The 1,119,392-nt window shown below is 38.4% G+C and overlaps 2 protein-coding genes and 3 pseudogenes across 6 annotated transcripts; 1 reads left to right on the top strand and 4 right to left on the bottom strand.

The window, feature by feature from the left end:
* The first annotated feature begins 102,656 nt into the window (after positions 1-102,656).
* Positions 102,657-928,588, top strand: Ptprm (protein tyrosine phosphatase receptor type M). Of its 5 annotated transcripts, none has more exons than XM_076837052.2 (33): positions 102,657-103,306; positions 272,077-272,199; positions 381,107-381,378; positions 396,709-396,787; positions 422,943-423,058; positions 463,080-463,254; positions 469,793-470,086; positions 586,606-586,914; positions 591,092-591,201; positions 600,124-600,325; positions 603,055-603,157; positions 628,429-628,702; positions 629,682-629,718; positions 664,859-664,991; positions 751,014-751,165; positions 754,695-754,769; positions 755,003-755,029; positions 759,530-759,717; positions 806,667-806,754; positions 828,293-828,369; positions 833,222-833,258; positions 865,170-865,267; positions 886,401-886,517; positions 887,240-887,290; positions 890,611-890,765; positions 891,001-891,136; positions 893,183-893,332; positions 894,373-894,546; positions 895,486-895,617; positions 898,877-899,002; positions 901,198-901,361; positions 907,041-907,176; positions 927,860-928,588. In XM_076837052.2, exons 1-33 carry the CDS (start codon positions 103,234-103,236, stop codon positions 927,911-927,913), a joined length of 4,437 nt encoding a protein of 1,478 aa, XP_076693167.1. In that variant the 5' UTR covers positions 102,657-103,233; the 3' UTR covers positions 927,914-928,588. The 5 variants fall into 5 exon arrangements, with proteins under 5 accessions (XP_076693167.1, XP_076693170.1, XP_076693168.1 ...); XM_076837056.2 differs by lacking the exon at positions 102,657-103,306 and adding an exon at positions 251,827-251,848; XM_076837055.2 differs by lacking the exon at positions 887,240-887,290 and having other exon boundaries at positions 102,658-103,306.
* On the bottom strand, positions 505,971-507,470 carry LOC143382967 (sperm motility kinase 2B-like). The gene has a single exon (XM_076837324.2). The coding sequence runs from the start codon at positions 507,468-507,470 to the stop codon at positions 505,971-505,973; it is 1,500 nt and encodes a 499-aa protein (XP_076693439.2).
* LOC143382795 (large ribosomal subunit protein uL30 pseudogene) lies at positions 607,296-607,927 on the bottom strand (annotated as a pseudogene).
* Positions 928,589-1,025,412: 96,824 nt separating the features above from the next.
* On the bottom strand, positions 1,025,413-1,027,203 carry LOC143382651 (large ribosomal subunit protein eL8-like; annotated as a pseudogene).
* Positions 1,027,204-1,077,626: 50,423 nt separating this feature from the next.
* On the bottom strand, positions 1,077,627-1,078,579 carry LOC143382652 (cytochrome b-c1 complex subunit 2, mitochondrial pseudogene; annotated as a pseudogene).
* Positions 1,078,580-1,119,392: the final 40,813 nt, after the last annotated feature.

Genomic DNA, 1,119,392 nt, shown 5'->3' on the forward strand with positions numbered 1-1,119,392 from the left:
CTGCCAGGATCTTGTGGTTCTAATACTGAGGTCCACCTTTCTCAGACTCCAGGGCTCTTCCTGCCACCCACTCTTACCCTTAGGTATCATAATTCTACTAAGGCCTCTCAACACCTCCAATTTCTGGAGCTTTGTTTTGCTCTCCCCTCCCTTTCCAGGGTCTGGGTCTCTGGCTCTTTCTTGAGTCCCAGCTTGATGGTGGGGACTGCACCCTCATCACAGATCTGCCCAATGGCATTTACTTCCCTGCCAGGTCTTCCTGAGCACCACCCATCCTGTACCCCCACTGTTGCTGTTCTTCTCGTATCTCTTGAGACTCTTTACCATACCCGCCATGTCATCCTAAATCCACACTCCTCTCAACGGGAGCTCCATCTGCCTCGATTGCCACCAATGTTGCCACTACTCCTTGGATGCACACTAGCCTGACTACTTTTTTTTTTTTTTTGGTAGCACCTAAAACTAAATCTATCCTTCCAGTGCCTGTCCTTGGCTTTCTCACTTGGCTTTAAATAACTCACTTTGCATTGTCCACTCCAGAGGGGTGATCCTATTGCTAATGGTATTTCCTTCTCCTGGAATGTCCTCTCATGCCTCTTACACTCTTCCATCCTTCAAAGCTCAGCTTAAATCTTATCTATCATCTCTGGGAGTGTTTCTTGCTGATTTTCATCTTCACAGCTTTCAATAGGACCTCAACAAACATTTGTTGAATAGATTAAACTTCAATACCAGGCAAAGGATAGCCAGGTTACACTGAAGACAGAGGAGGAGGTTGAGCCAGGTACATGAGTGCTATCTAGGGTAGCTGATAGGAGATCTAGGTAGGTAGATGGGCAGGGAAAGTAGATATGGAGTATTGTGGGCACCCCAGAACCTCAAGTAGAGGACTGAAGTAAACTAAGGGCTCCAAGACTGGAAAGAAGGGTACAAAGCAGTGTTTATTCAGAACCTTAGAAAGAAACCAGGCACAGAAACCAAGATACCAGGCCAGAAAAGGAGTAACACCTCAACTAAATTAACTCTGAACTTCATGAATTTTTTACCAAGTTCTGATATCATCAGTAAGAAGCAGTACTTGTCCAAAGAACTTAGAAAATGGACATGTGCTTGGTTTCTGCCCATGCAGAACTCTAAACTCATGAGCAGAACCTTCCTAAGATGACACAGGAGTCCAAAACTAATTAACTCCATTATTCAAAGACTTTCAGGAATGGTGCCTGTTCAACGATGCCCAGCATTTGAGAGGATTCCTGCCTGATTCTGTTATTATCTGGTGGTTAGAAGAGATGCCACCTAAGGGCCTGTCAGGAATGAGGTTCCTTGGAGTCCGTGATTGAATGGTTTCTAGAATCTGAAATCTGGTTCCCGTTCCTGTTCAAATCCTAGGTATTTTCCAATGTCATATATTAATTTGTACTAAAACAAAAAGTTGTAAAACCTAAAAGGTTTTGTTACTTTGCTTGATTTCCTATTTTACATGATAAATAATCTGTTTGAGAGAGTATCTATTGGCACAACCACTCTCGAGAGAAATTCAATAGCATCTAGTGAAGCTGAAAATTCCCATAACCTGATTTTATGTACTGAATTCTCTCTCTCTCTCTCTCTCTCTCTCTCTCTCTCTCTCTCTCTCTCACACACACACACACACACACACACACACACATCATAGGGCGGGGCCCTAATTGAGGCAGGTACATGAGTGCTATCTAGGGTAGCTGATAGGAGATCTATGTAGGTAGATGGGCAGGGAAAGTGGATATGGAGTATCGTGGACATAGGACAGTAGCTTTATAAGAAGAGGGAAAGAAAGAGATATCTCTCTCTCTCAAACCTGTGAGAACAGTCAGAAGGCAGCAGTCTGTATACCAGAATGAGAGTCCTCACCAGAATCCAACCTTGCTGGCACCTGATTTCTGACTTCCAGTCTCTACAACTGTGAGAAAATAGATCTCAGTTGTTTAAACTACCACATCTATGGTACTTTTTAACAAAATTCTAAGCAGATTGAGACAACTATAATATAGAAATTCAACTATTAGATAAGAGAAACTTGGAACATGAGTCCAAAGAGTCATGTACAACAAAACTTGAAATCCATCTAACTACTCAAGAAGAGGGGCATAAAGAAATACATTTGTATCAGGTGTGGTGGTGCATGCCTGTAATCCCAGTGGCTCCGGAGGCTGAGGCAGGAGGATTATGAGTTCAAAGGGAGCCTCAACAATATTGAGGTGATAAGCAACTCAGTGAGACTATATGGGCTGGGGATGTGGCCCAGTAGGTAAGTGCCTCTGAGTTCAATCCCCAGTCTCACCCCCCCAACACACGCACGAAAAAAAAAAAAAAAGAAATACATTTGCTTATATTGATACAATGGAATACTATTAAGAAGTCAAAAATAAATGACTAATCTACTAGGCCACAGTTGCTAAAATTTTAATATGGGGTAAAAAAGTCACATTACTCATTGATGAGTCAAAGATGATAGCATCTGTAAAACCTTTAAAACAGAAAGCATTTTAATTCTGAAATATGTGTATTTTATATATATATTATATATATATATATATATATATATATATATATATATATATATATGGTATAAAAATGTGGATAAAAAAATTTCACCACCTTCAAAATGATTATTCACTCTGGATGAGAGGGAAAAGAGAAGGGAGGTGGTATTTTTAAAGGGACCTCAATTATATCTGTTTGATTTATTTTTATAGGTATGTTAATCTATCACCATTTTATCCTCCTATTTATTCCTGAGCTCAATCCATCTGTATTGTGCTTCAGCCACAACACTGAAACATGCTTTGCCAAACTATCTGTTTTAGTCAGCTTTTTCTGTCACTGTGATCCAAATGCCTAAGAACAACATAAACAGAAAAAGGTTATTTGGGCTAATGGTTTCAGAGGTTCAGTCCATGGTCGGCCAACTCCCTAGCTCTGGGTCCAAAATGAGGCAGGACGTCATGGCAGAAAGGCCTGGGGGAGGAGAGCAGCTAAGGACAAGGCAACCAGGAAGCAGACAGTGCTCCACTATGCACCAGGAATGAAATACAAATCCCAAAGATACATCCCAGTGACCTACTTCCTCCAGCCAAACCCACCTACCTGTAATTTCCACCTAGTTAATCCACATCAGTGGATTAATCCACCAATTAAGTTAAAGCTCTCACCATCTAATCATTTCATCTTTGAACATTCTTGCATTGTTTCATACATGAGCTTTGGGGGGACACTTCATATCTAAACCATAATGCTATCTAACAGCTTCCATTCTGACACTTCTCCTACACATTTTTACTTGACTTCAGCAGAATTAACCCCCTCTCCTCTTCTCAAACTTGTTGCATCATGTAGTTTCTGAGGTCACTTGACTTGTCTTCATGTTTCAGTGTCAGTTTCTTCTTGACTGAGAGCAGAATGCCAACTGATCACTCCAGAGTTTCTGCTACTCTCACTATATCCCTCTCCAGGTATTTTCATACCATCTACTACATGTTAATGATGTCCAGATTCAAATCTCCAGTGCTAATTTCTTTCCTTGACTCCTTGACTCACATCTGTCAACTTGGCATGTTGACTTAGATGTCTACTAAGCATCTCAAATGTGGAGTGCTCTGAACTGAACTTCATGATCTCCTATAACCCCTAAACATTTATCTCCTAGTCTTGGTCTTGTAAGCAGTCCTAGATCCATTCCATTTTTCAAATGCATAGTCTAGGAGTCATACTTGATTCCTGTCTTCAACTCCCTTTGTTTCTGATTCATCACCAAGTCCTGTTAGCACTGCCTGAACATTCCCTGTCTTCCCATTCCTTGCCTGGTTTGAAGCTTTAGTCAACCTTCCACTAGGTATCTCTGTTTTTCATTCCTCCTTTGCCATTTATTACAAGAAGCTTAAGAGATCTTTTTTCTTTAAACTCGTTTCTAGATCTTAAATATTTTATAATACTTTATTTTTTAAGTTTTTTTAATATTGATTTATATGTGGTGCTGGGGATCAAACCCAGAGCCTTGCACATGCAAGGCAAGTGCTCTACCGCTGAGCCACAACCCCAGCCCCTATAATAATTTATAATGTATAAAAAAAAAGAACAGCCACAACCACAAAATCTATACCTAAATATCCATAGGTCAGCTTAAGAAATAGAATATTATAAACATTAGTGGAATTCCTAAATAGTCCTCTCTAGTTATGTCCCCTTTCTTCCCCATCAAAGGTAAACATAAGAATTCTGTGTTTGTCATTCCCAGGTATCTCTCTCTATTTTTAAATTATTTTATTTATTTTTAGTTTTATGTGGTGCTAAGGATCGAACCCAGTGCTTCACACATACCAGGTAAGCACTGTATAACTTAGCTACAACCCCAAATATATATATATATATATATATATATATATATATATATATATATATATATACAAAATATTTATTCTTGATTTCCCAAAAACCATATAATTTTAGTATATCTTAAATTTTACTTATGGGTATCATATTAAGTGTAGCTTTCTATACCTTTCTTTCATTACACAGTATATTTGTGAAATTAGAATCTCTTTGATACCTATGATTCCAATCATTTTAACTGATATGCGGTATTTCAAGAACACTAAATAATTTACCCATTTCCTGTTGATACTTAATTTGTTTCTATTGTTGTTCCAAACAATGCTACGTACTGTGAACATATTTGAGGTATTTCCTTTCATGCACAGGGAAGAATTTATGTAGATATATATTATGTTGTGAGAAATCTGTTTTGAACAGAATGGGCATCTTCCAATTTTCCTGATATTGCCAAACCATTCTTCAAGATATTGTTTATCAATCTGTCATCCTCCAGGAATCTGAAGCCCCTAACCCTCCCTGTCCTTTCCAACACTTTATATTGTCTATTAACTTCACCATTTGGATCTTATGTCTTTTTAAATCTTTTTAAAATCAGTCACATTGAACATCTTTTTCATGCTTATTGACTTCTAGTTTTCCTATTATATCTTCAGCCCATTTTCCGATTACATTTTTTCCTTCCTATTGATTTTTAGGGGGAAAATTTATATATTCTGGGTACTAATCATTGCTTGGTTTTATGGTGGTTTGTCCTTTCACTCCTTAAATTCTGGTTTTAAGGAACAGAATTTTTATTCTCGTGTGGTGAGATTTATAAATCTCCCCTGTGCTTTGCTTTTTATGTCTTATTTAAGAAACCTTGCCCACTCTGGCCTTTCAGCAACGTAAATCAGACAACATCCATGTCCTACTCAAAATTCTCCAATGACCTTTGTCCTAAAAATAAAATCCAATTTCCTTTCTTTCCTTCCTTGCCTTGCTCACTGGACGCCCACCTTCTCTTCAGTCCTCCAACCCGGAGAACATTCCCATCTCTCGGGACTGGGTGCTCCTGCTGTCTTGATTGATCTCTGCATGATCAGGCACATGGCTGGTAGTCTCAGCTCAGAGATGGCTTCAGACAGACTTCCACTGACCCAGACATCTAAAGTGCCTCCCCCCTCAGTTTCTAGAACATTACCCCCATTTTATAGTCTTCACAATACTGTTGCTATACGAAGTCATCTTTGTACATGTTTGTCTACTTGTACCCTCCGTCTCTACTAGGTATGATGTCTATGAAACAGGGACCCTCACTCCCCTGCTCCTGCTTCAACTGTGGAGCAGTGAAGAACTCTCAAAAAGCACTGAATCACTATCTGTTGAAGGAATAACTAGAGAACACATTGTGGGAAATCTTACCAACCAAAACGACGAGAAAACAGCAGCCTACAAGGTGAGGGAAAGTGACAGAGATACTAACTAGGTGACCCAAGGCATGGCTCATTCCTGTTGCTGAAGAAAATATCTGAATAAACTAGACAAAGTGAATCAGAATTGCATTCATAAACAATAAGTCTCTGAAGGAAAATTTAAAAAGAACTGAATCTCCTCCTCCTCCCCCTCCTCCTCCTCCTCCTCCTCCTCCTCCTCCTCCTCCTCCTCCTCCTTCTTCTTCTTCTTCTCTCTCTCTCTCTCTCTCTCTCTCTCTCTCTCTCTTACTGAAGATTGAGCCCAGGGACACTTTCACTTTATCACTAAGCTACATCTTTAGTCCTTTTTAAAAATCCTTTTTAAAAGTTTTAAGACAGAGCCTCTCTAATTTGTGGAAGATCTTGCAAATTTGCTGAGGCTGGCCTTGAACTTGTGATCTTCCTGCCTCAGCCTCCTTAGTCACTCACTCCCGTGAGGTACAACACAGTTATCAGAATGTTCCTTTTACAGCACAAATCAGATTGGGATCCTCCTCCACTCACAATATTACAATGGTTCCTGGTCACTTGGAGAGTCCCCCCATTGGTTTTAGGGTCCTGCTGATCTAGCTTCCAGCACTGTGACTTCACCTCTTCCTCCTTACTCCTTCTCCTTCTGCCACACTCACATGTTTCCTCTCCACTTCTCCTCAGCTCTGAATGCTCCTCAGTTTGGACCTCCATCCTCCAGGATGTCCACATGATCCCACCTTTGCCTCCTTCCACTTTGCGCTCAAATGTCACCTTCTGAGACAGCCCTATCCAAACCACCTTACTGAAAATTGCAATCCACTTCTATCCTGAAAGACTCTATCCTTTTCCAAAGCAGTATGTAATTTACTCTTCATATTGTGTTTTCTGACTATTTCCCTCCATGAGAACATACACTGGCACTCCATTTCCACAGATTTCATGTGCATGATTCAACCAACTGTGGATTAGAAACACTTAAAAAAATGCATATGGTGGGGCATGGTGGCACATACCTGTAATCCCAGCAGTTTGGGAGGCTGAAGCAGAAGGATCAAAAGTTCAAAATCAGCCTCAGCATTTAGTGAGGGCATAAGAAACTTGGTAAGAAATGTCTCAAAATAAAAAATTAAAAAGGGCTGGGAATGTTGCTCAGTGGTTAAACATCCCTGGGCTCAATCCCAACTACCAAAAAGAAAAAAAAAATTGCATGTATATGGAACATGACAACTCTTTTCCTGTCATTATTCCCTGAACAATATAATAAAAATGCATTTACACTGTATTAGTCATAATGCTATTCTAGAGTTGATTTTATGAATAGAGGAGAATGTACATAAGTTATATAAAATATAACTTCCTTTTGTATAAGGAACTTGATCATCACAGATTTTGGTATCCCCGGAGGATCTTGAAACCAGTACTCTTTGGATGTTGAGGGATAATTGTAATCTCCATAAAAAAAAAGTCTTGGCTGGGGTTGTTGCTCAGTGATAGAGTACTCGCCTAGCATGTGTGAGGCACTGGGTTCGATTCTCAGCACCACATATAAATAAATCAATAAAATAAAGGTCCATCAACATCTAAAAAAAAATTTAAAAAAAGAAAAAAGTCTTGTCACTTTTGCTCAATGACATTAGGCCCAGTATACAGGTAAGTATTTGATATATATTTGCTGGATGATTTAGTTCATTTAATAAATCTGTGTCCAGAGGAAAAAATGATACAGAATGGTCAACACCAAGGCACCTTTTGGTAAATTTACAGAACCTCAATTTCAAAGAAAGAATCCTCTGGGGCTCCAGCCAGAGGAAAACAATACTTATAGAAAAAGGGGTGCAGAGGAGGGAGAAACCTGGCTAGCATGAGCTTTTCTTTGTCCCTGCTAGGACCACAATATAGTGCAGTCAACCCTGTGGCATCCTGAAGGAGAGAAAATATGGCACAGCATTATACAAGAAGCCAAATTATCCTTCATGTAGGAAGATAAACAGACATCCTCAACCATGCAAGTACTCAAGGAAACTAGGACTACCTATTACCTTCTGAACTAGCCTGTTGAGAATTGTGTGGAGTAAAAAGAGACCATATTGCTTTCTGTGTACTGAATCTGTTCCCCCTGAGCAATCCTAACATAATTTTAGCCCTAGATCACAGGGCTGTCATTTATGGAGTGATTGATCACTGTGAACCAGGGCTTTCATCTCCTATCTATCAAAAACTTCACACCCTCATTTATGATATAGATAACTGGCCCCATTTTTTTTGTGTGGTGCTGGGGATTGAACCCAGGGTCTTGTGTATGTGAGGAGGCAAGCACTCTACCAACTGAGCTATAATCGCAGCCCCCAGCCCCATTTTATATGTGAGAAACCCAAGGCACAACAAACTTAACTTCCCAGAGTGCACAGTGGAAGAACCGGTGTTCAAACCCAGATCTGTCTAGCATTAAGGCTGTACTTATAAAAATCAACCTGATACTTAACCAGACAATGGGTAAAACCATCCCTGCCAACCTCCTTACAGAGCTGAGACCTCCCAGTGCATAAAAAGATTTTCCAAATCTCTATGTCTCCAGTGTTCCAACTCCTCAAGAAACTGTCAGAGAGCAGAATAGCCACTCAGAATTAACACAAAAGGATTAGAACATTCACCAGGAAAGAAAATATAAATAAATAATTTAATAAATATGATCTTCCATATTACATTGTAAATATAGTGGATGTACTTTAAAACTGGAGAAGAAATAAGAAATGAGAGGAAGGACCCTTAACACTCTCTGAAAATCCCATTACCCAGAAGGGTGAGAATGGCAATAAATGTGGATAGATTCATACTGTTTGGACATTGTTAGGAGTCTCCTACCATCAGAACCTGTTGCTCATGTGAAAGTGACATTATGAGAAGGAAAACTTGGAATCAGAAAGACCTGCATTTGATTTCCTCCACTTATTCACAACAGACACTACAGAAATACAGAAGATAATTAGAAAGTATTTTGAAACCCTATATTCTAATAAAATAGAAGACAGTGAAGATATCGATAAATTTCTTAAGTCATATGAACTGCCCAGATTGAGTCAGGAAGACACACACAATCTAAACAGACCAATAACAAAGGAAGAAATAGAAGAAGCCATCAAAAGACTACCAACCAAGAAAAGCCCTGTATGGGTATACAGCGGAGTTTTACAAAACCTTCAAAGAAGAATTAATACCAATACTTTTCAAGCTATTTCAAGAAATAGAAAAAGAAGGAGCTCTTCCAAATTCATTCTATGAGGCCAACATCACCCTGAACAAGTGATTTAAACACTTGGAGGCTCCATTTCTTCACCTATAAAATGTATCTGACTCACTGGACTGTTCTGAATAGCAAGTTGTCTTATAAGTAGATTCTTCACTATACCATGTGGTCCACTTAGAAGAATCCTTCGTTTACTATTTCTGCCAATAATTATCCTGAGTTTCCTAAAGAGCTGTGGTAGATTTGGTCTAACTCAGTTGTTGGCAAATGATAAGGCCAAATTCAGCCAGAGGAGCCACTTTCATAAATGAAGTTCTATTGTCACACAGCCATGCCCATCAAACAGATAATAATCAGAGTCTCCTGAAGCCCGAGGGAGCTCAGTCCTGGTGACAGGATGTCAGACAACATTGCCATTTCTTTGCATTTGTTCCTGTTACTCTCCTGTCATCCATTTCCACTTCTTTTTGATCCTCGCCTCTATTTGTCAGAAAGGAGGCAAAAATGTTCCTATCAATGTCCACGTTAGTTTCCACTGGGACCAGGACCTAGGGAATGATCATTTAACCTTCACTTACCTATAATCTTCCCCACTTCTATGGACTAAAATATAAGCATTTTGCCTTTTACTTTTTTTTTCATATTTTTGTTGATGCATTTTAGTTGAACATAATGGAGGGATTTGTTGTTACATGTTCATATATACACACAATATTACCATGTTACCTGGGCAATATCATTCCCCTGACTTTTATTTTTATTTATTTATTTTATTTATTTTGGGGGTACTGAGGATTGAATTCAAAGGTGGTTGACCACTGAGCTCCTTTTTTTTTTTTTTTTTTTTTTTTTTTTTAGACAGGGTCTTGGTAAGTTGCTTAGGGCCTTGCTAAATTGCTGAGGCTGACCTCGAACTTTCGATCCTCTTGCTTCAGTCTCCTGAGTTGCTGTGGTTAAAGATGTGTGATGCTGTGCCCAGTTCCCTGTCTTTTTCTTTTAAAGGAAAAAGGTATCACATTAATACGGTACACACATATGGACCAGATATCCACAAATAATTAAGTATGCTTAGTAGTCAAGTGATATTTATTTTTAAGAGAGAGAGAGAATTTTTAATATTTATTTTTCAGTTTTTGGTGAACACAACATGTTTATTTTTTATTTTATGTGATGCCAAGAATCGAACCCAGTGACCTGCGCATGCCAGACAAGTGCGTTACCGCTTGAGCCATATCCCCAGACCGTCAAGTGATATTTAATAGCCCATCTTTTGACTTACTGCAGAAACTCACTATCACAAGAGGGCTATCATTTATTTCCCTCTATTCTTATAAGGTGGAACAAGATGGTGTCTGAGATCCTCTGGCAATCATCTCCCCTCAGACACATAAGGTTGAATGGCTATTCTCACACCAGAGGACATATACAGAGCTAAGGAAATCACATAAGAGACACTAGTGCCAGCTTTTAGTATAACAAAATAAAAAGACACATTGAAGAAGGCAAGAAAGAAAGAGTTGCCCTTGTCATTCCTCCCCTACTCCAAGCAGCCCAGTGTGTTAAGAGACACCCGTCACTTAGGGGAGGGAGGGTTAGGTCCAGGCTTCCCCCTTGAACCCCAGTACCAACCTGCTGTGCAAGACTCAGTGCTGGCCAAAGCCTCGTGACTCTCCCCAGACTAATACCTACCATCTGAGCTGCTGGAACTGCCTTAGGCCAGGCGATTCTCTGCAACCACCCCCTTCTCCAATCTCGGTTGGCAGAAGAGGGGAGCAGAGCACAAAAGCTAACATACAGCCTTGTTGCAGAGCCCATGCCAGTCCTGCCATGGTGAGATCCCTAGGAACTGAGAGCCCAGTGCACAGCCTAGAGTTCAGAGACAGAGCCTCTGGACTGGCCCCAGCATCCAGCAGAGACCTGAGCCCAATGAGACAGAACTGAGTTTTGGCAGCATCAGTGCCAGCCTAAGAGTGGGACTGGAGCCCATCTACTCTCCTGAGACTGTGCAGGATCCTTGTGGCTGTGAGATTCAGGTGCAACCCAGATTAGCTTCAGCATGGGTAGCCAAGGGACAAAATTCATCATCACTACCCAACCTTGGGCAGCATATCATGGTTCACAACCCCATCACTGGGGGTAGGACAAAGTAGTAAGCACAAGACTTTGCCCTGGGACTTAGTGCTGGGCTGGTGAAACCTAACACTGGGCAGATCCTAATAGTCCTTATCCCTAGTCCTGTTTATGGAGGCTCTTGGAACAGTCTACAAAACTCTAGCCAGCATCATCTATGGCTGGTGGCAGGGGTCTTGAGCCATGAGTCCACCTGGGCAATAGGTAGCCCATTGCAATGTGGGTCCTCCTGTGCTATTTTTAGCAGATGGTGGGCTCAAGAAATGACACACCTTGGTGGCCACATTTGTGGCCAGAGGTATGACATCAAGGCCTGGGGCTGTTCGTTCATGGTGTCTCTGCCCAGAGAAGGGCAGAGCCCTGCAGTGTCTGACCACAGCCTTGTAAGTGTGGACAAGGTTTCCAAGTCTACTCCAGCCCCACGCAGAGGCTTCTGGAGAAAACTACTCTTTCTAGGTACTTTCCTGTTTCCTTCTGCACTATTCTTATGACTGGCTTCATTTAATTTGTAAGGAATTATTTATTTACATTGCTTCTGTTGCCATTTAATAAAGAAATATTGCCTTTTTTAAGAAATAGCTTAGAAGCTCAGACAATAAAACAAGTAGAAAAATAGCAGAAATGAAATAGAAGTAATTAGACTTGAATCTGACATCACTTTGTATAGCTAATGCACTATATTAGTGTAAAAAAGAGAATAATGGTTTTTCATTTACCTTAGTGTTTACGATCATTATGAAAAATCACATTTAAGGAAGCCCCAGTGTAAGCCAATGTATGAGAGTATTTTACTTGAGCTATACTACACTGGCCCATTTCTGAGCAAGCAATTTTTTTTTTTCTGAATGAGAAAACTATTTTTGAAAAAAATAATAAAATGTTATAAGTATGATTCCTCTTCATTTTAAAACTGCATATTTTCAGATAATGAGTGCAGTTTCTATTACTATTTCAAAGCATTCTCTTATTTCTGTGCCAAGAAAGAAAATTCCTTTGGGGATTAAATTTTCAAAAATTACTAGAACAGAGTGGAACAACTTGTCACAATGTTACCTTTTACACACATTTTTTTTCTTAAGAAAGACACTATTGAATCTGGTTTATATTGACTTTCTTTAGCTGTTCCTATATTGTGAAGTGAGGTGTATTTCTTATGGCCTCTTAATTTTATATATTTTTTTAAATTTATTTTCTGATTATAAATTCATGGATTTTGTTATGTACAGCATAACAAAATGAACTCTCTATATTTTCACACAGAAACACTGTGGTTCCTCAGTTGGGGATCCTCAACACCTAATGCCAGAGAAAGGACATAGATACATTACTGAGCCTGAAATTGTCACCAGAACCACCCATGTAAACCCGGGCCAGATGGCTTCATCGCCAATTCCCAAGTGTAATAAATAAAATGAGTTCAGAGGCCGCTGATTGCTCTCAGTGACCCTCAATAGGGCACGCCACCCACACGCCTGGTCATCCCTGACTGAGGCCACTCCCAATTCATGCCCAGATGAACGCAATATTCAGATCTTCCTCTCTCTTCTCAATCTGATCAGTAGAAACATTCCAACAACAACGCAGAGAACCCAGAATCAGAGTAGGACATGTTGAATCTTGAGTCCCACCCTATGGTGTCTCCAAGCTGCATCCTCTGATAAAGCAGCCAACAGCCACACATGACCTTTTAAATTCAAGTTCATTATATATAAGTCAAATTCAAAGTGTGGTTCCTTTGTCTCGTTATTTCACATGCCCAACAGTCACATGTAGCTAGTGGCTACCATTTTGAACAGCACAGAGTATAGATCTCTGTCCCTGAAGAATGTGCTTCTGGATAACACAGCCTTAGAAGGAACCATGCATCTTGTACCTGATGACTATTGGGCCAGGAGCTCCACTAGGTGAGTCTGAATGGAAGGAAGTCGTGTCTTGTTCTGGCTTCCTCATTCACCTGCTCTAGACTGGCATCAGTCATGTCTCCTCTCCAGGGCCTCATTTCTTACCTGTGAGGGCTTCCTGGAATTAGACTTCGACCCACGATGAAAGGAAGGCAGGACTATCATAGCCCATGGGTCCTACATTACTTGCCTTTGCTTTGGCCTTTTGTAAATTTGCCTTTATTAAAGTATGACTTTGCATCATTTCTTCTCCCTATAAAAGGACAATCATGTAAAATTCAGTGTTGCATTCATTTTAAGAATCTAAAACCATATCACATCATTTTCTCTTAATGAGATCCAGTGAGAGAAATTTCTATCAAATCTTGGGCCCAGGACAAAATGTGATTCTATAAGCAGCTAGTGGGTATTTAGGTTTAAAAACAATGTGAATACTGTAACTGATCTCATTTTCCTCTGTTTTCCCTGTAAGGAGGCTCAGAGAACTAACATTAGAAGCGGTTAAACTGAATCATATGGTATTCATTTTTTTATTATATCTCTAATAAAAGCTTTTTTGGAAGCCACCAAAATATTTCTGGGCAGAAATTAGAATTTGAACAAAGTATTTTGTTAATTGAATGAAATACATTTGCAGAAACCCCAACCTTCAAACATATCATAAAACTTTATAAACTAAAATGCATTCTAAGGACACCCATTTGTTGGGGAAATACCCTTACAAAGGTGTGTTTTCAAGGCTTGACCCTAGACTTGGAAGTTGGTATCCACATATTCTGGAGCATCACATAAGACTAAAAAAAAAAAAAATAATATAATATATATATATATATATATATATATATATATATATATATATATATATATATATATTCCTGAAGTTATATACACAAATATTCAAAAGACAGGAAAGTGAAAACCTATCACTTTGTTTTGGGGTACAGAATTTCAGTTGGTTTTGGTGTTCAAAAAATAGAAAATTTTAGCTGAGCACAGTGGCACATGCTTGTAATCCCAGTACCTCAAGAGACTGAGGCAGAAGGATCCCAAATCCAAGGCCAGCCCAGGCAACTTAGCAAAACCCTGCCTCAAAATTTAAAGAATAAAAATAACTGGAGGTGTAGCTCAGAGGTACAGCTCCCCTGGGTTCAATCCCCAGTACTACAAAAATAATAATAATAATAATAAGTTCTCACCATTGAGTTCTCAGCATTTCCACAGTAAGCAAGATATTTATACCATTCCATGAAATAGATTAGTAAAAGTAAAATCATCTTGCCCCTTAAAACACTTTCATCCTTTTAAAAATTTCTTTTAGCATTGTTAAATGCTAATTTTTTTTTTTTGCATTGTTAGAGGGTATTTTTTAGGAAATTTAAAAATTTCTGAGGTAAGGCAACTTTCCACTCAGAATTATATCACCATGTTCTCAGACTGAATAAGGAAACAAAAATATTTTGGAATCCAAATTTGAAGCTGCAGACTAGAGTGGACTCACATGTAGCACATAAAAGCTATCTGAAAAGTACTTGATTTATGCTTAGTTGAAGTCACAGAACCCAAAAGGAGTCTCCTACACAGAAGCAACTATGGAGATCTGTCACAAACACATGCTCTAGTAGTTACCATCTGGCTCACACTGAGTTCACAAAGAATACGCTAGTCATACCTGCACTGAGGTTCATAGGACAGCACATTGAACTCTTTTTATTAAACATCTGAGACTCTTCACTTATATTTTTAACACAAAGGCATGATCATTCGCATATCTATACCTTCTCAAACATTCTGCCAAGTGAAGGTAGGGAGGATTATTTAAATAATAACAAGTAACATCTATTGAGAATTTAGTATGTGCTAGGTATTCTGACCAATATTCTAGATGGGTTATTTTATGAGTAATTTAACAAAGTATGAGGTGGGTATTGTTTTTATTTTTATTATATAAAAGGCAAAACTTGGAAGCTAAATTTTCCAGGGTCACTATGGTTTGGACATTTGTCCCCCACTCCAAAGGTTTATGCATTATGAACTTGACCCCAAGGTGGTACTATTAGGAGGTTGGTGTGAAACCTTTAAGAGGTGGTACTTGGTGGGAGGGTCATAGTTCAGTTTGGGGCATACCCTCAAAAGGCAATAAAGTATTTCTTGTGGAACCCAGGTGAGTTTTTGGTAGAGAATTGTTATGAAAATCTCCCACCCAGGTTCTTTCTGGCTTCCTGTTTCAAGGTGTGATCCTTTCTCATACATGAATTACCACACTATTACCATCTACATGATGTGTCACAGCCAAGAGGGCCCTCACCAGAGCTGAGTCAATGCCAGTGCTATGCTCTTGAGCCTCCAAAGCTATGAGCTAAATAAACCTCTTTTCTTTTTAAATTATTCTGCCTTTGGAATTTTCTTACAGTGAGTAAAATACTCTAATAATAATAGAAGGGTCTGCAGTCACTCAGTGATAGTTGGGACTTTAGTCCAATACAGAGTGCTTAATAGTACTCTGAAATGTTCTAAAGAAGATAAACGTCCTGACCACAAGGTAGTCATGGAGTTAAGAAAAATACCTAGATAGATAGGCCCAGATATCACCAACCCTACCCTGAAAGAGCCCTTCCTTCTCCACTGCTTGGGATAAATGGGAGTAAACTATGTCATTAGAACAAATAGGTGCACACACAGACTCAGGTAGATGGCTACCTAAATAAGTGGGGAAGAAAAATTCAGGCTTGGCTTCTTATTATCTAATGTCAAACTTTTCCCCTTTTTTCTCCCTGAAGAAAGAATGAATGCATTTTCATTTATGCATTATTAATTTCCCATAGCATATTTAATAACAATCATTCTAATTATCCTAGTGTTCTGACACTAGGTAAGTGACCCTCAGCTCTCCTATCTTTCTGCTTCAAATTCCATTAAACAAGGGTGGATAAAAGGCTTTCTTATCAAAGTACCTTAGTATTTGATATGAGTGCCACAAACAAATACTAAGCTGCCTTTGAGTGTGGCTTGAAAAGCCAGGCATTTTCCCAGTGAAGCCTCTTTCCACTATTTAAATCCTAATCCAAATAGAGTTTCCTTGTAAAATAATTAGGAAACCACATTGGGGCCAACATTTTTATCATTCAAAATATAAGTACTAACAACAGGCTGACCATCTGCTAAATTGGTGCTCAGCCAGTTGGTTTGGATAAATGGCACCCCAAAGACCCATGTGGTCCCCAGACCACGATGTTACTGGGAAGTGGTAGAACCTTTAAAGGGAGGGGGGTGCAAGTGAGAGATCTCCCAGTTATTGGGGATGTGCCCCTGAAGTGAATATTAGGACCCCCATCTCTTCCTTTATCTCTATTCCCCACACAGCTAGGAGGAGAATGGGCTTGGGCTTCAACCATGATGTGGAATCACAGGCCCAAAGCAGAAGTTCCAAATGGCCAGGGACTGAAAACTTCAAAATTAGGAGCCAAAATAAACCTTTTCTCTTTTGTTTTTTCCTTCCTGTACTGGGTATTGAGCCCAGGGGTATAGAGGCATTCTACCACTGAGTTACATCCCCATGACTTATTTTTTGAGACAGGGTCTCTCTCACTAAGTTGCCCAGATGGGCCTTGAACTTGTGATCCTCCCGGCTCCGCATAGGATGTGTTGACCCCAGGTTGAGAAGTTGGTTGGGGTAGAGCGAGCAAGAGACCTTTCCCAATACTTCAGTCTTTGGGAATGAGTATATCTCTGCCTGAAGGTTGGTGACCATGTGGGCTTCCCAGCCTGCACCTCTATCCTGGGAATATGGCTAAAAAATGGGGCTGCCTCCTTGAGAAGGGGAAGCTACATGGGCTTTTCCAATCCCTGGGTGTTAGCAGCTGCTTCCTAAAATAGGAAACCTCTTGCCAGCCTTGCAGGACTGCTGGGGAAGTAACCCCGAAGGAGCCATCAAGCATTTTAATGGTATTTTTTTAGCTCTCTTGGGATACTTCCCCACAATATTGAGCCTTTAGCATTTATGATTCATTCCGTGTGAAAGTAAGGGACTCCCTGGATTTGGGTCTAAGATGGAAGTGGTGTTTGTAAATTTCACTGATTTAGCATTGTTTGTTTATAAAAATAGCTTATTTAGATATAGTTACCTGATGAATATTTGTTGGATTCTCTTTACATTCACCCCTCTAGAATTCCTGCTTGGAGCTGAAGGAAAAATTGTATTTCTTCATATCTTCCTCTTTCCCTTGCTCTGGTCCAAGGGGAAAATAACTTGGCTCCATTTGACCAGCTACTGGCCAGTTGGGATTGCTGATAGAATTTCCCATCGCCTCACCAGATTCCCCCTCCCACCTTTGCCCTCACCCAAGTCCAAAGGCCTGAGAACTTGGGGGAGGGACTATAAGTCTCAGTTCAACCCTTCTCCTATCTAAGGGCTGTAGAAGATGGGTACCCCAGCTCACACAGTGAATTTGCATTTCCTCTGCTTTTTTATTCTATTTGGGCCCTTGTGGATTTTATGGTGCCCTCCCACCTTGGTGAGGGCAGCCTTCATTATTTCAGCATGCTGATTCAAATGCTAATCTCTTCTGGAAACAGCCTCAAAGACACACCCAGAAATAATATTTTACCAGCTATCTGGGCCTCCCTTAGCCCAGTCAAGTTGACATATAAAATTAACATCACAACTGGTGTGAGGCCCAAGAGGGCCTCCTAAGAGGGTTTGCTGTAGAAGGGCCCTCAGCTGACTGGGATGGCTCTTTTTACTAAGCAAATAAGCAGATCAAAAGCAAAAAAAAAACGATCAAACAGAGTCTTAACAAAGACTGCACCCGTGTGTGGTGATGTGTGAATTGTGGAAGCTCTGTTTATGTACCGACTCCTTAGGGAGTCAGGTACAAAGGCGAATTTTATTGCAGTAATGAAAAAATCCATTGATTTACACAATTCTGGAAATGCATCTAGCCAGATGAAAGAACACAAACGAAACAAGAATTAACATGATACTCCTGCTATCTCCTCCCTCCTTCTCCCCTCATGAATGTGGATGTTGGGAGGAAATAAGATTTGTGGAGAAGGCAGACAGCAGGGACGGTTTTGGGGTGCTGCTTGGTTCCAACCAATGGAATTGTCCTGCTGGTCATCCACATGGGCAGAGTGGCAGGAGGAAGCCCTCGGCCACCTCTAGCTGTCCCCATCCTGGTCCCAGTCTACATTTTCAACAATGACTTGGATAAAGACATAATAGTATAGAGAATATAAATTCCTCCTCGGCCGGGAGTCTAAATCCCATTCATATGTTTGGAGAATTGGTTACATAATAAGCTTTGATGCAAAGCAGAACTGATCTCAAAAAATAGATTCTGAAAGCACCAGATACTTACATTCCCAGACTTCCTTGCAGCTAGGGTGTGGGTACCTGACCTGGAGGCAGTCACTCAGATTCATGCACCACCTCCATACACACTCTGAACAGGAAAACTAGAATTTACAGAAGTGTCTGCGGCAGATCTATTCAGGTGGCAGAGATGAGCAGAGGGAGCAGCTCCAGGATTCCAGGGCATCACTAGAGGGTCTGTGTCCATGGTCCAGGGCCAGACACTGGGCAGGCAGTGCCATCCGGAAGCAGTGACATCCTACACAGTTGGATTCTCTAGAATGGTTGGTGATGTCATTTTCCCTGCTACTCAGGACATCTTTTCCTGCCTTAGCCCAAGCTTCTGTGGCCTTCCCAGTGAACTTCTGAGCCACCCAAAATCTTCACAATCTTACTTCTCTGCTTATGTCAGCCAGAATTACTTTCGTTACTTGCTACTAAAAACATTGAGTGGTGGCAGGCTTTTCAAATCTGCAAAGGGCATGAAGCTGGGAGGGTCGCAATCTATTGGATGGCAGAGTCAAAAGAAGATTGTCAAGGGCTAGAAATGAAAGATACCAAACAGAGATAAAATGTGTGTACCCAAAGTTGGGCTCAAAAGTCAACTCCATGGGGTCAGATTTGAGCAATATTATCTCCAATCTCTGTTGGAAAATCCACAGACCCCCCCACCAGGGTTGATTTAAAATATTTTTTATCACATTGCTTCTCAAATATAAACATAAAATTAGGTATAAACTCCTTATGATCGTGGCTCATTTACAGTTATAAAACCAAAACAAATTTGCAAATTAATTACAAACAGAACTACAAAAGCAATAACATTCAAATTAACATCATTAATTTAATGTGAGAGATGATGATGTTTTGCTGAAATTGGACCATTGCTCACCACATGGCTCTGCCACCAACTGCTGAGGCACAGGGGGTTTCTAAGAGGGGGACGGCATGTCTGCACCCCCTAAGCTAAGAATCCACTGAGCCCTGGGCAGCTTCCCATCTATCAGTTTCAGCTTCCCCTTCATTTTCTGAGTCTTCTCTCTAGATAGCTAGGCTTTGTCTCATTGCTCTAACTTGTATCAAAATTCTTTCTTCTGTATCAATCCCTCCTAAACTGAGATTTAATACCCTGGGAATGAATTCACTAGTCCCTCATGAATCTGACATTGACCCCTGGTCAAATTACCTGGGTCCAGGAAGGAAAATCAAATCTTTTTTTTTTTTTTTGGTCAAGCTGGGATCCAGCATTATACCACTAAGCTATCTCCCCAGCCCAAGACCAAATATTGCTCATATGCTTCTTCCACAGTTTCTATATGGTTGGGGAGGGACAGTTGTTCATACTCAGTAATTCTAAACAAAGAGTAATAGGATATGGCTTAGCCATAGTACTATGGTCCTAATGCCATGGAAATTCTTAGGCATTCCCAGCAGGGGACACAGGTGAGTATGTTCATGGAAGCATTGTTTGTAGTGGCAAGAGGCACCATAGTTTCCATCACTGGGAAAGGACTTCATGCAACAATTAGAAATAATGAAAGTTCATATTTCAATACCTATATGGACTTAGGAAACAGGGTAGGAACTAGAATGAGAATCAAAATGCTATTTACAAAATCTATAGCTATCTACAAAAAAAGACAACATGCATTTTGCAAGAAGGCAAGCAAATAAAAAGATGCATCTCAAATTTAAATGTTTTAAGTGTTTTCCTGTAGTAGTGAAGATAGGAAGCGGATATACAATAAAAGTGACTAACATAAAAACAAACTCAAACCCAGTACGATGGCACATGCCTGTAATCCCTGAAATGCAAGAGGCTGAGGCAGGAGGATCACAATTTCAAGGTTATCAATCAGCAATTTAATAAATTTAGAGAGACCCTGTCTCAAAATAAAACATAAAAAGGATAGGGGATGTGGCTCAGTATTTCAGTACCTGGGGTTCTATCCTTGGTTAAAAAAAAATTAAATTTAAATAGTAAAAACAAACTCTTGAACTAACAAACAAGAGGCAAACTTTATATGAGCTAATGGTAATAATCTCCATGCTTATGAATACTTAAGACAACCCTCTGTACTCAGTCGGAAATGGGTAAAAAGGCTGAGGAGAGAAGAGGAAGAGGAAGAGGTGGGTGGGAGTGAGGGGGATAATACAGGTCTCTCCAAGACATGAAAATTATAAAGATTCTTTTTAAAATCTTACTTCACAGGATGGAATAAAGTATTTCAAAAGTTGCAATTTGAAAATCCCAGCTTTAAAAGGCAATAGGAATATTGTTTGGCACATAGTAAAGAATAGCTACAGGACTTCAACAGTGCCTGCTAAAAGCCTGCCTTATGACCCAGAAATCTACATCTCAAAAAGGAACCCAGCCATTACCCCCAAGTTTGACTTATCCCAGTGCAAGCCTACCAAGCATGGTTGGAACATATGAACAGGAAGCTATTCTTTGCTGCATAATAAGTTTGCACACAGCTTTATCTTTTTGAGCCAGAATAGGCTGTACTATTTCAGTTACATTTGAGTGAAATACCCTAGTCATGATTCATGAAAACATTTCATTAACTGATTATAGATCTTGTTGCTTCAGCAGGGGGACTGAGGAGTGCACTTCTGACCTAAAAATCCTTCTGCAGAAATTGAGTGACATACCAAGTGTTACAATTTCCCATTCAATTGCCAACAAGAGAGGCTAAGAAAGTGACATTTCTTTCCAACCAGGCATCAGCCCTACATTAAATAAGGAGATGGTATCCAAAGTCATTTGGGGATATTTGAAAATCTTCTAAGATTTTGCAAATAAGTTTTTAAAGTAGTGGATTTGTGTACACAAGAACCAACACTAGTTGATTCCTAACTTCAAGACATAGCAATAAACCTGTTAGAATTTGACCATTGAATTGAGGGTTCACCTTAAATTAAATCACAGGTGGGAGATGCTTATTCCCAGTATGCAAATACATTATATGATGCCTCTCAGCTACATGTAACAGTCAGATGCTACCCTAAAACTGATCCACTTTCCAATCCATCCTAAGTTGTATGGACCAATTTGTGAAAATACCTGTTGCATTATTCGTGATATAAATATTTTGTGGTTGGCTCTGTGCTCTTCCACTTCATAGCCCCATTACAGTTAGGTGGAACCATGTGTTTCTCAGGTCAAAATGCTAAAGGTGGGAGTGATGAGGATCACATCTGATCTAAATTGTTTAAAAGTGCTGGCGAGGATGCGGGGAAAAAGGTACACTCATACATTGCTGGTAGGACTGCAAATTGGTGCAGCCAATTTGGAAAGCAGTATGGAGATTCCTTGGAATGCTGGGAATGGAACCACCATTTGACCCAGGTATTCTTCTTCTCGGACTATATCCAAAAGACCTAAAAACAGCATACTACAGGGACATAGCCACATCAATGTTTAAGCAGCACAATTCACAATAGATAGACAGTGGAGCCAACCTAGATGCCCTTCAATGGAAGAATGGATAAAAAAAAATGTGGCATATATACACAATGGAATATTACTCAGCACTAAAAAATAATAAGATCATGGCATTTACAGGGAAATGTATGGCATTAGAGCAGATTATGCTAAGTGAAGTTAGCCAATCCCTAAAAAACAAATGCCGAATGTCTTCTCTGATATAAGGGAGGTGACTCAAAATGGGGTAGGGAGGAAGAGCATGGGAAGAAGATTACCTCTACATAAGGAAGAAGGGTGGGAGGGAAAGGGAGGGAGAAAGGGAATTGCATGGATGGTGGAAGAAGACCCTCATCATTATACAAAATACATGTATGAAGATATGAGGAAAAAAAAAAAAGAATAGCGTTACCCTAGATTAGGTAGAGAGAAGTGATGGGAGAGGAGGGGAGGGGATGGGGAGATAGGAAGGATAGTCGAATGAAACAGACATTATTATTACTGTGTGTATATATGTGACTGCATGACCAATGTGATTTTGCAACCTGTACACTCAGAAAAATGATTAATTATATCCCATCTGATTCAAATGTATGATATATGTCAAGGTCATCGTACTGTCATGTGTAACTAATTAAAACAAATTTAAAAAAAAAAAGAAAAAAATAAATTGCTTAAGACCTGGAATTGATTCTCTACCCTCTTAACACCCCTCTACTGCAGTGACCAAGGATCTCCTAAGTGAGCTGATGAAGCATGTGTAGGCCTGAATCTCTGAGGAACTATGAAAGGGCCAGCTCCCCCCCACACCCCCATCTGCATTTAGGTAAGCAGTCACATGAGAAAGTAATCTCTGCTTTATTAACCACTTGAGATCTGGGGGTTACTTGACTACTGTGCATAACCTAGTCCGCCCTGATTAATAGTGGTATTAAATGACTTAATTACCAATAACTCAATTTATTGCATCCTGGGAGGAACAAAACTAAAACAAATGAAAAGATAACTGGCATTGTAAAAGTGAAGTAAGAATTTTTAAACACAGTAGAAAAAAATTTCTTGAGCCTGTACCATGTGATTAGGTGAAAAATAAATCATACAAAGAGAAGGGGTCCAAGTTCAAGCAGTTATCCCTGAGCTGGGCTAAGCTTCATAAAAAGCCAAATTTGGAGAGGCTGGGGCAAGAATATAGGACTGTACTTTAAAGTGGGCCTTAAGTAGTCCTGAGACAGAGGGAGGAAACCTTCGTTTAGGAAAATAATTGGAAATAAAATTTGAAAATATTTTAATACATAATGTAAGATCCACTGAAAATCAAGGGAAGGAGTTTGTACTTACACTAAAGGCAACTGGGAGTAACTTGGGCTTTTCAGAGTGATCCTGTTCAGAGTGATCCAGAACATCTTCCTATTTCAACTGTAGGTGAAAGTGACTTTCAGAATATTAACGGACATCCGTGTTCAGGGTGGATTTGAAAGGTGGACTGAGCAGAAACAAGAGGTTGGAGATGTGTCTGTAGGTGGAAGGTTCATTGGGGTCATGGTCATGAGAATGCAAGGAAAGTAGGGGAGACATGGAAAGCAATGTGAAGGACACACGATGTGCATCTCCAATCTACAACCCCAAACTCCAAAACCTTTCAGACTCCAACATAAGGCCACAAGTCGAAAATTCTACGCCTGACCTCATACGACAGGTCAGTGAAAATGCAGATGCACCAAAAATATGTACAGAATGATCTTGGGGCTTTGCATCTATGAGACAGAAATAAAGTTGGTGTCTAGACTTGAGTCCTTTCCCATTATATATGTGCAAGTATTTCAAAATCTGAAAAAGTCTGAAATCTAAAATATTTCTGGTCCCAAGCTTTTCAAATAAGGAATGCTCGACATGTAGTGATTGGATAGATGCAGAAAAGAGAAGGGTGATTATCAAGTGACTCATTCATCCATGCATTTATTCATGCGCTCAGCAAATACACGTTATGTGCTCTCATACAGCAGACACTATTCTTGTCTCCTGGAATGCTCTCCAGGAGTCCCTGCTCTCCTGGTTCTTTAAATGCCAGTATGATGAGACAGATGAGAAGTAAATTAGATAGATTACATCAGGTGAAGAAAAGAGAACTGGCGGGTGGGGGGGGGGGGACAGGCACTACCGTTTTAGAGTGGACCCAGGCCACACTGAAGTTACAGTATTCCTCCTACCACGAGGAAGACATGATGTGAACATCTGCAGGAGAGCATCGAGGAAAGAGAAAGGAAACTGCAAACACAGGAAGGAGGATGTGTGAAACACTCTCTCTCCCAGCAAGGAAACTACTGCCACTGGAGGAGAATGAGCAAGGGCGCTGGAATCAGAGCAGTGGAAGGGGGCCAAATCTTACAGATCCGTAAGGAAAATATTTAAAACCGTGGTATGAAATCCACTGACAATCAAGTGAAAGAGTTTGTACTTGTCAGGCTTAAATCCAAGTGAGATGAGGAGTCTGTGTGAGTTTTCCAAGAGTAAAAGTTTTATGTTCTAACTGCTATTTTAAAATAGTCATTCTAGGTCTCATGTGAGGCATTAGATTGTGGAGGACAAATGATGGTAGTTTAGAAAGCAGAGAAATTTTTTTTTTTTTTTTTTTTTTTGAGGAGACTGGGCAAGAAATGACCCAGTTCTAGCTAGGAGGATAATAGAGGAGGTAGTGGGAATGGTCATATTGGGAGTACACTTTGGAGACAAGCCAGCAAGATTTATTAATGGATTTTATTTGGGACATGTTTTAGTTAACTTTTTCATCACCAAGACTGAAAGACCTGACAAAAGCAACATAGATGAAAAGTTTATTTTGGCACACATGGTTTTCAGAGGTTCAGTCCCGCCAACTCCATAGCTCTGGGCCCACAGGGAGGCAGAAAATCAGGGCCAAAGGGCGTGGCCAAAGAAAGCAGCCCAGGACATGATAGCCAGGAAGCAGAAAGACCGCCCCTTCTAGGAACAAAACATAAACCCCAAAAGTACACCCCAATGACCTACTTCCTCCATCCACACCCTCTCTGACTATAATTATCACCCAGTTAACCCATGTCAGTGGATTAATCCACTGATTAGGGTATACCTGTCATACTCTAATCATTTCACCTCTGAAAATTCTTGCATCTTCTCACCCATGTGATTTTTGGGGACACCTCATATCTAAACCATAACAAAGGTCTGAAAAGAAGAGAGGAGTCAGGAATGACAACAAGTTTTCTGAGAAAGTTGAAGGAATGAGTTGTAGAATCCTCTGGAAAAGACAGGTGTGGACATGTGAAGTTTTCCCTCCTGTTTCCAAAAGGACTTGTCTGGGGCTGGGACTATAGCTCATTGGTAGAGTGCTTGCCCTGCAGGTGTGAGGCCCTGAGTTCGATCCTCAGCATCACATAAAAATAAATAAATAAAAATAAAGATATTGTGCCCATCTACAACTAAAAAAAATATTTTTTTTAAAAGAGACTTGTCTGTCTCACTTTATAAACAACCTACAATTACTTGCGTAGTCTTACGGTCTTTTCTCTTCCTTCCTTTCATTTTGTTATTGTTGTTGTTGTTCCTGCTGGGATTCAATCCAGGACCTCACCCTTGCTTGGCCAGTGCTCTACCACTGAGTTACCTCCCCCACCCTTGGTATTTTATTTGGAGTCAGGATCTCTGTCAGTTGCCCAGTCTGGCCTTGAACTTGTTATCCTCCTGCTTTAGCCTCCCAAGTGGCTGGGGTGATTGGGGTGTGCTGCTGCACCCAGCTTCTTCTTCTGATGTATCTTTAGAACAATTTATCAATTTCTAAGGCCCGTTGCTGCTGAGAAGCAGGACAGCATATGGATAGGAGCACAGGCTTCAGACCTAACTGCCTGAGTCCCCCCATTCACTCTGTGACCCCAGGAAGGTACTCAGCGTCTCTCCTTCTCTGTAAAGTCCTCACACTACTCCATCACAGGACTCCCAGGTCCACCTGTGTGAGGGAAGGCTCACAGTGGTACTCTTGTGTTTACTACTATAAGATTATCTTCCACTTTTTTTAAAATTTGATAATACTAGAAAAATAGGTTCACTTATGGAAAACATTATAAATATCAACTAAGCAAAAAGGAGAAAAAAAAAAGAAAAATTATCTCAGTCTCTTTACCTAAAGGTAATTTCATCTTGGTGTAGTGTCATTATTGATTTGTACTTATATCTTAGCTAGTTTTTTATATCATTGTTCTAAATTTTTTTCTCCCTCATTATAATTTTGTTTAGGTAATTCACTTTTTTTTGAATAGGTATTAAACGACCATGGTAGAAAAGACAAAAGGGTATACAATGGACATTTTCCCTTTCCAGCCACCACCTAGTCCCCCTCCCTGGAAGCAAATAGATACATGGATAAATGGTGCTATGGTTTGGAAAAGTGCTCCTCAAAGGTCCATGTATTAAAGACTTGCTAACTACCGTGTGGTGCTATTGGGAGGGCGTAGAACCTCTAAGAGGTGGAGCCTGGCAGAGGCGGTTAGATCATCAAGGCATGCCATTCAAGGGGATATTGAGTTCCCAACTTTTTCCTCTTCTCTTTGTTTCCTGGGCTGCCATAAAGTGAGTGCTTTCCTCTACCACATGTTCCCACCATGATGTACATATAGCCTCATCACAGGCCCAAATGTAAAGGGGTCAATGGATCATGGACTGAAACCTCCAAAACTCTGAGCCTGAATAAACCTTTCCTCTTTTTAAGTTATCTCAAGTATTTTGTCACAGAAATAGAAAACTGACTGACAGAGAAGTGGTACTGGAGGTGGGGTCATTATTGTGACAATGTGGAGAAGGCTTTGGAGTTTGTTTATAGGAGGGATTTGGAGAAGTTTTAAAAAGTGAGCTAGAGAAAATACAGAATGCTATCTGTAGAGCTTAATGGATGATTCTGGTGAGGACTCAGAAGACCAGAATGTGGATGAAAATACAGACAGTAAAGGTTATGCTCATTTGGTTTCAGATGGGAATGAAGATGCTATCATGACTTGGACAAGTCATCCTTGTCACATCTTGACAAATAACCCAAATGAATTTTATTCATTCCCTGAGATCATGGGAGTCCAAGTTTAAAGGTGATGATGGACTAGGTTATCTGGCAGACAAAATTTCAAGGCCACACAGCCCTCAGGCAGTGGCTTGAGTATTACTGGTGGTTGTTAGCCAGATTTGTATAGTAAGAATCAGGGGCAAAAAAAATTGGAAAGATTTGAAAAAATTGAGTTTGTCCAGAAAAGGAGAATGTTAAATGTGTCACCAAGGAAGATGGGAGAGAGGTTAAGAAGATTAGGGCCATTAACAAGGAGCCAAGAAGTTTCCACCAGGAAAATAGGAAAGTTGGCTTGAGGGTTTCTCAGGAATCTGCATGACCCCACCCATTGCAAACTCAAAGGTATAAAACTATAAATTCCTTCCAAAGATTTTCCTTTGAGAAGAGTGTCCCAGAGTAACCTGCACTCACAGAGTCACCCAGGGAATTATTTTCCCTGAATTTATTTCTCTGTGTTCAGCCATCAAGGTATTCAGAGACTGCTATAAACTCTGGATCAAGCAGGCCCACGTACAGGGCATGCCAACAGCAGACGTTGGTGTAGTCCACAGAACACTGGTTTTGCAGGCATTCGGAACGCAAGAATAATGGGGTCATAGAGGTTTCCAGGGAGATTTCAAAGACAAGCATGGTAGACCAGGTAGAATGTGGCAGGATCAGAGTCCCTGGAAGAAACCCCTAACAGGGGCAATGGATGAAGCTGTGATTGTGAAGCCAAAATTACAGTGAAGATCCCAGGAAACTAGAGATAGACAGGAACATGGAACATCAACCAAGAGAAGCTGCAGACACCATGCAAAGTTAATCCAACAAAAAGGCCATGCCATTTGGAGTTCATGTCACACCACCATATGCCTTGAATACCGAAAATGGAACTGTAAGATTTAGTGTTTTCCCTGCTGGATTTTCATCTTGCTTTGGGCCAGTTACTTTTTATCATTTTTCTGTCCCTCCCTTTCAGATGAGAATATTTACTCTTGCCATTGTGTTTTGTAAGTACATAACTTTTTTTTTTTTTTTAAACAGAGGATCCCAACTGAGTTTGCCTTGAATCTCAGAGAAAACTCTGGAATTTTGAGCCAAAATTTGGAAACTCTTGGAGAAAGACTAACTGTATTTTGCATTATGAGATAGGCATGAAACTTTGGGGGCCAAGAGAAAAATGCTATGTTTTGGTTAAGTGATCCCCAAATACCCATGTGTTTGCTGAGAGCCATAGCCGAGTCCAAATGACGCATGGCATTTTTTGCCAGAACGGAGTGGTTGAGAGGTGACCCAGCAAGCATTTGAGATGATAATGGTTATGTTAAGCTGTGTATATTAGACCCCTGGTGTCCGCCTCGGCCTGCTTCTTTGGAGTTCTTGCGGGGATTCCGGAGAGTTCCCATTGGTTGGGGAAGTGCTGGAGGAGGGATTTCCGGTTGTTGGTTGCTGGAGGAGCCGCACAGCCTGCGTGCGGGAGAGTTTCCTGGGGAGCGTGTGTGGAGTGTGCTGGTGGAGTTCAGAAATAAAGTTTGTTCCTGCTTCAGTGGCTCGTGATTTGTGCCCAGCCAGACTGCAGCATGTGTTAAGGGCCTGGTCACCAGCCTACGGTGATATTGGGAGGTGGTGAAATCTTTAGGAGGTGGAGCCTAAGAGAAGAAAGTTTGGCCATTGGAGGTGTGCCATTGGGGCCCCAGTCTCTTCCTTCCTGACTTTTACTTCCCACCCATTGTAAGGTGGTTAACAATTTCCTTCACCATATCCTCCCACCATTATGTACTGCTTTATCATAGGCCAAAAAGCAATGGGGGCCAAGCAACCACATACTAAAACCCCTAGATATGTGAGCCAAAATGTCAGGTATTTTACGATAGTAATGGAGAGCTAATTAACACAGAAGGATACTCACAATTTTCTGTTTGAAATATTTTAAGGGAATTATTAAAAATGTTTACTCTTATATTAAAAAAACAAGAGAAAGAGGTTGGGAAGGAGGAAAAACAAGGCAGTGGAGGTGGTAACAATATCTGACTAGTTCTTTCCTTTTACTGGTTCATGGAGTCTGAAAAATGGAGGGGGGAATGAACTTTGGATTTCCAAAATATACCCTAAAAAGGATGAGAACATTCTTATTGAAAGCCTTGTTACCTTGTGACTTGAGGATGATGACTGGACAAAATTCTCCTCTAGATCTCTTCTGAATTTCCCTATCCTGAAAACATGCTGAAGGTTCTGAATCAGTCACTCATTTTAGCCCTTAACACAGACTTACTTTCTTCTTATAAAAGTAGTAAATGCTGATTACTATTTTTAAAAACTAGAAAGTATGTGAAAGTATAAAAGATAAGGGGAATTTTAAATTTTTAAATATTTGTAATATTTAAATACCTTTTATATGATTCTTTAATCCTTAAATACTAATATGGCTACTGAGCTAATCATTTAAGCTAAAGCAAATTAAACAGGGAAGTTAATACCACACCTAAAAATCATAATAAAAAAGAGAGAGAGATTGAAGAGTATCTCAAATGAATACAGCATTATTTTGAATAATTCCTAATATTTCTTATGAAGCAAGATTTCAATATATTCATATTAGCTTAAATTTCCTGCACCTGGCTTCCTGCCTCGCCCCCCCCCCCTCCCAGTCCTCGACTGGGATATGTAAGCATTTGGGAGTGATAAATATACTCCTTGAGGGATGAATTTTAAAGAACATCACCTATGCCAAATAATTGATCGTGTGTGAACACTAGTCTCAATATGTAATTGCCGGCATCTTGGGCTGCTGCTCTCTTTGCCTAAATTGTGCACGGAGTTAGCTCTCGTTCTTTCTTTGTCTTCACTTCTTTTTAATGTGGCAATCAGAAGCTAAGATTGTCACTTCACAGGGACAATGAAGACAGTAAGTAAAACCCCTGCAGTACAGATTCCACTACTGGAAAAGTGTGATTTAAGTACAGATAGGGACTGACTTAAACGAGTCAGCCTTCTTTCCCTGCCTAGTACAAATGAATAGCTTATACAAAATAAAATGCTTGAAATATTTATAATAACAAGTTTGCCTCACATGTTTTTGGAGTCAGATAACTCTTATTTATTCATTTAAAAACAATCATTTTAAATTTCTAACTTGCATTATGCATAATGTGTACCTCAAAATTTTTAAATCATTTAAAATAAAATACTTTATGTTCTGTACTAGTCCAAAATAGTCAGATTTCACTTGTAGCTATTGCATCTTTATTTTTTAATCAAAAAAATATGTGTCCATTGTAGAAAAATTGGAAAATACAGTTAAGTTTTTAAACCTGTAAAAAAGATGTGGAGCTCTAAACTTGAACCATAGGTGAGTAATAAAGTAGAAACATTTAAAAGAAATATTCCAATTAAATTTGAATTCATTTTCAGGATGCAGGTAGCCAGAACACACAGATTTATTGCTCCAAATTTACTGTATTTTAAAATGATTGCGGGTTGAGCGTGACTATCAGAGTTGCTATCGATTTTCTTCTCTAAAACCACAGAGAAGATGTTGACTAATTCAAGCCCCAAGGTGAACTATAACTAATTAGTCAGAAACAAGTGCTTTTTAATTCCATTTGTAAAATATCCAAGGGAGAAGAGTCCCAGTTTGCCTGAATAATCTGTTACTAAATTTCCTTCCTGCTCTTAATAGCTCTACCATAAAGAAGCTCTTCATTACAGTTAATTCAAATCTCCGAAGCCATAACTTAACCCCATGTCTTCTCTTGGGACTGGTTGTGTGTGAATCTATTATTGCCTGTGACTTTCACTTTCCTCAAGGCACATGCCTTGAGTTTTGGGCCTTTTGAACTTTTCCCTGTCTGATAACAATAATCCCTTGTCCTTGTTTGTTTGGGAGGGACAATTACTTGAGTTACATACATGCCACACGCCTTCATAAATTCCACTTGCCGACTCCACTTCTGTAATGATTACAACTAGTTGGGCTACATTTCTGGCAAAAAAAAAAAAAAAAAATTGTGAAATCAAGGCTTCTGAATTCTAACAGTGGTAGAGCACTTACTGAGCATACATAAGTTCAATTCCCAGCACTGCAAAAAAAATATAGAAAAAGAAGAAGAAAGAGGAGGGAAAAGGAGGAGGAGATTGTAAAACCTTGAAAAAAAAAAAACACCAAAAAAAAATGTTCAATGCCTTCTTAAGATAAAAGATTTAAAAATAGAGACATACACAGAATAAAACACTGAGGTGTCCTCTCAGGTCTCTCCCTACTATTTCACACCCAACCCTGTTACTATCTACACTTTCAGTCTTACCTAGCCTTTCCGTTAGCCTGTTTTGAAAAAATTTTCCCCATTATTTGATACAGCCTTATTTTCTGTCTGTGTAGGGCCAGAAGAAGTGTAGCTCCATAGAATCAAATATACAGCTGGCTCTCAGTAGAAAAAAAAAAAAAAAATCTTGCATCTTCGGATGAAGCCTGGATACTCTGACCTAATAGCTGCTATTTGACCAGAGCTTTGTGTTCTCCTTAAAAGTTACATAAAAGCATGCAAAACAACAGGTGAGTCGTATTGCTGATCCATCGTACTGAGTCCAGCCTCTGTAACTGAGCCCCAGGACTCACTCATACCAAGAGGCTTGACGGCATCCTCAGCAGAACCCCACCCTTCCCCCACAAAGCCGGATTTAGCTTCAGTTGCCCTGTGTACCCTTGCTCCCTTTAAATGATCTTTCGTGGCATCAAGGGACCCACTAACTGGCTGAGTGATCTTGGGAACATTATGTAACCCGGGGGCTCATTTTCATCCTGCATAAATCAGGCGCTTAGATTAGGCCTTTTCTAATTTTTTTCCCTGCTTCTAAATTCGTTTATTCTTTATTTTCCTCAAGTGAGAAGCTAAAAATAAGACAATGATATTAGAGAGAATATTCAAAAAAAAAAAACAACATAGAAGTATTTTTCCCCTGGGGAATTTTGTGCCTCATTTTCCTATCTAAAATATTAATTGAGAGACCTTGATATCATTGGCAATTTGACACTTGAAAGTAACAACCTAGAGACTGGGATGGTGGCTCAGAGGGAGAGCGCTCCCCTCGCATGCGTGAGGCACTGGGTTCGATCCTCAGCCCTAAAATAATTATTAATAATAAATATTGTGTCCACCTATAACTAAAAAGGAAGCAACAACCTAAAATTGATTCCTATTCTGGGGCCAGAGAGGACCAAGGAATCTGCATTAAACTGTACATCCCCAGTTAGGGAGGGTAGGGCCAAAGGAGAGGCTGGATCTTAACTAAGGAGAGAAGCACAAATTCAAAGCTGAGGAAAAAAATCTTAAATATCATGACCTGCAGGGAGGGCCAGGGCCTTAAGGGGGAAAGAAAACCACAATTCAAAAGAACACCGGAAGCAAACTTGGTGTTGGAATGACAGTCCCGTCTAACACACACACTTACCCAGGGTTTCAGTTACCCTCAGTCAACCTCAGCCTGAATATATTAAATGGAAAATTCCAGAAATAAACAATTCATAAGCCTCAAATAATTTTTATTACAATATATTGTTATAATTGTTCTATGTTATTATTAGTTATTGTTAATCTCTCATTGTCACAAGTTGTATGTATAAGAAAAATCATAGTACATACAGGATTCAGTACTATCCACTAAAGGTCTTGGAATGTATCCCCAGAGATAAGGGGAGACTAATGGTGGACAAACCAGGACTTTTTGAGTTGTGTATTGTGTGTCTGTTGGTACATAAAAATTTATGACAAAATTATCTGCCTGAAACAGGAAACATCTTTTTTTTTTTTTTTAATAATACACTTTCCAATGGTCAGGGATCTGGGAGCATTATAGCAGAATGGTGTGGCCCCAAAGTTTCTCCTGAAGTTATAGTCAAGTTGTCGGCTGCGGCCAGTCTCTAGATTACTGACTAGAGCTGAGACTCCTCTTCCAAGTTCACTTATATGGTGTGGACAGCAGTCTTCCTCCGCACATGGGCTTCTCCACAGGATTGCCTAAAACATAGCTTTCTCAAGCCAAGCAATCTGAGCACGAGATTGCAAGACCAAAACAATAGATCGCAGCAGAGTCTTTTACAACACATCTCAGAAGTGAGACATAATCCCTTTCACCAAATTCTTCTGGTCACAGACACGAACCCTAGTACAAGGTGAGAAGGCACCAGACAAGGTGAGAACGTCAGGATCCCTGGGGCCAGCTTAAGGTTTGGCTGCCACAAGTCCCACATTGCAGCCCATCTGTTTGATGTGGCTTTATTGGCTTTAAAGAAAGGAAAACTCCATGAGGTCTCATTCTATAAACAGTAACTTCACCGAACTTGGGAGCTGAGCTCAGGCTTCAAGGTAACTGAATGCTAGGTGCTGGCAAACAAGGGCAGGTGGAGGGGGTTATCTATGTGAGGGGAAATTGGCAAAATAGAGCAGGAGTTGTCAAACTTCTAGGGAAGGCCAGACAGTAAATATTTCAGGCTTTTCAGGCCATATGGTCTTTGTCACAGTGACTCAACTCTGTGACAGCAGTGTGAAAGCAGCCATAGACGATGCGTAAACAGATGAATGAGGCTATGTTCCAATAAAGCTCTATTTAAGAACACTGAAATATGAATTTTACACGATTTTCATGTATCACAAAATAGTGCTTGTTGAATTTTTAAAAAAAACATTTAAAGATGTAAAAATTGTTCTTTCTTTATGTGCTATGCAAAAATAGACTGGCCATGGGCCTGTCTGTGGCTTCCTGGGACAGGATGAATGGGGACGGTCAAGGCTAAGATCTAATTGAAAGAGGGGTGATAGAGCAAGGTGTTGTTTTTTTAATTTAAGTTTTAATCATAATAATATGATCAATGTGTCATGTTCCTCATCAAGTAAACAAACTTCAAAATATGTCAAGCTTCTAAAAATGTTTCTAAGACACTTTAAACTCCTAAAGTTTGAATTAGAAGTGCTGAAGAAAATGGAACCAGTCCGGAGACAAGAGGGACCAGGGTTTAATCAAAAATTCAAGTCACCTATTTTATTGGTGCATTATAATTATTCATAATAGTGGGATTGTTATGTCATATCTGTTTATACACTTAACATAATTTAATCAGTCCCAGTCCCCAGTACCTTCCCTTATATTGTTTTTTAAAATAAAAAAATCTAAATGTCTCATACGATTATACCTATTTGATAAAAGGGATTATAAATAATCCAACATATAATTAGAAGACGGATGCAGTTTAAGGCAAGGAGAGCCACAGAAATTTGAGATTAAGAATTAACCTTGAAAAGACTGAACTTCTGAGAACAGAGTGGCTCCCCACAATAGAAACTTTAATCCATGCATCAATCTCAGTAAAAGTGTAGGTAACAAAATGCAAGATGATACATGGAGGATCTTTAAGGGAGTTAAGATGGCTTGGGGAGAAGATGGCTCTTTTGAATTTTACTTCATTCTTTGAACAGGTGAGAAAAATAGCAAAACTCATTATGCACATTATATGCATCTTCCAAACTGGAAAATAATTGAATCGGTCTGTTTCCTTTAACAATTATTGAGATTTGCTTTCTAGAACACACTGAATACAGGTCCATTTAATACCATCCCAAGACAATAAATAATCAGCGGGGTAATACCTCTCTAATTGCCAAGGGCCTCTCAAAGTACAAGTCCTCCAAGTCATTCTCAGGTACTTAAAAAGAGAAATGTTCCTGAATGGGCCAAATCACCCCACACTGTCCCACCTCATTTCCCAGAATCTTCCAATCCTTCCTTCCTTATTCCTCTACCCATTCAAGCATCTACTATTGAGTTTCTGTTATATTCCAGCCCTGGGTTCAGAAGATGCAATTTCTTAAGAGCTTATGAGTTTAAACAAGGAAATGAGACATAAATGCACAAACTGCTAAATAACAACACAAAATAGAAAATGGTAAAGTGCCGGTATGGATGCCAGGGACAGCAATTATTCAGAGACAAGGAGACTGATGGATAAAAATACCTGGATGTGGTTTTGAAGGTTGATGAAACCTGCACCAGGCTCGAAAGGGTGAACCAGCACTAAGGCAAGATCTGTGACTTGACTTGCCAGGACAGAGAGGGGAGGGCCTGTCTGTCTGTCTTGCCTGCTGGGAGGAAGAATGCAGCCATGCCTGAGCCCTCCCTTCTCTTGGCACTTTTTGATGTGAGAGCTTCCATCCAAGGCAGATAGAAGCCAGTCTCAGCAAGGGTACAGAGCTCCTCATTCCCTGCCCACACACACACATCCACACCAGATACAGATAGACACAGATTATTTATATACCAGATATAGATATATAAAAATCTGTGTCATTACCATCAAGGAAAAGGCAGCATTTGAACCAGTACTTTCAATCGTTTTCTTTTTATTATCCCAATCAGGGTATGACACAACATAAGGGGGGAAAAAAGCTGTATTCCCTCCATAAATCTGTGCTCTTAAGGGGACACAAGGACTGTCTGAATATGAAACCTGATTCTGGTGTCACCTCTCCCATTCAACAAACCTGCTGCATCTCAAAGTCAGGAGATGAAGAGCCGAACGTGAATGGAAGAAGACCCTGGCCATAAAATTGTGCAATTGTCGTGTCAGGAATTGTTTCATTTGGAGAGGTGATTGGAATGCCTTGGGGAAGAGCTTCTGATTCTTTATTGATTTCATTTTGATCAGGAGATCACTGCTCTATAAACCGCAGTTTCATTCTTACTATGAAACACAATTTGTTAGGAAAAAATTTCTTCTTTGAAAGGAAGATCATGAGAAGGAGACCTGCTTTCCCTGAGCTGTGAAATGCCTTAGAGAGCTAACAAGAGTTGGGATCTTCTGTGACATCTGAGCTGGGATGAAGCATGGTAAGATCGGTATCTTGTAGTGCCCCAGTCCAGCTGCAGCAAAATAACCGGGGGGTGACGAGCAACTTGTGTACATTGATACAGCAGGAGTAGGAGCCGTTTATTATAGGACAGGAGAGGTATATATACATTCCACACAGCTTATCTTAATTAACATAAACTAGATATAGCAGCCAACCAATAAGAAATCTCCACACTTAATGGCTCACTGGCACCACCTCACAAACCACTCCCCCTGGCAAAATGCCAGGCGCCATCCTGACTTGTTACAGACTCTAACATTGTAGGTCATCTGTGTATATGACTTTCTCAATATTCCCACTCAAGCCTGGAGTCCATAAACTGAATGCCCTCCTTCTCTTTCCTCTTTCTGCCACATTCTGGCCTCTGGGAAATTAGATCTGTTAATACTTTAGGATATTTGTCAAAATGATTGATCTGAATTGATCTAGATAAGAAAGGATGTACATAATTTGAAAACAAAATGTCTTTTCCATGTGATATATTTATTCATAGTCCTACCTGAATGAACAGGAGAACAAGCCCTCGCCCTAAAGACAAGACACAATTTCACCACTGGCATAAAAATTATAGAGAGTGAGCAGCGAACTGCATATCAAAAAGACTGACACAAACTCATTCTCTTGTCTTAGGAGATGCCCATTCTGAGTAGAAATCATGTAAATTAAACAGTAACTTCGGTCTAAAAGCAATAAACCAAAGTATGAATATGCAGAGCCTTATTTACATCAAATTCAAGTCCAAAATGATTTAAAGATAGATATTATGAATAACAGCCTATCTGGGGTAGGATGAGGAAGTTGGAGGTACCATTTCAATTCTAGTCAGGAGGAAGTCTTAAATTCTTCGAAATCAATATAGATTTTTACTGAACTGCACACCTAAAACAAGAAGTTGTAATTTGAAATGACTGTCCATGAAAATAGAGCCTAGAAATGAGGTGACCAGAACTTACTGAGGATGGGAGCCCTGTACTCTGCTATCAATGGAAGCTCAGCTTGCCCTGAAGGGATGCCCCTGACCTGTTTTGCTGCCCCAGGTCACAAGCTCTCTCCATTTAGTACAGACTCACACAGCCTCCTTCCCAGTCTGCTTCACTCAGCTGGGCAGCCTAGTGAGTGCTGTCACACACTGCTGGCCTGGGGAAGATGAGAAGGTGTCTTAGGCTGGATTTGGGTGCAGTAGTTTATAGGAGAGGTGACCCCCAGAAGCAGAGGCCAGGACAGGAATGTGTGAGGGAGGAAAGAGTAAAAGCCAATCTACTAAACTGGGTGCGGTGGCACACACCTATAATCCCAGGGGCTCAGAAAGCTGAGACAGGAGGATCACGAGTTCAAAGCCAGTCTCAGCAAAAGTGAGGCACTAAGCAACTCAGTGAGACTCTATCTCTAAATAAAATACAGAATACGGCCGGGGATGTGGCTCATTGGAGAGTGCCCCTGAGTTCAATCCCTGACTAACCCACTCCCTCTCCCACAAAAAAATAAGCCAATTTAGTGTATATTACTGGATTGGTTGCTGCTGTAGGTACCTGTGACTTAGTTTGCATTGGAAACCCCCTGAGAGGGTTGGATGTGACTCCTCCATATGATCCCAAACCAAAAGATGAGAGCCCGGGCATTCTCTACCAGGTCACGTCACCTATTGCTCCAGGGTTGCTCCTGAAAGCATTAAATCCTATAAAGTTATAGCTATGTGTTCTCAACTAAGTGAGCTACTGCAAATTCAGGGAAAGTTCTAAGAAAGAAAGTGCCGGAGGCACTTGAGGCCAGACACCCAGCACACACAGGAACTGTCCACCACCCTGCAGCTGAAACCAGAGGCAGCGGTGGAGTGTGCGACGGGTGCTGGTCAGTCTCTTGCAGACCCATTCCCCCTGTTGCACTGTAGCTCTTCCTGGCAATCAGAATTGATTTCCCCTGACAATATAGGGACTTCTTGCCTGCAAAGCCTCCCATATTGAAGAGACCAAATTGACCAGATTGCAGGCTTTTGTTAGCTTCCATGGAAGTCTTAGAGTACCCAAGTCAAAGAAATCATCTATGGGATCTAAAACTTTCCACAACTCGGAGCTTAGAGTTACAGAATGAATGAGTCAGTTGGAGCCATGGTAAATTGGCCAGTCCTATTTTGACCACCTTGTTCCTGAAGTCATGACATCTAGCCAGAAGGGACACAGCACTCTGTACCAGTAGTTCAGTACTTAGACCCTCATCCTGCAGAAATGCCTCCCTACACTCATGTCTTTTGGGAACCTTCCAATAAGTCGCTGTAGCATTCTCTCTGCTTCTAGGAATTGAGACATGTAGAACACACTGTGTCCCATGGCCATGTGCTCACTGTCCTATGACCTTTACCAAAAACTGGGTTCTTCTGTATCATATGATGTTATTCACGATTCTGTGCCTATAAGCACTCTGTCAACATTCAGTAATGCCTGGATATGTTGCAGGTGTGCAATGTAAACCCACATCTGGAATAGGAGGCTGCTCACAGTTTAGAGGGTTTAGCCCATGTTTGCTTGGCCCCATTGCTTTTGGGCCTGTGGCCACGCTGTACATCATGGTGGGAGCGTATGCTGGAGGAAACTACTCACCTCGAGGAGGGTGGGAAGCAAAAGAGAGGAAGGAACAGACCAAAGGCCCAATACCCCACTGGAGGGCAAACCTCCAACTTCCTTCCACTAGGCTCCACCTACTCATGGTTCCACCATACCCTAGTAGCACCACAGGCTGGTGACCAGGCTTTTGACACATGGGCATGTGGGGGAAATGTATCCAAACCTTAGCAGTGTTGTTTTGAACCTGCCTGTTTATGGTAATGTGTGCAGCAATGAATAACTACTACAGTCCTGTGGCCTCTCTGATCACATCACCTCCTACTTTCCCCTTCGTCCACTCTGCTTGAGCCCCTCAGGCCTCTGTGCTGTGTTTCAGGGAAGCCAGGCAGGTGTCCATAAAGGCGTTTGCTTAGCTGTATTCCCCAAACTTTGGATGTTCTTCCTTCAGATGTATACAGGATTTTTGTCCTCACTAATTTCTTAGTTTTATTCAAAACCTATCATCTCAGCAGGCCTTCCCAGCCATAGTATATAAAATTTTACATCCCTCTCTTACTTCATTACTTCCTTCTCTGATTTATTTTATGTTTTCTTTAACATTTGTCATCCTTTAATTTATTATATATAAGATGATATGTTTAATTTATTATGTTTCAATTACTGCTCAATGGGTGTTTTTCTCTCATTGGAATAGGGATTTTTGTCTGTTTTATTTGTCATAGTACATTTTGTGCTGCTATAGCAGAATGGAACAGAGTGACTAATTTGGAAAGAACAGGAATTTATTTCTCATACTTATGGAGACTGAGAAGTCCACAATTAAAGGGCTAGAATCTTGTTAGGGCTTTCATCCCATGGCAGAAGGTGAAAGGGCAAGAGAAGGTGAGAGGGAGAGGGAGAAATGTAGTTCTCAGCTTCAAGTTCTTTAATAATGAGCATTAGTCAATTTCTGAGGGTGGAAGCCACAAGATCTACACACCTCCCATTAGGCCCTACCCCCCAACACTAATTCATTGGGGATGAAGTCTCCCACACATGCTTTTAGGGGGCCACATTCAAACCAAAGCAGATGTACTTTGTGCATAGCAAATCCAGTCAGTGTGGCTGTGTGATTCTTTTCTCTATACTGAAAGGCTATGCATCAGGTAGAGATATAGAGGATATTTGGGCTTAGCCAGGATTAAAATACAGTGATGAATTAGAGGGGCAGGAGGAATTCGCATGCTTTCTGGGGAATAGTCCAGGGGGAAAACAACAGCATGAAGGATTTGTGCATGGAAGAGAAGTCTGGTCATTGAATTATAAGGAAACTCATGGGTTGGGCTTGCTAGGTGTGCTAGAGGAACCGAAGGTGATAGTTGGAGCAGAGATGTTTGCATTTATGGTGTTGGGTATCTGGCTGGTGATATCAAGGTGAGTGCACAGCTGAGGTGAAGAATGAGATTATTCGCTCTAAAAGAGGAATCAGGTTGTGGGATGGAGCATTTATCAAATTCTGAAGTCTCTAAGAATGATAGCAGGGGTAAGAGTGAAATAGTTCATCAAAGAATAAGGAGAAATAATAGATTGGTAATTGACAGCTCTGATCTAGGAAAAACAATTTTCACTTGAACTCCACAGGAAGCATAATCCTCAAGGGAGTAACCTGGTTTCCACTGGAGCAAGGATCAGGAAATTACCACCCCTGAGCCAAGTCTGGCCTGTCCCCAGATTTTGTGAATAAGATTTTATTGGAGAACAGCCACGCTCATCTGTTTACCTATTTTCTTTCTTTTTTTTTAATATTTTTAACAGATATTTTACTTTCCTTTTTTAATAACTTTATTATTTATTTATTTATTCATTTTTTATCTGGTGCTGAGGATCAAACCCAGGGACTTGAACATGCTAGGCAAGTGCTCTATCACTGAGCCATAACCCCAGCCCCTGTTTATGTATTTTCTATGGCTGCTTTTGCACTAGGATGACAACATTATATAGTTGCCACTGAGACCAGATATCCCACAAAACAAAACCTAAAGGATTTATGATCTAGAGGGAGCAAGGAGAGGATTCAGCATGAGGTTGAAGATACACAAGGAATTTGCTGATGGACTATGAATTTCAAAGGGACATTTAAGAATGACTTTGGAGAATGGAGGAGGTGGGAGAATGACATTAGATTAAAGGGTATCAGCACAATCTAGTGATGATGAGTCTGGGTCTTGGACTTACCAGGGTGAGGCAGGCAGGCTGGGAATCTTAGTTTATACTGCTGTAACAAAATACCTGAGACTGGGTCATTTTTAGAAGAACAGAAATGTATTTCTCATGGTTCTGGAGGCTGTGAAGCCCAAGATCAAGGTGCTGATATCTGATGAGAGTCTTCTTGCTGTGTCCTCACATGGCAGAAGAGCAGAAGACTACGCCAGCCTGGTGCTATGTGGCCTCTTTCACAAAGGCCATGTGGAGAAGCCCTCATCAGGGCCCCATCTCTTTAATACTATCACATTGGAAACCCCTGAATTTGGGAGGGGCCACATTCAAACACAGTATTGGAAGGTGGAAGGCATGATGCACAGGACCCTAGGACCCTCCAGGTGGGAGAGTGCCACATGGGCAGAGTTGTTGAGGCAGCTGCAGGTACCTGAGAGTGGAGGCCACAAGGAGGCCAATTTGTCCCAGGCTGGAGCCCAGGAACATGCAGCCATGAACAGGTCTGGGGCTGGTCCTGCCAGCATTGATCCAGGCAGCCGCTCCCTAAGCACAGGCACTACCTAGTTCCTAGGTGGGTAGTTCCTACCTAGACCCCTAGGTGGGTCTCTAGAGGGAGAGAAGTGAGAAGAAGAGGGAGAGAGAGAAGCTGGCAGCAAATGAGCAAGTGGAGTGGGTGGATAAGATGACAACTAAGTGTTTGCATGTATTCGTTCTAGGGCTTCATAAACCAGATAAAATACTAACATGCTTTTCATACTAAGATGCCGCAATCTGGCTGGGCACAAAATAATCGAGCCACCACAAAAACCTTGTAGATTCAAACAGCAGCTCTTTATTCCTGAACTGTCACCGTCACTCTACATGCATGTTCTGGAAAAATCCACTACCTGGGAATACACTCCCTCCACCGGGCTCTGTGTACCAATTCTCCTCTGAATCCTTCGAGAACTCAACAGGAATTCAAGGAGCGGGCGCCTGAGGCAGCAGGATATGCCCTATTCCCAGCAGGATCCACCCTAAACCTGGAATCGCCCTAAACCCGGATCCACCCTAATCCCTGAGCAGGGTCACCTTTCAACCAAAACTCTCAAACATTCATGCAATGTCACTACAAATGACCTGGGTCTAAGGCAAACCCATTTCCACAATGGAGAGTCCTCCCTCTAAGCAACATTGGGTAGGCTGACAAGGAAATTGCCATGCGTCATTCCTACTTGGCTATGGCTCTCAGCAGTAAGAAGCCTCTTTATGACTTTAGACAAAAGAAAGAAATCCTGTGATTATTGCTGAAGCCTCTTTGGGGCCCTAACATATCTGTGGTTTGGGGGTGGCAGGAGATACAGGTATCTTATTTTCTCCCAGTGTGTCTTTTATTCATCTACCCACAGCCCTAAACAGCGATTCAAGTGTGCCTTTAAAATGCACTCGCTTGGAGGGTAAATGAGTAACACTTGGCCGCAGGCTGCCTGCTGGAACTGCTCTCTCTGCTGTTAACAATCTCTGCCTGTTTCCTCCCCAGGCAACTGTCCCCACCTTCCTTCAGAATCCGGCAGGGAAGGTTTTTTTCTTCCTGTCTATGCACTCTGCACGGAGGATCTAAGCTTCACTGCGGCACATCCTCCTCTTGTCTTGCGTCCCAAGAGGATGTTCAATTCTGTTATCCCCCCAGAGAAACTTAACCCAAATTCCCAGTAGGTAACCGCCAATTCTGGAATACTCCACCAGTTAATGACTGCATTTTAATACATGTCCTTTTTTAAAAGAGAACAGCCCCCTCCCTTACCTGGGAGCTGCCTGCTGAATTTACATACCGTTAAATATTTCTCAGCTCAGATGCCTTTAGCAAAGGCTTTTTCCCTTTATAAACTCTCTTAGTCCAAGTGGTCACCCCTTCCAGGAAAAATAAAAACAACACTCTGCAAAGAAGATTTAATAGCAACGTGGAACAGAGTGGATCTGGTTTCATCATAGCATCCCTGACATTCCACAGGGAGGAAGCCTAATTTAAGGGTGGAGAGTGAAGTAACACTGATAGCCAAAAGTTCTGAGAGCCAAAAATGACATCTAAAAATAATATTTGTAAATGTACCCAGAGGCTATAGCATGATGGGCGCCCAAGGGAGCAGGGCCCTAGGCATCTGCCTATGCCTCAGGCTGCTTATGTTGACTGGCCAAAAATAGCAACAGCATTCTTCCACCTAAGGCCCTACCATCATCCTCCCCCAGCTATAAATGTAACAGCCAAGCTAAGGATCAGACTGATTCTTTCACAAAGGATATCTTCCATCTCTCTTATGGGCAAGTCTGCATTTTCCTTTGGTCCACAGTTCATCCTCTTTGGAGCCAATGAATTCTGTAATCAGTCTTTATCTCTTCTGTCTTTTATCTCTTCCAGCTAAATACTTTCTTTTTCTGTGTTATTATATTTACTTCCTCATGTCTGCATGCTTTCTTTACCTTTACTGCCTCCATTTCTTCTTATTTCTTTGGGCTTTGGAAGCCCAGAAGAAACACTATTAATTCATACATGGAGCTCTTAGGAAAACCTCACATACAGGAAAAGGGAATTGTGTGATCAAAATCACAGAGAGACCAATGGACTTGGTATGTGCTGGGACCTGTGAGCAGTTCATTATGGCTAAAGGAAAGCTTGAGTCAGACTGTGAACCTTTATCCTCAGGGCAGTGATCAGCCATGGAAGATTCTATACTAGTGACACAGCTAGGTCTATGCTATAGAATAATTAATCTTTCTATTATGGAAGTCTTTAACAGTTATCTATTGCTGCATAACAAATGATCCCAAGATCTAGAAACTGAAAATAACAAAAAAGTAGTTTCTGTGGATTAAGAATCGAGTGTGGCTTAGATATCTCTTCAAAGTCTCTCCCAAGGTTGCCAGGTGTTACCCAGGACAGCAGGGTGAGGCTCTAGTTTCAATATAACTCAAATGGTTGTTAGCAGGACTCTGTTCTTGAAAAGCCTCTGTTCCCTTACTGGATGCTGTTTGGAGACCTACCTCTGTTCCCAAAAACTGGACACAGCAGTTCACAATATGTCTACTAGCTCCATCAGAGTATGTAAATAAGAAATCAAGGTCTTTTTGTAACCTGCTCCCAGCAAGGACATCCTATTGGTTTGGGTGGGTTTGGCTCATTAGAAGCAAGTCAGTAGGTCCAACCCACACGCCAGCGGGTAGGGGCGGGGATGACACAAAGACAGGAAGATCAAGAGGTAGACATCTCTGGAATGAGAGGGAAATAATCAAGAAGTTGTCTAGGAACCAAAAAGAAAAAAAAAAAAAAAAGACCTTTTTTTTTTCAAGAAATGGGAAGTGTATGTGACATAGAAGTGTCCATGATTCTGATTTGAGTATCTTGACAAATTTTGCACACAGAGAGGACGAAGAGGATAAAACTGCAATTGATAAAGGAGCAGTCACTCATTCAGGCTGGGAAAAGAGGGTGTTTGGTGTGGTGTGAGTGGCACAGTGACCTTGTTTTTGTCTGTTCTTAGTCAAGAAGATAAAGTGGCCTTGCTTTGACTCACTTCATCACAGTCTCAGGGTAGGTAGCCTTGTCAGAGGTTGGTATCTTGTGAGATTATTTATGTCTAATAGGAAAATAACACATCCTATCAGTGAGTGGCAGGCAGGCTTCTGAATGTCAGCAGTGTTCTGTGGTCAAGTAAAGAAAGACCATTGATTCTGCAAAAAAAAAAAAAAAAAAAAAAAAAAAAAAAGACAAACAGCAGTTAAGAATAAACACTGGAGACAAACAGCCTGGATTCAAATTCTGACTTTACCTCTTGCTTATCTTCTTTGTACCTGAGTTTTCTTGTATTCAAGTAGAGATCAAAATAACATTGAATTCATTAACTTGTCCCAGGACTCGGGATTTAAAATGCATGTAAAGTATTCAGAACTGCTAAAAAAAACTTTAGATAAATTAAAATTTAACAGAATTGAGTTGATCAAAGAACCATTTACAAATCAGGTAGTTCTCACATTACCAAGAAGGAAAGTTCTACTGCTTGATGCTCCACTAAAGCTCAGGAGACAGATTGGTCAAATAAAACAGGTTTATTCAAAGCTGGACTTGAATAGGATAGAAGAGACTTTTACTGCCTCAAATCTACATCTTCTGGTGGGGTTTCAGGGGTGGTAACAGCTTATATAAGAGGAGGGTGATGCAGTGGGGCAAAAGGCAAGCATATCTGTGCTAGCCAAAGAATATGTCACAATTCATGTTTTTTCACCCTTGCTGGCCCTGCCTGGGCTTTGGGAGCAGTTTCTCAGATTCTGTTGAGATGAAGAAGATAACAACCAGGAAGTTGGGGGAGAAAAAAATTTAGGGCTCTTCCCTCCACAGAAGCTTTGTTACACTTTAAACAAGAGATTCAGAGAGCTCTGCTCTGCAAATTGGGCAGGAAGCATTGATGCATGGAAAATGGAACTGAGGTACAAAAATTTGATTGGCTATGCCTCTGTGCTTGCTTATGATTGACTACAGCTCAGTTCTTTTGATTGGTGATTACAAAAATCTTCTCCTAAATTAAGCTTCCAGGTAGCCTATGTACCAACTTAGGTTGTGGTTCCTTATGTAGGAACTCAAAGTACAGAAGCATCCTTGGGTCCAAATTTAGTTTACCAGAACATAGCTGATAAATACTACATAAATGCTGGTTATCATTATCTATGATTATTAAAGGAGAAATTTTGTTCCAGTGGTAGAAGGGAAAGGCCAGATTGCACCGACCAAAGATAAATAGCATCTGATGAAGTAAAATGAATGTTTGCTGAATATCCCTTCCAGAGGGAAGTGGACAGAAAAATCTGGAAACCGTGCAGAAGGGAAAGGGAATTGATTTATCCAAGGTTGGCATAGAGCATCATTTCTTAAAGTGGGTTAGAAATGCAATATCTCCAGCCTCGTTTCTATCTGTGTCATCAGAAACTCTGTGTTACAACAAACCCTCCAGGTGGGCACTTTTTTGATAGCTTTGTTGAAGTTTAAGTGACATATAGTAAATAGTACCTGTCTTAAATATACAGATTGTGGAGCTGGGGGTATAGTTCAGTGGTAGAGCATGTGCTTAGCATACATGCAAAAAACCCTGTATGCAAACCCCAACACCAAATCCAGAAAATAATAAAACATTCAATTTGTCAGTTTTGACACATGCACACACCATAAAACCATCACCATAGTCAAAATAATGAACACATCCATCACCCCTTGGTAGTCCCTCCCTCCAGTCTCCCCACACCCGCCAACCCTAGGTAATTCTGATGCTAATGTGTGAAAACCAAAATTAACTGTCATTAAGAGGACTCAAAGTCATAGCTCAAAAGTAGTAATAAAGATAAAATCCTAACTATGAGGAAAAGAAGGAAATAGGAGATTAGCAGCAAGATCAGCATCTGGGATAAGCAGGGGCAGCTATGAACAGGTTAATGAGAACCATCAGAACCAAGGCTGTGGGCAGTGTGTGCTTCTTTCCTGACACCAGGAGGCCCATTCAAGGAGCACTGTGAGCCACCATCGCATACATCTGTCAGGGAAGGGATCCACCTGCGCATCTCTGACCATGGCACTTCCTCCCCCAAAACCTTGAAGAGATTCCCTTTTCTGTTAGGTATAGTAAAAACTAATAGATGAGCAGCAACTGTGGCTCAGTGGTAGAGCGCTCGCCTCACACATGTGAAGACTGGATTCGATCCTCAAGCAGATAAAAACAAATAAATAAAATAAAGGTATTATGTTCATCCACAACTAAAAAATGATATTTAAAAAAATTTTTAAAGAAAAGCAACCTCCTTAGCCTGCTTTTCCGACATCCTCTGATCTTGGCCACATTTGCTCTTCTAATTTTGATTTTTGCTCTTCCCATTTCAGTTTGCTCTGATCCCCTCCTGATATATGGTGGTCGGGGGGTGGGTGGCCTCTTGTTCTGTATAAGTGGCTCCTCCTCTTCCTCCTCCTTCCTGTGCCTGACCTCAGTCCCCTCCTTGGCCCATTTAACATTAGTCCATTTCAACATTGCCATTTCTTGAAGCTCTCTCTGATGGCACCCCTGAAAATATTCTTGCTTTGTTCTGGATCTCTTTTTAATCATATATGGTGGTGTTCTTGTGGAAAGCGGCATATTCTTTTTGGTACCAGGGATTGAACTCAGTGGCCCTTGACCACTGAGTCACATCCCCAGCCCTATTTTACATTTTATTTATAGACAGGGTCTCACTGAGTTGCTAAGCACCTTGCCATTGCTGAGGCTGGCTGTGAACTCCTGATCCTCCTGCCTCAGCCTCCTGTACTACTGGAATTACAGGTGTGCACCACTGTGCCTGGCTGATAATGGCATCTTCTTAAAGGCAAAGATATATGTTGTCTCCCCAGGTGTGGTAGCTCATGCCTATGATCCCAGCAACTCAGAAGGTTGAGGCAAAAGGATTGCAAGTTCGAGGACAGCCTCTGCAACTTTGTGAGACTCAAAATTTTAAAAAGGGTTGGGGATGTATATAGCACCGTGGCAAAGCTCTCCTGGGTTCAATACCTTAGTACCATAAAAACAAACAAACAAAAAAAGAATTACGTGGGTCTCATCTTTGCATCTCAGTACCTCATACTTTGAACTTAGGAGGTATTCACAATATTTGCTGACAAATGAGTGGATGAACAAGTGAATTTGTCTGGAACCATTAGTCTTTCATTTATATGACTGTGAGGTATACCAAGGTTTGTCAACTTTGGCACATTTAATATTTAAATCTGGACAGTTCTTCCTTGAAGGGGGTTGTTCCATGCATTGCTGAATGTTTAGTTGCAGCTCTGGCTTCTACACACTAGGTTCCAGGAGCAGCCCTACGCAGTGCAATCACCAAAAATCTCTCCAAGCATCACCAAGCATCACCTGTGGATGTATCTTGCAAGAGGGGAGAGGAAGTGACAAAATACGCTTGATTGAGGAATTTGAACAATATCTTTCCAAATTTTCCTATAAAACATTCACTAAGAAAAGGATAATGGTGAAGATGTATTCAGGTTAAGGAAAGAAGAAAAAATAATAATACTTGGAACCCTTCTTAAGAGTTAAGAAAATTCCTGACATTTTTCTAAGTGGATTCCTCTCATTTGCCCTCTTTCTTCCTCTTCCCTGCTTCAGATTACTTTACTCTAGCCTGTGGATCAATTTTCAATAACAGCAAAGGAAAATATGTCAAGAATGAGAGTAGTAAAGCCTTCAGAATGGAATGACTTCAAGTTCGTTGGTGTATTAGGTAGCTTTGTTACTGTAGCAAAGTACCTGAGATTATCAACTTAAAAAGAGGAAAGGTTTATTTTGGCTCACAGTTCAGGAGGTTTCAGTCCATGGTCAGTTGACCCTATTGCTTTTGTGCTTGTGACAAGACAGAACATCATGGCAGAGAGTGTGTGGTGGAGCCAACCTGCTTACAGTCAATCAGGAGGAGAAAGAAAAGAGTTCAAATATTCCCTTTAAGGTTTGCACCACTCAACTGGAAGACTCCCAATTAGGCTCAATCTCTGAAAGGTTATACCACCTCCCAGTAGAGCCATGAGTTGGGGACCAAGCCTTCAACCTATGGGCCTTGAGACTCTTATCCAAACCATAGCAGTTAGCATTTGAAATAAAGTGCCCCTCAAATTCCTCAGACTGAGCTATGCAGGTACCTCCTCCTACATGTCCTCACAGTGCCTGCCGTGTGTGATACATGCCATCTGTTCTCAGCAACTGAAGATGGTAAGTCACTTCCCCACAATTGCATGAGATAAAATCTTCACCATCTTGACTTCGTGTGGACACGTTCTGAAAATGACAAAGTCAGGAGACACAGGTCCACGTGTCCTCTCTCTGAGCAATCTAGCCCCCTACAATCTTAAGTATTTCCCCCTTTGTCTCATAGAGCCAATCTTAAGTTTAACACATTCATTTTCTTCCTTATTACAAAATGATCTATGGTGTTCATTTTGCAAGTCTGATTCAATGAACTGTTTGCTCAATGGACTATTAAAATAAAATAGCAGCCTGTTTCCTTGAGCCTGGGCTGGATTGCTCTGGGTCCGCCGCATTCCTCCTGCCAGTACCACGCTCTTACTCCATGACTGCACCACCCTCTCTTGTAGGCAAATTGCTCCTCTCTCCCTTCCAGACTCTTCCTCTGCCCACTTCTCCCCTTTCTTTTTTATTCTCCATCTATTCCCCACTAACATTTTCTATTTTGATCCTTTGATGCTTCATAGATCCTTTGTCTCTGTTCTCATCCACAGCTTCTGTCTGTGTTATGTGCTTCAATTTTGAACCACTGGGAACACAAGCTGTATATCACTGTTTCTCTCCTGAAGTCACAAAAGCAGAGGGGGAAAAAATTTAAAAAAGGAAATCATCTTTCCGCCTGAGTGAAACCTTACTCATGCAGTCGGCCAGTGGGTACAATACCAGCTGGAGTGAATGCTGGACGTGGTCATCTTAATGAGAGAACTTCTGATGCAAATGAAAAGCATATGCTTTGGAGAAATAGCCTGGAAAAAAATATGGTGAGATGCCCATAGGGAGGAAAATCAAACTTAAGAATGGTCTTAGTGTTTTCCTTGTCATAATAATACTTAGCTTTTCAGAGAGTAGCACCATGTATCCTTGAAAGAATGACTTTGGGTTTATGTATTAATTCCTAGTGTGTCTCAAACAAATGGAAAGTATTTTTTGATTCCAGTCATTAACAAGCCGTGAGAGATTCAGCTAACTGCAGTCAGTGCAGTTCTTCAGCGAGATTGCCTCTAGAAACTTGGCCCCTATGGGGAAGGGGGCTGCCATTCTATGTGGGGTCACTTGTGTCTAAATCCATCTGTTTCTTTCGTTGTCATGAGGGGTATCTATTGCTGTATAAGGCAAAACTAGACAATACGAATAAATGGACAATATAACTAAAAATATGAATATCAGGGTATAAGAGCAGTTTAATAAATCTTACAAACCAATTTGGGGAACATCCCTAAAAAGAGCTGGTAGCTCTTTCCCAGTGGTCTTCCATTCTGTGAACTCTTATGGACTTATCACTCTCCCCCGCTTGATTACAAATGCAGCCCGCAGAATCTGGACGGAAAGATAGTCTGAGCTCTTACTCCCAACTACCAGAGGTCTTTTTAAGACACACACACACACACACACACACACACACACACACACACACACATTTATTTATCTCTTCTAACCCCAGGGAAGCTGCGAGCTTGACAGACAAGCAAGTTTAGAAAGGCAAATGTGCTTTGCCTAGGACCGAAAGGTGATAGAAACTTTTGCAGATTTGAAATGAGTTGCAGACTAAAGCTGATCAGAAAACCAGAGGTAAAATAGGGAGATTCTTTTTTTAAAGCAGTGCTAGTTTTTTAAAAATATTTTTTAGTTGTTAATAAACTTTTATATTATTTATTTATATGCATTGCTGAGAATCGAATTCAGTGCCTCACACATGCTAGGTAAGCACTCCACCACTGAGCCACAACCCCAGCCCCAGTGAGATGTTTATTAACACCTCCTGAGTGGATCTTCACTACCGAGCCTCAGTATTGCACTCAATATAAATAGTAAATATACCCAAATGCATATGACAGTCCAAACTTTATTTTCCAAAGCAAAATAGAGGAATAATCTTGAATATTCATAACTATATTATCTTTCAATAAAAATAAAAATATTCTTCCTTGTCCTTTTATTAATCAGGACATTTTTTAAGCTAGATTTTTTTTTTTAATTTACAGTTTCACACTGCAATATAAAAAGGGGTGTCTATCTGTAAAAGACACTTCGTTTTTATTATGACATTGACATTTCTCTTCATAAAAGAGAAGCTAGATAATGCCAATACTATTTTAGCCTTTCTCCCTTATGAACTCAATGAATTCATAAAGATAAATGTCATAAACAGAGATCAGCAATCATGAGGTCTATATTAGAGGGAATTTCATTTTGATCTGGCAGGAGGTATTGCTTTGCAATTTTTTTTATATTATTATAAAATTTTAGACTTTTTTGTATTTAATTTTACCTCTTCAGCTGATGTAGCATTTTCTCTCTATTCTCTTTAGAACTTTTCCTCTCTCTCCTTTTTCCTTCTCTGATTCACATTTGTTCTGCAGGACTGTATCTCTATCAGGTGTATCTAAATCTCCTGTTTTCTATGTTTTTCCCTATCTGTGCTCATAATGGATCCTTGAATTGTAAACCTTTGGGGAACAAGATTCACCAGTTCATAAACTCAGGTAACCTTTATACTATATTGAAGTTGAAAAAAAAATCTGGTGAATTGCCCGAACTAAAAGTGAGGAAGGTAACATTCACATAGCCCCAGTTTGGGTTCATGAAGACTGAAGTGTAGGAAGTCAAAGAAGCCCTCAACGCAGAAGAATGGCACTAAGATCATTTTACACGTGCCATACTGTCATTCAGAACTCTGGCCATGCACATAATAAGAGGTTTTTGCAGTTAAGTGGAAAGCAGATATGAATACAAGCGCATGACCAGGACTTAGAATTACTAAGCCACAGTGCGGGAGTCTTGATTCAGCAGTTTCAATACACCTAAGTATAACTCTGCAATGTTGCTGTAAGGTCAGCAGAACCCTGGGTGGCAGGAAGGAGGTGTGCTAACTGCACTATTGTAAACAGATCCAACAGCAGTAGAGTAAGCAAAAGGTGCTTAGGAAAATTCACTGGTACTCCAGGATTCTTGAGAATTGGCTGCTATGAATAAATAATTGACCAGCGTTGCTCTTGAGAGGACACAGGAGCAGCGCTGAGCAATTATTTATTTAGAAATATCCTGAGGAGCTGGGTCTAATAGAAAGACTTAGAAGACTGTGGAGGTTCTGGACTGTGGAGTTTTTATTCTACAAAACTAGAGTGTTAAAATATCAACCACTAAATATAAAATCAAGTACTCTTTACTTATTAAGTTCCATAAGGTATATCTCCTTCCTCGCTGTCTCTTAGAGGGTTCTGTGACTGTGCCTACTGTCCAAGAAGATTGTCAGACTCAAGAGATTGTCAGACCCTGAGTACGTTGGAAGAAAATCGGGTCTGATCAAAGATGTCTTTCTAGGGCATTGAATGATTATGAAACTCTAAAATAAAAATCATTGGCTACAAGAGACTAGAGATCCTATCAGCCTTTTGTGAGGGAATAGAAACACAGGGAAGGTTGATGAATATTTATTAAATACTTACTACTAAAAGATAACCATTTTAAAAGCCTCCGAAGGATAAAGAGCAAATAAAGAAATATCTAGTCAAGAGAAATCTTTGAAAATGCAGTAAGAAACATGAGAGGTATTTGAGTTGAAACTATTCCCTTTCCTCTACTCTGTTGCACCCCAAAACAATGGTATCCCCCTTTTCTCTCGTTCCCTCCCTCTCTCCCTCCCTCGGTCCTTCTCTCTCATTACAGTTCTTGGAAGAGAAGGATCTCAGCATTTCTCATCCTGCCCCTGGCCACCTGTTGCTGAGGCTACCTGCCCACCCCTGACTCCTGGGACAGCATGCTAGAATACTGCAGCCCTAATACAACTCGCCCTGCTTCATAAGGCAGTGGTTTTGAGATAGAAGAAGGAGGCCAAGAAGACCTCAGGCTGCTTTACCTTCACCCCGAAGTCTACCAAGCAGTGAGCTCCTAGAGCAGAGTGAAGAGAGGTTGCCATTATCTCCACTCTCAGCTCCACAACACTGGTCTTAGAGATTTTTCCTGGAAGAAGAAGCATACAATAAAACAGACAGCTCTTAATCTCCCAAAGGAACTGACTTATTTGCAGCTAACCATGGAGATGTTATTCCTGAAGGCCTGCTCAAGAGCAGTAGAGATTGTAGTGACGCAATTGAAAGGAGATTCCAGAGAGAGGCTAAACCACTATGCCCCAGGGCATTGTTGAAAACAAAAGGGAAAGAAAAGAAAGAAATAGAGCCCCAAACCACTATCATCTCAGTGCTGTTTTATAAGTTGAGAGTATTTGTTTAACCTTAGAACAATCAATTTTTTTAAAAGGTCCAAAAGCATATTGACAAAATCATTAAAGAAATTAAAGTACTACAGTTGAAAATATTTATTTATTACAGAAGGAAACTGTAATGGAGGAATAGAGAGGAGCCCATTTGTTTGGATGTGGTGTGTAGCTCAAGGGTTGGTGTGTTGGAAACTTGTGACAATGGTAAGAGGTGATGGAACCTTTAACAGTTGGGTCCTACTGCAAAATGAATTGGGTCCTTGGGGGCATGCTTTTAGAAGAGATTGATGGGGGGACTCATGAGATCTCAGTCACACTGGGGCTTCCTCTCCCACCATGGGATATCTTCCCCTCTCTATTACGTACACACACCACTGTAATGTCATCAGCCAGGAGGCCTTATCAGAGCCAAATAGATGTTAGCAGCCAGCCCCAAGCCTCTAGAAATCTGTGCTTAAATATCCTCTTTTATTTATATAGTACTCAGCCTCTAGTATTTCATTATATTAACAGGAAGCAAACTAACACAAAGAGCCAAAAAGGCATGAGACATGTCGAAAACAAAGAAAAATGGCAGATACAAATCCAACTCCATCAATAATAACATCAATTGTAAAGAGATTAAATAATTTAATCAAAAAGAAGAGATTGTCAGACTCAAAAAATGACAAGCTCAAACTATGCTGTTTATGGGGGAAATTCTTAAAATCAAAGGAATAAATAGATTAAAATGAATTATTAAAAAGATGTATCATGCAAACAGCAATCACAAGCTCTACAGATATTAGTTAAAATCAACTTTAAAACAAAAATGTTGCTAGAGGTAAAAAGGACATTTTATTTTTTATGTGTGTATGTATGCATAAGGATGATATAACAATTATATACATTTATGTATTCAAAACAGAGACACAAAACACATGAAGCAACAATGTCATAATTGAAGAAAATAATTGACAACTCAAAAATAATTGTTGGAGACTTTAGTACCACTCTCAATAATGAATGGAACAAGTAGGAAGGATATCAACAAGGAGATAGAAGACTTGAACAGTGGTATAAACTAACTAGACCTACAGACATCTATGGAACGTATTACCCAATAGCAAAAGAGCATACATTTTCCCCAAGGGCCAATTAGACATTGCTCCATGGTTGAAGTGCATGCTAGTTTATAAACAACACTCAGTAAACTTAAAAGTCTATTTAAAAAATAAAATAAAAAGTCTGTTCTCTAACTATCATGAAATGAAATTAGAAATTAGAGGTAAGAAAAATGAAAAACTCACAAATGTGAAAATTAAACAATACATTCTTGACTAATAAATGAGTCAAAGAAAAAAATCACAAGGATAGTAAGAAAACACTTTGAAACTAACAAAAATGAACACATAACGTGTTGGTATTTCTAATGTGATAAAGCTAAAGCTGAGTTTAACAGGAAATTTATAGTTTAGATGCAACTATAACTGTACATTTATTGATGTAGAAAGAAAAATGGGGCTGTAGTTGTGGCTCAGTGGTGGAGTGCTCGCCTAGTACATGTGAGGCACTGGGTTTGATCCTGAACACCATATAAAAGTAAAATAAAGATACTGTGTCCACCTACAACTAAAAAATAAATATTAAAAAAAAGAAGAAAGAAAGAAAAAAAAGTCTCAAATCAAGAGCTTAACCTTCCAATTTAATGACACTAGAAAAAGAATAGAAAACAAAATCTAAAGCAAGCAGGAGGAAAAATAATAAAGATTAGGTCAGAAATTAATAAAATACAGAAAATCAAAGTGTTGTTTGATAAAATTGACATATCTTTAGGTCGATGAACCAAGATAAAAAGGAAGAGGGGCTAAAAACTGGAACAAGACAAGGATGTCCTCTTCCACCACATCTACTCAACATCATTCCTGAAACTAGCCAGAGCAATTAGACAAAAGAAAGAAATTGAAGGGATACAATATAAATAGGTAAAGAAGAACTCAAACTATCACTACTTGCTGATGACATGATTCTATATCTAAAAGATCCAAAAAATTCCACCAGAAAACTTCTAGAACTAATAAATGAATTCAGCAAAATAGCAGGATATAAAATCAACACCCATAAGTCAAACCCATTCCTATACATCAGCGAAAGGGAAATTAGGAAAACTACTCCATTCACAATAGCCTCAAAAAAATAAAATAAAATCCCAGAGCCTCAGGAGACTGAGACAGGAGGATTGCAAGTTCAAAGTCAACCTCAGCAACTAAGAAAGGCCTCAAGTAACTTAGCAAAACTGTTTCAAAATAAAACATAAAAAGGGCTAGGGATGTGACTCAGTGGTTAAGCACCCAAAGGTTCAGTCCCTGGTACAGGGTAAAAAAACTTAGGCACTAGAAGAAGAAAAAATAGACCCAAATCTTCATCACATTGGCCTAGGATCTGACTTCCTTAACAACACTCCTAAAGCACAAGAAGTAAAATCAAGAATCAATAACTGGGATAGATTCAAATGAAAAAGCTTCTTCTCAGCAAAAGAAACAATAACATAAGGAGAGAACCTACAGATTGGGAGAAAATCTTTACCACATGCACCGCCAATAAAGCATTAATCTCTAGGATATATAAATAACTCAAAAAAATTAATGGGCTAAGGAACTGAACAGACACTTCACAGAAGAATAAATATAACTGATCAACAAATATATGAAAAAGTGTTCAACATCTCTAGCAATTAGAGAAATGCAAGTCAAAACTACTCTATCTCACTCCTGTCAGAATGGCAATCATCAAAAATTCAGGCAACAATAAATTTTGGCAAGGATGTGGTGAAAAGGTACATTTATACATTTCTGGTTGGACTGCAAATTGGTGCAACCACTATGGCAAGCAGTATGGAGATTCCTTAGAAAACTGGGAATGGAACCATCATTTGACCCAGTCATCCAACTCCTTGGTTTATACCCAAAGAACTTAAAATCAGTGTACTATAGTGACGCAGCCACATCAATGTTTATAGAAGTTCAACTCACAATAGCTAGACTATGGAACCAACCTAGATGTCCCTCAATAGATGAATGGATATAGAAAATGTGGTATATATACTCAATGGAATATTACTCAGCTTTAAAGAAGAATAAACTTATGGTATTTGCCAGTAAATGGTTAGAGTTAGAGAATATCATGCTAAGCAAAATAAGCCAATCCCACAAAACCAAAGGCCAAAAGTTTTCTCTAGTATGCAGATGCTAACTCACAATAAGGTGGCGAGGGGGCACTAGGGAAGAATAGCATTACCTTAGATTAGGTAGAGGGAAATGATGGAAGAGGAGTTGAAGGGATGTGGGAGGATAGGAAAGATAGTAGAATGAAACATACATTATTACTGTATGTATATATGTGACTACATGACCAATATGATTATGTAACATGTACACTCAGAAAAATGAGAATTATATCCCATCATTATATGATATATCAAAGTGCATAAATGCATTCTACTTTCATATATAACTAATTAAAACAAATAATTTTTTTTAAAAAAGGAAGAGGGTTCAATTTATTAGAATCAGAAATAAAAGACATTACTACAGACCTTACAGAAATAGAAAGGGTCATAAAGTCATACTACAAACAAGTAGGTAAACTAGATGAAATGGATATATTTCTAGAAAGACAAGCTATTCAGTGCTCAAATTGACCCAATAAGAAATAGACACTGAATAAACCTATAACAAGTGAAATGATTGAATTAGTAATCAAAATCTATTCACAAAGAAAAGTCCAGGCCCAGATAACCCTCTATATTAAATTCTAAACTTTAAATTTATAGTAACTTCACAAACTCAAACTCTTCCAAAAAATCATAAAAAGAGGGAATACTTCTCAATTCATTTTATAAGACCACTGTTACTATACCCAAACCCAACAAAGATATCATGAGACAGGAAAACTGTATGCTAATATTTCTTATGAATATGAGAAATATCCTCAACAAATATCCTCAACAAAAATATGGTAAATTAAAGACAGGGCAAGAAAATAATTATAAAGCATAACCAAGTGGGATTTATCCCAAGAATGCAAGGTTGTTGGTTCAACATTTGAAAAGTCAGTTAATAGAATTTATCATATCAATGGAATTTTTTAAAATTATGTGATCATTTCATTATGTACAGAAAAAGCATCTGACAAAATCTAATTCCCTTTCATGATAAAAATACTCAACTGGAAATAAAAGGAAACATTCTCAACATTATAAAGATCATACATAAAAAGCTCACCATGAACACCATACTTAATGTTGAAAGCCTGGATACTTTTCCCCAAGATCTGGAACAAACCCAGGATGTTTGTTCTCCCAACTTCTATTCAACATTGTACTTGAGGATCTAACCAGGGAAATTAGGCAAGAAAAAGAAATAAAAGGCATCCATATTAGAAAGGCAAATGTAAAATCATCTTTACTAATAGATGAAATCATCTTGTATATAGAAAATCCTAAGTAATCCACTACAAAAAAATATTAAAAACCACAAACAAATTTTTCATAGTTGTTGGATATAGTTATCAATTATTGTACAAATGTCTACTGTATTTCTGTACAGTTGAAATGAACAATATGAAAATGAAATTAGGAAAACAATTCCACTTATTATAATATTATAAAGAATAAAATATTTAGGAATAAGTTTTAAAAAGACATGCAAAATTCATACTATGAAAACTATACAACCTATCTAAAAAAATTTAACAAAGATTGAAATAATTCAGAAAATCCTTCTTTTGGGATCAGAAGGCTTAAAATTTTTAAGATGGGGATACTCCCCAAACTGACATACAGATGCAGTATAACCCCAATCAGAATTCTGACTGACATCTTTATAGAAATTGACAAGCTGATTCTAAAATTCACATAGAACTGTAAGGGACTCGGAATAGCAAAAAAAAAAAAAAAAAAAAAAAAAAAAAAAAAACCTTGAAAAAGAAGAACAAAGTAGGAGGACTCACGTGACCTGATTTCAAATCTTACTAAAAAGCAACGTTAATTAAGCGAGTGTGTTCTGACACAAAGATAAACACACAGATCACCGGAATAGAAACAAGAACTCAGAAATAAACACACTGACCTATTATCAACTGATTTTCCTTTTTATCCATTTAAGATAGGTTTCTTTATTGTTTTCAATTAATATTTTAACTGCTTAGCTTCTACATGGCCAATTTTCTTTTTTTATTTGTTTTAATTAGTTACACATGACAGTACAATGATCTTGACATATCATACATTTGAATCAAATGGGGTATCAACTGATTTTCAAGGGTGTCAAGATCATCCAATAGAGAAAGAATAGTCTTTTGAACAGTGCTGGGAAAATCGAATATTCTCATGGAAAAGAATGAATTTGGGTTGTCACTTTATGCCATCTACAAAAATTAATTCAAAATGGGTCAATATGCTAAGGTAAGAGCTAAGATGGTAAAACTGTTGCAAGAAAAAGTAGGGACATTGGTCTGTTTAGGTTGTTTATATCTTCCTGACTCAATCTGGGTAGTTCATATGTCTCAAGGAATTTATCGATGCCTTCACTATCTTCTATTTTATTAAAGTATAGGGTTTCAAAATAATTTCTAATTATCTTCTGTATTTCTGAATTGTCTGTTGTGATGTTGCCTTTTTCATCCCGTAAGCTAGTAATTTGGGTTCTCTCTCTTCTTCTCTTTGTTAGTGTGGCTATTGGTCTATCAATCTTATTTATTTTTTCAAAGAACCAACTTTTAGTTTTGTCAATTTTTTCTATTGTTTCTTTTGTTTCAATTTCATTGATTTTGGCTCTAATTTTAATTATTTCTTGCCTTCTACTGTATTTGCTGCTGATTTGTTCTTCTTTTTCTAAGGCTTCGAGGTGTAATGTGAGGTCATTTATTTGTTGGCTTTTCCTTCTTTTAAGGAATGAACTTCATGAAATGAATTTTCCTCTTAGTACTGCTTTCATAGTGTCCCAAAGATTTCGATATGTTGTGTCTGAGTTTTTGTTTACCTCTAAGAATTTTTTAATTTCCTCTTTGATGTCTCCTGCAACCCTTTGTTCATTCAGTAGCATATTGTTTAATCTCCATGTGATGTAGGATTTTTCCTTTCTCATTTTATTATTGATTTCAAATTTCATTCCATTATGATCAGATAAAATGCATGGTAGTATCTCAAATCCTTTGTAATTGCTAAGATTTGCCCTGTGACATAATATATGGTCTATTTTTGAGAAGGATCCATGTGCTGTTGAGAACCTAAACAGACCAATATCAAGTGAGGAAATAGAAGAAGCCATCAAAAGACTACCAACCAAGAAAAGCCCAGGACTGGATGGATATACAGCAGAGTTTTACAAGAACTTTAAAGAAGACCTAATACCAATACTCCATAATCTATTTCAGGAGATAGAAAAAGAGGGAGAACTTCCAAATTCATTCTATGAGGACAACATCACCCTGATTCCCAAACCAGATAAGGACACCTCAAAGAAATAAAACTACAGACCAATACCTCTAATGAACCTAGATGCAAAAATCCTCAATAAAATTCTGGCAAATCGTATACAAAAACATATCAAAAATATCGTGCACCACGATCAAGTAGGATTCATCCCTGGGATGCAAGGCTGGTTCAATATATGGAAATCAATAAATGTTATTCACCACATCAATAGATTTAAAGATAAGAACCATATGATCATCTCGATAGACGCAGAAAAAGCATTTGACAAAGTACAGCATCCCTTTATGTTCAAAACACTAGAAAAACCAGGGATAACAGGAACATACCTCAACATTGTAAAAGCTATATATGCAAAGACTCAGGCTAGCATCATTCTAAATGGAGAAAAACTGAAGGCATTCCCTCTAAAATCTGGAACAAGACAGGGATGCCCTCTCTCACCACTTCTATTCAATATAGTTCTCCAAATACTGGCCAGAGCAATTAGACAGACAAAAGAAATTAAAGGCATTAAGATAGGAAAAGAAGAACTTAAATTATCACTATTTGCGGATGATATGATCCTATACCTAGAAGACACAAAAGGGTCTACAAAGAAACTACTAGAGCTAATAAATGAATTCAGCAAGGTGGCAGGATATAAAATCAACACGCATAAATCAAAGACATTCCTGTATATCAGCGACAAATCTTCTGAACTGGAAATGAGGAAAACCACCCCATTCACAATATCCTCAAAAAAAATAAAATACTTGGGAATCAACCTAACAAAAGACGTGAAAGATTTATACAATGAAAACTACAGAACCCTAAAGAGAGAAATAGAAGAAGATCTTAGAAGATGGAAAAATATACCCTGTTCATGGATAGGCAGAACTAACATCATCAAAATGGCAATATTACCAAAAGTTCTCTATAGGTTCAATGCAATGCCAATCAAAATACCAACGGCATTTCTTGTAGAAATAGATAAAGCAATCATGAAATTCATATGGAAAAATAAAAGACCCAGAATAGCAAAAGCAATTCTAAGCAGGAAGTTTGAATCAGGAGGTGTAGTGATACCAGATTTCAAACTGTACTACAAAGCAATAGTAACAAAAACAGCATGGTACTGGTACCAAAACAAGCAGGTGGACCAATGGTATAGAGGACCAATGGTATAGAATAGAGGACACAGAAACCAATCCACAAAATTACAACTATCTTATATTCGATAAAGGAGCTAAAAGCATGCAATGGAGGAAGGATAGCATCTTCAACAAATGGTGCTGGGAAAACTGGAAATCCATATGCAACAAAATGAAACTGAATCCCCTCCTCTCGCCATGCACTAAAGTTAACTCAAAATGGATCAAGGACCTTGATATCAAATCAGAGACTCTGCGCCTGATAGAAGAAAAGGTTGGCTCCGATCTACATATTGTGGGGTCGGGCTCCAGATTCCTTAATAGGACACCCATAGCACAAGAGTTAATAACAAGAATCAACAAATGGGACTTACTTAAACTAAGAAGTTTTTTCTCAGCAAAAGAATAAGAGAGGTAAACAGGGAGCCTACATCATGGGAACAAATTTTTACTCCTCACACTTCAGATAGAGCCCTAATATTCAGAGTATACAAAGAACTCAAAAAATTAAACAATAAGAAAACAAATAACCCAATCAACAAGTGGGCCAAAGACCTGAACAGACACTTCTCAGAGGAGGACATACAATCAATCAACAAGTACATGAAAAAATGCTCACCATCTCTAGCAGTCAGAGAAATGCAAATCAAAACCACCCTAAGATACCATCTCACTCCAGTAAGATTGGCAGCCATTATGAAGTCAAACAACAACAAATGCTGGTGAGAATGTGGGGAAAAGGGTACACTTGTACATTGCTGGTGGGACTGCAAATTGGTGCAGCCAATATGGAAAGCAGTATGGAGATTCCTGGGAAAGCTGGGAATGGAACCACCATTTGACCTAGCTATTGCCCTTCTTGGACTATTCCCTGAAGACCTTAAAAGAGCATACTACAGGGATACTGCCACATGGATGTTCATAGCACAATTCACAATAGCTAGACTGTGGAACCAACCCCGATGCCCCTAAAGAGATGAATGGATAAAAAAAAAAATGTGGCATTTATACACAATGGAGTACTATGCAGCACTAAGAAATGACAAAATCATGGAATTTACAGGGAAATGGATGGCATTAGAGCAGATTATGCTAAGTGAAGCTAGCCAATCCCTAAAAAACAAATGCCAAATGTCTTCTTTGATATAATGAGAGCAACTAAAAACAGAGCAGGGAGGAAGAGCAGGAGGAAAAGATTAACATTAAACAGAGTCATGAGGTGGGAGGGAAAGGGAGAGAAAAGGGAAATTGCACGGAAATGGAAGGAGACCCTCATTGTTATACAAAATTACATATAAGAGGTTGTGAGGGGAATGGGAAAAAATAAGGAGAGAAATGAATTACAGTAGATGGGGTAGAGAGAGAAGATGGGAGGGGAGGGGAGCGGGGATAGTAGAGGATAGGAAAGGTAGCAGAATACAACAGTTACTATTATGGCATTATGTAAAAACGTGGATGTGTAACCGATGTGATTCTGCAATCTTTGTAATGTTTTAAATAACCAATAAAAAAAAAAAGTAGGGACAAATGTTTACGACTTTAGATTTGGCAAAGCATTCTCAGATATGACACCAAAGGCATGAGTAACAAAGAAAAGAAAGATCAATGGGATATCATCAAAAATAAAACATTTGTGCCTCAAAGGACATTATCAAGAAAGTGAAATTACAACCAACCAATGGAGTCAAACATTTGCAAAGTATATATCTGCATCCAGAATATATAAGGAACTTTGACAATTCAATAATAAAAAGATGAATAACCCAATTTTAAAATGGGCCAAGAATCTGAATAGATATTTCTTCAAGGAAAAAATCATGGCCAAAAAGCACGTGGAGAGATGTTCAACATCACTGTTCCCCAGGAAAAAGCAAATTAAGATTATGAGATACCTACTTTGTACCCTATAAGATGACTAGAAACAAAATGTCATATAACCAACAGTGACACAGGTGTGCAGAAACTGAGACCCTTGTGCGCTGCTGGTGAGAGTGTAAAACAGTACAGCCACTTTGAAAATCAGTCTGGAAGCTTTAAACTGCTCAACATTATTATTTTTCTTATTGATTTTTTAAAAAAATAAATGACAGTGGAATGAAAATTAAAAAAAAAACTGTTCAACATTACTCTGTACGATCTAGTAAAATCATTTCAAATACAAACTTTTATAAAATGTTTATCTCAGCATTATTCATCATAACCCCAAAATGGAAACAACCCAAGTGTCCATCAACATTTGGATGAAAGCCTAGAATGAATAGACACATTGTGGCAAATCCACACACACTGGAATATTATTGGCCAAAAACCTGAGGGAAGTACTGACACGCTATGGCACTGTGAGTAATGAAAGACACAGACACACAAAAATTAACACGTTATATGATTCCATTCATATGAAATGTTCAGAACATGGAAATCTATAGAGATGGAGAAATGGATCAGGGTTGCCTAGGACTAGGAGTTGGATACAGGGGGATAGAAGGCAGATAGCTGAAGAATATAGATCGTCTTTTTGAGGTAATCACAATGTTCTAAAATTGACCATGTTGATGATTATACACATCTGTGAATATTCTAAAAACCATCGATTTGTATATTTTGAACAATGGAATTATGAAGAATATGAATTACATCTCTACAGAGCCATATTTAAAAAAATCTCCCATGAGCTAGCTTAACACAGCACTAAAACCTTTACAAATCAGCATCTCATTTGCATACCCTCCTTTTGCAGATGAGGAAACTGAGGTTTTCCATGTTTAAGAAGCTATCCCAGTATCACACTGTGAGGCTGTGGCAGAGCTGGCACTAGAGGAGGAAAATGAATTCCCAACTTAGCAGCAGTTTATATTTATTAGATTCTAATATATATTGAGCTGATGGGTTTTCCATATATTATGCCACTTACTTCTTGAATTACTTAACTGGCTGTGTTGTAAACATTACTTTCTGCCCTTCAGAAATAAGGAAACTGCTATTCACAGAAACTGTGTAAACTGGCAAAATATCAAATGGTTCTGTTCAATGAAAGTCCTGTGCTTATTCACCTCCACTCCAGCTAAAGGTCACCTGCTGCACAAAGGTTAGCAGAATGTAGCTGAGACCCAAGCTCACAGGCACTTTGTGTATAATACATTAAATGGAAACTTAGCTACATGCAAAAGAAGAACAGCCTTTAAGCTTGGACAAAAACATACCTGCAAGTGAAACAATCTTCTCTATTACTTTTGTTTTTGGGTTTTGTTTTTTTTTCCCTGTACCAGGGATTGAACCCTGGGGTCCTTAACCACTGAGCGACATCCCCAGTCCTTTTTATGTTTTATTTTGAGACAGTTTTGCTAAATTGCTTAAGGCCTTGCTTAGTTGCTGAAGCTGGCTTTGAACTTGCAATCCTCCTGCCTGAGTCTCCTGAGGCTCTGGGATTATAGGCATGTGCTCCCACAGCCGGCTACTTCATTTTTAAAAGTTTCTTGGTCTCAGATTAGGAAGACCACACCACTTCTAAGACTACCTTCCTAAAAGCCACAATTTTCGAAGCACTGATTTGATTCCTGTCCAGAGTAATGTGTTTTGAGCCAGCAATTCTTCACCATTTATTTACTTAGCTGAATTGCAGATCAGCTTAAAAAGTCCACTCATGGTGAAATAACCTCTTTCAGAAGGGCAGTTGTATAAATTGTGTCAGTACTTTTATAGAAGAATAAAATGCTTTACAAGAAGATTTGCCTTTGGAGAGTTCTGATATTCAGGCTTATGGAGGCAGCACACATCTGCCCGCAGGGTCCACCTGCTCAGCTCCCTGGAAGCTTTCTGGAGTTTTCTTAAGAAAGATTCAAAGGGCAGTCAACTAGCCCCGAGGCTAGGAGGAAAAGGAAGGAATTAGGAAATAGGACACTGTTTTTCCTGAGTGGAGGAACCGATCCCCAAAGGGGTCCTCCCTCGGAGCCTGCTCTCTCCTCCCTCCCCATACTTGCAGAGAGTCCTCAAAAAGGAGGATAACGGAACCCAGATCTGAGAGCACAGAGGCCGCAACTTCTATTTGGTTCTTCCTAAAGTCAGTCCTCCGTGAGAACTCGTGTTTCCCAGGCTGGTGTTCAAGATACAGAGCACGTATTTCTGTGTAAAAACAAAATGTCATTATGTGTTGGTATCTTTAATGACTACCTGTCAGAAAAGTCTTTTTGTGAAACCATGGGTAACCTACAAGAGTAGATTTCATGGGAGCAGTTTTTCCTTGTATGCAAAAAAACACTTCCTTGCCTCATTGCCTCAGCAACATACCTATTCTTTTTAAGATTCTTGTAAGGGTGATCTTCTGGGAGGGGGGGGGAGCAAAACCTGGGGAGAGCTGACCATGCGCCTGTGAGAGTCTTGTCAGGGAAGTCAAGGGTCACTTGGCATTTTCCCAGGAAAGCTAGTCCTCTAAACTGCTGTTTTGTCAGATTTCTAACCTTAGATTATCCATGAATTCCAATTTATGCAAATTAAAAAAACAAAAAACAAAAAACAAAACCTTTAAGAATCTGAAAAAAATATTCACAGCCAGTTAAAGTTTGCCAAAACACAAATGCCCAGGATTTCTGCTACTCTTGGTGTGTTGGTAACCAAGCAAAGATTTTTTTTTTCTAGAACAGACAGGGTAAATGCCTTCTCATGGGGGTCTGCTTTGTAGACCTCACACCGAACACCTTTTCCTAGTATGTTCTTTGTTGCTTTTAGCTTCATCTGAAATGTTGAATAACTTTGAGAGGAAAGAAGGGCCAGGAAGCATTTCAGGTATCCATTACTCTGAGACTAGACAAGAACCAGTCTTGCGAGAAAAGGAATGCCTATGAATTCTAATAGCGAAAGAAGAAAGCTCCTTGGCTTGCTCCATCTCCCTCCCAGCTCTGTCTCAGATTTCTGGAAATGTTTTAACATAGCTTATCTAGACAGCAGCTGACACAGCCCAATGATTCACTTTGGGTTGACAAAGTGATCTCTTGAGGATAATAATCTCTTTAGTCTGTGGTAGTAGAATTGTTACTCACTCTTCCTCTGTTTAAAAAAAAAAAAAAGAACCAACTTAGAAACAAATATATATTTGCAAGTTGTCAGTAATAAGCTTACAAGGCAGCCGGTTTCTTTTCTTCATAATCTGAGGTGGATAAACACAACTTGATGAGACAGTGACATGACTTGCAGGTAACTGCCATCATCTTCTCAGCTTGTCAAAGCTCTGGCTTCCCTCTTTTTGGGTTCGACGGTGATTAGTGTGAAGGTGAGGTGAACTTTCTAGACCCTCTTTCCACCCGTCCTGACCTTGTATTCCAATAGGGAAGGTTGTCCCATGTTCCTGGAGAATTTGAGAGAAGGTTGAGCCTGCTCCAATCAGATCCTTCTGGGCATTAACTCGGGGTCTGCGGGTCCAGAGATAGTCCCACTCCTCCTAGGCTTCCTGTACAATCTGCCTCCATAAGAGAGGCAGAGTGGATGGGAAGAATCTGTGATTGTCAAATACTTGGGTGATTTTAATTCTGAAGTAGTATTTAGGTTATGAAGCTTATCTGGGCATACATCTAAGCTTTGACCTTTCATCCAACATTTTTTTTGTGTGTGTGTGACAATCTGATTTTAAGAATATCTCCTTTCGTCGTAGTTAAATTCACAGAGACAGAAGAAGAGTGGCTGACACAAAGTTATGGGGAAGGAACAATGCAAGTTATTTCTTAATGGGTATAAAGTTTCAGATTGCACTATGAAAAGAGCTCTGGAAATACATGGCGGTGATAGTTACACAACAAAATAAATATATTTGATGCTGAGCCTACAGTTAAAAATGGCTCTGTGTGCTTGACTATAAGGTTTTTGAAATGCAGAAAATGATTCCCATACCTATGTTCCCCAGGGTTGGTCAGTTTCTGTTTGATCATAAGATGAACCATTAGTTTCAATGACTTCAAAGTACCAAAGCTGGGGACATTATAAAGGAGATTTCTGACCTGGTCTCTGGTTCCCCAAGGGGACTTCCCCTCAGAATCAAGTTCCTGGCCTCACTCTACTTTCTTACTCCTTCCCTGGAGGGGAAAGGTGACCTGCCCTGGAGCCAAACTCGCTAGCTTTCTCCACACCAGCTTCTTATAGCAGGCAGCCAGAGGAAGACTTTCCCCCTCCATGGAAGACGTTTGGGTGGTCAGGATCTTCCCAGAAGAGCATGGATTGCTTTAATTCTGAGTAAAGCATTCGGGAAATCAATTTGACTTTGCATTCTATTATTCCATCTAATTTTACTCATTCATTCATCCAACAAAGATTTATCAAGTATCTGTTATATTCCAGGTACTATTTTCTCGGGACAGAATAATGAAACTACTCTTTTATCTCAATCTGTCCAGTTACTGGGTTTTACTTCTTCACCGGGGAAGGAAAAAAAAAAAAAAAAAAAAAGGTATTACGTATTGACTCCCTAAACCTCTGCAGTTAACAATTTTTATTCGAATTAGCTCAATATGCACTCTGTATCAGATTCTCACTATATCCCTAAGTGAAGTAAGCACTAGCTCATCACCTCTCTTTTTAAATTCTGGAAAATGCCAAAATATGGAATTTTAGAAAGGAAAGCTAAAGAATAACAACAACAAAAAAGTATAACCTAAAATTAGGACAGTCAGCTATACCATGCTTAGAGGTTAGAGCTAACAGAAATCAACATAAAATGGGGAAGATTAGCCATCTGCAGAAATCATCCTGGGAAATAAGCCACACAAGAGATGATTCACTAGCATATTGCCAGCAATTTCAGGGTGCTTTCTAAGTCTCACCAAGGGGTCTAGGATGCTTCTCTAAAAGGGAAGTCATCAATTTGAAATGTAACTAGTGGAAGATTAGCAGTAATTTAAGAAATTGCAAACTGTCATAAGGAAATGACAGAGGTTTTAGATGACACATAAAGAATATAGAAAATGAAGAGTAGAGGAGAATTTGTCAGTGTGTTCTTACTCTTCTAGGTAAAGAGATACTCTGATTCTAAAGACTGCCACCGGATAACTTAAAAATAGTCCCAGGACCAAGAACAAATTATCTTTTTGTGTAGTTGGACAGGCCATAATTTCAGCTGAATCCATCTGTTCTTACTCTATGTTCCCTTATCAATCTTCTGATCAAACTGATATCCAAGCATCAGTCCCCATCTGAATGGTCCTGTAGTCATGCTCAATGACCACTACAGTCAACCTGTCGGGTAAAATCCTCAGGATAAATTAATGAAAGGGATACTCATTTCCAGACTATCGTTACTGAGTTGGATCAAGTGATTGAGCCTCTAGAGCTTGCTCACATGTCACTGATAAAGTAATGCACATTCTGCTACTTGTCATATTCCATGTGCTGCTCTCATCTAAGTTAAAGTATTTCAAGCCATAGGACATATGCAACTAGTTTGTATCTCTTTCTTATTCTTTTTTTAATCCCCTCAATGTAATTCATTTCCCATTACTCAGGCACAAAATCTTTTAAAAAAAAGAAACATTCTTTGAATGCTTTATCTACATTGTATACTAATCCTCTGCGGTGGTTTGGAAACTTACTGTTCATGTGGTGGAAACTTAATCCCAATGCAACAGTGTTCAACAGTTGTCTCTTCAAGAAGTAATTAGGTCATTAGGGCTCTGCCCTCACCAATGGATTAAGGCCATTATTGCGGGTGTGTTCAGTTATAAAGGAGTTCAGCCTTCCCTCTCTGATGCAAGTGTTCTCTCTTGCCCTTTCACCTTATGCCATGAGATACTCAGCAACAAGGCCCCCAACAGATACTGGCCCCTCCAAATTGGACTTCCCAGCCTCCAGAACTGTGAGAAATAAATTTATTTTCATTATAAGTCACCCAATCTCAGATTTTCTGTTATAGCAGCACACAATGGACCAAAATATACTTTAATCAAGTCCAACAGATGTTCCCTCTTATCTCTCTTCTTCCTAAACCTATGCCCTGAGGACACCAAATGTGTGTGGTGACAAAGTATTTCAAGGTACTAATTCATATGATTACCCATGTCCACTCCTATGCTCACTTAAATCATTTCCTAAGCCTCCTTCTTTCCAGAGAGTAAGACAGGAGACATTCACAGAGGAACTTTATAGAACCAGGAAACAACAAAACTCTACAAAAGCAAGAAATTAATTAAAATTCTCCTAATCTTGGGATTATACTGAAAGATTCAGATCTATGAGCATGACTCCTCAACTAGACTAGAATAAAATAATCCCCAAGCTGTAAATAAGGGAAATTAAGAAATTGGTTGTCAGAGAAAAAGAAACAGAATTTAAATATTGAATGTGAAGATCTGGTGCCCTGCCTTCTGCCCCCTCAGGATGAGCCCAGCAGGAAGATATAATATATCCATTTTGTTTAAAATAAAGAAAAGTCTTCTTATGGAACGAGGCTGGAAGATATCTGACAGCAAAGCCTGGAGACACACATACATTCTCTCACACACACTCTCACACCAACCGGCAGCATTCAGAAGAAGCTGCAGGTGAAACTGGTGGTATGCTCACATTCAAGTGACAGCTAGAAACAACTCACCTAGTGTCCTATGGGCTGGAGAGGTGAGAGGTGTGGGGAGTATCTGAAGGCTTCCATGATCTTCCAGCTGGGGACCAGCATTGTCTAAGAGAAGGTCCTGCCAGGACGGTCAGCACAAGGGAACCTTCTCATATGAGGATTTCATGTGGACAGCCTTGGCTCCCAGTGCCCACTATCCCACAGGTACCTAAATGACAAACATGAGGAGTAATCTTGGGAACAGTCTCCATGTGCAGAGAAAGGTAAAGCCAATGTGGCTCCCCTCCACCTTCCTTCTCCTCCACCCCATCCAAACTGATGGAAATTCAAGACCCCGAGAAAACACAAAATTGGACTTATTTTACCTAGAAGTGACTGGAGCATATTTTCTGCAGGAAACAAAATGGAAACTTAGCACCAGAAATTTAAATCAATTCTAGGACAGTTATGGGTTCCGGTTGTGTGGTGGCGATACACTTGAGTAGGGCCTTTAAAATTTGTACCTGCTGCCCTCATCTGACCAAAATATCTTTTTAATAAGCTCCCTGTGTCCATCTTACATATTGCTGCCAAATTAATCTTACTAAATGCCCTCTTTAACAAAGCATTGGATGGCTCCCTGTTGCTCTCAGAATGAAATCCAAACTCCTCACCCCTGAGGCATCGTGGAAGGTCCTGCACCATCTGCTCTCAACTAGTTTTGAACATTTTACCTTCTGCCATCTTCAATATGAGTCATCTGTTTCCAGAAACTTCCAGTCTGTATGCCTTTGTTCATCTTAGTCATCTTCATCGTATCTGAAATGTTCTTCTGCTTCTTTCTTTTACATAAATCGGAATCACAAGTCCATCCTTGCTCTTTTCTAAACATACCTGTCCATTTCTGACAGGCACAGAGGTGCAGGCCTATAATCCCAGAGACACAGGAGGCTGAAGATCACAAACTCAAGGCCAGCCTCAGCAACTCTGTGAGACCCTGTCTCAGAGTAAGAAATTTAAAAGTCTGGGGATGTGGCTCAATGGTATAGTGGCTCTGAATTCAATTCCTAGTACCGTTACCCTCTACCCCCATCAGAAAAAAATAAATGGGATTCCAAGGGAGCTTCCTGAAAAGTACACACATGTACTGGGCTATAAAGGTGGACAAGATTTAGGTATACAAAGAAGGGAGAAGGGAGGAGAGAAGGAGTCTACAAGAATGAGATAAAATTATGAGCAAAGAAATCCTCCATGTGTTTGGGATTGCTGAATGGTTGAAGAAGACACAAGCTAAGTCCCCATTTTCTTAACTCCTAAATATTTTAAATTTTTTTTATTTTCTGTACTTCTAACTTTTTTATGTGATTGACACCATATGTTGAGAGCCACAGCCGAAGGGGCCCCAGCAAACTTCCAGCTGCCAGAAAACTTCCAGCTGCCAGAAAACTTCCAGCTGCCAGCTGATGATTGGCTCACAGCAGCCGCAGCAAACTTCTAGCTGCCAACTGATTGGCTCCTCTGCGGTGATGCTCATTGGGCTGTTTCCCCGCCCTTTCAGACCATGGAGCTGCTCATTGGGGGACTTTTTTGGGCTCTGCCCACACAACCCATCCAATCAGCCTCAAGAGCAGGAGGAGTGGGGGAGGTTGAGAGGCTTGTGGGAAGCCGGTGGTGGCAGTTGGGCTCTGAAGGTTTTCCTGAGGAGCTGTGTGGTTTGGTGTGTGTGTTCTAAAAATAAAGTTCGTTTCTTTTGACAAGTGGCTCCTGAATTGTGCCCAGCCAGACTGCGGCACCGTATCTATACCATATCATCTCTCTGTATGAACCATTTTACCTAAGTCATCTATCAGCCTATCTATTGAAATAGTTCACATATATGACTTAAGTCTCCATAGAGAAAAATCTGACGTGAATGAAGGTGGCACATCTTAAAAATCACAGGCAACTCCTGACATAGCTACAACACCTTTATTAAATGATACATGCAAAGTTGAGTTCTAGAGATGGGCACTGACTTCTTTGTGAAGCTAAGTGCCATTTATTTCTCAATTAGAAATTAAATACCTAAGGTAACAGATGTACAGAGTCAACAATGACAACTACAGAATCAGGATGTAATAAGAGCAACCAGAGAGAAGGTAATAAACATGGAAGAGAGAACAAGATTATCCAACATGGAGACAACTGGTATTCCTGCTACAGAGAACTGAAAAAAAAAAAAACCAAGAGAAGGTTCAATATTGAACACAGGCCTCACACACAATAGGCAGGCACTGTACCACTGAGCTATCATCTCAGCCCTAAGATTATTTTGTTTTGGTTTTTATTTTTACTTTTTTTTTAGTACTGGAGATTGAACCCAGGGGCACTTAACCACTGAGCCACATGCCCATCACCTACCCCTTTTTAAAATATTTTATTTAGCGACAAGGTCTTGCTGAATTACTTAGGGCCTTGCTAAATTGCTGAAGATGGCTTTGAACACGCAAGCTTCCTGCCTCAGCCTCCCAAGCCGGTGGGATTATAGGCATGTGCCACTGCATCTAGCAGCCTTAAAATACTTTAAATACAGTTATTTAGTTAAGTGATATTCTTAATATCACTGCTTCTTGGTAGTACATTGAGTTTCTAACCTTACAAGTTAGAAAACTGAGTCTTTTTTCACAGAGACAAAATAAATAACATTTAAATACAGTTAAATTCTTTCAGACTTAGTCCAAGTAAATTTTGAGTTACAGGAGGCTTGTTGAGCTGGATTAGGTACAGAGTCAAGGTCTTAATATTGTTTCTATGTGGAAATATGCTCTGAATGATAAACCCTAACTTGGAAGTAAACTTCTAGAACATACATCAGCTTTTAATTCAGGAACTATTTGTATTTCTTTTGTAATAGCTTCAGAGCTTAGCAGAAAACTATACTCAGAGCAGCAGTGTAATAAATGAAAGAAAAAAATTAATGCATGAAGGTTTTTATTTTTGAATTTTCTGGGTAAGAACAGTGATAGTTTGTGTGCTGGATGGGAAATGCTCATGTTCTTCAAGTGATAATCACAAGCATAAAACAGTTACTGCCCACTAAAACTGATAATAAATATTCTCACCAAAGGGCAGAGAGGATGGTTACATCATGTAATTGTCTCATCTTGGAAGTCACTGATGGGACAAAACTGAAACAAAGTAAAACAAAATATTCAAAGGACAATACTTCCCACTCTGAAATGGTATTTATTTATTTACTTATTTATCGGTTTACTTAAATTTGAGGGATTGTGTATTTATTTATTTATTCAGCCAATGAATTAATTTCCTAACACTACAGTAACTGATACCACAAATTTAGCAGTTTAAACAATACAAATGCCTTGTCTCCTTTATGTTGTTCTAGCAACAGGTGTACATCAAGATGTCAGCTGCCTGGGCTCTTACCTGGAGGCTCTGGAAAGAATCCACTTGGAAGTCCATTCAAGCTTAGTGGAATATGACTGAGGTCCTCATTTCCTTTCTGGCTGCCAGATGGGCCTGCCCTGAGCTCCTAGGTGCCAGTCCTTGCATGAGGCTTTCTACATAGAGGGGCCAAAAAAAAAAAAAAAAAACAAAGAGCATTAATTCTTTGTGCATTGGGACTCCTTCTGACTTCCTGCTACCCAGATAATTCTTAGGTTAGATAATATCTTAACCTAATCTATAATTAAGGTGCCTAAATTTAATTATATCTATAAAGTCTCTTTTGCCATTTGATGTAACATATTCATAGGATCCAATTACCAGTGCATGGATTTCATTGGGGAGCCCTTCTGCCTACCAGTTAGTAATAGTTATTGTTGTTACAGAACTTCTTTTAAAAAAATCTGTACTCAATGCATAGTATGAAAAAAAGCTGATCATTGACCTTGTGGAATGATCACCTGACAAGAGATGAACTTAGTCATATTTTTCATGAATCCCATTTTTAAACTTAAAAAAATCATTACAACCTTTAACTATATTATTGGTTCTCCATCAGTTATTTACAAATGATCAAAGCATATTTTTATTATGGAATCATCAGTAGTGTATGGAAACACACAACAAGGATATCACATCTGCAGCTAATTTATTGCTAAATCTTCTAGGTGCAAGGAAATGAGAATTCTCATGCACTTCTGGTGAGAGGTAAATAGTTATATTATGATTTAGCAACATATAGAAAAGCCTTAAAATATGCATATTGTTTGACACATAAATTTCCCTTCTATGAATTTCTTTTAAAGAAATATAGATCAGCATGAAGTTTTCATTACAAAGATATTCAAGATAGTATGATGTAAAATAATAAAAGATTAATGCCATTTAAATATATAAAAGAATAGTGAAATAAATTATGTTTCCTTCAGTTAACAAAATAGAGTTTGTGAGGTTTGACCTCAAAGGGGAACCCCTGGCCCCAAAACAGAACCAAGCCTGGAGGAGCTAGAAAGGTCTCAGATTGTCTCCATACAGGAACAGAAAATAACAACAACAAAACATTTGCATGAAAAATGCAGCCACAATCCCAGCGGCCCAGCCACCATGGGGGAGCAGTGTTTGCCCTGACCCTGAGTATAGAAGTTGTAGTAAGAAGTTCTGACAACTTCAGAGCAACACAGGTAACCTGTCCAAGGCTCCTGAGAGAGCAAGCTAGACCCACGGAGATTGTGTGGTCAGCATTCCTCATGGTTCAGAAACTGAGAACCTGGCAGATATGAGAGAAAATCCATTTAAGCTCCCTGGAACTTTTAGATGCCAGGCCAGAGTAGGGGAAAATCATGCTTAGGCAGATTGGTTTTTGCTACCAAGAGAAATAAAAATTAAGTTGAGTGATGAAAAATAAAATACATTTCTTGCATATTTGAGATTTCTGCATATAACATACGAATAGAGAGAGAGACATAGATAATAGTGACTATCTCTCTAGATGTTACATTACAAATGATCATAACTTTGTTCTTTGAGATTTCCTATTTGTTAAAATAATGGAGTAGGTATAAGTTTCCTATGTGAGTGAAATATTATAAATCTGTATTTTCTGCTTCTTACCTTAATAGAGACTCCAAGCATCTGCCCTGTCCAGCATGTATTTATTCCTTAATCAGTAATATGTATGTGTGTGTGTGTGTGTGTGTGTGTGTACAGAGGATAATTAACAGGATAGTTACTATTATCATAAATTAGCCGTTCACACTGATTCCCATCTATTGTCACTCACTCCATGGTCCCTTTGGCATATAGTGCTTCATATTATTCCTTTGTAATCATTTTTATTTCTGCAAGTTACAGTAGCAATAAATCCTATTTTATTCCTGATTCTGGTGATTTGAAACTTCTCTTTCTCTTTAGACAAAGTTTTGCCAATTTTCACAAAACCACTTTCTCATTTTGTTGTTTTCTTGATTTTTTTCAATTCTCTGTTTCATTCATTTCTGCTGTAATATTTGTTATTTTCTTCCCAAAATTGCTTTGGGTTTCTTTTTTCTCTTTCTAGTTTCTTAGGGTAGACACTTAGGTTATTGATTTGAGATCTTTCTTTTGCTTAAAATGTACTTGTTCATAGAATACTTTTATAAGTACTATCTTAGCTGCACATTACAAGTTTTGGATGTTGTGATTTAATTTTCCTTCAACTAAACGATTTTCTAATCTCTCATGAGATTTCTTCCTTGACACATTGATTATTTAGGAATATATTCTTTAATTTTCACATATTTATGAATTTCCCAGATTTCCTTCTACTGTTGATTTTGAATATAATTTCATTTTAATGGATGAACATATTATGTATGATTTCAGTCCTTTTAAATGTATTGAAACTTATTTTATGGCCTAGTATATCATCTGTCCTGGAGAATGTTTTGTGTGTATTTAAGAAAAATATAAACCCCACTATGGCTGAGTGGAAGGTCCTATCAATGTCTTGTAAGTCTAGTTGATTTATAATATTGCTCAAGTCTTGTATTTCCTTGTGATTATTCAGTCTAATTATTCTATTATTTAAGTGCAATATTAAAGCTTCCAACTGTTATAATTGTATCATCTGCTTCACTCCTCACTTATGCCAGTTTTGCTTTAGGTATTTTGGTCTCTGTTTTAGCTACATATATATTTATAATTGTTATTCTTCCTGATATAATCATACTGTTATCATTATAAACAAACCGTTTTTATCTGAAAGTTATTCTGTGTGCTATTAGTATGGATAAACACTTTAAGGATCATTCATTCCTGTTTGCCTGGGTTTTTATCCTTTTGCATTCAGCTTACTAATGACTTTGAACTCTGGATTGGTTGGTTTGCATATATACTGACAGGCATGTTGTTGTTCACTGTCTCCAGGAATTGGCTGGTCCTGGGAGTCAGAAAGAAATCAAAATATCAACAATGTCGAATAAAACAGACATGGTCAGTACACTTTCTGCAATTTCCAAGTCACTTCTGAGAAACAGAAGTCTGTGGCCATCTCTCCCTAAATGTACCACATGGCTTCTCTGGGATCCTATTGCTTCCCCCAAGGAATCTGCAGGAAATGGGAAGTGGGTCCTCTTTGCCCTGGGACCCTTGGGCTTGTTTCCTTCCCTAATTAGAGGATGCTCAGCCCCTTCCCCAGAACACAGGCTTTCCCCAGCCCTTCCTGGTCAGCTTTTGCCACATATTTGGTGGCTCATTATATCCAGAGCATGAATCATTACAGTCCCTGAAACCAGTTACCCTTTCCTCAAGAGGCAAGGATTTAATCTGTCATGAGATGAGGAGGAATTTTTCCATTTCATTTTTATAGTGCAGGGAAAAAAAAGAAGAAGAAGAAGAGTTTAGTTTTTATATTTAAAAACTTGCCATTTGTATTCTGGTACATATGTACACATACGTTATTGGGTACGTGTTTAATGTTAACATTAGATTGACACAAAGATATGTAGTAATTTAAATATCCCCCATCCATTTTAAGACCTATCTCAATTGCCAACTTTTGGTTTTCTTATTAATTCTGTCTTACCTCCACTAATTTTAATTTCTCCTTCTTTTTGCCAATTATGTTCATCATGCTTCCTTCACATCATATTTCTTTCTGAATTAATGGTTATTTGTAAAAGCATTATCCTTGTGTCTTGTGCTAGAATGTTTATCTATATTCAAAACTCAATTATTTGCACCTACAGCAAGAACTAAAAAGGAAGGATCAGGGCTGGGGTCGTAACTCAGTGGTGGAGCACTTCCCTAGCATGTGTGAGGTACTGGGTTCAATCCTCAGCACCACATAAAAATAAATAAGTAAATAATGGTATTGTGTCCATCTGCATCTAAAAATATGAAAAAAAGAGAAAGGATCAAATGGATGTTATCATCTTCAAAAAGTCAAAACATTCCATAATATGATAATAAGAAACCCTTCTGATTTTGTCTTTTGGTTTATCTGAGGGTTTTAAAGTTTTATTAAAAATAAAGTCTGTCCCTTGGAAACAATCACATGATTAATAAAAGAGAACGTGGGGGCTAGGGCTGGGGCGCAGTGGTAGAGCACTTGCCTAGCACAGGTGAGGCACTGGGTTCAATCCTCAGCACCACATAAAAACAAACAAATGAATAAATAAATAAAAAGGAAAGAAAAGAGAATATAATCAGTTAGTAGGAGACAATCAGAAACACTCCCGGAAATGAGGTCTAAATCTAGTTATGTTTACTTTGTAAAAGTTTATTCAGAGTTACATGAAAGAAGGGAGAAAAGAGAAGAAAGGAAAGAATTGTGAATATCAAACTTGAGAAAAATTACAGGTAGGAAGAAGCTGATATATGAAGTGGCAGATTTTTCCATGTTACCCACACCTGAAACAGGCCCTGAAGATGTATGTCCCTGTCCTTAAGGAGACATCAGCCAGTAGCTGGAGGTGCCCGTAAGAGTTCTCAAATCTGTTCTCAGTATGAGAAAAAGACCCTCTGAAAGGCCAGTCCTATAATCCTGAGCCTATTTCAGTAACAAAAAATGACTTAAAACCACAAAAAGATAACTTAAAACAGAAGTGTATCTTTTATAGACATAGTAACTGCAGAAGCTCAGTTTAATCTCTTTTAATATTTAAACTGAATAGAAGCTTCTTTTGGAACCATGACCACACTTGGGAATTTTTCTTTACATTGCAAGGAACTTGTGTCACATATGAGGTCTCCTGGTTTGTAGCTCTGATGGAGTGGTAAGGAATAGATTCTGAGTTAGGGAGTAAAGGCTGCAAGAACAATGTAAAGAACAGCCAGGATGGGTTAAAATTCCGGGGCCATTCTCTTCAAGCCTGGGCCTTTTAGTTTTGATTAAAAAGATCACAGAGAATGAATTACTTAGATCCCTTCCTAAGGGGCTTGCTGGCTTAGAGACTGTGCTGATAAAACAAGAAAGATTAACTACACTCTGCTTCTGATATGTGGCCCTGACTCACTCTGGGTGAATGATGAGGCCTGGCTTTGGTGACACAGATCACTGATTAGATTTTTCAGGTGGGGACAACTAGAGAAAGACAAGAATACACTATGTGATGTATCTGATTTTGATCTTTCTTTATGCATATTATTCTATGAAAATAATGACATAAATATTTATATCTATCTTGAATTTCTTTGTGTAAAATGGAATAAAATATAAGAAACATTTTTAAAATACTTATTACTAAAGCAAAGTTTATAATCACTTAACTGTGACTTCCATCCACACATTTAAAATAACTTTAATTTTACATCAGGGTGAAGTAGGAAATAAACATTCTGCTAAGTATGAGCCCCATTATGCCTGGTAACATTTTGGTTCGTTAGCTCAGTGTGCATAGTGTTTGAAGACTTCAGGAGATAGGGTATAAACATTTGACACTTGGGTCTATTCTGCTGGCTTTAATTACCATGGATAGGTCCTTAGCTGTGCCCTTCAATTGGCAGATCTGGTCCCTCCAGTCACAGTCCTGGATTCCCAGGGCACAGATTTCTTTCCAGGATCCTGGCAATCCTCTCCCACTAAGAGGACAACAACCCAAGGAAATTCTTCCATGGATCAATCACACAAGTGCATCATCCAATCAGGAGACCTGGACTTGACCATGGAAGGTGCTGTGCTTAATCCTGAGGTCTCGTATTTTGCCATAATTTGCAACACTTCACACAATCATTTTCTATCCTAAGGAAGTTTGTCTTTTTTAAAAATACATTATTTAGAACCATAATTTTGTTATCCAAACTCAAGAGATAAAATACTTCTTAATATTCTACCCTCTCATATTCACATAAGGTTGTGAATTCCAAACACTTCCAGCTATATTTTGAATGTTCTGACCTTCATAATAGAATTCCACATCATTTAAGGGACACTTGTATCTAGGTCTCAAGGTGGTATTTAGCAATGTCAGATTCTGAGAAGAGCCAAGTGAACATGTAAATGTTCTTTTAATGAATATCATTGTTACTTCTCATTACATCCCTCCTATCTCAGCACTAGAATGCAACAATTTTTGGTGAAGACTAGGAATTGATTTAATATAAAATATTGTTGGCCAAATAATGAAAAAAATAGGTAATTGGGAAAATTGGCATCAATTTTTTAAAATATTGTTTCCTTAACTCCCCCACAAAATGCAAATGCCTATTAAATAAGGGGAAGTTGCATTTTACTATATGGATCTGAAACTTTAATAAAACAAGTTTCGGTTATTAGACATATTTTTCTGGTTTAACTTAGAAACAATACTATGATACATATTCACAATTGTTGTTTCTTAACAGGTATTCTTTCTAAAACATTAATCAAAATATTTTATATTATGTATATGATATTTGTTAAACATTGAGTTTCTAGGAGATTTGATTAAGAAAAAAGGAGAAATGAAAGATTGTTCCTAATCCATCACTTTTGAAATTTGAGATTTTGGCACACAGAGTGTTCATGTAGCATGGGTGAGAACTTGTGATATTCGATGTAGTGTGAATTACAGATAAAAGATGGATAAAATTCTTCATTAAATAATAAACTTTTTTGATTTAAATTTTAGCAAACATGTAAACTACAACTATAAAAGTCATTTATCTGTATTTCATCTCTCTAAGTCCCTGAAGTCTAATTAAAATTTATTTTAGATAGGGTTTATAATGTTTGGAATGATGACTGCCCTGAATAGAAGAAGATATTCCTTAATTAACAAAGTCTGGGAAGCAAATGCTCACAAAGTCCCTGAAACTGAGTTCTAGAATTTTCTGGACAAAGATGGAGTAATATAAACTCCCAAAACCTGTCTATCCTGGTCATGGATTTCTCAAACAGCTCTGGGGGACCCAGAGTTGTTGTGGCTTTCCCAAGAGGTCCAAGGATTGCTCAGTGATAGAGACTGGCTCACAGGAGCTCCAGGCTCTGCCCATCATGAGGGGCTATTCTTCCCTATAGAACAAACAATGCTTGCTTTCTTCTTCCCTTCAGCAAAATGTTTATAAAGGAAAATTATGATTGGCTTACCTATTAGGATTTTTGAGAGTAAATAATGAAAATAATAAGGGAAAACGAATACGTCCATTTAATTTGAACCTTTAAAATAAAATCCCAGGTAGATTAGAGCACAATTTCATCATACTACTCAAAATGACATTCTTTCCCACAAAGGAAAATGAGTCATTTCAGGTAGGGGAGGTGGGCTGCACTATTTGGTCCTATCAAAGAAATCTCATTAGCATCAAAACCAGCTTGGAATAAACAAGCAGGCCTAGCCCTGCATTACAGACACTGATCTTATTTTAAATCAGACAAACATTCAAGAAGGGGGAGAAAATGCTAAAACATCCCATGTGCACTTGCCATCAGGCTCCTCAGCAAATTGGAAAATACATGTGGATCTTTTGAAGCAAAAACACATCATTGGAAGAGCTTCAGTGTGTAAAAGAATACAGATGAAGGAATAATGAGGTAAACTGTGCTTATTGGATTATGGGTCCATAATAGAACATAATCAGCATCTTTGTGCTGATGTGCACTGCTGATAGATGCTTTTGCACCTTTTTGTAGATAATCCTCACATGGTGTGAAACTATTTGTCCTCATTTTGCATATGAAGCAACTGACATTTGGAAGCTTTAAGTAACTTACTCAAGGTCAGAGAGCCCATAAAAGGCAGAGACATCCTTGAAAATAATCTTCATAGGCTATCTGGTCAGAATCCAAGAACAGGTATCAAAAATACTACAAAATCACTCTGGCCTCGTTCTTACTGCAGCAAACATTGTTAATGCAACTTTTTTAGACATAATTAGAACTATTAGGAAGTATATACCAACTATTATCCTCTCCTAAAACCAGTGTACATTTATATTTGGGTTAATATCTGTGATTGCAAGACATTGCTATGCTCTGCCACCCATCTGTGAGCGATGCATTTGTGATAGCAAACCTAGCACAAACTTCTTTTTCCTTCTTCACAATTTCAAGGGTAAGAGATGGATTTTTACCAAAGAGCTTAACAATCTCAGCATGTGATTTTTTCTTTTATTATTATTTTTAATATTCTTAGTTTTAGATGGACACAATACCTTTATTTTATTTATTTATTTTTTATGTGGCGCTGAGGATTGAACCCAGTGCCTCATGTGTCCTAGGCAAGTGCTCTTCCACTGAGCCACAACCTCCGCCCTCTTTTATTATTAAGTAGAAAACTTTTGTCCTTTTACTTACAACCAGCACTTTATAGCTTCTTTCCAGCATATCCAAATTGCCAGCATCACTACTCTTGCACATTGGGTCCATTTTTAAGTAAACAATGGTCACTTGAACTCAAGTACTGCAATACCATGACAGGCTGTCTGATAACCAATATGGCTCCTAGATGACTAATGGGAGGGTAGCATATACAATGCAGATTCCTCAGACAAAGAGATGATTCACTAAAAGCAAATCTGCTCTTACCAAATGGTCTCTGTTTATCCTGAAGAGAACCAAACCCCAGGTAGGTTAGAGCCAGGTGGCACAATTTCATCATACTACTCAAAATGACATGCATTTGAAAACCTATGTCTTGTTTAGTTTGAGTATTATCCATTTAATATTTTTGGACCATGGTTGTCTGTGAGTAACTAAAATCATAGAAAATGAAACCTCTGATAAGTTGTGGATGGGACCACTGTAGACAATTTTCTGCACTAAAAACAAATCTGCTCTTACCAAATGGTCTCTGTGTATCCCAGTGTATTCTGATAATATGCTGCTTAACAACACGATCATAGCTACACAAAAAGCTCAAGTGCCCTAATATTATAATATACTTGCATAACTTTACACCTATCTTCTTTGTTCTTCTGAAGAGAAAATGAATGTATGTAGGTCTTTTGCCCCTTCATCCCACCAGTTACTATTTCCAATTATGCTTCCTTCTCTTCCTATTATAACCCAAGCCCAGCTAGTTAGTGTATAATGATTGGTTCCGAGTTAACCATGTGACTCAGGTTTTGTCAAACCAGTGATCCACATTACCTGCTGTATTCATTTCCTGTGACTTGTAAGGAATTACCACAAACCCGAAGGCATGAAATGACAAATGAAACTTATTCTCTTACAGTTCTGAAGGCCAGAAGTCTGAAATCTGTCTCACTGAGCCAAAACCAAGGTGTCAGCAGGGCCACACTCCCTCCAGAGGTTCTAGGGGAGAATGCATTCCTTGCCTCTTCCAGAATCTGGTGGCCCCATGGCATTCCTTGTCTTGTGGCATTGTCACTTTTGTCTCTACCTCAGTGGTCACACTGCCTCGTCTGTGTGAAGTCTTTCTCTGCCTCTCTTTTATAAGGACACTTGTGATTGTATTTAGGGCAACCTGCAATATCCTGGGTAATCTCCCACATCAAGATTCTTAAAATAATTACATCTGCAAAGACCCTTTTTCCTTAGAAAGGTAGCATTTGCCCGTTCCAGAGATTAGGATGGTATCTTGTGGTGACCATTCTTCAATTTTCCACACCTAGGCAGAATTAATAAAAGGAAACATTGTTTCATTTTTTCTGGACTTGAGCTCTGAATATCTGCAGAAATATTGCCATGAATAGAATACCTGACTGAGAATGGGATCCTCAGAAGGAGAAAGAATATCAAAATGACAGAAACAGGGTTACAATGACATTCATTTTAGGATTCAGCCAGGCCCAAAGTTAGGTCACTCTCTGGACTATAAATTATTTGTTAATAAATACCCTTTTTACTTAAGCCATTTTTTTCAACAGAAAGACTGGTATAAATGACCTGTCCATCACTAGAAAATAACTTCTAGAAAAGCCTCTCATACTGGGTCCACACGTTAGGGACTTCGGAAACTTTTTACTTCAATCCAATGCTCTGGAATACTCCTGTGTACATTCTGTGATCATTTACTTTGAGTGGAAGGTAAAGTCAAGTTGTTCCTGGGAATTCTTGTTCAGATTGTTTCCTTTTTCTATTATTCAGAGATGTTTCTTCGCCTGGCCTTTCATGTTGTTTTTCTTTCAGTGTCACCTGACTCCCACTCTATTTCTTTTTCTTTCTCACCTCAAAGGTCTCCTAATTGAAATGTGCCAAAGCAATTGAAATGTGGTATCTCAGTGAATTACTGTCAGACACTTCTGCCTCCGGGACCAGCAAAAATATTGTCATGAAGGCGATGGTGTATGTTGGTGGAAGTTTTGATAAAAGAATCATAAGAAATTTCACCTTGGTAAAGATGTTTCTTGAGAAAATTTGGAAAAAAAAAAGTTGAGGAATCCATCTATTTACAACTAAAGTTTTGATATAAAATATTTTAAATATGTAAAATACATGTTGCAGTTACAGAGATTTGGGATGATGTGTAACAATGTAGGCTTTGAGATTTAATTTCAAGAAATCAGGTTTTAAAGTATTTCTGGGGTTTCTATTAATGATCTGGACAGACCTGGGTTGAGCAGTTGGACACATGTGTGACCAGAGAAAAACTAGACTGAAGGGGGTGATAACCAATGCACATGCAGAAGGAGGTCTTGAGGTGATCTGCCCAGGGCTCTCTTTCATGTAACATGTTTATTAATAACTTCAATAAGGCCAGAAGTAGCTTGTTTATCAAATGTGTATGACGTGAGCTGGGGGAGACAGATTAATACATTGATTGATAAAATCCAAAATGAACTTGACAGCATAGATCTTGAACTGAATCTAACAAGCCTTAAATAGCTTCTGTGCTAGGTCAACATTCAATTTCACAACCAAGATGGGAAAACTATGGCTTATTAGTGCCTTTGTGTGTATGTGTGTGTTGGGGGTGGTGTTTGATCAATATAAGCAAAAATGTGAAAAAGAGTTGTCAAAAGAGTTCCCTGGATCTTGGTTCTCTGACCAGCAGAGGCCAGAACCAGGGGAAGGGGAGGCTCCCTTCAGCTCCAGACACACCTCTGTTCTTTCAGCAATAACCAGGAAAACAGTCTGCTCAGAGGACAAGGGCCAGCTGATGAGTTGCTGGAAACTGTGTCCTCTCAGGACCTCCTGGAAGAACAAATTCATTTAGGATGAAAAATGAGAATTCCCACATAAGACCGAGGATGTGTTTTCAAATTTTTAAACCATGCTGAGTCCCAGGCCTGATCTCAGAGGTTTAGACTCCATAATTAAGGGGAAGAATTTAGTAATATACCCCTTTTCAGACCTTCCGAGGTGATTATGATGATGAGACAGATTATTTTTTAAAGCCTAGATTATATGACTTCCAGAATAGCTTAAATGTTTCACTTTTCAAAGTGTATTTGTGTGTGTGTGTGTGTGTGTGTGTGTGTGTGTACAGTCATGCTGTGCCTAATGACCTTTTGCTCACCAATGGGCCACATAAATGACAGTGGTCCCATCTTATTATATCACCTCGTGACATCAAAGCCATCTTAGTTTGCATAAATAATTACAATGTCCACTGACAACAAAATTGCTAAGGATGGGTGTCTTAGATTAGGGTCTGTCTTTAAGTGACAAATGATTTATATTTAGGCACAAACACACACAGGCTTTTTAGAAAATACTCTTTAGATTGATCCATCCTCAAGTATGCAGTCAAATCCTGAGTTAGATATTTCGGGGTGACTGCTACTGCTTACCAACTATTGCCCAGCACCAGCCTCCAATTGCACAAGGAACTCTAGGCAACCCAGGCTGCTCTCCCAGCCTCAGAGGCTCAGTACGCATAGGGTGGGGCCTGGGAATATGACATTTCTAAACTGCTTCCATGATAAAATGCTTCCCAAGTTTGACAACCACTCTGATATAAGGAACAGTCTAGGGAGATAAGAGGGATTCAGTCCTATCCTGCCAACCAAGAAAAGCTTTGCTTATCACTGAGTTTGAGATAACTGCATTTATAAATTGACAGGCTTCACTGCAGGGACTAAGAGGGAAGAAAAGATGCAGGTGGAAACAAAGGCTGGAAAGGGAAATCAAAGTTAATTGGCTAATGAGATACAGTTCTCCCTCTCCAGGTGCAGTGGATGTCAGCTGACCCTCCACACATCTGCATGTGACTCCAGAGACTCTGACCCATCATTTATGCCCCTTAATCAGTTCTTGGACTTCACGTGTGCCACCTCCATTAGTGCTAATGGGAGTTATGTGCAGTCAGCTGGGGAAGAGAACCCTGATAATTGTGGGGTTCTGTGTTTACACAGTGAAGTCACATTTAATGCTCCACACTTTGGGGAAGGCTTCCTGGAAGTCTTGTTAATTTGCTCTTATTTTCGTAATCACTGTTCTTTTGTCTGAGTAGTTATTTTAAAATGGGAAAGGAACCTAAATTAGCATTGTACATTTTAAGGCATACATTTGCATCCATCATAAACTTTAATTTATACTTTGGCCAAATAATTTTAACAGTTGCTATAAAACCAGTTATTTAATAATAGTTTTTACGGCCATTCTGAATGCAGCAGGAGACAGACTTAATAGCCTCATGTCCACAACAAATTTGCAGCTATTATTCAAACATCCCACATGCCTTTGACAATTCCACAGACCAGTCAAATTCCTACTGATTACATTATTTGAATCTTGCTAACAACTAGTTCACTGCATGCACACGGTAGCTTTTTATTGAATACATCTGTTTTTCCAACTGCAATTTCTTTTGCTTTCTCAGATTTACATCATTACAAAAACTACTGTTATTTTCAATAGAATAATTTCCGTACTCATATATGTGCCCCTTCATAGGACATCTGCAATCCAATTCTAAAGCACAAAGAGGAAAATGTGCAAAAATGAATACTTTTAACATTTATATTTGTAGTAGTAAACATAAGAGAATATTTCATGAGGAGGAGGAAAAAATTTAGACATATACCATGATAGCTAAATAAGAAAATTTAAATTGAGCAATTTGAGAGACAATATCAAATAAAAACATATAAAAGGATAACTTGCTCTCACTTTATGACAGCCCACTTTTTAATACCATGTTCATTTTCTTAAAACTATGAACAGTTTCGAGTTATCAAAACTTGGATAATTTTGACTATCTGAATTTCAAAAATTCAAAAAGTACTAAATCAAATCATCTTACTTATTTTTATATCTTCTGTAATACCCAATGCAGCACTTTGCGCATGGAAATAGAGTACAATATGTGAACAAATAAAATGATTTTTTTTAATGCTGGAAATGGAACCCAGGGCTTAGTGCATGCTAGGCAAGCACTCTACCACCAAGCTACATCCCCAGCCGTTAAGAAATTATTAAGTCTTCTTGAACTTGGATTGTTGGTTTAGCAAGCATTATTTCTTAACAAATAAAGTGGCCTTCAATCTTTGAAAATTTGCTCTGCCTCCAAATAGTGTGTGGAAATAAATTAAGATCAACCAAAGGAGAACAAGTAGAGAATACTTATTCAGAGCTTGTTATAGCAAGGAGGTCAACTACCATCACTACTGTTTCGCAGAGAATCAAAGGCAGCAGGGGAGTGGCAGTGCTTTGTAGTGGAAAACAGGGGGGCTTCAGGTCTGTTCTGATTGGTGGCTGTTGCCATGGAGAAGCTGTAGGCAGACTAACTAGAAGCAGGGCATCCTTTGTGATTGGTGAAGGAGTATATCTGGCTTTCTCTGGTTGGTCCTAAGTTGAAAACCCAGACAAAAATTAAGAAAGCTATCATTTATTATTCTAGTTCTGGCTTTTGGGGGCCAAATGTTTCAGGGATTATTGTTTGATTTCCTGGACTGGTTGTGAAAAAGAGTTGTCTCTTTTCCAACAAGCTGGACTTACAGAAGGTTGGCTTCCTGGGTGATGATGGTTTGGCTTCTTTGAATGGTTGCCATCACAGATCATGGATCATACTTTCTCTCTCTCTCTCTCTCTCTCTCTCTCTCTCTCTCGGTACTGGGGATTGAACTCAAGGACACTCATCCACTGAGCCACATCCCCAGCCCTATTTTGTATTTTCTTTAGAGACAAGGTCTCACTGAGTTGCTTAGCACCTCACTCTTGCTGAGGCTGGTTTTGAACTAGTGATCCTCCTGTCTTAGCCTCCTGAGCTTCTGGGATTACAGGCATGTGCCACTGTGCTTGGCCCATACTTCTCTGTTTTACATTTGTTCTTGTCTCTTTATTTAGTATCTCAAGTACTTAGATATGGTGCCAGTTGTATAATCTAATTAACAAGGAAATTAAATTGAGGTGAGAAAATTTAATTTTGTCCCTTGTGCCCAAAATATAGTTTGGCAATTTAGTTGACCTTTTAAGAAACCTAGTTTACACTTGCATTCAAGTTACATATGTACAAAATCTATCATAATTAATGCATTATCCACAACCTGAACACATATGCACACACACACACACACACACACACGCACACATACACAATTTCCCATTTCTAATCAACTCTGTTGACTATTTCTTTTGATATAGACTATTTTGATATAGACTATTTCTTTTGATATTTCCTATAATGTTTACACTAGTAATCTAAGATTTGCCATTGACTTCCACTTCGGAAAATCAGGACTCAGCTCTTTTTCTTACCACCCTCTGGCACCTGCACCCCACCCCACACAGCACAAACCCCACACTTCTGTTCCTGGCCTCTTAATATAGTTCTATCACACTTTGGGGCAGATAACTACTGTTGATATTATTATGACAATCAAATGCTCTTCACAGCTGATACATGATGTAAACTCTGATCATAATCCCTTTCCTTTACGTATTTTCAGAGTTAATAACAGACTTGTGTTCCGTTGGATTAATTTTCTAATCATTTCTTTATCAATTTCTTCGAAATTCTACTTCTAAATATCTAACTCTCCTTTTGTATGTTTGAGCATATTAATTATTCAATCAACTTTGTCTTCGTGGAGACATCTCTCATGGATTCCGCTTTCTCCCAGTTTTCTGTGCACCTGGCATCCTGGAATCTCTCTCTACTACAATTCTAGTATTTCTCTTTGTCTCTATTGTGTTGAATCCTTTACATTCCAAATTCTATGCCTTTTTAATTTTTGGTTTACTTCCCCATTTGGGTGGAGAATGTCTGTCAGCAGTTTCCTTAGAAGGGGTTTATTTTCCTAAAATTGTGTATATTGGAACATGTTTTTATGTTACCCTCACACTTTATTGTAACATGGCTGATAATAAAATTCCAGATAGAAAAGCATTTTCTTTCAGAATTTTGAAAGCTTTACTTTATTGTTTTCCAGATTCATGATGCTATTGAGACGTTTGAAATCATGGTGCTTCATGATCCATTTTATGAAACATTTTTTTTTTCATTCCAGAAATCTGCAGTATCTTCTCTTTGTCCCACTGTTTTGAAATGTCAAAACATCATGAGCTATGGTCTGGGGCTATTCTCATGTGTTCTGAGGGGCACTGAAAGGGTCCTTTCAGTCTGGAGACCCCTGTCTTTCATTTCAGGGACGTTTTCTTGGTTTATGTTCTTGACTATTCCTTTCCCACTGTTTTTTCTTCTGTTAGAATGACATTTTCTGGCTGATAAATAATCCTAGCCTAATCTTCTAAATATCTTATCTTTTTATTTCTATTTTTAATCTATTTTTTATTCTTCTTTGAGTAAAATCTATCAGCTTTATTTTCTATCTTTTCTATTAAATCATCGACTTTTGCTATTGTATTTAAAAATTTTAAGAACTCATGTTTTTTTTCCCCCTAAGACTATTTATTTTCTATATCATCCTGTCCTTATTTAAAGATGCTCAATATCATTACTCAGAGGATGGTACTTGTGGAATTTTTTTTTTGAAGTTTAAAGTCTCTGTTCCATAGCTAATGCTGTTGTTTTCTGCTTACTACCTACTTCTTGTTAGAGATTTTCCTCAGTTTTTGATGGTTGCTGGGTTTTTTTTATTCCTATTAAACAGAGAGCATTATTTTGTAGTTGTAAATTATGCCTTAATAGAATTCTAAACAAATAAAAGAGGGAAAGTAGGGCATTGAAAAATGGATGGGAAGTTTTGAGGCTGTAAGTGGGCTTTTCAACTGTAGTCAGCTCCTGGATGGTTTTATTGGGGCAGGGGCACATCAGAATTGAATCGTTTTCCCTTGGACTGGAGACAGTCCTTTGAGAAGAATCTTACCATCTCCCGTCTAGAGTGTAAAAAAACCTGGTCGGCAGTGTGATGGGAGCTGAGGGGAGAAAAGGGATAATTGTTTGAACATTCATTGTTTACACATTATTTACACTGTCATTTCAGCTCATTATCAAGAGGATATGTCCAACCTCGGTGGTATCTGGGTCACCAAGAGTGGAGACACTATCTTTTATAACTTCGCCAGGAATTCTAATCTCCAGCCAGAAGGGGTGGAAGGCCTTGGCTCACCTCAGCAAAGTAGAGAGAAGATGGTTTGGAGAGGGCTCAGTTCATTGCATTTTTTTGTTTGTTTGTTTGTTTCTGGTACTGGGGATTGAACCCAGGGGCACTTAAGCACTGAGCCACATCCCCAGCCCTTTTTACTTTTATTTTGAGGTAGGGTCTTGCTAAGTTCCTCAGGTCCTTGCTAAGTTGCTGTGGCTGGCTTTGAACTTGATCCTCTTACTTCAGCCTCCAGAGCTACTGGGATTACAAGCATGCACCACTGTGCCCAGACAGTTCTCTGCAGTTTATACACACTTTTAACCAATCCTCCTGTCTGCAGCCCACTTTGACCCTCAATTCCTGAGGCCTCAGGGACTTTTGTGGTGCAGATCTGGGTGCTTCTGAATCTCTCAAACACCAGTTAAGGATTCATTCCTCCAGGTTCTGTTGAGCACTTTGCCATGTTCCACCACCCCCCATCCCCATCCCCACCCCTGCTTTTCTTTTTTCAAACTTTTGCTGCTAACAGTACTGGGAAACTAGATATCCATATATAGAAGAATGAAACTAGATCCCTATCTCTAACCCTGCACAAAAGTTAACTCAAACAAAAGCCTGGCATGGTGGTACCTCCCTGCAATCCTAGCAACCTGGGAGGCTGATGTGGTCAAAAAGAAGAACAAAATTTTGTCATTTGCAAGAAAATGTATGGAATTTGAGAGCATATTATAAACCAAACTCATAAAGTCAAGGGTTATATGTTTTCTTCACATGTGGAAGATAAAAGAAAGGGAAAAGAGTGGAGATCTCATGAAAATGGAAGGAAAATTAGTAGAGGAAGGAGACCAGTGGGAAAAGAAGAGGAGAGCTAAAAATACTGGAGAATGAAATTGACCAAATTACGTTATGTGCATGTATGAATATGTAACAATGAAGCCCACTATTATGTATAATTATAATGTGCCAATTAAAAAATTGAAAAAAATCACAATATCTTATTGCTGTTGGCTTTTCTCCCATTCTTTTTCTTTCTTTCTTTCCTTCTTTCTTTCTTTCTTTCTTTTTTTTTTTTTTTTGGTGGCTTAACTCCGTCCCCTGTCCCTGTCCCCATTTCTTTATTGTCCTTGTTTCCGCTTTGAGGAAAAGACAAAAGGTAGAAGTGTAGATTCAATCTTCCATCTTTAGCTTGAAGCCCTGATAAGTTATCTGACCATTCTGTTTTCAATATCTTTCCTGAAAGAAGGGAATGAAATATAGACTCATGATACTATTTGTAAGACAATTTTCATCTATGTATCACTTTTCTGTGCAGGTTGAGCATCCGGAATCCAAAAATCTGAACTCCCACATGCTCTAAAATCTGAAACTTTTTGTGTACTGATGTGAAGTTGAAAAAGGTTTGGATTTCATATTTTGGATTTTCACAATAAGGATGCTTAACTGCTAAGTCTATATAAATATTCCCTAATATTAAAAAAAACTGAAATCTCAAACATTGCTGGTCCCAAGCATTTCCAATAAGGGATACTTATCCTACATATAAAGTGTTTTCTATATATCTCCTCTCCTCCTGATGCTTGTACAAGTCAGCTAATACAGGATTTGGTAGTCCCCTTTAACTTGAGTAGAAACTGAGGTTCAGAGAGGTTCCTGTGTGTTCTGAAGTCACACTGCCAGAGAGGGTTAAAATTGGGAGTACCATGCTTCTGTGAGCCATGTGGCCTAACAGAACTATAGAAACATGCAGAAAATAAGCAGATTAGCAGGGTACTAGGTGTGATTCTGATTACTGAATAAATGTTTGTGTATTTTGACAAAAATAACAGTAATAGGTAGGATAGAAGAACCAAGTTTCTACTAAGCAAACAAGTATTTAGAAATACAGATTAATCTATTGGTAGAAAAACAGAATGAATCCTAGATATCTAATCAAGATTCTAAGACATCAAATTAGATTCCCTGGTAAAGACGCATATAACACAAGTCGTGACCTAAACACAAAACCCTATTTCTTAAGGTGAAATTCTCTTTCTTTCTTTCTTTCTTTCGGTACTGGAAATTGAACCCAGGTGTGCTCAAACTCTGAGCTACATCTCCAGCCCTAATTTTGAAACTAGGCCTCCATAAATATTCTTCCATGCTGAAGAATAGCACTGGAACATAAGAGTGACTAGAAGTGTCCCAATAATGTCCTGATGTCTCTCTTATCTGCTGAGTCATAAAGTCCATTCTGAAGAAAAATACGGGTAACCTTGGGTCTTATAATCCTTTTCTTCTTCCTAATTCTGTCATTTTTGTCTTCATCCCCTTAGTTAATCAATTAATAAGTACCCATGGAGTGTCTCAGTAAGAGACACTCAGGAGGGAATTCAAAGGAGGAAGAGGAGAGTCTCTGCATGGGAGAAATCATCATCCACTGAGGGAGCAAAATGTCAGGTGTTAGCCATGTTGTAGTGAGGTCCACATCCCTTACCCCTTCAAATACAGGACATTCAAGTCCCATCAAGGATGGTATATTCATGTCTCATTCAAACATAGTATTTGCTCATTTATTTAATAAAACCTAGCTAGCTACTTTTCTGTGCAGCACTCGAGTTATTGTGGTTGACCTGGTCCGATCAGTGCCATGTGGAACTTGGGGTTTCTGTGAGAGGCGTTCCCTTTTGTCAGATTATTCTCTAGAAGTAAGCTATTAACTCCAATATTCTTGGGCATCTCATCCTTACCATGTGACTCCTTTTCTCTGCTTTTATTTCCTTTTTTCTTCCAATGTTCCATTGCAGCCGGAAGAGGATGATCTTCTACTTCTTATTCTCTTTGACGTGAACTTCCTCAAAATTTCATATTCCTTTGATGAAAACAAGGCATCTTGCTTTTTACCAGGGGTCAGAGTGGTATGCCACAGGCAAGGAAAAAACCTGGTTTCTTAGAAATACAGAAAGTATTATTCCTCTACCCTTGAAAATTGCCCTAAGCATCATGGAGGAATACACAGGGTGCTAAGACAGAGAACGGCATGCATTCAGGGGAGTGATTAGAGGATTCCTTGCTGAGAAGCTCTTCACTGGATCCTGAAGGATGAGAGCAAACCAATTTTTATGGTTTCAATATGAGGTGTCCTTTAAATGCTCATGTGAGAGAGTATGCAGAAGGCTGGGGATATAGCTCAGATGGTAGAGTGCTTGCCTTGCATGCACAAGGCCCTGGGTTCAATCCCCAGCAACACACACACACACACACACACACACACACACACACACAAATATATACATTGAGAGACTATGCAGAAATGGTTAGAGTTGGCACAATTGGATTATGAGAGATAGAACCTAATCAGTGGATTGATATATTTGATGGATCAAATAGATCTAAACTACTATACCGGGTGATAACTGTAGCAGGTAGGGTGGTTCTGGAGGAAGTGGGTCAGTGAGATCATGCCCTTGGGGATTAAAACTTGTCCTTGCCTGACTCCTTGTGTATATTCATTCTCTCTCTCTCTTTCTCTCTCTCTCTCTCTCTCTCTCTCTCTCTCTCTCTCTCTCTCTCCCCCCCCCTTCCCTGAGCTGAGAAGCTTTCCTCTGCAGGCCCTTCTGCCATGATGTTCTGCTCCACCTCAGGTCCAGACCAATGGAGTTGGCCAACCAGGGACCCAATCTCTGAAACGATGAGCTTTGATGAATATTTTGGTTATAGTAACAAAAAGCTAGCACACAATCATGTAAAATGATGAGATTTCCAGGCAGATAGAACCATATATGAGTGTCAAAGGCAGCACAGGTGATGTTGTCCACTAGAGAAAACCATAGGTGGGATTTGGGTCCATTGGGAAATACTAGAGGTCAGTTTACTCAACACCCAGTTATAACCACATTCTCCCCAGCTTTCCTCCACCAAAGAGCCTGGAAAATAAAGAAATGAAATTCCCAACATCCCCTGAAGTGAGGCCCTGGTCATATGGCATCATTTTGGCTGATAAGTTGTAGAAGAAATCATTTAGGAAGACTTTTCTTAAAATAAAAGCCAAAATCCTCAAGAAGTCATCATGTCCCTTGCTGTGTTTAGTCAACTTTCAGTTGCTGTGACAAAAATCCCTGAAATAAATCAATTTCAAGGAAGAAAGATTAATTTTGGCTCACAGATTCAGAGGTATCAGATCATAGTCACTTCACCTAACTGCCTTTAGGTCCGTAGTGAGGCAGAAATCACGGTGGAAGTGTGTGGTGGAGGAGAGCTGCTCACCTCAGGATGACCAGGAAACAAAGAGAAAAAGAGAAAGAGAAGGCGGCCAGGGTCCCAATATCCCCTTCAAAGGCACATTCCCAAAAATGTACTTCCTTCCTCTAGGCCCCACCTCCTGATGTACCCACCACTTCCCAATAGCACCACAGGCTGGCTACCAAGCCTTGAACACGTGAAACTGTAGGGGACACTCCAGTTCCAAGCTGTAACACTGGCCTTTCCTATTTCTGTCTGGGATGCAGAAGGAGGCACATTCTGCAAACCCTGAGAATGAAGTCGACATTCAGAAAACCTCAGAGTGGAAGAAGAAGGAACCTCGTTCCTCAGTGGCATCCTGATAGGGCTGTACCACCTGCACATTTTTTTTTTAACAGGAGAAACTAAAACCCATTTATTTACTTAAATAACGAGAGCAAATGGTTTAAATACTTTCTAAGCAGTCTACATGAATTCACAGTTAATTCATGTAAGAAATCGAAGAAGTGAGTACCATATGGTCCTGTTGTTGTTATCCTCATATTTGAAAGGAAATTGAGGTGTGAAGAGCTTGAATAGTTCACCCAAGTCACTCACTGGTAAGTGGAGAAGCTGAACTTTAAACACAGGTAGGTACTAGCAGATCCTATGCCCTTAATCCTGGTTCTCCATGCCTGTGTTGGCTGGGTTTTGTTATCTGCCTGTGTAAGTCAGATTTTTACCACTGTAGCCAAAAGACCTGACAAGGACAATTTTAGAGGAGGAAAAGTTTATTAGGGGCTCACAGTTTTAGAGGTCTCAGCCACAGATGGCTGACTCCATTGCTCTGCGCCCAAGATGAGGCAGAGCATCATGGCAGAAAGGTATAGGGGATGAAAGTGACTCAGGACAGGACCACTAGAAAGCAGAGAGAGAGAGAGAGAGACAGGGCTCTGCTTACCAGGGACAAAATATATGCCTCAAAGGCACACATTCAGTGACATACCTCTTCCAGCTACACCCACACGCATTGATTAGTTTACGATTCTCATAACCCCATCATTTCACCTCAAAATTTTCTTATGTTGTTGTATACATGAGCTCTTTGGGGATACTTCATATCTAAACTGCAACACTGCCAACGCTCACAATCCTAACATATCCTTGAAGAGTAGATTTGAATTATATGGGAGCTTTGGGGTCATTACATGGACATCAGTGTAGTACATGGCCAGAGGATGGCAACTTAGGCAACAATTTGAGGAATAATTTATGGTAGGAAAAGAGACCAAGGTGAAGATGGAAAATACAGAAGAGGGGGTTAAGAAAGGGAGCTCAGGAGAAAGAATATTTGCCTACAAATCACAGCTCTACCAGTTATTGCTCGCTTAGTGACTGTGGCCTAATTACCCTGCATTATCTACGTCGCTCTAGGGTTAAACATGTTTTCTCAACTCTAAAATGGGCGTAATAACCACACATGTCCTTTAGAGTTTCAATCCCTAGAAAAATGTTCTGTTCATAACAATTCAGTAAATGATAGCTTAAAAACAGACTGGGATAAGTTTGAATGTGTTCCCCTGTGCCTGTCTCATATTGAAAATAATGTCTGTCTAGAAATGGTCGATTCCAACTACAACATTGGGAAACTTTAAAATATCAAAGATGAAGAGAAAGTGAAGATGATCTTGTCTTTGATGTTAGTATTGAAACTTTTTTTTTTTCATATTCTACTGGAAATCCAGCCTTATTACAGATCACAGGACTTAGGACACATTGTTGCAATAACTTAATCTGAAATGAGAATGACATTGTTAGCATAACGTTTCTTAATAGTATTAGTCAAGCTGAGCTTTAAGGAACATACCTATCGACTTCAAAGGATTTGTTCTAAAGAAAGTGAAATAAAAAGGAAATAAGCATCCATGGGAGCATGATAGAGAACCACAATTTCCATCCTGAATTCTGGAAAATCTGACTAACCTCCAAACTGTGTTCTGAGAAAAACAGTTGTCTCATGCAAAAGCACAAGAACTAATATGAAACGTTAGTTCAAAGCCTCTGGGCAAAACGAGGGACACAAAGACAGACACTCTCTCCTTTAATGAACCCCCACGTGGAAAGTCGCTGCTGCGTGGTGAGCTGGTGCCTGTGCCTTTGAACTTCCTGTGATTCAAACAGCGAAGTGTCATTTCTCACTCTTGGACTGCACCAGCAGCTCTTGAAAAACTTCCCAGCTCCAAAAAGTTTGCAGAAATCTTTTTCTTCTAGGACTTCTGGGTGTTTTAACAAAAGATGTAGAGTGACTGTACAATGATAGCCTCAGGGCTCTAATCAAATCTTTGTAAACCAGATTTTCTTTTTTCCAGATTTTTCATTTTCTTTTTCCATGTATGATTAACTAGCCTGAAAACTACTGTTGCTATGACTGTGTGCAGGTGGGTTCAGCGTTCATGTTATTGCCGCTGCTGCTGGTTGGTCATGTAGATGTGACCTGCTTCTGGGCAGGAAACAGCTCCTGCTCCAGGGGGACAGGCAGACAGGCCATTCTGGTCAGAGTGTGCTTTTGTGCAGGCAGTTGTTTCCCCTAGTCCAGGATGCAGGAGCAAAAGGAAGGAAAGGGTACAGTGTGACCTGTTTTCACATAAGGACATAAGGCCCCTGGGCATCAGGGCAGCCCAATGTTTTGCCTGCACACAGAGCAGGAAGTCACTGGGAGATCCCAGTCATTCTCTCAAGAGCACACAGACCAGCCTTCAGAGAGAGTCAGGTGGGGCCAGCAACTCGCCAGCAGGTTCCTTCTGTAAAGTACTGTTCCTAGGAACACAGGCTTGGACAGAGCGGCAACCATCACATTCTCTGGTATATGGAGACTGCCCTATAGGATCCTCCTGCTGCTGACTCTATGACTATGTAGGGAATTTTTAAAGAATATCCACCTACCCAACTATTATACCTAAAAATACAAAGAGATGAAAGTTCCAATCAGAAAAAAAATATTTTTATTAAAATATGACCCATTTGCAAATTGTGAATTTTCAGCATCATCTAGTAAAATTAAATAGAAGAGCTTGCTTAGTCTGGTCTGTTACAATAAAATATCTGAGATCAGGTACTTTAAAAACATAATAGGTTCATTTAGTTTACAATTTCAGAGGTCCAAGAGCATGGTACTGCCATTAGCTTCTGGTGAGGGCCTTGTAGAGAAAGAATATCACATGGAAGGAGTGTGAGAGTGAGAGGTCACACAGTAACAAGAGGAAAGCAAGATTCTGGGGTGGGCCTAGTTTACTCTTTCATAGCAATACACTCTGGTGGAAACTAATCCACTCCTGGAGACCAGCATGAATCCTTTCATGTGAGTAGACATAATCCAAGTTCCTCCCATGAGGCCCCACCTCTTAAAGGTGTCACTACCTTTCCATACCATTGTACTGGGGACCAAGCTTCCAGCACATGTACCAAACCAAAGCTGACCTACATCATATATTCTGCCATAGAATGATCTATGATCAACAATGTATATATCACTGATGATGAGCCAGGAACTGTTCTAAGCATTTACATTATTACCCCCATTTAATCCTCACAATTCTGTGAAATGGATAAAATTATTATCTTCATTTGACAAATAAGGAAACTGAAGCACAGAAAGGTTAAGAGAATTGCCCACAGTTGCACAGTCTAACAATGGGAGTATTAACATCTTTAAAAAGGATAGCCAGGCACAGCGGCCATCACACCTGTGCTCCCAGCTATACGGGAGGCTGAGGGAGGAGTAGCATTAAGTTTGAGGTCAGTCTGGGTAAGACCCTGTCTCAAAATAAAAACAAAAATAGACTGGGCTGTATCTCAGTGATAGAGTGCTGGAATGCAACGTCCTGAGTCCAATCCCCACTTCTGCAAAAAGGAAAAAAAAAAAAAAAAAAAAACTATACAAATGCTGTGTTACCCTAGTACCAGCTATGAGGAAATTAATTTATATTCTGAGAATAGTGTGGGCAAAGCAAAAACTAGCTAAAATCTGTTACCTCTCCCCTGTTAATCAGGTCACAAGAAGGAATTCATGGAACATCTAAGACTGCAACCTGGTGATTTAAGCCTTTATACAACTGTGGCTTTGAACTGTGCTTGGATGAGCTTTGCCTTTGTCAGTGACAGGTTCTGACCTTAGGCAGGATATGCACAGTCACAAAAAAGGGCACTTGCCCCCATTCTTTCTTCTGTTCAGGTAAAGCCAGGACTTCGCTGGTGGAAGGTTAGGTGACCTGCTTTCTTCTGGCCCCTGTGACAAACCAGTCCTGTGCTTTCATCTTCATCCCACCCTCCCTGGTTCCACATACACACATTTGCTGTGGTTTGAATATGATTGTCTCTGACACTGGGTTGAAGTTTAATCCCCATTGTGAGATGTTAAGAGGGGAGGAACTTAATCGGACTTGGTGCTTATAGGTGGGGCCTTTGGCAAGGGATTGAGTTTAGGCAAGGTCATGGGGGTGGTGGTTTACAAGGGGACACCAGAGGAGACACACATGTACACATATACTTTGTCTCTTGCCATATGATGCCCTGTTCTACCTCAGAGCTCTGCCAGTAAAACCATCACCAGATGCAGCCTCGTGAACTTGCACTCCAAAAGCATGAGCCAAAATAAATGTCTTTTCAACTTAACCGATCTTTGGTAAAGTGGTAACAGGAAGAGGACCAAGACAACATTCAAAGGAGAGTGAAGCTAAGAAATGAAGTTCTGGATCGAATGTTCTGTTTGCTCCTCTTCTATCTGATGTTAGGTGTTGGGGGTGGAGCTGAGTGGTAAAGCTGAGCGTTCATGAGACCCTGGGTCCACCCAGCACCACAAAAATATATAAATACCCTCAAATGTGTAAGGTGTGTGTTTGAGTCTGGGGATATGTATGTCACTCAGCCAAGTATTTCTGCTGTCCCACAGCTCACACAGGTCTCTAAAATAAAGAAAATTAGAAGCAGAATAGGCAGGAGCGAGGGGCACTGCTCACTTAAAGCTTAGCTTAATCAAAATAATAAATAATCACGTTTGCTCAGTGCCTGAGTTTACACAGAGCTTTCACATCTAATACCACTTCTACAAGCCAGGAAGTGGAAATGAACTCATTTTACCCACACAGTTGGGATTCATTTTGAATTGGACTTTGAATTCAAGCCATCCATCCTCCCTTCCTCCCTCCCCCCCAAACATACTTTTCTTGATCAATAGAAGAGAATGCCTCATTGTGGAAACCTACACAGGGGTGCTTATTTCCATTTTCCATTTATTATCATAGAAAACATTTTCATGATCCCAACACACATCTAAAAATGGGAAGTCGTAATCTCAGCAAGGCCTAGATAAGAACACATGAGTAATGAAAACTATGACGATCTTTTCCGTTTCCACTGGATCACCACAGTGCCCATTAAGTGGTCTTGGAGGTATTTAAATGATCCTTTCCCTCTATGGAAGGTGAGGTGATATTTTCCATGGCTTAAGGAACTTCTCTGCATGTGGTTAACCTCCAAATTCAACATAACATTTAGGATATGAGGGATGGATTTTGGTCAGATCAGTTTTCATTTTTTAATTTACTTATTTTAATGGGTTTGAGATCAAAATCAGAAACAGCTACTGTTGACAAAGGCTTTATTACTACATAGGCTCAGCCAACAGCTCTGCAAACACTGGGTGAAAGGGGCTCCTGCCATGGCCTGGGCCTTGGAGAACCCAAGTATCACAAATCTGTAAAAATATTTATTTAGGAACATGTGGTTGCCTCAGTCACTAGGGGTCTGGCGCTTCTTACTGAGAGATCATAAAATGTGACCCAAATATTGGCTCTGTTCAGGCCCCAGAAAATACTTCACCCCAACTTTGCCCCATGTCCTTGAAACAAAAGGCAGATGCACCCAGCATCTGGTTTATAGGACATGATGCTGGTGACAGGGAAGATGGCCACTCCTTTGTGCATGCATGACATAATAGTGGAGGACACTAATTTGAAGTCAAGTCCTTCCTTTTGGATAGCAAGAAGATTTTGGTTTTAGGTAATGGGTGTTGTTTCCCAGTAATACCAAACACCCATTTCCTTGTTTCTTTTAATGATCCAATTCATGGGTCTGGAGAAAGTCACACATTAGTATATATTTGTGTTTAGTTGAATGTGGTCATTGAGGAGTATTTTATAAAATTAAATAATGAACTCTACTGTTAAAATGGTAGCTATGTAGTAATAACAGAGGAAACAGGATACTGATTCGTTAAACTGGCAGCTGGGTGGACTCAGTGCGAGAATTGCTGGTAGGTTTACATTTTATTTAAATTTGAATAAGGTATAATTAAATTTTCAAATATGGAACAGTTTCAGGTTTAAAATTTTTGTATTTAAGGTGGGCATGGTGGTGCATGCCTGTAATCCCAGCAACTCCAAATGCAGGAGGATCGCAAATTCAAGACCAGTCTCAGCCACTTAGCAAGTCCTTAAGCAACTTAGTGAGACTCTGCCTCAAAATTTAAAAAAAAAAAAAAAAAATTAAAAAGGGCTGCAGATGTGACTAAGTGGTTAAGTGCCCCTGGGTTCAATCCCAGTACAAAATGTAACATAATATATCTATCTATCTATCTATCTATCTATCTATCTATCTATCCATCTATCTATCTCTGTCTATCTATCTATATGTTGAAATTTAGTCATAATTTGTATTTTGATTGTGAATTCTAATAGATCACTCTGAATCATTTGAAAAAAAAGATAAATTTCAAATATATGAGGTAATTATAATTTTCTAATTTAAAAAAATTGACTTTTTTTTGGAAAATACATGTTCAGATTTTGTATAATTTGAATACACTAATCTTTTAGATCACAGTTATAGTAATGAAAATGTTCTCTATCTGGGCTGTCCAGCAGCCATTGGCCATATGTTCTTCCTGAGCACTGGAAATGTAGCTGGTGCCACTAGGTGACAAAACTGAAAGTGGCTAGGCACTGCCATGTACAGATGCATAGTTTTAGATCCTAGTTGTTAACAGAATGCACATGATGTGAAAATCTTAATTATAACAACCTACTTGGTGATTTCACTAAAATAAAATTGAAATACACCAGTTTTCTGGAATATATATGCCATAATATATGAATTATGTATTCATCACTTGTCTATATATCCAGACTGTTTCTTAACAGTAAATCTAGATATGCATAATAATGTATTTTGTTGTCTTCGATGTTTTGTTGACTTTCTGTGACATAAAAACTATGGTAAGGGCTGGGGGTATAGCTTCATGCAAGTCAGTACTGCGCATGGTCAAGGCCCTGGGTTCAATTCCCAGCAACTCTCCCCCCTCAAGAATAACCCCCCCCAAAAAAAGAAAAGTGGTTTAAAAATATCTTTTAATTTGATTCTTACCAAAATATAAGACGATATATAGTAGTTTACTATCTTGATAAAACTTAGACATATGGTCTTCCTTCCCTAACTCTTCCCCAAGCCACCCCAATATTAGGGGCTTCCTTGACAGCATCCCTAACTCTGGCCATCCACAGTCTAAATGTCACTATTGTCCTTATATGCCCTCGTGTGACATGAAGTTAAACTGAAATGAGAAATTTCCTTGCTGAAAATACAAGCCAAAGCAAATACCCCATTGTGAGCATCCTACAGTAGTCCTTCCTTAGGATCCATTAGTTTTCAATAGAGGTCTCTGGTTGGTCTCAAAGGCTGCTTTGACCAGTTTGTAAGAGCCAGTAAAAAAAAAAAAAATAGTAGTAGTCTGGAATTGTAAGGGAAGATGTGGCTGGGTAAACTCCCCTTACCCTTTGAAATGTGAATGTATGAATGGCAGGCTCTTAAGGGCAGTCAGCCTACCCTTGTCATGAAGAGCAGAGAACAAGGACAATTGACATTCAGACACTCAGCTGAGCTTTAAGAAACAGTAGGAAGGGACAGGATTTTCCTGAGGTTACTAGGGAAGTCTGTGGTAGCAGCAATGGAATTCCCAAACCCTGAAAATTCCCAGGGGATCAAGCCCAGTAGCCCTGGGCAGTAACCTGCTCATTTACAACCCCCATGTTGATTTGTTTTATTTCCCAGTTAATAAAAATCACTCCACCAATTTAAAAAATCACTTGTACTTAAATCCTAACCTTAAGGTCGGCTTCTGTGGGAGCTCAAGCTAAGACAACCTCTGGCACTTAACACAGTGCCTGGCAAACAGTATTGCCTTAATAATTATTTACTGAAAGAATTAACATACTTTGCAAATGAAATCCTACCCTGACATTAACCTCTTCGCCCAGCTTAAAGAAGTTAACTCAGAAGCAACGTGACTAGACTGACTTTTATTTCCTATCTGGATCCTCACTAGTATACCATTCCATTGGAAAATCCACTACCATCTTTAAAAAGCAAATTTTGTGTTCTGGTATAGGCCACAATTTCACCAAAATGGAAAGCCCAGGTTGCAGACTGGATCATCCTGGCTTGAATCCTTTTTTGAAATATGAAACTTCCCTTCTTGTCAGACTTCAAAATTTCATTTTTTTTCAATTGAAGATAAGGCTGAACATATTTGGCTAAAATAGCATGGTGATGTAAGGTATATTAAGATGAAAATTTATTAACATGGAGACTGCTTTTAAACAGCAGGTCTGATAAAGACCTAATAAGTGGTATTCAGGAAGAAAGTGCTGGATGCCATAACAAAGGCAAACGTCATGGGATTTACAAATTTACCCTGGGAGGATGACACCAGCAATGCATACTTGTCTGCTGGTTCTGGGGCCCTCTGTAGAGCTGGTCAGCATGAACAGGGTCAATATATTTATTCGGTCTTCAAAGCACCATAAAGCAGGGGAGGGTTGATTAGAGGATGCCTCTTGGAGGAAGCAGTCCAGGAGAGCTCCAGGCACCCTGGAGTCCACAAGGACTTGATTTCTTGCCAAGTTTGAACATTCTGATATTCAAACAGTTACTTTGATTTCCAATTTAACCTTTTCCCAAGCCCTCTTTGGCTGCAGTGGGTAGGCCAGGAGCCTACAGCTCTGTTGAGTTGGTTCAATGTGCTTTTTCTGAGGGAGATGTGGATCATTAAAAATAAATAAATAGCAAACAAAATGCTTAAAATTTACCCTTTATTGAAGCAGTGGAAGTCTAAAAAAATTCTCAGAGTCATCTCAGACTCAAAATGGCAAGTTAAAATATTTCAAGACATTTTTCATTCACTCCCCATCTTTCTTTCTCCCCTGTTGGCCAGCACTTTGCACCAGATAAAAAAAAATCACGGTTTATGTTCAAACCCAGGGACCGCCGCCTTCCATGACAGCCCGCGGCTCCAACACGGGACGCCGAGACACCATGCAGCATAGAAGCGCACCCTGCTTCGCCGGTGCGGGGGGCTCGGGGAGCTGTGTTTGTGCCCCACGGGGCCACCCGGGCGCAGGTTGGAGCGCGGCGGCTCCAGCTCCTTCCCCTGGCCTCCGCCAACTTCTCTCCGCCGGCGGCCCGGAGCAGCCCGCAGCCCTCCGTAACCTCCACGATCATCTCGCTCGCCTTTCTCACAGACACCGGGGAGCGCGGGCCCTGCGACTCCGGGTGAAGCTGGTCCTGCTCCCGGACACTGCTGTCCGGCGCCAGGGACAGAACCGCCTTGGCCGCGCCCGCGAAGCTGCAGGCCGCTGGTCCCGCCCCGCGGCTCTCAAACTACTCGCAGCTCGTGACCCGGGACAAACTTCTGGCGAGGCGCAGCCCCTTCCACAGCCACCCTCCCGAAGCCAACCACCGAAATAGAAGACGCGGTCGGGGCGAGGAGGGGCAGAGGGTAGCAACCCTGCGGCCGCTCCTCCCCGTGCGGGTGACGCCCGCACCCGCGGCGGCGGCCAAGGGGCCACCCCCTGCCGAGCTCCCGGAGGCGCCTCGGCCACCGAGCGCCTGGGCACCGGCCGGCGGGGTGCGGGCGCTCACGCCCTCTAGCGGGCCGCGGCGGTGCCGGGCGGCCGTGACGTGGGCGCTCCCTTCAGCCGGCCTGCGGGGCATCGCCAGTCAGTCGGGGAGCAAGAGCCCCGCGCGCAGCCGGCGCGGGCTCGGCCATCGGCGCGCCGCCGCCGGGGGCTGGCTTGGGGCTGCCAGCAGAGAGGCGGCGGGCAGGACGCGCGCGGCCACGGCCACGGCCGGCGCCGGCGGCTCGGGTCCCGAGTAGCGGAAGGCGAGCGGCGGCGGGCGCAGCTGCCGGAACCCAGGGAGGATTTTGGCTCCGCGGGCGCGCCCTTCGCTCCCTCTCACAGCAGTGCCAGACGCCGAGCAGGGCCAGGAGCAGGGCAAGACGACCCAGGACGCCGTCCCCGCGCCCCGGTAGCTGCTGGAGTTCGGACTTCTGCAACTATTGGCACTTTGGAGGTTTGGTTCAGGGCTTTGCTATTTACGCGTCTCTCCTCGCTGTGTGGAAGCCCCAGCTCCCGTCCCCCCTCCGCCTTCGCGTGCCCACCCTCGGCCGCCACCGCCGCGGAGCGGCCGGGCGTGCACCCAGCACCATGAGGAGACTTGGGACTTGCCTGGCGACTTTGGCTGGACTTTTGCTAACTGCTACAGGGGAGACGTTTTCAGGTAGGCACAGCCACCCCTGGGGCGGAGGAGTCAGAGCGGGGTGTCCCAGACGCTGAAATCTCCCGGGTAGGAGAGTTGGAGGAGGGCGTCGGGGCCGGCCAGGGGGCGCGGCAGGTCAGGCACCTTGTTTGCGAGTCAGCTGGGCACAAGGCGAGGGGCCTAAAGGGAGGGCTGGAGCCGAGCACCTGGGCCGGTGGAGCTGGCCCGCTTCTAGGACCAGTCCTGGACCCTGGTCCCCCAGCCTGGCCCCTCTCTTGGCGCCCTGGGCTAGTGCCTTGGTTTGGATGCCCGCCACTTCGAGTCCCTGGCCAGCTCCTAAAGGAACAACAGAAAACTTTGCTTGAAGTTCTCAGCAGCCGCCGCCGGGCGTAGGCGCTGCGCTGTCCCCTCCGACCCGGAGAAGCAGCCGGGCGGGGGCAACCAGTGTCCAGCTGAGCCCGCGTTGATCTCCCTCATCTAACTGCAGATCCGGGGGCGATTTCCCGGTTCCCTGACCTCCCTGCCTACCCCTGCCGCGGTGGCCGGCGACCTCAGTAGATCCCCGTGGTAGCGCGGAGTCTTGGGAGAGCCCAGATGAGCGTTCCTTGTCGGTTCCAGAGAGGTGTCCGAGACGGTAGAGGAAGTGACAGCCACCCATGCCCGGGCTTCTGAGGCCCTGCGCTGCACAGGACACCCCCTCCTCATCCTCGGCCCCCTTGTGGAGCGCCGCGTCCAGTGGCAACTTGTTAACCCAGCCGGGCTGCCGCTGGTGTCCCAGGTGGAAGGAGGGGACTGGCAGTGTGCACAAGAGCAAGCATGTTCTTGCGGGCGCGCTGGGGCTTTAGGAGCACAGAAAAGCCCCTTCGTGGAGACAGGATCTTCAACCCGAGATGGGGGTCAGGGGCGAGGCCAAACCTCGCATGGTGTTCCAGGGTTTACCTCCAGGATGCCCTTTTTGTACCTGGAGGACCCACGTGGATGGGCAAATGCTGAAAACATCTTTACTCTTTCCCATGCTTATTAAATGAGCTTCATTAAAGTCCGTGCACAGCGGTGGGGGCGAACTTTCTTCTTTTTCTTTTAATAATAACCACCTCCTCCCGCTATTTGGCCTTACACTTGGTTTGCAGAATAGGTTTCTATGTTTATTTGGGAGGAATGAGTAAGTTGGACACTTTTTTTTTTTTTTTTTTTTTTTTTTTTTAGATGGAGACTTTCATTAAAAGCGAAAGGCACATTTTAAACATTAAAGGCATTTGGCACTCTGGCGCATGAAAACATCAATTTTTACTTTCCTGGAGTCCAAGACCCTTTGCTGTTAGTCCTCTGTTGTGTCTTGCATGTTGCTGAGCTGCAGGACCCCTGACCCTGACTAGGGGACAGAGATGGAGTGGAGCTTGTAGATAGCTGATTGCCCTGAGCTTTGAAAGATACCCAAACAATTAACTTGAAGAGAAATACCCTTCCCCTTGTTTAATTTTTCCTTAGCTGATAATTGCACGTGCTGCAAAGATTTTAATGTAACATTACATGACTGTCTGATTGGATGTAGATTTTGGCCTGCGTTTTTACTAGTGAATAATGGATAGCACTTGCCAGTTTGGAAGTCTAGTAACTCATTAGCATTAGAAGCCAATTTTGAGGGCCTTAGTGGTGTTTTCATTGTATTAACATCTGTAACTCTCTGCCTGTATTTGTTTAAATTGAAGCTGTGTTATATATCATTGGAATGAATTTTTAAATTGTATGCAAGGAGGTGGAAAGAATTTTTTTTTTAAATATTTATGTTTTAGTTGTAGTTGTACACAATACCTATATTTATTTATTTATTTTTATGTCATGCTGAGGATGAAACCTGGGGCCTCACATGTGCTTGGTGAGCGCTCTGTCGCTGAACCACAACCCCAGCTCTGGAAAGGAATCTTTATAAGGCTCATTTAGACTTTGTGGCACTGACCTATGTCCTTGTTAAGGCTAGTTTAAATGATCAGTCAAGCCCAAATAGACTTTTACAAAATTTAGCCTGATTTTTCTTTTGAAGGAAATGTATATTTTTATTTGTTTGAATTATACCATTAACTAGAGTTTTTCTTCTTTTTTTATTTTGAAAATCAGTGTTATCCTGGTATGTTAGTGCATAAAAGGGAAATGAAGGGGTATATCCAAGTGATTGCTTAGCAAAGTTAAGATTTAAAATTTGAATTTGCAGATTTCATGTGTGCAAGGATCAAAGATATTGCAGTTCATTACAGTTTTTCCCCTTCACTTTGCATTTTAGTTCTTACAGGTTCAAGGCACTTCATGCTTTGCAAAAGTCAAGTTTTATTATTTGTATGTTTGGGAAAGTTAAGTCTGATGCTCTGGGTAACATTGACACATTTCTTTTTTAGGATTCTTCTGGAAAGGGCAATAGTTGGCTACTTTTCATCTAATGTAGGAATAGATTTTGGAAGCAGAGGAGTCAGATTGGAAGCTCCTTGAGGGCAAAATCGATTTCTTTTTCTTTCTTGGTTCCCCATATCACACTTAACACAGGGCCTTAGGGCTCACAGGCACTCACTATTTAATACATTACTAATGTGAATCTGGATTATTTGCAAACTTTTGGTATGTGTGTGAATTGACTGGAATAAAAGGAAGGAAAGGAGTGATTGTTAAAAGTTACATTTGGCTTACATTTTCCCTGTGGGGCTTCTCTGGAGATCACCTAATAGACTAAACCATGAAGTTTATGTACTTGGGAGTTTCTCGTTTAACTGAGATTTATGCGTAAGACACCTTGCTGTGCCCCTTCAGCAGTGCTGTTCTGGCCTCCTCTGGGATGGGTTTGAAATGAAGACTGTTAGTGAATCATTTCAAGAGGTGGACTAGACATCTTTTGGATACCAGACATCAGAAACAGAGTGTTAAACTCATTGAAAGAGAAAAGAATTAAGATTTTGACCCAGGAGGACTTTATCAACTGTAAACATTTAACTTAAAAATCTTTACAGTATTTAACTTGTTATGTAGACTATCCCAAGTTCACTTCGTTTCCAAGGCTTTGAATATTAATTAAACATGACTTATACAAAGCACATAAGACCTGAGCAAGAAAGTTAAGTCATTTTACTTTTGCTTAAACTTCTGTCTCCATGGTAAGAATCCAGAGAGTTGGCAAATTATTTAATTTTGACCCATTTCTTAAAAGTCAAGTTGTAATATATGCTATATGATGAAGTGTTTAGTTCTACCTTATAATGTGACTGTTGTTTTAAACAAGTTCTGTTAAGCATTTAGTTCATAGACATAGAAATACAGACTTGGCCCATTGTGTCACCTACCATATTTGGAATAGATTAAACTTTAAACCCTAGCATAACCTTGTGAATTTGGGTCTCTACTGGAGAAATATATATATATATATATATATATATATATATATATATATATATATATATATATATATTAGTGCTGGGGATGGAACCCAGGACCCAGGACCTCTTACATGCTAGGCAAGTGCTCTACTACTAAGCTACATCCCAGACCTTGAATAAAGTCTGTAGCTCACTTAATAGCTTTGTATCTGTGTTGATGTCTTAGTTCTGGTAACTCTGCTGTGCTAATGTAAGATGTTAACACTGGGGGAAGCTATGAAAAGGGTGTATTTGAACTCTTTGTACTGTTTTTGCAATTCTTTTATAAGCCTAAAATTATTGCATAACAGACTTTGTAAAGAGTCCATTAAAAGAGTGGAGATAGATTTGTTTAGCATTCTGATTTAATTTTTCTTTTTCAGACAACTACAGTCATGACATTTTACATTCTTGTGGTGCGTGCACTAGATAATTGATAGGAAGCAAATACTTCAAGTTTAAATCAGCAAGCCTGAAAGAAATATGCCAGGAAATTACTGTGACATTCTTAGTGTTATGTGTTTGTAAAGAATTGCTTGAGCACAATAAATTGTTCTGATCTCAAAAATTATATGTTTTAGTATGGGATTATTTTACAGTTTTTCACATAGGAAGTTCCTGCATGTAATGATATATAGATAAGTGTGTATACAACTTGAATAATTCTAAATGAACTTTCCTCATAAAACAAGTATTTTGAATCATGTCCTCAGATTATTTAAACCTTGAACAAATGAAGCATATATCTGGGAAATGTTCGTTTGGGAATTTAAGCATTTCTGGGACAATTCTCTATAAGTCAGTGACTTTAAATTTTTCATAGAGCTTAATGCATTCTTGGAACTGTTAGGCTAAGTATCTAATTTGATGGAGGAACTATGTTTTGGAGTAAGTATGGTTTCCTTTCAGTTTTTGTTGGAGATTTTATTAAGTTTCCTAGAATGAACATGGATTATCTAAGTATTCTGGAGCATAGTTTCCAGTTAGGAGGTCAAGCATTTTAATGACATTTTAATGTTTCCAACATATCTCTAAATGTAAAGTTTTTGTCTTTAAGGGTGATGTCTATCATTTACTCTACTTTATTCTAAGATTCCGGTCTTTTAAAACCAATTTTTCTACAACTTACTTAGAGTTTCACATCTCAGTGTGCTTATACTTTAATGAATATAGCATAGAACATATCCACAGGCTTATTTTATAAATCAGGGATAGTTTAATTATGAATGTCTAACTCAATAATGAAGTATTTTTAAAAGATCCAAAATACTACAAGCCTTCCTTTAGAAGGGGATGCAGTTTCTCAGGTTCCTGAAATATTGTGGTGGTTTGAAGTTTAGTCATCAGAAAGCCTTAGTTTACGCTGTAGCTATGAAAAACCTAGCAGAGAAAAATAAACAGGGCTGTGTTGGGTGGGGAGGAGGAAAGATTTAGTCACCCAGTTTCCTAGTCCATAATTCATTCCCCTTCCCCATTGGAGGGAGTGAGAGGGGGCAGCTGGCAAGGCCAGGGCATAATTAAGGGACGGGTATGTGAAAGAAGAGAAAAAAAGAAAACAGTGTGAGTAGCAAAGAACCGTATACTTTAGTGAGACAAGCTTTGCAGATACTATCAGGCAAGGGACTCTGCTCTGAAGCCCTCCTTGGTGACAATTTTGTAAGTAGATCATGTACCTTGGCAGTTTTGGGTGGCTCTTAGGAAGGCCAGGGGTACTGGGCCAGTGTTGATGGGAAACTGGGTTTGCCCCTGTGCGCCTCGAAACAGTGGGAACAAGGATCACCTAGAGTCCTCCTTACAGAGGTTGCTGCCCAGGGCCAGGGACAGTGATTCTGATGTCCTGTCACCTTAGAGCAGGGACCAGTAGCATCCCCTTGGTTTGTGTCCATGCTTTGAAGAGCTGTTGTTCTAAAAGTCGGTTTGGGGCCAGCAACAGCAATATCGGTCAGGAGGCTGTGAAACCTGCAGATTCTCTGGTCTTGAGTCCAAAACTGCAGGCACGAGTCTTAGCACTCTGTTAAAACAAGCCCTCCAGGTGATTCTGAGGTGCCTCGAAGTTTGAGAAGTCAGGGATGATTTAAGAAGTCAGGGATAGTTTACACTGTTGTATGAACCCTTAATTATCAGACTCCCTTCATCGGAGCCAAAAGAGGACAAGGGTAAAAAGAGAATGTGTTTTCATTCATTCACCGATTGCCCTCTTGACAAGCACTGACAGAATTCTGGAAATGGCCATGTGATTGTGCTGTGACTTAGATGAGACCACTAGTATAGTACTTCGAACAATAGTCTTCCCTGAGCAAGATATTGATTCAACCAGTTATGAAACTATAATACAAAAAGCTTCCTGTAGTGAGTATAAAATTCTAATTAAAATTTGATGTAATATTTTTTGGAAATTTCTCCACTTTGATTCTTGGTATAGAATTGTTTTTTCTTTTTGGTAGCAGGGATTAAACCCAGGGGTGCTTAATCACAGAGCCACATCCCTAGTTTTTCTTCTTTTTTTATTTTAAGACAGGGTGTTGCTAAGTTGCTGAGGCTGTCTTTGAACTTGTGATCCTTCTGTCTTAGCCCCTAGAGCCTCTGGTATTCCAGACGTGCTCCACTGAGCCCAGATAGAAGATATTTTTTGAGTTGTTGTAATAATGGTGTAACCCAATGTGCTTATTAAAATAATGCCTTTAGGGCTGGGGTTGTGGCTTAGTGGTAGAGTGCTTGCCTAGCATGTGTGAGGCACTGGGTTCTATTTTCAGAACCACATAAAAATAAATAAAGGTTCACTAAGAACTAATAAAATATTTTTTTAAAAGTAAAATAAAATGAAATAATGCCTTTAGATCAAGTTAATATTTCTTTCTCAATTACTGTTTATAAATCCCATTAATGATGTAGAAATAGGCAAAGATAAGGAAGACTTAGTTGACACACTTTGAAAAGTTGCCCATCTATTAAGAATTTCTAGATCTACTCAAACGTAAGGAAACAGGGACATTTTTTAGAAAAGACTGGAAAAATTAATTTGTATAAGAGTTGGAGTTTTAACATGGAAATATGAAACTTTGGAAATATACTCTTCCAGATAAAAAAATAAAGGATTTTCATTTCACGTCCGAAGTACTAACAATGTACAGCCTGAATTAGAGCCCCGTTTTTCTGTTAGCCACAAAAGAGTGTTACGGCATCTGTGTCACTTAACACTCTGGGTAAATAAAATTGATTGTGTTGTTCATTTAATGGATTTACGTGAAATGCATTCAGCAAGACTGAGACTTTGAGAGAGAAATTGTTTCAGAGTGCTTGACACAGGCTGGCTAGCCTCCTACTGCCTGTTCCTTCTGCTGTCATCCAAAGCTGATCACTAGGTGTAGCTGCATCCCTAAACCCACCTGCCTGAGCCAGGAAAGGTCTGGCCTTTTCCATAGAAGGCATTCTGAATTTGATTCATTTACAGCTCAACTGTTTGTATGTGTATCTCTAACTCCTAATTGTACAATTAAATTCTTTAGTGAAAGCCATAGTTCTGTTAGTACTAACTATGGTATAGTTTGTTGTAATTCAGCACTCACCCAAATACAACTTTAGACTCCTCTGCAATAATCTTACTCATTTTTTTCTTTTCTTTTTTGGCTATATGATATGTTGCTGCTAGTCTACAAGACAGGGGTAGAATTAGAATAGGTATTCTTTATTTGCTGACCAAGTAGGAGTTCATGTTCACCTCTGGTTTCCTCTTGTGGTAGACCAGCAAAAGCAGTGGAGTGAATGGCTCTGTGTAGGTGTGGACAATCTTTAGGAAGCAGCTTATATATACTGTGTTGACATCTGTAAGAGATTACTTCTCTGACACTGAAGATTTAAGTATATAATTCAAGAAATCATTAGAATTTGCATGGAAATCTGATTCAGTCATTTTTTTTTTTCCTTCTTTAAACTCAGCAGACTAATGAGGTATTGAACTTTTTTGTGGAGCACAAATGTTGGGCCCTGGCTTGGAAACAAGGTTAGGTGGAGAACCCAATGGAAGCAGGCTCTGATTTACCAGAACTGGGGCTCTGGGGAGGGAAATGGCATCACAGGCTAAAAGACTGAAGACTGAGGACACATAGGAGCAATTGAAGAGAGTGAAGAATCTAGAGACTTGTCACAACTGTTAAGGTTTTAGAATCTCCCGAGAAGGAACAGGCTACTGTTTAACAATGATTTATCTCAACGTGCAACTGCCTAAGCTGAAGCAAAGCATTTACTTTTTATGGGCTGCAAAGCATAAAAGCTTATAGAGCATCAGTTTGTTTTCAGATGAGTGAATATTCATTTTAATCTTTTGCTCCTATTCAATATGCAGAAAGCAGATTTATTGCATACAATGAAAAGAATGTGTTTTAGTTTGGGTTCCCTTGGAAGTCAGAGGCCTCCTGCATCTCCCTGCTTCCTGCTGTGGGATCACAATGGGTTCACAGATGGGCCTGGGACAGAGGGAAAAGGAAATATATTGTGATCTGAAAACCACACCCTCTGGAAAATCTGGTTTATTGAAGCCTCATATTTGAACTTTCTTCTTGGTTTTGAATAACTTGAAGAACTTTACCTCATGTAATAACCAAATACTTGAAATTGAAACCTCATATTCTGTCTAGATACAGACTTAAGTATTCCTTTAAAAAAAGTACTGATGATGTACAAAGTCAAATTGCTGACTAGCATGTAGTACTCAATAATATTTGTTGAATGAATGAATATTAGTGAGTAAAGTTCCCTTGGAGAGGAAAAATACCAAATTACTTAAGCTTACTGATTTTTTTTTTTGTTTTGTTTTCTCCTTTCTATCCATTGTGACTTTTAAAAAGTATTTTCAAAAACCTTAACAATAAGAACCAGGTGTGAGCTTATTGTCCTGTGCATTTTGCAGTTTGCGGGTGAACAGCGACTCAGTCACTAAATTTAAAGGGAAAACTGTTATTTAAATATGTAAGCCTGTAATTTCACCTCATATAAGAATTATAAGTCAGTTGTTGCTATAAAATAGAATTTTGATATAATACTGATCACTAAAAAATGAGTTTTAGTGTGCAGTAGATTTATCATGATTCTATTCTAGGAGGATTTGATTTAGTCATCGGGATATTAAAGGAACTGTGATATCACCACAAGCGGGTTCCATCACAGAGAATAATATATACTGTCTCTGCTGCCTTTTATTTCAGATATAGAATGAAATTAATTACACCTACATGGAGCTCAGATGGCAGCTTGATAACATCGGGCTCATCTTTATTGTAGCAGGCATGCTCTCCTTGCTTTTCATTCAGTGGGTACCTCCCAGGTGATAAAACTTAATAAAAAAAGGCAACTTTGACAACAATCTCATAAACTGTGTTTTCTACTTCCTTGACTTTTGAAGCTTGACTGCTGAGTATGGTATGAAATTTCCGCAGTGAGTCAGGGCACGGGTATCAGTTGGCATTATGTCATGTGTAGACTCCAGGGGCGGAAAGGTGTGGCACAGAAGTCATGGAAGATACTTCCATAACAAAAGACATGTTAAGAAGAGAAGAGCATCACACATTTATTGACTTAAAGTTTGAGGGGACAAGAGAGCCTTTGGCAATGAAGACCCAGAGAAAACTGCCTGTTTTTTGCTGAGGAATGGATGTCTTGTAGAATTGCAGTTCGATGGATGGTCTGATCTAATAGTAATGGATGGTGATGGGAAATGCAGCAGGACCTGTCTGTTCAGATTCTTTTTGGCCTGTGTGGCATTCCTTCCTGCAGGTATGTGGTAGGACCCCTCCAAATGATGGTGGAGAAGGAAGAGAGTGACCTTTGGGGAGAGATTTGGGGATTTGAGGAGATTTGAGGAGAGAGGTTCCAGTTTCTGTGGCCCACCTTGGGGAAGAGGAATTCTGGTTTCTCTGACTTGCTTTTGAGGGAGAAAGGCAGGAAGCAGAAGTGCAGAGAGACCCCACTTCTGAAGTCTAGGTCTTCTATTGTCCTTTAGTTACAGTACTTAGCAAACCAAAGCGCCAGATTTTGAGGGTAGCCTGTTCTGAGCACAGACATTATGTTATGGAAGTTTTTTCTCTATCTCACTGTCAGTTGCCATTTGCATCTTAGGTGGGTTTTTAAAGAGCCTGTCCCTTTCTTTCAAGCAATGCTCAGGGGGCAGGGAGCCCTGAGAGCCTGACTGTGGGGGATCCTTTGTTGTTGACCCTTAGGGGGTTGTGGGTGTGGCCTCTCCAAGGAGAAAGAGACAGGAATCTGTGGAGGTCCAGGCAGTATTGGGGGGCCCTGGGGCACAGACAGAAAGGCAGAATATCCTGGTCTGATCACCTTCTTGGTTTAGAATTGTTTCTACTTCTGAGTAACTGTGTGGTCTTGGTGCATTATTTCATTTCACTGAGCTTTGGTTGTCTTTTCTGGAAAACACCTTGCAGGTATAATGTAAATACTGAAGTGCATGGCATGGGGACGGGGAGGGCTTCTTGAAGTGACTGGTTGTGTGTATTGTAACAGCCATTCCATGCAGATTGCAGGTTTAGCTGCATGAACTCATTTTCTATCAATTAAAAAAGGGTTGAACATTGGCAATATTTCATGTGGTTCAAACTCCTGGATCCCCTTCTCTAGGTCCAAGACTTTAATGGTTGTGGTTCTGGGAGGTTGTATAATTGACATATATGCATGCATGTGTAGTTACATATGTATATCAGTTACCAGCATATGGCCAATATTATGTTTTATAAGAAAACACTTGTAAACAACTCCTTCCAAATTAGCAAAATAATCAGATTGGCACCATGGAAAGCCAGTACTGCTCAGTGCTGTGGAAGGCAGTGTTGGACACTGGCATTGGATCCTTTTGAAGTGTTTGTTAAGAATGCAGAGTCCTGGCCCTCAGAGACCTACCAAGTGGGGAACTCTGGAGTGACCACAGAAACTGCTAGAGAAGCCCTCCAGGTGATGTTGCTGCTCATTCAAATGGAAGAGCTACTAAGGTGGGAGAATAGCAGTGACTCATGGGGACCCTGCCCTTGTGCAGGATTAACTAGTCTTCTGTGACTGGTGATAAGAAAGCATGAGTGTCAGAATTTTTACATACTGTTTGATTGACCTGAGAGTTTGAAGCAGAGACTTTCTGATGTCAGAAAGAGAAAATTAATTATGAAAGAAAGTGTTTTATGTTTTATCTTCCAACTCGGTGACCTTTAGTAAATGTGATATCAGTCTGGAATTTGAGGGGGGATATAATGAAAGAATAAGGACAGTTCAGGGTAATCAGAACACTGATGATTTTAGATCTCTAAATTTGCAGGTCTGAGCTGCATTTTGAGATGACTCATTCAGGGAAGATCATGAGACAAGATAATCTGCAAAGTATTTTGGGGAAGACTATTTTCTAGAACTTATTCCTTTATTTCATGTACAGTGAAACATATGGACACCGTGGAATCATTTGCCTTAGGGGCCCTGTAAGCATAGATGTTTTGAGTTCCTAGAAGTCTCATAGACCTCAAAATGAATGTCCCAGTCTGCAAGCACTTGAAATTTCCATTTCCTTATCATTTTGGTCAAGGAAGAATGGTGCTTGTCAAAATGTAGTCTCTGGGAAAGGTGGCTCATTAAGTATTCTTTTATATGACATCTCTAACAGGATGTCACTTTAATACATTGACTTCTTTGGATTCAGATTTCTCACTTGTAAAATGAAGACATTTGATTCAAAAATCTATAAGGGTCTCTCCAGTCACTTGAAAAGCGTGAAGATTGTCAGGTATTTGCATCTTAATTCAAATTAATTTGTCAAAATCACTGTTTAAGAGAATGGTCCCTGGATCCATGGGCCATTTTTGCTGGGTGAGGATGGGAGAACTGTGTAGAACATGGGGAACTATTTGAGAGTGTTCCTGACAGAGCACAAGGTGGCTTGCTAAGAGGAAGTGGGTGCTGAAAGGCTGTTTGTAGGACTTTTGATGCTTGGCACATTTACCATAGGTTGATCCTGCAAAGATGCCTGCAAGAGAAGTTTACTCTGCCTGTGCTTAACAATGTAGTCACCATTCACAGAGCCACCAAAGGTTTTGCAGTAGTAGCTCTGTGGTTCTCTGCGTAAATTTTGACAACATAAGTAAGCCGTGTTTCAAGGGCTTATAATTGATGGTAATAATTTTTTTTATCAGATATTGAACACTAATTATGTGCTAGGTCCCATCCTGTGAAGATACAATATTCTCAAATTTATTACTGCTCTGTAGTTAATAAAAACTTGGCTAGAGGATCTATAGAGGCTTTGGGAGGTCAGGTTGCCTGCACTCCTGACCAATCCAGGTCATCTGAGCAGAGGGTACATGCACTGTTGTCATTTCTCCCTCTCCAGAAAGTCTCCCGTATACACACAGACTTTCCTTTGCTTAACTTATGCATTGCTGTGATACCTTCTGCCTGTATTAAGTGTGCTTTAAGGAAAAGCATTAAAAATGTAGTGTGGTTATTTGTTTTGCTGAGTGATATTATATTGCATAATTTAAATGATGACCTTCTGAAAAGGTTTCTTTCTGGACCTTAGTTCTAGGAAAAGAGGTGATTTTCTTGGACAGTTTCTTTTCAGGAACATACTGAATGTTACAACCCACCAAATCTTCCTTTTTCTGTGGGCTTGTAGAAAGACAGTTTGAAATGTATGTTCTCATAGTTAGAACTATTTTTTAAATACTTTTATTTTATTTATTTATTTTTATGTGGTGCTGAGGATTGAACTCAGCACCTTGTACATGCTAGTTGAGTACTGTACCACTGAGCCACAACCTCAGCCCCAGAACTTTTTAAAAAAAGTTATTATTTGTTTTAATTAGTTATGCATCAAAGTACAGTGCACTTTTTATAGCTTTATTTATTTATTTATTTATATGTGATGCTGAGGATTGAACCTATGCTAGGCAAGCGCTGTTCCACTGAACTACAGCCCCAGCCCAATGTACAACGGACTTTTAAATTGAGCAGCAAACTCGGACAAAGCAGGCCTACATCTGATAGAGAATGTGTTGGCTATTGTAAGAGAGAAGGTCAAGGGCTAGCAGGGCTGGTCCCAAGGGTTCAACACTGTCATCAGATTGCATCATCAGATTCTAAGTCTTCTTCTCTAAGCATCTTTCCTGTCTCTGTGATATTTCTGAGGAGGTCCAGGCTAACTCATCCACGTCCAAGCCCAGTGGGAAGAGAGATTCCATTCCCCAGTGGAACACATTGCTCCTGTGAATGAGCTCCAAGAAAAACTGGCTACTCCCCCTGCAAGAGGGTGGGTATAGGCAAAAGGGCAACGAACCATTCCAGACAGTCATCACTCTGTAGATCCTGGTTTCTGGGTTTTTTTTCCCTGCTTGATTCTTAGCCTCCTCTTCATTTCTCTCACCTCATTCTAATATATCTGCCGTATTTTATGCATCATTATTAATGCACTAAATCTTTTTGGAACTGGGTGGAGGTGGCAGAAAATAAATGAGTTCCAAATCTTGCCATTTGAGTCAGTGTTCCCAATAGGACTTTGGGGTGTGTGCTTTTTTTTTACTTCTTAATAACACCATGGAACACATTCATTGCTTGCTAAAGATTAGAACACTGGAGTGGGTACAGAGATTCTTAGACCTTTCTTGAGTAGTTCCCCAATTTATTGCTTAAAGTGTCAAAATCTTTGGGTTATGCCAAATATGTAGGTAGAAAAACATAAAGATCATTTGGTTAAGCAGCATTTTATGAGAAAAAAGAAAAGACTCTCCAAGTCTTTGTAACTTTATAATCAATATAACTATGAACATGTTATATTTGCTAACAGACTATCCCCAAATCTATAGACTTAGAGCAATTTACTGCTTTTCATGTTCCATGGTGGTTCTGCTGATGTAAGTTGGGCTTGGTATATTTGTGTAGTGTCCACTCAGCTGATCTTGGGGTTGGTTGGCTGGGATGGCCTTGGCTGAACCACCCGGGTATCCTTCCATGTGCTGTGTGATTCTCCACCTGGCAGAATTTCCAAAGAGAACAGGAGAAGTGCACCAGGGCTTCTTGGCTCATGCTTGGGGAGGGTACCTTGTGTCTACCCCTCATTCTGGCCAGAGCCAGTTCCAAGGCTAGCCTAGAATCAAGGGTGCAGACAGATTTTACTCCTTGGTGTGGGAGATTGGAAAGCCACATGGTAAAGGATGTAGGTGCAAGGAGAGGTGGAGTCTTGGGCCTTATACAAGGATCTGTTGGATCTAGTGCATATTATCTGAGATGCTTCTGCCTTATAGAATACAGTTAGGAAATTGCTGACAGCATGAAAAACAAGAATTTGGGCTCCAAAGACTTGCATTGAGGTTTCAACCTTGCCACTTACTGTCATCTGAAGAGGGAAGTTGTTGACCCCCAGTGAACTCGGTTGCTTGTTTGTAAATAGGGTCATCCAATGCCATGTGGTTCATGGGTTTGCTCCAGAGACTGTTACAAACCTTGTGTCTCTGGGGCTTGGTGAAGGTGTGATAATAGCCCAATTAAATCTAGTTCTCATTGTAAGTGTGCACATTTCCAGTTGTGAGTCACAGGGCCCCACTAGACTCTAGGCACAGTTGTTTATCTGTGAAATGGGAGCAATGCTTACTTGGCCATCCTGTCAAAAACACAGTGCCTGCTGTAGCGTAGCTGATATTATCACTACCAGAGCCCTGTGACCACAGGATAAACTTGAGCCACTCCCTTTCTGTCTGCAAGCCCCAGAGGGTATGGTTTTCCCCAGTCACATTGTTTCTTCTATTTGTAATTCTGACTCATGAACTTGCTATTTTTCCTCATATACCTGGAGCAAGGGAAAAGAAAATATGACAGTTGCATGCCACCTAGGTGCTAGGTTCTTTATATACCATTTACTTACTCTCCCAAAACTATCCTATAAGGAGACAATAGCATTGCAGGGTTTTATTGGCATTGTAAGGGTTTAAGGAACTGAACCTCTAACATATTTCAGGATGTTTTTCAGACAGTGGGCACAGCTGATTTTGGATCCCAAAGCATACTTCTCTTTATGGGTTGTGTTCCTGTCCCCACCTGTTGAACCCAAAAGCAGACGTTATAATTTGGAACCCTGGCTTTATATTTAGTACAATTTCTCATGTTGATGTTAAAAACAATTGTAAAATTGTCATAGCCCAGTAGTGCAATGTACTTAATACTATTTTACATCTCTCTGAAATAGTTAATTAGAAGGAATAGTACTTAGTTTCTTAGGAACTTGAATAAAATTAATTGAATTGAGATTTATTCATGTTTTTCATGAGCAGAGGAGGGCAGAATGTTACCTTCTTTGGTTTCAAATCCTCTAGATAAAATTAGATTTTTGTGATTTCTTGTGTTTTGCATCTGAATATCTGATTAAGGTAAAGGGTGTAAAATCTTGCATTAGTGATTATGGAGGAACAGTGCTTCTAAGGTCAGTGATAATTTATTTTAAGACCTTTCAAATGGGGTCGTGAATAGGCCCTGGGAGTTAACATTACCTTCTCTAGGACACGTGGTCTTTTGACTTTTAACAAAAGTAAAGAAGCATGTAAATCCATATTTGAAGGATTTAAAATAATCCATTGTTTACTATCTAGATGTATTCACCAGGAAAAAGAACTATTTGGTACATATAATAGTCCACAAGTTATTTACTTTATTGAGATCATTTTTTTTTTTTTTTTTGGCAGTATCACTGGGGAGAATTATATCAAGATAAATTGTGTGTTAACAAAAGTGCAGGGCTGAGCCTGTGGCTCAGTGGTGAGGTGCTTGCCTGCCACCTATGAAGGCCCGGGTTTAACCACCAACATCACAAAAACCAAAAAAGTAGAATAAATGACTATGAAGAGCATATTGGCATTTTTTTCAGAGTGAGTTTTTAAAAATTTATGGATTTAGACTCTTTAAAAGTATTTGATCATCTTCAACAAATGCAGATTTATATATAATTACTTAGATTTGGGTCAAGAGTCTTAATTGTGTTCTTTTTTTCTTTTTCTCTTTTTCTGCAGGGCTAGGGATGGAAACCAGGGCCTCATACATGCTAGACAAGTGCTCTCCCGCTGAGCTATGCCCCAGCTTAATTGTGATTTTTGTCTTAGAAGAGCAAAGTAGATGGATATTATTATTTTAAGCACATAAAAAGTTTATGCAGATCATGTGAAATAATTTGAAAAGTTGCTTTCTCAGCTCTCAAGCACCAGCAAGGTGTGACCTGCCGAGGCCACTGCACACTGTCCTGGGCCTGGCTGCTTAGGGTTTCAGCTTTGAGCCAGCACATGTGCCCCTCATTCTGCCCTTTCCACCCTCTTCCTAAGCCTGTTTTAGTTCAGATAAATAAACCAGGAGCCACCAGGTGCTTGTTCTCCATTTCTTTATAAATGGGAAATTGCTATTGAGTTGACATTTTTTTCTTTTATTGGTTCTATCCTGGGCCATGCCTCCTACCTTGAGGTTGTTCTTCCATACCTCAGTTTAATAATCCAAAACTGAACACAGTGGGAAGAAATCCTCAATGATGGGAAGACTATTCAAGATTTGTGGGCTGAGGGTGTGACTCAGTGGCATAGTGCTTGCCTGGCATGTGCAAGGTGCTGGGTTCGATTCTCAGCACCACATATAAATAAATGAAATGAAGGTCCATGGACAACTAAAAAAAATAAAATAAAATAAAGAAGAAGAACAAAAGAAAAAAAGATTTGCTTGCAAGGTATATTCTCTTCCAGAAATAATACTTGTCTAATGCTAAGAGCGAAATGAGTTAGGAACGCATCCTCCCACCCTAAGAGGTGCCTGTGCCTTTTGCAGGCAAAGACTGTTTTTTGAATCCTTTGTTGAGGTCCATACTCTGGGCCTTTGCTGGGTATTGAGGATGTAAGGCTGTCCCAAGATGACACTGTAAGGAGCTCACAGAAAAATACATGTTAGGTTTGGGGTTGTAGCTCAGTGGCAGAGCATTTGCCTAGCACATGAGATATGCTGGGTTCAATCCTTAGCACTACATAAAACTAAATAAATAAAATAAAGGTATTGTGCCCATCTACAACTAAAAATATTTAAAGGAAAAAATGCCTAATGACATTAAAAAAAAAAAAAAAACAGGTCAGCTGACCCTTCTATTCTTAAATAAAAATAGTATGGAAATTAAAGAGGGAGGGAGGGGCATCTCCCTTTCCAGGGCTGGCTTGAATAGGGAACTTGAAGTCCAGTCTGGAGGAAGGAAGCCTCTAGAAAACTGTAGGGAGGGCCCTCCAGGGTCAGCTACTGAGCCCAGAGGTTTTCAGCATGTGCTTGGGCACTAGGTGTTGCCCACGAGGCATGCAGCATTCTTTGGGTACTATTCAGAGAGAAGAGGCAGACCAAATCTTTAGATGTTCCTCTTAAATGTTTTGTTCTTAAGAGGCAGACCAAATCTTTAGATGTTCCTCTTAAATGTTTTGTTCTTAAGATGAGATGCTTTTGAAGTGGGTGAGTTTTTGAGAGTAGTGATTATTTGCTTAGATAGATGTAGAATGGGTGGGCCTAGGAAACTGGAGGGAAGAGAAAATTTTAAATAGTTTTCACTTAGTTTTTAAACTAGAAGATGGCATTGTTGGTGCCTTGGCTCCCTTTCCTTCTGTCCCCAGGCACACGTATTTCCTGCTATATTAAAAGATGACTGTGCACAGGATTGGAATTTGGCCAGAAGTTGGAAAACTGTGCATAGTTTTGTGAGGAGTTCCTGAGTTAAAAACTTGACTGTTCTTTTATTTTTGTGCCTGATATCAAGCTCCTGGGCTTTCATTTTCTCCTTTCTTTTCCTTCCTCCTTCTCTGTGTTCTGTAATAGTTGAGCTTTAAACAGGTGCGTTCATCCCACTGAACCATTGCTGCTCCTCTTGTGGTGGAATTATCAGAAGACAGGCTGCTTGTCACCACCTTTCTCCTCTGCAGGATGTGGATGGCACAGGGAGTGCAGGTCCAGATGGAGTGAGCTGGTAATGAGAGACCTGCTCAGGCTCTGCTTTGTTTTTATTCAGCACAACAGTTCTTAAACATAGCAGTGCAATGTGACAGAAGAGCAAACGATGTTCTGAACATTTATTTCAACATTTCATTGCACTTTCAGTGCAAAGTGACCAACATCAAGTACATGGTAGAAGACAAAGCTGAGTTTTGAACTTCATTAACATGATCCTGAAGCTACTAAATAAGGCAGCTGGTTGAGTATCTCAAATGCCAAAACCTGAAATCTGAAATGCTTCCAGATCCAAAACTTTTTGAGCACTGACATGATGCCACAGTGCAAGATTTTACACCTGGCCTCATGAGGCAGGTTGCAGTCAAGTTGTAGGCATGTGGAAAATAGTGTAAAAAATTAACTTTAGGCAGCATGTTCAAGATGCACATGAAACAAAAGTGAATTTTGGTGTTTATACTTTATTCCTATCCCCAAGATCTCTCATTTCATGTATGCAGATATTCCAAATTCTAAAAAAAATTCAAAATGAATGCATTTCAGGTTTCAAGCATTTTGGGTATAGGGTACTCACCCTGAACATAGTACTTTGTATCAGACAGAGTTAGTATTATAATGCATACCCCAGGAGCTTAACCTGATTCTGTTTTGAGATCCTAGACCTTTTTGCATGCTTCTGTTTTGACTGGTTAGGCAGGAGTCCAGTAAGGGTGGATGGATGGCTCAGCTGCAAAGAATGTTGTCACCTGAATAGCAGACTAAGAACTGCAGGACACCAGCTCTCCGGATACTTATAAAGTTAGTCTCTTCAATTTGGAGGATGATTTTTTCAAACAGAGTCAGTAGGTAGGTTTGCTCATTTTGGAGACTGTAGTGCATCCTAACAACATCAACAGAAATAACTGTGATTGTCAGTAGCAAAATGAAATAGCTACTGCTGTATGGAACCTTGCTGTATGGCATCTTGCAGGGAGCTGATGGCCAAGGCTAAGATCTGAGGTCTTTGGGCAGTGATACTGGGTAGGCTTCTGACTTTCATGCTTCTGTATTCTGTAAAAGAATTTTTAAAAACTAGGTACTTCCTTGAACTTTGATAAGTTCACATCTGAAATTTTTATCTTGTTTTTACAGTTCAGAGGAGAAAACATAATCTCTATGGTAAACATTGAATCTTAAAACAAAACTTTTACAAAGATCTTTTAAAGATATGTATCAGACAGAGAAGCTGGGTACCCAAGGACTTGATACCATCCATTGTCCATTTAAAAATTCATGAACAAGTTTTATTTTTTGTTTTACCTCCTTAATTTTTCTCCTTGAACTGGTATTTTCCTTTTATTTCTTCATAGAACTATATCATATTGTAACATGTTTAGGTTTGAAATCTTCTACTTAGTATTTACCAAACTTCTCTGCAGCAAAAGTATATATAAAATGGAAATTTTAACTTCTTTGGTGCATAAAACTTTAAGTGCTAAATTTTATCCAGTTGAATGATCACTCCAATTATTAGTGTACAATTGAATCATTGTTAAACTGTATTGGAAAAGTACTTCAGAAATCAATTGGGCTTTGAAGAAATTAGTTCATATGTCTGTGAATTGGTGTTATTTATTGCTAGAATTATACTGAACGAAGTGCCAATTCTGTTTCCATTGTTCATTTTTATAAATATGTGCTGAGCAACTTTGTTTATATAAATAGATAGGATTGTAAGGATTTTTGCTGTGGCAGTGTTACTTCTTAGGGTAGTTTTCAAATTGCATGCCAAAATTCACACTTGATTTGGCATCAAAAATTATTTATAAGTTGAAATTTGATTAGGTTCGTTCTCAAAATTATTGAAAACAAAAAGCTGGAAACTAGCTCATCTCTAAAGAATTCCTTGTCCAGTCATGCACCGTCTTATTTGCTGGGAAGCTCGCCAAGAGCTTTGCCAAGATTCATCAATTATTGTTAATTACACCTGTTATTTTTTTAACTTAAAAGCACCTTGTTTAACACAGGAATGTCTAGAAATGGTTGTGAAAACAAAAATAATGATAATTTCTTTGTATGTTAGTCAATGTGTATTTTAAATATATGTATAAAACATGTATATTTATAATGCTATTATTTATATTGTTATAATGTATCCTATATGTAAATAAAAATTCAGGCTAATCAGTGAGTGAGAAATATCTACCATATCATCTGATTAGCAAAGCAGTCTTCATCAAAGCTGTCAGTCAAACCAGCCTCACTTTCTATCAGAAAAAGTTGTTTTAAATTTCAAATAAGTTTAAATTTGCATTTTGAGGAAGAATTTTTAAAATGCTAAAACGAAATGACAGATTACTTAAAGTGGTTGAGCCAATTTTAAAATAATGTATATTTAAAAGAATTATATTTGTAATAAGTTATAAAACCATTACAAATTATTCTGATTCTCATTAATTTATCTAAATATAATAAAATGAACACCTAAATTTATGAGTTACTGTAGAGTGAAGATTAAATTAGAAAGCATACTAGCTGGGTGTGATGGTGCACACCTGTAATACAGTGGTTCTGGAGGCTGAGGCAGGAGGATCATGAGTTTCAAGCCAACTTCAGCAATTTAGTGAAGACCTAAGCTTCTTGGATGGAAACATGGAAGAGGTGAGACCTTTTGAGAAAGGGCACGTGGGAATGGAGAAACACTGGTGTCCCTTGACCTATCATTGCTGTGTACTCCTAAATTTTCCTGCACCCACACAGTGTGGCCCCGTGGGGACTTTAACACTTACGTTGGACATGAAGAGCAGGCCCTGTGGCTGTGGGGACTGTAGCCTCGATCATTCTCGATGGAGACCATAGTGTTGGAAAGTGTGACCTCCAAGAGACAGAAGTCAATGGGAACTCTTTTTCAGTTCTGGTCTTGGTCTATGACTTTAGCAAATATTTTATGCCTCTCTGCTTCAATTACCCCTTCCGAAATCAAGACAGGTAATTACAACTTAAATAATAATTTAGATGTTAGACTTTGCTTATAAGTTAGCACAGTCAATTCTCAGTATCTGAAAGATTGGTTGCAGGACCCCGGAGGATAACCAAAGTTGGCACATGCTGAAGTATCTTGTGTGAAAGAGTCTTCCTAGTATTTGCATATGACCTTATGCACATCCTCCCATATATTTTAAATCATCTCTAGATGACTTATAATGCCTAATAAAATGTAGTATGGTATAAATGTGGTATTTATAAGGGAATTGTGACAGTAAAAAAGAAACTGTGCATATTTTCTTTCCTGAATATTTTCAACCTGAGGTTGATTGTATCCATGGGTGCAGAACCCATGGATACCAAGGACTGACTATAATTAGATGAATTCTAAACAATGGGGTAAACTCTTCATTGGACAGGAAAGAATTCTGCAACACACAGAGTTTCTCATTATGTACTAAATCTTCTGGATAATAGATAGGTTCACGTTGAATTCTCATTCTGTCCCAGGAAGCAGCATTCTGAGAGAACAAGACATACCAGAGCTCTACAGATACTTATGTCCTCCGTGTCCTTGTGCCACTTATTATTTGGGATTCAGCTCTTTGTTTTGTGTGGTCTGTCTGCTGTTTCTCTCTGGGAACTGGTGGCGATGGTTTTAGTTTGTAAGTACTACACATTGGGGGTACAGGAGTGAGCTAACCAGGTCAGGCCCTTGTCCTCAAGGTTTTGCATTTCAGTGGAAGAAACACACAAATATATGTGTGTAATGACACACCCAGAGTGGTGCTACTAAGAGGGCAACATCATGCCCTGAGAACAGATAAAATTGGAAAACTCAAGCTAATGATGGAAGGCTTCCCAGAGGAAGTGACTTTGGGGCTAATATTTCTTGGGCCTTGAACACTGGTTAAGTGGTTTCTGCAGGCCCTGAGGAAAGCCAGAGCTCAGGTTGCTGAGAGTTCTCAACAGCAGTGGCAGAGCTTCTGTGTGGCGCTGAGGGAGATGAGGAAGCACTGGGAAGGGTGCTGACCCTTCCTGCTATTGTCAAGTCCAGTTAGTCAAGTTCAGTTGTCTTTCAGGAAATATAAAGGTAGCATCTAGTGAGTATTGTAGTAATTTTTGTATATAAGGATATCTTGATGTATTTTATAAACTGGTAGGTCATTGAGGGCAATCCAGTGATCAGTGGTTGTTTCCTGGGCAATGGATCATATAAAACAGAGGTCCTGAGAGCACACACACACCTGGAGAGTGGAAAGATGCTCCATTAGGATGCACAAAGAACATATTGGAGCCAGGCATGGTGGCACAGGCCTGTAATTCCAGTGGCTCAGGGAGCTGAGGCAGGAGGACTGTGAGTTCAAAGCCAGACTCAGCAACATAGCAAGGCCCTAAGAAGCTTAGTGGAATTTTATCTAAATATGATAAATTTATCCAAAGAAAATAAGAGTAAACAGTGTATGAAGAATAACATGGGTGCATCTTCATGAAGGCATTGTTTGGAGAAGTAAAAATATTGGAAGCAACCTAAACACCCAGCAGCAGGAAGGCATGAAATCAGGGCATGTCCATGTAAGACTGCTAGATGGCCACTAAGGATGGTGACAAAGCAAATGTGTAGGCAATCACAGTACCGTGAAGCAGGGTAGACTCGTGATGGAAGTCATGAGCATAGAGCAATGCCAATCTTATTGAATTATCTAAAATGTTTATTGACGGATCTGTGGAAATGCCTACAAAACAAATCAAAATATTAACAGTGCTTATTTCCAGACAGTGTATTTGTTGGTGTTTTTGCTTTCTTTTGACTTTTCTGTGTTTACTAGAGTTCTTCAATGTGTTCATATATCCACCTTATGATGAAAGTTATTTAAAAACAGTTTAATAAGCATTGAATCCATGAGTGTATAAACTCAGTAAAGAGCTGGGATGATTTTGCAAAATGAACTGGCAGAGTGACACTCAGTTCCTACTTTCTGAAGCCGAACAGTAGCAGAGGGAGATTTCCTGATGTCACAATTTACCTCCGTTTCTCTTTGCTCTGAAAGGTATAAAACATACAAAGGGGGGCGTGAAAGTGCGTCCCAGGGTGTGATTTTAAGCAGATTGTTCCCTTTGCGGGTTGTCTTCTCATCCTCCTCTGGCTGGCTCTTCCTCTGGAATTGTTTCTTTGCTGGAGTGTTAATGGATTGGTTAATTTGCGAGCAACACTCCTAATTGTATTAAATCTCTACAACCTTATTAAGCATTGGTGCAGAATTAGAGAGCTCCGGGAAGCAGCATACCAGGGGACAGAGGGAGGGAGGATCTTAAGGCTAACAAGTGACCTGGGCACTAATTAAGACCTCTGCTCCCTGACCCCCAAAATTAGACAGCACGAATTGAAAACCCCAAGACCAGAGGCTCAGAAGTATCCTAAAGCACACACAACGGCTTCCTTGCTGTATGTCTGAGTGCTGTTCGAGAACATGCAAGCCAGCCTGTGCTTTTTATTTAGATCTCTTAGGATTTACTTTTATTTGGGGAAAAGAAATAAGCAAGAATTAACAAAATCGCAAGAGTGCTAGTTTTTAAAATTTTTTTTTTTTAAATTCTGGCTGCTTGTGATTATATTTAGGCACCAGACTGGAGGTATTCTGTGCATAAAGAAAGAGAGAAACAATTTCAGAAAATTTAATTGGACCATGTCTATTTTGAAAACTACAGATAATAGCCTGAAATATACTGATTTTTAAAAACCGTGGCTGACAGCTGCTTTCTTCCACAAGTAAGGAAGATGAATTCAGCATCTGAAAATCTTCACTGTGCCTTGAGAAGAGGAGGCAGGGAGAATGGGGGATGAGACATGAACACCACCCTGTGGGTGCTGTGCCTCTGTGTCCCGGTGCTCCTGTGTACATCCCTCTGCCTGCCACCCCCACCCATGTTTTTAAACTTTATTCTTAGCAGTATCACAACAGCAATGGAACCCAGGCTGAATGCTTAGCACTCTGCTTCTTCTTTTTTTTTTTTTTTTTTTTTTAGAGAGAGAGAGAGAGAGAGAGAGAGAGAGAGAGAGAGAGAATTTTTTAATATTTATTTTTTAGTTTTCGGTGGACACAACATCTTTGTTTGTATGTGGTGCTGAGGATCGAACCCGGGCCACACGCATGCCAGGCGAGCGCGCTACCGCTTGAGCCACATCCCCAGCCCAGCACCCTGCTTCTTGATGTAAAGGTATTCGTTGTATTATGTCTGTGCGCGTTTTTGAAGAAACACTGACGTACTGTTAAGAATGAAAACCTATTTGTACCCAGAAGGAGTCAGACTTTTTACCTTCCCACTAGACCTTACTGAGAACATTTTCCTTATCATTGTTATCTTAAATTGGGTGGTCCCAGGGGTTTTCAGAGTCACCTAGAAAATAGAAAGACAAAGACTATAATTAATATTTGAAGACTTACATAATTCATGTGGCTACAGGTGACACGGGGCTTTGGATATGGTTTGGGTGTCCCCTGAAGGTTCGTATCCTGGAAGCTTGGTCCCCAGTGTGGCCATGTTGAGAGGTGGGGCCAGTAGAAGGTGATCATGTCATCAGGAGCATCTTCCTTGGAAGGGGTTAATGTAGTTCTGAAGGGACTTTGTAGTTTCTATGAGAGTGGGTTACAAAAAGAGCAACCTGGCTTTGGAGTCTGTCTTCCTGTCTCTCCATATGACTATCCTGCTTACTGCTGTTTCTCTTCTAAATTCTCTGCCATGGTGTGAGGAATACAGGGCCCCCTGATTTTGGACTTAGACACTTCCAAACTGTGACCAGATACCTCTCTTTTCTTTATAAAGTATCCAGCCTCAGGTAAGATATTTTGTTATAGCTATACAAAATGGACTAATATAGAGGGTTAAAACAGGGAAAATGGAATAAAAAGGAAAGAGAGGAGTAGATGATATTGCCTTCCCAGTTCTCTGGGAGCTCCAGCTCATCATATATCTACCAATAGGGTCAGCAGTTGCATAGGAATGCCCTCACAGCTAAGGGTGTTTCCTCTGTTCTACCACATGGAGCCTATTGTTTCTTCTCCAGAAGCATCTGCCCATTATTGCCATGTTGGCTCAGAAGCTGGGTGCCACTTTTATCTGGACTTTTCCTGATCTTGATCTGTCAAACTATTGCCTGCCTGCAAGTCTATGGTGCAGAGCTTCTTGATGCTGCCTCAGAGACAGTGGAGGAAGAGATTCCGTAGGTCAGTGTTCCTTTGGTTTTGGGTTATTACTAGATTGATGTGACTTTCACAATCCACAGGGATCTTGAATTGAGGAGTTAAAGATTAGAATATATGTTATAAAAAAAAGAGTGGATATTGATAAAGTGTTCAAGAAAGAGCAACGTTGCTAAGGTTTAACTGTGTGTGTTAACATAGCTGACTTTAGTCAGCTCTGTGTGTGTATATTAGTCAGCTTCCTGTTACTATAACAGAATACTTGAGATGAAAAGAGGAAAAGTTATTTATTTTGGCCCACAGTTGCAAAGGTGTCAGTCCATGGTCAATTGGTCCCGTGGAGAGGCAGCACACCATGGTGGAGTGTGCATGACAAAAAATCTTCACCTAATGCCTGGATGTAGAAGAGAGATGGGAAGGGCCTGGATTCCCACAGTCCCCTTCAAGGGTAGACCCTCAATGACCTAAGACCTCCTGCTCTGCTCCACCTCTTACCACCTCCCTGTAGTGCCTTGGGCCGGGGAGCAGGCCTTCAACAAGTGGACCTTTGGGGACCACTACCCAAAAACTTGGCAGTGAGAGTCCAAATGAGAAGATAAAGTGCGCTTTCTTGGGGGTCTTCTATAAAGGGTTGGAGAAAGCCTCTGACGGCCTTTTTCTGTTGGTGAGGGGTGAGAAAGGTATTCCTATAGCTTCCACCATAACCTGGACTTGAGAATTGTCTGGACCTGGACAGTAGTTTCCTTCTGTTCCTTTGAGCTTTTCGAGGTCCCTGGGATGCTGTAAACACATTTCACATTGTTTCCCAGTCAGTTCAACCTATAGGATGTTTCCTCAAATAAAATCTGTGGCCAGGCAAGCGTGCAGGCCGGCTCCTTGGTTAATAATTGCTGGTGTGGAGCACTCTCTGACTTTGCTTTTTTCTCTTAATTGGTTGAGTATTAATAAACCATGGTTTGTTTCAAGGGCACAGCTAGTTTTTAATGGTCTTACAAAAATTTCAGGAAGAAAGCTGAAGAATTAGCATAATAAATAATTATTGCTTGCAGGGTTTTTTGTTGTTAAGATAATAAAATGTTAAGAAGCAGCCACTTGAGCAGAAAGTAATTGCCCTGACAAGCGCCACACAGGCAGCATTCACAGTACGGCAGCCCTTCCCTCCCCGTCAGTTAGATTTGCGGCCCACATAAACGCTTCCTCACATTATGGAAATGTATTTTTCCTATCAACAGAGTAGAATGAAACTCCAGGCTTCTAATTAATCTTGGCTGACGTTTGATTTCAAACCCGAGTTAAAGGCAAGAGGCGGTGGAACGTCCCCCTCCCCATGTCCATGACCACAGGCAAATCTCTCCATTAATGTCACATTGCATCTGTGTGTCTCATGGTGGCTGCCACATGTCAGTCATTAATGCATTAGCAATCACTTACGTCCACTTTCTGCCCGCTGTTTCCCTGCTTGAGAAAATGGCATTGCAGGAATTTTACTTTGCAGGCCTTTAACCTTGAACCTCTGGATTAATGACATAAAGAGCTTATTCAGATATAATGCTTGACAGATTTTTAAATGGCCTCTTTCCACTCTGCCTATCTTGGATCTCAACAGCTTGGTGGGAAAGGCCACACACCCAGTTTACCAAGGTGGAGACTGAGATGCAGAAAACCTCTGTGGCATTGCAGGGAGTAAGTGGTGTAGCTGGGATTTGAATTCAGAATTTCTTAGAGATTTGAATCCAGAAATTTTCCTAAGTGGATTAGAGTCTGTGAAGATAGAATTAAGTAACTGTTTCTCTTTACCCATCTTCTTCCCCAGTCTAGTTCGTACAGATGTTAGGGAAGCTGTAGATGCAATTGATTGGCCAAAGGGAAAAAAAATCAAATTTATACAAGAAATAGTGTTTTAAGTTCCATTTAGCTTATTTGAAGTGGGTGATGAGACTATAAGAACGTTACTAAAATCGGGCAAAAAAGAAAGGTGTATGTACTAATAGATATTTGTTTTTAGCTCCCTGGCAATTCTGCAAAGAGGGAAATGCAGGAAATCTTTGCATGGGAAAATTTTCTGGTTGCTGCTCTGAGGTTTCCACCCAATGTTTTATGGAATGATGATGTTCTTCTGGTTAGCAGTTTTGTGGTAGCAAAATGTGTGCAGCTTTTTTTTTTTTAACTTGACCTTCAGATTGAAGGAATAATTTGAAACAGTTCAGTCAAAGCAATTCTGTGAGAGGCAGAAATAATCAATAGCTGATTTGATTTAGGCACCAAAATGGGCATATCCATCTTTCTGAAATGGTCACCATCCAGGACCACTTCTCTGCTCTGAATCTTGACAGTTGGGACAGTGGTGGTAAGTACTTGGGCATTGTGGAGTTCTAGGGTCTTTGCAGATAAGGGCGCTCAGAAGCACCATGATGCTTAATTGTTTCTCTGAATATCATTGGCATCTGCTGGGCTGGATGTAGGCAGAAGCCAGGCTGTTCTAGGCTCAGACAGGGCTTGGTTTTGATCCCAGAGCTCCCCGCTGTTGATGATGACAGGCATGGTTTTTATCTGGAGTGTTTCAGAGCAGGTATTGCCCGGGGACCTACCATGCTTATAGGAAAACCTTGGAAATGCACAAAATTTAAGCCACCTTTCTTATGTGCCTCTGAGGAGGAATTGGTTGCAAAATGAACCTCTGAGTAATGAAACAGATTGACCCATAATTGGAATGGCTTTTTTTTTTTATTGGCCTTTTAAGTGTAGGGGAATGTCCATCAGACAGTGATTTTGTTCTGGCATAACTTTCACCTATTTGGGGAAGGAGCAATAATGAGGTGCGTTGTTTGGAAACATCTTGTGATAATACTGTCCTAGGAGGCTTGGCATTGCAAGAGAGCCTCCACGTGTCGAATGCATGCTTTGCTGCAGTGAAGTCTCAGGTGGCTACATTAAAAGAAGAGCGTGGTGGCAAGAGACATCAATAGTAACATTATTACTCAATCTGCATTTTAATGTTTTCTGTGAATGATAGATAAAATCTTCATACTGATTATCTAATGAATACTTGGGGTCTCATTTTTGGGGTCTTTGCCCTATTTACCTATGAATATCTGAATTTGTCAAGATAATAAGAAAACTTAACATTGTAGGTGGCTTTGTGTCCCCCCCCCCCCCCCCGACTCGTCTTGTCTCAAAACATTTGGTCTTCAGAAAATAATCCCTTGAAGTTGGTAATGGCTTGCATATTTTATAGACAGAGACATGTACTGGGGCCTGGAGTGGCTGGTCAGTAGCAGAACCAGGGATGTGAACACTGACCAGCCTTCAGGGACCAGGCACAGTATTCTTCCTGTGGCACTGCAGTTCCTCCCCATCTGGAACAGAATATGCACTTTTGAATGTCATTTGCCCAGCTGGGCTGCAGCAATAAGAGCATTGTTTCTTTGAATGGAGCTAATCTAACTCATGAGAGAATTTGGGATCTTATGTTTTAATAAGCTGTATCTGGGTCTTCTCACTCTGAGAACATCATGGCTTTTACTTACCTGGTATTTTTAGTTTGTAAATACTACACATTGGGGGTACAGGAGTGAGCCAAACAGGTCAGGCCCTTGTCCTCAAGTTTTTGCATTCCAGTGGAAGAAACACACAAATATATATGTGTAATGACACACCCAGAGTGGTGCTACTAAGAGGGCAACATCATGCCCTGAGAACAGATAAAATTGGAAAACTCAAGCTAATGATGGAAGGCTTCCCAGAGGAAGTGACTTTGGGGCTAATATTTCTTGGTTCCACAGCAGAATGTGTCAAAGAAAATCTCAGAGGAAGCCAGCAGGGTGTTGTGTGCCTATAATTTCATTTGATTCAAGAGGCTGAGGCAGGAGGATCATGACTTCAAAGCCAGCCTCAGCAAAAGCAAGGCGCTAAGCAACTCAGTGAGACCCTGTCTCTAAACAAAATACAAAAATAGGGCTGGGGATGTAGCTCAGTGGTTGAATGCCCCTGAATTCAATTCCTAGACTGCCCCTCCACCATAAAAAGAAAATCTTTGAGGAAAAGATCGCCCATATGTCTGTCTGATAAAAACTAGGAGAATAAATATTCAAGTCTTAAAATCAAATGTGACTTTTTTTTTTAAAGAATGAAATATATTGAAATGGAGATTCAAAAAAATGAATCAAGCATATTGAAATGTAATAAATCATTTTTAGTAACTTTTTTCCTAATTATATTTCCTTTTTACATTTCTGGTTGTTGAAAACTTTTCCATTAAATATATAGCCAAACTGAAAGTAAAAATAAATTATATATACAAGGTGGGCATGTTTGTAAAAAAGAAAAGAAGAAATGACTGATAAAGTTTGCTCAATAAAACTCATTTGCCATTTTTAGAAGGCAGCCTAAGGTCTCTCTTATTTGGGGGTAAACACTTGTTTTTGTTTTGTTTTCTCTTTCCATCCACAGACTCTTTATACAATGTTGCATCTCCTCTCCAACCCAGTGGAGATTTTACACCATTCAGATATCTAGCTTGTCATTAATTTTTAAAAATTAAAACTGATCACTTTGTGCCTAGTTTGTCAAGAACGGTGTGTGTACATACAAGGTACTCATTGCTTCAATAAGGGAATGAGCTTTGCAAATTAGAGCATTGAAGTAGCTCGCCTTTACCCTGAAAAGTCAGTAGCAAAAATTTCATCATATTCATAACTATTTTAAAAGGATTTTATACAAATATTTTTAATTTATATCTCCTGGAAATGTTTTAGTAGAAACGTTGCTTTATAGTTCACTTGGCACTTTTTTTACATTATACAATTTCCCTTTAGCTCTTTTTTGATAAAAAATAATGTTTACTTTTTGGTAGAGTAAATTGGGAATAGGTAAAAATATAAAGAAGAAAGAAGTTTATAATCTTGCCACTTAATGCTATTACTAGTAATTCAATATATTTCCTGGGTTTGCTTTTAATTTGTGTGTTTTAAAAAAGAGAAATCACCATAAATGTCTGAACAGTTGAACATCTCTAATTGAAAATCTCCAAATCCAAGTCCAAAATGCTCCAGAACTTGAAACTCCGAGGGTTATGTAGGTGGCTCAGAAAGATTTAGATGTTCAGATTCGGAATGCTCCACTTGTCAAGTCTACACAAATATTCCAGAGTCCAAAAAATTCAAAAATCTGAAACACTCTGGTCCTAAGTATTTTGGACAAGGAATATTCAACCTGCGGTGTATTTTTCCACAAACTGCCCTCTAGAAAAGTTGTATTCATTTATATTCAGATCTCAAAACAGACCGGAAATATTTCAGTTTGTGCCCAATTTGTCCATAAAATAGTTTTTCTTTAGAATCACAGTGAAAAAATCTTGGGAAGGCTTTTGGTCATTTGTGTTTGTTTATTGACCTGTCATTCATATATATTATATATATATATTTTTTTTTACTGGAGTTATCATCCAATTTATGGTTTTGTTAAAACTATAATAATGTTACTAACTCCTTTCCTTCTTTCAAAGTATTTTCCCATACTTTTTTGGAAATATTTATCTCTTAACTCATGGCACTTTCACGACAGAGGGAAGGTTATCTGTGGGTGGTGTGTGTGGAAGGGGATGAGGAACTGCTTCTGTGATCAGCACAGAGGCCTTGAGAGCTGCTGAGGGAGAGGTCTAGCGTGGGCTGGAAGGCGCCTGCAGCTCTCTCCCTGCTCATTTTCCCTGTCTCAGACTTGGGTGCTCATCATGTCTTTATCCATCCTATTAATGTTACATAAGTAGAAGAAATTCTTTCCTGCTCTCATTTGCATGGACATTTCTGTATTTTAAAGGGAATATGTGGGTGGGATGGAATTAAATTCAGGTAACTTAGCTACTGTGGCAACCTGAGCCAGCAATCCTTTTTTTTTTTTTTTTCCAAAGTCATTTTTTGTACTAAAGTCTGTCCCCCTTCCCAAATCTGTCCCCTCAGCTGCATTGAGCTGGTTAGACAGGAAGGGAGGAGAACCACAGGGTTGGGTATGGCACCTCCAGTGAGCCAACATTGACTTCAAGTACCCACAGCTTTTTTTTTTTTTTTTGCTGCTGTGACTAAAAGATCTCACCAGAACAATTGTAGAGGAGGAATAGTTTATTTGGAGGCTTAGGGTTTCAGAGGTCTCAGTTCATAGAAGGCTGGCTCCATTCCTCAGGGCTGGAGGTGAGGCTGAACGTCATGGCAGAGTATTGAAGAGGTAAGCAACTCCCATTGATCTGGAGGAGAGAGGGGGAGAGACAAAGAGGGAGGGAGGGAGGGAGGGAGAGAGAGAGGGGTATCTCCACTTGCCAGATACAAATATATACCCCAAAGTCATGCCCCCAACGCCCTCCTCGCCAGCCACAGTGTTATGGTTTGGATGGGAGGTGTCCCTCCAAAGCTCACGTGTGAGACAATGCAAGAAGGAGAAATGATTGGGTTATAGCCTTAACTCAATCAGAAACTTGATCCTGGATGGGATTAACTGAGTGATGGCTGGGGGCAGGTGGAGTGTGGCTGGAGGAAGTGGTTCATTGGGGATGTGGCTGTGGGGTGTATATTTGTATCTGGCGATAGAATCTGCTTCTGATCAACATAGGAACTGCTTCCCTCTGCCACACACTCCAACGTGATGTTTAGCCTCAACTCGAGCCCCGAGGAATGGGGCTGGCCTTCAATGGACTGAGACCTCTGAAACCATGAGCCCTCAAGTAAACTTTTCCTTCTTTACAGTTGTTCTGGTGGGTGTTTTAGTCACAGTGGTGAAAAAGCTGATTCAAACATACACTCTACCACTTTAATTACCATTCACTTAATTCCCATTGGAGGATTAATTCACTTATTGGGTTAAGACTCTCATGACCCAATCATTTTTCCTGTGTACCTTCTTGATTGTCTCACACATGAGCTTTGGGGGAATATCTCACATCCAAACTATAACACCTGTATTCCAGTTCTTATGTAAAGTGCTTATTTAGCACTTTAAGTATTGTAAATATTGTAATATTGTAAGTATTAAACTTTCTGCAAAGATGTAAGAAGCCACACTATTTAAAAGAGAATGGGCTGGGCATGGTGGTGTACCCCTGTAATCCCAGTGAATTGGGAGGCAGAGGCAGGAGGATCACAAATTCTAGACTAGCCTCATCAACTTATTGAGGCCCTAATCAATTTAGTGAGACCCTCTCTCCAAAGTAAACAAAAAAAAGTGTTGGGGATGTGATCCAGAGGTTAAGTGCCCTGGGTTCAATCCCTGGTACTCCTCTGGGTCCTTAAAAAAAGAGAATGGGAATTTTTAAAGAGAATAAAAATGTAACTGATAGGTAAGAAGATTATTCCCTAACATTTTCCAGGTAGGAGCATTTTAATATCATGTACCAGAACATTTGTAAATAAGTCATCTTAGCATTAATAAACAGTGGAATTATTCCAGACCTGAAACAGTGCATTTAAAATAGCATTAATGAAGAGTGGAATTATTCCAGACCTGAATCTGTGCATTTAAAAAATGCATTACATTTCTAAAAATGGGATATTTTTCTTTTTCATAAAAGGCTGAGAGTCCTTTTAAATTATATTTTTAGGCATATTTTAGATCAGATTCTCAGATAAAAAAAAGATCTGTGTTTTTTTTTTTTTTTAAATTCTTACTTAAGCTACAACAAAAGGAAATTCTTTTTATCTTAATCCAAATATGTATTGCTTGGTATTTTTTCTTTCAGAGCTAAGAATTACCAAGGAAATCTTTGGTTTCCCCAAACTTACAATGTTTATTGGCAACAGCCAACTATCTTTTAGCAAGCAGTGTGGCTCCAAATTATGATCCTGTGTTTATGTAACTGAAATCTGAGCTAAAAGTGCTTACGGTTGTATTTGAAGTTATATATACTTTTGTAGGGATGAATACAAAGCATTCTGAGGTTAGGAGAAACATTGGTATCATTGAATTCTTCCTGTTGCTCATGTCTAGAGGTGTCTTTTGATCATTATCAAATATGATCAATTCAGTGCTCATTTCTTTGTGATGTGGAGGGGGCAGAAGATAAGTACTCTGGGCGAATTTTCCACAAGTAAGTAACATTATTTTTAAAATAGTGTTAATCTGATGTCCTTTTGTAATAGAGTTTCCAACAAGAGGGGAGCTTTGTTATATTAATAGTATTGTTGATGTCAGCAGTTTTCTTGGGAGAAGTGTTTTGTGTTTATTCAACTTTTAACTCATGTCATATTTTTTTTTCTGCTGAACAGTGCTGTTTTTCTTATTTTCTTAGACTGGTTCTTTGGCCTGAGAATTTAGTTCACATACATATATATTTTTCTTTTAACATCATGGAGGACTAAGCAAGTATGTATGTGTCCCTTGGTAAAGTAGCCAATTTAAGATGATTTACATCCACTGACTTAGCAGTAAAGTCTCATTTCTAAAGGATACCCTTTGAATTGTTAGAGCTCCACAATTGGTAAAGCACTGATATCAAGTTTTAGACCAGGTAAAGATTGTAGTCTCATAATTTTTGCCATTTCCAAGTACACTGTGGCTTTCCAGGATGTGAGCAATTTAATCAAGTATTTAGAATTTCTTGGTATCAGGCACATCAGAAAGGTTTAACCCAGTGCTTGCTGAGAAGAGGTAACTATAGGTCTGCAAGTATTGTTTCAAGCTGTTTATAAAAAAAAGAACTCTGGGATGCCAGAGGAGAAAAAAAGCCAATACTTTGATTATAATAGTTATGTATTCATTTGCTTTATGTTTTGATATATAGTAAAATGATTACGAAGCAATTATCAAGATTTTATTTTCCTTTTTTTCTCCAGGGATGCTTTACCACTCTACTGCATTCCCTGCTCTTTCAGTTTTTAATTTTGAGACAGGGTCTTGCTAAGTTGACCAGGGTTGTTTTTGAACTTGCAATCCTCCTGTCTCAGCTTCCCCAATAGCTGAGATTACAGGTGTGTACCACCACCAGGCCTGACTGCAAGCTTTAAATAAAAAGTGACTCACTAATCATCAATGGGTTGAATTTGTAATTAGTAGCTGAATTGCTGTTGTTAGAACATGGACTCTACTAATGCAATCTACATTCTAACATTTAACATATTGTTTAAACATAATGCAAATCTAAATAGTCTCAAGTAAGCCTTCAATTTGGCTATACAATTGCAAGTTTAATAGAAAGTACCCCATGAAAACTCTACCATCCAATTGGGATATTCCCGTCTTCTGCCTGGACCATTGCCGCAGCCTGTAACTCATCTCCTGCAGCACCCCCATCATTTCATTCTCTGGATTCAGTCTGTGAATGCTCTTCTTTATGGCAACAGAGGTTCTCCACCTTTATGGTTCATAGTACCTTGTGGTGGGTGGGGATGGGGTAGAGGGGTGCTTGCTAAAGGACAGTAACACCCAAAACAGTTTTGATTCAGGAGGCTGGCATGGGGCCAGGAGCATCTGTGATTTATAAAAGCCGTCCAAGTGAGGTAGAGCCCTCTTGAGAGAAAGCATGGGGCTTTTCATGGTCAAAAGCTGCTCTCGGCTCCTTTGCTTTGCATTTGCTGCTCTTAGAACACACTTGACCTGCACCGGTCACCTTTGTTCAGGTACTGCGGAGAGACCTCGCCCACCTGCCTCCTGGCATCTTCTTGTCTTTTGGTGTCCAGTGACTTATCACTAGGCTGTCCTCCTCTAATGCATCCTACTCTGTAATATAATCTGTCACTCTACCTGCTGTCATAATGCTCAACCCAAATCTCTTACTCTTTTCACACCATCCCAGTGGCTAAGAGAGGACTCTGGGGTCCAGCCACCTGGCTTTGAAACCAAAGCTTGATGTAGCTATTTGACTAAGGATGAATTACTTAATCCATCTGGGCCTAAAATGTCTCCTGTGTAAAGTGGGGACAGCAGTGATTACCTCTCAGTCTGTGGCAAGGACCAAAAGAGATGATCAACATACAGGGCTCTCAGCCAGGCACAGTAGTATATGGCTGTAATCCTAGTGGCTCAGGAGGCTGAGGCAGGAGGATCTCGAGTTCAAAGCCAGACTCAGCAAAAGGGAGGCACTAAGCAACTCAGTGAGATCCTGTCTCTAAATAAAATGCAAAATAGGGCTGGGGTGTGGCTCAGTGATCAAGTGCCCCTAGGTTCAATTCCTGGTACCCCTCCACCACCACCCCCAAGAAAATATATACAGTGCTTCCAATGGTGACTCTTGGGTTGTTGGCCTGCAACAGATTGGCATTGTCAAGGTCAGCATTGTTAACATTAGGATCCCTGCTTCTGGCCGCCTCCTCCTCCTCCTCCTCCTCCTCCTCCTCCTCCTCCTCCTCCTCCTCCTTCTCCTTCTCCTCCTTCTCCTCCTCCTTCTCCTCCTCCTTCTCCTCCTTCTCCTCCTCCTTCTTCTCCTTCTCCTTCTTCTCCTTCTCCTTCTCCTTCTCCTCCTTCTTCTCCTTCTCCTTCTCCTTCTCCTTCCCCTTCTCCTCCTTCTTCTCCTTCTCCTTCTCTTTCTCCTTCTCCTTCTCCTCCTTCTTCTCCTTCTTCTCCTCCTTCTTCTCCTTCTCCTTCTCCTTCTTCTCCTCCTTCTTCTCCTTCTCCTTCTCCTCCTTCTCCTTCTTCTCCTCCTTCTTCTCCTTCTCTTTCTCCTTCTCCTTCTCCTTCTCCTTCTCCTTCTTCTCCTCCTTCTTCTCCTTCTCCTTCTCTTTCTCCTTCTCCTTCTCCTCCTCCTTCTCCTCCTTCTTCATCATCATCCTGCAGTGCTGCCCTAGATCTGCTGGAGGGTGGCAGTCCTGCCTCCCCTTCCATTTCCAGGACCAAATACACCACTCACTCACTCTGCAGATTGTCCCACAATTATTGATTGAGTGTACTGGGTAATGATTTTACTTATAAATCTATTTCCTGATTCCATTGTCACCTCCCTGCAGGGAGCACTGCTACATTCAAACCCAGCTTACCTCTGGAGAATCACAGAACCTAATCTGAATTTGGAGAAGACAAGCGTTCTCCAAAGACAGCAATCCTAAAAGGCCACCTTCGCATGACCTCTGTTGGTTAGGGACTTGGTATTAGGGTTGTGTAAGCTGCTGGCTCAGTGGTGTGCATGGCTTTTCCAAAACAAATGGAACACATCCTGAAAGGGAACAAATGCCCACCTTTTATGAGACAGGAAACTGGTTGTAATGTCCAAATGACTGTTTTCCCAGACTCCACACTTTATAAACAATTTCACAGATCTTAAGTCCAAGTTCAATTCAAGTTTTCCTCCCCTGTAGGAGTTTCTCTAAGAAGTATAAGTCCTAGCTGTGGAAATGTCTCATCTCCCTTTTAATTTTTGCTCCATGAATCACCACTATTCTTTCCTGGTGTATTGGTTTCCTGGGGTTGCTGTAACAAATTATCACAAACTTGCTGACTTAAAAAAAAAAAAACAAATTTATTCTCTCACAGTTCTGGCATGGCCTGATCCATACCTATCTCCTAGTTTCATGGGGAAATGCAGGGATTCCTTGGTGTTGCTTGGCTTGTGTTTGCATCATTAGAGTCTCTGCTCCATCCCCTTGTTTCTCCTCTGTGTTCTTCTGACCTGTGTGTCTCTTAAAGATCCTCTCTTTAGATTTTGGCCTCCCTGGATAATCCAGGATTGCCTCCTCATCTCACCATCCTCAATTATGTCTGAACAGACCCTTTTCCCAAACACGGTATCATGTTCCGGGGATGAGGACTTGATGTCTTTGGGTGGCCTTATTCAGTCTGCTCCACCTGGGGAACAGTCATTGACTTGATGGTCTGTCAGTTACATCAGACCAATTTCATAGCTAAACTTGCGTGGATCAACTTTGGTAATCTGACTGCTGCCAGAATACAGACAGAATCTAACAACTAAAGAAACGATTTTGAGCCTTTGCTATGCCAAGTACAGTTGACATCCAGCAGCTTACCTTGCCTCAGGAGAAAGGTGCCACCATTGTCTCATTTTACTGATGAAGTGACTGAGGCTTGGAGCTCTTTAATCACCTGCGAAGGTCTGCTGAGTTAGTTGGAAACAGCAATGAACTCTTGGTTGCCTGCACTCTTCAAGGCAATAAGACTGCAGAGTGGTGGCCTTAAGTAAAGAGTGGGCAGGGGATTTTGGTGACCTAATTTCTACCACCAGATTGATGGAAAACCATGCAGAGTTATTCTACTTGTATGAATTTGACTTCATCTAGCACAGTGAAAGGATTGTGGAGAGGGAATTAATAGGGAAAAATCAAAAGGCAGGTGAGAAGGTTTGAATGAAGATTCGGTTGGCTTTGATTGAGTTTTACACTGATGTTTGGGTTATCTAGGAAATTCAATTGTGGCAATGCTTTTACAAACACCGTTTTTACATAATACAGTATACAAGTGCTAACTAAACCATTATCCCATAGTCCTATTTTCCCTATCACTGTGACCATGGAACTTTAAAAATGAACTTGTTGAAATTAAAAAAAAAAAAAAAACAACTTGCTAGTGTTTCACTGAGTTTATATTTCAATACTTCACATTAAAAGTATTGTGAGAAAAAGAGAAAGTATTGTGAAATATCTAAGAACTATTTCTTTGGAATCATTTTTATAATCTTCCTTCATGATGTCATTTAACTTTGGAATAAAGTAACAAATGGAGTTTCCCCTAATTGCAGAATTTGTTTGGTTGAGATTCATGGCAAGACCCCGAGAATGCCTACTTGCAACTCCATTTGAGGAGATTCATTTTATTTAAGTCTTTCTGAAGTGTGTTTGATTTGGATGTTAAGTGCATGTTTGCTTAGGGCTCCAGCCCGTTAACCTCTGCCAGGCCTCTGCTTGTCTGGCTTCTGCTCCTCTCTTGACCTGGGCTGGTGCCTGCAGAATCTGGGTGAGACCACTTGCTCTCCACAGGAGGGCCTCCCATTTTTTCCTTCCCTTTCTGCTTTGCTGTTAGGAGGATCTGTTTTTTTTTTTTTTTTTCCCTGAGGCCCACTGATACTCTGTGTTCCTCCAACTTCATTTCTATAACTGCTGGTCGGTAGCTTCGGCTTTCAAATGGGCAAACCTGCTCTCTGCCTCAGATTTAGTGGTTTTTGTCCTTTCAGGGCTCGTGCTGTGGCATACACAGTGGCCTGTGGAGTCTGCTTAGTGCAGGACTCACAATGGAGCATTGATCCCTGCTGCCATGAGGCACCCCAGCTTCTGCAGCAAACACGCGCTCCGGCCAGCCTGCATTTCAGTGCGCTTTTAGATCTGACTCACTGCCTTGAGCTTGTAGTTCTGGGGGTTTCCATCCTCCTAACCTCATTCTTCATGAAGGGGTGTTCAGCCACCTTATAGATTTTTGATACCCACGTAATTATCATCCTTCTTACAAGGAATGATTTGCAATTGATGTATTGATCAGTTTCCTTACAAGGAATTATGCCTGACCCATTTATTCTTTTTTTTTTAAATAGTATCTTTATTTTTATTTATTTATTTTTATGTGTGCTGAGGATCGAACCCAGGGCCTCATGCATGAAAGGCAAGCGCTTTCCTACTGGGCTACTACCCCAGCCCCCATTTATTCTTTTATTTGAGATTTACTAAAATTGCCTCTCTCTTTGGAGATGGAAAAATGATCCAGGTTTCGAATGAGTAGTTCCAATTCTTTTCATGCCAAAGCAAGGCTTCAGGCTAAATTTGGGACATCAGGAGACAGATTTAGGATCCGGAGGGTTAGGAGTGAGACACAATGGCGGCTTGGCCACATGCCAAATGCAAGAGGTAAGACCTGGAGGTTCCTGATGGGGTTTGGACATGGCTGCTGCTCAAAAAAAAAAAAAAAAAAAAGCAACAAAAACTTGATTTGTGTGGAATATGTGGTGCTGAAATGTAGGGGGGGAAAAAAAAAAGGTTCTCTGATGTGGAAAATCCGGGAGTTTCAGCATTTGTAATTGCTCCTTGAAATACTTATTTCGATTCCAGTGAATCTGAAGGGGGCCTTGTAGGGGCTGCATGGAGGAATTTGCAAGTGGCACTTGTTTGGGGAATGTGAAGTGTCAGTGGTGCCAAAGTTATGAGCACAGAAGGAATGTGTGCACTCAGGAGGAGGAAGCAGACGGACTTTACCTTTTATTTCGACATTACCATCCTGTGAGATGCACAACTGGCAGAAACTGTACACCGAGGCCACAGAGGATTTGGTTCCTGAAGGACATACAGGAGCACCCTGTTCACCTGGTGCCACCCTCACTTCTGTGGAAATTCAGAGAGGGTGAGGCAGGAAGCCAACAGGGACTTCAGCTGGTGGGACCAGGCCATTTCTTCTAATCTATTTGGATGACATGGTACAACAGTTCTCATTCTCACGTTTTTCTCTTGTAGGACACAGTGATTTTCAATTTACATTAAAGTGTCATAATCTTCCAAAATAGAATCTGGGCTTTTTCTCTTTTGGGAGTGACACTTTGGTACCATTTGGAATGTTGAGGAAAAGTTCCAGTGGAACAGATAAATTTTCTTTTAAAAAATTTTTAAGCTGCAGATGGACACAATATCTTTACTTATTCATTTATTTTTTTTACATGGTGCTGAGGAGCGAACCCAGTGCCTTGTATATGTGAGGCAAGCACTCTACCACTGAGCCCCAGCCCCAGTCCCAGATAAATTTTTTTAAAATATTTTTTTAGTTGTTGATGGTCCTTTATTTTATTTTCTTATTTATATGTGGTTCTGGGAATCGGACACAGTGCCTCACGTGTACAAGGCTCTACCCCTGAGCTATTACTCCAACCCCCCCCCATAAATTTTTAATGTGATCAACTTAAGTCAGTTTTATTCACTAGAATCTTAATATGTTTTATGTAATAGAAAGCTATACTTTGTGAAATTTTGATGATAAAGTCTTAGAAATTAACTGTATTGATCACCCTGTCATTTTTTATTTTAGAAACCAGCAACAATGTCACACCCCTCCCCTCCCTTTTGATAGCATGCTTCCTACCAAAGAGTTTTCAGAAAGAAAAAGATATTCATAATGAACTAACATTCTTTTTTCCGGTAGATGCATGACAGAGGCCAGGTGAAAATCAGTAGGTCTTTTCCAGCCCTTGCAGTGGATCAAGCTGAGTCTTCTCAGTCATTTTAAGGGTTAGTTCCTCAGTTACTATGCAATTTCAGTTCAATGAGTGAGTTGACGTGAACCATACACAGTTCATGTGTGATGTTACCCATTCAAGATAGCTTCAGTTCTGTCCAGGTGTGAGTGATGGCCCCTCTGACTGCAGAGCTGAGGCCATGGTGCTGATTTGGGCAGGGGTCTCCTGTGTTGCTGGCTGGCTCTCCAAGGCAAATCTTCCTCCCCTACTTGGACATAGACTGTGAGATGACATGGGGGTAGGTGGTGTGTGTGTGTGTCTGGTTCTCATGCTGGGACAAGTCTTTGTAGAGCAGATCAGACAGGAAGAGACTGTGGTTTGGAACCAGGGAAGCATTTCTGGCTCTGAGCTAGGCCTGGGAAAGGGGAGGCAGGAGGTTCTGGAGACCCCTCAAGAAGCCATTCCCTTTACCTGTTCTTCTGACCCACTAAAGAGGGAGGGTGGAGTGGTCCTGAGACCCTTCCCACAACTGAAGTGAGGATTGGCTTCTATGCTCTTTCCTCCCTGTGTTTGTGGATTGATGACTGAGACCATCTCTAAAACTCCAGTGGATCAGGGCTGAGTGTGCAGCGTGCTTAGCATTCTTGAATCCCTGGGTTCATTTCCAGCACCTAAAAAAAACAAAGCAAAACAAAACAAAAACCAATAAACAAAAAGTCCTGGGGATCCAGTTTGAAATTTGTGGGGAAGACGACTCTGGCTAATGGTTTCAAGCTGGTGATTCAGGCGGTCACCACCACTCATTTCCTGGATACTGGTGGTTTAGGGGACATTTAGGGGTCTGGAAGAAAGAGGCTATGGTTGCTTCTGGGGACTGTTGCCCTGGGAGGAGGAACTGACGCTTACTCAGTACTCTGTGTGTGCCAGGCTGTGGGCACATTGCTGCCAGTGTTACTTCATTAAACGTTCACACCAGCTCTTAAAGGGGGATGCTGGGGTTAGCAGTGTTTTGATGGTGCAGAAACTGAGATGTGGAGCTCAAAGGAATGGAAAGATTGTAAGCATCTTTACTACAGGAATTCTCACTGCAGACTGTTATTATCCTCCTTCACTCATTGCTTTTGAAAAAGTCTGTTCATAAGTGGTGTAAAGAGCAATTGGCTGCTCTGTGTGCTGAACTGTCTTCTGCACACATCTTGAGGAGGGAGCCTTGCCTCAGTTCAGACCAGAGCTTACACCTAGGAGCCAGCTTTCTGGGTTCCAATCTTTTCTTTCTTTCTTTCCTTCTTTCCCAGACAATTCTCACCTCCTGGCTTCAGGCAATCCTCCTGCCCCAGCCTCCCAAGTAGTACTTGGGATTGTAGGCAGGTTCCACTGCACCTGGATCTGGGTTCTAATCTTTGACTATTCCCCTTCTGTGTCACCCCAGGGAAATTACTTTACTTCTCTGTGCCTCACTGTTTATAATATTTATTAAATAAATTAAGCATTGAGTACAATTCTAATCATCGCTTACCCCCAAAGGAGTAAGGCCTTTTCCCCTGCCTGTGCCAGCCTGATCTGGTAGAGGCCAGGGTGGGTTGTCCCAACCCCCTCTATGATAGCTCTAGGCTATTCAGTTTCAAGTTACAGTTGCCTTCTGAGTTGTAAGATGTCAGTTTCCTAAAATAAGAATCCTGGATGCCTTAGGTAAGCTGCTCAAGCCTTGCTCTGCCTTCCTCTGAGCTCTGATCATCCTCAACATGTACCACAGCCCCTGGCACTGGACTCGATTTCGCTTCTTCCATGCCATCTGCTATTTAAAACTCAGTGGTGAGGGGTGGAGGTTGAGGCTGCTCAGTAGCGACTTATTACAGTTCTCGCCTCACAGCTGCCCAGGGGATGGCCATTTAGGGACATGGAGCCCTTGTGCTGGACAGGGTCTTTCTCTCACCTGTTGCAGTAATGAGTGAGACCTTGACAGCTTCTACTCCCTAGTTAGAGAAGACACTGGACAGGCAAGAGTGCAGGGAGAGGCATCCCTTGACTGATGGTCATGTTTTTTAGAAACTGCAGGCTGAAGTACCATGAGAAGATGGAGGCAGCTTGGCAAGGGGAGGCATGGATAATCTGAAGACACAAAGAACAGTTTTTCCAGGTTCAAGTTTCATGTCAGGCCGACATGCTTCTGCACACTCCTGACTTTACACTGATGAAAACCTAGCTTGTCCAGGACTAGAAGGTCCCTACTATTTTTTTTAACATTATGTCTTTATGAAACATTCTGCAGAGTTCCACGGAAAGGACAGTCTTGTTTCTCTGTGAGATTACAGTAAGAAACTCCTCTGTAGGTTACCTGATTTTAACTGTCTTGGAGCTTGGAATTAATGTTAGTGAGCTTTTGAGGTCTCTGAAATGAGACTGGGAAGGGCCTGGTTCTCTTTGAACCCTGAGAAGTTGAGTGATGCTGGTGAGTGGGTATCATTTAGCCCTTGAGCCTTGGGATAAAGTGCTCATTTTTTTTTTTTTTCTGGGTAGTGGCTCTTCCTGTTCTTGGGTCCCATGTTGGTTCATGCTCATTGAGGAGGGACTGGCCCACCCACCTGCACCTGCCTGCAGGTGCCCTGGGAGAGCTGAAGAACTGGAGTACTACTGCTCTGAAACAGCTTGAAGAACTTTAAAAGAGCTCTGGGGAGCAGGGGTGGACATGCAGTGGGGGAAGATCTGATGAAAGGGCAGTTTCTCCCAGTTGCAACAGATGCAAGAAGGAGGAGAGCAACCTCAGAAACACCTGGAAAAATTCTTCAAGTGCAGACTAGTCCCTGTGTGCCCCAAGGTCAGCTGATCAGAGGCGATGGAGCAGATGTCATGGCTAGAATCTGGGATACCCTCATGACTCCTGTTTGCTTCTCCAGGGCATGCTCATGCTATTATTAAATGATCACACACACTTGTCCATTTCTTCCTAGAGTACACTTTCCAGCTAATGTCATTTAAAGCTAAAAATAAATCCTCTTGTTCTTAATTAACGTTTCTGAGATTTTTCTGCCCAGCCCTCTTCTGAGATCTTGGTGTCCTGGGATTATAGTGAATTTTGCCCTCAGGTTCCTTGTTTGTGTTGCTGTACTTGATGGGAGGTTCTTGGTGCTGTCACAGAGTTCTCAGTGCACCGAACACCTGCCACCAGTGGTGATGGTTACATTGGTAACTCCTTGGTGTGCTGGCCTGGGCATCAGCCCTAGGTGTTCTGCTCCAGCTGCTGCCACTGGCTGCCTGGTGCCTTCGATTGTCACTTCCCATTTCATAGACTCAGAATTCTCTTAGGTAGAATGAATCATGGAATAGCAGTACATCCCCAAACCGCCCCTTCTCATTTTTTCTAAAGGGATACCCTATCATCAAACAATTTTATATGGAGCCTCAGTTTAGAAATGTGCACACATGCCACTGCCAGTTATTCCACGTATTGTCCCCTAGCCTCCTGTTGTGCCCCACAACCTGGGAATCATCTTCAGTTGAGAGAAAAACATCATTTGTGATCAACTAGAATTATGGATCCCGGGCGCCCTGGCAGCTCTTGGATTTCTGATTACTGCTGAAGTGTGGTCATTAGCCTTAAGTTAAGGAGAACATTTCCACAGAGGTGAAACAGTAGTTGCAGAGGATTTGGGGGTATTTTAGGGTCTCACCACGTGGTGAGAATTTTATTAGTGACTATTGCTGGAGGATGCCTGACTTCCCATGTTGATGGTGGTGAGAGTCAGGGTAATTTTGTTTTCCTGGGAAAGTTGTAAGCAAACGAATTACGCTTGTTAGTACCGACGATTGGGAGGCATTTTTATGAAACTAATAATTATATTACAAACATCAACAGGGCTTAACCTGATTTAAATATTATGCCGTGTATACATGTATCTAAAAACAACATGCTACCCCATTAATATGTACAATTTTTATGTATCAGTTAATAAATTTAAAACCTTTTAATAAATGGAAAGACAAAAAAATGAACAGGGAGACTGACTAGGTGTACGGTAGGAAAAATAGAAAACAGATTCTATTGGGCAGTTTGAAAACCCCACAAGGCAAATGATTATTTTAGAAAAGGTCTCGTAAAAAGTCTAGCACTTAAAACATTTCTTACTCTAACCTTGGAATTAGGCAAACTGTCAATGGCATCTTGTTTAATAGAAATTGCTGGGGTTTGCACAGTGGTTCTAGATGTTTTTCTCACACATTGGATTTTATGATTATTTTTCAGTAAACATCAGTTTTCTGTAATCTTTTTTCTATAATCTTTTTTCTCTTTTTTTAAATTTATATATAACAGCGGAATGCATCACAATTCTTATTACATGTATAGAGCACAACTTTTCATATCTCTGGTTGAATACATAGTTTCCATCTGGATTCTTAAAGTGTGTGTGTCGGGGGTGGTTAGAGAGAGACAGTGTGTGTTTAAATTAGTTATAAGGTCGTTTTATTTATTGTTTTATTTTAGTCAGTCTTTTTCAAACCCAGGTGCCCAAGAATCCTTTAGTGAAACTTTCTTTAGATTTTTTTGATTCTTCGTTTTGGCACCAGGGACTGAACCCAGGGGCGCGCAATCCCTGAGCCACTTCCCCAACCCTTTTTTATTTTTTATTTTGAAACAGAGTCTCTAAGTTGCTCTGGCCTTGTTGAGTTGCTGAGGCTGGCCTTGAACTCACGGTGCTGCAGCCTCAGCCTCCTGAGCTGGGGGGATTATAGTCATGCTCCAATCACACCTGGCTTCTTTGGATCTTTGATAATTATTATTTGTCTTCACAAGGTTCTTGAACTTCATTCAAGTTTGAGAACTATAGCATTAGATATAGTTAAATGAGAACATAGATTATATGAATTTCTCTCATGGTTTGGAATAACGTGCTTCTTTACTTTGGTATCATTTTTGAAAAAGAGAAGAAAATCAAGTGAACTAATGTGACTATGTGTGTGTATGTACATGTGCCTGGGTGATATGTTATCATGCTTCAGTTGACTTTTGCTCTCTGTTCTGAGTACAAGTCCAAATGTATAGGAAACCTCTTGCTAAGGTACTGGTCACATCTTCAGGAGTACTTTTAAGGACAAATGATCCTTGCTGTTCTTGGAAACTCTTCACTGACTCCCTTTGAGCTGCATCAGATAATTTGTGTCTTGTTCCTGGGATTTCCTTAGGCTGATTTCTTCTTAGGCATTCATTGTACTTTCCACTGTTCTCTCAGTCTTTTTTAACTACCTTGGTCAGACCTGTCTCTCAACTGCTCCTCAGATTCACTTTGATTCTAACTACCTGGGAACTTGGTTCATGTTAATCCCCATATTTCAAATTTCTTTTTCTCCATCTATCTAAATTCCAACTTACTGTTTGGACCAGGTGAATAGGGCAGAAACTAGAATGAAATATTATATTCTAGCAAGGTATGAACTACTGTACACAATTTAACCCCTGGTTGTATTTTGTCTTACTCACTTTTCCTACAGTAGACACCTGATAAATAATGCTTACACTGCTGCAGACCTGTCTCCCTTGTTTCTATAAAGAAATTGAAAACATCCTTAGAGTTGAGACTGTGTTGTCCATGCAACTAATGATCAGTAAATAAATGCTTGGTTGATTCCAGTGCTGTGAAGAAGTGACCCTGTTGGATTAATCTCCTGGGATTAGCAGATGACTATTGTCAGCTCCAACAGGTCTATCTCATAATTTAAAAAATTTGAACAGGTAGATAAATTGTAATGTTGCTTAGATGGAAAAGTCCTGGTTGAGTGGAAATTTGTATTTCCCCTGGTAACATTTATTGCTTTTATTTGAATGGGCTGCGAGATAGTTATTGGAGAAGATGTTCATGATTCAGTGGGTGATTGCTGATTTGGCTCATTTAGGCAGTGGGGTCTGCAGATGGTGAATATATCGTAGATAGGAAAATACTATTTCCTCTACCCTCTCTTGAATAGTTGAGGGTAGGAAGCAGAACCAGAAAACACATGTTACATAGAATTCAAATCAAGCCTACTAGTTGTGCAAATGATTTAAGGGACATTGTGGAAATTTTTGTAAACCACTAGTTTAGCATAAAACAGCACAAACACAGGCCAAACTGGTATTGCCATAGGAATAAATCAAATAAAGCATACACAGGATGACGTGCCTGTGGTCCATGGGAGGCAGTAGTTAGGGGACTTCTGGAATACCAGCTCAAAGGCAGAAGATGCTGAGAGTTTGATTCTGTGTGATCAAAAGTCATTTAGAAGCCCAGGAACTGAAGGAATATTAAAGAACCCAGGAATGTTTGTGTTTGAGGTGATTAGAGTTTCCTGTAAGCTTAGAAGTAGGGAGTGAATGATAAATGATCATAAAAAGAACAAAATGGTTTGTTACTGAAGGAATGTCTTTTTCTTTAGAGAAAATTGGATCACTTTTAGGCAATTGATCCAGTTAATAATCTGAGTGTTATCGGGCCCAGCCAAATCATGTGGATGAATTTTCTCAATTTCTCCTACCTAATGTGAAATACTAATGAATATAATTATTTTAAATTATACTTTTAATGTAATACAAGTTAGAATCTGGGAGTGAAAACCGTCACCTGTGATCCTATTACTAATGAGAGCATTGTTATCATTAGCGTATGTCTATTTTCTTTTTATTTTTAATTTTTGGAGCATGTCCTCTACCCCTCAGATTATTCTTAGTGTAGTGATCACACATTCAGCAGCAGGGTGTGAAGGGAGGAGAGGTGGATCCCTGTCCCTGAGGATTATCTGGATTATCTGGGTGATGGCTTTGTGGTCAGGACCAGGGGCTGGCCCAGGTGGAGATTATCATTCTGCATGGTGGATACCCTGGAAGATTATATATCCCGGGGCAATGATTTTCAGAAATTTCTGCTCTCATAAAATAATCTTGACTTAATTTTCACTGTGTGTCCAAAATGTTATCTGTCCATTGCTAATTGTTTTAAATGCATTTTTTTTTATCACCTTGTAACTGCAGGACCTAATTGACAAAACTCATCCTCATCATCCAACCAAGTAGCCAAATCAGACTTAGCCTCTTTCAGCAGAGGTCTGCTGTCATTTTGCAAACCTAAGATACATGTTAATAGGTGTCCCCCCTGGCTGTGTGGGGTGGGGGTTGGGGAGACAATGAGAGAAGGTGTGATCAGGTGACAAGGAGGGCTGAACTCAAGCTACAGGTGGCCACATTCATGTAAATTTTATTATATATATCGTTAAAATAGTTTGATCATCATCATTATAATTGCCAATTTTCTTACTATGCCTAATTTATAAAGTAAGCTTTATCATAGCTTAGGATGTTTAGGAAGAACTTAGTATATACAGGATTTTGTACCATCTGATATCCACTGGGGTCTTGGAATGTCTCCCCTATGAATAAAGAGGGGATGCATGCACTTTGTGATGATGTGATCTTCCTAGATTTGGCCTTTATTCATGAAGCCACATCCTTTATTTCACTAGAAATAAAAGAAATCAAAGAAAGACATAGCCCACCAAAGTCATCGTCACGAAGAGGAAAGACAGAGTTCAGTTACATATAGTATAGCACAAATTAAAAACCACTATCACCTCCATCAAAAGAAGAGGGATAGGATGGTCCCCCAGAGTTTTAAAGAAAGTCATTCTAGAAGGGATGTCTCCACGTTTGGTGTGGCTTTTATAGGAACAGTTGACTCCTTATGGGAAGTAGGGAAGGGTCAGTTTGTGTCTTGTATATCAAGATATTTTGTTTTAGCACAGTCTGGGTGGGATGGACTTGTTTTTCCTGGTTCACTCTGGGGCTTATAGAGGTAGGTTTTGCATGAGGAAAATGTTAGTTGTTAGTTTTTAAAGATGTTTTTGTAATGTGAGTTTAGACGGAAGCCATAAGCAGGTTTCTTTATTGGAGGCCTTCTGGGTACTGAGTATGCATCCAAGCCTCAGAGATTTTTGACTTTGCAGAACATCTTCAATGAATTTATCCTGGCACCCAGTTTCCAAGGTAGCCCTCGGTGGCTGGTGTCCTTGCAATGAGAAGAGTAGCAGGGCCTGCTCTGGCTTGGTGGAGTCTGCTGGGAAGGCTGGTGGGTGTGGTGGTTTGGGATGTGGGAAGGCAGTGGCCCTAGGGCTCTTTCCAAAATCTAAGTTGTATTTGAATAGAACCTGGAAACTAATGAAGAAATGTTATGTGAAATCAAAAGTGGCAAACTTTTGGACCAGGGCCTAAAGTCGTGTCAGTAGTTGAATCTTACCTCCTCAGTGACCTTGACCTTGGGAGAAGTGGAGATTCCTCTTTTGGCCCTAGGAGCCACCCGTGTCATATAAGAGGTCTTCACCTGTCATCTGTGGCACGGAAACAACAGGGAGGAAATGGGACCATGCCTGTCTTTTTTGGGGAGCTCTTGAAGAATGCTCCTCTCCCTTCATGTAAGGAATGTCAGGAAACACCCTGTGTATACATGTGTGCAGTAATGCTCTACCACAGATCTCCCCAGACAGAGCTGACCCAGAGTTACAGCCAAAGGCCTTGGGGTGACTTACTCATTTCATTTTGGTTTTACTCTGTAGTCGAGTTTAGCTGCTGCTATGGTTTGGACGTGGTTTTATGGGGTTCCCCAGGAGTGTATGTGCTGAGAGCGTGGTACCCAGTGTGGTGGTGGGGTGGTAGAACCTTTAAGTGGTGGGGCCCAGTGCAAGGTGATTAGGTCACAGGGGTGCCATTCTTGGAACAGATTAATGCTGGTCTCATGGAATGGATTGTCATACAGCGAGGCCACTCCATGTACTGGGCCCCTTCTGCTTCCTTTTCTGTTTCTTTGCCATATTGTGATGCAGTCAGATGATCCCAGAATGCTAGCATTTTGCCACCAAATTTGTAATCCCAATAAATCTCTTTACTTTATAAAACATCCAGCCTAGGTGCTTTCTTAGAGCAGCAGAAAACACACCAATACAGCTGCCTTTGGTTTTAGTTCTCAGAAAACCTCTTTATGATTCTGCAAAGGCTAGGTCCATCCACTGGGTATCAGCCTGGCTATCCCTTATTCAATGGGCCCTGTTCCTCTTTGTGTTTTCTCCAAGGCTGGATTCCTGGAGAAATGCCTCAAGAGAAACAGCAGCTGATTTTTGCTCCTGAGGGAAGCATGGCCCTCAGAGTGTGTTCTCTGTGCTTGGAACTCCTGCCTGCCCTCCCACAAGAGCAGAGCTGATACTGGCTTCTAGGGGAGACTTCACTGGTGGGAGGCCTGGAGAGATCCGCCTGTTCTGACTCACAAGGCCAAGTTGATCCTGGTGTGTTTCATTTGTCTGGCCTGCCTTCCTGGCCCATGCCCAAGATAGAGTTTCTTAGTGTTTCCACATGTGAGTGGTTGGGTTATTTGACATTGTTCTCACTGTCAGCACCTCTTTGATCAAAACAAGGTCAGAGACAGAGGTTTGTATTCACAAAAACCAGGAGGGCATTAAAAATAATATAGTTGAGTAAATACTTTAGAAGTAGACTTCACAGCTTAACGACCCCTTCAGTACAAAACATTTAGGGTTGTCTTGCATTGTGGGCTTGCATGTTGGGAGGTACCCAACCTCAGTGTCCTTGGAAGTGCCAACTTCACTATTCAGAGCACAGGATCTTTGTCCACGAGTCTTGGTAAGCTGAAGTGATGGGACAGATATTTCTATTTCAGTGATCAAAATCTTCCTTGACCTGGAAGTCCCAGGGGCTTACATGTCCCCTCTTAAGCATCCCTGCTTCATTCCAACTGGAGCTGATATTGCTCTGCTTGAACATTTTGTGGTGTCCAGAATATTTGACCAGTATATGTTGCAGAATGTATTTGTTTAAATGACTTTCTCCTCTATTAATCTGTTAGCTGTTTGAAGACATAATCTCCCTTTTTCCATTTTATTTTCCTGGAGCAAATACTGAATACTCAATAAAGATTAATTGAATTGAATCAAAATATGTCAGACAATGTCTTTTCTCTCTCTCTCTCTCTCTGTTTTTTGGGAAAATGTTGTTTTTAAAGTAAATTTACAAATTCTTTACCTAACTGGAAAAAAAGGAGCCATATTCAAAAAGGTTGATTTTAATTATAGATTTTATTTATTTATTTATTTTTGTGGTGTTGGGAATTGAACTCAGAGCTTTGCACCACTGAGCCAACATCTCCAGCCTCCAAAACTTAACTTTACAGAGGGTCTGCATCCATCTTGAACACCAAGGGTATGAGATACATCTGTATATCTGTATCTGTTTCCCCAGACCCAGTGTCAGCCTTTCCTGAGAAGTGAGTAGTTGTTAGTCACCGGAGTGTGGCAGAGCGTCTGGGAAGTGGAAGGTGGCAGAATGCCTCCTTGTTGAATGATCTGTGAGCGTTTCTGGTTTCCATTTGGTTTACCTTCCCTTGGTCTGGAAGGCTGCCCTGGACTTTCAGTTCTGTGTGAATTGGCTCAGAGGAGGAGGAGGAGGAAGAAGAGGAGGAGGAAGAGGAGGAGGAAGAGGAGGAGGAGGAGGAGTGCTCCAGTGGCTCTTGGAATCAGGAGCCTCAGAGCCAGGGCTCATGAGAAGTAACTCTGCTGGAATCCCTTCTCTAAGATGTTGCCTTGAGTCTGAGCCAGTGAGGACAGTGTATATTGGAAATAGGCTTCCACTCTTGGGAAGGATGTTTTGCTTTCACATTCAGCCTCTTAAATATGTAGCCCAAAATCCTGAAACAAAACCAAACTCTCCCTTCCCTGAAAAACAAAATAAAATAAAAATAAAACAAAAGCAAAACAACCAGCCAAACAAACAAACAAAACCCTTGAGTGATCCTTTAATACTGTACTTTTCATAGACAGTTGAATAAAACACTCCAATAAAGAAAATGTCATCTTTCCTTCCCTAAGGGAAATGATACGGGTTAACTCACTCACAGGAATAAAGATATCACATTGCAGTTCAGTAGGTAATCAGGCCTCTGTCTTCCCCTTCCCTCATCTCATTATTTCCACTTTCTTTGTTCTGTACTGATTATTTATCCTTCTTAAATAATGTATCTTTAAAAAGTATTTATTTTCCTCACCTTAACTTGGATTTATCAATTTTAGAATGTCTGTTCAATGTATTAATAAAATTACCTTCAGCAGGAGTAGTAAATTGGGGGTGTGACAGGTATATAAGTCAAAACAAAAAAACTCAAAAAACCCCAAATAAGCACCCAAGCTCTATGCCTCATTGCTACCTTCTTTCAAAACAAAATAATAATAGTTTCCGTTCTGCAACAACTTACCTCCTCCTTCTTTTTGAAGTTTTCTGCAACCTTTGTTTTGGGATGGTTTTTCCTTCACCCTTCACCCTTCACCCTGGTGACATTTAAGATGTATGCCGCACTGGCTAACCAGCTCCATCACCCTAGTTAAGCTTTTTCCATTCTGTAAAGGCAGTAGCTCTGAAATACAGAAGTGATTGCATAAATCCTCGGCTGGCAATTTTGTGTGGGATTGGGTATTGAAATGCAGCAAAGCAAATAATGAAGGCATATGTTTACCTATAATTCTTTTTACCTTGGGAGAAGGATTAAATAGGAACAGTTTGGTTGTTGTCAAATTCTTAACAGTTGCTTTCAAGCATGAAACAGTCCCCGGGCTCTCGGAGGATTTACTTAGCAGTTTGAATAGAGAGGTCTTTACTGCTAATGGAACCGAGATGGCAGGCTTAAGCAATGGGGTGCTTTATAGCCTCTTTAGCCACTTGAGAAGATGTAACATCAAATCGCTGCAACCATCCCGGCCTCCATCGGCGTTGGGGAAATCGTGAAAGGATTGGTGAATAAATAATTCAGGGTTGTACGAATGTCTAGATGCCAGGAGTGTTGAGAGTATCTGAAAGCTTGCTTCACAGAGGACTTCATTCTGGGAGGAGCTCTGGAAGCCTCCGTGAGGTTGGCCCCAGGGAACATTTATAGAGGATGACATTTTCCAAGAGAGAAAGAACCCACACTTGGGACTGGCTATAAAGACATGATCCTCTCAGGAGTCCAGTCCTGCAAAAGGGTGATTCACAAAACAAAGAGTATTTTACTCACAATATAGATGGTTGACAATTGCCACTTGTGTGTGGGGTGTGTGTGTGTGTGTGTGTGTGTGTGTGTGTGTGTGTGTTTGTGTGTTTACGATACAGGATGGTGATGATTACTTTGGTTCTTAGGTAACCATTTAAGCCCTGTACTATATTTAATGTTTAAGCTTTAAGAAAACTCTTGAAAACTTAGGAGGGATACAGTCACAATTTTCTAAAGGTAACCAGCTGAAACTTGTATCACCCTCTCTTGTCATCTGTTTCCAACTTCATTTAGTAAAGATGTTTCTTGAAAGCTTTCTCTAAGAAGCAGGTAGGTAAGCAGGTCTTGGAGACCTACCTGTTGAGTGCATGGATATTCGAAAATATTCTGGCTCTCCTTCTGGGCCATGAGGAAGATTGTACTTCTATGTTCATTTGAATACAGGTGTATGGCTGTGTGCATTGCTTTGGTCAATTAAATGTCCCATTTGGAAAGAAGAATTAGGAGCCAGTGTTTGCTTTATCATATCTTGGGGTGATTTGGAAAAGAATCCCAGCATCCCAGCTGACAGAGGCAGTAGACATGGGACACAAGCAAGAAGTGGTTTTTTTTTTTTTTTTTTTAAAATATGTGGTGCTTGTTACTGTAGTGCATCTGAGTCTGCCCTGACTGATACAACCCATAAGGTGCTATATTCCTTGTATGGAAAAGAAATGTGCTCAGGAGGCCCATTGGCATTTTTTCACCTTGGACTGAGTGGAGGAATTCTAGTCGCAATGTGAGGAGCGGCAAGTTAGGAAGACTCACTGTAGGCTGCTGAATAAGAACAGTGGACTAGAGGATTGGCTTTTCTCTTTAGTTTCTTTTTTTCTCTCTCATAGTTCACTCCAACATTTTTTATTTTCTTCCTTCTACCAATGAAGAACCAAAGCCCTAGAGAATCTGTTTTGATCCCTTGGATGGTTTCTTGGTAGGATTCTCAAGTTCACATTAACCCAAAGTGGAAAGCAACTTACCTCCTTCAGATATATGACCCTGAATGACTGGACCCCTGGCACCCTCCCTCTTCCCTGCCACAGAGGAGGAAAAGTCTGTGTCCCAGAGCCTTCCTGGTCTCTGTCTGCCAAGCAAGGGAGAGTCATTGACATTCCCAGAGCCAGAGCGCGGGGTAGGTCACTGCCAGGCCTGTTTCCATTTGCTACATCTCAGAGCTTTGTAAGTCTGCTTCTCACACGTTCTTCACCCCCTGTAGGACTCTAGGAGGTTGGTAGTCAAACAAGTATCTTGTCCATTGGAACTTGAAGCTCAGAGAGGTTAGGTAATGTGTTCAGCTTATCCATATGGCTATCATATGGCTCACCCAGCCCCAGAGCTCCTCTTCTTTCACAAAGGACATCTTTGTATTGCATTATCACGTGGTTTTTGAGTATTATTAAACAGACTTTGTTAAAAAAGGCAGAAATACTTCATACCATAAAAGGCAGGTTTAAATAGATAATGACTATAATAAGACAGCAATAATAAGTAAATCTAGCAGCTAAAGCAACATATAAAGTGCTTACTGTATGCTAGCTATACTGTACTAAAAACTTTTAAGTTTATTAATGCAATGTATCTTCATAATACTGCAAGTAGGTGTCTCCTAGGATGAGGTAGTAGAGGCACAGAGAAGTTAAGAAATTTTCTCAAGGTGACACAGCTAATCAGTGAACTGGGATTTGAACCAAGGTCCTAGAGAATCCATGCTTTAGAAGACCATTGTTTGTGATTCTGCAATCTGTATTTGGGATAAAAATGGGAGTTCATAACCCACTTGAATCTAATGTATGAAATATGATATGTCAAGAGCTTTGTAATGTTTTGAACAACCAATAAAAAAAATTTGCAAAAAAAAAAAAAAGAAGACCATTGTTTGAAACTCTTAAATGAAGACAAGAAGATTATTGCTTTGTGTTTTGTAACAATTATCTTTTAAGGGCAATTTCAGGTTCACAGCAAAAGTAAGAGGGAGGTGTGGGATTTCTACATGCTCCCTACTCCCTCATAAGCTCTGCCTCACTCATCAGCATCCCCTGCAATGTGCAAGAAATGACCCTACATTGTTGCATTATCATCTCCCAGACCCCACAGTTCATCTTAGGGTTTCCATTCAGTGGTGTATGTTATGTTCTGTAGGTTTGGACAAATATCCAATAACATGGATCCACCAATACAGTGTCATGCAGAATAGCTTCATGGCCCTAAAAATCTTCAGACCTCCCCCATCCAATGTTCCTTCCCCCCAGCCCTTTGGCAACCACTTATCTTTTTACTGTCTCTACAGGTTTGCCTTTTCCAGAATGTCAGATAGTTGTGATCCTTTTCAGATGGGCTTCTTTGACTTAGATACATTTAAATTTCTTCCACATCTTCTTGTGGCTCGACAGACAGCTCCTTTCTTTTTAGCCTTGAATGATATTCCATTGCCTGGGTGTACCACAGTTTGCTGATCTGATCCCTTGCTAAAGGACACCTTGCCTGCTTTCAAATTCTGGAAATTATGAATAAAGTTGCTGTAAGTATGTGTATGCAGATTTTTGTGCACATAAAAGTTTTTAGCTCCCTGAGATAAACACCAAGGACTGTGATTGCTGGATCATCTGGTAACAGGATACCTGGGTTTGTCATGAACTTCCAAAGTAGCTGTGCAATTTTTGCATCTCCACCAGCAGTGAGTGAGAGTTCCGATGTTCTCCATCCTCACCAGCATTTGCTGTTGTCCATTTACAGATTTTGGTCTTTCTAATAGGTGTGTGAGAAGAGTACTCTAAATTGAATTTTTATAAACAATACGTAGCCTGCATTTTCTGTAACATGGTCATTTTTGTTGTGGTTGTTGTTTAAGAATACATGTTGTATATGTGTATTATTGCACTGTGTTTCAAGCTTCTTGCCCCACCTCCCTCCTCCCTCGCTTCCCTAACCACTGTGGCCTGTGGCTCATGGTAGGCGTTGGGCTTCTCATATGCAATTGATACTGGGCTCCCATGGGTCTGTCCTGGGTTGCCAGGGGTCAATACTGAGTTCCCTGTGGTTTGGGCCAGGCTCCCTAGTTATTTCTTTTGTTCTTTCAAAACAACTGTTTGCTGGGGCTGTTTACTATAGGAAGAGAAGAGAGGGAAGACACACTAATAAACTACCTGAGATTTGCCAGTCACTGAGGGATTCTGGCTGTCACCTGGAACCTGATGGACACACATGCAGTTGCAGCAGACTTGAATGTCACTTTGGCTGTGGGCAGTGCTGTGGCTTGGCCCCAGGGGCATAGGGTGGTTAGGAAGAGGCCAGCCCCAAGACAGGTGAGTGGCCCCTGTTGGGATGGGAACAGGGGCAGTGAGTGAAGGGCACACAAGAGAAGTAGCTTCACTGCCAGGTCCCTCTCAGCATTAGGAGGCAGGACATGAGACTTTGGGGAAGCTAGACTGTTTTTTTTCTTTACTTTTTAAATCTGAGAGTCAAGAGTGAAGTTGTCATTAGGCTTGGCACTGTGTGCCTGTGTGTCTGCGTTGAGGAGACGGAGAGAACAAAAATACTGAGCTGTTGAGCAATCAAGGTCCAGCCAAGTTCTCATCTAAACCCATGAACCCTCCAGGACTTTTTTTTTTTTTTTTTTTTTTTTTCCAGGCGTAAGAGGAAAAATCATTTTCTAAAACTTTCCATTTCTGATTTTTCTGTGATTCTGGGCAGTCAAACTTGTGTAAAGTTTTTATGATACTTTTTAAAAAAATTTATAAATCCTCAGTCTGTTAAACTCACATATTTTAATGCCAGTTGAATTTTCAGAAATTCTCATATTTTTATTTTTCTTCTTGGTGTACGGTAATCTATTGTTTGGGTGATAGTTTATAATTTAATTACTAAAAATGATTTTGTTGTTAGTGTAAATCTTATTTTTATTTGAAAAATGTATATTTTTTTTGTCAAATCACTTTGTTTTCGACCCTTATTCTGAGTATAAGAGTCCCATAATTTTTTTGTAATAAAAAGTTGAAAATACAAAATAGTATCAAAAGGAAAATAGAACATAATCCAGTTATTCAAAGACTATTAACAATTTGTTATGTTTTCCAGATTTCTATGCATACGTGTGTGTATGTGTGTGTGTGTGTGTGAGAGAGAGAGAGAGAGAGAGAGAGAGAGAGAGAGAGGGAGAGAGAGAGAGTGTGTACATGATTTTCACATTGGGGTATAATTGAAAATATGGTGTGTATGCACTTTTTATAGCCTACATTTTTTTCCTGTTCAAGATCATGCTTATTTTTCCAGGCTGGGAAATAATCTTGGAAAATGTGATTTTTTTTAAAGCTGCATATGACTTTCATTCTATTCTATAATTTATACATTCTGACTTTTTTGCATTTGGGGGCACTTAGTTTGCTAGTGGTCTTTCACTATTAATAAACGTTACATTGAGCATGTCTACTGCCAAGTGTTTATGAGGTTTAAGAGTTTAGGTGAGACGTGATTAAGATTTAGTGTCTTGGTCTGTTTTGTGCTGCTGAAAGAGAGTACCATATACTGGGTAATTTATAAACTGTAGAAGTTTATTTGGCTGATGGTTTTAGAGGCTGCCAAGGCTGAGATCAAGGGGTTACATTTGGTGAGACCCATCTTGCTGTGTTATAACATGGCAGAGGACATCAAATGTTATGAGAGCAAGGGTGGGCCAAACTCACTTTTATTACAAATCTTCTCTTGATAATGATTCTATCCTAGCAATAATGACCCTAATCCATTCATGAGGGCAGAACATTTTAAAGGTCACACCTATCGACACTGTTACATTTGAGATTAAGTTTCTTCTACATGAACTTTGGGGGACACATTCTAACCATAGTATTTAGAGTAGTAAAAATAACTCCTATTCACAACCCCTCCCATGTGACATTTAGGAGAAACTTCGCTTAGACCCAAAATAACCATGTGAGGTAGGCATGACCCTCTACAGCAAGTCCAACAAAACATAGCGGTACCTGTCTGTGGGGGGCTATGGAGGTGGGATGTGAACATAGGACCTGTAGACTGCACCCCAGCTCTTTAGCCATCTCCCTGGCTCCAGCACATGTGGAAACCACATGGTGAGAGGAGGGGCTGTTGCAAATCTTGTGGGAAAAGCTGTTAGATCAAGATCTTGCCAATCCTGGTGGATCTGAAACCAGGTGAGGCAGGTATGGACTGGAAAATGATCCTACAGATTATTTTTACCCAGCTTCTGGTATTTTCAATTTTTAAAAATTCAGTCTCCAGCAGTAAATTGATATGCCCAAGACTACCTGACTATTTATACCTGAGAGTGGAGCCCTAACCCTAGCAATTGTTCTTCCGTGTTCTTCCACTATACTTCCAGCTTCCTGAAGGATGAAGACTCCTTACTTTCAATTTACAAGGAAATATGATTTCATCTTTTTTTAAAAAAATTGTAGTTGTAGATGGACAGAATGCCTTCATTTTATTTGTTTATTTTTATATGGTTCTAAAGATCGAACCCAGTGCCTCACACATGCTAGGCAAATGCTTTGCCACTGAGCTGAAACCCCAGCCCCTGATTACATCTTTGAAAAGACTTCTCCCAAGTAATCTATTATGAAATCATTGGATATCTACTGAACTATGGACTGGCTGAATTTGACTCCTAGAGCTCCCTTTTTCTATGTGTGTAGCCTGGGCAAGTTACTCTGTGCCTCAGTTTCCTCTTCTGTAAGAAGGAGACAACAGTAGTACCTAGCACATGGGGTTGTTGTGAGAACCCCAGGAGTAAGCTTCTGCAGAGCCCTGGAATGGTGCCCGGCCTGTCCCCAGCACTGTGTACCCCGAGCTGCTGCTGTTTGAAGAACCAGGGATGATTCCTTCTCCAGCTCCCTCCATTAGCAACCATTTCCAAAGACCTTGAAGGATTCATTTTTACCTCGAACAAAATGTACCAGAACTCTACAAGAGCTTGAAATGCACCTATAGCTGTCATTTGAGAGTATATATTTAGGGAGAGTAATAAGATAAAAGCTTTTGTGGAAAAAAGAAAAGCTTTTAGAAGTCTAAGAAAACTCCAAGTTCAAAGGTGTTTTTAAATAGGTACTGAAAAGTCATCTCGAATATGTTTCCCTTGTTTCCTGATATGAAGTGATTAAAACAAAATGGCTTAATAGCTTATCAATAAGTCAGAGGTTTCCAGATTTCCTGATTTGGTTTCACTTATTTGTTATCTCCCGATTGTTAAATTTAATATTATGAATAGATGTTTATAAAAGGAGTTTCCCACACTATTTGATTAAATTTGCTATTTTTGGCCTAAGAATGAAGAAGGAATATGGACTAATCTTTGCTCTATGGTGAAATTATATTGTAGGTAAAAGAATAGAAAATAAAGCCTTTCATTATAATCCCTCCAGGGCTTCTTGACGGAAGACATTGGGAGGTCGTGGGGGTTTGAGAATCAAGATGCACTTACTCCATGTTTATCAGGCACCAGAAAGATTGCACCGACACCACTGATTGTGGTCAGTGCATGACAGTCACGGCCAGGAGCCTGGGTCTGAAACCCTGGTACCCAGCATGCAGCTGAAACAGGTCACTCACACCTCCCAGCTTGATTTTTTTCTGTAAAATAGAGATAATACTTCCTACTGTGAAGATTGAATGAGTTAACATCTGTGAAAGTCTCCAGTTCAGGGCTTTTATAATTTTAGCATCTTTTCCTTTGATGTTTACTGAGAAAGGCTGCATCCACCAATGCTCAGCACTTAATGCTCCAAAGTAAGACTTTATTCTGGGTTTGTTTTTAGGTTATTATACTGTCCAGTCGCTAATATGATTTAAGAAATGCCATACCCTTTGTGAGACTTGTCTTTGTCAAGTATATGTCTCTCAAAGGGTCTGGCATTTCTCACAACCAATAATGTTGTGAGCAGAGGCCACACTAGCAGAGAGGTTGTCGGGCACGCAGCTCTGTGCTCAGTAGCCAGGCCAGTCCTCTGGCTTCCATGCGGGAGTTGAGTTCTAGCTGTGGGGCGTCTGACATGCTTTTGTGTTGTATTCAGTTCTGTCGTCTCACTGGGGAGTTCAGTGTACTCAGTTGTCCCTCATTGGACACCAGACTCTACACCCCATCACCCTGTGCTGTTGACCTACTGTGCTCCCTCTATGCAAAGGGACTTCCTGGTCCTGGTTTCTTTTCTCCTCTTGAGGTTCTGGGATGGTTCACAGCAAAATATGGGTGGTGTTAAGATTTGGATGTGAGATGTCATCTAAAAGCTCTCATGTGAGACAATGCAAGAAGGTTCAGAGAAATGATTGGGTTGTTAGAGTTTTAATGCAATCAGTGCATTAGTCCCCTGATAGGGATTAACTGAGTGGTAACTCAAGTGGTCAGGTGTGGCTGGAGGGAGGTAGGAATTGGGGCTGTGGCTTTGGTATATATATTTGTATCTGGCAAGTGTTGAACCCCTCTCTGCTTCCCCATCACCATGTGAGCTGCTTCCCTCTGCCACTCACTCTGCCATGATGTTCTGCTTCACCTTGAGCCCTGAGGAATGGAGCTGGCCTTCTGTGGACTAAGACCTCTGAAACTGTGAGCCCTCAAAAAAATTTTCCTCTTGTATAATCGTTCCGGTTGGGTATTTAAGTCCCAGCAATGAAAAAGCTGACTAAAACAGGTGGGATTAGGATTCCTTCTGGAAGTAGCTATTGCTGTTACCTTCCTGTCCCAACTGACTTGTGTGGCCAGCTGCTGTTATCACTGGGCAGGAAATTTTCCCTGTTCAGTTTTTGGCCATCAAACACTATAATCCTTCTGAGCCTCAGATGTGGGCTTAGTCTCTTTCAGGGTTACAGCTCCCTTTCTTGAGGGTCTGGTTAAGTCCAGAAGCTTACATGGGGCAGGGGATCCATCCCTAGAGCCACATACACACATGCAAAGGAGCCCTGTTTAGATGGAAATACTGGTGGAGGCACCTCTACTTGCACCTCCATGTGAAAACACAAGAGCCACCATGCTTTTTCTAAAATAACATGAAGGATTTTCAGATAGCTACATAACAAATACACTAGGTCAATTAGGAATATAAAATGTATATGTTAGGATTCATACTAAATGAGCCACTAATTTCTGTGTACCAGACTGGATTTTAGAGGTGTCTGAAGCATTCACTATTTTTTTTCACTTTAATAACTAAGCATTAACATAATTCAGAAACAAAAAATGATAAGTAGTTTAATGATTCTACTTAAAATTAATGCAACTAATTTAATGTATTTCTATTATCCCCCAGTGTACTATTGTTGCACAGCAGTTATTGTCTTTGAAATGAGAGCTTAGAAAGATGATATAACTTTCTGAAAATTGCAGTTATGGTACAAAGACTTGATTCTAAATCATACATGTCTCATGCTATTTTATTTAAAAGAATGAGATGTTTAAATCACTGTGTAATCTGTCAAACCCATTAGTTGGCATTTTAAGAGTCACTTAGAGAATATGCTTTAATTTGAAATAAAAGGAAAACCAAACTCAAGTTCCCATCTCTTTTTTTTTTTAAAAAAAAAACTGCATTCAAAATTTTAAAATTTCTTCAATGCTTGTTTTGTCTGTGACACTTAATAATGTGATCATTCAACAGATGATTGAGTGCCCACTGTGTCAGTTGATGTTCTGACATGAAACAAAAGAGACAAGAAAGGAGCTCACATTGTCTTTAAAAGTGCTTCTGTGGAACAGGCACCAGACTGTGCGTCTCATGCAGGAGCTATTTAAATCCTTGCATCCACCCACAGAGGTGGAGGAGAGGGGCACCATCACTGTCCCACCTTACCAAACGAGGAAGCTGAGGCTTTGTGAGGTTTGCAGTCTCAAGCCTCAGAAGTGACTAACTAGGGTTTTAGACCATCTCCATCTGCCCTGATGGTGGTTTCATGACAACAGTGTAAATGATCTCTTTGGAGTCCTTTTGAACCATTGAATCACCTTCAATGATGAATTTTTGTGGAACCCCTCAAATTTGGCATCAGAAACTATGCTTAAAAGTTGTGATAGATGACTGGAAGCATCTCTAGTTAGCCGTCAGAATGGTGGGGTTACCAGTAACACCCAATGAGAGCAGTTATAAAGAATTATTGAACTGAGATCAATGGGCAGAAGGTTTGGGAGAGAGGTTTCAGGTCAATATAAGGAAGAGCTGTCTAACCTGTTCAGGAGAGGAATGGATTGCCTCATTGAATGCTGAGCTGTGACTGGTGGTCTGGGGCTTATGGATGTGGTGGAGAAAGTTGTTTATATCAGGTTCGCTGACCTTTCATCAGAATGATCCAGACACTTCTTGAAGGTTAGATTCTGGTTGCCCCGAGATGCTGTGATTCATTAAGTTTAGGATGGAGCCTGAACATTTGAAATTTTAATCACCTCAGTAGAGGACTCATTTGTCAGGGCAGTTGGGGGCTCAGGAAGCAAAGGTCATAGATGTGCAAAAACTATATTTTGATGAGAGGGTACAGAATTTTTTAGAAACTAAAAGACCACTTTGTGGCTGTACTTAAAAGAGTGAAGAGAGAGTTGTATTAGGAGAAAAAAAATGGAGATACCAGTGTGGAGATAAGAGATTCTGCTGAACCATGTTAAAGATCATAATTCATTTGGAACCATTTTAGCCTGGAGTTGCATAGGGTGACAAGAAATTTGCAAAACCAGACTGACTGAAACCCTCTTTCCCTCAAGATTGAAGAATGGGCAAATTCTTTTTCCTGCAAATGTCCCATGTATGCCTAAAAAGTAGGATCAGAAACTTGGCATCTCTGCCGCCATTTGGCATCCATCTTCTTTGCTGCCCTTGGATTCCCGGAACAAGGGCTGATCCAACAAGTATCATCTGATGAGTCAAAGCTAACCCTCAGGCAACAGCAACTTTCTTATCTGGAACAAGGCCTTTCTGACCAATCCTGAGATGATGATGGATAGACCACACCTGATCAAGATCACCTGCTTTGGCAGCTGTGAAAAGCCTCCAGCTCTGCAAACCCCCCTAGTCCTTTCTCTCATTCCCCTTTCTATAAAGCCTCAGGTCATGGCCGGTCAGTCCCTGGAAGATAGAGCTAAGGTCCTCTGGTCTTCCCAGTCTGTGTTGATTACAGTTCTTTCAATGCTTTAAAAAATCACTAGCATATGAAGAGAGGACATTTAAAAAGTGTGTGGAGAGGCAGGGGTGGGTGACAATAGATGGCTGAAGTGTGCCAGGTGAACCACTGTGGAGGCTAACCTGGGCTGGACTTGATGGACTGCATCAATGGGCAAGGGGAAGGGGAGCGTGGAGGTGAACACATTCCCCATTGAGAGGACACTAGAGGCAGAGCAGGTTTGTGGGAACATTCTGAGTGTGTGGGCTTGGAGGTGCCTGTCACTACTCAGCCACCCTGGGATGTTGAATGGGTGGCCATGTGGAACTGGAGATGAGAATTGCAGTCAGGAGTTGAGGCCAAGGGGTGAATGGAATTGTCCAGGGAGCAAGAAGAGTGTTAAAAAGAATCTAGAGCTGGGCGCAAGCATGCTTGATGTTAAATGCCTGGTGATGGAGGAGGCAAATAGGTGTCGGAGAAACCCAGAGAAGAGGGTGGGTTTCCAGATGGAACATGGGCCCAGAGAGGAGGAAAGCAGGGACCCTAGAGGAATGGCCCTCCACCCCTCAGCTGGGAGGTTGCTGTGACTTCTCTGAGAGCTTTTGAGGCGTAGTGGTGAAGGTCTGGAGTGTTAAGGGGTGAGGATCAATGCAAGTGACCCTGAAAATCTAGTTATGAAGGGGGCAGAAAAGGAAGACAGAGACTTAGAGGGAGAGTGGAAGGAAGTTCTAAGATAATCATAAAATAAATTTTTAGTATTTTTATTAATTGTTGTGGTGCTGACAATGGAACCCTGCCAGGACCTTGTGCCTTTTAGGCAAGCATTCTGATACTGAGGTGCACCTCCAGCCCTTAAAATACTTTATAAGGATGGAATAGACATTTGGTCCGTTTTCTGACTTATTTGATCATTTAAGTGTGGAAACTAAAAAAAAAAAAAAAAAATTGGAGGAGTGCTTTTAAAGTTTCATCTTTGTTATTTTAAAATGTTTTCTGTGATGGACTCTCTGAAGAAATCTTTGAGTGGATGATGGATTTACATCAACAAGTCTGTTACACAAGGCAACCATCGTGAAGTCGCTTTTCCCAATCTAAAGCTTTGTTTTTCTCTCCTGGAGATAAGACAAACACACCTACCATTAACATCACATTTTGCCTTGTTGCCTAAGAAGGGGGAAGGCTCCAGACGGATGTTGCAGCATCTAAGACCCAGCAGTGATTTGATACTTGGGGCCCCCTTAGGTCAGCTCCTTTTATGTGTGTCACCAGAGTGCAGCCGCTTGTGCCCAAGATCTGATTTTCCTTTTTAATTGAGCATCACATTAAATTCAGGTGCCGTGGGGACTACTGTCCAGAAACATGTTCCCTCATGCTGATTTGCTTTTTCTGTTCTACAAATCTATGTCCTGCTTTATTTAAAACACATGTAAGTCCTTAATTAAGAAGGTTTTAAAGTCATGAGATTACAAAATAATCTTGAATCCAATCCTCCGGAATTTCAACCAAATCACCCAATATCTTTAAGCTCAAAGTGTCCTTTCAGTTTTAAATTGAAACTGAATCCCACTGAGAGAATATTACCCAGTCTTCTCAAAACCTGTGTTAATTTCTTTCTTTGTCTTTACCCTTGCTTTCTTAAAGAATCAATAGCTTTGGTTTTCTGTATTAGTAACTGTGAAAAGATATATTTCTTCCCACTATCTTTGCTTTAATGATACATTTGTATGCAGAATGACAGAGAGTAAACAAATATAAGACTGGCTTTTTAATTTTATAATACACCAGAGGATTAATTGGGAGATGCTTCCTGAGGATTATAGGTCCGGGTTCCTGGGCTGGATAATGGTTTAGAGATACAGAGGGATTTTCCAGATAGATGGGTGGTACCCATCTTCTCCTGAATCTGGGGTATTTCTTAGTTATTTTAGCACTGCAGATCCATCAGGGCACCACTGTAGTGCTAACTATGGGTGTTGTGAAATTTGCTTGGCTGGCAGTATATCCGGTGGTGAGTGATGCACTTAAGTTTAACAAAATCTCAGGGTGCAGATGAAAAAAAAAAAAAAAAAAAACCCAAATGCTAGTTTGTCAGTTTACAGACAGAACTGTGTTATGGTGTTCTGTGCTGAGCAGATAGTACTCAAATCTGAATAATCTAGGGGACATGAAGTTCAAGGAATGGTTGGTTGAGTGTGGGATCGGTAGAGAGGGTTGGTTGGGTAAGGCCAGTGGCCAGTTGCCATCAGGCTGTTGCTGAGTGTGCACTGCAGTGACACATCTGTGACACGAGCCAAACCACGGTGTTTTCTGAGTCAGCGGCTACCCTCTGTTTCCAGCAGTGCCCTACTATACATTCTATGTGCAAAGAAATGACATGATGTGCTCATTTTATGGATGGGGAATGAGACACTGTGTAATTGGCCTCCAAGTTACCCAAATGATAAGGGTCAACTAGAACTGGAGCTTGTGTTTAATTCCACAGGTTGTGCTTTGGCTCACGCACTTTACTGTTAGAATTTTGGTGTCCATGGGTCTTCTGTGATGTAAGCAACTTTAGAGAAACCTCTGTGCCCCACCGCCTGATGTTGTTTCAGTAAGCAGGGCTTCTGGTTCACATTGCTGAGACACTGTCTGAGTTGAGGAGCCTGAGAAAGGCTCCCTGGGCTGGCCACATCTGTTCTCTTAGGAAAGTGTTAAATTTCAGTCATCAGCTCTGTCTGGTGTCTGGATAGACTGTATGATGCTATAGCTGGTAAATGATCTAAGCAAATTATCTGAATTCAGGGTTGGTTTGGGGAAGGAATTGCATTGCAGAGATGAAATGATGTAGAGTTATAATGGTCTCTCACCAAAGCTCTGTGCTGTTTACTGTAGGAATTAGCATGACTGATTAGTGCTCTGCTCTGAGAAGCTGTGAAAACATCTAAAAAAAATTCAGCAATTGCCTCAGTGCCCTAAATAGTCTTATGTCAGCAATTAGCGGTAACAGTCTTTCATTAATCCATCAGATTTCTGATGCTGCACATCCTAACGCAGGAGATAATAGAGAATCCTCAGGATTAGCCACTGAGGCATCACGGTACAGTATGTCATTATAGCAGTGGTGTTGAGACAGCAGTTGAAACAGAAATACGGCAGAGCGATTAATTCTCTGTAAGCAGCAGTGTTTCTTTTCTTCATTCAGTTCCTATTGTCACAATGTGGGTACTTTACTGGCCATTACTTGGATCATGAGCTCTTCTACTCTTTGGAGGTGCATCAGTGGGCTTTTTAGTTATATTTTTTGAGATGTTTTTTGCAAATCGAATATATTCCAAGTGGGGAGGAAACGTTGCTGCTAAATTCAGAGGGGCTCAGATTGTGCATCCGTTGCTTGATAAAATGGGCTCTCCTTCATGCATTCATTGGTCATGTTACTTAATCTTAGCAGCAGGATTCATTTTCTTGTTGTTCCTCAAATTCATCTTTGGTTGATTCTGTACCAGAATCACTCAGCAAATATTCCACGTTTTTTTCCGTTTTCCCTGAGTCCCTCCAGATGCTTCCCCTCCCCTTGGCTCCTGGCAGGGAGCCTGTCCTTTCATTTGACTTCTGTGTTCTTAGCTGTCAACTCTCCCACCTTCCCCTCACTCCTCTTAAGGTCCATTTTTTCACCTGTTTGGAAATTGTGTGGGTGTTAGAGTTTGACAGATCTAGATTTAAATCTGACCTCTCCCATACATCACCCTGGCAGGAACCTCTCCTTTGGAATCCTTGATTCTCCACCTTTGTTTCCAGTGCTCCTCTGCGTCCTCTCCCTCTCAGGGAATGACTGTGCCTTTGGTCTTGTCCACAGCCTGAAAGACTTGGAGTCATCTTGCTTCCTCCATTTCCCTCAGACCCCCATTCAGCCTGTTAGCAAATCCTGTTGACCCCTCCAGCTTCCGAATATTTTCAAGCACCTTCCTGCTTTCATTCAGGTCTTCGTTGGCACGATTCCCCTCTAGGATTATTGTGTTCCTAGCTGGCCTTCCTCCTTTCAGCACTGGCCCATGATAGTCTACCGTGATACTTTCGGAATATGAATCAGCTCACAGAACCTCCATCTCACTAGCAAAATAACAGAATCCTTGTCAAGATCCACCAGACACTCCTCTAAGCTCACCTCCTGCAGCTCTTCCCTTAATTCCTCATTTTACTTTATGGTTTCTCTGAGTTTCTTCGGGTTAGATGTCAGCCTTTATTAAAAACGTGACTTGTATTATTATAAATCAAGATGGTGTTTTTTTTTGCCATCTATGTGTTCCATGGGAATGTTCCATAAAGAGCAGGATATTTGTTTTCCGTTGTGTTCAGTGCCTTTATCGCCCCCTCTTTCTTCTCCCCTTTCAATTTGAGAAATGCAAACTGAAGAAGTTTAAACTCCCTATCATGACATTTTGTCTTCTTCATAGAATCCTGTTCCTTCTCTTTCAATCTTAACAGTTTGTACCCTCAGAGTCCTAGCCACACCGGATTATGTATCTGACCCTAGGTGGGCCTTGGCCTCACCTTTGTTTTTTCCATAGCTATGAAGTTCTGTCCTCATCTATATTTGATGAGGGTCTATATCTTATATATAAAGCTCATCTGGATTGCTGCTCACAGAAAAATATCTTAGATGCTTCCCCCCCGCCGCCAAATGCATCCCTTTCTCCTCTGATATTCACTATCGTTTTTATAGCATTTGTCAAATTTGTCCTTACTATTCGTAAGCAGGTTTTTTCTGTGTTATCCCTCTGAAATCCTTTAGGATGGATTCATTTCAGTTTGATCTATCCTTAGTTATCACCTTGTAAACTGTGTTTACCCAACTTATTTACTGATAGAAACAGCTCAAAGTTCATATTTCAAGCAATCTCAATTAGTGTGGAAAGATTTTATTATTTTCTCTTGTATAAATTATTTATATGAACAAGAAAGAACATGCATATGATAACAAATTAGGATGTGTTATTTTCATATTAAATGTCCCTAAGATAATAAACAATGAATTATTAATGTAGCAGTCGGGCACACATTTTATTTCATTTTTTGGGGGGTTCTTTTAAATGGAAAAACTAAACTAAATTAGTCCAACAGAAAGCTTGCAGGGTGGGTGTTTTCAGGAAAAATAATTATCATTATTATTCTTGCAGTGCCAGTGACCCAGGGCTGTGCACATGCTAGGCAGGTGCTCTCCCACTGAGCCACACCCTCAGCCCCCAGGTGACTACTTTTACTTAAAAAGAAATCACTAGTTACAAGGAAAAAAAACTAATTTCTGTCGTGCCCTCAAAATTTATGCCATGAATTTGGAATGCATACTTTGAACTGTTTTTGTAACATTACAGGAAAAATAAAAGAATAAGAATGACTTTTTATTTTTAAGTCAACATTTATTTTATATTCCCATATTTAAAATACCTCTGCTTACAATGGCTTAAGGCAGTTTTCTAATGCAGGCCCAGTGTCATTTCCTTCCTGTCTGTTCTCTTACCAGTACTTCATGATCTGTTGTGTTGATATTTTGTATAAAGTGCTTAGCACAGTACTGTATGCTTAATATACAGTGAACATTCAGTAAGTGGTAGCTTTTATGATTTGGGAAGAAGTGTCCTCTTTTCAGAGTCGCTTCTTGCCTTGTTTTATAGTTATTCTTACATGTCTTTCCTAGCTAAGTATACTTTAAGGCTGTAGAGAATTTTGTACATTGTGAGGGATTAATAAATTATTTATTTGCTGAATAAATAATGAACTCGTGAACATTCTTTTAAAATTTAAGTAGCTTTGATTATCTGAAGTTCCATAATACGGAGCCCAAACATGGCAGGAACTTCTGAGTATAGCCAAGTGAATGCCTGAAATAATCCCAGAAAAGCCACTGGAGACAGGAGGAGTCCCTGGGGACTAGCCAGAAGTCACATTTGCCTGTCGACGGCTTCCTTGCTGAGGCAGTTTTACTAAATTAACAGGGGATATATTACACTGTTCAAAGACCTCGAAGGCCCCGTAAAACCCATAGAATGCCCCGCTTCTACTAAATTTGATAGAGTTCCCCATTTGGTTAAGATTAGTTACTCAGGTTATTTATGGTTCATGACTCATTTGGTTTCTATTTGTTCGAGAAAGGTAGGCAGAGTGATGGAAAGAATGTGAGACACTGTGCAGGGCAGATAACTGCTTCTGTTTCCTTACGGTGTAGGCCCAGGAGAGAAAGGTGGCCTTTCCGAAATCATTTATTTGCTTGGATGCCTCACACTGGAAGATGAAAGCTGTTAATCTCTGAGAGCCAGCACCTGGCTTGTTACATGTTCATTTTTGTCTACCTGGAACTCACTGCAGTGCTTGAAATCTAGTGGGCATTCAGTGAATTCACGGGTGGATGGATGAGAACCAGGGAGAAACGCCATTCCAGGAGAGGAGAGAAGCTCACTTTGCACAGATGGCTCAGTTCCAAGCTCCTCTGGTCCTCCCAGGGCTCAGTGTTTTGCCGGAAGGTTAAGTCATTTTCAGATCAATGAATGGAACCGATCATTACATCAGTATTGTACTATTGACTTCTAAGTAAAACCAGTCCTCCTTGTCATGATCATACTAATTTTGTTTATTCCCATAATGATTAAAAAATACTGTATCAGAGTTGCAAGGCCTTCCTCTGGGCTGTAAGTGGGCCTAAAATATAAAGAAGGTGGGCCTCTGGCAGATGCTTGTGGGGTAGTAAGGAGATGAGACCTGCTTACATTTCTGTCTGTATGGGATAGAAGGGGTGTTACACACACTGAGGGACATAAGAGGAGAGAAATATTCTGTACAGTTTGGAGGAATCCAGAAGGCTTTACAGAATAAAAGTTGTATTTTGAGCAAGCCCTTGAAAGAGGTACTGGGTTTAAACAAATGGGTTAGGGGCTGTGGATATAGCTTAGACGTAGAGGGCTTGCCTAGCATCCTTGAGGCCATTGGTTTGATCCCCAGCACTGGGGGTGTGTGGGTAGGGAGGACTGGACTGGGTTGGGAATTTAAAGTAAGGACATTAGAGGAAAAGAAAGCAATAGTGTCTGGGGATGTAGCTGAGTGGTAGACTGCTTGCCTAATGTGCACGAGGCCTGGGTTCAAAAGAGAAAAAAAAAAAAAAGAAAAGAAGGAAAAGAGAAGTAAAGAAAGAAAGCAACAGGCATAGGAATTGGTAACTGTATGGTCATATAAATGAATTTATGTTCATTAAATGTTTAATTCATTTTCCCATGTGTATTTGTTTAAGTAAAAATTATGTAGTTATGTATCTTTTAGTACAGAATGTAATTCAGCACAAAATTCTGTTTTGCTCAGGTTTTTTGTCCTTGTACTATTTTATTTCTTTTAAGCATTGAAATTCTTCATAGTCAAGATAAAAAAAGGAAATCATAATTGCATGTTGTGATTTCCTTTGAAGTTATATTGGGCAGTGTCCATGTAGAAAGTGGAAGTTTACGTGGTAAGGTGTGCAGGCCTGTCTCTTACCTACTGGCATTGGAGCCACCATATTTATTTGTTAAACAGATTTTTACTCTACACCTACTATGTGCCAAGCACTATCTACTGTCTTTAAATTGTGCTTGCATTCTTCATAGTATATTTTACATTTTTTTCTTTCCCCTACTCTGTTAACATTTTTGGAGTATATAATATAGGTTCTTAATAATCATCCAATGCATGCATATTGAGAAATCTCAGATGGGAATTCAGGAAGTGATGAACAAGATGGTCTTATTGAAAATCTCACTAGAGTTTTGGACTTGAGTGCAAATATTAAGTCTTTTGTTTCATAGGGCTTCATTAGAACAGAATGTGTTTACAACATTTGAAATTTTTGCAGTGCTTTATATTCTTTTAATAGATAATTCCACAGATTAATCAGGTCAGTGTTCAAGAACCTACCTTTGTGACGTGACTAACCTTACCATCTGATGTGGTTTTGATATAACTTTAAGCATGAGGGACTGTTCTTGGCTTTTGCCAGGAAAACAGATATTTAAAGTTCTTTATGCTTTTATCAATGCTAACATTTCTGTAGGGCGTTTTAGCTCTTACATGATTTGAGGGTGAGTGAAAACCATGTAATCAACCCAAGAGAAGAACTAAATATTGAATAGTTTTTCCTTACAGAGAATATGATCTTTGTATCCTACCCCAAGCATGTAGTTAGTTACTCACACTTCTGGGAGACCCAGTAAAGTGAATTTGTCAAAAAAGGTTCAGAGTGAAATGTGTAATCTTTTGGAAGACAAAAATTTTAGATTCATAATTTTGACTTCATGTGATAAATGTAGTTTATTTCATTTTTAAATTTATGCTGCATAGTATTTTGGCCTGGGGCTCAGGTTCTGGAGAAAGACAGTATGTGAACAAGATGAAGGTTTCAAACATAGAAAAAGTCAATAGCATTTGATAGTAGCTATTTATAATTTTCTCCAGCCCTATATTGTATCTTGTATAAACCTCTTTTGGAATCTTCTAAACATATTGACATAATGACATGTGCTTGAAAACATCATATTTTGTGTCCACCCTAGTCTTGCCATGATTTTAAGTTCATTTATTAGGTTAAGAATGTTATGCAGAGCATCTTCTGAGGCAAACTCATGAAGAGCTACATTACTTCATTTAAATTAGGATTGTAATTTTAATGCATTTTTAATTGAGTATTATTAATTTGATTCTTATGTTAATTTTAGATTTATTAACAGATATGCTCAAGTCTTCCAATTATTAATTTTTGCTTGATTCACTAGTAATGTGTGTAGTTGAAAATGCAGGTGCTGTTTTTATGGGTCTTTAGAGAATGATTTTCTTTTGATTTAATCACTTGGTGCAAGACACATTTTAATACTCCTAAAAGTAATGGGATATTAAATTCTATAGTAAATAATAAATATAAACTCTTTTCTTCATGATGGAAAAAAAATGATTATCTTAGATAAACTTAACCATATTTGTTGCCTTAAAACTGTAGTGTTTTACCTTGCAAGTTTCCTTCATTTCTGGGTGATGAATATGTTTTTAAATATTTTTTTAGTTGTAGATGGTCACGCAATATCTTTGTTTATTGATTTGTTTTGTATGAGGTGCTGAGGATCATTGAACTGGTGCCTCACACATGCTAGGCAAGCGCTCTGCCACTGAGCTATAGCCCCAGTCCCTGGGTGATGAATTTTAACTAGGTATCTCATTTCCATTTTTTTTTTTTGCATTTTCTCTGAAGTGATTGACTTCTACAATTCTACTTGTTTTTACTTCCTGTATGTTGAGCAAGCAGATACTATCCTTATATTGTAACACATGCAATTCCTTTCAGTTTCCATTGGCTCATTTCCAATGAGCAAATAGAATGTGTTTTTACATTAGTTTTCATTTCTAGTTAGAATGTATCTGTGTCTGAAAATTTACCTAAAAATCGCTGCCACAGGGCTGGGGCTGGGGCTCAGTGGTACAGAGCTGCTTTCCTAGCACTCGTGAGGCACTGGGTTTGATCCTCAGCACCACATAAAAATAAAATAAAGATATTGTGTCCACCTACAACTAAAAAAAAAATACACTAAAAAAAAAAAAAAAAGAATGCTGTCACATCATAACAAGTAGATTAGTAAGGTAATAGATGGCCTTGCCATCAGACCTTATTTTACTTGCAGTAAATTGTAAACTCTTGTGTCATTCAAGGAAGTCCATAAGGAGTTGCTCACAGGAAATTTGTTACTAGTAGTGGGGGTAGAGAGGTTCTGTAATTAAAGAAAAATGGTAGAATGGAAAAATGATTGGAAGTGACAGATATTGACAAAAGAGGGGGAAATAATACTTAAATTAGGGTTCCTATGTCTTAGAAAGTCAATACAAATACTATGCTTTATTATGCTAATGGTTAGCATTTGGGTTTCTGTCCTATACCGGTATAGGTTGTTAGTTAGAAAACAAGCACTCATTGCAGAAAGAAATTTCTACAGTCTAATTGTAAAGGAATTATTCAATTACAGTTATCTATGCCATTTCAAATTATCTGACAGTTACATAGTTTGAAATGAATAATTACATGGAAGGAGCTAAGGAGCCAATCTTCTTGTGAGCTAGTTTTGTGGTATTGAGGAAACTGAAGTCAAGGAACCTTTCAGTTTTCCCAGGCCATTATGTGTTAGAATGCTTTCAGATGTATGCAACAGAATCCCCAATTAAAACTAGTTTAAGTAAACTTAAAAAAAAAGAAAAAGAAAAAGAAAAAAGTACAGGGATACATTCTAAATACCAGGTATGAATTTTGAAGCTCAAAGTATAATTTATAGATAAATTTCATTTCAACCTCTAGATTTGTCTTTTAATATTAAATATGTTCATAAGTATGTATATATATTTAATTTTGCTTTTAATTTTCCCAATTATTCTTACTAAGTTGTTGTAAATGTGATCAAAGATACCCATAGTATCAGGAAAGAATGGAAGAGAGACAGGAAAAGATTTAGTAAATCCAAAACTGTATAATGTATCAAGATATGATTGCTCTCACACCATATTAGGATGATTAAGTTCTCCCACTCAGTAAGAAACATACATCTTCCAGATATTAGTAACACAAATGTGTGTACTTTAATCGTGCCCCACAGAACAAGAGCAATGGCATGGATCCTAAGAAATGGGCAATTTACCTGAAGTTTTACTTCTGTCTCTGATGGATTACTCTAATCACAATCTTTATTACAGGATTTGATAAGATACTGAGAAAATAGTGATTAATCAAAGGAGCTTTTAAAACAGAAGACTTTCATTTATTGGCATTAATTTATTATGATCTAAGAATAGGGCAGTAAAAAAATAGGTGAGAAATGGATTGAGTTTTTACTCTTGGTCCAGCGTGGTGCTTTATATATGTTCTACTTTTCCCTTTCATCTGTGAGGTGAGGTGCATACTGTGGCAAATTCCACTGTACAGAGGAAACCAAAGCTTGAGCAGGTCAAGTAAACGGGCTAAGGCAGATCTGGGTGTGACTCCACACGCTGGGGTACTAGGAGGGTGAGGAACAGTGTCCACATTGGGTCTGAGCTTTGAATGGCCCCATGTGCTGCCTGCATCCATGGCAGATGCTACTCCAAATATTTCAGGATGAAAAACCAAGTGGCTATATTAGGTTATTAACACATGGTTCTGTGAAGAAAATTGAGTATCTGTTTCTGAGAAACGTTGTTCCAAAGTAGAGCAGGCCCTTAAATTGTAACTTTTGGAGGAGTGATTTTTTTAGGCAAGACAAGTTCCCAATTTTTCCCAGGAAGTGCCCCACAGGACTGAGCCCTGGGAGGGATGGAATATACATTAACCTCCTTCCAGAGAACTGTTTGTTCTCTTTTGGAGACAAGATTTGCTCTTAAAAGTTGGGCAGACTTCACATCTAATTCTTCTGCTGTCGTTACAATTTCCTACCCTAATCCTAAACCCCATGGAGGTTTTATTACATTGGTTGGTGGCATTAGCCTGTCAACAGCTGGATAAGACAGAAGTTAGAAAATGGACTTTTCGAGGTCAGGAAGCTAAGCAACCAGAGGAACCAATTTGTCAACTTAAATCATCCTGGGAATGGAAAGAATTATTCCACAACGTGGGAAATACGACACTGCCTCTAGACTATTTTTTTTTTTTCCTCCTGTCTTTTTCTAGTCTTGACTTCCTTTTTCAGAGCAAGTTCCATGTACTGGGTGGCAGAAACGTTCAGTGCTGACTGTATTGATGGAAAACTGTGTAGTGTTCCTGTGGCTGTTGGGGGTGCTTGTTTTAATGTTTATCATGAATATCGAGAGAGAGTGCTTTTCGCCCTCTGGTTTAATTACACTTGGGCTGGTGAACTGAGCGCATTTGAAAGGTAAATGGGGCCCCAGACTTCAGTCCTCTCATTCCTTATTTTGTTGATTTTTTTTTCCCCTTTCAAACTTGAGATTTTGTAACTTTTTTTTTAAATCTTTTTAAATTGGAATGTTAATACATTTTCCATGTTTAGGGTAAAAGTATTTGGGGTGAACTTTGGTTTTATAGAACTATTCCTTTATAACATTTAGAAATATATTTACATAGTATTTTATAAAATTTAAATTTCATCTTATTAGCTTAAAATAGATATTATTATGCTCTGTGTCAAGAGCAAAGATCTAAGATTCTTTGAAAAAACCATGAGATAAGGTGTTCATAATTGCAAATGTGTCTCCTCATGGGAACTGATGGGCTGCTCCTTTTCAATGACTTTTGCTTAGTTTTTCCCCAGAACACTATTTACAAAATAAAACTTTATATATATACCAAAAAAAAAAAAAGAACCTATCATTGGAAAACCCCTGGTTTTTAATAAGGCATAAACAGTTACATTTCCTTATTTTTAGTGTGGATCCATGTTTTTTTTTTGGTTATTTCAACAGACTGTGAAATCCAAAATGACTTTTTCTTTAAATAGTAAAGCAAAAAAGTAGTTTAAAATAATCTGGACTTTTTTTGGTGGGGGGGGTAACGGGGATTGAATTCAGGGAAGCTTTGCCTGATACTGCTTGAGCTGTATCCCCAGCCCTTTTTTAGTTTTTTTAAAAAAATATTTATTTATTTTAATTAGGTACATATGACAGCAGAATGCATTTTGATTCATTGCATACAATTGCAGCACAATTTTTCATTTCTCTAGCTGTACACGATGTAGCATCACACCATATGTCATACATGTACCTAGGGTAATAATGTCTATCATATTCCGCCATCTTTCCTGCCCCCGTATCCCCTTTCCTCCCCTCCATCCCCCCTGCCCAATAAAGTTTCTCTACCCTCCCCCCTATTATGGATCAGCATCCACTTATCAGAGAGAACATTTGGTCTTTAGATTTTGGGGATTGGCTTACTTCATTCAACATTATATTCTCCACTCCATCCATTTACCTGCAAATGCCATAATTTTATTTTTTAATGCTGAGTAATATTCCATTGTGTTTATATACCACAGTTTCTTTATCCATTCATCTATTGAAGGGCATCTAAATTGATTCCACAGTTTAGCAATTGTGAATTGAGCTGCTTAAACATTGATGTGGCTACATTACTTTAGTTTGCTGATTTTAAGTTCTTTGAGTATAGACCCAGGAGTGGGTAGCTGGGTCAAATGGTGATCCTATTCCAAGTCTTCTAAGGAATCTCCATACTGCTTTCCAGAGTGGTTGCACCAGTTTGCAGTCCCATCAGCAATGTATGAGTGTATTTTTCCCCCACATCCTCGCCAACACTTATTTGTTGTTTGTATTCTTAATATCTGCCATTCTGACTGGTATGAGATGAAATCTTAGAGTAGTTTTGATTTGCATTTCTCTAATTACTAGAGATGTTAAACATTTTTTTCATATATTTATTGCTCAATTGTATATCTTCTTCTGAGAAGTGTCTGTTCACCTCCTTAGCCCATTTATTGATTGGGTTGTTTGTTTCTTTGGTGTTAAGTTTTTTTGGAGTTTTTTTTTTAATATCCTGTAGATTAGTGCTCTATCTGACATGAGTGTGGCAAAAAATTTGCTCCCAAAATGTAAGCTCTCTCTTCACCTCATTGATTGTTTTTTTTTTTCCCTGAGCAAAAGCTTTATAGTTTGAATCCATCTCATTTATTAATTTTTTATGTTATTTCTTGTGTTTGGGGAGTCTTGTTAAGGAAATCAGGGCTTAATCCAACTTGATGAAGATTTGGACCTTTTCCCCCTCTATAAGGTGCAGGGTCTCTGATCTAATTCCTAGGTCCTTGGTCCACTTTGAGTTGAGTTTTGTGCCTGGTGAGAGAGGCGGTTTAGTTTCATTTTGCTGCAAGAGATGAAAGACCTTTACATTGAAAACTACAGAACACTAAAGAAAGAAATTGAAGAAGTGCTGTACAGATTCAGTGTGATTCCAATTAAAATCCCAACATCATTCCTTATAGAAATAGAAAAAGCAACTGTGAAATTCATTTGGAAAAATAAGAGACCCTTAGCAAGAAGAGTGAAACAGGAGGCATCACAATACCAGACCTTAATCTATATTAGAAAGCTATATAAGAAAAACAGCACAGTATTGGCACCAAAATAGAATGTAGACCAATGATACAGAATAGAAGACACAAAGACAAACCCACATAAATACAGTTATCTCATACTAGACAAAGGGACTGAAAACATACATTGGAGAAAAAAAGATAGTCTCTTATTTTAATTTTGAGACAGGGTCTTGCTATGTTCCTGAGGCCAGCCTAGAACTTGTGATCCTCCTGCTCTACCCTAGTGTACACAATAGCTGGGACAACAGTCTGCTAAGCATTTTTTTTTTAAATAAAAACAGTCTAAAGGAAAGTTGTTAATTTTTATTCATATAATTCTTTTTCTTTTGTCCATTCCATTTGTACCTGTCATCATTATAATTTATGAATGATCTGTGTATTAATTTCAAAACATTATATATTAAAACAATATAAATATAATAAAACCAAGGGCTATGGTGGAGAAAATTTAAAATAATCAGCCAGCACATATTTTTACCTAAGCTGGGTAGGATGTTTTCTTTTCTTTCTTATTTGTTCTAAATAGTTATACATGACAGTAGAATGCATTTTGACACATTGTATACAAATGGAGCATAACTTCTCATTCACAACAATTGCAGTGAAATCCTTAGTTGTTAGAAATGAAACTGATACTTGTCCCACGAGTTTTGTCAGAATGGTAAGTTCTGGTTTTCTTTTGTCTGGATCACTTCTGTTAAGTAAGATTCTGTAAGAGGCCATGGATTAGAACTGAGCACCTGCGTTAGGTCCAAACCAACATAGAGTTTAATTCCCGACAGAGCTCTGGCTGGTCACAGAAGGCACCGGATTCAGTGACTTAAGTGATTAGGCCCTGAACCACTAGCCAGTTCAGTTGTAACCAGCTGACTAATGGGTGAACTGGGCTGTGGTCAAGTTGTTTTCTGTGCCTCAGATCTGTTCCTGTAAAAGCTGTCTGATCACTTGGTTGGCCAAAATTCTCAAAACCTGCCCCGGTTCTGGGAGCTAAAGGATGTGTGAATAGTTTTTGTTTTGTTTACTGGGGCCAACAAACAAAGTCTACCGAATTTAATTGATTTAAGGAAGTTTCCTTGTTAACACTTCTAAGACTTAAAACAACAACAATAAAAAAAAAAAAAACCAATTTGAGAAGGTGCACAGAAATAAAATTCGTAAGATCATTTTAGTGGCAAAAGGTTGAGATGCAGCTTGGGCCTTGCAAAGCATCCGAGGCACAAATGCTAATACAGGTTCTGCAACGAATGTGTGAGCAGTCTCCTCTGCTGCTGTGGATGCTGCTCACTTTGCCTGTCAGGCCAATAATAATTCAATATACAACAGAGATAAAGACCGCTCAGGATGCTGTTCTCTTCTGAATTTTTAATACCAGCGGAAATGAAAAGAAATAGCCCATCTAGTGAGTGGCCGCGTGGAGGAACAAACCATTTTGCTGCCCAGATCCTCAGAGCATCTACAGAGAGCAGCTTTTCCTTATGAATTTGCCTGAGTCTTAAGATCCAAAGTCTGTTTGTTCATCTTTCGAAGAGGCAAGTATCTAGGTTTGTCAGCCCACCAGCACTGGGGTTACTCCTAAAGCAGAGATATTGGCATTTTATGAATTTATTTTTATTTTACATATTTTTATTTTATTTTATTTTTTTGAGATGAGGTTTCACTGAGCCCAGGCTGGTCTCCGTCTTGTGGCTCAAGGGATCCTCCTGCCTCAGGATCACAGGCTTATACTCCCCACACCTGGCTTTACTAATTTATAATGAGAAAATAGGAAAGACTTAAAGGAACTGGCCAGTCACAACATTAGTCGTGACAGTCTTTCTGGCAAACTGGGGGTCAGCCGTTATAATTGAGCTATTTTTGGTGAACCTGGAAGTAGGGAATGGAATGCACTGGAAGAGTCGAGTTTCTTTTGTGCCCTTGAAGGGGGCATTAAAGTGGCTATGTTAACATGAGCATTAATGCAGTCTTGTTTCCTGCCTGTGTCCTTCCTGTACTATTGAGCAGAGTGGCACTATGTCTGTCTCCACAGAACTCTCATTCTAGAGGGCAGGTGTCTTTATTTCTTCTTCCAGGCTCTGTGAAGCATGTCGTCTGGGGGGTCCTTGGGGATCTGACACCCTTTTGAGACCAGAAGAGGGAAGAGGGCGACTCAAGGAGAAAGGAGGGAGGAGACATGGAAGGAAGGGAAACCAGTGTGCAGAGGCCTCACAATGAGAAGTCTCTTTCTAAGGAAATAGAGTCAGTGACTCCAGGGATGTGAGGAAGCTGGAGGCAGGTGGGTGGGCTCGTGCCCAAAGCCCAGCCCCAGGTGTCCCTGTTTCCTGGCCTTCCTACCTGCAGCACACCTTGCAAGAGAAGGCCATTTTCTTCCTTTTGGTGCCACAATTTGTCAGAGAGGATATATGTCAGCAATGTTGGTGGCCAGAGTTAATGATGACGGGGTCCTGATTTTCACCTTAGAAGCTTTTTCTCTGTCGAACTCCTTAATAAGGGGGAGATTGCACCAGAGGTTCATCTAAGTGGCTCCATTGTGGGATTGTCGCTCCTTTTGGACAAGGGAGATGCCGTTTCTATTTTGTTCTGGCTTCTCAGAAGATCCTCCCCTTTTATGCAGATGGAATTCTCATGAGCTACCCTGCCAAGCCATGTTCAAATCTTATTCTTGGAGAGAGGTAGCATGGCTTAGGTGGCATCTGGGGTCCTTGTTAGGATGGCCTTGAGGCAACTATTGTCAGAGTAGCATACACCTGTGTTCCCAGCTGGCCAGTCCAGCCCATGGGCAGGGTGTCCTCCTGGGCTTTGATGGATGTGGCTGCTATTCGTCTTTTAGGATCACAGTGGATTTATTCGTGTTTTAGTCAGCTTTTTTTTTTTTTTTTTTTTGCTGCTATGATCTAAAGACCTGAGAAGAACAATTTTAGGAGGAAAAGTTTGCTTTGGGACTAATGGTTTCAGAGGTCTCAGACCCTAGAGAACTGGCTCCATTTCTCAGGGCCCAAGATAAGGCAGAACACCATCACTGCACAAGGGTGTGGTGGAAGGAAGCAGGTCAGGACATGGCCACCGAGAAGTAGAGAGAGAGAGAGAGAGAGAGAGAGAGAGAGAGAGAGAGAGAGAGACTTCTCTTTCCAGGGGCAAAAGATATATCTCAAAGCCATGTCCCCAGAGACCCGCCTCTTCCAGCCATATGCTACAGAACTCTCATTCTAGAGGGCAGGTGTCTTCATTTCTTCTTCCAGGGGATTTATTCCCTGATGGCGTTAAGGCTCTCATAACCTCATCAGTGAATGAAATCTCCAGCCAATCAAACCACTGATGAAATGCACCATTAGCCTCCTGTGGATGTAAGAAATCCACTAAAAAACTGAATCTCACTGGGGAAATTCAGATTATTTTTCTAATATAGCAAAATAAAAGGACAGCTTAGTTAATAACAATGTATCAGTATTTGTTTATCAATTGTGACAAATATACCATGCCAACACAAGATATTAATAGTAGGGGGAGTGAGGATGTGAGAAATGGTGGAGCATGCATGGATCTTCCTATATTTTTGGCACAATGTTTCTAAAAGCCCAAAACTGATCTAAAAAAACTAAATATTAATGAAAGAGGACGAAAGGGATAGGGAGGGAGACCCACATGTGGCTGGCGAATCAAAGTGAGCACAATTGGGGGAGTTGAAATAACTGATATCCTAGGAATCGTCTGTCTAAAAATCAAGTATTTAACATTAACAAAACCATTGGTATGAGAATAATTTTCAACATTCTTACTTCCTCTTAACCACCTGTCCCCATCAGCACTGAGCACACACGTTGAACAATTCAGTGCAACATTGCACAGACAATGAAGGCATAGTCCAAGTGCTAAGTCATGGAATAGATGGGAGGAACCTCTCTGGGGGTAAGCACCTTCATTCCAGAGGCCCATTTGGTTACCTGCAGCTTTCTTTTGAGGGAAAATAGACTGTGCTTCAGTATTCCCTTTTCCCTGAGAACTAGGAAAAGTATTTCATTGTTTCCCTTATTCATGGAAGGGATTCATTTGTGCAAAGTTTTCTGTTCTCCCAAACCACAGAACTTCTCATCCCCTGAGGGTTGTGGCCAGTTTAGGGCCAGCAATCACTTTTTCGAAATAGTTGTTCTCTTGTTTTTATTGCCCCCATCCCTTTTTACCCTTATTCCCTATTGAAAGATGCTCATGGGGGTGTAACAAGCAGAAGTAACTCCATTCTCCCTGTGTATTTCCTTTGAGATCTTCTGCTGGTTCTTTGCTCTGTATTTTCCTATATGAAGTGACCCTTTTTGCTAAAATTTGGGCTCTTCATTATGCAAAAAAAAAAAAAAAAAAAATTGAGAGCAGATACCTGTATCCCTATCCAGTAACATTCTTTTAAAAAAGTATGCTTCACATCACCATCCTTACCCTCTGACTTTAGTGTTTGCCAAATTGTCAGCCGGGTTTGAAGGCCAGGAGGCCCTGCATGTGCCTATTTCTGGATCTGCCACTGACAGCAGCCAGATTACAGTGAAGCCCGGAAACTGACAGTTCAGGGCGAGCATGCTGTTGCCGGGGGCAGTCAGAGCCAGGGCCTCTCCATCCTCCTGGCTTAGGACATTCATTCCTCCTGTGGTGGCTTGTCCTTTCTGATGATAGATTGAGGGAGACAAGCAGCACATGGGTAGACAAACACCTCGCCCAGGCAGTTGGTGCCATTTAACAGTTTCCTCCTGCAGTTGACATTTTCATTTCCCTCCTTCACCTCGCTCATCATGAACTGTTTGCATCTTATTTTCTGTACACAGCAGTAATGCAGAATGACAGAATACACACATAAGCTCCATTACTCATTTCATATGCTATCTTCTAGTCAGATTACACAGTGGGGTTTACAGAACTGAGCCGATGAAGGGGGCATGAGATTTTAATTGTGCACTGGCCTTGGGCAGGGCCTCATTCGAGATGGACTGAAAATTTCATGAAGCATTGCCACTCAAAAAAAGAGGCGGTGAAATGGAAAAGGTGTTTCACTTGTGATCTGCTCAGGCCAGCCTGGGCTCACCTTGCTTATCAGGAAGCCTCTTTCCCAGGGAAAAATGAGGATTTTTTAGTCATATTTCCTATGGGAAGATTGCTATTTTGTCACTTGTTCATTCTCCCCCCTCCCAGATGTATTGAGTTGTAATTGACAAATAAAAATGCTGTTTACTTAAGGTAACCATGTTTTGATACATATTTGAAACATCACCCATCATCTCACATGGTTACTTTGTGTGTGTGTGTGTGTGTGTGTGTGTGTGTGTGTGTGTAGTAAGTTACTTTTCCCCCCCCTCCCCTGTGTGGTAAGGACATTTAAGATCTATTCTCTAAACAAATTGCAAGATGCATCACAGTATTATTGACTGCATCCACCATGCTGATTAGGTCACCAGTTTTTTTTTTTTTTTTTAAATCCCATGTAACTGGAACTTTGTGTCTTCTTACAATATCTCCTGATTTTTTCTTCTTTTTTTTTTTTCTTCTTAAATGTTCTTCTAGACTATAGAGTAATTCAAATGAGTAACTACATAGAATTTGCCTTTTTTTTTGTCAACATGATCCCTAGAAAGCCTGAGAATCTATTTAAAACTTAAAGCTTTTTAAAAATAACTATTCTTTTAAAAAGAGAAACAAGTTTAGTGCAGGAGGTAGCAGACTGTTCAGTGATTTCTACAGTTGTTAAAGATTTCAGCTTCAGACTTGGGTTGAAGCAACTGGTCTCTGGACTTCCTCATTTCCACTCTGTCCAGGCACCAGTTATGTTAGGGATTGCAGGACCGAGGCTGGCCATTCCATTTTGAGTGCCTGCCTCCTCCTGCCTGTGGAGACTTTTTGTTGCTAGGATGGGAGGTTGGACCTAAAGCCTGTCATGACAGAGAGAAAGTGTGACATGCAGTGTCTTCCTCCCACTAAGTCCTCAGGTTAATATTTGGTTGACTTAGTAAGCAGCCAAGAACTTGAGAATGGGGTGAAGAAAGACTCCAAAGAGGAATTGGGGGGGGGGAATGTAATTACTTTGTTTCCCACGTGTCCAGCTTGGCCTAATAACAGTGAAAGGGAGCAAGAGCTAGGGAGAAACATGACTCTTCTTCATGGTTGCAGGGACAGACAGAATCTTTCAGCAAATACTATGTGAGGATGTAACCTCCCCCAGATACAGGAGCTCAAGGAGAGAGAGCCTGCTGCTCTGTTGTCCCCTCACCTGGAGCCCTGGCTTTCAGGGGTCTACCATAACCGCATTTTCTAACCTGCCAGAATTAGTTTAATGGCAGAATGAATCAGTCAAGACAACAAGAGAAATACAGAAATGGACTCTCTAGCAGAGGGCAAAAGGATGAGGAAGCAAGGTAAAAGATCTGTTCCAGAAACTGTCGAAACAATTCATTTGTTCTGAAGTTAGATAGCAGTGATGGTTGTACAACATTGTGACTGTACTAAAAGCCACTGAATTATACACTTTTTTTTTAATATTTATTTTTTAGTTTTCGGCGGACACAACATCCGTATATGGTGCTGAGGATTGAACCCGGGGCCGTATGCATGCCAGGCGAGCGCACTACCTCTTGAGCCACATCCCTGAAACAATTAATTTGTAACAGAAGTTAAAACATTTTGGGTCCTCAGTAGTGTCTGACACTCAGAATATTCATAAAATGAGCTCCTGTGGCATGTATGTGGCTGTTGAAACTCTCTTTACAGATGTGATTAAATTTCTGAATTCCACCAAGAAGACCCGAGATCTGCAATTGTTTCTGCATCAGCTGCATCTGTAGGCCATTTAAATGGCACCTGTAAGATTATTGCCAGGGAATTTACTGTTCTCAAGATCTTACTCCTGACTAAGTTCTTAGTAGGTAATGTTGGGAAGAGCCCTTGAAAAGACAGTGACAATTAATGTGCCAGGAAGAGACAGAAAACAAGCTCTTGCCAACTTCCAAGCTGGTTAGTGGAAATGCAATCCCTGCTAGGTTGGAAGAATATCTTCCACACATCCATTCACAAAAATGAGGTCATGGAGAAAAGCAACCTGGTGCTATGGGAAGACCCAGTAATCTTGCAGAATGTTGGTCATGTTCCACTGCAAACTTATAGCTCCCTTTACATGGAAAACCATTGATACTGCCAACATATGCTACTCCTAATAGACTCCTGGTGTATACATTCTTTGTGCTAGTTGGGTAGGTACAGAGTGAGAGGGTGAGGAGCAACATGGTATTGTGAAATGAACACTGGAATAAACCCAAACAATGATTGCTGTTACCATTAGTGGCTTAATTTTTGAATGGAGATACAGCTTGTCAAGTGTGTTCACATGCATGAACTTAATTAAAGGTATTAATGCTAAGGACTATGTCTTGTTTATGTTCAGTTTTCCTTTGGTTATACTGAATACTTCTTTATCTCTAATAAGGGATTTATCCGTGATGGTCATGGGCAAGGACATTGTACTGTGCAGGGTGAGGGACTGCTTATGAAAGGGAGGGTGGTCCTGTATGCTATCTTAGTGTCCTCTTGGTGTCCACTTTCTAACTATAGATCATCACAGATACTGTGTTATGAGGGTGTGAAAATGATAAAGCAATTCAGTAGAAACTGAACTTTGAATTATGAATTTGGATCTTTCCCTGGGCTGGTGATATGCAGAATGATCCTCTTCTGATGCTGGGCAGCAGCAGTGAGCTGCAGATCCAGGCAGCGCTGACATCACAATGGAGACAGCTGTCACTCTACAGTGCACTATGTTGCTCACCTGTGCTGTTCACCAGGTTAAGATAAAGTCAGTGCAGTTTCCACTTACAATATTTTTAAGTTAATGATGGGTTTTTCAGGACAGAACCCCAGCAGAAGTTGAGGAACATCAATATTTATTCATTTTAAACTATAAATTTTCCTATACTTATTTATAGCCAAGTTTCATCAAAATTGGACATGAGTTCATTGAACAAATACTTTTTGGGTGACTGTTGGTGTGAGCCAGTGTTCTAGGTATCAGGGATTTGGAAAGACCTTCAAAAGCACTGCCTTTCTAGGGCTTTCAGAAAAACTTGACCACGTATGCATGTATGTGTTGGGGGAAATCAGAAAATCAGCAGCTGTTGTGTGTTCTGGTTATCTTCTGTGTATAACAAGCCATCCCTAGACATACTGAATTAAAATAATAGTGACGTTTGGCTTGCAAATCCGTAGTTTGGATGGGACTAATGGGGAAAACTTGTCTTGGCTTTTAGTGTTGGAACTAAAAGCAGTGAGCAAGAAAGGAGAGGCCCCAAGGCCCAAGGTCAAAAAATCAGGGGTAAAGTGCTATTAAAAGGTACTGTAATGCAAAACATTTTCTCTTCCTTCTGTGGTCTCTTTCTTGGTGTTTTTTATTTGTTCAGTAAGTACCCACTTGGGTATGCAGGCACTTGCTAGGCAGTGTAGACTCTCTCAGGCATCTACCTTAATACCTTCCTTTTTTTTTTTTTTTTTTTTTAAAGAGAGAGAGAGGTAGAGAGAGGTAGAGACAGAGAGAATTTCAATATTTATTTTTTAGTTATCGGCGGGCACAACATCTTTGTCTGTATGTGGTGCTGAGGATCGAACCCAGGCCGCACGCATGCCAGGCGAGCGCGCTACCACTTGAGCCACATCCCCAGCCCCTTAATACCTTCCTTAACACCCTCAGCCTACCAGCTGAGAGATCTCCCTCTCACCGGTAGGTACCAGGACAGAGGGCACATTTCCTAGCTAGGGTTGAAAAAATAAAACTGGATTTTTCTTCTTTCCTTGGGCCCATCATCCAGATGTACACTGGATGGGTGACCCTTGAGGGATTGCAACTTTTGTGCAGGATCTGCTCAGTACCTGAATTGGGGTTCCAGTCCTGTGACTTATCACAACTGCTGGGGTACTATTAGACGAGGGTGGAGTGGCCTCTACCATGCTGTACTCAGAACCACCACTGCACATGTTCCTAGCCCCTCCTTCTTCCTGTGTTTGTATCTTCCTTTGACCTTAGCAGAAGCCTAGGGCAAAGGAGGCTGCAGTCACTTTTGAGGGACAGGGGCAGAGAAGGCCATGGAGCTGGAAACCAGGCAGCTGAAAACCTGTCCCAGAGACGCAGGATCCTGCAGAAGCAGAAGGTTCCAAGTTGCCAACCCATGATTCACGGTCCCATTGGGCTTCATGTACAGAACACTAGATTAAAAGATAGTGTTAAGAATTCTAAGACCAAGACCTCAGGCACAAGCCCTTGTGAGCAGAGGGCACTGGGAACTGCTGGTCCCCCATCCATGCCCTATGCTGGAGATTTCTTTTTTCCATATGGGCTCTTTATGCCTTCATTAATATACATTTCATTTAATAAAGGACATTTTCACTTAAAAAAAAACAAAAAAACTTGTAAGCATTCCTTGCAGAATGTCCCAGGAGAGCTGCATTGTATTTATGGTCTAGTTATAGAAATCACCAAGTCACTTCCCATTTACTGTATTTGTTAAGAAATCACAAGACCCGCCCAGGTTCAGGAGGAGAAGATATAGATGTCCAGATTTATTGTTGCAGCCATGTGTTTTTTACGAAAATACAATCTGCTACTGTAAGATAGTCGATAGTATGTGAGATGGAGATAAGTGTTGCAGAAAGCAGAAGGGGGCAGAAAAGGGGCATCGTGGGTGGGCTGGCTTGCAACATTGAGCAGTTGGGTCAGGTAATGCCTCCTTAACATTTGAAGAACATTAGAGATAGAGCTGTTAGATATCAGGGAAAGAATGTTCCAGGCAGAGGGGAGTGCCTATGTGGAGTGGATTATAAGAACAGACAGGCAGAATCAAAGGATGAAAGTAAGAGAGGGGTTTGGAAAGGGACCGAGGGCCAATCATGTCCTGTCTGGAAAGACTCTGAGGCTTTTAGTGGTACATCGTAAACCTTTAAAGGTTTTTGAGTTATTGACTCACTTTATAGGAAGATCATTCTGCCTGCTCTTTATAGAACAGACTCTACAGGGACAAGGTGGAAGCCAGATGACCCATTTAGGATACTTGGGATAGTCAGTGTTCAGGGGCCCCTAGTTGCTTGGACCAAGTAGTAACAATGGAGGTGATAAGGAGTGATTTTTGTTTCTGGATATATTAAAGGTGGAACCAGTAAGATTTGGTGATAGCTTGAATTTGAATATTGAGAGGATAGATCAAGGGTGACTACAGTGTTTTTTTATTTTTTATTTTTTTGATCAGTGACATGATCCTTAATTTAGATGTGGAAATCTGTGAGAGATGTGATGGGGAAAATCAGAGTGGCTTGGAGATTTATAGTTTGAGATGTCGCTGAGATCCCCGAGTGGAGATGTTAAAAGTGCACTTGGACCTACAGACTGGTGTTTATGGAAGAGGCTGAGATAGAGACAGAACTTTGAGAGTACTCACTTTGAGATCAAGAAGAAAAATGGATGTATTTTCAGGAGGAATGAGTCCTCACAGGCTATGGAATGAATGAATTTACTTTTAAAAGTGAGATAATTCCCTTACATTTAGACTGGTGATAAAACAGGTATTGTTATCATGTTTCCTCAACTTTCATATTTGGATGGAAATGATCAGCCAAGAAAATTTTCCTTTAAAGTATAGTATGTACATGTGTGCATGTATGTCTATATTGTATTCCAGATATCTCAGCCATGTTCTTCCTTTGTGATGTGTATAGTTTATGGTTTTGTTTTAAATAGTCTGGATTTTTAAGATATTCAAATTTGCCTTTATATAGATATTTTGTAGGTATTTTCTTTATTAACATATATACTTGTTAAACTTCTAAACTCAGTTTCCCCCTTAACTAGTGTTTCAAATACGAGGAGAACCAAATTGTTTCTCCCTCTATCTTCCCAGTGATCTGATTCTGTTTTGAAAGTATCACAAATTAAAAAAAAAAAAAACATTTAAAATTAGGATATTCAGAGTTATTCTTTGGATCCGTATGCACACCCCACTTATACTTGAGTCAGGGTTTTAGAGAATAGATTTCTTTAGCTTTTGTTATTATTCTTTGAATCGTAAGTGACAAATACTCCATTAGGCTCACACAATGAGATAAATTGATTGATGGAAAAATGACAGGATGTGTTTGCTCTTAGGGGAAAGACATGCTATTATAAAATACTTTAAATGTATATCATTAACATACATTTCATTTAATAAAGGACTTTTTCATTTAAAAAAAAAAACTTGTTAGGTGGCAAAGTTATTGAAAATTTTGGTTAAGAGGCATTTTATTCCTGAATTCAACATCCCTTTTTACTTGGGAAATTTTACTTGGGACTCTTTTCTCTTTCCAAGAAAGTTATCCACTCCCCACCCCCTTTTTTTAAGTACTAGGGATTAAACCCAGGGTTGCTTAACCATGGAACCATATCCCCAGCTCCTTTTTAATTTTTTTTTTTTTATTTTTTATTTTGAGACAGAGTCTTACTAAGTTGCTTAGGGACTTACTAAGTTGCTGAGGCTGGTTTTAATTTGAACTTGGAATCCTCCTGCCTCAGCCTCCCAAGCTGGGAGCATGTGCCACCATGTCCAACAGAACATTATCCCTTTTAATCCCCTATATGTTTCATGCCTCCCTCCTTTTCTTCCCCTCCCACCTTCCCTTCCTTCTTTTCCTTCCTCTCTCCCTCCCTCTTCTTTTCCCTTCTTTTTCTCTTCCTTTGTCTTCTCTTCCCAGAACAAAGACCTAAATTCTTGGTTGCAAGCAAGAGATGGAAGAGCAAAGGAGGGGAAACAGAAATCCTTTGAAAGACAGCTCCCTTCTCTGTTACTCCCACCTTCCACTGTGACTGAACCTGAAGAGGGCAGAGGTTTCAGGGGGCTTTTATGACATGAACACCGGGGTGACCTCATGCCCCTGTTAGAAGTCCTACTTTAGTTTAATTAAGGGAAGAGCTCAAATGCCTAAACAGAACTCACAACATTGCATCCCAACACTCAGGGCTGTACCCTTAGTGGTTCTAGACTGTTTTCCTGGAAGCCCCACAGCTCATTCTGCCCTGGTCTTCCCACTTCTTCATCCTCTGTGTCAGGAATACAGTTTTCAGATGAAAGTCCTGGTGTTTTTGGCAAAACATTCTTATTTTTAAAGATTAAAAATAAGAATTTTTATTAAAATTAAATATTAAAAATAAGAACATTTCCCCCATTATTTTCAACATAAACATAAGCACAAACCACCTAGTGTTTGGAGGTTCCAGGAAGATGAGCTAACTTCTTGGGGGGACTGGGCATTTGGTAGACAGATGGGAAGATGCTAAGAGGAAGTCAAAAACAGGGATTGGTGGTTTTTTAGGGCCTACCTGGAAGGCCAGTGCTGGACATGAGTCGGCAGTTCAAGGTCATAGTTCAGGTCCATATTAATTGTTTTGTGTTGAAACACACATTTAGTAAATAATACTAGGAACCAGCTCTATTAATATGCCCAACTGAGAGGAAATTAAGTGCAGTTACTTGACTGATAATGATGCCAAACATTTTCAGGTGTTACAGAATTTCATTAAGACTGTGTTTTGTCTTTCACTGAACCCGTTTACATTTTGTGTCAGGTATTTCAAATTAATCATGAGCATAATTAATAGTTGTAGTAATTAGATTACCATTTTATGATGATCTACAATGTAGCAGAGAACGTGAAGAAGCAAGAAAAATGAGGAGGAACATTCAGGTCTATATAATCAGTGTTCTGTGCTCTGTGAGACTTATCAAAACAGGTCAACTCTCGGTATTAATGTATTGATGCTTCATTACATGTTGACTTCTTCTTATAACAGCTAAAAATGGAGGTAGTTTTAATGGGAAGTGGATCTCTCTTAGGGCCGATAGATCCCAGAGGACCCACACTGAATTATTTGATGAGGATTATTTTGTTAACAGTGGTTCCTATTAAAGGATAGGTAACTTTTAATAAGTGAAGAAACCAGGAAGCAAATATATAGTTTTAAATTCCTTAAAAGCTTAATTGAGTAAAGCACCAGTCTGTGTAATAAACCAAGGGAAAAAAAAAGGGGGGGGGAGTTTGGTATTTTAGGACTTTAATGAATTATTGAGCATATTTCAGAGAGAAGATTTTTAAATAGCATTTTGAACAGCTCTTGTTAACCTAAAGAGACACTCAGTAAACTATCCATAGGCTCACAGGAAAAGGACATTTGCATGGAAGTCACTTTCCAGCCATGGTTTGCCCTGGAAATGATTTCAAATGATTGCATAATGAGGGCAGAAAGTTGCAAGGCTACATATAAACTGCATGCTACTTAATAAATTATTCATGTTAGCCCAAAGGTATAATTATTCAGTGAAATGAGAACTAAGAAAATTAGTTCTATATTAATGTTTATTTATACTGATTTTTTTTTTCTTTATATACTCACATTTCCCTGCTAGTAATCTAAAGGCAGTGCACATACCTGCTCTGCTTCCTAACTAAATGTTGTAAAAGGTTGGAAGTGCCAGGTTAATTGTGTTTACCACCTTTTTTTTTTCTTTTTGTTGCTGTTGTGGTAATGTGTTTGCTTTTAGGGAAATAGTTTACTTCTTTGAAACAGGGAAAAATCAAACTCTTGTTAACAAACTCCCCCTTCAAAAGACAGGTGCATTGCAGAACTGCACCATGATCATATCTGTGGACACTGCAGGTCTTCCACACCTGCTCTTCCTGGATGAATCTCAATGACACCATTTCAGGTCCTGAAAATTGTAGGATTTTCCCATTCCTTGACTTTATCACCCACAGCCTTTCTTCTCGCAGTCCTGATCAGAAATCCATATTGTTATCATTCTTTGTCTTGATTGTTATTATTTAACTTTCAGTTGCAACAGTATTTAACACATTTTTGTTGAATAGTCTGTGCTTCTATCCTTGACCTTAGAGTCTTTCTGCAGAACAATACACAGGGAAGTTCTTTCAGAAGGCAGAACAAAGTATTCCTCTGCTCAGAAGCTTCTAGTGGGTTCTCAGAGTCAAAACTGCAGTCCTTAGGATGGCTTCCAAGTCTTAACTATGTCTGGCCCTGTGACCTCTGTGACCGCCTGTCACTCTGCTTCTTACCCAGCTGCCTCCTGCTACAGAGGCCTCTGCCCTGCATGGGGACTGTGCCAGCTGTGGCCTCTGTTGCCTTATGCTGCCTCCCCTTGGGGCAGGCTTGGTTCACTTCCTCCCCCTCCTAGGTATCTTGGAAGGTCTTATCCTCTCAGTAAGCCTTACCCGGCCACCCTAGGGAACTGCTGCTTCTGCAAAGAGAGCCCAGAAACTTCCTTACCTGAGCTACTTTTATGTTTGCTTACCACTTACTACCTTCTAGAAGTGGTTTATACTTTTCCTGTGTGTGTGTGTGTGTGTGTGTGTGTGTGTGTGTGTGTGACTATAACTTTGCTCAAACTTTTTTTTTTTTTTTGTTCAGTGAAGTAGTCTTCAAATAATTCCTGGAGCATAGAAGGAATTCTGCTTGTTGAAAGATTTAGCAGATACTTATCCTGCAAATGTTCCCTGAGCATGCTAAATCTGCTGGTCCCCAGCTCAGCCAAGCTCCTTGTTGCAAACTCTCAGCCACCAACATGGGTTTCCAGGTACCACTGAAACTTGGGGAGGAAAGGGCAGGAAACAGCAGCAGCAGAGAGCTTGAGTTGGCTTAGGGCTGGAATCTAGCGGGGGATCCAGTCATTCCCGGCACATACTCTATTCCACACCCCTTTGTGGTTTACCCGTCTGTAGAAGATGTGTCTCTGTTTTGTGATCATGATATATGGGGAGAACTCTTTTGGTGTTAAGTGAGTGGCCAGATTTTTGTGTTGGTGCCCTAATTGTGTTTCACTTGAGAGGGTTTCATGAACTCCTACATGTATCTGGTCACTTGCATACCTGTTTGGGTACCCACCTTTTTTAGAGTGGCCGTGACTGCCATAGCAACGGCTGATTTATAAAGTGTGTGCCTATCTCCTGGGAGATTGGGGTCAGGGTTTGTTTAGAAACTGTTCACAACAGGAAGCAGTGGAGCAGAGGAAATTTTTGGAAGAAGTAAATGTCAGGGATAAAGCTGAAGGCAATGAGCTAAGTCTTTTTGTTTCAGTAACCTTCTTGATGGGAGTTTTGTGGTTCCCCTCCTCCTACAAGGCACACGTGAGAGAGTTAGGGAGAGAATGATTGTGTACTGTTTTTTACCTTATTTTTTTTTTTTGTTGTTGTTACTGAGAATTGAACCCAGAGATACTTAACCACTGAGTCACATCCCCAGTCCTTTTTACTTTTTATTTAGAGACCGGGTCTCACTAAGATGCTTAGGACCTTGCTAAGTTGCTGAGGCTGGCTTTGAACTTGCAATCCTCCTACCTTAGCCTCCTGAGTAGCTAGGATTACTGGTGTGCACCAGGGCACCCAGCTGATTTTTTAATCTTAATTTTTAATCTAATAGATAGTTGAACTGCTTCATAGATTATTTTAGCATTAGTCTCTAAAACTACACTGTCCTGGACTAGCAGTGTAGCTCAGTGACAGAGCACATGCGTGAGACCCTGGGTTCAATCCTCAGAACCACAAAAAAAAAAAAAGAAAAGAAAAGAAACCCAATAAAGACAATGTGGTAAGCCACAGTTACAAGTTAACATTTTCTAGTCACTGCACTTTTAAGAAGCTTTAATATATTTTAATAATATATTTTATCTGAACTAATCCATCCTAAATATTATTTCAGCCTATCATCAGGAATAAAATTTATTAATGAGATATTTTACTTTTATTTCAAAGCTTTCAAAAATTGGGGTGCATTTTGTACTTATAACTCAATTCGGACTGGCCATTTTTCCAAGCACTCAATAGCTACCTGTGGCTGGTAATAATGTATTGGACAAGACAGCTATAAATAGTTTGTGATAAGATTAAAAAAAAAAAAAAAACTCACTACATATAGGTTCTATCTTTTTCTCTATCCTTGTTAAAAAGTTTTCTTAGGTTCAAAGTTATTTTCAGTCTCCACATCGTATTGTAGCATGTTTGATGTTATAAAGAAAGTCTGTGGAACATAGAAAATGTGTATTACTCTGTAAATGATCATGAACATAACGATTAGTTGAGCTTTCTGTTTTCCTCTTACGAATTGATGAATCAAGTAGTAAAGATAGTTCCAGTAGAAACTGAGAAGTTGGAAATGGAGATCTATATAAAAATACATTAGCTGTCTGGCATATCTTTTTATTTTGCTATGTGATACTTTTTTTGGGTTGCACTAGTGATTGAACCCAGGGGTGCTCTACCACTGTGCTGTATCCCCAGTTTGTTTTTATTTTTATTTCTATTTTGAGATAAGGTAATGCTAAGTTGCTATGGCTGGCCTTGAATTTGTGATCCTTTGGCCTCACCATCTCTGTGCCTGGCTACATGAGGCTTTATAAAGGTCTGGCTTAAGACTTCATATACTCTTTTTCTTCTGTTTACTGCAGTGTCTCATTCCAAAATGGGGCTAAAACTGGGTATGGAGTTGCATGCCTATAATTCCAGAAACTTAAGAGGCTGAGGCAGGAGGATGGCAAGTTTGAGGCTAACCTAGGCAACACAATGAGACCCTGTCTCAAAATAAAAAATAAAGAGGGCTGGGAATATAGCTCAGAGTACCTGTGGTTTCCATCTCGAGCACCACCAAAAGAAAAAAGGAGCAGGGGGTACTGAAACGTATGTGAAGCAGTTCTATGTTGAACTTCTAAGGAGTTTTAACTACTCCGTACCCTAAATGAATCCCGAAGATAAGCATCTAAGATTGCTTAGGTTGGTAAATGTAACTTGATTCACTCTGAAAGATGATTGTTGATTGCAGTGCATGGTGACAATCCCACATTGGTCTCTGGTGTGACAAATAAGATGAAGGAGGTAGTCCTTGAAGAGTAAATAGCATTGCATTTTTGTTTTTAAACATCTGAGCAAAATAATGGTGACAACCTTCAAATTTAAAAAAATATTGTTCCTTAAATACATCAAAATAAAGCTTAAAAAAATTGAGCATTGGAAGGAAGTTTCAGCTGCCTTGGATATTCAACCTTCTAGTTTATTTCTATCTTGAAACAATACACACTGTTCCTTTTGCTGTTTCCCACTCCCAATTCCGAGAGACAAGTAATTATATACACACCAGCTAAATGTCTGGTAGGATCTCCAGGCAAAACTGAGTTGACTTGTGTGGAACTGAATTTAAAAATACTTGATAGAATATCGCTCCAGTCTCTGGATACTTGTCAGGTTGCATTTATCGCAGGTGCTCTTTAACCAGGACGCTCTGTGGTCCTCAGAGACACATCTCTGCCTCTCTCCTTCCTTCTTCCTCCTGACTGTATAATTCAGCTTCTCGGGGATCAAAATTTAGCAGCTACTAATTTTTCCCCCTCTCAACTAGGACAAAAAAAAAAAAGCTTAACTGAAAATTTGATTTATTTTATACCTAGGCAACTGTCTTTTTCTGATGAAAATGTTTACATTAGGGGAATGTTTCATGAGTTGAAATATAATAATGTGGGATATGTCACAATGATTATTTATAAATTATTTTCCCAAAAGAATGTAATTATATTTAGAGGAAATTAGTCATTTATTTATAAGTCAATTAAATATATAATTAGCCGTTGCAGTTGATCGTGGTTTTGCATCTGAGGTTGTGATAATTCAGTGGGGAGAGGATGCCCCTAGAGAAGAGAGAAACAGACATTTTAAAGCCCGTAATGATTAGTTTTAATTTGTTCATTTATTTAAAATGAAGCAAATTAAATCACAAATGGAGACAAGATTTGAATTTTATATGGCAACCTCTCATTTTTTTGGCTGAGTTACCAATGTCTAAACTGAGCAAATGATAGGGTTTATAAAAGTGTTGTTCCTACTTGGCAAGGTTGAGTGAAGAAGGTGGTAATCTATAATAAATAATATTAACCTTTTCTTTTGTGGTGCTAGGGATGGAACCCAGGGCCTCACACATGCCAGATGGTGTTCTCCCACTGAGCTATACTCCTGGCCCTCCTGTTAGCTTTTTTCTTTTGGTACTGGGAATTGAACCCTAGGAGTGTTTACCACTGAGTTACCTCCCCAGCCTTTTTATTTTTTATCTTGAGACAGGGTCATGCTAAGTTGCCCAGAGCTGGCCTTGAACTTGGGGATCCCTCTGTCTCAGCCTCCCCAGTAACTGGGATTCCAAGTGTGGGGTACCACACCTGGCCCGAGTGTTAACTTTTAAATATAATTTCTTGGGAAACAAGCTTATTCCACAAAGTACTCAGCTTAAATTCATTATGATTAAATTAAGTGAGAATCCCTGGCATTTTTAAAAAGTCATAATTTTCCAAGCATATCTTTCAATAATTTCTTCTTTTTCTTTCTTTTTTTTTTTAAATGAAGTTTACAAGTTCAACAAATGTTGGAATCCATAGCCTCTGAAATGGGTGAGGCACTTTTAATTAGTAAAAAGCAAAGTAACTACTTATGATTTGCATCTTAGTGAAATTTTACAAAAAAAACATAATAATTTTGCTTTTAGAAGTGATATCTGTCTTTAGAAATATTTTGAGTAGTAAATTGCCCATTAAGCATTTTTTCCATGTTTTAATTAATAAGATTTTGGGAATAGTTCATATTTGGTTGGCTTTTTGCAAAGGAAAAAAAAATGTTTCTTGGCTTTGCTTCAAACTATTTAAAAATTAAACAAAGACCTAGTTAAAGATGGTGGTGTAAAGCCATTTTTTTTATTCTACTGTTCTTCCTGGAAGCCAACAAAAGGAAGAAAAAACAAAGAAGAAATTGCTGTCTTCCATTAAATAGCTGCAACCTCAGACCACAAGCTATAAAGAATATCTGCCAAATACTGTGAAATTTGGACCAAGTGAGAAAGGGTGCTGTGAACTTGCACAGACCTCAAATTCTGGGCAGGATGTAGTTTTCTCAAGTAGTTAGGCCTCTAAAAATTAAACGGCTTCACTAAGATAATAAAGTGGCACAGCCAGCACTTGCTGTGCAGCTTGGCCATGTCCTGCAGAAAGCTGGCACATGGGGAACAGATGGAAGAGTCAGGCCACCATGTGCAGTAGGGCAGGCTGTGAACTAAACAACTCCAGGGAGCCCATGCACATCAGAGTCCCAGTGAACTAAGATCCCTGGAGTCAGTAGGCCCGCCTTCCCACCATGGTGACCATGTACTACCTGCATGTCTAGCATAGGCTCCTAAATATTGGCAGTTCTTTAAGGTGGAGTGGGAAGATCAACTTGCTGGTGGTCAGGACAGAGTCTACAATATAAGGGGATGCTTGGGTTAAAGGGGGTTCACCCCAAAGACCTGAGCGTGAAATCCTCCCAGGGTACCGGGCTTGACAGAGGTGCAGACAGTGATGGGGTCAGTGTTGCTAATTCCTCTTCCTGTGCTGATCGTGGGCACGTGACCAGCTGTGTCCTGTTGCAGTGGAAAGGCTTCTGCCCAGGGAACACAAATACAAGGAAAGAAGGAACACAGAGGGAAATGAAGAACACAGATCCCAAGCCAACTCTCTCTTCACACAAGAAAAATTCAGACTCCTAGTTCTCCAAGGCCTTTATAGAATAATGATAACTGGATATTGTAAAAACAGGGCTTAAAGAAAAGGCACATATGATGGAAAAAGAGAGAGAGAGAGAGAGAGAGAGAGAGAGAGAAAATAAAAGGGATGGCAAAGGAGTTGATTCATCCCCGAAAGAAGAAAGAAAAAAACAGTAGAAAGATGGAAATCACATTAGAAGCCCTCAATTTTGGTAAATATAAATGAAAATGCAGGAACAAACAGTTAGACTTGAGAAAGTTCCACAAAACAAAGTGAAGATGTGAGAAGAAGGATTTCTCTGAAATTGCTATGTAGGGGAAACAAAGGATCACCCATCACATCACGTCTTGACTTGTTTTTCTAAAGGAAGAGAATGAAGAGAGAGAACAGAAGTAAACTTTCCTGATGAAAAGCATGTATATGTGTAGGTCAGAAGCCCGCACTATCTAGAGGAAAAAAAAAACTACTTGGAAACAAGGAATGGAAAGAAATGTGCTGCTGAGAAGCCAAGGGCCTCAGGAACAAGAGGACTCGGGAGTGTGCTGGGGTGAGCAGAGGACCCTCACAGCCTGCCCAAAGCACTGGCTGCAGAACAGCTGCAAGGAGGAGTTGGTTTAAACTGGTGGACAGAGAGGTGCAGGGAAGAGAATAGGTAGGTTTTTTTGGTTTCGCTTTGTTTTGGAATGAGGATTGACCCAGAGGCTCTTTACCAATGAGCTCTTTTTATTTATTTTGAGACCTGACCTTGCTAAGCTGCAGTCCTCCTGTTCTCAACTACTAGACAGGTCTTTTGAGAAGTTTTGGTCTTTTGAGAAGTTTCATCTGAAAGAAATGAGAGAGAATGAATGTATTCAGAGGAGGACATGAAATTGAGGGAAGCTTGTGTGTGTGTGTGTGTGTGTGTGTGTGTGTGTTGTGTGTGTTTGTTTTCATTGACACATTATAATTTTACACATTTCTCAGAGTGTGATATTTCGATACATGCATGCTAAGTGCAGTGATAAAATCAGGGTAATTATCACATCCATCACCTCAAACATTTTTTTATGTGTGTGTGTGTGTGTGTGTGTGTGTGTGCATGTGCATTGACAGCATTCAAAATCTCCTTGCTTCTGGCTGTTTTGATATATAGAGTAAATTATTATGACCTGTAGTAACCCTCTTGTGTCACAGAACACTAGGAGTTTTCCTCCCGTCCAGCTATGTTTTTAGTATCCGTTATCCATCTTCTGATTTCCTTCTACTCTCTACTTCCATCAGATCAATTTTTTTTTAGAGCCTACGTGAGTGAGAACATGTGATATTTGTCATTCTGTGTCTGGTTTATTTCACTTACCATAATCTCCTCTAGGATCACCCATGTTGTCACAAATGATAGCATTGTGTTATTTTTTACAGTTGAATACTATTTCATTGTACATCTGTATCGCATGTTCTTTGTCCACACAGTTATTGAGAGCACTTCATTTGTTTCCATATCTTGGCTATTGTGAATAATGCTTCAGTAAACATGGGTGAGCAGTTGTTTCTTCAGCATACTGATTTCTCTTCCTTTGTATATATTCCTGGAAGTGGGACAGCTGGTTACAAGGTAGATTTGTTTTTAGTTATTTTGAGGAATCTCCATATTGTTTATTTTAATGGCTTTACTAATTTACATTCCTTCCAGCAGTGTATGAAAGTTCTCTTTTATCCACATCCTCATCAGAATTTTTTCTTTTCTCTTTCTTTCTTTCTTTTTCTTTTTTTCTTTTTTCTTTTTTTTTCTTTTTTGCTTTTTGAGAATAAGGAGGCTGTATTTTCTTAAGATGGGAGAAACCTTCAAATATTTAAATATCTTTGGAGAATGTGAAGATAGAGGTAGTGGCTCTCAACCTTGGCTGTAAATTGCAGCCATTTGGAATTTTAGAAACAATACTGATGCCATGCATGGTGGCAACACCGGTAATCCCAGTGACTTGGGAGATTGAGGCAGGAGAATTACAAGATTGAGGCCAGCCTTAGTGAGGGCCTAAGCAACTTAGTGAGACCCGGTCTCAAAATAAAAATTAAGAACTGCTGGGGATGTAGCTCAGTGCTTAAGCACTCTGGGTTCAATCTCTTGTATGAACAAGAGATTGCCCAAAGCACTTGCTGCAGAACAGCTGCGAGGAGGAGTTGGTTTAAACTGGTGGACAGAGAGGTGCAAGGAAGGGAATAGGTAATTTTTTTTGGTGATGGTGGGACCAACTCACAGAGATTCCCATTTAATTGGTGTTGGACATGACTGGTGTTGAGATTTTTAAGGGTTCCAAGGTGATTCTAAAAGATAGCTGAATTTAAAAACAATTCTCATAAAAGATGAAATGAAGCTCCAGGAAGATGGGAGGGAATTTGATCCTCAGCATTGATGGAGGGACTGTCTTAATTTATTTTGAGCTCCTATAGCAAAATGCCTGAGTCTGGAAACTTTATTGAGAAGAGAAGTTTGCTTTGGTTCACAAGTATTTGGCAGTGCATTTTTTTCAACAGCATGATGCCAAATCTTCTTGGTTTCTGGTGAAGACCTCTGCCTTCTCAAAATGGCAGAGAAGTGGAAGTGAAAGCAAGTGTGTTTAAAGAGGAGGCAAAAGTATAAGAAAGACCTCACAAAGGAGGCTGACATGATATATTACTCTCAGCTCCCACAGTGACCAATCCAGTGTCAAGCAAGATGGACAATAACCCCTTTCAAGGATATGGGCCTCACCTAATCATCTCCCATTAAAGATCCCTTAAGCATTTAGCACAAGAACCTTTGGAGACAGACCATAACCTGATCCCAGCAGGGACCATTCCAAAATAAGAGTAGTCTTTCTCCTCTGTTGTAGCTAGAGGGTAGTGAAAGCACTTTTAGATAGAAATGCAGTTTTTTTAGCTGTGGGTTGAAGGACTCTCTGCTTGTTTTCTCTAGAAGGGCCAGGACCGAGGAAGCAGTTGGCAGAAAGTGGGAAAGGCCCCTGGAGCAAACCAACATATTCAGGGCAGTCTTAGGAAGAATAAGGGGGAATAATAAGACACGGTTAAAGGAGTGCCGAGTTGAGAGGGCTATGTTTCAAGTTTGCAGTGGGGGAGTGGCTCTTCTTGGGTATATGTAAATGTGGAATATAGATGGAATAAGTAGGGCCTTTTCTAGCAGAGTTGAAAAGTTAGTTACTTGTCCAATTCTTTGATTTTGCACATAACACAGAGAATCAGACAGCAGCGGAAGTAAAATACGTAAGTTCAAAAATGCATTAGATTAAATTCTGTCCAGCCCCATTTGGTAGGCTCTTTAGATTCACAGCCACAAAGCCAAACACAATGGTTTTGCTTAGTTAAATGGCAAAGAAGTGTTTTAGTCTTGTTGGCTCCAAACACCCATAGGGAGTACAGCAGGCCCGACCTCTCTCTGAAGTGCCGCTTCTCTTCTGGACCTAGGGTGTGACTTAAGAGTGTGGTGTGAAGATGTGGCAGTAATTAAGTGTCCAGACTATGGCTTACCCAGGCTGGATGTGGAAATACAATTTGAATCAACATGGTGGAAAACAAACTAAATCAGTTTTAATAAAATAATCCCGCTTTGTAAATATTGCAGAGAGAATCTTATTCTTCTTTTGGATGTTGTTGGCAGGGTCCTTGTACCAGAGATTTGTGTTTTTGTTAGGGTCTTTGTTCTTTTTGTGTCTTTGAGACCCTGTTTTCATTTGCAGGGAGTTTGTGTTTTAAACTATCTCACATAACTTGCTGGAACCTGAAATGGGTGCTGAGGACATGGTGACATTTTAAGGGAAAACCGAGTGGCATCGGGTGTGTGAGAGCCCTCAGCCATAAGTGTACTAGAAGAGGGCACAGGGCCAGAATTCATGAAGAGCTCATTGAGAGCTCATGCATCTTGATGAAAACAAAATATGCATAAAAATCAGATCCAAAGTGGATAGTTTATTCATGTCACCAACCTCTTTTCATTGCTGTGGTGAGGAGAGAAGACCGTTTCTGGACACATTTTCAGAATAGTGTACTGTGTCTCTTTGCACTTTGACATCTACTGACTCTGTTTACCCTTCATGCTATCCTTCCCCACACAGGAAGCTTCGTAGATATTCCTTATTGTAGTCAACTTGGCATTTGATGGGGAAAACTTTGCTTTATTCTTTCATTTCATTTTTTTTTTGAATTGCTATGTCCGTGGTACTGTACTAAGCACCAACAGATGAAGCCATAATTCAGAGTTTGCTTTTGTTTTCAAGATGTGTATTCTGAGTTGGTTAGAAGCCCAGGGAAGCAAATACTTTTTTTTTTTGCTATTATGAAATAGAAATTTGTTACAATTGTTGGAAAAAGTCATTTATTTCTTGTCTTAGTCCATTTTTTTGTTGCTGTACCTGAGTACCACAAACTGGGTAAGTTATCAAAAAAAAAAAAAAAAAAGGATTATTCAGCTCACAGTTTTGGAGGTCCAGGTTTGGAGGCCACTCTGGTACCATCCTTGTTGCTGGTAGAGATTTTCTGGAGAGTCCTGAGGCAGCACAGTGCATCACATGGTGGGGCTGAGCATCCCAGCTCAGGTCTCTCTTATTAAGACATAGTCTGTTTGCATTAAGGTCCCACCCTGATGGCCTCATTTAACCTTAATTACTCCTAAAAGTTCCACTTCCAAATACCGTAGTCAGATGAAGTTTCCACCTTCTTAATGCCTTACAAAGGGAATGATGTCCTGGTTACCTTGGAGCCCTGGCATAAGGAAGGAAATGTTTGGTGGCTGGTGGTCCTTTCAGCTGTGGGGTATAACAGTTTCCTTTTCCAGTGTTTGGATGAGCTGTAACTTTCTCTCTTACCCTCACCCTTGGCCTGGCATATACTATAGCTAACCAGCAGAGACAGCTTTGAAGGGGGGGGGGGGAACTGAAATAAATGGTACTGAGTTTTATGACCAAACTGCCATTTCCTCCATACCTCCAGCCCCAACCCTCACCAGAATTTCATGATTCAGCTACCTGTTCAAGGACAGATGGATGTCTATTCACGTGTGTGTGTGTGTGTGTGTGTGTGTGCACATGCAAGCATGTGAAGTTGTCAAGTGTTTGAATACCCAAATCTATAAAGACTTAACTACACAAATCTTATTGACAAGTAGTTTTACAGATTCAAATGTGCCAGGTTATTTAAAAATTAGAACACAAAAGATGACTTTAACTCCTGAGAATATGAAAATATTTTTTTAAAGGAAGCACATTTTTAGTGCTTTGAGAGGCACTTAGCAGTCTCTAAACTAATATTATTTTTCTTCATTTTGCATACTTTTGCCAATGAAGTTACTGATAAACCATGTCTCAAGCCAGCTAAAGAAATTATTTGGGAATTTAGTTCATGATTTAAAGAGTGACATTTTTCTCTTACTTTCTACACAGATTGAATTTAATATCCTGCTCGTTCCAAATTCCTTTCTCTTATTTTCATCTTAGAACAAAAAAATATTTCTTTCAAATCTGATAACATGTGAAGCCTATATATCATTTCTAGAATTGCTCTGGGGCAGCCAATGAGACACATGTTTCTTATGGTTTATAAAAACCCTACCAGAGCCTTCTCTGAATGTGAGCTTTCGGGATTGTTTGGAGATTAATAAATGCATCCTATAAGGGGGTGGCTACTTTTATAGCAGCGATAATAGATGTTTGCAGTCAAAATAGATGAGTGATTGCTAGTTGAACAGTGTATGTTTCAGCAGATATACACAAAACACTCCGTTTCAGTTATCTCCCCAGAGTGGTGGCAGGCCACAGGAGCTGAAGTTTATTTACCCTTTTTCCCTTGAGCAAGAGAAGCAGGAGAGCCACTGTCATAAGGAAGCTGATGAGTTTCCTCCTGTGGGTCAGTATCTTCCTGTCCCTCTTCCTCCATTTTCATGAAGGCTGCAGCTGCAGTCTCTGCTCCTGCTGTGGCTGAGTTCATGTATGCATGACTTGGCTCTTTGCTCTGAGTAAACCCAGAGTCCTCCTCAGAGGGTCACTCCTTGAGGATCCTGCCTTCTCTGGAGCCCCAGTTTCTGCCCTTCATTTCTCTTGCCTGAAACACTCTGCCCGCTCTCCTCCACATCTTGCATCAAAGCTGCTTCATCAGAGGACAGCCCTGTTTCCTTTGCCCCACATTCCTGGTGCCCCCCACCTGTCCTCTTCTTAAGACTCTGTGTTATACAGCAGCCTGTTGGATATCTGCGTGTACCTTTATCCTCTGCCTGCTCCAAGCACAGTGTTACATCCCCAGGGACCAGCTCTCTGATCTTCTGGGGCCCTAATGAATGGCATTTCACCTGTTTAGTGAAAGCTGGTGGTGGAGGAGGAGGTGCTCAGTGTGCATCCATGGGACGAGGGAGGAAGGATTTTTATTTAAGGTAACCATGTTTGAAAGGACTTGAGACACTGTGCTTTAGAAAATAGGTGGTGATTCTCTTGGATAAAGGAAGTCACTCCTCATCAATAGGGATCCTTGTGAGCAAGAGGGCAGTTATTACCTGGTCATGGTTCAGTGCTTTCCCTTGGAATAAGCCTACTACATACCTGTTTCCCCAGCCTAATCTCTAACAGTAGCCTCTTCTATTCTGGAAAGTTCACCAGTTTGGATGATAAAATGCAGGATCACCTACATAAGGGATTTGATTGCATCCAGAGATGGAGATCTGCAAGGAAATGTCCCCTGGAGGAGCAACTTGGGGAGCTCAAGCTCTCCACAGCCGTGAGGACAGAGGAGGGATTGGGAGGCGTTCCCTTTAGGGAGGCCCTGAGCATGTGCAGTTCTGGACAAGCAGATGCTATTAAAGCAACAACATAGGTGGACCCTGAGAGAAGTGGAACTCAACAGTGGCTGGAGAGCAGGAGTAGCATTAGGGGACTCTTGTCTGTCTGCCTGCCCTGTGCAAGCCTATTTCCCCTTTCATTCATTTACCCCACCCCATCCCATATGTTCCCACTAGCCTGCTTCAGCTCTTGGGTACTGGGACAATTTGGCAGGGATTGTAGACCTGCTTAAATTAGGAAGCTTGTGCTGTTCAGTGAAACATTAATAGTGTATGACTTGGGAGCATATCCTGAGTCTGGGGAGCAGGTGACATCACTCAGGTCTTTTAGAACATCTCCTGTGCTGTTTTTACAGCCTGCAGATGATGGTAATAAGTTACAAATTGTGTCTCTATATGCCACCAGGTAGTAAATGTATTATGCCAGTCTCCTCTTTTTCCTGTACTTTTTGTCTCTTCTTATTTTTATTACAAACCTAATTTAAGTTGGCTTTTAGGAGATTTAAGTATTTATTTGGGCACCAGGGAATGAACCAGGGTCTCTTAACCACTGAGACACATACCCAGCACTTTTTATTTTTGAGACAGGGTCTCCCGATGTTGCTTCGAGCCTTGCTTAGTTATTGAGGCTGGCCTCAAACTTTCAATTCTCCTGGCACTCGGCAAATATTTAAGTACTTTTTTCCCCTTTTAAGCTCACATCTTTTTAGGTTTCTATTGTTAGCACTTTGTGTCTTTCTCCATATTTCTCTACTAGTGAAGGTAATTAAATATAAATATGTATGCTTATATAAAGTATATCCCTTTTTTTCCCTACTATACAGAAATGGTATTAGGTCATGCCTAATACTTACCAAAGCTTTATTTATTTATTAGTTTTAGGTGGACATAATGGCTTTATTTTATTTTTATGTGGTGCTGAGGATTGAACACAGTGCCTCACCCATGCTAGGTGAGCACTCTACCACTTGAGCCACAAACCCAGCCTTTTAAACTTAGGATTCTACATCTTTGCCAGTCAATAAATACCGATCTCCTTTATTTTTTCTAATTGCTGCATAATATTTTATAAATGAATATATCTGACATATTCATTCATAAACCTGTTGATGGACTTTCAAGCTCTTTCCATTTTTTACTATTATAAATACTTTTTTTTAAACAAAAGCATTTATACTTTTGTCCAAAGGATAGATGTACAAAAGAATACATGCAACGCCTTTATCCTTAAATGCCAAGGCCAGGAGTGGGATCTCTGAGTCAAAGGACATGTGCATTTTTTATTTCAATAGTTATCACCAGAATGCTTTCCCAAAGGGACCATTCATTCTCTCTGCAAAACCTTCAGGCCTGCTGCTCCTCATATCTTAACTGGGAGTGGCTGCTCAAATCTTTATTTTTTTCCAATCTGTCAGATAAAAAATGAAATTATCTCCCACTTTTTTGAGTATTTATATATTCAGTTTTTTAAAAGAGAGAGATAGAGAGAGGTAGAGAGAGATAATTTTTTTAATACTTTTATTTTTTAGTTATTGGCGGACACAACGTCTTGGTATGTGGTGCTGAGAATCGAACCCGGGCCTCACGCATGCCAGGCGAGCGCGCTACCGCTTGAGCCACATCCCCAGCCCCATATTCAATTTTTTTTTTAACATTCTACACCTACAAGACCTGTAGGAGTTATTATTGCTGGCATTCACTAGACAAAATTTTGACTACTAGGAAGATGTACTGCTTCAATTTTTAAGAATTCATTCAAGAATCCATCTTCCTATGCCATGTTTTATCACTTACTTCACATATTAGATATTTCACCCATTTCCGGGTTTGATTTTTAAGTATGGTTAATAAGGAACTTTCAGATTAGCATTTATAGTTGGGAATCACTTCATTTTCTCAGAGATCAGATTTTAAGATTTTTGAATTCAAAATTTTATGGGTGCTTATAATCTGCTCTGGGAGATTTTGTGTGTCTGGATCCATTAATGTGTGTAATTTTGAACTTTGAAAATAGGCTTTATTTAGTCACTTGTTGAAGTATAATTAACGGAAGCCAAAATGCTAAATATTTTGATTCCAAGAAAAGTGACATGTGATGGAGGGGACTGATTATGCGATGGATGGATGGCTTCTGTGTGATTCTGTGTGGTGTAAAAATGGCATCTCTGTCCCTTAAACCAAAGGTAACAGTTCGAGCCCCAATTTGCTTAGAGCAGCATGCCATATTCATGGTGTCAGGTTTCTGTCTCCAGAGTCCTTAGTGTGTTGTGAAAACTTCCTTGATGGATGCTCGAAACATTGCAACACAAAATAAAAATATATTGTTGTTGGGTAGTAGTGAAGGGAGAGGTGTCCCTGGGCCTCATGTCTGTGAGGGATGACGTTTCTACCAACCCTGTTTCTATGCTCTAGACTTGTTTCATTCTTCTGCTGTACAACTGCACATGGACCGGGGACTGGTGTGTGTGGAAAATACTTCTTTACTGCTTTACCTGGGAAATCGATTATTTTGCTTAGAGAGAGTGAACTGGGGGTGGTGGAGAAGTGTGGCACAGATTTTTTTTTTTTCCTTCAGTTTTTTGTGTCAGTACTCTGAAAATAATGAAATAGATAATTAGTTGATCCTCAAACCCTGCCCTGGCCATAGTCTCCTCTAAATGTTCCCTTTGAAGCGGTGGCTGCCACTCTTTTTTATCCCACCCTTTCCTGGACTGCTGGCTCAGCACTTATGGATGAATTTCAGCTAATGTGTGATCAATCGTGAACCCACCCAGCTTCTGTGCTTCCACCATTTCCCATGTTCTCTCCCAGTTGCAGACCTGTATGGGTCTTGGAATATAGTTTGGAATGCTGGGTAGTACCAAGGGGACCTGTGGGTGGACAGAGCACAGAAGTCAGAGGAAGGGTTTGACCCTGTGCTCTAGAAACCTTGGGCTTCATTAAGGTGGCTGTCCATGGAAAGGAGTACAGTGATTTGTCCTGAGGGTTCTTCCAACTCCGACATAGTATATTTTTAAATATGAATCCTGGGAATGCCTTAATAATAATATTTAATAATAATAAATAGGTGTATTTAACCAGCCTTCTTATCCACTGTTATATCTTATTTAATCCTCAGAAGCCTGTGAGAAGGTACTCAATCATCCTTTTTGTTGTTGAAGGAATTAAGATGGTGTGAAGTCGCGTGTAAGGCTAAGCACTGCTAGAGAGCCGAGGGCCTGGCTGCCTGTATGGCCCCACTGACAGGACTTGCCTAAAGTAGTTTTCTTAATGAGTAAATTCGTAATTGTTGGTTTACGGGCAAGTATTGCCTGATTAATGCTTGGGCTTCTGCACATGCCATCACATTCTCTCCTTATAATTTTGTTTTTAGTGTTGGTTTGATGATGCCTATCTCTGCTCAGTACTCTCTCACTTCCTGTGTATGGGAATCAAAGTAGGGTTGCATTTCTTTAAAAAGATCCTTTTTTGTTCAGAAATGCTGGATCATATGGTGGTTCTATTTTAAATTTTTTGAGGAATATCCCTACTGTTTTCCATAAAGGCAGTACCAATTTATAGTCTCACCAGCAGTGTACAACTGTTCCAGTCAGAATCTCCCACTTTGCAGGTCAACTGTGCTGTCTGACAACATGGCCGAGTCACGTCTTCACAATCATAATTGCTTATGATGATAGGCAGAATTATTATAATATTCACAAAGTGATACACCAAGACTTTCACAAATTTTCTAGGGTGTGGAGTCTAGGGATTGGTGGGAGCATTTTTAGAATTTCATACACATCTAAGGATGCCTCCAGGTGCCTCTGGCTCTGAGCTCTGTTGGAACCATCCCGAGCTTTCATTGTTATTTCCTCGCCCAACCAACATCCTATGTTAATAGGGACAGCTAATTTCATTTGATTTTAGGGAATTTATGGATGAATTTCAGCTAACGTATGATCATTGTATCTTGATGCCCCATAAGGCATTAGATTCCTGAGAATGAGAATAATAAGCACATTAGAAAAGGAGCAAGTATTGCTCAAGGTTTGTAGATCTGTTTATATACAGACTCCTCATGTGTCTTACAGGTGAGACAAAGACATATTGTGGGCCAGTTCACTGCTCCTTATTGTGGGAATGAGTCTGTGAAACTGGGTCACTTGGGTTTTCTACAAATATAATTGAGATTATAGGTCATGAGTTAGAAGTTCCCTTATATAAGTGGACAAATGTAGCATTACTATGTTGATCAGTTACCAGGTCCTGGGGCGCCATAGCAACAGCAAAACCATTAGAAATAGTTCCTAAGGCTATTGATTTTTTTTTCGAGTTTGCCTCCAAAGGACTCCTCAGAGCTAGTAGGCAAGGTCAGGCAGTAATTCATCTCTAGAAAGAGCACCTGATAGTTAGAATGGAGTCAGTGTTCATTACTTTATCATAGAGATAATCTCACAAAAGGGCACCTGTATCAGTTAGGGTTCTCTGGTTGCAAGCAATGAAATTGGACTGCAGTTCAGTTAAAGCAGAAAAGGAATTTATTGTAAGGACATCAGGAAGCTTGCAGAATGCAGTGACAGGCCAAAAAAATGGGTACAGAATAAAGATCAAGAGAAGTCCAGGGTCATTCCAGGCCACTAGATCTACTGCCTAACTACTGCCCTGTCATTTAGGGCATGCTGCAGGGATGGGATAGGATAGGACCCATTTTCTCTGTCCATGCATTACACTAGCCAAGACCCAAAGCTCATCTGGGAAAAAAAAAAAATCCACAGGGCAGGGACACCAAGTGCACACCCTGATGGAGGGTGAATCTCTTAAAGAGACTTGGGATGCCATTATCAAGCAAGTTGGGAGTAGATGCTGGGGAGTAAAACCCTAGAACAACAACAACAACAACAAAAAAAAACAAACAAACAAACAAAAAACCGTGATATTCAATATAGAATCCCTTGTTCCATCAAATTCTGTCTCAAATTAAAATGTGTATTGAATGGTAATTAAAAGTATATCTTCCTTAAACCAAAGAATAGTCTTTTATTGTTACACTGCTTGTCTCAAATCATAGAAACCTACGTCTGCACGCCCCCCCAAGCTAGTTAAATTAAAATGTTCAGTGCATATTCTTATTTGCACAATATCAATGAAATTCTCTGACCAGCTGTGTGAAGAGGTTCCATTTAGCATTCAACAGTGAAAACCCATGTACCCCCAACTTGCCCCTGGAGCAAGCAAAGACATAGGAGCACCAAAAGCATTGTTTATGGTCCTGGAGTTATATTGACTGATTATTTATTTGTAAAGTGAGTATGAAAAAAAATAAAGTGAGTATGAACTACAAAAATAATCCCCATTCTATTTATTGAATGATAATAGCTTTTAAAATGAACAACATTTGTGTCGAACATAAAAAAAAAAAAAAAACCCTCTGTATCTGACAGTCCATGGGTAAGTGATCATGTTGTAATAGTATTGTATCAAAAGCTGCTTTTCTTTATAAACCCTTATATTTAATCCCTCCAACCAGCCAACCTGCTATAAGCTTCCTAGGGAATTAATTTAAGATGGAAGATAAAGAAAAAAAAAAAAAAAAAAGAGGCCAAAGTTAATGACATCAAAGAGAAAGCTCCCGAAGGAGGTAATAGTTTCAAAAAGATTTTTGACTGTTTTAGAAAATGAATATAAGCTTTTCTAGAAAGAACTGGTATAAAATAAAGCTATTGCTTCTGACTTATTCAAAATGATTTTTTTTTTCTAGTTTATAACCCCAACGAATCTTGTAATAAACGTTTTAAAGTAAAAGTTTAATGTGTGCCTTGGGAGCTGCGCTGACCAGTTTTACTATTAGATTGCAAAAAAATGTTTAAAATATTTATAATGTAATTCTGACAAGAGCAAATCATTAACACAGAATTTTTACACTTAAAATGTGTGATTTCTAAATGGATAAATAGGGAAAAAGGTTTTTGTTGGTGAGAGAGCTAAACTTCTAAGATTTAATTGTGCTCTTGCAAGGAAATAAAATTGCATAAAACCACCAGGGAAAGTAAAAAAAAAAAATGACAATTTTGGTGAATATTCCCCATTTTAAATAAAAACTCTTCCATGTAATTACTTATACCTATAGTGGTATTGAAGCAATACATTATTTACACATTTAATCTTATTTTGATTTACTCTAATTTATCTGATATCAGCAGCCTGTTAGATGATAATTTAAAAATCTGCTGCTACTGTAATTGCTTTAGGAAACCTTCCTAATGATAATTTTATTCCCTGGAATAATTTAACTTTCCACTTAAACTGCACATCTCAACACTATAAAGTATGTGTTGGCAACAGAAGATGTTTATGTTCATGGAGAATGATGATTTCCTTAATGGACAGCAATGTTGGGCTTCATATTTTATGGTAATGGAGATGGATAAAATTACTTTTTACTACGTGTACCCTCGATGTTTGTGTGTAGCAGGAGCAAGAAGTTTTTAAGTGTTCAAAGAATTAAAAACATTTCCCAGAAGTACCTTCGTGGAGGCAAACTGGGTTTATGGTGTTATGTTTTGTCAGCTTTCATACATGCCCTGGTCTGAGCTACTTCCTAGCTCCAGAGGCACTCTTGAAGACTTTGCCCTGGGCAGATGTAGGGCAGGACTGGTCTTGCTCTGACCCTGGAGACCCAGGTTTCTCCTATCAGGGCTTTGGTTCTGCACAGGGAGCTGCATTCATTCCACCAAGAGGAATCCTCCAGGGATTGTTGCTAGAAGAAAGGAGATCTGTTCTGTGGTGGAACACAGAGGTAGTAAGTATTCTTCCCTGAAAGAACATCCAATCTCACAAGGCTGCTTTCTCTGAGTATTTTCTGCCAGTAGTTGGAGGATGGCAGCTGCCACTATCATCCCTTGTATCTGCAGGGGTTAGTTTCAAGAACCACTGGGATACCTAAACCCACAGGTACCCAAGTCCTTTACAGGAAATGGTGTAGTGTGTGCACATAACCTTTGTACATCCTTCAGTACACTTTCAGTCATCTCTAGATTACTCATAATACATCCTGTAAATGCTACACAAATATTTGTATCTGTTTAGGGAATAAGGATAAGGAAAGAAGTGTGTGTATGTTAACACAAATGGAATTTTTAGAAAATTATTTTCATTCCATTGTTGGTTGAAGCTGTTGATATGGAGGTCTGGCTGTACCTCAGTTTCTGCCAAGGTTGAAGATAGGGTAAGGTAGGGGAAAACTCTCAGGTGATGACATTTAGGGGCTGTCCCTGTTCAGTTTATGACAAAGAAAGGTGTTGTGGAGGAAGGTGGAGAAGACCTCATGCTTGGGGGAGTCAGGGGGAAAAGAGCCCAGATACTTTCTGATCCAGGAGATTTGCTGTAAGGTGACACCAGTGGGTGTCCCCTCTGGTTCCTCTTACTTTTGCTGTTGACTTTTGTCAAAATACCCAACACAGTTGATTATGGGAAGGTGGGAAAGGATATGTTTAAAATATTTTTGGAATTTGACTTCACAGACCTGGGCAAATTTATGGAAATAGAGTTGCTGACCTGGATCTCCCTCAGAGACAGACAGTGGTCCTGGTGACCCACAGGGCTTCTTGCTTCTTCAGTGCAGGAACAAACCTCAGCTGGGTGACTCTGAGGGAGGTTTCAGAGACTAAATGCAAATTGGCATACTGTTGTATCCTGGACTGCTACCTTAAGATGATTTGGGGAGTCATTCATTAAATATTTGTTTTGTACCTATGGTTCAAACTCCGTCTGAACATGAATTATGATTTGTCCTGTTCTTATGTACCTTTCAGGCAGCTTTTGGATTTTCTCCCCATGCAGGAAAGATACTGATCTCCTCACACATAGGGAATACCCTAAAAATGGTTTTAGAATTGGAACCCCATCTGTGGTAGGGGTGCACTCACAGCCTATGGCCTCTTGTTTTGCACTGACTTGGTCTGAGCTTTGAAAGGAGCTAGCACTCCAGTGTGAACTGTTTTTCCACAAGGGAATTGAGTCAGCAGTGCAAATGTAAACTTGAGATTTATGTTGATCTGCTAAAAATTGTACAGACCAATGTCAGAAGATAAACAAATGATATTTGGTTGGTTTTCCTTGCTAGTGGATGTCCCTGGCTTTATGTTCATTACAGTTGCAATGAGTACTAATCTAATCATTCTAATCTTTAGAAAATAATGTTTTTTTTGTAAAGCAAGGGTGTTATGCTCTTGTGTTTTTACTGAATATTATTTCTTCCTAAGAAGGATTTTCCCTGAAGGTTATGAATCCTTATCCTTTATATTAATTGCATTGTAAGAGAGCAATTGAATAATTGTCTAATAGCTCTATTTGCATCATCTTTCACATTTAGGTATCTTTATTATATGTACTGTATGAAAAATATTGTATGGACATTTGGTTTCTGATCTGCTATCATCAGAAATCAAAGGGAAGGAGACATTTGCCAAGTTAGGCCCAAATAAAACCTTTTATTTTATTTATTTTTTATGGTCCTGGGATAGAACCCAAGGCCTCCTGTGTACTAAGCAGGTGCTCTCCCACTGAGTTACATCCCTACCCTAGACCTTTCATTAATAGTTGTAGAAATTAATCTCATTCAGCAGCAACCCTGAGTTGTGGGGTAGATGAACTCTGTTATCAGAAACCACAGGATGCCAGGCATCTGTTACTCTGCCTGTCTGGAAGAGCACCTGTAAATAGACACCAAGTCACAAAGGCCATCCAGTCCCAGACAGTCCCCAGCATGGAGCAGAAGCTGCATTTCCAGAGGGTAATTTCTTAGTTCATTGTGTGGAATGGCATTTGTTTTTTAAAAAATCATTTTTTAAAACAAACGTTTTGTTCCAAGATTGGCTCCTAAAGCATATATTTAAGTATTATGTATTCTTCCCTTGTTCTACCTTGTATGCTATTTGCCATTTATACTGTATTGTTTATATGTATCTATCCAACTCTCTCATTATAATTCTTGCTTTTATTCATTTATATTGCTTGTTCAGCTGAGAGTTCCTTCTAAGTGTGGTAGGTTTGTCCTAGAAAGTGATCCTGTTCTTGGCACATATGTTTTATTAAGTATTTTTAAGTGAGTAAAAGCATAATATTTAATAGGTTTAGAAAGCAAAATATGTAATAAGTGTTTTCAAGACAGAAGTCTGTTCAGAATTTCAGTTCTGAAAATCAGGGAATACTTCTGGCATGTGCAAGCTAAAGAACAGTATTTTTAGAAAGAACTGTAACCTAAACTCCATTAACTCTTACTGACTTGATAAAATGCTTCAGGAACAGTCTAATATTTCTTCAGTTGCAGAGTGATCAGAATTAAAGAGTCAGAACTGGGCTTTGGGACAGGCCTTTTGCAAGTCTATAATTCTTTTCTGATCTAAAAAGAAACAAAGTTATGATTTATATGTTGAGTTCTTTGTTTACTGGAATGTTAATGGAATGTGAACAATGCCATTACGATAGATCTCAAAGCTTAGTCCTATGACCCAGAAAAATATTTACTTTTTTTTTTTTTTACTTTTTACTTTGAGAGCAATTATTTCTTATATGCCACATCTTGATTAAATAATTTTTTTTTTTTTAATTTTGAGATGTGGTCTCCCTATATGGTTCAGGCTGGTCTCAAACTCCTGAGCTCAAGCAGTCTTCCTGCCTCAGTCTCCAGGGGTCCTGGGACCACAGGCCCATGCTGCCACACCTGGAAAAGTGATTTTTAAAAAAGAATTGTTCAGCAAATATTTTGACTCCATTTTTTTTTTTTTTTTGTATTTTTAAGACCTCTGATCACTGTAGCCAACTTTGTTATAAGGCAAACTATGAACATCAGAGTGCTTTTGTGTTTGAAAATATTGGAAGCAAAGTTCTAAACTGTTTGTGTTGAACATATGGGGCCAGCTTGGGAATTCGTGAGCAGTGCTTTAAATAAAAGCTTGAATTGTGTTGTGTTTATATTTTGAGATTTAAATCTGTTAGACTGATCCCCTTTCTGACGACAAGGCCCTTGAGGAGAGTCTGTGTCTTAATTTTGTTTTAATCCAGTGGCACTCTACAGAGCGTGGCATAAAATAGAAAGTATAGATATTTGTGAGATAAATGAATTTTGAAAAATTGACTCAGGCATGTTAAAGACCACATTAAATATTTTTGTGCCTTTTTTTTTCTGGGACTCTATCTCAAGTAGTCCTAATTATATATTAAAATCCATGATGGTATCTTTGATGAAACCTGAAGATACTAAATAACTTTAAAACTTTGGAGTATAGATAGCAGAACATTTTAGTGGGAGCAGAAAATGTTTTGCTCTGGTGGCATTATTAAAGAGTGACCAACATTTTCATTTTCACTGTTTATATGAAACAGTTGAGGAACTAGAAACTTTTCAGTGATTATGAGGCCAACTGTATTTATTCTTGAGTTTCCTGGATGAGAACCACTATGGTCATCAAGTTCTGTCTTCTCTTCCTCCATTTTCTTTGGATTAAACCAATTATCTCTGTTTTTCCTTTTTTTTTTTTTTTTTTTTTTTTCGTGTGTGTGGTACTGCTGGGGATTGAATCCAGTGGCACTCTATCATTGAGCCACTGTCCTCCCAGCCTCACCCTTTTGAGGCAAGGTCAGGCTAAGTTCCAGAGCTGTCCTTGAACTTGTGATCCTCCTGCCTCAGCCTCTGGATTATCTGGAATCACAGACCTATGCCACTGCACCTGGCCTATCTTTGTTTTTCTAATGATACCAAAGATGACGCAATACCTTGTGTTCACCACAGATATGGGTTATGTGACGACCAGAGAGAAATATGGCAAGTCTCCAAAAGTGGCACTATTATATAGTATAGAGATTTAAAATTTTTCCAAATAGAAAGTGAGAATCAGAGAAGAAACTCTTGAAAATTTCAAAGGAATCTGGAAAATAAGATTTCTTGGGACTAAATAGTATTTTGGGGAGCGGGCACCCCGAGTCTACACCAATATCTTAAATACGTCTTGCCTAGAACTAGTGTAAACATGATGAATGCTCACTGTCTGGAAATCAGATGGTGTGGCTGGTAGGCTGAAGTGCGTTGAAGACCAGCTTGCCTTGACATTTCTCATTTTATTCTTATGGGAAGGAAACACAAATGTGTTTTTATGAAAAGTTTAACAGCTATCATTGGACATGTACTACTTGTTCAGCACTCCACATGTGTGATCTTTTTCCACTTCTTGCCAACTTCATGGAGGTTAGAGCTGTTACCACTTGGTTTGCATATGTGTTCTAACTTGGCCACACTCTCACAGTTAATATGTGGCCAAACAGGATCAGAAGCCAGGCAGTTGAATCCCAAAGACCAGTCTTCTTTGTACTTTGTAAAATGACCTCGTGTTCCAAAATTATGAAAAGGCCCTTGAACAGACATATATTATACATGGTATAATATATTATACCAACATGGTATAATGGTAGCCAGTAACATGTGCCTAAGAATCGAACACACTTACTGTAATTCATGCCTTCTGCCAAAAAGATGTAGTCACTATCTACCATGTAAAATAACTGCATGGATGATATATAAAATGAATATATAAAATGAGTACCACATTGGCTGTTCAGGACTGAGCAAGGTATAATACAGACAATCTATATCATCAGTAAAGAACTCTTAGTAGGTGCTAGAGTTGTGGCTCAGAGGTAGAGCGCTTGCCTCGCATGCGTGGAACCCTGGATACGATCCTCAGCACCACATAAACAAATAACATAAACGTATTATGTCCATCTACAACTAAATACAACAACAACACAAAAAAACAAACCTCTGGTACAAAGTGAAATATAGATGCTTTTTGAAGAAAAACTAATTATACCTAAGGAAAATGTAGGAGTGCCTTGTGGATACAGTGGCTTTTGCACAAGACCCTGGAAGATCAGGTGGCTGTCAGAGATGCAGACACAGGATGAAGGTTGGGGCAGCAGAGGATGGGAGCAGGGATAGGGAAAGGAGGAGATGGGACTAGTGTTTGACAAATGAGAAGTGCTGTGTGTAGAGAGAGATTTGGCAGTGCCTAGCTGCTCTTCAGTAGGCAGTGGGAATGGTCACAGGCAGTGACTCTGCTTTGCCAATTAAGTGATCCAGTGTGGCCCAGAAGTCTTGGTGGGTGGGAGTTTGCATTCTAGGGTTGTGGTCTTCCTTTAGGCTTGTGATATCACCTCTAGTCCTATTGCTTTTCCTGTGTGTTGTCCACTTCCTTTCAATATGAGGACGAACCAGCCACAGAACAGAAGAGGGAGTGTGTGTTGCAATCTTAGTAAGTGCCATATGTCTCATGTCTCTACAGTCATTTTCCATTCTGAGAAACCTTGTTGGAAATTACTGATTGTGTTTAATGATGATTCTTGCTCATAAAGAGAAATACTTGTGAATGTGCTGCCTTTGAATTTGATCAGGTGTGGACTGTTAACAGGGGCAAGCAGAGGGAACACCTTTCCATATGGTTTTAAAATCTACAGGGAGGGGCTAAGCCATAAGAATGGGTGAATGTATTCATGCAGTGTTTCTAGATCTTTCAGACAAGTGTGAGAAGTTTGTTGTAATTAGTATTTAAAATAGTATATACAAACCTGAGGTTAAAAAAAAAAAAAACGAAAAACTGAACCACCATTTAAAAAAAAAAAAGGTAAGCAGAAACAAATGTTTGTGGAAGGTTTTCTGTGACCTGCTCTGTACTAAGTTTTTTCCAATTCTGACAGTAGTCCTGAGAGGGCGGGGTTGTCAATATTCCCATTTTGCAGATGAGGAAAGAGAGGCCTAGTGATGTGAATAAGTTGGCTGATGTGGAATAACTGATAAAGAGCAGCAGCAGAGTGGGGGTTTGACCCTGGTGGGCCTTACTCCCCCAGCCTGCTGTTCTCTAAAATCCCCTATTAATAGAAAGTCAGCTCCTCATGTCAGTAAAGTCACTCGTCAAAAACACATACAAACCAAAAAGGAACCAAAATCCTTTGCATTTTTCTTGACACAAAAAAAGTAAGTTTTATATGTCAGACTTGTTTTAATAACACTCTGCTCCTTTTTGGTCATTGCTTCTTTTTGTTACTTCAGAACCTGAAGCAAACAGGTTTTGACAGGAATATTGACATGGCCCTCTTGATGATTTAAAGTCACACAGGTTAAAAAAAAATGTTGCTTAATTTTCTTAATGTAAAATTAGATCTTATTAAAGTTCCTTTCTCAGTGCTGCATGCGACACTGAGAGCATTATTTATATTTTCAGGGTTCTTATGTCAGCTCCCATGTGACGTCAGTCTAATCCTTGTAATGGTTGATGTTTGCATTTTGACCTGTCATTGAAAATAGTGCAAGGGACTGGAGTGATGGTTCTCCACCATGTGTATTCATTTTAAACTGAAGAACAGGAACTCCTTCGTACTACTGGGTCTGCCTTTTCAGGGTTCTGTTCTTTAAATCAGATCATTATAACTTATTGTCTTGATGCCAAGTAATATATCTATTGTGACTTATTTTTATAATAGGATCCTAAAGAAACTTTCTTTGTAAATTATGCCTTTGGACAATGAAAACTGTCTCATGGTGTTGTGATTCTTACAACATATTTAAAAGTTTGTCACATGACATCTAAATTTTAATTTCCTAAAATCATGTTCCCAGAGTATGTGTGTTTTCTTTATGATTACCCAGCTGTATGGTATCTGCATCAGAGGTTGTTTGAATCAGATTTGCCATTTTTCTGGCATTTTTTGAAATCATTAGTTATAAAGGAACCAATGCCCTTTACCAGGATGGTTGGAAATCTTCTAATTGCATAGTGTGTTTCTATAGTTTTCCATTCGTGTCTATCATCCTGTTGCTCATACCTGTTTATGCACATTTTTGTATAGCAACTGTATTTGGGGGTGCCTTTACTGTGTGGCCTGTATGTTTGCAGATGATCCATAGAAACACAAACAAGGAATTGTGACAGCCGTATTTCATTCCTAAAAGCTGAATGATGTCAGGCATAATTACTGAGACTAGCATCTGGAGGGTTTTATTAAAGGGAAACCTGCCAAGATTGTTAGTGCATACCAAACAGCATTATCCATATGTGCCGTTTTATCACCACTGAATGTCAGGGTGTGTTAGTATGAAGGGAAATTAATAAAATGCAGCAGAGGATCACTACTCAAACGTTATAATCTCAGAGCTGTTTTTAGTTTAGCTGGATGAAGTAGTTTGGCTGGATGAAGTAGTTTGGTAGAGATTTCAAAAATCATACCATCTGGGAAGTTTCTAGATACCCAGGTACCTGATACCTAGGTGCCTGTATTACTTGGTCATACCAGAATTAAAATATATTTCTCATAAAAGTGCTGAATTCTTTTTTTTTTAAATAATGTTCTCTGACTCCTAAAAGAGTTAAGAGTCTATTATTAATAAACAAACAGGATTAACAGATATTAATTGAGAGCCTGCTCTATTAAATCATGATGAAAATTACTTGAGTTTAGTAGGAATCCTGTTCAATAGGACAGTAAGAGGTCACTGTGGTGTGATTGGCCAATTCCTTGGAGTAGCACTGAATTGCTGTTCACTCTTTGTTCTTTGGAGAAAGCTCAGCAGTTAAACAGAAGAGTCTTAAGCCAGTAAGGTGGTCCTTTTCAACTCTCTTGAATACTGTGGTTCTCATACATTGCACTTCAGTTTATTTACATAGTAACCTATCATTCCAACCTGGCATGGTGAAAATCATCCTCACTAGGCATGAACAGAGGTTGTCATGCCTGTCTACATAGGAATTGTGGCAGGATTTGTAGTTCTTTAAAAATTGTACTAAGAGGGTCTTTGATAAAATAGGGGGGAAAATAGTCCTCAGAAAATGCTCCTTTATGTCAATCACTCTCATGTGCTGAAAATTGAAAAGTAAATAAGAACATTGCCATCTTGTAGTTCTGTTGTAGTCAGAGTGACTGATGGTAACAAGAAATGTCCACCAATAGTTCATGTGTTGCATGGTTGAGGTACGTGCCAGGACAGAGAGGACACTGGGAGAGAAGAGTGATGGAATGTTCTTGTTGGACAAACAAGTTGTCCATATCAGTATGTCATTACCTCCCCCTGCAACATTAACAGACTTGCCCTTGAAGTAGGAGTAAGGTTTGTCAGGGATGAACACTGATTAATATGCATTTGCCAGAAGGCAAACTTAAGCAGGTCCCTCACTTTTAAAAATGTGTTGTAGCAGAATAGACTTCTGCAGACAGATTGAAAAGCAGGATGGGGTGAGCCCTCCAGGGAGAGAGCCTGCTATGTTACAAGTCTTGGTTTTCAAACACATGTTGTTTTAAAAATCAGTTACACCAGTGTTGCTTGAGAGCTTTGTACCCATTCCTTGAATAGTTGACTTATTTGATCTCCAGACATTCTGATTTCTGAATTGCCATTTTGCTGTTTTAGAATGTGCCAGTCACCAAAGCCTTAGTGGTTTCTGTACAATATATAAACACACACACACACACACACACACACCCACACACACTACTCATTTTCCTGCTTCTGAATTATATGTAACTCTTCAGCAAGAGAAGGTTGTTGCTAGGTTTGTAAATTAGCACAGACACTACAGAAGTCAGTATGGAGGTTCCTCAAAAGACTGGACAGGGAACTTCCATGTGACCTGGCTATCCCACTCCGCAATATTTATCCCAAAGAATTAAAGTCATCATACTGCAGTGATACATTCATCCCATGTTTATAATAGCACAATTCATAGTAGCCCAAAACTATGGAACTAGCCTAGGTATCCGTTAACAAATGAATGGATAAAGAAACAGTGGTACATATACATTACACAATTTTATTCAGCTGTCAAGAAGAATGAAATTATCTAAGTTGCAGGAAAATGGATAAAACTTAAGAATATTCTGTTAAAAAAAAAGCTGAAATTAACCAAGAATTGTATGTCTTCTCTCATATGTGGAAACTAGAGAGGAAAAAGGGAAAAAAAAAAGTTATGGGGGAGGAATCTCATAAAAATTGAAGGGAGATGAGTAGAGTAGAAGAAAGGGACCCAGAAATGGAAAAGATGAGGGAAAGGGAAATACTGAGTAATGATATTGTCCAAATGATTTTGTCACATTGTGTTCAGGTATGAAAAGGTAATAAGGAATCTCACCATTATGTGCAATTCTAATGCACTAATAAAATATAGAAACAAAAGACAGAAACCTCCGGTTGGGTAAACATAAAGAAACCATTGCAGGGGCTGGGATTGTGGCTCAGTGGTAGAGCACTTGCCTCACATGTGTGAGGCACTGGGTGGCTCCTCAGCACCACATAAAAATAAACAAACAAAGATGTTGTGTCCATCTACAATTAAAAATAAAGAAAATAAACCACTGTTTCAATGTAGTGATTAATACGCAGAGCTTCCTAGCATTAGATTGGCAGAATCCGATGAGTTGTGCCTGATTTGGAGGCTTTTTTGATTTTTAAGGATTAAGATGAAATTGTTTTTATATTTTCAATTCCATTAAATAATTTTCACTTTTTCTTAAAGTTTCTTTAAACACTCAAAGGACTGAAGAGCACTGTACTGGTTTTATGTGTAATGAATTTATTTAATTATATAACTTCTTTAGTAGTTCTCTTTGCGTCCTCTACTTCTGTAAGACTTTTTCTTCATTGTTTTCTTTGCACAACCAAGAACTATTTCTTTGGGTCTGGATCATGTGAGAATGACTTAGAGGGATCATCTGTGGAGGCACCAGGGTGCCAGAGACGTCAAGAAAGAAAGTAATAGTTATTTTGAAGCTCTGTGTGGGGTGGGTGATTTTTCTCCCTTCCCTCCCCTTCCCTTCCCTCCCTGTCCCCTTCTGCCCTTCCTCTTTTTCTTTCAACAGTTCCCCTCTTTTTCTTACCCAGATTAAAAAAAAAGGGGGGGGGGGCGTTACTACCTATATAATGCCCAAAGACAGCTATTGCCTGTTACAGTTTGGATGTGAGGTGTTCCCCAAAAGCTCATGTGGGAGGCAACACAAATAGTTTCAGAGAAGAAATGACTGGGTGATGAGAGCCTTGAACCCAATCAGCGCATTAATCCCCTGAGGGGATTAACCCAGTGGTAACTAGAGGCAGGTGGGGCGTGGCTGGAGGAGGTGGGCATTGGGGGCGTGGCTTTGGGGGTCTATATTTGTGTCTGGCCAATAGCGTCTCTCTCTTTGTGCCTGATCACCACGGGAGCCGCTTCCTTCCCCCACACTCTGGGGCGGTGATCTTCTCCCTCACCTCACGCCTGAGCTTGGAGCAGGGGAACCCGTTGTGTGTGCGCTGAGACCTCGGAAACCATGAGCCTCCAAGTAAACTTTTCCTCCTTAAAATTGTTCTCTTCAGGTCTTTTAGTCACAGCAACAAAAAAGCTGACTAAAACCCTGTCCATATTTAGACTTTTGAGACAATTAGAAACGAGTTATGCTTTAGAAACTAATATATATATATATATATATATATATATATATATATATATATATATAAAATATTTTAAACTTTATTATCTATCCTGCCCTTTTAACCTTTCTAGATTTTTTTTTGAGGTTAGCCATTTCAAAGTGTTTTAAGATGGGATATTGGTGAGGGTGGGGAGTGGAAGTGAAATATAAAAATTGACCTGTAAGGTGGTAACTTTCAGAACATTGATATTTACTGACTCTTGATGCCTGACTTTCTTATGGAGATAATTATGGAATCGGTTTTAAAGACTTACCTCATATGTGAGAAAACTTAGGAATCTCTTTAAAGAAAAGTATAAAGCATTATTAATTACTTGAAGCTCTACCATTTTAACTTCATATTATACGTGTATGGAGAGAAAAGTGCTTTATTACTCACCCCACAGACTCTTTTTAACTTGAGTTAAGGGGCATTTGTCGCAGGTAAATTAACATACAGTGCCAACTACCTAAAAGTACACTATAATTATTTAGAAGATGTGTCCCACGTACTCTGTGTTCACTGGTTTGGGGAAGAGAGCAGGTAACATGGCATTAATACTTGGTTGAGAAACCCCAAACAAGTTCTGACTCTCTCTACCAGTAACTGTATGACCTCGAAAAAGATGTGCCTTCCTGTGTTCATTTTTTTTGTGTGTCTCTATTATGTTAGAGAGTTGAATTTACCAGATGATTTTCAAAGTCCTTGCTACCTCAATATTCATTTCTGTGTTCAAACACAATGGTCCTAAAAGTTGGTACCATGCCTATTGACTCTTTCCAGCATACAAGAATTGCTTTAGCATGAGAATATTGCAGAATCTGCTGTTTCAAAGTGTTCTTGATTATTTATAATCAACTGCTTCATTCAGCTCTTAAATTGGCTTTTAGAAAGCTTGCACTAAGATTTTAAACAAAGTGAGTATCTTGACTTATGGAAATATAAACTAAACAGAGGTTGGAGAATATATATTTTTGGTAGTGTATCCAGCTCTTACAATACATAGCAAGAGCCTTAATTGTAACCAAATAATGTTTTCTAGTCTGCGTTTAACTATACATCAACTCTGTGGATGATTCATAAAGAGTATAATTGACAGCTAGTAAACTCCTTGCAAAAATGAATCAGCTTTTAACTTCATATTAAATTATCCTTTTCTAAACCACTGAGAACTATAATCACACTCTTTCTGTGTAATTTGCCACAGATTACTACTTTAGGAGAATAACATCCTTTGTTAAAAAGGCTTTTATGTTATTGGCTTACAGTGTCCCTTCCTCCCACTGAATTAAAGCCTTCACCCTGCTGTTCCATGCCCTGTGCTTTTCACCTGACTGTCTTTTACAATGAGAGCATAATGAATGTTGAAACTAGTGTAGATTATTTAAAATAGGTTTAGATTAGCTCTTGGTTGTTGCTCTTGACCTCCAGGGAAAGAAAAGAAACAAGATTCATAGTACAGTGATGGAATTTTTATCAAGTGCTTTAAAGATTAAATTGTACAGGTGGAGTCTGTAACCTCCACAATTAGCTTTTTCTTTTCTAGAGTCTACCCATCAGCTGAGCCAGTGTGAATACTTTGACACTTGTCATGTGCCTCATATATATTAAAAACAGCAGAAAACAACATTATATTATATATAACATAATCCATATATTATACTGAAGCATTTGGAGCTTAACATTGCTCATTTAACCATCTATTAAAACTAATATTAAACTTTATATATTAGCATTCTATAGAAAAAAGTATTGAAAAAAATCTTACCAAGATAGCTGTCTTCATGGAGATTATGGGATAATGATTATTATAATTCTATTTTAGGTAGTGAAAAGGCCTTTGACAAAGTGCAGCACTTATTTTTGACTTTAAAACCAAAAATAGTACTCTCATTAAAATAGTAATTGGTGAACAGTACTTTAACATTAAAAATAATATATAGATTGCAGAAATAAAATAAGCATCCTAATGGTAAACTGAGAAGCATTTCCAATAAGCCCCCAAATAAGAAAAGGATCACATTGATATTGTTGCTTTTATCCTTATATTGGGGTTAGTAGCCAATGAAATCAGACAAGGAAAAATAATTAGAGGCTTGAGAATTATACACAAGGAAGTAAAACTATTTCTATACAGATGATATCTGAAAAATCCAAAGAATCAATGACAAAACTAATATGAACAATAAAAGAATTCAGTAACACACAAGAATAAAGTTAACATGTAAAACTCAAAGACTTCATATATGTAAACATTACCTGATCAGATGATAAAATGGAAAAGTCTTATTTATAGCAGCAACAATAACAACAAAATAAAATACTGACAAATAACATTAAGTAAATACATTCACAATATTTAAATAAGGAAAATTCTAGACCTCTTCTGGAGCATCCCAAAGTAGACTTGAACAAATGGGTAGTCATAATTGGTTCTTGGATAGGATGATTTGTCATCATAAAGTTGTCACTTCTCTTCAAATTAATAATTTAATATAGTACCAATAAAAATGACAAGTTTTCGAGCATGACACTTCTATTCTAATATTCATACAGAAAGTAAACTTGCAGAAATATCTAGGAAAACCTGGAGAGAGGAGAGTAATGGATAATTTGTATTTTCTACTATCCATACTCTAGAGCTTCTGAAATTGTGAAGTAGTACAGTGCTAGCACACCAATGACCACTAGAGAAAAATACAGAAATAGACCCAATAACACAGTAAATTCAATGTAATAAAAGTTGCTTCTAAAATCAATGAGAAAAGAGAGAGGCTAAAAGTTAGTTTTATAGAGGTAAAATACACATAATGTGAAATTTACCATCTTAACTATTTTTTAGGTGTACAGTGCAGTGCAGCCATTTGCAAAATTATTTTCATCATGCTAAACTAACTGTGTATCCATTATACAATAACTCGCCACTCTCCTCCTTCCCCCAGCCCCTGGCTACCACCATTCTATATTTTTGTCCCTATGTATTTGACTGCTCTGAATTCTACAATACAAGTGGAATCATACAGTCTTTGTCTTTTTGTGACTGGCTTATTTCACTTAGCCTAATGTCTTTAGGTTTGTACATATAGTTTATGTCAGAATTTCCTTTTTAAGGCTGAATAATATTCCACTGAATGTGAGAATCCTGTTTTGTTTGCTTATTAATTTACTGGAGGACAATGAGTTGCTTTACTCTTTGGCTATTATAAATAATGCTGCAACGAACATGAATACATAAATATTTGTTTAAGGCCCTGCTTTCTACTCTTTTAGATATAAGTAGTGTAGTTGCTCTGTCATGTGGCAATTCTCTTTTGATTTAAAAAATTTTTTTGTAGTTGTAGATGAACATCATGCCCTTATTTTATTTACTTATGTTTATGCAGTGCTAAGGATTGTATGCAGTACCTCACACATGCTAGGCAAGTGCTCTGCCACTGAGCTACAGCCCCAGCCCTCTTGATTTTTTTTGAAGAACTGCCTATACCACTTACCATAAAGCCTGTTCCATTTTGCACATCTGCCAATAAAATTAGAACTAGAGTCAGACATGGGTGGTATATGCCTATAAATCCCAGTGGCTCAGGATGCTGAGGCATGAGGATCCCAAGTCCTAAGAAACTTAGCAAGATTCCATTTCAAAATACATAAAAAGGGCTTGGGATGTGTCTCAGTGGTAAAGCTCCTCTGTGTTCAATCCCTGCTACCCCCTTCCCCCACAAATTAGAAACAAAGTTTAAACTTTTCCAAATCATAAAATCATCATCAATACTTATTTTCCTTTTTTTTTGATAGTAGCTATCCTAAAATGATATAAAATGGTATCTTACTTTGGTTTTGATGTATGTTTCCCCAGTGCTTAGTAATGCTCAACATCTTTTCATGTTTTTACTGGCTGTTAGTGTAGCTTCTTTGGAGCAATGTGTATTGGAGTCTTTTGGCCATTTCATAATTGCATTGTTTGGGATTTTTTGGTTGAATTTTAGAACTTATTTTGATATTTTCTGAGTTAACACTTTATCAGAGAGATAATCAGCAAATTTTCTCTCATTCTGTGGGTTGCCTTTTACCTTGTTGATATGGCCTTTTATGTGCAGAAGTTTTGAATTTTGATAAAATCCAATTTACTTAGTTTTTGTTGTTGTTGCCTATACTTTTGGCAATAAGAGTTCCATTTTTTTCCACAATGATTCAGGTAATCATTGCCATATCCAATGTCATCAAGTTTTTCCTTAATTTTTTCTTTTAAGAGAGTTATTAATGTTAGCTCTTTCCCTTAGGTCTTTAATTTGGAGTTAATTTTTGTATATATTATAAGGTAAGGATCTAGCTTCATTCTTTTGAATTGAATATGCAAATATTCAATTTATCTAGCACCATTTGTTTGTTGCAAGACTGTTCTTTTGTGATTCAATGCACTTGGCACCCTTTTCAGAAAGCATTCAATCATATTTGTGAGAGTTTTTTCCTGGCCTGTCTATTCCATTGTTGTACACGTGTTAAGGCAATTGTTGCACTGTTTTGGTTTTATTTTATTTTATTTTTTGCATTAAGCCTTATAGAAGAAACATTGAAAAGTACAGAGACTTCCCATATACTCCTCCCCATTAGTTTCCCCTATTTTTAAGTTTCTTGCATTTGTGTGTTACATTACATTTGTTAAAGTCGATGAGCTGATATTAGTAAGATTACTTTTTTTTTTTTTTTTTTTAATACCAGGGATTGAACTCAGGGATGCTTAACCATCTGAAGTTCATAGTTTACATAGGACTCACTCTTGATATTTGCATATGTGATAGGTTTTGAAAAATGCATAATGACACGTGTACATCATTACAATATTTTTATAATTTCATTACTATAAAAATCCCTGTGCTTTTCCCATTCATCCCTTGTTTCCCTCAACACCTGGAAACCTCTGTTCTTGGCTTTTCCTGTATGTCATATTGTTGGAATAATAGAATGTGGACTTTTCAGATTGGCTTGCTTCACTTCGAGAAATAGATTCTTCTGTGTCCTTTAGTGGCTTGATAGCTCATTTCATTTTATTAAGAAAGATAAACTTTGAATAAATTGTGTTGGGACAACTGGATAATTATGGTAAATATAAGATAGGATTCTTACCTCACACCATAAACTCCAAATGGGTCAGGGTTTTTTATTGTAGGAAAGGAAAAATCAATGTGAGTGCAGGCTGAGCAGATCATTGTGGAGAGAGATTTCAGTGTGGAACAGAATTGCCTCCCCTGACTCTTTTTTTTTTTTTTTTTTATTGGTTGTTCAAAACCCTACAAAGCTCTTGACATATCATATTTCATGACTCTTCCGCATCCAGTCACTGCCCTGTCATCCTTCATGGTGCTCCAGATCTTTTTGTGTGTGTGGTATTTAACCCAAACCTTGAAAGTTTGCTGGCCCACCCTCACAGCAGGAGAGAAATGTCTGAGAATTAGCAGTCCTCAACCAGTGACTCTTGGGCGCTGCTGCCATTCCTCTGGCGGGTGGATGATCTTGAGCTGGTCTATGGCACTATGCCCAGTGCTGGCCTTCAGGAACACTCGCCCCTGTCCATTAGGGGACAGGCTCCATGGAGCGCCTTTCTTAGCTGCCTTTTAAAACTTTTTGCTTGCTTCCTCTCTTCCTGGTGCTCTCTGCACTTGCCAAATGAACAACTTGCACAACTTGTTCTGTTACAATTTATGCTTCAGAAGCTTCCTAACCAATATCTTCTGGTGTTTGAAATTGTGACTCAAGACCCTGCTCCCAATACCTTCCAAATGTGAACCTGCTTCTGAATTCCTAAGAATTTACCATGTCATGAAACCTCCTCGAATGTCTCTTCTGTGTATTCTAGTAAATTCTTTTCTATTTTTTTTCTTTAATGTGTGGTATAGCTGGGGATGTGGCTCAAGCGGTAGCGCGCTCGCCTGGCATGCGTGGGGCCTGGGTTCAATCCTCAGCACCACATACAGACAAAGATGTTGTGTCCGCCAAGTACTAAAAAATAAATATTAAAATTCTCTCTCGCTCTCTCTTTCTCACTCTCTCTCACTCTTTCTTTAAAAAAAAAAAAAATGTGTGATATAAACTGGAAGACAAAAAGCATGAGCCTTCAGGATTAGGCGTGTGTCTTGTACATTCTGTTGCCCAGTACTTACCTGGGACATGGAGAATAGAAATGCTTTCTGATTTTCATCCTAAAGTTTTTTTATACACTAATATGATTTTTTAAATAATAACTTTATTTTATTTATTTTTTATGTGGTGCTGAGGTGCCTCACATGTGCTAGGCAAGTACTCTACTAATTGAGCCACAACCCCAGCCCTTGTTATGATATTTATAAAGCTTTTTCTTCTTGCAAATTGTTTTCTGTTTAGGTCAACTATCATCTTAAGAATTGCTGATAGAAGGGCAGTCATGATGGATTCTCTTGCTGAAAAGAGTGGCCTTAACCCATTTATCCCACTTTTTTTTTAAAAAAAGAAAAAAAGAGAAAGAGAGAGGGGAGAGAAAGAGAGAGAGAGAGAGAGAGAGAGAGAGAGAGAGAGAGAATTTTTTAATATTTATTTTTTAGTTTTCGGTAGACACAACATCTTTACTTCTTATTTTCATGTGGTGCTGAGGATCAAACCCAGCGCCCCGCGCATGCCAGAGCGCGCTACCACTTGAGCCACATCCCCAGTCCCCCATTTATCCCACTTCTAATTTTAAAATTAAAAAAAATTACAGCAAGTTGGACCCAGTGAAACCTGATATTTAAATCCAGTAGACCTGCCTACAGGGAATCTGGCTTTTAACAGGAAGTGATGATCATAAAAAGGAACTGCCTCACCCATACCCTGAGCACACACCTGTGGAGTACTGGAATTCTGACATCATCCTACAGTGTTGGTTTTCCACAATTTCAGTTACTTGACTTTGCCTAAAAATATATTTCAGAATCTAGCCATGACTTGTTATTACCATTGTAACCCCATTATGGGTACATAGGATGTATGCAATCCCCCGTGGTCAGAGGATGTACACTTGAATAAATTTAGCAGAAAGATTAAAGACATTCAGTATAAGTCAGTGAGATTGGCAAAGGTTGTTTCTGGTCTGTACATATATTCAAAATAAGCTTTAAAGGGCAATGGGATTCAGGTTCTTTTAAAATTTTTTAAATTAATATTACAGTCCTATTATTCTCTACATTGAAAACTTAAGTGTTGAACTAAAATGTTCATGTTCTTTTTCTGCATACATTTATTAGTTATGTAGACTAGTTATGTATGTATTTTTGTGATGCTGGGCAAACATTCTACCACTGAGGTATATTCCCAACCCAAAGTAGTAGTATTTTAGGGTTGTATTTAATTCCAGAACTCAATAGATTGAAATAATTGATCTCAACTGTAGGCATTCCATCTCTGGTAGCTGATTCAGAAGTTTCTTCAGCTTTGGCCTGAACACATGGTGATCCAGGGTCTTCATTAGTGAGGCAGCTCATTTTCATTATTGGACACATCAAAACGATGGACTGTCATGCTGCCCATTTCTACTTCCTATCCTAAGTCCTTGGCAAGTACTAACTTATTCCATCTCTGTAGATTTGCTTATTTTGTACTTTTCCTATAGATACAATCTTACATAACCTGTGGTCTTTTCTGATTGGCTTATTTCAGTTAGCTTAATATTTTTAATGTTTGTCCATGTCTTAGCATGTGTAAGTCTATACTGCATTCTTTATTATATTATATTCCATTATGTTATTATGCCAAATTTTATTTATCCATTTATCAGTTGATGGACATCTATATTGTGTCCCCTTTTTGGTTTGTATGCAAGATTTTGTATGGATACATGTTTTAATTTCTTTTGGTCATGCACATAGGAGCAAAATTCCTGAGCTGCATGGTAAATCTTTTTATTTTTCTGAAGAAATGCCAGAAAGAAGTCAATGATGTATAAGGTTTCCAGTGTCTCCACATGTCTGTCAATGCTTGTTATCTTCTGTCATTTTCATTCTAGCCATCCTCATGGGTGGGAAGTGGAACTTACAGATCTGAGTTACATTTCCCTTCTGATTGATGCTGCCGAGAGTGAGCATCTTTTCATGGGCTTGTTTGTCTTTTGTATATCTTCCTTTAAGAAAGGTCTTTTCAAATCCTTTTTTGTTGTTGTTCATATCGAGTTTTAGATAGGATTTACAAATATTTTCTCTTATTCTACAGATTGTTGATCATATCATTTAATTTATAATTTTTTAGCTCTTACAGCACTTAAAATGTAAAGATTATTAATCTGTGACCTGCACAGTGCTGGAACCTAGAAGGTGTTTAGTAGAAGTTTACGAGTAAAGGAATTATGTATTTTTGTTTCCCTGATCAACCTAATAAACAACCTAAATATACTCAGGCCCTCATTGAGTCTCATGTTTTTCCGTTACTTTTTTTTTTTTTAATGGTACCGGGGCTACTATTGAGCCACATCCCCAGCCCTTTTTATTGTTATTATTTTTAAATTTTAAGACAGGGTCTCTCTGAGTTACTGAGGCTGACTTTGAACTTGCAATTCTCATGCTTCAGTCTCCCAAATCACTGCAATTACAGGCATGCACCACTACACACGCTGCCATCTCTGGGAATTACCATTTTTTGGAAGTCAACTGATTTGCTACTTTTTTTTTTTTTTTTTAAAGAGTAGTGCTCCAAATTGAATTCTTATGTGGCATCCTATTGTGGGTACACTGGGGTGAAGATCTCCATTGAACTCAGCATAGTTTTTTATTCATTCAGCCTAAGATTTCATGACTTTAGAAGCAATTTATAATTATTTGTTTATTGCAAGTATAGGAGTTATTATGTTCTGTGTTGGAATAGTTGGTCAAAGTCACACAAAGCTGTGCATTTAGTTTAAGAAGAATAAGTATACAAGTGAAGAATAGAGGATATTGGCTTTGACACTGCTTCTGTACAAAAAGACCTGCATTTTTTAGTCAATTGCTTATACATAATTCAATGGTAGGACAATTTTTTTTTTTTTTACTTTTAATTGATGTTTGGATTTTGTTGGTGGTTTTATCTTTAGGGAAGAGTATCCTATTATAACAGTAACTTAGACTGCTTTAGCTAAAATCAGTGACTCTTAGGCCTGCAAATGTCTAAATGCTCAATAAAGCTTGGCATCCCTGCCTTTTTTTTTTTTTTTAGTTTTTTTTTCCCTATATTAAATTTATGTTAGGTTCTTGCTCTGCTCTGCACATATGAATTCTAATCATTTAGGAGTTTTCATCTAGAAACTAGTAATGCAAGATTTACTAGCCCTAAAGTTAGCTAACCTATCTCTTCCCTCTTGGCAAGTACTAACTTAACTCTGTCTCTGTAGATTTGCTTATTTTGTGCTTTCCCTATAGTTGGAGCCTTATATAACACGTGGTCTTTTCTAATTGGCTTATTTAGCTAACCTATCTCTTCCCTCTTCAAAACTGAGGCAAAATTTGCAGCTTTCTATTCCAGATCCCTAGAGTGGTGCCTAAAATTCTACAGTCATTGCCCTCTTCCAGGATCACAGGTCTGGTAGACGAACATCTTGAGCAGCAAGTGAAAATTGCTCCCTCAAGTGATAGGAATTCTTTAGAGGGAACTCCTTATAGAGTCAGAACTAAAATAATGGTCACCCATACCATACTCTGGCCAAGACTGCTTAATTAAACAGACATTTTACCCCTGCCCCAATTCTTCCTCTATTTATACCTAAGACTTTTTTGGTACCCAGAGGGTAGGGCTGAGGCACTGGATCTCACTTTGCCTTCCCAATAAGATCGTATTGATTAAAATTATTTTCCTGCTTTCACCATTACCTTTTCTGTTTGGTGTTTGGAGTGAATGGCTGAGACCTTTCCCCACCCAGCAGTCAGGCCTCTGACCTAAGATGCTGGTAATACTCCCAGAGCTGTGAAACAATGAAATGGATGATTTGAAGAGTAGTGACTTCCCTGTCATTGACAGGATGTAAGTAGAAGCTGGGAGAACCATCAGAGGTATCGGAGAAGGACCTGATGACTGCAAAAAACCATAACCAAGTAATTTAAGAATAGCTGTGTTTTCTTTTTGACCTCTAATCCTATTATATGCCATGATACTTCAGAGAAAAGGCCAGTGTTTTGTGTATATGTGCAGTGAGATTATATTTTCAATTTATTTTTTAATCAATTGGCTACTTATAACCCTGAAAGATTGCTTTTATTCTTAACTAAATTATTTTGGCTTGTAAGGAAAGTATCCTATCTTTAGTATTAATCATTAATAATATTTTCTTTTTTTGTGATGCTGCAAATTGAACCCAGGATGTCAGGCATGCTAAACAAGCACATCTCCAGCTCTCATTAATGATTTTAAATGTATACTTGGATAAATTTTCACATAGTTGTATATTCTCATCTTTTTTCTTGTTAAATTTCACAGCTGTCTTTGAGAGACAGCCAAGTAACTGATTTTTTGTGGCAAGCCAATGGCATGTCAAATTTGAGTTTATGTTGGAAACCTGTTTTACAGACACAGAAGGCCAAATAGACAGCCAAATTGTCATTTCTCCCCAATTTGAATATGGTAAAGTGAGTATGTGCTTGATTTAAAAAAAAAATTAATTGTAGATGGACACAGTTCCTTTATTTAATTTGTTTATTTTTATGTGGTGCCCAGGGATCGAACCTAGTGCCTCACACATGCTAGGTAAGTGCTCTACAACTGAGCTACATTCCCAACCCTAGCTATTAATATGTTCGAAAGTTATTTTCTCTCCAAATTTCTATATGAGATGTTCCTGAATGAAATACCCTTGTCTTCCTTGTACATTAGAGTAATAGAAAAAGAAATATTCCTCACTTAATGGCTTCTATTTTTTTAACTGAGAACTTTACATAGATGATGACTGTGTGTCCCTAATACAGCACTCACAGATCCCGCTTTGGTTGGGAAGTAGATTCCTGAAACTTGAAGAATTAAAATAAAATCTTATAGAACCATCTAAAGCTCACTTAAACTTGAGTCCTGGTATCATTTTTACCATAGTGATAAAATACTAAATTTCGAACATTTCTGTATTGTTGAAGTAGTCTCAAGTATATTCCATGAATGAAAAATATATTCTACTTCAATGCTTACACAAAATTCCTTTCAAGTGTCAAATATTATAGAAAAATTTCTGCTTTCACCCTAAATCTTTGTTATGCCTGAAGCCTATGTCATCATTCTTAGGTTGTGTATATGTAGAAGGTCCAATTATTGCAAATATTTGGTGCTTAAGTAATAAAAGATAGTAAGGCCCAGAATGGACCCTGAGAAATGAAAGTGGACTCTCACCATTATGGTAAAACACATGATAACTTGAAAGACTCTGCATTCCGGGTTTTGAAAAGATGTCACCAGAGGCTATATGATTCTGAAAATGAGATGTCATTTTTATTTTTTCAATTTGAACAATTTATTTGTTCATGAATTTGGTACATAAGTTTTGCTCAGTATTTAATAGCTTGTCATTTCTGTTACAAGGATCTCTTTCTGTGCTTTTAGGGTTCCTATCTTTCCTCCCCACCAAGTTATAAAGCAGCATTATAATGAGGCAGCAGAGAAGTCTCTACATTATTGCAAACTCAAAATATTGGAAACCTCAATGTGCTCAGTGCAGGTAGCACTTGGCAAACAACCAGGATTGTTAACTAAATGCCACATCCTTTCTCCTGGACTATGCAGTTTAGCTGGTGTGTATCACTCTTCACTCAATTTGGAATGACTAATTAAAAGTCATCTATCTGTGGCTATTGTATTACTCAGGAAATGTGGAACCTGAAGTGTGAAATTTCTGTATCAGTGCCTCATAGTAAATCCCTTCCCTGAAGGCAAGTAATTATGGAGCCAGAAATATTTTTTCTCTGCTGGAGAGAGGGTCATGTAGGAAGCTTCCTTTAGTGTCCAAAATACTGCAAATTTGTTGAGACAGTCTCGCCTCCCTGACATGTTGATTGCACTTCCCATCACACCGGGTACCAAGGGACTTATTTTGTAAGGTTTCTGGCCTTCTCCTTCATCATAATTGCAGAGTGTCAGTTTGGTCTGATGGAGACGGATGTGAAACAACTGTTGATTGGAAGCTCTTGATACAGACAAGGAGTTCAAACACAGCCTCTGCCTGGAGATTCAGCGGTGAGCATCACTCATCAATCATAATTTTTCCAGTAGAAAAGATCAAGACAACTTGCCATCCATCATATCTATTTAACCGTACTCTAGTGTGAATTAAATTGTATTTAACAACTTTTATCTTGCAAAATTTACTCACTCTAAAAGGGAATAGCACTTCTCCATCAAGTTGTTGTTTTCTTTATGGGTTCAGATTTTGACACTTGTTCCAAAACATTCGCTATCTAATAGATTCTTTTCAAAGTCTTCATGGCCCTTGATTCCCCCTCCCCCCATGTTTTTTTTCTTTTTCTTTCTTTCTTTCTTTTTTTTAGAGAGAGAGAGAGAGAGAGAGAGAGAGAGAGAGAGAATTTTTTAATATTTATTTTTTAGTTCTCGGTGGACACAACATCTTTATTTTATTTTTATTTGGAGCTGAGGATCAAACCCAGCACCCCGCGCATGCCAGGCGAGCATGTTACCGCTTGAGCCACATCCCCAGCCCCCAAGTTTTTTTCTTAATGATAAAAATAAATTTCAAATTTAGTAGAAGAGCAGTGGAAATATATTGTGAAATATCATGGTACAAAAATAGTAGCTTATTCCTATGTATGTATGCTCTAAATTGAAACAAGCTTGATTGTTATTGCAAGTATCCATCTAGAGCCCTTCAGACACTTTAAGAGGTATTATTGTAGGACCATAGAATCCTTGAGTTGGATGAGTATCTAAAGATCTCATATAGTGCTGTTCATTTATGGCTGAGAAAACTGGGCTCTAAGATGGGTGTATGAATGTCACAAGAAGGCAATCTAAATGTTCTGCAGAAAACAAGAATAAAAAATGCAGTTTCCTAACTCAGGAATAGCTTTTATTTGATCTCACTATTTATCTTCACATACAAATTTTATATGGTGTCTTCTATGAGCCTCCATTATCTTGGAGGATTTGAGGGAGAAGAGATAGACTTGATCCATTGATTTTGAGTGATGAGAAGACTTATGTGAGGAAAACAAGGAAAAGGAGACCACACTCCATTCATGCTTCTCTCCAGCTCATGAAATGTCAGATAGCTGCCGAAAAATTGATTCATGAACTGTGCTGAGAGAGTTGCTGTATGTTGTCATTCTGGTTAATTTATACATCTGCAGAGGCAAAAATCACATAGTTATGGATTTTTTTTCTGGAACTAGAAAATCCAGTGAGAAGACATACTATAATGTCTTGATGAAAATTATTGGTATAAAACTATGTGTTAATCAGGATTAGATGCAGTCCAAGATGATGGAGAATACAAAATGAGAATGGTGTAGGCAAGTAGAATGTGGTTTTCTTTCAAGTAAAGAGAGTGTAGAAGTAAGTAGTCTGAATGTTCCTTCTCTCTTGCTCTTCTCCTATCCTGTGTTAGTCAGCTTTTTGTCTCTGTGACAGAATACCTGAGACAAATGACTTTTAAGAAGGCTTGCAGTTTCGAAGGTTCAGTTCATAGTCTCTTGGTCCTGTTGGTTTGGGCCCATAGTGGCACAGTATATCATGCTAGGAATATGTGGAAGAGTCCTGTTCATTTCATGGTGGTTAGAAAGCCAAGAAAGAGGAAGGGGGTGCACCGCCCCCATGACCTAACTTCCTCCCAATAGGCCCCACCTCCTATGTGTTCTACCACCTCTCAGTAGGACCACAGTCTTTTTGAATGCAAACCCCAATATATCCCAGAGTGGCAGCTGAGGGCCCAAGATGCCTGCTCAAGACCCTGCTGCCATGTCTTCTTTTAGCTGGCTTGGAGAAGTATGTGATGAAGGACAGAAGTGGGGAGAAGAGGATGGGGCAGTATGAACTGGCATGTGATGTGGTGTCGGGAAGCAGTCACATAATACTTCATTGCCATTGACCAGAACTTAGTTATGGGAACACTTCTTATTTGGAGGAAGACTGAGAAATTTGGTCTGTATTCTAGGTAACCAGGCATCTAGCTTAAATTGGGAGAATATCACTATATTTAGTTTACATTTTTTTTTTTGGCCTGTGTTATAGTGCCCCATGAAGAATTTGTCATTTGTGTTGCATAGTCCATTAAAGACTTGATGGCTGACCAATCTTCACCTCACATTCTCTCTGAAAAATCCATTTTTATCATCAGTGAATTCTCTTTACCAATTATTTTTCCTATCATGGGCCAAAAGACTGAAAAGTACTTTGTAAATGCCCTAGGACTTTCTAACATGGCATTTCTTTTTAATACCTATATTTATTTCTCTGTTTCCTTTGATGGCCATTACTTGAAGTGAATGGCACAGACTCTAAAGGATTTCTGGGGTCACGTACTCCTGCATTGGTCACAGCCATCTCTAAATAGACCTCTGCACACAAGGCATAGGGCTATAAATAGAGAGGAGATGGTCTCCTGGAGGCTTTGATATATTATACAGTAGATATATTCAGGCTTCCTTCTCCCCAACCAGATCCTTGGTTACTGGAGTCAAAGAGTAGACCTCTCCTCTGTGGAGCCACATGCTGCCTTCTGAGTGCTCCTTTGTCCTCCACCTTGGCTTTTAACCTGGTTGCATTCCTGACAGAGAAAGTTCAGTGGCTCAAACTAATAGGGGAGCATTGCTTCTTGATCCCCCTCAGTCTTCAGAAACTCCTGGGAATATGTTCGCAGTGTGAGTTCTTGGACCCCTATTTGAACTGTGGAATCAGAATATGTGGGTTTGCTGGGCAGCTTGTTTCTGGCAAGTTTTTCCAGGGTTACTTCAGTAGCTTGCTGTATGCTATGTAGGAATGACACCCCCTTCCTCCCCCGCCCAAAGAAAATGAAGAAAGCTATTCAAACTAGGCATATCACATCTACCAAAAGCTTGAAACTCTCCAAGGCTAAATATGTTCTAGTCTGGTTTTGCATTACACTAAGCCCTTTCTGAGATCCTGTGATCTCAGTGGGCCCAAAGGACAAATGTAGTTAATTCATATAAAACTAACAAAATAGAATACAGCCTGGGCATCCCAAATCATATGTGACAGAGGCAGTAGAATTTGGGAAAGGGTCTAGAGGAGAAGAAGGAAATTGGTTTTTATTTGTTTCCAGAGCCAATGAGGCTACAGTGTATATGCAGTGCGATCACCTGTGCTCTGTAATATTTCTGCTTTAATTGTTTTAACCTTTATTTTATTTGTTTAGTTTTATGTGGTGCAGAGGATTGAACCCAGTGCCTCACACATGCTAGGCAAGCGCTCTGCCACTGAGCCATAATCCGGCCCTTCTGCTTTAAATTTGGTTTTGGCGTATCTAGTAAGTCAGGGTTCTGCTTATAAAATTGTGATTTTGTTCATACTAAACTTAAGAGTTTAATTTTATAATTAAGTCCCTATTAGTGTCTTGAGTACCAAATCAGGATTATTATGTAATTGGGAACAGGGAAACATTTTGGGGAGAAGGCAGGCAAATTTGAATTCTAGTAGAAGTGATATTTAAAATTTATCACTGTCACAGTTTCTTAAGAAGTAAAGCAGACCTGCATCTATTGTATGCACTAATTAGAAAAGGGGAGAAAATTGTATGGAATTTTACTACATCTTGAAAAAGCCCTGCTGGCATTAGTGTTCCAGGGGGCATTGTAACATTGCTAAGTTCAGTTAAAAATAGTCTGTGGTAGTCTCATTGGCATATTGGAAGAAAAGTGAATTCTCTGAAGAGTGATTCTTTCAGTTCATTAGGACAAAAATTTCCTGTCTTCCTGTGGGTATTTATTTTTGCTTTAGTAGCTCCTGGCTTAGCTGCAGTGCCATTTTATAGCACAGATATATAAAGTCACAAACCCAGGTGACTTCAGGGGCAAGGGACACTGACATTAGACACTGAGTGGATATAAGAGGGGCTACTACTGCTCATCTCTCAGTGGGAATATGGATCAGGTTTTTCCAGATCTTAGGCATTTTTAGAAAAGTCCTATGTTGGGAATTTTTAAAACTGAAATGCTCTTTAGATATTGCCAGCTCATTCAAATAATGTCAGAATCATTGGTTGGTATGAAGCATGTTTCTACCTTGCAGATTAGATAAGACTCTGGGCTTATGTTGAACCCACATGAATGTGTCTGGTTATGAAATGTGAAAACATCACAGGCTGGTTTTTAAGTAGCCACTGCTTGGTGCCCGTGACCTTGCTGGGAGCTTTGTGAGACCAAGGTCCAGGTCTGGGTCAGCCCATCATGGCAGTTTCTCTGTACCGGTTCTGTCCTCTGTTCTTTTTGCACCATTACAGGTCCAGACCTTGATGGGCATGTGGCTTTCTCAGGGCATGGGCATGAAACACACAAACACACAGTGTCCAATAGGCCCCTTCTCCTTTTTGGCTGCCCTGTGGTATACTGCTGTGTTGCTCATGTGTGGCCAGTTCAGGGTACTGTAGTTTTCCCTTTGATTGGAAGATGCAACATTTATTAGATATTTTGGGTTGCACTCTGCCATCTTCAGTGCATGCTTCTCCTAGGTGCTTTACCAGTGTATTTGCCCTTAACTTATAATGATGACCTTTCTTCATGGAAGATGAGCACTTTGTTTTGATTACAGCTTATTTCCCTTTTGCTTTCTCACTCTTCAACTATGGGATTTGGTGGAGATGAACACTGTAAACACTGTAACTTTCCTTATGTATTTCTTAGGGTTCTGCCCCCCACCCCTACCCCTGTTTCGGTCTTATGGACTCACTACTATGTACTTACATATCTCTCTCTTGCCTTTACTTCCACTGTACTGCTCTCTCAGATTAGAGATTTTCTTATTCCCTCTCCTATGTTGGTGGTGATTAAATCAACTTTGATTTTCTAAAAGTGTAGGTAATTTCCTTTTCTTTGATTTTTTTTTTTTTTTTTTTTTTTGGTGAGGTGGAATTCAGGGATTGAACCCAGGGGCCCAGTGGCACTTAACCAATGGGATGCATCCTCAGCCCTTTTTATTTTTTATTTTGAGACATGGTCTCGCTAAGTTACTTAGGGCCTCACTAAATTTCTAAAGCTGGCCTCAAACTTTCGGTCCTCTGGCCTCAGCCTCCATGTCCCTGGGATTACAAGCATGTGCCACCACACCTGGAATCTTCTTTCATTTTTGAAAGAATGAGGCTCTCTTTGTATATATTAGAGTATTTACCACTGCATTTCCTGCCCTGTGTATCTTAGTTTCTACTTCATCTCTTAAGGCTGCTGTATCCCTTACAGCTGGCGTTAGCCACATTTTGTTCTTTAAACTAATATAAATAAATAAAACATTGGTTCCTTCAGTTGCATTAGCTTCATGTGGCTAGTGAGGACCCTATTAGACAACATGGGACACTGCCATCATTAGAGAAGGTTATATTGGACTGGGCTGCTTTCAGGTCTTGAGGGCTTTGATTGTCCTTCCTACTTCTCCCCCTATCCCTCAGCCCCAAACTGGAAGCATCTTGTCTGTGACCACCCTCATGTTCAGTGGGCTTCATGGCAGAGAAAGCCAAGCTGTGTGCAGTGGTGATTGTGTGTGTAGACTCATGGAATTCAGTGGTCTGACTTTGTGACTAGAGCAAATTATGAGTCTCTCTTACCCTGAGGATCCCCCCCCCACCATAGGTAAATGGAATAGTCATACTGTATTTAACGCATTGTTCTGTTAAAAAAAATGTGATACTTTCTAAAAAATTCTTAGTGTAACAGTGGGCATCAAGTAGGTATTCAATAAATGTTGTCTGTGTGTATTGGGCACCAGGTGGGCATGCCTGAAATGCTTGCCTCCCTGCTGTGGCTGCACTTGAGTTGTGAAAGGATCATTTAAACATTGGCAAGAAGGAATTTATTTTCCCAAGCCCAGTTTCCTTTGATTTCTTTTTTTCACATAATATTGGGGATGCAACCCAGAGCCTTGCTTATGCTAGGCAAGCACTCTACCACAGAACTATATCCCCAACCATTTTTAAATTTTTATTTTGACTTTTTTTTTTTTTTGTGTGTGTGTGTGTGTGTGTGTGTGCGCGCGCGCGCTTGGGATTGCCTTGTACATGCAAGGCAAGCACTCTACCACTGAGCTATATCCCCAGCCCTAAACTTTTATTTTGAGATAAGATCTTGCTCTTTTGTGATGTTTAATAAAACTTTGTATTTATTGGGCACCAATTTTTCCATTAGTGAAAACCCAGGAAGTGTACCTTGTATTCCTTAAGGCTTCCATGAATCACCAAAGGTGGTCATTTTTGACAGAACTGTTACAGCTCTTAATAAGTTGCTAACCTTTAAGGTTGGGGCAAGGAATCTTGAGGAGTTTCATCTCAGTAGGAATTCTGAGGTAAACTGTCTCTTTCAGGGTTCTGTTGTGGAGGAGAATGCAAATTCCTTTGGTATAGATGAAACCTCTCCCTGGCTTCCCCTCAACAGAAGCCTGGGAAGTCAGCTTGTGTATCCTGTAATTGCTTTCATCAGTTCAGGAAGGCAACTGCCAAATTATACATCCCAGGGGAGGAAGTTTCCCGCAGGGAAGTTCCTGTTTATGGGAATGGCTATGCACCCATTTGTCAAGAGCTATTGTTATTCGAATGTGTCACCTTCAATTCCTCTAAGTTCTATTTTTTTTTTTTAAGGTGATACCTAGAACCTAATTGCTTAAGTCATTAACACATTGCTCCCTACTGAAATTTCCTGGAGTTTAAGGGAAGACAGGATGTGGGCATGTGTGAAGCAATAGATGAATTATCTTCAATAGTATTTGAATATACTCAGGAAAAGGTGATATTAGACAGCACAGTGTAATGGAATTCTGTATATAATTTTCTTCTTCCCATCTTCAATGCATTTTATACATTTAAAGCAGGATGATTTTTAAGTTACAGTGAGTGAAAAATAGTTGATGATTTCTAATAATTTTAAAAAGTAATCTCATGCAGAAGTTTGGATAAATGGATACAAATAATGGGTTCTCAGTTCATTTTGCTATATAGTCACAGGCCTCTTGAGCAAAATGGTTGAGGCACTAGATTTTTCCTATCTATTCACTCATCCCTCCAGACATTCACCCAGCTATCTAGTTGTCTTTTATAATTAAGGTTTAATATCAGGAAATTACACAGATAACAAGATGTATATTTGAGAAATGCAGGTCTGTCTTTTGAAAGAACTCCTCTGGTGTGAAGAAGACTCTGAGATTCTGTGTAGCAGATCACAGTTCTGGCTCTGACCAAAGACATTGAAGTACACTTGAGTTTTAACCAGCTAAAAGTATGAGAAATTGCTGAAGATAGATTGTGGAAAGTGTAAATTAAAAAAAAAAAATGTTATGGTAGAGATTGTGGCTCAGTGGTTGAGCACTCGCCTAGCATGGGCAGGACCAGGTTTGATCCTCACACCACATAAAAATAAAGGCATTGTATTGTGTCCATCTACACCTAAAAAAAATGTTTAAAAAAATTGTTAATGATCTCCTAAAAGTAAACATATAACTTTAGAGTTGGAAATTACTTTGGATTGATTTACATAGAAGATATTTGCCCTTGGGCACTATGTATGCTTTATCTGATTTAATTCTCAGAGCCAGGTGCACACTTATAGTCTCAACATCTTGGGAGGCTAAGGCAGGAGGATCACTTAGACAGGAGTTTAAGGCCAGTTTAGGCCTGATGAGAAAAAGAGAGGACCAAAGATATTAGGAAATTTGTATATTTGTCTTGTAACCATTAAAGATTGGACTGTTGGTCTGAACTGAGTAGAGTCCAGTGCTTAATTAAGCTTCAAGCTGTTCTGAACAGCCTAGGGGAAAAGGAAAAGGATCCAAGCATCCAGTTGCTACCTATGCCACTTGCTATCTTTGTACTCACCAATTGTCATTAAACTTTTCTTTGCCTAATTTTTCTCAGCTACAACAATTGCAGTGCCTGTCTTACCAAATTTAATGCACTGTTATAAGGATGTAATGGGATAATCTGTGTGAAAATATTTGGTGCACTGTACTATGTTATATAAACGAAAGTTCACATACTCCACTGCATTTTAAAGTAAAATCACAACGGTCTAAAAACCTCTTCTAGCTAATTTCGAAGAGTTATCTGTTTACCAGTTGATTATTGTGAAATACCCAAATGGTGGAAATAGAGACAGTTACATAACAAAATTTGAATAATACTGCATTCTTAAAATAAGAAGGGAGACTGGCTAAAACCTGGTATTTAAACACATTAGATAGCTGGAACTCTTACTTTATTTAATAAATTGACAAGGTATGTAGTTGTCAATGTCATTGTATTGTCTCTTGAATATTTTGGACATAAAACCAAAAAGGAGAAATGTATATATAGTGTAATTATTTCTTGCCTGCTTTGGTTTGTGACCTGGTTTATAGAGAAACCTATGATCCTCTTTTAAACTATAGACTAAGAGCATCCATACAAACTATCAAAATTAATAATACTTTTATATACATAAAAGTAGAATGCCTTATTTAACAGCTCTTATTCTGGGCTTAGTGTGCTCTTATCTAAGAGGCTTCATGAGTATTCTGAAAACTGCAAAATTCATCAAACAAATGGGAATGATTACCATGAAATCAGGCTTCTGACTTAGACTTTTCTGCAATTAGTGGGAAAGCATCACACTTGGATTTATGTTATTTAGATCGACTGGGGGAAATCCTTTTTAAAGCCTAAAGGGGTCTACATTTTCAAGAATTACTCAATAGAGCTTCTTTAAAAGGTCTTGTGCAAAATAAATAAACTCAGGTTTAGGAAAAAAAAAATCAGACCATACATTCTTGCAGATTTGAAGATCAAAATGCCGAAAATCTGTTGTAGAATACTGGATTCTGTTATAAAAGATTAGTGTATTTGTTTGCCTGTAAGTCTTAAAGGCAAAATAGGTACTCAGAATAAACATTGAGTGTTAAAGTTTTTGTCCTAGGGCATCAAAAGATGATGAAATTTAGGAAACTGACTTTGCAGGTTAAAAAAAAAAAAACTTTCATTTATTCTGTAGAGAAGCATGTCTTCAAGAACAGTATGGGAGTGAGGTGGAGTAATTATCTGCCAAGTTTTTGATCTTACATAAAAATAAAATAGTGCGACTTCCTCACACTCCTAAGAGCTATTATAGGGCCCTGTATTCCTCCAGCCCCTAGCAGAATTTAAGAACCATGTAATTGGCTTATTTGTTATGTTTATTATTTATTTTGTCTCACCTATTAAAATATGTTCTAAGTGTCCAGAACAAACAGTACTTAGCACATGTTAGGTAATAAATAAATATTCATTGAATGAATAAATGAATAAAAAACTAGGTTTTCTGTCTTTGTGGCCCTATTTCTCTAAAAAATGAGAACTGTACTAGACACTCCTTTTCCAGCAACTATGAGTTAACTGAGTAACTAGAGCTATTATGAAGATAATTTTGTTCAAAGACATTATTTCCATTCTCACCCATTCCCACCCCATTTTATTGCTGGGAATTGAACTTGGGGCCTTGCACATGCTAAGCTCATGCTGTATCATTGAGCCACACCTCTGTCCCTATTAGTCCATTTTCAGCTGAGCCTGGATGTACTCTCCAAAAGTCATTTTTTGAAGTTCAAATATATTTCCCCCCCTAGGAAATAAAACAAAGGCTAAATGTAGATCCCAAACTCTAGTTGAAAGACCATCAAGGTAATGGGATTCTGAAGTCAGAGTAGCGCTGAACCCCAACATGCCATTTTCTTTCTTCCTTAGATTGTATAAAGGATCAAATCAGAGAAAGTTTTTTATCTCTAGGGGTTAAAAGAAATTAAGCAATGAAGTTGTATTGACCTGGGCTCAAGTTATTTTAGGCCAACCATGTTGCTAGGAACAATTAACTCTTCTTTATTCCCATGATGTTTTGTCTTCCACTAGAATCTCAGGCTGGTAGCTTTCTCTGACATTTTTTGATCCTAGAACAAACTCAGAATCCTTTGAAAGTTTTGCTTTTGTTCTTTAAATCTATCAATTAATTATTTTACTGGAACAATGGGAAACACGTAAGGACTCAGAACACTCCTCGTAAACATTAATTGAAAGTATAGGGGTGTCCAGGATATTGATGTAGAATTCATCAGCTGCATTCTAGAGTGAATGGCAAGTGTGCCATTTGTGTAGGTTTTGGAGCAGGTATGGTGTCTCTAAGCCCTCAGAGGGAGGAGGAAGAGGAGGGAGCCGTAAGTTCTTTTAGAGAAAAATGGATTTTATATGTCAGCCATCTTCTGTGGCATATGAATATGTTAAGACTACTGTGACAAAATGATACAGACTGGATGGCTTACAAAACAGAAATTGATTGCCTGTTTTGGAGGCTAGAAGTCCAAGATAAAAGTGTTGACAGGGTTAATTAACTCTGAAGCCTGTAAGGGAGGATCCTCTGTCCTGGCTTCTGTTGGTTTCCTGGCCATCTTTGCTGTCCCTTGGCTCATTGCTCTCTGCCTTCATGTTCATGTGACGTTCTCCTTGTGTGGGGCCTCTGTGTCAGCTTCCCCTTTGTATGAGAATATAAGCCGTATTGGATTAAGGGTACACCCAACTCCAGGGGGACTTCCTCTTAACTAATTATAGCTGCAGTGATCCTCTTTCTAAATAGGACACATGAATTTTGTGGGGACACAATTGGCATTTCCCTGTGTGCTATTTTTATGTAAGGATTGCTTGAAAGTTTAAAAGTCTATCTGAAGATGGTCTCTTTAAATATAACACTTTGAAGCTTCCAGGAGAGACTGCAGTTCCCACTGTTTTCTTCCCTTCTTCTATATAGGAAGGAGTTATCTGATGTTGTTTGGTCATGGTCTTCCACCATCAGGACTGCATTTCCAAGTCCCTCTTGCAGTGGGTGTGGCAATGTAGTACTTAAGCTCCACATCAGAACTGTCCAGTTGAGCTTCTGGACAGATGGAATAGTCTAGTACAGTAACAAATCAGTATATGAGGTTGCTGAGCCCTTGGAATGTGGCTAGTGTCTTTAAGGAAGAAATGTTTAATTTTAGTTATATTTAATTACTTTCAGTTTAAATGTAAATATTGAATGTGGCTAGTAACCCTGTAGTGAACAGCATATCTATAACTGGGGTATACAGGGACATGCTGTTCAGAACACCTACCACGGGCCTGTCGAGGATGGAATGCACCCTTCTTTCTTCCCTCTCTGCCTTTGTCCTTCTGCAGGGAGTGGGAGTTTGCTGACTGGAGCCCCGGCCTGACAGTGAGGATGAGAGCTGTGCTGTAAGGATCATGTAATGATGGATTCGAGAGGTTTAGGGATCTCTAGGGACGTTGTGAAGTAGAGCCATATCATTCCCAGGTCACTTAGACAAACATACTGTAGCTAGGAGAAAAAGATTCTGATAAAGTATCTTGTTTAACCCAGGTACATTTGAGTTTTTTTTGCCCTCTTTAACTAATCTAATCTGAAGTAATTCAGGAGATCAAAGCCAGGTGTAAATCCCAGCATCATTAGTGAAGATGTTGGATTAATATTTGACATTGGCCAAAATCCTCATTGCCCCACTTTAAATGGATGGCTTGAAAAACAGGAGGTAGAGTCATTGACATAGGAACCCACATCTCTCATTGCCATCACTGGAGAGGGGCTCTTGAGGAGCCTCCCTGATAGTCTAACCACCAGCTTCTGGGAAAAGTTAAGATTAATTTGCTGGTGTTTAACTCTAGGATAATTTTAGAATTCCTCTGTTGCTCTTTTCTGATTACAACTTAAAAGGCCTAAATTTACTTAGGATGAGACAGTCTCATTTGAGAAGCATTTTCACTTATAAGTGACATGGTTTTAGGTCTCCTTGCTGCTTTGACAGTGGCCTTGGGAATTCCTAGCCTAGAAAAGAACCCCTGCTCCCCGTGCAATGGCCTTATGAAGAACTGGTGGGCTGTGCAGCCACAGGATGGGATGTGGGCTGGCTGTAGCTGCTGGAGAGGGAGTTGGGAGGGACAGTCGTTCTTGCCCTCACCCCCATTAGAGCACCATTTTAGCTGGCAGAATTACCACCCACTGTTTTTGTTGGCAGCACTACTGCAAGCTGTGTGTGTTAAAAACCACTATTTTTTTGTCAAGCTGTTTTGACAGGGATTTGGTCTTTAAATAGTAATAGCTCATTAATTGCCTTTCTCCCTACAATCCAAAACCTTCTTGGTCTCCTTGTATACTTTGGAATATCAAAAGATATGAGCCAGTAATATTTTTATTTCCAGTGAGATTATGGGTGTGTGTGTGTGTGTGCGCATGCGCATGTGTTTTAATTTCTCGAGCCCACGAAGGAAGTGCGTGTCTTGACTGCAGTAGGACTTGGAGCTCTGTTTCAGCGCAGTTACCATCTGACCCCATTTGCTCCTAGCCTGTGTGATGAGGTGGTGGACTGATTGTGCTCACGGGTTGTTTGCAGAAAGATGGAGCTTGCTGACAGACTCATTTATGTGAGTGAGTCTGAATCTAGTGCTTTTTGGATTATAAAGCATAGATAGGCATTCTCAATCCCCATGGTAGGGATATTAAAAACAAAACAACCTTTGCTAAAAATCCCTATAGTTAAGCAATTCTGCTTTTAAGTGAAATTGTTGCCTTCCAAGGCCAGACCTGTCTCTGCTTTGTCAAGCACTTAAAAAATTCATTTACAGCAAGTCCAATAAAAGCCTGTGTTTGCAGATGGTTTAAGAAATCTGCTGTCTGTAACTATAATGGCAGCTAATGTTGGTAACTGTTGCATTTTGACTTTTTACCCAACGTCCTTTTTCACTTTAGGCCTTAAGACCTGGTATCCTACTTGATAAGGATTTCTGTATAAATCCCCAAATACATGATGTTTTTCTAGGTTTTGCTGGGGAAGTTAGAATTATAGGATAATTTTATGACTAAAGCGTATTTTTCTTTGTTATCGATCTAATAACACTAGAAGGAAATACTGTAGGGATAAGTTTAGTTCTGATAAGCTAAATTTAAATACAGATCTTTTGTTCACTTTCAAGTGTTTGTTGTATTGTTTTTTTTTAAGGAAATATTCAAATGATTTCTAAGCTTCTTAGTAAAACAAGCTATTTTGTAACATCTTTTAAATTGCCAAATCTTCCTCCAAACTGCTTTGTGAAATTAACCTTTTCTCCTAAATTTGAAACCACCTGTGTGCTATCCCTGGCTTCTTTATTGTGACAGATACTTCAAATAGAATAATATTCCTTATATCACCAGTCTCTCTATTGGCCATTACAGCATAAAAGACTTTCTGTTTTGTATTTTAGATCTTCTAACCCCTGACTTTGTTTTCTCCTCTTTGCTGTCTCCCCAATTTATCCTCCCTCCACCCCGTGTTGGTCAAGTTCAGCACAAATCTGGACAAAATATCTGCCACCTCATGGCCACAGTTTATTTCATCTAATTTCTGTATTTTTGAATGAGCTCACACCCACCTAGAATTGTTGCCTTTTCACTTTTGGAACAAAACTGAACTGTGCCTTCAAACATTCATAGTCCAGTATTCAAGGCCAGAAAAGATACAATGAAGCAAGTCCTCTTGTGGCAAGAATGAAGATTATAAATTCTTAGTGCTATGGCCGAGCCTAGCTTGCTGACTGTTATGCCCCAAATAGGTACCTTGCCTCCAGAAGGACAGAAACTTGACTTCACACCCACGGACCCCAGAGAGATGTGTAGATTTGTGTTCTGTGTACATGTGCTATAGCGTGGGGGAGGGCTGGGGAGCCCTGACTTAGAGGACTAAGAAATCTTTGCTTAATTAACACCAAAGGCCAGTACCTCTTTGTTCCCAGCTTACCCTTTCATCATGATCTACTGACTCCACAAATGTGGGGCTGTACATCTTGGCTCAAACCTTTCTATGCACCTTCAAGATAAATCTGACATTTCTAATCATCTGCCAGATGTGTTGCCTGTCATTTTCACCTGTGTTATCTCCTGATGTCTCTTACCATTGTCAATTGTCTAAGTTGTTAGCATATCACTGGGATTTTCTTTATCTCACCACCTATGTGTTTAGCTTGGTTGGGTTTTCATTCCAATGGATCTTCAGTTCTGATTTCTCAGTATTGTTGCCAGTGCCACAGTTTGTCTTTATTGACCATGAGCATGCCACTCCAGGAAAGCGATTTCATGTCCTGGGTTCTGGATTCCCTCATCTGAAAATGAAGGGAGTTGGAATCACATTGTTTACATGTAATTTTGTAATTGAACTTGTATCTGGAAATCTAATTACTTCATATACATGTCATGTGACTTTAGGGAGAAAGTGTATTCTCTCTAAAACCCAGTTTTTTTTTCTTCATTTGGGAAAGAATAAAGTTTGTTCCTATAGGGTTACTGCGAAGATTAAGTGACCCACACAGTGCCAGATACCTAGTAGGCACCTGGTATACCCAACCTTTGGGAAAACCTCCACGCATTGCATTCTAGACCTTGGTTCTTCCTCTGTGAACAATTTCCTGACAGCTTCCTCTGCATGTAGTAGTTATCTCTTTCTTAATTTTTGGTACTTCTTTGACACTGAATATATAATGACAAATGTATTGAGTGCTGCCATTGTGGGGTGCAACTGCTATGGGAACAGGGAGGGACCTTATTTGGAATGGTCACAGAAGCCTTTGCTTAGGAAGTGATGCATGAGCTGAGACATGAGAGTCTCAGGAGCTTGCTCTGTGATAAGAGGTTTCAAGGTTATTCCAGGAAGATGGATTAGAGAGGAAAGTGTGAGGCTCCAGAGTAACAACTATGACATAGTCTAAGTAAGTGAAGGGCCAGTACCGCTCCCTCCAGAGAGGGTGAGCCAAAGCAAGTGACAGTTTTCTGTCCCTTCTTGAATTTGGTATCTTTCATTATCCTTTGGCCAGAGCATAATCTCTCTGTTCTATCACTCCACCCCCAACCCCACAGAGATTGTACAACTCTCAAACACAGAGCTATATGTGTGCTTACCTCCTTGGGAGCAGCTGTATCCTCTGTGGTCAGCACAAGGCCTGGCATACATACATTATTTAATATATTTGTTGACAAAATGACTTTTCTGTCTGGTATTTTCCAAATTTAGTAGCACTTAGAATTATTTTCTCCTCTCTCCTGTTCTTCCTCCAACTTTCACACACATATATAATCACTTTAATATTTTTTTGGTTTCAGTTCTTATTGAGTACTTCATAAAGATTATCCAGATTTCCTTTTTGAGTCAATAAATCAATTAATCTTAGAATGCTATAAATTTTGAGTTGTGATTCCAAACATCTCTTATGTTTGTTCTTTATGACATTCTAGAAAAGTACCTATGATAGGCTTTGAGTGTATTCTTTTTCTTTTCGTAAGAAGACTATTTCTGTGATTCCTGGAAGTAGGAAACACAGTAGTGCCTGGCTTTAGGCTTTATGAATGTTTGATATGAACTTGTGAATCATGGAAATAATACTCAAAAAAACTTCCTACTCAGCTTAGAGGTCCTTTGGCTTCTTAGTTATAGTCACTTAGTGAAGAATATGTTTTCCATGCTTTTGGTAACTTTGATGGATACTCTTAGTTTAAAATCCATTTTGTTAATTTTTTATTAATTCTTACTTTTATAACCCCTTTTGAAGGAAAACTTAATATAGGAGTTTAGTGCTTTGTTTGGAGGGGCAGATTCCAGAAATATGGTGATGAATAAGATATTGTGGAACAGTCTTGTAGATTTTTGGCTTAGTAGAATACCAGAGGTAGTTTGGAAGGGCATATAGATATTTGTTTAGTCATAATATTTGATTGAAAATGTATTGGAAAATTTATTAATTTTGTAAAACACCCATTAAGAGTTAGTTAACCAATCATCTCTATCTAATACTTGTGGAAAAAAAAGGTTGAAATGGATAAGTGTTCTTCTTTCATGTGAGTCCATATTATTTTGAAGGTATAAAACCAGGTGTTTTCTTTTATACATTATAAGAAGCACCATAAGTATGAAATAAACTTTGAAAACAGACACATCCTGAATTATTACTAGTTTCTGTCATTAACTTAAATAACCCTGAGAAATTTCTGTTACCCCCTCAAGTTTTAGTGTGCTCATCAATTAAATGAGTGCAGTACTTCCTGTATGAAAGGATTGCTGGGCATGAGTTTGAGAGAGGTTTGGTACCTGCTACATAAGGAGGTGATCAGTTTTTATTCTCTCTCCATAACATACAGAAGGTTTAAATCCACTGGAAGAACTCATATATATCTGCAGACTAACTGCAGTACTCCCCTCAACAAATTTTAAGTGGTTAAATTTGCCTCTTTTAAATGCCCCTTTAAAAAAATCTCAGTGCATATTATTTTGCTTTGGCTGTAGTTGCTAAAGTTTGTGGTACAATAATACCATTCTCTGCTGGCTTCATTTATAATTCTATTTTCTTGTTGGCTGCATATACACTATTTCATTTTGGGACACATTGCACTGTTGGATTTTTGGCTTCACTTACCTTTCCCCCCTTCCTATTTTGGCCCATCTTCTTCTATTTTATTTTGGCATCACTGACACATATGTTATGGGTCTGCCCTGTGCAGCTTTCCTGATGCAGCTTTCCTTTACTCTTTTTTTTTTCTAAAGATAGATAGATAGAGAGAGAGAGAAAGTGAGAGAGAGAATTTTTTTATATTTTTTAATATTTTTATTTTAGTTTTCAGCAGACACAACATCTTTGTTGGTATGTGGTGCTGAGGATCGAACCTGGGCCGCACACATGCCAGGTGAGCGCGCTACCGCTTTAGCCACATCCCCAGCCTCCTTTACTCTTTTTGTTTTTCAAAATGATAAGCTTATATTTTAGGTATGTGAAAATGCTTTAGAACTTCTGGTAAAATATAGATTCGTTGACATTTTAGGTCTTAGCCTCTGTTATACAGTTGTTTGGTTTTCTGTTTCTTTTTTACCCTTGTTGTAATATACCTCATAATTTTTTGTCCTCAATGAACGATTATTAAGAATCTTAAAATGCATGTCTCTGTGCTGAATCATGTAACAAGTAGTTTAAAGAGAACCTGTTCACTACCCCTTGTTTCCTGTGCTTATTATAGGCCATGTTTCATAAAATACAAGTTGTCGCCTTCTAGAGTCCAAGCACATAGTTGAATAGTGTGTGAGTGTGTGAAACAGATATGAGCAAGGTGTACCACAGGCCAACCTCCTGGCTCCCCAGATGTTACCTTTCATCCTGTCTGCAAACTCTGAAGATTTTTTGAAATGTCAGCTTTCTTTCCATGTTGCCTAGAATAATTGCCAGGTGGTTGTGCCACTTGCAAAGCAGGTAGAGTCTTTGATTCAGTTGGCAGTAACACTACCTATGATGGCCTCTTTGCAGCTTTATTCTTTCAGTCTGTTCTCCCCAGCAATAAGCAAAAAGAATGGGCAGGAATGTTTTGGGGGATCCCAGGACATGTAGGGGCAGAGTGCACTTCCCTTTGTGGAGGCCAAAGGGAGACATAAAAAATGACAAAGAAATGGCAGCTAGATGTGGACCTGTGACTTCTTGCAGCCAATGAGAAAAAATGCAGGTAATATGGGGTGACCAGGCTGCGCAAGTGACAGCGGGAGTCCAGTGATACTGAACAAATTACTCCTGTAGCCTACTCCTATCTGTGTTCCCTTCTGCGGACCCCTGCATGCTTCTGTGGTCTGCCACTTACTAATTTCCTGTTTGATGAAGTGCTCTTCTATTTAAATGTACCAGGACATAGTTTATGATATTTGGAACCAACAGTCTGAAGATAATAATCTGACAAGATAATAATCAGCTCAGTGGTAGAGTACTTGTCTAGCATGCATGAGGTCCAGGGTTTGATCCCCAGATCCGGGGGTTGAGGTGAGAAGGGGAGTGGGAAGGGGAGTAAAAACCAGACAGGTCAAACAACTAGTACTTGTGGGTGGACACAGGAAGAGGTAGAATTAATAATGAAAACACAGACAAACCAGAAATTTCCTTACAAAAAGACTAGCCAGAAAGATCCAGTGTAGGCACTGTTAGAGGGGAGTATGAGAGATTAGAGTTGAAAGTTAGAGGACTTAATAAGAAAATAAACGTGGCTTTTTGTTTTTGAATGGAAAAGTTACATTAAGTTTATTTTAGTGGTAAATAAAACACAAAAATTATACATGTAAATGGGGTACCCTGTGATATTTTGATACATGTATACATTGTGTAATCAGATAAAACATATCTAAGTTCTCAAACATTTAGCACTTCTTTCTAGTGAAAATATTTATAATCCTTTCTTGGGATTACATCAAACTAAAAAGCTTTTGCACAGTGAAGAAAATCATTACAGTAGAGAGACAATCTACAGAATGAGAGAAAATACTTGCAAACTATATATCTAGAACACAGCCAGGTGTGATAGTGCATACCTATAATCCCAGTGACTCAGGAGGTTGAGACAGGAGGATCCCAAGTTCAACTTGGCCTCAGTAACTTAGTGAGACCTTGTCTCAAAGTAAAAAATAAAAAGGGCTGGGAATTGTAGCTCACTGGTTACACGCCCCTGGATTCAATCCTTGGTACAAAAAAAAAAAAAAAAAAATCAATCCAGAATTTATAAGGAACTCCAAAAACTCAATGGCAAGAAAATCCCCTAGTAGTCCTATTAAAAATGGGAAATGGGATATAGCTGGGAACATGGCTCAGTGGCAGAATGCTATCCTTGTATGCTCAACACCCTGTGTTTGTTCCTCAGTGTGCGTGTGCACATATACACAAAGCAACAAAAACTAGGTTGTAGATCTAAATAGTCATTTCTCAAAAGAAGACATAGAAATGGCGAACAGGTATATGAGAAAAAAATGCTCAATATCATTGATCATCAGGGAAATACAAATCAATTCCATATTGAGACAGGATCTAACTCTAAAAAGAATGACCATTATCAAAAGGAAAAATGGTGCTGGCAGGAAGTAGAGAAAAGGGAACCTTTGTACACTCTTGATGGGACTGGAAATTAGTATAGCCATATGGAAAATAGCATGCAGGCTCTTTAAAAACTAAAAATAGAACTACCCTATGATCCAGCAATCCCACCAGTGGATATATATCCAATGGAAATGAAATCAGTATGAAAAGAGACATCTGGAGTCCCATATTCATTTCAGCACTGTTCACAATAACCAATAAATGGAAACAACATACGTCCATCAACTTATGATTCAGACGTAGTACATATACAACATCAAACGCTATTCAGCCATGAGAGTGTGTGAAGTTCTATCATTTGTAGCAACATGGATGGAACTGGAGATCATTGTGTGAAGTGAAATAAGCCGGTCACAGACAAATTCCACCACCAGAGTTCGATCATACATAGAAGCTAAAAGTTGATCCCATAGAAGCTAAGAAGGGGTCCTTAGCAGAGACTGGGGAAGGCAGAGAGGAGAGAGATTGATTAACGGGTACCAATTATAGTTAGATAGAAACAACAATTTCTGGTGAGCATAATAATGTGACAATAGCAGGTATTTACTGTGTATCTCAAAAAAGCAGAAGAAAGGATTTTGAATGTTTTTGCTGTATGAAGTTATAAATGTTTGAGCTTTCTCATTTTGAAGGTCCTTGAGGAGTTGATTTGTTGAATCATCATGGCTTTGAATATACACGAAGAGGAGTAAGGAAATGGTGGCCCAGCCTCTTGGGATGTGAACAGGGAAGGCCTTCCTGCTCTAGCAGTGGACAAGGGCAGAATGGCCCACCTGGAGGAGTAGGTGCAGGCTGCGTAGCTCATTGAACATGGGTTCAAAGTGAAAACAGGATTTGAGGGCAGGTACAAGAAGTTAAATTTTGATGTCTGTGTCACTTGGCATTTAAACTGAAACACAATCTGCCTTATCTCCATTTATATTCATAAATAGCATTGGCCCAAAGTGTGACCAAGTCTTTGTCTTCACAGAGTGTAGGTTACAATGAATCATATTTGTGCTCTTCTTCAGACTTTTAATTTGTGCAGGTTCCTCAATTTGTGCAGTGTCCTTGCTGTGCAGGAGGCTAGGGTAGGGGTTTGAAGAATATGGAATGACAAGCCCAGGGGCTCCTGTGGTCATACTGTGTTCGATATAGAACAGCTTCTCCCTCTAGTCTTTCCCTTGCCCAGGGATAATCTGCACAACTTTGTTCCACTTTGAATTCTTTGTAAGATTTGTCTTCATTTCCTCTGTTCTATCAGATTCCTGTGTTTCTTTGTACTGTTGGGCCAAACACCATTGTCTCCATCATACTGTGTGGGACAGAAGCTGCTGTTCCAGCTTTGATATTAATTTCCTTTCTAGCACAGCAGTTCTGAGCTGGGGTGCATTAGCATTTCTTTTCAATTTTGAAGAGAGATTTTGATCTCTGAGCACCCTTACCATATGTCTGTGCTTGCTTTTTTTTTTTTTCTTTTACTTTCTTTCTTTCTCCCCCCCCCCCTTGTCCTGCTTGGAATGAAACCCTGGGCCTTACTCTTGCTAGGCAAGCACTATACCCTTGAGCTATTCCACATCTCTGTGAGCTTCTTTGATGGTTCATGGTGATTGCATTCAATGTTAAGTTAGGTTTCTCTAGTTTCGCTTCTGATTCAAATTGAAAAAGCAAATAAGCAGTCAGTCTGAGGCATCTGTAAACTTGCCTGGTGTAATCCATTGCCTCTCCAAGTGCTCTTGCTTAGCATGCTCAGTTTGTTCAGGATTGATTAGTTTGGCAGAATTATTGATAGGAGTGAGTTTTCTGTGGTATCTATTTGAGTATATTTATCTCACTTTTCTATGCCTCTCTTTATTTCCTTTCGGTTACCACATTTTTCCTTAATAAGTTTATAAAGGCTCTTCAGTGGTGTTGAGATATTAGTGGTCTTTGGCTATAACATTCAAAGATGCCATCTAATGTGTCTATTATAATAAAGATTCAATTACCTTATGTAGTATATACATAAGGAGCATTTGTGGAATAGTCATCCTGGTGAGGTGTTATACAAATTATACCATGAGGAAAACATGCCTCTGTGGACTTAGTATACCAAGTGTTGTGTTTGACTTATGTCTTGTCTACCTCTGTGACGGCAGGCCAGTCACTTCATCCCTAGTCCTGCTTTTGTCTGTAAGAGAGAATAATGTTTCTGCTCTCCTTTGTCATCAGGCTGTTGTGATGGCCATGTTGAATCATGTACATAAGAGTACCAGGGTGGACCCAAGACTGGTGCAGCATACTCCCTGCTACCCACAGCCACTCTTTCATATTATTTGTCCTGAGATAAACTTTTATTTCATGCATGCATAGTGGCCTCCTTAAAAATCTGTGCTTTCTGGAATATTTTATCTGTTCCTCAAAAGTCAACTAGCTTCCCAGGATCGACTTAAGTGCCTTCTCCACTATAAATTCTCCTTCATCTCTCCTCATCTGAAATAGCCTCAGCATGTTCTTGTCCAGTGTTGAATTCTATTTGGTCATGTATGTGTCTTGTATTCCTAAGTAAAGTCGAGGGTCAGGATGCTGTGTTTTGGTATCTCTTCCCACACTAACAATGCCCTGATATGCATCAGGAGAGACTGGATGTTGACTCCCTTGCTTTGATAAGTCAAGTAAATCCCCAGGCCTTATTTTCCATATTTGCATAATACTTTGGGCTGTATCTAAGGTCCCTTTGAGCTTTGGCATTCAGGATGACATGGCTGTGTTCCTGTATAGATATGTGAGTGGGATATCCTTCAGTCTCAGTACAGACAGGTAACGTTTGACACCTTGTGCACCTGGTAGCAGGTGCTGCTTCTGTTGTGAGCCTTGTTGGGAAGCCAAATGCTGTACAGAATGGTGAGAAGGACAGTCTCTTCTCTATGAGAATTATGGGATTCAGTGAAGAGCTAATGACTTGGGAGGAGAGATGGAGCTAATACCTTCTATGGCAGTTGTCTCAGTTTTCTGGAAGTGCCTCCAGGTAAATGAACAGGAGAGTACAATAAGAGTCCAAGATCCTGATGTGCATGGAGTGGGGCTGCATGTGCAGGGTGTAGGTGTGTGGAGAGTTGGTGGGCTGTACAGTATACCAGTAGAGATGCCCACCATTCATGTGGAGATAGCAGAGTTTGGGCTGCTCAGAGAGTGGAGGGAGTACTGGGGCACTGATCTGGGAACCAGATGATGGCTGGAAAGGATAGGAAAAAGGATAGCAGAGGATCATCCTCCCTTCAGCCAGCTGCAGCATCATTCAGAACCTCAGCCCCACTCCCAGTAACTTTGGTTCCATAAATCTAGATGGGGCTTAGTATTTGTGTAATAATAAATGGTCCCAGCAATTCTGATGCAGGTGGCCAGTGAACTTCCATTTGAATAAATGTCACAATGTCCTTGAGAATGTTGTAACCTGAGGAATTGTAAGGTTTGCACAGATACACATCTGTGCTGGGGAGACAGATCATGGCCAGCTCTTTTCAGTTTCTCCAGGAGGTCCATCTGCTCCCCAAAGTTTCAGAATCACTGAGCTCAGAGAAAAGCAGGCAACAAAGGATGAAAACAAGGCCATGGCAGGACTATTGGAGGTCAGTAATCTTTAAGGAAACATGTGGTGAGAATAGGAAAGGTATTTTCAGGGACTCTCCTGTAAACACATGAGTGAGGCAAGGGCTTACCACCCAATTTGTAAGTCAGGATTATGTTTGGGTTAATATTTCAGTGTTTAGAGTTTATACTGTTTAGTGGATTTACTGATTTAACAGTTTATTTATAATAGTTTTTTCCCCCCAAGAAACAATTCAAGTCCACGTTTCTTTTTCTGACCTAATTAAATTTTCTGGTTTTCCTCTAGTTTTTTTTTTTTTTTTCAATTCTGAAGTTAGCAATATCTAGAAGTGAAGTAGAATGAAGGTTTTTCTTGAGAATTATTAGTAATGGAGCCACATTTTTCTCTCCTGTGGTTAAGGTCATCTCTGCAATTCTGTGATAAACATCTCTGTGAAATCTTTAGAGCATGCGGGAAGAAGCTGTGATGGATGCAACTTAGTTTTTACTCCTAACCCATGAATTTTTACATCAGTTAAGGATACTGATGAAAAGTGGTACATGTTCCCTTGTTTCTCCTAAACTCAGGGTAAAATGAGCATGCTGTTGATAGTGGAAGATTCACTCCTATAAATGGGATGCAGCGCCTCTAGCAGAGGGACTCTGTGGTGGGACATGTGTCTCTCAGCAGTAGCTGTGATGGAGCTCTTTACTGGTTACACCAGCTGGGAATTGTAGCTTTGAAAGACCACATTTCATTATTGGTTTGAACATTTCAGAAATTTAGCTGGTCTATGAAGCTTCCTCTAGACAAATTTATGGTCCCATGAAAGGTTAGTGTTCTTTAAGACTGATCAATCTTATATCGATCTACAAAGATTTATTCTCTATACACAAGGGGCATGCCCTAGGTTAGATACTGTTAAAGGTGAGAATCCAATGTGGCCAAGGCCAAACACAAGCTTAAAGAGCATTCCATAAGAAAGAAAGATCCAGGCCATGTATAATCAACTATAAAATTACACTGTGGCTGGCTGAGAAGTAGCTCAGGGGTAGAGTGCTTACTTAGCATGCACATGGCTCTGGGTTTAATCCCTAGCAGTGCAGCAACAGCAACAAAAATTATAGTCAGACTATTAAAACTAATGGTGTAGAGGCCCTGTGAGTCACTTATCTCAGCGACTTATCTGTAGCTTCTTATAGGTCAGCCATATTAAAAAATAAGGAAGTTTCATGAGAAATGGAACTCCTCACATGCCAGGCTATATGTTAAACATGTCCCAATGAATTGTTTCTGGGAGCATATAGTACTCATCCCAAGTGGATCTCATCCCAGCAAGCTTAATATGAAGTAACTGATTTTTTTCTTCTTCCTGCCCCTCATCTTCCCTGCTCCCCTACCCCTGCTCCTCCCTCTTTTTTTTATTGGAAATTATTCCCCATCCATCTTTCATATGTCAAATGTTATTAAGTAATTTTTGAAAATACAAAATACCCTTTAAACTTATGAGTTGTTTTTGTGGACCTGTATACTATATCTCTAAAGAAATACTTTTTGGAGTGGATGTGATTAGAAGACTGATAGTATGAAATCATTTATAAACAGCATTTCATACCCTCAGCCCCCTCAAATAACTTTAGATATTAGTAGTGAGCTAGGAAGAATCCTACTGAAATCATATTAGGTAGTTTTTTTTGTTTTGTTTTGTTTTTTTGCGCGTATGTGTGTGTGTACTGGGGATTGAACTAGGAGGCACTTTACCACTGAGCTGCATCCAGATTCTGTAATTTTTAATTTTAAGAAGGGGCCACAATATGTTGCATAGGGCCTCAATATGTGAACTTGCAATCCTCCTGCCTCAGAAGGGATTACATCTTGTACTGCCATGCCCACCTATATTAGGCAATCCTTTCAGTATATATGATTTAATCATTTTAGATACTAAGATTGGATCAGTCAGCCCAGCTGGGTTTCAGACCACATAGGATTGAGGATACTGTATGTGGATGCCTTGTTTTGTGACCTTATTTTGATCTTGGCTTTTTTATAGATCAGTAGCTTGACTGGCCCTTGCTGGTGTTTGTATCAATAGGATGCCTTCTGCCTCCTCCTAATCCTTGTCTTCTTGGTTGAACATTGAGCTCAGCCATCTTTTTTGCTTATATTATTTAACTTTATTCACTTTTTAAAATATTATAATCATCCCTCCCAGAAATATACCTGATACACAACAACACATTTTATTACTGATAAAGAATGATTAAGAACTGATGTGATTCTGCAATCTGTATTTGGGGTAAAAATGGAAATGCATAACTCATTTGAATCAAATGTATGGAAGATGAAAAAAATAAATAAAAAAAAAAGAGCAACCCCCCCCCCAAAAATAAAAAAAATAAATAAATCTTCTGACTTTATTTCTTGGGTAAAAAAAAAAAAAGAATGATTAAGAGAGAAAGAAATGAATTTGTGATCTTAGGATAGAATTTTAAGATAATCTATACCCAAAGTTGTCAAATACTAACTTTTTGTAGCCCAGTTTCTTTATAACCAATGGAATCTTCCAAAATGTAAGGTAAATGGGCCAGGTTCAGTGATGGATGTCATAGTCCCAGCTGCTTAGAAGTCTGAGACAGGAGAATTCCTAAGCCCAGGAATTTCAGGCCAGCCTGGGCAACATAGGGAGACCTGTCTCAAAGAAAAAAAAAGTAAATGAAAATTGAATGTATCTGTGGAAGTAAAGTTTTTGAAGGGTTTGCAGTGGATAGATAATCTAAAAGGGGTCAGAGTGTTCTGACCATCACAGTTTAGGAAAACAATGATATAATACATCCATGCTATTTCATAGATAGAACACTGTGGACTAAAATAGGAACAAAAATGAACATTAGCCTATTTACTAGCTAGGTAAGTGGATTGGTAGGTAGGTAGGCACAGTATAAGATATATGTATACATAAACACATGCATGTGTGCAAAATCATTTAATTCTTGTTCCTGAAGGTAGTTTATTCTGTAGATGAAAAGATGAGGAAAGCTTTTAAATCAACAAGGTTGCGACTCACCTTGACCCTTTTTGGTGACAGAGTTATATCCTTTTTATCACATTTCTTCTCTGGTGCCTGGTTGTCTTGTCCAAAGCCATATGCAGGCAGGGACAGGTCTGGGACCCAGACTTCTCCTTCCTGGTCCAGGGCCATTTTCTCAGATGGCTTGCTATCTTTAGACAGTGGTAAAATACCTGCTAAAAGGTAAAGAGAATATCAAATAAACACTTAATTAGAACAAGAAATATACTCCAACCATGTTGACCTCAAGAAGGGTTAATGTCCTTAATTCCCTATATTTTAGCAACTAATTGATCATGTGAAATGACTGCTAGGAAAGCTGATTCATGTTAACTTTTATGCCTTGTGAATATTGCTCTAGGCTTGGAGAATTTTGCATGGAATTCAGCTTTCTAATCTTAAAAATTATGGAACAAATTACTTTTCTTCAAAGCATCCTTTCTTTATGGTGAGTGGCTAAATTTGATATTGAGTAAGCATTAACTACTTTTATGTTTCATAAACTTGAAAGATGCATAATATGTAATCATTAACATTCTTTTTATGTTTAAAACCTAAAATCAAACACAACTGACTGAGACATTAAACCAGAGCTCCAGTAGGATACACACAAAATCTCTGTGCTTTTTGTTGACTTATGCTGAGGTCTGTTAAATACCAGCCTCATTATGCAGATTCTTAGAATAGCAGGCCATGGGTATCTAGTAGATTGTTACATCTAGTGGCCGACTCTCTGGTTTGCATTTTATCTGGACCATTTAAGAAAAGGAGACCTTCAGGAAACTTATTTTTCTTTCTCTTGGCTCCTGTAGTAGTTTGAATTCCCTCCCCTTTTAACTACCTGTGTTCCCTGAGTTATCTTCTTTGAGGACAAGGACTTCTTTTTTATCCTCTGTCTCTTCCCTCTAGTTCTCTTCTGTACAGAATGGTGAGAAAGACAGTCTCCTCTCTATGAGAATTATGGGATTCAGTGAAGAGCTAATGACCTGGGAGGAGAGGCGGAGCTAATACCTTCTATGGCAGTTGTCTCAGTTTTCTGGAAGTGCCTAGTACCTCCTCCCTAGTACCTTACCTAATACCTGTCACCAAGTCCCTGAGAAAGGGAGGGGGTTGCCATAAGTCAGATTGAAGAGATAAACTCTAGATTCAAGATTTCTTCTTCTATTGGTGTAGCCTGAGATTTGTTAAATCGAATAATTTGTTAAATTAGATACTTTTTCTTCAGTGTTTCTTTCTAACAAAGCAGTTTTTGTTCTTACCTGTATTACAAAAAACTTCACACAATTCTGTTAAGTCCAGCAGGTATATAATGATTTGTAAGTATTTTTCTAGGATTGGGACAGGGATATGGAGATGAACAAAAAACCTTGTGCTGGTCTGTGGAGCTCACAGTGCAGTAGAGAAGGCAAACACGTCCAGTTCTGTGGCCCCACAGTAGAACTCTAAGAACATCAAGAAGACGAATATATTTTGCCATGGTGGTCCATAGGAAGGGGTGATTGATTTTATCTGTGAAAAGATCAGGTTTCTATGTGAGATGGCCTCTGAGCTAGGATTTAATTATTGTAATAGAGTTTTTAAGGTAGACTCTGGGCTCAGGGTGGGGAAAGCCTTGAGTAGGTGCAGGGACTGCATGAGCAGATGGTGGCATATGGCAGCACGGTCATTGGAGGTGAATGTAGGGATAGCTGGGAATTACTAGAGTGTAAAATTAAAGGGAAGCAGAAGTAAGAAAAGAAGATGAAAAGGTAAATTGGGTCAAATCAGAAAAACAACATATGTCACATGATAAAACTTGAGTGTTATACCATAGGCAGTAAGGAGCTGATGAATAGATTTAAGTAGAGGGAGAGTATTTAAAACTATGCATTTATAAAATTCAGCCTGCAGGGAATGTGTGGAATTGCTGGAAGGGGCAGACATGAGGGAATGATTCAAATCAAGTGGGGACCTGAGCTGAAACTCAAATTGTGGAGGAGGATGGGAAACTGAGAAGAGAAACAATGAAGGGCATAAGATGTTGGGCAGAGAGTTAGGTGACCCAACCAATGCAGTGTGGATAAAGACACGTCTATTACTCTTTCTTCCTGTTTTGTATGATATGAACCAAACACAGCTGTGACTTTCTTTTACAGTCATCATCTTGTATAAATGATCCCACTTACGCCAGCACCACCAAATTTAACCTTCCCAGTTTCCCAGGCAATAGGTGATAGATGTTATGAAGGAATTATATTCTGTAGAGCATAAATCCTCAGAGATTTGCCCATGGTCAGAATTGTCCCTAAAAACCTATTAGGGAAATTCTGCATTGAAGATTAACATACTGTTTCTCAGTAATTTCAACAGGGCCACTCTAGGGTCCCCTTAGCATTGGAATATCTATTTTCTTATTTGAGCACAGAATTAGGTGGTTTAGAGTTTGGACTGATGTTTAGTAAAACATTCAGATATTTAGACATGAGAATTACACTGACCCCAACAGGATGCCATGCTAAGAAAGGCATGAAGGAATGGAGACCAACTGGGTGAGATCGAGGGAGCACCTGTTCAGTTCCAGCTTTTCTGGGACATATGACTATTAGGCTCCTGGACCAAGTACATTGACTTTTCTCTATCTCACACTCCTCCCTTTTCTTCACTGAAATCATCTAGATAAAGTGCATCTCCACTGTGAGGACTGCTCATCTCCTTCTTGTTCAGGGAGCAAGACACATATAACTGGCAGATCCAGGGCTTAATATACACCAGGTCCCTGATCCCCTTCAGTACAGTCAGCTGTACAAGTTACCTGATGTTAGATGAGTAATTCTCCTAATGATAGCAAATTGGAATGAATGTTTTGCCAAGAGGATATATGAAATTATGTTTACTGTTTCCTAATACATCAGTTCTACTCAGTGATTGCAAATGGGTTAAAAAAATGTTCATTGAGGATATTCATTTAGGTGAGCTTAGGTTAATCAGCGACCAGGGAACTAAACAATTGACTGGCTGTTTTAAACTGAACATAAACAATTGATTTGACTGCACTGCTCATTGGTGAATTCAGGACTTTATTTTATCAGCTGTTCCAAATGATGATTTTATGCTAATAAAATCATCAAGAGATAGATTTGTAAATCATATTAAACTGGCAGGAGTGCATTAAATGAAATTCTGCTTTTCATTAATTTCCTGGGTACTTCTGACCAGTAACCAGGATCATTTTCCATGTAGGATATCTCTTCTTATTGAATAGTTCCACTTAGAAAAATGACAGTTCAGGGCTTTCTTAGCAGAAAATTAGAGCAACACTTTGATCCAGCTGTGCTATTTTGTTTTCCTAATTTATCTGAGAGAGATTTATGACTAAATTATTAAGTTATTCCAAGCACCAACCTCCAAAAGGCTTTTCTTCCATGTTCCTTTTGAGCAATACAGTATAATCCATTGACGAATGAAAGAAAAGTCTGAATCTCAACTTATATTTATATTTTCTAGAAATGCTTTAAAAAGTCAATTATATGCATGCTTATCATAATCAGCATATTCAGAGTACTACATGCATACAATTCTAAATATAGAATGGTCATGGCTATTTAAAAAAACAAATAATATGCTTTCTTTTTTAATTGATTTTATTTTTTTAAATACATGACAGTGGAATGCATTACAATTCTTATTACACATATAGACCACAATTTTTCATATCTCTGTTTGTATATAAAGTATGTTGACACCAAATTCGTGTTTTCAATACATGTGCTTTGGATAATGATGTCCATCACATTCTACCATCCTTGCTAATTCCCTGCCCCCTCCCCTTCCTTCCCATCCCTCTGCCCTATCTAGAATTCATCTATTCCTCCCATACTCTTCCTCCCTACCCCACTATGAGTCATCCTCCTTATATCAGAAAAAACATTTGGCATTTGTTTTTTGGGGATTGACTAACTTCACTTAGCATTCTCCATGCCATCCATTTACCTGCAGATGCCATGATTTTATCCTCTTTTATTGCTGAGTAAAATTCCATTGTGTATATATGCTTAAACATGTTTGATCTAGAGCACCCTTTCTAAACTAGGTCAACTATTAGATTATTCTGGGGCCTTTTTTAAAAGGGTCTTTTAAAAAAATCTTCTGCGGTTGCTCCCAGAATATTCTGGTTAAATAGGTTAGTCTAGAACTGTGGCTATCAGGATACCTCAGAATCCCTGGGAGGCATGTTAAAACAGAGGATACTTTCCCAATCCCAGAGTTTCTGATTCAGGAATTTGGGGGAGGGGCTTGATAATCTTCTAATGTAGTTCAGGGATGCAGCAGGCCCAGAATTGTCCATGAGAATCACTGCTGCAATGTGGGGCTCAGGACACAAACCACTGCAGAGAGCAGATGGTAAATACTGATGTAGGTCTGAGTGTCTACTAGGACATTCTGGCAAATTGTCCTTCACTTTCTTTTCCTTTCCAAATCAATTACTAGGGAGGTAGAAAACTGTTTCCTACACTATAGTTTTCTATATTGTGGTGCAAGGAATAAGAATACCTTAGTATTCTCAGGTAGTTTCAAATTTACACAGGAAATTCATTAAGTGTTCTAATTAAATCCAGTAGCAGTTCTATGAGGTATTTATTTGCATATGGAAAAATGGAGACACTGAAGTTCCTAATAAATTGGCTCTATCTGTACAACATTTAGAAATAGAAAAAATACCATTACCCATTTAGTTTAACCAGATTTTATGATCAATAAGAAAAATATGTGGCTACTTGTTGCAATCCAGCATTTTTAAAAAGTAGGAATCCGGGCTGGGGATGTGGCTCAAGCGGTAGCATGCTTGCCTGGCATTCTTGCGGCCTGGGTTCGATCCTCAGTACCACATAAAAACAAAGATGTTGTGTCCGCCGAAAACTGAGAAATAAATATTAAAAATTAAAAAAAAAAGTTTTTAAAAAAATTAGGAATCCATTGATTGTGATAAAATGAAGTATGAGGTAAGTGTAATAAGCCATAGATACTTTAAGAGCAAGACAACTCACTTTCTTTGTATTATGTAAGATATATCCATGGGCAAATGAAGCTTTTTACAATAGAGCCACAGCATTAGCCATTTAAATGCCTGTACAATGTGGAAAAGCTGCTTGCTAGATTAAATTATGTAGGAGAGCATTTCTATAATGCTTAGTGTCTGATTCACTAAACATCTCCAGCACACTCAAAGTTTAAGAGGCATTATATACTTTTATTGTTTGGCAGGCAATTAAATGTAGATGTCAGTGTGATTTATAAGAAGAAAGCAAGGACTCTGGCATGTTGGTATAGGTTTTTTCTTTAACTCTTAAAACAATTATGTCTATTATAGTTTATTTTCTGTTTATCCTTTGAATTGTGTAGCCACTTATCTAACACAGTTTTAAAATCTGAAACAAGTGTATAGGACCACCTGATATTGCATGTATTTTAGGAAAATAGAACATAGAACATTAATTTTTCTGGGGGGGTAATTTAGTACTATTTTTTGATCTGTGTTCTCTATGGAGAGAGCCATTTAATACTTTGTGCATTTGATAAAAGCTGCCTTAAATGGGGTCATTCTGTATTTAGAACAAATGAGAAAATGTTCCAGAAAACTCCTCAAGGAGTCTTATAGTCGTTTTACAAAATAACTTTAAATGGACTATAATTACAACAATAGGAACGATTGCCTAGGGTGTATAAGTCAATTTAACCTGTAAAAGGAAGAACAATTCAAAATGTGTGTTTATCTTAAAGGTTTATGAAATTAACATTTGATTGTCCTCCATTGCTTCTTAGAAGCAGCACTTTCAGGAGCTTATTTACAGTACAGTTCATTTATTAGTCAGTGTGTTGTTTACTTACTTGATAGATATAAGTGAAAATTCATAGACTTGAAAGAGCGTGGACTTTAGATGCAGACCTTGGTTGAATTACTAGCCCTGCACTGAAACTCTGGGATGTTTTGGGGAGCTATCTGACCACCTAAAACTGTCATTTGTAAAAATAGGAATGCATTGTTCAGGATTTAGTCAGGAGACAGAAACAGTACAGTAACTTGGATAGGGAAAATTAATATAAAGAATAATGAACTTGCTGGACCTGGTGGTGTATACCTGTAATCCCAGTGTCTTAAAAGGCTGAAGTAGGCCAGCCACATCAACTCAGCAAGATCTTGTCTCAAAAAGTGACAAAGGACTGGGGATGAAGAAAGAAAAAAGGAAACAAAGAACGAAGGGATGAAGAGAGGGAGGGAGGAAGAAGAAAATAAAGAACTATAATGGGGTATTGGAATAGGAGAGCTTGGGGTAGTACAGATGAATGAGTGCTCTACAGAATAAAGGAATAGTAGATGTATTGGAACAGTCTCTGTTCATACATCTTGGCAGATGTAGAGCCAAGCAGGAGACCCAGGGCAGGGCTGTGGCCCAGTAGATGGAAGAGTAGTCACTATAAGGCTGTACCTGCAAACTTTGGAGGGAATATGCCTTTTTGGAGGGGAAGCAGGGGGCAGAAAAAGCTGTGAATGGGAGGTATTCCACTGGGGCCTGCTGTTACAATCCCCAGAAGAGGTGCAGAGGCAAGTTGCTATCGCTGGAGGAGTCAGGCTCCAAGAAGTCCCCTGCATGGTGTGCTGAGGATCCTGCCAGGGAGTTGAGTGAGGCCAACCCCTCCCTCATGCTGGGTCTCTCTCATACCCTCTACTGAGAATCTTATCTTCTGGTGCATTGGGCCTGACACATTTTTACAGAGCAAGTGATGAAAGGTGTGTATAGACTTGAGAGGTATAATATATGTTGATAACTGGTACATAGATAGTTCTTTAGGAAAATTAAATAAGCTGATACATATACATACTTGCATGGTTTTGGTTTTGCAGTGAGTTCTTTGAATCAGACATCTTGAGATGAGTGTCTTTCTCTGGCTGTGAAGAATAAATAATAGCCATATTATCTCTTAGATAGCATGTAGATGATACCAGGTCCATATGAGGCAATAGTAGATGTCAGTAGCAAAGAACTTTGTAGATCAGGGGGTTTTCTCTGAGTATTGAGTTTTGATTAATAACTTCAAGCTAAATAAACAGTATTAAGTAGCGGCTCTCACTCCCAAATCTTACAGACTACAAGTAGCAACTTTGAAGGAATCCTGAAATCACTTTAGTAGACCTAGAGCTGCCTATTGCAAAACCAGGTGGAACATAGTAAAAAATATTCACACATCTCAGTAGAGATACATTTGGTTAATTAAGAGTGCATGTAGGAGGGCTGGGTCAAGATGGCATGAATGGATCACAATCAAAAACAAATTTTAACAATATCTTTCAATGGTTGGCCCTAATCCTTGTCAGTTTGTCTTCCTTTGTCTTTTCTCCAGGCCTGGAGATTCAGTAGGACATAGAATGATGACATAAAAAATTTCATAGGGTTCCCTTTTGGGTAAAAGCAGGCCAGTTCTTCACACCTTATACCTTAAAGATTTCATACTATTGTTGTAGTCATTTCTGCTACTCCAAAGAAAGAAGAAAGTTAAATTTTGTTCAATATGCAAATGACAGTATTTTATTTTCTTAAATTAGGAGTGACCTTTATAGGCAACTAGCCTTGCCATCTAATTATTGCCAGGATAAAAAAAAGTTAAAGCCATAATTTGTGGAGACTTCATTAACATTTAACTGGCTTATAGTTTCAACCATAATAAAAATGAACATGTTCAATGATTAGACACCTTTTCCAGCTGTTTTATGTTGGGATACCCCCAGAAGAATTAGGCAAGGTATTTTGTGAGTCTGTATAAAGATTGTTTTTATCATTTTGATGGAAGTTACATTGTACTTCTTTTAAAAATTTCCAGGCAAAAATTATTGCAGCTAGATCCTACATAGAATTTGGGGGAATTCATTGCCTCTTCTTTTAAAAAGTGTTCACTGGGTGCTTAGTAAGTAGCAGCTCTAGGGGATACCAAGGCAAGAAAGATATAGTTAGAAAATCAGTATTGCTTTTGAGCATAATTCCAACCCTGTCCATGGCCTTTCAGATAACATTTCTTAAAATCTGTAGTTTTCATGAAAATATATCTGGGGGTTTGACTCCAGAGAGTATATATTTTGCTGCTTTGCCAGCTGCCCTGAAAACCAAAACTTAATTGCTCTCTTTTTAATTGGTTGTTTTAATTCAGTTGTCACTTCCTTTAATCTTATTTAGCTGAAAAAATCACCTTTGCTATCTTCATGGTCCCACCAATAAAGATTGTTGTGCATGGGGGTATATCCTAGGACCATTGGAAATTCTATGGTTGATTCTATTTTCAAGGGGTTAAGTAACCAGACATGGGTCCAAAAAGAACTATATCATATTTTTATATTTCCTTTCAAGTGATAAAACAGCTTTGTGTAATGGTAAAGTTATGTCCCCTCACAGGCCTTGTATTCGTCTACTGGGTTTGCTCTCAGCCACACATGCTATTGCCTTGGTATCTGGGTCCATCTTCAGTGCCAGCAGCCATCTTGTAAACTAGATATTTAACCAGCCTTTGCTGTTCGGTGGATGTTTATAGTTATTTCTCTCTGTTTAAGATTTTATGAAAGGACTTCCACAGGAGTGCTGTTTCCATGAAGTCTCTTTATATCAAAATTTATGATTATTTCATTCTTTTGGACTATTTTTCATGGCACTGCTGATGGGATTATCCCTTTAGTACTTGAAGCTATCCTCTGAGTCAAAATTAGGGTTTGCAACTAAGGTGGGGGGAAATACCATTACTATTTTGTGCAATCTTTTATCATTTTTTATCCTAAATTGGAAAGTTGTTAGCATTAGGCACTCAATGAATTCTCTTTGCATCTGAACTTATTAAAATCCAGTAAGAGGGAAATACAAATGATTGATGGTTGTCAAGGTAAAACTTTTGAGTTCAGTGTTCTACCCTTTATAATGACTTTCAGGTTTTCAGATGAAGGTTTACTTGAGACTAGAAGTGTTAGAAATGTTAGTGAAGTCATTGAGTCGATTTCACCCTCATCCCTGGAACTAATGACTTAAGAAAAGGCTAGAAAGCTGGGAGAGACCATTTAAAACAGTTCAGAGTTCCTGGATTCTGCCCCATGTAACATTTAACAGCACTTGGGAGGCAGACATTGAGAGCATGCCTATCACATTTGCAGACACAGACTGAGTATCCCTTGTGAGAAGTGCTTGGGATCAGACATGTTTTAGATTTTGGATTTTTTAAAATTGCATATACATAGTGAGGTGCTATGGGGATGGGACCCAAGTCTGAACACAGAGTTCATTTATGTTTCACATATACCTTATATACATAGCCTGAAGCTAATTTTATGCAGTATTTTTAGTGTACCTGAATTTTGAATGTGACCCATCACATGAAGTCAGGTGTGAAATTTTTCACTTTTGGCATCAAATTGATACTCAGAAATTTTCAGATTTTTGCAGACTTTGGATTTTCAGGTGAGAGATGCTCAACCTACAATGTAAATTTAGGCAGGATGACTAGTAACTGAGCAACAGGGTCAGTATTCTGAAAGCTCTCCACAGGCCACGATGATGCACTGAAAATGAGGTGGGGTTTAGGGAGAATGTCAGTCCTGTGTTTTAATTCAGAAAAATTACCTCATCATAGAAGAGAAACAACTCTGGAAAGGATGAATGGATATGAAGGCTCCCAGCAGCTCAGAAAGGACAAGTGCCTTATGTGGGCTGTTGAAAAAGCAGAGGTCAGGGGAAGCAGCCAGTTGAAATCTGGCGTTTTGGACTAGTGTTCAAAGAACAGCTGCCATGCTACTAAAAGTCTGAAACGCATCTAGTAGGAGGAATTCAAGGGGGGAAAAAGCTTGTTTTGCTTAGAGAAATAAAGGCTTAGAACATCACAACTATTTTCAGATGATTGCATTTTCTGATATTTTTACCATTTCTTCATGGATGGGACTAAGATAAATGGATTTCCTTCTCAATAAGCAAATTTGGGCCTTTTTAAGGTGCATTGTCTGTGTGATAAGTATATGTTACAAAGTTTTGAGTGTCACACTTTTCAAAGACCGTCTCCATGGAATTGACTTGAGCATTTGCATGGAAGTTAGATCAGGTGATCCCCAACATCTGTTTTCTATTCTATTTTCTTGCCACCAGGGATACATTACAAACATAGTGGAATAATATTCTTAAATTTATGTTTTCTTGAGCCAGATCTTTTTTTTTTTTTTGGTACCAGGGATTGAACTCAGGGGCACTCGACCACTGAGCCACATCTCCAGCCCTATTTTGTATTTTATTTAGAGACAGGGTCTCACTGAGTTGCTTAGCACCTCACTTTTGCTGAGGTTGGTTTTGAACTCGCAATCCTCCTGCCTCAGCCTTGCTAGACTCTGGAATTACAGTTGTATGCCACTGTGCCCTGCTTGACCCAGATCTTAATTCTCATTGTCAAGTACTTCTATCAGTATTTTAAATTAATATGTTATTATTGTTAAGCAATGAATAATATTGATTATCCATTATATAGTGTATAGTAGAATTTTCATAGTCATTAATATGGTTGATATAATGACTCACACTCCCCATGTGACACATTTGGATAAAGAGCTGATGCTATCTATAATAATTCAGAGTAATGGACATTTAAGAGCTTGTGAGGTGAAATCTACAATCATCAATGTGCTGAATGCTGTTGATGCTGAAACAGATGAGCTGCTCTGCATATACTGCATTCTCTATTATTTTTTGTTTCCTTATTTAAATAGCTTTGTTCCTAGTAGCAAAATTGAGCAGATGTTTACCCCATGTTTATTCTTGAAATTATTTTTGCCTTATGTGGACTATAAAGTAAATTTATATTCTGTTTTAATTTTGAGACCCCTCCCCAAATCTTTGAAATATTAAAGTGAAAGCTGTTTCTATGTTAGATTTTAGAATAATCTTTTGAAAAATATTTTGTATTTTGTTCATAGTTTGTACTGCATCTTGTCTTCTACCATTGTGCCAGTGTTGTGGATGAAAACATTTCTCTATTTTTTGGGACAAATGATAAATTTTGTTGTTGTTGAAAACCCATTGAATGCTCAGGGAAGTTCTCTTAAAGTTTTGAATGCACAGTTAATTTTCTAAATTCCTATACATCTGGAAAATATGAATTTTAAAATTTCTTCCTTTTAATTTTCTTCTATAGATGTTAGATTCTTTTTTGAGAGAAACAGAATATAGTGGTAAGGGCAAGGAATGGTTAACACTCAGCAATACTTAGCAAGCATACAGTAATGTTGAAATCTACTGATCCTGAGCAAAAAAGGCAAAATTAGATTCTGGCATCAAGTAGGTGTAATCATCACAGCTCATTTTAAGAGGTCTGGTTGTCACTTAATGTTATTTTTCATTCTTTCACATGTTAGGTGGTTGCCTTTTTGATGAGCCATACAGCACATGTGGATATAGTCAAGCTGAAGATGATGACTTCAATTGGGAGCAAGTGAACACCTTGACCAAACCAACTTCTGATCCATGGATGCCATCAGGTTTGCTTTTAGTGTTAAGTTTTCTTTTTAAAGTAAAGGGAACCCGAGAGTATTAATCAATGTTCACTGGATAGTGTTGAATGATGGAGGGTGTTTTCTTTGAGTGTGGCAGTCACTGGCTGATTAGCTAGTGAAGGTGGAATAATTAAGAGGACTGATTACAAGAGTATTAACTTTATATCTCCCTCCTTACGGTCTACTTACAGTTTATTTCCTTTATCTTTGGGTACACCTTAACTAGATTAATGGGCCTCACATAGTTGATCATTTTCCAAGCAGCAGATATGGGAAATGGATGTGTTTTCTAGAAAATGTGACTCATGGATGGAATTTTACTTGGAGAATCCAAATAACAAAGTCTCTGCTGTCACAGATAGGAGACTTTGGAGGTGACTTAACATTTCTCAACCTCAGGGACTCAGTTTATACTTGGGAAGTCTCAAAAGATTGCAAGTGGTCTTGAAAACATTCAGAAAATATAATGGCAATGCATGGTTATGTACATAATTTTCCCAGTGTGGAAGTACTTAGTGAATTTTCTGCTGAGGGAAAGACATTTATTTCACTGAAAACCAGCAAGAATTCAGCTTGCATTTTGGAAAGAAGAGTACGAGATGGTGACTGATGAACTCTGGTAGTATTGCAGCCTGACCATTTTACTGGATCCCCTTTTCAGCGTGTGACCTTGAGCATCCCTTTAAAAGTTCAGATTTGCAGATTCATTCTTCAGATGGAATGATGAGCATATCACATTCAGGATTCAAACTAGTAAAATATATTATCCTGATTTGGATTTCAGATATAACATAATTTTTGTACTTTTAATGAATTTAAGCTTTTCATTAATGCTCCTACATGCAGCAAACAATACATTTAGTAAGTTAATTTTTTAAATGTAGATTTGAAACATGAGGTAGAATCTAATGCTGTTCTTACTAAGCTTTAACAATTATGGCATCCACCACATTCCTGCCTGCCTTTCCTTTAACTCCTTATAATTTCAAAGAAAGGAACACTGAGTTCTTTAGCACTGTGCCTTTGATAGGCTTCAGAACCTCTCTAGCTCTTGGCTAGTTTCCTGCAGGTCACATTCTCCCCTCTATCTCCTGTTTTCTTGTATGTGTGTGTACTTTTGGATATGGCTGTGGTGGCATCTGTGATACACCTAAGTTGTTTTTTACAATTTCAGTTCCTGCTTCCATTCTAGTCAAATGTCAGAGGGGTACACAACTGTGCTTCTCCTATTATCACTGAGTTTTCCAGGACAGGTTTGTTGCCCTGGAGGCTTTGGGTCTTGACTTTCCCTCTTGTTGAGTGCCCAGCCTATGTTTAGAGAAGCTAGGACAGCTGAGGCTTGGGGAGGGGAAGGGTGCCAGGTTTAGTCCTGGTTGATTTCTCCACAAAACACACTCACAGTTGCTTTGTTGTCTTCTCACTTGATCAAAATTTGTAATGGTTTCCTCTTTGCAGTGCTGAGGTTGGAACCCACCTGGCTAGACAAGGGCTCTACCACTGAGCTACCCTCCCAGCCCCTGGATTTGTGATTTTTCACTGTAGGTAGTTGATTTTGTTATTGCACCCCTTTTTATTGAAGTCTTATTTGAAAAATTAACTTTAAAAGAAGCCTAAACATTGAAGAAACTTTTGTAGCTGCTGCTGATTCTATTTTTGTCACAAGATGACAGACCTCCACTGATAAAAACACCTTAAGAAATCTTTTCTTGGTCCCCTTTTTCTACCTTTTGACATACCATACTGCCATCTCTCACTAAATAGTCCACTCAATTTTTTAATATATATATTTTTTAGTTGTTTATAGACCTTTATTTTATTTATTTATATGCAGTGCTAAGAATCAAACCCAGTGCCTCACACATGCTAGGCAAGCGCTCTGCCATTGAGCCACAACTCCAGCCCCAAATAGTCCACTCTTTGAATTTAAACAGAATGAGTTCCCAGCAGTGGCCATTATAAATGGTAATAAATAGCAAGCCAGGTGTGTTGTAGAACAATCAGGGAGAGAGTAGAAGGAACAACCGTCAAGCAACTTTACGGATATTTAATGTTGGATAGGTTTTGTGCCTAGTAACGATAAAGTGGGGGCATTTAAATGTTCTGTTTTATTTTATTTCTGTTGATTAGTAGATTAATTTATGGTTAAATTAGGCCTTTGCAACATGAGGTCTTTGTTTTCCATCTTCTAACACTTTCATCAATTCATCTGATTCCTGGTGGTTACAGAAAGTTTGTTCCAGACCCCAGCCCTTCCCCAAGCCCCCACCCCTGCCCCACCAACACACACAAGGTTCAGCTCATTGTTTGGATATGCGGATGTTTGGATGTCAGAGTGTAAATGAAGGGTAACACTAGCATTATCTATACCCCTCTGCTATGCTTTCAAGGATGGGTGTAGACGAGATTTTGGATAATCAATAGATGTTCTCTCAGACTAAATTTGTGCCATAATACATGCTTGCAAACACTGGTATTTCTCTTTCTACTATTTCATTAAATAAACTTTAGTTATTGTAATTTTTTGACCCCTAACATATGCTAAATATGGTGATAATTACTTTTAGAGATGGAGGATTGTAAGAAAGGACTCTTTCTCTCAATGAACTTTTACCTACTTGCGAAAAAGTTAGAAAACTACAATAACTACACAACCTAAGATTATACATAACTAGCTGTGAGACAGGTTGGAAGTGTTCTTAGAGCAGTTTTCTTAGTGTAAGCCCAGGGTATATTAACCAGATATGTAAGAAGTTAAATTCTCCAAGCAATGTTCTTAGAAATAAGAACATGTCATCTTATGAATTTACATACACAGGTTGAGCATTCCTAATCTAAAAACTTGAAATCTGAAACAATTCAAAATCTGAAACTTTTTGAGTACCCACATCACTCCACAATTGGAAAAATTGTCCACTTGCCCTCATATGATGGATTGTAGTCAAAGTACAGTTACACATATTGTATAAAATTACATCTGGGCTATGTGTTAACAGGTATACAGGAAACACAAATGAATTCCATGTTTACACTTGGGTCCCAGCCCCGATATATACTCCATCATCTCTACAAATATTTCAAAATATAAGAAAATCTCAAATCCCAAACACTTCTGGTTCAAAACATTTTGGATAAATATTCATCTTATACCATCCTAATATATGATTTTAATACTGAGTCTCCATCATGTATATATATAGCCATAAGTTTTAAATACTATTTAGTTTCAAGAGTTTTCTCTTTTTCTTCTTTTTTTTCTTCTCTTCTCTCCCACATTTTCCATTAATGTGTGCAATGTAATTTATTCCTTTCAAAAGCAGGTTCCAAAACTGGTCCTTTCATGCAAAACCAGAAGGCTAATTTAAAAAATATTTCTCAGGGTAAAGCTGTGTCAAAATTGAATATAAGGATAGAATTCTTTAATTTTATTTAAATGTTCATTTAAAATATAGTTGGACTTTTTCATGTGTGTGTGCAAGTGTGTATTTGGTCTCCCATGTGTGGGCTGGTTCTATAATGCTTTAGACCAAGAGTTGGCAAACTATGTCCTGCTGTGCAGATTCAGCCGGCTGCCAAATTTTTGTATGAATTACAAGCTGAGAATGGCACTTACGTTTATAAATGGTTGAAAAATATTAAAAAAGAATAGTAATATTTTGTGACACATGAAACTTAAATTTCAGTGTCCATAAACAAAGTTTTACTCATGCTAATTTGTTTAAATACATTTGTGGCTGATTTTAAGCTGCAAGAGCAAAGATGACTTAGAGAGACTGGTCCACAAAACCTATTATATTTAGTGTGGCCCTTTCTGAGAAATTCTGTGACCACTCTCTTAAATTAGTTAGATTAGCTTCAGCCTAGAATGGTTTTTTAGAGTCTTGCTATATATTGTCATTATTTTCTGTATTCATACTGTAATTGTTATCGTAATTGTTCACATACAGGCATTACCTCACATTTTCTTTCATGTTCAAATTGTAGGTTTTTCCAAACATTGGGCTATTAAAATCAAAGAAAATAAACAAGATTAAGGATTTTATATTTTTCCTCTTAAAATCCCATCTATTGAAAATTACATTTTTTAAAATTGTTTAATACCAAAATTTTTGTTCTACTGCTGTGATTCTGATTAACAGTTAATCCATCAAGGTGAATTTAAAAGTGATGGAGACTAAAATTTTTCTTCTTAAGTTTTAGCTTTTTACTTTTTCTGTGTCCTTTCTGACATCAGTGCCCCAGTGTTTTAAGTCAAATGCTACAGGATTTGTTTCTCTGTATTTTCATGTGTGAAGTTATTATTAATCACATTTTAAACAACTTAAATACAGTATAGAGCTTTCTAAAAGCTGACTCAATAGTTTTCTAAGTCAGTGATGTTAGCTCTGGCAATACATATTTAGGGGAAGTGAATACCACATTTTATTTAAATTTTTATATTTAAGGTCGACATTTATGTCATGGTAGATTATACTTTTGTAGCTAGCTCTGAATCATAAAGGCTTTCTCCATGTGCGAACTATGACAAACCTAGTTTCTCTTTGATTGATAAGTGAGAAGTTAATTTCATATCGATTGATCCTCTGCATTAGCAATGGGGAACATTTAAAAATATATCTTTAGTTGTAGATGAACACAATACCTTTATTTTATTTATTTAATTTTATGTGGTGCTGAAGATCCAACCCACTGACTCACACATGCTAGGCAAGCTCACTACCACTGGGCTACAAACCCAACTCAAAAATTTTTTAAATTTATCATAAGAATTACTACCGTGAGCACAAGAACCTTGATTAAGAATCCAAATAATATCCTGATACATTTTGTAAGTACTGTTGAATTCTATCCCTCTTTACACTGTAGCACATTGTATAATAATCACTTAGATTAAGTAATGACTAAGAAGTATTTTATGATGTTAAATGACCTACTTGATTGGACAGTGGTTGATGTGTATTGTTACCATGGAATATTTGTACCTTACTACTCAAGTTTTGTAAAACTGATATTTGGAAAGATCTATATCTTCTGTATAGAAAATGTGACCCTCTTTTAAAAAACAGAAAAAAATTTAAACAATAAACTTACCTATAGTGTTAATGTAAAGGTAGCTCATAATCATAACTATTTGATATTTTATAGAATTAATACTTATTTATGCTTTACATTGTCCCCTTACAATATTGAACCTCTAAAAAGTGAATTTGGACCCTAATTCTTGGAAAAGGCAATTCTTTTAATACTCTTCTAAGTGCTTCGGCATGAAATTATAGCTAGCTCATTTTGCTTTCCAATACTTAGCTTTATATGTTAGGCATGATGAGATTGCTAATTTTCATGGGGATGCTATGATTAAGGATCAAATCATGTATGTAGGTGCCTATATGAAAGGCAGACAGAAAGGCTGGGATAGAGCAGTAGTATGTCCTCTTAGTGTAATGACCCAGAAAATAGAAAAATGACTACATATATTTGTTTAGCATTAGCTTCACATTTGGGGAAAAATGATAGATTGACAGTCAAAGCAACTGAAGTTTTCTCTTTCGGTGCATTTATCAGGCACATATTTTCCTCATGCTAGAAAGGACTTTCCTATATATTCATGCTTCAGAGCTTATAGAGGGTTTAGTGAGTAATGAAGAAAAGACAACTATGAGCTTGAAAAGATTTCTTCCCCTTAAATTTCACTGCCTATCCAGTGAGAAATATTTTTTGGCACCGAATATTCAGACAGTTGTCTAATTATCTCATTTTTTCTTCAATCAGTCAACACTCTACAAATATTTATTAAACACCTGCTATGTGCTAGGCATTGTTATTGATGCTTGGGATTCCTCACTAAATGAATCAAATAAATATGCCTTTCCCAGAGCACGTGACATTCTCAGTGTTCTTGGATGGGCAAACATGATCATATGCTGTAAACCATGTTTATCTTCATTTATTAATGAGGTAGTGAATATTTAAAAGGTAATCAAAAATTCAGTTCATCAGATGTAGCACATAAAATATCAGATTTAGCTTTCCTATAGGCTTTGTTCCTTAAAACAGTAAGAAGAAGAGCAAAGACAGGAAAAAGTCTGAAGTCACAGCATGTGGGCAGCACAGGACTTTCAGATCAATCAGTCTCAGGAAACAAGGTAATCTTGTACACACAAATGACACTTAGCAGTTGACAAATTTGGCTTCTTTGCTTTATATCATTTGGTCCTTGATGGTCTTGAGAAACTGGGTGTCATTATCCTCATTTTATACCATACAAAACTGAAGTTCAAAGAAGTAAAATTTGACCCAGGCTTATTGGCGAGAAAAATAGCCTCCAGTTTTTGCTCTTCTGAGTGTCCTTGAGTGACCTTCCCATGTAAGCACATACATCTAGTGAAGGGCATAGTCTTTCATCCTGTGGCGTTTGCTTGGATCTTCTCAAAATGAGCATCAAGATTCTCCACTGAGGGGGCTATCTGCATGCCCCACCTTGGCCAGCTGCTGACTCTACCTCTTTGAAGCAGTTGACCATGGGAAAGTTCTTAATAGTCTCAGTTTTAACTCTCCTTATGTGTAAAATATTAGTAATACAGTATTCCTTCCATATCAACATCCATGGATTCAACCCACTGTAGAGTAAGATTATTTAAAATAAAATCTTTACTGAACTTGTACAGACTGTTCTCCTTATAATTTCCTAAACAATACAACAACTCTTTACAGAGCATTCAGCATTTACAACTCTTAGTTATTGTAAGTCATCTAGAGATGATTTAAAGTATATGAGACAATGTGCATAGTAAATACTATTCCATTTTATATAATGGACTTGCGCATCCATGGATTCTGGTGTCATTGTTCCCACACGTAGCATGGGATAACTATGTATGTTTATGGAGATGACCGTGGACTGTAGGTGCTGGGGTTACAGCAGATGAGTCTCTGTCTTCTCACCAGTTCTATCCCAGGAAGGAGGCAGGCAGTTGACCAATAAGCAGAGAGAATGTACAGTAATAGTGGGCTGTGCTAGGAGCCAGGGGGATAAGCAACTTCTGGATCAGAGCTTAGGGAGCCATGGAACCAGCAGACAGGTTCAGCTTTTCTGAGGAGGCAGTTTGTGGGCAGAGACCTGCAACAAGCCACCTCCAGGTGGCTTTGGAGGCTGAGTGATGCAGGCGAGTATAGGACAGGAGCAAAGGGTAAGCTTTGCTGGTAATGGTAGGGATCAAATCAGGCAGGATTCTAGAAGACTTGGGAAGACAATCAGAATTTGCCCCAGGGCTGTTGACCAGACAAGATCACACTATCCAAATCAGGAACTCATCCTCATCCCTGGCCCAGCATAATATTTAAGGAATGCATTCCTTTTCTTCTTTTTAAGTCATTTTCAGAGGGCAATTTGGTGTGAGTTTAGCTTAATTTTGACTTTCTGTGAAGTAGGCATTTTGTGCCAAAGGATTATTTTATCTTCTCAATACAGCAAATAAGAAACAGAATTTATAAGTCTTCATAAAATTTTTGAATAGATTACAAAAGTTGAAAGAATTCTCTTAAAATATTTATTGTTTTTATCAAGATGGTGGATTTGAGGTAATTGCTCTATCATTTCCTTTAATGACCAGTCTGTCTTTACAATAAAAATTATCACTTAAAATGATTGAGTGGGGAGCACTGGATCTAGCATTATTTTAGTTGACTGTATGTTTTCAGTCCCTGAACCTAGGATATAGGAACTGTTTGTTTTTGACTCTTCATTCAAGGGCTGTGTACCTAGCCCCTGCCTGACATCCACGTGTAATCTAGTCACTCTTCCTCCCAAATCTTACTCAGATCACCTGAGTGATCATTTAGCTTTTAAATGGTAAATGGTAAATGATGAGACATAGTGAAAGAAATTGGACTGGAGCTGGATTCTGTCAGCAGTTTCTAAGTTACAGAATTTAGAAAAATAACTTTAGATGACGAGAAAGAAAAAAAAGCCATTTCAGATCAGTCTTCTCTGGGGAGCTTTTAGTTCAACACCACCAGGCACACTGTGTCCTCATTTCTTCAAGGGTGTAAACAAGTGTGTTCCTTGCTGTTGTGCAGGGAGTGGGGTGTGCAAGGGCTCCTACTGGGCCAGGTCTCAGGGATGGGGCCGAGGTGATGGATCACATTTCACATTACCTCATTAAAAAAAAAGCTGTTGTAAAATATACAAAGCACACATTTTACCATTTTAATCATTGTTAGGTGTATAGTTTACTGACATTAAGTACATTCACATTGTTGCATATCTTGCACCACCATGCATCTCCTAAACCTGTACATCTTTGCAAACTGAAAATCTATACCCATTAAATAATAGTTCCTCTTCCCTCAATCCCTAGCCACCACTGTTCTGCTTTCTGTCACTATGAATCATGTTAGTAGAATCATACAGTAGTGTCTTTCCGAATCTGGCTTATTTCACTAAACATAATATTTTCAGTGATTCTATTTTTATATGCCAAAACTTTCAGAGATAAAGACTATAATGGTTTACAAAATTGTTTGACTTTTTTTGGGGGGGGTACTGTGGATTGAACTTAGGGGCACTTAACCACTGAGCCACATCCCCAGCCCCTTTTATATTTTATTTAGAGACAGGGTCTCCCTATGTTGCTCAGGACCTCACTATGTTGATGAGGTTCTCTTTGAACTTGTAATCCTCCTGCTTCAGCCACCTGAGCTGCTGGGATTATAGGCATGCACCACCACACCTGGCTTTTCTGATTTTTAATATTTAACTGTTTCATGGAAGCCAGTCTAAGCCATTGCATTATATATGATCATTTATTTTGTTAGTTTATGTCTAGTATTCAACAAATGTTTTCCTTTAAATTTCTTTTAAATTCTTGTGGTGGCAGATGGGAAACTCACAAAAAGTAAGAATAGTGGTGAGCTGTATGTTAAGTATTTGCTAAAATGTATACAGATTAGCCTATGTATATAAATATGCATTTTAATAGTTTCATTTCTTGCTTGATTCCCTGTAAAATTGTATGAAATGACTTCATAAGAGTTATATAAGGCCAAGTATTAGAATAAACAGATGGGCTATTCATGACTGATGCTGTAAGTCTTATAGTTAGCATCTGAGTAGAGGAGGGTGGGAGGGATGAGGATCACAGTGATCCGCAGTGGGACAGTTATTATCCGTGGCCCAAGACCAGCACACTACGGATGTGATTGGAACTCAGGCCCTTGTGTCCCGCTTACTGGCCTTTGTGGGACAGGTGCTGGTGTTGGGCTTGGTTACTGGAATGGAAGAGCCCCCTTTGGCAATGAGTCAAGAAAAGGGACAGTGGGTTATGAGGGACAGTCCCTCAGTTTTCTGAGCACAGATTCCTGATAGAACTGCAGTGAGCCGTGAGGGTTGGCATGGAGTGCGGATGGGGCTAATTAAAAAAAAAAATTTATTTAAAGACCAGAAAACTCAAGGGCTAAGAAACACTTGCTTCCTGGATTTAAGACAGTCCACAGAAGCTCTCTTCATGGAGAGGAGGCATCTTTGGGGAAAGATGGGTTTGGGGTGGACCATTGTCATGCAGTTGGCACAGCCCACTGGCAGGTGAATGAATTCCAGCAGATGGCATTCTAGCAGCCCTCCTGCAGACAGCCAGGATGGAGAAGGCCTGGAAAATTCTGGGTAGCCTGAGGGCTCAGATTCATTCCATTCTCATTCTGTGTCAGACCAAGCCATTGAAAGATTCCCCGAAAGTACCTTTGGGACTTTCTATCCAAAAAATTGAATAGCTAAATATGTGAAAATAAGAACTATTAGGCTTGGATTGTTATGTTAACCTTAAAACCAGGACAAAATGAAATTCTTTCCCGAGGAGCACCTGTCATGTACAAGTCATAATTCTAGGCACTGGGTATTCAGTGATAAACCAGTACCCCATTTCAAGATCTTGGAGAAGGGGTGTGGCAAGGAAATGCTCTTGTGGCAACTGCATCCAGCTATTCTGAGCCTGACCAGGCTGCTACCCAGACAGAGGCCAGTGGGGCAAGGGCAAGCAGAGAGAGCTTCCAGGAGGAGGCAGCTTCAGAAGAGGGCACAAGGGTATGGGGAGTGAGGCTGGAGCAGGTTAGAAGACAGACTTAAAGACTGTGCTGAGCTTATGAAAGATGTGAAGCAAGGAGAAGGGATTGCCATTTCTGTAGGAGAAAAAAACATATTCAACTATGTGAAGAGGAAAATTCAGAATTTCTGATAAAGATTATATTAGAAAAAGCTGTAGGAAGGAAATCTGATTAAAAATATGTACTATAAAACCACATGAATATGTTAGAGTATACCCTTATCTTTAGAAGATGTCATGCCAAAGTATGAAGGAATAAGTGTTTGGATGACTGTGTAGAAGCAATTGTGAGTGTCTAGAGAGAAAGAAGACATGCAAATGTTAAGATGTTAACAATTAAGTCTAGGTAAGAAGTAGATAAGTAATTATTATACTTTCTCATCTTTTTTGTACTTTTGCAGCCAAAGAAAACTTGCAGTGGAATGTGGAGAAACAGGCACTCTATTGAGGCATACCAATTTTGTGCCATGCCAGTGTGATTTTTCGCCAGTAATGCATTTTAGTCAAATGCTATTTCTGTCAACTCGAATTGAAAATATTTATATTTATATTTCCAAAACCCAGGTTGCATCATGACTTCCCTTTCTGAGAAGATCTTGATGATTCTTGATCATTACTGGAGAGTGTTAGTAGAGCCAACAGACTTATATAATTCTGATTTGGAGGGACTAAATGCAGGGATATATAATTTTAGGACTTTCTAAAATAGGACAAATACTTCATGCTGTGGTTTTATGCTTCAGTGGATATCTCAAGTATAAAGATCTTTATCCTATTGGTAGATATTTTATGGTTAGCTAAAACTTTGTAAGAAGGTGCATAAAGAATTATTAAATTTTATTTTTAGATACCTTTCTGCATGCATTTATATCCTGTCTATAATGTGGTAGTGAACACAGAAAAATTCATATGAAATTTCTTGGCAAACTGTAGTAAATGATTGTACAGATCATTATCTTAAATAAGTGGACTTTAATGCCTAGTTAAGCAATACTTTATTCTAAGAGATTGTGACAAATTATATCTTAACACGATATTTCAAAGCTTAAGTGGTTGAAAGAGAAATAAATATGGCTATTTAATTAATTGTCTGCTGGACAATCATAATGCCTCTATCTGGTGGGTGGACAAATTGAAACAACTGATTATGTAGTTGTAAGTGTCTGAGTGAGGAATGTGGGATAGCATATTAATACAGTAGCACTTTTAGAGAAAGTATCAATGGAAATTTCTTTTTCAAATGGTTAGTCCTTATTTGTATGTTTTAAATTCTCTAATATAGGGTTGTTTCTTAATTACATCTCACCTAATTCATTCTAGGAAACTTGAAAGTGTAATTTTTCCAGTTTGTTATTTATAGAAAATATTTAAGATACTGAAAACCTTACTATAAGATTTGGAAGACATAGATGGGGTTCAGACCACCACTTTTTAAGTAAATATTTTGAAATGGGGCTTTGAATGGTCATCTTGGGAAATTTTGAAATCCTTGTAAAGGATTTCATCCTGTTGAATGCACACCTTGTGAAAATGGCATTGCCTCTCTAATTGTCCTCTATAAATCAAACATCCCTTAGTTCCTATGATGGGCCTGGCTTACTGTGGAGTGACAGGCTGCAATTTGCCAGTAGGTCAACGACTGAGCTGATGACAAGTGACCTTTCTAGCACTGCAATCAATGCTTGTTATTTGGAAAACAAAATGATACAGTTTGTATTTTTCAGTCGGTAGGTCATTGGGTCTTTCCACCATTGACACATGAATTTGTACTTGGACCGGATGAGTCCATTCAGACAGGAATGTTAATTTACTTGAATTGATCAGGGTCCTGCTCTTATCAAATGGTGTGGGGCATTTGTTGATGGCAGAAATTATTATAAATAATTGGTTTTATGCACTGGCCAAACAGAGGCTCTTAAGAGTGCCCATTTTACACAACGTTATATACTAGTTTTGGCAAGCATGCACTATAATATATTTTGTTCACTGTGGATATTTCTCAGTAGTTAAGGGGGAAAATTTAAATAAAAAATATATTTTTTTAAATTATCATACATGCAATTTGCATAATTAAATAGTATCACTCTATGTGTTTCCTGAAATGTGTGCTATGAAGCCTGTCAAGAGTCTTACAGGTGAATAACTTCTAGTAAATGCTGGGAAGAGATTAGTAACCTCAAAATGTAGCCCTCATGGGAGTTAGTAGCCCTCATGGGAGTTAGTAGCCCTCATGGGAGTTAGTGGTGTTGGATAGCTGCTTTCAGCCTTCACTTTCTAAATGTGGGAAGATTATGTATCTGTGTTGTCTTTGATTTACACATGGAAACACCTGCTTTGGCTGGTGAAATGTGAGTGGAAGTGACATGTGTTACTTTCAGGCAGAAGCTTCTAGAACTAGGTTGAGATTCACAATGCTCTCTCTGCTTTTGTCCTGCATTGGCAATTGTGGAAGCACTGAGAAGTTTTTAGCCTGGATACCTGCTCTCATTAGAATGTCCCTGTTCATTTTTAATCCGTAGATGCTATTTGGAGGTGGAGCCTTTGGGAGGAAATCTGTGTTTGATGGGATTATGAGGGTGGTGCCCTGACACAGGATTAGTGCTTTTGTAAGAGAAGGAAGAGAGACTCAAACTGACATGCTCCTTTGTCTCTTCTTTTGATGCTGTATTATGAAGGAGGTAGAAGGCCTCTCCAGATGCATGAGCCACATCTTTGGACTTCCCAGCTTTTAGCACTATAGGAACTAAACTTTTTTATATAAGTTATATAGTCTGTGGTATTCTGTGATACAATAGACTAAGACAGTACTAAAGTGAGAAACATGTGGAAATGATTTTCCTCTGCCCTCCACACTCACATGCATTCAATAGAGGGCAGTAGGTGGGTGAGAAATGCAATATATTGTGTTGTGCCACTAGAGTGTGGTGTGGTTTGTGGAATGGTTTTTGGCCTTAATACCTCCTTTGTGCCCTTAAAATGTTAAAACATCCAAAGAACCATATGGGTATTATCTATTGCTGTCTTCTGGTAATCCAGAAATCACAACCAAAGTGTTAAAAACACAAGAATACATCAGTACCCATTCCATTGAGATTGGAGCAGTGCAGTATACTTGTGAGCAGTGGAAAATGAAATGGGAATAGTAAAATAAGATAATGTCTTATTATTATAAAAAATAGTTTTGATTTTATTATCTCCATAAAAGGCCTTTAGGGGTTTCAGAGGTCCCTGGCCCCTGACAATTGGAGAACCACTGGGAGGTGCCACCTTAAGTGAGGTGCCTACTTTGATATTTTACAGTTAAAGGCTCAGAGGAGTCAGGAAGGAAAATATAGAAGGAAAAAAAGATTTTGGAAACACTGCAAAAAGGATATTCCTGGATATTATAATTCACTTTTTCTTTTTGATTAAAGACAACATAAATAGTTCATTCCTTTTATTGAGAGGTAGTCCTTCATGCCAGCAAATGCCTATTCACTAGAGTATCAGATGAAATATACACACAAATTACTTTGTATAGAGCCACATAACTGCATATGAGTATTCTTAATCCTATGAAGGCTGAGTTTATGAAATCATTTGCTCTAGAAAAATTTGAAACTTGGATTAATATTCATATATTTGAATTGAGTATAGGATTTCTGAGCAGTAGCTGGTTGGACAAAGTGAATTATTTAAACTTATATGTGAATGAACCTATCTAAATTCATTCAGTGGTGCTCCTTCTGAGAATCTTAAATGTGGAACTGTCATATATATTGTCATGATAAAATCATTTTAGTTCCTTTTATGAGGAAGTGTATAGTGACAAAATGATATAAAGATGACTAAATGCATTTCAGAGAGACTTAGAAATCATGCCTGATGGAAATTGCTTATGAATTGATAACAAATCCCACAGGTGGGATTTTTACAAGTCATGTATCTCCCATCAATAGGCAGATTATGTCAGGTTACACATTTATTTCCAAAGATGAAGATATGATTTCTATCAGGATTTGCTTATATTTAAAATGCATGATAGATAAACACTGTCTATATTATCTTAATATAGCTATGGTAAGGTTCCCAGGGAATCTGGTGATCTATAAAAATTTGCCCAGCAATTATAGATAGTTAATCTTTAAGCTTGAGGAAGAAGAAAGAAGCAGATGGCCTTTCTAGGTTTTTGATTCTCCTTTCAAAAATACATACTTAAAGAAGTATCTGCTATGGACAATCACTGTTTTTTGTATCCTACAAGACTAGGAAATTCTTGGAGAAATTACATACAGTGTTCCCAGGGCTTTGAAGAATCAAGTATTAAAATGGAATAATGCACTGACTGGAAGAAAAGAAAGTTAAATTTATGAAGTAGCATAGACTTGCTAAGGATTAATCATCTGCTAGTTGGCTGCCCACTATGGTAGCTTTTGAAGTCTGGGACTCACTTCAGAACGAATATGTTATTTGGAGTTCCTAGCAGACTGAGAACACTTTAACGAGGACTTGCCTCAGAAGATTTGAGGGATGTAATTAAGAGAGCCAGAAGTTGACATCTGCCCAGTTGATGTAGCTGGCATCTGCAGAGGTTGCCACAACACTGAGGGTACATCCTTTTCCTTTCTCAAGTATAATTGAGGCATTGCCTTCACTGAGACAGAATATCTTCATTAAATGTCTTTATTTGATTTAAACATTGTTGATCCTGACACTGAAAAGAGAAATAACATGTTGTTCCATTTCAGTGTTTAAGTAGTAAAAATCAAGATTGTGACTGATATGAGCAGTCCCATTTTCTTATCCCTCAAGTGAGGTAGTATTTTCTTAATTTCTCTTTAATCTGATTTTTGATAAGTCTCATGCAAAGTCATACCTTCTTAATTGGGTAATTCCTTAAGTCCCCCAGCAGATGGAGACCTGCAGTTCTTTGCTGTTTTATTGGGGCCACTGTTCCCTGTTCTACATGTCGCGCTTGACTTACAGTTAAAATGCAGGGTCAGGTGTTGCTAATGAGCTAATGAAAATGCCCTTGTGCACTTCTTTCCCTCCCCTCCTTTGGCCAGTTAGGAGTTATTTATTCTTGCATTGCATAAGGTCTTCATCATTAGTGACCTCCCCCAGTAGATAAGACAATATTTTCTTCAATGACATATTCACAGCAAAGCACAGAGCAGAGAATTCTCTGAACTTCAAGGGAATACATTGAAATCCCATGTGAGCCATTCACAGGCCATGTCCTGCCAATGTTCTGGTTCAGAGTAAATCCCAGAGGTCAGATCTTTTTTTCAGTCAGCAAAGTAAACTTTGATCACAGATTTGTGAGCTTAGTATAAGGGTGGAAAGAGGTTATACTCATTTGCCTCTTTGCATACCCATTAACACAAAGAGGAAGGAATTGTAAAATAGCTTTAGTTTCAAGCCATCTCCAGATTCAGGTGAATTTTGTTTTCTTTTCTCCTGATTACCTTATACTTAGTTCAAGTACATTAAAGGAATCTTTAAGACTTTCTCTTTGACAAACCCAGTAAAACCTTTCAAAGATGATAATTGTTGTAAGGCCCCTTAGAGACATGCCATTTGTTGTATTTATTGCCATTCTTACTATTATTACCCATTACCTGGGAAAAATCACTGATTTTCATAGTCTCAAACCCAAGGCTTTCTGCTGTAATCAACTTTCCTCCAGTAAGTTAAAAAGAAAATAAGAGTAATATACTGAAGTCATTTATGGGAATAGCTGCAAACTCTTTAAGAATCAGACATGAATTTTGGCCACACAAAATAAGTTAGTGTGTACACACACACACACACACACACACACACACAATGATAACTCACTGATGAAACAAAGAAGTAAAAAATGAATTGTGACCAAAATCAAGGGAGCTTGTAGTTTGTCATTTTAATTTTTATTTTTGGTCGCTATAAGACTTTCTCTGTAATTTGAAGACTCAATTTACGGATGTGTTGTGTTGCAGCCGAGTCATGAGTTACATTCATGCCAGCCATGTTCATTTCCCTCATAAGTTTTCTCAAGAACAAATGAAATGATTATTTCATAAATGTCTATCTAGTTATTGAATGAGTTCTTAGAATAGAACACATCTGAATTCAGTAGGTCCTGTGGTCTAGATCCTTATTTTAAAATGAAAGGACTTTCTAAAGAAAACAAAACTGTTTTTTATAAGAATTTATAGAATACAATAATGTTTGTGTCAGAGTAATGCTGCATGCTGAGATAAATCACTGTTAAATTGTCAGTGCCTTAACATTGTTGGCATTTATTTTCTATTCATATAGACATCCAGAATGGCTCCAAATGGGAGGTCTCTGGGTTGGGAGCCAGCCAGGTTGAACTCACTCTTATCATCTTCAACATATTCTCCAAGATTTCTCTGAAGGGGACATCTACATGGCAGAGGAGAGAATCCACAGATGCTCATGTGGGAGGTTTCTGTGGGCCTGACTTGGGCATAGAAGGGCATAGTTTAAGGAGTATAGTTCAGTATAGGTGTCCAGGAGGAGGAATCAAAGAACATTTGTTGACCAGCTGGAGGGTTCTGTCACTGTTGGCCTTAGAGCCTGGTCATGGTGCTGGTCCTAGGAATTAGTATAGGAGAAAATTACTAAAAATGAGATATGATTATTACCTTTAAAAAACAGTAGCATAACCTTTAAAACAACCCCAAATGAAGCATGTTTTGAGAATTAATTTTATGATGTATTGATATAAAAGTCAAAGAATAGGGCTGGGGTTGTAGTTCAGTGGTAGAGCGCTTGCCTTGCATGTGTGAGACACTGGGTTTGATTCTCAGCACCACATATAAACAAAAGGTCTATCAACAACTAAAAAATATTTTGTAAAAAAACTAAGGATACTTTACAGTGTAACTTCTGGATCTTAGACAACTAGATCCTTTCCTGAGCTCTATTTTATTAAACCAAACCCTAAGATTTCTATAAAATAGATATTCTTTTAACTCTGATAAGATAATTTCTCAGGTACAGCAAGATATATGAGCATATATTGCTACTTAATTCAGTAAAGCAAACATCATCGAATAAATGTCAGCTTTTCCAGAGAAATCATTGTATATAACCTCTCTGGATAATATATTTATAAAAAAATCAATACTGAAAGTAAACAGATTTTTAATACATCTGAAGGATCTTCCTAATAAACCAAAACACCAACCCATAATTTAAAGCAATTGATACCAATAGATATTTATAGATGACATCATTGTAATTTTTGTAGATCATTCTTCATAGTGGTCTTGTGTTCTACATCTAATTCAGTTTTAACCTTGTGCTTTGGAGAAGTGATTTATTATGAGGGTGTATAAAGAATACTTTGGCTTTTCTTTCCAGAGAGGAAACCATCAGAGACTTGAATCCTGTGGCTTTTCTATCCCCTTTCCTTCTCTTTTTCACTATTCAGTGCTGGGCAGTCTTGCTGCTCCTCTGTCTACCATCTCTCTGAAAACCTACAACTGAAAATTAGACATTTGAATATTTCAACTTGCAGAAAATTAATAGATTCTCAGATCAAAATTTAGTTACATTTAGCTTTAGAAAATATTTTTTTTAGCTTTTATTCAAGTATTAAAATGTGATTTCTAATTAGGTTCAACAGCATGCCTAGTAAGAAGGTGGTCACTTGTATAGCTGTTAAGAGCTCCCTGATTTCAGCACCTCCTAACTAAAACCTTGTTCAAGTTACTTAACTTCTCTGAGCCTCAGTTTCTTATTAGTAAAATGGAGGAAACATGACTCATGTCATAAAATTGTTATCAATGTTAAGAACATGGTACAGAGCTGAGCATAATGTCGGGTGTGGAGTCCAGTTAATCATTTTCTTCTTTTATGGATTATGCTTTGGAGGTTATAGGTCATGACCAGGAGAATTTTCTCCTAAAAGTTTTACATTCACTTTCCTTCTAAATGAAGCATACTTAGGTCCAGAACACAGATTGAGTTAATTGTTGCATATGGTAAAGTAGCAGCCTAAGTTCATTTACTTATTTGTTTTTCAAGTGGATAACAGACTCATTTGTAACTGTGTTTCCCCCACCTCTAAAATTCATATGCTAAAGTTGCAATCTCTATATTTAGAGATGGGATCATGAAAGATATGATTAAGTTAAAATGAATCCTTTAGGGTGGGCCCTATTCAATGTAGGCAATATCCTTATAAGAGGAGGAAGAGACAATAGGGATATGTGCACACAGAGAAGAGGCCATATGAGGCCACCTTGATCTTGGACCTCCAGTATTTGGAACTGTGAGAAAATAAATTTCTGTTAAGACTGTGGCTGTTTTTTTATTGATTGATTATGTGTGTGTGGTGCTGGGCATGGAACACAGGGCCTCCCACATACTAAGCAAGTGCTTTAACACTGAGATATACCCCCAGCCCCTGTGCTATTTTTTTTTAATCACTATATAACGGACAATTTACTCTCTTTCTCCCATTGAATTATCTTAACATCTATGTGGGTTTATTTTTATCTCCCTGTTATAGAGTGGCAGTAGGAGAGTGTATTGCTGAAACATGCCATTGAGTTGGTTGCTTGAAGTCATAGAATGTCTCCTCCTGTGCCATCTGTTACTGGCCAGGGCATTCCATTATAGCAAAGCCATTTTCTTTTCTTCCTACATTTTTTTCCACTAGAAATGTGGTCATATGAAAACTTGGCCAAAATTTGGTTGCATGGCCATTGAATCAGGCTCTGAAGATTAGGATGTTAAATTATATCCAGGGAGTGTTATGGGGTGTTATGGTTTGGAGATGAGATATCCTTCAAAAGTTCTGTATTAACGCAAGAATGTTCAGAGGTGAAATGATTGAATTGTGACAGCCATAACTTAATCAATCCATTTTACTTTGAATGGACAGACTGGGTGGTAACTGTAGGCAGATGAAACATGGCTGGAGGAAGTGGGTCATTGAGGGTGTACCCTGGAAGGCATTATCTGCCCTGTGGCCCCATTCCTGTCTCTGCTTCCTGGCTGCCATGAATGGAGCAGTGCTCCTCCATCCTGCCCTTCTCCTATGATGTTCTGCTTTACCTTTGGACCAGAGCAATGGAGTTGGCTCACAATGGACTGAACCTTTGAAACTGTAAGCAAAAATAATCTTTTCTTCCCTTTAGTTGTTCTTGTCAGGTATTTTGGTTATAGTGACCAAAACTGATTAACATATGGGGTGAGGTTGGACCATAGGGCCCGATTCTCATATTTAGCTTTCAATGTTATCTTCATGAGAGGATAAACTTCATAGCATAGAGGCATGTGAAAAAGATTGACAATAAAATGTGCTTCTCATATGGCCAAATCTGTGTCACACTGCTGGATCATAACTGCTTACAGAAGATCATGAATTAATATTTTAATGTATTTTATTAACTAGTGAATAACATGATTATATTGCATTATCATTATTTACTATTTAAAGTGTTAATATGTTTAAGCACTTAAAGTAACACAAATTAAGATCATATCTTGTCAACTCTTCATATTTTTAATGTGGGAGAGACCTCAAAATAGCATTGGCAAAGGACTCTTTGACCCTGTGTTGCCCCATAACAACTGTTTCCTGTAAGAAATGAGGGGGTAGAGCGGCAGCCAGGTGCAGCTCTGATCTCCATGGTGGAATTCTGGTCAAGGTTCCAGTAGGATTGACCTTGGAGGACTTTTCTCAGTCTATATCCTGGCTTACAAAGTGAGACTCAAACACATTTTTAAAATATTGCTCTGTCAAAAGATGTAAGTTGTATAGTAGTTCTCTCTTGTGACCTACAGATATACTGAGAGCGGATTCCCTGACTCTGTACACAGTGGGTTTCTGCTGGCAGGGATTGTGGATAGTAATTGTTCCCTGTTCAGTTCCTTTGACTTTCTATTGCTATTGTATTTTGGTGTTAGATAGGTGGTCAGCAGTGCCATTTGATGTTGAAATTTTTCCAGTAGACTCTTCTGCTTTCCCCCTGAGCACAATGTGGTTCATCAACTTTGCAGTGGGTTTAAGAGCTTCTCAGAGTGTGAATTTTACTTTTTTCTCCCCTTTGAGGATAACAGTTTTGAATGGTATCTCTCTAATTTAGGGTTGGATTTTTTCTTTCTTTTCTGACAACATTCATTAGGTATATTGAAAAAATTAATATGTTTGCTGTGGACAGTCCCCATTGGATTACTGAGATACCACTTTGAAACTTTTGTAAACTTTTTGTAATTTGCCATTGTTTATAAAAGTTCGATGATAGCTTCCTAAGGAGTCAAGGCAGATTCATTGTGGTCCAAGTCAAATTTGATCTTCAGGTATTCATCTGTTTTCTTACTTGTTCATTCTCTATTTTGGAAAAATTTATGAAGTCATCACTCTTTGTGGTAACTCTTTTACCAGCACATGCTAACTTATATTGAATATTTGCATTGTACCTTTTGTTCTATTAATAGTATGTTCAGTGTACTATTTTGATTTCTGTAGTTTGTTACTACTTTGCTTTTTACATTTTATTTGAATAAATCACTTTGGAAAAATGGATTCCATTTTTGTGAATTTGGGTCAAAATGCCACAAATATGATAGAGTTAACAAGTGTGATTAGCAACAGGCAAATGATGTAAGTGCATTGATTAAATTATGGCTGTCAAAATTCAAACAGTGTGAACTTGGAACTTTGTGACCTAGTGAACTTGAAGAGATGAGCTGCATTAGTTCTTATGTATACTGGGTACCCCTTGTTCTCACTTTAGTCATGGGTGGGGCTGCACATCAGATTACACATCCTTAACTTTTGAGTTTTGAGAATATACATACACATGTGTAACCTATAAGATTAAGCAGAACCAAGAAACCAAAAGCTTGGATTGCTGTGTGGCCTCAGACCGTGTGGTTCAGAAGGGGCAGGCAGGAGGGCATGGATATACCTGTTACCCTTCTTTTGCTTGAGTGAACTAATCCAGGACAGAGGTAGTCAGGGCTCTCTTTAGTCTTCCGGTAGAACCCAGTGGAGATAGGGTATCACTTTAATAGAGTGTCTGGATACCCAGGACTTTTCCCAGGAGTAGGGAGTAGGCCAGAGGCCATTGCCTCTTCCAAGGATAAATGGGTAGTTACTTTGATTTTAGTAGAACCCAGCAGTTTTGGATGTTATCATTAGCCTCCAGTCAAATCAAAGTATTCAAGTTCAGACCCACACAATTAGAGCCTAAGTTAATCAGTCATCTGGTGACCATCTCAAGGGACACTTTTCACATGTTGCAGTGAGCTGAGAGTGCTGGCTCCAGGAGTAAGGGTGCATGTGTGTAGCACATGTATAACTTCTAGGGGCCAAAAGAGATTAACATCCTAACAGATGACTGTGGATGTCGTCATTATTCCTAATATTCAAATCTGTGAAGTGCATAAGAAATGAAGTGGCCACAGCCAGTCCTCTTTCCTCTGCTATTGCTGTATCACCTTTGTGGACTGTCCACTGGGGATTGCACTGAGTTAGTAGGTTTCACATTCCCCTAAAATGAGGTTGAAGCACTCTACCCTTAAGCTGAGCATTAAGAAATGTGTGTGGCCTTGTCCTTCTCTGACCCCAGTCTCCTGAACTGCCTGGCTTTACCTGCTTTTAGTGCTTTTGCTGCCCAAGATACACTTGCCTGTGGAGCCATCTCCTCTTCTCCTGGACCCACCAGATGTTGCCTCTTGGTCCTCTTTGCTCCCACTGCCTTCTGTGGTGATTTCTGTGGAAATACCTTTATTTCTGTTACATTTAATAGTCCCACATCCAAACCCATTTCTCCCTAAGACCCAGGTGCTCCTCCATTTCAGAGTGGCCTGATCTTTGGGCCCACAGTTTCTCATTGCATTGGTCTTCTGTAATTGGAGATGACAGCATTGAAAAGAGTTAATTATGTGGGTTGCCCACTGTGCTTACCAGCTAAGATGAGTTTTTAAGCTATAATCAAGTGCCTCTGAAAGTACTTAGTTAAGCATAATCATTACTTCCTCTGGCCTTCATATCTAGGAGAGCACCATGAAAAAGAATGTCCTGTGATGTCAGAAGCAGTGGAGTCCCTGGGATTTTGAGCCCAGAGAAGCTTGCCTTTCCCTGGAAAATGCTTGGATGGCTATTACAATATTATGGACAGTGATTTCTTTGACTTCTGTCTTAGGAGCACCTAACTTCAAATTTAGGTTCGACAGCTGTACCTGCTGCTGCTGTTACAGTGATGGCAAGTCCCCCCACATGAGAGATACCCATTTTGCTATAGGGGTTTAATTTTAACCTTGCTTTGACTTCTGATGCCCCTGTGCTACTTTTATTGAAGCAAGGGAGGACTCTCCCATGCAAGATAGATTCATGAATGCAGGTCCTGTTATCTGCTGTTTAAAGTTACCCTATGGTTAGATGTCCCCTGCCCGATTCATAGAGATGATTGAGTGCTATCTCAGCACAAAAGGGGAAATACAAGACCAATAAAGTTGTAGTTAAAGAAAATCACAGAGATTGGTAGCACAACATTAAAAATATACTTAATGCTGCCGACCTGTACCAGTGAAAATGGTTAATGTGGTACATTTTGTTTTTGTGTTTTATAACAATTACAATTTCTTTGTAAAAAAATTTAAAATCATCTCAGATTTCTTCTAGACTTATTATAATAAATGAATTAGAATACAGAAACATATTTATCAATCATTTCAATATGATAAAATGTTTCTCCAAATTCAGTCAATACACATTTTAAAAGTTCACTTTTGCTGGGTGAAGTGGCACACTCCTATAATCCCAGTTTTCAGGAGATTGAGGCAGGAGAATCCCAAGTTTGAGGCCAGTCATGGCATTTTAGTAAGAATTAAAAAAAAAAAAAAAAAAAGGCTGGGGATATAGCTCAGTGGCATGGTGGCAGAGCAATTGTTTAGCATGTGTGAGGACCAGTGTTCAATCGCTAGTATTGCAAAATAAAAGCCCATAAATAATAATAATAGCAATAATAATTTTTCTACTATTTGCTCACAATAATCTTGATGTTTTATATTAGCTATGATTTATTAAATATAGTAATATTTTATAAATAAATTTTAGTGTTATTTTGTCTTAGTAATGCATCTGGCTTCTAGTTGTAAATATTTAGTCTGTGTTTCTTTTTTCAATGACACTTGTATTTTTAGTAACTTACACTAAACAGGTACTTCAAACTCAAGATGTTTAATACTGAATTTGTGTTTCTATCTTATATTTGCCAGCCTTAGATAAATTCATTGAAAGCACTTATAATATGTCAGGACAACAATAGAATACAAAATTGATTATCTCAAGTATTTTTTTTTTTGTGTGTGTGTGTGTGTGTGTGGTGCCGGGGATTGAACCTAGGGCTTTGAGCATATGAGGTAAGCCCTCTACCAACTGAGTTATATCTGAAGCCCTCATTTTGGTTTTGATTTATAAAACTAGAGGAAAGTGAGTGCACTAAAGAGCATTGGCGATATTTTCTTTTAATTATTGCTTTGTGAAAATTTGTTTTGAATTTCCTTTTTGCTTGTGCTTAAATTCTAGTATTAAGGTTTTTCTTTTATGTTTTTGTTTTTGTTTTTAATTGTGGTCAATTAGAATCACCGTGTTGTGCAGCCTTCACCACCATTTATTTAGTTCCAGAATATTTTAACCACCCCAAAGGGAAACCTCAGACCCAATAAGCATTCACTTCCCAGACTCCTCCCTTACTCACCCCCTGGCAAACACTTTACTGTTTTATGTCTCTGTGGATTTGCTTATTCTAAAAGTTTCTTAGAAATTCAGACTCTTACTTTTGAAATAAATTTTAATACAGTCTTCAGTTGAACCTGTTTTCTGTAATAGTGATGGTTCAAAAAGTTAAAAAAATAAAGGTAATATACAAATACAAATAAATTTTCAGCAATCTGGGGATTCTTAAACACCTTTTGACATGTTTCTCTGTTAGAATACTCTAGTTATTGAAGGTGAGATAACATCTAAATCAGTTTGTAGGACTAAAGGTGGAGCTCAGTGATCAAATGCTTGCCTAGCATGGGAGGCCCTAGGTTTGATTTTTAGACCCTCAAGAAAACCAAACAAAAAATCCAATTTACAACTAAGAACCATTGTGTATAGTTCTGTTAAAAACCAACCAACCAACAAACATAATCATTCACACATTTAGTACTATATAACCAATGTATTTTCAATGACAGTTGAAGTTTAATAATTTGAGTTTTCTTTATGATCTTTTCCTTTATAAATTTTCTAATAGTCCCTACTTTTGGAACTGTGAGAACATTTGCTTAAATGAGAAATAAAAGTTATACTAATTATTTTAGTGCTAATTAAGACAATAAATAAGATTTCATGGTATTTTGAAATTCCAAGTCAAGTATGTAAACATTCTTTTAATAATCCTAGGCAAAAATTAATTGCCTAGACAACCTTGAAAATGAAAATATTGCAAGTGTGTTAGTGCTGAGCCACCTCAGTCTATCCTCATGGAATGCAGCTGTAGCAAAATTACTACTTGAATTTTTAAAAATGTTTTTGAAATTGATGTATAGATTAGCTCAAATAATGTAATTCCCAGAAAAGGTACGCAGCTCAACCAACCAGGAAAATAAAGAGTTGAGACTAGATTTTGTAAAGCAGTCTAATTCTGCAATCATGTGACAGAGTGATCTCAGTGCTCATGTTCCCTGTATTTTTTTAACTATAAAAATAGTATCTAAATATGTGACTTAAACTATAGTCATAAGTCTGGAAAAACGATTGAATTCAAAAGAAACATAATCATATGAGCCTATTAAATGGTCATTTTCTTGTCATGATGGAGAATATAGCATCTCTTTAGATATTTCTTTTTTTTTTTATTGGTTGTTCAAAACATTACAAAGCTCTTGACATATCATATTTCATACATTAGATTCAAGTGGGTTATGAACTCCCATTTTTACCCCAAATACAGACTGCAGAATCACATCGGTTACACATCCACATTTTAACATGATGCCCTATTAGTAACTGTTGTATTCTGCTACATTTCCTATCCTCTACTATCCCCGCTCCCCTCCCCTCCCATCTTCTCTCTCTACCCCATCTACTGTAATTCATTTCTCTCCTTGTTTTTTTTTTCCCATTCCCCTCACAACCTCTTATATGTAATTTTGTATAACAATGAGGGTCTCCTTCCATTTCCATGCAATTTCCCTTTTCTCTCCCTTTTCCTCCCACCTCCCTATTCTGTTCTTAGTTGCTCTCATTATATCAAAGAAGACATTTGGCATTTGTTTTTTAGGGATTGGCTAGCTTCACTTAGCATAATCTGCTCTAATGCCATCCATTTCCCTACAAATTCCATGATTTTCTCATTTTTAGTGCTGTTTAATACTCCATTGTGTATAAATGACACATTTTTTTTTATCCATTCATCTATTGAAGGGCATCTGGGTTGGTTCCACAGTCTAGCTATTGTGAATTGTGCTGCTATGAATATCCATGTGGCAGTATCCCTGTAGTACGCTCTTTTAAGGTCTTCAGGGAATAGTCCGAGAAGGGCAATAGATGGGTTGAATGGTGGTTCCATTCCCAGCTTTCCCAGGAATCTCCATACTGCTTTCCAAATTGGCCACATCAATTTGCAGTCCCATCAGCAATGTACAAGTGTACCCTTTTCCCCACATCCTCGCCAGCACTTGTTGTTGTTTGACTTCCTAATGGCTGCCAATCTTACTGGAGTGAGATGGTATCTTAGGGTGGTTTTGATTTGCATTTCTCTGACTGCTAGAGATGGTGAGCATTTTTTCATGTACTTGTTGATTGATTGTATGTCCTCCTCTGAGAAGTGTCTGTTCAGGTCTTTGGCCCATTTGTTGATTGGGTTATTTGTTATCTTATTGTTTAATTTTTTGAGTTCTTTGTATACTCTGGATATTAGGGCTCTATCTGAAGTGTGAGGAGTAAAAATTTGTTCCCAGGATGTTGGCTCCCTATTTACTTCTCTTATTGTTTCTCTTGCTGATAAAAAACTTTTTAGTTTGAATAAGTCCCATTTGTTGATTCCAGTTATTAACTCTTGTGTTATGGGTGTCCTATTAAGGAATTTGGAGCCCGACCCAACAATATGTAGATCGAAGCCAACTTTTTCTTCTATCAGGTGCAGAGTCTCTGATTTGATATCAAACTCTTTGATCTATTTTGAGTTAACTTTTGTGCATGGCGAGAGAAGGGGATTCAGTTTCATTTTGTTGCATATGGATTTCCAGTTTTTCCAGCACTATTTGTTGAAGATACTTTCCTTCCTCCATTGCATGCTTTTAGCCCCTTTATCAAATATAAGAAAGTTGTAATTTTGTGGATTGGTCTCTGTGTCTTCTATTCTGTACCATTGGTCCACCAGCCTGTTTTGGTACCAGTACCATGCTGTTTTTATTACTATTGCTCTGTATTATAGTTCAAAATCTGGTATCGCTATACCACCTTACTCACACTTCCTGCTTAGAATTGATTTTGCTATTCTGGGTCTTTTGTTTTTCCATATGTATTTCATAATTGCGTTATCTATTTCTACAAGAAATGCCGTTGGGATTTTGATTGACATTGCATTAAACCTGTAGAGAACTTTGGGTAATATCGCCATTTTGATGATGTTAGTTCTTCCTATCCATGAACAGGGTATATTTTTCCATCTTTAAAGGTCTTCTTCTATTTCTCTCTTTAGAGTTCTGTAGTTTTCATTGTATAGATCTTTCACCTCTTTTGTTAGGTTGATTCCCAAGTATTTTATTTTTTTTTTTTTGAGGATATTGTGAATGGGGTGGTTGTCCTCATTTCCATTTCAGAAGATTTGTCGCTGATATACAGGAATGCCTTTGATTTATGTGTGTTGATTTTATATCCTGCCACTTTGCTGAATTCATTTATTAACTCTAGTAGTTTCTTTGTAGACCCTTTTGGGTCTGTTAGATATAGTATCATATCACCCGCAAATAGTGATAATTTAAGTTCTTCTTTTTCTATTTTTATGCCCTTAATTTCTTTTGTCTGTCTAATTGCTCTGGCTAGTATTTCAAGAACTAAATTGAATAGAAGTGGTGAGAGAGGGCATCCCTGTCTTGTTCCAGATTTTAGAGGGAATGCCTTCAGTTTTTCTCCATTAAGAATGATGCTAGCCTGAGGCTTAGCATATATAGCTTTTACGACGTTGAGGTAAGTTCCTGTTCTCCCTAGTTTTTCTAGTGTTTTGAACATAAAGGGATGTTGTACTTTGTCGAATGCTTTTTCTGCATCTATCGAGACAATCATGTGGTTCTTATCGTTAAGTCTATTGATGTGGTGAATAACAATTATTGATTTCTGTATATTGAACCGGCCTTGCATCCCAGGGATGAATCCTACTTGATAATGGTGCACAATTTTTTTGATATGCTTTTGTATTCGATTTGCCAGGATTTTATTGAGGATTTTTGCATCTAAGTTCATTAGAGACATTGGTCTGTAGTTTTCTTTCTTTGAAGTGTCTTTGTCTGGTTTTGGGATCAGGGTGATGTTGGCCTCATAGAATGAATTTAGAAGATCTCCTTCTTTTTCTATTTCTTGAAATAACTTGAAAAGTATTGGTATTAATTCTTATTTGAAGGTTTTGTAAAACTCTGCTGTATATCCATCTGGTCCAGGGCTTTTCTTGGTTGGTAGTCTTTTGATGGCTTCTTCTATTTCCTCCTTTGTTATTGGTCTGTTTAAATGGTGTTTATCTTCCTGACTCAATCTGGGCAAATCATATGACTTAAGAAATTTATCGATATCTTCACTATCTTCTATTGTATTGGAATATAGGGTTTCAAAATAATTTCTAATTATCTTCTGTATTTCTGTAGTGTCCATTGTGATATTGCCTTTTTCATCCCATATGTTAGTAATTTGAGTTCTCTCTCTGCTTCTCTTCATTAGCATGGCTAAGGGTTTGTCGATCTTATGTATTTTTTCGAAGAACCAACTTTTAGTTTTATCAATTTTTTCAATGTTTTTTTTTTGTTTCAATTTTGTTGATTTCCGCTCTGATTTTAATTATTTCTTGCCTTCTACTACATTTGCTGTTGTTTTGCTCTTCTTTTTCTAGGGTTTTGAGATGAAGTGTGAGTTCATTTATTTGTTGGTTTTTTCTTTTATTGAGGAATGAACTCCAGGCAATGAATTTCTCTCTTAAAACTGCTTTCATTGTGTCCCATAGATTCCGATATGTTGTGTCTGTATTTTCATTTATCTCTAAGAATTTTTTTATTTCCTCCTTTATGTCTTCTGTAACCCATTGATCATTCAGTAACATATTGTTCATTTTTGAGGTGGTGCAGGATTTTTCTTTCCTTCTTTTATCATTGATTTCCAGTTTCATTCCATTATGATCAGATAAGTTGCATGGTATTATCTCTACACCTTTATATTTACTAAGAGTTGCCCTATGGCATAATATATGGTCTATCTTTGAGAAGGATTCATGTGCTGCTGAGAAGAACGTGTATCCACTTGATGATGGTTGATATATTCTATATATGTCGGTTAAGTCTAGGTTATTGATTGTGTTATTGAGTTCTATAGTTTCTTTATTCAGCTTTTGTCTGGTGGATCTGTCCAATGGAGACAGCGGTGTGTTGAAGTCACCCATAATTATTGTGTTGTGGTCTATTTGACTCTTGAACTTGAGGAGAGTTTGTTTTATGAACATTGCACCACCATTGTTTGGTGCATACATGCTGGTAATTGTTATGTTTTGTCGGTGGATGGTTCCTTTTAACAGTATATAGTGTCCTTCTTTATCCCTTTTGATTAACTTAGGTTTGAAGTTGATTTTATTCGATATGAGTATGGCCACTCCTGCTTGCTTCCGAGGACCCTGTGAGTGGTATGATTTTTCCCAACCTTTTACCTTCAGGCCGTGTATGTCTTTTCCTATCATATGAGTGTCCTAAAGGCACCATATTGTTGGATTTGTTTTTTAATCCAGGTTACTAGCCTTAGTCTTTTGATTGGTGAATTTAAGCCATTAATGTTTAAGGTTACTATTGACATATTGTTTGTACTTCCAGTCATGCTTATTTATTTATTTATTTTAATATGGCTCATTTTTTCTTTTTGATTACTTTTTTTCTTCCCTTTACTGAGTTAACTCCCACTGTTAGTTTTGGGTGCTGTTTTTCAGTTCGTCTTCTTGTAGTATTTTGCTCAAAATGCCTTGCAGTGCTGGTTTTCTGACTGCGAATTCTTTTAACTTTTGTTTATCGTGAAATATTTTAATTTCATTGTCAAATCTGAAGCTTAATTTTGCTGGATACAGTATTCTTGATTGGAATCCACTATTTTTCAGCGTTTGAAATACATTGTTCCAGGATCTTCTCGCTTTCAACGTCTGTGATGAAAAATTAGCCATTAACCTAATTGGTTTACCCCTGAATGTAATCTGCCTCCTTTCTCTCATAGCTTTTAATATTCTCTCCTTGTTCTGTATGTTGGATATCTTCATAATTATGTGTCTTGGAGTTGGTTTTGTATGTTTGGGGTCCTGTAGGCTTCCAGGATTTGGCAATCCATTCCATCTTTCATATCTGGGAAGTTTTCTAGGATTATTTCATTCAATAGATTGTTCATTCCTTTGGTTTGAACCTCTATACCTTCTTCTATCCCAGTGACTCTCACGTTTGGTTTTTTTTATGACATCCCATATCTCTTGGATAGATTGCTGGTGTTTTCTTAGCATCTTTTCTGTGTTGACTATATTCTTTTCAAGTTGATAAACTTTGTCTTCATTATCTGATGTTCTGACTTCTATTTGATCTAATCTATTTGTAATATTCTTGTTTGAGTTTTTAATTTGGTTTATGGTTTCCTGCATTTCTAGGATTACTGTTTGATTTTTAAAAAAATCTCTGTCTCCTGCTAGAGCTCGTTCTTTGCCATTTGAATTTGCTTATTACATCGTTTTCAAAGTATAGTTTCATTCTTTGGACTTGTTCTCTAATATCTTCTCTAAGATTCCGTTCCATCTGAGTTAGGTATGCCTTGAGTTCTTTCTCTGTCCATTTTTCTGATGCCTCTAGATTCTCCTGTGAATTTAAGTTGTCCTACATTGTTTGTAATCCTTTTTTCCCTTGTTTTTTCATGGTGCTCATGTTACTTTCCAACTCTGTTTGACTGCTGTGTTTCTGTTTTCTTCTTTAAATTTGTTTTGGTTTTTATAGTTTCAGTATCTCTCCTTTGTGTTGGGATACAATGTTTAGAGATGTTGGATTTAATTGTGATTTAAGGTAAATTCATTAGTTTCATTAAAGGCCTACAGAATTTGATGGCATGTATAGAATTGAGGTTTGAACTTAGGATTTTATGTTGAGGTCGGGCGATTTGATGGTATGGAGTTTAGTATGTTATCTTCTTTGGGGGGTTGCTCAAATGCAGGCGGATATTAACAAGAGAATAGACAGGAGTACATGGAAGTAGTTAAGGGCTTAGGCAGACTATGGGCCGATTCGTAGTATTCATGTATTTGCATTTAGTAAGTTGTAGGTAATCTGGGTGGTCATGCTTAAGAGGAAAGATGGGGAAAATGTAAGGAAGCAAACCAAGAAAGAGAGAGGGAGAGAGGAAAGAAAGAATAGAATAGAAGAGAAAAAGAAATGATAATAAAAAAATGAAATGCAGTAAAGTAAAAATTACATTTAAAAAAATAATAATATAATTATAGAAAAGAAAAAAATTAAAATTTAAATATTAAAAAAAGAAAAAAAGAAAAGAAAAACGGAACACTGTTAGGCTTCTATTTTCTTCGCTTCCAGTAAGTGGTGCTGTGCCTTCTGGGCCAAGATTTTGCCCTCCAGCTGTAGGAAACAATCTGTGTGAGGCTGCTCCCTCTTCTCCCCCCTGGTGTCTCTCAAAACCTATTAGCTTAGGTTTATTCCCGTTTCTAATCCCTTGGCTTCTCCTGTCAGCCAGGCCTTTCCCAGTGTGATACCTCTCAGCAGTTCAAACTACACTCTGTGCCTGCAGTTTCCTGGACGTGAAGCGCAGCTTTTGGGAACCAGCACCTTATTATTTTGATTCTCTCTGCTAGCCCCTCCTCTGAGAGCTGGCGCAACAGGTTTCATTTTCACCGCTGGTGGGAGGGGGCAGTTGGAGGTCAGGTGCCTTTACCTTTCCCCATGCGTCTATTCACACTCACTCTGTTAATCACGCCCCCGGAAAGCCGGGGAGAGATTTTATGTGATTTCCCCGCTGTATGGGAGATGGACTAAATGACACAGACCTGTTCTATCGCTGAATGAGCTGCAATCTGTCGAAAACTGGCGATGGTGACGTCGGCTCTCCAAGATGGTGGCCGCTGGCTTTCTCGGTGGGCTGACCGGTGTGGAGGACAGAACTGGACCGCTTTCTTCACCCGTCTCAAACCCAGAACTCAGCCCAGAGCACAGTGAGGGCACAGCTGATAGGAGCCCACAGAATCTGCAGCACCGTTTCTCTGCATTCCTAGCTCGCCGTTTCCAGGGACGCCGTTTCCCAGCACGCTACAGTCTCTAGCAGCGGGGCAGGCCGCTGAATAAACAGCTTGAATCTCCAGGCGGACAGTTCACTCGTGGTTGAGCCCCAGTAACTTATCCTTGGGCGATGGAAATCCTTCCTCTAGGTTTCGGTGCACCCAATTTTGCTGGAAATTCCTAACAAGATAGCTTTTGGCTGTTCTAACTCGTCATTCACCCGTGCAGTGAAGTGGTACACGGGGGTGACGCACTCCATTTGCTTTCCATCTTCCTAGATATTTCTTTTAGTCTAGAACTTCCTGTATATATTGTTTGCCTTTAAGCTTAAAAGTTGATCTCAGATCCTGTGGAACATCTTTCTATAAAACAAATACTGGCCATAGCTGTCTTTGAGTAATTTAAGTTGATAATATACTGAATTCATATGTGAATATAATATAATTTGGGGGGATAACAATAAGGTCAGACATATTTCCTGATTTCTGTGGCTTCACATTCTATTCCTCTGGTTTGCCTTTTAAGTACTTCAGTCACTTCTTGACCAGGCACTACCCACAAATTGTACATGATGGTCATTCTTGTTGTTTTATGTATATTTTAATGACAGAATTTCTAGGAAAAGCCAAGGAAACAGTTCAGAATGTTCAAGGTGACTTGGTGGAGGATCTTCCATATTTATGTGGTCCATTCAAGTTATAGTGCTTGTGAAGCATTTTTTTAGATTGTGAAATATAACGTACTTACACAAAGTGAATAAATACCAATGTATACTGAATCATTGTGAGGTTGGTTTCTGCTTAACTTTTCAGCCAGGTCAAGAAACAGAACATGGCTCATATCTAAGAAGCCCCCCAAACTCAACTTTCTTTCTCTCCCCAGAGGTAACCATCTCTTTACTTTTGTATTAAGAACTTTATTGCATTTCTAAGAATAGTTTTAGACAGTCATTCTATTTTGAGTATACCAAATGGGGTTGTTTATGTCATGCTCAGCTGGACTCAAGAGGCCACAGGGAACATACGATAATTCCAAATGCCTCTCAAACCCAGTCCAGAACTGCCAGAACTTAACCATGAAGCCAAGATTATGAGTCTTACCTGCAACTCACCACTCAGAACTTTCCAGCTCTTGCCATCCACTGTCTGTGCTAATCAGCTTTCTTTCAAAATAACTTGAAACCTTCTCTTTTCCCCCAAAACCCTAACCTTTTCCTTTGTTCTCAAAATATGCCAAGGCTAATCTGGTCTGTGTCTTCTGCATTACAGTTCATAATATTTCCACTAAATCCTTTGCTTAGATATTCATCTCCTTTCTCTATCTTAATTTCAGGTTAGTACCTCCTTTTGAACTTTATACTTATATTAGCTTGTAACTTAGTCCTTTTTCTCAATATTGTTTAGGATTCTAGAATATTGTATGTGATTATAATTATTTCATTGACATTGCTTATTCATATTCCTTGTGTATATGTATGTGTATATGCATTGTGTGTATATGTATTTACACACACATACACACACACACACATACACACTTCTTTTTGTTAATACATTTTACTCTTGCTGGACATTTGGGTTTTTAGACTGCTGTGAAACAATACTGCTATGAATATTCTTTTATATTCATCCTAATGAACACAGTCATACAGAGATTGTAATTAAGTATAGAGGATGTGTAACTTTTGCTTTATTTTTGTTCTGACAAACTTTTTCTGGGATGATTACACTAATTTATATTCCTAGTGACATTGTATGAGAGTTACTCTTGTCCCACATCTTCCTAATGCTGGTTTTCATTAACTTACCAAACTTATAGATATGCAATACAATTTCAGTGTGGTTAAAAATTGTGTTTTTCTTATAAACAATTAAGTTGAGCACAGTTTAACACTTATGGCCTTTAGGGGCTCCTCTTTGATGAAACCCTTTTCTCATCGCTGAACTAATTCTTTACATATTCTTTCCAAGTCCTTTGTTAGTTTTGTGTTAAGTATCCTCTCCCATTCTGTGATTTGTTTTAAATTTCCTTCATGGTGTCTTTTAATGAATAGAAATCTTATTTTTTGTTGTTTTTCATTTCTGAGGATTCCAGGGCCTCTTGAATGTTAGGCAAGTGCTCTACTGTGAGCATCATCCCCAAGCCCTCAAAATTTTATGGGGTTGTGGCTCAGCAGTAGAGGGCTTGCCTAGCATGTTCAAGGCCCTGGGTTTGATCCTCAGCACCACATTAAAAACATAAATAAAATAAAGGTATTGTGTCCAGCTACAACTAAAAAATAAAATATTCTAAAAAATTTTTATTTTGAGACAGGGTCTCATTAAGTTGTCCAGGCTGACCTGGAACTTGCTATCCTCCTGCCTTAGCCTCCTGAGTAGCCAGGATTATAGGAATATCCTAGTATGCCTCTGTAGGTGCATTATGATTTTTCTTTCTTTCTTTCTTTTTTTTTTTTTTGGTACTAGGGATAGAACTCAGGGGTACTTGACTACTGAGTCACATTCCCATCCCTATTTTGTATTTTATTTACAGACAGGGTCTCACTGAATTGCTTAGTGCCTTGCTTTTGCTGAAGCTGGCTTTGAACTTGCAATCCTCCTGACTCAGCCTCCCAAGCTACTGGGATTACAGACATATGTCATCATAAAATAATAATATTTTATTTTATGATTAATAATTTTAGCATATTATTTAAGAAATCTTTCTGCATGCCAAGGTTGAGAAGACATTATTCTATATTATCTTATAGAATGTTTATATATTTTCCTGTGTATTTTGTTGTTTCATCTATTAGACTTTTTTAATTAAAAAAATTTTTTTTAGTTGTCTATGGACCTTCGTTTTATTCATTTATATGCAATGTTGAGAATCGAACCCAGTGCCTCACACATGCTAGGCAAGCACTCTGCCACTGAGTCATGACCCTAGCCCTATTTTTAGATTTTATTTTTGTGTATGATGTGAAATAAGGTCAGATTCTTTTCCCCCTGCCTCCCTTCTTTCTCCTGTTTTGTTTCCTTTCTCCCTTCTCTTCCTCTGTTCTCTTCTAATTAGGGTTGTGCAAATCCACTTTCCTCAATACCATTGTTAAAAGACTATTCTTTCTTTTTTGTTCTGCAGTGTCACCTTGACTATAAATGAACAGAAATATAAACTTATGCATATATGTAGTTAATGTATCTAGACTTACTGTTCGGTTTCCATGGTCACATTGTTCATCTCCTCATGGATAATTATTCAGTCTTTACTATGGTCATATTCATCATCATATTCAATGTTTTGATAGCTTCTAGAGCAAGTCCACCTTGTTCTTATTGATTTCTTTTAAGTGCAGTTTAGATGTTGTCTTAGAAAAATCATGCTGATGTAATAAAATACCGAAAACAAAGTAATTTATGAATGATAAAAAAAATACTCCTTACAATTCTGGAGGTTGGGAAGCCCAAGATCATTGTGCCAATGAATTTGGTATCTGGTGAGGGCTCGCTATCTGCTTCCAAGATGGTGCCTTAGCTTTACTACTGCATCCTCACCTGGCACATGGCAGGATGGTAAGAGAGGTTGCAGCTCTCTGAAGTTTCTTTCCTCAGGGCTTAAATCTTGTGCCTATGAGCAGAGTTCTTATGGCCTAATCATCTCCAAAAAACTTGATTTCTTAATTCCATAAACTTTGTGGTTAAGTTCTAATGCATGAATTTTGTGAGGGATACATTATGTTTGTATCATCACAGATAGTATTGGCATTTCCACACATAATCTTAAACTCACTTTGACAACCAAGATTTTGATTCTGTTTTGACTTTAATCTCTAGATAATTTCTGGGAAATTTAATGTCTTAAATACATCATGTTTTTTAATCAGTGAACACATCTCCATTTAGTTAGATCTTATTCGTTCTTGCTCAGTAAAGCAAGAATGTGTATATTTTTAGTGAAAACACACACATAACACACATGCACCCTATGTACCTTATAAGAATCTTTTAAACAGCTTTAATTAGACTTATTCTTGATATTTACTATTTTTAAATACTATTTTAAATGCTATCTTAAAAAATTTCACTTCTAACTATTGCTGGTACATAAAAATATATTCCTTATTCTACCTTGTTAAGTTTACTTATGAGCTCTTAAAGTTTTTCTATAAATTCTTTTGGATTTCCTATGTGTACATTATCCTTGTCTTACATGCAATATTAAAAGGAAAGATTAATGAAACATTTATCATTCACTAAGTCAGTTAATTCTGTTTTTTTACTGAGACTGCCTTGTGGATGTCTTCATCTTTAATTGGGAAGCATGCCATGCAACAACTATGACTGTGAGTTGAAGCTACCTACTCCATTGAGTAAGTACTGTGGGATATTTATTTAAGAGTATTTTACACATCTGGGTCTGGAAGTTCCATTCAATAGACAGAGGATCACAAAAGCATATAATAAACCTATTATAGTGCTGCCCACTGGGAGTTTCTGTGATGGTGGGGATGTTTATATGAGTGCCATATATATTTTCATGTTGGAGAGTGCAGTAGAGAAACCACATTTAGAAATATCCTATTTCTGCCCTTCTCCTTGGTCTGGCAGCTTTTAAATAGAAACATGTTCTTTATCCCCCACATTTTTCTCTAAGGCTTTCTTTTACTTTTTCCACTTAAGGCAGCTCTTAGGTTTCCTTTGCTGTTTGCTTTTCCTGAGAATCTTCACCTTGGACAATCCATCTGGCCACCCATTTCCAATCTTGCTTGTTTTGGATCCTGCTGCTTAATATTGACATCTTTTGGGACAGGACTAAGTGTGCCATGTCTTTCCAAGAGGCCTCCGGGTAAGGCAATTGTCTTATTTAACCCAGGAAGAATTTCAGAGCTTTCAAAGTTAAGGTTATATGGACAAATGACAATGATGTCGTATTTTTTAGGTGATGTTATTTTAAATACAAAAGTTTGGAAGTGGTATTTATTACTTAGAATTGCCACTGAAATAAGAAGAATGAATGGGTAACCTGGTGATAGATAGCATCAGCATTTAAGGGAAATGTAGTTTGTTATTTCTGCTTTATTTTCCAACACTTCTATATCATAGTCTATTCTTATTACTAAAAATATACAGTATTTAGTCTGTATTTCAACTTGAAAAGACATATCATTGATGCCACTTTTGAAACCAACCTTTTAGTGAATTGGAGTTTGCTTTCAGTCAGTCTGCTTGAGTTGTATAGAAAGTGACATCTCTTTATTGATTCATTGATTCTTTCATTGATTACATCATTTACTCAACAAATACTTATTGGAATTCTCTTGTGGATTAGGCATTCTGCTGGGTAGTACATATTCAATAGCAAACTAACCCTTAAGGAAATTAACCTGTATACATATAGAGAGCATTCTGGTCACATAATGACAATTAGAGATATTGGAAACCAATGCTGAGCACAGAAGGGAATCTGCCATTGGGTGGTCATACAATGCTTCCGAGAGAAAGTGATGTCTAATCTGAGACCTCAGAAATAGTGAGGATTTATGGTGAGAGAACGGAGAAATGAAGAATGTGGACAAATGTATTATTATTGTTGCTGTAACAAATTACCACATTTCTTGACTTTAAAAAAGAAAACAAAATATTTTGTTACAGTTCTGGAGGTCAAGAGACCCTAGATGATTTTCATGAGACTGAAACCAAGATGTCAGAAGGGCTGTGTTTTTTCTGGAGGTTCTTGAGAAGGATCAGTTTTCTTGTTTTTTCCAACTCCTAGAAGTTGCCTGTTTTTTTTTTTTTTTTTTTTTTGACTTCTGGTTCCTTCTCCCATCTTCAGTTCTCATTCTGACTTCCTTCTTTCCTCTTCTACTTGCAAGGACTCTGGTGATGAGATTGGGGCCACGTGGGTCATCTGCCCATCTTCAGGTCAGCTGATTATCTACTTCATTCCTGTGTGCAACCATAATAAATAAAACCATAATAAATAAAAATTCAAATGCTCTCATGATTCTGGAGATAAAGTATAAATTCATGGCCATGATTGGGGGTGGAGGGTATTATTCTGTATACCCCAAGAGAGAAAAGAACATGGCATATGTGAGGAGCTGAAAGAAATTCAACATGACTGAAAGCTTAGCCCACAGGAAGCAATGACAGGAAAAGGGGCTGAGGAAGGAAGCCATGAAAATGTGATTGAATTTTATTCTAAAGAAAATGAGGAATCTTTAAGGAGTGAAATAATTAGATTTGAGTTATTGAAAACTTCCTCTACCTGCACTTGGAGGCTCTTAACTGATAATACATGCCTACTTCACTGACTATAAATTGAAGCTAATTAACTGAGAATTATCAGAGCTTAATCAGAAAGAAGAGACAGTAAGGAAAAAAGTGAATACGCATATATGTAGGCAGAACACCAAAAATGTAATTCTGAGAAGAATTTGATTATGACAGGCTGTTCAAAATATTGATCAACATTTGGATTAGGACTCTTTCATCTGATGAATACCTGTTTCAGGTGGACCCAGACCCACACTAGGATTTATTGGTTTAGGAAACTGAAAATTGGTTTATGTAAGGGAAATATCTTGGGAACAGCTGGGCCCAAAGGGTCAAATAAAGCCATTACTGATCTATGTATTGGTGTCATTATTGTTATTCTTCCCTTGCAGAGACAGGATGTCCAGGCTTCAGCTGTCATCCAAGGGATCTGACAACCCAGTGCCAGGAGCACTTGCAGAAGTATAAGCTCTAGGATTAAGCCTCAGGGGACCTCCCAGATTCCTATATTTAGTCCTGAACCATTCCTATGTTAAGTGTGTCCAAAGAGTTGTGATCTGTGAGTTGGGCATCTCTCAGGAACAGTTGACTCCTCTGCTAGTCAGGCAATTCTGAAACTTGATTCTGAAAGTGAAACATTCTCTGATGTTTTAAGAGCTGGGCTCTGAGCTTTGTTACCAAATTTCAATTAAAACCATGCAGATGGGGGCATTGTCTAAATCTCTTTTTCATAAGTTATTGCTAGTATGAAAAGATATGATCTGAAATTTATCATATTATTGCTGTTCTCCAATTGTTCTCTACAGATGGGCCTGGGCTTGAAATCTTAAAAGATGTAAATGTCTATATTCTCCCAGTTTTTTATTTAGAATCAGCACAAAGACTTTTGGTAATGGATATCATTTGCGTGACTTTAAAAATAGAAATATTTAATTAAACTTCATATAGTAATGAAACAAAATCATGCCTGCCTTTTTGATCACTTTCTTCCCTTGAGCAACTGTCTCTTTCAGTCTGTCAGCAGATTTAATCTCACTCCCATAAAATCCTTTTCAGTCACATCATCTTCATTCAAATTCAGATGTTTGTGAGGATCTTTCTGTTATTTATATATTGAGCGTGTAATGACACTCTGCTTGTAGCATTTCCGTCATTTGTGCCTTAACATTTGTCCATGGGGCATCTCGTCTTTTTTTCAAGGCACAATTTCAGACTGAGAAAATGGGAAATCTTTTCCACTGTGGTTGTTTTCTGATTGGCTTTATTTATGTTCAAAGAGGTACAAACACCTGAACTCACTCTCTGTCATGATTCTCTTCTGCTCTGCAGTGCTACTTGTCCCTCTTCGACCTTCACCAACATTTCCCTGCAGATGATTTGGAGAAACTCAGCTCCATATCTGACACCCTTCTCTGCTTTCATGTTTCTAGCTTATTTTTTTTTTCTTCTTCTTTTTTAAGATCGATCTGCTGCTTACACAGTGTTGCAAACTGAACATCTATAAACCAGCCTCACTGTCTTCGGTTTCTCTGCTCTCCTCACTTGTGTTCATACCACCATTACAGCTCATCATTTCTTCCCCCAGTTTCTACCATTTCTTTCCAAGATGATTGCTACCAACCATTCAGTTCCTTATAAGATTTCTGAACCTCTTCAATAACCTGCTGTGCTTCTGAGTATGAGCTCTTTCACTTCGATCTTTGTATGATTGAGAGAAAGACTTTCCAAAATACTTTTAAAGCCCAAAGAGTTTTGAGAATTTAGATTTATATCCCACTCCTTCTTTTGATAGCAAGTTGAGAAACATTTTTTTTTTCTTTTCTGGACTTCTTAACCCTTGTTGATTGCTTAGTTCTTCCAAGTTCAACTGTAGTGTCTTTCTTTTTCTTTTTTTTTTTTTAAATAAGAACAGAAATAGTGACACAGAGTATTTTTTTAAAGAGAAAGAGAGAGAGAGGGAGAGAATTTTAATATTTATTTCTTAGTCTTTGGCAGACACAACATCTTTGTCTGTATGTGGTGCTGAGGATCGAACCCGGCCTGCACGCATGCCAGGCAAGCGCGCTACCGCTGGAGCCACATTCCCAGCCCTGTAGTGTCTTTCTTAGACTGTACTAAGTTCTTGGAGGGTAGAAGGCATGGTTTTTTAGTTTCTCCTATATAAACTGTACACAGAACTGAATACCAATCATCACGAAAGATGATTTGGACATTTGGTATGAAGATGAAAAAGGAGTTTTGAGATTGGGTGTGAAGGTTGTTTTTGTTCACGATGGCAGAACCTGTTCAAATGGTCAGCTGCCCTCCACACCTCAATCAAGGAAAGGCTAGAAAAATAGATCAGATTTTTAATATTAAAAATATTTTTCAAATGGCCACTCAAGCTCATACCTAAGAAAGGGAAATGTTTGGGAGTCAGAAACAAAGAAGGAGACCACAATCTTGAACTGCCAGGGGAATTACTTGAGAAGACTGGGTAGTAATATCTAGAACTCTTAGCAGAGGCTACAAGCCCCAGGCCCTGGTACACACTTGGAAATGAGCTATGGGTTGGGCAGGACAGTCCCACTGGAAAAACCCTTACCTCAACCCACACTGGAAATCGGAGCCCTCATCTTTGATGAGACACATTTTTGTGGAATCCTTAATCTCAGAAACTTGTGCAAAATTTGCTCTGTAAATGTAAACTTCATCAAACCTCATCAAGGATATCTCCATAATCCATGACAGTCACTGAGAAACTCCAGGAAGATAAAAGATTCTGAATTAGAATAAGCTCCCACACAAATATTCAAGCATGTTTGAAGATGTAGTGGCATGAGATGTGGTCAGCAGACACAACACAGCATGAAACTCAACCAATTACACATCAGAGAAACTAAAGGGATAGGAGCTGCAAGGGGAATATTTAGCAATTAAAAATTTTAAATATGTTCAACAGATAGATTTAAGAGTGAGCCAAACATAGCAAAGGGAGAACTGTCGTACTGGCAGATGGAGGTGAGGCCATGTTTAGAACTGATTTCTGCAGAGCTAGGCTGTGGCTGGAGACTGGCTGCTCCATCCCCTTCACAAGGGCAAGGGGGATTTTGATAGGCACAGGTTTAGAACTACATGTTTGGTTGCTTTCTGCCCCTTTTCCTTTAAATGTAGGCAGTGACCTTATTTTGTTTCCTGTGCACATGGCAGTGAAGTGAAAATCCTGTTCCTGGGGAGGGAGGTTGTGAATCATATAGGTGAAATGCTACAGACCCTAAGATTGTCCTGGTGAAGGAAGGGAGCAAACCTGTGCACTAAACAAGGTTGCCTTCTAGAGGCAGAATTTTGTTTTATTTTTTCTTTTTCCCTGGCATCAAGATATTCTCTGCCAAGTTTTTATGGTCCTCCACCTCCTTCCTGCTTCCCTTTAATGTAGCTACAGGTGGATCTAATTCTTCAGAGGCACCTGCAGAGTGTTCCTTTCAGAGTCTTGCCTTGGGCAGGTGTGTCCACCATGAGAGAAGCAATTTTCTAGTTCCCAGATTTCTCTTGTTTGTTAATACTGGGTCTGTTTCACAGTATTTCTATTTCTGCAGATTCCTGTGCTCAATGTTGAAATTGTTGGTGATGCCATTACTTTTCTTAAAGTGCTGATTTTTTTTAAAGCTAAATTTACTGAAATGTCTTTTCCTAATGATTATTTTCTTTTATACCACTGATGGGACATTGGTAGCAAATATAGAAAACAGAAAAGGGAAATTGTTTTGGTACCGGGGATTGAACCTGGCGGTGGGGGATAACCACTATCTCCAACCCTTTTTATTTTTTATTTTGAGACAGGGTCTTCTTGAGTTGCATAGGGCCTGGCTAAGTTGCTGAGACTGACCTTCAACTTGTGATCCTCCTTCTTCAGCCTCCTGAATCACTGGGATTACAGGCGTTTGCCACCATGCCTGGCAAAAAAAAAAAAAAAAAAAAAAAGAAGTAATTTTTATATTAGTATGAATAAAGTTTATTAAAATACAGGTTGAGAATTCCTAATCCCAAAATCTGAAACCCCCAATGCTCCTAAACCCAAAACTTTTTGAGCACTGACATAATACCACAAGTGGAAAGTTCTACTCCTGTCTTCATGTTATGGATCATAGTTCCAATGCAGGTACACTGAGAGTATTATATAAAATTCCTTTTGTCTATGCATATAAGGTATATATGAAACACAAATGCATTTCATGTTTAGACTTGGGTCCTTTCCCCTAGAATTTCCATTATGTATTTACAAATATTCAGAATTAAAAAAAACACATTTCTGTTCTCAGGCATTTTGAATTAGGGACACTCAATACTCAGCCTGTAGGAATATTAAAACATTATTCAACACATTAATTGCCTTAAATTAAGAACAATGAAAACTGATACCTTGTATGTTTTTATAAAGCTTATTTGCTGTTCACCCATATACCCATCTATTTATCCAATCCTCCCCTCCCCCATTTTATCTATCCAAGCATCAAGGGTTTGTGGATGTCTAACTAAAGTTACTTAAATATTAAGTAATAGGGGGAGGGATTCATGCCTATAAAGTGATTTTGGTTGTGATCTAAGTTATGTTTGTGGTTTGAACACCCAAGAAGTCCCCAAGTAAATGTTGAGAAATAAAGGATAAACATAGTGTCAGTCTAAGATTCTGATAGTAAATTGTTGTGTCGATAGACTTTATGTGTTTAAGGAAATAGATATAAATAGTATTTAAATGTATGTAAATTTTGATTTTATTGTTTTAATATTTGACAGTCCATGTACTTTCACCATTTGCTAAATGTTTATAAATTTTGTTTCATATAATTACTCTGGAGGTACTGACTTTAATGTTTTTCTTTAATAACTTTAATGTTTTTTTTTCTTAGATTCTTAATATTCTTTCCTACGTTAAGGACAATGCAGTAAATTTTTCCTGCTGTGCCAGGGAAGATGCATGTTCCTATGTCTCAGCGACTTATGCATATTCATAACATACTGAACTTCATTCGTTATGAGCAGTAGATGAAGCTTGAGTGAATGTATTAAAGGCAGTCCCCAAATGTCATCTCTTCCAATATTTTGTTTTCTATTTTCCTAAATCTGAACTAGAAACAAAACTGACAGAGTAGAATTTAATTTACTTTCATATCTTCTCACACTCCCTTGGATAATCAAAGATGGGTGAAGTGGCTCAGAAGTAGATGGCTGAAGGCAGGGGAGAAGTCAAGGGTGAACTTGCCAGCCCAGGAGGCCCCCATCCCTACCAAGAAAAGATAATATGGACTGGAGAGTAATAGAGGGAAAAAAAGATCTTCTTCATTAGCAATAGTGGGAAAAAAGAGATCTTCTTCATTGTAAAATTCTGGAGAGTGATTCCTGAAACAGACCCTGTGCCTACTTTATTTAAATAGTTGAAGCTAACCACATACAGAAGGCCTATCCTTCCTCTCTTGAATAAACTCTGCTTTTATTAGAAGTAAAGTGAAGAGTTGTCCTAGTTTTTAATTCTTCACTGGATTCAAGTAATAGAAAATTGGCCTGATTTTGGTGACATATTTTTTTAGACTTTTCCCTTGTCATGTTTAATTTTACTGTTTGACAAAGGATTGAGGTTGAATTGTTGAAATTACATAAGCAGTACTACAGATTTCAGCTAATCTTGGAGTTTTTGATGAGTTTGATAAGAAGTTGAACTCTGATGTGAGAAATTAGCAATTTCTCTGAATAGAGAACATTTTACAATTTTTTAGTATTATAACTATATCCTAAGTTTTCTTCAAAATATATCTTTACTGTTTTCTAATATTCAAAGTTAATGTACAGTGAGTTTAAAGATATTCACTTCCAATTTATAGTAGATTTCATATTGGAAAAAATGTGAGCAGTACAAAGACTCCTTGATTTTCATAGTAGTCATAATGATCATAATAACAGATGACAATTATGGAGTATCTGCTCTGTTAGACTTCAGAAAGTTTTCAGGTATATTTAATCTTAGCAATTGTATTAGCTTTCTGCCATTATAACAAAATACCTGAAATAATCATCTTATAAATAGGAAAGGTTTCTTTTGATTCACAGTTTTGGAGGTTTCAGTTCATGACCAGGGGGACCCATTGCTTTGGGCCTATGGTGAGGCAGCACATTGTTGTGGATGATGGAGTAAAAGCTCTCACTTTGTAGCCAGGAAGTGAAAGAGGAAGAAGAAGGGGTTGGAGTCCCACTGTTCCCTTGGAGGGCACACTCCCAATGACCTAAAGGCCTCCCACTAGGCCCCACTTCTTAGGGATTCCTCTGCCTCCCAACTATACCATCCTGGGGACTAAACCTTTAACACATGGGCCTTAGGGAAACAGTTAACTTCAAATTTGAGTAGCATCATTATCCATATTTGACAATTAAAGCCCCTGAGACTTAAAGAGGTCACGGAACTAATCTCAGTCTCTGGATCTGATATATCTTCCACCAAAGCTTCTATCCTTGTTTTTTTCTGACTTCAGCCTCTTGGATCACCAAGTGTTTCTGGGATGCCTGTAGGAGGAGGTAGGTAAGAGTGCGAACTCTCAATGATCTGAGTTCAAGTATCTACTTCAAGGATTTCACAAGTTTCTTTGCTTCTCTGTGCCCCCTTTTCCATCTGTAAATAATAGTGCCTAGGGTTCTAGTGAAATTAATCTTCACTGCACACTAAACAAGGTTCAGGTTTCCTGAAGCATTTAATCACAGTAGGATGGGGTTGTTTGGTGGGCAGTGCCACAGGGAATGCTGGGAAGGGAAGAACTGGGGCCTGTGTGGGAGACTGAGGACAGAAGGAGTGGTTCAGGGAGAAGCAGTGGCTGCAAGGAGGTTAGAGGAGCTGCAGGGAACCTTAGCCTGTGTCCTGCACTTGCCCTGGAGACACCAATCCAGGAGAGCCAGACCAAGGGGAAGCAGTGGGGAGAAGAGCATATCCCAGCACATGTTCACAGGAGGGAAGAAAGAGGGGATACCTATGCGAAAGGAACTTGCTGAGGGCTTCCTATGTGCTTGGTTACCTTTGAAATCACTCTTTCTGTACTAACTCATTTTATCCATCCCTTTCTTGCCCCCTCCCATCTCTTCTTGGCTTCATCCCCTGTACCTCTGGGCCTTAGGAACTGCCCTTTGGCAATTCAGGGTTGAGGTACTATTAGAGAGTGGTCCTTAAAATGCAAGATAAAACTGCATTTTCCCCTACTAGCACTGTAATCTGGTAGTTAGGTTCTGTAGCATACTTGTTACTGTGCTAACTGTGCTAGATACAGTGTGTTATGTTGATTCATTATGAATAGCCTGGGGATGCAAATTACTTGAAGTACATAGTTTCCATAAGAACATCTATTATGATTTCTAGATAGTCTGCTTACAAATGAATTTCTTGAGCAAAGCCTGTTATAAGTTGTGGATTGTATGCATTTGCATTTGTTTCATGAAGCATTAGGATTGCAAGGAAAATAACAGGAGCCACATGCTTTAGTCTCTGGAGAGACCTCTACCTAGTAGTTAATATGTGGGTGTGAGAGAGAGAGCCAGAGAGAGAAAATGAGGGAGGGAAGAGCAGACAAAGATTTGACAAGAAATTTGGAAGGTGCCTTGGAATCTGATGGGGAACATTTAACCTGTGGGCCTATTGAAGCAAATTGTTTCATGCACCTTTATAAAACACATCCTATTAGTTGAGCAAGGCCTTAACTAGGTGGTTAATTTCCTTAGTGCCCACCCCCCCCCTTTTTGAAATATATGGATTTTTTACCGAAACTCCATGTTTAATGTTTCTCATGTTTTGTATATTTTAAATGAAGCTATTCATTTAGCCTCATTTTAAATTAATAAAATCAGCACATCTGTAGTTTACATTTTTCTCTTAAAAATTGCATACTTGTTCTACTTTTTGTACAGTGATTTCCCCCCAGCTATTTTCTGACCAATTGCCAGAATCATATTACAATATATGCAACCAGTATGCCTTCTGAAACAGTCCAGTAGGAAATAAAATATGCAAAAATTGACAAGGTTTCATGGAATGGTTTCTGCACATAGCAGAGGAAAGGCAAAAGTGTGACTCATAACGTCTCCACAGCCACAGCCTGTGACAGTACGCCTTGAGCTGGTTTCCATCAGAACCACCCTCATAGCCAGTGTACAGATTCCCCAGGGCATCCTGTCCCCCATAGATAGAGTGATCTGCTGCAGTTGCAGATATTCGATGATCATCTGCATTGGCTTTGGGCAGAATACTTGAAAGGCTTGAAGTCAAGATGGGCTGCACTATGGCTGTAGCCAGGTCCAAGCTGAAATTTGTGGGCTGAGAACCAAGGAAGGGGTAATCCCTTGTCTGCTCTGTGGTGGTCCTAAGAGGGATACAAGAGGCCAAGTTCTCCAGGGCACTGCTCTATGAGGTATGCAGATATCTGAAAACTTAATGTCAAAAGTACAATTATAATCTATATTCTGAACACTTGAATATAAGAGTTAATATACCAGGGTATAGGGGTAATATTTGCACATATATAGCACTGTTTGTTCATCAGAGAACCTGGATAGATTCAGATTTTGGATTACTTTTTGAAAAATTAAGTTCTAGGATATTTCACCAGAGTGAGTTTGAACCCTGATTCCGGAAACTTTTCTATGATAGTTATGTTCATCAAGACCCTTACCCACTGATCCTTAATCAAGAAAAAAAAATGAATCCATTTTATTTTAATGTATTTCTCTGGTAATTGTGTTGGATGAATAGATATTATTGAGAGACTGGTATACCTCCAATCCTTAGTTCTTCTTGGCCACCATTTTTCTTTCTTTAAGTCTTGCTCTGTCCCACACCTAATTTCAGCTTTTCAGGTTGCCTTTGACATTTAAAAAATTGTTTCAATAAGGCTTTGTGTGTGGTTTCTTCTTTTCCTTTTATCTCTCCCCTTCCCATAAGAAGGGGCATGTTCTGTAAGCTGCTTTTCTCTTTCTAGTCAAGGTACCTAGAAGCAGCTCGGTGAACATTTGTGGGACCTGAGGTAAATGATATTTTGCAGTGAGAAGTGAGCCTCTTAGATCTAAGCTCCCTGGATTTAGCCCAGGACAGGCATGATCCTCCCCAGGAATCTCCTGCAGCTATTTATAAAAAGGTGGCCTCTTTCTTTTCCCTTAGGGTACAAAGTATGACTGATTGTCACAACACTGTATGAAAATAAAGCCCCACAGAGCAGCCTGGGAGAGCTGTATCATCAATCTGGAATTTAAAATATCTAGTTGCCAAATTTACCACTGAATGTTGAAAACCAAGACATAATGTTGTTATTATTTTTTAACAGCAGTATTTGTTGGAAATGCACTTGCTCATGAAGGAGAAATTGGATCTAAGTAGTTGAGCTCTTTAAAGAGTGAACACTAACTGCCACTACCCCATGTGCAAATGGGTTGTGAAAAGACAGACCAAAACAGCAGGAGCTCAGAGCCATGTGGTAGAGCTTGTTAGTCCAAGGTTGGACTGAAACAGAGAAAACGGTATTTCTAAAATCTAGTGTAGCTTACATGTGCCATTCATGTAGAAGGCAGCTAACAGTGTCTCAGCCACCTCTCTCTGTTAGATATTATGCTGGCAGGGCACTCCCTGTGGTTGATGAATGTCTGCACATCATGCCCACTTGGATGAGGGTTCCCTTTACTTTTTCCCAAAGATAAACATATGTCAAGGTCAACTTCCCATTTTTTTTTTCCTAACATAGAAATGAAAGTAGGAAGAGGGGCAGAGAAAGACAATGAATATGAACATTAAGATACAGTAGATGCACTTCAGCATGCTGTAAACTCTCCAGAGGAATTTTGCAACAGAAGCTTATTCTGCTGGGATTGGCAAAGATCAAAAGCTTGCTTTCTACTCAAAGTGAGAGAGAGCCTGCCATTCATTTTAGAGCTCTCCTTCCATGCTGCAGTTTGGGAACTGAATACTTTTGAAATGCAGTGCTTGTGGGGCCATGTGAGAGGTTCTCAGGTGTTTAAGAGAGAAGACTCCAGAGTTTTTTCTGGAGTCTCCATGGGGCTTTTTATCAGGTGTGGGCCATCTTTGCCTTGGTCCAATTGGAACTTCCTCAGTCCTCTGGATTGAGGATGTGGGCCTTCAGCTCTGTACATTTTTCTTTTGTTATTTATTTGGTCTTCTCTGTTACTTTCTTCTTTTATATTAGACATGTTAAAATGTGTGGGTCTTTTCTTAACTTTTCTTTCATATATTTTCTTTTCTCTTTTTTTATGGGAGGCACTTGACTTACAGGATAATTCTTTGGCTCTGCCTTCCAAATTAGTAATTTCTTCTTTGACTTTCCCCTTTCCCCTATGTAGATCAGGATAGTTTCTCATTTAAAAACCTTTTAAAATAACTAGAATCAACTTTCTCATTAAAAAAAGAAAACACTAACATGGTAATCTTTTTCTATTCAGAGACAATTTTAAATATCTTCTTTGCTTTAATACCTATTGCTAATGTGTTATTTACACCATTTATTGCATTTGCTGCTTCTCTTTATGTTCATTTTCTTCCAATGATTAGGAATTTGTGTGCATATCTCTATAGTTGGGGTTTATTACCCAACATGAGGCTGTATGTGTTTTTAGCACTTTTCTCAGTAGATTGTGGGAACTGGATGCTGAATGGGTTGTCAGTGACTTATCTGGGAATCCCTGTTTTTCCAGGAGCTCAGGGGCCTCCTATAGCAAACCTGCTCCGGTCTGCTGTGTGCATGTTGTGCCAGGCAGGTTTACCTCATTGAACATAAAGGCAATAAAATAAGTGCCATGTTTAGATTAGGATTTCATGGGAGTTCAGAAAAGCATTGATTACTTGGACTAGAGTGGAATAAGGAAAGCTCTCTTGAGGATTCTGATATGGCTTGGAAGCATGGATGTTATTTCAGCAGGAGGGCAAGAGCAATTTAAGTGCTGGCAGTTGAGTGGAGAAAAGGATGGATGGGATGGAAAAGAGTATCTGGAAATCCTGCATTGTATAGTTCACTGGAAAGGGATAATAATAATGCTAAATAGAAAATTAAATCAATTTGGCATGCATTGGGCACCTCCTTTTATCTATCCACCCATCCACCCATCTGTCTGTTGCCCATCCATCTATCCATTCATCCATCCATCCATCCATCCATCCAGTTGCTTTAAGCCAGGAATCAAGGAGTGACAGCAGCTTTTTATGCTTTCCCCTCATCCTGTCAGTTAGCAGTCCTGTGTTTTCTTCTTCCTAAATGCCCCTCAAATTTATTTTCCTCTAATGTCTTATCTGCCATGTTTCTCTCAGTCCTTAGCAAAATATACACTAATTTATACTTTCACTCTGTGAATTCATAAAAATTGATTGTGGGGGAAAATGATACATTATTTTGGGGCATGTTTCTATCTAACAGTTTTCCTCCATGATGGCTAGCATACAGTTAGAAATACAGGCCTCATTTTAAAGGAAAAGGTCAGGGTGAGAGCAGAAGATTTGGAAGAGATTACAGGTGCTTCTTATGATGGGACTCCATCCTGATAAATCCTTTGAAAGGTGAAAATTCTGTTAAGTTGAAAATGTGTGTAATACATCTAACCTGCTAGCCTCCTAGATTAGAGCACAGCATTAGAGTGTCAGTGGTTTCCCCCTGGTACTGAGCATATGACTGGGAGCTGTGACTTGGGCTGCTGCTGCCCACTGCAAGAGCGGATAGTACTAAATATCACTAGCCTGGAAAAAGATCACAACTCCAAGCAGGATTTCTGTGGAGTGAATATCACTTTCACACCATTTTAAAGTTCAGAAATCTTCAACTGTCACAGGTCAGGGACTGTCTGTATAGTTTAAAATAGGGGAATAGATTTAATATTTGCAGGGGAAGTCAATACAAACAGGCAAAATGAAGTTGTAGTACAAAACTAACAAACTTCTAAATGTAAGACAATGGCCATCCCTGTGTGATAAGCAAAATGATACACTGTTTGAAGGACATTAGTGCATGTTATGTCCCCTTCTTCTGAAGAGATTCCAATTTAATAGGTGAAATCAGGCATGTCTGAATGAAAAATTCAGCAATACTGACAAGTATATCATTGAGTGCCAAGTGAGTGTTAAGTGGTTTGGGGTCACAAGTTATGTTCTGCTAGATTTAATAGCATTCTCAAAGCCAAAGGATTAAAAAGTAAGTTTGATGGTTCCTTTACTCTGGGACTTGCCAAAGTTCACACACCTGCTTGTATGTATAGTTCCTCTCAGCTCCCAAGGACTGCCTTAATGGTGTCCCACAAATTTTGATACATGTGTTTTAATTTTCAATCAGCTCAAAATATTTTAGAATTTCTTCTTTGTCTCCTGGGTGACATTGAAGTATGCTAGTTTTCTGATATTTGGAGATTTTTCCATATATCTTTGTTATTGATTTCTAATTGACTTCTGTGGTAGTTAGAAAACATACTTTGGTGTGACTTGAAATTTTTAAAATTTATGCAGATTTACTTGTGGTTGCGAAAGTGTTTGTTCCATCTTGGCAAATGTCCTGTGTGCTCTTGAATGTCTATTCTGCTGTAATTGGGTGTGGTGTCCTATAAATGCCAGTCAGGTCCAGTTGGTTAAGGATGAATTCCAAGTCTTGCTCATCACTACTGCTTTTCTGTCTGCTTGTTTTATCAGTTACTGAAGAAGGAGTGCTGAAATTCTTGATAATAATTGTAGATTTGTTTATTTTTCCTTGTAGTTCTATCCATTTTTGCTTTGTACATTTTGAAATTCAATTATCAGGTGCATAAACTTTAAGGAGCATTATATTCACTTGCTGAGTTGACCATTATGAAATGGCCTCCTGTATCCTTGGAAATATTTTATAATTTGAAATCTTTGTCTTATAGCTGCTTCAGCTTCCTTTTGGTTAGTATTAAATCTATTTTCTCATTTGTTTTTAACCTGCAGTATTATATATTTGAAATTTAACAATTTTTCTTTCAGTATTTTGAAGGTGTTGTTTTCTTTCTTTTATCTTGTATTTGATGAGAAATTAGCTTTTTATGCTTGTTTATGTTCTCTGTATGTAACATGACACCCCCAAGCTACTTTTATGATTTTTTTTCTGTTTATCAGTGGTTTGGAAGATTGTGATTATAAGGTACATCAATGCCTTGATATAGTTTTCTTCAAGTTTCTAATGATTAATGTTCATGAGCTTCTTGAATCTGTTGGTTTATAGTTTTCATAAAATGTAGAAAATTTAGAAAATTTTGGCCATTAGTTTTCTAAATAATTTTATTGTCTGACCCTCTTTCTTTACCTCCTTGATAACTCCTATTATGTTTATGATACCTCTTGAAGTTGTTCCATAGATAATTTATACTCTATTTATTTTTTTAAAATTTATTTTCCCGGTGTTGTTTTGTTTTGGATATTTTCTTTCTTTCTTTCTTTCTTTCTTTTGGTTTGTGTCAAGGTTTTATTTAATTAATGAATGAAGGAAAAGTAAGATGGTAAATCTTGCTTAAAGAAGAATTGGAAGTAGTCACTGGAAGGAAGAATCCTGGAATTAGATACAAAATGGTTTATGTTCCTGTAGGCCATAAAATGTTAACTTTGAGGCTATCTTTTCTACTTGGCAGAAATCATTTGCATATCTAGTGGACAAAAACAATTTGTAATTTTTCAGTCTTCTCAAGTTAACATAGCTTTACAGCATGTGGTCTGTATAGCAAATAGAAGGTCAGACTAAGATTATATCCTGTAGATCTTTGTATCTGCCAAGTATAGTCTCTCTTTCTTTCTTTTTGCTTCCTGATCATGTGAACTGCTTCTCACTCCCACACTCTTCCCTCTGAAACCATGAGCTCTCGAATAACCTTTTTCTCCTTAAAATTGTTCTTGTCAGGTCTTTTAGTCACAGCAGTGAAAAAGGTGACTAAAACCCTTGGTAACTCTCTGTTGAATGCCAGATGTTGTGAATGCCAGACTTTGTACTATTTAGGATCAATATATGTCTTTTTTAATAAACATACCTGAACATTTTTCTAGTGTCTTGTTTGGAACTTCCTGAATCCATTTTCATCTTCCTTTAAAGGTTTTTTTTTTTAGGTAGCACTCACACCTGGAGCAGTTTGCAGCCTAGACTTCATTATTTCCAATTGATATGGGTGAGACCATCCAAATCCACATGCTCCATCAACTCTGTGGTTCTGCAGTCTGGCTGGTGTGAATGTATATTGTTCCTGGCTCACTGTGGATGCTACTAGTACTAGACACTGTGAGTGAGTCTTTCTGTAGGCTTTGGTAGTTTTCTTTTGTACTGGCAGTGATTAGCACTCCCCTGAATGTTCTAGGGGATGCTTTGCAGGTGTCTGAAAATACATATGTCCAACTATCTTTTCTGTGGTACTCTGATATGGTGAACTCCAGCCCCTGTGTCCTCTCCATACTCTCTGTATGGAGAAAATTTAGAAAATTTTGGCCATTATTTTTTCAAATAATTTTACTGTCCGGCCCTCTTTCTTTGCTTCCTTGTAACTCCTATTATGTTTACAGACTGATTCTGTAACTTTGCTGTTGTGACTTGTGCCATGGTAAACATATATATGTAGGTGTCTCTTTTTTAACCGACTTTGATTATTTCGGGTATACCCAAGAGTAGGACAGCTGGATCATACAGTAATGGTAGTTATATTTTTAGTTTTTTGAGGAATACTGTACTAATTTACATTATCTGCACTAAACAACATAAACAATGCAGGGGATTTCCTGGGCTCTTCCTGAATGCTCCTGTCTGGGATACATCCTGGAGACTCTCCCATGGGATTAACCTGGGTGATTATAGGGTTTACCACATTGGTTTCCTATTTTTCAAGGATCATTGTCCTTCAGTGCCTGAAATTCAGTATCTTATAAATTGTAGTTTTGCGTATTTGGTCTGGATTGTATTTGTTTCATCTGGCTCCAGTTTGTTACATGTAGAGTTAACCTTTATAGTATTTCTCAGGTTTTGAAGATGGAGCTTTTTTACCAGAGTATCCAGCTGGACTAGTGTTGCCCTTGGAAAGGACAACTGGAAAGTTTGTGTTCTGCTAGTTAAGGAATATTTTTCTGATGTGGCAGTTCTTAGAAACTGGAGCCTCAGTTTTGGCATGGAGAGACAGTAGACAGTTGGCATAGAGATATTCTAACTAGTTTCCAAACTTTTTCCTTGTATATAGCCTAGAAGAATTTATTCTACTTAATTTATTTATTTGTTGTGCTGAGAATTAAACCCAGGACCTGTTGCCAGCTAGGCAAGCACTGTACCACTGAGCTATACCCAAGCTCCTAGAAGAAACTGACTTGTAAGATGACATGCAGTATTTTAAAAATTGTAAGTTTCAATATGAGTAAAGGATGTCATTTCCAGTAAATTATAAATATTGACATGTTAAAATAAAATGTATCTACATATGTCTTCTATAATACAAATACCATAGCAGTTTAAAGACTGTTAGTTTCATTTTAACTCATGAACAAGTTCTTTTACATTTAGAAATTTTGCATTATTATTTTTTCTTCTTGTAATCATATTTTTATTCTGATTCCCCACTAGATTTATATCTATTATCATAGTGTTTGCTTTTTTAACACTTTCTGTAGACCACTCTACATTCTTATCTACATTTAAAATGAACACAAAAGAATAATAATTTTAAAATTTCTCATGACCATGGAGTTCTGTTTTTTAAGAAATTTCTTCCGGATTTAGTTGTATTCACAATTATTGTTAGCAAAAAATTGGACCCCAAAACATTATGTACATATTTAATTCATTAGCACATATTGTACAAATTAATGGAACATTGGGACATTGACACATATGCATGTAACGTGCTTTGATCATATCTACCCTCTCTATTACTCTCTCATCCCCCTCCCCTCCCCTTTGTCCCCTTCTGCTTCCTTAATAGGCCCCCTTCTTATTTTGTGCCATTTTTTTAAATTAAAAAAATTGTTTTACTAGATTTCACAGGAGAAATGTGGTGCTTGTCTTTCTGAGACTGACTTAATTTACTAAACATGGTGATCTTCAGTTCTCTCCATTTCCTGCAAAGAAGATTATTTTTTGTTCTTTATAACTGAATCTTACTCCACTGCGTATAATAATTTTAATCCATTTATACATTGATGGACATCTGCTGATTCTGTAACTTTTTAAACTGACTTTGATTATTTTGGGTATACCCAAGAGTGGGACAGCTGGATCATACAGTAGTGGTAGTTACATTTTTAGTTTTTTGAGGAATACTGTACTAATTTACCTTACCTGCACTAAACAACATAGACATATGACAGATTGACAAATAATAATTAAGCATAATGACTGAATATTCATTTGAAATGCATCTCATTGAGAAGAGAGACTCTTTTTTTTTCCCCTTTGTTATCTTATTTGCCTATGGGTGATAATTTTTTGCTAGAATAAGGTCAGGTCTAGTTGATCATGTTGGCAATCCAGAGTAAATGTGACTTTAAGGAAACACACAGCAGTAATTCCTAAAATATTTATGTATTGTGTGAGATACATTTTAAAATAGACATGTAGACTAATGGCACAGACTAGAAGACACAGAGACAAACCAACATAAATTAATATATCTCCTACTAGACAAAGGCACGAAAAACATACATTGGAGAAAAGATAGCCTCTTCAACAAATTGTGCTGGAAAAACTGGAAATCCTTATGCAGCAAGATGAAACTAAACTCCTATCTGTCACCATGCACAAAACTTAACTCAAAGTGGATCAAGGACTTATGAATTAGATCAGAGACTTTGCGCCTAACAGAGGAAAAAGTAGGCCCAAATCTTCATTATGTTGGATTAGGCCCCGACTTCCTTAATAAGACTCCTAAAGCACAAGAAATAAAATCAAGAATTAATATATAGGATGGATTCAAACTAAAAAGCTTCTTCTCAGGAAAAGAAACTATCATTTGGGTAGGGAGAGAGCCTACATTTTGGGAGCAAATTTTTGCCACACACACATCAGGATATATAAAGAACTCAAAAAACTTAACCCCCCAAAACCAAATAGCCCAATCAATAAATGGGCTAAGGAGCTGAACAGACATTTCTCAGAAGAAGATACACAACTGATCTACAAATATATGAAAAAATGTTCAACATCTCTAGTAATTAGAGAAATTAAAATCAAAACTACACTAAGATTTCATCTCACACCAGTCAGAATGGCAGTTATCAAGAGTATAAACAACAGTAAATGTTGGTGAGGATGTGAGGGAAAAGCACACTCATAGATTGCTGGTGGGACAGCAAATTGGTGTAACCACTCTGGAAAGCAGTATGGAGATTCCTTAGAAAATTTGGAATGGAACCACCATTTAACCTAGCTACCCCAATCCTTGGTCTATACCCAAAGGACTTAAAATTAGCATACTATAGTAAGGCAGCCACATCAATGTTTATATCAGCTCAATTTACCATAGCTAAACTGTAGAACGAACCTAGATGCCCTTCAATAGATAAACAGATAAAGAAACTGTGACGTATATACATGATAGAATATTACTCAGCATTAAAAGAGAATAAAATTATGGCATTTGCAGGTAAATGGATAGAGTTGGAGAACATCATGCTAAGCAAGGTAAGCCAATCCCAAAATACCAAAGGCCACATGTTCTCTCTGATAAGTGGATGCTGATCCATGATGGGGGTGGGATGGGAAAAATGGAGTAACTTTGATTGGGCAGTAGGGAGAGGGGATGGGGGCAGGAAAGATGGTGGAGTGAGATGGACTTCATTACCCTTGGTACATGTACGACTGCACATATGGTGTGATGCTATATCATGTACAGAGAAACGAAAAGTTGTGCTGCAATTGTGTACAATAATTAGAATGTGTTCTGCTGTCATATAGAACTCATTAGAATAATTAAAAAATAAAATATACAGATAAAAAAGAAATATAAAATATTAGATACAATTTGAAGGTTATTTTTGTGTTGTTCCCTTCTTTTTGTCACTGCTTTGTATTTGTATATGTGTTCGTGTCTGTGTACATGCATGCCTAACACATACACATTCCCAGACATGTTGTTTTGCTGCTGGAGATGTTTTCAATGAGCTTTTTCCCTTCATTGACTGAAGGATCTGACCAGAACAACTATAGAGGAGGAAAAGTTTATTTGAGGGCTCATGGTTTCAGAGGTCTTAATACATAGAAGCCTGGGTCCATTTCTTGTGATTTGAGATGAGGCTGAACATCATGGCAGAGTGTATGGCAGAGAGAAACAGCTCACATCATGGTGATCAAGAAGCAGAGAGATTCCACTCTCAGATATAAATATATACCCCATAGTCATGCCCCAGTTCCCCCATCTCCAGCCACTACTTCAATTAATCCCACTAGGGATTAATTCACTGATTGGGTTAACACAACCCAATCATTTCTCCTCTGAACCTTCTTGCGTTGTCTCACACGTGAGTTTTTGGGGGACACCTCACATCCAAACCATAATAGGATGGAACTGGGAGCCTTGTGTATGTTAAGCATGTGTTCTACCTCTGAGATATACCTCAAGCCCCTTTTCTAATAATTTTTGGCTATTATACACTTACACAAAACTATTCAGCTTTTATTATTATAAAGAGATCCCCAGCTTTGCAGGATCTTAAATGATTCAATTTATGAAATGATGTCTATGCTCTTTCTCCTATCAATCCCATGAAATAATGTGTTCCTGTACAGGGATGCACTTTGGCTGTTCTGTTTTTCTAAAACAGCATGATATATTGCACTATCTCTGGTAGGATAATTGGGGTCAAGTTGTGAAATTGAACTTGTGTTTGCACCATGTCATTCTCAAGTCTTGGCATTTGGGTGTGGATACAGAGCAGCCTGTCCTACTCCTGTGCACAGCATTGGTCTCATTGCTGGTCTGCACTCTGAGTAAGGCATCTGGAATCCAGTGGGGACTGAGTCAACTGACCTCTCTAACTGCATTGTTAAGGATGAAATATGTTTTATGCCAGAAAGGAAAGCCTCTGGCTGGCTGATAGTGCACCTGGACCATGGTATTGCCCATAACCTCACACTCTTGGGTCAGATCTGCCTAGGGATTTTCCAGGTCAGTCACCTTCCTATCTCAGAATGAAATTAGTTTCCTTTTATCTTAGCTAATACCTTCTTTGCAGAAAACCTTTAGCTGAAGATGTTAGGGAAAGAATGTCACTTAATTTCTAGGGAATATGATTCTATTCAGTAGTGCTGTATCTTTTAAATTCATTTTGAATTTTTTTCCCCAGAAAAATATTTAAAGTGAAAAGTAGTTTAAGATTGAATGAAACCATTAAGACTTTCCTTGGCTTGATCTAAGTATTATTGCTTCTCCATGAGAGGTGCAAATTTTATCTAGACATATTCATTTCCTTTACTTTGATCAGTCTTTCAAGAACCATTTAAAAGGTTCCCTCCAAGGTAAGACTAACCTCTCCTTCTTTGTGCCTCCTAATATCTGGTACAGACCAACCCCAAGCACCCATATCAGTTAATTGCTCCCTTACACATTTCACATCCTCCTATTGGGCTCCATGTCACATTTGTCTTTTGGCAAACCCCTGAATCTGGTACACAGTGGATTTCAGCCTAGGCATTTCAACAGGATTGGATCCTTCCCTGAACTTTGTAGCTGTGATATCTTGGGGAAGCTACATACCTCTTAGGGTTTACTTTTTGCATTTCCAAAGTGGAAATAATGATAACATCACAGTTGTGGTCAAAGTGTAATGTGTATAAAGCACTCATCCTGAGCCTGGTACCTATGAAATGCTTACTGCATGTGAAGCACCATTGTAATCAATTGTTATCATTACTGAGGAAGTGAATACAGGAAAGAGTGGGTGCATATTTATGATTCCATGCAGGGGAGAATGAGGGTAGTGAGTGAGCTCAGCTCCTTCATGCTGGGGATTCACATTCCAATAAATGAAGATTCAGGGAAATGCATGATGGAGTAGATTACATAAGGAACCCAAGAAGACTCAGGAGGGAGAAGTCTAATTCTTTTAGAAGGTTAGGCTTGGAGAAGCTTCCTGGAAGAGACAAGGCTGAGAAGTGATTTGAGGAAGGAATATCAAAAGTTCTGCAGGTGGCCAGTAGGGTGAAGTTGTGGGAATTAGTTTGCAGGGCTTCAAATGGCAGCAACCCTTCTTTGTGAACTCCATTTTTAATTTATACTTACTGCTTTATCTGAAATAGGTGAAACCATGCAGACTCTTCCAAGAACAGACATATATGAGGTGGCTTAAAACCTCCTTGGTGTGCCTGCCTGCCCTCCCAGGCCCTTCTCATGAGCTGTCCACACTTATCCAGACACTGTGCTGAGCAGTAAGCAACAAGAAGCTTTCTCCTCTGTTAAAGCTTTCCTTGGAGCCACCATGGCAGAAATGAGTCTTCAGAAGTCCTCTGCCTCCTACCTGCTGAACCTCTGGGGAGCTAGCTGCTGAGTGTGGAGGGCAAGTTAAATAATGGGGTTCAAGCTACCCTAGCTCATTCTGGTCAATGGGGGTTTACAAACAAATTAATGTGGCCTCTCTGCTTCAGAGGATAACCCCCAGTCTATCCATTTCACACCAACCTGCTTTGCCTTTGGTGTGCGTGTGTGTGTGTGTGTGTGTGTGTGTGAGAGAGAGAGAGAGAGAGAGAGAGAGAGAGAGAGAGAGAGAGAGATAGAGAGAGATAGAATCCTGAGGAAAGAACATGTAGAATCTGTGGACAACCAACACTGATCTCACATGTGGAGGGAATTATGCTGACAGAGCTTCAATATGTTTTGTTCCTAAACTGGCCCCTTGCAGGCAACAAAGACTGCAGACTCCCAGACCTGAGCCTCTGTTCCTGGGGAGCCTTTTTTCTGGCTCCCTCACAGGAATGCTGGCTTCTTATGTCGCCAGGCTACTCTTCTCTGGGTACAGCCCTCCAGAGGGTGACTTCTGCATCCAGGAGCACTGGGGCCTAGGGCAGAGGGTAAGTACTCTGTCTTTGGCTGTCCTGTCTCTTGTGCCAGCTGGGCCCTTCCCCTTGACTCTGCAGCACAGAGATAAGACTGCTGTTTACAACTGGCTTTGCCAGAGGTTCAGTGACAGCAGAGGAACAGGTAGTGTGAAAATAATGCAGAGGTCAAGACCAGTCATGGGGTCTGTGCTTGCACCTCCTTTCTCCTGACATTACAGAACAAGGGACTGACTCTAGAAGGAAAAGGAATGTTTTGTAGCCCTAGTCCAAATCTCTCTTCTCCATTCTCTGCTAGTAGCAGCGCAGGGGAGAAGATCCATCCATGGGGACTCACTGCCACCCCAGGATGCTGGCAATTCCATGACAGTGTAGCATGAGTGCACTTCCCACAGTCTGGATTCCTTGAGTTGAACTAGAAGGTGTCATTTAGATGAACATTCTACTATAAGGTGGGCAGTGCCGAATAGGGACAGTTGCTTTTTAGTCTTTTTCTCTAGAATTTAGAAAAGTGTCTTGGTGAAATACAAACAAACAAACAAACAAACAATCAAACAAAAAAAAAACCATTAAAAAATCCCATTTTTCTTTCTTTTTGAAAATGTTTGATATAGTATCTTGCTATATTGCCCAGGCTGGTCTAGAACTCTTGTTTTTTTTTTTTTTTTTTTTTTTTTCCGGTGGACACAACATCTTTATTTTATTTTTATGTGGTGCTGAGGATCAAACCCAGCGCCCCGCGCATGCCAGGCAAGTGCACTACCGCTTGAGCCACATCGCCAGCCCTCCAATAAATCTTTACCTTCCCCTCACTCTGGTTTTGGCTTAATATTGTTGAATTCACTTTCTATTGCTTAGAAATCTAAGATATACGTGTAAAAGAGAAGAGAAAGGCTGTTTCTAGATTTTCTTCCCTGAATGAGTGGAAATTAACAAAGAGGAAAGTTGTGATATATGAAATTCAAGCTCTCCCTTCTTTGATTGGTAAGCTAAATTTATATACTTCATAATAGTTAATTTAGTGCTCATATACCAACTATTTTAGTGTATAACTGCTATTGATACATATTTATTATTTTATGTACATCAATAAAGTTACAGAAAGTAGATAGCATAACTATAACTGCAACATATATTAAATTTGACTATATATATGCTGTAATGTAATAGTTAGATAAGATGTACAAAATTGATAGAGCTCTTGCCTATATATGCAAGGCCCTGGATTTGACTCCAGAGTTGAAGAAAGAAAGAGAAGAGTGAGAGGAGTAAAAGATACAGTAAAAAATACAATACAATATTGTCTACTGTTTTCTGAAAAAAAAAATTCAAGTAAGCATTTCATTTTGGAAAACAATAATCAGGCATTCCTCAAGCTAGTAGATTAACATTTACTTAAATTGAATATAACCTTCTTAAATATTAATCTGAAAAAATACATTATAATATTTTACTTCTAACTCCTAGGTATAGCCAATTCATTGTTTTCAAAAAACAGTTCTACCCCAAAACAGTTCTCATAGTTGACTCATAATAGAGAGAGAGAGAGAGAGAGAGAGAGAGAGAGTGAGAGAGAGATACTGATTTAAACTACTTGTATATAAGACTAATTCTGGTCACATTTTGTATGATTTTCCATTTTATGTGTTTATAGTGTTAGGCTTAGAGATAAAAATCTGTGCTTATTAACATAATAAAAATGCATGCATTTGTACCCAATTTCATAACTTACAAAGATGTGGTTAAAAGCATTGACCATCAAATGTCATCTCTCATATAATGATAGTCTAGACAAAAGATAACTATATTTGAAGTCCTGGAGAAAAATTGCTAAGCCTTCAGCATTCCCTTGTCAAAGGAATCATTGTGATTAACAAGCAGTAATAAATGACAAAAACCAGAACTCTTGGGTTTATAGGTCCTCTTGCCTCCACCTCCCAAAACCAGGACTGGCCATGGTACTCAGCAATGTAACCTTCTTGATACCTAATAGGTTAATGTGTTAAAAGAGCCTGTGTAGAATAGCCCTCTTCTTCTTTATGGGATAAATTGATAGAGATGGCAAAGAATAGTCCCATTTTGTAAACATATATGTTCAAGATGAGATTCTAATCACAATTATGTTTTCCTTTTTCATTTGTTTCTTTTGCATTTACTGAAAGCTCCCTTGGCAACATTAGAGATATGATTCATTAACTTTTGTTTGACTTTACAGTTTCTGTTGTATTTGGTACTTTGTATACTAGATAAGATGATGTTTATAACTTTACCCATTTTAAGATCAGCTACATTTTGTTGCATATAAAACAAAGGTAGGCCCAGAGTATTTCCAGGTGTGGCTTAAGTAGCTCAAGCTGTTTGTTTGATGTGGCAGTGGCAGTAGGGTGGGGACAGAAGCTGTTACTCCACTTGTTTCTTATTGTCATTCTTTTAAATGAACAAAGTCTTCACGGGCTATTCTTGATTTTGTTTCCAAACTTACACTGAAGATTTTTATGGTTGCCTTGAACCTTGAACTCAAATCCAATTTCCTCTGATTCCCGTTGGGTTTAAGAAGGACATAAATAAATTAATGGCCAAATTCAATTCAGTCTTCTCTTAGTTTCCAGCCTGTGCCTATAGAGATTCTGAGTCTCCTGGACTGCCTGATGTCACACACTGATAAACATTTCTTGGCCCCCTCTCCTGTCCTCACACTACCTCTCATGCTTCCTTTCCTGCAGCCATTCTGTGCTGTGGCCCAGGCTTCCTAGACAGGCATGTTAGCCAAGTAGCGTCTCTGAGGTCCTGTGCAAGGGAGTCTGACATCAAGTGTCCCTTGTCCTTACCCCTGAACAATGTGTGGCCTTCATCTCCACTCCAGCATCCTGTCCACTGTCACCTCTCAAATAAATCCTATCACTAGCTGGGCCTCATGGTGCTTGCTGTTTTGCTTCCACTACTGTCATGGTGTCATAGGAGGAAAGAGATCACTAAAGAAAGGTATCAGCAGTTCCCAGAGAAAAGGGAGAATTCTGCTCAGGACCGGCAGGTTTCTTGGCATACGTGAAAGAATTTCACCACAAGACAGTTAAAAGAATAGATGGAGGTTTATTTAGGAAAAGTATATACACATTCAAGGGAGAATGAGGGCCATCTCAAGAGAGAGCTGCCTTTGGGGTAAAGCCAGTAATATGCATTCAAGGGAGAATGTGAGCTATATCCAGAGCAAGAGACAGCAACCTCTTGCTGTGGGGTGTTAATATTTGTAGAGGGCCTCTGCTAGGGCTGGAGGAGAGGTGGAGGTAGGGTGGACCTACACAATTTTGTCCCAGTTCTTTCTTGGGTATATTCCTCATTTTACAGGAGCATGTTGGTCGAGACGTGGTTATGTTGTCTGCATTGCACTAGCCAGGGGGCGTTTCCTTTAAGACTTAGTATGTCTCTCTCTTTATCCTAAATCCCTATCTTAAGGGCATCATTGTCCTTCTCTGAGCATTACCCAGAACCTGCTGTCCTGTGCAGCACATGTTTGTGACATCATTTTTAGGAAAAAGTTTCTGGAAGAGGTAAGATTTGCCCCCATACCTCAGGGTAACCTTAGTCTGAGCAGTTGCTTCTTAGTCACAGCAGGTGGTGACATGTGAATGTCCATGGTATCTTCACCTTGGTGTCTAAGTCAGTGTCTCCAGCCAGCCCAAGATCAGTTGGAGGTGGCTGTCTGTATTTGTGTGGTTGGTAGTATTTATTTTTTTTAATTAATTTTTTTTCTTTAATTATAGATGGACATAATACCTTTATTGTGTTTGCTTGTTTTTATATGGTACTAAGGATCAAACCCAGTGCCTCACATGTGCTAGGCAAGTGCTCTACCACTGACCACAGCCCCAGACCCTGATAGTAGTTTTGTTTTGACTTTTGCTCAATAACTTTCTCTTTCTTTGTGAGAGGAAATGCTTTAGTATTTTTTAAAGCCTTTCATTTATTGCTCATTTTGTCTCAATGAATAAGAGTTTCTTCTTTTCGTCTCTTTTAAATTTACTTTCCCTTATTGTAACTAGTAGACTTTTCCTGTTGGCAAGGTACGTTTTTAATACAGTAGTATTTTCTGTTTTCCTGCCCTATTAAGGTTGAAAGCTTTGCCTTATATTTTTAGTAAAACAAGACACCATCTAAACTGTGCTTGAGATATGGTTTTCTCCCCTGGGATATGGTGAGGAGAAAGCCTGCACTGTCCCAGTGTGCTTGGCCTAAGCACACTTGTGACTGTGCTGTCAAGGCTGTCAGATGGGTGACTCTAGCTAAGGGAATCTCTCTGGGGAGGGACTTCTCAGGCTGCTGCCTGGAGCTCTGGGATGAATGGAGTCACTGTGAAATGTTTCTAGACTCTTCTTTGTCTCCATGGACCTTTAAACACTTAAAAAGTGTCTGTACACTTATTTTTAGGATTTGGAGTTTTGAATTTTTTTCTTGTCTGGTTGGTGTGAGGCATGGCACATGTTATGTGCAGTGGCTGTTAGTACTATTGGGACCTGAGTTTCTGTCCAGCTGTTTAGGGAGGAAGTTGGCTAAGAAGAAGTGGTGGGGAGCCAGGAGGCTGAACTAAAGTGCATTCCAAATTTAGTAGCAGTTGTCCCGAAGAGAAGAGAGGGAATGCCAAGGCTCTGGTTCCTCAACTTTGTGCCAAGGTTCCCTGGAGACCTGGAATAAATTCCATAGGTGCTGTGAGAGGCTAACATTTTTGAGAGAAACACAGCACCCTCAGGTGGGCACATGCAAAGGGCAGCTGTTATGTTGTTCAGACTTAGTTATTTAATAAAGAGAGTGGCTAGGTATTTAATTGCACCTGGGGCACCATGCAAAAAATCTCCACGAAGGAGAACATTGGGAAACATTTGCTCTAAGGAAATCATTCAGGTTCTTTAAAAGCCAAGGGTACAGCCAGGTGTTAGTGAATGATAGAAGACAGGTACAAAAAGGTATCAGAGAGGAAAGAAAACACAGATCTGGAATTTGGATAATTGGGCCAACATGACTGTAATATACAAGGTTTAGAGATTGACAGGTGGTCACTGGTCTCTACAGTGCTAGAAACTGGCAGTGGCTCCAAAGTCCTCATTCCTACCTGTAAATCTACCCCAACCCCTCAGGCCTGACATTGGTCTCTCTGAGCTGACCCCAGTATTTATTCATCACAACAGATTTACTGGATACCACCACATGCTAGGAGCTATTTCTGGAATAATATCCAGAGTGCATTATCAGTAGTAAATGTCAGGCATTGTTCTAAAATCACTGCATATATTAGCCCATTTAGTTTGTATAACATTTATTCCATTAGGATAATCATTGCCATTTTATTTTAATTAATTAATGTATAACTGTGCTGGGCATTTAACCCAAGGGCATTTTACCACTGAGGTACACTCCCCAGCTCTTTTGTATTTTATTTCAAGGCAGGATACTGCCAAGTTGCAGAGGCTGGCTTCAAACTTGTGATCCTTCTGCCTCACTAGGATTATAGGTAGGTACCACCATGCCTGACTATTATTACCATTCTATATGTGTATGGTGTAATGGCAACTTGCAGACCACCTATTGCTCTTTCTCACTGAATCACGTTCTCCTCAAACTGGCATCACCAGAGAGCTCTGTACAACAGCAGCATTTACAGCCTGTAATGGGTCCCTGTGTGAGGCTCCACCAGTGGTGTGAACCTGCCCCACATTATCTCACCAAACTACACACTTCACAAGGTCTGAAAAAAAGTCTTGGCCTAGCACATTTTTATCTCCACGTGTGAGATTTGTATTTCATAAAATATAGATTTTATGAAGAATTTATATTTAATGGAATCCACAGTAGCAAAATGTTAAGCCTTGCTTTGGAATGTTCCCCACTGATGTGCTTACTAGGGCTTGCTCATATGAATACCTAGGTGGGTGTGATACCACCCACAAATGCTTCTGATCATAGTAAAGGGTGTCTTACTCATTAGTTGTGCCATCCAGTGATGCCAGGCATTGTTGCTTTGAAAATGTGAGCTGTATCTAGTAAAATGGTTTCTTTCCATTTGTTGCATGGCTCGATTATTTCCTTGAAAAGCAGAAAGTATGAAAGTAATGATGTTGGCTATTGGATGGTTATATGAAATGAAATTTTCATAGAAAAGTTCATGATCTTGTCTTTAGCAATAATTCAAGCAATACTTATTCATCCTGGAAAATAGAGAACATTACAAAACAAAATCAAAGAAACTCCAATCATTTCATAGAAAGAAAATAATTCTTTACTTCTGGCATATTTTCTTTTACTCTTTGTCTTTACATAGGTAGATATGCTTTAATTTCTTTAATGAAAACTTACTATGAATCAAATTCATGCATTGAAGGCACTGAAGTTGCACTTTGGAACAAAATAGAATAGACATATATTCCCCGTTAATTTGGGTATGAAGAAAAGCAAATGATTATTTGGCATTTTTTTTTTTTTTTTGTATTGTTGGGGCTGGAACCCGGGGCATCCCATATGCTAGGCAAACACTCTACCCCAAAGTACATCCCCATTCCCCAAATGATTATCTTATAATCTTATAAAACAAACAAACCCAACACTTACCTTCAACAGCCTGTTGTTTCTCCCATCTGCTATTTACTCCTTTTTCTTTCAAAGCCTTATATTGGTTTCCTTGAGGAGAGCTGTGGCCACTAAAGGGTAGAGGCTATAGAAAATGAGCAGCATGCCCACCCCTCTGCCCTGGTGCTTCCTATGCTGCACTCTGCTCTAGAAACCTCTTTCCTTTCTCTTGAGAGGAAATTATTTGAGGTTAGGAACTATGGCTTATCTGTTCCCTGGAAAAATGTTGAGTGTTCAGTAAGTGTTTGTATTTCTCTCTGTGAGTACATCAGTGCTGTTGGTTGAGCATGATCGCTGAACACTAAGAATTTCCTTAGTTTATACAGCAGACTCCCATGAGGGAGTCTTGACTGTACACTGAACTTTGGGGGACTCTTGTCTGCCTCATTGGCAAGGCAAGTTGGCATAGTTCCATTGGTGTAGTTCTCATTCCCACATAAACACAAGTTTCCACATCTGTGTTAACCTATCTGTAGTGGACACCTGTCCCCTGATTGTCAGCAGTCAGGAAGCATGGTTTCCTTCAGTGCCTATAGAAGAGTCAGGAGTCATTCTATTTGCATGCACAAGGCCTTTTATCAAGTGCTTAGGGGTTTTAGAGAAGAGACAGATAGAATCAGGGCCACATGCAGTTTATAATTGGATCAGTGTGACAATAACCAATCATCAAAATCATTTGGTGAATTTTTTTAAATTGTGTTTGCTTGTATAAATATGTGCACACATGTCTGATGTTTTTATTTGGGCTCACCTCATATTTACTAAAATTAAATAGTGCAGGGATCTGGATGTGAAAGATTCCCATGTGGTTCTGATGAGTAACCAGGTTTAGGAACCAACAAGTCTGTCAAAGGGGGAAAGTGAAACCTGGACATGACAAGACTGGATAGCCCTTCCATCAGGGCTGTGTCTGATGCCTATGCCTAATTGCACATGTGGTGTCTGGCCAAGGTCCCACCTCCATTGCATTCCAATACTCAGGAGGTTCTTCTTTCATGAATGATGTTGAACTTGGAAGAGAGCGATAGAAATTCATGGTGCCTACATCTGTTTAGAAGGCTACTTTATTTTTATAGTATGGAATTAGTAGTAGTGTTCATTAACAACCCAGGATTTCACAGTATATGAGAACTAGCCCCAAAGTGCTGTGAGACTAAGAAAATGACAGATTCAGGATCACACAGAGTGCATTTTTTTTTGACTTACTGACAGAAGGTAGGTTCTGGGTGGTGGCAAGACCTGGTGAAGTCCTACAATTTGGGTCACAAGTAGAGATGTAGATAATGATTAGGCAAACATGACTCCATTCAAGTGAGAATTACCTAGTTTATCTCAGGTTAGTATGAAAGACTTCAGACACATTTCTGGCACTAACAGCACCAAGTCCTTTCATAAAGCTCCACACATCTCTACAGTGGTTGTATTTGTAGCCTGCAGGGAAATGGGAAATCGACCAGGGTTACTCTGGGGCAATCATGGCAATTAGGACTTTGGATGGCTGCGGTCTCATCAAGCTGAATCCATACAATTAGGAGAGAACCACTGTGAACAGGATTATTCCAGGTTCCAAGGGAAATAATATTACTGGGAGATATCCAGGAAAATTGGACTAGAGAACCAGACTCCCTGGTTCTATAACTGTTGGAATACCTGTGCTGCTTGTGTTTAGCATTCTTGAAAAGATAAATGAGGGAATAAGTATGAAGGGTATTTTAAAAAGTAAAATTGGTTATACAAGTAAGTGATGGCATTATGTAAGTAATAAAAAACCACTTTTATTCTCAATTTTTTTGTCTGGCCTACAGTGAGTTCCATTAGTTTATATTCAATGCTGTTGATTCTTACAAGATCAAAGATATGCATTTACTGTAAATACCAAATCATATTTTGAAATAAAAATGAAACGATTTTCGGATTATCTGCTGTTTGGATTATCTGTGTCATTTTTATTGTAAATAATGGAAACCTGAATCTAAATGATGATAATAGTGATATCTTTGTGTCAGCATTTGTATGGTTCAAAGCACTTCTATATTGAGAGGAACAAGCAAAATAATGTGCATAAATGTTAGAGACATTTTTGTGCATAATATTTTCAGGAAACCTGTATCTGTGCACATAATAATTGCTTATTTGATGTCTCAGAATTCAAGATGACACCATCTTCACACTCAGGATAAAAACAGAGGCACATTTTGTATCCAGGAAAATACCAATAGAGTCTATCCCAGCTAAGCAAAGTTTCTGTGCTCCAGAGATGGGTGACCAAAATTTAACAGCAAATTAAAGTGGCCTTCTTTAAAAATCTTACACATATAGATATGTAGAATAAGAATTGAAATATGTAGAAGTAAACAAAATACAGGTTTGTGTTGTATTATTGACATTTTAAAATCTGAGAAGAATCTTTTTTTTTAAGAATCTCAAAGATAACTTAAGTCTACATGACATACATGTAAATCTCAGAGTATGCTAAAGGATCTACAAGATCATTTCCAACATCATTTGATGAAAGAAATTGTGAATCAGGAAGAGAAAATTATTCATTTGGTAATAGTAAAGATTTTCATGTGATAACCTATAAAACATTTCTGGTTTTAGCAGAATGATAGACATTTTGAAAAAGAATTTCCTAATCAGAGTCCTCCTCCCTTGAGAACTTCCTTTCTGTCCTCCCTCCCCTTTCTTCTACTACTTCTATTCCTCCTTTCCTTTTTTCTTTTCTCACCTACTTCCTTCTTCATTGATTTACTTTTGCAAGTCATTTCCTCATTTTTTAATGTTCACATGGTAATTAAATCATTTGATAAATATTGTCTTGTATTTTATGGGGAAGTTAATGTTCTGGTCAACTTGGAGCTAAGTGGGATACCTCCTTTCTTTTTTTATTTTAATTGATTTTTTAAAAATACACAACAGCAGAATGCATTACAATTCTTATTACACATATAGACCACAGTTTTTCATATCTCTCTTTATAAAGTAGGTTGACACCCAATTTGTGTCTTTATACATGTCCTTTGATAATGATGTCCATCACATTCCACCATCCTTGCTAATCCCCTGCCTCTTCCTTTTCCCTCCCATCCCTCTTCCCTTTCTAGAGTTCATCTATTCCTTCCATGCTCCCCCTCCCTATCCCACTATGAGTCAGCTTCCTTATAACAGAGAAAACATTCGGCATTTGATTTTTGGGATTGGCTAACTTCACTTAGCATTATCTTCTCCAGTGCCATCCATTTACCTGCAAATGCCATGATTTTATTCTCTTTTATTGCCAAGTAAAATTCCATTGTGTATATATGCCACATTTTTTAATCCATTCATCCATTGAAGGGCATCTAGGTTGGCTCCACAGTATAGCTATTGTGAATTGTGCTGCTATAAACATTGATGTGGCTGTGTCCCTGTAGTATGCTGTTTTTAAGTCCTTTGGGTATAGTCCGAAGAGAGGGATAACTGGGTCAAATGGTGGTTCCATTCCCAGATTTTCAAGGAATCTCCACACTGCTTTCAATATTGGCTACAGCAATTTGCAGTCCCACCAGCAATGTATGAGGGGATACCTCTTGTGAGTCACTGGGCCAGGAGTTAGCTCAGTGGTAGCACATATGGCCTAGTGTGTACAAGGTCTTGGGTTTAATCCCCAGAACTTAAAAAAAAAAAGAAGAAAGAAAAGGAAAATCATATTAACATAGTTTAGTGCAATGTATTGTTAAATTTAATATAACAACATAGTAATGCTGTGTATTGCTTCCCCATATTCTTTCCTTCCTTTTAGTCCCAAAACCCACATTTCATTTGGTTCCTACTCCTCTGCAGACCTTGTGCTTCAGGTGGAGTCCCACTCCTAGGTGTAGGAGTGGCTCTGTGTCATTCAGGTCCGGCCATTCAGAGCCTCAGTCTCCCTCAGCCATAATAGTTGGTTGAGAAGTGGGAATCTGACTTAGATGTTGCAAATTCATAGAATTAGCTCATTTCCTTGTGGTCACAATTACTTATTTAAAATTTAATTTATTCAATCAGAGTGAACATGGGCCTTATGTCACAGTTGCTAGGAAATACTGGAGTATTTCCCATGGGCCTTGAAGAAGTAGGATATAAGTGAATTGCAGCTGTCAATCATCCTGTCTAAACAGAAGGCAGCTAGTGGAGGGCAGAGGGATAGAGATTTGAGTTGGGCAAGTTTAAGTCCCTCCTTCACCATACCTCTGGAAGCATATTTACAGCTCTTAGTTACATATATATATATATAAGAGAGACAGAGAGACAGAGAGACAGAGAGGGAGTGTGTGTGTGTGTGTGTGTGTGTGTGTGTGTGTGTATGTGTGTTCTGGTTTGATATGAACTTTTTCATTACTGGAATATAATAGAAACTGTATTTTGTTTGTGTATGAGGTAAATATGGAGTTTATCCTGAATCTTTTATTTCACTACTTAAAATTTGGGGTGCCTGATAAGATTTGTGAGAGATTGATTGGATTGAATGTATTTTTTAATGTTCCAGAACAGTGTATAGGCACAGTTTTGCTATCAGATGGGCAGAATTTAAGTTTCTTCAAAGTTCTGGGCAATCACAATCTTACTGTGTTGATTTTTGAGGAGAATACATGCTCTTTTTTATTTTCAACAAGGGGTAGATCACAGTTGGCAACTATTGATTATCTGTACTGAGAAGTGGAGCAATGGTCTAAAATATTGCCAAAGGTTATTTATATTTTACTTTGAAATACAGCCCTTGAGGAGCAACTCTAACTTCCTCATCATGTCAGTCTGCACCAAGGCAGGAATATATTTATTTTCAGAATATCCCAATTAACATTCCAGGAAGGATCACTGACTGGCAGAGGAAGACTTCCTGAGTTTTAAATTTTATTCTAGATAATCTACAAAGAAAAAATGTACACACAGGGCTAGGGATGTAAGCTCAGTGCAAGACCCTGAGTTCAATCCTGAGCACCACAATAAGTACATTTAAATATATTCATAGTTAATACATTAAATATATAACTATTATATGTAATTAACAAATCATATATATAACTATTATATATTTAATTATAATAATCATATATGTGTATTTAAATATATGTTATAATATATATGTAATGATATATATATATTACATATAGAATATATATTATTTAAACACACACACATATATATGATTAGTTAAGAGATAAATTACTTATTAGCGGACACAAACATGCAGTGATGGGGCAAATTCTTACTCTGAGGGTATCATATCTTGGTGCTGTGGAAAAAAATACCTGGGTGTTATGAGAATCATTCTACAGGTCTACCTCCAAAAACTCACAGTATACATTATCCAGATTTTTAACTTTCCTTTCCAGAAAAGCCGATGGGAATGGGTCTATCATTTTCAGGCAAGATTCTGCTTTATGTTTAGACTTCAGAGCTTGCTCTTGCAAGAAATTGACAAACGGTCAGAAATGTGCCTTCAGTCACTAGCTCTGTGATGTTGTGTTTTGTTTAAATGATGAATTTGCTTTATGTAGAATAAAAGCCATTAGAAACATATGGTACAACAGTTGGCTGCAGAGTTTGTTTGTTTTGTTGTAACTCCAGAAGCTGCTGCTATTTGGCTTTGACATGCCCTTGAAAATCTAGGATTCTTTGGTCAATGATGTGTTTGTTGGATTAAAACTAAAGTAAATTTTTGTGGGACTTTGCTAAGAAGACAGGTTCACTTCTGTGTATGTGTATATGTTCTTAATTGGTCTGAAATTAAAAGAAAGCACCACAATGAAAGTCATTGGAGAAGCTGTGTGGAAAATCAGGCTCATTATTTTATAGCCCCATGGCATTGTTTTAAGTTAGTTGAGCTGTAAAGCAGATCTTATAGAAGGACATGGTGGCAACACTGAGCTCATGGTGAATGGTGAGTGATTATCAGATAACCCAAAATTGAGCTATTCAGAAAGGACCATACTGGAATTCCTCTCAGACATATGCTTCTTTACATATAGTAGTTGCATTTCTAACTTCAGGTGAGACAGATTTGGGCATTTTAGGTTCAAATCATTGCTTAGTGTGAAGATGGTCAGCACTTGATTATTTAGAGTATTTGCATATTGTACCATAGTTATTTAAAATACCCTGATATGAGCATAATCATGAAAATAGCCAGTTAGCTAAAAACAAAATCACATGTGCTTTTGAAGCTGTCCTTGCTAAATTGAACATTCTAGATGAAGCCAAATTGACTCATGTGTTGTGAAAGTTTACAAGATAAATCCCTTTCCTTGATATGGGGCCTACAAAAGGAGTAGAACAATAACAAAATTCCTTCAGTTTATGCTTTGAACAGTTAAGCTGTTTCTGAAATCCAGAGAGACAGAGAGAGAGAGAGAGAGAGAATAAATAACAGTTAAACTTTCTAGATCCTGAGAAAGGGGTCACTACAATAAACATTTGAACACATTAAGTGCCAATTTTTATTTGGGGTAGGAGAAGGGTCTTGTTCTGTTATCTGACCTTTAACTTGTGATCGTCCTGACTCGGCCTCCTATTAGCTGGGACTATAGGAGTGCACTCCAACACCAGCAGTGCTAATGTTTTGAATTTAGCTTTGGTTTTAGGGCAATTTTGTTTCTGAAATGAATGATATACTCCAGTGCTCAAGAGAGAGAGATGTTGATCATTTGGCTTGTTTGGATTCATAGCCCAGGGACTCTATTACTGTCATGGTGTGTGACTGCAGTGAGGCCCCCCAGAACTGGAGAGGAAGTAGGCTAAAGACCAGCTTCCTCAGGAACATCCCACCTGCCTGCTTCCTTTTTTCTTTTACAGACACTTTCACCTAAAGGTGGGAAGAAACATAAGGCTGAATGATCTTCTGATTTGCAAGATTAATTTGTAAGAAGTACCTGAATGACATGAAAGTATTATGAATTATTATGCAAGCACAGTAGGTAGAAGTCAATAGGTAGTACTCAGGACAAAATGATGGTTTGATGGTGGTAATGAACATGCTTTGAGCATTTCCTCCTTACCTGCCATTTTGTGAAGACCCTCTGAGCATTATCTAACTTAATCCACACATCCTCCCAATGAGGTATAGGTACTACTTTTTGTCCTTATGATGGTTAATGTTGTGTGTACAGTTGGGTAGCAGTGGTTCTCAGTTACTTGGTCAAAGTCCAGTCTAGATGTTGCTTTAAAGGTATTTTTAGATGTGATTAATATTTAAATGTGTGGACTCTGAGTAAAGATTAGTATTTGAGGAAGTGGATTTTTAATTAATTTTTTTTATTTATATATGATAGCAGAAAGCATTACAATTCATATTACACATATAGAGCACAAATTTTTCATCTCTGGTTGTATACAAAGTATATTCACACCAATTCGTGTCTTTATACATGTACTTTGGATAATGATGTCCATCACATTTCACCATCATTTCTAGCCCCATGCCCCCTCCCTTACCATCTTACCCTTCTGCCCTATCTGGAGTTCATCTATTCCTCCCATGCTCCCCATCCCTACCCTACTATGAATCAACATCCTTATATCAGAGAAAACATTCAGCATTTGGTTTTTTGGGATTGATTAACTTCACTTCTTCTCTGACTCCATCCATTTACCTGCAAATTCCATGATTTTATTCTCTTTTATTGCCAAGTAATATTTCATTGTGTATATATGCCACATTTTTTAATATTTCATATATACCACATCTTCTCAGAAGATGATATACAATCAATCAACAAATATATGAAAAAATGTTCATCACCGCTAACAATTAGAGAAATGCAAATCAAAACTACTCTAAGATATCATCTCACTCCAGTCAGAATGGCAGCTATTATAAATACAAACAACAGTAAGTGTTGGCGAGGATGTGGGGAAAAAGGTACACTCATACACTGCTGGTGGGACTGCAAATTTGTGCAGCCAATATGGAATGCAGTGTGGAGATTCCTTGAAAAACTAGGAATTTGACCCAGTTATCCCTCTCCTCAGTATATACCCAAAGGACTTAAAATCAGTACACAACAGGGACACAGCCACATCAATGTTTATAGCAACACAATTCACAATAGCTAAACTGTGGAACCAACCTAAATGCTCTTCAGTAGATGAATGGATAAAAAATATGAATAAGTGGATTTTAAGTAAAGCAAATTATCTATCACAATATAGGTGAGTCACAGCCAAGAAATCAAAGGCCTTAAAATAAAATACTGAGATTTCTTGAAGAAATTCTATAAACTCAATAGGAAGACCCTGCCTCAGATTCTGCCTACTAGCCTGAGGAATTTGAACTTGCTATCTGGAGTTGCATGAGATAGTGCCTTAAAATTTCACCCAACCAACCAATCTCTTTCTCACACATTGTGCATAGTGTGTGTGTGTGACCCTAACTCATATAGACCCCATTTTACAGATGAAATGAAGGCACAGAGAGTTTAATTAACTCAGTTGAGTCATCCAGCTTTAACTAACATGAGATTTGAGCCTAGATTTTTTAGACTGTACAGCTCAAACTCTTTACTAGTAAGCTATATTCCCTCTTAAAAACAAAAATGAAAACGCATCACTGATAGTTGCAGTCCCTGAACCCCTCATCAATGGTGGGAATATAGGACCAGGACAGAGGTGTTAACATCACCTTTAAGGAAGTACTTTGGGACAGGTTGTGCATTGGCATGGCTAGCACTAGAAAATTTAATCTGCCCAGTGTCTTCTGATCACTAGAATTCATTTTCTATTCCTCCTATGTGTAAAATACAATCATCCCCCTCTTCCAAGATCTGTAGGTCTCATTGTTATGCTCGAATTTGGGACCCCCAAAAGACCACCAGAGACCAAGATGAATGTAAGCAGCAAAGAGGTGTTTATTGCGAGCCAGCTGGGTCCTCAGTGCACACACAGCAACTGGTGATGCCGAGAGGCCCCGAGCCCAGGGTTTGCAGCAGTTTTATACATTCTTTGGAGAAGGCAGGGACCCCCACATACATCATAGCATCTCTTAGCAAATCATCACACCGTGGGAAAATCAAATAACAACTCTAAAGCATGATTAGCACATTCACTGGCGGGAACAAGTTGGGTAGGGGTGATTGGTTACTACAAGAGGGAGATTCATTTAAACTGATTGGTTTAAGCCAAGAGGGGAGTAGTGCTGAACTACATGGTTTCCCAAAACCATAAACTACTGGGAGGGTCATCTGGCATTTCAGGTATTTCCCTGTTTCATGCTGATTGGTGGCTGCTGGGGGTTGCTATGGGTCCCCACCTGGCTTGACTGAGTCAGGGATACCTGGCGCAGCAGATCTCTCCTGTTATTTGTAGATAAACAACTTAGCAGGGTGGAAATGTGCCTAGGAGTGCTCTGTGGGTCTTTCCAAGGATAAAGGTCATGTCCCTCCCTTGGACAGGCTTTGCTTTGAGGTAGAGGCTGGTTTTTCAACATCTTATGAGGACATCAGGTCCAAGTCTAGGGTCTTAGCTCAAAGTCAAGTTGACATACAGAAGAGATGCTGTTATGATTTAGATCTGGAATATTTCCCCAAAGTCATGTGTTGAAGTCTTGTTCCACAGTGCAGCAGTGTCTAGAGGTGGAGCTTTTAGTAATTCATTGGATGGTGAGGGTCTGACCTTATCAGTGGATTAATCGATTGACAGCTGAGTGAACTGCTGGGAGGAGGTGGAAGCTGAAGGCGGGTAGGGAAGGGATAGAGGATCTAGGTCACTGGGGATGCTGTCTTGTTCCAACACTGCCACACCCCGCCTCACTCCACTTCCTGGCTGCCATGAGTTGACAGCTTTCTTTCCCACACCTTCCACCAGGATGTTCTTCCTCATCTCATGCCCAAAGCAATGGGGCCAGTTGACCATGGACCCCTGAAACCATGAGCCAAAATAAATTTTTCTTCCTCTAAGTTGTTCTTGTTAGGTGTTTGTCACAGAGAAGAAAATCTGACTAACCCAGATGCCTTTGTGTGGTTTTGTAGGTCTCCTCATATATAGCCCTTTCTAGTCTGAAGACCTATAAGCCAGCGAAGGGCCACTGCCCTACCACCCTCTGACATACTGCAGTGGGACTGGCAGCAGGAAATTGCCAGGTTGGGTCCCCATCTAGAAAAGGCAGAAGCAGAAGGGCTCACTGGTTCCTAGGGATTCTACAATATACCCTAGCATGTGGTACAGTTCCTTGGTAAGACAGTCCTGCTTGCCTAAGAAGAATTCTCTGTAACTCTTGGTTCCATCTAAGCCATTTTTCCTCTTTTGAAAGAAACAGCCACTGCTCAGCCTGATTTCTGCCTGTAGAGCTCAGGACATCTAACAGCCTCTTTGCATTAGAGCTGTGTCTATTCATCTTAGTCTAAAGCATCCTGGTGTCTGTCAGAATAATCCTCTTAAAAATGTTGTGGGTCTCCTGTTATTAAGATGCACTTTATTAGATGAAAGCCACACCCATCAATCTCTTTAATATAAGCCCAGGGGCTTTCTCTGAAAGGTGACCCCTTGCAATTTTAGAGTCATTGCTGCTTAATAGACAGGCTCTCTGAGACTTGGTCTTTAGGCCTTTAGCTTCTGTCTGACTGAATTGTTCCCTGAGGCACTAACTTAAAATCTTTCTGGGATTTTATGAAAGGATTTGATGGTGTACCCTCAGCTTCATCAGTGAGAGTTATTTTGTGGGTGGAATTCAGCTTATTTATTATTTCCTGTGGTGCAGGGTTTCAAACCCAGATTCTTGCACATACTAGTAAATACTCTGCATTCCCAGCCTCTTCTGGATTGAATTCATGACTGTTGGTAATAGAAGAGCATGAAACTAGAAAAGTTTGTGATCCTAAGATTACTTTGTTCTAAAACAACAATTAGAATAATATGGCCAGTGGGTTCAAAATTGTATTGTGTGATCTTGTATTTGGTAAGTCCCTGTTTAATGCATGACACCTTCAAAAACTTTATGAAGACTTGGAAAATGTCCAGACTTGTATGCTCTTCCTAAGTTATGTGGTATTGAAACTTTTTCATGAAGTGATGTCACCAGTCTCATGCAAAAGGCTTTTTACCTTCTCATGACTACACAGGTCCTACAGAGTTTTCTTAGGGTCTCCACTTTTATTTGCAGGAAATTTTTTCTATATATAAGAGTCTTAGAGAGCCTGTATGTGGTGAATTAAGCAGTCTGATTAGCAACGTTTTTCCATGCTATTGACTTCTTTATATTTTTACAGATAAAATTACCTTTTATTCCAAGTTTGCAATGCCTTTTTAATTCTTCCCTTTGTTTTTCAATATAGGAAATTTAGCAGCAAGAGTTCCTTTTTTCCCTTTCTAGAATCTCTGTTGTGGTCCTTTACATCTATAGACACAGATTCCCCAGGAAGCCACCTCTAAGGTACAAATTAGATGTGATATCTTTGGAGGTTGCTCTTGGGATCCCTGAACACAAAAGGGAAGAGAAGGAAGCATCCCTCTTCTCCCTCCATCTACTCCTAAAGTCTCATCAAAGTCCTTGGAATACTCTGTTTGAAACGCCACAAGCTTTGATGTGCCTTCAGAGTTGCCCTGAGTCACAGTGAGGTGGCTGTCTTTATACTTAGCATGGACCACTCACTGGAAGTGGATTACCTAGGGCAAGATGGCAACTCTGTTCTTTCAAAGCAGTGCTGGAAGCTCATAGCTGATGACAAGTGGTATTCCCTGTAGCACCTTCCAGGGCCCATGACACACACCTGAAACAACAATTGGGCCAGGCAGGACAAGTTTTTCATGTGTGGTGTCTACACCTGTTATTAGAAACAGCACATGGTCTTTCTGGCTGATTCATTTCTTTTTTTTTCTAAGTTCAGGAAAAGCATAAGATTTTGGACAGTGAATGACTTCTGAAACAATTACTTCCTTTCCATTCATAATTTTAAACACTTTTGTCTGTTTTTCTATGATTCCAGCCACTGATAAACTCTGTTTTTTTCTGGGATATCAAGGTATCATGGCAACAGCTGAATTCCTATGTGTGCTCATGATGTGTCCTTGTCTGTCAGCCTATGTGTGGGCAGTTCCTTTCTGTACTTCTAGAGCAGAAACCTGTGTCTGCATAATTAATTGTCCTTACAACACTGTTGTTGTCATATTGCTGTGTCCCACAGTGCACTGAAAGCTGGGCCATGTCTTATTAATCTTGTCTCATTTGCCTAACAAAGTGCCCAGCACTGGAAGATTTTCATCAAATGCCTGGTTACCTGACTCCTGCCTGCCTTCCCTTTCTTAAATTCTTGTTTTTCTCCTTGTCTTTGGAATTCCATTCAGATAATATGAGTAGCTGCTGCCTGCTGTACTCCTAATTCTAACATCAAGGTTTCTGAATCTGTTGCTGATTTTGGTTCCTCTTACATGTACTTGCTTTTCTTCTTATTTGTATTATATTCTATCCTTATCTTTGGGACTTCTTGGGAATGAAGGGATACTTTGGTTTTAGGTGCAGCTGGACTCAGGGCCTGAAACAATGCTAAACAGTCCCTACATCCAATTCCAGAGCCCAGCTTGCTTTTCCTTAGATGCTATGGTTTCATTCTCAGGCAGAATTTCTCTCTATGGTATGAGTGAATGATATTTTCAGGTTTATTTCTCTACAACTAAAGATTGAAAGGAGGAGGGACCATCATTCTTCCTTTCAGCATTCATATTATATGTCTTGTGGAAAGGGTCACATACCAAAACTCAAATATTACTCACTGTTTCCAGAGCATGGAAAATTCTCATTTGCCAGCTTAATGCACATGCTCACCATGATTGACTAGCCAGACCAAAGTCTGTACTATTGGAGAGTCCCCTCAAAGGAGTAGGTAAATAGCAGGTGTCCTCTGTCATGGAAGAGGGAGAATGAGCACTTATGCCTAGCTAGCTATTTCAGTGGAGAGATGGACAAAGCAGAAACAGATGAAAGCTTCGTATCATAGTTCCATCCGCTTGATGAGCCAGAATTTACACCCACATACATTACACACGTCAACATAGGGTTGCTCCCAGTCACCTTGTATTTGCTTCCCTTCACCTGGGTTGATCTTCCCCTTCACTGCCCTCCCTACCAGACTGTGCATCGCTGTTCCTGGGCACCAGGCTCAGCCTGTCAGAGGCATTGCAAGTGATGTACTAGAGTAAATGAGAACGAGAAGGTCAGGGTCTTTATTTTCATTCTTAATCAACATATTTGAGTTGAGATTGTCCAGGCAGCTCCACAAGATTTCACCTTCCTCTGGTCAGATGGAACAATATGAAAAATGCTCGATTTGTTTTAACCATGCTGGCCATCCTGCTGTTAACAAACCTTTTCATGCACAAATAGGCAGGCATCCATATTCCACCTGAAAAAAAAATGTGACTTACTGTCATACAATGCCTTCATTAAATTCTGAGTTATAAGTAATTGCTTAAATATAAAATTTGCTTTGAAATACGCTCCTACTTTACACAGTGAGATAAGCCCACTTTTTAGAAAATGAAATCTTTTCATTTTCTTTTAACACTTTGGTAATTTTTATATAAAATAACATATTAACTTTGGGAAGTTAAATGGCTTTCTCTGAGAATGTGTAAATTTCCTTATAAATAAACTATCAATCATGTAGCCTTGATTCCAGTACAGGTATTTGAGAGTTCTCTGTTCTTTTCCTCTCCCCTGTCACAGGGGAGTCTGTGGCTGATTGGGCTTGATCTGCGACAGAATCTGCCTCATTAATATTTTTTGGTAGAATATATTGCTCCCGGAATGATCTGACTTTCCTTCTTACCTCCAAAAGCAATTTTCCTCCAGTGGCCAGCTGCAATTTGCTCATTTCACTTTAGTTTAAATCCATATGTCAATGAAGGCAGGGGAAAGGTCTCACAGATTCCAGTGAGGAATCAGAACATTCCAGGTCGTCAAGAAAATGCTCTTCTCCTGGAGACATCTGGTGTGTGTTTTAATGACATTCTCCCCAGGCCACCCTCCTTCCTCCCACACTCACTCCCTGCCCTGGCAACCAGAGAAGGAACCCTGATTGTCTCTTTGAAGAGATTTAGGCATAGAGAAGTAAAATTGAAATGTTAAGATTCAGACAGATCTCTAGGAAACACATGGAACTCTAGCCCCAGTTCTTGAGTGGAAAGTGGAAAATATATTGATGCATCCTTTTAAGTATATGGGGCATGAACGATAGGTGTCTTGGGGCTTCCAGTTTACATGAAATGAGTGGAATTAGGTTGTGTGTTAATGTAATGCTTTGTAACAACGATATGTAGACTTTTGGGAAATGTCTTAAAATAATGAGGTGCTAGTTAGAAATATGGGGAAATAATTGCAAAGAACATTCCAGTCATGATTTGAAAATTAGTGATCAGATGTGGTTTCTCCATGAAAATTGAGAACAAAGTGTGCTAACAAGAGGCAAAGCTGCTCAAACTGACAAACTTGAAATGTCCACTAAAAATGGTGGAGGCTGTCTTTGGCATGGTATGATATTTTCTTATTTATTTTTCATGGTACTGGGAATTGAACCCCAAGGCCTTATACCTGCTGAGCAAGTGTTCTACCACTGCACTACGTCTCTAGCCCTTTTTATTTTGAGACAGGGTTTCCTAAGTTGCTGGACTTGTGTTCTCTTGCTTCAGCCTCCTGAGTAACTGGGATTACGTGTAGGCAAAGCTGTACCCAGCTAATATTTATTTTAATAAGATTAGTCATAATTTGCTAATACTTATTTGCTAATGTAGTTTTTGGTACATAAAGTAGTATGCACTTTCATAAACCAGTTTTATGGATTTTATTTATGTCTTTATGACTACCTAGGCAGTGCTTTAGTCAGCTTTTTCACTGCTGTGACCCAGAGACCTGACAAGAACATTACAGAGGAGGAAAAGTTTAATTTGGGGCTCGCAGTTTCACAGTTTGAGAGGTCTCAACACACCTCCATTCCTCAGGGCTTGGGGCAAAGTAGAACATTATGGTATAGTCTTTCAAAGAGGAGGAACCTTGTCCTGGGACACCCAAAGGTTACACTGTATAAGTGAATGGACCAGAAAACCATCAGTTCCCACAGAGAGTAATACCCAGATTCTGCCTCCTCAATGACTAGAATAAAAGAATTTGTTCCTAATCTGTCTCTCTACTAGAAGCAAAATAAATCCTTCCTGGAGGAAATTAACATTAATTTGAGCCTCACATTTTCTCTATACCTTTTATTTATAGTGCTATTTAATTAAAAATAGCAAGGTTATAAACCCAAGCATGATAATTGCAAAGAAATTTAGCTGAACTTTTGTCTAAGTGCTAGAAACCAAAGACAAGAGAAAGTCTAAAAGAAAGCCAGAGGAAGAGAAACATCTTAATATAGGGAAATATCCTCCAGACCAAGTGCCAAGCAGATGATGCCAGGTCTAGCTCATCATCCCACCTTGACAGGAACAGTAAGAAGAGTAACGTCAGCCCCTCAGCACCAATAACATTAGGAAGTTGCAAGTCAAGTGGGCTTAGATCTACAGATTACTAAAGAATATTCCACTTTACAATGCTAAGAAGTTCAGCATAACAGGAAACTATAATCCATATAAATCTTAATAGCATAACCTAAAAATATGTGAAAGACAGAACATTACCTAATATTCTATCAACTTGCCTATAAAGAACAGAATTTGCTGAAGGCAGAATAGATAATCTTCAGGGCACTGGAAAAATAATGATAATAATAATGTGCAGCTTTCAGATTCAGACCATGCCATTATATTTTCTATAATCCATCCACCTGTCCATTCATCCCTCCCTCCCTCCCTCCCTCCCTCCCTCCCTCCCTCCCTCCCTTCCTTCCTTCCTTCCTTCCCCACAGTCCCTTTTAAAGGAGATTGGTGTTTTTTGATATCTCAGTTGTGTAGTTGAGGAAATAGAACTATAGGGAGAAGAAACTTGGCCTATCTTTTGCAGGTGGAAGGCATTATCATCCAGGTAGGAGCTTTGGGTAAGGGAAAGAGTTGGTAGTAAGGCCATTTGCTTATTTGTCCTAACTGCGAGCCTTGCTAGAATCCATTAGCTTCAGAGGTAGCCTGGAAAAGTGAGAGTATGCCAAGAAAGTGAGAATTCCACCTGCCTTCATGTTTGGGATTTCACTAGGAACTTAAAAAAATGTGGGTGTTGGGTTGGGAATGAAGCTCTGTGGTAGAGGCCTTGCTTCACTTGCATGAGACTCTGACTTCTGTCCCCAGTGCATACTACCACACCCACTAATTGAGTGACAAGAAAGTTCCAGTGGGTTTCCAAGTCTTCTTTTCCTGTTGTTTCCTGTATACCAGTTCCTTCTTGACTAATAAGGGCACATCCATTGGTTAGAACTGATGGAGATGACCATGTGCCTTTGGAAGGATAAATAGAACTTGAGAGAAAAAAAGTAGCCTTGAAAGAGCTTAAAATAATCTCCTACACTGTGCTGATTCTCCTTGGAACTGCTGTTGTCCACCAAGATAAACAGCTTCAATCAAGGAGCAGTTTTTTTCTAATCAGGTTTATAGCTTTGAACTTCAATGAAAACTGATTTTGTAAATTGTTAGTCAGTGGAATTATGTTTTCAGTATGGTTGTCTTTTCATTCAAAGAAGCCTAGCTAATGAGAGCAGGTGTTAGAGAGAAAATGAGCCATAAAATTATCTTTCCCTATCTGTTGGACCTAGACTGCTGAATTGAGAGTTGCTGAATTGGCCATTTGTTAGGATGCATTTCAGGATTTCCCCCCAAAGTTTCAGAAAACAGAAAATTTGAACAGCAATATTAGTTTTTATGTACCATAAGAGAATGAAAGAAAATAATTTCTTTAGCTAAAGGAAATGATGGATGTAGTTGCTTTTTAAGAAATCGTCATGTACCAGTTTCTAGTAATTGTCATTCTTATTTTACTGTGTGACTGCCCATTTTTATTGCTGAGGTATGGGAAAAATAAGGACATATTAGGAAGAAAATTCTATGAAATTCCAATTTTGGTCTCATGCTGCTTTTTCTTCTCTTGGCTAGAGTAGAAATAATGAGAATCTAGTATGCTATGCCTTTACATTTTGGCAAAGGTTCTTAACTTTTGTAAGAATCAAATGACTTTCCTATGTAAAATCTTGACAGGTTCTATAAAAAAATTTAGTGTAAAAATGTAATAAAGCCTAATTACATTTTCTTGAAACTCCATTATAGAATGAGAGTTTGTAGTATAAGATACTGGCAACTCCTTGAAAATGCAGGTACCAGAACAGAAATATTCTTTGACTTGCTCCCTAACCTTAAAATACCATTTAAAGATGAATCTAATATCTGGAAGTGCACATTCCAGATTGTTAGCAGTTGGTCACCTCTGAGGCATGAAATTAAAGGTTGAGAGGGTAGGAGACTTTTAATCTTTACTTTCTAAACTTCTGAAGTGTTAGGATTTTTTACTATGACATGTCATTTTTAAGAAGGGAATTTTTTTTAATGGCATGGAAGTTTCCTGTATAAACGGGTTATTACATACTCAGAATTTCATTTCTTATTGCTTCATCTAGGAGATCTGACTTTTAATCTTTGATAGATTTGCTTCCAAGGAAATAATTTCAAAGAAGTAACCATTGTTTGTCTCTCTCTCTCCTTGGTGGTTAGATGACATTATCTCCTACCTTCAGGCATAAGAATGCCAACCAACTGCCCTAGGCAAATGAGTATTTTGTATTTAAACATTTCCAGAGGAGAGTTTTCAGCTTTATTTACTATAATAAAAGGATATTCTTGAGTACTATTGTTCTTTGTTATCTGCTGGTAATTCCCAAACACCTGTAGGTACAAATGTCTGTGGATGCTCAGGCCATCAAGTTAAAGAATGTAGAATTGGCATGTGACCTACACACGTTTTTCTATATACTTTTAAGCACCTCCAGATGACTTATAATCCCTAATATAATATGAATACTATGTAAGTAGTTGGTATACTCTATGATTTACAGAATAATGATGAAAAACAAATTAGTACATATGCAGTTTTTTTTTTTTACTAAATATTTTTGATCCATGGTTGGTTGAAATCCCATGATGTAGAACTCATAGATATGAAGGGCCAACTGTATATGCATTTTGAATGACTCATGGTACAATATAAGCATATGTTTCTCTTGAGTGGAGAAGAACAGCTGGTCACTAGCCCTTGGTATATGTACCCTTCTGTGCATCACGGTCTTTACTTAAAGTTCAGTTATACTTGAACAATGTCTCTGGCATTATGTCTGTGATTAACAAGGCTTGGTCTCACGGAGAGATGCCAGCAGGGGCATGCAACTTAGAAGGCCTATGGCTTTGGAAATGCTGTCTCATCCATACTCTGTTTTATCGGGGGTGGGTGTTTCACTCTCATGAAGTTTCTCTTTTCTTTTGTTCCTTCAAAATGGGACCTCCCTGGGAAGGAAGAAAACTTTGGGACTATACTAGTCAACTGAGTCAGAAACTTATCTGCCTTCGGATCCCATCTCTACTCCCTTGTGGTTGAATTATCTTTGGGATTTACTTCCTTCTATCTAAAATCTTATTTTTTTTCCCATTTGTAAAATGGAAACAGTAGAACTGAATTCACCTTGTAATTTGTTAGAACTAAATGAGCTTTTTATCAGCACAAGGAGAATGGATCAGCTTCTTGGTCACTAATTTCCCAAAAGACTTATAGGAAGCTAAATTCCAGTTTCTTATTTTGTAGTGGAAAAATGTAGCCATGAGTCAGGGAAGACATTACTTTGTCCGGCTGCCTGAAGTACCTTAGTACTCTCTGCGCATCTTAATGAAGACAATAAGGAGAATTAATGGCATAATTCAGATGCATAATATTATCAACAATGTGGCTGAAAGTAGCACGCCAGTATTGAGTGAGCCACAGTGGAAAAAGCAGACCGGGGAATTACATGTCCCTGGGTCTGGATGCTACCAGCCTAGGTAAGCTAGGGTAAAGTTACTTTGTTTTCATTTTTGCAGCATGTGTTTATAATGCTTATTGGCTTGGTATGATTAACAAATTGCCAATGTGAAAAGGCCTTAAATGAACAAAGTTTCCTCACTCCACCTTTAGAGTATTAAGCCATAGCTGTAGTGTAATATTCCAGAATTCTGGATTCCTGTCTGCTTTCCACAGGAATAGAAGTTTTCTGCTATCTGCCCTGCTCTTAACTATGTTTGTTGATATGCTGCCTGTGAAAATGAGTTAACTGGATGGCAGGGATTTATAAAGAAGACATAATGCTGTTTTAGACATATCTACTTATAGACATGCATTGCAATTACAGTAGTACTTCTAAAAGGAAATTTAAAATATTTTGCACCATGTCCATAAGCACTTGACCTGTTGAAAAGGTCCTTAGTGTGTGCCTGCTTTGAAGGTTACTATAGTCATTAAGGCAGTTGGTACCTGTTCTGGGGAGAAGCAGTAATATCTGTATTCTCTGTTTTTGCAGAGGCAATCCTCATCTCAGAAACATCCAACTTACAAATAATTCACAGATAGGAGCATTTTCTCCTGGCAGGCTTCTCTTGTCAATGCTCCTTGAACTAGTTTTCAGAAAACCTATAGATTTGCAATAACTTCCCACTCCTTCTCCATATAATTTTCCTATCATCTTTGCAGTTCAGATGCTATCTCTTCTGGGAAGTTTTTCCTGACTCCTACAGAATTAGTTGCTGGCTTCTTTCTGCTGTGGGAAATCAGTGGACAGTGTCTGTGCCTGGGGAGTGTGAGACAGGCACACGGCTGGCAGGTTGACAGATGGTTATACTTAATAGATGGACTGAGCTTGATTTGAAGGGTCCTATGTGTCATGCTGAAGATGCTGGGCTGTATCTCATAAGCAACTAAGAAACTAGATTTTTAAACTGCAAAATACAGTAACAAAATTAAAAATTTTAAAATAATTGTAAAATAAGCAACTGGAATCTATCAGTGACCTAATCCCAGGATAACAGGTAGCCTTACTCTACAATTGGGATGCCATGCCAGCTTTGGGAATTCTGCATCAAAGAAATCTTGATGGAGACCCTAAAAATTACAGGAAAAAATTATTACAACAAATACATGATGAATTTGTTAAGAAAAAAAAAGTAATGACAGCATCCCTATGTTTACCTTTCAGTTTGGGGTTTCTATGACTGTGAAAATGGGCCTTTGGCAAGGTAATGCAGTCTTCCTTTCTACTTATTCTTCCTTTGGGCACTGAAGGGAGGTAAGAAGGTCACACTTTCAGGGCCATTCATTCTTCCTGCAACTCTGGACTCTGTCACAGGTTCTCATAGCCATTACCTTTCCTATAATAGACCCGTTGCTTGGCTAATTTGTATGTTTCTACAATCATTTTTTTTTTTGTATCAATTCAGCACAAGAAAACAAGGCTCTTGAATATAGAAATTAGAGATGTGGGCAGGAATTATATCATAGGATTACATCATAATATTCCTTCCAAACAAATATGAAAGTGTTTGTCACTTTCATGTTACTATAATAAAGTGCCAGAGATAATCAAGGTTTATGTTGACTCATGGTTTCAGAGGTTCTAGTCTTGTTCTTGGTTATCCCATTGCTTTTGGGCCTGTGGCAACAGTGTGTCAAGTCAGGAGAACATGATAGAAGTACCTGCTCATCTTGTGGGGACTGGAAAGTATAAGATAGAGACAGGAAGGGGCTGTGGTCCCAACAATCCCATTCAAGGACATGACCACAAAGACTAAATTCCTCTCACTAGGCCCCACCTATTAAAGATTCTACCACCTCCCAATAGCACCACCAGTTGGAAACCAACTCTTCAACACATGATTCTTTGGGGACACTTACCCAAAATATAGCGGTTCCTTAGAACTGCTGACAAAGGGAAAGAATCAGAAGGTGGTACCCTTCCAAATGAAGAACGGAGAAAAGAAAGGGCTCATGTATTTTCATTGCTTTCTCCCACCATTTAACTGTCAATCATAAAGGTAGAGGGGACAAATCTTCCATTTGAATCTTTTCAATTTTTTGAGTTCTAAGTCTTCTTTGGCTTGGCCATAGGTACAGCTCCAGCAGTTAAATCAAAGCCCAGTATGTTTAGGTGCATCTCAGAGCCTACTAAGGATTTAAATCTTGTGCAGACTGTATTTTTTTTTTGTATCAGATAAGGTAAATAAAGGTGATTTACAGAGTGCAGTCACATTTTGGGAGAGGAAGGGATTACTCCACCAGAGCTGATTTGAAATGTGGTTCTGGGAAAATTGCAAAGTTAGGTATTTGTCTATTAAAACAAGTTTTGGGAGCAAACTCTGTTTTTACTATTGTGGTGGGAGTTACCAGTATTAATTAATATAATTTTAATGAAAATCTTAATATTTGTCAAATACAGAACCTAGTAATGTTTGGAAAGTAATCTTGAAATAAGAGTAAGTGGTAAGTTGGGCATAGTGGCTCACACCTGAAATCCCAGCAGCCTGAGAGTCTGAGGCAGGAAGATGGTAGGTTGGAAGCCAGCCTCAGAAACTTAGTGAGGCTATAAGCAGCTTAGTGAGACCCTGTTTCAAAACAAAAAATAAAAAGAGCTGGGGATGTAGCTCAGTGATTAAGCATCCTTGAATTCAATCCCTGGCACTAACTAGACAGATAGATAAATAGATAAACAGATAAAATAAGAGGTAGAGCTATTACAATGGGGAATCCCATGGTCCCATGAACTAGCTCTAGGCTTTCTAAATACAAGACAAAAATATGAGAAATTATTTACTGAGCGCTTACTAACTGCCACATACCATGTAATGTTGAAGATATCCATAACATGACCTCCTAGGACTGATATTCTAGTGGTCCATTGTCCAACCAGTCTTCTCTATAAAACAAATTCAGTTTACTTTTTACTCCAATAATATGCCTATTTTTAAAAATCCTGTTTCTTTCAGTTGCAGAAGAGAGTCCATGAGGCAGGTAGTGAAGTCTGAAGTCTTGCCCCAAAGTGTAGGAAATGTGAAATCCAAAGTATATAGAGGAAATGTGAGCAGTTTCATTTATTCTCTCTGCTATCATGGGATATGTAATATGTATATTAACATTGTGCTGATGTTCCTCCAGCGAGATTCCCTGATGCCAATCATGTTCTTTAGACATAGAAGTCAGGCTTCTACCCTGACTTTCATGGTACCTCTGCTGGACTGGCCAGGTGCACTATTATGTCCCCAATTCTGATGTTGATTGTGGCCTAGAAACAGCAAAGCAGCATTCTCACCTGGCTCCCTAGGGTTTGTTTGAGCTTCTGAGATTCAGTACCTCTTTACCCCCTTGGCCCAAGTGTGCCCCCTGGTGTCTCTGAGTTCCCTGGCCTACCCAGCATAATGCCACTCCTATGGGGGACTCATGTTTCTAGGTTGGCCTTCAGAGGGATCAGGGTACAGATGAGAAATAAGATACTGGTGCTTTACAAGGGAAATGACCATTAGAGACGAGAGAGCTTGTGAATAATAATCTCTTCCCCCAATGTAGAATGTTCTGCAAACAATGTTTCAGGAGTTTTATAACTATTTCAGCACCCCCTTATTTGTGACTTTACTTTCTCAGGTTTCTGTTACTCCCAGTTAACTCAGGTCTGAAAAGAAAATATCATAAATAAGTAGTTCATTTCAGAAGTAAGTAAATTGCAAGTTTTAAATAGCTTGTATTGTGGTATATTATTATAATTTTTCCATTTTATTATTGTTAATATTTTGCTGTATATAATTTATAAATTAAACTTTATCATAGGTATGCATGCATAGGGGAAAATATAGTGCATTTTGGAGTTGGTACTGCTATGGTTTGTCTCCCAAAGCTTCATATGCTAGAAGCTTGGTCCCTAGAGTGGCGATATTGAGGTTTAGAACCTTTAAGAAGTGTGGTCTAGCAGAAGGTGGTAAGGTCATTTAGGGTGCTGCCCTCAGAAGGAGTTAATATAGTTGTCACAGAACCCTCATTAACTCCTATGATATAGTGAGTAAAAAGAGCAAGCTGCTTCCTGAATCCCTTTTGTTTGCTGTCTTGCCATATGATCTGCCCTTCTTAGACATGCTCCCATAATTTGTTATCTGCCATGTTGTGGTATAGCCAGAAAGCCCAAACTATAGCTGGCACCATGCACTCGTACCTCCAGATCTGCAAGCTGATAGATAATTTTTCTTTATAAAGTATAAATCCTCCGGTTTTAGGTTATGACAACAGAAAATAAACTAAAACAGATATTGTTTGAGATTTCAGGTGTTTATTCTAGGTATTAGTATTTCTCCTGAGAATAACAGGGGACTACTGTGCTTCCATTGGCTGTACTTATAAAAATTGTGACCAGGTCAGTAACTAACCCACTTCTATTTACCCTCCTACTTTGTCTCACAACCCTGTGCCCCTTATTCTTGCCTCCTAATTTCCATTCACGTGTAAGCCAGGAAGTCTTTTCTGTGGCCTCCCTTACCATGGAACTCAGGGAAAATTGCAGCTGAAGGGCTAGTAGATTTGAGATTCCCATTTGAGTGAATTCATGGAGAATTTTCTGATCCTTATTGAATTGTGTTCCTATAAGATTTCTTTGTTTTCATTATTTTAGTTGGGGGGAGAAAAAAACTGATTCATGTACATAGAGAGATTTATATGCTCAGTGAGGGCAGAGTGGGGACCGGTCATGTTCACTCTCTCATTCCAAGAAAAGTCCCTGCTGGCGTGTGATACTCGGGAACCCAACTGCTACAGTCCTAGAGTTGACTTATTAGTCTTTCCAGCCTGGGGTATCATCTTTTCGGCCTTTCCTCATCATTTTTTTTTTGTACATCTTGTCCCTCTGAAATATTTGTATTTGGCAAAAACACTGTAAGAAAGACTTATGCAATATGCAAGGAAATTATCTTAGATATATATAACAGATATACAATGTTGTCACACACAGGATGTGTGGTTTGTAGCAACCACAGGGATTGTGAAGTTCTGGAGCTTGGTGGAGGCCCACTCAGTATGCTGCCTCACCTTCCAGTCTTTCTTTTCCAGGCTTTCTTCTACCTTCTTCTTTCTGCCCTTCCTATTTCAAAGCCAGTTATTTTGGTGGCTTCCTCTTTGGACCCTTATCCCAGTTATTCTGTGGCATGAGTGGCAATGCATCTTTTAAATAGTTTCCCTCTAAGAAATAAACCATTTCTGCTGCGATCCCTCCTGCACCTTTCCTTCATTGCCCCCTCTTTTGTGTTCCCGCTCTGCATCCTACCATCCAGCTGTGTTCTTGTATGTTAAACAAGGCTGCATTGCCTTGTTGGATGAGCCTGTGAGCTTCCTGAAGCCCTCCTCTGTGTCCTCTTCATCTTTGAATTCTGGCCTCTGGGCTCTTAGTTCAGTGTCTAGATCATTAATAAATGTGTTCTGCATGACTGAATGTATGATTTCTCAGTGTCTCTTGTATACCCTGAAAGTTTGTTTTCTTTATTCCTAAACTGGAGCTTTGCAGTTCTCTAAATCCTCTAAAAATTACGCTTTGTGCTTCTAAGTTTCTGCTTGTAAAGTAAACAGAATAATGATTAAAATGAAACATACTCAGTATTTATAGTAATATGAAAACTAAGTGAGGCCAACAATTACTCACTGCGGATTTTCACGTATTTAATATTTGAATGCATCTGGCTTATTGCAGCAGGGTTTTGCAAGTGACAGTGTAATATTTTAAAATATTTATACTTGTACCTAATCAGAATTTTATACAGCTTATTTTGTGTAAATTGAAATGAGCCTAAAAACTACCAAATATACCCAAAACAAATCTGAAAACTGTCAGACTTTGAAGACTTCAGAAAAGCTCACTCAAATGTTGACATTTAAGTTGATTCTCCTTCTGAGGATCCAGTCTGGGTAGAGTGACAACATAGCTAGGCATCAAGATCTACAGACAATCTAAATGGTAAAGCCGTCTATCTTTTATAATCTTGCACAACTTTCTTGATTAGGGGAAATAGTCAGATAAAGATTTTTTTGATATAGGTGTGTGTGTGAGAGAATGAGTATCTTAATAAAGACAGGAATATCTTAGAGCTAAGGGCCCTGATGTCATCCCTTGGGCTACAGATTGGGCCTTGTGCAATTTAATTTTGGGGACTTTATCAGGTAATGAAACTGAAACTGAAGTTGTAGTATCATGTGACTGTCTTAGTTTGGGGCAGATGAAGTATTTCTAGGGAGCAGAATTTTCAAGGTGGTAAACAGTTGGTCACTCTTTGGCGCCTGGACTTATTTTCCTGCCTATAGGTGACAGGTATTCTGAACCCTTTCAGGCACCTCTTGGTCTCACTGAGTATAAATTAAGCTGTCTGCAGTACGTTAATGGTTTCACTGAGATCACAAAGGCTCTTCAGCCCTGCCACTTGCTTATGTTCATGTTACCGCTGTTTACCGGTGACGAGTCCTTGCTTCCCAGATGCTGAAGTATAACACCAGAAAAGCACACTGAAGCAAGTTTAGAGTAGAAAGTAAAAGCTTTATTAAGGACAGCAGAAAAGACTTCTCCCCGGAGGAAGAAGGGGACCCAAGAGGTGGAATCCATGGAAGGGCAAGATCTTCCCTCTTTTATTGCTAAGGTCTTCTTTCAGCTTTCCCACATTCCTGTCCTTGGTTCTGTTATCTTGCAGTGATGGAATGTAGGTGGGAAGTCCCAAAGGGTGGGGGACAGGTGGGCTGAAGGAGTAATCTGGGCAGGGAAGGCTTTTGGATTAGCATCTCCTTGTTTGCTGGAGCAGGTTCATTAACATTTCCTTGGGATGGGCTCTGGGCCTTGGGGACATTTTCAATTCCCCCCTTTCCTGGACTCCATTCTCATTATGGCCTTCATTCTTGATTTTACTCGAATTACCTAACTACACTAACTACCTATCTTTAAATCTGGCTTCATTCATGGCTTCCATGGGGCTGCATGTACATGGACTACCTGTGGCTGTTTAGCGTATTTCCTGGTGTCTTCCCTCAGTTTTCTCACTGCATTAGCAGTTTCTTCCTTTCTTGTGAATTTCTGAAGATGCAAAAGCCAGACAACATGACTTTTGTGCCTGTGGTTGAGTTCAGGCCCAGAGTCCCCTGAATAAATGCTTGGATTTGATGATATCTGTTTTATCTGAAGCTTACTCTCCAGGACTTTGTAGCTGATAGATAATTAATTCTCAGTCAATAATACCCTATCCTTCCCTCTCTTCATTACTTACCAGTCAATATAACATCTGATAGACCATTTTAAATATGAAACCAACATAATCCTTTTTTTATTCAGAATATTATAAAACCATTTAAGGGTTTTATTTTTTCTGAGCAGCTTGTACATATTCCTGGCCTTTGGCTCACTTTTGTCCTCTGAGCCTTGTATAGACTTCTGTGGAAGCAATTCTGCCTAATGAAAAGCTCTAAAGATGCTTTCTAAAATGCTCTTACAAACACCTGGTCTCTGGCAGAGCAACTCCCACAGGAGTAAAGTAGCTTTCAAGCCCCTCACATTAATGGGGAGCTTGAAGTATTTGACCTGTTTGTGTGAAGGCAGGAGTTCCACTCCCTGAAATACCACTTAAAGCAGCAACGGCACTCATGAAAGTTTTTTTTAAACCACAGCATTGAGCTATAAAGAACAAAGTGTTTTAATGTGAACTGCTATTACTTTTGGAAGAGCCCAGTGGCTTTCCTGGAAAACCGTACTGTGCTTCCTGAAACAACTGTGGCAGTGCTACCCACCTGGGCTCACTCACATCTTGATTTCAGCTCTTGTGTGCTGGGTCAACCCTCCTGAAGTTTGCACAGCCAATAAAATGAATCTCAAGCGTCCTTCCAGCCTCCCAGAAAATGATGATCATTATTTATATTTGTGTGTACTTTAAACCTTTTTAGTGTGGTCCAGATTACTTTTTAATTTACCCTGACAATAATCCTAAAATTGCATTAGCCACCCTTTTCTCTCTCCCAACTTAGGGCTCTGCATCTGTCTGTACCAGAACACTTAAAACTTTGTGTGGTAATTATTGGATTATGTGATTCCTTACCCTGTTACACTGGTAGCATCTGAAGAGCCATGGATATTTCTTCCTCATGTCAGTATCAATGTCTGTTTACCTTTCAGGGCCTCACAAATGTTTGTAGAAAAGAACAAAGGCTGAGTCCTCAGTTCATTCTCCTTCTGCCTCTGACCATGCATGAGACTCAGGGATGCCTTCTCCTGAGGATCCATCATGGCACCCCACCTCCTGGACTACCTTTGGTGCCCCTGTTCTGTGGGCATGGTGCTGTCCCTGCTCCCTGCATTGCCTACCATCATCTCCCTGCTCTACTTGGCTTAAGAATAGGGCTGGAGGCATCCTCAGCTTTGAAAGCAGGGTGCATTCCACAGTGCCCAGTACACAGGGATTGCTAAAGCCCTGGGTGTATATTTAAGGAGTGAATGAAGATGAGGTTGCAGTTGTCATCTGGTAAGACCTTGAAAGGCTTGCAATATATTGTAGAGGAACTTGTGAAACATGTGAAGTTTGTTCTTCTTTCTACTGTAGTTAAAGAATGATAAAGAAAAATAATTAAAGTTTCTACTAACAAGATACATAATGCGATTTTAAAACCCATCAATTGCCATTTCTTGTTCATAATGAATTATGGAAGTTAATTCAACAACTAATTGAGTGCATGCTGTATCCCAGATAACATGAAAGCCTGGAGACAGAGAAGTGTAATTTATAAGTTTGCTTTCTGTCAGAAAATTTATTTCTTGCCATAATATGAAATCCCCATTCTTCTTTATCATTTGGGCCAAGAATCATTTGGGGTGCAATTAGCTCTCCATCCTCAGATCTAAAATCCATTGATTATAACTCAAAATATCTCTTTTCTCCTTTCCCACATCACCAGTGTTATTATCATAAATTTAATTCTACTATTCCAGTCTTTTATTTTCCCTGTATGTTAACAGGGAAGCATGATCCTATTGAGCATGTTTACTCATATTGCTTTGCAGTTTATGTGTATATGATATGATTCTCCACTTGGATTAAGGGCAATTCCTTGTATGAATTATTCACAAACATTGGTTAAATGAAAGAGAAATTAAGCTAAGTATCCAGGATCATCAATATTTTTAATTCATACATGTTTCTTCCCATTTCATTATCAGCTACAAAGAAATGTAGTTTGTATAATGATTAACCTTGGGGATGACCCCCCCACCCCACCAGGGATTGAACCAAGGGGCGCTTAACCACTGAGCCACATCCCCAGCCCCCCCCCCCTTTTTTTTGAGACAGGTTCTCACTAAGTTGTTTAGGGTCTCACTAAGTTGCTGAGGCTAGCTTTGAATTTGCAATCTGCCTGCCTCAGCCTCCCAAGACTCTGGGATTACAGACATGCACCACTGTGTCCAGCCTCCTCCTGACTCTTGACAAACCTGTGAGTGGAGGACTCTTGTAAGGTAGAAGGTGGAGTGTGCTTGGCATCTAATGCTTCTGTGACTCATCACAAATAAATTCGGATCCTTACACTTTTTTAGCACTTAGTAGATAATGTTTGTCTTCACCAGGGTTGTGTAAGCCAAGGGAATTGGACATCTGTTTTGAATAATTTGACCTAAAGTACATTTTTAGCTAAAACCATATGATTGTTATGGTATCATTTTATTGCTTTAGGAAACAACAAGAACGAACAGTATCCTCTGGGCTTCTGAAGAGACCCAGAAACAATTTAATTATTTACTGTATTAAATATCTTATATTAAATTTATGTTTTTTAGTGAACGTTGGTAGTTTTTAAAGAAATAGATTTTATTCTCATCTTTTCATCTTGCATTCTGTCATTAGTCTTTTTGTTTACTTGAGAGAGAATAGAAAAAATTTTGGCTTCATACTGTCATTGTAAACATAGTAGGTTTTAATTTTTTTTTTAAATAAAAGAATAGCCCATGTGATCTGAGAATCCACTAGTTTTACTTCTGGGTGTTCTAATTCAAAAACTGAAGATGACCCTAATAGTTTCTAGTGCATTGTTTTGTTTTTCCATTTTCAATTTTATCCAGAAAACATATGCCACAAATATTTGTTTATCTGACTCTGAAATGCACCATGAAATCTTGATTATATATGTTGGGTTAAAACATCAGCCCTAGAAGCACACCAACTACATTGAAATCCTGGTTTTCTGTTTGACCTTGGGGAATATTTTTTTCAATCCTTTTGAATATAAAATGATAATAATGCTCCTCTGAATGGGTTATTGAAAGGAATGAATGAAAGAATAGATGTAAAGTGCTTCTTAGAGTGAATGGTTCATAGTGAAGCCTGAATCAATGCTACCCAACAACAGCATCAACTATATTGACAATGAGAGTCAAGATGCTTTCTCAGAATAGAGAAGGCCAGCAGACAGCTGCTTTTGGGCTCAGACCCTGCCCCCTGGGCCCTTTCTGTTCTCTGAAGTATTGGGAACATTGTGAAATAAACCACTGATTGTGTCATTAATAAGCAAGAAATTGCTATTTTTATGTCTGGAGCAATTGTTTATCAAATAATAAACAATCAAATAAAAAACATTGTAAAATTAAGATTACATATAATTGATGGGCATTGTGAAGCATTCCTATAATCCTAGTTGCTTGGGAGGTTGAGGTAGGAGGAACACAGTTCAAAGCCAGCTTCAGCAATTTAGTGAAGCAGTGAGGCTCTAAACAACTTAGGAGACCCTATCTCAAAATTAAACATAAAAAAAATGACTGGGGATGTGGCTCAGTAGTTAAGTGTCCCTGGGTTTAATCCATGGTACCATCAAAAATTTTTAAAAAAAATTTTAAAAATGTGTGTGTGTGAGTGTGCCTATTAACCAGAAACCTGACTTATAGGACTCTTTTGTATAGAAATAAAAATATCAGTATGTTCATATGGATATTTATTGAAGTATACTTTGTAGTAGAGGTATTAAAAATGTCCAGTTAAATTTGTGTGTCCATGTTGGCTTGAGGAGTTTTCCATGACATATTATTGTTAAAGGGACAAAACAAGCTGCAGAGGAATGTACCAACTTATTATTCTTTTTAAAAAATAGGAAAAGGCTTGGGCTGGGGTTGTAAGCTCAGTGGTTGAGTGCTTGCCTCACATATATGAAGTACTGGGTTCGATCCTCAGCACCACATTAAAAATAAATAAATAAAACAAAGATATAAAAAAATAAGAAAAGGCTTTAAAAAAAAGGAGGTAAACTTTCCTTCCATCTATGTAAAGGGAAAGAAATGTCACCATCACCATTAATTATTATAACATAGACTTCCTCTATGTGACGGTAGGTTTATATATACAGGGAAGGGTTTTCAAGGAAGAACCTTGGGTGGAATAAGATTGTAGGCCTTTGAGTGACAAGAATGGCTATTTTTCTTTGAAATATTTTATTGTTTGATATTTTACAATAGCAAATGGCATTTTGATATTTTTTAATGAAGAAAACAGTTAAACACAGGAAAAGAATGAATTGGACCTATTTGTGAATAGAAAACAATTTTTAAAGATGTCTAATATTTGGCTATCTAGTTCTTTGCTGTAGTAATAGAGCTAGTGTATAGAATTTTCCAAGCATAGTTATTTCCCTTGTAAGTGGATCAGTTCATCATCAAGTGAGCACACTTTGAAGGAAAAGTAATAAAAGTGAATATTTAAAGTGGTTAAAATGTGTGCTATGTGAAATTTACCTAAAATAAAATAAAATATTCTAGAGACAGGGTGAAAAACCCAATTCTTTAGGACTCTGAGAAAATGAATTTTAAAACCTTAGCTTTGATTAGAAATGTAAGAAATTATCCTGAGTTCTGAGGGGGGAAAAACCTAAAATCTAGTGAAACTCAGGAAAGTTGAAGGTAAACTTTCCTTCCGACCAAGCTTAGGTAAAGGGAAAGAAATGTCACCATCACCATTAATTATTATAACATTTGGCTATTTATACCTAAATGTGTTTCTGTGTCATACATCAAGATGGATAAAAATCAAGAAACAGTTAATTAAACCATTTTAATTAACCTATACCGTCTACAGGTTGAAAACATTAGGAGAAAGAGGAAACCAAAAGCTTCATTGAGAATTTCCTCACAAATAAGTAAAATATCTAACAATGCATAAATGATCAAATATGTTATGGTATATCCCAGGATACTGTAGGTACTAATGAATGTGCACCATTCTTGCCAAAAATACTGCAAGGTTTACCATAATTACTTTTTTTTCAGTAAATTTATTTGCATGATTCATTCTTTCTTTCTCCCTCTTCCTTTTTAAAATTTCTCCTGTGTTTTTTTTTGTAAGAGTGTGTGCATGCATGTGAGTGAGCATGTGTGTGTGTGTAATTCATATAGTATGTATAGATAGAAACGCACTATGAAGTGATTTTAAAAACATCAACTTATGAAGTGATTTTAAAAACATCAACTTATATCAAATGAAATTCCCAAATATTTGATTGTTTTTGAATTACACACCCAATTGAATGATGTAGAGGAGACTTTTTAATTTCCTATAATGTACTTTCAGTGATATTATGTGATCCACAATTCAGATGTTAGCTTTTTATAAAAACTTTTTTATTATCATTTAAAACTTTGTTAAAAGTTTCAGAATACACATGGGAAGAGCATGTGGTTCTGTGAACCTCATAAACTTGCAATCTAGATCCCTAGCTTGGCATTTTATAACAACCCCCATACTTGACAATTCTAGCCACCAGCTGTTGGGGCTGGGGGCCACATGACTAATCTTGACTGGGTTCACTCATGTACTGGCAGCTAGCTGTCAGGTCAGTAGGGTCCTGGCTGGGGAGACTCATCTCCACCCCAAAAGATTTCCTATCCTCCAAACTCTCATCATGCTCATGTGTTTTCCTTTCTTAGTTACCTTAGGTTCATTTATCGTAAATATGCTTTGTTTATGAATTTACTCAAGAGGATCTGGTGTTCTTCCCAAAGTTGTTTAACTAGTGGGTTGCTCTTGATCTTAATCTGAGAGCAGACAGTATCATGCTTCAGAGAACAGACTTTAGTGTAGACAGTCTCCCAAGGTTCAAATTCCAGCTGTACCCCTTATTACATGAACGATCTTGATCAAGTGACTTAACTCTCTATTTCTTAAGAGTTCAAGTTTGTAAGGATTAAAAAAGCTCATATATATAACATGCTTAGAAGAATGCTTTTCAGGTATCAAAAATTCATATAATTTTTAGCTATTATTGCTCTTTTTATTAACAGTTAATGTATTCACTATTAACCTATTGCATCATTTGAAAGTTATTAATAAATAGTTCTTTAAATAAAACTAAAAATGTCACAATCACCATTAATTATTATAACATTTGACTATTGTAATAAAAATACATTTAAAAGCAAACAGAGTTGGTAATATTTCATCATTTAAATCACATTAGATTTTTTCCTCCAAGTTTATATCTAGAGTGATTATACTTGAAAAATAATATTTAGCTATTAAAGGTAAGTCCAACTAGCATACCTGGTTTGTATTTCTGACTTTGCTAGACTGAATAAATATGGATGACAGTAACTAATATAATCACATGATCATCAATACCTGTAAGTTAAGGATGCCAACTATTACCTTTAAATAGACATTCAGCTATGCCATCTTCCTAGGTAAAATTCACATACATTTGAATAAAATCCAGGACCAAGGCCAAAGTTTGGTATATCTCTACTTTGTTCCAGGCACTGTTTTTCAGAAACATTTTACAGAAATTATCTCATTTGATTTACTAAACACACTCTTTGAAATGGGTACAATCTTTTCCCCATGTCATGTATAGGAAAAGAAGACATAGAGAAGCTAGTTAACTTCTAGGGAACATGGTGAGTGACTGAGTCAAGGTCCAAATACAGATGATTTAGCTACAGAGTCCAGTTTTTATCACCAAACTCAGGGACCCTTCCCAGTCTTGTGCACCATGGTGATGGATGTTTTGCTTGCCTTACTCCATGTCTTTCCAAGTGTGCACTGCTCTTTTCTGATTTTATAGAGGAGTTGACTCAGGTTGAGAGTGATTTTCATAACATCACAGAGCTATTAAGTTTTGTAGGTGAGTTTTGTCTTTGTGGACTGTACTTTTAGAATGCTGCATTAAATTACATTTTATTTGACCTTCCTTCTTCCAAGAAGGAGCTATACCAGAACCTCACAAGCATTGATACTGAAATTTTTACATGTTTAAAAATGTATTCAGATGAAAATTATATCAGGCATTTGTTTAATTTAAATATCTTGATTTAATGGTGAAAAGAAATATTTTACCAGGCATCTCAGCACTAGTTGTATTTCTGCTAATGCAGATTGCTCTTTCATATAATTTGCTAATTATTTATTGGTGTCTTTTTATTATAATTATTAGCACAAATTAGTTATATGAAATAATAAGTTTTATTGAGAAATTTTCATACATATATACCTTTCAATTAATTAATCTAACAAATTCCTTAAGTTCCAGATGGTTTGGGTAACATCCATTTGATTTTGTACCTTCAGTTTCCTGTGGACATCAGTTTGATTTCCTCTGCTGACTAACCTTGTTAAGTTTAGACAATTTCTTTTTTCCATCATCTGATCAAGTAGTTGAAGTCCCTGAATTCTGACCTCAGCTGAGCTAATGAAATGTTCTTTGGTTTCCTGTTCAGGAATGTGGGGAGCTTTCAATCAGGAATGTTGATAGAACCCTTAGAGTCCTTTGGAGAACTGTTTTATGTGACACAGGAAGATTTAGCTCCTTTTGAATACCACTAGCAGGCATTTATTAGGCTGAGAATGTCAAAGATGATGCACTTGTAAAATATTTAAGTTTGGTCTGCATTTTCTATAGAAGCTCTCTGCATAATTTCTTCTTAAAGCAAGTCATAGTTTAGCTGGTAGATTATCGCTAGATATACATGTGGGGAAAAATGATCTCTGAATCAACAGTAATTTGGGGAAGAAATAAGTGGAAGCTTATATTGTGATGGCTTGTGTCATTCTGAGATTTAGAACAAAAACGAACTCATTTGTAAAGATGTCAATCAATAAAGAGCGTGAAGTATGGGAAATTAAGCAGTCTCTTAAGAACATTTTAAATAGCCTACCTGTCACTCTTGGATTGTTGTACTTGTGGCTCATTTCCTAAGATATAGTCATTAGCGTCATCAGATAGTTAAAAGGTTGTGTTTGCTTTACTCTGTTTGTTTTTTTACTTATAAATTATAAAGCACACACCTAGTATTTTCCAGCTAAGTTACTGAAGCCATTTGTTTGAATGACACACTATATTACAATTTAGTTCTCATTAAAGCTTTGCTTCTCTTATAAAAGGAGAGCATAGTACTTCTCTAAATGGAATTCTCAGGGGTTCTTCCCTTTCCCATGAGTCTCCTTAGAAGCTTCTTTGTCTCTTCAGATAACTCTGTCTCAAAACTCCTTTCAAAGATCAGTTGACAACCCTGCTACTTTATCATGTTTATATGTAAATTTCAGCAACCTTGGTTAACATGATTTGTTAATTCTGTGACTTTTAAAATTTTCTTGGTGTTGAATAGAAAACATTTAAAGGTTTATAACTAAGCTGTGAAGTCCTTGCTGGAGGAATAGGCTCAAGTTTTGTTTATAATTCTCAAAATGCCTAGTACAAACTGGTTGCTTAGATGAATCCTGTCATAGTTAAAAGTGATTGGGTAAGGGGAAAGATATTTCTGTCAGCTCAGTACTTTTATGAATAATAATAAATAGGCATTCAATTGTGCTGTGAATCTGACAATTAAATATGTTTTAGGTATTTAATATAAATGTCTTTTAGCAAGTGTTGCATGTACATTTGAGGTGTATAAGCCATGCTATTTATTTGAGAATACTGTGCTAGTCAGCTTTCAATTACTATGGTAAATACCTGAGACAATCAACTTATAAAGATGACAGATTTATTTATTTATTTGGTATACTGGGGATTGAATCCAGGGGCTCTTTGTCACTGAGCTACTTTCCCCAGTTCTTTTTTTTTTTTTTTTTTCTTGGTAGACAGGGTCTTGCTATGTTGCTGAAGCTGGCCTTCATCTTGCAATCCTTCTACCTCAGCCTCCTGAGTTGCTAGGATTACAGGGGTGTGCTACCACGTTCAGCTGACTCACAGTTTTGGATGTTTCTGTCCATTATCTGTTGGCCCAATTGCCTTAGGTGCATCATGGTGGGGAGCATGTGACTACGCTGAACGTCTTGTCCCATGGCCCAAAGAGAAAGAGAGTAAGAGACTTAGTCTCACGTCTCCTTTGTGACCATTGCCCCAAAGACCTAAGTACCTCTTTCTAGGTTCTACCTCAAGTTTTCATACTTCCAAATATCCCCAAGCTGGGAACCAAGCCATTAAATCATGGGCCTTCTGGAGTGATATCAGATCCAAACATACTAAGCACATAGATTGCTGTGGAATTCCCTCAAGGAGAGTAGAATACTGTGTATTAACCGGCATGACTTATAAGCATCTCCCTGCCAGAATGTGCCTGTCAGATTTTTTCCCAGTGAGTGTACAAACTGGACTCTTTAGGTGTGAGAATGTCGTGCAGTGGGTTAGAATTTTCCATGGGCTTCTGTAGTTTCATCACCATATCAGGAATGTGGCAAGAAGAGAGGGCAAGTTGAAAAGGAGACATATCATTTGGGAGAAGAAAGAATTGTTTTTCTTCACATTTTATTTCCTAGTGTCTGTGAATAAGTATTTCATGTTTGCAGGAGGGTGGATTTTTGAAAAGGGCACAGAAGCAGCAATAGCTTAAGAAGGATGCATGACATCTGGTCTGCAGGACATCACTATGGCTGTGGAGATGGCTTCAGCTGCTGGCATGGGTGTTAATAAGTGTTTGTAAAGCGATGGTGGCACTCCCCACAGAGGCTTTGCTCCCTTTGAGCTTTATTCCCTGAGTTAGTTTCCTAGTTTCATGAAGTCTCTCATCCGAGGAGACATGTTCTTTGGAGCCTTGCCAGCTCTGGCAGACGGAGTGGGAGGAGGAATACAACTTGGTAGTTTGACTCTTGGGGGATGGGATCAAATTTTAAAGGACAAATAATAAAAAGCTTTCTTTCTGAGGAAGCAGAGCACAGTGTATTTCTCTTTGGTTTGGTTGTTGGGGAGGAAGTGCAGTGAGTTGTAAAACATTCATGGAGTGTGAAGCCAATTATGGGTTATAGCCAGCATCAATTTATTTATTTATTTTGAAAAATGAAATAGAGGAGAATAGAAAATATGAGTGTAGTGCACAAGCACACATGGTCAGAAACAGTGACACCCGTTTTGCTGTAAGTTTTGTGTTTTCATGTGTGTGGGCATAAATACATATAGACACATGATGTTCCACTTACACACTGGGTCACTATGTACAATACATCTTGTACTATGAGTTGCAGTCAAAATATTTGAGAAAATATTGGGTTTAAAGCATTGCCTTTGGAACTTGAAGGGAAAAGCTTTGAATTCCCCTGGCTCTGTTACTAAATACTTCTCTGGACTCCTTTGCTAAATTTACTCTGTGCCTTTCCGTCTTCAATTGTGGTGAAGATTTATTGAGGCCAAATATATAGGACACTTGCTCTAGGCACTAGGTAGCAATTTCTTCTCTTAAATATATTTTTTTTGAGGTGTCCTCACTGTGTGCCCAGGCTATCCTAGAACTCCTGGGCTCCAACCTTCTTCCTGCATAAGCCTCCTGGTAGCTTGGACTACAGGTGTACACCACTGTGCATGGCTTCCAGCTCTGCTGATATATGTGGCAGTTCCTTAGGCTGTGGCCTGCTGCAAGCTCTGCGTCTCCTCTTGGCCTTGAAGCCAGTTCTTTTCTGTTCACAGAGTCTAATGAGACCTTTCAGTCACCATGATCATATCTGTCTTGTCTTTGTTCACTTGATTTCCTGACAGCCTCCTACTTTTCTTGTATAACTTTCTTTCATATTCAAAGGGTTTTTCTTTTAATTACCTTTGTATAAGAAACTGCAGATCCCCTCCCCCATTTTCGCTTTAAATTTCACTCATCTACCGTTGAAGAAAAATGTATATAGTTGGACCTCTGTAGACCACTCCATATCCAGAGAATCAAGGTATTTGAAAATATTTGAAAAACATAACACCTGTACTAAGCATATACAGACATTTTTTTCTTGTCACTAGCCTGAACCCTACAGGATAATGGCTATTTACATTTGCATTGCATTAGGTATTTTAAGTAATCTAGACATGCTGTAAAGTATACAGGAGTGTGGGCTTAGGTTATATGCAAATACTATGCCATTCTGTATAAGGGACTTGAGCATCCAGAATTTAATATGTGTGGAGCATACTCAAGCCAATCCCAGGGAGCTAAGAGGGACAATGTATGTGGGTACCAGGGTTCTCTCTGCTTACTGTTTTGCTCTGATAGAAGCCAATGCTATGCTGTTGTGTGCAGGTCAAAGCTGGCCCATGCATTGTTTGTTCCTGGTCTGTGACCAGTACTGAAATGAACAGCAAATCCTTAGAAAATGTTCATAGGAATTTGAGAGTAATTTTCTGTTCATTTCACTGAATCAAAGCAAATTTTGGGCTTATGTCTTGTGTGTTTTTATTTCTTTTTTTAAAAAAGCAATTCATGGTTTGTGGCATTTTGCTTAAATCTGTTCTGAGATGCACTGGATATTTGTCTAAAAAACTGCCCCATCATATATGGTTTGAGAAGCACAGCTCTAGTGAACTAAATTGTTATAACTGGCTATTTCTGAATAGGTTAGAAGAAGCCCAGATGGCCTCATCTACTAGAGACGAGGTGTATGTTAACATTGATAGAACTTGTAAACATTTTATGGAGCTTTTGGATCCTAAATCCACATATTCAAAGGCATTATCATAAAGGATAAAATGAAGGCAAAATGGCCAAAGGGAAGGAAAGACCCAGGATCAGTGTGCTTTTTCTAGAACTAAGAAGCTTTTAAAAGTAGATTTTGTAATGGCTTTAAAGTTTACAACATGGTGCTTCTCCATCAACTCAAGTATTAAATAACTCACGCTGTAGAACAGAAAATGCTTCCTCTTTCGTTTGCATAGTTCTCAAACATAGGCTGAGAAATCATGCAGTTTCCTCAGCTTCCAAATCTAGAGCTTCTACCACACCATTGCAAATTTTAATGATGGGGTAGAAAGGAATAACTAATCGTATGTAGTTATTACTGCTGTCACAAACAATGATGGAAGATAGTCTAATCAAAAGCATTTGCCAATGGATATGATTAAGCTAAATTTAATTCACCCAAAGATTGGAGAACGCGAGCATTGCATGTTCTCAGAAGAGAGTTTTCCTCTTCGGGGGGAACCAAAATAATTATTCTTAAAAACCTTCGAAGTCTGCATCTGAAGACTGCCCCCTTTGAAGCTGGCTTCATCAACTGGAGCTTCATTCATTTGCCTGCAATGTTATATCCTCTACTTATGTACTAGTGACTTAAGGGTGTTTTGTTATCTGAACACAAACAGAATTTCAATGCTAATTTGAATTATGATTGCTTTTATTTTTTTGCCCAGTTGTAGTGCTTTTGGTAGGGGGAGAAAATTAAGGTAAGGAAATAACTACAGAGGGAGACCCAATTACTCTTTGAAAATGTATCTCCTTGCAGTCAAAACATTGAAGTAGAAGATGAAAATTAAACATTCAGCCATATAGGGATATTGTTTAAAAACCACACTTAATGGTTTAAAATTGAATATCATTGTTTTGAATTCTTTAGGTCTTTAAACATTTGTTGGTGAGTTGACTTTACTTTCATAGCAGATCAGTAATAAATTCACACTACTAAACAGTCCCTCTCCCTCCCTCCTGCAATTCCTTTCTACACAACTGTGACTTTCCTGCAGGGTCTGGGCTGCTAGACTTTGCTAAACATGAATGTTCACACTTGCTTTTGTAAACTCAGTGGATGATAGCAGCAAGCACTATCAGGATATACTCATGGGTGTGGAAATGTCACTTTCTGTATTTTAAAGCTATGAATTAAGTCCTGATAGCTGCAAACTACAATAATATCATCCTTTTCCCCCAAATTCAAGTGCAAGATGAAACTAAAGGTTTTGTAATATTGCAATGATAGTATTCCTGTTATAAAGAAAGGAAATTTAAAAACTACCACTTCCATGAACTAGGATAGGAACAGGTAAGTTGGGAGGTGGACAGGGAGAAACAGAGAAATAGATGACAAAGAATTGCAGATGATGGAGAGAAGCCTGTGTTTAGAAGGTTTGAGGATCCAACATCAACATAATGATGATCATCAGCATTTGTTGAACTTCTGTCTTGTGGGAAACTTTGTCCTAAGGACTGTATCTACATTCATCCTTAATAGTAGAGTCTGCAAAGCAAAAAGAATATCATTCAGGGAGCAAACCCCAAGGAAAAGTGCTCGGAAAAGGAGACTTTTCCCTAAAAACTTCTGTGTGTTGGGATCACAGTAGTAGCTAGTTTGCAAACTATTTGGGAGAATGTTACCTTTGCTAGGACCATAGAGAACAGTGTTGCATCTTGAGGGTCAGAACAAGTGGAAGAGGAACAGCGCACAGAGAATATGTGTTTCTACCAATGCCACACATATGTACTTAGAAAACCTCCCGCTAATTTCACAGAATCACACATTACAGAACAGGAGGAAACCTGAATTGGGGTTGATAACTCAAAACCAAGCAGCTTTGTAGATAGAGAAATAAAAAAATAAAATAAAATAGGGATATCTCTAATTACAGTGCTGGCTCATCTGAGCAGAATCCCAGGGACCTTGTTCTTAGCCGTAAACTATAGTCTGCAGATCCTTCCTTCTGTCTGTTGTAGGTTTTAAATTCTTTTCCTTCTAATGGAGACTATATTCTGCCAAACTTAAAGATATGATCCAAAGTTTTTCTTCATCCTTAATCATTTTTCTCTTTTTCCAAACTGAAGAAGGGAGTGAGTGGGGGCTTCAGTTTCCTTGTCTGTTGTTCTTCCTGTTTCCTGGGCAGCTTCACTGAGGAACTTTTCTTGTCACTCTTGGTCTAAGGGAAGGGAAGGCACATCTTCAGGATATCTTAGCAGTGTATAAATGCCATCATGGATTGATAAAGATTTTCCTTTATTGGAGACAAAATATGCCCCAGAGACTTTACATTTTCAAAAAATTGCACATGAACTCAAGGGACTTGTGTGTTCTAAGGAAGCCATTCCTGTTTGCTAACCTGCAGTACAGAAGCATACCTTGTTGTAAAACAGATTGCATTCTGACAGTGACAAAAAAGGAGAAATGTCTGTATAAATTAAGGTCACTTAAGTAGTTACCCTTTTAGGTCAGGGGCATGTTCTAAGGACCTACAGTGGATACCTGACATCTTGGATAGCACCAAACCCTAGAAACACTTTGATAGTTCAGTAGTCCCTTTGGTAACCTAGATGGCTCTAAATGACTAATGGGCAAGTAGCATGTACAGTGTGTATACATTGCACAAGTGGATGCTGCATGTCCTGGGTGGAAAGGAGCCAGACAGCATGGAATTCCATCAAGCTACTTGGAATGGTGCACAGTTTAAAACTTTTGAATTATTTATATTTTTAAAATCTTTAATTTTGTGATCATAGTTGACCACTGGTAACTGAAACATGGAAAACAAAAATGGCAGATGAGAAAGGACTGCTATAATTATAACTTGGATTTTACCTGAATTTCACTTTGACTTCAAACATAAAGTTCTCTGTCTACTTTGGATAACTCAAAAAGCTGACTAGAAGGGAATGTTATGGTAGAATGGAGCACAGTGGCTTAAGCATTTTAAGACAGGCTGTGAAACTAGGAAAACAGTACTTTTGGAAACCCAGGTAATTTCATGAAGAGCATATGGCAGCATGAGAACAGAGTTTCCCCATCCAGAATTTCATCCAAGCCTCTTTCCCTGAATATGGGCACTGCATATTTTTGCCATCCTATGCAGCTTGCCCCGATTGTCTCCCAGGGTTGCCAAAGTTTAATTGATGGAAGCATACTCTTGATGGAGTAGCAGTACTATAGGTTTTGATGATTCAGAGGTGGCCTCAAGGTCCTGTTGTGCCACAACCCCAACAGTAGGAATGCACATGGTAACTACCTCACAAATCACAGAGACCCAGATGACAGATTGTGCAATAAATCAGCTCACATTTTACCTAGAGCAGTAAAATATAATCTTTAACACATGTTAAACACCAAAGACCTGCTTTGGATTTGTGATGGGGATAACCTGCCCTGTATATTTCAAAGATTTTCTTCTCCTTCTTTTAAATTGTAAATTGTAACAGCCAAACCATTTCAGTGATTCTCTTTCTCTTTTCTTCCATTTGTCCATCTGTCCTTTTCCTGGATGTCACTGTGTTGCTCAGGCTAACCTTGAACACTTAGACCCCAGTAATCCTCCTGCCTCAGCCTCCTGTGTAGCAAGGACTACAGGCTCTTAATCGTTTCTTAAATATCTTTTAAAGTTCTTCCTTGTTACTGAAATACACATTCCATACATAACCCTTCCCTTTGAGCTGTGTTCTAATGGGCCTGACGTTCATTTTGGAATCATTCTCCCATTTTTAAAAAGCTACTATAATTATCCTTCACTGTTGTGAAGAGATTCTTTCTAAAAATGTATGTTTAAATGGCACGTGAAATTACTGAAGTGTGGTAGGGTGAGAAATGGGCTGGAAGCTCAGAGACTCAAAGTCATGGTTTTGCCAATAACTCACCTTAAAATCATCTGAAAAATGCTTCCTAATCTCTCTGTGACCCCATACCTATGTATGTAAATGGCATTAAAACTAGCTCACCCCAGTGCAATGATAACAGCCATACAGCCTTAACCATGGCGTTATAGAACATTTGTTTAAGGCCTATTAATAACTAAAGAATATCACCTTTTTTTTTGGTCCTTATAATAATTTTTCTGGAAAAGGTAATCTTGTGTTACTATTAGGGAAATCACTGCAGGTGAATAAGCCAAAAATTCTACACACTTTTTCTAGTCTGGTTATGTTATATTGTGATAGCTATGTGGAAATGCACTAACACAAATATACACACAAACATACTTACACTCACCACCTTGACCACTATGACTCACAATGAGGTAGTTTTAAAAATAATATTCAGTTGGGACAGCAGCCTGCTTGTCCAGTAGATATTTGGAGTCCATCAACACCTGGGTGGTGTTTTTGTTTTTTCTTTAATTTTTATGCTCCAAGTGTAGGGATCCTCCTTAGACTATTATTATTTTGCCTTACTGCTAAAAGGAAATAGGACTTATGACCTATTTTCTTTTTTTTAAGAATAATTTGCTTTTATACATTTTATATGGTTTATAAAGCTCCTGTTTTAAAAGCACCATTCCTGATGAAGCAAGATATAGGGAACGCTCAAGTGCCAGGGTATATAGAAAGCATAGATCCATCTGGAAACTGTTAAGAACTCATTGGTAGGTTAGTGTGTGAATGTCAAAGTACATGAGCTTATGGAGACTTCTGGGAATGGTCGTCTTCTGGGGGTGGCCATTATGCATCAGTGTGGTCAGTTCTACACCTTGTTGGGCAAATGCCCCCACTGTCAAAAAGTCACCTGTTACAGCAGTGACAGGGGTGGTGGTGTTGAACTGCAGAAGGATCATATTACATGGACATTAGGGAGTATCATAGGGCCAATAAAGTAGGATTCCACAAACTATACTAATTTTTCTTTTTCTTTTTGGTTTTACTGGGATTGAGCTCAGGGATGCTTTACCACTGAGCTACATTCCCAACCCTTTTAATTGTGAGATAGGGTCTCTAATTTGTGATCTTCTTTCCTCAGTCTCTGGAGTAGCTGTGATTAGAGGTGTGTGCCACTGCACCTGACCTGTTGTCTCTTTCTAAGTCATCTCAGGATGTTAAAATTACCAAACGGTGGTACAGTTATAGAATAGTGCTGTTCATAGAAAATTATAAGAAGATGAGGATTTTTTTATATCTGTGCTGCTGCCCAACCTGGTAGGAAGTATTCACAGGTGACCATAGAATATATAAAATGGTTGGAGTGACTGAGACCCTGAATTTTAATAGTATGGAATTTAATTTTAGTTGGTATAAATGTGGTCAGTGAGTACAAGGTTGATCAAAGCAAGTCTACTGACATTATGCTGCATGCATATCTGTTATTTACAAGACTATCTGCAGTAACATCCTGAGTATTTTCCATTCACTGACCTTGAGAACACATTGGTAGTAGGAAAGAGCACATGGTGTATAAAAAAAAGGTATGAAAGAAACTGGGGCTTTAAGTTTAAGTAAGATACATGGAATTGCAGTATCCACCCATGTAAATGGTGATAGATTCTCAGAGGTGATCATCAAGTAGTGTTTCAGATTGTAAGTCTCCCTTGATTTTGTTTCTGCAGGCTCTTTCATGCTGGTGAATGCATCTGGGAGACCTGAGGGGCAGAGAGCTCACCTGCTCTTACCTCAGCTTAAGGAAAATGATACCCACTGCATTGACTTTCACTATTTTGTATCCAGCAAGAGTAATTCTGCTCCTGGGTTACTCAATGTCTATGTGAAAGTCAATAACGGACCTTTGGGAAATCCTATCTGGAATATATCTGGAGACCCAACACGTACATGGAACAGAGCAGAACTGGCCATTAGTACATTCTGGCCTAACTTTTATCAGGTATGTGTTTTCTTTCCATTTCATGTTTTGAAGCATCCTCTAATTTCTAAGAATATGAATTGTTTTTATATTAATATAATTAGAATGTAAAATAAATAATGGGTTCCTTTTAAAATACCACTGTAATTGTTACCCATGCTATTTGGTGACAAATGTCTTATGACTTTTTGAAATGAATAAAAATCCAATTCACATTTGTTTATGCACAAACAAAGCAATATCCCTCAGTAGGGCAAGCAGTGCTATGTGCAGGGATAGTTTACTTTCTATCTTGAGTTAGCCATGTTGACCCCTGGAGACAGTGCTTGAGTCTGAAGGAAGATGGCTCTCCTGTGAATGGGTCTCAGGAATGGATGAGTCACGAAGAAGTGAGCCCTTGTTGGGGTCAGCCTGTGAAGTGCGGGTTCCTTCTTCCACCCCTGGAAGCAGTGGGAACAAAATGCCATGTGGAGACCAAGTCCTTGTCACAGAGGGCTGTTGCCAAGTTCTGTTATTTTGGAGTTTTTTTTTTTTTTTTTAGTTGTAGATGACATAATACCTTTATTTATTTATTTCAAATGGTGCTGAGGATTGAACCTAGTGCCTCACATGTGCTAGGCGAGCACTCTACCACTGAGCCACAACCCCAGCCCTTGGAGACTCTTTTGAGAACCATGTTGCCCACTTTGAGTGAATTGCCCTTTAAAGTAATGCAGGCAGGAAGTCCAGGGCAGTTAAGAGCAGTGATCTAAGGTCACATCCCTCTGTCAGGGATACTGTCACACAAGAGCATCCTGCTGTGCAACTAAAGGCAAAAAATAAGTGACAGTGGGCATTTGAGGTGCTTTTACCTTTTATCCATGGCATCTTTTACAAATAGCTTGGTATCAAGAATGCACAATTGATTTCCAGCTAAGAGGCAGCCTGAAGAGGATTGTGGTATTTTGCTGTTCTCTTTCTTAATTCCTTTGGCTCATTCAGGAGTCAGCTGGAACATACGTCTCAGATCATTTCTCATGTTCAATTAAGGTGCTTGGCTAGACTCAGAGACAGGAAACTAGATTTTTCAAGGGCTCCTTGTCTTCAGAATGGGCATGGAATGCACCCAGTAATACATCCTACAGATTTGGTGTTGATCAGCATGGATCTATCAATTCCAGATCCTTACCTGGGGGTTGATAATGGGAATAAGTGGACTGTAAATTTCTTGCTTAGTTTATCTTTATTTCCCTTTACTTACAGCAATTATTGGTATTTATTAAATTACAATTAAATGTTTCTTCAGTAGAAGTGAAGAGATAGTGAAAGCTCTGTTATTACACAAGCAAATTGTTAAAATGTTTTTTAAGTGCACGTTGGCAATAAGTTTTAGAGTGTTAAAAAATTAGATATGTCTTAATTTAGGAATCTACATTAGGAATTTATCCTGAAAACATAATGAAGAGTGATTGCAAATAATTAACTACAAGGATATTCATAGCAGTTTATTTATAATAATGAAAAACAGAAACAGTATCATTTTCAATAATAAAGGATTTGTTAATATATGCTCTCTCAATACAAAAATTCATTTTGCAAACACTAAGAATAATGTTAGGGAAAAGCATTTAGTAATGTATTTAGGCCTGTGTGTAAATAGATAAAACAGATACAAAGCAACATATTAAACTGTACTCTTAAATTTTAAAAAATATGTGATAAAGATCAAAATACGTCCTGAGGGCTGGGGTTGTAGCTTATTGGTAAGTACTTGCCTTGCATGCATGAGGCATTGGGTTCGATCCTCAGCACCACATAAAAATAAAATAAATATGTTATGTCCACCGAAAACTAAAAAATAAATATTAAAAAATTCTCTCTCTCTAAAAAGTTAATAAATAAATTAATAAAATAAAGATATTGTGTTCATCTATAACTAAAAAAATATTTTTAAAAATATATATTCTGAAATCAATACATACAAACACGATTTCTCCCTAACTAGAGGAAAAACTGTGGTTTGATTCTTTTCCTTTGTGTCATTTGCCATAAATTTCTCCAGTGTGCATGTACTGTTTTTATTCATGCAACAAAAAAGAGAAAAACATATTTCTTCCATAAGAATGAAAATATTCTATTTAATGAATACCTTCCTCTGATAAGAAATGTACTAGTAACCAATTGTTAATACAATTAACAAAGATAGTCTCTGGTACAAAGCTTCCTCCTTCATATGGTTAAAAGCAAGCAGGGGCAGGAGGGGTTGGCCGTGTGAGTCTTTAGCAGGTTTCTCCATGTTGGGTCAGGCTCAGAGGCTGAGTGTGATTATAAGGTTCATCTGGAGGAAACTTCTTATACCACTCTGGGATGTTCTCTCTGCCTTCTGAAACAGATTACAGGTTGTTCCTCACCTCAGGCAGCTGCTAAATTTAGTCCAGTGGGACACATTGGTAGATAAGATCAGAAAGTATGTCCTTGCCCATCTTTGCCTCAGTTTGCTTGCTCTGGCCTAAGCAATGCTCAACCCCAAACCTTTCTTAAATGAGTTCTCCAGAAACCTTTCAATGCACTGGTTTACTATGACATTGGCTACAATTGAGAGCTAGAATTTGTTTCCCCTTTTTGCACCCCTACTGAGCCAATATTGTTAAAGAATAAGGATCTTTGGAAAACTCCTTGTTCATTTAATCCTAAGTGTTCCATCATGTGCCCACCTTTGAAGTTTTAAAGGCATGGTGAGAGCAATAATTCCCACATATTTTCCTTTGTCTGTTGGGTACAAGTAAACAAACCCAGTCATTACCCTAGTAACATCATCAGCTATTAGGCAAATGACACATTGTAGATGATACAAGAGAGATGTTAGCAGGAAACTTAACACTGAACTGTAGACCTTCAAACTGACATATAAACCTGAACGATGTTTTCCAGTTGGGATAAGATGGACAAGCTGTATTAAAAGAGATGAAGTTAAAGAAAACCACCATCTAAAACCTGTATCCAGCCCTAACCAGAGGTGTCAAATTCACTAGAGAGGCTGAGATGAAAAGTCAGAACAATGAACTGTCAGGTTTGTGGGTGAGGTGTGTGTATGGATGAAGAGCTTCCCTGGGCAGCTGACTCAATCCTCATCCCATGGGGTCAGCATACCCTGACAAAATATATAGCTTTTGTCACCTGATGCTTTTTAAAATGTGAATTATACAAGAACCTATTGGCTATGGTATAATTTTTCACATAGATTTCTCTATAAGGAGTTTTGTACTAGCTTGAAGAAGTGAATTTGGTTTGAGACTATTATATTTCTAATTTCAAAATATAAAAATAATTTTGGGTATTATGCATGTATGCATACATGTGCATAACATTTTCTTTGGAGCTTAAAAACCAGGATCCAAATAAAACATTCTTAGGATACTGATTGGCTTTTCTGGTCCTGAAAGCTGAAGATAATAGGACTTTGGTATCTGAAGACGGTCCTTGTGGGAAGCCAACCTTACGGGTGACTGAGTTACACTCCTCAGCTGGGTGCTGAGGCATTCAGTCACAGAAATGGGTGTGTCTTGCTACAGCCCCATGGGTGAAGCTATGCTCACCTGTTCCTTTGTAATATAACCCCTTGCCCTGTTTAGGATAGAATCTTCCATGGAAGTGCCTTGTGTGTGTCCCCTCCTCTCACTGTGCCCTTGGGTGTGGCCTACCCAGGTGTCAGTCAACCTGCTGACAGTGGACATCATAAAGATAGACTCAGCCCCTGAAACCTGACCCCTTGCCTCATTTGAATAGTTTCTCCTCAATAAAAGGGGTCAGCTCGTGCTCTCGATCTCTGTCTTTCTGCGGACCCTTAAGGTCAGAGGAGCCGTCACAGCAACCCTAAAGAAGAAGGTATTTGTGTCTCTTATGTGGTTATTTCATGCAGCCCAGTCAGCCCAGTTTAACTAGAGTGACCCCTGAGCCTTTTAGTCGTGAGAACAGAAACCCGGCAGGTCCTCTTGAGTAACCCACTCTGGGCACAGGGAGTCAGCTTCCCTTTGACAACCTCCACATTATTAAATCAGTGTACGTTATGGAGAGTGCAAAAATTTAATATAAGGTTCACATACACTTAAATGTTAGTATATTAAAATATATTTATGTAGTACTTGTTTCTACAGTACTAGTTTTCACACTAGTAAGGAGTGAGAGTTTGTTTTTTGTAATTGTCTTTTTCTCTGTGTGACTGGAGGTTGAACCCAGTTGAGACATGCTAAACATGTGTTCTATCACTGTATACCAGCTATTCACAACCCATAGTAAGTAGATTTGTTATGAGTTAAAACGGATATACAAACTGTTTTAAAGGCATCCCACAGGATAATACTGTTAAGGGCAGCATCACAGCGTAGTAAAAGAAGATACACTTTGGATGGACTTACAAGGCTGGACTGACTTACAAGGCTGGGCAACTGATTTAAACTTTATGAGTCTCCGTTTCCTAATTATGGATTAAGAATAATGACCATGTAGAGTGTGAAGATGAAAGGAAAAATGAGTTTGTGATATACTGGCCTTTCAATAAATGGTGGCAGTTTGTTGAGCCATAGGCAAGATTTGTGGGAGACAAGAAAGAAGAAAATAGTTAATAGTTGAGTGCTTTCTCCCTACGCAGGCATCTCCTAAATGTGTTTAGTGGAGTGTCCAAAGGTAGTAAGTGAAAAACAAATTGTTTTGTAAAACAGAGTGAATCAAAGTAATCCAAGTTCTTTCCATAACAGTAGTCCAGAGCCAGGCTCCAGAGGCTGAGGCAGGATGATCCCGAGTTCAAAGCCAGCCTCAGCAATTTAGGGAGTCACTTAGCAACTCAGAGAGACCATATCTCTAAATAAAATATTTTAAAAGGGCTGGGGATATGGTTCAGTGTTTAAACTTGGGTTCAATCCCTGGAACCCCGCCCCCATTACCCCCACCCCCGCTTCAATATTCTAGAACTGCTGTTCTACAAAATTGCAAAGTTAGATTTCATGAGGGTTCATGGAATTCTACCTTCCTGGACCTGTTGGTGTGGAGTCCTTTTTCATCTTAGTCAGAATCTGAGCATTGTAGTTGTTAGGTTGGGGAAAGTTTTTGATCAAATCAGACACAGCTGTTCCAAGTTCTTTTGTTGAAGACTGTAGGTCTTCATGGGCATTTCTTGTTTTCACAGTCTTTCCTTCAATGTGATCTTTGTTAAAGACTTACAGAGCTTTGAAACATTTCTTGGCTGTGACCAAAGCCTTCTTGCACTGCAGTCATTTTATGTACCTCTTAACTCTTTCTGGTAGAATAGTATTCGGCAGGTACAGAGCACAGTGATAACCTGCATGAATACAGCTAATTACTGTTTCTTAAAACATAAATTGTCAAGTATGTGGTGCTTAAAACATATTTAATTCCTTAATTAATGTTTGTCCTAATAGCTACTCCTTAGATCAGCCCTTCTGGGGATCAGTGGCAGTGGGAAAGTGCCTACCTGCCTCCTGGCACCCACATCCTTGGATATCCACATTGATTTCCTGTCATTTAAAGAATATTTTCGTTTCACATTCACCCTCTTATTTTATTGTACTGATAAAAAAAAGCATAGTTCTCGATTTTGATTCTGCTTTCCTTTCTCCTCTCTCTTGTGTTCATGTGTTTCAGGTGCCCCTGAAGCAAAAAGAGTCACCCATCGATTACTCTGGGTTCTCTCTAATCATGTATGCACCCATGGAAGCCTCCTGAATTTCACCTGTGCAGTCTCTCTCTCTGCTCCTGATTCCTAGCTTAGTTAGAGGCTCAGAAGGCAGGAGTCTTTTAATATAAATAGTGGCTTTGTAAAGAAAAAAAATGCATACAGGGCTCCAGGAACCCCTTAGTCAGGCCTCGATGTAGGTAGAGGGCCGGCAATGAGGAACATGAGGATAAAGTCATCAAATGGGCGAGTCTTGGTTCGCTAGAGCCTCCTTGTTAAAACAAACTCCTTAGATTTACTGAAGAGTCCTGGGAGAAGATTTGGCATGGATTCCAGCTGGGCCCTGCTCTAAATTCTTTGTGCAGCCAGGACACAAAGGAGTCTGCCTGTTGCAGGGAGGCCAAACCAAGATTTACCCTTTACCAGCTGACAGTTTTACTGGTAAATGAGGAGTTGAGGGAATAGGAATGACGGGATCTTACCCATCCCTTCACATTTAGCTCCAGCTTTTATTCCCCACACAGCTGCCTGGTTTCTTTGCTGTATTTGCCTTCAGTCCCTTATTTCGCTAGGAACCAGGTAAGGCCACGATAAGTGGCAGCAGGCCCACATCCATTTGCTGCTTAGAGATCACGTTTTAGAGCTGAATAAGTGAGTGTTTTCTAGTTGTGCTCTTCAAATCTAAGGAATTGGGAGGTATTCATTGGCCAAATGGAAAGAGACACTAGTCATTTGTCAATTTAGACAAAGTTGAACAGTCTTGTTTTGCAGTCAGTTTCAGAGGTTAGGTGCATGTTTGAATATCCAGGAGGGACACATGGTGGGTGCCCAGCTGGAGTCTGTACATTGATTTGGGCTTTTGCAGAGGCTAGTGTCCCCTAATGTTCACTTGGGAAATACTGATAGTTGAAAAACACATGCCTTGACTCCATAAATTCCCTTATTAGGGCCTTTATTCTAAGTGCAGGATAATTGCATTGCTTACTACAGGACAAAGAGGGGGATTTGATAAGTAACTCTCTCTCTCAAGCAAGAAAGTGAAAGTGATTCTAAGCAATTGCACCTGAAATTTGCATTTTGTGCTTAGAAAAGGTGAACATTATATTTTAAAAACCACTGGGGGCACAGGAGGTTGTCACTTTATTATTGACTCAGAACTGCACCTGGGAAAGTGTGATAGTCTTTCCATCCTCAAAGACCATGTTTTGTTTATTCATTTTAAAAACCTTCCCACATCTCTAAATTTCATTTTCAGCTTGTACTTACTATTTGATGATCGAGGATGAGTATGCCTTCTATTTAGTCTCATACCTGTGTGAACAGCTACTTCCTGCTTATCAGAACTGTCACTTTAAACTTTCTACACTTTTTCCTCTACTTTAATTTTCTTCTGAATTCGGTTTTATTGAAGGAGTAGATGAGCTATGATAATATCACTTTCTAAAGGGAAAGGGGACACAAATGAGGAAAGTCATGCTTATTGGTAGCAAAACCAGAAATCACTTAAGAGAATGCATGGAGGCTGGAGGTGTGGCTCAGTGGTAGTGATTTTGCCTACCTTATGTGAAGACCTGGATTCTATACCCATCATGGTGCCTGCCCACACATGTAAACACCTACACAAAAAGGGAAAAAAAATAGGCATGATAAAGCATCAGTAATTAGCTCCATTGCAAATTTTGTTGTCCTTTGAGGGTCTTTATCTTTTCAAAACTGGGTTTTATATTTTCGGCTGATACATCAATGTAAATAGAAGCTTGAGTGTTTGTTCCTGATTTATTTTTTCTTTAAAGCTTTTTAAAAATACCTCTTTTTTTTTTTTTTTTTTTTTACTTGTAGATGAACATAGTACTTTTATTTTATTTATTTATCTTATGTGGGGCTGAGGATTGAACCCATTGCCTCACATGTGCAAGGCAAGCACTTCACCACTGAGTCACAATCCCAGCCCCTGTTCCTGATTTCTTAATGTGAGGAATCTTGTGGTTTTTGCTTTGGATCTTTAATATTACAGAAACTTTTTTTTTTTTTTTTTTAAAGAGAGTGTGAGAATGAGAGAATTTTTTAATATTTATTTTTTAGTTTTCGGCCAACACAACATCGTTGTTTATATGGTGCTGAGGATCGAACCCGGGCTGCACAGCATGCCAGGGGAGCGTGCTACTGCTTGAGCCACACCCCAGCCCCCACAGAAACTTTTTTATAGTCCATATTTCTTTATATTTTTCTTTTAATTTCTTTAACACAAACAACATAACATTTTTAAAAATGTGTAGGCCTCACATTTGCTTTTTACTTAAAACTGGAAAGGATCTAGCAGGTAATCCCCTGTGTTCTAGAGAATTGACAAATGACTTTCACTTGCACATTTTCCTTGGTGAGCATTGGTATTGGAAAGCAAATCCCTTTTCTTTGCTCACACATACAAGGGAAAGTGCAGCATGGAAAGCTAATTTTGCTCTTCACTGAAGCAGGGAGGATCAGGGTCTGCAGTGTTAAACTGCTCCCCCCTCCACCTTTGGCAGGCATCTGAGGGAAGGCTGATGTCAGCCCTCTCTCAGGCCAACATTTCATGAGCAAAGGAGAGCACTAGTCAGTGGTTTAACCAGTTGTTTCCTATCTGACAGCAAATGACTTTCCCCAAAGTCTCTAAAGGCTATAGGATGCAGAATCTCCTCTCCTGAGACATTATTAGTTGAAGGATTGAATGAATGTTGATTGTCTATTCCACATTGAGTGGCTACAAATAATATCAGAGAGCCATCAGGAAAACAAAACAAAACAAAACAAAAAAAAAAAGGAGAAATGGAGATCTGGAGTGAACCAAACCACACTAATAACATAGATTCTCAGTATTTACTGTAGTTATGTACAATAGTCAAAACAATGAGCGCACAGAATTAGTACATAGATTATGTATTCGTATCCACAGGGGATTGGTTCTAGGATCCCTCGCATATGAAATCTGTGGATGCTCAAGACCCTTATGTAAAATGGCATAGTATTTGCATATAACCTATGCATATCCTCTTATAAAATTTAAATTATCTCTAGGTTATTTGTAACCCCTAATATAATGTCAGTGCCATATAAATAGTTACATGGTATCGTTTAGGGAAGTATATAGTATCATTTAGGAAACAATAGCTAGGAAAAAAGTCTGTACTTGTTCAGTATAGACCCAGTTTGGTTTTTGTTTTCTGTTTTTTTTTTTTTTTCCCCCAAATACATTTGATCCGTACCTGGTTGAATCTGTGGATACCAAACAGAAATATGAAGGGCTGGCTCTACTGAACTATTGCTTCTATGGAAAATATGAATCAGGTTCCTGTGAGGCTCTACACACAAAGTTTTTGTCAGCCGATCAATACATAGTCATGTTTATGTTTATCTCTGTGTAAAGATATCTTCTCTAATTTATGTTGTTAATTCATTAACATTGAACCCATAGGCAACAGCACTGTAACTCACACTTGAATTACAGGTAAATTGTCTCCATAATGCACCTCACAGCCTCTTGCCCTTAAGAACACTGGACACTACTTTAAAAATGCAACATCACCAATAAAAAGCATAAAAATATGAAAAACAGAGTTAGGTAGACCATAACACAGATGGTTTTTTACAACATGAAGCTAAAACAAGGAGATGGAGTATTGCCTTGCTTGGCCTTGCCTGGAGCCTGTGCACTGAGCAACTCAGATATTTTTGTTGCTCTGTGCATGTCTATAAATGACATTTAAAGTTTTAAAAATATTGATTTTGGGGTTACAAATAAATTTTAGGCAGATCACAAATATGAAATACATGAAAAATGAGGATCAACTGTATTTATTTTAAGCAAATTTAAAAAAAGGAATAATGTAAAATTAAATACTGAATTGTGACAAAATTATTCCAGATCAGCATGGCTCTGTGATTCTGTTATACCGATTTATAGCATTTCAAATAATCAACCATCTTGGTTGGGCCAGAGGACAAATGTCTTACTTAAAACAAAAATTTTAAGTATTTATTTTGGTCAAATCAGGGCTGGGGATGTGGCTCAAGCGGTAGCACGCTCGCCTGGCATGCGTGCGGCCCGGGTTCGATCCTCAGCACCGCATACAAACAAAGATGCTGTGTCCACCAAAAACTAAAAAATAAATATTATAATTCTCTGTCTCTCTCTGTCTCTATCTCTCTGTCTCTCTCTCTCTCAAAAAAAATATATATATATTTTGGTCAAATCAAACAAGCAAAACATTTAGTCCAAATGTAGCCAATTTGGGGAAATATAGTATAAAATTATATCTGAGAATTAGGTTTTAATATTAAGGTGTTTAAAATTCTCAGCACTTCATCATTTTCCCCTTTGGATAAATTCTATTTCCAAATGAGTTAGGTTTTATTTTATTTTATTTTTATAGTATTTTGGGGTCTAAAGAAATTAGTTTATGGTTTTGTTTTGGTATGTGGTAATTATCTCTTATTTTAAAAAATTGGTAATGATATTATAAGACTAATTGTGCATTTAAAACACCACACAGATTAAAGAATTGAAAGGCAGTAAAACCAGGGACAGGGTGTTCTTCCTGCCATTATTGGAATAGGAGGCTTCTACATGTAGTGCCAGCCATATTGTATTTGGCTGTGACAAAAGTATTAATTTGGATATGTGCTTCCTTGTAAACCAGAGTAATGATCGTGTGTTGGAGAGCCAAGGAGGAAGTCTCTCCACAAACAGGAGGCTGCATAGTAAATATTTCAAACTTTACAGGCCAGACGGTCTCTGTGGCAACTGGTTAGTACTACTCTTGTTGTCTGAAAACAGCAGGAGCCAAAGCCTAATGAATGAGCATGGCCATCTTCCAATAAAACTTTATTCATGGACATGGAGATTTGAATTTCATATTGTTCTCATGTATCAGGAAATATTATTTTTTTTATTTGCTTCTACCATTGAAAACTATGTAAACTATCTTTAACTTGGGAGCAATAGAAAACAGGCGGTAGGACAGATTTGGCCCTAGGGCAGTAGTTTGACAGACCTTATTCTAAAATTTATGTGGTTAAAACTATGTCTATAATTTTTTTGTTGAATCTGTTTCCAGGTCAAACACATGATTACTATATCCCTTACTTACTTATATCTTAAAGTAAAAACTTTTACAGTATATGTATTATGCATGAAAGAACATACATGTAGGTATACACAGTTGTTTGTTTTTTGTGTATATATGTGTGTGTGTGTGTGTGTATTTATGCATGTGTGGGAATGTGTGAGTTTGTTTTCTATTATATTCTCACACTGGCTACTTAAGGCAGTTCAGTAACATAAAAAAGAGTTCAGGAATGAAAATAAAATAGACCCAAGATTATATTCTGACTCTGTAACTACTTGTGTGACCTCAGAAAAATTATTTAACCTTTCTGAATCAGCCTTCTCATCCCTGAAAGGGAGTTCTTATGCCCCAACTCATATTGGTTCACTGAGGAAAACTAGATAACATATACAACAGATACCTAGGGTATAGAAGTACATACACAAGAAAATCATTGTATTTTGAATGACTGAATCACTTTTTTCTTTTTTTAAGACTTGGTGTGACTTCCTGAAGAAACTAAAGGGTTACTTCCATGGAAGATTTTCTGGATAAAAACAAACAGAACATCCCCAGATCAATTTCTTGCACCTTTTTGATTTCCTTTTGCAGTGGTACCATTGGCGTCCTCATGTTATTGTTTTATCTGACCTCAATCTTTTTTGGACCTGGTTGCCCACACATTCAGACACTCCTGTGACTTTGCCTGGGCTCTGCATACACTTATTATACCTCTCTAGAGCAGTAATTGCACTTTTAGTAGGAGAGTCCCTTTTGACAGAAAGAGACAAACATACTCCTTTTCTTTTGAAGCTTTCCTGGTGGGGGCACTGGTTAGAAAGGAGCACAGAATGGAAAATTTGCCAGATAGGGAGAGTTCATGGCAATCACACATTTTATGGGATTCTCAAATCTGTTTCTAAGAAACCTCTTTTAGATGGGTCTCATCTTTGAGCTGCATATTTTGACCCCTTTGACTGTAAGAAGCAGCAGAGCTAATCTCTCAAGTGTCATTTACAGTCAGTCAGTGTAAGACTGCTGTGCAGCCTCTAAATGTAGGATCTTTATTTAATCATATGTATTTTAAAATAGCAATTTTTTCAGTACAAATCAAACTTACTTTATAATTATGGTATGTATTAAAGTTATATAGTGTACTGTAACTTTGATGAAGTGACTAATAAAACTTGTACTAATAAATCCCTTAACATAAATCCCTTACTAAGAGCTGCCAAATGCTCTTTTTAAAAACATACTTTTGTTTTTTAAGAAATATTGAATTTATTGCTTTAGCTTATAATATAATTATCTTATGTATAAACATCTAAATGTATGATATCAGGATATATTCTTATATATATATAAATGATATATTCTTATATATAAACTGTGACTTTCTTTATGTGTGTGTGTGTGTGTGTGTGTGTGTGTGTGTGTGTGTGTCTGTATAGATATATACACATAAAATCAACAGTGTATTTTACCTTTTTGTCTCTGCATTTAGCTTTAAGTAAATCAGCACTGAATGTGCCATATTAAGAAGTTTACTTTCAAAAGTTTCCAGTGAACTGGAAGGGGTGGGCCAGTTTATAATATGATGCTGTCTTTCTGTGTGTCTTTTTGGAAAAGTCGCTGGAGCAAGTGAAGTTGCAGAAATATCCATCTAATTCATTGTTTCATTGTGGCCTCATGACAGTCATGCTGGGAATTTGGAGTCCATTGTTTTGTCGCTAAATGTTCCCTTACCCCTTGTCTAGTAAGGATAAAGAGAAACAGCCACTGGAACACCTGTGGGCTCACACTGGCAGGCTAAGGTGACATTGAAGGTAGTGCTGGCTGTGTCACAGGCTTCCTGAAGTGTTTGGTGAGAAGGTGGTACAGTCCTGAGGTTGGGAGGATCACACTGCTATGACCTGATTTGAATCTGACATTTGGTAATTATTATCTTCTTCTGTTCTTTCATTGGATTCCTTATTTTCTCTAATTAAAGCTCACATTTCATGAAAGTGTCTAATTTTTTGGATCCTGCAGAGTATGTAGTAAATATTCTATAAATATTTAAACTAAAAGACTTACTATTTTTTAGCGTAAAACTTCTGAGGGCCATAGATGAAAAAACAGTTCACAGACATTAAGGGGACTTTTCTAAGTCTCTAATCTCCTTTCTTCCTTCCTCTTCATTCCATGGTTTTGAATTGGTTTAAGCAAAATATTATGAATTAAATTTACACACACAGATCAGGTACAAAATGAATTCACATGAACGTGTTTTGTATGTACACTATAGTCTAAGAGCTAATGCATCCCTTTGAAGAATAAGGATGATTCTGCTTTCTCTAGATACATCAGCCCTCTTAGATGATAAAGTAAAATGCAATTTATAGGAAGAAGGACCACTTTAATAAGAAAATGGCCCTTTATCTATTCTGTTTCTCATATATTCCAAGTGCTTATCACAGTTCCTGGAAGAGAGAGGATGCTCAGGAGAGCTCTGAGTTGAGTGGTTGAGTTAGTGAATGAATGCGTGAGTGAGTGGCAGGGAGGGGAGAAGGAAGGGAGAAGGAGAGGATTGATGAAATGACCTAAGGTCTAATGATCATTTCTGAGTTTGGCTTTCAGAATCTGTTTTTATGGCCAATGTGTCAGTGTACTTGGATATGGCATCAGCAGCCACTCCCTGGCTGTTCCTGGGGCTGCCATTATACTAGAGCAGGTCTCAGGACCCTGCAGAGCCTACTCTGGCAGTTGTACTCTGAGGGCCACTAGAATTCTTTCTCCTATCCTTGTTCTCATCTTTTTGTCCCTTCAGTTATCTTTGAATATACTATAGGAGAAATAAATTAGCATAGTCCCATTGTAATGATATCATGCATCTCTTCCTATCTTTTATCATCAGTGAAATATAAAAAATATGAACAGGACTAAGTTTAACTTCATCTTTGTTCTTTTGGGGTACCTCTTCTTTCCCTTGCATGTTTTGCAATTTATTGTGGAAGTGTTTTTTTTTCCCTTTGGGTAAGAGTTAAATTGTTGGGTTCTGCATTAAGACTTATGGTCTTTAAGAGTCATAAATCATGGTTCTCCTGATGTTATAGTTTCCTTCTATATATGAGCGATATTTAAAATAATATTCAAGTGGATCTTTTAATCAATAGCCTGATAACTTAAACTTGTAGACAATCAGCTTAAGAAAATCAATAGCCCTTTTATTGTTTCTTCCTTTTCCTTCGGCCTCAAGTCATTCATTCTTAGAACCTCAGGGCACATGGTCCCATTCTTCTTGTCTGTCTTTTCCCATGTTCAGATAGTTAGTTGTTGAAGCCCTCTTGATTTCACTATTGTGGAAAATTTATACCATATTTCTCTTAATTCACATCTTTGCCACCAGAATTTTGGGTAGCATTGCTTCTTTTCTGTATTGTTAATTGCATATTTCTATCCTACAAGCAGAGTCTTCTCCTCCTGGCCATGTAGAACTTTTGTAGCTATCCTAGAATGGGTATTATCCTCTGTACACTGTATTTCATTCTCATCCTCAGGCTATCAGCGTAAGTATCACTGTCTGATGGGAGGTACTTTCAGTATACTCAGTATTTTTCTTTTATAATGCCTATTGTACTTTTTAGCTCCCCCCCCCCCACCCCCGCCAATTGTATAAAGCCTAAGAACCCATATGGTTCAGTTTGGTCAGACAATCACCTCCAAAGATATTACCTAAAACAATCTAAATTTTAACCTTGCCTCTACTTTGCCTCTAGAGGGGAAAAAAGTCTGAATGTGTTTATGCTTTAAAGTATAGTATGTTGTGTATTAATGCTAGGAATTGATCCCTGCATTGCTCTACCACTGAGATACATCCCAGCTTATTTTTATTTTTTAGTTTGAGACAGAGTCTTATTGGCCTTGAACTGTTGATCCTCCTATTTCAGCCTCCCTCACTGCTGGGATTATAGGAATGTTCCACAACACCCAGCTAAAATGTAGTATATATTTACTTATTTTTTTGCTATCAGGGATTAAATTCAGGGATATCTTACAACTTAGCTACATTTATAGTGCCTTTTTATAATTTGTCTTTTTTTGAGACAGAGTTTTGTTAAATTGCCCAGGCTAGATTCAAACTGCCTTGATCTTCCTGCCTCTGCCTCCCAAGTTGCTGGGATTTGTTTGTGTGACTGTACCTGACCAGTATTATTTTTATTTGATCATTTGCTTTCTATATGCCTTAAGTTCTCAAGGACTTGATGATTTGCTCCCCACTGTATGTTCAGCCCCTTAAAAATGACTCTAAGTTTCTCTTTTCTAAATTTCTTTTCTTAATCAAGGAACCCTTTCCCCAAACCAGGTAAGTCTTTGTTGCAAGGTGTTTGCTACCCCACCTGTTACTCTTTACCCTTCCTAAAGATGGGGTTGAGGTCTTATTTATCGTTATAGTCTAGAACCTGGAACATCAACTGAGAAGATGTTAAGTACTCATTCTATTATATCTACTGGCAATGAAAATGAATGAAAGACTTAAAATGTGTCTTATATATAGAAGATATTTTGTAAAAATTATGACAAAATGAGTGAATAACTTAGATCTTTCTTAATTTACAGGTGATTTTTGAAGTGATAACCTCTGGACATCAAGGCTACCTTGCTATTGATGAAGTGAAGGTGTTAGGACATCCATGTAGTAAGTTGCCTCTACTATTAAATCTTGGGGTACATCACAGGGGCATATTTGTGTTGCGGATTTAGTGAAGGAACTAAAACCCAGGTAAAAGATGACTGTCAAGAGAGTTCATTGGCATGTCTCCAGGTTCATTTTCTACCCCGGAAGTCCAAAAGCATGTATTTCATGAATAAATGTCATGGCTTATAGTATCTAAGTATCTTTTAAAATGAAAATCAGATATGGAGTAGGAAGGAATTCTTTCATACACTTGAACATTCTGGTAGAGGATCTGCTTATTTGTTGACATGATCCTTGGATTTCCCTTTCAATATTGGCACAGGATTAAGTGATAAGAATTGGTGTATTTAAGTCTTAAGTATGTTTCAGCCATTTTTTTCTTAGTTTTGTCCCATAATTTTAAAAAATATAGCCCCCAACACACTATATAAGAAACCTACCTAAGTCACTTGGGGACCCCAGAAGTGGCTTGTTCCTCACCTTTTACAAATTAGTACTTTTAAAAAGTATAATATGTGAGGCCCAGTGCAGTGGTGCATGCCTATAATCCCAGCAAGTCAGGAGTCTGACATAGGAGAATCGCAAGTTTGAGGTAGCCTCGGCAACTTAGCAAGCACTTGTCTGGTGGGAGAAAAATGCATTTGATGTAACTTAGTGGTAGAGGGCTCCTGGGTTCAATCCCTAGTTCCTTGAAAGAAAAAGAAAAAGAATAAAGTATAATGGATGATAAACACGTATACATTTTTTAAAAAACCTGATATGAACAACTGAATTATTTATATAAAATAGTGCAGATAGCCTCATTTCTCCCACCTCCCCAGGGCCACCATGGTGGTGAGCTGCTCACTGCTCATTGCACCTCTCTGTCTATATAGTTTCTTGTTTGCTTTAAGCAAAAAAAGCTTTTATTCAAATGGGAATTGGGTGGCAAGTGGAATCCCTGTAGCATCACTGGCTCACAGAGTGAGTAGACCTCAAACTTGAGATTCTTTAGGAAGACTACAAGCACTACCATGGCAAAGGAGCTGTTGCCATGCCTGTTCCCTGACACTTGGAAGGTGACCCTTGTCTCCAGTAGCCAAAAGTCGTCAATTGCTATGGACCTTGGCATCCTTGGCCTTAAGTGCAAGGCCCAGAGTGTGATTGTCAGGTTGGTTATGCTAGATCACATGCCTGTTTCCTCTTGCAAACAGCACAATCAAGGGGAACAGGGTTTTCTATTTTCTTATAAGAGCTAGGCCTTGCCTTTTACTAAAAAATATATCCTGCTGGGCAATCAAACACTCTGTGTGTGTGTGTATGGTGTGTGGTGTTTCCCATAATCACAAAGTATTTATACACAGCAAACTTGTAAGCCTTGTCTTATGTACATCTAATGAATGATATCCAACCTTACAAATTTTTCTGTGCAGTTATATCCACTGACAATTGTTTCCAAGTTTCCCCCTGCAGATACCAAAATCTGTTGATGCTCTAAAGAAATGGTGTAGTGTTTAAGCATAATCTATATTCATCTTGCCATATACTTTAAATCATCTTTAGATTATTTTTAATTCCTAGCATAATATAAATGCTTTATAGATAGATGTATAAGGGATGGTGTTGTTCAAAGTTGTTTTTTATAAGTTGTTTAGGGGATGGTTACAAAATAAGATGTTGGTATGTGTTTGGTACAGACACAATTATTTTTTAAAATATTTTCTACCCACATTTGGTTGAATCCACAAATGTAGAACTTGCAGATATGACTGTACTCTTTGATTTTTTTTCCCCTTTTACTTAGCATTTGCATTTTTTTAGGTCAATCCACAGTGCTCTGTCACAGGAATATACTGCATTTTATTCTTTTTTGAACATTTAGTGTCTTCTCTAACCATGGTTTTCTCGCTTAAACACATTGTTGCAGGGAACATCTGTGGCTGGGTGTCCTGATGCAATTTGGAGAGCTTCCGTGTGGTAGATATATTCTTAGAAGCCCAGTTTCTGGGATATAGAAAAGACACATTTTAGTTTTATTAGATGCTGCCAAATTGGTATGAAAAGTGTCTGGACCAGTTTATATCCCCACCAGCAGTGCATGGAAGTTTTATTTCCCCTATATCCTTGCGCAAAATTGATATTGTCAGACTTTAAATTTTTAGCCATCTGAGTGATGGCCACCTGCTTTATTTTTGGAATCCCTGGCATTAAGAGAAGCTGGCTAGCTCATACATTTTATGGATCTCTGCTGATGGCTCCTATCCAAATCACCAGAGAATGGTTATATCCAGAAAATTAAAAATATAGATGCTTATAAGAATGTCTCAGCTTTTTAAAAAATATTATTATTTTTTTAGTTCATGGACTTGAATAGGTCATTATATCACTCTTTGCTGTAGTTACAGACAAGGTCTGTGTGGCTATTATCTAATGAGGGTATCATGATGCAGTTGTCTAATTCCATCCAAAGGGGTTTGCTCTCTCTTTGAAATCTTTATTTGGTGCTCTGAAGCTTGCTACAGCGTGCAAGTTAAATATACATAACATATACATATAATAATAAATGGTGTGACTACTGTATGTTTAACATACAGTAGTCACACCATTTATTGCTAAGGCAGCCATTACTTTTGTAATGTGTCACATTTACCTTTTCATCTGTGTCAGCAAGACTGGGAGTTAGAGAAAAATCCCCCCCCACACACACCTTTTTTCCTGAAAAGGCAGGAAAACGAACAAGGCTGCACCTAATTGAAACAGCAGGGGAAATTTAGGAAGCAGAATATAATTACCTGAGTTGGAACTCAGCCAAATCCTCAGAGTTATACCCTCAGGCTTGGAAAAGTGCCCCGGGATCTTCTGATACACACAAATGTTCATGGCCTCTGATTCACTGCTTACAAGGAGGTAGTAATACTGTGCCCCTACTAAGTGCTAATTGCACAGATGATATATGTGGTCACCCTGTTTCTTAAAGAGTAAATCTGTCAGCAAAATAGATGCTGCTGCTACTGCACTGGATGCAGGTGCACAGAGTGTGGCCAAGGTTGCCTAGGGCTTTCCAAATTTGTAACCTGAATTCCATTTTATACATCTGGCCTCTGGCTACTGGCTAATGTCTGCGCTTCAGAAGTATAGTTCCTTCCATCCACTGAATTTCATTCGTTCTGTTCAGCAAAAACAGAATGCTTATCCTTCTATCAGTACTTTCCTGAAACATTATCTGTTGCTGTTTTATACATTCCTTAGGAACCAGCCTCCCATGGCTATAGAAAAGGTGTTTATGTCTCATTCCTTTGGAGAATCCCTGTGCTAATGCTTAATTGGCTTTGTGGACTGCTGTTAGGAGCCACAGAATTGCAAAACAGTCTCAGTGCTGAAGTACAACAGCATTTTGAACTGTAAGCTTTAAATGGTTTTGATGATAGCCCTTCTGTAGTTATTTTTTCTTGAATCTCCAAGTTTATGGGGAAAACATGCAAAAAAAGAATTTAAGGATTAAAGCATTAGTTTGATCTTAAAATGGAAAGCTTTACACATAATATTTTATGAGATTTCCTATAAAGATTTCTAAATAATCAATTATTTTGAAATTTTGATGCTCATTATATTCATATACCAGTGGAGCATAAGTATTTCATGTCCCAAACTATGCTTTCCAAATGGATGCAGAATTGCTGAATCTTATTTATTTCACTGTAAAGCCTCCTGTTTCAACTCATATAGGTTTATGAGTAGGCATTACAACATTTTTTAAATAGTAGCTGTTCTCATACAAGTATGTATTTGCTCATAAAATCAATTTTAATGTAGTGACAATAAGATGCAGGATCAGCTTGAAATGTGGAGATGGCTGTGCAGAATCAGCAGCTCTCTGGCTTAAAACCACTTCTAATAAACAAAGATAATTCTTGCATTTGGTATGAATGCTAAAAATATATTTTGAGTTTGGTTCAGTGAAACTGGTAGGAAAAACTGAAAAAGCATTTTGTCTGTTTCATGATGTTGTCTTCTGTTTTAAAGGTATTTATGAGATCTTCATCTATTGACATTTCTGTTATTATCTTGTGATTCATACACACACACACACACACATTTTAGTCAGCTATGTCACTGCTGTGGCTGAAAGATCTCACCAGAACAACTGTAGAGGAGGAAAAGTTTATTTAGGGGCTCATGGTTTCAGAGGTCTCAGTCTATAGAAGGTCGACTCTATCATCTTGACTCAGATGAGGGCTGAACATCAAGGTGGGAGAATTTGGCGGAGGGAAGCAGCTCACATCATGATGAGAGAGAGAGAGAGAGAGAGAGAGAGAGAGAGAGAGAGAGAGAGAGAGAGAGAGAGAGATATCTCTACTTGCCAGATACAAATATATACCCCAGAGTCACACCCCCAATTCCCAACTTCTCCAGCCACACCCTATCACTTCAGTTACCTCTTGTTAGTCTCTATCAGGGGATTAATTCACTGATTTGGTTAAGACTCTCATAACCCAATCATTTCTTCTCTGAACCTTCTTGCATTGGCTCATGTATAAGCTTTTGGGGAACTCCAGATCTAAACCATAACTATATACATGTACATATACGAGTACATATACATATATATACAAACACACATACACACTCACATATGTATATGTGTATATATACACATACATATATGGAGAAATTTAGCAATTTTAGTGAGACATAATTTGCATATCATCCAATTTACGCATTTAAATTATTGAATTCAGTAATGTTGTTTGTATATTCAGAGTTCCCTAATCAATTTTAAAACACTTTCATCCCTCTCCCTAAATTAGTCAATTCTTATTCCCCTGCTCCAGCCCTTAGCAACCCTTAATCTACATCCTGTCTACTTACATTGCATTTAAATTAAATCAGATAACATGTGCTCCTTTGTGTCCTGCTTCTTTCTCTTGGCATAATAGTTCAAGGATCATTTACATTGCAGCATGTATCAATATTTTATGCCCTTTTTAAGCCAAATAATATTTCATTGTATGGTTATAATACATTTTATTGAATCATTCATAAGCTGAGGAGTATTCAAGTTGTTTCCACCTTTTGGTAATTGTCAAAAATGCTAGTATGAACATTTGTGCACAAGTTTATTCATGAACATTTGTCTTCAGTTCTCCAAAGTATATACTTAGGAGTGGAATTGCTGGGTCACAAGGTAACATTGATTAGCATTTTAAAGAATGGTGAAATTGTTTTTCAAATTGGCTGGACCATTCCACAGAGCAGAGTATAAAGGGTCCAATTTCTGCATATTCTTAACAACACTTGTCTATTTTTATCATGGCCATATTAGGGATTTGAAGGTGTATTTGTTTGTGGTTTGGATTACATAATGGCTAATGATAATGTTGAACATTTTTCCATACAGTTATTGGCTATTTGTATCTCTTTTAGGGTGAAATTTTTACTCAGATCCTTTCCCCATTCTTTTTCTTTCTTTCTTTTTACTTAGTGCCACTGAATTTTTTACTTAAAAGTATTGAAATGGTAAATTTTATGTATGTATGTGTGTGTGTATATATATATGTGTATGTGTGTGTGTATGTGTGTGTATATATACACACACATACACACAATACATATATACATTTTTATTTGTTTATTTTTATTTTTTATTTTTTTGGTATTGGGGATTGAACCTAGGGCTTCTTAAACACTGAGCAACATCCCCAGCCCTTTATTTTTTTATTTTGAGATAGAGTCTTCTGAGTTGCTTAGGGCCTGGCTAAGTTGCTGAGGCTGACTTTGAACTTGACATCATCCTGCCTCACCCTCCTAAGTGGCTGGGATTACAGAAATGTGCTAGCATGCCAGCCCTTTCCCCATTTGTAATTAAATTACTTATTTTTTATTATTTAGTTATAATAATTTCATATGTCTAGATGAAAATCTCTTATCAGATACATGATTTAAAACTATCTCCTCCCCATCTGTACATTGTCTTTTCATTTTCTACATAGAGAAATTTGTAGCACAAGTTTTTAATGTTGATGAAGTCTAATTTTTTGTTACTTCTCTTGTCCCTTGTGCTACTTAGATCATTTGATGTTGTGTCTAAGAAGATTTTCCCTAATCCAAGGTCACAAAGGTTTATTCTGTGTTTTCTTCTAAGAGTTTTATAGGGTCCATTCTTAGATGTAGGTCTAGGAGCTATTTTAAGTTAATTTGGGTAGAGTATAAGGTAGGTGTGCAACTTTGATTTTTTTGTCCGTGGATATCCAGTTACTTGAGAATTGTTTATTTTGTTTTGTTCTGTTCTGTTCTCTATTGAATTGCCTTGGTACCCTTGTTGAAAACCAGTTGACCGTAAATAGAAAGATTTCATTCTGGAAATTAGAACCTGTGAATCCTCCAACTTTCTTCATCTTTTTTCCTCTAATATTATATTGACTTTTCTGAGTCACTTATGTTTTTGAATGAATTTGAGGATCAGCTTGTCAATTTAGCCCTCCCCAAATCAGTTGTATTGTCAAGTAGGAATTATGTTGAATGTGTAGATTGCTCTGGGTGAGAAAATATCTTCATTTTAATGGTATTAGGTTTTAATGATCCATGAACATGGGATGAATTAGCTTTTATTGAAATCTTATAATTTCTTTCAATTGTGTAGTTTTCAGAGAGTAGTACAACTATTGTAATTCTGCTATAAAACTTATTTCTAGGTATTTTATTCTGATGCTATTGTAAATGAAATTATTTTATTTTTCAATGGTTCATTGCTAGTTTATAGAAATGTAATTTTTTGGTATATTATATCTTATATCCTGAGATCTGTTGAACTTGCTTATTCTAAAATTTTTGTGTGGGTTCTTCAGCATTTTCTTTTTTCTATTAATTTTTAACATATGTTAATTTCACAAATTATTGGACTTTTCTGTGCTATTTCCATACATGCTTACATTGGCCATATCCATCCACCCATCATCTATACTCACCAACCCTCCATGCACACTTTCCAGTGCCTAGTAATCACTTCAACTTTAAGGTCATTTTGTTGTTGTTATTGTTCCCAAATTTTCAGATTTGTGAGAGAGGACTTGCAATACCTCTCTTTCTTGTATCTTATTTCCCTTAACATGATATTCTCCATTTCCATCCATTTTTGCTGAAAATGACAAGATTTCATTTTTTTATGGATGAACAATACTCCATTGTGTATTTATACACCATATTTTCTTTAATCATTTATCTGTTAACTGGCACCTAAGCTGATTTCATATGTTAGTGATTTTGAGCACTGTCTCAATAAACATGGACATGCAAGTATTTCTTTTGTATGCTGATTTCATTTCATTCATATATATATATATATATATATATATATATATATATATATATCCAGAAATGGAACAGCTTGACCATATGGTAGTTCTATGTTTAGTTTTTCAAGGGACTACCATGCATTTTTCATAGTGGCTGTACTAATTTACATTCCTACCATCTGTATATAAGGGTTCCATTTTCATATCCTCACCAATATTTGTTATTTTTTAATAATTTTGATAATTGCCATTATTGGGGTGAGATAGTATCTCATTGTAATTTTAATTTACATTTTCTGATGGCTAATGATATTGAGATTTCTGTCATATATTTATTTGCCATTTGTATTTCTTCTTCTCAGAAGTATGTATTCAGATAATTTGCTTATTTAACAAATTAGTTAATTTTTTGTTTTTAAACTTTTGTAGTTCTTTATGTGTTCTGAATATTAACCCTCTGTCAGATGAATAACTGGCAAACAATTTCTCCCATTCTGTAGGTTATTTCTTCACTCTGCTGACTGTTTCCTTTGTTGTGCAAAGTATTTTAATTTTATATAATCCATTTGTCAGGTTTTGCTTTTGTTTTCTGTACTATGGAGTCCTGTCCAGAAATTATTGCCTGCTCCATTATCTTGAAGTGTTTCCTGTATGTTTTCCTCCAGTAGTTTTAGCATTTCAGATCTTATATTAAGGTCTTTGATGCATTTTGATTGTTATACAGGGTGAAAGATAGGGATCAAGTTTCAGTTTTCTGCATGTGGATATCCAGTTTTCCCAGCACCATATGTTAAAAAAACTGTCTTTTCTCCAATGTATGCTTTTGGCATTTTTGTCTAAACTCACTTGTCCCTAGATATGTGGATTTATTTGTGGATCTTTTTTTCTTTTCCATTGGTCTTTGTGTTTATTTTTATACCAATACCATGCTGTTTTTTCTTTTTTAAACTGTGGCTCTCAAAAATAGGTATCATATTGCCTCTAGGTTTGCTTTTTTTCCTTCTTCTCAATATTGTTTTGTGTATGTGAGGCCTTTTGTGCTTCCATGTGATTTTTTGGGGGCTGTTTTTTCTGGTTTTCTGAAGAATCATTTTAACAATATTAATTCTTTCAATTCATGAATGTGGGAAGTATTTCTACCTTTTAGTGTTTTCTTCAATTCATTTTACTTCAGTGTTTTACAATTTTCATTATAATAGTCTTTCACTTAGTAAGCTTGTTTGTACGTGTTTTATTTTTGATGGCTGTTGTGAGCAAGATTGATTTCATTTCTTTCTTAGTAAGTTTATTATTGGAGTAGAGAAAACCTACTGATTTTTGTATGTCAATTTTGTGTCCTGCTACTTTACTGAACTCATTTATCAGTCCTAATAGTCTTTTCGTGGAGTCTTTCTGAAAACAGGAATAATTTGACTTCCTCCTTTTCTTATTTGTATGTATGCCTTTTGTTTCTTTATTTTGCCTAATTGCTCTGACTAAAATTTCTAGCAATATATTGAATAATTATCTTATTCCTGATCTTAGAGGAAATAGGTTTAGCTTATTCTATCTATTTAACCATTCAATATGGTATTGACTGAAGATGGTGTTTTAGGTTCAAAATTATTCATATTTTTTTAAAAAATTAATTTTCCCCCAATTTATTTTCATAACCATACATTGCTTGCCTATTTTTTTTTTAAATGAAGGCTAGTTAAGCAGTGGAAATAAAAGAAGAATGACAGTGACAAAGCACAAACTAGAATTGTTTTCAAAATTATATTCTGTTGAATAAAGACAGATCCCTTTGCTTTAGTTGAGAAGAGCACAGGACTCAAAATTGACATTTCATTTCATTTTTATTTTTGTGAGTTGTGTGTACTGGAGATTGAACCAAGGTCTCATACATGCCAGGTGCATACTTTATCACTTTTAAAAAATTTATCCCTTCACCTGTATTAAATTTTTTTAAGGAATTATTTTAGTTATATATAACATTAGAATTCATTTTGATAAAATTACAAAAGCACCTAACTCTCTTAGGTGCATATATGAATATGCCACAGTACATTTTTAAATTTTGAGACAGGGTTTTGCCCAATTTAGCCTCAAGCTTTTGATCATCCGTCTCAGTCTTCCAAGTAGCTGGGATTATAGGCACGTGCCACTGCACTCTTTGACATTTCATTTTGAAGATGGGGGAAATTACCTTACATTTTTTTCCAAAGGAAAATCATTCTTCTTCAAGATACAGTTGATTTCTAAAAGTTATTTATATTTAGTGCCTGACTTATTTTTCTCAGATAAGAATGTTGACCTATTCTTAACTTTTAAAGAAAAAAAATAAATTGTTGTTTGAAGCATGTTAAGACCAATCAAGGACTCAGTTGGTTGAGGTACATAAAATATTTAGAACTGTGCTTAGCACATTCTAAGAACTTAATAGATGTAAGCTATTATTTACTATGATTATTACACATTGACCAACCCCAATATGAATATCCAAAATATAAAATCCTATAAAATGAAAAAATCTTTTAGTGTCAACCTGATGCAACAAATGGAAAATTCTATACCTGACATCAAGTGACAAAAGGCAAGTTCACCAAAAGTATTGCATAAAATCACCTTCAGGCTGTGTATATAAGGTATATGTGAAACATGAATTTCATGTTTACACTTGAGTCCCATCCTTAGAATATCTCATTATGCATCTGCAAATATTCCAAAGTCTGAAAAAAATTGAATTAAAATACTTTTGTTTTTATGCATTTTGGAAAAGGGATGCTCATGCTATTATGATGATGATGCTCTGCTGCTGCTGCTGCTGCTTCGGATCGACCCATAGTGTTTTATATGCTTTTCTTACACATGTTTTCTATTACTTTGCCCAAACTTTATTGTTTTTATATTAAATGCTATATGCTGATAGACACACTAGAATCAATTAGTTGTAAATAGTAAACCTATTGAGCTGTATTGATTGATTTCTTAGGTGGAGGAATTTAGTTGGTTTCATTTTAAAACTGAAAAATACATTGTTTCTCAGTGTCTTAGTGGGTACTCTCTTGTTCTTCTTGGCTCTATTACCCAGGCCTTCCTTGCTTGTAATGATGATAATGATGATGATGATTGATGACACACACACCCACACATTCACACACACACACATTACACAAATAAGGAGACGCACTAACTGGCAGTTGGGCGTACTTCCAGTTCATTTCAAACCATGCCATTACATTAAAATGTAAATTAAAATAAAGGGAAGTTAAGACATATTCCTCTTTTTTCCCCTTTCAGTTTATACTTTGATTTTGCAAATTGTTCTTCTCTGATTTTGGTGCTAGTATTCTGATGCAGGCTTTGAAGAATCAATAATAAGGAAGCATTTACAAGCAGATTTGCATCTTGGTCAATGATAATCCTTGCCCTGAGGCTCAGAGGCTGATTTGAGATCAATCAATACCTGAAAACTTCCTTTCTTTGTGATAGGCAACAGAATATGTCAGGGATAAGAGAGAGGAGTTATACCAAAACCTGTTTGTTATTCATGGAAGATATTTAGTCTGTAGAACTCCTTCAGATCTTAGAAGAAAGCTGGCATAGCATTTTGCAAGGGTATCCAGGGAGATGAATGGGCCTATAAATTTGGAGAGAGTGAGGGCAGGGGGTGGGGAGAGAGGGAGAGAGAATGTCTCATTTTGAATTTGAGATAGATAATTTCCCATTCTAAATGTGCTTACAATACCTGGTGTTACAATTAAATTAGTTTGGCATGGTTTAGGGTGTATAGCACAACATAGACTGTAAACTTTCTGGCTGTAGAAATCTTTTTCTTGGGCTTTTTTCCAGTTTCTAGTGAGAGATATGAAAACAAAACAAAACAGTAAAGAACAATTTCAAGTGCTAAGTAACAGGCAAATAGGATGCCTTGCCCACGTTGTCCAATATAAACTTTATTCCAGCCCTATGAAACAGGTATTGAAAAAAATTCCGTATTTTGGGATGGAGGTGTAGCTCAGTGGTGGAGCACTTGCCTTGCACATGCGAGGCACTGGGTTCAATTCTCAGCACCACATAAAATAAATAAATAAAATAAAGGTATTGTGTTCATCTATAACTAAATTTTTAAAAAATTTCCTATTTTATAAATTTAAAAAATTTCAGTAATACTTATATTTAGGAACTTTTGCTTGTATTCAGATCTAGCAAAGGGCTGAAGTTGTTATGTTTGAACACAAATGTCCTGAAATCCAAATCATAAAATACTGTGCTTGAACTGCCTAAGCTGCTTGCCAAATGAAAATGGTTCTAGGGTTTATAGCATTAGGGAGAATTCATGCATCTTAAAACTTTGGAAAATTATATAAACCTGATGTTTACTGAAAGAAACTTATACATATCATTAGCAAAAAGTTTGATCTTAATGTTTTACAATTGAATAGAATTCCACAGTGTCTTATTTACCCTGGCAGGTTAGTCACTGTCTTCCATTTCTGTCAATTGTCTTTCATTTAAAATGGATAATTTGCTTATAAAGATGATATGCTTGCTAGGTTTGTATGTCTTCATCTGGTTTCAATTAAAGGTGTGGCTTTATTATCTTAGCCAGATGATTGTTTTTTCTGGCAATCTGCTTCTTAACTCCACAACAGTATTTCCCAGGCTAAAGCCAGTCAGTGGATTCCACTGGAGGTTCTCTCACACAATACAGTTAGTTTGAGTGGAGGCATAAAATGTTTTAGATCCTTAACATTCCCATGCAAGTATGTGCACTAAAAGTCTTTGAGTAGGCTACAATAATTCTAATGGGAAAGTGATGGCTTTCATCCCATGCATCATGTCTTATTTAAGTATGGGGCTAACATAAAAGACCCAAATATCACAAACTTTATTTTTGGCCCCCAAATTCAAAATTTAAGGTGTGTTTTAAGAGACAACCCTCTGGAGACAATATTGGTAGTGTAGTGATTCATGAGCTTCATCAATTCTCTTTAGTTCATTGAAAGTGTACTAAAAAGAGCACTCTCATGCCTTGTTTTGGACATGTAAATTGGGATAAGCTTTATGGAAAACAGTTTGACAATAGTGTCAGAAGTCTTTTAAAATGTGAATGGTTTTGGTCTCTGTAATTCAGTTTCTAAAACTTTGATGAAAGGAAAAATAAAAACTGCACATAAGTATTTAATTATGAGCACTTTTGTCTTGGCATTAGATATAATGAAAGAAAGCCATGTGTTCAGAGCAACAGATTCCATACCTGTGTTCCCATGTATGTCTGTCAGAGTTTCTCAACTGTGATTACTGTTGACATTTTGGCTGGGTACTTCTTTTGTACAGGTGCTATCTTACACATTTTAGGATGTTTAGCATCCCTAGCCCTTACCCACTAGATGCCAGAAGCACCATCACCATAGCAGCTGTGACAAGACAGAAATGTCTCCAGATATTGTCATATGTCCTTTGGCAAGTGGGGGGATGGGGGTTGGTTCAGTACTAGAGCACTTGCTTAACATTCATGAGGCCCTGAATTCTATCACCAGCCCTGGGAAAAAAATAGGAAAACAAAACAAAACAAAAAAATCCCCCGTGGAACTATATTACTCTTGGTTCAGAACCAGTGATACATGGTCAGGAAATTTTCCAATAGTTTTAAGTGAACATTTGATAAGGAAAAATGCTGACAGTATTTTGTGCATTTTTTTTTTTTTTTCTGAAAAAGGCAGAAGGATAATGATAGTTAAGGGGTTAGAGGATATGTAGTTTCTACAATGGCAAAGAGTTGTTCTGGGAGTGCTGTGTAATACCAGAAATCCTTCCAGTTTCCAGGTCTCCCGAGCAGCCATGGGTAACATAACTACCTATACCAAGGCAGTAAGAAGGCAGCTTCTACCAGGTGCTGCCAGCCTTCTGTTTGGGCTCAGTAGGGGTTTCTTTGACCTTTATCCACACCATCTACCCACATTCCCTCCCCATTTTCTACTGTTCTCAAGATTTGGCTTCCCATCTGCCTCTTCAACTAATGCAAATAGATAATCTCTGTGAATCCCCTCCCTCACTGTGAGCCTGTATGAATCTAAATTTTACTCCCCAGCCAAGCTTTAGGACACAATGCCATGTGTGTCCCCCACAGCTTGCAGAATGCTTTCCGTTTAAGAAAAAAACAAAATCGAGTGCAGCAATGATACACATTTCAGAAGTTACATCTTAGAAATAATGAACATATGATTAACAATTATTTCTCCATTTTAAGTCTTCTTACTAAAATACTAAATGTGAAAAACCTTTTTTTTTAAAAAAAAAATCGCAATTCTTAGGGAAAAAATAAAAATGATTTCAAATATTTTGAACTCCTTTAAAACATATTCATCTTAAGGGAAGGGGGAATATGTAACACGAAGTCAGTGTCCATGAATTGTATAGGAGGCTATTTCATATTTGGAGCAAAATAAATGATTTTTCACTCAGTTTAGAAACATAATATTTTTAAAAGGAAAACATTATGTGTAGCCCACTCTTGATTTTTCAAAATAACTCCTCAAATGCTTAATGCAGAATGAACTTAAAGTTTTTGAGATTTGAAATTCATTTGAAATTTATTTTAATCAATGGTAAGTTTGTTTATGATGCTCTAGACTAAATCAGTTTTGGGTTTCCTTTTGTGTCACTCTGATAGCATGGAAACCTTTGAAGAGCTGCAGATCTCATTCTGATGATTGTAGTAGGGAAGGAAAAGTTCCTAACAGCAGGAAAACCTTTGCATTTCTGCATTGTAGAGAAGGAGGCAGGCATGCAGAGCTCTTTCCTTTTTACCAGTATCCTGGGCCTTTCTAGTTGGGAAAAGTGAAAAGAACTCAGTTATCCTGCATATAGTGAACAAGAGGGATTTTGATATTCTTAACAAGGGGAAGAGATTAGAAAGATGAGATAGAGAAGAAAAAGGAGTGTTATAGTTTAGATGTGAGGTGACTTACCCACAAAAGCTCATGTGTGAGACAATGCAAGAAAGTTTAGAGGTGGAATGATCCGGTCATCAGAGTTTTAACCTAATCAGTGCATTAATCCAGTGACAGGGATTAACTGGGTGGTAGCTGTTGGCAGGTAGGGTGTGGCTGGAGGGGGTAGTTCATTGGAGGTGTGCCTCTGGGATACATATATTTTGTCCCTGATGAGCCAAGCTTAGTCTCTCTCTGCTTTCTGGTACCATGTTCTGAGCTGCTTTTCTCTGCCATGCCCCTCCACTATGATGTTCTGCCTCCCCTCAGGCCCAAAACAATGCAATTAACTGTTTATGGGCTGAGACCTTTGAATCCTTGAGCCCCCAAATAACTCTTCCTCCTGTAATTGTTCTTGTAAGGTTTTTTGGTTACAATGGTGAAAAAAAAAATGACAAGGAGGAAGAAGAGAAGGAACAGGAGGAAGAGGAATACTTCGAAAAGGAGAGAAAGAAGGAAAGGAGGAAGATGAGGAACAGGAAGGGAGAGGGAGAAGCACAGTTAAACTAGGGCACAGGTAGAAGGGACACACAGGTGGGTTCAAGGTAAGAAATCAAGGCCTAGGGCACATAAGATTTTGCAGGGGATGTTTAGGGGAGACTTGATAAATTTTAAAACTCCTTTGGCATGACAGAAATTATATTCAAATCGTGAAACAACCCTTCACCACAGGCTCGGAACTGCCCTGGTCTTAACCAACTGCAGATTAACATCCCCAAGTGTAGCACCCTGTTGACCAGTGTTTTAGTCGTTTTGTTGTTGTTACTATAATGAAAGCCTCAAGGAAGGCCAATTTTATAAAAGAAAGAATTTTATTTAGTTCACTGTTGAGAGATGAAGGTCCCCAAATCAGGTGGCCTCATTACTCTGTCCTGTGGCAAGGGCCTAATGGCATCATAGAGGGAGCACATGGAAGATTAAGACATAGCATGACCTAATGGGAAACCCCAGAGTAATTCAGGGATTAAGCTTGCTCTTTTGTCAACTCACTTTTTTGAGAGTCAGGGGTCCCCCAAGAGCTACCTTCATCACTTCAGAGGGTAGCTCCCCCAGTGATCTACCCTTAAGCCCCACCTCTAAGTATTCCATACCCTCTCTCAACACTGCCCGCCAGAGACCAAGCTCCTAACATATGTTCAAGCCATAGATTATCATGAAAGATGGGTCCATAGTGAAACACTTGGTGTTAGAGACCCAACTTGATATAGAGGCCTGCTGTGAGAGGAGAACAGAACTAGGGGTCTTGCACATAGGTGAGGGCAGCCTTGTGAGGCAATGTGCCATTCTGAATGTGCAGGATTAGCTCAGCCTTTAATGATCCATAGGGATACTAAAGGAGAGATTAGATTCCACATATAATCCTCATATGGAATGAAGCATAAACATACCTATTTAGATACTGTGACAAGGAAAACTTTTCTTCTTCTAACTATGAGGTTCAGTGCTTGGGGGCCTGCAAACCAACTGACAAAGAGATTCATTAATGGAAGAAAAAGCAAAGTTGCTTCCCCTATGCATGGGCAAGAAGCCCCTAATAATGACAAACTTGCTAAATAACTAGAGGTAAATATTTATATACTAAATTTAACAAAAAAGAGAGTTATAATCAAGTAATCCAACAGAATCTTCCATACACTGGGAAAGGGTAGAAGGCTCTTTTGGATTATTTGATTTTCAATGGGAATGGGCAGTCTATCACCATGGCAGCTTAATTAGCAGGAAATACTTTATGAGGGGCTTAGTGGCCACTGTAGTTTTGGGCTAGCTTTGCTTTAGTCAATCAAGGGACATCAAGAGAAGATTTCTTTCTTTATCTTCTTTAGCTCAAATGTTTTAACTTGAAAATAACTTTTATACCAGCTCTGGGGGTCTGAGTGGGTTCCTACATTTTCTCTATCTGAAATTTTTCTGGAAGTTTCACCAAATAAAAAGTAGCAGCAGCAGCTAGGTTATTGCTGTGGAGAGCCATTAGAATTAAAAATATCCAGGAAAGAGATCTATAAAAAAGAGAGAAGAATTTATACTAGAAGGAGGAAACAAAACGTAAAGGTTAATGGTTGGAGCAGACTGGACAGTTCCTGAGAGCAGAGGGCAGCTAGTTGAGAACACTGCCAGTTGCTGGGTTTGAAGGATCTTTGGTGATGGTGGCAAGTGCAGTGTCCTAGTCATGATTCTCTCCTGGAGCACAGCGTGGAGGAAACAGGTGTTCCATTGAACTTTCTAGCTGTACATCCTGTTCTGATGATGGATCCTTTGAAGTTCTATTGAGTTGTCCAGCTTCTGTTCACAGGGTTTTGGAAAAATGAAAGTTTTAATTGTCAGTGATCCCAAATCAGTAAGGTGTGAGGAAAATTGGAAATGTTACTGACAAAATGCCCAAGATAGCAAGAACCAGTCTAAAAATAGGTGAAAAATATCTCAAAGACAATGAATAGTACTGGAATCTGAGAACCCACAGTGGTGAGTTGTTTTCCATTGAAATTTCTCACCACAGTCATTTCATTTCTGATCATACAAAATAAGTCAAGTCCAATTAAATTCGACTGAATAAATCATATAAATGCAGCAAGATAATTCTCCACATGGACCTTTTAAAATTTGCTTCGTTGGGACTTTTTACAAGAAATCTCAGAGATTGTATGCATTTTAGTTTTTTTTAAATTGGTTCATTATAATTATGTGTAATAGTGGTATTCCTCATGACATATTTGTACACATACATAATTTGGCCAATTTTATTCCCCAGTACCTTTCCTTTCCCTTCATTCCTCCCTCCCTCTGGTCCCTTTCCTCTATTCTACTCATTCTGTTCCAATTTTCATAAGATTCCCCTCCCTAACTCTTTCTTTTCCTTTTCCCTTTCTATCTTCTTTATATGAGATAAAACATACAACCCTTATCTTCTGAGCCTGGTTTATTTCATTTAACATACTGTATTTGAGTTCCATCCATTTTCCTGCAAATGACATAATTTCATTTTTTATGGCTAGATAAAACTTCATCGTGTATGTGTATCACATTTCTTTATCCATTCATACGTTGACTGACACCTAGGCCTTTTGTACAACTTGGCTATTGGGAATTTTGCTGCTAAAAACATGGGTAAGCATGTATCACTATAATACGCTGACTTAAGTTGTTTGGATCAGACTGGATATTTAAAAGCTTGCCTAATCTAGGAAGCCATGTGAAAGACTTAGCACCAAACTTCTCTTGAAATGCCTGTATCTTGTTTCCTGGACTTGCCAGGAAGTGACCTTCCTTACTCATCTATAATGAGGTTCATTTTCCCAAGAGGGCTTTATTAACATTGGTCAAATAAAATCATCCTTCGTTTCCTAAAACTCATCACATCTGATTCTATGCACATTATTTTCAGATAAGACATTCTAAAGTACTGATTATGTAAGCAATGTTTTCAATGTGTCTTACTATAAAGAGGACTGATTCTCATTGAACCTAGGTAAATAATTATATGGACCCAAAATCTAAGAATATTCAATATTAGTTTCTGAAATTTTGAAGGTTTTAGACAGGGAAGAAAAGTATTTCATTTCTGCTTACAAATTAATAATCGTACCAACTAGGAGTTATAGGTTACTTAAGATAAAAAGAGAAAAGTCTTCCTTGACTTCCAGAAATAGAACATTAATGGAATAGCAATGTTTAAAACAAAAAGAGCATAAAAGCTGTCATCATCATCCATTAGTTTATTCAGTCTCATTCAGTTAATTCTGGTTCTGTTTGATTTTGTTTTGATTTTACATGAACACACCAGTTTCTCAACTATAGATCTGGAAATCCTTATTCAGTTCAGTGACTATCATGGAATCATCAGTGCCAACAAAGATGGTACTCCAGAGCACCTGGAAGAGTCTTCTTTATGGATCTCAGAAAAACTGCAATTTGTTTTTTATTTTAGGATGAAGTTCTCTGTCTTAGTATCTTGCACGTATTTGCTAAAACAGGATCACATCACTGTAAGACAATATCTATGAATGATAAAAGACTTAAAGGGACATGGCTAAAGATCTAATGACAGTATTATACAAATAGTGCATTATTAGTAGTATTTTTAAAATAATAGTATTATAAACAAGTTTCATTGACTTAAAACCTTTATATAATAACTAGAATTATGAATAATAACTTTATACCATTGTTGTCTGCTATCAGCCAGGGCAGAATGAGAACATACGTATAGCAAGAATATTGGGTGATTTCTAGGCATTTACATAACTCCTGAAATATTTGCATTAATGACATTAACCCATGAAAATATAACCCAAGGGAGGAGATTAAACTTTTCTTATTTGATAATGCTTCTCATGCAAGTCAACATATCAAATATACCTAATTGTCATTGTTATTTTCATCTTCTCATTTTGTAAGGTGGAAGAACAAACCTTTTAAGATTTTTCAGGGACCCTCTGAGGAATTTCCAAATCAGTTTAAGATTAGTATTTTATTTCATATTTGATTTTAGGAAGTACAAATATCAGAAGTTGTCAAAAATATAAAAAAGAATTTCGAATTGTTGATGAAATAGGATCTTGGGTCTCTAGGAAACAGTGCACAGTTGTTATATATTTAACCAAAGTGGCAATATATAAGACTTACAAATGTGAGAGGTAACTTGATTGAGAGAATCAAAAACCCTTAGCCCTGAGGCTGGAGTTGTGGCTCAGCAGTAGAGTGCTCACCTAGCACATGCAGGGTGCTGGGTTTGATCCTCAGCACCACATAGATTAAAAAATTAAATACAGATATTGTGTCCAACTACAACTAAAAAAAAAATTAAAAAAAAAAAACACTTAGCCCTTTTAATATTGAGAAAATTTGGTTTCCTTAAATGTTTCAGTAAAGACAACACAAGAAGTTTGTTTGACCAAGACAAAGAAGCTCTTTTCTTGGTTATCACTAAAAAGGTAAAGGAAACTCTTTTCAATTTCTTACTGACAACAGACCAATAATCCAAGAGACAAAAGCGACGGTCAGTGGCACTGCCTATAATCCCAGCGGCTTGGGAGACTGAGACAGGAACATCTAGAGTTCAAAGCCAGCCTCAGCAATGGCAAGGTACTAAGCAGCACAGTGAGACCCTGTCTTTAAATAAAATACAAAATAGGGCTGGGGATGTGGCTCTGTGATCAAGTGTCCCTGAGTTCAATTCCTGGTACTCCCCCTCCCACCTCTTCCCAAAAAAAAAAAAGGAAAAGAAGAGAGGGAATCACATTCATTTTACATCCATGTACTGGCAAGATTATAGCTTATTTTAAAAGAACTTTTAAAATAAGTTCACTCAGATTTTAGCCAGCGGGACCATATAATATATGATCACTTTTCCCTACACCTATTTTAAATTTCTGTATCCATTTGGGTTTTTCCTATTCCTAGTCTCTTCTCATCTAACCTTTAAAAAAATCAAAATTCTATTTTCTGACAAAATTATTTGTTTTCCTTTAACAAAACATGTCCTTCATTCTGTGTATATTTTTCATTCAAAACTGTTTCCCATTGCTCTTTATTTTTCTAGTACTTTTACTTACATACATTGATTATAATTTTACCATTAGTAATCTGTGGTGTCCACAATGCCTGGGATCCTGAATTCTCAGGAGACTGAGGCAGGAGGATTGAAAGCTCCAGGCCAGCCTGTCCAAACACCACAACAAAACAACCCATTAGCAACCTTTATTTTACAAAGCAAATGAGAAAGGAGACAACTGTGAAGCATTTTCATATTCCAGCATTCTGTGCATATGAGGAAATTTTATGAATCTACTTCACATATAATTTTATGAATATATCTTCACATCCCCTTGGAGCTACATGCTTGTTCATAGTTTTAAAAAAACAAAGTTTAATGTGGCCAAAGAACATGCTTATTATATAGGTCCAAATATATTTAGTCTTTTTGCAAGGATAAGAAGCCAAAAATATATTTAAAAAATTGTAAATACTTCAGTATTTTACTTAAAAATAAACAAGATACTCAATGATTATCTTTGGCTTAACTTTCACGTTGAAAGTTAACAAAATAATTTTCAGAAATATTTTTAGGGAATGATTGTTGAAATAAAGGTTCTTGGCAGAATGACTTAATTTGATTAGAATCAAGTTCATTGGTTTTATAATCATAAAGTCTTGTATATATAGCTTTAGCTTATTTAACTAGTAAATTTAAGTTGCTGATAATTCAGAAGATGGATGTTTCTTTTAATTAAACCAACAGTATTAAACTAATCAACCAAAGATTTGGGACCTGGGTTTGATCCGCAGTACTGCACCAAAATTAAAAAAAAAAAAAATAGTCCCAACACCGAGAAGTAGGAAAATATCACATACACATAATATTCATAGGTATTTATGTGCCTTATGTGCACACAGATGCAAATAGAGTTCTGCAGCTTTTATTCTAAAATTTTAGCCATAAGTCGGGCCTTAACACAGTTGCTTCTTGTCTTGCCTCACTTATATTTTTATCTAAATTGTGCTTCTGGCAGATGAAATAAATTGTTACTTGCTCAATATGAGGGCCAAAGCTTTTACCAATTTTTGTGGAGGATACTTTTGTGATTTTCTCTTATCCTGACATGTAATTTCATCGAGGCTGTGGACTACATTTTATTTTCCATTAGAGTTTTTTCCAGCTTCAGTTGGTTGCTGTTTGGGTTCCTGAGTCCCTTAAGAACCCCTGAAGTGGAACAAGGGAGACTGTGATGACCAGTAGAGTGTTGAAGGGCTGGTGAGGAGAGAAAAGACTAGGGAATACATCTTGGAAGGTTTTAGTTATCTTATCTAAGAACCAAAGTTCTGAATTTCTAAAGTTCTAAGTATGCTGGAGCTAGTGTATAACGAAGGGGCATACAGTAAGCAGGTATTTAAAGGAAGGGGGTTGCTTAGTCAACTGAGAGTTCCCCTGAGAATAACATGATCAAGCAAGCAGAGTATAGAGTCCTGGAAATCAAAGCCTAGACTAGGAACTCCCAGTCCAAGAAGTCCTTGACACATTAAGAAGTCTGGGATTCTAACCCAGCTACACAGAGTGTACCCATTCAAAGGTCTTAAACCATAGGTCTTTCTGTGGCTTACCCATCCCTGCAAAAGGTGACCCCAGAGGTGCTCAAGATACAGTCCCATACCTGTAGATAGCCCAGAGGGAGGACAGCAGGCACTCCTATTGCCAGAGGCAGAATACACAAAGGCAATTGGGAAAAAGACAACATGGGACTTTTTAAGTTGAGATTATTTATCTTTACTTGGATGAACCCTGTGACAGTGGCCATGTTTAGTAGGATACCAGCTAAAAATGGGGTGTTCAGGCCATCCACATTTCTGCCCTGCAACTATGACTTCTTTCTCTAGTCAATGGCTATCTCACTGGCCAGCTCATACAATGGTCTCTAAGTGTTTAAAACTGTGTTCACCTTTAGAAATACACACCTGCATGTTATTTCATGTTGGTCCTTCTCATAAACTTAAAGCCAGTTATCATTCTCCACTGCTTGTATTCTTCCCATGTGCCTGTTTACCCTTCATGACACTGAAAGATCTTCTTTAAAAAACAAACAGAAACCCAAACAAGAACACCCAGTTTTTCATGTGACAACTATTCCCCATTGTATTTATCATCCTCTGTCACACTGAGCTTGTCAGCTTTCTATTGCTTCCCTTGATGTGCATGCTTCCCTTCCAGTAATGTACCAGGATGTCAAGGTTGACTTTGAAGGGGCTGCAGGACCCTATCTGGAGGTGGATTGTTGATGGAAGCATCTCCTTACTTAGGGTCAATGACCCACCTCATGGCTGGCTGGAGGATAGTCCAGTGTAGGCTTTTATAGATTCTCTATGTCTAAGCACCTCAGAAATAAGATTTTTGTTTTTGTTGTTTCTTTTGATTTTAGGAAGAAAGTTGTGGGTTGTTGACATTATGGTGGCATAAGATAGCTACTAGGAGGTTTTGTTCTCTGAAAAGTGAAACGGCCAAGTCCTAATCCAAGGTCTTCAACATTAGGGGAGACTTAGTAAGAAGGATGAAAAGAGAAAAGGCCACAGAAAATTGACTTTGAAAGGAAAATGTTCAAAGTGTTTGGGGAAGTTTTTTTTAAAGGATCTGTATGGCTAGAAGCATCTATTCTTATTGGGAGGTGAATTTGGAAGAGGAAGGATAGAAGGCATATGAGGCCAGTTTTCAGTTTTTGGTGATCTGAGGACACCTGTTTTCTTAGCAGGTTGGGGGCAGAAGCCTTCTGCCTGAGAAGATGAGTGATTTGGGGGACTTGTTATGGGGACTTCTGATTCCTGGAATTGTAGGCAGAAAGTAGATCTAATAGTCCCTCAGCTGACAGGAAGTGCATCTGACAGTTCCTTAGGAAGTGGATCTAGCAGTCCCTCAATCAACAGGAAGTGGACCTAGCAGGTCCTCAGTCTACAGGAAGTACATCTGATAGTTCCTTAGGAAGTGGATCTGGGAGTTCCTCAATCAACAGGAAGTGGACCTAGCAATCCATCGACCTACAGGAAGTGCATCTAACAATTCCTCAGGAAGTGATCTAGCAATCCTTCAGTCAATAGAAAGTAGACCTAGCAGTCCCTCATCCTACAAGAAGGGCATTCGACAGTTCCTCAGGAAGTGGATCTAGCAGTCTTTCAGCTCACAGGAAGTGCACCTGACAGTTCCTCAGGAAGTAGATCTGTCAGCCCCCTACTTGACAGGAAGTGGATCTAGCAGTCCCTCAGGAGTATGTACTACTCTTTGTGTGATTGCAGGGTACCTTATCTGCTGGGACCAGACATGCACAATTTACATAAAAGTGTTAAAAATCTGTTGGTGTACAAATACACTGACAAATAGAGGAGTTTCACTGCCATCATTTTTCTTTTTTTCTAAGGATCATCATGTAGGTTGATGTCCACATGGCTAGGATGGTATGCTTAGATTAATTTTATGAAAATTTGAGCAAATTTCATATTAATGACCCATGTACTGAAATAGTTGAATTTGTTGAGTATCCCTTACCCAAAATACTTGGACTTATGGATTTTTTTTAGATTTTGGAATATTTTCATATTTATAATGAGATCTCTTGGGGATCAGATGCAAGCCTGAACATGGGATTCATTTATGTCTTATAATAAATCTTATACATATAGTCTGAAAGTAATTTTTGTACAATACATTTTTTTAGCATGCATATGTTGTGAAATATGATCACATGAGGTGTACAATTTTTTACCTGTGGTGTCATGTCTGCTCTCAGAAATATTCAGATTTTCAAATCAGGGTGTTCAACCTGTATATATATTTATGTTTAATTAGAAGAGGAGCAGTATTCACTTTTGCTTAGATTTTCTTGATAAGAAAACAGCCTTTTTTTAAAGAGAGAGTGAGAGAGAGAGAGAGAGAGAGAGAATTTTTTTAATATTTATTTTTTAGTTATCGGCGGACACAACATTTTTGTTTGTACGTGGTGCTGAGAATCGAACCCGGGCTGCACGCATGCCAGGCATGGGCGCGCTACCACTTGAGCCACATCCCCAGCCCAGAAAACAGCCTTTTGACTTCCAATGCAGTCCTTTTAATTTAGTCAAATTGCAGAAATTTTTCCAGATCTTTATGAACTTCAGGGATGTCTAAAATGATTGTTCTTTGTCCAGTAGAATTTTTTATAGAGTAAAAGTTTGTGTCTGAGGTGAAGTAGGAAGGTAGAGTAGTGTGATTCTGCTGCAGAAGTTAAAATCTCAACTGAATAGTCCTTAAGGTTATGTGTTCACATTTTTATTAATTTTAAATTAATAACTTTAAAATAGATTAAATTTATTGATGCCAAAAAGTATCAGTTCTATGTGAGGCATTAATATCAGGTGTTGTCACAAGGAGTGCCCTTGCTATTGTGATAGGAGAATGATGAACATCAAAATGAGAGAATTCATAGAAGCCTCAAGGAAGAAATAGCACTGAGGAATCATCTTGAAAGAAGCTAAAATTACAACAAAGGAGGTACCCCCAGTGAGCAGAAGATCAATAGGGAAGGCAGAGGTGATGAGAAGACCTAGACAGGCCTGGCTTAGTGGCCTATACCTGGGCTTTGAACTGGCCAACCTTTTGCATTCTCCTTCTAACACTCTTTATCGACATTCCCACCAGTCCTCTCACCCATGAAATGGAGAAAACACCTCCCACCCCCAGAACATTTGTAAGTATTTAGTGGAAAGATATATGGCATGTGTGTATTCAACAAATGTTATTTTCCTCCATTTTCTAAAATCAATGTATTTTCTGGTTTCTTAGAAATGATGAGAATTGAATCAGTGAAATAGTTTATAGAGTTTAGCATTATATATTAACATTAAGAAAAAAAGAGACCCTGGCTGGGGATGTGGCTCAAGCGGTAATGCCTGGCATGCGCGGGGTGCTGGGTTTGATCCTCAGCACCATATAAAATAAAATAAAAATGTTGTGTCTGCCGAAAACTGAAAAATAAATATTAAAAAATTCTCTCTCTCTTCTCTCTCTGAAAAAAAAAAAAGAGAGACCATAGTTTTGTCAGAAGCTATGCAGAACATTTTGAATGCTAAACATCAGGAATACATTAAATTATTAGTGGCCTCCAAATTAGTAATGGGATTTTATAGTGCGTCATTGACATTAAACTGAATTTTTACTTGTTCTTTGGTTGTAACCCACTTCCATTCCTAATTATGTTCTTCTCAGGCTCACCTAAGTGTGAGTTTATAATCATTGGATACCAATAATAGGACACAGTTCCTTGAAAGTATTAGGATATGGCCTGAAGACCATTAGCAATGAAGACTAAGGTATTTATACTAGTTTTTTTTTTTTTTTTTTGTGTGTGTGTGTGTGTGTGTGTTTTGTTGTTGTTGTTGTTGTTTTGCTTTTGAGCATAAAAGAGTAGGATTTATTCAAGTGAGAAGAAAAGATACAGAGCTTCTTCAAGGTGAAAGGGAACCCAACAAGGGTTGCCTTTATACTAGTTTTTATTGAGTTGTATCCCTCCTTCCTCCAGAAAATCATGACATCTTGTTGTACTCCTTTTCTTTCCCTCTACCTGACTTGCTACTCTTTTACTCTACTAATTGTTGTGATAAGAGAATGTTTTCCTAAAAGGAGTTGCACAACATCTCTCATTCTAGCTCCCGTACACTTGTTTTCAGTGTGATGCAGAAATTGGCCTGGGCTTCCCAGGTCAAATAAAATTGCCCTGTATTTAAACAGCTATTCCATAGGCACAATGTACATCATGAAACAATGTTGTTTAGCATTTGAAATAATTGTTACTTCTTGAATTAGAAATAAGAATCAGCAGATTGCTACACTATGGCAGTCACAGAATCATTCACAAAATGTGTCTATAGGGATATTATTTGTGGTAGCTGGAAAATATTACATGAGTAATGTTGCATTCCAATTAGTTGTATTAAAATATATATTATGCACAGCTCTGTATTTGGGTTTAAAAGTTTCCTTGACAACATCATTTAACTTCTTACTGTTCTTTTCATGTTGCTAGTATAAATATCTAATATGTTTTTGTTCAAAACATCAATTAGGCTTCAGCATAATCTTTATTAATACAGATATGTTATTACAAGATGACTACTGAGCTATGATAATTTGCACAGCAGGAACAATAAAATATCTTCTTTTTTTGGTTCTATCCCAGATTGCTTGGCTTTTTTAGTCTTTTACAAAGCGTACACCCAGAAGGTTCCATGTTATCTTGCACAATTACAGTGAAATCTTTAAAGCTCTTGTAAGCAAAAGCATTATTTTCTCCCAAGGTGAAGAAAATGGAAAGTCCCCAAATTACAGATAGATTGAAAAAGATCATAGTAGTTGCAGAACTCCACTTTTAATATATCTATTTCTTTCTTTTCATGTAGCCAGAACTCCCCATTTTCTGCGGATTCAGAATGTAGAAGTGAACGCTGGCCAGTTTGCCACCTTCCAGTGCAGTGCCATTGGCAGGACCGTGGCTGGTGACAAGCTCTGGTTGCAGGTATAGTAACCACAATTTTAGCTGTCCAGTGAAGTTCTATCAGGGAGAAAGTATTTGCCCTGGAGGGAGGAATCAGTGAAAAAGTCTGTGTCTGGACACTTGTTTCAGGACTTTCGTCTTTATCAATAAGTGGCCAGGTTTTTAGGTGTTCTGCATAAACTAGGTATTTTTCTTTTCACACATCCTTTATGAATTTCTGTTTGCCCCCTTTGCTTTTGCTTAGTTGTCTCATTTGGAAGATCATATTGTCAAATTATTTCAGAACACTGTGAAGATGTTCAAAATACAGCACTTTCTCTGATTCATCCTCCTGAGCAAAATCTAGAGAATCTCACACAAACTTATACACAAGCATGTGCGTAAACCAGCACCCATACTTACAAGAATGTGCATACAAAAAGAGTTTTTAGGCTTTTGTAATTTGAATTTTCTAGCAATTTCCCCAAACATAGAAATTAATGACATATATTTTGCTTTCAAACATGTAAAATACATATAACTTATATGTGTGTAAGTGTGTATGCACACACACACACACATATATTAACATAATTTGTGTGAATTTGTTTACAATTTCTCAAGTTCCATCTCTCATATTTTGCCTTGCAAGTAGTTTTTACGTGTCTATGCAAGGTCTTAGGAATTCTGGCAGAATGAATAGACTAAAATGACTGGTTCCCTTCTATCAGAATGTTACCCCCTTCTTAAGTTCTAGGTTTTATGAGGTGTTCCCTCTACCCAGTGCCTTCCAATTACATGTTTTTTTAAATTTGTTTTTCCCTTTTAAGCATTAATCTGTAGTGTGCTCATTTCTCATCTTGACTGAACCCCTCCCCCCTTTTTCTTTCCTTGGTTTGCTTTTTGTGGGACTTTTACTTTTATTTGTTTTCATGGTGCTGGAGCCTTGTTCATGGTCAGAACAATCGCTTACACTGAGCCACACCTCCAATCCATTTATTTATTTTTATTTAAATTTTGAGTTGGCTACTAAGATGAACTTTCACGTTTTTTTTTAAATTTTTTTTTGTAGATGTAGATATAAAGAATTCCTTTATTTTATTTATTTTTACAGGGTGCTAAGCATTGAACCCAGTGCCTCAAACATGCTAGGCAAGCACTCTGCCTCAGAGCCACAGAGCTAGCTTCATAACCTTCAGATTTAAGCACTTCTCTCTACATCCATTTCTTGCTATGTCAGCTTCCAGATCTTGTGCTGACGTTTTTCTGTAAGGATCACCTCTCTACCTCCTATCCTACTTTTCCTTTCTGCTGGGGACATAATGATTGTGGTGTAATACATTTGTGTGACACTATTATTTTAAAATACCTTATCCCTTTTAATCATTGTAATTTACATAAATGGTTGTTTTTGTTTCTCCTTTCCTTGAGGAAATGGGAGAATGGGCCCTCCCAAGGTTAGCCTGCAAACAGTTGCCAGGTTGAATACACTGGGGGAGAGGGCCTCTGCCCAGAGTGCCTCCCCCTTCTCCCTGATGTCACTGTTTATTCACATCCTGTCCCTGTTAGGGACTTGCCTAGCCAGGAAAGAGGACTGTATGCAGACAGCTGAAATTGTATGTTTCAAATTCCTCTTTAGTTTTTTCCCTCTTTCTAAAAGTTTCATAATCACTGCTTTAAAAGCTTTCTGCAGTGTGTGATTCACCTTTTCTTCTAATCCCACTTCTCAGATATTTTAAATTCTTTTTTTTTTCTTTTCTTTTATTGGTTGTTCAAAACGTTAGCTCATGACATATCATCTTTCATACATTTGATTCACGTGGGTTATGAACTCCCGTTTTTACCCCAAATACAAATTGCAGAATCACATCGGTTACACATCCACATTTTTACATAATGGCATATTAGTGACTGTTGTATTCTGATACCTTTCCTATCCCCTACTATCCCCCCTCCCCTCCCATCCTTCCTCTCTACCTCATCTGCTGTTGTTCAGTTCTCTCCCTTGTTTCTTCCTCCCCCCCTTTCCCCTCACAACCTCTTATACGTAATTTTGTGTAACATTGAGGGTCTCCTTCCATTTCCATACAATTTCCCTTCTCTCTCCCTTTCCCTCCCATCACTCGTCTCTGTTTAATGTTAATCTTTTTCTCATAGTCTTCCTCCCTGCTCTGTTCTTAGTTGCTCTCCTTATATCAGAGAAGACATTTGGCATTTGTTTTTTAAGGATTGGCTAGCTTCATTTAGCATAATCTGCTCTAATGCCATCCATTTCCCTGTAAATTCCATGATTTTGTCATTTTTTAGTGCTGCGTAATACTTCATTGTATATAAATGCCACATTTTTTTTATCCATTCATCTATTGAAGGGCATCTAGGTTGGTTCCACAGTCTAGCTATTATGAATTGTGCTGCTATGATCATTGATGTGGCAGTATCCCTATAGTACACTCTTTTAAGGTCCTTGGGGAATAGTCCGAGAAGGGCGATAGCTGGGTCAAATGGTGGTTCTATTCCCAGCTTTCCCAGTAATCTCCATACAGCTTTCCAAATTGGCCACACCAATTTGCAGTCCCACCAGCAATGTACAAGTGTACCCTTTTCCCCACATCCTCGCCAGCACTTGTTGTTGTTTGACTTCATAATGGCTGCCAATCTTACTGGAGTGAGATGGTATCTTAGGGTGGTTTTGATTTGCATTTCTCTGACTGCTAGAGATGGTGAGCATTTTTTCATGTACTTGTTGATTGATTGTATGTCCTCCTCTGAGAAGTGTCTGTTTAGGTCTTTGGCCCATTTGTTGATTGGGTTATTTGTTATCTTATTGTTTAATTTTTTGAGTTCTTGGTATACTCTGGATATTAGGGCTCTATCTGAAGTGTGTGGAGTAAAAATTTGTTCCCATGATCTAGGCTCCCTGTTTACCTCTCTTATTGTTTCTCTTGCTGAGAAAAAACTTTTTAGTTTAAGTAAGTCCCATTTGTTGATTCTAGTTATTAACTCTTGTGCTATGTGTGTCCTATTAAGGAATTTGGAGCCCGATCCCACAATATGTAGATCAGAGCCAACTTTTTCTTCTATCAGACGCATAGTCTCTGATTTGATATCAAGGTCCTTGATCCATTTTGAGTTAACTTTTGTGCATGGCGAGAGGAGGGGATTCAGTTTCATTTTGTTGCATATGGATTTCCAGTTTTCCCAGCACCATTTGTTGAAGATGCTATCCTTCCTCCATTGCATGCTTTTAGCCCCTTTATCGAATATAAGATAATTGTAATTTTGTGGTTTGGTTTCTGTGTCCTTCCTTTTTAAATGTCATAATGGCTGGGACACAGAAGAGGGTTTTGACTTTGTTTTGAAATAGTAGTTTCTTTAAGGGGTTATAGCTAACTATAGCCAAGAATGGTTTGACAAGTTAGTATGTGTGTGTTTGTGTGTGTGTGTATGTGTGTGTATTGCAGGGGTGGGGGACATTATACATGTCCAGATACTTGTCTATTCTGTTAGGCTTCCTGCTTTTCCCAGTCCTGGTACCTATGGACTTTGTCTTTCACGTACATACTTTATATCCTATCTTATTGTCCCTCTTCCCACCTTTCATAACTACCTACCTACCTAACAGGTTCATCTTTTGTCATGTGATTGGCCTCTGGTAGTTTCCCTAATGTCTATCAGTCTACTTCTGTGGACCCCATTTTGAAAATGTTGATAATAAAGTGATTAATTCCTAAGATGACTATGGTAATTGTAAAGTAGGTGATAATTATATGTGGCTAGTTTAGCTTTGTGTCACTGTGACAAATACCTGAGATAAGCAGTTAATAAGATGAAAAGGCTTACTTGAGCTCATGGCTTCGCGAATGCAGGTCCAATGTTACTTATCCCTGTTGGTTTGGGCACAGGGCAGTACAGTACTACTACCTGGCAAATAATACTTACTCATCTTATGGTTACTTGGAACTTCAAGATTCCACAACCTCCTATGGCACCACTCTGAGGATCAAGCCTTTAGCATGCCAGCCTTTGGAGAATATTCTAGATCCAAGTTGGAGCAACATGTAAACAAAATGTCACATTGACAAGTGACAAATGAAAACTTTCACTGGCATAAAATTAAACAAACAAGAAATTGTTATTAAAGTCTTGAAGTTGGATAAGAGGACAGATTGAGTCCGAATTAACTGCACTGAAACAGATAGTAGTGGAATGTTTTTAAGAAGTGGGATTGGAGGTATTTTGGGCCATCCATATTTTCTAGTTGGTTTTATCCAATGGAAATTTTTTTAAAAAATTCACCTTCTTAGTTGGAGGTAGTTTATAGTTTTAAAGATTGAAGTTAGGCACTTACTCTCCAACAGAGCTGGAGATAAGGGGACTATTTTTTTTTTAATGATTTTTTTTTCAAGGGAAAATTCCATGGTCCCTTAGTTAAATGAGGGACATTGATACTAGTAACAATCATGTGAAATTTGGACCTTTCTATACAATTTTCTAGAACATAAATAGTTATATTTGATTTCTTTCCCTCTTCTCACTACACTCTTTTTACTAGCTAGATCTCCTCCACCAACAAGTTCCATTTATCAAAATTAGCATGATTATTTCTAGGTTCTGAAGTGAGCCCCCTTAAACTTATACTGTGAAGCCTTAGTTCACCATGTGATGGTATTTGGAGAGTAGAGGGGGCCTTCTTAGAGGAAGGTAGGATTAAATGCAGCTATGAAAAAGGGGCTCCCTTCTAATGGAATTAGTGCTGTTCTAAGAAGAGATTTTTTTGCTTTGTGCCTTTCTCTGCCATGTGAGGACATTGCAATAAGGCCACAGCTGGAAAACATGAAAAGAACTTTGACCTGAACCCAGCCATGCTGGCATCCTCATCTTAAGCTTCTTTAGAGCGGAAGTTCTCTAAAGAAGGTGCCTCTATAGAAAGATTCTAAAGATTGTATAAACATGGATAAGTAGAGAGCATCATGACTGTGGAAAGGTGGTAGGTGGCAGGGTGGAGTTATATTCATCTGTTTTATTTTCCTTAATTGTCATGTACTTTCAGCTTCTGTATCTGACCTAACATCCTGGTGACCATTAGGTAAAACTCAGAATGTAAGGTCAGCAGACTTTTAGCCTCAACCTACAATAAATGCATAAAATAACCTACTTAAAATCTACTATATAGATATAGATATAGATGTTAATGTTTTCTGAGAGATCACAGCGTGAAGTATAATTCTTGGTCTTCATGGAGTCATCTTAGCTTTTGCCAAAATTTTACTGACAAGTTGAGAGACAAGAATTTGCTCTTTTTGTTTTAATAAATGTCCTGGGCTTGGGAAGCTTCTGTTTAAACCTTGAGCATTTATTTATGGCTTCGAATCTTTAATTATTTGCTGTTACAGTGGCAGTGGTTATTCATTTCTAAATGCTGACTTAATTGGTCTGAATTGTTGTTCAGCATTCAAACCCAAGATTGAAAATTCACTAGTTGGAAGGAAAATGTCACATGTGCTTCAAATTGGAAAGAAAAAGATGTAAAGTACAACTGGTGCCTGTATGCCTCTACAGTTTCCTTGGTATCACTGAGGACTGGTTTCAGGACCCATGGTTAGGTCAACCCTCAGGTACTCAAGTCCCATGTATACAGTGGTATAGTGTTTGCATAAAACTAGATACATCCATCTCTAGATGACATATAATACCTAATACAATGCAAACATATTATATTCAAATAAGTGTTATACTGTATTGCTTTGGCAATAATGACAAAATAAAAACAGTGTGTATATGTTCAGTACAGGCATTTTTGTTTCCCAAATGCTTTTGATCTGTGATTGGTTGATGTAGAAATGGAGGACTGCCTGTATTTGGGAGTCTCAAAGACAATTTCTTGTTGAGGTTCCCAAGTACTAGGTCTGTGTCTCTTTGTTCTGTTAGATTTGGACTATAGCTGTGATGAATTATTTCCCTCTTGACTTCTTAGCATCTTTCTTTTTCTACTGCCCAGTCATGTCCTTCTTCAGTGACTGTGTAGTCCCTGTAGCTTTCCACGCACATAGCCTGGTCAAGAGGGGGGATGATAGGGATTGAATTTATATGACTTTGGATTTTTAAATGAAACTTAGTTTGTCCTGGATTCAGAATACTATTTGGTCTCTGAATCTTTGTGATGTTACGATAATTTTACTGCTAAATAATTTATGTCTCCTGGTATTTTGTGGGGAGATGTTTACTTTATTAATAGCTTGTGAAAGAAGACCAGTGCCCTTCACTTATAAGGTGGTTTCTGTTAATCTGTATTTGTACCAAATGATTTCTGGTAGGGATGAAGATTTAAAGTAGAGGAAGGTTTCCCAGTGCCACTCCTACCCTTTGGCCTGCTACTTCTAGCCCTTTGACTCAGACCATTCCTTAGGGGTGGTGGAAAAAAAGAAATCTACAATCATGGTCCAGGTGTCCCTAATCTAGAGGTACAAGATCTAATCTAATCTAACATCCAAAATGCTCCTGAACCTCAAACTTTTTGACCTTACACCTGGAGTGGAAAGTTTCATACAATGAAACTGAGTTTGATGCACACAAATATTTGTTTAGTTAATTAGTTAGTGGTGCTGGGACTCAGACCCAAGGGCATTGAGCATGTTAGCCAAGGAATCTACACTGAAACACACTTCAGCCCAATGTGTGTGTGTGTGTGTGTGTGTGTGTGTGTGTGTGTGTGTGTGTATTTTGTATGTGGTGCTATGGATTGAACCCAGGACCTCATACATGGTAGGCACATGCTCTACCACTGTACTATATACAAAATCATTTAAAATATTATATAAAATTACCTTAAGCTATATGAATAAGGTATGTATGAAATATAAATGTATTTTATTTTTAGATTTAATTTCCATTTCCAATAACTCATATGTATATGCAAATATCCAAAATCCAAACTAATCTGAAATTTGAGACACTTCTTGTTGGAAGCATTTTTGTGAGGGATATTCAGCCTATAATACTCTTATGCCATAACAGCTTTAAAAATGCTTGTCTGTATGTAGACTCACTTGAGACCTTAAAATAATTATGAAATCCAGGAAGAAAACTGAATGAGAAGAAATATTTTTATTTTTTTTGTGATTTGAGTCTCCGTAAGTAAGGCAAGATTTAGAAATTCATAATACTTCCTTTATTTGAGGGGCATCAATATTTTTGATTTTAGTAATTTGCAATAATTTTCATTACATACATCACCATCCTTTAAGCCCAGTGTAGACATTTTGCATCAAGTGTCATGGATTCTCCCCATGGTGTTTTATCTATTTTATATATGAGGAGTTTGAGATTCACAATTGTCCAGGGTCACAGAGGTAAATGATACTGTACATCCAACTCCTTGTCTATTTTTGCTTACCTCTGATTAATTCTACTATACTTCACTGTCTTTTCCTGTCTGAAGGTAGATGAATGGGCAATGTGCATTTAACACTTTGCTAGAAGAAGTTAGCTATGACCAGCTTACATGATTGACATCAAGGAGCCAACCTGACCATAGAAGAAATGTTCATATGTGTACATGTACTGATTGATCCAACTTGTTTTTGGTTTGGATATTAGTTGTGCCTATCAAACTCCTGTTAATGTAAGAATATTCAGAGATGAAATGATTAGTTTTATGAAAACTGTACTTTAATCCATGCATCCTAGTTTGAATGGACTGACTGGGTTGTAACTATAGGATATGCCTTGGAAGAGTGCATCTTCCCTGTGCCCCCTGACCCCACTTTCTTGTTGCCAGCAGGGGAGCAACTCTTCCCGCATGATGTGCCATCTCACCTTGGGCCCAGAGCAATGGAGTACACAGACCCTGAACTGAGATTCTGGTTCTATGAGCCAAAATAAAGTTTTCCTCCTCTAAGTTGTGTTTTTTTAGGTGTTTTGGTCACAGAAGCACAAAAACTAACTAAAACCCTCCTATGAAAAATGATCAAGGATTTGATTGTTTGAAATATAATATCCAGAGTCTTTATAAAATCATAAGACAAATAAATTTGGTGATGGCACCAATGGAGAAATGTTCATGACTAACAGATGTGTCCCATCTGCTTATATTTTATCCATCTCATTTGTGGCCCATACAGGTTAGTGTCAATGTGGGAGTGATTTGTATAGAATACAGAACAAGAAAATAAACTTAGTGTGTGTGCATCTAGCATTATACCTGAAAAGTACTTAAAAACACTTTTCAGACAATTTATGGTGAAAATACAGCATTTGTAGGACTTCTTTCATGTAGTACAAAACTTATGGGCAATGAAGTTCCTATAGATCCCAACTATATGTTGTCAGATATGGCAATCTATATAGTTAAATATGGGCTCTCACCATGTGATATACCAGTTAAATGAATGTTTTAAACTCAAATAAATTTCCCAAATGTGACCACATTTCTTGTTGTTATTAATCTTCTGAACACTGTAGCCTACATTTTGGAATATCTTATAGTACATATGTGTATTTTTACACACACACACACACAGAGGGTAAAAGGAATTTTAGATTTTCTTCTTTCTGTTCTTTTTGTATGCTTTAGTACTTTAAAAAATAGCTTTGTTTTCTCATGGGCAACATCTTAGTTGCTTATTCTTTATGAGTTATTGACCTTTAAACCATGTATAGTTGTGTTAAAATTATTATTTCTTCAATATTTCAAATTTTACTTTTCTAAATTCATTAATTTCTCTTGAGAATTCATATATATAACATCTATTTCAGCTTTTCAGTAATACCCAAAACTATCTACTCTAGACATTTGTACTCTGCTGATGACTTGGGCTCACTCAGTTCTAGGTCACATGGCCTATGGGCCACCCTGCCCTCCTCTTCACCTACACCTGCCCCATTTGGGTATTTTGTGACTTCTGGACTTTGATTCATTTTTGATCATGTGGAGTCTCCCCCATTCCTTACTTATCTTTTTTTTGGCTACCACGTGACACTTAGAGTGGATGGAATATGAAATGGTTCTTTTCCTGGACACATGGCAGAAGGCTCAGAGGCAGTAGAGATGTCTTCTGGACAGTGGATGAGTGGGAACTTTGACAGATGTGTACATGTTAGCTGAAAATCATTGGCAGAGGAGGCCTGGAGGAGAACCATTTCCTACCTACCAAGTTTAAGTGGCTTACATTTTAACATTATACAATTATATAACTTCTGAATTTGGAACAACCTTTAACTTTTGGAGTGGGTGGATACTGGGGATTTAATTTAGGGGCACTTTACCACTGCACCATATTGCCAGCCATTTTTTTATTTTTTATTTTGAATCTTGGATCTTGCTATGTTGCTTAGACTGACTTTGAACTCACAATCCTCCTGCCTCAGCCTCCCAAGTCAATGGGATTAGAGGAATGTGCCACCACACTTGGCTGTCATGATCTTAAGATTTAATATCAATTTTATTAATACAAAAGTGTGATCCCATAAAAATTAGGAAATTTTAACACAGTCAAAATCCAATTCATGAAAGTTAGTGATACATACATGATACATTTATGTTTATATCTATTTTTAATTGATTAAAAAATAAATGACAGTGCAATGCATTACATGTATACAGCACAATTTTTTCTATCTCTGGTTGTATATAAAATATATTGATACCAATTTGTGTCTTCATACATGAACTTTGGATGATGATGTTTATCATATTCTGCCATCTTTGCTAATCCCCTGCCCCCTTCTTTTCCCTCCCACACCTCTATAGTTGTGTATAAATATATTTTGTTTTTTTACAAATTAGTAAATTTTGTTGTTTGTACATTTTTCTTCCAGGTATCTTTGAAACAATATTAATCTTTAACAGATGTTCTCAGATTGACAGTGAAAATATCTGTTTTAGCTTCAGAACTTTAGAGTCCATCATAACACAATGTAATTGATAGTTTTTCTTTTTTTGCAAACAGAGCTTAATGTTTATCAGAAATAAGATTCCAGAATAATGGTTTCATAATATGCATCGGTTTTTACAAGGAGAAAAGGAATCCAGGTGATATTACTGTGAAATACTCTTATTACAAACACTAGTAGAACCCAGTACCTGAAGCAGTACCGGTGTGTGGCAAAGGCTCTGTTAATACCTGCTAAAATCCAGCCCTTGTTGAGGCCTGCACAGATCATGTGTCTCCCCTAGGTGAGCCTCAAAGAGAGGGTTATGGCTGAAGCAGGAGGATAGGCACAGAGAATGCTACATTGTCTCCCTGGTAGATTGCTGTAGGTGCCCAGCTCCTATCTAGTGGTATGGTCTTTGATAAGAAGGAAGATATATAGAACCTAGTGTTGTCTCTTAGGTTGCTTCATAATGTACACCAGTTATTACAAACCAGTTATTACAAACCAGTTATTACGAAGAGTTGCAAGGTCTAGCAAAAACAGACACATGTCAGAGTAATTTTAGAAGAAAATATGGTCAAAATTTAATTTTTCCCTAAATCTTCATTTCTTGTCCTCTTTCCCTAGGCTTTTTCTTTATTCTCTTGTAAAACTCCCCCTCCTACTTCTCTTAGTAAAAAAAATTATTGATAAAACAGGGATTTCAAGATGGTGGGCCAGAGAGAGGCAGCATTCTCTGTCGCTCTGTGATGGAGGTCTCACCTAGTTGGAATACTGTGCCTCAGAGAGTATAAGAGGACCCCTATTATAGCTAACTTCCACAGAAATCACCAGTGCTATGACCCCTGCGCAGGGCTCAGAGCCTCAGTGTTTGAGTAGTACTCCTAGCTCCCTAAGCCAAAGCCTGCAGTTTTAACCCACACACAGCTTGCAAGTGCCTTAGCAGAATCACCTATTAGCACTTCTGCAGGACTCCAGACTGTGCTCTGCTCCCATACAAGCCACTCAGCTACTACCTACCCACAGCACAATGCCATTATCTGGCTCCCCCCACCTCACCAGACACCCTGGTGCTAGAAGCAGACCACCACCATCTTGGATAACCATTCTTGCCATATTTGGTGGGGGCAGTTATCAGATCAGGAGGGATCTTGGAACCCTAAAAGATTGTTTTTACCCTACAAACCTATAGGGTAAAAACAATAATACTCCAGACCCACAGAGCTGGAAAGGAAGACACATGAGCCACATGAAAAGACAAGGGAAGAAAGTACCCCAAACAAATCAAGACACCACGTTATTAGAATCATTGGCAGCCGCAGCAGGAAAAATGACAGAGAAAGAGTTCAGGATAGTTCTGTGAACTCAAGGAAGATATAAGTGAGCAAATATAAGCAGTGAAAAGATCACTTCGACAAGGAGCTACATAAACAAATCCAGTAATCAAAATATGACCTCAATAGGGAGATAGAGGTTCTTAAAAAACAAACAAAAAAACTCCCAGAAATCCTTGAAATGAAAGAAATGATAATACAATAATACAATCAATAACTTAGACGTCACTGATGTATATAGAATATTTCAACCTGCATCAAGTGGATATACTTTCTTCTCAGCAGCACAGGGATCCTTCTCTAAAATAGACCATATAATATGCCACAAAGCAACTCTTAGCAAATACAAAAAAGTAGAGATACTACCATGCATTTTATCAGATCATAATGGATTAAAATTGAAAATCAGTGACAAAATAAAAAATAAAAATTTCTCCAACACCTGGAGACTAATCAAAATGCTACTGAATAAACAATTGGTTGCAGAAGACATCAAGGAGGATATTTAAAAATTCTTAGAGGTAAATTAGAACATAGACACAACAATGTCGAAATCTCTGGGACACTGTGAAAGCAGTACTAAGAGGAAATTTCATTGAATGGAGTTTATTCCTTAAAAGAAGAAAAAGTCAACAAATAAATGACCTCACATTCCACTCAAAGCCCTAGAAAAAGAAGAGCAAATCAACAGCAAACGCATTAGAAGGCAAGAAATAATTAAAATTATAGCTGAAATCAATGAAATCACAACAAAAGAAACAATTGAAAATATTCACAATACAAAACGTTGGTTCTTTGAAAAAATAAATAAAATTGACAGATTCATAGCTACACTAATGAAGAGAAGGAGAGAGAAAACTCAAATTATCAACATTCATGATGAAAAAGGTGATATCACAACAGACACTACAGAAATACAAAGGATATTAGAAATTATTTGGAAACTTATACTCCAATAAAATAGAAGAAATTTAAGGCATCGACAAATTAATTAAGTCATACAATTTACCCATGTTGAATCAGGAAGAGACACAATTTAAACAGACCAATATCAAGTGATGAAATAGAAGACACCATCAGAAGCTTACCAACCAAGAAAAGCCCAGGACTGGATGGATACACAGCCGAGTTCTATAAGACCTTTAAGGTAGAACTAATACCAATATTCTTCAATTTATTTCAGGAAATAGAAAAAGAGGCAGCACTTCCAAACTCATTCTATGAGGCCAATATTACCCTGATCCCAAAACCAGGCAAAGACACATCAAAGAAAGAAAACTTTAGACCAATATCTCTAATGAATATAAATGCAAAAATTCTCAATAAAATTCTGGAAAATAGAATACATAAACATATCAAAAAGATTGTGCACCATGATCAAGTGGGATTCATCCCAGGGATGCAGGGTTGGTTCAACATATGGAATCAGAAATGTAATTTATCACATCAATAGACTCAAAGATAAGAATCATATGATCATCTCAATAGATGCAAAAAAGGCACTTGACAAAATACAGCACCTTTACATGTTCAAAACACTAGAAAAAGTAGGGATAACAGGAACACATCTCAACATTGTAAAGGCTATCTATGCTAAGCCTCAGTCCAATATCATTCTAAATGGAGAAAAATTAATGGCATTCCCTCTAAAAACTGGAACAAGACAGGGATTCCCTCTTTAACCACTTCTGTTCAACATAGTTCTTGAAACACTTGCCAGAGCAATTAGACAGATGAAAGAAATTAAAGGGATATGTATAGGAAAAGAAGAACTTAAATTAGCATTATTTGCTAACTGTATGATTCTATACCTAGAAGACCCAAAAAGCTCCACCAGAAAACTTGTAGAACTTGTAAATGAATTCAGCAAAGTAACAGGATATAAAATCAACACCCATAAGTCAAAGGCATTTCTGTATGTTAGTGACAAATCTGCTGGGAATGAAATGAGGAAAACTACCCCATTTACAATAACCTAAAAAATAAATACTTGGGAATCAACTTAATGAAAGAGGTGAAAGATCTATACAATGAAAACTATAGAACCCTAAAGAGAGAAATGATGGAAAAATCCACCTTGCTCTTGGATAGGCAGAATTAATATTATCAAAATGACTATACTACCAAAAGCACTATTCAGATTTAATGCAATTCCAATCAAAATCCCAATGGCATTCCTCATAGAAATAGAAAAAGCAATCATGAAATTCATCTGGAAAAATGAGACCCAGAATAGCTAAAGCAATTCTTAGCAGGAAGAATGAAGCAGGTGACATTGCTATACCAGATCTTAAACTATACTATAGAGCAATAGTAACAAAAACAGCATGGTATTGGCACACACACAAAAAAAACCCTGGTAGACCAATAGTACAGAATAGAGGACACAGAGACTAACCCACAAAACTATGATTACCTTATATTAGACAAAGGTGCCAAAATCATGCATTGGAGAAAAGATAGCCTCTTCAACAAATGATGCTGGGGAAACTGGAAATCTATATACAGAAATCTATAAACCTATCTCCCACCATTCAAAAAACTCAACTCAAAAGTGGATCAGGGACTTAGAAATTAAGCTAGAGACTCTGGGTCTAATAGAAGAAAAAGTAGGCCCTAATCTTCATCATGTGGGATTAGTCTCCAATTCCTTAATAAGATTCCTATAGCACAAGAATTAAAACCAAGAATCAACAAATGGGATGGAGTCAAACTAAAAAATTTCTTCTCAGCAAAAGATACAATCTGTGAGGTGAACAGAGAGCCTACATCCTGGGAGCAAATTTTTACCCCTCACACATCTTATAGAGTACCAATCTCTAGGGTATATAAAGAACTCAAAAAACTAAGCACCAAAAACACAAATAATCCAATCATTAAATTGGCCAGACACTTCTCAGAAGAGGATATACGATCAATCAACAAATATATGAAAACATGTTCATGATCTCTAGCAATTAGAAGAATGCAAATTAAAACTACTCTAAGATATCTCTACTCCATTCAGAATGGCAGCTACTATGAAGACAAACAACAGTAAGTGTTGGCGAGGATGTGCGGGAAAAGGTACACTCATACATTGCTGGTGGGACTGCAAACTGGTGCAGCCAATAAAGGAAAGCAGTGAGGAGACTCCTTAGAAGACTTGGAAAGGAACCACCATTTGACCCAGCTATAGCTATCCTCGGTCTATACCCAAAGGACTTAAAAATCAGCATACTACAGGGACCCAGCCACATCAATGTTTATAGCAGCACAATTCACAATAGCTAAACTGTGCAGCCAACTTAGATGACATTCAGTAGAGATAAATGGATTAAAAAAATGTGGCATATATACACAATGGAATTTTACTCAGCAATAAAAGAGAATAAAATCATGGCATTTGTAGATAAATGGATGGTGTTGGAGAAGATAATGCTAAGTGAAGTTAGCCAGTCCCAAAAAAATCAAATGCCAAATGTTTAGGCAGATAGGGCAGAGGGGTGGAGGGAAAGGGAGTGGGCAGGAGGTTAGCAAGGCTGGTGGAATGTGATAGACATCATTATCCAAAGTACATGTATGAAGACACGAATTGGTGTCAACATACTTTATATATAACCAGAAATATGAAAAATTGTGCTGTGTATGTATAATGCATTCTGCTGTCATTCATTTTTTAAAAAATCAGTAACAAATTTATTGCCATAGCATCTCTGTTAAAAGCAATAGAGCCGATCACAGTGGTGCACACCTGTAATCTCAGTGGCTCAGGAGGCCGAGGCAGGAGAATCTGGAGTTCAGCAACTGCGAGGCACTAAGTAATTCAGTGAGACCCTGTTTCTAAATAAATACAAAATAGGGCTGGGGGTGTGCCTCAGTGGTATAGTGCCCCTGAGTTCAATCGCTGGTACCAAAGAAAAGTAATAGAAATATATTTCTAGTAAGAATATTCCATTTGAGCTTGCCCCATAGCAATACTTGTGTCATAGTAACAGACGAATAAAACCTACACTTTCCATATTTTGTAAGAAACGTAATTCAATATAGACTGTTAATTTGGGGAGTATAAATTTCTTTTTAAAAAAGAAACACTTTACTTGGAGGTAAAGCTATTTTAGCTATTGGCCCTGAGATAGATAGATTTTTTCTTTTGAGTTTTAGATATATAATTCCATCTAACTGATTATGAGCTGCTCAATTAAAAAAAAAAAACTTTCTCAACTATTCCAATAAATTTCTCATGGTCTTTTTCTAAGCTCAGATAATTTTAGACCATTTTATTGAGAGAAAAAGGGGAAAAAATTAAAGATTTTTGTGACCTAAAATTATTCTTATGAGAACAGCCTTTTTAAAAATATATATATTTTTTATTGTGGTAGATGTACACAATGTCTTTATTTATTTATTTTTATGTGGTGCTGAGGATCAAACCCAGTGCCTCACACATATGAGCAGGCGCTCTACCACTGAGCTACAACCCCAGCCCAAGAACAGCCTTTTTTAATTGGTTGTTCAAAACATTACAAAGCTCTTGACATATCATATTTCATACATTAGATTCAAGTGGGTTATGAACTCCCATTTTTACCCCAATTACAGATTGTAGAATCACATTGGTTACACATCCACATTTTTACATGATGCCATATTAGTGACTGCTGTATTCTGCTACCTTTCCTATCCTCTACTATCCTCCCTCCCCTCCCCTCCCATCTTCTCTCTCTACCCCATCTACTACAATTCATTTCTCTCCTTGTGTTTTTCCCCATTCCCCTCACAACCTCTTATATGTAATTTTGTGTAACAATGAGGGTCTCCTTCCATTTCCATACAATTTCCCTTCTCTCTCCCTTTCCCTCCCATCACTCGTCTCTGTTTAATGTTAATCTTTTTCTCATAGTCTTCCTCCCTGCTCTGTTCTTAGTTGCTCTCCTTATATCAGAGAAGACATTTGGAATTTGTTTTTTAAGGATTGGCTAGCTTCATTTAGCATAATCTGCTCTAATGCCATCCATTTCCCTGTAAATTCCATGATTTTGTCATTTTTTAGTGCTGCATAATACTCCATTGAGTACAAATGCCACATTTTTTTTTTATCCATTCATCTATTGAAGGGCATCTGGGTTGGTTCCACAGTCTAGCTATTGTGAATTGTGCTGTTGTGAACATCGATGTGGCAGTATCCCTGTAGTGCGCTCTTTTAAGGTCTTCAGGGAATAGTCCGAGAAGGGCAATAGCTGGGTCAAATGGTGGCTCCATTCCCAGCTTTCCCAGGAATCTCCATACAGCTTTCCAAATTGGCCACACCAATTTACAGTCCCACCAGCAATGTATAAGAGTACCCTTTTCGGGATCCAACATGGCGGCAGGCAGAGAGGCTGCACTTTCACTGCACTCCCAGTGATGGGGGCATAAAGTTGCAAGGATAACTCTTGGATCCTTCCAACGGAGATTCTCCTAGCAAAATTCCATTGAAGAGAGACCGCCCGGGAGCTACTAGGATTTTTTTAAAACGTCTATGTGACCCGGACGAGCGGGACCCTGCCGCTAGACGCGGAGTACCAGATTCACCTTCCACAGTCCGCACCGTGGGCACAGCTGCAGATCTGTCCACCCGCCCGCAGCAAAAGTGACTGGGTCCTGCTAGATGCCGAGACACAGCTTGGCAGGAAGAAGTCTTTAGCCAAGCCCCCAAGAGGCAGGAGCTGAGGCGAACCGGGCCGGACCAGTTCCACCCCTCCCCTCGGACACTACAGCAAGGAGCCTGGGGCCCGCCATAGCAGAGAGGTGACGTCATCGGAGTTCGGCCGGCGGAATTCCTTCCCAGCAGAATCCACTTTAGCAGGTGCGTGACTTCCCATACTGATACAGGCAGCCAGGAAACATCATTGACTTCTCAGGGGTCGTGTCCGTAGGGAAGCAGAGGGGATCCCAGACCCCAAGGCCCCCATATCACCAGCGGTGACCGCCAGGGTCTTAGCCGCCAGTTTACCACAGCACTGGGGCTTAAAAGGGACACACGGTGGGGCTGCAAGTGTAACTAGACCTCTGGAGAATCACTTCTGGGGAACAGGACCTGGCTGGCAGGCTGACAGGAGGAAGGGGGTTAAGAGCTGGAGAAGTGAAATGGCTCGGGACTGACAAGTCTGAGAGACTCCCAGGAGACGCCCTACAGAGATAGCTCTCGGCAGGTACAGAGCAGACGCTCCCCTTGGAGGGCACAGCTCCACCTACTGGAAGAGAAGAAGGAGGATCTCCAAGACTTTAATTTATCTTTTATTTTTTATTTATTTATTTTTTATTTTATTTTTGTTGTTGTTGTGGTTGCTGCTGCCGATATTTTTTTTTCTCTCTCCTTATTCTCTCCCTGATCCTTTCCCCCCTACTCCTTCTCTCTTTCTATCCCATTTCAAGTTTTATTGTTCTTTTCATTCCCCTCTAATCTATCTCTCCCTCTATCCTTTTATCTTTTTAACAGCACCTTCATCCCCTTACCCCCCAACTCTCATCCCAAGCATTACATCTTCCATTGCGTGTAATTGTCTAAATGCAAATAGGTGAATATCTCGAGGCTGTCTATAAGACTCCCAAATACCTAGCTACTAACAACACCCTGATCCAATTGCCCGGTAGTACCCACCTTCAGTGGAGCAATCTTCTAAAGTAGCCAAGACATACTAACCATCGTACCACCAGAGCACCTAACCTAAACATATAGACCTAAGAACAAACAGCAAATCATTATATGCATACAGAACCTAGAAGCCTTATATGAATTGAATGAATCTGCTTTAAAGCACAACAAAGCCCAACATTTATAGGCATAATCTCCCAACACAAAAGAGAGACAACAGAGATATACAAAGCCAAAACAAATGTATAGGAGAAAGCAGTTACAAAGCAGTCAAACAGAGCTGGATAGCAACGTGAACAATATGAAAAAACAAGGGAAAAAAGGGTTACAAACAATGCAGGACAATCTAAATATACAAGAGGACATAGCAGAAACAGAAACATGGACAGGGAAAGAAATCAAGGCATACCTAATTCAGATGGAACGGAATATTAGAGAAGACATGAGACAGCAAATCCAAGCATTGAAAGTATATTTTGAAGAGGAACTAACCACACAAATTCAATCAGTAAAGAATGAGCTTTATCAGGAGATAGAGGTGTTAAAAAAAATCAAGTTGTAATCATAGAAATGCAAGAAGCCGTAAATCAGATTAAAAGCGCTAATGAGAATATTACAAACAGACTAGATCAAGTAGAAGTCAGAACATCAGATAATGAAGACAAAGTTTATCAACTTGAAAAGAATATAGTCAACACAGAAAAGATGCTGAAATCTCACGAGCAATCTATCCAAGAGATATGGGATCTTATCAAAAAACCAAATTTGAGAGTCATTGGGATAGAAGAAGGCACAGAGAATCAGTCCAAAGGAATGGATGGCTTACTAAAGGAGATAATACTAGAAAACTTCCCAGAGATGAAAGATGGAATGGATTGCCAAATCCTGGAAGCTTATAGGACCCCAAACATCCAAAACCATAATAGACCAACTCCAAGACACATAATCATGAAGATAGCTAACATACAGGACAAGGAGAGAATACTAAAAGCTACGAGAGAAAGGAAGCAGATTACATTTAGGGGTAAACTAATTAGGTTAACGACCGATTTTTCATCACAGACTTTGAAAGCGAGAAGATCCTGGAACAACGTATTTCAAACACTGAAAAATAATGGATTCCAACCAAGAATACTGTATCCAGCAAAACTAAGCTTCAGATTTGACAATGAAATTAAAATATTTCACGATAAACAAAAGCTAAAAGAATTTGCAGCCAGAAAACCAGCACTGCAAAGTATTTTGAACAAAATATTACAAGAAGAGGAACTGAAAAATAGCGCCCAAAACTAACAGTGGGAGGTATCTCAGTAAAGGGGAAGAAAAATAACCAAAGAGGGAAAACTAGCCAATCTAAAATAAATAAATAAATAAACATGACTGGAAGTACAAACCATATTTCAATTGTAACCTTAAATGTTAATGGCTTAAATTCACCAATCAAGAGACATAGGCTAGTAACCTGGATTAAAAAAACAAATCCAACAATATGCTGCCTTCAGGAGACTCATATGATAGAAAAAGACATTCACAGACTGAAGGTGAAAGGTTGGGAAAAATCATACCACTCACTTGGCCATCGGAAGCAAGCAGGAGTGGCCATTCTTATATCGAATAAAGTCAACTTCAAACCTAAGGTAATCAAAAGGGATAAAGAAGGACACTATATACTGTTAAAAGGAACCATCCACCATCAAGACATAACAATTATCAATTTATATGCACCAAACAATGGTGCTGCAACGTTCATAAAACAAACTCTCCTCAAGTTCAAGAGTCAAATAGACCACAACACAATAATTATGGGGGACTTCAACACACCACTCTCGCCATTGGACAGATCCTCTAGACAAAAGCTGAACAAAGAAACTATAAAACTTAATAACGTAATCAATAACCTAGACTTAACTGACATATATAGAATATATCAATCATCATCAAGTGGATACACATTCTTCTCAGCAGCACATGGATCCTACTCAAAGATAGACCATATATTATGCCATAGGGCGACTCTCAGTAAATATAAAGGTGTGGAGATAATACCATGCACCATATCTGACCATAATGGAATGAAGCTGGAAATTAATGATAAAAGAAGGAAGGAAAAATCCTGCATCACCTGGAAAATGAACAATATGTTACTGAATGATCAATGGGTTACAGAAGATATAAAGGAGGAAATCAAAAAATTCCTAGAGATAAACGACAATACAGACACAACACACCGGAATCTATGGGACACAATGAAAGCAGTTTTAAGAGGGAAATTCATTTCCTGGAGTTCATTCCTCAAAAAAAGAAAAAATCAACAAATAAATGAACTCACACTACATCTTAAAACCTTAGAAAAGGAAGAGCAAAACAACAGCAAATATAGCAGAAGACAAGAAATAATTAAAATCAGAGCGGAAATCAACGAAATTGAAACAAAAAAAACCATTGAAAAAATTGATAAAACTAAAAGTTGGTTCTTTGAAAAAATAAATAAGATCGACAGACCCTTAGCCACGCTAACGAAGAGAAGAAGAGAGAGAACGCAAATTACTAACATATGGGATGAAAAAGGCAATATCACAACAGACACTACAGAAATACAGAAGATAATTAAAAAGTATTTTGAAACTCTATATTCCAATAAAATAGAAGATAGTGAAGATATCGATAAATTTCTTAAGTCATATGATCTGCCCAGATTGAGTCAGGAAGACACACACGATTTAAACAGACCAATAACAAAAGAAGAAATTGAAGAGGCCATCAAAAGACTACCAACTAAGAAAAGCCCAGGACCAGATGGGTATACAGCAGAATTTTACAAAACCTTCAAAGAAGAATTAATACCAATACTTTTCAAGCTATTTCAAGAAATAGAAAAAGAAGGAGCTCTTCCAAATTCATTCTATGAGGCCAACATAACCCTGATCCCAAAACCCGACAAAGACACTTCAAAGAAAGAAAACTATAGACCAATATCTCTAATGAACTTAGATGCAAAAATTCTCAATAAAATCCTGGTGAATCGAATGCAAAAGCATATCAAAAAAATTGTGCACCATGATCAAGTAGGATTCATCCCTGGGATGCAAGGCTGGTTCAATATACGGAAATCAATAAATGTTATTCACCACATCAATAGACTTAAAGATAAGAACCATATGATCATCTCGATAGATGCAGAAAAAGCATTTGACAAAGTACAGCATCCCTTTATGTTCAAAACACTAGAAAAACTAGGGATAACAGGAACTTACCTCAACATTGTAAAAGCTATCTATGCTAAGCCTCAGGCTAACATCATTCTAAATGGAGAAAAACTGAAGGCATTCCCTCTAAAATCTGGAACTAGACAGGGATGCCCTCTTTCACCACTTCTATTCAAGTTGGCTCCGATCTATATATTGTGGGGTCAGGCTCCAAATTCCTTAATAGGACGCCCATAGCCCAAGAGTTAATAACAAGAATAAACAAATGGGACTTACTTAAACTAAAAAGTTTTTTCTCAGCAAGAGAAACAATAAAAGAAGTAAATAGGGAGCCTACATCCTGGGAACAAATCTTTACTCCTCACACTTCAGATAGAGCCCTAATTTCCAGAATATACAAAGAACTCAAAAAATTAAACAATAAGATAACAAATACCAGAGTTCAAACTGTACTACAAAGCAATAGTAACAAAAACAGCGTGGTACTGGTACCAAAACAGGCAGGTGGATCAATGGTACAGAATAGAGGACACAGAAACCAATCCACAAAATTACAAATTTCTTATATTTGATAAAGGGGCTAAAAACATGCAATGGAGGAAGGATAGCATCTTCAACAAATGGTGCTGGGAAAATTGGAAATCCATATGCAACAAAATGAAACTGAATCCCTTTCTCTCGCCATGCACAAAAGTTAACTCAAAATGGATCAAGGAGCTTGATATCAAAGCAGAGACCCTGCACCTGATAGAAGAAAAAGTTGGCTCCGATCTATATATTGTGGGGTCAGGCTCCAAATTCCTTAATAGGACGCCCATAGCCCAAGAGTTAATAACAAGAATAAACAAATGGGACTTACTTAAACTAAAAAGTTTTTTCTCAGCAAGAGAAACAATAAAAGAAGTAAATAGGGAGCCTACATCCTGGGAACAAATCTTTACTCCTCACACTTCAGATAGAGCCCTAATTTCCAGAATATACAAAGAACTCAAAAAATTAAACAATAAGATAACAAATAACCCAATCAACAAATGGGCCAAAGACCTAAACAGACACTTCTCAGAGGAGGACATACAATCAATCAACAAGTACATGAAAAAATGCTCACCTTCTCTAGCAGTCAGAGAAATGCAAATCAAAACCACCCTAAGATACCATCTCACTCCAGTAAGATTGGCAGCCATTAGGAAGTCAAACAACAATAAGTGCTGGCGAGGATGTGGGGAAAAGGGTACACTTGTACATTGCTGGTGGGACTGCAAAATGGTGCAGCCAATATGGAAAGCAGTATGGAGATTCCTGGGAAAGCTGGGAATGGAACCACCATTTGACCCAGCTATCGCCCTCCTCGGACTATTCCCTGAGGACCTTAAAAGAGCATGCTATAGGGATACTGCCACATCCATGTTCATAGCAGCACAATTCACAATAGCCAGACTGTGGAACCAACCTAGATGCCCTTCAATAGATGAATGGATTAAAAAAATGTGGCATCTATACACAATGGAGTATTATGCAGCACTAAAAAATGACAAAATCATTGAATTTTCAGGGAAGTGGATGGCATTAAAGCAGATTATGCTAAGTGAAGCTAGCCAATCCTTAAAAAACAAATGCCAAATGTCTTCTTTGATTTAAAGAGAGCAACTAAGAACTGAACAGAGGGAAAGAACATGAGGAAAATATTAACATTAAACTGAGACGAGTGATAGGAGGGAAAGGGAGAGAGAAGGGAAAGTGAATGGAAACGGAAGGACACCCTCATTTTTATACGAAATCACATATACAAAGTTGTGAGGGGAAAGGGGGGGAAGGGAGAGAATGGAACAACAACAGATGAGATAGAGAGGGAAGATGAGAGGGGAGGGGAGGGGGGATAGTAGGGGATAGGAAAGTCAGCAGAGTACAACAGTCACTAATATGGTATTATGTAAACATTGTGAATGTGTAAATGATGTGATTCTGCAATCTGTATTTGGGGTAAAAATGGAAATGCATAACTCATTTGAATCAAATGTATGGAAGATGAAAAAATAAATAAATAAATTAAAAAAAAAAAAGAGTACCCTTTTCCCCATATCCTCACCAGCACTTCAAGAACAGCCTTTTTGATGGACTGTATAATTGGACTTGTAGATGAACAAACTATAAACTGTAATGAATAGTATTTACATTATTGATTTAACAGATGTGCTTGAAATAAAATAATTACAATGACATTTACTGAGCACAGCTCTGTGCTAAAGGATGTTTAGTTACTTTGTTTATTGATCTTTGCAAGAACTTTATGATATGCCCATCTATAGAAGTAGAAACTTGGAAGAGGCTCAGGATTTTTTTTTTTCTAATGGCAATTGGTTGTAACAATTGGGATTTGAATGCAGGTCATCTCTATCTAGAATATATGTCCTAAACCATGATGCCCCTTGTGTAAGCACAGAAGAAAACTCAGACAGTTTTTATGAATTTATAAACATCATGTAGTAATGTAAATGATCACTTGTATCATAATATTAAATAAAAATTACATTTGTGTGTGTGCAGTGTTCCCTTTTAAGGAAGGCATCCCTGTGGTCAACCTATTCGGGTGGCTCTTATCTTCATTTATAGATTATGAGGGAAAAAAATCATAACTCTCTATCAGAACACTTTTGTTGTTAGTTATAAAAACCCCAAACTGATCTATAAAGAAATAAAATTATGACTCCCTTGGCAAATACTCACGTGTTTTTATATCATATATATTAAAGCATAAATTTAACATCACTTAACCACCAGAAAATATGAGGAAAACATAAAGAGGCCTTTTTTCAGTTGCTATAGGAACCATTTACTGTCTAAAATTTTGAGTGGTTAAAATCACATCCATTGTTGTTTTAGTCAGTTGTCTATCTGTAGCTGCATCTATATTATATAACCTCAAACGTTCAGACTGAGACCAATGAAAGGCTTCAAGGTCATACTTTTGTCATACTTTTTAACTTAGTATGATTTTGGATTACTTCAAATTAAAGGTAAATATTTATTTTATGTTGGTGAGATGGCATGTCATATTTAGAGAGATTCTGGAAAAAAAATTCATGAAGTTTACTTTGAAACATTATCTAACTCAGTGGAATGAAATGAGGTTAAAAAAAATGAGCTTGTGCTTCTTGTGGGATCCAGTAAGAAAAATTAGGGTGGTGGTGGGTGGAGAGCTTTCTTGTCTACAGTGATTTCAAGGTCTCTTGGCCAGGAATAGAATTTGGACCACTTGGAAGATAGTTCCATCTAGAGGGCAGAAGAGAAAGGTATCAGCGCTGATCTTAAGGGCATTCCTTTGGAACCCATGGGCTATAAATCCTGGGAAAGCCTCTGTTCTGTTTCTTTTATCAGATTCCTCAGTAGGCTGGCTTACTTATCTTGCTTCCAAGTATCTGAGGCTATACTATGGGAAGAGAAGACAGAGTTGGTCCTCTGAAATCTTAATAGAGTTATGGATACTGACTTGTGTTCACTTGTCTCCTTTAAGCATTATGGACCTTGGAGTAAGGATGTTAGGGCATTTATTAAAATCTCAACTTTTTCATCTTTCTTTGTTTTGGAAGTGAACGGATAAAATGGAAAGCGTTTTAGCTGGAAGCCTTACATATCTGTTCTAGGAGGCCCTTATAGTCCTAGAAGAGTTTTTAGTGTGGTAATTCGGAATTACCATCATCCCTAAATGTCACAAAGTGTCATTCTTTTTTTTTTTTTTTTAAGTTAGTTCACTTATTGAGTCATACCATATCCATATGGACCCCCACAGATAAGGAAACCCATGGATGCTCAAATCCCATTTATAAAACGATATTCATTTGCATATAACTTCTGCATATCTTGCTAAATCATCTCTGGATTATGTATAATACTTAATACAATATAAATCCTATGTGAATAGTTTCTGTACTGAATTACTTAGAAATTATGACAAGAACAAACAGACTTTATATGTTCAGAATAGGAATAATTTCTTTTCAAATATTTTTGATCCATGGTCAGTTGACTCCACCAATGCAGAACTTGATACAAAGAGTAGACTGTACCTGGACAAGAGAGGAAGATATGCTTAGTTAGGGTTTTCTTTCATTGGAAAGAGAATTGACAACTCTTGATGGGTTCTAATTTCTAAACTGTCTTGAGGATTAGGGAAGTAGGTTGGGGACAGTCCATGCTGCTGGTTGTCCTGATATATGACACACAGTCTGGGATAAGGCTGTGGACATTTTGTCTGGCATATGGTAGCAGCCAGGTAATTTTAATAGAGGATGGACTTTGAAATCATAGATCAGATCAGTATTCTCTTTTGCATCTCATATTTTTACATTGCTATGCTTTGTTCAAAGTTATTACTTTTATTTAAGAGGTTTGTGTTACACACTTTGGTTGATTGTTTTTGCAGTGCTAGGTATTGAACTGAGGGCCTTATACATGCTAGGCAAGCTCTCTACCACTGAACTAACACACTTTCTGTGTCTAGGTAAATTATACTAGTTAAGTAAATGTAGCCTCAGGATAGAGATACTGTCATTTGGGTATGTTTTCACTTCGCCAAACTTAGGTTTCTTTTCTCTTGTGCTGGTGTCTTTGTCTGCAAAAGAACCAGGAATTTGAGTAGCACCTAGATGAAACAACTCTTTCATTTATGTAGTATTGGGCTGTGAATAAATCAGAAGTAAAGTTATTTTCCTTAGAAAAGAATCATAGTTAATCAGATAATCATTTTTTAAAGAAATTATCCACTTAATTATAGAATAATGAACTCACTAAACTAAACTTCTAGCTTCAGCAACTAACAACATGTGGTCTAACACCCCATATGTATCATGCTTCACCTATTCTGAATCTGATGATTTTTGAAGCAGTCTCAATCATCCTGCAAGTGCTTCTCTGAAACAAAGATTGGAAATTTTTGTATGTAAAAAGTCAGGTAGTAAATTTTGCAGATTGCACATTTTCTATTACCCAGTCCTGCCCTTGCAGCACCAGACAGTAAAAGACAGAGTGTAAGTGAATGAATATGGCTGTGTTCAATGCAACTTTATTGATGGACATTGAAATTTGAACTTCATAGAATTTTCATTGTCATGAAATATTTTTCTTATGATTATTTTCAATTATTTTAAAATGTCAACATCCTTCTTAGCTTTTGAGCTAGAATTCAGCATTAGCCCTACAACAATGATTCCCTTTACTTATTTTAAAATATATAATGGATTGTTGTAGACTCTACTTACCTTACTGTGCTATAGAACACTAGAACTAATTCCTCCTGTCTCACTGAATTTTGGTGCCCATCAATAAACTTCACTGCTCAGAGGTTTCTAACATAAAAAAATGGTAAATGTTTGAGTAGATAGAAATGCTAATTGCCTTGATTTGGTCATTATATATTATAACGTGAATCAAATTTTATACTTTCTCCTGTAGATATATATAAATAGTGTATCAATTGAAAAAAGAATTACATCAATAGTGATGATGATTTCATGGTGTTCATCTATGCCCAAACTCATCAAATTGTGCATATTAAATATGTGAACCTTTTTATATATCAATTATACCTCAATAAATCTGTTTAAAAAGAAAATGGTAAGAGCCCTCAAAAAATAAATCTCTCTGTAAGCCCTAAATAATTAATTAGTGCTCAGATTTTCTTGCCTGTCTTATAACTTAATTTTGTTTATCATTTAACTTAATTTTGATCATGAGGCTCTTAAGTCCATTTCTTCTTCATAATTCCCTATTCATCCTGTCCTCTGTTTCATGGTCAATGTTATTGTCGTTGAAACTGTTCGTACTATAGATCCTCATGTTTTGAGTTTTGCTTGTTGCCTTCCTGTTATGTCATTCAGTAAGTTTTTCTGCTTCCTAGGAAATTCTTTCTCATTTTTGATATCAGTTCTTGATGATCGCTGCTTATCTTCATTAATTAATTAGGGCTTGCAGAATGGTCCAGTTCTATTGGTCCTGTGTGTACTAGCTGGAGTGCTTCTAAAAATAAATTTTTCTATATCAACCATTTGGTTACCCTGATATATGTAAGTATTGATGATGAGAAGCTGGTGTTGATTCTTGCCTTTGACTTCTTTTAAATGAGTGTTCAAAATAATGAGGTGGTTTCCTATTATCAGCTCAAAAAGTGACCAAGGTCGTTGTTAATATTTTTATCATGGTTGTCATTGTCTTCACAAACTTGGAGATTTAAACACATATGATGTGTTTCAACTCATAACACCTATTATCTTTATTGTTCCTCAAATCCTCCCCACCCCTTTTACCATGGGGCTTACTCAGGGCGTGTAACTCTATCCCTTACCATCTCTACTGACTGCTGATGCAACAGGCTCTAGGCATGTATTTTCAATCATTGTCTGCCTGAAAACTGGAATTCATCATTTCCTCAAGCAATCCTGGTTCTTTTTTAGTGGGAAATAGTAATTAGAAATTACAGTCTGGGGGCTGGGGATGTGGCTCAAGCGGTAGCGCGCTCGCCTGGCATGTGTGCAGCCCGGGTTCGATCCTCAGCACCACATACAAAGATGTTGTGCCCGCCGAAAACTAAAAAAAATAAATATCAAAAAATTCTCTCTCTCTCTCTGTCTCTGTCTCACACTCTCTTAAAAAAAAAAAAGAAATTACAGTCTGAGCACAGAGTACTCATTACTTCTGTTGGTTGTTCTGGGATCCACCCATAGGACAAAATGGCATATATAAACAGAAACATTTAAAGATATATGCTCTGCACTAAGTTGAATTCAAATTCAGAACTACAGGAATTTTAATCTTGGTTACATTATAATTTTATCTTCTACCAACTGTGTTTTTCAGAAAGAGTTGTGTATTTTAAAGCATATTGATTGATTAAGGAAATGCAGGGCTCTTAGCTGTCATGTTAATGATGAGCCCAGACCTTTACATCATGTGTGATGGACAGCATTGCTGTCCTCCCCACATTAAGTACAACTGTGAAGAAATGGGCTTTGCAAAGTCCTAGCCTTGCAAAACAAACCATTAACCTAATAAAAATATTAGTGTTGAGTTCCATAGTTTGATTTGTGAAGTTAATCTACTTAACTATTGGGAATTTGATCTTAAACCTGAAGAGCTACTGTCACTGTTATTTTTGAATCCAGAAAAGTTCTGGTTCTGTAACTGCTCAGTAAAACCAGTAACTGAAGAGACAGAGTGATAGGGAAGGAGCAGGCTCTATTGGCATCAAGCCAACAGATGGAAGATGGGGACTCTTGTCCATTAACCAAAAAAAAAAAAAATTTTTTTTTGCTTAGGGGGTCACAGGTACAAAGCTTATATAGGGATTTGAGAGAGGTATGTTTTTACTTCAGGATAAGTGGGCAGCATTCTTCAGTGGTCATAAATTTTGGGCTTTTCTGCTACTATCTGAATGTCACCAAATATTCTGGGTTCTGTCACTCTGAAGTTACTGATTAAAAAGTTGTCTTTTTTTTTTTTAAAGACTATCTAACTTTATAGTTTCAGATACAGAACAGGTGATGGGATCAGAAAGCAGCTTTTGCTGGAGAACACTAGGCAGTTCAATCAGAGGTGTCAGCTACAGCAAAGCTAGTGGGAGACTAACATGTTGCTCAGCTGTGTGTCTTCCAAAATTGATAATTTTAAGTCAGCTTAAGCAGGTGAAGCTAGAGGGCTTATTTAGGTTACCTAATTATTTGTTATCTTTCTAATTATTACATTTATTATACATATATTTTATTCCTTGGATGATCTTCTAAATAAAATTTGAACATAAGTTTATTAAATAATATTATTTAGTCATCTCTAATATATAATGAAATGAACTATGTCTAACTGTGAGATTTTAAATTTCCATAAAAATAAAATGTGATTGTATACAATATTCCCTTAGTGTGGTAATACTTAGGGTATCTGTTTATTATATTGGTATCTGTACAGATATTAATCAATTAAAGTATACTTGCCATAGAAATCAATGGTATATGGTGACAGAAACTAGAACTTCAGTTTCTTATGTCTCACCTCCATATATACTTGGTTATCTTAGCTGTGGTATAAACATCAAAGGTCAATGTAGTAATTAATCCCTTTATTATCAAAATAAAAATATGGACCATAGAAAAATTGTGGACTTACTCAATTAATATTGGATTTAAATTACATATGATGTTCCAAACAAAATTACTCCAGACTCTGCTGATGCTATTAGTGATCTCAGCAGTAAGAATTTCAATCAGGGTGTTACAAATGGGCATATTTGAAAGTGGGTTAGTACAGACTATTTTTACTATTGAAGAAGGGCAAATGCAGTTTAATCCCCACCTGTGCAAAGGAGGAAGGGGCCTGGCTCGTCTCTCCTCTGAGCTTGTGCACTCAGAGCAACTCCAAAAAGCCTGAGATTGATTAATTTGCTGCAAGTGCTGCTAACTTCCCAGAACTCAATTTCTCTCAATCATTGCTCTGATTATTGCGAAACTATTCCTGAAAGACTTAATATGTATCTTTTTTTTGCTAGTAAATTGCTGCTCATTTAGAAGTCCTCAAGTTAGTCCGTTGCATAAAGAAGGTTGTAAGTCTAATTTAAATAACTATCAGTACTTTTTTCCAGCTTGCTCACATTGAAATACATGCACTTTTAAAGATATTCTTGCCTTCATAAAGACCTCTAATAACCAGTAAGATCATTTCCTCTCAGGCATCTTCATTATGTTTCTTTCATTAAGTTCACAAAAAGATGGGACAGCAATTTCATTAACAACCCTGGACATGCAGTTGCCATGCTTCTTATGAAATTTAAGGTTTTTATTCCCCAAAATTGAAGTCTTCCATGGTGAATTCTTTATACTATAAAAAAAAATCTGGATGACCACTCTTGGTTGCGGCTCATTGTCCACTCTTGGTCCCTGCTCATTTTCCTATCACACTTACAAGAAGATGGAGAGCCAGTGCTTGGTGGGGCTACCTCTTCCTGACATTGGAAGTTGGAAGAAATCTTGATAATCTTGACATCTCTACTCAGTGTACATTTCCAGATTTTCCTAGGAGTGTCACTCAATAAGCTAGAATAATAAAAAAGATTCCCCAAAGGCTCTTAGATGCACAGTAATTTCTGAGGTTCAGAACACATTGCCCTCTCTGGTTATTGGTGACATGAAAAGAGGCCAAAAGGGAGAAGGGCCTATGTGTCTCTGCACCTCCCCAGCATCAAGGGAATAAGACTGGCTTCATTCCTCACAATTCCCAGTTTAATTCTAGTTGAAGGAAGGAATTCTGGGAACCAGGTCTTCTTAAAATGAACTCATGTAATCACCCATTTATGCCTTAAATGTCTTTTATATAACCACTAAGCCTCCCTAAGATGTGTGTTATGGTTTTGATATGAGGTGTCCTCCCTACCCAAAGCTCCTGTGTTAATTCATGAATCTTCAGAGGTGATGTAATTGGATTTTAAGAGTCTCACCATTCAATCCATCCTAGTGTGAATGGACTAAGTGGATGGTAACTGTAGGCAGGTGGGGTATGGCTAGATGAGGCAAGTCCTGGAAGGGTTCATCTGCCCTGTGGCCCCTTCCCTCTGTTTCTTGGCTGCTATGAGTTAGCTGCAGTCCCTCACCAAGCCCTTCCACCATGATACTCTGTCTCTCTTCCTGCCCAGAGCACTGAAGTTGGCAAACCATGGACTAAAGTTCTAAAACTGTGAGCCAAAATTAATTTTTCTTCTCTAAGTTGTTCTTGTTGGGTATTTTGGTCACAGTGATGGAAAGTTAACTAACATGATATGCCAGGTGTGGTTTCTGTGCTAGAGATAACAGTAAAACCCTGGGAAAATCCTTGCCTTCCTGGAACTTATATCCTGAAAGGGGAAGGAGAAGATAACAATAGTAAGTAACTAATTTAGGCACTACATCAAAGAGCTGTCACTACCATTCCAAAAGGAAAACCCGAGCAGTGCCATGCAGAAGCATGTGTCAGTTTTCAATCTAGGATGAGGTTGAGCAGTGACTGGGAATAAAGGGACATGTTAGCCATGGGGCTGGGTGGGGAGAACATTCCAGGAGGAGGAAGGTGTGGAGCCTGCCTGGGTGGAAGGAACAGTGAATAAGTTCAGTGTGGCTGGACTTTCAGCTGACACTGCAGTGATGGGGACCAAAGCAGAGAGGTTTGGGGGACTGTATGCATTCTTGGAGGTCATTCTGTGTACCTTTGCCTTCATTCCAAAAATCAACAAAATGAACGTTTTCACTTACTAGTGAAGCCTGCCCATTTTAAAAATTCATTTGGTGATACAACCTGACCTAATAGGAAGTTAACAAGCTATTTAATAGGGTCTCTATTTTTTCCTCCTTAGAGTCAGTATTCTTAAGTTTTGATGCAGAAATATCAAAGTGCCTGTTTGTGAGGTGCTTCCCAGATTTTCCTGGGAGTGTCACTCAATAAGCAGTATATACCTTTCTGAATATTTTTAAAATGTGATTTTTGAACCCTATTGTATCCAGTGGTTTCAGATAAATGCTAATGGCCTGACCCATGGCCATGGCATTTGAGTCCAGGATCTAATTTACATACCTGTTCCTTCAGCACTAGGGAGGTGAGGAGCTGCCTCCTCTCTTCTGAAGGATGCTGTTTTCATACTCTTATCTCCTTTTCTAGACCCTAGCTGTGGGCCAGATGAATTCTTCTGTGTCCTGCTCACATTTCTCTGAAGGAAGCCACTTCTTTCTATGCAGAAATCAGGATGTCTTGGATGGAATGTCCTCTGCTGGGCTTCCTTCCAGAATAGGAGAAGAGGGACTTCCTCTCCAGACCCTTCATTTCTATTAATACAACTTTAAATTGAATTAGATTTTTAAACATTTCCACTCCATAATCTTTACCTACATTTCAATGATACAGACATCCCTAAGTCAGGTCCCTAGGTAGCTATTTATTTATTTATTTATTCTAATATTTATTTTTTAGTTTAGGTGGACACGATATCTTTATTTTATATATATGTGGTTCTGAGGGTTGAACCCAGTGCCTCATGCATGCTAGGTGAGCACTCTACTACTGAGCCACAATCCCAGCCCCTAGGTAGCTATTTATTAAGTCAGTGTTTACAAGCAAGTATGAGGTTTACATTTGTTTTGGTTGATGTTTATCTTGATAGTTTAAATTCACTGTTTGACTTCACAGATATTTTTCTCTATCTTTTTTTTCTTTTTCCTTTTTCATACATGTGCTCACTTGACCAGCACATCCACAACTTTATCAGAGGGGATAATGTTGGGCAATGTCAGGGATGGGGAAATAGCATTGGTACTGATTTCAGCACTGATGTTTATGTTAGCCATGGACTCTGGTTGTTGAAGGTGTCAAGTCCACCTTACATTCACTGTCATTATCTCACTTCGCACTCACTGTGTCATGGGAGCTAGTCTAGGCAGTTCTGGCTGATGTTTTACCATTGACTAGCCCTTTTCTGTACTTTATTTAGAGAAAGGGTCTCACTGAGTTGCTTAGCACCTCACTTTTACTAAGGCTGGCTTTGCCTTAGTAAATGATCCTCATGATCCTCCTGCTTCAGCCTCTCAAGCTACTGGGATTACAGGTGTATGCCACTGCGCTAGACTCTATCAGTGACTTTAAATGATGTATCTTCCTTATTTCCTAAGGGCCCAAGAAATAGGGTTTGGCACCATAGGGGGAAAAAAGTACAATCTTTTCCTTAACCTATCATAAGGTTCAAATACAGATTAGTAAGATTCAAACAAAGAACTAAAAAGTATATATGTTTTATGTGACACAGACATCTTCAGAAAATGAATACTCAAGGACCCAGAGAAGACCATGATTTTATGGATGTTCCTCCAGAAATATGATTGGAGAACAAAAGGTGGATGGTTTAACAGTTACAAACTGGGGGACATAGCCAGTTTTCAGATTCTTCTTGACCTCTCTGTGTGGCCATTGCTTCTCTCTGGTATGGGGCATGATTCCTATCAGAGGAGGAGGGAGGGAGGCCTGAGAGAGACCTTCCTAGGTGTTGAGGCCTGTTCAGGGGAAGTGGACCAGGATAATTTCAGTTTCTGTAGCTTGCTTCAGGAGGTATGGGCAGTGGGAGAAGGTCAGAGAGACTACCCTGCTTCTGCACTTTTCTCAGTTGCTTTCAGCCTAAAATACCCAACATTCCAAGGGGACATGCTTTGGGGGAACATTTTCTCTGCATCACTTCAGAACTAACAAAGTGATAGACAGGGTGGGTGTCTCCCCCTCCTTACATATCCTCTCCTGAACTTTGAGGACAATTCCTCATTTCCACTCCTTTGAACCCAGGTGTGGATGACTCCTGATATCCCATAGAGAGCTAATAACCTAAAAGTTATTGCGGATTGGACCAACTTTTCAGCATGAGGAAGCAAGGTTGCTTTTATTAATGTATACCTGTCAAGATTTCAGAGCAAAAGAAGAAATGATGTCATCCAAGGAGCAGTTCATTTTCCCATGTGAATTGAACACCTTTAGATTTGGGGTTTGGGTATTTTTCTGCTTTCTCTGTTCTCTCACCTATTGCTTTGCCCACCCAACTCTTCTCCTTTTCTTTCACTGGTTATTTCCTTCATCTTTCCTGCTGTGCAAATCTCATTTTGGATCAGTCTCTCCTGTCCTTTCCATCCTTGTTGATTTGTTCTCTGCTCATTTCATTTACCTTGTATGGCACCTCAATGCTTGCCCATCCTCAGACAGGTGTTCTAGCTCATGTTTCCAAAGTGAGCTTTTAGCTTGTGTGGAAGTACACCCCACATTTCAATGGTATGCCTCCTTCTGGGTGATGAATATTCTAGAAATTCAAATATTGCCATGCATCCCTAATTTTAAATATACATTTTAGTCATGGTATGAGCTCTTCTCTTAAATTATCTCCAGCACACTTTAATCTTACTTAGTTTGGTTTGTATATTCTGAGAAATATCCTCTTATGGCTATTGAACATGTGGATTTCAGGGAATATCCTTGTCCCATAGAAAGAGGTCAGCATAGTCTGCATCTTAGAATGTGATAGTGTTTATCATTTTTGAAAATAATAAGTATGATATTTATTCTAATTTTAAAATGCTATCTAGTAAGAAGATTATTTTGTTCTGGAAACACTGTTATATCACAAAAATAAATAGAAATATTTGTCAAAACATGGTTGATCTCATTTAAAGATAGGTTTTATATTACATATATATGAACAATTTTTATTCATAAGGATCCTAATAATATTTAATAATATGAAAAATTCCACAGATATCATAAACAAAGATAGAAAGTATTATTTATATTTTGAACCATCATTTTAACCTTTATTAACATTCATATATCTCTAATAGAAAAAGTAGTCTGTGTTATACTAAAATGATGATATTTACCTCTAATGAGTACTGAGATTATATGGTTTTAAAAATATAACGTTACTCTGGTTAGTAAAAAAAAGTTTCTATAGTAAACATTTGAATCTAAAGGTCATTTCTCTCTCTTTTTTTTTTTTGGTCCTTAGTAATATACTATGTGCAGGTGTACATCAGTGTACTTATATCTCATAGATTATTATGTTCTACTATTTTGATTCTAGGTTTTTTCCACCTCACCTGGCTGGATAAAGTCTTTCTTCTCTCTTGTGTTCCTGCTTGGACAAAGCAAGTTTACTAGTGACTCTCATTTTACTCTCATTCCAAACTTTTTAGCTCACCAGCACTTTTTACCTACCAATAATCTTTTGGAGACAGGATCTTCCTCTGTTGCCCAAGTTTGCCTCAAACTTCTGGGCTGAAGCCACCCTCCTATCTGAGCTACCCGAGTAGCTAGGACCGTAGATAGGCCACCATACCTGGCTTAATTGCAAACACTTTTAGTTTTTGCTTTGTTCTTTTTAGTTACATGAGAATAGAATGTATTTTGTCATATCATACATACATGGAATATAACTTCCCATTTTTGTAGTTGTCTATGATATGGATGAAGTTATATTGGCTGAATATAGGAAAGTCTGATTCATTCTACAGTCTTTCCCATTCCCTTTCCTTATCACTTCCCACCACTCCACCCTGTCCAATCAGATAAACTGCCCCCACCCCCAAGTATTGTGAGTCAGCATTCACATATCAAAGAGGCCTTTGGTTTGGAAGATAGGATTTTTTCACTTAGCATGGTTGCCTCCAGTTCCATCCACTTGCCAGAAAATTTCATTCTTCTTTATGGCTGAGTATATTCCATTATGTATATATACTACATTTTCTTTATCTATTCATCTGTTGAAGGGCACCTAGGTTGGTTCCATAGCTTAGCTATTGTGAATCAAGCAGCTATAAACATTGATGTGGCCGCATCACATAGTATGCTGATTTTATGTCCTTTGGATATATACAGAGGAGTGGTATAACTGGGTCAAAAGGTGGTTTTATTCCTAGTTTTTTGAGGAATTGCCATATTGCATACCAGAGTTTTTGCACCAATTGGCAGTCCCACCAACAACATATGAGTATACCTTTCCCCCTGCATCCTTGCCAACATTTATTGTTACTTGTATTCTTGATAATTGCCATTCTGATTGGAGTGAGATGAAATCTTAATGTAGTTTTAACTTACATTTTTCTAATTGCTAGTGGTGTTGAACATTTTTTCATCTACCTGTTGACTGATTGCATTTCTCCTATGAACTGTCTGTTCAGTTCCTTTGCCTGTTTATTGATTGGATTTTTTAAATTGTTGTTATTGCTAAGTTTTTTGAGTTCTTTATATATACTGGAGATAATTGCTGTGTCTGAGGTGCAAATAGCAAAGATTTTCTCCCAATTTTTAGGCTCTCTCTTCACATTATTGATTTGTTTTCTTTGCTGTGAGGGCGTGGTCTCTATTTTGCTTCACTGTAGCCTTTATGTTTCCCCTCCAGTTCCTTGTATTCCCTAGGCTCCTCCTGTTGCAGAGCCCCCCTCTCTGCTGGCTCCATTTCTTCTCCTTCCCTGTCTAGGACTCTGCTTTGCATCCTCAAGGCTGGGCTCTGGTTCTGCTTCCTGGAAGCCTGCACTGCACTCAAAGATTGCTGAGTTAGGCCCTAAGTATGCCATAGGAGGTGTTCTTTGCTCTGCATCATTTATATTACCTCACAAGTTCATTTCACTAACAATACTGTAAATTAATTTAGGCAAAGGATTATTCCATTGACTTTCTGCTCCCTTAGATGATGGAGTGTGTGCCTCATAAAGATGTTCACTGGGCTTCGGTTGAATAAATGCTTGGATCCATGCATGCATGAATTATGTAAGATAAAATGACCTGCAGATTTAAGCAAGACATGCTATTTGGTATTCCTGTGTGGATCCCTAGCTAAAATTATGCTAGTTAGTACATGGGTTCCCTCCCTATTTATTATTTTTCCTAAAGAAGCTGAATCTAATTATCTGTGTGGTTAAGCACATGAGACTTGTTTTTAAAAGGCTTCTCATGAGAGGCCATGCCATGTGTTAGAGTTGTGTAGAGTTGCCAGTCTGAGGCTGTTGATTTTACAGGGTAAGGCTGTGACTTGAAGACATAGTAATCCTGAGTGATGCTCCTACAACATATGTATAAGTTTAAAAGAGAGGTTTTCTTACCCTGTGTTCTCTCAGTACTGCCTTGAGTAGTTCTTAGATCATTAAGTGCATACACTAAAATTCTATGCTCTATCTATAACTGAGAGGTTTCACTCAGTTATAGATAGAACATTTACCTAGCAGGCATAGGACCTGGAATCAATCCCCAGCACTGCTAATAAGGAAACAAAAATTTGAATATACATCCTTTTGAGATGAGCTTCTTTTAGTAAAAAATATATAGGATTACTATAGAAGTATAAGCCAGTAGGGTTCATGCCAAAAGTAATCAAATAAATGACTATATAGTCCCTTTCCTTTTTATTCTTTTCAGAAAGTATTTAGTTGTTAAAAATCTGCCTTTCTTTAGGGCTTAATTATTTTCCGTAAAATCCAGAGGTAAATAATTTATTCTGTTTGAAAAAAAGTAGAGTAGTCAGTCTCATGTTACTCTGGTGATAGATTTGATTATTTATTTGGAGGGATAGCAGAGACTGAATGTATGATGTACAGAGAGGAACCATTTCTCTGTATTAGTAATATTAAGTTTTTAACTTCTTAGTGCTCTTTGTCAGATCAAATTTAGTTCATTTAATAAAATACATTTAATAAAATAACATAAGTTATATATCCAGTTTTATATTCTAATTGATGACATTTTAATCCACAAACAAGGCTGTTTTTATAGCTGATACTAAAGATAATGTTGGTGGAACCCTTTTTCTCCACTCTTGATGTTTCCTTGTATGTGCAGGAGCTCTACTAGTGCAGCACTCCTGACTACCTTCTCACTTCCCAAGCAGGAGCTGCCTGAGAAGAAGCACAGGGTATGCTTAGCTCAGTCCCTTCTTTGGGGATCTGAGTGCCTATGGGAACCCCATTTCTTCATCCTGTGAGTTATACAGCAGCACCCAACATATGGAAGGCCTTGTGGTTTTCTAATGCTGCCTGTGCCTGGGTGGGTGAGTCTGTTTAATTCTGTCCTTTAGTATTAGCAAGCACATTATTCAGACCTATACCAGATGTTGCAGCTGCAGTTTTATCAGTAAGAAAGGTGGAATTTTAATAGCCAGCCTGCCTTTCTCTTTATATTTGCTGCTCATTTGTTCCAAAATTCAGGTGGGGATTTGTGGTATCCATCATCATGCCACTGTTCTTGCATATAGGTTTTATTTCCCACAAAACACTTCAAAATGAGTTGCTTTCAGATAAGGAAGATGGGGTCCTGTGAGAGTAAATCACTTTGAGTGATCAAGTTTGATTTGGCACCCTGGTCAGGCTAACTCACAAACTCATGTCCATTAAGACATATTGCCGGGCTGGGGATGTGGCTCAAGTGGTAGCGCGCTTGCCTGGCATGCGTGTGACCCGGGTTTGATCCTCAGCACCACATACAAACAAAGATGTTGTGTCCGCTAAAAACTAAAAAATAAATATTAAAATTCTCTCTCTCTCCTTCTCTCTCTCACACTCTCTCTAAAAAAAAAAGATATTTTTTTAAAAAAACAACATATTGCCAATAAAAATATCACTGTTAAAAGCTTTTAAAGGACTTTACATAATATAAATCACTGAATAATACAAATGAGCTGGATTCTTTTGTAGACTTGCATTTTTATGACTGTAAATTAAAAAAAAAAAAAACACCCAAAGAACACATTTTAATATAGTCTGCAAGTCCCTAAATGAATAGGGCCTTGTCTACCTCCCTTGGTTCCACTTGCTGCCTTAATTTTTAAAAAAATATTTATTTTTTGGTTGTAACTGAACACAATATCTTTATTTTATTTATTTATTTTTATGTGGTGCTGAGGATTGAACCCAGGGCCTCCCACGTGCTAGGTGAGCACTCTATTACTTAGTCATAAACCTAGCCCCATTGCTGCCTTAATTTTAAGCAGCTTTTTCTAACCATCTTGGGCTTCCTATGCTATTTATTATGAGTAGAATACTATTTCTTTCCATTCTCCTTCTTTACTTGGTTAACTTCTGCTTACCCTTCAGATCTCAGTTCATATGTCATTTCCTTGTACTGGCCTCCTGTGTCCACAATATCTACAGCTGGTCCACATTGTGATTTCTGGCAGCTATTTGTTCTTTCCCTTTATCACCCTGGCCATCATTAGTGCTTAAGTATTCATTTCAAACTTACACTCCCCAATAAACTGAAGCCCCATAAATATAACAACCCCTTGTTTTTTGTTTACCATTGTGGGCCTAGTGTCTTGCCACAATGATTGTACAGTTTGGCACACAAAGAATGCTTGCTGGGTGAAAAATGGACATAGTTTTTGACATCGTGCGTTAGTCTTAAAATCTTAGACTATCCTTTTCTACTAATACTTACAAATAACATGCAAAAGATAGCTCCCCCCATGATTACAAAAAATAAAAATTATAGAACTGAAATCCCTACACTTGTTTTGGGACTTTAAACTATTTGGAAGCATAGAGTGAATTTACAAGTGAGCCTACTGAAAGGTTAATGTATAGGGATAATAAAAGACTAAATCGCACCAGCAATGGAACCTGCTTTATATGGTCCTGAGATATGGGATATTGTTATATTTAAGTATGAAAGTAATATTTATTAGGCATCTATTTATCTTTTGTTTTTTCAATATCTAGAAAGAACCTCATAAAGTCTGGATTAATGCCCTAGGCATGTTCATTGGAAATATACCTAATGTACACTTTAATATCATTCTTGAAACATTATTTTTGTTGATACATAAAATGAGATCAGTGATATGGTAGTTAGCAATTTAATTTTTGTTTCCTAATCAAGTCTAAAAATATCATATAAAATGTCAGAAAGAGTTGATATTCTGCTTTCCATATTGGCTGTACCAATTTGCAGTCCCACAAGCAATGTATGAGTATGCCTTTCCCACCACATCCTCACCAACACTTATTGTTGTTTGTCTTCATAATAGCTGTCATTTTGGCTGAAGTGAGATGATATTTTAGAGTAGTGTTGATTTGCATTTCTCTAATTGCTAGAGATATGAAAAATTGTGCTCTATATGTGTATTAAGAATTGTAATGCATTCTGCTGACATATATTTAAATAAAATCAATTTTAAAAAAGAGTTGAAATATTCCTAAGGAGCAAAGTTAAGAATTTTTCTAGGTACTTTTCTCTCTCTCCCTGTTGGGCTAATTTAACATAATTTATAGCTTGCGGTAAAATCATGACATTTCTGCACATTTTATTTTGTATCCCTCAATCTTCAAAGTGTTGATCAATCCAGAATTTCTGTTTTCTGGGCAGCTGTTCCTCTTGAAAAACTGCCCATGGATTATAAACCACTGAACCAAGATCTGCATGAAAATGACATCCATCATATTCTATCAGGTCTTACTGTTTTGATGTGACAGCTGACATTGCTTCTTTTTGTCCCCTCCCTACTTCTGCTATTATAGGGCATTGATGTACGAGATGCTCCGCTGAAGGAAACAAAGGTGACTAGTTCCAGAAGATTCATAGCTTCATTTAATGTTGTGAATACCACCAAACGGGATGCTGGAAAGTACCGCTGCATGATTCGCACTGAAGGAGGTGTTGGGATATCAAACTATGCAGAACTGGTAGTTAAAGGTATTTAATGTGTTTTTATATCCTGCATTTAAATCTATTAAAATAGATATGTTAGATGGACTTTTTTTTCATTATTTGCTTAAACTCAAACTTGTCCTATTTTTGAACAGTAGTTTGGTGACAGGTTATATGGACAGATTGCATTTTAAGTACAAATTTTGTACATGAGCAATATTTTTGAAAAATGCATATTATTTATGTTCATTTTGTTACATACAAAGCATTGAATGTGCTCTTGGCAAAGTCTTTTGCCAAATCTGTACATACAGATTACAACCTATATTTTTTTTAAGGAACTAAAATTTTTTTACTGATATAAAATCACATAAAATGGAAATATTCACCAGCCAGGATGTTTATAATAGCAGAGTGGTTAATAAAATGAAACAGTGTCAGTATAAAAATGCTCCATCATATCACATGAGCCATATTGATAATGCTGCGTTAACATTCATAACGTTCCAGTTAGACTCTATTACTATATTTTGTGTGCCACGAAAATTGAGTCATTATATTCAAGAGGGTTGGGAATGAGGAGAGAAAAAAGAGAGGGGAAATAAGTTTTCTTTAGCTTATTTAGTGCTTTTTTGTGGTCTGAGGAGTTTACAGTATTAAGCTGTAAAGGCAATTTTGGGCCCCAGACAATAATTGGACTTGTAGATGTGCCATGTGGCATTTTTTAGGAAACTGTGGCAGGCCAGTGCTGGTTTTTCTAGGAGAACAAGATGACACCTTATTAATTTTATTTGTTCAGTGCTGGGGATGTAACCTAGGACTTCATGCATACTAAGCCTGTGCTCACTGAGGTATGCTTCCAGCCCTGGGCCTTTATTTTAAACTTTTGCTTTGCATTTCTTAAATATGAAATATAAAATTGATTTTCTAAGGAGAAGCCATTTCTTTGATCAGCAAATTCCCCTTTTAAGACGGAACTAGCTATGTGTGTACAGGTTAAGGGCTTGCTCTCTCTGAGTATCTGTTTCCTTGTATGTAAGATAGCTATTATAATGTCACCTATCTTATAGGATAGGAGGATGAACTTCTAAAAGTATATTGCAGCACTTAGAACAGTGCACAAAGCTGGCACATGTAGGGCTGTGATGGGGAGGAGAAGTTCAGGGGTGTTCTTACTGTCTGAACCAGTAGACCAGTTGTTGTCATCTGGGAATGCATACCAGAACTCCCTTTCCACATTCAAAAAGATATAATGCTTGCCCACCTCTCCTCTTGGGTCTCCACCTGCCATACCCAGAAACAGAATCTCTCGGAGTATAATTTCTATTATCAAGCCTGCAGGTAGTTTGTATAAGAGTTTCGTTGGGAGATCAGTGTTGTGTGTAGTCATCATGCATGGCTTAGAAGACAGCACTGGCCTTATCAGAGCCTGTCCCTTGAGAATTACCAGCAATGAAGGATATTCAGTAGAAGGAAGCACATGACAAAACATCTACATGAAGCCTAGCATGGTGGTGCACACCTATAATCCCAGTGGCTCAGAAGGCTGAGGTAGGAAGATTGTGAATTTATAGCCAGCCTCAGCAATGGCAAGGTGCTAAGCAGCTCTCCCAGTGAGACCCTGTCTCTAATAAAATACAAAATAGGGCTAGGGATGTGGCTCAATGGTTGAGTGCCCCTGAGTTCAATCCCGGTATCCCTCACGACCCCATAAATCTACCTGAATCATGTATGTTGCCATACCAGATTCTAAGTGTTTTGATTTGTAGTGAAACTTTAACTAGCCTTCCTGGGAAAACTTTTGGATATAGGTTTAATATTTATAAAATTTATAATTTTTTAATAAAATATTTATAAAATTTATAAATTTATAAAATTCATCATTGCTGTACACACCCTAACCTTCTGAAGATTCTCTGGTGAGGGGTCACAGTATAGAAAGTGGGTAAATTTTACTGACAAATGCTGTAGAATGGCCTAAGTCTTCCCATCATCACTGTTGTTATTTAACTTTGATCTTGGTTCAATTCTTTGTTATTAGTTTCACTTTTTGATTAATAGTTGCTCTCACATTTCACTGTGGTCCATTCTGTGTGGTTGATGCACCAATGGCAAATATGGTAGCCTCTTTAAAAATTGCCTCTCTGGAAAAGTTAATTTGTTTGGAGGTAAAAATAAATCAGGAATTTTTAGACTGCTAGAACAAACCTAGACATAAGGAATGTACACATTTGTGCTCCATGCTTTCCTATGGTAACATTGCAGCTCATTGATAAAAATGTACTGCACCAACTCCCATCTCTGCATGCTTCCTATGCCAGTGATGATAGGTTGGCATTCAGGTGGCACTCAAATCTGAATTTGTCTTTTCTCCCATTTATAATTTTATTGCCAAATTCTGTATATACATCATAATAAAAAATGAAATTATATGCCATTTTCTACTAGTTTAATGAAGTTATTTTCCTTGTGAGACAGTTACTTTAAAGTACATAATAGCATTGTTAGGGCACTTACTTATAACACTTTTTGTATGTTATATAGTGTTTGCAATGCTAACGTTCTACACATGGGAAGAACTACAGTCTTAAGAGTTTATCATTTTCTTAAGATCACAGTCTGAGTTGGTGACAGCCACCCAAATAAAGCCCAAACTCTTTTACTATAACTCTAGTATTTATTCATGTCTACCACTGCTTTTGGTAATCAAAACATAAAAATATTTCATATGATCTCCATAATGCATGCATATATGCACATATCAATATAAAGTTTAATTATATGATCTGTATGTTTATATATGATTTATATATCTCACATAATTAAATATGATATTGACATATGCATCAGACATTCACTTATATCAATTAGGTATATGTATGTGTGTGCTTATGTGAGTACATTCTCTCATTACTGGTTTGATTTAGAATTAATTGTTTGGTGTCCTTTCTCTTGAATTAAACATTTAGCCAGGGGAAGTGGTGCATGCCTGCAATCTTTGGGACTTAGGAGGCTGAAGCTGTAGGATTACGAGTTTGATCCCAGCCTGGGATACATAGTGAGACCTTACCTTGGAGGAGAAGAAGAAGAAGCCTAAGAAGGTGGAGGAGCAGGAGGAAGGGAGGAGGAGGAGGGAGAAGGAGAAGGGAGGAGGAGATATTTTAAATTGCATCTTATTAATGCCTATAGACTTAAACCTATTCTTCCTCCCTCATTCTCTTCCTTCATTTTTTTTCCTTTTCTATGAAACTTTGTTCATAATTTAAATGGTTGTTGACTAATTCTTATGTTGATTCTTCCAGAAACCAAAAGTCCTTTTGAATGTCTGTCCTAGTTGTTTCCAGGTTCTAGTAGAGTGTTTCATTTGACTTAGCATGTGAGTTACTTTTCTCTGGACCAAAACACATTAAAGCCGTATCAATTTTAGGATACTAGTAACAATATCCTAAATGAGTGTTACTACCTACATCTCTTTGTAACCTTATCCCTGAGTTGTATTTTGACTGGCAGTACAACGTCCTTTAATATAATTAGCTCTTTCTGCTTGGCTATATGAATGCCTTAGGATGTATTATGAAAGGCCCATTTTATGTTTTGGTTCAAGGAATGGCCTAATGATATAAATTAATGTTAATTTTTTAAAATTAAGTTAGAACTGTTTGAAGCTCAAACTTTCAGTATATAAGCTATAGAAACAATGTTTTAGTACACTGACATCATAATTATAAAGAAAATTCACTTAAAATTTGATGTCTTTCTCTTTTTTACTCATTCTAGTGAGCTACTTTATATTTATTTGATTTGGTGACAGCCACACAAATAAACCATAAAAATATTTCATAATATACACAAGAACACGGACTCCCCACCCCAACAAAAGGAACAGAGTTCTTAGTGCAGGCCTCAGAGGTACTTGTTGCCCTGAGATATTGTTCATGATGATGTTAGTGATGTCTGATGTGTGAGAGGGCAGGAGAAATTGCAGCAAGCAACAGCATGTGCCAGTAACAGCCTGGAACATGTTTTATTTCACACACATTATATGACCAAAATGAGGACTTAAGTTCAAACACACACCAAAAAAGCACAGATCACCTGTGGGAACGATCTTGAGAACAATCACTAGATTTCATGTTTTTCTGAGATGACAACTCATAGAAGTAAAAATGTATTATTTTGTATAATGATCTTGCTCATCACATATGTCATACTCACAGTGACATTCACTTACAGAATATCTTCATTTGAGTCCTGAGGTCCATTCACCTAGCATCTGCCTAATAAGCTGGGGAAATTATTTAGGGTAAGATTGCTCTTCTTTCTTCTCACACAATGATGTAGGAAAACACAGCAGTTTCTGGTTATAAACAACAGAATAAACTTTCTCAGGTTATATAGAACATCTGCTATTGACTTCTTAAACTTTTATCCAAGCTAGGTATAGCTTGTTCTTTAATTCAGAGATTTCCTTTCTATTCATTGCTTTAATAAGACTCATTACTAGAAATTCCCTGATAGTAGCAGCAGTGGACTTTATTATCCAGAGTGCTCAATTCTCTGATAGCTAAATGAGTCCACTGTGATTTTTTTTTGGGGGGGGGGAATGAGTCATCCTAGAGATATGTTTATGATGAAATAAACTATACTTTCATTTTATTTTTAAAATGATGCTATCTTGGATATATTAATGTAGGAAGACTCAATTTAATGATGTAGAGAACTCTAGTACTTTGGGTGATTTAAAAATGATTCTCAATAAGGAAGTTCAGAGAGTTTTTACCATTCACTCTGATGTATGTGTAGCTGTTTGAGTAAAATGAGTTGTGTGTTTAGAACGATTAGGGGCATATCTACTTGAACAAGTTAGGTTTGTTTGTTTCATTTTTAGACAGGGTATCCCTATGTTGCCCAGGCTGGTCTTGAACTCCTGGGCTCAAGTGATTCTTCCACCTCAGCCTGCCAAGTAGCTTCGACAAGTATGAGCCACCACACCCAGTTCAAGTTAGGTTTTATAGATGTGTTTTTTTTTTTGTTTGTTTGTTTGTTTTTTTTTTTTTGCAACTGGGAGCCTTATGGAAACATTTGTTAATGTGCTTTTTCTCATTAACCTGAACAAAACTCTTCTCATCAGTTCATTCCTGAAATGTTAATGTCTTGTGTATTTTAATCATTGCAGCATGATGTTGTCTTTAAATACAAAAGACAAAGCACCCATAGCACAACAGTTAATAACTAGAATCAACAAATGGGACTTACTCAAACTAAAAAGTTTTTTCTCAGCAAAAGAAACAATAAGAGAGGTAAATAGGGAGCCTACGTCCTGGGAACAAATCTTTACTCCTCACACTTCAGACAGAGCCCTAATATCCAGAATATACAAAGAACTAAAAAAATTAGACAATGAGATAACGAATAACCCAATCAACAAATGGGCCAAGGACCTGAACAGAAATTTCTCAGAGGAGGACATACAATCAATCAACAAGTATATGAAAAAATGCTCACCATCTCTAGCAGTCAGAGAAATGCAAATCAAAACCACCCTAAGATACCATCTCACTCCAGTAAGATTGGCAGCCATTAGGAAGTCAAACAGCAACAAGTGCTGGCGAGGATGTGGGGAAAAGGGTACTCTTGTACATTGCTGGTGGGACTGCAAATTGGTGCGGCCAATTTGGAAAGCAGTATGGAGATTTCTTGGAAAGCTCGGAATGGAACCACCATTTGATCCAGCTATTCCACTACTCGGTCTATTCCCCAAAGACCTAAAAAGAGCACACTATAGGGACACTGCTACATCCATGTTCATAGCAGCACAATTCACAATAGCAAGACTGTGGAACCAACCTAGATGCCTTTCAATAGACGAATGGATAAAAAAAATGTGGCATTTATACACAATGGAGTATTACTCTGCATTAAGAAATGACAAAATCATAGAATTTGGAGGGAAATGGATGGCATTAGAGCAGATTATGCTAAGTGAAGCTAGCCAATCCCTTAAAAACAAATGCCAAATGTCTTCTTTGATATAAGGAGAGTAACTAAGAACAGAGTAGGGACGAAGAGCATGAGAAGAAGATTAACATTAAACAGGGATGAGGGGTGGGAGGGAAAGGGAGAGAGAAGGGAAATTGCATGTAAATGGAAGGAGACCCTCAGGGGTATACAAAATTACATACAAGAGGAAGTGAGGGGAAAGGAGGGAAAATATAAGGGGGAGAAATGAATTACAGTAGAGGGGGTAGAGAGAGAAGAGGGGAGGGGAGGGGGGAGGGGGGATAGTAGAGGATAGGAAAGGCACAGAATACAACAAACTCCAGAATGGCAACATGTAAATCAATGGTTGTGCAACTGAAGTGATTCTGCAATCTGTATATGGGGTAAAAATGGGAGCTCATATCCCACTTGAATCAAAGTGTGAAATATGATATATCAAGAACTATGTAATGTTTTGAACAACCTACAATAAAAATTAATTAAAAAAAAATAAAATAAAAATAAAAAAATGAAAATGAAAAAAAAAAAAAAAAAAAAAAAAAACAAAAGCATCTGAAAGATGGCTCTCTGGTTTACCTTCCAGAACCTCCTGTTCCTATTGCCCCACCCCAGCTGGCCTCGGTGGGAGCAACCTACCTGTGGATACAGCTCAATGCCAACTCTATCAACGGGGATGGGCCCATTGTGGCCCGTGAGGTGGAGTATTGCACAGCCAGTGGGAGCTGGAATGATCGGCAGCCAGTGGATTCCACAAGTTATAAAATTGGGCACCTTGATCCAGATACAGAATATGAGATTAGTGTCCTCCTCACCAGGCCCGGGGAGGGTGGCACTGGATCTCCTGGGCCGGCTCTTCGGACAAGAACAAAGTGTGCCGGTGAGTATTAAAGAAATCTGCAATTAGTCATCTTGGTCTTTCTGTCTGCTTCCCTAGATATATCAGCAACTGTGTATGGGAATAAAATGTTCCTTCAGTCTAGAGAACAGCAGGTTAACATCTTGTGAACTTGTGGGTTGATATCTTTCAGCTTTCTTTCATCTCTTCTTCCTATTTTCAATGTACACCTTGCTCTGAGTACCCTCCAATTTATACTAGAATGGTCCCTAAGGACACATAAAGTGTCTACTTCAATGATGTCTGCTAATGGGTCAGACCCTCTTTTTGTGGTTCCTTTGTTTTGTGTTCATGGCTAATGTGCTTTTAACCTGTGGGGTCTTAGTAATAATATAGATTCCATTGTAGATAGGAAAAGCTGTGGGTTTATTTTAAGAATTTTTTTTTTCACAATTTAGGGTAAGATTGCTTGTCTTTCTTCTCAGACAATGATTTAGGAAAACACAGCAGTACCTTTATTCTATTTATTTTTATGTGGTGCTGTGGATCAAATCCAGAGCCTCACACATGCTAGGCATGTGCTTTACTGCTGAGCTACAGCCCATGGAAAGCTATATTTTATTAATGGATAGCTGATAGAGGGCAGCTGGCCAGTGACTGGGAACCCATATGTAACATGAGCAGGATTGGTTTGTGGGTTTCATGCAGTTTTTGAGTTCTTTGAATGCAGAGTCCTAATTATATAAACCTATCCTGCAACTTAAACAAAAGTAGGATTTATGAAGAGGGAATGTAATGTGTTATAGAAATTGGAACCTAAAGGACACTCCCGTTAGATAGAGATTACAAGGGCTATTTCTGTATGGTGACTCTTTGGTAAGAAGATAAATATTGGGTTCCTACAGTGCACTTATATGGTGGACATGAAGAGTCCTTGTATTGATGTGTCTGGGAGGAGGAAATTTCGTGAAGTTTTATGGAGTTAGTTAATTCTTCACATAGCATTAATTAAAAAGTTAAGTAAGTTTTGTTTTTAAATTTAAAAGTACAGTTGGCCCTGTGCATCCATAAGTTCTGCATCCATGAATTCAACTACCATTGGTTTGAAAGTATTCAGAAAAAATAAATTGTGTATATATTGAACATTTATAAACTTTTTTTATTATCAGTATTCCCTAAATAATATAGCATAAATTATTATTTTGTGACATTTATATTATATTATAAGTAATTGAGTAATAATGTTATGGATATGGGAGGCTTTGAGTAGGTTATATGCAGATACTGCATTTTATATTAACAATTCTGGCATTGGAGGATTCTGTTGTATTTGGAGATCCTGGAATCTTTAACAGTCCTAGCTGTTACATTATTTTCTATGTAATTTGGATTATTACATTTCTATAAATTTAATACCCATGGGGGAAATTCTTTTTTGTGAGAAAGATTTGTGTTAGAAGAGGGAACAGGTACTTTGTCCTTCCAGGGAGTCATGACCTTTTCTAGCAGCTTCTGTATTGGGCTGTTTATACCATTTGCCTCTGTTCCTTGATTCTGTGTTCTCATAGTATCATCCACACTGGGATATTGAATGCTCTGAGATTCCATCTCCAGTGAGAATGGCAGTTATCAAGAATGTAAGCAACAATAAATGTTGGTGAAGATGGGGGTGGGGGAAAGGTACACTTATACATTGCTGGTGGGGCTGCAAATTGATACAACCACTATAGAAGGCACTGTGGAGATTCCTCAAAAAAACTAAGACTGGGACCACCATTGGACCCAGTTATGCCACTCCCCAGTACCTATCCAAAGGATTTAAAATCAGGATACTATGGTGACACAGCCACTTCAATGTTTATAGCAGCTCAATTCACAATAGCTAAACTATGGAACCACCTAGGTGCCCTTCACCAGATGAGTGGATAAAGAAAATGTAGTATATACACAATGGATTATTACTCACACATAAAGAAGACTGACTTTATGACTTTGCCAGCAAATGGATGGCACTGGAGACTATTAGGCTGTGTGAAATAAGCCAGTCCCAGTAACCTAAAGGTTGAATGTTTTCTCTGATACGTGGAAGCTAACCTACAATAAATGGGGAATGAGGGGAAGAATAGAAGTTCAGTAGATTAGACAATGGGAAATGGAAGGAAAGAAGAGGGGATAGGAAAAGAAGAGACATTGGAATGAATCCAACGTAATTCTCCCATGTATGTATATGAAAATAACACAGTGAATCTCACCATCATGTATATCTGCAATAATGGGATCCTAACTAGAATAAGATATATTCCATAATTGTACAATTATATCAAAATGGATTCTGCTATAATGTGTAAGTAAAAAGAACCAATTAAAAAAAAGCATAGCACAAACACACAAAATAACTACTCTTCTGGATTGTTGCTTTCCATAGCTCTGTTTAGTGGTTCTAAAGGGGAAGGAGTTTTTTTTTTCTTTTTTTTTTTTTTGTGTGCATGACTCGCTGTATCAATTTGTATATTCTTTTATTTTTAGTTCTTGTGTAATTTATTAAAAAAGATTATGTTTTTAAATTTTTTTGGTGTGTATTAATTATATAGAATAGTTGGTTGCTTTATGACTTATTCATTCATACATAGAAACATAATTTTTATCATGCAATGAATACTATGAATTGGGGACTAGCACATCAATAAATGAAATAGCAATTGAAAATATATGTGCAGAATGATTTTCTTATAGCAGTGCATGAATTTATGTAGAAAAGTATTGAAGAAAATAACAAAATATTTTTCTGGCTTAAGATGTACTGATTTTTATTTTCATCAAAACTTTCTGTACTTTCTTCCATAAATCAAGAACAAATTGCATTTTCAATCACTTCTTCACTTCTTCCTTTTGGGTGAATTTATAGTTGGTCAGCTGTGGTGCCTTCTTTGTGGCTCTAGAAATTAGTGGGAAAGGAGTTTTCTAATTCTTTCCTGGGCCTCCTCCTGCCCCCCCAAAACCTTGTCATCTCATTTCTCTCTCACTTAGTTGAGGAAATTTCTTCCATTTTGTGAAATATTTTCTTGTGTTTTAATCTGTTATAATACAAACACTATCTTACATAACATTGCCTTATGATTTTATAATATAGAAATTGTTTTCAAATTGTTATTTATTTGGCATTTGCCTCATGAGATCTTCATGGCAGATAACATGAGTCCCCCATCATAACTGAAGAAATGAAGCCCTTGTAGACTCCTGTGCACCTCAGTATGCTCCAGGAGAAATACCTTTAGTATTGATTTAAGGAATCCCATTTGGAACACGGCAGTATATGATTTCTCTTTCTCTTTAAAAGAAGTTATAATTTCATTGTCTAGATTGGACAAAGAATAATCTATCTCTTTTTAGTCACTGGCAGCCCTACTACTTAATGCTTCTAGTTCTGCCCTTTCTTCCATGTTTTTGTCTTCTCTCTAGATTGTGAACATTTAACTACAGACACATTGTCATATATATATTTCCCCTGATTATAAACCCTTTGATGCAGCTGCATGATGTGTAAATGTATAGCTCTCAAAGAGACAGAGTTCCTTTTGTAATAGATTGGCAGTCTCCCTTTGAAGAAATGGAAGCCAATTTTGAATTGGTATCTGCCCACCAACATTGTGCCTTAAAGGATTGAACCTCACCTAAGTGAGAAAACCTAGTGACAAAGCACCCTTCTAATGTTCACAACCTGCACTTGACACTATTCCTGCTGCATGTCCCTAAGTGTCAAGCACTGACATAGGATAGTTTTGAAAAAACTGCAATTGAGCAAGCGAATTTTAGAAAACAGAGGAAAGTATTCTAGGTGAAAGTGTCACAGTTAGAAATAAGTGGGGGAGGCAAGTTAGGTGGGTGCAGAAACTGAAGTCAAATGAGACTTCTTACTGCTAGAAGAAAGACAGTGCAACCTTTCTTTACCTGAGACTTTTGAGAAAATTTGCAAATTGGTGATTACTATTGGTGATCCCTGTGGACTTGTAGAAAGCAGGACTAAGAGGAAAGAAGACAGATGCTATAAACTGGAAACTTTGATATTCATCCCAAACTTTTGCTCAGATATTTCGTGAGCATTTATAGGGTTTATACAGAGCAAGTCAGGGATCTCATAACCCTGAGAGACTAAAAGGCTTTCACAGTAGTAGATAGAAACTCTGTTGACCAGGCTCTAGCAGTGGATGAATCTAATAGATGAGAAGCAGAAGGAATAGTGCAAATTTATCCTGCATGGTTTGAATAGCCAAATTGGTGCTGAATCAAACTAATATAATTTAGCATTAGCATATCTGAAGAAGACATTGAAGATTTGGCTTAAATGCATATGAATCTTTAATATAATTCATATTAAATTAATCACTATACAATGCTATCTCCCCCCACCCCCAAAAAACCACTCGAATCTTAGGTTGCGAAATTCCCATTTTGAAGGAGGTGACCCAGTTGGATGGGCTCCCATAATTATAGTATTTATTTCTGGTCCCTGGACTTGTAGACACACAGAACAAAAGAACATGTGCTAGGGGAACACAACTGAAGTCAGTAAGATGTTGTGGAATATTATTCAACCAATGAGAGATGGTGGATAGAACTAAGAAAAGGGATGTAGGAGGTGGGGATAGGGATGAGTCATAAAATAGTGAGTTTTGGGGGGCTTATTTGTTTAGTCTGAAGAAAGTGATGTCTACGGTCAAAAGGATTGAACTGGTTAACCTGGATGATCTCTTCAGAATGAATCTTCTGTGATTCATTCATTGTCCTCTTTCTCATGAACTGATCCATTGCATATTTCCACTCTCAAAGTCTTTCAGTTTCCCTTCAGTTTTCTCCTTGTCCAGATACACCCTAGTCATGTTTATCAAGTACTTCTTTGTAGGCTGTGGAGGTCTCTGTTGATCTTTCCAGAAATCTGAGCACAGGGGGAGAAATGGTTAATTTTTTTATGGCTGCATAGCTTACATTTGGAGGTCTGACTGACTGGGACTCTTGAGATTTGCTGCCTGATTTTCATGTGGAATACCACTTCATTGATGAAACAGCTTTGGTGGGAACTAAAGCATGTCATATATCCCATAGTTTGACTGTGAAGCCTTAACTAGCCAGGGCATATCAGGAGCCTAGACCAGAGCCGTAAATATAGTGAGTGGTCAAGTAACATGAACTTCCAATTAAAATTTTAGTTATCTTTTAATATTTTCATTCAAAGGAATTTGACATTAACAATTCTTATTTCATTACCCCTAGTCTTTTAGAAATATTACTTATCTTGGCAATGTATAAATTTGAGAACCATTGTCTTTGTATTTTTGAGCTCATAGAATAATGGAGCATTGTGCTCTTGATAGACATCATTCTTTCATCTCCTAAACCTGTTTGTTTAACCAAGCTGTTTGCTTTCATTTCTGTGCTGCATCAGTAAGACGTGTACTATCATGTCTTTTGTGACACCTGTGAAACTGTTTAGCTTCTTGTATGAAAAATAGCAAGATCACCATTTATTACCTGCCCTGGGTCACTGTTATTGATTTTTCTGTGTGGCTTATGGATGCAATCTCATTACCTGGTTAGCTTTCTGCAAAAATTGTATTGTGGCACACTTCCAGGGTGCTTGCTGTTTATGCTTCTGAAAATTATTTCCAAATACATACCCAGCCTCTTCCTGCCAGAGCTTGATCCCATCATTTAGCTTCTCTGATTCCGCATCTGTATCTCTAAAATAGGGGTAGAAGCACCTCTGTATCAGGTGTTTTTGAAGATCAGGTTAGATCTTAACTGTAAAGGCATTTTAAAAATAATAAAATGCTCTCCTTGTGTGGGTTATGTTAGAAAATAATTATAGTCAGGAGCTAGCTTCATGATTTATATATACATCCAGTTATTTCCCAGCTGTGGAGCTCAGCTATAGTTGCGTAACTTCAGAGAGTTCAACATCCAGTTAAGCAAAATGCAATTTAGTTTGTGATTTCTATTATATCTTATATTCTTATAATTATATGCAGCCTGTATATCCTAAGCCATTAAGTAGTTGCTCCTTAAAATAGAAAAATGGATAATATGGTTAGATTCATTTTCACAATGCATTTTTTATGTGTTTTATTTGGGGATATTACTTTTTATGAATCCTAGTGATTAGTTAAGTGTGGTTAAGTGACCTGCTAATAATTAGTCCCAGAAGTTATAGAAAATTGTTGATAACTAATGATAAAAGAGTTAAGATTGGTAAGAGTGGGGGAAAAAAACAATTCAAAAGTGTTCCTTAGAATTAATATAACTAAACATCTTAGCAGAAAAAAATTATTATACCTTTTTCTAGAAAATATTCATAAGATATTTATTTGAGTTCTAGGCATAGTTCCAAGCCCTCAGGCTAGAGTGACAGAACAAGATTTCTGCCTTCAGGGCTAGGGATGTTGCTCAGTGGTAGAACACTTGCCTAGCATGCACAAGGCCCTGGGTTTGATTCCCAGTATCAGGGAAAAAAGAGATTTCTGCCTTTCAGAGCTTATATATTTGGAGGTATTAGAAGAAAAGAGGTAATAGGCAATACATAAATAGGTAGATACCTATACACATGTATCTACACATGCACACATGAATAAACAAGGTAAAGTGTAAGGTAGTGATAAATGCAATAAAGAAAAATAAAGGAATGGAATATTTTTCTCTTGTGGTAAAATGCACATAACATAAACTTACCATCGTGTCCAGTTCTAAGTGTGCAGTTCAGTTATGTTGAATTCATTGAATCAAGTTCCCCAAACTTTTTCATTTTCCCAAACTGAAACTCTATACCCATTAAAATGAACCCTCTCCTCCCTACTCACAGTCCCTGGCAGCCACCAGTCTACTTCTTTTCCCTCTGAATTTGACTCCTTTAGATACCTCATGCAAGTGGGATCAGAGTTTGGTGTTCTAGTTTCATCCTCCGCATAGTGTATGTGACTTCACTTTTTGGTTCCTGTGATCATGGTACTATGTGTACCTGTTTCACATAATTTTCTGGAAGTTCTTTTGGGGATGTTAAGTACTGCCTTAGGATTTTAATTAAATTAATTATTCATAAATTTAAAGATACAGCTTTATGACTTGGGGAAATTTTTACTATTAATTTTGTACCATAGTGCTTGTAAGGTGTCAGAACAGTGATAAGTAGCCCAAAAGTGCTGAGTCAAAGGGCATGGTGCAGAAGTGGCATCCATGTCCAGCCTACTGTTCGTCAAGAGGGTCATGTAGAAAAGGCGAGAGTATTGTTATAAACTATCAGGCTTTTATACTAATACGGTGGGTACTTTTTTAATTCTAATTTGTTATATATGACAGAAGAATGCATTACAATTCATATTACACATACAGAGTACAATTTTTTATATCTCTGGTTGTACACAAAGTAGAGTCACACCATTTGTGTCTTCATACATGTACTTAGGATAATGATGTCCATCTTATTCCACCATCTTTCCTAAACCCATGCCTCCCCTTTACAATTCACAATAGCTAAATTGTGGAATCATCCTAGATGCTCATCAGTTGATGACTGGATAAAGAAAATGTACACACACACACACACACACACACACACACACACAATGGAATACTATTCAGCATTAAAAGAGAATAAAATGCTAAGTGAAGTTAGCCAATCCCCCAAAACCAAATGCCAAATGTTTTCTCTGATATAAGGATGCTGATTCATAATGGGGTTGGGGGCATGGAGAATGGGAGGATTAGACAAACTCTAGATAGAGGATGGATACATTTTTATATCCATATATACCTAGTTATAGCCTTCTATGTAATTTCCATGATATCTTTGAATATGTATTACATTAAAATTCCTCTTTTCATTACATGAAGTGGTAGCTATATCTTCTCTGCAGTGTTATTAGTGACACAAAATATTAGACCTATTTTTCACTATTTACGGTCATTTCAGCTTTCAGTGTTCTTTGTTCTCTGGAAGTCTGCATAATCCACAGTGTACATTTTCATGTATCTTTGCTCTTTTTGAAGACAACTTGAACACATGTACTTGGGTACCTATCTTGTGACCTTGACATGTCCTTTGATCGGTAAGCATACATGAGCAAGGGATCAGAGGCCCTTCAGGGTAGGGCCCAGCATTCTGACTGTGGGAAGTTTTTACTAACCACAAGTTCAAAGTCCTAAGATTTCTTTAAGATCTACTTTGAGATCATTGCAGTGTGATTTATGTAGTGGCACATTCTATCATACCAGGACCAGTCTAAATGTCATGAGATTTGGGTTAAATTGGTTTGTGGTAAATTGTGTTTGCCTAACTATAACACCAGACCAACTCATTTTAAATATATCTGAATGAAATTCTCATATGGGAAGTGAGTAGTAATGGGATTCATGGCAAAGGGATGTTAGGTGAAGCCCTACCTGCATGATATCAGAATTCCACTAAAGACTGGTCTCTGCTTCTGTTTCTTAGTTCCTTCTTATGGGGGGAAAATGAGTATTCTAGTTGGAATGAGCCTGATCTTCACTGAAGCCCTGCCAGGGATTACTTTTTCTACAAGGATAGCCAAATCTGTTTTTTTCTACACCACATTGTCACCAACATCACGAATTTGGACCTACATTACTGATCCCTGGGAACTCAGGGGCAGGTGGAAGCTGATCTAATAATGACTGTTATTCTGAATGAACAAAGACCAATGAACTAATTGAAGAGAACATAATTTACTTTTAATTTAAGTTTATTTACCAAGGAAAAAATTAAAAGTGTTCTAATTCTCAAATAGCTCTGCCAAAGGACAGCATATTTTTAATGCATTTCTAACACATTAAACCATTAAGAACCTTTTAAAATTATCAACATTAAAAGGGCATTAAAAATATCTCCCCTATCTTTACTGCCATTGTAAACACTTTGCTTTGGATTACATTGCATGGTGGATAAGACAGGAATGTATTATACATGCAGTACCATTTTTTGTTAAAAATACATCTTGCCCTTCCTCATGGGTCTTCATGCCTCAGAGGTATTATAACTGATTCCTAAATCTCCAGTCCTGCTGCTTTTTAGCATTGATTTAGCACCCTCCCTGCATCTGAACACCAGGGCATGGCAGTGCAGGAATAGAATGGAACTACATGAGCAGTTCTTTAGAAGAGGTTTGGAAGGCCCTTGAAAAAGTGTGGACAGATGGAATTGGTTGTTCTTGGAGTTATCGTGCAGAGATTCTTAAAGCGCTATGATAGTTCTCTGGAAGGCATCAAGCAGGCCCCTTGGCTGTGAAAAATGAGCATACTAACTGTTCCTCTTAGCTTCCTCTAAGCTTGTGTTTGAACTCTTTGTAGAGAGTTTCCTGTGTTACTTTGAATAAACTGAAGAGGTAGAGAAAACTAAGAGCCAAAGCTGGGGATTGCCAGTTGGTGGCCTGGGGCCAATCCCAGCTCTCTCTCTCTTTCTAATGGGCCATCTGAGACAGAGAAAACTTACAAAACCCTTCCAGGCCACATTTTATGCATCTGTCAGGGGCTTGACCAGATTCCTTGTTCCAGTGTTCTGATTCCATCTGCCTGTGGGAAATCACCATTGTTACTAGAACTGGACCCTTTCTGAGCACGAGTTTACACCATGTGGCCCTAAGGGCATTGGAGTGTTTGAGGATCCCTCTACTTCCTATAACAGTATCTTCTAGAAAAAGGAAGATACTTAATCTCCTTTAGAGACCCTGGGCCACCTAAATCTTTCCAAAACTGTCTTGCAGATTTAGTAGGGAAAAAAGCATTGATAATTGAATGACTAATTTTTTTATTAGAACAAATGCCTTAGTTCTTTATTCCATTTATGATGCAGTGGGATTGTATTTTATGGTCTCTGTGTTAGCATTTATAATACACAAGGGTTGCATGCATAATCAATCTGTACTGCATGTTTTTGTTGTCCTATAGGACTTGGAGAATTTTAACTTATCACCAAGGCTGATAATTTTCTCACTGCCTTTATGAACATTTGGAAAGAGTGAGTGTTCCATTAACTTCTTTATCTTTTTAGTCTTGACTGACTCTGGCAAGTGATGCATCTGACACTGACAGCTAAAAATTCTCAACATATTACTGAGCCATCCTGAACTTACATTTCCCAATACTTTTAGTCAGCTTCCTGCCAATACCAGCATCTTCCCTCCTAAAATGCTGGAAAATCAGATCTGCTAATGTGTGAAAACTGGTTGACAGAGTATCTTGATCAACTGGTACCTTCTAAATCCCATGAAAACTTGCTGTCAAACTCCGATCAGTTAATAAAATTAATTTTTCTTACAATTGGGGATATGTACTGCTCTGGTAAAATCTTCTATTAGGACTTTTAAGTCCAATGGGTTGATTTCACTTGACACACCCACTTCAAGTTGCTGTTTACTTGAAGAGAAACAAAACAACGAATCTATATGAACTCAAGCTAGTTCCAAAAAATGATCATACATTCACTGAATCCTGAGAGAACTTTTTGCTTTTGTTCTTTTCAGTGTTGTCAGGCTTGAAAACAGCATAATGACCCAGTGTCACTTTGCAGGATGACAGAGAAAATAGAATAACTGTGAAGGCTTTATTCACAGGTGAGATGTTGTCAGGGTAGTGTATATGATGCAGTTATTAGTGATGCTATGAGTATTGGTGCACTTTAAACCCTTAGAGGGCACTAGCCCAATCTTAAATACTTCTAAGTTCACATAGAACAAACCTGGGTAAGGACAATTTAGTTTATTATGTCACAGGGCAACTACTAGACAATATAAAGGAGTAGAGATAATACCATGCATATTATCTGATCATAATGGAATGAAATTGAAAATCAACAATAAAAGAAGTAAGGAAAAATCATGCATCACTTGGAGAATGAACAATAGGTTACTGAATGATCAATGGGTTATAGAAGACATCAAGGAGGAAATTAAAAAATTCTTAGAGATAAATGAAAACACAGACACAACATATCGGAATCTATGGGACACATTGAAAGCAGTTCTAAGAGGAAAATTTATTGCTTGGAGTTCATTCCTTAAAAAAAGAAAAAACCAACAAATAAATGATCTAATACTTCAACTCAAAATCCTAGAAAAAGAAGAGCAAAACAACAGCAAAAGAAGTAGAAGACAAGAAATAATTAAAATCAGAGCTGAAATTAATGAAATCGAAACGAAAGAAACAATTGAAAAAATTGACAAAACTAAAAGTTGGTTCTTTGAAAAAATAAATAAAATCGACAGACCCTTAGCCACGCTAACAAAGAGAAGAAGAGAGAGAACTCAAATTACCAGCATACGGGATGAAAAAGGCAATATCACAACAGACACTTCAGAAATACAGACGATTATCAGAAATTATTTTGAATCCTTATACTCCAATAAAATAGAAGATAGTGAAGGCATCGATAAATTTCTTAAGTCATATGATTTGCCCAGATTGAGTCAGGAGGATATTGACAACCTAAACAGACCAATATCAATTGAGGAAATAGAAGATACCATCAAAAGACTACCAACTAAGAAAAGCCCAGGACCGGATGGGTATACAGCAGAGTTTTTCAAAACCTTTAAAGAGGAATTAACACCAATACTTTTCAAGCTATTTCAGGAAATAGAAAAAGAGGGAGAACTTCCAAATTCATTCTATGAGGCCAACATCACTCTGATTCCTAAACCAGACAAAGACACTTCAAAGAAAGAAAACTACAGACCAATATCTCTAATGAACCTAGATGCAAAAATCCTCAATAAACTTCTGGCGAACCGGATACAAAAACATATCAAAAAAATTGTGCACCATGATCAGGTAGGATTTATCCCTGGGATGCAAGGTTGGTTCAATATACGGAAATCAATAAATGTTATTCACCACATCAACAGGCTTAAAAATAAGAACCATATGGTCATCTCGATAGATGCGGAAAAAGCATTCGACAAAGTACAGCATCCCTTTATGTTCAAAACTCTAGAAAAACTAGGGATAACAGGAACATACCTCAACATTGTAAAAGCAATCTATGCTAAGCCTCAGGCTAGCATCATTCTGAATGGAGAAAAACTGAAGGCGTTCCCTCTAAAATCTGGAACAAGACAGGGATGCCCTCTCTCACCACTTCTGTTCAACATAGTTCTCGAATCACTGGCCAGAGCAATTAGACAGACGAAAGAAATTAAAGGCATAAAAATAGGAAAAGAAGAACTCAAATTATCACTATTTGCAGATGACATGATTCTATACCTAGCAGACCCAAAAGGGTCTACAAAGAAACTATTAGAGCTAATAAATGAATTCAGCAAAGTGGCAGGCTATAAAATCAACACGCATAAATCAAAGGCATTCCTGTATATCAGCAACAAATCCTCTGAAATGGAAATGAGGACAACCACCCCATTCACAATATCCTCAAAGAAAATAAAATACTTGGGAATCAACCTAACAAAAGAGGTGAAAGACTTATACAATGAAAACTACAGAACCCTAAAGAGAGAAATAGAAGAAGATCTTAGAAGATGGAAAAATATACCCTGTTCATGGATAGGTAGAAGCAACATCATCAAAATGGCGATATTACCAAAAGTTCTCTATAGGTTTAATGCAATGCCAATCAAAATCCCAACGGCATTTCTTGTAGAAATAGAGAAAGCAATCATGAAATTCATATGGAAAAATAAAAGACCCAGAATAGCAAAAACAATTCTAAGCAGGAAATGTGAATCAGGCGGTATAGCTATACCAGACTTCAAACTATACTACAGAGCAATAGTAACAAAAACAGCATGGTACTGGTACCAAAACAGGCAGGTGGACCAATGGTACAGAATAGAGGACACAGAAACCAATCCACAAAACTACAACTATCTTATATTTGATAAAGGGGCTAAAAGCATGAAATGGAAGAAGGATAGCATCTTCAACAAATGGTGTTGGGAAAACTGGAAATCCATATGCAACAAAATGAAACTGAATCCCTTTCTCTCGCCATGCACAAAAGTTAACTCAAAGTGGATCAAGGAACTTGATATCAAATCAGAGACATGGCGTCTGATAGAAGAAAAAGTTGGCTATGATCTACATACTGTAGGGTCGGGCTCCAAATTCCTCAATAGGACACCCATAGCACAACAGTTAATAACTAGAATCAACAAATGGGACTTACTAAAACTAAAAAGTTTTTTCTCAGCAAAAGAAACAATAAGAGAGGTGAATAGGGAGCCTACGTCCTGGGAACAAATCTTTACTCCTCACACTTCAGACAGAGCCCTAATATCCAGAATATACAAAGAACTAAAAAAATTAGACAATGAGATAACGAATAACCCAATCAACAAATGGGCCAAGGACCTGAACAGAAATTTCTCAGAGGAGGACATACAATCAATCAACAAGTATATGAAAAAATGCTCACCATCTCTAGCAGTCAGAGAAATGCAAATCAAAACCACCCTAAGATACCATCTCACTCCAGTAAGATTGGCAGCCATTAGGAAGTCAAACAGCAACAAGTGCTGGCGAGGATGTGGAGAAAAGGGTACTCTTGTACATTGCTGGTGGGTCTGCAAATTGGTGCGGCCAATTTGGAAAGCAGTATGGAGATTTCTTGGAAAGCTCGGAATGGAACCACCATTTGATCCAGCTATTCCACTACTCGGTCTATTCCCTAAAGACCTAAAAAGAGCACACTATAGGGACACTGCTACATCCATGTTCATAGCAGCACAATTCACAATAGCAAGACTGTGGAACCAACCTAGATGCCCTTCAATAGACGAATGGATAAAAAAAATGTGGCATTTATACACAATGGAATATTACTCTGCATTAAGAAATGACAAAATCATAGAATTTGGAGGGAAATGGATGGCATTAGAGCAGATTATGCTAAGTGAAGCTAGCCAATCCCTTAAAAACAAATGCCAAATGTCTTCTTTGATATAAGGAGAGTTACTAAGAACAGAGTAGGGAAGAAGAGCATGAGAAGAAGATTAACATTAAATAGGGATGAGAGGTGGGAGGGAAAGGGAGAGAGAAGGGAAATTGCATGTAAATGGAAGGAGACCCTCAGGGGTATACAAAATTACATACAAGAGGAAGTGAGGGGAAAGGAGGGAAAATATAAGGGGGAGAAATGAATTACAGTAGAGGGGGTAGAGAGAGAAGAGGGGAGGGGAGGGGGGAGGGGGGATAGTGGAGGATGGGAAAGGCAGCAGAATACAACAGACTCCAGAATGGCAATATGTAAATCAATGTGCAACTGATGTGATTCTGCAATCTGTATATGGGGTAAAAATGGAAATTCATATCCCACTTGAATCAAAGTGTGAATTATGATATATCAAGAACTATGTAATGTTTTGAACAACCTACAATAAAAATTAATTAAATTAAAAAAAAAAAAAAAAAAAAAAAAGCATTATGGCTGAGGAGTCCTGTAGGCCTGTTTTTCCTTTTGCTCATTTATGCTCAGGTCTCAGAAAGTAGAGAATCCTTGCTAAGTGAGGATGGAGACTCAGTCCTGATGCCACAGATCTAAGACACTGAAGCACACAATAAAATCTTCTCAGAATGAGGGCTGATTCTCAGCCACATCTATGTGCAAGGTCTTGTGCCCCTGACCCAAGAGCAGAAAGAAATCCTCTCAGAATATCTTAGTCTTTTGAACCCTGTAGTCTTCTGTTCACTCATTCTTTACTTTCCAGGCATGTTATGTGCTGTGCTTGATCTCTAGAATGGAGGAGCACTGCCAAAACCAGTGTTACGCATGGGGAAATGGATTTTGCCTGTGACTGCATATGTCACATGCTCTGTTCATTCTCCCTGTAGCACACCCAGCTTCACTCTCTTCTTATCAAATCAACTCTCAGCTTCATGTGGGTGCAAAAACCATTTGACCATTTTTTGTGTGGCATTTGGCTTTCCATTAGAACTCACCTTCTTCATCTTTTAAAAACCCAGGGACAATGCTGCTTGGGATTTTAAAAATTAAATTAATGAAAAGAAAAATAAATGAAAGCTAAAACCGGTACAGCAATAACAAGAGATTATAAAAGCTTGATGACATGTCAAAATTGTAGTTTATGAGGGTTAACCATGTTTCTTTTGTTTGTGCAACTTTTTTTATAAATTAATTTTAAGAATGTAAAGAATTGGTAATTATGTTACCTATTAGAATAAATTAGAAGTGAAGAGAAAGCTTTAAAATGAATAATGCATATAAATGAAATAAAGCTACAAATACAAGAAATTTTATTAGAAAATATGGTTATACCTGTTATTAAAATAAGAAAGATAAAAGAACTCTTTGATACCAAAATTGCTGGTCTTCCATCCATGTTATCACCATTATAGAATGAGTAATATAAGTAATATAACTATTCAAGTGATATATTTCTATTGACCAAATAGCAACATTTCTTTCTTATAGATCTAGACCAGTAGCTGTAGATACATATTTATAGTAGACATTGAAAATCACTTCTAGCATGAATTATTATTAGAACAGATGTGTCAAAATATATTTCTGTTATATATTTTGTATTTCTATTCACTACTCTTTAGCTAGACTGTATTCTTTTATTTTAGATCATGAATCCATCATCAATAACATTCTATTTGTTAATGTTTATTTCTTCTTAGGAGTCTACTTTAATTACTGAAGTCATAGATGCCATATAAAATGCAAAAATTAAACAAATACAGGATGAAGAAACTAATCAAGTACTTTATTTTCCTTTTGGCTCCTTCTCAGGGGTAATTATTGTCAGTACTTGTATTGTTCAGCTTTTCATCACTGAAACAAAAGCCTGACAAAAAACTTCTTAGGAGAAAAGGTTTAATTTGAGTCATTGTTTTGAAGGTTTTAGCCCATGATCAAGTAGCCCCATCATTTTTTGCATATGATAAGGCAGCTCATCATGGAAGAGGCACATCCTAGAGTAGAACCATTCACCTCACATCCAGGGTCAAGACAAACAAACAAACAGATGAATAAGGGATATCACTATTCCCAATGAAGGCGCATTCCCAATGACTAGAAGACCTTCTGCTAGTCCCTACCTCTTAAAGCTTCCACCACCTCCCAATAGTGCCAAGCTGAGGACCAAACCTTTAATATACAGGCATTTGGAGAACATTCCAGAAATTATGACAGCTCTCCCTATGCCCATTTAGACATATAAATATCAATATATGTCTCTGGTCCCTTCCCTACTGATCTGATTCTATCAAAATAGGACAATACTGTATATGTCATCTGCATCTTGCTTTCATGTCTTTCAGTATTCTCTGAATGTGTCTCTGTTTGCAAGAGTTTAATGCAATATATTTATGTAGATTTAGCTCAGTTTTACTACTAATTCATGAAATGTGAATACCTTCGTTTACTCACTCCTTTTTAGAAAATATTTTTTAGTTGTAGTTGGGCACAATACTTTATTTTATACATTTATCTTATGTGGTGCTGAGGATGGAACCCAGGGCCTCAGATGTGCTAGGCAAGCTACTCTATCACTGAGCCACAACCCCAGCCCCTACTCAGTCCTTTTTTGATGGATAGTCAGATGATTGATGTTCACTATTAAAAGGAATATTTCAATAAATACCCATAAATATAGCTTTTTAATTTCAAATATTTTTATTTTGGTAGATTATGGTTTTATGATAGAATTGCTGGATCAAGGATACATGCGTTTAGGAGTTTAGTAGATGCTGCAAGATTATATTCTGGAAGGTTATATCAAGTTTTACTCTGCCAGCATGATATGAGTGTGTTAGTTTTCAAACATGATTTTTGGCCATCGACTCTTAATCTTTTAAAATATTTTTTTATCAGATTATTGGTGTGAAGATGGTATGTCGTTGTTTTAATTTGAACTTCACTATTTTCATGCATGTTATTCTTCATCAGTTTGCCCATTTCTATACTGGTGGTGCTGTTCTAATTTTTTTGTTTCTTTCCACTTGGTAGGGTGATTTATATAGGAAGGTTATGAGCCATTTATCTGTCTTGTTTTCTAACTAGTTTACTTATTCTACCATTTGCTTTTGATTCTACTTATGTTTTACTTTGTCATTACAGAATAATCTTTGTACTTTATATACTTAAATCTGTCAATCCTAACCTTAAGAGTGTGTGTGAGTGTGAGTGTGTGTGTGTGTGTGTGTGTGTGTGTGTGTTTATGAAAAAGTATCATGGACATTTAAAATCATCTAAACATGAAATTCGTCTACATAAATTTCCAAATATGCAGTTTGTTAAGTAAACCATTTTTTTCCTAATGTCTTTTCACTTCTTAGTCTTTTTTTTGAAGTTATTTTTCTAATTTTAATTGGACTTATTTTGAACTCTACTTTTATACTTGGATATTAAATGAATGAAATTCTGGTCAAAAAGATCCAAAGGAGGACTATGAGGCCTGGGGCTTTCTGGGAAAGCTTTTATTTTGTCTTAACGATGTTCAAGGACAATGGTCCCTTCTCACCTCTGGATGTTGTATGATGCAGTATGTAGGGATGCACCAGGTAACCAGCTGAAGTGACAGCTCCTGTGGAAGCAGAGAAGACATGTATGGGTGCAGATGCCCTCCATGCCTTATTTGGTTTGCTTCATTTTTTTATTGCTCTAATCAACAATTTTTGTTGAGAATCTTATTTGACAGGTGGTTTCCTAGGCTTTGAGGATGCAGTGGTAGATAAAATACATGAGTTCCCCACTCTCATGGACATAGCTTTTGAAATCATCCAGTTCTCCGTTGATTTGCAGTGTGTACACATGTTTACACGAGGCAAAGCTCACAGGGATTCCCAGATGAGTTGTGGGGAGTAAGGCCTAATAAACATTAGGGCAGCCTGGAACTTCACAAATAATTATTTTTAATCAGTATGTTTGGGTTGCAGGTAATGTGTACTCAGCTCAAATAGACTAATGAGGAAGGAATTGTATTAACTTGTATTGACAGGAAATCCACTTAGACTATGCCTCACTTTAGGGATTGTTCATTTTGTGTTTCAGGAATATGAGTAGGGGACTTGGGTTCTCTCAAGATCTCTGCTCCACTGCTTTCCTCACAGGGCTCTTCTTGTCACCTCTTCATGGTGACAATGTGACCTTTATAAGCAACTAGGGAACTGTGTTTTGTTTACATCCAGTAGAAAGGAGATAAAAATGTTTCCCCCAATGTGGAGTATAATTCTCCTTTTTAGCATTTTAAGCCAATGCAAGACTAATAATAATAACAAGAAAATTTCATAAACTTTTTGACCTAGTGTACTTATTGTCAAACATTAATATACTTTAGTAATGTTAATATACATCAAGATCACATTAAAATATAGATTGAAGGATGTTTTCCCAGACTTTATGATTCAGTGGACTTAGGTATAGTACAGACTCAGAAATTAACATTTCTAACAAAATTCTCAGTAATGATGATGTTGCTTGTTGAGAACTACTGATTTGTAGTAATGAAAGTATACCACAATTATTAGAATAAGGAGCAAAAACCAGAACACCTCTACCAAGTGCAAGTGAGGATGTTGGTACAGCCACTTTAGAGGGTGTTTTGGCTCTTACCAAATAACTTGACAGTCATGCTAGTTGGCATTTTCCCAAAGGATAAACTTATGAAAACTTAGGTCCACATAGAGTTTCATACTAGTTTTTTTTAATAATTGCCAACACTTGGTAGCATCATATTTGGCCTTCAGTAGTGAATGGGGTTAACAAGGGTGTATTCAGAAACTAGCATTATTCAGAATTGAAAAGAAATGAGTGAGCAAGTCATGAAAAGGGATGGAGGAAACTTAAATGTACAATACTAAGGAAAAAATTCCAACCTGAAAGCACTTTCTATTGTGTGATTCCAGATATTTGACATTCTGGAGAAGGGAGAGAGTCAAAATTTCAATGGTTATCAGGCACTAGGCATCAGGGAAAGATGAATGGGGAGGCACAGAGAAGTTTCAGAGCAGTGAAACATTTGGAGGTTACTGTAATAGGGAATTCATATTCTTATACATTGTCACAAGTCATAAAAGTACAACACCAATAGTGATCCCTAAATTGTGGAATTTGGGTCATATTAACAAATTGACGTAGATTTTTTGCCTGTAGAAATGTGTTTTAGGATAATTATAATGGAGGAGGCTGTGGGGCAGGAGATATGGGAAGTCTGTCTTTAGCTCAGTTTTTCTATAAAACAACTGCTCTAAAAATAAAGGGTATTAGAAAAAGATTCCCCCTTGAGTCTAGGCTTGGTATCATCCCTAAGCCAAAGGTATGAAGGACTAAATAGTTGGGGATTTGGGGGCTAGGAATGTGGCTCAATGATAGGGTACTTGCCTAGCAGGCACAGGGCTCTGTGTTGGTCCCCAGCACTGAATAAATTTGGGGAGCTGTTTGGAAGGGGAAACGTAGAAGAATGTTGGGAAAGCAACTGACATGGTTCAGTATACAAGGTGATGTGAATTATGCAGTATTTGTAGTCAAATGCCCATTTCTGATCTTGACTAAATGTGTTTGAGCTCATTAAGTACCGTCATTGAATCAGAATTGGGATCTTCGGGGAATCTTGCTTTTCATTAAATAAAAAAGCTTCATATTAGCAGGGATACTATATCATTTGTCTATGAGAGGCAATTAGAAACCCATTCTTCATAATAAGTGTGACTCTAACCTTGAGTGTAGTTACAATGAGAAGGATTTATAGTATCTTAATCATTGAGAGGATGTTGGTTCTCTACTTAGATCTCCTGCCTTGTGCATCTTGTAAGCAGAGACACTGATGGCCTATGTTCTAGACCATCTCTTCAAGGATGTTTCTGTGAAGAACCAACTTGGGAAATAAACATAGTCTCTCCCTGAGGCAGAGGACAGACAACCTTTTTTTGCTGTCCATGATAAGAAAGATAATATCTGTCTCTATAGCAAAGGACAGGCAGGTTTGCTCTCTATCCAAAACAAATGATCTGGGTTTTCAAAACTCAAGGTTCTTCGGCAGTGACTCAAATTGGTTTTGTATGTATTGTTTACTTAGACTTCTCCATCTTTCCCCCATGGGCTTTTAGGAGGAAGTCACTGATAAGAATAACATTAAGCTCATGCTCCTTGCTGCCTTGTCAGTAAGGAAACCTCAGTCTCTGACCCAGGAGAATCATTTCTTCTGCCAGCACCCATGAAACTATGTCAGATTTCCTTATTAGCTTGAAAGTTGATTAAATTCTTAGACCCTTCACAGTTTTTAACAATATTCTTGAAAGAAAAAAAATGAACTTCTTTATAACTTCCATAACTCCTACATTTTGTTGACTGGGAAATCAGGATCTGGATGACTGAAGTGATTTACTCAAGTGCACAGTGATTCTGTTTGTACAAGAGAGCAATAAGTCCATTTCTGCAGAAGATTTGTCAGAACCAGCACTTCTGACTCTGCACCTTGCTTCTTGTCTCACCAAGAACAAAAGCTTACAACCCTGGCTTAGAGTTGATTCAAGGATCTGATCAAACCATAAGTACATTTCATTTCAAGCCAGAACCAGATGAAATTGACAAAAACTAAATGGGGTGTTTAGTTGTATGAATCATACAGATATAACCAGACAGGGATCCACAACACTGTATGATATTTGTCTGCCAGAGTCAATTAGCTGTAACTCTTCTGAGAACTGGAATTTTTGAATGTCAGTGGACCTTCTCCATTATTTTTTGATATGCTTGCTTGTTGCTGAAATTCAGTGAGGGTGGTTAACAATTTAAATTATAAATTGGAAGTCTATTTGACCACTAGGTCTTAAATATGCCTCCTGGTGGAAGAATATGTGAACTTAGTAAGGTGATCACATTAAATATTTTGTATGCATTTAACCTCTCCCATTAGTGGGACTAACCTGCTAACTCATGAGATGTGCCATGTCGATACTTTTTCCTGTGCTGACATGTTAGCATCTGTCTTTTTCTCTTTAAAAAGAATTTGTTGTTGTTGTACTGTAAAATCCTGACTCTTATTCTGTAGTCCATTAGTATTATGCGTAACTCTTAAAGGGATTAATCTCAGCTTCAATAATTTAAAAAATTATATCATTATAATGGAATTAGGATACCAACATTATGTAGGTTCTCTGAGCATGTGGTAAAATATCCTTTCATATAGATCCCATTATAGTCTCTTGATTTTTTTTTCCTGAAAACATAGAAACATCTTTCCACTTTCAGAATTACCTATAGAGACATTAAAAAATAATGCTTCACCTGGAAGTTGGCAGAACATGGCTGTGGGCCCTCCACCTGTGTTTCTACTGAGCTATAGGCCTGTGGCAAAGAAAATGGAATGTTGCCCAGATGACCTTATCTATAAACTGACCTTATCTTTCATTTCATTGCTGCCATATTGAAGCTGCAACAGTTGCCAAAGTGTCTGAAAGCAAAAGTGATAGCAGAGTTGATTTCTGCAGATGAACTGGATCTGCCCAACAAAGGAAATCACCGACCCACTATTGTGATTTCCTGTGTTCTGTCCACCTTGGCAACACACAAAAGTTCCATTCCAGGAGAAAATCCTGGAATTTCTAAGAGTGAATGTTAAAGAGATCAGCAATATAGGTTAATGTATACATAAAATTATTGGGGATTTGTGATGCAGAAATTTAATATTTGGCAACTTATAATTCTTTCTGATAAGTTCGTCAGTGGGATACCTTTGGAAAATTTTTTTCTTATTTTATCTTTTTGTCTATTGTTTCCTTCTGGCCCTATATCTCACATAGAAAATATTTGTGTCCCCTTAAGATATGATTCTTCCAAGGGATGGCCTAGTTGTTGAATGCCACCTAACAGAAGGGACTTCTGTTTCCTTTTAGGCAGGGGCCCAGCTGAAAAACAGAGTTGGCCTTTTTTAGAGTGGGGCTCCAGCTGCCCTTCTTCCTGGACCCTCCCCCACTGATTGTCAACAATCAGTGGGTCCAATTTTATTTTTTTTTAATTTAATTTACTTTTTGGTAGTTCTAATCAGTTGTACATGACAGCAGAAAGCTTGTCGATCCATTGTACACAAAGGGAGCACTACTTTTAATTTCTCTGGTTGTACATGATGTAGAGTCGCACCATATGTGCAGCATACATGTACCTAGCGTAATGATGTTCATGTCATTCCACCATCGTTCCTATCCCCATACCCCATCCCCTTCCTTTCCTTCGCTTGGCCCAATCAGAGTTCCTCCATTCTCCCCACATTCCTCTCCCCCCATTATGAATTAGCATCCACTTATCAGAGAGAACATTCAGCCTTTGGTGTTTGGGGATTGGCTTACTTTACTTAGCATGATATTCTCCAACTCCATCCATTTACCTACAAATGCCATAATTTTATTCTGTTTTAATGCTGAGTGATATTCCATTGTGTACATATACCACAGTTTATTTTTCCATTCATTATTGAAGGATATCTAGGTTGGCTCCTCAGTTTAGATATGGTGAATTGTGCTGCTATAAACATTGAGGTGTCTTTGACACTTGTAGTATGCTGTTTTTAATTCCTTTGGGATAGACCAAGGAGAAGGATAGCTGGATCAAATGTTGGCTCCATTCCAAATTTTCTAAGCAATCTCCATACAGCTTTTCAGACTGATTGCACCAATTTGCAATCCCACCAGCAGTGCATGAGTGTACCTTTTCCCCCACAACCTCAGCAACACTTATTGTTGTTTGTATTGTTGATAACTGCCATTCTGACTGCTGTGAGATGAAATCTTAGAGTAGTGTTTATTTGCATTTCTCTAATTGCTAGAGATGTTGAACATTTTTTCATATATATGTTGATTGAATGTGTATCTTCTTCAGAGAAGTGTCTGTTCAGCTCCTTAGCCCATTGATTGATTGAGTTGTTTGTTTTTTTGGTGTTAAGTTTTGTGAGTTCTTTGTACATTCTGGAGATTAGTACTCTATCTGATGTGAGTGTGGCAAAAATTTGCTCCCAGGATGTAGGCTCTCCGTTCACCTCATTGATTGTTTCTTTTCCTGAGAAGAAGCTTTTTTAGTTGGAATTCATTCCATTTATTGATTTTTGATTGTATTTCTTGTGCTTTAGGAGTCTTGTTAAGGAAATTGGGGGACCTAATCTTATGTGATGAAGATTTGGGCCTACTTTTTCCTCTATTAGGCATGGGGCCTCTAGTCTAATTCCTATGTCCTTGATCTACTTTGAGTTGAGTCTTATGCATTGTAAGAGATAGGGGCTTAGTTTCATTTTGCTGCATATGGATCTCCAGTTTTCCCAGCACCATTTGTTGAAAAGATTATCTTTTTTCCAGTGTGGGTTTTTGACTCCTTTGTCTAGTAGGAGATAACTGTATTTATGTGGTTTGTCTCTGTGTCTTCTATTCTGTACCATTGGTCTATATGTCTATTTTGGTGCCAATACCATGCTGTTTTTGTTACTATAGCTTTGTAGTATACTTTAAGGTCTGGTATTGTGATGCCTTCTGCTTTACTCTTTTTGCTAAGGGTTGCTTTGGCTCTTCTGGGTCTCTTACTTTTCCAAATGAATTTCATGATTGCTTTTCTATTTCTATAAGAAATGATGTTGGTATTTTAATTAGAATCACATTGAATCTGTATAACACTTTGGGTACTATGGCCATTTTAACAATAATAATTCTGCCTATCCAAGAGCATGAGAGATCTTTCCATCTTCTAAGATCTGCTTCTATTTCTTTCTTCAGTGTTCTGTAGTTTTTTATTGGAGGTCTTTCACCTCTTTTGTTTAATTGATTCCCAAGTATTTTATTTTTTTTGAGGCTATTAGGAATGGGGGAGTTTCCTAATTTCTTTTTCAGAGGATTGTGGAGTTTTTTGGATGCTCTAAGTATAGAATCATATCACTGGCAAATTATGATAGTTTGAGTTTTTCTTTTCCTATTTGTATCCCTTTAATTTCTTTCATCTAACTGCTCTGGCTAGAGTTTCAAGGACTATGTTGAATAGATATGGTGAAAGAGGGCAGCCCTGTCTTGTTCCAATTTTTAGAGGAAATGCTTCCAATTTTTCTCCACTTAGAATGATGTTTCTTCCCAAGAAACATTTTAATAATGAATTTAGAAAGGTAGATCTAAACTATTCTTTTAGACACATTCTGAATCTCAGGTGTTTCCTTTGAGAAGAATAGTTAACATATGACATATTAGCCCAAATGTAAAATATTTGTTTAAGTTAAACCTTCTTTTCCCAAAGATAGTATAGAAGCCAATCAAATGTGTTTGCATTACTTATCTTTTCCCAGCAATTTATTCTCAGAAAATGACATCATTTTGAACAAGTAATGATAGAAATGAAATACAAAGTCAGAAATGAGAATTGAAAATCGCAGGCTTCCACATCTTGGTGTTTTGTTGAGTATTCCCTTGTCACCTGCTGCACTAGAAGTGTGGAGAGGACACAAGGAAGGCTGCACTAGAAGTGTGAAAGGGATACAAGGAAGGCTTTTACCTGGCAGCTGCTTTTCTCCACTGAGAAGGGATAGGGACTGTGAAGCAAGGGGTTCATCTAACCAGTCCGTGTGTTTGATTCCTCCCAGGGGTGCCCCCTCTTCCTGGTTCTGAGCTTGGCCTGGCTGTATCTCCTGCCTCCAGGTGTGCTGTCTATCAGATACCTGCATGTGGATTTGCAGGGCATCTCTAACTCTGCATCCCTAAGATGTAACTCAACATCTTCTTCCTCCCTGTAACATTATGTTCTTCCCTAGGAACACCCCATCCCATAAATAAATAAATAAATAAATATACACACACACATAGATACACACATATATATGTATATTTTTCCCCTGCCTGTATTCCTTACTTCCTTAAATAATTCTGTAAACTACCCATGCAGTTTGCCAGAAACCTCCTACTGACCCTTGACTCTTCGCTACTTCTCCTTCTATACCAAATTTATCACTAAGTCCTATCTGTTCTCCTTCCTGAATGTCTCTGGGTTTAGGGAGATTCTGCAGTGCTGCTGGTCCAACCTCAGTCCCGGTCATTCCTCTCTGTGACACCCTTGTAGCTCACCATTCAAGTTCCTTTTATTTTCCAACAGAGTTTCCCTATTTGATAGTTGCAGATTGTTTTAAAATGAAACTCAGCCATTGTATTCTTACTCAAAAGTGGACAGCCAGTGACTTACCAACTCCCTCCTGTGCAGCTGGCCCCACGCCCCAGGCCCCTTTCCAGCTTCCATTTTTTCTATAACTCTCCTCCAGTGGGACATCTAGATGATGAGTTTGTATGCCAATCTGTTTATACTAGAGTATAAGCTGTGGGTGCACAGGGATTCTGTCTAGTTTGCGACACCTAAGCCATGGAAGGCCTTTAAGGAACAGCTGAATGATTGACCTCTGGTCCCTATTTTGTCTGGCTCTGGCCTTCTCCCCAGAAACTCCTCTCATTGTCTCCTGAGTTCTCTCAGCTTCAACTTTGTTGCATTTCATTCCTGTTCTTGAAATTGGATTGCTCTTCCCTGCTTTATAAGATGAAGGTGTCATAGAAGATGAAGGTGTCTTCCCTTTGCCCACCATTAAGTACTGTCCCACCCCTTAACTGTCTGCTTAATACCTCTTGCTCAGGGCACTTTTCCCTAAGCAATTTCTGAGCAAAGAATCCATGCATTATCTTGTAGGTCTTATTATTTTAAAATTATTATGATGATTATTTGATGATGACAGAGATCAAACCCAGGTCCTTGCACATTCTGGACAAATGCTTTACCACTTTGCTAAGGCCTCTATCTTATAGTTATTTTTGAATTGTCTGATCTATCTACTGTTATGGAAACCTCAAGACTTCATGACCATGTCTGTCTTGTCATTGATGACACACAGTATCTAAACCAGTGTGAATGCTCAACAAATATTCAGAGGAATGAATAGTTGTTGTTCAGAAAGTGGATTAGTATCTAACAAGTATAGTGAAGGGTCATTTTTCTCCTGGATAGAACCAGTTTTATCAGTGGAAGCACTGTTGTCATGGATTAGATATTCGGAGTCCCCCAAAAGCTCATGTATTAGATAATGCAAGAAAGTGTAGAGGTGAGGTGATCTGGTCATGAAAGCCTTAACCTAATCAGTGCATGGATCCACTTGAATGGATTAAGTAGGTGGTGACTCTAGGAAGGTAGGGTGTTGCTGGGGGCATGCCTTTAAAGTTTATATTTTGTTCCTGATGATAAGAACCCTTTCTCTGCTTCCTGGTTTTCATGTCTGAGCTGCTTTCATCCTCCACACCTTTTTTCCATGATGTTCTTCCTCACCTTAGGCCCAAAGCAAGGCCCTTGGCCATATTTGGACTGATACCTCTGAAACCATAAGTCCCACATAAGCTTTTTCTCCTTTAAAATTGTTCTTGTCAGTTCTTTTAGTCCCAGCAACAAAAATGCAGACTCAAACAATCTTCATGAGATGGGCGTAGTGGCACATGCCTGTAATCCCAGTTCCTTGGGAGGCTGAGGCAGGAGGATTGGGAGTTCAAAGCCAGCCTCAGCTACTTAGACCTTAAGCAACTCAGCAAGGCCCTGTCCCTAAATGAAATATAAATAGGGCTAGGAATGTGGCTCAGTGGTTAAGCGACCCTGGGTTCAATACTCATTATCACCACCACCACCACCACCAACAACAAAAAACAACTACCAATCCTTCTATACATAACCTACCAAGTTTAGATTGTGATTGCGAACTGGGAGTTTCTGGGCTCATATTGCTCCTGAGGAATAGCTGTCACATGACAGGTCTTAGAACATGAGTTTTAAGTGTATATAGTTCTCTGAGGGTTGTTAAAAGTCAGGAGGCTTCTTTAAGGTCCTTGAAGCTAGCACTTCAATGACTCAGAGCCCCTCACTGTGGCCTCCCCATACCTTCTATTTCAGTTGGTTGGAACCTGCTAGGAATCTTTCCTAGCACATTATCCCAATATATTCTTTTATATCTTTGTGCTTTGTCACATGCTGTTCCTGTCTCAGAGGATGCCTTTCCATCTTCTTTTCTATTTGTCAACACTTCCACATCCTTGGTAGAAAGGAAATGGGATGCCTTATCTTATTCACCAGAAAAAATTCTATGCCCCTTTTTCTGCCCTGGTATTGAACTGAAAACAGGGACTTGTCTCTTATACTCTAAATGTAATTTCTGTCTCTAGCTCCATCATTAGTCTCTATAAGGCTAAAGATTTTATTTCTTCTTATCTCTTGTGTTCCAAACCTAGCACACATTAGAAGCCTGGGAAACATTTTGAGCATTTAAATCACTGCTCCTTGTTCTGTCTAGGTGAAGCTACTTTCTACTTGCAATATATTTGCCCATCTTCCTTGCCACTAACCTTCCTTGAGAAAATAATCTGTGAAAGGTCATTATCAAGTTATCTCAGCACTTATTTAATGTGTGTTTAGCTGCTTTACTGTCACATAAAAACGTGTGGTAGTAAAATAAAGTAATAAAGCTGCCAATAAAAGCTCCACTTCCACTCAATATTTAATGCTAAAGAGCAAGAGACATTTGAGATTTTCACCATAATAGTAAATTGACATTATCAAGCTTGCTAGACTATCAATTTGCCTTGAAAATATTGTTGACTTGATCAATAAAAATGTAAATTGTTTGAATATGGTGTATTCTGGAAAGCAGTGTATTTTGATATTCCTTATGAAATAACCTCCAAATAAAAGCAGGATATGAAGTAGCCTCATGCTATGATGCCATCCTGGTGCTTTTAAACAAAGCAAGAATAGTGTTGACTGCTTATTAGCAACAGAGTCATTGACGAATAAAAGAAATGCTACCACCCATACTTTCTTTAGAGCACAATTGTTTATAAGACATGGTCACACCCATTTTCTTACTTAGTCTCTGTAATGATTACAATGAAGATAGCAGTATCATCACTGTCCAAATCAGGATAAGATCAGAGAGGTTAAGTGTCATTCAGAGGTCACATAAAACTTCAATATATTTCCAAATGTGCCTGACTCCAAATAGGGTTCCTTCTGTTGCAGCATAGCTAATCCATTGTTAGGGAAATCAACATTTCAAATTGACACAAATGAATAAAATATTTAGAAAATTTATCATCATGATTAATATTCAAAGAGCAAACCTCATGTAGTGTCCCAGAGATAAGAGACCCCAGGATTATTGTACAGTTGAGTATATACAATATCTCTCTCTCCTTTTAATATTCCCAGCCACCTGCTAAGGGGGAAGATGTGCAATGCAAATGAAAGTTCTTTCAGAATCTGAGACGCATTTCTAGAAACTTCAACCCATTGTCACTGACAGTATCAAACTTTCAGAATTCCACAGGAAAGTAAACCTTTATTTCAAAATTACACTTTGAAGTTTGAAGATAAAAGGAGAACTGTCTAAGGCCCAGTGCTCAAATAGATGGACTAAAAACTTTTTTTTTTAATTCTGGTGAGCTTATCAGAATTCAAAATGAATGTGAACAACAGATCTCCCATAGTTCCAAGTCCTCAGTACTGTGAAACAGGGTTTAAAGCAGCTTAGCTAAGCCGAACACATACAGGAATCAAAGCCCTTTGTAGGGTTTTGAAAATGTGTTTCATTTTCTTAGGCAAGAGAAAAGCAGATTCCTTACTTTTATGTACCTGGTCACCTAGGAATATTTTCTATTCTGTGGTTCTGGTCCACTCTTGGAGCAGCACAATGGAACTTATTCAAATCTGTGATTGCCAGCTGTTACCTGGACAGTACTTCCCATCACCTGCCAGAAAGAGCCGGCATTGTTGTGGTGGGGCTTGGAAACTCGTGCCTGACTTCTGGAATAGTGGGTACAGGTCTTCGCCAAGGCTTGTGAATGAAGGTATCAGGACTTATTAGAGATCAGCAGCCGGGGCTGGGCCTGCAGTTATTCAGTATCAGGAAGCAGCTGTGAGATGAGATTGCAAAAAGAGACGATCCAAATGTACCAACCATTTTAAAACTCGGCAAATGTCTTCATACACAATAATTTATCGTGTGTTGAGTCGTTATTGTAGGTTGAGTTGTATTCCCCCCAAATTTACATTAAAGTGCCAGGCCCTGGTACCAAGATTGTGACTTTGTTTAAGCAAGTCTTTAAATGGATAATTAAGCTAAAGTGTGATCTAGAGTGACTGGTCTTCTTTTAAGGAGAGAGATGAGGATACAGATACTGTACAGAGGGAATACCACTTTGATTGCCTCTAGAACTGTGAAATAATAGGTCTATCATTGAAGCCCCCAGTCCATGGCGCTTTGTTTATATAGAAGAAGTGGCCTGATAATACCATTGATAACCCCCTCTCAGAGACAGTTTAACATAGCTCTTCCAAGCTCTAACTTGGCTCTAAAATTTACCTTTATTTCTTACTACCCACAGTGTGCTTCTTGAGAAACATATGCAGGTGGTCTTCCATTCATGATAAGGTTATTTCATCCATCATAGGTTGAAAATACCCTAAGCCAAAAGGGACTTAATACACCTGTCCTATATATTAACTAAAAGGTGCTGCAAACACTTCACTTAGCCTATAGTTAATCAAAATCACCTAATACAAAGCCTAATTTGTAATGAAGTGTTGAGTAGCTTATGCAACTTATTGAATACAATACCAAAAGTGAAAAACAGCAGTTACATACTATGCTTTTATATCATTGTAACATCGAAAAATTGTTATTCAGACCACCCAAAGTTGGGTTCTTACATCTAAAAATGTAGGTCAATATTCTTCATTATTTTGACATATGGTTTTTAAAGGATTATTCTTAAAACCAGAGGGAAGTTGATTGGGTTGTGATTAAGCGAATCATTGGAAATTGTCAAAGCCACTGGTAAAGAACAACTGGACAAATGTTTGCTGTCTTTAATTATTTGTAAATTGTTAATGACATAAACTCACTTTAAAGTGATATATTGTAAATGTAAGAATCAGTGATTGGGGAAGATTGGTCATGAGTGTCTCATGGCAAGCCCCTTGTCACTCTACTAGGTAACTGATTGGTGGCGAGTTGGGGGGTAGACCAATAGCAGGTGTGTCTACATTGATGATTTTCAGGGAACAGGGGAAGAGAAATGGGGATCACAGGACTTCATGACAAAACTGAGCAGATATGGAAATTGATCTGGACAATATTTTGATTTTATTTCAGTTTCAGAAAACTCATGAAGATACAGTTGATTTAACACTTACATGAATAACACGTTATCTAATTTTCAAAACAGACCATCAAGATTAAAAAAAATATTTCCCAGAGTCAACATCATTTTTGTTCACTATTCTTAGTGAATTTTAAGTAAGCCAAAACATTTCATTCATTATTGGTGTCTTTAAAAACAAGTATGCATTTGAAAATAAAAATGATTTAAACACACTTTCAGTTATCTGAAATCTTTGGTAAACATTTCATTAGTTTATGATTTGAAGAGAATTAATAGATTCTTTCTAATTTTGATTTTAAAAAATAAAAAAGGCTTTTATAATTTTTATTGTGATAAAATATACATGATAATTTATCATTTCAGCCATTTCTAAGTATCCAAATCAGGGACATTAAATACATTCACAAGCCATGTAATTATCTATTCCCCAAACATGTTCATCATTCTGCAATTAACCTCTGTACCTTTTAAACAAAAGGTACAAAACCTCACTTCTCTATCCTCCACCCAGATCCTGGCAACCTTTATTTTATTTTCTATGAATTTGCTATCAGTAAATATCACATCTAAACGGAATGATACAACATTTGCTCTTCTGTGTATTTTACTTCTGGTGTAATTCACTAAGCATGGTATTTTCAAGATCAATTCATATTGTAGCATATATCAAAATCCATTCCTTTTTGTGGCTGAATTATTTCCATTAAGTATATAGACTGATTTTGTTTATTAATCAATTGATGGAAACTTGGATTATTTCCACATTTCTTCTTTTGTAAAGACTGCTGCTATGAATGTTCATGCACAAGTATCTATTCAAGTTTTAAGGGCTTTTGATCCAAATTGGATTCAACTCCTAGTACATTGCACATTGGAGATCAAGTTCAATATAAGCATGAGGAACTCATCTAGAGAGTTATTATTGCTCAGAGAAAATGTCACCTTTATTAGGTGTTTATCCATACTTTGCCCATTATATTTATATATATTCAGTTAATATTTGTTTGATTTAATTAAGCTGAAAGTTCTCTCTGTTTTTACATTTTTTGTGTGTGGTTTACTATTATATTTGCCATTAACATAAATCCAAGAAAACCATGTTTGTGGGTGTGGCTGATTTATACTAATTAAAAGCAAAATTAACAGGAAAAAAAGAAATGCCATCTAGTAACTGGCGTTGTTATACCAACCATGGGAAGTTTGCCAGGGCTAGTAGGTTCAGAATCAAAATCTGTACTCATCTTGCTTATTATACATTACTATTATTATCCCTAAGCCTCCCTCTCTCCTCAGTTCATCTTAACACAATACAGACTTTACAGTACATATCAATCTTCAGTGCTTATGGGAATTAAAGCTTAGCTGTGACTCCACATGTGGGACTTCGAGGGACAATGAGCAGCACTTTCACATCTCCTTACTTCTAAGCAAGAGGTTTCAGGTTTCCTGGCCACTCACCATGTGCAGTATGTTGGTACTTCACCCCACTGGCTAACCTCTTTTCCTTTTGTTTTCTTCAATTTTTCTATTATCTCTACTTGATTCTTCTTGGTCTGCATTTTTACTTTTGAATACATTCATTTCTACAAACTTTTGTAAAGTTATAGCTTTGCCCAGCAAATGAGAACTGCTTGCCTACATTATTCACTGTCTTGCCCCTACATATTCTCCCCTGGGCCTCTTTCTCTTTTCCTGAAGATATTCAGAACTTTCCCAAATTATCAAGTTGGTGCTTTTTCCCGTATTCCCTGTTCTAACACAAATGATTATTAAAAATGTACCAGGACCTTTTCATTTGTGCAGTATGAAGACCTTGGATAGTGTTGAACAATTTCCCATGTAGTAAATGGTTTTACTGATGGTATTTTTGAGGATAACTACTTAGTCATCCTTTAGTATCCTTAGGGAATTGGTGTGAGGACATCATCCTTCAGTAACCTCAGGGGATTGATATGAGAACATCCCCTTGGACTCAAAAATTCTCTGATGATCTTGTCCCTTCCATAAAATGATGTGCCTATGCATAAAAATACTCTTCCCTGTAGAGCATGGTATTCATTCATACCTATGCTGTTGAGAGGGAGGAGAGGTTTCATCCTAGATCCCCATAAGATCTTCATAAGATTTCTCATTAGAAACTCTGGAATGCAGTGTATCAAGTGGGTTGATACATTCAAAACAATAAAGGACAAAACATGTAATCCAAGAATGCTGGTTCTAACCAGTAAAAGTGTCCTTCCCATGGGGACAAGAAATGGAGGTGTTCTCAAGCTACTGTGACAGAATACCTTTAACTGGGTAATTTATTGACAGAAATTAATTTACACATTTCTGTATACTGGCAAGTTCAAGGTCAAAGCATTGTGTTGGTGTATCCTGACAGGATGGAAGAGGCAGAAGGTTGAAACTAATTCACTTAAGCACCTTTTGTTTTTACTTAAATGTTCTGTTAATTGAATGCAGGGCCTTGCAAATATTAGGCTAATGCTCTGTCACAGAGGTACATCTCCAGCCTTTGTATTTTCAGAAAAGATCTTGCTAATGTGCTCAGGCTAGTTTCTATCCTCAGTATCCCAAGTGAATTGACTTTCCTCACACCCACACAAGCTCCTGTCTTATTATAGGAAAATTCAAAGGTAAAATGATTAGATTATGAGAGCCCTAAAATAAGCCAACCTTCCTAGTTTCAGTGCATTGACAGAGTGGGAACTGGACACAGGTGGAATATGAGAGGAGTTGGGTGACAGGGGTCAAGGCTAGGAAAGGAGTTTCTTCCCTGCAGTCCCTCCCCTGGTCTCTGCTTTCTTCCTGCCCCAAGGTAAGAAGCTTTCCTTGGTTGAGCTCTTGGCACATGATCAGTTGCCTCACCTGGAGCCCAGAGGAATGGATTTGGCCATCTGTGGCTGAGACCACTGAAATCATTAGCCCTGGACAAATTTCATTCTCTAAGCTCTTCTTGTTGGCGAGAGTAGATGTTAGTTATAGTGAGGGAAAAAAGCTAACTGAAACAGATTTGGTTTTGAGAACTTGATGATGTTTTGCCCACATCCCAAGACTCTGAGTGAAGCATAATTTAAAAGTGATTGATTAATTAATGTGGTGGAGGAAATTTCAAGAGATCACAGCATTCCATCCTCATCATGGATACAACTATCGGAATTTAGTCTGATTAATGGTGAGAATGGGGTGTAGAACAAACACCTAAAAATTTTTGCAAAGTCTTAATTTCCTCTACTTCAGATTTCTCATGCTTACTTTCCCCATCTTTTGCTTTTATCCTATTGGTGTAATCATATTTAAAGTGTAGCATATGCAGAGACCATATAATTATTGCTTGCTTTTTACATGTTGAACATTATATATTTTAATTATAATATCTAATTCATTTATGTTTAAACTAATTATCGATATTGTTGAAAAAAAACCCACCTGACATGAAGACAGTGGAAAATTGGGTGAATGATAGGTTTGATGATGGAATATTTCTGGAAAACAGGTTGAATAGTCCTGCTTTCAAGCTCAGAGAGAAGATTGTTGGAATGCTTTTGTTGGAATTGTTCATTCTCTCATTTGTCAAATGGGATACAGTAACAGATTAATTTTATTGTTTGATGACACTTTTTATTTTACAAATAAAAGTTCTGTCATCAGTTTAAAAAAAGAGAGAGAGCACAAGGAGAGTGGCAGTGGTGGGGAAGGGGTGACAGACTGTATCATCAGATGATCTGAGAGTCATAACTAGGTGTTTTAGGAGAGAAGGGAGGTGAGAAAGTTTGGAAATGGAAGGAAGGCACCCTGCTCCCATCCAGGCAGGAGGACCCACAGTCCTGAGTTCAGAGGTTTCTAGGGGGACCAGGATCCTCCAGTTAGTGCTTGGCTCTACCTTTCTTTGGATTTCACGAGTCTTTCCATAGATGTCCTCTTTCTGCTCCAGGATTCAACCCAGGGAACTACACTGTGATACATTATCTCATCTCCCCAGTTGTCTTTGTCCTACAACAGCTTGTCAATCTTGTTCTTCATGCCTTTAACAGTTTGAAGGAAAGCCAACCAGGCATCCTGAAAGAATTTTGCCCCAATCTGGCCTTGTCTGATGTTTTTCTTAGGATAAGACTAGAGTTATAGGATTTGGGAAAGAATAGTACAGAGGCAAAGCATATTCTTATCACATAATGTAATTATTATTTAAATCATCAGATTTTGCCTAGATAAGCTTTAAGGTCCTTTTGATTTTTAAAATGCTATGATCATATATTTATAGGGCCACTATATTTTTTATGTAAATATTTCAGTATTTTGAAATTTTAACCTATATTTTCATTCAAATGATAAAAGCAGGTAGGGAAAGCCCACACAATCAATCAACTGCCACAGATTAATTCATGTTTCCTGCATATGTTCTTCACAGAGCTCCATCATTTACAGATTTTTTTTTTTTTTACCAATCTATTAAATATCCCCATGGCTCAGTTAAACCTACCCCATCAGTAAGTCAATAATATTACTATAATAGAAGGAAACAAATGAAAAATCTAATTTTCAGAAAGGATGGGAGAGTATTCAATTATAAGGAAATCAAGAAAGATGCTTCTAGTTCTGGAAACATATGATTCCTTGAGTGAGAACAGGAAGTTTGAGAGAAAGCAAAGGTGAGCAGTGAGAAGAGAGGTAAAAGAAGAAACCCTGGGTCATTAGGCAAACCATCTTATTAAAAAATTTTGTAGTTGTCTTATTTTCTTTGATGCCCACTTAATTTTATATTTGCAATGTAGTTGGGACTTATTCATTGATAATTAATATTGGAATGTTTTCATCATGAATGCAGTATTGAATACACCCAACAACTATACAGTAAACCAGCATTACATTTGTTTTGCATTTATGGTGCTTACACATTCATAGTATAATTTCTTAATTGCAACAATCCTATACATTTTCATTTTGAAAGGGAAGAATTGGAGGGACAGATAAATTGTTGCAGTATATTTAATCCTGAAGCTTTTCCATTTGGCCTGCATACTTATTTTACAGATGTAAAGACAGAAACCTAGAGATGTCAAAACTAGCACTCAGAGGTAGTTGGTGGCAGAGCATGGAAATAAACTCTGATTCTCTAGTCCTTTCAGCCTGCTTGCTGAATTACTTAGAGTAATAATAAATCAGAGAGTAAATGCTCACATGGTACTCAACATGGGTTAGGATTAGTGCTGCTTAAGCATTTCATGTGTATGAATTCATTTATTTTCAAAATACCCTATGAGGTGGGTATCCCTAATAACCAGTGATGAAAGTGAAATACATAGAAATTTAACTATTTGCCAGATATTAAACATCTAGTATGTTAGTCAGCTGTCTATTACTATAATTTCTGAGACAGTCAACTTTTTAAAAATCTTTGAACATCAATTTTATTATACAAAAGCAAGAAACCAATTTTTTTTTTTTTTTTTTTTTTAAGAAACATCTCTGCCATCCCAGAAGCATGGGAAAACAGACAGAACAGGGCAGGGGGATGTGTCCCAGGAAAAACAGTCTCTGATGTCTCTCACAGTTGGGGGCAGAAGAGTCCAGGTCGATCCGAGGTGCCCCTAGATGGATTGGTGCAGAGAAGCCTAAGCCATATCCCTACCTGGATCCTGCAGCTGTTAAGAGTCCCTGTGCCTCATGCCTACCCCATGATGTCAGAATCCACAGAGCAGAGGTTCCAATGGCTGGTTGTCTATTAATTTTGTCTGTCGCAGCTCTGCATTTACATTGGTACTACTCTGTTTTTGAATCTCCCACGTTTTGACCCTCCTTGGATGGGAGCCACTGTTCTGCTGACACAGGGCATGCAACAACACAGTTGTTGAAAGCAGGCAGCGATCCTCCTGGTCACCCTCTTCCATGCTTTGTTGTTGTCCTGGGGTTGCCCTCTGGAGGTATCTTGGGAGAAATTGCTGCCATCTGCTGCTGAGACTTCCCTAATGAAGACTGTACTGGAGTTGGGCATGTGGGACCCAGAGTCATGCTGGGAGGCACATAGGTAGTGGAGATCAGTGAGAGTCAGGCTGAATCTTCTGTTGCCCTTGTTTCCTGGCTGCTTGGCTTCCTCAGGCAGCTGATGCTCACAGGACAAGGGGAAGGTGTGGAGTACAGGCTCACTAGAACACTTTTGGGGAAGGTCAGGGAAATTGGAATGATCCGTGGGTTGTAGGTGAGGCCAAACCCTCTGACACCCAGGCTTCACCTGGATCTTGAAGCCCTGGCTCACCTGGTGCTGGAGAATCAGGTATGTGGCCATGAAATCATCAAACTTTCTATTGGCTAGGGACACCCAGATCCTGTATGGGTTATAACCCATGTCAAACAGGATTGTCATTAGTGCTGGGTCTGGGCGTTTGGGTTGTGGCTCACTAAATCGATGGGCAGAATACTCTTCACCTTCCTTCAGCCATGGGTGCTGAAGGATCTCCTCTACTGAGGGCCGATGTGCAGGGTTCTTGTTCAGCATTTTACGGATGAGTCTTCTTGCTTGGGTGGGAACATGATCAGGAATGTGGTACCTTGCCTCCACAATCTGCGTCGCCAGGTCCCAAGGGAAGATCTTCCTAAATGGGCGTCTCCCTGACAACATATAAAACAGAATGACACCTAGGCTCCAGGCATCCACCAGGGGGCCCTCATATTCTTCCCGCTGGATGATTTCGGGGGCAACATAAGGGAGAGTGCCTTGGAACCCACTGAGTTTCTGCCCAGGTCTGAATTTCATGCTTATGCCAAAGTCAAGGAGTTTGATGTTGCCTCTGGCATCCAGCATGATGTTCTCGACCTTCAGGTCTCGGTGTGCGATGTCTTTCTTGTGGCAATGGCCCACCGCACACACAATCTGCCTGAATAGTCTTCGGGCCTCTTCTTCCTGCATGCCACCTGACTTTATGTAGTCATGTAGCTGTCCCCCATCTGCATGTTCCATCACAATGTAAATATGTTGACCAGTTTCAATAACCTGAAATAGCTGGATCACATTGGGATGTTCCAGGTCCATCATCACATTTGCTTCAGAGTGTCCCGAGAAGTTCTTTTTTTCCTTTGAAAGGACTTTCACCGCCACCTCCACCCCCGTGAGGAGATGGCGGGCTAGTTTTACCTGGGAAAACCCACCATGTCCAATGGCCCTTAGAACCTCATAACGGTCTGTGAAGGCCGTCTCATCAGAGGAGCTGGACCCCTGCAACACTATACTAGTCTGACTCCTCTTGCTACACATCCTAGTCAGGAACCCCAACTAAGGATGCTAGCTAAAAAGAAATACATAAAAAAGTAAATGAATAAATAAATAAATGAAGCCAAAACAATTGATCAAAATCAAAAAGGAACCAGTATCCAAAGTCCATAGCCACCAACCGCCAAACGCCAACAACCAAACGCACTATCTGGGAGTCCAACAGGTCACCATGAAGAGCTTCCTGTACTTATGGACTAAAACTCAGCCCAAGCCAACCTCTTCTATGCCCAGTATTTGAAATTCCCTCATAATGGCTTTTTGTGAGGTCAGAGCAAGAAATAGTGCAGTCAGGCCTGGACATAACCCCCAGCAGTCATCTCCAGCTGGGACATTTTTCACTTTCAGAGTGAGAGTGAAAAAGAACCCCGGAAGCTTTTGCTTTAGTGGATTATGATTGGAAATTAAAATTTGTACAATATTTCATTGGACTTTTCATTTTAATTTGAAAACTCTTAACAATTTTAGGCTTTGAAAGACCTCAAAATACCTCTACTCCAGGTATCCAATTCCTTTTTTTCCAGTGCCAAATACCTAGTGTCAAGGATAGTAGTACCTCACTCATATCATGATGCTCCAGAATACTTTAAATTATCTCTAGATTACTTTTAATGCCTAGTGCAATAGAAATGCTATGCAAATAGTTGTTTCACAGTATTGTTTCAGGAAATAGCAACCAGAAAAAGTCTGTACACATTTAGTAGATATGCAACTCTTTTTTAAAACATATTTTCTATACATGTTGGTTGAATCTAAAATGTGGAACCCATGGATAAACAGTAAAAATATGAAATAAAAATCTTATGTAGCAAAAGTATTTTAAGGTTAATAGTTCACCTGGATTATTTTTAGGAGTCAAGGTATTTTTCCCAGAAGGATGGCAGTCCTGGTTGGTACTGATTCATGAAGATGATGAATTTAGCCTTCTATCCTTGAGGGATAAACCTGGAGCTCACAGGTACACAGTCACCCCTGGTCACCTAAATAGAGGAGGCTCTTCTTCCTCCATGCTGCATTTTTATAAATTCTTATTCTCTGTAGAATATATTCTGTGTTCATATCAACCTTGTTTCCTATGTATAAATGATTGTGGGTCTCTGGAAGCAGGAGATGGGTAGGTTGCAGAAAATGTCTCTCAGTGTGCCAGGCTTTGCAGGTGACAGTGAGTCCTAATGTTTTCTTACGTGAATGACTGTTAGAGCTAATGGAGGCCTTATGAAAATGATTCTGATTAAAGCTCTGGTTTGCTCAAAGCTTATTGACCCAGTATAATAGAGTGTAATTCAGTGGAATCAGTGAATTTATATCCTTACAGTTAATATCATCAGTTATGTTCTTGAGAATGAAGAAACCATGAATGTTTCCTATTTTTATTTCTTTCTTACTTTTCCTTTTTTTTTTACTTATTCCCTAACCTCAGAGAGAATTTTTATGAAGGCATTGCAGAAATTAAAGAGAAAAAATCCAGTTTTAGAAATCCATGTTACCTACTCCCTATTAAACACCATGTCGGTTGGTAACTATTCTTTAAGTGAAGAATAATGCAAAATAAGGGCAGTAGAGGTTGTTTTATTCACAGGACACAATGCTTTTAACCACTTGAGGATTGTGATGGCTGTAACAGTAATGTGAACAGAATTACTATTCTTGTGACTGGAAAGTGGTTCAAACTAGGAAGGGAGGGAGAAAGAGAAGGTGGAAAAGAATAGAGGCAAATCTAAGGCAATCTTCTGAAGCAGTCATTAAAGTAAAACAGACATATTTGTTTGCAAGGCCGTAGTATTCAACAGAGTCCCAGGGTCTAATTTCATTAGCATCCTTTCAACAAAACCTTTTCCTGAAAAGAATAAACTGCACCAAACAGATTTATATTTTTTAGTAGCAACACAATCTAGCAATTTATTTGAATATTTTTGCTTCTGTTTAGTTTTAAACTAAAAAAAACGTTAGACCACTGACCTGGGAGAGCTTATCACCACTAGGGCTTTTTTGATGGTTCATGTGGTTTCTGATTCCCAGAAAAAGATGCAGAGAATATTTTAAAGGCTTAAGACTTAGGAGGTATGCGCTGGAAGCCCATAACTTCCTGGAACTATGTAGGGAAGGACCAATAATGAGATATACGGGTGATGCTTCAGACTTGTAGGTTAACAAGCCCTTTTTAAAAGTATTTTTCTAATGAGATGTTGTGGGTGGGCAATAGACCCCCCCCCCACCAACTTTAGTTGCCCTCCAGTAAAAGGAAAATGTAAAGAAAAGAAGATCAGACAAAAGGAGGAAAGATATTTAGCTCCTTTAAGGGAAGTGAGATCTTTTGCTTAAATCTGATGTGTATTTTATTCAGTCGCTTGGTAGATAGGAAGGAGAGGGAGTTCCTCTGACCCTGTGCCTGCTATACCCAGAATAGCTGCACTAAATATGATCTTGCTTAACAAAATATTGTGACTACAAAAGTATAATTTGTTTCTTGAATAACTACCCTAAATTGTTCAGTTAATCAAGCATGGAGGCAAGGGAAAAACTTCCTACAGCAATAGTTGCTTTACTAGAGAAGATTTATCAACAGGTGTTGATGAGATGATGTGTTAGAGCAATATTGTTTAACTCAGTGCTTCTTTACACTGTAGAGTACCTCCCTTCTGTAGTTAAATCACAAAAGTCCAACTTTGCATTTGCAGGTACCTTTTAACACCTGTCTTTTCTTTATCTTCAGTAATTTCTGATAGGATGGTGTATTAGTCAGCTTTTCATCACTGTGACAAAATACCTGATAAAAACAACTTAATGGTGGAAATATTTATTTTGGCTCATTATTTCAAAGGTTTCAGTCCCATGGTCACTTGGCTGCATTATTTCTGGGCTTGAGTGAAGGCAGAGCATCATGGCAGGGAGGGTGTTGGTGGTACAAAGCCGCTTACCTCGTGGCTGCCTGAAAATAGAGAAAGAAAAATAAAAAGGGGTCAGGGATAAAATAAACACTTCAAAGGCACTCGCCTATGACTTACTTCTTCTGAGTAGGCCTCATCTCCTAAAGGTTCCTTCACCTTCCAGTAGCAGCCACCATCTGGAGACCAAGCCTTCAACACAAGGACCTTTGGGGGACGTTTCAGATATAAACTATAACAGATGGGCATTATGTCCCACAGACATGGGGAATACAGACTCCCATGCAAATTTGCACTAGCTTGTACATGAAAAGCATATTGCTAGCATATATATTGTGTGAGTTCTTAGGAGAGCCCTATCTCAATTCATATTTTTAATGCAACAATCATTGCTGATGTGGTCTGGAACCTCAGTTAAGCAAAGAAATAGCCATCCTGTATAATAAGGTTGGAAATAAGACTCTTAGGAATAAATATTCCTATTCATGGACACAGACTAAAATATGACCTTGAGACCTACCTTTGAAGATCAAGTTTGATAGAAATAGGTGTGCCTCTCAGTGTCTATTTAATGTTGCACACCATATGCCATAAATCCACAAGGAGAAGAGGAAAAAAGTTGGGGATCATCTCTTTGCTCTTGTGCTGGAGGTCACCAAAGTAGTTGGCTTTCACAGTTGCTCAGATTTCTTCTCCAAAGAATTATTGACTTGCTTCTGCAGTGGTGACAGGCACTTGAATGAACTGCTCAATTTGGAGCACAGTAAATGACTTTAGGGAGCATCAAGGCGGGGGGGTGTCTTACATTTGTGAAACGTGAGCATCTAGGAAAGAGATCACCATTCCAAAATATGACTGAAAAAATGGCATTTTCAAGGAAACTGAACTTGACTCAGGAGGCAGTAGAGTGAGCAACTGATGAAGCTTCAGAAGAGAATATAGAAAGGAGCTGGACTGAAATAATGAGCCTGAGGCTGCAGGTTTCTCTCTGCCTGTGACCATGATTTATTTGGTGAGGGAGCCTATCACTCCAAGTCTCTGCTGAGTAGGCTGATCCTTTTCATTCCAGCGTGCTCTGCTGGGGACCTCTGGGGCAAAGCAGGGTTGAGCCAGAGTTGTATCTATAGGTGCAGGGCTTTGCTGCCACAACTACTGGAGAGTGACTGCTACCTGCTTAGTATGACATGGCATGAAACAATAGCCAGGTATGAGAAGTGAAATTTGACATGTGTTGGGCTGATGTATGTGTAACTGGCCCAGAAGATTTCCTGAAAGTTGGACCTACTGCTCAGGCTAAAGTTTTTCTGGTTCTGGAGGATTGAATGAAAGGTATGACTTTTGTTTTGCCCCTCCACCAGCCTGCAAATACACTGCTTTTTATGACTTCTAAAGCTATCTGTAGATATTCTATAATTAGGAAAAATCATGAAATTCTATGAACCCATAGTCAAATGTGCATGGCTCAAAGATCCAGTGCCCCTTGTTCTGCACTAGTGTTCTCAATGCAAATCCAGGCAATGTCCTTGTTGATCATCTTTTTTTTTTGCTGTACCCCAGTAGCAGTGATTAATTTCAGTTAGCAACTGCAAGCATTTTCCTAACCTCTAGGAAGAAGACTCACAGACTGTACTTACTGAACAAATAATACTCTACTAATGTTAAGACATAGATTTATGGCTTCTAGCACAAACTTCATTGACAGTCCCTGCTGTGTGTTATAATTGACATTTTCCTTTGGTGTTCTTAAATGGTTCTGCCTCAGTTAATGTCATTAAGTTCCAGAATTTAAAAAGAGTTACTGTTAAATGTTGAAAATTGCTTTTGATTATTTTGGCCATTAAAGTACCATGTGAGATGAGATCATAGGAAATTTCAGGTAATCCATCCACTTATGTTCACACTGGATTTAGATTTATAAAGCCCTGCCCAAAGCAGAAGAAACATACTTCCTGGAAAGGATTGCTATCAGATATTTATGTGTCTGAATGCTGAGTGCAATGTATACATGTGTAGATTCTGTCCTCTTTTCTTACTTGAGTTTGGTTTCTAAATACCTTTATAACACTGAAAAGCAAGCATTCAAGAAGAATTGACTGTCCTGCTATGAGGGTGAAACATTCTTTAATTCTTTAAAGGTCTGATCAATCCTGAATATATATGTTAATTTTTTAGTACCAAGCCAGTACCACTATAGGATTGAATTGAGCAAGACCCAGAACAAGATAAAAGGCAGAACCAGTGGCTGCAAAGACAAGTATCAAGTCATTAGATGCCTAGAGTGTAGGTGACAAATACTAGTAAGAGAGATCAGTGAGCCTGGGAGAAGCTCAGTCTACTTGTTTCTCCTTGTGGAAACCATCTCTGCATGTTCTTTGTCTGTAATTCTCTTAAGGTGGCCCCTGGTCCAGCCAGCTTCAGCATTCTCTGAGATCTTGCAAGAAATGCAAAATCCCAGGCCCCAGCTCAGATATATTGAGTCAGAAACTCTGGGCAATGTTGTTTTAACAAGTCTTCTGGTTCTTTGCATGTGTTCTAAAGTTTGAGTACCAGTAAGGGGCATGCCCCAATAGAAGAGAGGTTATGGTGATTTCATGGACCAATTTTTTCATGATCACAATCCTCAGCCTAAGATTAGGATAAGAGATGACCACATATTTTTACCCACCAATTTGAAAGCTATTTAATAGGTTTGGGGAGTAGATTTTATAATTCCAAAATTTTCTATTAAAATCTGAAATGTCAAAGGATCCTCTGGAAGTTTCCTTTGAGGACCAAAATGAAAATGAAATATACAAAACAGTCTGGCATTTGCTTTTGTACTGTGTCACCCAGAGTGTTTCTTATCTTGCCACAAAAGAGAAAGTTTGCAAATGTGGGCATCCCATTTCTAGTGTAGATGACAGGACCAGTGTTCTCTAGGTGTAGGTGAGAGAGAGAGAGAGAGAGAGAGAGAGAGAGAGAGAGAGAGAGAGATGGATGTATGTTGCTGGGCCAGAACATCTAGTTTCTGTACTGGCAAAAGTTGGTCTCAGGCCCTGTCACATTCACATATGATTATTTTGGCCATTAAATGAATTACAGATTATCCCCTTTTCACATGCCTTCTGGACTACTAGGCAAAGCAAGAATTTTGACTTATGCAAAAAAGTCATAGTGCTGCCTCAAATCTCTGAACTAAATTCTAGAGGTTAAGCCTATTATATATGTTCATTAAAGCTTTTAAGAGATTGTGTATGTTTTTGCATCTGTATAATTTCAGCCGTTAGTTCAACAGCTTTGTTCAATACACGTTTGAGAGCCTACTGCACACAAGGGTGCTCTATTTGTGCTACTTCTTGGCTCTTTGCCTCTGTCTATTTAAAGAAACTTAAGGAAGAAAGAAGAAAAAATATTCAGGTTCCTTTTCTTCCTATAGGAGCACCAAGTTCAGTCACTCATTTCCTGCCAGATGCTCTGGGAATATAGTGATGGTTCTGGAAAATGGAAGCTGAGTGCATTCTTCCAGCCTTGGAGGACACTTACATTAACTCTTCTGATGGCCAAGTGTTGACTGTGAAGAGAACACATGCCTCTCAAAAGAAATTTTTTTTTTTTTTTTTGTAAATTGACCTATTAACCTTCCTGAGCCTGAAAGAGTATGACAGAAGAGAAATCTCAGCTGTGCACTGAAATTTCCAGAATCCAAATCACTTCCTGTGATTTGAGAGTGAATTGAGGATTGTTTTCAGGGCTAACAGTGATTTGGGTTTTAAATTGAAAGCAGCCACTTATTTAGAGTGAGGATCAAGAGGTTTCATGTTGGCTAAGTCCCTTATTTTAAAATAATGAAAGAGATCCATAGAATCACTATAATTTTGCAGTTCACGGATTTTTCTTATGCTTTTATGTCAGTTGTGTATGTGTGTATGTGTGCATGCATGTATGCATGCCATGTCTTACAGGAAATTGGGTAGAAAAATTGCTTAGGAAATTCATACTGGTAATGTTTGGCACAAGATAGCATATATTGATTGGCTATTTGCCTGCCTACCTATCTACTAGGAAAGAAAGAAAATGAATGAAAAGGGAGGAAGGAAGGATGGAAGGAAGGAAGGAAGTGTGGGAGGAATGGAAGAAAGGGAAGAGAAAGAAAGAAAAAGGGAGTAAGCAAAAGTTCTAATGGGTTTGGAACTGAGATTGCAAAGATAGGGTGGGTCTGTGTCAGTATTCCTTGCAACCCCCAGTAATTTAGTTCAGAAGATTACTGGCTCCTGGCATAGGGAAGAAAGAAAGAATGAAGAAAAGCCCATAATTCCAGGAGAAGGAGAGGGTTTCTATAGCACCTTGCCATAGATTGTGCAAAGTTGGATGGAATCCCAAGGAGAGCCCAGAGAACCACATGGCTCAGGCCAAAAGTCAAAACTAACACAGAGTGATATAAAGAAAATTGGCCCCCACACAAATGGCTTACTTTTGCAGAAAATTTGATTTTGTCTTTATTTGCTTATGGTTTGAATTTGTTACAAATTCTTTTCCCTCAAATAGTTGCCCTTCACCCTTGCATTTCAGTGAAGAATATTTTTTCATTGTATTAAAGCAATGACAGAATTTGCATTTCTGTAGACTCCAGCCGTCTGGTTATGTAAATGATGATCATAGACTATATTGTGTTTTCCAGAAGCATGTTTGAAGCTTGTATAGGTAAGTGTTAAATTGGTTTTAGAGCCAGTTTAAAGAATGGCCCTTTGGCCAGGTCCTGCCTGGAGAATGGTTGCATGGAAATACACTGAAAGGTAGGGCAGTAACGCTGCAGATAAGTCTTAGCTAATGGGTGCCCTTTAGTAATCAGGTCATCTGTTACAATCATACAGAATCATTCATCAGCCCTCTCAAGTAGAGCCACCTGACTTTATACCTTCAGAACCAAAATGTCTTCACATTTTTATCCCATTAAAAACAAGCAGGTCCATTTCACACAAAGTCACCTCTCTGGGAAGTTTTTATTTTCTGGCCCTACCCTTCTGATGCAAAAATATTGCTTCTCTTGGATACATAGCTTTTTCCTTTTCAAAATGTGTTTACATAAATAGCCCCATCTAATTCTCTGAGCAATGGTTGAGGTTGACATAGTACCCGTTTTACAGATGGGTAAATTGTGGTTCGGCACAATGCATACTCTTCTTGAATTTTACAGCAAGCAAATAGCAGGGCACAGATTCAGACTCCTGTCCTGGACTAGTTCACTTGACATAACTGTAGGGGGGAAAAACTGAGGTAATCAACTTAAAAATAAAAAAGGTTTAGTTTTGGTTCACAGTTCTGGTGTTTAGTCCAGGGTTGGGAAAAGAGGAAGCTGCTCACCTCACAGAGAATGGGAAGCCAGAATAGAAGGAAGAAGGGCATGGGTCTCAATATTCTCTTCAAAGGCACACCCCTGCATGATCTGAAGACACCCAACTAGGCTGACTTCTTAAAGGTCCTACCACATCCCCATAGCACCATGGGCTAAGGAACAAGCCTTTCACACGTGGCTCTTTGGGGTCATTTCTTCAGAATATGTTATGTCCCCACCAGCAGTATTTTTATTGGGTAACAGTGCCTTTTTGTCACTTCAGGGGTGACCTTTCCCCATCAGGTGCCTAGTGCTCTCCAGAGCTACTCACTTTCCTCCCCTCCTCTGATTATAGTTCTCCATAGTTATGCTATTATTATTATACAGCTGAAACTCATTTATACTTAAGCAGTATCTCAATCTGTATTTTGTATTTTAAGCCTTTTAATTTCTAATGATGGAATAAGTGGTCTTTCTTCCTTAATAAAGGTAATTTCAGGAGCCCTATCGGAGATGGGGAACATCCTTCACAAAGTCCCCTGGATCACTCTGGCTCTTTGATTAGTGAGAACCTAATTTATTTGGTTTTAGGACGACTTAAAGGAACGTGAGGTAAAAGAAGGATTCTTGATTTCTTCCTCTTTCGAAGGCTGCCTGTGGCTGCTGGAGCTCCCAGGAGGGTTTGTTGGAACAGATGAACTTGGGCTCTTCCAAGCCAGCTCCTGTTAGACCTGCTGCTTACCAGGACAGGCTGCTGTGTTTTGATTACGAATTAGGAAAAATCTGTTTCTGCATGGCCACTAGCTCCTGCACTGGGAATGACTAGCTCATGTTCTTTGTCCTGAATAAGCATTTCTAAATTTTTGAAAACATTTCTAAATACTTCTTCAATGATTTAAATTTCTTTATAAGACTTTACTTTAAGAAAAACAAGCATGCACATTGTGCAAGAAAAAGTCAGGGCCATGGTCACTGTTCTGTCTATGGGATGCACATTTGTCACCATGGTTTTGTTGGCACAATGAATATTTAGCAGTAAGTATTTGCATATTACATCATGAAGCTTCCTTCCTGGCCTCACCAAGTTTGTTAGAAAGTGTATGCATCTAAAACATATTGTAAGTAGAGAGCCAAAGGGCTCCTAGTGGAAGCAGGCTCACCGTCAGCTTGCCTCTCTCTGCTCTTGGCTCTTCCCAGTTCTGGAAGCTGGCATGTTCTGTCCCTGTTTCTGGCAGATCAGTGCTAGAACTCAGAGGATCTTCTATTGCTAAAACCATGGCAACCTCACTCAGATTGGAGATTTTAGAAGCAGCAGGCCTCCTGGGTCACAGTTTCATGTGTTTCTTGATCTTCCCTCATGTCATCCAGAGCATTCCCACAGCTCCTCAAAGGACAGACAAGCAAAGGTACCTTTGTATAAGTACTTGCACTTTAGTGTGGATTTTAATGTGGATATTATCTGAGTTATATAAACTATTTGCCACTCTCTCAAATCTTATGTTAGGAAATTTACCTTAGTTAGATAACAAATAATGATTTGATTATTCTCACAATGTTTAAGAGTTTACTTTCCATTGCTCTTCTCTTATTTACTAAAGCCATTTGCAGTTTACCAAGTATTGTGAGTTATTTTGTGAGTTTATCTCTTTTTCAAGCAAAATTAAAACACCTCAAATTCAAGCAACTTGCGTAAAGGTACAAGCCAGTATATGGGAATTGGGGCTGTGTCTATTGCTCAGTGGTAGAGTGGTGAGACCTTAGGTTTAATCCCCAGCACCAAAGCAAAATAATAAATAAAAATTGATCAAATAAATATCTGAGAGATCATGAGTGAGATCCATTGTTTTAAAGAATGAAGATAACAAACCACATGTAGTAGTATTGTGGGTCCTACTGCTCGAGATTCAATACTAAATCTGCCACTGACCACTGAGGGTCTAATTCTAAAAACTGAAATTGTAACATGAGAGAGAACTGAATTTTAAATTATTTCACACGTTGTGATTGTTTCTGCTGGTGGAGTCCTGCCTCATGGTCTAAGATGTTAGGAGAGGAATCGATCCCTCTTATTCATTTGAGTTCCCCTTGGTAACTGCCTTGCTGTGCCTGGGCTATGAGGGGACTTCTGCTTGTGTTGTCATCTTCCATTTTCAAGGCAAAAGTTCATCTTTACCTCTACATTAGAGTCCATTTAAGACCTGAGAATATTTCTATGGGAACTATTTTTAATATAGCTATGAACTATTTGTTCTCTTACTGTTGCTTGGAGATCAATCAACTGAGGTGGCATGGTAGAGTCCACCTGATCCTGTACAAATGTCACTGTCTTGTTATAAGCCTATGTGAGGTCCTCTTCCTCCCTTTCCCCTAAAATGCAGAAGATGCGATGCCTTGGGTAGGAGACCAGCAGTTCAGTTCTGCATAATACAGAATAAAGCCCAGAAACCAACTGCAGCAGCTGACAGGACTAACGAAGGGAAAATTAAAGGCTGACGAAGAAGGTTGGTGAAAGGTTTGATCTTCTGGCTTAAACATTTCAAAAGAAAAAGGCTTTTTTGTTTTATATTCAAAAATAAAAGTTCTTATTGTTTTTGGAAATAGATAATTGAAGAATGAGAGAAAAACGTGTTCCCCATTCTAGTGCTTGAATATATTGGTTCCAAACTTAAATAACTAGCAATGTTATTTCTTTGTATTTTAGAGTTTAATAATGTGGTTGGTTGACAGAGAAAACATAATGAATTGTTCTCTTTGACTTCCTGTAGCTTTGGCAGGGAATGTTGTTTTTCCTTTATTCCAGAGTTTTTCAGGCTTTCTGGAAGGGGGCATTGCTGCTGGAAGCCATGTCTCCTTAGTGCTTGATTTCATGGCATTGCTTCTGCACCTAGAGAGCCACACTGACCTTATGCCCTTCGCAGGCAGCATTTTGATGCAGATATTGCTCAATAGACAATGGAGATATGAAAATATACAAGACCTAAATCCTGCCCACTGGAATTTAGAGTCTGGGAGGAGAAACGAAGAACAAAAATGAAATGTTTAGTGATGAAAGAAGGAGGCTTGAAGTTTAGGGATGGATGATTAGGTCAGGCAAGCAAGTTATGCTAAAGTTACTTGGTGGGGATGCTTTGGTTACTAGTGGCTACCACAGAAAGCTTCTCAGATGGATGGAAACTTAACCCAAACCTTTTGAAGCAAGCAATGTTTAGATAAATAGAGAGGAAACAGCAAAGACATTTCATACCAAGGTGTGTCTAGCACAGTTTTCTTCATGCATAAATTGGTCTTGTGTACTGGTTGAGAATTGGTGAGGAAATATGTACATCATAGAGCATGATACCTGGCACACAAAGTGTTTAGTACCTTTCAGCTGTCACTTGGGAGCATATGCTTGAGAGATGAGGCCTCACAAGACAATGAATGAACCAGTTATGTTTCCCTGGCTTCTGTAACTTTTTAAATTTTTTCAAAATCCTACTAGCCTCAAGGAGCCAATTACTTACTTAAGTTAGAGTCTTGGCTTATTCACCAAGTAGCTAAGAAGATAAATAAATCACCTTTTGCTTTATATCTTATTTTTCTTCCATGTAAATGTGCCAGTTGAACTAAAAGATACCTCAAATACTTTCCATTTTGAAATACAGACAATCTACTTTCCTATAATAGTGAAGAAAACTAGGACTGGAGACAGTAGTGTTAAATGCTGATATTTTCCCTAAGTTTATACACACACACACACAAAAAAAAAAAAAAAAAAAAACTTTGCTGTATACTCACTTCATATTCTGACTAATAGTAAAACACTAATTATTTGGGACTTAAATTTTAAGAACAGGTAGGTAAGAGTTGAATGGGCATTTCTTTACATGAGAAACTTCCATCCTGAAATCCAGAAGATAGGAAGTCATGGAATATCTATTTTTGAAAGTGTTTTATAGTAGATGTGGTACCTGTAATGATTTATTATGCAGAGAATATTCTAGACTAAATGACTTCTTTTTTTTTTTCTAGAATATTTTTACTGTCATTTATTTATTTATTTTTTCTTGGTAACTCCAGTTTTTTTTTTTTTTTATTGGTTATTCAAAACATTACAAAGATTTCAGAATCACATCGGTTACACATCCACATTTTTACATAATACCATAATAGTAACTGTTGTATTCTGCTACCTTTCCTATCCTCTACTATCCCCCCTCCCCTCCCCTCCCATCTTCTCTCTCTACCCCATCTACTGTAATTCATTTCTCTCCTTATTTTTTTCCCATTCCCCTCACAAACTCTTATATGTAATTTTGTATAACAATGAGGGTCTCCTTCCATTTCCAAGCAATTTCCCTTTTCTCTCCCTTTCCCTCCCACTTCATGACTCTGCTTAATGTTAATCTTTTCCTCCTGCTCTTCCTCCCTGCTTTGTTCTTGGTTGCTCTCATTATATCAAAGAAGACATTTGGCATTTGTTTTTTAGGGATTGGCTAGCTTCACTTAGCATAATCTGCTCTAGTGCCATCCATTTCCCTGCAAATTCCATGATTTTGTCATTTCTTAGTGCTGCGTAGTACTCCATTGTGTATAAATGCCACATTTTTTTTTATCCATTCATCTATTGAGGGGCATCGGGGTTGGTTCCACAGTCTAGCTATTGTGAATTGTGCTGCTATGAACATCGATGTGGCAGTATCCCTGTAGTACGCTCTTTTGAGGTCTTCAGGGAATAGTCCGAGAAGGGCAATAGCTGGGTCAAATGGTGGTTCCATTCCCAGCTTTCCCAGGAATCTCCATACTGCTTTCCATATTGGCCTCACCATTTTGTAGTCCCACCAGCAATGTATAAGAGTACCCTTTTCCCCACATCCTCACCAGCACTTGTTATTGTTCGACTTCATAATGGCTGCCAATCTTACTGGAGTGAGATGGTATCTTAGGGTGGTTTTGATTTGCATTTCTCTGACTGCTAGAGATGGTAAGCATTTTTTCATGTACTTGTTGATTGATTGTATGTCCTCCTCTGAGAAGTGTCTGTTCAGGTCTTTGGCCCATTTGTTGATTGGGTTATTTGTTTTCTTATTGTTTAATTTTTTGAGTTCTTTGTATACTCTGGATATTAGGGCTCTATCTGAAGTGTGAGGAGTAAAAATTTGTTCCCATGATGTAGGCTCCATATTTACCTCTCTTATTGTTTCTCTTGCTGAGAAAAAACTTTTTAGTTTAAGTAAGTCCCATTTGTTGATTCTTGTTTTTAACTCTTGTGCTATGGGTGTCCTATTAAGGAATTTGGAGCCCGACCCCACAATATGTAGATTGGAGCCAACCTTTTCATCTATCAGACGCATAGTCTCTGATTTGATATCAAGGTCCTTGATCCATTTTGAGTTAACTTTTGTGCATGGCGAGAGGAGGGGATTCAGTTTCATTTTATTGCATATGGATTTCCAGTTTTCCCAGCACCATTTGTTGAAGATGCTATCCTTCCTCCATTGCATGCTTTTAGCCCCTTTATCGAATATAAGATAGTTGTAATTTTGTGGATTGGTTTCTGTGTCCTCTATTCTATACCATTGGTCCACCCGCCTGTTTTGGTACCAGTACCATGCTGTTTTTGTTACTATTGCTTTGTAGTACAGTTTGAAATCTGGTATCGCTACACCTCCTGATTCACACTTCCTGCTTAGAATTGCTTTTGCTATTCTGGGTCTTTTATTTTTCCATATGAATTTCATGATTGCTTTATCTATTTCTACAAGAAATGCCGTTGGGATTTTGATTGGCATTGCATTGAACCTATAGAGAACTTTTGGTAATATTGCCATTTTGATGATGTTAGTTCTGCCTATCCATGAACAGGGTATATTTTTCCATCTTCTGAGATCTTCTTCTATCTCTCTCTTTAGGGTTCTGTAGTTTTCATTGTATAAATCTTTCACCTCTTTTGTTAGGTTGATTCCCAAGTATTTTATTTTTTTTGAGGATATTGTGAATGGGGTAGATGTCCTCATTTCCAGTTCAGAAGATTTGTCGCTGATATACAGGAATGCCTTTGATTTATGCGTGTTGATTTTATATCCAGCCACTTTGCTGAATTCATTTATTAGCTCTAGTAGTTTCTTTGTAGACCCTTTTGTGTCTTCTAGGTATAGGATCATATCATCCGCAAATAGTGATAATTTAAGTTCTTCTTTTCCTATTTTTATGCCTTTAATTTCTTTCGTCTGTCTAATTGCTCTGGCCAGTGTTTCGAGAACTATATTGAATAGAAGTGGTGAGAGAGGGCATCCCTGTCTTGTTCCAGATTTTAGAGGGAATGCCTTCAGTTTTTTTCCATTTAGAATGATGCTAGCCTGAGGCTTAGCATATATAGCTTTTATAATTTTGAGGTAAGTTCTTGTTATCCCTAGTTTTTCTAATGTTTTGAACATAAAGGGATGCTGTACTTTGTCGAATGCTTTTTCTGCGTCCACCGAGATGATCATATGGTTCTTATCTTTAAGTCTATTGATGTGGTGAATAACGTTTATTGATTTCCGTATATTGAACCAGCCTTGCATCCCAGGGATGAATCCTACTTGATCATGGTGCACAATCTTTTTGATATGTTTTTGTATACGATTTGCCAGAATTTTATTGAGGATTTTTGCATCTAAATTCATTAGGGATATTGGTCTGTAGTTTTCTTTCTTTGAGGTATCCTTCTCTGGTTTGGGAATCAGGGTGATATTGGCCTCATAGAATGAATTTGGGAGTTCTCCCTCTTTTTCTATCTCCTGAAATAGATTATGGAGTATTGATATTAGTTCCTCTTTAAATGTTTTGTAAAACTCTGCTGTATATCCATCCGGTCCTGGGCTTTTCTTGGTTGGTAGTCTTTTGATGGCTTCTTCTATTTCCTCCCTTGATATTGATCTGTTTAGGTTGTTTATATCTTCCTGATTCAATCTGGGTAGTTCATATGTCTCAAGGAATTTATCTATGCCTTCACTATCTTCTATTTTATTAGAGTATAGGGTTTCAAAAATTGAATAAAGAAACCATAGAGCTCAATAATACAATAAATAACTTAGACTTAATTGATATATACAGAATATACCACCCAACATCAAGCGGATACACTTTCTTCTCAGCAGCACATGGATCCTTCTCAAAAATAGACCATATATTATGTCACAGGGCAAAGCTTAGCAATTACAAAGGAGTTGAGATACTACCATGCATTTTATCTGATCATAATGGAATGAAATTGGAAATCAATAATAAAATGAGAAAGGAAAAACCCTACATCACATGGAGATTAAACAATATGCTACTGAATGAACAAAGGGTTACAGAAGACATCAAAGAGGAAATTAAAAAATTCTTAGAGGTAAACGAAAACTCAGAAACAACATATCGAAATCTTTGGGACACTATGAAAGCAGTACTAAGAGGAAAATTCATTTCATGGAGTTCATTCCTTAAAAGAAGGAAAAGCCAACAAATAAATGACCTCATACTACACCTCAAAGCCTTAGAAAAAGAAGAACAAATCAGCAGCAAATACAGTAGAAGGCAAGAAATAATTAAAATTAGAGCAGAAATCAATGAAATCGAAACAAAAGAAACAATCGAAAAAATTGACAAAACTAAAAGTTGGTTCTTCGAAAAAATAAATAAGATTGATAGACCACTAGCCACACTAACAAAGAGAAGAAGAGAGAGAACCCAAATTACTAGCTTACGGGATGAAAAAGGCAACATCACAACAGACAATTCAGAAATACAGACGATAATTAGAAATTATTTTGACTAAATGACTTCTTAGGATCATTCATGATTTAAAAGGTGACTCCTATTATCTCTCTTTTTCTTGATTACCAAATTAATTTTCTTAAAAAAATCTCTTTGATCAGGTTATTTTCCTGCTCCAAAGCTTTCAGTGCTTACTTTTGGGCAAATATAAAAATATTCATCATTCTTGTGTGAGTTCTTCACCTTTTCAGTGTCACCTCTTACTGTTTTCCTTTATGAACTTTTTAATCTCTGCTGGCCTGGGTGACTCACAGACCTATTTTCTCCCAACATTCTGTTTTTGTTTTTTTTTTGTAGTTATTTTATTTTATTTTATTTTATTGGTCATTTGTTTCACAGCTTAGTCAAATCCTCTCCATCATGAAAAATGCAGCACAAGAAAGAGTAATCAGCATGTTGGAAAGAGCAAGAGTTGAGAAATGCATAGCTGACATTGTGATTCTGCCTAAGCTGGGTGGCCATGAGCTAACACAGTGGGCAGATGAGGAGGGTCAAAGAGCTTAGACTCCGTGAAGATGGAGGGAGCAGGAACGGATGTTGAATATGGGAGGTGGAAATTAGCCAGGGTCAGAGGTATACTTAAGATGCTGGAGGCGGCAAACTTTGAGGTTAAAGGCATCTTTAAAAGTGAAGGGCTTGGGATTCTTTGAAGCCAGATTCATTTTTAATGTGGCTCCTAGAAAGACAAAAGTCTGTAGAGTATATATGAAAGATGTGAATGAGGAGTGAGACACAGTGGGAAGAAGTTTGGATGTCATGGAGATAGCCTGGCAGACAGCATCTTGAATGCAAGGAAAGTACTCAAAAAGCAAAAAAGCCAAAAAGGCTTGGAAGAGGCCTTGAAGAGCACAAGCCAAGATCCTTTCCTATAGCTCAGGATATTTCCAAGGAGGATGGTATTCTGATATAGGAAAATCCAGCTGGAAATAAAAGGAGTGTCTGCTTCTAACACAATAGCGTTTCTAGAAAGGGACAGGGAATGAATATTTGGACCAGAGTGGGAAAGGATTTGATTTGTTCAAAGAAAATTAGAAAAGAGTAGATCTTATGTGGCTCAGGTTGGTGGACAGATTGGAGACTTGTGTCTGCAGTGGAAAACTACAGCTAAAATATTGACATCCTGAATCTCTGGAGCAGGGCCTGCCTGTCAGGAGCAGGAAGGCTAGGCAGGGAATCTCTCTGTGAAGGAGGGACTGACTGGGGCATATCTGACAGTTCTTCAAGGCCATTCATCCCTAGCGTTTTGTACTGGTTGGAAACATTTTCATATTTTCACTCCACTTCTAAAAGTTTCTTTTCACCCCTTTTTAGAGTCATTTAAAGATGTCTCTAAAAATGCTTTCTTTGAGACACTGTTTGCCCAAAGCAAACTATTGTAACCTGGAAAAAGCTTTTGCACAAATAGAAAATTTGTTTTCATGATTCCCTGATCTTGTCTTTCCATATTAATTTTCCAGTAGAAAGATAAGATTTAGAATTACACCCATTATGGCTATTAGTAAGTAATTGCTCAAGAAAGTAATCTCAGGTGAAGTGCAGGATTTGTGATGGCTAATTAACTCAAATACAATGGTAAGGACAAAGATTAAAGTGGCATGTTTGGAACATAGCTCACAACCATGTGCTATTCACTGTTCAGAAATAGGCATTAATCAGTACTTATACCCATAGTAACCAACTTATGTAGGTATAAAGAATGGTATAAAATGAAATGTGCCATGTACCTTTTCTCTTATTCCATCCCTCTGTCTCTTAGAGAAGTACATCAGGATCTGGTGTTGCTGCCTGCCTTTTCTATATTTCTGGATCCTCCTCTGTATGGGCACAGCTCACATGATGAGAGGACCCTAGCCTGTGATGATATTGCCTTGTGCTTTCTGAGCACTTCAATGAATTCTTTAAAAAAAAAAAATTAAGATGTACATGAACACAATATCTTTATTTTGTTTATTTATTTTTATGTGGTGCTAAGGATCGAACACAGTGCCCCACATGTGTGAGGCAAATGTGCCACTACTAAGCTACAACCCCAGCCCCACTTCAGTGAATTTTTACCTCTTTTGAAATAGTAGTTAGGCCTCTGGTAGTTTGTTTTTAGATACATAGTTTCCTGTATTGATTTCATACAACTCTGGGAAATAGTACATCTGCTGTGATTTCAAAGAGTTATTTTAGAAATGCCTTTTTGTTTGTTTGTTTTTGGAGACTCTAAAGGACAGGCATGTCTTTGATAGATGGAGGAGCTGTGGAGTTTTAATCTAGAATGGTAACTTTGCTTCTCCCAGGACCTCCCGCTGGCATTCTACAGCCTTCTAATTGTGTCATTTTGTTCTTTGCATGAGCACCACTGTCGTTTTGAAATGTTCTCTCTTAACCAAGGGAATAATGATTCATTGGATGTTGCATCTCTCAAATGAAGTGTGTTTTTTGTTTTTCCCAGAGTACAGACTAGTGGGAAACACAAAAGAGCTGGAAAATTCAGGGGTGGGTAGTGGATGCCTCCAGTATATAGAGGTGGAAAAGTATTTGCCAAAGGCTATTCATGACCCTTCCTTAGAGGAACCCACTTGAGAGTTTCAGTGGGAAAATACCCTATCTTGTTGTAAACACTGTTCTCAATATATTCATGTGTGTAAAGACTGGTTCGGTTTTTAAAAGCATAAAAATATTTAAAAGGCATTATGAAAATAGTATTAAGTGACATTTTTTTTTTTTTTTTTTTTTTTAGTTTGTAGCAACCCAAATCCTAGATTTCAGTCTCTTTTAGTTGAGAAAATACTGACTCCCTCCACACTGCTTTGGGCCACTGTGAAGGAGGATGCCATTAAGGACAATAGGAACTAGTTGAAATGGTCACTCTTCATTTTAGGGAGAAAAATCTATTTGAGCCTTCTGAAAGTTTCTCTATAGTTTCAGAAATACCCAACTGTAGTAGTTGCATCATTCTACTTACACAGATTATGTTTTTTAGTATTTAAAATTTAGACCTTACAAAAGAAATGTATGAATATATGTTTTAGGTACAGATTTCTTTTACCATCCATTAGTGAAAATTGTATCCTAAATATATCATCCTGAAGTTCAACATTTTGTCATAAACAACAAATGCAAGTTTAAAAACAAACCAACAAACATGTTTTTAGTAGGAGTTCCAGTTTTCCCTTGTCTTTAACATGGGAATGTGGAAAAAAAATAAGGTCTTATTTTAATTTAGATTACTTAGTTAAGTTTTGTTGTTGTTGTTCTCTTTTTTGGTGCCAGTGATCGAACCCAGGGCCTTGCCACATGCTAGGCAAGTACTGTCCCACTGAGCCACAACCCAGCCCTATGTAAATGTATTCAGAAGAAATTAGGTAACATTTTCCTTGACTTTTAATATACAGGAAATTAATATTAAGCCATTATTTGAAAGAAAATGTTGCCTAACAGCAAGGATTTAAGCAATGAAACAACAAAAAAAAATGTAAAAGTTGACACTGAAATGTGTGCGTGTGTGTGGGGGTATGTGTATAAAATTAGAAAACAGTTTTAAACCAGTGATTTGTTTTGTTTTGTTTTGTGGCAGCCTTTTGCCTGGAAAATTTTTTTTATCATATTTTCTCAATTTTGTTGTTGTTGTTGTTTGAGTTTGAGGAAATAACATTCTCCTGGCTTAGTGAATTGGTTTTAAAAAAAAGCGTTTTTTTTTTTTTGGTCTACATTTTTTTTCTCTTTTGAAGAAGGCAAACATTTGTGTACCCACACACTAAAGGAAAAATGTGAAAGTGTTACAAGATAATTAGAACTGTTAGAATAATTGCCTTTTATGGATACATTATGCTTCAGTTGTTTACTGCTAAATGAAATGCAAACATGTATATTAAACTAAGGAATAAGGCATAAAACAGATCTAATAGACACAAGAGAAATTGTACTGTCTAGAAGTCTAAAGAACACACACATACACACACACACACATATGGATACACACACACATATGGATACACACACACCCACATCCATAAATACATGTGTATATGTGCATCACACACAAGCACATATATACCATATACACTGAAACAAGTCTATACTAAGCATTAAATATTTATGGTGAAAAACAAATGGGATTCATCCTTCATAACAGTTCATTCATCAAGTTGCAACGGATAATGAATCACACTGCATCTACAGGAGGTTGTCAGAGAATCTTTTTCCATGCTGCAGTAGTGCCTACCTGGAGCTGGAGAAAAGAGCTTTGCTGACCTCTACACCTCATTTTCCATGTCTGAGAGTGTTGTCTGTGTGTATCAGAACTCATTCTGATAGGCTCACTGCTTTCTGAAATCACCTCTTTTCAACACTCACTAAGCTCCTGAGTCAGCCAGACTCAGCCAGAGCAGCAGGACATCACACTTCTACTGGGCCACAAAGCTGAACCTAACCTCTGACCTAACACAAAGGTCCTCTCCAGCAAATAGCCAGAAGGCAAAATGAAAAAAATCACTGCTCATGGTAATTCTGTAGTTGTTTTCTCTTTCACCTTAATTTGAAAAGGACAAAAACTTCTTCAATCATTGGCATTTTCATATTAAGAGAAATCACTTTCTCATTTAAAGATGTTTATTTTATTTTATTGCAAAGCCTTATACATTGAAACTGTTTTTACCTCCTTCAAAATATGGAGCATAGCTTCAAGCCCAATAAAGGGAAATGTCCCTGAGTCTTTGAACAATAATATGGGCCAGAATCTCTGGCAGGCTGGCCACTCTAACAGATTGCTTAGAATTTACTTGACTTAGTATGTTAATTTTGAACTTAATTTAGAGGAAAACTTTTCCAAGGGATCTGTAACAAGAATGAAACTTTTTATATGGATGTTCCTTAACTTTAAAAGAGGGTTATTACTAATCATTTGCAAGGTAAGGGTAGAAGTGCTCATTTATCATTTTTAGAGTCTTTATAATTGGAATTATAATTGAAAATTCCACCCCCCCAAAAAATAAATAAAATTAAAATTTTCTAGGTGCCTTGTGATAATGGAAAAAATAATCTTTATATAAGAGATAGTACCTAAAATGTTTTCTGACATTTAACTAGGATCCTTTATTATGTGTAAATACTAGAATGGTGTTTTGGAGTAAATTTGAGATGGTTCTATGATACTGTGTTACTAAAAAAAGATATAACTGTTGGAAGAGGTGGCTACATAGACCAAGAAAGAACAGTGAGCTAGAACTATTGCTGGCTGATGGGAAAAAAAAAACAGATGGTATCATACATATATTTTAGAATTTTTTGGACCATCCTGATTTTTTTAACCTATAATAATCATAATAAAAATATTATTTTTATTATCAAATTCCTTATATAGACCCATTTGTCATCAATTCCTTATATAGACCCATTCTTTCTGGTACATCCCAAAGGAACTGATGTCTACATTCAGATACTTACAGGAACAAACAGAAACATGTGGACAGGGAAGCTAGGGGATAAAGAGAGCTGCCCACAGGGCTACTTAGAACAAGCAGAATATAATGTATGTGGCACTTTATGCTGTTCAATCACTAGAAATGCAGCTCTCATTTTTAATAGAACATCTCTGTGCATATGAAAAATCTGAAGATGGTTACACGTTTTTAAACAAAGAGCATAATTGAGGGCTCTGGGTAACAATTCTGATTCTCTTCATTTTCTTACACTGTGTTGCTGGCCTATGTTCACTCACTGATGCATTCAGGTTTCTCCTCTCTTCCCCATGTTTATGTGGTACCATTCTAGTTATGGTAAAATATTTAAATGCTAAGTATATAAATGAAATAGCACAGATTTTCTCCATGATCATCTATTAATGAAATACCAGTGCTACTTCTTGTAGGTTTCTGAAAGTATTCTTTTAACCATGTTTTTATTGAAATATATCAAAATATAATATATATACCAAACACTTGTTATTTTAAGTATTTTACATTTTATCTTTCAAAAATACACATACATAAAGGTATGATACCTTTATTGGCTAACTTTCATATACTCTTAACAAAATGCTTCAGATAATCAACTTACAGAGAAAAAAGTTTTGTTTTGGCTCATGGTTTCAGAAGGTTTGGTCCATGATCATGTTGGCTCTTTTGCTTGGGCAGGGAACATGTGGTAGAACAAAGCTGCTCATATCATTCTGGTAGGGAAGCAGAGAGAGAGAAAAGATGTGACAGGCATTGCATAAGTCCCTTTGAGCCCACACCCACTAACCTAAGACCACCCACTAGGCCACATCCCTTAAAGACATCACCACATTCCAATTGTGATATGAGCTGGAGACCAAGCCTTTCACACTTGAGCATTTGTCCAAAAACCATAGTAATACTTTATACTTGTATATAAAAAAACAATTTCTAAAACATTTTTTATAATGCTTTGGGGTTTATAGGTTCCCAGAAGAAGGTACTATCAGTCCATTTTATACCTGAGGCATTCCCTATACAAGGCATTGGTACATTGCATGGACTCAAGAACTTTATAGTTCAAGGGGTCTCTATACTATATTTGCCCAATGTTAATGGCAAACCTATCTGAAACAGGAGTATGAAAATGTGCTAGAAGAGTACAGAGATTAAGCAAGCTTGGTCCCACCTCTGAAGGAGCTCCAAGCCTTTGAAAGAATGGGAATAGATGAGATTAGGTAGCAAACAGAAAGTACTTGCTTAATTTTAACCACAAATATTGTATGATCCAATGGGCACTGGGGCCGGGGCACATTGGATGTCAGTAAAGGCTAAACTGAAGATGCATATTTCTGCCAGGCCTAGAAGGGTAACTGCATTGGGCCTTTCACAACGGAGAAAAGTAAGAGAATATTCTAGGCTGAAGGAATGGTGTTAAGTGAGACACAGAGGAGGTAAAAGCAGTGTTTTTTAATTATTATTTTTTAAGAAGTATAATTTTAAGCCATCCAGGTACATGTGTCATATATTTAAGGGTTGTAGCTTGACCTTTACATTGTGTTGTTTTTCCTAGCCTCATTTTAATTTTTGCCAATGGACTACATAACGGATAATTTTTTGCATGTGATCTTAGTAAATAAGAATCTGATTTTATTGTTTATTTTGTCAGTTCTTTGAATTGAAACCAGAAATTTAATCTACCACTGAGCTACATCCCCAATGCTTCTTAGTTTGTTTATTTATCACTTTGAGACAGGTCTTGCTAAGTTGCCCAGGCTGGCCTTGAACACATGGTCTTTATGCCTTCAGAGTCACTGGGATTACAGGCATGTACCACTGGGCCCAGCTACTAGTCTGATTATTAATGATGTTATGGGTTTGGGGAAAATATGTAGGAACCTTTTTAAATGGCAGCTTTTATATTTTCTGTGTCATAAAAGGAAGAAACAGCCTGGAGAACCCAGTTTGAGCAGAGTCAAGTTGTGTTATGGTCGATTGTTATACTCCCTTGTTGTCACAGAGCATTAAACTCATCCTCTGGCAGAAGGAGGCATCTGCCACTGATGGATAGAAAACCAGACATTTATCAGAATGACATCATTATTTTAAAGAATTCTTTATGAAAAGGAAAAATCATCAATCTACAATAATACAGGATCAACTCCCGAAAGCCAGGGAAAGTATGCTAGTCTAAATTGATGGGGAAATCAATTTTCCTTTCTCATGTAAAATTGTTGTGACATGTTAAAAATAATTTATGTAATTATAGGAAGGAAATTGTATTTTGTTTCAACCTTTACATATGAATGTGTGGTCTTAAGATTGAATATATACTGAATATTATCCTAGAATCTGAGTGATGATTCAGAATAGTATAGCTGACATTTGGTTTCATTAAAGATTAATAGCAGTATGGTCTTATGTGCTTTACCATATCACAAAAAGCAAGATTTAGTGGCTGGGGCTCTGGATTATGTATTAGGTGGCAAGACTTCTAGCCCCTGCTGCCACTCACTGGCTGACATTTGTGTTCACCAATGCTCATGTTAGTTTTTCCATCCATAATAACAGTGGTAATAACACCCCAAACTGGTGTATACAGATAAATGGTAAAATTAATAAGGTAATATATGACAGTCTTTGGACTTCTTAGAAAAGTGGTGAATAAGATAAGCAAGAGAAAAGGCTTCTAGAGAATACAGCATCAATTTTCTTTATGCTTCATAAAAGGACCCCATTGAAACTCTATAGTCTTAAATACCTCCCCTTAAAGGTAGATCAGCAGAAGAGAAAAAGGATAGCACAGTGCATTGCCCTGTGAGTGACTGTTACTCATTATTTAAATGGCTCTGGACAAGTTACTCAATTTGACTAAGTCTGGTTCTTTATTGTACTGATAACTTGTAAGAATCAAGTGAAAGTATGTAAATTTATTCATATTCAGGAAAATTCTACCTCAGTTTCTCTTTTGGTTTTGGCACATGAAAATATATGAAAAAAACCAGACACTTCTTAGAAGATGATATACAATCAACAAATATATGAAAAAGTGTTTTACATCTCTAGACATTAGAAAATGCAAATCAAAACTACTATAAAATTTCATCTCACTCTAGTCAGAATGGCAGGTATTAAGAATATAAACAACAATAAGTGCTGGCAAGGATGTGGGGACAAAAGGCACACTCATACATTGCTGGTAGGACTGCAAATTGGTACAGCCAATATGGAAAGCAGTATGGAGATTCCTTGGGAAACTGGGAATGGACCCACCATCTGACCCAGCCATCCCACTCCTTGGTCTATACCCAAAGGTCTTAAACACAGCATACTATAGGGACACAGCCACCTTAATGTTCATAGCAGCACAATTCACAATAGCTAAACTATGGAACCAACCTAGATGCCATTCAATAGATGAATGGATAAAGAAACTATGGTATATATACACAATGGAATATTACTCAGCAATGGAAAATAAAATCATGACATTTGCAGATAAATGAATGGAGTAGGAGTATATAATGGTAAGTGAAGGTAGCCAATCCCCAAAAAACAAATGCTGAATATTTTCTCTGATATAAGGAGGCTGATTCATAGTGAGGTTTGGAAGGGAACATGGGAGGATTAGACAAACTCTAGATAGGGCAAAGGGATGGGAGGAGAAGAGGGGCCATGGGGGGAGAAAAGATGGTAGAATAAGATGGACATCATTAAGTAAATGTATGAAGACATGAATGGTATGAATATACTTTGTATACAATCATAGATATGAAAAATTGAGCTCTACATGTGTAATATGAATTCTAATGTGATCTTCTGTCATATAACAAATTAGAGTAAAAAATAGAATTCCAAAAAAAGAAAAAAGAACTAATAAAATATGTAAAAACATTTTTATGTATAAATATTTATATATAAATATGTAAAATATATAAGGACATAAAGATATGTATACATCACTAAAATTGTGTGGCAGAATATAGGACTAGTTGGTAATATTTCTAATTTGGTCATTATTTCCAATATTTCCACCAACATTATAGTTCACGTGCAGAATTTTTTTTCAGGGGGCGGGGCAATTTACCGGGATTTGAACTCAGGGGCACTTGACCACTAAGCCACATCCCCAACCCTATTTTGCATTTTATTCAAAGACAGGGTTTCACTGAGTTGCTTAGCACCCTGCTTTGGCCAAGGCTGGGTTTGAACTTATGATCCTCCTGCCTCAGCATCTCAAACCACTGGGATTATAAGAATGCATCACTGCGCCTGGACACATGTAGTATTTTTGAAATCTACGATGGTTGAAAAAAAAAAAACACTTTTTATTCTCCTTTGCTATCACAGAATTAAAGAAGGGTGATTAGAGGTAATGCTTTACTTCTCTTGCAAGGACTTTGAAGTTCATTATATATAAATGTTGCCATGTGTCCATGATTCCCTTGAGGCAAATTCCTGCCAATCCAAAGCAACTGAGGAAAATATCCTGCTGATAAACTTGATTATTACTTAAAAGGATTTGGATGGACACTGTTACTTTTTTCCCAGTTAACCAGGGTAACAAGAATTGACACTTTTGAGGACAAGTTTTAACATACATGAATCATTTATAATTAACTGTTGGCACTAACCTTCATTAGCTATTCTTATTAAAGTAGCTGTGGTTAAAAAAAAAAACTGAAGTTTCTATGCTTATTAATCTCCACCCATGCTTTTTTTTTTTTTTTTTTTTTTTGTTTAAAGCATATGGCTGAGGTTAAAAGTCATCCCCATTACTTGGTCCAAAACCATTCCTTTCATTTGACTCACATTGATAGAATTTTTAGTGTTTATTGGTTTATACATGTTTATGAAACAAAGGAAATTCAGGGCAGAGTCTTTTTCAGCTGTATTGTAAACCTTGGGTCTGAGATATAATACATGTGAATTATAGTAGTTTTCTCATATCCCTGAACATTCAAAAGTTATGTGGGGAGATAGATCTAAGACTTCTGAAGTGCTCCATGTTTTGTTATTGTTTTTCCTATGAGGTTTTAAACAAGGTGAAAACAATTTTCAAAAAATTTATGGCTCATGAGAATTTTTAAAATGTTTTTGAACCTGGTGTATTGTCTGTGTTTCTGCAATCTTTGCTTATCTTTGCTTAATCAGCAGAATCACCCCTGGCTCTCTTAGTACTTATTTGGTACATTTACAGCCCAATTATGGTATATTTATTTTGGCCTGCATACCATTATTTCAGTGTTTTTCTTCCACCTCTGTTTGATTGTTTTGTTCCTGAGTGGTATTTGGTGGCAATCATTCAACACAGTCAACCTATGTGTACAGTGCATATTGTTTATATATGTTCTGCAAAGCACCATTTGGGACAGTTGAATGGAGAAATATGATTTTTAATGTTCTGGCATTTGTGATTCTAGAAGCTTCCCAGGCACAGGTCTAGTGGCATGCTTAGAGCCTTTTGTTTCCACTGCAGTAGTGGGACTTTGTTACAACCAGAAATACTGGTGACAGACACTGGGGATCCTGTCTGAAAACACCTCTTAGGAGGTTTTTGAGAAAAGTTCTTAGGGTCTGGGAATCCTCAAAGTAACAATACCTAGTGACTGTCATGCCACATGCCATTTTTGAAAGTTGTATTAGAAAATACTTTGTGTGGTGACACTTAAGCATTTCTGACATCAGCCTGTGTTGACCTGAAGTGGCTGCTTGAAGCAGTCCTACAAGAGCTGTTGTTATATTAGTTAATGATCTTTGGTTCCAAGAAACAGAGACCAAGTGATATGAAGTTAAATATAACAGGCATGTAGAAAATACGATACAGGTCCAGCTTACAGGCAGGACTCACACAAGTTGGTGATAAGTAATGAGCATTTAGGACATTCTGTGCAGAGAAAGCAAGGAATATTAGGAAGCACTTTTATTTATTTATTTATTTATTTATTTATTTATTTATTTATTTATTTATTCATTCATTCTGTTTCTCTTAATGTTTCCTCCTTACTCTCCAGATATAATTCTTATGTCACACAGATTCCTGTCTGGAACTTAATCTAGTCTTCTCTGTCTTGCATCTCTTCTCTCTCTCTCTCTCTCTCTCTCTCTCTCTCTCTCGTGTCATATCTCCTATTCTGTTGTTCTCATGGGAGGCTGTCTACAGCTCTGAACTTGGACATCTAGGAACAAAGACATAATAAATTAAATTCTTATTTCTGTGATTGACATTACCAGTTCCAAAGATTAATTTTCTTGGTCTATTTTGTGTTGCTTAATCAAAATATATGATATAGGGTAATGTAGAAAGGAAAGAGGTTTACCTAGTTCATCATTTTGGTGGCTGGAAAGTTCAACCAGCATTGTGCCACCATCTGGATACATCACATCATGGTGGAGAAGGGAAAAGCGTCTGATCATGTGCACAAGGGGCATTTATCAAGAAAATGAGTCTGGGGAGGGTCCAGTCTTGCATTTTAATAATACTAAATTAGACTAGGTAATATGAGGAGAACCTTAAAAAATGAAATGAAAAAGTTCAGTGTTAGGCAATTTTTGAAAAGTTCATTATTTTTAATTAGAGGGAAAATATTTTCAATTATTGAAGCTGATTGGAATTGAATATTTTAAAGATACCTTCAAATAATATAAAATATAAATAATTAATGAGGAAAATTATCATAATACATAGATACACACATACACATCCCCTCAAGTGAACTATTTTCTTGCTTTGAGTTTATATGTCTTTAATGAAAGCATTTTTCTAATCTGTGCTTCATTCGTTAGAAGGAATGCTAAGTCAGTAACCAAAATGACTTATGGTGTCTTTATTGATCACACGCTGAATGCATGCCTTTATCTTAGCCCTGGGGCCTCTTAGAGAAGCCAGACATGGCCTACACTTGCCCTTGGAAATCCTTCTTTGCTTTATACATTATGAGGACAGTAATTTTTCTTATCTGGTATGAGATGAGCTCCATGTATTTGTTTTACTTTGTTTATATTTTTGCCTCTTTCCAGTACTAATAAACTTTCTTGTTTGTTGGAGCACCGTTGGTTGACTTTTCCATTTATTTCAAGTAACTGGTTATTTAGATGTCAAATTTCTGACATCGTTTATCATCCTGTTTATCTTCATACATTAGTTTCTCCTGGAGTCTGATGGGTTGTTCATAACTTGGGCTGTTGTTACACTTCATAACTGTGGACATTTCTGGCAATGAGGACTGTGAATTGACAATATCTTGGCAGTTAGATGTCTTGTGGCAATATAATTTGCCATCCAAATCAGTTTACTTAGGGCTATTAACAGTGACTCCAAGACAACACATTTGAACCCATTGCAAACCAGGACATATGGTAACATTTTGCAATTCCAAGTTTTAAATTGACCATTACTAAATCACTCTTACATAATACTGCATTTTTGAAACAAGGGAATCTGGATATTAAATTCATATGCAAAACTACATAGTAGAAGTGGCACCTTTCTAGTATAGAAGTTTTAACCAGTGATAAATACTAGACAAACTTTTCTTTTGCAACACGACCCAAAGTCAGCATAGTTTTAAGATAAAATTTTGGATCTTCAGAGAAACATCTTTACAGCAAGTTGCTTAATATAGCATCCCTATGCCTCTGTTCTCTCTGGTCTGTTGCTGGTGGTGCTTTTGTCTAAATGTTTGAAAAGAACTGACTTAAGTGACCTAAAATTTGAAGAGAAGCAAAGTTAATTATCTCCATTCTGAAAACGTTGGAACCCTGCTGTTGCTCTTCCTGCCTCTCTTAGAGACATAAAGGTTGTGACTGGATGAAGAGGAAAAACTTCCCTCCCCTCAAATTACTCTTGAAAATCTGCCTGAGCTGGTGCCACCTGAGGTTTCTGCTTTGTATTTATCACTGTTTTGTTTGTAAAACTTCTTGAAAGAGGGAAATACACTCAAGAAAATTAGTCATTGATTCATTTAACAAACCTTTTTGATGTGATTGTTTGCTCTATGTCTGTGTTTCATACGATATAACATGTTACAATAGCAAAAATATAAGAAATGAATTATTTCAATAGTTGGCCTCAGATTAGGAAAGGAGCTCTACTTCTGGGAAAATACCTTGGTAAACTGCTTTGTATTGAAAAGAACCCAAGACCACACACAGGTTTACAGGTGACAAGAAAACAAAGAGAGCTTCCCTTTTCTAGGTGAAAACAGGGATTTGAAAGTGAAAGGAGTGAGGAAGCAGGGCAGAGCTTGATGAGGAAGGATGGCCAGGGGATTTCTTCTCAATATTTAGTTTTGGCCAACATGGGTTTGTTCAGAAGTCTTTCTGGTCCACTCCATGAGAACTTCCTTAAGGTCTGTTGCATTTGTAAATGACTGCATGGGAGGGTTTCAAGGCATAGAGGTGTTTTTCTGTAATGCCTATGATGTCCTAGTGCACTTGAGCACTCATTACATTTACCAGCACAATTAAGCAAGTGCTAATAGCTGGAAGAAAGAGAAAATATATTCCCACACATTCAAAAATCCTTAGAGAAATGGCTGAGCAGAGGCCAGACAGCCTTGTACTCCATTGCAGGCTTGAAGACAGTTTCTTTGGTATTGCTGATGCAGGATGTCTTAGCTCACCTTCAAGTTCCAAGTTTATAAGAATGTTTTGTCTCCCTGGATGTCTGAGAATGCCTTGGTCACATAGGAAAAACTTAGATAAGGGGATGCAAATAATAGCAAAGACCAAAATTTTTTTTGCATTTGATTATATATATCTAGATGTTACCATCTAGGCGTACTGGGTTCATTGTCTCTGTTCAGCAAAGAATTGAAGAACAGGGCAGAGATAGCAAGCAAGTAGGATTTTTTTTTTTTTTTTCCCAAAACCGACAGAGATAGACTTCCCTGAAGAGAAGGGGCTCCAGAACTGGGAATCTGGTGAGAATTTTTGGCTTGTTCTCTCTATGGTCTCTGGAATTTCCTCCTTTCCTTACCTTCTCCCCTGTCCACTCACTCTTCACTATTATTGATTGGTGCCTCTCTGTCTATGCGTCTGTTTTAGTTTTTCTATTAGATTCCACAGGAAGGAACATGAGTAGAAAGTGTCTGTCTGGTTGGGTCCGCTGCTTATGTTGCTGAGCACTTTCATCAACCAAGATGTTGGCCTCATTAAAAGACCCTCTCCATGGCCCTGACCCCAACCTCCTCACTGGCCATTTTTCCCTGGCTGCCTAAGCTTTTCTACATCTCCCTCACAAGGTCATGGTTCTTTTAATGTGGACCAGAAGTTCTAGGTTGAATGGTATGAAGGTATGAGGAATTGAAGTGATACTTTTTAGTATAATAGAGCAAAATATCAATACAATTTTCCCTTGGAAACCATCAACAATTGGTTCCAGGTGCCCAAATCTAGGGATGTTCAAGTTTCCTATATAAACTACGCACATTAAATTATGTCTAGATTACTTATAATACCCAATTCAATGCAAATGCTATGCAAATAGTCATTATACAGTATTTTAAGGGAATAATGACAACACAGGATCTGTACATGTTCAGTGTAGCACATTTTTTCCCAGATATTTTTAGTCTGAGGTTGGTGGAATCTGAGGATGCAGAATCCTTGGATAAGAAGGGCTGACTATATATGAAATATAAAAGAATGGGACTCAAATCCATAAGAGTATGAGGAGGCTGAAGAAGGTACAGATATTTTCTAATGTTATGCTGGTTTCTTAATATGTGGTCTGTTGCTTCACAGTACTTCAGTGTTATATTTCAAAATACTGGTATGCTTAAAATAGATCACACTATGTCAGTTTGACTCATGTGATACTCACTATATTATATTACAGGACACTAATTTCTGGAACTGGTAGTATACAGATACCAGATTCCCAAATTATTGATATTTATTAGTACACAAATAGATATTTATTGGTACCAGCTTATCCCTTACAAACTATATATATAAAATAAAGAACATTTGCCTGAATTTGGTAATACTCATTTCTTTGATAAAAATTTAGCTTTAAAAAAGCATAAAATCATGTTTAAGTAAATTGATTGATCTGTACATTTAAGGATTAGTGTTCCAGAATTTGATTGACAGATAATTCAGTCTTTTTTATCATTTTAATATAAATAAATTAGAAAAAAACAATTATTTTGTGTTCCTCATTGCATTCAAGTTTGAGAGGGATGCCCTAATAATTAGTTCTTTCTAATTCTAGAATGAAAAATTTTTCCATTAAGAAAACTGAAGTCCTTACAGCTTTGGCATATGAAAGTTATTAAGATTTTATGTTTTCTCTGGAATCTGTTTTGTATGTAAATATGTACACTGGTGAGTTAATAACCTTCATAATTCATGTTAAGGTTTCTGTTTAACCATATATTGCCCATTTCCTCAAACATAGTTCATTGCCAAATCTATACATGTATAAAACTATCTGTTTATCCATCACACATTAAATCAGACTTCCCACATAGCAAAAGTTAAAAATAAAAAAAGCAAAACAATATAAAACCAGAAGGAACTTAGCCTGTGGAAATTAATTTTAAAAGGAGAACATAGTTTCTGATTTAGTAAGGAAGAGAAGTCAAAGTATAACCAAGTGAAAGGCAATAGAGTTACTACAGTTCTAGAAAAATGATTGTTTATGTCATTTAGATGTAAAATTTAGATGAGTCTTATATTTTTTTAAATTACAAATAGAAAAATAGAATTTATTTTTGGTTCCTTTTCCATCTACCCATGACTTCCTCTCTCTCTGGCCCTGCCCCTCTCCTCCTACTCTCCCTCCTTTCCCATCCCTCCTTCATTCCATCTCATTTTTATCCTGCTACTGTCTCTTGGTTGTGTATCTTTTCACACATGACCACTCTTTCTCTAGACACCTTGCAGGCTGATTATCAATCCTGATGATTCTTTCTAATCTGATAACTGATTTTTCTTCTTAGAAAATGAATAGATCCTAGTACCATGCTTGGTCCTTAGTATTGCTCTACGAAAATCTATTCAATAATAGATATATGTATGTTTTTATATTTAGAGTACCTTTAGCATCTTTTACATTCATGGGCAGGATCAATAAGAACTATTGTTCCCACTTGACCCCTTGATACCACATGTGCTGTCTCCTAGAGCCCTTCTTAGTGATTACCTTAATCAATGAGTTGTTCATTAATGAAGGTAATGTTTATTAGTGCCCTGTAATATCAGTCATTGGAGTTAGGGGGTCATTGCAGTAGTCTAGATAAAAGATGGTAGCTTGGATTGCAATGTGGGAAACGGACATGGTGAAAAATTGATTCATTCAAGGGAACTTTAGGAAATAAATCACACAGAATGTAAGAAGGAATTCCATGTGTGGGAAGAAGAGAGGATTATGAGTCCAGATCAGAAATGCTATCTACATTTCTAGAAATCAACTGGTTGATCAGCATTGGCATTTGCTAAGAAGATGTGATATGGATGACAAAGTGTGCAAAGATCATGATTGAGTCTCTGAAGTGTCCCCTTCACCAATGTGCCTTTTAGTAATTTGGCAATAACAAACCAAATGCTGGCAAAGTCAATACATTTTAATTCACTTTCTTTGGTGTTTAGGTGTAGAGAATTACCATCCAGGTAAATTCTCCAAGGGAAAAAAGGTAGGTCCTTTATTGAACTTCTTTGTGAAATGGAGATTTACATATTTTTCTAAATGGTGTCTGTAATAACTTCCCATCTGGCTTCATTCAGACAGTCTCCCTCATCTCACTTCCAATTTGGCCTCCCTGACATGCCTGCCCTACACCCTTGCCTGCCTCCTACCATTACCTGCCCTTTCAATCCTAGTTCACTAGGCACCTCCTTTGGAAGCCTACTGGCACTGGATCCCTTACCACTCTACCCCTTATCCTAAAAGAATATATTATTTTCACCTGTGCTCTTTTGGATCTTTTATGTAATTCTATTTTGTCTTAGTAGTTTATAGTGTCTCCTTTGATCTATGGCTTCACTGCCCATGATTTGTTACTAAGTCAACTACACTTCCAGAATATTACATGGAGAATACAAAAAATAAAAACAAATTTATAAATTTTAATTGTGAGCAATTCTGAAAAGATTGAAGAAATCTCATGTTTTATAATTCCAGCCATCCCAGGACATGAATCATCCTTTTGTCCAGTATATATGCTACCTGCATGATCATCACTTAGTAACTGCCTTGGTTATCAGTTTGTAGTATCACACTGCTTATGTTCATTTAACCCTTTTTTTAACTTAATAATAATCCCTAAAGAACAAGAATAGTGATGCAAAGGAGGCACCAGGACATATAAAGTATGGAAGGACAGATTAACCCAGGTACTATTTGGCAATGCTCCAAGTCATTCAGAGAAAAACATAGTATATATAGGGTTCTATACTATCCGATGATAAAGTCTCCATGGATACGGAAGGTCTACTATATATGTCAGTCTTTCCCACTAATATGAGCTTCATTAGAGGAGGAAGTATATTTTATTTACTTACTACTTTCCATATCTTCAGCCTCAATATAATACCTTGAACACAATGAAGCCGGTAAATATTTGTTGAATGGGATGTTTTCCTCCTACATTTTCTACTATGAAAATGTTCCTATTGCCCAGTCAAACTCAGGTATGGCAGAGCTGGTCTGTCTATATGACCTCAGCATTCTGACTCAGAGGCATTAATTTCACACCAGAATTTTTTAGGTGATGTTGTCCTTGCCAGAATTTCCTCCTCCATTCTTTCTGCCTAATGAGCAATGCAGAATATTCATAGTTTGAACGGACTGAGGTGGTAACTGTAGGCAAATGAGGCATGGCTGGAAGAGATGGGTCACTAGGGGTATGACCTGGAAGGATGCATCTTCTCTCTGGCTCTTTCTGGGATCTTGGCCTTTACTTCCTGACCTCACAATGAACTGAGAAGCTTTCCTTTTCTGGGCCCTTCCATCATGATGCACTGCCTCACACACATGAGATGGGTCAGAGAAATTAAATCAGCCATCCATGGACTGAGACCTCTGAAACCATTAGCCCCCTTGTAAATTTTCCCTCCTTTAAGTTGTTCTTGCTGGGTATTTTGGCAACAGCAATTCTAAAGCAGACTAACACAGACCAATCCCTTCCATCACATAAGAGCCCAGATGCCACTGTGTTCATAAACTTTACAGGCCCATCCCAGCCTGTGCTGCATCTCTTCTCTTAAGAACTGTCCAAGAAGAGATACTATATGCTTTGCACAGTGCAGTATTGACATTGTATACCACTTCATTTACATATTGCCTGTATAGTGGACTTTTATCCATTCAAAAAAAGAGTTTTTGAGCATAAGACTTATACCTTAAAGTTCTTTTGTATTTCCAGCAGCACTGAATACAGTATGGACCTTATGTTTAGATAACAAGTGCTATAGGTAGGATAGATTAGAAGGTGATTTGGGAACCTAGACCTTGACATCCTGGTGTCTCAGAGGTAACTTCAAGTAAGTGTCTAGTAGCTGTTCCCTTGCCATATTCCTGTAGAGTGAGAGTTTATTCAAAACCACAGAAAGAATTAGGTACAAATACCTGTATGAGTAGTATTTCTTTCGTACATATTCCTGTAGTAACAGAATAGCAGGCTGACCCTGGGATTCTTTTGAAATTTGTCCATTCAATATAATAACTTTTGAAATATTAACTCTTTTCAGTTCCATTATTGAAAACATTCTCTGGTCATTATTGAAAACATTCTCTATCTAAGGTGTTCTCTCTCAAAAGTTATGGAAAATACTATATAGGCCTTACAAATATGAGGATAATATATCTAAGGATATGTAACGTGCTCTCTCTCAAAAGGTATGGAAAATACTGTATAGACTTTCCAAATATGAAATCAACATGAGATGATTCAGATGAAATTCTTTTTTTTTTTTTTTTTTGCAGGAGTGGGGCTACTGGGAATTGAACTCAGGGGGACTCAGCCACTGAACCACATCCCAAATCCTATTTTGTATTTTTTATTTAGAGACACAGTCTCACTGAATTGCTCAGCACCTCGTTTTTGCTGAGGCTGACTTTGAACTCATGATCCTCCTGCCTCAGCTTCTCAAACTGCTGGGATTACAGGTGTGTGCCACTGTGCCCAACTTTAAATTAAATTCTTAACATAGTGACTAACACATTAGTAGGCTCTTCATATGTAATTATTGATGATTGAATGAGATAATGAAAACTCAGTGAGATCCTATATATTTCACAAATAAAATGGTAACTTCTGGGTCTGAACGTTTTGCAAAAGACAAAAAAAAAAAAAAAAAGAAAGAAAGACACGTTCTATTCTCTCTCTTTTTCTTCTTTTAGGCAGGGTCCTTGCCATTGTTGGCTACCACTTTCTACTCTTAATAGTAGAATAAATTACCTCTGTACTACCTCATCTTTTTCTTTCTAAATTGCAACATTGAAAACTTGAATTTTTTTTCTATTTTGGATCCCTTTTCTTTTTTTGAAAGCGTATATGCTTTGTGTGAATTTGGACTCTCTTCTTGGAAAAGAACTGGTCATTTATCTGAATATTGGGAAACTTTAGTAATTACATAATGTTTATTTCAATATTTTTAATTTTGTTATAAGTTGTAGGTCATGTAGGCTGCTCAGTAGCAAACATTGTAGTTAGCACATGCTGATCACACATGTAAATCTTTGCCCACTTGAAGATAACTGGTGTAACCTACTGGAAATTAAGGCTGTAAATTTTCAGGTAGGGATTTCAGTGTTCTTGCAATCAATACTTTGCAGATAGTGCTAACGGGTTTTTCTATGAATTATGTTGGCTAGTGGGTGTAAAAATCAATGCTTGGGAATGAAAAACAGGTGTCAAGTTTGATAGGGACATCATGCATTTGATGTTTGGAGGCCAGAGGGTCCTGTCAACAAACAGCAGTAATTCTGTCAGATGCAATATGCACAGAATTAATGAAAATGCCAGAAACAAACTGTCGAGACAGCAAGCCAGTTCTGCAAAAAACACAGGGCAAAAATGTGTCTTCCAATTCTATGCTAAGTGAAGATCTTCAAGAAATTCAGTGTAGTATAGTTAAAGCACTTTCCAGTCTTATAGGAAGAGAAAATATAGACAGAAGATGAAGGTTAGCTTTGTCTTCTTGCTCAAAAGGATTCCACAAATGTGTGGCCACTGTGTGGAGTTTTGGAGAGGGGCATCCTAATGCTGTGGCTGAACTTGGAAATTCCTGAGCCCAAGGAAATCTGCAGTGTTTCCTAGGCCAGTCTCAAGCAAGACTGACTATTCAATAGAGGGGCGAACATGACCAAGGCCTGAGTTAGGCAAGAGGATGAAAGAAACATGAGAAAGATGAATAATGACATGTACAAGCATGTAAAACACTTAACCAGATACAAAAATGAGCAAAGTCCTAAAGTGTAGATTCAACATTATTCGGTATTAGGAAACTATTTACCAACTCAATAAATTAGGAGAAAAATAAAGTATAGTTGATGGTGGACAAAATCATCAGTTATTTTTGATCATGTATTCTCTTCCTGGAAAATGTGAAAGAATCTACTGGAAAATTGTTAAAGCTAACATGACTTTCCAGGGAAAAATGTAGCTATTGACTACTGAGTTAAATGTATAAAAGTCAAGAATTCTGGAGCCATCCCTGCCTAGATTCTGATTCTGGCTCTACCACCTGTCAGTTTTGTGAACTTGGGTAGCTTCCTTTGTTCCTCAGTTTCCTTTTTGGTATTAATGGCTATTAATAAATTATATCTGTAAAGCTTTCCAACAGCTCCCACTACATCGTTAGTGTAGTGTAGGTATTTGATCTCAGTTGTTTGTATTGCTGTGCCTTGCCTTCCTAGAATATTTATATAAACTATAATTAAGAAGATTCCATGTAAAATAATAATCAAAGTATATACAGTGCCTCAGACAAAACCTAACAAGGAATATTACAATACATGGAGATCTTCATATTTCAAAAATGTCAGTATCTATGAATATAAAATAATTTCAGTTATCTCAATAAGAACTAAATATTTTAGAGTTTATTTAGATGATTATAAGATTGAAAAACTAACAAAAATTGAAACAGAAACATTTGGAAGAGGGTGACTTGCCTTACCATGTATTTAAACTCATTATAGTAACTACAACAAAAACTTTATAGTTCAGTGCAATAAAATAGAAAATACAAGTATATGAAATTTATAAAGGCACCATTGCAAATACAGGTGAATAAAAATGAGTCATATAATAATGTTTTAAAGACAGTAGAATTATCATCTTTACAAAAATACTATTACATGTTTGTTTAACTTCTTATGACGAGAAATTTAAGACAGATTAAGGTATAACCAAGAAAGATTAAGACTTAAAAGAATGAAAAAAAATAAATAAAATAGGTAAATATATTTGTAGTACTGGATATGGATCAATATGAAACTTTTCTCAGCATGATGTCAAGACTCCAAACCATTAAAGAAAAGGTTGTTAGATTTGAGTATTTTTATGTCCATGAATGAAAAAAATCATAGAAACAAAAGACAAATTAGAGTCTGATTAAAACTGGAAATAAGAACAAAAAAAGAGAGAGAGAAAATGGGGGCTGGGGTATTTTTCAGAGGTAGAATTCTTGCATACCAGGGACAAGGCCCTGTGTTCCTTCCCCAGCCTTGCACTAAAAAATGATGAATATATTATTTTGCACTCTTAAAAATCAATAAGAAAAAATTAATACTATAATATTAAAAAGACAAATAATTGCAAGATGGAGTTTATGAAAAATGTATATTAACATAGCACTCAAAATATTAAGCATTTTAAAAGTTAGCAACAGCTTTAAATAGAAAAAAGTGGATTCAAATGATATATATTTTTTAGCATAAATGAAATTAGAAAGTTTATTTTAAAAAATGATAGTACCTATATTGGGGGATGGTAACTTGGTAGTAATTATCATAACAAATTACCACAGATTAATTTTAAAACAGTAGATATATATTCTTTTACAATCTGAAGGCCAAAAATCTGAAAGCAAGATGGAAACCTTTGGCGGCTTCAGGGGAACTCTTTGTATCTTCCAGCTCTGGTGGTTGTCTGCCTTGCTTGGCTTGTGGCCACATCACTTGAATCTCTGCCTCCCATCTTTATGATCCTTATCTTCTGTTTGTTAAGATTCCCCTGTGTGAATCCTAAGAAGAGACAGCTTTTGGTTTTAGGGCCTAACCATGTAATCTAAGATGATCTTTTCATCTCTAGCTCTTTAAATGTAAACTTTTTTTTCCAAATTAGGTTATATTTATAGATGGCTACCTCTCAACCCACATAGTCTATCTTTATACCCATCCTATGCACCCTATTCCAAAAGCCTCAATCTGTAACATCATTAGATCTAAATTCAAAATCTCAACTGAATGTTATTGACTCAGAAGTTCAAAGCTTCATCTTTGTAATCATCTAAATTATTACTGAGACTCTGGGATGGTGTGTGCTAGGGCAAAATCCCTCTCCATCCGTACTCCTATGAAACTAAAAAATGTTATCTCCCTCTAGAATACAGTCATGAGACAGGCATAGGATAGTCATTCTCATTTCAAAAAGGAATACTGGGGCTCCAAGTTCCAGGCAAGTTTGAAATCCAGCAGGGTAAATTCTAATAGCTTTCAAGACCTGAGAACAATGGCCAAGTCTGGCCCTCAGTTCTGCCAGCCTCTGCCTCAGGGCCCAAGGCATTGCCTTAGGGATTGTTTTCCTTTTCTTTCACATGTTCTCAGTGGAATTGCTCTACTAGCCTGTTTTCTATCTGTAAAGTTCCAGAAGTCTGAGGACCTTCCTTCAACTCATTTTGTCTCTGTCCCCATTCTGTCCAAGCTAGCAGTGTTTCTGTTGATGCAACATTTTTTTTCAAATAAAAAACAAAACAAAACAAAAACTTTTTGGATCTCCTGTGTGTGTCACAGGATCCAGGGTCCTTCTTGGGATTTTTGTTGTTAACCCATCTGTCTTTCTATCTTCTGCTGAGATGGTTGATTGGACCCATGAGTCACACATAATCTCATCAGAAAAGTTTGGGCATCCATTTCTTCCCTGACTCTCTCTCCAGAACACCTTTCCCAACAGTGAAAACAGTGAATACCAATTTTAGCATCCTTTGAAATATGAATAGGCTGAGAATTTTGCAAATAATAAGTATCAGTTCCTTTGACTTAACAGGATTCCCCCCACCCACTCAATTTGTCTCAATTCCTCTTGCATTTCATTACAAGCAGCCAAGGGGAAACCAGACTTCATCTTCAACATTTGTCTTGGAAATCTCAGTTAAATTTCCTTGCTTATCACTTAAAAATTCTGCTTTGTACATAACTTGTAGATCCAAATTCGACTGTGTTTTCTACCCTTATATAATAGATTGCCTTTCCTCCAGTTTGCAATAACATCTTCCTATTTACTTCTATGGCCTCACCAGTAACACCTTTAATATCCTCATTCCTACCAACAGTCTTTTCAGAGCAGTCTAAGTTTGGTTATATTTTTGTTTGTTTGTTTTAATACCATGTGCCCCCAATATTATTCAGCCAATATCTGCTACCCAATTCCACAGATAGGTCTGCATTTTTAGATATTTATCACAGCATCATGATGTTTTTGCATGACTTCTGTGATAAATGACCCCAAACTCACAGGCATAGAATGACAGTTCTGCAGGCCCAATCATAATTTTATAAAGGACATTAAGTGGACAGATAAAGTGGTCCAAAGTCATGATGTTGCCAAAGCCATACTCCTTGCAGAGACTAGGGGAGATTCTATTTGCTTCTGCTGCTTGCAGGCATTGCTTAGCTTATGACTCCATTATTTCAGTTCTGCTGAGATCCTCCCATGGTCCTCTCCCTTTCTGTCTGGCAAATCTCCTCTATAAGAATCCTTATCACTAGATTTATGACCCACATACATGATCCAGGATGTTTTCTTCATCTAAAGATTTACATCTGCAAAGATCCTAAATTAGGTCACATTTCCAAGTTCTAGGACATGGACATATCGTGTGGGGGGACAAAATATTCAATCCAGTATTGTATCTAATATTAGAGAAAATAAGTTCGCAGACATTGTTTTTCTAAGTGTAAAGTAGACCAGTTTTCTAAAGGACAGTTTTTAGTTGTAAGTAGACAATATACCTTTATTTTCTTTATTTATTTTTATGTGGTGTTGAGGATTGAACCCAGTGCTTCATAAATGCTAGGCAAGTGCTCTACCACTGAGCTACAACTTCAGCTCCGCTAGTGAGATTTTAAGAAATATGGACTGTCTTTTGAGCCATCATTTCTTTTCCTAGAAATAATAATGAAAAGATGGGAAGGAGAGAATAATGCATGCTGGCAAGACGAGTTGTAAGAATATTTGTTATAATGAATTCTATATTAAAATTTGTAAATACCCTCAGAGCCCACCAAAAGGGAATTGGTTTAATAGATTGTGGTATATATAATTAGTAGAGTATTGTGTATCTTTTTAAAAGAACATTTTTTAAAATTATTGGTGTCAGAAGGTTCTCTGTTATAAATACAATAAGTAGCCATTATAGGTGACTTTGAATGATTCCAATTTTGTATAATTATATACATACCCACACAGAATAAGAATAGATTCTATACTCCAAAACATTGAGCTCAGTTATCTGAGAGCAATAAGAATATAGATGGTTTACACTTCTTTCTTCTTTGTTTTTATATTTGCATTTCAAAAATTTGAACAATTACATTTATGATGTTTTTCTAACAATATTATGGATAAAATCTGGAAGTTCCTTTAAAAACTAGAAAAAGATATAACTTTATAGTTATAATCCAAATATCCACTACTGGGTATATATCCAGAGGAAATGAAATCAGTGTATCAGATACCTGCATTCGTATTCACAATAGACAAGATACAGCATTTACTGAGGTGTTCATAGTGGGTGAGTTAATTTAAAAAATGTGTTATGTATACACAGTCGAGAATTATCTGGAGCCAAGAAAAATGAAATCCTGTCATTTGTGGCAATAGGGATAGAACTGGGAGACATTACATGAAAAGTAAGCCAGGCACAAGGAATATATATATAGTACATGTTCTCATATGTGGAAGGTAAGAAAGTTGATCTATCTCATAGAGGCAGAGTGTAGAATAGTGGTCACTAGAGGCTGGGAAAGAAGGCAGCAGGGAGGGGATTACCAAGATTTGGGGTAACAAGTGCAAAAATACAGTCAAATAGAAGGAATTTGTTCTAATGTTATGCAGCCCAGCATGATGAATATGATTTACAATAATTTGTTGTATATATAAAAATTTGAAGATAGGTGTTCCAAGTCTCCTGATGTGAAGAAGTGATAAAGTTTAAGGAAATGGAAATGCTTATTACCCTGGTTGATCATCCAATGTATAAATATGTTGAATTCTCATTTTATACAATTATGTGTTCCTTAAAACTAAAAAAAAAAAAGTTATAACTATCTAAAAATAAGAATAGCATAACATGTGCTGGGTACTGTACTCATGTTAAGTGTCCTTGCCACACATAAGCCAAAGAAATAAAAAAACAGAGGATCACAAGGAAGCTTTTGACTATGAAGAATGTGTTTATTACCATGATGGTAGTGAATGGGTGTATGCAAAATCCAAACTCATCAAATTTTATGCATTAAATATGTGCATTTTTGTATCTTAGTTATACTTCATCTGACCTGTTAATAATAGAAAGAAATCAAGGTTCAAGATAAAGAAAATAAATATTCTACTTAAAAGGATTTTAGAACCTTGGTGAAATATCTATTATATCTTAGTGTATTCCTTTTGGGTATCTTTGAGAAAGCATCTAGGGCTTGGAAGGAATGAGCTGTCAAATGGAATAAATAACCAATTATTATTGAAATACAGTAAAAAATAATAGTTTCAAGTTGGCTACCTATATCATGCTGAAGTTTGAATCTACCCAGTTGAGTTTAGCTGTGAGGAAGGAAGAGTTGAGGGGTTGAGAGTACCTCCTAACATGTCAAGATGCCTATGGAAGACAGGATAAACATTATTTAGTTGGGTTTCAAAGGAAGAGTGGATTTATTCAATGAGGCTATTCTGACACAATAGAAAGAATGTTCTATCCTTAGATTTCCCACCAAACGAACTGGCTGCACCAAAGCAGTGCAGACTGAGAAAGAAGGCAGGGAGATTTATGCATTGGTTAGAAAGTTGTAATAAATTGTCCTTAATTCCCTTCTAAATACTAAACAGTGGACTCAGGCCCCAAGTTGAAGACTTACTAAACAGTGGACTCAGGCCCCAAGTTGAAGACTTACTTTTCTATTTAGTTTCTCTACTATATTAACAAGAATTGACTAAGATAAAAAAACTGGAACGTGGAAAACATTCCACAGAAAACCTGATTATTTTGAGTGCAATTTAAGAACATTAAGATGGAAGAATGGTATCCTAAGTAGAATAAATCATACTCCATGTATGTATAATATGTCAAAATACACTCCACTGCCATGTATATCTAAAAAGAACAAACTAAAAAAATCCCAGTATCAAGGGACTAATGAATGCAAGTTCCTTGTATGGTTAGGATAAAATGTGAATTATATATTCATACTTTTCTCATCCAATATAAACTATTATGTGAATATATATTAAATAATATATTAATTTTTACTATATTTTCACCGTAATCATGAATATAATATCTGAATATAAAACCAAAGTATTTTTTAAAAATAAGATTATTAAGACTAGTTCACACTGAAGATTTTAGGCATCTTCTGACTTCTTATTTCTTCTACTGTTAGCTGAATTCCAATAATATTGGAGAAAAAAAAAATATATATATATATATCTACCTTACTTGACTGCACATTTGATAAGAATATATCTAAACTGGATATGTGCTGTGCTGATTCAAAGATGACCACCTATACAACTGATAATGTAAACATAATCATACACATGTCTGCAGTGATTTAACTTCAGACTACAGAGAAGTTGCCTTTACTGGATACTTATCAATCCTAGGGTTTTTGTGCTGAGCAATTTTCTGTTTATAAACCAGGTTTATGGGTTTCTTGTTTTATGAAAGACATTTCACCTTAAAGAGAATGAGTCTTTCAACCAGAAATGAATGATCTGAACAAAATATGAAAATTGCATATAAGTAATATATGAAGTTGAATAAAACATCTAGGTTAAGGAGGCAATCTCATTCTGGGGCCTGGCTTCTCAGAATAGATAAAGGGTTTTTCAAAGTTTATGGGTTCTTTCTTGTAATATCTTTGTACCCCTCTCACACTTAATACCTTCATTAGTGGGAATTATCACATCCCTATCTCATCTACTTAAGAGGAAGTAAATTTATTACATCTTCACTAATTTCTCAGACTGTTAGAAGTGTACTTATCAGGAAAAATATATTATGCCTCAGATAATGGCTTCTTTAGATGTTTGAAAGTTCCCCTTTACTTTATAGATATGATTTTACTATTTAATTTCTGAGGCAGCAAACTGTCATTTTTCTTTGCTGATTCAACATCTTAAGTGTAAGAAGCCTATATTTAGTTAACTGCAATTATTGAAAAAAATACCCATTTCCTTTGAGGTACTAAATTTCTCATTTTGAGAAATGAGTTAAGTGTATAAGGGAATAAAATTGTCTGTATTCTCTACCTGCTGTCATAGTTTCACAAATCATTAAGGTTCTAATTCTCTGATTATCCTCTTTCTTTTTTTAACTCAGCCAATTCAAATTTGTAAAACATTTAAATGCGTTGATATGTTAGCTTCCTGATGTTGGGATGAACATGAGATAACAACTTAAAAGAAAGATGGTTCATTTTGGCCCACAGAGTCACAGGTTTTAGTCTGTGGTCACTTGGTCTATTCCTCTGGGTCTGTGACATGGTAGGAGCACATAAGAGCAAAGCTGCTCACCTCATGGCAGCCTGGAAATAAAGGGATAAGAAGGGGCCAGGATCCCTAGGTCCCCTTCAAGATCATGCCCTCCATTGGCCTAACTACTCCCACTAGACACACATTCTAAAGGTGCTGTCGCCTCTCAGGAATGCCCCAGACTGGCACCCAAGAATGTAATACATGAGCCTTTGAGGGACATTTCAAATTCAAACCATAGCAGTTGGCTTTCTCAAGTTTGGGGGCTGTGTTCTTTTTATTTTTCATAATTAGTTATACATGCCAGCAGAATACATTTCACCTCATTATACACAGATGGAGCAGTACAATGTCTCTGTCTCATTTTTATGGCTGTACACAATGCAGTCACACCGTTTGTGCATATACATAGGGTAATAATGTCCTTCTCATTCCACCATACTTCCCCGTCCCACACCCCCTAACTCTGCTCTCTCCCTTCTGTCCAATCCAAAGTTCCTCCATTTTTCTGTAGCCACCTCCCCTTCCCCCATTATAGATCAGCATCCACATATCAGAGAAAACATTTGGCCTTCGATTTTTGTGGATTGGCTTATTTCTCTTAGCATGATATTCTCCGACTCCATTCATTTACCTGCAAATGCCATAATATCATTTTTCTTTAAGGCTGAGTAATATTCCATTGTGTGTGCATATATATATACATATATATATATATATATATATATATATATATATATATATATATACCACATTTTCTTTATCCATTCCTCTTTTCAAAACAGGGCATCTAGTTTGGTTCCATAGTTAGCTATTGTGAATTGAGCTGCTGTAATCATCAATGTGGCTGTGTCACTGTAGTATGCTGATAAGTCTTTTGGGTATAAACCAAGGAGTGAGATAGCTGGGTCAAATGGTGGTTCCATTCCAAGTTTTCTAAGTAATCTCCATACTGGTTTCCAGAGTGGTTGTACCAATTTGCAGTCCCACCAATAATGTATGAGCATACCTTTCCCCCCACATCCTTGACAACACCTATTGTTGCTTGTATTCTTGATAATTGACTTTCTGACTGGAATGAGATGAAATCTTAGTTTTGATTTGCATTTCTCTAATTGCTAAAGATGGTGAACATTTTTTCATATATTTGTTGCTCAATTTTATATCTTCTTCTATGAAGTGTATATTCAGCTTCTTGCCCCATTTATTGATTGGATTATTTTTTGGTTTTTGGTCGTGCGTTTTTTGAGTTTTTTTATATATCCTAGAGATTAGTGCTCTATCCGATATGTGTGTGGTAAAGATTTTGTCCCATTCTGTAGGCTGTCTCTGGGCTGTCTTTAAAGGCTGTCTTTAAAGAGTGAATTGTAAGTCAGTGCTCTTCGAGTCTGAGGATGAGGTCTGTGATAGTGATGGAACATGGAGAGACCTGCACACCAGCAAATGACTGGAGCTCCATGTTACTGTCATTGACCTGTTAATACTTGTATCTTCCCTCCTTTTTATATGTCCTCACTTGACCTTAAACATGGTTCTACTTTTGAAATTCTTTTCACACTTTTATTGGTAAAATTATTTTTTTAATTTTCACATAATTATACATAATAGTAGAATTTATTGTTGTAAATTTATATATGCACACAATGCACACAAATTTAGTCAATTTCATTCCCCAGTACCTACCCTTTCCCCTCCCTCCTCCTCAGTCTCCTTTCTCTACTCTATTTGCTCCCTTTTCTTTTTTATGAGACTCCGATCCCATGGCCCCGTTTTCTTTCTAGCTTTCACATATGAGAGAAAACATGGAACTGTTGACTTTCTGAGTTTGATTTATTTTGCTTAATATAATGCTTTTCAAGTTCCATTCAATTTCCTGCAAACAAGATAATTTCATTCTTGTGGTTCATAAAATTCCATTGTATATGTGTGTGTGTGAGTGTGTGTGTGTGTGTGTGTGTGTTCATGTGTGTGTGTCATGACATCATGTTTTCTTTATCCATTCACCTATTGATGGACACATAGGCTTATTCCATAATTTGGCTATTGTAAATTATGCTGCTATAAACATGGGTATACATGTATTCCTATGGTATGCTGACTTTAATTCTTTAGGATAAATACGGAGACATGGTATATTTGGGTCATATGATGGTTCCATTTCTTGTCCTTTGAGTACCCGCTAACCTGTTTTCCATAATGGTTGTATTGATTTACAGTCCTACCAACAGTGTATAAATGCCCTGCCCCACATCCTTGTCAGCATATATTATTAAGCATATATTATTATTTATATTCTCGATGGCTTCCATTCTAACTGGAGTGAGATGAAATCTCAGTGTGGTTTTGATTTGTATCTCCCTTATTTCTAAAGAATTTGAATTTTTTAAATATATTTGTTGGCTGTTTTTACTTCTTTTGAGAAGTATTGGTTTAGTTAATCTGCCCACTTATTGATAGGGTTATTTATTTTTTGGTGACAAGATTTTATATATATATATATTTTTCTAGATATTAATCATCTGTTGGATATTAATATCTGGATATTGATCTTCCATGTTGCTGTCATTGACCTGTTAATACTTGTATCTTCCCTCCTTTTTTATGACCTCACTTGACCTTGAACTTGGTTCTATTTTTGAATTTTTTTCACACTTTTATTGGTGAAATTATTTTTTTAATTTTCACATTATAATTATACATAATAGTGGGATTTATTGTTGCAAATTCATATACACTCACAATGCACACAACAAAATTTGGTCAGTTTCATTCCCCAGTACCTACCCTTTCCCCTCCCTTATTTCTGAAGAATTTGAATATTAAGGAGAGAAATAAAATAATTTGTAAAAGTTCCCAGAACTTCTGGGATTTTCTACCATTCTGAGGCTCCCTGTTCACATTCTTGTCTCCTTTGTTATGCAGAAGCTTTTTAATTTGATGCCATACGGTTGATTAATTCTTGGCATTATTTCATGAGTTTTAGGGATCTGTTGAGGAACTCATAGCCTGTGCTTATATGCTTTTTCACTTTTTACTTTGAGGCATTTTTCACTAAGTTACCAAGGCTGGCCTCAAATTTGTGATCCCTCTGCCTCTGCCTCTCAAGAAACTGGGTTTACTCATATGTGCCACTGTGCTTGGCTTCTGCTTCTGATAACTATAATATATTGGAATTATTTATGTGGGACTGATGTAATAGACTCTGAGTTCCTTGTCCTTTTTATATTGATATCCCCTCTTAATTCATGACATACGTGCAGTTATTGTTCATTGAGTGCCTCAAGATTTCTTCCCAGATTCTACTTGTGAATTTCTTGGGATAGAAGACAGTCATAGCTACCTCTGTCTTCTACAGAATTTTGATATTGTGTTGGCTATGCTATATCCATGACATCTTTACATGCACCCCTCAAACGAATTGCATTTATGGAATTTTAGAATGAACTTAATGGTCATATGAATCCATTTTGTTTGTTTCAGCAGGAGACAAACAGCTAGAAGGATAAGATAAGGAAAAGGGTACTCAGGTTTTAAAAATTGATGTTAACTTTGTAGCTTTCTTTCCCCTATTAGCTTTTTGAGTTTTAGAAGGCAGCTATATTTTGATTTATATTATAGAGAGTGTTAATAGTATTACCAGTAGCCAGTATTTAGACTTTTATTTATGTAAGTCCCTCCCTTCTTCTCCCTGCCCCCACCAACTTTACCTTTAAGTTCAGGGAAACTGCAAAATAATTGAAGTTACACACATAGGAGAAATTAAGATATATGGTAGAGTTAAGTTCCAGGAAGATAACCATGGAAGAACATGTCTTTGTGACATCTTGAACAAGTTTTCGTATTAGTAAATAACTGGAATTATTTTTAAGCTTATGTTTTTGCCAGGATTGTATTAGAGAAAACCTGATACATTTTATGATTTTGTGCAACTCAAAAGTAATTACCGGATTCCTAATTCTGTGAGTCGCAGATTTTTAGCTCCTACATTATTAGAATCCACTAGATTTATTGTCTAGAAAACAGCCTTTGAAGTTAATAAAATGCAGTTGTCAGTGTTGCAAATACCCGTTAAATCTTGTATATTATTTTGTATGCATATAAACCACACATGAGGAAATGAAGCCTCATAAGAAGTTCTGGGAACTTTTGCAAATTATTTTATTTCTCTCCTTAATAATATGGTACTTGTTCTGTTCTATTTTCTCATTTAAAGGAGGTTTGCCTCACTGGTAAAGTGGTAGAACATTCTGAGGCCCAGGTTTAATCTCAAGCACAACCAAAATGAAACCAGTTAATTAATTAATTAAAGGAGTTTTATCTTAATTTTAGATTTTACAATAATTCCTTTTATATTTGTAAATAGTTTTGCTTCAGAAAACGTTGTGTGTGTGTGTGTGTGTGTGTGTGTGTGTGTGTGTGTGACCTGCTTAGAATACTGCTTTGATACATGAACATTCAAAAATGAATATTTGTTACAATTTACCTTGTTTCAATTTACCACTTGTTACAATTTACCTTACTGTTATTTTTAATGAGTATTTGATATATGGTTTTGTACTTTTATTTATATTTAATTTAATTTAATTTTAGTACTGGGTATTGAAACTTTGGGCACTTTACCACTGAATTACATCCCCAAACCTTTTTTTTTTTTTTTTTAAATTTTGAGACAGAGTCTCACTTAGTTGTGAAACTGGTCTCTGTCTTGAGATCCTCCTATCTCAGCCTCCCAAGTAACTGGGGTTACAGGTAGGCACCATCACACCTAATATTTTTTTAAACTGACAAAAATTGTATATATTTATGGTCTATAACATGATGTCTTAAAATGTATACACACTGTAGGTTGGCTAAATCAAGCTCAGTAATAATAATATATTACTTCACATACCTTTTGTGTTTTGGTGAGAATATTTAGAATCTATTCTCACAGTGATTTTCAATTATATAGTACATGGCTGTTATCTGGTCACCATGTTGTACACTAGATCTTTAAAGCTTATTCCTCAAGTCTCATTAAATTATAGATCTATGTTTATTGTATCCAAAGAAAGAAGATTTTTAGAGGACAAGTAATTTAGATGAGACTACTGAAGTTCTTTTTTTTTTAATTATAATTTTTTTTTAGTTGTAGATGGACACAATACCTTTATTTTGTTATTTATTTTTATTTGGTGCTGAGGAAGGAACCCAATGCCTCACATGTGCTAGGCAAGCACTCTACCTCTAAGCGACAACCCCAGCCCTAGACTGAAATTCTTGAGTCTTTGAGATTACTAAAAAGGCCTTTGCATAGTGTGGATCCCTAGTTCCTGGTCAAAAATAATAATAAAAACTCCTATTTAAAATAAACGTCTGAAGCTAGGAGTGGTGGCATGGGCCAGATAATCTGGAGAATAAGGCAACAGAATCATTTTAGTCCATGAGTTCAAGACCAGTCTGAGCAAAATAATGAGACCTTGTCTCAAAACAAAATTTGAGCTGGGGTTATGGCTTAGTTGTAGAAAGCATACCTAGCATGTGAAAGGCCCTACAACACACACACACACACACACACACACACACACACACACACACTTAAAATCTTTTAGAGATATTGAAAACTGGACACTATACAAACTGATAGAACATGTTAGGTTCAGTCATTAAAAATTGTTTCCATTCTTGGCTTTACTGAAGTAATAATATTTTTTTATGAAAGCATTGGATTATTTCCCCATAAGCAGAGGATGGGTTACATACAGTGTGGGGTCCTCCTTCAGCTCTGGCCTCTGTCACTTCTCCCCACTTAGTTCACCTTCCTCTTGCTATGAGAGCCCTAATCAGTGATGGTGTGGTGTCTTTGCTACTAGCTGCTGTCAATTATTTCAATCTCTTGAGTGATCTATCTCAAGCTTCCGCATTTGAACCTTGGCTCTGGAAGCCCTGTGTGGGGTGTGTCTCAGCATATGGAGGGCAAGGGGATGCCATCCAGCTGTCCTGCTTTGTCTGATTGGCACAACATGTTTTTCTACTTTTATTTATTTATTTGTTAGTTTAGTTTTGCAATGCTAGGGGTGAAACCCAGGGCCTCACACATTCTACTCAAGCACTCTACCACTAAGCCCCATCCCCAGTCCTGTACTGCATGTTTTGATATGTGGCAGGAAAGCATGAATCTCACTGTCTTTGGATCTAAGTATTCTTCCCATTCAGAATTATTTTCATATGTGAATTATCACTCAAGATTCAGTGCCAGCTAATCCTGCATCCTTCCTCTCGGAGCAAGAGGAAGTTCAGGTACAATGAAGTATAAGGTTTCATTGGACTAGTAGTATGTCTAATATTATTAAAATTATGTAGCAAGACCAACAAAAGTTCACTTGAAGTGAAAGAGACGTAGTTAAAGATGTAGTTCAAGTGGTAGGATTTAAAGAACAGAATCAGATTGTTTGAGAACAGTGATACATATACTCATGTCGGGATTTAAAACAAGATGATTCCACCAGAATCCAAATGTGAATTTCTACTTGTTATCTTTTAATCTCAGGTTTTTTTTCAGTTTTTACATCTGTGTTCTTTTCTCTCTTGTTTCCAGATGTTTAAAACCGTTAAAACATAATTGCCTGGTGAAAGAGCTATTTCTGTTCATTCTGTACTTGAATGTAATGAGCAGTTCAAAGTTTATACCACCAGTTGATCTGGAGAATATTGTTCATTTATCGATTCTTGCATTTCGGAGTTAACTTGCCAAAATTGATTTTATTCAGTATTCTTTCATTCAGGCTATTTATACTTATCAGAATCTAACCATTTAGAATAAAATTAACTCTGCTATTTAGTCATATAGCATCCGATGATAACATTTCTTTAGCATAGATTGATATGAGCATGCAGTCTTGTCATTTTGGTCCAGTAAAGTCTTGTCTCACAATTTATCTAAATTTGCTGCTGATGATTTGGGATTAATGCTATTTGTCAGCGAGATAGACAGCAATGATAGCAAGGATGGTCCTGCTCCATCTTCTTCAAACTGATGTATCAAATAGTATATCCCATTTATTTTTGTGCAACATTATAAACAACATCTGTGCCTCTGCTTTTCTGGCAAGGATGTAACTGCTAAAATCTGCGAAGATTTATGCTATGGTTTATCATTTTACCAGGTGATTTTCATGGCAATCTTAAAAGCTTAAATTGAGAGCATAAAGCATTGATCAGGTGTGGATCATGGATTGGATTCAATAATGCCTTGAAAGCCATTTTGCTCTTTCAGTTCTTCAGTGCCAAATGGACTCACACTTGACACTTGGTGGGGTTTTGAATTTAACTAGATGCATCATTAAAGGCATGACCTTGAGTTAGTCTGCACTGAAATACACTTTGGAGACAGAAGGAAAAAAAAAAGGTCAAGCATATTTGTCATTTCTTGTATAGTATGGTTACATTGTTTGCCTTTTGAAATGTGGATGCAGTGTTTGACATTGTGTTCAGGCTGCGTTTAAACCCAGAAGTTTTGATGGAAAGGTGGCCATCATTCTGGGAACATCTCCACATGTAGTTGGGATTCCAAGGCCTTGAGTAGGTCTAAGGAGGAATTGTCTAGACTAGTTACTTTTTATTAACTTTACTATGTACCATGTCACTTGGGGTGCAGCTAGGGCAAACTGTCACTGACATAGGGTGAAGTGAAAAGTATATGCCTGTATTCTTTTATCTTTCATTTATCAGCTAGACACACGTTTCCTTCATGCAAAGGAAAGAAAATCACAAGGACCCATGCTTGTCTCTCTTTAGAACTCTCTAGAATTAGCTTGTCATGAAATGTAAAACTAATGTGCAGTTGTAAAAACTGCTGCCAGCTTTTCCTCACTGCTGCCTGATGGCTAAGTAGATTTGGAAATGAAAGGGGTTATTATAAAGTGATTACTGAATAGCTAGGTATGTCATTTTAAACAAGCAGCTAAAATCTCTCTGTTAGACATTCAGTCTGTAGTCTTGTTTTGTATCATTCATGTTTAAGACATGATTTTGATTGTGGAGGAGTAATCAAGCACTAGGGGTAATTTAAGAAAAAAATACTGGGTGATATTTTCTTTCATTCCTTATTAAAATACATTAGAATTTAAATGAGGCATTCTCTAAAGTGTGTAACTATTAAGTACATACTAAATATAAAAATCTGAATACCAGTTGGCTTAAGTTCAGAGGTGAAAATCCTGCACTTGACTAAAAACTTATAGATCTTTTTTAAAAATTCAAACACTACCTATTATAAAATAATATATTTAAAGTGGCATGTATCAAAGAATGAATGGCTTAAAAATTATAACTCTTTAATATCTTATTACTGTCAGTTTCATGTGACAGGGCAGATGCCTTCAAGAATCTTGAGAGGGAAAAAAAATAAATGAAATATGGCGAAGGTATTTTTTCACATATTTTCTTCTCCTTTTAAATGTTTTTCCTGGGTTGGTGGCTTGAACAATCACATAACCTTCTAATCTTCCGCTCCAACTGAGTAAAGAACTATCCTGAGTGACATGTTGGTGTCCTGACAAGGATATCTGACTGAGCATCACTGAGAGCCATCTCAGCTAAACCCCACCTCCCAACCGTGTTCCCTGTCTTGACAACACTGTCTTCAATGTAAGCTGGGTTTTTGTTGATCTTTTTCTTTCCCTCAACCTACCTTCCACCCTTGCCCCTACTCAACTACTTGACCATATCCTATAGTTTGTTCGCAAGATGTTTATCATGTTGCCATTCTCCTAGTCCAGTCTGTTTACCCACTGCTAATATAGTCCTTCCTTGAAGTCTCCAGCCTTCCCTCTTTCCTGCAAGCTTTCTCCGTCTAGTCCACCTCACTGCCTAAACTGTTCACCAGGTCTGCATTCTAAGCTCCTCAGACTTGTCATGGCTGTAGCCACTTACTCCCATATGCAAACTTAAAAATGTACTGTCCTCAGGCCCTGGACTGACTTGACTCACAGGAGTGAGTGGCTTTGTACCCAGTTAACTGACATCTGGATTTCTTTTAACTTGTGGCCTAGTACCTAGTTAACTGACATCTGGATTTCTTTTAACTTGTTTTATCCCAGTAATGATGATCAGGTCTAATCCCAATTTATACTTGTACCAAGCAACCATGTGCTCATCTATTGCAGTACCTGACACTCTTCCATAATATTCCTAAGATCTTCCCTGGATTCCATTCCATGCCTATACTTTTCTTATGACAACCTCATGTTGTAATAGCATGTGACTGAGGAACACTGAGAGCCCCCTCAGCTAAACCCTGCCTCCCAATCTCGTTCCCTGTCTTGGCAACACTGCCTTCAATGTAAATTACCTCTGAACAGATGTGCTACAGCATCATTCATCTTCATTACCATTTATCTTCCTCTCTCTATTATTGGTTCATGGTAATATCTTTATAATATATGCTTGATATTTATTGAGTTGATATTAGAAATAAGTATTATTTTTAAAAATTTTAGTTATGTTATGTTATTTATTTTTTTTTAATTTTTTTTTTTGGTGTTGTTAAAACATAGAGCCAGAAGTTTAGAAATACATCCATATTATATTCTGGCCAGTAAGTGAAGGATGAAAAACCATTCTATGGGGAAAGAGTATTCTTTTCAAATGAACACTCATGAGACAACTGGATATTCACATGCTAATGAATGAATTTGAGTCCTTGACATCACACCATTTACAAAAATTAACTCAGAATGGGTCAGAGACCAAATGTAGAAACTAAAATTACAAAACTCACAGAAGAAACTATAGGGATAAATCCTTATGAGCTTGGATCTAGATTGGACATCAAAGCACAAGTGACAAAAGTAAAAATACTTTCAACATACTTAATTTAAAATTTTTGTGGTTTGAAAGATACCATAAAAAATTGAGACAATCCAAAAAATGGGAGACACTCTTTTTAAAACATCTCTGGAAAGGACTGGTAGGTACAGTATATAAAGAATCTCTTACAACTCAATAATAAAAAAAATAATATGGATAAAAAATGGACAAAGGATTTGAATAGACATTTTTCTATACAAATGTCTATACATGTATATAGACATATACAAATGTATAGCAAGTGTGAGAAAAGATGTTTAACATCATTAGCCTTTAGAAAACTGTATAGTCCAGTCTGTTTACCCACTGCTAATATAGTCCTTCCTTGAAGCCTCCAGCCTTCCCTCTTTCCTGCAAGCTTTCTCCGTCTAGTCCACCTCACTGCCTAAACTGTTCACCATGTCTGCATTCTAAGCTCCTCAGACTTCTCACGGCTGTAGCCACTTACTCCCATATGCAAACTTAAAAATGAAAATGTACTGTCCTCAGGCCCTGGACTGACTTGACTCACAGGAGTGAGTGGCCTAGTACTCAGTTATACAAATGTCCCGCAAGTGTGAGAAAAGATGTTTAACAGCATTAGCCTTTAGAAAACTGAAAACCAAAGTCAAAATAAGGTGCACTTTATATAGTAGGATATCCAGTGCCACTTTATCCAGTAGGATAGTGTAAAAAAAAAAAAAAAGAAAAAAGAAAAAACACACAAAATATAAATAATGGCAAACATGGAAAAATTTGATCATTTGTACATTGCTGATGAGAATGTAAAAATATCATGGTAACTTTGGAAAGCACTTGTACACTTCTTCAAATACTTAAACATAGAGTAAACACATAATCCAAAAGTTTCACTGATACATACCTAATACATAAGAAAAGCACACAGCCACATAAAATTTGTACCTGAATGTTTATGGCAGTGCTATTTATATGGCCAAAAGGTGTAAAAACACAGTTAACATCAACTGATTAATACATTAAAAATATCATGTGTATTAAAAAAATCATGTGACATTTCTATCCAATGGCATGTTATCTGGCAATAAAAAGGATTCAAGTCTGATACTGCCTACAGTCTGTATGAACTTTGGGAATAATGTGCCAAGGAAAAAGTTGTAACAGACCACATGTTGTGTGATCCCAGTTTTATGAAATGTCTAAAATATTGTGAAAACGTCTATAGAGAACAGGACTATATTAGTGGTTGCTAAGGGCTAGTGGGAATGGGTCGCCAATGAGAAACGACTGGTAAATGGAGTCTCTTTTTTATTCTCTCTCTGCTGCTTCTCCATCACAGAAGATATTGTTTCTGGATCTGGTGTCTCCCAGTGTTCACAGAGTGGTCACATTGATTTTGTCCAGTCACAGGTGTACATAGCAGAGGTCTATGACTCTACAGAATCCATATTTCTCCACATCCAAGTCAAAGCTCACACCACCACCTTTTCATGCCTGTTTTGGTTTGTTCCATACTACATCCACCCTGCCATGTGCTGTAGTCACAAGTATCAATAAGGGGGAAGACTGGAAACTCAAATGAGCACTAGCCCAGAGAGAGATTATGTTCAGTTTTGTATGACTATTTACTAAGAATTAGACTTCAGAATGCTAAAAAAAAGTTTTTAAAAAATGTTTATTATATTACTGGTCCATTAGAATTATTATTTGTGGATTCTCATGAAAAAATTAGTTAATTTTCATCATGCCATGAATCATGGCTATTATTATCTTTTTTCTTTTTTTTCAATATTGTTATTATTTCTATTTTTTTTATTATTGGTTGTTCAAAACATTACAAAGCTCTTGACATATCGTATTTCATACATTTGATTCAAGTGGGTTATGAACTCCCATTTTTACCCCGTATACAGATTGCAGAATCACATTGGTTACACATTTTTACATATTGCCATACAAGTGACTGTTGTATTCTGCTACCTTTCCTATCCTCTACTATCCTCCCTCCCCTCCCGTCCCATCTTCTCTCTCTACCCCATCTACTGTAATTCATTTCTCTCCTTGTTTTTTTTCCCATTCCCCTCACAACCTCTTATATGTAATTTTGTATAACAATGAGGGTCTCCTTCCATTTCCATGCAATTTCCCTTTTCTCTCCCTTTCCCTCCCACCTCATGTCTCTGTTTAATGTTAATCTTTTCCTCCTGCTCTTCCTCCCTGCTCTGTTCTTAGTTGCTCTCATTATATCAAAGAAGACATTTGGCATTTGTTTTTTAGGGATTGGCTAGCTTCACTTAGCATAATCTGCTCTAATGCCATCCATTTCCCTGCAAATTCCATGATTTTGACATTTTTTAGTGCTGCGTAATACTCCATTGTGTATAAATGACACATTTTTTTTATCCATTTATCTATTGAAGGGCATCTGGGTTGGTTCCACAGACTAGCTATTGTGAATTGTGCTGCTATGAACATCGATGTGGCAGTATCCCTGTAGTGCGCTCTTTTAAGGTCTTCAGGGAATAGTCCGAGAAGGGCAATAGCTGGGTCAAATGGTGGTTCCATTCCCAGCTTTCCCAGGAATCTCCATACTGCTTTCCAAATTGGCCGCACCAATTTGCAGTCCCACCAGCAATGTACAAGTGTACCCTTTTCCCCACATCCTCGCCAGCACTTGTTGTTGTTTGACTTCCTAATGGCTGCCAATCTTACTGGAGTGAGATGGTATCTTAGGGTGGTTTTGATTTTCATTTCTCTGACTGCTAGAGATGGTGAGCATTTTTTGATGTACTTGTGGATTGATTGTATGTCCTCCTCTGAGAAGTGTCTGTTCAGGTCTTTGGCCCATTTGTTGATTGGGTTATTTGTTTTCTTATCATTTAATTTTTTGAGTTCTTTGTATACTCTGGATATTAGGGCTCTATCTGAAGTGTGAGGAGTAAAATTGGTTTCCTGCATTTCTAGGATTACTGTTTTATTTTTTTAAAAAATCTCTAATCTCCTGGTAGAGTTCATTTTTTACTATTTGAAGCTGCCTATGTAATTCATTTTCAAAGTATTCTTTCATTGTTTGTACTCGCTGTCTGTCTCATGACTTCTTTACGATTCCATTCCATCTGAGTCAGGTAAGCCTTGAGTTCTTTCTCTGTCCTTTTTTCTGATGCCTCTAGGTTCTCCTGTAAATTTAAGTTGTCCTGCATTGTTTGTAATCTTTTTTCCCTTGTTTTTTCATGGTGCTCACGTTACTTTCCAACTCTGTTTGACTGCTGTGTTTCTGTTTTCTGCTATAAATTTGTTTTGGTTTTTATAGCTCCAAGATCTCTCCTTTGTGTTGGGAGACAATGTTTAGAGATGTTGGATTTAATTGTGATTTAAGGTAAATTCATTAGTTTCATTAAAGGCCTACAGATTTTGAAGGCATATAGAGAATTGAGGTTTGAACTTAGGATTTTATGTTAAGGTCAGGCGATTTGATGGTATGGAGGTTAGTATATGTTAGCTTCTTTGGGGGGTGGCTCAAATGCAGGCGGATATTAACAAGAGAATAGGCAGGAGTACTTGGGGGTAGTTAAGGGCTTAGGCAGACTATAGACCAACTCCTAGTATTCATCTATTTGCATTTAGTAAATTATATGTAATTGGGGTGGTCATGCTTAAGAGGAAAGATAGGGAAAAGGTAAGGAAGCAAACCAAGAAAGAGAGAGGGAGAGAAGAAAGAAAGAGAAAAAAAATAGAAAAGAAAAAGAAATGATAAAAAAATAATAAAATACAGTAAAATAAAAATTACAATTTAAAAAATTAAAAAAAAAAAAAAAGGCACTGTTAGGCTTCTATTTTCTTCGCTTCCAGTAGGTGGTGCTGTGCCTTCCAGACCAAGATTTTGCCCTCCGGCTGTAGGAAACGATCTGTGTGAGGCCGCTCCCTCCTGCCCCCTGGTGTCTCTCCAAACCTGTTAACTTAGGTTTATTCCTGGTCTCTAGTCTCCTCACTATTCCTGTGGGACAGGCCTTCCCCAGTGTGATACCTCTCTGCAGTTCAAGCTACACTCTGGCCTGCAGTTTCCTGGATGTGGAGCACGGCTATTGGGAACCAGCCCCCTATTGTTTTGATTCCCTCCAATAGCCACTCCTCCAAGAGCTGGTTAGACAGGGTTCGTTTCCACCACTGGTTAGAGGTGGGAGTTGGAGGTCAGGTTCCTTTACCTTTCCCCACGCCTCTATTCACGCTCACTCTGATAATCACAGCCCCGGAAAGCCGGGGAGAGCTTTTATGCGATTTCCCCGCTGTATGGGAGAAGGGCTAAATGTCACATACCTGTTCTATCGCAGAACTTGCTGTGATCTTTTAGAAACTGGCAGTGGTGACGTCAGCTCTCCAAGATGGTGGCCGCTGGTTTCCTCGGTGGGTTGTCTGGTATGGAGGGCAGATCTGGACTGTTTCTCTCCCGAGTCTCAAACCCAGAACTCAGCCTGGAGCACAGTGAGGGCACAGTTGGCAGGACCCCACAGAATGCGCAGCACCGTTTCTCTGCGTTGCTGGCACACCATTTCTCAGCCCGCAGTCTTTGGCTGTGGGGCGGGCCGCTGATCAATCAGCCTGAATCTCCAGGCGCGATTGAGCCACTACTGTGATTGATCCTTGGGTGTTGGAAATCCTTCCTCAAGGTTTCAGTGCACCCCAATTTTGCTGGAAATTCCTAAGAAGATAGCTTTTGGCTGTTCTAACTCGCTATTCACCTGCGCGGTACACGGGGGTGATGCACTCTATTCGCCGCCATCTTCCCAGGTTCCTCGGCTATTATTATCTAAACTGAACACTAGATTTCAAGTGAATGCTCCACTGTATTAAGGTGACTCAATACATTGCCTAGTCTTAAGCCACTTTTAACCAATATGCAAGGAAACATACTTCTCAGTAATAAAAAGAAGTTTCTCTGGCAAATTAAAAAAAATTGCACATTGGTAAACTGCAATTCACTTTCAAAAATACAGTGAGCAATTAGATGTATAATATCTCTGTTTTGTGATAGCTTCATTATTACTTTACTCAAAAAGTGATACCTAGAAAATATAACAAGGTTTTTAAAAGAAAAAGGGTAGCCCCAAACCACCCAAGAATCAAAGTGTGTTGTACTGAATCCGTCACACAGTGCAGCTTCTGTGGGTATTAAAAGAGTATTGTGTGTATGTACATGTTTGCTGTTAAGGGATTGACTCCTTTCCAGGTGGTTTCTGAATTACCTGGGGAGCTTCACAAAATGCCATGTTACCCTGAACCCTAACAGTCCCCCATCCTCTTTCCAGAAGAATTGAATGTCAGAATCAAGGGAGTATGGAATAAGTGGCTGTGTGGGTGACATGGTAAGGGATTCTGGGGGTGAGGACAGCACCATCCACACCTTCCTCATGTTTTTGGACTCTGGAGATAGATAACTACAGGAATTTTTTCCCATTGGGCTATAAAATCAAGAGATAAAAGTTCATTTGAAGGAGAAGTTGGGCAACCATTTGTAAATAAATGTAATAGACTATTCTCAAAGGGACTTGGAACAGATGACAGGAGTCCAAGAGTGCTGGAATAAATGATTGCAAATCAGTACATCTTCAATAAATAATGAATTTCCTGACTTCAAAGAAAACAATGAAAAAAAATCCACATTGCCTTTCCATTTTTTAAATCAGGAAATTGAACTTTCTCATATTACCTTAGGCTTAATATTTGCAAGGGTTAGAAAAGTAACATTGCAAACTCTTCTGACTTTGATGGAAAAATAGAGTTGATCCTGAACAAAAACTACTTTTAAGGAGAAACTCTCAAATAGCACTAATGTGGTAATAAACTGTGGATTCCATTCAGCATTGAGGCACACTTTTCTGAACAAGGAAGTAATTTCGAGGCAGAACCTTGATTTTCTTCTCATCTTTTCAAACCTAAAAACCTGGTTCATTTATTCCCTGGCCATACCTCTTCCCATTCTCCTGGTGACAGTCCTAAGTGGAACACTGGATATATTCTCTCTTGCTAGAACTACTTTTCTTCTCTTTCCTTCATCCTCTCTTCCTAGCTTCCCAAGATGAACAAGATGGAAAACCTAGGACTTGGGACTCTTGTTTGTTTTTATGCTGGTTATAGAACCCTGGGCCTCAAATGAATATGCTAAGTGCACCAATTTACCACTGAGCTCCCAAACCTAGGTTTTAAATAAGAACTTTGTTGATAAAACAGAGAGGAATAACTACAACATAACCATAAATCCAGCAGAGTTGAGTGTGGCCTTTTGTGAAACCATTTGCCCAGATCCGTAAACAACTTCAAAGAGGAAATTGTATGACTATAAAATGCTTGCAAATGCCAACATAGGAAGCTGTTAATGTAAAAAATATTTTAAATAACATTTATCTGCTTAATATTAGCTAGAGCACGGTTATCTGTGGATAAAAGTAAAATTGTCTTTGATTGGCTTTTTTTCTATCACTAATAACATTAATTCTATAAGAAAGAAAGAGTGAATAGTTTGTGTCCTCTTTTGCCTTGGGTAAAATATCAGTTCCAAACTTCTAAGGCTTTTTTGTGGGTATCATAGCTTTATGAGGGTTAGAAAAGGTCAAAATCCATTCCAAACCAATTTTTGACAGTTCTGAAAAATTCTGTGAAAATCATTTTGCCTCCTCCTGTTTTATATAGTCTGAAATAAATACCAAGGAAGTCTTTTACTGCAGACTCATTTTTATTTCCTACAACAGTTTTCTTGTAAAGTTCATCTATAGGATGAATTGCAGTTTGCTCCTTCCAGTGCATTGAAACAATTCAAGATTCTAATTTTGAGTAAAGCAGCAGTGTTCATTCTGTAGTGATGAACTTTACACTTTGGAAATGTCACCAAGGAGTGCAGGCAAAGTCAGAGCTATTCTGGTGGTTAGTGGAAACCACGTGTATGGTGCCTGGGTGACTTCTTCAAAGCAGTAAAGGAAAACAGAGATGAGTGTCACAACACAGAAACTGTAAAAGGCTGTTCACAGAAAATAGGCACATACTTTACTTCATTCATTTGCTGCCAAATGACGGGATTTTATTCTTTCTAGTGGTTAAATACTATTCCAATGTGTATATATGCTACATTTTTTGGTCCACCCATCCATGTTGGATACTTCAGGCAATTCCACATCTTGGCTATTGTGAATTGTTTTGTAGTGAACTACCAATGTGTCTTTGAGATACTGATTTTACTTATTTTGCATGTATTTCCAGTAGTTTGTTTGCTGGATCAGTTATTACTTATGTTTTCAGTTTTTTTTTTTTTTTTTTTGAGAAACTGAATGTTCTTTCCCTTATGTGGAAGCTAAAAATGTTAGAGCAGAATAATTGTCATAAGAGGTTGGGAAGGGGAAAAGCGGAAAGGGAGATTGGCTAGCAGATAGGAGGAGGCAGTTAAAAGGAGTAACTTTTGTGTTCTTGGTCAAAATTGGATGATTATAATTTATTATATATTTTATAAAGAACTAGAAAAGAGGAATTCAAAGACTCCTAACCCAAAGAAATGATAAATTTTTTAAGGAGATAGAAACACTAATTACTCAGGTTTAGTCATTAAACATTGTATCCATGCATGCAATTATCACACTGTACCCCATAAATATGTTCAAATCATTATACATCAAATAAAAATTTATAAAATAAACAGCATGGATAAATACTGGAAAAAAAAGAAATGTTTCCTGAATGAACTTATGAGAACCAAAGTATTGAGCAAGATCGTATTGCTTATTATTCTGTGTTAATGCTCTTTTAACATTTATTGACAGTTATAGACATTTTCCAGGATTAAGATTCATATAGATGCAGGGTGAGATATGTAACTCGATTGCTACAAAAATGATAAAGACATGGTCAACAAATGTAATTGGGGATTTTGATCATCTTGGGTCTTCAAATACCTGATTTTTATTGCAATTAAGAATAAACAGGAGTTTGATTTTGAACCATGATGGAAAAGAATTGAAGGCTACTTGTTGGCAGATGATAAGGTACCTATCAATCCATGTGTATGTATCCATCCAAGCAGAGAAATTCATTTTCCAGGAAGAACTGTATTTGAAGGGCAGCAGATAGATTCGCCTGGCCAGTATGGAAAGTGATAGGGTTATGTGATCAGTTTGATAGTTGTGACTTTCTAATGGAAACATTTTTATTTGGTTTAGAAGATAAGACAGCCTGAATTAGAAGTCCTTCAATTGATACAGATGAACTGTCACATCAGGAAGGCATTCTGATAGTGGCATGAAGAACAGATAAGTTTAGGAAGGAAGAGCTAGAATTAGAATCTTTGGAAAATGTATTTTAAGTACTTCATGGCACATGTGAATAATAAAGTCTGGTAAATAAGTATGGGTATTAATTTCATGGGAAAATAATACGTTTCTGTCAACATGCATACCTCACCATATTCACTTCTGCCGTCCTAATTTCCAATAAGCTTTGAAATTGTTATTTACAAATGTACTCTCTGAGGGCTTTTAGTATATGTAACATATACTATATAACATGTATATTAATGAATACAGGTTATACAGCATATGTTATTTGGTTGCCTATACAAAAAGAATATACATATAAACCATATACAATATATGTGAGTCTATATCACAAACACTACAAATCCTTAGCATATTTGTCAAAATACATATTTTTTCCTCACATAATTTGCACATTTTGGATAGCACCCAAACATTCATGTTACACACTGATTCAAACAGAGCCCCTGTGCACCGTTGTGTAGATTTTATATGCCATAATCATAATAAATTTTTAGTGCCCATTCAAAGGACTTATAGATTTGTATCTTTTTTCTGGAAATTTTCTCACAGATGACTCCCAACAGGGACTTGAAAAACAGATTCTCTTCCTTCCTTACTTTTATTTTTCTTTTCAATTTTTTGAACAGGAGAGAACTCTTTTTCAAATTGGCAAAAGGTACCATGTATGTCAGCTATGACCTTGAACACAAATACTTGCCTGATATTCTCTCCCTCCTAATGTGAATTCCTGAGTTCCATGTTGAATTCAGTCATACGTATCCTAGAATGAAAGCATGAAATGGTCCTTTGATGTCCCCTTAAGTGTTACATCCAGATTAAACCTAGGCCTGAGGGCTAGGGATGACAGTGTTAAGGTATCCTATGGGTGCTTCCCAGAACATCTTCAATGGCGTATGATCTTGCTTCCTAAAGTTGGCCTGGTAAATACCATTATACCTCTCTTATAAGAACCAAACATGGAAATTTTTGGGGGGGTGGGGGAGGACTGGGGATTGAACTTGAATATTGAGCCACATTTCTAGGCCTATTTTGTATTTTATAGGACAGGGTCTCACAGAGTTGCTTAGTGCCTCGCTTTTGCTGAGGCTGGCTTTGTTTGAACTTGTGATCCTCCTGCCTCGGCCTCCCAAGCTGCTAAGATTTTTTAGGCATGCACTGCTGCACCCAGCCAAACATGGATATTTGTCCAAGAGCCCACAATGTTTCTGGAGTAGTCATGCTTTTCCTGAAATAATCTTTTTTTTGAAATCAGTATGTAATAATTGACATATAAAAGATTGTATGTTTCAAAGCATTTCAATAATTGACTCCCTAGCTTAAAAACAGGATAGCCCAAGATCCTTTGTGTGGAACTGCAGAGGTAACCAATATCCTGAGTTCTTATATACACTTTTCTTTTCCCTTCTTTCTTTGTTATTCAAATAGTTTTATCACATATATATGAATCAAACAATTCCTGTTTGCATGTTTTTTAGTCTGGTAAAATTGCCCATTAGTAGTCTTTGATGATTTACATTTTCTACTCAGTACTGGGTGTTTTTAGATCCCTTATTGCTTTAACTGCTGTTCATTCATCTTCACTGTAGTATAATTTTCCTCTGCATGGGTGTTTGTTTTCTACTCAGCAGATTATTTACATGCTTAACTTTCTTGTTATTTTAACAACAGTACTGCTGAAGATATTTCTTTGCTTATCTCCTGGCATCCACTAGTATGAATTTATCTGGAATTGTCAAATTCTTTTAAGACAACATGAAGTATATTTTGCATTGTGACCTAGTTATTATTCTGTGCAATCCTCACCTTTTGACCTAAAATATTTTGATGTTTCTTTTTCCACTCCTTCTTTAAAACAAATGATACTGTCAGTATATGATCTGGGGATCCAGTCTGCACTGTGGAAATATTCCTCTAAGTCAGAGCTTCTCAGCTTTGCTGTATAAAGGAAGGTTCAGCTTCAAGAAGCTGGGAGGCTTGAGTTTCTGCACTTCTGATACACTTCCAGGTGCTAGTGCTGGTGCTGGTATGAGAACCCTACTTTAAAAAAAAAAAAACAAAACTGTTTTTTTTTTTTTAGATACACATGACAGTAGAGTGTGTTTTGACATATTGTACATTCATGGAGTATAACTTATTATAATTAGAATCCCATTCTTGCAGTTGTACATAATATGGAGTTTCACTTGTTGTGTATTCATATATGAACACAGGAAAGTTATATCTGATTCATTCTACTTTCTTTGCTATTCTCAACCCCACCCCCTTTCTTTCATTCCCTTTTGTCTAATTCAATGAACTTCTATTCTTCCCGCACCCCATTGTGTGTCAGCATCCACATATCAGAGAGAACATTTGGCCTTTGTTTTTTGGGGATTGGCTTATTTCACTTAGCATGATAGTCTCCAGTTCCATCCATTTACCTGTAAATGCTATAATTTCTTCTTCTTTATGGCTGAGTAATTTTCCACAGTGTGTAAATACTACATTTTCTTCATCCATTCATTTGTTGAAGGGTACCTTGGTTGGTTCCATAGTTAGCTATTGTGAATTGAGTTGCTATAAACTTTGATGTGGCCGAATCACTATAGTATGTTCATTTTAAGTCCTTTGGGTATAAACCAAGGAATGAGATAGCTGGGTCAAATGGTGGTTCCATTCCAAATTTTCTAAGGAATCTCCATTCTGCTTTCCACAGTGGTTGCCCCAATTTGCATTCCTACTAACAATATATGAGTGAACCTTTTTCTCCACATCCTTGCCAATATTTATTGTTACTTGTATTCTTGATAATTGACCAGAGTGAGATGAAATCTCAGTGTAGTTTTAATTTGCATTTCTCTAATTGCTAGTGATGTTGAACACTTTTTCATATATTTGCTACCCATTTGTATTTCTTCTTCTGTCAAGTGCCTGTTCATTTCCTCATTAATTGATTGGGTTATTTGGGTTTTTTATATATCCTGGAGATTAATGTGCTATCTGAGGTGACTCACCATTCTGAGCTGTTTATTCACATTTTTTATTGTTTCCTTTGCTGTAAAGAAGCTTTTCAGTTTGATACCATTTCATTTATGGATTCTTATTTTAATTTTGCTCTTTTGGAATCTTGTTGAGGAACTCGATTTCTAAGCCAACATGATGTAGAGTTGGGCCTACATTTTCTTCTAGTATGCACAGGATCTCAGGGATACTGTCTAATTCCTTGATCCCTTTTGAGTTGAGCTTTGTGTAGGGTGAGAGATAGAGGTTAAATTTTATTCTACTCCATATGGATTTCCTGTTTTCCAACAACCATTTGTTGAAGAGGTTATCTTTTCAACCATTTGTTGAAGAGGTTATGTTTTATGATGCCTTTGTCTAGAATGAGATAACTGTATTGATGTGGATTTCTCTGTGTCTTCTATTCTGTGACATTGGTATTCATGCCTGTTTTTGTGTCAATACCATTACAATTTTGTTACTATAGTCCTGTAGTATAATTTAAGGTCTGGTATTGTGATGCTTCCTGCTTCACTTTTCTCACTACAAATTGCTTTGGTTATTCAGGGCCTCTTATTTTTCCAAATGAATTTAATGAATGCTTTTTTTTATTTTTATGAAGAATGTCATTGGAATTTTAATAGGAATTGCATTAAATCTAAAAGTATAATACTTTTGATAGTATGACCATTTTGACAATATTAATTTTGCCTATCCAAGAACATGGGAGATCTTTCCATCTTCTAAGGTCTTCTTCAATTTCTTTCATTAGTGGAGAAACTTACTTTGAGTAGCAGGATATAGGCTATTTCTTCAACTTCTCTGATGATAAGAATATCCTGGACTGCTTCTTTAAGGTTCAAATTCTGAGGTTGCGTTATAGCTTCAGTGAAAGTGAATCTCTGGGGATGAGACCCAGAAAACTTTATATGTAAAAAGTATGCATGTTGTTGTTCTCATCAGAGAAGTTTAAAAGTACTGTTCTAGGACATTGAAGAATATAGCTGCTGGTTCTATGGAGTTCTATTGTTTGTGGCCAAGACAACACCATATTGCCACCCATGGTTGGTTACCGGTGCCATAAGCTGTGTGTTTGACTCTTTGCTGGGTCTTCATCCTACCCACAGATCATGTTGACAAACTTTCTTTAGAGTTGTTATCTTTTTCTTGTGATAGGTGGACGCTCTGTATATAATATTCATACCTTTTCCTCGTTAAATTATTGCTTCCATCTTCTATATAGCTTACTTTTATTTGATGCCTATTGTGTCTTTTGCCCTTTTTAGTTGTTTCCTTTTCCTTAGATGAATAAGGTTTAGTTTAGATTTTCACATTATTTACAGTATGCTTTGAAAAATATAACTTTTTGATTTTCTCTCTCTCTCTCTCTCTACACACACACACACACACACACACACACACACACCTTTTTTTTAGCCTTACATTAATAGTTTTTGCCAATATTGGAATTGAAATGAGGGACGCTTTACCTCTGAGCTACATCCCCAAATATTTTAAATTTTCATTTTGAGACTAAGGTACTTAGAGCCACGCTAAGTTGCTGAAGCTGGCCTCAAACTTGTGATCCTCCTGCCTAGGCCTCAAGAGTCAATGGAATTACAGACATGCACCACTGCACCTGGCTTTTTTTAATCTTAAATATTTCCTTATCCTACAATTGGATAAATAATGTCCCACTTTTTTGTAAAAAACAAACAAAATTAACTTGAGTTTTCACAGACTTCATTTACTTGGAATTGATTTTTGTTTATGGGATAGGGTAGGAATCTAGTTCCATTTTCTTCCTGTATCACCACCATTTGTCTTTTCCCCTGAAATCAGAAATGCCACTTTTAATCATATATTAAGGTTTCTGATCTAACTCTGTTTATTCTTTTAGCCATATCTCCCTGTTTAATTATCATAGTTTTTAGTAACTTGCTGTCTCATAGGACAAATTTTCCTACTTTGTTTTCTTTCAGGACTATAGGGAAACATTACTTTTCTTTCTTCCCTTTCTTCCTTTTCATCCTTCCTCTGTTTTTGTGGTGCTGGATGGAACCCAGGGTCTTGTACAAATTAAATTTGTGCTTAATCACTGTACGGTATCCACAGCCCTACTTATATTTTAATAAACTTTCAAGTTCCTCAAATCTCCAGATTTGTATAGAAATTGCATTGACTCCTAGATTAACATGGGAAAAAAACTAAAAGTTTTACAATATTGATTCTTCCCATTCAAAAATAGAGGATTGTTTTTTAATTATTTTGAGCTTCACTAATGCTTTTCAATAAAGTTTCAGACATTTATCCACTACTGTGCCCTTTTATGATTTATACCTGAGTATTTTTATATTTTGGTCCTGTAGTAAATGAAAAAAATTAAATTAGTGCTTCTTTTGGTGTTCACTGTATAGAAATACAGAGGATTTCAATATTTATCTCATATTCAGCCACCGTACTAAACATTTGCTACTTTTTATAATTTTCATATCCTGTGTGTTTGTGTGTGTGTGTGCATGCACATGCTAAAACATTCACATTGTATACAATTAAAGTTTTGTTTCTTCCTTTTACTCTTTTCTCCTGAATAGAACTTCTCCGAAAATATTGTATATAAGCAGGGATATTGTGCATCTTGTATTATACCTTAATATCTTAAAAATGAAGTTTGCTAATTACAGTTGTGAAATTTTATTTTTTTAATATTTATTTTTTTAGTTGGACACAATATCTTTATTTTATTTGTTCATTTTTATGTGGTGCTGAGGATTGAACCCAGGGCCTCACATGTGCTAGGAGAGTGCTCTAAGGCTGAGCCATAACCCAGCCCTTGTTTTGTTTTAACCTGCTAAAAATTTTATTATAAATGGATATTTCACCAAGTTCTCTTTCTAAATTAATTGAAATGTTCATATGTTTTTCTTCTTTTTATAAGAAATATTTTTGGTTGTAGATGGGCACAGTACCTTTATTTTAATTATTTATTTTTATGTGGTGCTGAGGATTGAATCCAGTGCCTCACACATATGAGGCAAGTGCTCTACCACTGAGCCACAACCCCAGTCTTGTTTTTCTTATTTAATTGGGTAATGTGATGAATTATATTAATAGATTTTTTAAAAATACTAAATAATTATAATTAATCCAACTTGGTCATATAGTTTTTATAAGTATGAGGATGGATTTGAATATTTTAATTAGGCTTTTATGCCCATCCTCATGAATGAAGTACATTGCTCATCCCACCCTTGTTTCTATGTTAAGACTACCAATTGCTTCATATATTTTAAAGCCATATTAGAGTGCATAAAAATCTAGAGTTGTTATATCTTGTTGATGAAGTAATGCTTTTATCATTATGTAGTGATTTTCTGTGTCCCTTAATGCAACTACTGTTTCTTTTGGTTAATATTTGCAGCCATCATTTTGCATTTGTTTACTTTCAACTTTATGTGTACATGATTTAAATAGAATATGGAATACAGTAGGATATTGATTTTTCACCTCTGTCTTTTATTAATCAGCAAGATTTCATTTACTATATATTCTTTACTAATACATTTTAATCACTTTTCAGTGTTTTCCCTTATATTCTATGTCCCTCCCCCTTCTTGCCCTTTTTGTACCCCTATACACAATTGACTGATAATAATTTTTTCTCTTTAGGTGGATTACCTTTTATAATCATTTTTTATTTATTTTTTTAGTTATACATGACAGTAAAGTATGTTTTGACATATTTATACAAACCTAGAGTACTTCTTATTCTAATTAGGATCCCAGGTTTTGGGTGTACATGATGTAGAGATTCACTATGGTATATCCATTAAAATACATAGAAAAGTTATGTCGGAATCATTCCACTGTCTTTCCTATTCTTGTCCCCCTCCCTTCCCTTCATTCCCCTTTGTCTAATCTAGTGAACTTCTACTTTTTAATTTTTGTTAGTTTTTTTTGTTGTTGTTTTTCCTATTGCTAAAGGTATCACTCTACTGCTATCCTTACAGTGGTTTTCTAGAAAATTTGCTGTGTGTACTTAAAGTCTGTGCCTGAGGTAGTAAACCTCCCTCCTCATTATGTAAGGATCTTATAACATTGGAGCTGAGTGCTACCCCTACTGCTTACATGTTCATGTTATCAGTAGTTTAGTTCTTCATTGTTTAAAATCCTTCAAATCAGACATTATTGTATGCACATAAGTTTAAAAGTTTCTTTGCTTACCATATCTCCTAGTATCTCAAACCTTCCTTCGAATATCACTTTTATCCTTCTTGTAGTTGGTAGTAAGCTTGCAAAGTTATGAGTCTTTGAATGCATTTTTATTTCATTATGATTCTTGAAAGACAGTTTTGGTAGGAACATAATTCTGAGTTGGTATGTTTCCTCTCAGCTCTTTGAATATATCATCCCCTTGTGCTCAGCCTTCCCCTGTGTCAGCTGAGAACTCTTTGTCCATCTAATTGCAGATATTTTTTGTAAATGATTGTACCTTTTCTAAAAATCTAGACACTACTAAGATCTTCTCATTGATTTTTATATCTGTAGTTTGACTAAGAGTATCTAAATATGGATTCAATTTTATTTTTCTTCTTTTTTAAATTTTATACTTTTTGTGTATTTTGAATGAGGTCAACCCTGGACAATATGTGACTCCTGTCTGTTCTCTGAGTTCTACTTTTAGATGTCCAGTTATACACAGGTAAACCCTCTAACTCTGTCTTTGTCTTTCTTTTCTATTATTACTCTATTTTTATTTCTAATGTTCCATGCTACCTCCTGTGTATTATCACCACTTTATCTTTAGTTTACTTAATTTCTTAATCTCTGTTAGTCTTACTGTTTAATCCATCCCCAGTCCTTTTTATTTTTTATTTTGAAACAGGGTCTCATTAAGTTCCTGAGGATCTCTAAGTTGCTGAGGCTGATCTCAAGACTTGTGGTCCTCCTGCCTCAGCCTACAGAATTGATGGGATCCATTGAGTTTTCATTTTGTTTCAATAGTTTATATCTTTCTTGAAGTTTTATTAGTTTGTTTTTTTTTTAAATTTTCTGTTCATAGTGACCTATTGCGTGTTCATTTTTGTGATTACATTTTTAAACTTTAAAGTGTTACTAATTTATGTTCTGTATCTGATAATTTAGGTGTTATACATCTGTTCTTTTGTATTTCTACTCTCTCTCCTGGCATTTTTGTCTTTGGGTATTTTGGATGATCTTTATTAGGAAGCTCATAGTTATTTGGACTTTGCAAACGTGGAGCCTCATTTAAGATTTAAGATTGTTTCATGTGTAGAATATTCGTGTTTGTGTCAGCTGGGATCCAGGAGAGCAGCATTAACTGTGAATGCTTTAGCCACTATAATTATGTGAAATTAGCCCAGGGCCATCATGTTTAGTTTCCCTTATGCTGTCACTGGCCCGGAGTTCAATTTTGAGATTCAGAGCTGATCAACTTCCGTTTGAATTTTCACTTCTCTTATATGAGGGGCCCAGTGTATCACTGGAGGCAGCCACAGTCTATGCAGTAAGGGAATTATGCCCGGCATTGGCACCCACATATAATCCCAGCGAGTCTGGAACCTGAGGCAGGGGGATTACAAGTTTAAAGCCAGTCTCAGCAATTTAGTGAAACCCTTAGAAACTTAGTGAGACCCCGTTTCAAAATAAAAGAAATAAAAAAGGACTGGGGCTATATCTCAGTGGTAAAGCACCCCTGGCTTCAATTCCCTGTACTAACCACTAGAAAAAAAATCATAAGGGAAAATTGTTTTATGGATGGGAGAGTCTTTTAGAGTAAATGATGTGGTATTTTATTTTAATTAGAAATCTTAATCATTTTAGGGACACCTATCAGCTTATTAAACTTATTCTCTGATGAATTTGAATATTTTATTACCTTTCACACACATGCAACATAATGGTATCATATGATAAATGGTTTGTAAGGGAGATTTTTTAGCTTCTTTTAAGCAGAAAAGTCTATCAATAAAGAAAGAAGCCTGTGAATTATAAATTTCTTTTGAGGGTTATTTCAGAGAAATGTTACAATTCATAAAACAATCTCATATTAGATTTTGTTTATTTACATTTAACTGAAACCAGCCTCAATTGGCCAAGAACTGTCCTCAGCAACTGATATTAACTCATCATCTTGAAAAATAATATTTTCTAAGAAAATGGGACATTTGAACATTGGTGATTTTTTAGGGGTGGTTGGTTGGTTGGTTTTGTTTGTTTTGTTTCTCTCTCTACTTGGAACACAATTGAGCAATTTGATTGATTTAAGTACACTTTAGGATTTGCAAAGCCAACAAGCCAATGGTCCTGCTTGTTATGTTGACCCAAAGGGAGGCTGTGGCCAAGAGGATACATATACAAGGATACCCATTGCAGCACTTGTACTAGTAAAAGTGTAGACTCAGCCACCTGTCCCTCAATAGGAACATGAATAAGTAAACTGTAGTTTCTTAATTTAATGGAATTGTATACACTCGTTGAAAAGATAACTAAACTCATATGCTTTAACTTGGCTATGTTGAATGAAACCTCAAGTTGCAAAGAATGATAGCATTTGTACAAATATTTATATATATAGTAATATGTAAATAGTAAATATATAAATAATTTATATATAATACATAAATGTTATTTATATATTACTATATATAAATATAGATATGTACATACATATAGATGCATATATAAATATAGACATACATATACTATGTATAAAATAATATTACATATACTATGTATATAGTAATATACATATACTATGTACATAAAATATGTCTGATAATAAAACATAAAATTAACCTTAGGACAAAAATCAGGAAGGTAGAAGGAATTTGCATTGTCAATATTTTATTTCTTTAATGAAATGACTAAGGCAAAACAGAAAATGTCAACATTTGATGTTAGTGGGTATGAGTGATTATTTTCTTTTGTACTTTGCAGTGTTTTAAAGATATAATTTAAGATTTGCAAAATCTTAAACCCCAGTCATAAAAGAATACTTTATGTTTAAAAGTAAAACATCTTTCATTCCTTGTGTGACTTCTAGTGTTATTTTGTACCATTAATCAATTCAGGTATGACAAATGTCTTTGTCATCAAATACCTCATTGATATCCAGATTTCTTTGTTTTTCAAAGGCATCAATAGTAAATTTTTACCCCATTTCCAGTCTTCATCTATCAGACTTTTCACTTAAAAAGGTAAAAAACTTTAATAATTCTCTAAAAAATTTACTCTGAAAGATTTTGAAGTTATCCTGAAATTAGACACCTTGAGTGAGTAACCTAGGTTAAGGTGTATTCTTTTACTTTATTTTATAAATCTACAAACCAAGCCAGGAATTAAACAAAGTGTTTGTCTACACTTCTCTTAATACTGCTGGAAAAGCTACAGAAAGACCCTCCTTGCCATCCAGGGGACCTATGTTCAGCCTGTTGCCTGAGAGGACTTGTGTTCCTTAAGTGTATGTCCTACTTATTTTTTTAGGTAAGATATTCCTGTATGCTTTTCATGAAATGTGAAGAGAAATTTCAGCTGTTTAATGTGATTCAAATTTAAATGATCGATGATATTGATACATAAATAGTGCATTTCCCATAGATGTGGGTTAGTAGGTTGCTTATCTTTACAAAGTAGGCTAAGTTCAAATCATCCCTTGGAAAACATGAAAGGCATTATGTGAATATGTCTACCCTGAGCCATGCTGTTCAGGTGTTACAGCCCTCATTGTAATAGACTTCTGTATGGCTCATGAAGAGGTAGAAAAGAGAAACCTGTTAGCAGGAGCATTGGTTGTAATCTATGTTTTTGATTATCAATGACAGGATCCTAAAATTACACCCAAATATCTCTCACAGGTCCTGAAATTGAGTTTCTGAAAAAGCACTGTAGGAGTAATAGAAGGTAAAGTGCAGAGTTACAGAGAAATGAGGTGTGAATTGAACCTACAATGGAAATTGATCTTATCAGCCCCTTTCTGCCCTGATTCAGAGAAAAAAAAAATGGAACTGAATGTAGAAGGAGCCAGGATCACTGATTAAATAGGATACCAAAGTGCTGGAGGCTAGAACTGGGCTTGCTAGTCCCTGAGGTCAGGACTGCAACTGTCAGACTTCTCTGCTTGAAACCTGGCTCAAACTGGCAAAAAGAGAACAAAATGAGAAATGCTGCAGGTGCCAGCGAGGGAACGGGGAGGGACTCCCAACTAAGCTTCCGGCATGACAGCCATCCTGTTCCATAGGGAGGCCATTCTAGTCTCCTATCATGAGTCAGAGGGCCCAGATTGTATCAGCTGGCCTCGAGATTTATGCCAACAGGGCCTGTCATGATACCCAGTCCAGGGAAGAGGAATATGTTAGTGTGACCCCAGGATGTGAGTATGTAGAGAAATGACATTGGAATTGATTCCTGTTCTCAGTAGCATCTTTAGGATTATGAGGAAAAAGGAGCAAATATCCTAAAATTAGTGGTCCTATTAATATAATTTATATGTGCAAATAAAATGGTAGTAATGGAATGCCAAGCATTGTTTTGTTTTGGGCAATGTTTGTGCTCTTCTTGTAGAAATGTAATGTAAGTTGCAATTAACCTACTGAAATTACATATTTCTGTTATAAAGATGCCATATATTTCCTATCATGTAAAATATTTCTGCAGTGATGCCCTTGAAAGTATTCAGTGATCATCAGTATATAGCTCACTATTGAAAATGTCCCTATGGAATGGCTCATTCTCAGTGAGAAGCAGTTTAATAGAAATGGTTCCACAGAAACATTGAAAATAAAGCTTCTGTAAAATGCTAACTTCACATGCAATTGTTATAAATCTTTTGCTTTATGGAACTAAATTTTTGCAGAATGGCAGAGGCAAAGAAAAATAATGGATGCTTAGGGTGAGTTGATAGGACTGTCACTTGACTCAGCCAGTCAACCTTGTCATTAAAGGAGTGCTACACAGGTACATGATAATAGCACATAGGTTCCATTTGTGTTCTTGGATGTACCTGTTTTATTTATGGATTTATGGATTTATTTGGGTGCTGGGGATTGTATTCCAGGGCTCATGTATATATTTTACCACTGAGCTATACCTCCAAACTGTGTATCTCTTTTCAATTAGCCATTTCCCTCACTCATTTGATTTTGCCTTTGTGTCCTGGCAAGGGAAATTGGCAGTACTCACCCGAGGTGAACATATCACCTGTACCATGTGTTGATTTGTATTTTCTCAAGCTTTTGACAAGTGTGGTAAGTGTTTAGGAATCAAAGTGATCCTCATCCCTACAGCCTACTGGTGTGATTCATTCTTGTTTCTGTTGATACTGACTCTGCCCTGTATACTTCTCTACTTATGATGGAGTTATATCCTCTGAAACTCATTGTAAGTTGAAAATATCTAAGTAAAAATTGAATTAATCACCCTAAGCTGCAAAGCATTGCCATTTAGCCATGCAGAGTACCACAGAGTGCCATTTTCTTTTCCCTCTTGATCACAGGGGTTATGGGGAGCTGTGGCTTGCTGCTGCTGCCCTGGATCTTAGGAGAAAATGGCACTAAATGTTGGAAGCCTGGGGAAAGTTTGAAATTCAAAATTCGAAGTAGGGTTTCTTTTTCACACTGTTGTAAAGTTGAAAAGTCATGAGTTAATCCATCTTAGATTGGGGACAATCTGTACTGTGCAAATGCATCTAGAGGATTATTTTGTTTGGGCTAATCTGGAACTTGCATATGTCTGTAAGTGAGTGTAACTCTTAAACTAGGATTTAGACCTCAGAAATCCACTGTCCCTAGTCTATTAATTACCACCCATGACAATAGTGACATGGGAGACTTGTCATGGAGATGATTTTTGTGTGTGTGTGCTAGGCTATGCTACTTGACAAATGTAGGAAAGCTCAAGATTTATTTTTATTGTGGCGGAATTTTAAAAGATACAAAGAAAAGCTGGGTGCAGTGGTGCACACGCATGTCCCACCTGCTTGGGAGGCTGAGGCAGGAGAATCAAGAGATCAAAGCCAGTCTCAGCAAATCTGCAAGGCACTGTCTCTAAATAAAATATTTAAAAGGGCTGGGGATGTAGCTCAATGGTAAAGCACCCCTGGGTTTAATCTTGACTACCAAAAAAAAAAAAAGAAAAGAAAAACAAAGATACTAACAAAGAGTTTCAAGTAAACATGACTAAGTAGATAGAACCATTTCTTTTTAATCTAGGGGTTTAATTTAAGTGTGTATTTTCTGGGCCAAGGAATGCTGAACTTATGCAGACTAATTTATGAAGTGGGAAGTTGTTTTCTACTGAAATTAAGTTAGAACTTCACTGCTTGTTTAAGCTAATATCTGAAGCTTTTAGTCATTTTATTAAGTAAGTAAAATTGATGAAAACCTTGGGGAAATGCTTTAGAACAGTTCTTGCGGAGACCAGTGATTAATAAGGGAAAGGGCAAAGAGACACATGTTAATCTGTTTATGTATAAGGGATCTGGAGCTTATTAAAAGTTTTTGTAAACATTCAGCTAATGAAGCATTAAATAAAATTAGACATTTCTTTTAAACCATAAGAACTCACTAATCTGGAAGAAATCTTCAGTGTTATTTCTAAATAACTTATTTACGATATTTTCCTTAACTCTGGTAATTTAAATATAAAAAATTAATTTGGTAATATCGAACATTCCATAAGACTGTCACTCAAGATTTCTTGGAGCAATTTTCATCTCTCTTGTCCATGGTCCATGAAGTTATTGGGCAAGAGCAGCATGAATGATCAGTATTAACCTCATTTCATGTTTTGAGCAGATATCTGGCAGATAAATCCCAATTTTCATATATTAAATCAAAATATTATTTCACTTTCAACATTTTCATGGATTAGAGGTGCTAGGTAAAAGGATGGTTTTGAGTTCTCTCAAGGTCCTAAACAGAACAGACACCCAAGGGATAGGCACAAATGGAGATTAGAAGTGAACCTCAGTAATATTCAGACACATTTCTAGTGCTCTGCCTGGTATAGCTGAGCTGGGGACTATGGCTATGACCTCCTCTTCTGGGAAATGAGGGGAAGGAGAATTCTTCCCAGCACTTTTGTGTCAAAATTAAATGCACTGAATCTTGATCACATTTTATATTCTTTGGTTATGTTTAGGTATCTTTGATATCCTGATTTCTTGTGTGTGTGTGTGTGTGTGTGTGTGTGTGTGTGTGAGAGAGAGAGAGAGAGAGAGAGAGAGAGAGAGAGATGGGGCGAGGGAGGGATTTTCTTTAGTAGAGATTCAACAGTAGAGAGGAAGCAGCACAATGTTTCAATTTCACATCTAAATCTGAGTACCACAGTTCCTTGATTCTGCTCAAGTTATTGAGCCTACCTTGGCCACAAGTTTTGCATCAGTATATTGGGCATAAAAGTATTCAATCTACTGGAATGTTTTGAGGGAATGAAAATATGTATATGTAAAGCAGCTCACCTGTAGTAGATTCACAGGAAATGGTAATTATGATTTCTCAAATTTCTATGTATAGTTCCCTTACTAATTATTAATTTATTTACATTCATAAATAGTGACAGTACTTCAGAAAAAAATTAAAATTATCAAATGTATAATGCCAAAGCAGAACATTCTAAATTAGGCACTCCCCAAACCCTTGAATGATGAACTTCCTGGAGCAGTGCATTAGACAAAGTGCTCAATAAATGTCCTGTATTTAGTCTTACTGCATTTTATCATTATTTCATAAACATGCTTAAGATTTCTCTATGTATATTGTAATTTGAACTGTTCAAAATGTGCATATTTCTTGCTTTTTATTTAGATTTCTATGGTTGAAACTGTACTTAGATTTTTGTTTAAAGAAGAATACCGAGACATTGTCATGAGTAGGCAGGAACTACCTTAGCTTGATTATATGGACTTCTGTGCAAATCAAATGCAGAAAACCCTGGAATTCTGCCCAGAAATCCCAGAAATCTGCTCTCTCATCATTATTTTACTTCATGCAGAATTCTAAAGCTTTTACTCTTATATTTGTAATTATACAAGTTAACTTTTTTATGCTTATTATTTTTAATTTGTTCTAATTAGATATACATGACAGTAGAATGTATTTTGATACATTACACACAAATGTTGCGCAGCTTCTCATTCCTCTGGCTGTACATGCTGCAGAGTCACACCAGTAGTGCAGTCACATCAGTAGCATAATCATACACATATATAGGGTAATAATGTCTGTCTCAATCTACCGTCTTTCCCATCCCCACAGCCCCACCCCTCCCCTCACTCTGAGCTGCCCAGTCCAGAGTTCCTTTGTTCTTCACTACCCACGCACCCCCACTATGGATCAGTATGTGTTTATTAGAGAAAAGATTCAGCCTTTGTTTTGGAGGGGGATTGGCTTATTTCTCTTAGCATGATATTTTCTAGTTCCATCCGTTTACCTGCAAATGACATAATTTCATTCTTCTTTAAGGCTGAGTAATATTCCATTGCATATATGTACCACATTTTCCTCATCCATTCATCTGTTGAAGGGCATCTAGGTTGGTTCCATTGGTTAGCTATTGTGAATTGAACTGCTATAAACATTCATATGATTGAACCACTGTAGTATGCTGATTTTAAGTCCTTTGGGTATAAACCAAGAAGGGGAATAGCTGGGTCGAATGGTGGTTTCATCCAGGTTTTCTGAGGATTCTCCATACTTCTTTCCATAGTGATTGCCCCAACTTCCATTCCAGCCAGCAATGAATGAGTGTACCTTTTCCCCCACATCCTTAGCAACACTTATTATTGCTTGTATTCTTGATAATTACCTTTCTCACTGGAGTAAGATGGAATCTTAGAGTGGTTTTGATTTGCATTTCTCTAATTGCCAGAGATGATAAACATTTTTTCAAATGTTTTTCAAAGGATTGTATTTCTTCTCTGTGAGGTGTCCATTCAGTTCCTTAGCCCATTTACTTATTGTGTTATTTGTGTTTTTTTGTTGTTGTTGTTATTTGTTTATTTGTTTTTAGTGTTAAGTTTGTTGAGTTCTTTATATATCCCTGAGATTAGTGCTCTATTGTGTAATTCAATCTGTGTCAATTACATAAGTTTACTTTAAAGAGACACTGTGTTTATCAGTTAGTATTAAGATTTTTTGTTTTCTGTTAGAAACCCAGAGGAAAAGAGGCTTAAGTAAGATAACATCTATTTTTTCCTAAAGAAAAATTTGTAATTAGTTAGTTCAAGGCTGGTACAACAGCTAAGTAATTACAGGTCCCTGAATCCTGCTTTATCATTGCTAAGATTCTTTATGTTAAAGTACTCCATGGTCCGTGATGGCTGCATGAGATCCAAACATCATATCCTTAATCTAGCTAGGGTGAAGGAAAACAGAACAAAAATGGTGAGTCCCTTTCTTTTAAGAATACCTCCCAGAAATATTTGTGTGTTTCATTTTACATGCCATCATCAGAAATTAGGCACATGGCCACATTCCACTGCAGAGGAGAATGGAAATTGTAGTCTTTATTCTGGGTAGCCTTATCCCCAGGGAAGATTTAGGGATTTTATTATACAGGAACTAGAGGAGACCAGGTGTTTTGGGCAAGTACATATATCTGGGGTATATGGGATCCACTAGATCTTTTATAATACTCTTCCCTTATGTTTTCTTCCTTTTTTAAAAAAAAATAGATCCCATGCGTGGCCCAAGGAAACTGGAAGTAGTAGAGGTCAAATCTCGGCAAATCACCATCCGATGGGAGCCATTTGGGTATAATGTAACTCGTTGCCATAGTTACAATCTCACAGTCCACTACTGTTACCAAGTGGGAGGACAAGAACAAGTACGAGAAGAAGTAAGCTGGGATACTGATAATTCACACCCCCAGCATACAATCACTAACCTGTCACCATACACCAATGTGAGTGTGAAGCTCATTCTCATGAACCCCGAGGGGAGGAAGGAGAGTCAAGAACTCATAGTACAAACAGATGAAGACCGTGAGTACTTTTAAATGATATTTGTATGAAATATGTTCTTTCAAAACAACTTATTTTTCTTTTATGTTGAGAATCTTGAGAATCTTAATCATGAAAAGAACTTTCTTGAATAATACAAATGTGTATCTATGCTTAAGCACTGAGGAAAAAAAAGGAATAAAGATATAGATATTTGTCTTAATTTTTTATTAGTCATATAGTACTATTATATGGTAATTCTGTATTGTTCTAATTAGTTCCCCATTCAAATTTTATTATCATATTGGGCCAAAAAAATTGTTTCAGGTATTAGAATTGTTATATGAAGTGCTTATTTTAAATATATGTAAACAGCATTCTGAAACATTTTTTATTGTTCCATTAAAAACTTAGCACAAAATAGAGGCTTCTCTGGATTTTCAACACAGTACTGAAATTGTTGATGTTTGTGAAATTAATCATTTTTCCCACAGGAACAATGTTGTAATTGGATATTGCTTTAATAACCAATGACTTAACAAATAAGCCATATATGTCACCAGAACACACCCAAAAATCAAAGCAAATGCACAGTTGTAATGAACCTCTGCACTGTTTTAAAATAGTAAAATTATGCTTTAAACCCTGTAGCAAAATATAAATGTGATTTTACATTGATTATGTGGGGAATGTTGGTGTACAATAACATGATCATATAGTATATAAAACATAAAGATAGTGTATCACTTATTTGGCCAGACATTCATTTGTCAAGCATGAAAATAAAGAACTTGGGAAGATCATTAAATGACTAAACTTATTCTGGGGTAAAGAATAGATGTTTAACTTTTGTTTCTTCAGACAACCAATTGTATAATTTTGATTATGAATTAATGAATGAACTGTTTATAATGAAACTTTGTTTCCTTTGAACAACTATCAAAGTACATTTAGTGTTTATTATTTTCCCACCTCTGAAAAATATGGAAACAGCTGGCACAAATAAGATGCTCACTTCACATCCTTCTCTCTTGTCCTTTGTTGCCCCTCATATCCTGCTTGTGTTGATTACTCTTAGAGTAAGTTTATGGGTTATTTGGAGTCTTAGCTCCATCAGGTTGCTCCATTAAGGCTGAGACAGGAGCCCTGTCTCCTGTTTCTCCTAGCTCTCCATTGTTTCTCAGGAAGGAAGGAAGATGGCGTCAACATTGTCAGCAGCCATTACTGGCCCTTCTTCTCTGAATTTCTGAGTTACTATGGTCCAAACTTTTTTTTTCTCTCTTCCACAGTGTCACATTGATCACTTTTCTTAACTTCCACCACCTATATTCAGACCCTCATAATCTTATGTTAAAATTTCCATTCTCATCTCTCACCCTTATTGTGGTTTCAGCCTCCTCCCATCACTAATCTTCAGACTGGTAGACCAATGGTACAGAATAGAGGACACAGAGACTAACCCACAAAATTACAATTATCTTATATTAGACAAAGGTGCTCAAAACATGCACTGGAGAAAAGATAGCCTTTTCAACAAATGGTGCTAGGAAAACTGGAAATCCATATGCAACGAAATGAAATCAAACCCCTATCTGTCACCATGCACAAAACTGAACTCAAAATGGATCAAGGACCTAGGAATAAAACCAGACACCCTGCGTCTAATAGAAGAAAAAATAGGTCCTAATCTCCATCATGTGATATTAGGCCCAAACTTCCTTAATAAGACTTCTTTGGCACAAGAATTAAAATCAAAGAATTAATAAATGGGATGGATTCAAACTAAAAAGTTTCTTCTCAGCAAAAGAAACAATCTGTGAGGTGAATAGAGAGCCTATATCTTAGGAGCAAATCTTTACTCCTCACATATCAGATAGAGCACTTAACCTTCCATGGTTCTTCATCTTTCATTCCAAAGCCTTAAGTCCTGAGCTCCTCTGTATTCTTGGTCCATCTTCCCAAGATAATAACTTTCCTTCATTGCAGCTCATTCCGCAAAGGTGTCACCTCAGAGGAGGTCCTGTCTGTCATGCTCCTCACTTCCTGGGCTTCTGCCCTCCCCAGCTCTTCTTGGCCAATATCTTTTATACCTAATATTTCTCAAGTCTCTCTCTTCTCTACCCTTTAAAGTTCTCTCATTTCAAGTCTGGCATGAAGCTTTCTCTAGCCCTTCCACCCATATTACTCTCATACTTCTGACCTTATTTGCCCTTAATAAGATTCTCAAATCATCACAATCTTACCAACACTTGTTATCATCTTTCTTGTGATTACAGCAATCCTAGTAGGTGCGAGGTGATGTTTCATTGTGGTTTTAATATTCCGTTTCCTACTGGCTAAAGATGTTGCATAACTTTTCACATGATGATTGGCTATCTGTATACCTTTGGAGAACTTTATATTGAGAAATGGGGAGTTCCATTTCTAATTAGGTTATTTTCTTACTATTAGGTTTTTAAAGGTCTTTATAATACTGTAGATAGAAGTCTGTTATCAGATATATGATTTGCAAAAACTCCCACTCTCTGTTGTCTTTTCACTTGAGTATTGCACTTTGAAGCATGAAAAAATTTCCATTTTAATGATGTATATTTTATTGATATTTTATGTCATTGTTTCTGCTCTGGGTGTCCTATCTAATCCTTGCCTAATGCAAAGATCATGTAGATTTACACCAATGGGTTTTTTTCTAAGAGTATTTGTTTGTTTGTTTTTAGTTCCTGTATTTAGCTTGTTAATTAGTTTTATTTTTTTTTTATGAATAGTATGAGAGAAAAATCCAACCTCATTTTTTGTATGTAGTGATCCATTGGTGCCAGCACATTTGTTATAGAAAGATCATTTTCTTCTCATCGAATTTTGTGGTGCTCTTATTAAAAGCAGTTGACTGTAAACATAATGACTTGTTTCTGAAATTCTCAGTTTTATTCCTTTAATTTGTATATCTGTCCTTATTCTAAAACTACACTGTTTTGATTAACATAGATTTGTTGTAAATTTCGACTTCCCTCTAGCCACTTTTGAATAACTTTCTCCATCATCCAAAAATTTAATCATGCACCCCCAAATATATGTATATTTGTAAATGGTATAGACAGCCTGTTAGCAGGATGAACACACCAGTACACTAATTGCATATGAAAGAAGGTATATTCAGAGGCTGAATGTAAAAGGATGATGAGAAATAATACTTAAAAATAATAATACTAAATCTTATTTTTTAGAGAATTGCCAAGAAATATTCCATCTTTCCTTATGTCAGTTAGATTTCCTTGCAAAAATATGTTTCGTAGTTTAGGTTTTGAAAAAATAGGATCGAATTTTCTCACATAGTAGAAATTAAATAATTTTTTAAATCTCTATTGTTATTTAATCAGCTTCCATTTTGTGTGTATTTATATATCTCGGTAGTTCATATATATCCCTTTTAACGTGGTTTTTCTCACTCAATATTAAGAGATATCTATAAGTCATTTACTTTCAATCTTTTTAGCCATTTATCATATAACTAAACACAGTTTATTAAGCCATTTGGTTTGTTTTCAGGTTATTTTTATTATTATTTTTATTATTATACTTATTAAAAGGCACTGCTATGCTAGTGTCTCTTGCAAATGTCTCCTGGTAAATATGTACAAGAATTTTACCAGGGAATGTACCCAGAAATTGAATTTTTTGGGTCATTATGGTCTGGTCTGTGCATCTTTAATTTTACTAAACATTACTTATTTTCCAAACTGACTATACCAACTTACACTCCCACAAGCAGTATATACTGACTTTCATTGTATCTTGTATGAAGATACAAATGTATCTTCATTTGTATTGGAAGAATGAAAAACAAAATGTTTACTTAAAAGATACTGAGATTTATATATTTTATATTTATATTTTAGTCCTAATTGAACATAATACCTTTAGTTTTTTAATTTGTTTTTATGTGGTGCTGAGGATTGAACTCAGCACCTTGCACGTGCTAGGTGAGTGTTCTACCACTGAGCCACAACCCCAGTAACTCAAAATTTAATGAAAAATGATAAATTTTTTTTGTAAAGGCAGTGTAGCTAAAATGGCTTTAGATTTTAGATGTTGAGAATAAATCTGACTGTATATATAGACCATTAAAAATTAATGTCTCAATAAAGGGTTAAACCCTACTCTGGGTAAGGGTGGGGGCTAATTTATTGCCACATATTAATTTCTCCCCACTCTCCTTTAGTCCCTGGTGCCGTTCCTACTGAATCCATCCAAGGAAGTACCTTTGAAGAGAAGATATTTCTTCAGTGGAGAGAACCAACTCAAACTTATGGTGTTATCACTTTATATGAGGTATATATATATATATATTTATATATTTAAAATATACATGTAATTGCACAATGCCTTTGGACAAATTCAGTGCTTTCTATAGTTATTATAATTATCATATAGAAGCCAAAAATTTTAATAAGTTTTTTAATTATGGCAGTTTAAAAATGCATATTGAAAATAAGTTGGATATTTTGGGATTGTATGTTACTATATAAAGACAACATAACTTATTAAAAAGTCATTTGTATTATAAACCAAAGTATTTTGAAACATACATTGATTATAAGGCAATCACTAAATCCTATTCTTGCTTAGCTATGAAATATTTTTTCTACTCAATTATAGAAGAACACTGATTGTCCAATTAGCAAAGTCAATAAATAATTGTATCAGGAGTAACCATAGAATAATGTCATTTGGTTTCTTAATATTAGTAAAACATTTGTTAGATTTCACTGACACGGTTTTGTCTACTGAGGCATATCAAATGGTTGAGTGATAGATAGCAGAGATGAATTTAATGAATTCAAGGGAAAAAATCACAACAATAATGAGGTGACATTCCTCATCACATCTTGCGAGCATCATTTCACTGTGCCTATTGTCATAGAAACAAGCAGGTACAGTTTTTTAAAGCTAGCATTTATTTGAATGCAAATTCAACAAAATTATATGTTGTAAGGTTTCTAAAAATCATGGCAGATTCTCATATGGAACCTCTGCCTGAATACCTTTCAGAACTTCTGATAAAAGCCTGTGCAGATGAGCTGTCAGACAGTCATCACCAGTAAACCTCTTCTCTGACCTACTAGCCTCAAATTTATGTTTCCTTATGTCTTTTGAAAATTGGTATTGAAATGCAAAATAAATAAATAATTGAAAACAAAATGAAGAAAGATAAAAGAAAAGAAGTGATTTTATGCTGTTAATGTTGATGTTTGTTCATTGGCTGCTTTATTTTAAAAGGATTGAGTGTTATGAAAAATTCATGGCTCAGCTTTTATGGAGCTAAGTTGTATAATCACATCAAACAACTTTGAATTTTTTTCTTAGAGAAAAGATTTCTCTAGTCCATATCTTTGACCCTATGACCATTTTTAGGCCTCAGTTTTGAGGATTCTCACCTAAGAAGAGCAGGTTTGTATTTTTTTTTAAAACTGGCAAAGGCACAGTATTTGAAATGCATTTTAAGATCCAAGCAGTAAGTTCACCTGTTCTAAAAGCCACATGTTGCTATCTGTACTGTCAGAAAGTAATAGCAAGATTTTTTCTTTCAAATCCACTGGACATTTATCTTTGTGTGATAAGTAACTTTACCATGAAAACAGCAGGAATAATAATAATTCAAAGGAAAAGCCCATTAATCTCTCTGACTCAGCAGCCAGGATCTCCCAGTTGAACACTGATCTAAATGCTGGTACAATGGGGATGCATGAATGTGTCATAAATCAAGGTTTTAAAAATCAGATATTTGTAAGTAGAGCAGGTTGGCTCATTTTTAAGAGAACCAAAGGGAGAAATGTCAAATGTATAAATCAGGCTTAAGAGATTAAATATAAGTTTTCTGGACACCAAATTTTTCTGTCTCCCCTCCACCCCATTTCTAGAAGTAGGAAAGAAGGAAACTTCCAGACTTTTTGTGGTGGGCCTTAGGTGGGCTCCTTCTGTAATAGAGAGGCACCTGTATACTGTGATTCCCTCAGCCTATGCTAGAAGCTGTAAAATACATAGCATCCTGCTGGAGCTGGGGATTGGTATGGATCCAGACTGGTCCCATCTCTGGAGGATCTTAGTCTTCAGGAACAGACATCATGTCAAGAAATCCAGACAGTTGCCTTAAAAGATGTAGGGAGTAGTAACAGTGGATTCTATCATGGAATCCCATTTGAATATAAGTAGAGAGAGGAAGGAAAAATAAATCATTATGATTGGAAAAGCTTTTGTTATAATTAGCACAAGTGTCTCTTTAAAGCAGGCAGTGCACTTGGATGGTCTAAAGTGAGAAGTTAAAACAGATTGGTTGTTACAGATATAAATGAATATGTTATATTTATATTATACCTGGATTCTTTTTGTGCATCTTATGAAGGACATACCAAAGGATTGATGATAGAAAAATGCTAACAGCATTGTTTTCTCCAAAAGTTATGGCAATGTACAATGTTTTTCCAGTTTTATTCTTTGACCTGTCTTTTATATTTTAACTTCTATTCTTGTTTTTCACCAAACTAGCTATGTGTTTCTGTCCTAATCATTATCCTGGCTCTAGCTCTTCTCATACTTGACTTCCTACTTCAGCTACTGAGTTTTATCAGATTTATCTTCCTAAAAACTGGATCTAGTGTTTATATCCTTCCCCAATAAAATCAAAATCTCTCATTTTGTCAAGTTATAAATGTAATACTGTTATCTGAAAGAATGCTTTAAATAAGAATTATTCGAAACAAAATATTCTTGCTTATCAGTTTTACTTTTAATAAATAACTGCTCTTAATAGCTAGATACAAGTCTTACAAAAATTTTAAAAGGAAGAAACTATAGTGAAAGTTTATTTATGAATAGAGATGAATGTAAATTAATAAATATTAGTAAACCTAGCATTTAATTACAAAAATAATATGCCATATATGAACCCTATCTAACATTATGCAAAAATAAATACTACATAGATTCATGAACTAAACACAAAAGTTTAACTTATAAGAACATGATAAGAAAAATATGGAGGACAGTTTTATAACATGTCTTTCAAAGCTTGACATAGAGCCCTAGAAGTCATTTTTTAAAAAATCAGCAGATTGGTTACATAAGATTTTAAACTACTAAATGATGAATGTATAAGGAAGAAAAGTCTAAATACAAAAAGAAGACTTAGAGAAATTATATTCAACACTTTGTGTCAACAGTCCAGCAGTTGTAAAATGTAGAGAGGCAATACAGATTTATTAGTAAAAGAAAAAATTAGAAAATAACAAAGAACAAGAGAGGGCAACTAAAAAAAATCTAGCAGGCATGCATGTATATGGTTATATGCCTATCCAACCTTACTAATGATTAAACAGTGAAGTAAAACAAGTGCAGAGAAAATTTAATTTTGTATGATATCAAGTCTTAGTGACATGATAAATGTGTACATGCATATATTTTGCAACCTCTTTTGTAGGCAAGTTGAGAGTTCCTATGAAAATTTGAACATTATGTATCAAGCCTATTTTTAGAAGTTTATAAGTCATTAATACTTCCAAATGCACAAGAATATATGTCCAGGTATTTGCATTATGCCTCATAACCTTATTATGTATATCTCTTGATTGCCTAATTAGTAAATTCTGCACTACTGGTCAACATGTTGTGGGTGTGTGTTTTTAATATTTCATATGTGTAAGATACAGAAAGAGGCAAAAATAGAAAAGATTTTGTCCTTTCCCAACTAGAAGCAACTTATTCCTATAAGCAACTTACTAGAGATAAGTAAGTTGATAAGATAAGATAAAAATTAAATAAGTTTTAAAGTTAGGTGCTCTTTTCACGAATGAGTGGCATCTAAAGTGCAGTTTTGCTCAGGCACATGGTAAAGGAGGGTGGATTAGTCTGAAATTGTCAGTTGATTGGGACTGATTGATCCTGGAGGTAAGGGGACAGGGCTAATTTAATCATCATGGACTTGAATAGGTAATAATGTAAAAGTAATGATAATTTAGGGCCATTTAAAAATTTTTCTTTCAATAATCAATTCCTCCCATGATCTGATTCCACTTTATATTTATTACTTCATCTTCAATTGTTTTTCTCCTGAAATTTAGTGAGTCATGTGTATAAAAATTTCTTTTCTCCTAGAACCTTCTGAATTCTCACACCACTCTTCTTTTGATATGTTCTGTCCTCCTATGCCACCCCTCCACTCTCCTCCAATGGTACATCTGCTGATCTTTCAGTATGTCTTTCAAATACTATACTTTCCTTCAAAATCAGATTTAATTATTCATTTCTTTGTGTTCACAGAGAAAATTGCTCAGGCCTTAATGAAAAGTCTTTATTTTACACTGGCTGTAATTACTATCATCTCACACTCTGGATGATTTTAATTCCCTAAAACATCATTACGTTTGGTTCTCTATGAAACTCTTTGGTTAAAATTTGAGACTTTAAGGAGAGAAGGAGAAAATGATTTGGTAAAATATCAGGCATTTACCTGCAAATGAGAAATCATCCAAAAATAAACAACAGATCATTCCACCTCACCTAAATTTAAATCCCCCCTCCCTCCACCATGTTGTGTATGTATCAGAACTTTCATCTTGGTATGTCCCATAACATTGGATGCAACATGGGACCATCAGGATTCTTTAAAGAGGCTTCTTTAAAATTTTCTCCATCCTTAGACAGCAGCTTGGTGCAGGTGTAAAAACTTTCCTACACCTTCCTTTTGGGAGACTCCTGCTGCTTTTCCAGTGCCTGGTACACACTTAATAAACAGTTATTGAATGAACAACTGAAGAAACAAATTCCAGCAGAATGTGACGCATGTGGGTTTGACAGTGGAGGTATATCTTGGTGCCTGGAAAATTGCTGCCCAGGCCTTAGCTGTTCACTGACTTATCTCTATGGCAGGAAGTAGAATTGGTTGTTCTTTTCCTAAAGATCTGTTTTTCATTCTTGGAATTTGGACTCCCAGACTCTGTGAAGGGGTTTGGGAAAGGGGGATCCATGGGCTTTCTGAAATTTTATGTTTACAGATATGTACAACACACTTGTTTGTTAGTGGTGAGGAAGAAGATTCGTATTTCAGGAGGGCATGAATTATTCCATATATATACATATTCCAGGGACAGGGAAAGAGGATCTACATGTAAGGGCCATGACTAAAAATAAAGATCCACTAGTGTAGCACATCCTGCTACTCTGTGCCCATGGGTGGGTAAAACCCCCATTCCCCAAGCAGCAGTGATCCCCTTAGTAAAGCATTTGCTTATAGTCTGTGCTGGTACAGTGAGGACCTGCTTGTACTATAGTGTTTTTATAGGAGCAAATGTGCACACACACACACCTGCACATCCCAGGAGTCTTTTTAGGAAAATATATACTGAGTGCCAAATATTTACTCATCACAGTAGAATCAGAAATGAGGATAAAACATGTCACTCCTCAGAAAGGAGATAAAATTACATGAAGCATTCTGATCCCTTGACAGTTAGCTCCTGATTTAAGACTAAAACAAAATATTTTTACAGCACTCCATGACTCATTGCCAAATGAAGTTTAGGAACACAACCTCAGTAGTGGGTGGGTGTTTAATGGATGATTGGTAGGCTACACTTAGGATGGCTTTACAGATAAGGAATATTGGGACTCTGGTAAGAGATGTGGATACACACTTTGTTGTCCCAGTCTTGCCTGATTCCCAGAAACATCTTTAAAAGTATTTCCTTCTTGAAACACTTTGTCTCTTTTTCTTTTAATTTTTTTTAACAAGAATGCACTTATGCTCATGCTCACCTGCCCCCCTCTCTTCTCTCTTCCTTCTCTCTCCTCGCTCCTCTCTGTCATTTCACTTTCTTCTAGCTTCTCTGTCTCTTTGCCTGCATGGGCATGGTTCTGGGTCTCCTTTTTTTTTTTTTCTCTGAACTCCCTGTGATTACACCCATTTCTAAACCATCCTACATTATTGCAATTCTGAGCACCTCTAGGTCTCTATTTCCATCCCACCTAGCCCTCTCTCAAATTATATCTTCATGTCATGCACATATGTTCACTTGACTGTCAAAGGCATTTCAAACTTGACATGTACACATCCATCTGTAAATTCCTTCTTGTTCATTCCATCTGATTTCAAAAAATTGGTTCACCTTTTTGCTTAGGCCTGAAACATAGTTACCTACTCTTGATTCTTCCCTCTTTTCTCCATATCCAGTCCTTCATTGAATTCTATTTTGTCTTTAAAATATGCTAACACTACTAATTTCTTTCTTTCCACTGCACCTTAGTAGAAGCCACAATATCCTCTCTCCTGTATTTTAAAAAGCTACTCACAATCTGGCATAGTTCCTAGTGGTCTCCCTTCTACTTTTAATCAAATAAAACTTTGTCACTTTCAATCAAATAAAACTTTCATCCAAGGTTACATTAAATATATGTGTGTGTGTGTGTGTGTGTGTGTGTGTGTGTACATATACATATATGTATGATATATATCCAAGGTGATAAAAGAAAGGCAGATTATTTTATTGCCAATTTAAATGCATTCAAGGATGCTAGGCATGGTGGCACAATGCCTGTAATCCCAGCAGCTTGGTAGGCTGGTGTAGGAGGATTGCAAGTTTGAGGTCAGCCTCAACAACTTAGTGAGACCCTGTCTCAAAATAAAAAAAGATCTGGGGACGTGGCTCAGTGGCTAAGTGGTTCAATCCCTGGTACAAATATATATGTATATATTTCAAAGGTTGCCCATTGTATATATTCAAACTTTTAATCTTGGGGAACAAAACTAGGCATGGGATAGCCCCTGTGTACTCCTTTAGCCCCCAAAGACTACACAGGCTTTCTGTCTGATCATTACCTGGGGCAAGCACAATCCTGCTATATGGACTTCATCCATGCTCTTATTCTCCAAATTCACAAACTGACTGATCCTGCATAAAGTTCAGATCTCGGTGTCACTGACACCAGTTTCACCAGCCAGTCTGAATGGCTGTGTATGGACCCTTTTCTTCCAACAAAGCCTTTTATCTTACCACCCTTGTTTGCTGCTCCTATTCTTTGTATTATAGAATTATAAATTTACTTATTGTAGGTCTCCCCAGCTCCCCAACACTTTATCCAGATACTTAGCTTCCTAAAGTAGGTCTGGCCTACCCACAGGCCACCATGCTTGCAGAGTCCCTCTACGCAATCAGTGTGTGAGTGGAATCAGTGAAATTGAATAGGTAAATCTCACAGAGGTGACTGTTTCCTCTCTCAGGCAGGTAAAAGTATATGAGCAAAAGCAGTATCAGAAAAACCCCCTAAGAGTGCTGGGGGCTCATCTCCTTAAAAATCAGAGGGTACCATAATGTGGCAGTATCATGTATTCAGAAATGAGTTTGGAGAAGCACATGAAAGGAAGTTTGAAACACCAAGCAAAGGAGTTTGGACTTTGTTCTGTATGCATAGTGTCCCATTCAAGTTTCTAGTCAAGGTGATTAAATGAAGGAGAAGACTTACATAGCCCTGAAGGATAGTGCTAGTCCTTATTTCACTCTTCCTGCATACTAGCTAATGGATTACCTTAACCTTCCCTTCACCAGATGTTTACTCCCTCCAGGGAAGGTACAGTGTATGAGTCACCATACAGTTCACCATGACTCAGAACACAGTGCTTGGCATGTAGGCCACACGACAAACACATTCTGAATATGTGAAAGAATGCATAAATTGACTTTGGGCAGCAATTATACTATCATTGTTGAGATCTGCCTCCCTGAGCTGCCCCCTTCTCTGGGAATTCGAGAACAAAGTACTACTCAAGTAAGTAAGCAGGCGCGTGCGCGCGCGCACACACACCCACACAAGTTATGGTACTGAGGTTCCTTCATTAGCAGCTATGTGGTAGATAGGGTCTTGTTTCTTCCTGACTTCCTTAAACTCCTGAGGGATATTTTTCAGAGGATTAACAACATATCTTCTGCCTGACTCTGAGAGAGTTATACTTTGCAGTGATTAATATATACAGTAAACATTTCCTTGCCAAAGCTCACTTGATTCAATCTAAATATTCTTTCTGAGAGGTCTTCTTAATTATAATGACATGGTATAAATATAAGAAGAAAGAATGTCAATTATCACTTCGTATAATAACAGTGTTAGTGTTCATGCACATAAATTATAAGTAAGTTTACCTAAGCACATGAGAAAAGTGCTCAGTTTTGCATTTTAAAACTTTTGAATATTCCACATTTGAAAATTATGTCATTATAACCAGTAGAAGTTAGTAATCACCACTAAAGTACTTGTTCTTGAATAGTTGATGAACTACTCATGCTGAAATTCTTTTTAAAAAATAACTTGAAAGGGCAAAATTTAAAGGTACCTATGTTATATTTATTTTCAAACATTCCAGATTCATCCAGCATGATATCTGTTATGTAGCAAACATGAAAATATCTAGGATTGCACTCTTCAGTATGGCAGCTAGCAGTCAGTTGTGGCAATTTAAACTGAAATTTGAGTTCGTTAAATTAAATAAAATGGATTGTTCATTTCCTCAGACTCAATAGCCACATTTCAAGTGCTCAGTAGCCACATGTGGCATGGCCACCACATTGAACAGGGCATAGTAGAACATTTCTATGGTGGCAGAAAGTTCTTTTTGACAATATTTCTTTGAAAAAACAAATAAATGAGTATGGCCCATAATGAGCACTCCATTTGCAGCATCAGCAACTCCTGGCATGCATCTAGGATTTATTTTTGGAGCAGATCTCTGTTCCTACATTGATGAAAACACTTAAATGTGTCCTTGTTCCCAGTAGACAATAATCCTATTCAGTGCTAAATCAAATCATGGCCACTAGATTAGAGATGAGGCCTTATGCTTGTCAGAGCCTTGTCTGTTTGAGCTAGTTGTCTCTTTTGTTATTTGGTTCTAAACCAGCTGTTATGTAGCTCTACAAAAATGACATTTTGAAAGCAAATAACTTCAAGGTATCAGCTTAAACATGAATCCATCCTTTACATTCTAATCTACTGGCTCTGAGTTCCTTTGTCTATAAAGGTAATAACTCATAACAGTTTTGGCTGAGTTCCTGCATCCCTTCACTGCATTCAGGATTTGAAGAGTCTAGTGAAGAGGAGAGCTTATCATAAAAGGTCTGACAGTGCATACATCAGAAGGGCTTATTGGATAAAGTCGCAATCTGGGTCCATCTGCTCCAGATATTTTATCACATTTTTCTTCTTTTGCAGATCACTTACAAAGCAGTCAGTTCCTTTGACCCAGAAATAGATTTATCCAATCAAAGTGGAAGAGTTTCAAAACTGGGAAATGAAACCCATTTTCTGTTTTTCGGACTATACCCGGGGACCACGTACTCCTTCACCATTCGAGCAAGCACAGCTAAGGGTTTTGGGCCTCCAGCAACAAACCAGTTTACCACCAAAATATCAGGTATTCTGCATTCGTGAGTTATGCCTGTTGTCAGAAGTAACATTATTATACTTCTCCATTCCCATTGTCAAGTATGCAGAGCTCACACAGAATAATATATTTTATTTGTGTGAAACCCAGGCACATGGAATTAAATGAAATTGGGGAGCTTAAAGTCCTCATGAGGTAAGAAGTGGCTGCTATTTTAGTAGTGTGCCTGGGAGGACTTGAATATGAGGCACAAGTTTCTATCTCATCCATCCCCTTGCCAATCGCAAGTCACCAACCAGAGAAGCCTTGCTGGTGAAATCTCTGTCCTGAGAGTTGAGTGGGAAAGCAGTGTCATGTGGAATCTGCTTCCAAACGGATCAGCCTCCCTCAGGACCTTCACCTTTAATAGGTTTATATCCTAAAGAGGCAACAACTAAGATAGCATGAGGCTCTTAGGGCCTCCAGGTTTTTTGGAGACTCAGCTATCCCATCCAACCAAAGTCATAATTTGAGAAATATTTCTGGGCATGTTCAACTGTGCAGAAAATGTCTTTTTACTTCAGTCTAGAGGAAATGAAATTGCTATCTGGTATGGGATAGGTAACCACAATAAAACTAAATTCCATGGACATTTTCTTTCATTTTGTTAACTCCTTTGGGTATGTATGGGAAAGTATTTGAGTTTTGACTTTGATTGTCTTTTGATGGGGTAGATGAGATAGAGATGGGGGAGGGAAGTGACTCTTTAAATCAGCCAGGGTTAGATCAACAATATTTAGTCTAATTTCTACATTTATTTCTAACTTAGTGAAAGTTTGTATTTGGAATAGAAGGAAGTGAATACCACAGTTAGACTATTGTAAAGTGTTATGTTGGGTTCTGAGGCCAAGGTTTGTAATTTTGTTTTGAAGCAGTTATAACTTAAGGGAAACTTTTTTATTATATAAGCAAACTTGAGTTGAAATTTAATGCACATTTGATTTCTAGTATAAAACATTAGATTATAGGACCAATACAGTGTTGGAAAAGACGTCCACCTTAGAGGTTCAAAAATAACACAGGTTATGCAAATGGTCAAGTAGACCATTGGACTTGGTTGGAATCAAGAAATTTGGGTTTTAGTTATGATGTTTGCATAGATTTCCTTTCTTACCTAGATTAAGTGAATTTACCCTTACATATGAATTAAGATAATATTATCTAGTCCATTAATTTATTGGCATTTATGTGCCCATATGAAAAACTCCAAGTAATTTTAAATATTTTTCCTAGTGTAAACCATTTTTCAAAGATTATTATCTTAAGGAGGATATCCTTTTAGAAAAAAATTTACTTTCCCTATATTTATTAACTAAAAATTATGAGTTTGACCACTGTTGATTTACCAAGTTCAAAAGATCATAAGTCCAAAAGCAAAACACACACACACATACACACACACACACACACACACACACACAAGGAAAAAAAAACCTTGACATGTGGGCTCATCAAGAATACTATTTGTTTTTTATTAAATTAAAATGCTAGTTTATGGGCCCTATTTTCTATTTTCATGGACCTCAGAAAACCACTTACATACAAAATGTAATTCTGTGTTGTGGATTGGAGTTAATTTTTAATGGAATTGGTGTCAAATTTGAATGTTAAGAAAATGTGATAGATGAAACTGAGAAATAACTTGTGTCTGTTATATAAAAGCTTTTTGTGTATTTAAGATGTATTTTAAAACTGCATTTGTAAGAAACAGTCTCCCACTACCTTATCAGACATATCTACCTGTGGGTGATAGAGAACTGTGTCCCTCCACGTCACAGCTCCATGCAATGATTTGTCTTGTCCAGGATAGGGGCATAATTACCAAAAAGTGTTGTTGCTATCTTATTGTAGTGAGACTTAGAAACCTAGAATAAAAAGAATGCCAGAAAATGGCCTTGGAAATAGGATTCACATTGGGAAGAGAGCTAACATTTGTAGAATCATGTTTGCCTGGTGTGCTCTCTTGTTGTCTCTTTGAACACAGGGTCATTTCCCCTACTTTCAAAGATACATAATAACCTGAAGCTTCAGAGGTGATTAATGTGCATAAGCTTTGGTTAAAACAAAACATAACAAAAAGTCAAACCCAAGCCTTTTTTTCTTCAGTTTCCATGTTTTCCCCTTTCTACTTTAACCCATTATGTCCCATTTTCATATATATAAGACACCTATATTATAGGACATCTTGCTTGATTTGAGTTTTTATTGATGTGTCACATATAAGACAGTGGGACATAATGGGTTAATGCCCCTCCCCATGGGTCGTTGGTACATGGGAAACTTTTACTTAAATGAAAGACCTGTGAAGTTCAGTTTTATGATCCTAGTGCTTATTTCAAAACTTAACTATGCTTTTTAAGTAAATGGTTTATGGAAGACAACATTTTTTACAAAACAGCATGTAAATTCTAAGTATACAGTTTGATGAGTATTCAAAAGCATACTATACCCATTTAGTCAGAATCCAAATGAAGAAGCAAAACGTCACCAACACTCACAACCCCCTCAGATCCTCTCCCAACTTCCACTCAGGATCAGAGGGGTCTGTCAATATGAGCTTGTTAATAGTCAGTTGATAGCTGCAATTTAAATGAGATGCCCTGTGCTTCTTATTTTATTTTTTGCTGTTGTTGTTGTTGTTGTTGTAAAAAAAAGTAAGAAGTTCACTGAGGCAACCAACCAGAAATAATGAGTCTTCCCTCTTATGCCCTTTTCCCCAGCACCATCTATGCCAGCCTATGAACTTGAGACACCTTTGAACCAAACTGACAATACAGTGACAGTCATGCTGAAACCTGCACAGAGCAGAGGCGCACCTGTCAGGTACGGAGCAGAAGGAGGGTAGGCTGGCTCTAGAGAGAAGAAAACTAAAATCCTGTTGATTCATTTCCCCAATGAGTTCTGTAGAACTTTGCTGTCCTTAGTCAGCATGTAAACCTATATTTTTATTTGGTCTAATTAAAAGAAACAAGTGAGGAAAATGAAATGTCTTCACTGTAAGGTGGTCAAGTATTGTTTGAAGGGATTTATTCTGAAACAAGTGTGTTGTTCTTTTGAAGATAAGGAACAAAGTCCCAGTCTTTTTTGGAGGTAGCTTTACTTCCAAAAGGTAATTGCTTACTGAAATATGTTTACCCAAGGGCAAGTAACATCTTTGTCCAGAACTCTATTTTTAAGTAAAATGTTTATTTTTTCATTTGCGTTTTATGTCATTTAATTTTCAGTCAGTTGGCTTCTTTCTCAATTGAAAATTCAATGTATAATTTTTTTAAAGGAAACAGGTAATTGGAAAGAATATTCTAAAGTTCTTATTTGAACAGATTTAAGTTTATTACCACCATCTAGGCCCAATTTTTCATTGCATTATGATTTATATAGCCAAGAAATTACAAAGTATAACTTTTACAGTGAATGAATAAAATAAATTTATTCTTCCTAGGAAGGAGCAAAGAAATGCTACGATAACTCTCAAGTGTGGACCTGTCATAAGCTCATTAATCTATATAAATGAAATTTCTACTTGCTTCAGAGGGGTTTAGATATTTTACAGTTGTCTTATCAGAATATACTCCATTCAAAGTTATCTATTATTCTCAAGAGCATACTCCAAGGAAACTTTTACATTCACAAGTCAGGCTGTGTATGGTTTCTTTCTGGATTCTTTTGTGAACCCAGATTTCATGAGCTTTTTAAAACCTGGGTATATTAGATGAAATTTTCACTGCAGTGTCATAGTGCAAACAGTTGGACATCTTTGTATTTGATAAAATAATCTCAAGTTTATACATAAAGTCAAAATAAATACAGTAGTATTAGTTGATAGTGAAGTCATGTTGGGATAGAATCATGCTAAGTTTTATTTGAAAAAATTTCTTACCCTTTGTTCACTTAACATGCTGAATTTTCATTAAATGAACATTTATATTCTAAACATAGCCTTGGGGATTTCATTTTTTCTCTGACCAACCTAATGGTTGCCCAGCATTAGAAATAACAGGTCATTAGTACAGGAGTTGGAATCACAAGCAAATTAAAGTCTCTCAGATTCAGTGCCTCCAAATTGAAAGACAGAAATCCTAACCATCTCTCAAGAACAGGTGCTTATTCCCTGCTATATTTTATTCTTATACAGAACCCTCCTAAACATTTTCTATTCTTGCTGCACTTACCTTCAAACTCTTTCACTCAGATTTCCATCCACGTCTTTGCATAGATCTTTCCAACTCTAAGTTTTGAAGTAATTTCTCTTTGGGCAGTCTGTGTTACCCTCTTCCCACCCCTCCTCTATCTTTTGAAAGCATCGGTGCCTTCCAAACTGGTATTCAATTTTTGTCTTATAAATGTTGCTAAGACATTATTTTGTTGTTTACTTTTATACATTTCTAGTTGCTTTTGGAGACTTTGGGACCTTACTAGTTAGCTGTAGATGTCCTCAGGCTTTCTGTTTTTATGCCTATTAAAAAAAAAAAAAAGATTCAAGTGCTTGTCAGAGTTCAGATTGCATGACTTTCATTGCAGATGCCTAATCATTTCACCAGGCCCACCTCTCTAAATTCTGCCACAATTTGGGTTTATAGTGTCACACTATTTTCTATAGTTAGTCCAGCACCTTCGTTTCCAAGCTCATCAGTGCTCTGCCTCAATTAAGCATCATCTTCTTACTGACTCTTTGAATTTCTCAGGGTCACTTTGCTTTATGCATTCATATTACCTTCTTCCACAGCATTGGCATCTTGAGATAATAAATGTGTTATTTGTCTTTATCATCCAGATTTGTAATACTGGGATCAAGATCAATTCTTGTGGGACACTATTCAGTAAGTTTTATAGGAAAACCCACTACAGGGATTGCCTTTATGGAAGGATGCCTATCTTTGGTAAATTAACTTGGCTCAAATTTGAGAGATGAAATTATCACAACCTAACCTGTTAAGGTTTTTTTTTAATTTTGTTTTATTTTGTTCACAGATAAGTGAGTGTTCTCATCAAGGAATTCATTATATAGTACAACATAATAGGCCTGATTATCTATTGAAAAGATGGCAGACCAGGATATCTAGAAAGACTAGTTTGGAAAAAAAAATCCACAGTCCCCTCTACTTGAATGGGGTATATTAAAATCCTCAATTTCATTTAATGTTTAGAGACATAAGAACTCTGATTAGAGAATCATATGGACCTAAAATATAAAGCCATAATGTGGATAAAAACATTTGAACACATCTGGAAATGTGCAAAATGCACATGTAATCAAACTGCAATACAAGAAAGCATTTTCCAAATGATAAGATAAATAAATACTAGAAGAAAAAGGGGAAATGGAAGCGAACATCTGTTTGCTTTCCTGAAAAGTGCACGGTATTATGTGTTCAAGAATAGCGTCATTGTGTGATTTCCAAAACCCATTCTTTCAATTGATTTGATTTTTCTTTGATCCATATTCATTGGTGTTGAAAATTCAGTCATACTTCATTTACCCATTTCACTAGGTAAGGTGGTTGTGTATCGATTCCACTGCAAAAGCTCAGCTTGGTTATGGCATATTCTTAAAATTGCACTCAACTCTCAGTGTAAATGATTGTTGTCTTTTTATTGATCAACACATCACCTCTGTCACATAAAATTATTTAAATCCTGAGATGGACAGGAAGAACACAAATTCTATCATTCCAGCCAGTAAACTAGGCACCAAGGAGAGAATTTGAAATCTGTTTGTGGATTTAATTTTTTTTCTTTAATGAGACAGGGAAAAGCTTAATTTTCTTTTACTCATTTAGAATCACCTTATTTCTCTCTTCTGCACTCCACTGTTCATTATGTGTAGACACAGTCCAACAGAGAAAACTCTTATAATTTGGTAATAAGAAAGAAATTCTTAATAAAGGATACATTTTGCATAAATTGTTGTGCTTTTCTTCTCCCAAGAAAAATCTGCAGTTTTGCTCTCATGAAAACACATATACAAGTACATGCACACAATGCATAATCCACTGTGAGGAGCGTCCATTAATGATTTTTTTCTACCTTCTGATACTCTCCAGCCTGAGACTCATTCATGTTTTTGTACCTCATATGATAGAATTTTCAAATGACTCGTGTTTTCATTCTTTAGGCATTGTTACTTTAATATGTTCATAAATATTTTGGAGCTATGTGTCTTCTTAGTTAAGATTCCATGCTTGAATATGCTAATTAAATCTTCTGGCATTCATTTCAGTGAAATTTTAAAGGATTAAAATTTTAAGTATGTACTTGCTCTGTTTCATTTTTTCAGGAGAAACTGTGTGGGGGAGGAATGTCTTTTACAGTGATCTGTCCTTGGGGACAGGGAGGTGAGCAGGAACCACACCAACAGCCACAGCTTTAAAACTGATTTGTAATATGTTGGTGTTATTTTAGTGGATATGACCCCTTTGTCTTTCAAATTGACAGCCTCAACTATTTTAATAAGGTGCTTAAATTATTGTCACTGGTAACTTCCCATAGTATTATTGCTATTATAATTGAATGCTTCCTTAATATATTCAAAGAACAATTTGTGAATCATTTCTGTTGCTGAGAATTATTAAAGCTAATAAGAACTTCATTATATTATGAATAGGGAAAAGCTGAGGGTATTAGGAATGACAGAAATATTTTGGCTTTCTATTTTTATAAGGATGTGTCCTAGGTAAGTAAGATTTCAGGTGAAATAGTAAATATTTCGTTGGGGAAAGCACAAATGTTTTCTCCAGATAAAATCCTTCTAATTAAAAATGTTCAATACAAAATGACTTTAGTTTTATATAAAAATCAGGAATTTATTTTATGTACTATGTCCAAATTTTATGAAATTTTATTTCTTTGATTGCATTACCATAGTTGGCAGTAAAAATGTGTACTATTTTCTTTTTTTTTTCATATTGAGAGCAGGTACTGTTTTATTAACTGACCAGATTACAAAAATACCATGGTAGAGACCTTAGTTCATCCTTCTAATAAGCCTGTTGATCTGGACTTCCCTGTTGCCACCATCTCAACCTCCTACAAAAATGTGTGATCTTTTTCTTCATTCCAACTCTTGGAGAAGATAATTTGAAGGGCCACAGGAAGTTATTTGCTTCTTTAAAGTGTTTTCCAACAGTGTAGATCTCATGAATCAGATCATCCATGCAGATGATGCCATATTTATCAACACATGGAGTAATCAAAGTGTTATCTGTCAAGGCAATTTGTTTCTTATTGATTTTGCCATATCCACGCTTGTAGATTAGTTCATTCACTGATTTCAGGTTTGGGTACCCCCATTCCATATATGGTTCCAAATTCCTCAGCATGTTAACTGAGGCCTCCTTGAGTTTAATGAAGGTACCATTAAGATCTGGCAAAGGCAAAGAAGTTGTAATGCCTTACAAACCTTTGGGCTCACACCATTGATACCTCTGATCCCAATGCCAAATGCCAACTTGGATTCTGTAGGTACATAGAAATTGCCAGCTTTTTTTTTTTTGCCATCCTAATCATTCGAATCCCTATTTGGTACATCTGCCTATATTTCTAGTGGTAATGCTTGATTCTTTCATAGATAAGCTTCCTCCTTGCCCTTTTATGCATTTTTTGGGCAAACTTCTTCCTCAGGCACTTTACCTTCAACTGTGCATAATTCCTTCACTTTTTCTTAAGAGTTTCTGGCACAGCAGGAACCTTCTTTTTCTTCTCTTTTATGGTTCCAGATTTTATTTACTCTTCTATCAGATCTTTTTCTTATGCTGCTTTACAAAAAACATGTACAGATATTAAAACTCCATTGTTAACTTTAATATTTCCTCATTTACTCCAGCTTCTTACCAGATATTCTTTTATAACCATTTAGACAGAAATTAAAAGTGGATTAAGCATGGTATTTTTTTTTTACCAGTATGTTGTTTTTCAAAAAATCCATGCCAAGTTCTTAGAACAATATAAAGAACAGGTTTTCATTCTTTGAGGAAAAGTAGACAGTTAAGCAATTGTATTTATTTTTAGAAAATGTGTTATGCTTTCTAGAAATTTTTTATTTGGTCCTGGGGCTACATAAGAAATGAGATTTTCTCCTGTGGGCCATCAGCCTTCTGCATGTTCCCAGCTGCTTATCAGACAGCCATTTCTCTTAAGGGAATTCAGCACAAGAGTGTCTGTGTATCTGAGTCATCTCAGATTGGAGACAAAAACAGGAGTACCATTATTATTATTAATGAAAGACAGGATATAATCATACATTGTGTTTTTAAAAACTTTCTATATTAGAAATTATAGTTGTTGGCATATAGTTGATTATGACTTTTAACTTAGAGTTAAAAGTATGAAGTATGAATGAAATATTTAAATAAAAATATTTTAAAGCAGTTGTAGCCATTTTCTTGTCTCACTAATTGTACTTCCAAAAAAGGAAATTTTGATTTAATTAAAACCACCTTCTTGAACATTCTGTTCTTTTCTCCATGCAAAGAGTCTTTGAGCATACCAAGAATGTGGGCTGTTTTGATGATTAAATGAGCAAATATATTTTAAAACACTTCACACTTTATACATACTAAATGCCATGTAAGTGTTTGCTTGTGCTCTGACCCTCCTCCCACTGTATCACTATTGTTTGTGCTATTTCTTTTCATAAGAGCAACCCTGGTTCTTTAGCTTTTCCTGTGTATGTCTCAATTATTCAGATCTGACATCATGAAAAATCTAATTTTACATGAAAATGAATTATGGACTTGACAATTGCTTCTAATAGCAAAGCAATAAGTAGATTTCCTGTAAATTCTGATTTCTTTATGTATTTTGAAATCAGATTACATGTGGCTACAGTTTATTTCTGCATTTGTGATTTTTTTTCCAGAAATTGATGTTACAAACAAGGAGTGAACTTTTCCCAGCTCTGTATTAGGTGTGCCACTAGTGATCTCTGAATCATTACCTAGTTATAGTTCTCTAACTATTGATTGATTCGTTCATTCATACATTCATTCATTCATTCATTAGGTGGTGCTGAGGTTGGAGCCCAGGGCCTCGTGCATTCTGTGTAAGTCACTCTATTGCAGAGATAAAGCCCAAATTCCCCTAATTATACTTTTTATGAGCCCAGCTGAAATAAACTTAGCCATAAAACAAAGAAAACTGATCTTCTGTTTATATCCACTCTAAAAGACCAGTGGGAAGCACAGTAAAATTCACAAGTGTGATGTACCTAAGAAGAGCCAGTGGTTCATTTCACTTGACTGACTCAAGGAAGTCTAGTGCTTTACTCACCCTTCATGAATCTGGTTCCTCAGCTTAGGTGTCCATCAGCAGATGAATGAGTAAAGAAAATATGGTATAGATAAACAATGGAGCTCTATTCGGCCATAAAGAAAAATTAAATTATGTTATTTGCAGGAAAATTAATGGAACTTGAGAACATTATGTTAAGCAAATATGCCAAAATTAGAAGGTCAAGTATTTTCTCTCAGCTGTAGAAGCCAGAGAGGGCAAAGGAAAAGAAAGGTGGGGAGGGGGGTGTTTCATGAAAATTTATGGGAGATAGGAGAGTAGAGGAAAGGATCCAGGGAGAAAGGGAAAGGGAATATAATGGGGAATGGTATTGCCAAATTGTATTGTGATATTCTGTGCATGTAAGAATATGTAATAACAAATCCTTCCATTATATACAGCTAAATTGAACCAATAAAAATTATGAGGGATAAATCTGGTTCCTCTTCTACTTTCTTAAGAGAAAAATATTTGTGACTCAGTCACATTTTATGACCATTCAATCTTTATAACTGAGTTCGAATTCACTACTGAAATTGTAGATTTTGTCTCTTCTAATAAAAATGGTTTTGGTTCAAGAGTTTGACCTGACTTAAAGGAGCCAATTAAATAGTGATTTAAAAATACGGTTTTTTTATTTTTGTTATTTACTCACATTGAAGTTCATACCTCTATAATATTTTCCTTTTGTAATGACAATATTATTTTGAAAAAGGGAAATCTTTAGTCAGACCTCAAAGTATACTTTAATATCTAAAGACTCAACCCAACTATTATGTATGACTATAAAGCTCTAATTAAAAAATAAATAAAGATTCTGTGATACAAATTTGAGAGTGGCTTCACTTTCAATCAGCTTACTGTGAATTGGAATATGATTTCCAGGTCTAAGCAATATTTTTTCTCTAAATTAATTAGAAACTACTAAATCTATCAATAATAATAAAGATCTTGACCGTCTAAAACACATGATAATGTGAGGTGTCACCCCCAGCCTTGTCAACAGGCAGAATCAGTCTCCTCCTTCAGCATATTCTAGGAAGGAAATTTCTAATATTCAAATAATTACTCAGCTTTATACATTACATAAATTGTGCATCTAACTTTTCAGATAATCCCGAAGATAACAGGGAATTTAGTTTTAAATTCAAGCTTTGTCACTAGGTAGTTATATGACCATCACAAATTTACTATCTCTGAGTTGTGGCTTTTTCCTCTTTCCAAACCCAGGATATAATGGTTTACTTAATCTCTTAAAGTTGTGTCAGTATCATGTGTATTTTTTACTCACCTGGGGACCCACAGTCAGCAATTGTTGGCTCTCTTCTCTAGGGGCTAGCAGTTTAGGTGGGAGACAGATCAAGATGTGATCTGGTCTCCTCTAATAGGGATGAGGGCCAGGACCAGTGAGAGAGCAGGGGTGGTCAATACAGAGGAAGGTCAGCTTAGGCTTGGAGAGAAGGTAACTCAGCCAAAAAGCTGAATCTCACAGATGGATGTTGTTCAGGGAATGCATGTGATATGGAGTGTGTGTGATTTGTGGTCAGGGAGGTTAGTTATGTGACAGGGAATTAAAAAGGAGAGAGACAGATGTTCCAAGAGGGCAGCTGAGGTCTGCGCAGGTGAGCCTGACCTGGGAATGAGAAATGTTGTATAATCAGAGAGGAGAGAATGGAAGGAGAGGCAAGGGAGATTGAGCTAGTCTGGATGGCCTTGCACTTCATACTGAGGATTGGCCTCAGGGGGCATTTGTTAATTAATGAACAAGTGAAGAAGGACTGCAGTTGCTCAGAAGAGCTTGAGAGGGCCTGGGGCACTGGGAAAGCAAATGGGAGAGTGGCAGGAAGATAGGCCTAAGGAAAAGGTTCTCTTCCTTGGGTTCAGTTAAGACATCTCTAAACTTCAGGGCATGAAGGGAGGGGGTCTTATACTTGCCATGTTTCAATTTTTGTTAGAAATAGAATTTAGAGAAATCAAAAATACTTAATTCTTTGTAGAAGAAGAAAAGAGTCTATAGTGACTAATCAAAGCAATTAATGACAATAACACTGTTTAAAGTCTCATTAAAGGAAATACTAAAACACTAGAAATTGAAAAATGAGTTAGCAGGGAATCTGATAATTTATTAGAAATATCTAATTATATGATGTTAAATCTGTTTTTATAAGCCCTACAAATGTGTAACTTTATTAGTCCTTCTTCAGAAGAACCATCTGGATCTTTCTCTTGTGCTTCTCTCTGCCTTCCTGGCACTATGTCACTCTCACCCCTTCACCCAGAGTCTGTGCTGGCCACTTGTGAGATTATTATATGATTGGGAGTGTCTGCAATGCCTGCTGAATGAAGATAAGTCTTTGTTTACTGAAAGCCAGAGTATGAAATGCTTCTCTGAGCTTGGGAAGGAAGGCCAGCAGTCTGCTTAGCTGATGACTTTGGCTAATTCTTGCCTAGAGCCAGGGAAGACCCAAGTTTTAATCATACTGCTTCAAGTTCCTGCTATCCCCAATGGAACCCATGTTCATCTCTAAAAAGATGTATGTCTAAGGTTGGACCTACAGATTACATGAATAAGTGACATTTATAGTCGAAGTTATAAATTACCCATGGCCGCCTTCCCAGAGGGAGTGTAGAGTCAGGTTCTCCATTCCCCTCAGTCTGACCCAACTGCCCAGAAGCCATTCCTCAGGGTGGAGGGAAGGAGAAATAAAAGTTGGTCACATTTTCCATTGGCAGTTTAGGAGGTTACAGGCTGGTTCTCCCCGCATGTATCTGGACCTTTTCTAAATGTTAACAATGAAAGAAATTAGAAATAGCTTCAATTATAAATCCTGAGCACCTGGACAGTGTATTGTCTCAGTTATGAATCTTATAACCTAATACTATTGGCTCTTGGGAACTGCTGGATCTTAATCACAACTGTTGCTTTCAAGAAGTTGAAGGGAGGTATTTCTAGGAGTGTTCCAATAAGACTGAGAGCTTTTGGGAGAAATTTATCTTGATAATTTTGACAAAGACTAAAAGACTTGACTATAGTTGCTTCACTTTCATTTTTTTAAAGATTCAGAATCTTTACTCATATATACATGTATATATGAGTGAATATTCCAAGTTTGTAGAGACTGATAAGATCATAGGGAAGAGATAGTGACAGCTAGTGTGATAGGCTTAGAGTCCTAGACTTGCAGAGCTGGAGTGACCCATGAGCACACCCTGCTTTTCACTTCTTATGGTTTTTCTGGATCGTGATTTTATTTTAGGGGAGGGAGCATAGCTATGTAATGAACTCTGCTTTTTATCATTAGCAGAGCATTTGGTCAACCACCTCTTATAAATATGCACAATGTGATCATTTCTTTTTTAAATATTTTTTTTGTAGTTGTAGACAATTTTTGTTTTTGTGTGGTGCTGAGGATTGAACCCAGTGCCTCACATATGCAAGGCAAGTGCTTTGCCATTGAGCTACATCCCTAGACCCAGTAATCATTTCTTATGAGTACACTAAAGTATACCAAAATATGCCTTCACAGTTTCATCCCCAACTATGTTATATGTTATGCTTGCAATGCTTACTGCATTGGATTTTCAGCTACTTCATTAAATTAATATTCAGTTCTTCCACCTGTTAGATAATACAGAGACTAGGAAGCGGTGTTTATTTTTTCTTATATCTTCATGATCCTTTTGTGTTGTCCTTAGATATATGTCCAGTTGTTACATTTCTCTATTTATACCTACTGAGTGTTGCCCTGTCCAGTAATAGCAAATTTTCTCCTCAGTAAGACATGGTAAGACCTCTTTCTGATTACCAGAGTCTACTTTAAATCCTTGCCCTTAACAACATTGGAAAGTGTTACAGGAAAATTTAGGGTTGACAGTTGGCTTTTATTCACTTGTTTATTTATCATTCATTCACCAATTGTCTGTAGATCACTATTATGTTAAAATCATTTTGCTAGGTCTATGATAAATGTTGTCTATAAATGTCCAGGCTACTTCACAACCTGTGCCAGAAGGAGGGACTCTCTGCAAGGGATCCAAGAGTATCTTCCTAAGAATGTGATACAAGAAACTGAGACTGATGGGGAAGTCAGAAGTGACAGGCAAGGGGCCCATAGGGTTCATTAATGAATTGAAAGGTGCTGTAGATTCATTAGGTAGAAGAGCAACTTACAGAAAAATCTAAAGATACATAAGTAGTGGTCATCCTAGTTAATAAGATTGAAAACTCTCACAGGAGGTTAGGCCAGCACTGAGGAGCATTCATTAGATTTATGGACTTAATGTTCAGGGTGACTATTTTCCTAGGCTAAACAGTTCAGAAAATGTATGTAAATATAATAGGAAATGCAGAAGGATTATACTCTGAGTTTTATAATTTTGCTTCTGAATATTATTCAGTACCTCCAGCCTAATTAAGTGTGCAATGAATGTTTATTGAATTGAACATCAACCTTTTTCACCTGAAAAGTTTTACAGAGAAGAAGACACCCAAGACCTGTGTTTAACTAGTTCGACTGTCAGGAACAGAATTTTGAACTTATATTCTTAAGCCTAGATAAAAGTTAAATGTCATGACCCTACCATAGATTTCAGAAGCATAAAAGAATACCCTGACATTACCCTAGAATCAACCAATTATTTATTTATTGTAATAAGAAAAGAAATTCAGAAAGATTGCTTCAAATAAGACATGGCCATACTTCAGACTCCATCAGGAAGGTCACCGTGATGCCTCCTTTGAATACTTTTCTAGCTTCTCATCTCTTAGGACCGGCAAGAACAGCTCCCCACATCCTTTTCATTCCATCTCCACCCTCAGTCATTTCGTTGGTCCACATTGTTTTTTTTTCTTAGATCTCCTAGCCATGCCCCACATTGGCTATAGGAGCTTTTATTTTCCTGATTCACAACCCATCCCAGTCTTGTTGCCCTTAACATAAATCTAGACTTCCTTTAACATGCAAGGTCTCCAACATTAAGCACTTTTGGGGGCAGGCCCCTACAAGCCATCCTCCAGCTTGAAACTATATAAATAGTTTTGTCCTACCTTAGCCTATATATAGGGCTATGTTCCAAGCCTGCCAGGGATGCCTGAGAACACGTATAACATTGGATGCTATGTAATTGTTTTTCCCTATACATACATGTCTATGGTATAATTTAATTTATAAATGAAGTACAGTAAGAGATTAATAACAGGCAATAAAGTGTACCAACTACAACAATATGCCTTAATAAAATTGCCAGCATTACTACTATTGTACATGGGAGCCCTTATTGGTGTTTCTTGATCACAAGCTCTGAGATACTACAACAGTCAATCTGATAACCTAGAGAGTTTCTGAGTGACTAAGGGTTGGGTAGCATATACAGTATGGACACACTGACAAAAGATGGTTCACATCCTGGGTGGGATGGTACAACATTTCATCTTACTACTCAGAACAACATGTAATTTGAAACTTACAAATTGTTTATTTCTGGAATATTCCATTTAATATTTTCATATTGCTAGTAAATGAAATCACAGAAAGTGAAACTGCACATGAGGTGGGACTACTATGTACATTTACTAATGAGAACATTCTGGAACCAGTTGTGACACATGTCTGAAATCACATCATATTGGAAAAATGAGGCAGGAGGATCCCAAATTTGAGGTCAGCCTTGGAAACTGAAGGAGAGCTTGTCTCAAAATGAAAAAATAAAAAGAGCTGGTATAGCTCAGTGGTAGAGCACCCCTGGGATGAATCTTCAGTATTGAAAAAAAAATGCTAGGTTTCTCTAAACCATTTTGATTATTTTGAACTGGAATCTTCCCTTTACTCTCTCCTCTGCTGCCTCCTGCCCCCAACACACACACATTACACTCTCCCTCCTCTGTCTGTCTCTCTCTCACTCATTCACTTCTACTGCACTCCATGTTTTGGCCCAGATGACTGCTTTCTTGGGCCTTCCCTGGCCTCCTAGCCTGTCCATGTTCTCCTTTCTCCCAGTCCAACTCACCCTAGACTTAACACATTGGTCAGGGATGTTGGCCCTGCTGAGCCAGCTCCTTCAGGACAAGGACTTCTCTCTGTGATTTTATTTCTGTATTTCCAATCCCGGTTCTCTGCCAAGACCTCAATAGTACTTTTTGTTTGTTTTATTTTTTTATAAAAACAATAAAACTCTAGAAGGCTTATTTAATGAGGAAAAATAGGACTTGATTTTCATATGGGACAGATCATTGAGGTAGAGACTCAGTAAATGGGCCTCTGTGGCTTCCAGATGGATAGTGGGTTGTTTTCAAATGGATACTTCCCATCTTATTCCAAGTCAGGGGCTTTGGGTGGGAGGCAACTGACTGTGATCAAGAGTATTGTCCCTTGAGTTCTCTCCAAATGACCCCAGTTTCATTTACAGTAAGTGAAGTCTAGTCTCTTAGATGAAGAAGTTCATTCAACTTAATGTCTTAGAAATGTGGCATCACACCTTCAAAGAACACTTTGGGCTTGTTCCTCACCATGTCTTTTACTAATTGTGTGCCCTGGGTCACTCTGAAAACTCTCTTGAGTCTGATTGTGTATTTGTAAAATTTTGCATCAAATATATATCCTTCTCCAATCACAGCATGGTCAGGAGGATTAATGTAGGTGGAAATTCTTTGCAATATGATGTTGTAAGAGAGTTGAACTGTAATATCATGATTTGCCTTCAAAACATGTTGACTAGATTACTGATCAGTGTATATTCCTTCCTTTTATTAATATGCTTAGAATTTCTAAACCTTGTCTGTTGCCATTAATATTGTTCATTCATTCTGTGGAATCATCAGATTTGTAGAAGACCTGTTGTTCCATATAAACACTCTGGCCATAAGAGGAGCATTATTGGTTGGAGAAGTTACAAACTACAGCTCTTTTCAGCAAAGGAGGATGCAAATATCTTAAGAACCATTAAAAAAATGCAACCATAGCATGTAGTTGGACAATCCTGGCTTCAAATCTTGTCTCTTATTTCCTGTGAACTTGGGGCTGTTGGTGCAACTTTTCAAGATTCATTCTCCTCATCAATTAGAAGCAAGGAGTAATAATATGTACAGGAAAGGGCAGCAGGATAATCACTGAGATGTACCCAGCCAGGACAGCCTCTAATACAGCTGGAGTCTGTTCAGTCTTAGTGTGGATGCTATCCTGTCTAGTAATGATAAGTGTAATGTGTAGATAAAATGGTAACGCCTTTATCTTGCCCATGTCTTGGGACACCTTCTGGGTTTTAGTTTAATATTTCCTGAATCTCAATTATGTTCTTCTTAGTAGTTTGTGATAGATAAGTGATAATTATGAAAATAAAAAATGAATCATAATTGTTACTTGGAGTGAAGAGCTAGGGCATGCCAGGCCTCTGCTTGCTCCTTTATGTAGTGATTTTTAGACATCTAGAGCAGCCTTCCTCGTTACATGCCAGCAGAAGCACTTAGGCAATTGAAGGAACTGAGGTTGGGGAAGTTAAGGATTGGCCCACTCTTACCCAAAAGCCATGAGCTTTCTGAGAAACACTGAGTCCTGTACTCAGATCCACAAGCCTCATGACTCACAGGACCCTGCCTCCTCCTCCAAAATGGATCCTTCTCTTCTCTGGTTCTGTTGTCTGCACTACCCTTTCTTGGTCAGGAGACCTCTTCCCTGCTGATTCTTTGGAACCAATATGGTCACAACTTCTTTTGAAAAGAAGGGCTTTACTGTGAGTTAATATCTTTCCTATCTTTTCTAATATTTAGAAACCACATTGGACCTTTGCTTCTAGATTATGATCATTGGAATCCTTAGGGTTTATCCTTGTGGTTTAATTCTTAGCAGCAGCAGAATGCTCTTCATTGTTATATTTAAGCTATTTTTTTTTTTTTTTTTGGTGGTGGTGGTGGTGGTTGTAGTTGTTGTTGTTGTTGTTGTTGTTGTTGTTCTTCTTCTTCTTCTTCTTCTTCTTCTTCTTCTTCTTCTTCTTCTTCTTCTCCTCCTCCTCCTCCTCCTCCTCCTCCTCCTCCTCCTCCTCCTCCTCCTCCTCCTCCTCCTCCTCCTTCTCCTCAAGCCAAGTGCCAACACAACTTCCTAAGTATTTAGGCACTAATTTTGAGACGAAATTGATTTTTTTGGGGGGGGGATTGGATTATTTTAATCAAACTTTTCAGTCCTTCATTGTTGGTATTGTTGTTCTTTTTTCCTTTAACCATTTTTAATTGTCTTCAGAAGATCAAAAAAGAAAGTACCAGTTCTTTTGAAACGCTTTAAAGTAGCTTTTTAATTAGTGCTTTTTAGTTATTGAAGAAATTTGCACCATATGGGCATCTTAAACAATTTGGGCTAAATGCTCTTCTGTCCCACTTCTGAATCCTTATAGAAAGGTTTCAACCTTTGCTAAAATTGTTTCAGGAAAGTAACTCTAATTTCTAACCTAAAAATTTTCTTTTTTCATTAGGGTATACTTAGTCAGAAAGATTAAAATGACACTCAGTGGTAAAACTTTAGTTTTTATATCTGGCATTACCTTGTTTCATTATTACTGTGGCTGACTTGCCCCAGTATGTTAACAGAAAGTGCCAAATCCCCCTGACTTCTTCATCTTCCTCCACCTCTTTTAGGTAAGTTTTATGTTTAAAAAAGTAAGACTCTGGATTTTTTACTGGCAGGAAACAAAGATCATTTTTATTAATGTTGCTTCTTGGATGACAATGTCAGTCATCTCTGAAAATTCATTTTGGAAATGAAGTTTGTTCCTCAAGCACCCTTAGAAAGGAGCTGTAAAAATGGCAGGGGAAAGATAATAATAATAATAGAGTAGAGATATTAGAGCATTTATACAAGGTAACTTAATTTAACTTCCCTCAAACTCCATTTCAAACTTGCTTTTGTGCATGAAAATATGCTGCATAACTTTCCTTCCCCTATTTCTCTCTCTCTTTTTTTTTTCACAGTCTCCTCTGAAGGGTTCTGTGCATTAGATCAGAGCTCCAGTCCTATAACCAGGGCTTCCTGACCAGGTGCACTGGTGAGCCCAGGCCCCATATTGGGGTCAGCAGCCCAGGGCTCCTGTCGGGGAGGTGGAAAGACAGGCCACGTGGAAGCCCCATATTAATCTTGGGGCCAAATTCTTGCATGGCCCCTCCAGTCCCAAATCAGTGAAATATTAATATAATATTTTGATGTGTCCTTAGTGATGAAAATGGATATGCAATTAAATATCAAAATTGAGGAATTACAGATCTTGTAATGTGAGGACGGATTACAGAGGTAGAAAGAGTAGTTACAAATTGTCCTTTAACTATTTAGAGAAGGGATCTGACATAAAGACCATCCAAAACCGTCAAGTTTATTTCCCTACCCACCCCAAATACCTCCATGCCTGTATTTCACCTCAGGCTCATGGGTGGCTTTGGGATGCAAAACTGTTCTTTGAGGAGCTGGACAGTATGGATATTGAGGGAAGAAAACTCTTAAATTCTTAGAGTTACTCAGGGTAAGTCAGAGTGGGGAACTCTTGGGGAATGCCACCAGCTCGACTCAGCCATTACCTTCCATCAGCTGTGTTACTGACAAAGGGCTCTTGAAAGTGATTTAAGTGAAGGGACATATGCTAGGAATCTGAAGTCACTAAATATTTTGTTCATTGCTATGGTGTTTGGGGTTTTTGTTTCTGGAGACAGAGTCTTGCTATGGTTGCCCCAGCTGGTCTTGAACTCTTGGGCTCAAGCAGTCCTCCTGCTGCAGCCTCCTGCATTGCTAGGAATGCACCTGTGCTTCATGGTGCTCTGCTGTGTTCTATTATGTTTTCAATATGAGGAGAACACTGGTGATGTGGGCAATACAGAGTCAGCTTCCAGGTGTCATCAGCATGTGACAGTGATTGGGTACTAGGTCCCAGCCAGATGCTCCCAATGTAGTAGATGCTGAAGAAATTTTGATGTAGATTGTCACTCCCTGAGGGTCCTGTAACTTTGTGCTTTGTACAAACCCTTCCTGGTTCCTTGTCACAATAATTCTCCATTGGTGTGAGGTATTTGTAACACCCTCCCAATGGGCTCCTCAAGGACAGAGGCAGGATGTGCCTGAAACCCCCTTTTATTTTTCCCCTGTGCCTGGCACAAGGCCTGATATGTGGTGGGTACCTTGGAAAGACAGGATGGAGAAAACAAGAAGATCATTTTATTATAATTTATTGATGCCACAATTTGTCCCATCTTATACTGGGAGTCATACAACATAAGAGCTTGACAGACCCAGACTGTCCATGGCAGCTGATGATTTATTGGCACCTCTGGCAACTGGCATCTGTGGATGGTGGATCTCACTTCAGTGCTCCCTCAGTGGTGTTCCTGTTGGGTGCACCTAAACTTTTGATGGTCACATCTGTTTTCTAGCTCACTTGACCTGCAACAGTAAAGCTTTTGCTGCAATGGATAGAAAGCAAGCATACAGGAGCAAAGATACAAGTTGATACATACCAAGGAGTAGGATAACTGGGTCAAATGATTATTGAGGGTGGTTCTATTCCTAGTTTTTTAAGGGCTTTCCAGAGAAGTTGCACCAACTTCAATCCTACCAGCAATGTACAAGTGTGTACCCTATTCCCCACATCCTTGCCAACATTTATTGTTACTTAGATTCTTGATAATTACCATTCTGACTGGAATAAAGAATAATCAGATGAAGGAAAATGAAGGAAAGGGAGAGGGGATAGGAAAAAGAAAGAGTGGAATGAATCCCAATAATTTTCCTATGTACGTATTTAAATACATCATAGTGAATCTTATCATCATTGTACATACATAAGAATGAACTCCTAATTAGACAAACATATTCTGTGCTTGTACAATTATATCAAAATGAAATCTATTGTCATGTATAACTAAAAAGAACCCCCCAAAAAGATACAAGTTGAATATCCCATATCCAAAACACTTAGCACCTAATATTTCAGATTTTGGATTTTGTTACAGTTAGGAATATTTATATAGACTTTGTTAGTTGAGCATCTCTAATCCAATAATCCAAAATATTCCACAATCTAGAACTTTCTGAAAGGATTCTTATATTAAGGATTTCCTTAATCTTTATTTGGTATGATTTTGATTTTATTGATTTTTTTCTATTTCTATTTTCATTCCAATCATTAGGGCTAATAATGGGAAAATACTTTTATATTAGTAACTGACCTTAAACTATAATTTTCATAAACATGTGTTTGTTATGAAATTACATGGTTAAATTATGATAAACAGGTGAAATAGGAAGTGCAGAGGATAATGTCTTTATTGTTCAAAGCAGGAGAAATCCCTCTTAAAGATGTTCTATCTAGGACTAATTTACTTAAAATGTAGTGTGTGTTGTGAAGATTAATGACAGGTAGTGGCCTTTTGCAGAGCTTCTCATCCTGAGTCTAATGTGCTGGTTCCCCCACCACTACCTCAAACCTCTATAACTATAGGATTTTTTTTCCTGCCCTTTGTTCACAATATGGGACTGTAATTGAGTTCATATTTCTCACCCAACCTTTCAGCTGTAATTAATATTTTATTATAGCAGATTTTATCACTAACTAGCAGAGCAGCAGGGTATTAAACTGCATGCTTGCATGTGCACACGTGCCCACACACACACACACACACACACACACACATCCAGAACAGTAGCGAGTTACTGATGCCAGGAAAGCTCCTTGTTATGAGTTATGGCTGAGAGAACATAAAATATGCTTGTGGTGGCCTGCAACCCTTCCACAGCAGTTTATGGCCAGCCTTAGGATCACAGCAGGACAAAGAGAAATTAAAGTTGCTCACATAAACTCTTCAACCCCACAGGTCTGTTCACGCTGGCAGTGTGTTACCAAAGTCTGTGTAACACTAGTTACCAGTTTTCATTCATAATTTAATGACCAGGGCATTGTTAGGTCAGCTGCTCTCAGGACCAGTGCTTCATGCAGAACTCTAAGGGATCCTAGCCATGATGACAGCATATTAAATTCTTACCTGATTTTAAACTAGTGACATACTTCTTAAAACTTAGTTAAATATTGCCAGGTTGTTTGGTGTATTTGAGTACCATTTCAATAAGTGTTGACAGATTTAGGAAAGGGCTACATCTGAACAATAAACAGCAAGCAGAAATTCTGTGTGGTTACATGGTGAGACACTTTAGTTATATGTTTAGTTTGCATGTAATTAATATTTTGATTTTCTCATGTCTCCTACAAATTAGTCTTCAGAAAGATTATCAGTACTCATTTCTTTTCTTTTTAATACATCATAGGATATATGGATTGATTCAAAAAATTGCAAAATAAGACATAAGTCATTTTTAGTCCCCATGAAATGAGCAATATTAAAAGTCCCTGAAATGTGTTGGGGTTGTGGCTCAGCAGTAGAGTACTCACCTAGCATGTGCCCTGGGTTCAATCCTCAGCACTACATAAAAATAAATTAAATAAAGGTGTTGTGTCCAACTACAACTAAAAAATAAATAGTTTTTAAAAATCCCTGAAATGATGATAAGTGAATATTGTAAATGAATAGCAAAAGCAGCAATGGAAGAATCATTACATTCTTTTCTCCTTGTCCCTTCTTCTGTTAATCGGTTTGGTAATCCTCTAATATTTTATGCTAATAAGAAATAGAATAAATGGATAAGAAATATGAACTTAACTAATGTTTTTATCTTGCAAGGAATTAGAAAAATATCTTAATAATTTCAGTTCTGCTTCCTCTCAAAGAGGCTTCCTCTCAAAGACCTCAATTCAGGAAAAAACTGAAAACATTTTATCACATTTGAACTTTCAAGTTTAAAAAAGTACATGAAAGATGTTCAGATGTTCTTTTCTAGGTTATACTTCATATGCTATTCTATATAAATGCAGATTTCTTATACTCCTTGTAAAGGCCTTAGAGTTTTGTTGTAGAAAAGCCTAGCATAAATTAAACTTTAAATTAAATTTCATTCCATTGGCAAGTTCTGATAGAAGTAATGTTACATTTTTGGCAGATTCATCTTTACTATGGGTTGTACTTTAATATTGCAAAAACAGTGGAAAGATATTATGTTACTTTAAATTCCAGAATATTGTTAGACCAGCATTAGAAATGGTGGAATTTTAATAAACAAAAGGAGCCTTAGTAATATATTAAAGGGATAATAGAATTTTAATTCAGCTCACTAAGCTAGAAACTTCTGATCGGCTTTCTATCTTTGAGAATTTGCTTTTTTAAAAATCTTTTTAGAAAAACCAGACAGGAAGATTTTCAAAGCTAGTTTTGAGATTATGATTGTGATGGCAAGATTTTATGAAATTGATTAGTGAAATGGTGTAATTATTTGTACAGATGAAAAACACACTAGTCATACAGTTCAGTCAAGGTATCATTGACCTGGGTGCTAATAACATGCTAATTTCCATCAGGGAGACATCGATGTATGGCAGTTGGGCAGCAGAAAGGATTTAGCTATTTTTCATTAGCACTTGGACTTTGATAAAGGGGAATAGAAAAGAGCTGCTTGACCTTTCAGTGCTTAAATTATTAAAGAGCAAATAGATTTGAGGTCTGGATGCTTGCAAATCTAATTTGTCTTGTGGAGCAAGGATGAAAAGACATTTGGGGTTTGAAATTGCTCCAGTCAACCTAGTTCTTTCTTTAATATATCTGGGGATGAGTAGATGGTAACCATTTAAAAAGTAATATGTCTGGAGTAGAGTGTATAATATAACTAATACCAGCTGGCAAAAAGGGAGGCCCATTAAATGATCATTTCATTCTCTGATTGTCACCTAATCCTCATTAAATTGCTTCTGAAGAAAAAAAAAAAACTTCTTCATCCATATTCTCTTAAATGGTATATAAGTTACAGAAGAAAATTTTGTTTCATTTACAAATGTCTCATTAGGGAACAATAGATTGTATAGTTTGAATTACATTCAGGCATTACCTGGCATAGATTAGGCACTCAAAAATATTTATTAAATTAATAAGTAAGTGAACACACACATCACACATAGTAGCAAGGTTGGAAAAGAGAGGAATGAGAAGTGAGAGATGGAGTTGAGAGAAGGGGTAGAGGAGGGAGAGATGCAGCCTTTGATTTCCATTTGTTGTGGGTCATTCAGGACAAAGTTAAATTCTGACCAGCACCCTCTTATCTCAAAACTTTGTTCTTTTAGCTCTTGTATTCAGGAAATAACTAAAGAATAGATTTAATATTAAATTTTAGTAATGCAAACACACTTGTAAAGAGCAGTTGGCTTCCCCCTTACCAGCACCTATAATGTGTAAAGTATCCCCAAAACAAAATAGACATGACTTTTGGATTATATTATGATTTTAAATATATGCGCTTCATAGCTCACTTCATTCCAAGACTCATGAGAACCAAAAATGAATAAATCATTATCCAGAGTACATGTATGAAGACACAGATTGGGTATCAACCTACTTTATATAAAAACAGAGATATGAAAAATTGTGGTATATATGTGTAATAAGAATTATAACTAAAAAAACAAGTTATGTATAAAGACATGAATTGGTGTGAACATACTTTATACAAAGATATGAAAAATTGTGGTCTACATGTGTAATAAGAATTGTAATACATTCTTCTGTAGCGTATTTAAAAAATAAAATCAATTAAAATAATCCAAAAAAAATGAATAAATCGTAGCCCTCCTCCCCTAGAAGCTTACAAGACTTTTGAAAATAATGATAAAATGATACCAATGTCTATCAGTCTTCACCAAAAAAACACATTTTTGTGAGTTTGGAGTGGAGTAAGAACATCTCAAAGCGAGGAAATGATTGGAAGCCACTGGAAGAGGGGTCAAGGAGGGTCTCTGCATTTTATGAGAGTGGTTTCCTGCTGAGATTGTCCAAGTGTCCATCCTTCTGGGGAGAACAGCATTTCAAAAGTACACTTGAGTCCAGCCAAAGGGGAAGAAGAGAGACGCAGAGGTTTGTGTCCAAATTCTGGGGCTTGAAAAGTCCAAAAGTAGCTGTGTTGATTTTTAGAATCAGAGGGTGCCCTTGCATGGTGGGAAAAGCGAAGAGATTCCAGAAGGTGCAGTCACTGTCACTCTAGAAATATATCCTTCCCTGAAAGTGATTTATACCACAGATGCATATCGCAGCAGGGAATGAGGTCAAAGGTAACATTACCATCTGTAGCTCCCTTGAAATCATAAAAGTGAAAAACTCTTTACACAACAATCAAAATGAAGTGATTATGGAAAGTAGAGATCAGCTTATATATTGGTTGCATCTGCAGGGTATTCCACTGAAGGCAGATGGCTCACATCAGTGCCTTAAATAGTACTTGTGAAGAAGGAAAGCATCACCTGGCCCAGTTATTTAGAACATGATGTTAACTGGGCTCCCCTTCCATTTCAGTAGAATAGCACTTCACCTCAGGACCTTGGTCTTCACCTCAGTAAATTGGAAAAAGTAAAAGTTACATTACATGGCCTGGTGCTAGACAGAATAATTTCTGGTTTTTTTTTTTTTTTTTGGTCTTCATGTTATCTTTATTTTTCTGCATTGTCTTACACAGGGTATCTGAAAAGTTGTTTTTAAATAGAAATTTTGAAAATCATGTAGCAAATGAATGGAAAATCTGACTCTTTGAAGAGAGCTATTGTTAAAAATTATTTTATCAAATTGGGAATTTCTTTGCAAAGCAAGTAATTATTCTTATGGGTTGTTCAGTTTGTGAGAGCAATTCTTATATGGTGAATACAAATTTTGGATTTATAAAATGCACATTAGAGAGCCAACCAGTATTCTCATTTTGTAGGAAAAAAGTAAGAACCCTCAAAATCATTTAAAAACCCCAGGTGTTTGCAGAATTAGAGTTAGTGCCTGGACCCATGCACTGACTCATCCAGACAAAAGTCATTTCAAGAAAATGTTCATGCTTCTCAGTGCTGTTTTAATGACATTTTGAGTAAATTCCTTCCATAACTGTCATCTGTAATTGTACTACTAAGCAGGTGACATTCTGTTTGTTACTTTGACCTCAACCCTTACTCCTGCTATTATTTTGAGACCTAAAATGCAGATTTGTACTATAGCCCCTCCCGCTTCTGCAGCAGATACAATCCAAGACCCATATGGATGCCTGCAGTCACAGTTAGTACCAAACCCTATATGCACTGTTGTTTTTATACACACATATTTATATAAAGGTAAATTTATAAATTGGGCACACTAAGAGATTAAGAGCAATAACTAATAAGCATATAGAACTATTATAACAGTAAACCATGTAATTAAATGAACGAAGTCTCTATTTTTTGTGATTTATTTTAATTATATATGACAGAATAATGTATTTTGATTCATTGCATTTTTTTTGTATGCTAATAAAACTTTACTTATAGACATTGAAATTTTAATTTCATATGATTTAATGCATCACAAAATACCATTCTGCTTTTTTTTCTTTTATTAAAAGTGTTTTGTTTATTTTTTAAAGGTCTGCCTCTCTTGAAAGAATCAAGACAAATATTAGTATTTTTGGATTGTGGTTGAGTAAAACCACAGAAGGCAAAAAAAGTTAATATTTTGGGGTTGAGGGTAACCGAAACCACAGAAAGCAAAACCATAGATAAGGGAGGACTACTTACTGGTTTTGCTGCTGTATCAAACTACTCTAAATTTAGCAGCTCAAAACAAACTGTTTATCTTGTCATGATGGTATAGGCCAGCAGAAAGTTGGCTGGACAGCTTCTGCTCAGGGTCTCTCAGCACTTCAGTCATCTGCTGGCTTGGCTTGTGACCTTCTGAGGCCACTCACACACATGGCTGCCAGATATGCTTCTTGTGAGCTGGGAGTCCTTGGGACTGCCAAGCAGTGTCCCACTCTCCAGCCTGGCAGATTCATGCTGTGGGACCATTTACTTGACTGGCTTCTTCAAGGGCAGGCTCCCATAGGTACTAAGGTGAAGATGCATTATACGTATAGTGACCCTTCTGCCACATTCTGTTGGCTACATGTGAGTCATTAAATATAGTGAAGCCCACCTCTTGAAGGAGAAATGTTAAGGTCTTTGTAAATAAATCTTTAAATTACCACATCCAAGTATTTGTAGATGTAAGAAGTCAAGAAGGATGAGATAAATCAAAGTCTGCCTTATCTCTTTGTGAATCCTTTGTCCTCTATCTGGGAAGAAGCTCTCTAAATACTTTCTTTCATGTTGAGTCTATTATGCAGGGAAGAATCTATCAGATTTGGTGGAGTCTCTTATATAACTACACCCAGTAGCAAATCCCTTTCTTCCTTCTTTCTTTCCTTCACTGGTTGAAATGTCAAAATTCACTTTAGTCTCACACTGTAAACCTGTTGGACTACCTGTGTGCTGAGAAACCACTGTGATGTTGAATTGTAGTTAGGGTTATAAATTGAATGGCAAAACTCACTTTTTGATTCATTTTGCAGTAAGTGGTTGTACTCAAAAGAGTAAACGTTTGCCTAAATGCAGATTCTGAGTTCACACCAAGGAGAACCATGAAGAGGCCTTCCCCAGGAGGTGGGGATGGGCTCCCACTCCTAAGCTTCTCTCTTATCATTAATGGTCAGCTGTGCTCAGAAACTTTTGAATGGCACCATTGTTGTAGGGAACCAGTGTAGGAACCAGGGTTCTGCTCTTCAGGGGGCACATCATCTTTGCAGTTATTGCTGAATGGCACTTTCTCATCCCTTCTTTATATGTGATTCAAGTAGCTTCTTTCATGGTTTTCTCTTCTGTGGGAATCCTCCCATGAATTGTGCATGGACAAGATTGGCATTGAAGCCTTTGAGTGGGAAGATCTGGTATCTCAAAACTCACAGCAGCTCTTCTGCTGGTGAGATGGCCCCATACATGTGAGCTCTTACCTAGCCAAAAGATCCCATCCAACATTGGTCCTATGCCCACCTATATCCTGTTATTCTTTGTGAAGAAGCAAGGACCTAGGAGACAAGACTCCTCCCACTGAAACCTTATACCTACCAATCCTCTTTGATCTGTATGGACATAAATAAAGCAAGCATGGGCTCAGTCTTTGTTAGAAGCTACACCTGACTGGTCAGCTTATCCCTTCACTGCTCCCAGTCTGAAACTATATTTCTGTGTCCTGTGGTTATTTTGTAGTACTATTTTCTTAGCTTTTATTTCTCAGCCAGCCCATCCCTCTGGAGGGAAACCCTTTCTCTCAACAGGCAGGATGTGTGTGAGACTCTTTCAAGTCACATGGAAGTCCAAAGATTGGCTTTTGAAATTTCAGTCCCTCATCTCCGTTTTTCTCATATCATTGCTTTCCACTGACTGAATATGGTCAAAGGCAAAGGAATGTAAGAAAAGATGGGAGCCATAAACATTAGTTAAGATAAATCACTGCACGTTTCTTTTGTGACTTGTTAAAACTTCCCCTGTGGTCATACTGATGCCACTGAAGAGAATAATGCATTGCCTTTCTTACAAACCTACTGTTAATATAATTTCATTATCAATAAGCTTACAAATTATCTTCAGGTCTTTTTGAGAAAAGGATTATGTTAGTGTCCTGTTTACAAACAGCAGTTTCTAAATGTTGTAAATTGTGGTAAGTTTTGTTTCTCTCAGTAAATTATTTAGGGTTATTTTGGGTGAGAGAGTTTCGAGGGAGAGTATAAACGCTCCCTTTCTCTCTTTTGATGAGCAGCATCCAGTGAGTGGCCCTTCTGTACCAAGCACTTGACTGTGTTCACTATGTTCCTTATTTTAGATCTTCTGTGTGGTTCTCTGCAGTTGAAGGCAGAGGGGATCATTTATGATTCTCCCTTTTTTTCCTGTAGTGTCTATCAAATAGTTGTTGAGGAAGAACGTCCTCGAAGAGCTAAAAAGACAACAGAGGTCTTGAAGTGCTACCCAGTGCCAATTCACTTCCAGAATGCTTCCATCCTGAACTCACAGTACTACTTTGCTGCAGAATTTCCGGCAGACAGCCTCCAAGCTGCTCAGCCTTTTACTATTGGTGACAACAAGACATACAATGGATACTGGAACACTCCTCTCCTCCCCCATAAAAGCTACCGAATTTATTTCCAAGCTGCTAGTAGAGCCAATGGGGTAAGTTTTATAGATGATTGTTTACCAGTGCTATTTTGGGTTATTAATATGAACATAGCTTAAGTAATATGGTAGTAAATAAGTGAAGTCATGCATTTGTGTGCTTTTACTTGTTAACAATTTTTTTCCTTTAAAGTTATTTTCATCTAGAGAAATTTATGGCAAGAAATGAATATATTCATATATTCATCTTTTTTGGGTTTGGAAAGTCAACAATGATAGTTTTTACTTTCAGATTTTCTTATTACCAAAAGTTGGCTAGACATTTTGCTTAGCTTACTATTTTACAGGAAAACAGTATAGCTACAACACATACATCCAGCTCATTTAAAGTTTTGCGAGTTCTACAACATCTGTCTTTTCAGCATATTCTGAAAATCTGTCCCATTTCTTTAATTCCAGAAGACTTTATGCTTCCTATTAGCTATGGCTAAATTAAATGTTTTCTTTTTTTTTTTTCTCTAAGAGAAAACAGATTTAGGTAGACGAGATGGAACAAAATGAAAACTATCATTAATTCCCACATCTGAAATTTGTCCCGTTTCTTGTTCAGACCAACCTGAGCTCTGATAAAATTTTTAAGTCTCATTACACAGAAGGAAACATTTTCCAGATTCTTCCATCAATTCCATCTCTCATGGCACAGGTCTTGGTATCACTGGCCACTGAATTTTTGCCAGTGAAAGAAAAAATCTGGGATGTAGAATCCTTCCATTGCTCTTTGCACAGGGCACAAGGATGGGTTTGGGGGAACATTCAGCATCCATCATGTAGAGATCATTTATGTTTAACTCCTCCTTCCTCATGGGGTGCAGCATTCCCCAAGACCATCTGCACTGGAGCCAGAAAACATTGTTCAGAGAGTGAACTAAGTGGAGCAATGAAATCTTTATCAGTGTTATTCAACTCAAATTATAGATAATTCTGTTGTTTTAAATAAAATATAAATAATAATTTCACCCCTCTTTATTTAATACAGGAAACTAAAATTGACTGTGTCCGAGTGGCCACAAAAGGTAGGTTGAAATTGTGGGAATATCTTCTGGCTTATGTCTCTTAAAATTTACTTTGGATTATCTTTCAAAGCTTTTTGCAATGTAACTTCATTTATATAAGTATGTGCATGTCTCTGGGTGTATGTATCATATCTATATGCATGCATGTGTATATGTATAGGTGTTGAAGTATTTATGGCAGTTAACACTATTTTATGTACATACTTTTTACAATTACAATTCATACTGCCATGTCCCAAGCAGTTTTTCAATGCTTATCTTTATAAAAATTGTTCTAAAATATTAATTTTATATGATGTCTATACACATCATACCTGTTTAGATCATTGTTCACCCTACCTAGTAAAACTATATTTTGAGAGTCATCATATACAAGAGAATAAAATATTTATGCCCTTCTTTAATCAGATGAGGTCTTGCTGTGTTGTCTAGTCTGGCCCCAAACTCCTGAGTCCAAGTGATCTTTATTCCTCACCTCCCAAATAGCTGGGATGACAGGTGTGTGCCATCAGGGCACACCTGCTATTTTCAGCAGAGATCTAACTATAATAGCCCTAAAAAATCAAGTCTATATGAGCTTTTTTCACTGATGATGCTTGAGTTCCAGTAGCCAAGTGATCTTAATACAGAACTTCTATTTCCCAGGCCTGGTTAAAATTTTGAGAAATGTGATCAAGGATGAGCTATAGATAGGGTGAGTCACCATGTACTGCCCATACAACACATCCTAAAGAAGGTGCAGATGTGAGTTCTTGGACATGAGCAGTCATCTCTTATCATTTCATATGATAAACATTACATATGGAAGTGCATAAGAAAATGCTTTGAGAAATATAAAATGCCTTATTAAAATGAATCACTATAAATTAATCATTATAGTTCAATATACTCTTTCAGACCATTAGGGTATTCATGAGATCCTGTGTGATTTAACTAAGAAATATTGAGAAGAAGGCCTCACTGAGTCTGTGGCATTATATTACATCAGTTCATGCTGGATAAGTGTTATTGGATAAAATTATCATTTTGTTGTTGTTTAAATGTCAGGAAAGAGTTTGAATATGCCATGGTTAGGCATGTACATCAAAATCTTCATTGCATTTTTGCTTTATGAAGATACATGACTTTTGCATTTAGTATTAACAAATGTTTATCCTTTGCATATTAGGTGCAATCTACTGAACTCATTTGTAACTTGTTCTTATGGGCTTGTAGGTCTATTTTTGAGAATCTATTTTTTTTTGCTTTTAAAACCTTCTGTATATCATATTGAAGCTAATGAATACCTTTATTTATAGGAGTAAGTTAGTAGAAAATGAAATTATAGTTAATATGTTTTATAAGCTGCTTTCAGTTATAATAGTATTACAAAGCCCTTAAACCAGGTATCCATCCAGATCTTAGATCTGCAGCGCATTGCCTGTGTTTGAGAACAGGACTTGTGAAATATTGCATTATTACATTCCACTTACCCTTACGGTCTGAAAAAGTAAATCTAGTCCCAAGGTGCCTAATTTATAATGCTTTGTGTTTACCATTATAGTGGAAAATTTTAAAATCACTTTCATACACGTGTTCTCATTCATTTCTTTACCACCAGTATAAAAAAGGAGACAAGTAGTTCGACTCTTATTTTTAAGATGAAGACAATGTGTGTATTTGGAGATGAGTGGACTTACTAGGGTCACTCAGCTAATAATCTGTGGGTCACAGCTCGATCCCAAGCATTATGGCTCCTACCCCAGTGTTTCTTTCACTTTGTCTCATGGTTTTTCACACAGCAGAAACTCTTCCCAATTATACTTTTGTGTAGTTTAAGCTTCTGACCTCCCCTTTATCAGAATTGAGTCACTGCCCAATCTGCTGTGAAAACAATGAACTATTTCTCATCAGGCTGATTCACATAGTTAAATAATTATATAAATGACACACTAGTAAATATGGAAACCTGACAAGTTTGCTGTTTCCACAATAGATTGAATTAGATGGTGATTTGGATCATTTTCTTCATCAGCTAGATTTCATCAATATTGTAATTTGTTTTTCAATTCACCAAAGGATGATTAGGAGGCAGTCAGATGACCTGATTGACTAAGTATTCCCAACTCATATTTTCTGAGTCATTTGCAAACATTTACACAGCAACAGACTCTATCCAAATAACCTCTTTTGGGAAAATAGGGAAACAGACTTTAATATTCACTGCCTAACATTGTCATTCCTATTTCATAAAATCATAGTATAGTAGGAAACCTTGGGGGATAATCTCCCTCCAGGCAAAAAAAAAAAAAAAAAAAAAAAAAAAAAAAAACACTGTTTTGTGCTATTTTATAAAGTTCTACATGGATATATTCAGCAGTTCTCCCTTTACAGCACAGCATAATGTTTCACCACCTTTATAATGAGATATTTTGCCCTTCTTTATACTAAAAATTCTTTTTGCAGCACAGGAGGCCATTCCATCTAAACACTGGAATGGGTAGATTTAATAACTTTATTAGTAGTGTGCAATAAAAAATGTTTGAAATTTAAAAATTCACACATCCAGTGTTTTGCCACATATTGCTAACAGTGTGGTAGCTTAATTGAGTTTTCAGATATTGAACCACTTTCCTAAGCAGCATCTTAAGTGCACAAAGATTTCAGTGTTTTCCTGAAACAACTGTTGAAAAGACCTTTATAGAGAAAGTATGGAGGTGAATTTGTTTTCAAAAGAAATAGTTTATAATTTCAGGTAAAGGTGTGTCAAAAATATATCTCATGCTATTTATAAATTTAAAGTTGTGATTATTTTAATCATATTCCAAAGATATATTTTGACACTCATCATTTCAAATATAGTCTCATGGAAAACCTAAGGTGTGTTATTACATATTTTCATGTCTGGAAGATTGCCTATATTTTTTTATGTATCCTCCTTTAATTTGTATATCTAGATGAGATGCCCAAAGATATCTGACCTCAGTTTGTTGACTATAGACAAACTCATTACAGAACATTCTCTTTTGAGTTAAAAGATGAAGGCACTATATAGTAGGGTATGAGTGACATTTGGGTGTGATCCTTCCAATTTAATCAGTACCCTGGAGCAAATGTAAAAGTTTTAACTGTACTTAGATTTTCCAAAATTTTTAAAAATTAAACTCACATTTTTACAGCTGGATTCTTTTAATGACCATTTGGTCCAACTCTTTCTTAGTAATTAGTGTATTTTTTTCCTTAACTTTTATATACAGTTTGGCTACCTTATAATAACTGTTTGCGTAAAAACACTCTAGAATTTTGGAAAGTTTTATGGATGATCAACTCTAAACTGACAGGGTATGCTTAAAAATTAAAATCCTGTCTTATTAGTAAATTAGATCTTTTGTATTGTGAGATATATTCATTCTAATTATAATGACAATTTAAACTATATACATTACATTAATATTTTGTAAGATTATTTTCCATAATATGATGCTACCTATGTCTCTCCTTGACAGGGTAACCATTGATGCTTTCCTCTTATCCACTTATTTTTTAAATTATTCAAATGCCTACTATTTGTTAGTCATAGACTAATCTGTAGAATTCAAAGTACAGATAGATAAATATATCAACCTTTGAAAATTTTGAGTTCATTAAATTTAGGGGTTGTTTGTTTATTTGCTTGTTTGTTTTATATTCAAGGGCAGGGGTTCTATCTTTAATTTGTTCTTTTCTTGCTATAATTTGACTGAGAGTGTGTAGAAGAAATCTACGTGCAAGCACATGCTAAATTCTTTTAAAAAAATACTAGAGATATCAGATTACAAAAACCTTACCATGAAAACAAACTACTTTTTCCGTGTAATAATTTGGTTTAAGGCGAATTTTTTATGAAAAAAATGCTTCATTGTAAGATCAGTATTTTATTGAACTCAATTTATACTAAATGGGAATATGCTTTGCTGGAAGACCTTGAGAAAACTTTGAAGGATTTCTATTGTTCTGATAAAATTTCTAAACATATTCAGAAATCTGAATACTTCTTTTTTTAATCACTAGTGTCTTGGAGAAGTTTCTCCAGACTGTTTTTCTTTTCACACTTTTGTTCTAAAAACATTATTTCTAGGCCATAGTGCTACAGAATGAAACTATACTGATAAAAGAACCAAAAAGAATGTTTAGATGTGAAACTTAATTAAGATTCCTTTTAATTACTTGTATTCAATATCTGAGAAAACAAATTATAGAGTAAGGCAACTCATATATGCTAATCTCCTATTATTTAGGCTGTAAATTTAGATAGAGGAACATGCAGTATTCAGAATTTCATGGAGAATATATTTTTCTTTTCTTAAAAAAGTCTGCACAATGTACATCAGGAATATATTAAGACCCCCCCGCCCCCGCTTAGAGGTTCCTGAAAAGAAGAAATCTAAACAGTTCTATGCCACCCACATTTATTTCACCCAAAATTGTTTTTGAAGAATACCAGATCATGCAAAACAGAGTTTGGAAAATGCCAACTCAGTTAATTCCAAAAGATTCTCCTACATGCAACTGAAATGGCACTTTAGATATGTATGATCTATTCAACACATTATTTACTCTTCCATGCACAGCTCCATACCTAAAGAAACTCTTGTTTTATCACCATCAGATGTTGTCTTCTAAGTATAGGATTAAAATTTCTGGCTTTATTTTGCCAAATTTAGTACTAATCACTTTTATATAAATTCTTATTGATATTTGAAGGCAGAAATTAGCAAACTTCTGTGTCAAAGGCCAGATAATAAATATTTTGGACTAGGGAATGTATGACACCTTGGGTTCAATAACCAGTACAGCAAGAGTAATAATAACAATAAATTTATATTTATTTATTTATTTTAGCCTTTGTGAACTATATGTCACAACTACTGAGCTCTGCCTTGCTAGACAAGGCAGTCACAGGCAACACCTAAATAATTGACTGTGGACATGTTTCAACAGTTCTTTTGTCCTCCAGACTGGTGATCGAGCTCAAGGGCACTCTACTATAGGGCTATATCCATAGCTCTTTTTATTTTTATTTTGAGACAGGGTCTTGCTGTTTGTTCTCAGGAAACTTGAGATCCTATTGCTTCAGCCTTCCAAGTCACTGGAATTTATAGGCAATTATCACTGCACCTGGCCCAATAAAACTTTATTTGTAAAAGTAAGAGGTGAGTCTACTGACTCATTTTAAAGTAATTTGTAATGCAATCAAGCATTTTGGTTGAACTAAAAAGAATATTCACAAATAAACACTTTATAAAGAAGAACATAGAGATTACATAAATATCCTTCCTGACACACATTGCATTGCTTAGCCTTGGATTGTGGTTTGAGTTCTTTATAGTTTGTGAATGCCTGGCTGACCACCCATAGTGATTTTCAAATAACTTTTAGTTCAGACCATTTACCCTTTTTGAATGTTAGAAAAGAGCCCTGTTTTTCAATAAAATATCATTTTTCTCAAAAGTAGAGTAGGTCAGATCTTCCTGTAATACACAACAATGTAAAGTATGAGTTGAACAACAATAATCTATGACCAAGAAAAATATAATGTATGTAGACTTGGAATTGCTCCTAACTTTGTAACAAGTCTTAGAAATATCATTTTCCATGTGCAAAGTATATCCATATGCAAAATTGCAGAATATGTCATCTCTAGAAAATTGTCTTGGTATAATGCATTGGAACTCTGTATTCTTGGACCACACAGTTTGTTCATCTCACTTAGCAAAACTAGAATGGATTCATTAATAATGTGTGAAAGACTGTCTCACCATTTTAAACTCAGTTGCTACAGTTTTGTAGTTATAAGAAGCAACATTGTTTGAATGGTGCAGAGGGATATTTCAAAATATTATGCAGTAGCAGTTTTGGGTTTAATTGTCTGCAGATGGTAGATGATCTATTTTCCTTACTCGCTGCCACATTTCTAATAGTGCCCAGGCTGTTCCATGTAAATTAGTAATCTTTCATGTAAGCCTGTCCTTAATTTTCCAATATTTTTTCTTTGCATCATTTTCCAGCTGTATCATGTTAGAACTGATGTTTTAATTTCCTTTTTTTTTTCAATATCTGTGTGTCATAAATGTTAACCACCTACACACAACTGTAGAGGTGTGCAGGCAAATCAAGAAGGCAGCCCAGTTCACTTGGAGAATCTTAATCATTTCTTCAGTCACATGTTAACCTTGACAGTTATAGCAAAGGCAATTAGTAGTTTCCATTCTGTTTTTAACTAATACTTTGAGACACAATTTTTATTCTCTTAATGTGAAAAAACAGCGGTTCCTAAATGGAAATCTGCATGCAATGTAGTCATCAGAGGAATTGTTCTACATAAAAACGTTTTTAGTGAAAGAGGATAATATTCTTCAGATAGGTGATTTTAGCAAGAAGAGAAGATACTTAAGCAATGCATTTTAAATAACCTCATAAATTAAAAACCTGATGTTTGGATCATCAGAATTAGCAACTAATCTCTCTACATCACACTGGATTGCAATTGGAAACAGTTTAGTCTTCAGCTTAACATAGTACTAACTTTTTGTTTTATTTTATTTTTTCTTCAGTTGATCTATCCAAGATCCCAGCCAAAACTTGCAACTGTGTCAGAGTTAGAAATCTTACTGCCTGACTAGCGCTTGTTTAAGAGAAAAGAGTTCATAAAATTCAACACCTTGCTATGTTTTTTTCCTTGCCTTTTTTTTTTCCTTTTCTTTTTATTGTTGTTGGAACAAAGTTGAGACGATTTGATATACTGATGGGGATTCTTCTTGCTAGCCTAGCTTCAGTCTGGCTTTTTTTTCCCTCATGCATGCTGACCTGGAAATCCTCCTTTGCCTTAGCTGCGATAATCGTGACTCAGCTTACAACACCTTACATTCGCATCGCCCCTGCTGCAGGCGACGGCCAACTAACAGGTCAGATGTTCAAGTATAGATGAGTCATCTTGCCCATTTCCTGCTCATTTTTCTCAGCTTTGTTTCCCCTCTACATTTCCTCCTTTGCTTAAGGCCTGTTTACAATGTTTCAGACCTTTGGTATAGACCTGTGCTCGTATTAAATTAAGTGATATGCTTGGCCTCTTCCTTGTGCACATTTATATCCATGCATTAAGTACAATTCCACTGCATGTTTTCATTGTGTGTTTGGTCTGTTGGTATGTACCTTTCTAGCCTAATGTGATATAGAATGAAATTTGCTGGACTTGCAATAGCAATTATATTAATTGACAGGATTTCAAAACTCATAAGGATGTATTTCCAGTTTTCCAAATTAATCTAAAAAGGCATTGAGAGTTGAGAGTGAGAAAGGTTTATTTTTCATACTACACTATCTATCTTGCACAATTATTAGCAGTGCACGATGCTGTCTGCCAGTATTATCAAATAAAGCCATCCTGAAACTTTTTAGAGTGATGCTGTACAAACTGCTTTTTATATATGTACAATTGTTGCAGAGCTTATAGATTCTCTTTTCAAAGTGAAGAACTTATATAGAGCAATAGTATCTATGCACATCAAATACACTGATTAGTTAGGAAAGTTTAGTAAAGTCGAATGGCTTTAAGTCTTGGAGCTGAACTGGTTGCTTCTATATTCCAAGAGATTAGCTTGTTCACTCTTACTACCTCTGAAGTTGTATGGACATCTGTGTAAATTTATGTAGGAGAGGAGTCCAGAAAATTATCCTAAATCCCAGGTGAGTAGAGAGTGAACTCCAAATTTTTTTCCTGCAATTAAAGCAAGTCATCACCAAGATTTCTAATCTAATCACATGGGAAGGACTCAAAATTCCAGTTTCAGAAGAACTGTGATAGTGTAGGCTATTGCATGTAGTTAGGCATGCTTAAAGCCAAGTAGAAAATACATAACTGCTTTACATATAATTTTTCACTCCAGCATTTTTTTTGTGTGTGTAAGAAACTGGGAAAAATCCCCTAACATTTAAGCAAATGGTGAAACTTAACTTAGGTTAAGAAATCATAAACATTTAGATCATTCTGTGAGCTCAATATTTTGTAAAATAAAGCAGCTGAGACTAAGGAAAAGTATACACTGATTTGATAAGATAAAGAACTGTAGAATAATTCTACTTCCTTCTCCACTAGAATTCAATACATATTTTTAATTCTCTATTTCAGGGCCTAAGAGCTCTCAGTTTTCTGATATGTGTTTCTCTTATTTTCCAGTTTGTGTAATGCATATTTCTTGTAATGAATGAAGTTCTCCTTGTTAGAGACCCTTCATTATCCTGAACTTCTGATATGTTCCTCCCACCATGAATAGTACCTGAAGCTTGGTTTCTGTCCTTAGTGGAAATCCTTCTCTCTACAACCCTGACATTTAAAGATTGGTTCATGGCACTGTATATAGGCTTTTTGTCCATCTCAGGGTTTTTTTTAAGATCCTTTAGCAACTCTTACTCTTTCCTTCCCCATTATATCTGAGCTGTCATCAGTCTTGCCAGAATATCTTTAAAAATGATGGCCCACATCATAAAAAGGAGTACATACGAGAAACAGGCTATTCCTAAAATCCTGTCATCAAATGAAGCATGGTGTTTCCTAGGTATGAAGCAAGTAAAGCTTTGAATATTGTATAATGAAGACACCTCAGAAAACAAACACGTTTTCAGGACTTTCAGATCCAACACAGGTTGTTATTTGGAACCAGTTTGGGAAGGGAACTCATTGTTGCCACAGTGTACAGCTGCCATTTCTCTAAAGGTTGCATATGTTCTGCATCATCCATTTTGTTTTATTAGAGATTAAAATGATGAAAGGCCAGAATAAACCTCAAAAACCCTTGGAAAAACGACTCCTGTTCTTGCTTCTGTATGGGTGCTGGTTTTCATGATGGCTCATCTTATCAGGAGAGAAGCAATATCTCTTTTGCATTTTCCATCTGTACCAGCCATCAACTTCAGTAGCAGTAATACTATCTTTTTTAATGGATTTATTCCTTAGTCTAGAATGCAAACCTGAGACTCAATTCATTCAATCATTTTTGACAGTCTTTGAGCATCTTCTGGGTGCAAAGTATGGATCAACAACTCTAACAGTGTGGTTGCCCAGACATCTTGGTACCAGGTTTCTTAGCATCAATAAACTTCTGTATACACATACTATTATGAATGAAAAAAATCACATCCTACTTTTCACTTAACAAAACTAAGAAGAGACAGCAATTTTATAACTGTTGGGGGTAAACTTGATGTTTTAAAACCTTCCCATCATGTTGAACAACTTAGGAAATGGTTAGTAAGTCAGCTGTGAACTTTAACATTGGTGACACCTTGAGCAGTTGTAGTTTTGTTTACTAGAACAGTCCTTCCCTTTCTGGAAGCCAATAAAAGATATTGGAGGGATGCCTTTATTTTTTTTTGTTATGTTGTTCATTTTAACTGTGCTGACATCTTGCCCCTCAAATCCTTTTCAACATTTCCCTTCCATTAGGAAGCTTCCATGAGATTGCAAGTCCTTGATATCATGGCTCTTCTTGTACTAGCAGGCACTGCATGCTGGTTAGGCTTGCCTTGCTGTGCATGGCACATCCCTTGCTTGCCAAAGAAAACAAACACCCTGGTGATCTGGTGCCAGCATCCAGAACTTGCCCACCACAATAAAAGTACTATGTGATTGAATTTTTTGAGTGAATGGCCCAGATGCCAAGAGGGCTCCAAAGAAGGAGCACCAGGTATAAAATGTAATTGTGTTTCATAGGAGGTTCTGCTGTTGCACTGGAGATTATTCTTAAAATGTTGTTCTTGGTCAAAAGTGAGAAATACATCATGATGCAATATAAACACATAGATACACGTGCAGGTTTAACTGAAACAAAGCTTTACTGACCCTTCTTCCAGCACTACCCCTGTCTGAGATACACTCTGATGTTTCCTCTTCTGTTGCATCATGCTATTTCATTTTATTAACAAATTCTGTTCCTACTTACTAAATTGATTTTGTTTCCCTAATGGTTATAATCCATGGTTTTTAAAAATATTTGTTGCCAAGGCAATAGACTTAGGGGATAGTGAAAAGGAACAGAATGTCGGACTGGAGTGACATCTCTTTTTCCCATTGTGGGGTGTATGTTTTTTTTTTTTTTTTTTTTTTTTTTGTGTGTGTGTGTGTGTAGAGGCACTCAAAACTGCTACTCTGGAGAGAATGTACTACAGTCTAGCAGCAGGAAATGCATCTAGTCTCTGCTTTGTTCTCTTTATATTGTGATTCACTGTTGCATGATCTAGAACTGCCTTGGGAATAAAATGGAAAGTTGAATAGACTAGAACATTTTCTTAAGATTTGTCTAATTAATGTTATAAATATGTTTTGGCCATTTATATTAAGGTGTTTCTATTAATTAACCCAGCCAATTCTGAGACACTGTGGTGGATGATTTCCTTAAACAATTTTTTATGATCCATTTGTTTGATATATATATAAAAAAATAAGATCTATAGCCTAGAATGTTTATAAATATTTACAAAAATACTTAAAAAGTGATTCTAGGGTTCACACGTGAGAGTGACATATCAGAACATGTAGAGCTTCTTGCTAGATAAAAAAAAAAACTCAGAACTAGACAACTGTTATTCCCACATATCGGTATTGCCAAAGATGAAACATAGACAGACAATAGAGGAGTGAAAATAGATTTTATTCATCAACTGCTGACAGTAGGTGAAGGAGCCAAGTTCCATTTTGATTTGTAAAGAGGTAACCAGGCCCTTTAAAGGGACAATGCAAGAGTAGGGAGAGGGGTGAGTAGAGGCTCAGTAAGGAAGTGAAACATTACAAAAAGTCAGAAGGTTGGTCCAGGAGAAACCCTTCTATATTTGTTGACTGGTGCTTAAGGAAGTCAGGCTGCTGCGCTCACTCTGAGGCTGGAGACAGGGGCCTCGTCCTGAGGTGCTGGCAGCTTTGAGATTTCTCAGGCAAGTATTTTACAGCAGGGTAGGATTATTCTAGCAGTAGGGCTAGAGCAGCTGGAAACCCTGTTAGGGCTGTTGAACTCTTCAGAGGCCATAGCTGAGACCCTGTAGAGAAGAGGGGCCAGCAGGAAAAGAACTTTGTCAGGATAGAGGCAAATATATCATGAAATAAATCCTAAGGAATTTACTTGTATCCCTACTGTGGCTTTTAAAAAAGATTGGAATTTCCTTAAAAAATACATAAGTGTGTGTATGTGTGTGTGTGTGTGTGTGTGTGTGTGTGTGTATAAATTCATGTCAGGGCATCCACTGAACTAGGTTCCCCGAGAGGAAGGAATGCAATAGTATAGCTGGAGCCTTCCCCAAGCATTATTCTCTAACACTTCACCATAGCCCCAAGGGGAGAAATATCCTTACATCTTACCACTGGGCAAAGGAAACTCAAAGTTGAATAGCATGACATTCACCAGTATGGGACCCAGAAGTCCCGTATTCAGTCAAGACTGGGGAATTAGTTGGATCCCAGGCTTTCCGATTGAAGCCCTGGGTTCTTCCCACCACAGCATGTATTTGATGCCTGTCTGGAAACCCTCAGCTTCTCCTGAACCCTCCAGGCCTCACTAGGGTTTCTACCATTACCCCAGTCTCCTGGGCTCCTGGCCACCTTGCCTTCTGCAACACCTTAGGTTTATGCCCAGCCCTGAGGAAATCCCTTTACCTGCTTTCTCTGCCACTTTTCCATCCTTCCAAGTGTGGCTGGAGAAATGACAGATGGGTGCTGTGGATCCTCTCCCATGAATGTTTCCTTCTAATCCCCAATGTCCCTGCCTCTGTAGGAGTGAGTGTTCTTCTGCCCTCCACCCCACACAGGCTCCTCTCTCAGGCATATCTGCCAGTGCCCTAAGGTGACTTGGTCAGGATTTCCCTTCCTTCTTTTCTTCAGATATACCCTCTCTCTGGTGTCCTGGGTTAGACTTGGCATAGTATCCTTTCTAAAGCCTCTTGTGGTGGAAGCAATTGGGTCACAGAGAAGGAAAACTTTTCCTAAGGAACAAAAATCATCATTGAAGTCCAACAGCAATAGCCTGATGAAATTTCTGGGACTCTCACCAGTGCACATGCCCTTATCAAATATAATATTTTCACTGTGTCCTGAAGCCTGTACATAATACACTGTAAGTTTGTCCTGCCATCTTTACAAAGGATGAAGCAGAGTACCAGGTTCAATATGTTCATGGGTTACCGCCCTAGGAAAGAGCTAAAATTAGGTATGGAGGCCCAAGAAGGACCTTTAAATTTGGTGATGACTTTAAATTTGGTTTGTGTAGTGAGGGGATTTGATATGTTGGGGAAAGCAAGAATCTCAAATCCTTTATTCCACAAATGCCATCATCAGTTACTAGATTAAAGAGCATCAGAGCTGGCAACCCTATAAAGTGCCTGGTCCAGTAGTTTTCAAACTGTATTCTTTGGGGTTCTGAGGAAATACCTCAGAAGTTGCCTTGTAGCAGGGCTCTGTTCTGAGCAGTAGCTCCCATAGGTTCTGAGGTGGTCAGAGCGTGGGCTCTAGAACTACGCTACCTGAATTCAAATCACAGCTCTTTCACCAGCATACTGACCTTGGGCAAGTTACTACCATCCCCATAACTTACCAGTTTATTCAGCTATGAAGTGGGAATTATGGTGGTTTCTACTCATAAAGTTGTTTTCAGGTGTCTTTCTACCTTAAAATATTCTCTTTTAATCATGGGAAGAATATAGACTCTTTCGATTCCTTCAATGAGCACCTATTTCTGAGTGCCTAGTGCATGGTAGATACTTCGTGAGGCTCTTGGGAAATTTCAGTGAACAAAGTATCTACAACTCAAGTGTACTGGAAAAGCTTATAACTTTCTACAATAAACTTATCCCCAGTCCCGATATTAGTTAACAACTTTGGAAATTCCACACCTTTCCGTGTGTTAAAACATACAAACATACACCATTTTTTGACTATCATATATAAACAGTACACTGTCACTTGATTTTTGAACTTAACATGTCACACATTTACCTTTAAGCCACCATGTACCAATCCAATGCACTCTTTTTAATATTTGATATAATTCCTCTGTCAGGATATATTACAGTCTATTCACCAAGACTATGGCTAATGGACAGTCAGATTTTCCCCACTTTATTTATTTCTGTTAAATAACAATTACAAAAGCTAGAATAAATAACCATTGGCCATTTACATTTCTTTGTATTGGTTCATATATCTTCTTCCTTGTTGATTACTATTCTTTTGACTTTGTTTATAGTGTCATTTAACATAAAGAAGATTCCATTTTTAAATAATCAAATGTTTTTCATTTGTCAATGCTTCTCCAAGGCTTATCTTTTGCTCAAGATCCTCTCCAGTCTCAGGATATATGCCACCATGAATTTTCTTATAACATTTTCATAGTATTCTCTAATTTAGCTCTTGAATTCACCTAAAAATTACTATTAATACAATATGATGTATTGCTGGGAAACAGATCTAACTTCTCTCCAGACAAATATCCAGTTAGACCAGCACTCTTTATTACATAAAGTTATTCTCTCATAGAATCAATCTGCCTCATTGTCATATATGAATTTTTCATATATACCTGGAATTCCCAGATTAGATTCTGTTATGATCTTCTTCATCTTTTTCTATACTTTTATGATCATCTTTGAGTACAGAGGCTTCTTAAAGACATTTTGTTATATGATAAAACTAGAATTCTCTCCATATTCTTTGTCAAAAGTTATACCACTTACCTTCCAATATCTATACTCTGATCCTTACAATGTTATGTCAACAAGGTCTTACCTAAACTGACCCATATTGCTTTTTTAACTCTTTTTGTCTTCATCTTACTTCATTACACACCAGTCATGTTTTTCTCTCATGGTTACTTGAACATATGTCAGTCAGCTCTCAGTTACTATAACAAAATCCTTGAGATAACACACTTATAAAGAGGAAAGGTTTATTTGGCTCATGGTTTCTGATGGTTTAGTCCATGGACACTTGGCCCTGTTCCTTTGGACCTTGTCAACACAATACATAAAAGAAAGATTGAATGGCAGAGGAGATATGTTCACCTCTTGGTAACCAGGAAATAGGATATTAGGAAATATCCCCTTCAAGGACATACCCCCAGTGACCTATCTTCTGCCAGGCCCTACCTCCTAAAGTTTCTACCACCTCCCAGTAATACCTCAAGCTGGTGATCAAGCCTTTACTACATGGGCTTTTAGGGGACACATTAAAAAATAAAATCAGACATACTTTCATCTTTGAGCTTTGGCTCTAGCTTTTCCCTTGCTTGGGAATCCTCCTCCCCAGATAACCCCTTGGCTAACCTTTCACCATCTCCTTACCTTTTCAACAAAGGATCATAACAATCCCACTTCTCAGAGAAGTCTGCTTTATTGCTGCTGGTCCTTCTTAATGCTACCCCTGCTACAGAACTGCATCCCCAACTCGTCTGCATTTCTCTCTGCTGCTTTCCCCTTTTTTGTAGTGCCTTTTATACTTGTTGGTCCTCTTTGCTACTGTCTCCCCTGCCCCCATTAAAATGTAAGCTCCTTGAGGGTAGGATTCTTTGTTTACTGTGTTCTGATCTCAGAAACTGTCCTGGTACAGGCAGTCATTTAAAAAATCATGCCACTGAAATTCTCTGGATTCTTACTGTGGAAAAAAAATGGTAATTTTCTCCTTTAATCATTATAAGGCTCTTCGTGTGAATTTGGAGTATTCTATAGACCCAGTTTTTCCAGGTCTCTTTCCAAGTTATATTACAGATCCAAGACCTTTCACCATTTCCCAGCCACCCCTAGACCACTGTCAAAGAACTTTAACCATCTCTAGTCACACTCATGTGTCCCCTTTAATTCACTTGCCACAGAGCAGGTGGACTCCTTATAATGGAAATCTGGTCCCATCCCAACTTATCTGAGAGCCTCAGATAGCCACCTCCTCTGCACTTCCATCTCACAGCATAAAAGGCCTCATGGCTCGGCTATGGGCCCCATGAACCCCATCTCTTCTTCTCTTTCCCACTCAGTGCCAATGTTCTTTCCGTTTCTCCAGAACAACAGTCAGTATTAGGTGTTGTCTGTGTGCCCTTGATTTTCCCTCAGACCTCATCTTGCAGGGTGAGTATCCCTTATCTGAAATGATTGATATCTTCAGGTTTAGGTTTCAGATTTTTTTAGATTTTAGATTATTTGCATGTATATCATGAGATTTCTTGTTGTGGGACCCAAGTCTAAACACAATATTATGTTTTACATACACCTTATACACATACCTTGAAAGTAATTTTTTAATGATTTTGTGCATAAAACTGTTTTATGGTGTGGAATTTCCCACCTGTGATGTCATGGTATTCAAAGATTTTTCAGTTTTGGAGCATTTTGGATTGGGAAGGATCAAGTTTTATCATCTCCTCAACATCTGAGAGCCAGTGTCTTGTCATTCCCTTAAGGAAGACTTTCTGGACAACTGTCCCAAAGTGGAATGTCCTGCTGGCCCTTAGTCACTGTCACGTGCTCTCATGATGCCTTTGTCTCCCTCTAAGAGTGAGTCTTCAGGAAACAAAATCCATCTGTCTTGTTCTCAGTGTAGCTTGCAGACACCCAGAGGGTATTTCAAATGATTTTCTGAATAACAATGAGTAACTCTGATGACCTTTCTTATTAAATGCATTCTCAAGTTTGCTTATACCTTTCATCACTTTGATGAGTGCATTTTCAACAGATTTTTAATAAGGGGAAAAATTTTTTAAATCAGTTTATTTTCTCTACTTTGGACCAATTTTATTTTACTCAAATCCAAAACACCTCTTCTTTGTGCTATATATATTTTCTAATTCAGTAGACCTTTCTATTGCAAATAACGCAAACTAATGGTTTTTTAATTCACTTATGAAAACACAATTTTTAATCAGCCGTTTCTTTTGACTGGAGTTATAAAAAGGTTTATTTATTTATTTATTTAAAGAATAGCCAGCTCACTTGCACCAGAATTATTTATTTCACCGCCACTCCCCAGATCCTATATAATTTTCTATTTTCACCTATCAGGCCAGCCAGGGATCCTTGGTACTAGTTATGAGCCATAAGCGTGACAGGGCTGTTATACAGATGAATGACATTTTTCTTTTTGTAGACCCATGGTTATGTATTTGTAAGATAAATATACAACTGAAATTGGATCTTAGCCATGTTGAATAGCTGGCAGATGGGGTGTGGCTTAAAGATTGGGGGATTGTTCCCTGAACTTTAGCTCAGTCAGTGACATGGAACAGCAGATGCAAAGGGACTGTGATGTGGAGAAGCATGGCCAAACATGAAGAATTGCAAAAGGTCATTGTGGGTGAGAGCAGGAAGCAAGGATGTATGGGTTGAGCATCAGGGCTGTATGTGTAGCCAAGGGCGACTGTGCCCTTGTGTGCTACATTAAGTACTTTGGTCTGGAGTCTAGGGACATTATCTAGCAGTTGAAATGTTTTCATGAGGCACAGACAGGATCAGTTTACCCCGTACATCTCATTTACACTAGAAACTGTCAAGTAGAGATGAGCAAGGCCAAAAAATGGAAAGTAACATTCTTAAGAAACGGAATGCCATTCAACAACCTAAAACAAAAGAACAGAGTGATTGTATGTGACTAGAAGAGCTAAATGTGAAGAAATTATTACAGTGAGTGCTGGCCATGAATGAGTGATAGTCTGTAATGAGCCTGGAAGGTAAGGAGGTTAAGGAACAGGGTCAGGTATATTAATAGAACTTTGAGTCCCTTCTACAGGGAATGGTTTCTTCAGCCCACTGCCTGAGATGATCCACTTCAATTGAGATTCACTTCTGTGTGAATCAAAACTGATTAAGGATAATAAAACTCAGCTGTATGTTTGAATATACTGGCATCAAATAATATTTCACTTCCTTTAGCTGCAGACAGTTATGTTCTGACCTCTCAGGAGTTTGGCCTTTAGACCCAGGAAGAGTTGTGTCACAGGAGATTTTTGATCGCATTTATAATAATATTTATACAAATATATAGAAACATTTGTATCTGATATTACAGGGGCCATATTCTACTGTCATTCAGTGTTTAGCACCTGAAGGACACTTAGAGACTCACTATTATTTTCTGATAGAGTGAAGTCATTCCTAAGTGATAAAATTCCCTTGAAGGCTTGAACTCATTTCCAAGCTACTTAAATAAATAAATAAATAAATAATAAAGAACATCCCTGCCACAGAAGAGCTTTCAACTATGATTGTAGTCAAAATGTGTGGTGTTTCAGAAAGTGCACTGGACCAAGGGTTAGGTAGACCACCTCTGTTCAGCTTCCTTTAGACAGATTTATAAAGTGCATGCCATTTAGGCCTGACAGATGCCAAGGTTGAACCTTTCAGTCCCTGAAATATATAACTGTATGTAACTGTACTGTGAGTACTGTTTTCTGCATTATTAGGGAATTTGATTAATTCCTTAATTCTTTACATTGATGAACTTCTCATCCTCTTAGAGAACTTGCAGTATAAGTAGCTCTACAAAAAACATGTGTTCTTTACTCTCAAGGAACTTATATTTGTGACCTTTCATGTAACTTCACCAAATTCACTAATATCTTGTAATAATGATTAGTAGGTAACAAAGTAAGCTAATATCTATTCAGTTGTGCTCAAAACCATAATGATATCTATGCTATACTGGAGTCATTTTTTATACCAGATGCATCAAAGAAACTGTGGGTAAGAATTGAGGAAAGACAATACCTCCTTTAGGCTTCCTTTATAAATAAAAATTGCCAAACTCTTCATTACATTGATAACCAGCAGATTGGAACAGTGAGTGAATTAAAAGTACCATTTTTTTAACTATCTAGGTATCTTATTTTTTGTCCAAAGCAATATAATATAAATATGTATGATTAATTTCCTTGTAAACCCTCCTGGGCATTTCAGATTAAATGGCATAAGGGATATTTGCGGTGTGTGTTTTTGCTGTGGAAACCAGGGCAGAAAGGAGAGTATGGAGAGAATTTGGTTGGCATTTTAGCAGCTCATAAAAGGTTTGCTTGAGGAGCCTGAGATTTTCTTTCCAGCCACAAAGAATGTAAAGTGAGGGGGAAATTTTATTCTTTCTGCAATACCAGCTGACTTCATTTTAATGGGCTGTAGTGTCACTGTTGATTTATTGCCCTTTTTTCTTCTTTTATGTGTTATATTTGTCATTTTGCTATGACAGTTTCATCTATAAAACAGTATAGTTACAAGAAAACGGTGAGAGGATCCGGCAATGCCATGGGAGGCTCTGTTCCTTTTTTCTTTTCATTTTTGGGAATGAAATACTGAGTCAAATGTCAAGTATTTGATTTTAGAGATAATATATTTTAAAAGCTGTAAATTGCACTGAAAGAGAACATTGTTTTCTATTTTTATTACATAAACTTAAGAATTTCTATGTAAAAGACTTCCAATAGAGACAGACAATTCAATTTTTCAATATCATTTGTGTTTTTCCTTTCTATCAGCAGTGTGATAAAGAAAAAGTAAACAATACATTTAACATTTATTTGCTTAATGCATAGAGTTTTCGGGCTTGACAGAATACATTGAAATTTTGTATTTTGGGAAACCTACCTTTTCATTTTGATATTAATCTGATGAGTTGTACACATCCAAAAGATACTGAAAGTGAAATTTTGAGCTCAGTGTAAGCCAAGTTTGGTCAAAGATGAAAAAAGGTGTATTAAAGAAAGTATCTGCAGTTTAAAAATTAGTTGAAGATTTTCCATGCAAGATTTTGTATTGATAGCTGGTCACAGTGATGCACACCTCTAATCTCAGCAGCTCTGGAGGCTGAGGCAGGAGGATCATGAGTTCAAAGCCAGCCTCAACAAAAGCGAGGCACTAAACAACTAAGTGACACCGTCTCTAAATAAAATACAAAAATAGGGCTGAGGATGTGACTCAGTGGTTGTGAAATGAAATTTGGATTTTGTACTGATAGTTAAATTATTCTTTGCCTTCTCTAAAAAGAAATATATTATTTCCAACATAGTAAAATTAAATGAATGCATCCTTGATAGTAGTACAAAATGGGAAAGGCCAGGGATATTTTTTAAATATTGATAAGAGCTGAATGATGGGCTGAGGATGTGGCTCAGTGGTAGAGTGCTTGCCTCACATGCATGAAGTTGTGGGTTCAATCCCCAGAACCAAACAATAACAACAACAACTGAGTGACAATGTTAGTTTCTTTTGTTCTGTCCCTTTTCTTCAGTGTCTAACATGTCTGCCACTCATTAATTGCTATCAATAGTTATCAATTGTCTTAACTTTGATTTTCATCCCTATAGATACCTTAGAAAAACATTTACTGTGTTTTAAAATATAAAACTTTAGCATTAATTCTGGCATTTTTATACCTAAGAATCTCAGTGAATTTCTCTCAGAATTTATAGGCAGAGGGACATGTTGTACTGCTGTATGATTTTACTTTTTAGTTGACTTTGGAATAGTATGTTTTGTAAATAAATATCTTTAAATTATTGTAAAATGACTAGTGTTTGTGATGGTTCTTTGGAAATATTTTTGGGGCATAATTCAATATATTTATTCCAAATTGAAAACAAGTCAGAATTTCCTTCATTGTCCTAAGAGGAGACAACAAATCAAGAAAATATCAAGGATGGATCTAGAAAAAAAATAATACTTGTTTTTGAAGAAAAAAATCTTATTTAAAATGTCTTACCAACCTTGTAACAAATCAGGGGAGAAGCCAGACCTGGTGAATGAAAAGGGGATAAGTTTAGACCTTTTAGAAGACTTCATTTACCCTTTCAACACTTAGTGTGAAAATATGTTCATTGGTATCTCCAGTGGGGTAAAGACCCACAATCTTTTAAGATTTGATTTACACCATTCTATTGTATGAAAAGCATCTCGCCGCTCAGTCTGCAGCACACACTCTACTTCTTTACTTTTATAATTGTCAAGGTTATTTTTAGTGGAAGAGGATGTCATGTTTGATTCCTTCTCAAGCCATGGATTTTCTAGCATAGTTTTCATATATTCTTTTTTTTAAATTTTTTTTATTTATTGGTTGTTCAAAACATTATAAAGCTCTTGACATATCATATTTCATACATTAGATTCAAGATGGTTATGAACTCCCAATTTTACCCCAAATACAGATTGCAGAATCACATAGGTTACACATCCACATTTTTACATAATGTCCTATTAGTGATTGTTGTATTCTGCTACCTTTCCTATCCTCTACTATCCCCCCTCCCCTCCCCTCCCCTCCCATCTTCTCTCCCTACCCCATCTACTATAATTCATTTCTCTCCTTGTTAATTTTCCCATTCCCCTCACAACCTCTTATATGTAATTTTGTATAACAATGAGGGTCTCCCTCCATTACCATGCAATTTCCTTTTCTTCTCCCTTTCCCTCCCACCTCATGTATCTGTTTAGTGTTAATCTTTTCTTCCTGCTCTTCCTCCCTGCTCTGTTCTTAGTTGTTCTCGTTATATCAAAGAAGACATTTGGTATTTGTTTTTTAGGGATTGACTAGCTTCACTAAGCATAATCTGCTCTAGTGCCATCCATTTCCCTGCAAATTCCATGATTTTGTCATTTTTTAGTGCTACGTAATACTCCATGGTGTATAAATGCCACATTTTTTTTATCCATTCATCTATTGAAGGGCAACTAGGTTGGTTCCACAGTCTAGCAATTGTGAATTGTGCTGCTATGAACATCGATGTAGCAGTATCCCTGTAGTACGCTCTTTTAAGGTCTTCAGGGAATAGTCTGAGAAGGGCAATAGCTGGGTCAAATGGTGGTTCCATTCCCAGCTTTCCCAGGAATCTCCATACTGCTTTCCAGATTGGCCGTACCAGTTTGCAGTCCCACCAGCAATGTACAAGTGTACCCTTTTCCCCACATCCTCGCCAGCACTTGTTGTTGTTTGACTTCATAATGGCTGCCAATCTTACTGGAGTGAGATGGTATCTTAGGGTGGTTTTGATTTGCATTTCTCTGACTGCCAGAGATGGTGAGCATTTTTTCATGAAGCATCCGGGAGCCAAGCAGCTCTTTTTCGATCTCTTTGTTGTTCTTTCTGCTTAGCAAAGTGGTCCACTACAGATTAACGGTGAAAGGAGCTCTAACAAGCTCCGCGAAATCTCGATTAAAGCCGCTGCTCTGAGCACCACGCTCAGCACTTCAGCAACCTCTGTACGCAGCGGCCATCTTCCGTTTTCGTATATTCTTTATCAAATCATCTTTTATTGTCTGCAAGGTCCTACAGGAAAGGGGAGGAAAGAGGTCTCTCTCCATTTGAACTGTACCATTTGTTCAGCCCCTGGCCCATCTCAGATGCTCTGTGAGCTGGAAAGCCAGGGCTTCATGGCATTGCAGGATCAAGCATGGTGCGGTTTCTGGGAGCATCACTTTCTGTGATGATAAATAATGTAAAACATTAGTTTTATTAAAAATTGATACATTATGGAATAAAGATGTAACTTTGACATCCTTTATTTAAAAAGATCAAACCACAAATTTCAAAGAAATTTCAAGCTTGGGGTGGGTCACTTAGCATACAGCTGAGCTTCCCACAGGCTTTTATTGTTTTCCCTCCCCCTCCTGGTATAAGCAAAGGTTAAAGTAGAAAGTCCTTGCCTCCCTTCAGCCAGATCAGTAAGGAACAATGAAGGTCCTCAGTGGTAGAATCCAGATCATTTTCAATCCCACATTGCACATTTCCTTTGGCAGGTTTCAGACACATCAGATAGGTATCTGGACCTAACTGTTCTGTCCCTGATTTTAATTCGTTAGTTCACATGGGCAGTCTAGATCCCAGTGCACATAATTTACAAAGCTTGTACTTTATACAGAAAGTAGTAAATACAAGTCCAGGCTTCTGAGCAAATCTCTTACTCTCTTGAAATCCTCCCTTCCAAATCTGTGATACAGGGAGAATACTGTTTTTTAACCTCATTATTTCTTAACCTATATACTGAACACCATAATGGGCATAAAGTTGATCACACAGCTGGCTCAGAGTAAAGGCCTAGGAAATGGCAGGTGCTGCTATTGTGGCTTTGTTGTTATTCTAATATAGTATTGCTTTATGGCCTTTGAAGCTTTCAATCGAATTAGGTAATTAATCCAGGCCACTGCCAGTCACAGAAGTTCAAAATTGAACTTCCCAGGAAATGAATGGATTTCTCAATGGTATATAGAGTGTTATTTACCTGAACACCATGAGAATGCTGTGGTTTCCAGGAGCGCTCAAGCATGAGAGGAACATTATTATTCTATCATATGTCAAGACCTGTAATGAGTCCCCCACGGATGATACTTTTCATTTGCTGGTCTTTGGGTTATAAACAGCATCAGCATGACCCAGGCTATTATTTTTCTGCTGGCAATGATGGTGATGATGATCATGATGAGAACAGGTACTTCATTTTCAAATACAGCTACTTTATTTGAAGCAGCAATGGTCCAGAGCAGTGTACAACCCATTCTGTGCTTCTCCACAGCCAGCATACTGAATAAAGCCTCAGGCCTCCTTTGCTTTCCTTGCCATTAGGGTCCCATTGTCCCTGGTGTCCTGGGTTTCCTTGTCCTTCAGTAGCATCAGTTCTCAAGAGAGCATGAGAGGGTGCACTTTTATAAAACAGCATTAAGATGGATCATAGGTGATCTCATTTAGCAATTTTTCAGTCACCAAATATGAAATTGGAAAAATATAGAGCAGTTTGTGAGGGAATGGCAAATGTTACTTAGAAGTAGAGTGCCACTACCCCTTTCCTTCAATATGTTGTTTTGATTTTTAGAACAGTAAATAACTATCTCTGAGAAACGATAATTGAAAATAAGCCTGGCACCTGCCTTGGAGTTAATAAATGACATCTGTGCAGCACATCTATCAGTATCTCTGATGAGTTTTCCCATTGAGTCTAGTAAATAAATATCCAAGCAAAACATTACTCAGCTAATGTAATCGATGTTCACTTACTATGTACAGTTTCCTTCTTGGGATTGCTGATGATACAATTATTAATTATGGTTTCTTATTAATTATATTTTATTCAAGTTGGAGCTCTTGGTCAAAACACAAATTGGTATATCAACTTTTATCTGTGACTTGGTGTAGGTGTTTTCATCACAGAGATGTAAATGTCTTCTTTTTGCGTGACTATTTATACATAGCTTCACAGTAAACATGATGAAAAATGAAGTTATTTTGTTGAATTATCAATATGGTGGATTGCCCTTATATGTCTGAATAATCTCTTTAGCAGTTTATGTCCATGGACAAATGCAATACATGCACACAGGGAAAGAATTCATCAGAGTGATTTACATGTGTCCATTAGCCAATGTAAGGGCCTACTAAAGGGAATTATTCATATTTCTGCCTTACTTCTTTCATGAATAATAAAGGAGTTAGAAAATGCTCCCTTGGCAGATCATAGGAATGAGAAAACCACTTAATGAAATAAAATTGTTCTTACTAGTGTGAATCTAATTAGCATTATCTTATTAGGTATTTCCAGCATTTTTTTCTTTCCAAAAGACCCCACATTATTCTAATTACTCTTTGGAAGAAATTTTAGCTAGTTTAAAGACATCAAAAACAAATTCCATATATGAGCATGAAAAGTGGTCTGTATACACTTAATCATTATAAGTTTTGAGCTCATAGTACTTTATTCTTGATAGATACTCAGTTTTTGTCTGTCTTAGCACCTTGATGGATATATATTTCACTGCTTGGAAGCTGGAAATATAACATTTTGCCACTGGCATTTATTTCCATGCTCTTTCTGTCTGTTAATCTCATTTTATCATTGATGGTGAGTAAATTTCCTGGTAAGGACATTCATCTTTCCTCAGTGTACTAAGAAGATCCCTTCTTCTCTGGCCACCCTGGGCATCCTCAGTGGAGTCCTTGGTTGGACATTGTCCTTCTCTCTTGGCATGTTGTACTGATGCCTGTTGAACATGATCCCATGCTACCTGCATATGCCCCCCCTCTCTTGTAGTTGTAGATGGACACAATACCTTTATTTTATTTATCCACCCATATGTGGTGCTGAGGATCGAACCCAGGGCCCCGCATGTGCTAGGTGAGCTGTCTACTGTTGAGTCCACAACCCTAGCTCATGCCTCTCTTCTTAATCACTACTGGGGATCTCTGAAGGAAGACAAGGGAATAGGACTGGTTATTGCCTTTACTATCCACTTTTACATATTCTTCCTTCCTGTTTTCTTTCATGCCTATTGCCCAATATCTGAAGACTTCAATACAAGTAGAAAAAAAATGATAGGTAGGCTGTGAAAAGAATGCAAGTGAGGGAGACAGGAAGATTAAGTGAGGTTTACTATGAGAAAGTTTTGATTCAGCAAACATGTCCTCGAATGTAAGATAAGGGATCAGGCAATATGAAGAGCACAGAGATGAATGTTACCAGTTTTGTCCTAAAGATTTTATGGTTTCATATATGATATAAAGAATTTACCAAAATAACTGAAGCAAAGCTTAAAAATAGTACATTCTATGCAGGAGAAGTGAAGCAGTGTGCAACAGAAGTTCCACAGGAGAATGGCTGTTCCTACACAGCCACTGGGGCAATATGGTCTTTGAAGAATGGGTAGGACTTGAACCAAGAAAAAATGAATAGGGGAATTTTCCTGAAGATGGAATAGCAGGAATGAATACCCTGAGAAGAGGAGATGTTAGGCATACAGAGAAAATTTTCTTTTTGTTGGTACATAAGGTGAAAGAAAGAAGAAAAAACAGAGGAGAGGCATAAAGTTAAGAGATTGGAGCCAGCTCAGGGGAGTTCTTGATTGCTTGTTTATTGTGTTGGTACCAGGAATTGAACTCAGGGGCACACAAACACTGAGCCACATCCCCAGCCCTATTTTGTATTTTATTTAGAGATAGGGTCTCACTGAGTTGCTTAGCACCTTGCCATTGCTGAGGCTGGCTTTGAACTCCCGATTCTCCTGTCTCAGCCTCCCAAGCTACTGGGATCACAGGTGTGTGCCACCATGCACAGATTGATTGCCTTTCCAAATAAGCATTACTCTTGTTTTTGGTTTTCATTTTTAAATGAAAGAGTGACTGGTTAGAGTTATTTAGGAAACCAAATAGAACTTGCAGTCTATAAAAGAGATTAGAAAAGACATCTGCTTGGGAGTAAAAAGCAAAAGTGCAGAAAAAAGATAAACCAGGGTGAGGGGAGTAGAAAAGAGGAAACAGTGAAGAAAGAAAAATATAGCATTCTTAGGCTTGTTAGAGATTGAACATGATATTGGAAAATGACCTAGTGCCAAGTGATTATTCTTCAACTCAAGGTTAGAATATATGTCCTTTATAATTTGTTTCAGTCTTATGTGTTGAGGGTCAAAATATCATTTATATACAATCAAAATCATTTACTTGCTCTGACTTTTATTAGGTGCTTACTAAATTCTAGGCAGAAAGAAGGAGAAGCCTGTCTCAGCCTTTCTCTGTAAGAACTGGAACTCCTGCTTTTACACCTTTGTGTTCAAAGTATTTTTCTGGACTAGGGGTGTGGCTCAGTGGTAGAGTGCTTGCCAAGGATACATAAGGCCCTGGTTTCCATCCCCAGCACCATAAAAAATAAAAAAGTATTTTTTATAGCCATACACAGACCACATGGGGGTTTCATTATTCTCTTTCTAAATGTCTTCTATGTAATTTATGACATTTGTTCAGCAAGGACTTGTCAAGTGATCAGTACATTAAAAACATCATATGGCTCTCTAGGAGTCAAAGATGGTAAGAAATGTCCTTACTCTTGGAAAGCTCCAATGGGAGACAGTGTCACTACACCTGTTCATTGTCTCCTTGGGTGGAAAAATGACCCTAATTCCTTTCTTCTTCTTCACAGTCCTTCCTTTCTACCCTGACAATCACTCCTATTTCTTTTCTTTGATTCCTTTTCAGGATCTATACTCTATCTCTATATTCTGTCTCTCTTCTCTGCAGCACCTTGACCTCTGGAAGAATTCCATGCCTTCCATTCCATACACACACAGTGGAATCAAATTAGATTGACTCTGTTACCAGATTGTTGTTTTCTGTCCTTTGCCAGCAAAATTCTCAAATATTCATTCTATTTTTGTTTCAGGATTTTTCTTTTCTTATTGCATTGTTCTGCATTTTTATTTTTCATTCTTGTGTGAGGCTCAACACTGTGGTATAATGAAACTAGAGTGGGCTTTGGTTTCATTGTCAGACCAGTGGGATGCAGAATGTAGCCCCATGACTTTGCTTCCCAACAATTTAGGATGAGCTCTGGACCCTGACAACTTCTGACTTTAGTTGCCTCATTTGTAAAGCAGTATTAATATACCTCATGGTGTGTTAAACAAAAGTTCCATAAGATTCCTAGCACATAATAGGTCTTCAAAAAGCCTAGCCTTCTTCCTTCCTAAGTAAGCAATTGGACAATTTATCAGCACAATTTAAATGCTCTTATCATTGAGAGTATCATGCAATCACTGCATACTGAGTCTGATCATAAGCTAGTCTTTGATTCCACCAGGTTTGCCTCTTAAATGTGAAGAGTCTTTTCAAATAGTGAAATGGTAGACATTACTTAGCTGGAAAAGCAAGATCTTATTGTATCAAGAGATCTTTTAAAAATAATAACAGAGTAAATTTTTCTCCTTTTTTTGCCAGACTGAAAAATTTTTATCACAGATATAGGAGCAATGCCTCTATGTTGGGGTTTCTCTTCATGTGTGCAGGGAATCACCTAAGATGAATTCCTCAATCCTAATCCAGATCTTTGATGTGGAATCTTTAGGGAACCTAGCCATGTGCGTGTTTCAAAACCTCTGCAAATGATTCTTAAACTCTCTTTAATCAGAGGCTCTATATCCCAGAATCAATTAAACAGGATGTCACAATTAATATAAGCTTTAATTATTAAAGCACTTCATTGAGAAAAAATTGTAAATCTACTAAATGAGAACCTGAGGATGTCAGGATCTCTACTGCCCCTTAAGCCCCCTCCCCCAGTCATCATTACATTTCAAGGATCATATGTGTGTAGCTCTTAGGCCACATGAACATCCTGTCCCATATCCACATGCAGCTTGCCAGACTCTTTGCACATTGTTGGAGCCTTAGAAATATTTACGCTTCTATCAAGCAAATGAAATTTATTATGTATTCTTACTTTTTAATAAAAGAATGGATGGCAAATTTGAGGGCATCGAAAAGGCTCTAAGGAGATTTTCAAGCAGTTAGTACTTCTTCCAGGAAGTTGTCTTATCCTTTCTCCTACACAATTACTTTTTAGAAGCTAAACATGAACTAGACTGTGACCTAAAACACAAAGCCTGGAAGAAAATTCGAGGGACAGTAGATGGTGATTTTAATGCTTCAAAGCTTAGTTTCAGACAAATTGTTGGAAACTTCCACTCTTAACTAACTCATTCTCAAAAATCATCAATTTCAGAAGTGCCACTCAGATCCCCTTTACTAATTATTCACTTTATATGAAAGGTGCATACAGTTGATAACTTAGCACTGACAAGTTATTTCCTCATTTTATTGCTTGACCATGATTTGAGAAATTCAAATAGAAAAATATTTCATCAGAATAGTAATAGCACTAATAATTCTCTTGGAACTTTTAATGTCCAGATAGCAGGTGATAAGCCTTTGATAGATCATTTTATTCATAGGGTGTCAGCCACATCAATAAATGAGAACAATGACTGTCATTAAATTAGAACACAAACAAAAAAGTAGATTAATTTTTAGAGAGAATATGTATGTATATCTCAAACAATTCAGTCTTTCAGTGTTATATGAGAAGCAATATTTCTGATAATTACTTATAAGCCATACATGGTTCTCTATGCCCTACAGTGGAAATGAGGGACAAAGGAAGAGTTATAAATTCAAAAATATAATCAGGTTACAGATAACATATAAAGTGTGAATGTAGATTATTTCAGGAGTAGTGATTGACTTAGCATTCCAAGGAAAAAAGAATGATGTGTAATTTAAATGAAAAATCTTGGAGATGGTTTGTGATTATGTGTAATGTTAATGTACAGCTGAAAGAAACCTAAATAACACTAAGGAATTTCATTTCTCTGAGTAACAAGATGTGAATGAACTATTTCATCATAATCTCTAAAATCAAAAGGCAGCTATTTTTAATATAAAGAACAGAAAGACCTCTGCAAAGGTAAAAGGGTAAAAAAATAAGAAAATGAATTAAAATACAACACCAGCCCCATAAATTCATAAAAATGCTGCTACAAAGTGGCTGAGGTTTGCTCATTTGAAATTTAAAGAGTACCTTTGGGGGCCAGTGCTGTTTGAAACACATTTGGAGACACAGTTTTTTCTGTATGTCCACAGCTTCCCTTTTTATTCTGCTTTCATCTCTTCCTGCATCCTCTCATCAGGTTTCTCAGTATCAAGGCTTTTTTTCAGTAGTTCCCTTTATTCCTGCCCCAACTCTTCTTTCTTTCTCCATCAAGCACCAGGAGTGGCATCCTGACACCTGGTTTGCCAGTTCTTGGGTTTGATTCAAACACTGAAGCCAAACACACTTCTTCCCAGGAGGAGGCCAGGTACCTGGTCCCACAACTGCACTACCTTTCCCCAGTCACACTGTGAGACCCAGGCACCATCTGTGAGTGTCACCACCTATATGAATCTGGTTATTTGCCCAGGGAGTTCCTTGTGTCCTTTTAGTCCCAAGAACCCTCTCACCTTAAAAGTTGGAGGCTCCGGGGCTGAGGCTGAGGCTTAGTGGTAAGGCACTTGTCTAGCACATGTGAGGCACTGGGTTTATCCTCAGCACCCCATAAATAAAAAAAATAAAGGTACTGTGTCAATCTACAACTAAAACAATATATTAAAAAACAAAAAAAAAAAAAACAAAAACAAAGTTAGAGCCTCCTGGCCTGATAGGGCAGTTCACTTTCCATTACTTCCCAAGTTCCCTTCTTACCCTTCCTCAAGGCCTAACCCCATTATTATTTGTGGTTCCTCATTTATTAAATATAATATAGGTTGTTCTATCCAGTAGGCAAAGCTCATAACACCATTAGGCACAAGTTCCAACTCCACTCTTCCACTACTCCCAGACCTGTACCCAAGCTCCAGAAGGCAAAGCCAGTATGTGACTATAAAAACTTCTCTGTCTGGTCTTATGGGACATCCTTTCCACAATTCATCGGAAATCCTTCAAGTCTGTTCCTTATTGCAACCTCTGACAAGAAGCCTTTCCAAATTCTCTCTCATGCTTCCCCAGTCTGGTTCTGTAGCTTGCCTCTGGCACTTGCATGGCTTCTTATATTATGTTTGGTACCAGCTCCCTGCATGATGAAGCCACAGTCTTCTTTCCGCCTAATTGCCCCACATAGCCTAGTTATGATACCTTGAGCCTGCAAGGAACTTAATAAGGATGTTCCTTTGAAGGCTGTTCTGCATAAGTCCAGTGCTGTGATCATTGTATGTAGGTGGTAATGGGTAACATCTGGATGTTCCAGGATGTGTCTCTACCATTGATATGGCCACTGGTCAAATCCCTCCCACCACTAGAATACAACTCCAAGTAGGTTTCACACTCTGCCTTATTTTCCCTCCTTGTCTTCCCCTTCACCCTGGTTATGAGGCATGAATACAGGTCAAAGAATTTCCTGAATGAGCCACAGCCCCTGTCCCCAAACCTCATATCTCCCTGTCACTGTCAACTTTGAGGACATTATGACAGACTTCACTGTGCCTTTTTCTCAAGAGCTAGTAGTTCAGCTCTCATTTTCTCCCATTTGTCTATTCCCATATCACCTGTAAACCTCTACTCCTTTCTCTTTCCTTCTCTCAAAACCTTTCTTCTATGTCCTCTTTACTCCAGGTCAGCCACCTGCAATTCCACACATCCCAACCTCCAGGCTTGCACATTCACCTCTGGCTGTTCCAGACCACTCTTCCAACATGTCTCCTCCCCCCTTGAATTTCCTCCACCTCTTCACCTCATCCTTTTGCTGCTTTTTACACTAGGACAATGAGGCCATCACAAGGGATCAACAGAATGTTCTGTCCCCAGACCACTGTGTCAACCTGCCTGCAAGCCTTTGTGCCTGTGAGTTGTCCTTGTTGCTGTTCATCTCCCTAAGTCATCTGCCACAACCCAGGCCATTTCCTCTCCTTGTATGCGTCCTGGAGCCCACCTTCCTGCCCCTTCTAGGACTTTGCCCCTATGCACATCTGCTTTTTTCTCCTGTATAGTCAAACTTTCCCTCTCTGATGGACCATTAGCATTGACACTCAAAGATGCTGTAACTCCCCCATCTTCATTAAAAAAAACAAACAAACAAAAAAAAAAACAACTCAATTGATTTCCCTGCATGCCTCCTGACTGCTCTACCAGGAGGGCTCCTCTTTGTCTATGTTCAGCTCCTCCTCCTCCTGTCCAATTTCCTTCCTCCCTCAGCTGGCTAGTCCCTCCTCATGAGTCACCTTCTCTTTTCTGTGTTCACTTCCCAAGTGTCCTCATGCAAGCTCATGGCTTTATATACCATCTTCTTTTATTATGAAAGTCCAAAATTTGTTCTAAACTGAGATCTCTCTCCTGTATATCCAACTGCCTGTTTAATATCTCCTTTGGATGTCAGTACCTCAAACCTGAGTGGACTAAAAACTAAATTCATGGTTTCCCCACCCAATCTCCAAACTTGTTCCTCCAACACTCACTACTCTCTTCAGTAAATGGCACCTTTATCTCTCATGCAACTCCTACCAAGTGCAAGTGGATGTTACTCTAAAGCACTGTACATCTAATTCACTGACCAGTAGCCCGGCCATCAAAATATATGTCAAGTTGGACCTCATATCCCCAACTCTACTTCTACCATTATGTTCTAGCCATCCTATATTTGTGCTTGAGTTACTGTGATAGCCTTAAAATTAATGTCCATATTATCATCATGGACCCCCTACAGTCTGCTATGCCACCTGCTGCCAGGATGAACCTCTTAAATATAAGCCAAATCACCTCTCTCCTGTACTGAGAATCCTCCTGTAGTTCCCATCTGAAACAGAGAAAAAGCAGAATTCTTGCTGCAACATCATGTCCCCACTTTCCCAGATCTCTCCACTCCAGTCCCTCTTAGTGTTTCAACCTCATCTTGCACTTCAGAACTATTCCTTACCATTGCCTTGGAGACTTCACCTCATGTCACCCTTTTTCTCTTTCCGGTCTTAGCCCAGTGCCATTTTCTCAGTGATTACTTCTGATTCCCATCTTACTAACCAACCCGTTCCATTCTGCTGAATGCCTCTCCGCACTCAAGGAGAGTGCAGAGCATCTATTCACATACAGTCTACCCTATTTGTTTACATTTATGTCTTTCTCCATAAGAATATAAGTTCCAGGAGGACAGAGGGCTTTTCCTTGTCCATTTGCTCATTGCCATATATACCCAATATAGTGCATGACACATTATTAGGTCCTCAGGAAATGCTTGTTGAATAAATGAACATCATTGCTAATGTTTTCTTCCACATTCAGGGTCAGCCTGGCATTAATCAGTGTTTTGCAAGGGCTCCCATTGGTGTGCTGATGCCAGGCTGTCCTCTAAACCTTTTCTGACCTGGCCTCTGAGAATGTGCCTGCTCTTTCCAGGTAAGGCCACTCAGAGTACAGTCAGTAGTTCCAGGCATCAGTTATGGCCTTTGTGGCCTTCTGGGTTTGTCCCCTTCAGACTTTTGGGAGAATTTGTGCAGCCAGTTCAGTAGTCAACATCAGATCTAGACTTCAAGCCAGTGGCTGAATACATCTTGTTCTAGGCCCAGCTTGCTGCTGTTATTTAATTTAACATTCAGAACTCGGCCAAAACTGACTTGTCTCCAGCCAAGTTGAAAACCAACCAAATACCACATTGGATAATCATTCCCTTTCTTCGGAACTTTTCTTATTCATACTAGATGTCATAATTGAAACTTTAAATAACGGAGTTGGACTGGAATATCACCCTTTTTTATTTGCTTGGTCATTAAAACAGAGTTCCCAGAATTGGCACTATGAGTCAAGATTGGGCATCTGCAAGGAGTGTGTGCTATATTTCAGTAGCCTCATCTCTAGTCTCCGTAATATTTTTGCATATTCATTATCTTTGTTAATATGGTCAAGCTTATTAGCTGATGCCCACTCTCAAAAATATACAGTATTCTCTAAACAAAATGAACACAAGATAAAAAAAATGCCTTTCTACAAAAAATTAGAATTTATACAGAAAAAAGTATAAAAGTTTATACTCCATTGGAAAACTGACAAGAAAATAACAAGGCAGAGGGGAAAATATTACAAAAACAACTCTTTACCAAGCAGTTTGTAAATTGTGCTGTTAAATTCATAGATGCCGGTGAGGAAAGACAAAACTAATGTTTTGGTTTTTTTTAAAAAGCAACTATCAATTGCAATCATAATCTGTCACAGATTGTCCAAAGGTGATTGATAGCTCCTAACCACGGGCACATGTTTCCAAAGAAATGAAAGCAGGGAAAAGAGCATCCTAAGAGATGTGGTTCTAGACATGTCCATTTTAGGAAGGGCAAGAGGGACAGAGCACACATGAGAAAGGCAGACGTCGCCTGCACCCACAGAGCGCCCAGAGCCAAGGACATGCTCATCAGATTGTCTGAGGCATGTGTCTTATTTCATCTCCACTTTGTGGTCGTGTCACTGCTTTATCAGAGAAACCTAAACCCAAATAAACACCTGAACCCATCAGAAGGTTGATCATGGGCCACTGTTCCCGTTTTTTTGAGTCACTGTGCCATTTTGCAAATGACTGCTATCATAATCATGTTGCAACTGTGTCACACAGAAAGAGAACATTTCATTTTCTTGACCTGCAAAGGGAAATCAGTTAAAAGTAAGTCCTAAAGAATGATAATATGGAGCTTACAATGGCTGCATAATGATATACTTGCCTGTGTTCCAACAGGGAACAAAAAGCTAAGGGTGACTACCTGTCTTTGTCCCAAAGCAGAAGAGTCATGAACAGTTCTTAATGAGCCCAGGTAAAATGCTGAATAAAGATAGCCAGTTATTCACTCAACAGAAGCAAATATGACTATTAACGAGACTTACTCATCTGTTACTGAGTATTTATGATATACAGGTTGTATCTTACTACATTTTATGTTTAAATTTTTTTAACTAAAGTTTTTCTAAACATTTTTCTCCCAACTCTTGCATTTACTAACATGATTTAGTTACCAAAAATGAAATAAAAAAATCTTGAATCATTTATGTGTTTAGAAAATATATTTGGAGAACTGGTAAATGCTAACTTAATGAGATAAATGGAATGGCTTACAATATGTGAGCATTTGGAAGAGTAAAATCCACATTTTATATATATATGACATAAAATCAAATTTGCAAAACATTGGAATTTTTCAGTTTCTGAATTTGAAGTACTGTTTCTTTTTGCATGATTTTTTTAATTTTAATTTTTATTTTTATAGCATACCCATTTCACTTTTAGGTTTTTCTTAACAATTTATTTAACATAAGAGTTTCTTCCAAGATGACCATCTGGTTGTATATTCTAGTGGTTTGTTGGATATTTCAGGTGTATAATGTCCATTAAAATAATTAACATTAATATTTTCAACATCTAACTAGACAACTAGTATAAGGGACATTCATTCAAACAAAATAGCAGAACATCTCTTGACCTCGTCATAAATAAAAGTGGCCTGTAAAGCTTTATCTAGAAGGGTTTTTGCTTAAGGTATGCTCTCCTTATGACTATTCCTTCTTTTAAGTGTGCCTCTGTGGTAGAATCTCAGATAAACATGGCCTTGGATCTTTTACTTCAAATCTCTCACCTGATCTTGACCAGCTTTGCAGGTCAGGTCACAGCCGTGTTCATGATACAAGGTTTCTTGGAAAAAATCTTGATATGAAGAAGAAATGAGATTTGCATGTTCCCACACCCCCTATTTCTCAGCCATGACTTACATTAGAATTTGTCTAGTTTTCTGTGCACAAAGGCACAGATGTGGTGAGAGTTCAGTTGTCAGGAATTGAGGATTACTAAGTAGAAACACCAACAAAAGGAGAGGAAAAGCTAATTCAATTTTAATTACATTTTTACTAACAAAAGCACAAAGAAAAGTCTAAGGTGAGAAGTTTGGGCATGAAATAACCTTTGTCTACCAAGTATGGGTTGCATGGTAGCTCAAACACCAAGCACCATCCCACCCTGGTATGCCATGGAGAAGCTCTGAAAAAAATAATTTCTGTTTAGTGAATTGAACATTGCATTCCTAATATTTTTTATCGTGAATTCATTTAGCAGAGGAAATGGATGTTTCATCAAACATGGATTTGACATTCCATCACATTATATCGTAAACAGGACAAACGGTGTGTTGGAAATGCGAAGCCAGGAGAGCTGAGATGTGGCCGCCTCTTTAAGTCCCTGGTTATCTCATTTAAACAGATATTAAATGTGGGTGCCAGTGGTGTGATCACCAGCTGCTTCCCACTTTGTGAATAAATTGCTTAGAAGGAGTCTTTTGCCTACCAGATGTGACCTAGATTTTGATTTCCAAAGGCAAGGAGAAAAAACTCTATTGTGTTAAAAAACAATTGCTGGTAAAAATGCATGGTAAATGAGCTTATCTTACTTTTCCAGGTGTTTGGACTAATATGTTATGGAATTATTGCTTCATTTATGAAAAATAATTGAGGAAAATGTTCCAGCAAATCAAATTTGGATAAAGGCTTAGGGATAGCTATTGTGTTGTTAGCAAGTTTTAAAATGGTAGAAAGAGCAGGAGCCAAGAGATATAATAAAAATATTTTAAAACTGTATTTGAGAGGAGTCTCTTATAAAGGGGTCAGACGTGGGTGTGCTGTGGTTTAGTAAAATATTGAAGAACAACGTGAACAATTATAGTCCTTTCAGTGCATATGAAAGCTGTTTTAAAAAAAATCAAAGCTCCTCTGTCTGCTGGCTCTGATAAGTCTTATTACTCTGTTAAATACAGAAAAAAAATTTAAATGTAACATCTTTATTCTCTTACCCACTCTCTCTCTCCTGTTTCATTTCTTTTCATCTTCAGGAGCTGCCACTCCAAAACCAGTCCCAGAACCTGAGAAACAAACAGACCACACGGTTAAAATTGCTGGAGTCATTGCCGGCATCTTGCTGTTCGTTATTATATTTCTTGGAGTTGTGTTGGTAATGAAGAAAAGGTGAGTCCCCAGCTGTTGCCAAAAATTTAGTTATCTCCCATTGTTTGCCAGGTTGCTTCATGTGTAAAAATATTTAGTTACTGTGTTGGCACTGATGACCAAGACACATCTGTGACTCTGTGATTGCTAACATTTTTCATCATGTAGCATTCAAGGTTATGGGACAGAAATTTGGAGTAAATGGCTGTGTTTTGTATGAATATACAAAACATATTATGCCAGAATAGTACAAGAATTTTGTGCCTTATAACGCATAAAGCTCTGAAAATCTTAGAAGCTGGTTCCTTGCAAGGGAATTTATAGTAATTATTGCTAACATGCTAGTATATTTGGGATTCTCAAGGATATGAGAAAGCACTTTTCCTTTTTTTTTTTTTTTTTAATAAGGAAGATGAGCCCATGTTATGTGCAGGTACGGTGCTAGGGTGTTTGCTTAATCAGCACTACCCCTTGAGAAAGTGAATCTCAAAGAACAGCCCCACAGAAAAATAGCAGAGCATCAACACGTATAAGGACAAGTTATATTGTGAGTTAAATGTTATAATATGGCCCTGTCTAGCTAAAGGGTCATCTGTGGGAAGAGATAAATAAAATATACCTGGCTATAGTAAGCAATTCTTATCTTTCATACTTGAAAAATTTTGCTCTGTAAGTACAAGTAAAACCATACTTAGCAGTGAAATCTTCAATCTATATATAAATGGCCAACTTAAAAATATAGATGTGGGCTGGGGATGTGGCTCAAGCAGTAACACACTCACCTGGCATGCGCGGGGTACTGGGTTCGATCCTCAGCACCACATAAAAATGTTGTGTCCACTGAAAACTAAAAAGTAAATATTAAAAAATTCTCTCTCTCTCTCTTTAAAAAAAGTATAGATGGTACAAAACTCCAAAATGGAAGAAATGCATGGGTCTTGTTACTTTGTGGTTTAAAAACAATTATTTTCATGGAGTGGGAGTGAGGTCATAGATGGCAGGCAGCAACCGAGGGGAGGTTTCCAAGTAAGGTCTTGAAAGTTGTGCCTTGTCATGAAAGGTGGCTGGACTGGGTCCTGAAGTCTGCTGATGGCTTTAGCAGGTAGGAACATGATCCAGATTTTATCATAGGAAGTTGAGCTGACTGAGGAAGGGAAGTCCTCTAGTCAGGAAGACCAGTAGAGTGAAGAGAGGGGGAAATCTGAGAAATAACTGAGGGGAAAATTTTAGTAGCCATTTGGAGGAAGAACAAACAATACAGAGAGAACCTGGCTCCTGGTTAGGACAAATTAGTGGAGATAGCACCATTTACCAAAATGTGGAGTGGAGGAGAAATTGGAACATATGTGAGGAATAAAGATGGAGAATTCAGCTGTGCACATGCTAGGCTTAGGGTTCCATTAAGGGGAGATGTCCCATGTAGGTGGGGATGTTCTTGTGGAGGAATCTTAATTTCCATAGCCTAAAAGCCTTCAACATTTCTGGAGCTGAAGCCGTGGGATTGAACAAGTCCTCTGAAAGTTATTGTAGAGGGAGAAGAAACATCATCAAAAACGAAGATAAAACCTGGGTTGGTAGCAATATAGAAGGGATGAATCTATATACAAATATTGCACATATGCTGCTTTTCTTCTTCCTCCATTGTGTGTTTTCTTCCAGTTCAGCTCCAGAATGAAGTGTGGCCCATTCATAGCCATGTACACCACAGGTTTGGGGTCCTCATGATTCCATGTTCTTTATCCCTTGTCATATGCTGTTTATCCTTTTTTTCCTTTTCTTCACCCTTCATTTAATTGCTCCTATAACTTTGAATGCTTTTTCCTCCATTCTAGTTCTCTGTACCTCTCTTAACTTTTCTTACGCTCCTGTGTTTCTCTTTTTTCCTCCATATTTCTTACATTTTGTTTTTTTTCTCTCTCTCCTCTTCCTTACCTCTCACCTCTCATAATTGTTTTCCCCTAGATGTTATTCATCTTGATGTTTATCTGAATACCTGATTTTTGGCACCAATGATATCTCCCCCCCCCCCCCGCCCCCGCTCTCTCTCTCTCTCTCTCTCTCTCTCTCTCAGTACTAGTGGTAATAGTATAATTCAATTAAAACATAAACCTAAGCAAAAATAAACTCTCCTGTGCTTGGATATTCAAACTGAAGATTTCAGAGTGATTTATTGTAAATTCTGGGAATGTATTGGATCTTTGTGTCATATAGCAAGCCCTCTGTCAGGAATCATTTGAAACTAGTAATCCAGTTGCCCTTGTGACTTTAGCTAAATGTTAACTAATCCTCTAAGGGTCTATTTCTGATGGATTAATTCATCTCTCTACCTAGGTCTCTCAGGTAGTCACAGAGGTGATGTTATAAATTATGCATTTGAAGAGATTGCCTACGGTAACATATGGCCTTGATACAACTTTAGGCTAAATACCCCTAAGTCCTGTCAGATTTTACATGATTATTTACTGCACAATATTCTTAAAAGGGCTGTCTTCACAGCATGCATCACTTCTGTCTTTGCTTCTTTTGAAATATAGACTATGTTTTTCATAAGGCAAATTAGCCAATGTCTTATTCTTAGAATAGGTAACACTTATGAAACTTAGGCCAGAGTAATAATGTGGTACAAACTATCATATTTAACACAAATTCTTAAAAACTTCTAATAGTTCAGGGCTTCTCACCCAAATTCAAGTCTAAATTCTAAAAGTAGTGCTTTTAAACAGAATAGTTAAAACATGCTATTAATCATAGATAAGTTGCTGGAGTGTTATTGATGTGTAACAAGCATGTTTCATAATTTAAGCCTATCCAGTAGGTCTGCCAAATGTTCTCTTTGTTCAGTCACTTCAGGCCCAGAAATGTTCGCTGGTGAGTAGTTGATCTTTCAGCCACGTCTCTCCCTGTCCCATAGGAGGCCCTCAATTAAAAAGGAGAAGCAGTGGGGAAGTGAAAAAGGGAATGAGAGAGAAAAAGGCAAGCACAGCCTCAGGTGTGGATTTCTAGACATAATTAGTCATTTTTGCTGGTAGAACCTAATTCTACCAAACTTTGAGCTCATTCCTGTGTGGGCTAGTTAGCCTGCTTTTTCTTTACACCCAGCATTCTGAGTCAGCCAACTCAAATATATGCATTGGTCTTAAAGACCACCTATGCCCAAGAGAGAGAGTGGCCTTCTTTAAAAATAGTTGGAGAAGGTAGAAAAGTAAAATCTGTTCAACTCATACTAACTCGTGAAATTCTTTTGCATATACTTAATAATGACTAAAAACTGACATGACATTCAGTCTTAATGTCCTATAAACCTCTCATAAATCAATGAGTTTTTTTGTTTGTGAGTCCTAAGTCATTTGGCCCTTGTCTGGACTAATAGAATATGAAAATCTCTTTTCTTTAAAAACCTGTACATTTATTTTACTTTGTTCTATAGGCAAAGCAATCTCTTTTTATTTTTTCCTATCTAAAAGTATGTGTTCTTTTGAGGATGCAACATTTTTGATATAGCAACGGTTAAGGTAGGATGGGAAATAAAGATCTATAAAATTAAAGTTTCATACACAGCCACGAGACAATATACTCTCAAAGTATATTAACATGAGTAGTAGATATTTCTCTCTATATTTCACCATGGATAATTAAATTTATTTATGTAAATGAAAATACCTGCATTTTCAACATTTTTCAAAGGAACAATTTATCTCAATTTCATGTTAGACAGAATTTACTATATAAGCACCATCAAATTTACCATGATTAATTATATTTGCTATTGTTTCTAAAATTGCTGTAGATCTTTCATAAGTTTGAGAACATTTGTATTAATTACAATAATATTCATGTCTTAGCCACTGAGATACATTGAAATTGCAGAAGTTGTGACTATTGGGAAATAATTAAAGAGAAATAAATTACTGGGCAAAATATCAAATGGTAGCTGTTCTATTACATAAACACTGGTTACAGGTAAATATAACTGTTTTAATCTTGAAACACTATGTCCCTTCTCCTTTCCATAACTCATTTTAACTGACTGATATACATTTTACAAATGAAACATAAATTGTTAAATATTTAGTGCCCATTCTATTATATTTAAACAATACTGGTATTACCAAGATGAAAATTGCAATAAAAATGAGAAATATTTCTGAAGTTATCATGAAACAAAAAAGATAAGAGAGAAAATTTGATGAAAGGTCTATTTTCAAAGAGATGCCTGAGGTGTGTTGCTGGAGGCAAATTGACATTAGCTCTAGTTCCCCTCCTCTGCCTGTTTACATAGGATATAGATTTCCCCCACTATTGCTAAATGTGACTCGTATGCAGAAAACATCTTAAGTTCTGAATGCTTAATTCAAACTCCTATTTCAAAATCACAGTTCTTGAAACTACAAGAAGGAAATCATGAAGATATTTCTTCCTGAGTATCTTTTTTAAAATATGAATTTAGATGGAGTCATATATAAGAATCAGATCCTGAGACCTCTCTACCCTTGCACATGCTGTGGCATGCTTGAAATAGTACACATGTGCATACAGATGTATAATGGGCATGTCATTTCCACCTCTCAATTACCTTCTGTCCTTCATGTTTCTACATGAAAACTGAACAGGCTGGTAGTTAAGGGTTAGTTGAACAAATAGACTTGTATAAAGGCCTCTCCTAACCTAGACTTTATGTGATTATTCTAGCTCTGGTACTAATCCCCATTTCTGAACTCAACCTAATAGTTTATTTAACTATGGCTTATTGGGAATTCTTTTGGAATTCCTTATAAAAAATGATTTTACTTTAAAAGAAGGGTAAGGAATGTAAGTACCAACCTTCCACCTGATGGAGGAAACTGTCAGAGAATGTTAAGGAGCATGCTTTTAGAATCTCGCCTTCCAGCTTTCAAATTCAAAGAAGTATGAATTTAAATAAGGTTTCACCTCTATGCACTAATTTGTGTCTATGAAATATGATGATGTGGTTGAAGTGTATTTCATGGAGAGGCAGTGAGGATTAAAGTAGTTTATGTATATACATAGTTCGTGCTTGATAAATATAATAGCTTAAGAATTCAGAAGTTCAGGAACTGGTCCCAGGGCATGTATGTAGTAGGTGGCAGAGGCTGGATTAAACACAAATGTGTCTGAGTCCTTACCATCCTGCTGCAGTGACTCTTGGGAGTAAAATTTACAGGTGCCCCTTGCTCTGTAAAATGAAGGATCTTTCTGTACTCGTTGGCTAAAAGCATGGTACCATCATCAGCTTGTCACAGTTTACCATTATTTTAAGACTACAGATATTCGAAATGCTGCCAGCATGCCATAGTCTTTTTGAATCATCAATGGAGAATATTTTCAGATATCTTTTATTTATAAAATCCATTTTCTACTTCCTCTTTTACAGAGATGTTTTTGAAATCCTTTTGAATATGTGTAATTTTTGTCAATTCATTAGTTTCTTCTGATGGCACAATAGTGAAGATGCTTTCCTATGGCTCAGTGAATGAAAGAAATTTGTTAAGTTTTATAGTAAGTCCTGAGGCAAAGGCATGTTAGCCACACCCCTTCCTCCTCAGAGGCTCAGGAAGTCTGGGAGTTGTGGAGGTGGAAGCCAGGGCCCTGGAGACTGCTGCCTGGGCTTGTGTCTGAGGCTCCCTGCCTGTGTGAACCACCTAGTTTTGTGTTCCTCAGTTTCCTCCAGCTATACCAAGGACATAATAATAGAACCTATCTCAGAAAGTGTAGGAGAAAAAAACAAGTTAAAACTTTCAAATGCTGGCTCCTGTAAATATCAACTATATTAACAATGAACATAATCTGCTATAGAGGAGCTCTCAGTGCCTCTCTTGCGTCAATGTCCCTTGTGTGTATGCCTCCAAGTCTTAGTTTACAGACATAGGATAAGAGCAGGGACAGGAACTGTCTATGCTTTAAAGGGAAACCTCCCCTACTTTGCCTGTGGGGAGCATCTCTCCTTTGCATCCAAGGACACATACTGGATGGATCTTTAATTATGGAGATAGCTAGTGACACAGCCACCTGGAATGAGACAGCTCACTGGCCTCTTTCCTAAAGGCCAGGCCTTGGTGAAAGTGCTGTGGCTGAAAGCATCAAGCAAAACCCTTCTTTTTCTAACTCACTAGGGTTCTTTATGTAGAGGCCATTGCTGAGTCAAGGAACAGGTTAGATTACGGGGGAAAGATCAATGTTCTCTGCAGAGAAGAAAACCACAAGTGGTTGGAAAAGCCCTCAGAAATCCAGAAGCTTCTGAGTAGATATGGCCTTGGAATTAACCACAAATATGTGGAGGTTCAAAAACTGCCAAACTAAACCTGGCAAAGTAACAACTGATTCACTTCCTGGGGTAAGGACACAAGGCAGCTTTGCCCTGCTCAGTGTGCTAAAAACCTCTTCGTGCACCTGCATGGACCCTGAGCCTGTCTTCAGTTCTGTTCCTGCAGCTATCACTATTCTAGAAGGTCAGGCAGGCTCCTGAAACACCTGGATTATGGGCTCTTATGCAGCCTTGTGACCTGGATCTGTACCTGGCTTGTACTACACTCATCAGGGAAAATTCTCAGAGCCATCTTAGGGAACAGTTGTCCAACCGATTCTTAATTTTAATGCTTGGACACTTCTGAGCACAACTTACCCTTTAGCATAGCTTGTGAAAACTGTATCTTTTTGTAAATCTTACCTCTGAAGCTCCAGCCCTAGATTTCATCTAAGGATATAAAGAGACGGTTGTATATTAACTACTAAAACTGACCATTTGTCACATGGCTATTCCCAGATTGTATCAACATTGACTGACCCATCCTAACCCATGGTCTTGCATTCTCTAGAGAGGGTATCTGTCTATATTCATGCTGACAGGAGTTTACTCTAAGGTTTGTAGAGTGGGAAATATCATGAACATGAAAACTGGATGTATCCAGTTTGGAACTATTGTTCAAATCAGTATTTTGGTGAGTCCAGGGATTCAAACTTCGTAATATCACTTCTTCAATTTTTTCCGATTTCGTTTTGTATTAATCATGAAAACAGCCATGAAAATATGTAGTAAAAGTAACTATATACCTTAAGAAAAAAATAAGCTGGTTTCTAATCTGAGTTCTTTGGGCTAGATACATGATCCCTCCTCTAGCAGAAATCTAAATTTCTTATTAACAGGGAAAGGAGTTATAAATGGGATCACTCATTTAGACTCATTTATAGAAAATTGAATAAAACTAAAATTTATAAAGAATAAAGAAGAACTGTTGTGTTAGAAGGAGAAGGGTTTTCTGATTTGTGTTTTTTTGGACAATGTTAGTGTTGCAAGTTGTAAAACTATGTTAAATAACATATTTACTTAAATAAGACAGGCATGTTTTTACCCAGAATCTTCACAGACTTTTTAAAGTGAATGATGCTTCACTAGATCCACTAAAAGAAGTTTTTGGCTTTGTTATTTTCATATATCCTGTTTCCTTATTGGCACTGCCATATGGAAATAAAGCAAAGCTATTTTTATGGGGTTTATTGCACCAAGTAAAAATGGAATCATTTATTGAGTTCTAACATACTTCCACTTCTTTGTAAAAATAAAACAAGGAAGAAAATTGGCAAAAATTTTGATGTTATTCATCTAAGAATGGTCCATTTTATCTCTCCTAAGTACTCACCAGCATGGACACAAATTTCCAACATTAACTGAGTTCCTGTGATGATGTATGCAGCCTCTACCTAAGAGCCCCAATTCCAGTTTGGACACCTGAAATTTGGTGCTCCTCTAATTTCAGTGGCAACAGTCTAGCCTCCTGACATTCACACTCTGGGCAATTTAGGTTCCATCTTTCCTATTAGATTATAGCGTGACATATGGGATGATCCTTCTTAGTCGTCTTCAACACCCTATTCTGACATCTAGTGCAGTGCTTTGCCCATTCTAGAAATGTAACATACCTCATCAATAACGAAGAGAAACACTTGTCTACACAAGTCATAGGGGTGTGTATCTCAGTGGTAGAGCACTTGCCTAGCAAGCAGGAGGCCCTCCTAAATAAATAAATAAAGCCTTAAATGTAACACTAGACTTTGAATTGCTTTGACCTTAAAAAAAATCTGGTATATAAGTTTTATTATATATATACATACATATATAGATATATATATATATTTATATATGTATATATATATATATGTATATATACATACATATATATATGTTGTTCAAAACATTACAAAGCTCTTGACATATCATATTTCATACATTAGATTCAAGTGGGTTATGAACTCCCATTTTTACCCCAAATACAGATTGCAGAATCACATCGGTTACACATCCAAAATTTTACATAATATTTCTGTAGTATAAATATTACAGTGAACAGATTCTCTACTTGGAATATATAATTTTTTAAAAATGCAAATAGTAATTCTTTGAAATTTTAATTTAATATTTTAAAATAGCTGAAAGAATAGGTATATAAATTAATTAAAAGAAAAAAGGACTCATACTCTAATTATATTTAAATTACCATTTATTTTATTTATTCATTTTTTAATATTTTTGAATTGACAGTAATTACATATATTTATGGGATGCAGGCTGTCATTTCAACATGGATACAATATGTAGGGATCAGATAATGGTAACTAACATATGTCACCATCACCAAAGACATACTATGATTTTTTTTGAAACATACAAATCCTCTTTATGTTAAATTAATTAGTCAATCATAGCTTCCTATAGAATATTAGAAGTTATTCTTTCTATTCTTTTGCACCCCTGTACCCATTAACCATTCCATCTCCATTCCTCCCTTCCCTGAGTATAACAACCCAAAGTCGCTATTTTGAAACTTTGTATGATAAATAATATACTATTTCTGAAACTATAAATAATATACTCCATTGCATTTTTCACAAGCAACATGAATTTAGATTAAAAAGTGATATTCAAAAATGAAAAATCAAGGACTGTGGTTGTAGCTCATCAGTGGAACGCTTGCCTAACTTGTGTGAGGCACTGGGTTTGACCCTCAGCACCATATAAAAATGAATAAGTAAATAGATAGATAGATAGATAGATAAAATAAAGATATTGTGTCCATCTACAGCTAATTTTTTTTAAATTTTAAAAGTGAATTAACAGCCTCCACGTGAATTTTCCTTATACTATGGGCATGGGTCCTAATCAGTCAAAACATCCAGTTTTTCAGGTCTTGCATTCAGGGTGTTACAGTAGAAGTCTCTAGACCTTCGTCTTTGGTAGCTATATCTGATGGATGTCTCTGGTTCATGGTGGCCTTCTCATTTCCAGAAAAGCTGCTCCGCAGCTAATAGCACTCCCACTGTGTCATTGCATGGCACTGTTCCTTCTGGCATGGTTGATATGAATTTGTGATGTACATTCGCTCATTGTCCCTGTGTCAGAAAGAAAATATTAATAGGAATAAATTCCAGGGAAAGCCATTTGCTGAAATGGTTCTTGTGAGTGCATAGTTATTGGGAGCTAACAAAAATGTCCTTTATCCTTTTACTTGATTTGTCTTAAAAGCCTGAGTTGGGGTTTGGAGTCAGCATGGTCAGTAGTTGAGGAAATTTGCCACTCCTTAAAAAAAAAAAAAATTGGTCAATTATCAATTCATCATTCCTAGGTATGGCTTTAACCTTTACTGAAAAGGAAGAAAAGAAACTCTCAGAGATACATTAAGATCCTCAAAATGAAGTTGTGACATAGCATTGACTGAAAATCTTGACTCAGTAGCCATCATCCAGGAGTGGTATTGTTCCTTAGAGGAAGCTTAGAAATGCCTGCTGGTGTCCTCACTGAGAATTATTTCATCGTTGTAGCATCTGTTGGTTGCACAGTATTATAGTCACAGCTGTCAGAATGTTTCTTTTATGATTTGTTAAGTGAGGGTTGGCTCAAGAGTTCTGGTCCTAAAGGTCTCAGAAGGTGTGGTTAAGCATCACAGTTACAGTTGCCCACATGGGGCCCCTATGGATGACCTAGGTGAGTACAGGTGAGGTCCTGGCACACAGCATTTTGAGAAGTCATTCCTTACCCAGCTTCAGTCACATACAACAATGTCACATATCTTCCTGTCCCCATTAGAAAGAGGGAAGAAATCTTGATTTCTTTGATTAAGTCTTCTAATTTTATTTGATGGAAATTTATCAATGTTTAATACTGTGTTGGCCAAATATATTCAGTCACCAGTTTGTGATCCTAATTCTCTTTTAAGATAAGCTGAGTCAAGACATAAATGATCACATTTTAAAAATCTCTTTTTACCTAGTTTTCTGGCCATAGGTGGTGTCTTAAACCAGGAGAATGTGGTAGGCCCCTTTCTCGGTCATATTTCCTCCTTATCACAGAGTTGCTAGTGTTCTGTAATGCCCCCAGGTAGCTCAACCAGTCTGCAACCTACATTGTGAATAAGTGGTTCCAACTTGGAACCACAGGGAGATTTAAGCTTCAGTTATCTTGTAGGTTTTGTGGCCAAGTGGTAATGAATGATCATGCCTCCCATTTACCATCAGAGTTCAATCCCACATTCTGCACTTCAAATTGCTATTGACTCCTGAATCTCTCTCAGATCCAAGGTGGAATTTTTTGGACACTTGAGCCTCAGAGAATCTTATTAGGTCACTTTCTCTCCGAAGGTTAAATCTTAAATCTTTTCATGTGAATCATCTTTCTAGTCTTTAAAAACAACCCCCAAGTGAAATACAGGGTGATTGGCTGTCCCTCGTGGTACTGGTTTCCGTGGATGGTTCCAGGAGGCAAGCCCACCCATCCAGTCTTTCCTTCCTGAGGGATTACTCAGAGACTTCAGTGCTTAGGGCCATGTGTGCCTCCAGCCCATGTGAGAAGGCAGGAAATCTAGAACTCATGCGAGGGCAAGGCTCTTGCTAACACGTGGGTATGAATTTCTTCATGTACTCTTTATTTGCTACCTTTAAGAAGGAATAAGATTTATCAAGCTGAGACTAACGCAATAGTCTTTTTCCTTTTGTAATCACCTCTCCATTTCCACAGGTTCCAAATCTATGAATTCAACCAATTGAAGACCAAAAACATTAGGGAAAAGATTGCATCTGTCCTAAATATGTACAGACCTTATCATTTTCCCTAAACAATGCAATATAGCAACCAGTAACACAGCCTTTGCATTGTGTTAGGTGTTCTAAGCCATCTGAGATTATTTAAAATATATAGGAAGATGTATGTTTTATGCAAGTACTATGCCATTTTACATAAAGGACTTGAACATGCACAGAGACTACTGGAACCAACCCCCATAAGTACCAAGGGAAAACTGTCCAGCCCCATTTTTATGACCTGACTTTAAAGAAGATAATTTAAATATTATCTAGGGCTGTGAAATTTCTTAATAGTCCAGTGTCTGTCTAGTCCACAGCCTTATGACCCTACTTGGTCCTTTGCTGCTTTTGGCTGAAGCAAACCCGGACCATTACAGCACATCTAACACACAAAATACCACAGCCCTGCCACCCTCCCTCAGACAGATGCAGTATCTTCCAGGCCTCCTGTGTGCTGCCACAGCCCACTCCTAAGCCCAGGCCAACACGAGCCTTCTTGGGAGCCTAAGGTAGACAGGCTTAGCTTCAGGATGTCCTAATTGCTTACAGGCACTTAGACTTCACTGACCTTCTTTATTTGAATTTCCAAACAACGTCTAACCCTTGTCCCACAACTTCTGCCTAAAACTCAAAATTATTTTTTCCTATCCTGAAGCGTCAGGATAGAGGCCTGGATTAAGGCCTGGGCTAGATTAAGTCGGGTTTGTTGATGTCTACTTGAGGAAGAACATTCACTGGACCTGAGCTTGCCAGATTCTTCCAAACTGCAATTAGTGTCCTCTACCCTTTACAGGCATGGTACTATACCCTCAAGGAAATTCTGCCACGTGTGGACAGTATTTTACCAAACCTAAATAAACAGTACTTATACTGTGCATGTTTTTATTTTATAGTTGACAGTTGACATGAAGAACAATAGCAGCACCCTAATTTAAATGAAGTTAAACATATCTAAGTAAAAGTATAATAAATTATGTGGAGGAAGAAACTCACTCTGGGAAAAGTGTAGTTGATTAATGAGCACCATTAAAAAGTTCACAGTTTCAAAGGTCAAAATTATAGATCTGATTATGTACAGTGTAACACTGTTCATTGATTTTCAAGTCCTTTTCCTAACACAAGACATAAAAGACATTGATCATGATTTTTAAAATGCCACGTGTTCTATGATTTACAAAATTTCAGATTCTCAAAAACATCTTTAATTACTGACCACTGCATTGGCTTTGGCATTTTTTTAGTATAATTGAGGTCACTCAGCAATCATTTCTCTTTCAGATGTTGTACTGCTAATTTTGGGGATAATATGTGAAGAACTTACAACAATTTAACTGGAGCACTGAACAAATAACAAATCAAATTAAGCTAAGGTAAATGAATTAGCCCTAATGAAATATCCATAAATTAAAAAAGAAACTAAGCAGAATATAGAAAAACAAATTAAAATAGATTTTTGGATTCTAAAATGTTGTTTTCCGTCATGAATTGAGGACTCCAGTGGATGAGGACATTAGCCAAGAAGTCTCTTACTTAGTTAATTTTGTGATTTGGCAAACATAGTCTGTTGAACTTATTTCTCTGGCAGCATGAAATCCGGGTTTTAGGTGAGCACATGATGAAAACGATACTACACTAGAGCTTACCAATGCAGTCCTACTGTTTTTAATTACAAAAATGTCTTCCTAGATATATGTCTAAAAGAACTGAAAACAAGGTCTTAAAGAGCTATTTGCACACACATGTTCATAGCCATATTAATCACAACAGCCAAAACATAGAACAGTGTCCTTTAACAGATGAACTGATGAACAAAATATGATGTGCACCCAATGGAATAGTTCCAGCCTTAAAAGGAAGGATATTTTGACACTTGCTATGGTATAGAATAACCTTGAGAACATTATAAGTGAAATAAAGCAGTCACAAAAAGTCAAATATGGCATGATTCCACTTATATAAGGCACCTGGAGTGTTCAGATTCATAGTGTTTGTCAGGCTTGGGCTGGAAGCAATGAGGAGTTAGTGTTCAATGGGTACAGAATTAGAATGGGTGCAGTTTACAATGATGAAAATTTTTGGAGATATAAGTTGGTGATATTCTACGATTATTTGTATACACATAGTGCCACTGCATTTTATACTTAAAATGGTTGAGATGGTGTAATTTTAATTGTGTGTGTGTGTATTTTGTTTATTCATTTATGTATTTATTTGCCAGAGATTGATCCCAGGGGTGCTTAGCCACTGAGCCACATCTCCAGCCCTTTCTGAAAGTTTGAGACAGTTTCTCACTAAGTTGCTCAGGGCCTTACTAACTTTCTGAGGCTGGCTTTGAACTTGTGATCTTCTTGCCTCAGCCTCCTGAACCACTGAGGTTATAGGCATGCACCATGGTCCCCAGCATTACATTTATTTTCTCACAGTAAAAAATAAGTATTTGTGGGCAGAAGTTATCTGGACAGGTTTTGAACTCTTGGCACTGCCCTTTCTGATGTATTAGCAGTGGGCCCCAGAGCACTGAACCACTCTGTGGTTACTGAACACAGAGCTTGTCTTCAAGTATTTTCTCAAAGGACTGATAGGCCTGGTATGGCAAGGAGAGTTATGTTGTTCAGCTAACAGGAAGAGAATATTTATGTAGTTGGTACCTGTTTACCTGAGGCCATGGGAATGCATGAAGCTTCATTTGAGTCATGCCACCTAGAGTCTTGTAGCATTGCTGCTGACAGTTGTGACAGTGAGAAACCAAACTGCCTTGGAAAAACACCTTCTGTATTGTTATCATCATACCCCAGAGCTAGGCAGGATGGCCATCGACCTGGAACCAGCCAGAACATGTGCTCAGATCATGGTGATGATGCCCTGATTATTGTAATCTCAAGTGAAGAAAACAGTTTATGTTCTGCTACATTGTTTTTCAACTCCACAGAATGAAATATAGGTAGTGTTAAACTGATGACTTCTACAGCTGTCAACTTTTTGTCTTCTTTACTAGTATCAGTGACAACGGCACAGATCATCAACAAACAGAATATCAATGTGTCCAGCATTCTAAAGGCTCACAATGCTTCAAGTCAAATCCCCAGAGCTCCTCACATGCAGGCTCCAGCCTTGTGCAGTTTCAGTCTTATGGGTTTGAGTGAAAGAAAGAAAATGAATTCAATACATGCTGCAGTTCCTCTAAGTTGAAGCGCTTGTTATCTCAGGTTATTCTCTAGTTGTCTTGTTTCTGATCTCCTTTCTCTGCAGAATAGACTTGGTGACTCTCAGTTGATAGAAACTCTGTGAGGACAGGACCTATGGCTTAATCATCTTTGTCTCTTCCATTCCTAACCCAAACTGTACACTTGATAAACATTTAATCTATTGTATTAAAGAGTGAACCAGCAGGTGCTCATGTTGTTCTGCCCGTTGAGAGGTTCCTCATCCCATTTCCACAAAGAGGCTCAACTGACTCTGACCTATTTGCTTCATCTCATTAATGAGGCAAGTAATAAGACCTATTTGTGTGGGGTTTTTTTTTTTTTTTTTTTTTTTTTGTGTGTGTGTGTGTATTTGTGTTTGTATGCTGCTTGGGACTGAACCCAGGGCCTTGCATAAACTGTGTAAGTTAGGCCAGCACTCTAACACAAATATACGCCTAGCTCACAATTCCAATTCTTGCTTCTCCTCTCTACTTCATGAAATCCCCTTTCCCTAGATTTAAGTCTTCTGTGAAGAAAACAAAGTCCTGTGATAAGATTTCTTCTTCTTCCCCTATTGTGAGACACTGTGTGATGGTATATAGTATGTATGACACCAGAACAAATCGTTTTACATAGCCCATCCCTTTTTCAAACAAGTGCATTAAGCAGATCATAACCAAAAGGATTAAAGCAAGATTTACCTTGGATATCTTAATTACTAATAACACATCTATGAATGAACACAAATAGACTCTTTTAAATAGTCTTGTCATTTATATTATTTATTACTTATTAGATTATGATGATAACAATGGCAGCAGCCAGTATGTATTAAATGTTAAGTGTCTGCCTCATCCTGGGCAGAACCGTTAAATTCTTTACTGAGTACTTTTTAACTTGGGCCTGAAACAACTCTGTGACATATGACCAGTTACACTGTTTTAATTCCAAGGAAGCCAAGAAAGAGAAGGGAATAGTTTAAAGTCACATGGTCAGTAAGTGACAGAACCAAAAATTAAATTTGGGACCTCTGTCTCCAGAGCCTCCATTCTGAGCCATTATGGTCCTTTAGTTGAAATGGAAGAGCCATAGAAAAAGGTAGATGAAATATCTGTCTAACAATATCTGAATATCAATGCAATATCTGAACTGGAAAAAATAAATAACACCAGAAAAGCCCATGACCTGTATTATGACCAATACTCCATGTTTGTCACCTGAGGCATTTAGAGAAAATAAAATTGTCCCCTGGATCCTGGTGCACAGTCTTGATGGTGGCCCTGTTCAAGGGCCCTGCTCACTTAAAGTCAGAACACAGAGAGGGTGCTTGGGTATCTCTGACTCCTTTAAAAGCCTAGGACACATCAGGCCTATAAGTAGGCTGGAAATATGCCACAAATTAATGGAAAGAAGGACACACTTGGAGTTTGCAGTCCTAGTCTTTTATTTTTAAAACACATAAATAGTTTTCATGTCCCATGATGTTCACACCATAAATTCCAAATTGGTCCAGAAGCCTCTCTTAGTCAATGTAACAACTCATGGGTACCTGGAAATCCCTCCTCCTGCTTTTTAGTACCATATGGGATTAGGCCAGAGACTCCTCAAACAAAGCCTGTTCTTGCTATGGGTTCACTGCATTGTTCAAGGGGACCTGGATTGATGCTTCCCAGCATTGCCCTTACCAGCCAGGCTCACCTGGGTGATTTAGAACAGACTTGGACTGGAAGCTCCCGCTGTCTTCTCTTATTCCCTACATGCTCTGAGAGGATTCTGAGAGGAAAAGGGAAACACTGCCAGTCTCAGTGTGGAGTCAACTCCAGCTCTGTTTCCATCACCACTGTGCCTCCACAGACTAATGAGGAGGAGTTGCCCACCTGTGTGGACGGCAGCATCTGTGATCCAGAGGTGAGAATTCTCCTGATTGGAGTGAAAGGATATCATGCAGGGTGAAGGCTGAACTTTAGCAAGCTAGATACAGGTTCCTAAGGTGGCCTTGTGAGCCCTTCCTGCAGAGACACAGACGTAGTTTGTGGCTGTGTTACATGAAAAGCCAGATGAGCTGAAAATGGTACAGCAGCTCTTAGGTTTTTGTCCCTGATGACATAGTCTGGCATCTGATAACAATGATACTATTATCTTACAGTGATGTAGGAAATGGCATGTTATAAGCCTTTGCAGTGAATTGCACTTCTCATTTTGGCTGCTGCTAGGTCTCTGCACTGATTTCCATACCAGATACCTGCTCTTGCTTGTTTATTCCCAGTTATAAGTATTTTCCATTAGTATTATCTTCTGCCAAGAAGAAAATGTTCTCTGCTTCTCAAGTCTGGACAACCCAGAATACATTCTCACATTCAGTTAAACATTTTACTGGCATTAATATGTTTTTGCCATGTATTTGAACAGTATATTACAGTAGTAGTATTAGTTGGATAGGTGTATCCTGAGAGTTATTAAATATTTTAAATAACTTTGACAAGGACATACTTTTATGTTTGATCACAATTGATCACACTTTTGTGATAAACCATTTGGTTTTCAAATTAAACCTTGCAACCCCTGGCCACTTTGTAACAAAAACTAAGTAATAGGAAAACTATCATAGGTATTTATAACATCTTTTATAGTTCTTACAAAATGTACTTTGAAGTATCATCATAAATGTTAAGTTAAACTAGTAAAAATAAATGTATAGACTACATTTAGTGCCTAAATACTCTTTGCTTTTAACTTCTTCTCTTTTCCCCTAACAAATTTACTAAATTTGGTAATTTGCATATGGTTTCTTCTTCATTAGTGAAGAAATGATAATCTGTTCCATATTAATTTTTCTTAAAGTGACTATTTTCTAAAGTCCCTTTATAAGTAGAACCAACACTTAATTATTTGTGTTACTGAAGAGAGAAAAGAACCAGGTAAAAGATAATTACAAATTATTTATGTGATGGAAGAGTGTTAAATTTTGTAGAACAAAGCTCATTTATGGACTCTCTCGCCATTACTGAATTTTATGGAGCAGGATTTAATAGTGAAGATCTATATAGTTATGGATATCCCTGGAACCAAGTTCTTCTCACTGATTCTTACCATTTTGCATCCAAGCCCTCACATGTAGCACACATTGACCATCGTGATAGATCATTTTTAAAGAGGAACATTTGCTCACCCATAATCCAGATTTGCTATAATATCATGAATGAAAGTTCTGCCTAGACTCAGTGGAAGAAGTTAAATAAAATATGTTGCCTTCCTGTTTGACTTTGGAATTAAATTTCTCTATATATATCCTATCAATCTTCTAAGAGATAGTTTCCTTAGATAAAGAAATATTATGAATATATGGAAGGAAAATGAAGATGGAAAAGGGTAAATGTCCTCCACATAGTAAGTGAGTAATACCACTCCTGGGAGGAAGAAACAGGAGTCCTATTTTCTCCTGCCATCACATATTCATTTTCTTCCCCATCCCCCCAAAAAGTGAATTTAGGAAGTTTTATTTCAGTATATTACAGACACATGTTATCAAAGGCTGCTCAAAATGTTACATGTTCAAGAACATATTTAATCAGCCAAAAAGTCACATAGCAAATTAATATGACAAACATTTTTGTTTCTTTTGGGGTTGGAGGAAAATAAAAATAATAGGACTAATTAAAACTACTTCTTCATTGCTAAGTGCCTTCTCTGAACACTTCCTAAAGCAGACCACCCTGCAACGTTTTCAATAATAGTGATTTATAACAATATTTTCAACAAGGAAGAAGAAACCTAAGTTCTGTATTTATAGCTATATCATGAGATTCCAGGTAATTCCTAGAATTGGAAAGAATTTTTACACAAGGCAGGAGCTTAGCATGGTATATATGTGTACTTTTATTAGTGTTCAGGAATCACATGGATTGACTCTAATGTGACTTTTTTTCCCCATTCAAACATATGTATATATATTTTTTTCATATAGGCTGAATGCATACTAGTTTCCTAACTTGTGACTTTTGCTTTTTATTTGGTTCATTTTTTTTCTTCTAAGCACTTATTCCTGAAACAAAAGTGTGAGTAATTTAGAAACATGATTTAGTATGCAAGTATTCACTTTCCATTCCTGTCTCGTTGAATGCATTTGATGCACAAGATTGTTCAAACTAAATAGTGCACAGAATTTCAAGAGCTGGGAAGAATCTTAGAGATCATCTCTTCTTAACCTCTCATTTTAAAGATAAAAAAGAAAATCCCAGATAAGTTAAAATGGTTCTTCAGGGGAGGGGCCCCACAGCTGTGAATCCTAATTTACAGTTTCTGCATAGATTGCTTTCATGTGACTTTTCTGATGGCTGTTAAACTGAGTGATGTCAGCTCTGCTAATTTCATGCCATGTCAGTGGCAATTCATAGGCCACACAATTAATTCAAGAATGTTGTATTTTTGTAGTGTAGCTAGGTGATCTCCTCTAAGCAAAAAGTCTTCAACAATGACAGGCCCCAGATGCCTGGAGAATGTGCTAGGCCCAGAAAAGGCCTGTGTGATGGATTGTCATGCCAGTAACATGATTACAGTCAGTTACAGTCAGCTTCCTCAAACTACCAAGCAGTAAATTTGTAAGTGAGCTGAGCATTTGTTGTTATTAAAGCTTCATTTTATTATTTTCTCTTCAACAAACATTTAACATTGTACTCATTTAAGGAAGAAGAAAATAAAAGCAGCCTTCGAGTTACCTATAGGTAATATACATATAGTTAATCTCTTTGGGGCCCTTAGCAAATAATATACAAATATTTGCCTATCTTTCTGCTTATAATTACAAATATAAGGTTAGATTTACATATTGCAGGAGGAGAAAATTACCCATTAAAGGAGCAAATTATGGGGAGATTCTTAAAGAATCAGACTCTGTGAGTTATCCAGGTGCTTTAATTGTGCCTGGCAATATAATTGTAACCAAATAGAAGACCCTCCCCTCCTGATTGCTGTCAAAGGTGTCTAGCTTTGAGAACAACTATATTTGATGGTGGGGTGACTGACCACCAGTGGTCAAAACTGGTCCAGAATGAAACTGTTCATCCATATTTATTCTGCCATTTAACTCGCAGGTGCCCTGCAGCAAAAATGAATCAGCTCTAAATTTCCTGTTGAGCAAGGTCTTCAATGGGGCTGTCTTACATACATTCTTCCATTATTTGCTGAGGGTCAAGAACAGAGAGGAAGGTCCTCAGGCAAAAGGAGTGGCTGAACACAAAAATATTCACCCCAAAAGAGTCTAGATTAAATTCATGAATAATTGAAGCAAACCACAGAAGTCATTCATTCTACACCTAAACAAACTTTTCTTGCTAAGGAACTTGAAAAAAAATTTTTTTTCAATGTTTACTGTCTGAAAGAGGCTTTATAAAGGTTACACTTCTTGCATCCAGAATGTGTAAAAACTCTACAGCTATAAATGTCTCGACAGCAAATGGGCTGTGCGGCATGCTACAATCACAGCCGGCTAGGTAATTTATGTTGCTCAGGGACTGTAGTTTTCTAATAGATTGAACTGTTAGTTTTCAGGAGGATTTAATGAAATATTGAACCAGATGCTGCTGGTCTGCCATGGATGTGGAACCATGAGAAATGAGGAAATGTTGCTTTCTCAACAGCTCAGACCTCTGTGAATGGGGGAAAAGTTGGGGCCTAGTGAAATAGAATCAGAACTGAGAGGAAATATGGCAGGTTTGCTGTAAATGTATTTGCTCCTAAGTCCCATACTCAGTTAAAATGGGAGACTGGGTTTAGCCTGGAACACTTTTTATTACCTAGAAAAATTGTCTAAATCTGGAGGTAGGTATGTAATTGAGGCTGAGATTTCTTTGAGTCCAGTGTTAATCCTCTGAATATTACTAATTCCACCAGATTTGCTTTTGCTGTATTCCCAGGTCCCACAATATCACTAGGAAAAATGGCATCAGGATTGATCTATGAGATTTTCAAATTCTCTTTGGAGTGAAATTCTTATAAATTATTTTGTGAGCCCTGACAATAAGTCTATTTCTCTAATATTTAAGGGCTAGTTCTAAACAGAAAAATTAACTTAGGAGTTTATATTTTAATTTTTTTTCTATTAGGAAAGAGACTTTTAGAGAGCTACCTCCTCTTCTTTGTAAGTTGTTATTCCAATTTTACTTTATTTTTAGCATTGCCCTCTTTGTTTAAATGTTTAGTTTTTAAATATACCTCTAGTTGCCTTTCTTAAAAAAGCCTCTTGTTTCTTCAGTCCTGACCAGTACCCAAGAGCACTCCACAGAGGATCACATGCCAGAAGCATTGAGAAGGACATGGCAGGGATCTTTGCTTTATGTGCTTTATTTCTGCACATAAAGCAAAACTTGTGGGTATAAAGTTTGGTATATAAGGATTCATATCTGTGAAAAGATTCTCTGTCTAGATAACTGAATCTCTGGTGTCCCTGGGATTAGCTCTTAACTATGTAAAACTGAAAGTTGTTAGTTTTCTCAAAGTACTTTTGGATAGAAGTTGACAACCTTTCATTCAGTACAACAGTTGAAAGCCTAGCTTATATAATCCCATCTGGTTCTGGGCCCATTCTTCACAGCTCTTCATAGGGAAAAAAAAAAGGGTTGAAAACCAAAGCAAAGGAGATAGCTCCTCTTATTAAATTCCCAGTGAAAATCCCAGTGACTGTTCTGTACATTTTTATTTGCACCCATTTTATAGAACAAAAGTTAACTGCAAGAGAATACTGGTGGAAGAAGAATGTTAAGATGATTTTGAAAGAAATATTAAGCTTATCCTAGATTGGGAGAACAGGCCTTGGGCTAAGTCCAGGGACCTTGGGTTGACTTCAGCAGGACCACTGAGTCAGTCTTTGGCAAGTCCCTGGGTGGTCATGACTGATCAGTTCAAAGACCACTTTAAGTACCTTAGCATTACTAATTTATGATTTAATCATCACCAGCTCTGATCTTTACAACAAATGACAGTTAGATAAACTAATGCTTGGATTCCTTCTGTGAGAATTCTTGTTCAATTATTTGATTTGTTTACTTCTATGACATGCACCCCAGCCTGTCAAATAGGTATTCTTAAATTAATAAAATTTATTTTTTCTTACATTATATTGTACATGATGGCTACACATACAGTTTGAAATCTATTAATTGTATTCTCCAAGGCATCTGATATGGAAGGCATCTAATGTGGCCCTCATCTACTCCCTTTGCAGTAATAAGTACTTAATATTGCCCCTATATCATGTACATCATTTCATCACCTTAAAGGAAAATCATTAATTTATAAACAAAGGATTGACCAATATATTTTCAGATACTTGCCCTATTGTCACTAAGATTTATATGATGGATGAAAGATGACAAGTGGTACAAATTAACCTGGCTTTTGACCTATTAGCCTTGTGGACTAACACACTCTCTGCAACACATTGAAAGTGTGGATTATTCCAGCTTTATTTTGTGGTCTTGCTGCTATTCATAGCCCATTAATAGTTAGGTAACCAGTGCACTAGGAAATTCAACTTTATGCAGGACAGAGCTGTTCCAAGACACAGCAGTATGTTTTTCATAGTGTTCTGGGACTCTCTTTAAAATCACCTGTTGTGCTTACCTCCAGGCACAGAGGATTGACACCACACCACAAGTTCCCTGTGTGATTGTGGTCTTTACAGATATTTAAGAACCACTGTCCAGAGGGTTGGGCCAGCCTCAGACATTCCCATGTACTTCAGGATCCTAGCTGTGGGGAAGCTTCTGAATCATAGAATGTTGACTTCAACACAAGAACAAAAATATTTCTACTTCATCTTGGGAGAACACATCTGAAGCAGAAGAAAGATTTCAAGGGAACATAATTCTGTCATGCTGATTTATTTCCATTAGTGCTCTGGGACTATCACATAGCACACACCTTTTGGTGTAGTTTTAAATGGATGGCAGATGAACTAACTAATCCAGCACTGTTATTAATTGTAGCAGAATGTAATGATGCATAACACCAAGCGTGGCATGCCTGTGTGTGCACTTATTTATGTATTCACACACACAACTTTTTTCTTCATTTGTGAGATATTTATGTTTTTATCCTTTTTAATAAAGGTCTTTGTTCAGGTCAAAGATTAGAGTGGTAGAGAGAAACATTGTTCATTCAGCGAATATTTGAAATACTTAATTCTTCAAAGCAATAAGCTCTGTGCTTCAGGGATGAAAAATATCAGACCAAATCTGAAAAGTATTATAGTGTAGCAGGATACAAGCATGTCCATAAAGATAATCTGAGGGTGAAAATGATAAAACACTGTAAGATGTACAGGTAAAGTCTCTGCCAACTCAGAAGGAAAACTTGCTTTTAGCTGCAAGAATCAGGAAACAAGGAAGAAGTGACAGTTGTGCTGAAATTCTCAATATGAAAAATGCAACATAGATGATAATGATATATGTGCTATTCAAGTAAATACCATTATTATAGTTAATATTTTCATAACATTTCATTTCAATTAAAATAAACAGAGCTCCTAGCTTTGTTCATTTCCTATAGTGCCTGTGCTGAGTGATACATTCAGGCCAGGTCAGAAAAGTACTATTTTCAAACAAAAGATATTAGTCCATTTTATAAAGCAAATAAAGAGATTTAAGTATCATTTTGGAAGTAAACCTAAAGACCAATCCAAAAACAGATCGATTGGGGATTTACAACATAAGAATAGATAAGAGCCTGGCATAGTGGTATTCACCTGTAATTTCAAGGACTCAGGAGAGAGGCAGGAGGATTACAAGTTTGAGGTCAGCCTCAGCAATTTAGGAAGACCTTATTTCAAAAAATAAAAAGAGCTGGGGATGAAGCTCAGTGGTAGCGCACCCCTGGGTTTAAACCCCAGTGCCACAAAAAAATAAAAGAAGAATTGATCTGATATTAATTTGATGAAGAAATTATAAACTAAGTAATATAAGCACAATATAATAGAGTGTAGAGGAGTATTTGGCTCAGAAATCATAATGCAATAAGCAGAGAGAAGAAATACCTCCAGAGAAAGTGCAATTTGCTGTCTCTTATTAAAATAAAAAATGACTTGCTACCTGAGTAAGAATGAACACACTTTCTTATTAAAAATATCTCTGTCTTACGATTGCCTGATACTGTTTGAATCATACCTTCTACTGCTGCTTTCATTCAAAAGAAGCCATTAAAATCGCATCCTTCCTGAATGCGCCCAGTGTGTGAAAGCTTTAATTAAATCTACAAGTACAGCCTTAAAAGAACAAGAATCAAATTAATTGCAACATGGACCACGAATTTGTTTCTCTGACAGTCCCTGTGCTTTGGAGAAAAGGCAATCTGTGCACCCTTATCTGAATTAGTAAACTCAATATCACTTTCCATTAGCATGGCCGGTTGGCTCCATGTGTCTTCTCTCTGACACTGTTTACATGCTAATGCCCTCACAAATAGACTCTGTTCCAACTGGTTTGCTATAGGACTCCAGAGCAGTAAATCCAGGCAGTGGAAGGCACTGTCTTCCGCTTTCTGCCTCACTGCCTTTTGTGAGTTCTCTAGATTGAGCTCCATAATTAGACTGCAGGGTAATTAAGGAAAATTCAGCACATGCAAATAGAGCAAAAGGATTTGCTGCTAATTATGGTTGTTATACCATAGTCAAGAAAATTAATTTGTAATATTATTATTCAACTTTTCACTGACCCACAAGAGTCTAAAGAAGTGATATTTGTGCTTCAAAAAAGGCTTCTCCAACTGAAGTTAATCAATATTCTTCTACAACTGGAAGAAATTCAAGATAAAAGCTGTATATTTGAAGATTTAGAGGAAAAGTGGGGAGAGGACTGTCAAATTCCTATAAAAACTTTAGTGTGTAAAAACTCTTTTTATTTTTGTTTTGTTTCCAGAAGGTACAGATGTTTAACACACCATTGCTATAGTATAATCATGTTGGAAATCTACAAATACCCACTTCTCAGCTTCCAGCATTTACAACAAGGAGTTTAAATAGACAATATATAATTTCCATGTTTTAAGGTTTTTATCTATGAATGTCTTAGGCTAAGTGCTTAGCACTGTGAATTCGAACTGGTAATATTTAGCTCCTATGATGGAAAGTACCTTCAGGAAAGTAGCCTAACTTTGCATCCTGAGTCAAGTGAGGATCCCAACTTGGTTGCACATAGTTTAGAATTAGAATTGCAAAGATTTCTACTTTGAAACAGTAAAGGTTTTAGCAGGGAGACTGTCTCTCTGGCAGAGAATTGGGTCTTCTTACTGAAGATGGTAAACAGACTTATTTGTGAGTGCGCGGTACCTTTATCCTCTGTTTTCTTACTTGTTTCTCATTCCTTCGTTGCTGAAAACTAGAGGACAAGCAAGCATTCCTATGACTATAAGGCAGGGGGTGCATTTTACACATTAAGAACTTTGCATGTTAATTAAAAGAAGCAATATTCACTAAGTATTAAAAATTAAAGATTTAGTCCATCCAGGGTCAAATTGGGAAATTTAAAAATTCATGAGTTTATATTGTTAAGAGTTTCCTGAGGGGAAATCCATTCAGTATTTTGAGCAACTAATAATTGCTTATTATGTGGAAGTATAATGAAGAGAGAAAGAGAGACATAATCTAGACATAATCTAGAATTTCTTTTTGGAAACAAGCTAATAAGGGAGCTTGTGTATTCTCTGTCTGTTGCAGTCTCTAAAAATAGGTTGAATAAGCATCTATCTTCAGTGATTTCAGAGTGATGTGCCTGGAGGCAGGGAGTTGGATCTGGTACTTCTGAAGTTCTTTCCACTTCTTTAATTCCCATAATTATTCATGCAGTAAACACAGGCTACATGACTTTTCTTTATTCAGATGTTCACTGTTTGAAAAAAATATATGTATCTAGTATTCAGTACTCCCATTATGTAGAACATTGCTATTGATCATTAGCTTTACCCCAAAGAGCTCTGTGTTAAAATAGGGAACCAACAGGATGATAATTTGTGACATGTTTTGAATGTCCAAATGACTGATGAAAGAAAGGTCATGTGAATATTGGCTACAGCATACCTAGTGGTTACATGAAGGATTTTGCTCTGATTAACAAAGCACCAAAAGTCAGACAGGGAAAAAAGATCAAGGTCAGTCACCTTCTGAAACGGAAGTCAGCCTTAGTAATGAACAATTACTGCAATAGGCTACAGTTCTCTCTGAGTCCTTTAAATCCATGTAGATTTGGCTAATAATATCCTTCACTGTGGCTTGAAAGCCTTATTGACAGTTTCAGTCATAATTATATATGGATCAGATTAACAAATGCATCTGCTTCTTTTCCATTTTTACATTTTTTAAATTTGTATTAGTCACCTTTTCATCACTATGACAAAATACCTAAGAAAATGGACTTAGAGAAAAGGTTTTTGGGCTTACAGTCTCAGGGATTTCAGTTCATGGCTGCTTGGCCTCATGGTGTGAGTATATGCCAGAGAAAGTCTGGTCACCTTATGGCAACCAGGAAGCAAAGACAGAGAGATGTCAAGGTCCCAATATCCCCTATAAGGGTACAACTCAGATGACCTAATTTTCTTCCCTGAGGTCCACATCATAAAGATGCTACCACCTACCGATAGCGCTAAACTGGAATCCAAACCTTTAACATGTGTGCTTTCAGGGAACATTCAAGATCCAAACTATATGACCCTTTCTTTTTTTTCCTGCCCTTCACTGATTTCTTAATTTTTCTTTAGTTATTTTTATACTTTTTTTTAATCAACCCTGTTTTCTCTTGCCTTTCTGAAGGATGGGTTTTATTGTTACTCGTTCAAATAACATACTCTGGAAATCAAGCTCAGGAAGCATTTCTTAGACTCTCATCGTATACTTTCTCAGCCTATTATTCAACCAAAAGAATAAAAAAGTGCCATGAAATATTTCTTTATAGAGTTGTCTTCTTTTTTGTTTATTCGTTCATTCAACTTATTTTTGAGATCCTACTACCAAAATAATTTTAGACAAATTAAATTGAGTAAAGATTCACTGAGCAAAGGTTTACAATTTGTGAATCAGGCAACCCTCAGAACCAGCAGAATTTCAGAGAGCTCTGCCCCACAATGTGGACAGGCAGCATTTACAAATGGAATATAGAAGTGAGATAGAGAAATAACTTGATTGGTTACAGCTCAGCTTGCATTATTTGAACACAGTTTAATCTATTGGGTTGTCTATGATTGGCTGAAGCTCAGCTCCTGTGATTGAGTGAGACTTAGCTATTTGTTAAGTATACGCCTAAGATGTTCAGAGAGGCTCCTTGCTTGAACTACAGAAGGCAGTGAGAACAGGAGCACAGGAGCAGGACTGAGCCTCACTGGAAGATGTGTGGGCCTTGAAAAGTACAGCAACTGACCACCCCGAGACCATGGGGATAAGAGGAAACGAGAGTGAGCTGGACACCATGGAGATGACCAGTGACTGAGGGCCCAAAAGGTGCATGCCTCAGGTAGCTGTGCCTCTGTGTCATTAGCATTCTCTGTTCTTATTTTAGATTCTCCGCATCTTATAAATACTGTGCCATGAAATATCTCCATTCACAGTATCTCATGACACTCCTGAATCAGACACATTGAACATCTCTTGAAGAAGGATATTCCTGCATCTGGTTTTTGCTGGGTTACTAGTTCAGAATCCACTTTGTTCATAAATACTGTCATCAGTACAAAAATAGTTCTCTGCTTAGACATCCTAAAAATATTCAGCTTTTTAATGTTCTTAAAAAGGAAAAACTGGAACTTAGAGGAAGCCTGTTTGTTAAATGCCTTGGTACAATTTTCAAGTGAGGATGAGTAGTATTTGTTTGGGGATTTTAATTTCACTAAGCCTCTGGCTTACCTCTGGAGCTGCTTTTGATATTTTCAGCTCTTATTCTAATTTAGCTATTTTTTCCCTGTGCCATTATTATGCTGTGAAAGGAAGCCCCCCTCAAAACCCCATTACATTGTTCACTGTGGAGCAAAATTGAACAGGGATGTGAATATACTTATAGTTGCTGAGTATATTAAAAAATTTCATGTATCTCAATTTTTAAGTAGTCAACATATTCTTCAGTTAAACTTTAGTGCATTTAAAATATCTTCAAATTCAAGTGTATTACTCATCCTCTGTCACTGTGACAGAATACAGGTGACAATCAACTTTTAAGCAGAAAAGGGTTTTTTTTTTTTGTTTTTTTTTTTTTCTCACAGCTTTAAAGGTTTCACTCCATGGTTAGTTGGCTCCATTTCTTTGGGCAGTGGGAAAGCAGTGCATCATGGTGCAAGTACCTGGTAGAGCAAGCTGCTCACCTCATGGAGGCCAGGATGAAAAGACAAAGGTGAGGGATAGGTCTCAATATCCTCTTCCGTGTCAAGCTCCCAATGACCTAACTCTCTTCCTCAAGGGCCCGTCTCTTAAGGATTTCACCGCCTTCCAATAGCACCTTGGACTTGGGGTCAGACCTTCAGCATGTGGGAATCTCAGAGACATTCATCATCATGAAGTAGCCTGTTTTGGATGTTGTACCAGTTATAAGACCTTTTCCTCTTGAACTTCCTCATTGCCAAACTTGTTTCCAAGTCAAGATTTAGAGATGTTTGTCCCTCACTTTAAATTGATCCAAATAGAGAATTTTCCCTCGTAGGGCTCAAATCCAAGGCCTTACTATATAATCTACCATGGAGCTATAATTCTAGTTTTATAAAGCAGTACAATTCTTGTTTGAGAACTCTTATACTCCAAAAGTACATGCAATAGCTGAGAAGTCATTTTGACTAAATGATAGCTTTGATAGCTTTCTTGTCTTTGGAAAGCTCATACATGTGTATTGCAACATCTTCAATCAGCAGAAAGATGAAAAAAGCAAAATGGCCTAATGTCATCCCCTGCCCCCTAGTTCCATGCCTATTCTGATGACCATCATTTCAGGCATTGCCAAGTGAGTGTATTCATGTGTCGGTCTGTCAACATGTCCTTTGTAAAGGACAATTCTTTTTCAAGGGATACTCTATGTGCAACTCTATGAACAATACTCTTTGAACATCTTGCCACACCCATGGTTCATATTCACAGTGCAATATTGATAAATAATCTCTTGTTTTTCAGAAAATCTAATTATTTATCAACTTTATCAGGAAGTTGAGCTTTGCTATCACACAATCCCTAGAATGAAATAAGTTTGTACTTCTTTCAAAAAGCTCATTTTTTTTCAGAGATATGCAGAGACAAAACTAACACAGAATAGACTCCTGCTCATGGAATCCAATTAGATCATGATTTGACTTAAATTGTTTAAATCATTGAAAGTCTTTTGGAATGAGAAGCTTCTTGATAGTAATTTTTAAAATTCAACAAGTCCTTTAAGTATGATTAAATTATGATATGGCTCTAAAGTTAATTTTTATTATTATTTCTAAAGAATGTGAAATTGTGATTTTCTTATCAGAATTGTTGTTGCTCATAGTCAATTATGAGAGATAAAAAAGAAGGGAAGAAATTGCCCAGTTATGGTGGTGTAAAAGAAGATAACTAAGCATCTTGGATTACTTGTCCTAAAATATGTGTTGACTTTTTTCTTTTTAATTTCACTTTTATTTGGTAGGGGTATGGGTTACTGGGGATTGAACTCAGGGGCACTTGACCACTGAGCCACATCCCCAGCCCTATTTCAGATTTTATTTAGAGATAGGGTCTCACTGAGTTGCTTAGTGCCTCAGTTTTGTAATTTTACTTTTAATCAAGGTTTCCTGGTTGCTTTTTCCTCCTTTGCTTGCCCCTCTGTTGCCATCCCCTCCTGCAGCACCTCTTCAGAGGCTCTCATTCAGCCATTTGGTAGGAATATGTGTACTGACTGCCACAGTCCAGGCACTGTGCTCAGCAACGGGAAGAATAAAATGGACAAGGTTATCATCCTTACGGAGCTCTCAGTTTGGGAAGACTGAGAATAAAGAAGTAAACAAAGTGTATTATGTCTTGTTTGCGTCCTCATCTCAGAGGTGATTTGTTCAAGGTCCACACCTGAACTCCAGGCCATCCCCAATTCAGATCTAAAGAGGAGAACCAAGGGCCAGAAGCCATTGGACTCCATGAGCAGGAGTCTATTCTGTGTCAGTTTGGTTTCTGCATGTCTCTGAAGGATAAGTCAAACCTCTGTTTTCTTTCTCTATTTTCTTCCTGTCTCCCAAGATATTCTAGATGAAAAATTAAAAAGATTTGACCTATAATGCCCTGTACCATCTTCCTCATCCCACAGTGTATCCACACAATATATGACACAACTAAGTCACTTACCAGCTGTCTTGATTATCAAATTAACTATCACAGTCTTCCAATACTTGTGTTCAAGTGGCCCTTGCTTAGAAGCCTAATAGTAGGTCACTATGCCATGTTATTCACCTAACTGCATTTCATTACACTGGCATTGTGTCATCTCACATCATCACAAGAAGAATGTTGAGTTGCATAGTACAATGAGATATTTCAAGAGATACCACATTCACATAACTATTATTACAATATGTTATAATTGTTCTATTTTAATAGTAGTTATCTCTTAGCGTGCTAATGTATAAATTAAATTTTATCATAGACAATATTATAGGAAAAACAGTATTTATGGGGTTATGTAGTATCTATGATTTGGAGAATCCTCTGGGAATCTTGGAATGTATGCATTGTGAATTAGAGGGAAATACTATATTGGTTTTAATTAAGGGCATTAAAAGGTCAGGTATGTGTCTTCAGAGTGTTTTCCAATGACAGTGCAGAGAGCAGATTGGAGTGGGGACAGTGTGACCTGTGGGGAGACAAATGAGATAGAAGAGGTGATCCCAGAGGCAGCAAATGGAGATGGAGAAAAGTGTACATAATTAAGAGGTGAAATTTACAGGACTTGGGTACTAGACAGTTGAAGCAAGGCAGCTGTGCAAGAGAATTGACAGTGACAGGATCTATATGCACAGCACTGAGAAATCTCCTCCAGTACCAGAGTAGAGTCTTTGCCTACCTGTAGAGTGCATAGACTTCAGATCAGCTGCCATGATGTGCACCTACTTTGAGCTGCCTTATCCTAGAAGAGCAGTGCTACTGTGTACACTAGGTGATACATCATGATTTATAGCATATTACTTTTTGGAGATGTGTTTGTGATTAGCAATTTTAAATGCTTGCATTTAAATCCTTTTTCCCCCTTTTTCTTTCCAATTCTTCTTTTTTTTTTTTTTCAGGGGTGGGGGATACCAGGGATTGAACTTAGGGGCACTAAACCACTGAGTCACATCCCCAGCCCTATTTGTATTTTATTTAGAGACAGGGTCTCACTGAGTTGCTTAGCACCTTGCTTTTTCTGAGGCTGGTGTTGAACTTGTAATCCTCCTGCCTCAGCCTCCCAGATCTCTGTAATTATAGGCTTGCTCCACGGTGCCTGGCTTTCCAACCATTTCTTTTCCTGAACTAAAAATAGGAAAACAGAAGAAACTCTTGTCAGAAATTTTATGTTCCTAAATTGGAAAAATAAATTAAACTTTCTTACATTAATTATTTCTCAGATATTTAGGAAGAGGTATGTAGGAAATGTTTAGTGGAGTGTCTCATTTTGTAAAGGTAAAACAAAATTTAAACAAAATCTAAAGGCCTGTAATTCAGCATAAGGCTAACCATGGTTCTGCATAAAATTTGAATGCCCTGTAGTCAGAGAGGAGGGTCTTCCCACACTTTATACAAAGGATGTGCACAGCTGGAATTGTTCTTTCTATATTGTAGCAGCAGTCTACATTCTTCTGCATTCTATAACACTGAACCAACCCATAATTTTGAAGCCAACTATGTAGGAAAGATTTAAATGAATAATGCTTCTATAATGAAGCAGGTGCCACAGGCTTCCTGTGTAAAACAAGCAGCACATTTCCATAATAGTAAAGATGTCCATCTTAAATACTAGCCTCAACCACAATGGATTCCATACAGTTTATGTTCAACCATGGCAAGACAATAACTAAATAATGTTCTCTTTAATTTAAATTCGGTAAGCAGCAGATGATTTCACAGTAAATACCAATAAGCTGATGGTAATTAATGTGAAATTATCTTATTTCCACTATAATGAGTTTAATGGATGAAATATAATTTTCTTACAATGAGGAGGTATACATCAGAAGTTCCTGGAAAGCTATTTTGGTTTTGGTTTTGCTTTTAGATTCAGACTTTACTCCAGTCCTACCCAGAATCTCCAGGGATGACATACAAACATGACTATTCTATAAGTTTATAACATACATAAAAGTTACACCACTTCCAGTTAAAATCCACTGAGTTAATAAGGCAACATTTAGTGGCCATATTCAGCCACTTTTTCAGGAAATGCCTTTCTGAAGCTTGCTGAGTATAAATTATTTCTGTGTGTTACTTATTCAAAGATCTCAAGGTTGAAAGGCAAATGGAGAAAACATTCCATATTGGAGAACTCAGCAAAGGGGGCTTCCATAATTTCTGAGTGGTCAAGGAAGGGACCTGCTAAGACTCCTCCTCTATTTGCTGTGCTTGTCTATGGACACAAGCACCATCACCTATTGCTTCTTACAAAAGCAAAAAATGTTCCTGCTGCTAATTAAACCTACTTTCTCTTTTTTTTCCTTGGATCAAAGTGATATAAATGATCATGAAAGTTTTTAAGAACTTTTTATCTGTGCCCATGAGGTTACTCATTTCTTGGAGTGGGACAGACAAGACCTGCATGAAGAGGTTGTTGTTGCTGCCTATAGGCCCTCCACCTCAACTGGTCTGGTGCATCCAGGGAAAGTTAGTACCAGGGATGCCTGACTTGAGGGACCACTAGGTTACTCACTTGTCAACCAGACTATAACAAATCATTCTTTAAGTGGCAACAAGATTGTTAGTAATTTTTTTTTGTATATACATTTGTTCTATCTTAAATTCTTAGAGATTATCAATCTTCCCTTGCAATTTTTTATTTTCATTATTTACTTAAAAAATAAAATTATGCTAGCATGTATGAGATTCTGGGTTCAATCTCAAAATAATAATAAGAAGAAGAACAAAACAAATACTTAGAGGAGGAACCACAAACTTGTACTGTCACATAGTCACCATGTTTACCTGGCAAGATATGGGCAGATGTATGTGATCCATGAGGCAAATTAAGATCACACTAAGAGTCAAACCCTTAGGTTCTGGTCCAGGTTCTGTCACATAACTTATTTTTTCACATATCATTTATAAAAGAATAATCCAAAATGATCTCTTATATTCCTCTCAGTCCTGTTTCTAGTACTCTTTTCACACATGAAGAATAACATCATTTAAAGTTCTTTATTTTCTGCTTGTCTTTTGAGATATAAATTTAGCAATACTTTCAATGTGAGTTAATCATATGACTAATGCAAACATTTCCTACTTCTAGCCTGGCAATAACCATTTCTATTCTTGAGAAAAATTTGTATATGTGCTTTTACAAGTTCAAATTAAAATTTGCTTCCTTTGGTCAAAAAAAAAGTAAAATTAAGTTAAAAGTATAAAATTTAAATACATATTCAATACAAACTCTTAAAAAAGTAAGATTGTGTTTTCTTTCATTTTATTTGTAGATAAAATACTTTTAAATTTTTTAAATGACAAAAACTTAATATATTTAAGGTATACAATATTATTTTCTGAAATATGCCCACATTGTGGAATGGCTAAGTCAAGCTAATTCACATATCCATTGCCTCAAATATTTATTTTATTTGTGGTCAGAACACTTAATTTACTCTCAGTAAATTTCAGATGTATAATACATTGTTAGCTTTAGTCACCATATTGTACCAAAGATCTCTTGAATTTCTTCAGCCTAACTAAAAATTTGTACCTTTTGACCAGGACCTCAGCATGCTTCTCCCCATCGAGCCTCAGTAGCCTTGGTACTTTCTGCTTCTGTGAGTTGGACTTTTTAGGATTTTGCATACAAGTGAGATTGTATGATATTTATCTTTCTGAGTCTAGCTTTTTTCATTTAATGTCCTCCAGATTCATTCATGTTGTTGCAAATGACGGGATTTCCTTTACTTTATTCCATTTTTCTCAATGGATAGCTGTTACAGCTGCCAACATGATTTTTCTAGTGGGTGTCTTAGTCTTATTTGACTTTCAGAAAGACAGAAATAATACAGTGTGTTTAAGAGTAACAGATTTTTTTCAAATATATTATGTTTTGTTCCACTCTGTTTGAAAATAATAAGCCCATGCTGTTCTGATTATTTATAGAATTTTCATATGAAAGAGTTAATTTAATAGATAAATTAGATTTCAAATACATAGATGTTAAAAGTAATATGCAAGATCATTGCTTTATTGAGCAAAGATAGTTGTAATTCACAGAATATATGTGAGAAAATATAGAAAACTACTTTGTCATGGCACACTTGAAAAATAATAAAATTGTTATAAAATAGTTTGTCTTTTGAAAACTATTGAATGGCAATGTCTCATTGGATAGGCTGTATCTTCATGGTTCTAGGCACTAATTAATTAGTATTTTATTAGCTAGAAGTCTGCCAAGGAAAAAGTTAGGAAGTTGGGTAATTTCTCTGTTTGCCAAGAATGAGAGAGCATGTCTACTATATGCGTTAGAAGCCTAGAGAATGTTCTGGATGGGGGACTGGGGATATAGCTCAGTTGGTAGAGCACTTGCTTCACATGCACAAAGTAGTAGGAGGAGAGTTAGGGGAGTGGGTTTGGGAGAAGGGTAGAGTAGGAGAGGGCAATGGAAGATTAGCAGGATTAGTGACAGGCCACATTCAAAAGAAGCCTGTTTTGCATATTTGCCTGGCTGGCCCTGGATATCCACCCTGAGTTCTCCTGCACTCTTGCCTGTGTTAGGTTGTTAACTCTCAACATAGACTACATCATTTGATAATTAGTGAGCATAAGAGGTACATCAAATGCCAGTTCTTTTGGAAGGCTTTCAGAGCTATGAAACTCACTGTAGATAGAGCACAGCTTCAAAAGAGATGGAAACAGACTTCTCAGAGAAGAAGTGGGATGATTTCTAGAGAGAAGAAATAGGCAGAAGAACATCTCTTTTTTTATAGAAGGATGCCAGCTAATTAAAGTGAGTGGAACATTGGGACTTAAAAACCACCATTTGGTAAAGGCTATTGAGATATAAGGTAGAAATGACTATATATTATGTAAGGCCTTTTGCAAAAGAAAATGAAGATAAGTAAATAATTTGTGCGTGCATGTGCGCGTGCACCACACACACAAATTACTTTTAAAAAGAGAACCCAAGAAAAATAAATCCTAAACACCAAAAATGGTCACCTATGGAAATGAGTGATGGAGGGGAATGTAGTAGAAGGAACAAAAACAAGAGATAAAAAAGAGACTTCTCTGACCATACTGTTTAATTTAGAGTAGTGTTGACTTTTAAACTGTGTAAATGTTTTACATATCAAAAAAATAAATTAAAAATACAAAGCGATTCATAATTACATTAATAATATATAATAACAACATATAATAATAAATAATAATAGCAACCTACTCCAAGAATGGATTTAGATGGAAACAGAAGAAATCAAACTATGTAACAAATTGATAATGTTACCACCCAGAAAATGTTTGAGGTGATGGATATGCCAGCTACCCTAATCTGATTGTTATACACTTTTCACATATACTGAAATGTCAGATTTTATCCAAATATATATATATATATATATATATATATACACACACACACACACATACATATATATATTTACATGTCAATTCAAAATTCAAAATTAAGAATATATTTAAAAATTACCACCTAGAGAAAAAAATTATCTCAGCTACTTTTGAACACAGCTCTCTATGCATTCTTAGTGGGATATAGACTGAAAACAAAAGAATTACAGTAAAATCTTAAACTTTAGTTTATTCTTAGAGTTGGTAATCTTTATCTAAAGTTATTTTACATATATTACAGTAGTCTTTATCTAAAATTATTTTATGCATATTACAGTAAAACAAGCCAATTATTAATGTAATTAGGAATCAAAATTTTCACTATAGATACAGGGATATAAATATGCTACAGAAATTGTAATTTTAAATTTCATTTAGAAATAGCAGTATAAAGTCATAAACATATAAAGTCATGATTTAAATATATATGTGTAAAATTTCCTAAGCTCTATTCATTGAAATGAATAGTTTTATGGGCAACCATGAAACTTCAGTTACAATGAGCACACATTACACATGTGTCAAACTTTCTAAATACCACTCCTTAATATCAGAAATCAGGGCTTCTGTGAGAAATGACTAATTAATTCCAGAACTAGAGCAGAGATGGAAACAGAAGAAATCAAAAATCAAACCACATGAACCTATAACATCATAGGCCAAAAAGCAAGGCTGTACTTGACTAGGGTCAAAGGATAAAAGAGCCAGCTGAAAAGGTCTCCCACACAGGCCAGATTTGGGATAATTTGATTATCCAGAGTATAATGACAGTAATTGATTATACCATACTGAATTTTTAAAAATTCATTTACTCCTACCTCATAAAATATGTTTAGTTATTTTGTGTCAATTCAAAATAAAACTACATTTAAAAAGTACCACCAAACAGAAAAAGTAATTTTGACTACCTTCTGAACATAATTCAGAATATATTCACAATATGTTCTAAATGGGATATGTGGAATAGGTAAATTTTTACAAATCTAAAATATTTTTTAAAATACATAGAAGGCAAAGTGATGGTTTCCTTTACAGAATAATATCAGGAAATAAATGTAGAAATGGTAGGATTAGAAAATCATTTCACAAAGTCCAAAATAAGAGATAATGACAAGAATTATTACTGTTTGCCAAAAAAGTAGGTGAGTCTGACCTTAATGTGTCACCAACAAATTACTTAATTATCTTCTTACTAAGGAAAACTAAGCTTTGCACTGAAAAGATCTGGTGATCAATAACTTATCAAATTTGGCAAAGCCAGTAGGGGTACAATCCAACATCTTTTCCCTCCTAATGTGGTGCAGTTGGAAGGGTATGGAATCATGTGAGTGGTATTTGAGACTTAAATGCTTAATCTGGAAACAATCAGAAATTTTTGGACTATATGATATTTTATAATACAGCTGGCCTAGACTCTTAAAACAAAATCATGGTCATTAAAGAAATATAAGGAAGGTGCATTATTCTAGATTGGAGGAGTCTTAGAGTTGGACTTGGAGGCCCATGCCTGTAATCCCAGCTAATTGGAATGCTGGGGCAGGAGGAACTAAAGTTTAAGGCCAGCCTTAGTGAGACCTTGTCTCAAAATAAAACTAAAAAGGGCTGGAGTTGTAGCTCAATGGTAGAGAGTGCCTAAGTTTATAACCCAAAGCCACCAGAAAAATAATCAAATTTGAATGTTTGAACCTGGATACAGAAAATAAAAAGCAGATTAAAAAAGAATTATGTGATCAACTAATTATATTAAATATAGATTTTATATTAAATGGTATTATAGAATCATTATTTTTCTTATTTGTGATAACATCACAGGCTGAATATCTTTGTTCAAAACCCTTGGAATAAGAGGAGGATTTTGGTTTTGGTGGGGGTGGGGAGATATTTGCATAGACTTTACTGGTTGAATATTTCTAAACTCCACATCCAAAGTCATGAGTGCTCCAAAAATCTAAAACTTATTGAGTCCAGGTAAGCTGTCAGAAAGTTTCAGAGTTTGAAGCATTTCAGATTTGAGGTATTTGTTTGGGACTGCTCAACCTGTATTTTGGTTATATAGAAGATGCATGCTCAAATAGTATTTAGAGATAGAAATAAATATCTAAACCTAACTTTCAAATAATTCAGGGAAAAATCAACTGTATAAGAGATAGATAATGAAGAAAAGCCAGAAAATTTCTTCATTAACAATGACTGGTTTTAGGTGAAGAAAATTCAGATGGATGTGCCTTTTGCTTTCACAGTAAAGCTGAGTCTTTAAGATTAAAAAGTTGTAGGGAAAAAAGCATTCAAGGAATTCAGTGGCATAGCTGTATCATCTTCAGCTGCTTATAAGTTGCATTTGTATTGTTTTATTCTTCTTTACAGTTGTACTTTCTAAGATATGAGTCAAGTCAACAAAATATCTACACCCCACCCCAAAGGCCTTTAAAACACATGATTAAATGGCAGCTAAGGATTTTCTTCCCCCCAGGGAGTATGGTCAGCTGGAATAAGCAAAAAACCTTCCTGCAGCCCCTGGCCAGATGCTCTCCCCAAAGAGTCAGCTGGTGCAGACTCAGGGTGCTCTCACTGTTGGGGGCTACCATGTGGGGTGCAGAGAGGCCCAGAACAACAGCTAGTGAGCAGCTGGCAGCCTCCTGCTTTGATTCAGATGTAGAATGGTGTTGAGAAATCCGGAAGTTCCTGGGGGAGAGACCACCAGCTGACCATGTAGAGAACACCAGTAGAGGCAGGGAACTCCCTGTCTTTTATTTATTTATTTATTTTTATTTAGAGAAAGGGTCTCACTAAGTTGCCAAGGCTGGGCTCAAACGCAATCTTCTTGTCTCTGATACTCAGTTTTTCAATTTTGAGTTCTCATGGATGCCTATTGAGAGAAGCACCAGTTCATGTTAATCCGATATAATGGGTTTTGTTGATATTGAATATGTTCTTAGTGATGCTCTGTTAAGTCACACTCCCATGAAAATCCTCCTCATATGAAGGTGACCCTGAAAACCCATTTGAAACCAACTTTTATTTCCAAGCATCTCTCTGTCTCTCTCTATATATCTCTCTCCCCCTGCCCCCCCCCAATTTATTATACGTCTGAACACCACGGTGGTTCACTTTTGTTTGGAATCTTTGATTTGATGCTAAAATTTCTGGTCTGTGTTCTCTTCCTAGTGCTTCTATCCTCATCCCATCATTTGCTCTGCATGTTTCTCTCTTTCAAAACCTAGTTGTAAAGCTACTGGTAGGGTGGCACAGTCCTGTAATCCCAGCTGCTCACAAGGAAATTTTTAAAAAGCTAGGGTTGGATCTTAGCGGTCGAATGCTTGCCTGACTCATGCAAGGCCCAGGGTTTGGTCCCCAGTACCATAAAAACAAAGCTAGCTCTATGCTTGATGGGAGCATAGTAAATGTGATCATCTGCTGAGCATGCCACTTGTTTTTAGCCTAGCAAAGTTTCAAGATTAGCAGAGCAATTATGAGAAATGTGTGGAACACAAGAATCTTAAAATAGCATTATTCTGTCTATCTCTAGATGGTTCTACATATTGAAAGTTATCCACTGATAACTGTGCTCAGGGCCCAGTATGAGAAACTCAAAGAACATGGTGAACTCCAGCCTGGCAACAGATTGACTCCTTTAAAAATAGTAGCTTTCTGCCCCAACACTGATAGCTGTGGATATTCATTCATAAGGCTTTATTTATTTTTTGTGATTGCAGGACCACAGTGATTTATGGCATAGGCAATCTAGAAGTTACATGAACAGGAAACAGTGCAGCCACAGCTGTATTCATCCAACACACCCAGTCTGTTCAAAGGAAATGTAGAAATCCACTTCTCAATGACATTTTTGTGCTGCATTTTTATTTTTCTTGCTTTTGAAATACTGCATTGTTTGGTATACTCCTATTTGGGAATTCCATACACTTAGGGTGATAGAGTGTTCATCAGCCTGAGACTGGGGCCGTTTTTTCTGTTTTGTCAGATTTGAGCTGCAAGAGCCCTTTTTATTAGTGTAAGGATTGAGCATACAAATCTTCCATCTCAGGAGTCAAAGAAGAATCTCTTGAGAAAATGCCTCTCGGCACACCTGAGAGCCCCGCCATACCAAGGGCAGGACTCCACGTTTGAGCAGATTGCCTCTTGACAAGGATATTTCTGCACAAAAACCTTTCAAGAGCTGCAGTATTATTATCCACACTTTGGCCAGGGGTATGGGGGAGTAGCCAGGGTGGAATTCAGTCAAAATTCTCAACTTGTAGAATTTCATTCCTCTTTGTGTTCTGGGAGAGCCAATTTCAGAGGCTTTTCACATGGACTCCATGAGCCAGTTCTGACCTCTGGCTCAAATATATATTTGCTTTGTGGTTCCATCACATGAAATTGGTATCAGGTTATTACAGTGATGGCTGCCTTTTTAAAAGCTTAGCAGCTGTTGGAATGTGGACAGACTCAGTCAGTACGCAGTGGTCATCTATTTGGAATGGGCAAAAGAACAGTAAAAAAGAAATATAAAATCAATCCTGACATCATATGAGGGGGAAAAAATGAAAAGGACACAATTGAATTCTCACCTAAGCATGGATGACATTCTTGCAATTGTAGGCTGAGCATCCCCTATCCAAAATCCATGGAACTAGAACGGTTTCTGATTTCAGGTTTTTTCAGAATTTGAATTATTTACATATACAAAATGAGATATCTTGGGGAAGGGCCCTAGAGTAAACATGAAATCCATTCATATGCATCTTATACACATAGTCTGAAGGCAATTTTGTACAATATTTTTCCATACCTGGATATGGCTATGGCCTGTCACATGAGGTCAGGTGTGGAATTTTCCACCCTTGAGGCATCATATCAGTACTCAAAAATTTTTGGATTTTGGAGTGCATTTTGGATTTGGGATTCTCTGGTTCAGAATGTTCAACCTGTATTTGCTTTATGTTCACCATCTGAGTGCTATGGCCAATTGATGGCAATCTTTTAGAAAGGTTTTCAAGAACCAACACTGCTGAGCACCTGCTCTGTTGAATTAGCCATCACCAGCGTGTGAGCTGTACTTCAGGTTGGATATAGACAGGAGCGTTGGAGTTGTATGGGCTTCTTTGATTGTCAGCATGTCTTAACTCTGTGATTAGACCCTATAGTATTAGTCCAGCCTGCAGTGTGACTGTAAGCCCTCTTTGGGATACCTTCAGACAATCAAAGGTTTTTACTGCAGTTTTAACCAGAGCTGTCAGATGCCTTCTGTCTTTTTCCAGTGAAATCTTATGTTCCTATTCCTTACTGCTTTTACTGAAATTAGCTGTGCATGATAGGGAGTGGAATGGGCATTGCTTTACTTTCTCGAAGAAAAGTATACTATATCAGTACAAGAACAGGTTCAAGATGCATCCATACACTGGTTCTGCCAAACTCAGAAAACTGTGGTGTCTTCATAAAGCATTTGCCTAGAATGTTCAGCTCTTTTAAGGATTAGTGTTTAATAGAGGGGTTGGCAGGAAAAGTTTCACTTTGGTTCACTTTCAAATTAGTTTTCACATTGGATGGCAGCTGTGTTTAAGACCACTAGGTGATATCAAAAAGTAATTTGGAGACATCTTTACCAGTTGGAGGGACCACAGCACTGATGGTCCTAAATCATATGTGATGTTTACATGTTCTCATACTACCAGGAAATGGTTCTCACCTCCCTTGTCATGAACTTGGGTTAGAAGCTGTGTTCTGAATCATCGTGTCACTCCAGGGCAGTCTAGGGCACTCAGAAACCCCAAATCACAAGAAGTATGTGTTGGGATGAAATTAGTCACAGCAAGTTGTTATTATACTTTGGGAAAATACCTGCCCTGGGGTTATAGGAACAGGCACCCCAGAGAGCCATTACCAGCTCAGTTTTGATTGCCTTTAAGTAGTCAACTGGGAGCATATTATGTAGAAAGACAAACAAATGCCAAGTACTTTGAGGTAAGATTAATATTTGATTCTGGTTTGTTTTGAGAGAATAGATAGTTTGTGTATATACTTAGTGTTCAGAAATATTTTGATGACTATTTGAACAGCAAGGCATTAAATAACTACAGGTCATGGTCTCCTTTATGACCTTTAGGCCAATGTTCTTTGTAATAAGATAAATAATTAAGATTCTTATCATGTTTTATTTTAGGTAATAAAAAATATTTACTCAGTATATATTTTGAGGAAAATAGTGCATTATACAGATGTCAGTAAACTAAACATTTGTGAAACACTGATCACTCAGTTGACTGTTAGTTATAAATTTATATTACATGTAAATTTTAATGTATTCCTCAACACTTAAGTTGTTGGAAGGACCTATTTAAAGTGAAATAATGATCAGGTGCAGTGGTGCACACCTATATTCCCAGCAGCTCAGGAGGCTGTGACAGGAGGATCAAAGCCAGCCTCAGCGAAAGTGAGGTGCTAAGCAATTTAATAAAATTCAGTAAAAATACAAAATAGGGCCGGGGATATGGCTCAGTGGTTGAGTGCCCCTGAGTTCAATCCCCAGTACTCCCCATAAATAAATAAATAAATAAGAAACAATGGAAAAATTAAAAGGAATGTGACTCTATGATATTATAGGATTTTATGAGTCACTACTTTGGAACTTGAGTTTCTGTTCATAGGATAAAGTTAGGAGAAATAGAATCAAGAAGTTGCTTAGGCAGAAGCTTTCCTGTTTATTGGGAGTCAGTATTATACATTCATAAATTTATAAACTGCATTATGTTCCAGCAATATGTTAATGCTGAGTTCATAAGATTAATCAGGCCACATGCTGTCCTGTGGCTTCACTAATATAGTTCTCAGTAACATCAGCATTTTCCTTCTCAAGCCACATACAAAATGCCTTACAGAGTGGTGTGTAAGCAATCCTAACAGGCAAATGTTCAGACACAGTGAAAGATGAAGTTTAGCTCTTCTATTCTGGTTAGTGAACAAGGTAATGTCCTTTAACTGTATGATAGGAAAATAGAGCTGAGGCATTTGGTTGCCAAACATGTTCTCATTAGAACTCCACATGGGACTTCACCAATCACAGGAAACTCATTCCAAGAATTCCAGCCTCCATGAGACCTCTGAAGAGCCTGGAAGAAAAAACATTCCAAGCCCGATGGATGGAAACTGCCCTCCCTATTCTTTACCCATGTTTTTCTAAGGGTGCACTCTGCTTCTGAAATTATTATTGACTGGATATCTGCTGGAAGATCCATTCCCTAGGTTAGATTCTGAAGTAGAAAGATTTGTGCCTTCATTTCACTGCACTAAAATTTTGCCATTGATGGTTAGAAATGAATTGTAACTTTACAACTGAAGTTATGTCTTTTTTAATGAAGGGCATGACTCCATATTTGTAAAAAATAACTCAGGTAAGGTAATCACTCCTACAAGTATTGACTGAGCAACTCCTTGTGCTTGGCTATCTGCTTAGTGCTGGTTCTGAGTGAAGAGGAAGTAGAAAAAGGAAGTAAATAAATAAGCATGAAGGTGCCACGTTTAACTAATCCACATTACCAATTATTAGTCATCCAAATTTGTGTAGTGATGGTGACAAAGGAAGATCCAGAGCACATTCTCTCCCTAGGTGCTTGGAGGAGTAGGAGACAGCCCCCAATTCCTTCAGCTGAAGAGAGGTCAGATCCTGCCTTGTCCAGTTCAAGGGAGCTCATCTCCTTCCTTTCCCACCTGCTTACACTTCTCCTTTGTTTTATATAATAATATTAACAACACTAAAATTCCTGGAGTGCTGACATTGTTCTCTAGGTGAACTACTTGTGCCAGTATATGCCTTAACTTATTTGATCCTTACCACAACTGAGTAGGGGAGACCCTTCTTACAGGTTGAGTATTCCATATCCAAAAATCTAGAATCTGATGTGCTCCAAAATCCGAAACATTTTGTCTGCCATCCTCATACCACAAGTGGAAAATTTTATAACATGAAACTTTATTTCATGTTCAAACTGTTTAAATATGTTATATTAAAATTATCTTCCAGCTATCTGTATATGGTGTACATAAAACATAAATGGTTTTCATTCAGACTTGAGTCCTGTCCCCCAAGATTATTTCTTTGGGTATATGCAAATATTTAAAAATCAAAGATCCAAACCATTTGTGATGCCAAGGGATACTGAAACTGCATCATCTTTATGTTTCAGCAGAGAGTTTAAGTAGTTTACCTAAGATCACAGAAGTAAGGAGCAGAGTTTCCAAAACTTAAAACCAGACACTTTGACACCACTTATAACTTATATCCTAATTCAGGTATCACACATATATGTGAAGAAGAAGAGGTAGACTTGCCTGAAGAAAAATGCAAAGGGCAGTGGTCTGTGCGTGTCTGCCAGGAGTATTCGGATGATATCAGTATATGACTAAGATCAATGTGCTTTGTAACAAGATATAGGTAATGTTCTAGATATCATCCAGAAAAACACACAGCATGGATTTCTGTTTTCCCTTACAACTTAGTTGCTCTGGAAGATTCATTCATTATTTACGTAAGTAATACATCACAGAGACAAGATTCATTGAAGTGAAAGTATTTAATTTCCAACTGTCCTACAGGGTAACAATGAGCCAAAATAAATCCTACACATTCTCTGTGGTGAGGGAGTAATGATTGATGGATTCATTTATGCATTTGCCAAATGCAGAGATAATCAAAAACTGCATTTTGTTCCCTGTATGACCTGTGGTTCTCTTACCTGGGATTCATTCAGACTTTTGCCCCTGTGTCATTAAATAATATTAAAAGGACAAGTGCACTATATCCTAGTTGCCTGAGTCAAAAACCTGAGTCCAAACAAGCCAAAAATCCTACTATATGTTGAATAATCTATGTGTCCCGTGTGATAAATATTGCTGGTGATGACCCAAAAGAGATTTGACAGCTCTTCCTCTATTCAATGAGTGATTGGTCTGCAGGCATATTTAGCGGCTTTTCTTGACAGGGTGGAAGTTGGAGCCTCTTCACCTGGACCTAAGTGTAGCCTAGCTTGGAGGACAACCCATGCCCCGAACAAGGATCAACAAGCACCCACTTTCACTACTTCAGGTGTTCAAAAACATTAGCATGTACAACCTATAAATTGTAATCTATCATTTTTTACTTTAACTTTTTATTTTCAAATAATTCCAAACCCACAAAAGATTATTAATATGTAAATCAATGGTTGTGCAACTGATGTGATTCTGCAATCTGTATATGGGGTAAAAATGGGAGTTCATATCCCACTTGAATCAAAGTGTGAAATATGATATATCAAGAACTATGTAATGTTTTGAACAACCTGCAATAAAAATTAATTAAAAAAAATAGATAAAGTACAAAAAAATAAAATAATGCAAAAAAAATCCATGCACATTTTACTTAGATTCTCCAGTTATTAAAATATTTCATTGTTTGTTTATGTGAGAGAAAATCACAAACACAATGCCACTTTACTCTAGAGTACTTCAGGGAATAATTCCTTAAAGGTAAAATACATTCATTTATATAACCATAATACATAATTTATCATTTTAATAATTCAATAAGATACAGTTATCTTATTCTATGAGGTGGTAAAATAAGATTTTTTTTTCTTCTGTTAATTTTTTTCAGTAATAATACTATGGCATAGAGATCAGAAAAAATCCAGATTTAAACAAAAACATAATCTTTTTTTTTTTATTTACATACTGATTTTCTCACTCTTTTTAAGGTGATCATTTCTTAAAATCTGTGAATGGCCCCTGTCATTGCTTGTCTTTTTAAAATTCATGTATGAATATCACACCAAAATGAGTTTATAGTGCTCTTACTTTACTCCCCCCTTGATTAGCCTGCTCAAGCTGCCAGAGCACAGAACCACAGACTAGGCAACTTAAATGGAGACATGAATTCCTCACGATCCTGAAGCTGGAAGTATAATATTCTGGTACGGGCCAGTTTACTTCCTGTGAGGGCCTCTTTATGGCTGCAGATGGCCACCTTCTCACTGTGCCCTCACATGGTAGAGAGAGAGCTTTCTCCTTCTTTTAAGAGCACCAATTCTCTGGGATTAGGATCTACCCTATGACATCATTGAACTTTACTTACCTTCTAGAGGCCCCATCTCAAAATACAGCCACATTTGTCACAAGATTTTAACATGTGAGTTGAGAGGGACGTTATTCAGCCTACTGCACCCATACTATTTTTTTTATATAGTTGGGGAACACCCTCAAATGTATGGAACCTTTTTCAAACGTGTTTTGCTATTAAAAGGTGGTAACCACTTGAATGAAACTGTAAAGCAATTTTTTTCTTCTTTGCCCATTTTACCACATCTTGCTTTTCAGATATCTCTCTTCCCTACACACCTTAAACCAGCACCACTTTGGGAAAAGTAATCTGAATATTCAATCATATATTTAAGTTTTATCCAAGTGGTTAATTTCTCAGCAGGGGACATCATGGGCTGCTATTGAGTCTTAAGACTTGCAGAGCATTGAGTCCCTCATACTAGATTACTATTAGAAGATATCTTGCCACTGTTATTTTGAAGGCATAGAGTGAGACATGTAGATAAGCCAGAAGTCAGATCCCATTTTTTCAATAATTCCATATCAACGCCTCATGCTCACATGTTAAAATATGATACAAATCTGTTTTACCATAAGTAAGTTTTGAAAATGGAAAGAAACTGACAGGGTTTTCACTAAAAACATCTAGCATGTTGCAGATATTTCATGAACATTTTCTTCCATCTTATTTCTTTGCTTTATTTTATTTCTTTGCTTTTTATTTCACCATCAAGACTATCATCCTATTAAGTGTTTTCCTCCTTAGCTCTGTCTCAGTTGCACTAGTCTTCCTCCTCCCAGGCAATTGCCTTATCTTCATATAATACACTTAAAACTAACACAGTCCAGCAGGTCTTCCTTCCCACCTGGAAGCCTACAGCTTCCCAGACTGGTTGATCTCCTACAGTGCCCAGGTGCCTACAGGTTTTTTGGGAAGGGAAGCAGATCTCAGCTCAAGTAGCTCATGACTATGGTTACATCCCCATTCATCACCCCTAACAATAAATTTTCATGTTAGTTTGCAAGTATAGAATATATGTGCTAGTTTACAGTGAATGAAGCTGAATGTGTATTTGTTTAGTTGCTGTTGGTTCAGATTATCCTTAGGAAATGCAAAAGGAGGTCATCTGGGTCAGTTTTGTGGTACAGCACCTCGGAGAGCACCATTCTTAGACTTCAGTGGCAACAGATGTAACTACTGTTGAACAGTAACACTGCCAGAGCTCTTGGCTCTTTAAAACAACTGGAAGTCAGAAGAGCATGGTACTAACTACTATGGAGTGAATTTCTGGATATACATCACAGTCAATAACAACTGGCTATATTCTTAAAAAAAAAAAAAGCCAATGCCATGAAAAGGAAATGAAGGGGACTTCATTTCCAGATTATGGAGACTAAAAGAACATATCAACTAAATGATTTATTGATTGATTCTTGAGCAATAACAAGAAGGAAGGTAAAAAGGAAGGAAGAAGAGAGAACTTAAGTTTGTGCCTGTATATATGAATGTATATGTATATTATATATGATTATTTGTATGTATATTATAGAGTATATGTAATCAGTAATATAGGGTCACATTGGATAATTTTGGAATAATATGTTTGAATCAGTGTTATATTACTTGATAGTAATAATACTATAATTATATAGGAGAATTCCTTATTCTTACATGATATATGCTTAAGTATTAGGGGGAAATATTCATATCTTTGTCTCTGAAATGGGCTTGGCAAAATAAGTGTTTCTGTATTTGTGTGGGTTAAACACGTATAATAACATACCACATAAACAAGTTTAGCTCAACATTGGACCACATATGTGACAGTGATTTCAAAAGATTTAATGGAACTAAAAAACTCCTATTGCATGGTGATATTGTATCAATCATGACATCACAATACAATGTGTTACTTGTGTTCAGGGCGATGCTACTATAAAAAACTTACTGTACCACAACGCTGATAAGAGTATAGTACATTCAGTTAGATATAGTATGTAATACTTGAAGATGATGATAAATGACTGTCACTAAGTTATGCTTAGTTTTGTTAGTTTATCTCTATGTTTTGTTAGTTTACTTTTTAAAAAGCTGACTATAGCCGGCATGTTCCCATGGCACACATCTGTAATCCTAGCTATTCAGGAGGCTGAGACAGGAGGATCACAAGTTCAAAGCCAGCCTGGGCAACTTAGTGAGATCATGTCTTAAAATAAAAAATAAGAAGGGCTGCAGATGTAACTCAATGGTAACACACCCCTTGGTTTAATCCCTAATATTGCAAAACAAAAACAAAACAAAAAATTGACTGTAAAACAGTGTGCCCTGTTATGCTGGTAATAGTCTTATATATCTCCTCTTTACTGCCTATCTTGATTACATCTAGAGGTGACATGGAGTGATTGACCACTACTACCTAGGTGTGACTTAAGTATACACTATGATGTTCATACAAATAGAATTGCCATACATTGTATTTCTCAGAATGTGTCCCTGTCATTATTTAATGACAGTACATGCATATATTCATTCTTGCCATTCTGTATTTCTCCTAAGTGAATAAAAGACAGGTTTCTGAATTAGTTTTCCTACTGATAGTTTCCTATGCGTTCCTTTCCTACAGAAAAACTTTTGTTATACTCCATCAGGAAAACTAAAAGGGAGTGGGAAATGGGGTGGGTCCTTCCCTATCAAGATGTGGGTGCAATATCTACCCCAGTGTTGTTCCCCAGCATCCTCCACAAGCACTTGTTCCGTACATGATGAAATAAACAAAACTTCATGCTAACAAGAGGGTTTTCTCTACTATTTCTTGGAAAAATAAACCCAAGAGCTGTAAATCACTTGATGTTGACAGATCTAAAAAGTATTGCCCACTTTGGCAGTGAGTGGAATGAGATAGAGAAGGGGCAAACTGCAGCTATTTTCGTGGAGTTTTTACTTGTTGCAGTTTCACCCATAGCAACCCAGCCACCCCAACCTCCCTGATATGACACTTTTTTTAATCACCAGTTACCATACCTTGGGATTATTTCATCCTCTTCTTTATATGTCTGTTGAATTGTATGGGAGGTGAATTGAGTCTTGACACCTTAAGTAAAATGAGCCCCCATTTTCTTTTGAAATCTCTCTAGTACTTTAGTAAAATGTTTTAGTTTTGTTTAATTGAAATATAAATAGAGGGAAAACTGATCTTGAAAGCACAATGCTGTCTTAGAAGATACAAAAAAACAAAAAAACAAACAAACAAAAAAAAGGAAAAGAAGAAAAATTAGGACTTTACCCTGATGTTATTCAGAGTTTTAAGGAAGGACACTGATTTGAAAATGAAGGGAATGGCTCACAACCTTGGAGCTGACCCCACCAGGGGCATCATTTGCTGTGAGAATGAAGGTTGTGTGCTAGCAGGGTCGTTTTTCCTGTGTTTTGCTTCACTTAAGAGTTGTCAAAAACTGCATTGAGACTTAATACAAAAAATGACTTCATTGAGAGCTCCTCTTCATAAGTAATCCTTACGTGGTAACAACAACAAAATATTAATATACTAATATTAACAAAATATTAATATACTAATACATGCCATAAAATGAAATTTTTTGGAGGATTTAAATCTTTGTGTGCTTTTTGTAGTATATAGGTATTTGTGATTCTTCTGGTCAGAGTGTGGAAAGAGTTTAGATTATCAGCATGTGCCATGTTCTATTTTTTTCATGTGCATTTGCAAACATAAAATGACATTTTACTGTTTAAGTTGTTGCTATATACCTAGGTGTTCATACTTTATAGCGTCTCTCTTCTACTTTAACAAAAATATTGTGTGGCTAAATGATTTTAGTTTCTGTATTTGACTGGACAATTAGCCATTTTAGCCTTAAGACAAAATATAATCATGATAAAAGTTAAGAATGTGACCTAAAGTTCAAAACTGAAATATTAAGCCATTTAGTAGGTAGGATGCTTTAAGAACTATTCCGATTAATATGCAAAGAAACAGTCATTCCTCACTGCTGTAAATTGTTTCTGACTATAGATGGAACATACAGCAAATTTAACCATTTGATACCCCATCCCACAAAATCCATTAGGCCACCTTGTGGGTCTCTAAGCAAACATCCCTATATTCTCTGTATGCATGTATGACCTTGAGGTTATGTTTATACGATTTCATTTTGTTTTTTAAATGTGTATCAAACATGCATCTCATTTCTGTTAGTAACAATAAGTTACTCTAAGCTCTTTGGGTTTGCTTTTTTGGTTTCTTTATTGTATGTTTAATTGATCATGCAATTTGTAACTTTCAATATTTTGGCATTTTAGAGCACAGCAATATGTTGAATTTCTGTGATCCATATATAGTTATATTTGGAATGATATGTTATGCTTGAGTTAGAAAAATAATTTGACACATTCACTACCAATAACACATGTTCAGTGCATATCATGTCTGCCAAAAATATTTCCATTTACACACTGCTAGCTTTCATATATAATTACTTACTTGTTCATCTCAGGACATAATGTCAGCATATACTCTGCAATATGAAATAATCTCATCTAGATGCATGATGAATTGCTATTATCTAAGAGTTATCTATATTTATTAGCATTTTCATTCTTAGAGAAAATGTATTTCAGAGAAGGAAATACTCAAAGCTTTTTGAAGTCAATGTTAATTTTCCAGCTTTATAGTATATTTGGAGTGGCCAGTGATTGCTCGTGGGCTTTGTGCTAGATTTGTGAAGTACCAGAAATAGTTTCTTAGTCCATGGATCTCATATATGTTGAAATGTAACTCACTGAAAAGACAGGACGAGGTGATGATAATTTCTTTGGAGTTTAGAGAAAAGTGAGGGTATTATGGATCAAAAGAGAGATGAATGTGAGGGAACTGAGACTTGAAGGATGAGCAAGAATAAGTTCTTGTAGTGGAAGCAGAAAGCAAACAGACTGAAATGAATGGAGAAAGCGGGCAGGGGCACAAAAGGACAAATCCAGGCTGATCACTTTAATAAGTAACAAGTGGCTAACATTGTTAATTTCACCAGTTGAAATCCATGAGTGGTACACAAAGATTTCAATAGAAAAATGGGCAAAGGACATGAGCAGTCAATTTATAGGATAGGAAATGCAAATGATCAGCATATGTCTTTAATGCTGTTCAACTTCACTAAGGAGCAACGAGATGCAAATTTTAAAAGTAAAATAGCGTTTATTTTTCAAACCAAATTGATAGTACTTTTAAAACCCAGTCAGGGTACAGTGAAAAGGGCATCTTTATATATTTTCTGGTGAGTAGAAGATGGTATATAGTTTGGGGGGAAAACTGTTTATAGTGTGCATGATTACTTTTTAAAATATACATAGCAATTTATCAATACTACTTAGAATTTTTCTAGGGAATTTTTAGTTGCAGTAAAGATTTATAGATAAGCATGATTGCCACAGAATTATATGACAGTGAAAAATTTAGATGCTAAATAATTACTAAAAGTGTGACATGAATAAATTATGGTACTTTGATTTTTGTTTATCATTTGATTAAGTATTAGTAATTAAAACCTAAGTTTTCAGACAAATCTTAATGACAGGGAGAAAATATGAAATAATTGGTATACTCAAGTTCAAATTTTGTTTAAAATAAATCTATACATAAAAACACCGGCTACAAGTGTTCTAAAGTGTTAGAAAGTATTATTCTGAAGGGTGAAATCATGGATGGCTTATATTTTCTTTGATCTCTAATTTTAGTAGATTTTTATACAATGAAAATGAGTTATTCTGAGAAGAATTATATTAAAATATAGTTTATTCTAATAATTCATTGAGACAGGACAAATAAGTAAAGTCTCAAAGAGAGGATTTTATATATATCAATAAATGTGAATGTTTTCCCTGGACTGGCTAATGAAATGAAGTTGTTAAATTGAAAGGTTATGTACGTGTGTGTCTGTATGCATGTGCACATATGTATGTTGGTATGTCATAAAGCTATGAAAATAATTTGGCTGTTCGAGAAAAATGCATTTTATCAACAAGTTTTCAGAAATTAAATATTATATATTTTTTAAAATCATCCTCTAATTGTCTACAGTACAAGAAATAGGATCTGCCAAGTTCAAGAAATTAAGCAAAAAGTTTAGAACATAGGAGAACAAAAAATGATAGGAACAGTCAACAGCAAAACGCTAAGCTGAGGTCTGCTCATACCCAGAGGTGTGACATTTCATTTCAGAAGACATTTCATTCAGCATATAGTGCATTTCACTGCAGATGAGTTATTTAAATCCTACAATAAACCTTGTTACTTTGAATAATACATATGTAAATGCTAAATATGTATTTCTGCATTTCTTTAACAAATACCAAATGAGCAGCTCTTACAACCCAGGCCAATATTCTGGAGAACAAAATTTCTTCTCTTGAAGAGCTTGTTTTGTAATGGGAGGAGATAGGCCATAATGAAATCAAGTACTGTAGAAGAAAATAAACTGGGAAGATAGGGAGAGGGGGAAGAAACTGGACTTGTAGATAGAGTGGCCAGAGAAGGCCTTACTATTGAGGGCATGATTTAAGGGGGAGGAGAGAGCCTATAGAATGGGAGAAAATCTTTGTTCCCTAGACCTCAAATAGAGCATAAATTTCCAGACTATGTAAAGAACTCAAAAAACTTAACACCAAAAAAAAAAAAAACCAACCCAATCAATAAATGTGCAAAGAAACTGAACAGACTGAACAGACACTTCACAGAAGAAGAAATATGAATGGCCAACAAATACATAAGAAAATGTTCAACATCTCTAGCAATTAGAAAAAATGTAAATTAAAACTACACTGAGATTTTCATCTCAGTCCAATCAGAATGGCAAGTATCAAAATAGAAGCAACAATAAATGTTGGAAAGGATGTGTGGGAAAACATACACTCATATCTTGCTGGTGAGACTGCAAATTGGTTCAACCATGAGATTCCTTCAAAAATTTAGCAATGGAACTACCATTTGACCCAGTTATACCACTCCGCAGTATATATCCAAAGGAGTTATAATCAGCATATTACAGTGATGCAGACACATCAATGTTTATATCATCTCAATTCACAGTAGCTAAGCTGTGGAACCAACCTAGGTGCCCTTCAACAGATGAATGGATAAAGAAAATGTGGTACATATACATAATGGAATATTACTCAGATATTAAAAAGAATGACTTTATGACATTTGCTGGTAAATGGAAGGATCTGGAGACTATCATATTAAGTGAAATAATCCAATCCCAAAAAAGCAAAGGTCGAATGGTCTCTCTGATATGTGGATGCTAACATACAACAAGGGGCAGAGGTAGAGAATAGAAGTCCAGTGGATTAGACAAAGGGGAATGAAGGAAAGGGTGGATAGGAATAGGAAAAACAGTGGAATAAATCAGACATAATTTTCCTATATTTATATATGAATACAGCACTAAAGAAACTCCAGATCATATACAATCACAAGGATGGGATCCTAATCAGAGTAAGTTATACGTCATATATGTATAATATGTCAAAATATACTATACTGCCACGTATATCTATAAAAAAAATAGTAAAAAAAAAAAGTTAAAAATAAGTTAGAAATAAAAAAAGTTAGAAATGAGCCGTGAAGATAAGGGGAAAAGATTGCAGACAAAGGGAGCAGCAAGCAGAGAGCCTGCAGCAAGAAGACCAATGAGCCACTGTGACTGAGCAGAATGAGCAAGGCACAGAGTGCTGGGAAGTGCACAGCAGCTAATGTGAAAGCTGGTGAGAACAGATAGGGCAAAGTAGCTATTGTAAGGACTCCAACTTTTCTCCTGGGTGAAGTGGACACCCACTGGGAGATTCTAAGAAAAAGAATGACATCATCTGATGTCTGTTTTAGAGCAGAAGAACTTCCTGCACTTGTCACAAATTCCTTTTCAGAGACTAAATATCGCTGCTGTGTTAAGAGTAGATTATAAGATGGCTAATAAGGAGACAGTTGCAGCAATACAAGCAAGAGATAGTAATGAAGGTTGGTCCAGAGTGTTAGCATGAGTGACACCTGGTCAGAGATCAGCTATATGTTGAAGGCTGGAACCAACAAGATTTGCTTGTCAGAGTGTGAGAGAAAGTGAAGAATCAAAGATATCAAGTTTTTCAGCCTTAAGAACTACAAGTACAGATTGGCCATTTTCTGAAAAGCCTATAGAAGAATGATAAAAAAGGAGAAAAAAGAAATTAAGAATGAGGAATTTGAGGGTCATAAATTTGAAATCTCTGTTTGGCATCTGTCATGGATTTAACTGTGCCCTTCAAAAAAGATGTTAAAGTCCTAACCCCTACTATCTTAGAATATGACCTTATTTGAGAATAGGGTCTTTATGGAAGAAATCAAGTTAAAATGAGGTCATTGGGGTGGGTTCTAATCCAATAGGACTGATATCTATAGAAAGGGAAAATTTGGGCTCAGACACATAGGGAAGACGGTGTGAAGACATACAGAGGAGTGGCAGTGTGAGGTAGATACAGAGACCGGAGTGATACTACAACAAGGAATATCTGGGCCACCAACAGCTGGAAGAGACAAGGAAGGATCTTTACAGACTTCAGAGGGAGTGTGACTCTGTCAACACTGGGATTTGGGACTTTAAGTCTCCAGATCTGGGAAACAATATATATCTGATATTCTAAGCCACTCAATTCATATCCCATAGGAAACCTGGGATATGAGCTGAGCAAGAATAAAGGTGAATACCAGACAGATATAAAGACTGTTTCTGAATGAATGGGCAAAGATTAAAAAGAGAAGGGGAAAGAAATCATCATCTCAAGCAATTTATGAATAGTGCAGAAAAGAGCCATATGAACAAAGCAGTCAGAGCTGAAGCAGCACCTATCCTGGGATGGCGGCTGTATTCAGAACAGTTTCAGAGAGAAAGTCTTAAAAAAATGAATGGAAATTGGGGAGATGAGAATATGAGGGAAGGGCAAACAGGAGGAGAGAACATCACATGAGAAAGCAAATATGAAGATGACAGTAAAGGTGTGGTCACTACTGGTGCATTGGTGAGCAGACCTGGAAACTTCACCATCTAGGATTATTTATAGTAATTACCATTTTTATTTACCTATTTAATATTTCTTAATCACTCTTTAATACATGTGTATAATTATGCACACATAAATTATATAACAAATTATATGTTTATATGTGTAAAAATCTTTATAAAACACATATTAAAATTTGCTAACTGACGTGTGCATTTTTAAATATAGAACAAAAGCACATTGCTTTTCTTCCCCCTCTGCCTGCTTCCATTCCAACTTCCTTCTTCTGTTAGAACATCTTCCTGGTCACTTTTAGGTCAATCCCTCATCTCTGAACTTCATGCAATTTTGTCCACAAGTATTTCAGCAGGAAAACTTGAAAATATGAAACTCATGCTCTAACATTTAATTTGTGTCTGTGGTAAATATATACCACTATGAAGAATGGTATTATGAGCTTCATATGACTTGGCATCCTGTCCTCTTGGCTGTGTATTATAAATATTTCAACATGGGGTTTAGAGTTTTTTTGTTTGTTATGGATATTGTATCACAAAGATAAGAGAAGTTACCTATGTTGAGTGTATTCTGCAAGGTAATTTTTAATACACAGATTTTTCTTAAGTGCTTTAAGCAACCATGTCATAGCTTAATATGATAAGACCTCAGAGTCATGCAGCTCAGCAAGCTTCAGAATATTATCAATATATGAGCAAGTGCTCTGGACCTATGATGTCTGTAATACAATGCTATGAAAGCCTACAACCAAATCAGTAAGGGACACTGGACGCAATCAATGCCATGCTAACTAATTATGACCCTAAAGAAATCCCACATATCTAAAGTTCTATGAACCAGAGAAGATTTTTATTGGAAAAGGGAACTGAACACACCTCCCTGAGGCAGAAGCTTATTTAGGAGCAACAAAGAGAACTGATGCTTTCTTGGGATGCTTTCTCCAACAGTGGCATGTTTGCAGCAGTTATTTAAAAGAATTTGTTATATGACAGTTGTAATTGATATGATGAAAAGATTAATCACAGTGAGAAAGAAGGTTGTCGGTGTAACATCTGATTCTTGATTTATTCAACTGATGCATACCTGTTCTAGGGGCTAGGGCTATCATAATGAGTGAACAGGATGGGTAGACTTCCATTATAGGGAGGGCAAACAACCTAAAAGAAATAAATATATAAAAGGAAGGTAAAATAGTAGCGTGTGCTATGCAGAAAATTAAAGAGGGATGGTTGATGGTTACTTATGGCCAGGTAACAGGGGAGGCTTCATGGAGACACTGGGGTTTAAACAAGATCTGAGTGATGAGAAGGAAAGCTGTGGAGAACAGTAAAAAAAGTACAAAGAATGGAATAAACTTGTGATTAAGGAAAAAACAAAAGCCAGTGTATCTTGAGCATGGGAGGTGTGCAAAGAAGCAGTAGGGATAGGTCCCAAAGGGTTAGATCACAGGGCTTCATAAGTGAAGAATTTATGTTTCATTCTAAGAAGTGTAGAACTACTAAAGCTCTGGCAGCAGGAGAGCAACCCAAAATGGTTTACAGTCCTCAAAGATTCTCTTGACTTTTGTGGACAGGATATGTGGCCTGTGTAACCCAAAAAAAATTATAAGTAAAGTTAAAATGCAAGTAAAGACAGTTATCATTTTGAGATAAGATGTATTTGTGTATTGAGAGACAGGTTCCATTAGAAACCAGATGAGTGTCCAGTCAAGAGGGAAGGAGAACTTGAGTTTCTAGGGGGAAAGTAGGAGCGTGGGGTGGAATGAAGTAAATTGAATTTTTGGTGGCCCTGTTGGTTACACAAGTTGTTTTGAGCAGTTTTAGATTGTGGCATGTTCATATGGTAACTATACCTGGTTAGTTGCTGGGGGCTCTTCCAAGGGACTTACTTGGAAGCAGTTAGTCTCTTGGTGTAATCAGGAAGTCAGCAGAAGTCCCACGGTTGGAAATTGTCATAATGGGATCTTCTAAGTTCATTCTTCCCAAACACTATCCTTTGTTTGGAAAGTAAAGACTGAGTAACTATGTCCTTGAGGTAAACTGCAGCCCATCAAATGTAATTTCTGAAGCTCACAGATAAGTTATGCTTTCTTGACCAAATTGCTGCAATCTTTATATTTTATTTCCCCAAGGGTAGCTTCTGGTAGGGAGGCTGTTGCAATTGGACCAGGTGGGAGGGGGCAACAGGGTCTTAGTGGTGGTGGAGATGGAGCAGAGTAGGGGATTCAGGGTTGTTTGGAATATAGATCAGAACCTTAAGGCTGACTTCAGTGGTGAAAGAAAGAGTACTGGAACCAGAAGTCTCCTCCCACATCAGGCAGTACAGAAAGCTCTGTTCTGTAACTCCAGGTATTAAACCTGGCTGTGTCACTGTCTGGGGTGAGGTATCAAAGTCACTTTGGGAACTGATTGCAATTGTATTTCCCTATAAGAATCTGAGTGCTCCAAAAAGTATTCTATTTACCTTCAATTAACAATCACTGCCATTATGTCTGTTTTGGCTAAATGTGCAGGCAGCAGGAAGAAAAAAAAGCATAAATAAAGTGACACTGTTGCCATAGATGGTAGTTTTAGGTAACATCCCAGCACCCCCAAATTAAGAAAGTATTACGCCCCTTCTGAGGGTTGGTACCCCCAATGTACCCTGAAAAGACAAGCCTTAATCATTATGGGGCCATGATCAATGTGAAATTTTAGGCAATCAGATCCATGTTCCTCTTATAGTTTCATCTCCATTCCATAACTTAGAAAGGGTGAAACTCCATGTAAACAGCCTATCAATAGCATATCTTAAAATAGTATTTTAAATAGTTTTTGAAATATTTAAAATAATATTTTAAAACATTTTAAATTGTAGTAACAAATAATGTGTCATATTTTTCATTTACCATTGTTTATATGGTAGAAACTTTTCAAGATCTTTCATTCCCAAAATTTCATGCAGATGCTTATGAAAGCATTTTCCCTATAGCCTGGCCCATTGAGAGTCATTTTCCCATATATCTAGCATGAGAGACAATTGTTTAAAAGTGTTTCTGGGGTTCTTCATCTGTTTTTGTTGTTGTTTTTCACTAAAAGCCCAAATCTCTTATATGGTTCTTCTTTTCCTAAATTTGTTGTTTTTCTTTTAAATTTCTTTATTTTTTTAATCATAAATGCTAGTGGGATTCATTGTTATATATTTATACATGCACACAGAATAATTTGGAAATTCTTGGTTTTTAAAATAACAGATACGTTTTGATTTCATTGTTTTTCTAACTGGTTTACAGACCACCTCCAAGGCATATGTGACCTGTTATTTCCAGGGTGTGTGTCTTAGCATTTTATGGGATATTAGACATTTCATAAAAATGGGTGATTTTTGGCAAAGATTTTCACAGTAAATGCTGTTAACTGATGCACTTTTAATGCTCATCCAGAGTGACTCCTCCAGTGGAGCAGAGATGGGATGTTGGAGAATACAAGACTGTCCCCTCTGGAGATTCTCTCGGGGGGGGGGGGGGGGGGTTCTTGCTCACACACTGGATGAAAGGAAACAGATATATTTCCCCCCAGAACTGTGTTGCTTTTGGAAACAACATGGCATAATGTTTGACTCTTTGTCCATGTTTAAACTTTCTGCCTTAAAAATACATATCTCTTTCATTTAACTATGGCAAGGTTAATAATATTTACACATACCTTCTTCCACATTGTGAGACATAAATATAAGCTGGGACATGCCAGCTTGTTGTTTTCTAAATAGAATCAGTTTATCTTTGGTTTAGCTGAAATTGCTGCAGAGTACACTTCCTCCTGGGATCTGAATGCAAAATAACTGAAGCAGATTGAAGTTGGCAGTGACTAATGAAGTCTTGGGCAGAAGTCAGCAAGTCAGTGCATTTTTCCTTATTAGGAGAAAGAGGAGGAACCAGAGACTCTTGAGATCCAGGCATTTCTTCTTCCCCACTGGGAGAGGGGATTCAAACACAAATATTCCTCCTACATTCTTTCCAAAGACATCAAAATTCATAGTATACAAATTTGTTACATTACTGATAATTCCCAGCCAGCTTCCTTGTTTAATGAGCCATTTGAGTTGCCTAAAGGTATTCTACATAACAATAATTTTACTCAGTCACATAAAATTTATGAAGCTGGGTGAAAATTAACATGAATTAAAATCATGGTAATGTTTCTTTGATAACTCTTTCTGCAAGCTGACCACCTTGTCCCACCTGTGGTGCCCTGGGAAGGTCTGCCTGAGACTATCTAGCCTTGCTCTTTACTGAGCCTTAATACGTGCTAGTGTGGCTTCACTTTGTGATCAGTATTCATATATTTCCATATATCACTTATATATCTACATCTTTATGTCAGGAAATACCAGAGTGATTTGTTTCTCTCCTGATATGTTTTATTTTTGCACCTATTTTTTGTAACCTTTTAAAAGGTTTCAGGGATCTGTAGTATCACATGGCACTTAATGGATTATGCATACATGGTTTGTTTGCTACATCTCACAATCTGTTTTGAAAGAAATCGGTGTACTCTTCTCTGTCTTCGCTTCGGCGCTCTCAGCCCATGCCCACACAGAGAGCAGCAAGATTTGTGTTTTCCACCTCATTAAACTGACAGCAGAAATTAGTTTGTGGTATTAAAAACTAAAAAGTTAAATTACAGCTACACGTGTCCTCTATGCAATGGGGCGTGTGGAAGATGTTTGATTTTAATGTTTGCTATAATGGAGAATTTAAATTACAATGTTTGTCAAATCTCTAATCTTTGTTACAGAGCAGAATATTAATTACGCTTTTAACTATGAGAGGTAAATAAAATGAGCATCCACTGCAAGCCCAGGGGTAAATTGCAGATTACTGACAACGTGACATAATGCTCTAAATGTCAGTTTTGTCAAACAAATTTAGAGGAACGGTTAAACTATTAGTTTCCTGTTGTTCCAGGGCCTTTCTTACAGCAAGTGACTGTTTTGAGCAGCAGGGACACTGTGCCTTATGGAAGACTAAGAGAGTTAAATTGAATAAGCAAGATGGATGAGGAGACAAGGCCGCAGACTCGCTCAATTAGTTTATAACCATCTATTAACTCCTGCAGGTCGTTTTGAATAAGCAGCAGAATTAACTCTTGCACTTTTGTGGGGGAAATAGGGAGTCTTAGGAAAGGGGTGGTGTGGTGCTTAGTGGATGAAAAATACTCTGGTTCTCATTTTTCTCTGTCTTCTACTTTGCTGGGTCTATATGAAGCTTTGGTGATGGTTGAGGAGCTGTTCAGGTTTAAAGGAGAAGAATGAGGATAACATACCCCGGGGTTGCTCCTAGTGGTTCTTGCATGAACAGTGCCTGCCTGTCTCCAAGGAATAAGTCCAATTTCAGTTGCTGTGGCTTTTTCAGAACCTGTACTTGGAAAGAGTAGTGACCCTGGGTTCTTCGGACTTAAGACTAAAAATTCTTCCTAAATGAACATAGCCCGGGTTTTCTCCCTTTGAGAGCTTGGAAGGACCCTTATAGAGTTGTTGCTTCGCACAACATGACACAGAACCTCACAGCAAGTAGAATTCACTCTTGCTTCCATGAAAGATTGTTCTTATTCTCAGTATTTATGAAAATTCTAATCTGCTAATGCTCACCTTGTGAAGTCACTGAGGAAGTTTGACATGGTATGACCAGTTGATTATTACCAGGAAGAACAGCAACATTCAGTATGAAATCATTAAAGAAACATAGTGAGAATTAAAGGGGATCAAAGGACATAAAGATTAGAGGGGGAATGAAAAATAAGTGCAGGAAAACGCAGAAAGTATGAATGATTATTTTAGAGACTTTACTGTCTTTTCTGAATTTAATGTCCTTAACTTGTACACCAAAATGCAGACATGACGTAATGCCAGCCATTCATCAGAATTCTTTTGTGTATCTCAGAGCAGTTATTAGATACTCTTGCTTTTCAACACACATGCACACACACACACACACACACACACACACACATCCCTCAAAAAAGGGAATCATTTATCTTTTGCTGTTTTGAAAGACTAAGAAATTTAAGCTTATCCTCCTATTGGGCAGGTTGGAACATTCCCTTGTGGACCTGTTCATTTAGAACCAGTTGTCAAGAGAGAATCAAGAAAAAATAACATATATAGTATATGGGTTTCCTAAATGAGCATTATGATCTTTTTAGTTCAGAAAGATATAGTTACTTCTGAATAAGTCTTCGTTGAGAGAAAGAGTCAAGTCTTGATCTAACTGTCAGATGTCTGTTTTGACATGTAATTGCTGATTCCTCTTTAACTAGGGTTTTTCCTTCGATCATCCCTTGAATTACCTATCCCAAGATCATTAATTTCTTCATTGTCTAATGTTTTGCTGGACTAAATGTAAGCATTTCTGTGCTGATAGATGTTATTAAACACAAAATCTCTTTTATAATTATCAGTGAGAACCATCAGATTGAGGGCAGTTCATTCCTTCATCAGCCCACTTGATGAAGCCCTCAGGAGGTAAGATCCCAATGAGCAAAGTGAGAATAAGCAGGTAAAATAAGAGTCCAGTGATTGCCCTTTCAAAACAAGGCATTTGGCATAGCTCAAACTTGAAATTGAGCTAATTGCAGACATTACCAAGTGTTTATTTTGCAAACTACAATTGAAGGACTTTGCCATGGAAGAGTAGGCAAGGAATGGTGGAAAAGTTTATCCCAATTACAGCCCAGAGTTTATTCACTCATTTTTGTCTATTCCCTGGCACTTGACACAGCCAGTAGCATAGTATGCTTTCTTGTTGCTATGGTTGTCGCTGTGGTCATTTTCACTCACCCTCACTGTCCTAAGGTTTGAGCTTCTCAGGGGTAAGGACTAGCATCCTCACCCTGTATCCCAAGCACTTGGTGTAATGCTGGGTTCCTGGGGGTTGTTTAGGGGAAATGATAATATCTGGATGAATACATACTGGAAAACATTAAAGGACAGTTTTGTGGATATCCAGGTTCCTGCATAACAAAAAACAGTGCTGTTTCAAATGACATTAAGCTGTTAGAAAAGGCATCTATTCCATCTTTCTTCCCACTGAGCCCCTATCAAATATTGGTGCTTTGCCTGTTTCCCACTGATCCTCATAATCACAAAGTAGATTATATGTTGTTCACAATGTTCATATGAGGAAACCAAGTCTTAAAAAGTTTCAGTGCCTTTTATACAGAAAGCCAGAACTAGCCAACTTATGGGGTAGGGTCTCTCCTATTTGCTCAGTGAAATAAGTTTTCATCTGAGAGGGGACAAGGAGGTGCTAAGAGAGGTAGAGGATGTAAGAGAAAATAAAATATTAGTGATATTATTCTCCTGCTCAGTTGACTTCCTATTCAAGAATATATACAAACATCTCAGCTTCACTGCCAAGGCCTGACACAAAATGACCGCAAAGTTTCACTCTAGGCAGTTCATACCTTATTTGTTTTTCTAAGAGAGTAGTTGGCTAATTAGGAATGTAATATAAAAGCATATGACAGTCTTTTTAAGAGTTAGTTCTTTTATGTTGTCAAAATGAAATATAAGGAGGCATCCAGTTAGTAGCTTAGAATTGGATATTTTAGCAAAGGTTTTCCATCCTCTTAGTATAAATCAGTCTCACATATTTCAGGTATTGTTCAAAGAACTCTCATTGTTGTTCCAGACATCATAAGCAGAATGAAATGCTGAGCATTCTCTTCATCATGCTGGGCAGACAGACTCTTCCACAGCACAACATCCCTTTGCCCAGCCATCAGCGCATTCCAAAGTTCCATGATAGAAAAAAAAAAAAAGAATCTGACTAAAAATGACTTGGGCTTACTTTTGCTGTACTGTCCCCACAGGAGTCTTACCTGTTCAAACTGCTAAAACAACACTTCATACCCTCCAAGGATTATGATTCATATTGAATACCACTATCTGTCTGCTGTCCTGCCATTAACCATGGAGAGGGCACGCATTTTAGCAAAATCATAATCTCCCCTTGGTATATATAGTAAATGTAAGGAAAGCTTTCAGATTCCTTCTACCTAGCATTTGTTCTCCCTTAACTCTGATGTGAGTGAAGAGCGCCATCACATGACACAGAAGAGGTCATATGTTTGAATTCCTTGGGTTGGGGACAGGGTGGCTTTGTCTTTGCATCAGAAATTAAAAGAAATTAGAGTACCTACTGGGGACACACATCCCCTGAAAGGTGCCAGCACTGTTCGTCAGACAGCTCCCAGATAAGCAGATGGCTTTTAAATGATGAAACCTAATTTTTATAAAATGCTAATGAGTTAGAGAAAGATAACTTGAAAGTCTGCCGTACATCACGGGAAATGTCTTTTGTGTCTGTTTCCTTTGCTCCTAAGAATCACGTACCCATCACCTGGGTGAGCTCAGTGTTTCTCTCTCATTTAAATCACGTGACCGCAAGAAAAAGGGAAAAGGAGAACCGTCATTCATGATGAAACAACTAAAAAGAAATTTATATTAATATATTTAAAAATCAGCCTTACATATGCCTTTTGAGCTATGCATCTCGCCAGTGGCTTCCCGTAGTGTGACTCTCAACTCGTTTCTCTATGAATTTTAACTGAAACTCAGAAAATTCAGATTGCCCATTTATTTTTATTTATTTATTTTTTTTATTGTTGGTTGTTCAAAACATTACATAGTTCTTGATATATCATATTTCACACTTCGATTCAAGTGGGTTATGAACTCCCATTTTTACCCCGTATACAAATTGCAGAATCACATCAGTTACACTTCCATTGATTTATATATTGCCATACTAGTGTCTGTTGTATTCTGCTGCCTTTCCTATCCTTTTCTATCCCCCTCCTCTCCCCTCCCCTCCCCTCTTCTCTCTCTACCCCCTCTACTGCAGTTCATATCTCCCCCTTGTATTATTTTTCCCTTTCCCCTCGCTACCTCTTGTATGTAATTTTGTATAACCCTGAGGGTCTCCTTCCATTTCCATGCAATTTCCCTTCTCCCTCCCTTTCCCTCCCACCTCTCATCCCTGTTTAATGTTAATCTTCTTCTCATGCTCTTCATCCCTACTCTGTTCTTAGTTACTCTCCTTATATCAAAGAAGACATTTGGCATTTGTTTTTTAGGGATTGGCTGGCTTCACTTAGCATAATCTGCTCTAATGCCATCCATTTCCCTCCAAATTCTATGATTTTGTCATTTTTTAATGCAGAGTAATAATCCATTGTGTATAAATGCCACATTTTTTTTATCCATTCGTCTATTGAAGGGCATCTAGGTTGGTTCCACAGTCTTGCTATTGTGAATTGTGCTGCGATGAACATCGATGTAGCAGTGTCCCTGTAGCATGCTCTATTTAGGTCTTTAGGGAATAGACCGAGAAGGGGAATAGCTGGGTCAAATGGTGGTTCCATTCCCAGATTTCCAAGAAATATCCATACTGCTTTCCAGATTGGCTGCACCAATTTGCAGTCCCACCAACAATGTACAAGTGAACCCTTTTCCCCACATCCTCGCCAGCACTTGTTGTTGTTTGACTTCATAATGGCTGCCAATCTTACTGGAGTGAGATGGTATCTTAGGGTGGTTTTGATTTGCATTTCTCTGACTGCTAGGGATGGTGAGCATTTTTTCATGTACTTGTTGATTGATTGTATGTCCTCCTCTGAGAAGTGTCTGTTCAGGTCTTTGGCCCATTTGTTGATTGGGTTATTTGTTATCTTGTTGTCTAATTTTTTGAGTTCTTTGTATACTCTGGATATTAGGGCTCTATCTGAAGTGTGAGGAGTAAAGATTTGTTCCCAGGATGTAGGCTCTCTATTTACCTCTCTTATTGTTTCTTTTGCTGAGAAAAAACTTTTTAGTTTGAGTAAGACCCATTTGTTGATTCTAGTTATTAACTCTTGTGCTATGGGTGTCCTATTGAGGAATTTGGAGCCCGACCCCACAGTATGTAGATCGTAGCCAACTTTTTCTTCTATCAGACGCCGTGTCTCTGATTTGATATCAAGCTCCTTGATCCATTTTGAGTTAACATTTGTGCATGGCGAGAGAAAGGGATTCAGTTTCATTTTGTTGCATATGGATTTCCAGTTTTCCCAGCACCATTTGTTGAAGATGCTATCCTTCCTCCATTGCATGCTTTTAGCCCCTTTATCAAATATAAGATAGTTGTAGTTTTGTGGATTGGTTTCTGTGTCCTCTATTCTGTACCATTGGTCCACCCGCCTGTTTTGGTACCAGTACCATGCTGTTTTTGTTACTATTGCTCTGTAGTATAGTTTGAAGTCTGGTATTGCTATACTGCCTGATTCACCCTTCCTGCTTAGCATTGTTTTTGCTATTCTGGGTCTTTTATTTTTCCATATGAATTTCATGATTGCTTTCTCTATTTCTATAAGAAATGCCATTGGGATTTTGATTGGCATTGCATTAAACCTATAGAGAACTTTTCGTAATATCGCCATTTTAATGATGTTAGTTCTGCCTATCCATGAACAGGGTATATTTTTCCATCTTCTAAGATCTTCTTCTATTTCTCTCTTTAGGGTTCTGTAGTTTTCATTGTATAAGTCTTTCACCTCTTTTGTTAGGTTGATTCCTAAGTATTTTATTTTTTGGGGGGATATTGTGAATAGAGTGGTTGTCCTCATTTCCATTTCAGAGGATTTGTCGCTGATATACAGGAATGCCTTTGATTTATACGTGTTGATTTTATATCCTGCCACTTTGCTGAATTCATTTATTAGCTCTAATAGTTTCTTTGTAGACCCTTTTGGGTCTGCTAGGTATAGAATCATGTCATCTGCAAATAGTGATAATTTGAGTTCTTCTTTTCCTATTTTTATGCCTTTAATTTCTTTCGTCTGTCTAATTGCTCTGGCCAGTGTTTCGAGAACTATGTTGAACAGAAGTGGTGAGAGAGGGCATCCTTGTCTTGTTCCAGATTTTAGAGGGAATGCCTTCAATTTTTCTCCATTCAGAATGATGCTAGCCTGAGGCTTAGCATAGATTGCTTTTAAATGTTGAGATAAGTTCCTGTTATCCCTAGTTTTTCTAGCGTTTTGAACATAAAGGGATGCTGTACTTTGTCGAATGCTTTTTCTGCATCTATCGAGATGATCATATGGTTCTTATTTTTTAAGTCTATTGATGTGGTGAATAACATTAATTGATTTCCGTATATTGAACCAGCCTTGCATCCCAGGGATGAATCCTACTTGATCATGGTGCACAATTTTTTTGATATGTTTTTGAATCCGATTCGCCAGAATTTTATTGAGGATTTTTGCATCTAGGATACAGGAAGGTATAGAGGTCCAAACCAAAGGAATGAGCAACCTATTCAATGAAATAATAAAAGAAAACTTCCCAGACTTGAAGAATGAGACAGAATCCCAAATCCTAGAAGCATACAGGACGCCGAATGTGCAAAATCATAAGAGATCCACACCTAGACACATTATAATGAAGATGCCCAACATACAGAATAAGGAGAGAATTTTAAAAGCTACAAGAGAAAGGAAGCAGATTACATTTAGGGGTAAACCAATCAGGATAACAGCTGATCTTTCAACACAGACTCTGAAAGCTAGAAGATCCTGGAATAACATATTTCAAACACTGAAAGAAAATGGGTTCCAACCAAGAATCATGTATCCAGCGAAATTAAGCTTCAGGATGGAAGATGAAATTAAAACCTTCCACGATAAACAAAAGTTAAAAGAATTTGCAGCTAGAAAACCATGTCTTCAAAACATCCTCGGCAAAACATTACAGGAAGAGGAAATGGAAAATAACAATGAAAACCAACAGTGGGAGTTAGGACAGTAAAGGGGGGAAAAATAATCAAAAAGGAAAACAAACCATGTTTAGTAACATAAATAAACAAATATGGCTGGAAGAACAGCCCATATCTCAATAATAACCCTAAATGTTAATGGCTTAAACTCACCAATCAAGAGACACAGGCTAGTAGAATGGATCACAAAACAAGACCCAACAATATGCTGCCTACAGGAGACGCATTTGATAGGAAAAGACATACATAGACTGAAGGTGAAAGGTTGGGAAAAATCATATCACTCATATGGACTTCGGAAACAAGCAGGAATGTCCATGCTCATATCAAATAAAATAGATTTCAAGCCAAAGTTAATCAAAAGGGATAAAGAGGGACACTACATACTGCTCAAGGGAACCATACACCAACAAGACATAACTATCATAAATATATATGCCCCAAACAATGGTGCAGCTATATTCATCAAGCAAACTCTTCTCAAGTTTAAGAGTCTAATAGACCACCATACAATAATCATGGGAGACTTCAACACACCTCTCTCACCACTGGACAGATCTTCCAAACAAAAGTTGAATAAGGAAACTATAGAACTCAATAACACAATTAATAACCTAGACTTAATTGATATATATAGAATATACCACCCAACATCAAGCAGTTACACTTTTTTCTCAGCAGCACATGGATCCTTCTCAAAAATAGATCATATATTATGTCACAGGGCAACTCTTAGACAATATAAAGGAGTGGAGATAATACCATGCATCTTATCTGATCATAATGGAATGAAACTGCAAATCAACGATAAAAGAAGGAAGGAAAAAACATGCATCACTTGGAGAATGAACAATAGGTTACTAAATGATCAATGGGTTATAGAAGACATCGAGGAGGAAATTAAAAATTTTTTAGAGATAAATGAAAGCACAGACACAACATATCGGAATCTATGGGACACATTGAAAGCAGTTCTAAGAGGAAAATTCATTGCTTGGAGTTCATTCCTTAAAAAAAGAAAAAACCAACAAATAAATGATCTCATACTTCATCTCAAAATCCTAGAAAAAGAAGAGCAAAACAACAGCAAAAGAAGTAGAAGGCAAGAAATAATTAAAATCAGAGCTGAAATTAATGAAATCGAAACAAAAGAAACAATTGAAAAGATTGACAAAACTAAAAGTTGGTTCTTTGAAAAAATAAATAAAATCGACAGACCCTTAGCCATGCTAACGAAGAGAAGGAGAGAAATCAAATTACTAGCATACGGGATGAAAAAGGCAATATCACAACAGACACTTCAGAAATACAGAAGATAATCAGAAACTATTTTGAATCCTTATACTCCAATAAAATAGAAGATAGTGAAGGCATCGATAAATTTCTTAAGTCATATGACCTGCCCAGATTGAGGCAGGAGGATATAGACAACCTAAACAGACCAATATCAATTGAGGAAATAGAAGAAACCATCAAAAGACTACAAACTAAGAAAAGCCCAGGACCGGATGGGTATACAGCAGAGTTTTACAAAATCTTTAAAGAGGAACTAATACCAATACTTTTCAAGCTATTTCAGGAAATAGAAAAAGAGGGAGAACTTCCAAATTCATTCTACGAGGCCAACATCACCCTGATTCCTAAACCAGGCAAAGACACTTCAAAGAAAGAAAACTACAGACCAATAACTCTAATGAACCTAGATCCAGATTGCCCATTTAAAAATTGTTTCTGACTGTGAGCTTGTCAAGTCTGGGGTGCTAGAAAAAAAATTAATGAAAATAGTGGCAAACTACATTTTGTCTCTGGATTCATGCCTGATGTATTTGTGACTCAGGGCAAGTCACCTAGCCTTTTATGTATGATTTCTTGTTTGTAATGTGGAATAATATGGCCCATCCATGGCCTGTTTGTTGAAGAAACCATTCAAGCTGTAGAATTTCACATTCTAATCTTGGTTGATATATTCTCATAGTGTCATTTAACATATCCTTTTGTTATCTGTATTTCCAGTGAACTGGGTCTAGAACTATAGGCGTAATCAGATTCCAGTTTTGTGTTCGAATGTAAACTTTCATAGGTGGTTTTTGGAACTTCCTATTACTTTGCATCAGGAAGCACATAATGCAGAGATCGATTAGTGGATTGTGGTTTTGCCAACCTCGTCCATCTATTATGAAGTTCCACATCAGCCTTTCACTTAATAGGTTTTTAAGCTGCTGCCGATGATTACCTAAATCCATTATTTTATTAAAGGTTTCAAGCTGATGACATCTTAATTCTATCATCCATTCTGCATTTATGAAGTACTATTCTCTACTCAACTAGTCCCCCTCAAATGCAGTTCATATAGGATAAATTTCTGAAATTCTTTCCCCACATTTACCAGTTTCATAATAAATCAGTACCATAGGACTTTATAAGATTTACAATAGTGTCATGATGAATTCAGGGATTCAAATGTATGGGACATGTTTTCATACTTAACAATAATTAGTGTTTGGATGTTTACAGTATTGCTTCTTCAGCCAACCAGAGCCCCTTCAAACTATTGTCTGTGTTTTGAAAGACTGAATTTTTAAAAATATCTTATTTATTTTATGTGGTGCTGAGGATTGAACTTAGTATCTCACATGTGCGAGGCAAGTGCCTTATCATTAAGCTATGTATGGCACCAGCCCTTGAATAATGGAATTTTTGAGAGGCTCTGAGGCTACAGGATGTCTTTTTAATTCATCTTGTGCATTGTCTGCCCATATTTGAAATTGGCTGTTTTTTTCAAGAATCCTTGGTTTCTTAAAGGGAAAAATGATGTTTAGAAACCACAGTCTGACTGTAAGGGGTGATCATTGAGCCCAGTTGGCTATTGCTTTTAGACCTACACCAGCCACTTCTACAATCTTTAACCCTGGCAGTGTCTACTTAAACATCTGATGCCAAATTTTAACTTATCCCCTTTATTTGTTCACGAAGAAGAGAAAGGCTATTATATGTAGTGAAATCTAAGAAAGTATCTTCATGTCCTCTGGGGAAGGGAAGCCTTAAAACACAAAGAATTGATAAATTTGTATACTTCAAAATTAAAAACTTTTGTATATGAAAAGACACTATCAACAAAGTTTAAAACAAGTAAATATTAGAAGGAAATATTTCTAATACTCTATTCCAAAGTACTAATAGCCTAAATATAAAGAATATATTGATATCAATAAGACAACACAATCCAAAAGACAAATGAATATAAAATAGGAAACTATAAAATAGCATTATATTCTGTAATAATGTATATTCTGTAATAATGTACATGTATAATGTATATTTTGTAATAATGTAGATGTATAATATATTCTATAAATAACATTTGAAAAGTTGTTCAGCCTCCCACATAATCAGGTATATGCAAATCAACAAATTATAGGATGCCATTTTTTCAGCATCATTTTGTCAATTGTTTTTGTGAATGACAGCAAGTGTTAGTGAATGTGTAGGCAAACACAAACTCATCAATTCTGCTAGCTTAGAACAACTTTGTTGATAGATTTGAAACTTCATTTTAATTTTGGAAAAAGCAAACCCTTCTTTTCTCCATTATTCTTATCCCATCCCAACCCCCCCATGCATACATAATTATGAAATTAGTGAATACCATGTGAAGGCCAAATTAGGTACTTTTCACATTCTTATTAATAAATACAAGCCTTTCAATACGAGCGTACTAAAATAAATTTAGTGTGCTTTAAGACTCTCTCTGTAATGAAGATAAAATTACAATTTCAGAATCATAGAAGTAAAGATTTTTAAAGTGTGGTTTTATGTTTTTCCAGGGGGAAATGGTATTTTTGACAATCAGCTAGCAATCACTTAGGATAAGTCAGCAAGAAAATGTATGTCTGTGTTGGGAAGAGCTGTTGATATGTAAATATGCATTTTAGAAATGCCAATTGATCATGGAATGCCCATAAATGATACAGTATTAAAATTTTGAATATCCCTGTTATACCTTTGCTGCTTTAACAAGTTACTACAATATAATGCTTAAAATAACACAGTTATAGTTGTGGAGGTCAGAATTCTGACACAGTTATCAGTGGAATAAAATCAAGGTGTCAGCAGGGCTCTATTCCTTTCCGGGAAGTTGCAGAAGAGAATCCATTCCTTGCCTTTTCCCACTTCCAGAAACCACCCATATTCCTTAGCATGAGACCCCTTCCACATTTTCAGAGCCAGCAAGGGTGGGCTGAGAACTTCACATCCATTGCACTGACCAACTACTGTTCTTCCTCTTAAAATGTTATACTGACATATCAGCCAGATAATTTAGGATGGACTCCCTATCTTAAGCTTAGCTCATTACAACTTCCATTCTAACTGCACCCTTAATTCCATGTTGCCATGTAACATACAGTCACAGGTTCCAAGATTAGGAGGTGAATGTTTTCAAGGAGTCATTCTGCCCAGCAAATGAGGTCTGACTCCAACACAAAAGGATGTCCCTTCCTAAAAGGCTAAAGTTTGCATATCTGCCAGTTATTAGGGCCCCTTAAGAAGTAGATTCTATTTGCTCTAAATTAACCAGGAGTTTTGTTTTTAATTCAGAATATGTCTTAAAAACAGTTTCAACCTATATGTTTATGAGATTGTTGTTTACTTAATCTTGTACATCCAAGGGTTTGCCTGGATTTCATAATAATGTCAGTGCTTCAATTAGGGTCCAGAATATGCAGTTTTTCTGAATCCCTATTGGCCAATTTTATGAGGCAGAGGCATTCCTAGGTTTTCTAGTAAGCTTAACAGACATCATCAAGAGGGAAATGGGAGTACCATTCTAATGTGACATGCATTAAAAATCCCTCTTATTCTCACTAGTATTTATAGTCTGATATAGGATCAACCATATACCAATTTAGTTTTGCTGCAGAGTGACATTTTTGAAACCATTAAATTTCAAGATAATGTGCACACATGGAATTTAGCAGCATAAGCTGACTGTGAGCAGGGAACTGCTATCACTAATGTCACTTTATTCTCAGTTCTGCTCTACTGTGGATTATACCAGTTTCATATTTCTTGTGCCGTTACTGATTCCAGTCCCTCTGGATTCATATTGCCCTGATGTGAGAAATAAAACTAAACAAAATATTACTAAAGATGACAGATACTGCTTCTATTATTTTTATGGCTGGATTTTTTTAGTGTTTAAAAATCTTCAGCTGGTTTGGGAAATTATATTTTGATACTCACAGGAACCATGAGGGACTCCCAAATGGAAGGTGTTTTTGTCAGGCGGGATCTATATGCAGGTGGATCTTGGAGGGCAGACTGTGTGTGTGTGTGTGTATGTGTTTATATGTCCTACTGCAGCATGTGTTCAGAAGAGCCTAGATTTAAACCCAGTCAAACTGTTATAGAATGGGAGCTCAGCCTCCTGGTACAGAGCCAGGTATAGACTCAGGTGGAGGTGAGGTTATACTGGACATCAAGGGAATTTTCCTGGGTATGAAAGATAACTGAGAGAAAGAGGTTAGATGACCAGAAACGTGATAGGGGGTAGAAATGATGATGAAATGTAATTTGGGATTGACCCAAAGTTCTTACATAAATAATGTTAAATTCAAGTTATATAAGGTGTGTGTGTGTGTGTGTGTGTGTGTGTGTGTGAGTGTATGTGTGTGTGTGTGTATGTGTGTGTATAATTCATCTTCATCATTTCATCATTTTCCTGGTACATTTCCTGCTGCTATAACAAAATACCATAATAATCCAGGCAATTTATAAAGATAATACATTTATTTCTCACATTAGTCCAATATCAAGGTGGTAACATGTGTTGAGGGCCTTCTAAGTGTATAACATTCTGATGGCATCACAAGATAAGGCAGAGCAAGCCAGCTTACTTAGATCTCTCTTTGTTTTCTAATAAAACCTCTAATGGCATCATGGACCCCACCCTCATGACCTTGTCTACTCCTTTTAACCGCCAAGGGCCCACTCCAAGTACCATTAACATGAATTCAGAGACTCATCTTCTAACACATGAACTTTTGGAAAACACATTCAAACCATAGCAATCACTTAGAAAAGTTCAAATATCCATACCCATGACATGATTCTGTGTTTTCAACTACCTAAGTTACATTCTTTCAACAGCTTGAAAACTGGTAGAGTGTGGGTCTATGCCAGGTATGCTCATCACCAAGTCCTAAGCCAGGAGCCCTCAGAGCCATCGACTATGTATCAGTCATTGTCTCTCCATCTGACTGCTGCCAGACCTTCCCTCACACACAATGCCATTCATCACATATTTTTATAAAATAAAAATATTATGACCAATTATGCAATCAATAATAAGAACAAACAAATATTTGGTGAGTACTCACCAGGTGCCGGGTACTGTTTTAGGATAGGGGATGAACACTAAGCAAAAGAATTAAATAGCACTGTCTTTACACTGCTGGCTATTAATGTGTGCCTACAGGCTTAGTAAGATACCTATTGACTGAGAACAAAACAGTGTCTCCCAACCTAAGATGAGAGATGCTTAGTAATCAGAGATCCCATTGAAATTCAAGGATAAGAAATTTTTCTTTTTAATTGATCAAAAAGTCTACTACTATTAGAAAATTTTAGGTCCTGATCCTTCCAGAATATAATAGGCTTTCTTCTTAATATTTTAGTTCAAAAAGTAAAGTTGTTTAATATATTAAGGTTATTAAACTTTTTTATTCTCACATGTCAATTTAACTTAGGATTCCATGAATTTTACTGTAATAAATAACAATATTGGTCTCCTTTTATTGTAGCTCATGATAATGATGGCCATTTCAGAGGCTCATATTTGTTCCATGATTTGGGAGTGATCATAGGTTGCAACCCATGTAATTTCAACTTGTTTTAAAAGAACTCCAGCCTTTTCCAAATATTTCATTTTCAAATTATAAGTGTAAGAAGGATGATTTTTTTATTGAGTTCATACAACATGACTTTGAGTTTCTTCAGCATAAAATACTTGTGGTCATATACACCTGAATGCACCAACAGAATTACTGTCAGCCACTGGACAGAGAGATCCACATGTTTCTTTGCATTGAGACCCTGGGGCATGTTCCTTTAGGGATACCCTGTCAGCCAAGGAGGCACTCCATGGCATCGTTACCTCTGGTCACCCAATATAAAACAGCAGTATCAAAAGAACACTTCTGCCTTAGTCAACAACAACTATGCACTCTCAGCCAGCAAGGTAAACCAGGCTTTATTTACAGTGTCCAGACTTAAGCGACTATTTAACTACTAAGGTCTGCTTCTTAGGCCTGAGGACCTAGGACAACTTAATGTGATTGCATTAGTTTCCTTCTAAGAGAGAGATAATAATAGTAATTTCCTCACTGGGCTGTTAATAAGAATTAAAAAGTTAATGAACTTAAAATGCCTGGCTTATCCAAATCCTGTGAATTTTTGCTAATTATTTTCAAATTGTCTTTTTATCACCTGTTGTTGTAGTGCACATTCAAATTGAAATAATTAGAGGTCCAAGTGTTGTGTTTTTCCTTAAAATTTTAACTTTTAAAAGCATATGGTAATTCACACAGATCTATCTTTATGGTGACAGCTGCTTAATCATTTAGGTTTATTCAGCTGAATCTTGGCAACTGGATATAATGTACTCATTGTTTGACTCGACCAATAGCTATTTCATTCCTACTGTGAGAGAAATTAAATACTTTTTGGTTCCAGCTCCTATCCCATAGCTTAATTAAGTCTAAGCACACACTTAATTACAAAAGCCAGGACCAGAAAGTCATTTGTCTTTCATTCTTTTGTCTGTAATGTAATTTCCATATCTGTAAGTTTTGCTGTCTTTATAATATTTAAGTGAAAGGTTGTTTTTAAATGAAAATGCCTTTTCTTTGCAACACTTGAACTTCATTCAGGTCAGTGCTACAAAGCCATTGCTCAGGCACAGCTCCCAGCAGCAGAGCCTACGGGCACAGGGATGGTCATGCTCTGGGGTGAACTGTGTCCTACAACCCTGAGTGGCAGTGAACCAGGTGTGCAAGCAGCATCCACGCTGAGGAGGACCCTTGATGTCTTTCCCCTGGAATCCACTGGTACTGGTGGCAGATGTGCCTTTTCACCCTGCTCCTCCTACATGGCCACCCACTTCTGCTGGAGAGAGGACAATAGGAGGAGGAGTTGTTTCCTTCCTCTATGCCGTACCTTGTTCTCCTAATCTGCAGTCATTTGTCCTCCAGCCCTGCCATGAGACACATTGCTGACAAGTTCATTCTTCACTGGATTTTCTTTATAAGTTGTGATTCATACCTGTCATGTAGTTAATAACAAGCCAGGGCATTTTTCTCATTCCCCTTGCCCTTACTTTATTTTTTGTTTTGCCTCACAAAAGAAACACAACTGAAGGATTAGGATATAATAAGCATGAAGTGTAATAACCCTTCCTTTAACAAGAAATCATTACACATTTCTGTCCTCTCTTCCCTTTATCCTGATACCAATTTTAGGGCTATGACTATTTTTTCTTCTAATTTTTTTATCATACAGTATTGCAGTGTTTTTGATAGACTTTATTTAAACATGTGTTACTTTCTCAAGTAACGAAGTATTTGAGACAATCAACTTAAAAAGAAGAAAGTTTTATTTTGCTTTATAGTTTAGAGATTTCAGTCCATGCTTGGGTAGACTCATTTCATTATACTTGGACCTGTGGTGAGGAAGTATATCATGGTGGGGAGCATAGAGCAAAACAAATCCATTCACCTTATGGCAGTCAGGAAGGAAAGAACAAAAGAAGCCCTATCTTTTAAAGGTTCAACCACATCCCAATAACACCAAGCTGAAGACTAACTTTTAACACATGGGCCTTTGGGGAACACTCAGCATCCAAACTCTAATAAAATACAGAGTTCCCATATACCACCTATCATACACACAGCCTTCTCCACAATCCACATTCTTCAAAAGAGGAGTACATTTATTATACTTTGTGAGCCTGTATAGATATATCATTATCACCTAAGGTTCATAGTTCACACAAAGATTCACTCTTGCTGTTGCACATTCTAATTTGATAACTCTATAATGACATCTGTCCTCCATTAGAGTATCATATAGAGTAGTTTCCCTACTCTAAAAATCCTGTATTCTACCCGTTCATTCCTCCCTTTCCCGACCTCTGACAACCACTGATCTCTGTACTGTCTTCATAATCTCTTGCCTTTTCCAAAATGTCATATAATGTGAATAGTCTTTTCAGATTGCCTTCTTTCACTTATTAATATGCATTTAAGTTTCTTCTATGTCAAGTCATGGCTTTATAATTCATTTTTTTAGGGTACTGAAGTTTAAACCCAGGGGTGCCTTACTACTGATCTACATTTTCAGTCCATTTTACTTTATTGTATATTTGAGACATGGCCTTGATAAGTTCCTTAGGACCTCACTAAGTTGCTGTGGTTGGCCTTAAACTTGGGATCCTCCTGTCTCAACCTCCTGAATCACTGGAATTACAGGCATGTGCCAACTACAGCCAGATTTAATTAATTTTTTTAATGTTGAATAACATTCCATTGTTTGGATGTCCACATTTTTTTATCCATTCTCCTACTGAAGGATATCTTGTTGTGTTTAGATTTTAGCAAGCAGGAATGAAGCTACTATAAACATCTGTGTGTAGATTTTTGAGTGGATTGAAGTTTTTAGTTCATTTATGTAGATACCAAGAAAATTGGTATTTACTAGAACATTGCTAAATCTTATGGAGTAAATACATTGGTTTTTTAAGAAGCTGCCAAATTGTCTTCCAAAGTGAGTGTTATTTTGTATTTCCACCAGCAATGAGACTTCCTGTTGCTTCACAACCTCACCAGGATTTAATGTTTCAATGTTCAGATTTTAGGCCATTCTGATAGATGTGTAGTGGTATCTCATTGTTTTAATGTGCATTTCTCTTGTGGCACATAATGTGGAGCTTATTTGCCATCCATATACCTCCTTTGGTAATGTATCTGTTAAGGACTTTGACCAAATTTTTAAATTCTGTTATTTATATTCTTATTATTGTGCTTTAAGAGTTCTTTGTATATTGTGAATACAGTTCTTTATCAGATATGTATTTTGCAAATAGTTTCTCCCAGCATGGTTGCTTATCTTGCCTTGATAGTGTCTTTCACAGAGAAGAAGTTTTTAATTTAATGAAGTCCACCTCATCAGTTCTTTTTTTCATAAATATCATGCCTTTGATGTTTTATCTAAAAAGCCATTGCCATCTTAATTTTCTCCTATGTTCTCTGCTCTGAATTGTGTAGTTTTATATTTTACCTTTAGGTCTGTGATCCATTTGTTTTTATTTTTTGTTATTGGGGATTAAATTCAGGGGCACTCAACCACTGAGCCACATCCCCAACCCTATTTTGTATTTTATTTAGAGTCAGAGTCTCATGAATTGCTTGGTGCCTCACTTTTTGCTGAGGCTGGCTTTGAACTTGCAATCCTCCTGCCTCTGCCTCTCAAACCACCCAGCTGCTCTGTGATCCATTTTGAGATAATTTTGGTAAGAGAGTGTAAGGTCTCTATCTAAATATGAATTTTTGGCTGGTTGTTACACCACCATTTTTTGAAAAGATTGTTTTTGCTCTGTTTGTATTACCTTTGCTCCTTTCTCAGAGATGAGTTGGCTATATTTATGTAGGTCTCTCTCTCTCTCATTCTCTGAGATCTCTCTGTTCTGTCCAAAAATTTATGTATTATTTTGCTCATACCACAGTGTCTTTATTACCATTGCTTTATAGTAAGTTTGGAAGTTGGATAGTGTTTGTTAATCCTCTGACTTAGCTGTTCTTCAATATTGTGTTAACTGTTCTGGGCCTCTCTATCCATAATTACTGTAGAATCCATTTGTTGTTGTCAACAAAATAAATTGCTAAGATTTTAATTGAGATTCTATTGAATCTATAGATCAGTTTGGGAAGAACTATATCCTAACAACGCTTCTTCCATTTATTAAATTCTTTGATTTCTTTCATTGGAGGTTTGTAGTTTTCTTCTAAATATTGTACATACTTGTTAGATTTATAATAATAATTTCACTTTTGTGAGTGCTAATGTAAATGGGATTTTGTGTTGACTTTTAAGTTCCAATTATTCATTACTGGGATACAGAAAATAGGTTGACTTTTGTCTATTAACCTCATATCCTAAAACCTTGCTTATTAGTTTGATGAGCCTTCTGGGTTGACTTAGATTATCTACATAAACAATACTGTTACTGGTAAACACAAAGAATTTTATTCCTTCCCTCCTATTATGTTTTATTTCCTTTTCTTATCTTATTGAATCAGCTAAAACTTTCAATAAATATTGAATAGAATTAGAGAGAGGGGATGTCCTTGCTTGTTTCTGATCTTTTTGAGAAAGCTTTTAGTTTCTCAACACAATTGTGTGAACTACAGGATTTTAGTAGATGTTCTTTGTCAATTGAAGAAGTCCCTCTCTAGTCTAGGTTCCTGACAGGTTTTATAATAACTGGATGTTGGATTTTGACAAGTTCTTTTACTGTGTCTATTAATATGATCATGTAGTTTTTTCTTCATAGCTATTTGATATAATGGGTTACATTCATTGAGTTTCAAATGTTGAACCAACCTTGAATAGCTGAAATAAATTCACGTGGTCATAATGTATAATTTAAAAAAAAAAGAATCCTTGGATTCAATATGCTAATATTTTGTTGAAGATTTTTTTCTTGTATGTCTATGACAGGTATTGGTTACAATTTTCTTTTCTTATAATGTATAATTTTGGTATTAGGGTAATGCTGACCTCATAGAATAAGTTAGAATATACCTCTGTTTCCATTTTCTGGGAGAGATTAAGGAGAATTGGAACAATTTCTTCCTTAAGTATTTGGTAGTATTCAGCAGTGAACCCATCTGAACCTATAGCTATCTGATTTGGAAGATCATTAATGGGAGAGGGTACTGGGCATTTAATGCAGGGGTAATTTACTACAGAACTACACTCCAGCCCTTTTTATTTTTTTTATTTTGAGGAAGGGTTTCATTAGTTTTCTTAGGTCCTCACTAATTTGGTGAAGCTGGCCTTGAACTTGCAGTTCTCCTGTCTCAGCCTTCCAACCTGCCAGTATTACAGGCATGTACCTCCATGCATGGTGGAATATTATTAATTATTGATCCAGTATCTTGAATAGATACAGATCTAGTCCAGATTGTATATTTCTTTTTGTTTTGAGTATTTTCATATTATGCCCCTCAAGTTCTTAGCCCATTTCATATAAGTTCTCAAGTTTGTAGGCATGAAAATGTTCATAATATTTCTTATCATTCTTTTAATGTCTGTGTGATCTGTAATGATGTACCCTCTTTCATTTCCAATTTTCATAATTTGTATATTCTCTATTTTTCACTTGTCTAGAAGCTTATTAATTTTATTGATCATTTCAAAGAATCACATTTTGGTGTTTTTTTTTTCCTATTGATTTCCTCTTTTCCATTTCATTGATTTTTACACTAATTTTTATTTTTTTCTTTTCTTGTGCTTCCTTCAACTTTTCTTTTTTTTTCTCCTTTCCTTATTTGGAAGCTTAGATTATTTAATTTATGTTTTTCTTTATTAATACATGTATTCAATGTTATAAATTTCACTCTAAGTACTTCTTTTGATGCACCCCACAAAATTTGATGCTGTATTTTTATTTTCATTTGGTTTAAAAAAAATTAAATCTTTTTTGAGATTTGTTCTTTGATCTATCTGTTGTTTTTCTTCAGATGTTTTGAGATTTTTGGTGATCTTTTTTGAATTTTAGTTTAATTCCATTTTTATCTGAGAGCATACATTACATGATTTCTATTCTTTTAAATTTTTTAAGGTGTGTTTTATGGAACAAAATGTGTTCTGTTCTTCTGAATGTTCCCTGTGAGCTTGAGAATAATGTGTGTTCTGCTGTCGTTGGATGAAATAATCTAAAGGTGTCAGTTATATCCAATTGATTGATGGTGCTGTTGAGTTCAGCTATGTCCTTACTGATTTTCTGCCTGCTGGCTTTGTCCTTTACTGACAGAGGGATGTTAAAGTTTCCAACTATAATAGTGGATTCATCTATATCTCCTTGTACTTCTATCACTTTCTTCATATATATATATATATATATATATATATATATAGATGCATTTTAGAGGTTCATACTCACTAAAGATTTTTAAGTATTCTTGGAGACTTGACCCTTTTGTCATATTAAATGTCTCTCTTTATCCCTGATAATTTTCCTTGCTCTGAAGTTTTATGGTAATTTTAATATAGCTTTTTCTAATTTTCTCTTGATTATTATTTACATAATGATACATTCTCCATTTTTTTGCATTCTTTTTTAGTTGTTGATGGACTTTTATTTTATTCATTCATTTTTATGTGGTACTGAGGATCAAACCCATTGCCTCACACATGCTAGGCATGTGTTCTTATCACTAAGCCAAAATCCCAGCCCCCGCCCTTTTTTTTTTTAATCTATACGTGTCTTTATAATTATGGTAAGTTTCTTATAGATAATATATAGTTGGAGCTTGTTTTCTGATCTACTCTGGCAGTCTCTGTTCTCTACTTGATATGTGCAGAGTGTTGATATTTATTGATCTATTAATAACCTAACATTTTGGGGGGCAGGTTATTGTTTGTTGACTATGTTCTCTTTGTTGCCCTGTTCTTTGTTCCTATTTTAGTCACCCACTCTTTTTCTGTCTTATGTAGCTTAATTGAACATTAAATCCTATTCCATTTTCTCTACATTCTTAGCTTTTTTTCTCTTTTAACTTTTCATTGGTTGCCCTGGAGTTTGCAGTTGTCTTTTATAATTAATGCAAACCTAACTTCAAATAACATTATACTACTTCACAATTAGTGCATGTTATTTTAATAGCAAAGTATTCTTTTTTCCTCTCTTCTGTTCCTTACATCATTGCTGATTTTATTTTACTTATTTAAAATCCAAAGTCGTCAAGTACTTTGTTGCTATTATTATTTTGAGTAAACTTTTATCTGCTAGATCAACTAGATATATATCTTTACTTATTCCTTTTCTAAAACTCTTCCTTTCTTTATGTACATCCAGGTTTCTGTTTTATATTATTTTCCTTCTTCCTGAGAACTTCTATATTTTTTCATATTCAGGATTTTTATTTAATTTTATAGTGAACAATGAAAAAACATCCTTTAGCATTTCCTTTAATTTAGTGTGGCAATTTTTCATAATGAACTATTCAAAGAGATACTTTGGTCAAGACTAGAGTGAACTACAAAAAAGAAATGCTATTATAAAACCAACACTGTCACAAATTTATATTAAAACAAAACACAATATTTGCATGTTGTTGTTTCCAGTGTTTCCTTGGGACTGTCCTGAACATCATGAAATGGCAGAGCAACAAACAGCAGAGACAAAAAGCAGCAAATACCAGTTTGTCATTTGGGATACAAAGACATGGCTGCATTGATGCCAGTAATGCAAATTTTCAATAGTCTTGCTTGTTCTACTTACAAGTAGACACGTAAGAGGTGCTATTCTCGGGCAGCATCTCCAAGTTGTATTAGGTCCTTGAGCTGTGTTGCAGAAGAATTCCATGGCAGACATATTGTGCTGGATGCCACAGTCAATTGTAGTTAAAGGGTGTTTGGCAGCTGTCATGACCAACAACTACAACACTATTCTTTGAAATAAATAATACATTCAGGAGTGGCTGAGCTTAGATTTCAGAACTGAGACCTGTACTTTTTGAGGGATCAGAAATGGACACAGTGCTTTCATGACTGACCCAGGTCAGGCAACTCTTACTGGCAGAGCAGATGACCTAGTAGGCTCAGTTACTGGTGCCTCTGCCACCAGAATCTGACATAGCTGACCAAAAGGCCACTTTTCATCCACTTCTTTATTGTAAGCATAAAGCACTGCTTTTGAAGTTGCAGAATCCTGCTGCCAACAAAACCTTAGTGAGATGCCAATCCCACTTGAGGATCATGTATTATATCTGCTTTTAAATATGCTTGTTTACCCACTAGTCATTTTCAGATTCAAAGTAACAAACAAAAATGAGTCACTGCTCTGCTAGCCCTAGCAAATTTGTTCTCTGGAGAAGACCATTTCACAAAAGTGGCTCTGCAAGTAATCTTGAGGATCACCACAATTGGCTTCCAGACAACATCATTCTGACTATAGGCAGACAGTGTGGTCTACCCTGTAAGTGACTATGCAGTTGTACTTATGAGCTCAGTCAATACCTGTGATGTGTGTGTTGTAGTCCTTGAGTTCATACAGTTTCACCCACTGGCTCTCATTTTGCTCAAAGGTGTGTATTTTGTCATGATTTCTCCTGTTCCAGGCATGATAGGTGATTGGCAGTCAACTACCAACAAATTTCCTCAATTTTTATTTGTCTGAAAGAATCCATTTCTTCACTTTTGAAGGACAATTTCATAGGATACAATATTCTGGCCAGGTGTGGTGGTACATACCTGTAATCCCAGCAGCTCAGGAAGCTGAGGCAGGAGGATTGCAGGTTCTAAGTCCACCTCAGCAACTTAGTGAGGCTATGAGCAATTTAGTGATGCCCTGTCTCAAAAAAATAAAATAAAATAAAAAGCTGGTAATGTGGCTCAGTGGTTAAGCACCCTTGGGTTCAAACCCTTGTACCAAAAAGAAAGAAAGAAAGAAAGAATATTACATTCTGGGTTGATGGTTTAAAAAAAAAAACATTGAATATTTCACTCACTCTCTTCTTGCTGATGTGGTTTCTGAAAAGTTCAATGTAACTCTCAACTTTTTCCCTATAAGAAGGGTTTTGTCCATCTGGTTCTGTCAGGAATTTATTTATTTTTTTCATCTTTGACTTTCTGCAGTTTGATGTGATACGCCAAGGAGATATTTTTTGGCTTTTATCTTATTTGGTGTTCTCTGAGCATCTGACATGAATTTTATGAAATAGTCATCAGTTCTTCACATGTTTCTTCTATTCCATTATTTCTTCTCCTTCTGGCACTCCAGTATACATATATGTCACACCTTTGTAGTTGTCACACAGTTTTGTAATTTTTTTTTTTTTTTTGGTTGGTTGGTTGGTTTTTTCAGTCATTTTCCTTTGCTTTTCAGTTTTGGAAGTTCCTATTGTCATGTCCTCAAGCTCAGAAATTCATTATCAGCAGTACTAAATGAACTAATAAGCATATTAAAGGCATTTTGCATTGCCATTACAGTGTTAGTTTGTTTGTTTGTTTATTTGCGGGGGAGTACTGGAGATTAAACTCTGGAGCACTTGACCACTGAGCCACATTCCTAACCTATTTTGTGATTTTTTTTTTTTTTTTAAGAGACAGGGTCTCACTGAGTTGCTTAGCACATCTATTTTACTGAGGCTGGCTTTGAACTCAGGATCCTCCTGCCTCAGCCTCAGTCACTGGGATTATGGGCATGAGCCACTGTGCCCAGCTACAATGCTTTTTATCACTAGCATTTCTTCTCTGTTCTTTCTTAAAATTTCCATCTCTTTGCTTATGTTGCCCAATCTGTTCTTACAGGCTGTCTATTTAACCTATTAGAGCCCTTAACATATTAAGGTTGTTAACATTAACATATTATGATTATTTTAAATTCTCAAGATCTCTGCCATATTATAGTCTGGTTGTGATGTTTGCTCTGAGTCTTCAAATTCTAATTTTGTCTTTTAGTATACCTTGTAGTTCTTCCTTGATAAATAAACATGATATATTGGATGAAAAGGACCTCAGTAAGTAGACCTTAAATATAACAAGAGGACAGGGGAGGTGTTCTAAAGTGCTGATTTTTTCTCAGACTTTTAGTGAGCATACTGTTGTACAATTAACTCACAGATTTTCTCAGGTCTCCCCACCTTCACCCTTAGATGGGACACAATGGTTAACATGAGGTAGAGTTTGGTTTTTCCCTTCCTCCTTATTAGTTAGGTACTAATAAAATTTCAGCAGGTTAGCTTTGGTAAAACATTTTCCTTAAGGGAAAGCCTTGTGTAAAAGCTTAGTCAGCTTCTTGTCACTGTGACCAAAATACCTGACAAGAACAACTTAATGGAGCAAAAATTCATTTTGCGCTTATGATTTCAGAGATTTAGTTAATGATCAGCTGACTCCATTGCTTTTATGCCGCAGTCCAGCTGCAGCAAACTAACCTGGGGGTGACGAACAACTTGTGTACCTTGATACAGCAGGAGTAGGAGCCGTTTATTGTAAGACAACAGAGGTATTTATATATTCCACACAGCTTATCTAATTAACAAAAACTAGATACAGCAGTCAACCAATAAGGAATCTCCACACTTAATGACATTAACATAAACTAGATACAGCACTCAACCAATAAGGAATCTCCACACTTAATGGCTGGCTGGAGTTACTTCACAAACCACTCCCTCTGGCATTTTGCCAGGCACCATCCAGACTTGTTTACAGACTCTAACATTTTTGTCTCAAGGTGAGGCAGAACATCATGGTGGAAGTGTGTAGTGGAGGAGCATTCTCACCTCAAGGTGGCCTGGAAGAGAGTGAGGTGCTGTAGGGAAGATAAGCCTTTCCAGGGAACACCCCAAAAAACTCACCTTCTCCACCCATGCACCACCTGCCTATAATACAATTAGTCCATTCAAATTAGGATGGACTGGTTAGGTTACAGGTCTCATAAACTAAATCATTTCATCTGTTTAATTAATAGGATCTTTGGGAGGACAGCTCATATCCAAACCATTTACCAATGCTCTGGCATATTTCAAAATGGCCACTTTCCATTTCATCCTGCTAAAAGCATGAGGGGATTTGCCTCTGATCATCACTGTGAGAACCATGGTAAAAGCTCATGGAGGTTTAACTATCAAAAGTGTGGAGACCCCTTAAGTTTAGTCATCCTTCCCCCACCCTCCCCTCTGGTCCCTGGCGTTTCTCACTCTAAGCCTGGACCACAAAGCACCTCCAGCACTTGGTCGATGATGGTTTAGGTTATGACCCTGTAGTGGTTCTTACTTTTCTTCATGGACTTTGACTCCCATAAGTTGTCATTGTATTTACTTTGGATTTTCCAATTTGGGAGGCAGTTGTTTGCTCTGTGACCTCAAGTCTCTGACAGATACAAGAAGAGTTGCTGATTTTCAATTTGTCCAGCTTTTACTTCTTAGGATAGGGTGATGACTTCGAAGCTCTCTTTGTGCCAGACTGGAAGCTGCAAGTCCTTTCTCAATGGTTTTATAATCTATTTATAGATGTTGATACAAGCCTTTTTTTTTCCTTTTGTTTTCTTCTTCTCTTTTTAATTACTAATACCCTTTCTGATTCATGGAGTACAAGTTTGGAGATTGCAGATTAAAATATTTCAGATAAACCAGTTTTTGAAATTAAAAACAGGAATAAATTTACTGAATGTTTAGATATGATTACAAAGATAAGTTCTCAAAAGTTTTTCTAGTAGGTTTCAGGGTTTTCAACTTAAAAGAATAATACAAGGTTCAATGAGGAGGGGGGAGTGGGAGGAACCTCCAGTTGATCCACAGTCATAACCCAGCTTCAGTTCTAAATTTAACCTTCCTTAACTATCTGTAATTATGCATGAGAACTTTGAGCTGCATATAAGAACAAATAATATTCCCAAATAATAAAATTCCAAGAACAGGCAAACACAGACTTTGACTCCACACCAGCATGGCTGAAAGAGGAGAAGATTATCTTCCATGAGGAAGGTGATCTGCAGGTGTCAAGAGAAGGGTGCCAACCACCCTACCTGACCTTTCAAAATCTTTATAACATCACCCTTGAACATACGATGTTTCAATTTACTGTCAGAGACATTATAGGTGACTTCCAATTATCTGTTTAAAAATGATCTCTTTTCCCATCACCTATTTGCAATTAAAAGGGCATCTTATTAATGAAAGCCTTTTGCCTTCAAAGTATGAAATTAAAAGATGATTATAACTACAGGCAAGAAAGCATTTGGATTATGTATCATTTGGAAATGATAATAAAGATTATCCATATGGTCTAATGTTGTGATTCCTTCCATTCCATTCACAATCACCTTATATGGGTACAATTTTGATTACATGGCCCATTTTTAATTCTGTTATGTCCTAGGTCAACCAGTGTCAAGATGATTTACTGGAAATAGCTTCTATTGCTTTTTTTCTTTGTAAATGCTGTTAGGATCTTGGTCAGAATTTGAATATTTTCAGATATGGGTACTTTGTTATGTTGGGGTTGTGGTCTTCTTAAACCTCACTTTATCCCTCCTCCTCTAGCAACTTGAATTTTATTCTTGTCTGTCTTGGGTACATAAAAAATCCTCTGGTAGTAGTGAGACCTGTAAAAAATGGGTTTATCTGTTTATTTATGTTAAGTTTTCCTTAGATTTTTGTGGCTTTTATATAGTAAGCTATAATTTTAGATTATGAGATTCAGCTGGTCAGTGAGCAGGATGCAGGGAATACTGTCCTGGGCCTTTGTGCATGATTTTCCACTGACAGAGGGAGCTACATGATTAACCATGCTAAATGTTCCTGCTGTGATTTTCATTAGTTGAGTATAGTCAGTGCATTTTGAACATATAACCTCTTTAGTTTATTGGGATGTAACCCCAACATAAGCAAAGGAGCACCTGTATTTCAAATCTGTCTGCAAATATTTATTAGAATCTTCTCTTCAAACTATATATGGCAATATTAATAATAATTCAGTAATAAGTTAATATCTCTAATAGAATACCAATAAACAATGATGACCTCATAGTACAAGTATTATTGGTCATTTTAATTTAGTTTATAGTAGGAAAAAAAACAACGTTTTAGGTTGGATTTTTTCTTTTTCATTTTTTGAGGACAGGCAGTGCATGTTTTTCATTTGTATGTGTGCAGCCTGGCAGAGTACCTGACATAAGGCACATAAATCAATGAATCATGAATGTGTAAAATTGTTTCAGTAGAGGTTATTCCGGAACATTGTTCAATGTGCCACCAGATCTCCAGTTTCCATTCACATGCATGTCTACATAATTGAATTCTTTGTCCTTAAGGAAACTAGCCAAGAAGCGGAAGGAGACTATGAGCAGCACCCGGCAGGAGATGACTGTGATGGTGAACTCGATGGACAAGAGTTATGCAGAGCAAGGCACAAGCTGCGATGAAGCCTTCTCCTTCATGGACACACACAATCTAAATGGGAGATGTAAGTGCACCCAATGGCTTTCTGAGATTCCAGGTAGCTTTGAGGGATTAAAAAATAAAGCAAAAAAAAAAAAAAGACTTTTCTTTTAACCTAAAAGAATTGTTATGCCATATTGCTTTCTCCACTCACTTTACCTGGTTTGGAAATACTACATCTCATGGTTTGCTTAGCAGAGATGTTCCAAAGGTGATAGGACCAGGTCAGAGACCACAGGAAACCACAGTCTTTGTAAATTCTTTCAGAGCAGTGACAGAAAGGCTTCCTGTGGTTGAGGAAGAGGCACCTGTTTCTCATCATGCTTTTCTTTGTTTAGGTCCCATTTGTAAGCAAGCCAGGTGTGGAATTGCACAAGGGAAGCCTGTTGTAAAACAGTTTGCTAAATGGCAGTAACAAGTTAATTGTTTATTTGTTTAGCTGACAGGTTCTGCCTTCATTATAGGGCTATGAGTGGTAATTAATAAATTAAACCGCATTTCAACTTCACAAATCTTAAACCTCACACCAGGTGGGTAAACTGAGCTAGGCTAATACCTTCCCTTGCTTCCACCTGTGATCCAGGTTCACGGCATTATTTCAGGAAACTAACAATTAGATTGATTATATGATATAAAAAAGGAACAGTTGTTTTGTCCCCTTATGATCTCAGATACCACAGGTAAATCACATGGCCATGGCTGGTTTTATAGGCCATAGCACAAGTTCATCAAGATTAAGGTCAAGGGTTTCTTTATCCTGTTGTGTGACATCCATCCCTGCAGACTGCTACTGATCCCGGCTGCATAATCAGGTCATTGATCAGTATGGAGATGGAGAGTGCAGCATTGCTGTTACTTAAATAATACACATAAAGACTGGTGGAGCAGAGGAGCAGAGAGAGTGTCTGGGAGAGTTTGGACAGTGAGAGCTGGTGTCCTGGTGTCCTGAGTGCACACGCAGCCTGTTCAGGTGCTGTGGTTCTCCATCCACTCCTCTCTCAATCACAGCATGGTGAATGCCTGTGCCTGCTCCTAGCCTCGAATTGCTCCCACAGTCTTTGAGACTTCATAGAATTCATTCTCTTACTTTTTATGTACATAGTGGCTACAGTCATCCCACATTTTCCTCCCACATTTCTGTGGTCTCCACACACACCTGGTCTTACATTGAGCAGGTGCTGCTCGGTTTGCATCTTTGGTGGCCTTTCTTTGCCCTTCAGTGTCTTTGTAGAAGATGTTACATTTTTTTAAGCACATATATAATACATTTAATGGCTATAATATATATGGCCTATATTGCACTTGTTGGGGGCTTGGGTTAGAGAAAATCTTTGAGCAGCATACCAGGTTGACATATTTGTAGCAGCAGCTATTTCTTAAGCATCAGGAGGTAAGGAACACAGGAGCTAGGAATGTTACTCATTGTTAGAACATTTGTGTAGCACATGTGAGGCTGTGGTTCCATCCCTAGCACCACACACACATGCACAAAACAAAGAGTGAGAGAGAAGAAAGGGACCATGCAGATTCGATATATGGTCTCACTTCCAACCCACTAAGGTTACAAACTTTTAATTTCATAGTGAAAGTCCTTATGAATAAATTTGTTTGAAATGATCTGCTCTAAGAGTAGGAACCTATGTTAGTAGCTTCAAGGCATTTGAGGTTGGAACCACAGAGACATTCATCTCTGGACAGGAAGTACTTTTGTAAAAGACAGTGGTTCTGTAGAAATCCAAAAATCAGGGAAAGAAGGCTGTAGAAGCTGGCATCCCTCTGCCTCTGTTGATCTATTTGACATTGTTTGATGCCTCAAAGTCAGCCAAGAAATGCCACAGGAGTCTTCCTGTTTGTCTCTCACTCTTTTAGCAGTCAGTGGGTCTCGTCCCTGATGGTAAAGTTTTTCATAATATTCTATTAATGTCCTTAAAATTAGACCTAAAGTACTGGGGCAGGAACTTTAAGGAAGAGCATTTATTAGACCACTGGCTGCCAACCTCATCCCCATAACAAATCTGCAAAGTACAATATCTTTTGAGGCTGGGAGAAAGTCTAGAAGCTAAGTTAAGTGCTTTTAAAAATGAGACAGTGAGATAAATGTGGTTGGAGAATTTCAAAGTAAGCACGAACACATTTACAAAACATGTGGAATAATCTGTCCCCCAAAGCAAGTATGAGTTGTGCTTATATAATATAGCATATCATATGCTACAAAAGGAGAACATACTTGGGAATGGGTTTAACTTGTATAATAAAAGACAAATGTATTTTATGTTCTCTTGTTTTAACAAAAAGGCAAAAATAAACAGTTTTTTTATATATGCTTTGCACATTTTTGCCAACCATGTAAAATTCTCTGCTCATATTAAAGAGGTATTACTCTCACTAACCCTGATATAATTATTCAGTTATTTTGGTTCTTGTTTTCATCAGTTATTATCTTTTCTTGGTAAAACATACATTATATATATTATTATTCTGTACTTTGGAAAAATATCATATAAAAGACAGACAGCCTGGATTCTGGACTTTGTTCCATCACTTACTAATTTAGCCCTTTAAAACTATAAACACGGGTAAAGGCACTGTCACACTGGAACTGCTCCTGAGAGCTGAAATATGTTAACATTGTCATCAGAATAGTTATACAGTGTCCACAGGGTCACTTCCTATAAATATAATGGTGTAATTGGGTATCAGTGTTCTGGTCCAGCACTTGGCATCAAATAAATCATGTGAGTACATCAGAGGAGTATATATACATGTTACTTATGTTTAACCACCTTATCATATTTAAGTTGTTAGACGTTTATGAAATTTATGTGCTGTTATCATGAATAAGTGAAGATATTGAAGACAATTGAATACTACCTTAAAATTAGGAATTGGACATTTTTACTGGAATTGGATAAATTGGATTAGATTGACCTTCTCTTTTAAAAACATAAGGAGAAATTGTGATAGCATTGAATGTTTTAGAGGAATATTTTTAAGGAATACAAACATTTTTATAAGGATTTAATAAGAGACATGCAGCTTTCACCTTAAACATCAGCTTTATTTTTCATAAGTCAAATCATGTCAGTATGGAAAGTTATCTCCATTTCCAAAATGTGAGGAAGGACAGGAATTTGCAACCTGCAAAACACTGGCATCCCCAGTATTCTTCAGTAGCCTTGAATGTCAGCATCATACAATGGCAGACTTACTGCAAGAAAAGCTAGAAGTTAGATAGAGGTGGGTTGCATTTATCTACTGGGCTGTTGGGTAAGAAAGTCTTTAAGTGATGAAGCACTGTTTGTTCTCTAAGAGGACAAGTAACTACCCAGAGACACCTGGGGATGATGGCATTTGCCATGTGGCCCTCAGTGAATCTGGGAGGTTTCTTCCTGTCACTTGCTTGGAGTGACCAAGGTGATTTCAGACCAAGGTAATTTCAGACCAAGGTGATTTCAGACCAAGGTGATTTCAGAACAAGGTGATTTCAGGTGAAGTCTCAGGACTCTACAGCTTCTGACCAACCTTTTTGTTTTTTGTTTTTCCTTTATCAACAGCTGTGTCATCACCATCATCCTTTACAATGAAAACAAACACACTGAGCACATCGGTGCCTACTTCCTATTACCCAGGTAACAGATCCTTCCATCCTCTCATCTCTTCATGGCCCCTTGGCAGCCAGAGCCCATCAGCCTCCCACAGTGCCATGCACCATGTGGTGCTGTAGGAGCTCACTCTGTTGGATGTGCTGTACCCAAGGCTTTCTGTGGCTTTCATGGGGGAAGATGGGGAACCTTTCATCAATCATTTACTGTTCTTTCTCTTTTTACTTTCTCTGCATTGACCTGCTTACGATGTATGACAGACCCATTTGTGCCAACTGCAATTTTAGGTGAGAATATTTCCCTTTACCACAGTATATCGCAGGAGTAATTGAGAAAGTTAGTGGCCACTCTGGAGGAGACTGAAGTTTTAATTCTGTTTGTTGCAGTGATTAGAAGAAAGATATAGGATGGGGTGGGGGTGGGGTAGATGATAAAAAGACTTGGTCTAATCAGTCTGCATTGATGAGGAGGGTTTGCTGCATGTGTGTTGGGATGATTTCAAAAGGTTTAAATGAACAGTCCCAGTTCCCTTTCTGTGTTCAGAATTTAACTTTAGTTGTGATCCTAGGGGAAAAAACAATGTGTCATCACTCAGCTGTGTATTTCCAAGAGCTCAATCCTGTCCAATGCAATAGTCATCATAAAAGTGAAAATAGCTCCTCATTATTTTCAGTTATCACTCAGCACTAAAAATGTCAATTGCAAAAAATAGCATTTTTCTAATTATGCCCAGTGGTATACAGAACAATGATCACAGTAGAGTCTGGGCCCCCTACCCATCTGCCCAGGGCACCCCCAGCATCCCAAAGTGTCTGTCACACAGCAGAATTTCAAAGGAGCTAATGTTCTGAACTTGGAAATGACAGGATGGCACTTTATAATCAAGTGGTTTATTATGTGTCAGATGTCACTAAAAATGAACTCAAATGTTAGCCCAGTGGGGCAGAATGCATTTAAAGTATGAAATATTCCCAGCAGGGGGTTACAGAAAAAAAGTCCTGTTTGTGCAGTGTAAGAAGGGTGAGGAGAAATGGCATTCCCTGGCTGTGATAACCAAACACGCATGGGCTGCTGTTGCCTTTGAGACGCATAAATAACCCGAGTGTGTCCCGGCTGTGTTCTCTTTCTACTACTAACCTTACCGGAAAGGAGCACAACAAAAACGGCTTCCAGGTATATAACAATTCATTGTAGTAAGAGTTCCATTCTCAGTTGTCCAACTTTCTCTTCCTAATTCTCTTTATATCTTTGCAACATAATTTTCCCCCCTGTGCTTCTCTTTATTCTAAGTTTTTATGATTTCTGGATAGAGGGTAATTTTATTTTCCTTATGATATTCTCTGAGCTTAAGAAAGTTTGTTGCCTGGGGAAAAAGTGAACTAAGGCATATGTAAGAATAAAACAGAATTTTTTAGTTTTGTATCATTTGAGAGTTGATAATGCCCACAACCCCTCCTCTCCCACATACACATTTTAATACCAACTGTAAGGAGAAAAAGGCTTCATTTTTATTCTTTTCACAAGTGAGGGGCACCAACTAATCTTTGGCACCCAGAACAATGTAATCTACATGCAAATGACATTTGCAAAATCATTGGATAGGCGAAGATTTGTGATTTCTTTGTGTGCAGTGGCATTAATTCCCAAGTTCCTCCAGTAGACGTTCTGACCCTGGGGGAGCTTTGAGTGGGGAGGGCTGAGACATGCATTGTCAGAAGGAAGAAAGTGTTCAGATTTCACAGCAGGATTAAGATAAGCTTATTAAACAAATATCATTTTTCTAAAGTCACTGCTTTGTTGTTATGAACACTAATGACATCTTTTAAAGTTGGTTAGGCTTCTTTCCCAAGAATCACGTGAACAGACAATTCAAGTCACACAAAAAGATGCACATCCTGAAAAATAAGTCAGCTACATCAACAAATAAATGTCCACAGTACAGCTCATGGAGGTACCAGAGTCACAAATGACAATATTTGGGAACCATATTCATTAGTCTTGTTTACCTGATGCAGTTGTGAATCTATATATTGTTTAAAGGAATTGGTGAGGTTATCACTTGGAACCCTAATGCAGAGTTAAATTAGGTCTCTACCTCATTTGTTTGCAAATATATATATATATAGATTAATAGATGATAGATAGAACCTTCCCCATCTCTAAAATGTAGTATTCATTTCAGATTGATATTTTTCAACTGATTTCCTAAATCTTCAAAATAATTTATTCAAGAGTACAAGTAGAATTACTTTTCAATTCTTAGCCTTCAGAACTGTTAATGAGAAGTTTTATTTCAGTTTCTTCCTATAAGGCATTATTTTTTATTTAAAAGATTATTGTGGCAATTTTTAACAAATAAAGGAAATTAGTGACAATTGATAATTTTATCAGTAATAATAAATTATTTAAAAGAGGAAACTGACTATTCATTCATTTTAGTGGAGTAAATAATTTCTAATTGGAGAGATGACCTGGTTTCCCATCAAATTAATCACAGGAAAACTTCTCTTTCATTTTCAATCTGTACATTCACAATGATAGTGTTCTTTTCCAAGAAGGGGTTGCGGTGGTGTTTAAATGCTTTAAAACTTGTTCTACACTAGTAATGAGGCCAAGGTGTCATCATTTAGCACAGGATGATTATATACAGTGGTGATAGTGCTTGTAGCTCTGGGGATTCTGAACTTCAGTAATACCTGGGCCTTGGATCAGAGCATTGCCAGGTTGCTAGTATATCCACTTGAAAGGCCTGAGTCATTTAGGTGAAGTTTAGAAGTTGAACTCACAGTGAAGGATGAATTAATTATGTTCATCCTATAAGGTACAAAACTAAGAGAACAAGAGTGGCACAGAGGGGAAACTAATTAATGTTCCATTTATTTTAGTATAACATACAGATCTTCCTGCTGGAGAAAATAAAATCTCAATGGATTCAGTACTTCAGCAGGCATCCTGTATCCCAGTTGATACAGTTTGGCAGTTGCCAACAAGCAAATCCCATGTGGAAATTTCCAGGTGTATTTGTGACTGTTAAAGTGGGAACAAATGCATTGCTAAATTTGAAAGCAAATCCAAATGAAAAAAAAATCATAAAATCAATGTACCACCCTTTTTTATTTTGTCTTTGTGTCTTTAGCCACCTTGTAGTGATCCAGGTGCCATTTCAGCAAAAGCAACATAGCTACACACTTGTGTGCCACTTCCATGCCATGCATACCCAGGTGCTTTGCAATGCAGATACAAGTGAGGTTTCAGCACAGGCTGAGCTCCCCAAGTGCCCAAGGGCTACATTTCCATTGGAGCCCAACTTCTCCATTCAAAAAGTGAAAATAAATTAAAAATGACTTAGCTGAATTCCCTATTGGTAAATAATCTGGTAATTTTCAAACATTGAACGTAACTTCTCTTATATATGTTTTATTGCTTTATACCTGATATAAGTTTAATGTAATGTTATTCTTGTACATGACCCTAGCATAATACATTGATAAGAACCATCTTCAATCATATAACAACTAAAGGGATTCAGCATCATAATGAGTTAACCTGTGGAATATGAAATTCTTAATCAAGCAGTACTTTCCTGCCTCAGACATTTTTTAATAGCCACCATTTCTACAGTTCATTAATCTAATTTACTAGTAGTTGTCCATTAAAACAGAGCCTCTTTAGGCTTATTTAACCAAATTTTGACATTAATTTTGTGGTACAATTTGGTTGACTTGCTCAAAAAATTTAAGTGAGAAAATGTGTTGAATCCAAATAAACCTTAACAAGTCATTACTTGGTTTATGGGGGATGGAAAGCAATTATGATACTAATTTTAACCTCCTTTCTGTTATTGAGTGCTTAAATTAAACACCTCCATCCTAACATGGAGGGAGAACTGAGGCTTTGCCCTCTGACCACCTCTGAATAGAAAACCTAACTGGAAAATTAAAGCACAAAATAAAAACTACCTGTAATTATTCACACAGTACTATCGCTTATGCCCTGTTTCCTTTTTCTCCTCCTCTTTTCTCCTGATATGTATCTTCTTAAAAGTGCCAATCAATGGTAAGTTCCCCCATTTGTCCCATGGAAAAGTTGCGGAGGGAGTGGGAGTGTGTGTCTTACTGTAGATCTGACCAAGCCAGCTGTGCTACCCTGCGCTGGCCTGCATGTGTGCTATTGTAGAACATTCCATGTGTGATGTGTTGGACCACAGTATTTTGTCAAGCTTTCTGATACTGGAGCATGCAAAGTGATTCATCTAAATGTTATACCCAAAGCAGGTTCCCTTTTTCTTTTTTTCACTCTTCCTTGATTTTATGCATTAAGCTCCCCATTCCCATTGCTAGCTTTCCAAGCCAAACCATTTTGTGCACTTTTATTTTGCTCATAGAACATTTGTACAGAGTTTATTTACTTCATCATTCAAACTAGGTGACTAATGTTTGAAAAAACTACAAGACTGGTTTTACACCAGGTCTTGCTGAAGTTTCAGATCCAAACTTCCATACACTTTAGCACCAAAAGGCCAAAAAGTCTCTTATTATGAGTCGTGTAGATGCAATATATCGTTTGGACTGCTTTGTAAAAGCAAAGACTTCTGCCTCATTCCTATTAGTATTGCCAACACCATTTAAATTTCTTAACATTTAACTTTTCTTTTATGGCTGAGCCATCCTAGGGATTATTGCAGCCATAGGTTGAGGGGATGTCAGCAGCCAGCTTCGTAGCATTCTCAGTGATCCTGACTTAGCCTGCTTGTTTGCCCTCATTTCTCCCTGACCTGCTTTTCCTAGATGAAACCCACACGATGGCCAGCGATACCAGCAGCCTGGTGCAGTCACACACTTACAAGAAGCGCGAGACAGCCGATGTGCCCTACCAAACAGGGCAGCTTCACCCTGCCATCCGGGTGGCAGACCTCCTTCAACACATCACCCAGATGAAGTGTGCTGAGGGTTATGGCTTCAAGGAGGAATATGAGGTGAGCATGACCTAGGTCCTGTTCTTTCAGAGCATCCAGCAAGGCACAGCACCCTGTGAAAGACGATGCAGAGGGAGCAGGTAGTTTATCTGAAATCCTTTTCCAACTGGCTGTGAGACTGGTTAGCAAGTTCAAGTACATTCAATAGAAAAAGAAAAACACTTCACCCTTTACCTTCTTCCCCATAAACAAGCAGTGAAAACAGGCCTACCAGGCTCTCTTCCCCTCCCTTTTCTTGTTCACCTTCCTTGGATTTTCCTGTAATTAAGTATGATGTTAAATCCTAATTTTATTGAAGTTATCTCAGGAAGAAACTGTCCACTTAAAGCAATTATCTACCAACCAATGATGTCAGTTGTGGAGATTAGCCAGCAGTAAAGGAACTGGCTATTGTCACGCCATGACAACTGTTATTGTCCTGCCAGCCCAAAGAGCATGCTGCCATCCAGAACTCTTGTGTGGACAGCTGTCAGGGCATTTATGGGAACAGTGATTTCTCTTACTATGTATAAGATGCAGGGCTCACACCTTTCATAGCCTTTGCCACTTATAAATTCAGTTGGAAAGACATTCAAGAACTGAACAGAATTAATGAACTTCAATTCTGAATTAAAGAAGCATGCCATAGCTTGAGTGGGTGTGTGGGGAAAGCAGGGCAGGAAAATTGATTTCCTTCCTTTATGTTAAAATTCATTTATAGTCATTGATGAAGATGAAATAGTATACTTACTTGTAAAAAGATAGGATCTTATAAATTTGTGCCATTTTATATCTTAGAATGTGTTTCTGGTCCCCAATCTCTCTAACTAGCTCACAGTTAGGAAACATCTTACCTGTGATTAGAGTATTTTTTTTTCCTTGATTCCTTTCTCTCCACTAAGGGCTTTTATCATAAAATACTTTTAATTTTACCCAAACTTTGGGTAGTGATACATCTAGTATAAATACAATGATGATGGTCAATTTTAGTTTTTGTAAAGTTCATATTCATTTTAAATTGCTTTGACTGTATATTTTTATTGTAAGCCTAATTAAAGTCTATTTTGAATTAAAAATTCCTGTACAGAAATACAGTTACTGACTTGAAAAAGTATATGAGGCACATAATAAATATAACTTCACAGCAACATAGAAGATAGACTTAGTTCAGAAATATGATGCATACTTGAATCAAATGAACAAGGATAGGGAAGAAACTGTTTCAACTTCTTTGATACTATATATGCACACAGGCTGGGAGTTTGATGACGACAATGGAATCAGTAGCTGACAAGTAAAAACATCATGTGCTATCCCCTGTGCTAGGAGCTTGTGACTCAGTAAATCAGACTGTAAGCTTCAAATTCTGCTTCTGTCTCCTTTTATAGGTACACTCATGATTCTTCATGGCATGCCCCAGATTCTACCTTGCCTTGGATTGAGCTCTTTCCAAGCTTGCTTATCAAAGATCCATTACACGTGGCCCCAGTGCTAGTGAGCCACTTCTCTTCTAAGAATAGGTCTATGGTCCAAAGCAAACAAATAGACACATTTTTGTCAACTACATTGTGCATCCTGGCATGTTGCCAGTGACCTCAGGAGACCAAAAAGCAAAAAAAAAAAAAGAACTTAATCCAATCATGCTCTAGGGTTTGGTTTCAGTCCAGAATATATTTTTTTTTCTGGTAAATTTCTACATTTTAGCAATCCTGAATTCTTAGATTTACCTTTAGCAGTTCAATGTATAATTCAATGAAATTGACTGATTTTGCATATCGCCTCATGCACTTTTAAAGGCTAGCTTAGGAATTAATAGGATTAAGAGTAAGACTTCCATAAGCATTAATATCTTATGAAAGACAAAATTAGGTTATTGAGAAAATATAAGCCTAATGAATAGAGATGATGTCTTAGTTTTATCCAATATTCTGAATGCAGATATTGCTCAAATGTTTATTAAAGATGTTAATGTGAAAGGGATTAGTTACAGGATCAAATAACAATTCATAAAAGAGCCTGAGTCCAATTTTTCATGGACTATTTAAAAATAGCTATTTTGCAGCTTCTATAACAAACTTCAGACAATGCGTATTTCAGTGTATGCAAAAAAACTATTTCCCATTCAGAGCTCCTGAAGACATTTGGTTCATAGGTGCAAACTGAAGAATCATACACTCATGAGGATATTATGACTGTAAATTCATTAAAGGTTGTTATACCCCAAAATTAAATGTCATATTAGTAATTACTTTTAAAAAAAATAATAACTCTCATCCTCCCAATTCAGTGACTAGAGAGGAAAGTTAATGGTAAACAGTCTTAACTACAAATTCATTGTCATTTTAAAAAATAAAAAGAAGGGGCTGGGGATGTGGCTCAAGTGGTAGCGCGCTCACCTGGCATGCGCTGGGCGCTGGGTTCAATCCTCAGCACCACATAAAAATAAAATAAAGATGTTGTAGCCACTGAAAACTAAAAATTAAATATTAAAAAATTCTCTCTCTCTCTCTCTCTCTCTCTCAAAAAAAAAAATAAATAAAAAGAAGAAAAGAAAACAGAAGGGTTAGAATTAACATATACTAGAGAAGGAATCAGGAACCAAATAAGATGTTTGCTTTGAGGAGAATACAAAATGGAAAATTCTGTTAAGAATAATTGTATAGCTCTGTCTCCTGTCCCCAAAACTGCCCTCCTATGGGATGCTCTTGGTGGGAGGACTGTGGTAGGGTAGAATACATGGGAGCAAGGAGCAAAGTCAGTGGTTAGGGGAACCCAGGCAGTGGCTGCTGGGAGACGGGAACAACTCCTAAGTAACATCTGTCACAACTAAAGCCTGAAGTCCTGGCCCTCACCAGCTTCATCTGCATGTGTTACTGAACTACATAAGATTTGTGCCCAGATCTTTATGGAGGCAAAGCTAAGCTTCAGGGAATTGACATCGCATAAAAGGTTCCATTCTATAATTCTCTTACTGTATTTTCTCTACCCTCAGATGCTTTTTATACTAGTGTGAATCTGAAAAAAAAAATTTTTTTTATTCAGTTAGATTTTAGACCTCTAACAAAACCAGGCCTCTTTTAGTCGTGCTATAAAGTATGCATTCTGTTTTTTTTTTTTTTTTTTTTTTTAAGAGAGAGAGAGTTTTTTTTTTTTTTTAAATATTTATTTTTTAGTTTTCGGTGGACACAACATCTTTATTTTATTTTTATGTGGTGCTGAGGATCGAACCCCCGCGTGCCAGGCAAGCACGTTACCACTTAAGCCACCTCCCCAGCCCCAAGTATGCATGCTTTCCATGAATGCAGCCCAAAGTCAGGAGTAGTGGGTGCCAATTTGGGATTCTGCCTTTCAATGGGTCATCTCACAGATGACATATGAAGGGCTTTGTTCACAAGTTTTGGTACAACACTACTGTGTCAAATTTAACTGTCCTTAGATGTGTGACCTTGGTCAAGTTATCCAGCCTCTCTAGGCCTCAGTTTCTTCATTCTGTAAAATGGAATAATTATATTATCAACCTCATAAGTTGGCTGTGAAGATTAAATCACATAATGTGTCAAAAGTGCTAGAACTGTATCCAGCATATAGTAAGCATCCATTTGAAATTTTAGCTAGTGCAGAAAAAATGCTAGACTTATAATGAGATCTAAGAGAGGAAATTCGCAGCCTGTTCTTTATAGGGAAATTAAATTATATTAAGTTCCAGTTCAAATTTGTCACCTCTAGCATATAATAGCCTGAGGATAGCTTGAGCTGCTCACTCTTCATTTGCTCTATCTGTAGGATTCATTTCCTTACCTTGTATCATATATCACCAAAAGTTCCCGTTAAAAGTAACTTAAAAATAAAAAAAAAGTGGGTTTGATTCTATGGGTCAAGAATTTAAAACTTGAGAATGTAAGTATTTTTAAATAAAAACTCTTCCCCTTTATTGCTAAAATAGTGTTTTCTAAGTTAGGGAAGTCCTAAGGAATAATGTAACTATAGACAGCAGAATTTCCTTCTTTAAAAAAATGATTGCATTGGTGTCTGTGGCAAAGCAAGATTTAATGTAATAAATTGTGCATTGCACTCAGTACCAGAGAATTAGGGGAGAGCTGTACCTCTCTGCCCTCAGGAAGCTTACAGCATAGGGGAAGCAGCCAGGTACTGCAGTGCATCTGGTCAAAACCCACCCACTCCCACACCCACACATGTTCCAGGGGACTTTAAAGGCCAGCGGGGGATACCTGCTCCAGCCTGGAGAAAAGATGACTTTTCCTTGAAGGATAAATGGAAGTCCATCTGGAGAAGGTGCAAGAAGGCAGTATTCCACATAGATGCAAAACAGAACAGGGTGCTCTCTGGGAAAGACTACAGTTCTGTATGCCTGAGTCACAGGAAGAGGTGGGAGACTACGACAGTCTAGGCTCCCATCCTGAGGGGCCTATATGTCACATACATGAAGTTTAAATGTCATACTGGAAGCAGTGAAAGGAAAGGAGAGACTCAGCATGAATCTAACTCGTGCGTGTGGGTGGAGATCCATTTAATATAAGCAGCTCAATGCACAAATATCATTTATACAGGGCACATAGGAATTGCTTGAAAAGTCTTGACCAATATCCAAAAATGTAAAAGGGAGAAGGAAGATATATTTATTGAAAAGGAATAATGGGAATTATATTGCTTTATCTCTGTTCAGAAATGTTCAGGAATGCTTGGCCTACAGACTTGAAGCAATAGTTGACTTTAGCACTGAAGTATCTCTGCTGATGAAAGATTAAGAATGGCTTGAGTCTCTGTTATGACTAGTATAATGACCCATTTGGTCTTTCCACATTTCTTCAACCCATGTATATTGAGAAAATCCAGCTAGCCAGTTGGTATAATACTTAGAAATAGTGACTTTCTCTCTGTTGACATTGTTCCAACCAATTTTCTTTATCTTTTCCAAGACATCAGTGACTGAAAATTGGCCTAAACACTGGAAAGCTTCATTACTGATCAAGTAGCCGACAGAAGTTTATCCAAACAAGAGGGAAACATGTGGTGGGGATGAGATGGAGCTGCCCTCAATGAAAATTTTTTATTTGATTTTGTTCTAACAAGATAGTCATATAGCACATCTCACCAGGGAGATGCAGTAATTTGATTCAAAAGAAACTCAGACATGAATCACAATAAAGAAGTAAACATGCTGAATCGAACAGAAAATGGCATGTTGTCAGCAGAGAGTGGTTCAGAAATCTCAGGAGAAAGACTCAGTGGAAAGGGCAGATTTGTTTATGTTGTTGCAAGAGAGGAGCCACTTCTTTCTCCTGACAAGCAAAGGGCAGCCATGCTAACCCCCTGGGGGCAGGTCTCCAGTAATGAAAAAAGGACATAGCTGCACTCCAGGGGACAGATCTTAGCCAACCTGCCCTGCAGACTTCTTGGCCTGTTATGGCCTCAAAAAGGGTGATTTGCCACAATCTTGCAGCTCTGTCCTGAACCTATAGCCCCTATGCTGGACATGCGTGTACTGGGTCCCTTTCTGTCCTTCTTACTTCAGAAGCATGAGAGCTACAAATTGTTCCACGTGGTGTCAGGGACAAGGCAAAGGTAGCTGTGTGGTTGGAGAGTGAATTGCTTCCCCTCTGTGGTCCCCAGAGGGCCTTGTTTACTCCTTTTTTAACTGATCCTAAGTCCTTTTGGGGATCAAAGCAGAAAGACATCAACTTTAATTAGGCAAAGAGCCATGCTATTCACAAAGAACTTGAGTTGCTCTGTCGAGTTAAGATAAAGGGAGATAGAAACTGAAAACTCCTTCAAGATAGAATGTCCTGAAAAAACACAGGCATATCTGTTTCATTAGCTAATAATCAGTATCATTGTGGGGCATGAAAATTTATTTGCCAATTATTAGAGTTGAAACATATTGGAAACCAAAATAACTTTACATCCAGCTCTTCTAAAACATGTGTGTTTGTACCTGTCTATTTAAATGTGTTTAGAAAAGCAATATTCATAGTTCATCTACTTTTCTTGTGGGTCTCTCCAGGGCACAAACACTAGTAATTAATTTTATAATTAAGCGCTGTTTGTTCACTCAGTTTCAACTGGGGAATTGAAGATATTATGTCAGAATCTTCAGGCTTCAGTACAGCATATGAGTTTTTCTAAGGAACCTGAATTCTCTTTAAATATATTATCTCCTTGTAGGTCTTTTATAAATATGTGGGTTATATATTTCTACCCCACTCTTGTCTTTGCCATTTTCTAAATAAAATAGCTGAATTTGTTAAATGAAGCACACTGTTTTATGTGATGCCTTTGTCTACATTGGACAAAGTTCTGGCAACCCCAGAAAGGATTATCATCAAAAATGTCACATCTGCCACCAACATCTGTTTTTGTTTGCCTCCCACCTCAAAGAGGCAGCATATCCTACCAAAAAAATAAATAAATAAATAAACACTGGTCTGCTCTCTGCAGAGTTCTGTCTCCTACCTTCGGATACCCTTGGATGGGACAGGTCCTTAGCTAGGGAAGAAGGACATGGATCCTTGGACAGCCAGTAGCAAGTGCCTGTCTCTCTCTGGCAGAGGGTTGGCCAATAGACGGAAAGAATTGCCCATACTTCTAGATAAGTTTTAGGAAGAGTGCACTGCAGACTCTTTGTGGGTTTTTTGAAAACAGATACAATGGCAGGTGAATAAAAAGCACTTGGTGAGACTCAGATAGAACCAGGGCCCACATGGCTCACCAGGTGGTTTTCACATCATCACCAGTGGGAGGCACCAGGCCCCTCACCTCCAGCCCACACACTTCTCAAATGTGCCTTTCAGTTTCCATTTCATATCCCAAGGCACCAGCTGAGTCCATCACTTATCAGTGCAGGTTATTTTCTATCCCATAGGATACAAAGCATGCAAAACAAAGCTATTGAAAGCTAAGGATGGGAGTGAGGGGAAGGGGAGGCTTTGGCAGGCACTGGAAATGCATTAAGAATCACAGCAGCTGCGCCTCTGATGGCTGCGCTAGCCAAGTGATGTTTTCCCATCTTTTTTCCTTTAATTATTATGGTGATGGTGAGCCAGGTCCATGAGAAAATGAAAAAATTTTCTCTGAAATTTTGAGATTGCTTCAGGCACTTTGGGCAAGTTCAGGTGTGTGTGTTTATGGATACTTTCTTAATAGAAGTTACTGCATGTTTTTAAATAATGCAATGGAGAGAAATGGTTTGACCATGAATCCTTGGTTTATTTTTTCTAAAGTACCAATCTAAAAGTGTCTGTTTAGTCATCTGCTCCACTTCGTATTGCTGCCTTTCGTCGCCCCTTCCATACTCCCTGATTTTTCATCCTATCTCCTTTTGTCCTTGTCTCTGATGACATCATGTACAAGCTCAGACTTTAGAGAATTAGGTTACAGATTGTTATTTCCCATAGCTCTCTGTCCTCCCTCTGATGACAGTCTGTGGCAGTTGGCTTCTTCTGATTTGTTTGAAGCACTTTTAGGTAACTGTCTGGTTTCTGTTTTGAAGCTAGTTGTTAGAATTTTCTTTTTCTAACCTGTGAGAAGTTAAGCAATTTTCCCACTTGTTATCATGCTTTTAGTGTCAGATGCCATTAACCACAAGTGCTTTTGCAGAGAACCTAGCCCCAAAGAGACTGCCTATGTCCCAGCATTTCAGGACCTTATGTGTCCCCACCACCTATCATGCCTTTGATTAATTTAGTGGTGTTTCCACCCACGGAACAAGGTCGAGTTATGTTTTTCACAGTTCACAACTGCCCCTCCCTGTTCCTCACCTCCATATCAGCAGGTCACAAGTGCTAACTACTTTCTCTCCCCACCATGTTTCACTCCCTTCCCTTCATCTCCCATGCCACTGCCTGGTCCCTATCACTTACCTGAACCATTGTAGGAGTCCCTGCACTATTCCTCCTTCTCAGACCTGTCCCCCATCCTACAACCAGACATGGATGTTATCACATTTGACAAATGCTCAAAAACCTCCTGAAGATTCTTTCACAAAATGAGAAACTCTGCACAGTGTACTTGACCCTTCATGATACAACTGCAGCTTATGTTTCAGGCTTGCTTTTAAAGGAAACTACTTTCCATTATGTGCTCTGGGATCAAGCTGTACTCAGAGACTTTCCATCTCCCATACTCTAAGCACCTTCTCTCTCTAGGCTGTGCTGCCTAGAGTGGTGGCATCTGCACAGAGTCACTTCTGCCTCCTTTTCACTTGCCAGGTTTCTTCAGAAACCAACTCAGATGTGATCTACCCCCAAAGTTGTCCCCATTGGAAACGACTATTCCCTTCTCTATGTTTCAGTACTGTAGTAGACAATATGGTAATTGATGATACAGCAGGAAATTTGTTAAGAGATTTAGTAAATATGTGACAAACACTGATAAATATAAGGTATTTTGTATTTGCTAAATTGGTTTCTGAAAAAACAAATACCTCTAGACGGATAGAATTGTCAATCAATCCATACTTAATGCACAAGTAAAAGGGACATTTTGGAGGTCTTAAGAATTGCATTTCAAGAGACAGATTTAGATAGCTATGAGTCACTGTTCCTGCCAAGGCAGTGAAAGTGGGAGTTTCTGTGAGCTATTGAATGTTGAGAAGGGATAGGGGCTGTATTCCAATACAAAACAACAAAAGGAAGTATAAACAGAATGGAAATGTTCATAAAACAATAGTCTCATAACCTCTTGATATGCATCTTGAGCCTTATTCTGGTTGTTCCAGACACCTGCTGTCAAAGGATAGAGGTCACCAAAGTTCCCATTGCAGGTAGCAGCTAGAGGACTATAGACATCTTCCTGGCTTAATAGCCTCCCAACATTATTTGAAAAGTTCTTCCAGTGTTGCTTCTGTCACACACAAATTTCCTTTTATTTTATTAAAAAATTCAGCTTGGTACAAAGGTACCCAACTCTGTTCCTAGCAACTCAAGAACCTGAGGCAGGAGTATCATAAGTTCAAAGCCAGTCTCAGCAACTTAGTGAGGCCATAAGCAACTTAGAGAGACCCTGTCTCAAAAGGTGGGCTGGGGTGGGTAGGAACGTGACTCAGTGGTTAAGCAACTCTGGTTCAATCCCTGGTACCAAAAAATAAAAAAATACAAGGCGCTAGTGGTATAGCTCAGTGGTAGAATGTATGCCTAGCATATACCAAGTCCTGAGCTTCATCTTCAGAGCCAAAAAAAAAAAAAAAAGTTTTAAACAAGCTCCAAATGGTACAAATCATCAGAGAGTATCAAGGAATTCACAGCATCCAGTCAGAATATCTATAAAACTGTGCTGACCAACTTGAAACCTAACCAATATCACTTATAAAAGATAAGAATGGACATGATTGATTTGCCAGCCATATGTTTTTAAAATATTAGGAAAAATACTTTTAATCCACATTTGCTTTAAATTTCTTACTTACCTCTGTAGTGTGTAATATGAAATACATTAGAGCTCCAGAAACCCCTGTGATTTCCTGAGTGAACAGGGTACCTGTTATTTATAATGAGCCTCTTTTTATAAAACCTTAATTTATGTTAATGAGGTGACTTAGGGATGGGTCCTTAGCCTCTGGATGAGGCCAGTCTCCAGAAAGATGAGGACTGGTTGGAACTTACCCCCATACCCACCAACCTCCACCAAAGGGAGTGGGAAGCATGTAGAGATTAAGCTATATTAAATTCCTGAGCAATAAAATTTGATGAGTTCTGGGTTACTGAATACCTGAAGGTACTGTAGGGTTGTTGAGCCCAGAGAGTGCCTCAGAACCCTTTACCCACTGCTGCACATTGCTCTGTGCATCTCCCTGAACCTTCATTTCTTTCTAACATCCTTTTTGAGCCATCCTAGCAAATCAATCAAATATAAAGAGGGGATCATGAGAATCATACTTGGTAGCCAATTCAAAGTATAGATGGTAACCTACTATTTGCAGTTGATATCAGAAGGTAGAGGCAGTCTTATGGGAATGACAAAGTCTGTGTCATTAACTTCAGATAGATAGTGTAAGAATTGAATTAAATTATAGGACACTTAGTTGGTGTCCACTAGAGAACTGTTGTTCTTAAAAAATCCCATACATCTTATCACCAGAGAAGGTCTGAGGAAGTCTCTCCAAAGGGGCGAAGGGGACCTCAGTTCAGCCTGGGCATGCTCTTGATATTCACTGCAGAAAAGGATTTCAGGATGCATCAGAAAGTAAAGTACCAACAGAGACCTATTCAGTAAAAAAGCAATAGAGTAGTGTGCATACTTTCAGAGGAAAGAGTTCAGCATTTGAGAGTGAGACATGCTTTGGGGGTCTCAGGCTTTTCTTTCAAAGGAAACTTGGTGAGGGGTGCACAAGGGACAGTATGTGGGAATGAGCTGAGCTTGATGAACAGGTTTTTGGTCATGGATCACAAGACATTTATGGTGGTCTGGTCTTGTCCAGGATCTTCAGGATGTCATTGGTCCTCTAATGGATGTTTGGAACATACCCCTATTATAGCATTCTTAAAATACATTTCCCTTTGTTTTATCTAACCTGAGAATACATTGTGTAGGATAGCTGTGCACTTAGGCTTTAATCAAAACATGGCAATTTTCAGAGATGAGTAAATTCACAGTATCTCTAAGATTTGTAGATTTCTCAGGAATTTGGGAATGACATCCCTGAAGGAGAAATAGGTCTGGGGAGTAAAAGTGATCAAGGGGTTTTTTGATTTACAGCTACATTCTCTTTGTCCTGCCCTTTTGTTTCCTTTCTACCTATCTTTAGCTCTTCTGTCTTACCTAAATCTGGTCACACATGAAAATATTCAGTGACATGTTGAGTATGGGAGAGGAAGGAAAAACAGCCTAGATTTTTGTATCTCTTTCAAATCCCTAATAGAAACAATATAGCATTATTTATGTGCAAGTTCACTGCATTCCATAACCTTATTATTCTAAGAGGGAGCCTATCATCATACCTAATTTTATAATTCATAAATACAGTTTGTGTTACTATAGAAGTAAAACAAGGGCATATGAGGTTTTGAGGGTGGACCTTTCATGGGCTTTGTTTGGCTCTTCTCACCATGACAATGAGGTTGATGGGATCTGCCTTTGTACAACACCTACTGTATCAGCATTGTCCACAAAGCTAGTGCGTCTTTATCATACCTGTTTTCCAGATTAGGAAATGACTGCGAATTTCAGTAACTTGCCCCAGGCCATCCCTCTATGGAGTTGTCGGAGTCATCCTGTCATCTGAGGGCTCTAAGGCCTGCGTTCTTTCCACAATGCCACGTTACTTCTGTTTCAGCTTTTCATCACTGGCACCAGGATAGATGACAGGAAAACAACTCAGATGAGGAAAAGTTTATTATGGCTCACAGTTTCAAAGATTCAGTCCATGGTCTGATCCCATTGCTCTGGGCCTAAGCTAAAACAGGACGTCATGGAAGAAGGGTGTAATAGAGGAGCACTGTTGCATTCATGGTGACCAGGAAACAGAGAGGGAAAGGGGAAGGAATCAGGGGAAGCCATACCCTTCCATGTCACATCCCCAGTAACCAACCTCCTCCAGCCACACACCACCTACTTATAGTTACCACCCAAACAATCCAGGCAGACTAGGATGAATTGATTAAATTACAACTCTCATAGTTCAATAATTTACCTCTTGCATTGGGGGACATTTCATAGCTACACTGTAACAACTTCCTTATACACTGCCATGGAGGTACAGACCAATAGAAACCATCCATGTTTTATTGATTTGACCTGTGGCTTCATGGCAGGAGCGTTATTTTTCCTCTGTGCTATTTTGTTTGCTTTGAACAGCATTCTGTCCTTTGGCAGAGGACCCATACAGCTCAGGAGCTCCATTGACAGTGCCAGCCCTGGTGCATTTCAATATCTCAGTGGCAGCAGATGCTGCCCATTAATCTCGCTCAGTGTCTCAGCTCTGTGATGCAAGGTCACTCCAGCATTGCTCCTCCCTGCTCCAGTTTTTCATTGTCTGAGTAATGCAGGAAATCATTCTGATGATGTGAGCCAGTTTGATTCATCTGAAATGAGACCAGTTATGAGCTAAACTCAAGCTACAACTCAATGTTGTCTAAAAGATCTTCTCTGAAAGTTGTTGAGTCTTTTGGTGGAATAATGTAACAGTGACAATCCTGTTAAATGGATCTCTGACCTCAATGCACACAACCAAGATAACCCTTAAGCTTTGATAACATGATACAGAAAATAACCAGTTCAAAAGTCAATTCTTTTTTCAACAATGCTGTATAATAGCAAGAACAGTGGATTAGGAATCAGAAGGTGTGGGTTCCAGATTCTCACTGCTAACTCTAACTCTGGAACTTTGAGACTATCACTTAGCTTCCATGAAGCAACTGCTATCACTGAAGACCAAGTGCTCACTGAACATCTGGGATATTCTCCATAGTACTGTTGCCTTGATGATCTGATGCCAGCCTTTTAGTGTGGTTGATGTGTTCTCATGGATGGAAGGTTTTGCAATGAGCAATGCTGGCTAGCTGCTGAACACCCCTGTGAGGATGTGGTTGTGGCATCAGTGCTATGTGGACTACTATCTCTTAGGATCCATGGGTGCTTCTTTGGTTGTCTAGGATCATTTTTTTTCAGAGTTAAAGAGATGGTTCCTATCCTGATGTGCTCTTTCTGTCTTTTTTTTCTCCTCTTCCATTCCCCCATTTCACCCTCTTCCCACTTTCACTTGCGATCCCTACCCCAAAACACTGTGAATTGTGTGACTTGAGGTAAAATGCTAATGGTATTAGGATATTTTTTGGTTGAGCCCTTATGATATCTAGCATAGTGATGATCATAGTTCTGTTATGTCTCTAATCCCTATTGTCCACATTTTTAAGGATATGATGAGTACTAAGGAAATGAGGAACATGGATTAAATGTTTCAAATTACTTAATTTGTTTCACATATTATACTGTATAAATCTATATTATCGCCACGTGTTATTCAGACCAAAATCAAATTGAATTAGAATCTGTATATTTTTGACCTGTCATTTCACAGAAAAAAAAGAGAACGTGCTGACTTGTCCAGATTTTTTTTCAACATATTCTGAAATAAAGTTCTTGAAATGCAATAAAGTTTAGAATTCACCATATTCTTCATTATCCTATAGCTTTTAAAGACTTCTTCACTCCCCTTACCTTCTACCATTGCCCTGCAGGGAGACATGGAAAACCTTTTATCTGTTTGCTTCAGGGAACTTATACAAGATACTGAATAATTATAATGTATTCAGTGTTAATTATAAATGTGCAGCATATGTTTTTATATGTATTGTATTTATGTGTTTTAGGTAATTATGCATTTGAGTTCCTTGCCAATTTTATGGCCAAAATATTTTACTTGGCTGATTACTAAATGTATTTTAAGCTTACTTCTTGAAACATGAAGAGAATATACTATAAATCCAATTAACATGATTTATCTGCCTAAAGAGAATGCTTGCTTTTATTTTTTCCCTTTATTTTAATGATGAAAAACAGTTGTAAGGATACAGAGTAACTTAATTTGTTTTTAAAGCTTTCTGAGCTCAGTTTTATTGTTATTTTCTGTTTCAAGCAAAACATAATTTTTGAAAGATAATTGGAAATTTTAAAGAAAGCATATAGACAAAAAAGGGACAATAAAAATCACCCATAAACTCACTATAAATTTTCATAAAATTTCTGTCTAATATTTTAATGCATTAGAATCTTAATATAAACATTTTCCTACTTAACTGTATTTTATTTATTTATTTATTTTACATTTTTTTATTGGTTGTTCAGAATATTACAAATCTCTTGACATATCATATTTCATACATTAGATTCAAGTGGATTATGGACTCCCATTTTTACCCCAAATACAGATTGCAGAATCACATCGGTTAGACATCCACATTTTTACATAATGCCCTATTAGTAACTGTTGTATTCTGCTACCTTTCCTATCCTCTACTATCCCCCCTCCCCTCCCCTCCCCTCCCATCTTCTCTCTCTACCCCATCTACTGTAATTCATTTCCCTCCTTGTTTATTTTCCCCTTCCCCTCACTTCCTCTTATATGTAATTTTGTATAACATTGAGAGTCTCCCTCCATTTCCATGCAATTTCCCTTTTCTCTCCCTTTCCCTCCCACCTCATGTCTCTGTTTAATGTTAATCTTTTCTTCCTGCTCTTTCTCCCTGCTCTGTTCTTAGTTGCTCTCCTTATATCAAAGAAGACATTTGGCATTTGTTTTTTAGGGATTGGCTAGCTTCACTTAGCATAATCTGCTCTAATGCCATCCATTTCCCTGCAAATTCCATGATTTTGTCATTTTTTAGTGCTGCATAATACTCCATGGTGTATAAATGCCACATTTTTTTTATCCATTCATCTATTGAAGGGCATCTGGATTGGTTCCACAGTCTAGCAATTGTGAATTGTGCTGCTATGAACATCGATGTGGCAGTATCTCTGTAGTACGCTCTTTTAAGGTCTTCAGGGAATAGTCCGAGAAGGGCAATGGCTGGGTCAAATGGTGGTTCCACTCCCAGCTTTCCCAGGAATCTCCATACTGCTTTCCAAATTGGCCGCACCAATTTGCAGTCCCACCAGCAATGTGCAAGTGTACCCTTTTCCCCACATCCTCGCCAGCACTTGTTGTTGTTTGACTTCATAATGGCTGCCAATCTTACTGGAGTGAGATGGTATCTTAGGGTTGTTTTGATTTGCATTTCTCTGACTGCTAGAGATGGGGAGCATTTTTTCATGTACTTGTTGATTGATTGTATGTCCTCCTCTGAGAAGTGTCTGTTCAGGTCCTTGGCCCATTTGTTGATTGGGTTATTTGTTATCTTATTGTCTAATTTTTTGAGTTCTTTGTATATTCTGGATATTAGGGCTCTATCTGAAGTGTGAGGAGTAAATATTTGTTCCCATAATGTAGGCTCCCTATTTTCCTCTCTTATTGTTTCTCTAGCTTAAAAAAAACTTTTCAGTTTAAGTAAATCCCATTTGTTGATTCTTGTTATTAACTCTTGTGCTATGGGTGTTGTATTAAGGAATTTGGAGCCCGACCCCACAATATGTAGATCGGAGCCAACTTTTTCTTCTATCAGACGCAGAGTCTCTGATTTGATATCTAGCTCCTTGATCCACTTTGAGTTAACTTTTGTGCATGGCGAGAGGAGGGGATTCAGTTTCATTTTGTTGCATATGGATTTCCAGTTTTCCCAACACCATTTGTTGAAGATGCTATCCTTCCTCCATTGCATGCTTTTAGCTCCTTTATCAAATATAAGATAGTTGTAGCTTTGTGAATTAGTCTCTGTGTCCTCTATTCTGTACCATTGGTCCACCCGCCTGTTTTGGTACCAGTACCATGCTGTTTTTGTTACTATTGCTCTATAATATAGTTTGAAATCTGGTATCGCTATACCACCTGATTCACATTTCCTGCTTAGAACTGCTTTTGCTATTCTGGGACTTTTATTTTTCCATATGAATTTCATGATTGCTTAATCTATTTCTACAAGAAATGCCTTTGGGATTTTGATTGGCATTCCATTAAACCTATAGAGAGCTTTTGGTAATATCGCCATTTTGATGATGTTAGTTCTGCCTATCCATGAACAGGGTATATTTTTCCATCTTCTAAGATCTTCTTCTACTTCTCTTTTTAGGGTTCTGTAGTTTTCATTGTATAAATCTTTCACCTCTTTTGTTAGGTTGATTCCCAAGTATTTTATTTTTTTTGAGGATATTGTGAATGGAGTGGTTGTCCTCATTTCCGTTTCAGAAGTTTTGTCGGTGATATACAAAAATGCCTTTGATTTATGTGTTTAACTGTATTTTAAATGTTTTCTGTATCCTTTTTTTTTTTTTTAGTGGGGATTAAACCCAGGAATGCTCTACCACTCAACTGTATCCCCAGCCATTTTTTTTTTTATTTTGAGACAGGTTCTCACTCTGTTTCTGAGAGTCTCACTAAATTGTTGACACTGACCTCAAACTTGCTGTCCTCCTTACTCAGCTTCCTGAGTCCCTAGAATTACAGGCACATGCCACCTCACCCACCTATTTCCTATATCTTTACCATGACCTCTACTATAAATAATTCTTTGGATTTACTACCATTATTTCAAATGGTGTATTTCAAAAGAGGAAATCACTTGTTCAAGGTTTATAAAATGCTTTAGGTTTTTTGCATATATTGACAACTTGCTTTCATGAAAAAGTATAGCAATTCGTATTTCCATCAGCACTCTGTAAGAACACTTACCTCAATTCAGTTTCATTAAAAAAAGCCCTAACCTTTTTTGTTTAATTTTTTCCAGATTGATGGGTAAATATATATATATATAATTTCCTTAGTGTTCCATTTGAAACAACACATCTTCATATGTATGTTTATCAGTCATGTGAAAATTTTACTTCTGTATTTTTTTTTCTTATCCTTTGCTTCTTTTTCTCCTTGGTGTTAGTTGTCTCTTGGTGACTTGTGTGGACCTACTTCCTTACAATACTTGGCAATACTTAGTTTATGTATGCCAACATACTGGATAACCTAGAGAAAATGAGTAAATTCCTGGAAGCGTAAAATGTACCTAGACTGAATTGGGAATAATTGGGAATAAGCAGAAAATATGAACAGACAAATAATAAGTAAGAAGGTTAAATCAACAAACTTCCCACCCTTGAGTGATGTTACACACCTATAATCCCAGCTACTGGAGAATCTGAGGTAGGAGAATCCCAAGTTCAAGGCCAGCCTCAGCAATTTAGCAAGACCTTGTCTCAAAATTTAAAAATAATAAAAATGTCTGAGGATACATAGCTCAGTGTAGAGCATCCCTGGGTTTAGTCCCTCTTCTCTCTTTTTTTCTCTCACTTACACACACACACACACACACACACACACACACACACTCTTCCAAATAAAACCCAGGAGAGATGGCAGACTTCACTGAAGTCTCCCCTTTTATTTTGCTTTTGTTTTGTTTTTTTTTCTGTTGTTTGTTTGTTTGTTTGTTTTGTGGCACTGGGGATTGAACTCAGGGCTTCATGTATAGCAGGCAAATGCTTTACCATTGAACCATGTCCTCATCCCATCTCCCCAAATTTAGAAGACTTAATTGCAATTTTTCTTAAATTCTTCCAAAATAATGAAGAAGCAGAACACTTTGAAACTCATTTTATAAGACCAGCACTACCCTGTCCCAAAGTGAGATAAGAATATAAGAAAACAAATTTGCAGACCAATGTCCTTGATAAACAAATACAAAAATTCTCAACAAATTACTAACTAACCAAGTTCAACAGCATATATAAAGAATAAAGTGGGATTTACCCTATATTGCAACAGTTTTTCAACATTGTGAATTAGTACATGTGACAGAATAGGTTCAGGAAAAAAAATTTAAAAAGTCCAACATGCTTTCATGGTAAAATATTCTTAACAAATTGGATTATTTAACATAGTGAAGACCATATATGAAAAGCTCATAGCTAACACCATACTCAGTGGTGAAAAACTAAATGCTTCTCCTGTTAAATCAATAATAGGACAAAGGTGCCCACTCTTACCACTTCTATTTACCATAGTATTACAAGTTTCAGTCAGAGCAATTAGGCAAGAACAAGAAATAAAAGGCATCTGAATTTTAAAGGAAGAAGTAAAATTGTCTTTTGTTTGCAGAGGCCATGACCTTATATGTAGCAAACCCTAAAGATTTCACCTCAAAACTGTCAAAACTAACACATTATACAGTACAGTTGCAGGGTACAAAATCAGCATACAAAAATCAGTTGTGTTTCTGTATACTAACAACAAACTATCTGAAAAAGAAATAAAGAAAAAAGCCTGATTTCCAATAGAATCAAAAAGAATAAAATGCTAGAAATAAATTTAACCAAAGAGGTGAAATATCTGTACATTATAAACTTGAAGACATTGAGAAAACAAATTGAAGATGATAAAATTAAACACATGTGGTCCTCAATTTGGAATGACTTAACTTTTTTTAAAAAATCTGTTTGTTTTTACTACAGTGGTACACAAGAAATATATATTCGAAGAAACTATACATTGAATTTTAATTTGGATATTTCCTTAGCTAGCAATACAAGATACAATAGTCTTATTGTCTTTCTACAGTCTTTCTATAGTGCTTCTTTGATGCTGGGTATTGGCTGCAAACTGCATCCCCTACTCAGCCAAGTGATCACAAGGGGAAACAAACAATACTCTGCAGTGTACTATTATTAAAATATTTAGTTAGGCATATGAAGTGATTTCAGGGATATTTTGGATATTTTCAACTCATGACGATTTTATCAGGTTATGAACACCATTGTAATTTCGTGAGATTTATAGAAAGATACTCCATGTTCATGGATAGAGGACTTAATATTGTTTAAAGGATCATACTGCCAAAAGAAATCTGTAGATTTAGTGTAATTCCTATCAAAATTCCAATGGTCTTTTGGAAAAACTGGAAATTCTTATGTAAAGTAATGAAATCCAGCCTCTGTTTTATACCACACATAAAAACTAACTTGAATTGATTTGAATGTAAGACCCCAAGTGGTAAAATTCCTAGAAGAAAACATAAAGAAGAAGTTTGTTAAAAAAGTGTTATGCCACCAAAAGCATGAGCAGCAAAAATAAGAACAGGCTGTATCAAACTACAAGGCTTCTGTACAGCAAAAGTAAAAAACATCAAAAACAAACAGGCAACTATGGAATTAGAAAATATTTGCAAACTATATATTACAGTAGGTTAATATCCAAAATATTGAAGGAATTTCTACAACTCAATCATAAGTAGTAATAATTATAATAATAATTATTATTATTCAAATGAAAATGAGTAAAGGGCCCGAACAGATATCTTTTCTAATTACAAATGGCCGACAAGTAAATTAAAAGGTGCTCTAGATCACTAATCACCAAGAAAATGCTAATCAAAACCATAATGAACTATTATCTCACACCTTTTTCTTTTTTTTTAACGTCCTTTTTGATGGCTACTATAAAAAAGACAAAATATAACAAATGTTGGCAAGAATGTGGAGAAAAAGGAACTCTTCTTGTTTGCCACTGATGATAATGTAAATTGGCACAGCCAGTATAAAAACAGTATGAAGTTCCTTAAAACAACAAAAATATAACTATGATATGATCTAGTAATCCCTCTTCTAAATATTTATCTAAAGGGAGTGAGATCAGTAGCTTAAAGCAGTATGGGCCCTCTCATGCTTATTGAAGCATTGTTCACAAGCATTATTCCTAGCCAAGACATGAGAACAACCTGTTTGTCAGTCAACAGATGAAAGGCTAAAAAGATTTGTGCTTTATATATACAACAGAATATTATTCAACCATAAAAAGGTTATCCTGCCATTTGAAACAACATGGATGAACCTTGAGGACAGAATTTAAGTGAAATAATTCTTGCAGAGAAAGACAAATACTATATTATCTCAGTAATATGTCAAATGCAAGAAAAGTCCAGCTCATTGAAACAGAAAGTAGAATGGTCATTGTCTAGGGCTGCATATAGGTGGAAATGAGGAGTTGTTGGCTGAAGACTATAAACTTACAGTTAAAAGATAAATATGTTCTAGAGATGTACAGTACAGGATAGTTCAGAATGATGACTAGTTAATATTGTATTTTAAGCTTGAAATTTGATGAGACAAGAGGAGATCTTAAATTACCCACCTCCCAAAATTGTAACTACAGTAACATATGTGTTAGCCAACTAGACTGTGGTGATGATTTCATGCATGTATATGCATGAATATGCATGAAATAAAATCCTGATGGTATATATCAGTGGTAGAGTGCATGCTTAGTATATTTAAGATCTTGGGTTACATCCCCAACACCAAAGCCCTCTCCAGATACTTATGTTGACAAGCACCCTTGTGTAGGTCCTGATTTTAAGGAAGAAAAGCCTTTAGTTGATTAACTTTCAGTTATAATTAAAGTATTTCTCTTCCATTCCTGATTTATTCATATTTTTCACCATGGATGGGTATTGTGTTTCATAGAATTCTTTCTTCACATTAATTGAGATACAAAATAATTATTTGATTTTTTCTTCTTTAATATGTTAGCAAGGTAAGTTAGTTATTAAGATAGATATAGAGACAGACAGACAGATAGATAGATAGATAGATAGATAGATAGATAGATAGATAGATAGATCCATCAGAATACCAATCCTTTCTTGCCAGGATACATATAACTGTTTCATGATCTATATAAAACATTACTGAATGCAGTTCACCAGTGATTTTTGAATTCAAGTTAATTTATGAGTCTAGTCTGTTCATATTGTTTTAGTCAACATTTTCACTGCTGCAACCAAAAGACCACACAAGAAAACTTCTAAAGGAAGAAAAGTTTTTTTGGGGGGTTTACAGTTTCAGAGGTCTCAGTCTATATACAGGCAGCTCCATTCCTCAATGCTCATGGTAGAAGAGTACAGTGGAGAGAAGCAGCTCACATGATGATCAGAAAGCAGAGAGAGACAAAGCTCAGCTTAACAAATATATACCCCAAAGGTGGGTCCCCATCTGCCTATAGTTATCACCCAGTTAATCCCCATTGCCTATAGTTATCACCCAGTTAATCCCCATTGGGGGATTAATTCACTGATTGGGTTAAGGTTCTCATAACCCGATCATTTCACCTCTACACTTTTTTGCATTATCTCACACATGAGCCTTTCCATGACACCGAATATTTAAACCATAACAATTATTAATCTTATATGTTCATTTTCTGGTTTTAGAATAAAAATATTTGCTTCTTAAAATGAAAGGAATAGCATTCTAGATTCTTTTCTATTAAAAGAATTTATACAAGAGTCAATTTATCTTTCTCTTAAATGTTTAGAAGTCACTTATAAAACTCACTACATGAGGCATTTTCCTCTTCCTAAAATACTGAATTATTAATTTCCTTAGTACTTGTAGAACTATTATTGGTTTCTAGTTTTTCTTGTTTGTAGTTAATATTTTCATGGGAATGTGAACTTTTTTCTTTTTTATTTAGAATCATGGACTTGTTAATAATCTTCTGGTCTTAATTTTCTGTTCTCATGTTCCATTATCCCTTTTTCATCATTAATACTTATGCCTTCTTTTTCCTTAACAATTCCTGTTGGCAGTTTATCAGTTTTATTAGTCATTGTCTTTGTTGGCCTTTAATATTATATTTTTAAAAATTTCTTTATTTCTGCTCTTTATCAATTTCCTTTTAGTTTCTTTAAGTTTGTTCTCTTCCTACATTTAAATGTAGTACTAAACACTAATTTTCAGTCATTTTTAATAGTATATTTATGAGTGTCAATTTTTTCTTCTAAGCAGCAGTTGTCCTACTACACTCATTAAGTTTCAATAAATAGTATTTCTATTACTATTAAGTAGACTAAAATTTTTATTGTGATCTCTTCTTTGACTCATGGATGACTTAGAAAGATTTTTAATTATCTTTTTGTCTATCATTTCCAATTTGATTTAATTATAATAATAGAAAATTCATTGAAATATGTGGACACTATTTAAAACTACCAATGTGGTCAGTTTTCTTAAATATTTTATGTAAATTTTCTGTGTAATTACTGACTTTTTATCTGTTTAATCTACCAGTTATGGAAAGAGCTATGTAAAAAGAAATACATTCTGAATCTAACATCAGGTAAATACAAGTTTAGAGTTGTTATTTTTTTCTGATTGAATTGAATATTTCATCATGGAATATGCCGTCTTTAGTAATGTTTTTCTTTTTTAATTTTGTCTAATTTCAATATAACTTTTCCAGTTTCCTTCTAATTATTTCCCTGGATTGTATTTTCAACCTAGCTATAACTTGATTCTCTTATAAAGAGCATATAGAGTAGTCCCTCCTTATCTATGTAACAGTTCTCAGAACTCTAGGGAATGCCTGAAACAACAGAGAGTACCTAACCCTATACATACCTGCTTTTTCTACACATACACACATATTTTATAAATAAATTTTATAAATCAGATACAGTAAAGGATTAATAATAATAATAAAATAATAAAGTAGAACAATTGTAACAATTTCCTGTAATAAAATTTAGGTGAGTGTGATCTCTTTCTGTAATTTTCCATTTAATATTTTCAGATTCCAGATGACTTCTGGTAAAAGAGATTGCCGAAAGGAAAACCACAGAAAGGGGTCAGGGGGCTGCTGTAGCTGGACTGATATTTCAGAGGAGTCTTACAGCTCAGTTTGTGGTGGTTACTGATATATTTGAATGCATTTCCATCACCCTATTATATGTTGTGTTTGCTCCATTTTTCATTTGCTTCTCCTTCCACCTAACCTACTTACTGGTTGAGTTTTGTTTTTTCTCATTCTGTTTTTCACTCTACTGACAAATCAGTAGCAACAAATCTCCAAAGAGATTATATATTCTATTTTCTTTTACTAGTCACTATAGAAATGTTACCATCTATATTTAAGTTTAAAAATATAGAATTAATTCAATTTAATTCTAGGATTTGAAAGGTCAAAAAATGTTGATCTCCATCCCCAGACCACTCCTCTCAATTTCTGTCACAGAAGAATTAGGAACCCACAAGAAATAGTGTGTCTTTTTTACATCCTAAAACTATGTCTTCTACCTGGTTGCCACACAGCTCCAAGAGTGCAGGCTAATACCAGTGATGCCCTTGTTTCTCTTGGAACACGGCCCTCTGCTGCTCTGTGCCTTTGGTTACTAATAACAGTAGTTACACACAGGCACCATCACCTGTTGCTCCCATTATCAGAGAGACTTTCTAGCAGTAGTGGTTGTTGTATTTCTCTCATCTGATGGCAGGCCCCTTTCTCTGTGTTTGTCTTCCAGTTTTGCTTCCTGGCTGTTGGATATATAAAATCTAATGAATCTCTCTAGAATTTGATCATTTTTGTGAGCCTCTGGCCAGCTAGATTTTCCTCTATGAATTGCAATGGTTCTGAAAGACAGAGTTCTATATTTCACTCCCTCTGCTCAGTTACCTCCTCTTTTCCTCTTTCTTTTGGCACTACTTACAGCCTGGCCTTCAGCCAGGCCTGCACATCTCCCTCTGCAGCTGCTCTTTCTTCTCTTTCTTTCACTGCAGAACATTTGAAACTTCATAACTTTGTCTCAAACCTATAACTTATAAACAAGATAATCCTTATGGAAACATCTTCCTAGTCATCAGAGGTTGGGGGAATTCATTAGGTACAGTAGGGATCCTTGGCATGTATGTGTCTTTTACTCGAAGATATCATCTCACTCCACCAGAATGGCAGTTATCAAGAATACAAGCAATAAAAAGTGTTGGCGAGGGTGTGGGTGGAAAGGAACACTCATACATTGCTGGTGGGACTGCAAATTGTGGAACCACTATGAAAAGCAGTATGGAAATTTCTCAGAAAACTTGGAATAGAACCTCCATTTGACCCAGATATCCCACTTCTAGGTTTATACCCAAAGGAATTTAAATCAACATTATACAGTGATGCAGCCACATTAATGTTTATAGAAGCTTAATTCACAATAGCTAAACTATTAGGATGCCCTTCAAAAGAAGAATGGATAAATAAAATGTGATTTTATATATATTTGATAGATTATTACTCAGCTTGAAAGAAGAATGAAATTATAGCATTTGCTGGTAAATGGGTGGATTTGTATAATATTATGCTAAGTGAAACAAGTCAATCCCCCCAAAAAACAAAGGCAAAACGTTTTCTGTGATATGCTGCTTTTAATTCACAATAAGGGGGAAGGGTATTAGAGAAGAATAGAGTAACTTTAGGTGGAGAGGAGTGAAGGGAAAGGACAAAACATGGGGATAAAAGTGAAAGTATAGTTGAATGAAACAGACATTATCTTATGTTCATATATGACTGCATGAATGATGTGATTCTACAATGTGTACAATTAAAAAAACGAGAAATTATACTCCATCTTTATGTGATATATCAACATGCATAAATTCATTCTTCTGTCATGTTAACTAATTAAAACAAAATTTTAAAATTTATAAAGTAAAACATAAAGTTATATTTGCAATTCCAGGCAGCCAGTATTTAGAAGCAATACAAATTGCCCTGTGAGTCTGATGAGCAGAAAGTAAGAGACAAGTATAATTTTGTGTGTTAGTTTCTGTGTCTTCTATTCTGTATCATTGGTTCTACCCATCTGTTTTGGTGCCAATACCATGCTATTTTTGTTACTATTGCTCTGTGGTATAGTTCAAGGTCTGGTATTGTGATGCCACCTACTTTATTCTTACTGCTAAGGATTGCTTTATCTATTCTGGGTCTCTTATTTTTCCAGATGAATTTCATGACTGATTTACATGAAATAGATTCTATGAGGAATGTCATTTTGATTTTGATTTGCATTAAATCTGTATAGTGCTTTTGGAAGTAGGGGCATTTTGATAATATTAATTCTGCCTATCCAAGAGCAAGGTAGATCTTTCCTTCTTCTAAGGTCATCTTTGACTTCTTTCTTTAGGGTTCTGTAATTTTCATTATATAGATGTTTCACCTTTCATTAAGTTGATTCCCAACTGTTTTATTTTATTTTTGTTGTTGTTGTTGTTGTTTTGTTTTTTGACTCTATTGAAAATACAGTGGCTTTCCTCATTTCCCTTTCTGAGGATTTGTCACTGATATACAGAAATGCCTTTGATTTATGGGTGTTGATTTTATATCCTGCTACTTTGCTGAATTCATTTACTAGTTCTAGAAGTTTTCTGGTGGAACTTTTATGGTCTTCTAGGTATAGAAACATATCATCAGCAAATAGTGCCAAATTGAGTTCTTCTTTTCTTATGTGCATTTAGTTTCTTTTGTCTATATAATTGCTCTGGCCAGCGTTTTAAGAACCATGTTAAATAGAAGTGGTGAAAGAGGGCATCCCTGTCTTGTTCCAGTGTTTAGAGGGAATGCCTTCAATTTTTTGTTCATTTAAAATGATGTTGGCCTGAGGCTTAGCATAGATAGCCTTTATGATGTTGAGATATGTTCCTGTTATCCCTAATATTTCTAGTGTTTTGAACATAAAGGAGTGCTTTATTTTGTCAAATGCTTTTTCTGTGTCTATCGAAACGATCATATGATTCTTATCTTTAAGTCTATTGATGTGGTGAATTACATTTATTGATTTCCGTATGTTGAACTAACCTTGCATCCTGGGATGAATCCCAATTGATCGAGATGCCCAGTCTTTTTGATATGTTTTTGTATTCGATTAGACAAAGGTGCCAAAAATATGCATTGGAGAAAAGATGGCCTCTTCAACAAATGGTGCTGGGAAAACTAGAAATCCATCTCTCTCACCATGCAAAAACTCAACTCAAAATGGATCAAGGACTTAGGAATACAACCAGAGACCCTACATCCAATATAGAAGAAAAAGTAGGCCCCAATCTCCATCATGTCAGATAAGGCCCCGACTTACTTAATAAGACTCCTGTGGCACAAGAATTAAAATCAAGAATAAATAAATGGGATGGATTCAAACTAAAATGTTAATTGAAAAAAAAAGAAAGTAAGAGACAATGAATCTGGACAGATAATCTGAAGCTAATGGAATAGTTCTTTGCCAAAAAATACCATGGAATTTGCTCATTTTTCCTATGAATGGTAGTACTGGCTGTCAGCGGCACGCTAATAATGTTTTTGTCTCCATCCTGCAGCTCTTCTGCAGAGGGTGGCAGCTGACTGCCACCAGAGCAGTCTCCATGTGCTCAAAACCATTGTTACTGTGCTCAGGAACAATGAAGTGGGTTTGGTGCTTATGCCTGTACATAGAACTGACTTCCCTAGCTTTGCATGCTGTTCCATACTTTGTTGGTGAAGAGTAAATATTTCATGTAGTTCTCAGTGGCTCTTGCTTTGTTTAGAATCTTGATGTTCAATTTCCATGGTAGGGTTTTGTTTATAAGTTGGCACAGATATCATTATTATTATTGACCTCCTAACCATTTTAAAGAGTTCTTGGTAGGCTGATGAACATGGAATTGGACTCATTTTGCACCAGATACAAATTTTTATATTTATGGTTTGGGTTCTTGCTATGATTACTGCATTGGTCTGATAACTTTAATGCTTTTTTTAAAAAAATGCCAATATTTGACATCAGTGTTCCCATAAAATAAATAAATGATTCTTCATAATTGCTTTTCCAATGCTTTTCCCATGTGACTCTTTCCAATAGTTTTCCCTCCCAAATTGTTTGAGTAGTAGCTGTCATGATTCTTGTGAATTGGCAATTATGTCAGAACAATTTAATCAGTGCCTGAACTGTACTGGTATTGCTCTTAGAAGACCATTTTTCAGACTGACATCCCCCCCAAGCATTTGTTAAATAATTAGACCTCTAAATTCTTTTCCCACAAGGACTCTCAAAAGTACTATTAGATATTCAGAGCTTCAGAGACATAGCCCAGGCACTACTACTATAAGTACCAGAACCCTGTTAAGCAAAGCTCAAAATCTTTGAATGAGAGTGGATGACAGTCAGAGTTTTCTGTCCTCAGGAAATGTTCCTCCAATGTCATTGTCAAGAGCTTGCATACATAATTAATCAAGAAAGAACTCAATGGGATTTTGATTGACATCAGATGCCATTCCAGCATTACAGGCTACAGTATCACTAGGAGGGTGCCACTTAATTTATGGGACATATGTGATCCTCCTTCATCCCACAGTCATGGTACAAAATGTGTTTCTTCTGCATTTGGTGATGGGGAGGTTCAATTAAAAAGTGCATAAAAATGAGTACTAGATTTTAAAATGTTGATTAAATAGATAATAAAAATTAAAGCATCCTTCTTTCAGATATATCTACTTGAGTTATAAGGAGGATAATAATGGAAATGTAAAAACTTCAGTGGTTCCATGAGCCTCTTCTTTGTGCAGAGCTTGGCAGATAAGTAAAATAATTGTTCTGTTGTACAAGTGAGGCATGAATGAGATCAGAAAGTCCCAACATCTCAAGACATTTCCAGGAGAGCTCATTCTGCTGGTTGCCTTTGGTTTCCCTTCCCCTGCTGGTATGCATCTCCAAACCTCCAATTCCTTGTTTAGGAAAGAGAATTCATGTGCAATCCGTGGGGCCATTGTGAGAATGACATTATATATATATATATATATATATATATATATATATATATATATATATATATATATACACACACACCCATAGCTGTGTGTATACATAAAGATAAACATAGATCTTTTCACTGTGGTCCAGAGCTGGTCCTTTCATTCTAGAATCACCTCCAGAGAAATTGCACCAACATCTGATTGATTCCTTTTTTATACCACCATCATTTTGGAGTCTCATTGAAATAGTATTCTCTCCTATGTTTCAGAGCCCACAATGCCTAAAGCACTGGATGTTAATGGCTTCTGATTGATGAGCTCTGTCCTACTTCTCCTTGGATCCCCTTGTTCTGTGATGAACAATCTCTCACTGTGGTCAGACATCTCCTTACTTTCTCTCATTTCCATGTTCCTGTCTTTGTTGCTGGAATCACCTGCCTCTGCATGGAGCCCATTTATTTTCCCTTTTATCTTTCCTAGTACTTCTACTCAATTCTACTAAGACCAGCACAAGTCCTTCCTACTCCTTGAAGCCTTGACCACCCAATCCATCAGGCCCTCCATGGTATCTTCTTTCTCCAAATCTTTGCAGCAAATCAGAGTTCCTGTGGTGGAATCTAGTCTCTATTTATGTACTTCTCTGTGACATTTGCTACCTTTATCTTGAGTATTATGAATGGGCTGCATCTTCTCCAAGTAGATTTGGATTCTTTGGTGTGGAATTCTTTGGTGTGGACTCCACAGTGTCTATCCCTGTACTCAACATCAGTAGGCATTGGGAGTTGACCATTTTGGATGGGGAGCTCCTTGTAGAACCATCTCTGATATGTTAATATAAAGTAGTGATGCAAAAGTTTAACAACCAGTTATCATCTCTTGATTTTGAAAAATTTTAATACAATGTAGTAGATTTTTTTCATAGTGGTAGTGATGGTAACCAACATTTTTATCATCCTAGCAACTAGTATTTGTTGATCATCAGGCATGGTTCAGGTAGAGGGTTAAGCTGATTCATGTATTTAGTTTCTAAGTCTTCAAGCCCTTGAGAGATGATGGGACTTAAATTCACTTCAGCTAACTTTAAGTCAAATGCCATACTTTAGGTACAGCCTAGAAGTACAATCTTCTTCCTCATCTTCCTTGTACTTTGGGCTTAAAAAACTTGTATGGTTAGAGGAAATGGGGAAATGGTAAGAGCCAAGAATCCATGTATGTCAGATATCAGGAGGAAACATGACATTTTACTCCTAATTGTGAGTAACAGAAATAGGAAACATAATGTTTAGATATTTGTCAAAATATAATCTTTTTAGTTCTCATTTTTCCCCCAAATGCAAAGCAATGGTTAAAATGTTGGAAATTAAGAAAATTCACTGTAGGACATTAATATGAGAATTTTTTATCATGTTCATCAATCTAGTTTAGTTTGTTTTGTTTGTATGACATTCATTTTATTTGAAAACATTGAATGTCAGACTTCAGCATAGATTTGCTTCATTTGGCAAGGAAGAAGCACTGTGGAGGTAGGCCACATAAGATCAAAGTACATTTTTCCTGTAGTGTTGGCATCAAACAAAAGCCCTATTGCATTTGAGTCATTGTAATACTTTGTTTACATTAAGCAACACATATGTGCTCAGGTCAAGGAACAGTGGAGATGAAGTGCTGCAATTTCTTGTCAATGTTTAATATGTAGAAATGAAGATATTTTATGAAGTTAAAAACTCAATCTCCTGAGTATACAAACTTTAAGAATCAAATTTGAATCTTCTAGGGTAAAGGAACAATTTAAAGTGGTTAAGGTTTTTTAAAGCTTGTTATTTTCTGTGCATGTGTATTTCTTTGTGTCTTTAGAATCCTCTTTGCAACGTGAAAAGTATTACACCAATTGTTGTAGGTATGCTACTAAAAGAACCACCCATTAGGGGCTGGAGTTGTAGCTCAGTGGTAGAGAGCTTGCCTCACATGTATGAGGCACTGAGTTTGATCCTCAGCACTACATAAAAATAAAAAAATAAAGATATTGTGTCTATCTACAACAAAAAAATATTTTAAAAAAAAGAACCACCCTTTAAAAAATATTCTTTGGTGCTCACTTCAGCAGCAAACTAAAAAAAAAAAAATATGTATTTTTTTGTTTCTAGCACAGTTCAGTACTGTGAAAGACTTGAATAACAACGATTTAACAGAAAAGCCAATACACTCATGCCTCCATGAGATTTTGAGGGAGAAGTAGGATGGAGGGATATGGGTATAGATATGAGCACATCTACAAAATAGGGTTTTGAGGTTTTTGGTATATAATTTTGCTTCATTTTAGCATTCTGAATGGGTGGCACAGTTTCTTTAGCTCTGTTTTGGCCAACCCCAAAAGCTATTTCTTAGTACCTACCCCACTAATCTAAGAAACATAAATGAATCTCAAGTGGATCTAATGAAAAATTGCTGCTTGCCTTCTTTATAAAGACAACATGTATACAACAACCAAGGTTTCCTAAAAGCTTTTATTTGGGGAACAGTGCAACCTACAAAAACATCTGCTGCCTCCCAGGACAAACTTTTATAATATTTTACAACAGTTAATTTGAGTACACAGTTCTAATGAAAGAAGTTGTAGGGTGAAAGGGAGAGCTGAAATGGGTATAAACCCTAGGTGTCCTTGTAGACCTGATAAACTGCCATACTTTCCTAAGCTCATGCAAAATAGGAAGTGAAGAAGCATATTGCAGAAAACTAAATTATACATAAATTCATTAAACCTCACCCTTCACTTCTGATTGAAAGATTGCTGCTGTCATCAGTGAGGGCAGAGGAAAAATGAAAAAATAAATAAATGAAAGACCCAATCACATTATACATTTTGGTTGAAATTTAATTGCTTAGCAGTTCGTTTGAAGTTCCTGGGTATGTGTAGAATGGCATGCAGCTGCTGAAAATAAGAAATGGCCCTGACACACAGCATCCTTGTGAATTGGAATCTAACCCTTGCATGTGTAGGTGCAGGACCTAGAAGGGGGTCACCACTGATGCCAAGGTATTAATCTGCATATACCCATCATCCCTAAACTCTCCTGTTGAAATATTTACTTTTCTTCTTGACCTGTTTTTCTTCCCAGAGATGTATCTATGGACATAACCATGGTTTTTACTTCTTTTTCAAAGTGTTTTTTCAACTGCCTGTTTGAAAGTGTGTTTGACTTGGCAGACTCTTCACCAGGGTTGCAAAATCCCCCTTTTCCAAGATCATATATCCTAGAAAATGTTCTCATCTGTCAAGAGTGATCTGAATGTGAGAACATTGGGAAAGGATAGAGATGCAGTGATGACTTCTCTTAAGATCCCCTTCTACAGCTAGGAATGGCAAATGGAAAGGGAAGTCAGTGTCTGTGTAAGAATTCACAGCTCCAAGGCCTGCTGTAGCAGTCAAGGTTGGAGAAGGAAGCACCCTTTTCTGACCCTTAATTAACTGCCAGGACTCTGCAGATTGCTATTGGCTCGTTAGTATTCTTAATTTAATTCAAGTACCCCAAGACACCCACCGTGGGTCATTACAAAATAAATCCTGCCTGAGAAAGAAGTCAGTAGCCATCTTGCCCCCATGCACTGTTCTCTCTTTCACTGGATCCTGTACATCCAAAGCCATGGCAGAGGGCTGAGCCTGTCTCTGGGAGTGTCACTTTTAATCAACATATCATAGGACTGTAGCATGGAAGACAGTGTCTCCCTGCTGCATGAACTGGGGCTTCACTAAGAAATCAGTAATAATGACACCTCCTGAAAAATAAAGGATATGAATGTCCATTATGGAAACAATGTTCTAAGAGACAAAAATTCTGTGTACTCCACACTGACTCACCTGCAGTGGGAGAACCATGCCTACCCCAGCTGGTCTACTTCCTGTACTTTGCTGACATCCCCTAAAATAGTTCTGCCTCACTTGCTCTAAGTAAGTGTTTGCTAAACAACCTCAGCTTAATGATCTGGCTTCCTAGGTAGTGCTGTTTCCTAGGCCACAGTGGACAGTTCCCCCTTTTTAAATTAGTACATTGGCATTCTGGGTTCCACATTAGAGTTGCCTCAATTTAATGTGTATGGATTCACCACGAGGAAAGAGTCATCTCTAATAGAGATCATTGTTTTCATTTGCTTGGGTTGCCAAAACAAAATACCAGTTCCTGTGTGACTTAAACAACAGGAACTTATCTTTTTACCATTTGGAGGCTGGAAGTCCAAGATCAAGGTGTGGCAGGATTGGTTTCCTCCCTTGCCACCTTTGCTTGCAGATGGTTTTCCTTCATGTATGCCATCCCTAGTATCTTTGTGTCCTAATCCTCTGTTATTATGAGGACACTAGTCATGTTGGACTAGGGCCCACACCCATATGTCTTCAGTTTAACTTAATTACCTCTGAAAGACTTTGTCTTCCAATTCAGTCTCATTCTGAGGTACCTGTGGATTAGGACCTCAACATATGAATTTTGGGGAGACACATTTCAGCCCATAACACTAAGAAAATCATATTTCTCATTCAGAAAGCCTGGGATATCTTGCAGTTTGCAATCTAACCAATCTTCCCTGAAAAGTTTAAGTTAGACACTCCATCAGCTCTACTGGAGGGTTCCCTGTAAATCATAACTTGAGCTGTCTAAAATGGTAGCCTACTAGTACATGTGGCTATTTAAATCCAAGTTACATTCAAAATTACATTCCTCAATCACCCTAGCCTCATTTAAAGTGTTTAATAGCCACAAGTGGTCATCGTATTGGATAATGCAAAAGTAGAATATTTCTATCAACATAGAAACACCTTTATCTTTCACATTATGCAGGAGCCATGCCCAATGGCTTTGTGAGATATGAAAGTAACTCTGCAGCAAATATCCTGCAGTACCTGCTTTGTGCCCAGCTCTGTGCTGTGGAATTTTAAAGTGAGGATATGGGTCGTCTTGTCAGGCATCACATAATCTATGATGATAAAAATAAAATCTTGCGTGTCAGAGATAATGAGAAAACTTAAGTGGCATGTTCTAATGGCTACGATAGAATTTGGGAGGGGAAAAAGAGCTCATGCCGACTAGAGAAGAAAATGCATGTAAGAGGCAAACAAGGGAAATGAAGAGAAGGGTCCCCTGCTGGGGGCATATGCCACAGAAGTTGGAAAATGACCAGCAAAGAAGGCAGCCCTTCTCATGCCCTTGTCTTGGACATTGAGTGACGCTGATACTTTCCTTCTCTCTTCTTCTCATCTCTTTTGCTCTTTTGCAGCTTTTCTTTTTCATTTGTCAGTACAGCCTTGGACCCTGGCACATCCTGGAAGATGCAAAAAGCTTTCTTTCATTCTCAAGTCGTCCTCTGGAACTCTTTAGTTCCTGCTCTCTTCTCCTCTACCTACACTAGGATGCTTGTTGTAGAGATTACCATACTGATGGCTTCCCTGGCCCCTGAGCAGCGATTTTTCTACAGTGACATGACTGTACCATCCAGTATTACAGCACCAGCCATGTGTGGCATTTAAGTGTTAAGAGTCTATGATGAGGGAGTTGCTGAGCAGCAAGGCTGACACTCCCCTGGGCTGTCTCAGGAACTGGGCTGAGCAATAAATTGAGAATCAGTGATGTCTTTGGCTTCAGCCTTTTCAGCAGCTCCATTCTTTCTCCAGAGATGCAGGAAGCATTCAGAAACATGGAAAATGGGTGTCACATTCAGTTAAAGGAGGAGTCATTCATCTAGGAGAGTTTGTCTGAGTGATGTTCACAGTTATGTTTAAGGAAGTTTCCTAGCATACTAAATATTGATACAGACAATGCCATTACTCATTGAATGTTGAGTATTCAATGTTAATTACTATTAAATTTAGTAACCTGATTATCAGGAACTACAGATGTTTTTAGTGTTTTTAATCAAGTAAAAATTATTCTTTTAGAATCTAAGGCATGGGGAATCTTATTAACATCTCACCAAACCACACCATTAAAAAAAAATTAAGAAATTGGAATAAAAAAAAATTAAAATTTTTGCTCTGTGAAAGATATCATTAAAAAATGAAAAAATAAGCTGTATGTTGGGGAAAAAATGGCAACCCACATGTCTAACAAAGAACTTGTATCCTGAAAATAAAAAGAACTCACAGTTTTATGAAAAATATCAATCCAATTAGAAATAAGCAAAGATATGAAAGATGCTTCAACAAAAAGGATGTATGGGTAGAAAGTAAATTAAATAAACACATGAAAAGATCATCAATATGATACATCATTGTGAAAACACCAATTAGTGAGATATCATTGAATACCTATCAGAATAAATAAAATAAAAAAACAGGGCAAATACCAAATGCTGATGAGGATGTGGAAAAACTGCATCTGTCACAAACTAATGGTGGAAAAGTGGAATGGTACAATCACTCTGGAAAACAAAACAGTTTGGCAGTTCTAAAAAATTAAATGTAGATTTACCATGTAACCCTGCAATAGCACTCTTGGGCATTTATCCCAGAGAAATGAAAACTTATATCCCCACAAAGTCTTATAAATGAATATCCATAATAGCTTTCTTTGTAATAGCCCAAACCTGGAAACAGTACAAATGTTCTTCAGTATGGGAATGGGTAAACAAACTGGTATATCCATACCATTACTCATCCATGAAAAGGAATGAACTATTGATACATGCAATAACTTGGATAGATGTAAAGGTCACTGTGCTAATACTTCATGATTCCATTTAGAGAACATTCTAGAAATGTTATAGAAATTATAGAGATGAAGAGTAGACTTGTGTGTGCTGAGAATTAAGAGTGGTTAGGTGACTTTGAGGAGATTCCACAAGGGGTTTCCTTGTGGTAATGGACTAATTCTGTATTTATTTGGGGTGGTAGTTACACAAACTTACACATGGCATAAAACAGCATAGAGGTTATACACAGAGGCTGTGCAAGATTCAGTTTCATGATTTTGATATTGTACTTTGATGAGGAGGACATGAGACCTCTCTAAATTGTCTTTGTAGCTTCCTATGAATCTGTATTTACTTAAAATGAAAAATTATTATATCTTATAATTTAATTTTTTTAAAGTTGTTAGTTACCAACATGTTGGCTTGACTCACAGATAGTAATAGTTATTCATTAAAATTAATTTTAAAATATGCTGGGATCTCTTTTCCAGCATAAGATATAGCTCTAATGGGAAAGAGAGTAAAGGATTCTTGTCAGTGAAGCTGACCTCTCTGAGATATTTTAGGTAGAGCACTTATCACTGTATTTGGGACACAGTAAGTGGGCTGCTCTTGTGATATTATTAATGTTACCTGTTGTTTTTATTAACACCACTGAATTAATAGTTTATTATGATTATACTGAAATAATTCTTAAGTAATCAAAATCTTTAGAGCTAAAGTATTTTACTTATTATCCTTCTTGGCAAAAACCCAAATTCCCTTTTAGAATTTTTTTTTTAATTAATTTTTATTGTAGGTTGTTCAAAACATTACATAGTTCTTGATATATCATATTTCACACTTTGATTCAAGTGGGATATGAGCTCCCATTTTACCCCATATACAGATTGCAGAATCACATCAGTTGCAGAACCATTGATTTACATATTGCCATTCTGGTGTCTGTTGTATTCTGCTGCCTTTCCTATCCTCTACTATCCCCCCTCCCCCCTCCCCTCCCCTCTTCTCTCTCTACCCCCTCTACTGTAGTTCATTTCTCCCCCTTATATTTTTCCTCCTTTTTCCTCACTTCCTCTTGTATGTAATTTTGTATACCCCTGAGGGTCTCCTTCCATTTACATGCAATTTCCCTTCTCTCTCCCTTTCCCTCCCACCTCTCATCCCTGTTTAATGTTAATCTTCTTCTCATGCTCTTTGTCCCTACTCTGTTCTTAGTTACTCTCCTTATATCAAAGAAGACTTTTGGCATTTGTTTTTAAGGGATTGGCTAGCTTCACTTAGCATAATCTGCTCTAATGCCATCCATTTCCCTCCAAATTCTATGATTTTGTCATTTCTTAATGCAGAGTAATACTCCATTGTGTATAAATGCCACATTTTTTTTATCCATTCGTCTATAGAATTTTTTTTTTTGAAGCAAAGATTTACATATAGTGTGAAAGTTTGTTCTGTTTTAGGATGGAGCTAGTAGTAGAGGTTCTCCAAGGGCACTAGGTCTTTGTTGTTTGCATTTCAAAACTGACCCTTGACATTTGGACTCTGTTGCCTTCTCTAAAATGTTCTAAGATGGTACTTATAATAGCATGAAGCATCTTGCTTTTAGTTTAATTCCATATCTTATAGTTCTAAATAAAAAATTGAACCCTCTGCCCCCAATATTTTAATCTAATATCTAGAAACTTGAATTAGGGCCAATTCTTCATTTTTTAAAAAACATCAGCAGATTCTAAATACAACTTTGGCTATTTCCTTTTAGCATCTGACCTTGGTTCACTTAAACTAATTGTTATCCTTTTAGCAAATTGTGATTATGAAGTGGAAAGAAAAAAAAAACTATACTATATAATATAGGAGGAATTTTTAAAATTCTGAGTACAATGACATCCCTGTCAAAAGTACCTTTCATTATTATTCTGTCAAACATGATAGTAATTTATTTAAAATTAGATGAGAGTATATAATTTTTAAATTTTTTCTTTAGAAGTAGGTTCAAAATTATTAAGTTAAAAGCACTGATGTATGAATCTTCTGATATGTATATATATTATATATAAATATATAGGATATATATATCCTATATAAATATATAGGATATATATATAATATATATATATATATATATATATATATATATATATATATATATATTACCTATATAAGTCTCAATTATTTATTCACTTATAGTGACAGTTGTTCCCCATATGAGCAGGCTGATTCCAGATGCTAAGGGTGCTATGTGCAGAGAGGTCAAGCTCCTCCCCTTTTATAGCTTATAGTCTAGGAAGGATGTGAATATTTGGGACTAACTGTGCATCTCCATGGACATTCTACAAGCTGAACATGTTTTACTACTGTAATAATATGACAATTCTGTGTCAATATGTACTAACTACAGGTTCTTTTCACTGACATTTATTCATTGGGTTTAATACAGAAAGCATTCCTGTTGGATCACTTAATTATTACAGATCCTATCATAAAATTGAAATGCAAATGGAGTAACTTCCCTGTGGCCACAGTTATAAATTGATCAGAGCTGAGACTTAAATTCAAGTCTTCTGGCCATAGGTCCCTTCCACCCGCTGTGTCATGAGCAGAGGTGGATGGGGGATTCAGTTTTCCCCAAAAGTGAGGTGAAACAACTGATGATGTACACAGCAGGTGATGAAAGGTAGAAGATCCTCTCACAAGGCATGGGCAGCACTCACCTGTAGAGTGAAAAAAGATCCCCTCCCCAATTACCTTACAACCCTTTGATTCATCAATGTTTGGGACTGTCACCTTTTCCATCTCTTTCATCCTATATAACCAAACAGTACAGCCAGGCTGGAATTTGATACTGCTATTTTGTTTTTATTAAATCTACTTTTTTCTGTTGTCATTGTCTCATGTAATTGTTGCTACCTTTCCATTTATTGTAATGACATAAATTTTCTTTTGAAAGTAAATGTAGTTTAAATTCAACATACAATAGTTGTATTTAAATCATAAAATAAATCAGAGCAAAGTGGCAGGGGCTAAATTCAGAAAGACCTTGTGAATTGCACTGGACTCCTCCTCTCATAATGACTTGCCTCCAGAAATTCCTGTTTCCTTTGTCCCTACGGCTACCTGCAGCTCCCAACCCCATTGCACATTAATAAGATAAATTGTAGTTTCTAGAGAGTGTGTTCAATTGACTGAGGCATTCCACCCAAAGTCTGCAGGAAGGTGATATATCTGTCTTGAGTGGGAAGTTTTTTCTGTGTTCCTGAGGCAAGCTATCCCTTTCTCTGTCTCTCTGGATGGGTGATCATGTCATGAATACTTCTGCTGTGCCAGAACTCTGCTGTGTCCCTGCTACAGCCTGGTTTTGGCTTAGTTTAGAATCTTCTCTTTATACCTATTGACTGTGGCTGAATAACAAGGCTGAATGCTAAGACTTTCCTGATAAGCAGTCTGCATAACTGAAGTGGTGGTAGCCTCTATCTTTAATATGAAAGGACATTTGGGATAAAAATTAGTCAAGAAAGAAGAACCTCTGTGACCCCCCAAATACCATTTAGAAATTTTTCAATAAAACTGTTTGCATTTAGAAATTTTTCAATAAAACTATTTGCTTTTACATTGGACTGGTATGTAGTTTAGCAGTGAAGCAATTCTCTAACACACCTGTGCCCTTGTTTTAATCCCTAGCACCAGGAAAAAAATAAAATAAGATGTAAATGAAAAATAAGAGGAGACATTGGACTTTCTGACAGAGTAAATTGAGATATAATTATTTTTTATTAAACTGTTTGAAAAGATATTTCTGACTTTGTTTTCTAAATTTTAAAATAATTCTCTACTGTAAAATTTAACCTTTACTCATTACCACTTGGGTATTGTAGGAAGACTCTGGGAATTGTACTGAGAGATTTTATAAATTAATACATGTCAAAAATAGATTCACAAATTGCATATTAAAATTCATTTTTCTGACACACTATTCGTATCCAAGACTGTCATCTCCAAAAATGTATCCTTAGCCTTTCAATCACATTTGATAAAGCTTATGTGCTCTGATCCTTTAAAACTCACAGCTCTCCAAGGAGCACCACCAAAGGAAGATGCTTGCTTTTTTTTTTTTTTTTTTTTTTTTGTAATTAGAGGGGCAAGAATAAGACATACCACAGGGGTGGGGGCTTAACTTAGTGATGGAGTACATGCTTAGCATATGCAAGTATTTGGATTCAATCTCTGACACCAAAAAACAACTACCCCCAGTTCTAAAAGAATACAGTAAGCAAATGTGTCTTGTCATCATAGTCTCAGGCTTCAGCATTAGAATCAGATCCATCAGTAGCAGCCTTTATTATGCACTTACGCATCCTAGCATCCTAGTGTATTGCATAGGCTGGGTCTCACAGTCCTTCTAATGATAGTCACACAGTGATCTGTAGGGAAACTTGCTAGGTTTTCAAGTAGAAAAGTGACAGGGGACCTGGTGTGCATTAAGGAGCTCACTGAGACAAGCATATAACTGGAGAGTGGTAGAGGGAACTGTTAGAAAGCTACTGCAATGATGCAGGCAAGAGAGAAGTAAGAACTCAACTTTTCTAGCTGCTCTCAGGAGGAAAAGAGAGGCTGGATTTTCTGCAAAAACCTCCATTTGCCTCTAGCTGTTTTCAGGTTGGTTTTCCCCAGGGACGTGCTCTTCCTTGTCTCTGAAAACCTGGGTACCTCTAATGCCAGCTCACTAACAAATCAGTTTCAAGTCAGATGCAGAGGTGGAGGAAATTACAGTTCTCTAGCAGTGCTGGCATTCCAAACTCTGGCAGTATCTGCATCAGAGAGGAAATGAAAATTGCTATCACTGAAATGTGGGTGGCATTCCTGAAGAGAGGACCTCACCCCACCATGACTTGTGGAAATTACAAAGCAATTGAATCAGATACTTTGAACTAGCTTTAAAACAGACTAGTCTCTTTTTTTAAAGTACTCTTGACAGATCACTCATTAATTATTACTATCTTGATGCCCCATCTGATTACTTTGGCTTTATGATTTCCAGGATAATACAGTGAGAACAGGGACAGATTCAAGTTCCAGAATCTTTCAAAGATTGTTTGATCTCATTGATGTACAGGATAATCAAGAAATAGGCAAGACCCAACTCAAGCAGAAATCAAAAAAGTAAACTTTGACTAAGTTTTAACTGAAAACTAAAAAGGCTATAAAGCCCTTGCTGTCCAGCCCTCACTACCTGTTCTCATTCAATAATAAGCAGCAAAGACCCCTTGAGGAAAGAATAAGTCTGAAAATTTGAATTTCAAGTTGATGAAAATCCTCTTCAAGGTGAGCCCTTGAAACCCCCCTTTTGGGACAAATGCTAGGTAACCAGGGACTCCCCAAAACTAATCTGAGAACTTCATCATATGTATAAGAAGCCAGAGGCCAACTAACAGGGAGCCCCAGGCACTGCTGAGGATGTTGGTCTTTGCTATTCAGTTGTCCTTGAGGATGCAAATGAAAGAGAAATGCAGGTCAGGAAATAGCTAAGTAGTTCCTACCAGCCATCCTGTACTTCTTAAAATTAATGCTCCATTGAAGCTTACCCTCACCCCAATTATATAGAAAGCATCCCCTTTTTAAAGCCTCTGTACCATGTATGCATCAGTCTCTGTAATTCCACTGAATATTGGCCTTTTCCATAGAATGTTCTTCAGCCAAGATTGTTTCACAGTTACTATTTTCACCACTTTTTCCTCCATCGCTCAACTGAAGGGCTGGTGTGCATTCATGCCCGCCCCCCCACCCCCAATATTTCATCTGTGGTTCTCAGTTTTTTTGTGCTTCAGTTTCCTTGAAGGATATGTCACATTATTTATAGAAGCTGCAAGTATTCTGAAGGTAGGAAAAGAGGTGCTCTTGAAATTGGGCAAATGCAAAAAGAAAGAAAACTAAGTAGATTAAGGGTCCCTCCAGAGTATACATACTCCCTGTTACCCCCAGAAGAATCACTGAGCATATGGTGGCAGGACTCTGTTACTGAACTGGCTTATTTCTTAAAAAGTGGTAACCAGAAGTGCTTGGTGCTGTGTGAACTGTGACCATGGAGACTTCAGATTGCTAGTGTACAGTGCAATGCAGCAGACACTAGGCCCCAGGCTCTCAGCCAGCTTTGTGGCCTAATGGCAGGAGCACTCAAAGTGGGGAGATCTATCTAGCTCTGGGACCCAGCTCTTCTACTTATTAGCTGCCAGATTTCAGAAGAGCCTAAATTTCCTTATTTAAGCAACAGAATTAAAAATGCTCAAAATGGGGCTGGAGTGTAGCTTAAGTGGTAGAGCTGCAACCCTCTACTCCGAAGAGAAACATTTGTTAAAGGAGGGTAGTCATGGGGAAAGTGTTGCTGAGATCACCACCCGCTTGAATCTGGCAAAAGAAAAAAGCTTCTGAAAAGTTTCAAATTGGATTAAGTTTCAATAAAAAAAATGGCCATTTGAAGTGTGGAGATATTAGCAACTTCTTTAAAAGAATCAATACTCATCCACATTTAGATTTCAGTTTGCTTAGAAATAACAAAGTCTGGATACTAGTTTTCACCCAGTCCCAACCTCCTTTGCCTTTAAAGCATCACTTATTCCCTTTGAGTGCCTTTGTCTTGGAAATCAGAGAATGACAGTGACCTGTGACCACTGCAGCCACTGGGCCTGAACTTCAGGAGCCCCCTCCCCATCAGCAGTACCACATTGTGGTCCATCAAGCAAAGTTAGGAGTCTTCAGTTGCTTTAGTGCTGTAGCAATAAATAGTTTATATGGACCTCATAAAATGAGCACTTAGAAGAACGAGAAGTATGGGCGGAAAACAAAGAAAGTTCAGAGACTCTGCATGCCCCAGTGAGTTCATCTCCCTTCTTTCAGGGTGATGACTTTAGTCATTTTACGTGCACAATTTTATTCATAAGAGGAAGGGAGGAAAAATTCAATTTCAGAAGCTTCTGAAACACTTGACCCTGCGCTGTCTGAAAATGTACTGTACATTATGTCCAGCCTTGACCTGCATCCCTTTCTTTCAGAAGATTTTCTGGAAAATAGGATTCATATTCTCATTCTCTCTCTCTCTCTCTCTCTCTCTCTCTCTCTCTCTCTCTCTCTCTCTCTCTCTCTCTCTCTCAATATCTGGGAGCTGTGGTATATTTAACAGACTGAATCATTTCAGAGTAATACTCTCCAGAGGTGGGCAACTGAGGTATAGAATTATATCCTGTGGAAAATGATGGTGGTTTGAGGGGTGGGGGAGGAGGTTATTGAATCACAAAAACATGTTTCTTATTTGGAAAAAAAATGACAGTGTGCAGGATGTTCAATTTCCTTCTGCACTGTGCCCATGGAGAGTGCCGCATCTTAAAGCAGAGAGTCATTGGTATTCACTGGAGCTTGCCTGGTTTCATTTTTATTGTTTCAGAGACTTATTACTCTTTCAAAGTGGCTCCCAGGTTTGCTGCCTTTTCTCAGTATATATGAGCTAAGGTAGTCAGAGGAAACACTTTAATTACATTTTAAGTAGAATAAAAGCATAAGTATATTTATGAAAATTCTAACAGAAGGTGCAGTGAGACCATTAACTTAAATCCCCAAAATACATAAAGTGGTTTTTCCATAATAAAAAAATTCATAGTTGATGCATTAAATTGTACCTGCATATTAAAAATCTGCCCTAAACACTAAATATTGCCTAAATGTGCACATCATATTCAAAATTCCTCCTGTAAAAAGAGTGTTGGGAACATGGGCAATCATCATCTGTCTCCCAGGCTTGTCCTTAAGTTGTTGTTCCTTGGATAGCAAGTCTTTGGTCACCAAATGATGATTTTTGCTTTCATTCTCCTGCTGTCACTTCTGTTCTCTCTCATTGGGCCTCTTCATTCAAATCATCTGTGCTTTGCTTAAATTTGATTTTAGTGAACCTGCTCATAATTTTGATAAGCAAAAACTATGAGATGAAAGAAAGAGGAGGAACTGGAGGCTATACTTCAAGTAGAACATAATAGAAAAATTTAAGGAGCAAATAAGCAAAATTTCCCATGAGCCACCAGAGCTGGTCATTGGCAAATGTTCAGAAAACTCTGACTCCTTCAAGAAACAAAGTTCTTTTTATCTCAGAACCAGGAGAATTCAAAATCTGGTTTTCTGTACTTTTTAAAATTTTTTTTATATTTTTTATTTTTGGTACCAGGGATTGAACTCAAGGTCTGACCATTGAACCACATCCCAGCCCTACTTTCAATTTTAATTTAGAGACAGGGCCTCATTTTGTTGCTGATTGCCTCACTTTTGCTGAGGCTGGCTTTGAACTTGGGATCCTCCTGCCTCAGCCTCCCGAGCCGCTGGGGTAACAGGCACGCACCACCATGCTCAGCTATTTCACTGTATTGTTAATAAATTAATAGAAACCATGCGTCTCTAGATACACCATAGATTATGTGGGGATTACTATTTTACCAATAATATTGGTTCAAAGTAGAATGCTAATCTAAGAATTTAGTAATTCGATTTATGTAATTTTAAGGAACTTGTGTGAAATTTGACCTCTTACAAAGATAGCTAAAGAAGCTTTTGTTCTTTAGAACAAAGAAAAATGCCCAGAAAAAAACTTATGTGTTTTGATTTTACTTAATTTATTAAAAGATGTTTACAAAAACTGTGTGAAAAAGAACAGAATTATTGAAAAAGCAGAATTGCAGATGACCCCAAATGATCTTCCACAGGCATATTTTGCTGATGAGTTTATTAGTGACTCTCTGTCCATCTCATGGTTTGAAAAAATAAAATAAAAAAAACACACAAAAGAGATGGAATGCCAGCAGCTTCATAGAAGCCTTAATATTCCAGGGGAAGAAAAATGAAAGAAGGATGTGTACCTCCTACATTGGGGACCTCACATCTGTGCCAGCTCTGGTTGTGGACTTGTTGTGTATTCTATGGCACTGATGAGCTGTGTTCTTTCCCCAGTGACTATTTTTGCTCTGAGAATTTCTAAACTAGAAAGGCAACGAGGGACTTAGCTTATAAAGACCCCTGTAGCATATAATGGATTCTCTGAGTACCTTATTATAGATAAAGTTTTATTTTCTCACTAGAAACTTAAACAGTTGACATTTATCCTTATTTAGGCATAAGAGACTAAAGGCAAATTTTTTTCTCTGGTATTTTGAAAGTATATACTCATGAAAAGCTGCAACATTTAAAACTGAGTCTAAGAAAAAATTTAAATCTACATTAAAAAAAAGGAAACAGACGAGGACAAGCCAATCTAGAAAGCCCCTGATTTCTACTCTTTGGGCTCCTCCTAGGTGTATTACTTCTTTTCCAGGCCAAGCTTAAGAACAGCTGGTCTAATGATGCTGATATAACTGGAAGCAGAACTATTGCTGAAAATGCAAACAAGAGTCACCATATCCACAGGGAGCCAGTAGACAATGGCTTGCTTCTACGGAGGCAATAGTCATCTGGTCTTTTTCTCAGAGCACCTCTTTTTTTGTTTTTGTTAAATTTCTTTTTTTCCATTCAAGTGATTCACACAATTTCTAGGTAGGAAATTGGGAGGCTCACAGCAAGAACTCCCTCCTTCTCTTGCCACTGCTTCCCTGCAATGAACACACATCATTTAAGAAAAAAATTGCAATTTTATAAAAAAAAAAAAAATCAACATTTAGACGAAGTTTACTTGGTGTCTTTTATATTCTCTTATTGTAAGCCTTCATTTAGAGATCTAAGTTTGGAGAGCAATTGTTGGCTGCATGTATATAAGTAGACTTAATACTGTTTTCCCCTTCAATGTCATTGTCAGGGCAGGAGCAGTGGGTTAAGAGTAAGAATACACTGAGGTCTGTCTCAATCTCATGTCTCTCAGCTGGAGAGCTGGGAGGCCATCTCCCCTGTGCCTCGCTTGAGCCCAGGGATGGCCAGTTGAGCTGATGGACTCACTCATCTACAGACATTTGTTGATGCATAGATGCTTATATATATATGATATATACTTGACTGCTTGGGCCCCAATCATTTTTTGGGGGGTGGGCGTGGTACCAGGGATTAAACTCAGGGGCACTTGACCACTAAGCCACATCTCTAGCCCTATTTTGTATTTCGTTTAGAGATGGTCTCACTGAGTTGCTTAGCACCACTGTGGCTGGCTTTGAACTTACCATCCTCCTGCTTCAGCCTCCTGACCACACCTGGCACTGGGCCCCATCCTTCTGAAAACTATAGTGCTCAATTGGAATGAGACTTGATCTTTTTCCATTTGTTGATTTGTGTCTATTTTCTGGTCATCAGTTAAATGAAAACAGTGAAATTATAATAACATTTTTTAAAAATAAGGATTTTTGGTAATCCTATGATTATCACCAACGCTAAAGAAACACAGCTGCGATGTGAGTGCCAAACCCCTTGAGCGAACCTCTGTCAGGAGCAGGAGAGGATTTATGAGGCTGTGCCTCAGGGACCGGGGAGCATTTCCCTTTGGGTTGAAGCTGTGGATTTACTGGAAGACTTCAGAGTCTCCCTCAAAGTCAGTTAGTTATCTTCTTCTGTCTTCCTACCAAAAAAAAAAAAAAAAAAATTAGAGAACTTTATAGATGGGGAGAAAAGGCAGGGGGAAGTGAAATTGGTAATTAAATCATGACAAACTCAAAGTAGAATTACATTGTTGGAAGTCAAATAATAGTTATTACTCAACTGTAAGAATAATTGTCATTCATTGAATAACAAAGACACTATTCAAAGCAAGAGTATCTGACTTTAAAATCCCTGGAGCTATTTTTAAATGCACATTATAGAGCAAAATAGAAGTTAAAGTTTTTTAGCTTGCTACCTGTTTATGTTCTGATTGTATAATGGTCTTGTTCTAGATGGGATTAAGTAGTGATTTTTCTTTTACTGCTAGTATTATTATTTGTTTAGTTTATTAGCGCCATTTGTGTGTGTGTGTGTGTGTGTGTGTGTGTGTATGTGTGTATTTCTTCTACATTCTCCAGAATTTTATCCTTCAACTAGTAATGTATGGTATGGCTCTATTAATAGAGCTATTAGCGTATACTACAGTAATGCAAAAACTGTTATGTTAATGGTTCATCAGTTGTGTGCATAACTGAGGGAATTTAAGACCATGCATTTAAAACTTTGCCCTTGTTGTCTTTTCACTCTTTAATGTTATAAATCAGTGTCTGCTCCTGCTGTTCCATGGCATAGACATACCAATGACCAGATCTTCAAGCCTGACAGTAGGACACACCTGGGATTAGGCTCTTTTCCAGCCAGTCTCTTAGGAGAGTTGAGTTATATGACAATAGCAGCATCAGGATCCAGCAGGTCAATAAAAATAGGATTTTACCATCCATGGCCAAAAGAAATCTATAAACAATGGAACAAACACAGACTGTGCTATGGGTTGAATGTGATTTGTCCCCTCAGGGTTTATGTGTTGGGCCTGGTGAGAGATCCTGGTTCAATTAGAGGTATGTCCTCAGGAAGGACTGTGTAAACCTCTCTGACTTCCTCTCTGGAGATGTGATCACTCCCCTTCGCACCTGCACCTGCCATGATAGTATACACCATTAGACCCTCACTAGAAGCCAACATGTGGGGTCACCTGATCTTGTACTTTCAGCCTCTGAAACTGTGAGCTAAATAAACCTCTTTTCTTCATGAGTAGTATGCCTCAGGTATTTTATTATAATAATGAAGAGTGGACCAAGACAGATAGGTTTTCCAAGTCTTAGAATCTCCTCACACATTTAAGCTATAGATATAAATCTTTAAAATTAAAGCCAAGACATACTGTAACCAAATAATGTAGTTTCTCATTCATTCCATAACCAATTACTGAATTCCTACTATGAGACATGGGCTCTTAGTAAATAAAAATGATAAGCATGCAGTCCCTGCTCTCAGGGAATCCACAGCTTGGTGGCAGAGATAGACATGGAAACTGCAGAACATGCCAAGCACTGTCCCCTATATACATGGTCCGAGTGCCATGTGATATACAGGTAGCAGGAGCAGAGAATCCCTGGAGTCTGTGAGTAGTTGTGTCCTATTGTGGCAGGACTGGAGAGCAAATTATCTAGTAAGAGAAAATAGAACCCAGAAAAAGGAATAATTAATGTTCACTTGAACGGCAGACTATCACCATCTGTTGGCAAGGGGTGAAAGGGGCCATGATGGTAGAATGGAGATTAGGGAGTAAGGAAGAGTTTCCATCTTGAAGAATTTGTTGAAAGCCATCTTGGGGTCCATGATGGCCCTCAAACATTTCAGAATACTGCACTGTCTCATCTCTACCTTTATTTTTCCTTCCTTCCCCAAATCTTCTACTTTCCTAAATGGGATCAAAAAAGTGTAAGGGTAGCTGTGGCAATGACAAGAAATCAGTTCTACTAAATCTTTCTTCATACTGTTCTTCCCATAACCTCATGTATAGTTGACTTCACAAAAAGAAGATGTCACATGAACTGAAGTGAAAATAAAAGTTCCATTTTTTTTCCTTTGTCCACTGATGGCAGAAGACATTTTCATTATAACTGGAATTGAAAGAAAATCTAATAACATGAAGATTAAAGACCCAGGGCATAATAATGCCAAATCCTTAAATAAATGGACATCTAAGCTCCATTAAAAATGAAGAGAAAACTCCAACAGAGTATATTACTGGATTTTAGCCTTAAAGTCATAAATCTTAGCTTACCTACCTTCACCATCTTAACAAAAAATAACCTTCCTTCAGTCAGCAATTATTGAGGGGGAAAAAAGGTGTCTTCCTGTCTCCTATAAGAATATTGATAAGTGGTAATATGATGAAGAAATTGAGAAAAATTTATTGTTTTCTGTATTATTCAGGTAGGATAGGTATGACCATGTGACCATTTTTACTGGATTATACAAATAAATTGTGGGCTCACTCTTCAACCTCCATCCCTGTGTTTGTAAGATACTAACTATAGAGAAAAATGTTTAGGAAAAGACAAATGAAGTGTTTCAAATATAATACAGCTTAATAACCAATTACTTGCCTCATCCCCATGGGCATTCTTTCCTGCTTGACCCTTAATCCACATTTCTAAGGACCCCTCCCTGCTTAAGATCCCTCTATTTACTGCACCAAATTGTAATGCTTAGTGTCACTTCCTCTTTCTTCCAGAGTTTCTTTGAAGGGCAGTCTGCACCATGGGATTCTGCTAAGAAAGATGAGAACAGAATGAAGAACAGATATGGGAATATCATTGCATGTGAGTGCTGACAGTGTAATTGTGCTGTTGTAGAACTTTCTTTCCACATCTGATAAGATTGACCACCAGGCTCATGCAGTGAGAATTTACAGTGCAATTACTGCTTTCGTCCTGCTGCAAGGGGCTGGTGTTATGTTCATACTAAGGGAAGGAAAAATGATCTGAATACTGCCACTACATCAGTGTGCTCTCCCTGTGGGCCCAGTTTTACTTTTAGATTTAAGGTTCTAGGAACATAGGTAATGTTAAAATGTGTAAAAGGAAGACGCATTTTTAGGAGTAACACCCCAGTCCTAATGTTTCCCAGCTGCTTCATGAGAATGAATAGAAATCATGATGCACAGCCTGCCTTCATGCAAGGAGCTTGGCATTCCCTGAGAATATTAACTCATGAATCCTCTGGACTCTGGGTTAGGTAGGTCAGCAATAGCCCCATTCCAAGGGCAGGAAAGTGAAACTTAGAAGTTAAATGATAGTCCCCATATCACAATACTCATTAGCAAAAGATCTAGGATTATATCTCAGAAATTCCCAGTGCTGGTGAAACTGAATGTTGCCAATCCGTAATGCCTCAGACAGGTTTTAAATTGAGCCCAACCTTATTAATGTTCCATAATGATGCTGAGACACATGGTAGATTGATGAGCCTCCTTCTCTCCAGGCTCAAGCTATCCATCCCCTGCATTAAACTACTGTGAGTCACACATAACTGCATCATGGTAGTGACTGACTCACTGTAGTAACTTAACAGAATTAGCAGTATTTATATAGACACATAAACTAAACAGCAAGGCTGAGAGAACATCTAGCTCATTGTGCCTTATCACGTGTAAGAGAACAAACTTGGAAGGTTTGGATATTCCAGGGGAGCAGTACGTTAGCTTTATTGATTGTAAAAGTGCAGTTGAATTCTGTTTTCCTGAGTTAACATTTCTTGAGTTGACACCACAGCGTCTATGGCAGTGCTGCCCCAAAGAAATTTCTATTCAAACCCAGGAGATTGCTGAGTACTTGGCATGTGACTGGGATGAATGAGAAACTGACTTTTAAGGTTTTATTTTTTAATAATTGTTTGAATTTAAACAGTACACAGACTCTTGGTCAGTGCAGATCCAAAGGGTTGGGGCTTCCATATAATATGAAACTTCCCAACTGAACATTTTTTGTTTTCCCTTTGGCCATGAATAGAGCCAAACCACCAGCTTTGTTTTGAAGGTTTTGTTAAAGCATACCATATTTATTTGGTGCTTCAGTGATGTTGTCAAGGTCCTTTTAGATGGTAGATGCTGCCCCACAGTCCGTGGTTTGATTGCCACTCAGTGAATTCATTTGGCACCTGTGGGACACTTTTTCAGAGACTAGGGATATAAAGATTATCAAGATGAGATGTTGCCCCTGCCCATGGGACAAAACAGACTAGGCAGAGGACAGATCCCCGTGGCTATAGTCCTGCAGTTGACAGCTATGTATACAGTGCCATAATGATTCAGAGAAGGAAAACATTACTTCTTGGCCCATCTAGACTCTTTTAAGTTCTTTCATGTTCTCTGGGAGCCTGAGGAGGTCTTTCACTAGTAGAACAATTCGATTTCTCCCAATGGCTTCCATTCCAAGAAACCCTTCATCTCTGCACTAAACTCTGAGGAGTTCACAGAGCTACCATGGACACTTCCCTTCACATGCAATGTGGAAGGGGATGTTGATGACTCATTGTCCTGTAGTTGTTATAATATTGCCCATCTGGGCCTTATCTGAGAATAAAGCATACAGAAGGCCATATCAAGGGATGTCACATTAGGTATGCTGAGAGTGTCAACTGAGCTTTGTGCAGTATAACTTTGAGTCCACTTCTTCCTGATATATAATTTTATACCTGCACTTGGGAGACTCTTGAGAAATATTTCTGAATAATTAATAGGAAAAAATTTAGAGGTTTTTGCATCCCTAATTTGAAAATCTGAGATCCACATTGTTCCAAAATCCAAGATTTTTGAACACTGACATACATGTGAAAAATTCTATGTCATAAAACTTTGTTTCATACACAAAATTATTGAAAAAGTTTTATATATATATCATACTCACTCCTCTGCTTAATTCTCCTCACAGATGGACAAAGAGTATGTGAATACATTTCTTCTTTCAACAAGCACTTATCGATCATTTACTATTTGCTAGACACCACTGTAAAAAGATAATGAAAAATTTCCTTTAGTATGTGCATATAAGGTGCTTATGAAACATAAATATTTCATGTTTAGACTTGGGTCCCATCCCCAAGATATATCATTATGTATATGCAATATCCTAAAAAAATTAAAACACTTCTGGTCCTATGCATTTTTGGATAAGGGATTTAACCATAAAAATTTAGTGTTTACTGAGTATTTACTTTTGCTAGTCACCACTCTGTGTACTTTGCATTTACTCCCAGATGCAACACTATTAAATAGGTAATATTATTTTGTATGTTTTATAGGTGAGAAAATTGAGGGCAAAGGAGGGTGAAAGGACTACACAGTTAATAAGATGTAGGGGCAGGACTCCAACCTGGGAGCTGCTGTCTCTCCTACCTGATGTGCACTTTGAGGGTTGGTCCCATTGACATAGTTTAGCCTTTAGCATCACATTCTTCACAGGCCAGTCTCAGTGACAAGGCAGCTGATGAACACTCTAGTCCTCCTTTCCCATCCTTCAACTCTCCATGCCACCCCACCCCTAATAAATATACAAAAGAACTAAAAACTATACTTAAAAGTGGCTTCAAGATAAGTCCTCTGTTTCTTAGACTGACCCCTGAGGCCCTCTATCAAGAAACTCTGAAGTACTACCTCTGCCTTCTGCAGAAGTTCTGTATGATGGCTTCATGTCTGTCATCTAAGAAGGACAATGGGGACAATTTATTCATTGTTAACCTATTTTTACTCATTGTCACCTAGCTCTGAATGGGCACAAAGAGAACAGGCTGTCAGAGGACTTTTTAGGAATGGGCCAGATGTAAGGAAGAACAGTAGCCAGCAGGACTGCCCTGCCTGTGTGCTGCCTGGGAAAGCAGGATGCCCAGCTGGAGGGCACTGGGCAGCATCCTGATCCCAGGGTGGCAGGAAGGCAAAAGAAAGTCACACGTGGCCCCACCTACTTCCCAGCTTATTATTACACAAATGTACTGACTTTTTCATGAAGATATTTAAAAACCACAAATGCTGCACAAATATAAAATAGTTTCATGTAACTCAGTGAAGTCCTTACTTTCAAGTTGATGTATGGAGAAGGGAAGTCACTTGTCTGTGATCTAGTATGTAGGTAGTTGTTCTTTTGTGATATAAAACAATGAAGGTCTAGTTAAATTTATTAGGAAAGCTTGTTTTTATAGACTTCGGAAGAGGCATGGCCCCTCCAGACCAGCCTGACAATGGTCCTATACTAACTGCTTCCTTTAATAAAAAGTTTCCAAGCTTCAGGCTCCATTCCAAGTACATTCCTCCTATGTTGTTCTTAATCAGCATCCTCTCTCCCTGCCACCTGGAGGTTCTACCCACCTTGTCTTGACTTGACCCTCTTTATATCTGATGTGCACCTGTTTGTCACAGAAATATCCTACTCATTCCTCTGCTTAGTTCTCCTTACAGATGGACAAAGAGTGTGTGAACCCATTTCTTCTTTCAACAAGCACTTTTTGATCATTTACTATTTGCTAGATATCACTATAAAAAGATGATGAAAAATAAATCAGTATTGTCCTCCTGGCAATTATAATCTGGTGCAGGGTTTGGCAAATGTATTTTTTATAAATGATCCAGTAGTAAATATTTTAGCCTTTACAGGTAACTTAGTCCAATCCTCTGATATAACAAAATATCACACACTGGGTAACTTGTAAGTAATAGAAATATACTTCTCATGGTTTTAAAAACTGTAAATTCCAAGCTCAAGATCAAGGTGCTACTTTACAGATTCAATGCAATTCCCATCAAAATCCCAATGACATTCCTTGCAGAAATAGAAAAAGCAATCATGAAATTCATCTGAAAAAATAAGAGACCCAGAATAGCTAAGGTAATTCTAAGCAGGAAGAGTGAAACTGGTGGTATCGCGATTCCTGATTTTAAACTATACTATAGAGCAATAGTAACAAAAACAGCATGGTACTGGCACCAAAACAGGCAGGTAGACCAGTGGTACAGAATAGAGGACACAGAGACAAATCCACAAAATTACAACTACCTTACATTAGACAGAGGTGCTAAAAACATGCAATGGAGAAAGGATAGCATCTTCAACAAATGATGCTGGGAGAACTGGAAATCCATATGCAACAAAATGAAATTGAATCCCTTTCTCTCACCATGTACAAAAGTCAACTCAAAATGGATCAATAAGCTAGGAATCAAACAAGATACTTTGAGTCTAATAGAAGATAAAGTTGGCCCTAAACTTCATCACGTGGGGGCAGGCCCCAAATTCCTTAATAAGACACCTATAGCACAAGAATTAAAACCAAGAATCAACAAATGGGACGAATTCAAACTAAAAAGTTTTTTCTCAGCAAGAGAAATAATATGTGAGGTGAATAGGGAGCCTACATCCTGGGAACAAATTTTTACCCCTCAAACATCAGATAGAGCTCTAATCTCTAGAGTATACAAAGAACTCAAAAATATAAACAAAAAAGCAAATAACCCAATCAACAAATGGGCCAAGGACTTGAACAGAAACTTCTCAGAAGAGGATATACAATCAATCAACAAATACATGAAAAAATGCTCACCATCTCTAATAATCAAAGAAATGCAATTAAAACTACTCTAAGATACCATCTCACTCCAATAAGAATGGCAGCCATTATGAAGTCAAACAATAATAAGTGCTGGAGGATGCAGGGAAAAAGGGTCACTCATACATTGCTGGTGGGACTGCAAATTGGTGCAGCCAATTTGGAAAGCAGTATGGAGATTCCTTGGAAAGCTGGGAATGGAACCACCATTTGACCCAGCTATTCCCCTTCTTGGACTATACCCAAAAGACCTAAAAAGAGCATACTACAGGGACACAGCCACATCAATGTTTATAGCAGCACAATTCCCAATAGCTAGAATGTGGAACCAACCTAGATGCCTTTCAATAGATGAATAGATTAAAGATGTGGCATTTTATACACAATGGAATATTACTCAGCACTAAAATATAACAAGATCATGGCATTTGCAGGGAAATGGATGGCATTATAGCAGATTATGCTAAGTGAAGTTAGCCAATCCCAAAAAAACAAATGCCAAATGTCTTCTCTGATATAAGGGGGGGGGGGTGACTCAAAATGGGATAGGGAGGAAGAGCATGAGAAGACTACCACTAAATAAGGAAGAGAGGTGGGAGGGAAAAAGAGGGAGAAGGGGAGTTGCACAGAAAATGGAAGGAGAACCTCATGTTATACAGAATACATGTATGAAGTTGTGATGAGAAAAAAAAAGGTGTGTCACATTAGATTGGATAGAGAGAAATGATGGGAGAGGAGGGGAGGAGTAGGGGGGATAGCAAGGGCAGCAGAATAGAATAGACAATATGATTGATGTATGTATATAGGTGACTCTATGAACAGTGTGATTCTGCAATCTGTACAATTAGAAAAATGAGAAATTATACCTCAATGATGCAAATGTATGAATTGCCAAGATCATTGTAATGTCATGTGTAGTTAATAAAAAATTAAAAAAAAAAAAGATCAAGGTGCTAGCAGGATAGGTTTCTGGTGAGGGCTACTTTCTACTTCATAGTTGTCACCTTGTTGCAATGTCCTCCAGCAGAGGGAACAAACCCTGTGTCATCCCATCATGGAAGGGTAGAAGCATAAAAGGGCCTAGCTAGGTCCCCCAGCCATTTTAGAAGACACTAATCCATTCTATGAAGAACCTTCATAGAAAGTGAAGGTAAAACCTTCATGGCCTAATCACGTTCTATAGATTCCACCCCCTAACACTGTTTTGTTGGGGATTAAGTTTCAACATTAATTTTGGACCATAGCAACAAAGCAGCTAGTCTCAGTACAGATGTTTAGCTGCTTCAAAAGCAGCCAGACAAGACAGAAACCCAGTGGACCTGCGACCAATAAACCTTTATTGCAAAGTCAGGCATTGGACTTCAGCCTGCAGGCCATTGTAGGCAGAGGTAAAGCATATTTAAATCTACCTGCCACCCTGATGACTTTATAGTCTGTGGCCCAAGCAAGGCCAAGGCATCATAAAACAATCAATCTCTGGTCCCAAAATAACAGAAAGCTATGTTGTTGTAACACTGTTGGGGACTGGTAAGACAAGGGTGAATGAGGGAAGAGTGGAAGGTCAGGGAGGACCTATTGGGCAAAAGAAAAGAGCATAGTATGTGGAGTTAAAAAGTACAGTTTGGAGTCCTTGTTCCACTGCATGTTAGCTGGTGGCCTCGGGTAAGTCATTAGCCTTATCAATATCATAATTTCCTGAGAACCATCGCCTGTTATAGAAATGAACTGAAATGTCACATAAAAATAATATTGACTATTGTCACTTGAAAGAAAAACCACATTTTCTTCACTATTCTTTCTTCTGCTAAGTAGACTCAAGTCAATTAATGAAAATTGGCTGGGCTCAGTGGCTCACACCTGTAATCCCAGTGGCTTGGGAGGCTGAGGCAGGAGGATCGAGAGTTCAAAGCCAGCCTCAGCAAAAGCAAGGCACTAAGCAACTCAGTGAGACTCTGTCTCTAAATAAAATACAAAATAGGGCTGGGGATATGTTTCAGTGATCAAGTGCCCCTGAGTTTAATACTTGGTATTCCCCAAAATAAAATAAATAAAATAAAATGAAAATCAGCATTTTGCAGTCTCGGGTTCCAAATGAATAGTTAGTACATAATTACCAGTGTCATCTTGCTCTGTAGTTTTAGCCCCACTGTGGATGGTGTCCCAGCTCTTCCCAGACTTGGCTCTGGCTTGTGTTTCTGAGTGGTTTGCACTGGATGTGGCCTTTCACCTTAATTTCTGGGCTGCATTTTCTAGCATCCCCCTGCCCTCCATGCCACTCCCCACCCACCCCTTAGTGTTTCTGTATTGGATTGCATTGTTTTTGTACCTGTCCCGGGACAATGATATGAAGAGTCTTCTCTGCTCCAGCCTTTCTGTTCAGTCCTCTTCCTTCTCCCCTTCTGTAGTACTTTAAAACCTTTCCTTGTGCTCCTGTGTTCTGTTTTCATCTAATTGGCTATCATTTTCTAAAATCCCTCTAGAATTTTATGTTATTGATAATTGGCTTACATAAATATATGATTTTATGTGAATATATAGTATATGTTGGTATACATATATATGTATATGTATATATACACACATTCACTGGTTATTTATTTAATTCTCTCTAAGGCTCCATCCTGGTATATCCTAAGATATCAATCACTTAAGCCACCTGCAAAGTTATTAATGCTTCTTAAATAGAGGATCCAAATCCCAAACAGATCTGTTAATCCACTCCAGCAAATTAGAGTGAATTTGATACCAGATAGAGGATGAAGGAAAGCCATTACCTTAGGCTTCAGTAGCACAACTGCTCAGGCACCAGCACTGGCCTGCGTCTGGGTCCGACCCTGAGGTCTGAGTGGTGTGTCAGTAGGGAGGATGCCCATTCCAGCCCGCATTTCCTGCAGTGCTTTGTGCCACTCTTTTATCATCACTGTTTGGCAACTGCTTCACTTAGGCTGTCTTTACAGCAGTGACAGTAAATCTTGGCTATCTTTAAAGTTGTACAAGGAATATTTAAGGAATGAAAGAAAACAAGGATACTTCCCTAACCATGCTTATGTATATGCCCATAGATGCTTAATGGCTGTTTCTTTATAGGCTTGGAGATTAGTATTATCATCTCCCTTTCCATAAACATGCATGTAATTGCTCAAAGGACAGTGTCACTGGGAAGTCTGCCTCACAAAGTCAAGGCCCTGAGGATAGCACCACTTACCTACTGTGAGGAATTGGGGATCCCATCAACCTATCTTCAAGATGCTTGTTAGTGCTTTTCAAAGAACATTAAAAAGTGCTTGTAATGATCTCATTCACTGTATTCCAGCAGTGTTTGCATATAAAATGGCGTTAATGGCATTTAAAATCTGTTTATTGGCTTTTGCTCCTAAGTAAGTTAAACTTTTCCATTATTTACACTGTAGATTTGCTGAGCTAGCCCTTTCCCAACAGAAACTAACACTCTGTCTGCTGTTACCACCACACACAGACACAGCCCCTATTACTCTCCACAGTTCCTAGCTATAATTAACTCCAAGTTGAAGGCATACACCAAATCTCCAGCTAACGAGGCAGCCTTCTTGCAGCTGGCTCTGAGTTCTGGAGGGCTGACTGCTGAAAAGAATGAGCCAGAATCTGCAGGAGCATCCCAGGCAGATTCCAGCCTCCTCTTTACTGTCATTCATTCAACAGATACATATTGATCTGCCATGTGTCAGGCGCTGTGCCAAAATGAAGTCATTCTTTCCACTAATATTTATTGAGTGCCTATTTCAGACCAGACACAATCCTATGTGTCAGAGACAGAGCAGGGAACAAAATAGCAGACTACTTTGTGGGTATAGTGCTTAACGTTCTTGCAGAGGGGACAGAAAAGTAATCACTTAGTGCGTGGTAAAATATGTGTATCACAAAGTGACTCATGCAAAAAGCAAAAAAAAAAAAAAAAAAAAAAGCAGGGGACAGAGATGGTCTGAGGTGTCAGTTGCAGTTTCCCAGTTCCCTGAGGGAGGGGACGCAATGCCAGCCAGGACTAGAAGCAGGAGAGCAAGTGGTGATTCCAGACACAGGCTTTGAGTCATAAGAAGTGTGGTCAGGATGGCAAGGAGGTCAGTATTAGCAGAGCAAAGGGAATGAACAGGAAAGTTGTAGGGTGGGGGGACACTGGGGTGAGCACACTAACAACAGCCGATGGAGTCCTTTGCCTCATGAACTTGATAGGGTTAGGAGAACTATAAGGATGATTTAAATGATCCCATGTGATTGCACAAATAAATCAAATTGAAGTTAAGGGCATAAAAAGAAGCGCATGGTATCATGAGAACTCAAAATGGGGGGGTTGATTTAATCAGGAGGTATGGGAAGATGACCCTTAAGATGTGACATGGAAGACAACTGAAGGGATAAAATAAGCTGAATGCAGTTGTGCATGCCTTTTTTAATCCCTGTAGTTTGGGAAGTTGAAGCAGGGGGATCACAAATTCAACTCCAGTTTCAGCAACTTAGTGAGGCCCTGAGCCATGTAGCCAGACCCTACCTCAAAATAAAAAATAAGAAGTTCTGGGGATGTTGTACCTCAGGGTCCAATCCCCGGTACCAAAAGAAAAAAAAAGGATAAGAACCTGTCACATGAGGGAACCCCTTAAATCCGAAGAACTGGACAGAAACCAGGGTGTTCAGAGCTGGGAGCGATTGGAGATGGAAGTTAGGCAAGGGAAGGAAGGGAACAGGTGAATCCAGACCACAGAGCCTTTTAGGGCACATTAAAGATTTTAATCTTTATTATAATTATAATTACAAGGGAGACCTCATTAAGAAATTTTGGGGGGAGGGTAGGGGTAGTGGGTTGTTAATTAAATTTGCATTGAAAATTTTTGGTCAGAGGAATAGAAAATGGATCAGAAAAGAACACTAGTTAGGAGATCCTGGGTAGCCCAGGTGAGAAACAATAGTGCTGTGGCTAGAGAAAAGTTATGTTATAGATTCAAGAGAAGTAATTGACCAAACTGAAAGATGGATAGGATATGGAGTCAGACAGAGGTGGCAGAGATGACTCAGACTTCCAATTTGCAGAAAGATAATGGATGGACATTTGGAGAGATAGCAGATGGAGGGATGGGCCATTTACTCAGATGGGCAACACTGGAAGGAAGCAGTTTTGAAGAGGAGCTCAGAGGTGAGCTTCAAGTTAGCAGTAGCATGGAAAGCTTATGGGTTTAAGTGGGGAACATTTTGAAACATTTGAATGGGCTGCCAATAGATGGTTGTATAAATTGCTGTGGGAATTACAAGAGAGGGATCTTGTCCTGGATATGTTAGTGACTCATGGGGCAGACAGGTGGCTGGAGAAGCCTTTGGCATGATGAGATTGTCTGTGAAGAAGTATAGAAGACATGGAGAGCCCAGGACCAACCCAAAGGGACTGTAATAATAGATAATATGGAGATGAAACTGCTCAGCCTAGACACAGGAACATTGTGTCATGCAGAATTGGGGTGTGTTCATGACGTCCTGTTGGTATACCTAGGAATGTCAAGACTGAGGTAGTGGCAAGGACAGAACCAAGTGTGGCATTAGCTAGGAAGGGGAGAGAGGGCCCCTTCTGAATTTGGATGTCATCTTCACTGGGACACTCCAGGCATCCCTGTGTAGTTTTCTAATAATGAGAAAACTAAGAGGGCTCTGAAAACTTTCCACCTAATCTGTCCCTCCAGTTTCTTTTAATCAATAGACCAATTTGATGGCGTGCATTAAAGACTTCACTTTTTTTGTATTGGATTTTGTTTTGTAGTAAAGTTGTCTCTGCTAACTAAGTGACTCCTACAGTGCCTCCTCCCCCTTTTCCTTCCTCTTCTCCTTCCCCTCCCTCTTTCTTTCTCCTTTCTCTTCCCCAGCCCCCTCCTCTGGAATCCATAATTGTCATGATCTGGCTTAGCTGTAAAAGCCAGAGCAGTGGGAAGGGAGAGAACAAGAATTTAGTTAGAGGAGACAGAGTTGGTGGAGAAAGCTTTGGCATTAAATTCGGGTGGTCAAGAGCAAGGGAGAAATAGATTGACACAATTCATTTAGGAATGCATAGAGTAAAGTCTGGGATCTCTTCCAGGATTCTGAAAAGTGAAGAGTGCAAGTCTCTTAACAGAGGGACTAGGTAAACAAGGAGCCAGAAACAACACAAGACACACAAGAAACCAGCAGAAAGTGATTCCTCTTTAGTGCCACCTACCATTAAATGCAGGAGTCCTATCTTTGCTCCTTGCTCAGAGCCTGTGTGGCTGGATTGTAAGGCCCCAGGGGGAAACCAGCAAGTTCAACACCAAGGGGTAGGATGCCAAGCACTTCCTACTGGTTATGGTCACCTGGCTCTTCTGCATCTTGTACCTTGAAACAGGTGCAGCAGCATCCTTGGTGATAATAACTATAAAAGAAGCAAAGCCATTCTTGGCAGAATCAGTGGTAATTAAATTAATTTTAAGTCTTCCCTCAGAGGCCAAATGTTACTTAGATCATGGTGATTCCAATTTACCTTAAGTATGTCATCAATATTTGGCAGAGAGAGAAAATTGGCTAGAGGTGAAAGATTATCAGTGATGTACTTCATTTCTGCCCCGATGGGTATATCTAATTACTTGCAAGTTAAAATTGTAAGACCATTACCAATATCGTTATGTTTAGTATGAAAGTGTGAAAATATGCGAAGCTTCTTAGGGGTATTTTTAAATAATTACTTGATGAAAGTGTGTAAGTACCACATTTTAGAGACTTAGCGCAGAGAATTTTTTTTCTTAATTGCCCAGCAGTTTTCTGAAGTATTTTTCTTTGTCACTGATAATAATTGTACATATTTGTGGGGGGAGGTATAATATGATAATTCAACACTTACAATGTATAATGGTCAGATGAAAGTTATTAGCGTTTCCCTCTCCTTAAACATTGATCATTTCTTTGTGTTGGAAAAGTTCAAGCTCCTCTCTTCTAGTTCTTTATAAAAAATATAATAGGGGGCTGGGGTTATGGCTCAGTGGTAGAGTGCTCGCCTCACACGTGTAGGGCCCTGGATTCAATCCTCAGCACCATACAAAAATAAATAAACAAAATAGAGGTATTGTGTCCAACTACAACTAAAAAAAATAAATATTAAAAAAGCTATAATAGATTGTTGTGAAGTATAGTCATTCTACTTTGCTATAGAATGTTAAAACTTACTTTTCCTGTCTGGTACCTGTCATGTATTCTCCCTTTGTCCCCTCGCCCTCTCCTTCCTAGCTCATAGACACCTGCTTTACTCCTCCATGACCTGTCTCCAGTGTATTGTGCCTGTATACATGCATTCACACATACACGCATACCTGTGTGTTCAAAAACCTCAGCACATGAGAATTTTCCAAAAGTAAGTGATGATTTGTTATGATCAGTTTTTTATGTGCCAATTTCCCACCCACAAAATATTAGGTTTTTTCCCCCTTTTTCATCTAGTAAAATCTTTTTAAAAGATATGAGAGGAATAGCACGTAGTCCTTTGTGCAGATTGAGTTTCTCAAAAAGGCAGAGTTTGTTATATTTCATGATGGGGTAACTCTGAGTTGTGATTATGTTATAAATATTACTTGGATTTTTATCATATCCCAGTCATTCATGGCAAATAGGCTCTTTTTTTCTCTCCAACTATAAAAGAAGTTAATACACATTAAAGAAAACATGTACTGTAAAAAAATGTTGGGGGAAATTGCCCAGACCCTCAAAGACAGACTAAACTACATAGACAGTTGAAGTAGTACATAAAATCATAAAGGTAATAAAGAAAACCACTCCAAAATTTACCCCCAGCAGAAACCCCATCATTCCTTCCAGTTATTCCACTGTGTGTAGTTATGCACATAGAATCATCATTCATTATCTGGAGTTCTAGTGCTAGGTCACCCCCTCAGGTACCAAAATATACAGATGCTCAAACCCCTTATATAACATGGTATAGGGTTGGCATATAAACTACACATATCATCCTGTATACTTTAAATCTAGATTACTTATAACATCTAGTACAATGTAAATGCTATATAAACAGTTGTCATACTTATTCTTTAGGGAATAATGTCAGGAAAAACTCTGTACATGTTCAGTACAATTATATCTCAAATACTTTCAATTCACAGTTGCTTGATTCTGTAGATGTGGAACCCACAGACAAGGAGAGCCAGCTATATACTCATGCATCTGATTACTTCATGTAGATGGACTCTAATTAGATATGTTGCTTTGTGGCCTGCTCTTCTTCACTCTATAATATGTCACTGTGACCTTTCTTCATTATTAAATTAAAGAAAAAGTAATCCCTTTTAATGATTGTATTACAATCTTTTGTTTATATGACCACCATGGATCAGTTCCCAATTGACATCATTGAAAGGTTTAAACAAGATGCTAAAAGAAAAAAAACTGTATTTCATAAAAGCATCTCTCAGCATAGATCACCAGAGAGGGAAGAGTCTAGAAGCAAAAATGAAGTAGCCTAGGTGAAAATTTATCAAGTCTTGAATTAAGTCATTGTCATAATGAGACTACTGGTTACTAACTTTTTAATTTATTTCTTATCATGTGCCAGACATTTACTAATGTATCATACAAAAACAATAAAATGTTAGCTTGAGTATTATTCCCATTTACAGTGGGGCAAACTGAAGTGCTAATTAAGTAACATGTTAAAGATCACATAACCAGAAAGTGACAGGACTGTGATTCAAACAGGAATGCTGGCTCCAGAGCAGGGATCATAAGCTCTATACTACACTGCAAAGAAATAGGGATCGAAAAGGAAAGTTATTGCATAGATGCCAGGGAATTGAAATCTATGAGTTGTTAAGCAGGATTCAGCCTTTTTCTGTCTCCCTGTAAAAGCAGCTCACATTCCTTTAAGGGGCTGCTGGAGTTTTCAGTTCTGCACTTCTCTGCTTTTCCCAAGCAAGCATTTTTGGCTCTGATGATCATGTTGTGAAACTTTTACAAGGATGTTCCTTTTTTTTTTTTGTACTGGGGATTGAACTCAGGGGCACCACTGAGCGACATTCCCAGCCCTATTTTGTATTTTTTTTTTAAAGAGAGAGTGAGGGAGAGAGAGAACTTTTTAATATTTTTTTTTTTCATTTATCAGCAGACACAACATCTTTGTTCGTATGTGGTGCTGAGGATCGAACCCGGGCCGCACGCATGCCAGACGGGTGCGCTACCGCTTGAGCCACATCCCCAGCCCAATTTTGTATTTTTTATTTTAGAGACAGTGTCTTTCTTAGTTACTTAGTGCCTCACTCTTGCTGAGGCTGGCTTTGAACTCACTATCCTCTGTCTCAGCCTCCCTAGTTACTGGGATTATAGGCATGCACCACCGTGCTCAGCTAGGATGTTGCTTTTGTTCACGTAAGGGGTGAACTATGTTCTGTACACTTGATATGTGTGATCTCTTTTGATCTTCCCAAGAGTCCTATGAAAGTAGTCCACTTTTACCCCTCTTTTTACGGAAGAAGCTCATCAAGCTTCAAAGGTGTGTAAGTTCACCAATCGTGGGAATTGTAAAGCTAGCATCAGGGTCTGTAGGCTCCCAAGGCCCTGTTACTATCATTTAATACCAAATATGAGTGTTAAATAGCTTTGGAATAACCAAGAAAAAATTCTGGGAGAGAAACTTCAGATGGGAGCTAGTAACTCTAAAGCTCAGATCTTCTCAAACTTCCTGGGCTGTGTCCTCCAAAAGTCGTTAAGTTTTGACCCCATGTTTTTCATGGTTAATAATTTACCTATTGTCCACCACAATCCCATTAGATTCCCAAATTTTGTAACTGAGCTATTGAGTTCTCCAAACTGCTTCCTCCTTTCAACCTGAATGTTTAGTCACTGGTCCTAAGAGAGACCCATCTAGTGGCCTATACCGCAGACTGGAGGGCAGAGGCTCTGTTGATGGACACTTGGCATTTCTTTGGGCGCTTTGCCTGAGTTACTCTCATATATGCCATATGTTGGAAATGCCCTTTATATTTCCTCATAGAAATTGGGAATGACTTAGCCTCAGTAGTGCTCCATGAGAATAATTGAGTTTTCCTAAAAGAATGATTTATTTTCTTAATTGGTATCTAATTCAAGGTAAATGAGATTCCAAGAAAATATGGTGATGGGGATTCACACACCAATTTATTGGACCCCAACAATCTGTTTTTGTTGTTTTATTTAGTGATACTGGGATTTGAACCCAGAACCATGAACATACTAAGCAAACACTTTACCACTGAGCTATATCCATAACTCTTTTTAGATTTCATTTTGAAACAGGGTCTCACTAAGTTGCTGAGGCTAGCCTCAAACTTGTAATTCTCCTGTCTTAACCTCCTGAGTTGCTGAGATTACAGGTGTGTGCCAATATTCCTAGCTTCCATCATTGTGTTGATTTGTTTTCCAGTGCTGGGGTGGAAATACTAGGCAAGAGGTCTACCTCTAAGCCACACCCCCAGTTCATGTATATATTGTTTTGTTTTATTTTGTTTTTTGACAGCTGATTTTTTTCAGTTTTATTGATTTTTTTTAAAGACACGACAGAGGAATGCATTACAGGTCTTATTACACATATAGAGTTCAATTTTTCATATCTTTGTATATAGAGTATGTTCATACCAATTCATGCCTTTATACATGTACTTTGGTTTTTTGCATTAAAATTTTTTGCGTTACAATTCTTATTACACATATATACCACATTTTTTCATATCTGTTTATATATAAAGTATGTTGACACCCAATTCGAGTCATATGCTGTTTTTAAGTGTTTTCGGTATAGACTGAAGAGAGGGATAGCTGGGTCAGATGGTGGTACCATTTCCAGATTTCCAAGGAATCTTCATACTGTTTTCCATATTGGCTGTATCATTTGCAGTCCTACCAGCAATGTATGAGTGTACCTTTTTCCCCACATCCTCTCCAACACTTATTGTTGTTTGTCTACGTAATAGCTGCCATTCTGACTGGAGTGAGATGATATCTTAGAGTAGTTTTGATTTGCATTTCTCTGATTGCTAGAGATAATGAACATTTTTTTCATATATTTGTTGATTTATTGTATATCCTCTTCTGAGAAGTGTCTGTTAAGGTCCTTGGCCCATTTGTACATATTGTTTTGATAACCAACTTAGCACTTGACTTCAAAGAGGAAACCTTAGAATCCAGGTCATTTTTAGTTGTTCAAGTGTCAGTTTAGCCTAGGCTCCATGGCTGAAAGGAACATTCTTTTGGCTTCTATTGCTTTTTACTTCTTTCATGGACTCATTATTTGTGAGGGTGATACTTTCCTATTGTATCCTGTTTAGGAAGCCTGATTTCACTCACATCCACCTGAAGGAAGGCAGGAGGATTAACTTAATAGGTGCTGATACGTGATAGCCAAGAAATGCAATATGTAGTGCCAATCTGCTTTTCATGGGCAAAATACATGTCCAGTGTTCTCCTCTAGAGCTGGATGTTAGCCCACCCTTCACCACTAGCATACACAGTTGGCCCTCCATAGTCATAGTTTCCATATCCATGGATTCAACCAACCTCAGATTGAAAATATTTGAAAAAAAAATGTTGCATTTCTACTAAATTTTTCCTTGTCATTATTTCCTAAACAACACAATATAGCAACTATTTACACAGCACTTACATTGTACTAGGTATTATAAGTGATTTAGGGATAATTTAGAGTATATTGGGGGATATGCATAGATTATATGCAGATACTAGACCACTTTCAGGTAGAGCATTGATAGATTTTCATTTCCACACAGGGTCCTAGAACAATCTCTCAGATACCAAGGACACCTGTGTCTCCTTGGATAAGACAGATTCACTTCTTACTATATACACTCATCTTTCCACTAAAAGAAAGAATACTTTATGAACTTCAATTTCCTAATTCTTAAACATATCTACTGAGTTCACATTAATAATATAGACTGCTGTCCTTCACTGGAAGCCACAGAATCACTGTCACTGCTGTCCTTATTTCATCAGGGAAAGGGAATGAGCCCATCTCAAGGATCTTCCTGGCAAGAAATGCCCTGGGCTTCAAGACCCCAAGACCATGAATGCCCTTCCCATCCTGGAAAATGCTACTTCCAGGGTGTCTGGGGCTGGAGGGGAACATGGGGAGGTCGTATATAAGAGAGGAAAGGAAGATTTGCTCTCTTATTTTCTTTCATTTGTGGTAAACATAACATAAAATTTATTGTTTTAACTACTTTTTTAAGTATAGAGTTTAGTGGCATTAAATAAATTCAAATTGTTGAGTAGCCCTTACCACCATCCATCTCCAGAATTCTTTTCATCTTGCAAAACTGAAACTGTACCCATTAAACAACACGCCATTCCTCCCTCAACCCAGTCCTTAATCACTACCATTCTTTTCCTACCTCAATGAATCTGAACATTCTAGATACCACACAAGCCAATCTCTATAGTATTTATCCTTTTGATGGAGCATAATGTCTTCAAGGTGTACTCTTTAACAGATTTCAAGTCCACAACTAGACCACTGTCAGCACCCCAGAAAGCCCCCATTCTTTCTTGTCCTGATCACAGCTTGCCCTTTCTTCCATTGAAACAGTGACTATCAAGACTCATACCAGGTGGCACACACCTGTAATCCCAGCACCTTGGGAGGTTGAGGCAGGAGGATCATAAGTTCAAGGCCAGCCTCAGTAACTCAGTGAGGCCCTAAGCAACTTAACAAAGACTGTCTCAAAATTAAAAAAAAAAAATGGAAAGGGCTGGGAATGTGACTCAGTGGTTAAAAATCCCACTCCTCTGCCCTGGGTTTAATCCTTGGTACCAAAAGAAAAAAAGACTCTTGCACAATTTTTATTCTCATCTTTTGTGTTTCTTGTATGCTCTAGCAGTATATTGCAAGAGAAATAGAATGTGTACAACAAATGCAAGCCACATATCTGATTTTAAATTTTTTAATAGCCACACTAAAAAACAGAAATAAAAAGTGAAATGTATGTAAATATATTAATTTAAAAATTATATTTACCCCAATATATCCTAAATATTAACAGTTCTACAATTTTAATCAATGTAATAATTATAAAGGAAACATTTTATTTCTGTTTGACTGCAATTTGGTAGCTGCTAGCTAAATGTAGTTAGTTAAATTTAAATTCATTAAAATAAAGTTTAAAATCCAGTTCCTTCTTCATTCTAGGCACATTTCATGTACTCAGTAACTATATTTGGCTATTGACTGTTGACCCGGAGAGCACACAGACCATTTCCATCAACATAGAAAGTTCTACCACAGGGCATTAGCATGTACTCTTTGGTGTATGGCATTTTAAAAATATTTTTGGTTCAACTTTATCTCATCCCTGTTTTTGTACATAGTTATATTTGTTATTTCCAAATAGCATCCCACTTTATATTAAAACTAAAATTTAAAAAGATTCATGGGCAAGACCAGACATCTTGGATGATCTCAGACCAATGGCCATTCATCAACATAGCAAAGAGTTAAATAACTTTAAATAACCTTACTTGCTTGCTGTGTGTTAGGCACGGTCACTGCATGTAGCCCTGCAAAGTGCTTTGAATGGAATCCCTAGGATTTGACAGTGTGGCTTTGGAGAAAAATGTCCTTCAGATAATCAAGATGTATATGACCTGGTCTTTGGCTATAAGACGTTATAATGTAGTAGAATTATTTTTTAAGAGAAGAAAAAAAATACTGTAATATATACAAAGACATAAACAATATCAATTTACTTAAAAATATGCTATACATCTGTAATTTTTTTAAAGAGAGAGAAAGAGAGAATTTTTTAATATTTATTTTTCAGTTTTTCAGTGGACACAACATCTTTGTTTCTATGTGGTGCTGAGGATCGAACCCGGGGCGCACGCATGCCAGGGGAGCACACTACCACTTGAGCCACATCCCCAGCCCTACACATCTAAGATTTAGGTCTCTCCATCATGAGAATTGTTAAGAGCAATCTAATTTAGAGAACTGGCAGCCATGTGAAACCTGAGGATGGGGGGGTAAATTGAATTGTAGGATATAATAGAAGAACTACTTCATTCAAAGGCTTTGTGTATATAAGATGAGAATTCAAACTTTTCAAAGTCTGAAGTTTCTAAATTGAAGGCTCTAGAACAACTTGAGAATCCCAAAGGTGGCACATCACAGAGAATGGGCAGCATTTGTCCTGAGGTTCTAAAAGAAGTTCTGACAGGAGAATGCAGTATATCCTTAACACAGGCCTTCTAAAGACTGGAAGGCTCTAATATATTGCCTGCCTATAAAACAAACAAACAAAAAAGTTGGGCTGGGGTTTTGGCTCAGTGGTAGAGTAGTTGCCTGGCACATGTGAGGCACTGGGTTCGATCCTCAGCAACATTATAAATAAATAAAATAAAGGTGCTGTGGAGGGAAAGTTTAAGCATACAGGAAGATATAACAAATCTGAAGGAGTTGACTAAATGTCCAATATGTCCATGATTCAGTTCTGTTTTTCTTTTTTTTTTTTTGTAGTTGTAGATGGACAGCATGCTTTTACTTTATTTGTTTATTTTCATGTGGTGCTGAGGATGGAACCCAGTGCCTAACACATGTGAGGCAAGTGCTCTGCCACCGAGCACAGCCCCAGCCCGATTCAGTTCTATTGCAGCATCTTTGATTCAGAAAGCTCCAGTGGCTTCACCAGGGGATTGCTTATAGCCCCACTCTGATATAGTTGTAGGTCTAGCTCTTCTAACATGTACAAAGGCCAGAATAACCCACATGTGTCCAGTGCACCAGTAACTCAACTCCCTCACCACTGACATGGGCAAAAAACATAAAGGGAGCTACAGGTTTTAAGTAAAATATGTCTTAGGAAACGAGTTCCTAAAGTAGGTCTCCATGAGGAAACATGCTGACTGCATGACCCATTCCTGGGGCTGCTTGTCATCTCCTTTGGATATCAACTGTCAGCATAAGGAAGGTGTGGGAGTCTATTGCATAGCAGACAGTAACACCTGACATTTATCCATCACTTACTGTATACCAGGCTTTTTTCCCCTCATGTCTTCATGTGTATTATTTTAACCATAATTCCATGAAGTAGAAACTATTTTTTTCCCATTTCCAGAGATGGAAGTTGAAGCACAGAGCAATGAAGTAACTTGCCCAAAATCACATGTGAGAGAATCTTGCCCCTCAGCAGGGATTCCAACCCACCCAGCTGATCTCAGAGATCACATGTACCACATTCTCCTTTAAAAAGAATAGAAAGACATGACTTCCTCTAGGTCCTTCCTGTAGATTGTCTGGTCCAGTTTCTAACCATATTCCAGATAAATTGATAAAACCCAACTCAATATGAGGCTCTGTTGTGACATGAAATGAAAAGTTCAATCAAGGAAGGAAACTTAGAAAATCAACAAGATTTCCTTCTTCCTACATTGTTGACAAAAAACAAAACATCCAACAGAAAACTCAAACTTCAGGAACCAACAAAAAATTGCAACTTTGATCCATTTGCGTGTTATACCGAGAAGAGGTCCTGGTCAGCACTTGGCCCAGGGATGGGGGCAAAATAAGCCAGCATCTGCAGCTCTCCTGGCTCTTACCTCAGACTCTGAACTTCCCTTCTCACCCATTAACTCAGATGAACTGTTGAGTTAACGTAGCATCAGAAAAGACAGTAACAGTTTGGTAGCGGGATCCCTCACCGCTCTAGCAACACTGGAAATGCCCTTATCAGGTCACCCCTTTTCTTAGAAACCATAGGAGTTTCCTTTTCAAGAGCTAGTAACTCTGATCTAATTACTGGGGTCTCATGTACACTTAAATACAAGGAAGGGTTCCTCTACTAAAAAGAGCATTAATTTAGCGAGAAAATTTTTGTTGGTTGTGTTTGTTTTTGGTTTTATTTTTTGGTTTTGTTTTTGTCAGTGCTAGGGATTGAACCCAGGGCCTGCATATGCGAGGCCACCACTTTAACACTAGATTATATATCCCCATTCCAAGGAAAATACTTTTTAAAAGTTTGTATTTTTTTTTCCAAAAAAGAAAAGTTTACTTATTAAAAAAAACATTTAAGGGGAAAACCTGCTATGTTCTAGGTCCTAATCTAGTGCAAAAAAGGAAAACACATGCCTTTACAGAGCTTTTAATACTTTCCTTTTCAAAATATTTTCAATGAAATAACTGGATAGTATTTGTACAATTACAGCATTTATACAGTACTTTTTCTGTTTGTCAGCTATCATATTTGGCAAATTATGTTTTTATTTAATCCTTGAAACAGGTCAATTTCAGGCAGATTTTGCTATCCCTTTCTCTAAGTAAGATGGCCAATAGCAAAGTAGGAAATTTAGAATGTGTGCGGTATTTCTTTATCTTTCTGTCAGTTTTTCATTCCTGTAACAAAATGCATGAAATAAATACACTTAAAAAGATGAAAGGTTTATATTGGCCCAGTTTAAGAGGTTCTAGTCCATAATTGAGCATATAATGGAAGAAGGTGTGCAGTAGATCAAACTGCTGAACTTGTGGTGACCAGGAAGTGGCTCAGTGGTAGGGCACTTGCTTAATATGTATGAGGCACTGGGTTTGATCCCCAGTACTGCAAAAAAGAAATCAAACACAAACTGTGGCAATCCTGAAGGCAGCATATATATACATGGATGATCTCTATGTCATAGGAGTATATTCCAAGTCTTGGAGAAGCCTAACCATTTGCTTTGATTAATGTATGTTTTCTCTTTCTTTTTCCTTGGCAGATGATCATTCCCGGGTGAGGCTACAGACAATAGAAGGAGACACCAACTCAGACTATATCAATGGAAATTATATCGATGTATGTATTTTTAAACTCTCAGTGCACTCAGCCATCCTAACACATACCAGATTGCGTGTCTGCTATGAGATGGGCAGACACACCTCAGACAGAAACTGAAAACTAATGTATTAATGTTGCCCCATGCTCCATAGAACTTCACAGTAACTACACAGTCACTCCTTTTCTCAAGTCAGCCTGTACCTTGGTGAATTTCTCTGATGTTCTGTATTTCTCTGATGACTGTCCCATGCTTATGTGGACTAAGAATTTTTTTTCCCCTCTTATTTATTTATTTTTTCAACTTACAATTATTCGACACTTTTTAAAAAATCTGTTTGCATATTAATGGAACAAATCTCTCTAATTCCTAATGCAGTGATTTGCAATCTCTTGTCATCAGTGCACTTTTAAGTTGCCTTCAAAGTAGTCTGTAGCTGTTCACCAGGACTTCCAACGAAAGCAAGACGTGTCATTAAATATGTAGGCTGTTTAATTATTGAAGATAGCTTCTTTGTTCATTCTGCATCATGTTAACTTAATGTTTTACATTAGGATAAATTCTTTAGGAGACAGCCTGTTTTCAGTTGAAATGAATGAAATCAAAAGTAGCCTGAAAAAAATCAAGGGAAGGTTGGGATTCCCTCCAAGGCCCAAGTCCACATTAAACATATTTCAGCTTCTTTGTAGTTCCCAAGATATACTCCATGCCTGGCCATCACCTTATTTTTTAGGCTAGCAACATTTCCAGGGGCAAGTTTTATCCATCATATGCAGGCTACACATCTTTAATCCCCAAATCCAAAACACTCCAAAATTTTCTGTCTTTGAGCACTGATACAAGTCCAAAGTGGAAAGTTTCATATCCGACCTTGTGTGACAGGTAATAGCCAAAAACAGGCACACAGAACACCGTTTATTTAGTATCTCCAAGGGGGGAAAAAGTCTCTTCTGGCCCCTTCAATTTTGATGCACAGACTTCACTTCTTGAAAACAAAAAGGTGTTTAAAATATTAAATACCTTCAGGCTATATGTATAACATATATAGGGAAAAAATGCATTTCATGTTTAGATTTGGGTCCCCTCCCCAGATATCTCATTATGTATATGCAAATATGCCAAAATCTGAAGTCTCAACATTCCAGGTAAGGGATGTTTAACCTTTATATGGCTTCTTGTTTTTCTGGGGTTGAATAGGACTTGGGTGCTACGAAAAGTAACTAGCACCATAATCTCTAGTAGTTACCTAAAAATAATGTATGAATGATATTTTTAGTGCTAATTAGAAAACTTTTGCTATTTAGTTATAGCTTGACAGTTTTATAGATTTGTGGGTGGAGCTTCAGGATTATTATTGAAAGAATAATTCATATCTCATTCATCAAACAACCTTATACCATTTTGATAGTGGCCAAAATAATACCCACTCCCAGTTTGACTTTTTAAATCAGGATTTCTTCCTAAGGTACATTGCACTTATTTCACTATTCATGGTAGTAAAAAGAGATGACCAAATCTTGTCAGTCCTTACAGCCTCACAAGGTAGAAGCTGAAATATGAAATGTCTTCTCCAATTCCCCTCACCCTGAGGTCAGCTATAAAATACCTTCCCCTAGGAGCTTCCAGTGAACACTGTTCACCTTCTAGTCCCAGCTCCAATGGTCTCTGCTGGGTCCTTGAGCATAGAGCATAGTTTCCTAGTCACCTGGAATATGCCTGAAATATATTAAACACTTAAATGTTTGATGAATCAGTGACTAAAGGAGTCTGTAGGATCCGAGTAGGCATCTAGAAGATGTCACTTGAACTGAGTCTGAAACAGTGGATGGGTAGACATACAGAGGAGAGAAGACATTATAGCTCAAGGAAATAAAAGGAGCACGACTTTAAAATAACTGATAGACAAGTGTTAATTTTGACAGAGAGGAGAGTAATTACTCAACGACCCCTTTATTCATTTGATCAGTCAAATCTTACTGAGCACCAGTGTTGGAGTTATACCAGTGAACAATTCAGATTAAAAACAAAGCCGGCTGAATGAGGTGACACATATCTATAATCCCAGTTATTCAAGAGGCTGAGTCTGGAGGATCACAAGTTCAAGGCCAGCCTCATCAACCTAACAAGGCCCTGTCTCAAGATAAAGAATAAAAAGTACTGGGGATGTAGCTAAGTGGTAGAATGCTACTGGATTCAATCCTCAGTACCAAAAAAGCAAAACAACAACAACAAAAATAAACTGTTGGACATAGCAATGCTCAGACTGTAATCCCAGTGGTTTAGGAGGCTGATTGCAAGTTCAAAGCCAGCCTCAGCAACTTAGCAAGGACCTAAGCAACTTAGTGAGACCCTGTATCTACACAGAAAAATAAAATAAAAAGGGCTTGGAATGTGGATTAGTGGTAAAACACCACAGGTTCAATCCCTAGTACCAAAATAATAATAATAATAATAATAATAATAATAATAATAATAATAATAACAACAACAACAACCAAAATAATAATAATAACAACAATAATAAATAATAATGATAACCTTCTGATCTAATGAGGCTGAAGTAATACAATAAGTAAAATGAGTTAATTCTGTGTGGTATGTTAGAAGGTAGTGTGTACTATGGCAAAGTAAAGCCATTAGGAGACGTAGGAGTGTGAGGCTTGGAGGTGAACTGCAGTTTTTAATAGAGTGACTGCAGTCAGTGTGAAGGTGACATTGGAGCAAAGAAGATGAGGGATGGATCCATGTAGATATCTTGGAAAATCAACCTGAGCAAAGGGCTTGTTATTATAGAACTTACCTAACAAATCTAAAGAAAAACGAGCAACAGGTGTTGGTGGAGTGGTATTGGGGGCAACTGGGGAATAAGGAGGAAATGAAGGGAGAGGCCATGGAGCCAAGTAAGAGAAATGATGGCAAGACCTCTGGCTTTCAGTGTGCAAGGTGGGAGTGATTTGATGGATCTGAGCAGAGGTCTGACTGCAGAGAGGAGAACAAACTGTAGGTGGGTAGGAGCCGGAGCAAGGACACCTGCTAGATGACTGTGGAAGTAATCCAAAGGGAGTGGACAGGGAGAAATGGGATCCTGGGTCTATATTGGGGGCTGAGCCCATGGGATTTGCTGGCAGATTGGCCAAGGGTGTGGGAGGTAGAAAGGGGTCAGGGATTCCTTTAAGAGATGGGATTGCTGTTTTCTCAGAAGTCTGTGTGTGGAGCAGGTTTGGGTGAGAAGAAATGAGTTCAATTTTACACATGTAAAAAAGTAATATATATTAGACATCCAGTGGAGTGTTGATCAGGAAATTGACCCACATCCAGATTTCAAGGGAAAGGTTGGGGTTAGAAATAAGAGTATAGGATTTGGGATGGGGTTGTAGCTTAGTGGTTGAACTCTTGCCTCACATGCATGAGGCACTGTGTCTGATCCTTAGCACTACATAAAATAAATAAATAAATAAAGATGTGTTTTTAAAAAGACTATAGGGATTCCTCAGGGATGTGGATGGTATTGAAGGCCATGGGACTGGATCAGATGACCAGGAGAGTGAGGGCAGACAAAGGAAAACCCAAGAACTAGGCATTCCAACATCAATGGGAAAGGAAGAACCTACCAGCAAAAGAGAAGGCAAATGGCCAGGGAGGGAGAGAAAGAGGAGAACCAGCAGATTCCTGTCCTGGAAGCAAGTGGAAGAAGTATTTTAAGGGGATCCTTAGTATTCATGCAACTGATGGGTCAAGTAGATGAGGACTGGGAAATGACTATGAAGTTTAGCAACATAGTTCATTCCTATATGGTGCATGGCTATAGTTTATCAGATGTGTCTTTCCTATCTGCTGGACATTTTGCTAGGCATTGGACATAGAGAATGAATATTGGACATAGAGAATGAATAAGTCAGACAGAGTACTTGCCTGAACTTTGTCAGCTCATGGGAAATGAGTGTCTATTTTATATGGGTCATGATTCTATAATTTAAAATCTACAACCAGTCAGATGTATAAAAAGAACTTCTTTGCTTTTGTTTTTCATTTTTTTACTTGTTTTTAAGGACAAAACTAATTTTACAGATACTCCTTTAAGATATCTGAGATTTGTATATTCTTATATACAGATTTGTATATTCTTTCCAAGTTTCTTTTTTTGTGTGTGTGTTCCAGCTAACTTAGGCACAATATTTTGGGTCATTTCAGAGGACTGAAATGGAAAGCATTAGGTCCATGAAGATATGTTACTGGGTATAATTTCTCTGACTTGGCTTTGTCTTTCCCAGATACTTATCCTACAATTTCTTTGCCACCTGCTTTTTTGTCCCAATTTTCATCTTACTTGTTTCTTATATGGTCCTGATAAAAGGAAGGGGTCTTGCAGAATTTTTGTTTCTTGAAATTTCTGACCCTGGGGTACAGCATCATGTCATGGTGTTTAATAGTGTTTTAAGAATGGTTTTGAGTATTACTATTGATGGAACTATCTACTCCCCCAAAACAGAATATGTGTAAGCCCTTGGCACATTGCCAATAACATCCCAAACATAAATGAAATTCTATTGCACACTCCCATTCTGTTTGCATCTTAATAAGAGTGATGGTCACTTTTTTTTTCAGGAGATCCATAAGTTGTTAGTGTTTATTGCTCATCTATCATCTCATAGCCAATATACAATTAAGTTACTCACGCCTTCTGTGCAACCATCAAAACAGTTATATTTGATGCACCTTCACTTATAAAGAGAAACTCAGTGGTCCTAGGCCTGGCCAATTTAACTTTCAAGTGAAGCAGCTGTTGTGTTTGTATGTGCAAATCATTTCCACAGATTTAGCATATGACTTCTGTGCTACTTATTGATTTTATCAAATATTCTTTATTTTTAGGGCTATCATCGACCCAATCATTATATTGCTACCCAAGGTAAGTTTATTTCAGCTTGACATCTTTCTTTGGTTGCTTATTTACCATTCTCTAACATTTCATACTTCCCTCAAGAAGATATGGCACATGCAATTTATTGCAGTTCTAGTCATCTAAATGTACAGTCTTATTTTCTCATCAGAAGTTCTGGCAATGTAACCATTTAGTTAGAACTTCATGTTGAGATCATTAAAAGAAATATGTTCATCAATTCATTATTGAGTTCAATCTGTCTACCTTAGGAATTAGTGTGACATTTACAAAAAATAGATCTATAGATATCCATTTAACAAATATGTACTGACTGCTGTCTGTGCAAAGAATAGTACTTGTTGCTGCTGGAGAACCAAGCTCAATCTGCCTAGCAGCCCCTTCTCCAAATGTTTGTGTTTATGAGGGAATATGTGGATGCCCTGTGTATACTGGAGTATGTGAAATTCCAGGTAATAACTGTGAAAGGCACAGATAAGATGCTAGGGAAGTTTGGAGCAGAAAGAATTGCTTTCAGGAGAGATAATCCAAAAGCAGCAGAGGTGCAGTTTTGAGAGGGAGGACTTGCAAATGAAGAGATAATACACAAAGATCTGGAAGCAGCAAATTCATATTCCCAGGTTAAAAGCAATTGGTGAGTCCCTTTGGTTAAAGGAAACCAAAATAAATTTAGAGGAAAGGTCAAAGATGCTCATGGCAACAGTATCTTCTCTACTAGGTCAGATCATATTGAAGAGTGAGGGTCCCAAGAGTGCTAAGGTTTTAGAGAAGAAGGCATCATATTGGGTGAGTTACTAAGTTGATATAAGATAAATTAAAGAATTGCTGAGAAGGAGAGAAGACCTAGGTAAGGCTGACCAACATTATTATAATTTCTGCATCGTTCCCAGTAATAGAATCCAGAATCTGGAGCAGGGAGAGCAAAAGGATGTTGCCTGCCAAAGAGTAGAAATTAGCAGGAGTTGGTACACAACAGAAAGCCAGGAGAAAGGGAATCAAGGACGTGAAGAAAATCCTGGTTGGAAAGTGGAGGTTTGGAGGCAGGGAGATCAGAAGGATCTAGTGGACCCTAAGGGGAGGGAATAGTTAATGGATGGAGGCCAATTTTGGTAGATGAGTCACAGAATAAGAAAAGAACCAGAGAGCAGAATTTCAAGCATTAGGGCAGCAGTAGAGCTTATTAGAATTTTATGCTGGGGTGAGAGTGTTTTATAGCTGCACTGTCCAGTATGATAACTGCTAGTCACATGTGGACACCAAGTACACTTGTCCCTCTGTACTTGTGGGTTCTGTGTGCACAGATCCAACCAAAGTGGATCAGAAATATTCAGGAAAAAAATGTTGTCTGTACCGTATATATATATTTTTTCTTTTCATTGTTCCCTAAACCACCAAGTGGTATCACAACTATTTACACAGCATTTACATTGTGTTAGGAACTGTAAGTAATCTGGAGGTTATTTAAAGTATACAGGCAGATGTATGTAGGTCATATGAAAATACTATGTCATTTTATATAAAATACATGAGTTTCCTGAGACTTTGGCTTCCACAGGGGGTCCCCAGCACCAATTCCCCAGGAATAATGAGGAAATGACTATGCTAAAAGTAGCTACTGTGAATGAAGAACCAAATTTTAAATGTTTTTATCCATATGAATAGCTGTATTTTTCTGTTTCCCTGTAGTGTTGCCCAGCAAATCTTAGCATGGAAAAACTGGGTAGCACCAGTAGGTCCACAGTCTCCCATGATCACTGGGGACTGTGCACCCTGGCTGAGATGATCTCCTTAGCCTCCAAGTGTCTTTCTCCCCTTGTTCCATGAAGTCAGTAATGGCTCCTGCCAAAGGGGCTTTGCTGGCCAAGTGCAAGCTCTCCTGTAGGCTGCCCAGTGTGCCCCAGCACATAGCAGGCCCCACAGGGGAGTTGCCATGATCTTAGAAAGCACACACCTGGCTCAGGCTCAAGTGCTTGAATCTGGGATTAAACAAGGACCTCTGAGTTCAATCCTAGGTGCTTTCTGGACCTGAACTAAATTAATGAGTGCCTTTAGAGGAACCCATTGTTAGTTCTTTGAAATTCATTCTCATGGCTTTCAAAGTGTTCTAAAGTAGGCATCATAAATTTGATGTAATAAATTTGATGATAATTTTGAATTAGTGTTTTTATAAATACATATGAAAATTCAATTGTAAAGTACACAAAAAACTCCTGAGTTGCTTATCTTGGTTAGAAATTCATGTCTTTATAAGTAGTATGAAAATAAAAATTAAACCTCATTTGAATTTTCAAAACCAAGGACTTGTAGATTAATGTGACTCAACAGTCAGCTAGAGATTGAAACCCCCAAATCTATGTATGGTCCCTCACTTGGCTTCCCTTAGTTGATTCTCTCCCTAAGGGAGATTATTCTTTGAAGAAAAGTACCATTAGAGAAGTCACTATCTGCAGAATTAATTTGATTGAGACTTAATTGCTCAGTAGCTCTCTTCAGTGGTATCAACCTGTCAGGTGTTAATGAGCAAATACATTTTAGGCAACTGTGGAACAGCAAATGCAATCCATTTGTAGGGCTACTTATCTGCCCATAATGGAGAAGGTTATGCCTAATGCCCTGTTTACCAGACCATGGTGGCCTCCCTTTAGTGCAGACTGGACTACAGATCAGAATTCTCAAACATCATTCTTATTGGTTCAGGGAGAGGCAAAAGATTAATATTTTTATTCTAACATTCATTCAAGGCTATATGCTGCATATATTCAGACCACCATGCTCAGATTAGAAAGCTAGACTCTCTTTTCTAACATATGCCACAAGCATAATGCAATTAATGGCCTTAGATGGCCAGTCAAAACAATAGACAATAACCTACAGTGATTGGTGTGGAGAGGTAAAATTTGTTCATGGATCACCTTCATTAATAAAAAAATACAACCATTTCATTCTAAGAAGTCAACTAAATAGATGATAAGGATTAATAGGAAATGCCATTTTTAATTTTATGTGTTCTTTTTAGTTATACATAATAATAGAGTGTATTTTGACATATATGCATGGAGCACATCTGGTTCCAATTAGGATCGCAACCTTGTGGTTGTACATGATGTTGAGATCACTGTGGTGTACTCACATATGTACATAGGAAAGTTATGCTAGAATCATTCCACTGTCATTCCTGTCCCCTTCCCTTCCCTCCATTTCCCTTTGTCTAATCCACTGAACTTCTATTCTCCCTGCCCCTTGAGTGTTATCATCCACATAAGGAAGATGACATTTTAAACACTGTCCTCACTCTTTTATCCCTCTGTTTTGTTCTGAGATAATTCTTTAAAATCTATTCACAGCCAGAACCTGTGAAACTACATGAATGGTCCAATTTACTCACAACCAGTTTTATTCCCAAGAAATAGTAATACACAGCTTTCCCTTTCATACAGAGGCCACATTATAAATTTATGTATTGAGTCTCTTCTGCCCAGCTCCCTCAAATTCATTGACTTTTCTACCAGTACCTGATTTGGACCTTTGATGATAAAGGTAATATTTCTGCAAATTAAATAAATCCTATTCAAGCCAGATATGTTGCTTTTTCAGTATTTTCTTCCTATCTCTCTTCTGTTTAATTATTTTCATGTGACAGCTAATATATTGATGGTCTAATATGAACTTCATAATGTATGATTGACTGGACATTAATGCAATTGTAACATTCAAGATTTAGGATTAGCAAAACAAATTTATCAAAGGAGAGGAAGTGGTATCTATTACCATATGCTTAGAACCAGAATGGAGCTAGAATTTCAAAACCAGGGCTCACAGCAAGGGCCAGAAGAGCATGCAGGTGGGTATTCTAGCCCAGAACTGATCATAGTTCACAATCAAAATACAACCCACAGAGACAGTGTGGGATGCAAGCTGGATGAAGAACATTAAGAAGCACTTCTCCACACTGATTGCAGAGAGCACCTGCTGGCCTCATGGTGGGCAGCCAAGTGGGCCTGGAAAAGTGTTCTTTTTAGTGTTTCATTTCATTTATTAAACTAACTTCAATAGAGTTTTGCTTTAGATAACTCAGAAAGGCAGTTGTGAAAGAAGATGTTGCAGGTCTGGCACATGTGACTGTGTGGGTTACACTTGTGAAGTCCTTCTTCACTTCTATTTACATGTTTTCCCTGACATCAGTATTTTTTATTTATTTTACTTTTTAATTTTTTAAATGTTATAATTTTTAGTTGACACAAAATAATTGTAAACATTTGTGGGAGGTACAGTATGACCCTTTAATACATGCAAACAGTGTGTAATGATCAGTTCAGGGTAAAATGGCACATGTGTCACCTCAGACATGAATCATTTCTTTATGTTGGGAACATTTAAAATTCTTCCACTAGCTATTTTGAAATTCTCAATTGTTGTCAACCATAGTTATACTACTGTGATATGGGACATTAGAAGTTATTCCTCTGGGACTGGGATCACAGCTCAGTATTAGAGTGCTTTATGCATGAGACCCTGGGTTCCACCCCAGCACTATCACCACACATACACAAAAAAAGTTATTCTTCTAATTCAACCACACCCTATACTTCTTGCCCATCAGCAAGGCTTTTCTAGAGCCATTTATGCACTAAAAATCCCCTTAAAAAGAGGATCATGCCTAACACTCCCAGTCCTGTCTACTACAAGCTGACCCCTCAAAATCACATGCTTAGTTTCTAATAAAATGGATCTAGGATCATCCCCTTCCAAGTTTCACTACAACATTAAAATAGAAAATTTTCTTTCATATAGCCCTATTATTTTTTTTATTGGTTGTTCAAAACATTACAAAGCTCATGACATATCATCTTTCATACATTTGATTCAAGTGAGTTATGAACTCCCATTTTTACCCCAAATACAAATTGCAGAATCACATCAGTTACACATTCACAATTTTTACATAATGCCATATTAGTGACTGTTGTATTCTGCTGCTTTTCCTATCCCCTACTATCCCCCCTCCCCTCCCCTCCCATCTTCCCTCTCTACCTCATCTGCTGTTGTTCAATTCTCTCCCTTGTTCCCCCCCCCCTTTCCCCTCACAACCTCTTATATGTAATTTTGTGCAACATTGAGGGTCTCCTAACATTTCCATATATAGCCCTATTATAAAATGTGTTTTAGCCACTAAGCCACTTCCCTGCAGTGTACCCCCTTTTATTAGAGCTTCATGGTTATACATAGTAATTATATTCATCCCAACAAACACATACAGGCATAGAAATCAATATCAGTTCATGATCCCTTCTTTTTCCCATCTCCCCCCTTCCCCTTCTTTTTCTACACTACTAGAGTTCCTTTCACTGGATTGGATTGGATCCTTATGTAATCTTATCCTCCACTCCACCTTTCCTTTATTTTACTCTAGCTTCTGCATATGAGAAAAAAAATTCAATCTTTGTGTTCCTGAGTTTGGCTAGTTTCACTTAGCTGAATATTCTCTATTTCCATCTATTTACTGGAAAATGCCATAATTTTATTCTTTTAATGGCTGAGTAGAATTCCATTGTGTGTAGTATATGTGTGTGTTTATACACACACGTACTACAATTTCTTAACCCATTCATCTATTGACAAGCATCTGGGTTGATTCCATAATTTAGCTAATGAAATGTACTGTTATAAATATTGATATGGCCATGTCACTGTAGTATGCCAATTTTAGGTCTTTTAGAAAAATACCAAGGAGTAGATAGCTGGGTCATATGGTGGTTCCATCCTTGTTTGAGAAATCTCCAAACCGCTTTCCAGAGTGGTTGTACTAGTCTCTCATCTCACCAACAATCTATAAGTGTTCCTTTCTCCCCACAATCTTGCCAGCATTTATTGTTGTTTGTATTCTTGATCATTGCCATTCTGACTGGTGTGAGATGAAATCTTAGTGTAGTTTTAATTTACATGTCCCTAATTGCTAGAGTTGTTGAACATTTTCTTCTTGTATATATTGGCCTTTTGTGTTTCTTCTATTGAGAAGTTTCTCTTTAGTTCTTTTACCCATTTATTGATTGGGTTATTTGGATTTTTGGTGTTAAGTTTTTGAGCTCTTTGTACATTATGGATATTAATCCCTTACTGAATGAATTGCTGCCTAAGATTTTCTCCCATTCTATAGGCTTTCTCTTTGCCCTCTTAATCATTTCCTTAGCTCTGAAGATGCTTTTTAGTTTGACAGCATTCCACTTATTGATTGTTGGTTTTATTTCTTGTGCTTTGGGGTCTTGTTAAGGAAATCTGTGCCAGCACCTATATGATAGAGTTCTGACCCTATGTTTTATTCTACTAGTTATGAGGTTTCTGGTCTAATACATAAGTCTTTGATCCATTTTGATTTGAGTTTTGTTCAAGGTGAAAGATAGGGTTCCAGTTTCACTTTTCTACAAGTAGCTCTCCATTTTTCCCAGCACCATTGTTTAAAAGGTTGTATTTTCTCCAAGATATAACTTTGGCACCCTTGTCCAACATCAGACAGTTTTAGGTTTGTCGGCCTGACACTTTTAAAATATTTTTATATTAAGACTGAGACTTGCTAAGTTGCTTAGGGCCTCACTAAGTTGCTGAGGCTGGCTTTGAACTTGTGATCCTCTTGCCTCAGCCTTTCCAGCTGCTGGGATTACAAGTGTGTACCACCACACCCAGGGTAAAATGCCTCTTTTAATTAAAATAATTTTAGAAGTCCTAACAGAAACTACAAACTGTTAATATCCCTACCTTTGACTCTTCCTGAGTACAGGTATGATACCCACTATATCATTTCTTTTTTTTTTTTTTTTTTCGAAATTGTGCTAATTTGACAGGATTAGTCAGTTGGGATTCCGATCTTAACCTGGCTCTTGCTATGTGGAGTCTCTTGTCTCTTTCAGGAGTTTGCTCTGTGCAGGACCCTTTGGCAACCCTGGAAACATGTGAGAGAACAGGGAGATCACTATACCCAATGCTTTCTATAAGACTGCCTCATGCTTTCTATAGGACTTCCCAGCCTTGAGTGCTCTCATGGTTCCTCACCTTAGGAGACACAGAACTTCTTTGAGTAGCTGGTATGATGTAAGATTTTCTCCTCACAAAGAAAATTTCATGTATACACTTATTCACAGCATTTTAATTTGAGGTGGTTAATGGACACCACCCCCACAACCTATTCAGGAATTATCTCCATGAAATTCAGGTTACAAACTTCACTTAAATCAAAAACTTAAAGCCATTTTGGAGTAGGACAGGAAACCCAAACTTAATTAACTTAAAAAAAAGATACTTGTCAGGTGCTAAAAAAAAGTCATAGATTTCTTACAACTGTACAGCTCTTCTTAGAAATACATTTCTAAGAGCTTCAAAATTTTTATTAAATTTAAAAAGTTGTAACTAAAATGTTTAATAACCTGATTCCTTATTGAAAGAGACCGTGGAATAGAGTTGTTTGTAAACTTCAGTATTATGAACCATTGTCAGTAAAGGTCTGTGGGTACATTGTGTACATGTTTGTCTCAGGTTTTTTTGGGGGGGCCTATATGTTATTCTTTTACATTTGTTCCCCAAAAGTTTAGCATTTATATTAAAAATGCAATTTTAGCATTTATGTTATAAATTATTGCCTCTTGGTGACAGGAAAGAGAACCCATGGCCTACTTTTATTTCTTAAAAGCAAAATGTACTAGAAGTACCACAGTCAGAAGGCCTGGGCCCAGATTCTTTTGCTACCTCAGAGAAGTTACTAAACTTCTTAAATTTATTTAATGTAGAGTCCTAGTGTTTGGTTAAACTAATTATGACCAGGATAGTGCTTCCTGTGTGCCAGACAACATTCTACACATTTATATATAAAGTAACTAATTTCATCTTTACCCTGAATATTGAGGATAGGAAATATTGTTGTCCCCAACTTATAGATGAGTAAACTAAAGTAGAAAGATTTGAATTTGCTTAGTCACAGACATAGGAAGTAGAAGACCCATGTTCATATGCAGACTATTGAACGCTAGCATCAACATTAATACTTACCTCACTGTACTGCCTCCTAGAGGCCACTGTGGAAATTAAATGTATTCACATATATAAATACATAGAGGTACCTGATGCAGAATAAATGCCGTGAAGATGTAAGCTCTTGTTAATGAGAAACAGTAGAACTTCATGATTAGGAACAAGGCTTCTGAAGCTATGGTGCCAAGATTCAGACCCTGACTCCTCCTTTATAACCTGATGACATTGACAATTACTTAATATCACGATGCTCATTGTAAATGAAGATGATAATAGTTGGTCTTGCAGAGTTGTCATACAGATGAAGTGAATTAATATTTCTAAAGCACTTAGAGCAGTGTCAAATACCTAGTAGTTGCTACAAAAAAAATTTGATAAAATAACATTCTCCTTCACTGACCTTAAAAATGCACTAAAACCACAAAGAATAGGTCTTATTAATTAGGTATGTTCATATTTCCAAGTGTAGTAGTCTTGTGTAAAATTCCTAACTAGCTAGTGACATATCTCCCAAGTGAATAACCCTGGGCTGAACATTTTTAGAAGACTTAGAACAGTTTCTAGATACTGTGGCCTGTGGAGAATTGACCATCCATATAGGGTCCTGTGTCATGTACCATTGGCTTTCTCACCACCTGTCTTTTATGCTCAGAGACTCTGATGCTCAGTGTCATATTTCAGGATGCTAAGTCAGATGTCAGACACCACAGGAATGGAGCTAGAAAACCTGATACCAGCTCATCGTTTACAGTGAGAAATGTAACTATCCATCAGACAGAACTGTTCACAACCTGGTGAGGCCATTCTGTGTCTTCAGCTAAAGAGGAAGATGCCACGGGTGCTTCAAGACTAGTACATCAGAAAAGGGGTTTCATTTATTCATTCATCGGGTGGCAACAACCACCTGGTAGTCAGCCAGCTTGACACAGATACTCAGTAAGACTATGAGAATGGGTGCATGAGTGCATAAAGGAGTTAGCATGCACCAATCAGATGATGGAATATTTCAGCCAGGAAGGAAGGAGGTCTCATGTTGGTCTGACCAAGCGTATGCTTCCAGGAAATACCTTGGTGTCATTATCTCTGACATCTCTGGCTATTTGTTTCTTCAGTTAAAAGCTGATCACCTTCTGTTTTTAGAAATACTTTCTCTTCACATGTGTGAGTAAATCCAGGCACTTTCTTTGGAGATAGTCCATCCTGTGAGATTCACTTTGCTTATCTTTGCACTAATCTTATTTGTACACCCCAACAAACACATTATAGAGTCAGTTTTTCCCATGATTCTACTTTGTCCATAATTGAAAAAGAGAAACCAAAAAAAAAAAAGTTTCCTCTAGTTACTTGCAGAGAGAATCAAGCTTTACTATGAAAATAATAAAAAGGCAGAGTAAAGGTTTATTGTAGACATATTTACAGATCCTCAACCCCTGCACAACAGTGAAAGGTGCTCTAGTGCTTTCTTTCTGTTTGTTTTTCATCTGTTTCTCACGCATTTTTCCATGGGGTGTAATTTTAATAAAGATTTTCAAAAACACAAATATGGTTCATATTTTCCCCACTCAAAATCCCCCTCCAGGTTTTTGGAGCAGTTCATATTGGTTCACTTTGCTTTTCTGGGCAAGTTATTCTTGAAACAGAATGTTCTCAAGGCTTCCATGAAAGTCTATGGGCTCTGTAAAGAATATTTTGAATGTGACATTCTGTCTTCCAAATGGAGATGAACACTTGAAATTATTTCTAAGTACAATCAAAAGAACTTTATTTTTTAAATCAAGAGCTTAGCCTTTAGTAAACAACTTTTGTTTTTATTCTTTCAAACATCATGGGGGTTTGTACTTGAAGCACAAATTCTATAAGAGCTTACATTGGCTAAGTTGTTCATACATTGTCAGCGGGTTATAGATTATGTTTTGGGTTCATTTGTTATATCCTTTTGGAGATTGATTTAAAAATTGTACTTAGTGAAATGTAGTATTGTCTAGTTTCCAATATTAAGTAGGGAAACTTTGAAAGAATGTAATTTATACACAGGCAAAAGTGACCCTCTCCCAATGAGGCTAAGGATTCCAGCCACTCAGAGCCACAATGTGCAGACTCCACATGCATCTTATACCCATCTGTGGTTTTCCCAGAGAGATGAACAATTGCAATCAACAGCTTATCTAGAAACTTCCTTCAGTTTGTCTTCTTCAGATTAATTTCCAAAGATACTGACTAATTAACCAAATGACCCGTTTCATAGATGTCTGAACCCTGTGCTCTTAATAAACTTGCTCTTTGGCAGTGAGAACATTTAAAGATAGGTTATAAATGAAAAGATGAAGGTAAAAATCAATCTTGTTAAATCACTAGCTTGTTATGAATGTCATGAACAGAAATGGATCCTTTGAAAAATAAAACCTAAATTGAAGAAGAGTAATTTGAAGACAAATGATGCCCTGTTGTTAAGGAGGTGCCCAGTTCTAGGTTGTATCAAACAAATGCTTTTAAAAAAAACTTTTATTTTATTAAATTTTATTTTATTTTGATGTTTATGGGGTACAGAGTATTTCAATATATGTACTCATTATCAAACATCAAATGCTATATGTCACTTCAAATGCTTATCAAACCTTTGTGGTGAGAACATTTAAAATCCTATCTTTTATTAGTTATTTTGAAAATAGCCAAGTATCCATTAATGCATGAAAGGGTTTGTTAAATGTGCTATATGTACCCAATGGATACTGTTCAGCCTTAAAAAAATTAACAGGAAATCTTGTCATTTGCAACAACATGGGTGAACTTAGAGGATGTTATGTGCCTAGAGGATGTTATGTTAAGTGAAGTAAGCCAGACACAGACAAATACCATATGCTTTTACTTATATGTATTTTATAAAAAACTGGAACAAATGCTTTTTAAATCTTTAAGAGAATTTTAGGTGTATGCCTCATTTAAAGTAGAAAATTATAGATTCTTTTAGAGCTGGTAGAAACTTTAAAAGTCTCACAGTACAGCTTCCTTATTTGGTAGTTGAAATAGTTGGAATTGAAAGCAGAAATTGATTTAAGTGTTCTTTATTTTTATAAGTGGAAATGCATCCTGTATGCAAAAGTATATATATATACTTTTGCATATATATATATATATATATATATATATAGAGAGAGAGAGAGAGAGAGAGAGAGAGAATGCATATATACTTGTGTATGTATGTGTGTGTGTGTGTGTATATATATAGTGTATGTATGTGTGTGTATATATATATTTTTTTCTTTCACATGTATTACCAAGTTCAGCCCTTTAGCCCTTCAAATTATAGAGTATTCACAGTGCTGGCTTCACCTTGCCTTCAGTGCCTTGACCCTTACAAAGTAAGGGTTCCATTCCTTTAGAGACTGTTTCATCAAAAACTGAACAACCATTTCTGTGCTCCTACCACATGCAGGCTCAGCACAAGGTCAGGTATGCACCAGGGCCTTAGAATTATACAGTGCAGAGATATGTAAAATGTCAGTACATTATCACTAGTTTGTGATTTTGTTGTAGCAGCAGATTCAGGGACTTCTTTAGACTGTTTTCTTCCCCATTTGGCAAATAAAAAAGTGAGATGCAATTCAGACCTTGAGCCACTTTTTCTGGCTCTATTCCCTTTTCACCATGGACACAGTTTTGGAAAGCTTGTCAAGGCAGGAAACAGTTTAGGAAGTTTCTGTCCCTTGCAGGTTACTTCTGTTTTTTCTCTTCTCACTCTTCTCACTCAGAAGTTTGCTGCTGGAAGTTTCCTGATGCTCTGCCCTGTACTGCCATTGAACATTTGAGATCGCCTGCACTGAGCTATGTCTAGGGAGCCAATTTATTTCTATTTGATTCATTTATTAGATTTATTCTTTCTTTTCCTAAATAAAAGAGTATCCCACTTGTATACTGAAAAAATGCTTAATTAAAAAAGACAGAGACTAAAGAAAGCCTTTATTTCTCTGGCAGTAGTCCCCTGGAAGCATGTGAATATAGGTTTTTTCCCCTCCATTTTACTTATCTTTGACAGAAGGCAGCCAGGTACTTTGGGTCACCAAACCCCTCCATTCTGAAAACTGCCTTTCCCTTTTTTTCTCCTTGATTGCCTTTTCTGTATTCCCCTCTTAACACCATGCACAAGTATCCAGGCTCAGCTTCTGAGAGTTCTCATTGGAGACCAACACTGATGAATGCTCTATGCCTCAGCCAAAAGGAGACTCTTGTACTGTGGACATCTGTCACATTCCTGTCTTCCTAGTGTCTGTTCCCATTCCCAGCTCCCCCTGCACATTGCCATACAGCCTGTCTCAGGGATCAGGGACCAAAGGTCCCTGCAGAAGTAGTGAGCCTCTATTGTAAAAACAATTGTCAACATGTACTACCCCCTCCTCTTTTATTCTTTCCTGTGTGCGTGTTTATCACTGGAGGCCTAATCTTTATCAAGATTATTCAAATATTATTTGTGTACCTTCACAACCTGCTTTTTATGTCAAGAATAATAGAAGCCTTTGCATTCCCAGTCACAGTGGTCTCAATGCACACAAAAATATTTCTATAACTGCTGGGGGTAGGGGTTCCAGAATAGGGCTAAGTATAATCCAAAAAGAACAAAATCTACATAATGATTCATTTAGGTAGATGCAGTTTCCAGAAATGCTTTAGAATATTTCAATTCCAAATGCGACTCATATTAGGAGTTACCCCCATTATTGTTTTTACTCACAAGCATTCTCTGCTTATGAAAGTAGCATGGTCACAATTGGATCTTTGAATTTTGACCCTAAAATTCCTTCTATCTATAAACATGTTCTATATCAGTAACTGATGCTACCCCAAAAGATAATAGAGAAGAATGGTTATTTAAGGCATCAACTCTATAGTTGGGTTGCCTGGACTCAGATACCTATTCTGCAAGCAGCTCGTCAATCAGTATTACCTACATTCTTATTGTTCACTGAATCCTAAAGATTCCAAAATACATAGAGCTTGATAGCAGAGAGAGTGTTCAGATGTAGCCCAAATATATACTCATATGGTTTCATAAAAGTCAATACATTATGCCTGCTAACATATGAATGGGAAAACTTAGTTTTTTTCCAGCATCCTGTGTTCCCATCCAAAGTATAGATTACATCATTGTAAACTTCTAAACAAAAGCTACATGTGGGTTGGAAAGATAATAAACTCTATCATAAGTTGGGAGAAGCACATTTTCCTGTAGTTTTTGATGACTGGAAGAAATTGACCAGTTCCAATAGCAGCAAAGGACATTGCTTCATGCTTAGGCATCCTAAACGATAGGTGGGAAGATAGATAAGGGAAGAGACCATAGTTTCAGACACCAGCACAGTTTATTCTGGTTTTATCTAGCTTTATTAAAAAGAAATTTCTAGAATAGGAATTACACAGAAATATTTTAGAGAGGAGTCTGAGAGAGCACTGGAGGACACTATAAGGCTGAGATGTGTTTTTTTTTGGGGGGGGGGCGGGGGAAGAGAATAAAACAATGGAAGATGAACAGATGGAGAAATTAAAGTGAAACAGAAGGAAACGTGTATCCCCTGGGCCTGCTTCTGCAGCCTGTGTGTTGAGTGGGTGAATAACCAGGCACTGTCTTCTGCTTGTCTAGAGGTTGACCAGATGTCTGGAAGTAACCAGTCTTGATTTGTGTCAAGAGGCAGGAAATGAATGTAGAACTGAGCTTCAGGTGTTCTTCCAAGCCACTTCTAAGGTCCACTTCACATGGGAGATGTATCTGCAGTTTAATAGAAGGGCTAGAGAGTCTGTAGTAATTGGTATTTGATGATTTCTAAGGAATTACTATTCCTTTCCTAAAGTGATACAGTGGTATCATATAATTGTGTTCTTAAAAATATACACTGATTTGATTGATTGATTGATTCCTGCAAGAGTGAAATGTAGATATGCCCTAGTGAATAATTATGCCCATGGCTTCAAATACTTGCACCCTGACCCAAACTCAGCATCTTGCTACTTACACAGAAAAAAGCAAAATGGACATTTAAACTTTTCAGTAATCATTTATTAATGTTTCCAAAACAAGTGTCCTAGTGACAAAATCAGACCATTCATATTCTACTTCTATTTTACAAACAGAAAATGGTTTTTTTCTAAGTTTCCTTGATATTTGTATCACTTTAAAGAACTCTTAGGAGTTTGCTCTCTATTATTTTTATTGATAAGATTTTTTTAAATAAGACCATGATTGTGGTTTAAATCATCATGTGTCATGTGTGGTATGAGAGCAATCAAAGTTATTTTTCAAATTACTTTTATTTTAAAAAAATCTTCATCTGGGATTTTATTAACACATGTATCTGTCTTATTATTAGAAGTATTTTTGTGTATGTTATCAAAAATCATTTCTTTTCAGGCTTTAAAGATGACCTTGTAAATTTTTATTTTTATTTATTTTCTTATTTAAAGATCTTGGAGTTCTTTGTAGAGTAAAGTAAGAAAGAATTCATAATGCTTGAGTCATTTTGTTTTCAGTTTACTTAAAATGTTCTTCTTTATCTGTTTTTGCTGCACCTTGAGACATAGTTAATGATAATGTGGAAATACATGAACTTTATTCTAGTAAACACAGTTCAGTAAAACCAAAATAAAAAACTTCAAAGTTTTGTTTTAAAAGAATAAAGAAAAAAAGAAATTTAAATAATGATAAACCCAGGTGGTATAAGCCTGTATTGAAACTAAGATACTAGATAATAATAATTTGAAGAATAGAAAGTTAAATATTTGAATTAAAATCAAGGCTGTTGATTAAATTTTTCCTTAAGAAAAAATAATATACACCATGTAATTGCTTATCCTTTTTATTTTTCAACATAATTATTCTTATTTGAATAAGTGAATAAAGCGAAAGTCAAATTGTTAACTTAAAAAGAGAATGATTGAAGGATTCTAAATGAAATTACAGACAGGGAATCCCAGGCTAGTTTAGTGTTTATGTGCAGCCTGTCTGCTAATGTTTAGATTATACCAATTTTCTCCTAATTAAATTTGACATAACCTTTTGGTGTCCAAAAGGGTTTCATTGTTTTAGTAATACACCTAGAAACAAACAACCTACAAAACTAATTATGTAGAGAAAGCCAAGAACATTTGCACAGTAAATGTTGACATCCCCTTTATTTCTGTCTAAAAGGAGGATTTTGTGGGAGAGTGTAGTTGAAATGTGAACATCACCATGTGGTCTAGAGGAAAAGCGGCTCCTGGGGACAGCAGGAAGGCTATACCTAATTTTAGTATGAAAAGAAGTATAAAAACTATGAAGGAGTGAAGGCAATCTAGAAGATGCACAGCAAATAGCAAGTACCTGACAATCAGAGTGAGCCAGGTAGAGGACACTGATTTGTGCAGCAGGAAAACCTATTCCTGCCTAAAAAGGGATTTGTCATCATATGGGAGCCCCTGAAATTTATTAACAGAAAACACTACTTAATGTCATCATTTAGGGCATCACTTTTGACACTCCTTCTAAAAAGGTGTCTTTTATTGTAGCTCCAGTGCCAATTTTCTCTTCTTTTACTGTCACCAATTAAAATTCCAGTGGACTGGGGAGCTTTCCTAACCCTGTAATTCTGTCTAGTGCTTCGTCTGAGAGCTATCCTTAGAAAATGCTGTTTTAACAGGCTGCCAGTTCTATTTTTGAATTTAGGCTAAATAAAATATTCACAAGTTTTAACCATTACAGAACAATTCTTAGTGTGTTTACTTGTCATTCATTAGTTGATTCTGATTGTTCTTTTAAATGGTAATTTTCTTGGGATATTCTTACCAGTTGAGAAAAATGAACAGATCACATCCCATGTACCTGGCCATCTCAATTGCATTTTTCTTTCTCTGCAGCTGAAACCAAAAATTATTCATAAAAATTCTACAATTCTAACATAAGTAGCCTCAGGGGAGAGCAAATGCATCTATCAAATAAGTGATGTTAAGGATTATTAATGCAGAAGCCAACTGTTTTCAGTGTCACCATTAGAGCTTCAGTCTGTAAAACGCAGTGGCAGATCTTTCCTTTTACATTTCACTTCTGCAAAAATGAAAAGATACTAAATGTGAAATTATGGACCTAAGTGTTATGGCAGTATCATATTGAAAAATCACATGAAGTTTTGTAATAAAAACTTACTCAGTAACCACTGAAGGGATGTCCAATTCTCTGACTGTTGAATAACTGACTTTATAATGCTTATTATAGATTATCACCAGCAGCAACAGTAGTAATAATGGATCAAAAATTTAGGGCCGCTTTTATATATGTAGCACGAGCTTTCAAATTAATGCATAAATCTGAGGCTTGTCTTTTTCCACATTCACGTTACACCTCCAGTGTCTCCAGTTCTGATGGAGTGAACTGGAGAATGAAGAACCATGATAGTGAAGCCCAGTATCTGGCTTTTCTACAGCCGGGCCATCCTGGGGCCACTCCTCTTCCCTCTGTCCTTCTGCCACTGACTGTGAGCCTGCCACTCCCTCTGCTCCCAGCTTCCCTGTAGTCCTATCAGAGCATTTCAGGACTGACATGCACAAAGGGCACCCCTGTTCTAGAGCTGTTCAGCTTCTTCACCATCTGGTCCTGGGTCCTCCTCATTCTGTCCTAAGACCCTTGGCTTATTTATTTGCATAAAGCACTAGGGACAATAGGTGTCCTCCTGGATTTCAGAACTGTCCTGCAAGAGCAGCTCTGGTCTTCCCTATTCATATTCAGATGGAAGCCCTGCTAGTTTCCAGGCCAGCATGGCCTGGGCCTCAAAGGGCACTGGGACTCTGTCTCTGCTGTAAGGAGCTGTAGATCCCACCATGCCAACTGAGCAAGGGCAGCTTGGGGCCTCGCTGGACCCTAGGACTATTCCTTCCTGTCCTATGCTGACCTTCCTGTCCCTAAGTTCATGTGCTGTTCATCTGGAAACACCACCTTAAGCTACACTGCTGCTGTCTTTGAAGACAAACTTAATCCTTCCTGGACTTCTGGTCTCCTCCATCAGTCTAAACAGTCATCCTTGGTTTAATATGTCATTAAATGTTTTTAAAGGTTCTCTCTCTTTAATCAGTATGACTCACAATCTTTTTGTTTACTGTTCTTTACTTTTCGAATTCATTATTCATGAATTCCAACATGATCCCAAATACCAAGTCTTCCTGGGGTTAATATTTCTAGGCCTGCTGGGTACCATGGCACACACCTATAATCCCAGCAGCTCAGGAGGCTGAGCAGGAGGACCACAAGTTAAAAGCCAGCCTCAGAAATTCATCAAGGCACTAAGCAACTCAGTGAAGAACTAAGTAATGCAGTGAGACCCTGTCTCTAAATAAAATAGAAAAAAGGGCTGGGGATGTGACTCAGTGATTAAACACCCCTGGGTTCAATCCCTGGTATAAATATATGTATACACACAAACATATGTACACAAACACCACATATATATGTAGAACATATATATATTCTAGCCCTTCCCCTTGTTTTATTTTTTATTTTTTTTTTTGTTTTTTTTTAAATTAATTTTTATTGTAGGTTGTTCAAAACATTACATAGTTCTTGATATATCATATTTCACACTTTGATTCAAGTGGGATATGAGCTCCCATTTTTACCCCATATACAGATTGCAGAATCACATCAGTTGCAGAACCATTGATTTACATATTGCCATTCTGGTGTCTGTTGTATTCTGCTGCCTTTCCTATCCTCTACTATCCCCCCTCCCCCCTCCCCTCCCCTCTTCTCTCTCTACCCCCTCTACTGTAGTTCATTTCTCCCCCTTATATTTTTCCTCCTTTCCCCTCACTTCCTCTTGTATGTAATTTTGTATACCCCTGAGGGTCTCCTTCCATTTACATGCAATTTCCCTTCTCTCTCCCTTTCCCTCCCACCTCTCATCCCTGTTTAATGTTAATCTTCTTCTCATGTTCTTCGTCCCTACTCTGTTCTTAGTTACTCTCCTTATATCAAAGAAGACATTTGGCATTTGTTTTTAAGGGATTGGCTAGCTTCACTTAGCATAATCTGCTCTAATGCCATCCATTTCCCTCCAAATTCTATGATTTTGTCATTTCTTAATGCAGAGTAATACTCCATTGTGTATAAATGCCACATTTTTTTTATCCATTCGTCTATTGAAGGGCATCTAGGTTGGTTCCACAGTCTTGCTATTGTGAATTGTGCTGCTATGAACATGGATGTAGCAGTGTCCCTATAGTGTGCTCTTTTTAGGTCTTTAGGGAATAGACCGAGTAGGGGAATAGCTGGATCAAATGGTGGTTCCATTCCGAGCTTTCCAAGAAATCTCCATACTGCTTTCCAAATTGGCCGCACCAATTTGCAGTCCCACCAGCAATGTACAAGAGTACCCTTTTCCCCACATCCTCGCCAGCACTTGTTGCTGTTTGACTTCCTAATGGCTGCCAATCTTACTGGAGTGAGATGGTATCTTAGGGTGGTTTTGATTTGCATTTCTCTGACTACTAGAGATGGTGAGCATTTTTTCATATACTTGTTGATTGATTGTATGTCTTCCTCTGAGAAATTTCTGTTTAGGTCCTTGGCCCATTTGTTGATTGGGTTATTCGTTATCTCATTGTCTAATTTTTTTAGTTCTTTGTATATTCTGGATATTAGGGCTCTGTCTGAAGTGTGAGGAGTAAAGATTTGTTCCCAGGACGTAGGCTCCCTATTTACCTCTCTTATTGTTTCTTTTGCTGAGAAAAAAACTTTTTAGTTTGAGTAAGTCCCATTTGTTGATTCTAGTTATTAACTGTTGTGCTATGGGTGTCCTATTGAGGAATTTGGAGCCCGACCCCACAGTATGTAGATCATAGCCAACTTTTTCTTCTATCAGACGCCATGTCTCTGATTTGGTATCAAGTTCCTTGATCCACTTTGAGTTAACTTTTGTGCATGGCGAGAGAAAGGGATTCAGTTTCATTTTGTTGCAAATGGATTTCCAGTTTTCCCAACACCATTTGTTGAAGATGCTATCCTTCTTCCATTGCATGCTTTTAGCCCCTTTATCGAATATAAGATAGTTGTAGTTTTGTGGATTGGTTTCTGTGTCCTCTATTCTGTACCATTGGTCCACCCGCCTGTTTTGGTACCAGTACCATGCTGTTTTTGTTACTATTGCTCTGTAGTATAGTTTGAAGTCTGGTATAGCTATACCGCCTGATTCACACTTCCTGCTTAGCATTGTTTTTGCTATTCTGGGTCTTTTATTTTTCCATATGAATTTCATGATTGCTTTCTCTATTTCTACAAGAAATGCCATTGGGATTTTGATTGGCATTGCATTAAACCTATAGAGAACTTTTGGTAATATCGCCATTTTGATGATGTTACTTCTACCTATCCATGAACAGGGTATATTTTTCCATCTTCTAAGATCTTCTTCTATTTCTCTCTTTAGGGTTCTGTAGTTTTCATTGTATAAGTCTTTCACCTCTTTTGTTAGGTTGATTCCCAAGTATTTTTTTTTTTTTTTTTGAGGATATTGTGAATGGGGTGGTTGTCCTCATTTCCATTTCAGAGGATTTGTCGCTGATATACAGGAATGCCTTTGATTTATGCGTGTTGATTTTATAGCCTGCCACTTTGCTGAATTCATTTATTAACTCTAATAGTTTCTTTGTAGACCCTTTTGGGTCTGCTAGGTATAGAATCATGTCATCTGCAAATAGTGATAATTTGAGTTCTTCTTTTCCTATTTTTATGCCTTTAATTTCTTTCGTCTGTGTAATTGCTCTGGCCAGTGATTCTAGAACTATGTTGAACAGAAGTGGTGAGAGAGGGCATCCCTGTCTTGTTCCAGATTTTAGAGGGAATGCCTTCAGTTTTTCTCCATTCAGAATGATGCTAGCCTGAGGCTTAGCATAGATTGCTTTTACAATATTGAGGTATGTTCCTGTTATCCCTAGTTTTTCTAGAGTTTTGAACATAAAGGGATGCTGTACTTTGTCGAATGCTTTATCCGCATCTATCGAGATGATCATATGGTTCTTATTTTTAAGCCTATTGATGTGGTGAATAACATTTATTGATTTCCGTATGTTGAACCAACCTTGCATCCCAGGGATAAATCCTACCTGATCATGGTGCATAATTTTTTTGATATGTTTTTGTATCTGGTTTGCCAGAAGTTTATTGAGGATTTTTGCATCTAGGTTCATTAGAGATATTGGTCTGTAGTTTTCTTTCTTTGAAGTGTCTTTGTCTGGTTTAGGAATCAGGGTGATGTTGGCCTCATAGAATGAATTTGGAAGTTCTCCCTCTTTTTCTATTTCCTGAAATAGCTTGAAAAGTATTGGTATTAGTTCCTCTTTAAAGGTTTTGTAAAACTCTGCTGTATACCCATCCGGTCCTGGGCTTTTCTTAGTTGGTAGTCTTTTGATGGTATCTTCTATTTCCTCAATTGATATTGGTCTGTTTAGGTTGTCAATATCCTCCTGACTCAATCTGGGCAAATCATATGACTTAAGAAATTTATCGATGCCTTCACTATCTTCTATTTTGTTGGAGTATAAGGATTCAAAATAATTTCTGATAATCTTCTGTATTTCTGAAGTGTCTGTTGTGATATTGCCTTTTTCATCCCGTATGCTGGTAATTTGAATTCTCTCTCTTCTTCTCTTTGTTAGCGTGGCTAAGGGTCTGTCGATTTTATTTATTTTTTCAAAGAACCAACTTTCAGTTTTGTCAATTTTTTCTATTGTTTCTTTCGTTTCGATTTCATTAATTTCAGCTCTGATTTTAATTATTTCTTGTCTTCTACTTCTTTTGCTGTTGTTTTGCTCTTCTTTTTCTAGGATTTTGAGTTGAAGTATTAGATCATTTATTTGTTGGTTTTTTCTTTTTTTAAGGAATGAACTCCAAGCAATAAATTTTCCTCTTAGAACTGCTTTCAATGTGTCCCATAGATTCCGATATGTTGTGTCTGTGTTTTCATTTATCTCTAAGAATTTTTTAATTTCCTCCTTGATGTCTTCTATAACCCATTGATCATTCAGTAACCTATTGTTCTTTCTCCAAGTGATGCATGATTTTTCCTTACTTCTTTTATCGTTAATTTTCACTTTCATTCCATTATGATCAGATAAGATGCATGGTATTATCTCTACTCCTTTATATTGTCTAAGAGTTGCCCTGTGACATAATATATGATCTATTTTTGAGAAGGATCCATGTGCTGCTGAGAAAAAAGTGTAACTGCTTGATGTTGGGTGGTATATTCTATATATGTCAATTAAGTCTAGGTTATTAATTGTGTTGTTGAGCTCTATAGTTTCCTTATTCAACTTTTGTTTGGAAGATCTGTCCAGTGGTGAGAGAGGTGTGTTGAAGTCTCCCATGATTATTGTATGGTGGTCTATTAGACTCTTGAACTTGAGAAGAGTTTGTTTGATGAACATAGCTGCACCATTGTTTGGGGCATATATATTTATGATTGTTATGTCTTGTTGGTGTATGGTTCCCTTGAGAAGTATGTAGAGTCCCTCTTCATCCCTTTTGATTAACTTTGGCTTGAAATCTATTTTATTTGATATGAGTATGGACACTCCTGCTTGTTTCCGAAGTCCATATGAGTGATATGATTTTTCCCAACCTTTCACCTTCAGTCTATGTATGTCTTTTCCTATCAAATGCATCTCCTGAAGGCAGCATATTGTTGGGTCTTGTTTTGTGATCCATTCTGCTAGCCTGTGTCTCTTAATTGGTGAGTTTAAGCCAATAACCTATAGGGTTATTATTGAGATATGGGTTGTTCTTCCAGCCATATTTGTTTATTTATGTTACTAAACATGGTTTGTTTTCCTCTTTGATTATCCCCACCCTTTACTGTACTACCTCCCGCTGTTGGTTTTCATTGATATTTTCCATTTCCTCTTCCTGTAATATTTTGCCGAGGATGTTTTGAAGAGATGGTTTTCTAGCTGCAAATTCTTTTGACTTTTGTTTATCATGGAAGGTTTTAATTTCATCTTCCATCCTGAAGCTTAATTTCGCTGGATACACAATTCTTGGTTGGAACCCATTTTCTTTCAGTGTTTGAAATATGTTATTCCAGGATCTTCTAGCTTTCAGAGTCTGTGTTGAAAGATCAGCTGTTATCCTGATTGGTTTACCCCTAAATGTAATCTGCTTCCTTTCTCTTGTAGCTTTTAAAATTCTCTCCTTATTCTGTATGTTGGGCATCTTCATTATAATGTGTCTAGGTGTGGATCTCTTATGATTTTGCACATTCGGCGTCCTGTAGGCTTCTAGGATTTGGGATTCTGTCTCATTCTTCAAGTCTGGGAAGTTTTCTCGTATTATTTCATTGAATAGATTGCTCATTCCTTTGGTTTGGACCTCAATACCTTCCTGTATCCCAATGACTCTTAAGTTTGGTCTCTTTATGTTATCCCATATTTCTTGAATGTTCTGCTCATGGTTTCTTAACAGCTTTGCTGAGCTGTCTATGTTCTTCTCCAGTTGAAATACTTTGTCTTCATTGTCTGATGTTCTATCTTCTAAGTGTTCTACTCTGCTGGTAGTATTCTCAATTGAGTTTTTAAGTTGGTTTATTGTTTCCTGCATTTCCAGGATTTCTGTTTGTTTGTTTTTTATAACCTCTATCTCCCTGTATAATTGATCTTTTGCTTCTTGGATTTGTTTATGTAATTCATTGTCGAAGTGGTCGAAGTGGTCTTTCATTGTCTGATTTTGCTGTCTAATGTCTTCCTTGAGACTCCAGATCATCTGAAGCATGTATATCCTGAATTCTTTATCTGACATTCCATCTGCTGCAGATATTACCTCTTCTAAAGTTGAGTTGACCTGCATTGCTTGTGGTCCTTTCTTTCCTTGTCTTTTCATACTGATCGCGTTTCTTTCTGCTTGGTGAAACTGTTGTGTTATTGATTTTTCCCCCTATATATTTATATTGCTCTTGTATAGCTGCAACGTCTCCCTCGCAGGCTTTGGCGGTGGTTCTGCCCCTCCTCCAACTGAGGCAATGTGCCTACCACGCCGGGAGGCCGCTGTGCCTGTACTTTCGATGGGCCTGTTCTTTCGGTGGTCACAGGTCAGCCTACCTTGCAGGCGTGAGTAGTGGCTTTGCCCCTCCGCTGGCCGCTAGGCCTGTTCTGTCTGTCGGTTGCAGTTCTGTCTACCTAAAAGGCACTGGTGGCGGCTCTGCCCCTCCCCCAACCGGGGCGATGTATCTGGCGGGCCACTGGGCCTGTTTTGTCGGTGGTCACGGTACCGCCTACCTTGCACGCGCATGGAGCAGCTGTGTCCCTCCGAGAGTTGCTGGGTCTGACCTGCCGGTGGGTGGCAAGTGCACCTACCTTGCAGGCGCAGGGGTGGCTCTGCCGTTCCGCGGGTCACTGGGCCTGATCTGCTGGTGAGTCGCAGGTCTGCCTAACTTGCAGGCGCCCGGCGGCTCTGCCCCTCCCCCAACCGGGGCGGGGCGATGTGTCTTGCCGGCCGCTGGGCCTGTTCTGTTGGTGGTCACGGTTCAGCCTACCTAGCAGGCTCGTGGGGCAGCTGTGCCCCTCCGCAGGTTTTTGGGCCTGACATGCCGGTGGGTCGCAGGTCTGCCTACCTTGTAGGCTCGGGGGGTGGCTCTGCCGCTCTGTGGATTGCTGTGCCTGTTCTGCTGGTGGGTTGCGGGTCTGCCTACCTTGCAGGCACCCGGCGGCTCTGCCCCTCCCCCAACCGGAGCTATGTGTCTGGCGGTCCACTGGGCCTGTTTTGTCGGTGGTCACGGTTCCGCCTACCTTGCATGCGCGTGGAGCAGCTGTGTCCCTCCGAGAGTTTCTGGGCCTGACCTGTCGGTGGGTGGCAAGTGCGCCTACCTTGCAGGCCCGGGGGTGGCTCTGCCGCTCCGCAGTTACTGGGCCTGATCTGCTGGTGAGACGCAGGTCTGCCAACCTTGCAGGCGCCCGGCGGCTCTGCCCCTCCCCCAACCGGGGCGGGGCGATGTGTCTGGCCGGCCTCTGGGCCTGTTCTGTCTGTGGTCAGGGTTCTGCCTACCTAGCAGGCTCGTGGGGCAGCTGTGCCCCTCCGCAGTTTGTTGGGCCTGACCTGCTGGTGGGTGGCAAGAGCGCCTACCTTGCAGGCCCGGGGGTGGCTCTGCCGTTCCGCAGTTGTTGGGCCTGATCTGCTGGTGATTCGCAGGTCTGCCTAACTTGCAGGCTCCCGGCGGCTCTGCCCCTCCCCCAACTGAGGCGGGGCGATGTGTCTGGCCGGCCGCTGGGCCTGTTCTGTTGGTGGTCACGGTTCAGCCTACCTAGCAGGCACGTGGGGCAGCTGTGCCCCTCCGCAGGTTTTTGGGCCTGACCTGCCGGTAGGTCGCAGGTCTGCCTACCTTGTAGGCTCGGGGGGTGGCTCTGCCGCTCTGTGGATTGCTGTGCCTGTTCTGCTGGTGGGTAGTGGGTCCGCCTACCTTGCAGGCACCCGGCGGCTCTGCCCCTCCCCCAACCGGAGCTATGTGTCTGGCGGTCCACTGCGCCTGTTTTGTCGGTGTTCACAATTCCGCCTACCTTGCACACGCGTGGAGCAGCTGTTTCATTAGTGCCTGGGCACACTCTCCTTGTTTGCCTCCCTCAGGCCCTAAGTTTGTAGAGCTTGGGGCTGAGAACCCCCAGCCAATTTGCTTACCTTCTGGTAGCCACACCCCCGTATCTGGTGCAAGAGACCTCAGTTGTCAGCACTGGTGGGAGCGGTAGCCGTGAGTCCCACGCCGAGGCAAGTCGGTGCAAGAGACCTCAGTTATCAGCACTGGTGGGAGCGGTAGCTGGGAGTCCCGCGCCGCGCGGCTCCCGCCGGCTCCTGCGCCAGCACCGCCTCGGCTCCAGCTGGCTCCTGTGCCGCTGCCGCCGGCTACCGCGCCGCCGCGGCTGCCGCCGGCTCTCGCGCCACCCTCGGTCTGGCTATTGCGCTCACAGGAGAGCTGGGAGGGGCCCTTAAGTTTTCCCCGCTGATCTATAGCTGAAAGAGCTGTGATCAGTCAAAAAACAGAGATGATGACGTCAGCTCTCCAAGATGGTGGCCGCTGGCTTCCTCTGTGGTCTGACCGATGTGGAGAACCGAATTGGATGGCTTCCTTCCCCGTCTCAAGCCCAGAATTCAGCTCTGAGTACAGTATTTGCACAGCTGGCGGGAGCCTGCAGAATCCGTAGCGCTGTATCTTTGCGTTGTTACCTCGTGGTCGTTTCCCAGCGAGCGCCGCAGACTCTGGCCGCGGGGCGATTTGCTGCATACGCAGCGTGACCCTCCGTGCGGACAAATCTCTCGCGTTTGAGCTCCAGTAGCTGGTCCTTATGCGATGGAAATCCTTCCTCTAGGTTTCGGAGCACCCCAATTTTGCTGGAAATTCCTAACAAGCTAGCTTTTAGCCATTCTACCTTGTCTTTTTCCTGCTCAGTGACGCAGTACACGGGAGTGCTACACTCCCTTCGCAGCCATCTTGGTCCATCTTTTAAAAACTTTTTTTATGTGTTCTAATTAGTTATGCATGAGAGAAGAATGCATTTTGATTCATTGTACACAAATGGAGCACAACTTTTCATTCTCTGGTTGTAACGACATAGAGTTGCACCACACATGCTGTCATACATACAGGGTAATGATGTTCATCTCATTCCACCATCTTCTTGCCCCCTCCCCTTGTTTTATGACCTATAGATTTTTATACCTGAGCAGTGTCCATTCACATTTGAAATAAGCAAAGATTTTATCAAATGCAACAGAGAATTGTGCATGGAGGCTCCCACTCGGGAAGAAGAGTTTTGGCAAAATCCACATAGAAGTTAAGCACTGGGGAATTAGTACTTTGAAACTAGTTATATCCCCTTTGGGAAATCTTCACATTGTTCAGGGCTATGCATATCTAAGTTGGTAGTTTCAGTGCCTTAGGACAGTAGCCTTACTATTGATATGAGATGGTAACCTTAGCTCTAGCTTAGAAAATGACAAGCTTAGGTGGGCACAGTGGCACACACCTATGATCCCAATAACTTGGAGGCTGAAGCAGGAGGATCACAAGTTCAAGGCCAGCCTCAGTAACTTAGCATGACACTAAGGAACTTAATAAGACCCTGCCTGAAAATAAAATAAAAATAAAAAAGGGCTGGATATGTGGGTCAATGGTAAGCACCCTGGGTTCAATCACTGGTACCAGAAAAACAGAAAATGACAAGCTTCTGGAAAGTGGGAAATGTATTTATCTTATTCACCTTTGCCTCCCTTACATACCATTCTGTATTCCTGGCACAGAATGCTTACTATCTAACGACAGACTGAGTGTGAGCTGGTGAATGTAGAGATTACAATTCACTCCACCTGAGGTCATGAAGGCAGAGTGAATGAGGGAAGCAAAGGGTGCCAGGTTCCAAGAACAAGGAGGAAACATGCAGTAAAAACCCAATAGCTCTACAAGTGATACTAAATGTCATGAAAACAGAGGGAGTCTTGACTCAGGCCTTAGAATAGTGGCCCCACTCAAAAATCTCAATCAAAAAAAAATCAGGTTGTATGCTGTCCTTCTTGGAATGTATGAAGCAGGAAAATGCCACGTCATCGTTGCATTTTTCAGACATGAGCTCTGACTGAGGGGCAGGGAATGGATGGGAGGGAAGTGTGGATTCCAGGAGTGAAGCTACTTTTGGTATTTCAGGTGGGCTGTGAAGCCACTGGAGCTAGAGTGTGGAACAGGATTGGAGGGGAGAAAGGTCAGAAGGGCCATGTTCTGGAAATACTTTCCCTACCTCAGCAGAGAGGTTGGGGTAGGTGGAGAGGCTTGGGAGCTGGCTGTGCTCATGAAGCTGGATTTTATTCTGTAGCAGCAGGAGGCCATTGGGGATGTTAAAGGAGGGAAGTGATCTGATGTAAAACCACTTTTAAAGAGGTTGTTTCTGTGTGGTTGACATGGTTTATCTTCTGTCTTACTCTTGTGGGGATTGTGGTGACTGCAGGGTACACTCCTGTCTTGTTGAGCCCTTCTAAATTGTTTTTGACATTCAGAAGAAGGCCCTGGTATAAAATGGAGGCAGACCACTGGATTTAAAACAGCCTCACAGCTCACTAGCTGTGTGACCTTGGGCAACTTACTTGACTTTTCTATGTCTTAGCCTCTTTTCATAAAATAGAGACAATTGGACACAGGATGGTGATTTTTAAAGCTAATGAGATAATACAGAGTACTTCAAACAGGACCTGGGAAGTAGAACTTAACTCAAAAGATGTTAGATTTTATTGTGTTTATGATGGAAAAGCAATTGGTATTTGTGCTTTGCTTTAAAAAATGTCTTTTTTTTTAAATATGCCACTGTGAGCTTTTAAAGAACCTTGACTTCTCAGCAGCTTTGTTAACAAAAAAAAAAAAAAACTGTATAGAAATTCGAATGTGAAAAGAAGGGGTACAAGTCATCTATCAAGGTTTGAAATTCTAATTTTTAATCACTTTCTCTTCCCATGAACTAGAGAACTCCTCTTGTACAATAGAACCCATCCTTGAATGTCTTTTACTTTAGCTTTTATTGTGTTTCAACCTTGTTCTTGTATTCTAATTCTTTCTGCCCTTTTCTTTTGTTCTTCTGGTGCTTGGTGGAGGTGAATGTCCCCTATACACTTTTCCTTCTCAGCAGAGGACTGCCTGTGCCAACTACTATGGAGGAGATGGAATGTATTATTGGCCTGATAATATTGAAATTTCTAGACCTGACCTTTCAAATTCTTTTTTTTTTTAAAGAGACAGAGAGAGAGAGAGAGAGAGAGAGAGAGAGAGAGAGAGAGAGAGAATTTTATTATTTACTTTTTAGTTTTTGGTGGACACATCTTTGTTTGTATGTGGTGCTGAGGATCAAACCCAGGCCGCACGCATGCCAGGCAAGCGCGCTACCTCATGAGCCACATCCCCAGCCCCACCTTTCAAATTCTTGAGTCCCTTGGGAAGACAATTGCCAAGAATAACCTTGCCTATTGTGGAAACCTCTGTAAATGTACCTCTACAGCAATTAGAATGGTTCCCACCCAGCTGCAAACCTTGGAAATTAAATGCAAGGCTATCAATTGCACATTTTCATACCTTGAGAGAGAAAGTTTTTCAGAGTCCTTCACCTACTGTTTTGGATTCCTTGTCTTGGGAATTTATTTGGTTGTTTACTCTAGAGGCAATCCCCAGGTAACCTTGAGAGATGAAAGTCATGGGAAGATAAATGCTGACTTCCTATGGTGTTTCTCCCTGCATTTTAGTCCATGATGGCCCGGCACCTGGGTACATACCTGCAGACCCAGAATGTTGGCACAGGATGCTTGCCATCCCTCAGACCACACTAGGAACTGTTAAAGTCACATGGAAGAGCTCTGGAGGTAGTCAGTTAGGCTTCTTCCTAGCCTCCAGTATACTTTTTGATTTTGTCAAGAGACAAGTCTGTGAGTAATAATTATTCAGATCTCAGGAAATAATTTTAAATATGTTAAAAAGAAAAATGAGATTGGTGAGTTTTGTATCATAAACCTTAAACTGGGGTGCCTTCTTTCCTCCATTCCCTCCCCCCAAAAAATTAAATTTTAAAACAAATAAGGTTTGAATAAAAATTTAAGAAAATATCTTAAATCATCAGCCAAGAATCTCTAATGCTCACCTGTGAGCAATTTTATTGTTGAACTGCCATGTGACAAGAGAGAAGATCACACATCAAATGCTGATGGATTTGGTGTCACAAAAATAAAGGAGGGCAGAGACAAGGAAGAGAAGGCAGAACTGAACCACAGGAGAGGTGGTACCCTGTACTTTTTTTTTTCTCCTTTCAGGCATCAACTTAGAATAATCTTTGTGTTCAGTTTTGTTTTTAAATTTCACACCAAATTCTTTTATTTCTTCTGGATCCGTAAACCTAAATTTAGCCTTGGAAAAAACCTAACCTAATTCATTTTTCTATCCTCATTTTCTTTTCTAGTCAGGTCAATGGGTAAGAAAATCATGAAGACTAAAGTACATGTTATCAGCCATCTGAGCCATTAATGCTTATAAGCACCCTTTATTTCAAACATAATGCAAAGTTACTCACATAAACCCCAAGCAACCTTAACTGATCCTCAGCCCAATGGTGAGGTGGCCTGGCCATGTTCTAGATGACATTTTACAGTGTATTTACTTCTCAGTCAGAGAGAAATGGGATTGGTTTTTATTCACAGAATAAGTAGACAGGTTTGGACTAGTCAATAGATTCAAAACAAACAAATCCTTTGTGTTTCACAATGACAGTTCCATAGCAGACCAGTGACACTGTTGTTGGAAGGCAGAGAAGATGCCCTTGATGCTGTAGAGCAGGAGAGATTTGAAAACACACCCAGAACAATTAAATCAGAGGCTCATAGAACAGCAGCATCTTTTTAAAGCTTCACTAATTTACTTCTGTGGTCACAGGTAAGAACCAGTGCTTCTAATAGAGAACAGTGACTGGGTAGCTAGGATTGAACTCTGGCTACCCAAGTAATCAACTGAGCTAAGTTTCCAAGCAAAGCCTTGGGCAGGGAGACTTAGAAGATTCTGAGATCTGCTTAGCGATTGCCTGCAGTTGTTCAATGTCATTGCTCCCCGGCAGTGCTCTGAGGAGAGAGTGATAGTCACACTCATTCTAAAGAAACCATTGCAAAAGTTGTGCTCTTTTCCATGAACTGGAAAGGAATAAAGGGGCTGCATTTTTCAAGCATCTGCAGATAATCTTAATGTTAGTCAATACTTAGCATATGATGAATATAACATTAAACAAATATGATTTGTACACATGCATACAGACTCATTCATTCATTCATCTATTTGTGGAGCTTCTGCTTTGTACCAGGTGTTCCAGAAGGACACCAAGGAAGTAGAAGGAAGCCAAGGGTGCCCTATTTCCCTCCAGGGAACTTGAACTCAGTAATCACAGGGTGTTGCCTACCAAGAAAGGATAAGCACAGCAGCACTTTGGAAGCACAGAACAGGGCCCTTAGCATAGAATGTCTTTGGTACAAAAGGATGTCTCCTGTTAGAAAAAGAGAAGAAAGGTGTCTTCTTTTTCCTGCAGGTACATTCTGTCCATGATAAAAGACCATCTGACTCATTCACTACAGCCACAGCCATCAGAGCTCTTTCTGATAAAGGTGGCACAGGCCTGTGTACCTAATGAAGGCCACCCCCTTGCTTCAGGGGTCACATTGGGAAGATTGTGTATGTCTGCACAAAGATGGACTCAATGCCTTTTTATCCTTGTGAATAAGTAACAACCTATTAAGTATACAGTGAACGTAGCTCTGTGCAAGCTAAAACTGTGGTGATTGATGGAATCCGATGTTTACTTGTCCCTTCTGTAACCTTAGATTAAAGTCACTGAAATCTTCAGCCTAGACTTCAGGAGAATGGCACGCACATACCAAGGGAATGGGCTGAGATGGATGATGTGGCTTCACAGGAGGTGGCGTGCATGGTCCCATCCCCAAAGGGATTAGATACAGAGACATCAGGAAACTGAGCAAGCCATTGAGGGAGGATAGGAGTGTACTCAGAAGTAGCAGAAGGGAATACTCAGAGTGTATGTTCTGCAGGATGGAGAAGGAGGCCTTCACAGGGGGGAGAGGGAAGAGAAATTGAACAAGAACTAATTGGTAATTATTCCAAAGAATGTGAGGGTGATTGAAAGGACCTTGGGGTGTGCCATTGTTGCTCAGTGTCCAGACCTCAGCACAGGAATTATCATTAATAAATACCTTAAATGTACCTTGCTGTCCTTTTGTTCCTTTGCCATTTATAAAATTCTCACATGTATATTAATTCTGCAGTTGCTTCACATAGCCTTGATAAGACACTGAGGCTCACAGTGACTCAGTGACTTTTCCCAAATCACATGGCCAGGTAAAAGGCAGAAGCAATCTCAAATTCAAATATTTGAGTTCCAGATCCAGTAATCTGTAATGTCAAGATCCTGCAGTACAAGGGGGTCCTGGCTCTGAAAGTACCTGATTATTTGTAAAATTCTTCATATATCATATGACTCTCCAAGCCTTTGAAGTTGCATTTCCTCACATTTCTGCTTGTCATTTCAAGATTTATACTGTTACATACCCTCAAGTATGTATGGGCATCAAATAAAATTTGGGAATTTAAAAAAAATATGGATTACAGAAATTTTTAACTCCAACATTCTGCACCAGATAATATCAGTAGTCCAGAAATTTTGTAATACACAAACTCCCCCCTCAACACCGTCTCTATTTTTCCTCAAGCCACAGGGAATAGTTTTCAAATGCTCCGCCAAGATCTAAGAAATTTGAAGCCTGGCCATTTTTCTGCCAGGAATCTTTGTGTTCAGTGAGAAGTACAACTGCTTAAAACTCTTAACTTCTGTCTCACTTTAGAAAGTCAGGCAGAAAACAATGGATTAATTTGACAGATGAACCAAATAAGAAAAATATTAGAAACAAGAAAAGGCCATTTTCCTATAGAAGCTCATTTCTTTCTCTATACCACTTCCCTGGGATATCTGCCAATTGTTCACAGAAAGAGTAATGTTATCAAATTTTAAAAATTTCACTCTGGAGTATTATGGAGATAAATAGCTGAATGATGGAGAAATAACTTACTTTCACAGTAGTAGTTTAGGAGGGGTAAAAAAGAGCTCAAATGCAGATAACATTTGATGACATGAGCAATTTCAACCATGAATGAAGAAGTTGATATTTCTATGGGTGCAGTTTGAGAAAGATCACCTTTTTTGCAGCAACACTAGAGAGTTCTGTCCACCTATGAAAATGAGAAATCTGTTAGGGTATTAATAGATTTATTTGCAAGTCCAGAAATTCTGCAGTTGAAAACCTAACTAAGAAAAATAAAATTCTCTTCCATTTTGCTTCAGGGCCAATGCAGGAGACCATCTATGACTTCTGGAGGATGGTGTGGCATGAAAACACAGCGAGCATAATCATGGTGACCAACCTTGTTGAAGTGGGAAGGGTAAGCTGGTGTCCACTACACATGGCCCTTTTGTTCCTTGCTTAGTTGGTAATAGAAAGTAAGGTATGAGCCAAGCTCTTGAAGTATTATGTATACTCTGAAAAATATTAAGTGCTCCACCTCCTCCTATTGCTTGCTGCACTTGCTTATAAATTATCAGTAAACATAGCCCGAATTGCTTTCATTTGTTGCGATAGCAACAGACAGGAAAAGCACTCAAGATTTAAAAGCCGTTGTTATCTGGCTATATTGAGCACACAAAAATACCTCTAAGCATGAATGCTGGTTGTTGGGTGTCAGAACTCCATGGGTGTTACATTAGACATGACTGCATTCCTTAACTCAGGAAAATTAACTCTAAAAACAGCATAGAGTCCAGATTTACTCTTTAGAATAGAACTCCAGCATCTTCTCTTCATAGATTTGCCTTTTCTGAGACTCAGTTTCCTAACCTGTAAAATGGAAATTGCAATTCACCTCAAAGGTCTTTTATTAGTTTCTCTGTAGAAACACTTTTTGAGTGCTATTTTTGTTTTGCCAGGAAACTCTTAAGTGGCTGTAATTTCAGCAGTGCTATGCCACAGGATTATTGCAAAGTGAAATTTTAAAATGAGAAAATATATATGATGTCATTGCCTGATTTATAATAATTGTAAATCTGTAGTTAGGCTCAACAGAAGAACCAAGTCACTTCTTAGAGAAGATGGTATAACACGATTTACACTTTACAAATGCAGCCTACAAATTAGCCTAGAATTGAGTTTTGTTCAAGGCTGGGGATGGAACCCAGGGCCTCTCACATGCTAGGCAAAGCACTTTACCACTAAGTTGAAATATTGGGTTAAAAAACAGAGAGGTATTGTCTTTTAAGATTCTCAGAAGAAATCAGGAGGCAGAAACCAGGAAGAAGAGAAGCATTGCAATTCTCTTATAACAAGATAATCAGTAAGTAGGAAATCCTTAAATTTCTAGCAACAGTGACAGACTAAATAAGACTAAATAGCCTGAAATCTACTAGAAACATCTAGAAGTTCTAGATAAAAATATAAACATGTATTTTCATACATTTGTCTAATCGTGTGTGTGTGTGTGTGTGTGTGTGTGTGTGTGTGTGTGTAGATATATGAAAAATGTGTGGCTTAACATTCAAGAGAATAAAGAAAACTACCAGGTCCCAGAAGTACAGTGAGGACTAGTGATCAGAGGGAGAATGGACATTGCAGCTTCCCTTGGGAGGCTGGTAGGGATGCTGTGTGTTCACCCTGGTAAGAGGTGGGTAGCCACAGTGTGCCTGATTTTGGATCTTGAGTTTTAAAGCCCACCAATGGTAGAAAATATCATTTTGGACCTGTGTAATGCTAATTTAACACTAAAATCCACAAAAGGGGGAAACTCAGATAAAGGGCAGACTAGGCCAATAGGAAGGTAGGATGGGGAAGGAAGAGAACACCAGCCATCTCAGGAAATGACAGGGAAGTGAATCCTGAGTTTTCATTTAGGATCCTGACAAAAATTGCTTTACTTTGAACTAACCTAACTCTTGGTTCAAAGTAAAACAACTAATACAAATCAGAAAATACTTAGGGTTGTGCACCATAAAGTATCATGTTCAGTTTGCCCTCATGTACAGTTACACACTCATGGATTCAACCCACTGAGGATTGAAATTATTTGGGGGGCTGGGGTCATAGCTCAGTGTTAGAGTGCCTACCTCGCATGTGTGAGGCCCTAGGTTCGATCCTCAGCACCACATAAAAATAAATAAATAAAGATATTGTGTCCATCTACAACTAAACAAAAAATTTTTTAAAGAAAATATTTAGAAAAAATTGCATCCATACTCAACATGTACATATTTTTTCTTGTCTTTATTCCCTAAATAGTATAACGTCTATTCATACAACATTTGCATTGTATGAGTTATTATAAGTCATCTAGAGATGAATTGAAGTAAATGAAAGGGAGGTTGGGCCTTAATTATATGAAAATACTGTGATTTTTTTTATATAAGGGACTTGATTTTTATATCTACAGGGGGGTCTTGAAACAGATTATCCCACAGATACTGAGACATGTGTGTATTAATCTTGTAGAATGCAATTTAAAACAGTACCTAAAAATCCTTAAATGCTACTATTAGAAAAGAAGAAATGTCAAACATTTAATTCAATAAGATAGAAGAACAGAGTAAAACAAAAAAGATAAAAAAGAAGATAATGAATATAAGAGCATAAACTTATGAAATAAAAAGCAAAGAAGCAATAATAAGTATCAACAAAATACAAACCTCTGCTAATAGATCAGAAATAAAAGGAAGATTCCCACATATAGCGAATTCAAGGAGTAGACTAGTGCTTTGTATCAGAATAATATCAATAACAAATTTAATAAATTAAGTACTTTTCTAAAAAAAAATATGATTTTCCGGGGCTGGGATTGTGGCTCAGTGGTGGAGAACTCTCCTCACACGTGCGAGGACCTGGGTTCAATCCTCAGCACCACATAAAAATAAATAAATAAAATAAGGGTACTGTGTCCAACTTCAACTAAAAAAAATAATATTAGTTTAAAAAATATGATTTTCCAAGTTGTAACTAAACACTAATTACTTAAAAATTGAAGCACAATTTAAAACTAATTTAGAGAAATGTACCATACCCAAATATATTTATAGGTCCTACATATTCAATAAATAGACCATTCAAATTTTATAAATGATATGAATATGTGAAATTTCATAAATTTTATAAATGTATAAAATATAGGTACATGTTATAAATGTTATAAAAATTATTCTAAGGGAACTGAAGATGAAAGATTGCTCCACTGCTTTATTTTATGAGACTAGGACAAACTTGAAATCAATACCAGACAAGGACTACAGGATAAGGGAAAATTATAGGTGTCACAAATTGATAGGAAGAGCTAAATGGACCAATATGTCAAAACAGAGAACCTAGATGTCAACTGCAGGCCTAAATAGAAAGATATATAATTAGTAGGGAAAGCTAAGCTTTTCAATCAAGTGAGCTGAGACTTTTGGTTACCCATGTGAACCAAAAATCAGTCCCTCCTTCATAAAATGCCACTGAATGTATAGCAAATAAAGACCAAAATATAGGAAATAAAGCTTTAAAACTTTTAGGGAAAATGCAGAAGAAATAGTTTAAGGCTTTTGGTTTCTTCTTTCTTTCTTTCTTTTTAAAGTATATTTCATAGAAATCAAAAGAACAATACATTAAGAAAAGGATTGGAAATTTGACTGTTAATACAGTCTGTTAATTGACTGTTAATTGCCTGTTAATACAGGCAATATTTTCTGTACAATAAAGGCTATATTAAGTACAAGAGGGGAGATACCATTATGTAAATCATAAAACATACAAAGAATATTTAAAGTTCCAAAAGTATAAAACTGTTTCTTTTCTTTCAATTTTGTTTCTACTAGGAGCCTGGTTGGGAGCTGGCTCACAGCCTGGTGCAGCAGGTTCTTGCTGTGTTACCAGCCTAGAAGAGGTCTTTCTTACCACTTCTAGGAAGTTGGGGTATGATGGTACCTGAGAATCTGCCAGCTCAGGTTGCCATAACAAAGTACCATAGGCTGGAAGGCTTAACCCACAGGAGTTTATTTTCTTGCAGTTATGGAGGCTGGAAGTCCAGATATATTTTGGCAGGAATGGGTGTCTGCGGAAGGCTACCTCCCTGGCTCTCAGTAGCTGCCTTCTTTCTATGACTTTACATGTGGCCTGAGGGAAAGAGGAGCTCTCTGGGGTCTTTTCTTATAATGACATTGGTTCTATTAGATCAGGGTACCACCTTTATGACCTCATTTAATTTAAATTACTACCATATAGGCCTTTTTTTCCAGATATAGCCCCACTGGGGATTAAGGCTTCAACATTTGAATTTGGAGGGTGCACACATCTTCAGTCCATAAAACCTTCTTTATGAGGTTCTTGTAAAGATTAAATTAGCTTCTATGTGTCAAGCAGTTGAAGAACGTCTTACATATTATCAGGACTTAGTAAATGTAGACATTAGCTTAACCTTTACATTTTCATCAACAAACCTAATACTTGCAGTGATGTATATAATTACTCCTCACCCCAGCACAAAATCTAACTTTTTTTGCTATGACAGTAACAAATTACTATTGGAGGCAAAACATGTCAATGCCACGAAAATGCAAGCTCCTTTGAGGGAAGAGACAGCCTTACTCAAAGATCTCTCCTTACTCACAGTGATCCTGGCTCTCAGTGAATGCCCACAAAGTGAATCCATGATAATACTTTCAACATAAATGTCACAGAGCAATTACCATGGGCTAGGTTAATTAATATAGCCATGCAAAATATTTTCCCCATCTTCACATACTATGTTTCTCCTGCCAAAATGTGCACTCAATTCTGAATCCTTCATTCATTTCATAAATATTTGTTGACTGTTCATATCTGATGGGGAGAAGGAGGTAGCTGGAGATGACTCTCCCAGTGTTTCTTGTACTTCACAGTAACTGAAATCCCCAAAAGTAATTTACCACCTCAGATTCTAAATATTTGCATCAGAGCCCACTTTAAAGAAAATTATAAGGTAAATTATTTTGAAAAGTAGATAATTATTGAAATTACAACTACTACTAAATTTTTTAAAATAAAGACACACTTTTTTTTTTGCTTTCTTGAAATTTCATTGCATGCTGTATCCAGACTCAGTAGCTTAAGAGGTTAAGTTATTTTTATAGGATAAATCCTTTTACTTTAATGAAAGATAAAGACAGTATAGTGTTTGAATAGTCAAAATAAGATTTTTGTGCTATAAAATGACTACAGAAAAAAGTAATAATAACAATACTGAAGCACACTGTCTTTGGACAGAACACATTTTACAAGAAGCCAGGTTTCATGTTAAGCAAACTTGCTTTGGAAAAATCAAACCTAAAAAGTGGCGGCCCCATTCCTTCACTCAGGTACACAGACCCGCCCCACCAATATGGTCATGGGTTTATTTTTATGGTGGTGGTAGCTACTCCTTCTGGCAAATCACCATGGAAACCCCAGCCAACAGGGTATAGCTGAAAGAGGGCAGGTGGTAACTAGGTTTCTGGTTTACTGATGAATCTATGTCCATATGCTTAAATTAATCAATAATTTTAGGTCTGGTAAGCTTATGAAAAAAGAAAAAGAAAAAATCGTCCAGATTCTTACCAGGTTGGTGAGGATGTAGGTAAGCTCTGAAGAGGCGTCACCTCAGTGCCTTCAGCTCCTTGGATGGATTTGTCTTCAATTAGTAATGACATTAATGGTGTCTGTCCTTGAAATGTCTGGCATGATTTGGGGGTTTTGAAAAGAGGTCATACTACTTTCAGGAAAAGAGACTCACCTTATTTCATGCTGTTTCCCATTGTTAATCCTGCACGTTTGTTTAGGAACATTGTCTCTATTTTCCATGCATAAAAACAACAACAAATCATCCAAGAAATCAAAATGACATGGTTTTTAAGGGCAACAGCTACCTACTTAACATGTGTTCTGCACATGGTGCGTCCTTCATGAATTAAGCATGAGCCAGGCAGATGTGTGTTTGTTTACACAGACTTGCTGCTGATTCATTAAGTCAGAACTGGGGACCTGCTTTCCCCCATTCTTGCCCTGAAGCACTCTGCATTAGGTGGCTTTAATTGCTGGTGTTCAAGCCACTGGGAGGCCTTCCCTGTCACAGCACCTGGTACAAGAGACAAAGATGCTAGACTCCCCTTCAGCGGGGTCCCCGGTACATCTGCCAGGACTTATCATTATCTAAAACATCCTTGTCACCACCATGTATCCCCTTTCAGCCCCTGTGTTCTGGGAAAGGACCCTTGTCAGTTTTCCTGGCACCTGCCAACAGCTGCACACCTGGCATGTAAATGGCACTGGAATGTGCTGTGATTGTTTCCCTCTTTAATGAACCCACCTGAGGGGCATTAAGCTTTTTCTCCAGTAGCCTGGTTCCCAGGCATCCCCATTTACTCTGCTTGTGTGGAGATCCAAAAACTCTGCCATCACAATGAACTAATCCATCTGCCAGACGTCTCATAACCAAATCTGCAGGACTCCCAAAGGAGATTTTTGTACCGGTAATTTAAGCTAATGATTTCTAAACATATTTAGTCAGTTTTATGAAGACCTCATTAGAATGTAACTGTTTATTAAAAATCCAAATGAGGTCTCACAGTCATTTAGGAAAATTATTGTTGAGTCACCATGAATAGTTCTGATAAAAGATGATAAAATGTTTTATAGTTAAGAGAATTAGGGACCACAAATGTTAACCTCTGTCACAGATGAGGAGGGAGTGGATGCTTCAAAGAATATTATCTGCCCAAGGAAGCTAACCTAAAATTGCTTTAACAATATTTCTCACTAAAAGAATAACAAAAGAAAAAGGTGGACATAAACACTAGACATGAAAGTCATCTTTCTAAATCACATACAAGGAAGGTATACTAAGATTCTAGGTGTCCCTATTACATGCAACAAAGAACACCTGCTTTTCTGCAATAGCCTCCAAATCTAGAACCAATGAGAGATCCAAGAGAGAGCAAGGTAGCCCTCTTATAAAATGTGGAAATATTACTTAACAATGATAATTACTTAAGTCATGCCTACCAGTACAAAAATGCATTAATACTTTTTAACTACAAAATATCTCTACCTGTTTCAAGACATCAAACTTATCTATGAAAGAGAAGGGCCTAATTGTTTCTGTAGACATTGTTGAAATTTTCCTTTCTTACACTCCCACTAGTCCCTTTCATAGATGTTTTTAAATGAGATTGATACTTTCTTGAGTAATTATAGTAAGATTTGATTCATTTATGTTCATGCAGCCCTCTACTTTGTGACTAACCACTGTACCCATTTCAACTACCAAAAGAATGAAGCTGGTTACAGCCTTTCCTCCCTCCTGTGCTTCACACTTGAATTTTTCCCTGCTCAGAGGCCATCTCTAGATGTGTGTTTCATGAATGGCACAAATAAGGCACCTCAGAAATTGAACTTATTGTTCCTTCCCAGACTCCTACTCCCCACTACCTCTTATTATCATCCATGATGGAAAATGAATTTTATTTTGTACTCAACACAATATACTTCCAAGCCTTATAAATACCATCTGAATGTACATCTACCTCCTGCTTTCATGGGTCCTCCTTGGTAGCTCAATTTTACTCAGACTTTTACATCAGCAGCAACATACTTTTTGGTTAGTATGTCCATTCTATATATCATCACTACATTAATTTTTATAAACATTGGCTTTTGACTTGCCATGCATATGCTCAGAATCCCTCAGTTATTCTTGTTGAATTAAGAATACAGTCCAAATCTCAGTATCTAGTTAGTCTTTGCCCTTCACATTATGGTGTCAGTCTCACACACCCAGAGCTTATTCCCTAACATTCTCTTACAAATAATAAAGATGTCATGCAAACTAAGTGCTGTGGTTTAGATGTAGAATGTCCACGAAAGGTACATGTAGTAAAGGCTTAAACCCCAGAGTAGCACTGATGGGATGTAATAGAAATTTTAAGATGTGGGGCCTACTGGGTTATCTTCCAGCCATTGGGGGTGTGCCCTTGAATGGAATATTAGGACCCCAAATCTCTCTTCTGCTTTCCTAACATAAACAGAATGGGCTTCCTCTGTCACATATTCCCATCATGATGTGCTATCTCATCGCAAGCTACAAAGCCACAGGGCCAACCGACCATGGACTAATACCTCCAAAACTATGGTCCAGAAGAAAATATTCATGTTTTAAGGTGATTATGCCCAGTGTTTTGTTACAGAAACAGGAAACTGACTGACACACCAAGTATTTGACATTTTCTAAAAAACATGCCCCACACTGTGTTTCTCTTGCCTTCAGTGCAGTCTGCTTGTGTACAGTAGAGCTAACCAAGAGAACCTTTCATAATAATGGGAGTGTTCTGCATTGGCACTGTCCTATCTAGAGCCCCAAGCCATAGGGGGATATTGGGCATTTGAAATGTGGCTATTGTGACTGCAAAATTGAATTCTTAGGTTCATATAGTATCTTTTAATTTTGATTTCCATAGCCACATGTGACTAGTGGCTTTTGTCTTGGTCTGTGCAAAGACCTGACCTTCTTTCCTCTGCCTATTTAAATGTAATCCTTCTTATAATACTAATTTAAAATACTTCTCTTTCTAAGGAAGAAACCTTTCTTGATTCTTCCCATCCCCCAGAAAAGAACAGCACGTTTAAGGAAAAGGTACCGTGATTCATTGTGGCCATGTGCTGAGTAAGGAACAAATGTGGGCTTTCCAGAAAGCTCAGGAGAGAGATGTGAGCTGAAGACAGAAATCAACTGTAAACCTGGAGATTCACTTTTTATTTTCTGCTCTGTGCTAGGCTTTGCACATAATGGGGATGGGTATCAAGATGAAAAAAATGAGGCACAATCCAAGAAACAGACCAAGAAAGATTATAGAGCCTAGTGAGAGCCAGAGCCACCTTGAGAATGTTACAGTAAGATTAGGTACCATTGAGACAACAAAGGACTTGAGACAAGGAGAGCAGTAAGAATGTCATCTGGGGCCAATCAGGGCAGAGGGAAAGAATTGGGTCTCAATTCTAAGCAGAGGAGTGAGTGGGTTACAGATACCAGGCACGTAGAGAGAAAGAGAAGATGGTACATGATAAAAAATGTTCATCCAGGCCTCCCACAAATGCTTTCACAAGCTTTATTTCTCTTAGCTCAACTACCCTAAGTCCATATTAAAGATTTCTGTTTATAAAATAGAGATACTGAGGCTTATTAATCTAAAAATCATCTGGCCAAGGGCACAGAGCAAGAACTTAGATCTTGTCCAGCTTCAGAGTCCAGGCTCTCTTCACAAGTCCACAAGTGCCTCTCTATTAAGTTTCTGGCACTTATTGGATTTCCACTGTGTGACAGAACAGGAACCCAATGGCAGTGGAAGAGTGGTGAAATATGTAGTAAAGACACAATCATAACTTCATGTTAGAGAGGTAAATCAAAGAGAAACAGAGCAACACCTAGAAGGGGAAGCTGGGTCAAGACAGTGATTATAGTGCTCAGGGTGTGTGTGTGTGTGTGTGTGTGTGTGTGTGTGTGTGTGTGTGTTTAGTGATCTAGTAAGTATGTTGGTCATTTTTTTTTTCATTACAATAAGGAAATACTTGAGGAAGGCTACTTTTTAAAGAAAAGAAGTTAATTTAGCCCACAGTTTTGGAAGCTGGAAGTTGAAACAGCATTATGCAGGCTTTTGTAAGGGTCCCTATTAGAGGCATCACATCATGGGAACACCTGAGTATCTCTGTGTCCACCTTTTTCCTTCTCTTTATAAAGCCACTTGGAATTCAATCATGGGACCTCTATCCCAATCATCTAATCTCTCTAATCACTTTCCAAACCACTAAACTCTATAATGGGATTAAGTTTCCACCTTCTTAATGCCATTAATATAAAATATTGGAGATTGAATTCTTGTGTCATTTCAGGGGAGAGTTTGTCCATATGAACCATATTCATACCATAGCAGGTAGACATAAACATAACTGGGGGGCTGAAAAGACGAAGAAACTGCAATCAGAAATTAAAATAACAAGGGGAGAAGTGGCAGAAGAAAATCACAGATAAGAGGGCTGGGGATGTGGCTCAAGTGGTAGCGTGCTCGCCTGGCATGCATGTGGCACGGGTTCGATCCTCAGCACCTCATACAAACAAAGATGTTGTGTCCACCAAATACTAAAAAATAAATATTAAAATTCTCTCTCTCTCTCTCACTCTCTCTTTAAAAAAAAATCACAGACAAGATAGGAGGAAATTCCATTGGTGAACAAGCACATATATTTCCCAGTCAGGGTGAATACTCAAAAAACGCTGTGGCTGCAAGCAAAAATGAAGTGTGTGCTAGTGCACAGGAACAGGGAGCCAGACAAAGTGATTGAATGCTGTGATAAAGGTTTTGCAGAGTACTGTGGTAGTTCATAAAAGAGGTGTGTCATCTAGACCTGGAGTCGAGGCTGGAGGGGTTTTCAAGTTCATGTTCCCAGCAAACATAGTGCCTGGGACAGCAGGTAGCCAAATATCAGGATATCCGTGAGGTGAAAGACCTCTGAAAACATGTTAAAGGAAAGAATTAGGAGCGAGGGAAAGATTGGAAATCCTGGAAAGTGCACAGCTGATGCAGACTGTCTGCAAGGAGGCAGGAGGGAGCCAGCCAGAGCACAGATCAGTTCAGCCTTACAGGGGATGGCATCTCCTCCTCTGAGCCCACAGAGAGGCAGTTGCAGATGCACTTCAGTAAATGGAATGAAAACATAAATGACAAATGTGGGATGGCACACGCTCCTGAGAACATCAGTTTTCCAGGTGAAAAAAGGAGCAAGGCCATGACTGAGACCCTGGAGGAACTGGGGAAAGACCTGTTGTAGGGAGAGTCAGGGACTCCGGGCAAGGAGCTAGCCTTCTCTTCTCTAGGCGAGAGGATGAAGAAGGGAAAGATCTAAACAAGTCTGATGCTGCTAACAGCAGGATCTGGTGGACTGGAAACCTGTGACAGGTGACAACCAAAGTCCTCATGGAACTGGGGAGGGACAGGCTGTGACTCTTTGAATCAGGATTCTGAGAATGTCCAGATGAATGTGAACCAGCCAGTTCTTACCTCTGAACTTTAATTTCACATCCTTGAAGGCAAACTCACTAAAGGAACTCTAAGGTTTCATGTTATATGAAGAATAGTTCTTTTTTCTTTTTTTCATTCTGGTTAAGAGATCCATTTGGCTAACAGATACATCTGCCTCCAAATGTGCATTAATCCACATGGCTTCCAGAACCCCACAGTGCTCACTGTGTTCATCTGAGAACCATCAATAGAAGACAAATAGGGAGTCTGGATTTTTAAAAGGAAATGATTCAGTACAAAGATGTAGGCAATGTCACTTCCTTGGGAAGGGCCATCCATTTCTGCTTCTGCTAAAAGTGAATTTTGTAGAAAACCTGGAAGAGAATGTTACAGTAAGATTAGGTACCATTGAGATAAGTTCTGTCAGTGATTGACCTAAATTTTAATTTATGCAGTCCATAAAAGATGTTCTATCTCTTCTTTAAGAATTTATAGATCTTCTTTTGAAAACAATCTAATCTGACAAAAGTAAACTGATTTTGAGAGAATACATTCTTTCCAGAAGTTCTCCATATTGCTCATATCAAGCCACTGATTTATCAACTGGCACAATAAATTAAACTTACCTCCCAAGCACATTTCCATTCCTTTACCCAAGAATCAGCAGTACTGTGTGTTTTTCCTGCTTGTGGTAGGAAAGAAGTCCTGGGAGAGTATGTGGCTCCTTTGGAGAACTCTTGCAATCATTTAATAAAGATATTATGTACATCTTGTTGTTTCCTGTGGATCTGCAAGTGAGAGCTTTGCATCTAGGGAGATCTCCTAGATGATCTCCCTGCTCCCAGAAATAGTTACTTTTCCTAAAAGATCCAATCCTTAGAGAATGGCCACTTCATGTCCATTGATCCAATTTGGTTATCAGATGTGCTTACTTTTGATAGGCAAACCTTTATAGGAAATGTATGAACAAATACAATTGCAAAACAAATTGTCTGGTGATTTTGAAAAATGTGAGACTAAAGGGAAATAGACAATCCCAGAGTAAAGCAAGGAGAAAACCACATGGTTTTATTCTTCATTGTTATCAAAAGTTTAGTAAGTATTTTAAAACTAAGTACTACATTTTACAACTTGAAGTAATGAGGTTTCCTATATAAAACTTCATATTGTAATGTTTTCACCAACTTCTGTCAACTTTGTTCTGATGATACTCTTGCAAATAAATGTATACATAAATATAGTTACATATTTACATTTTTGTTTGAAGCTAGATCTTCCCCTCCCTCATATTTGCTTATGGGGAAACCAGAACAGATCTCTTTTGCAACTTTCACATTCCCAGGAGCTGATAAAAGATTCTTTCCAAATGTGTGCATAAGACACACCTACACACACACACACACACACACACACACTCACACACATACTCCTGTCATCACATAGCCTTACCTTAGCTTCAGAAATGCCCTTTACCTTATTGGGAACAGCAAACTTCTGTCTACTCCAAGTACAAACTTCTATTTGTCTTTCTGAATTCTGTATGAGTGGTCACAGTGAATTAAATTTCCAGTGGGGAAGACAGGATTGATCTCATATCTTTTCCTCACACCTCCCATGTCTATTGTTGTCAGTGTTAGAAACCCAGAACCCATGGGGTCTTTGTTCATCTCTCCTGCTGGGTCTTCTCCCTGGCATGCATGCACCCAGTTAACATGCTGGTGCAGTTGTGTACCTCAACAACAGTGTTTCAGACCTAGGAAACCGCATTCCTCCCATAATATTATAATGGATCTGGAAAATTCCTATCACCAAGTATTTTTGCTATTCTTTTTCTATATTCAGACATGTTTAAAGACACACGTAGTTATCATTTTGATACAATTGTCTAAAGCAGTCACAGACTTGTGGCCTAGGAGCAATAGGCTCCATGATAGAGCCTAGGCATGCAGCAGCCTCTGCCATCCCAGTGTGTGCTGGTCCACTCCAGGATGTTCATGCAGTGATAAAATCTTCTAAGCATTTCTCAGAATGTATCCCCGTAAGCAACATATGGTTCTGTTATGTGACCTGTCAACTGCTTTAGTCAGAAAACAGAAGAGAAGCACTTTCAAGACATTTACAATCTGATTATGGACCAGTTTTATCTGGGAAGGAGCAAGACACCTTTGCCCCCGCTGCCTGACCACAGGCTTCTGTGAGCAGGGGCCAGGTGAGTTCCTTCATGAATTCCAAAAGGCTGGACACATCAAAAACACTCAGTGAATATTTGGAGAGGAGTGAAAAAATAATTACAAGAGAACATGTAAGCTGGTTTAATACAACTTATTTCATAGAAGGGAAATTTCCACTTGGTACTCCCTTTCCCTTGATTTCTTCTTTCTGGGATAAACTAACTTTAATTTAATATATATAACTATACATTTAATAGATTCATTATAATGTGACAGAAATTTCTATTTGACAGAAATATACCTACATTCAACCTACCCTTTTGTACAATGTTATTGGTAATGCAGCCTAATCCATAGGTCCCTTTATAAAAGAAAAAAGGCAAAATTCTTATTTTTTCAAATATTGATGAATTCCAAATCAGACTTTGGAGATGATTCTTGATGTGCTATAATTCATCTGACACATTTGTGCCAGGTATCTCTCATATTGCCACAGTGATGGGATATTATAGGATCAAAGCAAATTTGCAGGTCAGAATAACATGTGTTTCTCGGAACATGCTCTGTGGACTCTCCAGGTAACTGTGAGCTGTGTGCAGATCAGCTCTTTTAACATTTCTCTCTGAGCCCTTGGAGTCACTATGCCTGAGATCTGCCTCAGAGTCACCATTGTCAAGCCTTGTCACTTGTCTTCTGCAGATGCTCTCACTGTGCTACCACAGCTGGCCCATCCTGGAAAATCCTGATTTCCATCTGGGTCTGATTTCTTATCTATTTGCAGTTTGACCAGACTGAACTTTGGTCCTGTATCTTTTTACTCTGCCATCTTGACTTTTGTCCGCCATAGTCTTGGGGATGCATGCAGGCAGTCACCTGCCTATGTGTCTGTTAAGTGCCTAAGGAGGGGGGGACTGTGTGTGGCAGATGGACACATCACCTGGGATGAATTCATCGCAGCCTGAGAGTGTTTATAGCACCAGCCACACTCCTACCTGCTCAGGCAGCACACAGCTGTAGTTTCTTGGCACCATCATTGGTCACAATATGGAATGGTCTCAGAGCTGCAATAGCCCTTCTCTGTTCTGCTCACAGGAACACATGAAAGTCAGTCTGCCCCCTGCTTTGCACACTGCAGGGTATAGCCTATTCTTAGCAGTAAATGTCCTTCTTGAATGCAGGATATTTTTTCCCCATTTCCTCTCATTTTACCTTGAATTAGGTTTTATGTTTACACATCTCTCTTCAGGAGTGTGAGAACTGTATCTCATTTCTCCGCATCCCCAGCAGTCCCTAGATGGGGTTCTGCTTGTCGAGGGCTTCTGGGTTGTCTAAATGACTGGCAGGATAATCTAGAGACCTGAGACCCAAGCTTTGCCAAACTTCAGCCACAGTGCTAAAATCTTCATCTTCTCTCTTCAGTCTCTCCCAGTTTTGAGTTAAATATATGTAAAAAAAAAAAAAGGATAATAATTTGCCACATAGTTTGTATGAGGGGGCATGTAGTCCAGTAACTTTAGGAGCCAGAATCATTTCACCCAATATGTGATCCACAATCTTTGGCATATAAGAAAAGAGAGCCAGAAAGTCCTGGGACTTGCACAAGGTCATAGATTTAAACTATGGCCCTGAGACATGTGAAGACTGACAATGAGAGAAAAGAAGCACTATATACTCTAAGAAGTAGTGTCCCTTCAGATGTATCTTGGGGCCCGTATTTGTATTGTAATAATGACATAATTGCTCAGAAGATTTCTAAAACACTTATTTCAAGAATAATCTTTAGAATACATGACATTCTTTTTGCTGCACCTGATGATGGCAAATCTCCCCTCTTTTGCCAAGAGGCCTTATATTTAGGGAATGGATAAATGCCAAAGCCAAATCTCTTGAATAGGTGGGGATCAAACAAACTGAATGAGTATGTCTCTAAAACTTTAGCTGCCATTTCAGTGTTCTCCTTTCTGGATAAGTTTCCATCCAAATGAGCTAAAAGAGAAAAGGAACAAGACACATTTCTTATGTGGTTTGTAAGATAATGCTTAAAAGTCTTCAAAATGCCCAAAGGACCCCCAATCCCAGCCAAATGAAGTAGGCCTAGAAGGAAGAAACTGTGAACACTACAATAAAGCCAGGCCCTCACACAACAACTTTGTATAGACATAATCTCATTTAATCACCACCCCCTCCCTAGCAAAGCAATGATCTTATCCCCCATGATACTTGAGGAAACAGAAGCTCAGAGGGTGTATATCACTTGCTTAAATGTAAGTGCTATAGTTTGGAATGTCAAATGCCCTTCAAAGTCCCATTATTAAAGTTGTAGTGACCAGTCCATGGTGCTTTGGGGAGGTGAGGTAGGGGCTAGTGGAAGGAAGTTGGGCTAGTGGGGGCTGGCCCTAGAAGGAGATACCAGGACCTCAACATCTTCCTCCAACTTTGCTTCCTGACCCACAGGCCGCCTCCTCCATCATGCATATACTCTTGCCATGGTATGCCATGCCTCGCCTCCACAGGGACAAGCAACCTAAAGAGGACTAAAACTTCTGAAAATAAGTTGAAATAATAAACCTTTCCTCTTTATAAGTTAGTCATTACAGTGACAGAAATCTGGCTAAAATAGCAAGTGACACAAACAAAAGCAAACCCACTATCCATCTTACTCCCATCACACAAGACTGAAGCAATCTGTATTTGGGGATATTTAGATAGAAAATTCTTTTATTCCTATAAAACTTTCATTTAAAAAAAAGAAAGACAATGAACCTGTTCTTTGGAAACAGAGCTGGCAGTTGCTCTTGGCTGGGGTTGTTTGGTAATGTGCTTCATAGCAGTGATTTTGCTCCATCCAATATCTCTGTCAAAGCTGCACTCTGTAGGCTGAACACACTATTAATAGAAGTGTAGTCACTCTCTCTTTGGATGTCTCTTTCAAAGACAAAAAAAAAAGTCTGTTGAAAACTCTTGACAAATCAAAACTTATAACAGGCTTTCTTTTCTCTCCCTTCTATCCTTTTAAAATTGTTTTTAGTCAGATCACTCTATGGTGCCCCCAACTTAAGAGCTAACCATTATTAAGCCTTTTTAATCATGGGTTTCTTAGCAAAATAAGTCCTTGTGCCCATGCACAGTGCACATGAACAGACCTTCAGTTCTGCCTCAGGCTCTGTAGGACCATCACTAGAGGTTAACAGCTTGCAATCAGGGACAAAACTAAAAATTTCAAAGTATGTACCCTGTTCCTCCCAACCCACCCAATTCATTCCACACTTCTTACTTTGTATCCGTTCTTGAAGCCAAAACCTCCTAACAAGACCAAAGAAAGCATTTTGGGCCTTGAGTTCCAGCCTCCCACATAGTCCTGCAGCTGGGGTCAGACCTGGCTTCCACCTCTGCTCTGTCACCGTACAGTTTATTACCCTGAGTAAGGCCACATCTGTGAGAATGCAGCGATTTAGTGCATCTAACTCAAAGCAGGAGAGGCTCTGTGCATGGGAGTTGCAATGACCTTGAAAATGAGGGTCTGGAAACTGTCTCTGTGATTCTAGCTGTTTGGTTTGAATCTCCTCAAACACAGACACTACTTCCTAATTTCTTTGAGGAGTTCATCAAACCACACTAATAGGAGAATGTACATGCCAATGTCTCTCCTGAGTCTGATTTCTGTGGAGTAAGGTTTGCAGAAAAGAGGAATAACAGAAGCATGGGATTTTCCTTTGCTCCCCTCCCTCGTCATAAACCCCCACATAATGCCAATGCTCAGCACTTCCCTTCTCTTCACTTATCCAGGCCCTCACTGGGTTCTGTGCTCCCTGAATTCCTGCAATCGGCTAGGGTCCAGATCACAAAACTATCATTTAAGAATTAACATTTTTCTGAGCACTTATGGTGAACCAGGCATTTGGTCAAATGTTTTCATTGCACTGGATCACTTAATCCAGTTCCCAAACTCATCTGGGGAGCTTTAGGATATGAAGATGCCTCTGTCCCACCCCAGATATTGAGATTTATTTGGCCTGGTGTGTGGCCTGGGCTTTGGAATTTTAGACACTCCCATACACTTCCCCTCCTCCCCAATTATTCTAATGTATAGGCAAATTAGTGAATTGCTTTATTTGAAGAACACTCCTGAATAGGAACTATAATCTTGCCTGCCTGCTAGATGGAGCACCTGAGATTGTGTAAACTCCAGTGACGCCCAGGCCCCATCAACATTGCACCCAGGCCCAGCCAGACTCTGCAGTCCAATGATGTTGTCTAAATCTTCACTGCTCAATATGGGCCACAGACCAGAGCATAGCTTGGGAGCTTGTTCAAAATGTAAATTTTTAGGCCCCACAAATTCAGGCCTACTGGATTTGTTGAGGATCCCTCCAAGAGATTCTGAGGCCTACTGAATTTTAGAACCACAGCTGTAGTGATGTCAAAATACGATGAAGGTCGAGAGGATGTGTTGTCAGCCTGGGGAGCTTCAGCTCTGCCCACTAGCAGCTCTCCCACTTTAACATACATGGGGATTATCTATGGGCTGCTGGTTAAAAATTACTTTCCTGGAAAAAAAATTTTTTTTCAGTAAGTTTGAAATCCTGGGGCTATACTGCTTTCTGTACTGTTTCATGTTTATGAATTTTAAAGCCAAAACGATCACCCTGTTGGAGCAGGGACCACATCATCTCCTGCAGCCCTCAGTGTGGTAATGAGCAGGCAGCAGGGCTCAGTACTGTTTGCTTGATTGATGGCCTGATGGAACCAGCACTAGGGCACCAAGGTAATTAGAGGATCCTGATCAGGGCCTCGCTTTTCGGGCTGAAGGCTGTTGCCTTATATGAGTAGGATGCGTGGGAGGCAGAGCCTCTGCTTAGAAGCTGTGCAGGTAGCGACAGTCTGCAGGAGGCAGCCGGGCCTGGCACAGAATCAGAGAGAGGAGCATCCGGTTCTGCGTTTCCTGGGCTCCAGTACGCCCTCAAAAGCAATGGTTTCAGTGTCTTTGTATGCAGACTCAGGACAGGAGGGGAGGCAACTGCAAGCCCTAGATTCTCCAGACATTTTCACCCAGAGAGAAAAGCATATTTTCTCTTCCTTTTAATTTTTTTTCCAGAAAAATAACTTGACACAAGTCCAAGCAGTTAAAAAGATACTAAAAGGAACCCAATTTAGAAGGGTTTTTAGTAGGCTGAAAACAGATGTGGCAAACCATTTCAGGATATTCTGGGAGATGAGATGGGGAGGGCCAGATCCGAAATGGCTCATCCACCTGTTCTGAGCCCGCCCCACCAGGTGCCTCTGTGCAGGAGGGGACCGCCCTGTACTTGTTCTGGAAGGAAGCCCCCCACGCTTCCTTTCCCTTAATTACCTCCTCATTGAAGCATCCGGGCAGTGCCAAGAGGTTCAGGGCAGACTGCGTGTTCACGGTTCTGCCACTTCACTTTGGAGGCTGCACCTGCCCAGCCCAGTGGCGCTCCAGTAGGAAGCCCTCTGCCACCCACAACAACTTGTGGTTCAGCGCTCCTTGCCTTTGGGGAAACACAGGGGCGCCAGCTGCATCCGGTTAGAGCCTGGGCTTATGCAGATGCAGGTGGCAGGGTCAGATTTCAGATGGGTCCCAAATTTGCCCAAAGGAATTTGGAGCTGTCGCTGGGGAAGAACATATCCCAAAGGGAAACTCTGGTCCTCAGGACTCATAGGTGGCTTTTAGTTTCCCTAATGGCAAGGAATTGAAGGTACCCTCTGCCCCCATGCTCATATTTATTGAAAATCTGAGGGCAGGAAGGATAAAGTCTAAGGTAGAAGAACAGATAACCACAGAAAATATCTTAGGTCTGTTGCATCCTATAGTTAGTAAACTCACTGATTAGAAGATAAACCTAGATGGTGGCATTTTTATTACGTAAGTTAGCTGTGTTACAATGTAGGTGGAAGCTGTGGGTGTGATTTTGTTCAATTTCCAGAGAAATATATTAAAAAATATGTGTACCATTGAGTTATTTATTTTTAAAAGTGCACACATGAACTGTATTTTTAGTTCTGTCCACTTGCATAATTGAAGTCACAAAAGTGAAAAAGCAATTCTAACACAGCAGAGAATATAGTGTGTACCGTATAAGCATATCTGTTCATTCTCATTCTAAAAGTATAGTGCTAGAAATTCTATAAATGAAATCATGACTGCTGTCAACTTTGACATCTCCACACATACCCAATCATACATTCTTTACAGGAAAATAAATGGGTCCTTCTTGCTCTGGGATATTTTAGATACTGTGTAATATCTGAATTCTGAGATACCATATATAAGTCATTTAGAAAGTCACAGGTAATGTTCCCAATAACAAGAAGGAAAAAAAAAAAAAGACTTCCAAATTGAAAACTCCCATCTTTGTCTTGTGCTCCACTTATCTCTAACTTCTAGCATATCTGATTTGTAACTGGCCAACTAGAGGTAGTAAGAATAACCTAGAACTGCCAGAAAGTCTCCTAAGGAAGCAGCTAGAACGACGACTGACACCATGTCATATTGGGAACATTAGTGCACCACAGGTGTTCAGCTTTCTGGGAAAGCTCTTCTCAGGCCATTGTCCTTTGTGTCAACTTTCCTAGGAATTTCCCACACTGATCCACTGACTTTCTCCATGAAATTCAGCTCTATGTGTCTACTGCATATTCAGTATATACAGGACACATTGACCAGGTGTTGCAGGGTTTGCAGAAATAAGCAAGCAACACTTTTTGTCTGTTGACTGGTAATAAGTAAGGATCAAATCTTTCAAAATGGTGTCATCCTAACTTCAAAAAAGCTCATTTCATGAAGGAATCAAAGAGAGTCCACTTCTATGGAGAAAAGACTTTAGAGCAGGTAACATTTGAGATCACTTTCAAGAATGAAAAAAAAAATCTTCAACTGGAAAGAACTGGGTGGGAGGTGAACATTTTAAAAGAGAGGAATGGGCTTGAGTCAGAGTTTGGATTGTGGAGCATGTTTGGAATTTAGGGCAAACCACTTGTCTTTGAACATAAAACATAAATAGGAGAGTAGTAGAAGGCTGAGAATTCAAATTGTGGCCAAATTCTAAAAGTTCCATATATGCCATTCTGAAGAATTATGTTAAGAATTAATTAGCTTCACAGAAGTTGGCAATAGGAGATCCTTGAGCAGCATAATTCAGAGAGTGGATTCTTCTTGCCAAGGGTTTTCTGGTGCTAGTTTGTATAGCATATTCATGCAGGAAGACTCTAGCGCCTGAACTGAGAATGGCAGAGGAAATAAAAAGCTGAAAACCATATCTGGGAGGTATTTCAAAAATATTCCTAGACTTGGCAACTCACCTAGACTTGGGTTTTGGAGAAGGAATTGGCCAAGTTTGGGTAATGGAAGAAATTATAATAGCATTAACATAGAAGTCAGCAAGAGAGCCATGACTGTGGGACAAAGAGTTCTGTTTTAGACATCTTGCCTTTGAGTTGCTGGCAGGACCTCCAAGGGAAGAGGCCCACAAAGTAAGTGAAAAGCTCAGTTGAGCACTTGGAGGAATAGAGCTGGAGTTACAGAAAAAAAAAAAAATTCATCCATGGATGGAAGTGGATGGAACTTCCAGGAATTCAGAGAGGCCCAAAAGGTCAAGGACAGAGCCTAACAGAGGCTACTTATCCCTGCTTAGCTCATCCTAAACTTTTGCTGATGAAACTCAAGAATAAATTCTAGGAGGGGCCAAGTCTAAAAAATTTCTTCCACCTGAAACCCCCCCCCCCCGTTAGAGGTTTCAGATAACATGGAAAGACTGAGTGTGTTTGTGTGTGTGTGTGTGTGTGTGTGTTTGCTTATGTTAAAATCAATCTGTAGTTCTAACCAGGGAAAACCGCAGTGCTTCTTTCTTCTTCAGAAAAAAAAAAACTCTGGTCTTGAGTGTTAATTCTGATTTTCTGCTCACTCTTCCTTAAAAAAAAAAAAAATGTTAATCACTTTCTGAAACCTAAAGAAATTTCAGATGCAGAGAAGCTAAAATATTGCCAACTTCCCATTAAGGTTTATTTTTTCAAGCCCAGCCCAGAAAGGAATGGTTTCTATAACCAGGATATTTGTAGTATATACAGTTTGTTAAGTTTATACCATTTTCCTAAATCTTATTCCTCCTATGATTCAAAATTTTTTTTTCTGGAAAGAAGAAAAAAGAAAAAACAGACTTTGCTCTTGAGTATATGATTAAGTTTTATTTTTGTGTACAAATTTTATTGTATAAATCATAGCATGATCCATCACTGGTGGAACTGAAAATAACAAACAAATAAACCCATAATTTTCTTGTGTTTTCTGAAGGTCAAATGCTGCAAATACTGGCCAGATGACACAGAGATATATAAAGACATTAAAGTTACCCTAATAGAAACAGAACTACTGGCAGAATATGTGATCAGAACATTTGCTGTTGAAAAGGTAAGTCTAAAAGCTCTGGTGGTGCTACACTAGCCTCATTACCTTATCTAGCATCATTTATACAAGTTCATACCTGAATGCAGGTAGGCTCTGTCTGGTTTTTTTCTCAAGGATTCATCTTGCCCTCTGATTCTATAATAGCTCACTTCCACCTTTAAAGTAAATCATTACCATTTCATAACAATCTATATTTTGCAACTAAACCAAAAGATAACATTTTTGGTCTATTTTCTTTTTAACCTGGTTGATATTCTTCTGCTCATCTCTCTTTGTTAACAGAGCAGTTTGTGAGATTTTGATGAATGTCCTTCAGGTTTGATAAATTTCCTCCATGTGAGTGTCCACTTGGGTTTCCCAGTTGTGAGTTAGTATCAGTGTTAAGACACAGGTCCTAACTCCTCCTGGAATCCATTAGGATTCCATATGGCTCTTTTAGGCCCATGGTTCCACAGGGACTAATGATTTTCCAGGGATAATCAACCTACCTGGAAAACTAAGTGACCACTGCCCTTTGGACCCAGGACACTCTTGCATGAACCAGCGCATTCCTTCATGCTCACTGTCATACTGAGTCTAGCCTTTTGTAGTTGCTGGTGTTGGTGAATGCTGTGCTTTGGTTCTACCCTGCCTCATCCCATGTGCATGGATGGGGCTTCTTCTCTGGGAAGCACTGTAGGGCGTAACAGGGAATTTCCTTATTCCCTCTCTTTTTGCTGACATAGGGAGGGGCCGGAGGTGAAGCAAACTGCAGTCCATCCAGAGAAGTGTCACAGGTAGGCTGTGGGGAAGGTGGAGGTGATGTGACTGAGAAACACTCTGCCTTCCAGAGACCCACAGACTTCGATCAAGAGCTCCTTCTCCATCACCGAGCCACGCACAGCTGCACCAGATGCAGCAACTTTGTCATGAATTTATTCTGCTTACACTCATTTAATAGTAGCAGGTCCCCTTGAAGGACAGGGTTATAAGCAGACTGCTGGGCATTTGGCTCTTGACCTTCCTTTCTACTCTGTATTTTCATTGCATCTAAATACATTTTTTTTAGATCAACAAGACCAGTTATAGAAAATTCAATAAATAGTAGCACCTGCTTATTGAATAATTTACACTGATAATTTGAACTATCATTCCTGGTTTGCAAATCCAAATTTGTCAGACAATCACAAGGCTGAGAAGACTAGTTTATTTTAATATGTTTCTTATACTATTTAGCATTTTTTTTTCCTTAGCCTGTCTTTTTTAATAAGCAGGCAAGAGCTTGGAGACTTCAAAGAATGTGAAGTTCTGGTTGACTCAGTTCTTCAGGTTCTGAACCTCACACTTTGATGTTGAATTTTTCCTTCTTAGGCAGGATTGGGGGGGAAAAAAAGAAGTGGAGGATTTTTGTATGGCTCTTGGCAAGAGCACTCATGAATAACTGCATTAAAATAGCGATAAAAGACCCTCAATATTTTTTTCTTAAGCCATTGCTTAAACATGGAATTCTTTTAACAATAGACAGCTCTCTAATAAGCTGAAAATGCATCTCTGTTGCTAAAGGAAGGGTTTGTTTGTTTCTTTGCTCCTTTTTTTTTAACCTCTTATTGTACTCTGCTGCATTCACAGCCACATAGAAATGTTTCTGAAAACCCAGTTATTTTAGTCATCAGACAGCTAGAAAAGAGTTGGTGCACGGAAGCAGGGCTTGTGAATGCATTTGGGGAAATCAAAATGACATGTTAGTGATTTTCTAACTGGGCAATTGGAATCTTTGAAGAAAACAAATCATTGGACTTCTGTAGAACATTTCTTGTAGGTTGGAAACTTTGTCATTAAAAGGGAAAGAAAACAAATGGTTAGGGATGTACTTCTAGCTTCCTGCAATTCTCATTCTATTTTGAAAGTGTGTTACAACAAGGGACCTAAAGGTGAAAAATGGATTTGGACTCCACTCTGCAAAACAAGCAGATTGTTATATCTGCTTATTAGCTTATTCTTCAGTTTGAAACTGAAGAATTTCTGTTTTGCATCTGATGGCTGCTTTTTCTTTCTCATATTAAGGGAATCAGACGGCAGTTTGAATATGATCCCCCATCTCAAAGACAGAACATGCACTTAGTGATTTGTGTCATTCTTCAAATGTTTGTTAAGCATCCACTTTGGTCTAGGCATTGTTGTATGTCAAGGGTTCTCCCTTCCCATTTATATTACATGGAATATTAAATGACTTTTTATATAGCATTAATGCTTTTATAATGAAGACTAAAGGAAAAATGTAATTAGCATCCAGCTGGGAAGTATTTAGGCTGTGATCACTGGTTGCATCTATGATTTTCTTCCTCAAATGTATTACAAAACAGCAAAAGGAAAAACTTATGTCCATGAACAAGAATGAAAGCTGGATCAGAAGCAATTTCCTTTGCTAATGTTGGCAGTAATGAACATATTAGAGGATGGAGATTTATTCTGGGAGCAGTTTTTCTGCATTTCAGAAACTGACATTTACCTTGCTCAGACAATGAGACTTAGATCATGAGCCCTTCTTATGATGGGTGGGGCTCAGAGCTTGGTAATGGACAGGCTGAAATCTTCTGTTTATTCCCTTTGTAATAAATAAGATTTTATCACTGGTAAGCTTTCTCAGTTTATGGGATGCTCATTCTGCATTTGGGAGCAACTCTGCCCAAGTCATTCATAAAGCCAGCAAAGCTCTCTAGGGCTTTGGAAGGTGACAGAGGCTCAACTGCATGTCTCTGATGGATTCTTTGAGGATAGCCAAATGTTATGACTTTTTCCGGGATAAGAAATTTGAGCTCCTAACCACCTAGTAATATCACTTTGATATTACTGCACCTACTTAATAGATGACAATGTTGATTTGCATTGTGAATCCTTGACTGTTTAACTCCTAACTGCTTAAATTCTACTAAAAATATCTTCACAGAAAAGTAAAGCTTCAGCATTTGTGGATTATTAGCCATATTAACACATTGGTAATAAATAAGTCTTATCTTAAAATCTGTATTTGTTTGCCTCTCCATGTCTTCCCAAGCACATAAAATTTTGAACTTATTATTTATTCCCTACAATTGCTTGATGGAGAGTGTGGTAAGGTCAGCATGTGTTTACCTTTAAGGTACAATAAAACTAAAATGCAGAGATGGTACTTAGTGGTTATCCAGTGAGAGGACAGAGAAAGTTAAGTTTGATCCCAGATTTATATGTAACCTTGGTGTGAAGAGTAATTTTTATTTTCAAAATACACTTTTGCCTTAAAACATAGTCTTAAAATGTCAAGTCATAGTTAGAAAACAAAACTAATAATCAGCTTAATTACTCTCAAGAGCAAATTTAAAAGAAAAACAAGAGTAAAGTATCTTTCCTTCAGTTCCCTTTAGTTCAGTAGCAGGCAGTGCCCCCCTTCAATTTACTGATACAAAAGCACCTCTTGATTCCCATGGGCTCATTTGCTGACATGCCTGCTTCCTGCAGACTGGGACCATCACTTGAAAACAGGAGACAGTGTCTTCATATCTCTACAGTCTAACGCCTTGAATAATACTTGGAGCACTGTAATTACAAAATTGTCAGTGATTTGAGGACTGGGTTAAATGTTGACCTGAATTAAAAAGAGAAAAACAGAGTTGCAAATGAAAATGAGTTTCCCAGCTCCTCTGGTTGGAAAGTAGATTCATTGTGCCAGCAAAAACATTTTCTGAGCATGTACAGTGTATGTGCACTGTTTGAGCACCTGGTACAAAGAGGTACCAGGATACAGATGATCCAAAACAAAGGTCTTGCATTTCAGTAACTAGTATATAACATAGTCTATATTTTATTAAGGAATTTCAAAGAACCAGAGATTCATTCATTTAGAGTTGCTTGTGTATAAATTAGCATGTCCCCCAAACACCACCTCCCTTTCCCACCCACATCTTCCTAAGTGTGATTAACCTGTGTTGAATGTAAGAATGACCTTCTTCCACAGAAACTCATTGTTATCTGCCCCCAGGCTTGCTACCTAGGGGTGGGTTGTGCTCCCCTGGTTGCTCTTGAAGTTTATCATTTATTTTCCTTTGTTCTCTTCTGTGTTGTGGCTGACTGGGAAATGCAGAGAGGCGTTCATGAAATCCGAGAGATCAGACAGTTTCACTTCACTGGCTGGCCGGATCATGGGGTCCCCTACCATGCCACCGGCCTGCTGGGATTTGTCAGACAGGTCAAATCCAAGAGCCCACCCAATGCAGGCCCATTGGTGGTGCACTGCAGGTAAGCAGAGCTCCCAGTGCCTCTTAAAGAAGTTATACCATGGGTTGTGGGTGGAAGAAGTGGGGTGGTATGTTTTGGAGTGGGATAGAGGCAACAGTTGGACAACAATTTTAATGTGCTAAGTGTTTTAGTGGTTAATTTTTTATGTGAATTTCACCTTAACAAAAAATGTTTTAATGTAGAAGCAGCTCAATGGTCCTTTTGCCTCCATTGATGAACCCCTCTTTTTGTGCAGTGCTGGCGCAGGAAGGACAGGCTGCTTCATCGTCATAGACATCATGTTGGACATGGCCGAAAGGGAAGGGGTGGTAGACATCTATAACTGTGTCAGGGAGCTGCGGTCACGGAGGGTGAACATGGTGCAAACAGAGGTACTGCAACCTGCCCTCCATCCTGCAGCCTGGTCCCTGGTGTCTCCCCTGCATCCTCACCTCCCACAGCCAAGGACAAAAGAAAGCCTGCCAACTCTTTCTTCTAAATGCTCTAGGGATAAAGCAATATACCTGGCAATCCCTGTTTCCTCCTTCCCCCCACCCTCTGCCCTTTTCCCTCCCTGCCTTCTTTCCTCTGTTTTGTTGTTCTTCTTTTAAACAAACAAAAAAAGGAGCTTTCAAGTCAGATTCTGCTACCAGGACTTTCCTGCTACCAGGACTTTTCCTAGCAGCAGAATCTATAGCCATGAGCTAAAATTTACACATTTTTCTGTGTCAAGGGACCCAGTAGAGTTTCTACATCAAGCACTCAAGGTTTCAATACCATTTCTTTTTATTCTATCTTTTAAACTAGCTGGGAACCAGAGCAAGACCACTCATGAGAATAGCTAGGCATCTACCAAGTGGCTTTAGGGTAATCTCTGTACATTTTATTCTTCTCCAGGGATACTAGGAAGAAGAGTGGCCTCTTGTCCCTGAAAATTCTTTCTAGTAGCCTGGCATCATGGGAATTTGCCTATTTTGTAGATGTACTCTGTACCAACTAGGAACTCTCTAAATTGAAATGCAAAGTATATCAGGAATTAACATTTTTGAGAAGAATTACAACTTGTTCCTAGGACATTCCTATTTTTATTAAGATTTGATCATTTTAAGTAGGCATTACAACCCATCACCTAGAAAGTGATTCATGGAGCAGAATGAAGAATAAATAAGAATCCCTTTTGTTTAAATTATGCATTATAGTTTATAGTAACCACTGGGAAACCTAATCCCATTTTTTAGTTAACATAAAAATAACAGAATATATCACAGATTTTTTTATATTATACTTTTTTCTTTAGACTATGGATACTTTGTTTTCAAGATAATAATGATTAAAACTTATTTTTTATATTCTTTACAGTCCAGCACATGTTGCCATACCCATGTCCTCACTCTTAATTCCTTTTTTAATTAATAGGAGTAAGCTATTTTTCAGAATTCAAATCCTATGTTTATAGAAATTAATGGTAATAAGAGGCTTTTTAACATTTCATATAATTAAAGATCAATAATAAATATGGTAAAGATGCACTGGTTAATTGTATAGAAAGTCAACTATGGGACCCATTTTAATGCTTATTTGTTTTTTTGCAGTTTTTGTTATGTTTTGTTTGCAGGCCTAGGGATCAAACCCAGGGCCTCACACTTGCTAGACAAGCACTGGGCTACACCCTAGAGGACTCATTTTTAAACTGTAGGCTTATTGTACACATATAAAGAGCTATGGACTTGTAAGAGTTTTCATAGTTATCACATTATTAAATGTTTTCAAAGAAGTAGTTTCCAGTGTTCAGAACTGTCTTCAGAGCAATGTCAGTTTTCCCAGGACCTTTCTCATTTATTTGGTTAGAAAAATCTCTTTCCAACACAGATAGATAAAATTCTACTTGCCAGGTATGGTTATGCATGCCTGTAATCCCAGTGGCTCTGGAGGCTGAGGCAGGAGGATAGCAGGTTCAAAGCTAGCCTCATCAAAAGTAAGGCACTAAGCAACTCAATGAGACTCTGTCTCTAAATAAAATAGGGCTGGGGATATAGTTCAGTGATTGAGTGCCCCTAAGTTCAATCCCCAGTACCCCCAAAAAAAAAAAAAAAAGTTCTCATTCCAAATTTAGGACATCAGAATTACAAAGGTATCTTAGTCACCATTGTATACCAACACAGTGCCTGCTGTAGTCTGCACCAGTGTTCATTGATTTATGTAATATCCTGCATGAAGCTCCAGTTTTTCTCTCCTTCCTATGGTCAATTAGGTAGAATGCCACATAATGTTCGGGAAATCCAGTGTCCTGTCAGACAGACTTAGAGCTTGTTTCTGTTCAGAATGTGTTTTACCCATTACCTCGATGATGTAGAGCTAAAACTGTCAGTGTCTTCCCTCCTGTAGCTCTTGTTTACCTTGATTTCTCCATTACTAACTAGTTTTGTCTGCTTCTTCAGGAGCAATATGTATTTATTCACGATGCCATCCTGGAAGCCTGTCTGTGTGGAGACACCTCTGTCCCTGCTTCCCAAGTTAGGTCTCTATATTATGATATGAACAAACTTGACCCACAGACAAATTCAAGCCAAATTAAAGAGGAATTCCGGGTAAGTTGTGCTAAAGGGAGAGGTGATTGACTCTGACCTTGCTTTTTCAGAAGTATCTCAAAGTCATCTCCTGATCCCTTGAACCAATACAGGCTTCCTCTGTCTTAGCACTACTGACATTTGAGACTGGGTGATTTTTTGCTGTGATGTTGTCCTGTAGGGTATTTAGGAGCACCCCTGGGTTCTACCCTCTAGATGTCTCTGACATGAGCACCATGCCAAACATGCCAAACGTATGTGCAGGCATCACCAAATGTTCCCAGGGGAGGGGACCAAAGTTAGTCTTACAGAACCATTACCTTTCTAAGCAGACACCAAGCAGTTCCCAGCACCTAAACCCCTGTTCACAGTGCAACCAACCATGGGTATGGGCAAAACATAGAAATGCACATTAATAATTCATTCTGGCCATTATTTTTCACTGAGTTCCCCACATACATGTTTCATCTAAGTGTACCTGACTCTAAGCTAGATGCTCCCCGGATCCCCAGATGGACAGCTCTAGTTAGGTTTCATGGCACTTAATCCCAGGGATCAACAGTGGCCCTTATGCCTCTGCCGCTGGTCCCTGTGTCTGAAAAGCAGTCTATGGACCAAAGCAGAGCACAGGAAAGAACTGAATCTAATGGGGCATTTAGGGTTATTGAAGGAGTCATCTTGCTGTCAGCCTAAGGAAACTTAATGACCATGAGAAACACCTACTGTGGAACTGTTCTCTTCCTCATGTGCCCTTTTTAAAAAAATAATATTTTATTTAACCTATTCCAGTAATTCCCCCTTATTTGAGGTTTTGCTTTCTGTGGTTTCAATTATGTTTTGAGAATATTAAATGGAAAGTCATAGACATACAATTCATAGGTTGGTTTTTAAGTTGTATTATGTTTTTTGACACATTGCTAATCATACTTTATTTTGGGGATACAGTGTGATGTTTTCCCTGCATGAGTTCATATTATCAAGCCATAAAAATGCATAAAATCCTGCCATTGGTGGCAGTGTGGCTGAACCTAGAGGTCATGCGCCTTTCTTTTGTCCCACAGACCCTAAACATGGTGACACCAACATTGCGTGTAGAAGACTGCAGCATCGCACTCTTGCCTAGGAACCATGAGAAGAACCGGTGTATGGACATCCTGCCCCCAGACCGTTGCCTGCCCTTCCTTATCACCATCGACGGGGAGAGCAGCAACTACATCAATGCCGCCCTGATGGACGTAAGCAATTCCCTTTCTGGGAAGGACATAGGAGGTATTCCCAACAGGGATGCCACTGAGAAGGTCAGGACAAGCACTTCAGAGGTCTTTTCTTCTGATCCTCTGTCCCTCCCACCCTTTTTCAAGATGCAAACTCTTTTCAACAAAACATTGATTTCATATTCCATGTGTTTTTGTGTAGCTGGATGTTCTTGCTCTCTCAGTGGCCATGGGTCCAGAAGTAATGATAAAAGAAGCATGTTGCAGTTACTCTCTGGCCAAAGAGCAAGAAACAGCTGTTAAGTCCCCATGGCAAGGAAATGGAGTAATGTGGAAGCAGCATTATCTCATTTCCCTTTCCTCCTAATTTAGGCAGTAATTAACATGGGAAGAAAACACAACTCATTACTTACTGTTTGTCAATTTACTTCTTGCAGTTCAATTGATGGGAAGAGTAAATGGATATTTTCAGTGCTAATGTGGAAATTTTAATTGTATTGGTGTGATGTTGTAAAAGGGCACTTACACTTGTTCAAAGCTCTCCAGAGCTGAAAAAAAGTATGTGTGTTCTTTATGGCAGGAATAAGTAACACCAAAACTTACAAAGTGACAAACAAATAAGCTTTAAGAAAAACAGAATGATTTTAATTATTCATAATTTTAAACTGAATTTTCTCCATTATAATGATTACATATGGAGTCAATGTTGCCTATCAGAAATAGAGAAAAACTGGTAAGAGATGGTTAAGTTTTCCTTATATCAAAGTGAGATTACTTTATCATTGTTGTTCCACAGATAAATTTACATTTAGTTTATTTTGGTGTTGACAACAGTGGTAGGATTTAACAGTCACTAAATACGTTCAGTGTTTTGTGCCACACATTTCCATGTGCACTAAATAGATTCCTCCTTTCACATTTTCCTGGGTATATTTGGATCTTTCTTGTTTGTGTTTGCAGAGCTATAAACAGCCTTCAGCTTTTATAGTCACCCAGCATCCTTTGCCAAACACAGTCAAAGACTTTTGGAGACTGGTCCTGGATTATCACTGCACATCAGTGGTTATGTTAAATGATGTGGATCCTGCCCAGGTGAGACTCGGGAATTCTTGAAGGCAGAGCTCGCGCTCCTAGGGCAAGTTTGTGAGTGCTTTGTTTGCACATCACAGGCTCTCAGGCCAGGGCTCAAATGCCAGTTGATGATTGAGAATTAGGGATGCTGATCTAGAGCAGAAGGTTGGTAGAAACCAAGCACAGGCCAAAGTTATAGACAGTGGAAGTAACATGGCAAGACAGGGTTAAAAATTAACCTGCTCCAAAGGATAGAAATACCCACTGGGGATACATAAGGATACAGATGAACAGGAATTCAAACATCACAGAGCCAAAAGTAGAGCAAGTAAACCAGAAGACAGAGGAGAAAGGAGACCAGCCCTGGCTTCCATCCCTGAGGCATCCAGTTGGCGTAGCTCGCCTGGAGCCTGCAGGTGGAAATCGTCATGGTGTGTAGACAGTGGGAACAAGCAAGCGAGTTTAAGGGATGGCAATTAGTTTCTCAACTCTTTGGTAAAGATATTAAAAATAAATAAAAGTGGGACCTGCAGATAAGAGAAGCTCTGAATGATAAATAGAGTTTTTGCATAGCTCCTCCTAAACAGGGGAAAAAAAAAGACTTGGACACGGATAACTCAAGATTAGTAATGGAGGTAAAAGAAGTTTCTTAGAGGGAGCTGTCAGGAGACTGTTAGCACCAAGGCCCTTTGGGAGCTGAATTTATTCCAATCACAGATTTCACTACCATGACCAAGGTCATTATGGAAAGTTCGAACTTAGCATGTTTTAAGAATAAACTTGTTCTGGAACGGAATTAATTTCTTGCTAATAGAGACATTTTTTTTCCTTTTTTTTTTAAAGAAAAGATCTGAAGTATTTCATTCTCCAAACTGGACAAGATATCTCCTTTCTAAAATCTGTTTTGTTGTCCATCAATCTGCCATATCTGGAAAGGACATTCAGTTCTTTAAGATTTTTAATTATGTTTGAAGCAGTATATTATATTGTTAAGGCCCTTGCCTGAAAGCTAGTTAATGAAATAATAATGATAATCCTTGTTCTCATCTAGTCATTTTGGCTTAAGAAGCTTAAATATTTTAGATCACTTCCTGTAGATGCTCTCAGAGAGGCAGACTGGAACCATTTATAAAGACACACACAATTTGAAACAGAAACAAGGATCCTGACTTTCCAACTTGCAGAGCCACACTAACTCACGAACAGTCACAGTCAGGGTTATAGGACTTGTTCCCTGTTCAGAATTATGCTGCTAAAGTGAATCCTGAAAAGTGGCAGTATACACTGTGAACATATCAGTGATTCTAGCTTGTTCTTAATGAACAACAGCATTTGAATTCTAAAGCTACATTCTGAACCCAAAATGTCTGGACTCCAACCAAGCCTTGGCTGACTGGTGATAGGAGAAACAAAAAGACTCCAATTCTATTCAGCAGACAGAGCTGATTTTCAGAGTGAGAGAAAAGAGGCTCGGGGGATTCAGTCTTTTAGCGAACACTAAACTAAGCATTGAACTCAAAGCCTTTGCAACCGTACAAGACTAGCACTCAACTATTTTAAGTATTTATAGGTCCAGTTCATGGACGTGTTATGCACCATTTAAGCCATTTTCTACATGGTTTCCTAGGGCAGAGTGTAGGATGCAGTGTGCCAAGAGCCCCGTGTAGTCCAGGCCATTCATATTTCTTCATTGTAAGTGACAAGCTTTGTCAGATGCTTGAACTGAGAGGACAAGCAGAAAGTAAAGCTAACTCAGTCAGTAGAAAAATGGGTACAACAGTTGAATGTGTATGTTATGGGCTTTTATTACCATCTTGACTTCCCATCATCATGCCTATTAATTTTAACAGTGGGTATCCTTGGCTATCAAAAAGAAAATAAACATTAGCATGCTATTGTTTGACAAGGCAATTTAATAACTTGTCACCAGGAAGTGCTGTTGAGTGAAGAAGGAAAAATTTCAGGGAAGCAATTGTTTAAAAATAAATGGAATTTCTAAAATATAATAGACTTAGCTACCATAAAAACTATGCTTAGTTATCCTACTTTCATTTTTAATCAAAAGAAAAAAAAAAGGTCTAACCTTTAACTTCTTTCTAATGGAGACAGATGCTGTTTCTCTTGGCCCACTGTTAACTGAGAACTTGTCATGCAATCTTGGATATAAATCAACTTTTGCAACATTTGACAGTGAAATTTTTAGATCCTTTGGAAAATAAAAGTTATCAAAAGGAAAAATAAAAGGAAGTTTAACCAGTGGATTCTCCTTTTGTGGTATATAATTTTGCTTAAAATGAGATAATAGGGTTTTCACCTGCTCTTCGTCCCATAGCAACAGGTTTAAAAATAATGAAGTAGTGCCCCTCTTGCTTCACCATGAGAAATCTGTCCTTCAGGTAAATCAGAAAGATAAAAGTTAAACACAATTCCACAAGTCACTGGAACACCAAGTCCAGAAAGAAGTTTGAATACCTATTAAGGCTTCATGGATTGAAGAAATGTATTTGAAAAGATCTTATAGATTCTTCCCACCTGACCAACTTCAAGTTTAGGATGGTAGGGTGGTGGCAAATGCAAGGACCCCTTTCCTAAACTCCCGTGTCCTAAACACTCCTGCCCACTGAGTTGTGATTCCATTTGTGCAAATATTCTAGTTATCTTATAGCATCAATACCTGGGGTTTGAGCTTCTTGAAAACTGTGTTTTTAATCAAAGTGGCCTCCAGGTGAAAAAAGCAGAGCAGTTACTCTCACAATCCAGGTTACCTAGATTTTGCTTTGGGAGAGCTTGTACCAGAATATGAAAATGCACCCAACCCTTACTGTTTGTCACAAAATAGCCTGATTTCCAAAAGTCCAGCAGGAGAGGATAAAAACCTGTGTTAACAGTACACATGCCAGTTTAAAAGTCTTCAGTTTCACAGTGGCAGCTAGCAGCATTTCCCCTAGGGCCTAACTAAGTATACATTTCAGCAGCCAGGAGACCTAGGAAGGGGATGTATGGAAGAGATACTCATGACTGCCCTGGAAAGCAGAATTAGTCATGGCTCCAGGTGCTTCCTGAGACAATGAAGAAAAGAGTCACAGGAGAAGGACAGGTGAGGAATCAGCAGACAAGGAAGTCCTGAGTCAACTTGCTGAAAGGAAAAGATGGAAAGAAAAGAAAAGGAAGGGAATCAAGGAAGTCTTGAGATTTAGTGAATGTCTGATACTGACTTTATCCAAACTGTTAGTAGTAAATGTATTATAATTAACCTTGTGTTTCTATGTTTTAAATTCAGTTGTGTCCTCAGTATTGGCCAGAAAATGGAGTACACAGGCATGGCCCCATCCAGGTGGAATTTGTGTCTGCTGACCTAGAAGAGGACATCATCAGCAGGATATTCCGTATTTATAATGCAGCCAGAGTAAGAGCCAGGGATAGTATTGCTTTGTACTGTGGTCCGTCATATTCTCGTCCACTGATTTCTAACACACCACTCTACATCAGGCACTGTTCTAGGATTTTGGAGTGTGTCAGAGAGCCCTGACCTTATGGAGCTTATATTCTACCAGGAACAATGTCAAAGAAAAAGTTATTCAGTGACACTTTTGGAAAGGAAGGCCATTGTGACAGGGACAGGGGCCACAACAGGGGGGTCATGCAGCAGGGGAGAGAGATGGGCTCACCTCTGAATACACCTCTGAGGGCAAATGAGGATTGATGGCCAAGGAGAAGTGGGGGGCCAGTGGGCTGAACGTTCCCAAGGAGAAGTAGTATCAGGGTAAGGGGGATTCTTTCTGAAGAAAGGCCACAGTGGTCAGGCATCACCTGGGGATGGTAAAGGCTGAGGAACCTGATCAAATGATGAGAATGGCCAGACATGGGGAGAGGGTGCTCTTGTAAAATTGATTTAGCAAGGGTTGTTAAAACTGCTTTTTATAAGGAAGTTCACAGGTGGGCTTAGGAGAAGGTTCAGAGCCTGACTTAAGTTTGGTCAAGCAAAGGCTCTTTATCAGAAGGCAGAAAACAGAATAGATAGAATAATGGATTTAGTTTGTTAGAAAGTGATAGATTTTATAAGACCAAGAAGTGATGTAGAGAGCAAGTCTCTGTTTTAAATAACTGTGTCATGTGAACAGAGCCGTGAGGACTAGCCACTGGGCTCCCTAGGGACATAATATTTTAGGCAGAAGTCACAGCAAGTACAGAGGTGCTGAGGAAGAGCTGTGCCTGGTGACCGCAGGCCCAGCCGGAAGCTTGTGTGGCCGTGACACTCACAAAGGCAGGAGGAGCTGATGAAGTCATGCACTTGGAAGGAGACTGGCAGAGGTGGGAGGAAAGGTGTCCTGAGAGCCTCACAGGCCTTACCAGTTTTGAGCTTTTGCTTGTAAGAAAATAAGGAGCCAGTAGAGGGTTTTCACTAGAAACCTTAAGATATAACTTACATTTTTAAAGGAGTGCTCTGACTTCTTGTGTTGAGAGAGACCCATCAGGAGGCTGTGAGAAGGACCCAAGTGTAAATGACAGTGTTAGGACAGAAGTGGTAGCAGTTGGAGCAATAGAAAGACTTAAATCTATTCTGAAGGTAGACCAGTAGGATTCCAGGGACTCCAGGGTGACTTTCAAGATTTTTGTCCTGTGAACCAGAACAATGGAGTTGGCCATTCACTGAGAAGGAAAGGCTGTATGTGTAACAGGTTATTTGAGCAAGGGGCATATGTGCAGAGAAGTTCAGTTCTAGACATAAGAGGTTTGAGATGACTCTTTGAGCCCTATGTGGGAATATTAGGTAGAACTTTCAGGACTCTCAGGAGAGGTATGAACTGGAGATGTACTGTTAATGTTTTAAACCATGAGATTGAATGGGATCATGAAGTGAGAGAGAAACCCCAGGACTGAGCCTGGAGGCTTCCATCAGCAAGAAGTCTGGGATAAAGGGAGGCTGAAGCAGGGAGGCAGAGGAGGAGAGAGGGAAAAGGAGAAAGAAGAACCAGTGAAGAAAGTGTACTGAGAAGTGAGTACTCAACAGGCCATAGAGGGTTCAGTCCAAGTCATTTAGCCATGACAGATTAAGCTGTTGTGGCTTTTCTAACATAAACTCCAACATTTTTGTGAATCCTGTAATTCCACTTAATTAGGAGTAAAGATTAAGATTCACACCAATAAGCAAAACTCTGTTATAGTCATGGGAAACATGGTGTAATCTACATCACATTGGGCACTCACAAACATCTCCAGGTTATAGTTTGCTCTTCACCTTGAGTTCTGTGTAATCAAAGTAAAACCATTTTCCCACATAATGCATGATGCCCTCAGTCCTCATACGGTTATTTTTTACTTGGCTTTGGCAAAATGGTTAAGTGTTTTGCTTCACTCTTATTTGTCTGTGGCCTATCATGGAAAACACCTGTTTTTGTTTTTTTAATAACTGCTTGAAATTAAAAATCATAACTCTTAGGCCTGTAGGAGCTGCCTTGTTATTTGTTGGCCAGACTCTCATTTCATAATGCTCTGTTTTGATGTGAAGATCAAGTAGGTGGAATCAGCCCACTGGCGTCCAAGGAAGTAAATAATGCCTGTTCTTTCTCTACTCCCTGATTGTTGCCTGATGGTCTGTAGCCCCAAGATGGATATCGAATGGTACAGCAATTCCAGTTCCTGGGCTGGCCGATGTACAGGGACACACCAGTGTCCAAGCGTTCCTTCTTGAAGCTCATCCGCCAGGTGGACAAGTGGCAGGAGGAGTACAACGGTGGGGAAGGTCGCACAGTTGTGCACTGCTTGTAAGTATTGATGAAGCTGTTCCTCTCAGTGTCCAGGGCCCCCACTCAGCTGTCTCCTCCTACATACTGTCTTTTGTCTCACTCTAAATGGAAAAGAAATAAGAAGCTCTAGGTAAAAGGGGATGATCAGTATGCTCACTTAATGCTCAGTTGGCTTTTCAGGAAAAGGAAAACAATAATTTTAGATCAGATCGTAGTCTGTTTTCTGTTACATTAATAAGTGACAAAGTAATTTATAAATAACTGAGATTTATTTATCTCATTGTTTTGTATTGGCATCTAGTGAGGGCCTCCTTGTTATGTCATAACCTGGTGGAGGACATTACATGGTGAGACAGAGCAAGTGTTCTAGCTTGAGCCTGTCTTCTTCTTCTTATAAAGCTACTAATGCTACCATAAGGGCCCCTCTCTTATGACTTGTATAATCCTAATCCACCCCCCAAATACCTCCCCCCAACTACCATTAATATATGTCTTTGGGAATAAAATTTCCAATACAAGAACTTTGGGGAACACATTCAAGCTATACAGAGAGTGTGTCACAATTATAAAAAGCATTGATCCTACGACTAGGGCTTCCCCAGCCACCCAAAAATCCAAAAACCATGTGGATGGATTTAGTGAGGTCCTATCTCTTGAGAGTCCATTGTCTAAGAATTTTCTGAGCTGGTTGTTAAAATGCTGATAACTTATCTGCATTGGAAGTATTTACACCATAGAATTGGCAAATGCTATATATCAGGGCCCACCCAGCCAAAATCAGTTTGCCATCATATTATAGTACTTGATAATTCTATTGGAAATCATGTCAGAGGTTTCAAAGGAACTCTTTCTCTTCCTGGTTTGTAGGAGAGATTTTTGCCAAAGATTTAGGTATATTAGAATTTGGTTACAGCCTGCTATAATTTGGATCTTAAGTGTCCTACAAAGGTCCATATAGCAAAGGCATGGTCCCCAGCCTGGTGCTATCAGTAGATGGTTAAACTTTTAAGAGGTGGGCCTAGTTGGAGGTCTTTAGGTCATTTTGGGTGTGACTCAGAGATGACCATGGTCCCCAGTCTCTTCATTCCTTGGCCATGAATTGAGCAGCTTTGCTCTGCCACATGTGCCTATCATAATGTGCTACCCCATCACAGACCCAAAAGCAATAGGATTAATCATGGACTGGAACTCCAAAACTTTTGAGCCCAAATAAACACTTTCTCTTAATAAGTTGATTTTCTTGGGTATTTGTTATGGCGATGGAAAACTGGCTAACACAGAGCCAATGTCCTCAAAAGGTGACCTCCCCCAATTTAGCAGGTGCCAAAATGTGAGAACCTCGGCACAGAAGGATCCCAACTTTACCTGTACACTGAGAAACACTTGGGGAGCTTAGGGAGTGGGGAAACCCTATCCTCAAGCCATACCCATACCAGTGAAGTCACAGTCTCTGCATATGAACCACAGACATCAGTGTTTTTTTTAAAAAAAACTCCTAGTGATTTCCATGTGCAGCCAAGGTTGAGAGCTATGAATAGAGAATGTCATGATTTTCAAAGTACTTTTACCTGCATTTTCTCATTGGCAATGATAGGTAGCTAATCATCCAGCTGGAATTGGCTTGATGGAACAGGCAATTAAAAAGTCATGGCAGTTAGGGAAGATGTTTAGAGAAATTTGTGGAAATTCAAAGTATAAGCATATGTTGGTTTCCAGAGGAATGTCATTAGAAGTACACAATGCAATCACTCCAAAATTGAAAGCAAACTCAAGTTTTACTCAGTGCAGACTAACATGAATTAAAGTGGCAGACTTGGCTAAGGGTGTGGGTTTCTCTACACTCAGTGCCATGTGTCAGGCTATGCCAAGGTCCTTTCTTGGAGCTCTGAACTTTGCTCTGCCTCTTGCCAAATAAAATATGCTAATGCCTCATCCTCCAGGAAAGGTATGAAGGAGGAACTGTGAAGACCTCTTAAATCATTGTGCTCTCCAGACTAAATAATTACATCACCATGCCATGTTGTTCCTGTCTCCCTACTTTCCTGACATCCCTTCCCCTTTTGGTGAGGGTTCCTTGATTTTTTATTGAGAACCACCCCCTCCCCACACCCACATACCTGCTAACTCTCCAAGGTTCCCCTGGGGCTGCCTCTTGCTCCTCTGGCATCAGATTGGGCAGGACACTTCACTCTGGAAAGGAGATTTATTTTAAGATTTATAAATCTGTGCTTTTTTTTTTTAACTATACAAGAAACAAAGTTAAATTGATATCTTCTAGTATTGGCCAGGAAAGAAGACTTTGGAAGCACCACACTGTGCCTCCCTGTAATAATGGCACCATCTTCAGCATATTGTAGCGCCACCTATTGGCCATAAGAAGAGACTCCTACATGAGACAGCTCTCCAGGCACTGTGAATGCAATGGTTCCTTGGGCCACAGACACTTGAAGTACTAAAATAGGGAATTTTTTTCTTGATATGTGTCTTCTAACTACTGAAATCAGAAACAAAAAAAATAGAATTAAGGTATTACCATTTAGAAACTCTGGATAAAGACAGTGGTCATCAACAACTGTCAATAGCATCAGGTAAAAAGATGGTGGGGAAAAAGCAATGTAATATTAGTGCAAGAATAGCAAACACACTTGTGAGAAGGTCTAGGAACTGCACATCTGTGTCACCTGACTCACAGCAAGATCTCCTACAGCATACACCTGTAGGCCATCAGGGAAGACTCACACTATAGCAAAGAGTCCTGTCCAAAAGGATTGTAGACCAAAATATCAAAGTAAAACAACAAAGCTACTAGAAGAAGACATGGCAGAAACTCCTCATGATCACAGGGTAATCAAAGACTGGCCAGGAAAGGATACATAACACTAGTCATAAAGAAACATAGAGATATATTGGGTCCCATTAAAATGAAGCACTTTCGTTCATCAAAAGATATTAATAAGTGAGCAAGAAAGCAGTAGGAGAAGAATTTTGTTTCATATATACATGTGAGTGTCTGTGTATGTGTGTGTCTGTGTGTGTGTGTGTGTATCTCCCCAATGGCTCAGAGCCAGAATGTCTAAGAATTACTGCAAGTCCTTAGAATAAGATAGATGGCCCCAGTTCTTTAAACAGGGGGAAAAAATCGACAAGTGCTTCATTTGAAAAAATTAAGCTATCCAGACAGCCAATGAGCACAGACAAAGTATTCAACATCATTAGCTTTTAGGAAATACACATTAAAAACCTGGATCAGATGCCCACTGCATAGCCACCTGAATGACTGGAATTTTAAAGACAAATGATGATCCCCCAAGTGGTTGTGAAGCTGTGGAGTCACTAGAACTCTCAGGCTCTACTGCTAGGAAGTAACTATCATACAACCATTTTGGAACTGTTTGGCAGCATCTATCAAAGCTAGGTACTTACATACTCTGAGCCCTTCCATTCCTAGATACGTGACTATAGAAATAAGTTGTATGACACAGGATATGTTTATAGCAGGTGGACTCATAATACCTAAAATCTGGAAGGAGCTATGGGACAGGTAAGTTACACAGTAGAGTACTCATTCAGTGGAATGTTTCTTGTTGATATTAAAGAAGAAACTACTGACAGTCAACAACAGGAAGGATCTATGATAATATTGAGTGAAATAAGCTAGACTCAAAGGAGTATATGCTGTATAATTCCATATATCCATTTAGGCAGAAAAAAATGTAACAGTAGAAGTGAGAACAGATATTGTTTTGGGTGGTCCTGAGGGTATTGATGAGGAGGCAGTTTGAGGGAGGCTGACTGGGGGCTGCTCACGGTCTCTGTCTAGACCTGATGTGGTTACATAATGTGTACATTAGTAAAAAGTAACATATCTTTTTACCATTTGTGAATTTTATTATAGGTGTAAGATAGAGCAAAGAGATTAAAATAAATTTGCAAGGCATGCCAACCAAATGCAATGTGTGGCCTTTTCTTAGATGTGATTTTTTTTTAATCAACTATAAGAAACCATCTGGGAAATCTGAACACTGACTAAAATTTTGATTATATTAAAACAGAAGGGTGAGAGGTGGGTGTGATTTAAGGGTAGAACACTTGCCTACCACTCATAAGGCCAGCATTTCCCAGCACTGTAAAACATCAACAGTAATGTTTATTTATTTTAGGTATGATAGGGATATTGAGTTTAAAATACAGAGATATAAAAGGTCCCTTAGCTCCATGAAAATAGATCTGTTCCAGATCTGTTGCAGAGAAAATACAGGATAAGTTGGGAACGTCTATGGTTCCAGAAGAAGAGAAAATCTTCACAAAAGTATAGGACCTATCACAAAAACTATGTGGAACTCCTGATGGCCAAAAATGAACAATTTGAGCAACAAGATAAATAGTGATGTAATTGGGTTTCAGCTCATGGAATAAAATTGGTATTCAGGCTATGCCTCCACTGATATAAACAACAAAACAAAAATAAGCAAATACATGTTTAAATGAGGGAAAGGGGAAACCTCTTTCCTATGTTAGGCAACTACCACAATCATCATTAATTAGTGCAGATGTGAGCCACCAATGGATGCAAAAATCAGTGTGCAAACCTTTGTGGAGAAACAAGATATTTGCACAGTCCAAAGTATGTCCCCCATTATATGTCTTAACTAGAAACAGAAAGATTTTGACAGTGAAAAACCTGGTAGACATTATCTCAACTCATGAGCAAGGTCAACGTCACCAGGAATAAGATGGCTCAACGTATTAGTCCTTATTCCTCAATTCTTGTCCTTTTCAAGAATGCAATTCCTTCTGCAGTTTTTTTGGCAAAAACGCATGGCCTCATTTCCAATCACAGTCTATGTTTTGTACTTTGTGATGACTTCTCAAAGTGTCGCTGAGACCCATGAGTACTTCCCCCATCTACATTCTCTATTTCACATTTTATATTCTGAAAAATAACTGATCTAACAAAAGTCAGGTCAAGAAATGCAGGGAAAGACAGGAACACAATGAAGGGAGGCTAAGTGGACATGACAACTAAATGTAAGTTGGGATCCTGGACTAGAAAAAGGACATCAGTGGAGAAACCAGTGAAATTTGAGGCCCATACTTTTAATAGTATTGTAGCAGGGAAAAAAAAAGTATTGTAGCAGTGTTACTGTCCTGGTTTTGATGACATACTGTGGTTATATAAGATGTTCATGCCAGGGAAGTTGGATATACAAGGGAATTCTTTATGCTATTTTTGCAGTGATTCTGCACATCTAAAATTACTTCAAAATAAAAAGTTTTATTTAAAAAGAGCCTTCATGTTTTATAGATAAATGATGGGCATTTTTTAAAGCCAGATGTGTCTCTGAACCTTTTCCACACTTATTATCAATTTTTTTGGCAGACATCAGATGAGATGTGTAATCATTGAAAAATTGTCCAGTGGGCCCTTTCTATAAAAATCAATAAGGTGCCATAGCAGATAACATAATGGAGGCTGAGTTCAAGTATGTGCTCTACCCCCATGAACTATGGGTCAAACACTTGGCTAGCTTGTCCCCTTTGGTAGAGAACTTGTCTTAGCTAAGGTAGAGTGCTCAGAGACCTCCAGAGCCTTCATCATGACTGGCCCAGTAGAGTGTAGAAAACATGTCTCCACAGATTGTGTGTAAGATGCAACAGATAGGTAAATGTCCAATCATCTGATTTCTTCTATGACAGGAATGGGGGAGGCCGCAGTGGCACATTCTGTGCCATCAGCATTGTCTGTGAGATGCTCAGGCACCAGAGGACCGTGGACGTCTTCCATGCTGTCAAGACGCTGAGGAACAACAAACCCAACATGGTGGACCTTCTGGTAGGACACGCCCTCCACCCAGACCAGTGGGGCATCCCACCTTAGCACAGGACTCCGAGACCCACCGCCCCAGCTTCCAAATTTTCAATGACACTGATTCAGAGAGGAAAAGACTCATTTTCAAAAGCATAACATATCACTTTGCTTATAGGAATTTTCTCTCTTTTTCTCCCTTTTTCTCCTCTCTTTTTTTCAAGGAAACTGTCTCAACTCGTTTGAAATGTGGAAATAGTTGAAACTCACAAGTGAACATCCTTATTAATTTCCCTTCCTGGCAATGCCTTCCACGCGGCTAAGCACTTAATCTTCATGGAGAAGAAATAATCATAGCACATGAAATGCCAGATTTTCAAATTATATATTTTATAAATAGCTTAATCGCCTAATATTTATCAAAGCTGTGAATTTTAGTTTGACATCCAGAATATTGCATTTAATTATGGTGGCCATATCTGAGAAAAGGATTAAAGGAGTTGAGAAACAAAGGATGAGGTGCAATTATTTTCTTAGAGTATTTCATGAAATTTCTTTTATATGGAGCTGTTGAAATGCCATCCATGGTGAGTCAAGAATAAGAGAACAGCTTAAAAGAGGAAGCTTTTCCATTAGGTTATTGTGCTGCTCTGTAAGTGGAGAAAGGATTTCAAGGGTGATTCTAATCCAGAGTTAAGAAAGTGGCCTGGGGCAAGGGAGGGGGAGGAAGAGATGGTTAATGCTGACAAGTTCAGAAGGCCAGTGTTTCCGGTTCCACAACACTGTCTTGGAAGGCTTGAGGTTAAAAAAAAAAAAAAAAAAAAGACCCCAGACACAGTGGTGCACACCCATAATCCCAGTAGCTCCAGAGACTGAGGCAGGAAGATCACAGGTTCAAAGCCAGCCTCAGCCATTTAATGAGGCCTTACAAAACCTAGTAAGACTTTCTTAAAATTAAAAAAATAAAAAGGGCTGGGGATATGGCTCAGTGGCTAAGCATCACTGGGTTCAATCCATGCTACCAAAATATATATTAATAAATAAACAAATAAAAGGACCAAAGAGAAAGTCAAGATTCAAGTTGAAGATGATTAATTAGTACCCATCTGCAACTGAAAAGTCCCTATAGCAGAGCCCAGCATGGATCCTGATAGTGACCAAGACAATTCCTAAAACATAAGTTTTCTCCTAGGCCTCTTCTCAGTACACAGCACTCTTCAGGGGCATCTGCTATCCTCAGATATGTGCCCTGTGATATGTGCCCTGTGCTTGATAGTTATTCTATTTCCAAGACAGGGAATTTGGTAGAAGAACATGTTTGGCCATTTGCATATTCTCAAAGCCATCAGCAGTTACCAAATGCAGCTTCTGTGATAAAAAGATTTGTTCCTCAAACTGCTGCCTGCTCTTCTCTGCCCTGTCAGAAGCCTATGAAAACCCAGATTCTAGTTTCAGCTCTGCTACTAATTCAAGTTCAGTGACCTCAGATACATTATCTTTTCAAATTTATTTGTCCTTGCACAATTCACTTCTTTAAACTTTAAAATTAAAAAATTTTAATTTAAATTTATAAACTAGGGATAGTAGTAGCATATTGAGGTGATCCAATGTGCAGATGTATTTGAAAGTGTTGTGGAAATTGCAAAGAGGACAGAGGTGGTTATTGATAGTGTAAGTGTCTGCTGGATGTGATGCCCTCTATCAGCCTGTGGGAGATGATTATGCATAAGTGAAGGAAGAAGAATTTGCCTACAGTGAGCATTTATGTGATGCTTAATATCTGCAGGGCACAGCTCTCAGCACCCTTCACATAGTAATAGATTTTATGTGGGTGGCCAAAAGGCCAACTCTTGTGTTCTATGAGTGGATTTCACTAGAACCCGCTAAGAACTGTTCCTCCCTGAGATCCCACATGGATGGTGAAGGTGTCGACCACCATGGATTTCCCACTCTTCTGGGCTGATGACAGTTGAGAGAAGAGAGGCCTGTGATCAGTGGTGCCCTAAATTGGAACAAAGAAAAAGGGTAGCAGAGAATGGGATTAAAATGCTCTGACTGACCTCATTATGTCCTTAACCTCACCATCTCAAGGATAGATGTTCAGCTTCTAGATTTTGATTGGTGCTTGGGAAAACTGACCTTGATAAAAAATGTTGTCTGTCTCTCACTGCAGCCTCAATTAAGCAGATGATTAGAAGAGACCCTTCTAGGCCTCCCTGCTAATGGCTCTGGCTGCAGCTTTCATCCCTCAGGAATTTTTATGGTCAGAAATGATTGGGCTTTGTCCAAAACAGTGGCAAGACTATTGGACTGGGGCAATTCTTCATGGAATGAATGGAAATTTTATGTGGTTGGACCAGAAGAGAGCTTGTGGTCTCAGGCCATTTTTCTATAACTTAGAAGAGTTTCTGTAGTATGGGTAATTCTATTTATTTTTCAAGATAAAAGAGTAATTTCTTTTTCAAACACTATGTCTTTATTTTTCATTGATACATAGTAATTGTATGTACATGGAATACAGTGTGACATTTCAATACATGTATAAAACATTCAATGATCATATAAGGGTAATTGGCATATCTGTCACCTCAGACATGCATAATTTCCTTGTATTCAGTCACTCTAGATCCTCTTTAATGGGCTATTTTGAAATGTTTAGTTAACCATTGTTAATCTTCATTACCCAAATTGAGCTGTAAAACATTGGGAGTTCATCCTCCTATTCAACCCTATAAAGTTATGGGTAGTTTTAAAGGAAAAAAATTGGATCCTGGAATCCCAAACCTTACAAGGTCAGTACCAGTTTTAGGACAATGTCACTGGCTGAGAAATGTAGGAAAGTTGTCCAATTTCCCGAGAAAACTGTCTTCTAAACCTGTCACAGTGACTGTTAGCAGGATAACAGATAATATCTGGTGATCAGAGGAAAATGTCACAGTGCTCTTTTTAGTGTGTTTGAAGCTTCCAGAATTGAGTAGGAGCTCTTGTCATTTGTTTGCTTGTGTCTATTTGAGAGTAGGATTCTGTTTAGTTTGATATCCATGCTGAGTATGTTGACTGAAGGAATTAACTAATTTGGGTCAGAGTGATAAAATCTGGTATGATTTCACTGGGCATAAGAGGCCATCTGAGACCTTAATGCCAACTGTTGGACAGCAACTGGAAGGAGCAGTATACTGTGTCTGGTTGAGCAGCATCTTCAGAAAACGACTGGTGTGTTCCAGAGAGCCTTAGGGCACACTTCTGAGCTGGCCAGCCAGGGAGGCAGGGCAGGATTGAGTCAGGAACCCAGCCTGGGCCCTGCTGGGCCTCCTCATTCAGCACATAGAGAGGCTGAATCCCACTATATCCCTCTGCATTCAAAACATGACAAAGGGGGGCTGCAGCCTCCCTGCTGAGTGGGAAGAGTGGGAAGAGGTCTGCAGGTCTCCCCATCTCCCTTTGCAGCTCTGAAGTTTCTAAATTGCTCTTGACTTTGAAAATTCATTCATTAGTTTTGAAGCCTGGCACTCCTGAGGGAGATCCAGAAGGCCCTAAAGGTTGATTCCTTCTAATTTTTAGTTTTGGGGAGCTCTAGAGAAAAGTCAGTAGATGGCCAGGAGGCAAAATAATTTAGAACTCTGTTTTTTAATTTTTTTTTTTTTAAATCCAGACAGGGCAGCTGCATTTGTTTCTGACCCCTTTTTCAGCCCAGCTTCTACATTGTCCATCTCTTCAACCAGTCCCCATCAAGGACAGCATGGCCTACTTCAGTTCAGATGGAATCCCTGCCTGCACTGCTTTGAGGCTCTCACAGCTGCAGGAAAACGGCTGCTTCCCTGACAGTTCCCTTCTCACTTTGTCTTCCTCACTAGGTTTTTGTAGTTTCTAGGGCTCTTTCTCAAGAGACACACAGCTTCTGGGGAACAGACCTTGCCTAAAGAAGCATGTGTCCCCTAGGGTAGGTGGAAGACTTTGGAAGACTCCTCTCTGCCACCTTAGTGCCTGGCCCAGAAATGAACAAGTGGCCTGTGTTCACTGCTCTCCCAAATGCCTTTTGCAGGTTCAACAAAGCTGCTTCTTCAGGCAAATACACAGCATATATAATCACCTGATTTTGAACTGTGGGTCAGCTGGGGCCTCTTGATTGTTAAAGTCTGAGGAAGATTGGACTAAACCCCCAGGATAGAAGTCTAAGATCCTCTTTAGTGTTTTCACCAATGGCCTGAGGGCTCAGTCTCACAGTAATCATTGACTCCTAAAACTACTCTGTTGAAACCCATACCTGAGACTCATGCCTTCCTCTGCATCCATCAGATAAAAGGGCCACCACCCACTCAGAACACTTGTTAATATAGGGTGCAGTCTGCAAACTAGGGCACACTTCAAATAGGTCATCATCATCATCACATTGCAGGGTGATTTTCTCAACCTTCAACCATATCTACCCTCCACCTTTTCCATGCAGCTCCCTTCTGCTCCTCAATTTCTTGTCCAGACATCCCCCGTTACCACACCTACTCTTTGTCTTCCTGGGTCTTCCTTCTCCAGAGCAGAACACATATCTGCTAAGTAAACATACCCTTGGGTATCTTTGCTTCCCTCAAAGCTCATTTATACTAGTATTTTCTCAAATAAAGACCATTTCCCATCAAAGTCAATCTGGTCTGTCTGCTAAGAGAGTAAAATCATACCTGCTGTCACTGGGCATAATCAACCAGTGTCTTATCTCAGCTCTATTCCATTCCACCTGTGTTTCTCAGCTTCTGTTCTGTGTTCATTATCTTGCTGATTGGCAGTGGATGCAAAAGAAGCAGAAGACATGGTCCAGATCCAAAACACAAGACCTTCTTGAACTTTATTTTTTCTCATCTGTAAAATAGGGATAAGAGCAGTGTATGACTCCATGGATATTAAACGTTCAGAATAGGAAAATCCATAGAGACCAAGTAAGATAGTACTAGCCAGGGACTGGAGGACAGAGGAATGAAGCGATTGCTGATAGGCATGGTGTTTCTTTGGGATTCTGGAAATGCTCTAAATTTAGATTTTGTGCATCTCTATAAATATACTGAAAACCATTGATTTGTGTCAAAATACAAAATTACAATAAATGTATAGATCTAATTGGCTCTTATAGGGAGCTGGGGTTGTGGCTCAGTAGTAGAGCGCTTGCCTAGCATGTGTGAGGCACTGGGTTCATTTCTCAGCACTGCATATAAATAAATAAAATTAAGGTCCATTGTCAACTAAAAAATATTTAAAAAAAACAGAATGGATGTTCTGATGAGTTCAGCTAAGAGGTTGGCTTTATAGGTAGAAAAGGGCAGGAGACACAGAAATGGGAAAAGAGCCATTGATCAGTTCAAAGTTGCTTTCCTCAAATGGTTGAAGCAGAGAGGACTTCTTTATCACATCAGTGCTAATAAACCAGGTCCTGTCTGATTGGTTGCTGTGAATCTTCTGGATTTTTAAACTTTGTTTCTGAATTTTTAAACTGGCTTTTTTCAAAATTCAGTTTAATTATATAGTGCTTAACTCCACTCTGGTTTGGTCTGATCTGTTGGGTCTAGTGCAGGAACATAGTCCAAAACAATAGCCTCCCATGAATTTTATTTAAAATAAGTAGCTTTTTGAAGGGTCATCTTAAGGTAAATGAATTATATCTCAATAAAGCCAAGTTTTAAAAAGTAACACTTAGAAAACAGAGAATACCAATCCTAGATATTTACAGGGCTTTTATGTTTATAAAACATGGTCCCTTGTTCTCTTGTTGACCACAGACATCTTCACATAGGGAATGAGGAAGTATTTGCTCTTGAGCCCCCATCCTCTGCTTATAAGTAAACTGGTATAGAATTCTACAACTAGTGCAAGTCAAATTCATATCTGAACCCTGGTTCCCAGCTCCAGGCCTGCTGATTTTAGACTCTTCCACAAGGATTACCCTTGTAGAACTGTCTTCTCTGCTTAGAAGGTAAACTTACATGTGGCTCATACTACTCATCATGGATAGAAAAGAAGAGTAGAAAAATCAGTAACATACACAAAACCATTAGATGAAAATCCCAAGTAGACTATAGCCAGATATATCACAAAATGTATGGAGGTCTTAAGGGAAGGGACCCATATGAAAGTGATGGTGATGAATCTTTGGTGGGTTGGCTTGTTGTTGGTTGCCTGGCAAGAGCACTGAGTTGCCAAGAGAAATCAATAAGGGTCATAAACCAGCATGTCCTCTCAGGCCGGGAGACAGAAGGAACAGATTAAGGTACAGGACCTGTGGAGCCGAGCAGAACCCAGTCCAGGTGTGTGTAAGCTTAATCTCAGACAAGGTGGACTGAGAAAGCCCTGTCCCACCACCATGTCCTTTGTAAGGTGGAAAGAACAGTGTCTGTCTCAAATCTGGCTACACATTGATGTGACCTGGTAACTTTAAAAAATTCTGGGGCCTGGCTTTAGCAGTGGAACATTTTGTTTCATTTTGCTTTTTTAGCTTTATCTCTAATTGACAATTAAAGTACATATTCATGAGATAAGCAGTGATATTTTAATACAGGTGTACATTGTGGAACGATCAGAGTAATTAGATTCAAATGTGCAGCCAAGGTTAGAAATTTAGTAATCTAGAACTGCCTCAGCCCAGGTTGCACATGGAGGATCCTCCAGGGAGTTTTCAAAGCTACTGCTGGCCAGGCCATGCTAGACCAGTCCAGCAGAAGCCTGTGAGGTGAAGCTGAGGGACTCCGCGTGCATCCCATCCCACCCCCAGCACCAGCAGAGCACCTGGCTCCCGGGAGATGTCCAGTAAGTATTTTCTGGATGCCTGGATATTTCTTCTGTGCAGCCAGACCCCAGTCTGGCTTGAGCTGCCTGCTGTTGCTGTGACTATAATTTAGATGGACACGGAATTGGGCATAGATTTCACAGGAGGCTTTGGCAAAGAATTTTTTTTAAAGATGCAGATGAAAGTCAGGACCTGTTCCATCTTCGTTGTCACAGTTGTGCAGCCATCTGTAGAGTGGCGATGAGAATTTATTGGCCTCCCTGGCACTGAGTGACTGGTCACCTGTGACCTGCTGGGAACATTGAACCCAATGTTCCCACCCATGGTTATTAACACATGGGGACTGGTTCACCTTTCTGACAGGGCATCAGTCAGGAAGACTTTTGCAGCCTGAAGGACCTGTCAGTACATGATCCTGCAAACATTATGAAACTTGTCTTAGTTTCAAACAGTAGGTACAATGGGAAGGAAAACTCTGCCCCAAGTGAGCTACGTGGGCTATTCTCTTTGAATCTTCTTAGGCAGATGCTGGGTGTTTGAAGTGCCCGGACTGATGGTGGCTCCAGAGCTCCCAAGATACAGCCTGAACTTACAAAGGCCGAACTCTGGCCCTTCACAGGAGGCCTGAGCCACCTGCTGCAGCTTTGGCCTTGGGACTCCCCCACTGAGCCAGATGGGACTTCTAAAGAACAACCTCGGCTTTTGGCTCCATTTCAGATTTCATGTTCTCCCTCTCCACAGGGACCAGAAGCAGGGTCCAGAGTGAGGTCAAGTGTCAGGGGTTATGGAAATGAATAGTGACGCATCCTGGTGAGGGTCCTATACAGTGCTGTGAGGGGCACTGGGCTGAGCATTTCTCTGTGCCTGTAGCCAACTAATGTGGCCCAAATTGGGAGAACTCAGGACCAAGGCATAAATGTTCTTTTCCCCTGAAGCACAGGGATAGCTCATGTGGCTTAATTATACCATTCAAAAGCAAGTGAGCTGACAGAGGAAACTGCAGAAGACAAGCCTGTACCTGGTGATCAAGTGTAATCAGTTTCCAATGTAGGAAGATTTCAGGCATTTACCCAGGTGCTTGGAGGAGGGGACGTAGCAATTTATGGTCTTTCTTCTACTTCCCCTTATTTTTCTGATTCAGAAACCAGTCATCACAAAATCTATGGGGATGGGCAGCTTGCTTGGGGGGATAGAATGGGAGAGCAGGAATTCATTTTGAAAATTATAGTCATGACTGAGACAGGGCAACTTCTGAGACTTCCAGGCAGCAGTGAAGCCGAATCCCTTCTGAGCTTCTACCCTACGCTGCCCAAAGCCAGCATCCAGTGCACCCCAACTGTATCTGAGTATGCTAAAAAGATGGTTCATAGTAGTCACTGAAATTAATTGCACAAAATGTGAACGTCACTTATACAGCAAGGGATGAAATTTCTTAGATTTCTAGGAAAAATACTTTGTCCCTGTGAGTCACATAAACAGGAGAAATGATTGAACCAATTCGTGGTCAGTTTTTCAGCTTGATTATCTGACAACATGGCCTTTAGTATTTTGAAATTCAATGTAATTCTTATAAATATTCTGAAAATGAAAGTATCCAATCCTGAAATAATAAATATTGGAATGTGAATCAGAAATATCACTTTTCCTAGGACAAAGTAATAGTGTTTCCAGTTTGAGTTTTTTCAAAAGGAAAATTTCTGTCTGTGGACATGCCCTTTTCTATGGAGAGAGAAAGCTTGTTAAAAGAGATGATAGGATGGTTATTAGATACTTGTTATTTACAAGATAAGAGAAAGTACTTTAATCTAGCTCATGTCATTAGACTTGATGTAAAAGCAAACTAAGTTCTAAATTCATAGAATTCTAGGTTGACAAAACTAGAAGGTGACCTTAGATTGCCCCATTTTTTTTTAAACAGAAGGGAACTATATGGGCAGTGTCTCAGGGCTAGTCAACAGGACACTAAGATCCCAGTCAGTGTGCAGCACTCAGACCCCTGACTCCTCAAAAAGCAAATGCAATAGAGAACCATTGGATCTGTGTTTCTCATTCACCTGCACCCTTGATTGACAGAAGAGGTAGGATTCACAGCATGGAAAAAATAGTACTGTTCTGCTGGTGATTCTTTATATAACAGCTTTATTGAGATATAACTCACATACTATAAAACTTCCACTGTTGAAGTTCAGTGGTTTTCAGTATATTCACAACTATGCAATTTATAATATTTTCATCACCACCAAAAGAAACTCCACACGTTAGCAGTCACCCCCACTTCCAGTCCCTGGCAACCATCAAGCTACTTTCAGTCCTTATACATTTTTCTATTTTAGACATTTTATGTAAATGAAATCGTACAATATATCATCCTTTGTGTCTGATTTTTTTCACTCACCATGATTTCTCTTTTTTTTCTTCTGAATTCTTTTTTTTTTTTTTCCGGAGTCTTCATACATGTACTTTGGATAATGATATCCATCACATTCCACCATCCATGCTAATCCCCTGCCCTCTCCCTTTCCTCCCCCCGCCACCCTCTTCCCTGTCTAGAATTCATCTAATCCTCTCATGCTCCCCCCTCTCTACCCCACTATGAGTCAGCCTCCTTATATCAGAGAAAACTTCAGGCATTTTTTTTGGGGGGGATTGGCTTACTTCACTTAGCAATATCTTCTCTAGAACCATCCATTTACCTGCAAATGCCATGATTTTATTCTCTTTTATTGCTGAGTAATATTCCATTGTGTATATATGCCACATTTTTTATCCATTCACCCACTGAAGGGCATCTAGGTTGGCTCCACAGTTTAGCTATTGAGAATTGTGCTGCTATAAACATTGATGTGGCTGTGTCCTTGTAGTATGTTGTTTTTAAGTCTGAGGAGAGGGATAGCTGGGTCAAATGGTGGATCCATTCCCAGATTTCCAAGGAATCTCCATACTGCTTTCCATATTGGCTGCACCAATTTGCAGTCCCACCAGCAATGTACAAGTGTGCCTTTTTCCCCTCATCCTCACCAACACCTATTTTTGTTTGTCTTCATAATAGCTGCCATTCTGATTGGAGTGAGATGATATATTAGAGTAGTTTTGATTTGAATTTCTCTGATTGTTAGAGATGATGAGCATTTTTTCATATATTTGTTGATTGATTGTATATCATCTTCTGAGTAGTGCCTGTTCAGGTCCTTGGCCCTTTTGTAGATTTGAGTTATTTGTTTTTTCAGTGCTTAGCTTTTTGAGTTCTTTATATACTCTAGAGATTAGTGCTTTGTCTGATGTGTGAGGAGTATGTTGTAGCAGGTATTATTATCACAAATAAACATCGATTGTGTGGTTAAACTACCTTTTATCTACTGTCTATTGATGGGCACTGTGTCAAGTACCCTTTTCAGTTATTATGAATAACATACTATTATTTGTTTACAAGGTTTTGTGCACACACAAGTCTTCAGTTCTCTTAGTGTGCTGTTTGTAGTGGGATGGCTGGACCAAGTGGTAACTCTGTGTTTAACCTTCCAGGAACTGCCAGTCTTTTCGCTAAAGTAGCTGCATCATTTCACCTTCCCACCAGCAGCATATGTGGGTCTAATTTCTTCACATCCTCACTAACACTTGTCATGTCACTGTTGTTTTGTCTTCGCCTTTCTAGTGAGTGTTACTGTTAATGACTTTTGATCTTGTGGCACCTTCATATATTGAAATAATCTGTTTTGTCTTCACCTCTAGTTTTTAAGCTCCCAGAAAACTGAGATGGTATCTTAGAATGCCCACTTTCAACCCTTAAATGTCTGAGTTGAACCCATTGTTGCTACATCCATGGTTTGCTATCATTTCTATATGCAGCCAGCATTTCCCTCTCAACTACATGTCAAGTTCTGTGCCAGAGACTGGTATATTACACAGAGATAAACTATGGCCCTTGTCTTAAAATTAATAGGTTGGACTATTTGAGTATTTAGAGAACAAAATGTAGGTGACAAAAAAGAAATTTCAGTGACAAATTTAGGAGGCATGTAAATTGTGGAAATTGTAGTTATTTAGGCAGAACCAAAAATCAGAAGTATATTTCCTTGGTTGTGGCTATAATGGTGGGTAAGAAACAGTAGTGCTGAATCTCACAGGTTGTAAAAGCTTGTCCCTTACAGAAGGAAGAAAAGAGCCTTGCAGTTGCTAAACACTTGACCCAGGACTGGCAGATCGAGGCATCTGAAAGCCTCATGTCCCTTTGCTTAGTTCACATGCCACACCCAGGCTTGGTTCCCTCAGTACAGTGCACACACACACACACACACACATACACACACACTTCAGAAGGCTCTCCTCTGCCATACTGACCACACCTAGGCCAGGAACTCTTTTAGGACTTACTCAGGCAAGCTGTATAATCCAGGAAAGCTGTGCTCAAGATAAATGAATTCAGTGATCCAAGATGGCAGAATAGAGATGGTCTTCACTCACTTCCACCTCCTCCAAGAAGTACCAAAGTAACAAGTACATAGCTGAAAATTGAGATGAATAACTATAGAATAAGTCCAGAAAAGAGCAAGAAAGAAAGTGGAACCATGGAAGACTCAGAAACCTGGAACAATAGCATAGAAAGACAAAAAAAAATATAGCCCTAGCATCTGCCACCCCGACTCAGCACCTGGGCTACCCATTTGTAGGGGGAAGGGTAAAACAGAGAACTCCAGAAAACTATTAGCATTAATGCTGGCAATCCTAACTACTGGAAAATTCCATAGTCCTTACAGGCTAGTAGCCCATTAAGTAACCTAAAACCTGTACAGTAGCCCTGCTCTAGCAAGGAATCTCACGTCATCTCCCAGTAAACACCCATGGTGCTATTGCTAGAAAACATCGTGAGAACTGAGCTATTATCTGAGTTTGTACCATTATAGGGGTCAGAAGCCCCTTCATATTTCCATCTCTAGGATTCACAGACATTATGCCGTACAGGCTTCGAGGGTAGCTGCCTAGCAGAGTGACACAACCCAAGCCTGCTGAGTGTCCTGCTCTGTAAGGGACAAGCATTACAACACAGAGGAGAATGGAGGGCAACGCCCCGAAGAACCAGGAGATTAGGGTGCTTGCACTCTGAGACCTAAGGGTTGGCCAGCCACATGTGAATTTCCACCAGTGCATCCTGGAAGCAGGTACCCATGTGGTTCCCACCACCCCCTCCCCTGTGCTGCACTCAGACTCCCATTACTCACAAAGCAGGGAGAGAATGCTGAGTTTCTGCTGCTGCTCGTCCCTCTGGCATGCTGAGGGGGCCTTGAGTAGCTCTGTGGCTCCAGGTGTTGCTCCACCCCAGGACATTCACTACATCTAGAGGAGACAGGTGGAAGAAAATCCCTAACTCCAGCCATCTCTATACCCCAGGATGTATAAGACCAAAGAGGGCTAAGGAGAACCTGCCTCCTGCCACAGTCTTGCTCCTGAATATACATGGCCAATGTTCCCACCAACCCACACACCACACACTGCTGTGAGGACTGGGTGTGAGCACCAGAGGGGGCTACTGCTTCCACTATTGCCTCTCCCTGTGCAGCCTCCGAACTCTCTACTGACTGGTTAAAGAACAAGTACTTCAGGTCCCTCAACCACTATGAGTGCTGCCAGGGGCCCTTGTTAAAAGCAGAAATGAAACTCACAGTGCCCAAGCAAATCCCCATGGCTTGTTAGGTATCACCATTGCCATTTAGAAATAGCCATACAGTGAGCACCCCACACCCATTGCTGTCAGCACCACACTCTTGTGTGTCCTACAGAGACAGTGAATCTCTCTGACTCTGCCACAGTAGGCACTATGCCCAAAGTCATTAATCACAGCCAGAGAAGCTATAGAAAGACTGCACAGTGGTGACCAACACTGCATAACAAATGAAAATCCATCTTCAAGAGCATTGACTAAGATAACCATCTCAAAAATGGTATAGATCCCTGATCCACTGGCACATCTCAATGTAGCAGCATTAGAAATGGGGTGGGGGGGCGGTAATAATGTTTCAAAAAGATAATAACTTTCTAGCAACAGGTCCCAAAGAAATCAAAATAGATAAAATGCCTGATAAAGAATTTAAAAGAATGATCAGAAAAACCTGAGTAAGATCCAAGAGAATACACATAGTCAAATGAAATTTGGAGAACATGAATGAGAAATTCAGTGAGAGATTTTCAAAAATAATCAAACAAATCTTGCAAATAAAAAGCTCAATAACTCAAAAAAGCAAAAGTCTCAACAATGTACTAGATCAAGTGGAAGGGTGAAGAGAGCATTTGAGAACAATGGGACACCATTAAACAAACAGGAATACCTGAAGGCAAGGAGAATAAAGCTAATGGAATAGAAAACAGCTTCAATGAAATAATAGTAGAAAACTTCCTTAATCATGGCAAAAAAAAATAGACATCCATGTATAGGAACCTTATAAAACCTCCAAAGAGACATGACCCAAAAAGTTCTTCACCAGAGCACATTATAAAACCTGCAAGAGAAAATTACCCAGTCTCATTTAAAGGTATCCCCATAGACTAACACATTTCTCAGTAAAAATGGTACAGGCTAGTGGGAAATAAAATGATGTATTCTGAGTCCTGAAGCAAAAGCTGCTAACCAAGAATACCATAATCAGCAAAGCTGTACTTCAGAAATGAAGAAGAAGTAAGGCTTTCCAAGAGAAGCAAAAGAGAAATTTATAACAACCAGAATAGGCTTACAAAAGATGCTTAAGAGACTCCTACACCCCAAAGTGAAAGATAGATATCTACCATCATGAAAGCAGGTGAAAGCTTTAATCTATTACAAGAGCAGCCACACAAGAGACAACTAGAAAAGAAACAAACACCATTGATACAGTAAACCAACACACAATATAGATGAACAAGAGAAGAAGGAAGAATTTCAAAACAATAGAACAAAATAAAAGTGATAGGAATAATTTCTCACCTATCAAATACAGCCTTGAATATAATCAGAATATACTCTCCAGTTAAAAGATACAGACTAGCTGAATGGATTAAAAAAAAAAAAAAAAAAAAAAAACTTCCTTCTAGAAACTCACTTCACCAGTAAAGACACACACAGACTGAAAAGGAGGATGCTATTTCAAACAAATGGAAACCTAAAGCAAACCAGAGTGCCTATACTTATATCTCACAAAATACACCTGATAACAAAAACTGTAAGAGGAGACAGAGAAGGTCAGTATATAAATTGTCAAGGGATCAATTCAAGAAGAATCGAATCATGAATTTACATAAACTTAATGTCAGAGCAAAACAAATGCTATTAGACATAAAGGGAGAGAGGGGCTCTAGTATAATAAAAGTGAGGGAGACTTCAACTCTACACTGTTACCAATGGACACATCATCCAGGGGAGAAAAAAAACAACAAAGGATCATCAGAGTTAAACTATACTCACAGATAAAAATGGATGTTTACAGCACATTCTATCCAACATTTACAAAACACACAAGTTTGTGTGTGTATGTGTATGTTTCTTTTTTTTTTTTAATTTGGTGGGGGTGATTACTAGGTACTTACACCAGGGGCAGTTTACAACTGAGCTATATCTCCAGCCCTCTTTATTTATTCATTCATTCATTTATTTTGAGACAAGTTCTCAGTAAGTTGCTAAAGGCCTCAACTGACTTGCTGAGGCTGGCCTTGAATATGTGATCCTCCTGCCTCAGCTTCCCAAGCTGCTAAGATTATAGACACCATGCCTAAGCAAAATACATATTCTTTTTACCAATGCTTGGAACTGTCTCCAGAATAGAACTATTTGTTAGACCACAAAACAAGTCTTAATGAATTAAAAAAATTTGAAATCATATCTATTTTATAGCAATGGAATAAAACTAGAAATAAACAACATAATAAATTTTATAAATTATTCAAATGAATTGATACAACATACTTTTCAGAGAATCTCTGAAGAGACTCAAAGGGAAATTTTTAAATATTTCAAAGACAATGAAAATAGAAACACAATATGCCAAGCTATGGGCTACAGCAAAAGCAGCATTAAGAAGTATATTTCTAGCAATAAGTGCCTACCCATAAAAAAGGAAAAAGTTTCAAATAACAGCATAATAATAAATATCAAGGATATTTCGAATCAACCAATCCAAAAATTTAGTAAAAGAAAATAAATAAAAAAGAACAGATCAGAAATAAACCAAATAATACAAAAGGTCAGAGTTGTTCTTTGAAAACAGACCTAGACTCAGTGAGAAAAACAGGCAGAACTGAATAAAATTAGAAATAAAAATGGAGATATTTCAGCAGAAATTACAAAAATATAAAGGATCATTAGGAATTATGATAAAAATGGACAGATTTCTAGATTATCTTCAAAAACTGAACCATGAGGATATTAAAAAAACTGAATAAACAAATAATCATTAGTGGGATTGAAATCAGTAATACAAAGTCTACCAACATCGAAATCCCAGGACAAGATTGCTTCACTTCTGAATTTTACCACTTTTGAAGAACTACTACCAATTCACCCAAACTATTCCTAAGCATTGAAAGGTGAAGGAACCCTTCCTCACTCATTCTATGAGGCCAACACTGTCCTGTTTCCAAAACTAGACAAGGACAGAAGAACACAACTATAGACCAGTATCCTAGATGAACACAGATGAGAATATTCTCAACAGAATACTAGCTAATCAAATTCAATAGCACATAAAAAGAACATTCATCATGATCAAGTCGGTTTCCTTCCAGAAATACAAGGATGGTTCAACACATGCAAATAAATAAATGTAATACATCCCATCAACAGAATGAAGGATTTCAAATATGTAATTATCTCAAAAGATGCAGAAAAAAACATTTGATAAAATTCAGCATCCACCCATGATAAGAAAACCTTCCAACAAATTAGGTGTAGAAGAAATATAACTCAACAATAAAGGCTGTATATGGTAAACCCATACCCAACATCATATTGAAAGGGGAAAAGCTGAAAACATTTCCTCTAAGATCAGGAACAAGACAAAGCTATCAATTCTCACTGTTCTTATTTAATATAATATTAGAAGTCGTATCCAGAATAATAGGCAAAGAAAGCATGGAAATGGAATGGGAGGAAGTCAAACTATCCTTGCTTACAGATGATAAGATTCTATCTATAGAAAGACCAAAAGCTCAACAAAAGACAGTTAAAGGTGATTTTTAAGTCAGCAAAGTAGCAGAATGCAAAATCAACATACAAAAGCAGTCGCTTTTCTACTCACCAATAACCAATTTGTTGAAAATGAAATAATGAAAGTATTCCCATTCACAACAGCTACAAAAAATAAAAAAAAAATACCTATGAATAAACTTAACCAAGGAAGTGAAAGATCTCTACAATGAACCTTACAAAACACTGGTGAAAGAAATTAAATACATGAAATAGGTCAAAGGGTCTCCAATATTCATGGATAGGAAGAATTAATATTGTTAAAATTCCCATGTTATCCAAAGTAACCTACAGATTCAGTGCAATTCCCTCAAAAGATCATTATATTTTTCATAGAACCAGACAAAACAATTGTGATAGACAAATGAAGCCCAGAAGACCCTGAATATCCACAGCGGTTTTGAACAAAAATAACAAGATTGGAGACACCAAAACACCTGATTTCAAGACATAGTACAGAGCCACAAAACAGCATGGTATTGACATAGAAACAGAGACCACTGAAACACAATAAATATGCCAGAAATAAACCTACCATCTCCAGCCAACTGGTTTCTCAACAAAGGCACCAATAACATACACTGAAGGAAGGACAGCCTCTTTAATAAATGATGTTGGGAAATGATACCAACGTTAGAAAACAATCTTGACCGCTATCTCTCACCCTGTACAAAAATCAACTCAAGATGGATCAAAGACCTCAGTGGAAGACCTGAAACTCTGCAACTACTAGAAGACAACATAGGAGAAACCTTCAGAACACTGGAAACGGCAATGATTTCCTGGATCAGAAAGCACGGGAAATAAAAGCAAAAGTTGACCTATGTGATTTTGTCACACTAAAAAGCACAGCAAAAGAAATAATTTACAGAATGAGAAGTAATATTTGCCAACTATTGATCTGACAGAGGACTTGTTGTGGTTTAGATGTGAGGTGTCCCCCAAAAGCTCATGTGTGAGACGATGTAAGAGGGTTTAGAGGGGAAGAGCCTTAACCTAATAAGTACATGAATTTGCTGTGGACTGGAGGAGAAGGGTAGTTGGGGGGTATGCTTTTGGAATATGTATTTTGTTCTTTTTGAGAAGAGCTCTCATTCTCTGCTTCCTGGTGGCCATGTCCTGAGCCGTTTTCCTCCACTGCACCCTTCCACCATCATGTTCTGCCTTGCCTTGGGCTCAGAGCAATGGAGTCAGCTGTCTATGTACTGAGACCACTGAAATCATGAGCCCCAAATAAACTTTTCTTCCTCTGATTGTTCTTGTCAGATCTTTTGGTGATGACAGGAAAATAGCTGACTAAAACAGGGCTAATATCTAAAATAACAAGAAAACTTTAAAAACTTAATCAAAAAAGTTACCCCATTAAAATGGACAGATGATCTGAAGAGTTACTTCTTTAAAGAATGACCAATAAGTATATGAAAATATATATCAATGGCCATCAGGGAAATACAAATCAAAACTACAATGATAGACAGTCTCACCCCAGTTAGAATAGCCATTATCAAAAATAATAAAATTTTTAAAAGCTGGCAAGAATGTATAGAAAAAGAACTCTGGTACACCACTGATGGGAATATAAATTAATATAGCCATTATGGACAATATGGGAATTCCTCATAAAACTAAAAACAAATCTACCATATGGTCCAGCTATCCCACTTCTCAGTATACATCCAAAGTAAATTAAATTGACAATGAAATTTACACCTGAACTCCTGTTTATTGTGGTACTATCCACAATAGCCAAGATACAGATTTAGTCTAGGTCCTCATCAACAGATGAATGGACAAAGAAAATGTGGTATATATACACTATAGCATACTATTCAGCATAAAGAATGGATTCTTGTCAGTAGATAAAACAATAAACCCACCTTCTACAGAATACTGGACAAAACTGTAGGACCTTATGTTACAGGTACCAAGCCAGGCATTGACAGATATGTACCACCTGTTCTCATATATGGAAGCTAAAAAATGTCAGCATGAAAGTAGACTAGAGATTACTAGAGATTGGGAAGGGTAGGAGAAGGGTAGGGGATATTGAAATTGGATTTGTGTATTACACACTATATACCTGTAATGGAAAGAGCATACTGAACCACATTAATATGTACAAGATGTGTTAATTATTTTATTTATTCATTTAAGATATATGTGAAATGACAGTAGAGTGTATTTTGACATATTATATATACATGGGGTATGACTTATTCTAATTAGAATCCCATTCTTGGGGTTATACATGACATGGAGTTACAAATATGTATATAGTAAGTTACATGACTTACTATATACATATTTGTATATAGTTACCTCTGCTGCAATCTACTGTCTTTCCTATTCCAATCCCCCCTCCCTTCATTCCCTTTTGTCTGATCCTATAAACTTCTATTCTCCCCCCTGCCACCCCTTATTGTGTGTTAGCATCTAACATTCAGCCTTTGATTTGGGGGGGGGTTGGCTTATTTCACTTTGCATGATAGTCTCAGTTTTAATCATTTACCCACAAATGCTATAATTTCATTCTTCTTTTTGGCTGATTCATATTCCACTGGGTATATATACCACATTTTCTTTATCCATTCATCTGTTGAAGGGTACTTAGGTTGGTTCCAGAGCTTAGCTATTAATGAATTCAGCTGCTATAAACATTGATATGGCTGCATCACTGTAGTATGCTGATTTTAAGTCCTTTGGGTATACACCAAGGAATGGGATAACTAGGTCAAATTGGTTGTTCCATTCCAAATTTTCTGAAGAATCTCCATACTGCTTTCCAGAGTGGTTGCACCAATTTGCAGTCCCACCAGCAGTGTATGAGTGTACCTTTTCCCCCACATCCTTGCCAATATATGTTGTTACTTGTGTTCTTGATAATTGCCGTTCTGACTAGAATGAGATGGAATCTCAGTGTAGTTTTAATTTACTTTCTCTAATTGCTAGGAATGTTGAACACTTTTTTCATATATTTCTTCTGTGAACTGCCTGTTCAGTTCATCCCATTTAACTATTGATTTATTTGTTTGGGGGGTTGTAAAGTTTGCTGTGAAGCAGCTTTTTTATTGATTCTTGATTTTACTTCTTGTGCTTTAGGAGTCTTGTTTGAGTAAGTCTGTTCCTAAGCCAACAAGATGAGAGAGTTGGGCCTACATTTTCCTACTACTAGGTCTAATGCCTAGGTCCTTGATCTACTTTGAGTTGAGTTTTGTGAGAGATAGGGGTTAAATTCAATATGTGTTAATTTTTAAAACAAAAAAAAAATGATACTGTGCTTCCAGAGAATTTCAGACATTCCCCTTGTATATATGAATTCCTCCTTTTCCTATACCTGGGTTGCCTGCTTTATTCCAATTAGAACGGCATGTAATTTATCATCCAAACTGGGACACTTGAGACTGTAAGAAGATGCTCATAGTAATCATACCAGGACAAGAGGGAGACGACAGGACTATTTGGAGCAAACCAAGGCGTTCCCTTCTTCTCCAGGGAATATGCTGTCTACCCTATCCCACTATCCTCCCCAAGAAGGCCTACACTGTGCCCTAAGTGCACCTGTGGTCACTGGGTTACCTGCCTCATCCTTACTGCATTGTGGGCTTCCCAAGAGCAGAGGCTAGGTCAAGGGGCATGGTATTGCAGAGGTGGTTAGTAAATTCTCATGAAATCGAGGAAATCCTTCTGACTGATCTCTAAACTGGGCCATGACCTAAGCTTCATTTTGAGGTTTGTAAGGGTCAGTGGTTGTATGCAGTGGTGAGATTCACTGTGGTGTATTCATATATGCCCATCCATAAGAATTTAATTGAAAAATAAATACAAATAACTATGGGTAAATGGCAGAAAGATCAAGGGAACAGGAGGTAGGGAAAGGGAAGGGGAAGGAGAGGAACTAGAATCCTAATTAGAATAAGATATATTCCACAATTGTATAATTATATCAAAATTGATTCAACTGCATGTATAAATCAAAAGAACCAATAAAATAAAACTGAAAAAATGAGCCAGCAGTGAAGCCTTTCTTCAAGCCTCATGGTCTCTTCTTCTACCTCTTGATTTTCCTTTACAAAGCTCAGGATTTTGATGTGTAGGTAGACATGTGTGAGTGCAAATATGCAATCATCCCTTTGTATTCAGGGGACATTTGTTGTAAGACCTCCTCTGGATACCAAAACGCTCAGATGTTCAAGTCATATGTAAAATCCTGTAGCATCTGCATATAACCAAAGTACACCCTCCCATGTTCTTTGAACATCTCTGGATTCCTTTCACTACCCAATACAATGTAAATGCTATATAAATAGTTGTTCTATTATCTTGTTTAGGGAATAATGACAAGAAAAAGCTTACAGGCTCAGTATACAATTTTTTTCGAATATATTTGATCTGTGGTTGGTTGAATGCAAGCATGTGGAACCCATGGACAGGAACAGCTGACTGCATGCATCTTTCAGTAGTCCTGGACTTTCCAGAATTCTGATGAGGATAGATATCAGAATAATATAAATAAACATATATATATATATATATATATATATATATATATATATATTTAATATATTTAATAAGGCTTTGCAGGGGAGCAGCTACAAACAGTTAATGTATTATTTGTGGTTCAGAACCATGACCCTCTGATTCTAATTCAAACCCTTATCAGTTTGATTTCTTCCAATTTCCTTGATAGAAGCAGAGCTTAGGTGTTACAGAGCTGACATTGTCCCCCTTCTGTTTTCCAGGATCAGTACAAGTTCTGCTACGAGGTGGCCCTGGAATACTTGAATTCTGGCTGATGGCGGAAACAGCTCTGCCAACAAACCCGTTCCTACCACAAAGCCAAGATGTTCATGGTGTTTGTGTAGATGAGATGAAGACTTCTCAATATGCTTATTTTGCTTTGCATAATTGGCTCTTTTTAAGAGCCCAAGAAAGTGTTTATGAAACTGCTTGCACTGCCCAATTCCCAGTGATGCTGCTGCCTGACAGAAACACACAGCCTACAGTCTTCGGATACTGTACACCTCGTCACCGGCTTGTTAGAGCGGCGTAGACATCCGGTCGATTGAAGAGCACAATTATATTCTTATGAAGGAATTTGTACCTTTGGGGTATATTTTTTGTGGCCCGTGATCCTCTGTCATTGTATGTTTTTGTTCTGTGGAGAATGCTCCCTGGCATTATGATAATATATTATTTTAGTTAATATTTGTATTTTAACATGTCACATAATACAAGCTTATGTAGCTTTCCAGGACTAACAGATCAATGTGTAATGAACAAAGAGATGTTCTATGAGTTGTTGTTTCTATCAGATTTGTATCGTTTCCAAGGGAAAAGCTTGGGGAGGACTCACTTCAAAAATGCAACATGGTCAGATTCACAGATCCAAAGCTTTTCCATTTGTTTATATTGTAAATATTTTTGATTTCATCAAATTATTTATTCATTAAAAGAAATTTTTTTGTGAAGCACAGTGGGTGACAATCATTTTTATTAAGCCCTGGAAATGACTTACTGTATGATGTTACCTTATGTGAATTCTCAACTCAATAAATGATGACCCGTAACCAGGCGTGGTGTATTCCTGGTGTCCCAGTGACGGGCAGTGGAGGCCACACCCGTCACACAGGACCACTAGGGGAGTAATTGCACCTGGGACCTTGTCTTAGTCCACTTTGTGCTTCTATAACAAAATACCACAGACCGGGTGATACATAAAGTAACTTATTTCTCAAATTGCTAGAGGCTGGGAGGTCTAAGACTGAGGGGTAGCACGTGGTGAGGTCATCATGCTGCCTTATAAAATGGATGAAGAGCAGGTGAGCATACAAGAGACAGAGCAGGAGCAAGAAAAAGCTGAGAACACTTTCATAAAAGGCCATACAACAACTTATCTACTCCCTCAATCATGGCCTTAGTCCAATAGAGGTATCTTTTAAAGGTTCTGCCTCCTGACACCATCATAGTGGTGATTGTAAATGTCAATATGAATTTTTTCGGGGATATCCAAATTATTGCAGTCCTATTTGACTAGCGCAGGTAGGACTGCGGTTTTAGAGAAAGAACTTTTGTCAGTAAAAGCTCTAAGTCCATCATGGTAGCCTACCCAGTGCTCAGGAAATATGCTGTGGGGCTCACTGTGGGGCATGGATTCTGACCTAGCTGGGCAGGCTGAACAAAGTGCCAGGGCAGGGACTTTTGGGCTGGGCCGACCACTTTTTTCACTTCACCTCACTCAATGGAGGATGATATATCCTTTTCACTCCTTATTCAAATCTCAAAATATCCAGAATAATTTTTAAAGGGTTATAAGATCAGATGTTTCAGAATGAAACATCATGGGCAAGGAACCTACTGGATGCTACCTGAGGACTTTGACCCCTAAAACAGAAGGCAAGTGTGCTGTGAATGGAAGATTTACATTTGAACTGAATTTCAGGATGTTCAATGGTGTCCAATAGCTAGCTAATGGAGACCAACCTTTATTGAACACCAATTCTCTGCCAGGCGATTTCTGATGTGGTAGCAGTTTCTTTCCATAATATAGTCCAGGTATAATTGTGAATCTCACCCAGCAGATGGAGAAACTCAGAAAATATTAATTCATTTGTCTAAAATCAAAACTAGTGGGCACCGAATGCCTCCAGAGCCCAAAGGAGGTACAGTGACAGCAGTGGCATCATCCCCGATATCCAAAGTCCATGTGTGCTTCAACAGATTGGAGACTGTGGGAAACTAGCAAACACTAGTCTCACATTGAAGACAATAATTTCCTCTACACTTAAATCTCTGGATTTTTATCCTCCTTTCACTTTTTTTATATTTTAGAAGAAATAGGAAGAGGCATTCTGTGGCTTTGTCTGATTTCCCATAAGCCTTTTCAGTATGGTTGAGTTCTGTTATTTCATGTACACAAAGTCTTTGCCCCTTGCAAACAATGGAAGCCAGCCTCTTGCCTGCTTATCCTCCTCTATTTCTCAATCCTCTTGGTTTCCATCTGTATGGTATCCTGACCCTCCTAGACACTTCATACCTATGGCTCTGTGGAAGTCAGTAACCCTGCCCTGACCCTCTGACATAGTCCTTGTATTAGTCAGGGTTCTCTAGAGGAATATATATATATATATATATATATATATATATATATATATATATATATATATATATAATTATAAAAAGGAATTATAATTATAAAAAGGGGATTTATTAGGTTGGCTTACACAACCAGAAGCAGGATAGTCCACAATGGCCTTCTGCAGGCTGGAGAGCTGGAAGAACCAGTAGCTGCACAGTCCAAGAGGCTGAAGCCCCAGAACAAGAGGGATCAACCGTGCTGCCCTAGTCCAAGACCAAAGGCTTTTGGAGAATCACTGGCAGAGTCAACCTTGGAAAACTGAAGAAGCAAGAGTGTGATATCCTCGGACCTTCGCTGCAGCAATCCAGAACCAGGTCAAGAAGAATAGAGCTTGCATCTGCTGCTGCTTCCTTATTCTTCCAATTTTTATTTCATCCAAGCCATCATCCTTTTGGTTGGTGCTGGCCAGGCTTAGGAAGGGTCTCAATTTCAGTTGGCTACCTACATGCCAGTAATTCCCAAACACACCCTCATTGACACACCAATAATCCCCTTAATCCTTACATCTCTTAATTCTTTCAAGTTAAGAAATCAAATTAACCAATGAAGTCCTCCTCATGGGCAAGTTGGTAACAGTTATTCCATGGTGTCTTTGCATGGCAGCATGACTAGGCTAAACTGCATTTCCCAGAATCCCACGGTGTATATATTTCTAGTTAGGGTTAGCCCCAGGAATCATTGGATGCAAGATGTGGAGAACAGAAGTGAAGCAGCAGCTGCATTTTTTAAAGCAGCTTTATTCGGGCTGAGGATGTGGCTCAAGCAGTAGCGCGCTCACCTGGCATGTGTGCGACCCAGGTTCGATCCTCAGCACCACATACAAACAAAGATATTGTGTCTGCCGAAAACTAAAATTGTAAATAAAATATTTTTTTTAAAAAAGTAGCTTTATTCTATTTATTTTTACCTGGTGCTGAGGATCGAACCCAGTGCTTTACACATGCGAGGCAAGTACTCTACCACTGAACCACCACCCCAGCCCAGCTGTATTGTTTTTATACCCAGAGAGCCATTGATCTGTACTCCAAGGTGAACCTGTGGGTCAGTAACAACATGCTTCAGGTCTTATCAGCACTCTCCTCAGAGGCCTTCCAGAGTCTTCTCACCAGATCCATCCCAGGCCTATGTTTTTAGGTTTTGTTAAGGCAAAATGTGTGTTAGTTATCTACTGCTAAATAGTAAGTCTCCTTGAAATTTAGATGCTTAAAACAATAAACTTTGTTATCTCATGCAGCTTCTACAGGTCTAAAACTTATGACTGATTTTAGCTAACTGACTCTGGCACAAATGTTAGGTCAGAGCTATCAAATATTCTGTCTTAGGCTATTTTCTGTTGCTAAACTGAATGCTACAAACTGAGAATGTATATAAAAATAGTCAGAGGAGCTATCTCACTCCTCGGTTTATACCAAAAGGACTTAAAAAGAGCATACTGCAGGGACACAGCCACATCAATGTTTATGGCAGCACAATTCACAATAGCTAAACTGTGAAACCAACCTACATGCCCTTCAGTAGATGAATGAATAGGGAAACATTGGTATATATACACAATGGAATATTACTCAGCATTAAAAGAGAATAAAATCATGATATTTGCAGGTAAATGGATGGAGTTGGAGAATATAATGCTAAGTGAAGCAAGCCAATCCCCAAAAACCAAAGGCCAAATATTTTCTTTGATATGATGATGCTGACTCATAATGGTGATGGGGGCGGAGCATGAGAGGAATGGAGGAACTTTAGATAGGGCAAAGGGGAGGGAGGGGAAGGAAGGGGACAAGGAGTAGGAATGATGGTGGAATGAGTTAGACATCATTTCCCTAAGTACATGTATGAAGACACAAATGATGTGAAAATACTTTGAGTACAATCAGTGACTTGAAAATTGCACGCTATGTGTGTAATAGGAAATGAATTGCATTCTGCCATCATGTATAACAAATTAGAATAAATAAATAATTTAATAAAAAACAAAATAAAATGGATAACGTAGGTTCTCAGATATTTTGTAATCTGAATGATACCACTGTACAGATCTGGGTTTTTAAATTTTAATTGTAGAACAGACTTAGATTTACAGAACATTTGCAAATATGGTTGAATGTTGCCATATACCCAGACCCAGTTTCTCGGATTATTAATATCTTAAGTCATTATGATACATTTGTTACAATTAATGAAGCAATATTATTATTAAAGAAAAGTCAATATTTTAAAAAAATGGGCTGGGAATATAGTTCAGTTGTAGACCACTTGCCTAGCATGCATGAAACCCTCAGTTTAATCCCTATCACCAATAAGAAGAGAAAGAGATAACAAGAAACATGAAGACCCTAAGGTAAGTCATAATCAAATTGCTTAAAACCAATGATAAAGAGAAAAGTGTATGAGCTGAAACATTATGTGCAGAAATCAGTATTACAACAGGCTTCTTTTGAGACATATTGTAAGCTAGAAGATAGAACAAAGTTTATTCAGCTCCTGGTTCTGCCAAGGACAAGACCTTTCTTGAAAATCCTGACCTGGTGTAGGCATCACACAGCAGGCATCATCTGAGAGCTTGACTCAGGCTGAGAGATTCATTTCTAAGGTAGCTCATTCACACATCCAGCAAGTTGGCACTTGCTGTTTGCAGAAGATCTCAGTTTCTCTCCATGGAGGCCTTTTTATAAGCTGCTTAAGTATCCTCATCCAGTGATCCCCTAAAAAAGCAAGCCAGAAGCCTCCATTTCTTTTATATCCTAGTGTGGAAGTCAAACTTTGTCACTGCCACATTATCCCAATGGCTATAAAAGTCAGCTGTATTCAGTGTGGGAAAGTACTACACAAGGGTACATAAATACCAAGAAAAGAGGATGATTGGAGAGATCTGGCAGGTTGCCTACCACCCACTGGCCAGCTTCAGACCTCCCACATCAGCTGGCACTTCAACTTCTGCAGGCTGGTTAGCAGGGCCTGAGAGAAGCCTATCCCAAAGGGCTTGGCCTGTAAGGCTTCTTCTTATAGTGCCCTTTCCATACTGATATGCATTTTTGTCCTACCATCTTTGACTTCTAACAATACTCCCACTTCCAGTACGCCCCAAGGAAACTTTATCCAATTATAAACTACCTCAAAGCTTCGATTAACATGAGGCTCTTTTGTCCTGAACCCCAACGAAATGGCTTCCTCCAAAACTCTTAAGCAGAGGTAACTCATTCTTCCTTCCGCACCTCAGAAACTTCTTCACTTCTCTTCCTGCTATACTTAAGCTGACGCCCACATCCCATAGCTTGTCACCTTGAGCCACTTCACCTCTGTATTCTTAAACACACCAAATGCTGACCCATTTCCTTCCATTGCTAGCTTTCTCTTGCTTTATTCCTGCCTCCTTGTTCCTTGACCATATGAAAACCTCCAATATATCCTCTGAATACTGGCCTCCTTACCTTTTTCCCAGAACAACCCAAGCCCCATGATGTATCGCTTCAACCACAGTTTTGCCAGCACTTTCAATGCCTTTGACACGTTATTAGTTCTGTTATATCCACCACTCAAATGGTCGGTTTTAGAGAAATTCATCTGGAACAAAGACCAGATTTACTTTCCTAAATGAAGCAACTGAAAAAAAAAAAAAAACCCTGGGGAAAAAAAACATTAAAAAAAAAGTTTATAAAGACACTAGCCATCAGGCAAAGGAGGACATTGATCTCCAAGACAATGGGAAATGATAGGTGATGCCTTGAATAGCCTTCAGCAAAAGGCTTGGAGAGAATTTCCAGACCTTGGATTTGGGAAGCAGGAATACAGATAGAGCTCAGAGGCCTCTTATTTGAGAAAGCTGCACAGAGATCCTTGTTCTAAAGATCTGGAGAGAGTCTCACTCAAGTCTTCAATTATGTCCCGCCCACTGTCCCATGTCAGCGGTGGGAATGGGGATTCCTCTGTGATAAGGGCTGGCTGAGAAATAAAAGCTAAGGGAAACAAAATGGCGGAAAAAAAAAAAAACACAGAACACAGAAAGTATCTTCAAAAATGGTGGCATGATGGGCAAGCTTATCACACGGATCAAGCTTCTGGACAAAATGGAACCTGCGCCTGCTTTATTTATATCAGGAAACATCAAAGAGATTCTATAGAATGTTCTCAAAAAAAGGTTAAAAGTGGGCTGTTCAGTGCCTAATGGATTATCTCTGGAGCTACTCTGAGGAACCTCCCTAGCAGAGAGGAGGGAAAGGCCATGTGCACTGAGTAATCTATTGCAGTGGGAGAGCCACAGAAAGTTCCCAGTGCCAGACCTCTCCCTCCTTGGCTACCATGCTGAGAGAAGGTCCCCCTGTATCTGTGTCAGGGATGGCTTGCTGCAGCTAGGTACTAATTAAGATAAGCAAATAAGGTTACTTTAGGCCAAAGAAAGAACCACCCCATAAATCAGAGGGAACAATAGAATTCACACAAGCCAGACGAATTTGTTTCCATTGATTAGAGAACTCAGAAGGTTTTTGTCTCCCTAAGTGGGGCAAAACTATCTCTGGGCGAAGCACAGCTGTGGTCCAGTCTAACAAAGCCATAACTGGGGATCCAACTGTTTCCAAGTAACTTCAGCACAGAACAAAATTTGAGAATATTTATAGAAATAAATAATATCCACTACTCAAGAAAGTAAAATTCTTAATATCTAGCACCCAATCCAAAATTACCAAGCACACAAAGAAGCAGGAAACTATGATTTATAATGAGGAGAAAAAAATCAATTAAAATTGACCCAGAAATAATGCACGTATTAGAATGGTAGACAAGCACATTAAAGCAGTTTTGTTATAACTGTATTACAGATGAGGAAAGTGTTAGCAGAAAGATTTAGCATGGAAGATATGAAAGGGATCCCGATAAAACTTGAAGAGATGAAAACTGCAAATCGTGAGATAACAAAATATACTCCATCTAACAACATAAGATTAAACTTTATGGAAGAAAAAAATTAGTGAACTTGAAGACACCACTAGAAACTATTCAAAATAAAATGGAGATGGGGCTGGGGTTGTAGTAGTTCAGTGGTAGAGCGCTTGCCTAGCACACTTGAGGCACTGGGTTCGATCCTCAGCGCCACATAAAAATAAATAAATAAACAAAACAAAAGCATTGTGTCCATCTACAACTAAAAATATTTTTAAAAATCAAATAGAAGGATGGAGAAAAAATGAACAGAGTATGAATAAACTGTTGGAATCTCCCTGAAGTGGGGAATAAAGGAGACAAAAACTATATAAAGAAACAAGAGCTAAAATTTTCCAAACTGGATGGAAATTATAAACTAAACCAAGTAATTCAATAAACCTCAAACACAAGAAACAAGAAAAGGTACATCAAAATCAAATTGCTTAAAAACAATGACAAAGAAAAAAAAATAGAATAAGCCACCAGAGAAAAGACACATTGTATACAGAAAAAGATGAGAATTACAGTGAACTTCTTTTGGGATATATTATAAGCTGCAAGATAGAATAATAATTTAAAGTACTGACTGAAATGAGAACTATCAACCTGGAATTCTATACCCAGCAAAAATGCTTTCTAAAAGGATAGTAAAAATCAAGATATTTTCCAACACACAGAAATTGAAAGAATGAAGAAAATGATCTCAGATGAAAATCTGCTTATGCACGAAAGAATTAAGGGCTCTGGAAAGATTTATTACATGGATACATATAAAGAACTTTGTTTTTAAATATCTTTAAATGATAACTCACTGTCTAAATAAAAATCAATAATGTGGTTTTTAGTATATATAGGGGGAAAAGTCTGAAAATAGCAGAGAGGAAAGAAACGGGAGTATTCAGCCATAAGATTCTTCTTATTATGCAAGAGGTGGTAAAAAGTATCACTATAAGGTGACTGTGATAATTTAAAGACTACAGTATAAACCCTAGAGCAATCACTAAAATAACACAAGAGTTATGGTTACTAAGCTGACAGAGGAGGTAAAATGGAAACATAAAAAGAGATTCAATTTCCAAAAGGAAGAAAAAGAAAATGGAACAAGGAACAGATGGGACAATAGCGAGCTGGTGGATTTAAACTCAACTATATCAATAATCACATTAAGATGTAAATGGCCTAAAAACCCCAATTAACAGTCAAAGATTGTCAGATTGGAGGGAATAAAAGCAAAACCCAACTGTATGCTGCCAACAAGAAACCCACTTAAACACAAAGAGACAAATAAAACACCTCATCCATCTGCTTTCTTTAACATGCCCAAGCTGCTGAGAGCTACTGGGGAAAGATCCCACAAATGGGTGCATTATAGCTGCTACAAATTCATGGCATCATCTTTCCTTTTCCCTTCCCCACCGCAAATAACCCGAGAGTTCTTCAAACCTAGGCGACTTACACCATGACAATGACTGTTTCCTTCTTCACGGGAAAAGTCAGTTGTCCACACTCCTGCCTATGCCTGTGTCTGTCTGGATGCCCATCCTCTCCCCTTTGCTACCACATTCAGAGAAATCATCATCTCTTTCCCCCTTTATAACACAGGTACTAAGACAGGGACTACCTCCAGAGTCCCAGTGCCCCGGCCCCCGTTGGGAAGGGAGGGTAGATGAGCTTTCTCTCTCGCCCCCTGTGAGGTCCTTCTCACTGCCTCAGAACTCGGACACCCTCTTTTCCCACTTGTTTGATCAGGACCCTGGGGCATCTATAGATGCTTCCTGCATGCCTCTCGGATCCACCCTCATTTCTGTATTTCCACTGAGACGCCCTGCCAACAGTCATTTCTCTATTTGTACATGGCATGGGAAGTGTTCTCCCTAGCCTTGGCTCATGCCCCTCCCAGCCCATCCTCTCTCTCATTATCACACTGAAAGCCAGATGTGACACCATCACTCCTATGCCACTCCACTCCTCCCTGCCTTCTCATTGCCATTGAGATAAAGCCCTTCCTCTTCTGTCAACCTTGTGTGACAGGTTCTCTTTCCCACCCCTCCAGCCACCAGGGCTCCTTCATGCCCGCCCATGTCTCCATCTCTTCCTCATGCACCCACGCTTGCTCCTCCCTCATCCTTGAGAGCAATTCCACGTGTGTGTCCCCTTCCTCCTGATGCCCACCCTTCAGCTCTCAGCCTTTGACCTCTCCCTCTCTGTGCAGTAGGACGGCTCAGATGCAAGAAGCCTCATTTCATTGTTTTCAACTTATATCAGACTCTAGCCCCTCTCCTGACAGCACAGAGAGAAATCAGATCTCCAGTTTTCCTTAGGCGTTTTTACACTTCCCCAAACTGCAAATTGCACCGAATCCATGTGTCTTGTACACAGGAATCCCCACAGTCCGGTTGGTATCCATCATGTGCTTCTGTGTGTGACAACCAGGAAATTCCTGTCCTGTGTACAGCGTCCTCAGACCTGCAGGCTCCAATGCTTCCTTAAGCTGACTGAACCACAGATGGGAAGTGCTATAGTTTAAATGTGTCCCCTCCAAATACAAATATTACTGGTACATGGAGGAAGGGTCTTTGGAAGGAAATTAGAACTAGATGAGGTCATGAGGATTTGGCCCCCATGCTGGCTTTAGTGTCTTTACAAGAAGAGGAAGAGACCAGAGCTAGCATACCTGCTGTTTCACCGTATGACACCCTCTGCCTTGGGACAACACAGCAGGAGGCCTTCACACATGCCAGCACCATGCTCTCAGACTTTCTTAGCACCATGAGCTAAATAAACCTCTATTCTTAATAAGTTAGCCAGTCTGTGATATCCAGTTATAGCAACAGAAAGTCTAAACTGGAAGACTGGGCATCTAGAAAAGTGGGGTATTGGGCTCTGGATGTGCCACACAGCAAATCCGTCTGGGAGCTTGCTTACCTCCTAGGGTTGCAACTACAGAGTTGTGCATAGGTCCCCCCATTGTCTCCAGGAATCCATAGTTCCCTCTCTCCGCCAAGTCCTGAGACAGTGCTTCTCTTTTGGGTTGCTTCTCCCAATCTCTCCCTTTTCCCCTTAAGGATACCTATAACAACCACTTCCATAGGAGGGTCTCACAGAGAACTTCTAATCTCTCAACCCACAAAGATCCTGGAGGCTCAGAAACCCTCAACTCAAAAGAGTATCCTCCTTATTCAAGAATGCCTTCCCTAGACTAGCCTGGCCTTAGAACCCTGCCCTCTAACATTCAGTGTCCCTGTATCTCCATGTGCAATGTCCGTGTCACCACATGACAGGCGGGCCCACAGTGCCAGTTACCCACCCAGTACCTGCCACATCATGCTTAGCACTGGTAGAATAAGGGAATCGAGGCAGGCGTTAACAACCTAGCGGTCAGGCTCTTCTGTACATGTGGACAAGTCATATACAGTTGGAGAATCCGTTCTAGGTGCTGGCCACCTCTGAAAACATCCAGGGGGAAAAGTTTGTTCTTACTTGAGGAACTGCTCTAAGGCTCAGGCTGGGGGATGGTGGGGAAGAATCAGGTGTTGGTTTTAGTTCTGACAGATAGAAAAAAAATTAAAAAGCAAAAAGAAGTATGCCTGTTTGAAAGGAGCAGAAGTTAAAATGCAGGCAATTAGCAGACATAGTGTTGTTTTTCAGTCTGCTTTTATGCCAGCTAATGGTGCTCGGATGGCTGTGGTGATGTGGTGTCTGAGCCCTGGGTGATGAGCTCTTTAAAAGGAAATCTGAAGGGAGGGAGTGACAGCTGCAGCTGATTGTCTTCCACCTTCAGAATGACAGCCCTGGCTTCTCACCAGCTCTCATGCCCAGGGGAGCAGTGGTGCTTGTAAAATAGGTCCACAGATTCTCTGAGATGCTCCCTGAAGGAGGTAGGGCCTAACTGCCCTCTTCTCCAGGCTGGGCAGGACTGAGAAACTCTTCTAACAAAAAGAATGAGGAGGGATGACTTTGAGCATCCCCAGAGACAAGGTCATGAAGAGGCCCCAGCAGCCTACCCACCATGGACGGCTCACTTTGGAGAAGCCAGCAGCTGATGAATACCCCCTTGGAGAGGCCCAAGTAATGAGAATCCACGGCCTCTAACCCTCCGCTGCTGTGAAACTGAGGTGCTATCATTCACATAAGGGTCCTTCAAAGGCCCTTGATGTAGGGGTTTGTTCTCCAAACTACAGTATTATTGGAATATGGTACAACCTTCAGATGTGGGACCTAGAGGGAAATCATTGGGAATGTGTCCTTAAAGGGGATATTGAGACACAGCTCCTTCACCTTCCCCTCTTTCTTTCACTTTCCTGCATGAGTTAAGTGGCTTTGCTCCACCATGACTGCCTTGTTATAGGCCTGAAAGCAACAAAGTCAACTGACCGTGGACTGAAATCTCCAAAACTGTGAGCTAAAATAAACCTTTCCTCTTTTTAAATTAATGATAATTAGCTTTCTGTTACTATAACCAAAATATTTGAGATAATCAACTTAAAAAGAGGAAAGGTTGATTGAGCTCAAGATTTCAATGCATGGACACTTGGCCTCATATTGCCCTTAGGCATGTAGCAAGCTGCAATGCATCAGGGCAGGGTCAGATGGAAGCCATGAAGCAAAAGAGAGATTCCAGGAAGAGGCTGGAATCCCAATATCTCCTTCAAGGATACGCCCTCAAAGACCTAACTTCCTCTCACTAGGCCCCACCTACTAAGGTTCCACCATCTCTCCATAGTGTCAGTCTGGAAACCAAGCCTTTAACACGTGGGACTTTGGGAAACATTCCAGATCCAAGCACATAGCAATTGTACCTTGGTTACTTGTTTCAGTAACACAAGTTTCATCAACGTGCAGGGTCTCTGTGTCAACAGTCACTAGATCAAACTGAAAAGGACATGTTCCAGCTCTGGGCCAACTTCAAATGGCCCCAGCCCCAGCGCTCACCTTGACTAGGATGTCATGGCAGATGCTGAGCCAGAGCTCCGCCCTGATTCCCACCCCTAAGAAAACTCTGTGATAATAAATGCTTGTCAGTTTAACGCACCAGGTTTGACCGAATAATTCTGTACCTCTGACTTAGGCTCTAATTCTGATATTCATTAGAAGCTTCCAGAGAGAGCTACTACCCGCCTAGAAATTTAGAAATGTAGGTCAAAGTGCCTCATATTCTAGGTTCTGGAAACTCCTGCCCAGAAGGGGACATTCCCAAGGCAAAAGGTGATTGTAACTGAGACAAAGAAAATAATTTATTTTTATAACATCTCTGAAAAGATATATTAGAAAAGCACAGTCTTTCCATTTTCAGTGCTGATGGATTTTAGTGCCTGCGGGGAATCTGTGCATGCAGAAGAATACGCCCCACTAACTATAATTTAGGAAATGTCCCAATTATTAATCTTAAGAATTTATTAGATAATTAGAATTCCTCTAAATATTAAATAGTCAATGTTATCCTAAATATTTACAATTATTTACAAATAGTAAGTAAAAAAGCTATAGATTTAACAAAATAAATTTCCCAATCAATATAAACCTCAATAACAAACTTAATCCAGCACTTTCAGACATTTAATTAAAATCTCAATTCTAACCTAATTAATTCCCTTCAGTGTTCTAAGATCCTTCAAATGCAAATGATCCCACAAAAAAATTTACAAAATTGACTGATGCCCTTAAATGAAAAGTTGTTACAATGATATTGATACCAAGACTTTAATTTGTTTCTTTTTGTGATCTTTGCTCTTATTCTTACACATTCAGAATGTCAAATTCTTCATATTGTCCTAGGATTTCAATACTATGTTCCACGGTTGGTACTTTATAACTTTCTGAAATTTTAGAAATTTTACCAGATCCCAAAGTAAGAGTATATTGCCTTGACCCTCACTGAGAGATCTAAGATCTCAGGTTGATAATTTATTGATTTGGGGTGGGAACAGAGTTATACAGACCAAATTGATTCAAACCTGAGCCACTGATCCTAAGGGGAGTCTATTTATTACAAGGAAACTGCACTTGTTACACCCTAGGAGTTTTATGTTTTTATCTTCCTTAGTGATGCTCACTTTTGAGACTTGGTGTTTTCCCATGAATTATTTTGTATGTGGCCTCTATTTATTGTCCAAGAATGATGATTTGTTATTCTGGCCTATTCTATAATTGGAAGCCTGTGGGTTTATTAGTTTGCTGTTATGGTTAATAGAGTTAATCAGAGGTCTCATTTTGTTTTAAGAAAAGAAATCAGTCAAAGGTTAGCTCTTTCTTCTTCTGTGAACATTTGTCTAATTTACTACCTAAGAACTCAGGTGAATATGACTTAACTGGTACTTTGTGAAATCAACACATCTTAATCCTGTTCATGGTGCTTTCTTGTTCATGATGAAGTTTCTTTTTACTCAGAGATTCTTTAAGTTCACACCCCAAGTCACTCCTCCATGCTTACACTAAGAGTTCATATCTATATTCGATAAATAGACAACGTTTACCAATGAAATGACATATAACAATATTTTTCCATTATTAAAAATGACAAGATGAGGCATATTCTATTAAATTCACTTTCTTTGATTAACTATTTTTATAATTATTATTACCTGTCCTGACAATTTTGTTCTTGCCCCAAATAATGCATCAAAGCCCAACAAAGTCTTTCCTTCTTTTCATTGGAGGATGGCGTTAGCCACCAAAATCTGGGCCCCAGGGTTGTGCGTGGGCTCCAATATTGAAAAATCGTTGTTTATGTTGTTGATGTCGGGTATTTTTTAAAACAGAGATGTCAATGATCTTCTAAGATCATTGTCAAATTGTGTATATTATCACACCACCCAATCTCTCTAATAACATATGACTACATCATCCACCAACATATTCTCTCTGGGGTTGATAGATTGTAGGAATATACAGCTTCCTTTTAAAATATTAAATAACATTAGAAGGTGAGACAATTAGAAAACAAATTGTAAGTGAAAACGTAGGTAGTACTGGAATATGACAAATGCCTTGACCATGAACTTTGAATCAGCCCCAGAGCAAGCCCTGAACATGCTTGCTCCCATCTGAGAGGCTGTCCCTGCAAATGGGTGAATTTGGTCCCTGGAGCTCCCTTAACAAAGCACCAAAGACTGAAAGCTTTGAAACCATGAGCCAAAACAAACCTTTCCTCCTTCTAAATTGTTTTATCTAAGGTATTTGTCATAGCAACAGAAAGTTAAAGGGTGGGAAAATTTGGCTCCATGTGGTTCTAAGGCTCATCCAATGGTCCTGACACCTGTTTTCACTGAGCTCCACCACAGGAAATGTGACTTTCTCCTTTTGATCTTCTAGGCAGAATCTTAACCAGTAGGGTGCATGGGTGGTCAGCATTAAAACTGAGAGTAGAAAATTAGTTTGGGAGGAGAAAGAATCATCTACTTCTAACTTAGAGTTTCCTCAACTATAAAATGAGGGCTTTGGACTAATTCTGAGATTTTCCAATTTTATTTATACATGGGAAGATAAGAATATTTATATTCTTATCTTATTTATATTATATATTTATATTCTTATCAGTTATATTTTTCCATCTTTCACCATTTTTGAAGCTGTCTGCTCTGTACCAAAAAATTCATGTTGGCTTCTATATGCATATGTGTTAGCACTAATATTTACAAGCCCAAAAGTTCATATCTTCCCAATTTTTCAGACCTAGATAGAATATTTTTGTTGAGTATCTTGAATATCACCTAACAGATTTATTTAATCATCATTGGATGTTTCTATTTTTTCTTTGATCATATGCACTGAAACTTGAGTCTCTGTTAGGCACTGCAGACACAATGAGCAAAATTATTTCACTTCCTAGGGAGAAATTTTAAAATCTCAGAATGAATAAATTTCAAATCATGGAGAATGCTCAATACATGGATCTTTAATCAAATTCAATTAGGAGTGTAGGAACACATATATGAAAAAAAAATAAAAACCAAGGTAAAATGACACTTCTAAAGAATATAATAACTCTCTAGTAACAGAACCCAAATGAAAAAAGAGTCAATAAATTACTTGAAAAAAATTCAAAATAATGATCTTAAGGAAACTTGATGATATACAAGAGAATATAGGCAAAGAATTTAATGAATTTAGGAAAAACATGACACAAGGAATTTGGCAAAGATAAAGTTCATTAAAAAGAAGCAAATCAGTCTTGTAGATAAAGAACTCAATAAATAAAGTAAAAAATATATATAGTCAATAGTCTAAACAGTGAATGTACCGGGCAAAAGAAATGACTTCTTAGCTTGAAGATGGATCTTTTGAAATAACCCACTCAAGAGAGTGAGAAGATGAGAAAATAATAAAGAAAAAAGAAAGTCTTAAGGGACACAATCAAACAAGAAAAGTTTTAGGTTATGGTTCATCTAAAAAGAGAAGAGGCAAGGTGCAGAAAACTTCTTCAAATAAATAATTGCCAAAAACTTTTCAAATCCTGGGGAAAATAAAGATATCTAAATCCAAGAAGTTCAAAGGACCCCTAATAGATTCAACCAAAATAGATCCCCTCTGAGGCACATTATAGTCATACTGTCAAAAATACAAGACAAAGAAAGGATCCTAAAAATGGTAAGAGAAAAGTGTTGAGTCATTCATCAAGGAGTACCCATTAAGCCAACAGAAGACTTCTCCCCAAAGTCTGAGAGACCAGGAGAGAATGAGATGATATATTAAAATTCTAAAAGAGAAAAACGGCCAATCAAAAAACTATATCCAGCAAATGTGTCCTGGAAATAATTCTTTCCAAGATAAACAAACACTGAGGGAATTAATCACCACAAGATCGGCCCTACAAGAAATGCTTAAGAGAGTATACGCTAGAAGTCAAAGTAGGAGAACTACCATTTTTATGTTTTGGACAAGTGCTCCCCGACAGCCCATGCACTAATGGCTTGATCCCCAGGGGGCACTATTGGGATGTGGTGGAGCCTTTAGGAGCTGGGACCTAGAAGATGGTATTTAGGTTATTAGGGCATGCCCTTGTGGGACTCCCGTCCCTGGCCCTTTCTCTTTCACTTCCTGGCCATGAGAAGTGGTTTTGCTTTATCACAAACTCTCCCAAATTTTAGGACTTGCACTGGCCTAAAAGCGACAGAAGCAACCAATCACAGCTTGGAACTCCAGAACTATGAGTCAAAATAAACCATTTCACTTTTGTAAGTTCGTTATCTCAGGTGCTTGTGATAGTAAAAGAAAGATAACTAACAACCATTAGGAAAATATATGGATCTACAAAACTCAATAGTTATAGAATAGAAAAACTAAAAAGAAGATAACTAAAACAAACCTTTAAAACCATGAGCCAAAATAAACCTTTCTTCCTTTCTCTCAGGTATTTTGTCACAGTGATGAAAAGTTGGCTAATACCACCATGTGCATGGATTGGAAGAATATTATGGAAATGTCCATAGTAAGTGACACTGTCTGCAGATTAATGTCATTCCTATGAAAATACCAGTGACATTCTTCACAGAAACAGGAAAAAAAAAAAACCTCCTAAAATTTGTTGGAGGCACAACAGACCCTGAATATCCAAAGTAGCTCAATTGAAGGCAGTATAATCCCTGACTTCAAAACATACCACAAAGCTACAGTAACCCAAGAATCATGGAACTGGCATAAAAACAGACATATAGAGAACATTGGTACGGCATAATGAGCCCAGAAATAAATCCACATATTGACAGCCAACTAATTTTCAGCATAGGCATAAAGAAGTACATTGGAGAAAGGAAATTCTCTTCAATGAATGTTACTGGGAAGAGGATATCTATGTGAAGAAAGCAAGTAAACCCCTATCTCTCACAATGTACAAAAATCAATTCAAATGGATCAAAGATTTAAACGTAAGACATAACACTTTGAAACCACCAGTAGAAAACATAAGGGGAACACATTAGGACACTGGTCCAGGCCAAGATTTTTTTGGATAGGATCCCGAAACCATAGGTAACAAAAGCAAAAATTGACAGATGTAATTGCATCAAACTAAAAGCAGCAAAGAAACAAAGGAGTGAAAAGACCTATAGAATTGAGAAAGTACTTCAAACTATTCATGTGACAAGGAATTAATTTCCAGAACATACAAGGGATTCAACAGCAAAAGGACAAAAATAAAATGATAACAAAATAAAAAAGTGAAAAAAAGAAGAAAACAATTTAAAACTGGGTGAATTACCTTATCAGACCTTTCTCAGAATAAGTGAATGGCCAATAAGTATGAAAATATGCTTATCATTAATCATTGGGAAAATGCAAATCAAATCACAATAAGATATCACTTTTTTAAATAGCCTCAACCCAGTTAGAATGGCTATTATCAAAAGGAAGAAAATAGCAAATGTTGACAAAGACTCAGAGAAAAGGGAAATTGCATACACTGTCAGTGGGAATGTAAAACAGTACAGCTATTATGCAAAACAGTATAGAGTTTCCTTAAGAAAACTAGAAATAGAACTACCATATGATCCAGCAGTCCCATACTGGGTATATATACAAGGAAATTGAAATCAGTATGTTGAAGAGACATCTGCACTCACATGCTTATTGCAGCACTGTTCACAATAGCTAAGATACAGGACCAACCAAAGTGTCCATCAATACATGGATGGGTAAATACAACCTACTACATATACCCAGCAGAATATTAATCAGTCTTATAAAAGAATGAAATTCTGTTATTTGCAGCCACATGGGTGTAACTAGAGGGCATTTTGTTAAATGAAATAAGTCAGCAAAGGAAGACAAATACCACATGTTCTCACTTATATATAGAAGCTATCAAATTGATCTCAAAATGAAGAGAAGAGTGGTAACCAGAGTTAGGAAGGATGTGGGGAAGGAAGAGATGGAGAGAGGATGGCGAACAGGTACTGCAGTACAGTTGAATAGGAGAACTTCTAGTGTTCTATAGCACAGAGTGATAACAATGATTGATAATAATAAATTGAATTTTTCACAACTGCTCGTAGAGACGTTTTTGTTCTCAACACAAAGAAATAATAAATGTCTGAAGTGATAGATCCCAACTACCCTGATTTGATCCTTACACACTGTATATTGTGTAAGTGTATTGAAAAGTCACAATGTATCCCGAATATGTACAATTACTATGTCAATTAAAAATAAGAACATATTTAAAATAAAATAAAAATTTAGAAAATGTACTAAAAAATGAAGTCTCGTTGAGCTTTATTGTCCAGAGTTTTATTGGGGTTACATTATGTAGGCAAGATTGATTAGATTGTTGGCCTAAGGAGTAAACTCTTATCTCCAGTTTCTGTCCTTCACCAGAGGTCAGGAGATGAGGTTGGTACAAAGTTCCAACTTTCTCTACAAGTGGTTTGTCTTTCTGATAACCATCCCCCAACCTGAAGCTCTCGAAGGGTCTGCCAGGAGTTACTACATTAGCATAAACTCAAGAGTGATCCATAAGGCTCATGAATAATAAAGATGCTTCTCTCTGGAAATTCTCACATTTTTTAGAAGTTCCATGCCAGTAATCTGAGACAAAGCCCTAACTGTTATACAACATTGTCCAATGGCTCACTCTTCCTGTCCTTCTCACAGAAGATGTGCCAAGGTCCATGTATGACTGCTGAAGAGTTTATTGTTCATGTCCTCAGCCCTGCCACAGACCACTCACAGAGACCTCTCTTCACAATTTATTCTCCTCACAGTGGAGGTGGGGTGGGGCTTACGCAGCTGGGTGATGTCTTAGAGGGCTCAAAAGCCAAGGGAGAATCAATATGTCATCATCAGTCACTGTGTTAGTCAGATTTGTCACTGCTGTGACTAAAGGACCATACCAGCATAAGTGTAGAGGAGCAAAGTTTTATTTAAGGGCTCAAGTTTCAGATGTCCTAGTCCATAGAAGCCTGGACTATTCCTAGGGGCTCAAGGTGAGGCTGAGCATCATGGCAGGAGTGTGTGGAAGAGGGAAGCAGCTCACATCCTGATCAAGAAATAGAGATCTCCACTCACCAGATATAAAATTTATATGCCATGCCCCAGTTCCCACTTCCTCCAGCCACACCTACCACTTCCTTTACCACTTAGTTAATCTCATCAGGTGATTGATTCACTGATTCGATTAAGGCTCTCCCAGCCTTTCCCCTCTGAACCCTCTTGCATTGTCTCTCATGTGAGCTTCTGGGGGACATCTCACATCTAAACTATAACAGTCACAAAGCACCCACCAGGTGCTAACATTGTGCATCGATTTCCAGCAATCCACACAAAAGGCTGTGAGGTCAAGGGCATGGACTCTGGAGTGGGACCCAAGCTGAGGTCTCAGCATCCCTCTTCACTAGCCATGTACCATTGAGCTCAACCTGACCCAGTTTCTCTCTAAAATGGAATTGCTGTGAGACCTAAAGGAAATACAGTTTAGCATACGGAAAGTAGTAAGAGCTCATGACTGGTGACTGTCATTATTGCTATTAATATCAGGCAATCCCAAATATGGATTTTTATATGTCTGCAAAATTCCCAGTGATGGTAATTATGCCTCCCTTTTTCGACTTTTCTCTCTACTCAACCCAACCCAAACAGCCACGCTATTCATGGGGAGAAGGAGGAGGTACGTGCATGAACTCTTAAAGAACCCAGTGCGTCCAAAGTGCAGGAGTCAATTTCAGTGGGAAAAACAGAGGCCCGGAAAGCTGTTTTTTCACTGTTGCTCCCAAAGTCAGCCTTTTAAATGCTTTCCTCCTCCAAACCACAAGGAGGTATCACCTCACACTCATTCAGATGGCTATTATTTAAAGCAAAACAAAATTGAAAACTTAACATCTATTGATGGGGATTTAGAGAAACTAGATGTCCTTTCTATGTTGCTAGTGGTTGACCAGATGGCCAGCACCCTGACAGAGCAGGGTCCTGCTCAGGAGGTGTGAACAGCCAAAGAAAATAAAAAATCTGAAATAATCAGTAAGAAATAAGACAAAGCCAAAACTTAGATTTAAAGCAGAGGTCTGATTGGTTTTGCAATCCCGATATGAACTGGAACTGAACAACTAGAAAAGGGCCCAATTCTTTATGTAAGGGGGAGCACATCAAAGGCAGGGATAAGCTTTCAGTGGGAGGAGTCTTGTTTCCATGCTTGCTTCTCTGTATAGCCAGGGTCTTGCAGTAAACAGGTTGATTGGCATTTGGCAAGCTACATCTATGTCCTGGAGGCTGTTTGGCTCCAGCAGGTTACTCCTCTTCAGTGCTGTGTTTGAACTTGAGCAGTGAGCTAGAACAGGGTGCCAATGTGAATCGGGCATTCTCAGACCAGTGGGTTCCGCCAGGGGATTTCCCCAAACCAGGCTTCCCTGCCTAAAGGCTTAGATACCTCTCAGTTTATACAGGGCTCATAGATGCTTAAGGACAGGTTGGAATGTAAAATGGTATACTGACATGGGGAACTGGGTGGGAAAATGAAACATAGTATTTAAAGAACAGAGGTGCCTAACACTCACCTCCTCCACCAAAAAAAAAGAAAGAAAGAAACAAGCAAACAAACAAACAAACAAAGTAATAAGTACATAACTGCATTTTGAGGTGCTTTTAGCACGGGAGGACTGGACATCAACAAGAGGGAGACTGGAATGCTGTAAAATTAGAACAAGGACAATGGTGTGATAAGATAAACAAAATATGGCAGAATCTGCTACTCTGGCTCTGCATGCAGGTAGAACATGCCCCTTTGCTGGAGAAAGGGTGAAAGAGAATCCCAGCAAACTATTAGCACAGATGACAGCAATCATAGCTCCTGGAAAGTTTCACAAAACTCACAGGTTTACATCCTGCTTAAATAAGTAACCTGAAATCTGCACTGTAGCCTTGATGTGGAAAAGATCTTATGTCATCTCCCAGAAAATACCCAGGGTCCTGCAGCCAGAAGTTATCTTGCAGAACCGAGCTATTTTTCTGAGTTTGGACTGCTCTGGGGACCAAAACCCCTGCCTATTCCTATCTCTTGGACTCCACTGACATTCCAGGGCAGTGGCTTGGGTATTAGCTGCTTCACAAACCCAGCTTGGTCCAGCAGGGTGGGTGCAGTAAAACCATGGGATGCCCCTGCGCTGTGAGGTCTGAGTGTAGCAACATGGAGAACAGAGAGCACCATCCTTGATAAGCAGATCAGGATGCTTGCTCTCTGAGACCAACGGTGTGGCCAACCCTGCTGGTGACAGGGCTGAGGGAAGGTGCCCATGCAGTTCTGTCTCCCCCTCCTCCCATTACAGCATTAAGGCACCTGTTACTGAATAGGCAGGGAGGGAAACCTGAGTTCCTGCTGCTGCCCCACGTGGAAGCAAGGGATTCTTGCGCAACTCCATGGTCTAGCTGTTCCCTAGCCCCTGAGCACATGCTACGACTGCAGAGGTTGATGAAGAACAGCCTCAGATCCAACCACTGTCTTACCCCCAGGCAACCACGACTGAAGAAATCCAGGAAGAGCTTTGCCTGGTGCCAGGGGTACTGCTGCTATCAGCAGAAAGCAACATCACGATCCCTGCTTCCACACAAGCTGTATGGTTTGTCTACACATCACCATACAACCTGGCTGTAAGCTCAAGAGGGGAGCTGCATTTCCCACTGTGGACTCTCCTGGTGAAGCGTCTGGGCCATATCATTGACTGAGCAGAGAACAAGCCTTTTAAAAATGTGAGATCAGGCCCCTCACCACTGCTGGGACTTCCAAAATAGAGGACCTTGCTAGGAACCAAGTTAGCATCCTCAGTCCCGAGGAAGCCCCGTTGCCTGATGGTGGTCAACACTCCCATTGTAAAAGTGTCCACAAAGTTAGCCCTCATACCTACTTCTCTCTGCACCACACCTGCCTAAACTGCTAAAGTGCCTCCAATCCTGAATAGTCCACAGAAATATTGGGTTTGAGTTCTCCATTGTATTCACAGTCAAAGAAACTACAGGGGACAACACTATGGTGCCCAAATATAAATGAAGCTAAACTCTGAAAAACAAAACAACACCCCAAGACACACCTTCAGGAGAAAGCTGTTTCTGAAGAAGGCCACCCTATAAAAGTATGTGAGGTAACTAATCCATCAGACGCCAATGTAGGAGATGGATGGAGAACAGAGGGAGAAAAGGTAATATGACAACCCCCCCAAAATAACAATGCTCTAAAAACAGATCCCCAAGAACTTGAAATGGATGAAATGCCAGATAAAAAATTAAAAATAATGAGTCAGGCACAGCGGCACATGCCCCTGATCCTAGTAATTTGGGAGGCTGAGGCAGGAGGATTGCAAGTTTGAGGAAAGTCTCATAAATTTAGTGATAAATGAATAAATAGGGTGGTAGCTCAGTGTAAAGTGCCTATGGGTTCAATCCCCAGTACTGCCAAAAAAAAAAAAAAAAGAAAGAAAGAGAGAAAGAAAGAAGGAAAGAAAGAAAGAAAGAGAAAAAAGAATTTAAAAATAATTACTAAAACATTCAATGAGAACCAAAACAATACAGATAAACAGGTATTTTTTTTCCTTTTTCTTTTTTCTTTTATTTGTTTTATTTATTTATTTTTTATTAGTTGCTCAAGACAATACAATGATCTTGACATATCATACATTTGATTCCAATTGGGTATGAATTCTCATTTTTCCACGTGTACAGACTGCAGGACCACATTAGTTATACATCCATGTTGAAATTCAGAATACAATGCAGATTGTGAATGAGAAATTCAGCACGCAGACTGATTTTGAAAAAGAACCAAGGAAAAATCTTGGAAATGAAGAGAGAGCTCAATAAGTCAAATAAAAATACAGTTGAGCCAGGCACAGTGCCACACACCTATAATCCCAGTGGCTTGGGAGGCTGAGGCAGGAGGATCACAAGTTCAAAGCCAACCTTAGCAATTTAGCAAGGCTCTAAGCAAGTCAGTGAGACTCTGTCTCTAAATAAAACACAAAAAAACAAAGGGTTGGGGGTGTGGCTCAGTGGTTAAGTGCCCCTGGGTTTAATCTCTCTCTCTCTCTCTCTCTCTCTCTCTCTCTATATATAATATATATATATATATATATATATATATATATATATATATATATTACAGTCGATAGCTTTAACAACAGACCAGATGAAGCAGAGAAGAAGAATATCCTAACCTGAACACTGGTCTTTTGAAATAGCCCATTCAGACAAAAGAGAAATGAAAAGTAGGTAAGAATGAAGAGAGCATGAACGATCTATCAGACACCATTTTTAAAAATCCACATTTTAAGAATAACTGAAGGCAAATAGAAAAAATTAAGGTCATAGAAAACCTATTCCAAGAAATAATGTCATAGAACTTCCTACTCCTGGGAAACTTGTGGACATCTATGTACAGGAGACTTATAGGAACCCAAATGGACAAGACATTACCAATGAAAACCTTCACTGTGGCACATAATAGTCAAAAGTTTAAGACAAAGAAAAATTTCATAAATCTTCCAGAGAAAAATGCGAAGTCACATTTAAGGATATCCCTGTTAGGCTATCAGAAGATTTCTTAGAAGAAACCCTTCAGGACAGGAGGGAATGGAGCAACATATTCCAACTCCTAAAACAAAATAATTGCCAATAAATAATTATACTCAACAAGGCTACCCTTCAGAAATGGAGGAATAACATTCTTCTAATACAAGCAAAAACTGAAGGAATTCATGAACTCCAGAACCTTACAAAAGATGCTTAAGGAAGTCCTATACCCACAAGTGAAAGATTGATAACTACTCTCATGAAAACATGTGAATGTATAACATTCCATTACAAGATTATATACCCAAGAGAAACTAAATAAGAATCAAACATTATCAAACAGTAAACCATCAAACCACATAGATGAATAAGAAAGGAAGAAAAGAACTAAGAATGTTCAAAACAACTAGAAGAAAATCAAAATGACAGGAATAAGTTTTAACCTATCAATTATACCTGAATATAAGTAGAATAAACTCTCCAGTTAAAAATGCAGACTGGCTTAATGGATTAAAAAAAATGTCCCAACAAGAAAGGAAAATATTCCAATAAAATGGAAAACTAAAGCAAACAGGAGTGCCCATAATTACATGTTCCAAAATAGATTTTAGGATAAAAATTGTAAGAAAAGACAAATAAGGTCAGAGCAACCAATTTGATGAAAAGTACACTACTAGACTTAAAAGGAGTAATAGCCTTTAATACAGTGATACAGAAATGGACAGTTCATCTACCAAAAATCATCAAAAAGGAAAAACAAACAACAACAACAACAAAACCAAAGAGTTAAACTACATTAAAGATCAAATGGACTTAACAGACTTTTACAGATTCCTCCGTCCAAAAGATATAGAATGCACATCCTTTTCATCAGTTTTCCCTAGAATAGATCATATATTAGGCCACAAGACAAGTTTAACAAATTAAAAACGAACCCCATATTTTTTTTCAATCACAGTGGGATAAAACCAGAAGTCAACTTCAGGAGAAATCTTAATATACAAATGCATAGAGACTGAATAAGACAATTTTGAGCCAACCGTGTGTCATTGAGAAAGAGCAAAATTTTTAAAAATTTCTCAAAACAAATGAAAATGGAAACACAGCTTATCTATATGGTTTCAATATGAGGGGTTTCCCCCAAAACTCCTGCATTAATGCAGGAATATTCAGGGGTAATATGATTGGATTTTGAGAGCCATAATAGTTCATTCTATTATGGACTTGGGTGGTAAGTGTAGGATGTGGGCTGGAGGAGGTGGGTCACGGGGGACATGCCCTGCAAGGATTCATCTTTCCTGTGGCCTCTTCCCCGATCCCCTCTCTGTTGGTCAGTGGTCATGTCCTGAGAATCTTACCTCCGCCGTGCCCTTCTGCCGTGATGTTCTAACTCACGTTAGGCCCACCCAGAGCAATAGAGTCAGCCCACCATGGGCCAATAAACTTTCCCTCCTTGAAGTTGTTCTTCTACAATATTTTGATCACAGTGACACAAAGCTCACCAATACAATTCCAAAGTCTCTAGAATGTAGCAAAGCAGTACTAAAAGTCAAGATTATAGCAATGTCTACATAAAAATATAAATATTCAAATAAACAACCCAACAATGTGTCTCAAAGACAAAGAAAAGCCAGAAGAAACCAATCTGAAAATTAATAGAAGAAAAGGTACTACAAAGGTCAGAGCAGAAATAAACAAGAGATTTTTAAAACTACAAAAGATCAATAAATCGTAGAGTTGATTATCGAAAATAAAAATTAAAACCTTCAGCTAAACTAATCAAGAAAAAAAGACAGAAGACAAATAAGTAATACAAGAGATTAAAAAAAAAAGAGTCAGAGTCAGTACGACTCTACCACAGAAATACAAAGGATCACTAGGATTATGAAAAACTAAGTGCTACACAAATTGCAAAAACTTAGAAGATCTGAGCAAATTTCTGGACACATAATCAAAAATTGAAAAAATGAGGTCATATAAACCTTGACATGGCTAATAACAAGAAATGAGATTAAATTTGTGCATCTTAAAACAAAGAAAAGCTCAGGCTACATTTTTTCACCACTAAATTCTACCTAACTATTAAAGGATTAATGCCAATTCACCTCAAAATATTCCAAAGAATTGAACAGGAGCTAATTCTTCCAAACTCGTTCTATGAGTGTAGCATTAATTTACCTTTTCTGATACCAGTCAAGAACACGATAACACAAATAAAACTACAGACAAATAACCCTGATGAACATAGATGGAAAATTCTCTTTAAAATAGCAACAAATTGAATTTGACAGCACATCCAAAAGATCATACACCATGATCCAGCTGGTTTCATCTCAGGGACACAAGACGGTTCAACATACCAACAGATCAATAAGTGTAATACCAACAGAATGAAGGATAAAAATCGTATGATCTTCTCAATTGATGCAGAAAAAAACATTTAATAAAAATTAATATAATTTCTTGATAAAAGTTCTGAGCAAATTACTTATAGACAGATGGCATCTCAATATAATTAGGGCTATATAGGAGAAACCCACAACCAGCATCATCTTGAATGGGAAAAAGTTGAAGGCATCCTCTCTAAGATCAGAACCAAGAGAAGGTTGCTTATTCTCCTTGCTCTTATTTGATACAATATTGAAAGTTTTATACACAGTAATTAAGGCCTACTTTTTCTTCTATTAGACGCAGAGTTTCTGGTTTAATTCCTAGATCCTTGATCCATTTTGTAATTAGACCAGAGAAAGAAATGAAGAAAAGAAAAGAGAAAGAAATGGGAAAGGAGACAGTCATACTCTTATACATATAAAAACCCAAAGACTATATCAAAAGAATTCTAAAACTGGTAACAAATTCAGTGAAGTGGTAGGATATAAAATAAACACACAAAAATTAGTAGCTTTCCCATACACCAAAAAACAATTTGCTGAGAAAGGAATTATGAAAGCAATCCCATTCACAATAGCACAAAAAAATTAATAAATGAAAAATCTAGGAATAAAATTAACCAGGTAAGGGAAAGACCTATACAATGGAAAATTACACAATTCTGACAAAAATCATAGAAGATGCAAACATAGAGAATGGATGCAGGGCCTGGGGTTGTGGCTCAGAGGTGGAGCACTCGCCTGGCACATGCAAGGCCCTGGGTTTAATCCTCAGCACCACATAAAAATAAATAAACAAAATAAAGTTGGACACAATTGTCCAACTACAAATTAAAACTAAATATATATAAAAAAGCAAGAAGATGCAAAGAAACCCATGTTCACGAATTGAAAGAATATTGTTAACATGTCCAAACTACCCAAAGCAATCTACAAACTCAATGCTGTCCCACTAAAATACCAATAATATTCTTTGCAGAACTAGAAAAAAATTTTGAAATTCATATGAAAGCAGGAAAAATCCCAAGTATTAGCCAGTTTTCCCATGGGTGTGATAAAATACCTGAGATAAACAACTTAAAAGGAGAAAAGGTTTATTTTGGCTCTTGTTTTCAGAGCAGTCTGGGCACTTGGTCCTGTTGCTTTGGGTTTGTGACACAGTACGTCATGTTGGGAGCACATGGTTGAGGAAGACTGTTCACTTCATGGTGGCTGGGAAGCAAAAAGAAAGCAAGTAGCCAGGTTCTCACTATCCCCTTCAAGGACATGCCTCCAGGGATCTCACTGCTGTACACCAGGATCCATCTACTAAAGGTTTCACCACCTCCAAGTATCACCACAGGCTTGCAACTAGGTTTTAGCATATTGTCATTTGGGGAACATTTCAAATTTAAACCATATCACTAAATGAAAAAGCAATCTTAATCAAAAAGAACAAAGCTAGAGGCATCACAATACTGCAGAGCCATAGTAAGCAAGACAATGTGGTATCGGCATAAGAACACACACAAAGACCAATGAAACAGAGTAAGCATGTCAGAAACAAGCCCACCATCTACTGTCAACTGATTTCTACAAAGGTACCAATAAAATGCATTGGAGAAAGAATAACCTCTTTAATAAATGGTGATGGAACAACTGGATATCCACATGCAGAAAACTGAAACTTGATCTTGCCTCTTGTTCTACACAAAAATCATCTCAAAATGGATCAAAGACCTAAATACAAGATCTGAAACTTCTAGAAGAAAACAGTGGAAACACTTAAAGAAACACTTAAATGATTGGGGGTGGGGGAATGGGACTCCAAAAGCACAGGAAATAAAGGCAAAAATTAACAAATGGGATTACATCAAACTAAAAAGGTTCTGCATAGCAAAGGAAACAATCAACGTAGTGAAAAGTCAACCTAAAGAATGGGAGAAAACATTTGGCAACTATTAATCTGACAGGAGGTTAATTTCCAGAATACATAAGGCACTCAAAAGCCTTTCAAAAATATAAGCAATCCAGTTAAAAATGTGAAAATGATCTAAATACATACTTCTCAAAAGAAGAAATACAAACGGCCAGAAGAACACATGATAAAGATGCTCAATATCATCAGCCATTAGGCAAATGTGAATCAAAACTGTAAAAGAGATATCATCTCAGCCCAGTTAGAATAAATAGGAACAAAAGCAAAAAAAAAAAAAAAAAAAAAAAAAAAGAAAAGAAATTATAATTACAACATGGAGAAAAAGAAACTCCTACATTATGTTGGTGGGAATGTTAATTAGCATAGTGTTATGGAGAACATTTTGGAGATTCCTTGAAAAACTAAAAATAGATCTGCCATATGATCCAGCAATCCCACTTCTGGGTATATATCCAATGGAAATGAAACCAACATACCAAAGAGACACCTCACACTCGTGTTTATTACAATACTCTTCACAACAGCTGAGATTCAGAATCAGCCTAAGTGTCCATTAACACAAGGATGAAGAAACCATGGTGTATAGGTCCACGATGAAGTGTTACTTAGCCACAGAGAATGAAAGCCTGTCATTTGCAGTGAAATATGACATTATTTAAGTGAAATAAGCCAGATATTGAAAGACAAGTACAGTACATGTCCTCTCTCACATGTGGAAGCTAAAAAGATTCCACCTGAAAGTCTAACCATGATTATTAGAGACTGGGAAGGGTGTGTGGGAAGAGGGTAAAAAAAAGAGGTCAGATTTGATCAATGTATACTATAAGTATGTATGAAAATACCCACTGAAGCTCATTAATATGGACAATCAATATATGTTAATATATTTCTCTAAACAGCAGCCATGTCTTGCCTAATGTCACACGCATCATGTGATTTTGTTGTTGTGCAAACATCACAGAATGAACTTACTTAAACTAGGATAGCTATAATGTCATGTGATAGATATGTGACGCTACCACTGCATATGTGGTCCATTACATGCTGAAACACTGCATGTGCCACAGCATTGTATACCTTAAAAAACGGAAAACAGGGACTCGTGTGCTTATTCACCTGTGTTCACTGCAGCGTTATTCAAAATAGCTCAGAAGCAAAAACTGCCCAAATGACCTCCATCAGATGAATGCATAAACAGAATGTTGTGTATCTGTATAATGGAATTTCGTCCATCCTTAAAAAGGAAGGAAATTCTGACCCATGCCGCACAACAGGAACGAGTCTTAACGATGTTATACCAATGGGCCAGTTGCAAAGAGACAAATAGTGTGTTTCCACTCCTGCGAGATTCCTGGAGTAGTCCAATTCATGAAGACAGATGGGAAATAGAATGATGGTTACCAGAGGCTGGGGATAGAGGGGATTTGGTGGTTAGTGTTTTGAGGTTAGAGTTTCAGTTTGGGGTGAGGAAAAAGTTCTGGGATTGGGTAGTGGTGATGGTAGCATAAAAATATGAACACAATGCCACCGAACTGCACACCTAAAATGATCACAGTGGTGAATTGTATGTCATGTATATTTTATCACAAAATAAGACAAAACACTGCCTTCTCTCTGTTTCTGGTGAAGTGAACGCCTCAGAGTAAAGAAGGGCTCTCCCTGCCACAGCACACTGGAGAGTCACGGCACCGGGCTCCTCCTGACCCCCTCCTCTGTCTGCAGTCCCAGTTCCAGTCTCAGCCTTGACCTTTGCAGGGGTCCCCGGGCTCTGGGAATATGTTTGAAACTCCCTGGTCTTAGAGTTTCAGCCCTGCCTGTGCAGGATTTGCAGTGGGAACCAGAGGGTTAATTTTTTTCTTAGCAGCATGAAGAGAAAGGCAGATGACTCATAGGACTGAGGTTCACACAAGCAAATGTTCCACTGCATTTCCTTCTGACCAGTTCTGGATCTTTCCAGCTCACTTAAGCCCACAGTGCCTCAGGGCCCTCACTGCCTCCCAGCAGGGTCTCATCCTTCAGGAAACATCTGGGTCAGCAGCGCAGGTGAGCCTCAGCCTCAAATAGCCTGGATAATGGCTCTTATGACAAATCCCTCCCAGCCATGGGGCCTAATCTTCCATTTCCTTCTTGTTAGTAAGGACAGGGGCGACTTCCTTAAGGAAAAAGGACTTGGGCCAGCAGGAGATCCCTGTCTCTGATCCTGCCTTGAACTTCCAGCTCATTTTTTACTGTGCTAGTGCTGAGCTGGAACCCACTAAATAGAAGATCTGAGTTGACTGAAACATTTTAATGTGATTGCCCTATGTGCTAGTTGGAAGGGTGGGGGAAAACCACTGAACCCCAACTTTTCCTATAAGAGAAATGGTAACAGCTGGGCTCAGTGGCATGCACCTGTAATCCCAGCGGCTCTGGAGGCTGAAGCAGGAGGATTGCAAGTTCAAAGCCAGCCTCAGTAATTTAGCAAGGCCCTAAGCAACCTGATGAAATCCTGTCTTAAAGAGAGAGAGAGAGAGAGAGAGAGAGAGAGAGAGAGAGAGAGAGAAGAGGTGTGCCAGTCCCTGGGTCTTTCCCAGGTGTATCACTATAAACACACCATGGAATATTCCTAAGGAACTCAGTCACACTGGGCACTTATCAAGTGTGGCTGGAAAAAGAAAAAGAGTGATTCATGCCACTGTCTCTTCCTGTATACCAAAGGCCCCTCCACTCCAACAGAAATTAATCTTCCCTGCCTCAGTTCCCTCACCTGTCTCAGGGGAGAGCTCTTTATTTCTCCCACAAGAATATGGCTGGCATGGGACAAAATGAGGTAAGAATGGGTGGTGAAAGTTAAGAGCAACCTGAATTCGAAATACAGCTGCTACGGGTATCAGAGTTTCTTACCTAAAGCTCTCCGCATGGACGAAGTACAAACTGCAATGCAGGAAATGTTAATATAACTACCTACAAAGGGCAGGCGTCAGAAGAAACTGCTTGCTCTTTGTTGCTGCCTCTGGGCAGAGATGCCAGTACAGACTCCTGGCCCTATAGCCATTTGTGGAGGAGGAGGCCCCCAGACCCTCAGATGCCAAGAACAGGCAGCTGGGCCCCATAAACAAAGATAAAGCCACAACCAGGGCTCCAGTGCTGTGCTTGGCAATCCACGGAGGTTTTCTCTTGGTTCATTAAAGCCACATTAAGATGCCCTCTATCTCTGTGTGTTAATATAAGTAATAGAGGGAAAGTATAATTACCACAGCTGCCTCAATTAGGAGCATTTCTAAAAGTTACCCTTGTTCCTACTGTAGAAAAACTGGATTTGGAGCCACTTGTCTTAACCAGTCCATCTGTAGTAGATGGACCCTTTACTTCCACCATGCAAACCTAGAAGGCTGATTTTATCTGCTTCAGTTTACAGGGAAGAACCAGATCTGGTGAGTGAGTGGCTTCCCCTAAGGCCACACCCCTGCCAAGGGCCACAGCAGGACTTGAACTCAGGCTTTGCCATGTGCTTCCCAGGCTCACAAGGATGGATTCAGTCTCCAGAACCAACTTTCTAGATCCAGCGGCTGTCACTTGGTTCTTTGGCTGTTTGGTCTTGGACAGTTGATCTCAGCTCTTTTAATCTCTGTATCTGATCAACTCCAACAGGTGCTTCCTGACACACTGAATATTTCAAAGGAATATGCAGGTTCTGTTCTTCCCTGTTGTTCTCCCCCTTGTTGAGGGTGAAGCACTGTCCTGGCCTTGGCAATCTTACCCCAGGGCATGTCCACAAAGGAGTGTCCCCTTCAGGTACTCCAGATGGATAAGAGCAGATCTGCAGCTCATTCACAGATTGAGGGAAAACGCAGTGCAGATTAGTGAGGCTGGGAATGAACAATGAATACCCTGGTTGGGAAGGGGTTACCTGGATGCCACAGGCACCCTGCACTGCAGCCTCAGAGAGTGCTCTTGAAATCAGACCAGCCCCCAAACTGCATGAAAGGCATTCCTGGTCTGGAATACGGATGCCTCTTACCATTCAAAGACTCAGAGCCACTCTGCTATACTCCTGACCCATTCAGACCCTTTTCTACCTCATGGGTACAAGAGTTGCCCTGCATGCTCCTGTACCCCCACACCAGTGGTCATACTTTACTCAGTCACTCAGCCTTTGCTTCTGAGGATGCCACATCAGTATAGAGGCCTCCTTGGGCTTGAAAGAGCACCTGTCCCTAGCTCCTCTCTGAGCTTGGGGACTGATGGAGAAGCCGCAGGCCTGCCAGGAGGGCTAAGAAAGGAAGAGTGATGGCAGCCCGCCCCCACCAGCTGAGCTCAGGATTGGGAGACAGCCATGCTCTCTAGAAGCAACAGGTTGGCCCTACTCTCCACAGGTCAGCAGAATGCAGCTTCTTTGAGGTGAGGGCAATCCTGCCCTGGCCATGGCCATAGCCCCTGGAGATAGGTTCTATGACATTGGTGACCCCAGGCACCCTCTGAGTCAGGACCAGAGGCCCAGCCTGGAGGTGGGGGTGAGAAAACCATCTTCTAGGTGGAGATCCAAGAGACGTGGTGGGTTTCTGTTCTCATGACTAAAAGGCTCAGGGGTCACTCCAGGGAAACTGGGCTGACTGGGCTGCGCAAAATAACCACACAAGAGACACAAATACCTTTTTCTTTGGGGTCACTGTGACGGCTCCTCTGACCTTAAGGGTCCGCAGTAAGAGCGAGAGAGAGCACGCACTGACCCCTTTTAATGAGGAGAAGCTATTCAAATGAGGCAAGGGGTCAGGTTTCAGGGGGCTGAGTCTATCTTCATGATGTCCACTGTCAGCAGGTTGACTGACACCTGGGTAGGCCACACCCAAGGGCACAGTAAGAGAAGGGGATACACACAAGGCACTTCCGTGGAAGATTCTATCCTAAACAGGGCGAGGGGTTATATTACAAAGGAACAGGTGAGCATAGCTTCACCCATGGGGCTGTAACAAGAGACACCCAAGCAGGAGGCACCGTCCCTCGAACCCAAGAAGAGTGGGGAAAGTCTAGCCAGCAGATTGCTGCCGAAGCCTCAGTGTGACTCAGTCACGTGCATGGTTGGTCTCCCACAGAGGCCCTTTCCAGAATGCAGCTGGCATGAGAGAACACCCTGACCTTTACTCATGCTGATGAGAGTCAGCATTAGTCCATTTAGTGTAGGTAGAACAAAACACCTGAAGCTGGCTCTTTATGAAGAGGCTCATTTGGCTCATAAGTCTAGTGGTTGGAGGCTCCAAACAACATGGCACCAGTATCCTGGTAAGAACCCCCTGGCTATATCACAACTGGGCAGAGAAATGGAAAGGAAGACAACCAAATGCAGAAGAGACCAACACTGGGTGGTCTCACTTTATAATAGTTCTCTCTCTCTCTCTCTCTCTCTCTCTCTCTCTCTCCTCTCCCTCCCTCCCTCCCCCACCCCCCCTGGGGAATTAACTCACTGCGGGAGACCAGCATTGATCCCCTCCAAGGGTGGTATCCCCAACGACCTGATCATCTCCCAGTAGGCTGCACCTCCTAGAGGCTCTACCACCCCAGCACTGCCACGGTGGGGATAAAGCTTCCAGCACACAAACTCTGGAGGACAGACTGAAACTGTGTCCAAACCACAGGACCTCCTAGGGAGAGCAGAGGTCTGACGCACCAGGAGGGCACTTCAGGCCTACCTGCCACCTGTAGGAAGGACGAGCTGATAACATGAGAGATCAGCCCAGAGCTCCCCCGTCAACCTGACCCCAGCAGGTTCCAAACACAGCCACCCAGGCATGGGAGAATTGGCACCCTCCAGGTACCTCAGGATGGAGTCAAGCCACTCTGGAATTCCAGCCAGTGGGGACAGCTTGCTGGCTTTCCTGGAGAGCTGCTCTAATCTGCCCAGCAAGAGAATGTGCCATTCAGGGGAACACACGTGGATGGCTGCACCCTTCCAGGGGTGCCTATCAGACCTAAAAGCTCCTGGCTAATTAGCAAAGCCTTCCCCAGGCCAAAGAGATTTTTCTCAGTGCTGGAAAACTATTGGATTTGGGGTATGCATGACTGACCTGAGTCAAGAGGCTTGTCTTTCTGCTCCTCTGATGACTTAATGAGGGGTCTGTATCCATGCGCCCATCTCCTGCTCTTTTGCCTGCTAACTCAGTGTCTTTATTTCATAAAATACCAATTTATCAGTCATTACCCTCATTTTAAAGTATGTATATCAGTTAAACATAATTTACCTCTCCTTCTGATCCTACTAGCTGATAAAAGCATTAGCAAATTGTCACACATTTAAATGACTGTGTAATAGGTATTCCTTTTAATTGTCGATACTTAAGTGGCTATTATAAGAAAGTGTTTCACTTCAAAAGTCAAATAAGTCCCTCATTCTTGAAGGAAAAATGTTTCAGATTTGGCTGCTATAAAGCTTAGAGACAAGTTTATAACTCATTGATTACAGATGAGACTCTGGTGTTTTGACATTGGCCTCAGGAGTCTTTTTTTATTAGGGTAAGATATACTGAACATAAAATTTTCCATTTTAACCTTTTTAAGTGTATAATTCAGTGGCATTGGGTACCTCCACACTGTTTTACGTAACCATCACCACCATCCAGAACTTTTTCATCTTCCCCAACTGAAACCTTGCACCCGTTAAACACTGACTCCCCACCCCCCACCCCAGGCCCTGATAACCAGCCTTTCACTCTGTCTCTATGAATTTGACTACTTTAGGTTCCTAAAATAAGTGGAATATTTGTCCTTTTGTGGATAGCTTCACTCAGCATAATGCCCTCAAGTTTCATGCACATTATAGCATATGTCAGAATTTCCTCCCCTTTTAAGGCTATGTAATATTCCATCATATGTTCATATGACATTTTCTTTATCCATTCATCTATCCCTGAACACTTATGTTGTTCCCACCTTTTAGCTATTATATATTGGCCTGAAGATTTTGTTTTTATATTGCAATCCTTATGCTTCTATTTTTCATTCTCATCTATATCTAATTTATGCTTCTTGGTGACTGACATTAGATTCCACTGTGATACCTGAGTAAATTTTGCTAAACTAACTAAGCAGGACAAGATCTAAAGTCAATGTGAAAGACAAAATTCTAAGATCAAATGAAAGGTTTCCTACATATATAAAAGTGCTGGAGTTTTTGGAGGAGGGGTCACCAACCCATTTGAGAATTCAAAGTTTTCTCATTTAAAAACATATACAGGGCTGGGGCTAGGGCTGTAGCTCAGTGGCAGAGCGCTTGCCTAGCATGTGTGAGACACTGTGTTTGGTCCTCAGCACCACATATAAATTAACAAATAAAATAAAGGCATTCTGTCCCCATATACAACTACAAAAAAAATTAAAACATTTACTTGCACTCAAACATGATATTTATCATTTATATGAAAACCCCTGAGGCTCATCCTTATACCACATATTTATCAGTTCTAGATAATTCTTTTCTTCCCCAAAAGTTGAAAATCAAAACTTTCCACATCAGAGAAGGGTTAATTTATTTATTTATTTATTTTTGAGAGAGAGAGAGAGAGAGAGAGAGAGAGAGAGAGAGAGAGAGAGAGAGAGAGAATTTTTTTTTTTTTTTTAGTTATCGGCGGGCACAACATCTTTGTTTGTAGGTGGTGCTGAGGATGGAACCCGGGTTGCACGCATGCCAGGCGAGTGCGCTACCACTTGAGCCACATCCCCAGCCCCAGAGAAGGGTTTAAACATCTGTGTATGTGATTGCTTCTGATGTGACAATGCCATCACGCTACATGTCTGGTTTTGGAACTTTCCTAAAACAAAGCGTGACAGCAGGAAGATAATTCTGTGTGTTCACACAGTGTCTCCAAAGGACATGGGAAGTCAGAGCACAGAGTGGATTAGGAACAGCTGACTATGCTGAGGAAAAGCTTGAAGCTTTCAAGGATTTCAAGGCAAGAAGCAGAAAATCTTCCTTCCACTGGAGAGACCCTCCCCAGTGCCTGCCTCTTGCTTCTGATCCCTGGCAGCTTTAGCCACAAGCCCCACCCAGACCATCTGTCTGCAAAAATCCACTCCAACTTTCCCAGGAGCGGGCCTCAAGGAAGCAGCAGACCCTAGTTTCCAACTGAACTTCCTGCACACCAATGAGGCAGGAGGGGTTCCTGGGCAAGTGGATGCTGACCTCGTCCTCAGAGCAATTCCAGTTGCAATGACAGCTGTTATTAGCCAGGCTTTGCCACAAAAGCACCAGGATCCACCAATGTTGTCCACTGATGATGAGAAGTGTTGCTACAAATTTACCTTAAGCAGGAAGTCTAGTCAGACTGCATGTAACCTCAAACTGGTGCTGAACCTCAGTTGAGATGCTCGTGAGTGCATGGTGGGGTGCTGAAGGATCGGGACCTGATATCCAGACATCATCATCCAGGGGCTGTTGGCCTGGGAGAAGCACATGTGCAGACACAGCCACACAGGAAGAGGAGAATAGATAAGAAATGCACAGCATCTGAAGAATAGTCCTGTTGGAGGGTGGGATTCCAGAACAAGACCCTCTTTTCCTGGAGCCTCTGCAACACAGAGACATCTGTGGCACTCTCCCTAGGTCCCCCACACAGCAGGGGATTGGGAGTCTCCCCTCTCCTGTGGGCAGGAAATTCAGAGTGGCTAGAGCCTGAGGATCCCCTGGTGGTTTTGCCACAGGGAAGCCCTGGTAGCAGGCACTCTACTTCTAAGAAACTCAAGGCCAACTGACCCCACCCCTGGTGGCACATGACAAATCAACTGAGGATCATTTAGAATATTAAAATACTATGATGCAGCAAAACCCATTCCAGACTTACAATAATCTATGGGAATGTGTCCTGAGCATTGGTCATTTTTAAAATCAGCTGATTCTAATGGGCAGACTTGTCCCACCAACAATCTCTTCCTTGTACCCCTATGTGGCCCCTCTCCCATTTTTTGTTAATACATGCTTATATGTCAGGCAGATAACTGCCACATTGAGTCAACTCTAAAATGCACATTTTAGGACTCTGATAGGGATGTTTCTTACAATCATTGTCAGGCAGGTGACATGTGTAACAACCTGCCATAGATGTTAACTACGCATGTGCTTACTCGGACAAAATATTTTATATGGTTGTCACTTTAATGGGAACTACTGGTACCATACACAATGAGTTTAATTGATATTTTTAAATGTCCTTTAAAATGTTACACTATGATTCAGCCTTGAAATGAAAAACAAAAATTGTATGAAATGAGCATGGACACAGCAGTGGGGTGTAAGGTTGATGCTAGCATGTGTTTCTGACTGCGCTTTCATGGTTTTTTTGTTGTTGATTAGGTTTGTTTTTTGCAAAGCAACAGCCAAATACTATGTAGGACTTAAAAGAAGTCACCACAAAGCAATAATAAGAACTGCCCATCCCATGCCTAGAAAGACGACCAAGAAATCCCCAAATCCTGGATATACTTGTTAGGCGGAAAATTCCTTAAACCAATTAAGTTTAGGAGGGTTTATTTCAGTAAAGCAAATTGAAATGATCCACGAATTGGCAGCTCCCATAACATAGCAGGTCCTGAGAACTCCAGAGAATGTGATCAGAAAGCATGTACAGGAAAACAAAAGTGAGGCTTGGAAAATCTAATTGGCCACAGTTCAGTGACCAACCCACCAGTCACAGCCCAACTAGTCAGTTGTTCACAGCCTCATTAGTTAACAGGCTACTGGGTCTTATACAACCAGTCAAAACTCAAATGTGGTTGGATTTTGTTCAGTTAGGTCTGTTGAGCCCAGTGAAGTGTATCCAGTCCAAATCCATGGCCTCCTACAACTTTTAACGATTCCCCTTTGCTTTGGTCACTCTTCACTGAATGAGAATTTGGCCAACACTTAGGATCTCAGTGCCATTCTTAGTTTTACAAATCATCCCAAGTTTCTAGTCCTGATCTATCATCCATAGGTTATGGTCTTCTCAAGATCATGCATTTCTTTGAGTTCTTATCATTCCAGCCAAAGAGAGATCATGTAACATTCATCAGATGACTGCACATAAATATTTAAGCTCAGGAAAATAGTTCACTATAGAGACTTGTTGGGAGTCACCCCAGTTCCAAAGACTAACTTCCTCATCCTCCAAGAAGAGCCATCCAATGGTGAGCCCTGCTGGCTCACATGATCCTTACCCACAATCAGCCTAGCCCTGCTGGCTCACATGGTCCTTACCCACCAATCAGACTAGCCCTGCTGGCTCACATGGTCCTTACCCACCAATCAGACTAGCCCTGCTGGCTCACATGGTCCTTACCCACCAATCAGACTAGCCCTGCTGGCTCACAAGATCCTTACCCACCAATCAAAAAACATTCCATGCCAACTGGCAAACCCTTCAACCATTAAACTGTCATAACTGTCAAACCACCCCCGGCTCTATAAATATGCAGAGCTGTTCTTCAATAAACGGGCATTTTTCTCTGACAGCAAGCCTTGATCGTTCTTTCAAGACTTATGATTATTAGTGAGATAATACCAAGAATTTTGAACATGTTCCTCAGCCAGGGTTCTCAAACCAAACCAACTAAAACTCAGATGAATGGAGAACAAGGTAGGTGAGGAGTCCACCCGGTCTAACCAAATAACCTGTTGCTTTCCTTGTAACTGAGTCTCTAAGTACCAAAGGTATGGACTCAACAAAATTATTTTCATCTTCAGATTTGTTCCTATTCAAACAAAACAAGGTTAAATTAAACCAGGAGTGAGAACAAGTATCTACAGTAATCCTGTTAAGTGCAAATGGTGAAGGAACACAAGGTAAGATTTTTATTTTCCTGCTCAAAGTTGTGTCTGGTATCTTGAACAAAGCTTTCCCCATCCTAATATGTCCTCTGCTTCCAGGGAAGCTTTTCTCCTGTCAGTTTTACCTTACTATCTGCACAGGTATATGGGCACCAAGCGTGAGGCCCTGATGCTTTACTGCAGGTGGGTGGTATTCAAGAGCAGTCACTCTCTAAACAGTCACCACGCTGATACTTTTTCTGATTTGTACTCTTTTGTCTACCCCATGATGAGTTACAGGGTACAGAATTATAGAGGACACACACAAAAGAAGAAAAGCTAGCCTATGTTCATGGATTGGATTAGTATTAAGATGACTGTACCATAGATTCAATGTCATCCCCATCAACATACCAGACATTCTTCACAGAAATAGAAAAGACAGTCCTAGAGGGATCCAACATGGCGGCGGGCAGAGAGGCAGCGCTTTCAATACCCCTTCAGTGATGGGGTCAGAAAGATGCATAGATACACTTGGATTCTACCTGCGGAGAATCTCCTGGCAAAATTCCACTGAAGAGAGACCAGCCAGGAGTTACTAGGACTTTTGGAAGTGACACCTTGCCCCAGATGAGTGAATCCCCGCCACAAGATGCATAGGTCTGGATCCGCCAGCCGCTGTCCGCACGCCCGCCCGCAGCCACCATGACTGGGTGGCTAGCCTCTGAGACGCAGCTTGACAGGAAGAGGTCTTTGGCCAGGCCTTCACGAAATAGCAAGCTGGGAACTGGGGCCAACTGGAGACGGACCAGTCCCACCCCTCTGATCGGACACTCCGGCAAGGAACCTGGGGCCCGCCATAGCAGACAGGCGACGTAATCGAAGTTCGGCCGATGGAGTTCCTTCCCTGCGGAATCCACCTTAGCAGGTGTGTGACTCCCACCCCATCCAGATACAAGCAGCCAGGAAACCTCGGGGATCTCTCCGGGGGCGTGTCTGTAGGGAAGCAGAGGGGATTCCCGATCCCCACCCCCCATATCACCAGCGGTGACTCCCAAGGTCTTAGCTGCAAGTTTACCACAACACTGAGGCTTTAATGGGACATGTGGTGGGGCTGCAAGTGTAACTAGATCTCTGGGGAACCGCTTCTGGTGAACAGGACCTGGCTGGCCGGCTGGCAGGAGGGGAGGGGAGGGGCCAGGAGAAGTGAAACGGCTCTGGACTGACAGGATTGAGAGACTCCCAGGAGCCGCCTTACAGGGATTGCTATCGGCACATAGAGGGCAGAAGCTCGACTCAGAGGGCACAGCTCCGCCTACTGGAAGAGAAGAAAATGGATCTCTAAGACTTCAATTTTTTTTCTCTCTCTCTGTTCCTTTCTCCCCTTTCCTTCTTTCTTTCTTTCCCATTTCAAGTTTTATTGTTCTTTTCATTCTCCTCTAATCTATGTATCTCTCTTCTCCTTCTTTCTTTTTAAGAGCACCTTCCTTCCCCTACCCCCCAACTTTCATCCCAAGCATTACGTCTTCCATTACATGTAACTGTCTAAATGCAAATAGGTGAATGTTTCGAGGCTGTCTATAGGGCTCCTAAATACCTATCTACTACCAACACCCTGATCCAATCGCCTGTTAGTATCCCCCTTCAGTATAGCAATCTTCTAAAGTAGCCAAGACATACTAACCCTCATACCATCATAGCACCTAACCTAAACATAAAGTCCTAAGAACAAACAACAAATCACTATATGCATACAGAACCCGGAAGCCTTTTATGAATTGAATGAATCAGCTTTGAAGTACAATAAAGCCCAACATTTCTAGGCATAGTCTCCCACCACAAAGGAGAGACAACAGAGACATACAAAACCAAAACAAATTTATAGGAGAAAGCAGTTACACAGCAGTCAAACAGAGCTGGAAAGTAATGTGAACAACACGAAAAAACAAGGGAAAAAAGGATTACAAACAATGCAGGACAACTTAAATCTACAGGAGGACCTAGAAGCATCAGAAACATGGACAGGGAAAGAAATCAAAGCATACTTAACTCAGATGGAACGGAATATAAGAGAAGACATGAGACAGTAAGTCCAAGCAATGAAAGTATATTTTGAAAACGAATTAAACAAACAAATTCAAACTGCAAAGAACAAGCTTTACCAGGAGATAGAGATTTTTTTAAAAAAAACAAACAGTAATCCTAGAAATGCAGGAAACCATAAACCAAATTAAAAACTCTAACGAGAATATTACAAATAGACTAGATCAAGTAGAAGTCAGAACATCAGATAATGAAGACAAAGTTTATCAACTTGAAAAGAATATAGTCAACACAGAAAGGATGCTTAAATCTCACGAGCAATATATCCAAGAGATATGGGAAGTCATTAAAAAACCAAACTTGAGAATCATTGGGATAGAAGACAGTATAGAGGTTCAAACCAAAGGAATGGACAACCTATTAAATGAAATAATCCTAGAAAACTTCCCAGAGATGAAAGATGGAATGAATTGCCAAATCCTGGAAGCCTAAAGGACCCCAAACATTCAAAACCATAATAGACCAACTCCAAGACATATAATTATGAAGATAGCCAACATACAGAACAAGGAGAGAATATTAAAAGCTATGAGACAAAGGAAGCAGATTACATTCAGGGGAAAACCAATTAGGTTAATGACTGATTTTTCATCACAGACTTTGAAAGCGAGAAGATCCTGGAACAATGTATTTCAAATGCTGAAAAATAATGGATTCCAACCAAGAATACTGTATCCAGCAAAATTAAACTTCAGATTTGACAATGAAATTAAAATATTTCACGATTAACAAAAGCTAAAAGAATTCGCAGCAAGAAAACCAGCACTGCAAAGCATTTTGAGAAAAATACTACAAGAAGAGGAATTGAAAAATAGTGCCCAAAACTAACAGTGGGAGGTATCTCAGTAAAGGGGGAGAAAAATAACCAAAGAGGAAAAACTAGCCAAACTAAAATAAATAAATAAATAAACATGAATGGAAGTACAAAACATATTTAAATTGTAACCTTAAATGTTAATGGCTTAAATTCACCAATCAAAAGACATAGGCTAGTAACCTGGATTAAAAAACAAATCCAACAATATGATGCCTTCAGGAGACTCATATGATAGGAAAAGACATACACAGGCTGAAGGTGAAAGGTTGTGAAAAATCATACTACTCACATGGCCCTCAGAAGCAAGCAGGAGTGGCCATACTCATATCGAATAAAATCAACTTCAAACCTAAGTTAATCAAAAGGGATAAAGAAGGACAATATATACTGTTAAAAGGAACCATCCACCAACAAGACATAACAATTATCAATTTGTATGCACCAAACAATGGTGCTGCAACGTTCATAAAACAAACTCTCCTCAAGTTCAAGAGTCAAATAGGACACAACAAAATAATTATGGGTGACTTCAACACACCGCTCTCGCCATTAGACAGATCCTCTAGACAAAAGCTAAATAAAGAAACTATAGAACTCAATAACGCAATCAATAATCTAGACTTAACCGACATATATAGAATATATCAACCATCATCAAGTGGATACACGTTCTTCTCAGCAGCACATGGATCCTACTCAAAGATAGACCATATATTATACCATAGGGCAACTATCAGTAAATATAAAGGTGTGGAGATAATACCATGCACCATATCTGATCATAATGGAATGAAACTGGAAATCAATGATAAAAGAAGGAAGGAAAAATCCTGCATCACCTGGAAAATGAACAATATGTTAATGAATGATCAATGGGTTACAGAAGACATAAAGGAGGAAATCAAAAAAATCTTAGAGATAAACGACAATACAGACACAACATACCGGAATCTATGGGACACAATGAAACCCCAGTTTTAAGAGGGAAATTCATTTCCTGGAGTTCATCCCTCAAAAAAAGAAAAAACCAACAAATAAATGAACTCACACTACATCTTAAAACCCTAGAAAAGGAAGAGCAAAACAACAACAAATGTAGTAGAAGACAAGAAATAATTAAAAGCAGAGTGGAAATCAACGAAATTGAAACAAAAAAAAAACATTGAAAAAATTAATAAAACTAAAAGTTGGTTCTTTGAAAAAATAAATGAGATCAACAGACCCTTAACCATGCTAATGAAGAGAAGAAGAGAGAGAACTCAAATTACTAACATACGGGATGAAAAAGGCAATATCACAGCAGACACTACAGAAATACAGAAGATAATTAGAAAGTATTTTGAAATCCTATATTCCAGTAAAATAGAAGATAGTGAAGATATCGATAAATTTCTTAAGTCATATGATCTGCCCAGATTGAGTCAGGAAGACACACACAATTTAAACAGACAAATAACAAAGGAAGAAATAGAAGAAGTCATCAAAAAACTACCAACCAAGAAAAGCCCTGGACCGGATGGGTATACAGTGGAGTTTTACAAAACGTTCAAATAAGAATTAATACCAATGCTTTTCAAGCTATTTCAAGAAATAGAAAAAGAAGGAGCTCTTCCAAATTCATTCTATGAGGCCAACATCACCCTGATCTCGAAACCAGACAAAGACACTTCAAAGAAAGAAAACTACAGACCAATATCTCTAATGAACTTAGATGCAAAAATTCTCAATAAAATCCTGGCAAATCGAATACAAAAGCGTATCAAAAAAATTGTGCACCATGATCAAGTAGGATTCATCCCTGGGATACAAGGCTGGTTCAATATACAGAAATCAATAAATGTTATTCACCACATCAATAGACTTAAAGATAAGAACTATATGATCATCTTGATAGATGCAGAAAAAGCATTCGACAAAGTACAGCATCCCTTTATGTTCAAAACACTAGAAAAACTAGGGATAACAGGAACTTACCTCAACATTGTAAAAGCTATATATGCTAAGCCTCAGGCTAGCATCATTCTAGATGGAGAAAAACTGAAGGCATTCCCTGTATAATCTGGAACAAGACAGGGATGCCCTCTCTCATTACTTCTATTCAATTTAGTTCTTGAAATACTAGCCAGAACAATTAGACAGACAAAAGAAATTAAAGGCATAAAAATAGGAAAAGAAGAACTTAAACTATCACTATATGCGGATGATATGATAATATATCTAACAGACCCAAAAGGGTCTACAAAGAAACTGCTAGAGTTAATAAATGAATTCAGCAAAGTGGCAGGATATAAAATCAACACACATAAATCAAAGGCATTCCTGTATATCACGACAAATCTTCTGAAATAGAAATGAGGAAAACCACTCCATTCACAATATCCTCAAAAAATAAATAAATAAATAAATAAAATACTTGGGAATCAACCTAACAAAAGAGGTGAAAGATTTATACAATGAAAACTACAGAACCCTAAAGAGAGAGATAGAAGAAGATCTTAGAAGATAGAAAAATGTACCCTGTTCATGGATAGGCAGAACTAACATCATCAAAATGGCGATATTACCCAAAGTTCTCTACAGGTTTAATGCGCTGCCAATCAAAATCCCAATGGCATTTCTTGTAGAAATAGATAAAGAAATCATGAAATTCATATGGAAAAACAAACGACCCAGAATAGCAAAAGCAACTCTAAGCAAGAAGTGTGAATGTGGGGGGTATAGCAATTCCAGATTTCAAACTGTACTACAGAGCAATAGTAACAAAAACAGCATGGTACTGGTACCAAAACAGGCAGGTGGACCAATGGTACATAATAGAGGACACAGAGACCAATCCACAAAATTACAACTTTCTTATATTTGATAAAGGGGCTAAAAGCATGCAATGGAGGAAGGATAGCATCTTCAACAAATGGTGCTGGGAAAACTGGAAATCCATATGCAACAAAATGAAGCTGAACCCCTTTCTCTCGCCATGCACAAAAGTTAACTCAAAATGGATCAAAGAGCTTGATATCAAATCAGAGCCTCTGCACCTGATAGAAGAAAAAGTTGGCTCCGATCTACATATTGTGGGGTTGGGCTCCAAATTCCTTAATAGGACGCCCATAGCCCAAGAGTTAATAACAAGAATAAACAAATGGGACTTACTTAAACTAAAAAGTTTTTTCTCAGCAAGAGAAACAATAAGAGAAGTAAATAGGGAGCCTACATCCTGGGAACAAATCTTTACTCCTCACACTTCAGATAGAGCCCTAATTTCCATAATATACAAAGAACACAAAAAATTAAACAATAAGATAACAAATAACCCAATCAACAAATGGGCTAAGGACCTCTCAGAGGAGGACATACAATCAATCAATAAGTACGTGAAAAAATGCTCACCATCTCTAGCAGTTAGAGAAATGCAAATCAAAACCACCCTAAGATACCATCTCACTCCAGTAAGATTGGCAGCCATTATGAAGTCAAACAACAATAAGTGCTGGCGAGAATGTGGGGAAAAGGGTACACTTGTACATTGCTGGTGGGGCTGCAAATTGGTGTGGCCAATATGGAAAGCAGTATGGATATTCCTGGGAAAGCTGGGAATGGAACCACCATTTGACCCAGGTATTGCCCTTCTCAGACTATTCCCTGAGGACCTTAAAAGAGCGTACTATAGGGATACTGCCACATCAATGATCATAGCAGCACAATTCACAATATATAGACTGTGGAACCAACCTAGATGTCCTTTAATAGATGGATGGATAAAAAAAAAAGTGACATTTATACACAATGGAGTATTACACGGCACTAAAAAATGACAAAATCATGGAATTTACAGGGAAATGGATGATATTAGAGCAGATTATACTAAGTGAAGCTAGCCAATCCTTAAAAAACAAATGCCAAATGTCTTCTTTGATTTAAGGAGAGCAACTAAGAACTGAGCAGGGAGGAAAAGCATGAGGAAAAGATTAACATTAAACAGAGATGAGGGGTGGGAGGGAAAGGGAGAGAGAGGGGAAATTGCATGGAAACGGAAGGAAACCCTCAATGTTATACGAAATCACATATAAGAGGTTGTGAGGGGAAAGGGGGGGAAAATCAAGGGAGAGTACTGAGAACTTAACAACAACAGATGAGGTAGAGAGGGAAGATGGGAGGGGAGGGGAAGGGGGATAGTAGGGGATAGGAAAGGCAGCAGAATACAACAGTCAAAAATATGGCATTATGTAAAAATGTGAATGTGTAACTGATGTGATTCTGTAATTTGTATTTGGGGTAAAAATGGGAGTTCATAACTCACTTGAAAAAAAAAAGACAGTCCTACAATTCACATGGAGCCAGAGAAGCCCCAGAATAACTGAAGCAATCCTGAGGTGGGTGAGTGAGGAAGAGAACACCACAAAACCCCAAACCAAAAAGCTGTAGGTTTCACAATACCTGACTCAAATGTACTAAAAGCTATAGTAAACAGGACAGCCTGGCCCTGGCATAAAAACAGATCAATGGAATAGAACAGAGAGCCAAAAATGGATCTGCATACCTACATCCAACTGATTTGACAAAGGCATCAAGAACAGATATTGGAAAAAGGACAGCCCCTTCAACAAAGAGTGCATACTGGTAAAACTGGACATGCAAAAGAATGAATCTAGTGTCACATCCTCCCACTACACACACCCACACACACCCACACACATACCCCTCAAAGATAGATCAAAGTCCTAAATGTAAGAACTATGGGACTGTGAAGTTGCATTTAAAAAAAAAAAGAATAAATACTTTAAGACATCGGTGTAGGTAAAGAATCTTTTGATAGTATTCCAAAAGCATAGGCAACAAAAGTAGAAATAGAAAAAGTAAACTATATTGGACAAAAGTTCTCTCTACAGCAAAGGAAATAAACAGTCACCTACCAAATGAGAAAAAGTACTTGCAAGCTATCTATCCAACAAGAGACTTATCTAAATATATAAGGAACTCAAAATGATCTAATTGAAAAGGAGTTAAGAGTCTGAATAAATATTTCTTGGACATACAAATGGTCAACCATGTGTGAAAAAATGCTGAATATCACTAGTCAGAGAATTGCAAATCAAATCGCATCACCCCAGTTAGAACGGCTATTATGAAACAAAACAGAATGAATGCTGTCGGGGTAGGGGGCGTGGAGAAAGTGGAAATGTCAGTTAGTAGATTGCAGCCACTATGGAAAACAGTATGGAGATTCTTTTCAGAGAAATAGAGATACCACACGATACAACAAACACCTCTATTGGTTATATATCCAGAAGAATTTGTCTCAAAGCGGTATCTGCTCTCATGGTTATTGCTGCACTATGCATAATAGCCAAGGTATCTATCAACAGATTAATAGCTTCGGTGTCTATCAATAGTTTAATGGATAAGAAAATGTGGTCTATACTCACCCACACACATGATGGAATATTAAGTGACCATAAAATGGATGAAATCCTGTCATTTGCAGGAACACGGATGGAAGTAAAGGATCATTACATTAAGTGCAATAAGCCAAACACCAAAAGACAAATGCATTTTCTCCTATATTTGTAGAAACTAAAATGTTAACCTCATAGATTAACAAAATAAAATAGTGGTCACGAGAGACTAGGAAAGGCAGGGGGAGGAGAAAACTGTAGATAAGGGAGATAAGGAACACCAAAATGGTAAGAATTCTTTTCTGTTTTTTCTATAGTATAGTCTGGTAGCTATTTTCTATCACAATGATATACTTCAGGGTAACTAGAAAAGAGTATAAAAGTTCCCAACACACAGAAGGGATTGATGTTCAAGATTGAAATGCTTATGACCTTGATTTGATCATTACATGTGGTCCGTGTTGAATTATCATATGGTTCTCATAACTACGTACCAGCATCACGTCTCAAAAACACACAAAGAACTTGGTCATGGGTGCTTTGAAGATTCAAGAAGGATCAGACAGCTTTCCCAGCCCTCTCTGACTCCACACTTAACACTGAGTTTACCTCCTCTCTAATACCAGTTTTGTCTCTCCAACTCAGGTGTATAATTCTGTCCATTCAACAGGCCGCCATATGCAATTGAATTGTATCAATTTTAAAGAGTTTATTCAATTCACACATCTCAGCAATCTTGATCTTGGCTATCCCAGAGCATTTCCAGGGGAGTCAACCACTTCCTCCTCTGGTAATGCTGGATTGAAAAGCTTGAGATCAGTCTATCTATTAAAGTTCTAGATGATATGGATTCCACTAGACTGCAATCCATTGGAGTTCAGTGATGTGATCTCAAAGTTATCAAAAACCTGAACTTCCCAGGAGTCTCCTTGAAGATTGAACACTTCAGGACAAGGAAACAATCAACCATCTGTGAAAATGACTTGAAACGGCCATGACTGAAGATCTACTGAGATTCCATTACAATAAAGATGTAGTTAAAGTGGGACACAGTGGCATACACCTGTAATCCCAACAGCTCGGGAGGCTGAGGCAGGAGGATCTTGAGTTTAAAGCCAACCTCAGCAATGGCGAAGTGCTAAGCAACTCAGTGAGACCCTGTCTCTAAATAAGTACAAAATAGGGCTGGGAATATGGCTCAGTGGTCAAAGTGTCCCATGAGTTCAATCTCCAGTACCTCCCCACAAAAAAAGATGCAGTTGACAAGGAAACAGTAACTAGAACTGTAACCAAAGTCATTATCCCAGGACTATTGGAATTTCATGAATTTTTACAATTTTGAATCCATCAATACATCCATAGAAACACAATGAAGATCCAGTGTCACTTATTTGACAAGCTTCCCACACAATTTAACATTTTAAACAGGCTTCACTCTCCTTCAGATGCTCTAGGGACTCTTCTGGAATATCCCAAAGTTAGTTCAAGGCCAAACAAACTTAGAATTGTTTTTTAAATTCTTTTTAAAAATGTTTTCATTTGCTCTTTTTTGTTATACATGATATCAGAATGTATTTTGACATATCATATATACATGGGGTGTAACTTCCCATTTATGTGGTTGTACATGATATGGAGTTATACTGATTGTGTATTCATAAATGAATATAGGCAAGTTATGTCCAATTCATTCTACAGTTTTCCCCATTCCCATCCCCCTCCCTTGCCCCCCCCTCCACCCTGCCCAATCCAGTGAATCTCCTCTACTCTCTCCCCCAACCCTAGTGTGAGTCAGCATCTGCACATCAAAGAAAACATTGAGCCTTTGGTTTGGGGGGATTGGCTTATTTCATTCAGCATTATAGTCTCCAGATCCATCCATTTACTGGCAAATACCATAATTTCATTCTTCTTTAAGGCAGAGTAATACTCCATTGTGTATATGTATCACATTTTCTTTATCCATTCCTCTGTGAAATGGCACCTAGGTTGGTCCCATAGTTTAGCTATTGTGAATTGAGCTGCTGTAAACATTGATGTGTTTGAGTCATTATAGTATGATGATTTTAAGTCTTTTGGGTTTATACTGAGTAGTAGGATAACTGGGTCAAATGGTGATTCCATTTCAAGTTTAGAATTTGATTTTAGAAAACTTGTCAGAAATAAAGCTTCAAAATTCTTGATCAAAATAAAAACTTGGGGTTTGGGGGTTAGCTCAGTGGCATATCACTTGCCTAGCATGCATAAAATCCTAAGTTTGATTAAATAAATAAACAAATTCCTATCTCATTTTTAGTGAGCTTGACAAAATTCCTTTAAAAGTATTTATCTTCCATGAATTTTCTACAACCTTCTTATAATTCTCCAGTTATTTGTACTGTATTTGTTCTCTTCTTGTTTTTAATAACTATTCTACTTTAGGTCAAATCATATTTTTTCTTAAACACATTTTTCATACTTTATAGCTTCACTCACCAAAAACACATCTGATTTCTTTGTTAAAGGAGGTGTTGTTTCTGGTGTTAATGACCATTGAGACTTAAAATAACTCTTAGTAATCTTAATTTCTAAGAAGCCTTAGAAAGCAATTTTGAACTGTTTTGTATCAGTTTTGTAGATTAGCCCCCTTTTGTTTTCTTTAGAAATAGACTTTTTAAAATATATAGTACAATTCTTTTCAAGTCTATGAACACACCCAAACACACAGAGCTTCCCTACATGTGAAAACAAAATGTTTCACAAGCAGAATTTCTTATCCAACATTAAACTATAAGACCAGCATTATTTTTGGTACTAAAGTCAACAAAATAAGGAGTTCTCACAAAGAGTTAAACTCAACCATTCATCTATTTGAAAGTGAGCAGACAATTCTTTTTTCCTCATCATGTTTGACATTACTAATCTTTTGTATTTCTTACATGTACCCTGAGTGAGTCAGTTCCTTATATCACACTCCGTGAGGGAAGAGACTGCATCTACCTTGCTTGCCATTATATCCTTTGTTCGCCCTTGTAGAAAGGAAACACAAATGGCTACATGTCGGCTGGATGGATGTGTCCTGCTACTGAGTGTTAAGACACCCCACATCTCTCAATGAAAGCAACCAATGGCTGTTTTCTCTTCAGAACAACATCTAGCAACCTACCCCAATCAACAGAGGTAACCAGGAAATGCTCCACAGTTAGAATCAAGTTTATCCTGACTTCAGAATCTCCTCCTCCAACACATTAAAGTCAGAAAGGTGGAGGAACAAATTTTAGTTTTCAGCTTACTTGACGATGACTTGTATTTCATAAATACCTGCCACTTAATTCACTCCAACGCAACGCCAAGCCTTCGAGCGACTGAACTAGTTGTGAAATTATGACTAGTTCATCCACAAACTTCCATCCCACTTATAGTTACCCAGTTTACTCATTCTTACAATCATGCTTAAATTGTTCTCTAAACAAAGTCAGTCATTGAAAGAGTCCAGAAAATACTACCCCCAGAGTCTATTGCTTTAGTACGTTACTTTAATTTGAAGGGACTTGGTAAACACCAATATGCAAGATGTATCAGAATTTCTGTCATTTAAAGACAGATCCTCCATCCTCTGAAGATTAATCCATCAGGGGAGAGATTCCCCCATACCCAGACGGACCTGTCACAAACCATTGCCTGTTCTTTGAAAGGCCTGTTCATTTCTCTTATTAACCATTTACTCTGAGGATATTTCCTTCATTTTATACATTTCAGCAAGGGGATGGTGTCTAGGACCCTGGCCTTTTTCTTTACTGACCTTCCTTATTATTAACCTAAATGATTGTTGGCTAGGTTGCTCACTGTAACCAGATTTCAAGCCTAAATATCATCATCTATTGAGATGAAGAAAAGAAAAACTAAGTAGGTTAGGCTACCCTGTGTCTGTGTGTTCTTGGGAATGTTACTGTCCCAAGGTCTGGTTTGTACAACTATAAAAAGGGAAACTACAACTAAATGATGTCCATCCTACTAAGGTGGACAGTAACCTTAAGTTGCAATCTCAGTAACAATTAATGGGAACCTCACGCCTGTCAGGAGAAGGAACACAGCAGGAATTAACAAAGAACGAGAGGAGAGCTCAGACCAGCAGCTGTCTTCCCAAGAACAGAGTTGGCCCTGCGGTCACCATTTGGGTATTAGGGTCCCTGGGAAAACACATTTTGGAGGCCCCTATCCATATAAATAATTTCATTAAATATGGAGGTTCTTTGGGGGGTTTAGGCATGATTTCTCTGGGCTCTTTATTGACAAGTGCACATTCCTGGGTAAGGTCTCATCTCTGGAGAAGAGCAGTTCCATCAGTAGGCTCTTGGGAACCTGTTTGCACTGAGACAATGTAGACCCTGAACCATTTATGTAATGCTGGCTGAACGACACGCCTGAGTACAGCATCCACCTGTTGCCCACGTATTATGGGTTGGATCGCACACCCCATCCCATTGTGTTGGAGTCCTAAGCCCTAGTACCAAAGAATGTAGCCTTATTTGGAAATGCAGCCTTTCCAAGTTAAAAGTTAGTGTGGGTCCTAATCTGGTATCACTGGTGTCCTTATAAAAAGGGGAAAGTTGGAAGCAGACTGACATATAGGGAGAACTCCAGATGGACACAAGATGCTCTACTTAGCTTTGTGACCTTGAGTCAGTTACTCTCTCTGAACTTCAGTTTCCTAATGTAGAAAAGCAGGAGAAATAATCATACCACTTAATACAGGGGCTAAGAGTAAACCATGTCACCTCAATGCCTGAGTCTGGACTCTGTCCTCACTGACTGTCTATGAAATCTTGGTACTTTATCTAGACTTTCTGAGCCTCGGTGGTTTCCTCATCTATAAAGTGAGGATAACAATAGCATCAATGTAATATGGTTTGTAGGGATTTGATAGCACAATAAAGAATCCAACATAGCACATAGTAAGCATTCGCTTAAAAAAAAAAGTGTTAGTGATAGTGATTGTTATGTTGGACAGGATTGTGGGATTGTAGACTCCACACAGGAACTCTACACAGTACCTGGCACATGTTAAACATGGAAAGGTTAGCCTGAGAGAGTCTCTCAATCTATCTCTCTGCTCCAACCCAGTTTATCTACACAATAGGCTGGAGAGGAAGATCAGGCCAGATCGTCCTATCAGGTTAGCATGGACCAAATAGGAGACTGTGGATTGGCCACATGACATCTGGCTTCCCACACAGCTGAATGAAGATTCTGAGACCCCTTCCTACCCTGTGTTTAGTCCATTTTTGATGTCATAGCGAAATAACTGAGGCTATATATTATATAAAGAAAAGGGATTTATTTAGCTTACAGAGTTTTGGAGGCTGAGAGTCCAAGATTGGGCAGTTCCTCCTGCTTGACCTCTGGTGAGGACTCCATGGTAGAAGGCATCACAATGATGGGAACACATGCAGAAGAGATCACCTGAGAGACAGAGGACAAGAGGGATTCTCAGGCCAGGCTTGCTCTTTCTGAAACAGCTGTTGGAGGAATTAACTGGGAGCTCTTTTTAAAATAACTCAGTCTTGCAGGAACTAACCTGGGCCCCACAAGAGCTACATTAATCCTTTGAAAGGGTGGAGACTCCAATGACCTAATTACCTATCACTAGGCCCCGCCTCTTAAAGGTCCCACCACCTTAACATAGCCACAATGGGGACTCAACTTCTGGCACACAAAACTCTGGGAGACGTACTCAAATCACATTCAAACCGTATCACTCTGACAATCCACATTTCATTCTATTCCCTCCTCCTCTCATGAATACAAAAAGCCAAACCTGGATACACAACCCTTCAAAAACTAACAGCTCTCAAAGTGAGCTTCACAGGGAAGATAATCAGAAAAGACAAAATAAGTGAGAGGAAAGTAATCGGAGAGCAGAAGGAAATGTCAGAAATGACAGCAAGGAGGGAAAAGCATCTGTAATGTGCTAGAGAAGGTAACGGGATGAGAGGGGATGAGGATGAAGACCCACAAGACAGCCCGACAGAGGGAGTGGAAATGGGAAGGATAAGGAGAAGTGGCAGCACTTGGCCTTGGTATCACTGGTGTCCTTATAAAAAGGGGAAAGTTGGAAGCAGTTGGATCCAGAAGCCCTGGCATCTCCAGCCTTGGTCTGCATGTCCTGTCCTGCCCAGGAGATCCCATCAAGCCCCCTGCCCTGGTGACCCTCCAAGGTCCCAGAGAAGGTCATGAAGGCCCTTGTACTTGAGAGGAAACCTGTGAGACGGGCCTGGGCTCAGCCACACAGAAGGAGATGAAGATGCTGATCCACACCTGCATGTGGGGAAACTGAGGCTCTGCTTCCCCAAGAGGCACATGAGGGAGAAGAAGTCTGGAAACAGGGCTTGGTGTTGTTCTTGACACCCAGGCCTACCCCCGAAAGTCTCTCCCTGCTTCTCTCTTTTTCTGACACTGAGAATAAATAATATGAGCAAATACAAAATGCCAGGCATGGTTCCAAAGGCACTTCAACATATTGATGCATGGAATCCTCCCCACAGCCCGGTGAAATAGATGACGAACATCTTCATTCCAGGGAGCAGAAAGTGGAGATAGAGATGAAGTAACTGCCTAAGGTCACCCAGACGGTGCCAGGCTGCCCCCAGAGCCTCAGTCTACTTCAGCGATCTTTCCCTGGGGACACAGCCCTTTTGCTTGATTATTGTTGTTTTCTTTTTAAGTATTATATTAGCAGCTAATTTATTTTATACCATCATAAATGGCTACTCCTTGAAGGATAGGGAAACAGAATTTCTGTGCCTCTGTCATTTAGGACGTTTACTTGATTGAGATTTAATGAGCAGAAATTTTAAAAAAAATGCTTTTAGTGTCTATACATTATCAGGTAATATATATTCAAAACAGGATACTCAAAAGTCAAACATCTGCTAAGATACATTCATTTGTGTGGGGAATGTTATTGCTGGTTCTGACATAAATTTACTGACAAAATCCATCATTCCATATTTACAAATTGGTTTGACATTCTGTGCAAGAGGCACCCCCTCCATCCCCTGAATTGATGGAATGTATTATGTGGCATCAGTGGGGCTAAAACACCATTAACACAAGGCAGCTATGAATTGTAGCAGAGCCCTGGGTACAATGATAATGTCGTCAGAGCAGTTTCTGCTTGTTGATGGAAGAATTTATATTGGCAACCTGTTGTCCTTCATGATTGCCTCCTGCTCTGCCAGCTGAGGACCCCCTGGTTCCCACCCCCACCAGCTCCAACTTGCTTCTCCCTTATGAGGAATGGGATTTCAAATCACACCAGTGACACTGGGACAACTGTGTCTATGCTGTAATCAGTCCACCAAAACAGGCAAGTTCATGACAAGTGGAGGCCACCCTCAAATCACCCCCAAATGGCAGGGCCAGGCCTGGAGGAGATGGCTCCCACTCTGGGAGTGCATGCCCTGTGCCCTGAAGAGACACAGCCATATGTCTTGGACCAGACACGTGCTGCGTCTTTGGTCTGGCTTTGTGGTCTGCAGCTTGTCTCAACATCCCCACAGAGAGTGCCAGGCAGCCCGTGGAGTGTCAGAGAGGAAGCCCACGCCTGTTCTCGCCTTCCTACACACAGAGATGAATGGATTTCTGACGAGGAAGGCTCAGGGAGTAGGTCCTGAGCCTCCGCTTTCTCGAATCCTCACTTTGCCGGGAAGATTGAAGAGGCTTGACATTTTCTCCATGTAGAACATAAGGCCCAGGCTGCTGTGCACACAGCAGGGCACTAGGTGGCCATTTTGGAGTCTGCAAGGAGCCTGGGATTGTTGGCTCTAGGGAGGAGCAGCAGACTTTCTAATTCCGCCAACTTAATTAATTGAGGGAACAAAGGGAGATATGTTGTTTGGGATCAAATTTTTTTATATTATTAACAGGATTTGCCTTGAATTACTTACTCCAGATATGGAAATGTCAATGCTTTGGTTGGTACAGTGGAGACATGGTGATGATTCATTGGCAAAATCCTAGAACAGGGCACAGAGCAATATATGTGGCTATAGAAATGGTTCTCTTTGACTAGCTGACATTTTCTGCCAGAAAAGTTAGGAGATTAGTATAAGAGAGAAGAAAAGAGGGAGGGAGACCTTATACTCATTTCCATTATACATTTAAACACCACAGTTGACAACACCCACTTCCATGTGTTAAGTACTTATTAAGTGTTTTTCATCCTGGATCAGTTAAAATGTTTTAGGTTGCAAACAGCAGGTGGGTTAGGCTGCCCGTGTCATCATAACTATGACCTGATATTGCTATACACAGGTCTATAGTCTTTACTCTGCCAGTAACTCTCTCCCATCTCAGGAACAGTTACCAGAAATATACAACTTACCTCTCCAAATTAGGACTGACATCGAGTACAACATAGAGGGCCATTCACAATAAGAGCCTTGTGAATAAATCCCCTGGAGTTACGGGGTTCTTGGGCAGGGTGGTCCTACATAACAGCCTTGATCCTTATTTGTGTTGGTCCTGGAGGAAAGAGGAAAGAAAAAATGTGCTTCTACCTTTCTCGTAACCTCATTTTTCTTGACTTAAGGGAATTCCATTAAATTAGTTATGCTGGTTTTGATTTATTTCCTCTCAGTTCCAAACAGTTTCATTGCCTGCTCTGAAAAAAATGTAGTTGGGCCCTGTAAATACTCTTCCTTCGCCAACTGGCACAGTGTTACGCCTTGCAGGAGAAGACACTGGAATATTGTTGGCAAGAATTTTCTGCCTCTGGGCTGGATTGTTGAGAGCCACAGCCGAAGGGGCCCCAGCAAACTTCCAGCTGCCAGCAAACTTCCAGACTGCCGGCTGATGATTGGCTCACAGTGGCCCCAGCAACATCTAGCAACATCTAGCTGATTGGCTCCTCTGCAGTGATGCTCATTGGGATGTTTCCCTGCCCTTTCAGACCACGGAGCTGCTCATTGGGGGACTTTTTGGCTCCGCCCATGCGACCCAGCAAATCGGGCCTCAAGAGCAGGAGGATTGTGGGAGGAAGAGGCTGGGTTGGGGTGTGTGGCTTGTGGGAAGCCGGTGGTGGCAGTTGGGCTCTGAGGGTTTTTTCCTGAGGAGCTGTTTTGTTTATCTTGTGTGGTTCTAAAAATAAAGTTAGTTTCTTTTGACAAGTGGCTCCTGAATTGTGCCCAGCCAGTCTGCGGCACTGGATCTCTCCTGAGGCTCCCATAACAGGTCATCTTTCCAACACTAGCCTCTGTCATGTCCAATGACCAACAGGAGTAGTTCTCACCCGCAAGTTCTGAGACTTATCTCTTCTTTGTGGATGACTTCTTTGTGCTCAAAGGGCAGGGGCTGACACTTTGGCCAAACACAGAAATCTCCAGTGTTTAAAGGTCAAAAAAGTTTTTAGCCTTTTAATTTTACTCCTCCACCTCTTTAGTAGGTGAGAAAACTGAGGCCTGAGAATCTGAAGGCCTGTGAGTGAGCTCACCCCAAATTCTGCAGAGTTCATACAAGGTGGGGGCCTGGTGTTGCTCACAGCAGCTGAAGAGACCCTTAACAATGTCCTTGACGCAGGTTAACCCATGACCTTTGGACAATCATAAGATGTATGCACCCCCGCCATGTTCTAGAGAATATATTACCCTAACCCAATTTTGAATACATAAAAATTAAAATAATATTTAAAAAATTTAAAAGCCACAGTTTAGTTGGCAGATATAGAGCCCCAGAGACTTAGAAAGGCCTCAGGTCTGAGTAGCCCCACTTTCAAGGGTGCCTCCCCTGCTCCTCGGCTCCTCTGCCATCCAGGCCAAGCACACAGGGACATTGGCGATATTTTTCTAACCAACTGGTAAAGTAGTGTTGGATTCGTAATCTTGAAAGGAAGAGCTGATAAAGTGGGCTTAGGGTGGGTCTACAGACTGAAAAGTGGCAGCTTGGAGATCTCACAGGGTGTACAGGAGTTCTCTGTGTTTTCACACCGTAACAACATTCATAGTTAATATCTGATGAGCCCTCACTCCCAGTCCAGCACATTCTAACTACCCTTCAGATATGAGGGAGGAGCAACAGGATTGCTTGCTGGATCCTATGCCAGCACATTAGTTTTGTTTTATTTTGTTTTGTTTTCCTGCTATTGCTGCTATAATAAATTACCACAAACTTAGTAACTTCAAACAACCCCCATTTTTTTGTTTACAGTTCCTGTGGTTGCAAAATGCAGACACAGTGTGGTTCAGCTGGTTCTCTGCTTGGGGCCTCCCGAGGCCAAAATCAAGGTATCAGCAGGGCCTTCACCTTACCTGGGAGACTCTAGGGAAGAAACCATTTACAGAATAGTTGGGGCTGTTAACTAGTTTGGTTCTATGAGGTAGCAGAATTGTTTCTTTGCTGTCTCTTGGCAAGAAATGGATTGTTCTTAGAATCTCGAGGTCATTTGCATAGCCTAGCCTCAGGTCTTTCAAAGCCAGCATCTGCAAATCAAAACCTGTCGAGCTTTTTGATCCAGACCTCAACCTCCTCTATTCTTTCTTCTTTCACCAAATCTCTCTTGACTCCAATCAGAGAACTCTCTCTACTTTTAAAGTCGCAAGTGGTCAGATTGGACCCATCTGAAAAATCCAGGAAAACCTCTCTATTTTAAAGTCAACTGATGAGTCATTTAATTCCATCCGAGCATTCCATTAGAGCAGAACCTACATTCATTCTTGATTGGATAACCAGAGATGGGAATCTCTAGGGTCATCTTTCAAATCAGGTTGACCTAACCTGGCAAGGGGCTAACTGGAACTGATGGTCCCTTGTCCCCACAGAAGAAAGAAGCCACTATTCAAGGTCTCAGTTCACTACAAGATCTCAGAGGCCCTTACAACTTGTGGCAGCCGCCTTAGGCAGCTCATCCACCATCCTCCCCTCTGCCACATGCTCCCACCATGATGTGCTGCCTCACCACAGACCCAAATGCAGTGGGGCCAACTAACCAGGATGAAACCCTCCATACTGAGACAAAATAAACCTTTCCTCTTTTTAAATTTGTTTATCTCAGGCATTTGTTGCTATAATGGAAAACTGACAAATACAGCTCTTAATCTCGATTCCCCCGAAGTTAACATTTGCCTGTCGCTTTATTTTCAATCTCTCTTTCTTTCCCTCTCAAGCCCAAGTTTGTGCCTTTCAAGAGTTTTTAGATTTTCTTCTTAGGTCTACTCGGAGGTATTTTATCTTTGTTTTTATTGCAAATAGTCTTATCTGCCATATTCCTTCTAACTATTTAATGAAGACTTTACCTCTGTATGTTAGTTTCATATTCTAGTACTTTATGGAGCTTTTGTTTATCATTTTTTGTTAATATTGATTCTCTGAGGTTTTTTAGGAATTTTATGTATTGTCTGAAAATAGAGATAACTTTACTTCTTTTTCAGTTCATCTGCTTTTCATTTATTTCCCTTGTGTAATAGTATGGACTAATAGGTCCACTTCATTGTTGAAGAGTAATATATATAGTAGGCTTCTTTGAAATATTATTTCTGTTGGTGGAAATTTCTCTAATTTTCCTTCATGTAAAATACTAACTTTAGGATCAAGAACACAATTTGGTGTATGTGTGTGTGTGTGTGTGTGTGTGTGTGTGTGTTTGTTAAAAAATAAATCAGGTATAAATATTGATTTTTCAGCATCTATAATTGTTATATGGATTTTCTCCTTGAATTTATTAACATGTATATTCCATTAATGGATTTTCTAATATGGAATCAAATTTGCATTCCTGAAATAAACCCCATTTCATCTCACTTGTTTAAATGTGGTACCTGATTTGGAGTGATAGTTTACCTAGAAAATGTACAACAATATTTTTAAATGATATCTTTTATTTTCTCACTTTTGATGTTTAAAATGTCAATTTTATACTTGTTTCATAAAGTGAATTAGGAAGTCATTCTTTTTTATTGCTCTCAGGCATTTGTTAAGACAATTAAGACAATTTGGGAATATTCAACCTTTGAAGATTTGGCAGAATGATCTTAGGAAGCTATCTGATTCCTTCTTTTCTGTCTGCCTTTTTTTTCCCCCTCCTTATTACTTATTTATTTATTTAATCTTTCTGCAACAGTTCCTGGACAGCTTTCTTTCTGTCTGCTACAGAAATCAGCCTGTTTCTGTATTTTCTAATAGGATCAATTTTGGTAAATTGTGTTTCTTTAGAAAATTATCCATTCAACTAACTTTTCAAACATAATTGCAGAGAAGACTGGAATCTCATGATATTTTAGTTTCTTCTGTGTCAGGTTATTTCCCATTTGCCATTTTTTAGTTTATATATTTGTGCTTTCTATGCCTCTCATTTTATTTTCCTTTCTAGGTTAGCTAGTGATTTCTCTATCTTGTTACTCTTAAAATACATATTGATTTATTGATCATTAATTATCTTATTAATTTCTGAAGGCTCCTGGAACAGAGCACTACAAGCTGGGTAATTAAAACAATGGGAACTCATTCTCTCTTAGTTCTTAGAAGCCAGAAATTTGGTATCAACTATTTAATATTATTTTGTGAAAAACACCACGTTATGTTGATACTGATTTCTTTTTTCACATGTTTCCTTTATTGTGTGGTTTATAATTTTCTTTTGGTTCTTAGGAAAGTTTAAAGTTCTGTTTTAGTGATTATCTTTGTTAATTTTGATCTTTTATCTGTGGGTTGTTAGTTTTTAATTGTATCTTTTATCCCCTCATTTAGGCACCAAATTGTAATTTACCTACATCCTGGCATTAATCTCAAAGAGAAGAAAAAGGTTTGAAACTGACCAAGGGTAGGAAAACACTGTGTTACTTCTTCAACTGTTTTTCTCTACATCCCTAAAAAGCATCCTTTCTACCTATAAATGGACCCAAATAAGCACACATGCGTACACACACACACACACACACACACACACACACAAGCTTAAACTATGTTTTTATTCTCATGAGATCTCCCTTAACTTCCTTTCTAGAGCAAGGATCACTAGTAAATTCTGTGTCTCTGTCCACATGGGGCATGTGGAGATGTGCCAGGGATTGGAGCTCGAACCATGGCCACCAAGGCACCACTGGAGGACAGAGTCCACCTTCCCCAGAAGTGCCTGGATCATTGTCCTTACTAGAGAATATGATTCCTCACAGAGTCTACCTGAGCTGATGGATGGATGAAGTATGAGCAGAATATAAGGCTCTGTAAACATGTCATTTGGGGAACCAAGGTGGTAACCATTAGGTGCAAAGTTTAGTGTGTGTAGATCACCATGAGGGGCAGGCTAGCCTCCTTTGTCCTCCGTGTTGTGCCGTCTTCTCTGCCTCCTCTCCCATTTCCTCCAAGAAAACTGCAAAGTGTAGGATTGCCAGGGGAGGGAGAAAAGGAAATCTGCAATATGGAAGCTCTTTTCTCTCTCCTCTGCAGTTTTTCTGTGGCTCTGAAGATTTCTTTTGTGCAAAAAAACAAAAAGGAAAAAAAAAAAAAGGCTTTCATCTGCCAAGATTTTTACTTATCACATATGAAAGGGTATAGTCTTCTCCAGATTTTGAAATGCCTTAAATCGGGTATCAAAGAGTCCAAGGCCCATTAATCTAAATTGCTTTAACACTTCGAGAAGAATAAAAGGCACTTTCTAAAATCTGCAAATGAGAGTAACCTACAAAATTACAGATTAAATGCTGGGAGAAAAAAAAACACCTTAAGTTCTCACTTGAAACAAGCATCTTTAAAGGAAAAGCGATATTACTTCAATATTTTAAAATCATGTTTTGAAATAGATGAGAAAAAGACAGATATGTACTTAAACCCAATGGAGAGGGACCGGGGGTGGGGGGGAGTCTACTTCAGCTAAAAACTAGTTCTCATTAAATTTCATTCAATAAAACTTACCAAGGAGGGATCAGCTCTGTAAAGAGGTTATTCTTACAACCTTTGCAGAAGCCCTTATACATGAATCTAAATTTCTAAGTCATTTTTTTCCTCTTGGAAAAAGATACACAGTTCTCAGAGTATAGAGCTGAATTTTCGTTACAATTGGTAGAAAAGAGGTCATCTTACGTCTCAGTCTCTCCCATTTAAATTTATTCACCAGTACTCAGTAAAAATAGAATGCGAGATCTGTAATATTTGATAGTCTTGATTTTGCCGCCCCAACCAAGATGGCAAAACCATAATAATGTAATAACACCTTAAATTTATATCCCATATATCTCTAAGGAACTAATAGAATTTTTCCAGGCAATTTTGAAATCTGATTAATCCCATCATCATCCTTCACAGGCAGGCACTGAAGAGATGGGGTCTTGGCACAAGCCCTTTCTGCTAACCAGAGATCACGTCTCCAGCACTGGCAGCTTCCCATGAGACCACCTTTCCTCTCTAACTTAATTCTGCACTGAGCTGTGGTATTCTGACCCCCCCGAAGGGTCAGGCTTTCTCCTGGAGATCATCTTTTACTTTTTTCTCCCTAACTTCTTTATATTATACAGGTAAAACAGGCTGATGTAGAAAACCAGGATATTTTAAAACCCATTATATTATGGGTTATAGCAAATAGCTCATAATACCATGACCAAGACTGAATGCTAAATACTATTATCATTTTAGTGCCCATCCATCCAATTAGGCTGCTTTTCATGTGTAGAGACATAAAAATAGATGGAATCCTACTATATTTACATTTTACACATACACACACACACACACACACACACACACACGGAGCTGTTTCCTTAGTATCCTCAGGGAATTGGTTCTTGGACACACCTGCAATACTAAACTCTGTGGGTGCCCCAGTCTCAATGAAAATGGCAGAGTATTTGCATATAAACCACACACATTCTTTTGTATACTTTCCATCATCTCTAGATTACTTATAATACCTAATACAGTAGTGCTATGTAAATAAATAGATGCCATACTGTATCATTTAGGAATAATGATAAAAAAGTAGATATTCACTACAGATGCAATTTTTCCGAAATATATTTGATCTACAGTTGGTTGAATCCACAGAATAGAAAGCCAAAGTTTCAGAGGGCAAACTGTATAACACACACACATATATACACATGGACCTTTACCAACATACATACTTCAACACTTACCAATAGCTTCAGAGATTTTCATTTTTTACAGTATCAAACTTCTTCAGCTGAAAATTATTTTCAAATATTTGTCATTATAAAGTGTTAATGAAATATATATATATATATATATATATATATATATATATATATGTATATATAAAATTTATAATCTTTTAAAGTTCTTTTTTTAAATATTTTTACACCCCCAGCCCTTCCTTTATTTTTTATTTTTTTACTTTGAGGCAGGTTTTCATTAAATTACTAAGTCTGGCCTTTAACTTAGAATCTTCCTGTGTTAGCCTCCCAAATAGTTGGAAATAAGGCATGTGCCGCCATGGCTGGCCACAGTTATAGTTTTTAAAGACTTCATTAAATTTTACTTTTAATTGTTTAACTTTGTTTTGGTTTTCTCTTCTCTTTCAATGTTCCCTCTGTACCTCCAATAATCAAAATTATTGTCTTGGTTTCTGTCTTTCTACACACTTCTCTATATGTAGGAAAAGACATAGGCCTGTATAAAGTGAAGATCACAAGTTAAGAGCATCAATAACAGAATTAAATAGGGTATGCTTAGCCAAAAGCAACAGGGATCCCAATAAACAGTTAGTTCAAGAGGAATGTTTGGTGAGAGAGAATTCATAAAGATAACAAGTAATTATAATTTTTTTTTTTAAATACCAGGACACATATGAAAAAGAAGATTGGAAACAAAGCTCTGGGGTGGGCTCCACAGCCCTAAGGTGTCATGGGGACCTGGGGCTTTTTCTGTCTCTTGGCTGTAATTTTAGTTTCTTTTTGTCTTCATGAGTGTTGCCTCGTGTTCACAGAAGACCACTCTAGCCCAGGCACATGACAGGTGGGAGGAAGGAGTGGCCCTTGGAGTAGAACACCGAGCTCTCCCATCAGACTTCCCCTTCGTCTCATTGACCAGAACTAGGGCCATTCGCAGTGCCAAAGTACATACATTGGCATTTTCTGCCTTCACTGAGCAAAAGTGGCCCTGGAAAAACAAATAGGAAATGGCCATGATGTTAGGTTACCATGGTTTCTGTGAGAACAACAAACCAGAGTGTACAAAATGGGTTTAAAAAACAATACAAAATAAAAAATAGGGCTGGGTTGTGGCTCACTGGTAGAGCATTTGCCTTGCACATGCAATACCCTGGGTTTGATCCTCAGCACCACCTAAAAACAAACAAATAAACAAATAAAATAAAGGTATTGTGTCCAACTACAACTAATATATATATAAAATCAAAAACAATTCCCTCTCTAGAATGATGCTGGCTTTGAGGCCCCCAAAAATCACTTTTCCTACTCCAAGGTTCCAGAGAGACTGTGAGAGTGACTGTCTTCAGACTTTCTTCAGGTGTTTGAACAATCCAGTCTGTTTGTGTAAAGCCCCTGTGATTTGGAATGAAATTTGGCCCAAATACAAATGCACTTCACATCTGATGTGATAACTTGCCTCTGGATGTCTTGTCCCCAAGTTCCTTTGTTCTTCCTGCAATAAGTGTTTCTCTATTGCATAGGTGAAATTTGTCCACTTGTTACATAAAAAGTGGGGGTGAACTTTTGGTCTTTTTAAATCCCTTCTGTCAATTGTTATATAAGTAGACATAGGGTTGTTGCCGTCATGAAAGACATAACATACAGTGTTAGGGTTTTCTCTGCTTTCCTTTCTCTATCTGCTGTTTGCCATGGTTCTCTCCGGTCAGAGTCCCACTGGACCATCCTGTTATGGATGAATTTGGACTTGCCCTCTATGGATGGGGCTATAGTCAGTTTGATTTCTCAGCTAAGGTTCTCTGCTTTTCATAAAAGGCCATACCACTCCTTCATGCAGAATACTTTTTGAAGATGGTGGTTTCAATGACTTGATAATCTACAAATCTTTTAGCTTTGTTTATATTACTATTAATCTAATATAATTCCATGTTGAGTTACCATTGTTTGATGAGAGAGAATTCATAAAGATTACAAGTAATTATAATTCTTATAATTCTTTTTTTAAACACCAGGACACTAGAACTTAATTAATAATCCAAATTTAAGAACAAACATTTGATTCAAGAAAATGGTCAATTCATTTTATTCTCTGGAAAATCTGTAGAATGAATTATCAAGTTGACTTTTTTGTTTGTTTTTTTGCCTCTGAGCTACATTTAAAATTTTTTTATTATTCTAACTTGTTATATATGACAGCAGAATGCATTACAATTCATATTACACATATAGAGCACCATTTTTCATATCTCTGGTTGAATACAAAGTATATTCACACCATTCGTGTCTTCATACATGTACTTTGGATAATGATGTCTGTCAAGCATGAATTGGACAATATGTGACACACAAAGAAGATGACCTTCTCTGAACCGTGTTGGAAAATTGTATAAAGACAACACCATAACTATAGGGAAACTTTTTTCTTTATACTGTAAGATGGTTTCCGCAGGAAATCTATATCTGCAAAAATCCTGTTCTGGTATGTTTTAGCCAGTGTTACAGTTTGGGTATGAGATGTCCACTCAAAGCTGTTGTTTTCATGCAGGAATGATCAGAGATCAAGTGACTGGACTGTAAGAGCTACAACCCAGTCAGCCCACCCTAATCTGAATGGACTGGATGGTAACTTCTTTCTCTTTCTCTCTCCCTAGCGGTCATGAGGTGAGCAGCTCTCCTCCATCACGCCCACCATGGATGAAACCTCTGAAACTCTGAGCCCCAAGTAGACTCTTTTCCCTCTAAGTTGTTCATGTTGGGTATTTTGATCACAATGACAAAAAGTTAACTTACCCAGCCACTAAGAGGGCTCAAAGTTTACTCTTATTAGTTCATTCAAATCTTTTTAAAAATTTTTAAAAAATTATAGTTGTAGATGGACAGAATGCTCTTATTTTATTTGTTTATCCTTATGTGATGCTGAACGTCGAACCCAGGGCCCCATGCCAGGCAAGCACTTCACCACTAAGCCACAGTCTCAGCCTCATGAATCTTTTTTATTTTGATGAAAAGTTGCTTTCTGTGAAGAAAGAAATTTGCATGCAGTGACCAAAACAATCTGCCCAGTAACCCAACCTACTTTCCATTAAGAGTTTCTTTGTTTTGTTTTATTTTTAGATGGTGTCCACAAGTGGGATGGTTCTGAACATTTTATTTGGACTTATTTTGGACTTATTTGTCTTTCATGTCCGTGGCTGCTAAAGGATGCTGTTTATGTTTGCTGTTGAAGAAGTTTGTGGAGAGAAGTTTTTCCTCACAGCCTTCTGATATGATTATAAATGCAGACATCTGGATCAAGGTAATCAAGTGCTCTGCTGCCCCTAGAAAGCTTTGCCTCCCTGTATCCTTCATAAAAGTCCAGAAGCCCCACCTTGTTTTGGTTTGAATCTATCCTCTTAGATTCATGTTGAAACTTAATCCTAAAATTTATATGTTAATGGTATATGGAGGTGGAGCAACTGGGAATCAATCCAGATTAGACTAAGTCATAAGGGTAGGGCCCTGGTGACGGCATTAGTGTTTTCAGAAGAAGAAGAAGGAGGAGGAGAAGGAGACTTGAGCTAGCATGCTTACTCTGTTTTATCATGTGATATCCACTGCCCAAGTTAATGCCAGTGCTATGTTCTTTGACTTCCCAGGCTCCAGAATCGTTACCTAAATCTACTTCTATTCTTTCTAAATTACCTGTCTTTGGGCACGTTGTTATAGCAACAGAAAGAGGACTAAGACATCCCCCTGCCCCTGGGCATGTATAGAGAAGACTGAAGACTAATGAGGTTGCTGCTGAAATTACTCCTGGTGAAGCGGCAGTCAAATAGACCTCACCACCATTAGATCCTGGTGGTCTCAGAAGAATGCCTCGTAGATTGAGTAGCAGGACTTGCAACACCAGCTGTCATTTCTACTTATTTCTAATGATCTTTCACACCAGGAAGAAGCTCTGCTATTGAGTTCCTCTCCTAGGTGACTGTTATTTAGACAGGATGACCCGTGATTTCTCCATCTTTCCAGCTGTTACTCTCAGACAAGTAGATTCTCTTCCTCAATTGTTCATTATCCTAAGCCAGCTTCCCTATCCCCTACTCCTTGTCCTCCTCAGGCCCAGAGAAGAGACCTGTACAAGTCATCTTGTGACAGCTGCTTATTTGCTAAGAGAGAGGTAGGCTAGGGCCAGCCCTGAGGACCCAAGCAACAGTCAAAGGGAGGGAGGGAACGTTGACACTTAGAGACAAGGATAAACAGAAAATATAGTTTTAGAATAATTTATTAATCAACTAGATAATAATCTTGTATAACATGAATTTAAAATGAGTTTCCATCATGGTAACCTCCTATTTCAATAGAAATTAAGAGAAAAATATTAAATCGTGCAGCTCAATGCCCTCTTCCAAGGGTAGAAATCATTGAAATGTAAAGATCAGAGGAAAGGATTCCTATAGAGAAATGTTACTGGCATCAGGGGAGAGACAAGGAAGTTCTTCCCTCTATCAAATTTAGTGAGAGGTTTCATGAAGAACCAACAGAGAGAACTTGGTCCCTGGGGATGCTTGTAGACTTGTGCAGGTGGGTGCTCTATGAGGACATGTAACCAACAGATAAGTGGGGCTGAGGTCAAGCCCTTTCTCCTTACCAAGGTTTGCTCACCCTGTTAGGAGGCTGCACTGCTAGGAAAAAAGAGATCTTGCACATGCTGGTACACACCCATGCACAAAATTTATGGGATTATTATAAATCCTTCTGACACTAAAGGTAAGAGTTGAGCTGCAGTGAACAGTGAGTTGGACTGGGGAATAAATTGACTGTGACCAGGGGTCAGATCTAGATGTGGGCCTGGTTCAGGAGAGTGCTGGTCTGGGATCAGCTTAGACTGCCCAAGGGCATGCTCTGGAGGGTTGAGGCATCCTGCAGGACCATGGCCATTGGATGCACAGAGGAAGAGGAGCAGGCATGGGACATGCGACTCACAAGTTTCATTCCTACTGTGATCAGCTACACAAACGAACAGATGTGCATCACCACATAAAGCAACGAAGGAAAAACACAACATACCATTTTTCATCACATTAAAAATTTCTGAAAACAGTAGTTCTCAAAGCTAGTGAGGGGGCTGGGGATGTGGCTCAAGCGGTAGCACGCTCGCCTGGCATGCGTGCGGCCCGGGTTCGATCCTCAACACCACATACAAACAAAGATGTTGTGTCCACCGAAAACTAAAAAATAAATATTAAAAATTCTCTCTCTCTCTCTCCCTCTCTCACTCTCTCTTTAAAAAAAAAAAAAAAAAAGCTAGTGAGGGCCAGGGGGAACTTGATATATAAGTGAGAGTTCCTACTATTTAAAACTTTTTGAAAAGCAATTTGGCAATAGATAACAAAAGCCTTACAAATATTAAAATCATTTAGCCCCGTAATTACTGTAATTACACTTGTAGGAGTCTATCCAAAGGAAATAAGAAATGAATATAAAGATGTGTCTTGCATGTATAGAAAGAAAATTTTAAATGACCCAATGTCTAACATTAGTACAAAAAAATGTTTATTAGGGTCTACTATTTAAGGAATTAAAATTATGTTTATGCAGTGTTTTTAAAACCTGAAACAAGATCAAATGGGGAAAAATGTGTAATTCTAACAATGCATAAAAGGAAAGACTAGAATAAAATATACCAAAATATAAATAGTGGTTCTCTTTTAGAGGTGGAATTATGAGGGAACTGTTCTTTTCTCCTTTACACCTTAATTTCCCCCAAAAGATATATGTTACTCTTCTAATCAAGTAAAAAAGAGAAAATGTCAGAGCAAAGGGCCTGATGAGCTGAATGCTGATGTTGATGAACGTTGTGGTGGGTGGGGTTTGTGGGCCAGCAGGTGGGCCTCTGGGATTTAACTTTACTGGATGGTGGTGGGTGGCTCTAAGCAGTCCAGATGCAAGCGGATCCCCTCAGGTATGCTATCCATCCCTTAAATGTGCAGAGTTATCATCACTCTTCTGGAACAGTCTTCTACAGCAGTGCTTCTCAGACTTTAATGCAGACCAATCACCTTGTGATCTTGTTAAAAGGCAGATTTAGGTTCAGAATTTCTGGGGTAGATCCTGGAGATTCTGCATGCCCCTCAAGCTAGTAGATGAGAAAGATGCTCTGGGGACACAGCTTGGTGGGCCCCACATGTGGAGATTCTGATTGGCTAGATCTGGGTGTGGTTTGCTAATTTGCATTCTAACCAGCTACTGGGTGAAGCCAATGATTGAGGGTCACACATTGGGTAGTGCCCTGTAGGATTCAAGTCTCTAGTACTTGTCCAAGAGCAGCAGCATCAGTGTCATCCAGAAACCTATAGATGATTAAACCCAGCCCCAGACCAATAGAATTAGAGTCTGCATTTTAACAAGATCCTTGGGTGATTTCTATGCACATCAGCATTTGGTAAACTTTTATCTGGAAGATACTCTAAAAGAGTTGAGCAAGAACATTTTCCAGATGATCAGGAGGTGTCCTGCTCCTCCCAACCTCACTCACTAGATGAATGAGCTCTCATCCTAAGCATGCTGAGCTGCTTCCTCGTTCTTCCTGTCATGGTCAGGGTCATGGTCCCACAGCTGATTACCTGCCAACAAGGAATGACCTTTGCTCTCAGTTCACTTCTCAGAGTGATGCTGACCATGTTGCTCAGGAGAAAAACATTTCAATCACCATGCAACAAACTTGGGATTCTTAGATCAATTCCTTAGATCAGAACCCCTTGCCCGGACAAGTGGAGGTGACAAATGGAAACTATTTTTTCAGGCAGGAAATTTGGTACCTGGTTGCAACAAGGAATTCTGAAAGCCGCTAGGAAAGTTGTCAACTCCTGGAAAAAAATGTGCATTGTTTAGGATTCCTGGTTGTAGCAACTTTAGAAATGGAAGTGTAGAAGGGAATCTTATTCTTCTAAACTATCTGAAAGCAATACTGTGCTATGAAGAATTGCATGCCATTTCAACAGAATGTTTTCCCTTAAAAAAATCCCCTCCTTATATCTTTTTAATATACCATAACTTTAGTAGAAAAAAAATCCCTTCCCCAAGATGTTAGATTATTGGAAAAGAGAGAGAAAATGTTCTGTTTATTGATGACATTTTTATTTGCAAAGGTATTTTCCTTAGCCCTGGGCAGAATGAAATACACAACCTCAAGATTCTCTTGGCTTGACTTTAAATGCAGTGTATGTTGTCATATTTCCTGCTAGTTGAAGTTGTGTTTTTTTTTTTTTTAATTTGACAGGAGAATGGGGAAGGAGGCTATTCACCAATGGCTATTTAAAGTTTAGTGATTGCCTAGAGAGGGAAAAAATGCTATTTTTCAGCAGTGAATATTTTTCACTCTGCTAAGAAATTACTGCAATTTGACACATGAAATCTGAAGCATAGATAAGTGTGATCTTGAAAAATTGTCTTTTGTTGGCTTGATAACAGGAAAAAAAAAAAAAAAAAAAAAAAAAGCTCTCAAGGCTATAGGCATTTCCCCCTGGTTGGTGGGAATTTGGTCCATGCAGCAGAAAGCCATCTAGCACTTTCTCTGCATTGTTACAACAGGAGAAATGGGGCTGACGGCTAGAATGGCGCTCCCATTGTTGGTCATTGGCCATGGTCATTCTGTTCGCAGAACGAGGCAATAAATGATTATTAGTTCTTCAAAGAAATCATTTTGAATCATTTTAAATTTAAGATGAATTATGCATTCTGACGTACTTAAAATTCCATTTCTTTTTAAAAGACCCAAAATTACCCAATTAGTGGTCTTTCATTCTTGAAAAGACTTCATTTGTCTTCTATGTCATATTTAACAAATTTGAATAATTATATTTTGCTTAAAGTTTTTGTTTACCAGTACAAATACTCTGTACAAATCTCTGAATGTAGCTTCAGGCTTTGATCACTTTTCCAGGCAATTTACTATCTTTTGAGAATACTAAAAAATCCATTATTCTCCAAAGGGGATATCATAACAATTGTTGACCTTATACCCTATCTCAGAGCAGAATTAATAATTGTGAGAGGGACCTGGGATTGTCAATATAACTCTTGGACATGAAGGTACAGTACACAGTGTCTCATTTAATTTACTTTTTTTTTTTTAGTTGTAGATGGACACAATATATTTAATTAATTAATTTATTTATTTTTACCTGGTGCTGAGGATCGAACCCAAGGCCTCACACGTGAGAGGTAAGCGCCTTACCATTGAGCTACAACTCCAACCCCTCATTTAGCTTTTAAAAACCATGACAGAATATAAGTATGTGTGTGAGTGGGGGAGAGAGTAATTTTTGTCTAGTTTTGCCTGTAGGAGTCATGAAACAGATTCAAAGTGCCAGCTGGAACCTGGCTGAGTGGGAAACAATGAAGAAATAGGCATTTTCCAGGGACGAAGGCCAGGAAAGCAGACGGCTCAACCCTGTACCAGCTCCTTGAAGAAGTGCTCTGAACTCTTAAAGGTGTTTAAACATCAGCATGCAAACCCCTCACAAAAGCTTGCATCACCAACATAATGCCTTCTGGAGATAATAATGTCTGAGACAATCAGAAGCCTCTCCCTCCTATTTTTGATGTAATCAATAAATGTTCCTATGTACACCAAGCAGCTGACTTTATAAAGCTACTGGCTCCTTGTGGGAAGCTCTATCCAGGGACCCAGATAATGAGCAACGTAACTGACGTCTCTGTCTCTATTGTTTTGTTTTTTTTTTGAGATAGAGGAATAAAAATACTCATTCATCTTTTGTAACTGAAGAAAAGCATATGAAATAAAACAAAGTTTAAAGGAATTTCCTATCTATGTTAGGATGGGTTAAGAGGGAAAAAAAATTGACAATGGGAGGGAGAAATAAAGAGGGAAGACAAAAGAGAGAAAGAGCAAGCAGGGAGCCGAGGGACCCACAAATGCAGTCCAAGAAAAAGGAAGATAGACTTGTACATTAGAGGGATTGTCGGGATTTATTGTTTTTTTTTTTTTTTATAAAAAAAAAACAGTTTCAATGTAGGCTCTAAAGCTCAGAGCACAGATGGTATGAAAGTCTTATCTCCATCACGGAAAGATAGAAATAATTCTGACAGAGCCTTTGCAGAGCCGCAGCATCACTGTGAAAGCCTTTTCCAAGGCCCGGCTTGTTTGCAACACCCAGGATAAATGTGGCTGGTCCCTAGAAGGAATCTCAGCCCCCCTGGAATCAGGTGAGGAGATGCACTGGGTGGGGGATGGTTAGCGCCACAGTGTATAAGGTACAAAATGTTGAGCAAATGATCAAAAGGATATTTTTAAAGCCTCTTCATTGATAAAATATCAGCATGCTTAGCTATTGAGACTGTGCCACTAAATAGTATCACCAGATGGATGTAAAGAAAATTGTCTATATGAGAGTAAGATTCTTCCTTCTTTCAAGTAGCTTCTATATTCTCCTAAAAATAGATCCAGAGGTTCCAATTCTGGATACAGATGAAGAAGCTGCATATCCTCCACCTTTTCAAGAACTCAAGTGAAGACTTTTAGGCGAGCATCCCCTGGAGAAGAAAGACAAGGACTGAACAGCTCATTTTGATGGTTCATTGACCCCCAGTATGATTTGGATATGAGGTATCCCCCAAAATCTCCTGGGTTAAGAGATGTTCAGAGGTGAAATGATTGGATTTCGAGGGCTGTAACCTAATCAGCCCATCCTACTTTGAATGGACTAACTGGGAAGTAACTGTAGGGGGGTGGGGGGGGTGTTGCTGAGGGGGGCGTGGCTGAAGGAGGTGGGTCACTGGGGGTGGCCCTGTGATGTGACGGTTCCTATTTCCTGCAGCCTCTTCTCTTTGCTTCCTGGCCACTGTGAATGAAGACACACTACAACTTCTCCCTTCTGCCATGATATTCTGCTCCACCTTGAGCACAGAGCAACTGAGTCAGCTGACATGGACTGAACCTCTGAAGCAGTAAGCCAAAGTGAACTTGTCCTCCTCTACTTTGTTCTTGTCAGCTATGTTGGTCACTAAAAGCACACTAACATGTGCCCAGAGTGTTTTGACGTTCTGGAAAAGTATTACTAGGATCAGGGTCAGCCTAGGAAGCTGAGGGCTCCTGCAATGTTCCCTAGGGCTAATGTCCCTCTGGTCCTGCCTATTTACCAGCCCAAGCAGTCAGTCAGTCTGTTCTTCCATTTTCTTTCTTTTCTTGTTTTTTGTTTTTTATTTTTTATTTTTTTTAGTACCGGGGACTGAATCCAGGGGCACTCAACCACTGGCCCATATCTCCAGCCCTATTTTATTTAGAGACAGACTCGTTTCCAAGCAGGAACACCAACAGTCAGAAGGATCTGCCTCCTGTCTCCATTCCCAGGACTCTGCCACCCAGACTTTAAGACCTGCTGCTGTAATAGAAAAGAAACTTGGAACCTAAATGAGATTCCAGAGGTTGATTGGAAGCAGCAGTGGCTTTCTTCATAGGCCCTGGTCTGATAGGTGGGACTAGGGAGAGAGCAATAGTGAGGGACCAGGGAACCCCAGGGTAAGGAGGAAGAAGTAAACCGAGCAAATCAGCAGGGGAGGCTGCCCTGGAGTGCTCTCAGTAGTCCCCGTGAGAGAGCAGATGGAGTGTGGGATTGGGAGGGACACATTTATTTCTATTATTGCCTCCAGCCTGCTAACTGGTTACAGACGTTACTAACCTCTCAATGTCTCTGCCTAGTAATCTGTAAAATGGGGATAATGATCCAACCTCTTAGCCAACTCACTGAGCCACTAAGGGTCACACAGTGCTTTCAAATTGCCAAGAGCAATGTTCAAAGTACCAGCCAGGATGTTTCTCTCGTGGTAATAGCTCCAAGAGAGAAGCAGATTTTGAAGACAAAGGGATATTTCCAATTTGTCAGAGGCATGTTTCAGGTTATACTGCAAAAGACAGTGTCAGGAGAGCAGAGGGCATCACTAGGGAAGACCAGACAGAGCTGGACACCTGGCACATTACATCTCTGCATTTATTTCCTAATTCACATTCTAATGTACCTCTCTGCTAATGGTGGCCCAGAGGGTCAGATTAATCAAAGTGGAAAACATTCCTCCTTCAGTTGCAATTACAACCATTATTTATGTTATTGAAATTAATCAATCACCATTGACTACTTTTACTATTTTTATATCGCTTTGGGGAATGGGAGAACAAATCTCCAACCCCTACCAGGGTAGGGAGTTCATACTGGGAGGCAAGAATATTCTCCTCACGGCAACTTGGAAAAAGAAAGGATGGCTGGTTGTGTGGTTGATATTAAAGTTTAACAGGCAATTTCTGCATAAAGCAACATGTGATTTATGTTCTTATATTTTCTTGGCTCAGAACTGGCACTTTTTAATAGACCTGTGTCTCAGACATGGGTCACCCAAATCAGCATACGTTTTGGGGTGGGTTAAAGGACATTTCCTAGTATGATGTGACCATTCTGCTATCAGTGGGTATTAGAACTGTGGGACAGAACACTGTGCTCAATCCAGCAGCCCACAGATTGGAAATGCATTCACACTGTTCTCTTGCTGGTTTCAATGTGTAGTATTTTTTTTTCCTTAGCACAATAGAAAATGGTTAAGTTTAGCAAGATGGTTAAAATCATAACTATATTTTGAACAACACAAAAGTCTATGATAGGGAGCTTTGAATACCTTCCAACATATAAGACTTTCTAAATAGAGTCATCCTTCAATGCCAGAACCGCCCCCCCATACAAATAGCTCCAGAAGCTCCAGACTCCTCTATAAAATGGTGTAGTGTTTGCATATAATCTAAACACATTCTTTGTGTACTTTCAATACATCATATCCAGATTCCTTCCAATATCAACAGATGTGGTGGTGCATGCCTGTAATCTATAGGCTGAGGCAGGAGGATCACAAGTTCAAAGCCAGCCTCAGCAACTTAGCAGGGTTCTAAACAACTTAGCGAGACCCTGTCTCTCAATAAAATATAAGAAGAGCTGGGGATGTGGTTCAGTAGTTGAGGGCATATATATTTATACATATATCTTACAATACCAATACAATGTAAATAGTTTAGAGAATAATGACAATCTAAAGAAAGTCTGTACATTTTCAGTACAGATCCATTTTTTTTTTTCCCGAATGTTTTTGCCATAGGTTGTTTGAATCTGTGCTGTGGAACTATAGACCTGGAGGCCCAGTGTATTTCTTTCTTTTCATTCTTATTACTTTGAGAGCTTAGCCAGGCAGTTATTAGGAAGCTGCATAGTACAGTAAAAACAAACAAACAAATAAGTAAGTAATTCAAAGGCAGTGGGGGGGGGGCGGCTAGGCATCAGAAAGTCATGCTTTTGAACATCTCAGCTTACAAAGACAAGGGGGCTGTTTTAGTCAGCTTTTTGGCTCTTGTGACTAAAGAATCTGACCAGCACCACTATAGGGGAGGAATAGTTTATATGAGGACTCATGGTTCAGAGGTCTTAGTCCAGAGAAGGCTGGCTCCATTCCTTGGGGCTTGAGGTGCGGCAGAACATCATGGCGCAAGAGTGGGGCAGAGGGAAGCAGCTCATATCATGGTGAGCATGAAGCAGAGAGACTCCAGCTCCAGATACAAAATATATACCCCCTAGCCATGCCCCCAATTAACTACATCCTCCGGCCACACTCCACCTGCCTCAGTTAATACCATTAGGGATGAATTCACTGATTGGGTTAAGACTCACAATCCAATCATTTCTCCTCTGAACCTTCTTGCATTGCCTCATACATGAGCTTTTGGGGGACACCTCAGATCCAAACCATAACAGTGGCAGTCAAGCCCACTTACTAATAGGGATTCTGGGGGTACAGTGACCAACCCACCCCAGTGTGGGGAAGGGAGGGTGCTTTCCTGGGTTCAGCACTGAAGTCCCCTTGCCCAGGCACCACTCCCAGGCCAGAGGAGGCAGGGATGGTTGGTTACCCTGCAAGTGCTGAGCAAGGATGGGATTCCAGGAAGAGCAGTGAGTGAACCTCATCCCCAGCCTTGGAGGGTGGGGAGATCCTGGAGGAAGGATGGAGGCAAGTGATGCTACAGAGAAGGGGACAGATTATGAAGAGTTGGGGTCAACAGGCCAGTCTACACTTCCGTGGGGTGGGCGGGTAAGAGGATGGCAGAATGAGAGTTGGAGGTCATAGGTGCTTCAGCCCCTCCTCCAGGCTGGTGTGGAGGCTGCGCAGGGACAGCAGGCTGGTGCAGTGGGGCAGGTAGGTTGGCTCTGTGGTGCAACCTTTCATAAAGCTCCAGCAGGCTCAGCATGGGTTGGGATCTGGGGGGTTGTGATTTTCCTTAGGATACTTTGTGGGCAGGAAACAAAATGCCCATGAAATCAGTTGAAACAACCCCTGGGATCTGGGCTCTGTTGGTCTGAACCAGGAAAACCTATGATTGGTTTAGCTCTGGCTTTGCCCCACCCTCTGTGGTTCCCTTGGCTCTGTCCCCCCTTGCCTGTGCGAGGCTGGGCACTTTCTGGACCCAACACTATTTCATGATGTCCTCCCAGGAGGATGAGCATCTGTTCCTGTGGCTCAGTTTTCTTTTCTAGATATACGCAAAACAAACAAGACAAAAAATGGTGCATACTGCATGAATACAATTTGATGAGTTTGGACATATTCATACACCTGTGAAACCGTCACCATAATGTATGTTATAAACAGATCTGTCACGGCTGAAATTTTGTCCCTTTGCCCCTCATCCCTTGGGTCTTTCTTTCTTTCTTTTCTGGTTTTTATGGTAAGAACAGTTAACACGTGATCTACCCTCTAACAATTTTTTAAGTGGCCCATACCAGAGTGGTGACTATGGACACTATGTGGTACAGTGGATCTCTACAACTTATTCATCTTGTGAAACAGAAACTTTTTACCCATTGAATGACTAAGTTCTCCTCCCATTTTCAGCCCCTGGCAACCACCATTCTGCTCTCTGCTTCTGTGATCTTGACTATTTTCCAGGCCTTGTGCAATTGTAATCATGCAGTATTTGTCCTTGTATGACTGGATAGTTCACTTAGCATAGAACTGCTACAGTATCCAGTAATCCCAATTTGGAGAATTTACCAAAAAGAAATGAAATCAGGACCTAAAAACATGTCTGCATCTCCTGTTCACAGCAGTATTATTCACAATAGCCAAGATATGGAAACAACCTAAAGGGTCTGAACGATGTGGATAAAGAAAATATGGAATATACATATGAAGGACTATTATTCAACCTTTAAAAAGAAGGAAATCCTGCCATATGTAACATGATGGATAAGTCCATTGCTTATCTAAGACAAAGACAATTCTCTCCTTCAAATGCCCTGGAAAATATGTCCTTGAGTCTTAGTGGTCCTTCCTGAACCAATTCCCACAGCCAGATAGATGATGCTCTTTAACAATGAGCTTGGGTCTGGGTTCCTGGTTGGTCATGGTTAGCAGGCAAGTGCTGGCCCTCAGGTGGATGAGGCCAGCTGTCTTTGGAGCATGTGGCCTGCTAGGCAGAGGAGTAAAACCTGAACCAAACTTAGACAAAGGGAAGAATGGAGGATACTCAGTGATCAGATGCAATTAGAGACTGGGGGAGAGGGAAATACACACACACACACACACACACACACACAAAATAGGCCTCCAGGATCTGTGGCTATCTCTGACAGTTAAGATGTCCATTTTAGCCATGTGCAACAAGTGAGGTATGGACCCAAGCCCTTCCCTTAAGCCCTCCTCCTCCCTGGATAAGGAGGGAAGAATCACACCCAAGGAGTAATTCTGCAAGAATTCCATCCTGAGGAAAGGCAAAAGGAAGCTATCCTGGCACTGAAGCAGGTGAGGAAGTGCATCCTCAGCACCCAGGTACTCAGACCCTACCCTGTAGTCATATATCAGGCCCCACTGAGGCCCTTCATAAGTTACAAATGCTTAGAGGCAAAAGCTTTCTAACCCATTGCATGGAGCCCTTGGGGTTTTAAAATGTTTACTTGTATCCTCAGAGTCAGAAGTTCTACCCAGGAAGAAGACGGGCTCATTGGAGCACAGTTGGTGTCTTATCCTGACTATTGGCTTTTCCGTGTCTTTTAATAGTTACCATCCTTCCGGCAGTTTTTCCCCCCAGAACTTTGCTGCCCAGTGACAGGCCCCAAATCTAAAAAGTTGCTTGAAGTTCAGTTCCAGAGGCCTTTGTGCCCAGCTCCACTGCACTGGGCTAAGCATAGGGTGTGTGATCTGCTACCAGTAGGAGAGGTCATAGCCCTCCAGAGAATGGCCTTCCCAGCCCATAACCAGGAACCTTGGAGAATAAAGACTCATTTCATCCCAGAGTCTCTCCCTTACACCAGGCCAGAATTAGGGCTGATGGAGCCCTCTGTGCATGTCACCATCATCTTTCTCACTAAACTGAAATGATGTGTTTAAATGACCATCTATTCTTGCTCCCATCCATCCTTAAGCCAGGAAGTTTCAAGGACCAATCTCAAACCTAAGCACAGGGACTGACACTTAGCAGACTCTCTATATGTGGAGCTCAACCCAGGCTTTCACAGAAATCAATTACTGGGTTCATGAACATGAAGTCTGACTGTCACCTACCCATTTGGCTCCTTAGTTTTTCTTCCAATTAAGAAAATGAGTGATCCACTGAAAATTGAATGAATGTAGGATCAATAATAACCTTGTGAAGCAATTTCTCTCTTACCCATCCACATGTGCCCGGACACTGTGGGCATTTCAACATCTTAGTCTCAGACCCTGTTTGTTAACTTTACAGATAAAAAGATTTCTCAGCTCTCAAATCCTATTTGACTTTTAAAGCCCCTACTAGGATTCAGAGCAGAGCCAAATATATTTTCTGCTTATTCCTGGAGTATGTTATGTTTTTGCTGTTAAGCTAAGAGAAGAGCTTCTTTGAGACTGTTGATGATCTAAGACTGACACCTGGAAGCATTCCTCAGCTTCAGAACAAAGGAGCGAGAACCAAAGCCTGGGAGCCAGATAAACCCACGTGCTGGCCCTGAGATAGCACTACTTTAAAATGCCACAGTTCACAGAACAGCATTGTCTAAAGTTTCAGAAATCTAGTGCATCTCCCATCACAACTGCAAGCAATTCTGCCCTGATTGCTGTAACCTAGATGACCATGCATTTCGCTGTACCGGGAGAAACTAATGAGATGGAGCTTTCTTGGATGGGAACCTGCTGGCCCACTGCCTAATGCACCATGCCGGGGACCTCTGGGAGCCCACCTCCTGGATTGCCGACGTGCCTGGTTGCAGTGGAACGTGCTGATGTATCTGTCAGTGCCATAGGCTGTAAGTGGACTGGAAAATAGAACAGCAGGTGAAGGGGGACCCTGCAGGGAAGCAACTAAACGGTTCCTCCCAGAACACTAGATATCAGCATTAGTGCCGGAATAGCCACTTCTCCCATAACAGGGCAGTTATTTGCCCGGAGCGCACATTAGGAACGCAGCCATGGAACCAGTGGGGGGATAGACACAGCACTGGTCTGACATGCAGCAGCTTCAGGACTAGAAATCTATGTCAGGGAACAGACAGTTATGCTTTATTTTTAGTCATGATAAGTCCTTCAGCAGCTGGCAGCTTTGTCATTAATGTTATTAAGAGGAATCTGGACTGGTGGGGAGAGCTGGTGACATGTTCCACACTGAACTTAGTCTTTTGAGTTAAAAGGGGAAGAAATCAAGTAGACTGAAAATAAGACACTGATGATCTCTTTCTCTTTGCGATTCAAAGGCTGCCCAAAGGATTGATGGGATACCAAGAGCTTAGGCAGAACCTCATGGGAGCCTCCAGAAAGGACTAGAAGCTTCCAGAAGCAAACACCTATCTGGGGTCCCATGCACCCTGTTGACCTCCCTGAAAGAAGCAGACCTTGATAGAGGTCCTGCCCATGACAAATAACTCAATCACAGCTGTGTTTGCTTCGTGCCTGATTTGGCACGATTCTTCATCCACCCTGGCTTCTATTGGGATCGGGGTCAGCTGACAACATTAAACAGAGCAAATAGGGGAAAAGAACTGCTCTGCTTTGACAGAATCACTAACCCTTTCTGGAGGAAGTATCAGCCACACTCTTGTTCCATTCTATTTGCTAAATTCTCGGAAGACTCGATATGAAAGACACTGTGAATACCTGCCGTTCTCATGTTTCTGTCTGCTGAATTATAAGGCAAAGGAAGTGCTTGGGGGTTGGGCCAGTAGGTGTGGCCAGAGCTATGGCCAGGTTCCATCTGGATGTACTGTCACTCACCTGACAGTAGAGTCCACGTGGTATGTGGGCTTCAGCCTTTGGTTTCTGTAAGCTCAGCTCTGCACCTTTGGACTCTACTGTGGATACTGTCACCAGAAAAGTGTGGGCTCAGCAGTGTCATTTGAGCAAGAGAAGGGCTGTGATCTCTTTGTAGGACAAGATATGATACAGATTGACCCCCAATACCCAACCATCCAGGCTCTTCTCTAGAAAGAGGCTCACTAAGGCTTGCGTTGTATTGGGCATCGTGGTTCCATCTACCCAGCCCTTTGCCCACACTCTCTTCTGAAACCAGCACAGCTCCCCCATGAGCTCTACAGAGACCAGCTGCAAGCCCTTATACTTCACAGCAGTCTCCCCTCTCTATCAAGCTCATAAGATCTATGGCTGACAGAGTATCTAGGGTTTTGCTCTTCTCCCAGCTTTTTCTGTCCTTATTTTACCAATCTACTTCCAAGTCCCAGAACTGCTTCCTGCTTTTACAGCGAGAAATACTTTAACTCTCTCCTACCTATGTGAGGTAGTTGTCAGGAATGGATATCTTGACCCCAGGGTCAGCCTGGGCAAGGGAATTGGAAACACTACATCTACCCAACTCTCTTAAGGCCAGGATTGCCTCCATAGGCTTTGACCTGCCTCTAATTACAATAAAGAGACATTTTTCTGTATATGGTACTTCTTAACTGGAAAATTCAGACCATAAAGGTGCTATCAAAATCGGAAGTGTGTTTGTTGAAAAGAGTATGTATACTTTGATGAGATTCTGATGAGTGTATGTATATTGCTTTGTAAGCCTGTACTTCATGCCGGGTGCTGAGCTGGGGCTCCGAAGGTTGATTCTGAGTCTTCTTGAGGAATTTGTGATCATCTAAAGACACTGGGAGATAACACTAAGAGGGTGTGGTAGAAAAGAGGGGAAGGCAGACAGACGTGAGGAGAAAGCTCTTCTTAGGGGTCAGCTCTGCTCCTGTGCCTAGCAGACACCTGACCACAGGATGCTATCCATGAGGCAGGGAAATTCATCACTCTCCCATTAGACAAAATCCTTTTTTTTTAGGAAATAAAATCCTATTGGCCTTGGTTCTCAGGTGAGCAGAATCTGTATTTGTTGTATGAACTGATGAATCTAAGCCTTCACCAGCAGAGAACTCCTCTAAATACTTACTTTGCCCTCACTGAACTTAACTTTTCTGTAAAAGGAAATAGGGTGTGGACCAGTGCTTATTCAGAAGTTCCTTCATGTCCCAGCCAGGGCCATCCTAGAACTGGCTCTGTCAGCCTGCGGAAGCAAATGGTTAAATATGCAGGGAGTTTGTGATCCTGTTGTGAACCCTTGGTACCACTGGACCAGCCAGGAAGGAAGGAGTTCACAATGAAAATTCTCCTACCTGCTCTTCAGGGGTATCTTCTTTTATGTGCCAGTTTACCAGCACATCACTGATAAATTGAAGTGGTTTGACCCCTTCAATTCCAAGGCCTCAGTTTCCCCATCTGTTCATCTAGATAATGATAATAGTTTCCCAGGCTGATTGGGAGGAGTAAGTGAGAAAATGCATGGCATGAGTGGAGCGCATTGGCCTGCCCATGGAAAGTTCTCATCAAATGAGATGACTCTTGGTCTGTATTTATAAGGGGAAACACCCTTTCCCATGGTCTAAAGAAGTTTAATTCAAAGCTAAATGATTTTCAGTAGCCCCATTATTTCCAGAAGGAAAAATACCCCATTCTAGTGGATCCCTGCCATCTCCTAGGAGTTGCCAAGCTCAAAAACTTGGAAACACTGGTTTTCCCATATAAGAAAACCACTTAGATAATTCCCATGACTGGAGCTGGCATCCTGATAGTTGCCACCAGTCGGACTGAAGGATCCAAGAAGGCACGGCCACTTTGAAGGCCAGGAAGCTTAGTCAGGACTGAGAGCCTGACTGGTCAACAGGAGAAACCTGTACTGTGCCTTTTGATATAACGTTGGCCTGGTTTCTCCCCAGCTGATGCCCTCCTCAGACAAGGTGCTTGAGTGTGTGTGCCCACCAGTCTCTACTCTTCGGCTTCAGTGCAGCTTTGCTGGTTCAAAACTGCCACAGTTACATCTAATGCTGCTAGTTGGCCAAAATTGTGACCAAATTTTAAGCTTCTTGGAGGGGATAAGCATCTTTCTTATTGAAGTCATGTGAACTAGACTGTTCACTTATGAACAGTTAGTTAGCCTTCTGTTAATCTTTATGCTAAAATTCGCCTTTTTTCCTCATCACTATTGACAATGATCAAGATGTAGAAGCAACTTAAGTGTCCATCAATCAACAAATGCATAGAGAAAATGTAGTACATTTATGTGATGGAATACTGTATAGCCTTAGAAGGGGAATTCTGTCATTTGCAACTGAAGAACAATACGCTAAGTGAAATAAACAAGGAACAGAAAGGCAGATAGTATATGATCTCACATACGTGTAGAATCTAAAAAAGTTGAACTCATAAAAGTAGAGAACAGGAAGGTGGTTACCAGAGGCTGAAGGGGAGGCAGAAGGGAGAGCACAGAAGAGAATGTTGATCAAAGAAGGCAAAGTTTCAGTTTGACTGTAGAAATGAATTTTAGTGATCTGTTTAACTGCAAGGTAATAATGATGTCTTACGTATTTTAGAATTGCTAAAATAGATTTTTAAAGTTTTTTTTTAATCTCTCAATCAAAAAAAAGACAAATCAGTGAGGTGATCGATATGTTTATTATCTTGATTGAATCTTTTCTATAACATATAAGTAGGTCACAATGTTATGTCGTACTCCCTAATTACACAATTATTATTTATCAATTAAAATATTTTCTTTTTCCTAATTACAAAAGCCATAGTTCTCTATAGAAATTTAGGAAACAGGCCTCCACTTTAAATGATATTTATGCTTCAGGTTGTTCAAATATGTCCGCTTAGGTCTATTTCAGTGATGGGACAAGTAGGAAAGAGACCTAGTCCTGTTAAGTCCTGATCAGGAGCCTTTCCAGGAGGGGCAGGAATGAGCTGGAAATGGGCTGTATTTTGATACAATTGTCCTTTTCAGCAAAGGGAAGTGGACACTTCTTTTGAGGTTAGGGCTGTGTGTTGAATTTTTTTCTAGAGTTGATTGATGGAAAAAAGTGGTGTCAGGCCATTTAAACCACTTCTCTTCATCAGTGAATTCTTATATTGGACTCTGCCTTGCTCCACAGGCACCTCACTTCCAAGAGGTAATGAAAACCTGACACTTCTTTGCACTCAGGAATACATTTTCCTTCAGAGTCATCAGAAGACTAGATTCATTAAACTAATCAGAGACGGGAGGCTGTGCCATTATATCTTCAAATATGCAAGTTAGTCAGCTAAGGTAGCCTCGTTTTGATTATTTGCATCTTCAAACCCACAGTCATCATCTTGGAAAACCAGGTTGAGTCTTTTGAGGGCAAGAGTCATAACAGCTGAGGAAAGAAAAATGAAAGGACCCAAGCAAAACATGTATCTGAATTTACCCAGGATAGGCAATGAGTTTGAACTTGGTTTTGTAGCTAATTCCTGTAGGACAGAACTCGAGAATGTCAACAGATGGAATGAAAAACAAATAGAAAGTGAATGCTTTTCTGGACTGACCCTCAACCTAGACAGCATGTTCATTGTTGGGGAGTGTTGCTAATGATAGCACCAGCCTAAGATGACCCAGTCTCCTCTCATGTGACTCACCTAATGGGGCCAAATCCTGGGTAGGGGGTCTGGCTGTAGCCAAACACACTAGCTGATCTGGGATGTACTCGCAGCCTGCATGCCAGAACAGAGCGTTGCCTAAACTCCCCTTCCTCCCCCCTTCACTTCCTTGCATCTCCATGCCACGGTGCATAAGTCACTCTGCTCCACTTACTCCCACTTGCCATCTTTCTTTCCTTATCAGTGAGCATGGACCCGATGACCGGAGGAGGAAGCCACGATCATGTTCCTCTGATGAATCCACAGATGCTAAGGAGTTAGAAATGGTATGTTACTCTTTTACTGTGTACTGGCAATGAAAAAAGAATGGATAGCCCCAGTCACATCTAAGAAAACTTCAGGGGTTTGTACTGGTAAGGGTGAGCCATCTAGCTTCTTAAATCTTGCCTTCTATGTGAGATAAGACAGCCACCCTATGGAAGCCTGGGCATGGCCCTACCTGGGGTCCATCCACATAGAGGAGGTAACAAACTTTTATGTATTTTGATACAATTGTCCTTTTAAGCAAAGGGAAGTGGGTGCATTATATCTTCAGTAATCTCAGTATTATGGGCCCAAACTAACAGGCAAGGCCTGTTGTAAGATAGTATAGAAAATCTAAGAAAAAAAATTACTTCTATTTCTTGTAGTTGGATGCTGTTAGCCTGATAAATAATTTGCAAAATGTTCATTATATGAAATAAAATAACTTACACATGCCCTTATCTGTGATCTATTTTATAACCAAGCTATATGTAATGACTTCTTTTAATTTGCTCTAATATATGACTGTTTCCATTTACTTTTATTATTTTCACTATATTTTAGAGTTATCCTGTCATCTAGGATAGCCAGAGGGGAAATAATTAAAAATGTATTTTATAAATTCAATAAGATGCATCGTTTGAGGCTTATATGGCTGGCTCATGATAATATCATCATGATGCTTTATCCTTACCTAATACCTTTCAGAAAGAGGTTGGAAAAAAATCTTTAAGTCCATAATTTAATTCTTGTAAATTAAATTAAATTAAATTAATTCTTAAAAGAGGCACTATAATCCCTGATTTATAAATGAGGAATCTAGATTTAAAGTAGATAAATAACAAGCCATATCCTTTTACAGATTCATGCTCAAGTTTCTGATACCAAAAAGCCCAGAGGACAAACTGTGCCATTTTTACACTTACACGCACACACACACACACACTCACAACTTTGGGAAGAAGAAATTGGAGTTTCTCCTTTTCTTGATTATAAAAGAAGTTATTCATCCATTTTCCCTTATCTCTTATTTTAGTCAGTTTTCTGTTACTGTGACAAAATATCTGTTGTTCTAACTGAAAAGGAAAAATGTTTATTTTGGCTCATGGTTTCAGAAGTTTCAGGCAATGATTGTGTGGCCCTGTTGCTCTGGGCCTGGGGGTACCATGGTACATCATGGTAGGAGCCCATGGTGGAGGAGGCTGCTAACCATAACCACATGGGAAGTGAAAAGAGACAGACAGGAAGGGATCAGAGCCCCAATATCCCCTTCAAGGGCACACCCCACATGACCCAGTTTCTTCCTACTAGGCCCCATCTTCTGAAGGTTCAACCCACTCCAAGAGTGCCATAGACTGGGAACCAAGCCTTTATCACATGAGCCTTCAGGAACGTTCACGATCCAAGCCATAACATCTCTTCCTCGTCCTTTCCTCTCCCTCTGCTTCCCCTGGGTCCTCGACTCGATCAACAGAGCGGCTCATTTCTCTCCTTCCTTGTCATGCCTTTATAAACAGACCCTTACAGATAATAGACTACGGCTTGGCAACACTGCTTACTGAGTGCCAGCCACTCGTTAATACTTGACAATGATGAATGCATTGGAAATTAACATCCCATTTTATGGGTACAGAAATGATGAACTGCTAAGTTGAAGAGCCAGGGCCATGCACTGCTCCCATCTGGACCTCAGTCTCTTGAGTGCAGCCCATACCCTGGTGAGACCAAGAGATTGTTGAGCACCTGCCTAGTACTAAGCTCTGTGGCCACTGGGGACGTAGAATTGCCAAAAACAAAGATCTCAAGGAACTCTAAGGGGAAAGAGGGAGTGTGTGATGCCATGGGAACTGCTAGTTATGATACAATGCTTCAACTAATATGTATATCCATACACCTTGGTGTTATTGGAATACTAAGGGGGCACCCAACCCAGTCTAGGGAAGTTCCAAAAAGGAACAGAAGCAAGCAGAGTCTCCAGGATGCTAGAGGAAGGACAGGCTGGGCAAAACAAATCCCCTGAGCACACCCTGATGGCCTCAAAGATCCTGACCTGTGGGTGAACCCCAGGGGCTCCTCTTACATGGTATAAAGTATATATGGGGGCAGCTGAGGAATGAGGCCAGATGGATAGTCAGATGGAGGTTATGAAGAACTCCAGCTCCCACCCTACACTGAAGTAGGTGATGGGGCACCCTAAACTGTTTTGTTTCCTATTGTGAGTGGGGACTGAAGATGGCAAGTTTTGGACTCTGGCTAACATTAAGACCCTCAGACAGAGTGGTCCCCATCAACAGGATGGGTGAGCCTTGGAGCAGATTATGGGGTTCCCATCAGGGTATCAGGCTATGGAGAGGCTGAGCGTACGTAAGGAAAGGGTGGAGAGTTGGAGGAGCAGAGGACAGACACTCCTTAGGGGGCACCTGAATTTAAGCGAGAGGAAAAGAGCTTCCAAATGGCCTGAGGAGGAGTGGTCAAGCAGTTTTTTAAAGGAAAATCAAAAAATAAATTGAATAGTCTTTTTCAAGAAAATGGGTTTGGACAACAGTGCCAAGTGAAGTCCAACTTAGCTATGATTTGGCTGAGTGACTAGAGCCTCAAGTAGCATGCAGATAAGAAAGAAGGGAGGTGAGGAGATGGAGGGGGAAAGTGTATACAGCAGGAGCATTTAGCCACACCATGAGGGGAAGAGAGGGACATCCTGTTAAAGGAGTTGTATTGTTGTTGTTGTTCCTATTAGGGAAATTATCTATTTATCAATCTGCTGTAGAGAGACTGCAGAGAGGGAGAGCATGAAGATGAATTTGGGAGAAAGAATTAATTGATAGAGCTTTGTCCCTCAGGAAATAAGAGGGGATGGAATCCAGGGCACAAAGGGAAAATTAGCCTTAGAGGGGATAACAGGAAATGAAAAATCTATAGATTCTGAAAAAAAATCACAACTGTGTGTTCCTAGCCACCATATTTGGAACCAACAGAAGTAAGGAGCCAGCAACATAGCAATTTCATGGAAGATGAGAAGGTGGTGCCAGAGCAGGGGTCATCTAGGGGCAGGGTCTTTCTCACTCTCTTCTCCCTATCCATTCCCTCCCTGAATACAACACTGAATTCCCCCACCAGATAAAGGACCAGCTGCTAATCACAGCTTCCTGTGCCAGAGAAAACCCACTTCCTGTGTGCACCCATGGGTGGGTGTGTATATTTTAGCTTCCTAGGGACCAGAACTGCAAAGAGACTTGGACTGAGCCGTGTTCTCTTTCTTCTTCCCAGACTTACCAGCTGGTGGGAGTTAGGGAGGAGAAGGAGAGGATTACAAATTTTAAGGATTTAAAATTTCAGCTAGAAAAGAGGAATAAATACAAGAGACCTATCTTATAAACATGGTAACTATACGAGAACCCCTTTTGTCCCTTGATGATATGTTCCAAGATGCCCTAAAATGTCCCATGGATTCTTGACACTGAAGTTAGTACTGAACACTATATGTACTTTGTTTCTTCCTATGCAAACAACCCTGTGATAAAGTTTAATTTACAAATTAGGCACAGTAAGAGATTAACAACAATAACTAATAATAAAGTACAACAATATATATATTATAATAGAATTGCCAGCATCACTGTTATTGTGCATAGGGTCCATTATTAAGTAAGCTAAGTAATGAATACAGGCATGGCCATACCATGATGTTGATCTGATAACTGAGATGGCTACTAAGTGACTAACGGGCAGGTGGCATATACTATACAGTGCAGATACACTGGATAAAGGGATAACTCACATCCTTGGTGGGACAGAGCGGGGCATTAAGAGATTTCATCATGCTACTTCTAATGCTGTGAATTTAAAATTGATTCATTGCTTATTTCTGGAATTTTCTATTTAATACTTTTGGACCACCATTGATGAAAGGTAACTGAAACTGCAGAAAGTAAAGCCTCTGAACTACTTTAGTTAATAATTATACTTGAAAACTGCTAAAAGAGCGGATTTTGAATGTTCTTACCACAAAATTATAGTATGTAAGCTGAGGTATGTGTAATAAACAGCTTCATTCAGCTGTTCCATGATGGATACAAATTTTTAAACAGCATGTTGTACACCACGAGTATATAAAATTTTTATTTACAGTTTGAACAATTAGAAAGAATAATAACAAAACAAAACAAACAAAAAGCAGTAAGACCAGAAATGAGTTTCTTCTGTGCCTGGCACTACACTGGGCACTTAACACACCCAGCTGTCTCTCACCCTTACACATCAGGATCTCTGTGACTCAGCAGCTCTGTTCCCTTGTGGCATGAGCCAAGGCTCTCCTGTATCTGCAGATCAGGCCCGTGGCAGGGAAGGCTGCATGTTGCTAACGAGGAACCATCAAAGGGCTGCTGAGCACCATGAAATACCCAGCAGAGACTTAAAATGCTACACTTGTAATGGTCCGAATCCACAGGATTGTGATTTCAGCAGCTCAGGGTTAGCAGTGAAAACAGCAGAACGCTGGATTGCAACTTTTGTAGGCAAAGAAAGGAAGTTTAAAGTATTTGGTGAGACCTATGAAAAAGAGGTGTGAAGATCCTTAGGGTACTAGATCCCGTCCTGGCTGTGGGTTAGAATCCCTGGGGAGCTTTCCAAATGCAGAAATGCCTGGATCTGGAGTTTCTATTTAATTAGTCTGAGGTGGAGCTGGGGGATCCATCTGGCTTCTAAAACTTCCCAGGTGGTTGGAATAAGTAGTCAGGGCTGAGCACCCACTCAAAGCAGTGCTTCTCAACTGTGGCCCCATGGTAGCCGCAGCATCCCTGGGTATCTCTAGAAATATGCATTCATGGGCCTTAACCCATACCTGACAGGTCAGAATACATGTATGTTTGCACACATCCTCCTAAAGGTTCCAATATACTCTAAGGTTTGAGAACCTCCTAAAGGTTCCAATATACTCTAAGGTTTGAGAACCACTGGCTTAAAGGATCTGAGAGGGAACAGCAGAATTCCCTCCTGGGAGTTAGAAGGGATCAGGGTGATGTGGGCAGCTGACAGGTCTCTGGAGTTTGTGGCCCAGGAAGCTGTGGAACTGAAGAGCTATTTTGTCATTGTCAGTGGTAAGTGCACGCAGGTGCCATAGGCCAGGGACATAAGCCTTCCAGAGATGTGTGGGAGGGAGGGGATTCGCCAAAGGGCTAGGAAAACTGGATGGTGGGTGCTGTGAGCAGAGGATGCTGAGTGAGGAGGCTAGGGTTCCTTAGAAACAGATGTGAGGAGCAGGAGAAGCTGGCCCTGCTGCTGAGCCTTGGGATTTGGGGGTGACTCCTTTTAGAGAACTGCAAAGGAAAGAAGACTCTCAGCAAGAGTCAGTTCCAAGTGTCGCCAGCAGGTGGGGAGAGTCCTCTAAGAAGGCCTTTGAGGAGGCTAAGCATATGCTACAAAGTAAATGCTCCAGATGGAAATGGAAAGGCTTCAGAGAGAGAGAACCGAGGTCAAGCAGCATGATGAGGTACTCGAGGCCACATTCCAACTCTTCTCTCACTGTGAGGCCTTGGGAGAGTTACTTAACTTCCCTGAACCCCAGTATTTTCATCTCTAAAATAGGATGATGTCACTGAGACCTAAGCGTGGGTAGGAAGCAGGGAGGGTACTCACCAGTGGTCTCCAGGATCCAGTTAGTTGCTCCTGTGGCCATGCAGCCCCAGCCACAGGTTGTTGGAGCCTGGAACCCTTTGCCAGTGCCATTCTCAGTTGCTTCTAATCCATTTTCCAGGCCTTCTGACGATTTCATCTTGGGCTTGCTGCCCCTACAACATAGAATTCTCACCATTTTCTTTATTTCCTGTCTGACAGTGGACAAAGCAGATAATCATTATGACAGTGGTATCTTTACCAGTAGTGGATGGGTTACCCCTTGCAGGAGGTTGATGAGATTAAACAAAATAGCATAAACACAGACACCTGGCCCAGGACAGAGTCCAGCTACTGGCTTTGCATCTGTCCCTCCTGTGCACCACATTCAGTGATTCATACTGAAATGAAATTGCCTTGCCTCTAATGACCCCAGCCACTAATACAAATCCCCTACCAATTTAGACCCCTTTCAGAGGGTCTAAAGTGCTGTAGGACAGTTTGTCAAATAATTGCTAAAGATGCCAAATCAAGGGAAGAGGAGTGACAGGTGTGTCTTTTATTTTAGCATCTTCTCTCCTGTTAGCTCACTGTTTTAGTCAGCTTTTTTGCTCCTTTGACTAAGGGACCCAACCAGCACAACTGTAGAGGAGGAAGAGTTTATTTGAACGCTCACGGTTTCAGAGGTCTAAGTCCATAGAAGGCTGGCTCCACTTCCCAGGGATGGAGGCAAGCCTAAATGTAGTGAAAGAGTGTGGCAGAAAGAACTAGCTGACATCCTGGTGATCAGGAGGCAGAGAAACTCCACTCTCCATATACAAACATATGCCCAAAGCCATGCCCTAATTCCCACCTCCTCCAGCCACACCCTACCACTTTAGTTAATCCCACAGGGGATTAACTCACTGATTAGGTTAAGGCGACATCCCAATCATTTCTCCTCTGTACCTCTTTACATTTTCTGATGAGAGCTTTTGGGGGACACCTCAGATCCCCAAAGCATAACACTCATCAACCCAATGGTTCCTTGCCCCCCTTGGATACTATAATCACCTCTGGGAAGTTTGCAAACATATCCCTGTACATATCCAGTTTATACCACAAATCTATAAACCAGAAGTGCTTTCTATGTCTCTAATGTGTGCCCAGATGCCTTCTGGTGCCAGGATAGGGTGACGGGAAAGGAAAGGCAGGTCCAGGCTTTGCAGAACCTCTGCTGTCCCACTTACATGGAGAGGTGACCACCTGCTCCATTCCCCATCTGGAAGGTTCCTGGAAGCCTGCTTCATCCTCTGCAACTCTGCTGGGTTTCTCCAGGACCAAGTGACCTTGTGCTAGACCTCAGTGTGGTGACAGGGGCAAAAGGTATCTTTGCTAAAAATAATCCAGCCGATGCACACCCAAACATTGCTACTTATGTTACCACAGCGCTGTACTAAGTTTGTTCAGGAAAATTCTGTTTTCCACCAGTGAAAAAAGTGCTGCCTAAATACCCCTAAATTACCTTCACCCTTGAGATCTTGAATTAAGTGCTTTTCAATTGAATCAGGCTATAAAGAACCATGGGTTTCCTGCCTGTTAATGGGACAAACCAAACCATTTTGAAAAGTGCAGTGAGAAATATCTTCATGAGGATTTATAGAAAAAAAAATTGTTCCATGATTTAAAACACAGCTTATTTCCCTCCATTTAAACAATGTTTAAATGAAGGGAACATTGTTTCCCAGAACAACCATGTAAAAACTACCTGTTTGCAGATGTACTCTTCAATAGTGTTTGTGTCCTATTTGTTAACATATTGAAGTTGCCTAGTAATAAATTAAGAACATATTTTTTAAATAGCATGGAATCAGGATGGAGGGCTGTCATTTCTATCAATAGCACCTTACAGGGGCCTTGGTGAGTCATTCCCACCAATCCACAATCCCCAACATCCATGGTATTTAACCACCTTTGCTGTAGCTAAAGCGCCATCTTGTGGTTCTGGACAGTATTAGTTACCAGAAATTGAACCGCTCTGAGCCTTTCTCAGAATATCAGCATACAAAATCCCTCTTGGTAATCAGTGAAATCCTTGCGTTCACAAGGCATGGTGTAAATGTTTTAGAACTCTTCTGCATAGGTGGGAGTAAAAAATGCATAAATAACATGTGAAGAGGTCAGGTTTAAGAACGGATGAGAACTTTGGGAAATCTTTGTGGCTTAAGGAAGAACCTGTTCAATCTATTCCTGGTCCTACACAACCAATTAAATGGGTAGGCCAGGATAAAAAGCCATCTAGCCTTTTCTATGTGACAAGAAAACAGTAGCAATAGATATGAGACCTTTCAGAATTTCAATGATGCTCGAGGCCTGAAGCTTGGCTATCTCTGGGAAAAGAAATTTCAGTAGGATATGTCAGATCGCTCTGTGTTTTAATGTTTCTGTCAGACAGTGTGGGTCAATGTCAGTGTTCCAGGATGCAATATTTATAGGTCTCCCTCTTGCTTGTCATTATCTTGCTTTCAGGGAGACATGCATAGGACTGTCTGCGAACATACTCTGTGGCCTTTGGGTTTGATGTATTCTGGTTTGAATGACAGCTGGGTTCATTAATTATGACTTCTATGTACCTTGGAGGAAATCTAATAAAAATCTTTATCAAATAACTTAAAAGAAATGGTATAGTGACTTCTTGAAATACTTGGAATAAGCTTGAAACCTCTAGCAGAGCATGCATAGTTGAGACCTGCAATCACTCTGTAGGTAGATGTGATGATCACTGAATTTTATTAACTCTTTTAAAGAAATTCAATATTTGATATAGGTGGTTGGAAACAAAAGTAGCTAAAAGTGTTAGAAGGAACTTAGAATTCTGGGATAACTTTAAAGAAGTTGTATATTCTATTCCTGGCCTGATTTTAAAGGTTCAGATCTATTGATGCTGTAGGAGTTTTCCTTGAAAGCATTTATTTTATCTTCAATTAAAAAGCAATATATGTTCATTTAACATTGGGAAAATATAGATATAAAAAGATGATAAATTACTTGTATTCCCACTGCTGCTAATATTTCATGTATTGGTTTCAGATTTCTTTTTTGTCACCTTATGTACTGTGGTCCTCCCTTAGCCTTGATTGTGCTTTTTACAGTTACCTGCAGCCAACCATGGTCCAAAACTATTAAATGGAAAATTCCAGAAATAAAAAATTCATAAGTTTTAAATTGCATGCCATTCTGAATAGTGTGATGAACTCTTGCTCCAGCTGCTCCATCCCTGCCCAGGGCACAAATCATCCTTTGTCCAGAATATCCACGCTTCCTGCCTGTTCGTCACTTAGAAGCTATATGGTGACCAGGTCAAATGTCATAGCATCAGTGTGTATGTTCACATAACCTGTTTTGCCGTCATGGCCCCAAGTGCAAGAGTAGTGATGCTAACTATTTGGATATGCTAAAGAGAAGCCTTAAGTGTGTCCTTTAAGTGAAAAGGTAAAATTTAAGTTAAAAAAAGATATTTTGGAAGAGAGATTATATTCATGTACCATTTATTACAGTGTATTGTTATAATTGTTTTATTTTCTTATTAGTTATTGCTCTAATTTGGATTTGAATGTCTTCCAAGGGCCACGTGTTGCAGGCTTAGTCACATGGTGACACTATTTGGGAGGTGACAGTACCTTTAGGAAGTAGGGTCTAGGGGAAAGAAGTTTGATCCTGGGAGTGTGCCCTTGAAGGGAATATTGGGACCCTGACCTCCCCCCGCCCCTTTACTTCCCAGCTGCCATGAAGGGAGCAGCCTTCTCTGCCATGCACTCCCACCGTGGTGTGCTGCCTTGCCACAGGCCTAAAAGCAACAGACCCTTTGACCATGGACTAAAAGCCCCCAAACTGTGAACCAAAATAAATATTTCCTCTTTTCAAGTTGATTATCTCTGGTATTTTTTTACAGGAATACAAAGCTTCTTGATACAGTTACTATTATCTGCTGGCAGTCTCAGGACCTGTCTTCCATAGATAAGGAGGAATGGCTGTAGTTTTTAAAATATAGGTTGTGATGACAACAGGTAAAGTTTTATTTTTCCACTAACATTATAATATAATATCTCCATGTTACCCAATTCTTTATAAATAGTTTAATACTGTAGAACTTTTCTATTATGCAGAGATATATATTTATACTTATACTGTTATGAAAAATACCCACAAGAAGGGAAGCAAATATGTAAACCAGTGTTTTTTCTTATTCCTTCACATCACAAATAATACCGCCATGGGAAAATCTACCTATATTTCAAATTTATTGCTTCAAGATGCAGTACCAGGAGTGAATCAACTTCATCAAAGGTGTAAACTGGCTCAGTCACTACATTATTTTCCATGAGGGGACCCATCAACACTTCCACAAACAACATCCGAGCATACTTCTCATATCCTGGTACTTTGTACAGGATGCATGATTCACCTAGGGCTCAGAATTATCCCCAGGCAGGGTTCCATGTTGGAGCTGATGTTCTCAGTTTGAATGTCCAGATCTTTCATGAGAGGTGCCTACCACCCCAAAACTAGTAAACACAAGACAGGGTTTTCAACTTTATTCCTGCTTGCACCCCATTTCTTCCCTGGTCAGGCTAGGTGCTTCCCAAGCTCATGGTCAGATTCATTGTTTCAATATTCTCTACAGCAGACTCAGAGTCTCTAGGGATCTGTAGGTTAACAAAGCAATCCCCCATCTCCTGCCCCACCTTCCCCTCCCTTTTGCAGTGCTGGGGTTTAACCTGGGGCCTTGCACATACCAGGTAAGCACTCCACTACTGAGCTATATCCCCAGCTCCAAGAAAGCAGTGTTCACTGTGCTCTTTTCTCACTTTCTCTTCTCCAGCTAGCCAGCGTCTTCACCTTCTTCTGCTTGTGGCTTGGAATGGTGGCTAATCTCCCCAGGTTATGTGGCTCCACACATGGCCCCCATTTCCTCATTACAGGGCCTGGCTCAGTTCTGTGGGTTAAAGTGTAAATGGTGTTTCTCGCCACCTTTTAAAATGTGAATTTTTCTTGGGAAAGGGAATTCACCAAACTGTTATGGATCGTAATTAGCTTAATAGGAACTAATTTATCAGGTCCCTCTCTCTCCTTCTCCTCGTCCCCTTTTCTCTCTGTATTAGTCAGGATCCATTAGAGGAACAGGACCATAGGAAGTGTATGTAATGATAAAAAGAGGTTTATTATCAACTCACATGGCTCAAGGCTGGGTCATCCCACAGTGGCCATCTGTAGGCAGGGAGCCATAGAAATGAGCAGTTGCTCAGTCCAAGCCTCAGAACAAGAGGGACAATGGTGCAGCCTCAGTCTGAGGCTGAAGCCTTCCTACAATCTCCCTGGAGAGTTGTTCATATAAGTCCACCTTGAGAATTTGAAGAAGCTGGGGTCTGATGCACCTGCTTAAGAAGAATCAAGCTTGTGCACGATGTCAGGCTTCCCCTTCTGCTTTTTATGCCCTCTGTGTCCCCAGCCTATTGGTAAGGGCTGCCCACATTCAGGGCAGGTCTTCCTCTCAGTTGGCTGACCCACATGCAAATCATCTCTGGAGACACCCTCACAGGCACGCCCAGAAGTGTGCTCTCCTAATCTTTTAGACATCTCTGAATCCAGTTAAATTGACAACCAAGATTATCTGTCATAGTCTCTCTTCCTCCTTTTTTTCCCTTCTTTTCTCTCTTCCATTCTGTTTTATGTATGTAAATACTTTGAAAAGCTGGATGTTGTTTAAGACTTATGGCAAAATGTGGTGAATCTTGTGCAAAGGATCAGGGTATGAGAAGAAGGCTCCCCCCCATGCCTAACCACCTTCCAGAAGCCTCAGCTCCTAACACTTCACCTTGGGGCTGAAGGATACCCTAGGTATTTTGGGGGACACAATGCTTAAACTAGATGATAGAATTTACATTGGGGATTATTTTCCTTCTCAGTTTTAAAGGACTACAACATTGCTTTTGTAACATCTATTGTTGCTATTCTGATTTTGTATCCTTTTTCTGTTACCTGTTTCTTATGTAGAGGATTTAAGAATTTATTCATGAATTTGGGGTGCAGCTTAGTGGTGGAGCATTTACAGATATGCAGTCCCTGGATTCATCCCCATCACTGCAAAAACAAACAAAGTTTATGTTCATGTGCCTTCTCAGAGCATTTTTTTCACACATTGGATTGAATACTGAATGAGCCCTTTCAAACTGGAAACTCTTTTCAGTCCTTATAAATCTTGAATTGTCTGATCATTTTCTTCCCTACATTTTCTCTATTCTGAATTGCTGAAATGCCTATTATTTGCTTGTTAGACCCTCTGGAATAATCACTGAATTTATACTATTTTTCTCATACATCTTTTATCATTCTTCTACATTCTGGTATATATCACTTTATTATCTGACTTCCATTCTTCTTTTTATTTTGGTTTTCAAATTTAATATCTCCTGGTGAAAGATAAATGTAGAGTGTTCTTGTCTCATGAAATGCTAAAGATATGATTTTTAAAAAAATATGTTTAATTAATTAATTTATTTTTATGTGGTGCTGAGGATGGAATCCAGGGCCTCACCCATGCCAGGAGAGCGCTCTACCCATTGAGCCACAACCCCAGCCCTAGAGATATGCTTTATAAAAACTTGTATTCTGATCCCTGTATCTTCTGATTCCCTAAATTTATTCTTCTGGTTTCTGTCTTGCAAGTTAAGGCAGATTTCCTCAAGTGTCTGGTGGTCCTTGGCTATCTTTGTTAAGGGTGAGTCACTAACAGAGTTCTTCAGGAGCTCTGTGTGTGCAAGTGTGTGTCATGTCCTGGGCAGTGGGCTTCACTGTGCTGTGAGTTAGGTTGGCCACTTTACTTCTTCAGCTGACTGACTCACGGACCTCCCAGCAATGCTGGGGAAGAGTTCTAGCCCTTGAAGCTGGTGAGCCAGGGGCCAGTTCAATTAGGTCCACTTTGGAAGTAGTTACCTCCCAAAGCAGCTGCCCATTTCTGTGCTCTCCTAACCTGCCTTCCCTGGTTTACTGATTATTATTAACCATAGTTAACAAAGTGCCCCTGGGTTCAATCTCTGGCACCAAAACTAAACAAAACTTTTTGACAGAGTCAAAAAGCAACACAAAGAACAGGAAAAATATTTGCAAATCACATATGTGATCAAAGGATTAATATCCAGAAAAATATATAGAACTCCTAAGCCTCAACAACACAAAACCAAGTAATCCAATTTAAAAATGGACAAAGAACTAGAATACACATTCTTCAAAGAAGAATGGCAAATAAGCACATGAAAGATGTTCAACATTACTAATCATTAGGAAATTGCAAATTAGAAGTATGAGGAGAAGCCACCTCATACCCATTAGGATGGCCACTATCTAAAAATTTAAAAAGGACTGAGGTTTAGTTCAGTGGTGGAGCACTTGTATAGCATGCACAAGTGGAACCCAGGGTTCCATCCACAGACCCCAGATCCCTCCCAACCAAAAAATAGAAAGTGGAATGAATGGTGATTGCCAGGGACTGGGGGAGATGGGAATGGGGAATTAGCTTTTAATGAACTTGATTTACAAGACAAAGAGAAATGGGCAGTAGTAATGGTTGCATATCAGAAATGTCTTTAATGACACTGAACTTTATGCTTACAAACAGTTAAGATGATAAATTACATGTTACTTTTATTTTAGCACAATAAGGAAATCCTAGAGTAAGTAAATAAATAAACTTGCCCTGTCACTAAGTCCCCCAAGTTTTAAAAAAGAGACCAGGATAGGTAAAATATCAAGAACATTCTAGGACCAGAGCCTCAGATGAAAGAAAACGATACTCTAAAACCACGTAGAACATGCAAGATCACTTTCTGTTCTAAATAATTAACCTACAGTGATGTGGCAATAAATGTTTAGCCCACCATGGCATTACAAGCTGATTTCTAAAAATGACTCCTTGCATGAGAGAAGTTGTTTTGAGTATGTCAAATAAGCAAATTACGGTGCAATTTTCCTGTATAGTTTTGTGTGATTATAAAAAGTGTCTCCTTATGAGTTATCATAGATGTTATCCTATTGGAACAAAAGCTCCTATAGAATAACCACATTGTGTCACTATTCCTTAAGTCACAAAATAAAACAAAACTGCTTGCCACAATTCCAAATAGTTTGCCTCACTGATTTTTTTCCCTAGAAAAAGAAGTGGCAGGAAAATGGGTGAACTGGGTGGAGGAGGCAGCAATATGAGAGATTTGAGCCATGGCTACTCAGTGGACCCTACCGAGGTGGGTACCAAGGGTTATGGTAGGTGATATGTAGGCCTTGCTTATTCCACATCCTAAGCCTGGCTGGGGATCTTTTTTTTTACTAACTAACTAACTAATTAATTAATTATTTTTCCAGATCCTGACTTTATTGTATCTTGTATTTTTGGTATAAATAAAAGCTTTATAGACTCACATTTATCATTACTTTAAATAAGGCAGTGACTGATCAATCACAAAATCCTGGCTTGGTTTCCGAGTATTTTACTGCTATCTACAGCCTTTTCATGCAAGTTACACAATGAGTCTCTAGAGCTCTCACACTATGGGATATGTGCTTGCTACTGTCCCAAACAAGTTTACTGCCTTCAGCCCAAGACACTGGATGAAGGCCAATTATTCTTATGTACAGAAGCCCAACCGTGGACATTTATTCCAGTTTAGTGGAGAGTTCTTTAGCCTTTGCCTTTTCTGGCTTGGCAATGGGAGCCATGGATTTTGGACCCAGGACATTGCCTCCCCAGTGGCGATGAATCTCAGCATATCTGTCATTGTAGTTGGTTCCAAGAGCTTCCACCAACTTAGCCAGAACTCCTTTGTCTTCCAAGTTAACCTGTGTGAGGGCGACAGTGGTTCAGGTCTTCCTGTGGACCCGATGTCTCAGCCTGGCCTTCTCCTTGATGATGCAGTAAGAAACTCCCATCTTGCGACACAGGGTAGGCAGGAAGACAACCAGCTCCATGGGATACACATCATGTCCAGTCTCTCCCAGCTTAGCCTTCCTGTTCTTCACTAAGGTGGTGACGGTGTTGGCCCTGCTCAAAGGATCCATGTTCTGTTCGTGGGGACAACCCCTTTGCCAGCAGCCTTCTTCTGAGCCCTAGCCAACGGCCTCTGGTTCCTCTCCTGCTTGGTCTCTGGTCTGCTCTTAGCCTCTTCCTGAATGGTGGAGTCACCTGCCTCTTGACCATGGCTGGGGCTTGGGCCACCTTCTTCCCCTTGACCTTCTTTCCTCTCACCATTTCAGATACCTGGAGGAGAGATGGATCCTTTTATTATTTATTATTTTAATTTTATTTCACAGAAAGGCCCTTTCTGCCTCCCACTATGGGCCATCTGGTCAGAGGTGGTGACTTTCTCTCATGCAGTCAAAGGCCCCAAGAGGCTACTGCCATGGTGTGAGAAGTGGAAGGTAACTCACTGGCCAGAGGGACCTGTGTAGCCCACGTACTCAGGTAAACAGACTTTACATTACAAGCATTTGAAATTGCCATTAAAAATCAAACAGAAATAGTTTACTGAAGCTTTGCACTATTAGTGTCCCTGGGAGCCAGAGCTGGAGGATTATGTGGGAAGTAATGCCCTGATACAAGGAAGGCTTCTGTTAGGATTTAGATGTGAGGTGTCCCCCCAAAACTCATGTTATGCAATGCAGGAATGTTTAGAGGGTTAATGATTAGAATAGAAGAGGTATAACCTCACCCGTTGATTAATAATTTGAAAGATTGCTCTGCTGGGTGGTAACTGTAGGAGGTAGGGTGTGATGGAGGAATTAGGTCAAGGGGGAATGTATCTAGAGTTCATATTTTGTGCACTGTCTACTTCCTGGCTGCCATGAGCTAAGGCACTTTTCTCTGCTACACCCTTCTACCATACTGTGCCCTTCATCTTGGGCCCAGAGGAAAGGAGTCAGCAGACCAGGGACAGAAACCTCTGAAACCATGAGCCAAACTTTTCCTCCTCTGAGGTGTTCTTGTCAGGTATTTTGGTCACCATGATGAAAAGCTAAGGAACACATTTCCCCACCATTTACATGAGTTCTCCACCTTGCATGGGGTATAGGAGGAGCCCACAATACCTGAACCACCTTCTCCCATGACTGTGAATTTGTGCTCACTTCACAGATGATGCTGAAGGGAAGGAAACGCCACCTCAAAACCTCCTCTCTGACTCTGTCCTCCACATCACCGCCTCTCATCTCTGATGAGCTCTCTACTGTGGATAGTGCCTGAATAGAAATAACTCATCTTCCCTGTTTACTTAGGGATCTAAGATTTCAACCTCCACTACTTACAATTAGCCCATCGTTTTATTTGATATCAAAGCAAACATAAAGGGGAAGGACCCCAGGTAATAGTGGATTTCTCTCCCACCCAGTGACAGCAGATTCATTTACAGATGAAACCCAAGCAAACACCAAGTGACCAGCATGACTGATGATGCTTGCCCAACACAATCAAAGCACAATGAAAGAAAAATGTTAAATTCAGTTATTAGTTCTTTTATAATAGCCAGGTATGTCACCCAATAGGCTATAATATATGACTAGCTCCAAAGCCATGTAAACTTCACAATTTAAATTTCAATTAACTGAAAATATCTCACCTTCTTTTTTTATTGGCACATTGTATTATATATAAAAGTAGGATTCGTTGTTTACCACATGTCCATGCACACAATATAACAACATAACTTGGTCAATTTTGTTCCTTAGTATCTCCTCTTGCCCTCCCTGACCTTCCCCTGATGCCCTTCCTCTACTCCAGTGGTCTCCCCTCTATTTTCCTGAGATTTCAGCCCCCCTCCCCTCCCCACTCTTTCCCTCTCTAGCTTCCACATATGAGAGAAAACATATGACCCTTCATTTTCTGAGTCTGGCTTATTTCACTCAATATAATGCTCTCAAGTTCCATCCATTTCCCTGCAAATGCCATAATTTTGTTCTTTATGGCTGAATAAAGCTCCATTGTGTATATATACACTGTATTTTCTTCATCCATTCATCTGTTGATGGACACCTAGGCTGGTTCCATAACTTGGCTATTGTGAATTGTGGTGCTATAAATGTGGGTATGCATGTACTGCTATAGAAATTTTAATTCACTTGGATAAATACCGAAAAGTGGCTGGGGCTCACTGGTTTTTAACACTCTCAAATTTCAATTTACTATGATAATATGTTAGATGTAAGTGTATCAATTATGAGATTAATATCAGATGGATACATTGAGTTAATTTAGGTATTATATTATTCACTATGTAACACTATGAATCTCGGCTAGTGAACTTAGGTCTGTAAGCCATCTCAATCATGAGTTGTCCAGGAAGCCGTGGCAAGGCTCCTGCAGTCATCTAATGAGCGCTGCCCAGGGATGTGGTCAGCTCCATCACCTGGGCGGTGGCTGTAGCACACATGGTGAGCCCATCTGCCTTTTCTTCTGTCCTCAGTGAGAGGAGGGTGTGAAAGCCAGATGATCATTTTCTTTCTCTACTAGCACTCTGTCCAGGTCACTTTGAGAACTCTCAGGCACACAGCTCATAATCAAAAATGTGTGCTCTTCCCACTGAGGGCCCTGAGAGCTCCTACGGGGCCGGGACCTTCCCTGTCACCAGACTTTCTTTCTCTACTAGCTCAAAGCCCGCCCTTGGTAAATGCTCAGTGATTCTCATCTCCTGGAATCTGTCTCACCTTTGTGTAATCTCCACCCCACTTTACCAAGGTGGTCAGTGTGACCAATACAATAGCGCATATGGCAGAAGTGATTACGTCATGTTCCAGATCAGGTTATAGAGGACTCTGTGACCTATCCCTTGCCTTGCAATTGGGTCATTCACTCTGGGTGGAACCAGTTTCAGTGTCTTGAGGACTCTCAGACCACCCTATGGAGAGGCCAGGGGGCAACGAAGGCCTGCCCACACCACTCAAGGGAGGGCTTAAATGACTGCAGCCTCCTGAAAGATCCTGGGGCAGAATCAGCTAGCTAAGCCCCCCCCGATTCCTGTGTGGGAGAACATGTTTGTTGGTTATTATGGTTTGGATCTGGAATGTCCCAAAATCTCTTGTGCTGAAGGCTTGTCCCCAGTGCAGCAATGTTCAGAGGTGAGGCTTTTGGAAAGCGACTGAATCATGAGGGCTCTCTTCTCCTCAATGGATTAATCCATCCACAGCTGAAAGAGCTCCTGGGAGGTGGGGGGCCTTGACTGGAGGAAGCAGGTCATGGGGTGAGCCCTGGAAGGTGTTTCTTGTCCCCTGCTCCCTCCTCTCTCTTTCTGTTTCCTGGCAGCCATGGCTCAGCAGCTGTCCTCTGCCATGCCTTTCTGTGGTGATGTTTCTGCTTTGGAGCCAGCTGACTGAAACCTTGTTCTAAGCAGCCAGGTTTGGGGGTAAATTGACACACAGCAATAGATAACTAACATGGAGCAGTGTTCATCTGTGAAAGGCTCCACCCTTCCCTCCCTCTGCCCCCTCCACTGTCTCAGGCACACAGCTCATAACCAAAAATGTGCCCTCTGCCCACTAAGGGCACTGAGAGTTCCTATGGGGCTGGGGCCTTCCCTGTCTGTCACCAGGCTTTCTTTCTCTACTAGCACAGAGCATGCCCTTGGTAAATGCTAAACAAGTATTTGCTTAGTAGATCTGGGTATTTTTGTTTCTTCCACAGAGCCTGGAGAATCGTGCTTTGCTCATAATAAGCACTCAGTAGACATTTGTTGATCAAGTAAACAACCTACAAAACTTAATGCCAGTTCAAATTTATCACTCACCCTTCTATTCTGACATTTCTCAAACATTCTTCACCTGATATTCTGAGAATAAAGGTACTTTAAAACATACAGTACTTGTCATGGAAAGTAATATTTATAGTTAATTAAAATCAGAACAAATTTAGTTAGAATTCTACAACTAGGAGAACCGTCTTTCATCTTTCTGGGAAAATATACAACTTTTAATATACTTTATAAGGCAGAGTCACCTAAGCAAAGGTTGTCCAAATTACAATCATAAATGGGATGGACTCAAACTAAAAAGTTTCTTCTCAGCAAAAGAAACAATCTGTGAGATAAATAGAGAGCCTATATTTTGGGAGCAAATCTTTACCCCTCACACATCAGATGGAGCACTAATCTCTAGGGTATATAAAGAACTCAAAAAGATAAGCACCAAAGAAAACAAATAACCCAGTCAATAAAAGGGCCAAGGACCTGAAGAGACACTTCTCAGAAGATGATATACAATCAATCAACAAATACATGAAAAAACGTTCATCATCACTAGCAATTAGAGAGATGCAAATCAAAACCACTCCAAGATTTCATCTGACTCCAGTCAGAATGACAACTATTATACATACAAACAACAGTAAGTGTTGGCGAGGATGTAGGGGAAAAGTCACACTCATACACTGCTGGTGGGACTGCAAATTGGTGCAGACAATATGGAAAGCAGCAGGGAGATTCCTTGGAAAACTGGGAATGAAACCACCATTTGACCCAGCTATCCCTCTCCTTGGTCCATACCCAAAGGACTTAAAAGGTCTATACCCAAAGGACACAGCCACATCAATGTTTATAGCAGCACAATTCACAATAGCTAAACTGTGAAACCAACCTAGATGCCTTTCAATAAATGAATGGATAAAAAAATGTGGCATATATAACAATGGAATATTACTAAGCAATAAAAGAGAATAAAATCATGACATTTGCAGGTAAATAGATGGTGTTGGAGGAGATAATGCTAAATGAAGTTAGCCAATCCCAAAAAAACAAATGACAAATGTTTTCTTTGATATAAGGAGGCTGATTCATAGTGGATAGGGAGCGGGAGCATGGGAGGAATAGATGAACTCTAGATAAGGCAGAAGGGTTGGAGGAGAAGGGAGGGGGAATGAGGTTATTAATGATGGTGGAATGTGATGATCATTATTATCCAAAGTAAAGGTATGAAGACACAAACTGGTGTGAATATACTAAGTATACAAGCAGAGATATGAAAAATTGTGCTCTATATATGTAATAAGAATTGTAATGCATTCTGCTGTCACATATAAATAAAAAGTAAATAAAATATATTTAAAAAGAAAGATATGGCAAGGCTGGGCATGTGGCACATGCTTGTAATCCTAGCAGCTCGGGAAGCTAAGACTGGGGAACTCCAAGATCAAAGTCAGCCTCAGCAAAAGCAAGGCACTAAGCAACTCCTTGAGACTCTAAAGAAAATACAATATAGGCTGGGGATGTGGTTCAGTGGTTGAGTGCCTCTGAGTTCAATTCCTGGTATCCACCCTGCCAAAAAGATCTAGTTACTGTCTTTTTGAGGGCAGTACAAGAGAGAAAACATGAATGGCATTTCTAAAGCCTGCCACTGTGTGTGTAGTGACAACAGGTATGGAAAGGATCGGTCAACTCACTTCAGTGTCCACTGACTGCCTGCTGTGTACAGATGCCATGACAGGTCCTGAGGTACAGAGGAGCAGATAGTGTGACAGATTCCACAGCTACACACTAAGCCCACTTCCTGCCAGGCACGGTGCTGATATCTGCAGAGCTCACCATGCAGTGGGAGAAACAGACACGGATACTCAACCACCTGAGGTAACAGCCATTTGAGTAAGGAGCCTGTGGGACACCGAACAGTGCCACCAACAGCTGAAACAGCCTCCTCCAGCGGCTGGCTGTACCCTCACATGCTCAGTTGCTGTGCACTCACTATCCAACACTGTCCTTGGCACACAGGAAGTGGACACACCAAGATGATTTAAGACCAATCTGCCCACATGGAGCCCGCGGAGTAGCCAGCAAGATGATGAGTCATGTGAGTGGATCTTAGAGAATAAGGATGGGATGCAAAACTTTCCTAGATGGAGTCAAAGAGGCACTTGGGGTCTCAAGAACAGGGTCTAAAAGGGTGATGAGTGACAAAATACTGCGAGAAATGTCCCTGTTAAAGGAGGTGACAGCCGAGATTTGGTGAACACAGCCTGGAGCAGGTGAGTTTGAGAATCACCTCTGAAGCAGTAGCAAGTCTGCCACAAGAAGATGGGGGTGGGTTCCAACATGGCAGGTTCTGCATCCCTGACCCACCAAGGAAGCTGAGGCATGGCTAGAGTGCAGCCACAGGGGTGCAGGGGCTGTGCCCTTGTAGTTCACCTGAGCTCAGCACTGAGCCCAGCCCAAGCAGGCATTCACTGACTGGACAAACACCAGAGGTGAAGCAATTCATAGAGAGTGGACAGGGGCCTGTGGAGGTCCAAAGGTGGTGTAGAGAAACAGGCCTGGCTCTCACAGTGCTGCCTTGGCTCTCCTCTCTGAGCAGCACACTGTGTTTTCAGAGCAGACTGCACTGTAGTTTGGTATGTAATCCCAAACCAAAGTCAAGATTGGGTTTTCTATGTAGAATATCAGTCCTAGTGGAGATGAAAAAATATTGAGCTTTTATGTCTTCCTAACAACTCTCTAAGGAAGGAGGCTCCCACGTGCACGTCCCTTGGTCCAATAGTTCCGCCTGTGGCCTGCTTATGTGGCAAGGACATTTCACAGCCTTCTTGCGAGGGCGGTTGTTCTAGTGTTGGCCCACTGACAGTTGGTGTTAGCTTACATTTCTCAAAAAGAGTTAAACTACTTATTTAGTTCCTTTGTTCATTTCTTCCTTCTTTTCCTAGCCCTCCCCACAAAGGATTTGAAGAGACCTGAACCATATAATCTGGTTACATGGGATGGGCCCAAACTTACCTCATTGTTTCTCTTATGATTTGTTCTAGGAACACTGGAGCCAGAAAGAAGATGCAGGCCAAGTTGCAGGAGGACAGGTTCCTGGGGGAAGGCAGCCCAGCAGTGAGGAAGAGGACGGTTTTCCCATGAAGTGGGTCAGGTCGGTGTTCACAGGGTCTTTCTCACCTCCATCATCTATCACCACAGGTTGTGAGTGGGTTTCCTCCAGGTCTGCCCCAGTGCCAGGGGCCTTAGCCACGGGCCCCACCCCACTCTTAGTGACATTAAAAAAAAAAAAAAAAAAAAAACCTGGAAGCTAATGCAAAGGCCCCTATTGAACAGGAAACCTGAGGTTTCCAGGGAAGGCCAGGCCAGGTGGAGAGAGGCCTTGCATGTGCTGGACTTAGGCCTGGCAGCAGAAGCAGGGTGGCAGAGGCAGCCCTGTCATCTGCCTACAGGGACCTCTGAAGATCTACCTGTGGCAGAGCCAGATGGCTGCCTGGGTCACTAGGCCAGCATGCAGTTTGCAGGGAGAAGGGGCTGGGAGAGGGATGATGAAATATCTCCCTGGTACCCTGGTGGAGCTCTTCCTCAGAAGAAAGCCCAGGACTCACTGACACTCCCCCTAGCGTCAGCTGAGGGGCTCTGGGGACCCCCAAGGAGGGTTGGTGATGGCAGTGATTCAATACAGTGACAATGAAAGATGGAAGGAGGAGGAGCCAAGAGGACTTTGTGGTCCAGCATGGAGACTGTGGGAAGGACATCTAAAGATGGCAGATGGTGCCTGCCTCTGGCCCAGGTGTCCTTCATAATTGCTAAGAGCCACAGCCAAGTAATATGATGCATGGCATTTTTGGTTAAAAGGTGATGCCAGCAAGCCATTGAGATGATATGATTATGTTAAGATTTGCATTCATATGGATATTGGACTCCTGCTGTTCACCTTGGCCTGCTAGGGGACTCCTGGAGAGTTCCCATTGGTTGGGGAAGTGCAGTAGGAGGGAATTCCGGAGGAGGAACTTCCTCTTGGGATCCCGGAGAACGCTACGTGCATCGTGCATCGGTCAGCAATCTTCCCAGGAGAGTATGGGGCTTTGGCGGCAGTTTTAAAAATAAAGTTTGTTCCTGCTTAAGTGGCTCATGATTTTGTGCCCAGCCAGTCTGCAGCACATAATCATGATAGTGATTGCCTTCTGAGCATCTGTGCACTTGGCCCGTGCCCTAACCCTCCAACTGGGAAGGCAACCATCTCTCCTTCCTGGGGAAACTGAGACCCAGAGTGTTGGCAGACAAAAGGGGTTGGGTGTGCCATGGGGAGACAGTGCCTTATTGGGGTGGCTATAAGAAAGGTACTCTCAGAGTAGAGATTATTTCTCCCAGCTTCCAGGCGTTCCAGCCTCTTTCCCACTGCTCTTCATCCTGCTACGGAGGGCAATAACAAGAAGCCTACCCTCAAGACCTACATCTTAATCCAGGTTTTTTCTCAAGGAGCCTTGTGTGAATCACTGAAGCTCTTGAGAGTTTCTACATTTGCTTCCTTTTCTGCAAAATAGGACAGCCTCAACCTGCCCCATGGCTGTCAGAACAGAGGAGCTCAGCAGGCCTGGGCTAGCCATCCATAAGGCCTGGCCTAACTTGGAGCTTCAGTATCACCACAAAATTCAAGGTGCCTGTAGGGGCCTGGCAGCCACACTGGAACCTGCCTCTGCCTGGTCCCACCTCATCCCTCTCTGCAGTGTGGTGCTGGATGGAGGTGGAAGCTGGTGTCCACCTTAGGCAGCAGATGATCTGCTGATGGGTCCCACTGCTTCTCAGAAACCAGGGGAACAGGGGACCCACTGAAGCCAGATTTAAAGTTAGGTAGTCAGTGTAGTTAGATAAATTGGGTCTAATACCGAGTGAAATCTAAACTGGAGGCCATGCTGAGAATGATTCCAGGAAGCGCAGGACAACTCATGGAATGTTAATGAAGTCCTGAAAAGGCCCCAGGCCAAAGTCCATCCCAAAGAAGTGTTAATGAAGTCCTTCCTGCTCAGACTACTTCTTTGGCCCACCTGTGTCCCACCCCTGGGGCCTTCCCACCTACATTCCATCACTGAAAGAACTATAAAAAGGGGAGACAACAGCCCTTCCACGGATTCCACCTCTTGGGTCCCCTTCTTCCTCTGGGAGAAGTCTTTTCTGCTGTCCTTTAATACACTTCTAATTTCTACTCTGACCTTGCCTCTGCGTGCTTCTTTGGTGTTATTCTTCAACATCGGGGAAGCAAGCACTTGTCACCGGTCAACAGCGGTAACACCACCACCCTCAGACAAGGAGGCCGAACAACAAAATTTGTCCTCTTCTCCTGTCGAGTGGAGGTGAAGAAACTCTTGGCAGTTTTTTTTTTTTTTTTTTTTTTTTGCTAAATCTTCAGCATAAGAACAAGGATTTCTGCCAATAAGTCGCCATGACAGACATCATGGGTCCACTTTCCAAGCAAGACATGGAAGTCACTGCAAACACTGAGAAAGATGCACGGCTCGCTGAGCAGCAGAACAGCACAATGTCCAAGCAAAAGATAAAGTCTTTCCCTGTGCCCTCCCCTCTGCCTGCCCATAGCACTCACTGTAGCTCTCTGCTTCCTGACGTGCAAGGCTCTCAGAGGGACCAGTGTAAAAGTTTAAAGAGATCTCTAAAATATAAAGCCACCATAAAATCATGGTTTTAATGTCTAGATGGGAAACTTGATTGATTTCTTTCAAACCTAAGACCCTGAATAGATCCCTCTGGGGCCCAGTCCCTGCTGTCACAGGATGCTGTTGCCTTACTGTGACATTTCCATAATCAGAGCCTGTAGAATGAATGTTACCACTCCATTTTTATGGACACTTATTCCAGGGATTGATACCCCCCATAGGAATGCTCATTGTGGGACACCAAATTTACAAAGAAACACTAGGGTATCTATTATTTGATAATTGGAAAAAATTCAAATTAGATGACCTAAAAAAATATTTTTTTTTCTGCAACATTGCTTGGACTTTGTATGCACTGATGGCCATGAGGGATGATCTCTTGGTTTCAATACCATTTACAACTAGATCTCTACTGCAAAAGACAAAGAAAATGGACAGAAATCCCTTACTTGCAGGCCTTTATGGCCTTCCGTCAGAATACAAAAAAAGACTACAAAAGTATGCAAGTCAGACTCCTGTGGCCACACTGGCAATGGGAATACCCGGATTGTCCCCACTTGGGAAGGCAATGTTCTCACTGAAAAATAATTCCTTCATGAAATAACAGGATCCAAATGCCCATAGGGATCCAGGAACCCAGATTGTTTTCACATAGAAGGAGCCATGAGTCACATTTGGCACAGCAGATGATTGACATGCCTACTTTAAAGCATTTATTTTAAAAAATTTAAAAATAGTCCTCAACTGGCAATTACAGGGATCACCTACAGGTTTTTGGTGATTCTCTCTCTTCTGAATCTCTGCTTGTACTAAAAATAAAGGTATTTTCAAATTGTCAACACACATTTTTGCCTGGGTGGCTGGCCAGCAAAAGCTGTGTTTATCTTTGTTGGATGTTTGAGGAATGCAATGGGTATTGTTGTCTGTATTTTAGGTATGATAACTCTTAGTGTTTTCTCTGACAAAAAGGCAACTTGAAATGACTAATATCTTGATTTTCATGGGTAATCTACAACTAACTATTAAAAATGCATTAAATGTAAGTAACATAAATATTTGTAAAAACACCATATAATTTAAATTCTGAAAACTATATGACAGCGGTAAAACAGCTGAGTCATCTGTAAGTTAAAATGTTGAAACATCAAGTAGTTGGGGATGGGGATGTGGCTCAAGTGGTAGCGCGCTCGCCTGGCATGCATGTGGCCCGGGTTCGATCCTCAGTACCACAATACAAAGATGTTGTGTCTGCTGAAAACTAAAAGAAAAATAAGTATTAAAAAATTCTCTCTCTCTCTCTCTCTCTCTCTCTCTCTCTCTCTCTCTTTCTCTCTCTCTCTCTCTCTCTCTCTCTCTCTCTCTCTCTCTCTCCCTCTCTCTCTTTTTATAAAAATGAGACACTCCTGGCATCAAACATTTGCAGATATTTCAAACTTTAAATCTAGCTACCCTATTCCCAGACTTGGCCCCTTTAAAAGACCAATGTGTGGAGATTATTGAGCAAACTTTATAGCTAGATAAGCCCAATAGATATGCCTCTTGATAACCCTGTGGATAAATGATTCACAGGTGGAAGCAGTTTTATTTAAAAAAAAAAGATACCATAAAAGCAGGGACTGCAATAGTCAGTTTCTATGGTACCATAGAAGCAAATACTCTCCCCACTCACACTTCTGCCCCAAAGCAAAACTCATCATTTTCATTCATACCTTACAGTTAAAACAAGAAAAAAATTCTTGAAACATCCACAGAGATTCCACATATGGGTTTCTAGTACTTTATGCTGCTATCTAGAAGGAAAGGAAGATAGTAATAACTAAAAAGACCCTAATAATATATATTGATCCTCAGGGTCTTCTGTCACCAAATTGCTCTTTACTTCCCAGTATCCTGCAGGGTTTTAATTCTGAATTCAATGAACATATCTTCCCTAGAGCTATAGCTGGATATGTGGGTCACTTCTAGATTCCTCCCAGATACATAGACAGGGCTTTAAGATGGGTCTTAAATTTGGTATGCATTGGTAACCCACTCTTTGGAGGGGACTGGTTTCTTATTTTTTTTTGACATGTTGTCCTGGCATAAATGACAATCTATAAGAAAACAAGGGCCTCAGGACACACTGGCATAAGCATGCTAGAGGACAAATTCTTGTAGGAGTCATAGGGACAATCACATCTCTTGTTCCCTGGAATAGTGTTTTAGTCAGATTTTCCATCACTGTGACAAAAAGAGCTGACAAGAACAATTTAGAGGAGGAAGCGTTTATTTGGCACTGATGATTTTATAGGTATCAGCCCATAGACTGTCTCCTGTATTAAGTCAGAGCCTGAGAAGAGGCAGAACATTAGGGTGGAAGGGTGTGATGGAAGAAAGCGTCTCAGGACATGACATCCAGGAAGAAGAGACAGCTCCATTTGTCAAGGACAAAATATGTACTCCCAAGGCACATCCCCCACCACCTGCTCTAACCATAACCTACCTGCCTACAGTTAGTCCTAGTTAATCCTAGCAAGGAAATAATTCACTGATTATGTCAAAACTCTCATAACTCAATCATGTCACCTTTGAACCTTCTTGCATTGTCTCGCACATGAACTTTTGGGGGATACCTGATATCTAAACCATTAACAAACAGCTTCACCTTCCTGTTATAAAAGGTAACAACATTAATATTGTGAAGATAGAAGGGCATTAGATTTCTTATTAGTTGAGTAGGGAGGAGTTTGTGCACACTTAAACTCCAATAGTTGTACTGGGATAAACCCCTCAGGATAAGTAGTGGTTAATATTAACCCATTATGTCAGCTGTCCTGTGTATTAGTCTTTAGAGGTGTCCTATACATTAAACGGAGCAACAAAAAGACCACTTATGGTTAACTTTGAAGTAAATTATTTTTCTTAGAGTGGTATTTTTTTGAGAAAGGTCATTGGTGAATTATGAGATCATTTGAAATATTTAAAAATTCATTGTGAAAATAGCATAAACTTTACTGCAAAAGTTACTTTTACTAAATGTCCAGTGGAACACTATTATGTACTATACTTTCATGAAATGCATTCATGAAAGTATTTTCTAGAAGTAGGTTGCCATTTTATTTTAAGTAATGTTCTACATTTTAAATTACTGATGTTTCAAAACAACTGTCCTTTAAACAGAATACCAGGACCATGTATATTGCTTAGTAATGTGCAGTGTGTCACACTGCTGCCTGGTAAGATCTATTGTGTTGCTCCTCATGTTGAATTGTGGGAAAATTCCTCAAGAAAGGTCTCACCATGATCTTTAGTGTGGGAGTAAGGCAGTTCTCCAATTGTTTGAGGGGGCAGAGAATCCACTATTCACCGGTTATGACATGTTGACACCCCTTCAGAAGACTGGATTCCAACCCACTGGCTGGAAAAGGCAAAACAGGCCACACGGGTATTATCTGAAATGACAACAATGATGAAAAAACAAGGTCATATGATTAGATATGATACTAATAATGAAATTCTTTTTGTAAAATGATAAGATAATAAATGCTTCATTGTTGGGACAAACTATCATACAATGGAACCACCTGGCAAAGTTCAATGATGAAAAAAAAAAAAAAAAAAAAGAAAGAGTGGAACTAATGGGCTTCAACCAGAAGTAGTGGGCACCTTCAATAATCTCAGTGGTGCTATGGATAAAAGTGATTGGTTGGTTTCCAAAGGGTATTCGCCTTTGTTCACTCATATAACTGACATGTGTATTGTAAATGCATGGATTGTTCACAGACTTGTGAACAAAGGCAAATATCTCAAATTTGTTGAATTTCAAAAGAGACATCTGTTTAGCCTACCTAGAGCAATGCAATGAGAAACCATCGGGAGGAAGATAGTGTAATACACCTGAACCCACTACTGTCCAAGATGATATCAGATTTTTTTTTTTTTGGTGATGCTGGGAATGGAATCCAGGGCCTTGTGCATGCTAGGTACACACTATACCAACTGAGCTATATCCCTAGCCCCATGATAGCAGATTTGACATGAGAAATCATACTGTTCTCAAACAGCAAGAAAGATGAAGGTGTCAAAATAAGCCATGTCATGCAAAACTGACAACATGTTGTCAAAAATGTAATGTAACCCTTTGAAATGTTTTGCTCCTTTCCACCAAAAAATGATGTTAACAGGTCATGAAGGTCACTTCTTTGTATATTGTGCAATACATGAAAGGATATTGTATTTGTCCTATGTATAAGACATTTTATAAAAATTTCCAGAATTGAAAAACTTGGGAGTTAATGGGTTAAGGATATATATATACAAAGAAGCCAAATGTCTTCAAAAATATAACCAAAAGGGATCCATGGAAGATATATGACAAATGCTATCTAGTCCCACCTGGCTTTTACCACTTTCATGGCTGTTAATCATCATTATCTTACTTCTGATTTGGGGGTCTTGCATATTTAACATAATGATAAGATTTGTGTCTTCTAAACTTCACTAGCTCCAAGACAAGCTAATTCTTTTCAACCCTCCCAGACCAAAAGCCAATCTTGCCCCCTTTGCAATCAGGCAGGGAGGAATTTCATAACAACCATATATCATTCAGAGTCCTCCACCTCTTTCCTCTTAGTAATGATGAGAATAAAATCTCTCAGGGGTAAATGCGACTATAAGAGACCAGAATGGGGAGAAACATGGCAGATAAACTCACAACCTTAATTCATAATGTTACTATAATCTTTTCCTACTCTTCTACCCTAACAATGCATGGAATGTGCCTTTTCCCACCCTCCTATTATTAAATCAGATCAACCATAAACAGGTGTTCATAAACTGGGCATAGGGTGGCCCAGGAGATATCCCAAGAGTCTTCCGAAAGACACTCCTTTAAAAGGTTACCATTAAATTGCCAGCCCTTCCCAACCCAGCCACTTACTAGAAGCCTGGCTCATTCTGTTTCTCCCATTCAGGGCTATTCCCTTTCTCATCAATGTAAAGACCCCCCTATTAAAGCCTTGCCTATATGTTCATGCTCATCTGAGTCAACCCATTTTACCTGAATGAGGTAATATGTCTGCTGAATCAGAAGTTCTCATCTTCAGTATCACCAGTGGCACGTAGCCTTCCTATCACTAATGCACAAAAGGTCCCCAAGCCAACCAGGTCCTCCCTACTTGCCCTGGGGTCCCAGTTGAAAAATACCCTTTGTGGCTAGCTCATGAGTCTCCTTGTTTTTATTCCCAACAACAACATACAAGTCAGTGAAACAGAGCTTCTCCAGGTATCCTAGGCTAGGTACTAGGCAGAAAATGAAGCAGGGAGGTGGACACACATTATTTCATTGAACATTAAAGATTTCTATTGAGAACCTGACACCATGTCTCCCAGTTGACTGGGTCTAAAACCCACAAACAACCAAAATTGGGACTCTCCTAGTAAGTCCTATACACCTACAAGAGAAAGAAAGTTCCCTGAAAGAGGCTCAGCAAAGAATATGAACTTGGAGTTTTAGGACTTAGGTAGGTCTTTGTCCCCAGAGACTGGCAAACACTGGAGAGTAGGAAATGCCTAGCGTGGGGGCACAGTAAGGATTGGTGGAAAATTGAAGATAGACTTCCACCAACAACCAGCAGGCAGTTAGGTCATTAAGCCCACACATGCCCTATGACCAGCTAGTAATTTTGCTGCAGACTTATATCCCCACAGACATGTTATCTTGTGTCCCAGGGCAGGCAGGGGACGACTCCCTGGGGAGAGTATGTTTCACTGTGTGGCCCAGTAATGCTGTGGTACAAAGATATGAGGGTCCCGGTGGACACTTTGCAAGCCAAACAAAAACGGGAGGGCATGGATTGCAACACCATGTCGGTAAATAACAAAGGCTTGTTTGTTAAACAGGGATGCAGTTTACAAGAACACATGCCAATAAGAGTCATAATATTAGAAGCAGGGAGGGGAGTAGGAATGAACAGGAGGTAGAGAGTGAGAGAGAGGGAGTTGGCTCTGCCATATTCTCTCTTCCAGAATTTAGAGGCCAGCCAGTTGTCTCTCCTATGGGGTAGGTTGCAGCCATTCATGCCAGACCACCAAGGATCTACCCCTTCAGAGGGCCTGGTAGGCAGGGAGAACTTTTCTGAACCCGATGTGAAATCCTCCTCACTCTCCCATCTAGGAGCCAATGGGCCCTTCCAAAAACAGCTCCCAGAGTCACAGCTTTCTTTAAAGCTAATTCAAACCCTTTGGGCTCCTCTCATCAGCCACATCATGTTAGAGCTCTTCTGAGTTTTGCCAGGTGGGGTGCTGACAGCTCTACCTGTATCACCCCATATCATATTATGACAATCCCAGCCAGTGAGTAACATAAGTGTCTCTGTTTGGCAGAAAAGGAAACAGGTTTAAAAAGGTACAGTCACCAATGACTATGCAGCCAGAGACAGAGCCCACCTGCGGTGGTCCCCTCAGGCTGCGATCAGAGAGGATGCAGTGATATAAAACAGTGCCCAGGCTCCATTTGTCTTTCCACCATATGCTGACCAGGCCCATCCCAGGAATCCCAGACCTGCACACTACTGGGACCACTCAACATGATGCCCTTGATTTTGCCCTGAGAACGGCGAGGACATTTACCCTTGGCCCTGAAGGCCCCCACGTGGCCCATTGGCAAGCCCACAGATTCAATTGAATATTTTATCCAAAGCTGATAAAGGATGCCAAGATGTTCCAGGACCTTCTCTATCAGTTTGGAAGACAAGGATGAAAGATGACCCTTTTGAGATACCTTAATTACAGTCCTGCAGATGCAACAAAGTGGGCTAAATGAGATTCTGATATCTCATTCAAACCCGTGGGCCATCCCAGCCCTCTTTAATGAAGCTATCAACCACTAGCTCTCGCAAAGGGAGCTGCACAGAAATGGCCCTGAACCAAATATGTGGGACCTTGTACAACTCTCTTGTCTGCACATTTCTCTCCCTTTTGCTGTAAGGTGAAGGCCCAAACTGAGCACGTAAAAGCCACATGCACTGGTATGGTGGACTTGCACTGTAGACAGGGCCTCTGCCTTATCAGCAGGGAACACTTTTCCAGGTGTACTGAGGATCCATTGTGAGAGGCAGCCAGGCTGCCATCAGTTGACAAGATCCTACATCTTGCTGGCTATTTCTTCATGTTTTCCATGCAGAGACAGAAGGAGAAAGGCTTAGATGAACCTTCAAAGGTTCTTCACAGTTCCAGGATCTAAAACTGAGCTGGATCTGTCAATCTGCCAGCTGGCCTGTTCCCCACTGAAGCTTTCCTAACTCTTCACTTCTGAGGGTCCAGCAACATGTTCCTTCCACTCATGAAGATTTAATAAACACCTGCTGTGTACCAAGGATGTGAGGCACAGGGATGTAATGTGCACAAACTGTTACTCCTCTCATGGGACTTATGGCCAAATAAGTAACACACTTATCTGGAGCTCAGACACCCAAGCGCCATACAGTGCCTCCCCTCTGTGAAGTCTTCCCCTGCCGTCCATCCCGCTCTGGTCACCTTGAGTGGACTCTGCTGCCACACAATAAAAGGTTCTAAAATAATAGTTTTTGAGGCTGAGAATTGTACCTTGATTCTTCGCCATTCTCCATCCCAGTGTTATAGTTAAAGTTTCGTCCCAGGGTTTCATAAACTGACTTCCAGACCACTCACGTATAATCGAATCAAGCCTTAATTGAAGCACACTGGTGGTGGCTGACCAGAACATAAAGCTGTTCCCCTGATCAGCCCTGTACAATCGCAAGGGCACTCCTTATAAGCCTGAAAACCACAAAAGGGATGTTCGGGGTGTGGGGGGGAGAGGTCTAGCCAATGCAAGCAAGCCAGGTTACAGAAGCGGGACAGTGCAGTCAAGCAGTGGGAAGCCTGACCAATCACAGTTAGCCCAGTCACCCCAGTTACAGAAACAGAGCCCCATTACCCTAGTTACAGAAACAATGCTCCATTAGGTTGTTCCGTGTTCTTAAAGGTTTCTATAGCAAAAGGAAAAGAACATCTTGCTCCAGTCATGACTCTTCTACTTGGCATGTTTGTTTTACAGGATGAAGTCATAAAACAAAATGGAGTCACATTTGCTCCTATTATCACACCAGCACACACAGGGAACTTCATCACATCTACCCAGATCCCAGGTGTGCTGGGAGCTGGGATTCCCATTCCACATGAAGAAGAGGGGACCGAGGAGTTGCTGAGAGCTCAGAGGCATAGACAATGAAATAAATTGTGGTCTTTATTTTTCAAGTTTTCAATCCAGTGAGTCACATGAACTCTTTCCACAAATAATTCAAAAGAATCAACTCTTGGTGTACCCTCACAGTGGCTCCATGGCGGCAGATGAGCAGCTCCCTCCCCTTTCATCACGTGACTGGTGGAGTAGCCTAACCAGAGACCATCAGGACCTGGTTGTCCCCTAACTGCAGCCTACAAAACTTCTGGTGAAGTTTAGGCCTGAGTTTATCCCCAAGCCTATCCATGTCCCAGACAGGCCAAAAGGGCTTAGGACTGAGTCTTTTCTCCCCAGAATGAAACACGCAGCCTCGCTACCTCTCACAATGGATCCTCGGTGGACCTGGAAAGTGTCCCCTGCCATTAGCACAGGGCCCCCATCACAGGCAAGCTTCTAACCACCCATCCCAACCCCTGTTCTAAATCTTCCTTTCCAAATAGGGTGACAACTGATCTTGGGGTTGTGAAACTTGTCATGTGTGCTTAAAGACACCAAAACATAATGGGCCCCTAGAGGGTTGGAGGTGGGCAGTCCTGACCCAGGTCTTCTGCTGCCATCATTTTACTAACAGCCTCAGTGTCCAGTCCACTGGAATGGATCTGCAGGCCCTGGGCCAGACCAACCCAGCATGACACCTGACATTTCTCAGGGCCTCACTCAGCTTCCAGCTTCAGTTGCTCAGGTCCTACACACAGTGACTGCCCTCATTCTCTGTTCCTGAGTCTGATGTTGGTCAAGTAGGAATGGGAAAGAAAATGGGGCTCCCTACCCTGCAAAGGCATTCCTTGCTCTTTGTTAGTATAATAGCACAAATTCCAGATTCAACCACTTCAAAGATCAATTGTCAATTATTAATCAAAATGTTAAAAATGTCAAACTAAAAAATGAATGAAACAGAAACCCAGTGTTATGGTTTGGATGTAAGGGATCCCCTGAAAGCTCATGTGTGAGACAATGCAAAAAGTTCAGAGGAGAAATGATCAGGTTATGAGAGTCTTAACCCAATCAGTGAATTAATCCCCTGATAGGGATTAACTGAGTGGTAACTGAAGTGGTAGGGTGTGGCTGGAGGAGGTGGCAATTGGCAGTGTGGCTTTGGGGTATATATTTGTATTTGCTTTCTGATTATCATGTGAGCTGCTTCCCTCTGCCACACTGTTTGGCCTTGATGTTCAGCCTCACCTTGAGCCCCAAGGAATGGAGTCTATGGACTGAGACCTCTGAAACTGTAAGCCCTCAGATAAACTGTTTCTCTTCTGCAATTGTTCATGTTAGGTCCTTAAGCAAAAGTAGCAAAAAGAAGCTGATTAAAACACCCAGAAATGCCTTTTTTTTTGGATTCTAATTCCAAAGGAAATACATGAAATAAATGATGTACAGAGGAAGGATGTGCTTAAACAGAACTGTTTTTGAACTGACCTTCCCTGAGGCCATAGGCAAGGTTTGTTGAGCTCAGTGCAGGCTTGTGTGCTATAAGCTGAGAAAGGCCCAGCAATGCCCCACATGGATGCTCATGGTGACATTATAGACCAGGCCAGCATGCTACTGCTCTGAGATTCCTCCAGGAGCACCAGGTCAGAAACGCGTACCTTGTGTATCCTTTGGCTGACTGTCCAGCACATGGTAGGAGCTTGGTCCAGGGCTGCTATGAGGGCCAGGTCCTGCCCTCATCACTGTCCTGTTCTGCAGGGAGGAATCTGATGAACAGCAGGCTCCTTGCTAAAACTGGGATGGCGAGATCCTCTTCCCAAGGTTCATAAATGTTCACTGAAGACCAGCAGCTCTCAGCAGCAACCCAGAAGTATCCCCTGAGTAAGAGCAAAAGGAGGAAGGGACATTTCAAGGGACATCCTAAATCACATCAGCCCCTCAGGTACAAAGCCAAAATGACATGGAGTGGAATCACCAGCTGGGAGAAGGGGAGTTGCAGTTTTTCCAGGAATCTCCACCCCTGTATCTTCCCAGGGCCTTGGCCATGAACTTGTTCTACCTCTACCCTGTCCTGAACCCCTGCAATAGAACCCCTATTTGATTTCTGACTTCCATTGCCATTTCTCCATCCCTGCAGAACCATACACAGTACCTCAGTCCATCCCCACCTGCTGGTCCAAACCAAACAAGTCCCATGGAGCCAGGTTGCCACAGTCTCACTACATCCTGAGCAGAAAGAAAAATGTGTCTCCAATAGCATGTCACTATCAGGCAGATATTACCTCCTGCTCATCATTCTGACACAGGATAGCTGGTGACTTGCTTGGCAATAACTGCACTCCATCAGCTCCTCATTGTCCATTCTCTGCCACCTTAGGGTCCCTTTTGGCTCTGCCAACTCACCATCACTTATTCTATTCTGTGTCTTAAAGGTATTGTAAACTTAGGTCTTTGGGGGGTTCCAAGTTACTTTCTAAGGTGGTCACCATCTTAGAGTTTTTTGTTGCAATCACAAAATACTTCAGACTGGGTAATATGTAAAGAATTGAGGTTTATTCATCTCACAGTTCAAGAGATTTGGAAGTCTATAACATGCCACCAGCATCTGGTGAAGGTCTTTTTGCTACATCATAACAGAGGGCATCATATGGTGAGACAGAGCAAATGTGTTCACTCTAGTCTGTCTTCCTTTTTTCATAAAGCTGCTAATGCTATTATGGGGGTTCCGACCTTATGACCCTATCTAATACTAGTTACTTCTCGAAAGTCCCACCTCTAAATGCCAATAGCATACAATTTGGAGGTTAATGTAACATGTGGGAGACACATTCAAACCATAACTATTACTATTGCAGATTTTTAGTGAAAAAGTTGGGGCAAGGTGAGAAAAGTGGTCAAAGCAGTTGATGATAGTGGCTTGGACCAGGTAGAGAGGGTGGCCACTGAGAGAAGTGGACAAACTTAAGTCATACTTTAGAAAGAGAACTGGTAGGACTTGCGGAGGATTTTACTAATGAAACTGATAAATGAAGTCTGATTTCCTACTTTCTGGCTTACATGGGGAAATCATGGTGCCATTCAATGCCAAAGGAAAAGCTGGGGAGGAGAGAACTGGTTGGGGAGAAACTGAAGAAATGTTGGGGACATGTTAATTTTGCAGTGTTTCTGACAAACATAACTGATGGTGGACTGAAAATACCAAGCAGACATAATCCCTGAACCACTATAGGTCTCAGATTCCTCTTCCGTGAAATGAAAAGAATTGGGTAAAAAAAAAAAATTCAGTGACCCATCATTGTCCATATCAGCCTTCCTTCCAACTGTTATGGGTTGGATGTGAGGTGTCCCCCAAAAGCTCCTGTGTGAGACAATTCAAGAAGGCTCAGAGGATGGGGTTAATTTAGTGGTAGCCTAAGGCTGGTAGGGTGTGGCTGGAGGAGGTTGGCCATTGGGGGTGTGCCTTGGAGTATATATTTGGTATCTGGTGAGTGCAGTCTCTCTCTCTGTGTGCTTTCTGATCATCATGTGAACTGCTTCCCTCCAGCACACTTTTCTGCCATGATGTTCTACCCTCACCTCAAGCCCTGAGGGATGGAACTGGCTATCTATGGATTGAGACCTCTGAAATCGTGAGCCTCCAAATAAACATTTTCTCCTTTATTTTTATTTATTTAATTTTTTGTTTGATTTTATTTTTTAAATAAATGACAGCAGAAATGCATTGCAATTCTTATTACACATATAGATCATAATTTTTCATATCTCTGTTTATATATAAAGTGTGTTGATATTAATTCGCGTCTTCATACATGTACTTTGGATAATGATGTCCATCACATTCCACCATCATTGCTAACCCCTTGCCCCCTCCCTTACACTCCCACCCCTCTGCCCAATTTAGAGTTCATCTATTCCTCCCATGTTCCCTCTCCCTACTCCACTATGAGTCAGTCACCTTATATCAGAAAAAACATTCGGCATTTGTTTTTTGTGATTGGCTAACCTCACTTAGCATTATCTTCTCCAATGCCATCCATTTACCTGCAAATGCCATGACTTCATTCTCTTTTATTGCTGAGTAATATTCCATTGAGTATATATGCCACATGTGTTTTATCCATTCCTCTATTGAAGGGCTTCTAAGTTGGTTCCACAGTTTAGCTATTGTGAATTGTGCTGCTATAAACATTGATGTGGTGGTATCCCTGTAGTTCACTGTTTTTATGTCCTTTGAGTATAGACCAAGGAGACGGATAGCTGGATCAGATGGTGGTTCCATTCCAAGGCTTTCAAGAAGTCTCCATACTGCCTTCCATATTGGCTGCACCAATTTGCAGTTCCTCCCGCAATGTATGAGTGTGCCTTTTTCCCCACATCCTCACCAACACTTATTGTTGTTTGTCTTCATAATGGCTGCCATTCTGACTGGAGTGAGATGATATCTTAGAGTGGTTTTGATTTGCATTTCTCTAATTGCTAGAGATGATGAGCATTTTTTCATATATTTGTTGATTGATTGTATATCCTCTTCTGATAGTTCAGGTTCTGTTCAGGTTCTTGGCACATTTATTGATTGGGTTATTTGTTTAAATTGTTCTTGTCAGTTTTTTTTTGTCATGGCAGCAAAAAAGCTGATTAAAACACCAACAACCAACACACTCTAGGATGGAGTCTCTATAGAACTTGGACCTGTTGATTTATATCTTAGTGAAAAGATCTCAGTAAAATCATGCCTTTGGGAGACAGAAGAATAAAGATAATCCTTTAGGAGAACTTAGGCAATCATCTGGGAAGAAGACATGGGAAGAAAAGAGAAGATGGGGGCTGGGGATGTTGCTCAAGCGGTAACATGCTCACCTGGCATGCGAGGGGCGCTGGGTTCGATCCTCAGCACCACATAAAAATAAAATAAAGATGTGTGCACCGAAAACTAAAAGATAAATGTTAAAAAAATTTTCTCTCTCTCTCTCTCTCTCTCTCTCTCTCTCTCTCTCTCTCTCTCTCTCTCTTTCTCTCTCTCTTTAAAAAAAAAGAGAGAGAGAAGATGGTTTCAGACTGACTGATCCTTGAGGAGCCCCAACATAAGCTGGTTGGGGAGAGAAGAAAGACTCTGATCTATTCTGTCCTTTTAGCACTTCCCAAGGACAACAAGCAAAGCAACAGAAAACCTTGAATCTTAAAAGATTTAAGTTTTCTTTCCTAGGAAAAAAAAAAGATGGCAAATATTAGCTAAAAGCCAGTCTGAATTCAACCCGGAAATTATTCTGTGAGTGCTGCAACCCTGTTATATCCAGACAGTAACTCTAAAGGCAAAGGAAAGAATTTTCTAAAGAAAGACACACTCTCTATTTACTAGAGGTTGGGAAATGGTGGGTTGGGTAAAGGGAGGCTGAATTTGACCATTGCCTGAGTGTACATGTATTGAGTTATCCTACTGTACCCCATTAAAATGTACAATTAAGACATGTCAATCAAAAATATTTTTAATTTTAAAAAAACCTTTGGAAACTGAAGATATGATTTCCTCTAGTTTGAAGGTTGTTTCCTTGGCACAGTGTATTCAAATAGTTCAATGATGGAAAACATAATTTTTTTGAAGGAAGAAATTAGAGGAGGCTACTTGAGGCTTCATAACTCTTCAGGTATTCTGAACACAAACTCACGTCAAGTTTGCCCACATAAATCTAAAAGTCTGAAGTGTAGATCAACACAATGAGCCCCCAAAAATAGGGCACAACAAGTAGAAATTAAGTAACTCATACAAGAAGCAATTTGTTGTCATTTTTTAAAATATAAAATTGTGTAGTTTCCCCAACTCTTTTTTCTCATCAAGACAAGTAAGTTTTCTGCCCCATTGGGTATCAGACTAATATTCAGCTTCTTTGTATATTAAAAGTTAATTTAGAAACTACAATCAGATTAAAAAGAAGACATGCTGCTTACTCATACACTTTCATCTTAATCTATTTAATTTCCAAAACTGCTACCTAAACAAAAATGAACAGGGTCATTTTAATTTTCAAATCATGTGTTTCTAAAAAAACACAGCCCAATAACTTCCAGCCGAGGAAAGTTATTTGACTATGAGATCTAACTAGTCATTTGTGAGTGTGAGAAATGAAGTATTAAAATTAAGACTTTTTTCAGGTTCTACTAAATTCTGCTGTTATTCATTGTTCAAAAATAAGCTGGGAGGGGGAATCCAAGATGGTGGGCTAGAGAGAGGCTGCATTCCATGTTGCTCTGTGACCTTGGATTCTACTAGTGGGAATACTGTTTCTCTGAGAGTTATTAGAGGACCCCTGATGGCTACTCCCATGCAGGAATCCCAGCCGCCATGCCTGCTCAGGTCTCCAGAACTCAGTCAGTGCAGGTCTCTTGGCTGCTCGCCCACAGAGGGCCACCAGCATCAGCACCAGCTGGGAACCCCTGGCCAGCCACCTGAGCTGGAATCACAGCCTCTGTTCCCACAAAAGATACCCAGCCACTACCCACAGGCAGAGCATCTAGCCGCTACCCCCATCTACCAATGTAGGACTTCCCCTGTCCCTCCATCTTGGGACACTGCAACCGCTGCCATAGTCCCCTACACGTGGTAGCCTACACCTGGGGACATAGGACAGGGTCTGGAGAAAGCTACCAGTCACAACACTGCATGCCACTGAGCTGCATCTCTGAACACACTGCCCAATGCCACCACCCAGCCCAACCCGACCTGACACCCCATCTCTGAAAGCAGCCTCCTCTATCTTGGGACACTTTTATTGCCATCTTTAGTTGGGCAACTCCCAGCTTGGGACACCTGCTAGGGCCTAGAAGCAATATCAAGGTACCTATAGTCTCCAAATCCCTCCTCTCCCCCACAGCCACTAACCTGGCGCAGTGCTACACAGCAGGTCTGTAGCTCGCAAAGCCTGGCCCTAAACATCCCAATACAAATCAGCTCTCTGTGGCAGGTGGGCAGCCCATAGAGTGCAGCCCACAAGACCTCTGGACAGAGAGGTTCCTGATTGGGAAGTAGAAAGGGAGAGGGGGAGTGAGATACAGTTTAGAGACTAAATTAGAGACAAGGGATTGTGAGGTCTACAGGCGATATAAGGAAATAAGACCAGGTACCCACATCACAGGAGTGGGCCTCAAAAGAGATCCTTGGGGTGCAGACTCCCATCAGGGACTGGCAAGTGCTACCCCACCTCCAGGAGCTCTGTCCCCAAAACCAACACGCCTACCCTAATAACCTTCACCATCCTTAGGGTGGAGAAACAACAAATAAAGACAACCCCTGCTATTGGATGAGAAGGGAAGCAGGAAAGATACGGAACTCCAACAAATCAACCCTTGTATTTTCCTTTGAGATATTTTTTCTTTTCTTTAGTTTGTTTGTTTTGTTCTTTTCTATCTCTCTCCCTTCTCCCACCCTCACATCACCAACATTTGTGAAACCAAGTACTTTTCATGAATTAGGCTACTGAGGACAGGGATGTCTGAATAGTATATTACAGTTGGGTTGTATATTCATTTACCTCTTATTTTTGCATTTTCCTTATATTTTATGTTAGTTTTTTTGTATTCTATTGTCTTCCCACTTATTTGTCTCCCCAAAATCACTTTCTCTCTTTCCCTCCTGTTACTAGCCAACTTCTTTAGTTTCCTCCTTTAAGCATCCTAAGATCTAATAATTCTATATCATCACCTCTTACCCCCTCAACATCTCATCCTACACCTCATCCCTGGTTCTCTCTTTGTCCACCATCAGAAACTGTAGACCCTTTTGCAAACCTACATTTTATATTGTAGATAATAATTGGGCTCAACATTTCTGTATATTGTGACAAAACTGTAAAAGTCTTCATAGCAGCTATTTGGTTTAAGGCTGTATATTGTTTGTATTGAGATCTGTTAATATTGTTCTCCCCCTTAAAGGACAGGTATTGGAAACCTGCAGGGACACTATAAGCCCATAGAGTAAAACTATAATACCTCGGATCCACAGTGCTAGAAGGGAAGACATGCGAACAACATGATAAAACAAGGGAAGAAAGTGCCCCAAACAAACCAAGATGCCACATTGTTAGAATCCAGGGCTAGCACAGCAGAAGAAATTACAGAGAAGGAGTTCAGAATGCACATAATTAAAATGTTCTGTGAATTCAAGGATGCTATAAGAGATCAAATATAGACAGCAAAAGATTATTTTGATGAAGAGCTACATAAGCAAATACAGGAAGCAAAGGATTAATTCTGAGAAAAAAACAAATAGAAATACTTGAAATGAAGGAAACAATAAACTAAATTAACAATAAACTAAATTAAAAACTCAACAAGAAAGCATCACCAACAGATTAGATCACTATTTGCCAACAACATGATTCTATACAGGATATAAAATCAACACACATAAATCAAAGGCATTTCTGTACATCAGTGACAAATCCCCCATTATAATAGCCTCAAAAACATAAAATACCTGGGAATCAACTTAATAAAAGAGGTGAAAGACCTCTACAATAAAAACTACAGAACACTAAAGAAAGAAATTAATGAAGACCTCAGAAGATGAAAAGATCTCTCTGTTCTTGGATAGGCATAATTAGTATTGTCAAAATGACCATACTAACAAAAGCACTATACAGATTTAATGCAATTCCAATCAAAATCCCAATGACATTCTGCATAGAAATAGAAAAAGCAATCATGAAATTCATCTGGAAAAATAAGAGACCCAGAGTATCCAAAGCAATCCTTATCAAGAAGAGTAAAGTAGGTGGCATCACTATACCAGAACTTAAAGAATATTACATAGCAATAGTAACAAAAATAGCATGGTATTGGCACCAAAATAGACTTGTAAATCAATGATACAGAATAGAGGATGCAGAGAAAAACCCACATAAATACAGTTATCTCATACTAGACACAGGCACCAAAAACATATATTGGAGAAAAGATAGCCTCTTCAAGAAATGGTGCTGGGAAAAATATAAATACCTATGTAGCAGAACAAAATTTAACCCATATTTCTCACCCTACACAAAACTCAACTAAATTGAATCAAGGACCTAAGCATTAGATCAGAGACCCTATCTGTGCCTATTAGAAGACAATGTAGACCCAATTCTCCATCATATTGACTTCCTCTACAAGACTCCTAAAGCACAAGAAATAAAATCAAGAATCAATAAATGAGATGGATTCAAACCAAAAAGCTTCTTCTTGGCAATCAAAAGAATTAATAACATGAAGAGAGAACCTACAGAATGGGAGAAAGAACATTTTTACTACATGCACATCAGATAGAGCACTACTCTCCAGGACATATAAAAAACTCAAAAAACTTATGTAATAAATAATAAATAAATTATAAATAACTAATTTATATATTTAAATAAATAATAAATAAATTATTGAATCAATAAATAGGCCAAGGAAATGAACAAACATTTCTCAGAAGATGATACACAATCAATTAATAAATATATGAAAAAATGTTCAACATCTCTAGCAGTCAGAGTAATGCAAATCAAAACTGCTCTAAGATTTCATCTCATTTCAGTCAGAATAGCAGCTATTAACAATACAAACAACAATAAATGTTGGTGAGGATGTGGGGGAAAAGCCTCGCTCATATATTGCTGGTGGGACTGTAAATTGGTGCAACCAATTTGGAAAGCAGTATGGAGATTCCTTGGAAAACTTGGAATGGAACCACCATTTGACTCAGCTATCCCACTCCTTGGTTTATACCCAAAGGACTTAAAATGAGCATACTAAAATGATGCACCCACATCAATATTTATAGCAACATAATTCACAATAGCTAAATTGTGGAACCAACCTAGATGCCCTTCGGTAGATGAATGGATAAAGAAACTGTGGGATATATACACAATGGAATATTACTCAGCATTAAAAGAGAATAAAATCATGATACTTGCAGGTAAATGGATGGAGGTGGAGAATATCATGCTAAAAGAGGTAATGCAATCCCACAAAATCAAAGGCCAAATGTTTTCTCTGATACGTGGATGCTAATCCATAATGGGGGTAGCTGGTAGCATGGAAGGAATGGAGGAACTTTAGATAGGGCAAAGGGTTAGGTTAGGTTAGGTTAAGTTAGGGCATGGGGGAAGGAAAGATGGTGGAATGACACAGATATCATTACCCTAAGTACATGAATGTAGACACGAATGGTGTGACTCTACTTTGTGTACAACCAGAGACATGAAAAATTGTGCTCTGTATGTATACTATGAACTGAAATGCATTCTGCTGTCATGTATAACAAATTAGAATAAATAAATGTTTTTAAAAATTCCTTAAGCCTTTAGAAAAAGCCCAGAAAGGAGGCGAGATGGGATTTCTGAGGCTCTGCAATGACAAGTTATTGGAAGAACCTGGAGAGTTTATGAATGGGTCAAAAGGGAGACTCTGGATCTTGCTGAGCTGCTTAGGCCCTGGCTAAATTGCTGAGGCTGACTTTGAATTCATGATCCTTTTGCCTCAACCTCCTGAGCCTCTAGGATCACAGGATTACACCACCATGCCCAGGATGGAAATATTTCTTTACTGAAGAGTAATTCTTTGCCACAAATGATACTTCTCAATATTCCAAGGGGTTTAAAATAGCTGACATTTTAGAAGAAATCATTGGACTCCTTAATTGAGAATGGCCTGAGGAAGGGCATTGTATCTCTACACTGGAACACACTATCACCTGCAAGTGGAAGATCCTTCTGAAATTGCCTCCTGACACCTGGGTGGCAGCTCTCTGGACTTTTATGGCAGCCCCACCCACCACAATTTTGGGGGGTGGTTGCAATACCCAAGGATTTATTTTTATGTCACAGAAGCAAATTGGCCCTCCCTTCCAGAGTCCTATCCTAGACATTATTACACACTCTGGTTCACCAAACAATTAAATTGTAAGAACAGTTTAAAGGGTATAGACAATGCATCCTGAAAATTCATGTGTATGTGCGCTTTACTTTAGAATGCTGCACAGGGTATATCATCTGAGCCTGCACATCTGTCTTGGGCCATGGCTTCTGATAGTTCCAAAATCCTTTGACATGTCACCTCTGCTTTCCTCATTTGTTCAGTAGCCCCCTCCCTTTTCCTCAGGCATATTAATTTAATACAGTTGCCAGTTGTATTACACGCCATCCTGTCTGGTCAGTACGGGACCTCTGGAAACATTTCCTTGATGCACAACATTACCAAGAAGAAATCTGCACAGATTGATTCACATTTCACAGAACTTCTTAGGCAGGTGTGATTTTACCTAAGATAGCTTGTGACTGTAGTAACAGGTAAGAATGTTTCTTCTTCACTTTTTGCTAACCAACTTCCTTTTTAATGTTTAATATTTCTCACATGTTTAATATTAAAAGTGATGAGATGTAAAAAAAAAAAAACTAATAACCTTGGTTGCATTATGTCCATCAGAATGATGAATAGTCTCCATCTTCAGAATGAGGCTTATCAGACCTTCCAATAATCTATCAGAAACATGTATACATTACAGTGTACTTTTCACTCAAATACTTGAGATTTTGAAAAGATTACATTAATTTTCATTATATAGGTTTTGTCTAGCATTACCCTATTGCAAATTAGAATATCATGTTATACAAAAATTATTAATCTAATAGAAGTATTTCGGGTAGCTTTATTGATTGGAGGGGAAGATATGTTACATGCTCATTGTATAATGAAATTTGAGCAATATGAAAATGCACAAAAGGATGAACTCTTGATAGGGCAAAGGGGTGAGAGGGGAGGGGAGGAGGCATGGGATAATTAATGATGGTTGAATGCGACGATCATTATTATCCAAAGTACATGTATAAGGACACAAATTGGTGTGAGTATACTATGTATACAACCAGAGATATGAAAAAATTGAGCTCTATATATGTAATAAGAGTTGTAATGCATTCTGCTGTTATATATATATATATATATATATATATATATATATATATATATATATATATATTTAATTAAAAAGAAATGTACCAAAAAACCGTGTAATTGTGTCATTAGATAGGGACAGCCATGGTTAATGTTTCATATCATATTCCTGGTCTTTTTCTCTGTAGATGTTCACGTCCTCCATGCCACCTGCACACTGCATCCCAGACACACAAATTGAGATTCTATTGCACTGATTTGTGATCTTTTTGTCCTTAATATATCATAAACAACTTCTTTTATGATTTCACAATATGCTCATGATCATCAAAGTCTGCATAGAACTCCATCCATCACACAGCCATTCTAACACTCAACATTCTCAAACTATTGAACACCAAATCTATACTAATCCAGTTATAAATAGGGTATTGTGAACAATATGCACAACATTCCACATTATCAACCTCCCAAAGCAAAGCAGCACATTAGTTGCAATCAGTGAACCTACAATGATATCTCATTATTATCCAAAGTCCACAGTTCACATCAGGGTTCACATTTGTAGATGCTGTGGGTTTGAACAGACGAGAAATGACATGTGACCACCACACCATGCAAGTATCATTCAGGGCAGCTTCACTTCCTAAAAATCCTGAGTTACACACATTTTTAAAGGCAAGTTAAATATTACCAAAGAGTGGACCAATTCATTTTTTACCAGCATGTATAAAAGTGTCTGTGTCTAAATTCTCATCACATTAAAAATTACAAGAATTGGGGCTCAGCGGTAGAGCTCTTGCCTCACATATGTGAGGCACTGGGTTTGATCCTCAGCACCACATAAAAATAAATAAAATAAAAAAGTAAAGATATTGTGTCCATCTCTAAAAAATCTTTTAAAAAAAGAATTAGCAGAAAGAAATCCTTTCCTATTTGATAGCTGAAGGGTGAAATCACATTCCAATTTTTTTTAGTGAGTCATATAGTTGTTGGTTATTTGAATCCTAGAATATGCCTGTTCATGCCCTTTGCCTATTTTAAAATTGAGCATTTATCATTTTTTAAAAATTTATGTGAACTATTTATATCATTTTTTTCAGGTATGTTACACTCACTTTTTCCCAGTTTAGAGATGGTCTTTTATATTTTCATATTTAATGGCAATATTTTTTAGCTTTTGACATATAGATGTTTTGCTCCTTATATAGTTAAATCCATAAAAAATCAGTTTATTCTGATTATTTGAAACTAGAATTTCTTAATGGTGATTTTTAATGAAGATCACCAACACACATCAAAAATGCATACTCTCACAACCAAAGAAATAAAATATAAAATAATAATATGACATTTTAATCTATTATATTTAGTAAATATTAAAAGGCATAATATGACTTATTGAGGAAAACAAATACTCTTACACACCATAGCAGAGGTGTAGAATCAACAACTTCCTTGAAGAACAATTTGTTGATGCTCATTTTTACTCTCACAACAATTTCTGTTGTCATATAACATGTATGTATTCTGATAGAAATGCCCAATGATGTAGGGTGACAGTCTTATGACAACATTACTTTTAATAGAAGAAAGGTTGAATCCAATCTCTGTTTCATTTATTTATTTGACATAGAGTTGCTGTAGTGCTTAGTGTGTGCTAAACACCATCCTAAGCATTTTACAACTATAAATGGATTAAATCCTCCTAACAACCTCGATCTATTAGTATGCAGAAAATTCAGAAACTGTAACTACAATAAACTTTAAAAAGAAAGAAAGGCAGTCTCTCATGTAATTGCTAGTCCAAAGGTTGGAAACCCAGATGTGGCATGAGAAACAACTCAAAGATGTCATTCAGGATCTAGGTCTTTCCTCACTCGGCTCTGCCATTTCTTGTCTTCTCACAGTTGCAAGATGACTACAATGTTCCTTGAGCCTGTCCAGAAGGAAAATGAAAAGAGAAGGCAGAATTTAGCTCTCCTCCACCAAGCATGAACTCCATGCCCCAACCTCCAATCTGATGGATGAGCTTAGGTTATGTGTATATTCCTGACCAACACCATCACCAGGATAAAGCCATGTTCTGATGGGCTTATATGAATCAATATCCCCTTCTGGAACCAGGGGAGAAGGCATAAATAATGAACAGAATTGTAATTAGGTTAAGATGAAAGGGAAGAAATTATGTTAAGAAGACAACAAACAGTGTCCACCAAACTGAATATCTACCAATAAGAGATTAGCCAAATGCATTCACAGTGAATTCTTGAAGTGAAAATTTGTGTATCATCAAAAGAAACAAAACAATATGGTGACAAGAAAAAATATCTAAGATATCTCTTTTAGAAAAAGATATCATATGCTATCACTTAATAGAAATAGATAAATTGTTTATCCTTACATATGAACTGGAAGAACACATTTAAAGAGTGAGATTAAATGGAAAATAAATAGGAAGATAATTATACATAAATTCTGATTTAAGAACACATTTGGGTTTTTTGTTTTTGTTTTTGTTTCTGTGGTGCTGGGTTTTTGAACTAAGGATCTTACACACGTTAAGCATGCACTCTACTACTGAGCTACATTCCCAATCACTAAGAAAGCATTTTGGATTTCATAAAAGGCTTTCTTTATAGCTGTAGTAGGCAGAATAATGACCTAAGATATCCAGTACTAATCCCTGGACCTTTGAATATATTAACTTTCATGGCAAGAGGGATTTATAAATGTGATTAAAATAAGAATCTTGAGACAGGGAAATTATCCTGGATAACACAGGTGGATCCAATATAACCATAGGGGATCCTCATAAAAAGGAAGGAAGAGCAGAGTGAGAAAAGAGTTGACAAGGAAAGCAGGGGTCAGAGTCAGAAAGAAAGCCTGGAAGATGCTACACTGTTGGCTTTGAAGATGGAGGATGGGGCCTCAAGCCTCAGAATGCTGGTGTTCTCTAAAAGCTGGAAGAAACAAGGAAATGATCACATTAACTTGATTTTATACCAATAAAACCTATTCTAGATTTCTAACCTCAAAACTTTAGAGTTATTTTAAACTACTACATTTATGGTAATTTGTTATAGCAGCAATAAGAAACTGATATAAAAGGAAATTTTCCATTCTCCCTCTATTAAAATAATTTTAAGATAAAGGACTTGAGAAAATACATTACTTGCCTCTGAATTCCTGCTACCAAATACACATAAACACTTTTAATAGTGACATAGAATACATTAACTCGTATTTCCTTGTCTTCTGTGTGTACAATAATGGTTGTTGAAAAGTAAGGGCTTTGGAGTTAGACAAGGTTCCCATCCTAAGTTCAGCACTTAGTGTCTCTGTGACCTTTGGAGAATTACTTATCCTCATTTAGGAAGAGGGACAGAATAAAGCTTCCTTTGCAAGACTGCTGTAAGAGTTTAATAAATTTTTGTTTAGTTCAGGTATGGTAAGGCCAACAGATCAGAAGACTGTCATTGAAAAGATGATTTTATTAGATTTCTAAGAGGAAGGGGCACAGCATGCCATGGAGGGACACAACAGGAAGCACCAGGGTCAGTTGCAGGCAGGGACAATGAACAAGGGAACAGCTGGGAATACTTGATTGGGGTTTTCTTAGGAAGGAATGTGTATGGGGGCATGGAAAGAGTGCTGCCTATGTTAGGACTGGCTAGTTTGACTAATCCTAGTAGGCTCTGGAGTCTAGGGGGTTGCCCCTGCTTGTCTGATGTCTGGCCTTGGGATGATTAGGGGAGAAGGTGAGGGTGAACTAGTGGATCACAAAAGTAAGAGCCTGATAAAGCAGGTGGGCAGGGGATATGGGATCTGATTAGCTGGTTTGTATATTAAAGACATGCTCTTGGGCACAATTTTTGGTTGTTTCTAGGAATTGGTTAGAGTGGGAGGGGCAGACTCTCCCATTAGCAATGCCCCAGATGTCAAAATGTCAGATAGAATCTGGGCATGATGGTGCATGCCTGTAATCCCAGCACCTCAGGAGGCTGAGGCAGGAAGATTGCAAATTCAAAGACAGTCTCAGCAACTTAGCAAAACCCTATGCATCTTAGTGAGGGCCAGTGGTTAAGCACCTCTAGATTCAATCCTTGATGCAAAAACAAACAAATAAACAAAAACAACAACAAACAAACAAAAAAAAACAGATACAGAAATTAGAAAAGGTGGTTAATACACATATGAAAATATATCTAGTACTTCTGCAGCACATAGCAAATGTGTTTTTCCTACCACCATGTCCCATCAACCAATTATATTTTTAGCATATGTAAAATAATATTTATAATCTACCTGTAAAATTTGAATCATGTAGTATTTAACATATAATAATAATGCCCTATTTATCAACTGCTTGCCATATACAAAAAACTATATAGTCATTCCTTCATTTCTTTAAATTCCAAACACAAAGATTTAGCCAACCAAGGATTAAGAATATTCAGAAGAAAAATTGCGCCTGTTGTAAACACTCTATAGACATTTTTCTTATTATTTCTAGAGGACTCAAGATTATTAGTTTATTCAAGATAAACTTGATTCAGATATCAAGATATTGGATATCAAGATTGTTAGATTATTCAAAGGAGAAATCATTTCCCAGGGACTTTGAGAACACCCATGCTTCAAAAGGAAAATGAAGAAGAGGTGTCCTCTTGGGCTGATTCTCCAAGAAGCAGAGCATAAGGGTCATGTAGTGGACATTCTCAGGAGCAAATGGTAAGGGAGTCTGGGCAGGGCAGGCAAGGATCTACATGAGAATGTGATTTAAAAAGAAGACTGACTTCAGCTTGATCCTGAGGGAGCTATGGAGAGTGAATCCCAACAGAAGCTCCAGGCAAGTGAGTGGACCTTTTAGTTGTGAACTATGGACTGATTGGGGGCAGAAGTGACTGCAGTGTAACTCTCAATGCAGTATAACTCATAACCAAGAGAGGTGGACTTGATTGCTTAGGGGCAAGCCTTGGGAAAGGTCACAAGTGCAAACAGCACCCAAAACAGCTGGGAGGGGACAGCCTGGTAAAAGGACCCCAGAACATCTGGCAGAGCACAATAGTTTCTGATACAAGCCTTGTCTCCACCCAGACCTTTTGCTTTTCATCCTAGATTCCTTTTATCCACCTACAACTCTAAGATGCTAGTTGCTTTCAGACTCTGGAAACTGAAAAGATGTGAAGTAGGGGCAAGCTAGGATCCCCTGTGGTGCAATTGGTCCGAAGGTTATCACTGACAGTCATCCTAGCTAATTTTTACTGCACATTTTGGACTCGCCTTGCCTACTGCCCTCATGAACACTAGTGACTCATGATCTCTAATATCTTTTCCTGGCATTAACCTTGTTCCACAGAGGAAAGGCCTCACTGAACTTCTCAACAGCAACAACTGTCTCCTCCACAGCACTGTCAGTATTCTATTGTTCCACAAGGGACCACAAACTTCAGAGCTTGCAACAACAACACACATTTTACTATCTCAGAGTTTCTCCAGGTCAGAAATTTTAAAACATGGTGAAATTCTCTGCTCAGGGTCTCACCAGCATAAAATCAATGTGTCAGCTGGGATGAGCGCTCATCTGCCATTTGAGATCCTCTTCTGAGTACCCTGAATGTTGGAAGAATTCAGGTCCTTGTGGTTGTAGGACTGAGGTCCTGCTTTCCTGCTAGCTATGAGCTGCTACTAAGATTTTGGTATTGGGAAATAGGATGCTGTTATAACAGATACCTAACAATGTGAAAGTGGCTTTGGAATTGGGGAATTGGTAGAGGCTGGAAGAATTCTGAAGTACCTGGTAGAAAAGGCCTAGATTCCCCTGAAGGGGCTGATGGTAGAAAAATGGTTGTTGAAATTGCTTCTGGTGAGGGCTCAGATAGAAATGAGGAACACATTATTGAACACTTGAATAAAGGTGATCATAGATACATAGTTGCAGAGAATAGGAGTCAAGGCACCCCAGAAGCCACATACTCCATACTATGTCACCTACTACAAGGGGTTGGTCTTTACTACCACATCGCTGGTGAATGACTGCTATAAGCATTGATGTGGCTGTGTCACTGTTGTATGCTCATTTTAAGTCCTTTGGGTTTAAACCAAGGAGTGGGATAACTGGGTCAAATGATGGCTTCATTCCAAGTTTTCTAAGGAATCTCCATATTGCTTTCCAGATTGGTTGCACCAATTTGCAATCCCTAATGAATGAAAGTATCTTTCCCCCCACATCCTCGTCAATACTTATTGTTTATTGTATTCTTGATAATTGACACTCTGACTGGATTGAGATGAAATCTTATTGATTTCCATTTCTCTAACTGCTAGAGATGTTGATCAATTTGTATCACTTCTGTGGAATATCTGTTCAATTCCTTAGCCCATATATTCATTGGGTTATTTGTGGTTTTTTTTTCTTTTTGTGTGTGTGTGTTTTAAGTTTTTTTAGTTCTTCATATACTTTGGAAAGTAGTGCTCTATCTAATGTGCATGTGGTAAAGATTTTCTCCGATTCTGTAGTTTTTCTCTTCATGTTACTGATTGTTTTTATTGCTGATAAAAAGCTTTTTGGCTTAAAGCCATCCCATTTATTGATTCTTGATTTTATTTCTTGTTCTTTAGGAGTTTTGTTGAGGAAGTTGTTTCCTAAGGTGACATGATAGAGAGTTGAGCCTACATTTTCTTCTAGTAGGCACAGACAGCGTTTCTGATCTAATGCATAAGTCCTTGATCTGCTTTGAGTTGAGTTTTGTGCAGGAAGAGAAATATGTTTTAATTTTCATTCTGCTACATATGGATTTCCAGTTTTACCAGCACCACTTGTTGAAAAGGCTATCATTTCTCCAAAGCATGTTGTTATGAATATTCTTAAGTTTAATCCAATCATCCCACTACCAAAATGATATCTTATGGTAAAAACAGGAAATTAAGGCGAGTATGTTCAATTTAGTGGTCATTAATTATGAAAAATTTAAGCCAACCAAAATATTTAGTTATCAAATTTCCATGTTCAATAGCCAAATATTTTATTATTCATACCTTATTTTATTCCAAAAATTGCATAACTGAATTCTAGTAATGTATTGGTATTTTAAATGATAATGGAAATTACATGATCCCATTATAATTCACAGAAGTGTACTGCCTTAGTCAGCTTTCCATCACTATAACAAACATCTGAGATAATTGACTTATAAAGAGGAAAGTTTATTTTAGCTCAGAGTTTCAGAGTTTCAGTCTATGACTGATTGACCCATTGCTTCTAGAATTATGGAAAGGCAGCATGTCATGGCAGGGAGCATGTAGTGCAACTGTTCCTCTTGTGTTCTGGAAAAGAAAGAGAGGAATAAGGGGCTGGGATCTCGATATCCCTTTAAGGACACACCTGATGACCAGAATACCTCCTACCTGCCCCCACCTCTAAAGGTTCCACCACCTTCCAATGACACCATGGGATGGGGACCAATGAGCTTTCAAAGACACTTGTCCAAAGCGTAGCAAGAACTTATCCACAAACTGTGGGGGTCACATGGAGGTTTGAGATGTCTGTTTCTATATCGTAAGTGAAATTACACCCAAATCCAGTCTTCATCTCGCAGGATTAGTAGGAAATTTCATCCCAGACATTATCAATTTCTCCCTCAGCTTTTCTCAGCTCAGTAAATTACACACCCACCCCCACAGTTACTTAGATCTATACCCAAGCTATATTCCTTGATCCCTGTCTCCTCTCCACCCTCCCACATTACATCCAGGATCATCCAGGGCAAGCCCCCCAAACCCACCACAAAGCTGTTCAGGCCCCACATCCCTAGGTGACCTGTTATTCTCATCACCCTGGACCGCTGGCCTCCTGTTCCATTTGCTGTCCCCCCACCCCCTGCAAAGCCTTCACAGAGTGTCCAGGGCATTTTCAGAGTAAGACAAGTCATGCCCCATTCCTGTGAGAACCCCTCCATGACTTCCCATAACCATGGGATGACTAGTCTATTACCCCCAGTTCACCCTGGCTCTGGCCCTGTCACCTCCTAGCCTCCCCTCACTGCCCTCTCCATGGGATCCTTCCTTTTGTCCATCAAGCTTGGGGACATCCAAGTTTGCCATCCTAAGGCTTGTTCCCAGGTGTTCCTCTGCCTGGGATGACCTCCCTCAGGGTCATCCCCTGGCCAGCACTTGAGCATGAGAGTCATTTCTGCCAAGGCCATGCCTGTCCCTTCATCTGATTTTCATTCTTGGCAGAAGAAAAGCTGTCAGAGCACTTGATTGTAAGCTTGATGAATAAAGGGAACTTGTCCCTATTGTTTACCACTGAATTTCTCACACGTGGTACCATGAACTGCTCCTTGAATAAATGTTTCCCTGCAGTGTGCTCAGGATCCCAGCCTGCTTGGTGCCTTCTGACCCAACCTCTATGCCACTTTGGGGGCTCAGAAGGCCCAGAGGAAGCAGGAAGTCCTCTAACCACCCTGGGTGGAAAAACTTGTTCCCTGCAGTACCATCACCTCCCCAGGAATTGCCACTGAGCAGGATGGGGTCCTCCTGTCCCCACCCCAGCAGGATGGGTCTCTCCTCAGCTCTACCTGAGCCTGACCCTTCAGACTGACCAGGGTTAGGGACTGACCAGGCCCCAGGTGGGAGAGGTGGAGCCCTGCTCAGTCTCCCCAGCCTCCTGAGCATTCCCAGTGCTCAGCTGAAGCTCCTCAAAAGATCCAGAGGGAGGGGTTATTTGTTTGTTTAGAATACCCATAGCATTTAAGTAGCTTTCTTTTTTCCTCTGGGAAAATCCTTCAGTTGAGAGTAGGAATACACAAATAATGAGGGAAAATATTGAGCAAACATGAATTATGCTGCCAAGAAATGCTAAGTGAAAACTCCTAAACACAGAATTATATAAAGTGGTCAATTATGCTTTTTAATACACAGACAAAACACAGGAAGAAAGTAAAATATTATCAATGGTTGTTTCAGAAGAGATGTCTCTACGTGTAATCACAACTCTTTTGACTTTTACATATTTTCTACATTTCAGGCAATGAGAGTATGTTGCTTTTATAATTTTTAAAGCTTTTAAAATTGTACCTTTTAAAGTGCTTTGCAGATTGGATTTCTACACCTGGTAATTTATATTTGAAATATTCAAATGTGCATGTAAATTTTATTACAAGAATTTTCATTAAATAATTTTCCATAATAGTGAAAAAGGACAAATAAAATAAACATAAAGTAATCCAGGGGATCATCAATAATGATGAATTATAGACAGACCTTAGAAATCATGGCTTTGAAGAGTACCTCATATTATAGGCAAAGGTTCACTATGTAGATAGCTTGAAAAAAAATTTAAAAACAGAACGTGAACATGTTTTTCAGTTCTATAAAAACACTTACAGCCAGGCCCAGTGTGCAGGCCTGTAGTCCCAGTGGCTCGGGAGGCTGAGGCAGGAGAATTGCAAGTTCAAAGCCAGTCTAAAAAGCAAGGCACTAAGCAACTCAGTGAGAACCTTTTTCTAAATAAAATACAAAATAAGGCTGGGGATGTGGCTCAGTGGTGGAGTGCCCCTGAGTTCAATCCCTAGTACCAAAAAAAAAAAAAAAAACTTACAAAAAAATAACACTTGAAACCATAAAAAGTTAGCCTTAATTATTTCTTTGGTGTAACAGGAAAAATTATATTTTTCTTTGTACCTAAGTTTATTTTAAAAATAGACATTATGTATTACTTTTCCTGTAAAAAAAATATTCACTATGGATACTGAAGGACAGTTGTACCATGTACCTAGAGCTAGTACCCTAGTGGGTTTTAGACAGAAAAGACACTGAAGAAGAGGCCCCACTCACAGGACTTGGTAAGCCAGCTAGGAGTGGCTGGACCTCACACAGGGCAAGCACTCCTGTGTCAAGATAAATGCCAGCACAGAAGGAGAAAGCCAGGTAGACAGGTCCCAAGAGAGGGAGAACTGCCTTCTCATCTTCATATTTGGGTCTTGTGCCAACACAGGACGAAGTAAAACCCATGCTATTACTCTGTCCTGTCTAGGAAGGGTTCAGAATCCAGGTTTTGCAGAGGGAGACTAGAGTCAGCTACCCATTCAGCTCTGAGACTCAGCCATGTTGCTTGATCTCTGTGTGTTCTCAGTTTCCAGGGAGCCAGGATTTCCACTTCAGACCTGTTTCTGTTAACTGAGTAGCTCCTGGGATGTGTTAGTGGCTCTATTATTTATGGAGGGTCACAGAACAATGATAATGGCCTGATACTCTGGAGACATTCCCAGGGGCCCTGTCCCAGCACAGGTCTATGACTGAGCAGGAGCCACAGTGGTTCTCAGCCCAGCTACCTCCACCAGCTGGAGACAGGAAGAACAATTTCTCCCTGGGTCTCTAAGGTCACCTTGAATGTGGCCTCCTGGGAGGAGAGCAGAAAATGTCTCAATAAAGTTGCAGGGCGGCTGGATTAGCCAGAGGACAGAGCAGGAAGCCCCACTTTCCCCAGGCCTGGCTGAAGCACTGCTGGCCTGTGTACATGACATGCTGACATCAGTCTGTGCTGCCATCCATTCAGTCATTCTAGGTTTGTGATAGTAGGAGCAAATGTGACTCCATTTTGTTTTATGACTTCATCCTGTAAAACAAACATGCCAAGTAGAAGAGTCATGTCTGGAGCAAGATGTTCTTTTCCTTTTGCTATAGAAACCTTTAAGAACATGGAACTACCTAATGGGGCATTGTTTCTGTAACCAGGGTAACGGGGCTCTGTTTCTGTAACTGGGGTGACTGGGCTAACTGTGATTGGTTAGGCTTCACTCCGCTTGACTGCACTGTCCTGCTTCTGTAACCTGGCTTGCTTGCATTGGCTAGACCCCCCTGAACATCCCTTTTACTGTTTTCAGGCTTATAAGGAGTGCCCTTGCAATTGTTTGGGGCTGATCAGAGGAACAGCTTTATGTTCTGGTCAGCCGCCACCGGTGTGCTTCAATAAAGGCTTGATTCGATTATATGTGAGTGGTCTGGAAGTCAAGTTTATGAAACCCTGGGACAAAGCTTTAACTATAACAGGTTCTTCTGTGAATTATAGCCTTCTGAGTTGCTGAGCCCCAGAGATAAGACCAGCAGTTGCCTCAGCCTCTCCCCAGCTCACTGTGGAGAACTTCCCTGGCTCAAACATATTCCTGGCTTGGAGGCCAGCTGCTGTCTCATGTGCTCTGCCTTTGTCCTTGCTTTGTGTCTCAGGCTACTGACCCCTGGTCACAGTCTGCAGTGTGCAGTGGAGATGTGGTTGTTTAATATAATTTGTATATTACCTGGGAGGTTCTGCCAAATGGTGCCCTATGGATACCACCTGGGGCACCTCATTTTCCTCTAGACATAATTTCTCAGGCTACACTTCACCAGATTTTCAATGTGTGGTGACATGGAAAAAGAACATAGGCTGTGGGAAGGTCAAACACAGATTTGAACTTGCACTTTGTTGTGTGACCCAAGGTGACAAGCACATTGCTTACTTAACTTCAGGGTCTCACATTCCCCACCTTCAAAGGAGCAAAATGTCACCTGCCACATGAGAGAAGTAAATGAGATGATAGGAACTCATCTAGGGTGGTGGCTGGCATTAGTGGGTGTTGGAAAATGCTTTTTACTTCCCAAAGAGCTTTGAAAGACCCGTTAGAAGTCATTATCTAGGATTTTACCTTGGACCAACCAGTCTGTCAAGAAAACTTGTCTTTTCCTAATAAGAGCTTTAATGTAACTGAAAGAGAAATGAGTGGTGAAGCCAGGCAGTGCCTGGGGGTACCCGGGGCTAAGACAGTGTCCTGCTTTCCACACCTCCCTGTGGAGGGGTCAGAGTGACTCACTCCTGTTCCAGGTAATCCTGGCTTTATGGTGCAGACAAACACCATCTGGTGTGGCACTGGGGCCTTCTTTGCACTTTCTGAGCTGAATAATCCCCTCTGGTAACATAAATGACAACAGCAAGTAAACAACTTTAAAGATCCAGAAAAAAACAACTTAAAAGATCCTATGCAGCTGCCTGCCCACTGAAGTGATTTCCACAAAACTTCCAGTTAGCATTCACTAAAGCCTGTTCTGTGGAACCTGAGTTCAGAGGGATGTAAGCAACAACTTTGTGAAGGGTGGAAGGATGCCTCTTAAACGCACTGGGGGGAGTGGACAGAAGGTTAGAATGAGCACCTTTCTTGACCACCTGTCTTTTCAGACCTAGATGTTCTCCTGTGGCTGATCAGTCCCACTGTGGGAGATGGATGGACAGTGTTTCCCAAACACACTTGACCATACAGCTCCTCTTTTGAGGAATTCCTATTAACATTCTAGAAGCAGGATTCTTCTGAAAAATATTTCTAGATATACGGTTGGGTTATTTAGCAACTTTATTGAAGCATATTTTGCATATCATTTCCAGCTGTGTGATCATTAACATAAATAATTTTAGGACTTTCCATTCACCCCATGAAATAAATCTTCCTGCCTATTAACTGTTAATAGCTGTTCCCACCCCATCTAGGCAAAATCACTAATTTATTTTCTGTTTCTATAGATTTTCCTTGAGAAACATTGTTATTTGGGGGAGGGTGGTAAAATATACATAACATTGAATTTACCATTTTAGCCATTTCAAGTGTACAATTCAGTGGTGTTAAGTTCACACTGTTGTACAAACACCACAACCGTCATTCTGAATTTGTTCAATATCCCAAACTAAAACTATATTCATTAAAAAACAATTTCTCCTCCCCTGAGGCATTGGTAACTTCTGTTCAAATGTTTGTCTCCATAAATTAGACTATTCTGTTTACTTCATATAAGTACAATCATGCAGTATTTGTCCATTCGTTGTCTGGCTTATTTTACTTTGCACAATGCCCTGAAAGTTCATTTATATTATAGCATGTATCAGAATTGCATTCCTTTTAAGGCTAAATAATTATATTCCATTGTATATGTATATTACATTTTGTTTATCCATTCTTCTGATGATGTATACCAGGTTGCTTCCATCTCTTGGCTATGGTGAATAATGCTGCCATGAATAGTGATGTACAGATGTCTTTTTGAGTCTCTGCTTTCAACTTTTTGAGGTATATCCTACCAGTGGAATTTCTGGGTAACATGGTAATTTTATGTTTCACTTTTGGAAGACCCACCATATTGTTTTCCATAGTGGCTGTGTTGTTTTATGTCCTCATCAGCAATACACAAGGGTTCCAACTCATCATCAATACTTGGTATTTACTATTTAATTTTTGGTTTTGTCTATCTGTTTATGATTGCCAATTTAAGGAGTATGGAGTAGTATCTGATTGTGGCTTGAATTTGCATTTCCCTGATGACTGATGATTTGGAGCATCTTTTCATGTGCTTATTGGCCATCTGTTTATCTACGGAGACAATTATGTACCTGAATCTTTGGCCTGTCTCATTATCAGATAGATTTGTTGCTGTGGTTAAGCCATGGGTATTCCTATGTATATTCTATTCATCCCTTATCACTTAAATGATTTGCAAATATTTTCTCCCATTCTGTTGGTTTTCACTTTCTGGATAGTGTTCTTGGACTTCATTTTGGTGAAGTCCAATTTGTATATTTTTTTTTCTTTTGTTGTCTGTGCTTTTGGTGGGATAACCATTGCTTTTAGGTTTTAAAAGATCAAATAGAAAGAGAATCTGCCCTTGAAAAGTAAAAAGAAAATCAAAATTGCCTGCTATCCTAACAGGTATTTTTATTATTCCTTTAGAAATAATAATTCATTTTTTCACATTATATCCCCCCAAATAGTCAACTCTGAACTGTGTTTCTTGGCATATGCTTAAACAGCAATTGTTGTTCTTATTGAATATTCATTATGCACATGTCAGACTATCAGAGACCGAAATATCAGCCATTGTCAGTTCCAGAGCTGTCTGCCCTGAGTTGAGAGGCATATTTATTAGTAAAGACTCAGTTGCAAGTGACAGGGAACCAATTTGAAATGGCTTAGATAGAAAGGCTAATTTACTGGCTCATGCAGCTAAAATGTCAAGGAGAAGTAGAGTGGTTTAATTGGGTCTAGAGGCTATATCTCAAATATTTCTCTTTTATTCTTCCCTCCTTCCTTTTCTCTCTCTATCCTTGATGTGGCAAGGCATTACATGAAGACTCAGTCCCCTTGTCCCAGAGCACCTTAGTGATCATCTAGTTTTTCACCCCTATTTCTTAATGATGGTCTTCTTGCAAAGTGAGCAAGGCAAAATGGTTTGGAAGGTGTATTAGTCTTTTTTTTTTCTCTATTGCTATAACAAAATACTCGAGGCTGGAAAACTTATAAAGGAAAAAACTGTATTTATCTCACAGTCTTAGAGTCTGAATGTCACACAGCATGACACCAATTGTGGTAAGGACTTAGTGGGAGAGGGCATCATGGCAGGGTTCATGCAAGAAAGATCAGCCGGAAATTCAGGAAGCTAGGGCAGGGCATTGTCCCATTCCTCATGAATAAAACACTCAGGGTCACTCCAGGGGAACTGGGATGCATGAAATAATCACAAAAGACACAGAGATACCTTCTTCTTTGTGGTCCTGTGGCGGCTCCTCTGACCTTAAGGGTCCACAGAAAGAGTGAGCAAGCACATGCTGGACCTTTTTATTGAGGAGAAGCCATTCAAATGAGGCAAGGGGTCAGGTTTCAGGGGCTGAGTCTAGCTTCCTGATGTCTGCTGTCAGCAGGTTGAGTGACATCTAGGAAGGCCACACTCAAAGGCAGAGCAAGAGAAAGGGACATACGAAGGGTGTTTCCATGGAACATTCTATCCCAAACAGGGTAAAGGGGTAATATCACAAAGGAACAGGTGAGCGTAGCTCGAGTCATAGGGCAACATGCCTACATCTGAAGACATGTCCTCAAACTTCCAGGACCACAGAAATGTCCAGGTCACTACGAGATGTAGTAACGGTCAAAACCTCTCTGGCTCAGGGAAGGAGAATGTGAATCATTCAGACTGGCTGCCCACAGGACATACTCTTGCTCTTTTATTACACTTTCAGAAGAACTATCTGTGATTCCAGGAGAATGATTGAATCCCTTCTGAGGGCAGGAACCCCAGCGACCTAAAGGCCACTAGACCCCACCTCTTAAAGTTCCCACCACCTCTTAATGTCAACAACTAGGGCACTGGATTCCAACACATAAATCCAGGGGACAATAACAAACCATATCCAAACTAAAGGCAGAGCAGGCAAGGACCTTGCCCTCCAGCAGACGTGGAAGGGTATGTGCTGCAAAACCTTTAATCAACATCCAGCTCTGTTCCCAGCGACTTTCCAGGCACAAAGGTTTGCAGATTGATGGGCTGATGGGCTAAGGTTCCCCAGAAGCAGTGCAGCGATCCCATTTCACTGACTTCACATCTTGATTTAAGAAGAACTATTAGATGTCAAAAACAAATTCCAAACACACCCTTTTTGAAGATTGTGATTTATTCTATTATTTTAAAAAATCCAGTCTATCCCATTATATATTATATTTTTATCATTGATTATATTTAAGCATATTCTTTTTTTTAAATCAAGAGCACATCTTTTTATTGATTTTTTTTAGTTATATATTACACTAGAACTCATTTTGATGTAATTTATAAAAGGACGGAATATAATTTGCTCTAATTCAGCCCCTTTCTCTCCCCCAAAGCATATCATTTTTATTTTTATTTTTATTTATTTATTTATTTATTTATTTTTTATTAATTTTTATTGTTGGTTGTTCAAAACATTACATAGTTCTTGATATATCATATTTCATACTTTGATTCAAGTGGGATATGAACTCCCATTTTTACCCCGAATACAGATTGCAGAATCACATCAGTAAGCATATTCCTTTAGTAGACTTAGAATGCTTTAATTTGATTCCCTTGATAAATATTCATTTCAAGGTAATAGCCAGAAGGCCAGTAGGCAGGAAAAAAACAGTTTATCCTTTGAGCAAATTTCTTATTGGTGCATTTCCTTGTATGTTGTCATAAAGGCTAATCCCTCACCACACATTAATTTTATGACTTTGTGAATGCCAAACTCCAATGCACTTTTCAATCTACTCATGGACTGAATCATCTTATTTTTCCTTTGCAGAAAGAAAATATCATCTTATATTAGGCATGAATTTATAGCAGGCTTAATATTTAGCTTGTTGGAAGCTTTCTTTCAGGAGGCAAAGTTTGTAAAAGACTAATTCAGCTTTGTGACAGAACATGAAAATTCATATTTCCAACCAATGGGTTTCCAATAGAAGCCTTGCTTTGATTTGTTACGCTATGTCTTTATTTATGGGCTGTGTTCAGACTAACTATAATACCAAGTGTCCCATAATCCTCACGCCAGCTTGTCTTCATAGCTCATGTCCATTTTTCATTCTCATTCTGCTCCATCGTTTGAGTAATGATGACAACAGTGATGAATGTAATAGAAGTGCTCAGTCAGTGGCACCACAGTCCCAAGGGGACCTCCGGGTGAGTAATGAATCACCCACCTGTGTTTAGATGCTTTGTATGCATCATTGACTCCAGAAGCAGCTCTCAGAGCAGGGGTCTGTGGGTCTAACATTGAATTTTATTTTTTCTTCCTACTCTAATCATGATGAACGTTTCTTTTGTTTATTCTCCATCTCCTGATGCTTACATCATGTGGGCTTCAATAATCTGTACTAAGACACATGAATAGTATTTATTATTAAAAATATGATGCTACCAGGTGCAGTGACACATACCTGCAGTTCCAACTGTCTATGAGGCTCAGGCAGGAAGACTACTTGTGCCTGGAGGGGTTTGGATCTGCCTGAGACACATAGTAAAACCCTTTCTAAAATTATTTTTAAAGTGTGATGCTAGGTTAATGACATTGACAAGCACAGCATACCATTGCCCTTAACCTGGCATTTTAAGTCTTAGATTAAGTTATGTTATTTTTCATTGAGGCTCAGTGAGCACATGAACCAGGCCATGGTTCAGACATATCTGAGCAAGGGGGAGACTCAGAAAGACCAAGTTTGATGAAGATCCTTACAAGATCCATACAAGGTTCTTATTAAGGACTTTGAAAGGAACTTATCCTGGTATTATCATTAGAGAAGACTTGACCAGACCAACATAGATTCCTGAGCCACAAATCCAGCATTAAAATTAAAACTCTATTGATTTTCTCAATACCCTGGTGAGGTCAATATTATCCTTATTTACTGGATTAGGAAAATTGAGATCAGAAAGGTGTAGTGATTTACATTACAACTCTGATAAGGGATACAGTCTAAATTGGTTTATTATATGTTGTAGCTGTCAAATAGTTACTTTGTTAGGTATTAAAACTGAGAAAATAAAAAATATTCTCTCATGCATTTTAAGATAACAATAATAAATGTATTTCATCTTAAAAAATATTGGCACCATATTTGAGAGGCCACCTAAAACCTTAGTCCACAAAACTAAATCACAGGACATTTTGTTGTTTTAGTATTTCACCTGAACCTCCTCTGGTCAATGGCAGCTTGCCTTTAGGGGTTGCTGCTCCTGTTCAATTTCAGAAAGAAGGAGATAGGTACAGAGCCAGGCCCACCCCCCAGCTCCCTCCCTTATAGCACTCAAACACCCAAATCAGGCTGTTTCCTGAGTATGAGGGTAAAGTCCAAGTATGGGTGAAGAGGGTGAACCAGGGGCTGGGGTTGTGGCTCAGTGGTAGAGCGCTGGCCCTGCACGTGTGAGACCCTGGGTTGGATCCTCAACACCATATAAAAATAAGTGAATACAATAAAGGTATTGTGTCCAACTACAACTAAAAAACCAAATATTAAAAAAAAGGAGTTTGAACCAGTCTGGGAGTTAAAGAGGATTTACATCAGGAAGTAAAATGAGAATGAAAAGATAAAAGAAGGGCTGGGAAGAGAACCACCTGAGCCAGTCCATAGGCTCATCTCTGGAACAGCTTCTGTTTGAGAGTTGAAGATGGATGAGGCTGAAAGAACAAAAAGAGTGGGATCCCTTGGTGGTGGCCCAGGTCTCAGCAGGCTGCAGTCTCAATGGACTTCAGGTATGATTCCCTCTGGTGATGAAGGGATTGACATGATGCTCAGTCATTAGTCAAGGTCAGGTGGGGGATATAGTTACGAGAACCAGATTGGCTGGGTTATTGATCCAGGAAGCAGGGGCAGCTATAGCTGGAAAGGCAGCTAAGGCTGGGTGAATCAGATCCACCAGCATGGAGCCGTGCTGGGGGCTCAGCCTGCTTGGCTACATCTACTGTGAATTGTCCATCCAGAATCCTTACTCTGGCCCCAACCAGATGGGTCCAGATTTCTTTCCAGGGATCCAGGCCCTACCTCTTCTGCATAAAAACAGCCTCTCTAGGGTATAGAAGCTGCTTAATCAGGAAATGGAGTTGGTGAAACTGTTGTAGCCACCAATACGACATCTTCAAACTGGTCATTAATAGACGGTAATCCTAAGCTTATTTTCAAGTTAAGAACAAGATGTTAGATGCCAAAAACATATTCCTGAGCTACATATGGTCACAGCAAACCTTTCATGCACCCTTGGAACTGCACCCAATTCTGTAAGCACTCAGATAATTAGGGATTTCAGATTTGCAATGCGTGTTTTGACACCTTCTCAGGAAAATGTTTGGAGTTGAGCAAAAATAATATCTTAGTTTTGTAAACCTAAACAACTTACATATAACACTCTTACATCATGACTTCATTTGACATTCACAACTATTAATGAAGTAAACACAAATATTCTCATTTCATAGATAAGAACAAACTGGGCTAATCAAATGTCTTGCCTGAGACTTTATAGCTAGGATGTGGCAGGTCAGATCTTTAGAACTCACCCACTTTATTCTCCCTCCCTGGAGATTTTGGTCTCCTTAGGTTGGTCTTTCTTCCCAGTGTATCCCTTCAACCTCAAATTTTATATTTTTGTGTCAATGACTCAATCATGAGATCATGGATCTAAATAGTAGCCCATGTCTTTTATTTTCCCTCATTTTTTTAAGTGAAGTGCTTAAGTTGTCATTCTTTGAAGCTTATGTTTCTGTTTTGTTTCACTTTTTTGAGGCGTGGTCTCATTATGTTGCTGAGGCTGGTGTCCCACTCGTGGGCTCAAGGGATCCTCCTGCCTCGGCCTTCCCAATAGCTGGAAATAAAGGCATGCATCGCCATGCTCTTTGGGTTTTATTAAGGAAATTCTTACTTCTCCCCTTCACATGGAGTCCAGATGACCGTGCCTAGATTCTCTTCAAACCATGGACAGTGAGCAATAGCTGATGTGGGTCTAACAATTGCTTCAAAGTCATTTGTAGCACATGCTCATATATAAGAATTCCTCAAAAATGAATGTGGCTTCCTTTTGGTTTTGGGGGATCAGTCAGACATACTCAGATTCCCAATATCTTGCTATCCAATATCAGATATTAGATATCCCAATATCTTACCAATATCTCTAGCCTGTGACATCATCACTCACCCCACCCCAAATCCAGCTTGTTTTTCTAGTACTCCAAGCTCCAGCCACAAAGGAATTCCCAAGCATCCAGCATGGCTTTGAAGCTAAGGACACACTATGACTATGACCAGAATGTTCTTTCTTTCTACCTTCTCAGAGGTAACTTGTGCTCATTCTTCGGCTCTCCCCATAGACAGTAATCCTTCAGGACACAGTCTCTGAATCACAAGTCTAGCTTAGTCTCTCTTCTTCATGCTATAGAGCCATGTGGGCAAGCACGGAGGTTCTGCAGTTAGAGGAACCATGATTGGACTCTCCACACTGGCAAACTTAACCTCTCTGGAATTTGATGTCTTCCCTGTAAAATCTGGGTAATATCCATTTCTTTATAATTGCTGTTTTAAGAATTGAAGGTGAGAATCTATAAGCACAAAGAACAACTGCCTATAACATAAGTAGGGACTTAGTAGATGCATCTCAATGAGCAACTTTTTTTTTTTTTTAAAGAAAGAGTGAGAGAAAGGGAGAGAGAGAGAATTTTAATATTTATTTTTTAGTATTTGGCGGACACAACATCTTTGTCTGTATGTGGTGCTGAGGATCGAACCCGGGCCGCACGCATGCCAGGCAAGCGCGCTACTGCTTGAGCCACATCCCCAGCCCCCTTTTCTTTTTCTTTTTTAGCCTGTGTTGCCAGGAAAAGGAAGCTGGATTAGTTATCTGAGTTTCTTCTGTTGGGAATTCATGGCTGTATCTTTGCTCATGTTGACTTCCTACTGTGAAGTGCCCCTTTTCCCCACTCTACCCGCCCTCAGGGTCCTGTTTTACATATCCCTACCTCTCCCATGATGATGTTGGCCCCCACTGTGAATTTTTACCTATTATTCATCTATTAATGACTGTAGGACTCTTCAATTATTAGGCCTATTATATGCCCCACACTATAATGTGTGGTTGGCATCTGATATCTATTTAACCCTCCACTGGTTCCAGAAGGGATGAGCTCTGTCTATCTACTCATCCCTGAATAAATGAGGCTTGGTTAAATTCTCCTTGTCATGAATGAGAGAGCTACCTGACCCTTTGGCACCACCTGCCATCCTTCCTGGTTATCAGGTGCACCATCTTTTTGAGTAAACTCTCTTCCTTCCCCCAAAGAGTACAAACACTGTGGTGCTAGAGAAGGACAATCTTGTTCTCTAAAGTGTAGTCAATGTGAAGCCAGGAGCTCTGGATGCTGTCTAAATGTGACAAATCCAGGGAAATGGAGCAAGAGGAAGGTGACGACTGTGATGGAGGGCCAGGTGCTATTGCTAGAGTTGCCCTGCTTAAAACTTCTACTTTCTATATAACTTTGGGAGAAGGGAAAACTGGAAATTCCATTTACCAGTCTAATAACAAAAGACGGATCTGCAAGGGCTTTGAGGTCAAGGTTTATTTGGAAGGGGATTCCAGAGGAATAGATGAGTAAGCCTATTACTCATAGGGAAGAGAGCCAATCAAAGGCTCTAATAAGCAGTCTACTGCTGCAGGCAACCAGGGCTGATCTCATTAGGGATCCTGGGAAACCATTTAGACTGGGGTCAGAAAATTACAGCTGAATCCAGCCTGTTAGTTTTTTATTATGACTCTAAAGCAAAAATGCTTTTATATTTTTAAATGATAGAAAAGTAATTAATATTTTATGACATGCAAGTTCTTGAGATTCAAATTTTAGTAGTGATAATGTTTTCTTGTTATAAAGCCTTGTCCATTTATTTACATTTCATCCTGCTATCACTGCTGGGTAGATGCATCTTGGTTCCCTAAAACTGCTGAACTGAGTAGTTGTGGTGGAGACCAGATGATCCACAATGATTAAAATATTTACTAGGAGGGTGGTGGAAGGAGAGGGTAATCATTATACAAAATACATGTATGAAGATGTGAATTTGGTGTCAACATACCTTATATACAAACAGAGATATGATAAATGGTGGTATAAATGTGTATTAAGAATTGTATGCAAAAAATAAGAGAGCTCATATATAATGGCATAATTTGGTGTGAACATACTTTATCTACAGAGTTACAAAAATTGTACTGTGAATGGATAATTATGAATGTAATGCACTCCACCATTGTCATGTATGTAAGAAATAAATTTTAAAAAGAGAGAAAAAAATATATTTACTAGGGGCTAGGGTTGTGGCTCAGTGGTACAGCGCTTCCCTAGCATGTGTGAGGCACTGGGTTCAAGTCTCAGCACCACATATAAGCAAATAAATTTTTAAAAGATCCATGAAAAACTAATAAAAAGATTTTAAAAAAATATTTACTAACTGGTTCCTCATAGGAAAGATTTAAAATCATGGTTTAGGTCATGTTTCCACATTGTCTCTCCCAATGGATCCTCTTGAATCATTGCTACAGGGATATTCCCAAGGGCTTTAATTTCCCAAAACGTGTAGCCCCTTCTTGTCCAAGCAACCCACAAACACTCTCCAGAAGAGTTCCAAGTCTTTATAGCAGGAAGCAGATTGCATATTTGGAAACCAGTAGGATCCAAGGTGATCCATGTAAGGTACAGAGAGCTCCTGATATAGGAGCAATTTCTTCAAATTGGAAAATTCCCACAGCCCATTTTTAATTGGCTGTCAACCATAGTATATTGAGCAATTAGCCTCATGTAAAGACACAGAAAGGAGCAAACATCCAAAGACAGTTTGTCTTTAAACAAACTGTCTTGTACAAGATGCTAGTGGCATTTCTGCCCCTCTTGACATGTGGTCCAGCAGCAAGGACATGCTGAAAAACAGTGAATGCATGAGCTTCTGCACTTCCTATAGCAGCACTTTCTGCTACAACAGCAGCATGGACAAGATTGTCTCCATTTTGGTCTCAAATTTCACCTCCAGGATGGCCTTTGCACCAGGTAAAATCAAGACCACCCTTCTTATTGAGGAACTGTTCAGCAACCTGCTTTAATACAGGATGACTCACATCAAACCCAATCAAAGTCATTCTTGTGCTTGTAAAATGGTTCTGAACAAAGTGATATAACTCTTCTGATGACACTTTTCCAATCCTATAGTCAGGACAATACAATGACTTAGCTAAGGCATTCTGGTAAACAGCAGCATGCAAATTTTCAACAAGAAGAGCCTGTGGATTCTGTCAATCCTTAGCTGAGACTGAAGGGAAACCGCTTCCCAACAACAAAATTTTGGTGCTGTGGTGACATTGAGCAGGAATTCCATTGAAATGTCACCATCATACTGCAGGCACTCCATTTCCCAGTCACAGTTAGTTTACCATCACTTGCTTCCATTCCTCGGGTTATCTTGAAAGATGAAGCACCCTTTGTAGTTAAACTGGATGCAAGACCCAGCAAATGAGAGGTTCCTAAATTGTTGGAGCCCTAATATCTACTGCCTGCTTTAATGAACAAACCAATTCTTGATGCAGGAGCATAATTTTCCAGAGAAACAGTTATCAAACCATTTGGTAATTTGGTAAACTCAAGGTCCTGAGGATGTAGAGTAACTCCTGCAGGGGCAGTTGTACCTTTAATTTGGGGAACAACTTTGAAGGAATAAAAATCTTGAGAAGGACCTGGCTCTAGTCAGTAGCTTCATGGCTCAAGAGTGCTCTGACTCACTGTCACTTTGACTTAAAGACAGGCAAGATAGTATCAGGCTGTTGCCAAAGGAAATCATCAACATTCAATGTTTTTTCTTTCAATGCCAATTACTTAGATTCTGGCTTTTTGGAATTTACACTGTCTTCCAGGCTGTAGTTGCTGTAGATGTGATCAAGGCTGCCTATAGCCAAGTAAAAACAATTGCCCAAGGAAACCTTTCCAATGCAGATGTCCAGGCTGCCAAGAACAAGCTGAAAGCTGGATGTCTAATGTCAGTGAAGTCTTCTGAAGGCTTCCAGAATGAAGTTGGATCCCAGACTCTAGCTGCTGGTTCTCACACACCACCATCCTCACTCCTTCAACAAATTGACTCGGTGGCCAACACTGATGTCATAAATGCTGCAAAGAAATTTGTTTCTGTCCAGAAGTCAATGGCAGCGAGTGCAAACTTGGGGCATACACCTTTTGTTGATGAGTTGTAACACTGAAGCACATGCTGCAGGGGAGAGAGTGGAACGTTTTCTCAGCCCAGAGCAGCACACATGAAAGTCAAAAGTCTATGATTTAACTTGTTTTTCTCAATCAACCAAAATATCATATGCAGGGGCTGGCATTGTAGGTGACACCAAGGTATTATTCTATGGGTTTAGGGACGGGGATAGAATTTCAGTCAGAAATTTCTAATGGGATAGAATTCAGTCAGAAAAAGTCCCTTAGAACAAGACAAGATGAACAACATAGAGAAAACAGAAAATCAAAGAAAATGAAATAGGAATGAGCAATACAAACAACGTACACCTTAACTAGGAGTAGTTCTGTCCATAGATTTCTATTAATGGGGAGAAGCATTAGATCAGAGCCTGGTTCACTGTTTTCATCAAGAAGATATTTTCTATAGTTCTGGAGAGAGCAGTAAAACGTTCTTCCTATTTTTCCACACAGGTGGAGATAGGGAGGAAGCTGTTGGAAGGATAGCTGTAATCTGAATTGTCCTTTCTTAAAAATGATATTCCAGGGAGCTGTTGAAGTGCTTTTCTAGGTAAGGAATGTGGAGGTTGAGCTGCGGGTGCATGTTTGCTTTTAGTTGCTGTGACATATACATGAGGAAAAAAAATTTAGAGAAAGAAAGATTCATTCTGTCTTATGGTTTCAGAGGTTTCAGTCCATGGTCAGCTGACTTCAAGATAAAAACACCCTAGCAGAAAGACATGGCAGAAGAAAACTGCTCACTTCATGGCAGCCAGGAAGTGGTGGGGGATGGGGGGCAGGACTAGGGACAAAATAGAGTCCCAAAGGGTACACCCCCAGTGTCCTACTTTCTCCAACCCTGCCATACCTCCTCCCTGTAGTCCATTTTAAGTCTTTTGGGGACATTCCAGATACAAACCATAACATGGTGGGATGTTCATATTGGACTGGGGAAGTGGTTCTATGAACCAGATTTGAAATAGCATTGATATATTGCAGCCAATGTTTTATCAAAAGAGTTTGAGCCTTAAAATTCTAGTTAAGTAGTAGATTAGCAGCCAAAGAAATACGCCATCTTCATAATCATAAGAGGGCCTACAGCCCATTTCCTTTCCTGTGCAAGCCAGCCCTGTGCTATTTTAAAGACAATGTTCCTATTAGGGGTAAAGTGGATTGGGTGCCTCTTCTCTGAAGAGTACCCTGTGGCCACTCTGGAAGTGGTATAAGATATCTATCTAGTCTCTCCAAATCTGATTCAGAAATAATGACTCTGGGTCTTCAGGAAGGTTGCTTAAGAGATTCTCTTTATTCCATCTAATTTTATTCAAGTAGGTTCTGACAGCTGGACCTTTTGAATTATATTTCTGTATCCTTTGGGTACAACATATTTTACCCATTTGAATGGCTCTTTCTGTGAGCATCTTGAAGCCCTAGTAGACTCTAATAGGTAACAGGGTGACCTTCTGCTCTTAACTGGGTCCCTGTCCTCTAAGGTCCTGTCCTATAAGGAGCCAGAGCATGTGCATGATCACCAGAAAGTTTTGTTACTCATTTGACTAAAAACAAGAGCCTCATGTGAACATGTATGAAACAGATGCAGTTGAGATTTGTGAAATAGTTTTTTATGTCCCTATTACTTAGACTAGGGGAGCTGACTCTTTCCAGTCAATCATATCTGAACTGTCTAGTTATATAAAGCAAAAAGCTTATACAGCATTTGCTTTTGTAAATAAACATGTTTTAGATAAGGTGGAGCATATTTAAAACTTCTGATATGACAAAATATTCCAAAAAAATGAAAAGACACAATGCCAAACTGGGAAAAAATTTTTTGTAGTAGTTATGACAGAAAAGTATTAATACTGAGAATATTGTAAAGAGCTCCTGGTCAACTGGAAAAAGATAAAAACTTAGTAGGAAAAAATGAACAAGGGGAATAAAAAGGAAAATTAGAGAAGATAAAATAGAAGTGGCCAATAAATATATTAAATAATGCTCATCTTCAGTAGGAACCATGGATATAAAAAATTTTAAAACATGATGTCATTTTTACCCAATATAATGACAAAAAAATATTTAAACATTTTACATTAATGTTCCAGTGGAGGAAAGGGAAAAGCTCTTCTAAATGTTGCTGGTGGGAGTGTAAATGTACATGACAACATTAGAGGTTTATCTGGCAGTATCACAATTAAAATGAGCCTGTCCTCATGGTCAACCATTCTGCTCTAGGTATTTACATCAGAGAAATACTTATGGGGGCAGAGGCTGCAGTTATCTTCACATCTGATCCTCATTTCTTGTGTTGTAATAGGATCTCCAGACAACCAGCAAGGAACTACATTTCCCAGCTTCCCTTAAGGGTAAATGTGACCAAATTTCAGCCAGTGGAATGTAAGAAGAGACTGCGATTTTTAAAGACGTTTCCTTATGGGAAAGAATATAAACTTTCTTCCTTTTGTCTTTTTATCAATGGCCAGTAGAAGAGAAAGGTGATAAGAGAGACATGCATGAGGCATAGACATGTGAGGATGGAGAAGATATTAGAGTGATGCATTTACAAGTCAAAGAATCCTGACAGCCAGCAGAAGCTGGAAGAAGTAAGGATGTCTCTTAGAGTCTTCAGAGAGAGTGAAGCCCTGCCAACGCTTTACTTTTGGACTCTGTATGAGAATGCTTCCATTGTTTTAATATTTCCATTTCTGGTAGTTTGTTATAGCAGTCCAGGAATATGAATATTCCATGATATACTCATTTCATAGGATATTTTTCAGAAGTTGGAAAGGATAAGCTCCATTTATATGGAAAGATATTGGCATGGAAAGATCTTGAAGATAATGGTGCTTGATTAAAGCATGTGGCAGAATTATATCCATAAAAATACCATTTACACTTATGGAAACCATAAACAAGGCTATGCTTTTTATAGTAACAAATAAATATATATAAACACAGAGACACATCTGATATGGATTAAGCGAAGAACAAAATGTTGACCTTTTGGAGGATGGAGAAATAAGAGAATCAGGATTGGGGGAAGTAATCAGAAGAATTAGCTTTTTCACAGGATGAATATTTACATATGAATTGTGTAATAAATAATATAAATCCCCACATGGCACTCCAGATGTGGGAGACCAGTGGCAGAGAAGATCCTTGTTTGGGCCTCTGGTTCCAAGGTCGTGTGATATCTTTTGGAGTCACTCACTGCCCTGTCCCACCTGCCTCCCCGCAACATGTGCATGTTCTTATCCCAGAACCTGTGACTGTTATCTTGTACAGCAAGAGGGACATTGCAGATGTGATGAAGAATTCTGAGATTTGAATACTATCCTGGATTATCTGGGTGTGTTTGATGACAGGGTTCTATAAGACCGGGCATGGTCAGGGGAGAAGGTATGTGCCAATGGAAGCAGAGGCTGCAGTGATGCACTTTGGAAATGGATGGAAGGGACCAGCTAAAGAATCCAGGTGGCCAGGCACCACTGCAAAAGTCAAGGAAACAGATCCTCCCTAAGGACCTCCTGAAGGAACCAGCATTCAACACCTTGAATGTAGGCCAATGAAACAGATTTCAGACTTCTGACATCAAAACTATGAGAGAATAAATTTGTGTTGTTTTAAGCCAGTGTGTTTGTTGTAATTTGTTATAGCAGTAACAGGAAGTGAACACACTTCTCTGTCCTCACGATCAATGCCTGCTAAACACAGCAAACCTTTGTGAAGAAAGTCCTAAAACTTAGGGGCATATATTTTTATTAATATGTACTTATCTGTGTTGCTAGAACAAAATAAAACAGAATGGATAATTTGTGAATAATCGAAATTTGTTTCTCATAGTTCCAGGGGCTGGGAGTTCATAATCAAAGTTCAAACAGGTGAGGCTCTATCCCTGATTCCAAGATGATGTCTTGTTGCTGTGTCTTCTGGGAGGGATGAACATTGTGTCCTCACATGGCAGAGGACAGAAAGGGCCCAGCTAGTTCCCTCTAGTCCTTATATAAGGTTACTCATCACCACCTGAAATCTCTACTCATTACTGTACCCTGTGGATTCAGTTTCAACCTGTACATTCTGGAAGGATTCATCCATTCAAACCATAGCAGTGTTTGTCTGAACTACCGAGTTGCAACATGCTTGCTTCCAATGCTGACCTTATTAGAGACAGACTGGCTTACACAGCCAGGTTTAATCATCACTTAACTAGCCTGTGTAAGAAAAACAGGACTCTTCTCTGTTTCCCCTGACATTATCTATCTACACTAAAAACTTCTTAGAAGCCAAGATGGTACCCAGGTAGGATAAGAAAGTCTCTGAATTTCAAAATTTTGCCTGATAAGTCTTGAGATATTGGTTACAGAGAGAATGAAGACTTTCCTTCTTCCAAATTTGAATTCTAAGTGTGCTCAGCTATTTGAGTTTTGCTCTGGAAACCACAGCAAGCTAAGGATAAAACTGATATAGTCCATATTACTCCTTGTGATATGCCAGCCAAATTAGAAATTATACAGCCCAGCAATGACTTCCAGATGAATGATTGTTTTAAAACTCAGTCACAAATGTCTAAGGAACTCTCTTCTTATAAACACAAACTCCATGCTATGTATGGCCTCTCCCATTACCAGGAAATTCCACTGGATGAGAATCCTCGTTGGGGGAAAAGCTGACATCTCCCTGCAGACTGACCCTGATGTGCTGGGTGAATAGCAGCTGGCCAAGGACTGTCCACTCATGAAACTGTCAACACTACTCCCAGAAAATAGAAGAGAAGGAGATGCGTATTGCAGAAGCAGGAGGAATATTTTGTCTTTACAAAGCATTATCATGACCCTAAAAACAGTTTTCCACAGAAGAGACAGGTGGACAATCTGAAACAAACTCTCTTATTTGAAGTTCTTGCAACTTCTTGTGCAGGAATTCTATGGATTTATCCATCTGATGACCTGCTGGTGGTGAAAAATAGGGATATAGTAACATTATCACTCCATACACCATTTTTCCTCTAAGAGTGTGTGGAAAGAAGTGATTTCCAGAGCAAAACTCATACAGAACATGAATGTAATGAGTCATTTTCAGAATGTTTTGGAGCATTGGAACAGTCAACTTCTAAGCAGAAAGTACAAATTAATTTTACACCTGCACAAAGGAAGAATCCAGAAGAAAATCAAAGCTTCCAGATGAACTTGCAGAGGAATAATGTGCTTCAGTGGACCACCTCGTTGAGCCAGTTCTCCCTCTGAGATGCTGACCATTTTGAATAAAGAGGATTCTTTCAGGTCCACCTCTGCACATTGCCTTTTGGTCAGAGAAGAGAAGGTCATCTTGAAGGCAGAGGGTATTTTGGACAACTTCTGTTGCTCTGAGTTCACTCTCAACACATGGAATCCCTGAGGAGATGTTGCTTCTCAAGGTCCAGACTGAAAACCTGTTTCTGCACACCCTACTCCGCCATGAGGTACTGCTTTCCCTGAAGATCAGGACACCAGCCCCGTGACTCCTGGGACTCATCCCATCATTGGACAGGATTCAGTCTGGGAAGCATTCCTGATGGGGGAACTCACAGCGGTTTTCCTTGTGCCTATCCACAACTCTCATTTCCTGATGGGTAGAAGGACTCAGCTCTGGAAGATGAGGATGTGTTAATCAGCTTTCCACTGCTTTGACAAATACCCGAAATACTCATAACTAAGAAAGAGGAAGGCTTACTTTGGCTTACTTTTGTAGATTTCAGTTCATGTTTGGTCTTTGGGTCTGTGGCAAGGCAGTGCATCACGGTGGGAGCAAGCAACAGAGGAAGCAGCTCACCTCCTAGAAACCAAGAATCAAAGAGAGAGGAAGGGATGGGGTCCCAGTATCCCTTTCTCAGGCATGTATCTAATGACCTAACTTCTTCTAGTTAGGCCCGCCTCTTATGGCCTTCACCACCTCCCCAGTGTGCCACACACTGGGGACCACACATTTGCATTTGACTCTTACATTTTGGTCTTCTCCCCTCCCGTGGAACAGTCCTGTCACATCACTGTTCTGCATGACAACAAGTTCTTTGAAGAGTTCCTGCAAAACATCCTACATTCTTTCCTCATGATTTAAACATTCCCAGGAAGAGCACTCTTTGTACAATAGAATATTACTCAGCCTTAAAAAAGAATGAAATTATGGCATTTGCAAGTAAAGGGATGGAGGTGGAGAATATTATGCTAAGCAAAATAAGCCAATCCCAAAAACCAAAAGGCCAAATATTTTCTCTGATATGCGAATGGTGATCCATAATGGGGGTGTGGGACTAGAGAAGAATGGAGAAAATTTGGATTGGGCATTGGGGAGTGAGGGGAGAGGAGGAGCTATGGGGATGGGAAGGATGGTGGATTGAGACTGACATTATCACCCTATGTGCATGTATGATTGCACGAATGGTGTGACTCTGTATCGTGTGCAGCCAGAGGAATGGAATTTGTGTTCCATTTATGTACAATAAGTTGAAATGCATTCTGCTGTCATGCATAACTAATTAGAACAAATTTTTTAAAAATTTTTAAAAAACAAAGAAAATAGAACACTGGTGGATTTGTGAATTTCTCACTACTTCACAACAGGAACACAGGAAACAATAGGTGTTTAAAATCAGAGTAACAAATCAGTAATGTAGGGTTCTTCTGCAACTTCCCCCTTGCTATTTTCCACAGAGATAATTCTGCCCCCACAACATAAATAGATAGTTGGCCCTCCATACCTTTTGGAGTCCACATTGCAAATTCAACCAACCATGGATAAAAAATATTCAGAAAAAAAATTGCATCTGTACTGAACTTGTACACACATTTTTCTTGTCTTTATTTCTTGAACAATAGATTTTTTTTTCCTAAACAGCTATTTACATAGACTTTACATTGTACTAGATATTATAAATAATCTAAAAATCATGGAAAGCATATGGGAAGAGGTACACAGCTTCTATGTAAATACCATGCCATTTTATATAAGGGACCTGAGCATCCAAGGATTCTGATGGGGGATGACTGTATTTACTCATGTGTTCTAATCTACAGTCCACATGCAAAGTTTTAGTTTTAAAGTGTCGGTACCACTAAAAAGAACATATCCAATACCAAAGTTAAGATTCCTTTACCCTTTGTTGTATGTGTCCTTGGAATATATTCCAATAAAGTGTGCTCTCACAGGCTTAATTTTCAGGTTACTTTATGTAGTTATTTATTTTATGTTCACACTGGACACTCTGGATAGTGTTAAAGAACTGTAAATAATTAGTATATTATTAACATTACTCTGTTAAGATAAGTGTAAAAATATTGTGATTAACTCCACTTCCTAGAGAAATAAGGCAGAGGAATAAGAAAACTGGAAATAAACACAGAGCCACGCAATTTCAACAGGTTCTTGGAGGAGAAGTGGTAACTGATTTGGAAGAGAAGAAGAAGCCACAACTACAAGTGTGCGTCCCAGAATCACAAGTTACAAAAGGAAGTGGCCCGCACTCCCTTCCCTGGACACAGGAGGCTCTGGGGCCACAGGTGCAGTGGAGAACAGGGCTGAGGCATGGGGAGAACACAGGGGTCGGGAGCAGATGAAAGTCTTCATATGGAACAGTCGGCCTCACAGCTCCCCCTATTTGCAGATGTCCCAGAAGGCTCTCAGAGCAGCCTCCTTGAGGACCCTACACTGTCCCCTAGCGAAAGACCCCTGGCCTGGATCTTTTCTCCTGAGCCCTTCAGGAACTACTCTTGATCCCTCTCTTCTATGCTCTGTGTTCCAGGAGGTAAGTTACACACACACAGTGTCCCTTGGGAATTCTCATTCTGGCTTCTGGGTAGGTCTGCTGGGTTGGCAATGCACTGGTGTGATCCTGGACTGCAGCAGACAGAGGCTGTCATATTTATTGTCCCTTTTCTTCATGCCAGACTGTAGTTTGGCAATGGCTTCATTCCCCTGTGATGGCAATGGTTCCTGTTAAGGAGCCCCTCTCCCAGAGCTGAGAGCTTTTAGGAGAGTCCCAAACTTTGTACTCTTTTATTTTCATACTTCATGTGGTAGTGGCTCCCAGCTGTTTCCAGTCTCACCTGAGCACTCACCCTCCACTGTCAGTCTTTATGAGACAGGGACAGGCGGTTATATGAAGAGGCTGTGGGAGGGTCTGAGCATGACATTTATTTCCTGCATGGACAGGAGTGCACACAGTCTCCACAGACCAATAATGGTCAGTGCCCTGACAAACTCAGTTCCACACTCAAAAAAAAAAAAAAAATGTCTACTGGCAGCTTCCAATCTGCTCCTAAGAGACTCATCATGCCCTGGTCATTGAACCATAAGCAAAAGTATCAACATGTGGCTGACCATATCCTCAATTTTTTCCTGTCTTAGATCTGAATGGACAACTGAGGATTCAACTGAGGAAGACCACCATATGTAGACAAAAATAAACAAACAAAAAAGTAAGGAATAAGGGGAAACAGAAACTATTGAGGTAAAACTTCGAAATAAAAAATAATATTCTCAGAGATGTTCAAAATGATACCGAGTTCATAAATCAAGCATAATAACATAATCTTGTCATTTTAATTTTTGATATAAAGTCGAATGTATTATTCTTCAAAAAATATTCACTGCCTCTTGTTGAGGGAACATTGTATTTGCCTACAGACTTGCTCATGTGACTTGCTTTGGGCACTGAACTGTAAGCAGAAGTATCAGGCCAGGCTGTCATCAATGTGTGGTTGGCCATGTGCTCATTTTTTTTTCCCTTGCAGGAGACCAGCAATGTTCCACCTATGGATTATGCAATCAACCTGGGTCTTAGTGTGACAATAATGCAGAGCAGAGCCACAGTTGATCTGTAATAGATGTGTAGTTTGAACTGGCAGAAAGATCTTTGCTGTTTCAAGTCACTGAGATTTCAGTGTTGTGACCAAAATATATACTACCCCATGCTGAATGATACAATATTCAACATTTCAAAATTTTAAAAATGCATTAAAATATCTGAGAGAGAAAGAAAAATTCAATACAATCTCTTAGAAAGAAGAATAGATAAGAAGATGAAAAACAGACAAGAGAAAAAGAAAAAAAGAGATTCAACCAAATAAAAATGCCAACATCCTAATAATATGTTTTAGAAGTGAGAGAACATAGAAAATTACTTGGAAAAATTATACAAGAAAAACAAAAACATGAACCTCAATTGAAGGATTTAGGGATCTAGAATTAACATCCATTATCATCTAAGCACCATCAATAAAATGACTAACACCAAAGCACATTTTCAAGAAATTTCTCATTACTCAAAATGAAGAGTTCTATAAGATTCTGTAGGGAAAAAAAAGGTTACACTAAACAGGAACAAAAATTCACTGAAAAGAATGTCATCAGGAATTTCAATGATAACAGAATAAAGGTCTTTAGAATTCTAAGAGAGATTGATAGCCAAACTATCAATAACATATGAAAAGAATAGGATATACCTGCAAAGGCCTATAATATTACTTTTTGAACTGTCTTTCCAAGAAACTCTTTGAGAATGCTCTCTCATAAAATGAAGTTATAAACCAAGAAAGATAAAAGACATTGAACAGAAAACAATGTATCTAACCCAAGACAGCACTGAAGACAAGACACAGAATGCTGTCTATTCTCATCTGTGTAGCAACTAGTCCACACTGGAGCAGAGATTTGAAGGACTGAAGAGTGCAATTATGACTATTGCTAAATGTATACTAAATGATATACCCTCATGCACTGCATATGTTTCAGTGAATGACAAACCACTTATCACCGTAGTCCCATAAGATTATATTACCTCGTGACATCATAGGTGACATTTTAGTCTGTGTACATATGTTATGATGCTCACACAATGATGAAATCATCCATTGATGCATTTCTCAGAATGTCCCATCATGAATAACACAAGATTTTAGTAGAAAAGCCCCCTGTGCATTTCCATCATGATAGGATGGCATGACAAAGGTTTAAATCTTCCCCACAGAAGACAGCAAAAAGAAAAAAGTTTCACATTACTTGACCATCATAAAAGTGATAAGTTTGAAAATGTAGATGGCTGAATGTCTATAGTACATCCATTCACCAGCTGTTAAAAAGAATGAGGCAGGTATGTGTGTATAATAAAGGATAATCTATAAGATGCATTTTTAATAACAAAAATCAAGATACACACAAAAAAAATCAAAACATAGAATACTGTATGCAATTCCAGATATGCCAAAACATAATATTTTATAGACCCACAGAAATGCCCATATATACAGAAAATACCATATTTGAAGTAGGGCCACCAGATAAAATTTAAGATTCCCAGTTAAATTTGAATATTGAATAAACAATGAATATTATATTCAATGCAATATTTGGGAAAACAACTGATCATTTATATCTGAAATTCAAATTTAACTAACAACATGCATTTATATTCGTTAAATCTTGCAACCCTACTTGGAGGTGATGAAGTATGTGAAAATTAGTGTTCTGTTTACAAAAATTTACAGGATGGCCTGAGCACACACAGCAAAGGAAAGCAACAGCCCCTCCAAGCTCATATTCCTAAACTGGACATAGTTTGCATGGTGTGCCCTGCTGTTGTGAGATGTGGCATCTGGTTAAATTACTAGGAGGCACTGCTGCTGGTGAAGGTGGCTCATCACCCAAGGAAGTCACCGGCACTTACTATAGAGAGCAGCCTGTGTCTGCCCTTCAGGCACCAATGGAGCTGAGGTCAACTCCAGACCATATGTACTATTCAGATGCTTCAACAGTTTTCTCCTAACACCAAATAGCCACCATCACTCTGTTTCTTCCTGTGCCACACTCTCCCTAGCCCCACCCCAAGACACCACTGTTCTAACTCCAGGTAGAATCCATGTTTATAATTTTTTTAACAAATGAATCTGAAAATATTTCAGTATTTTGATTTAAGGGATTTAAAAAATTCATTCCATTCCCTCTGCAGCCAACTATGCTGTGATTTTGTTTGAACATATTTAAAGAGCTCCCACTCATCACTGAGTAAATGTTAGTGACACATTTCTCTGGGCACAGAAATAAGTTTTCCTTCCCCTCCTACGGAGTGAAAGAAACACTTCCTTGAGTGCAAAAAGAGGTGAATTCTCCTTCTTACCCTTTTTCAAAAATCTCTGCTCAAACCCAGAAGACTTCTCTTTCCCACCACCAGCTGTGACTGCTAAAAACTAAGCTTTCCAGTGTCCTTTATTCAACAAGAATTTATCAAGTGCCTATGGTGTGCCAGGCTCTGGAGACACCAGTATGTCCTGGTGCTGCCAGGGACATGGTGAGATGCTGGGCCCTGCCAAAGCAAGCAGTCTCAGCTGAGGGGACTAAGAAGACTGGCCCACTCCAGTCCTTATTATTGAAGAGACTGCTGTTCAGAGGCCCCAGGCAGCCTGCTCAAGGCATGACGCTGGCTGGCAGCTAAACCAAAACTGACCCTCTGTGTATTAGACCTGAACCTTTGCATTTCTGGATTTCTTACATTGCTTTCTTCTTTCTCTCCTGGGCCACTCCAGCCCCACCACTGGCTTGCCTTTCCCCTTCCAGACTTTAACAAAATGCCACACACCAGGAGGACTGAATTTCTGAGTAGGCACTGAGGAGCCTGCTACTGTCCCCCATGGAATGTATCTTGGTAACATGAGTTAGGAAGTATTCAGTCATGGGCTCCATCCTAATGATATTATCTAACCCTCATCACCTCCAAAAGGCCCCAAATCTACACACTGCAGTCTGTTTCCAGCCACTCACTACCACACAATGGGAATTAAATTCAACTCATGAATCCATGGAAGACACACTCCGGCCACTTCCCAACCAGAGTTCTCTCAGAGACCGGCGTGTGGCCTGTGAGCTGCGGCTCCTTGTGAGTCAGTGAGCATCATCCAACACAGCAAGCCTTCCCCTCATGTCACATGGTTCCTCTCCTCTTGAATCTCCCAAGTAAATATTCTCCCTTCAATTACTGGAAGCAGCTCTGCTTTCCAGAGGATCCAGTTGAGAGATCACTATTAGCAGATCTCAAAACCCAATTTGCCAGTGTCTCAGGGCACATCCTTCATGCCTCTCTTGCCCATGAATTTAGTTAGTAATTTTTTAAAATTATTGAGCACTTATAACCCTCCAATCCTCCTTCCCTGCCTTATTTTCTACATGGCACTTATTACCATATAAATTATTTTGTTCATTCTCCCCATACCCCAACCCCATACCCTGCCAGTGAATGTGAGCTTCTGGGTTTTGTTCACTGCTATTTCCTCAGCACAGTGAGCAGTGCCTGCCATCGAGTAGGAACACTGCTTGGTGAATGAATACATGCTTCACACTAAAAATGAGAAGAATCAACAAAACAGACTGTCTTCCTTCAGCAGAAGATCTGGCTGCCTCATGCCATGTCCTCTACCCTGCAGTTCCCTTCTGCATCTGGCCCTGGGTCTGCTCATTCTAAACAGATTCGTTCTAGTATGTTCTTCTCATGGCGTCTGCTTGCACCTAGGATGGACTTTCCTTGCCCTATAGCTCTCTTTAAATATGAACCTCTCCCCCAGCCCATGTTTGCTCCTGGCTTGTCAGAAATGTATCTGTTTCCTTCTGGTATCTAAGATCAGGTGTTTCTAATCCTACTTCTGGTCAGAATATTTCCTATTTGAGGCCTGTGGCTGAGACTCTTTGTCTCTCCATCATTCCATTCTACCATAGTGACAAAACAAATAATATTTGCAGTCCTGTGATCCAGAAGGGCCAATTGTTAGATTGTCAGGAATTTTGTAAACCATTGTTAACCACTGGCAGCCTGAAATTGACCTCAGTGGTAGCATTTACACCACATAAAATAGCAAATGCTACAATTGGGACTTCCTTCCTTCCCCTCTCCCTCATTTCCCCCTACCCACCTCTCTCTCCTCTCTCTTTCTCTCTCTCTCTGGGTTGTGAGGTGGAGTGGATGAGGCTGGTTTAGCACACCAGGGTAAATATGCTGGACTACAATTCCCAGCGCCCTTTGCACTAAGAAATGGCTAAGGAGTCAATGAAATGTAAGAGAAATGTTAGTGGGACTTCCAGAAGATTCTCTTAGAAAAGAGAGTTCCCACATCTCAATATTGTTGCCTGAAATATGAATACAATGACTGGAATTCCAGCCGTCATTTTTGATCATAAGGTCAAGGAGAACAGGATGGAGCTTGGTCCCTAATGACTTAAAAAGGCCTTAATTCCCAGGCTGAGGATATAGCTCAGTTCATAGAGTGCTTGCCTCACATGTAGAAGGCCCTGGGTTCAATCCAAGCACCCCTCCCCAAAAAAGAAGGCCTCAGTTCTCTAACTCCAGTGCACAAATAAACTACCCTTTCTAAGTCACTTTTTTTATTTGGGAGTTTCCTATTAAGTAGTGACATCTAATCCTAACTGATACAGGTCCCTGCCGAATTTATCATCAAGCAATACCAGTTTCCCATGCAATATTATTAATGTCCCCTGGGCAACATGGCTCACACACATTATTGCTCATGCTCTTAATCTGAGGCCTACAGTTGCCAACTTCCTTACCTTCAGAGTTACCCTTCTCTTGAAGTAGCCGCTAGTGTTCTCTTTCTTAATTTTGACATTTGGCATATGACTAAAGTCTACCACAAGCCCTGCATCCTCCTAGAAATGTCTCTTTCAGTTCAGCCACAGTTTTCATCTGCTACAGCAACTGGCTGGTGCCTTCTGCCACTGTTATCCTCATGGTGGAAACTGAGCCAAGACTGTTCCCCAGGAGTAGGAGGGAAGATTTGGCAGGGGTGATCAGCTCCACCTAAAGATGACCAGGAATGGACAATGTATTTGTTAAAGAGTAAAAATGATCATGTCAGTGATCCCCATTTCCCATGGAAATTAACAGTCTGTACTTTTGGGGGACCAGATCACACACTGTGTGTTCCTATTTTTTTTTTGTTGTTGCCACAAATGTCCATCACTAGTGTTTTTAATTTGCCAATTTATTTTGATCAAAAGTCCACTCAATAGGAACATAATTTCTATGCTATTGCCTGTATGAAAATACAATTATTCACTGTCTTATTACTAAATTGCAAGATGTCTTATTTTTAGAAAATTGAAGGGAAATATAATTAAGTATTGGATACAGTTTTTCTTTTCCAGTCAGAAGTGTCATAATAACTCCTATGTATACAATACGTCATAATTGCCAAAGTACTTTTATATGTATCATTTGATTTAATCTTCATATTTACCTATCCTGGAATTAGGTTGTAAATGAGGATATGAAAGGAAGGGTTCTATGTCATCAAATATCTGTAGATTCTGCTATGCACTCCTTTCTCCTTGGTTAACTATTGGGTTTTTAGGAATCTGCACATATCTGTTCCTACTTTTAAACAATGTTTTAGTGTAAGAGAAATTTAATCTATTTATAAGGTGATTCAGAGATTGATTTGTTTTTCCAGAAGTAACTTAATTAACCAGCTGTTAGGCATCATCTGTGTAATCTCTAAATTAACAAAATAAGTCCTATGAAAAAAATTTGCCAATTTCATTACTGAATAATCACTTATATTATGCCCAAAGATTTACAAAGCGTGACAATGTGTCATTCCTGGAAAGTGGTTTCTGAAAATCCATATTTAATGCCTTTTTATTAGTTATTATTCTTAGAGAAATAACAGAGACCCATGGCTCTTTTGTTCTTGTTGATTAGGGTAATTTAATCTTCTGGTCAATTATACATTTTTAAATATTTTAATGAAATGAAAATGAAGATGATCTATCTGTGTGAGTCTAAGCAGAAATGGCAATATTTTGTTTCAAATGTAGCATATCAAAAAATATGCATTTAAAACCAGAGTGGAGGCTCAATCAAAAAGATACTGTACTTTGGCATCTTTTGTAAGCAACTGAAGTATCTTTTAGGTACTGCTCAACTACATTCACCCCTTTTAGAAGCTGCTTGATTATGTGCATTTTATTCATGCCTTCCTATGGTGTACCTGGCTGTGTAACGTGTAGTTTAATTAAGTTCGGTTCTCTTTCTTTCTCAGGGCAAGTAAATCTCCAAGAAACTGCCAAGTTCATAAATCACCACTCCCTTCTACTCTCCAACACTATAATATAATCTCCTGAGCTAAAATTGAGATGCCTTTGTAAAAAGAAGTGACCAAATATATGTTCTGAAGAAACAACTGTTTTTCTATTTCTATTTTTACCTCTTTAGCAGAATTTTGCATAGAAATAATTTTTATTTTTAAACTTTCTTTTAGAGATAATAATATCTGCTTGTAAATCATTATTTGGGACCTGCAGTTATTTTTTAAGTAATTATCATCTAAAACTGTATTTTTATAACTAAAATTACAAATTTCTAGTGTTCAGTTTTTTTCATTTTTATTATTTCTTTCACTTACACTTAGGATTTTAAAAGTTCTATGAACATTGAGTATAATATAAAAGTATAATGGAAAAACATTTTTAGAAATGTAATGAAAATAAAGTAGCAATTAAGACTATAACTTACTCATACTCAACAAAATTGAAAATTTGGCTTAGTGGATTCACTGACTAAAATGAGCAGCAACTGTTTTAGCAAGATGTGTTTTAGTATCATTATTTTCTCCAAACCAGACCAATACTCACTTTATCTTTGTGGGTAATGATTCTGCTGAGGGCCACATGGCCCTGTTGTGGGGATCAAATGAGATCCTTGGAGAAGTTCAAAACAGAATTTCCAGATTTTTTTTTAATTAAGCCTGGTTTAAATAAGCAACTGATCCAAGAGGCTATAATCATGTGTCAGCTTATTTACTTGATGGTTTTAAGCAGGAACATTAAGAGGATGAAAAGTTATAGATACAAGTGATTCTGAGAAAGCAAAGTCTACCATACACATTGCCTTTTATTTTAAAATAAGGAAAAGGTTAGGAAGGATTCATAAGCAAGTTACCAAAAAATACAACTTAAATCTATATGAATGTTTTTATCTTGTCAACAAAATGTTGAGTTTCTGTTTACTTAAATGAATAAAGAGCTTTCCTGTCTTATTGAAATATCTGAAGTTGTAACTAGAACTACTGGTTAGAACCTTGAGCCTAGGGTATTTGTAAAGAGAACAATGATAGAGAAGAATGTGTTTACCTACAGGAAGGTGAGTGTGTTTAGTAAATGGTGCTACCCTGCTCATTAGAATAGATAATAGAAATAGAAAAACACATTTACAGAACATGTCAGTATTAATACAACAATAGGAAATGATCTTGCAGATTGTCTTAAACTCAGGAGCATATCTGATGCGCTGCAAGATGTATTTTTTCAAGTGAAAATAAAAGGAAGACTGTATTAATATTAAAAGGTAAAATAGAAGTTCAACTTTCCACATCATGTACTTATGACTAACTGACCATGAAAATTCCTGAGATAACTAACTTATAAAGACAAACTTAAAGGTAAAATAATAACTCACTTATAAAAACGTATAAAAATAAAAGGGGTTATTTTAGGCTCAGAGTTTTGGAAGTTCCAGTCCATGATCAATTGGCCCCATTATTTTGGGCCTGGGATGAGGCAGCACATCATGGTAAGAGTACATGGTAGAGCAAAATCAGTTATATCACAAGCCAGGAAGCAAAGAGAAGGAGGAAGGAATTAAATGCTATAATCCCCTTCAGAGGAACAGCCCCATGACCTTAGGACCTCTGACTAGGCTCCTCCTACTAAAGACTCACAGCACCTCCCAATTGCACCATCCTGGGGACCAAGCCTTTAACACATGGCCTTGGGGAATTTTCCAGATCCAAACGATAATGATATACCAAATGTAAAAATTTTACAAAGTATAAAAAGTGTATAAGTGGAAGCTATCACTCTTTAAAAATAGGTAGGAAAGAAGATATTTTAAATAAAAGTGGCAAATGTTAATACAAAAAGACAAATATTTTAAGATGATCTTGATGCCTTTTCCTGTAAGGTATTGCATAGAGACATTAATGAATGTCACATTATTGGAGGAACATCATTAATCTTCAAGTCCACTGGTTGTCCCTTTTAGACCTACCCTATCCTTTTCCCCTGATGTCACCCTTCCTCTCTCCTGTTTCGTCCCTATTTCTCCTCTTCTCCACATTCCAGGGTCTCCAGACCCTACCCTCCAGGAAGAAACTGAAATTATCTGGTTCTTAATCATGCAGGATAATCTAGCTTTTTAATTCAATTACCTTCTCCCAGGCAAAACACACACATACACACACACACACACACACACACACACACACACACACCAAGCAACCTGGGCCAACCTGCCCACTGCCAATGCTACAAAACAAAGAGGGTGGTCTCACCCATGTATTTTATGTAATTTGATGGCTTGCATTAATGGGTGGTCTACTATGGCTTCTTACGTTTTTGGTTAGCCAAATGACAAAACTTTGAGAGCCCTCTCTGGAAAGTGCTAAGGCTGATCTGGTCATATGCAGGGCTATAAAGACCATTCAGAGGTGGAGCAGGGCACAGTGCCATGTAGTGTGACTGTGTTATCAGCTGTGTGCCTTTCAGTAAGTGCTACTTGGAGGAGAAGAGAAGGCCCTCTGCCAGTGCTGGATGACACTGGAGCAAGGGCCTTCACAATGGATCTCCCTCTGACAGATCTAACAACAGTCTCCAAATCAGCTCTGTGCAGTTCAGGCATGATGAACATACATGCAGAAGATAATATGAATCTGTCTGAAGATGTGTAGAGCAGGCTCTTTGAGTGGGAATGCCCAAGTCATACTACACATCAGAGCAAATTAGAGTGGGACCTGAGGGAAGGATTTCAGAAATACTGTACAAGTACATATGGAAAACTCATGTACAAAAGTACCTACTGTATGCAAGGGCTAACTCTTTCTATAATATTTGATAGCTCTCAAGAAAGAAGGAAATGTGGATTCATATATCATAATCTAAATATTTGAAAGTTCTAAATCAAGCTAATAGCTAGAAAATAAAACATGCCGTGTCCCTCCACTGTGATGAATATTCTTTCCTAACAACCTAAGGCCAGTTTCACATGTAGATTGCTCAAGCCCCTTGGAATTCCTGACCACTTTTTCTTTCCACTCTAAGCTCTATTCTGCACCAAATGTCACCTTCTGGGTGCTCAGTCTAGATGCCCCAGTCTGCATACCCAGCCTCTTCGATGTTTCCCTGCTCCAGCTCAGGAATACATGTTCTAAGGATGTCACTGACCCTGACCTGGGGAGACTGGTACAGGCTCTAGATGAAGAACTGGGGGCTGTTTAGGTGGAGAAATGTCCATATTCAGAGCATGAGAGCTTAGAGAAGGGAAGTATGGACCCCAAGTGGGTACTTTCCCTGACCCCCTTACTCCACCCATATGGGAGGCATGGCTGGACGAGGGGTGGAATGCCGGGGGGGGCGGGTTGTAAAGCCCCAGGCAGGGAAGTATCCCTATTGCTGGGTGGTGGGTGATGCTGGCAGAGACAGACAGGGTAAAGCTATGATAAGATCAGCCAGAGGAGAGAACTGACCCCTGAACATGCTGCTCTTGGTGGAAGCAGCTGAGCTACTTCACCTTTTTAGTCACACCCTATTCTTTACAGTTGCACCTACAATCTTGATGTGCACAGCATCTCTTTGTAGCTTTAATCTGACCTTCCAGAAGTTCCCTGACTTCTGTGTTCTCCTGTGCTAATGTTTTCAGTATGACATCCCATTACCACGAGAATAAGTAAAGCTGTCTTTCTCAAGCAGGAAAATCGTATGGTTTTCCTAACTTAGAAAACTATTTACACCTCATTTATGGTGTGGAAAGAGATCCCATAAAGCAAAGTAGTTTTCTACTAAATATCTACCATTTTCTGTGAAAATTCTGACATGCTGGGATAAACACAAATTTATTCAGAGGTCCCATTTTAATACTAAGGAAATTTAAAACATGCAAAGATCTCTCAAATGTTTCCCTCTTCTGCCAACATTTTTGACCTGGAATATTAGTCATTTACACTTGATTTTGTGTAACTGACAAGTTCAAAGCGCATTGGCAATCTTGATCGTGATCTGCTTTTTCTGTCTGTATCAGCATCAGCACAGAATGGTGAGGATTCTTCACACATCTCATTCGGTATTTGTTAGTTGCAATGAGCATTCATGCACAGTCTCCTAATAGATAGGGAGAAGATGATTTTGAAAGAATTTAAAAATTTATATTACATTTTACGAACACACACACACACATGCACACATTTACTGGTTGAAACAAATAAATGAATTCAGCAAAATTGCAGTATACAACATCAACATGCAAAAATCAGTTATGTCTATATATACTAATAATGACCTGCCAAAACTAAGAAAACTACCCCATTTACAATAGCATTGAGAAAAATTAAATGCTTATTCAAGGACATGAAAAACTTGTACACAGAATACTATAAAATGTTGCTGAAAGAAATTAAAGAAGGCACTAGTAAGTGGAAAGACAGCCTGGCTGATGGTCTGGAAGACTTAATATTCTTACAATGTCAATACAGCCCCAAGTTGCCTACAGATATATTTCATCTCTACCAAAATCCCAATGACATTTTTTTATAGAAATAAAAGATAAATTCATCCCAAAATTTAGATGAAATATCAAGGAACTCTGAAAATTTCCAAAACAGTCTTGAAAAAGAAGGCTCAAGTCAGAGGTTTCATACTTCCTGATTTCAAAACCTCCAAAGTTACAGTAATCGAAACAATATAGTTTTACTGACTTAGAAAAAGACTTATAGATCAATGGAATAAAATAAAGAATCCAGAAATAAATTCACACATACCGCCAAATGATTTTCTATAAAGGTGCTAAGATGTTTCAATGGGGCAAAGACATTTTTTTCAACAAATGACCACTTGCAAAGGAATGAAATTGGACCTTTACCTTATACTACAATTGATTAACAATAAATTACTAATTAAAATTAACTCAAATTGATCAAGGACATAAACTTCATTGCACTGAATTTTATAATTTGCCTCCATAGCATTGTTGAACAATTTAACAACTATTCTTTGAACACGATGCTGAGAAAAACAGGTAATACAGAACACAATAGGTAAATTGTATTTCTTCAAAATTTGAAACTTTTTCTCTGTGCAGCAGCTCATGCCTGTAATCCCAGGAGCTCTGAAGGCCAAGTTCACAGCCAGTCTCATCAAATGCAAGGTGCTTAGCAAGTCAGTGAGACCCTGTCTCTAAAGAAAATACAAAATAGGGCTGGGGATGTGGCTCAGTGATTGAGTGCCACTGGGTTCAATCCCCTGTACCAAAAGACAAAAAAGAAAGAAAGAAAGAAAGAAAATTCAAAACTTCTGTGCATCAAAGAACACAATTAAAAGAATGAAAAGACAGTTAACAGAATCAGAGAAAATATTTGCATATCGTAGGTCTGATAAGGGATTAATATCCAGAGTATTCAAAGAAAAACAACAACAGCAAAAAAAAAAAAAAAAAAAAACTAACACAATTAGGAAATAAGCAAAGAACTTGAGTAAACATTTCTCCAAGGAATATACATGAATCAACAACAAGTTCATACTGAGATTCTCAATATCTCTAATCATTATGGAGATACAAATCAAAAAAAGAACAGAAAATAACCAGTGCTGGTGAACATGTAGAGAAATTGTGACACTTAGCACTGTAGATGGAAATGTAAAATGGCACAGTCCCTATGGAAAACAGTAGGTTGGATACTCAGAAAATTAAAATTATAATTATCACATGATACAGAAATTCTACTTATGGATAAATACCCAAAATAATTGAAACTAGGGTCTCAAACAGATACTTGAATCCCCATGTGCATAACAGCATTATTTACAAAAGGCAAAATGTAGAAGCAACACAAGTGTTTGGACAAGCCAAGTGTGGCATATGCATGCAGTGGAATATTATTCAGTCTTCAAAAGAAGGGAAATTAGGATATGCTGCAATATGGTTAGGCCTTGAGGACATTATGATAAAAAAGCCAGATTCAAATGGACAAGTACTAGATGGTTCTCTATAAGATATCTAGAATAGTTGACTTCATAGAGACAGAAAGTAGGGAAAGGAAAGTTTTGTTTAATGAACACAGGTTGAGTATGAGATGATGAAAAAGTTCTAGAATTGAACAGATATTATGGTTGCACGATGTGAACATACTTAATGCCACTGAAATATACACATAAAAATGATTAAAATGGTAAATTTCATGTTTTGTATTTGATCACACTAAAAATTAAAATAAAATCATATTCCTTTTAATCTAGCTTTCCTTAACATGATTTTATTGGAGGTTGGTGTGAATAACAAAACTAATTAACAGTAACATGACACCCAGTGCTGCCTCTGTAAACCTTGGATTGAGGAGACCAAGGCAGAACAACTCTGATTTTTATATGTCTGTACATTTGAAGCTACAGGGAGGCAGATTTTGACTCAATAAAATCATTAATATACCAAAAACAAAGTCAAAATCAACATACAAAGATTAATGGAACAAAGGAAAGATATGTCAAAACAAACCAAATAAAGTCAAGACACTTAAGAATCACACAATGGAAAAGGCTAAGTGGCAGGGAGCTAGAAGAGGATACAGCAGGCTCTGGGTTCTCCTGGGTTTCTATAGCAGGAGGCCTCAGTCTCCAGGGGTGGTAGAGACCTCCCAGATGGATTCCTGCCTTGGGAGCAGGTTTGTTTGTGGCCCTTGAAATAAGGTCCACAGCTGCTTCCTCCCTCAGGCCAAGACACCATCTGCCTAATAATAAAGGCAATAGCAAGGTCACCATTTCTCCAACTTCACTGTGGTTAGGGGCAGCTGATCCCCATGGGTATTGCTTCGTCCTCCCTACAGTTCAGCACCTCATAGAGTGTGTGGCCCAGAACAGATCCTCAAAAAGTGGTTAAGTTATTCCACAATGTGATGAATTAGGTACATATGTATGTATGGTCGTTGTCACCAATTTGCATACAAGAACACTGAGACTTAGAAAGGTTAAGATACAAGCCAAGGTCAGCCAGAGATGGAGCCACTGTTCTAGCATCTAGATCTAGCTGTCTTTCCAGGGCTCCCTCAAAGTCTTCTGTTCCTATGCAACAGGCAGAAGTCCCTTAAGGATAAAAGTCAGATCAAGTTACTCCCTTGCCCTCCATCTTTAAAAGCTTCCCAGGCAACTTAACAGAACTCAAATGAAAGTTCTTTTGATAACCTATGAGGTTCAGCTTATGATATGCAAGTTTCCAACCTCCTCCCCAGCTCCAGCCCTCAAATGACCTTATCGCATCCTGACTGCATCCTCCACCCAGCATTGTGACCTCAGGACATCACATTTCACCATCTTCATGCATCCGAATTTATGTTATATAACAAATTGCAGCTCAGTGGATTTATATAATCTTCATATTTTAGTCACTGTATCCCTAGACTGAGTATTCAGAAAATATTTAATGAACGAATGAATGATAAACCTCTTGGTTTGATTTCAAGAACAGTAATTGACTCCACCAGGTCAACCCCTTGTTACCATGAAACTTGTACAAATTGTCCCTTGAGCATAGAAAAACCATGTCATAATAGGTTCACTGAGAATGGCATCCCTCCTCTGCGTACAACACTGTATACCACACTATCCCATATACCTACCACATACATCCCATCTGTACACACAGCACAATGCCTGTTCCTTTCCTTGTCCTGTGCTATGTCTTGGTCCTTTCTTCCTCAGCCCCCTGGACTCCCTAACAACCCAGATTCCCAGGCTTTACACCCTTGGAAAGGTGCTAAATGAATCACCCCAACCAGCTAACTGGGTCATCCCATTGGAACAGGCTGTCCCATTTCAGAACCTAGGAGATGTCTTCAAGGAGAAGTACAGGGGAAGCAGAGAGAGGAGCGCAAAGGAGTATTGGTCTCTCTCCTTTACCTCTCATCTCCCCTGGACCCAAGATTTTTCTAAAAATAAAATGCCATTCTCACTTGCAAAGCTGCTGCCTTTGGCCAAATATAAGGAAGAGCATATCCCTAATCCAAACTCTCTGAGTGAGATGGACTGCCAAGGAGAGCTGGGGGAGTCTCTGCCCCAGGAAGCCATGAGGCAGAGTGGTGTCAAGGGATTCCTGCATCAGGCAGGTTGCAAAGCGTGAGCTCCAGGGGCACTCATGTTGCTAACATGCACCAGCATTAGCGCTCTGGGGAACTGGCTGCAGCTGCTATTTTATAGGCTACTAATTGTTGAGCACTAACAAAACCCCATCATCATCACATAGTAAGAAACTCTTTCCTGCCTGTATCACTTAGCTTTTGCCACATAATTAACCATCCCAAAATTTAGTAGCTTAAAAAGACAACCACGTCAGGCACCACCAGTGGCACATGCCTGTAATATCAGCGGTTAGGAGGCTGAGGCAGGTGGACACAAGTTTAAAACCAGACTCAGCAACTTAGTGAGGCCCTAAGCAATTTAATGAGACTCTGTCTCAAAATAAAATTTAAATGGGGCTAGGGATGGGCTCAATGGTTAAATGCTTCTGGATTCAATCCCCAGTACAAAAAAAAAAAAAAATATTTACTAGTCCGTGGATTTCTGTTTTGAGCTAAGCTCACAGAGGCAGCTAGTCTCTATTCCATGTGATGGAAAGGGCACTTGCACATGAATTTGCAATCAGCAGTTTGTGGCCTCATTCATGTCTGATAGGTGGCTGGGTATTGGTAGAGCCAGTTGAGAAATCAGGTCATGTCACTCTCATCTAGCAGGGTAGGCAGGCTCCTTCACAGTGATGGTTCCAGAGATTTTATGAGCAGCAAAAGGGCAAGTGCCAATGTCCACTTACCTCCCAAGCCTCTGCTTGCCTCACATTTACTAACACCACACTGGCCAAGTCACATCAGCATGCCCAGATTCAAGAGGTAAAAAAGCATAGACCTCATTTCTTGAAGGGGAGTTGCAAAACTTATGTCGAGTGGAGATTTCAATCTGAATGGGAAGAATCTGCTACAAAGTTTGCAATCTACCAAAGTGCCTATCTCAGCACAATGCCACATCCAAAAGAACTTAGGGTGGTTTTGATTTGCATCTCACTCCAGTAAGATTGGCAGCCATTCTGAAGTCAAACAACAACAAGTGCTGGCGAGGATGTGGGGAAAAGGGTACTCTTGTACATTGCTGGTGGGACTGCAAATTGGTGCGGCCAATTTGGAAAGCAGTATGGAGATTCCTGGGAAAGCTGGGAATGGAACCACCATTTGACCCAGCTATTGCCCTTCTCGGACTATTCCCTGAAAACCTTAAAAGAGCATACCACAGGGATACTGCCACATCGATGTTCATAGCAGCACAATTCACAATAGCTAGACTGTGGAACCAACCCAGATGCCCTTCAATAGATGAATGGATAAAAAAAAAAAATGTGGCATTTATACACCATGGAGTATTACGCAGCACTAAAAAAATGTCAAAATCATGGAATTTGCAGGGAAATGGATGGCACTAGAGCAGATTATGCCAAGTGAAGCTAGCCAATCCCTAAAAGACAAATGCCAAATGTCTTCTTTGATATAATGAGAGCAACTAAGAACAGAGCAGGGAGGAAGAGCAGGAGGAAAAGATTAACATTTAACAGAGACATGAGGTGGGAGGGAAAGGGAGAGAAAAGGGAAACTGCATGGAAATGGAAGGAGACCCTCATTGTTATACAAAATTACATATAAGAGGCTGTGAGGGGAATGGGAAACAAAACAAGGAAAGAAATGAATTGTAGTAGATGGGGTAGAGAGAGAAGATGGGAGAGGAGGGGAGAGGGGATAGTAGAGGATAGGAAAGGTAGCAGAATACAACAGTTACTAATATGGCATTATGTAAAAATGTGAATGTGTAACCGATGTGATTCTGCAATCTGTATACGGGGTAAAAATGGGAGTTCATAACCCACTTGACTCTAATGTATGAAATATGATATGTAAAGAGCTTTGTAATGTTTTGAACAACCAATAAAAAAAGTAAAAAAAAAAAAAAAAAAAAAAAAAAAGAAAGAAACGTAAGCCTAACCCTCAAAGAAAGACTTTAAACTACAAAACAGCAGGAACATTTCCTAGAAACCCTTTTACCCGTCCATATCCCTGAGGTCCCAAACTTCAAGGCAACTGCCAGAGCCGTCTTTCTATCTTATCCCCAGATCCCCAGTCCCTACAGACTCCCATATTTCATGTCCCTTCTCACTTCCCACCAACCTCTGCCTTTGACATCTTTTTTCTGATTTTACCTTTCTTCCTATCAATAACTCCCTTCCATTCATGAACTTAATAACAATGACAAATAGCCAGCAGCAGAGAAATGCAAGACACAAGATCTTCAGAGGGCTCAGGATGCCCGCATGTCTGTCCATATTGGTTTGTGTATAGTCAATGAATTCAGAAGTTCTAAATGATGAATCAGCCTCTCCCCTTCTCCCTCTCGGTGTTTCCCTGGTCTCTCTCTCCCTCCTCACTCTATGAATAAATATATATCTTTGTGTGTATATATATCTCCACATTCCTCCTTTCTTCTCATCCTGAGCATGGTCTCTTTAAGTATTTGTTACATTAATCAGAAATATAAAAGTATATTTTGAGTATTTGTAACTTCAAGTATATGTTACAAAAAGATGTTTACACTGATTAACAAGAATAAAATACCTAAAGGAGAAAGGAAACGAGGCGGGGAGCAGAAACCATCCACCTGCACAGCCCCACCTACAGATGAAGCAGCCTGAGGTCTTGGAGGTTGATGGAGCCCTTAAACCCATGGGATCAATAAATTTCCCTCCCCTTCCCAAGGGTTCTGCTGGCTCATTTTCCTACTTGTTTGCTAGTTCATGTAGCCTGAAATGGTGCTCTCTAGAGAAAATACATCTCTGTGTCCTTTCATCCCTCTTTTACTGATTTATTCAGCACCTGTTCACTGCAGTTCTGGGCACTCGGGCCCAGTGCAGGGTTTATAGGGGTTTGTAGGGTCTCCGTCTTCATTGACTTCCTTCTTCCTTAGACTGTCATGAGACTATAACCTCTGCAAATTGCCTATGCAACCAAGTCTGTGTGTGTGTGTGTGTGTGTGTGTGTGTGTGTGTGTGTGAAGAGAGAGAGAGAGAGAGAGAGAGAGAGAGAGAGAGAGAGAGAGAGAGAGAGAGAGATGGGAAATGAACCCAGGGCTTTGCACATGTGAGGTAGCTCTCTACCACTGAGTTATGATCCCAGTCCCAACCCCACATCCCTATAATCTAGGAGTTCCCCCTTCAAAGTCTTAGGAAGCTTCTTTAGCCAAAGCATTAGGCTGCTTCAAAACTTCTGCAGGAACAGCAGGATAGGAATACCTCTAAATCAGCCAATATGAACCACCTTATTAGATAAATAATAAGTAGGTAGATAGATAGGTAGAGACAGAGAAACCTATTTTTTGGAACAGAATTACCCTTTTAGTTCTGAAAATATGAGACCTGATTTCTTTATTCTGGCCTTTAAATAAGTGTTTAAAGCAGGAAACTTTCAGGTCACACTGTAGCTTGTTGTAAAATTTCCCCTGCACCATGCAGATCCCTGCCAGGGTGATGGGGAAGCTTACTCCAAAGGGGGTTAGTTACAGCTTAATTGTGGCTCAGGCAGGGGCTGTAATTAGTTTGTGGTCATTGTTTTTGCTTTCCCAGAGAGTGGCTTCCCCTGGCCTAATTTCTTCTGGGCCTCCAGCCCATTGCCCTCTGCTAATTAGTTTGGCCATGGGAAGGCCTTTTGATGTCAGTGTTTGAATGTGTATTGTAGTCTGCTGTTTCGTGTTGGTCTTCAAATTAGTTAAAACAGCTAACGGATTTTTCTATGTTTCAGAATTAACAAGGATACTTCCACAAGTTCTCTTCATTATATTTTCAAAACCTGCTTTGGGATACCAAGAATACTTTCACCACATAAATTGTTGGAAGCTAGAGGCTTTTGTTCACAAACTGTAAGATGATAAAACTGTAGTTGTCTGTCAGTATCCACAGGAATGCCAAGATACCAAAATCCATGCATGTTCAGGTCTCATATAATATAAAATCGTGCAATATTTGCACAGAACTCAATGAACATCACTCTGTATACTTTAAACCATCTCTAAATCACTTATTGTCATCAAAACAGGTCTGTTGTGCCCTCCACATGGCATGCCAATCACTGAGATGAATTTTGTACAAGTTTATTTGAAAGGTGGCCAAGCATGGAGGAGAAGACTCAAGTCTGAAAATCACCTCATTGAGGAAAAAGTTTGGGTATATTTACGGTGTAATGAAGCAGAGTAGTCTGAGGCATGGGGAAATGTAATCGGAGGTGAAGAAATCAGTGGTCTGTGCATGCACAATTAGTCTTCATGGTTCTTCATGGAACACCTGTTCAGATAATAGCAGTGGTGGCATGATCTGAGAGAGGAGATTTTGGACATCTGGCATCCAAAGGTCACTCATAGTAATATATTAAAGACCCCCATAAAAAACATACCCTATATTAGAGCACCAGTTTTCCAGGCTCTAAACTAACAATACATACCAGGAGACAGGATGCTGGATCCTTCGAAGACTGTCAGCAGAGATCCCAAGAGGCCAGAGTCAAGAAAACCAAGATCATTAAGTCACACCTACTGAGGCAGGACAATGACCCACTTTGCTCCAAAGTCCAATTAGGAGCTTTCCCCAATGGTAAGAAGCAAATTTCAGGTGGTGAAGGGCAAAGGCCCAGGTAGAAAAGCCACTGATGTAATCCACAGTTGCCTTTACCTTATTAACATAGTGAAATGCACAGTCCTAGATTGGGACTTAAGATGGTAATGAGCCATAGGACACAGGAAACAGCTTGATGGAGAAGAGTTTAGGAATGACATCAAGAGACCATGTCCCTGCCTACCCCAAAGATGTCTTAAAAGCTGTACACCTTTGTCTTCTGTTTTCTCTTTTTTTCTTTTTATTTGTTTTAATTAGTTACACATGACAGTACAATGATATTGACATGTATCATACATTCTTTTTTTTTTTAGCCAGCTTGACATTCTCCTGGGTAATGCTCTATCTTACCAAAGCAAGATATCCCAATGAAAATATTATTTCTCTCACAGTTGTGCCTTTATCTTATTCTTCTGATAGAGATTAGAACCTACCAAGACAGTAAGAGTAGAATACCTGGACAGGTCCTAGTGAAGAGAAAGTAGTGTCAACAAAGGTGGCCTTCAAGTCCTTGAAAAATAACCTAGGCAACTGCTATAATCATAACCCATACATTACCTACAGCAAGCTAGTGGGAGACCCATAGTGTATAGCTCAGTGTATAACCTCCAGAACTAGTGATGTTTCTAAAGTCAACTAAAAGCAAGTAACAAAGCAAGTGAAGCTTGAGGATGTATTTGGATTTTGCCTGGGTCTCATTATGATCTCTAGTACCAACATAAATGCTGTATAAATAGTTGTTATATAGCATTGTTTAATGAATAAGGAGAAGGAAACAGTCCAGGTTCAGTATGGATGAGATGTTTTTCTGGGTATTTAAGGTGGATCCACGGTTGGCTGAATCCATGGCTGAGAACCTGCTGATATGAAGAGCTGACTATACTTCTATTCTATTTAGAATAATGGGAAAAAACACCTAAGAATTTAGATAATTTTATGTCAATGCTTACAAAATAAAATGCTTGGATTCCTGGGGCAGGACAAAGGGAGAATAGTTTTCTGGAGGAAGGGATTAGCATGTACAAAGGCTGGAAGTAAAAAATGAAAGACAAGAAAGAATGAAAGACAATGAAAGAAAGACAAGCCTGGAGAACCAGACAAGGACCAGATCCTGAAGAGACAAGGACAGGCAGGACACTAGCCTGCCAAGCCACAGCAGAGGTTAGATAAGCCAATGTACAAGCAGAGCAAGCCAGGATCCAAGTCTGGTTGAGCAGCCATGTTAGCACAGGGGCAAGTTCCACAGCCCTGCACAGACCAGCCCTATAGGAGAGGTGCTGGCTGCAGAGCCTACAGAAAGGAAGAGCTGACTGTGCTTTTGTTTTATTTCTATTATAGGAAAAAGACACTGATAATTTAGATTAGCTTATCTCTGTGCTAATTCTGATCCCAAACAGCATCAGAAGCCTGACTTTGTCTGAACAGGAAGCGTGGATATGCTCTTAAGGGAAGGCTCAGATGAACCATGCATAAAACCAAATCCTTGGTGCTTACCAGAGGCTGGGGGAGGAGAGGGGAAGGGGAGACACTGATAAAAGGAGACAAAGTTTTAGTCCAGAGGAATAAGCTTAAGTGATCTCTTGCATGGCATGATGACTATAATGAACAACAATGTAGTACATATGTCAAAATTGCTAAGAGTATATTTTAAATATTTTTACCACAAAAATGTACGAGAGGTGAAGTATTTGTTAGTCTCATTTAATCATTGCATATTGTAAACATTAATCAAGAAATTACATTAAACCCCATAAATATAGTTATATAATCAACCATCAATTTACTAACTTTTAAATTTAAAAAGTGAAGCTGATACATAAAACCAAAATGGTGTTTATTCACTATCATGGAAATAGTGGCAGGGACATATACCTGGATCTGTCACGAGTAGGCCAGCCTCTCAGCCTCTCCTGGGCCACATCTGAACAGGAAATCCACTGGGAAAGGGAAGGTTGCTAGGAGCAGGGACCCTAGGAGCTGTACATCCCAGTGGGATGTGAAGAGCCTGGGAGGCCTGTGCCCAAGGCACACTTCCCTTCAGGCTGTACTCAGGGAGCACCTGGAAGCCCTTTTTCCTTCTTAAACTTTATGTACTTTCTTCTAATTAGCATAATCAGGCTTTCCAGCCACATTGATCTATAGATCTATAGAGACTCAGGCTCTGCTCAGGCAGGTGAGTTGGGTTTCACCTCTACCTGACTCTTGGCCAGGAATCAAAGGTTGACCAGGAGGTGTGTAAATTCCCAGGCTCTCTGGGGTCTGTCCCAAGGCAGCCTGTTGAAGGGCCAAGTACTGGGTTTTAGGGACCAAACACTCTGGAGGAGAGGTGTAGGGGCTGAGGTTGTAGAGTGGTAATTCCGTACACGTTTAGCAAGAACAGGCCCTGGATTCAATCTCTAGTACCAGAGAGAGAAGAAAGAGGAAGGGAGGGAGAGGGGAGGGAAGGAGCGGGGAGGGAAAGGAAGGGAGGGGAGGGAAAGGAAATAAAGAAATGAAAAAATACCTGAGATGTATGAATAAATTCAGAAAAGAGACAGTTGGGTTTTATTGGGAGCGCAGGCTTCATCTCCAGGGCAGCAGAAATCACCAGGTCCCTCCTGTTTCTTGAGGAAGTACCCATATGCAGCCTCACTGTGGACAACAGACACCATGGAGAAGAGGCCAACTGCTTGGAGTGGGTTACTCGTTTCTGTTCTTGGGCTTTCCTCCCTCGGGATCCACTGGGCCCCTGCACTCATAGGAACTTCACCAACGAGCAAAAGCCAACAAACCCTGAAAAGCTCCACCATCATTTTAATGCAAATTCAGCTTCTATGGACAAGCCTAGGTTTCCCTAATGCACCAGTTTTATTGAAAAGTGAGGGGACCATGGATTGGGAAAGCAATGGTGTGATAGAATCATAGCTCCGCCCCGCCACCCCACGAAGAAGTCCATGTCATAATCCCCGGAAACACACAGAGACTCTGTGACCTTATGCATCAAAGAGAAAGAGGACTTGGAAGATGTAGTTCAGTAAAGGATCTTGAGACCAAGATTGTCCCTGGAAGATCTGAGTGGATGTCATTATCACAGAGATTCTTTTATATATATATATTCTTTTATATAGATTCAAGAAGTCAACATTAGAAGAGATGTAATGACAGACACAGAGGTTAGGGGGATGTCACGTAAAGGTGGAAACAGGAGCCACAGGCCAAGGAAAGAGACCAAGGAAGGAGGCAGCCTCTAGAAATTGGAAAACATCAAAATGGATCTCCCCCCCCCCCCAGAGACTCCAGAGAGAACACAACTCTGCCAACACTTTTAGCCCCATAAGAACCATTTTGGACTTGTCACTTTCATAACAGTGTGATAATAAATTTGTGTTGTCTTAAGTCACTAAGTTCATGGTAATTTTTTCATAGTCACAGTAGAAAACTAATACAATAGTCAAATGTATAAAAAAATGGTTTATTATTATCCTATGCTACATAATAAAATAATGGTATTCATGTTTCCAATTTGATGACCACCCTGTGGTTCAAAAGTTGCCATGGTTTTCTGGTGAACAAATTAGAGTGGCCCTTATGTTAAGCAGTTTCCCATTACTGTAACAAAATGGTTCTCCAGGAAGCAACCTGATCATTCCTTCTTCTTTTCTTTTTTTTTATGTTTTATTTCTGGGTATTATTTAAAAGAAGCCCCACATTGTCTTTAAAATCACTAAATCATTTTTTTAATTGTTCCAATTAGTTACCCATGACAGTAGAATGCACTTTGATACATCACACATAGATGGAGTATAATTTCTCATTCTTCTGGTTGTAAGTGATGTAGAATCCCACCAGTCATACAGTTATATGTGTAGATAGTGTAATAATGTCTGATGTATTCTACTATCCTTCCTACCCCACAACCCCCCTTCACTCCCCTCTACCTAAAGTAGCTCTATTCTTCTCTAGCACCACCCCCATTCCTTCTACTGTTATTAGACAAAGGGAAACTCAAGTTTCTTCCCAGAGTTTCCCAAAACAAAGAAAAAGTCCTCGAAAATCTCTATGCTGGACCCAAAAGGTAACTAAGAGCAGGATATAGACTTATTCAGGCTCTGCCCTGAACAAGATCATCACCTATAAGGGGAAATTGTTCACATGAGAGACACTTTAATTATTGTGGATTTGGGGGTCTTTATTATATCTTTGTCCACTTCAAAGATGGACAATTGTATAATTATTATGACAATTTTCCAGGAGATGGCAGTAATATATCTTACTTTATCAGAGTCAGTATAAACTGACAATTTTCAACAGACAGAAAAATGACTTATTCCAATAGTGCAGAATATGATTCTTCATTAACATATGAAAAAAGAAAATAATCACAGATCCTTCATCTTACCCATATAAATAAATCTGTGCTTTTAATAAAGGTTCATTTTTTATCTGATATACTAATCAGTAAGCATCTTAGAAAACATTTAAATCCACCATTGATACTAGAGCACCGACAAAAGTTTATACTTTATATTGAAATTTCGGTCATCCAGATTGTTTACTACACCAGAACAGAGTAACTGAGCTTCCAATTAAAATATATAGTACTTCTATTAAGATGCAAGTTATACATGACAGTAGAATACATTTATGCACTTTGATATATCATATATAACTAAGTAGTATAATTAAAACAAATAAAACAACTTTTAAAGATACAAATCAAATCTCTAAGAAAAAACTTTCATTTGCAGTTAATAATCCACAAATAATCTGTCTTATAGTACTGCAATTATTTAATTTGCTGATATAAAAATTTTGTCAGTAAAATGTTAGCAGTACTAAAATCAAGAAGTTTGTTAGATACATGTTATATTTGAATGTCTAAATTTCCAAGAAAAACACTAAACATGGTAGATATTCCATGACTTATCATTGGGTAATATCCCCATAAACCACTCATAAATTGGAAATATCATAAACTGAAAATACATTAAAACACCCCACTTAATATTCTAGTATAGCAACACAGCACACTGTAGAACATTGGTGGTTTTCCCTGATGATGACAGGGCGGCCTGGGACCCTTGGGACTCACAGCCCTAAGGTAGATAGGGTAATAATGCCTGGGTCATTCTACTATCCTTCCTACCCCACACCCCCTCCCCTCCCTTCACTGCCCTCTACCTAATCTAAGGTAGCTCTATTCTTCCCTAGCCACCCCCTACCATTCCTTCTACTGTAATTAGACAAAGGGATCATGAGAGGATCAGACCACATATCACTAGTCCAGGAAGAGATCAAAACTGAAAATTTGAAGTACAGCTTCTGAATACATATCACTTTTGTACAATCAAAAATCCAATACTATTGTAAATCATACTATTGTAACTCAGGGACCATCTATATAGATGGTTTCTCCTCAGATGGTAGGAAAAAAAATTTTTTTCATCAGTATCGGTGAAAAAAAAACCCACAGATGATTAAAATTATTTTGATCATTAAGTAAATCTTTGAAGAAAATAAGACATGAGAGTAAAAGGAAGCCACACCAGAGAAGATACAGCTGTCTCACCCACAAGCAGCATGTGTTCAAATGCTTGGATTCTATGTCAACCATAACTGATGGATTTCTGGGAAAACTGAAAGACTTTTTTTTCAAGAATGCATTGAACCAAATACATTTTCTGTCCAGCCAATGACCTGAACATTAAAAGCCAGACTCTTTCGTTGAAAACTCTTGCTGGAAATATTCTAAAAGTACCTCAGCTGAAAAGATTTAGAAACTTGCTACACACAATTTCTTTTCGAATGGAGAAAAATGTCAACAGATGTTAATTAATTTATTTGACCTCAAAGACTTATCTGTCCACATTGTATGTTCTCTAGGGATAAATGTAAACCATTGAAAATCAGAGGGGGACACAAATATTGTCAGCAATTGTCACAGGTGCTTGGTCAGCATGAAGTTAGTGAAATGCATGTTTTCAACAACAGTAAATATTTAAAAGTAAAAATATGAAAAAGATGTGAGGGGCAAAAGGGCAGACACTGCATGAAAATGTCTTGGCACACTGGATTCACAATATGCATGGTACAGTTCTTTTCTATGGGCAACGTCTAGTGTACAGAGGGATAGCTAAAAAACTATGAAAATGGTAGGATTTTCTCCATTTGGCAGAAACAACAATAAAATGTAATAACATCATAATAGAACACTTTCACAGAAGACAGTATCAATGTGAAATGTTAACATTATCTAAGGGATGAAATGCAAAACTACGTAAAGGTGTAATAAAAATGATGAATGAAATAACTTTGAATAAAGTAAGAAATGCAGAATACTATGTATCTGTTTTAGATAAAATCCCAAATGGAGCCACATGAAGCACATAATTATTGTTGGATTTCTAGATTTTCAAGATTCAAATACTCTCTATATGAGTATGTCATAGGATTTGGCCCAGAAGGCTGTGAATAAAGAGAATCTATGCCCATTTTTAACAGAATAACACCAAAAGAGATCTAACAAGCCATTAAATATGCCTAGAAAACAGAATAGGCTGCAAGAGCAGAGAAAGAAAAAAAATGTTTAAGGCATCCTATGTTCCTTTTTTTGCATACTTTCAAGCATACTAAGTGAACACTGCAGAGAAAACACTCTTTTAAAAAAATTATAACTTTATTTTATTTACTTATATGTGGTGCTGAGGATCGAACCCAGGGCCTTGCACATGTGAGGTGAGCACTCTACCACTGAGCCCTAACCCCAGCACCACCCCGCCCCCAGAAAACACTTTTGATGACACTGAACTTTTTGTTCATATCCTAGAACGATACAGCTATTTTGTTGCTTCAGTAAATATTAAAGTGTATTAAGAACATATATTACTCAGCAATAAAAAATAATAAGATCATGGCATTTGCAGGGAAATGGATGGCATTAGAGCCGATTATGCTAAGTGAAGTTAGCCAATCCCAAAAGAACAAATGCCGAATGACTTCTCTGATAAGAGGGGGGAGGGTGACTCAAAATGGGGTTGGGAGGGAGAGCAAGGGAGGAAGATTACCTCTAGATAGGGAATAGGGGTAGGAGGGAAAGGGAGGAGAAGGGGAATAGCATGGATTGTGAAAGGAGACCCTCATCATTATACAAAATACATGTATGAAGATGTGAATTTGGTATCAACATACCTTATATATAATCAGAGATATGATAAATTATTGTATAATGGTATATTAAGAATTGTAATGCAAAATAAATAAATAAATAAATCATAAAAAAGAACATATATAACAAGCATTTAATTATAACTGTAGTTGAATCTCATTGGGAAGGTATAGTTAGTGCCATCAGACCTCAGATTAACCCATTTGGAAAATATAAGCGAAGACACGTTCTGGAATGAAAGCCAAAGATATTGTTTTGAGATATCTACTTTCAACTGTATTTGCTCAGTAATAATTTGGAATCATGTTTTAAATAGAAAATGATGCACTAACAAATTTTTCTTTTCTTTCTTTCTTTTGTTTTTTGTTTTTTTTTTGTTTTTTTGGTACTGGGGATCAAACTCAAGGGTGCTCAAACACTGAGCCATCCCCAACCCTTTTATTTTTCATTTTTAGATAGGGTCTTGATAAGCTGCTGAGGACCTCACTAAGTTGCTGATGCTGGCTCTGAACTTGCAATCCTCCTGTCTCAGCTTCCTAAACCGCTGGGATTACAGGCTGTGATTATAAGTAATCAATAATAAAAGTTGAATGTGCACATGAATGCACCAAAGGGATTAAGAAATTCTTTGAAAAAAATGAAACAATGATATTATTAATACAGTATATAGGGCAAAACAAATTGCAATTTACTGACACTGAAACCAACTTCTCAAATGTAGAAAATACTAGAAAAAGAAGGCAGAAGACTCATTTCGATTACATATCTCAGAATGTATGACCAAACACCAAATTCCAAAATTAATATTTCTTTTACCCTTTTTAGATTATAATATCATTTTTTAAAGTTTTTAATATTGAAAAATAATCATACCCTTTTATCATATATAAAGCATCATAATTTAAAGATCATAATAAACACTTGTTCCTGCAACTAAGTTAACTTTATAGTTGAAGTTGGTTGTTAAACACGGTGTGTTATGAGAAATTAATGGGATAGCAACATGAAGAAGTAATGAACTTGGGTGACTTTTAAACACTAATATAACCCCTATGGAAGAACTGTAATATATTTGTAACAACAATTTACCAGGTGCATTTTTGAATATTTTTTGTAGTCCTCAAGCTATATTTAACTTTGCCATTTACAGCCATACTTCTTTTTTTTTAAATTTTTTTTATTATTGGTTGTTCAAAACATTACATAGTTCTTGACATATCATATTTCATACATTTGATTCAGGTGGGTTATGAACTCCCATTTTTCCCCCGTATACAGATTGCAGAATCGCATTGGTTACACATCCACGTTTTTACATATTGCCATACTAGTGTCGTATTCTGCTGCCTTTCCTATCCTCTACTATCCCCCCTCCCCTCCCCTCCCCTCCCATCATCTCTCTCTACCCCATCTACTGTACTTCATACTTAAAATTAAATTTTTTAAACATTTCTCAAGAGCTACAATGTCACTGGAAAGTCTAATGTCCATTTTTGTAGAAAATGGTGTTCTGGAAGGATTATGCATTGGATCTGCTGCAGAAACTTTCAACCAACACTAACAACTAATTATTGATGCTGACAATTTGAATTATATACTATTTTATGCTCATTTGTTTGATTTTTATAACTTTATTTTTATATATTTATTAAAAATTGTATATATTTAAAGTGTGCAATGTGATGTTTTGGTATATATTACATACATTGGACTCATAACTCAGTCTATCTGATTGAAACATCAATCTCTTCACATAGCTACCTTTCCTGTGTATATGTGGTCAGACATTAAGATCTATATTTAGGAGATTCAAGATGGTGGGTTAGAGGAACACTGAATTCCTAGTTGCCCTGTGGCTCAGGATTTGGGCAGTAGTAGTACAACTTCCCAGTGGCAGGTAAAAGAGGGTTTTCACTAAACTTCAATATTGGACAGTCAGAGTATCTTAAAGACTTGGAAATTTGGGTGCATAAAAAAAAAGAGTATAGTGGAGCCAAACTGGTTGTGACAGAGACAATGCTGACTCACCACAGAGGGAGGGAGAATACAGACAAACACAATGGACAGATTTGCTACAGAAAAATTGAGATCAGAATAGTAGTCCAAACAATTATCAAGAATATAAGTAACAATAAATCTTGGTGAGGATGTGAGGAAAATGTTCACTCATACACTGCTGGTGGGATTGCAAATTGGTGGAACCACTATCAAAAGCAGGACAAAGATTTCTCAGAAAACTTGGAATGGAACCACCATTTGACCCAGTTATCTCACTTCTTGGTTTATAGCTAAAGAACTTAAAATCAGCATACTACATACTTTGATGTGGCCATGCCACTATAGTTGCCAATCTGTCAGGAGTCTGGATCTCAGAAGTCTTATCACTCTTAATTAATGTAGTGTTGGGAATTCTAGCCACAGCAATTACACAAAGGAAAGGAGATAAAAGGGATAAAATGGGAAAGGAAGAAGTCAAATATCACTGTTTGCAGATGATATCCTATACTTAGAAGATCCAAAGAATTCCACCAAAAAACTGCTCAAGCTAATAAACAAATTTGATGAAGTGGCTGGTCACAAAAATCAACATTAAAAAATGAATGGATTTCCTATGTAACAAAAATGAATCTGCTGAGAAAGAAATCAGGAAAACAATTCCATTCACAATAGCCTAAAAAAATACTTAGGAAGAAATCTAAAAAGGAGGTAAAAGTCCTCTACAATGAAAAATATAGAACATTACAGAAATAAATTGAAGAAAACCTCAAAAGATGGAAAAACCTCCCATGTTCATGGATAGGCAGAATTAATATTGTTAAAGTGATCATATTACCAAAAGCAATATATAGATTAAGTATAATCCCATCAAAATAACAATGACATTCTTGTCAAAACTAGAAAACATAGTCCTAAAATTCATTTGGAAGAATAAAAGATGTAGAATAATGAAACAATCCTAATCCAAAAACACAATGCTGGCAGCATCACAATACCTGACTTCAAGTTATACTACAGGGATATAGTAACACAAGCTGTATGTACTGGCATAAAAACTGATGCAAAGACCAATGGTACAGTATAAAAGACAAACCATACATCTACAGTCATCTGATCCTTGACAAAATCACCAAAAACATACACTGGAGAAAAGACAGCCTTCTCAACAAATGATGCTGGGACAACTGGTAATACATATGTAGAAAAATGAAACTAGACCCTTATCTCTCACCTTGCACAAAACTCAACTCAAAATGGATCAAAGGCCTAGGAATTAGAAAAGAAATTGTACAACTCCTAGAAGAAAGTATAGGGTCAAGACTCATGTAGGCACAGGTAATGACTTTCTCAATAGGACCCCTAAAGCTCAGGTAATAATTCCAAGAGTTAATAAATGGGCTAGTATCAAATTAAAAAGCTTCTGCACAACAAAGGAAACAATTAGGAATATGAATAGAGAATCTACAGAATGGAAGAAATTCTTTGCTAGCTTCTCCTCTCACAAAGTATGTAAATAATTGAAAGAATTTACACCAAAACACCAAATAACCCAATTAATAAATGGACAAATGCATTAAACAGAGACTTCTCAAAAGAAGAAATACAAAAAGAAGTCAATATCATTACCAATTAAGGGCTGGTACAAGGTTTGTTTCTGGAATCAGCCATTCTTTGGATTAGTTTCTAGACTCTCTCTCCTATGTTCAGGAGCCCTAGGTTTCTGTGCTACACAGGAGCTGAAAGAACCTTAGAGAGAACTCTGGGCACCCTGAAAGCCAGGAAATGCTTTCTCAGAATGTGGAGTATGTGGTGCGATCTGAGGAATCATTTCATCTTTACTTTAAACTATTTCTCATAACTAATACAAAAAATATTTTGTTCTAAATATTGCCCACTATTTGCCCATTTGCCCGCCTTTTGCCTGCCCATATTTTCCCACAGACCACATGCTATTCTCCTTCATATGGCCTGTTGCCTATTGCTGCCTAGAAGTTCATTGTCAGGGTATCTGTAGGTTTGGGTACATGCAGCCGCTGCCATCTTGGGATACCAACCAGGGCTTCACTATGGGAACATGGGCCAGGGCCTGGAAATCTATTGTTGGGATATCTGCAGGTCTGGCTGCACCCGAAGTCATCCTGTTGGGTGTGCTAGTGACTGCCATCAGGCTGCCTCTTTGCACAGTTGGTTGCTCCTTTGTGTTAGGGCATCCCTGGTGGTCTCTCTGCAGGTTGGAAAGGCATTGAGATCTTGGGATTGCAGCAAAGCAGAGGCTGGGGAATCTGAAGCCCAGATCTGTCACATTGCAGCAGGGTCTTTGTGGGTCAGTCTGGGCCTGGCAAGCCTATGGAAAGCCAGAGACTCAGGAAATTTCCCAGGGTGGGAGCACAGGTTGGAGAAACTGGAGAGAACCAGGCTCTCTCCAGCTCAGTGAGTCCTGAAGTGCACGGGGACTGAAAGGGCCAGCTGCAATGGGTGGGAAGACTGAAAGAGGATGTGAGGGCATTTCTATTGGCTCGACCAGCCCAGCCAAGTGGTCTAGCACCCACTGGACTGGAGCTACCATCAGATTTCATACAAGCACACCTACTGGTGGAAGAGGGAAGCTAAGAAAAATTTTCAAAGCTAATAGAAACAATTTTTCAATTTTCCATTGAGACTTTCCCTTTTTTTTTGTCCTCTCTCACATCTCTACCATCTTTGAAACCAAATATTTTTCATGCATTAATTTATTAAGGAATGGGATGTCTAAATAGAATTTTACATTTTTGTTGTGTATTCTTAGATCTTCACCTTTTTTTAATAAAATCTGTATATACTTTTCTACTCCAAGAGGCTTATAGGACCCCAAATGTACAAAATTACAGCAGACCCACACCAAGGCACATTATAATAAGAATGACTAACATACAGAATAAGAATAGAATTTTAAAGGCTGTGAGAGAAATATATCAAATTACATATAGGAGGAAACCAATTTGGATCTCACCTGATTCCTCAACCTAGACCCCTCAACACCAGATCCTGAAATAATATATATCAAGCTCTCTGAAAAAAAAAAGTAGATGCCAACCAAGAATTTTATATCCAGCAAAACTAAGCTTCAGATTTGAAGATGAAATTAGTCAATAGAAATAAATTAAAACTGAACATTTAAATGCCCCTACTTCATAGTTCCAAGGCACAAAACCCATCTAACATCAAATATCTGCAAAGTTGCTTGCCCATTGTTCTTCTACTCTCCCCTGGCCTTTAGTCTGTTTTACCATTTATTATGGCCACTGCTGGGATTTTTAGATCCTTTTTAAATGTAAGGAGTGCATGATTTGGTCTGACAAAGCAGAAAAAGGCAAGACTAGTGGGCAAGAAAAGATTCTTCTTGGTGTTTTTATCAATGGAGGTCTGTTATCTTGTGACAAAAACAGAATCAGCATCTGCTAA

Source organism: Callospermophilus lateralis, chromosome 17, assembly GCF_048772815.1.
Source record: "Callospermophilus lateralis isolate mCalLat2 chromosome 17, mCalLat2.hap1, whole genome shotgun sequence".
In the NCBI taxonomy this organism is placed as follows: Eukaryota; Metazoa; Chordata; class Mammalia; order Rodentia; family Sciuridae; genus Callospermophilus; species Callospermophilus lateralis.

Bases quoted from the DNA above. Each gene is read 5' to 3' on its own strand.
- Ptprm (XM_076837052.2), top strand. From the start codon at position 103,234: ATGAGGAGACTTGGGACTTGCCTGGCGACTTTGGCTGGACTTTTGCTA. The intron at 603,158-628,428 runs GTACGGAGCAGA...TTTTTCCTGTAG, and splicing joins AGCAGAGGCGCACCTGTCAG to TGTCTATCAAATAGTTGTTG. The intron at 907,177-927,859 runs GTAGGACACGCC...TCTGTTTTCCAG, and splicing joins CCAACATGGTGGACCTTCTG to GATCAGTACAAGTTCTGCTA.
- LOC143382967 (XM_076837324.2), bottom strand. From the start codon at position 507,470: ATGTGTAGCAAGAGGAGTCAGACTAGTATAGTGTTGCAGGGGTCCAGC.